The following is a 1,153,433-nucleotide window of genomic DNA, read 5'->3' as shown; positions in this document are numbered from 1 at the left end:
TATTTGTTGGCCTTTTTTGTATATTTTATGTATTTTTTAGTATTGCCTGTTATTTAGCATTATTACTGTTTTTATTTTATCAGGATATACCGCTTAGTTTAAAAGTTATTACGTTTTCTTTACAATAAGTAATTGGAAGAAAAAAAAATCTATAAAAAATTTAAAAAAAATCTCAAAAATTTTTTGACCTCTTTTTTGTCGATAAAAATAGGTCTAGTTTCATCTATTTTCATATGTACACTTTAACGTGACTCACACTGTATAAACTTAACTAAAATGTGACAACACTTAGGCTGAGTTGCACGTCTTACTGTAACTTTGACAAACGTCAAAAATCTGTCAAACTCCATACAAAAAGCACCGGTTATTGTTAATTGTTACGGCTAAATTAAGGTGGTGCAACTCAACCTTAACAAATAGATTCTATTAGAAAGGTAGATTCTAGTATTGAGTTCATAAAAATAACTACAACAAAAAGCCTTTTTGCTAAATGAAAGAAAACGAAAGTTGGAAAGAAAATGAAAGGATAATAAATGATAAAAAAGATGTGAAGAACTCAATGATAGCTGAAAGGCATGAATGGAAAAAGATAAAATACTGCTCAACTTCAGACGATTTCACGAACAGTACTGAAAATTGATGAAACTTTTCAGTATACTGGATGCGATTAATAACGACGGCTTACAATCAATAATTATACGAGTATGTATAATGTACACATATTTTCTGATTACAATAAAGAATAGAATTCATATTAATTCATTCAACAGAAATAATCATGAAGAATTACCACATTTACTGATGTGCTACGGCGTATCACAAATCGTAGTTTCGTAGTGCCGTAGCGCAGAAAATCTGCTATAGGTACTACGCTGCTACGATAACGTTACATTTTCTTTAGAGATACATTAACAAACTTATGCAAGCAACAAGAGAAGACGTGCTATAAAGCAATATTAAAGGTGCGAATATTAAGGTTCTCTCACAGACCCATTAGAAAGTCAGAAGAAGCAAAAAAAGCTGTAATTTCAAGTGTTTTCGTTCGCTTAAAAAAATATAATTGTATTCTTTGCTTGCCCTTCTGCCTAAAAGTTAGAGTAATTGAGCAAGTGTTATCATTTAACTTTAGTGTATCAGTGCTGGCTTACGGGTAGTCAAACGGAAACTCGCCCGTCCTAAGGATGTAAACCGAGAGGCGCGGGCGCGGGGCGGGGCGGGCGCGTTGACACATCGTATTAGCAATCAGCGGCGCACACACGCTCATGCCATCATGCAGGTTCTATAGCCCTTATTTCTCAGTATCCTAGAGTTTAAACTCCTTTGCCCCGTGTCCTCGGGCGCCATGGCTCAATCGGGGCGTATGCACACGCCAGGCAGATAATGTCAACGTACAATATTTCCATGTGCTCTGTGCACGAATGATGACTCAAACTGCGCCTTTACATAATGTAACCTTATTTAACGATTGAGTTTTAGTATACACATCGCATAATTATCTGAAATAGCTAAATGGCAATAATATAAAAAAAACAGTGAATGCTATGAATATTTGGCACTCAATAATGCTTCTGTTAGGAAAGGATTCACCAAAAGATGTATGATGCCTATTTTATAGTATTAATTAGCGTATCCTACCAATGACTATGAGGCTTGCGTCAATCTAAGTACAGTCAGCGTCAAATAGTTCGTGGCGTCCAAAGTAGTCAAAAAGTAGACAACACAACCTTATTCTAATTGAAATAAAGACGTGTTACGAACTTTTTGGCTACCCTGGGTGTCACGAACTATTTGACGCTGACTGTACCACACACATTTTTTCCGAGCACCTTTATAAATCACACTTTGTTGTAAATGTTTGGAAAGATAATCAAGAATAGAGGTCAGCGGCCACTTAGCTGCCGCCCGCTGTCCCTTACACGGCCCAAGATAAACGCTACAGACAATGACTGTCAAAGTCCTCCGGGCCCCACATTAATATAAACGTGGATTCCGCTCGAAGCGAGAAATTAGTTGGAATGTGTGGAGCGACCGCGCGCCGCACAATGGCGCCCAACTTCCAGCGGACTAGTTACCTGCGCCGCGCGGCCAGAATGGTACCGCCAGGAAATTATTTCGCTACATGAATACTTATCAATTAGTACCTATTTATTACCATTTAGTGTCTAGGTACAGGTTTATCACGTTTACACAATATTGGCTACGGATTACGGATAATACGGCTATCGATTTGCGCGAAGACGATGTTAAATAACTATGGATACTTTGATTTTGCACGGATGAGTTGAAACCAATGAATACCATTTCAGAAACCATACGAATATCTAAACAGACAGACAACTTCTAATATAGGGTTAATTTTGAAATAATGAAGCGTGTAAAATGTGCGGCTGTTACACCTGGGCTGCTCCGGCGGCCGCGGCCGGCGGTTGTCTCGGATGTTAACAAGCTGAGTGCATGCTGTTTAACTATTTCAGTTCCGGGCGCTCCGCAGTTACTTCGCAAAGACAATATTGAAGTGCTGTGGCGCACTTGCGGGCGGCCGCTGTTTGCGAATGCTTCCTTCGAGGAGTGACTGTATGTGCGTATACAGTGTGAAGGTTTAATGAAGCCAATATTTAGAAATGTGCCTAAATAAGCACGGCATGACCGAGGTGGAATTGTGTAAAGGAATCGTAATCATTTGACAGTTCATAACGTACGATTATTCTGTCAAACGCTTTGTTTAACTGACTTTATCGTACGTTATCAAATGATTACGATTGCTTTACACAATTCCACCTCTTAAGTAAACCAACATCACATAGCTGAAAACATATTTTATAGAAACTCTAAGATTCACATTTTCACAACCGATGGTAAATAAAGTGTTTTCCTGTTCACTTAGCACTGCATGTTGCCGCTCGCCTCGCGTGCACACATCGCCGAGGCTCGTCTCGGCTCGTCCACGCGGCAACATTTAATGAGCGCGTCAGCTACGTGTTGCCTTTCTGTGCCGGAGTGGTAGTCGAACTACTTTCGTCCACTTTCCTTCCCAATAACTGCGCCAAAGCGCCACCGACAATGGCGAAGCCTCAGACGGCTTCATGAAATCGTGAAGCTTTTGTTCCGTATTGAAACAGCGCATTCAACGGGAAGATTTGCTTTAGTTTATTGGATATTGTGAAGATCAATGGATTTTAAAGACGTATTCCGTCAATTTTTTCAGTAAATGATAACTATTTACTTCCGTATTTATTTTTTAGGTCGCAGCTAGGCCCCGCTCCGCGCGCGTCCGCGGCCGTGTATCGCGGCGCCGGGAATACTGCTCAAAGCTTTGATCCGCGGAAGCTGCCGGCGGCGCACTCGATTACAATCTACATAACAATTTCCGAATGTCGGGCCTCAAAGGCCTGTCACATCTTTAGCCTGTTTATCGTTAACTTATCACTATTAGTAAGTTTTATTTTAAAGCTATATTTGTATACGAATTTATTTTATCCTCCACTAAGTTGTGAATGTATAAGGTAGAAGCTGACTGAGCTAGATTAAAATAAAATATACTTTTGTCAAAATAGTTTAACTGAATATTGTCGTTAAAAATATTTTATTTCAACTATTCGTGAACGCAAAGTTGGAACATGGAAATTATTTCTAGTGCTAAATAAAATCTTGTCAAACAATTAAAATCTTGAGCAAGCAGTTCGCGCTACGGCTCAATCGCGTCACAAATTCCCGCTAAGGCCGCGAGGGCGCGGGCGGGCGCTCCGCAGACGGACGACTGTGTTTTGTTCGCAATTAAATAAGCGCGGCGGCAGAGGCAGCGAGCTAACATCGACAACTATGAAAACGATTGTTTGTTTTTACAATTTGTTGTGACTTGGGCTCCAGAGTACCTGTCAATTTACGCAATGTCAATGTACATACCTATATAAAGTCGATTTTTAAACGAATCGTTTGTTTATGAAGGCTCTGTAATGTAAATAGGTAAATGACAAAAATATGGATTATGGAGGAAGAACTCGGACCAGATGGATAGGTCATAAGTTGCATTGTTTTTGTCAAACTTAATGCGCGAATATTCGGGCAGGTTGTTTTTAATATCGTTAAAATAAATGAGCATCCTTGCTCCGAGGCAAGGCAGTGAAGGATGAGGCGAGCGCGGCTACGGGCCCAATTAAACGCGGCCCGAATATGAAAGGCTCTGATTTAATTAAAAAGACCTTCCGCTCACAATTGAACCCCAAATTAGGCATATTTCACCGGTAGCATGGTATATAATTAAGCCTTATTATTATTAAATATACAGAAATATGGAGGCTTTACGAGGAAAGCCTTATGTAATACTTAATTTAAATCAAACGTTGTAAATTGGGCTTTATTAGGTTAAAAATAATAATAGTAGTTAACTTCCCAAATGACGCAACGACCATCGTGACCTATTAGTTAGGTACTTATTATTTCCTTTTCTATTTTCTCATATTTTTTTCAGATAGTTCATATGAAGTTTAACATTCATTTCTAAAAGATACATAGTAATTCATTGCTCTATGATTGAGTTTCAACTTTAATATAAAAATAATAAAAATAGTTGCAAAACATAGTAGGTACCTATCTTTCTAGTCCTTTATGGCAATGACATAGTATGTGGTTCAAAAAGTGTAAAAATCCTCTTTTGTGGGATAAAGGTGCGCTGCCATTAGAGCGCGTGAGCGATGACGCTCATGTGCCCGGCCTGGCGGGCCCGGGCCCGGGGCGCCGCGATCGTCGCCGTAAATTATCCGAAAGAAGTGCACGGCCAGCGCTGCGTACAGACTAGCGCCTGCCACACATGACACATCGTAATATTTGCGCTAGGATATTGAGTAAAGGTGATTTTATCCTAATGCCCAATAAACCACATTTAAATATAATTTATTAGTATCTAATCTAAGGGCACAGGAGCCGAGCCAGCGAAGTGCAAGGAAGAACCTACTTATTCTCGAAGAGGTTGGTCGTGTTTTTGAACCCTCATAACTTGGGCTTGGGTTATACTAGATTGTATAAATTATCAGGATAAGATGACGATACCTACCTAAATTTATTAAAAATATGAAGTTTCAACTGCATAGCGTTCAATACTTTAGATTTTCAGTCGAAATAGATAGGTATGTGGCTTGGGTGGTATTTTGACTAAGGTGTAGAGTGAAAAGTTTGGATCTACATGAGATCTAATAACTTTTTAACAGTGCAAGCAATACGGTTCATGTAGGTAACATTTTACTTACATGAAAATGTTTTAGTGGGATGTAAACTTTATGGCTGACTGCTGGATTTATCCAATATAGTAACTGCTTCAAGCACTTACATAAAACTGACATAAAAAGTCGATGCAAATCCTAGGTAAAATACCTATCTCATGTCTTGAGCCTTCATAATGCCTCGACGAACGCGCGCTCAGTGGAGCGTGTGAGCAGATTCAATAAGAAAACAATTCTCCGCGTCATCCCCGAGGCGGACCCCGATTGGCGATCTACGTTTTTTGAACAATTTGGCATTAACTAGTCACATGCAGAACATAATGGGTACGTACATACATAATTTTCACTCATTTTAGCACTGGAAAAACGTGAATATGTCGAAAATGTTTTAATCTGCTATTTTGTACGCTGTGGCGGAGTGGGCCTCGGGTCCGCGTCGTTTTTCTGGCCCATTATCTTGACGGGCCGTCACCGGCGCCGGCCCGCCGCCGGACGGCATCTCTTATCACTGCGCATTTCGCTTGTGACCATCGTTTGTTTTATTGAACCCGCGCAGATAAAGTAATGGAGGCTTATTATTAATTCTCCTGACTTCGTCCGTGCTGATGTAAGATTTTACGACCCCTATTTGAACCCCTTTTTGATGAATTTTGTAATCCTGTATCAATATTTCAACTATTTTTCCACACTAAGGATTATGGTAGAGATTATTAACACAACCTCATCTAATTGTAAGTTCAAGATGTGTGTGTATGAACGTTTATTTTTTTGTTTACTTTTATTGAAAATTTTTAATCGTAAATCTTGTTTCCACTCTGAAATCCATGAAAACTACGGCATTTTTAGATAGAACCATATATTTTTGTGAAAGTAACTGCAAACTACGTCGCCAATTTGCCCTCGTCAAATCAACTTATAAAGACTTCCATGTTATCCATCAACGAATTTGAAACGCAAATCTTCTGGAACAATAGTTTTTCGATGGACATAGCCGTGTAGATATGAACAGCTCATTTGGTGTCGGAAATTGTCGCCTCGTAGAGTCGGCGCGGAGAGTGCCGAGTGCGGCGCGCGGAGTGCCGGGACTCTGCCTTCGTGCGGGTTAATCTACATCCTGTCAGCTGTCGGCCCCGGAAACTATACAATCGAGTTGGGACTTAGTAAATCGCTTCGACTTCGAATAGGTGATGGGTACAGGATATTCGATTCCTACTAGTGCTCTACTCTGTCCGTCATCGAAGCTTAAATTGAAATCACAAATCGCCTCGATAAACATTTTGTACGTAAGGAACTTTGGTGTGCAATAAATTTTAAGTATAAGTATAATATATTTACGTTATGATTTATTAAATATAGGTATTCACATTATGATATGATTTTATGAATAATACATGAAATAAATAGAGGCCTGTCTGATTTTATTTAGTTGTCGATGCATGTTATTTGGCTTTAATGTAAGTATCGTTAAAAATACCCGCACTAAAATATTTAACGCAGCTTTTTCGGGAATATGAGGTTAATGAATAGTCTGAAATTAATTACTGTTACGTTTTACGAACGAATTCTGATGCACATAAAATTAATTGGTTTCATTTCGGGAAATATTGTTAAACATGTTCAACGAGAGGGCTGGTGGCTGCGATAAACATCCGTTAATGTGTTGATATTATTTAACCAGTTAAACTTATAATATTTATAGCAGTATTCACAGCGATGCAGTTTGCCAGCCTTTCATGAGCGAGGCTTAACCAAGACTAAAATAATGACAGCCGCTTAGGTACTCAAAAGTAGTCCTTACAAGATTATGGTTAACAATAGCACTTAACAATTATAGCTACTGGAGCTATCAGTCAGGCGGCGCTCGCGTCAGTTATTCATGCGCGGCCTCGGCCCGCTCCACGCGACTCTACGCGGGGCCATCCGAGCTCATGAAGGTATAACGGTTGGTTTTATTGCCCCGCATCCTATCCTTTGTTATTAACACACATACTCGGCAATGGATAGCGCTAGCATTCCGAAAGTACCTCCCAGAAATTGGGGCAGCCTTTTAGAAGAAGGTCAGAAGAATAAAGTCAATGATATGGATAATACTGAAATCTCAAAAAATACCTCTTACTTATTCTTATACACACACACATTATGTCTGAGAAACAAAATTATACGTCTTGTATGCATACAATACAGAGGACCCATTTCGATGCATTGACTATCATATCATAATTTTGATCAGTCAATCTTTAAAAGAGGCATAGCTGATAAATAACAAAATCTCATTGTAAATAAAGCACTTTATATTCTCAAAATTTTCAATACTCTAAAGGCTAAGTTTAATGTATCTTATTATGTTTCACGTTGTGCTTTATCTGAATTAGGATTATAACAAAGAGCCCTTGTAGAAATTATGCGAAAATAAATCTTAAGCACAGGGTTGAGTAGACGAGGTAGACGAGTCATGAAGTAAAAGCCCGATAAGATGTTTAAATGTAGCCTTGCTCAGCTCGGAGCGGCTCAATAATTCAGCGCCCGCACCGCCAGCGCCCGCCGGCAGGCCTGTAGGTACATGACTTTCCGCCAGATCCGATGTCACCTTTAAGAGCAGTTCTAAGGCTCATACATGATTTCCACCGTTAAGCATTATGTAGGAAGATACAGTAGGTTCGATTATTTATATTATTACAATTATCGTTTGTTGTTTCAAGCTCGTTAAATCTTCGAGGAAAGCCTCGGTAAGACCTTTTTTCCTTGGCCATTGAGCAAATATTACGGTAATGAACTTGCACTGTACCTTTATAAATACCTACATACGTCTAAAGACTCTCCAATTAGATCACACAAGAACTATAGGGATGTAATCAATTCTGCAGCAATTCCCCTGCAATTTATGTGTGTGAGTTAAACACTTTCACGAGGCAAACCTTCTGCCTGCCGCGTGCCCTGGCGCGCTCTAAGTGACGTCCTCAAATATTAACAACATCCGAGGCGCGTGCTCCTGCCCGCTTTATTTGAGGCAAATCCGCTGGATTCATAAAGTGAAGGGCTTCATGGATGGCAACAAAAAAGATAATTTTAGTTCTGGGTTAAAAGCGGCTCTTTACTTGATTTGAACTAAACGAAACACCTGTTAAAAGAATTACGAATCATATAGACATTTTTGTGTTTAACCGTCTCCAAAAAGGGTTCTACTTTCGACTGTAAGTATGTATCTTTTTTTGTTTTTGTTATTCGGTTTCTCAAACATTGACGAAGTAACAGTTAAAAGTAGGCAAACTACATTTCAAGCAGAAAATGTTCACCCGTTGGTCAAGTAGTTTTAATAATTTCCCGGAGCTGGCAACTGGGTTACGCCGGAAAATAGCACGAGTGTAAAGTATGCAGCGCCCGGCGGCCGGCGGCCGGCGGCGGCGGATTGCCGCGTCAATATTAGATGATCGCGCCCGGACCTCATTCACTATTACAATTCGATTTATTTCTAATTAAAACTTTAAGCTATAGTTTAAACCAAAAATACGAATTAAGCTAATTTGCATTCAAATTAAAATGTTTGATTTTTTTTACAATTTAAATTCCCAATTTCAAAGCCTTAAATACATAATATAAACAACATGCGCTAATTTTCATATTAAACCTACTAGTCTAGTAGACAATGAACGTTACGGGTTCGTAGAAGTTCGCTACCATGCTATAGTTGGGCCCACGGGAGTGCACGGGAACAAGTGGTCATGTTCCATTTCTCATTGTCGTGTTCGAGCTGGTCGCACCTCGCCCGCGCGCCGCCAAACACAAGATTCGATTTATAGAAGCGCGCCCGGAATTAAATCGCAAACTTTAAGTCGCTTCGGAGAGTGGAAACCTACCAACATGCGGCAGTTGACGTAGAGCCAAGTTTGTAAGCAGAGATATAAATTAGTGCATTGGGTTTTCACTCTTAGGATTAGGGTGTGATTTCTATGTTCATTTCATAACGATTACCTAATGATTGAAGAGTTTGTCTCTCTCTTGAACAAAAAAGATTCAGGTAATTATGTTATAATATTATCATGATCACAAAGAGAGTTCACAGTTTTAAGGATAAACACTGTAGTGTATGGACATTTATTACATTACCTTAAGACTTAACGCAGTAATTTGATGCCCATATTATGAGATTACTTTCAAAACTTGATTCATAATCAAGCTCTTTATTTTAACATCAAACTATTATTTAATGTGCCTTTTCAATACGTAGTTTAGTTGTTTTTGTATCTTTGTGGAACACGGCGTTTGCTTTACCGTGCAGGAGCCGCGGGGTCTGCCAAACTGCAATAGTTCGTGCGGCGATTTGGCCCGCGCAGACGTGCGAGTGCCAATTCTATTAACGAAGCCTATTTACGGCTCTCTTTGTGCCGCGGCCACCTCCGCTCGGCGGCTCATTAACGTTTATGATGATTGCTGTAGCTCGGTCGTTAGCGTGATTCACCGAACCTGAAGAGCTTGGACTAATCTGAGTGTGTCATTTTATTAGCCATACGTTTCTGTCTCTACCAAAACTCAGGGCATTACCACGATGCGACGCGAAGTTACATTTCCAAGATTACGCCCAGTCAATCATAATTACTTGTTCATCGTATTACTTCTCAAACAGTAACTAGGTGAATGTTAATGTCTAGGTGTGAGAAACATATAAACCTCCCTGAATAAACAAAGTAAACTTAAAACGTGCTGGTCTTTGGTTTTAATCCGAGGGCTTGTCGGAAACCATTACTTATGCTTATTACTTAGCGAACGCCTCCGACTTTGTTCCTGTAGAGCTTAAATTTTTAATGCCCTTATTCGCCCTCAGAACGATATTTCTAAAAATAATATTAAAAGTATTTTTCGAAAATGTGTGTAATATTATTGTTACGGGGGCGTGAAGCCGCGTTTTTATCAAACAGTCTCGATATATTCAATAACAAAAAAACATTTTGCAATCACACATAATTAAAAAAACATAAACCTAAATCCGAACCCTACACGATTATAAACTTTTCATTATTTAACCAATTTGTACATTCGATAAATTGTCCACTGAAGAGTATGGCCTATTATGCATCTTGCCGCGTACCTTACCTTTATGGCTGTGAGAAAATGTTGTAATTCTGTTGTAAACTAGCGTTCTGACAGCGGATATGATTAAACCGTTATTTCTGTAGGTAAATGAGAAAATTCCATAATGTAACTAGTGGAAATATGGTGCTTTTTAAAATCAAGGAAGTTTACAAATAGTGGATTTAATGCAGCGAGGCTTTCGCTACGTTTTGAAATTGGGTGGCCCCGGCCAGGGCGAGGGGGGCGATGATTACAAACGTGCACCTGCCGGGCCGGGGCTAAGGAATGGCCGCCATAAATAATGCCGGCTGAAATAGTCGTGCAACGGATTTTTATATCTTAACAAGATTCTCGGGCTTTGCACTCGACAATTTCTCTGAAGGAAAAACTTGGGCAAATGCATTATTGTCGGGGAGAGCAACTCATTAAAAACACCAAATTGTACTTATTTCAGCACCCGCGCGTCAAGAAACAACTTTAATGATATTTTTTGACGCCACGAAAAAATCTTTATCCCATCAACACCATTTTCAGGTAAAATATTGCCAAGACGAACCGTATGGCTCGCACTGTAAAAATGTTATCAGATGTCATGTAGAGCCAAGATTCTAACTTTACACGCCCTGTCTCTAAACCTTAGTTAAAATTAAAAATATTGTGTTTTGTTATTGCGGTAGGTATGCTTGTGTTAAAACTAGGTACTATTTATGTCTTGAAAGTTGTCAATAAAATTAACACACGTCCACACACTTATAGCAAAAAACTATAAAGTCTTTTAAAATGAACTCAACTCGGGACAATGTTTCGACGAAGATGAATCATTAAGCTGTATGGCGATGGCGAGTGTCCAACTTAATTGCTCGAGTTGCAGCTGACAAAAAGTACAGGGACGTGTTAAAGTGCATAGTTGGTAAAGTTTTTATCGTCCCCTGGAGCGGCGTTTAGCCGGGGCACTTTGCGCAGCTCATAACATGCGGCAAAAATATGAGCAGCGTTGCGCGAGCACCGCGGCCCCGCAGCCCTCGGAGGCAGGACATAGGTGCCACTTTGGCCGGGCGTTGTCTCCGCGCCTGCAACGCTTTCTCAAGCGAGTGTCTAATTAATGGTGCGCATTACGTGCAGGTGACCAAACACACCCCCTCGCGCGCCCCGCTCTCCCTCGGGCTCCCACTAATAAGACAAGCTAGGTACTTTAGGTCTCCGAGAGACTTGGACTCAGATTTATAAGTCTACCTGATAACACACATGCACTGGGGATTAAGCACAACTTTGTGGTCTGAATGCAAGAGATATTTTTGTGATTAAAAAGTAACCTACGATTTAAAACTATTGCAATTAGTGTGCTACAAAGTAGTAAAATGAAGGGGATAATATTTTTGACACTGAGTGTAGCAACCGCGAGTCGAGACGATGAGTGTTATAATGGTTGACTGTTTTTGCTCATCACATTTAAAGACCCATAACTATAATTTGAAATCAATTTCACTTACAGATATCCTTAGAAGTTCTCGGAGCAAGATTGGATGGAAATGTAAAGAAGAGTCATCGTTTATCGCTGATTAGTTTGCGGACTGCGGTCGAGCGCTGGCGGCCGCGGGAGGTCGCTCCGTCGCTGACGCGGCCAATTGTAACTTCGTCCGCAGAGATATTTGGGTTCAATTCGGGAATGTATTCCTTAATGCTCTCGGACTGCGCGGCGCTTGTGGCGGCGCGCCGACGCTCGCCGGCGATTGTTTGCGATTGTTAAGTTATTCGGTATGTAAATGACGGACGACAGTTTCTAAATCCAATAGGGATGGCGCAATTTGCTTAGGAATTCGGTTCCTTTGTTCGTTGGACAATAGGGTGAGATTTTATGTGGATTTAGAAATAATATTAGTTTAACGCAAAATCAATAATTTTAATCAATTAACAGTGACCTATACTCGTATTTCTTCAAATTTATACCCATACAGAGTGTTTGGCGGAAGGTTAGACAAACTTCGTGGGTGTATAGGTAAGGCTATTTTAAGAATACAAGTTCGCCCATTTGACTCTAAGTGAGCCATATTTTTTAATTGATATTTTTGTTATTATTTTTTTTCCAATATCTAAAAACTGTTTCAATTTTTTTCTCGTGTGTTTTCAACCGCTTTTTTTATATGATATTAATATCGAAATATCTTTAGTCAAATAAAATAAATTTCAAATCCAGATAATGATTAGATAGCTAGTTACGAGCCGCCAAAGTTTAACAAAAGTATTAACCACGATAAATAATTCAACTAAGTATTCGTTTTAAAAAAAATATCCAAAAATGGAATAATAATAATAATAGGTACGAACTTTTATTCTTAAAATGACCTTACCTATACCCTATACACCCACTAAGTTTGTCTAACCTTCCGCCAAACACCCTGTATAACTCAGTCCACAGCTGTAGCAACACAACTGAAATGCCAAGCTGTAAATACTCTTCATGAAAAATTTCGCGTTTAGACCCGCGTTTCTCTATTATAGACTACTTTTATGTTGTATTGAGACCAGTTAATCTCAATTTTAAATTAGCAAACGTTTAAACTATTACCTTGCATCAACATTGCATCATTCTAATGATAATTATGGCATATCAATTCTAAAACAAAATAAGCATTATCAAATTAAATAATATTTTGTCCCAAATATCTCTTTTAATCTTTATTTTAAGACGTCATCCAACGACCTTTGCCCTTTTTGATATCTTAATCAAAGTCCCACCAAAATCATAAATGTAAAAAACCGACTCCAAAAAACCTACACTAAAACGTAGAAAAATAATTACTAATTACCTACTTATTTATTAGGACGAATTATTAATATTTATGTAGGTATACCATGATTGATACTTCTGGAGTCGGTGCCAAGATTATGAAACATGTAAAGTTTGTCTGCACCGACTCCAAAAGTATCAATCATGGTATACCTACATAAATATTAATAATTCGTCCTAATAAATAAGTAGGTAATTAGTAATTATTTTTCTACGTTTTAGTGTAGGTTTTTTGGAGTCGGTTTTATTTTTTTTTTATAAAATTTTACTTATTTCCTGCTTTTTAGTTAAATAATTATTACCTTGATGTTACCACTGAAGGTAGGCAGTACACTGAGACCAAAAAAAATTGGTTCATAATCGGCGGAGATATTGCGTATAAAAAAGTTCATCCCCAATTTTCCACCCTTGGGGGTGAAATATTTTCTTCAAATTCGCATGAAACCACCCTTTTGATAATACCTATTCAACAAAAAAATAATCGTTCAAATTGGTTTATAATCGGCGGAGATATTGCGTATAAAAAAGTTCATCCCCAATTTTCCACCCTTGGGGGTTGTTTTTTTTATTATTAAATTTAAATGGGACCACCCTTGAGGTATTACCTATACGCCGAAAAAAGATTTGTTCAAATCGGTTCATAATTGGCGGAGTTATCGCGTAACAAACATAGAAAAAAAAAAAAAAAAAAAAAAACATACGGGTCGAATTGAGAACCTCCTCCTTTTTTGAAGTCGGTTGAAAAGGAGAGCCAAGTTCAATACAAAAATTATGCTTAAATGTGGCTTCGCCGCTATAAGAATGGACATCTAAATGCATGCCAAGTTTATTGGAGGCTAGATTTGACTTGGCCAGTTTTTATCAGAATTAAAAAATATGTATTATGTTGAATAACTTTATAAAATGCAACCTGATGTAATAAAAACTGGCCAAGTCAAATCTAACCTCCAATAAACTTGGCACTCATTAAGATCTCCATTCATTTTGCGGCGAAGCCCACAGCCAGGCATAATTTTTGTATTGAACTTGGCTCTCCCTTTTTTACATTTATGTTTGGGATTGAAAATATTCTCGAATCAGTCGGCGCCGCGCGAGCCGCTCGTGACCCGTCATTGACACAATTTGTTGCTCCAGCACTTTACACGGAACGATCGGAGGCAAAAGGCGTTTCATTCATTGCCCGAATCGTGAACTCATGTTGTAACCGCTTAATGATAGACTATTCGTTTCTCGCTGCACACTGACCACAACTTGCACAGTGAGCAACTCAACTCAGCATTCAAAGTTGAGAGTCTAATGAAGGTTAAAGTCGGGCGGTGTTAACCCACCGGCGCTAGGTTCTCGCTGCTTGTGCACCGCCCGCTCACTGCACACTGCTCATTGATCCGATTAGCTGTCAAGTGAATACTCGATGCCAGCTTTGATGTTTATGCAATTTTTTCTAAAAGTCCTGCATCATTTCAGTCATGAAGGACATAAGAAAAATTGTGAGCATTTAAGATTACCATGAATAATTATACTGTTGATAAAATAGAAATAAGCGTTAAGTTTATCGAGTTACGAGTATATTGGATTATAAAGACATAAAATTTAGGAATTAGCACAAAAGTCACCAATATTTTTTATTTGTCCCTCCTTCAGTTTTAAGTGCAGACAGATATTCGCTATCTTTTATCGTTTCATTTCAGGATTTTGGATCGTACTCGATAAAATGTTTTTGATACTTTCGACTCTACACATCTCTCTTACTTGTTCCAGAATGCAGGAATTGTGGAGAGAAACAAAAAGCGTCATTTCCAAACTCATCGCGGAGTAGGACCGCTGGCAGGAAGATTAATCTTCGCCACTTTTTAACGCCGTCTCGCGCCGCTTCCGGCCGAGGGTAAGCTCGTTAGACGAACAACGATGTAACGGTTGTCCGCTAATATTTATGTGACAATAAGCATTTTACTAGTAAAAATAAAGAACTTATTATTTTCCAAAACATAACCCAAGGAACGTGTATGGTAACAAGAAAAATGAAGCCTTATCAATGGCTAGCTTAATTGTAGAGTTTTATGTCTCTATCTTATGGTATGCCTAATTTTTGTCGGGGGCAAAAGGGCGGGTGATGTGTTTTGCTTGAGCATGGATTACGGGAACTGAATGAACTCGCAGTCACACGGTACATCTCATGGAGTCACCTGCGGACTGCTGTGAGAGCTTGGGATCGATATGCGCCAGTTTCGATGCTAAAAGAAGACGGCATATCATTTTATTGAGAAAAAGAAAATACAATGCGCCCATATCAAAACCTATTCTTGTATCTTTAAATAGCTATTTATAAAATAAAGAACTGCTCTTCTATAAAATTACGCTATTGTTCATCATTTCGCGGCATCGTTGGACGTTATCGCAACAAAAGTCGAAACAACTATAAAAACTTGACCGATCCACGTACTTGCAGCATTGCCCGCGATTTCAGCGATGAACGAGGGAACTTTTCTCATATTGAATACAGATAAGAGTTGTTTTGGACAACAACCAACTATGAATTACCAGAACACTTCGCGACCGCTAAGTACGTACTCAACCAACCTTTGTGTTTTGCAAACATTTGAGAAACACATAAAAAAGAAATTTCATTTCCTAGTTCCGTGACGTGGCGTCACGTCCAAAATTATTGTGCTCTAAATTCGGATATAGATTTATGTACACAATAAAGATAGAGCCAAGCAAGCAATATTATAGAGAGTCTAGCTATTTTGCACGATAAAATTATAAATTAATTAAAATAGGGAAGTTCTTGTAGTCACATTATAACTAGGGCCACCGTGACTTTCTTCAAGCAAATAAAGCCCGCCCTTGTTTTCCCTGAGACCGCGGCGAAGTCCGTGGTGCCTTTGTAAGGCCCCAGCATTATACATCGCTTCACAATAGTGCAGCGGGCTTGCCGGACAATTTATCAGCCGTCGCGGCTCCCGCGGCGATCAATCTTCATGCGCGTCACCGGCTGTCGGCCGCTGAAGCACCCGCGCTTATAACCGCTCAATAGAGATGTGTCGGCGTTTGATCCGCTTTTTACTTGAGTACGGTTTCAAGGCGCCTACAAGAAAACATCTAGGTCTAGGCGTCAACTGGGAAAAAGTGAGAGAAAGATGACTTATGACAGAGATTTAACCTTTAATAATATGTCATTATTTGGGCCCTCCATCTTTTATTAATAAAAGCAATATGTTAATGTGAACGTAAACGTAATTTTCCCAATCAACAACTCTCACCCCGAGCAACCGAGTATTATATTATAGGTATCTTCATAATTCTTCATTAACGAAATTGGTGCTAGACTATTTTGTTACTTATTTTACGCCCACACCTCGTCATCGCCTTGCTATTAATATGTTTATACGTTTCTCTAACTGACATTTTTCTCATGAAAATTCATTAGAAATCGTACCTGGATAAGCTTCGTTAGAAGATTTTAACATCGTCTATCTCTGTTGTCTCAAAATGAATGACAGAGACGGACCACGAAATGTAGTTAACCGCTCAATACCTATACCTACTTACATGGATAAATAGTATGTGTACTAAAAGCATTACACTTTTATTGTAATAATAATCATAACTTTTTTACGTCTTTCATCGTAAAGGAACTTGGCAAGGAAACACGGCGACAGACTTCATAAGCTGCTAAGTCAGAACCTCACTCATCGATTTACCTAAATGCATGTACCTATGTTGCTATCTAAATAATATAATCAACATAAAAGCTTAATGCAAATAAATGTCTACTTTTATTTTATTTCCGTTCCACCTTCGTCAATGCAACGGGATGTACGACGGCAGAACTGTCCAGCTCATGCAAATAAAATAAATGATGAGTTGCAGTGAATGAATTCTACAATTTAAATGTTCGGCTTTTTGACGTAGGTAAGTAAAATTTATTATCTACTACCAACCGCGCTGACCAAAATAGTCACTTTTGTTGTTAAAAGATGAATCATAGACCTGTATGCTAACATTAATACGGTCGCAATTTGGAGATTTCTTGTAGACTCTATCAGTAATAATAACATTTATTCAATTACAATGTGGTAATTGAATTGAAGGAATGACGGTTAATAGTGCGATAAAGCCATTAATGTGGGGTTATTAGGAGTAGAATGTCATTACCGAGAAGGAAGGAGCGAAAGTAATATTGATGTCATTCCTGAAAGTACCTTGTCCGCTAAGGAATTTAGTAAAGTGAACTCAAATTGCTACTATAACCTTCTACTAGTTTCAGTTTTTTATTGTTGAAAGTAATCCTAGGAAGCTGATGACCTGTTTGAATGCTTTCATTATTATTGCGGGTAGGTCCACAGTCCGTCGGTCAGCCGCGTCGAGCCGCGAGAGAAGAGCCGCCTAATTGAAGGCAACTCGGTTACACACAGCGCGGCGGGAACAGCCAAAATAGTACAAACGTGCTGAAGCTGTGTCTTGTGCAACTACCGCGTACTGTTTAGTATATTTAAGCTTTCTTTGACTGGCGTCTCACGGCTGTTGTCGAATGTATTGTCATATGGGGGTTACAAGAATCAACAAAAAAGGTTACTGTAACACTGACTTTCTCATTCATAAATGCGTCAAATTACTTATTTATTTATTTACTTTTATTTGATAGGTGGCAGACGATTAGATATAATCATAGTTTATAAGTTATTGCAAGCTGTCACAAACCCGCTTCTGATTGGTACAAATACTGTAAGGTAACATCCTTTTTTCTACATTACGTAAATAATGAACACCATACCGAGGCAGTTGAATTTCTAAATTAATTATTCATTTATGAATGTGGCTGTTCCCTATGCTCTACAATGACGGTTAGTTATCCCCCTCCCCCCTGATTAGTCACGATTGTACGCAAACACGCCGGAATCAATCGCTATTATGAATTAGAGCCGTTTCACAACAAGCTCTAGGCATCACTCATGGCCAGACTATTTAATTTGTACATTCATTTGATGAGTACAAAGTTAGAGTAAGTAATTTATAATTACCAGTATAGCCGACGTATAGCCGCTATGAGGGCTTGGTTCGTCATCAACATTCAACAAACATTTAACCATAACGATAATTCTTTGAAATTGAATTGCGCTAACGTACATGTAAATGTAGTTATTGTGTAGATATTTTTAATAAACATAATCGATTGTTTTGTTTGAAATTTATTATCCTTAAAACCGTTTAAGGATTTTATCTCTTTAAATGATAAGGAAAATACTCGTAAAACAATTAATTTTTCACATACTTATAAACTATCATCAACCATCTATTTGTGTAATAGGTATTTTTGAATTGGATCCAATGTATTATAAGTAGGTATAGTTACGACACACATTTCAAGAATAGGTATTATAAATCGAGTAACAAATGCGTCGTTACTTTAAGCCTTATGCTATGAAAAGCTTGTTCGTTCGAGAGCATAACGATTTCTCACGCGTTATACGCGCCGTTATGAAGCGAAGTGTTCACGAGCGGGCACGAGCGGGCGATCGGGCCCGCGGGCATCGTTACAGCTGCGCTGGGCCCAGGCACAGTTCGTTATTCAGGGCAACTGCTTTTGGGAAAGTCAGTCCATAGCGTAACGAGGTCAACATGACCCTGACTGCGAAAACTGCAACTAACTAGTTGAAAATGGTGTTTTTGACTTTAATCTTGTGTTTTCGAGAGATATTATATTAGATGCTAATCGTATCTAGCAGTCGATTGTTCCCTAACCAAAGTTCTTAAGTTTTGAGATAGTAGGTAGATATTTGAGATAGTAGTTACTACTTGGCAATTTAACTTTGAAGCCTCTTGTCACCGCCGTTGCCGTGACAAACATAAAGTTGGCGCGCGCGTGCGGCCCCGACCACGAGGCGTCTTTAAACTCCCAACTACTAATAGGATCCGACCTACATTTGTTTTGCCACTTTATTGATACCACTCGTCTGCTTCAGCGCTACTCCAATAACAGTGGTTGTTAGCGGTAACTATTGATGGCTTAACATAGTGAAGTCGCCTGAGCTCGCGACACGCGGTGGCAAATCCACTTACTACAACATGACGACGCGGTTTGTTTTAAAACACAAACAGGAGGTCTTAGTGCGCTGCGCTACATATTACACAGCTGTTTGAAACTTACTATGAATTAAATTCAAACTTCTTCGTCCCCTTCCATTTTAACAGTTTGTATTAAATGATTAAATGAATAATGTGTCTAATATAACCGTTTAATAGCAATCCCGTGTTTATATTTAAATTTATTTATTGCAATCTTAGACGATAAGAATTTTTTTATTTAATTTAATCCAATTCAATTCATTCCATTTAATTTATATCAATTCAATTTAATTTTATATCAATTAAATTTTTTTTTATTTATATCAGCTCAATTTAATTTATATTATTTCAATTTTATTTAATATTTCAGTTCAATTTAATTTATATTTGATAATTCAATTTAAATTAATATAATTTTTAATATAGAATTTTGGTTAGATTATCATTTCTCTTGTAGAAATTGTTTAATCTACTAGTATTTTAAAATGTTCTCGCCTTTGCTAGCTATACTTGCTTAAATCCGTGGTGGTGGGGGCCCGGTGACCTGTAACACAGGTATTCATTTACCTAGCTCAGGCTCCGGTCTCACACACTCATTAATGAGTTTTCTTTAATGTATTGTTCGCGCTGCTACATCAGCGCCACCACCGGCGACGCTAGCGCCCCCTATTATAATCAAGCATGCTCCATAGAAAGAGGTCTATGGAGCCGAGAGAATTTTGTCTATGCGACGACCGCCAACCGAAGCGTCGCTTCCATTTTTTTACCGCCAACGAAAAAGGCTTTGTCTTTCTGTAATGTACCTATAATATTGTTTTAAACCGAAGTAAACCCCAATGTTCACCGAAGAATGGCTTATTATTGAAAAGGCCCCTAATTTCAAGATCCTACGATACTACAAACTATAATCCTAAGCTCCAACATGATATTTGGCGACCGTAGACATCACGAACACGAAGAAAACTGCTGAAAAATGATGATTCCGATGAAGAACCGATGCTAAACCCAAATCCAGGCCTCCATCCAAGATTCCAAGCACCTATATAACCTATTGCACGATTGTAATGCGCATGGAGTGTCGTAAAGTGTTTCATCCAAAGTTTTCATGATAACTCGCTAAGTATATTTTCAAATTCTCCAAGCAACAGGTGGGTTCTTTTCTTGTCGCTCTTCACTGTCTTCCTGTTTGTGCCTTCGCTATTAGCTTTTGCACGCATTAAACACCACACGCCGAACTGTTTCAGTCTAATCGGGCCTACAACGTGGGGGTGCCTATCACGCGTGCTAACCTCTGAGCTGCCGATCTCCGCTTCTGCTGCGGGCGGCGTCAGGGCAGTTGTAAAGCTTCGGGGCATCGGGCTGAGGCTGCGACGCGCACGAGTTGCGCAAAGGACCGCTATACAAGTTTGACCTGCACATTTTATTTGCTTATTTCATTGTTTGTGCGCCAATATGTCTGAGAGTGATGACTATAACGAGAGTTCCGCCAAATTGGACCTCACTAAATTGTATAGGCAACGTAGTTCTATCAAGGGCCGTCTAACTTCAATTAAAAACTACTTGCAAACTATTAAATTGATCAACCCGAGCGACCTTAAAGGTGCAAAACTTAAGGAGCTCACTATTCGGTTAGAAAAATGTCAAGAACTATTTTCATCCTTCGATAAATTGCAAACTTTAATAGAAAACAATTCTGACAATTTAGATATTCAATTACAAGAGAGAGAATCAATAGAAAGTGACATGTACTCTGCCTTGTCTAGCTTTCAAGAAATAATTGAGTCTGCTACTCCAAATTCCAATTCAAAGTTTTGTGATGCATGTAGTGTTTCCAACGGCAGTCACTCACAAGAATTCAATAATATCAAGTTGCCAACGATAAAATTGCCTACATTTGATGGAAATTACCTAAAATGGCTAGAGTTTCATGACACTTTTGATTCATTAATTAATTCCAATGATTCTATTCCGGCAATAAACAAATTTCATTATCTCAGATCTTCACTAGAGGGAAGTGCTCTTGTTGTTATAAAATCTATTGAATTTACATCCAAAAATTACCTTGTTGCTTGGGAATTGTTATGCGAGAGATACAACAACAAAAATATTTTGATTAATAATCACCTAAAGTCATTGTTTTCAATTGAGCTAATTAACAAAGAGTCTTATAAGGCATTACGCTATTTAATTGATAATGTCACTAAAAACTTGAGATCTCTAAATACTTTGGGTCTACCCACCGATAGTTGGGATGCCTTGATAATATATTTAGTATCTTCTAAATTAGATACTTCTACCAATTGTAAGTGGGAAGAGCATAAGAGTACCTTACCAAGCTTGCCCACACTAGATAATTTCTTTCAATTTTTGCGAAATAGGGCTGCTATTTTAGAAACTACCTCTTTAAATAAGGTGGAGAAGCCCGTCTATCAAACTAAAAGTTTTCAAAAGTCTAACAATAATACAACCAAGTCTTTTTCAGTGTCATTGGAAGACAATAGTGATGCAATTGCCACATCCTATACCCCTACATGTGTCATTTGTAGTCAATCTCATCCAACTCACCAATGTCCAACTTTCAAAAAGTTGTCTGTCGAAGACAGACTCAATGAAGTTACTCGACTAAAGTTATGTAATACTTGCCTTCGTAAGGGCCATATTTCTTCTCAGTGTAGACTGAAAGGATCATGTCGTATGTGCAAGTCTAGGCACAATACTTTGTTACATTTTGACAAACCCAATATTAAGGAAGCTGATAACATTACTGTTCCTTCCTTGCCTATATCTCTCTCAGCTGTTTCAGTTGGCCAAGTCCTCCTATGTACTGCTATGGTTGAGATCGAATCCAATAATAAGTTATACCAAGCGCGTGCTCTGCTAGACACGGGCAGCCAATCGTCTTTTGTGACTGATGCATTCATACAAAAATTAAGTTTGCTTACCGAGGACATCAACTCGATGAGTGTGTCTGGGATCAACAATGTCGCGTTTTCTATAACAGAACGTTGTAAGTTAACTCTAAAATCCAAAGTTAGTTCATTCAAGAAGCAGGTGCAGTGCTTAGTTGTGCCTGAGATAACTGGACAATTACCATCTATGAATGTCAATATTGATCATCTTAACTTGCCTACCGATCTTGAGCTTGCTGATCCTCTATTTTACTGTCCCTCCACTGTCGATATACTTTTGGGGGCAGACGTTTTCTGGGATATTGTAGGTTCAAAGCGAATTAAGTTAGGATCCAACAAACCTATTTTGCAACAATCCCACTTAGGGTGGCTAATTTCTGGGCCTATAAGTAATACCCAGCCTAATGTAAACTAATTTCTGGGCCTATATGTAAACCCAGCCTATAAATATAAACTAATTTCTGGGCCTATGTAAACCCAGCCTATAAATGTAAACTATTTTCTGGGCCTATTTAATACCCAGCCTAATTTATACTAATTTCTGGGCCTATAAGTCATACCCAGCCTATTCTACAATCAAATACTAATGTTCAGTGTCATTTCACTAAGGAAATACATGATTCACTTAAGTTATTTTGGGAAATTGGTGAATTTCACCCCGATAAGGTTTCACCTACTATAGAGGAAAATTTATGTGAAAGCCACTTTCTAGAAAATACTACAAGATTGCCTAATGGCCGATTTTCAGTTAAAATTCCATTCAAAGAAGAGCCTGTAGAGGCACTAGGTGATTCTTTCATGCAAGCTAAAATGCGTTTTCTCAATTTAGAAAAGAAATTGAGCAAGTTACCTCATGTTAAAGAACAATACAAAGATTTTATTCATGAATATTCTAACTTAGGCCATCTAAGTGAAACTATCAAACCTGATTTTGGTTACTTTCTACCGCATCATGCGGTCATTCGTGAGAAAAGTGAGTCGACTAAGTTACGAGTCGTATTTGACGCCTCTGCCAAAACTACATCTGGGAAATCACTAAATGATATCCAATTAATAGGCCCAGTTGTGCAGGATGATCTATTATCTATTCTGATGCGATTTCGTTGTCACAAATATGTGTTAATAGCTGATATTCAAAAACATTACAGGCAGATAGAGATAGATCCATCTCAGCGACACCTACAACTTATCATTTGGAGAGACGATGAATCCCAACCTATCAAGGTCTTGCAACTCAATACAGTTACCTACGGCACAGCGTCAGCACCTTTTCTCAGTACCAGGTGTCTTCTTCAGCTCGCTAAGGAATGTACCGACCCGACTATTGCTTCTATTATTGAGCATGATATTTATGTAGACAATTTAGCAACGGGAGCCTCGACTGAAGAAGACATCAAGTATATTTTACAAAATGTAACCCAGGTTCTAAATTCAGCTTGTTTTCCACTACATCAAATATTAACAAATGCTTCTAATATTGCAACAAATGATGACACATGCGAGTCAATTTCATTAAACAAAGATTCTAGCGTCTTAGGGCTAAGTTGGTCCCCTAAGCCAGATACATTGCATTTTTCAATTGATATCGATTCTAATTTGCCAATTACCAAGAGATCTATTTTATGCATGACATGTAAAATCTTTGACCCACTGGGACTATTATCTGCATGCACTATTAAAGCCAAAATTATGCTACAAAAGCTTTGGAGCCTAAAATTGGACTGGGATGATCCAGTGCCGCCTAACTTATCCAAAGATTGGTCTATAATTGCCAACAATCTAAATAAACTATCTTCATTATACATACCTCGCCATGTTGTTTGTAATGAACCCATATCAATTGAGTTGCATTGTTTTGTGGACGCATCACAGGATGCCTATGGCACCTGTATCTATCTGCGCTCAATTGACAAAGATAACAATGTTTCAGTCAAGTTATTATGCGCCAAGGCTCGAGTCGCGCCTATCAAACCTACAACTATTCCGCGACTGGAGCTCTGTGGTGGCCTCTTGGGAGCTCGCCTATGTTCTAAATTGATAAAATCTTTAAAATTGGATTTTAAACAAGTAGTATTTTGGACTGACTCTACAATTTTATTAAGTTGGATCAAAACACCTCAAAAATTACTAAAAGCCTTTGTTTCTAACAGAATTCAAGAAATTAACGAGCTCACAAGCGGTCACACTTGGCGACACGTTCCTACGGATCTCAATCCGGCTGATTTGGCCTCTCGAGGAGTCGAACCCCAAGATCTAGAACCCACTAGTATATGGTGGTCAGGGCCTCCTTACCTAGTACATGATTATGTAGAGTGGCCACAGCAACTTATTAATTTTTCTGTTGAAGTTCCTGAATTGAAAGTTCATGTAAATATTGAAAAACCTACATTTATTGATTTTGACAAATATTCGTCCTATAGTAAATTAAAAAGAATATTTGCCTATGTATTGCGATTTGCCAACAATGTTAATAAAAACAAAGCTAAGATTACGGGCTCACTACAAGTTGAAGAGTTGAATAAATCTCAAACATTGTTAATTAAATTCTGTCAATTTGAATCTTTTCATACAGAAATTAATGCTATTTCAAAGAGCCAACCATTGCATCATAAGTCCAAACTTTTACCTCTAAATCCATTCCTCGACGCAGATGGCGTCCTACGAGTAGGAGGAAGGCTAAAATTATCTAATCACGAGTTCGATAAAAAACATCCTATAATTTTAGATAAACATCGATTAACTAGATTGATTTTAATTGATGAACATTTACGTCTTTTTCACGCAGGGCCTCAGCTCCTGCTAGCTTCCATCAGGGACACCTTCTGGCCCCTGGGTGGCAGGGCGCTTGCTCGCAGCGTCACGAAGGCCTGCGTCACTTGCATCCGTTGGCGCGGCAAGACTATGCAGCCCCTTATGGGCCACTTGCCGGTCAACCGCACCAATGTGTCATTCCCATTTTATTATTGTGGCGCCGATTTTGCCGGGCCATTTCAAATATCCAGTCGTAAAGGACGTGGCAATCGCATCACCAAATGTTATCTATGTATATTTGTATGTCTTACAACCAAGGCTGTCCACCTTGAGGTGGTTAGTGACCTAAGTACTGAAGCTTTTATTTTATGTCTTCGACGTTTTGTATCTCGCCGCGGCAAACCCCATACGATCCATTGCGACAACGGCACTAACTTCGTTGGGGCAAACAATGAACTAAGTAGAATGTTGCGGTCAAGTCGTCAGCCCGTATGCAATTTCACTAGTAGCGAAGGCATAACCATGAAGTTTATACCGGCATACTCCCCCAATTTCGGCGGTTTATGGGAGGCCGGCGTTAAATCGTCAAAATTTCATTTAAAACGGGTCGCGGGCAATAGTTCACTAACATTTGAAGAACTTACTACGCTCTTCGCGCAAATAGAGTCAATCCTCAATTCCCGCCCCCTGTCACCTCTATCTTCCGATCCTCTTGACCTGACTCCTATCACTCCTGGCCACTTCCTCATCGGTCGTCCACTCATGTCGGTGCCATCTCATCCGCCTGAAGAACTGAAGTCTACCAATCGCTACCACATCATAGAGAGACTCCGGCAGCAATTTTGAGACAGATGGAGGACGGAGTACCTATCAGAGCTCCAGGTCCGAACGAAGTGGAGGACAATGCAGCATCAAGCCAAGGAAGGCGACCTGGTCCTACTCAAAGAAGACCACGCCCCACCTATAAAATGGCGCCTAGGACGGATTGTCAAACTCTACCCCGGACCCGACAATATCACCAGAGTTGTGGATGTCAACACGGCCAAAGGAATTGTCCGCCGTGCTCTCAACAAGCTCGTCGCACTGCCGCCTTCGAATGAAGTTGAAACCCAGTCACCTGCTTTCAACGGGCCCCAGTATGTTCGCGCTGCTACATCAGCGCCACCACCGGCGACGCTAGCGCCCCCTATTATAATCAAGCATGCTCCATAGAAAGAGGTCTATGGAGCCGAGAGAATTTTGTCTATGCGACGACCGCCAACCGAAGCGTCGCTTCCATTTTTTTACCGCCAACGAAAAAGGCTTTGTCTTTCTGTAATGTACCTATAATATTGTTTTAAACCGAAGTAAACCCCAATGTTCACCGAAGAATGGCTTATTATTGAAAAGGCCCCTAATTTCAAGATCCTACGATACTACAAACTATAATCCTAAGCTCCAACAGTATTGTATCCTGTATTTTTGTGTGAGAAATAAATCATCCTTCAAACATGTAACATTACGTGTGACTCTATTTACTTTTGAAATTATTAAAATAAGAAATTGCGAAATAGATTGTTTAAACATAATGTAAATCATCATCATCAGTGTTAACATGACTATCTGGAAATTAAACTTAGACCCTGAGAGTAAAGACGCAAACTCTCTTTCAACACACAACAACATACGTGACGAAAAAGAACTGTTTTAATATTTTGAAACCAACTTATTTCCCTTCAGCTTTCATTTCGCTCAAAAAGTTGGTAACTTTCGTAGCAAATCGCATTAGCGAACGAAATAACCGAATTAGCACCGAATGCTGATTTCATGCGCTCTAACTTTTAATTATTTAATTGTACAAGTTAATTTTGGCTCATGAAGTTTTCACGCAAGTGTACAATGAGCTCGTCAGCGCTGATGAAGCTTCAGGGCTGACCATTACATTCGCTTTTGCAAATTAACTTTATATTTTCCTTTGTACTTTTTTACACAATAACCATACATAAGGTTAATGTAAGACTTTATAATGTTAATACCGCAAAAAATGTGAGCATACCGTTTGATAATTCTTCACACAAAAAGCAAACTGTTGAAAATTAAAAGAATTTAAGCTTACTTTCAGATCTACGCGGAGAAAGTCACGGGCAAAAGTTATTTAAATCAAGTTAAGTAACTGTTTGTGTTTGCTGCCTTTATTTCCTTTTGGCCGGATATTATGAGCCATCTTAGACTTGAAAGCAAATAATGCTAGCTTGTCTTTTGTGCGGGGCTTTTGTGATATTGATTCAGTAGGAAGAGGTAATCTTATCTTGACATCGTATTATGTTGGGTTGTCAGCAAATCCATCCAGGACCTCGCTTTACCTTTTAGATTTGGCTTAACATTTAGAAAACAAATCGATTTTTGTAGCTTAAATTAATATAAATTAAATATTCTGTATATTTATTTATTTTATTTATTTATTTATTTATATAAGGCACAGCTACAGAGAACAAACAATATCAGGCATAACGGTCCTAAAACGATTAAAATAATGTACTGTTAGCCCAAATATTCATTCAGCGACAACCTTAGCACTAGCACATTGTAGGTGACAGTCGCCGTGTGTGTGTGCGCACAGACACGTGTCTGCGAGGTGCACACATAGAGGCGTCCCGAGGGATAAAAATGTGAGTCACGCGCGCAATCCAATTTGATAATTGTATACTTGTGCTGCGATAATGAATCTTTGTTATTTCATTGCTGCTCTTCAAGATGTCTCATTTATGAAGTTAATGAGACGAAAATTGTGATTTCAGTAGCTTTTGTTTCGTGGCGGGCGTTTATTGAATGCCAATGAGATGTCATGCTCACGGTTATTGGTTGTTAGTTCTAATTGCGTTGCGGTTCCAATAAGTCTTCGATACATGCTCTACCAGTCGACCTTTGGCCAATTTAGCTCTACTCTACTTATTGCAGTTGGTTAAATTTAGATGCAAACTAATACTTAACGATGGTGAAACCCAAACGGTACTAAAAAGATCATAGTGAAAAAAAAATCTAAGTACATTACCTATTTACTTACATATTTATTGTTTCATTTGTTTACTCACAGTAATATCAATAGTTAAAGAATTTGGAATCAATCATGAACAGAACGAGCACAAAAACTACAAACTGCCATAAACTGAGAAGCATCACAGAATTCCAACAAAACATGAAGGGGAAAAATTGGAGCGCAACTCGTTCGCTCGCCCCGACGGCCCATCCTACAATCTAATACTCAATAAGGAAATAATATCAGCAGCCGTAAAATTGGGGTAAGCTGATGTAACACCACTACAGCGCCAGTGCCGGTGGCCTGACAAGGCGGGAGGCTTACACGACATGACATTGTAAACATTTCGATAAGTAAACATTGAACGCCTTGAGGGTCACCGGTGAGCCCCAAACAATAGACTTTCTAGTGTGTCTAAGTCTATAGTAATAATAAATGATCATTAATAAAGATAATGATCTAAGCAGTGTGTTATAATTTCCAAACATGATAAATTATTACGAAGGTTTTTGGAAAAGTTATAAGAAAGAAAGAAATTAGCGACAGTAAAATATTAGTTATAAAACGATTGTTTGATATTATTCATAATCTTATAAATCACAGAGCACAAGTTACTGCCAAATTCAGCGAGTTAGAGACATAATTCACAACGGACGTCGCACCCAAATTCGTAAGTTGTTTGACGTTGAGACTTGATTTACAACTTACTAATTCCAAATCTGTTTATTTTGTGATTATACGAGTAATGTCTTTGATACTCAAATGAATGTTTGGAAGTACCTACTCCTGTTTTCTTCGAATATAATACTAGTATACCAGTTCACAAAACATACTTGATATATTTTTACTCTTTGAATGTTACCTGCATTCTGTATGAATGTTTATAAATAGCGGACAGCTCCCCGACTAGCACGTGTTTCACACAGAGCAGTGATACAAACACTCTCATTTGTATTTAAGTAAACTGCACCTACACTAAAGGTACGACGAAGCGAACCAAGATACCATTCGCCTACGCACTTGATTCTACTAAAACTAGCATATGAAATTGTATCTTTACAAACCGACTCTGCTTGCCAGCCTGTGACCACGATTAGTCCAGTCCAACTTTGACGAAACGCCAAAAAGTTGACATTTTGCCTTGGCGTCGCGTCGTGATAAATCTAAATAAAGCTTAAATATCTACACTTTATACCATCCAAAGACGCGATTCCCGGACTTACACGTTATTTTAAAATTCCACCACCATTATGATAAGTTTTCTTCTAATTAGCAACCCAAATCCCTTTGCACTTGCGATGGCCAAAGGGCCGCTCCTACGTCGGGGCCTCATTACTGGGTTTTAAACATTAATGTGCTCTGAGTGCAGTCACTCAGGCTTTGACATTCAAATCATTCTGGGTTTTGGCGCAGGTAATTTTGATGGAGATTTTTGGACATTTTTAATCGCCCGCAAAGTAGGTAGGGCGAGGTGCGAAGATTGTGCCAGGATTGTTAAGCGATTGATATTGCAATAGATATCTCCATTTCTCTAGAAAAATGTCTACTTTCACACAAAATCTCATAAAATTATAAGATGAACGAACGTGATTCCTCCCTCCTGAAGGTATTTAATTCAGTAGGTAATAATGATTTTTAAAGTGACTTCTATTTAGGAACAACTACGTGTTCACGACGTTACGGCTAACATAAGCAAAGCTGTGTTTATGAATGTTAATGACCTTCATGATATTACACGGTTCATCAACGTATTAGGTGATGACATTGCTTAGATTAGTTTACTGCCTGATATCACAAATTATCCCATTAGCGACGATGCAGTAAGCCTCCATTGATTGTAATGTGATTGTCTAATTGTACGTCATCGGCAAACACAGGCGCTGATTGTTCGATCACAATTAATAGATTGTAGCTTGTGGTAAGTCTCTAATCTCACTAACAACAATCGGCACAAAGGAATTGCAAAATGGTTGGCTTTATCCATAACTTTATTGGTGAAAAGTTTGAAGTAATCAGATTTTTACTACGTTTGTGCAAAGAAAGCTTAAGAGGATTCTTGATCCTATTATAATACCTATATGAGTTGCTCATCCCACACACCCAATTTCGCGCGCTCCAAGATTCATGCGAGGCAGATAGAACATGTTTTTAAAGAACCGTCCCGACTTGATAAAGCAGGTTTCTAATCTCCGCCGCCGTATATCGCGGTGAGAGACGTATTTCGTGGCGCCTCGTATTTTAATTTTGCCGTAGCTACGTCGTAGCACTGGTCGCTGCCGAAGAGATTTGTAGCCGCTCGTAGCGAGTAGTAGATACCATAGCCGTTTTGTAGTCGCATTCTAAAACGTTTATAAACGTTTCAGAATGCTATTACAAAACTGCAACGGATATTACAAACGATTCGTGATTTGATCCGTGTGCAATAGTTGCAAAACTTTATTAATTCGATGAAGAGTCGATTTAAGTTACGTGGATTTATAAACGTTACAACTACTCGTAATAATAAAATTGGAGTCCAACATAGTTACTTCAGCAGCCTTGTAATTTTAAGAGCTTTAGAAGAGGTTGTATGTATTTACCGTCTTTGAAGACAACTATATTATAAGTACGTGTACCTTCTTTTTTGAAGTTAAAAACGTTTCAATTGTAAGTACATTTCAATGCAAATTAAACTAGCTTGAACTAAACCTCACGAGTCCCAATAATTGCACTTCCAGCCCAGATCCCTAAGCTCGTAGATTAAGAGCTGCAGCCGCGTATCCCCCGGGTCGCGTGGGTCGGCGGCGGGTCGCGGGCGGCGGCGGCGCTGGCTGCGCGCCAGCAAGGAGCGACTGCCTCTCACGATGCCGTCGCACTAGGCATGTGAAAGGGCAGTAAAAAGGTTTCTTTAACACTGCAGTACACGCGCCCCTTTTTTTACACGAATACACGCGCGGCCTACTCTGGTAAGCCAATTTAAAATCACTGTAAATCAGTTTGTAAGCAATTTATGAATAGAATAATTATGTAAATGATAAAAGTGTTTATTATAGTTATTTTATTATCAAAGTTTCTTTATATAACTATTTGGGATCAAACATTATAAACAGATTTAAAAGTTGTAAATTTTTTGGACCGAAATTGCACTCTGAGACCAATGTTAACAAAAAAAAATTTACTGAAAAAATATGATTAGTTTTTTATCTGTCATAGTATTCATGACTTTCTACGGCCTGGTACACGGTGTAAATCCATTTGTTGCAAGTCTTTCATATTTTTTTTGTCGAGTGATTTGGGGCTTTTGAGTAGACCCGCAGTTTTGACGGCCAATTTTAGAAAAGTGCGCAGACTTTAGCGACCCAAGCTTTACTGGCTTACTGACAAATTTAGTAAACGAGGCTTTCCTGGAATGCTAGCTCTCTGGCGCAAGTTTTCAAAAAGTTACACCGTAAAATGTTACCCTGGTCTACTATAGTAGTCCGCGCGTGTACTCTAGTGTTAAATATATTTATCTGGTAGCAACAACCGAAATTCGGTGTGAATATAAAATGAGCCTTAGAACATGCCTTGATTTATATATACGATTTTTGTATAATATTACATACGTATTTTATTGTATTTGTAATGATGTAACCAATCAACCACCTATTAATATACTTTAAATAATTTGGGTTACATTGAGCCGTTTCTGCAATGTGATATATTTTTTTCACGGATACGAAGATAAAAATGAAAAAAAAAAAAAACATTAAAATGCAATGAAAATGGATATGAAAATCATAAGTAATTTATCATTACCCATTTATTAGTAATTCTGTGAGTGGATAAATTAAAACTACGGCACCTCCTATGGAAATTAGGATCAATAAGTCGTACTCGAAATAGTTACCAGTAGTTTCCCATCCCTAGCCCGCGCCCATATTCACAATGAGCATGAATGGCTGTTTTTTCTCTTCCGACTCTTTGTGTCGCCGTCGAACGCTCCAGACAATAACAAACGTCGCGGGAGATTTACAGCGTTACAGCGTACAGCGCTAGCGTTACAGCGTAACAGCGTTCGGCGGACGTGGCCCTTATTTAATGCGACATCAGCTGCCCCCACAATTACTCCTAAGAAGGTCATGATAATGTCGAGCCAGCGATCCCGGAGGACAGGGGAAACAAGGAAGTAGGTACACACAGCCTTTTCTATTGGAATGCAACTGCTTTCCTTACTTCGTTTTATGGGTTTGTCTTATTAGATTCCGGTTGCTACGACTCTACTAGGAAATGGAATTGAGTGAATTGTGTACATTATTCTGTGAACTGAATCAACACAACTGTAACTTAAAATAAAAAACTTGTTTTAGTATATTTTTGCAACCTTGTTAAAGCAAAGTATACAATCAAATTGCGCACTACAATAGTCAGTCAAACAGTCAATCAATCCAAAATATTGCCCCAGTGATTATACAATGTACAGTAATGCCGCGCGCTTGTGTACCTACTAATCAAAATTCCACGCGACCCCGCGGCGACGTGCTTCGATCGCCGCATGCAACTTGCATTCGCGCTCGATGCAATCCGCTTAGCCGGCTTATTGAGCATAAGCACTCCCAAACACGCCTGTTGTACATAATTTACTGCGCGACTTATGATAAACTAGCACACAAGCGCTGGACCAGCCGGTGTTATTGCTTCAGTTAGTAAGTAAATAACATTAGTGTAGTTACAAATGTGTTTATTGGTTCAATGGTTTTAGACGACTTGTCTTCACTAGTGATAATTGCATAATTATAATTATCACTAGTGAATGGATGGATGGGTCTTTCAGAACTGAGACACTTAAAATCATAATTTATGTTTCTAATGAAGAATATTATCAAGAATATTAAAAGACATTTACAATACCATCGTGAGTAGATATTCAACATAATTGCCAATTATAGTAATATTGGACGACTTGCTATCTTACATAATTCAGTGCTCATTGAAGTCAATTAATGTACATATTATTACGGTAAAAATAGCGTTACAATTTACATAAAAATAAATTACCATTCGACAATATAATGAGCCAGTTTCGTAAAGCTAACTTACAATGTGTGTTTTGCCGAGTACGTAACTAAACATTGCATCTCGCGGAGTTCGCGAGGAGCTCGCTTAAACGCACGAAGCGAATCTGCATCTTGTATTGTCTCGACAGGCATTCAGCGATACCGCTCGTCAGTGTTGCGAGGAGCAGGATCGTACACAAATTGTGTTTGCTTGCGTCGCGAGCGCATTCAGGAGACGGCGCGGGCGGGCGCGCGGTCGCAGAGCTTTCTGCCGCGCACGAGACAAAAGCTCCGAGGAAACGGCCTAGGGTTGCTGGCACATAAATATCGGAAATACGTCTAAACATGTTCTGTTTACTTGATTCTATTAATAACAAACTCGATTTAATTTTATTAACGAAATTACGTGCTTCAAAGGTGATTAGTACTCAATAACTCACGAAGAAGTTAGCTGACTATCTATTTATTATTTGATAAAAACTAATAGTTTAACCAGCCTGACTTGCTCTTGCAAGACTAAAGTCTTTCACCGTAGGACCACGGTATCAATTCCTATACCTATAAATTTCGTACAGAATACTAAGGCTGAGTTGTACCACCTATTTTTGACCGTAACTATAACGGTAACCGGCGTTTTTTGTATGGAGTTTGACAGATTTGTGACGTTTGTCAAAGTTAAAGTAAGATGGTGCAACCCAGCCTAATTTATAAAGATTACGTCACAAGTTGCAGCCCTACGGCCGCCTACACAGCGCGCTGGCAGCTCGATACTGCGATTGTAATGCGCCACGTTAACATAATAACTGCATCTATATTTAAACATCGTCGTAATGCCGCATTGTGCGTCTGTAAGCTGAAGTGCACTCGAATCGGAAAACTTATGGCTTAAGTCGCTGGCTGTACTGCCGGATGGGAAAAGTTGGCCAAAGTAGATTCACAAATGTGCGGAAAGTCATTTCCATCCATAGTAGAAAGATTTTTAAGTTTTAAGTCGTTTGAGGAACATAAAGTAGCGTTAAATATGCACATATAACTACCCTTACTGCGCTCAATTTGTATTTTCAACATTCACTAAATAATTTAAAGACCTACACAATTTAGACTCTACTCAACTAATAGAGCTCTAAATTGGAAACGTTAGTGCTCATTATGGCATTAGAATGGCAAACCAATAATGGACAGAAGTATTGGCGCAACAAACGCTGAATCAAATGAAGCTGGCTCAGTGAGCCGCGCGCCGGCGATGAACTAACCAAATATTGCCACGGAAATGGTGAAGCGCGCGCAGTTAGCGAAGTATTTTTCAATGAAAACTGCTGCGATATGACTGAGGATTGTTTTGGTTGTTATGTTGTACGCTATTGGCAAAAGAATAATATTTCTGCATCCTAATTCCAGTTACATCAGTCTCATATTTGAGGAATGTACCTACTATGTATTATGAGTAGAGTCATATTTTAAAAGGATGCCAACGATTTAAATATATAGAATCCATTATTGGCTGTAAGAACAAAAATACCTGTTTGTATTATTATTGTAAAGAGCTGTGGTTTTCTGAATAAAGAAAAATAAAAATAAAATAAAATAAATTTAAGCCTGAATATGTATTAGAGATTATAATATTTACAAAAGACTCACAAGGTGCTTTCATTGTTCATTTTCCCTTTCATTATCGAGTGGAGCGATCGGCATCGGCGCCTAATTTCGAACAATTGAATCCCTAAAAAGGAGAAAATGCCTGCTCCGGGGACAAAGGCGCCTTTAATGTAGGGCTAATGCCCTTATCTGAACGGGTTGGAGCCCATCAATTTGCGGCGATCAGCGGCGCAAATCGAAAACGGCTTCAATTAGGTATTAGGCAGTTAATTAGCCGTAAACCTTATTTTGGTAGGCAGTACCTAAATTTAGCTTACCTACTTTGGATTTATAATAGTAAAATTCGTCAATTTACATGCCCAATCAGAAATAAAAGGTTCTCACGATGGAAATTTTTACCACTTCTCAAACTTAATGAATGATAACGATGATACTTGCCGAAAGTATTTGTGTGATTGAATTGACTAAGAACCAGAACGATTTATTCATTTACAAAGATAATAATAATATTATTTAGCTGGTGCCTATTTACATGTAACGGCTCACGTACAAATTGAAATTCAATTGTTATATATCACAAGCCGGCAGTTTACGTGACAAAATGGCGTTGTAAGAAGCAAAGTCCTTAAAAAGTTGTTACCCTAATTTATTACTTTGCAAAAGCTTGCTAGAATTTTCCCCTCGGCGAGCCAGCCCCCCGGAAGACACAGCACCTCTCCGCGCCAATCAGATAGCGTGGCGACACTGTTACGTAAATTCAGCCTCTTGCTTTGTTAATCTAAACCTTTCAAATCATTTACGGCGGAAATGTAGCATTCGATAAAATATACGTCCTAATAAGAGTAGCGTTTTAAAAAAACTTACAAGATTATTGAGAATTACGTTTGCACACGGAGCGGTGGATTATTTTCCTCTTAAAAGTCTGTCCCGACGCATGGAAGGTAAGTTTTAATGAGCACACAAAATGATTAATGTATTTACCAGATGAAAATAATATGAGTAAATGAAAAAATATATCAAAAATCTTTGTTGGAAGTATTTTGAACGTTCATACCTACTCGAGGATGTGTTTTTAATTGCAAGACATCAATCAATTACCTCACACTCTTTAACAATGACCTGACAAGTTATTTCATTTTAGTAAAGTCTTATACTCCGAGCAAAATATATTATAAGCACGGCCAAGTTGTAAGTTTGACCTCGCTTATCTAAGGAGCGCTCGAGAGGACGCGAGATACGGCCACCTGGAGGGCCTCGAGTGTCCTCCGCGACCCTCGGTTCACTTTGAATTATGTTTCCAGTTTATTTGCTTGCTCTGGTTCTCAACCCGCGAATACTTTTTTGATAGAGAGTGAACTTGTTGCAAAGTGTTTTGATACGTTTCTATTGATGTTTGAGAGAGCAATGCATAAAAGTGCGATGGGTGCACTTTCAAAAGAAACCGAATAATTGCTCTTAAGACTAGGTTTTGTTTAAAAACAAATGTATCCCACCGGATACCCTTGATAATGCCTCCCGTCGACGCTGTAGCTGCGGCAGCTTTTTCAATTTCCTTATTATCTGATCGTACCTGATGCTCGTGCTGACGCAAATGGCTTTTGCTTGTTAGGTACCTACTACACAACATCCGTAGTACCAATCCGCCCTCCCCAAGGAGCGACACTTTGGGAACCGCTTAAATAAAGGAAATCGTCTCTGTATTTCCTCTAATGTGTTTGCTCCACACTTCGCATATTTCATATTTGCGACTCTCCCGATTCGCCGCCTCGTCGTAAACACGAGATGGTTATAATTGTATTTGTTTGTAGTTAGCTTTTCCATGTCAGCAAATACTTTTTGTTGTCGACTAACGGAGAGCTTTGTGCAAATAAAATATTTTTTGCCGTTTGTCCTCGTTTCTCTATATTTTTGTACGTAAAGGTATTTGCGCTAGTAGAATATTTTTTGATTTGCTTTCGACGAAGAATAAGATAACTGTGATTAATTTCAAATCTAAAACATTATTTTTCTGTTGAGGGTGCTAGGAAAAATAAAAAAAAGTTTTCACCACATAGAATAGGTATAGACAGAATAGACTCGGTACTCGTATTTAATATTTTATTTATAACAGGAAACGTTTTCATAAAACTCTACCTACCTCTCGCTAAAAACAATACTCTATCTCTTGATATTAGCCTAGACGCACAGATGCAATTCACAATGTGAGAAACATCCATAAACGTAATAACTGAGGGACATAAAGGCCTAACCATATCTGAATGTATCAGTTGCGAGAGCATTGAAGCCCCGCAACTCGCCGCAACAACAGAGCGATCGCGAGTACAAATAGATATTGTATCGAATCGCCGGGAATCGAACGGGACGTGGGATAAAAATACCCACAGTGTACAGTGCTGCAGGGAAGTAGGCACCTTGCGAGGTCTAGATTACATGTGGTGAATAATTGGAATTACTTATTAAGTGTCTGCAGTACCGTTCATAAGACGGGGGGAGTTGCCAATAAGTCAAAGTCAAAATTTCTTAATTTGTATAGACTATTAAATAGTTCTTACAAATCGTCAAATATTTTGCTCTTAAGCTTAATAGCTGAAATGATGATGATGATGACTTATTAAGTTTCCGACAGGAAACTATGGAGGTACATCTCCAGTAAGTGAAATCCCATCAAAAACAATACTTGTCAAAAAAACCAAGTCTCGCAACTCAGTTGTTCTACGATAAAAAGTTGTGAGATCCATGTAATACCAAGTCCAGGCCAGGAAATCTTTAACGTTTTACATAAATATATTGACTTGGCCATCGCATGAAAACACGTGTAAATTAAATTATTTAGTGTAATAATAATCGGAAAATTCTAGTTATCAATTTCATTAAAATAATTCATGTGCTTTATATTTTTTTATAATTAGTTATTTTATAATTTCTTATTCACACTTCTTTCACATAATATTTCGCATAGATCGTATTTTGTTTCGATTCAAGGTATTAGAATAAGTAAGGGCTGATTTTTCAAAGGTCAGATAATATCTTTTAACTGAATAATAAGGTTGCTGTGCCCTAACCGGGTCCACATTGTTCTGCTTGAATTGTAAGACCTAAATGCTAATGTGGTGAAGTATTGAGTATTGAATAAATTTGTAATTTTGACATTATTCTTACTCTATGCTCTTACTGAGGAATAAGACAATTGAAAAACCAGTCCTAATAAAAATAACTTTGTTATAGGAAGAGTGATTGATTTCTGGAGTGAACCTACTGCCCCGTCTTGTGCTGCGCGGCACCGCAGCGGTTCGGTTTCACAGCCAGTGCATCGGGATTGGATGGTGATGCATTGTTTGCTCGGGACAGCTTTACGTAAGGTGAACTCGTCTTTCATGAGGAAATATAACTTCTGATGAGATTGGTATTCATTTAGGTATCTTTTATGCAAAATAACTGAGCTACTAGTGTTGGGGATATGAACATGACCTCTTGTTATCATTATGGTCTTCTAAAAGAAAAAAAAATACTGATTGGCCATTGTATTTATTGTCCATAAAAAAACAGGATTTACTTACTATTTTAAACCTTTTTAATACTCTTAAGCCCATCAAATCAAACCCTAAGCGGTCGCATGAGACAGCGGTGACTTGATTTCTACATTATTTTATTTATTGTCTCGATTCGCGGGTACTTCAAGGGTTAAATACGTCGTACTTGCGTATTGTCAGAGTAAATACAAATGAGTAGCGTTTCTATGAAGATGACCTACTCATTTGTATTTACTCTGGTATTGATTGTACTGTAAATTACTCAGTGTAACGACTACTAAATACCCATTTATCATCGTGAGCGGCTCGACAATGGCCGGCTCGGCGGACGGACGCAGAAACAATCGCACTGACCTCGCCTAATAGCTTATACTTAATTCATCCCTCTTAGGGAACACTTAAGGAACGCCTCGCGTACGCCAAATTACTTAGGTGGAGTCGCTTATTATAAGTCGATTTCAGGTGTAGGTACTATTATTATGGTTTCCAAGTTGTGATAATTACCTACCTCTAAGTAGTTGATTTTGTTAGTCTAGTTTTGTAATTATAGTCTTGAAGGAACAATTTTGAAGTCTAGTTGGGCTGAAAGTTGTAGACTCTTCGATTTAATTCGATCCAAATACTTTGCACTCAGTTTCAATCTTTTTGTATGCCAAGTAGTTTTCTATTTTAATGGAAAACTACACTAGTTAATATACATATACACACTCATAGTAACCTAAAAGCATTGCCCTAGGACCTAGGGTAAATTGTGTAATGCAATCGCTCCGCTCAATCATTCATGTCAGCATTCACCGATCCGCTCCTCGCACCGCTCACCGCTCCGCTCGCCGCTCCGCCGCAGTATCGACCGCGCTCTCACGTGAGACGGTCGTATAAATAAACAAACAAAGCCTGACATCAGCTCTTCAAACTTTCATAATAGCATACATTATTCACTCTCCCTTCTTCCCCCTTAACCTTTAGATATAGGGTTCGTTTTGGCGCGGCCCGTTTTTGTGAGAGTACGTTTGTATTTACGGATATGGCCGAATTAATTATGAATTGTTTATGGAACAAGCGGCGGTTTAATTTCACGGAGTAGGCGCTCGTGGTGCGATGCCGGGGCTCGATATGTGATGCTTTGAACTTCGAGCTTTGATATTCGCGGTGGGCGTCCTTACACGCGTGTACTCGTATACTGATACTCAAAATGTTTATCTTAATTAATAAGGCCGTCTTTTATTTTACCACTATAATAAAGATATAAGCATATAATTAATTTATGATCGGCTACTTTTTATCTAGATAGAACGTGGACGCGAGGTCACGGGCAAAACCTGATTCCAAGTCTATTACGAGTAGATCCACAAAGAAGTTAAGTGAATGGGTTTCGGTTCAGTTTTTATCAGGCGTCCAGAATCCTGAAACCTATTTAAGGTTGACAAGAATAAAGCGAGCATTTTTCCTAGTGGAACTAAAACGTTGCCGCAGAATACAAGATAATCTTGAATGTATTTGCCCCAAGTGCAGTAAACTTAAGAAACAGACAGAGGCGGCAATAAAGCTGAAATTACCTTTCATAACGAAGCAAAGCTCCAGCACACTTCTTTACGGCACTAAAGCGGATCGCGAGCGGAGCGGCAAAAAGTTCGCTGCAGCGGAGCGCGATTTGTCGGAGTTTAAACCGCCAGGATTATTCAAGACCTCACATTCATACTGCTCGCGAACAAAAGTGACAAGTTTTTGGAACATTAGTATAATCTGGTGGCACGCCAGTATTCTCGAGGGAATCATTAAATTAGTTATTTCATAATGAAATCAATAGGATAATACAAAAGATACAGAAAAAATTGTGAGAAATATTGCTCACAATTTTTGGGATAAGTAGCTTCAGTTGGTCATTTATTATGGCAACAGAATATTCCCAAACAGGCACCGATACCGCAATTTATAGTCTACTTTTTATGAGTAGTAAAAACGCAATTTATATTCGTTAAAGTGGAGACACATTCCTGCCTATAGACCTAAGTGTTTTAGGGTTACGTTTATCAAAAGCATATAGCTTTTGATAAACCCTAAAGACACTTCCCGACAAAAATTCAAGATAAAGGTAGGTTTAACGAAGATGGTGCGACAAAAAGATAAACCCCGTTCTTAATGACCCTCGTGAATATGTAAAGGGCGCCGTTAGCGGAGCGGCTACGCGGGCGCCGGTGACCTGCCGTATCTGCCGTATTGGAAGCCGATGCATTTGCTAGTATTACGAGTATTTGCCCTGTATGCTAAGTTCATCCCGGGGAGTGTGTCCTCGTGCATTACAAATATTGTTTCAGTTTGCATGCATGTTCTGTTTAGCCCTAACTTACGGAGTAGCGGTGATATCAAAATAAAATCTATAAATGTTACAACGACATCGTCTTTTTACACCTTAATCAAAAAATATTGCAAACGTTATACAACAAGCTAATGTAATTGATGTGGCTATTTGATGATGGTTTCCTGCATTAGAACTAACAACGTTCTCTGAAATTCACCTCACACCTAATAAATAAATAGCACCTATTCAATGGAATGATTTCGTTAATAACATTACGTCAGATTACCCACAGATCTATTATTTCCCCAAATTCAATCATATCAATTTTATAAAAGCATTGCCTAAAACTACATTTTTCATCACAATGGATATAATTTAATGCCAATTCACTAGCCCATTTGATGCAAAAGCAAAGCATCAGCTAAATTGATGGATTCAATGGAATTAATACGGAAATGTGTTTTGAATTCAATACGCGGATCGGAAGCCAATTTATAGTCGATAAATTTGTGACATGATAATCCATAAAGCCTCGTTACGGCGACATTAGCATTCCGTCGATGCGACGCGACGCGGCGAGTGATGCTGCGGTCGCGGGACGGGACGACGTGCGAGAGAGGTCTGTGATGCGCACTAAGCACAACTCAAACATTGGAAATGATTTGTAACATAAAATAACCGATTTATTTTAAGAAAAACTCTCTGAAATACAATTTAAGGCATTTTATTTCTTGATCAGTAAAACGTGATAACCGTCAGCGCCTAGATAACGTTCCTTACTTTTTCATTTTATCTCGTGTTCCACCTTTGAAACTTTTTCAGTTATTTTTACCCTTTAACCTTTGATAAGGGGACTAAAAGAGAGATATAATGATAGTAAAATAAAATATAACTAAAAGAAATGAAAGGACGATACTGGTATTCAGCTGATTAAAAAAGAAAGTGATTCATAAAGTTATTCTTGTCCCTTTCTTTGTGACATTAATATTCATTCAATTTGACTTTTGTTGTGTAGTATTCTCCATTCATTATAGCAAAAAGAAATGTATGCCTATAAAGCAGTAATACTGCCCTACAGACCCATAGGTATACCGCCGTCCACATAAGTTTATTGACCGCGGAATTTACGGCCACCTGGTGGCTCCGGTCTACAACTTAAATCGCCCTTCGCCGTTTATTCCTCGATGGAGGAAGCCGAGTGAAAAATTGAGATCTTTATTACGTTACCGACCTTTCGCCCTGGTTAGCGACGGCCATGACAGCTCGCCATCTCAGGGCTGCTGCTCACTATCCAAATTATTGTCTAATCAGATCACCTAAAATTGCTCGTCGTAAGATAAATCTATACCTTATCAGCTTTTGCTGTAACTTCTTATGTTTACATGGGCGTTGTTGCGTTGAAGCGCGTTATGTATGACTTGACTTTATAAAAAAAAACTCATGTCAGCAGACATAATTGCTTCTTCCATTACCTGATTATTATTTTTTAAATATTTATTTAAGTTTTACAACATCTCTTCCTTGTACCTACTAAGTGAAATAGCACTAATGCGTAATAATCGCGCACCGCTAAGCAGAACTCAATCCACTTTGTAGCTGCAGCATGTCCAATTACATTTGACGAGGCAGCCCTACTCGCAATCATAAAAATAAATATTATTAGAGCGACGTCAGAAGGGTATTTTTATTCTAACTTTGATTAACAATGCCCCTTCTCGGGATCGGAATACCTACCTACCTGAGGGGATCATTAAATTGGATATAAAAGCGCTTTTGTAGACGCCGAAAATCTAAGATGATTTTGGAAGTGTCAGCACAGAGGCCGATTTCGTGATTCGAGTGTACACTGGAGAACGTAAGGTCGCAAAGAATTGGAGAATCGGTGTGTGGGATTAATTTTATTATTTTTGATTCATCATAATCCAATATTAATTTTATAGTATAAGTCATGTTAAGAATGGCAGTCAACTTTGAAAAAACTAGCAAATTGTCTAGTATTCCAACAGCTGTTGCCATAACACCATTGAACATTGTCTAGAATGTGTCGCATATTGTAAAGACAGTTGAAGATGAGTTCCGTGTGCTGTCACGTGACAGGCCGCGGTGGCGCCCCCGGCGGTAACGATAGTTCGACGTGAGTTGTTCGCGACTACGTGACGAGTTGTTATGGTGCACCTCTTTGCCAAAACCTACATTAAACAGCCAGCTCAGTGACTAGAGGTAAGGAAAGAAGGTTAGCTGCACTAAAGTAAAGTTTATCAAAGGAAGGAGTCATAAATCGGTAAAAATGATAGTTATGTTTCAATTACCCCCAAAGGTAAGTCCGTAAAATATAATTAGGTGCACAGCAAAAATGCAGATTCAGGCCATATAAACAGTAGTTCTTTAACCTTTAAAGTCCCAGACGGCATACATAATGCCATAACAATTGATTATCTATTGTGTCTAGATTCGCGTTTGTCCAGTAGTGAGAGAGTTCAGGCTTAATTATAAATACAGCGTTCAACGTTGTCTGTTCTACAGGGGCTGCGTGAGTAGTGGCGAACGCGTTAAGTTCGCAGCCGCGCGTAAGTGCGCATTAGCGGCAGTTGGCGCGTTAACGGGCCTCTACGCGCGTTTGTGTAAGAGGCGGTGTTATAGTCAAGTACCTACAAAACTATTTCATATGTGTTTCATTTGAAAGCAAAGTTATTAGGTGGTAAAAATTTTGATACATTGATGTGCCCTCTTAAGTTATATTGGAAAATCTGGTTGATCAAAACCTATCTGCCCAGTATGTGTAGCCCTTTTAAGAATCTACTATTAATAATTAGATATCTAAAATCTGGGATTAAAACATTTGCCATTAAAATAAAGACCCGGTTAAGCAAGTAACTGTCCAGGTAAAATGCTGATGCTGAACATAAAATACAGCATCCTCAGAGCAGCTAATTCACCTAAGGCCGGCTTAGAGCATGCATCTTTGTTCACGTTAATTAAAATCAGCTCTGAAATAGCGCTGTCTCGTACAGGTGGGCGAGGAAACATGTGGCCTAATTGGTTTTATGAGAGAAAAACCTTATTACAGTCAATGCCTATGAAAATCGTTGTAAACAATTGCACATCATAGGGCTTCTTTACAGATTACAGAAACTATAAGGGGATTTCTACTTGACACTGAATTTATAAGATTCTTGATTATGAATAGTAACTGGGACCAGTTTCAGATGAAGCTGGGCTTAGCGATCGACACATTCATGTCATCTAAACTTCTTTGTTCATACTCATATTCGTTTATGTATCTTTGTTTACAATAACTACTTACTTAGTTAGCACACAGGGTGTTTTATTATGTTCCTGCGTTTACTTGATATGTAAACTGCTCTAACAGTTACAACAGATGTATTATTTGAAATAATGATTATCAAATTCGCAGCCGAGTGTACACTAGCCTAGCCACGGCCGAGAGCAGGTGAGCCGCCCCGGGCCACGCGGCGGCTGCGCTTAGAAACACTTTTCACAAATTATGTTTACAGTATAATAGCTTTAACCATGATTTCAATATAAACATTGAATCAAGATTTGTAGTGCCAGGATTATGATTGTTTAGCAAAATATTACATGGCATTATGTCATTAAAAAATGTCTGGAAAATTCATTTATAAATATTTTATAAACAGTTCATTAATATATTTGAGCTTGCATCTTTCTTATTATAATGATCAAATACGTTGCGGGGTTGAATCCTTAAGAAGGTACTCTATATTTGATTGTTATTATCATCCAGAACAGAGTACCATTGAGTCTATACAAATTCGACAGTAAACGTCGTATCTGCATGACGAATGCTCGCGCGCACCCGGCACGCAGTGACGCGGCTAACTACCGCGCGATAAGCGAATGCGCCCGCAGCGAATGTTTACTGCCAAGGATGAGTTATGAACCGAACATTCATAGTTCCAGCTTTGTCATTTGCCTGCCGTGGGTCCAGTTCATTGCGACATAATCGTGAAGCTACATTTATCTCTTCTATTCATGCTAAACCCTAGTTAAGATAACAGTTGGTTGGAGGTGCTATTTCATTTTCAGTCAAAACAATCGAACGATTTTCACGGTTCTTTTCTTGGCTCTACAAATACTTTTATCTTACACCTTTTTGTCATGACTAGTTCCTTGGAGTTTTGCTGGATATAAATTTGCTGTAATAGGTGAATCGTGAATCGTGTCCTTTCAATTATTTCTGTTTTTCTCTCCTGCCTGTTTTGTGTAGTGTACTGTTTTGTACAATCTATAAATTGCTTTATGTGTTACATAGCAGCCATTGAATTACACAGCCCATTCCTCCAGCCCGACACGGCCCGTTCGTTCGCGAACGTGTCCGCGCCCTAACGAGCCCCGCGGGACCGCCTGCTACGTCACGGAGCCTCTCGAAACACTGCCTATAGCTGGCTATCTATTAGTTTTGCATTTGCTTGACTAATATCAAGTATACTGGGACTAGGTTCTTCTAAATTCTAACTTTAGGATAGACCAAAGCCAAAGTAAATACCCGGGTAAAAATGATACTTAACCGAATGCTTGCAACCACAGATCACAGAAACTAAAGGGTGACAAGGGGGCGGGGCCGGCGTCGCAGCAATATGCCCAAAAACAGAACACAATGCTGTAGACGTCATCATAATGTAAACAGTTTACATTGCTTGCGTAGTACTAAAGATTATTCTAACGTTGAGTACTGATACCGCAGTGGATAATGAGCACGTAGGTATATTGATTACTTTGTGTGTGTCAATTTCTAATGCGATACTGACGTTTAAAAAAGTGCAATTTGTGCCAAAAAATTGAGAAATGCTTAGTTTTGAGTATGCGAAATGTAAGTTTAGGAGCTGCTTAATTATTTGAGAAGCCGTCAAATATTTAAATGGCGTTTCAGTATTCGGCCGTGAGTTTCGAACTCAGCGCATTAGTCGGCATCTCTCTATATCTCTATGCTTGCAAGCAATTCTATTGGATTCAAATCCAATCAACGTTTTTATGACTATTCTTCAGCGCCAAATGGAGTAGTTAATGTAATCCTACCCTACATAGAGCTGCCACACAGATAAATCTCCCTAATGAAACCCTATTCACTTTGCAAATCATGGACGGACAAGCAGCAAGACGGCTCCCAGCGGAGCCCGGGGCTGGTGCAAAGTAATGTTCTCTCTTCTCTTAGACCCGACGCCAACGAGAACTGTGTCAAAACTCAAGGCAGATTTTTTCGCGATGAGCTTATTATTTAACGAATAAAAAATGGTTCACAAATTATCTACATACTGACACTTATCGTACCTATTTATCAATGTACCATCGGCAACAGTGTTAATTACTATCCATTGCCTGTCATGTCGTGTCGTTCTATCGCAAAGAATCGCCATTTGATGGAGCGAGAGCAAAAACAGAAATGGATAGTTAACCCTTAAATTGTTTTTGTCCGTTTTAAAGGACATGTCAAATAATTGCTTACAGAATCTAAATTAAAGCAATTTATCGACTTTCAAGGGATATTTTATAAAAAGCATGATATTTTATGTGAAACACGGGGCTGTAGTTCAATAAAAAGCCGCGAATTTAAAAAATAAAGACAGTTGAATAAATGCAACAGCAATGTCAAGTTTTCACTCTTGATAAATGTGGCAATACTGTAGGTATTACACTTGTTCTTGTGCTTTATTGATTGATTTTAGAATATTAACGAATAAAACTGACGGTTATTGCCAAAACTGTAAAAAAATATCGATTTTTTTCCATTCATTTCAAGGTTACAAATGTTATGTCACTTAAAACGGACAATGCCATGTATCAGTAATAAATACTCATGTTGATTTTTAGACATTTTTACCCAATTTCCCCCTTTTAGGGGTTGAATTCTGAAATAACCTGAAACACGTGTTTATTAATTTATCGATAGGAATGTATCCTGTGAAGTTTCGAATTAAATAGTGTAACTAATTTTGTTTCGCCCTACAAACTTTGGACCCCCATTTCACCCCCTTAGGGGGTAATTTTGGAAAAATCCTTTCTGATAACACCCCTAGACCCTAATAAGGAACCTACATGCCAAACTTTGTATCTTTATACCCACCGGTTTGGAATTTATGTTGATAAATCAGGCAGTCAGTTTCTGTTTTTATATTTCAAGGTATTTTTTGATAAATTTATTTAAAATCAACAGTAAATAGTCCAGATGGATTGCAAAAGGAGCTGGATTAGCCAGAGGATGATTATCAGGGATTCCTGTATTGTTATTAAGAAAAGTTGTTTTACGTTTGTTTTTCTAAACTGGCAATGTCCGCCCTAAGTGACATGGTTGTAATGCTAAATAATTGGCAATGTCCGTTTTGAGTGACATGTCATAACTTCTATACTAATTGAAATTTTTTCAAAAAGTAAATATTTTTTTCTTAATCTATCAAAACAATACCTAAATCCTAAATTTGACCATTTTTGAAGCAAGGGTTCAATGAGTGCCAATTTAAGGGTTAACAGTGTGGCCACAGAATAATATGGTGTGGCCATGTGTACATTGATAGTATTTTAAACTTTCGCGTTGCATTTCATACAGTGTAAGACAAGATAAAGTTATAAAAACAAATACTGCAATATTACCCAACAATTAATTTTAAATTATCGTTAGGAATTAACTTTGGGAGTCGTCACAAACTATGTCAACGGCGGGTCCCAAATGAGCCCCGGGGGCCCGCCATATCTCCAGGTCGCAGATTGTATGAAACTCAATTTGTCCGGGGCAGGAAACGTAGCGTCCGCGGCCCCGGGGAGCTGTGCATGCCTGATGAGAATACTCCGCTGATAGGTTTCCCATTCTTGTGACGGTTGCAACGAAAAATATAATGTACAGAAATAATGATTTTAAGCACACCAACAAATAGGGAAATCTCGGCCTTATCATTGAAATAAACTTTATAGATATTATGTAAACTGCTCTAGCAATTATAACAGATTAGACATGCGCCGCCGTTTAGATACGATTACACTGAAATGCCCAAGGAATCTGCTACTAAAAATACTATCGAATCTAACAATGTTATCAATATCAGCTGCCATAGTGTTACACTACTGCAGCATACCAAATCATCCAATCAAAACTTTCACGAGCGTTGTAAATGCGCGCTCGTAACTCAGCCGGCCGGCCGCCCGCCCCGGCCGCGCCTAGATCCAACATAACAAGCTCATAAAAATTATCCCATCAAAAAAGCGGCTCATTATTAATGAAGGTTCCGGCAAACAAATCGCCGCCGCGGGCGCCGGACAAATGCCCGTCGTTGCGCCGGCGCGGCGGCTCGTTTGTTACGCGCTGCTCGTCATGGGACGGGATCGGGTTTTTTGTCAAAATACAAGTACATTTTTAGTCAAATCGTTTATGTTCTCTATAGGGCACTCGAACACATGTCCAATTTCTAACAAGCTGCCACTTCGGGACAACATTACCTTTCTATGGACTACAATAACTTTGTGAAACTTGTATTTATTTATATTAATCGCATGTCGTTAATTTTTTAAAATTATCCCGTTCGTTTCAGCCAAATGACGTCCACTGCTGGACAAAGGCCTCCCCCAAGGTTTTCCACAATGAACGGTCCTGCGCTGCCCGCATCCAGGCTCTTCCCGCGAACGAAGTGGCGACCACGGGCTGGAAGACGTAGCGTGGGCAGGCCTCCTACTAGGTGGACCGACGATCTGGTGAAGTATGATTCACGATAAGTTAATATTACGAGTATGAACTAAAGAAAATTAAACCTGTACAAAGTAGTTAGGTACCTAGTTGCTTTACAGACATAGAGCGTGAAAAATGTATTTGGTTTTGATCTAGCGAATTGTATCTGTAGATGCGGCCTGTGTGCTGCAGGGAGCTGTTCGCTTCGCCCGTGTTTCCTGCGCATGGCTCAGGGCTGCCAAGAGCACTCTTATCGCCGGCTAAAGAATCACAATCGTTGGCAACATACTTTACCCGTATTTTGGCTGGTTCCTAGCCGAGGTTGACCCAACACAGCTAACTCCAAAGCTCAAGAATTTAGTTTTAAGTTGATATAATTTTTGTTATATGACATAATAATACAAACTAAATAAATAAATAATAAATTTGTTTCTCTCTTTACAAAATACATAAAGTTACAATTTGTAACGGGTCATTATAACAACAAGGATCAAAAAAAGTATTTTGTAGAGACTGGTGTCCGTACTAGGACACCCTGTGCTACAGCACACCAGGCCTCCACCACCGGCTAATCGATACTGTGCGAAAGAAAGATGTGTGTAAAGAAAGATTCTAACCAAAATATTTTACAGGTCATAATCTTTTTAAGCAAGCCAATGGCACTGACCTCATAATTATAGAAACTATTACAACAAAATTATCAATATAAAATCTTAACATTTTTGAAATCAAAAATTATAAGGAATTAAGGTCAGCATAATAATAAAAGCTGGGGAAATAATAAGAGTAGGTAACGGTAAAGTGCGAGCGGCAGCCCTGAGCGCCATGGCCACTGGGCGGGCGGCGGAAGCGATCGCTGGTATTTACGAGGCGGCGCCGGCGCAGCGCGGCAGCGAGCGATTAATTGCCGCCCGAGCAGCTCCTTCCTGGCCCACGATACTTTCCAATAGGAGGATTTACTCGTATAAAAGTACGAAGATTCTGCAGAAACTGATAATTCCGGTTCTTTATTGGGTTTCTACAAAGATGTTATAAATACAAGTTTAAACTTTTAATGATTTTTTATGATTAGCATTTTTCTATCATACCTAATGCATTAAGATTCTGGTTGATTAAATGTATTTTTTAACGAATTTTCTTCACCAACCGTTGATAAAAGTATGTAGAAAAACAAAAAGAACCCCACTAAGCATAACAACAAGGATAAACTTAGTTCGCTACACAGTTCATTCACTTCGAGAGACTCTAAATCTGCGATATTATTATGATACACATACTTGAGAAAAACAGAAATGCAAATAAATCTTAAGGAAATGACTGTGTTTGTACAAGAGCTCGTACAAATGGATTATGACGTATTCATTCTGTAGGCATGATTGATCAGCAACAAGCAGCGGAGGCCGCGGAGCGCGTCAATCAATAGCGCTGGCGAGCTGCCAGGCCCGACGCTGCTGGGAGGAGCTGCTGGGAGGAGCAGCCTCGCCTACACTTGCTATCAATGTGCGTCTTAATACACAAATAGTGAACAACTGGTATTGTCAACTTGCAGTCCAAAGTATTGCGTGATCAGAAGCAGACGGTAATATGCGTAAAATAGGTCAGCACTCACTCGGGAATGTAACTTTAATATGACACGCTAACAAAACTTTTTGTGACAGGCCGCACTTCAAGCGGGTGAAATCGCAGGCATAAGCAAAAGGACGTAATTGATCTAGTCTCGTAGGTACTAAGGTAGATCTAGTCGAGTACGCGTAGTACTTGTAAAAGAAAACATCCGATTTTAACATTTTGAATTTGATGAGTAGGTAGTAAGTGTTTAGTAAATCCGATAAAATCGTCATTAACTATTTAAAAGTGCCCACTTTGTACAAGTTCCATGAAATACTTTACAGCAACTCAGATCCAGTTTCGCGGAACTGTGGCAAATGTCACGATAATTTAAGCACGGGCCTCCCGGAACCCGCGCCGAGCCGAGCCCGCTTCTGAAAGGTGTCATTGTTGGCTAAAGGATTTCTTTCAATGAAAAGCTAAATAATTTGGAGGCTTTATGTATAAATAAAATTAATTTTGCTGGGGCAATGGAAAGTATAAATAAACCTTTTGGGAATTGTATGTATACCAGATAAATTTTCCCTAAGCGGTTAGGGGCCATGTTATCCTCTAGCACGTGAACGCCCTGAAAATGACATAACATAAACATTAAAAACTGCTTCTATTAGACGAAACCGCAAATAAATAGGACTGAAGTTATTCTGTTTCCAATGTTCATCCATTTCGTCCTATTATGAAACTGAGCATATTTTGCTCTGCAGCTTCTGTTTTCTATTTTCAATGCTGCAACGGTCCATCTCGCTAAAATGTTTTGCAGTTTAATACTAACGAAGTTTTTAGCTCGAACTGCACGGCCAATTGGACAGCGGTCCGTCAGCGAGCACTCAAAGCTAAAGCAATTAAGTTCATTTTGCAGTGCACTTTCCGCCTGTTGATGCGACACGTGCCAAACAAGGATTTATTATTAGTGCCTACTCTAATTTATCACGAAAGTCGTTATTAGTAATATTCCAGCTATTTTGCGTTCATTTGCTTGCAATGAGATTTTCCCCTCATAGGCACCATAGCATAACATTTTTATCATTACAGTATGAGTCATGAAAAATGCTGTTGATGTGTCTCTTTTGCAATAATACCAATACATAGTCGATTATAATAAAGTTATTTTATGTTCACGACACCTCCATTAGCCCTATGGTAAGAAACTGAGACTCTCGGCTCGTAGGTTGAGTCCCAGGTGGTGAGACAGACATTGCATAAATCTCTTTGTGTACAAACTATTCGTTATCAGTGTGTTAAGAACAATCGGATTGTTTTGAAAAAAAGAACCAGCTTAATAAAATACTAATAACGTTTTAGAATCAATTCAGCTCAGGAATAGCAAACAGCTTTTCAAAGTCACTTTACTCATGTGTTTCAGCCTAAAAGCTGCGACGTGTATACATTACCCATTCATTCCCATATGACATGCTAGTGAATACGTAATACAGAAAGGCACAGCGGTGTATTTGCATATTTTGACTGACAGAAGAAATACCTAACTAAAGAAATAGTATTTAATAAAATACCAACAAAAACACCTAGGCTGTTGCACAATCTTACTTTAATTTTGACAAACGTCAAAAATCTGTCAAACTCCATATAAAATACACCGGTTATTGTTATAGTTACGGTCAAAGTTAGGTGGTGCAACTCAGCCTTAATGTCATAATTACGTTTTCATAACCAAACCATAATCCAACTTGATCTAACTGTTGATCGTGTTGGTTTTCTTCAATTTAAATAATATAAAACGTACACTGGAAATGTAGCCGAAGTTGATTCGATACTGTTCTGTCTCAAAAATTCACTATGTAAGTTCAAAATGTACCGAGATGATTGCTCCGAAAAACATTTCCCGGGCTAGATAAATGTCAATTTCGCGGGAACAGAACTGCTGCCCTTTGTCACATTGTAATGGCGGGCGATTTGAAAGCCGCGGCCTATTCGGAGCACAATCGTATCGGCTGGACTCACCCGCGCTCCCATTACACATTCAGTGTCGGTTACCAAACGGCCGCTTGCAAACTTCGCAAATCTATTCCATGCTGTTTATGTAAGGTGTCAATCAAACACGAGATCCAGATCAAGACTGATTTATTGAGACCAAAAGTCTACCCCCAATACATGCATAGTTTTGTATTCACAAATACCGACAACCCCCTTTTTTAAATAAAATAAAAAATCCAATTGAACTAGATACATGCAAGATATAATAATATAGGTAGGTAATTAATATTTGACCTAAGAGTACATTTGACTTAAATCTAGTTGTTTATTTATATTAACTTAATTTCATCATTATACATTAAAAAAGTTATAGAATTATAATTCAATAAATTAATTTCCATTTTCTAATATAATGGAAAGTTTGTTATAATATTTTATGACCAGCATAAATTGTTATAATTTCAAACTACATAGAAATAAAGTAATACATAATTGAATTTTCTATGCCTACCTATTATAACAATATCATTAAATTTGAACATTATGAACTATTTTAACGCAATTTTATTTTGTATATTTGCTTTGAGTATTATGTATTCAGTAAGATAAAAATACAATTTATTAAATATTTTATTTTTTGTTCATTTGTGTTTTAATTAATTTTATTACAACAATTACATATTATATTAATAATTACATATTATATTATACCTACAGTGTTTGATTTCATCAGTACCATATTGAATTGCACAAAGATTTGGATTAGCAAATCTATGGAATCACGTATGTATGTATAGGTAGGTACATGCACAGTAAACTGGTAAATTTAACATGCAATAAAACAATCTATCCGTTATACATCGTTGATCTCATATCTAATTACCAAAGGTTTCTTAAAAATGACAAGGTGTCAAGCTTATTTTACTTAGCTGGCATTCTTATTATTATTAATATAGTGTACTTAACTATAGAAGATACATCAATGTTCATTTGGCGAAGTGTTGTAGCCCCACCGATCAGGCTGTCTCACTGACCTGCCAAAACGAGTGATATAAGGTTGATTATTGTTTGTTACGGGTGCGGAAGAATTTTGCATAATAGAATTCCGAACGGTGACATCATCATAAGAGTATCTATCACGATTACCGTAATCAGCTGATGTGCTATTCTTTTGAGAGTAGTTACTATCAGTGATTAGATGCCGGCGATTTCTAATTAAAGTACCTCCATTGACAATTTGTATTGCGTACGAACGCGGTCCTACAAGTGAATTGACTATACCACCAACCCAATGTTTATTAATTCTGACTTTTACCTTCTGACCTCTTTTTAATTGTGATAAATCCCTTGCGCCTCTATTATAATGAAGTTGTTGTATTTCTTGTTTTAATTCAAGTTCATGTTTGACACGTTTAGGTATTTTTGCTTTTAACAGTTTTGGGGAACAAGGAATAATGCTTCTTAATTTTCGATTATTCAGTAATTCAGATGGTGACGCTAAATGTGTATTAATTGGCGTATTTAAATATTCAAGTAAGCCGAGCCTGAAGTCTTTTTTATCTAGCAGGGTTTTTTTTAACATTTGCTTAATTGTTTGGATTGTTCTCTCCGCTTGTCCATTTGACTGCGGATAGTGTGGTGATGACGTCACATGACGAAAACACCATTGTTGTGAGAATGTTTTAAAATCAAGAGAACTATACTCCGGACCATTATCCGATATTAGTATGTCTGGAATTCCTTGTCTGGAAAATACTATTTTTAATTGATCAATTATCTCATTTGAAGTCAAATTTTTTAATTTAATTATTTCTACAAACTTACTATAGTAATCTACTATAAGCAAATATACGTGACTGTTAAAATGAAAAGTGTCAGTTCCTATTTTGGACCATGCTCTATTAGGAATATCGTGTGAGATTAAAGTTTCTCTTCTATTCTGATTTTTATGCGTTAAACATGCCTGACAGTTTGTAATATAATCTTCTAATTGAGTATTCAGATTAGGCCAAAACATGGTATCTCGGACTCGCAACTTGCATTTTTCCAACCCTAGGTGACCGATGTGTACATTAGAAAGCATTTCTTTGCGCATACTTTTGGGAATGATTGCACGACTACCTTTCCACACAATACCATATGATGTAGATAGGTCATCTTTATAACACCAGTACGGTTTAATTTCATCACAAATCTCCTGTTTGTGTTCGGGCCAGCCATCACGTATGTACTTTATTAATAACTGTAATTCGGAGTCATCGTGCGTTTCTTTTTGCAACCTATCCTATTATTACCTTTTTATTATAATGGAAATCAGATTCCCTTTGGGAGCGTAGGTTCGTATCCTACCGACTGCGCCATGTTTATGTAAGGTGTCAATCAAACACGAGATCCAGATCAAGACTGATTTATTGAGACCAAAAGTCTACCCCCAATACATGCATAGTTTTGTATTCACAAATACCGACACATGCAAAACTAATTACGAGTGGACAAAACTCGCAGCGTAATTAAAACAGGCGAAACATTTTATCAGTATTTATTAAGATGACTTTGACTAGTAAACTTTATCTGAATAAAGGGACTGCCCTGAAATCGATAAGACATTTATAAAATATTCGCTGTTAAAAAACTTCACCATCGTATTCATATTTCCAAGAAAAGCGAATTCAGTGAAAACAAGAAAAATTAAAGTGTAATTTTCAAATGATAAAACTTATTTAATTGCTATATTGATTGCTAGTGGCGTGCCGTATAGGTAACTACAAAACTCGTAAAAAATTATATTAATATAAACTTCTATTACTATCTGTTCTTTTAAATACAGTAGCCAAGACATTAGAAAATTAATTTCTCGTACCTATGTTCTGTTTTGTGAAAATGAATATGTTTTGCACAATCCCACGTGTTCGCCCATTTCTGCTTAGTTGGAAAATTATGTAAGCACCTTTTTTCTGAGAATATTATAATGACTTGGCTGTTCCCTTGTTGTCTTTGTCCAGAGAGGGCGTTGAAGGCCGCGGAGGCACTACCCACAATAATTTAATTTCAAAGTTTAATTAATTTCAACCTTTCCGGAGAATTATGTGAGAGCCGCTTATTATTTATGCCGCGTCGACAAACTGAAATTCAGTGGATTATGTACTTTCAACTAGTTTCCGCTACCTCCGTTTATTCAAATATTCTGATTGTTTTGGACTTGATTTTTTCATAGTAAATTTTCGACTACTGCCGCAGGGACCACGTCATGCATTTGACATAAAAACTATTGCCCGATTATTTTCAGAGGTTATCTGCATAGGATTTATTTTAAAATATTGTCATTTACATTGAAAAGTATCATCATGCACAAAAATAATTTATCCGTACAACCCACTAATAAAATATAACCCTTTAACGATCTTCAACATTAATTTGCTCTGACTCTAATCTTTATCCGAGTCATACACAAGTTGATTGAAGGCTTGAAGCACTTCGTAATTATGTATTCCAGCTACAAAATGTGTTTTCAGCAGCTATTCATTGTTTCACGCAAAACCAATTAAGATTTCTCATTAACCTCATTGGAAGCAAACAAATTAAAAAAAACTTAAGCGCGGCTTAATTGATACATTTATTTAGTTTATTTTACTCCGAACAAGCGGCTCTCGAAATGTTCGAGTTTAATCAGACTCTCGGACCGACGCCACAGCGTAGGCAGACTCGGTAATTTATTTATGAAGATCACCAAAACAATTACAATAACAATATTAAACACATTAAAAATACAGGGTGTTTGGCGCATCGTGTGCTAAAATGATTTGGCGAATAGAATGGGTCATTTCCTATATTTTCAGCCCCCATAACACGTTCCATACCAGGCGGCTACTTTTAAATTATTTTTTTTAGTAATTTCACCAAAACACCCAAATCGCATCATTTAATTTCGATTTAAAAAAAAACTACTAAGCGCAGCCCTAAAGTAAATATTTTGTTTTGACGTGCATTAATGTAGGGTTGCATCAAATCTAAATTTATTGGCAAATATCATCTAGTTTTTTTAAAATTCAGCTTTGAAGTTTTCCGAAAAGTTAAAAATGGACTGAACATTTAAGTTTACAAGGGTATATTTTTTTTTTAAAAGAGATAGCGATCTTCGGATTTTATCAAAACTTCTCTAGTCTATCCTCATTCAAAAGGTATACTAATCTTGTTTAAATAATAACAACAACTTCACAAATTCCTTAAATTAGTGCATTGACTCTACTCGGACTGATTTGCGAAATTTGTGTTTATAGCTCCTTTTTGTGTGAATAGCACGTAGAACACCTAACAGGTAAAAAATATTTATCTTATGCAATGTAAAAACCTTTTATCTATCGTTTTTCAATGTGGATTTCTTGAAATTAAAGACGAAAATAATTATTTTGATCGTTTATTAATTATTACAAATTTTGTTCAAAATGTCCGCCTCGGCAACGTATACACTCAAGACATCTTCTTCTAATTTCGACTGTTGTCGTATGCAGCCACATTTCTCTTTTTATGACTAATAAGGCGTTTTCTATTCGTTGTAGTTTTTCTATTGTTTGAATCCGTTACGTACACCAGTTCTTTAGCTTGTCCCCAGACGTAAAAATCGAACGGAGTTAGGTCTGGGGAACGTGTAGGCCACTGTATAGGGCCATCTCTTCCAATCCACGAGTAGAAAACGCCTTTGTAGTTATAAAAAGAGAAAATTAGAAGAAGATGTCGTGAGTGTATACGTTGCCGAGGCCATTTTGAACAAAATTTGTAATAATTAATAAACGATCAAAATAATTATTTTCGTCTTTAAATTCAAGAAATCCACATTGAAAAACAATTGGGAAAAGGTTTTTACATTGCATAAGACAAACATTTTTTACCTGTAGGTGTTAAACGTGCTATTCACACATAAAGGGGCTATAAACACAAATTTCGCAAATCAGTCCGAGTAGAGTCAATGCACTAATTTAAGTAATTTGTGAAGTTGTTGTTATTATTTAAAGAAGATTAGTATACCGTTTGAATGAGGATAGACTAGAGAAGTTTTGATAAAATCCGAAGATCGCTATCTCTTTAAAAAAAAAAATTATACCCATGTAAACTTAAATGTTCAGTCCGTTTTTAACTTTTCTGAAAACTTCAAAGCTGAATTTTAAAAAAACTAGATGATATTTGCCAGTAAGTTTAGATTTGATGCAACCCTACATTAATGCACGTCAAAACAAAATATTTACTTTAGGGCTGCGCCTAGTAGTTTTTTTTGTAATCGAAATTAAATGATGCGATTTGGGTATTTTGGTGAAATTACTAAAAAAATTAATTTAAAAGTAGCCGCCTGGCATGGAACGTGTTATGGGGACTGAAAATATAGGAAATGACCCATTCTATCCGCCAAATCATTTTGGCACACGATGCGCCAAACACCCTGTATAATAATTCGTTAGGTCCGAAACTGCGTTAAGCGGGCCCCGGCGCGGTTTCATACGAAAGTCCCCCGCGGCGAACGAAGACGTTGGATACTTCGGACATTTGATTTGAGACCGTCATGATCGCTGCTTTCATACATTGCGAACAAAACAGTAGAGAAGAGAGAGTTAAGCGAAGTAGTTGATTCTGGTCTGATTCCCACAAGTAACTAAACTAAAGTTGATGTCTGTATAAGACACAGTAGGCATTCTGTACTAACCTCCCTTAGGCCAAGAAAGATTGAACTAAAACTGCGTAGTTGTCATTCCATAGACACGACCTCTTCAAGTTGATGAAGCTAAAGCTGGTTATTACGAGTTGATAGATTTACTTTTACTGAAGTGTCCTTTCATCAAATAGTTCGTAGCAGCTGTGTGATGACTTTGAGGGTGGTTAGTTAGATATTACCTAAAGAGAAAACTATTTCAAATTACGGGATTAAGTGTTGACAATTCAAAGAAGGAATTACTTTAGCCCAGCTATACTCGTAGTGGGTACTGAAACTTTAATTACCGAAGATGTCGCCATATTATTAAAAGTGGCACTATAAGACATTACCTCAAAAGGCTCACAAGTTCCCATTTGGATAAATTCCGATATCATTCCCGAACAAACCTTTTGCACAAAACAAACGGAATTGAACGCTGTCAAATTGTTTTCGGAGGATCATCGTTTACAAAGAAAACATCGCAGTATCATTCCCTTACAAAAATACGTGTCAATATTAAGTCGGCTTGACGTTCCCGGTTAATTTAGTTGCTCGCGATGAGAAAATGGGATTTCATGTAGATGATGTGTACATTCTACTTTCATTAATTTCATTTCACATTTATTTTCATTCTATTCTTTTCTATACAACAACAATTAATAATGATGAAGAATTAAAAACTTACGTGTTAGTCTATGAGAATGCTTTGAAACCATACTGGTGCATTTGATTAATTGAAAAAGATACAATAGACAAAATTGTTCACGTATGCTAAAAATATAAATTATAGCTGTAATTGATTCATAAAGATGCTTCCTATCTGATGTATGTATTTTTTGTAATACTGTTATAGAAATATGCAATATGTAGAGTGTATTGTACAGTATTTCTCGAGCTTTGTGTCTTTGTACGTTTGTTGAGATCGCTTGCAAAGATAAAACGAGTGGTCTAAGAATACTTCCCTGGATAATCTTACAAAGTTGTTCTGTTGCTTTGCAAGAGTATCCACTATTCACTAGGTGCTACACTTTGTAAGAATAAGCAGTAAATAAAAGAAGATACGGGAGAAAAATAAAATTGGACACATTACTTTACAGACAAACAGTAAGTTTTCAAAGTTAAAAGGATATCCCGCCCCTATAAAGAATCTTTTTTACGCCACCATTTCTGGGAAAATATGAAACTACTACACAGGCAAATTCTATTTCAAGTCTTGTTCTCTAAATTGATTTGAATTCGTACAATCCAAACATTTCAAAATCAATTTAGGCGGTTTTTGTGAATGGTATTCGAGTTTGATTTATTTAGGACATTCGCTCAAGGATATTTAAAGGTGAGTTGGCAGCACTTAAGGCCAAAAATAAACCTTTTGAGCGCACAGCCGATCCGTCTTGCTTTTAACTTATTTATTGGCCAATAAATAGGGTCCCACTTTCTTCCCATAAGTGATACGCTACATTATGCATGCCCCAATTAAGGCGGCTAGTTAAAGTTTCAGGCCCGCAAAGGCCAGGTATAAATAAAGCGACGGAGGGAGAAGGAGGGATTATTGATGAGGTTATTTTTAAGGGAGCATCACCAGCGGAGGCTGCATTAGGGAAGGATAAGAACACTGGCCTTAAATTTGCTCTAAATACATTTGTGGGATATAATATGTATTTAATATAATTTGCAAGGTGATTCGCGTTGTAACAGTTGTAGTCACATTGATTTGTAAATGACAATATTTAATAAAATCTATAAAATAATTAATATTAAGTAGACTACAGTTACTCTACTCTCAGATCTGTCTACCTGTAATTCTGGATCATCAATACTGCTTAAAATAATTAATTGAAACTTTTTTTATACAAACAATTGTTAGGTAGGTATAGAATAGTTTTTATTTAGAATAGAATAGTAGAATAGTAGGTATATATTATTTATGAGCTATCTCCTTCAAAGTCTAAAATATGTGTAGCCGTGTAGCGTCTAGGCCAGCCGTAATTTAGTACGTCCCACGAAAATGGCGCAGTAAAAATATGATAACATAAAGTGGATGGGTACGGGATCATTGTTATATTGTAAATCTTGCTATTTTTACCCTACTGCGCCAGAAGGAGGGTTATTGCTTGACTTTTTACCACCCTAGTTAGGTATACACCTACCGTACCTACAAGCATTGCATTACAATGAAGTATAGGACCTACTACTATAATAATATGTATAATACAGTATAATTACCTACGCTGAGTTTTAAATGGAGCCAATAGTTTGTGTGTATTCTCCAGTCATTCATCACACACCAATAGCTTCCAAACTTCAAGCAAACATTTTGGAATGGAACTAACTTCGCAAAACAAATACACCGCTATTGAACTATTGGTTGATTCGATTACTTTTGTTATGGGGCGGCTCCACGTGGGATGTGCGGGCAATTTAGTCATACATAACATAACTGAACTATGATGGATAAAGTTGGACATGATTGTATTTATTAAAACAAATATGCCTAAAATATAGTACCGACGCGCTACGTTACTTTAGTTTCACATACAAGTATAGCTGATTTATTTCCTGCAAAATACACAGTACCTAAAAGATCCATTTTAGGAGATCAGGTTACGAGAATGAGCACTTACCTCATCGATCAGGAGCTCCACCCAGCATTATCGTAGATCTCTGCTACACGGCCATTCAGCATTTGTTCTTTCTGAAATTATAAAACACATTCAATCAATTACTGCTTTAGCGAAGCAATAACCTGCTTTGTACTATGCTATTTTATGGCTATATCTGTGTTGTGTGCACTAAATAAAATAAATAAATAAAAAAATATACTAAAACTTCATTGCACTACCCGAAAATTAATTAATAGACACTAATCTAGCTGGCATGGCACTAGCACAACAGATGCATGATTCCAAACTAACGATTTTGTTTTTGTGATAAAGGTGCATGAGTTTACGTCCAGATCTAACTCAAAGCTGCCGTCGTAAAAATACAAACAACAAATTTCCAAAGTCCCAGTGCAGCGAGCCATTACTCTGTGCCAATATGAGCAGAAGACAGCTCGCATGACGCGGCGCCGCGGGACGGCCGCGACACTGCATTGCCCTCAATGCAACATTGCTATTATGCAACACGTCAAAGCGAATGGGAATAGAGTGGATTGTTCTGCATTACCACTTTTCATATTCACCCTGTATAAAATATCCAAGTAATCACAAGCACTAATACCAATTTAGCTGCGGTGTTTCCGAAGTGTCAATATTGATACAGAGATATTATATCAGTAGAGGGCTTAGTGTAAAGCTCGCTACTAACCGTTGTACAATCCCAGACATTGAATTAAAACACTTGAAGTTTTCAGCAATGTACACAAAACTAGAATTACAAAGTTGTTAAAAGTTTTCCTAAAAGCTTTAGACAATTTAGTGAAATGGCGGATTTTGCTTTCAGACAATAACGTAAAAGAGTGCTCTAACTCAAACACATTTTCCGATGAAAACGCTGAAATCATAAAGCAGGATTTTTAATTTTGCAGGTTAATAAATTCCGCTTATCAGGTTAACGTTTCGTAAGGATTTCAGCACTTTTAATTTAACATAGGACAAAATAGGTATAGTGTATTAAGTTTATCCGTTTATAATTTACGTAGAAATTAAACCAAACAATCATTATTACCTGAAGGCTAAAAGGTAGCTTAAGTTTGTTATGCATTCTAAGAACAGCTTAACTAAGTTGACTGACTGATATCTAGCAGTGATTTTTCTAAGCAACGAATACATTTACAAATAGATTTTGGTATCGCGTTCGTCTCTATTAGTTATCTATTCCGCGCTAGTAGCGAGCGATTCTTTTCCATTTTTATGTCGCGCCAATCGGTTGTGTTGACGCAGCGAACAAGTGTTCCGCTGGTGCCGCGCTGTTGTCGAAGCGGTGACGGCGCCGATTCGTTACTTGCTTGCCACAGCCTAGTTCAATGCAGTTAGCACATTTTTATTTTTATTTTCACTACGAATGATGATAAGAAAGATAATTAGACTCGTTAAAAAAATTACAAGTTTTAACGAATTAGGAGGCAGATAATGACACTATTTTTATGTTTTATTGACTTGGTCTCCATCATATTTTTAGTCTTTATAAATTGCACTTTGATTAGTCTAGAACTCTTATAAGGTTCTAGATAACTAAAATAAGGCAGAAATAAACCTCGCAAAGATATTTAGATGCCATGATTACGTTCTGGGCAGATATTACGACTATTGAGTTACCTACTGTTAATTTCGAAACGTTAAAATAACGGTATCGTTTTGGCCAATGAGATGCTGTCATAGTGACATTGACGTAATGTCAATAACACACGAGAATCAAAGGTGAGAATAGAGGGACGCGCGGAGACGACTCCCCACGCTTTTTTGCTAAGTGACGAATTGTATCTAAAATATGGCAATATAATGTAAAAGTTAAATATCCAGTGTTTTATTTATGAGAATAGATCTACCGGCCTCTAATACTACACATAACATTATTGTGGTCAAAAACCCTAGCGTAACGTATCATAACGTATGTAGTACAAAAGAAGTTAGTCTGTGGCTTGAGCGATACGATCCGAGCCATTTGTTACGCGATAGCATCGCCGCGGCCACGCAGATGCAGACGGCTCGAGATGAATACGCGTTATTTATTGATTCGGGAAAGAACTTCCCATGACTTCACAGTTATAGGGATTCCGATATACTTCCGATATTCCGATAGAATATTTTATAAATAAACGGATATAAGTAGGTACTTCAAAATATTGCTTCCACAACCTGTAGATTACTTTAAATAATATCGATAGTCGCTCATGATCTAATCGCTTCAGCTACGATAATTTTCAGATACGAGTACTTTGACTCAGCAAAAAAATCATATCACCACTCCAAAGATATTATGACCGTAGTTTTTGCTGGGATAATAAATAGGATTTTAGAAAAAAATACTTAGTTTCTTCTTAGCTCTATCTTAAATACGGTAAGTACACCTAAAGTAAAAAAAAATCCGATAACTGTGATCCTTAAAGTGTTAATTAAAGCTTAAGCTGATGTTGTACCTAATTATTTCTAAAACGGACGAAGTAAGTAAATCACATAGTAAAATAATTTCTCCTCAAATAACCCAGTTAGTATTAACTCCAATAGTTTATTATTTCCAGCTACGAGTGCAGAATCAATAAGAGGGCTCAAGGCCTCTCGGTCTCGGTGTACTAAGACTTAGTTATTAACCTCCGACAACTCAAAGGAATTGCTTTCCTAGCTTTGTAAATATATAACGAAACAAATGGATTCAATAAGCGGACCAGACCAGGTGCACTTGAAGTTGAAAGCATTTGAGACGCAAACGCGAACGCTCCTTAACTATACGATTAGTTTTTCATTGGCGTTCAGGTGATTTGGTTCGGATTGCAGATTAATAAAGCATGAAAACCTATAAAAATTGCAGATATCTTACAGTGAAAAGTAGGGTCTAATTCTAAAGCTGAGTTGCACCACCTAACTTTGACCGTAACTATAACGATAACGGGTGTTTTTTGTCTGGAGTTTGACAGTTTTTTGACGATGGTCAAAGTTAAAGTGAGATGGTGCAACCCAGCCTAATAATTCAAATTTTGATGAATATAGCTTTGTAATAAAATTCATCTATGATTGTGAATAAAGTCTAACTTTTAACGCTAGTTTCATAGTCAAGTATAGATTGACTTTATGGTTGTTTTAGTTTATGAGCCACCTGTTATCACAAGTCTAGTCTAGTAAATTAATAGAAACTTAAACGTAAGTTCTGAGCATTCATTCCAAAGAGGCATTGGCAATCCTTTTCAGTCAATTAATATTGTGGCGAATACTTTCTTCCACCGAGGTCTCCGAACTGGCACGCCAGTAATGCCCCGACTCCAGTGCAGTGAACTTATTTTATTTAATCAGTTATCGCCCAACCTTAATGTCGTCGACATCTTTACTGATTCTATCGCGCGTATTGTAAATTATGATTTTGATTTATTTAATAAACATTCATTATTTCTTTTGTCTATTGACTGGGTTCTTGTCAGTTTTCTACAATATTATATACTAATATTATAAATGCGAATGTAACTCAGCCTGTCTGTCTGTCTTGCTTTCACACCTAAACCACTGAACCGATTTTGATGAAATTTGGCATGGAGATACTATGAGTCCCTAGGAAAGGACATAGGATACTTTTTATCCTTGTTTTTGATACAGAGACGCGCGCGATAAAGTTTTTCTGTGACAGACTAAATTCCATGCGGGCGAAGCCGCGAGCGGAAAGCTAGTATTACGAGTGTAAGCGTATTTTAAAGGGGTGTATTTTCATCGTTAACATTATAACGGCACAGTCAGCGGCGGAGTTATAAGTAAATCATAAGAAACAAACATATCCAATATTTACCATCTTTAAACCAGTTCGTTACTCCGTTCGCGCGATGGAGGCAGGTCACGGTCTAACGCAATTACCACCGCAAAACAGCCTGATGAGGGATCGATCCGAGCCCCTCCCCTCCCGCGCCCTCCGTTACGTCACGGGACGCGGTGCGTGACGCGCGGGCCGGGATGAGCGCTGTTTGTACGCGATGAGATACGGTTATGGGGTGGAAGGAGCGGTTGAGAGTAAAGATGAGAAGCCTTATTTATTTGTTTTTTGTTCGTGAAAAAGGTTGACTTATTTCTTAAAGATTAAGATACAATTTACATTGGTACGGGTAAAAACTTTCAGTTGTTTATGTTATGATTGTAAGGCAAAACAATATTGTAGTACGTTTAGCCATTACCTAGTCACTCGGGTACAAGCGATGCTGAGAGCAATATTGAGTTTAGATGAAAATACAGATACACTTTCGTATAATACCATACACATAGGCTGGGGTGCACCATTCTAATTTAACTTTGACAAACGTCAAAAATCTGTCAAACTCCATACAAAAAGCACCGGTTATCGTTATAGTTACCGTTAAAGTGAGGTGGTGCAACTCAGTCTCGTTTGTACTCAGTTTGTTTTACATTTATGTAAAACGTTAAAGATTTCCTGGCCTGGACTTGGTATTACATGGATCTCACAACTTTTTACCGTAGAACAACTGAGTTGCGAGACTTGGTTTTTTTGACAAGTATTGTTTTTGATGGGATCTCATTTCTTTTTGTATTTTGTAGACAGCAGTTATGTATCTAGAAAACTGGACCGAAAATTTTACTCGACTTGGCGGTTGCACTACCGTGCCCCCAAATATTTTAGTTTTTCCTTGATTCATACACCAAACACTACTTATATTCCAAATTTGAAGTTTCTAGGTCTGCTACAAGTGCCTTAGAATTTTGATGATCGGTGAGTCAGTCAGTGAGTGACAAAATTAAGAAACTTTGACCCGTTATAATTCTTAAACTACTGGTTCAAATTGAATGAAATTTTAAATATACCGTGTCTTTACAATGCCTGCATAGCTAATGAAAATTCAGCCTTCTAGTTTATCCACAACGAAGTTACAGACGGTCGAAAATGGCCTGAATTGCTTCGAGAAAAGGATGGTACGGCCGTGCCGCTTTTTTGCTCGATAAAATCATCGTCTTAGCGCGCTTTCACATTAGGGCGTTAGAAGCGCGACTGTCACATAGTATGAAATTTTCGGCAGCGCGTCTGTCGCGCGTTTGTAGCGCTACTAAATTGCATAAATGTGAAAGCGCTCTTATAGCTGTCGCAATAAACTGTGAAGCGAGTAAACTAGGGTGGTCATTTGCAAATAATTTTAACTTGAGCCTTCTATCAATCACGGGAATCGTATGTTATTTGCCAAAATTCTTCTGATATGATTTTATTTTGAATCTATGGAATATTAGGTAAGGTAATCTTATGTATAATTATGGTAAGTTATTATCAAGTGTACCCAGTTGGCACCCCTAGTTACGAGCGCGACAGCTGTTCGCTGGTCGGAGGTTGTACCGACCACTATGTTTGTGTCTCCTCAATATAGTGGACAGTAACTTTATAAAATGCGCATTTCTGTTACCAACCATGTTGATAGGAAAAATAAAAATAATCCCAATGTAACTTAATGAAATATCTGATAGTCAAATAAGTAAGATATTAAATTGACAGTAGTTAACTGAAAATATTTATCTCTAGTAAGATTTCAGTCAGTAACAGTTCTTCTAGTTTGTGTTACATTTTCTTTACAGATTCTTGGCACCCTAAGTATATTCAAGAAAAGAATATTTGAAGTTACGACGCAAAAAGAATCTCATAAATGCAAATCCCCCCATCAATCCGAGCATATGTCGCGCATTCGCGCGAGTTTGCTCCGCGACGATGACTTGTTGTTTGTTTACGGCGCAGTCGCGATGTTATTCAAACATGCATCCCTCTATCCGCCAACAAAAACAGGGATCGTTGCGAGGACTATTATAAGAGGGAAACAGGATTTTATTATCAGTCGGCGATATTAAACTCCGCCGCGATTTGAACGTGTTTCCGGCTCGCGAGCCGCGGTTGATCGCAGCTAACCGCACGGTTCTGAACGACGCTCCAAGCAGAACAGTTCAGCAAAACATTATTTTAAACATTTTCCAAACTTTCTATTCTATCACGAAGATATATTTCACTCTATCTTACCGTCTAGGTTGCGTTGCATTTACCACATTGCTATAACGAACACTGTTTATCTATTTACTACAAAATAAACAAACCGCAGCCATTCGTTTACCATAATATTACCGTAGCTAGTAAGTACGGGTTACATAAATATACGTTGATTGAAGATGATTGATATGAGCTACAAACGACTGACATTAGAACAGACCAATTTGTTATTATAACTACATTTGTATTCTGAAAACTAGTCTTATCATCTACACTAAATATTATAAATACGAAAAATTTTATAGTTGTATTGATTAGACTCTAAAATTATAGTGGACCGATTTGAAAAAATATTATCAGCATTAGAATCCTGCATTATCCCTGACAAATATAGAGAATAATTTCAAAAATCTAATTTTATTAGAGGTACGAAGTTCGCCGGGTCAGCTATTGCCTACCTATAGGACAACTATACACATAAAAAACTAAATGTATTCTTATGGATTTATAAACACTTACCGGCAAGTGCAGGGTTGGAGCCTAGGTCTCTATCATCGTACGGGTAGGCCTCTGTTCAGCAGTGGACGTCCATTGGCTGAAATTATGATGAAAGACGTAAGTAAAAATATACGAGTTAGATGATGAAGAAGAAGCATCATTCTAATCAAATTAGTACTTGTTTACTGTGAAATTTGGCAAGGCTGGCCTTTGTTACTTAGCTGTCGCTGTGAGTTCGCAATATTTTCGTAAATTACTAAGTCAAAGGCTACAGTAATTGGCCGCGGTTGTCGCGATCCGCGGCTGTCTCTGCGACGCCCCTGATTGCTGCCATTTGTTGATTGGGGCGAACACTTACGCGATTTATACGAAATGCCGTGGGTTAGGGAAGTTAGGGATATATTTTGTGCCTTTATTATGTTAATATGGTCCTTGTGTTGATTGCAGGGCTCTCAGTTTTATCAGATTATGCGAAATCTTTATGTAAAGTATACTCCTACAAAACAGTACAAATTGGGCAATCTACCTATCTGTGGTAAGTATTGACAAAGAAAATGAAAACAATAGATCATAACCGGTCATTCTTATGTTGAATTCATGAAAAACTTTGATAAATGACGAGGCGTAGTAAGGTCAGAGACATTAACTATGAAAACATTTGCACTTACAATTTACAATTCTGACAATTTCAATATTCCTTCATAAACATTTTCGCGTAACAAGTCACTACCACTTAACACACGCACCACTTTTATTTCTACAGTCACATAATATTGTTTTTATTGTTAAAACACAAATATTTGTATTTTTATTGGGCCACTCAAGTCACTCAGTTAAAATATCAATCAACAAAATAATAATTAACAACAACCTTACAACAACTAAATCTGTGGCTAGCGCTCGGGTCATAGACCCCGCTCTGTCACACAATTTGAATTTCGAACCTCGACTTTGGGGCGTTCCGAAATTAAATCCTATTGTATCAAGCATCAAGTGTTGTGATTTAAAAAAAGAACATTGTAATGAGCTTTATTTTTTTTAATCTGCCTCTGTACAGTGGCGCCACCTGGTGAGACAAAAACGGTAGCGCTCATTACAGCACAGATATGTAACACATAATTACTTATAATATTTTGGTCTCAATCACATTACGAACAGGCGAATGGGATTGCATAAAATTGGAATATAGGATTGTTAAATGAATTCACAGAAACCGAGCATTATCTATCTAAATATTTTCCTCCATTTTTCCAAGACTAAATTCCGCAAAATCATAAATTTTATTAATACAAAAACTAAGCTCAATTCCGTCAAACCGCATTGTTGATGAAAAGTTCTGTTTGGCCATTACGCAGAAGCACACAAGATTTTATTTCTAAATCCCAAAGTTGTGGCCGCCCCGCGTAATGGCGCCGGTGTTTTACGGCCGCATAAAACTAATTTCGCGCTGCAGATTTATGCCTGGGCTCTTTATTACGAAGTATTCAAGTTCGCTCGTTTGTCAATATTCCCAATCGGGAGCGGGAACAGGGAAGCCGGATGCAATTCCTTATCACACATTTGCATATTTTGTCGCCCAAATTGGACGTTTTGGCGCAAAAAGTTTTGAGCCCTTTGGGAATGGAAGAGGTTGTTTATATCAGTCGTAATTTAATTTCGGATCTCTGTTATCGTTGTGGGAAGCGTGAATTATGAATCGGCTGATATTGATCGGAAACCATTTAGACTTGCAATTAAAGGAATGTTATATTATTTTGTAGCATTTAATAACAACACAAATGTACCTATATAAGGGTCATTCCATAAAAATCTGTATATTTTCGAGGTCATTTTGTCCTAAACTTTTTTAAGATGCTTTTGAATACTTTATTAGTGTAAATTATAGTTTATTTATTAATTATGTTATGTCTAAAAGGGCCAGTCACTTTATGCTTTATTTTAGGAGAAATTATAATTTTCAATTTTTTCATACTACATTACTCCTATATGACTTTTAATAAAGTATAAAACTTATAACCTTAACATATAAAGTTAAGTTAATATACTTAATGTAGTTGTTTTGTTATTATCACTATATAAAAAAGTCATTCCCTAACTAGTAACTTAGTTCCTAGCGCCGTTTAAAGCTAGGGCCTGACGGTCTAGGGACTGACGATTAGGAGTAAAATTTAACACAAATGCAGATTAACTTTATATTATAAGATGCTTAATACGATGTGCCGAAAATAGCCGAAAAACCACACGTAAATACTATTAAATTATATACAATTTCCTATTGTAATCAATAAAGCTACTCAACTAGGGACTGACGAAGTGACTGGATCAACACATGTTTCCGCAACAACTGGCACATTTGCACTAATTCAGAAAACGGCTGCCGCAAAGCCAGTATGGTCTGAGGATAACTTCGTATCGTACTTTAAACTCAACTAAATGTCATTCACTCTAAATTCATATTAAAGCGCAAAATTATAAAATCAGTGCGTGGCGAGGGAATGACGCTATTTATTTATTTATTTATTTAAAATCTTTATTGCACACATAAAAACAGTGGTACAACAGGCGAGCTTAATGCCATGTGGCATTCTCTTCCAGCTAACCAGAAAATTAGACAAAACAGAGAATTTAAGTAGGCGGTGCAAAATAGTACAAATACAAAAAAACTTATACTAATATAATACATAAAATATTATAATATATTAATACAAAATATATTACCTACATAAATACATACATATACATAATATAAGGTGGATAACGAGAAGGTTTAAGAGAGATCAAGACGACGAGATACGTTCAAGGAAATGCTTGCGCACAGAGTATTTAAACACAAACTTGCTGGGAGCCTGCCTAATGTTCTCGGGAAGAGCGTTCCAAAGGCGAATAGATTGGAGAAGGAATGAATTAGAGAGGAAACCAGTGCGGTGGGATGGGGTAGAAAGAAGAAGTTTGTTGGAGTTCGCTAAAAGCTGTGGACTCTTTTTCAACTAAATAAAATCAAATTATTGTTTATTGAAACCGCAAAATACTAATAGAATTTGGTGTAATATACGTTTAAATAGATTATTCGTTAATTAATACAAAGGATCAAGTTGATGTTTCTATAAATATGGGTTCCAAAACACAAAGTTTTGGAGTACTGACATACCTAGGGAATGACGTTTTGGGTCATTTAAAAGGAATTTAAGATGTTTGAAAAATAGTCTAAAAAAATATAAATGGGTGATGAATAAAACACATTGCGCGCTGTTATTTAACAATTTTGGAATAAAATATTAACAAATATTCCATGTGAAATGTGGCGCGGACTAAGAGTTGACATATTTTTGTGGAATGACCCATAAAGGGTTTAAACTTAAGTTAACATGGTTTATACTGTTTTAAAATTGGTGATGTTATGAATAGGTTTCTCTCTTGTAATTTTTACCATTAATACAATAGAATAGAATTATTATTCAGCATGTAATATTTTATCGTTTTTTATTAAATCTACACTAATCTACTTTTCTACACTAACCCCCTTAATAATAAAAAGTTATAGTCTAATGGTGTAACTTTTGTATTAATAAGGGGGTAATATTATAAAAAGGAAATATTTGTAATTTTGTATGTTTGTAAGGAATAAACTAAAAAAAATTGCCGATTTGAAAACATGATAATTAAATTTGTGTTGTAATGATTAATAAACATAGTAAATATATTTAATTTATATTTTTTAAATACGTGATTTAGGTACCCGTACGAAGCCGGGGTGGACTGCTAGTTCTAAATAGAGTGGATAATAAAATATATATTTTTTTAAGCCTAATACTTCAATGTTTCAATTGACTTTATCTTATTAACTAAATTAATAATAGCTGTATTATTCGGCATGTGACGATGCACAGCATCTGGTGAGAGAGATGCGTCTACTTCCGGTGTAGTTTTTTACCATTTTATACCTTAAATGACGTCATTTCCGCAATTATTTAATAGGAATTGATTTGACTTACTTCCGTTTGCCGCCATTTTAGTCACCTGGGGGCGAGCTTGCTCGGAGTTCTTCATATAGCGTCTTTAACTTCCAAACTAGCAACATCGTAAGCAGAAACTCTGCTCAGATTTTTACTGAAATAATTTATTTCTCAACGTTCTTATACTAAGTTTAAAATTAAAAAGTGCAATTGACCGCGCGTGTGTGACCGCGAACGACATGTACGTGATGGTGGTTGGCGCCAAAGGGGACGAGTGTCTTCCGGACGACGAGCAGGTGGACCCAGAGCGTCGGATACCGGAGAAACTCTGACCCCGGCGAGATCCATAACGGATGAAACGAGGTACGTGGGATTCTGATAGTTTTAACTCTTTTCGATCAAATGAGCATTCTCGCGAATCTCTGTATTGTATAAATAGACTGAATAACGTACCCACAACCATCTTATACAATTCTAACGGCGGCCCCGTCAGCCCCAATCGCAAACATTACCAATCAAAATACGTTGTTAGCATCACCACAATCGAACGATAACTCTTTCTGGTACGAGTTTCTTAATAAATACCCCTTTAAAAAGGCTCATTATGCTCATAAAATAAAGCACCTACAAATGCTTTACCACATCAACAAAGCACTTTAAACTACAACTATTAGTAGACTGGGCGGCCACCCCCAACACTGAGCCAGCTTACAGCTTGAATTATTAAATTCTAATGTTTTTTGCAAATCAAGAAGCTTAATAAGTATGACAAAATGTGCTAAGTGCATCGAACATGCATACTTCTATTTTGCAACAACATATAAATTGTAATGTGACATGCAATAAACGTTTTTGAACTTGAATTTGAACATGTCACGAGCGTATCCTGGCTAAAATGCCTAATAAGCATTGTGCGAGGAGCACCCTCCCAGTGCTGGATTTTTGTTCGGCAAAATCACCCTGTGCTCGTACTGGTGATATCTAAAAAATAATCCGACCTTGGTTCTCTAGCCGGTCACTTCAAGCAAAATCAAAACATAATAATAATTATCTTTATTTGCTTAGACTGATTAAATTAGTTCTTACAAATCGTCAAATACTAATAAGTGACCTTTACCTACACATCTTATTATCTTTAAAGCAAATAGGTACATAAGCCTTAAAATAACTGCCTTCGATTTAGAACAAAAAGCCAAGGATTCCAAATCAGTCCATTCACCTCCAAGCCGGTGCTTGCCCCTGCACCTGCAACGCCGTGCTTTATTCAGCGTCTTAACACTCTTGACTGTCTAGCGCTGACCAAATAAGAATAGCAAAGTCAAGTGACTTTCCACTCAGCAAATTCTACGGAGGCTGCCTTTGAGCGTATCTTAGGCAGTGGCAGGCGTCATCAGACTGCGGAGGTCAACCTGTTACCTGACAATGGTTCCAGGGATGCGTCTGCCATTCACCTCCAAGCCGGTGCTTGCCCCTGCACCTGCAACGCCGTGCTTTAATCAGCGTCTTAACACTCTTGACTGTCTAGCGCTGACCAAATAAGAATAGCAAAGTCAAGTGACTTTCCACTCAGCAAATTCTACGGAGGCTGCCTTTGAGCGTATCTTAGGCAGTGGCAGGCGTCATCAGACTGCGGAGGTCAACCTGTTACCTGACAATGGTTCCAGGGATGCGTCTGCCATTCACCTCCAAGCCGGTGCTTGTCCCTTCAACGCCGTGCTTTATTCAGCGTTTTAACACTCTTGACTGTCTAACGCTGACCAAATAAACCGAAATGCTGAAATTACCAGATAAGGCACCGCTCAGCATGAGCCTACTCCTCACAATATTCCTTCGCAAGAAGGACAGACCAAACAACCTATTCTATTAAACGTCCTAATCAGTAGATACAATCATGTAAGTATTGATCCGATCTGAAGTAGTTGAATGCTAAATTCTAAATCTGGATGCAGATACCGATCACAGAGACACCGCCGGCCTCTCCGCATGTCTTGTCAAGGTACCCTAAAATTATCAATCTCTCGTTCTCTACTGCATACCGAAAAACATTGACACAATCACAAACTACTTACTAAACCTCGTCACCTTTGACAAACCAGACGAGACAGCAACTACTAGAACGGAAGGTTAGTGTGTAACATTTTATCTTCTGGAACACTTTAAACCTTGTCAATTACGTGAACTCAGGTTCAACAAGTCGTCATCTCTAAGGGTTTTGTCGGTAAATACGAAATCTATACGACTCAACAAGTGCCTATAATGGTAAGCTTGATCTCCAGTGAGGGCTCATCACAACTCGACCCCACACAACCGATCCAATACACAAGACTCCAGCTCAGCATCTCTTAACAACCATCTGGATGTCTACAAAATATCAGAAATCATAATCAGCGATGGGGGATTTCTCATTCTTTCATTCATTTCATGTGCGTTCACTAATTTTGCTATCGGACAATCAAAGCATAGCCTATACTCGAAACTAAGGGAGGAAGGGGCACACTCAGAGCCTCCATTGGAACTGTCTCTCTAACTTTTCAACTTGAAAAACATCACCTCCTTCCGGTTCAGTCGGGTAAAAATAGCTCTGACAGCGTAAAATATTATCTCCCAAGTCGATTCAATCAATTTTATCTGACTATCTAGGTCGATTTACGGGGAAAACAACCTACTTAGTGGCATCTCCTGGGTTCAGATCCAAAGGTAAATATTCCAAAAGTTCGGGAAACTGGATATCCAGAGACCCCACAGAGATTCACCAGCAGCCTTTGCAACGACTTCAACCAGGGTGGCTATGGTGGTAAACTAGGCTAAATCTTTGCTGTCCCGTTTCTCACCACAGCAAAAGGTACCTGCTTAGCACCTCGAAGTGACCTTTCTGGCTTTTCTTAGCAGGGCTCGAGGCCGACCCTCAAAATACAGAATCTCCACCACGTTCTTACCACATGGTGACCTCCACGTCAGGATCAGGTAACATGTAATTTTTTAGTATGTTGAGTTGGGGGTAATAAGGTATCGTTCCTAAAACATACCTGGCAAAAATCCACTTTAAAAACTTATAAAATAACCTGGCCTTGGTGGTTAAACTAATGGCCTAAGGAAAACAGTCGTAGCTATATACTTACCTCTTGAAGCTCGACAGCAAGATTTATCTGCTATACTAAATCGTTTATCTACTCTTGTACTACCTTTATGCCCTGTGGGTCTCAACAAAATTCACTTTAAAATCGCAAACCAGTCGAAGGATGGTCGATTAGCCTTCTTTTTTCTATATGAAGTTATAACGTATCCAATTTTCGATTCGATCAAAAAGTGCTACTTATCTAGGGGGGCTGGTATTACTAATCTAAAACTATATTAAAGATAACTTTAATTTTCTTACTAAGCATAAAAGCTTAACCAATTTCACTTCCTGATAAAGGCCTTAAACCCAACAGTAGGTATCTAAAATGTGACCTTTACGAGGCTTCTCGCAGACTAGCTTATGTATATGTTTCTCCTACCATCTACATCAGCTGCTGACATGACAAAACATAGTCTCACCTGAATAATTTCAAGATTAAGTTAATAAACCTTGACCTACGAGTAAGTTCGGCACCGTTACGGCATCATACAAACAACAGGGAAAAATGACAGCAAATCCCAAAAAAACAACATAGGTATGCCCTTGCTATGGTTGCGTAAGTTACTGGAATCAGGCGAGCAGAGGCGAACAGCGGAATATAATAACACATTATTTATTTATTTTTCAACACCAAGTAATACTAGGAATCTACATGAATAAAAACAGTATAAAGGTTGTTGGATTTAAAACCTCTCCTGGCATTGTTGACTTCGTTGTGGCATCTTTAATTTGGGTTGATATTTAGCCATAGATGAAATTATTTGATGAGATATTGGCGTAGGCAGAACAATAATAGCAATATTATAAGGCAGTCACTTTTATTAACTGATCTACGACCGATACACCAAATAACATATTATTTAATTAATAACTTTCAATCAACAGATCTAAAGCATGTTGGATATTCTTCAATTACATCGTACGCCTTATAAACTTATGTTGATGACTCGCATGAATCTTACTGCCATGCGGGCAAATTATATCAATACACACTCAATCTGCATTTTAATGAGGAAAGAATTTCTGAATTCAGTTCAGTAGCTTTCCAGTTTATTCATTTCAAACATACAAAAGTACAAGCCCTCCTACTTTGTGCTATTAGTGCTGCTCTCACTGGGCATTTAGAACAAAACATGTTGATACCCTGAAATTAATCATGTTCTAATCTAGTTCTGTTACAGAAACTCGAAAACTTTCATCACATAGCGCCATTGGTAAGTAGTCACCAGGAGCTAATAAACAAGTCTCTCACCAGATGCTGTGCATCGTCACATGCCGAATAATAGTACAAGTTTTACAAAACAATAAAACTTGTATTATTGAGCAGAGACGATGCACAGCATCCCAAGAAGGTCTCCTGGTGAGCTCTCTATGAAGAACTCCGAGCAAGCTCGCCCCCAGGTGACTAAAATGGCGGCAAACGGAAGTAAGTCAAATCAATTCCTATTAAATAATTGCGGAAATGACGTCATTTAAGGTATAAAATGGTAAAAAACTACACCGGAAGTAGACGCATCTCTCTCACCAGATGCTGTGCATCGTCTCTGCTCAATAATACAAGTTTTATTGTTTTGTAAAACTTGTACTATTTACCGTCGGGATAAAGGTAAACGCATACTTATTTAATTCGGCTGCGCCTGCGTGGCATTATGCCTTTGCCTTTTCCTACAAACGAAATGAAATTTAAAAAAAAAATGTTTAAAGATTTTCGCCGGGGTAGACATGAAAAAATACCTTAGTCGATTTTCTTTTCCATTTTACTTTGATAAGAGTGAGTGAAAGGACAAAACATCGTATGATTTTCTATGAATCATCGAATTATCGATCGCAGTTTCGAGTTGGCGATTGCAATGGAAGCGTCGCACGCGTCGCGGTTTTTAATTTTGGACTTGAATTTATGGACTTACGGACCTTTTGTAACGCGGAAATCGCGAGTGTTTTTGTGATTGCTTGTCGAGTGTGTAATTTCGTGCGCAATATTATTGAATAACGAAATGTGCGCATCGGGGCCGCGTGCACGGTCATGGCGGCGCCCGAGGAGGCTTGGAGTACATTCATCGAGCCGACATTTTTACCAATGTTTCTGGTGAGTTGTACATTCTTTACATTTCCATTTTACTGCATGAAACGTTATTTGTATATTTCATATGTGCAATTATTCAAAGCAAAAGTATAGGCACCTACCTACCCTCAAACGCCTGAGACCGTTATAAGGAATAACCATATTTTTTCCGCCGTACGGAGGGTCGGAGCGCCATCCATTTTGCTTTTGCTCCACCGGTAAAGTGAAATATTTTTTTAAATAAGGGATGGAATTACTATCAGACCTTGGTCATAAAAGCGTAGTACGTATTTGTGAGACATCACCCATGTGTCCCTTCGCCATTCGTCATAAAACGTGACTTGTTCGGTACGGTGGGATTCATGGCGCCTACATTTATGAAGGTGATAGGAAATTCAGGTCGACTTTTGCATCTGCCTCGTTTTTTATAAAACCACCATGTCAGGTAGGAGGGTCGAGGAGGTAAGCTACTATTTTTTCTTATTTATTGATTTCATTATCGATGAGCGTGCTTTAGGTTTTTTTTTTTGTTGTACCTAAGCGTTACTTATAATCTAAGTAACTTACAGTGGAGTGCCAGGCCATTGTTAAATAAATTACAATAGTAAACCAATTTTCTAATATGAAACTACATAAATACAGTACACTAGCTGCATTGCCTATTCATTATGTGTGTAATGTAATTGTAGATAGGTTACGTTATTTCTCAAAATTAATGATCGTTGAGTTTTACAGCAATGTATTTTTACATGAAATCTAATGATATAGGTACTAGGTCTGTACATAATTCTTTTTATGAGTAAAAGCAAGAATACAATATTTGTTTAAAAATTACAACGCATAAATTAAAATCTTTCTGTTCGTGTATTCAATTAATAATTCCTGGGTAGGTAGGTGCTCATCGGCGTAACGAACCGTGTCGCGCGCATTCGCCGGCGCTCGCGCGTGCTCCGTATTTTGTTACACCATATTTTCGCTACGTATTCGAATTCAGCAAGTCATGCCTGCGGCCGTATCGGTTCGTCTGCTTTTATAAGGCTTGGGTCAGACATGTACGTCATACATTATACTATGTAACCTTTCAGTGCTTGAAGTACAACAACTACTTAAAATTGATAATATTTACATTAGTCACGATGAGATACGAAAAACATTTTATTCGCTTTACGTGGGCAGGTACTTACCTGTTAATTTAGGTTTAGCAATACTCGCGGAGGTGTCTTAATTTACTGGAATTTAAATAATTATTATTTATTTTAAATTTTCCAAGTCCTTGACGCAATAGTGGGTTTAATTTTCAGCATTTATCTTTACAATTTCCATTCTTGTAGAACTTTCTGTTTCTGTTATAGTTCTTGCAATTCACGAAGGCGAGTGAGCTTTACATGTGTGGTGGCTCACTCGCCTTTGGGAGTTGCAAGTATACCTGTATACCTGTAGCTCAATTCTCAAAGAGGGCCACCAACGTCGTGACCTTTGTGCAGTGTGCCCGCAGCCTCAGCCGGGCAGCGCCGGACTTATTGATAAGGCGAGATTAAAATGCTGACGCCGCGCGATAACGCCCGGGGCGGACGGCGTTATTGCTATGAAACGATGTCGTAAACTAGAGCTCAAGTCATTAAGCTTGCTCGTTATAAATCATTTTATTAAACTTTCAATGAAAACTTTATATACTATACCTAAGTTAGAGCTGGTGACACTATTGCAAACTAGGCAAATTGTAAGTTTAGTTCACGAAAAATAACAAGGCCTTATTAGTAAAAGTTACACTCTAGTTGAACTCATTTCACAATAGTCCCCATAATACAGGATTAGTTTGGGGACTGCTAGTAAGTCTAAAGTGATCCAATTGATTAATTACACCAGTGAAATTTATGTATTTGTTGTGTACCTTTTGGAAATAAAGTTTTATGTATTTATTATTTATTTTAATCCAGAGTTAATCCTAGGTGTAACTTTTTATCAATAAAGGGGTTAATGTTTAATAATCATTTCACTTTTAATCTGACTGTATGGTTGTTATGTACCTACCTACCTACTAAGGCACTTACATACCTACATTTAGGGCTGATTTTTCAATCGTCAGATAACTTTTATCTGAAGAATAAACTTGTCATTTTGACATATTTCCCATACTAAAACTGTCAATGTGCCAAACTTATTCTTCAGTTAAAAGTTATCTGACGATTGAAAAAGAAGAAAAAATCGAGTAAAAATTGGGCCTGTATCATTTACCTGTGTATAAACGAAAATCGTACGTATGAGAGTCTGCTTTATGTATGCTATTACACGGCCGGTTAGTCGAGCTTCCACACCTGGCGTGGCGGGACCATCATATGATACTCGTGCATGCATTAAAGTCTGATGGGAACAAAAATGAAGCCCGGATCGATAACCGGCCTGCAAATGGACCACGGCTGCGCCACAGCCTTGCATGAGCAGCCACTAAGCTTTGGTGGTATTTAGATAAATAATATGTTTTTTTTGCATAAAAAGTTTGATAAAAGTTCGTGATGATTCGATTGCCGGGTAACTCCCTATATTAAACCTACCTAGCTCGTGAGTAATATTCAACAGGTATTATGAGGGTTTCTAGAATTAGATTGCAATTTGTCCTAGCAAACGTGTCTAAAAATAAAATCATGTGACAATTTTTGCTTAATATCATATTATTATAGGTTTTATTTTACTTTACACAGCAAAGGTTTCAGAAAAACAATTTATTATAATAGTAAAGTTTACTTGAACACGCTATAATGGTTGCCAGTTATTTAGGAACATCGCTAAGCACTTACGCCAAGCCAGTTGTTTAGTTAAGAGTCCTAATCATTATTTTCTATTTTATTTGTACTATATCTGTACTGGCCGCTGCCCAGGCGCTAGGGCGGGCGGTGCACATGAAAGGCGGCACACGTCTATGAATAGATAACGCCGCCTTTGGCCACGTTCGAGGGATCTATTACGAGGCCTTTCAGGCGCCGGCGATCCTCTGTTTGCTCGCCGCTCACTCTTAAATGCAAGTTCTCAGCTAAAACACGCCTAGGGTTAGTTAAATTATTGTTCGCCTTTGAAAATGGCGGGCGACCTGTGTGACCGACGAATTTGGAATTGACGTCAGCCAAGCGCGAACGGCCACCACTAAAATTAGGTTACAACTATTGAGTGGTGTAAATTGACATTTGGGTCACAGGTAGGCACACACGTACATACAAACGCTTAATACCCGTCCTAAATATAGCTTGACCTACCACCAAAGTCAAAGCAGACTGTTATTAAAGACAGAATTATTAATAGAGCTTTAAGGATTTTAAACATAACATGAACGAGTAGGTAGGTACATAATAAGTTTTTTTTTAATAATCTTTGAACTTCACGTGAATGAAGATCATGGGAGTCTTAAATTCAAACGCCTGTCCAGCTTGTCATACTTATTAACATAACCCGTTAAAATACGCTGTTTGGGAAAATAAAACATTTTTGAGTTGTACTTTTGAACGATATTAATTTTGTTGTTTACAATTTCTTTCAGTAGAAGGTAATGTTTCAAGATAGCTAACCCACAATTATGAAATATTAACTTGCCTGGCTTCAGGATTGTAGTTAGTTTGTTGTTCGCTTGTAGGTACGCTTCTTGGAAACGGCACACTGCAAAATAAACTCAACTTTGATTAATTAAGGGTTTCTTAGAAAGTCTGTCTGGAGCGTCAGCAGAATTTTAACAATAGCGAATATAATCATAGCACGTTCATTGTACACCGGCTGCAGTCGTGAGCTCGTGAATCCAACTTCTACAATAAGTTATTTTCTAACTTCATCTCATGAACTACGCGCCTTATTCTAGGATTCACTTATTTACAAGTTACAACTAAACGTCATGATATGTCGCAGTTAGTATTCAGTTTATTAATATACTTAATAACTACGCTCATTTCTTGAATGCAAAATAATTTGAAGATCCCTGATTATTTTATTCCGTGACATAATCTGGTTTACAAAGATAAACTTACCTCGTGGGCTTCGTGACATACCTGTAAACTATTGTTTTTCTTTTTCATGTAAGATCGAGTCAGCGGTTGACTTCCCTCACATCACACCTGATGGTAAGTCCTTACTTCTTTTTGCTTTACTTTTTTCATGTTTTTTTTATAAGCCATTGATGTTATTTTAAATACACTGCTAACGCTACAAAGGTATTCTTAGAAGTCGGCTCGTAGCAAGTAGACAAAAGAGATAATTCTATCATAACTGCTGTTTATTTTCGTAGTAAAACATTACAGTTCGATTGGCATGCAAGCTTCCAAGTAAAATAGGTACCTGTTTAAGAAATAAGAAATAAGAAATTACGCTCTGTTCTGAAATAATATTAAAGAAAATTCCAATAAAATTAAAAATAATAGATATCAAGACTAGACTGGAAAATGCAGCAATAGAATGTAAACCTCAGCCTCTCAAACTAAGATCGGGAACTATGCCATTGAATGTTACCCACAATGTCGAATTTGGTCTCTAACAAGCATTAATATTCGTAGCAAAGCCATTGTCACCGGAACCGGTCTGTTACTTGCGGCACAACTCCGCCGTAGTCGCTACGATTTTGTTTGAACTCAAATATTATGTAGTTTTCACTAGGTATTTAAGGACACGTCGTGTCCTTTTTTTTACAAGCTTTATATTGACTTCACTTGTTTGTATATGTGGGACAAATCTTGCAACTGAATTTAAGACCAGTTCTCCTCAACCGATTGAGCTGAAATTTGGTATACTTTAGTAAGTACGATGACAATGCAATATTATGGTACCATTGAGCTGGTCTGATGATGGAGTCAGGAGGTGGCCATAGGAACTCCTAAATGAAACAGTGGAAACTTATCGAGTTTGGGTTCGTTGGATTCGTCTTCCCGAGCACTTTTATGCTAAGTGATGACCAGGCCCAGACATTGAGATAGTTACAACTAAAAAATTTAAAATAAAATTATAATAAAAATATTTTTTTTAAAAACAAGCTTTATCCTGAAAATCAGTTGTACTAAAACGAAAAATATAATTGTATGCTAGGTTCAAAGAATTTCGAAAGCTTGTAGCGCAAAGAGAAAAAAAGACGAATAAATTCCATGCGCGATACAAGCTTTCGAAATTCTTTGAACCTACTCGTAGCATACAATTATATTTTTCGTTTTAGTACAACTGAATTTCAGGATAAAGCTTGTTTTTAAAAAAGTTTATTTTTATTGGTACTCTAATAGTTATTGAGCTATTTTTGTCATTTTGTCTGGTAGGTTTACGTATTTGCTATAGATTATTTATTTGTTGTATTATGGATGATTTAAATCGTATTCGCTATTGATATACTGTTTTCGTAGATAAAACAACGTTTCAAATAAACTTTATCCGACTACCTATCAGGAAAGGCAACGTTTTGTGCTTGTGTTTGCGGGTCATAAACATTATTTTCGGCTATCCATCGTGTATTTTCCCTTCGATCTTTATTTTATGTGGCTCAACGTTTCGCGGATGGATTATGGGCTCGCAATTTGTCAGGCGGCTTAGAGTCGCGGGTTCGACGCCGCGTGACGCGCGGGATAATGAGGGATCGGCCCTCGGAGGAGGACGCGGGCTCGGGACTTAGTATAATTGCAGGGTTAGTAGATACCTGCTTGGAATAAAAGTTTTATTAATTTATCGCTTACTATTTTTTATTTGAAAAAGTGTAAAAATTCACTACAGGCTGTTTTTTTCTATAGCTAAAAGTTTTTAATTTAAAGGCACTTTTAATCATGCTTTTGCTCAAATAAATTATGTATGTCTTATCGTGTTTCCAAGTGATACCAGTTCCAGCTTTGAATAATAATGCTAAATTGTACTGTACTAATCACAAGTAATGTAACGATACGTAATGGGAAGAACATTACGTATTGTTACATTAATTGTGATCATTAATCATGCGAGGTGAATTCCTAGCAGGATATACCTAAGCATCGCTCGTGGCAAATCGTACCACTGTTTATAAGAATATATTTATGTTACAAAAGCTCAAATTCACCTTCTTATTAAGGGAACCTTCAAAAATTACTTATATAGCCCGGCAGGTAATCCGCGCCTAAACCAACAGCGCGCGACGCCATATTACCGCGGTAATAAGCGTTAATTACACTATACGATCTGCGGGTAGACGTGGTGTGAGAACTTGCTACAGTGTACAGGCAAAATATGTAGAAATGGTACTTATTCAACCACAGCTTAGATATTATGAGAGGAATCATTAAATTTAAATAATAGCGGGGTGTAGGCTTCCGCTTCTAACACACGCGTCTTCCCTATAAATTACCTAGTAACCTACCACATTCAATGAGATGTCATAAGTGACTTCATGATGAACATAATATATTTAATTCCTTTTGCTTATAAGCAAACCATACATAAGAACTAAACAAACGTCAAGTATATGTTTCAACAAGCAAGTTCATCCTTAAAAGTAACGTTACTCGTTTAATTAACTGCGAAGTAACCGAGTTTAACACTAAGTTACGAACTACTAACAAAATAACTTTCGTAGCAAACAAACGCCGCCTCGTAGCACCGTAGCGCCGTAGCTACGAGTGGCCGCGGCGCACTGAATGCCAGTGTAAATATTTTGCCCGGTATAAATTATTGCTCCAAATATCAAATACACTGGTCATCATAAAAATCGACCCTCCCGCGACAAGCACTTTGAAACGTATGCATCCCCACTTCCCACCAATATTACTATACTATATTACCATTTAAAAGCCTAGTTCTAAACTTCATTTCATTAAAGGAAAGGTTTTTACCCCAAAAATGTGTCTGTAGAAGAATCCAGAGTCACTTTTTCAAAAAATAGGTAGTTACGCTTGAGCCAACTTTTATGGCTATAAAACTGTTAAGTTGGGATTAATCGCTATCCATCTGTTAAAGAGGACACGTGATATCAATATTTATTTGGTTTTATAACCATAAAAACTGGTCTAATTGATCCCAGAGGTGAGCCCAAAGTGAGTTCTTTTTTCAAGTCACATTTATTGTATATCGCGTTTATGTTAATCGTTTATCAAGAAATTAAATGTGTTTTTCTTTAAGGATATTTATTGGGCTTTCAAATAACACCAATATTGTTGGGGCACCATGATTGTGTCAGTAGAAACGAATTTTCCTGTAAAACGTAGGTGGGCCGATTTTTGTGATGACCAGTATATTTACATCCAGGTGCTCTATGGGTTTGTTTTATTATATGTACAGTTCATCATGTCGATTGGTGTATTTTTATTACGGGAAATATTATTACTAAGAAAAAACTTGTGACTGCGACGTGATTTACTCTACCGGTGGTACGTAGGTAAATACTCCTTCCAAACTAACTTAATAATTATATCACTTAAGTGTTTCTATAAAACCCTCCTTCTGGCGCAGTCGGGTAAATAGGGAAATTACATAATTATGTAACTGAATAAGAAAGAAAAGTATTCCGTCAGTTTCATCTATTCATACTTAAGAAATGTTGTCATAATGGGAAACCTCTCAAACCCCTCAGAAAGATGAGAAGCGCCCTGAACATTAAGGAAAGCAGCGCACTCTGCAGACGAATTGATGGGAACTATTCGCAGTATAAATATAAGTAGAGTAATTACCGCGCATCTGGGCGTTCTCAGGCGAGCTCACCCTCATCTAATGTTCAGGCTTTGTGTACACCAGGAGCACATGCAGTGGGTTTTATTAATGACTGGGAAAGCCATAAGCATAAAAAAATACAAAATCACAAAAGATTTTTGTCCCAATTAATTTTACTTTACCACTGGGCATTGACATATTATTATAATAGCTGAAAACGAGTGTCATGTGAATTATACGAAAATTGCAGCTTTGCATTCAGATTCAAAAAGCGAAGATGGCTGATCTACTTACAGTACATATACGAGTAGATGACGGTCGCCCGTATTCACAAATATTACTATGAGGTCTCATAGTGCGCGTGAACGCACAGGGTGACATACGAACAAATTACAGAGCTCTATTCAACGCTGTGCGTTTGAGTTGCTGTTTCACTTAAGCAAGTATTGTTTGTGAATACGGGCGGGTGATTGCATACTGTTGTTGCATACTCGTTTCTTTCTCCTCTATAAACATACGTCGCAGGCATGTATGGTGGCGATACTTGAGTACGCTTTCATTATGTTTTTTTATGTACGAAAGGGTAGAATACACGTCGGGTATAAATCATAGAGTGCGCTAGATACAGTCTGGCGTGTACAGACGTGAATACCGCGTTATTTATTACAACGTTGGTGTTATTTCTTTGGTGCGGCCATGAAATAGGGCCAGCAACATCCGAGAAACTGAAATATTGCGATCTATTTCTAAGGTTAATAATTTCATAAAAAAAATATTATTATTTTATTTCGTTAGATTAGCCCAGTTTTGAGATGAACGAACAGCTGACCCTTTACTTTCTGAAATAAATGCCCAAAATTTTATTCAATTTTACTGAAATTATTAAATTATATTACTGTAGCCTGTTTGTATGTAAATCATGGTTAAACTTGAACTAATTTTGAAGGTCTCGACGAGTGTTTGCTTTCGTTGTTATGTCTCTCGAGAGACTACCCATGCTCATAGCGTAATATCATGTTTTAATTAACGTGTACATGTTAAATAAGGATTCATTAATTTCAAAAGGATAAAATTAAGTTATAATGTAGACTCGAGTAAACAACGAATTTATTCGCCTACTCTCCACTAACTTTATTTATTTATTTATAATATTCTGCATAATGCCGTGTATTATTTTTAAATAGAGCTTTTAAATATCAATATGTCTCAATAAACGTATATAGATTTCAGCTCGTGTGAACCACCACGTCAATGTTGTACTTCAAACAATTTCCATATTTCATAAAAAGTTCGTATGGAGACCCAAAAATGAGGCGATGAATAAATTATTGCTATAAAATCAACATTTGATCTAGAATGAATGATTGTTTCATTTCACCGCCGTTCATTTGAAATGTTTGCTTTAAACTGGCACATTTTAATAAAATTTTGTTATCACATTTTGCGTTCACACCCAATTTATTTGTAAGCATCATGTTGAAAAGAACCTATACTATGAGTTCAGGCTTATAAATTGTAGTGTAATTACTTCCCCCGAATAAAATATAATTTTATTTTTTTGGTAATAAGATTTTTAACTTATTACTCTAATTATTCACAACTACATAAATAATTTTAAAGAAGATTTTAGATACCTACCTGTATCTACATTGTTGTATTTTGTATTTTAATTATGACGGGAGCAATTAAAATACAAAATACAACAATGTAGATACAGGTAGGTATCTAATTTGCGATAAATTTCGTGATAATATCATTACATTATCTGGCCACCGCCATTAAAACGGATTATGCATGTTTAAACGAGGCAAGCTTACATGAAACAATTTGTACAGCAAATTGGGTTACCGAATACTTACAACTGTAATGATTTTAGAATTTATATTGTATTTTATACGATTATTGGTTACTTTTAAATAGTTATTGCAACAATTTTAGTATTTGTATTGTATTTTAGAAGAACCCAAAAACCCATTATTAAATTAAAATACTTTATTTGATCACTTCCTAGGCATTTTGCAAACATTAGAATGATTTTAGAATTTATTGTGTATTACATTCAATTATTTCATATTTATTATTTAATTTAATTATTTTAGATTTTTGTTGTATACATTTTAGTATTTTAAAAATTAAAAAACAGCTAATTATGAAATAAGTATTGCATTTGACTAGTTCCGGGGCATGCCGTCGATAAGTCGTTTTGAACCGGTCGACTTTCACTGATGGAAGGGGAAGTTACCTTATCGCTGGCATGCCGCTGGACAGTCAGTTCGATTTGAACGTTCAAAGCAAGAGGTACTATTAAGATGACGTCATAATGTCGGAATTGTGTAAATCAGTGGTGCTGAAATACAAGTTAGAACAACCTACAAGAGTGTTTCATTTCAACTCAGAAGTGGTACGTGATCTACAGCTCATAAGGTACGTCTTAATTTATTTGGTTAAAAAGTAATTGATTTTAAAAGTTCAAGTAGAAAGAAGTATGAATATTTCGTTTAATGCATGGAAAAGTTATGTTTAAAACGAGGCTAGACGCGCCTCCAGATTATTAGGCTAGATGCGCCTTAGACTATGACTATGACTATGACCATGACTATGACTGTGACTGACTTAGTATATCGAGGCTAGACGCGCCTCCAGTTTATTAAGCTAGATGCACCTTAGACTATGACTATGACTTAGTATAACGAGGCTAGACGTGCCTCCAGTTTATCAGGCTAGATGCGCCATTGACTATGACTAAGTATGAGAGACTGGACGCGCCTCCAGTTTATCAGGCTAGATACGCCTTAGACTATGACTATGACCATGACTATGACTGTGCCTGACTTAGTATATCGAGGCTAGACGCGCCTCCAGTTTATTAGGCTAGATGCGCCTTAGACTAGATGCGCCTTAGACTATGACTATGACCATGACTGTGACTGACTTAGTATATCGAGGCTCGACGCGCCTCCAGTTTATCAGGCTAGATACGCCTTAGACTATGACTATGACCATGACTATGACTGTGCCTGACTTAGTATATCGAGGCTAGACGCGCCTCCAGTTTATTAGGCTAGATGCGCCTTAGACTAGATGCGCCTTAGACTATGACTATGACCATGACTGTGACTGACTTAGTATAACGAGGCTGACGTGCCTCCAGTTTATCAGGCTAGATGCGCCATTGACTATAAGTATGAGACATGTAGAGGCTCCTTAAGAACAAAATATTCGACCATTTGTAAGTACTATTAATTTGTCTAAACGAATAAAGATATTTTGACTTTTGGCTTTGACTTTGACTATGACTATGACCATGACTATGACTTAGTATAACGAGGCTAGACACTTCTCCAGTTTATCAGACTAGATGCGCTTTTGAATATGACTAAATATAACGAGGCCAGACGCGCCTCCAGTTGATTAGGCTAGATGTGCCTTGGACTATGACTATGACTTAGTATGACGAGGCTAGACGTGCCTCCAGTTTTTCAGGCTAGATGCGCCTTAATCCTTCAAGGCCCGCAAATCTAAACACAATAGATAATCAATTGTTATGGCGTTAATGTATGCCGTCTGGGACTTTAAAGGTTAAGGGCCCCATTGTTTAGGATGTCTCTAGAATAAAAAAGCCTTCTATTTCTGATATAACAAGGAAGCCGTCCAGTTGTCACATGAGTTGTGTGTGTAGGTCGCACTGAATAAAATACAAATATAAATACAAAATCTTTATTTGTGATGCATAAGTATAATAGAAACATGTCACAATGGTATTTTACTACACTTTGCTCAGGGAGTATAATATTAATTGTCAGACAAAAGATTTTTTAGATTTATTTTTTGAGATTTAGATTTTTGGAAAAGAAATGAATCAAACTTTTGCTTAATATAACATGAACATAGCTTCCATATGATGTTGAGTTGATGCTGGTCAGACACAGTTTATTTCGTCGAGTACTTTATTTCACAGTTGAGTACAATGACGACTGAAAATGGAGCTCGTATACCGCCAGGGACACCCGTCAGCTGACGATGAAATAAGCGTGCTAAGCGGACGAAGTTGTCGTCGTCGTCCAGTAAGAAGGCGCCACCACGATCGTCTTCTATGGGGCCAAGGTTGAAGAAAAATACGCGAAGGAGCTCATCTTCTTCCAACTTTACTGAAAGAGCAGTGCCACATGTGGTTCGTAAAATTTCTGATAGACTCTAGTGAAGAAAAGTATTTTTTTCATTGGTAGTTTTTTTTTTATTGCGCACACATTATTGAATATTACGCATACCTACAGTAAAATGGGAATATTAGCTTATGTAGTAAATTTTTAATAGTAATAATTAAAGGTAATAATAAATTATTTGATTATAACGTATAAAGGAACGTTAAAGTAAATGTGCTAAAAAAATATAATTTTTAAAAATATTTTTACACAAGTAAAGTGAAATAATTAATGATTCGTTTATTTTAAAATTGTCATCGGTTCGGAGTTTCGGTAGGTTCTTTTGCCAAGTACAATATCTTGTCTATCTATAATTCCAGTTCAAAAATATATTTCGAATTATTCTGACCTCTGATTACATTAGTCTGACCTAGACAGGTAGTTTCTAGGTGAATTAAGCTTTTTCTTCTAATTTAGTTTTCTCAAAGAACTACATCAGTTAGCGACCTCAAATAAACACAATATTATATTACTGTAAGAAGTCATAAAAAAACGTCATGCAATTTGTAACTATAAAAAGAATTTAGTACCTGTACCAAGGTTTCGTAGATAGGTTATGTTAGGTTAGGGTCACTTTAATTCATTTTTTTTGTAGAGCAAAAGATATAAAACGTCAAGGTTCCATAAGAGCAGAAGTTTAAAGTTTTTCTTTTAGTAGTCTTTCATTTTTATGACAATTTTGTGAGCGCTATTATAATAGCTAATGCAAATAAGAGAATTTTAGCTTTGACTTAGACATTGCAAAAGTTAATTGGCTTAGCTAAGAGAACTACGGACGTCTGTTAGAGGAAATTTTGAATCCTACTACTTGAAAGGATGAACAGTTTACGTAATTATTTTAATGACAGAAAAAAGAAATGTGAGACTGTTTTGGTAAATGACAAATCCTTTTAAATGTTGGTAGTGAGTGCACTTGTTGACGCAAAACCGATGCTGAAACTAAATATAGTTTGGCGGATCATTTCAATATCAATTTCAATTGTAAAAGTTGTGGTCAATCATCAGTCATACCTCTGTGTATAGAGCTAATATAAACAAAAATGTTGATGAGATTGACGCTGTTATAGAAGTGTTAGTGATTGATGATGTATAGCAGACTTCACTGACAATAGACTATTTGACACCATTCCCCATTAATTCGATATTACGACATTCTGATCTTGTAAACTTAATCTGAAATGACCTGTAAATTACCGTTTTTGGTCGCATTGTAACTAAGAAAAGTAGTTTGATTAAATTCACAAAATAGTGACGTCACTTGCTTGTCGTGCCATACAAAATCTATGGAAGTTTGATTTAACAGTTTTTAAAAGTACGTCAATTGACTGGTGGTGTCAACACGTCTATTGATCAAAACTTCACGCAACTGCAATTTCTCACGGTTTGGAATACTGACATTCTATAAAATTCCTGGTCAGAATATTTTCGAGAGCCACGAAGATGACGGACACAAGTGAATACCAGTTAACATAAATTTTTAGTTTTACAGAGGATAGTTCCTGGCGTTTAGAGTTGCCTTTCGATTTAAGCGAGCTTAAGGCCGTGTGTTCGATTTCCGCCTTAGGCGGTTCTATATTTTCAAGTGATAAAAAAATATATACAGGGGATGTTTAGATAAACTAATATTTTATAATGCGAATAGCTTTCCGCCGAGGGTTCGCCCGCGTTGAATTTTGTTTGTCACAGTTGTTTGTTTTGTATGTCCTTCCCCGGGACTCAATCTCTATGCCAAACTTCATCAAGATCGGTTCAGTGGTTTAAGAGTGAAAGCAAGTATACAGAGTTACTTTCGCATTTATAATATTAGTATATAAATTAAACTGGGGGCCAAGTACCGGTAGTGTTTAAAAGAGCCTTTTTAATTCACAACGCCAAAGGTGAAATCGTTTTTAGTAATTTGTCGCCTAGTCCAATAACGCTTAAAGCAAATGTTTTAATAGCTACCTACTTCAATGCTTTTTGGAGCATGTCCATGTCCAATATGTCATGTAAATCGAATTGTAAAAGACCCCTCAGCTATGGATACTCTCGATAGAGCTGATATTATGACTAAGCCCGGACTTACTTCTGATTAGTTAGATAAGCTTACTCTTTTGTGAAATTATCGCGATTGTATTGCTATAAATCTGACTGAGATAGGACGTAGGTACACGTGCAGTCTTTGATGTCAGGATGAAAAATAATGTGCAAATTCCACCATTACCACTTATCTCATTACAAAAGGGAAAAGGGTTCTGAAATCCATAGATGACTAACTTGATCCATAGCTGCTTATCAATATTATTCAGGACTCTAAATCATATTTAAGTCAGATCTTGATGATAAAGAGAAAAGTCTTCAAAGTTCTGTAGCAGTCACTTACTTTAGTCGACCCACAGACAGACGACCCCTGAGGAAAGACATCTTCAATGAAAGACAACTTCCATGAGTTAGAGACACTAGCTGTGGTGTGTGTGCTAAAAAAAAAGGTGTATATCTTTTAGGACTTAAAAGTTTCTACTGGTTATGCTGCCTTAAGAACCACGTTAAAAAAAAAAGAGAAGAAATTTAGTTCCGCGAATAGTCCAAATACCAAAATTTAGTCATAGAATCTGACGACAACCCATCCAAACATCATAATCTCTTCAAATAGCAGATACAGTAAGGTTGATACCAAATTATTTTTAGTGGTCCCACGTACAGCTAGATGGCAAATATGTTGCGCTAATCGTGATGAAATCGAGCATCACAGACATTCAGAAACACACAATATAAGAACACTGTAATTGTACCTATTGGTTTCAAAAACTTGGAAAATTTGTAAAGAAGAAAATTATGTTTGCCTCCTATCACATAAAAAAAAATGTTAAGGCCTTAGAAATACATAATTCTGACGAAAGTACCTTTAGTGTTAATCATAAATCGTAACCATAATTCATTATTTGTCAGATTACGGTTACAAATGGATATAATTGGATATAATATTAACGTTTTGACATGTTCTTATAAACTTACTAACTTTCACATGGCAGTCATGGCAAGATACACTGTAATTAAATTGATTATGTACTAACATCTAATGGACGTATATTTATGTGAAATAAAAATTTGGATTTAAAGAGAGAAGTTTCCAATATATTCGATATGAGAAGTTTTGAGAAAATTATAAAGTAAAACGATTAATATCTGAATTTCATGCAAATATCCGTTATTGGTTATAAAATAAGTCATCATCAATATAGATTAGGTGAAAATGTAGTGTGTATAAGTACCTACAAGATTTTTCTCCCTTTCTTAACATTTGTTACTGGTTTAATATAAAGAATATAGTTTCTAAAATGCATTATTAATGTTAAAACACTTGTTAACAAGTTGTCATAGAATTGTTTATAATTCTACTATATGTATATGCTTCATATTGTTTTGAAAAGTAATATTAATGATTTTAGAATAAATCCTTGTTAGACGTGAATGCCGGGAGGCATCACGGTGTCGGATGGCCGAATGTAATGATTTTAGAATTTATATTGTATTTTATACGATTATTGGTTACTTTTAAATAGTTATTGCAACAATTTTAGTATTTGTATTGTATTTTAGAAGAACCCAAAAACCCATTATTAAATTAAAATACTTTATTTGATCACTTCCTAGGCATTTTGCAAACATTAGAATGATTTTAGAATTTATTGTGTATTACATTCAATTATTTCATATTTATTATTTAATTTAATTATTTTAGATTTTTATTGTATACATTTTAGTATTTTAAAAATTAAAAAACAGCTAATTATGAAATAAGTATTGCATTTGACTAGTTCCGGGGCATGCCGTCGATAAGTCGTTTTGAACCGGTCGACTTTCACTGATGGAAGGGGAAGTTACCTTATCGCTGGCATGCCGCTGGACAGTCAGTTCGATTTGAACGTTCAAAGCAAGAGGTACTATTAAGATGACGTCATAATGTCGGAATTGTGTAAATCAGTGGTGCTGAAATACAAGTTAGAACAACCTACAAGAGTGTTTCATTTCACAACATACCCAGGTAACTACTTATTTATTTAATTACTTTGTTGTTGAAAATATGTAATTAAAAAGGCTGATGAGATGAATAGGTATATCAAATCGTAAATGTATTGAAGTTTGATTTAGACTAGCATCACAAATCATCAAACGTGATAGATTTTTATAAATTGGATTGATTGGGAACGGACCGAACGTTTAGGAAGGAATTATGAATGATCAATGACACTATCAAAAGTTTGTTGATTATGACATAACTAACGAAAGATTCGCCATCTGAATTTAGTTTGTAATCTAATTTCGAATCTCTAATTGAGTTGTAAATTCCGATACATTCAGCAGCGAAGCTCGTTAGGCCGCGAAATATAAACCTGCCGCGCTCTTTGTCAGGACATCTGCTTTCATAAACAACCGCCCATTGTACACCTTTGTATTTCAAACTACGAATGGCATAGCTCTTATTTGTCCCCAGCAAAGTCCATATTTGTATGACACAACTGCAATTGTAGTTATGAGCCCACAACATGCTACACATTTGGATTCCGCGCTCGCGTTCTTATTTCTTTGGTAATTAGGATGTTTTCCGCTTCAAACATCGTGTTTGATACCTAGAGCACATCACAGTCATCTGTGGGTATTATCATGCTTATGTGGATGGCAACAAGGTCTGTGTTTGTGCGGAATGTAATAGTATTTGCGGTGCGGCAGAACAGGGAAGTTTTAATTAACCCCGTGACGGTGCGATTGATAAGGACTGGCTCCAGCGGACATTTTTACGAGGATTTATTAGGTAAAAGGAAATATCTTTCAAATGGCTTTTGAGATGAAAGGATACTTTTGTTGTCTTTTCAATTTTTTCCAACATTGAGCTCAATGAAAACGGTTTCAACTTTGTACATCTGTAAGAAATCATAAAGCCTGAAGGTTTTATAGTATCTGTTAAAAGGGATTTTATATTAAGTTTGTAAAAATCTAAATGAAGCATAATTATGCGCAAATATACATTAAAAAACCCTAAATTAGACACAATTCCTGTGGGCTAATTCAAATGCATTTGTCGAGAGTAGAAATCGTCTGTCAAATAATTTTCTAGTAATCAATTTTGAACTGATTGTCAAGGTAATACAGTTGAAAATTGAATATCAAAGCCAGACTACGCCTAATGTCAGATCAGCCGATGGTAGATGCCAAATTTCCAATATCGCGTACGAAGACGGAGAACTTTGTCAATATAGTGGTACATAAGGGTCATAATTAGTGGATGCCGACGATTTTCGCGCTGTCATCTCAACGACTGCCCACCCTTGTCGTTAGAGCAGTCGACTGGATAGAAAGCATGGAATTAACATGGTGATTGATAAACTAGGTGCAAATAAGCAAAGGTATTTTATAACCACAGAATGCTTTTTGCTTAAATTTGAAAATAAAGGATATTGTTCTGCGTCCATACATCGTTCGCCCCAAGACCCCCAAGCAATGAAATAATGATTTTTATATGTGAAATTACTTAACGATTGTCACCTTATACTCCACTAGCTTTTCGCTCGCGGCTTCGCGCGCGTGGCCTACATTAGGTACCTACATATTTTACGGAACCCTATTATTTTCCAAAATAAAATTTAGCCTGTTACTCGTGGATAATGTAGCTTTCGAATGGTGAAAGAATTTAATAAAAACGGTCCAATAGTTTTTGAGTCTATTCATTACAACCAAACAAACAAAGTTTTCCTCTTTATAATATTAGTGTAGATGTTACGGTCAAAGTGATAAATGTGAAAATTATGAATAATCGCCGGTTATTATGAATAATTACCGCATGATTTGGTAAATGTGATTAATATGAGGTCATTTATGTGTGTATAAAACTAAATAGGCGGCTTAGGGGTAGCCCAAGGGCCACCCCCGCCGCACCTTAACCTATTTTTCACTTTAAATCAAAACATTATGTTATAGGCATCATGGAAAAGTAATATTATGCAAGAAACATTCCAAACTCATTATGCCAAATTATATTAATATGTGATATCAAAACGTTCAAAAGTTTGGCTGTACACGAACACGTACACAAGATGTTGTTCTCTTTTATGAAATTTGTTAGTACTAAGGTTGTACTAAAGTGATAAATTAATCACTGTTAAATGTGATTAATTTATCACTTTCACCGCGACTGTCGGGAATTATTCATAATAACCGGTTATTATTAATAATTTTCAATTTATCACATTAACAGTAACATAGATACTTAAAGCACGGATAAGCGGGAGATTCGTTACAATAGGAAAAATGCTTCAGATTTTGAGGTTATTAGCATAACAAAGTACATTTCCATTTTCTATCTTCTATAGGTACTTATAATAAATCTGTAGAGAGGTCAACTCTGTACATGAAATATATTTTCAAAATAACTATCAGGGGGTGATACTGATGCCAAAAATGAAATCAGTAAAATTTTTGTCTGTCTGTCTGTATGTTCCTTATAGAAACAAAAACTACTCGACGGATTTTAACGAAACTTGGTACAATTATTCTTCATACTCCTGGGCAGGTTATAGTATACTTAGGAATTCCCACGGGAACAGGAATTAGCGGGAAAATCCTTTTGTATGAAAAATCTAAACCGCTTAAGTTAGACGCTTTAAATTTCGCACGTAGGTACTTTAGTAAAGGGGAATTATAAAACGAGCGACTAAAAAAAAACTTTGCGACTGATGATGGCATACTGTTTTAATACCTTGAGCGGTATAAATTTGAGTAAGCGAAAAATTTACCAAACTAACGACGAATATTGATCAATAATAAAATCCAGAACGAGCTTACAAAATGTGGGTTTTGATTATTACATTTCAGACATAAAAATACTATCCGGGCGACTAAATTACTAAGTGAGCGACTAGAAATACAGAGAGGGCAACTTTAATATGAAGATACATTAGATTTTTCTAATTGAGGTTTTACTGAACGAACTACAAAAAAGTTAATTCTAAGCAAAGTTTTGTGAGCTGTGTTTCGACGTTTAATTGAATGAATAACGCTGATTGAAGAAATGATTCGTATATTTCGATTACTTTTCAGATTAATTTACAACCGTTGTTCGTTCGTGTTTTCTTGCTGGTAATCGAGTGAAGTTGACGCGGGCCGCCCCCGCGCTCCCCTCCAGGCTCCTTGCTCGTATACAACTTCAGACGTATTATGTGCGCTGATGCGCCGATAGATGGCGTTAACATGCCGCCGGCCTTGGAAGCTCCAAGCTTCCAAAATGATGATGATCGAATCTTCATGCGTGTGTCATCGAAGGGCTCCCCGATAATGCCGCAGGCGTCCACGAGACCGCAGGCCTCGACGAGATCGCAGGCGTCGACGAGATTGCTGGCGTCGACGAGATTGCAGGCGTCGACGAGATTGCAGGCGTCGACAATTCAGCTGCAGTGGGCAGTGGTAGTGGGCAGATCTTTGAAAAGGCCCGCTGTACTGTCCCCGTCGCGGTGCGAATGTCAGCGACTCGTGAAACTCCGTCTCTGCCAGGGAAGACGCGTATGATTCTCCCCAGGCACCACTTGAGAGGCGATTGATGATCATCTTTGATGAGGACGAGACTATCTAGTTTTATGTCGTCCTTCTGCGTTTTCCATTTTGTTCTTAGTTGAAGCTCTGCCACGTATTCTGTCGACCAGCGCCTCCAGAAATGTTGCCGTAGTTGCTCGACTCGGTCGTAGCGTGCCAGGCGACTGCTCGGCACCTCGGTGATGTCTTCGCAGGCTGGAGCGGTCAACGGTCGGCCGATGAGAAAGTGGGCAGGAGTTAAGGGTAAGAGGTCGGAAGGATCTGTAGACATAGCTGATAGAGGACGGGAATTTAGGATGGCTTCAATTAGTACTAAAACAGTGCTAAATTCCTCATATGTTAGGTGAGCATTGCCTACTATACGTCTAAGATGATGCTTGCATGATCGAACTCCTGCCTCCCAAAGTCCCCCAAAATGAGCAGCGTATACTGGAATATGTTTAAATTTTATGCCATCGTTGGCAGTAAAATCTATAATTTTATCGATATTATCTTGAATTAATAATGGAAACTCCTTTTCTGCTCCAACGAAATTTTTTTTCGTTGTCAGAGTGTATTTCTGCGGGTTTTCCGCGTCTTGAAATAAATCTCTTTAACGCTAAAATATAATCATTAGTGGATAAGCCACTTACTAATTCTAAATGAATGCATCTAGTTGTAAAACAAACAAATAAACAAATGTATGCCTTTATTAATTTTGACCCCCGACCTTTGCGGTTCAATATGAAAACTGGTCCCGCGTAATCTACGCCAGTGTACATAAAAGGAAAACCTGCCTCCAAACGTTCTTTAGGTAAATTACCCATTATTGGAGTTAAAGTTTTTCCTTTCAGGCGTGAACACCTTACGCATTCATGCACTATTTTTCTAGCGAGATTCCTACCAGAAAGCGGCCACCAACTTTCGCGTATAGTGCACAATAGGTGCTGGGGTCCAGCGTGTAATAAATTTTTATGATAGTATTTAAATAAAAGACCGGTAAAATGATGTTTGCTACACAACAATGCAGGATGCCGTTTATCATAATTAAACCTGGACGAATCGCATAACCTACCTCCCACACGAATTAATTTATTATCGTCAAGAAATACATTTAAACTTAAAATACCATTCGCTTCTTTACATTTTGTTAGTGGTATTTCGTTTAATAAGTTGTTGTATACAGTCGGAAACATCTGGGCTTGCGCGCAGCGTGTCACAACAATTTCTGCATCGTGTAACTCGGCGACTGATAAGGGACCGGTGCGTCGCGCCTGCTTATTGCGTGTATTGTGAATAAACCTCAGTAAGTACGCTCCAGTCCGCTTCAATCTATTAAACTGTGAAAACCTTTTGAAGTCGAATAAGCTATCTGCATTTGTACAAACTGCACTAACTATTTTAAGTTTTAACTCTGGTAGATCTTCACGGATAGGTATCGCTTGAGTATCCCTTGACCAGTCTGCACAATGTAAGAAGGTAGGCCCGTGCCACCACAGGTTATTGTTCTTTAGTGCATCGATGTAAAGGCCCCTTGACACTAGATCGGCTGGGTTTTTATCGCCGTCTATATGCAACCACAGTGAATCGCCTGTCAACTCGTTTACTTCTGTTATTCGATTTTGTACAAAAGTTTTTAATAAATGTGGAGACATACGTAACCACCCCATCACGATTGTTGAGTCCGTCCAAAAGCAAACAGAATCGAATTTTAATCTAAGTGACTCAACAATCTTTTTGTACAATCTCGCACCAATTAAAGCACCACAAAGTTCTAATTTTGGGATACTGATCGTTTTCAAGGGAGCAACCTTACTTTTTGCACATAGTAGATTAAGCGAGACTACTGAATTCTCATCTATTGTACGAATATATGCACAAGCGCCGTATGCATCTTGTGATGCGTCTGAAAAAATATGTAGTTCCGTACGATGAGTGTGAGCTGCCCTAACACATCGTGGAATTTTAATGTCGTGTAAATGTTTTTGAATCGAATCTATGAATTTATGGAATTTTTCTGTGACGTCACTCGGTACTAGGTCATCCCAGTCGATTTTACATAGCCACAGCTTTTGTAAAATGATCTTAGAAATTATGACAACAGGGCCTAGGAGACCTAAAGGGTCATAAATTTGAGAAATGATTGACAACATCTTTCGTTTAGTTAATTGAGTGTTATCGCAGTTCTTACCTAACTCGGACGTAAAATGAAGTAGGTCATTTTTATTATGCCATCCTAAACCGAGTGTTTTTGTTTGTGTATGCTCGCCTATAATTGCCAACTCTTTTGACGAGTTTGTCGAGGTTACGTCACAGTTAAATGTCCATTTACGTAATGGGTAACAATATTGCCTTAAAATTTGTGATATTTTTTCGCAAATATTTATTAATTCAGCAGGATCATCGCATCCTGTAATTAGATCATCAACGTAAAAGTCCTCTTTGATAATGCGCGATATTTTTTCATCGTCGCATTCCTGTGCTACCTGTTGTAGGCATCGCATACTAAGGTACGGCGCTGACGCAGTGCCATACGTTACGGCATTTAACCTATACACGTCTATCGGATCCGAAGAGCTTTCTCTCCAAAGTATAAGCTGTAAATTACGCTGGTCTTCATGAATGAACGTCTGTCGAAACATCTTCTCGACGTCCGCGCTTGCTACCCAATAATATTGCCTAAAGCGTAATAAAATCGAGAAAATATCGTTTTGAAGCCTAGGTCCGATAAACTGTAGATCGTTTAAGGATTTATCAGAGGTAGTGGCGCAGCTGGCGTCAAATACTACCCTTAATTTAGTTGTAGTACTACTCTCGCGAAATACGCCGTGATGCGGTAAAAAATAGTGTGGATCACTGTACTCGTTTATTTTTGTCATGTGACCTAAATCCCTATATTCTCGTATAAAATCCGCATACATACGTTTATATTGAGGCATACGTTCTAACTTCCGTTCTAACGAGAGAAATCGTTTATAGGCAATCGAATATGAGTCACCCAACAAATTAGCTGACTCCTTTAGAGGTATTCGAACTGAAAACCTACCATCTATTTCCCGTTTTGTCGTATTTTTAAATATTTCCTCGCATTTACGTTCATCACAGGTAAGTATATTTTCGCGAGGGCTACTATCCTCCAATTCCCAAAATTGACGTAATTGTAAATCGATAGTTTGTGTAAAATTGCATTGAATGTTTTGTTTACAACGCATTTTATTCGTATAAATTGGCCCGGAAATCAACCAGCCCAATTTCGTATCTTGAAGGTACGGACCACTTTTTAATCGTATTTTGTTATCGTTTAAAATTTCCCAAAATAAGTCCGCACCTATTAATAAATCGACTTCCGAAGGTAGATAATAAGTAGGATCAGCGAGCTCGATGTTGTTTGGAATTCGTATAGTCTCAACATCGATACTCACGGGCGGTAAGAATGACGTGATACGCGGTAAAACAAAACATTGAACGCTCGTAGAAAAATCGTTTAACTTTGAGTGAATAATCAAATCGCATAATTTATTAGAGTGTGACACCGATTGTCCCACACCTGATATTCGAACAGTGGACTGTAAAAACTTCGTATACTTAATTCGTTTACAAAATGTTTCCGAAACGAAACAATGTTGGCTCCCGTTATCTAGGAGCGCTCGTGCCGTGTGTCGCTTATTATTATCGTCCAGTACCTCGATTAGCGCTGTAGATAATAGAACTGGTCGCGTCAACACCGGCAGAGGTGTATTTTGTGTTTGATTCAATGATGAATGCAATACAGTTGATTTTAATTGTGACGTACTGGGTGCATTATGTGATGACGTATTAACACAGTTGAGGGAATCTTTATGTAGTAAGCTGTTATGTTTTTGTTTACATTGCTGACAAGGGCCGAAAAAACAGTCTTTAATCAAGTGACCAGGACGTAAACAATTGGGACAAAGGTTGTTATCATTGACTAATTTATGTCGATCCTCAACAGACAAATTTAAAAACATACTACATATGTATAACGCGTGATTCCCACGACATAATACACAAACACGATTACGTTTAGCTGATTTATTGTTTTCCGATTTCGCAGCCACATAACTATAACTATGTGCTTGCACTGCTGGAGATTTCACATTTTGAGACTGTTTATTACTATTATTGAATTTATTAAAGTTGCTGTTATTAGAATTGTTATTATTATTATTCACGTTTATCATTTCTAATAAATCAGCTCGGTTCTTGAGAAAGGTCAGCAAATCGTCCAGTTTCAACTTACGGTTAGAACTATTTGTAATTAACGCGCCCTTGTGATTCTCCCACTCACGTTCAGTGGATGAATCGAGTTTACATACGATTAAATACATAATCAGAGTGTCCCATGACTTGGTGGGTTCTCCTAATGATTCTAGGGCACGTAAATTACGCAAAATAGTGTCAATTAGTTTTCTAATAAGTAAAGGTGATTCCCTATTCATATTTGGCAAAGAAAACAACGACTTTACATGGTTGTGTATCAAAAGACGATCGTTTTGGAATCTATTGACTAATAGTTCCCACGCATGAACATAATTTGCATCTGTTAATTCCAATGCGCCTATGACCTGAAGTGCACTACCGCTAAGCGATGACCGCAAATAATGGAACTTTTGAATCGCATCTAAATCGGTACGGCAATGAATCATAGTACAATAAGAATTTTTGAATTCTAGCCAGTTGTCATAAGAACCGTCAAAGGTGGGTAATTTAATATCAGGTAATTTAATTTGCATCGACTGACCTTTTTTGCATAAATTACCGCTATTCGTTACAATATCATCACTATTGTCTTCCAAAATCGATTTAGCAAGAGAAATACACCCGTAATACTGTTCCTCAAAACTTTCTCGATATTCAATAAGACTTACAAGATCATTTTCATCAGAGATTTCCTCTATTTTGCTTTGTAATGCATTAAATTCATCAAATACAGACTCCAATTGAGAAATTCTTAATTTTAATTCAATTAATTGAGGCTTTGTCAAATCGATATTTTGTAATTTTGAAATATATTTATCGAATGACGTTAATCGAGCTTTGAGTACTCCTCTTTGCCTTTTTGGGTCTGTAACGGATGTTTTTAAAGAAGTAGAACGTTCTTTGGAGGCTGACCGACTACCCTCCCTAGAAGATGTTTTAGGAATTCTAAGCTTAGAATTTGCAGAAACATATTCCTCATCGCTCATTATGGGAAGAAATTAGAAAGCAAGGAGTACGTACGGTTTTTTGCAGGATCACCTTATTCGCTTACGGCGCACAGTAGGCTGTGACGTTGCAGTTGTCACGAACACCACAAACGGCTGGAATTTTGAAAAATAACACTGTTTCAGCACTAATCGATTAGGATGGGACGTGAAAAGGAAGGATAACACCTGACCGTTGATCCGATTGATGTGTCTTGGCCTGGTTCCTCGTCTTTGGCTTCAGTTTCAGGATACGCGCCGGGCAACGACTTCCGTGCAATATCTTGAGTCCAAGGCTCCGTCCGGCTCGAAGGACCAATGTTTCGACGTTTAATTGAATGAATAACGCTGATTGAAGAAATGATTCGTATATTTCGATTACTTTTCAGATTAATTTACAACCGTTGTTCGTTCGTGTTTTCTTGCTGGTAATCGAGTGAAGTTGACGCGGGCCGCCCCCGCGCTCCCCTCCAGGCTCCTTGCTCGTATACAACTTCAGACGTATTATGTGCGCTGATGCGCCGATAGATGGCGTTAACAAGCTGCTTTATTAATGATTATTGGTTACTGATATTATATTTGAGGTCTCATGTTTTTTTATTTTGATACGCTTTATTAATGAAAACTACAGATTGTTACAGCGCGCGAATTCGAATCGGGGCGGGTGACTGTCCCGAATTTTTAACAAAATATGTATGCAAACACGTTTTGGGTCTAGCAATTCGGCTCAAACTAACAACACCGCCACTGGAAGCAAAACTGATACCTATTGGACAAAAAAGAAAACGAGGCCGGCCCGCTAAGTCCAAGCCAGCACTTATCATACAGTGACGATGAGTAGGTAGAGCTCCTCAATCCTCATAGGTACCAATGAGCCTTATTAATAAAATTACTTTTTTTTTGGGTCGACAGAAGCGACTTATTTTATTTTGTTTTTTTTTTTTGTTGATTCGATTTAAGAAAATACAAATTTATTTCATTTTTAATAATACATTGTTTCATTTGATTACCTACCCTTAAATTTTAATGATTTATTTTTTTCGCTACTAGAATAGTGTTCCGTCAAATATTTATTTCATAAGATCATTTTTTATTTAAATGTGGGCTCATAATACGCTGCTCATAATAGTATTTTTCAAAGTAGTTTTTGCATTCGAAACACTTCATTAAAGTTCAAAATACCACTCAGTATAAAAAAAGCATTTGCCAAATATTGAAAAAAATGCAGGACCTAACGTTGACACTCAATCAAATATTAGGTCGCTCAAATATTATGAAGCTTCTCATTTTGTATTTTAAGGAACTCAATTTTTTTTTGTAAGTTGCTATTCTTTTGATTTTTCGTCACTCGCACTCAGTCGCTCACTTAGTAATTCTTTAGCCCACATTAATTATTTTTGACACTTACAACATAAATTTACAGTCACTCGTTTAAATACTACCCTTTAGTAAACTAATTCCCACGGGAACTGGAATTCGTGGGAAAATCCCTTTGTATGAAAAATCTAAACCGCTTTTGTTAGACGCTTGAAATTTGACATGTAGGTATCTTAATAAACTTAAAGCTTAGTTACAACAGGATATTGCAAAATTCCCACGTGAACGGGAAAAAACATTTGAACGAAAAAATCTAAACCGCGTAAGATAGATGAAGAGGGTAAAACGGGATCCACGCGTACGAAGTCGCGGGCGGCCGCTAGTTGCTAATAAAACTATTTATTGTCAAGAATTATATGTATAATAATGCGAATTCCCGTTCCCGTGGGAATTAGTTTACTAAAGTACCTACGTGCGAAATTTAAAGCGTCTAACTTAAGCGGTTTAGATTTTTCATACAAAAGGATTTTCCCGCTAATTCCTGTTCCCGTGAGAATTCCTAAGTATACTATAACCTGCCCAGGAGTATGAAGAATAATTGTACCAAGTTTCGTTAAAATCCGTCGAGTAGTTTTTGTTTCTATAAGGAACATACAGACGGACAGACAGACAGACAAAAATTTTACTGATTGCATTTTTGGCATCAGTATCACCCCCTGATAGTTATTTTGAAAATTATATTTCATGTACAGAATTGACCTCTCTACAGATTTATTATAAGTAGGTATAGATATGTAGGAGAGACGTCTTAATTACACTTTAAATCGTAGATCGATAAAGAACCCCTTTGTCAAACCGTATGAATAGCAGCAAATAGAACTTTGCGTATTGGAAAAATAGGAATGCCTACGGAAAAGCCAAACATTTTTTAAAAAGAAGTTAATATATTTTACTTACATTTAAATCCAAAAATATCTTTATTCCGACCCAAGGGTAAGTAGGCAGTTATGTAGGTATAAATGAAAATACGTATGTAGGTACTTATTATTTATTAATGGTCATGTTCTACATTTTCTATTAAATATGGGCCCAATACATCAATGATGTCGCCATCACAACAAAGTACCATAAATGGTTTAACGAGATTCCGATATTTGTATAGGGAATAAGTTTTTTTTTTGGTATGCATAATTGCTACTTTTTTGCACATAAATGTATGTATGTACCATCCATGATGACAATAGCCTTTCTTTGTGGTAAATCGTTTCCTGGCTTCCCGAAAAGAGACTGGAACATAAAGGTTTCTTTGGGCTACTTCCTCTCTACTAATATGTTGTAACCCTAAATGTGCTGGTACGAAATGTTCCTCCATCATACTGCGTGCTTTCATTACATATTTTGTAAGAGTACTCCTTGAAATGCCAAGTAATGTAGCTATTCTGTCATCTGAATCACCGGTCCTCAGCTTCATTAAATAAGCACCAACTGTAGTAATTCGTGCTCTCTAATAGTATCTATGGCAAAGAAGATCTGAAGGACGAATCTGAAAATAAAATAAAACATCAGATTCACAGTTCAACGATAAGAAGAGCAATATTTATATAGGATTAACGACTTTTGTGTGTAACGGAATAGTAAGATGAGTGATGAAAGATAATTTATGATTTGAACGCTGAATGATGAGGAATGATTGGTCTATGGAGGAAACGAAAGGGATGAATGAGGAACGAGGATTGAGAGTGAGAATAGTGGTAGTTTAAAAGAGTAGTCTGTTGTTATGCAGGAAGTATAAATAAAACTTTACTGAGTTTATTTGGCTCAGGGAATTTTTAACTGGCTTTATAATAGTAAAAATTATGTTTAATATTATGTAAGTAATAATATTGCAATATTTTAATTATATAAGTCTATTTGTATTATACAGGGTGGAAACGATAAGTGATCTATAACACTTTTAATATTGTGTGGCTGGCATACATTTAGTATGGAGGCTGAAAACATTGAATTTTCGGATAGATCCAGTTAATTCTGTAACTATTTACTGATACCGTTAGAAAGAGCTCGTGAAGCACTTTCAGGATGAGTAACCAGTTTTTCGATATCTTGTGTAGTTTAGAAATAATCGAGTGAGATCACTTATCGTTTCCACCCTGTATAACCTGTATGGATGAGAGTAGTGGCAGATTGAAAGCAATGGAAGGAGTTGAAGGATGGGAAGGCTGATTCGGAAAAAACCTTTTTTATTATTATAATAAACCGGCATAATTATTTTTATGTATTATAAAACTGGCAGGGCTCTTACCTCTCTGGGTTGAATCCAATTTCGAACAATGTTTAATATATCTTGATTATTCTCTGTATCCAAACAAAGACTTCAAGTTCGCAATAATGAACAACCACATCCAACACAAACTTGTTGGTGACCTACCGGGGCACCGGTTGGCATATCTGGAGAGTCTTGTGAAGTAGGTGTGGTATCTCTTTGCAATAATGAGTGACAAGCCCCACAGATGTAGTCATTTGCAGTAACCTGTTTAAAAATAATAATAATTAGAAATAAGTTTAAAAAAATTATCAGTTTTTTAATGTCCCGCACTTAAATTATTTTATTTTAGTATTAATTTACAGAAACCAATAACTTTACAAGAATTAGACTGATTGTATAGCCAATAACATTTTATTAAATAAGGACTTTAGCGTGCATTACCTCTAATGGAGTTAGTCGTTCCACAATTATGTTCCTGATGTTAAGAGCCATTTTACATTTTCGTGCGAATTTCTAAGATTTTGGAAGCATGAATTACTATCTTAAGCAACACCCAGAGATTATTTAATAACTGCGAAAGATAGGTCAATCCTTGGTGTTGACCATTAATGAAACGGATTTACTAAAACTCTTTTGCTTAATTCACAGTGCCCCATCTCCCACAACCATTTTACGGAAAAATTGCCGCAGACTCATTTTCAAAGTCCTGTATCTATTATTTATGCTCATGTAATAAGCTTAAAAATATATAGTAATCATCGGACATATATTCTTGTAGTCCATTAATGAAATAGATTCTTGAATTTCATTACCATTATTGAGTAAAATCTAAAAATAATTTGGCAAATTTGAAGATTAACGTCACATTTTGATCGTGGTTTTTGGTTTAAAAACACAGCAATAACTGCAATAAAAGTATCCCAAAATAAAGAATATTCATTGTAGAATTGATTTCTACAGTTATTGTTTAAATATTAGTATCCACTTTGTCAAAATATTGATGTGAATATCAGTATAAATTACAATACGCAAGCCGACCAGTGGTGCCAGATTAGGCGAATTATCGCCATTTAGGCTACCTCTAGGGGTCAAATGGCGACCAAAAAATGCAAACGGCTACCGGTAGCCATTTAGGCTACCTAGAAAATAAGATCGGGCTATTTAGGCTAATTCAGGATTACCTTGGAAAAATAAATCCTAACCTAGTATTCCGTAATTCAGTTAGTTTTTTAAAATGACCCCTACCCCCTTTTACTACTCTAAAAAGTCCAAACTCCATACTAAATCCGTCAATTTTTTTCTAAGTGTCAGTTCCATACAAATTACGTTCGAAAACTCGGTTATTCGGCTAAGTCCTGCACCCTCTTTGCTACACCCTAACCGTACATAAATAATAATTATCAAAATCTGTTTACTTTACACATTACTGGTGGGCCAGCTGGTATTCTATACAATGCCTAGGAATTACATACACGCCTAGGTAAAGTATTTATTGAACAATAATATTTTAAACATTGCCTACGCGCCCCAGGCATTGATTTTACCCATTGACTAGGGATTGTATAGAATTCCTAAGTTATACAAATTGCCGCTAACACATACATTACGCACACATTTACACGCAATATAAATACACAATTAAGAAAACAACATGGCCGCAATATAGGAAATGTGTGTGTGTGTGTGTATGTGTGTGTGTGCGTGTGCGTGTGTGTGTGTGTGTGTTTTTGTCAGCTGATTGCCTATATTGCAGCCATGTTGATTTCTTAAATCTTGTATGTACTCGGCACAAGTCAGGTAGTTAGTGATGTCACATAAAAATGTTGCCAGAATAAGTAGGCTGACCAAACATTATTATCTATCTCTTTTTTGTTAAGTTAGAAAGTTAGAAAGAGTAAGTAGTTCTGGTAAGTTAGAAAGACATAAACAGTGTTTGTCATTATGTGTCGATTTGATATGTATTTTTGTATACTTACCTCAAAATGTTAGGCGAATTAGGCTACTTCAGGAAAAAAAAAATATTAGGCGATTTAGGCTACTCGGTAGGAAAAATTAGGCGAATTGAGTTATCTGATATCTGGCAACCCTGAAGCCGACATCGATTAGTATGGCGCGAGCGCCCGTCAAGGTAGGACCTGTGTCATTTTTCCCGCCGTGACGTTTACGTGCGTTCGTGTCGTGAAGCGGTGATTTGTACGGCGACCAAATGCATTTGATACTATGCCGAGAGGCTGTTTCGAGTCGGCCGGCCGAGCAGAAATTGAAATGATGAATTTTAATTTCTTTGACGGATCTGGGTGTAACTATGTATAATATGTAGGTACCATGTATTTAATTTAATAAATAAATTATAAAAAAGTATATATTCATTATGCTAGCACCCTTAACACAAGCATATTGGTTGCCTACTTTTGGACTAGATGGCGCTGTGAAATGCTGTTTATTTATTTATCCGCTTTGAGTTTTGTTTCGTGAAGAAGAAAAAGAAGCGTTTTGTTTCGAGAGGGAAGCTTTGTTGTTAAATCTATACTAATAAAAGAGGAAAGATTTAATTGTTTGTTTGTTTGTTTGGAGGCAATAGGCTCCGAAAAAAAATTCTTTCACGATTTAGAATCCTAATTTTTTTCTATGTATGTGTTATTTTGGAGATAACTTGGTTCCATAGAAATATAGAGAGATGCTAAGTAATGCGCTAAGTTCGAAACTCAGTGTCGTATTAGAAATTCACACACACAAAGAAATCAAATTATGTGCTCATTATCCACTGCGGTATCAGTATTCAACGTTCGAATAATCTTTAGTACTATGCAAGCAATATAAACTGTTTACATAATGACCTCGCTACTGTCATCATTGCTTTCACAAGCAATATGTTCCAATTTGTCCCTTGTCACATTTCCCTTTAGTTTCTGTGATCTGTGCTTGTTTCTAAGTTGATATCAATGAAATATTCCTTAGTACTTTTCATTTAAATTATTTTTTTTTATTTTGACACGTGTTTGAAAAATCAAGGTCAGATAACAATAAAATAACAAGTGAAAACGTAACATTGCATTGCAACTCGCAATTTCGCAATATTGATGAGGAGATTCCATTGGAAAGTCTGTATTCATTCCTAGGATTCCCCTAACACCATCAAATTCAAGAGAATTCAAGAGAGTGCAGTTTCCCATCTCATGCTTATGGACCACGGTTTAAAATAGTGTGGTTGCATAGAGCCTGCAACGGGCAACCGCGTGCGCAGTTGCTCATACTAATTTTCGATACAAAAGTAAGTGTTGGCGCCCTCACGAATTTTAGCGGAGTTCTACAGGGTGTTTGGTAAATAGGTATATGAGCCGACACTAGCCCATGTTAACATGGGCATATAAATGATATGGTGAAGTCAGAAATTTGATATCATCATTTTATTTTTTTAAATTTTCATACAAAATAAATTTTATAAATTCCGATTTGTATAAAAATTTAAATAGTTAAAATGAAGATATCAATTTTCTGACTTCACCATACCATTTATATGCCCATGTTAACATGGGCTAGTGTCGGCTCATATACCCATTTACCAAACACCCTGTATATGGTAGCGGGAGTAGACTTAATGGAAATCTATGCGTCTCCGACGACCAGTTGTATGTGGAATACTCCAGAGTATGCGCACACAATAGCCTGGTGATTTTAGCACCTGAAGGAAAAACAAAAAAACATTGTTTACAAAGAAATCTGCGGCAGGTGTAGTGTTTTAATTTGTTTTAGAAAGATCTCATAATTTTGTAAGTATTCAAATATTTAAACATAATAATTTGTAGATTTTATATCAAAAAATATAATCATTTAACAAAATTAATTTTCTTAGAATATTTTAATTCTATTAGAACCATTTTCCACTTCATCGCAGAAGAAGTCGCGGGCAAAAAGCTAGTATGAAATATGTAGTATTGCCCGCGGCTTCACCCGCTTGAAATTTAGTTTGTCACAGATCGTCATAAATTATAGCCTATTGTTATTCTGGTCGACGCCAGGGATGGATGAGCGTCGCTGTCGCTGGCGACAGGGTCTTCTGGTTCAGGGTTCATGGCGTAGGTCTCAGTCAAAATGAAATCCACTCGTAAAAATTAATAAACTCAGTGTATTCACGAAAATGATTACACACAGCACTAGAGTCGTATCGGAACTGAGTGAACCAAAGGTCTTGCGATAGGAACGTCCGACCCGAGTGATAGTTGAACACAGACTGCCTAGTACTGCTGTACTGTACTGTAAATTTTCATCAAAATCTGTTCAGTAGTTTTTGCGTGAAAGTGTAACAAACACCCAGACATCCACACAAACTTTCGTATTTATAATATTAGTAAGACTAGTAAGAAGTAAGATAGTAAGATGAATTAATTTAGTTATTTGTTTACTTATAATAATATTTATTTATTTATTTCTTAGCTCTGTCTGATAATGGATCTGGAGGAGATGCAATGGCCACCTCCGTAACAAAACAATAGAACCCTATGGAGTTTGGGCTTGTGTGATTCGCCTTGACGAATAGTTCGTATCCAGGGTCCGATGATGGAGCTGTAAGGGGGCAGATTTTTTTTCACTATGTGACTGTCTTTATTTTGTACTTAATATATATTTTACATATTATACCTATTCGTGTTTCATTATGAATCGAAATATAAAAGACTTAATAAACTCTATTAAAAATTTAAATTAATTTATCAAGTTTGAATACCTCATTCTACCTTAAAATTAATAACTTAAATCAAGTCTTAATACGGTCACGGCTCAAGATTTTTTGTCCATTTCAGCGTTCTTTTTACTCTTTTGACGTTGCGTTGATAGCTTTTACCTAAATTCGCGCGGCATATTTTTGTGAAATGGCTCTTAATATGATGTTGAGTGTTAGTTCTCAGGGACATGAGCTGATGTGAACGTGTTCTAGGCTCTAGTGTTCTACTGCAAAGCACACATTTTCTGCTAACATTTGAAGTAGATGCATATTTTGTGTTGTATCTTGGGCTTGGGTCCAACATGTTGTGCATATGTCATAGTCAAAGGTCGATATGCAGTCTCTTCGCGGAATGACTGGTCTATCCTAGGTTTGACCAAGGCTTTCGGGCCAACCCCGAAATAAATTCCAATTTCGGCCTTTGACTAAGTCAAACCTAGGAGTTCCTAACTGTTCAGTCAAACGTCGAAATGAAAATAATCTGTTTCGGGCATTGCCTAGTCAATCCTAGAACCGACTGATAGACTCGGTCAAAGGTAGACGCGGCGTTACAGAGGCCGGCAGCAATTATAGAAAACCTAATGTGAATATTTCAAGCGTTCACCTGTCCTGTTGACGTTATTAATATTGAGCAAAAAACGACAAAAAATGACGCTTGCTGTATAGGAGCCCCCCTTGAACGTTTACTTATTTTTAAAGTGTATATAAAACTAAATATTTTGGGAATGGTTCATGGTGTGGACAGACAAACAGCGAAGTCATAGTAATAGGTTCCCGTTTTTACCCTTAAATCTTCAAGGTACAGAACCCTAAAAATAATAATTTCAAGATCGGTCTAGAAACACTGACAAACAACCGCAGTAAATAAGCTTAGTTACTGGTACCTTTAGGTACCTAAAGATTAGCTGCGTGTGCGCGAGAAAACCGACCGTAAAGCCTATGCAATAACTTCGATGTCAGAATCAAGTATAGTTAGTTAAATGTCTTAATTGAGGTTTGACTAGTCAAACCCCGATTTCATTAAATTGAGTTTCGACGTTTGACTGACCAAATTAGTTTCTCCTAGGTTTGACTAACATTATTCAGTCAAAGGCCGAAATGTTTGGGCTTTGACTAAGACTTCAAGTCAAACCTGAGGATTGACTAGTCAAACCTAGGAGCGCCTGAGCTTCGAGGTTTGACTATAACAAATATAAGATCATGAGCTGTAACCTGTAAAAATAAATAGATTCATTGCATGCCATGCCACACATACTCCTGTGCGTTGAATAAATTGAGCCGCAAACCATAAAAAAAATGATAATTCAATATTATGTGCTGTTAGTAGAATTTTGGGTCAGAGGGTAGGGTTAAACAGCTTTAGTAAATAAGCATTGTTGTTATAATAATTAATTAAGATGTGTTACAAACTTAGTTACAAAAAATAATAATCTAGTAGTCTTAGTTCCAAAAAACAAAACAAAACAAGCTTTCATTGAGAGCAGGGAGATAGTGTCAAAGTAAATAATTCCTTAGATTTACACCAAAACCAGCTGGATTGTCAACATAATTGTTGTTTCGCTCATGCCTCCATTGCGCTGTACCATCGACTAGTTTCTTACAATCGAATCGGGCCTGGCTGTCCACACTGTCCAGGGTTGAACCACAGATAATAGCGGAACATTCATTTCAAGACAACCCGCCATGAGAATGGCAATTCAGAAGTTTGGCAAGGCTAGTACTTATTCATAAGATTGCAGAGCAAAATGTAGGTACTTACCGACCGAGGTGCTGCCCATTGTTGTGTATAATTAAGTTGCTCATTTTCTAACACCATAGAACCACCAGCCGAGCCTTGGCCGAGCCACACAAAAACAGTAAATCCCAGGCTGAGTATGTCGTTATTGCAATCAATCAGAGTCCGTTTGAATAGCCAAGTTTGTAGTTAATAAAGTTCCGAAAATAAAAGCTAAAACACAAACGAATCACAAAGAAGGATCAAGCAAGACAGCAACACAGCAAGAGTGAGTGAGAGAGAAAAGGTGATGCGAGTGAATGACAATTTGACTAACAAATAGGGATGTCCATTTAGAATAGACATAAACGATTAAATTGATCGTTTTTGAAAAATTTTATTTTTAAACATTGTGTTGCTATAAATATTTATTTTATTTATTTAATAGGACAACCAACAAGACATACACTGGAAGACAATCAATATTTACAACGTATTTAACTTAATCTAAGTGCTGCCTTAATTATAGGTTGCCACGGCATGCAATAGTGGACTTATACATAAACAGTGTCTACACTTAAAGAAAAGAGTAAATATGTAAATGTAGGTAAATAAATGTGATTAAATATACATAAAATGCAATAATCCACTGAAGCGCTGCGGGCGCGGCGGATCTGCGCCCGTCTAAAGGTCTAATGATTAGACTCTAGTCTAATCGATCATACCATTATTTACTTAAATCGAATTAAAAAAGCGCATCTCTGTCTCTGCTCTGTCAATATGTCGGTGACTTTGATTTCGTTTAAATACTTTTAAAATATTTTTTCGAACTGCAACTTGTCCGATAGGTTTGGACACTTGCAAGTAAATAAATAAAATATACATAAAATTATGGTACATACTAAGTCTTTGAAAATCTTAGGGCGATTTTTATCAATGTCCTTTGTCTGCTCGATTGCATTGATGGTAAGGAGCAATGGTATTATCTATAATATCATTGGTAAGGAGGGACTGTTCTAAATACATAGGTATTATGATAGTTGAGATGGTTGAGAATATTTCCGGGTCGATCGCTTCCACCTTCGGCCTAGATAGTACCTACCTACCTACTTATACGCCAAACTATCTTATGATTGTTATGCATTGTTAAGTAGGGTTATAATACCTAATTATGATTGTTATGCATTGTAAGTAGGGTTATAAATAATTATAATTTACATAAGCAGCAGGTCGGTTATTTTTATTTAGGCAAATGTAATATTTTAAAAGACAATACGTACGATCAGATATTAAGATCAAAGATAAAGATTTCTGCTGTGAAAAAAAATATAAAACAGCTAACTTCTATATCAAGTTCCAACGTCGCTATACGTACCTACCTACTTAATGCTACTGGATTATACGTTCATAGCTCAGAAGTTTAGTCCTTTTTCAGCAGTGTTTAGTAAGAATATTATTACAAATGGGCTTTTAGGGATTTTGTTCACATGGAATAAGCGACAAAGTTCTTAGTTACTTATCCAATAGGTAGTAGTAACATATATGTAGAAAACAGGAACTTAGATGCCAACGAAAGAAAATAGGCTATCAAATGTTGTTTTGGGGACTTACCTTTATAAAAATATCACATTTAAAAATTCATACCATTTGTTGTTATTTAAAAAACAATGTCAATTTTGACGATTAACTGAAAGTCTATTATCTATGAATATAGTAGCGATATATGGTATCCAGCGGCAATGGCAGTGCAAAATTTTGACATTGACTGTAGTTATCATACTTCGAGTTTGTCCATGGAGACGGCAAAAGTCCTTTAGTTGGCCATAAAGTAAACTTAACGGAAAATGTTACTTAATTGATACCGAGGCGCAACCTGGAAGCATTGCTAAGTGTGCTCCTCGTTACTGGTTCATCGTTCGTCATCGTCATTGTTCGTAAAAACCGGGTCGCGGCAGGCAAATAATAAAATTAGTCTTATGTCTTCTCCCTTATTAACTTCGATGGATAAATAGCTAAACCTCCTTGCGCGTAACTGACGTTTGTTGGAAAACCGATTTTTTCAGGCCATCGGATATTAATTTCAAAAGTCATTGACCAATCCCAGTTCATATAATAACTATTATGACGTTTTCTATTGGCCAAAAGATTTAACTCTCTAAAAATCCGCGTGCAACCATATCCTGCTTAAATATTGTGCACTTTATTCAGCACAGATTAAACAAGCTAAATGACAAATAGAATAGATTGAAATGACAGATTGCACTTGAATTACCCTACTGGGTAGTCGGGATGCAAATTATGATGAAGATCTGAAATAGCCCACTGGCAATGGATAAATCTTAAACACGTAACACAAAGCTATCGCAGAGTATGTAAGCAAAATAAACAAGCACTTCAGTATCCGCTCGCATCTGTTTGTAAAAAGTCGTAGCGCACACTCTCCAAAGTTATTCTCTTTGAGTTTATTTACGAATGCAAAGTCTCCGGTTGACTCGGTGCTTTACGAGGACTTTGACTGAGGGTCGGACTGCAGCATTACCAGTTTAAACTAGCCGCAGATCTGTATTTTTAAAAGAGGCTTTAAATTTAAGGTTTACTTAGTCAATGTGGGTCTTTAATTACAAATGTTTGATTCACATTATTCAACGTTGTTGCCTGATTTTTAATGAGTGCCACAGAATCTACCGCAACTGCCAAATACAATGTTTTCAACACTGGAAATTTACGGAAAGTCTGTTAGGCCAGCGCTTGGATTTTCCACAAACAGTTTCAAAAACAATTTGACAGTTAAAAGTACTAAGAAACATTACGAGTATATTAAGAAGAGCTATTGTTTTTGAGTGAAAATCTATTTTATAAAACATCATACAGTAATGTTTGTTGTTTATGGTAAATGCATGGTAAATTAATTACAAACGTCAAAAATCTGTCAAACTCCATAGAAAAAAACGCCGGTTATCGTTATAGTTACAGTTAAAGTTAAGTAGTATACACTCAACATCATCTTCTTTACATGGGTTATGACAACTCGTTTAGGTATAGTAATAGTAGTACATAGTGTAGCAGAAGTACGCGCAGATATATTATGACTTTAGAAACACACCTTAACTTGCAAATTAGTTCACTCAGTAGGAGCTTTGCAAAACTTGCCTCATGTAGGAAGCTCCCGATACTCCAAATGTACTTGAAGTTAGGGCACCTTGTTGAAGCCAATTATTAGCGTAATGTACGAGCTCTAGCAATATCTAATTTCCTCTTAAGTAGGTCAATAACTCAGTGGGCCAGTGGTGACGGTGTCTTTGCCTGAAACAAAATAAGGTGGCATGTACATATGTACAATGTTACGTAATTTGATGCTCTAGCAATATTTATACTCATGTTTTGATAGGATGTCCAGATCTCATTTCAAATTCCATCACAGATTCAAGCCTTTATTCAAATTTGAATTTATTCGCGAGTGTAGATTTATAGTTGAATGTCATTTCATTTCGCAATTCCTACCATTCAGGGAAGAGATGTGTTCTCTTCTGCAATCATTTTTGTCACTATTCGTATTTCTTTTCGAACGATTTTTTGTTCTTTATCTAATGCACACTATCATATTTGTGGTCTTTTAGTAACCAGCTTATCCCAATGGTTTCTTTTGTTCCATGTAACCATAAAAGGTTCATTCTTCTAGTCTGTGTTACCCCAGGAGGGCGTTAAGGGTTAAGGGGCAGCCCGTGCGGTCAGCGCCGTCGGAGGCAGGCCTTATTGCGGTTTATGTTGTTTGATCAACAACTATTGCAAGATAAAATCTTCTTTTTCATTAATATTAAACCATGGAGGACCAAACAGTTGGAAAAACCCTCATAGTAATTACATAAATTGTAATTATTACAATAGTTACATTTTTCAGCGACTAATTGTCACGGTTACTTTGCAAGGTAACAAAGTGAATCACGATCAAAATAACAAGCTGTAAATACACGTACATAATTGGCTCGAGGTACTTTTACCTGCCAATTTGTATTAATTATCATTAATTACTGTGTTTTGTGGTTTAACTAATTACGTTCCTAACTGGGAGATACTCGACTGAAGGATGCTGATACAAGAAAAAATTGGAAATGCAAATCATGCGACCAGAAACTGAAAGGACATCGGCCAGTAAACAGTTTTATTGCGTCCAACATAACCACAAGGAAACAAGCCTCCAAAGTTCCTGCCTTGCAGTGTACACCACCAACAACCACCACCCCTCAGAGTAATGAGTCAGTCGCAATTGCTACCTCACAATGTACGCCATCTATAATCACCACCCCTCGAATTGATGACCCATCTAACGAGGATGACACGATTAGCGAAGCTTTGACCTGTAATTCTCAATCCTTGGGCTTGAACCTTTCTGATGCGGACACAATATGTGACCATGACATATCATTAGAGAAATTATCACGAAGTTTGGAAGTTGGTAGTTCGACTTTAGAGACCCAGGACTTAAAGGAACAGATAGAAAAGCTCACTTCAAATTTAATGAGCACACAGAACGAACTAGAAAATACAATTTGTGAAAATAACTGTCTAAAACAAACAATAAACAAACTTACACATGAAATTTTCCTACTGAAAAATGTATGCCACAGCCCATGTACTCCAGCCTCCAGCAACAGAATGTCCAAAAGTCACCATGTGAACATCCAGGAACGGGGAAATAGTACACCAAAATCCACTTGTCATGCGAAGAACAACCACGCTATACAAAATTTGAGAACTAAACCCAAGATATTTCCCAGCGAAAAACAACTGGAATTAGAACTATTAATAAGTGATCTACAAGAAAAGCTACTAAATGCTAACATAGAAATAAAAAAGTTGCAAGAACAGATAAACAATGCACTGAGTTTGCCACTCGCAACCGCAGAAAACATTGCAATGTGTGGAAAAAAATCTCCAAAGTTTACAAAAATATCCAAAAATAATTCTACACAAACCATAAGGATATACGGCGCACAACAGAGTACGGGTCTCGCATCTGTCTTATTGAACTCCAAGAAAAACCGACGGTATAAAGTTCAAAGTCAAACTAAGCCAAATGCTCTGACTGCGGACATACTTCAGGACTGTTACTACAATGAACCTAACTTAGAGGATGTTATTGTAATAAATGTTGGAGAAAATGACAGAAATCCGAATAATATTTTATCTGAAATTAACAATTTTTTAAATCAATTTTATAGTTTTACTGTAATTGTATTAAGTGTGACATATAACCAATTTTTAAATGAATCTTTGTTGAATCATGAAATTGAAAATATGTGTAAATATTTTAAGAATAGCTATTTTTTAAACCTGGATAATTATGTCTCAAAGGATAATTTGTGCAAAAGAATTAATTTTATTGTTGACTGTGTAAATTATGATCGAGAATACCTTGACGTTAAAAAAATAAGGCAATTAATTTTGCGTAAAACTAGTAATAATATTAGTAATACTGAAAAATTTGAGAGGGGCACTATTCCATTCTATTTTGCCTCGAGATATAAAAATAATAATATGGAGAGAGGCCACGAAAGCCCAACACCCTCAAAGCCCAACACAAAGAAAGGAACCATCCCTTTCTACTTTCCAATTGTAAAAAAAGATAAGTTTTTTCGTACCTAATGATAACTGTTATAACTCATGTGGGCTTCCCTCCATATCTAGTGACGACATAGGTAAGTTTACAGTTTTACATCAGAACATTCAGGGACTATTAGGTAAACTAGATGCACTGGAACTGGTTGTTGATGAATTCAAGCAAAGAAAGTTTGATATTGACGCTTTATGCTTTTCCGAAACATTCCTGAAATCAGGAACTCAAAATAACGCAGTATTAAAAAAATATAACATGGTATCATCATTCTGCAGGACAAGTAGGGCTCGAGGCGGCGTCTGTATTTTTATTGACAAATATATGGATTTCAAACCTCTTCCTATCTGTAAAGACTTTGCAATCGAAAAAAGCTTTGAGTGCTGTGGGGTGGAGTTGCCATCTCATAAATGCATTTTATTGTGTCTATACAGGATTCCTAAGAGTAATCCCACAATATTTCTTGACCAACTGGAACTACTTTTGTACAAACTATCAATAAGAAATAAAAAACTAGTATTAACCGGTGACTGGAATATCAACACCTTAAAAAAAGACACATTATCTACTAATCTAGTAAACTTGTTACATAGTTTTAACATTGAGTTACACATCGACGAGCCTACGCGTGGTCTCTCATGTATTGATCACATTGCTAGCAATATTGGGGATGCAAAGGGGAATGTTCACGAGCTCTATCTTTCCGACCATAATACTTGCCAAACGCTTTCCTTTCAAACAGACTTGCATAAATACAGGGTTCATTTTTGGTACAAGCGACAGAGAGATTTTAATGATGAGAACGTACACAAATTCGTAAATTACATTAGTAGTTTGTCATGGCAAGATGTCTGTAGCGATGGTAACCTAAATTCTGCCTTTAAAAAGTTTCATGATGAATTGTGCCTTTTCTATGAACTATGTTTCCCAGAAAAGCGCATTAAAATTAATTCAAAAAATACAAGACCAAAGTGGATCACAAAAGGCATTAGGGTTTCTTGCATAAACAAACGTAAACTGAGGTCTGCTTATTACAGAACCAGATCAGAATTAACTAAATGTACTTTTAAAAAGTATAGTAAAATATTGCGGGAATGCATATTTACCTCACAAAAAAACCGCAATGCTAATATAGTAAAAAAGGCAAAAAATAAGTGTAAAGCCTCATGGGACGTCATCAAGAACATGTCAGAATATAACAAAACAAATATAGACATTAAATCGTTGAATCTTAATAACCAAGAAATTAAAGATCCTCTTCAAATTGCTGAAATGTTTAACAATCACTTTATCAATGTATCCAACTCTCCCCTGACACATGGCAGTTATGACCATAAGTTAATTGACAATTTAAATACTAGTATATTTCTGAAACCATGCACGGAATGTGAAGTCCTAAATATTATTAAATCTTTGAATAGCACAAAATCAGTAGGAATAGATCACCTCTCCACGCCCATACTTAAAGCGTGTGCCAAATATCTAGCGCCAATACTAGTGCATCTGATAAATTTATCATTTGAGCAAGGTTTATTTCCAGAGTCACTTAAACACTCCATTGTCAAACCATTGTTTAAAAAGAATGACAAACGGGATGTAAATAACTATCGGCCTATAACTCTTGTTCCTATTCTTTCAAAAATTTTTGAAAAGGCTATGAAAGTTAGGATCACAAACTTTCTGGATAAACATAATATCATAGCCAAGGAGCAGAATGGGTTTCAGAAACATAAATCTACAACTCTCGCAGGATACAGACTGATGTGTAGCGTTACCAATTTTATAGATAGCAAAGTGCCAGTTACATCTATATTCTTTGACCTTAGCAAGGCATTCGATCGAGTTGACCACAAAATCCTCCTCGTCAAATGCGAAAAATATGGCATTAGAGGACCTGCGCTCAACTGGATCAGGAGTTACCTTGCAGACAGAACGCAGTGCGTACAGGTCACAAAAATTAATCAGAGTAACGAGGCGATTGACTATAGGTCATCCTTTCAACAAAATAAATTGGGCATTCCTCAGGGAAGCGTCCTGGGACCCTTGTTGTTTCTTTTATATGTAAACGACTTACCGAAGGCTACCCGTTTTGAAACTATCTTGTTTGCAGATGATATTTCACTTGTTATACCAAATAATGAGAAAGGGGTGATCTACGAAGCATCGATTAATAAATCAATAGTTAATGTAGATAACTGGTTAAGACAGAATAATCTCTTAATTAACGCCTCAAAAACTAAATACATTCAGTTTCATAACGTCAAAAGTAAAAGCATAAACTTAAACTTAAAATGCCGAGAACAAATTATAGATGAAGTCCATGAGACGAAATTTCTGGGTATTACACTGGATCGCCATTGCAATTGGAAAAGTCATGTTCAGGGTATATGTAAGAAGTTAAGCTGTTTCGTATTTGCTCTGTATCGTCTAAGAAATACAACAAATGAAAAGACTGCCATCATGGCATACCATGGTTATGTATCATCAGTGTTGAGATATGGAATAATTTTGTGGGGAAACTCAACAGATGTGCAAAAGGTGTTTGTTGCTCAAAAAAAATGTGTGCGAGCCATAAGTGGCATTGGGCCACGTGAAAGCTGCAGGCCTATGTTTAAGAAATACAACTTACTTACAGTGACAGCCATGTATATCTTTGAAATAGGAACTTTCATAAGGCATAACATGTCATTCTTTAAAACAGAAACTCATATACAGAGGCTACGACCAAGAGACCCGCACAAACTGATGTTGCCACAACATAATAGTACTCTCCATAATAACAACTGTTATATAATGCCCATTCGCGTATATAATAGAATCCCCTTAGAAATTAGACAATTACCTACTACTTTGTTTTTACGTAAATTAAAACGCTGGCTTGTTGGAGAGTGCTTTTATGACATGAAAGAATATTTTGACTTAAATAAACAATGTAAATGAATGTGTACCTGACAAGCATGTAATATTATTATGATTTTATTAATGGACATCTTTTTAATTTTAATTTATTTAATGTGACATTTTTGTTAAGTTTTTGCATGCCGACATTCGGTAGAGCACGCATGCACTTACAAACTGCTTTATGTATAATTTGAACAAATATGTACCGTGTCTCTTACGCAAATAAATGATTTCTATTCTATTCTATTCTATTCGTACATGTTTTGTTTGGAAACCAGGTAATTGTGGTAAGAGCAATAGGGTATTTGACACCACCAATCAATTGACGTACTTTTTAAAACTGTCAAAACGACATTCTTCCATAGATTTTGTACGGCAATACTAGCATGTGACGTCACAATTTTATCAACTCAATGAAAATACTTTTTTTCAATTATAATGCTACCAAAAATCGTAATTTACAGGTAATTAAAAATTAATTAAGTTTTTAAGACCAGAAAGAAGTGTCTTTTTAAAAAAGTTGTGCTTTAGAATTATTGGGAAATGGTGTCAAATACCCAATTCGTATTTTAGATTTGAATAATATATTGCTAAATATTATTGCTGATTGACTTTTATTCTCTGGTAAAATGGGATGCGATATAATAATTACTTTTGCACGAATTTTACAGTTATTTTATCCTAATTTAAAGATACTTTACATTACGTTTTGATTGATATGTCAGTAAAGGATATTGTTAAGAGCTTTCAGTTGGTTCAATTAATATTTCAATATAAGATAACTTATAACTTGCTTTGATCTTGGCAGAAGGAATCGGCTTCAATCGCAATCTGTGTTGTTTGCCTACAATAACTATCGGAGGTGGCCCTCGGCGTCCTGGAGGCGAACCAGACAATTATCTCAGCAAACATCCCCCCCCCCCCCCTCCCCTCGACCCCCCCTCGCTTCGGTTCACTAATTTATAATTCAGTTGCGCGCCCGCCGTGACATTCGGCATATCGCAAGCTGCTGACACCATGACTACAAACTATTTTAGGAATATGACTTTAGACATGAAATAAGCCTATTCGATATACGGGATACAGGGATTAATGGTTTATTTCATCAGTATTTTCTTTTGGTGAGGATCGCAGGAGGTGCCGCAGCGCAGGGCCGGTTGTCGTAGAAGTCCTTGGGGAGACTTTTTATTGACTTTTGGCTTTGACTTAGGCCCTTTTCCAGAAGTGGACGTCATTTTCCTGAAACGAACGAAGTCTTTAGATAGCATCTTCATGCTTTGAAGGCTTACTCTACAGTATGGGCCTAATCACTCTGTATAAATCATGTTATATTTTTCCCATTTTCTTGAATAACATTCGACGAAAAACATATATTACTGAATTTATTACGTTTAAAAAAAAGAGAGTCAAAAGACCCGAGTCTTTCAGAAGACCAAAAGTTTGTTATTCATATATTCCTGTAGTTGCTCAGTTAATTGTAGTCAAATCCAATACATATTCCTCTTTATTTATTACACTGGTCAAAGGTTCAACCGCTGTCGGTCTAGCCCGCCGCATGGCCACCCTCGCCGGGCCGGCCGACGCAAACGATGTCAGCTGTAGTTTGTATTGAGGCAGGTCTCCGCGGCCCCGTTTGTATACATTTTATTTGCCCGGCATAATTACAGCCCGGTAGAGATGCGCTCGGTCTAAAGTCAATTCGATATTTTGGACAGTTACGGAAATTATCCCATGTTTTAAAAAAATGTGTATTCTATTAACGTTTTCTATTAAACGTTAAAAAGTTTTGAAACTAAACTCAATTATGTATTTACGTACGTATTTTAATAAATTCATATGGGCAACAATTTTTCGTTAGTATAAGTTTCAGCTATAAAGGACATCCACTGTGGACAAAGGTCTCTACCAATGATTTCCATAACGACTGATCCTGCGCTGCCTGTGCTTACATATGCATGCTTTGCCTACTTGGTAGGTTGGTAAGGATACATCCTTCTAACCGAAGCCTTTACTATCTCGATGGCACGTCACTATCTCGTTACGTCACAATCAAAGTGAATTACATTTCAGATTAGTTATGTTCCGAGCCCGAGCGATCTCTTGAACAGCTTGTTGAGTGTTCGGCAGGAAATAAAAATTGAGATTACAAAGCTTCAGAGATTTTTACAAACATTCTTCCTTCATAATCACAACGAAGTTCTAAGAATAAAGTGCGAGTAAATTTTGGATGAGTTAAGTTGTATTTAATAAGTCAATAGTACAAAGTGCAGTTTCCTACGTCTTCGTGGGCTAGATATTATCCTATCTTATCAATTTTGTTTTCAATTATTTCCACAGGCATCTTAGACACGACAAAATTATTAATTTCGTATGTAAGCTGCCAAGCAAGTGGGATAGTGATTGATTTGTTTAATTGATTATGTGTTTGCCCGTATTAGTAACATCTAATTAGCTATGGTCGCTTATTGCACTAAGAAGCTTGTTAAGATTTACTCTAAGCAAAAGAGCAAATAGAAAGCCTTTTTTCTGAATTTACTTTCAGTTCTTTGAAATAAATAATAAATAAATAAAATTTTATAAAAAAAAATAAAACCGACTCCAAAAAACCTACACTAAAAAGTAGAAAAATAATTACTAATTTCCTACTTATTTATTAGGACGAATTAATATTTATGTAGGTATACCATGATTGATACTTCTGGAGTCGGTGCCAAGATTATGAAACATGTAAAGTTTACCTGCACCGACTCCAAAAGTATCAATCATGGTATACCTACATAAATATTAATTCGTCCTAATAAATAAGTAGGAAATTAGTAATTATTTTTCTACGTTTTAGTGTAGGTTTTTTGGAGTCGGTTTTATTTTTTTTTATAAAATTTTACTTATTTCTTGCTTTTTAGTTAACTAATTATTACCTTGATGTTACCACTGAAGGTAGGCAGTACATTGACACCATATTCTTCATGTCTAGTGTAAATAATATTCCCTACAAAATACAGGTTACCATATAGGAAACCTAAAAAGACCTTAAACCGTCAGCCCACCTTAAAAACATGAAAGAATACAACTGTTGGTCTAATTTTGTACTTATAATATTTAAAGAATTATCCTCCAACTCCAAAGCATTAAGGAGTTGTACCTACCATGACCAGTTCATCATGATGAGATGATGAATATCTGATGTAAACACTTGAATAACTTTAGAAACTATACTTATCTATAAAATTAAAAGAATTATCCTCCAACTCCTAAGCATTAAGGAGTTTTACCTTCTATCATCAGCTCATCAATATGAGATGATGATTTCCAGGAGCAAATACTTGAATAACTTAAGAAAAAGTTTGAAAAACGATATACGTGCCTTTAAAATTTGAGGGTTGCCCTTGATTTCCCTAGGATCCCATCATCAGATCCTGACTTGGTGACAATGGGACCACCTCAGAAGTGTACCCTATCGAACAAAAAAAGAATTTTGAAAATCGGTCCACAATTGACGGAGTAATCGGTGAACATACATAGAAAAAAAAATGTAACAGTCGAACATATAACCTCCTCCTTTTTTGAAGTCGGTTAATAAATAAATAAATAAATATCCTTGGACATTTTACACTGCGCTTCTAGTCCCAAACTAAGCAAAGCTTGTACTATGGGTACTAGACAATGGATATAAACATACTTAAATCCTTTTTTTTTTGTAAATACATACTTATTATACATAGTAAACACCCAGTCCAATACAAACAAATGTGTTCATGCACACAAATGTTTGTACTGTGCGGGAATCGAACCCGCTACCTCCGGAATAGTAGTCCGTTTCGAACCACTACACCAAACGGTCGACAATGATTATTAGTTTGGTACTACTACAGCAAAAACTGGAAAAACAAACATTGTACCTTGTTCAATTAGATTAAGCCTCATTTTCGTAAACCTCAGAAACAGCAAACTTTACCTTCCCGAATAAATCCTAGTAATCTCCAAAATGGGTTCATAGTAAGGAGGTATTCCCAGGATTGTTTATTCCCCAAAACGGGAAAAATGAAATCATTGGAGCGGACGCCCGTTTCTTATATTAACTCAATTTCTGGTGCGAGTTAATGCAAGTTCTTTGCCGTGGAGTTGTGGTTATTTGTGTAATCACGTTCCGCTGGTTGCCCCACTAACAGCACAGGGAATGTAATACAGCCAGTTTACCCAATTTAACACTACACTTTTCACAGTTTAAAGATACAGCGGTTTATGCCGGTTAAGATTGTAAACTAATCGGGGATATACGAGTACGTACATGATGTAGAAAATGTTTTTTTTCTTACATTGTGGTATTACCATGTGTACCTATACGGTGCCAAGGTAGAGTGCGTGGGCAAGCACCCACTGCCGAGGAATTGTGATGAGCTGTCTTTTCTCACTGTTCTGTGCGTACTTAGCAGGGGGTGTAGAGTGGGGAAGGGGGGTCGTTATAGTAATGTCAACGTTTCGTTCCGCCGATGAATATTTATCGACGACCTTGGATCGCAGCGTAAAGCCTGCGTACTGGAGGCAGGTGAAGAAGATTCATTCCTACATAATGTAATAAATATACTTCTTAATTAATCAGTCTGATTTCTGAATACTGGCAACTTCTCGTGACAGAAATGATATTATTGAATTATAGTTTTTAATCACTAATTCACTCGAAGGGTGCAATTGCGACCCGTGATAAAGTGAACTTACTAAAAAAAACTACTCATTTTTAACCGACTTCAAAGATGCAATTCAACGATAAATAGCATGTGGTGTCGGATTAGCAGTTGTATTTTTACATCTTGGAGTGACATTTTTAGATCTTTCTCTTCTGCTTATGTCAGCTTTATGTGTAAGGAGTAAGTCTACGGCCCCTGCGTGTGGTGCGACCAACGTGCTTAAATTAACGACATTACACTTCATGAGCAAGTATACTACCCCGGTGTTGACACGAAATTCATTCTGAAGGGAATGAAAACATTTTCACAGATTTTATTATATTACCGAGCCTTTTCGCTCATTATACACAATTCAGAAATTTCGTTTTTTGGGCGCCTCAACCTATATGATTTGCATTCGATATTGAATTGAGGGACACAGCCGACCTCTTACGACTTTCTTATCCAAACTGTCTGTCTATTTTGTAGACGAAACTTAAAATTTGTAGACATTTTTGGAAAAATAAAAGTTGTACAAGGCTATAAAGTAGGTAATACCTAAACAGGTTCTATATTGGCTCACATAAAATTCTAAATCCTATTCTTTGTCTTACTACCGATTTGTGTTCATAATAATCTCTCTTCATAATTTTATTTTTCATACTTTTTTTATTCATATATTTTTATTACTACCATCGGAGCTCATAACAGTTAGTCATCATAATTTTTTTATCAATACTGTTACTACCAAGAACCATTTAAAATACATAATTTTTATTTTCAGATCTTTTTTCTTCATAACATTCATTGATCATATTGTTTTAATTAATAATGTTGTTACTAAGAACATACTTCAACTCATAATGTTGTTGTTCAGAATAATTTACTTTATAACAGACATACTCGTATCTTTAAAAAAATCATATATAATTTAATAGAGTAGATAAGCATGCAGAGCATGCAGCATGAAAGCAAGTATGCAGCATGCATTGGTATCTCCTCGTCTCCGGCGCTGCGGGATGTGCAGCCCTTCCGCCCTTGCGTAACGAGGCTCAGGCACCCACGCTTGCTTCCGCAGCTTCGGCTTTTTGGACCGCCATCGGCGCCTTCGGCGCCTCGGCGACCAGCCTCAGCCGCTCCAGCTCGCCCGGGCGCCTGAGCCTCGTTACAGCGGGCGAGGGCTGCCCTCCCTCCGCGCCTCCGGCTTTTAAATTACACTCTAGGGGTAGGGCAGACAAGACTACGTGGAGTCGGTTTTGCAGCGATTCGTTTCTGTCACGTTAGTTTTGTGGCACAAAATATTGCCTGTTTTGGACCATTTCAAATTAATTTAATATTAAAATACGATTTAATACACATCATGATTTTCAATAATATGGATAAATACACTTATGAGTAATAAATTTATGAAAACATATATTAGGATACATCACATTTATGAATATTATAGTTATTTATTCGAATGATTATGAGTTTCGATCATTAGTATAGAAAAATATATGAAAACAAATATTAGTAAAAACTAAGTGTATGATTAGTGATATTATGAATATCAATGATTATGTTTTTAAATATGTAGGTTTTAAATTTTTTATGAAGAATGATCATTATGGTATCAAATTGTATGAGAAATATTTTCGGACCTCCAATGATAGGAATTGAAAAGTTATGTAAGAAAATGCGCTACCACCTAAACAGTATGCCTTTCTCAATCATGGCAGCATCACTTGATAAGTGCAAAAGCCAAATAAATACTTGTTCTCATTGCCACGAGCGGAGGTGCGCTCGCTTTGTTTACTCGCGCTAAAATGAAAGAATAAGTTCAAACTGTCAACTGCAGCTTAAACTTGGCGCGGCTCGCGCGAGCGCACAACTTCGCCGCCACACTTGGGGAAAGCACTTTTGTTTCACACTTTGCCACCGCTTCTGGCGATATCCTTTTCTATTTTACGTTAATCGACGCTTTTCTTTGATGTTCGCTGTGTGATTGTAAGCAAAAAATGGATTGTTACTCACGTCGCGACGCCAAGGAGTGTGGTTCGTTACTGATGCTATGGGGTAGGTGTTAGTTGTCGAATAACATGACCGTTTGATTCCAAAAGGGGGAGACATTATGTAATTTGAAACACATTGTAAAAATCATTCTAGGTTCTTTTGAAATGTACAACAATGATGCAAACTTAATTACACAGGTTCTACCGCATGTTCGCAAAACAAACGTAAATAAAAAAGAGCCACTATTTCATGTCCGTAACAGCGTGACTCGTTTTGTGGATGGCGCCCAACAACGTAATGCCCGTAGGTATTTCGTTCGTTAGTCATCATGATCTGTGGTTCTCTTGTAAAGGTAATTTTCTACGGACAAAATAGATAAATTGGTGGTTAGTACAAATATTATTATATTTTGAGATACTATAGCGCAATATTGTATCTTACGTCCAGTTTTACAGTAACCGCTTTTTTTTGCGTCGGGAAATGCTTTGCGCATAGCCACCGGCTAATGGGGACAGTTAGTACAGTAACCGTAACCTAAGTCACCCTAACTAATCTTATTGAACAAGATATGAGAGCCCAGACTTAAATAAGTATGTTTTTACCCAAATTCATCCAAAATATTTGCCAGTGTGAACCTCACGGCGCATACACGGCGGCCATCAATCTTGTGCGCCACTAGGGCCACCACTCTCCCTCCAACAAGAATGTTCCCGCGAAATATTTCACGCGACATTATTCCAGACGTGTCGTTGAACACGCGTCGATATTGACAATGGAGATGTCGTATAGAATCAAATGCATCGCGTGGATAGGGAAATAGTAGACTATTAGGTATTTCACACGAAGTGAAAATGAAAATTTCTGGTGCGGTTTCTTTATTCAATAATATTTGGCAATAATAAGTAAATTTTTGAAATCACTTGCAAAACCAGGTATTCTATAGCGGTCTTAAATTTTTGTTTTATATCAAACACATTTGTATCAAACTCAAGTCCCCAAAAGACAGGACTACCCAGTTTGGGGACTACTAGTAAGTCACCTGAATTCCTATTAGTATAACTACTTTGTAAACTTATGTATTAGTTACATGCATTGTCTGGAAATAAATTTATTCTTATTATTATTCTTATTCTTATACTTATAAGAGTGACACCCGTATTCACAAACGATGCTTGCATAAGTGAAGCAGCAACGCTATGATAAGTCCAATGTGTGCATTGGATAGCGTTGAATAGAGCTCTGTGATAAGTTCGTGTGCGTCACTCCACCACTCAAGTATTGTCTATGAATAGGTTTTTGAGACCCTGTGCGTCCACGGGGACTGAGAGGTCTATTAGTAATGCTTGCGAATACGGGTGTGTATGTCAATTAACATCAAAACGAACTTCTTGGTGTATGGTCTCGTATTCGTCAGACAGGCAACAATTCAGACATCATTCTTACAGATGAGAAATGTTTAACGATAATTCTGGCTAGTAACCAGTTCCCGCGTCTCGATATAGAGCTCCTTGAAGTTGAAAAGGCAATCCTAACATAATATGAAGTCACCAGCCGCGGGCGCCGCGACATGCGCCGCGACACGCGTGTCGTAATCGCGACAAGTTTCGCATTACTTGTGCGAACAAGCAAGATATTTCACACTATGGCGTACGAGTACACATGTCAGCATCGTGGGCTTATTATATTTAACAATTTTTACCTAAATTATTTTTTAACCAAACGAAATTATTTTTTGTTTTTCTTTAAAATCTATATAAAATATAATATATAAAACAAAGTCGTGTTAGTTACTCCACTTATAACTCAAGAACGGCAGAACCGATTTAGCTGAAAATTGTCAGGGAGGTAGTTTAGAGCCAGGAGAAGGACATAGGATACTTTTTATCCCGTTCGAAATTAAAAAAAAAAAAGTCTGCTTATTTATTGCCATTAAGGCGGAACAAAGTTCGCCGGGTCAGCTAGTACATTTATAAACTCAATCATTCGATAAGAAGATTCAGTTCAAATTCGATCATGAGTTGGTGATCCATGATCTAAATATCATGTAGGTAATTAATTAATACGTAATATCAAATTGATTTAAACATTTTCATTGCCTTGCCACATCGCCAAAGAGCGCCTTGCGATTTTCGTTAAAATCTTGTTAGTGACTGTTATTCCATCAGATAACGAAGTTCTAAGAATTCCCCACGATCTTGTCAAAAGACTTTAAACTACAATCGTGTTCCCGTAATTGCTTCACATCCAGTTGTCCACGGCTCCCTTCCCTCGCCTTCAGCAGAACGGCCCAAAAACTTTAAGTGGAATTACGGCGTCCAAAGTGTCTACAACAACTACAATGCCTACTTTTAATTAGTTTGGCCGAAGCGGGGACTTGCACAATGAAAGCCGCGCGCCGTCGCCCAGTCATGCACTTATTGTCACCAGATAGTGATGGCGATTTCGGCTTTAATGCCGGATACTCGTGTAGTGGTAAAGTTTCGACCTAGAGCCAAAAAAAGTGATACAACCACAAAATACATAGATCTTTACTGTAATGCCTACTTGTCTAATCTGTACTAATCTTTGCTATTGAATCTATCACTTCTCTATTGTTAAAAAGTTTGAAGATTACACTGCTTGCACTAACATTGTTAGTTTAATTTGGCTATAGGCAATCAAAAACAAAAATTTCTGTTTAGGTTCACCTTTTAGCCTATCAGCCGTCGATCGACCCTCTCGATCATCAGAATAAGACTCCTGTGGCGTCTCATAAATTCTAACTCTGACCCACACTAAAGAAGAAAAACGTTTTATAGACGTATCATGGACAAGTCCAACGTCACGGCACGTCAGCGTCTGTAATGGATTCGCTCACAAGGAACAAGTAGATGATAATGAAAAACTTTCGGCTCATTTTGAAACCTGCGATAGAAGCTGCCACGAGCCCGGAGCGGAGGCGTGTCCGTTTGTTTACGCGCCGTGTTTACAGCCGGTGGTTTCGCTAGGGCTGCCCGTTTTCGGCACTAACATAATTTTATTTGTACACATTATGAAGTACTTTAGGATAAATTCCACAGAACTTGGACGATCTTCATTGAGATTTTAATAAATAAAATAATATTTTTGAACATTACACACTTTGTCCTCCAGTCCTAAGATAAAATCAAAGCTTGTTTGTGGATAACAGATAATTATGATAGACAAATGCTTATAATGGGCAGGAATCGAACCCGCGACTTCTGACATACCTAGTAGTCCGACGCGACTGCGCGAGCCACTACTAGGTACACCATATAATAACGTCTATTTGTATGTCTATTTTACATTAAAACTAAAATAAATATTTTATGAACTCACTTTGCATCATAAAACATAAATATGTTTATATCTAATAACATACACAGCCCTAGAGTAAGGGAGCTACTCGGCCCGCGATAAGGTCGACAACACACGTATCTCACGGCGCGAGTTGTGTGACAGCCGCGGCGGAGCGGCTCGGGAAGGAACGTCTCACAATGTCTCGCGAACACAAACTTCCATCTTGAACCTCAGAACAAGTCATATTGTTGTCGCGATGATAATTTAAAGCAGAACTTATGCAACACGTGCAGAAAAAGGGAGATTACGAGATTTCTAAACTGTTTTGTTCATCTTGTGCGAGTATGAAGACATTACTAAAAAGGTACTAGGCTAGAAGCATACTTCTTCTTCTTATTCGTTACGCTCTTGGCAGAGCGGTCGTGGTCACGTTGAGGCGTTGTCCACATCGGTTGTAGAGGCGGATACAACTCTCCGCACGATCTCCCTCCATCTCTCTCTATTGGCAGACTGTCTGGTGCAGTCACATAAGCCGTCTCCCACTGCTGCTTTCTTGGTGACCTGCCTTGCGATCGGGTTCCTTCGACTTTTCCCTGGACGACACACACACACAGAAGCATACACTGAAGTTAAAACTACCTGTCTTCTGTAACGAAATGAATTTAACTGTTGTTTGTTTATTTTTTTTTCCGAAAATAATTTATCAAAAAGCGGACTACATTTTTACATGTAGGTAGGAAAATTCTGTGAAAAACCACGCGTTCATAACGTCGGGATTATTGAATCGGACGAGAATTCCGCGTCTGATAGTTTTACTGCTCAATTGGAACGCATCATAAAAAGAGCGCGCTTTTTTCGAGTGGAATTAAAATTCATAAAGTGTCGCCTTTTATTCCGAGCGAGATGGCTGGATCGACGCCATTTTAATATTAATCCCGCATGGACGCTGACAAACTTTCTACTTAGGCACAAAAACGTGAAAATCTTTCCAGTCTGTAAGTTAGTTAATGATATAACTACTTTACTAAGCCTTTTAGTAACAAAGGTTTTTGATGTTTTATTAAGTTGCATTAGGTAGAAGCTTTCACGTAAATGTGACGACTTTTTAAACAAAAATGCTTTGAATATTTGCCTATAAGCGTCACATCTCAAAATATAAATCTAATCATCCAGGTAATTATATTTCTTTAGGTAGGTATGGCACAAACATTGCCATTAAAAATACAATTTAAACTTCTGTCCCATTTTCCTTGCCCCTCGCGCACCGGAAGCAGCACAGCCGCGAATTCCATATTCGGAAGCGCGAATTTCATATTTGAAAGCGCGAATCCAATATCAGGTCGTTTCGCGCGATCTCATTACGCGCTTACACGTCGTTGCATGTTCAGTTGAGTTTTACATTTTCGGTGTCAATTTTATTGCGGTGTATTCTCGATTGGATGAACGTGTATAAAAATAAATTTTGTCGCAAATTGAAACGATAAAGTTTAAAAGGATACATAATATTTTTTTTGTAAGTATTTGAAAAAAGTAAAGTGGTGTAAGTCATGGTAAAACTTGTCAGTTGTAATGAATAATTTCAAAACTGAAATGCCAAAGAAAATAAATATCCGCCTGGCCTGGTGGTTGGCGTCGTGCTCTATCAAACTTTTCAGGTTCTATCCTGGTTTTAATAGTGTGGATAATTTATATTTGTATGTATTACCTGTTACTTGTCTATGGGTTATAATAAGTACCTCTGTTTAAAAAATAAGAACCTACTGTTAGCTCGCAAAACCACCTTATAGGTACTCATGAGCCGTCTCTTCATACCAAAGTATTGAATCGCCATTCTTGTATGAACTTCAGGCCAAAAATACTACAGCGTCCAACAATATCAATCAGGGCAGCACCCGGCCATGTCCCGGTCGTAACGCGGACTTATTACGCCGGCCATTTAATCAACCAGAAGGATTGCCTCTGCAATATCACCTTTATGAAAACTGCCTAGGGTCCTTGAAGCAAAAAATGAAACCTAAAGGTGCTGATAAACCTGAGCGTCTTCTTGTAACAAAAACCAAAATTAATTGAAATAATACATTAATAAAGATTATGACTTCCGGTTTTTTATGCAGAACCTGTAATCGCATCTGATGTTAAGTGAGATGCAGTTTAGGATGGTACATACCTGCCCTATAAGTTTCTATTCACTCACTTAGGATTCGTCTTGAAAATGTCGAGATTATAGTGAGATAAGTTCAATATGAAATACCAAATCCCATTTAGGTACTGCCACCCAGCTAAACATGTATTACAATAAAATGACTGAGTACTTCAGCACCCTAATCAGCTGACCCCTTCCCCCTTTATGTCACATATTCTCATGTCCGCGATAAAACTTATATCGGACACTCCATCACGGACGCCGTAAACAGCGGGCCAGGAATGTGGTATATTGGCCATTGCTAGGGGAAGGCTCAAGATCTGGGAGACATGAATCAGTGCTTAAGGGTTAGAAATTTTATTTAACTGGGCCCGCAACCCCGCATGAGTTGAAAACTTTCATCGCGACTGATTGTGTCCAAACGTAGCTAATATAACATGTAAAATAAAATCTAAACTTTATTTTTATTACATTTTCAAATGACACCTTATTCATAAAATGATACTTTTTTTGTTTTTATTGTTATTTCATATTTGACAGAAAGTGACAAAGCATACGTGGATAGCGTGAGTCTGTAAGTTTAGTAGAAAATACTTCTTTTGCTTTATTTATTCTCTCTTAGATATCAATAAATAATAGTAGTCTATTTATTTTATTTTTTATTTTGTTTTATTCAGAAAACTAACAGCTTACAAATACATAAATTGCATAGGTACAAACAGTGTAGTTAGTCAAAGCCTAATAGTTTTCACCTCCATGTAACTAAGTATGTTATTTTAATGTATAGAGTCATTATCCAGTTTCATCAAAATCTGTCCATTAGTTTTTTTCGTGAGTAACAGACATCCATCCATCTCACAAACTCGCGTTTATAATATTAGAATAGATAGATAAGGCTTGTTTGATTAGAATCGTCAACAGGTCCAAGCTACAGATGCAAACTATCCGTCTTGATTTAGCCCACCAAACAGGTTGTTCATGCCCTATACTTCAGACTTTATTACTATAGTATATCAATGTTGAAAGATGCGGTCCAGCCGTCCTGTCCTCTTTCCACGCCATAAACTTGATAGCGGCAACCACTTCGCCAGGACTTAACTACTTGGAACCGTCTCCATTGACACCGGACCGAAATATCGTGCTAAAATTAAAATGCTGGTTTGACCTTAATCCCAGCTGATAAAAGGTTACGAGAAGGTTTGCTAAAAAACCGACTCCAAAAAACCTACACTAAAAAGTAGAAAAATAATTACTAATTTCCTACTTATTTATTAGGACGAATTAATATTTATGTAGGTATACCATGATTGATACTTCTGGAGTCGGTGCCAAGATTATGAAACATGTAAAGTTTGCCTGCACCGACTCCAAAAGTATCAATCATGGTATACCTACATAAATATTAATTCGTCCTAATAAATAAGTAGGAAATTAGTAATTATTTTTCTACTTTTTAGTGTAGGTTTTTTGGAGTCGGTTTTATTTTTTTTAATAAAATTTTACTTATTTCTTGCTTTTTAGTTAACTAATTATTACCTTGATGTTACCACTGAAGGTAGGCAGTACATTGACACCATATTCTTCATGTCTAGTGTAAATAATATTCCCTACAAAATACAGGTTACCATATAGGAAACCTAAAAAGACCTTAAACCGTCAGCCCACCTTAAAAACATGAAAGAATACAACTGTTGGTCTAATTTTGTACTTATAATATTTAAAGAATTATCCTCCAACTCCAAAGCATTAAGGAGTTGTACCTACCATGACCAATTCATCATGATGAGATGATGAATATCTGATGTAAACACTTGAATAACTTTAGAAACTATACTTATCTATAAAATTAAAAGAATTATCCTCCAACTCCTAAGCATTAAGGAGTTTTACCTTCTATCATCAGCTCATCAATACGAGATGATGATTTCCAGGAGCAAATACTTGAATAACTTAAGAAAAAGTTTAAAAAACGATATACGTGCCTATAAAATTTGAGGGTTGCCCTTGATTTCCCTAGGATCCCATCATCAGATCCTGACTTGGTGACAATGGGACCACCTCAGAAGTGTACCCTATCGAACAAAAAAAGAATTTTGAAAATCGGTCGACAATTGACGGAGTAATCGGTGAACATACATAGAAAAAAAAAAATACATACAGTCGAACATATAACCTCCTCCTTTTTTGAAGTCGGTTAAAAATAAAACATGGCGAGAGTGGATAGTTTGATCTAGACGGCCATATCACTTGACATCAGGTGTGCATGATGATGCAAAAAAAAAATATCTTACCACTTAAAAACATTCAGGTTAGTGGACTGTGCAAAGACAGACTCTGAGCAATTTATTTATGTTACTACGACAATACTTTTTACCCGACTGCGCCAGAAGGAGGTTTATGTTTTTCGAGTGTATGTATGTATGTATTTACCTCTTTACCTGGCATTTTATTCTTAAGAATTAAAACTACGACATTTTGCCGTCCGTCAAGTGACATTGGAAAAATGAACTAGCGAGAAAATGTTTACTCGATGTAGTAAAAAGACTACTTATACCCCGAAATCAAAAGCGGAAAATTGCTTTAGACGAAACAGCCTTCATAAGAACTAAGCGAATTACACGGAATAGTCAAAAGAAAGAATCCGTCTTCTTTGGGACAGCTCACTGTGTCATTGCGGTATCACGAGTATATTTATTTACGTAACATTCCAAGAAAAATAGCAATTCGTATGCCTTTCAAATAAATATGCTAGAAGGAAGATTTAGAGCTCGTTACCTTTACATTCGAAAAAATTTCATGTTTGTCTTTAGGGGCATTTCAAATTTCAATTTTAAAGTGGGTAGTTGTGAATCTACGGCGTATGCTCCACTCAGTCAACAGAACCGTTATTGATTCAGTACGTTTAAAATCGGCGATGCACTTGCGCGCACGCACCGCGGGGAACAGTTTTATCGAACTTTATTTTGTTAATTAGTGTGGATTTTATTGTGTTGTGCGTATAAAACATAATTTTGTTCAAACATAGTGTTGTGTTTGTTACAGCGTGTGAATGAAAATGATTGAAGTTGCTGCTCGAGGCATGCTGCCTTCGAGTGGGTTTCCTGCGACTGCTGGTGGTGGTAAGTGCTTTATTATTTTACTCAGCTAGTTATATAATAATATGTCCAGTTATATTGCCAGTCTCTGCTGTTCGCAATAAGTACCTATGAAGTGCAAACTGATAAGATAAAACCGCCAACATAATATTTGTGTAAACCTTTAGAAATAAACTGCCAACCCCACGGACCATTCTGTAGGTAGGAACTTTATAAATACACTGCTAAAGAACTCATGTTTGTGACGTAAAAACAAAAGAGTGCGGCCATAAACATTAGTCCGCAATCACGTAGCGTTGAGAAATCGCCGCGATTTATTCATCGCGGTATTAAACCCTCATTACGCATAGCGCGATACGAATTTCATGGGAGATTTATGGCTGCTCCGGATTGAAAATAAAAAGCGGGAAAAGAAGCCATTGATACAAAATTTATTTGCACTGTTTTTTGTTTACTTACCTACATGTGCAGAATTTTCTTTGCTAAAAGAAAGTTATTTTTCCTTTGGTTTTAAAACTAGACTTTGATGTAGGGACTGGTTCCTTGAATTTCATCTTTCAAAAAGTCCTCATCCTTTTACTACATTATTATTTTATTTATGAAAGTCTGTTCGTATTTACGTAGACGAGAATAGTTACTTTTTATGTCAGATGAAGGGTGGAATTCATTTCAATAAAGTCATGTACAAAGCGAGTAGATACAGAACGGTGCATCAAATCACAACACAGGAAGCCTATTGCCCGCACAATCTCCGGCCGCGCCCGCCGCATTGCAAGCGCCGCCGCCGCAACGCGCCGCCACGCAACGGCAACGCAACTCGACCAAGGCGATTAGAGTCCTCAATCCGCGTCAAATGGGCATTTTGTAAAGCCTACTCCTCTTTTACTGCTGGACAGATATAGTTGAAAAAAATATATGTTATACAACAGTTCAAGGACTACATTTGTGACGTTTGAATTTTCGCTACGTCTCTTTGTTTTGGATTAAAAAAATAAATACGGGACATCGATTTTTTACTTAAATTCCCTACTCCTCCAAAACGGCTATGTTAATTTAAAAGATTTTTGCACGAATAGATTAGGAATTCTTTAATCTTTAAATGACACGTTGCGTTTTTCAATCGAACATTACTTTCATTCATAAATTTTACTTTTGATAAATTCCGAACGTTTTGCTGTTGAGGGGGCCTTCGCGGGGTGCGGGCGGCAGTCGGCCGCTGGCCTTCAGACGGGGAGGTTGTGTCACTCGCAGCAAACTGACATTAGCGATCAAAATGAATTTTTTCTTTGGCTGAGTTGCACCACCTGACGTGACCTAACTTTGACCGTAGCTTTGGCGATAACCGGTGTTTTTTTGTATGGAGTTTGACATATTTTTGACTTTTGTCAAATTTAAAATAAGATGGTGCAACCTAGTCTTTGTTTGACAATAGTTTTTATGTCAGAGTTGTTCATAGAGCACTTTCAGTCAGACGATACGATTGAATTAAGGCATGCCCGGACGCTATTATCTACCTAAATAGAATCTATTAGTGTAAAAAAATCGACTCAAAAAAAAACGGAATTAGATAAGTAAAAGTTGAAAATATATTCCGTTATTTATTTACTAGGCCTTTGCAATCAGTATCCAAATTAGGAGCGAGTCAGAATCAGTAACTTAATCGATTTACGTGAAGAAAACAATTTATATTTTTCATACTTAGGCTCGGCGCAAATGGGCCATTTAGAATTAGATTTTCAATATGTTTCTTCGCGAAAATACCACAGTTAAAAAAAATAAGATAAAGTGGTATTGATAAATTGTTCTATAGAGCTTATTAAAAAATGTGGATACTGATTACAAATGCCCGTATATCATGATTGATATTTTCGGAGTCGGTGACAGCCTACCTTTTGGTGATTCGTTTTGGAGTTGGTTTTAATTTTTGGTGAAAATTAATTTATTTCATGCCTTTAGTAGACTATAGGTACTCAATAGACCTTGTTGTTGCCACTGAAGGTGCATAGGTACACAGTACATTGATACCATATTTTTCATGTTAAGTGCAAATAAACTTCCCTAAATTACCTAACCATGAAACGTACCTATAGGCTATAATAATTAAAAGTTTCGTCGATAAAAACTGAAATCCTCTTATAAGATGATGAATTTTGGGAGCATGTCATGAAACTAAAATTATTAGCATACAAAAACTTGTTTAAAAAAAAGGTTTTTTCTTTTAATTTATTTTTTTATTTAACTATGATGCGGAATTTGATGCGGCGTAGTAGCAAAGATTTTTCGTTATGTAGTTCGTAATAATTTCGAAGAATAGGATGTTTCGTGGGTAAAGCAAGAGTTTGAATTAGTCCGTCGGTCAACTTACCAAAAAAATAGTTTAAATGTATTTTTCACTTTTTTAAACTTATGAAAATTTAAAGAGATAAAGCGCGCCAAAGTTCAGAAGAGGCCCATGACGTTAAGGCGTGCTTAAAACTGTTGCGATTTGTGACGTCACGCGGAATTACATCGCATCATAACTTCGTAATTACTTGTTTGTTGACAAATAAAAATATCCCGTGTCCAATATTTTTTTATAGTGTAATTGACGGACTAAAAGTGTTTTTTTAAGAAACTAGCCTATTCCTACAGCTCCATCATCAGACCCTGTTTGCCTTTGAGAATTGAAGTAGGTAGGTACTCGTGATTTTCAAAGTAGCTTACTTACATAATATTACTTACTTATATTTATATAAATAAATAAATACAAATCAAACGAGCCTAAACTCGATGGAATCGTTTAATCCCGGAGTTGCTATGGGGCCACTGGCATTCCAGCTCTATCATCAGATCGACTCCATGTTATCACAATATTGCATTGTCATCCGAATTACATGTATATCCAAAATTTTAACTCAATCAGTTGTTGAAGGATTTCTAATAAAAAGACGAGATTAAACACATTTTCAGTTTATTCTTCATAAGTGACACAAAGAGAATGACAATAGACAAAAGAAGAAACATTTGCTTTTTTAAACCATAGACAATACTACTATGTTTTCCAATACCTACAGTTGTCGTCAGGAAGTTGGTCTAACAAATTCAGCTTGCAAGATTCCACCCGAAGTTACCTACATAACGTTCGAGAACGGCTGAACCGACAAAAACAATAGAAAATTTACGAAAAAAATAAAAAATAAAATATCCCGTACAAAATGTTCATGGATTGTGTTATTTTTTTAAAATACCTTTACGCCTGAGTTAAATGACACCGACATCAAGGTTCATCATTTCAAGTTTAAAATAATAGGCAGTAATGTCATGAAAAAAGAGCTTCTATTCTGTATCTACCTATGCCCGTGTAATTTTGATCGCTGTCAAATCGGAGTTTTCGTGCGGGGTGCGCGGGTGTTTCGCGCGGCGTGAAGGTCAAACGCCCAAGGTCATTGAGGACTCTAATCGCCTTAAATGACTTGGTTAGACCACAAAGCAATGACAATCCAAAACTAATTTCGAACGTTAAAATAAATGGCCTATAACTTGTATACTCACAGTGAGTCATCATAACATAATAAATAAGCTTTGCATTGCGACATAAACAGTGCTGCATTTAGATAACCGCTGGGGCAGGAAAGTTCTTGAGTGGCGACCACGCGACTAGGTGGACCGACAATCTGGTCAGGGTCCTTGAGGTGCCTGGATGCGAGCGGCGCAGGACCGGTCTTTGTGGAAATCCTTGGGGGAGGCCTTTGTCCAGCAGTGGACGTCTTTCGGCTGAAACGAACGAACGAAAGATAAACAGTGCTAACCTACATAATTTATCTTTGTCTTGTGTTTATTTGATACTATAACGTGATAACCGTGTGTAACGTTAGAAGAATGTCTTTCTTTCTATTCTGGTATATAAACGCAACTTAAATTGAAAATAGGAAATAATTTAATATTAAATTTTATTCTGCGAAAAGTAGCGCCGCGCTTATTTCCTGCCTGGCCTGTGCTAGAATTCATATAAAAGTTGCTTGTCAATTCTGTCATGGGCGTAGCATTTTGCCCGAAAGTAGTCACGGTTCTTTTTACCATTGTTTTTATATGTCGGTACCAAGCAAACCACGGGTGAAAGTTGCGAATAAAGTAAATTCAAATGTCCAGAATAATCAACGTTGTTGGCAAGGAGAAGGTGGGCTTAGCACGGGACCCTCGTTACTAGGGCTTTCGGGTTCAGGGGCGTAGGGCTACCACGATCTAAATACAATAATAATAATATAAAATATTACATTTCCACATTCTCGTATAATTTTGTTCCCATAATTTTTAGGACCACAAGGTTTTGTATAAATTAGCTTAATATAGCTATGCTTGTAGGAAAGGGTTGCTGAAAACCTCTGTATTAATTAATCTCTACTACGTTTCTGTGTACACGAGATAAATACCTACTCGTAGTAGCATAAAATATTATTTTGAGACAAATAAATACTTTCTATTCTATTCTATTCTATTCTAAAATAAAGTAGGAGATGATTTTAATCAGTGATCCACTCATATCCACATTACTCCCAAACAAGTACCGACCTCTACCACTCGAATGTGTGTAGATCTGTTAAAAGAAAACATTTTGCATAACAAACGATAAATATTGTGTATATTCAACGTTTCTCATGCAAAATACATTTCGCATATTTATAAAAATCACATCCTCATATTTGCCAGCCCCACACGTAATAAAGGGTTGGCGACGATGGCTGCGTTTCCAATTTTTATGTTCCAATATTTTTGTTTATCAAGTCTGCCGTAATTTACCTCAATTTTCGAACATTGTATATTTTCCTCCGACATTTTAAGCATCCTTAATGTTAGTCTATCGGTTACAAGGCTGAAATTCCAAGAAGTGAAGATACATTGTAAACAAAAGTGTTGTTTTTAATTAATAACTATTAAACTAAGAATCGTCTATTGTCGCGATGTTTTAAAAGGTAAAATACTCTTCACCTGTTGTACTTAAATACACATAATTATATATTATAATTATATATTATAATTAATACACATTTAGTATTTTCTAGTAAATCTGTTCTTATAGAAACTAAAAAAAAAACTCCCCGTAGGTATTTTTCGTCATACCATGCTGTGACGAAGGCCTGACGCCGCAACACACTGATAAAAAAATTCAAATCATGTTTTGCATGTCGCCAACGACGCAATCCTGATAATCCTGTACACATAAATATGCTTATTAAGTACAAAAATATATTAAACCCCAAATTGTGTAAATCCTCCGCTGGCAGCCCTGGCGGGCCTGGCAGGCCCGACGATGAGTGACACCTGTCCCGCGTCACGCTGCGGGACGCGCTTTACATATTCGCGTCGGGCCGGCGTATGAATTGGAACAAATGCTCGCGCGGCCTTTGTTGCTCGCAATGTAATTATCGCGTGCATTGCTTGCTGCGTGTTGTTTTTCGACACTCATTGTTTTTACGCTATGAAACAGAAACTAAAATTAAAATCATAAAAAGCCTCTATTTACATGACCATTTTTATCAAAATGAACATGTGTTTTTAACCTTGTATGTACGAGTAGATTTCGTTACATATTATTCACCATTTTGTAGTTAATGGACTAGAGGACATTATTTGTACCTGAAAAATCAAACCAGATAAGAATTTATTGTGATATTTCATAGAAGTTGCAGATTTACTTAGTACTACTTAGTTACCCATTTACCTTCGTAAGTGGAGTAAGTAGGTGCACTAAACATAGCACAGGTACGTAACATCTCGTTATCGGGCGCTGTAATTAATCTCTACTTACCCGCCATGTCGGTATCGAGCCTGTCGCAGCGGGTGCGACACAACCAACTCATTTATATTGACAAAGCTCATCTCAGAACTGAACAGATTTCTATTAAGAGAGAGAGATATTTAGAAAAAACTGTCGATCAACCCACTTTCAAATAATGTTAAGCAGTTCATACATTTAGTTAATTAATGTTACAGTCAGTTTCAGAAAAAACTGTCAGCGTGCTTCGAAGGTTAAAAACAAATTTATCTACGTCACTCTGTAAAAAGAAGCGAAAACGACTCTACGTACATTACAATCCACCAAGGCTGCTTGGCACAACCTCATTCGGTGAAAAACAAATCCATTTGTTCAATGTAATCATGTGAAAAAGTGGAAGCAATCGCTAAGAGAATGTGGACTATCCATCACACTGCTAAGTGACTTAAGTTTCTTCTCAAACATTACTTTATAATACAAGAATAAGACTTTATTTTACGCAATTTAAATATATATTTTCAACAAATAACTAACTTTGGAATATACCTACCCATCTTGCGGACTCTATTTTTAAAAACTTTCTTTTGATCAAAACACAAAAAATTTTGCCTGAAGAATGCAGATGCAATCCATGATCAGGCGAGCTTGCCCACCTGATGCATATCCACTCGTGGTTAGATAACTTGGGGTTGCATAAATTCTGGAATACTGACGCAAGCGGGAAATTCCACTCCCGGCTGAGTGCAGTCTCATTTAAAAGTAAAAGAATTCGGATTTGCCCTTACCGTTTGTTGGTTCTAGTCGAGCTGTGTCGAAATTTTCAGACTAGTTGCTAGTTCACTCGTGTGTGCCGCGATCGGCTGCGGTCCAGGCGATTGGGTCCAGCCGGCTTATGAGGCATTACGTAACATCGTAAGCCATTGGGCCTGTGCCCATTGGTGCACGTCCCACGATATGTGGGTCAACAACTACGACAGAAACGAGCCATTTCAATTTATGTGTAATACACTTCTGTAGTTCATTCCAATGGTTTCAAAACTAACAAACTGATAGGTAAGCATTTTTTGTGAAGTCCAAATTATTTATCATAATTCGGCCACGTCCTGAACCTAAAACAAAATGACGTAAGGCTCTACCTTCCTCCAAACCACAGCTCCAAACCATATTATTTTTAATTGAATTTTGGATGGTACGAGGCATGCGTGTAGGCAAACACGAGAAAAAATCATTTGGTTCTCGTACCTCCCCTGCAATTCAAAAAACACAATGGGAACATCCCGGGGCCAGGTACCCGCTAACGACCGTCGTCGCCGGCCCCGGGCGTAATTAACCCCGCGATCGACACGTCGGGGCCATAAATCCGGCTGCGGGGCTGGATGTCAGAGGTAAGGTGCTTACCCGGGGTAGATCATATCTAGAACCACTTAAAGTCAGGGGTACGTGTGTAAATAAGATAGTACCTATTGATAATACCGCCTTGATGGTTGGTTGATGTACTCGTACTTACTTAAGTACCGCCAACTGGTCGGGAACAAATGTTAGCATGATGAGCATAGGAATTAATCATACCCGATATCATGGTAATTTATAACATGCGTGTAGTCGTGTATATAAATTCACTTACTCTTTTATCGCACGGTTGGTAGCGGCCTGCGCCTTCCTGCTACCTTTATCAGGTCGTCGGTCCACCTTATGGATGGACGTCCCACGCTGCGTATCCCGGTACGTGGCTTCCATTCCAGAACCTTGCTGTCCCATCGGCCGTCAGTTCTGCGTACAATGTGCCCTGCCCATTGCCACTTCAGCTTACTAATCCGTCTGGCTATGTCAGTGGCTTTAGTTCGTTTACGGATCTCTTCATTTCTGATTTGATCTCGTAAAAAAACACCGAGCATAGCCCTTTCTATAGCATGCTGTGCAACTTTGAGCTTCTTTATGTGTGTGGAAGTCATTGGGGGAGGCTTATGTTCAGCAGTGGACATCTTGTGACTGAAATGATGATGATGAACTCTTTTATAAGTAATGCGAACAGCAAGCGACTGGTATGTGCTGCCTGCTGCTGTTTTTCCGAACAATATAGTCCGGGCCTTTTCAAAGCGAGAGTGAATAGGCAAGCATGTACCAACCTAGACTGCAGCATCATTTAACATAAGGTGCTATTGCGGTCAAATACCTCGTCTTTCGTATCTATAAATAATGTGATATACTAATGTTATAAATAGAAGCAAATAAACTGAAGCTCAGAACGTTCCTTCAGCGTTAATAACCCAATAGAGTACGCGGCGAGCGACGCGACTAATTAATAGCTAACGAACCGCTAATGAAGGCGACGAATACGCGTCTACTAACATATCTGTACAAATTAGTTACCTCCTGTAGAAGATAACTTTATCCAATCCTTGGATGTATGTACAGACAGCGCACCAAGTTAAATGCTGTGGCATCTTACGTCATTATTATGTTCGTTCGTTCGTTCGTTTCAGCCAAATGACGTCCACTGCTGGACAAAGGCCTCCCCCAAGGTTTTCCACAATGAACGGTCCTGCGCTGCCCGCATCCAGGCTCTTCCCGCGACCTTTACCAGATCGTCGGTCCACCTAGTAGGAGGCCTGCCCAAGCTACGTCTTCCAGCCCGTTATTTATTATGTGGTCATTTGCAATAAAAATGTTTAGTCTAATTGTTGTTGACGGTACATTTCAAGAATTAATACTACTATTCTTATTACTACGTGATTAATTGATTAAGTAAGTTTCTAAATAAATCACTTTTACAGCAAACTTAGCAAATAATCATCACGACTGCACGGATCCGATTTGTTTTTAAATAATATAAAAGTATTTACGTCTAGCCAGTCAACATAATTATATTAGTTATTAAAATTTCTTAGCCGAAGAGTCGCTTCTCAAATTAAATTATAAATGTCCAGTCATTAAAGCATTATAGATGGAAAACCATGGAACACAATTTCTGACCTCGGGACTTTATTTAGACTAGTTAGGAGGTGAACATAGCAAAAGTCCCCGCCCTTAGCCCTTGAGCCGGCGGGAAGAGGGGGGTTTAAAAGTACCACTTTTCGGTTTTTTGCTTAATCCTCGGAAACTATGCGTCCTAGTGACATGACTACTACGAACCAAAAAAAGCTTATTGAATTTGCTACAGGTGAGATAGTCAAGTTTTTCTATATCTTGTATAGTTTTCGCGGCATCTACTCTAGAAGGTCTGTAATATTGGAAATTTTATTTTTGTCTTACATGTTCCCATCAGGAGAAAATCGACTAAATCAACATTGAGCAAATATTTTAGACATGCGGGAGCATGTTAAGCCTAGTTCCAGGGAGGGGACTGCACCGTGCGTATATTTAGACGAACCACTTGGAGCCACTTTTGACTCCTCATCACTCAAAAAGTACTGTGCGTTAACACTTTAAATTTGGCTCATGTGTTGAGACTTGCAAAATAAACATCAGCTTCAAATTTCATAAATATACCTCAAACGGTACTTTAGGTATTGACGTCCAAAAATCTACATGGCTGACCTATAAGACCAAATTCTAACCACTTCCAGGTGACCTTGAAGGTTCAAATTTGGCATCCAGATAGGTAAATATTGTGTAAATACAAAGGAACAAATAAAAAACCAGTAAATTTTAACATTTCACAGGTGATAGATAGATTTGAGTGTCCTAAATGTCGATTTTTGAACGTCAATACCTAAAAAACCGTTTGAGGTATATTTATGAAATTTGAAACTGATGTATATCTTGCAAGTCTCAACACATGAGCCAAATTTAAAGTGTTAATGCACAGTACTTTTTGAGTGATGAGGAGTCAAAAGTGGCCCCAAGTGGTTCGTCTAAATATACGCACGGTGCAGTCCCTTACCTGGAATTAGGCTTAACATGCTCCCGCTTGTCTAGAATGTTTGCTCAATGTTGATTTAGTCGATTTTCTCCTGTTAGGAACATGTAAGACAAAAATAAAATTTCCAATATTACAGACCTTCTAGAGCAGATTACGCGAAAACTATACAAGATATAGAAAAACTTGACTCTCTCACCTGTAGCAAATTGAATAAGCTTTTTTTGGTTCATAGTAGTCATGTCACTAGGACGCATAGTTTCCGAGGATTAAGCGAAAAACCGAAAAGTGGTACCTTTAAACCCCCCTCTCCCCGCCGGCTTAAGGGCTAAGGGCGGGGACTTTTGCTATGTTCACCTCCTAACTAGTCTAAATAAAGTCCCGAGGTCAGAAATTGTGTTCCACGGATTTCTCTCTACACCGTCGTTAAAGCATTCATTGACTGGACTATAACTGCAGTTAACCTTATGTACCTTAGCAGTTCGATTTGTTCAAGTTATTCATAAAATGTATTAGTTTATAATCAGCTTCAATATAGTTTTGAAAGCTCCGCGACGATGTGCGACTAATTAGCATTAACGAGCCGCTAATGAAGGCAACGCGCGTGCTAGCAGGTAGCACGATACGTGTGTACACTGTACAAGGAGGGGGTAGTGTTGACTGCAAATGTACTTACTTAAGATTAAACATAGAAAGTCTATACCTATTTTCTGAGGCTATCCTCAGAAAATAGGTATTTCTATTCAGTCATGTGATTTCTACAATATTTTGGAAAAAACTTACGTTGGTGGCTAGTTTAGTCGTGTGTAGTTTTAAGATGTGTCCAGGCGCAGTTTCCATTCAAAAACTTTCCTTTTATTTTACTACATAATATCATTAGATCACTATGTGATAATTACACCATGTTGGTAGCACTTTTAAATTACTAAGGTTGCCGTCGATAAAAACTTCTAATCCACAAACTTACCCCTATTACAAAAACATTGGTACACCAATAGTATTTACACGTCGCTGGCTGTGGGTAACTTGTACTAAGTTTAAAGCGTATTGATCACGCGAAAATCCCGCAAAGTGCAATCCTTGGGAATGATTAGAACTCCTCCTAATCCCACCCCGGGTTTAGAATTCTTGGAAAACTGTGAAATCGTAGAGTTGCGACCCTCTACCTTACCTATCTCTCTCTACTTTACTAGTAGCTTGTGTCAGACACGTAAAACAGAAAACTTTATATTTTTTATGTAATTTTTCAATTAGAATGACTAAGAATAGAAGTTTTAATAATATAAGGTAAGAAAATTTTCATACCTTAACCTATTGTTCGTCATTAATTCAGTTCATTTACATAAAATTTTAAGTTATTTACATTTTGGGTAATGCGCAATGTAGCAGCCTACAGAATTTAATAAAAATACAGTAAAAAAGAAAAGAAGCAATGGGGTTTCCCATTAAAAGGGTAGATATTATTACAACAATGGAGAGAAATTGGACGGGCCCGCTGTATAATAGGCTCTTGTAATAAGAACGAACACAAAAACTGGAATGATGAGTGTCTTATTACATTCATCTTAAGATCCTTCATCTTGAATTCATTCTTAATAATTTAATATAAACACACATCCCTATTATGCACTTGAATATAATTTTCCATTTGGAAAAACTCAAAATCTACTCTCCCGTACTATTATTTACTTTTACGTAAATTCAGTAAAGAATCAATCGCTGATTAGCGTTTTTATCATTAGTCAATTGGTTTTATTCTATGAAACTGACGTTTTTTGAGTATCCATTAAAGCTATAACAAAATGGTATATTTATTTATTTATACATATAATAGGACAACCAACAAGACATACACTAAGACAATCAATATTTATTTTCAATTATGATAATGGTAAAATAGCTTGAGAAAATAAAATAAATAACTTTATCAGTGAGCGACCAGTTGATTGGCCCGAGCGAGATGAAACTGTCCATAAAATAAGGGGTTTAATGAACGCAGGCGCTAAACTCGTGTAACCACAAGCTAAACAGATTATAATTAACTCCAAAATAGCTGCCATAAATTTTCAATATTCCATCACATAATGGTAAAATATTGGCTGCAACGGGATGAAAAGACATTTCATATTTTCGTAACTAGTAGCTTGTGTCCCTACCATGCGCATTGTATCCATGTACAAAATTTTATAAGTCGTAAGTAGTACTACAGTATTTACATTTACTTTCAAATCTACCAAAAGAAAATGGCAGCTACAAAAAATACGCCACTACTCCATATAAACCTACCCGCTGTCTTTTCTACCGCACCGCTGCCAGCAGGTTGCCAGTGACAGCAGTCGCCAACTCTTTTAAAATTAACCGTTCCGCAGCAGGCCGGCAGGGGCAGGCAACATTTAACAAGGCTGCTTAAAATTTCGCCCCGTGTGAACAAACTTGCGGTGTTTGCCGCTCCGCGGGAGGACACCTGACTCATTCAATAAAGGTGGATTTATATGATGCGACAAAGCTTGACAATATTTATTGGATTAAAAAGGGGAACAATTTCTCTTCGGTCTCTCTTTCTTCTTTATTAGTTCTATTTCTTTTCATTAGTTCATTCCTTTTACAGTAGTATTTTGATATGTGTGCTACGTGAAGCCACCGGTACGGCAAAGGTTTTATGGCTCCCAAAGAACGTAAAGCAAATAATACCGGTTCATATTTTTCCACGACCAGGTCTAGACTTACAGCTTGTTCTATCCAAATTTATCGTCCAATCAGTCCGAGAAATGCATTTACATTAACCGATTTTTAAGAAACATCTCAAACATTTAATTTTAAAAGCAATCAGCGTATTATAAACAAGTTCTTCAATAAAGCTATAAAATTATTTAGTAGTTTATGATGCCCAGTTGTTTGACATATTCCAGCCACCCTGACATTACATGTGACATCAAAAATTACGCCTATCGACGTGAATACAATCTCTACGCATTATTGCTTCCTTATTACGCCTGAAGGGGCGCATGGGCCATAAAGTGGTAATCATTGGGTTCCGTATTTAATAAAAAGAGGGTTTGAACAACCCATGCATAAGATTGGCTCTTCAGCTATAAACCCGCCCTTCAGCTATAAAACCTAGGAGGAAATTATGTGAAATGACATGGAGAAAATCGATGACATAAACTTTACCTTAATGTAGGTACAAAATAAATTAAGCTACCAATAGTATGAGTAGAGTTATAAAGCTCAATATAAAAACTCAAAACATAAATAAATTACTGTCTTACTTAAAGTCTTAATTGATTTATTTTTCTTTTTCAGATACACCAGCAGTACTGGTAAGTGATTTAAATTTTCTCGCATGCACGCAAAACTTACTTTTCAATTGTGTTTTATTATGTCATGTTGTTTTAAGAATGTATTCCAGTGCGTACATTTCCAGATTGTTCTTTTTCGTTTTTAAATCGTATCGCCTCGTGTAAAGGGCGCTTTAAATAAAGCAATAAACAGCTGTGTCCACACGCTGAACAAATGAACACTGGACTTATGATGTAGGTCGGCCGCGTCGCGTCGCGTCGGGAACACAGCGCATTGGAAATTTCCAGCGGATTATTTTGCGAATGCTTTTGTTTGCTTTGCGAAGATCCAATTTTACGTTGAGCAAACTCGTTCTGTTACGTTCTTAATGGAGTTTTCTGGCATTTTCATTTAAACAATTTTGATACGTAGTATTCATAGGGGCGTGAATTTTATAATTACTTACGGAACTGACGGCAGAGATTATTTTATATTATGGAACTGATTGAGATCGAGTGATTTTCATTTTGTGCTCGTCATTGTCGGACTTTTTGACCCACACAACCACTCGGCCACAGCTTCTCCGCACCCTTTTGCCCTCTCGTATGGGATCATTAACGGTATGTCAATTCAGTTTACTTTTTTTTCAGCAGTAGGTTTTTCTTTTTCAGTTTGGCAACTGCAGTAATCTATTTAATTACATTAATTAATTAATGTAAGTACACTATACCATATTTCGTGTTTGAAATGTCGTGATTCATCCAAATGAAACCAATTTTCAGTAGGTATTATATTTATGATATTCAGTACAAGATTTTTTCAGATAGAAACGAAATGAATCTCTATTTTTACTACATTACACTGAAAAGCGCACAACAGGTCATTCAGTAGCTAGCAATATCCGGTTGCAGCACTTTACATTCCCCAGCTGTCCCGCGCTATCCCGCGATGTCAGGGCGGGCGGCGCTGCTGTCCCGCGCTGTCAGGGCGGGCGCCGCGCTGACACGTCTTTATGACTTCAACCGGGATTTCTTTAGTTTCCAAGAACATAATTCCGACTTATATTACACCATAGGTACTGAGTTTGTTACCACACAACTTTAGAAAATAAATAACAAATCTTGTTTTATAAATAAGGTAGTCGTGCTTACTTTAGTTGAGCCTAACATTAAAGGCCTTATCAGATCAAAGCGGCGTTTAAGTTGCCGTTAACTTATTAGCTACTTATCCGGCAAAGCGTATAAGAGGAAAAGTTCGCGCAGAACGATAAATTATTCAACAGAGTATGAGGAAATGTATTACAACGGTTACGGGCCGTAAGCCGCTTAGCTATATTGAGGGACTCTTAACTTAGGCCGCGATAAGATTTTTTTATATTGCGAATGTCCAATCTTGTAGCTTTACGTTACTAGGTTTTTTCTAAAGGATATTGACTTTTGTTAGTTATTCTTTTAGGGTGGATTCGACCAAACAAGAGTAAATATTAGTCTCAGATTAAATCGTCAGCTATTCGACATTTTGACATAATGTTTCGCATATTGAAACTGTCAACGTGCCTGTTAAACTAGGAGTTATTCTATTGATAAAAGTTTGGTCGAATCGGGCCTTAATCAGAAAGTTTTAAATGCTTTGTTTTTTGTGGACTCTGCTGGTCCTTAATATATGTCCCTGGCTCTTTCTTTCTTTCTTTTTTTAAATAATCACACTGTAAAACTCTCTCTCCCTCTCTCTTTCTTTTTTTAAATAATCACATTGTAAATATTTTCACTGACATGTCCTTACCAGCTCGTACTTTTAAATAAAATCCCCAGGGATTCGAAGCTCGCCCGCGTCTAGAAGCTTCTATTAAATAATCATGCCCGCTCCTCAGTTTTTCTCCGCCGCATTCACCCCGTGCATTTAGATTGCAGGCGGCTGCAGACGGGCGCGTTGTTTTGCATTAATCGACTTTGGCTCATGAATAGGATGCTGTTAATCTCTCTGGCCTTGATAAGGGGTGTATTCTGACTCACCACGGGGTTTAATAACATAAATATTATTATGGAGACCGAGATTCTTAGGCCTCAGCCTCGAACTTAGCGGGCAGCGGGGCGGCGGCGGCGGCGGCGCGGGAGCGCGGCGTTGTCTCGACAACACAACCCCGAACACCACACTTCGCCGCTAAAGCGCCGCGCGAGCTGCCCGCTGGTTTCGAGAACGGGTCTGCGTTGCCCGCCCCGCTCCCGCGCCGCCGCCGCACTATGGAGCGAAATTGCGATTTATGGACATAGCGATTTTTTTCACAATTTCTATTTGAAAAAAATACCTATCGATAGGTTACGTTATTCTGATGAATAAATGCTGCACAAGTTTTACTCTAAAACCAAAAGTTTGACTGGAAAAAAATATTTTCCATTTTCGTTGTATGGAATGAAACATAAAGTGGTCGATTTCGACTAAGCCTTGACAGATCTTGCTTTGAAACTACTTGAGCCTTGTTCTATAGCTTGTTGACTGTAATCCTACGCTATCAGCGCGCATCCAAAGTTGCCCGTTCACAAGTTATGAGGTTCTGAAAAATTAAAAAAAAGTAAGTAAAAGTGACTTTTTTTGGAATATCTTTAAAGATTTAACAAAAATATAAAGATTTTATACGTTAATAATGCAAATTAATCTTAAATTACTGCTAAAAACACATTTTAATAAACTTAAAAGGAATTAAATCACCGATTTTTTTTTTACAATTTCTGTTTAAAAAAAATACCTATCGATAGGGTATGTTATTCTGATGAATAAATATTATGAACGTTTTTCTCTAAAACCAATAGTTTGGCTGGAAAAAAATATTTTCCATTTTCGTTGTATGGAATGAAACATAAAGTGGTCGATTTCGACTAAGCCTTGACAGATTTTGCTTTGAAACTACTTGAGCCTTGTTCTATGGCTTGTTGACTATAATCCTGCACTAACAGCGCGCGCCCAAAGTTGCCCGTTCAGAAGTTGAGGTTCCGAAAAATGAAAATTAAAGTAAGTAAAATTGACTTTTCTTTAGATAAGACGACAAGAGAAAAGTTAATTACATTACTAAAGTATATAATTTTCATGTTTTAGTTGAATCTTTAAAGATTTATACCCAAAAAAAGATACTTTTACTTACTTTAATTTTCATTTTTCGGAACCTCATAACTTCTGAACGGGCAACATTGTGCGCGCGCTGTTAGTCGAGGATTATAGTCAACAAGCCATAGAACAAGGCTCAAGTAGTTTCAAAGCAAAATCTGTCAAGGCTTAGTCGAAATCGACCACTTTATGTTTCATTCCATACAACGAAAATGGAAAATATTTTTTTCCAGCCAAACTATTGGTTCTAGAGAAAGACGTTCATAATATTTATTCATCAGAATAACATACCCTATCGATAGGTATTTTTTTTAAACAGAAATTGTGAAAAAAAATTCCCTGATTTAATTCCTTTTAAGTTTATTAAAATGTGTTTTTAGCAGTAATTTAAGGTTAATTTACATTATTAACGTATAAAATCTTTATATTTTTGTTAAATCTTTAAAGATATTCCAAAAAAAAGTCACTTTTACTTACTTTTTTTTAATTTTTCAGAACCTCATAACTTGTGAACGGGCAACTTTGGATGCGCGCTGATAGCGTAGGATTACAGTCAACAAGCCATAGAACAAGGCTCAAGTAGTTTCAAAGCAAGATCTGTCAAGGCTTAGTCGAAATCGACCACTTTATGTTTCATTCCATACAACGAAAATGGAAAATATTTTTTTCCAGTCAAACTATTGGTTTTAGAGAAAAACTTGTGCAGCATTTATTCATCAGAATAACGTAACCTATCGATAGGTATTTTTTTTCAAATAGAAATTGTGAAAAAAATCGCTATGTCCATAAATCGCAATTTCGCTCCATAGTGCGCCGCCGCCGCCCCGCTGCCCGCTAAGTTCGAGGCTGAGGCCTTAGAGATCTTTCGATTCATAATGATGACGAAGCCACGATAGCCGAACGGTGAAGGGGTCGGACTGGCCGACTAGTGATCCGGGGAACGCGGGTTCGGTCCCCGCCGCCGCTCGACTATTGTGGTGAGCACTCGTGATACAAACATAATTTAGCTTAGTACGAAAAGAGACTGGGAAAAAAATAATTTACAATGAAAGGTCAATAATGCTCATCAATAGACTAAGGTTTAATTTATCACAATTCATTTATATTTTTATGTCCAGAAATCAGATGCAACACTTGTTATACTATAAACCTGTCTCAATTATTTAATCAACAAGGCAACCTAATACTCGTACATACCTAGTTAGGCATTGAATCTTCAACTAGACAGCCGATATCTACCGATATAGCCACGCCTGCAGCTATCAATTCCAGACCAGATTCACAGCGGCCTGCATCTAATAGGCTCTGGAACCCTAACCGTCCGTCCAACGAGCACGCGGCCATGGGCCTACTCTATTAATAACAGAACACAGAGGCCAATGTGAGAATAGAGATAATTCTAATTGGAAATCTTATCTGAGGGTGTTTTGGCCGTATTTCGCCGAATGTGTTCTCGTGCGACAATTAAGGAATTCCCGTTATAGTTGATATCCAATATTGGCACCATTTATTATAATTTATCACTACCACCTAACATTATCACTACAACCGTAACTTTAACGATAACCGGTGCTTTTTATACAGAGTTTGACAGATTTGCACCGATTTTTAGTTGGCCGCTTAGATTAATAAAACCTAGATGGATAGTCTTCATACAAACGCTTCGTCAAGAGTGAGGCAAAAATCTTATGTCATTAGTGTCAATTTTGTTGGGGAGTGTAGACAGTGAAGGCGATTTTCCCGAAAGTAGGGAAATTTTTAATACGTTTTTAATTATTTTATAATTAACAAAAACAAAACGCATCATGTACTTACTTATTTATTGAATTAAAAGTACCTACCTAATAACAATAAGATAAATCTACTTAAAAGTCTCGATTTCATAAAAAAGGAAGTGTATTTGTACGGCGAACAATTGGGAAATAAATTTTCTTGTTACTGGTATCATTCCCGTATTTAATTTTTGAAAGCCAAATTCAAGCAAAATACGCGTCGAATTGTAGTACTTACTTATGAAATGTAACACTGGTCACTTTCTTTCGTTTTTCTGATATATTTTAGACACCCTTTCACAGCACAAACCGTTTTAATTAATTAAAATTCGTCGGACGTGTTTACCAATTTTTCACTTTGACAGTTCATGTGACGTTTACGGGTGAGCCGTGCCGGCTCCCTAAAAACTGCCTCACCTTTCGAGCACTGACTATCTATCTAGGTTTTATTAATCTAAGGTTGGCCGATAGTTGGGCCCGATTTTAATTTGTATGCCGAATCGGCCGATACCAAATTGGTGTAATGTGCGCACTTTCATACATCTCCATACCGATTACCTGCCCGACCCAACTGTCGGCCAACTAAAAGTCGGTGGTCTGCGCCTAGGCTTAACGTTTGTTAAAGTTAAAGTAAGATGGTGCAACCAATCCTAAGAAAAATAATTATTTTGTAAAGACAAAAACATTAATTTCACGCCATTCCCGAGCCTGTCGTTGCATCTGATTGAATGTGTGAAACAAAACGGCATCGACGGCATCGCTCGTGAGAGCCGTCGGCATCACTCGGCTCGCGGACGTCAATTTGCGGAGTGCGCTCGCGGCAGGGCCACTAAACGAGCCGACTTCGGCCGGCAAGGCGACGTTCACAAGATTTTGTTTGCATTTAGCTGTTCTAGTGACGCTACGATTGATACCAATCTGATGTAAACGCTGCTCCTATCTATAAGAATTATCTTTTGGGGTGACATGACTGTCTTGGAAAAACCTCTATAGTCTCGTCTGTGAGCACATAGAATTTTGTCCAATGACCCCAAGCTACCCATCCTTATCGCTCGCGCGTAATATTGTTTCTATCGCGCTCGCACACTCACTGCGGGTGCCAGTCGCACAGTTCCCGTTCAGTGCCTCTAGAATATAGCAGCCTCTCTTCAACAGCTAGAGCCTCTTTCATGCTAATAATTGTACAAAAATGCCTATTCGTAACGTAAAATCAGCTTTATTTTCTAACAACTATATTTGGTTTATACGAGTGTCAACAGTATCATCTTGAACATTTAAAAAATTCAACACTTTTATTGCATTATTTCGCAACGAATTCAAATAGCCACCGAAATGTGCATGTAAATCAGCCTTACCTCAAATACCTGCGTTTGGCAGCGCCCGCCTAAATTGTGATATACAAAAATGGGATCTAAACCGATTGGATAAAGAGCAAACTGCGGCGCCATCTACATCGATACCGAACCGAATATTCGCTAGGAAAACGATTAATCGATTTGGGAATGTAAAAATAGGTAAAAAATACAGGTTCGTTGGATTTCGCGACGTCCTTTGCTTTTCGTTCCGTTTGTGTATTTACGGGATGACGTGGGTTTAGGTTTTGTGTTTTTCAGTGCTTTTTACAAATACTGGAACTGCATTTTTGGGCTGGGAGTGCGAAGCTTTTGTGATAGTTTTGATTCGTTATTGACGGCTATTGTAACCATAACTTTGTTAACATTTACATTTCATAGTTAACCTCATGATTTATAGCCAACTTTGTCATATCTAAAACGTATAAAAACGCTTAGAAATGTTACTTTGTACCACTTCAAGTAGATAACAAATAAACACATTAAAGTCAATACTTATTACGATAATCCCGGGTATAGGCGCTCGTAATTTGTCCTAGAATTCCAAGAAGGCCTGATCTAGGCGGCCGTCAATAAAGAGATCTCCAGGATTTCAGGCGTATTTTCCGTGCGAAAATTGATGTTTGAAAAGCTTTGTCAACTAACCCAATTAAATTACCGACCAAAAGGACTCTTACCAAAACACAAAACGAACAGAATAAAGTATCAAGTTACCTCTTCTTTGAGAATTTTAAACTGTTGATGGAAACAATAGCTGGAGAGGAGTGAAATATTCCCGGAATCCCTCCGCCGCAAGTACTTGGGAGGCAAGGTTTCTTTTACATTTTGTGAGTTAAGTCACAGTTAATTACTGCTTCAATGGGGGTTCCGTACAATGACTACGCTGAGAATGGTGAAGCTGAATAGGTACGACAACTACGAGTACGTTCTTTCGTGGGAAAGGTTGATGTTTATTTGATCTGGCATTAATAAAAAGTAATAAATTAATCTCATATTTTGAGAATGACAAATGGCTCTACAGACAGTAATACAATGCAGAAGACGACGCATTGGTACGAGGGGCGGCTGAAAAGTTTTGAGCCTAGGGTATTAAAAATGCCGATAGAAAAGTATAAAAAATATATTTTCCTATTTAATCTCCCTCTACTACAACGGACTTCTTACATTTGTGTAAAAGAGCTTTTAACCCACTGAAAAAAAATTCGCAATCTTTGCCTTCGAAATGAGCCTTTAACGCCGCCTTCATTTCTTTGTCACTCAAAAATCTTCGTTCCTGAAGGTCTTTTTTCCAATTTGAGAATTAGAAAAAATTGCTACGGATTTGGACTAAACTGTGTGGTGGGTGATTAATTTCTTGAAATCCAATTTTACCCGGGGCAAGCCATGCAACATGCGCGATGTGCGCCGGCGAATTGTCTTGCAATAACAGATTTCCTTTCGCCAGTTTGCCTCTTAATATTTCAACAACCATTTGACGCACTCTTATCAACAGTACAGTATAATAAACTCCGTTTATTGTAGCTTTTTTTAAATAGGTAGTCAATGAATAAAATTCCTCCGCAATCCCAAAAATAGTGGCTATGAGCTTGGGTGTCGATCGCTCCTCTTTGAATTTACGCGGCGGCGTTTTCCCATTTAAATCCATTGCATTGACTCTTATTTTGACTCTACATCGTACTGCCGGATCTATTACTTATCAATAGTGACAATGTGAAAAAAAAAATTGTTAGGATTATGGCCAAAGATGTCCTAAAACTCCTGCGAAGTTGTGACTCGACGCTGGTTGTCGAGCGGCGTGAGCATTATTGGCACCCATCGCGCGCACCCCTATTTCATGTGCAAATAAGTATGAAAAATATCGCCAATACGTTCCTTGCTAATGCCTATGGCTTCAGCTATCTGTCACAGCTTAATTCGCTGATCTCTAAAGCAAGATTCATTAAATTTTCATTATTTTATTCGTTAATGGCGAAATCTGGCCGCCCTGACTTGTGGTCATCTTTTAGCGACTCCCTGCCATGCTTGAACTATCGGATCCAATCTTTCATGATGGCAAATGAAGGCCCAGACTCCCCATAAACTGTAAACATCTCATCAAATGTTACCGTCAGCGTTTTGTTCCTCTTTTTGAGGAATTTTATGACAACTGTGTACTTCAATTTCGTACATTGCGCGGATGACTGAGACATGATGATGTTTACGAATTAATTACTAAAAGCGTGATGACGCTAATGAAATGAAACTTTGTACATATACTAAGGAGGTTATTGGCAAATTAATTAAATTTAGCGCGAGTCAATAATAACACTTGAAGACACTTAGGCTCAAAACTTTTCAGCCGCCCCTCGTACTAGGAATTTTGAAACTGATTTACTTATTTCATTTACGATGGATTATTAAATGTGTTCTCGTGACCTTTCGCTTTAAGATATACTTTTAGATTAATCATTTTTCCCGCTTCCATTTATCAGGATTCCTATCTTTCTGAAACGTAAAATAATTTCAAGATAGTATCGTGAAATAATTACTATGTACTATACATAATTTGATCAGTGTACCTACCATGAGTTTACGATAAGTGTGCTCGCTAGCGAGTACGTCGAAAATCTCTATGAAGATTTTGTTTCTTGAAAGTAGCCGCTAGGGGCGCTGAACAATAAGTCATACAAGTAATGTCATTTGTTTACGCAGTCGCTAGCGAGCACACCTAACGTAAAGTCATGGTAAGCACACAGGAGTATTACTCACGTCACTCTAGTTTAGTATTACTCACGTTACAAAATATTGTTTTGAATGTAGTCACCTTTTCGAGGGTCAACAGTCAACACTATCTCGAATTACACTCGGTTAATTCGTCCTACTGACGGATAAGGTCGGGACTTCGTGATTCGCGAATTCGCCATCTACTCGAGTCTTTTGATACAAATTATTTGAGATAACGAAGTTTTTGGTTAAAGTAAATAAATTACTAAAATATCCCGTGCCATATTTGGCTATGTGCATTGAAACAAACTTAGTGCATGTACTTGTTACTTTGTGGGGCATAGTAACAATTTCCACAGTATTGATAATATGTTTAATACTTATCTCTTCATTTGAATAACTTTATTTACAAAATTATGTACATAATAGAGTCAAACTCTGAAGCCTTTAGAACCTAAACACAGCCTCAGTTCGAACGTGAAAACTGCTTATAAAAGCAATGTACAACGAGATCTCATCCAAAGCCTTTCGAACTTAAAACTAACTCTGCCGGCAACGCCATTTCATTACTTGTTTCTTATACATCAACCACTCATATCGAACAATAAACAAAAAGAACATTAAAACCCAGTGATGTATAGAAAAGAAATTCAGATTGTAGTTGACTTCGGAGTTTTGTAGTAAAATTTAGGAGGCGATTTAAACCGTCGGAGGAAAAGTTGATTCTGAGATGAAAGTTTCGTTTTATTGCAAAACGTCTGCCTTTTATTGATACTTTACAAGTTCAGAGTGAAACGTTTTGAATTTGCTACCCAGATCGTTAGGATAGCCTACTTTTTCTGGATCTTTTCATTGATGTTAAACAATACGGATATTTTAACAAATTTTTCTTTTACAATAAGTATTAGGAAAAAAATTGTTTATTAAAACAATAAATGGACTTTAAGGACGTTTCATCATAGATTACATCTGTATAAATATAAAGTTGCACCAAGTGCTGCCCAGAATGAAACCATAGTGCATTTTGTTCCTCAGGCCAATACTAATTTATAAACCGGAGCGCACTGAAATCTATCCCTGGAGTTAAGAGAAAATAAAGAGTTTTGTTTCGAATTATGGGTTGATTCTGGGCAACACTTGGTCCAGACCCTGGCACTGTCCTTGTGTTCCGTCATTTTTCAATTTGTTATTATAATCTGTTTTATATCGTCTGTACTGCTTTATTAGTTCTCTGGCCACATCCAATCGGCTGGCTGTGACGTCACTCGTGACGTCACGCTCTCGAGGCGGCGCTAATCCAGCAGGCAGCCCTAAGCTGGAGCGGCTATTACTGAGATTGAGCCCTAGGGCTGCCGCTAACTAGTTTTTGAGGCCCATTAATAATACCGAACTTAAGAGTTAATTCAGTAAACTTAATTAAGCTCTGACGGAAGATTAAGCTTCCGACAATCATGAGCTACAAGTTACCAACCTATTTTTGGAATTATTACAGTAGCTCTCACTCAAGTAAATTTTCATAACAACTTACAACTTTGACAACGTTATTTTGACAGTTCAATAACGTTTTATCGAAACCAAAAACCTTCGAACGAACTACTAGATTAAATTTGCCGCTGAAAACATTTTGTCACTCTTCTGAGATATTTTTCGTAATACTCATTTCCAATCGGCGATATTTTCTACCATCTACAATTTCTTTTTTTGTCAGGTTATTGATTAGTTTTACCTTGGATAATATAGTAGCTTTTGCCCACAGCTTCGCCCGCGTGGAATTTATCTTGTCACGGTGTGGGGCGTAACTCCTACATTAAAGAATGCTAGGGTAAGGATGCTATGCTATGAGGATGTGAGTGATGCTGAAGGGTCGGGAGAGAGGTAGAATGAAAACGACCAGTTTGAGTGACTGTTAAAAATACACTGATTTATTGCTATAAAGTATTCAATGCGTTCGACGCTCATTTGGGTCAACCGCGCAAACGCTTACTTAGCAATAACTTATTAGCTATATGAAAAGTGAATACGTTTGTACGATAGCTCGTACACACGGATCGTTTTAAATTATAGCCTATGTTATTGTGATATACAGGGTGTTAGGTAAATGGGTATATGAGCCGACACTAGCCCATGTAAACATGGTCATATAAATGGTATGGTGAAGTCAGAAAATCGATATCTTCATTTTAATTATTTTAATTTTCATACAAATCGGATTTTATAAAATTTATTTTGTATGAAAATTAAAAAAATTAAAATGATGATATCAAATATCTGACTTCACCATACCATTTATATGACCATGTTAACATGGGCTAGTGTCGGCTCATATACCCATTTACCTAACACCCTGTATACAAACAATAATAATACTGTAAAGTTTCTTCAAAATTTGTTTAAAGTTTCTGCGTGAAAGAGTAACAAACATACATCCACACACTTTCGCATTTATAATATTAGTAGGATTTTCTTCCTGGTCAGCCCTGCAGGCGGCCCAGGTAAACACTCGACTCATTGCCCACTAGCGCCGCCGCTCCGTCCCGCAAACATGGCGGTGTGTGCGGAACGAAGCTCCCTCAGTCTCCGGTTGCAATGAAACGTAAACGTACAGCTTGGTCGACTGTGGTTCCAACACTGAAGTGACCACTTCACTTGGTACTGCCGTAACTTTATAATTCTGGCAAATATTATCTCTCTCTGATCGGCTGTATTTGATTAAAACAGATTTTCAGAATTAATATTTCGATCCTTTTCCTTTCTAGTCTCTCTGAGAAGCACAGGTTAATATTCGTTCATTCACCAATACCGCTGTTTTTAGAGTCAGCCCTGGATTGTTGGCACAGGCCCCCTGCCGATGACCCACGCGAGCCAGCCCTGGTTCCAATCTTGGGCACCGCGCTAATACCTACGTACGACTTTACGTGCCATAAAGTATATGTATATCGTGTACATATTATGGAGGAGGAATAGATTGAAAACAATGTTAATTTTATTTTTCTAAAGACTGCTAAAACATAATGGCTCTCATGTTATAATGTTAAAGATCAACAAAAAATATATCCGTTCTCTTACTAGATAAAATGAAAAGAATAAAAAGAAAGCTAAATTAGCACCAGTAAAGCTGATTTCCCGCTTAACTAGTTCACAATTACGATAAAACAGTGAAAAACTTGTCGAGCTGAGGGTAAATAATTAAATTAATTAGTGGCACAGGCCCGGGTGGGCTGGAGCTACAGCACGAGTTTATTTACGATTAACGCAGAAGTGACAAAGTTTTTGCCACCGGAAGACACGGTAGTGACGGTAGTCAAAAGACTATAGTAGAGGCACTGTATGAGCTAGTTAAGCACTAAAAATTTGGATAGACATGATTATTTGATAATTAGATTGTAATCTCTCCTCTGTTATAGTTAATCTGCCATTCGATTCCATGGTAAAATTATATCAAACCACTAATTCACTAATTAGGCGTTTTGTACTCAGATTTTGTTGCTAACATACGAAGAACATGACGTGTTTTTATTTTTTTGTCATTTGTTAGTATCCAGTCAATGCACTTACCGTACACGTCCCAAATAATAATAGCTTACTCTACAACTACTTCGGGAGAGCAAATTACTCAGCAATTCTGTGCCAGCTCATTTCTGTCGTTCGTGCTACCGGCTCCGTCAATATATTCAAGAGGCGAAGTGGGCGCAACATAAACAACAACATAAATTATAATTCCGCAATTGGGTCAATTTTGTTTGTTTGATCCTGATTTTCGGAGTCAACTATGAAAGTTACTATTGTATTGTAGGGTTCCAGTTTTGAACTTCTTGTAGAAAAAATATAAAATTGTAATTCATACTGGTTCAAGCGACAATAGCCCAACTTTGTAGGTATTGGACTATCCGATTTGATTACGGGTTAGTTATTCCACCAATATTCATAGAATCTATTATTCAGAACATGTTTCATCACTTTTAATAGCAATGGCCCCAGGCTAACTTCGAACCACGACCTTTCACGTCGGGTTATTGTTCTAAACTCAGACCAACAGATAAGTTTTTGAAAGTTATATTCTAATGTAAATATACCAATAAAACGTAATTAATTAATTAATAAACTAATAGCCTTGTCCGCGAGTGATCAGCGACCCCTCGAGTTGCAACCCCTGGCAAGATTAAGGGAACAAATTGTAATTACCTTTTGATGAGTTTAAGCTTTCCCTAGACAGTCAAAATTGCTCGTCAAGTACGAAAAATTTGGGGAAATCTCGGACTTTAATTTTATTTTACTTTATCGTACTTTTTTATAACATTCAACAACACTACTTTATTTACGCTGTGCCCGCGACTTCATACGCGTGAAACTAGTTTGAATAATATTTCCCGTTTTTGTAACATTTTCTTTACTGCTCCGCCCCTATTGGCTGTAGAGTGATAATAAATAGCCTGAAGCCTTCCTCAATAAAAGGGCTATCCAACACAAATAGTTCCTGAGATTAGCGTGTTCAAGCAAACAAACTCTTCAACTTTATAATATTAGGTAGTAGATGGTTGATACATGAAATCTACTCGAAAAAAAAGCATTTTTAGGTGTTTCAAGCAAACATCACCGTTTCAATTAAATCTGCTGATAACGTATACAAAATCACAGTAGTGACAGCGACAAAGCAGCACATTGTGTGGGTCATCTCAGTTTTTGCGCCGGCGTCCGCGGTGTGCCCGCATATATTTCCCACAGGACTTAGCCGGCCGCGCATTAAGGACGTTGCTTAGCGTATAATGCCTCTACCATAGTAAATATAGAACAGCCACTAGGATTCTGAGACTACACACAAAAATATCTCGTGGCTCTGTGATTTTGACATCGTCATGATCATTTCAGCCAGATTCAGTTAACTACCTTACTGTAAGCCGCATCAAAGGGCTCTTATCGTCCAGTTACTGCCTGGGTCTTGATGAAGTCGTTTTTCCGTGACATTAATCGATTAGGTACTTACTTACTACTCCATCAACTAAGACCTGTGTAGGCTGATTTTCATCAACTGTGGTCTATTGCATATACGTACAATACGTACATCCGCTCCCCAGATTACATACATCGGTTAGCAGTATAATAAATACGATCTCAATGGATTTATTTCCTCGTATCGTAAGAAGCGCAGCAGAGGATGTACTCTAAAAAACAGATTCGACTCGATCGACTAATTCTATCGCGCCCACTCTCTCCGAGATACGTACTTGAGTGAAAGAGAACGAAACGTTCGATAATTTCCGTTTTTTTTTAAGTAGAGCTCTCAGAATCGCTCGCGATCTACAAAATTGCTTCGTCAGCAGAAATAAGAGCGAAGACGACGCGATGTTTGCGAAGCTGATTTGAAGCTCATTTTGTTTCGGAGTTGAGCGAGATTCATGCTAATTGTGCTTGAAAATGTAAGGATTGACATTATGGAAAAAATACGGGGTCCTTACACAAAATGTTTAGGTTTTTGACAGCATTGATACTCACATGTTTCACTTATTGTTCATTGATTCACTTTGTTGAGCATAATAAGGTTTATTAGTTCCAAATGTAGTAAATAGTTATCATTCTTCAATTTTAATCAACATAACGAAGCATTTATACATATAGACAAACGCCACTATAACCAAGATATTTCAAATTGTCCACTGTCCAATGAAGTTATTTGAATAGAGTGAATACCTATTTCAATCACACTAAAATCCTATTCTGATGTTGTGACACACAGATCCAGTGCAAGTATCGTCTGTCAAAGACGCTTTCAATTAGGCGCGTCGATGGCAAATGGAACTGGAACAATGCGAGTTCATATTGCGGCCGCACGAAACACGTGTGTCCCGTAAAATGCGGTGCGCAGCCATTTCCAGGCCAATGGAGTGATTTCCTGAAAGCCTAGCCTCCCCAGAGGGGGCCTCCCTGGGCCACAAGACGCTGGGGGTATAGTAAAAGAGAATAGTAAACTCAACTGTAAAATTATTTACGAGCAAGCATAGCAAACAAAGCAAACATATTTACATTACCCACACGGAAGCTACTTCATTAAAAAGTACACGTTTCCTTGATTTAAGGTTGCATTTTTAAACACCAAGCATACGTTTTTATTACTTGAGTACTTTAACAAGTCGTGTGAGAGCGCTACAAGTTATTCTCACGGGTTTTCTTTTTCCGCCAGACTGGTTTACTCTACAGTCCGAGGACGTAAGTTCATAAAACTCCATTGATGGGATTTATAGAATAACCCATGCTGATCTGTTGTTTGAACACGTTCTATGTCATGGGTATTAAACAAAATATTTGTAATAATTTGCTACAATGTCCAGGGGCACCTCTTGTATATTTAATTAGCTTATTTTCGCGGCTTTGTCCGCGTGAATTTCAGTTTGTCACAAATATTGTCCTCCTTACAAAAACTGAAATTAAACTGTTTTTATTGTTGTTTAAATTGATTCCGTAGTTAAAACGTGACAAGGTGCAGACAGAAAGCTCTACTTTTTTTATAAGGAAAAGAATCGAGTAGTTCTACTATTTTCATTTGACTGTGTCATGAGGCGGAAAACAGCGTGTTTAATTACTAGGATACGAGGGCCGACTGCAGCCGGATCAACGACGTTAATTGTACTTGATATCCTCCAGAAGTGAGGGGACTTATTTAGAGTGAAGGGGTGCACAAAGGATTATGGTGACAAAGAAAAACGTCCGTTTCTTTGAAGGGACAATTGCACCCTTTGAGTCCAATAATCCTTAGATTAAACGACATGTTTTTAAGTTTTGGACATTTAGATAATTCTGTAAAACATCCAAACTCAAAACCTTATTTACCGCGTTACTTATATTTGTTTCGCAGTGTGCACAACCTAAACTACGTAAAGTAAACGAAACTGAAATGAACAAACTCTGTTATTAACAGTGTACACATTACCATATCACAGGATTTCTTTGAACCTTTCGCACATATTTGCTGGTAGCAAGAATTATTCTTGGAAAACAGAAAGTTTTAGAGCTGTAGCAGACGCGCGACTTTTAGACACGACAACTGTATTAACACACGATTATGTCGATGAGGTATTGGTTCTTCTATCGTGTTGGTTGTAACAACTAAGGTCACATACCCAGTGTCAGACTTTGTAAGTCACCATAGGCGACTAACAGGACATAGGACTAATAGCATTATCAACAAAGGATTTTTATTGGACAATCAAGTTGATTCAATGCTCAACATTTTTATCAAATTGAGATTTATAAAAGTCAAATGGAGAAAATAACATGAGTTCTCAATTTACGTATCCCACCACCATTGGTACCAGTGCAGCAGTGCAACTGTTCTCTTAGATTATGGAATATAGGACGCAAGTTAAAGTACTTGAAAACATTTGCTGCGACGACAATTCCAGGGTGCGTGTTGTTGTTTTTAAAAACAGCATGTCTACTTTGTCTCATACTGAAATACAAACCCCTGAAATTGCGATCAAAGAGGCCTCTTAGGTCAAGTTTCAAGGTAATGTAATTTTTGTGACACCTCCCTGCTAATTAGGGATCAATCGCTGTGGCCGTGGGCTGACCCTCGCAAGTAGTGTTGATTTACATGTGGCTGGAATTAATTTGCAAGTTAAACTCGGTTTTATATTTTATTTTCACTATAAGGCTTGGAGTGCACGGAACGGTGATCAAAGTTAAGCGTGGAGCTCACTACGCGTGAAATGGGTAGAGGTTACTGCTACATACGAGTATAAGCGTAAAGCGCTCCATTTTATAGTATTCATTATCATTGTGAATAGACTATAGCGTTGGTTGTTTGGCTCTCTCCCTAATGTAGGTAATATTAATTTCGTTTATGAAGTTACTGACGTTTTATGTGACGTTTCGATCATTCATTGAAGCAATTGCCTCGTTAATGGCTTATCAATGCGCAATCATCCTTTATTGCCATCACTTTCACATAACATTAATTGTTACTGCATCACCACAAGCCCCAGAAGTGCGTCTTTATTTCAATAACTTGTAAGTTATTATTTGACCCTTGCATAGAGCCCTGAGTTCAACGGCTAACAAAATATCTTCCGACCTGACATCGCGCAGTTATCTTAACTAATAGAGTCATTTAATATTTAGGCTGAGTTTTAAGAAATTTGTAGTGGCAATAATATTCACCAAACCGAACCTAATTAACGACCCTGAATCCCTTGAGGTTGGCACTATCTATTACATTAGTTATAATATCGTAATTGTTAACTGTATAAGAGCTTGCGAAACAAAATAAATTGTGTCAATTGAGAGGGAGCTGTTTTATTTACATTTTTTAACTTCAATACAAGGAACGGTAATTCTTATAAATTTCTGCAAGCCGGACCACCTCTTTTTCACGTGCAGACATTCACCATCTTCAATTCCAGTCACCAAGCCGCCAGGAAAAAATATATCTTGCAAAATGATCAATTTACTTAAATTCCAGCTACAAGCCCTAATGCCTGCCATCCCAGGTTTACCGAACAAGACGAATGGCGGCTAATAAAATAAATCGTACAACCGGAGACGCGATAACACGAGCGATATGACGCCCCCTGCCGGAAAACATCGGAATTAAAACTAGAAAGATAGATGACGCGCCTGACAGATAGTGCGAGATGCGAGGCCTTCAGGGGTGTCACCAGAGAGTATTTGCAAAACTATTCGCGGAATATCTGTTCATGGATAGTTTTGGCTAGGCTATTGAATATTTTAATTATGATTAATATGTTCTGACGGCTGCAAGAACCAAAGTTCGATATAATTGGTTAAGCTATCTTCATTTTCGAGTTAATACAATACATACCACCCTTTAACCGCTTGAGTCCCAGACGGCATTAATTAATGTCATAACAATTGATTATCTATTGTGTCTAGATTCGCGGGCCTTGAAGGATTAAATCAAGACCTAAGTAAACAGTGATCATCTGAAGGAGCTCGTTCCACCAAAGGTCGCATCTACACCTCTCCGGTGAGATTGTTATCAAGAGCATGCATTACATAAAAAAATCACAAATACCCATCATATTTAACTTCACATATCATTAGAAAGTTGACTCGATTTTCCCCAAAAATGTTTGGTGGTAGCAGTGGCCAGCCCTGCTGCCGGCGCCTCATCCATCACCGTAATCCGGCGCGCGGGCCGGGCCCACATGCTCCGGCCTCGTACTGGATTAGTACATCTCCGCGAGATCAATGCGCGAAAGAAGCGATCATACATTACATTACGGTAGACATCTTCCTTACAGGATGTTTTTTTATAGTTGATCAAACTAAAAGAGTGGATTCTCTACTATTTTTCCTAGGATCAATGTCAAATTCTATAAAAATTATCATCCTCATAATAATTCCGTACCGCGCGGGAATAACTTGACATCTCGACCTGCACTTTTTTTTTTTTATTAGCTTAAGCGCATCCTCTACCTTATACCCTACTGGTATAAAAAACTCAACTCGAAATACCCAAAAATACTTGAAATACAGCTCTTGTTCATAAGTAAATATCTCTAATTTAGGCAATAAATATTTGACATAACGATATATCCAATTAATATTATTCTTACAAACATTTATATTTCGATTTATCAATGTATGTCAGAACATGTATTTATTAATATCTCGACTTTTACATTTATGGATTTTCGTTTTTAATTTGACAAAAACAGTTATCAAGTTATGATCCCCTCTGAGTACTAAACACATCCATGATAATATGTGCAGTTGTCTTGTTATGCACGCAGTCAAGAGTTTGGATATTTGGAGTTATCCAGCTATTACCTTCGTATAATCATATTTTTATATGTGTCATTAGCAGTTGTTAAAATATAACATTGTCAGGATTTCGAGCGTCTTTAAATATTTTTTACTTACCAACCCCTGAAAATATTTTTTTAATATATTTAAGCGTTAATTATTACTTTTATTACTATTTTCAATAGTTTAAAACTAAATTAACGTTTAAATAGCAAGTCGAAAGAAGAAGGATAAGTTTAGTCAATAGGTAGGTACTATCTACTAATGTTTTTTCATAACAGACTAATATTTCGTTTGACAACAGAATTTAAGTAAAAATCTAATAATAAACTTTTAGGACAATTTTAAGTTCCGGATAATTTTATTTTTATAGTCTATTTGACTTCAATGACATTATTTAGGAATAATGATGAGGTAAAAGTAAGTAGGGTCGATACGCCAGATCTCGTCCATTTAGTGAATTGGTAGATTTGAGGAATAAAAATAATATAAAATTTTTCGTAATCATTTTGAACGAAAAATTGTTGTCATTATGCTCCCTTTAAATTAGTCTTTATAAGTATAGTATTAAACTTGCTCTAAACCATTAGAAGTTTTAATATTATCTTTGTAATATTAATAAAATATAGAAAAAATGCATTCAAAATCACTAATAATTAATAACAGCATGGAAATAAAAAAAAAAAAAAAAAAATCTTACTAATTGGTATTCAAAATATTTAGGTATCACACTTAATAATTATAAACAGACATATATTTTAGTTTATTTCATTTTTTGAAATTTCAATAGTATGGCTCAATTTGCAATATGGTATCCTCTCTAGGCACAGTTTGCTTTTTAATATTATTTACAACGTCTGTATTTAGAAAAAAGTCGTGATAATGTGGACGCAAATTGGCTATCACAAGGGTAAGCTACATTAAGAGCGTGTATTAGCGTCCAGGAAAAGGCTTAAGTACTGAAAAAAATCTTTGTGTTCGATACTTCATGTAAATAACGTTTTACATGATATAAAACATGCATTGTTTTGTATATTTTAATATCTTAGACCCAGTTAGACCAGACCGCGATCACTTCTGACGCAAAGTGGAAATTGCATTGTAGTAAATTCGCATCCACCTTATTTTAAGTGTCATTTAATAAAGTACAATCACCGATATCATTATCTGTATTGTATGGTTCATGGTTAAGGCTTAAAGACTGCGGTAAATCCCAAACTAGACCTAAATATATTAAAAACTTACCTTGAAACGCGCACCTGCTCATGTGGGATTTATTTTTGGCAAAAACGGTAGCATGCTATAAGATTTTTTTAATGTGGGTTTACGTGTCATACATTCAGGGAATCATAGCAATAGCTTTCGTTCTAGAGTGATCCGTCATTTGGACGTGAACTGGACGGTGGACGCGTAAGGGCGTGTCGACCTTACGCAAAAATGTATCCAGCTAATTTTAATTATTTTAAGCTTAATGGTAAGCTTAAAATAATTAAAATTAATTGTGCTTGTTATGAAGCATGGCTTTTGTTCTTTTATTTGTCTTTATTTAAATTTTAAGTAAACATACAATTACCTGATCAAAAGCGATAATAATCTGCGATTATATTTGATTTTTCTAATAAATTTGCTACTATTTCATTGCAAAAGTGATAAAAATATGTTCTATTTTTATGTTTTGTTTTTTTACTTAAACTTCATTCAAAATAAATAACTTAAATCCAATTTTTACACCTTAAATATTTGTTTTTCTTTGGTGAATAACTTGACAAGTCGTCGGTACACAACTTGACAAGTCTTTTTTTTAATAGATTAAGAAGATAATTTAATCAAATTCTTACGCCAATCGAAAGATATGCATCAAATTAGCTTATTTCAATCATAAAAATATCAATTATCATTAATTCCGATTTACCAGGGAACTCTAAACTTTAAAATCGCTCCCCTGAAAAGTACGCAAAAATGACATGTCAAGTTATTCCCGCGCGGTACGGAATTTGTATGGAAACTTATATGTTTTTCAATACTTGAACTTCGGTCTCCTGGTAAAAGTTGTTCCATTTGAGCAGTAGAATCAATGAATCAAGTAGATCAATTAGGAAAATAACACACTCTCGTAACATAGGTAACAAAACAAAGTAGAGTTTTCATGATCACTGATTTATTTAATTCATCTTTGCAATTGTATTAAAATACCGGTAAAATTAACGTCAAATAATATGTAAAAAATCTCATTTGAAATTTCAGTAACTACTGCACCAACTCAACCTTTAAACACGTGTATGGCAATAATAAAACGTAAACCATAAAAGCAGATTATCCTACATAATCTAAACTTTTTCCTATCATGTGCAGTCTTCCACGAAGAGAATTAAAAGCACCTTTCTGCCTCACGAGTGCTGGCGGTGAGATCGGTCGGATATCGGCGGGCAGCGATCGCAGCGCCATTAGCTTCCAGGCTCGCTGCGGAATACTAATGCACTATTGAGGTGGTACAGCTAGGGTGAAAGAGCTAAACCGGTCTTTTTCACTTTTAATATTATCCGAGAAAAAGTAAAATTAATTTATGTTGACCCATTTAGTTTTTACGTAATCATAAAGACAACAATACAGGTAATTGCACGGTAAACTATTCCAAAACACTTCTACTAATAATTCGTTCACAAACACTGACTTCAAATAACGGTTGTACTCAGGAAGTTCTCTTTGTAAAGTTGATTTATTAAATCATAATTCTGAGTACCGATACTCATTTATTTAAACATTTACTCAAATCCCTTCAAAGATTAACTTTGATTATTCTCGATCCGACTTTCATCAGTCATTATCTGAAAGACAGTTCTAACTTCATTTATTTCGCTAATAACTTTTATTATTTGAGCGTATTTTACTCAGAAATTCTATTTGTTGGCTCTGAAGCGAAATTAATGGCAAGTTTCGCCAATTTAGAAGTTCCAGAGGATATTCCAGTTTATGGATTTTGAAGAGTATATTGAGAGTATAACTTACTATAGTTGGTGCTGGAGTTAATGGCGGAGCTTCGGAATAGTAAATCATCATGTTTTATTGCCGAGCCGTAAAAGTCCGGTGTTATAACGTCTGTTAATAAATGTTCGAGTGGGACAAACATTCGCTGTACTTGATGTTTACGTTTACTGCTATTTTTAGGGTTCGATTTTTAATTACCTTTTATAGATGAACGCCCGTATTCACAAACATTTCTATGAGGTCTCACAGTGTGCTTGGACGCACAATGTCACACACGAACCAATCACAGAGCTCTATTCAACGCTTTGCTTTATTTAAGCAAGCATCGTTTGTGAATACGGGTGTAAAACTAAACCATAGACCCTTTGATAGTTAATTTAATTAGCTTAGGTACGAGTTCAACGAAAACTGTAAATATTGTTCTGAAAATGTTAATGTATCTTCGCTCCGTCTTCTCTGCATAATTCAAGCGACCACTGAAAGTCAGTCTTGTTAGCTTTGTACCCACCAAGCGCAGACTGGCACGCTTCAGAATAAATTCAGTTTTAAGCGTTTTATTTTATTACCAACATGATACAGAATACTACATAGGTATTTAATGAAATGTATTTTTAGAAAAAGGGAAAAATTTACTTGTTCAAGTTTAAAGAAGCAGATTTTTCAAAACCTATGTAAAAACGCTCTATCAAATCCTTTTATGAACATTACAGTGAAACTACTTTTCTTACTCTCAAGCCCCATATAATGTTTATTACATAAAGTCTGCTAAATTTAACGCACCCCATAACACGATGCTCCCATAATCCAGCAATAAACACATTGGCACCAAGGAGGCCAGCCCATCGACATTACAGAGATACGAGCACTATCCCGCAATTTCCCGCGCGTAAAGCGGTGCAGTGACGGAGTTCGAACTGGCCGAGCGCTCGTAATGCCTAATGCGCCTGCTGTGTGCCTGTGAAGACGTGGCTTTTCATTCGCGCTTTTGAAATAGTGATTTTCCACATTTTATTGTTGTCTATTCTTTATATTGAGATTAAACTTTGTCTTGCATGTAATGTAAACCTTTTTGACATTATCTAATCAGAGATTTGTCTTATACTCGTAGTAATTACGATTCCTTAAGTGCTTTTCACATTTCAAGTAGTGTTCAGAAAACAAGAAAACAGAACGTGATATTAGATTTAGTTTTATGGCCTAACCATAACTGCATTAGGTACACTTACCACAAGATATTATTTGCAATTGATTCTATGTATATACTTACTTTGTTCTCAAATTCCATTGTCGTCAATAAACGTCATAACAAATCTACACATTCTCTGCTCTTTGACCCAATACCGCTAGAAAGACCTTAACAAAACACTCACGTGCAGTGCGAGCCATATGTTCGAGACATTCATCTTATTAATGCGCCCTTAAGGAGGCAGGTGCGCCGAGCATTTGTTGCTTCGCGAATGGTGCGCGCGTGTTCGCCGTACTTAGTCGCAAGACATTATAGAGCCTATTTTGGAAGTAGATACCATTCGATACGTTTTTAACAACCAAATAGTTTATTGCCAAAGCTTAATACTATCACAAACTGTGGTTAGGCATTACAAATTGTGAAACCGATAGGAACTAATCAATTATACCTACTTAATGCGTTTTAAGTACAATCGTGATCGTGTTTGCCGAAATTACAGTTTTAATGACTTTTGGTCACAAAGTTTGCTTAGTCCCAAAACAAACTTGCCCGAACTTAGTTTTCAAAGTTCAAGTCCCGTGGTTTTTTCCTCGCATTACTAGTATTGTTCGCCGGCCCGTCTGCGCGCGACACTTGAAGACTTGACGACTGACCCACATCCAAGTTACAACTTTCAAACCGTTTAACAGTTTCAAAGGTAAATTGAAACATAAAACTACAAACTAGCACAGCTTGTTTAGTAAAAGAGGCTGCGGTAAACGAAAGTAGGTAATTTAATAAATTATAAAATTAAAAAGCTTCGTGGAGTGCACTGACGACTCTCTTAACTTCTCCACGTGTAAACCCACGAGTTCACTAGTGAAAAGTTTGACAGAATTTTGTATGGAATGTGCTAATAAGCATATTAAGCAGTTTATACACAGGCTTAAACCCTGCCAGTGTTCCGAGATCCCATTAATCTCACGTCACATTATCTGCGACTACACGACGCGCACGCGCCGATAACTTCCCGTGGTCGTGTCGCCTCGTAACTCTGCCTCACCTGTGCAGTGCAGGGAGAACGGCCATAAACTCAACTGTCCAAGGTCAGGATGATTCGAACAATGCAGCAATGAACCGGATTCGCCTGAAAAGTCAAGTCACGAGTAGAAAAGAGGATAGAAATTCACGTACGGAACGGAGACGTGGTCGCTTACTATGGGCTTAATAAATAAATAAAATAAATGCATAAGGTCAAATAAAACCAAATCAAATGGTGATGGAGCATGCTATGCTCAGTTTCCATGCGTGATGGGTCACTGCTGGGGCAGAAAAGCTCTCGAGTGACGTAGATGTAATGTGGGCAGACCTCCCACTAAGTGGACAGACCGACTATCTGGTAAAGGTCACGGGATGTGCTGAATACGAGAAGCGCAGGACCAGTCCTCGACTGGTGCAAATACTTGGGTGAAGGAATTTGGCTGAAACAAACGACGAGTATGTAGAGCATCATAATAAAGTTGTTATGCTAAAAACCTAACAAAGCTGTACTCGTAGTAATAATTTGCTGAAAGGATGATGGGCACTTTTCTATGGAATCTGGGCGTAAAACCAACAGAAATGTAACTACTATTATTTGTTAGGACTTAATATCAGAAATATATTTTCATATAAATAACTACCAAAAACTCCCGGGTTTGCTTGGAAATTGACATAATGTGTAATAGTAATAGGTGCTTTATTGCGCAAACAAAAAATATTATTAATTAATATACTTATCTACTTACATTTTAAATATATTAAGTTATTTAACCATTATTATGTCCAACAGTTCAGGAGTGGGGCCAAAAAATTGTATTAAACCGTGTTCTACATTATAAACGTAGGACCATACCCAGGTACCATTTAGAGAAATGACATGAACACAGTCATGTTTCAATGGGATTTCTACCAGTTAAGATGTAGTGTTGTCGCATAATCGATCACGGATCGATTATTAATCGATATTGCCAAATAACGATTTATCGATTAACAATTCGATTAATCGATTTTATTGATTAGTACCATCATTACTCATTTGATTGTTAATTAAATTCCTAATTTTCAGCAATATAATCGATTATTGCAATCGAATAATCGATTATGATTTATTCGGTATAAATACTTACTAAATCGATAGTAAGATAAGATACAATACTCTCAATATGATCGATAAAAGCAATCTAATTGACCTAATACTATTTTTATTACCCTAATGTAATGTGAAATACTATGGAAACTTTGCATATTCAACGACCTCTATCTCCGCATCCCCGCGTATTTCAGGATTGTTGTCATACTATGAAATGAAGTACTAGTATTAAGCTTTAATTTAGTATTCTTTTTGTTTCTGTTGGTTTAACGCCCAATATGCCCATCATCCTTTTAACTATGCGCATAACCCTTCAGCAAAAGTTTGCTTACCACGGTTTGACTTATCTCCCCAGCCTGTGTACACCAAGACCCTCAAATAAGCCCAAACTTAAATTAAATCGTCCCAACATGAACCGAATTATTTGTCCGCCGCGGGCGCGCAGTTCGGCGCTAATCTTGATTTAGCAATTACAGAACAGCCGGCTCAAAAGTAAATTACGCCTGAGTTGTGACACGACTCCGGGTGCCTAAGGCGCTTTGCGGATGGGAAACGTAACCTAAAACTCTCTTTGTTTCACGACCAAGAGTTCGTGTAGTTTTTATAACAGTCAAATGGCACTGGATGTTCCTTAACTCACGATATGATGGAAAAGTTATGAAATAATGAGTTAATCATTTCACGTACTTGAGTAGTTTGTATTTCAGTCTCATATTCCATGCAAAGCTGAAGATTACTAAACATGTTTATCGTTTAACGACAGGCTTTTGTCAACTCTGCTTATTTAAACTATCTGACTATTTATTATTCATTTTTTTGATGTGTGATCATAGGTAGGCTTCTGTCACCACGTCACAATCTAACTGACGACCATATCTTTTCGACCCACGGAGTCTCTTTCCCTAATGAAGGTAAATTCAACTCTATAATGTTTTATTCAAAATTTAATTTACTACTATCAGCTTTGTAACCTCTGGCTACTCTAGGCTAAGCTTGCATTAACTCGGCCAAAGTAACATACATCTTTAAAATTCACTTAAATGAATGCGCCCCGAAAACATTCCACGTATGCATACTGCCTTAGTGATGCTTTAATTTTACGGACTTTCAAGTTAAATTAGACTCCGCTAACGTTGTGTACTGACCTTTATTGTGCACGGTTATTTGAATACAACTTCGCCTTTTAGTTGTGTTCACATCGTATTTCCCATGCCACTGCGATTGTGCTAAAGCAGGTAGTTTTGCAAATAAACAGGGAGATAATGCGCGGGTGGCATGACGGGAAACTTTTATTAGTGGCTATAAAGGTTAAAGGTTGATATTTTAGTTTTTCACTAACAAACGAGTACGTTCAGAGAAAGACATTTTATTTATGCTTATAGAGTCCCACCTCATTACCGTAACTAGTAAAGCCAGAACCTAGAGTTTAACTGCCAATAAAACAACCAGCGGTTATTCTCGAGGAAAAAACATATTGACTTTTAGGAAAGGCTTAACAAAATATAATCCAATACTCACGAGCTTGACAGTAAGTTAAGTCGTTTATATGAACTCTACTAGCTGTGCCCGTGACTTCGTACGCGTGAAAACCCGTTTTCGCAACATTTTTCATTATTGCTCTGCTCCTATTGATCGTAGCGTGATGTTGTATAGCCTATAGCCTTCCTCGATAAATGGGCTATCTTAGCGCGTTCAAGTAAACAAACAAACAAACAAACTCTTCAGCTTTATAATATTAGTATAGATTTGAATTACCCATCAGGCATTTTGGCCCATGAGTAACTAACAATGGAAGTTGCCAAGATAATATGGAATTGCCTTAGCGTACATTGTCGGTAAGCACTTAATAGACACGCAACTCGATATCATAATCTCGTCCGAATATTGGCGCTGTTGGTTTAGGACGATGATATCTGTATCAATATGCGAGGGCAGTCGATGTCTCTTTCGCAACCCACAACTATCTTAATATCCCGTCGTACATTTAGGAGACAACTATTCCCTTGTCCCTTTCACGTGAATGCTATTTTACTTTCAGTCTTTCTGTTTGATGAACTTACAGATGCTCATAAAGTAATCTTAATTTCTGAAAATATGAACAGAATATTGAGCAGTGAATTCAAAGCATAATTTCGAGCAGGGGGACTGCCTAATTCAATTAATTAATTACCTACGTTTCCTTTAAATATTTGTTAAGAACCGTAGTTCACATTCGTCATTCACTGTAGCTTTATTAAGCTTTTAAGTACGTATAACACGTTAATAAAGTACTATTATTGTTTTTTCTTGCAACAGTTTTGGTTCAACCTTTCTTGACCTTACTGTCTCAAGTCTCTAATAAGAAGTTTTTCTGCACCAAACACTTCGCCTGCAAACAAAAGAAGAAAACTAACAGTCCGTAAGACAAGTGGCCGGGGACTTATCTCAAATTATACAAGTTTCGACAAGTTCCACGCGGCCCGACCCTTGTGCATGTAGACTACACTCGGTGCCACAAAAAAGGCAAAAACAAGCAAAATCATTCAATTAAATAATTTACATCTGTGCCTAAATAAAAATAATAATCAATTTTACATCACCTACACTTATTTATACACAGACATTTCTTAAAATTAAGAGTCAGTATTCTAGGTAACTTTACAAATCATCAAATTACCTGTTTTTAATACCTATTAGTGATTTACTGTTACCAAAATATCCGAATCAAAGGTTAAATCTTTAACATTTTTAAAACCCAACAGACAATGAAAACGTGAACAAATAACGTTTTCTAACATTGACTCAAAAATCTATGAATTTTTTAAAAAGACAAAGTAATCTGAATCTCATTTTAAGTTCTTGAAGTTTCTCGTGTTTTTAAAGTTCTTCAATTTAACTGAACAAATAGAATCTTAATGTCTTACTACAAACACTGGTCCCTTTTATATGGTCCCGAGTGTAGTCCCAAATATAATGTCGTCGGAATATAAAAGCGCGGCGTGTCGCGGAGTTATTGCGGTCACGTGGGGCGAGGGCTGGCGGCACAGAGGAGAGGATGCGACAGAGGGACCTTTAGGTATTAATGGGACAACGGGACTATTCCCACCTCTCGTTCCCACCGCTACAACTCCTGTGTAGCCAGGATCTACAGCCAATGTGATAGCGGGACTTTGCCAAACCTGTACTGAAACAGAAGAAATTAATTAGTCTTATTGTACATAAGTACACATTCAGTCAATCCCTAACACCTCACACGTTGCAGTTGTCCAAGGGAAGCGATGATTAAAACAAAGAGACAATTCACTCGCTCATTTAGGTACCTATGCTCCTTTCAATAAAGCAACCATTCTTAAATAAATTAACAGCCTCACACAAACTTACGAGTCTCAGGGGACTGAGGACTTAAGAGCAGGAAAATTAGTGTTCAACTTCTTAAGTAGTTTCCATAAATAATCCTCCACAAAACGACCAGCATCAGGAGTGTACGCCAAATCTGCCCATTGCCTCTGGCAAATGAGAGGAGCGTGCTCCTGCAGTGAAGTCTATGGTGATAAATAAAACATAAATAAAATAAAACAGCTGGAAACACGAGCTGGAAGACGTAGCGTGGGCAGGCCTCCCACTAGGTGGACCGACGATCTGGTGAAGGTCGCGGGAAGTACCTGGATGCAAGCGGCGCAGGACCGGTCTTTGTGGAAATCCTTGGGGGAGGCCTTTGTCCAGCAGTGGACGTCTTTCGGCTGAAACGACGACGACGACGAAATAAAATAAATTCTAAATGCCACTTCTGTCATACCTACATTTCTAGTCGGCCGTTTGGTGTAGTGGTTCAGAACGGACTACTATGCCGAGAGGTCCCGGGTTCGATTCCCGGCCGGGCAGAAATTGAAATGATGAATTTTAATTTCTGTGACGGGTCTGGGTGTAAATATGTATAATATGTATGGGCCATTCTTAAATTTGTGCCAATTTTTTTTTAAAAATGAAAGATTTTTTTTTTCAACTTTTTGTGATGTGTATCGAAAGTATAAACCAAAAGCATACTTTTGATGTATATGGACAACCTTAAAGCCCTCGGAAAGGAAACAAAATAGCCTACGTAAACACGGCTGTGACACAGCATGACACGGATGTGACAGTTTTACATTTTTACAGTAAATATTTATATTTATGTTGTTAAATTTGTATCATAATAGTTTAAATTGATTAACAATAAAATACACTAAATTCGTTTCATCAACAAAGGTGTTATTTTGTAATATGTACTTTTTTCTGAACATCCAAAAATTTAATTAAAATTGAGATCAAAAATACCGTCAGGTAGTTAATATATCTACTAGATAATAAAAAAATAGACTTTTTATTATTGGCACTATCTGATCATGCTTCCGATATGCTACCTACATGGTTTCGATATGATAATATGCTTAACAAATTAGTAAATCTTAAACACAGTAGGTACCTAATTGAGTATCAAATGAGATTTCTGTAGGATTCACATAACAGTTGGTTTTGACAACTTAAACATGTTTCATAGTCACCGTACCACTAAAAATATGGTTAATAGCAATTCCTTTTAAAACAACTCCGACCACCTCTGTAGGGCCTTTACCGGGAGCTGTCTCAGTAAAATTTGATATTACTGCAGAAATGAGAAAGTGCAATAATTTTTCCTTCGTGGCATCTAGAAAATCATACTAGCGAAAAATAAGTACACTTACTAAAAGGCTACTCCTAAAAATTGCACAATACACAAAATAATTTAGCAGAACAACAAAAACTATTAAAATAATAAAAATAGAATGTCACAACCACGCGTTGTAATGTCACGACCATGTACTTAAATAGTTTGCGGTAGTGACACATTTTTAATACCATGGCCGTGACAATTTGGAACGTGTCCGATATATCCAAAAAACTATCTGTGAATTAGCAGATCTTGTGCAATTATCTGAAACTATACTGCATGAGGTACATAATTATGTTTTATACAATAGCGTGACATTGATACCTACCTTTAAAAACCGTACACGGGATGGACGTGTTATGGTTGTCCCTTTTTTCAAATAAATAGGAAATATTTTTTTGCGGCTCACTCACTACGTTCAGCCATTTGCAAATCTAATAAGATGACAATGTTACTGTTCTAAAAAAACTTAGCAAGGGATGTCAATATCAAAGATAGTTTTTTACCGAGTTACGCATATTTAAAGTGGCGCACGTGGTTGTGACACAAAAACTGCTCACACAATGTTTGGTGTTCAAAATCAAAAATGGTAATTATTATTGATATAATTTTTTAACAGTCTTATATAACATGTATTAATCTTGCATAATTACTGTAATATTTATCAAAATAACATAACATCTCTTCAGAAAAAAATATTGTATGTCCAAATCCGGGAATCTCACACTACACGGTCCGTGACATTTTGGACTTGTAACTTTTTTTAAATATTCTTCTAATAGTTTTATGATAAAAATGATATTGGGCCTAGTTAATAGAGGTATTTTACTAAGTAAATTAATATACAGTGCACTGATTTTCTTTAAAAACATATGCTATTCTTACATCTCACACAAAAATGCGTAAGAATAAGAATGGCCCGTATGTATTTAATAAAAAAAAAAAAAGTATATAAGTAGTATATCCGTTAAGCTAGCACCCATAACACAAGCATTGAGTTGCTTACTTTGGGGCTAGCTGGCGCTGTGTGAAATTGTCCAAAGATTTATTTATTATTTATTTATTATTTACTCTTTGTCGGGTCGGTTTGTTTAAGCCCCCGGCGCGAGAACAGGGATGAGACGATAATCAATAGGTACCTGCTAATTGGGGCTCCCGAGTCGCCGCCCGGGTCGCAACGCCCGGTTGCTCGGCCAATTTAATATCAGGTACAGGTGTACCAAAGTACACGTATACGTGACACGTTTTTCGTCTACATTTTCATTATCTTTTTTCTTGAAACACGCGGAGAAAATTTGGCTCGGTAGTTTACTTTAGAAGATAGCTTTATTAAACATATTGTCTTGATCTATTGCAGTTCGTCTGTCACATACAGGATTTAGAGACTAAATTAGTAGTCAAACCTTAGAGATCGAAAATTGTAACAATTTCCTTTGCCATGTGTCCCATCTTAGCAACAAAAACCCCCGAAAGATAAAGTAATTTATATATTCTTTTAATTTTAATATCTAGGTACCAGAGCCTAAATACGGCAATTATCGTAGATCTTAGAGCAATTTCGATTAGAGCGCTTTCCACCTAGATGGCGCTGACCTAAATAATTGTGTTTAGCCCTCGATCGGTGCAATTTTCTGCAACATCTCTAGCACGAGTCGACTGATGCTCATTTCAACTAGGTTGCTAAACCGATAATCCTTATCCATTACCATATAAAGCAATGAATGAATGCTCTACAAAACACTTCAGCTCTCACGATCACGGCACTGTAACTTTTCCTACATTTAGCTTTAAAACGACCAGCTAAGGACACTACTTAACCCGACTTTAGTAAAGTTTCAAGCAACTAGTTCCCACCATAAGTCCGTCGTTGTCCCGCAGCCCGAAAATAAAGTGCAGTTGGAAATTATTGACTCTACTTTTGGGCGGACAAAATGGAGCGATTGAAATCTTTCGCTGCGCTGTAATCTCCAGTTTTTGGCATCGACTCCTCTTTGCTGATGTACAATCTTGAACCTAATATCTGGAGGATAAGGTCAGTAACAGCTTGAAATGGATCGCATGGAAAAAGCAGCAATTAGAGCGGTGAACGCTTATCGATAGAGCCGTTATCGAAAAACTATGTTAAGTATGTAGGCGTATTTTTTAAGTGACCCCTATGAAAACAAATTTCCTGTTATGTGTTACTAGGTAATTAGGGATTGATGGTGAAAACGGGCATAAATGTTTCTAATCTTGTATTTAAGCCGATGTAATATTTTATGTTTTAAACAACAATGTAACAATTTTATTTATGTTAGGTACCTATTTATCTAAAGTTTAGTTAGTTGAACAAATAAAAATTTCATTTTCTGGTTTTCTATTTATGTCATTGGTCTCATGATAAATATGCTGTCCTTTTCTATTATTTTTCCTTAAACTACCTACATAATTATCGCTAAAATCAAAGAGTAAACTATCGATACTAGTTTAATGTCGACAGTACCTCACCCCTAGGAGTAATAGAAGACGTGGACTAGTTGTAATGAGGGCTACGTGACGCGCCGGCGATTCCTATCGCACACGTTACGGCGCGCGCGCACTAAATCCGACATTTGCGCTATCACGGATAATTTAAATCTGTCCGACTGCAACTTGGGACCCGCACTAAAACTGGCTGGAAGTAGGTACTAAAACACATTGATTTTTAAGCTGCGTCCCTATCTAAATCTTGTCTTGGGGACGCAACTTTGGCTTGACTTTAATCTAGTCATATAAATTCTCTATTTTACCACCCACCTAGTTTTCACGTCAAAGGGTACACTTAGACCTTTTCTAAAGGTCTTTTCTACTATATCTACTAATAGAATGGGCTTCTAAACAACAAAGGCTGTAAATAATTTATAGTTAGGTATTAGCTCAGTGCTAATCCCACGCACACGTCACGCAAATACATGGCCCAAAAGATTTATACCGCTCCGTGAAATAGAGCCTGCCTCGTTCGTGACTTGTATATCATTCGCTTTTGGTTGGCAGTGGTACTATTTCTCGTTGTAGTAATTTGTAAGTTATATTTTTAGTACGTTTGTAACTTTAACGTAACTTTTTAATGATGATTTACGAATTAAGCTGCTGATTTGCATAAAAAGTTACGAGTGGCTTCAAGATAATGTCAAACAAGATTTTTCATCTCGCGGAGTTGTCACCAGAGTTGATTAAAACAAAAGCAACGCAAATCCGAGTTGTTAGCGCGGGCTTAAACAACTCCCTGATGATAATAAAGGCCAAATGAAAAATGCTACTAGTCATAATGTCAAGATTGACTGACCCCGTGCAAACTCTCCAGACTTCCGTCCCTGTCTTACTAATGCAAGTTTTTGTTTACCAGAGCAAGAGGACGAGCCGTGATTTTTGTCGAGTGTGCCAGAATTGAGTCCCAGCTTAAAGAGGTCACCGCGTGATAGCTAAAATATAACAACCTGTTCAGTAACAGGTACTATAAATAAATCCAACCAAAAACATTTTCATGTCAATTGTTGCCAAGGCTCTATGTCTTGCATTGTGAAAAAGTTATCAAATCTTTTTTAGAGTTAAGCTTCACACTACAAGTAGTAGAATAATAATTTTTAACCAAGGTAGATAAAGTTAAAAACGGGACTATTTCCAAAAAACCAAAAATTGTCGACAATTACAGCAAAAATTTACCAAGTGTTATACCATATTGGAATCCTTACTAAATGCGCCAAATTATGACGTCACTTGCCACACTCGCGTAGTACATTTTTTTTCAGTACAGTCAGTTTAAACTAGGCAAAATTTTTATTTTGAAAAATTTTTTGGGAATAATGTATTTTTTTCATCCAAGCTGGAGCAGCTGGTTTTGTAATTTTGATAACAATTTAGAGAAGCATTATTCAGGGTTACATACCAAAAAAAAAATTTGGAAAAAGTGAAGATTTGTGGCAACACGAGTAAAAGGACCGTCACCTGGAGTAGAATTTTTAGATTTTTTTTAAATGCCTATTATTTTGAAAATGTGCCACATAGATTTTTTTTTATATTTTTCTGATAACCAGCACAACTTGCCTCAACACCCAGTTCCGGCTTGACGTTACATTACGGGACACCCTGTATAAATTAAAAACACAATAATTATGTACTGTTAGCTGAAGTATGTACTTATAATTCCTCTCTACTACAGAGAATAATAATAATAATCAAAATCAAAAATATTTTATTCAATTTAGACCACTAGTTGCACTTATGAACGTCAAAATATAGTAAATAAAAAAGGTAGGTTATCTTTTGGGCCCTACCAGCGCTTCGAGACAAACATAATAGCAAATCCCTCTTGGAGCTGCTTATAAATACATAATAATAAGAATACACCTGTGTAGTTTGAGCTGTGTGTTCTCCCCATACTGTGACGGGAGTGGTCTGATGGCCGGAGCATTACAGCCATTGTTGTCTGTTGCTAAATGTAAATAGCATCGTATCCCTTTGTGATTGCTAGTTTTGTGCAGCCGAGGCACAATACACGGAAAACACAGTAGATTCCGCGCTAACCAGGTCATGCGCGTTACTCAAATCTAAAATTAACATAGATTTGATTTTAGATGCTTGTTATTTTAGGATGAAAATTTTCAAAGTACATAGAACGGTAGGCCTTTTCAAAAGTTCTGCCTAACCCCTGATCATGCTTTTATTAACATAGGCTCTACTTTGAACTATACTACTAATTCTGTGTGTTATTTTGGCACGTGGCTCATCATGTTCAAATTATGACAACCTGAGTGTCCAAAAAAAGATAATTTCGTGCTTCGGAGGACACGTAGGCCGGTCATCCGATTGAGTCACGTCAGACGCCTATAATTATTCAGGTTTATTAAGTTTGATACTAGGGAATTTTGGTATTTTAGGTAAAGATGGTAGTATCAATAAATTGTAGACCACTTTTCACGCAAAAAAACTGATTTGATTTGATTTGTGTAAATTCTCATATTTTAATTATTTGTCTCGTGTAAAAACAAAGCGACGTCCATCGCATCAAGTCACTTAATCTTCTAATGGGTGTTATTTTGCAACTAAATATGTAGTTTGACACTGTCTCTTGTATTTTGCTGACTGTATAGGACTACCCACACATTACCCGCGTAACAGAGGAGTAGTAACCCCATCTAACTACCCTTTATTATGGCTTAAACGCCCGTTAATTACACGCCATGAACGCCCTGTATTAGGCACTCGTTTGCTGTTCGCATCGGGCATTAGTGCCACTTGATACGCTGTTCCACTGTTGTAATCATCAATGTTTGTGTTTACTGTGTGAATTAACCATACCCTTGTGCTGTGGGAAGGTTCTCATTTGGATCATTAAAATTTTACACTAACATCTACTAAGCACTATTTTGATAATAGTTTTGGCGGTCTGGTTGTCAAAGTTTCGATATTTTGTTGATTGTTAATAATTAATTTAGAATAATAACCATGATAATAAGACACACATCTGTGCTATAAGCCCTTTTTATTCAGAATTCCTTAGCCAAAAGCCTCAGCACCAACCCAATTCCGAAGCGATGGTAGGGCAAGTAATACAAGCCTGCTGCTGTCTTTCCCGAAAACTATAATCCGGGCCTTTTCAAGGCGAGAGTGAATAGGCACTTACAGGGCAGATATGTACCATCCTAGACTGCATCCCACTTAACATCAGGTGCGATTGTGGTCAAATACCTGCCTTGTTATGCATAAAAAAAAAATATTTGGGACTTGTGTACAAGCACCATAGAAAGAGTCTAAGTACTGGTTTGAAAAAGCCACTAGAAAAGTAGAACACACAAATTGGAAAATCGTGTATTGTTACCGTAAGAATAAAGCGCACAATAGACTTGAATCAACCCGATTGGTCTGTAAGAAATGTACTTCAGTGCTTGGAATGTACATTAAACACTTTAAGCTAAGCCACACAGAACCCGCACGGTAGTAGAATAAGAATTTGAAAATTATTATTCTACCTACCTGTGTGCCTACCATGACTTTACGTTAGGTGTGCTCGCTAGCGACTGCGTAAAAAAATGACATTTAAATGTATGACATATTGTGCAGCGCCCCTAGTGGCTACTTTCAAGAAATAAGACCTTCATAGAATTTTTTGACGTATTCGCTAGCGAACTCACCTAACGTAAACTCATGGTAGGCACACTGAACCGTTTTCACGCCTGTAGCGGCCAGTTAACTGGAATATCTGAGAGTATTTAAGACGTGGCAAGCCTGAAATTCCAGCGGCTCGGAGACCAGCCGGGGTGACGCCTCAAACCGCAGGCATTTCGCCGCACAAACCTGGACTCTCCTGGTGAAAGGAAAAAGGGTGTTTTAAATTTTATTAGTCCTTTTTAGAGAATATGACATTTTGAAGTGTGCTGGCAATTGATCATAGACTTTGTAGGACTGTGAAACAATTAAGCAACTCTAATACTTTTAACACATAGTTGTAGCAACCTACTTCCGAAGCACAGACTTTATCACCATACCATAACTAAGTACTGTAAATTAGTTGTAGTTGCCATACATCCATATGCATCTTACTTTGTCTAGCTACATATTATTATGGTAATAGTGAATCTCCAATGTACGTACATTATCTTGAAGCACGTATCCGTAATCCAAACGGCCTTTTGTTCCTTCGCAGAAATAACCTCTACAGAGTTTAAATATAAGTTTTCTATACAGACACACTTGAACCGCGAAAGGAACCAACCCTTCCTGCGTCTGAATAGTCGAGCGATATATCTGCCCTGAATGCGGCCATTACTCATCGTGTTCCATTGAGCAGCCTCGCAAATTAGAAGTCGTTCTGGTACACAAAGGTAGCCTTAATAATAGAGAAGGGTCTGTTTTCTTAGAACCTGTGAATTTACCCACAATATTTTGAAAAAGCTTGAGATTTATTAATAACTAAAAGTGCGTTTACAGATTTACACAAATGTAGACGAGAGCTTTCATTATACAAAAAGCTCAGTAAGACCTAGTTTTTTTGTTAAAACACGATCATCGTTGCAAAACCTTTTGCATATTATTTTTGCAGTAATGATTCTGGATGAAAACCCCATGAAATGCATTAAGCTGAATAGCATCCTCCTCAAAGTTGCAAAGGCGCCCAGGGACCATCCATTACGCGATTGGTCCGGTGTTCGCCTGCTTTGCTCCGGCTCATCCGTTCTGGGGTGTTCGATTAATAATAAAAGTTGTTTGAGCTCATTTTATGAACAAGAATGAAAAAATATAACTCTACTGATAGTAAGCATTCCAAACCTAGAAGTGTGCTTAGATAATTTCAATTAGAAGACTTTTTTTAGTTGTCAATGTGTATAATTGTTAACCTAGTGCATAGAATAGAACATTTAATAAAATAGAGTTAAAATTGCCAAGAATCAAATCAATACTCCTTCAGTAACAACCCACATATCAATAAAGTAAACGTATTGGATAATCTACAATATAAATCGGTGCTGAAGAGCACAATAGATTTGAGAAAAATCTCTCGCTAGCATGCCGTGGAGCCGTACATCACTCCGCCCACATCGAGCACAATGCGGGCAAATATTCGGGCTAAATAAATATCCAGTTGGCTCACAGGTCACGTGAGCGGAACCACTTGAAGTATGCTCCTACGGCTAAGGCCCAGTTTTTTGATTCATAGTTAAAATAACAAATTGTTAAATTTTGTTACTAATGGTTAAATATTAACAAAATGCTAACTAATAGTTAAAAAATGTACTAAAAGTCAAGCTAACCATTGTTCGAAAAACATTTTTTTCTGATATTTAACCACTTGTCATTTGACATCTGTCAAACTTGACCATTGGTTATTTTAACTACGAATCAAAAAACCGGGCCTAAGTAGACTCGCTACTTTTAGCTTTGACGATAGGTGACTTGCTTTTCAAAGCATGGTGTTGGTGGTAGAGTCGCTAAGAATTTGACTTATTTGTTTATTACAACAATAAATCATTACATAGTATAAACAAAGTCACTTTCCGCTGTCTGTCCCTATGTATGCTTTAAATCTTTAAACTACGTAACGGATTTATAGATAGAGTGATTTAAGAGGAAATTTTTTAACAGCGAAGCAGGGGTGAGTCTGAGATAAAAATCTACCAATAATACTTTTTATGGGCTATATTATGCAATATGCTCTGAAAATGTATATCCATAATGAACGCCCCCTCATCTATCTAAAAACTTATAATTGCTGAACCCTACAGGGCTCATTAAATATTTGTGCGTAGTTTGTAGTAAGCCTCACTTCAATTTTGCAATGCGCTTTTTTTTTCTAGCAAAATATAAAAGTATCAAATCTACTGGATCCAGCTACAAGCCAACTATAGTAGTAGTATTAGTTTCTTTTCTGACCTGTTCAATTGTGACCTTTATCCATAAGGCAATAGAGGCAATAAATACCTGGGCAAGAAGGCCAATAAAGTAGTTTGATGCGCGGAATTCGTGAATACTTTATGGGTAAACGAGCTAGCTCCGGGAATGTACGATGGCAGATGGTAGGTGATGTGCGGCCACAGCGCAAGAAGAGAAAACTATACATTAGATCGTGATGTATAATGTTGGATGAGTGTAGATTTCTCCCAGGTGTAGGCATTGGGTATAGGCAAAACTTTGGCCCAAAGGTCAAAGTAGCACATTAATTAGTGCAAGTAAATGTGGAGATCAAACTGGTATCATTGAACCTGATCAAGCTAAGAATCTTAGTAATTTCTTTGTTTTAATATTTCTTTCTCTTATTATTAGCATTAATTTTTATATTGCGGTCTATTGACATTATTTTTGATTGTGTAATACTTAGGCTGAGTTGGACCAGCTAACTTTGACCGTAACTCTAAAAATAACTGGTATTATTCGTGTGGCTTTTGACAGATTTTTGACGTTTGATAAAGTTAAAGTAAGATGGTGCAACCCAGCCTTGGGCTTTACGTATATTTAGCTTTATTATAATTATTATTTGTAAACCACTGAAGTTAACAAACTATATTGTACAGAATGATCTAACGGTACCATTTGATCTACATCTGTTTAACAGTGCGCCCGCGTTAGAGCACTATGCAAATCCCGCGGATTATGACAAGGACCGTGTGTCGCGGGTTCACACTGACGAATTACACGAAATTATTATGCATTTCTGGGATTTCGGCGTTTTGTACTAGGTAGGAATTTGCTAAGAAAATACAAGGGAAGTGCTAACTAAAGCACAGATATTTTAACTACAAGTGAGCTTTATTTGAAAAGCTTACTTGTACAGCTAACATTTACTATAAGTAACGTGTACTTATAGGCTTTTATACTTACGCCCGTATTCACAAACGATGCTTGCATAAGTGAAGCAGCAAATCGAACGCACAGGGTTGAATAGAGCTCTATGATTGGTTCTGTGCGTCCACGCGCACAGTGACATCTCATAGTAATGTTTGTGAATACGGGCGTTAGTCTGTCTCTGGATAAGTAATTGTGTGTTTTTGTATTTAAAGTCATTTAGTTCAACGCCTGTCAGAAGTTATTAAGAACAACATTCCAAATTATTTTTCACAAAAACTATACAACAACATACCATCTGCTTTGGTCATTACGATTTTAAACTCATTTGTCTCCTTCGTTGATGCTAAAGAAAATTGCCCTCTGAATTCTTCTAACTTTCATATTCATGTTTTTATATAGTCGTCTTGGTTGTACTCAAGTACCTTTTTTAATTTTCAAAACCAACTACCCCGTAATTTCATTAACAACTTAATCCTCCTTTATGACTACACGAAAGTTATTATGGAGTCTTCAAAGCTCTATAAGTGTGAGCCTCATTAAAATAATTATGTAAATGTTATTCGGGAGGCCGCTGTGTGTGGACTTAAAGCGGGCCCTCGACCTGCCGACCTCCCGGCCTCCCGCCCTCTCGGCCGCGGCCCGAGGGCCGTCATAATACAATCCTCCGAAATTTATCAAAGAAAAAATAAATGCCCTTCGCTCATTAATTTACCTGTACTTGAGAAAAGAGAGCGTTTTTTGTTTGGGGGCAGATTTGGCTTGGTATGTCAAGTTTATTTCTTGACAAGTCAATTCAATAATAAATAAGAGAAATTATAATTACTTACAACTTCGTAATCGCGTACATTAGAAATTTTTAGGTTATAATTTGTTTATGAATTAAAACCAACGACAACATTTTAAGTATGACCTCAATAAATAAAATAAAATAAAGTAGGTAAACGGACTTAAATTTTCGGATCCTTTTTTTGCTACCATATTAAAAATCATTTTAAAAATCACTATCAGTATATTTTATAGTATTCATGTTCCAAGCACTACTCTGCAGACAGCTAAATTACGAGTAGTATCGATCAAAACTGAATATAAGACTGATTTAATTCAAGCCAACCCTATAGATCTTCCAGACCAAAACACAACATTCGCCATCTAAAGAAACACAAAAAATAAAACCAACATAAAAACAACTGCCCCAATCCTAACAAATTGCCGACACACAAAAGATAGGTTTTTTTAATAAATCAAGTCCACTTAGAGGAGAGCCGACATATGATATGTGAGGGTACCTGGCGAAGTGCGCCACTAATGTAGCCGGTTATTAAAATACCCGCAGCCCACGCGCGCCCTTTGACCTTATGAGAGCCAGGGAGGGGCTTAAGATAAATTGAACTAAAAAGGTAGGTAAAAATGTTTTAAAAGCAAGACTCTATAAAACAAAACTTCAAAAACTTCTTTAAAGTTAGCCTAAAATTCTTTTTACTTTCATACTATTTAGTAAAATTTTAAGTTAAGTATTAAAAACTTTTCTTGTAGGCCCTTTTCAGGACTCTCATGCCCGTTTTTACCATCAATCCCTAATTTTTAAGTGAGCCCTATGGTAACAAATAACAAGAATTTTGTTTACATAGGGGTCACCTTTTACACACAAAATTAGTCACAAAAATTAGTGATTGATGGTGAAAACAGGCATTAAATACACGTCCCAATATAGGTTGCTCTACATAGGTACTCTTATAGCTCAGTAACGTGAGTCTGTGGTTGCTATTTCACATACGAGTATGTAGGTACTCCTGCCCTGAGTCCGGCCCTCGCGCCTCCTCGAGCGCCTTTGATCGCGCCGTGTTTGAGTGATAATTCTTAGCTATTTCACAATCGCACCGCCAAGATTTGCTCACAATAGACGTTACCTTATTCCGACAAATATTCCACCAACGCTATTTCCGGACTTAAAATATGTAGTTTGAGGTATCGTTAACAGAATTAACCTTTAATTGGAGTTCGACAAAAGGAAATAGGTGTAGTCCAAATGAAAACCAATTTATTTTCCCCTATGCTAAGCATTTTTTAACTTGTTAAATCGATTTCTAAGCTCATAGTGTTTCTAGATAGAAACTGAGCTAAGTATATTGTATAGAAATATCGTAGTCGTAACTTCGTACATCGTAATCACATCTTAAGAGCAAAATTCTGCCTAGTGATTATCACAGGCTTACTAAGTTAGTCTAGAGCGCCTTTAATTACACAGATAATTTAATGCTAGATACCTATTAATCAAATTTACAGAACTAGGCTCTGAACAACCTTGGGCACGATTTATGGCAATATGGCGGAACTAATAAAGAACTCGGTGGAACTTCGACGATCGCCCAAGTAGATGTATTGTGGACGCATTTGTAACCTCCGTCAACAATAACTGGAGCCAAACTTGGGAAAAACATCTGTACCTACACACGCATATGATTTTTATACAGGAGTATATTTTATAAATAGAACTGGGAGTGCAGTTCTAAGCGTTACAATCAGAAAGTGATCAATCAACAAAATACTTTCTTTTTTGTTTCCTGATGGTAATATGGTATAGAATGTAGGCACACATAGCGTAGTTCATACTTACTTCAAGTAAATTTTCCTTTCCCCTACTGCAACTCCTATAAAGCCAGGATTTACAGTTTGACTGTCAATAGAACCCAATCAGCGCAGGCGAAGTCAGTCCCGAAGGAAAGTTACACTATCATTGGACCCGCAGCGGAATTAATCAAAAGAAAATTGGAACAGTTGAAGCTAAGGATCGATCCTTTCGTAAAGACGACATATAACAAAGGTTCTATTAACCTTTCAAAAGAAAAAATAGTGTACTACCTACTCTGAAACAATTCTGAATTCTAACTTGCATTCCCAACACTCACGCGGTTTCATTAAACTCTTTTTCGTAATAACCCAGTTCATTCACGGTCGACGACTCCCAGTCAACAAACAAAACCTCGAAACTTGAAGCATTAACCCACCGCCCATATTGCGACTGAAGTTTTCGCATTTCGCCCCGACACACGGAAGGTGTTTCTACTTAAATAAATATCGTCACTTAAGATTTGAGACTCATCTCATGAAATGCGCGGAGCGATCCGGAGGCAATAGCGAGTTTACATTATGTATGAAGCTTTTGCGCCAAGCTTTGGAAGGTTAAACTTTACGTAGACAGCAGAGGGTTGGTTTTGCTTCACAAGAAGGTCGGGAGCGGGGCATGTCCTCGGCATTGGCTGAATGAATGATGCGTATTTATGAGCAATCGATAGAGTTTGTATTCATTGCGATCGCGTGAGGTGAGCATCGATCTGTAAAAGGTTATCCAAACTGCGCCAGTGAACTTTAAATTTATTGTACCCGTAAGATTGATTGCAAATGAGGTGATCCACTTAAACTAACTCAAAACTAAATCATTTCACTTTATTTTTCTGTAACCAGAGACCTTCTTTTGATTTCTGAAGGAACGATGAATGACGATCTTCTAAATAACAAATTTCGCATTCTCCTGCTCAATTGAGCATGCTTTATTCCAAACATTAAATTATTACGTTTATCATGTGGTTTCTACACTTATGAGCAAACCGTAAAAGCACTTTACTGTAGCATTATTACCCTGAGCCACGAGCACCTACCCTCAGATGTAACGGTCCAAGTTTATTGCCATATAATTCAATTTGCCAACAAACAGTACGAGTCGTTAAAACTTAAACGCAATCAGTAAATGAGGAATCAGGTCCCGGGGGCTTGATGGATGGCCCACTTGCGGAGGCTGTAATGGCCCGTGATCGATCCCGTGCACGCTAATCAATCAGCCATATATTAGTACACGATAAGTACTTTGGTTAATAAATTAAAGCCCACAGAATTAACGTAAGAGTATTTTACAGCAACTGGCCTGAAAAAACTATCATACATCTGCCGCTCAAATGTTTCCGAAATAGAATAAACAGAAATAGTCTTGTAACGTACTAAATTGAATACCGAGTAGGTACCTAATGGCGGTTTCATGCGGAAAATACAACAAGAAATATCAGAAATCGCATCATGTTGTTACGTTACATACATTATGTAAGTATACCTAGGTACCCAACCTTATACCCTAGGCCCGTCTTGTTTGTTTGAAAATTCATAGCAATTATTACCTTGAATTTTAAATGATAAAACCTGGTTTCGCCGCGTTGTTTCAAAGCTTCACGTCCGAAGTGCGCATTATTTAAAGAATAAGGGACGCTCATGTAATGTAGGGACGCGGGAGCGCGCCATGAATTATTCCAGAAATTATGCCGCGGCGCGGCGACGACCAACTTCTAAACTGTTACGGCGAACAACTTTCAAATCCTCAATAATCCCAGTTTTGTGTGTACTTTGAATATTTTCCTGTCGAAAAATAGCTGTCTGATCTTACAACGGCTAAAAATATCGCGCTTTAATAGGATTTTGATAGATATAATCTTATTTGTTTAGTTACATTAAACATTATCCTATTATCTCAAAAGGTATCGGATGATTACAAACGGTTAAATAACGGATATTCAGTAAATAACTCCAATAAGCTTAAGGGCTCTAACAGACGGTTTTTGAAATTAAGACTACCTACGTCTGAACAGAAATTAAATCTTTTATTTTCGTCCCCGCTCGTAGGTCGCCGCGTCGCCATATTTGCCGCACGTTATAAACATGCAAATTATGCACAGAGTTTTAATGATGACGCCTCATTATTTATGAATTTAGGTCCGAAAAGAGAATTCAACTTTACAGAATTTTCAAAACATAAATGTTATGTTTATTGAAAATCATATTAGTATAATGAAAACATTAATTATTAATAAGCAACCATTTGAAAATTAGAAGTAAGCATGTGTGTGGCTGTCTCTTGTAAATACAATCAAAATTTAAATTAATCACCATTATCTTTTAACTATTCTATTGTTTTATTGCCCTAAACCAAAGGTTCTCAAATCGCAACAGCACTAGATTGTGTGTAATCCAGTTGCACCGGGAATCGCAGCCGACCGCAGCCGGCCGCGCGCAATATTTCACAGCGAGCGCTATCCCGAGTGCTGCCACTATAACTATTGTAGCACTTGTATGTACCTATGTAATAAGGTTTTTATTCATCACTATTACTGCAAATACCTAGTTGTTTTCGACCCGTTGACAATACAGTAAATGAAATGAACTGGTACTGCCTGAAGCTGTAAGAAGGTATATGAATAAAATAGTGCATCAGTCAAATGAATGTGTCATTGTAATCATACCATCAGCAGATTACTTAGTTATTATGTAACTGTTGCCAGCTAGCTTGAATGATTCTGAGGGATAGGTGTATTCACTTCGAAAGATGCTTCATAATTTTTCTGATTGTTACGAAAATTCCATAGCTTCTCTCGAAACGCTAACGTACTTTGTTTTTGTTTCCTAAATAAGCAGTTTTCTTAGCAAATATTTGCTTTAAACAAAATAGAATTCTGCAAATTGGATAATACACAAACTTGAGTGAACCATTATCTGGCTGCAATCAAAACTTGACAACAAAGGCGGTACAAATTATTTAAGAGCCCAGTTCTGCTTCTCGCCAATTAAGAGCGTTGTCACATTTTTCATGCAGAAATCGAGAATTTGGCAGATTTCGAAATGATTTTAGTCATATAATTTATTGTTATAGCTTCTTTTCACTTATATCATCGTAATTATCATACGTTTTTACGGAATGTCTATTGACAAAATCTCGTTCAAATTGGATTTTTGCCTACGAAAACAGCGAATTTCGAAAGCCCGATTTCCAGATAACTCGCGAAGGCACAACTTTGAACTAATATTACAACAAATATATTTCTAAGTAAGAAGATAGAATGTATTCATTAGAATAAGCATACCCTGAAGAAGAAAGTGTATTGAGAAAATTTTGATGTTTAATTCATTAAAATGCATTTTTATCATGTCTAAGATAGTCAAAATTCGAGAAAATTACTGCAAGAAAACAGGTCACATCTCATAATCTAAAAGTCATTTGGCAACATAAACTACTTTATACTTAAGAAGAAACATAGTACTATTATTGTGTGAAAAAGAAAAAATATCTATCTTCAATCTTCAAATGAAAAATTAATTTGAAAATACTATAAAATCGGGTGCATCAAATGGCATAAATCAGTCGTGCTTTGGCACTCGTAGACGCCGGGTCTATGTCAGTTGACAGCCCACTGACGTATATGCGTCACGCGTGATTTTTTCGTAAATTGTAGTATGATTGAGTACTTTTGATCCGCAAGTATTTTTAATTTATTTGTTTAGGTAAATCGGACTTGTAATTTCTTTCTTTTCAAACTTTTTAACCGACTTCAAAAAAGGAGGAGGTTATATGTTCGACTGTATGTATTTTTTTTTTTTCTATGTATGTTCACCGATTACTCCGTCAATTGTGGACCGATTTTCAAAATTCTTTGTTTGTTCGATAGGGTACACTTCTGAGGTGGTCCCATTGTCACCAAGTTAGGATCTGATGATGGGATCCTAGGGAAATCGAGGGCAACCCTCAAATTTTATAGGCACGTATATCGTTTTTCAAACTTTTTCTTAAGTTATTGAAGTATTTGCTCCTGGAAATCATCATTTCATATTGATGAGCTGATGATAGAAGGTAAAACTCCTTAATGCTTAGGAGTTGGAAGATAATTATTTTAAATAGATAAGTATAGTTTCTAAAGTTATTCAAGTGTTTACATCAGAATTCATCATCTCATCATGATGAACTGGTCATGGTAGGTACAACTCCTTAATGCTTAGGAGTTGGAGGATAATTCTTTAAATATTATAAATAGACCAACAGTTGTATTCTTTCATGTTTTTAAGGTGGGCTGACGGTTTAAGGTCTTTTTAGGTTTCCTATATGGTAACCTGTATTTTGTAGGGAATATTATTTTACAGTAGACATGAAGAATATGGTCTCAATGTACTGCCTACCTTCAGTGGTAACATCAAGGTAATAATTAGTTAACTAAAAAGCAAGAAATAAGTAAAATTTTATAAAAAAAAAAAAACCGACTCCAAAAAACCTACACTGAAAAATAGAAAAATAATTACTAATTACCTACTTATTTATTAGGACGAATTAATATTTATGTAGGTATACCATGATTGATACTTTTGGAGTCGGTGCAGGCAAACTTTACATGTTTCATAATCTTGGCACCGACTCCAGAAGTATCACTCATGGTATACCTACATAAATATTAATTCGTCCTAATAAATAAGTAGGTAATTAGTAATTATTTTTCTATTTTTCAGTGTAGGTTTTTTGGAGTCGGTTTTATTTTTTTTTATAATTATTATTTTACTTACAGAATATGGGTAGAATAGACAAAAGATATTATTATGGTATCTGTTTGGTCAGGAAAAAATAAATGACTAATAAAAATTTTAACAGGGTGTCAAAACATTAGTCTATGCTATTGTGTTTCTACCAACATAAAATATACTCTTCCTTACTAATAAAAGTTGAATAGCGTCTGTATGGTCACACAATGCTTCTGTTTTTCCGAAAGTTCAATTACTGACGACTGAATGAAAGAAATTGGTGCGTAACTATTCATCTGATATTAAACGTTTTGTAATAAAGGGGTAGGTCAGGTAAAAAGGCTAATCCACCAGCGGTCACTCGATGACAATAGTTTTATAAAACGTCAACTAAGTTGGTTAGGTATTTGTATTGTAGATACTTATACAAATGAACGTATAAAATGAGTTTATTTTTAAAAGTATAGGTACAGTGTGGAAACGATAAGTGATTTCACTTGATTTTTAATTATACAAGATATCGAGAAACTGTTTACTGTTCCTGTAAGTGCTTCATGAGCTCTTTAAAACAATAACAATAAATAGGTCAAAGAATAAACTGGATCTATGCGAAAATTCAATGTTTCCGAATTTCATACTAAATGTATGCCGCCAGCCATACCTACCATATTAGAAGTGTTAATTTTTTAAATTTAAATTTTTAATTGAGTAATATATTATTATAATAATCAAACAACAAACTCGTAAATTGCATTCTTATTTAAATTATTTACGGATAACATGATTTTAGGTTTAACTTGCTACAATATCATCAAGAGATACTAATTAATAAATACTTACTAAATAAACAGATAAAGGGGACGGCATTAAGGCACTTAGAATTCTCAGAAACCATTGATTTCGTGTTTGTTTGTAACTGTATTAAATGTATGAAAGCTGGAAATATAGGTTTTTTGAATAGATTCAGTTCGTTCTTAAACATATTATTGATGCCGTTTGCTAGATCTCATGAAGCACTTTTTCAGTAAGTAACGATTTGTTCGACATCTTGTATACTTACTATAAGAAATATTCGAGTGAGATCACTTATCGATTATTTTCGTCATCCTTTATTTGTATTAAATTTAATTAAAATACACTAAGGCTGAGATGCACCACCTAACTTTGACCCTAACTGACAATAACCGGTGTTTTATGTTAGACAGATTTCTGACATCCAAAATTTTGATGTCAATGTTTAAAGTAAGACGGTGCAACACGGCCTAACAAATGTATTGTAGACAGTACTTTTTATTTTCTTCATAAATCTTTCTTTTCTTTGTAAAGCTATCTACAAGCTTTTATTTTCTTTGACATCTGGAGTTGTAAAATCTTGCAACTTAAAATTTACTTACTTCCCGTTTTCCCATTGAGCTGAAATTTTGCATGTCTACACAGGCATGCAAAATTTCGTTTCATTTCGCACTAAATAATTTAATTTACACGTGTTATCATGCAATGGCCAAGTCAATATATTTATGTAAAACGTTAATGATTTCCTGGACTGGACTTGGTATTCAATACTCAATACTCAATACTTTATTACATGGATCTCACAACTTTTTACCGTAGAACAACTGAGTAGTGAGACTTGGTTTTTTGACAAGTATTGTTTTTGATGGGTTTGTATTACAGAACGCATGTGTACCTTATGGGATAACTGTTTAAAAACACGATTAGATAAATTTTGCTCTATGGATAAAAATCTTAAAGTTACCTCTAATTTTTTAGCATTATACGACCGTGGTTTATATTAATAAATTCTATAAAATCACAATGATATCAGTATTTACCTCTTTGATTTCCTGACTTGTTTAGATTTACAAAAACTAAATATTTATTATTAACTTTTAGATAATAATTTGAATGGCGCTTACGATGTTTAGTTACGAGCTCTTTGATGGACACAGATATTATAGATAACGTTTAAAAAATGGCACGCTCGTTTTCGTACATTTCATTCTATTTATTTAACCTATCCATATTTATGTGCGGAAACGTCACAAAATCAGAATAAATTTTATTTTTTCCATCCCGCATCATAAAAACTAAAAAGTCAAAAGTAAAATTTAAATAGTAAATATTTTTTATAAACAAGCTTTTGATGCTGTAAAAAGAATAAAATAAAACAAATTCTTTCAAACCCATCAACTTATTACTTTACTCAATTTAAAGATTAAAAACTTGTCGCGGGATTTACTAGTGTAAAAAATACATTCTACTACGTCGTTGCATCCTCGAGATTTATATAATTCACTATGTAGTCCGCTCTTCAATGTACCGGGCACCAAGCACAACTTTAGAGATATAAAATAAAATAAAGGATTCGTATTGACTCCCGTAGTTACTAGTACCATTTTCTGCCGCTGCACGCGCTGGTGGCGCGCGCGCGCCGCTAGAACCGTCATTCGCTTGTTTTGTGCGGGCATCATAGCATCAAATCCATTAAAATATTTTCATTTCTTAGTATTTGTTGCTGTTTATTGCCGAAAGTGAAAGTGATAGTGTCATGGGTAAACGTAAACGTAAGGATTCTCAAGATTACATTAGGAAGAAGATTCGTAAATTGGAGAAACGCCTGCGTCGTCGTTATAATTCAGATAGCAGTACGGATGATGACCGTAAGTTATTTATTTCAAGTTTTGTTCTCGAATATTCGTATATTAGATCATAAAGTGATAATTATCTAAACGTGATAACGTTCTATTTTCAATATTTCGACCAGATCGATAATTTCACAACTACCTTATTTTGATATTTTTTTCTTTGAAATAAGTAAAGAGTTGTTATTTTATTTACATCACACTTTGAATATTATTTTACGTTTATATGTATCTACGTATCAATAACCACTGCATTACCAATATGACTGTGACCGTACCTGGGTATGATTGCCGATTTAAAGTAAGATTTTTTTTGTGAACTTTTGCAACAATTGTGTCTTGGTACTATGATGCGATCATAGTCGTACACATTTTAGTACTGCGATGCGATCGTAGTCATGTTGAGTCATTTAGTACCGTGATGCGATCACGGTCTGACTTAAATATTCTATGAAGCAATTTGGTGTTATGATGCGATCATGACCTTTGCTTGTTACACAGGCCGCAGCCAGAGTAACTGGTGCTCTGAGGACTCTCATCATGAGGAAGACAGTCCAAATTTGGTTGACATAGATTCTGATGAATTTAATTCTCAAACCCCTGTTAGATCATCTGTTCATAGGGTGGATGTGCACAATGAAGCCCCACCAACGGGACTTACATTACCAGAAACTACATCGATAACTGGGGGTGCCCCTGTTACACCGGGAGCTAGTAATACTGTTCCATCAGAAGGTATTAGTGATCCGAATCCATGTTTACCAGTTGATATATTGGAAGCACTGGGTAATCCCAAAGGAAAACAAGAGGTTTTCGGTCCGAAAATTCAAGAGGAAGTCTCTAAACGTTGGGGACGTATCATATGTGAAGGCCTGAATAAAGATCAAAAGAAAGAGCTCACGGAGAAGATTTTAGTGCCTGAAAACTTTCAGCTGGTCAAAGCGCCGAAGTTGAACCCTGAAATCGCGTCGGTATTGCCAGAATCGACCAGAAACCGTGACAAACGTCTAGAGAAAGCCCAAAACTACCTCGGACTTGGCATTTCCGCCTTGACTACTTTGACGTCATGCCTGATCGAGAAAGATATGGAGAAAATGGAAATCATCAGGAGATTATCGGAAACAAATCAGATTTTACTGGATTTACATTTCGAAAATACCCTCAATAGAAGGAAACTTATTACATACACTTTGGACAAGAAATTCCTCGATATCATTCATGACGTACAAAGAGATTCACTCCTTTTTGGAGAAAATCTTGCGGATAAAATCAAAGCATCTAAATCTGCCGAAAAATCTGGACTCCAGATAAAGAAGACTCCTACACCTGACACAGGAACAACTAAGAAGCCTACCGTTCAACTGGGAAACTGGAGAGGCCCACCTCGTCAGGCCCAACGTGGAAACCGGCGGGGTGGGGCCAGGAGCCAACCAGCTTACCGATCGACGAAGAAATCTGTTCCAGCGACAGATCGCTACCAGGATTCGTCGAAGTCCCGGTCGAGACTGCCGTCCAAAACCCAATAGAGGTATTACCTCACTCAGGTAGATTGAAATACTTCGTACCTAATTGGAAGTCTATAACAAATGATCCAGTTATTTTGAATGTTATATCTGGGTATAAAATACCCTTAAACAAACCTGTTTTACAAACGGTTATACCAAGTAATTCGAATTTCGGGGATCTGGAAAAACAAAATTTACGTAAAGAAATAGAAAAATTATGCGAAATCGGCGCAGTGAAACCATGCGATAATGAGCCAAATCAATTTTTGTCTAAAATATTTCTCATAAATAAATCAGATGGAAAATATAGATTTATCCTTAATCTTAAAAGCTTCAATAAATTTGTAGATACTCACCATTTTAAGATGGAAGATTATCGCACGGCCACTAAGCTGATGTCGCAAAACTGTTTTATGGCTAGTGTAGACCTCAAGGATGCATACTTTCTTATAAATATGCACGATTAGTCCAAAAAATATTTGAGGTTTAAATTTGACCAAAAAACGTTCGAGTTTCAGTGTCTACCGTTTGGACTCTCGTCAGCTCCATACATTTTTACTAAATTACTCAAACCAGTCGTTAGTTATCTCAGAAATAAAGGTTTCCTTATTGTAAACTATTTGGACGATTTTCTTTGCCTCGGAAATTCTTATACGGATTGCTTAAATTGCGTTACCGAGACAGTTAATTTATTGATCAATCTGGGATTCGTTATCAATCATGAAAAAAGTCGATTAGTCCCGAGTCAATGCCGACAGTTCCTAGGTTTTGAGCTTAATTCTGTTAATATGACCATAGGGATTCCTATTGAAAAACGAAATAAAATATTAAATTTCACTTTGGACATTGTCAAGAAGGAGATTATCATCATTAGAGATTTTGCCAAATTTCTAGGGGTACTTACCGCTGCGTGTCCTGCTATAGCATATGGATGGATGTATACTAAGGTTCTTGAAAGAGAAAAGTATTTTGCATTAAAAAAATGTAATGACAATTACGATTGCAAAATGAAACTTCGAAACGTTGTAACTAGCGATCTTATTTGGTGGGAACAACACATAATGATGGCTACAAATTCAATTCGCAGCGGTAAATACTCACTAAAAATTTACTCTGATGCATCCTTAACCGGATGAGGTGTGATGTGCAATGGCGAAAGGTCAAACGGTTTCTGGGATTCAACCGAGTCCAAATATCATATTAACCTGTTGGAGTTAAAGGCAGCCTTCATAGGCCTGCAGTGTTTTGCAAAGGATATGCGTGATTGCGAAATTTTATTAAGAATGGATAATACAGTTGCCATCTCTTACATTAACAGGATGGGTGGGATTCAATACACCCACTTAAATGAAATTACACGTCGTATTTGGAAATGGTGTGAGGAGAGGCAATTGTATATCTTTGCGTCATATATTAAATCCAAAGATAATGTCGAGGCTGACGAAGAGTCCAGACGGACGAATATTGATACAGAATGGAGTTTATCATCTACAGCATTCCATAGTATTGTTGAGAAGTATGGAGTACCTGATATAGATCTTTTTGCAACTCGTTTAAATTCTAAATGCAAAAGATATATATCATGGAAAAGAGATCCATTAGCTTTTAATGTAGACGCTTTTACTGTTGACTGGAGCCCATATTTCTTTTACTCTTTTCCTCCCTTCTCTCTCATACTGAAATGCCTTCGAAAGATAATTAACGAAAGAGCGACTGGAATCATGGTAGTGCCTTACTGGATAAGTCAACCATGGTATCCTTTATTCCAATCCTTGATGTGTAGAGATCCGATATACCTTCATCCTGATCGTAATTTATTACTATCTCCTTACAGAGAACCTCACCCACGATGGAGAACTCTTACCCTGGTATCATGTCTGTTATCAGGTCAGCATTTTCACGACATTCACTGCACCCAGGAACAATAGACATCATGATCGGGTCTTTATCGGAAAACTCTCTTAAGCAATATAATGTTGCCTTAAAGAAATGGTGGCTTTATTGCCTATCTAGAAACGGTGATCCACTTCTTAATAATATACCAATGGTAATGGAGTTCCTAACAAACGAATATAATAACGGTGCCAGCTACTCTAGCTTAAATTCCTATCGTTCAGCGTTAGCTTTAATATTTGGAAATAATTTTGGTAAGAATGAAATAGTTACTTGATTTTTAAAGGGAGTTTTTCGATCCAGACCTAGTTTTCCTAAATATCAAACTACATGGGATCCAAATATAATATTAGATTTTGTCTCAAATCAGTTTCCAAATGAAGATTTGTTATTAGGTCAGATTACTAAAAAGCTGGCAGTGTTGCTCGCATTGTCATCAGGACAACGAGTTCAGACACTGTCACTCATTAGAGTTTCAAATATAAGAACGTATGACTCATACATCGAAATTGTTATCGATGATTTCATAAAAACATCAAAACCTGGACGCCCTATGCCTAGACTGATTGTTCCATTTTTTCCAAATAAGATACAAATCTGTCCGGCAAAGACGCTCTCTTCGTATTTAGAAGCTACGCGTAATTTACGTTCATCATTAAATTCAGACAGACTATTTTTGACAACCCGAAAACCTTTTCAAAACGCAAGTTCATCCACTATTAGCAGGTGGATTAAAGAAATCATGAATGAAAGTGGGGTCAATATAGAAGTGTTTTCAGCACACAGCACGCGACATGCGTCGACCTCGGCAGCTCATCGCCACGGAGTATCGATAGATCTCATTAAAAGATGTGCAGGTTGGTCTGGAAATAGTCTAGTCTTTGCCAAATTCTATAATCAGCCTTTAAATTCGCCCAATGAGAGCGCCTTTGCAGAAGCAGTATATGATAGTATGTGATGATTGTTAGCAAAACTAATTATCCTATCTAAGCTTAGATTACTTTGTTAATTAATGTAGTCGTCCCTTGTGTTTTGCAATAAAATAGAAGGACTTTATTGTAGACATTTTATTTACTATTTAAATTTTGCAAGAGCTCTAAACATCCTACATAATGAATTATATAAATCTCGAGGATGCAACGACGTAGTATAATTGATGGTTAAACAAACTTACCTTGTGATGTTTGACCATAATTATACGAGGCGTTGCATCCGAAGAGATTTATAACCCACCCTTGTTGAAGTACAGATACTAACCCAGTTTTTCGTTAGCGCAAAACACCCATGACGCATCATTGCAAAATTTGTCTCTAAAGTAATGACGGTTCTAGCGGCGCGCGCGCGCCACCAGCGCGTGCAGCGGCAGAAAATGGTACTAGTAACTACGGGAGTCAATACGAATCCTTTATTTTATTTTATATCTCTAAAGTTGTGCTTGGTGCCCGGTACATTGAAGAGCGGACTACATAGTGAATTATATAAATCTCTTCGGATGCAACGCCTCGTATAATTATGGTCAAACATCACAAGGTAAGTTTGTTTAACCATCAATTATACGTAACTTGATTTTGCTAAAAGTCTGATCTAAGAAAAAATCTAGTAGGTAAATTATACATTATTTCTTTATTATTATGTATGATGTACTGTCTTAGGTACGATACAACTACGGATTAAGATCGTTTAGTCGACGCAGCGTTGAAATTGTACAGATAAATGCAGTTTGCGCACTCACTACGCGACGTCAAGCAATAAAAACCTAAAATTCGAACGCCAACTTTTTGCTACAACGCTCTTAAGATCCTTCCATCAGCTGATTTAATTAAGTGTTTTGTGCATTAAAGAGTTTTGGCAATAATAATATTAGTTATAGAGAACGAGCTTTTAAATACAAAGTTAGTAAATATGCTTTAGTAGTAGGATTCCTCTTTTAGCAAAATATACAGTCATCTCAATGTATAGCTTAGTTAAATAGCTTAGTTTTAAGCAGAAAACTGAATCATCAATTAAAATATTAACACGTATTATCCATCATCATCATCATCTCAGCCATAGGACGTCCACTGCTGAACATAGGCCTCCCCCAATCTTTTCCATGTTGCCCGGTTGGCAGCGGCTTGCGTACGTACTCGTATTATCCAACTTCTTTATACATACGAAAGTAGTAGCATATCCCAGAACATCTTCAATTGGGAATCAAACAATCCCCTTCATCTCAATACGATTTGCCGAACCGCCTTTATCATTTTACTCCTTGGAAAAAGCGTTTGGCGATGACACTATCGCAATATTAACTAAACGAATAACTTCACGTTAATGACTCGATTGTTTCATCGAGCCTCAGTCGGACAACCGTCCACGACACAAATACTAATTCTATGAAACGGCAGCGCTCAATACTAGCGGCCGGCGAGTGGACTAATTATATTCCCCGTGTTTGCCCGCCGTGTTGACGCGGGAATTTGCCGAGTTTACAGTGCGCCCGTTATTGTGACAAGCTGTAATACCGGTATATTAGGTTTACCTATGAAATTGCCCAAATTTTATTAAAGATTTATGGGTTTAGAATTCCTGTATAACGTGTATTTCGTCAGTAATTTCCATTTCATTAAATATTTTATTAGAAAAGTGATTTCAAAGTTACGTTACGTTATAATTACACTTTCAATGAGGATTAATTAATCCCTGGTATTATTAATCGGCTAAATAAAGTGTATTTTTATGAATGTTAAGATAAATGTTAAAATGATTGTATTGATAAATGCATTTTCTATTCATTGTCAATACCTACAAAACGTAAAAAGCTAATTCCAAGACCATCGCTTTTTACCATTGTAAGCAGAAGCATAAGTAGCGTCATAGCAAATCAATAATTCTATTTTAATATCGTAACTTATCATCCTTCAAACACGGTCGGGCATATTTGCAGTTACCAGCAACCTACAGCATACCAGCATCTACATACACGCTGAGTAGGAGCCATTTTGGTTCAACAAATTATGTATATTATTTAAATTGTGTTAAACTATTTATGTTTGAACCAAATAAACTATTTTTCTTTCTTTCAATTAAGCAAAACTTGTTTCATACTTATTGCATGTAGGTCATAATAGGGACACAAATGTATACTACTTTAGTAGGTATGTGCAAAATTCACACTTAAAGGAAAGCTGCAAAATGATTAAAACCCTTTCGTAGGCCCTTCGTAGTACGTAGCACGTCGTAGTACAGCAAAAATAATGACATTTAAATATTAAGGTTGTCCATACTACGCGCCGAGCCGTAGTCCTCTCGTAGCTCGTAGCGAGCATGACGGTGCGTAGCGTATTATCCATTTCATCTCTCATCCTCGTAGCTCCCTCGCGCCCGGCTGACAGCGTAGCACCATAATGGAAGAGTATTCAATAGACTTAATGATGTGAATGGTGTGGTTTTTTACTTATTTGCGTTAGTAAGTAGTTCCTAGTGTTACTGTATTTATTTACATCGCCTCCCAGTCTTACTGTTGTGCTAATGCCCGTTTTCACCATCAATCCCTAATTTTTAAGTGACCCCTATGGTAACACTTAATAGGAATTTTGTTTTCAAAAGGGTCACTTAAACTTAGGGATTGAAGGTGAAAAGGGGCATTAGTGTCTTATCTTTTTAGGGACGCTAGTGATCTAGGTCTAGGATACAGTCTTAGTTCGATACTATTGCTAACTTCAATGTTTTTGTATGCGATTACGATCGTATATACAGGGTGGAAACGATAAGTGATCTCATTCGATTATTTCTAAACTATACAAGATATCGAAAAACTGGTTACAGATTCTGAAAGTGCTTAACGAGCTCTATCCAACGGTACCAATAATAGGTCACAGAATTAACTGGATCTATCCGAAAATTCAATGTTTCCAGTTTCCATACATTTAGTACTGCCACAGTCATGGCACTCATGTCTTGATAATATTATAGCAAATAAAGCCTAAAACCAATGTTTTCCATGAATAATTTTAAATGAGAATGCAATTTACAAGTTCAATTTAAGTTTTTATTACTTAATAAAAAAATAACACTTCTAATATTGTGTGGCTGGCATACATTTAGTATGGAGGCTGAAAACATTGAATTTTCGGATAGATCCAGTTAATTCTGTAACCTATTACTTATACTGTTGGAAAGAGCTTGTAAAGCACTTTCAGGATCAGTAACCAGTTTTTCGATATCTTGTATAGTTTAGAAATAATCGCGTGAGATCACTTATCGTTTCCACCCTGTATGTTACAGGAAATGTATGAATTCTAGGAATTGTATACTATTCCTAGGACATGTGTACAATTCCGAAGCTATTTAGGAAATGTATAAACTATTGCTTCAGAGATTTTTAATACGCACATATCCTAGGAAATGTATACTTTTCCTAGGAATTTTATAGAATTCCAATTTTGTATTAGGAAATGTATAAAACTAAGCGTCGCTAGCGCGGTCGCGTGATACGGTGCCCCTGGGTACGCCTAAAATTTCATTTAGCCAAACCACATTGGCCGATAGGACTTTTAACTAACAATTATTATTGTTTAGCCTGACAGTTGTTTTCGCACTATTATACTTTGGCGGAAAAAAATATTTGCCTAAAATTTATTGGCATACCTTTCTTTCGGCATCACGCATATTACGCTGAAGTATTGGAAATTCCTAATTTTAACATCTCTTTTATTAAACTATTATTGGCATGAAGGTTTTAGTACTCCTGTAGCTGGATAACAACGTCTCGGTTAGGTTAGGTTAGACTTGCGACCTTACACATACACAGCTGCCGCGGTAGCAGCCGCCGAGCGCTATTTAAGTTTCGATCGGATGTCCACGCGTATTCATTGAAATCTTATATTACATTTCCGATTGCTGTTTAGGAAATGTGTAAATTTCCTAGGAAATGTGTATAGTATAATTTACATCACACATTTCCGGGAGATTTTAGGAATTATACACAATTCCTAGGAATTGTATACAATGACGGATTTCATACATTTCCTGTAACATATACATAAAATAATTAAGTGTACGCCTTCAAATTCACTGCCTAATGCCTTGTTGTGCATAAAAAAGGACACGGAAGGGCTTTTTTATGATATTCTTAAATCTTTCTCTTTGCCAGCTGTATTCAAACATTATATTTGGCCTCACTAGCCCTGCTGCTATGGACTTTCTTATAATACCCCTCCCTACCTACCTACTTCTAGAGGGGCTGCGTACCGCTACATACTCACGCGCCGATAATTACCCGCGTGACCCGCTGACCGCGCGCGCGAAAGCCTTCTGAGGGATGCGCCGTTGACGAGGTATCGACATTTTATAAATAGTTTTTGTTGTCTAAAGAGTATTTTTAGGGCACTCATATAACACCGTGCGATTGCGGTCAAATATGCATAAAAAATGCCTTGTTATGCATAAAAAAATCAATTTACAAATTGCAATATTCGCTAAATCCCTCAACTAAGCTTGTATTAAAGTGGATTCACCACAATATTCCAACTAGATCAAACTAAGTACCAACCTTGAAGTGGCATTTCAACACCGACATTATTGGGAGCTAGTCATTTTTACGAGTATAAGGAGTGAAAAAGTACTGTATTTTTTTAATGAAATCTCAACTCGGAAACTAAGGAACGTTCAATACGCCTTAAGGCAAAAGTGTAAGGCTTAACTCAATTTATAGAAGACATAAGTATGTGGTGAAACTAGTTATTTTGCTTAGTTTCATCGACATTTGCTGAAAACAAACTACTACTACTTACCCATTCAATTAACTACACGCAGTCATTTCTCGGAAGTAAGGTTACAAAGAGCTAATAAATGGAACGAGAACAGCGATTTCAACGGTTTACCCGCGTTCCACCTGCGTTCCACCTGCGTTCCACCCGCGTTCCACCCGCGTTTTACAAGGTTAGTTCCTGGAATTTAAAAATACAGGTTGGGCTAGTGCGAGCAAAATAACCGGACAGTTTCTTTTCATTACGAATGGAAGGTAGGACTAGGAATGGTAAAGAAAAAAAATGTTTTACCAAGCAACTCTAATATTATTATAAAAAAATTCAAAAGAAGGTGGCGAATGTACATAATCTTCATATAAAAAAAAATATAAATATAATACGTGTCTTGTCGTTTAATCGACCTAACTGTTGAAACGTCTTTCATTCATATAATTAAAAAAAAACTTTAAATAAAATTTATGTTAAACAAAACATAACATTTGTTATGATATATTCAAGCCTAGTCACAAAAGCATCAAATGGATCAAACGGGTATTGTAAAAAGCCACTGCCACGCAATACACGAGGGGCGATTTATTTGCTCGCCAGTGTAGTTCGAAAACGTACAGCCTTTACAAAGTACGCTTTTTGTAAGAAAAACACTCGGTCAGGTGGAAAAAGGAAGTCTATGCTCTACCATCGACTCTATCAAATTGGAATAACGTTCAATTTGTTTTGTATTTGGCAAAGGTCGGAGTGGTGTCAAATTATTAAATGACAGGCTCTTCTATGGTAATTTAGTTCGACGAAGCGCGTCTGCAGCGACGAGGGAGCACCTCGGAATGAAATATTAACAAAACATTTGCAATAATCAATCAGCTATTTTTGAATTATCAACGTTGCTGGGAAGTTTTTATTCTCTTAAACTCTTAATATCGTTTACTGCTGGGTTATTGCGGTAAGCTCACTTTGAATACAAGCTCAGAGTTATTTGGCCTAAAACCATGGCCAAATATACGAGTACCTAGCACGTATTTGCCTAAAGTTAATGCTTTCCTCTCCATTTAAAATCGTTGGCATTCTTTTAAAATAAGACTCTACTCATGATACCTAGTACAGTCCCCAAATATGAGATAAATCCAATGAGGTAAAATTTCAATATCTAAAATCTTACAAATGATGAAAATAATTCCAAAAAATCTCAATGGATTTGTCTCATATTTAGGGAATGCACTATGTAATATGTATCATGAGTTCGTTCGTTCGTTTCAGCCGAAATACGTCCACTGCTGGACAAAGGCCTCCCCCAAGGATTTCCACAGAGACTGGTCCTACGCCGCTCGCATCATCATGCAGCAGTATCATGAGTAGAGTCTTATGTTATAAGGATACCAACGATTTAAAAGTCACCCTGTAATAACTCTCTCACTTTTACAAAACGTCATACTTAACCAAAATGGCAAATAACTCCATAACACGCCAAAATGTTTATCTTAGCCGCGTCCGCACGTCTCCCACGCCAGTAAGCCACAAAGCGTATCGCTCGAGTTTCGAAGCGTAATTATCCCGCATCGCGAGATTCTTCATCGCGGAGATTATAAAAGTTGTGCCAAGTTAGATTAGCGCCATCGCTTATTGAGCCGGTTGGCGCTCGCAGTGTGTAGAGGCTGTGGCGGGGAAATATTAAGACATTACGAGGTTTGGGGCGTTAAGCTCTCTTCCTTTTTCAATCGTTCCGAAATAGTGACAAGAATACCTAACAGAAAGCGTAATTTCAAAGCTTTTTATTATTCCATAACTATACCAGATCCATGCATATTTTTGCCGCAACTTCTTCTAGGTACATAGACCAAGTAGCGATACGTTAGTATGCAATACACCTGGAAATGCTGGAGTGGCATCTAAAAATCTCAAGGCTTATTTATAGAATTTAGAGGAGTAGTATGTTATTGGGCGTTCTATCTCACATTCGGTCGGTCGCAGTCGCGACCTCACTCTGTGCGATAGATCGCCCAATAACACGATCATAAGTAAACCATGCCTGCAGTAATGTACGATGAATATGAACCTTTTTCGAACTACATCTTTTAATCATCGGTGTGAGTATATTGTCATCAGTTCTTTGAAATCCACCGATCACGACAGTCGAGTTAAAAATTCTGTTATGAAATTTCTGAAACAAAAAGAATCACTTAAATTGGAATGCGTCTGTCCTGAAGCATCGAACAAGCCTAAGCGTCACGGGAAATTATTGCCAAATACTATACGTAGTATCGTGTGCGGTCCATCGAACTGTGGGAAGACCAATTTAGTTATCAGTTTATTGTTACATAAGGATGGACCACGTTTTCGTAACCTGTATGTGTACTCTAAGTCTTTATACCAACCTAAGTACGTATTTTTAGAAAAAGTATTGGACAAGGTTGCAGGTACATCTTATAACAAGTATAATCATAATAGTGAAATTTTGAGGCCCCACGAAGCATTGCCTGACTCAATTATCATATTTGACGATGTTGCTTGTGAAAATCAAAACAATATACGCGATTATTTCGCCATGGGTCGGCATAAAAACATTGATTGTTTTTATATGAATCAAACTTATACTAAAATACCTAAACAACTGGTAAGAGATAATGCTAATCTTATTATATTGTTTAAGCAAGATGATGTAAATCTAAGACACGTTTACGATGAACATGTTGGGTCTGACATGTCATGGTCGCAGTTTCGTGAAATGTGCTCAACTGTATGGAGTAAACCTTACAGTTATGTGGTCATCAATAAGGATTGTGAACGAAACAAAGGCTGTTATCGAATGAAGTTTGATACATTCATAGTAATGGACTAAACTTTTTATAAGTATAGATGTTAAGTTAGCAAACACTCAGTTTAATTAGAGAAGTCAAACAGAGCAGGAATCTTAATAATGGAACGAAATTTAAAGGAACAAATAGTAAAATCTGCTGCAGCTGTAAAAAGAAAAGTAGAAATGATTAAAGATGTAAAAAATTCAAATGATATGGCTTTGGACACAATATTTAAACCTATCATTAACCCGCTGAAACTATTAACAAACCAAACTGATGAAAAACGTCTTATAAATGAAGGATTGGAGCAAAATTCAGAAGCTAAAAGAGCTAAATACAGTGAAAGTGAAGCATCAAATACTTCTACTGAAGATTATGAAGATCGTGACAATGATGAAGACGATTTAGATAATATAGATGTTTGCAAAACATCTAACAAAACCCTTACTACATCGCCCTCGGTGGATTACGATGTCCATGAAAACTCATTTAAATCTCTTCAATCGTCACCGAGTATCAATAACGAATCTTTATCATGGTCGGTGTCATCTGAAGTGATGAGTGATGTACCTTATGGTATTAGAAATGTAAAGGGAAAGCTGATGCTCGGCAATACGCGTGTTCATGATGATGATCGCATTTTGAAAATTGGAAACCGTAGCCTAAAAAAAACTCCTGGCTTAAAAGAATTATTGTACAAAAAAACTCCAGATTTAAAAATGATTACAAATGAGGACTTACAAAATTATAAATTAGTACTTATAGATACCAATGCACACAAACGAAACTGTGATGCATCAAAACCAATAAACAGTAACAAAGGATTTAAATATATGAACGTGATCAAACCTTTGTTTAAGTTCTCTAGAAGTCACACAAGTAGTGTAGAAAGTCTCCCACGAGGTGAAGGTGTCGATATTTTGAAAGAAGTTAAGAAGGATACTGATTTGGTTTATTGGGATGATCCAAATGAATTAGTGGAAAGGTTAAAATTACTATTTGGGTCATGGGCAGCTGGTAACACTGGAGTACAAAATGAAATTTATTCAATAATAGAGGAATTGCATGAAGCTGGTATCATAAAAGATATAAAATATATAAAGCTCCCAACAGGAGGGTTTGGCAGTACTATTACACTACAGAAGCCGAGCAGACGGCAATGAATATAGATAAATTTGGTCATCACATTCATAAGCGTTTACGATTGTCTGAGTTTACTAATATTCTTACTGATGACACATTAGTAAGGTCAGATGCAGGCGACTTTGATTTAAAATCATCGAGATTAAAAGGATTACCAACCCCTAGAAAAGATGATGAGGCTGTAAATAAAGAGTATGTGGATAAATGTGTTCAAGATTTTAAAAATGAATTGAAAACCATTCAAAGTAATATTAAGAAGTATCTTAATAATTTGGAAAAATTAACTACTAATAATTTATCTACATTTTATTACACAAAAGAAGAAATCGATCGGATGATTGCAGCAAAATCTATCAAGAATGAGTAAACAAGATATAGTCAACGAGCTACACAAAGCAGCGAGAAGAAATTTCATCCGCCGACATACGATTATTAAAGGGATAGATGATTTATGGCAAGCTGACCTTATGGATTTTCAAAAATATTCATCATTTAATAAAGGATATAAATATGTTCTAGTTGTAATTGATGCTTTTTCAAAATACGTATGGGTTAGACCGTTGAAGTCCAAATCCAAACAAAGTGTTACGAATGCAATGAGAAGTATATTTATCGAATCAACAAGAAAGCCTAAACATTTGCAAACAGATCTGGGTACAGAGTTTTATAACGATTGTTTTAAACAGTTAACAAAAAGTTATAACATAAATCATTATTCCACATACTCGATTAAAAAGGCGGCAATTGTAGAACGAGTAATAAGAACGATAAAATCTCATCTCTACAAAGTATTTAGTTTATGCGGTCGTTATCAATGGTTTAAAAATAATTTAGATGCAGTTGTACAGCAGTACAATAACACTTTTCATCGGGTTACTAAATTCAAACCAATAAATGTTAATAATTCCAATGAGACTGTCGTTAGATCTAATATTATCAAAAGCCAGATTCCACAAACGCGTAAACGGTCAACTTTTCAAGTTGGCGACTTTGTTCGTATAAGTAAATTCAAAGGAGATTTTTATAAAGGTTATACACCTAATTGGTCTACCGAAATTTTTCGTATCATAAAAATTAAACAAACAAATCCTCAAACGTATCAAATTGAAGATAAACACAATCAAATTATTCTTGGTTCTTTTTACGGATATGAATTACAAAAAACTAAACTGCCTGATCTTTATCTTATCGAGAAAGTTATAAAAAGGAAAGGAAACAAACTTTTTGTTAAATGGTTGGGCTTAAGTGATAAGGAAAACAGTTGGGTTGACAAAAGTGAATGTGTGGTGTAGGTATATAAATAAATCATAAATTCTCCTATAACTCACTTTATGATAATCAATGAAGGGAGGCAGTGGTATAATTAATACATTGATAGATCATTTACCGTTTGAGTTACATTTACCTGGTTATCAATTTTGTGGTCCTGGAACTAAACTTCAGAAACGATTACTTCAAGGCGATCGAGGGATCAACAAATTGGACGAGGCTTGTATGCACCACGATATTGCTTATTTGAATAAAGACTCTGGTGTTCGACAAAAGGCTGATTTAGAATTGTTAAATATGGCTAAGAAAAGACTAAAATCAAAAGATGTTGGAAAAGGAGAAAAAATAGCTTCATGGATAGTTAAAAATGCGATGAAAGCTAAAATCAGAGCCGGTGGAGGCATAACATCATTTAAGAAAGGGATAAAGAAATTAAAATTAAAATTAAAAAAACTGAAATCTAAAGATAATAACTCTGCTATAAAATATGCTTATGCAGCTGCAAAAAAACTTTTCGGTAGCAAAAAAGGAATACGATTACCTCGATGTATTCCTCTTCCAAAATCTGGAGGACTTTTACCACTTATTCCTATATTTGCGGGGTTATCAGCTTTAGGTTCTCTTGCGGGAGGTGCAGCTGGTATAGCAAAAGCTGTTAATGATTCTAAAGCCGCACAAAAGAGTCTAATGGAATCAGAAAGGCACAACAGAATGATGGAAGCGGTAGCCCTTGGAAAAGGACTGTATATAAAACCTCATAAAAAAGGAGCTGGTTTATATCTCAATCCGTCAAAAAACTAATTAAGCGGCTACCTAGACGTGCGCTCACTAACCTGGATATATTAGAACATGCTAGTGATATTCCATTCTTTCGTGGTGTATTCATGCGAGATACATTACCTGCGAAACCAAATAAGATAGAATGTGCTATCATGAATTTAGATATTAACAAAAATCCTGGAACACATTGGGTGGCCTTTGTAAAGCAATATGATTACGTTGAATATTATGACAGTTTTGGTAATTTAAAACCACCGTTGGAATTAGTCAAATATTTTAATAATTTACCTATAAACTATAATTATGTACGATATCAAGCCTTTGGTACAATAAACTGTGGTCATTTGTGTTTGAAATTTTTAAGGAATTATTGGAAAAAACATTTATATAATGAAATTTATAAATAAAAGTATCAGTATAATAATGTCTTTCACTGTGTCTATAACCGGAACAGGAGCCTCCTTAACAACAAATTATTCACCAACTTTAGAGCTTCGAGAGGACTACGAATGCGGTCTTTTATGTTTTTCAACCTTCAATTCAATTCCCAACATAGATGAAAGAAACAACAAGTTTTACTATGGTGAAAATGAGATCATCGAAATTCCTGAAGGGTCTTACGAGCTTCAGGATATTTGTGATTATTTAAAAAATAACATCAAGAACACTACATTAAATCTTACTTGCAATAATAACACATTGAAAACAAATATTTATTGTTCTGAAGACGTTCATTTTAATAAAAGTGGCTCAATTGGTAAAATATTAGGTTTTGGAATGGAAACAATAAATGCAAATATAAGTACTGAATCAAAGTATCCTGTGAGCATTCTATCAACAACCATTGTGAGGATCGAATGCGATGTAGTCAGTGGCTCATTTGTGAACGGGAAAGCAAGCCATATAATTTATGAATTCGTGCCTAATGTACCACCTGGTTATCGAATAATTGAAATACCTAAAAATTTGATTTATTTTCCTGTCAACCAAAGTTCTATAAGTGCTATCAGCATCAGGCTGTTGGACGCTGAAAACAAAGAGATAAACTTACGAGGTGAAGAAGTACAACTGTATTTACATTTCAGAAAAAAATGATTAACTTCAATAAAAATCCTTCTACATTGCTTACTCCAGTCAGTTCTAAAAGAACATTCCAGAAAGACAGACCGCTTCAGCTAAAAAAGAAGCTAACCAAGACCAATAAAGAATTTCTCAAATTAATTGGTTTAATAAAATGAATATTTTAAATATATCTCAACAAACATCATATGATAACAGCATTGAAAGTTTCGAGTACCATTCGTACAAACCATACGTAACAAGTTTCAACAAGAATGATGAAATACGAATACCGATCAACCAACAAGACTTGTACGTGTTACCTTCACTTAGTAGTCTATATATCGAAGGTAAAGTAGTTGTGTATAACAGCACCACCAAAGAAAAAGTATCAAATGTACACTTCGTTAATAATCCAGGCTTATTTCTCTTCCAAGACATAAGATATGAACTTAATGGAGTTGAAATAGATAAAATTAAGAATGCTGGTATTACTACAACAATGAAATCTTACCTATCCTTAAATGAAAATGAATCCAAATGTGGTCGAGTTTGGGGCTGGTCAACCGCGGGAACAAACAATGCTAGTGGTGGAGCATTTTCTGCATCTATACCATTAAATAGGATACTAGGATTTGCAGAGGATTATGAAAAAATTATCATTAACTGTAAACACGAGTTAGTGTTACTGAGAAGTAATACTAACCTTAATGCGGTCAAGTTAAATGCAGGTGAAGTTGTAGATGACATAATAATCAATAAAATTATTTGGCGCGTTCCACACATCAAAGTTTCAGACCGTGAGAGGATAAACCTATTGAAACACTTGGAGAAAGATCGAGCTATTCCATTAGTGTTTCGTAATTGGGATCTGTATGAATACCCATTACTGCCTAAAACACGTAAACATACTTGGTCAATTAAAACTTCATCGCAAATAGAAAAACCACGATTTGTTGTAATTGCCTTACAAACCAATCGCAAACATAACGCTGTGTTGTCAATGGCAGAATTTGATCATTGTCACGTACGAGATGTAAGGGTCTTTTTAAATTCAACATATTATCCGTATGAAGGACTAAATGTCAGTTTTTCAGAAGAAAAAATTACTTTATTATATGAACAGTATTCAAGATTTCAGCAGTCGTATCACGGACGCCGGTCAGAGCCGTTGTTGAGCTTGAAAGAATTCAGAGACGTAGCTCCCTTATTTGTTATCGACTGTTCAAGACAACACGAAACTTTAAAAGGTTCGATCGATGTAAGAGTTGAAATTGAAACAGACCAAGAGATACCAGATCAGACAGCTGCTTATTGCTTGATTCTAAACGATTGTATATTTGAATACAAACCTTTGAGTAATATCGTTAAGAAAATATCATGAATAGCAATATAATCGTAGATCTGCAAGGATTTAAAAATAGCAAAAATGAATTTATAATAAAAGAATTTGCTATAGCTACCCAAGAGCATACTCACATATTTTTGATTAAGCCTCCATACCCGTTCTCTTCATTGACTGCTGAAGAGAAAAAGCAAGTTTGCTGGATCGAAAAAAACAGAGGCTATCGATGGAGTGAAGGATATATTGACTATAGAGAATTTCAAAGACTTATCGTACCTTATTTAAAAGGTAAATATATCTTAGTAAAAGGAGAAGAAAAGATCAAATGGGTGCATAATTTATGTAATCAAAATGACGTTTTAGACGTAACTTGTTTAGGCGCTCCAAGTTTAAGTACTCTTTACAAACTTTATTGTTTTGATAACCCCACATTATTTAACTGTTTTACTCATAAGAAATATTGTGCATTAAAAAATGTGATGTGTATAAAGAAATGGTGTGTTGAAAAAAATGTAGCAGTATAATGTAAACTATTGAGTTTAAATTCTTTCTAAATCAAATCAAATCAAATAAATTTATTAAATATTTCTAATGTACATATAATCATTTTCATTGTTTAATTCATAAAAATAATGTGTTTTGAAAAATGTATTTTGCATAAAACATAGTTCTCTAAATGGATATGAAATGTTTAATAAGGTGTAATGAAATGTTAATAAACTGATTATTTATTGATAAAAAAGGTTGTTTAATTTAACTGGAATACAAAATATGGAAATCCTAAGGCCTTTGTCCAGTAGTGGACGTCATTTGGTTGAACGAACGATCAAAATAAGAAGACACTTGTTACTGTAAGACTATATTTTCAAAAACACTTGTAATAAAAACACATGAAACCTTAATTTTATCGTCACCAAAAGAAAAAAAAGAAAGAAAATAAAATTATTGCCTGATTAAGTTAATATAATAAGTACAAAAAGACTGATAATTTTCGGTTAATGTACTACAGTGTGATTGCTTCTATTCTTATAATTACATATTAATTTACAAGTTTGCGTTACACTTTAATAAAAACTTAATACTTACATTAAAACTATACACTTAAAAAACACTAAAAGTTATCACCACAAAGTTTTTTCGATATTTTTTTAACAAGATTGTCAGTGAGGTCCATGATTTCGTCGTATGAATCCTGGACCACGTATTGTGCGCTGATCAGCACATTATCCTCTTGGTCGGTGATTTCTGAGGATGAAGCCGATCCCATATCACTCACAATATCAATAACTTCTATTTTGATGAGCCTCTTTCCTTTCTGATTTTTCGTTATCACATAGGATTTCGTCGGTCCTAGTCTTCTTTTTGAAACACCTTTTTTATTCTTAGGCTTTTTCACTTGTCTTTGAACAGCGTGCGCGTGGAGTCTGGAACACAGCTCCGGAAATTCTTGCGTAAATCCCTCCAGCGGATCTTGAGCGTACTGGGATAACATGATGTCAGGAGATTGAGCCATTATCTATAACAAAATAAAGTTTCATTAGTAAAAATATTTTTAACGTAAAACAAAGTGTTACACAAACTTCGAAATAAATACTTACAAGAATAGAAGCAATCGCACTGTAGTACAACGTTCGTCAGAGACAAAGTGTGAATGGTAAGAAAATAACCGAGTTGAGGAATCAATCACATTTTGCTGAGTTTATAATTAATATCGTCGTCACTGACGACCTACATAATACTCAGCACGTGTACATAAACATGACAATCAGTATTGTCGAATGTTTCTTTTGCTTGAATTTTATAAATAAAAAAACAAAATATCAATTTAATTTAGCAGGTAAGGAATTTTGTAAGAAAACCAAAAAAAAATATTCTGAAAATGATTTATTTTTATAAGTAAGTAAAAAGTAATGCTAACAGAAAATGCAATATAATATTAAATTTAACAATAAAGTCTAAAACTAACGTACCTATTTTACATAAAAATTATTTATATTTAATATTTATTTCAGCTTAAAGTTATTTATTACAACAAAGAGCTATGCCCCCATGCCATTGTGGATATTTTGTCTTGCAATATAAAACGTTTGTCATCCGCATTTGACAAAGCAATCTTATTAACAGTCTGTGTAAAAATATTATGCTTTATACATTTAAAGAGAATATTTTTCCTACGCACTATTTTATCGTTTAGCAATGCGTTACTATAATCAGATGCCTCCAAGTGCTTAATAACATTTTTTCTTATTCCTTTTGCCTTTTTAATGACATTAGAATCAGTTTTAATGCAATACAACTTTGATCTCAACCCTACAAATTCAGTCATTATACATCCGCCAAGTTCGTCTTTGAATAGACCAGGTACTTTTTTGTTTCGAATCGGAAGGTCATACTGATTTTTCAGAGCGTAATTACTGGTATCGAAATATTGTAAGAAATGTTGCTTTATATCTACGTAAAAATCATTTGTTTCTATTTGGTAGATAAAGCTATCGGTGTCTGTATAGCATAGTCGTACTCTATCTCCGTAGTGAGGCTTTATTACAGAGTAATGAAACTGGTACATGTGACTTTTAGAAAGTTCTAAAACGGCAAAGCCAATGTAAATTGGTTTATCTAATATAATTCTTTCCGGTTTCATTTGAATAGCCACTAAGTTTTCGGAGAAAATGGTGGCGCTATGGAAGTTTGGTCGAGAAATTAACTTTGCAGCAGAGAGAGACCGGTTTGTTCGATTGGTATCGTCCTGCCACTGATTGACTAATTTGATGTCTACTCTACGTTCAGTGTCTTCTAATGTTTTCCCAAAAACAGAATTATTCATAAGTTTGAATAAATCTTGTTGGAATGGTGTTACTGCTTTCTTTCTCAGTTCTGTGTTAAGATTTATATATTGCGCTAAAAATTTGCTTTGTTTAAAAGTCACAACTCGATGAATTTTTTGTAAAATTAGACCATGGTTTAAACAAGTCTTTAAATGAACGTAGTGAATCACATATTGGTATTTTGAATATAAGTTTGGTACTAATTTAGAAGTTTTACCTCCCGGAGGTATGAATTTCTCCGCGCAAAATGGATAATCGTTGTGAATACAATGCAATTCTTCCGGATATAATAAATCAACTTCAAGAATAAACCCAAAATCCGCATCGTCGCGCACGTTCATAATTTGTAATTGATCAATTTCGTGCTGTTTCAAAAATCTGAAATGGGATACTGGCAAAGACTGGCACATACTATAACCATAAAGATTATTACAGTCGATATATATGAGAAATGAATCCGTTTTAGTTTCATCATAATTATCCATGTAAATATTATTCGCCTGAGCATGTCTAGTAGAACATAAACAAATTCCACCCCGTATTCCTTTCTGTATGAGACGTATAATTTCTAAGTCGGACAATAACTCTAACTCTACTCCTGTTTTCAGCAACATTGCGTCAAATGATAAGCTCGGAGCTGTTAAGTAAAAAGCAGGATCTAAGTGATATTGCTTTTTACAAACCGCTCTAAAATTTTCAAAGACGTCTGTTAGTAAATAGACGTCGGTTTTGAGATAAAGATCTGTATATTCTCCCATATTGCTTATGTTAAAAGTATCCCAAATCACTTGTGCATGCATGTAATCTTCATCGCTGATACCTTCGTCAGTTAAAGTATTATAGAAGCTTTCTTTGGGAGGAAGTTGTCTCTCAGAGAACGATCTCCAAGATTTCATGTGGTCGTAGGGATAAATACCTTTGCGAGTCATTAATTTAAATTCGTTTTCTTTAGCAAAACATTGTTTTAAGTGAATGAAATCTGCTTTGTCTAAACCGTTTGCTAATTTTTCTAAGCTTGTGCCTAGAAATTTAAACGAGTCTACAAATCTTAATTGAGCAAATTTCCCATCAGACATTTTTAAAAATTTTGTGAATGAAATATAGTTTTCTTTATTCTTAGGTATTACTTTAATAGGACCCAAACTATCAGCCAATTCCTTAATGAATAAATGACAATCATAGCCTGCTAAATTATGAAAAAAAATAGGAACTAGTTTTGGGAGACTGTACTGTAAATTGCAGTACTGGTGAGCAGCACCTCGGTAGCAGCCTGTCAAGTGACAATGGTCTCTTACTTTGTCAAATAGCAGGAGACTATTGCAAATATGACACACGTCAGCTTTGGCATGCATTTTGGCATCACTTTCGTTAAACACCATTGGCACTTCAACGTTTAAAATTTCATAAATTTTTTCTACGTCTCTATACAGACATTTGAGAAATTTTTGAACACAGTCGCGACCGCGGTACGAAATGAATCGATTAAGTTTGCTATCAAATGAGCAAACAATGCGATAAGCAAAAGCTGCTGGAATGTGTTGTGTACGATTTAACGTAAAACTACAATTTGGATCAGGCTCACAAGTCGTTATTGGTTTAAGTAGAGTTTCAAAGTCGGCGTACACCACAAAAGGAACATCCTGTTTCCGATTAAAATTTTTAAAATGAAGACAACTACCATGTTCCGGAAGCACGGTAGTCACACCGCAACAAGTGTGACTATTAAGTTTCTCTTCAGAGGAAAAAAACAGCATACAATCATCACAAAAGTATATCGTGCCATGATGCTTTGTTATTTGAGTACGAACAAGACGTGACAAATTTTTTATTAAAACATAGTGCGATTTGTTTCCCTTTTCAAGTAATAATAAATTGATCCTTGTTTTTCTTTTAAACTCAGATCTGTAAATTGGACCAACAATGCGATTACTTTTTAAGGAATATACATTTATGGATATATTTTGATTATTTTTTTCAAATGTTCTTATATCTGTGAAAGTAACAGGGAAGTTTAGACCATCAATATTCAATACGTCTTGAAAATTAGGATAGGACGATGGACGATCTCCGTTGCGTTTTGCAGGATACAGGGCTGCGACAACGCTCCATAAAAAACAAAAGCTATCTTTGTTTTGGATATTGATGCATGCTTTTTTCTTTTTTAAATATAATGGCAAATCCATATAACTAGAACCTGAACCACTTAAAGGATCGAATTTATTGATATTAATCTCTACATAAATGTTATTTAGAAAGGCCCACCCACTGTCACGGTCCTGAAATTCTTCAACTTTTTTACACAAGTTATTAACAACAGAGTCAAATATTTGGTTCCAGTTAAAGTTACGATGTATTGTTATATTCTTAGTGGCAAAAGATTTAACGTCTTGGGAATCATTTTTTAGTAAAATGAAATTAGCAAAATACTCAATATTTATCTTTAAACTTACGTATTTTTTTAACGACTTTTCGATAAGACTACATAATTTTCCACGTTTACTGTTTAAAAATATATCCGGTAAAGTTGACTCGTGTTCCACATTTGCTGGAATTCTAAATGATGCAATACGACCTTTAAATGCAGAGGTTACCTTAAGTACTCCGTCTTCTACCGGAACCGCACATTTGTTTTTGTGCGCATTACTCCTCAAGTGACCTATCCAATGCGTATTTTCCACGCGGGTACCACAAGCAGTACAAAAAGGCATGTTATCAATACACTTTAAGCTGAAATAACGTCTTTAGGTATTTTACTAGTAAACAATAACGTAGTACAGTTAACGGGAATTACACAATTTATGAATTATACAACAAACTATGGCTTATAAATTCTAAAAGAAGATTTAGGTTTAAGATTTAACAGAAAATTAACGAGAGTCTAACTCTTGATGTTCATATATGACTAAACTTAAAAGCCTATAGGAAAATGCAACAAAAAATATATTAGATGCTATTTATTTTAAATCATTCTCAGAATAGAACTAACTAACTTAAAACTAAGATTTAAAGTTTATTTTATTATTATAAAATATTGGCTCGCGGTCTTCAAACAATTTCTTCGTGGTCTTCATAAATTTTTGAAGATCCCGCCACTGCGATGTTTCGGTGTTAAGCTGAACCTTCAGCGTGTGCAGCGTCTTCTTGTAGCGATCCGCGGGCGGCGTCTTGAGCGCGTCCCTGGTGTTGTAAACACGCACCTCCACGTAATAAGCGCCCTCGAGCGGAACCGTTCGCCGCACGACACCGTTGGCCACCTTCGAGGTCAGGCTGCTGTCCAGCTGCTGACGACCGACTTTTAGTCGTTGAGAGTTTTCGATGGCGACACTTTCGTCTTCGTCGGATAGTAGCCCGAACAGATCCGTAGAACTCTTCGTTGGAGCTCTGAAAATTAAAACATTAAAGCATTATTTACGACTTAAAATAGTGTACATGTATTAAAATATCAATTGTTTGTATTTTCCAAATCGGTATTTCTATCTAACCTAACTTATTAACTGCACTGCCTAGTTAGTTTATCTCTATTATGTGTCTAGTAAGTTGGCTGGTAGAAAATACCTATTAATTAGGTCCTCTGTTTAAATATAATTTATTAGGCAATAAAAAAGATCGAACACAACATTTGTAGAAAAACATCAGATATGATATCTGCATAAAGCTTAACAAATTAATACTCACCGAGGTCTAGAAGCTACAGGTTTCTTTTTCAGCGCTGCTGGCTGCACAGTTTCACACTCAGAGTCTGATCTGTGAAATTAATAAGAAATAAATTAATAAACTTGCGTTATGAGGTTGCATTTTTTGATCACACATTTTTGCCTTAGCAAAGTAATTGCATGTAAAGATGTAGACATAATACTACAGAATATTTAATAATAAATACTCCTAAAAATTAAATAGTTCATTAAAATTTTAGTAGTTACATTAAAATAATCATACTATGTTACAATAAAAATATCATACTATGTTAGTTACATTAAAATGATCATACTATATTACGTACCTTGATGAAGTTGGCGCAGTCTTCCTCTTCTTCGTATGTTTACGAGGGTTAGCGATGATGGAGGTGGAACTCCCACCGAATGTGGATTCAAACTCTGAGTCAGACCTGTAAAGATAATGACAATTCAAAGTCACATAATTTCCATCCTGTGCAATGAAAGTACACTCTGCAACGAATAGTAAACGAACAACAGTTTATAGTCAGCGTCAAAAATATGTATATACTTTGACAAACGCTGCAAAACATTAAAGTTAGTTTTAAATCTTCAGTGCTAATGTCTTAAACTTTAAAGTAACATGATTTACATGATGTTTGGCTAACTATTAACTAAACTAACGAATCTCTCCATCAAATCTAAACATATCACAGTTAAAAATAGTCAAAATAAAAAATATACTCACATATTGAACACTCACAATTTACTCAAGATGTGACGTCACTGGAGCTAGTTCCTCCTTCTGAAGCACTTCGAAATACAGAATGAAGCTCATACTGCGAGCCCCCAAATTTAAAGGGAAAATATTGATAATTCAGCAATAAGGTTAGGCCCATCGCAAACGTTACGTACCGAGAAAACAATGCTCCTATGGAGTAGTGGCGTACCGGTAGTTCGGTACGCTATAACAGAGGTTGCATGTTCGATTCCCGCTCAATACAAAATATTTGTGTCATGAACATATATTTTTATGTAACGTAATATTCGAAATTTAATGAAAAAATATTATCACTTTCTGCAGTCGATTTATACAGCTTGCGCATTGCGTTCACGCCGGGCCTAATGCTTATGCACACTCAGGTATTTACGAAAACTGGGGCGATGACGCGAATTCCTGTATGAAAATATACTACGGTGAAGACAAATTAAATATAATTACAAAATCACGATTTGATTTAAACTAAAACATAGTAAATATTGCATGATTTTGTGGGTATATTTAACATTTCAAAATATTTGACGTTATTAGTTTTAAATTAAACTTGAAATGATAACATGATAATTATCTTGATTTACTTAATATAAAATATAAGACTAAGGTTGATTTGCACCAATTTACCTATGACCTTAACTATGACAATGACCAGTTTGTCCACACCAGGAGTTTGAGACAGATTTTTGACGATTTTTAAAGTTTAAATAAAATGGTGCAACTCAGCCTGATTGCAATTATTACGCTTCCGAAAGTTAGTTTTACAATGTTTTGGTTTGTTCTCATAATTCATTCGATTGATCATAATAATGAAGTACATAGTTAATATACTTTACCTACGTAATTATTGGTCAATCAATATAATATGTTTTAGTACTGTAGTAGTAATGTTCTGAAGGTTGGTTGGAAGAGATCGCTTTTTAACGATACGACACCGTAACAACTTTTTTGGTGTGCAATAAAGAGTATATAAATTATCTATCTACATCTTAGGTTTGACTTCTTTGCATTATAACTTTTGTTTGATAGTTGTTGGTATGTGGGAATAAAAACAGGTTTTTATCCCTCACTACAATAATTACCTAATTAATAAAGAGACAAAGCCATGGTATAATTGTTTACTCGTTAAAATATCATCAACTTAGCAACCGGATGTCGGACCATTTCAATAGATTTATAGTTGAATAATGCAATTTAACAATTTACATAATTCTTACATCACAGTGCAAGCTATAAAATCATATAAAGAAATGGATTTGTAATCATTTTTATAGCACGTCAGTATGGTTTGTATTTATAGCAATCAAAGAGCTCAAGCATTATGAGAATGTGACGTCAATACAACAGCATTGCAACATTGCGCTTTATGTTACAGTTTGACACAGCAAAAATGGTATGTTAGTCGACGTTCTGATAATAGTGTAAGAGCCAAGGTTCATTGCAGGGACGGCAAACCAAAGTAAATTTTAAAATGTGTCACATCATTTTTAATTTAACGTAACCAACCTACTTTATATTATATTACTAGCTTTTTTCTCTCATTTTATGTTTAAGATAAGTCATGTCGTCACTTATTTATTCTCAAAAAGATGGATTATGATGAAAGTATTGATAAAAATATGTGATGAATAATTGCATGATAAAAATAAATAAATTAGTATTTATATTTATTAAATAAACCCTAAGCTTTGAGATGAAAATGTATACTAGTCAACCTATGATGGATTAAATTAAAAGATTGCATACAGCTCCTTGACTATGACTTCATGTTACATGGAAGTTACGTTTGGTCCAAGTCATAAGAAATTAGGCAGATATGATTAATATTTTATTTAGTTGATATTCTTAACTTATTTTTTAGAACTACCAGTCAACCTATGATGGACTATATTGAATGATTGCATACTATTCTTTGACTATGACTTCAAGTTAGACCAAAGTATGTTTGGTCCAAGTTAAAAGAATCATAGACAGATATACAAAGACAAACTTATTATTTTTTGGTTGATATTATTATTTTATTTTGTTGAATTAATAAGTTAATGAGTTCCTTTTTGGAAAATCTTATCAATTTATAAGATAAATCATAAATATGCTATAACTATTAATGTATGGCTGAGAATTAATTAATAACCTGCATTCGTACGTACTATTAACATATTTAAATTTACAAATACTTAAAGTATTGTCTTAATACTCATTTGTTTTCGATGCTCGCTAATTTTAATTATCAAAATCGCTACAGTTTATGCACTTGGACCGCAACAGTGCTGAAATTGCATATTCCGCCTTCAATAGTCAGTTGTGTCAATTTGTGTGAAAGTGTTAGTAGTGTATAGTGGGAGCCTAATTAATTCATAAGGAATATCTTTTAGGTTTTGTATTCTTGGATGTAACCTAACAGTAAGCTGCCATTGGTATAACATTTTACCTATGTTGGATGGAGAGACATGAGCCAAGCTGGTACAGAATATACATACATACTGTAATTCTGTGTGTTCTCTCGAGGCAATCGGCTCATCCACATGGTTGAACGGTTTACCCATGGTGCTACCGCTGTATAAGGGCATGCGTCATATTGGCCCATGAATACGAATCTTATAGAACTTATGAATTATTATTGACTCTCACTCAAGATATTATAGTGTGTAACTCAATCGGTTTATAATTCTCATATTTGAGGTTCTCGTATACATGGATGTAACCTAACAGTAAGCTGCTATTGGTATAACATTTTTACTCGTGTTGGATGGAGAGTCATGAGCCAAGCTGGTACAGAAAATTACATAAAAGTAAATTCTGTGTGTTCTCTCGAGGCAAGCTGCTCATCCGCATGGTTTTAAGGTTTACCTATGGTGCTACCGCTGTATAAGGGCATACGTCAAACTGACCCATGTATACAGATTTCTAAAAAGGAATTGTAAATTCCAATTGGGTTTGTTTTGTCATGTGATCGAAAGTGCGTGGACTCAAGGAAAAAGGTGATGTTGTGCTAGTAGCCGTGTGAAGGTAAGTCAAGTCTTTATGGAATATTCTATTCTGCATTACTACAGGCATGGTTTACTTACGATCGTGTTATTGGGCGATCTATCGCACAGAGTGAGGTCGCAACTGCGACCGACCGAATGTGAGATAGAACGCCCAATAACATACTACTTAGAGGCAATCCAATAAGTGCGGGTGTAATATCGCCGGCCTCAGCTCGCGGAAATATACACCTAGGTAGCCTCGTCAGGGCTGCTGCACTTGAAAGCAGGTTTTTAGTATTGCTAAAATTTAGTAGAAATTACCCTTGTGAGCAACGCCTAGAGACTAAACACCCAGTTTTCTCAGAAACACTCGCGTAACGTGCGTCCTAATACTAGACGACACGACTTGCCACTACGTAGATTTTCGTGGTACCTACTGCTACCGTTTCAAGCAGTAGTATTTATTCTGTGGTAAATTGGCATGGCAAATTCAGCAAGCGCTAAATGCAGTACATTTATTGCCTAGGATTGCCTGGGTCTAGTTAAAGTCACAAATGCTTGAACACTTGTCTGGCATGATTAAACGATATTAGACCAGTCCGACGAGATTGTTATCTAGAGCTAGCTCGCAAACTCAAAAACTAGTTAATCCCAACGCCCCAGCCCTGACGGTGCTATACAGGGTGTCTCTCGCCGGCAGCGCCACAAATTAGATACGATGGGGCTGCGATCGGAGCGGACGAGTTACGACGAAACCTGCGCTAAACTTATAGCAGTCGCATTAGACGTAGTAGCAGTAACGATATCAATTCTCCGTCAGTCTAATAATTCTCTGCGTCACTGCAATTTCGCTTTTGCAATAAGTTCTTTACTATGACTTCAGGCTCTACATTTTTTTAAAGTAGGTACAGCATTTTTAGTATAATTTAGTTTGAGAAGCTATTATAAACGCTAACCCCATTATTAATAAAAAGTTACACTGTTATAAAGTGACGTTTTGTTTGGTTTATCACTAAAACAGTGTTCAACTAGGGTGTTAACTTTTTATTAATAAGGGGGTAAGACATTTTTCAAATAAATAGTTTATTTTATATCAATCAATATTTTCAATCTTCAGAATAGTTGATTTTAAGATTTGCGATCACCTTCCATTGACATTACGAAACACAAAATTTCCAATAATAGCTGTTCATTGAATATTGCTCACGCTCGCCCGTAACTACGGTACATTACACATAGAAACAATCCCTTCTCAGTGCATTTTCGTTCTCAACGACCGAAGTTTCTGAAATGTGTATTCTGGGTGGTTTATTCTGTAAACCTTTTTTCCATACGCTACTCTGTCCGTCTCGCTTACTCGCTGTAGATTTCTGTGTTGTAGAAAAGGACAGATACAGTTGTTATGTTGTATATTGTGAGAAGTAGCCCGCTAGATTCATGAGACTCCCGCGGTTTTATGTGCCCGCGTGCGACTGGGTGGTGTCTGGTGTCGTACGTTACCTGAATCACGACCGGCCAGGCTGCATCTGAACCGCTAATGTTGGCTGGATTCCTTGGCATTGCCACGGGAAATTGTAAAAACTACTTTGAAATTGTTTGTGAAACTGTGCGACATAAATTTGTATGTAACCTTTGTACAAGGTGTTCTTCTCATGATCTAGTTAGGGCTCAATTACGAAATGAAGTTGAAATGACCTGAATCTTTTCTTGATTTCAGATTCATACTCAAGTGTAGTGTATTCATACATTTTCATACTTTGTCTCTATATTTTGGTAAATAAATCAAATTAAAAATGTAGGTCACGGACGTTAGTTGTTGAAGTTACTGAAAGGGATACGGGAGGTAACAAGTTACAGTCTTGATTAAGGCTGAGTTGCACCAGCTAACTTCAACAGTAACTATAACGATAACCGGTGTTTTGTGTATGGAGTTTGACAGGCTTTTGACGTTTGTCAAAGTTAAAGTAAGATGGTGCAACCCAGCCTAACTCTTTATCGATATAAACCTGAACTCTCCAAAACATACATTTTCAAATAAATTCCCCATTCTGCATAGCATTCAGCAGAGCGTTTCCCACAAAATGAACCTCAAAAATATTCCGGGCCGCGCGGGCTGCGCGCGACGTGTGACGTCACACGCGCCGCTGCACTGCCTATTGGCTGTTTAACATCACCTCCTGCCCGGCGCTAGTGATGGGAAGTTAGCAAAACATAAAAAGTAAGGAATAGGTGTGACGTCACCTCGTGTGTTGGCGTGGTAAAATAGTTCAAATTGCAAGCATTCGTTGCGTGATTGCTTGCTAAATAAGTAGGTAGGTACTTCGGTTATTTTGCGAACCAAAAGGCTAAATTAGAAAGTACACGAATCCAACAATAGGCTATAGGCTGGTCCCAAGTGCTCCCTAAACTGTGCCTTGTGAATGCATAAAATTACACCCTCGGTTGAGATTGCGAGCAACACCGAGCCCATTCAATTAAACTCTTCCTTAAGGGACTCTTGAGGAGTTTGAAAGCAGGACCGTGAAACTTGCAGGAACAATTTATAAGTGGTTTATATGATTAAACTCCTTCTACTCATCCTTGACGTCAAACTTACATGATGGAGGGAACACAGTCATGGATATTGAATATGTAACTATTCTAACTCATTTAGCCTTTAGAAGTTTTAAGGATGACACAAATGTACATAAAAGAAAAGTTTCAAACTGACTAACTGACTCATCGTAACAATAAAACAGATAAAAAACAAACAATAAAACGATTCTAAGGCTGAGTTGCACTTTACTTTAACCGTAACTATAATGATTTAAATCGGTAAAAGTAAGATGTTGCAACCCAGCCTAATGGTTTTATGAAAAAAAAACTTCTTTATCTACATTTATTAATTTAAATTTAAATTGACGAAACCCAATTTAGCACCACCACACCTCTAATAAAGCATCAGCCCTAAGTCCGCATGTCGTTTTGGTCTAACGCTTTTGCTGAAAACATTTTATGAAAAAACATGTCATCAAAATCCATGAAGATATTTATTAAACTACACGCTGAGGCTTAGCCAAACTAATTACCAAAGTTCATCCCCGGCCCCTCCTCGGAGGCTTCACGGGTAATTTAATGGTCGCCCTAATGAATGCCAAAGGCCGTCCACTTTTATGATAACCCGGCTCTGGTTATATTGTCAAAACTTGTTTTTTATGTAGGTCAAGTAATAAAACACTTTTACAGCATCAATTTTTCTAACTTTTTCGGGATTTTCACTTTAAAACACAAGTTAAAGTCAAAACGACCACCGAAAAGCTTTCAACAACTTGCATCGAAGTGTTCTTTCAAGAATAGAGCTTTTTGGACAAAATTGGAGATATTTTTATTTCAATTGAAAGTTGGATGGTTTAACTTTCTTATAAATTACTTTCTTTTTCAAACAATTTATCACATTGACACTTAAGTTTGATTCAAATTATCCAGACTGAACAAACGCTGCCTACCCCACCCTTTTGGAACATTTATTTAACCCTTATAAAGCCAGCTATTCACAACAAACTGCCAATAGTCACGTGATAATTCGCAGTGATTTTTCACGGCGATACGATCTTCCCTTCTCTTCAGTATAGAGTCAATTTAAAATCGCCTCTGTGATTCCAATATCGCAGGCTTTGTTCAGACTCTTCGGGATTGAAATGCTGTCTAATCTGTTATTATTTGCATAACAAAAACGCGGGTAGACACCGGACAAAGCGCGCCATCTATATTCAGATGGAGTCCATTTGTTTTACTAAAATACTAGAATTTAGTTAGAGATAGTTGATTTGATTAAACTTGTAAATTAACCTAGGAACGAAACAAAGTAGAGCACTGACCGTGACCTGCTTTTGGGACACAGGTATCAAGCTGTTTAAAGTTTAGCAACAACAAACAAGCTTTTTTTAGTCAGTATTTTTACATTCTAAAGTTTTCAAAAATGAAATACGATTGTCCCATTTTATGGACTTGGGTAAAAAAAAGTGGTTAAGATTAGACAAAAAGGTTGAATTTTAACACTTTGAGATATTTTCCTATGGGGCTAATAAGAATGCGATATTGTATAAAAAATAATGTTTCTAAACCTACGTTAACATGAGCAAATTGCTCCGATTTAGTAGCCTAAAGTAGAGTTTTCAGCTGTAGTTGTCATGTCTATTACACATTTCTAGATTATTGATTTAACCGCTGTAAGAGTAGGCGCACACCGTTGATTTTTAGTTGGCCGATAGTTGTGCCCGATTTTAATTTGTATGAAGAATCGGCCAAATCGAATCGGCGTAGTGTGCACACTGCACACTCCCATACATGCCCAATGCCCATACTGATCAACTGCCCGACTAAACTATCGGCCGACGAAAAATCAACGGTGTGCGCCTACTCTAACAGGTACACTACGTATTGTCTCAAAGATCGCTCTGTGTAAAATAGTGCCCACTTGCCAGCAAGTGTGACGTCATTAGTATTCCATTCTACCCTTTGAATCCAAGGCGCTGTCACGGGGACCCATGTCACGCAAGACCCGCGATCGCCGGCGCATCCACGGAGACGCGACTTAGCGCTTTGAGAAGTCACGTGCCTGACACCTTTGTGAGATGTGATCCATCTTCATTTGCCTGCTCCCAGCTCCATGCATTCATCCGGTCAGTCGCCATCTTGTTTTAGCAGGTATACGACGACATAGAGCCTTTCTTGTAAACTCATTACATTAAAATGGAGCTAACATACCTATCAAGTGGTAGTGGTTCAACATTTTTATCGATAACATCATGTAGAGTCATTTCATTGTTTTTAACCTAACCTAAAAAGCACCGCGATTTCGTAGACATTTTTTTTAAATGAAAGCTTACGAAGTGGCCTATCTGCAACATTAGAGCATGTACCTAACCTGGTAATGCATAAATACTAATTCCAATAGTTAGTTCACTCATATTATAAACCTTAGTTTTATCTGGCTTAGTCTTAGTCCTTACTCCATAATGTGGAAAATCACAACAAATACACTACATAATTTTACTATCTCGAGATCAATAAAGACCTACCTATATTGTATTAAATCCTTAAGAAAATAGGCCGGTTCCCGAGCCCATCAGCCTGTAATTCAAGGAACAAGCAATGCGCCTGGAATATCAATATGATCGTCGGCATTGCAGAACGTTCTCGGGGTATTCTGGACCTTTCCATTTCGCTTCGGCCGTTGCGTTACTTACAAATCGGTTTCGTGGAATGGCGGGGTCGTATTCTCAAAACGATTTTGAAACGTAAGCTCTATCCAGACGGATACACTTTAATTGTATTTTCTTGATTTCATTTTGTATCAAATTGTGCGCGTCTAAACAATGTAGCATTCCTAGACTAAAAGCAGTTTTGCCAACATAAAGAAATTATGCAGTCATATCATAAAACGAAATCTACTTTTGCATTTTCATTTAGATACCTACTCTTCTAGATTGTTGGATTTTCGATAGTTTTATTTCTTTTACTCATACTTACTAACTTCTCAATATATTTGAAAGTGTCTTATAGAGAGGGACGTATCGAGTTTTGCGAAATAGGGCCCTAAGGCCCATCGTCACACGCCATTTCTCCCATTGAGGATGGTGGGATAGGGGAGATTGGGGTGTTTATGGCGATTTTGGAATTCATTTCTCTCTTCCTATGTCTTTGGGGATGGCGAAAAAATGTTTTCGAATATCAGAAAAACTTATGTGGAACTTTTTTCATGAATTGAATCAAATTATTCTGAATGTTTGATTAATATGTAGATGATTCTCGATAAAGCATAAATTATGCCTTAAATTCATTACATTAGATAAGTACCTACTACCTATTTGGTCCCTTACAAACTCAAATTACAAAATTCATTTATTTCACAGAAATAAACGTCCATTAGATGTTTGTTAAATTGTAGAGTTATCAAAAGTTATAGCTTCAAAATGTACCCTCCGTGAATTCAGCCGCAATTAACTAGTTAACAACGCTGGCATGTCAATACAACTAAGTGAATTATTTGCCAGCACTATAAAAGTGGGAGTCAAAGGCTGTCCCTCCATCCCGGGACCCGGGACCGGGACGCGACTCAAAGAGCGCCCGCATGCGGCTTGCTCGACCACTGGTCCTGCCTTTTGTAGGGCGGCCATGGACGCCGGGACTCCAAAACGTATTAATATTAATTGATGCGCCACCTAAGAAAATAGTTAACTACTTCCCCCATTCCAAACCCGTAATAATAAAAACACAGTAGGTACCTACTATAAGTATTACATCCCTTGTGTAGGTACATACTTAAAAATCTCAAACCACTAATACTCATTAGAATATTAGTCAATTCGCCGTCCGAATACTATCCAACCATATGCATCGTAGTTCCTATCGTACGCTTCTAATCTTTTAGTTTCCAATTTTATTGTAGTAGAAGTTTGTGGTCACCCTTATCATTATATTATCTGTGCCCTTATTATACAGTGTGAGTCACGTTAAAGTGTACATATGAAAATAGTTGAAACTAGACTTATTTTTATCGACAAAAAAGAGGTCAAAAATTTTTTGAGATTTTTTTTTAATTTTTTATATAATTTTTTTTCTTCCAATTACTTATTGTAAAGAAAACGTAATAACTTTTAAAGTAAGCCGTATATCCTGATAAAATAAAAACAGTAATAATGCTAAATAACAGGCGATACTAAAAAAATACATAAAATACACAAAAAAGGCCAACAAATAATAAAAAATTATACTTTTTGAAAAAAATCTGCTTTTAAATTCGTGTTTTTTTGGTTATTTGATAAATTTCTTCAAAAAATGCCCCTATAACCGGTGGTTTTTACTACTTTGTATTATTCTCTATCGTATTACCTTCGTAAAACCAAAAATCGCATGTCTCTATCCCTATCACAACATTTGCAATGATCGTTTGAACTAAGCCTCTCCGGGCGCGCTATTCAACGCTTCGTTAACAACGAAACTGAAAATGGCTCTAGATTTGTAATTTAGATAAAGACAAGTTAAATTTCAAATAAAAACAAAAGATTTTGAAGTAAAATAAGCATTTTAGTTAAAATTAAATTTTTTTCTACCTGCAGCGGAGAATAATGTGGTGGCAGGCCTTTGTTCAAACGCTCATAGCAAATGTTGTGATAGGGATAGAGACATGCGATTTTTAGTTTTACAAAGATAATACGATAGAGAATAATACAAAGTAATAAAAACCACCTGTTATAGGGGCATTTTTTGGAGAAATTTATCAAATAACCAAAAAAACACGATTTTAAAAGCAGTTTTTTTTTAAAAAGTATCATTTTTTATTATTTGTTGGCCTTTTTTGTGTATTTTATGTATTTTTTTAGTATCGCCTGTTATTTAGCATTATTACTGTTTTTATTTTATCAGGATATACCGCTTAGTTTAAAAGTTATTACGTTTTCTTTACAATAAGTAATTGGAAGAAAAAAAATTCTATAAAAAATTAAAAAAAAATCTCAAAAAAATTTTGACCTCTTTTTTGTCGATAAAAATAAGTCTAGTTTCAACTATTTTCATATGTACACTTTAACGTGACTCACACTGTATATGCGATTCAGAATCAGCAGCGCCCCCTTGTGGTTGTTTGCTGACGATGTTGACTTGAAACTAATTGCGTCACTGTGTGTTATGTACTCCGTGGACTATGGCAGAACTGTTGGACCCTCTGGTCCGGAGGTACCAGGTTCGATTTCAAACCGGGACACAGAAATGGCATGTTTAACTTTGTGTGACCTATTAATTCTTTGCTTTGAAAGATACATGAAGCCACGGTCTGACTAAGCCATTTCAGGCAACTGGGTATTTGCCACCACTCCCCAATAATTCTAAAGCACAACTTATTTAAAAGGCACTTCATTCTGGTCTTAAAAATTGATTAATGTTAAATTACTTCTAAATTAGGATTTTTGGTTGCGTTGTAATTGAAAAAAGTAGTTTGAGTTGACAAAATAGTGACGTCACTGGCTAATAATGATATACAAAATCTATGGGAAAGTCTCATTTTGAAAGTTCTAGAAAGTACGTCAATTGAGGTAGCAAATACGCTAGTGTGGAGGTGACAGTAGGTAGCCTGATAGGGAGACAATAGACAATAACGTACTTCAAATGACAATTTAATATTTGAAACTTCAAACTATCGATCCCCTCCAACATCCTATTTTCGTGGATGTCAACATGCAGCGTGTAACTTGGCCAATCCCGAACTTCCGGCCATTGATCCCGCTGATGGATGTTACGGCTACTTAAAAGTTTCGTCATAAAAAAACTTTAGGTGTACTTCTTAAAAGCGTGGAAGTAATTTAAAGTAAAAAAGTATTTTACGCTTTTATAGTGACTAACTTGCTTTGAAGTTTTAAATAACAAACATCGTTGCTTAGTTGCTCCCATAGATGGAAAGTAATGTGGAAGTTACTTTGTGCAAAATAATTAAGATTTAACGTTATATTTTAAACACCTTCATAAATTTTAACACATTTTATTAATTAAAATAGTTTTATAACAAATACATTTAACTTTAGGTACTTTATAAAATTAATTTAGTCCTTACATGAACTCTGCATCACGCCTCTCCTAAATGGTAAAGCGACAATCTGAATATTTTGTACTCAAAAAGTATGAAACTTGCAGCTGCAACAACGAAATGAGGAGCGCGAATTTATGCCTCCCCTTGCGCGCTCACGCGGGCATAATCGCGTCGCTGCAAAATTGCCGCGCTAAATATATCAGGCACCACGGGTTACCCTCTTCATACGACTTAAACGCTTTACCACTATCAAGTAATTACACTTTACTTATTACGCGACCGAGTAGTTATGCGTATTATTTTATGGGTTACTGCGGATAATAACTATTAATAGCGGCCGCTATTATAACTGTTGTTTAAACTTCAGCAGGGTATTAACTCGCTCTATTGTTTTGGCATGTGATGTAAGTGTACCTATAAGTATATTATAGAATTGTAGAAGGCGCCTGGAACAATTATTAATTAGGTATATCCTTTCATTCTACCATGTATTATAACTAAATTCAATTTAACTTAGACACTTATCTTACGTTTTATCTGCAAAAATCGCTAAAAGTGCACCATAACCTCTATCAATATGGCGGTCGTCAAACATCAATCTTCCCAATTTATTAGCTTTAAACTCTTAGAAATGCCACAACAAAAATTTAACAGCACAATACTATACGAACAATAAAAATTTACCCGCTCTAAATCCTTTATCACCACTCTTTAATGGCGATTTTTACTGCCCATAACAAACGTTGCCATGACGAGATTCCATAAACAATTCTTTATTTACCTCTCTATACTGGCACGAGCGGGCTCTTATAAAATAGAGTTAAATGGGGAATTATTATTTGACATGAAAATATCAGACGCCGGCGAGCCTTTCGAAAGAGCCGCAGAAGAAAATGGCAAGATATGGGAAAAGGAATACAAAGCCCTGGATAGTTCATTGGAAAAAGGAGAGTCAAAAGAGTCAAACAAAGAGGGGAAAATAACAGAAAGACCAACGAGTGAGAAAGTTGAAGAGTACATCACGACAAATCAATCAGGAATGACGGTAGCGCCGGTGGTGGAGTGTTTGTACCAGTATCCAGACTTGGAGCAGTTCAATGCCATGTTGAGCAACATGATGAACGAGCTGACCAAGGTAAGATAAGTCCTACCAAAGCTCCCTTGAGCCACCGAGCAAGTAATTATTAGCATGCAAAATCATTATTTCTGCTGATCGCAGCTTTAGTTAGTAATTAAAGTGTCCGATTGACTCATCATCGTATTGACGCTGCTCCCTACTACAAATATTGCGCGGACGGACGAACACAATTTGTTTATTCCAATTAAGAGCCATTTCACAAAAATATTCCGCGCGAATTTAGGTAAAAGCTGTCAACGCAACGTCAAAAGAGTAAAAAGAACGCTGAAATGGACAAAAAAATCTTGAGCCGTGACTGTATTAAGACTTGATTTAAGTTATTAATTTTAAGGTAGAATGAGGTATTCAAAATTGATAAATTAATTTAAATTTTTAATAGAGTTTAATAAGTCTTTTATATTTCGATTCATAATGAAACACGAATATGTATAATATGTAAAATATATAAGTACAAAATAAAGACAGTCACATAGTGAAAAAAAAATCTGCCCCCTTACAGCTCCATCATTGGAACCTGGATACGAAATATTCGTCAAGGCGAATCACACAAGCCCAAACTCCATAGGGTTCTATTGTTTTGTTACGGAGGTGGCTATTGCATCTCCTCCAGGTCCATTATCAGACAGAGCTAAGAAATAAATAAATAAATATTATTATAAGTAAACAAATAACTAAAATAATTCATCTTACTATCTTACTTCTTACTAGTCTTACTAATATTATAAATACGAAAGTTTGTGTGGATGTCTGGATGTTTGTTACACTTTCACGCAAAAACTACTGAACAGATTTTGATGAAACTTTACAGTACAGTACAGCAGTACTAGGCAGTCTGTGTTCAACTATCACTCGGGTCGGAAGTTCCTATCGCAAGACCTTTGGTTCACTCAGTTCCGATACGACTCTAGTGCTGTGTGTAATTATTTTCGTGAATACACTGAGTTTATTAATTTCTACGAGTGGATTTCATTTTGCCTGAGACCTACGCCATGAACCCTGAACCAGAAGACCCTGTCGCCAGCGACAGCGACGCTCATCCATCCCTGGCGTCGACCAGAATAACAATGTATAGGCTATAATTTATGACGATCTGTGACAAACTAAATTTCAAGCGGGTGAAGCCGCGGGCAATACTACATATTTCATACTAGCTTTTTGCCCGCGACTTCTTCTGCGATGAAGTGGAAAATGGTTCTAATAGAATTAAAATATTCTAAGAAAATTAATTTTGTTAAAATAAATGATTATATTTTTTGATATAATATCTACAAATTATTATGTTTAAATATTTGAATACTTACAAAATTATGAGATCTTTCTAAAACAAAATTAAAACACTACACCTGCCGCAGATTTCTTTGTAAACAATGTTTTTTTGTTTTTCCTTCAGGTGCTAAAATCACTAGGCTATTGTGTGCGCATACTCTGGAGTATTCCACATACAACTGGTCGTCGGAGAAGCATAGATTTCCATTAAGTCTACTCCCGCTACCATATGGAACTCCGCTAAAACTCGTGAGGGCGCCAACACTTGCTTTTTATCGAAAATTAGTATGAGCAGCTGCGCACGCGGTTGCCCGTTGCAGGCTCTATGCAACCACACTATTTTAAACCGTGGTCCCTAAGCATGAGATGGGAAACTGCACTCTCTTGAATTCTCTTGAATTTGATGGTGTTAGGGGAATCCTAGGAATGAATACAGACTTTCCAATGGAATCTCCTCATCAATATTGCGAAATTGCGAGTTGCAATGCAATGTTACGTTTTCACTTGTTATTTTATTGTAATCTGACCTTGACTTTTCAAACTAAAAAAAATAATTTAAATCAAAAGTACTAAGGAATATTTCATTGATATCAACTTAGAAACAAGCACAGATCATAGAAACTAAAGGGAAATGTGACAAGGGACAAATTGGAACATATTGCTTGTGAAAGCAATGATGACAGTAGCGACGTCATTATGTAAACAGTTTATATTGCTTGCATAGTACTAAAGATTATTCGAACGTTGAATACTGATACCGCAGTGGATAATGAGCACATAATTTGATTTCTTTATGTGTGTGAATTTCTAATACGACACTGAGTTTCGAACTCAGCGCATTACTTAGCATCTCTCTATATTTCTATGGAACCAAGTTATCTCCAAAATAACATTCCACACCTTTTAAAAATAATATAATAGGTAATAATTTTAATAAAATACGAAGCACGTCATCTATCAATAGGATATATGTACCTATATTTTAGAAGTTAATAAATTATGCATAAAATATAAACACTAGAAGTTTAGTTAAATCGTAGAATTTCTGAAAAACAAGTACTAAAATCGTACTGAAAAAAAAGTATTAATATGTTATCTAATTTATTTATTAAACGTCGAATTTTATCAAAGATTTTGTACTTAAGTTTTTGAAAATATTTTATAGCCTACATAGAAAAAAATTAGGATTCTAAATCGTGAGAGAATATTTTTTCGGAGCCTATTGCCTCCAAACAAACAAACAAACAATTAAATCTTTCCTCTTTTATTAGTATAGATTTAACAACAAAGCTTCCCTCTCGAAACAAAACGCTTCTTTTTCTTCTTCACGAAACAAAACTCAAAGCGGATAAATAAATAAACAAATCTTTGAACAATTTCACAGCGCCATCTAGTCCAAAAGTAGGCCACCAATATGCTTGTGTTAAGGGTGCTAGCATAATGGATATACTTTTTTATAATTTATTTATTAAATTAAATACATGGTACCTACATATTATACATAGTTACACCCAGATCCGTCAAAGAAATTAAAATTCATTTCAATTTTCAATTTCTGCTCGGCCGGCCGACTCGAAACAGCCTCTCGGCATAGTATCAAATGTATTTGGTCGCCGTACAAATCACCGCTTTACGACACGAACGCACGTAAACGTCACGGCGGGAAAAATGACACAGGTCCTGCCTTGACGGGCGCTCGCGCCATACTAATCGATGTCGGCTTGCGCATTGTAATTTATACTGATATTCACATCAATATTTTGACAAAGTGGTTACTAATATTTAAACAATAACTGTAGAAATCAATTCTACAATGAATATTCTTTATTTTGGGATACTTTTATTGCAGTTATTGCTGTGTTTTTAAACCAAAAACCACGATCAAAATGTGACGTTAATCTTCAAATTTGCCAAATTATTTTTAGATTTTACTCAATAATGGTAATGAAATTCAAGAATCTATTTCATTAATGGACTACAAGAATATATGTCCGATTATTACTATATATTTTTAAGTTTATTATATGAGCATAAATAATAGATACAGGACTTTGAAAATGAGTCTGCGGCAATTTTTCCGTAAAATGGTTGTGGGAGATGGGGCACTGTGAATTAAGCAAAAGAGTTTTAGTAAATCCGTTTCATTAATGGTCAACACCAAGGATTGGCCTATCTTTCGCAGTTATTAAATAATCTCTGGGTGTTTCTTAAGATAGTAATTCATGCTTCCAAAATCTTAGAAATTCGCACGAAAATGTAAAATGGCTCTTAAGTACCGCGCGGTAATCACCGCAGTCGCTGTTGACTCCGCAAACACAGTAATTGAAACAAGTTGTAGGAAATTGACATGTAATTTTAACGGATGATTCCGAATTTCCTCCGAAATTGACGTTTTGAAGAATCGCGCCGGTGTCGAAAGGTGTTTATTTATTTTATAGTTAATGAAAATAAATAGCGCTGGTTTCCTTATGGAACGAGACTGTTAAGCCTATGGAACTCGGTAAATAGTCAGATAATTCGTTTTAGATCAAAACTGGATCCTTTTAATGCTAGACCATTTGAGGATTTACGGCAAAATTATCAACTTAATGTTTATTAAAGATCGTTAAATTTATCCTTTCCTATTAAAACGTTCCAGAGATAATCAATAGAGATGATAGGTAGTAACTACATCCGAGCTGAAATTATGCAAAGCTTCAAGCTAAGCTAAAACAACTTACTTTACTTCCCTCAATCATTTGCTAGGTATTCGTTCGCGTTCACAAGCTGATGCACGAAGTCGAGGGCAGAAGGCGCCAAGAAACCAGGTTCAGGGTAGTCGCCAAGAAAGCCACCACTTACTTTGAGGGCATTTACTCTAACATGACGAAAGAATACAGGTGACAACCATTACTTAACTTTGTGACACCATCATTTATCAGACTCTCGCGAGAGGTAGATGCTTAATATTATCAATCTTCCAGCGAATTCTACAACAACATAGCAGGTCACGTGGCCCGAGCTGGCGAAGACCCCTGCAACAACCAAGCTGAGCTCAAAGAAGTATGGAGGAAGCTTCTAGAGCATTCCCTGAGCAGCCTCCGCGACGCTGCCCAGTCGTGCATCGAGGAGTTCCTCAGGTCCCAGAATAAGAGCCACGACCGTAAGGCTAGGGCCAGGTTGGAACAGTTCCTGGCGAGGGAGCTGCAGAGAATCAGGACTGGACAGCTGGACATGCTGTGTGATAGATTCCAGCTTTGTTTTAATGAACTTTTGTAATACTGCTATAATTTTGCAGTTTTTGTGGTTTTTGTATTATTACTTGACAAATAACATAATTAGATACTTTTACAAACTTCCATCCTTTATCAAAATTCACTTATGTGAATTAGGCGTGAAAACTTAACAGACAGACGGATTTACTTCTCATCAACAATAAAATTTATCATGAATGTCTAAGGGACATTGATATTTTATAAAATAAACATATTGACAGAGTAAAATAAAATGCAATCTTTAAAAAACAATATTTATAATTTTATTATTCAGTATGATATTATATTAAATTCACCATAAAATAGTGTTTCTGTGACATACGATAATTTGCTTGCCTTTGTTCTCATTAAAATTAAAGATATAATTTTTCTACTTAAATATACTTTACACAATAACAATTATATTTTTTAAGAAATACTGATACAAATGTATCTGTTAAAAATTAAAACAATTTAACTAACTTACAGATAGATTGCTACTAAATATTCATAGATCCCCTGGATTGAGCTGCTCGCAATCGATCAGAATTAGAGCTAATTAAATTGTAATTATCAATTGACTAATAGCCTAATGAGATTAGCCTAATTATTTGGACATTACGCGGCTAAAACATGTCGATGTCAATTATATTACAATACTGACAGTCAGCATTAAAATGTCTCTTATATTAAAATATCTGATAATTTAGGAAAAGGACACAACGATTAATTATCTACTTAGTTAAGTACACCTACGAGTAGGTCCGTATTCTTCAATTCTTCAAACTTTATTTTAGTATTACATAATATACTCAATAATACTAAAATAAAGTTTGAAGAATTGAAGAATACGGACCTACTCGTAGGTGTACTTAACTAAGTAGATAATTAATCGTTGTGTCCTTTTCCTAAATTATCAGATATTTTAATATAAGAGACATTTTAATGCTGACTGTCAGTATTGTAATATAAGCATGTAAGCCTGTTGGCTTGATGGAATGTAGGTAGGTATTCTTATTATGGAATGAAAATGCTAAACTTATTTATTACATACGAAACACATAAAACAAAGGACGGCTCATTAACTATCTAAAGAGATTCTCAAATTGAACATACGAGTATCTGTTGATTATTATGCTTTTTTTCCTTTAATGAACACTTTTACCAATAAGTAAAGTAAAACAAAGCAGAGTCGCCCATCATCTACAAACAACTCCAGTGCTAAAAAAGGATCACAACATTTTCCAAAAACATGAGAGGCCAGAGGACTGCCACTAAAACTTTGCTCAAATGAAGCACATTTTAAGCGTACTCCTGCAGGAATTTGTGGTGGAAGCGGCTGATAGAGTCCATCATGTGCTGGAACTCTTCCCTTGGATGTAAGATTGTGGTCCGAAAGTGGAACGTGCCCGGGACCTGCCCGAAGCCCGTGCCCGGCACCACGCACACCCCTGAAACAAAGAGATTTCATTATAAATGTGCCTGACTCTCCACGAATCATAGATTATGAATCACGTATGTAAAAGGATTGCTGAACGAACTGCAACCGAGTAACGTCATCTAACAGCCGATATGCTTTCTCACGATTTAAACGTCTACGTTTCTATGCAAAAAAAAATTAAAAGTAGGAAACAAAACATGAGGATGAAAGGGTCATTTCAAACAGACTTTATACCAGTCACAGACCATGACTGTAATAGTACATTCCTAGTAGTCTTCTATGTCCTAGTGAATTTGATACATTCCAAAACTCTTATAGCTAGTAAGTTCCGTACCAGTTTCCTCCAGTAGCCGTAAGCAGTAGAACTCGTCGGGCGCCATGCCTCTCTCCTGCGCCGCGGCCTGCGCGCGCGCCGGTATCTCAATGCGTGGGAACGCAAACATGGAGCCCTGTAGGAATATATATTTGTAATAATACGGTTCTATGCTTCGGAGGCTTCGTTAAGCCATCATGTTGGTCTTGAGCCATGTCAGATGAATTAAAAGGATAATTTACAAAAGATTATGACCACACAATGATGCAAGTTCATTAATATCATCATTGCGACTTGAGGTGACGCATGTTAGTAGCGGTGTAGTGAAGTATAGGTAGTGTTAGCTGAGGGATGCGTCTGAGGAGGCGGGGCTTGGCCGTGACGTCACATGGCGTGATCATGGCCTGTTCGGAGGGGCGCGCACGCCGCTGGGAGCGAACGGGCTGGCGGAGCTCACTTTTGCTGCTGCTCTCGGATCGGACGGACGTTCACACTCTTGCTATTTTATTGTGTCGGAAATATTAATTATTTTTATAAGTTATTGTTCTTTTGTTATAAATTAAACATTTTGATCGTTAGAAGTTATTTTTTTTAAATAATAGCTGTCTAAAACGCTAATTTCAGAAGTGGGATAGTAACCACGTCTGTGTTGGTTTTCTAGACTGTTAGTAGTGCAGTTTAACGGTATTTTTCATATTATGAACGTTTTTAAATAACCACGGTGCGCGATATCTAAAGAGGGTAGTAAATCTCGGAAACGTGGACGTTCTTCCGCTCCAAATATCGACGAGCAGCTTCAAACGATTATTTCTCGTTTGAACGCTTTGGAAGATACTTCCAGGAGGCCCTTGAGTGAGGCCAACGCGTGCGTTGGTTCACCTGCGCCACCACCGCCACCGCCCCTGCTCGATTTATCGAGTGAGTCGACCACTTTGGTGGCCGCTCGCGGTGATGCGCGTGGCGAGGAACGTGTCGGGACGTGTGCGGACGCGCCGGTGCCCAGCGTGGCTTCGGGGATGGCGAGCGTAGCTGCATCGCTGCCGTCGAGTGCTCCGGCCTCGAGCGCTGAAACCATCATGAGTGAGGTAGCAGACAAGCTTGTCACCGCCATCAATGCCATAAACCCGGTAAGATCCAACCATAATATTTATATTTCGTGTTTCGACCCGTCGTTTAATGATTTTATTGTGTGGTGTGATGAAGTTGATCATTTACGTAATATTCACGGATGGGACGACCGCGAATGTTTAGCACGAATAGGTAATTGTTTGAGAGGCGATGCCCGCGTGTGGCTCAATGAGTGGACAACCAGAGATCGTTCTTGGTCCAATTTTAAGCGTGATTTTCAAGCTTTATGCCCACGTAAGGTAGATATCGCAAATATTCTATTTGGTGTGATGCAAACTAACTCAGATCGCTATACTACATACGCAGAATACGCTAGGCGTTCGTTGTTGCGGTTGAGCATTGTCAGTGGGTTGAGTGAAGAATTAATAACTGCAATTATTATTCGGGGAATAACTGACCCGCAGATTCGCGCGGCTACAACTAATGCATGATTTAGTTGGTTTCTTATCGATTTATATCAAACCCACTCACAATGTTCCACCAGTTCGTACACGGCCGCGCGATGCTCCCAATAATGACACCTACAGTAATTTACGTAAAGGGGAATACCCTGGTACGAAACCCACATGCTTTAGGTGTGGTAGTACCGGCCACAAACAGTATCACTGTCCTAAACGTGTAAAATCAAATGATTCTTCCGACAAGAACCTTGCCTCGACTTCTAACCCGCCTGCTTCAAATAACGCCCTACATAAATCTGATCCATGTAGTTTTTGTAAGAAAACCGGGCATAGAATTGAGGACTGTTTCGCAAAACAGCGCAGTGAGTCACGCGGGAAGTCGAATGTTAACTTTTGCGGTGAAACATCAAATTAATAGACAGAATGACATAGCCGCAGCGGTTATTCAAGGGGTACCTGTAGATATTTTGATAAATAGTGGCTCGCAAAATGTTTTCTTTAATTGCTGAATTGGTCGTAAAGCATTTTCAGTATACCCTTAACGCCGTCTTTTTGTACATTACGCTGATTTATGTGGCATGGGTAGTCAAAAGTTCGAGTTGAAACCCTTGAGTTCCCCGAGATTTCTCTCGAAGTCGATTGTCGATATTTAAATACGCCCGTCATACTAGGTACAGATGTAGGTACTCAATAGAGGTGCTATGATGGACTCTGAACACTGCTGTTTTTCTATTCACTTATGAAATGTTACATTTTTGGCACTAGAAGTAAAATGCTTAGGACGAATGATCAGTCACGGTCAGGTAAAGCCGAGCAAACACAAAATAGAATTATTGGTCGAACGGTTTTAAGCAGTTTTATTGTAAACGCTTTAATGACTATGACTATAAACGCTTTTACTGTTATATTGTAACGATAGTAATGTTGTTTTTAACATTGTTTGCTATTGCTATAAATATTGTTTGCTAGCTCCGATTTTTAGACAAGACACTATTGAGTTAAAATGTGATTTTGAGAACGCTCTTTCGCTATTTGGTACGCTATTTCGCTATTTGGTACGCCTCGCTTAATTGTAGCTGATCGAGGACGAAAGTATGAGAGCTCTTTGTTTACAAATTGGATTAAGGACTTGGGATGTGAAATTCAATTTATTATTGCAGAAATGCACCAAAGTAATGGTCAGGTTGAGCAGTATTGTCGCACTGTTATGAATATGATTCGCATAGAAACAAACTTCCGTCAAGAGAGTTGGTCTAAAATTATTTGGAAACTACAGCTCAACCTGAACATCACAGTGCAAAGATCTACTCGATGTTCACCTTTAAATTTGTTAATTGGCAGCAATGGTGTGACGCCTGTCATACGATCCGTGGTTCGCGACATCGCGATGGAAGCAGCCAGCCCCAACCGAGAGTCCTTGCGTGAACTGGCGCGACAGCGCGCTAGTGAGCTGTTGGACGAGAACCGAGTGCGCCAGGATACTCGTGTGAATGAGCGTCGCCGAGCACCTCGGTCGTTTCAACTCAACGACTTGGTTGTCATGCGCAAGGCAAGCCAGTCCACGGGGCAAGTCAGGCTCCGATTGGTCACTGGGTCGTGTGGCAAAACTACACAAGCCGTGGCCGCATGGTTTTGTGGCGAGAAGAATGGACCCCTGACGTGTGTATGGCATTCTACGACTGTGAGTATGTGGTTGAGAAGTGCATGGCGCGCATCCCGAGGGCTCTGTGCGAGTGTTGAGTAATAACCTGAGGGCTCTGTTATTCCACTGTTGTCTGGTACACCCATGCATTAGGCATCCTGAGGGCTCTGCCTATGGTACATCCTGAGGGCTCTGTACTTGTGTTATTGACTGTTGTGGCACCCTGAGGGCTCTGCCAATTGTATACATCCTGAGGGCTCTGTATATTGTGTTGTTGCGGTAACCTGAGGGCTCTGCCGTTCGTACATCCTGAGGGCTCTGTACGGTGACTAGTATCCTGAGGGCTCTGCTAGTTAGGTGGATATTTTTGTGTTTGGCATCCCGGGCAATGTCTTACATAAAAATAAACACAATTTGTTGTTTTATAAGACGTGATGTCTTATAATTGAATGTTGTTTTATAGTGTTGAATGTACTCTAATGCAAACAATATCGTTCATAGGTAATGATGAGGAGGCACATGACAGTGCCTCTGACACCGAAGGCGGGACAACGGGAGGTCTCCAAGAAGTCGAAGCGGAGGTCCATGCTCAGCCACCAAGATCACGCCGCACGTCCACCCAGCCAACGCCACCAGACCCTGATGATGCTGCGGTCGAGGACGACCCGCTGTCAGGAACGGCCGTGTTAGCTGAGGGATGCGTCTGAGGAGGCGGGGCTTGGCCGTGACGTCACATGGCGTGATCATGGCCTGTTCGGAGGGGCGCGCACGCCGCTGGGAGCGAACGGGCTGGCGGAGCTCACTTTTGCTGCTGCTCTCGGATCGGACGGACGTTCACACTCTTGCTATTTTATTGTGTCGGAAATATTAATTATTTTTATAAGTTATTGTTCTTTTGTTATAAATTAAACATTTTGATCGTTAGAAGTTATTTTTTTTAAATAATAGCTGTCTAAAACGCTAATTGTAGATTAACAGCTTCGTAGCCTTAAAACCGTTTATTAAATCGTTTTTCAATAAACTAACCAATTCAGCGCTGGTCAATTTACTTCGAAAAGGCTTATTCACTCTATAGTGATTGATGGCTTAATCTATTTATGAATGTTTTAGAGCTCCAAAACACGCTACTCTATACAATTTATTTTAGGTCAAAGACGGCGTTCACACTAAATTAAAACGTAATAGCGAAACCCATTCTAATTACTCGTACAACCGTTTAAAGACTAAAGTAATGATATCGGAATATAGTCGCAAAATAGCACAAAGTTGCGATCTGATGACACGACAACTTAACTCTCGAAGGAATTAAGTTGTACTAATTGTCCAAATCAAGCAGATTAAGTCTTATTTCCCTAATTAAAGCACTAGGCTAGGCGCAGTCGAGCGGACTCGCCCGAACTCGTCTAAACTGGGTTGACTAATTGGCGGCACTAACTTTTGGCTTCTACGGACTTTATCCTGGGGGATCCCAAACTCGGGTCTTAGGCAAGCATTGATGAATGCTTCCAGGAACTGATGACAATTTGTGATCAACTAACTTTTGCGCGTGAATCCGTTCGCGGAAATTTAGCTCGGTCAAAGACGTTGCCCTCGGGATCTTCGCGGTAGAGTTGTTTAAAATTCACGAAAGTAGATTAAGACGTTCTAATTAGAAAACTAATCTAGGGATTTTCAATACAGCCACTACCTATTTAGATGTCCATAAGGTATTACGTGCTTTATCTGATAGTTATTACTGATATTCATGATCAATAACTTTGCACCGTAATTCTTTAATCGGTCATAACGGTAATCTCTCGCTTAAAATTTTACTATCTCTTATCTGGTATTAAATTCTGGTCTTCGATCGAATTTCGCACATATATTTTGTTCGGTATTTACTCTGTCATAAGTTTTAATGGGATATACTTACATCAATAGGGTTGCAAGAATATCCAGGAATAGTGTTGAAGGTGCGGTAAGCCGTAGTAGTGCGTTCGGTCAGGGTTCGCCTCACTTCGGCCAGTTCGCGTGCGAACTGCGGGTAGGAAGCCTCTCCGGGTACTGGCGGCTTCATCTGGTGGGAAAACCATTTGGCTTGAAACAAACATTAACGTTTAAAAAACAAGTGTACTACCTATATTGTTCTTCCATTTTGGAAAGAACTCAGGTCACGCCTATTATCGGACTAAATGACACGCCATAGACGTATCATAAGGCTCGAAACGGCGGTGGGAATGGGATGTGGCATGTGGAAATAGTCCCATTCCATTCTGCAGAATACACTTATACGTTCCATGAAACTCTTCCCACATTCCTGTGCTCTGCGCACCCTGCTCGCAGCCCTGCCTGCCCTAGAGCACATTGATACTCACGACGCAGTGTAGCACGCACTGGCCCAGCACAGTGGGGCACTGCATGACGCCGCGCGCTGCCTCGAAGGCGGCCCGGACTCTTGGCTGCAACCGCACCAGCTCAGCGAACCCTGAGCGCAGTCCCCACCTGTCCTAGAGCATTTCACGATACTCACGACGCAGTGGAGCACGCACTGGCCCAACACAGTAGGGCACTGCATGACGCCGCGCGCGGCCTCGAAGGCGGCCCGGACTCTTGGCTGCAGCCGCACCAGCTCCGCGAACCCTGAGCGCAGCTCGCACCCCACCTGTCCTAGAGCACGTTGATACTCACGACGCAGTGCAGCACGCACTGGCCCAGCACGGTAGGGCACTGCATGACGCCGCGCGCGGCCTCGAAGGCGGCCCGCACCCGAGGCTGCAACCGCACCAGCTCCGCGAACCCTGAGCGCATCTCGCACCCCACCTGTCCTAGAGCACATTGATACTCACAACACAGTGAAGCACGCACTGGCCCAGCACGGTAGGGCACTGCATGACGCCGCGCGCGGCCTCGAATGCGGCCCGGACTCTTGGCTGCAACCGCACCAGCTCAGCAAACCCTGAGCGCAGCCCACACTCTGCCGCCCAGCCCTTGGAGCACGTCACGAAGCTGGCCAGCTCCATCGAGCTGTATGGCCCGCCCATCTCGTGCATCACCTAACAAAGAAAAAGAGGTTGATATTTTGGGAATAAAGTTTAGTTCAATCAAAAGTCCGTTGAACCCAAGATAAATGGGCAATCGCTTTTTCCAAGTAACCTACAGCATCAGGAGTATTGCTTCGGAAAGCTTTTTCATAAATTGGAAAACTGATTAATTGCCAATTTATTTTTGGAAATCCTTAAAAGTCTAGCTGGGTAATAGATTTCGTTGAATCGAACTGAATAAAATGACACAATATTTTTGTTACAAGTGGGTGTCACTTTTACGTACCTTCTTGAATGAGAAGAATGGCTTGCTAACGATGTTCTCCTGGTAGACCTCGTCGGCCATGATGAAGAGGTCGCGGTCGTACGCGAACTTTATGATCTCTTCGATGTTTTCACGGCTTAGTACCTGACAACAAACAATTTCATTGATTTTCATGTTGCATTCAAGTACTTTTTGGGTACGACGCGAACATTCAAGAAAACTCTCCGCTTAATATGCCTACCCTCTCAGTTTTGTCATGATTGCCAACACCGGAAATTACATCTAAAGTCTCCTTTATAGTTTGCTCAAAACTAATTAGGCGCCTATAATAATCAAACCAAATCACTCAATTTCTGAAATCGTGTCAAATTAACCATTACCTGCTACTTTTATTTGACCCAGAAAAGCTGAATGTCTTGTGGCTAAAGCTGTTTTTCTAACCTTCTAAGAACCCTATCTTACGATAACATCGTCCACAATTCAACCGTCCACTAATTCCCAAAGCACGAAGCTTGAAAAAACTGTCACCTGAGACCAAAGACAAGCCTTTGAGTTGAGAACTTAAATTGTTTTTTCTGCGAATCCCTCATTCTATAGTAGATTTCAAGATAAGCAGATGCTCCGTATCACTCGCCGGTCACGTCCCGCCTAGTGATGTGCCCAGTCAGCTATTTTCTATGCCCATTTTAGTTTGTTCAAAAAATCTGATATTTTTCCAAGAATCATTCGAGTTAAACATCATTTGATTTCAATAAGTACCTACCTACTTTCTTCTCACAAATAAAACTTAATGACGTTAATATACTTAGTTATAGTATAATTTTATTAACTGCTTGTATGATTTTGGCCGTACTATTCATGCAAATATTGTTGTTGATATTGTTGTTTCATTAAGATTTTTAACTTGAGGTGGCTCATTTTCCACTAAGGTAGTTTAAAAATCACAATTCTGAAACCGGAGGTTTGTAATCGATTTCAAGTTCAATCAAATGACTCTGCTAATATAACTCGTCTTATTTCCTGTAATTGATAATTTTGTCTGAAGTAAAAAGTATAGACTATTAGGTATTCTTCGACCTCAACACATCCCTCGGAGCTCCCGCAGCGGGAAGCGCCAAGCGGGAAGCGGGAAGCCGCGTGAATGACAATGAGCGGGCCGGGCGGGTGCTGCGCGTCACGTCAATACTAGCGGTCGGAGTTTGCCGAATTTCAACTTGAGGGCTCGATTGCGACTTGTTTCCTTCACCGCTGATTTTCTTTTTTCTATTTTTGGGATTAAGTTGGTTTTTCAAGTAGCTACTAAAATCTCAGATTGTTTAAAAGCTACACGACTTTCATGACTTTTAGAGATAGGCCAAAATGTGTTAAAGGTGGATTAAATGCTGTCTTATCTAAGAGGGCCGACATTTTCCAGAAAACGAAGTTAGTTTATGCCAAATCTGTACCAAAACCTGAAAAAATTTGCATTGTCGCCTCATAATTTTATTAAGTTAGGTCCAATCAAGGCAAAACTCATTAGAATCGTCGTTCGTCGACATTTTCAACAGATCTTAGGTTGTCTTATTAAAACTTAAAATCTCGGCTTGCCAGGTAAACTGGGAATATCTTGAAAAGTCGGGACAATTTAAACCTTCCCTGAAGATTCGGAAGTGATTAAAATCTGCCGAAAGTTTGGGCGGAGTGTTGGCGGGTCGGCTGGGCGGGCGGAATTGTGTTCCCGAATTTTTTGTTGAAAATCGGACATAAACTTCAGTATCTCATTTTCTTTTATCTGACGTTCTACTTTCAATACAAATTACTATCCACCTACCTTTTCTTTTCGATTGGAAATCTTTAATATTAAAATCTCCTATTAATATCTCTTTAGGTAAAATATTTTTTAGGCACCGCCAACTACCTTTACTTTTCTACAAGGCTGCAGCCTTTGTCTTAACTTTATCAATGACTTAAATGAAAGCAATGTTGAATATCGTGTTCAATCAGCATATTGTCAAAAAAGAAAAGGATGACAAATTATCATTTTCATTAATTTCACACCGCAAACATTTTTTTAAGGTCAAAAGAGCAGGTAACAAAGTATGTAAACAATGGATATCGCCTGCAAAACCGCTGGCCGTCCTAATTGGATCCATTTTGAATAGCTGATTTCTCGTAATTTGATTTATTTAAATAATATTCTGATTGCAGGCACTCGTAAATAACGACCCGGGCTTAATAGGTAACGCGATCGCAACTAGTCGGTTACTGTCATAGAATTATTCATTTATTTTTGATCACCAACAAGGTTACATTGTAGCATTCACAAGAAAAACTGAAAACAACATGCATTAGAGACTAAAGGAACAGCAATTAGGGGTTGAGGAACTGAAAATAATTATAATAACAATGTTGTATCTTGTATCTACGACTAGTAATCTTTCCAACTATGTTGTAGTTATTGTAGCAACTTATGAACAGCCATAGGTATCTAGCACGGCATAATTGCCCAACAGCGTATTATGCCCCCTGAAGCACGAATTTAAAACACTTCATGAAAAAATTATAAGTGTGTGCTGTCACAGCCCAGCCCACACTTTTATAACAAATATGATATGATAGCCATAATTGAAGTAATAACCATAAATTGTGTAGGTGTACCTATACAATTAATGGCTTTTCCGTCACCTAATCAAGTCCCGGTTTTCGGGCGCGTCGTGGGCGTAACAATGAACGTGTGCGAATGTAAAGTTTGCCGTTTCGCCGCAAATTATTGTTTCTTGCCTTCGCCGTGCCTACGAAGGGCTTGTGTGACGTGTAAATAATAACTCATTGTTTCGTGTGTACTTTGAGATTAATTTGTTGCCGATTCTGCGGTGCTTTAAGCGTTAAATTACTGGAGTTGTGCGTGGTTTTATTAAGCTCTTCATTATAACCGAAAGCTGTATTTATTTTTACCTAATTAAAATTTTAATTGAGTAAAATTACACTCACTCAGATAAGCTTTCATAAAATACATTTTATCAGAAAAACATTGTATTTCAATTACTTGTGTAACTTAACCACCTATTATTAATACCTTCGTCAATACTCAGCCTTCAAAATATACACCTTCAGTCCCGATTTTGGGCTAATAATTTTCCAAGCTCCAAGCCGGAGGTCGTCAATCTCCAACAAGTATATTTGCATGAGCTGATAAATAGGATGTTCGATACAGCTCACCTGTTGCCCGCACGTTTCGATAGACTTGCTTTTGCAATTTAGCTCTTACGATATCTCGAACGTTTTCTCTTCATAAAACTTTAGCTTAAAAACCTATTTCGTAGTAGAGTATTTCCGAGAAAGTCCGAAGGTAGAGCAACGTAATTAGAGCAACGAGTCTCTCGCGTGACGCGCTCCGCTCGCTTCGCTCAGCTCGTTTAATATTTTTTTCAGACTGTAAGTGTGTTTGCGCATGCAATGCGATGAAAGATTGCTAATCGCTGGCCTAATGTGGGAACATTGTTAGCTTGGAAAGTGCGGAACCAAACAACTTTGTCAAAAAGGAAACGTGGATTATAAAAGTATACACTCAAAGAGATGTTTCATCTATATCTAATCACAAAGTCATCTAGATTAGTAACTCGAATATTTGACTACAAACAGCAAACGTGTACTATAAAGACTCAAAGAGCTGTATCATCTAGGAGTTATGGACACAAAATAATCTGTGTTAACCACTCGACTACGAACTATCGAGTTAGTTCAGGCCGAGTGCACACAATAATGTTGCAAACCGACTACAGACATTTGTAGCAATAAATCTGGTTGATCGAAGCTTTGTGCAAACAGGTAACAAACTCAAATAATTACCACTACCTAGTTACTTTCATTGTTTCTATGTATATAAAAGCCGAAGAGGAACTATTCAAAGCTCCAATCTTAACCACAAGATCATCCTAAGAGTTTATTATTGGCAATCAAGCTGTAGATCCAGCTTACACTAGGAACTGGCAACTGGGAATGAGAGCTAGGAATATTCCTGTAAAAGCTCCTGTTCATACCTGTCCCGTGGGGTTTCCTGGGTTGATGACGACCAGCGCCCGCACGGCATAATCCTGAGACGCCTGCTGCCAGCTCCGCTCCAGCTCCTGGGTGGAGAGCGCCCAGTTCTTGTCCTCGTCCAAGAAGTACTCCGCCGGTGCGATGCCCAGCTCGGACAGAGTGCCGGAGAACAGCGGGTACTGCGGGATGGGGATCATCACCGCTGCAAGAAAAGTTAAGAGTATAGGGAATCACTCAACAATGACCTAATAAAATCTACAAAATGACTTGAAGATTCTGACATCTTAAGAAATAAGTTTACAACTCAGCAGCCAGAGCAATCACCCATGAAATGAAAAGGTCGTTTGGAATGTTCCAGGTAATGCATAGTGAAAATTTTCACAAATGCAAAAATCTTACGAACCATTGTTCAAAAGATTAACAGTCTTGATATTCCGTAAAGTCAAGTAATGTTGCTCCAATAACTTTGGCAAGATAAGTTGCTTAACATTTTATTTCACCACCGAAAGTACCTTTATGTATGCAATTCCTTCAGAAATAAATATATCCAAGTAGACGGCAATGCACTCTGCATTACCGGAGTGCAGGGTACCTGTCCCAAAACTTATACTTTCCTATGTAAACTTCGTCGAACTCCAAACGTTGATCGATTTAACCTAAGCAAAATATCAAATTCTCTAGAAACGATCCAGCTTGTGATGCGAACGGAGACGCAATGAAAAAACATAGAGAAGAATTTCTTCTTCTGAAAGATGTGCACTGCTGGAAAAGTCTTCCATAAGAGTCTTTGCAACGACCGGTCTTGCCATGCCATATAAAGAGAGTATTAAAATAAAAATGCCCATACTAGGCTACTTGGCTCTACATCTAATTTTGAGCAACGATTGTCGCAAAACAGAAAAATTAGACACAAATCTACGTCACACACAGTGGCAACTCTAGGGAACGAGCGCGTTCCGCGCCAATTTACGAAGTAACTAAGCTTATAATATTTCGATGCTAAATGCTCTAGATTTGCCTTGGATGAACCTATTGCATGTAGTTTTGGTGTGGCGAAACCAACTGCGCGCAACCGCCGAATTTTATGGAGCGACAACTTTGTTGCGAAGTTTCCAACTCCCAACTAGTTTGGGGAAAACAAGATTTTTGTCCTTCGCTGGAGAAAAATGTTTAGTCTAAAAGATGTTTGACGTGCAGCTATACCTACCTATAACTTGCCCAGCGTATTGGAAAGCTGACGAAGCAAAGACGTTGGTACTATTTAAGTGGGTAGATTGCAAAACTACATATTGGATATCACTAAAAGCTTGTTTTTGACTTCCACATGCCTGTGAAAAGAGTGCCTTAAATGAATGTGCTTTAGAGCTCTGCAAATTCTGCGCTGTATCTAAGTTCCTGAATTTTATGTCTTCTTAGGTCACATACATACAAGCTAGAAGATGTTTCCTCAAAAGTGCAATATTGATATAAAATATTTCCAAGACTTTCAAAACCTGAAACTGAATTCTAGCCGATCCAATCCACTCTTGACCGTAACTCAAATAAAATAACTGACGAAATTGCTTTCAGAGCGGCTCCTTTGGGAGCCATATTTCGCGGCGCCTCCATTTTGTCGCCTTTTATACAAATAAGAAATAACACGGCGCAAAATGCGTAACTTCCCGAAATAGAATGATAAAACTTTAACCTTTAGGAGAAAGAGCTTAGATAAATCTTTATTTTCGACGCGAGCAAAACGGAGGTGAATTCAAAAAATGTTTTATCTACCAGATTTGTGTTTGTAACCACTACAGCCTCTGCACATTTGGAATGTTTCCAATTAATTGTCAAAAAGACTAGAAAGCATTTCTTTCAAACAGCCAAGAAAGAAGACATACTAGAGAATCATCAACATGACTTTGTGGTGTCTATGAATAAAGATACTGACTGGGCATTCACTAGGCAGGGATGTACCACCCTAGCCTACCTCTACACTTATCAGGTGTAATTGCGGTCAAATACCTTGCCTTTTGTTGCAAAAATATTTGCAAGTCTCTTACCAGGCGGCTTCCCCGCGGCTTCCCCCGCAAACATGGTAAGCACGGACTTGATGACGTCAGAGGCGCCGGCGCCGACGCACACGTCTTCAGGAGCGGCGGGCACGCCGTCTCTCGCGCGCAGGTATGCTGCCACGCGCTCGCGCACTGCGCGAAGACCCATGCTTGGAGAATACGCGCCCACTGAGCCCTGGCTGTGGGGACAAAGATAGTTACACAATCATCATCATGTCGGATTATTGTCCACTACAATAAGCTTAGGACGCGCCCCACGATAAGTGGTTATCACGCCATTTTATCGATTTTGCCCAAACATTTTGACGTCGACAAACTATATCACGGCGCGCATCCTAGCCCTTCTGGACGAAAAAACAGAAGTAAGGGTTATGAATTAGACTGCTTGTTCGTCATATTTTTAACCCTCCGTGTACCAGGTGACTAAAAGTTACGTCCCGTACCAGGTGGGGTATGACATACCCCAATATACAAAGTAATAAAATTTTCATTGAACATTTTTTTAGGTGGAATTTAATATTTAATATTGATTATTTACGTATGCTAATTAGGTCTAAGAAAAGCTCTGAGCTGAAAATATGTATTATAACATTTTTATCATAAAAAAACAAAAACACACAATTTCCGTTGTTCTTGTAATTTCGGAATCAGTTTCTTATGTATAATTTTTAATTAGTGCCTTTAATTATGACAACCGTTTTTATTTAACAAAGTACAAGATATTTACTTATAATTTAAAAGTAAATTAAAAACTGGAAGGGTATAAATTTATTTTGATCATCGGTTTTCAATTTACCACAATTCTGAAGAAAGAAAATGAGTATGCTCAATGCATAAAATGGGAGCGTAACAATTTTATTTATTTATAAAATAAATAAAATTGTTACATTCCATTTCAGTAGCCCATAAATTGTATCACCAAGTATAAATTGTAGCCCATAAGTGTATGTTCACATACATCTTCGGATCTCAGTACTAAACTTCCAGATTCGCACTAAAAGTCATCTCATTTGACTAAAAGTGCTTGAAAATTTAAGATACCGTGAAAATCACGAAAAATATAATTTGTATTGAATTTTTATTCAATTAACAAAGCTAAAATACCTATACAAATTACACCAAAACTGTTAGATTATTTTTGAAACTTTTTAACAACGTCCCGTACCAGGTGGGGTGTGTGATACCCACACGCACTTTAAAGGCATGTAACTCAGTTGGTAGTCACCGTTGGACTTATTTTGCAACGCTGATCGAAGCAGCAGCGCCATAATTCCAGCTAATGAGAATTTAAAATTCAGCACATGCAAATTTTTAAAATTATGGCGATTTTTAAAGGACTGGGGTGTGTCACACCCCACCTCGTACAGCGAGGGTTAAGGACAATAAACTTCAGCAATAAAGTCTTCCTCTTTCGTGACGACAGTAGCGTTAAAATCGCATTTCCTGTTATAATATTTGAAAGAAAAATAATTGTAACAATCTTTGTTGTTGTACAATTTCCTTCACATAAATAATGCAAAACACGATTACAGCCATTTTCTCTCCAATTCCATCAAAATTGGGACTTGCGTGTGTCGATTCAATGGGAATTAAATTCGGACCAAATAAATGTCTCTCAAATCGCGTGATAGGCGTCCCGCGTGATAGCCCGGGCGCTGGCGCTGATTTTCAATGAGCTTCTAATCGCATTTTTATTGTAAATTCTTTTGTGATTACGGAAGTAAGTGCCTGTAATAACGTGTTAGTAGAGTATTAGGTGATGATTTCAGTCTTATTCACTGGCATAAAGCATATTGTTGGATTCAAGAACAATGTAGGAAGGTATAATTCTAATGGGGTTGGAAGTCATAGATTTAGGTATGACCGCTTTAATTTATCTCTATCCTACTTAATAATTACACAAAACTTTATCACCATACACCAAACAACAGTAGGAATTTTACGAAATATCTCCAAATCAAGCTCCGGCTCCCATCCTATCACATTATTCAGGACATCCATTATACATCACTGACGCATTGGGTTGAGCGCTTAAATATTAATCAGCCTTTCCAAATAATTTTATATCACGATAGGTTATTGACGATTAATTATAGAGGGCATTAATATCAAAGATTAATGGAACCCATTATGTGAACGAATGTGTGTTGGTAACTATTGAAGTCACCACAACCATTGTTTTAGACTATGACTGGCAACTAAGGGCGCCTGAGTTGACTCTACCAAGAGTCTAAATTCGTAAACAAAATCACTTATTTTAGAATCAACTTTATTCAGGTCAAGAACATCCTAATCAATGGAAACTAACATTCTAATATTCAAACTAATAATAATATAATAATAATAAATCAATAAAGTTTAAAATCAAAGTACCCTTACTTTACCATTAGTAAACATTAATGAGTTCTTAGCCTTAGACCAAACGTTCTATGGGCAAAGAGAAAATCCAATGTATTTAGAGGAAAATAATTACTAACATTAGCACTCTGACTTCGTGCATTAGTGGACTTGTACCAAACGGAATACGTAGTTTAGTGTATAAATATAACATACTATTATTACCTTCCACAGAAGAATCATCGTCTATCCATTAACCAGTGGACATTTCTAAAAATAAATTCAATTTATTACATTTTACTTATTATTTATTTTACTAGCAAACCACAACAAAAAACGAAAACAAGTAATTCTTAAGGAAAACGTGAATAAAAATACTTTCATTCCGTTTCCACGTAAAAAACTTTCACGATGCGCGTGATAAGTGTATTCCACACTATCTGTTATATTCAAAGGGGAGAAAATTCCACAATTTTCCGGGAAAATCCAATGACGTTATCCCACAATGGTCGGGCCTAATTGATGAAATGCGTGTCGGATGAATTATCCTAAGCACCTACTCACTGCGCCATTAAGGTGCGTAAAAACACACGAAATAGATAAAGAATTGGCAGAAAACCTATCTGTATTGTTTTTATATTACAAAAAATTCAATGACGTGCCTATTATTGACGGTACATGATAAAAAGAACTGGTAGGTACTGGGACTTTTGAAACCTTAATTGGCTCATCATTAAGCTTGACATGAACAGCGTACGTGAAAGGAAAGTGTCGTTTTTAATTACCCGTTAAAGTAATGTATTGAAATAAAAAAATAAAATAAAACAGTTTACTCAGTACATACAGTCACCTTTCCAGGGCACTTATACACGTCCCAAATATAGCTTCCTACCACCACTTCAAGGTCGCGGGAAGAGCCTGGATACGGGCAGCACAGGACCGTTAATTGCGGAAAACCTTGGGGGAGGCCTGTGTCTAGCAGTGGACGTCATTTGGCTGAAACTAACGAACCACCACTTCGGGACAACATTATGGGCTGGTGCTGAGAAAAAGTGGCGGAAGAAACTCAGTCACCTTGGTCAGTCTCAATCAAATATTGATATTGATACTCACATGCAGTCGCCTAGTATGGTGCGCACGCGCTCCTTGACGTCGGAGGGCACGTCAGCGATGGACACCAGCTGAGGACACGATGCCAGGGCCAAGACCTGCGGAGAGACGTCTTTTAACAGATGAAATTTACTTTCAACTTTATTTTGATACTCAAGCTGCAAGAAAAAGCTCTACATAATTCCTATTCCCATAAACTCAATCATGTGTCAAAATAATATGTCTAATGTGTTTCTATATGTATAAAAAGAGTAACAGTCTTTTTTATGCAGAATTTAAATGCAAATATGAGTAAATTATTTGTTGCGTTGTACATTGACATAATTTAACAATCTCCTTTACTATCCAGCTGTTTACAACGAGTACTAAGTTTTTTAATTTAATTTACGCAACATACAGATTGCTAATCGATGAAATTAAATTTTGAAACGGTCAAAACTGATTTCGTTATTAAACGATCGGGCTCGTAAAACGTTCCAGTTAAGTTCATTGCAAAATGAACCTTATCATAATGAGGATATGTTACTGACCTGCCTGATGAAGGTGAAGGGCCTCTGTCCCAGCGCGTGGCAGTCGCCGATGTTGGCGCGCACCACGCGCTCGAACGGCTTCGGGACACCCTGCGATTAAAAAAAGTCTCATAAAACTCATTTATTTTTGCAAATAGGCTATTAAAAAGCACTTTTACACGTCCCAGTTTAACCCTACCACTGCTTCGGGAAAATAAATGGGCCAGTGCCAAGAAGCAGCTCTAGAAACTCAGTCACTATTGGGACACTCACTTGTTCTTCTTTATAATACTTGTCAAATGTTAGTTACTTAATATTCAAAACTGACTGACTGACTGAACAAAATGTTTACATTATTATATTTCAACTAGGTATTAGGTTAAGTTCAGTACAAGTGTAGAACGACTTAGGCATTGTGTGGTTGGTGTACTTAGATACGAGTATACTTTAGTTCAAGAATACTAAGGTGACCAAACAGCGAGCTTAGAAAAGCGCCCAGAATTTATGCAGTTTTGTAAACGCGCATCACAATAATAAGGTGATTTTTACCACTTTAATTTGTGATGACGCAAATAGCTAAAGATTAAAAGCTCAGCAATTCTCATTCCAATTCGAGGAATCTCTAAGCGCACCCATTTTGACTAATGAAGCGCACCTAAACTATACCTCGAAACGCACCTGTGTTTGGTATAGGCAATCATAGTAGGGCCTTTAAGTCACTCTAGTTAGTAAATAGTCATTTTTCGGGAAACAATAATAATAGGTCATGTTGTTCAAGAAAAATTTTAGATGTTACGATGTTTCATGGCTACTAGGTACTTAATAATGTACTACTATACCTACAGTACTGAGTACAGAAAAGATAAGAAGTTCGATTAGTATTTATAGTAAACACACTATCTGCTAGACCTTTGTGCCCCGGTTTGAATGTCATAGGCTCTAATCTCATTACCTACATCATTTTTACAATGAAAAGTTTAGTATAATGTAGTGTAGTAGTTTAATGCACGTCTTTCATTCGTTATCAACAGCTTTTATGTAGTTCATATATGTAAGTATGAATGACATTATGAGAATTGAATAAAACTGATTTTCACCGGCTGTAGTAAAAAAAAATTTTCTTACGTCTGATTTAAAATTACTCGAAATAATCTCAAATTAAAAAAATATATTAAAGACGGAAGGTAACGTAATTTTCGGATGTACAATATTGAAACATTTGCAGGAGACTTAACTTGGTAGACCATCATTTGTCTGAGACTGCACAAGCATCTTAAGGCGTGATATAAAAAGTTTTTCTTACGAAAAGCGAATTGTAAGCATTTTCCAGCCCACGGTCGCAGACAGCGGGTGCAACGAACGTCAGACCCGACGTCACCAGCCCCCAGACGGACTACGCCCCAGGCTGTGATGGAGTTACGCTATCAAATTCGTCTGATGCGAACATTTTCAATGTATTTTTTGTAGAAAAGCAAAGTAAGCGTTTCTGATAGTTTTAATTTACATTTTAGGGTTAGGTTTTTTGATTACATAGCGTTTTCTTTTAATTCAATATTGTGAGGTGTTTTTGTTTATAAATATGGAACTAAACCGCTTAAAAATGTAGTGACAAAAATCCGGTGTCAAATATAAAACAAATCGAGTAATCTTTGTCACGAACGCGGACGTTCTGAAATGCAAACAAACGATGCAACTAATAACGTTAGAAATTCCACACCAGATATCTGTATAGCGCATAAAAAACACACATGAATAAAATAACAGATCGCAATCCATTCCCGTCGGTTTATGTCCCGTGGCACAAAAACTATGGCAATAAAAATTGTTCAATGCTCATATTTTATCGGGACGAGCGGCGGTGGACGCCGGCGCCTGGGCAGGCCGGGCCCAGGGCAATCTGGGGTCAATAATGCAAGCCTAGGGTCATATGCAGATACGCGAACGCTCAAGACTCACGTGACTTGTTTGTGCTTAAAAACATTATTTAATGAAGCAGGGTATTTCTCATCGCCACGGTTCTCGTCGTCACCTTCGTGGCAAATTTTATTTCTAACTTATTTCAACTTTTTGTTAACAAAAATTGTAGCGCTTGATGTGAAGAGTGTATTCTCAGTAAATCAGTCAAATAGTGAGTCTCGTTTGGAAGCTTTAACGTTTTGAATTTTTTGATGCCACGAAAGTGATTCTGTACTTCACAGCAATATTTTTTTCAAACTTTACTACTGTAATTGACTCTTAAGTATTTATAAAACATATATTTTGTCTTATTTTCATAGATAAATAGCAATAACATTATATAAATAGGTACCTACTTAAATACAAGATAAAATTTTACCGATAACGTCACCTACTAAGTTACAACATTATACGCAATTGGTTTTAAGGGTGATACTGGTGGCATTCTGAAATGCTAAAGAAGCAAAAACAGGATTATCAATACCTCAATAAAAAAGAACTCTAACTGATTATCACTCCCTCAACAAAAATATATTTTTTATTGAGGCCAGAGGGCCTCGTATTTTTGTTGTACAACTTTTAACTCAAACTTCAGATTAAATTTATCTTACAAACAGATACTCAGTTACATATACAGACAGCATACATACATACATACATACAGTCATACAGACAGACAGACAACAAAAATACGAGGCCCTTATTTTTTATTTATGTACTGAACTCTACTTACCACGTAAAATTTAATATTTATTAAAATATTGTAAAAAAATAAACACTAGTCACTATATTTTAAAATAAACCAAAGCAAGAAATCACTTTCGTGGCCTAAAATCACCTTCGTGTATAAAACACCACGAAGGTGATGCCACGAAGGTGACGAAAATTTTAGTTTTTTATGAATTATCCTTACATTTGAATTTAACGGTTCAAGTCGAATACTACACAAATAAGTCTAACATGTTAAGTTTTCAATGACCTAAGTTTCAATTAAATTGTTTAAATTTTAGAGGTAGAAAATATTGTTCAAGCAAGCGACGGTATGTCTATGGATAATCACAAAAAGTTACGTATTTTTTTTGCGGAGCGACGATCGGCCTATCTCACCTCTCGAATGGCCGGAGCGCGACTGACGTTAACCGAATAGAACGCTGTGATTGGTTGCTGGTGTTCGGTTTAACGGCAATCTTGTATTATTACTCAAAATTTTAGGTACCTAAAATCGTGTGATCAACGTATTTCGCTTTCTCATTTCGAAATAATTATAAGAAGATATTTTTTTGACTATTGTGTGGAAAGTATATTTAATTACGATGATTTTAGTATATGCTACACACAAATTGAATGAAAATTGTGAATGCAGTAACCAAATGTTTCATTGCAACCGAAGGTGTGACACGATGAGAACGCGAAAAATGACCCCGTTTTTTATCGTTTCATGTGATGTTTTCGTATTATTTATGCTTCTATTACGATAAAATTTATTTTGTATGTAGCTAAATAGATATTTTATCATCTGATTTCAAAGTTATTGTTCTAACTTATACCGTTTATGAACTATTATTGTGTGACCATCAAATTTGAGTGTAAATGAGAAGTACCCAGCACCTATTAGCTGTAATTAAAAGATGAAATAGATAGGTAGGTATCATAGAATTTAGTTTGATGTGCTGGATCGTTGTAGGTACATAAATCAAACACCGAATTGACAGAAAAGATTAGAAGACTACTTAATAAAGAATGAACTACTTATCTAAGATAGGTTTACTGAAATTACTAGGGCACAGAAAGATTACTTATAGTGACAATATTTGTAAGGTTTGTAGCATTGCCAAAACCTATTCCGTACCAATAATAGACCACTACAATACGATCTTTTTTCAAGCAATAATAGGGCGCCCCTGCCACCCCCTGACTTCAGCCCTGTCCCCAATTCTTTTGAAGTGCGGAATCGTTAAAGCCGGCATCGGTCACAATCAAATGTAAATACAGGACAGGAATGCATTTTACTACCGGCTCTCCGTCCCCACACATCGACAACGACAACCTGTGTTATATCCTAGTGGACCAAGAATCAGTGGGCTCACATAACGCGAATTAGGTCACGCACACAGATGTATTGGTGACGTAAAATAAATCGTAAATGACGTTTATTTTCCACCCCAGATCCCCTCTATCGCAGCTTTGGGACGTTTGTGTTATCTAATGCAGAATAGACACATCACTCTTTTTCCCGGAAGCTGAATTTTAGGTATTGAGTCTTCGGATTTGGGTCTTGGTTCTTTTTTTGACATTTCAATTCAAATAATTTTATTTGAAATTTAAATGGTTAAAGGGAGAATTTTCTAACTGAAGTCCCATTGTTTTAGAATCTTTTAATCAATAAACATGCTACTTTTGATTTAAACTTTGAATGTGATCGGCAGGTACCGCGATAACTGAGAGCAAATCGATGACTGATTGGCATCTGTACGAGTATAATGACTCTACCCTCGACTATCTGAAGGGCTCCTGAACTCTTGATAGAGATCGACCCAGAGATTTATCTCGCGATATTGTAAGATACGCATTTACGCAGTTTTACGCAGTTACTTTATTATTACAAAGTCTGCTTTTTATTTGCAAACTTTGGTCCTCATTGTTGTCCCGAAGCAATGGTAGAGTTAAATACCTATCTAAATAAGCCATGTATAGAGCTTTTGGCATAAGCTGAAATTCACACACACCACGGATTATTTTACTACTATCTTTACATATGACGGGTATTTCAAGTAAAGTATGTACCTAACTGTGCATAATTATTTTAATAAAAACCCAACTCTATTAATTAATATTTTATTTGGAAAATAGATAAAGTTAAAATATTAGGTATACCTACACCTACTACATATTTAGGACAAATATTTACAAATAAAAAATGTGTCCCAAATCGCTGTCCAAGCAACGCGACATGGTGCCCAGAATGCTGGCTGCATTTCCGCGCTGAATGGCCAAACTGATTCTTTGGCCAATAAATGCGCCAGCTCTTCCATCACCTGTACAGTCAATCAGCCGCTTGGCTAATTCCCTGTACAGGCGATGAGCACTTGGTCCCCACGGACCTAGCGTCTCGACCCCAGATGGCTCAAACATGTAGGTATACTACTAAGACCTACCTACATATTTGCGCTGCTTGAGGGATTCCGCTGATGCAGCAGCAGTACCAGCCCATTATTACAGATAGTTAATCACGTAGTTCCTTAAAGCAATGCAACATATTATTACATAGTGCTTTACATTATGTGCCAACTGAACATATAAGTACATAATAGTTGTTTATCAGTGGCATCGACTCCGAGCCATTGCACGCTTTATCACGTATTCCTTTATTATGAAAAATCTGTGCAACGGCAACAATACGAGGAAAACGCAATTCCTTTGAAATACTGATTGGATGAGGTGAAATCCTTTTCCGGGTAATAGGTACTACAGTTAAGACTTATACAATTTTGTTGCAAAATAAAACATTATTTACTAGGCATTACGATTACTATTGCATTTCAGATAGGTACCAAAGGTTTCCTTGATTATACCGTCGTCCCTAGAAAACATTTCATAAGAAATTGTCTACCTACTTAGGTACTTACGTCAATTTATTTACGTTATACACCGCTTGCACCACACAAATATTTTTTTCAGTAGGTACCTACTTTTGTGTTACTTGACGAGATAATATTTTAAAATTTAAATCTTTCTCTCTAAAAAGGACTAGCAGATCACGAAGCGATCGGGGAAATAAGTAGGTAGTTTAGAATCGTCTTCCTGTTTAGACTAGATAACCTACTTTCAGGAAGTGAAGTTGAATCAAAACACGCGTAGCGGCGCATTATTTGTGCGTATCCCGCTCCCTTGCGGAGTTGCGGCAATAAAAACATATTTTCGCGGGCCGAGTTATGTTAGTTTCGCAATAAGCGAGATTTATCGCGCTGTTTGCGAGTCGCGCGCGTGTCGCGTCGCGCGTGACGCGCCCGCGACATGGCCTAGGGATGTTAGGGAAGCCTACCCTACAACCCTGGCATTGAATCTAAGTGATTCAAAGCTCTGTAATTGAAATGTTCAGTTCATGACAAGTAATAGTTTTTTCTTTAGCTTGCAAAATATAAAACCTAAACTTCTCATTTCTATTAATGTTGCACCTGTGACCTTTTACTATCAAATGTATTACAGTCTTATTGGTTGTTATTTAATTAATTATTTACCTAATTTAAAGTAATTTGGAACTATGGAACCCTTGCGTGTCGGGATACTCGCGATGGGCATGCTTGACTTTTTTTATTATTACATATAGTGAGTGGTGAACTGGTAACCACACGAGAACTACTTTTTACCATTTTCATGTGCTATGTTAATTGACTTTCAGCTTTCATCGTTCTTTTGGACTTTGTGAGAGGATATACTTAATACGGAAACTTTTCTATGCTCAGTAGATTATTATACATTTTCTTATCAAATGTTGGTGTCTACATCTTCCTATTATAGTATTATCTGACCCCGCGTACTACTAGGTACTTATCCCATCACTACTCGTAGACAATGTCTTTTGTTGCTTCCCCAGAACTATGTCCTTGTGAGATTCTTTTTATTATGCCCTATAAAACATCCTCTGCATGGGCTTTCTCATCGGTCGCGATATTTGTTATCCTTCAAGGGCTGTAATATCAACGGTATTGACGCGACGGACCGCTTATTTATTGGTTTGTGAACTGTGTGACAAGCTTTATTTGCCGATCGAGAGTCGGGCTTATTGTGAATCTCTTGAAGATGCCGCAATATAATAGTTAAAGTTCTGGTGAAACCCTTTGCTACCCTACGTGACTCTGCTCCCACGCACAGCTACAGTTACCAAGCTTTGATATTGAATACAATCAATAAGTAGGTACCTAGTTACCAACGTGATATAAGGGAATAATATCTACCTAAATGTGAACTTATTTGAATGTGCTAGATTCCCTGGCATTGGTTGAACTGGTTTATTTTAGGTTCATTTCACTTAAGAATATGCGAACTAAATTATTAAAACGATTTTGATGAAATTTGGCAAAGAGATAATTTGAGTCCCGGGAAAGGACAGGATTTTTTAAACAGAAACGCGCGCGATAGTTTTTCTGTGACAGACAAAATTCCCCGCGGGCGAAGCCGCGGGCGGAAAGCTAGTAATGAAATAATTACCTGTATTTGTCTGACGTTTTGAATTTTAAAATTAATTAAATTAAGCAACGCGAAAATTTAAATATAATTTTAAAAATTATGTTTGCAGCCTGTTATGATTGCCAAATAATACAGCCTTAAGTACTCGTACTTACCCTATACATAATACTTACCTATCTTAAAATGTTATTTATACCGGTTTAATTATTGACTCGAAACCAACGGACGGAAAAATTGCACATGCAATGACCAATACCTACCAGAGGCAGTAAACAGGCCCAACGAAGCCTTTGTTTACTCGAAAAATCCATATAAGTACTTTTCTGATAAATTTTCCTCAGAAGTGTCGCCTGGGATTCGAAGTGGAACCCAGCATCCTATCAATGTCGAACGTAGATTTTACTATAGAGTAACTATTATATAGTGTCAAATTAAACCTAACTGACTAACCTTCACCAGTTCCCTCTCGATCTGAGCAGCCCGGTCCACTATGGGCCCTCGCACCGCGTACCGCACATTCAGCAGTTTCTGGTTGATGTTTTCAGAAGTGATGGTGTTTTCCAGCTTCATTGTGATGACAAAAATTAAAACAACCGCGCGATAAATCAAAGTTCGGAATCTTGAGTTACTTAAGTAACTGCTTATCGATGCAGAAACCGATCGACACAGTATGCAGTGCGCGCGCGCCTATTGATATGTGTTCCCAAACAGGCTGCGGTTAGTTTTTATTTCGCTGCAACTTAGTGACGTCGCTTGTGGCCGGTGTCCCGATTTTTATCAATATATTTTCATACTGGGACACTGTCAGGAAAATAACTTGACTTTGGTAACAAAAAACGTGACAAATGTTCAAAAACCTAAAGAATTGTAAGAATAGTAGGTACCCTAATTATGTTACTATTTTTTAAAACATGGTCTTCAAAAATTAAAAAAAAAATATTGAACTATTAAACTAATATAGGTATTTTTTATTAAATAAATTATTTTAGTTAGAAATTAGCAACCGCATTGAAGGACCCAAAACTAACTTTTGTAAATAAGTAAAAAATAAACTGTAAAAAGTTCAAAGTAAATTTATGGTTTATGGTTTTAGATATTTATTTTTCTAAAAGAATACAATTATATTCACTTATAAGAAAAATACGTAAATCAGGACTCCTTACGGTTAACTTATAATTAAACAAAACACTTAATAAGCAATAAAAAATTTGAATTTTTTGAATTTTTTTAACTCGTAAGAAGATCACATAGACCTAAATCCTCATTAATGCAAGTCATAAGTCTAATAAAATTATTGACCTGTCCCAAAAATTGTCCCAATAGTTTGATAACCGCCATCATTCCTACCACATCTTCGGTATTGTTTACATCTGATCAGGGTAGGGGGATATACCCTCGCGATCGATATTTTTCCTGGCCGATAGCGCGGGTCAAAGATGTCTGCCAATACTTGCAGACAAGATAGTACCTACCTACTTGTTAGTGTACTCACGTTTATTATAATTAAGATAGTGAATCCCCTAAGTCACAGCACCGAAATTGTAAGATGATTGATGCATCGAATTTCCTGGTATAATCTACGTAGGTCGTAGGTACAGTCGCGGAATGAAAAGGTTCGTCAGTTTTCAAATTGATTCCTTCAACGAATCGCGAGCACATATTACCTTTTGAAACTATGTTACAGAATAATCTCGAGTTAGAGAAAATAATCTTTGACTGTTCGTCAGTAAAGTTCAAAATTATTCAGATCAAAGTTGTTTGACGATTTAACTTGTCAAGAAGATTATGATTGATAAACTAAAACCTTCTTGTTGGTTCAACCTGCCATTATCTATTAAATAAAAAAACTACATTTTGTAACATTGCACTGATGGGATAGAAAAATAAACAAGCAAAACCTTATTCGTTAACAAACGTCATATTTATTTAAATGTTAGCAGCACTGTTTCTTGCACTGTAATGTTGGCAGGTTTGACTCTTACAGTACCTAGTGCAAGCGAAAACCGACACTAAGGTGACGAACCTTTTCATTCCGCGACTGTACATTACTTTTTCAGTCTGTGATTTTGGCTAAGTAGGTACCTACGTACGTACTTCTAATGATTTTTCCTGTTGTCAAAGTGAAAACATTGTCTAAAATAAACAATAAGGCTCGGTTTCCACCAAGGCGGAGCAGAGTGGAGCCGAGCGCTGAAGTGTTTTGAATAACCAATCAGTTTTATTTTTACTTCTCATCTCCGCTCCGCACAGCTCCGTTCCGCGTCGGCCCGCTGGCGCTGTCAAATTCGATAGAAAAATTTGACGGCCTGACTCTTCTCCGCTATGCTCCGCTCCGCTCCGCTTTTTGATGAAGATTTCAATAATAAAATTCTAATTACTTCATGCTCTTTAGTACATCATCAATGCATACAGTTGCAATGCGCCACGCAACATCTACGGCAACACTGATGTTGTTCGAGGTATTTTTTAAACTTTTTTATTTCATCATCGGAAAAAACAAAACAACATCTGAATCATTTATTTAATTACCATCTACTTAATAAAACAGTTCCAAGTAAGCGAAAGTAAACAGATATTGCTAAAGTTATTTACAATTGCAATAAAGGGAATCCCGTAATATTTAAAATTACTTAAACAATATTATTCATTAAAATTCATTTTATTTTTGCAAGTTTTTAAAAGGCATTTTTACACATCCCCGTATCCCCCTACCCCTATCACTACTTCGGGACAATAAATGGGCCATTGCTGAGAAGAAGCAGCGCAAGAAACTCAGTCATTAATAAATTAAAAAGAGGCTGACAATAATATTGTCATCCTCTTTTACAATTTATTAATTTTATAATCAACAATCTATACTATAGGTACAGGGTGTCCCAGAATGGGTGAATCAAACTGATAGGGGAGGTAGCTCTACTAATGTACTATCCCTAAAAAATATGAAAAAAAAAGAAAGCGCATAAGGAAACAAAAAAAATTTTTTTTGAAAAAGTGAAAATAAATCAGCTTTGCCTAAGTATCTGGCTATATTATAATTGCTGCGATTGGAGTTTATTTGTACTTTTTCTTACTAATATTAATTGTACATGATCGCTTCGTTTATCTGTAAACAAACTTGAAAATAATGACTAGATTTCGAGTCTTAAAATTTTTAAAAAAATCCGAACTCAAAATTTTTTTTTCATATTTTTATGGGATTGTACATTAGTAGAGCTACCTCCCCTATCAGTTTGATTCACCCATTCTGGGACACCCTGTATATCTAATATTATAAATGCGAAAGTAACTCTGTCTGTCTTGCTTTCACGCCTAAACCACTGAACCGATTTTGATGAAATTTGGCATAGAGATTGTTTAAGTCCCGGGAAAGGACATAGGATAGTTTTTATCCCGATATTTGAAACAGGCACGCGCGCGGTAAAGTTTTTCTGTGACAGACAAAATTCCACGCGAGCGAAGCCGCGGGCGGAAAGCTAGTTAATTATAAAGGTAGGTAGCTAGGTATATGGACACGTGGCATTCATGGCATTGCTTGTCAACATTGGTTATTCGAAATGACGAAATAGAAGTAGGTACCTACAACCTATCAAGTAAGCCCTTTGAGTGACAAGTTATAGTTACGCAATATGAAAATAAAAATAGAAAGTGGATTTTCTGCATCGACTGCTATCGATAGTGTGTCACTCCGAGGTCGGGACGAAAGGGCATGATCGTAACTACCAAACCTTAGAGCTACTTTCAACTCTACTAGAAGAATTTTATCTATAGTAAAAACGCTTTAAATTAAAGCGTTCAAAGCATTAAACCTTTTTGAAGAAAAAAAAAATTATATAATTTTATGAAAACACTCCGTATAAAATTCGTACTCTAGCTAGTTTCAGTGTATTATATAGTAGTGCTATTTGCCCACTTATTTTCCGTTCGTTTACATCCACTTAATTTAATTAAAAATCATCAATAGTGAAATAAATATTTTTTTTATGATTTTTTCTTCAGTTGTGCCACAGATAATATAATACTAGTTGTGCTATTTAGAGCGGGTAGACAAGTTTAACAAATCGGAGATCATTAGAATCTGTTCAGCCAGTTCTAAAGTTATTCTGATTTGGTAAGAGATGCTGATAAAATACACTCGCGAGCAAAAGTATGGAATCACTTACATGAAGTTGTTTCCACGCGAACTTGTGTACTAACGAATTTGTTAGGAACAAAAAAGTGGCACCATTTTAAAGATTAAACTTTTATCTTTAAATTGATACCAAATTCATTTAAATCACACCAGTATTTAAAAAGATATCCCGGCTGATGTGAAGAAGTAACGAAAAAGACATGTATGAACTGTTTGATACGTCGCGAGTTGCGGCCTATTTACCCCCTATAAAAGCACGCGTTTTCGGATTTTTGCTTTCACACGTTGATTCATACACATCTCCGCTTCTTTTGACACTTTACCTGGGATTCTACACCTTCAGAAGCAGCACAAATCGTTGCACTATTGCAAGAAGGGCTCAGCCAGCGGGCTGTCGCACGTGTGCGCCACATAAGCCAGTCCTGGGTTTCGAAAGTTTTAAGACGCTTTTGGGAGACTGGTGGCTATATCCCGAGACCAAGTTCTGAACAGCGCCGGCGCACATCGCAGAGGGAAGACCGTTTTTTCATGTCAACCTCTCTATGAAATCGTCATTTGACTGGAATCAACGTCCAGTAAGAGCTCAGAAATGTTCGTAGGATCGCTGTTAGCGAGTAGACAGTTTGTCTAAGACATAAGCAATAGAATTTAACTCCAAAAAGGCCTGCCACAGGCTCGAAACTGACGGCAGGTCACCGATAAGCACGCTTTCAATTTGCTCGTACACATCTCAATGTTAAGTCGAGCAAGCCACCCCCATAAGCCACTGTTTCAGCGAACCAGCACTGCACAAATCGCTCCTCAGGCCGCCTATAAACCCGACCTCTTCGACTGCTGCCCTGCAAACACAGTTTGCATTCATCGGAGAACAGAACTCGCCTCCATTACTCGCCTTCCCATCGAGATGTGTACGAGCAAATTGAAAGGGTGCTTATCGGTGACCTGCCGTCAGTTTCGAGCCTATGGCAGGCCTTTTTGGAGTCAAATTCTATTGCTTATATCTTAGACGAACTGTCCACTCGCTAACAGCTATCTTACGAACATTTCTGAGCTCTTGATGGACATCGATTCCAGTCAAATGACGATTTCATAGAGAGGTTGACATGAAAAAACGGTCTTCCCTCTGCGATGTGCACCGGCGCTGTTCAGAACTTGGTCTCGGGATAAAGCCACTAGTCTCCCGAAAGCGTCTTGAAACTTTCGAAACCCAGGACTGGCTTATGTGGCGCTGACGTGCGACAGCCCGCTGGCTGAGCCCTTCTTGCAATAGTGCAACGATTTGTGCTGCTTCTGAAGGTGTAGAATCCCAGGTAAAGTGTCAAAAGAAGCGGAGATGTGTATGAATCAACGTGTGAAAGCAAAAATCCGAAAACGCGTGCTTTTATAGGGGGTAAATAGGCCGCAACTCGCGACGTATCAAACAGTTCATACATGTCTTTTTCGTTACTTCTTCACATCAGCCGGGATATCTTTTTAAATACTGGTGTGATTTAAATGAATTTGGTATCAATTTAAAGATAAAAGTTTAATCTTTAAAATGGTGCCACTTTTTTTGTTCCTAACAAATTCGTTAGTACACAAGTTCGCGTGGAAACAACTTCATGTAAGTGATTCCATAGTTTTGCTCGCGAGTGTATTTTTGATCTTTAATATTTATTTATTTTCATTGCTTCTTTTTCGAACAATCGGGTTGATACAACACAGATACATTTTATTGGGAACAAAATATTGTTTTATACAAAATAAAAGTCCACAATCCTTGAATACTCACTTTATTTAATCAATAACAATGCTTAACAACGCTTCTAATCTCTGCGGTCGAGGAATGTTCGAGCCTTCGCTTGCTTACACTTGCACGCTCTATACAAACAATAAGTAATAAATACTTATAAAATAATTCAACCTGAGCTTGGTAGCACCTTTCAAACGATATTCACGTGCAAGTCAATATCCCTGCGACTTAAATTACACAATTTAAAATACACGATAAATTAGTGAAGGAAATACAAAATAAATGTGTCGCAAATGACTGAGTTTTGGAAAATAAGTAAATGATGTTTATTCTCCTAAATATGGCAGATTCAGAGAAACTACGAAGCGTATAAAGTTTCCGATAATATATTTATATAATAATATCATTATTGTCACATTTGTGAACAACTTTAAATGTAAGAGGCAGTTGGTAATAATAAAAATGCCAAACTTATAAAAACTTACTCAAAATACATCACTACAACACGACTCGAGAATGGTGAAACACATTTTGGATAAACAATAACGAATTGTGCAAATAATGGCACAGCCAAGACTATGAACCAATCAAGATTTCATAACATAATATACAAAATAATAACATACAATTTACAAATAATATCTCTGGATTTTCAAAATCTTGTATTTATTTTTGGACTCCGATAAATTCAAACAAACTACAACTTCAATGAAGACTTAAAAATAATAATTACGAAAACTGCTCAATTTATATTGTAATCAATTTATATTGAACTAGATATGGCATTATTTTATGTAGTTACAACTACTTTAATCAATACTCTATAAACTCCTACATACAAGTCGATTTAGCCAAAGTTTTCAAGAGGTTCTTGCAAATACATTTTCTTGCTCTTGGATTGCGTTTATTTATTTGTTAGTGCACACGTGTCCTTAAATTATGGTTTTAATGCCTCTTTCTATCAAGCAGACAAACTAAACGGCATTACGACTTCAACTTGTAGTAAACTAAGTTGTCTTTTTAGTGTAATTTTTAATACTTTTGCTATTTTTTTATGTTATTGTAGTAACTATTGACTGAAAGAGTGTGCCTCTCATATTACAGGTTTTCCTTAAAACCTTTAAAAGAGATGCCAGTCCCTGTAATAATTACCTACATGATAACTATTTAATTAATGAGTAGTTTTAACACACTAATTATTTTATACCAACTACATAGTAACACTGGGGTCCTGTGTGCATAGCCTTGATAACACTGGTAAATCATTACGATGGACACCCGCTGTTTTAAACGTTTAGAGCAACATTTAAAAGTGTAAAATACCTAAATAGGTAATAATAAAAATAAGTAGTAATATCGCACCGCTTAGCTTTGGTCGATTGAAGAATTTAGATCATCCTTTATTTCTTCCCAAAAATTACTAAGATTACTTCATTCAAAAACGTATTATTTTCTAATGTTGTTTAATTTTATTTCCCTTGTCTGTAACTGTTACACTGTTTAAAATTAACATTGAACATGACATTGTCTGTCACATTTCACACTTTCGTTTGGACAGAGATTCCGTCTTTTGAAAACCAAATTAAAATAATTGGGAACAGCAGGACTACTCTGAAACGTTTTCGGGTTTATCTGTCACCGTCACTCATGCTGGCATCTCATTTTGCGTGAGAGGGATGGCAAAATTCGAAACATCGGATGTTCTTCGGAGTATCCCAGCAGTTCCATAGCCGTCTTTAGTTCCAATAAAACAGCGGGACTTGTCGTAACAAATATAGTACGGGCATATAGGTGTAGTAGTTCGCAGCGTTACCGCACGTGATGTGTTCCTTGATCCAGCCGGGCTCCTAGACGAGCCGTGATATAATCTTATCGATTAGACCAGTGTTCCGCAAACGTGTACCGTGCTCATTAGATGGTGTGCCTCAGAAAAATAGGGTTATCTTACAAACTTATTTTTATTAAGTAAGTAAGGGTAATACTAAAGGTTCAGCCAAACCAACGCGATCAGACGGCGTGCAGCGATGGCGATTAATGCATAAGTCTGGTCGCCATCGCTGCACACCAGCTGACCGCGTGTGATCGCGTTGGTTTGGCCGAACCTTAATAAAGGTAACCTTAATAAACTCCAAAAAAAATAGTTTTCTAAAGCCTGGTCCGTGAGCACGTAGAATTTTGTCCAATGACCCTGATGCAATGTTGCTATCGCGACTGTGCGACGGGCGCCCGCAGTGAGTGTGCGAGCGCGACAGCAACATAATTACGCGCGAGCGATAAGGATGGGTAGCTTGGGGTCATTGGACAAAATTCTACGTGCTCACGGACCAGGCTTTAGATCAGCGGTTCCCAAACTTATTTTGTCTACTGCCCACTTTGAGAATAAATTCTTTTTAGCGCCCCCATTTGTAGTCGAGTGTCGAGTGCTCAGTCGGTGTCTAAGAGTCCTCCTAGTAAATGACGCCTCCCAAGCCTCTACACAACGTCCCGATATTTTTTTCTGGGTCTCTTACCGCCCTCCTTTAAGCCTGCAGCGGCCCACAAGAGGGCGTTATCGCCCACTTTGGGAAAGACTGCTTTAGATGTACCTTAAACACAAAAAGTTTGCGGAACACAGGATTAAACGATAAACATAATATGAGCATATCGCGTAAAATCGTTAACACAGCGCGACAAAAGCTCATCGCGGCATCCTAGGCCCCCGGTGGTGGTGTTGGGTGGTGGTCTACTTGGAGTACTCGGCGGTGAACTTCTTGTGGAAGGCCTGGAAGACGTCGAGCATTTCTTGCAGCAGCGCGGGCTGCGGCAGGATGGTGGTGCGGAAGTGGTACGTGCCCGGCCGCTGCCCGAACCCGCTGCCCGGCACAACGCAGATTCCTGGCGACAATACACATTGGTCAAGGCTACAATGCGGAAAACGTATAGTATAATTAACTTTTTAAAAAAATAAAACCGACTTCAAATGCGTGAACACAAAAAAAAACTAAAAATTAAAAATATTGCGTATAAAAAAGTTCATCCCCAATTTTCCACCCTTGGGGGTGAAATATTTTCTTCAAATTCGCATGAAACCACCCTTTTGATAATACCTATTCAACAAAAAAATAATCGTTCAAATTGATTTATAATCGGCGGAGATATTGCGTATAAAAAAGTTCATCCCCAACTTTCCACCCTTGGGGGTTGTTTTTTCTATTATTAAATTTAAATGGGACCACCCTTGAGGTATTACCTATACGCCGAAAAAAGATTTTTTCAAATCGGTTCATAATTGGCGGAGTAATCGCGTAACAAACATAGAAAAAAAAAAAAACATACGGGTCGAATTGAGAACCTCCTCCTTTTTTTTGAAGTCGGTTGAAAATACAGATCATTTCATTCTGGGAGTGGGTAGTCAATGCGAAAAAACGCTCAACGGTTGGAATGTGCAGGTGTCAAAATGTCCATACGGACCGGCTGTTAGTGTGGCAAAAAGTATGAACGTCGAAATGAGCAATGGTTAAAATGATCTGAAGTTAAAATGTCTTCGGGTTTATTCGAACAAGCGTCTTATTGTATAATAGCTAACGTGAACACGTGCTTAAATGCATCAAGGTAAAAATGTCCAAAAAAAAACTCTTTATGACTGGACTACAAGAACATTGAACATTTTGACATTTAATTTTATTAATTTAATCATGAGCACAATATATCAGTTGATCATTTTATCTATCACACCTTTTGTTGTACTTGTATTTTGTGATGTGTACCATTTGTCACTAAACCATTGTAACCATAGACGCGCCCCACCATTCTCCCGCTAATGTTTGAGTGTTAAATCATCCATGAGTGCACACGCACACTACAATAATGCCGCTCGGATTGATCGGATCAAACTCCCCGCACCCCGCGCGACCGAGACCAAATATTGGTGGGGCGCGTGGATGAAACGAACTATATGTCGTAGATAAAAATATAGTTAAAACCTAGACTAGGAACTCGGAAAAGAAATAAGACACAAGTGTTCAAACGGCTGGAATGAGCTGATCATGACGTCACACAACACGAGGTGCATATTCGTAAAGCAGCTCTGCTGATTTACAATGGTAAATCATGAGAGGAGGGTGACAGAATAATCACACGTAACAGACAAAGCTTTAGTTTATCTAAAGGAGTTTACACATCAAAACCACCGACACGCCGGTCTGTTGCTGCTTGATGTTGGTGGCTATATTTCAAAGGAATCATTTCGACGACTTGTACCCCGCACGTGTCACCCGGCAACTAGTGGTGCGATTGTCATAGTGCTGTCACGTTGATAGTTATAACCTAACCCCTAAACTGAACTGTCCCACCAAACTCATTGACAGGGGGACGCCACCATCGTTCAACTTAAAGTTTCCAACATGGCAAAAATTGGAACCAGCGATCCGGTATTGACTGACCGGTCTCCTCGAGCAGCTTGAAGGCGTAGTAGACGTCGGGCGCCTTGCCCGCCTTCTTGGCCGCCTCCACCGCGCGCGCCGGCAGCTGGAACTGAGGGAACGCGTACATGGCGCCCTGGGAACATACACATTCGTTTTTAAAATCATTAGTCATAAGTAACTTTCCCCCGGGACAAACTTGACCTTCATTGGTTGGGTTTTTGTGGCGGTCAAGCCGTAGATCCTGGCTACACAGGAGTTGCAGTGGTGGGAACGAGAGGTGGGAATAGTCCCGTAGTCATAAGTAACGTAAAAAACAAGCCCTAGATAGCCCCGAAAAGAACAGAGGACGTCTGCAAGCCACGTGGTTGACAACCGGTTCAAGGAATTTAGGACGAGCTCATATCATTGACCAGACAACTCCAAGTCTTGACGCTTAAGAACGAGGAGTGAACCCAATGAGGGTTTTCGCGATTGAAAAATCCGCCAGATGGCAATACGTAGACGCGAGGTCCAAATGCTGCATGATTGGTGGATTTTGACATATCTGTTAATGTCATGTCTAAAATAACCAATCATGCAGCATTTGGACCTCGCGTCTACGTATTACCCTCTGGCGGATTTTTCGATCGCGAAAACCCTCATTGGGTATAGTGAATTCACTACTACGGGACAATAAATAGGCCCAGTTACTTTATTCCAGTCATCTTTTTGCATTTGTTCTTGTTTTTACACACACCCTTACGATCATGGAGTCTAGTTCAAAATTTTATTAACCTTTCGCATAATTTGCTTTTCAATTACTGCTAAAGAAAGTGGTAGCTAAAGATGGTCTCTACCGGAACAGATTTAGAACAAAATTTTAACTACCCAAAATATTTCTCTGAATACACTCGTGTTCAACGTAGAATTGTGTTCACACACGCCCTTAATAACTCAGAGAAGTCAGAGACTACTTTAAAACTTAACCCGTCGTTCGATTCGCATGTCAAATGCGTCCATCCCACTTCACAAGTCCTGTAGTCTATGGAATCAAAATAAAACCCCCCGACCATCTTATGGTTTGGTCGTTACATTCCAATATGGTCGAGTGAAGCGATGGCTGGTTCACTCGTCATGTCTGTGAACAGGCGCTGCTTTCGGGGACTGGTCAATCCAAGTTATTCAAATTTATGTATGCGAGTCATTTCTACTAGTATTTAAGTATCTTAATCTGTAAGTCTAGATATTAGCACGTCACTACCTTGTTTAATATACTACACAATTTTGTATACCCATTCTTATAAGATACACCATACAAGAATGCATGGTAAATTCAGTGAACTGCTCCTGAATCGAATGTACCTACTACTGCTATTTCTATTTATTTATATTAACCGGCAGACAGTGGTGACTGAGTTTGTTGCGGCGCTTCTTAGCACTTGCCAAATGTTGGTCTCGAAGCGCTGGTAGGGTAAAAAGATTATGAGACATGTAGAGGCTCCTTAAGAGCAAAATGACGATTTGTAATAACTAATTTCTTTATTTGTTTAGACTAATAAATAGTTATTTATTAGTCTAAACAAATAAAGAAATTTTGACTTTGACTTTATGCTGTCACTATAAAGACTAGAACACACATGTACCCACCTGCACGACCTGGCAGGAGAAGCCTTCCATCTTGTTGAAGGTCTCGGCGATCATCTTGGCGCGCTTGTTCAGCGAGTCCAACACCGCTGTCTTCTCCTTCAACCACAGGTCGTATGACGGCTCGCCTTGCTGCGGCGGCTTAGCCTGGAAGACAAACAAGATTCGTTATTTACTGAAAAATAGTTCATTAAACTGTTTCCTGGATGCGGAATATAGCTTTTAGAGCTGATGGCCATTTGGGCAGAAGTTTTTAGAGCCACCACGAACCGGAAAACGTCATGTGGCTGGACACACTGTCTATTCACTGGAGCGAAGACCTAGTGATCGGGAACCATCCAGGGGGCAGAGCGTAGTAACGGACGTCGTGGAAATCCTTTTTTCAGCAATGAACGTCCATTGGCTGAAACGAACAAATGAACTGTTACCCATATGTTTGCGATCCGGCGGGACCGCTCCAACAGGTTTAGGCGCAAAATGTCAAATCCATAAAAATCCTCCAACAATATAGCCCGTGTAGCCATTGCTGACCGACACGAGCGACATGCCACGTGGTACGCGACATAGCCAGTGCGCCACGTGGCACATGGCAATCTCTTGTCACGTGGAAGCCTCATATCAGGTGGCATTCTCGTGGTAAGTGGCAGCCTTGTGACACGTGGTAGCCTCGAGACACGTGGAAACCTCGTGGCCAGAGGCAGCCTTATGACATGTGGCTGCCTCGTGACACGTGGAAACCTCGTAATCAGTGGCAGCCTTATGACATGTGGCTGCCTCGTGACACGTGGAAACCACGTGCCATTGGCATTCTCGTGGCACGTGGAAACCTCGAACCATGTGATAATTTCGTTGTCAGTGGGCATCTTTGTGACATGTGGCTGCCTCGTGGCACGTAGAAACCTCGTACCATTGGCATTCTCGTGGCTCGTGGAAACCTCGTACCATTGGAAATCACGTGGCGCGTGGAAACCTCGTGCCATTGGCATTCTCGTGGCACGTGGAAACCTCGTACCACGTGGCAGCCTCGTGTCACGTGGCGTCCCGGTACTCACCACGCAGTCGACGGTGGTCTGCCCCAGCGTGGTGGGGCACAGCATGGCGGAGATGGCCTTGTAAAGGTTGGCCTGCACCACGGGCTCCATGTTCACGAGCTCCATCCAGCCGCCGCGCAGACCGCACTCGCCCGCGTAGCCCTTGCTGACTGACATGAATGACATGCCACGTGGTACGCGACATAGCCAGTGCGCCACGTGGCACATGGCAATCTCGTGTCACGTGGAAACCTCGTACCAAGTGGCATTCTCGTAGTGAGTGTGTCTTGTGACTAGAGATGTGCCGCTGAGAAAGTTCTCGTTCCCGGCAATATTCCCAGTGAGAATATTCTCGAGAACCGAGAACGCTCCCGGGAATATTCTCAGTGTTCTCGATAGAATACATTTAGTTTTAATTTTAATTTTGTTGTTTATGTGATATTATTTGCAATGTTTCGAAACTGGGCGTTAAGACTAGTCGTTATAAACAAGGCATGACACGTGTGAGTGAGATATTGCTGTCTTGCTCACTCTTTTCGTGGCGAACGCGTACCGCGGCTTTAGGACTCGGCTACGGTATTTGAACATCAGTGTGCCTCTGAGTTTTAAGGCCCTTGCCACCCTAGCGGATTGCAAGCGGATTCAAAGCGGATTTAAAGCGGAGCGGCAACGCGACGGAGACGCCGCGTGAAAATATCGTGAAGCTTCCCGAAGGCTGCCCAGCCGAGCTGGATTCGATGATTGACCTTTTTTCGAAGTTGAGCCTACCTAACTGGACTGTTTGTCCCAGGTACCTAGGGCACTATTTAAGTTGTGAGCCTCGACAACATAACGTGTTGTTAGACGACATCTGATACTTTTAATGAAAAGTTTGACATTTTTGACTACAACCTTATTCAAAACTTTTTATCATTTGAGCACGTTTTGTATTATTAACATTGAATTGAAAATTATCTTTACTACAAAAACATGGAATTGACTTGCGGAAATTTTCGCGCGAAGATTTATTATGACTTTCGACGTGGTTAATCAATACAAAACTGAAGCGGTCAGCTAAATTTCTTTTTTGGTGATAAAGATCTGTCCTTTACCATTGTAAAACGCTAGTTTAAGAAGTATAATATTGTATGTCATTGGCTCACCAGTGAACTTTGCGAAAGTCGTTCAAAATGACTAATAGTGGCGGAAAACATTGATGTTGTCAGAAAAATCGAAGAGAAACCTCGTCATGTGATATATCGTAGGATTGAGATAATCCTAGGCATTAATTCCACTAGCAGTAATAAAATATTGTATGACCATATTATGGTTAATACGGTTTTTTCTCGCTGGATGTCCCAAAAATTTTCAAACGCTCAATAGGACGCTTGAGTCGTTTAGTCCTTGAAAATGTTTGATAAATACGTTTAAAAGCTTTAAAAGCCGTTTTTAAAATTGTGACAGTTGACGAATTAAGGATCTATGCATAATGATCCTGAAAATAAACAGCTATCGACTATGGAGGTGTTTTAAGATGAACCATTTCCAACAAAAGTCCCATGCGCTCGGAACACTTTGAAACTTACGGTCGCCTATTTTTCCGAAATATCCGATTATATGACAGAAACGTTACTAGAGAAATTTAGAATGGTTAATTCTTAATAGTAAACAGCCACTTTTTTTCCAAAAGTCTTCAGTTTAATAAGGGAAACTGACCAGCATAGTCGAATCGCCATTCGTGACGAAAATGTGAGCTTTTACACGTCTCGTCAAACAACTGACTATTTGAACACTCAAAATATGAAATAAACAGGTCCAACGCTACAAAATTCTTGATTGGAATCTAGGCACTTCTTTTGGTACCCATAATATTAAAATCAAATGCGTGAACAGCGATTTATGTAGCCAGAAGCAACTGTCGGTGCGGTCAAAAACCATGCTTTGGAGGTGCCTCAAGCTGAGTGGAAAAAATGCTATGAAAAGTGTTTCGGACACATTAAAAAGTACATTAATCATGAAAGACAATACCAATAAACGCAATCAATACCATTTTAATAATAAACTACTTTGTTTTCATAGTTAGGCTCACAACTTAAATAGTGTCCCACGTATACATTATTTTCAACAACTTCGAGTGTAGAGTCTCCAGCTTTTAGAGGAGTGGGTGCAACACGGTCTTTAGACATGATTTTTAAATCTTGTCCATGTTCATTTTGAGACCCACTCGTTGAGATACTCTATTGAGGCCATCGAGCATTGTGCCTAGATCATCCACGATCTCGGCCATTACTACGATTACGATATCGTCTGTTGTCTGGGTGATGTGCTCGCCGTTGATATTTATGCTGAATCCGCTCTAGCCCAGAAGCTTAAGGCGATTAGAGTCCTCAATGACCTTGAGCGTTTGACCTTCACGCCGCTTGAAACACCCGCGCACCCCGCATGAAAACTCCGATTTGACACCGATCAAAATTACACGGGCATAGGTAGATACAGAATAGAGGCTCTTTTTTCATGACATTACTGCCTATTATTTTAATCTTGAATTGATGAACCTTGATGTCGGTGTCATTTAACTCAGGCGTAAAGGTATTTAATAAAAATAACACAATCCATGAACATTTTGTACGGGATATTTTTTTTTTATTTTATTAAATTTTTTCGTAAATTTTCTAATGTTTTTGTCGGTTCAGCCGTTCTCGAAATTTGAACATGTAATATGTAGGTAACTTCGGGTGGAATCTTGCAAGCTGAATTTGTTAGACCAACTTCCTGATGACAACTGTAGGTATTGGAACACATAGTAGTATTGTCTATGGTTTAAAAAAGCAAATGTTTCTTCTTTTGTCTATTGTCATTCTCTTTGTGTCACTTACGAAGAATAAACTGAAAATGTGTTTGGGTCATTCCACAAAAATATGTCAACTCTTAGTCCGCGCCACTTTTCACATGAAATATTTGTTAATATTTTATTCCAAAATTGTTAAATAACAGCTCGCAATGTGCTTTATTCATCACCCATTTATATTTTTTGAAACTATTTTTAAAACATCTTAAATTCCTTTTGAATGACCCAAAACGTCATTCCCTAGGCATGTCCGTACTCCAAAAGTTTGTGTTTTGGGACCCACATTTATAAAAACATCAACTTTATCCTTTGTTTTAATTAACGAATCGTTCGTTCGTTCGTTCGTTTCAGCCGAAAGACGTCCACTGCTGGACAAAGGCCTCCCCCAAGGATTTCCACAAAGACCGGTCCTGCGCCGCTTGCATCCAGGTACTTCCCGCGACCTTTACCAGATCGTCGGTCCACCTAGTGGGAGGCCTGCCCACGCTACGTCTTCCAGCTCGTGGTCGCCACTCAAGAACTTTCCTGCCCCAGCGGCCATCAGCTGTTCGAGCTATGTGCCCCGCCCACTGCCACTTGATTTTAGCGATTCTGCGGGCTATGTCAGTCACTCTGGTTCTCCTACGGATCTCCTCATTTCTGATTCGATCACGCAGGGAAACTCCGAGCATAGCACGCTCCATCGCTCTTTGGGTGACCTTGAGCCTTCTTATGAGGCCCATAGTAAGCGACCACGTCTCAGAGCCATACACCATCACTGGCAACACACACTGGTCAAATACTTTTGTCTTGAGACACTGCGGTATTTCGGACGTGAGAATTTCGCGAAGCTTCCCGAACGCTGCCCAGCCGAGTTGGATTCGACGATTAACCTCTTTCTCGAAGTTGGACCTACCTAACTGGACTGTTTGTCCCAGGTATACATAATTGTCAACAAGTTCGAGTGTAGTGTCTCCAACCTTCAGAGGAGTGGGTACAACACGGGCATTTGACATAATTTTTGTCTTGTCCATGTTCATTTTAAGACCCACTTGTTGAGAGGCTCTACTGAGGCCATCGAGCATTGTGTTTAGGTCCTCCACGGTCTCAGCCATGACTACGATATCGTCCGCGAAACGAAGGTGTGTGATATACTCGCCGTTGATATTTATGCCGAATCCGCTCCAGTCCAGAAGCTTGAAAACATCTTCCAGGGCGGTGGTGAACAGTTTCGGAGATATGACATCTCCCTGTCTCACCCCTCGCTGCAACTGGATAGGTTTCGAGTTCTGATCCTGGAGGCGGACCGACATTGTGGCGTTTTCGTACAAGCCCTTCAGCGCTTCGATGTATCTATAGTCAATTTGGCACCGTTGGAGAGACTGTAGCACTGCCCAGGTCTTGATCGAGTCGAAGGCTTTTTCATAGTCCACAAACGCCAGACAAAGTGGCTGATTATACTCCTCGGTCTTCTGTATAATCTGCCGTAGCGTATGTATGTGGTCTATGGTACTAAAGCCTTTTCGGAAACCGGCTTGTTCGGGAGGCTGGAAGTCGTCGAGCCTGCGTGCGAGACGATTCGTGATGACTCTCGAAAACAGCTTGTAGACATGGCTCAGAAGTGAGATAGGTCTATAATTTTTCAACAAGGTTTTGTCGCCTTTTTTGAAAAAAAGTATCACCACACTTCTGTGCCATGCCGTAGGCGTTTTTCCCTCAAGTATGACGGAATCGAACAGCCTCTGAAGAGCCTTTAGTACCGGCGTTCCGCCTGCTTTCAGAAGCTCAGCCGTGATTCCATCATCACCCGGTGCCTTGTTGTTTTTCAGCTGTTTGAGAGCCATTCTAATCTCGTACAGGCTGACGTCCGGGATATCTTCGGTGTAGTGTCGGGTCAGTCTAGCTCTTGGGTCTTCGGCTAGATTTGTGACAGGTGTACGTACACTCGTGTATAATTGTCCGTAGAACTTCTCAACCTCTTCCAATAACTCAGGCCCCGACGAGATGTCTCTGCCATCCTCGGTCTTCAGCTTGGTCAGTTGACTTTGGCCAACAGACAGATCCCTAGCGAACACTTTAGAGCCTTTGTTACGCTCAATCGCCTCTTTAATACGATCTGTATTAAATTGGCGTAGATCGCGAATCAAAGACTTGGAGATCTGTCTGTTAAGACGCCGATACTGAGCAGCATCTTCAGAGGACTGCAGAACCAAGTTTCGTCTCTCTTCCATAAGTTTATTGGTGAGGTCAGAGATCTTTTTGGTTCCTTTTGGACGACGGGTTTTAAAGAACTTAGACCCAGTCGTTTGGACAATTTCCACGAACCTGTCATTGTATTCGTCCACATTTTCGCAGTCTCCTAGGCATTCGAAACGATTTTGCAACTCGAGCTGAAAGCTTTCGGGGTTTTGGAGTTGGATGGGCGCTGGGCGGAGCGTAGACTTCATCAGTCGACGCCTCTCGAGTTTGGGTCTGATATTCAATGTGCCTCTTACCATTCGGTGATCGCTTCCTGTTTTGACCGAGTTGATCACAGAGACATCATTGAATATATGCTTCTTCGTCGACAAGATGAAGTCGATCTCATTTTTTATAGCGCCATTGGGATGCAGCCATGTCCACTTTCGCTGTTTTGGCTTCCTGAAGAAGGAGTTCATCATAAAGAGGCCCTCCCTCTCCATAAAGCCAGCCAGCAGTTGGCCACGTGCGTTCCTCTCTCCATACCCAAATTGCCCCACTTTCAGCTCATTATCGCTTCGTCTACCCAGCTTCGCGTTGAAGTCCCCCATCACAACGGTAAAATGGGACCGGGAGCTATGTATGGCTCTGGAAATATCCTCATACATAGTCTCCACTTCGTCGTCGGGGTGTTCCGTGGTCGGTGCGTATACCTGTATGACCTTCAGCGAATACCGTTTGGTGATTCTGAGTATAAGGTACGCTACCCTCGCCGAAACACTCTCGATCTGGACCACGTTGTTGACAAGGGACTTGTGGACGATAAACCCGACACCACCCTGGGACTGCTGGTCGCCCTCCCGGAAGTAGAGCAGGTTTCCGGATTTCAGGATTATGGTGTCCTCCCCCTCTCTTCGGACTTCGCATAATCCTACGATATCCCACCGCAACCTGCTCAGTTCTTCCTCGAGTTCGGCGAGCCTCACGTCAGTCCGCAGCGTGCGAGTGTTAAATGTTGCCAGGGCCAGAGGTCGTCGGGGTTGGTAGCCTGTCGGTACCCGGTGATTCTTAGCACCCCTCGCCCCACCGTTACCGTGACCGCTACCGTGGCCCGGGATAGTGGGGCCGCCGGGGACTAGGGGCCGTGTTTTTTTGTTCGTCTCCATGGGGGGGATTTGCCTTAATCGCCACGCTTAGCAGGCGGGTTGGCGATCGCAGTTTTTTATAAGGTTTCGCACGCAGACGCTGCTGCCCGTCCGGTGCTGCAGGGATTTTGTCGCCTCTTACGACACGCCTCCTGTTGGCGGTGGGGAAGAGTATTCTTTATGGCCGTCCCCACACGGCACAATTAACGAATAATCTATTTAAATGTATATTACACCAAATTCTATTAATATTTTGCGGTTTCAATAAACAATAATTTGATTTTCTTTAGTTGAAAAAGAGTCTACAGTTTTTAGCGTCATTCCCTCGCCACGCACTGATTTTATAATTTTGCGCTTTAATATGTATTTAGAGTGAATGACATTTAGTTGAGTTTAAAGTACGATACGAAGTTATCCTCAGACCATACTGGCTTTGCGGTAGCCGTTTTTTTAATTAGTGCAAATGTGCCAGATGTTACCGAAACATGTGTTAATCCAGTCACTTCGTCAGTCCCTAGTTGAGTAGCTTTATTGATTATAATAGGAAATTGTATATAATTTAATAGTATTTACGTGTAGTTTTTTGGCTATTTTCGGCACATCGTATTAAGCATCTTATAATAGAAAGTTAATCTGCATTTGTGTTACGTTTTACTCCAAATCGTCAGTCCCTAGAGCGTCAGGCCCTAGCTTTAAACGGCACTTGGGACTAAATTACTAGTTAGGGAATGATGTTTTTTATATAGTGATAATAACAAAACAACTACATTATGTGTATTAACTTATCTATAAATGTTAAAGTTAAAAGTTTTATACTTTATTAGAAGTCATATAGGAGTAATGTAGTATGAAAAAATTGAAAATTATAATTTCTCCTAAAATAAAGCATAAAGTGACTGGCCCTTTTAGACATAACATAATTAATTAATAAACAATAATTTACACTAATAAAGTATTCAAAAGCATCTCAAAAAAGTTACGGACAAAATGACGTCGAAAATATACAGATTTTTATGGAATGACCCGTTTAATCTCATCTTTTTATTAGAAATCCTTCAACAGCTGATTGAGTTCTTGGATATACATGTAATTCGGATGACAATGCAATATTGTGATGACATGGAGTCGATCTGATGATAGAGCTGTGGGTCTAGACAAAGTGCAAATTATAATCGCAAACCAATCGAAAAGTGGTCGAAAAGCCCCTTTTTTGTATGGAGTTTTGACGGATTCGATTTTCGATTCGATCAAAAAGTGCGTTTTGTCTAGGGGGGCTGGAATGCCAGTGGCCCCATAGCAACTCCGGGATTAAATAATTCCATCGAGTTTAAGCTCGTTTGATTTGTATTTATTTATTTATATAAATATAAGTAAGTAATATTATGTAAGTAAGCTACGTTAAAAATCACCTACCTACTTCAATTCTCAAAGGCAAACAGGGTCTGATGATGGAGCTGGAATGTGGCCGTAGGAATAGGCTAGTTTCTTAAAAAAACACTTTTAGTCCGTCAATTACACTATCAAAAAATATTGGACACGGGATATTTTTATTTGTCAACAAACAAGTAATTACGAAGTTATGATGTGATGAAATTCCGCGTGACGTCACAAATCGCAACAATTTTAAGCACGTCTTAATAACGTCATGGGCCTACTCTGAACTTTGGCGCGCTTTATCTCTTTAAATTTTCATAAGTTTAAAAAAGTGAAAAATACATTTAAAGTATTTTTTTGGTAAGTTGACCGACGGACTAATTCAAACTCTTGCTTTACCCAGGAAACATCCCTATTCTTCGAAATTATTACGAACTACATAACGAAAAATCTTTGCTACTACGCCGCAGCAAATTCCGCATCATAAATAAAAAAATAAATTAAAAGAAAAAACGTTTTTTTAAAAACAAGTTTTTGTATGCTAGCTAATAATTTTAGTTTCATGACATGCTCCCAAAATTCATCATCTTATAAGAGGATTTCAGTTTTTATCGACGAAACTTTTTAATTATTATAGCCTATCTATAGGTACGTTTCATGGTTAGGTAATTTAGGGAAGTTTATTTGCACTTAACATGAAAAATATGGTATCAATGTACTGTGTACCTATGCACCTTCAGTGGCAACAACAAGGTCTATTGAGTACCTATAGTCTACTAAAGGCATGAAATAAATTAATTTTCACCAAAAATTAAAACCAACTCCAAAACGAATCACCAAAAGGTAGGCTGCCACCGACTCCGAAAATATCAATCATGATATACGGGCATTTGTAATCAGTATCCACATTTTTTAATAAGCTCTATAGAACAATTTATCAATACCACTTTATCTAATTTTTTTTAACTGTGGTATTTTCGCGAAGAAACATATTGAAAATCTAATTCTAAATGGCCCATTTGCGCCGAGCCTAAGTATGAAAAATATAAATTGTTTTCTTCACGTAAATCGATTAAGTTACTGATTCTGACTCGCTCCTAATTTGGATACTGATTGAAAGGCCTAGTAAATAAATAACGGAATATATTTTCAACTTTTACTTATCTAGTGCCGTTATTTTTTGGAGTCGATTTTTTTACACTAATAGATTCTATTTAGGTAGATAATAGCGTCCGAGCAAGCCTTAATTCAATCGTATCATCTGACTGAACGTGCTCTATGAACAACTCTGACATAAAAACTATTGTCAAACAAAGACTAGGTTGCACCATCTTATTTTAAATTTGACAAAAGTCAAAAATCTGTCAAACTCCATACAAAAAAACACCGGTTATCGCCAAAGCTACGGTCAAAGTTAGGTCACGTCAGGTGGTGCAACTCAGCCAAAGAAAAAATTCATTTTGATCGCTAATGTCAGTTTGCAGCGAGTGACACAACCTCCCCGTCTGAAGGCCAGCGGCCGACTGCCGCCCGCACCCCGCGAAGGCCCCCTCAACAGCAAAACGTTCGGAATTTATCAAAAGTAAAATTTATGAATGAAAGTAATGTTCGATTGAAAAACGCAACGTGTCATTTAAAGATTAAAGAATTCCTAATCTATTCGTGCAAAAATCTTTTAAATTAACATAGCCGTTTTGGAGGAGTAGGGAATTTAAGTAAAAAATCGATGTCCCGTATTTATTTTTTTAATCCAAAACAAAGAGACGTAGCGAAAATTCAAACGTCACAAATGTAGTCATTGAACTGTTGTATAACATATATTTTTTTCAACTATTTCTGTCCAGCAGTAAAAGAGGAGTAGGCTTTACAAAATGCCCATTTGACGCGGATTGAGGACTCTAATCGCCTTAAAAACATCTTCCAGGGCGATGGTGATGACGTCTCCCTGTCTCACCCCTCGCTGCAACTGGATAGGTTTCGGGTCCTGGTCTTGAAACGGACTGTCACTGTGGCTTATTTGTACAAGCCTTTCAACACTTTAATGTATCGATAGTCAATTTGGCACAGTTGGAGAGACTGCAGCACTGCCCATGTCTCAATCGAATCGAAGGCTTTCTCATAGTTCACAAACGCAAAGCGGCTGATTATACTCCTTGATCTTCCATATAATCTGCCGTAGCGTATATTATTATGGTCTATCTATGGTACTAAAGCCTTTTCGGAAACCGGCTTGTTCTGGAGGCTGAAAGTCGTCGAGCCTGCTAACATGACAATTCGTAATGACTATCGAAAACAGCTTGTAGACATGGCTCAGAAGCGAAATGGGTCTATAATTCTTCCACAAGGTCTTGTCGCCTTTTTTGAAGATGAGTATCACCATACTTCTTTGCCATGCCGTAGGCGTTATTCCCTCGAGGATGACGGAATCGAGCAGCTTCTGAAAAGCCTTTAGTGCCGGCATTCCGCCTGCTTTCAGAAGCTCAGCCGTGATTACGGTGCCTTGCTGTTTTTCAGCTGTTTGAGAACCATTCTAATCGCGTACAGACTAATGTCCGGGATATATTCGGTAAGTGTCGGATCAATCTAGCTAGCACGTATTTTCTATAAAAATGTGTCAAATGATCCGTCAGACAAGCTATCCACAACTTATCCAGAAGTGGCGAAACTGGCCCTTACTAAGCAATTGTGAAATATGTCCTTAATGTCAAATAAGAATAGTTTAAAAAACTAAAAACACGCTTTTAATTACTAACAGCACTAAAAGGCCAAAAATCATCAGGACCCTGGACATCATCTAGCATTAAAGATCTCGAAAAGACAAATCCAATGACCCCAAACTCGATGTGATTCCGCCGTTTCGTTTAGGAATTCCTTTGGCCACCTTCCAGTCCCATCATCAGACCAGCTGGTACCACAATATTGTATTGTCATCTAATCTACATTATAATTGCCAAGTTTCATGATGATACAAGACTTAGAAGTACGTGTGATTCAGATTCTAAGATTCCATTACATAGTTAGTTACATACACGACGACCTAATAAAATCGTGTTAAAAACGAAAAAATGGACAGTTACATTATTTAATTACGTGTAAAAAGAAATTTCTGTCATCTTACATATCATTAAAACGACATTTCACGACGAAAAAAATAAAATATAATAAAGGTGCAGTTGCCGAGAATATTGCCGGGAAAGTTCCCGAGAATATTCTCGGGAACACTGGGAATATAGCCTTTCACTGCAAATAGAGTGTATTGTTTAATATACACTTATCTGTCGACTTAATTTAATACTAATTTACTTACGAAAGTTTGTTTATTTCCATTTGATAAACATGATTCTCAGCCTTTCTCACTTAGGAGAACGCTCCCGGGAGCGCTCCCGAGAATATTCTCAGTTGAGAGAGCGTTCTCGGGAACGGCACATCAATACTTGTGACACGTGGTTGCCTCGTGACACGTGGACACCTCGTGGTAAGTGGCAGCCTTGTGACACGTGGTAGCCTTGTGACACGTGGAAACCTCATGATCAGTGGCAGCCTTGTGACACGTGGTAGCCTCAAGACACGTGGAAACCTCGTGGTCAGTGGTAGCCTTGCAATATGTGGCAACCTCGTAGTCATTGGCAGCTTGTGGCACGTGGTAGCCTCGTACCATGCGGCAGCCTCGTGGTAAGTGGCAGCCTTGTGGCACGTGGAAACCTCGTACCATGTGGCAGCCTCGTTATCAGTGGCATCCTTGTGACACGTGGCAACCTTGTCACGTGGAAACCTCGTACCATGTGGCTGCCTTGTGACACGTGGCTGCCTTGTGTCACGTGGCATCCTTGTGACACGTGGCAGGTCGTGGCACGTGGAAATCTCGTACCATGTGGCAGCCTCGTGACACGTGGCAGCCTCTTGTCCCGTGGCACGTGGCACTCACCACGCAGTCGACGGTGGTCTGCCCCAGCGTGGTGGGGCACAGCATGGCGGAGATGGCCTTGTAGAGGTTGGCCTGCACCACGGGCTCCATGTTGACGAGCTCCATCCAGCCGCCGCGCAGGCCGCACTCGCCCGCGTAACCCTTGCTGACTGACATGAATGACATGCCACGTGGTACGCGACATAGCCAGTGCGCAACGTGTCACATGGCAATCTCGTGTCACGTAGAATCCTCATATCAGGTGGCATTCTCGTGGTTAGTGGCAGCCTTGTGACATGTGGCAACCTCGTGGCACGTGGTCACCTCGTGGTCAGTGGCAGCCTTGTGACACACGGAAACCTCGTACCGTGAGGCAGCCTTGTTATCAGTGGCATTCGTATGACATGTGGCAGCCTCGTGACACGTAGAAACTTCGTACCATGTGGCTGCCTTGTGACACGTGGCAGCCTTGTGACACGTGGCATCCTCGTGACACGTGGCAGCCTTTTGTCCCGTGGCACGTGACACTCACCACACAATCGACGGTGGTCTGCCCCAGCGTGGTGGGGCACAGCATGGCGGAGATGGCCTTGTAAAGGTTGGCCTGCACCACGGGCTCCATGTTGACGAGCTCCATCCAGCCGCCGCGCAGGCCGCACTCGCCCGCGTAGCCCTTGCTGACCGACATGAATGAGGCCAGCTCCACTTCTTTGTCGTAGGGCCCGCCCATCTCTCTCAACACCTGAAAAACGATATGATGATAAATCGAACAGCAAAAAAGGCATGAACGAGACTATTCCCGCCTCTCGTTTCTACCGCTGCAACTCCTGTGTAGCCAGGATCTACAGCTTGACCGCCAATAAAAACCCTGCCAGTGAAAGTCAATTTTGTCCGGAGGCAGAGGAAAGTTAAACTGTCGTTGGATCCGCAACGAAATTAATCAGAAGAACATTCGAAAGCACAAGAGTTTACATAACAATAATAGAAAGGAGCACAAATCACTTCAGTCAATCAAATATCAAGTCATACAAAAAGATGCACAGTAGAAAGCAATCCTACAATCTAAGAAGACATGAGAACTCTTTTAATTCGTAAATTATCTTCATTTGTGACATTTGTCGTCAAATGCTTATAAGCAGCAGCAATAAATGTCTTTATCCGCAGCTTGTCATGCTTTTTTTATGAAAGTTGTCATCTGTAGCTGCCGCTTCCTTCTTTTTTGGGGTCACATTATGCAACTGACCTTCTTGAAAGAGAAGAACTTGCTTCCCTCCGCGTACACGTTGTCCTGGTACACCTCGTCGGCGAAGATGAACAGCTTGTGCTTGTGCGCGAACTTGATGATCGACTCGATGTTCTCGCGGGTCAGCACCTGTAAAGTAAATGTAATTTAAACAATATAGCTCCTAGTAAAGTTCTTGAGTGGCGACCACGAGCCGGAAGACGTAGCGTGGGCAGGCCTCCCACTAGGTGGACCGACGATCTGGTGAAGGTCGCGGGAGGCGCCTGGATGCGAGCGGCGCAGGACCGGTCTTTGTGGAAATCCTTGAGGGAGGCCTCTGTCCAGCAATGGACGTCTTTCGGCTGAAACGAACGAACGAACGAAACAATATTCATCGTTGCGTGAAGACTATGATAGTTTTGATTACAAAAGGTTGACCTGACTTTTGTATCTCGTGAGTTGTTTCCTCTGGGAAGTCAGCTGTCAGACATTTGCCGCCCCAGGAAATTATCCTCTCAAGGACGCAATTTGTAGATTAGTTCAAACCAGTCTGGGTTAAAATTTGCGCAATGATAGTCTTATCGATTATTGTAAACGAAAAACGTATCGGCTTATTTATTTATAGAAACCAACAGCGAAAATGTTAGTTAATGCTTATCGTGCGAAATCGTTGTCATACCTCGATAAAAGTTTATAGCGCATCTTAGGCCAGGTGTGCAAATATAAAAATCTTTGTTTTTTCATGGTAATCAACAAATCATTGGTAATTAGCGTCGAAATTTTCCATAAAAGCCGGGTTTGGCATGGTGCCCTGCGCTGAACCCAAGGTCGAGTGTAGTTCATAAACTATTTTAGATCAGCCGTAAATCTGAACTAGGCTATAATATTTATGAATAGATATTGGTTTACGCACGAAGTTTTTTTGCATATTTTACCTGTTTTATCTTCATAAATAAACTAGAGATAATAAGGAACTGACATCATACAAAGACGTATGTTTTAATCTACATATTAAAGATGCCAAGAACTGCCTCTTTTTTACTTCAAATGGTTTAGTAGGCCGTTAAAACAATAGTTCTATGGCAAATTAATCGAAATACATATTTTACAATTGCATTTCAATCACAACGAGACGTCAGTCAGAATGGGCGGCAACGATAAATATATCCGTAAATTATGAAAACTATGTCACAGAGTAGTCCCGTTGATCGTTTCAGTGATTAATTTTACTATTACTTCAACATAAACAACGAACAGTTCGTATACATAATCATAAATATTTACTGATTACTTCACTTGATAGAAACGTAATTGGACATAGCTTCAACTTCGGACTTTGGTTCCTTTATTGTGGCGTCAGTAAGGTCAAGGCATATCTCGATACTGATTTAGTATTACATAAAAGACGTAATTCTTGTTTTCCTTAGTTAATTAATGGAAAATAAATACTTATTTGTAGCGTATTTTTATAAAGAATTACAGGAGATAAGACCGAGTTTAAAGTCTATAGTTCTTTACTCTTAATCATTTGATGATAGCATAGGTGATAGTTATTTCTGCAACCTTATTAGCGAAAACTCGTTGACTGTCAACTGAACTATAAATAAACACGTGCAACTGATCTTAATTGATAAGTCAGCCAGTTAATGCATTGTGGTCAGTGTGGCGAGCGTTGGATTTCTTGCCTATCAACCATGACAAATAGTGTTACTCTTTAACTTTAATAAATGGTACGTCATTTTAAATCGTCAAATTATCAGATATCCGTTCACGCCTAGTATTTTATTTACTCTACCATATCGTATACCATACCAAATTATTTTTTTGATGTCGTATTCGTTTTCTTCACAATTGAATTAATTTTTTAAATTGAAAAAAAAATGAATGTCGTGATAAAAATCCTACATAGACCTCAAAATCTTGTCTCCATTTCTCGTCATTTTAATGTATTTTTTCCTACACTAGAGACATGGATGATGGTGCTAAGCGCTCACCTGCCCCGTAGGGTTGCCAGGGTTGATGACCACCAGTGCCCTCACAGCGCAGCGCTTCAAGCACTCTTCTCTAGCGCGCTCCAGCTCGGAGATGTCGAGGCCCCAGTTGGTCTCCTCGTTGAGATAGTACCCGTACTAAGCCAGGGAGGCAGAGTACACTAGAGGCATTATAGGCGCTAACCTGGCCCGTAGGGTTGCCGGGGTTGATGACCACCAGCGCGCGCACAGCGCAGCGCTTCAAGCACTCTTCTCTAGCGCGCTCCAGCTCGGAGACGTCGAGGCCCCAGTTGGTCTCCTCGTTGAGGTAGTACCCACACTGGCACAGGCCATACTCCGCCAAGGACGCCGAGTATAATGGGTACTGCGGGATCGGGATCATCACACCTGGAAAGACAATTCATTTATTTATCAAGTAAACTCATCTATGTATAAAAGCGAAAGGCCACTGACTCACTCACTCATCATGAAATCTCAGAAACAAGTGCTAGGAGTCTCAAATTTTGCAATGGGAGGTCCTTTTAGAACGTAGGTGCTCACTAAGACGGGATTTTGCAATATTCAGCCCCTACGATGGTTTAACGGGATCCACGCTTACGAAGTCGCGGGCGGCCGCTAGTAAGTAATAAATAATGGATGGGATTTCAAACTTCACATCCATCCACATTATTCTCGAATGTTTATCATCGCGAAGCTACGTTAGTCATTGTTACTGTACGCTAGATGCTAGCATAATAATTTCTAAATTGAAACGCATTCCTAAGTGAATGGGTTACAAATGAAGTTGTTTGAATACTGGATTACTTGATCACATGTAAGATATGAATTCTTTCGTCATGGAATACGAATACCTTGACACGGCGCTTAACTCCGAAGATTGTCTCCCTGAATTTAGATAAGTGGCTTAAAATATTTAAATAAACACACTTGAATTTATCAGACAAGATCTATTTGCTTTAAAATTATCCAAGGAGTACTCAAGTACTCGCACTTGCGAGATTCCACTTAATAGGTGATAAAGATCCGTTATCAAGACGCTACTAATGTCGCGCTCGCAACTATCAAACAATAAAACAGTTTACAAACAAACTAGTTACTGTTGTTAGATAGCTAATCAAGATACCGTGGAGCTACCATGAGCGGAATGCATGCTCCATCACAAAACAAAGTCGCTTTCCGCTGGTATGCTTTGATCTTTAAAACTACGCAACGGATTTTGATGCGGTTTTTGTATTAGATAGAGCTATTCAAGAGGAAGGTTTATATGGAGGTACTTAGCACCCGTGCGAAGCCGGGGCGGGTCGCTAGTTGAATATAAAACGAATATTCTTGCGCTGCTTCTTCTCAGCACTGGCTCATTTATTGTCCCGAAACAGTGGTAGAGTTAAAGTATTACTGGGACATGTAAAAGAGCAAATACATTTTGAATAGTTCAGCTAACAACATTTTTCAAATTACAAAGTAAACCTTGTGAAATGAAGATGTTAGGTCATGTTCTTCTGAATACGACATTATTATTTAACATTACATGCTAGGAAAAAGTACTTAATGAGCAATAGCGTCATGACTATGCAAATAGTTGTATTTACGTATGCCTTCTGTATTTGAAGAAATAAAAAACGTGACCATTTGCCATTGCATTTGCTTTTTCGACTATGTAAAAAGGTAAGCAAGTAAAAGCATTTTTTTTTTTCAAAATTCTTCTCTTTTTCTTGTTTATTGTCTGTAAACGCATTTTCAGTATTTATTTCATACACTGGACGCCCTTTCAAATATACCTAACATCAAAATCAATATTATTTACTCTCTAAAAGCGGACATGGTTTAGTTAGAGTATTGAATAAAATTAATATCGTTATTGCAAAAAAATGAGTCGCCTCAAAACTCGCCAAAAACCTACATGAATAATTATTACGTGTCCAGTCATTCGGTCACGTGTGACGCGAAAACAGTCTATATTTTCAAGGTTGGACCGACAGGCCAACTGTGTCCATACACAAAGTATATCTTAAGCCGGGTGCTCATTAGCAAGCTCTAACTATAAAGGTATTAACGCATTGTCACGTGCCATGCGCGTGCGGCGATTGTTTGAAACCTGAAGAGCCGGGCTTACGTCCTTCAGTGTCATCTCATACAAATGTCTCATGCCTCATGCAAACGTGAATGCTGTACGTTGTACGTAACTGCCAACCAAAAAAAACTGACCAAAAAGCAAAGATAAAATATGCTTGTGATTCGCAGGCAAAACGAGTTGCGTTAAGAGCGACATTTTAAGTCATAACACATAACTTTGGATAAAAATCCAACAGCTTTTGGCTTTAATTTTATAAGAATTTTCTCCTTGGCCAGTTTTTAAGCAAACAATTTACTGTCTTTAGATAATAGCAATAGGAAGCAATTTGATTTGCATTTAATCTTTCTTGAAGACAGTTTGCTTTAGCGTTAGCAGACGAGAATGTTTGTTTTAGACACAATTAACAACCCCGGAATTAAGTGTATTCAAATAGTCACGATAGCTCGAGTCATTTACCTAGCCATTGTATGGTTAGTAGCAATTATAGCAGTCAAGGTCGAACGGTTCTCACATGACAGTATTAACGTAGCAACAGCGTGTATTTAGCATATAGTAAAAGGTAGTTAGAATAACATCTTCGTGCTACCCAAAAGTTGCGCTTACACAAACAAAATACAACTCATTTACATGAATTCTTATCGCGCTAACAGGTTTGACGTATTTTGAAGAATTTGAATTTTCTCGACAAGTGGAAATTCTTGTAGGGGGATAATTAAGTGCAAAATGATTATTGAAGACAAACGATTTTACAATTTAATTTTTAAACCACTCGAATTAGCGTTTTCAGGGTTTCATAAATAAATTCAACTTATTCCAATTACTACTTGAGAAATACATTCAACCGCGTCGTACATACTGTTCCCTTTTACTGTGGTTTAACTGAGGCATGTACACCTGTCGGAATATGTCAGTAGTGTAATTAATGAAGCGTTTAGTATTCGCTTCTAGCTGAAATAATTATCTTGTTTCTACCAAAAATTACAGTCCAAAGTCAGAATTTAATGTGTAGAATCTTATGTTCTTGTAAATGCGCTATTGTAACTTGTAAGGTCGTTAGTGCATGCGACTGTATAAGATGACAAATTAAAGACATTTCATTTTTACGTTCTTTAACTTTCACGCCAAAAGGATGAAAAAAACCGTGGTGTATGAGTAATAATGAGTATACATTAGGTAATACTTTAGTGTCAAAACATATTACTTAATATTCCTATGCAAATGTAAAGAAAAATTATTACAAGATTGAAATGTTTGCGTAGCAATTGAAATCGCACGAAGATATCAGTTATTGTCGAGCGAGATAAGGCGCATTGTTTATTTTAATCCGCCAACAACTGGCGCGGTTGTTGCCACGTAGAATGCCGTAAAATTCCTTTCAACGATGTCCACATGATGTATGTGCTCGGTAGAAGCGTGCACCATCAATCATTGTAGTTCACGTTTCATACACTATCGTGATTCATTGCACGTGACGTCACATGCCAATATTTTATTTATGGACCAGCTTTAAAACAGTTTTACGAGGGTAATACTTCTATTTCAGATTTCAATTTCTTTATACAGAAACTGGTCCAATTACTAAACAGAGCATAATGCAGTTATAAAATAAAAGAGCTCTAAATGTGCGGCAAGTTCTATCGAATCTTCTTGAATCATGTAATCATGTTATAGCTGCAGAATAGGTGATTCATTGCCACTAAATATTAACCAAACAGAAAGTCTCGAGCACTTTCAAGGCGCACGCGCAAACCAATGCTCCACAAAATCCTGATAGAAATCACCAAGGCGGAGCGAGTGGCGAACATACAGAGCCAGTGAAATACATTGTGTACACACACCAGTGTGGGCTACTTGCTAAGATTTGAATTAATTAAATGGGGCAAGAGACCTCATCCAAGGACATAATTATGACGTCAAAGTTCAACATAGAAGTTCAAGGTAAACATTAGTACGCTTAATCGTACACTCAAAAAAATCCCACTTGATCGAAGTGCTAAGACTGGCCCCTCACAAGGTAAGAAAGATAACCCTAGCGAAAATCATTTTGATTGGATAACCGCACTACTTTCGTCACACTTGCGACTCGAGGCAGTGTGTGGTAAATAATAAAACGTTTCGCTCGTCAATACGCGGCAAGGCCGTAGCTAATGGCCTGTCGTCCGCAAACCGCAGTGGGTGCTTGAAATCAATACTGCATTACCTGGCTCTTGATTCTGACGGCTTTATGCCATGCCTTAATATTAAGATTCGATTGCAATGTTACGTTTACGTTTTATTCGTAAAGAATAAGGTGGGGTAGGTCATTGTCAGCAAATTGTTCAACTTCACAATGAATGTTTTTACTGCCTAGTCATAATAATTACGTATTATGATAGACAATGAACAAGGACAAGTTACTAATGCGCTGTAATACCTACATTCACAATGTACATATTACTTTTCGTTGACCAACACCGTTAGTACCGGACGACTGTTGTCACCATTACTCACTTAAGGATCGCGAAGGGTTCAGCAGACGCTAGTAACAACGATCAAATGAAATCAGTTGACTTCTGACTTAAGAATTCTTTAAGAATTTCGTTCTGAAAAAAATGTGGCACACCTTAGAAAGCACCAGAAGCTGCCAAAGATGGTATCAGTTAGTCTTACTTCTTCAGGAGTTAAGACTAACTGATACGGATACCATCACACAAAAAGGTTATTCAGGTTTCCCATCGATAGTATTTCAGAACAACTGTAGCACATCCTCGGAAGCATTGAAGGCGCCAATAGCTGTCATATCAGTTGGCCTCAAGCTCTGAATCTAAACAGATATAAAGATGGTTGTTATCTGGCCTTACCTGAAGGCTTCCCATCGATGGTGTTGCAGAACAGCTGCAGAACGTTCTTGATGGCGTTGGAGGCGCCGGCGGACAGGCAGATGTCCTGCCAGTTGGCCGGGTGGCCGTCACGCCGCTCGATGTACTCGGCCACGTGCCGCCGGATCAGCTCGATGCCGTGCGACATCGTGTACGCGCCCACCGACTTGCCCCTGGAACAGAGGCAGGTTTAGCCGGGGTTACACCATCTTATCCGCAGGAGAACCAAAGTAACCGACATGGTTCGCAGAATTGCTAAAATCAAGTGGTAGTGGGCGGGGCACAGGGCCGCCGCAAGCGGGCGTGCAATGCGTGCACCGCACGCGGGCGGCACGCCCAGGGGGGCGGCAAATCGGGCGCTCAGAGCTTCCGAGAAGAGAAGCTCAGGGCGCTTAGAACAGCTGGGATCACGCAGCTGTTCCCGTCTGACGGAGGAGATGGTGTGTGCAATGCAGGCGGGGGCACCCCCACACTATCAGCCGCTGACCATCATCGTGGAGGGGAATCAGGAAGCGATCATATTGTCCCCTCATCTGACCCCTCCGCCGCCGACGGAGTGAGGGCGCGTTTGGTTCGTCCTCGTGCTCTCGCTCCGAGGACTCATTTTGCAACATGACGTTTTCGCAGAAGGAGGCTATGGCCGCCCAGGCCTCATTACTGTCCAGCATTGCTTTGACTATGCTAGCCAGCACGAGGTCCCGGCCCAGCGCCTCGAGCCCACGCCGCACACACTGCGAGGGTATCGTGCGCCTCGTCCTCCGAGCCACGCGGCGGACCACCTCTCTTCTCGAGCGGGCCTCTCGACTTCTGTCGAGGATGTCAACCCATATGAGAGCCCCGTAAAGCGCAATGCTTTTCAAAATGCTGGCGTAAAGGAGCCGCCATTTGGCTCTCGAACCCCCCCACGATAAAGCATCCGTGGCCTTAAGCAGGCGCTATGACAGTATGGCAAAATGAGGGTCAAACTGACACCGGCTATCCGACTATCAGGCCCAGACAATTGCTCTGAACCTTAACTTCTATCCTGACTCCATCCACGGTAAAATAATATGGGCGTTAGGAGAAACACTCCAGTCTCCAGACGCGCGCAGGCAATTTAAGTGCTGGCAGTGGTCGCCAAATTGGCCGCGTCCATACAATCCCTCAGGCTGTGACGAGTGTCACCTGCATAACTGATAACATCTACGCCCGGGAGGAGGGCGCCGCTTTGTACCCAGTCATATCCGATGTTGAGTTACCTGGACGGCCTTCCTTGCGCAGCAGGCATAGTTATCCAGCCTAGGCAGGCAAAGAGGGGCTCCCTCCACAGCTGAGTTGACACTGCGGGAATCTATCATGGATGGTAGAGCGAAAAAGGCAAAATGGTTCGGGAAGAGCGCTCGCAAAACCTTGTCTAGCAGAGCCTGCTCTTTAGTCAGTGGAGGACCAATAGGCTGTAGTTGGTTTCTAGCATAAAATCTCCCACAGTTAGTATCGTCGTCCAAACTTGCGAGCATTTCTGCCCTCGCTCGGTCTTTGGCAGCTCCGATTTCATAAAGGCAAGCCATATGACGGGTCTCGTGAACGTTTACGCCAGCTACGAGTGAACGCAGCTCAGCTAGTTCAGCCGACCACCAGTAGACAGCACGACAAGGTGTGCGGTAGCGTGATCGAGGCATGTTAACATCACACACCTCAATTAACGATTTTCTTAATTGGATGGCCGCCATATCACCGTCCGTGACTATCGCATACGAATGCAGCCTCCTTGGCCATCTCCCGATCAAAGCGGGTAAGCGCCCATCTGGGTAAGGGAGAGGAAATTGAGCGGGTTGCTCCCGCACCCTTCATTGCTCCAGTGCGGTTAGAGCGGGAGTAGCACACGAAACGTCCACCACTAACCCTCCCTGCTATCGCACACTCGTGTGCACCGTCCCTCTACCCAAGAGGGATGGGGAGGCTACTACGATGATTATTGTGCAAATGAAAATTTTCTACCTTGTATAACTTTTTATCAACGCGACGTACAGAATAAATAAAAATACTTAAACAATTGAAATTTTATCGTCTTTATACTTCTCAAAGACATTTTTCTCATATAGTCAACTATTGAAGCGTTAAATGTAAAAAGTAATTAATGTTCGGCCCTTTAACTCAAGATGGTGACTAACGCTCTGACCTCTCGAGTTCGAAAACATACTTTTTTCATAACTAGCCCATACATAAAAATATACTTAATACACATTAAAACATTTTACTTTCCACCTTTTGCAGGAAAAAAATACCAATTGATTGGACTATTAAGCTTAAGAAAATATGTCATAGCATGAAAAATGAGAAAACATCAATTAAATTAGCCTTTTTTTTGACAAAACTCATTAAGTAGGTAGTCGTAGGGCGGCATAATCGGTTTTGCACGCGGGCGACGAAACAGCTAGCGGCGGGCCTGGCGGGGCACATAGCTCGTAGAGACGATGGCCGTTGGGGCAGGAAAGTTCTCGAGTGGCGACCACGGGCTGGAAGACGTAGCGTGGGCAGGCCTCCTACTAGGTGGACCGACGATCTGGTAAATGTCGCGGAAAGAGCCTGGATGCGGGCAGCGCAGGACCGTTCATTGTGGAAAACCTTGGGGGAGGCCTTTGTCCAGCAGTGGACGTCATTTGGCTGAAACGAACGCACACCATCTTACAATAACTATGTCGCGGAAATCTAAGGCTACGGCCGGATACTCGCGACACCCCCACTCAGGCGATGACGGAACGCCGCACAGTGGTCCCGATTTAATAAAACATGGACATTGATGCTAGAGGCACGAAAATTTTTTTGATGGTTACTGCTATGATAACTAATAAGGCAAAAAAATATTACAATCCTACGACGTCTATTTCGTAGTAAAAAAAAATATATACATATTTTTTGTATGGAAGAAATTACGTTTCTGTAAATTTTTCGAAATTCTTTAACGATGTCAAGATGCCGATCACACATGTTATAAAACAAGTGATTCTGAGTATTTCATGCAAAGATACTTGTCACTTATCTCTGCGTACTTTTGAGTTATCGAGGGTTGAAAAATCGATTTTTTTATATTAAATATTTCCACGAAAAATTGCCAGAATTACAATATGGTGTATAAGGGACACTTTTGATGACACATAACAACGACTCGCACTCGCGTGCGCTCGTATGCATCAACTTTTACTAAAATAAAAAAAAATTAAGGGAAATACTTAATACAACGTTGTATGTATAGGTCCGCTGGCCGTCAAAAAGTAGCTTATACGAGAGGTTGCCCAATTTACAATATGTCCATCATTGATAACTTACACAAATATCGTCTCTCTCTGAAGGATAACAAGTTTTTTTGTTTCCAGAAGCTCTTGATAGGATGGAAGCCCATAAATACTCTCTGAAGCGAGAATGAATCTCAAATTGCGATATTGCCATTTTGAAAAATTACATGATGTAACTAGCGCTAACGTTTATCTTCAGGTAGACACAGTTTTAAGTTAAAAGATTGTCTACTATTTCACACTGTTCTTCGTTTTGGAACAGTTCTTTGATTATAGGTAGTCGCTAATTTCGTTTTGTTAGACTCTTTCAGTTTAGCACATAAAGCGTAAACTAATTCCTCCTCAGAATGATCTAAAAGTGTTATTGAGCGCCTCTTCTTCTGCAGAAGAAGAATTTTGCATAAATCTTCAAAAGGTTTTTTATTTATACTAAAAGTCGATGGTTGCACATCTACTTCCGCAGTCTCATCAACTGGAGCGTCTTCCTCAGTATTAACGTTGTCTATGCGTTGTGTTAACTCGGTAAAAAACATTGTTTGAATCTATATTTTCACAATTCGGCCAGACAATTTCAGAGTCTAGCCAAGAATTCTGGTGCAAAAATGTCTTTTGGGCTCTGCTGGAAGCAGACCATAATATCTTCTTTGATATATTTCTTGTAAAATTACGACTTAATGATTTGATAATTACTCAAATCTTCGGAAGACAATTCAATGCCAATACGTTCGTCATTTTAGTCTGAAATGGTCTGGCCGAAATGTAAAAATATAGATTTAAAAAATGTTTTTTACCGAGTTAACACAACGCATAGACAACGTTAACACCGCGGAAGACGCTCCAGTTGATGAGACTGCGGAAGTAGATGTGCAACCATCGACTTCTGGTATAAATAAAAAACCTTTTGAAGATTTATGCAAAATTCTTCTTCTGCAGAAGAAGAGGCGCTCTCTAACACTTTTAGATCATTCTGAGGAGGAATTAGTTTACGCTTTATGTGCTAAACTGAAAGAGTCTAACAAAACGAAATTAGCGACTACCTATAATCAAAGAACTGTTCCAAAACGAAAAACAGTGTGAAATAGTAGACAATCTTTTAACTTAAAACTGTGTCTACCTGAAGATAAACGTTAGCGCTAGTTAGTTACATCATGTAATTTGTCAAAATGGCAATATCGCAATTTGAGATTCATTCTCACTTCAGAGAGTATTTATGAGCTTCCATCCTATCAAAAGCTTCTGGAAACAAAAAAAAACTTGTTATCCTTCAGAGAGAGATGTTAATTGTGTGAGTTATCAATGATAGACATATTGTAAATTGGGCAACCTCTCGTATAAGCTACTTTTTGACGGCCAGCGGACCTATACATACAACGTTGTATTAAGTATTTCCCTTAATTTTTTATTTTATTTTATTAAAAGCTTATGCATACGAGCGCGCGCGAGTGCGAGTCGTTGTTATGTGTCATCAAAGGTGTCCCTTATACACCATATTGTAATTTTGGCAATTTTTCGTGGAAATATTTAATATAAAAAAATCGATTTTTCAACCCTCGATAACTCAAAAGTACGCAGAGATAAGTGACAAGTATCTTCGCATGAAAAACTCAGAATCACTTGTTTTATAACATGTGTGATCGGCATCTTGACATCGTTTAAGAATTTCGAAAAATTTACAGAAACGTAATTTCTTCCATACAAAAAATATGTATATATTTTTTTTTACTACGAAATAGACGTCGTAGGATTGTAATATTTTTTTGCCTTATTAGTTATCATAGCAGTAACCATCAAAAAAAATTTCGTGCTTCTAGCATCAATGTCCATGTTTTATTAAATCGGGACCACCGTGCGCCGCGGAGGTTTTAGTGGGTATACTCTTTTTAGGGCGCCGGGAGTCCCACACACCACCCTGTCTCCCGGCAGTGGTGACTGTGCGCAAAGCATCTCATCCGCAGTAAAAATCTTCTAATAACTATAATTAAGTAAGTCAAAAGTCTGTCAAACTCCATACAAAAAGTTAATGTGATGCAAGTCAGCCTAGAACAGCTGTTTACTAAACTGACAATTATAGCATCGCATAGTGATTTGAGAGATAGATGCATTCTGCTGTGCCGTGAGACATCGTGTACGAGCCCACGGACTTGCCCCTGGAACAGAGGCTTAAACAGCAGTTCAATAACCCTACGGTAGCATCGGAATGCCGATTCGATGCTAGTTGGATTCCTTTCAGTCATGCCAAATAATAATAATAAAAATAATAAAAACTTTATTTGTAGCCAATTACAATTGTTATGTTAAATGTTTAAATTGTGTAGTCATAGTTTAAATGTTTAAACAGCTGTTCAATGACCCGACAGTTTCGGCATCGAGCTGTCGAGAGCTCGCTAGTTCCCCTTCGGTCGCATGACTATTATGGTCACTCCAAACGAGCAAATGCTTAGCTTAGCTGGTGGGGTTAGCGCGAAGTCTAGTTTATGCCTACACTTTGATAAGAATTATTCTCGTTAGTGTTCTGTTTCTATCAGGGACAAAAAAATGACCTGAAAAGATTGGGGGTTTCAGCTCAGTTTAAAACATGTCAGTTTTGAATATTATGTTATATGACGTACGAGCTTCATCGTTATAACGGGGGCAACGGTTTATCGTAAAAGTCTGCGATATAAATACGCGACAAAGGCCAAACAAAGATTTCACATCCCTGACGAAACAATAAAGCGCCTTTGCACACAACGTCTTTAATACTTTATAATTTTTAGAAAGGACTTACCCGCATGCATTCAGGATCTCCCTTGCCCTCTGTTTGACGTCTTCCGGGTAGCCGCCCTTATCGATAATTTCGGGTAACGTCACACATGCTAACACCTACAACACGACACGTGAGTTGAAACTACTGGTATTAGTAACAAGGACTGTCTCGTAAGGGTCATAAAAAATTAAGGAACTTTTTTGGTGAATAAATTCTAAAATGTGGGTTCTAAAATTGTTAATATGCATTGTTCAGTCTGTTGAATTTTCCAATCATCTCAGAATCTTGTTTTATTTTGCACATATTGGATAGTTTGGCTATATTTAAATATCAATTTACTAATTTTATGACACAAACCTAATATTAAAGGGTAAAGTAAGATAAGGAAGTGTCTACCTGTCTGATGAAAGTAATGGGCTGCTGTCCCATGGCATGGGCATCTCCAATGTTGGCTCTGATCACCTTTTTGAATGGTTTTTGAGCACCCTGTAGGAAAAATAAGGTTTCATAAATAAACTAGAAGCTGTTATTTCCAACTCTTTAATAACAAAGAATGTGAAGATAATATTTAGCTTTTCATAATTATTATCATGTTTATAAAGCATCTTTTAATCAGAATCATTTCATCATAATAAAAGGGCCATGTTTAGAGACATCAAATTACATACATTATTAGCGTAACTAACCAGTGTAATAATAAGTAATGATCCAATCAATAAAGAGATAATGGATTAGATAGTAAGTAAATGTTTGTGTAATATTTATTATTATCAGTATCGGCACATTTCAACTGATGGCAGTATTGCCTAGCAATCCCAACTAATATTATAAATGCGAAAGTAACTCTGTCTGTCTGTCTGTCTGTCTGTTACGCTTTCCCGCTTAAACCTCGCAACCGATTTTGATGAAATTTGGCATAGAGATAGTTTGAGTCCCGGGAAAGAACATAGGATAGTTTTTATCCCGGTTTTTTAAACAGGGACGCACGCGATAAAGTTTTTCTGTGACAGACAAAATTCCACGCGGGCGAAGCCGCGGCCGGAAAGCTAGTAATGAATAATTACCTACATTGCAATATTTAATGATATTCAATAATCCAGCTACACCAGTGATCTTGATAAGATTAAGGACTAAGACTGTTTTTTTTTGTTTGAAATTCAAAGTTTTACATTTGTATTCAAATAAATGCAATTTTTAAACTCCCACTTAATTAAGTATGTATGCAACATTTATCCTGCATTTAATTGTTTATTTTATACAGTTTCTTCTGCATGATTGATTTTTGGCAAATTTTGGCATCATTATTCATTTAAATCAATATCAAAACTATTACAATGGTGTAAATAAAACAATACACATTTTACACATTCAATTTCATATACCATGCTGATAAGAATCACTTTAGTGTGTACGTATGAAAGTGTTTAACATGAAAGTTAATCAATGGATAACAGGTTTAAGATAAAACCATGACCTTCACATTGTGGTTAACGCAACGTTGCATCAGAGCAGGTTGTGGCTCGGGTTACATAACAAAGGCAGCATATGTTTCAGCTGACCCACTAATAATACAATGTCATTGTTGTTTTAATAAAGTTATTAAACTTATTATAGAAAATAGTAACATTTTAATATTATTTTTCAGTAGTCTTTAAAAAAAGTTGCATTCTAAGTATTCTTTAAATAGAATTTAGACAATATCTAAATGTTTAAATAAAAATTACTTAAATCACATTCATGTGGGTATCTATGAATTTATTATTCAAAGATTCTGACTTGTGCTAAAAAATATTTATTCTACCCACAAGTTCCTTTTAAAACTTGTTTAAATCTAGTTCAATGTTTTGCACATTAGAATGTGAATTAAAAAGTTAATAGGCATGGTAAGTGAGCTTCATTGCTGGCTTCCTGAAACTCATGCTGGGGTGAAATCAATAAAATTATAACCTAAATTCATACACACATTCATACATAATTTCTTAAGTTTATGACTGGCTGAAACAATATTGCCAAATGGAAGTGATTGGATTCTTTAGATATGCCAAAACTGGTTACCATTTAATATTTCGTGAGTCTAAATTATGGTGTACTTTTACCTAATGACAGATCATTATCATAATGAAGTAAATGGTTTTCATTATTCTTTATTAAAGCTATGCATTATAATATTAGTCAAATTAAATAAGATGTGAATAAATAAATTACCTTTTGTAGTTCTTTTTCGATCTCGGCAGCGCGAATCACCAAAGGGCCGCGCACCGCATATTCCAATTTTAGCACATTTGGGTTCAAATTATCGGCATTTAAAACTTTGCTGGCCATGGTCCGAGCTGTTCCAAGGCTTCTCAAGGGGTCCACAACAATTTCGACGGCACCAGAACGTGCCGCGACGCCAGACAACAAACGACTGACGCGCGTTATCATTCTCATTTGTGGTGACATGATCAAATCAGTTGCACTACTTTATTAACAACACTTTACAAAAACACTACAAGAAAATACAAATTCGTAACGATTAATAAGGCAAAAAATATAATATCACATACACTTCTTCATAAACTTTGATTTATTCAACCGATCGCGCACAATATAGGAATTACTGTCTTGTAAATGAGACTTGCGGCAGCCGCTGACTGCTTGCTACAATCGATCGGTGTTGTCTCGCTACTTTGTAAACAAAGATTCACGACATCACTTGATAATACAGCCCCCCTAGACAAAACGCACTTTTTGATCGAATCGAAAATCGAATCCGTCAAAACTCCATACAAAAAAGGGGCTTTTCGACCACTTTTCGACTGGTTTGCGATTATAATTTGCACTTTGTCTAGACCCACAGTAGGTATTACTTTAGAGAAGTTATGAAACGAATGATGATGATGTTGATCAAAGAACGATATCTGACCCCAAGGGGTTATCTGATTATATACGTAAGTACTACACACACCGCTTATTATTTTATCTATTTAGATAAGTTATCACACAAACAGACACGAAACACACATATTTAACAAATAAAATGATTTTAACTTGTTACGTAAATACTTTGAATTCAAAATTAATTTACTTGGCAGTTGTTTGACATTTCTGTTTTTTTTAGGTATGTAAAAACGCCGGAATGTTGGCAACAATGTCTTAAATGTCAAATGTGCCAAGTATGTGATGTGACATTTGGCGTACTTCATTCCAGTGAATAGAGCTCAGTTAACTTTTATCAAAATAAAACTATCTTTAAAGGGTCGACATAAGGTTTCTTTTGTATTGATTAGTTCAGGTTTTCTTAACAAAGTCGCAATCAGTCACTTCGGTGGTGAACCTACTTTGTACCACAGATTAGAGAGAATGTCCAACATGTCCAAAGTCCTGAGATCCTCCTACCATTATTGAATATTCACTGATATAATATCAGCCAACCTACCAAATTATGTATTTATAGCCCGGATTTTTTAGACTTAGTGGTTGCCGATTTCGTGATTCTCTCTCATTGACGAGGCAGAGGCAAGAGGGAGGCGGCTACGCGTACACTACCCTGCTGTTACGGTTTAATGCTCATGTACGGAAGGCCAGCAATAGGCACAAATTATCGCTGTATCACTTCGGTCTTATTTAATTATTCGATTAAGGGTTTTATAACTTTATAGCAAGGTTTATAGGTTATAAGTAATAAAATAAACATTTTGTTTTCATCGTTCATTTATTTTTACACAATATTTTTCAACTAATGTCAGACGACTGTCTAATAACTATAATAATCCCAATACAAAAATATTTCATCTTCTTACTCTCATATATTATTCTTAATATTGACAGATTTATACCTTTTTACATTATATCAATTCTCATACAAGTATTTTTGTAGATTATGTAATTTTTCGTTAATTAATGTGATGTAATATTCACAAAGACATCTTTGTCTCTATTATATAGTTATAATACATATTTATATTCGTATCGAATGATCATAATAATTTCGTTTACAATATACATCACAAGATAAGATGAACGCAATATCATTATTTACATTTCGTAAGAGGCTCGATATCAACTGATGAGATTATCAATAATTAAAAATTAACAACAGAAACATTATCTCACACATTTATGGCAAATCGTCAATGAGTCCCACAAAGTACTAATAAATTTTACCATTTAATAGACAATTATAAAACACAACACGGCTATATTTTACATAGTCTTAACCGAAATAAATAAATTATTTTTCTATATAGTATATTGCTTATTGTCGAACGAATTTAAAACCCTACGGAAGATCGCCGGAGCGTCCCGAGCGAGCGCCGAGCGTTCGCGGCGAGCGCTCCGGCGCCGAACAACAATTCCTTTATTACTCAATTATGTACTAGTCTCTATACCTAGATCAACGTCCTATACAGATCTTAGGAATGTTTGGGCTTACCTAACCACGCAACAGAAATTGGTACGGCGAGCTTTGTAAAACGATAAAAATGTATAACACGTAAATATAAATCATATGTCTATAGTCTCGGACAAAGTCGGAATGCATGTTTTAGTCTAAGTTACAAATTTATAAATCTCTCTATATACATAACGTTCGATTATGAACAATATCACGTGCTGATATGATTACTTCGGTCCGAAATGACAATGTTCTCTGGAAAGGAGTGTCGTCGGCTTTGAGTGACAATAAACTTGAAAATTATCGGAAAACGAAGAGGAAAAATGTGTAAAAGACGTTACAAAAGATTTCAAGTTGTGTCCATAGTTGAAAAGACCTCATTTAACACTCTCGTAGAGTATTTGCCATCTGTAGACACAACTTCGAAACGTTAAAGGTTAAAGTGAAAATAAAAGTAAGAAAGGCTCAAAAACAACGACACGCGATTCCAGAGAATGTTATCAAGGGCGCTGCCCATATAAGATTTATCTTCACTTGCACGGCACCGATCCGAATGGAATGATTCGATTTGAGCATAACTAGTCTAAACGAAGACAGTGCCGTCCAAACGAAGTTATCAATTACGTAATTCGAGTCGGCGTGCCGACGAAACAGAGCCGTCGCCTTCAGTGCGCTTTTAATGCTGCGCCTCTGTCAAACTGCGCATACTAAAGAATAACCGTTCGTTTCGGGACCGATCAGAATCGAGTTCCCGAATTCAAACTCCCGTGACGAGTCAACGAGTCGAACGCTGACCGATCAAAGCAGCGAATTTACAATTTTACCATCTGATAATTTTATTATTATTTAAAAAATCAGTGCTATCGTTAGAAATTATATTCTCACGGTGTTAACGTACTATCGGCAACAGTGTTAACTGCCCATCGTCTCGTTCTATCGCAAAGAGAGCGAGAGCAAAAACGGCAATGGATAGTTAACACTGGCCGTGTGTACAATGAATAAAAGAACAAAAATGAATGTAAAGTTACGGCTACACTACATCCAGCTAAAGCGAGGAACGTCGTAGTCGGCTCGGGTCACCGGCCAGTCGGCTCGGAACGGCAGGCGTAGGTAACGCGGGGCGCGGGCGCGCAGGCGGCGGGGCTCCAGCGGCCCCGCGCCGCGCTAGCACTCGCGGTCCTCGCGCACCAGCGCCGCCGTGTCCGCGCCCGTGTCCGCCGCCGGGTCCAGCGCACGCGCCGCGCCCGCGCCCGCCGCGCCCGCTGAGCCTCGCTTCAGGCCTGCGCTGCGGGTCTCCGTTGATGACGGTGAGATCACCGCCGACACCACTTTGTCCTTGAGCTCGTCGGGCACTTCGTATATGCCGGCTGGGGGAACGAAACGGTTAAGGTAATATTGTGATACTCATTAATATAATATTGTGGGGCACTGGTAGGGTTAATATACTGGGAAGTGTAAAAGCCTATTTGCAAAAATAAATTAAATTTATGAGTTTTTTTTTTATTACTCATTTAAGGAAGTTGGTAATAGAGCTGTTCGCCCGGATAACGTTGCGTGTATCATTTTTTAGAATTTTTGTAATCCGCCCCTGCAATCGGATAAAACGCAAAATACTGGCGTAATAGTCCACAGCCAATTTTGAAAAAAAAAAAAAAGTTTATTGCAAGATTACCAACATTATAAAAAATAGATCAAAGTGACAGATCAACTATGCGAACTTTTGAAAGTCATTGCCGCCTTATTTTAGATAGGCAGGGTCATCTATTTTTGTTCGCGGTGCATTTAGAAAATAGACAGTGCACTTTCAACAGTTTAACCGAAGCAATCTTCAAAGAAGTGAATGAATTGTAATAATGCATTTACTTATATGGTGTAGTAAGTACATTACATACATACCTACTTACTAATTTAAAATACGGAACCCTAAAAATGAGTAAAACCTGGATGAAGTCAGACAAAAGTAGGTTACTGTCGATTAACTCACGACTTTTACGTTTTTTTTTCTAATATTAAGTAAGTTACTTCAAGTTTTCTATTCCAGTATATTCCACCGCATCACCACGGACACGGTGAGCTTGAAATGTTAATTTTTGGGTTGTTAAAATACTTAATTATTTGAGGGGTCCTCAGTGACCCCATAACGTTGAACAGGTTAAAGAAACTCTTCTTCTTCTTCTTTTTTGTTCTTGGCAATACTCGTCGAAGCCGACTTGATTTGTGCCATTTTCATGTGAGTGTGGGACGAGTTAAGAAGAGGGACTAAGTGGGATGGGACTTGGGCTTGGGCTTGGGATATTAGGTGCGGTTAAGGTCGTATAAAATACATAAATAACGCCCTATAACGCTCTCAGGGTTCAGTACAACAATGCCTTCAGGATGCTGATGGGGCTATCAAGGTTCTGCAGTGCTTCGACTATGTTCACGGAAGCGCGTGTGGATGACTTCTACGCTATCATCCGTAAACGAACAGCGTCGATGCTTGCGAGGATACGGGAGAGCGCCAACAGCATCCTGTCGGTTATCAAAGATAGGCCATCGTGTCCCATCTTTAAGCACTGGATTAATATTCACATGCATGGATCCAGAAACCGGTTTTTTGACTAATTTATGTTACTACTAACCTAGATTTTAAGTATAATATTGTTACTAACACAACTCTGTATGGATCAATGGTCTGAAAATAAACGTATTATTATTATAAATTTAATATATAAAATATATACTCACGCAACGGCGGCTCGGGGTCGCCTTGGGCGCGCGCGCGCGTGACGGCGTCGTACATGGGGTTGCTGAAGTCGCGGCCCTTGCGCGTGTCTTCCAGCGAGTAGGCGGGCTCGGCCACGCCGCCGAACTCCACGTTGGAGCCCTGCCGGAACGACACGCTCTGCGAGGACGCTAAACTGCCCAGGCCGCCGCCTTTGCCGCTGTGGGAGAAGTAGTTAGTTAATTCATTTGTTTTCATTTCTTAGGACAGAAAGAAAGAAAGAAAGATACATTTATTACAATGGACATCACACAAATACAGGCATGACAGTGGCACATAATAATGGAAGAAGAAAAAAAATAGCAGTGCCACCCATTCACCAACAAGATGCCCACTGCAACGGGACCCAACTCAGCATATGCCGTGGCCCACGGTGACGAAGGCCACGGCGCTGATTTTCAGTGTGCCCCATGCCGATAAAAATATGTTTACAGGAGGAGGGATAAATTGATGTTAAGTTATTTGGAGGATGGTAACAACAATATAATTGTTGCTGTGACAGTTGTCATCGTTGAACATAGGCAGAACCTTACGATATTCTTTATTGAGAATCCGCATAAACAGACCACCGACCAGTCACCGATGGCTTAGTAGCTATAGAATCGTGCCACGTGTAACGAGACACGCCTCCGGTAGCGACAACTCACTATAAACTATTTCAAATTGTAGCTCTCCGACCACTCGCAGCAGCCACTGGCCACTTGTTTGCGTGATATCATAGACCCGCGGAGCAGGAGCAGCGGAATTCGTTGTCCTCTTCGATGTATGTGTAGCAGTTCTCACACGGATACACTTGGAAAGAAACAACAAAAATAATACTCGCAAGGGCCTCTTCCTAACCACGAACAACGCGGCCGTCGCTCCTAGCACTAATACCAACACCAGTAACACTAACATGACGATGCGGCGCGCGCAGCGCTTTCCTTTTATGCTGCCGATCTCGTATATGCAGACTCGGGAGGGATATACTGAAGAAATAATACTTACCATGGTCGTTTCCTTATCACGAACCACGCGGCCGCCGCTCCTAGCACCAGAACCAGCACCAGCAGCACCGGCACTATGACAGCGGCAGCGGCGGCGGCGCGCGCGGCGGTCACAGGCGCAGCGGCGGCACACGTCGGCGGTTGCAGGCACAGCGGAGCGAGTCTTTCTTTTGTGCTGTCGTTCTCCTTACATGGGCTTACACGAGGAGAGGGAAAAACAGTCACAATGGCCTCTTTCTAACGCCGCTCCTTGCACCAATACAAGCACCAGCAACACCGGACGATGACAGCAGCAGCGGAGCTTTCCTTTTATGCTGCCGATCTCATATATGCAGACTCGGGAGGGATATACTGAAGAAATAATACTCACAATGGTCTCTTCCTTATCACGAACCACGCGGCAGCCGCTCCTAGCACCAGAACCAGCACCAATAACACCGGCACTATCACAGCAGCGGCGGCGGCGGCGCGCGCGGCAGTCACAGGCGCGGCGGCGGCACACGTCGGCGGTTGTAGGCCGGCGCGGCAGGCGCAGCTGAGTTCGCCTTCTTCCTCGACGCAGGTGCCGCCATTCTCGCATGGGCATACTCGGGGGAGGGGACGCTCGGGTTCAACAGCTGTTGGGGGAGGAAAGGTAAGAATGAAAGTTGGGTATATGACACCATTAATTAATTTTCAAATTAACTGTTTTACAATAAAACTGTAAATTTTCAACAAAAGCCGTTCAGTAGTTTTTGCGTGAAAGCGTAACAAACATCCAGACATCCAAACTTTCGCCTTTATAATGTTAGTAGGATTTATTTATGAATAGAACTAGGTACTACCGTTCTACAATTCAATTACACTATTCAAATAAGATGCCTATGTCATATTCTGTGATGTTCTACGATGCAATTTATTTTCTTCGTTTGTAACAGCATGCACTAAAACGAACATAAGTCCTCAAAAGATGCAAAGTTCTCTTTTGAGGCCATGCATTGAGGAGATCCAGCAGTAGACTTATTCAGCACTAAACTTGTCCTGCTGTAGACACATTCAGCAGTAGACTTATTTCTAGAAGCTATACTGACCGGCGTCGCAGGCTACGTCCTGCGCGGCGCGCTTGGGCTGCGGCGCGGCGTCGGGGCAGGCGCAGCGCCGGCCGCCCGGCACGGCCAGGCACAGGTGCGAGCACACGGCGCGTGCGCACGCGCCGCCGCCCGCTGACGTGTTGTAGCGCCGCGGGTGGTACACTGGAACACGCGAAACAATATTAAATAAATAAAATAAAAGGTATTTGATTCAGGCATAACCCATGATAGGGTTAAAGCCTGATCTGTGAGCACGTAGAATTTTGTCCAATGACCCCAAGCTACCCATCCTTATCGCTCGCGTGTAATTATGTTGCTGTCGCGACTGTGCGACGGGCGCCCGCAGTGAGTGTGCGAGCGCGACAGCAACATAATTACGCGCGAGCGATAGGGATGGATGGGTAGCTTGGGGTCATTGGACGGGATTCTACATGCTCACGGACCAGGCTTTAGTAACAAATGTCTTAGAAACTAGGTTAGTAAATCACACAATAATTACACATAAATAAAAAACGTCAATTTGGTGTCTTTAGTAAGATGGACGCGTGTCCAGTGCTGCATAATAGCATGTCCAACCTCGCCGCGGCACTCTGCAGGAGGCTGTTGGAGCCGCCACGCACACGGTGGATCAGGGACGCCAGGGACGCCGTGCGCTTTCTTAAAATGGCAGCAAAGCTATCTACTCCAGCTTCTGCCAGCATCCCTAATGCACTACAGTATCGTCGCAGCTCCATCAGCATCCTGAATGCGTCATTATACGTTATTAAGGACGCACCACACATCAACTCGAGGCGGTCAGAATTTCTTTGTATGAAACTCCGTACTACAACGCATGCTTATCCGCACCGTAATAATAACTGACTGAAAGCCGCTCATTCCTTCGAAAGCAGGAATCATATTTCATCAACATGATCTTCGGATGCTGCAGGAACACGACTCTCCGAATTACCTACCAGAGGTAAATGAAGTGTTTGACCTACATGTTGACCTCATATTTATTTCCAAACAATCCTTTGGATTCAATGATAAGCTAGCACATTATTTTATCATACTAATTGAATTCTTTTTCAACAGTTTTGATTTAAATTAGTACCAAATTTTAAATTTCTCACCTTTCACAGCCGACGGGTTATCCAGGTCCTTCGATATCACAAACGGTACGCCTCTGCCGAACTTGTCCTGCCGCACCAAGTCTCCAGTGTCTCTGGTCACCCAGTACAGCGACGACTCGAACACATCCAAAGACAACGGGTGCTTCAAGATGTCTCCCTGCAGGATGATCTTACGGTGCGAGCCGTCGTGGCGCATCATCTCGATGGTGTTGAGTTTCGTGTCGGCCCAGTATATCGAGTGGTCCATCGCCTGGTCGATCGATAAACCGGTCGGGTGTCGGATGTTCTCGGTCACGATCGGTCGCCGCTTCGAGCCGTCCATCCAGGCGATTTCGATCTTCGGCGCGGATCCAGCATCAGCCCAGAACATTCTTCCCATTTGCGGGTCCAGGACTATTGACGTGGGACTCTCGATGCCGGCAGACACCAGCGCTCGTCGATACCTTCCGTCTGTTCTAGCGACCATCACGCGTCCGCGCGGTTTCGATCCAGTTCTGTCGGTTTCAGTCCAGTACAAGTTATCGCCCATGTAGTCGACGGCCAATGCGGTCGGTTTGGAGTTTCCTTTCATGTTGAGATCCTGGGCGAAGCCTGTCTTCACCTGTCCCTCCAGAGCGTTGACCATGTAGGACCTCTTGATGGTCTTGTCGTAGCTGTCAGCCCAGAACACCATCTCTCTCTTGGGGTCGTAGTCGATGGCCTCTATCCTCTTCTCGGAGGTGATGACGTCGAACTCGTCGTTCTTGTCCTGCACGAAGGCGCGGATTTCGGGCCCGTTGGCGAACATGAGGACCACTTCGCCGTCTGTCGCTTTGCAAACGCCCGAGAGGCTGTCTGCCAATCTGTAAGTAAAATGACATTATAATTAGCATCTCACAGTCAGTAGGTATCAATACGCGTGATCTAAAATCTAAATTACATAATCTTCAGCACCTCAATCTGCCCCAAAATGTCCGCTCAATTATTTTTGAACTCTAAAGAAAAATAAAGTTAAAATCCTAAATATGTTAGAGATTTTAGTATGGCCGGTAGTGTTTCTCTCTCCTTCCTCGGTCCGACACTGATGATGATCGCGCCCACCACTAGTGTAAAATAGTGTTCCTCCACAGACTGCGGTCACAAGCTGTGTGGACCGCCCGATGTAAGTTTCCGCCCACCGTCTTTCTCACCGCGTCTGACCATCTCGTCGGTGCCCTGCCCTGAGCACGTCTAATGTTAGTACAGTAATGTTTAGCTGACGATTTTTATCGTTTCGGATATTTTGTTTCTTTCCATAAGGTAGATCAATACAAGTAGAGCTATACGAGTACTAAAGCCTGGTCCGTGAGCACGTAGAATTTTGTCCAATGAACCCAAGCTACCCATCCTTATTGCTCGCGCGTAATTATATTGCTGTCGCGACTGTGCGACGGGCGCCCGCAGAGAGTGTGCGAGCGCGACAGCAACATAATTACACGCGAGCGATAAGGATGGGTAGCTTGGGGTCATTGGACAAAATTCTACGTGCTCACGGACCAGGCGGTATACTAACTTGAAGCCTTCTCTACAATCGCAGCTGTAACTTCCATTCAGGTTAGTGCATAGCTGCGAGCAGTGGTGCGTGCCGTCGGCGCACTCGTCGACGTCGACGCAGCGCTTGCTATCCGCGGGCGATATGATCCAGCCCTGGAAGCACGTGCAGATGTACCCGCCGCCGGTGCCGGGGCCGGCGCCGGCCGGGGCCGTCAGGTTCGTGCAGAAGTGCTCGCAGCCGCCTGCAACGAGATAGGGGTATTATTTGACGGTTATAAACGCTTCAGGACCTATTAAGACTGGTTACTTACAGTCAGTTTGCGCCTTAAATTAAACGTTAGCGTCAGACAGTCAGCGGTCAAATGACACTTGACTGATTTCTGACTGCAGGAAGTGTTTGCACAAACTTATAGCTGAGTACCAGGATAAAGATAAGGTTCAGTCTCCCCAGGCTTTAACAATGATAATCTTGCTATTTTCTTCAGGAGTGTAAAAGGTAAACCTCTGACACACCTACTGTTAAACCTAAGGAATAAGCTTAAATGAAGTAAGAACGAAAGAAAGAAAGATGGAATGAAGGAAGAAAAGAAGAAAGGTGAGGAGAGGAGGGAAAGAGGAGAGGTGGAGAGGCGAAGAGGATCAGAAAGGAAGGGGAGGGGGAGAGGAGGGGCAGAGGGGCGGAGGAGGACAGGAGAGAAAGAGAGTTAAGGAGGGGAAGAGAAGAGAGGAGTGGAGGGGAAGAAAAGAGGAGGAGGGGAAGAGAGGAGGGAAAAAACCAAGGAGAGCAGGGCAAGAGAGGACAGGAGAGAAGAGGAAAGAAGGGGAGGACCGGAAGAGGGAGGATAGATGGAGAAGAGGGGAAGAGAGGAGAAGAAGAGAGGAGGAGGGCAAGAGAGGAGGAAAGAAACGAAGAACAGGAGGGCAAGAGAGTAGAGGAGAGAAGACGAAGAGAGGAGGAAAGGAGGGGAGGATAGAAAGAGGGAGGATAGGAGTAGAGGAGGGGAAGAGAGGAGAAGAAGAGAGGAGGAGGGGAAGAGATTAGGAAAGAAGGGAAGGAGAGAGAGACGAGGTGAGGAGAGGATGTGGAAAGGAAGAGAGGAAGACCCAAGTACAAACCTTTGTCAAGATAAGTGCAGGTGTGCGCCTGGTGGCAGCCGCGCTCGTCGGAGCCGTCGCCGCAGTGGTCGCGCAGGTCGCACAGCTGTGCGCGCTCCACGCACCGCTTGTTGGCGCACTGGAACTGCGCATAGGGGTCGCACGGCCGCGCGCGCGCCGCGCACAGCGTCATGTTGTTCTCGTCCGAGCCGTCGCCGCAGTTGTCGACCCCGTCGCATACTTGGTATCTGGAGGAGGAGTATACTCGTCAATAAAACTATTAGTTAATAAGTTGCGTCAATAAGATCACTAGTTTTTGCTATAGTTTGCTATAAACAATACTATAGCGCTTAACTCAGAGCCTGAGATATGGAAGCGGCACGAGAATGTGTTTTTGTGACGGTTAAACATCAGCGAGACTTCAGATCTCCTTCGAATTTGTATACTTTGCACGTCATGTCTATGTCACCCGTGCCGCTCACATACCTCAGGCACTAACTCAGTTTTTTAAGCGCTATATATATAGGTATATAGATAAAACAGTACAGGGGATATAGTATTCAAGTCGGGAACAAATGTCCAAGTTAAGCCCTTATGCGTGGAGAACCCCACACAACCAGGGGAAAGGAGCCCAAAGCAAGTACCCGCGTGCTCCTCCGAAATTCGGTTAGTACGCCGTGAGAACGCCAGGAAGAACCATGGGTGGCGGTGGAATTTGGCCGTCCCCATTGGCAATCTTTCTTTCTTCCTGGCTTTCCTCCAATCGGCATGGCATGGGGCACACTGAAACCAGCGTCGTGTTCTTCCCCACCGTGGGCAACTGCATATTTTATGCTGAGTGGAGTCCCATTGCGATGGTTGCAACAGGGTGGCACTGCTCAGTTCACTTTTTATTTCCTTGTAAGATTTATGTGCTATTTCTGTCTTTTTTTCCGTATACTTTATTTGTTCTCTAACGCCCGATTCCCATATTCAATCCTTGTCCAAATCCGGATTACAACTGTCAAATTGAATACAGTTTTAGATTATATTTCCAAAATTTTCGATGCATTTACACTTTAATCTTGTTTTAACAGTCTTATAAACAATATAAAAATGTAAAAACATCAAAAACCGCAGTTATTTTGGCCAAAAACATATTAAAATTTGACAGTTGACAATCCAAATCCGTATAATTTGGATTAGAATTGAATATAGAAATCCAGCATAAGTGATGTTCATCGTAATAAATATTTCTTTCTTTCTTTCAAATTACAACTTCAAGCATATCCCGGCGGAAAAGAGCGTGGTGTTCAGGATAGAAGAATAAAGTTCAGCCGAATAAAATCTGTGCACTGCCACTGTCCAAATTGTGTGCATCCAGAACCCGTGCTACGACTGACCTGGGCACACAGCGGTGGTTGTCGCAGTGGAAGCGGCGCAGCGTGTCGCAGTTGAAGTTGGTGCAGATGGCCGGCGCCTCGTCCGAGCCGTCGCCGCAGTCGTCGCTGCCGTCGCACAGGTCCAGCTGCGACACGCACAGGTTGTTCGCGCATTGGAACCTGGAAAACAAACATTTTATTAGTTCATCCACCTCCCATCACATTTTTTTAAGTGACTATTACTTAGGCTAAGTTGCACCACCTAACTTTGACCGTAACTACAACGTAACCCGTGTTTTTTGTATGGAGTTTGCCGGTTTTTTGAAGTTCGTCAAAGTTAGGCTAAGAACAGCTCATGGCGCGATTTTCACCCGCGCCCGCGGCGGTTGCGGGCCCGCAGCTTCTGTAGAATGCAGATACTTATGTAAAAACTAATGCACAACTCAACACGCGGTTTTCGCCCGCAACGGGTGCGGTTGTATGCGTATTTTGTATCAGTAACTTTGCTTCACCCGCGCCGTGAGTTCTTAGAATAACCGCGCAAATAACCGCTCCCGTGAGTTTTGAAATAAAACCGCAATTCCACAACCGCCGCGGGCGCGAGTGAAAACCGCGCCGTGTGTTCTTGGCCTTAATGTAAGATGGTGCAACCCAGCCTTAGCGTTCATAAAACTTATTATTTTTTTTAAGAAGGGTGTACGATAGCTCACCTGCTTTCCGGACAATATCTACCGCCAGGGTAGCGGGGCGGGCAGCCGATCTCGTCGGACAGGTCGCGGCAGTCGCGGTCGCCGTCGCAGCGGAAGTAGGCCGCGATGCAGTGGCCCGAAGCGCACTGGAAGGTGCCGTTCTTGCATTTAAAGCCGCCGCAGTCCATCTCGTCCGAGTTGTCCCCGCAGTCGTCCTCGTGGTCGCACCGCCATCTTGACGATATGCATTTCCCGTTGCCGCACTTGAACTCGGACTCCGAGCATTCCCTGTACTTGTGCTGGCAGACCGTCTCGGCTTCGTCGCTGCCGTCGCCGCAGTCGTCGGTGAAGTCGCACAGCCACTGCTTCGGGATGCACCGCATGTTCTCGCAGGTGAAATCGGTCTCCGAGTTGCAAGTCGGGCAGTTCTCGGGCAGCTCGTCGGAGCCGTCCCTGCAGTCGTCCTTGCCGTCGCAGAACAACCATTTGGGAATGCACCTGTAGTTGGACGCGCCGGGACATCTTCTCCAGCCGGTGGTGCAGTTCTTCTGCCGGCACATGTAGGCCGGCTCGTCGGAATCGTCGCCGCAGTCGTTGTCGAAATCGCACATCCACAGTTTCGGGATACACCTGCCGTTCTTGCAGGAGAATTCCGAATCCGGGTTGCAGGGTCTGTTGTGGCACATCGCCGGGTCCTCGTCGCTGTGGTCCTTACAATCGGCGTCTCCGTCGCACTTCCAGCTATCCAGAATACAACGACCGCTCGATCTGCATTTGAATTCGAGAAGCGGACACTCGTGAGCGCACTGAGCCTCGTCGGAGCCGTCGCCGCAGTCGTCGGTGCCGTCACAGATCGTCGCAGCCGGGGTGCAGTTGGTGTTCTTGCACTGGAAGGAGCCGGCTCGACAATGCCTGACCGGACACGTGTCCGGCTCGTCCGACCCGTCCATGCAGTCCTTCTCGCCGTCGCACTTCCAGAACCACGGCACACATTTCTCGTCCCGCCCGTTACATCTGTGTTGACCGTCGGTACAGTTTGCTATGCAGGTCTTCATATCTCGCGCTAAGTAGAATTGGTTCGGGCAAGCGCACTTGTAAGTGGTGGCGCCTTCCTCGCCGTAACCTTCTATGTTAAGGTAGCTGGATTCGTGAGGCGGTGCGATGAGGCAGAGATGTGAACATCCGCCGTTGTTGTCTCCGCAAGGGTTCGGGTACGGGAGTTGCCGCAACGGGTGAACGACGTGGATGTCGTAAGGCCTGTGCGTGGTGTTCCTTAGAATCTTCAAGTTTTCGCCCGAGTGTTTGTTGGCCTTGCTTATAGCTTTCAGGTTCCAATCGGTCCAGTAAATTTCGTCGTCGAACAGACTGAGCGCAAAAACGTGAGGAACCTTAGATCCTGACAGAACGACGTGTCTGTGTCTGCCTTCCAGATCAGCCGATCCGATGTAGTCCAAATGAGCGTCAGCCCAGTAGATCCTGTCAGTGAAGTAGTCGATTGTCAAAGCGTTCGGCCAGGCGATGTCCTGTTCCCAGTTCAGAATGATACTGAAGTTCGAGCCGTCCATACCCATCTTTCCGATGTAGGCCTGGAGATGCCAAGATGTGTAGTACAAGTACCCGGTGCCCGGATGTACGACAATGGCCCTAGGATCAGCGATTCCAGTCTTCAGCGTCTTTCTTCTTGTACCATCAAGCTCTGATACGTCCAAGTTCTTGGAATGCCTGTCGAGCCAGTACAGTTTTCTGCCGATCCAATCAATGGCAATACCTTCGAGACCGTGCGAGTCGTGTCTGATGACCACTTCCCTCGTCGGGGTGGGGTCCGTGTAGTCCGATCGGTAGATAGTCTTCGCGGAGACATCAGCGAAGTACATCATGTTGTCTTTGATATCGAAATCGATCGCCACGACATTCATGAGGTCTTGATGAACGAGATTGTACAACGTTGCGTCGGTGGACATGTTCCTGACGTAGTATTTGTTGGTGAATATGACCCAAGCCGTCGTGTTGTCCTTGCGTTTGCACGTCTTCTCATCGGCCTCGCGCTCGTAGTATTGGTCGTTACATTTGCAGTAGTAGGAGCCGGGCGTGTTGGAGCAATACTGGGAGCAGACGCCCGGAGTCTCCAGACACTCGTCTATGTCCGCGCAGGCCTTCCCGTCGGGCATCAGCTTGTAGCCCTGGTTACAGTCGCAGTAGTATCCGGTTAAAGTGTCGATACACTTGTGTCCGCACTGGTTTATCTCCAGCTTGGCGCACTCGTCGACGTTACAGTGAGCGGGCTCGTCCGATTCGTCCGTGCAGTCGGCCACCTTGTTGCACACGAGCCTGTTGTCGATGCACTGATCGTTGTTGCACTTGAACTGGTCGGCCGGGCAGGTCTTGTTCTCCTTGACGCAGCCGACCTCGTCCGAGTGGTCGCCGCAGTCGTCCTCGCCGTCGCAGCGGAAGTGGTTGCGGATGCACTTGAAGTTCTGGCACTGGAACTCCTGGTCGGTGCACCGCTTGTAGAGCGCGTTGCAGCGCTTGCCCTCGTCGGAGCCGTCGCCGCAGTCGTTGTCGTGGTCGCACAGCCAGCCCTCGTTGATGCAGCGGCCGTTGGTGCACTGGAACTGGTCGGCGGCGCAGGGCGCGGGCGCGGCGCAGCGGTGCAGCGTGGCGTTCTCGTCGGCGCCGTCGATGCAGTCGGGGTCGCCGTCGCACAGCCACTTGCGCGGGATGCACTGCGCGCGGCCCCAGAACTTGTTCTCCTCGCACGTGTACTCGGTGTCGGCGTCGCACTTGCGCTCGTTGCACTGGTGGCGCTCGTCCTCGTCGGAGCCGTCGAGGCAGTCGTTGTCGCCGTCGCAGATGTAGATGCGCGGGATGCAGTTGCCGTTGTCGCACGTGAACAGGTCGCCGAAGCACGTGCGGCCCTCGGAGCGGCAGTACTCGGGCGGCTCGTCGGCGCCGTCGCCGCAGTCGTCGTCGCCGTCGCAGTACCACGTGGCCGGGACGCAGCGGTGGTTGGGGCAGCGGAAGCTGTTCTGCGGACACGTGCGCTGCGCGCAGTGCAGCGGGTCCTCGTCGGAGTTGTCGCCGCAGTCGTTGTCGCCGTCGCACAGCCAGTAGGGCTCCACGCAGATGTTGGTCTTCTCGCACTTGAGGTGGTTGGCGGGGCACGTGGTGTTGCGCGGGCAGCGCTCGTGCGTCTCGTCCGAGGTGACGTTGTCCTTGCAGTCGTTGATGCCGTTGCAAACTTGCGCCATGGGAATGCAGCGGGAGTTCAGACACGTGAACTCGCCGTCGGCGCAGGGCGGGTAGACGCAGCCCTCCTCGTCGGAGCCGTCCTTGCAGTCGTTCTCGTGGTCGCACTTCCACGACTTGAAGATGCAGCGGCCGTTGTTGCAGCGGAACTCGTTGGGCGAGCAGGAGTGGTAGGCGCAGTAGTTGGCGTCCTCGTCGGAGCCGTCGCCGCAGTCGTCATCGCCGTCGCAGGACCACATGCGGCTGATGCATTTGCCGTTGGCGCAGAAGAACTTGGACGGGTCGCAGGAGACGTTGCGCGCGACGCACATGCGGCCCTCGTTGACGAGCTTGGCGCTGTCGTCGCAGCGGCACTCGACGGTGCCGTTGGGCGCGGGGTGGCAGGAGTGCGCGCAGCCGCCGTTGGCCAGCTTGCAGGGGTTGGCCTGGCAGCGCTGGCGGCTGGGGCTGTACGCGTGGATGTCCCGCGGCGAGTCGTCGAGCCTCTTGACCATCTCCACCATGTTGGCGCCCGTGTGCTTCTCGGCGCGGTACACGCCGCGCAGCTGGAGGTCGGTCCAGTAGATGTAGTTCCCGAAGACGGTGATCGCGAACGGGTAGATGGTCGCCGTGACGAGGACCTCCCTCTCGGAGCCGTCCAGTTTCGACCGCTCGATCTTCTCTCGCACCGCGTCCGTCCAGTACAGCATGTAGTCGTCGAAGTCGATTGTGAGCCCGCTCGGCTGAGACAGGTCCTTGTCGATGATCGCTCTCTTGAGCGAGCCGGCCATGGTGGTCCTGTAGATTTTGCCGGAGGTTCCGAATCTGCCCCAGTCGGTGTAGTAGAGGGTTCCGTTGCAGGGATCCACGACGATGGCTCTCGGTCTCTCGACCCTGGCTATCATCACCAGTTCGGATCCGTCGAGGTTCATCGCGTATATCGAATTGTTCGAGCTGTCGGTCCAGTAGATCTTCTTCTGGGTCCAGTCGTACGAGATGCCTTCGGGGTTGATTCCTTTGTTGATGATGTTTTGTATTCCCGCAGAATCGGGGTTGTTGGCGGACATCCAGGCGATCCTGGCCCACGGCCTGATTTGGGTGAAGAACAACTTGTTGTCCGTGTAATCGAACTCGACGCCCACAACGTTGGTGAGGTTGCCGATCGGTTTGAACGGAACGTTCGTCGATTTGGGGTCCAAGTTGATGGCGCGGATTTCGGTTCGGGTCGTGAACACGAGGTACTCGTCGACTACGTCGCATTTCTTTCCGTTCGCCGCCAGCTGTCCGGTGGCGCAGTCGCAGCGATGTGTGGCGCCCTTGCCGGCGTCGGGAGGGTAGCTGAAGCACAGTTGGTCGCAGCCTCCGTTTCCGAACTTGCGACAAGGGTTATTCTCATCGGTCGGCTGGTTGTTCACATCGAAAATTACTATATCGCGCAGTTTCGGCAAGTTCGATCTGACCTTGTCGGGCATGGACGTGTTGCCGGGCAGCTTGGAGGATTTGTAAATCGTCTGCAGATTTCTATCGACCCAGTAGACGCTTCCGGTGTGAATGGCGATTCCCATCGGGTTCGGCAGGTTGCTTCTGATCAGCTGCCTGCTCCCGCCGCTGTAAGATATCTTCTGGATCTGATCGAGCTTCGAGTCCACCCAGTACACGTCGTGGGTCAGCATGTCGATGGTCAAGTCCCGCGGGTTGGATATGCCCGAGCTCACGAGCGTCTGCCAGTTGGAGCCGTCCAGGTAGGCCTTGCCGATGCGCGGGTACTGGCCGTAGTCGATCCAGTACAGCAGGCGCTTCAGCGGGTTGACGGCCAGCTCGCGCGGCGCGTCCATGGTCGTCTTGACCAGCACCTTGCGGTTGGAGCCGTCCAGCCAGCACATCTCGACGTAGTTCTCGTGCGGGAACACGTTGGTGAAGTACAGGTTGCCGGCGACCCAGTCGACGGCCAGCCCGCGGATGCCGTTGCTGCCGATGCCGTCCTTGACCACGTGTTGGAGCTCGGTGCCGTTGGGGCGCACGCGGAAGATGCCGTTCCACTGGCCGCGGTTGAACTCCACCCAGTAGATGTAGTTCTCGGCGAAGTGCACGTCCACGTGCAGGATGTGGTGGCCGGCGCCGGTCACCGGCACCATGGCCTCGGCGCTGGAGTCCAGGCTGTAGCCCTTGATGAGGTCGAGCTGCGACACTACAGCGAAGGTCTTGTAGGGCACGCAGTTGACCTCGTTCTCCTTGCGGTACCCGACGGAGCAGCCGCACACGCGCGATCCTCCATCGGCCGGGATGCAAATCTGCTCGCAGCCGCCGTTGTTCTGGATGCAGGGGTGGTGCACCGCCTTCCGCTTCTGGAAGACGGTCATCGATTTCAGGTCGCTCTCGTTGTCGATGATGGTCTTGATGTTGTCGCCGTTGGGCAGGTCGGCCTTGATGATCTTCTCGTGGCGCGGGTCGAGCACGTAGAGGCGCGACTCGAGCACGGCGATGACCTTGGGGTAGGCGATGCCGTTCGCCTCGCTGAGGATGTCCTTGCGGTCGTTGCCGTCGGTGTCGACGGAGGCCACGCCGGGCGGGAAGGCGGTGCTGAAGTACAGCAGGCGCCGCTCCACGTCCAGCGCCAGCGCCGCCGGCCGCTCCACGTCGCTGACGAGGACCACGGGGTCGGAGCCGTCCATGTTGGCGCGCCCGATCTTGGCCGGCACGCCGTAGCCGCCCTCGTCCGACCAGAACATCTTCCTGAAAGAGAAGAATTGATTCACGTTAAATGATGAAATTGATTAAAAGAAAATAGAAGGGTTTCGAACTTGAAACATCGTCTTCCCTCCGGCGCGAGATAACAGCTTATTAATGAGTTACATTATCATATCGAGTACGAATACGGATACTGAGTTGTGTGTGGTGGCAGGCCTGTTCATCTCCGCGAGTTTACATCGAAAACAAAACACGCACGATGGCCCACCTACAGGATACTATACGACAAGGCCTCACATACTTACGCACGCGTATTCTTGTGTATGATGGAAGAAAATAAAGAAAATGGTGTACTAAATACTGTGTAGTATTTAACTGCCTAAATAATAATAAAAACACGTCAGAATGTATTTTTTTAAGTTGCCTCAAGACACTGAGAGGTAAATAAGTAGTTAATATTATTCATGATATTTGTATTTCTTCCGCCATTTTCCGCAGTGTGGCACCTCACGTCACATCATTTTACCGAAGTCAGCCCTATAGCTTCGGCGCAGTGCCGATCACTGACGTTTGTCAATAAAATGGTGCTTGACTCTTGAGACAGGTTAAATTACACCATATTGTTAATGACATTGAGCATACATTTTTTTAAATACCTTCGCGAAGTAAAACTTCTGTACGTAGTACTTATTATTATTCTGTGGTGGTGGTAAGATCACTAGTGGTAGTGTAACAAATGACATGAAAATTTTCAAGCCCGCCCGAACAGACGACGCCGCGAGCCGCCAGTCTGCTTGTGACCACGGCTGCAGCATCGCAGCCGAAACGTCAAGCCGTGACTACATAATGTAACTCATTAATAAGCGTCGCGTTAAGACCCGTGTCTTACTATTTTTGGTGAAATGGAACGCGAAAGTTTAAAAAGAGTGTCCATAATGTCAGAAATGCTCACCCGTCGTTAGGGTTCAGGACGATCGCTCTGGGCTTGCCGACGGACAGCTTGCTGCCGTCGTTGGCCATGACGATGGTGCGGTACTTGACTTTCCCGTCGACCTTCACCATCTCGATGTTGCTGGCCGCGCGGTTCGCCATGAACAGGTTGCGGCCGATCCAGTCGAAGGCGATGGCCGACGGCGCGCCCACGATGCCGGTATCCGCTCCGAGGAATTCGACCTTGTTCCCTCCGCCGTAAGGCATACTGTAGATTGTGCAGTTCTCGTCGTCCTCGCTGTCGCCCGATATGGACTGCAGCCAGTACAGCGTGTGGCCTTGTCGGTCGTAGTCCAGTTGAACTCCACCTGGAAAATAAAGTTTTTATTAAGCAAGAAAAAAGAGAAATAGGAGATTTTGGGCTTGACTTAATTATAGAATTCTACTTGGCCTTTATAAATTCAGAATTACCTTGGATTCCTACAACTGAAGCTAACTGTCCGGCTCTTCCAGAACCATCCGATGACAGGTCGATTATCTGCGATCCCTTCAGGATCATCAGATATGAAGATTCCTCTGCAAAATAATGTAACTCATTAAAATCTCATCAGAGAAGAAAGCACAAGAAGTGACAAATACTGAATTTATTTAACTTTACCTTCAACACATTTTCCCTCGGCGTGCAGTTTGTAGCCAGGCTTGCACATACAAGTGTATTCTACGCTCGCGTTCGGACTTAATAGACACAGATGTTGGCAGGGATTCTTCTTGCAGGGCGAGTCGTACTGCGGCTGCAGCGAAGGATGGTGAACGTGAATCGATAAGGGTTGAGATATCAAATGAGACACGACCGTCTGGTTCGATCCTTTGAACTTATGCGCCGATAGCACCCTATTGAGCTGACGATCCGTCCAGTACAACGTGTCCTCGAAAAGCGTCAGCGAATGAGGGTGCAATAAGTAATGGCTTCCGGCCAAAACTTGCTGTCTTCCCGTTCCATTGTAGTAGCAGAAGTCGATGAAGTCCAATTTGGAGTCGGCGAAGTACACTCTCTGCGTCGCCGTGTCAAGGGTGAGACCGTTAGGCCAGTAGATCTTGGTCGTGATGATGGCCGAGCGCTGCGTGCCGTCCATGCCGACGCGCTCGATGCGAGGGTTCTCGCCCCAGTCGGTCCAGAACAGCCAGCGCGCATTCGGCGCGGGATCCAGGCACATCCCTCGCGGCTGCGTGATGTTCCCGCTCAGCAGAACGGTCCGGGAGCTCCCGTCCTCCTTGGCCACTTCGATCGTGTTCAGTTTGCTGTCGAGCCAGTAAATATTTCCGGCGACCCAGTCGTAGGCGAGCCCCTCCACCAGATCCAATCCTGTCGAAATGATCACCTGAGGTTCGCTGCCGCGGTCCAACCGCGAGATCTTCTTCAGCTTCATGTCGGACCAGAATATTGTGCCGGTGTGCATATTGGAGGCGGTGGCGACGACGTTCTCGACGTTGATGGGCACGCGCTCGAGCCCCTGCTCGTTGAGGTCGGCCACGAGGATGGAGTGGCGGTTGGAGATGATGAGGAAGGCGCTGGAGTGGTTGTCGGCCTTGCAGGTGTGGTTGTCGGCGGCCAGGCGGTAGCCGGGCGTGCACGAGCAGGCGTAGGAGCGCTTGGTGTTGGTGCAGACCTGGGAGCAGAGCCCGGGAGGGTCGCACTCGTCGATGTCGCGGCAGGCGAGCCCGTCGGCGCCCAGCTCCTCGCCGGCGGGGCACAGGCACAGCGGGCCGCCCGGCGTCTGCTTGCAGCCGTTGGAGCACAGCCCGCTCTGGTGCTCGCACTCCGCGAAGTCGCAGCTCGAACCTGGAAGCAATATGATGATCATAATGAGGGCTATCGTTTTTATACTTAACAGTTGGCACCCCTGGCGATTGACAGGACCTTACTCTACAGTGGCGCCATCTTGATGAGAGCAAATGCGATAGGCCTCTACTAGCAAGTGACAGGACCTTACTCTACAGTGGCGCTAACTGGTGAGCGCTAAAACGATAGCCCTCATTCTGACAAGGTTATTGAAAAAGAAGCTGACATGTGACAGAATTTCTTGTGCTGCTTCTTCTCAGCACTGGCCCATAGTGGTAGAATTAATACTAGACCGTGTAAAGGTGCCTTTTAAAGGCTTACTTGCAAAAATAAAATAAGTTTTTATTGTTTGATTGCAATATTTAATGATGGGGGTAAACGACTTCAAAAGTTTAGAGAGGAGCATTCTATTTTTAAGTACCTTCATCAGCACCGTTGGGGCAGTCGAACTTGTTATCGCACACTTGCGTGAGGTTGACACAGCGACCAGTCACTCCAGGACATTGCCATTGACCCGATGGACATCTGTAAAAAAAGAAACAATAAAGATTGTACTTTAGATCAATGTATAATGAGCTTGTGAGGTGTAATTACATTATAGAACCTTGCGCAAAGACTTGAGAAAGATGCTGGCAAAAAACCTATGTTGCACGATTGAAACGAGGATATAAAGAACCTGGGCATCCCATCAGTATGATTTCGATTTATCGAATTCTTTAGAAGTAAACTGCATCAATTAACTAGCATAAACCAACACGATGGAAGGACCTACAAGAGTTCGGAAGATACTTTGTGACCTTCTTAGGCCCTGTACCTGAACGGCGGCGGCTTGCAGGCGTGCTTGAGCCCCTCGTCGGAGCCGTCGCCGCAGTCGTCGTTGCCGTCGCAGACGTAGGCCTTGAACACGCAGCGGCCGTTGTCGCAGCGGAAGTAGTTGGCGGCGCACTGCACCGTGCCGCAGATCGTCGGCTCGTCTGACAGGTCCTCGCAGTCCGGCGTGCCTGGGGAGCGAGTGAGAACCATGTTTATTGACCGTCGCAGAATGTCAAATCAAAGAGAATTGGCTGAAAAGTCTGGCGTCAATCAGCTAATAGTCGACTACAAAAGGTGTGGTAAATCTGAGGGATACCCTTGTAACCAGAGCGGAGCGGAGACGTGTTTTGAATAACCAACCAGATTTCATTATATCCACTTCTCCGCTCGGCTCGGTCTTAACCAGTAAATTACTCTTAGTGCTAGGTCGATGCCATCAGTAGATGATATCGAATATCGATACTGAACTAAAAAGATTTCTTATTTTCGTTTCATATCAGATCAAAAGATAGTTGAAACTGCCTTTTTGACTAACGTAACCTTCACTTGTTTCCTTGCTGATCACGATCCAAATCTATGCTAGCCATAGCATATGCATAGCCAGGAGTAACAGCAGAGCCGTCGTGGCAGGCCGGGTGCCGTCGCAGTACACACAGCAGCAGCAGGGACTCACCGTCGCAGTACCAGGTGGTGGGGATGCAGATGCCGGACGAGCGGCACTGGAACTGCTTGTCTGGCTGGCACTGGTGCGGCGCCAGGGACGGGCAGCCCGCCTCGTCGCTGCCGTCGTTGCAGTCCGGGATGCCGTCGCATTTGTACGCTTCCTGAGACCACATAAGGTTCAGTTTTAAAATTTCGGAATTCGATTCTTTTTGGACTTTTACCAAAAAAGGGCAGGGGCCACAACAGACATGGTACTTTTAGCATCGACAATCGGCGATTTTACGACTGTATTGATGCAGCATTTTTATGCATTCGGACGGGGTAACGGAATCGCTCGTTTTATTGGCAATCGATGCAGCATTGCGATTTCGTGACTTCATGCGTTCGGACGCGAATCGGGGATCGGGCGTTTGAGCGATTGCTATCGCTGCGTCCAGCTTCTGAAAAGCGACTGTTTGACATTATGTGTGGTCGCTGCATTCAATTTCTAAAAAGCGACTAAATTACGTGGTGGTGGGATGTGTTACCACTTACCACTCAAAATCAAAATCAAAAAAATCAAAATCAAAATTTTCTTTATTTGTTTAGACTAATTAAATTAGTTCTTGCAAATCGTCAAATGCTCTTAAGGAGCCTATACATGTCTCATTCTTTTTCTGCCCTACCAGCGCGGCAGCGCTTCGAGACAAACATTTGGCAAGTGCTGAGAAGAAGCGCCGCAACAAACTCAGTCACCACTGTCTGCCGGTTTAAAAATATAAAAAAGTAGGAAGTTACAATACATTCGGAAGCAAGTTACTTACCACGCGCTCCCGTCGATAGAAGGTGGCCTTTAAGACGCCCGTCTAGCACGAGACCGCGTGGCAGTTTTGAATATATTTATTTAGTGCCGTGCTAATTTCTAGGTTAATTGTTGCGTTTTGATACATAATTATATATTTTATGTCAGGTATATCTTTCCTTGACCAGTCCCCGAAGGCAGCGCCTGTTCACAGACATGACGTGTGAACCAGCCATCGCTTCACTCGACCATATTATAGGGAATGTAACGACCCGCCTCACACGCCACTACCCCAGAGACATTTTAGTGAGCATGACAAGTCTAAGTTGTTGTTCACTTGTTAGTATAGTTAATTTCTGTACCTACTATATTTGTTTGTAATTCCTAAAATAGAAAAAAACTAAATTTGCCGATCGCAGATGCTAAAAGTAACATGTGTGTGCTGTATCTCTAAGAAAAGAACAATCTAAAAAAGTTTTGGAATAGAAGATGCTACTATTTGTGACTGACCTGCACGCACTGCTTGAGGTCGGCGCACTTGAACTGGCTGGCGAGGCAGGACACGGGCGGGCAGTCGGCCTCGTCCTGCTTGTCGAAGCAGTCGTCGTCGCCGTCGCACACCCACGACGCCGGGATGCAGTGCCCCGTGCGCGGGCACGTGAACTAGACACGGATTAACACGTTACAATCGTATGCCACACGACGCAATCATGGTATGTACAAATAGAAGTTAGTTGAAACAATTACAACATAAGGGGCGCCTTCAGACGAACGATTTCTCAGCGGGACTAGATCGTCGCGCGCTGCGAGCAAACGAAATCTATCAAAAGAACAAAGTCGCTGTTGTGAATTTTAATAGGCACATGCTCAGCTATTATTATGTGCACGCAGAGAGCATATCAAAACACTCATCGTCTTGCGCATCCTTTTGAAAATTGCAATTTGATTTTAATTTGAAGTTAACAAAAAAGAAAATGGTATCTTTAAAATTAAAACGTAACAAAAACAAAATAACCATTTAGGCTCGTCACTTAGGCGGTTTGATACTTAAACAATACTTTTTTTCTGACGTAGGGAGGGGTACAATAAAAAGTACGCTTACCACACATGAAGCACATGTTTAACTCTTTAAAATTAATGAGTGCTTCACAGACCTGGAAGTAAGCGCAGGTCTTCTCCGCGCAGTGGCTGCCCTCATCAGATCCATCGCCGCAGTCATTCTCGGAGTCGCACTTCCAAGTACTGGGCACGCAGCGGCCGTTGTCGCACTGGAACTGCGACGAGCTGCACGTCACGTTGACGCAGCCCGCCTCGTCCGAGTAGTCGCCGCAGTCGTTCTCGCTGTCGCACTTGAATGTCGCCGGGATGCAGCGACCGGATTTGCACATGAAGTCCGAAGGGCCGCACGTTGACTCTGGGAATTGGAAGGTAAACGGCCCAATTAATACATTCTTCTTCTTCTTATTATTCGTTACGCTCTTGGCAGAGCGGTCGTGGTCACGTTGAGGCGTTGTTCACATCGGTTGTAGAGGCGGATACAGATCTCCCTCCATCTCTCTCTATTGGCAGACTGTCTGGTGCAGTCACATAAGCATTAATACATTAAATAGGTATAATAAGAGTGTATTCTCAACCCTTAAGTGGCAGTGGGCGGGGCACATGGCTAGTATAGCTGATGGCTGTTTAGACAGAAAAGTTCTGGAGTGGCCTGGAGTCGTAGTGTGGGCATGCCTCCTACTAGGGGGACCGACGTTCTGGTGAAGATCGCGGGAAGTATCTAAATGCGGGCAGCGCAAGACTAGTCGTTGTGGAAATCCTTGGTGAAGGCCTTTGTCCAGCAGTGGACGTCATTTGGTTGAAACGAACGAAGAGCCTTTCACACTAGCGATATCCTCAGAATTATGGTAACAGGCAGTCAGTTAAATCAAAGAAAGATGAGACTGATGAAAGACAAACTTACTCGTGCAGTTAGCGAACTCCTCGTCACTGTTGTCCAGGCAGTCGTCGTCTCCGTCGCACACCCAGCTCTTGGGGATGCAGCGCTGGTTGTTGCACGTGAAGTCCCAGGAGTTGGGGCAGGCCTGCACCGGCGGCTCCGAGTTCGGATCTGCAACACATGTGGTGCCGTCGTTCGCCAGCTTCTCTCCATAGGGACACCCGCACTTTACAGTCAACAGCTCCGTGTTGTTTCTCGGTATCGCGAAGCAAAGCTTCTGGCAGTTGCCATTGTTTCTCGCGCACGGCTGCATGGGATCAATCTTCTGGATATCCTCGCTGTAAACTTTGACGCCGTACAACCGGTTCGTTTGCGGCTCGCGGACCATTATGTCCTCCTGCTCGCCTGTGAGCTTGTGCAGGCGGACTATCGCGTCCAGTCTCCAGTCGGTGATGTACATGAACTCCTTGTGGATGACGATCGAGAACGGATGCCTTATTAGCCTAGAGTTCACGGTCTTCACGTCTGTTCCGTCCATTTTGGCGTGCTGAACGTGATCTAGTAAAGCGTCGCACCAGTAAATCCTGTCCTCTTCGAAGTCTATCGATAGACCGTTGGGCCATCCAAGAGTGACATTCTCGAAGACCAGAAGACCGGTTCCGTCCGTGTTCGCTCGGCTGATGTTCGCCGGGCGGTCCCATTCGGAGAAGAAGATGTAACCTTTGTTTGGATGAACGACGATAGCTCGCGGTCTTTTCAAGTCTTTCAGGAGAGTCCTTTTGTAAGCCACGTTTCGTGTCGATAGAACGTTAAGTGTTCCTTTCCTAGAATCGATGTAGTACAAGTTTTTGGATGCCCAATCGACAGCTAAACCTTCCACGCCCTCGTTCTGGGATGCGAGAACGATCTCTCTCGTCGTCCCGTTTCTGTGCACCCTGTATATGACGTCCTGTAAGACATCCGAATAGTAAATATGTTCGTCTCTTGAGTCAAAATCTAGACCTACAAATCGCGCCCTTCTAGACACGACTGGCAAAATAGCTTCACTGAATCCTTCTATCACGGGATTCAAGACCTTTCCCTTGATGAACCTCTGCTGGGAATACATTAGGAACTCTTTGACGAGATCACAGTTTCTTAAGTCAGATCCTAGTCTGTAGCCAATGTTGCAGGCGCATCGGTAGCCGAGCCCACCGTTGGGCAGAGCGGTCACTATACACATTTGCGAGCAGCCGCCGTTGTTGTTCCCGCAAGGGTTGTTTACTGAGGTTTGTTTTAAAGAATGTATCACAGTTATAGCTTTGGGGTCTCGGATGTCCTTCTGCTTGTATATGGCCTGGATGCTGGAGGCACCTTCGTACTTGTTGACCGAGCTGATGCCTTGTTTGGTGCTGTCGGACCAGTAGACTCGGTCTTCGAATAACGCTAATCTGGAGGGACTGGGGACCTGCTGTCCTCTGAGTACCAGGAACCTGTGGTTGCCATCATAGTCCACTGTTTCGATGTAGTCGAGCAAGGAGTCGCACCAGAACACGCGTTTCGCGATGATGTCCACAGCGATACCGGAGGCTTTGTAAGCAGCTTCGGATACAATCGATTTGGCGTGCGTGCCATCCATGTTGGCTCGGATAATCTGCAAAGATAATACGAATATTGAAAGAAAACTGAAAACTGGGGATGTTATGGATATGTAGTTTCGGTTATGGATACGGTTACGGATATAGGAATAATATTATACCGGTTCGGTTACGGATATTATTTTATTTTGGATATCCGAAAGTTTCGGTTACGGTCACGGATATCTGTGCTTTAGAATGCAATTTGCAACAGTTGTTTAACATGGTTCATTCATGGCCGCACACTTTACATCGAATAAAAAGTAATAAAAAATAAAAATTGATACTAGATGGCATTATAAAGGTAAATCAGGCTGTTATGCCTTTACATATAATGCTATACAAAAAACAATTTAAACTGCCTACATCCGAAACTATCCGAAACTTTTGAATCGGTTACGGTTACGGTTTCGGATATTTTTTTAATAATAATAATAATGGCATGAGCCCGTGAGTTATGGTTAAAACCGAAGACCATAGGGACTTCGAGTAAAAATAAAGAAAACGTAACAATAATAATGATAATAATTACATTGTAAAAAGAAAAAATTAAAAATAAGAAAGTAAGATGAATAAAGGAATAATAATAAATATTTATTTTCATAAAAAGCTAGGTACAAATACAAGGCAACAGTAGTTATTGCACTAGGCTCGCAGACCTGTGTCGCAAAAACTATAAGTGGGTTTACAATTTTTGAAATATTATTTTATTTCGAAATTTTATTTCGGATATCCGAAAGTTTCGGTTACAGTTACGGATATCCATAACATCCCTGCTGAAAACATCCTCGTTTCAGATCACTGACTGGATGAAAAAAGTGGATGAAGAAAAAAAAATGCGTACCTGACTACTATCAGCCACGAACATGAACCCCACAGTAGGATCCAGCGCAATATCAGCAGGACTTGTCAGATTGGACCCCAGCACCACAGCGTGCCATCGTCCGTCCAGCTCGAAGACGTCGATCTTCTGCCCCACGGCGTCGGCCACGTACAGCTTGTCGCCGACCCAGTCCACGGCGAGCGCGGTCGGCGCCCACGAGCCTGCTACGGTTATGGCGGCTCCTGCATAGCTGTTGAGTCCCGCTGGCGCGCTCAGTTGTTGCGAGTGGATCTGAAAGGAATGGTTAATGACTTTGAGCTCTGATAGTTTATTTTGAATACCATACAGTTTCTTAAATGATTCTAGTCAGTGCTGATCCGAAACAGCTGTAAGTTTAATGATACAAAAATCAATGTTGGATTTTAAAACAAATAACGGTTTAAAGTTATGTTTTACCATTTACTAACTATCAAACCACATGTAATGCAATGCAATAAATGATTTGAATGATTTGATTTGATTTTTATATGTATATTAGATGGTAAGAACAACTGGGTTTATTACTTCCTGAGTTTATTATTTTAGGGCACTCTTATTCTTCCAGCACAGAATGTTACAGAAGGCGGTTAAGATAAGACAACAAATATACGAACATCAGGTCACAATCTGTTCAGGTGGTAAATCTTGGATGAGTTAAACTTGGAGTGCAGGTGTGGTTTTATTCCCCAGTCGACGAAGCACATGATGTCGTGCCCTGCGTGCCCAAACAACTGCACGCAGGAAGATTTAATGAAGGCTACTGACAGTGCCATTGATGACAACGTGGCGGAGTTTTGGGTCGACGCTGTGTAGGTTTGTTGTCGACACGACAAGAAGAAGATCGGGTAACTTTAACTCATCTGGTTAGTGATATGAGCGTACGGGCCAAATTCTTGTCTTTGAAAAATCCGAGATACCTTTAGATTCGTGCTCCTGCAGTAGACGATAAGAGCGCTTTCACATTAGGGCATTAGTAGCGCGACTGCAGCGCGGCAGCGGCGTTTTTATAACGTAAAGGTATGCATCCGCTGTCGCATAGTATGAAAGGTTCGGCAGCGGTTTGTCACGCTGCTAAATCGCCTAAATGTGAAAGCGCCGTAAATGTGCAGATGATTAGAAAGAAAGGAAGAAAATATTTTATTTGGTCCAACATATTTTAAGTTTTAAGCAAATAAATAAATATCTTATCTTATTAAATTATTACAGTTATACAGCTTAAAATACATAATTTTTTAGGTGTGTGTGTTAGGTGTATGTGGCTTACTTATATGTATCATATGTCATTGCTTGTGTGTGTGTTATCAGAAAGTGCTAGATGTGTCAAAATGTTATGTGTATCTAACACTAACCTTCCTCGTCTTCAAATCGGACCAGAACAGCAGGTTCTTCTTATAATGGAAGTCGAGGCCGGCAGCAGCAGACGCGTTCGCCAGCGGCGCGGGCGCTCGTCCATGAAGCTCCATTCGCACCACGCCCGCGCCGTGCGCCAGCGCCAGCCACGCGCCCGCGCCCGCGCCGCCCGCGCCCTCCGCGGCGCAGCGGCCGCCGTCCACCAGCCGGTAGCCGGGCGCGCACGCGCAGCGGTACGCTGGAGGTAATAATTATATTTTTTTATTTCAATATAAACCTTTTAAAAATGAAAATGAAATATTTTATTCAGCGACACAAAACAACATCAAAAATATTTAACAAAAGCAGTGGCGGCGTAGCATAGGTTGGCACCCGGGGCGGCACCCCCCCCCCCCCCCCCCCGTCATAATATAAATTATAGCCTAAGGCACCCCAGAATGGCACCCCCCCTGTCATGACATCACGACCGTCCTTGCCATGCAGATGCGTCAGTGAGTACTAATCTGCGCGATTTTGTCACCCCCTGATGCTTGGCACCCGGGGCGGACCGCCCCCACCGCCCCCCCCTTACGCCGCTACTGAACAAAAGTAAAGAGAGTAGGTAATGTGCGTTTCACCGAAACGGTATCCACTCAGCATCATGTCGAGGTGTCGTAAGGGACACCACGACGCTGGTCTTCCGTGGATACTCGGAGGGCAAGAGGCACTGCTATAACACAGCAATACTACTCCGGTTGCAGTACAAGTAACACAGTTATCACTAAAAAAAACACACCGACTTCCTTACTGGTAGGCGAAGAATACAACACTGTTACTTAATGAACAAAGAGTTTTTACAAAATCTTTGACAATCACCCTTTAGGCATAAGGTGTAGATACGCCTGTGTTAGGTGATACCACTCTTCCCTAGACATACGGTACGCTGGAGGTGAGAAAAGGATTCTATTATAACCCTAAATCATGAAGGGAGGGAGATTTATTGTTGTTTCATGACAAGTCTGGAGGTCGCAGAAGTCTATACGACCGGATACTCGCGACACCACCACTCGGGCGATGACAGAAAATCGCAGAAGTTTTAGTGGATATACCCAGTCCTTTTCAGCAGTGGCGACGGTGCGCGGAGCATTTCCTCCCCGTCAAAAAAAGGACAATTCTAGAGGGTAATATTGGTTTTAATGCTGGGCAGAAAGACTTTTGAACTCTTCTTCACCATACTTCTTCTTATTGTCAGTCAGCGTGGGGAGTGTAAATCAAACTATTTGCCTCTAGTACATTAGAGGGGACGTCCTTTTGCAGTGGAGACTAAATGACTTGATGATAATAAGAATTTTTGAGAAGTCAAGATGAGTGTACACGGTGAAATACAGTTTCGCGCACACCTCCCACGATTCGGCCAGTATACCGCGAGATCGGTATGCCTATGGCTGGTGGATTTGATGCCGGTGAGTAGGTACTCACATAGCCCGACGGATTAGCAAGCTGAAGTTGCAATGGCCGGGGCACATAGTACGCAGAACTGACGACTGATGGGGCAGCAAGGTTCTGGAGTGAAGGCCGCGTACCAGAAAGTCCACTCACAAGGTGGACCGCCGATCTTATAAAGGTAGCAGGATGGCGCTGGACGCAGGCCGCTACCAACCGGTCAACAAGGAAATCATTGGGGGAGTATAGGCTCCAAGCAGTACATAGGTTCAGCAGTGGTCGTCCTATGGCTGAAATGAAGATGGTGAGTACTCACAGCCGGGTGTGTTGACGCACAGCTGGTGGCAATAGCCCCACTCCTTGCACTCGTCGCGGTCGGCGCACGTGCGGTTGTCGGCGGCCAACGCCAGTCCCGCGCCGCACGCGCACGCGCCGCCCGCCGGCGAAGCCACGCACTTGTACTCGCATTCCAGCGCTGGGCATGATGCAGTCGCTGGGAAGAACAAAACACATAATGTAGTATACACCGATTCTGTGGTCGAGTGGTAAGACCACCTGCTTCAGATGCAAAGGTCACACGCGTTCAGCCGGCGTGCAGCGGTGGCGACCAGACTTAAATGCATTGATCGCCATCGCTGCACGCTGCACTTCGCGCGTGTGATTTCGTTGGTTTGGCTGAACCTTAAGATAGAGAAATTTGTAGGGAGTCAAGCAAAGCGCCCGGGGAAAGAGCCCAGAGCAAGTACCCGCGCGCTCTCCCGAGATTCGGTTCGTACGCCGTGAGGCAAGAAGAACCATGAGTGGTGGTGGGATTTGAACCATAAGATAGGATAGATCCTCTGTGATTGAGCATTCCGGGTGAAGCTCGCATCAACCTTCGGCCTGATCATCACTTACCATCAGGTGAGATACAGGCTTCATCGTTGGCGATAAAAAAGTACGTATATGTACATACAATGCAATGAAACTTTCGTGAAAATCATCTCGACTGTTGAAAATTTAGGTCATATGATTCAGAATATGACTAAAGTTGCCGTCAATTTGTTGTCATATCAGTTCTATGAGACTACGAGTCATCTTTCTAAGCGCTCAATGAGATAATCTGACTGTCTTCACAGAACAGGAAGACGGGAATCAAAACATTTTCCTTATGTAAGTGATTCAGTGTATGCTTACAAAGTTTAAACCAGCTATATTTTAGCTGCTAAAGATTCAATGTAAATGACTGTTACCTACGCTAGCACAAAGTCATCAGTAACCCTAACCACAGATTATTTTGCAGTTTGAGAAAAACAACGCAACTTACAACAAGCAGTCTCCTCATCAGCATTATCTTCGCAGTCCTTCTTGCCGTCGCACAGCTGGCTCCTGGCAATACACTTGTGGGTCCCTCCGGGGCCGCCTTTGGGACAGAGGTACTTGTTGTCGGGGCAGGCGATGGCGGTGCAGTTGGCCTCGTCGGAGCCGTCGGCGCAGTCCTTGTAGCCGTCACAGTGGTACGTCGCCGGGATGCAGAGCGCGTTGCTGCAGCGGAACTGACCGATGTGGCAGGCTGGGAAACCTGGAAGGGAGAATACGGGTATTTTGTGATGTTTTCAGGTGTAAATTTTACTTTTCGATGTCATCTACTTTGACGATGTGGATAATGGCAAAAAGGAGCAAATGCTGATAAGGCCAAATCCATTTGTAGAGCTGTGCAGTGATACTTTGTAGGAGACGGGTGATGACAGAACTACGCTGCACGGATCGAATGCTGTACAGCTTAGTCGGGTTTTCTTGTCACCTACTTGTTAAAATATTTATGTGACACTAGCAGCCGCCCGCGACTTCTTACGTGTGGATCCCGTTTTACCCTCTTAGGGGTTGAATTTTGCAAAATCCCGTCTTAGTGAGCACCTACGTTCTAAAAGGAACCCCCATGCAAAATTTGAGACTCCTAGCACTTGTAGTTTCTGAGATTTCGTGATGAGTGAGTGAGTCAGTCAGTGACCTTTCGATTCTATAGATATAGATAGATGCAACAGCTCTGGACAAGAAACAAAAAAAGTTAGAAGCATATTGTTCCAAAAAGAGCTGCCTTTTATCAGACAAAAAATTTGGAACATCCATAACATATATTTATTCTGGTGACGTAAACTGTTTGATGAAATAATGGCTGCAACCAAATATCCGCCTACTTACTACAATGCGCCTCGTCCGAGTTGTCCCCGCAGTCGTCTTTGTGGTCGCACTTGGCGGTGGCGTCCACGCACTTGGTGCCTGAAGCGCAGCGGAACTGGTCTAGTCGGCACGCCAGGCTCTGCCCCGGGCAGTCCTGCTCGTCCTTGCCTGTTCTGCAGTCTAGGTAGCTGGAAGGAGATAGCAGGACGTGGTAAGAAATAGAACCATCCAAGAAGTATAAACAAGATACATTATCCTAAGGTCTATTTGTGTAGACCGTAGTCTCTTCTTTTGAGGTCTGCTGGGCTACAAAATGTTCGGTATCAAACCTCAGAATCAGAAAATAACATATCTAAATTATGCAGAGTAGGTTATTGAAGTTGCATAGGTTATTCAAAAGATAAAATAAAACGCGAAATAAACTTTACTAATTCACAAAGCAAGGCAGACTTTCCTCTTACAAAAAAGCTCGTATACAAAGGATTAGAAGGGTATTTCTTTCACGGGCACAATGACTTATGCATTTGCTTCTTAGCTACACAAATCCTATCCTACCTATTTTAAAAGTAAAATTACTTCTTGTACCTACATTTAAATTCACAAAGAAGACGAGACAAAAGGGTTGCTTGCATTTTTATTCTATTTGGGGTTAAATCCGACATGATAAGGTCTATGTGAGATGTGTGAGTTAGGAACATCACTTGTGATTGGCATAAGGCCCTACGACCAAATAAGTAACTAAACTATGATATAGGAGCACAATCCAATGACCCCAACCAACCCATCCTTATCGCTCGCGCGTAATTATATTGCTGTCGCGACTGTGCGACGGGCGCCCGCAGTGAGTGTGGGAGTGCGACAGCAACATAATTACGCGCGAGCGATAAAGATGGGTAGCTTGGGGTCATTGGACAAAATTCTACGTGCTAACAGACCGGGCTTTACACAGTCAGCATTCAATGTAAAGTGACTTACCCATCACATTTCTTTTCCTTAGGTATACAAGGCCCCTGTGAAGACACTTTGCCGTGCCCCGCGCCCTCCACGCCACACTGGAAATCATCAGTCTGGCACTTGCGGTACACTGAAACAATACATAGATAGCTTGAGTGATTGCTCAATTTATTACATTTTAGTATACAGGGTGTTAGGCAAATGGGTATATGAGCCGATATAAATGGTATGGTGAAGTCAGAAAATTGATATCTTCATTTTAATTATTTTAATTTTCATACAAATCGGATTTAATAAAATTAATTTTGTGTGAAAATTAAAAAAAAGATGATATCAAATTTCTGACTTCAACATACCATTTATATGCCCACGTTTACATGGGCTAGTGTCGGCTCATATACCCATTTACCGAACACCCTGTAGATGTTATTATTAATTTATTTTCTGTGGATTAACAGTTTTACCTATGTAAAAAAGTAGTCCTATAGTTGCGTAGTGTAGTAGTTCCTGTAACGATGGAGTGTAACTCGAAAGTGGCTGAAAAGTTGACAAGACAAACTTATTCCAATTTTATTGTCACAAAACTTCACGAACTATGTATTTGACACTGACTAATAGTAAAGATTACTCGCATAGTACACATCCCTGTAGCCAGCCAGCTTAACAAAACAATTACCTAAACATCGTTCGGTATTTGCCCACGAGGAACAAGATCTCTCGATCTATTGGATTTCTTGCGATAGAACAATAGGTTTAATTCCTCGATCGCCAGCGGAGTGTGAGCCTTTTTCCGGACCAGCGGGCCACAGCCGGACACCATATACCTATGTGGTCTTATGATTACAAGCAAGTTTAATACAGGCAATGCCCGCGGCTTTGCACGTGTCAATTGCGCGCCTCTAGGAAAAAATATGTACGATGCTGCTTGGAAAGTTTGGCGGTTGTTCGTCATCACAGGAAACTATTAACTGATTCTGAAAACTCTTTACAACTTTATGCTAAACTGCCTACTCATTTGGGAATTGATTGTGCTTTTGACTACTCGGAATCTTCACAAATACCGACGACATGGGTGACATTTGGTCATCCTTAAAATAACTTCTTATTGATGTTGTTTCGTAAGTGAATATACCTAAATCTTGTTTTCAGAGTAAAAATTAAATTATATCCAAACAAAGAATCTATCTAAAACTACATTCAAGGAATAACTTCATTTATTTTGCTTCCTTAAATGAGTCTGGAAAAACTAACGTATTACCAAACAAAGTAGAGCGGGGTTTGTAAAAAGAAAGTGACCGCCCTCTATGCACCGTGTTATTCCCTACTTCTAAGAAAAACTGTTTAAAACTGCACAAAGGGTAGAGCGCGGCACTCGACTCAAAGCGCCCTGTGCCGGGGATTTTTGCATAACTTTATATGAAAATCGCATTATATCGCGGTTGTCTATGCCGGCCTTTTCATTTCCAGCACAATGCCTCGCAAATGGAGTGCGCCTGATCACTGTTTTGTATTAATAGGAGGACATAAAGATGCTGTGGTAGGAAATTAGAACTTCAGATGAAAATAGATCAAGAAAGAAAATACACTTTGGTTCTATTAATATAACAGTTTTGACCCAGCCAGGACCAATAAAATAAATAGTTACTTAGGCGTTGGGACAGCGATTCACTGTGTGCCAGATACACCCTAGTGTGTGGGTGTGAGAGGAGACTATTCCAAAATCCAACCACATTCAGTAAAATATTAGTTGCCTATCTCCGTATCATCTCAAAATATATCTAGTCCGAGGTTATATTAATACAGACCTAAGAAAACCTAGCATAAAAAGTTCTAGGAAAGATAATTTATTCCACATAGAGGCAAAAAAGGACCAAAAACGCCCGACAGACTTGGCATTGAAAGTTTTCAATATCCCAAGAACAAACTAACACTCAGACCTTTCCTAAACTAGCAGAGCCTGGGATTGATCCAGCCTCAATATCGCCTCTTTTGAGCCTCTGTCGGCGAACAGGAGAGGAGGAACCAGTAGATTCGGGTTTTTGCAAAAACTTTGTTAGAAGTTAACTAAACATTTTTGTTGTTGTTGTTGTTGTTGTTATGTTTGTTGTTGTCTTCTGAAAATGATGTCTGTATTTACTCGATTACAGCATTATTACATAACCTGGAAAAATGTTTCTGTACTTGGTTAGTTTGATTAAAGTCAGAAAGATGAAAAAAATTGTGGTAGAGTTAAATATAGTCTGCAGATATTCGATGCTTGGCAGGAGAAAAAAGATGCTATTGGTGTATTTTGTGACTTATCGAAGGCGTTTGACTGTGTTGATCATCAAACTCTGTTATTTAAGCTAGAACATTATGGCGTATCAGGCAAGGCCTTAAGCCTATTACACTCTTACCTCTCAGACAGATTACAAAAAGTAAATATTCACGGAACTAACTCTTCGGGCGCCCCCCTAAAAATGGGAGTGCCCCAAGGCTCAATACTGGGACCATTGCTCTTTCTGATTTATATAAATGATCTACCTTTTTATTCAAAGGACCTTTGTGAGATAGTATTATTTGCTGATGACACTTCTTTAATTTTTAAAACTGACAGGCGTCAGGAAATATTTGACGACGTGAATAATGCTCTTTCCAAAGTATTAGACTGGTTTACAACTAATAATTTGCTATTAAACGCAAAAAAAACCAAATGTTTAAAATTCACTATGCCTAATGTCAAACAAGTTAATACTAATATTACAGTAAATAATGAACGCATTGAACTGATAAATTCTACTGTCTTTCTAGGTATTACCCTAGACTGTAAATTACAATGGGGCCCCCATATTGCTGCCTTGGCGGGAAGACTTAGTTCAGCTGCCTTTGCGGTGAGAAAGATCAGAAACTTGACTGATGTTGAAACAGCAAGGCTTGTATATTTTAGTTATTTTCATAGTATTATGTCTTATGGTCTTTTACTGTGGGGCTCAGCAGCAGACATAGAATCAATTTTCATTTTACAGAAAAGAGCTGTTCGGGCAATATACGGTCTTAAACCACGTGACTCGCTTAGAGAAGTTTTTAAAGAAATCAATATATTGACTGTGGCTTCGCAATACATATTTGATAACATTATGTATGTCCGTAAACATATACATTTATTTACTAAGAAAAGTGACGTCCACTCATTTAACACGAGACATAAGAATAAACTTGCTGTTCCATCATTTAGGTTGCATAAGATAGGTAATTCATTCTTGGGGAAATGTATTACCATATTTAACAAAATACCACACAACCTTGTCGAATTGCCAATAAACAAATTTAAGATACATATAAAAAATACCCTTATGTCCAAAGGGTACTACAAGGTTCGAGACTATATTGATGACAAGGATGCGTGGTCAGTTCAGTCTGCACATATTTGATGTACTTAAATTTGACTATTCTTACCGTTAGATAATTCCTGGCAATAATTGGTGACTGAGTTTGTTCCGGCGTTTCTTCTCAGCACTTGCCATATGTTTGTCTCGAAGCGCTGGTAGGGCCCAAAAGATAAGGAGACATGTAAAGTGCCCCATAAGGGCTACCTTTTTCTTTTTTTATTATTTTCTATTGACGTTCATAAGTGCCACTTGTGGTCTAAACTGAATAAATATTTTTGATTTTGATTTTTTGATTTTAGATTTTTGCTCCTACATTTTAGGCGACTCTTGTTGAGATAAATTCAATGTAGGATAGCAATTATGAAATAGGAGTAAGTATCATGGATGCCGAATGCGTGAGAAGTCTTGGTTGCTATGATGACTGGCAAAAAACTGAAACAGATTTATCGTTGCGACTTCAAAAAGAAACTGTACAAGGTTACTGGCTATCTTTCTGCTATATACGGGAGAAATAGGAGCGTAAGCTTACGTAGATGAACAACGTCTATAGATTGAAGAAAAGAAGAGCCATATTGAAATGCTGCAATTCCAAATTGAAAAAGGATTTGCTACTTTAAAGGAATACCAAGTAGGGATACATGCTGTTTATTTGTTAATGTATGCCGCAAAGTATGACACTACATTGATAGCTTAAACACTTCTGTCCTATATTCGCTCCTACCTAACTAATTAACAAGTTGACAGGTGTTGTTTATTCAGCAATACAATAGAAAAACATTATTATTTTTTTCACATATTCCAATTTTCCGGGCATATTCCCCGAACTTTTTTCCAATCTATTCGGAACATAACTTTTTTATGAAATGGGAAATTCAGCAGTCTTTTCCTACTACGAAAAATGAAAGATAAATACAGATATTTAATAACTTTATGAGAGATTCTGTAAGCAATCCCTTGGATTTTTCCATGTTCCACACAATATCCTTATGGTTAAATTCCGTTCCCCCGTTCCAAGGTCGAGGCTATAGTGTCGGAGGATTACGGAGGGCCGTGAACCGCGTTCCAGTAATACCCTCCTCGCAGATGTCGCGTTTTTACAACTACCATTTTATTTAGATCTGCCGAATAAAAATTTATTTCCACCGATACGAGCGGATTGTTGGCTGTGTGTGTTATGTACACTCCAGTGTTTGTTTCAGGAGATCGCTTAATGGGGCTGAAACGTATAGGGAAAGAAATGTATTCGTAATAAAAAAATCTGACTGCGTACATTTTTATTACTTTGATATAGCAGAAGATAGTAGAGGTTTATGTGAATGTTATTAAAGGGAGGAACGAAAGCCTTATGAACTAAAAAAGTTATTCCTAAAAAGTACAAAATTAGAGAGGCAGTGGTACTGGCAGGTGACGTGTTAAGAAAAAAATATACCTGCCTGCACAAAGCGTTTCGCTTACTCTTTTCTGTTGCAATAGCAGGGGCCTGGACTGCCTGTCGATGTATTTTCAAACACCGAACCGGGCCTCTAAAATACATGGAGAAAGCTCCCAAGCTTAAAACCAGATGTGAATTTGATCAAATACCTACCTACATAAAGGCGAATATAGATCTAAACTAAAATATAAATGTTAAGGTAAAAATAAACACATACCTAGTAGGAAATTCTGAATTCTACATTCGAAGGATTACACTCTTACAAACAAGTCACTATTCAGAAGAGTTGAAGCAGAAAACCAGCCAGCAGTAGAAATAACTATAACGATCAACAAAGGAATGGGTTTGGGGCACAAAGTGTGGATCCGGGCTCAAATTGATCGTCTGGGGCGCAATCGGCCCGGGGCCCGTGCAATCTCACGGATGTGCAAGATACAATAAAAGGCAAAGGAAATCGCAGCACACGAGAACAAGAAAATACTTATAGCCATGGACGATTACATCCGACCAACGCAAAATAAAGTTTCCGAGAAATACCGCTTGACTCCAGCTCCCAGAACACTGTTCGAGGCGTGTGGGGAAACGCGGAGTAAAAAGCGAATGCAATAATTGCGGACTATTACGACTCCGTCGTTGCGAAGTTTCAATGTTTTTCTTGTAAAATGCAGATGGGGACAGGGCTACCAACGGAGGGTTTGTACGAACTTCTTGGCCTTGCGGATCAGGATTGACGGTTGTCGCTGTGTAGTTACAATACTCAGCGTACACACAGTACTTACCAATTAAATGTGCATGTCACTATCAAATTAAACGATGATTGGGGTGTGAAGATTTGTAAATGATTTAAGATTCTATTTTATTGACCTGACCAAATTCGAATGACTATATCAATCAAAAGACGTAAACTTGTAGTGCCTCGAAATTTTCCATAACAGTTGTTATAATCTCAGTTTAACCAGAACATCCAGAAGATTATCTACACACATTTGCGAGCTCGCAATGGTAACCCTAGATGTAAGGAGCTTTTTATTGGGCAAACTTCGTCGCCGCAGGTGAAATAAATCCGGAAGTAGCGGGATGAATGTTTTATGAGCTTTTCACTTGTACTACGTGTTGCTGCTTTTCCCCTTTTGAGGAGCGATGCCGCTTCAAATGAACGAGATTTTATTTTAAAACGGCATTTGCAAAATTGACAATCTTTTTGAAGGAAATTGAGGGTGTCAAGAAATTTACAAAGTAAAATAAAATAACTTTATGGCAATGTTACCCGAAAGTTGCCAGAATATTCCCGGCCCGAAAATCCTCTAACGTTTATTAAAAATCGAGGCAATTTCCTCCCTCAACCTAGGACTTCAGGGAAGTTCAGGGACAGCGGATTTACATGAAAACAGCACATCAGCGATACGAGTGGCAAACAAAAACGCAATTTCCACACCATTAAAAGTTCCCCACTTGTCAGAAGTTCACCCATTTGTGACCAGCGTAACTTGCCCTGTGACACCAAACCTAAAGTCCCCTATGGAACCTTATTTGGTAAGAACAGGGACAAGCGAGGAAGACCAGTGTACGCTGGTCGTGGTATTTCGTTTAGTAGAGTTCCCTTTAAAAGAAATAGGGCGGCATATTTTGGTCGCTTACTCAAGTATTCCAGTAATGAGTGGAAGGTTTATCTAAAATCAGGTGAGAACTGTTTGTTGTCATCGACCTAGTGAGCTCTGTCCGAAAAGTATCCGACCAGCAATGTCAGTAAACTTCAACGGCGATACATTGGCCCATTTAGGTTTGGCTAGTAACACAAAATATTATATGTATAAATATCTATCATATAAGTCAAGTAATAAGTACACGTGTAAGTTATATGAGGAAACCATAGAGATTTGGAACAGCATACGTCACACCCTTATCAAACTTGTGGCATGCTTTACGGTTAATAAGGCTACCTGGCATCAAAGTAATTTGAACTCAACAAACAATTAGGTATGTTAATTAAAAACGAATATTGTTAATTTGCTCTGAAATATTTTAGTGTAGGTACCGTTATTGTAATACCTAATGTGTTATTATTTCAATTACTTACGACACATTTAAAAGGAGAAACATTAGATTGTTACTTACAAGAACCTCCTCCTTTTTTTAAATCAATTATTCAAAATATACATAATGTCGGATACTTTTCGGACAGGCCGTGGTTTAGTTTTCAGGGAAGTGTGTCAGTGTTAACCCTCCAGCCGAGATTCCCATCTGCTCCTAACAAGGTAGCCTTGATGAGTGCGGCGTGCTACATTTCATAATCTAGACATTCATTGTGGGGGTTGAATGTTTAACTGAAAAATAAGTACCTTAACACTGATATGGAAAATCTAGAATACATAAATTTAATGGAACATAATAATATGTTATTAATTAATTCATCAATAACATACATAAAAATGAAAAGCTTTCTAATAGAAATTAAATTTGGGTCAATAGTAGGGATTAATCAAGAGTAGGTGTAAGTATACTTTTCAGAACAACAGCTTATTTTATTGGACCGGAAATCCTTACTACATGTATTCTTTGTTAGGTATTAACCAAATACCAATCAGTATTGCGTGCAGTGTAATTAAGTTTTAAGCATCACTTCCCGTCACATATCAAATACAACAATCAAAAACTTGCCGATATTCAAATGGGCCCGAATCAACCCGTTCCGTTCCGGTTCGTATTAAAAGTTAGTCCCGTCCCGCATAACGACGTCCCGTGGGCCCCGCATTATGTGGCCGGAAATAGTGAGGCTCTCTCGATATCGATGTAATGTTGAGAAACTTTGAGGACATGCACAGGACATAATAAAACTTTCACTATTTAAAGATCGGTAATATACATATGTAGCGGGAAAAAACAATGTTACAGGTTTGTTACATCCAAGAAAGATATTTATATGTAGAGTTAGGTTTAAATTAGGTTTAGGTTAGGTACAAATACTTTGAACTGTAAAATTGTATAAATTGTATTAATTGTTTTGGACCAAATAAATTTTTTTATTTCTTTCTTTCTAAATCTAGTCTAGTGTCATGTTGCTGAGCGAGTAAGTTACAAAGATTTGGTCTCATTGTGAATAATGCTCTTCTACTATTAGGAAGGAATCTAGGGAGGCCTTTGTCCAGCAGTGGATGTCATTTGGCTAAAACAAATGAACGAACAAACTATGTACTCGTATTAGGAATCTATTAGGAACATGGACTATTGGACTTATCACACAATTTTGGTTATTTTGACATTTAAACCCAAAATATTGTAGACTTTAGTGTTTGTGATTTGATATTATAGATGAACTACACTGAAATGTCCCACCGACGACATTGACAGAAGGGCGCCACCATCTTCGTGCAACTATATGGTTGGTTAATAACTCTATGGGTTTCCACCGTGGCAAAAGTCGGAACTAGCGATCCGCTATTGACGGTGGCCCCCCTGTCAGTGTCAAATAAAGGACAGTTCAGTGTAGTTCATCTATATCATAGTATCGACAGCTATTCCCAAACTATCAGTTCGCGCATCACTAGCGGAGACGCTACGGTATTTGCATATTTGATGAAGGGAATTTTGCGTATTGACTGAAATGTATTATGGATGTGTGTAATTGATATGGGTGTTCCCCAACAGTCGCAAGACAACAACGGGGTTTCATTGTCTTCGAGGAGTTGCAAATTCAAAGGGATTGGTGATTTGGGGTGACAGTTTGCTATAGGGATACATTTTACTAGTGAGAGGATAATCTGAGAAAGAAACCTGGGAAATTACATGAGTAAGTTGTAATACATATTTATTTTTCTTACAATAAATAATTGTAAATGTAGAGTAGATTTTGAAGAAAAAAATGGGCACGCTGCCTGTAGCATAGAAAATACGTACGCACGAACACAATATTGTGGCATTATCCTAGTGATGCTCGAACCTTCTACATAATAGCTGTAAGCGCGTATTGTAGGAAACCTATGTCCAGCAGTGCTGCACTGCTACGGGACTATTCCCACCTCCCGTTCCCACCGCTGCAAGTTTGACCGCCAATAAAAACCCAACCAGTGAAGGTCAAGTTTGTTCCGGGAGTAAGTTAAACTGTTACTGGAACATAAGAGGAGTGCTGCACTGCTAAACCTCGCCGCAATCCCCTTCGACCCGTCCCTTTTTCTCGCGGTATCGGCACGTGCCCGCTAGCTTCTCTCCCCAAACCTATGTTAGGCTACCGTCCCCCAGCAACGCCCCAGGCCGAGGTCCGAGCACCACTCGGGGGCGCCCTTAGGCTCGTTGTATAAATTTTGCGTTCACCTATTGTCCGGTGAAGCTGAGAAAGCCGCTTAAGGTTCGGCCAAACCAACGCGATCACACGCGATCAGCCGGCGTGCACCGGCAGCAGCAGACTTAAATGCATTAATCGCCATCGCTGCACGCCGGCTGATCGCTTGTGATCGCGTTGGTTTGGCCGAACCTTTACGGCAATCAGCATAGTCATTCCGAAAAAAAATTACACTGCTAAGGCCTGATGCTGTGTCCATCAGTGAACTGCTAAGGGCTGATGATAAAGAGGTTGGTACTCACTGCAGTCGGCCTCGTCGGTGCCGTCCACGCAGTCGACGTGCATGTCGCAGCGCTGGTGCGGCGGGATGCAGTACGTCTTGTTGAACACGTACTGGCCGCAGGTCAGCTGGCCCGCCTCGCACTCGGGCGGCGCTGGGGACAAAAACAATTAGATTAGCTGGGTCATCCTACAGGTAACCTGGCGATCCACAGTGGCCAAGGACTTAGAGCAGAGTAAATACAAATGAGTAGGTCATCTTCATAGAAACGCACCGAGCGCGGTTTGTATGTGAGCGCGCCAATACGTATGCGGCGCGCACGCACACACTGACAAAATTTAGCTTGGATTAGCGGTGAGCCAGTCGTGGTTGCGCCGAATTTTGCCAAACTGCGCCCGTGCGTTTCTATGAAGATGACCTACTCATTTGTATTTACTCTGCTTAGAGCGTGCTTAGATAAATATTTCGACAACCCAGGACAGCACTGACGCCTCAGAACAAGGAGAGTCGACCCCAAATTATAGGAAGAAGGGTTAGCGAAAAGAAGAAGTGTTATCCTACAGGTAGGTCTATTGTGTGGACTATAAAGGCCCTGCCGAGCAAATCCTCCATTTGCTATTGGTAATTTAGTGAGAATCGTGCTTTTCCTGACATGAATTCGATGATAGAAAGGCTCTAGCGGGGGGCGCTGGGGACGATATTAATTAGATTAGTTAAGTAGGTCATTTTCTATAGGTAAGTAGTTCTACGAGTATTTTGTGGACTATAGAGGCCCTGGAAAGATAAAAATCCTCAATTAGCCATTGGTAATTTAGAGAGTCGAGCTCCTAGTCGAATCATGCCTTCGCTCCAGTGGCATGAAGAAATAGAAACGTTAGACTTGGTAGAGACTCGAACGCGTAGTAACCTAACGTTACGTGGATCACTTGGACCAACGTGATACCGCGGTTGTGATGTATCCTCCTAAATATCAAAACATTTGCTATGCAGTATTCAATTAAATTCCATTTATTTAATTTGCAATTGGCGTAGAGCAATAAAATTTTATTTAAAAAAAGAAACAATACAGTTTCAAATCTTTTTTTGCTGGCAAATGTTAAGAGTCAATCTGATTAAAAGGTAGCGAGCTCTACATTGAAACAGCAACTCCATTGTTATCCAGATTACCGAGTGAGCGAAAGTACCCGGAGAACGTAACAAGCACGTATCCGGGTTTCCGTAAATCTCTTCAATCTTCTTGCCAGTGATTTGTAGCGCAAACAGCCCTTACCCCTTTCTTCGAATGACGCCGTCACGCGAGATCAATCGTCATTAGCGCCGTCGTCAGACGTCGATCAGCCGAGGGTCGAGGGTTGTTTATGGAGAATGTACGTAGCTACTACACACGAGAACTTGGGCTGAGAAGTTTACTTTATCTTGGGGTTCTAAGTATTTTTAGCATTAATTACATATGTCGATGTATTATAAATTATTGCACGAAAGTAAAGAATACGGATTCCATATTATTCTAAACGCTAAAAGTTGTAATTAGTGCAGTTTTGTAAAATTGTATAATCTGATGTTTTTGTTATATCATCCATCATCTTAATGATAATGTTCGATGTTATATTATTGATGAACAACCATTAATACCTAACGCAATAGCCCTCAAGACTGGGACTCTAGGGCCTCAAAGCGAGGGCTTCTGTTGAGTATAAGCTGCACTCCGGACTGGCAAATACTTGGCTATATTAATAGGTTTGTAGTTTGCACTGAACTCTAGGGTGTCCCTTATTTTTCAAAGTTTTAAATTTGTAACGCATAGGTCTTAGTTTTGTTTGTTTGCCTCTAAAACACTCGGAAATAAATTTTTACTTTATTTGGAGTACGATAACCCGTGCCGACTTGCATCGGAACATGTTGCGCGACAGTAGCGGTGCGTATTCGCGGTATTTGTCATTTGTTCTCAATTAATCTCGTGATTAACACCTATTGTTTGACATTTAGAAGATGGCTGTGGAATTAAGAAGCAATAAAAAAAGTATTTTCTTAGTCGGGGACGTAAATTTATCAAATAATAGGCACAAAGTTACCGTTAATCGTCAAGTTTTTGCAGTATTTTTTAACATATTTTGCGAAGTTAATTAAATGTTATTGAAAGCTCTAATCTCATCATTCGGGAGTGTATTATATTTTAGGAAAAGCTATAAATCCTACCAGACCCTAACTGTGTAAAAAAAACTTGTGTATCTTCACCATGCTTGGAGGGAGTTGCAAGTAAAATTATTTAAAAAATTCAAGATTTATAAGCGCCGCGGTGAGGAGGATTTAAAAACAAACAAAATGTTTTAACAAAAACAAATAAAACCAAGGCGTCCAGAGTGTTAAGGTGTAGACAAAAAGTTAGTTAAGAAAGTAGAAAGTGCAAGACAAAGAAAATTAAATAAATAAATAAATAAAAAATAGAGCAAATATGTTTCGGAGGTTTATCGTCATCTCTTACGACGCAAGATTCTATACAAACGCAAGGACATCACGACCAGCTTACCAGCTCTGAGGAAAGCCTTAAGGAACTCTTGACATCCACTTTCCAAGAGGTATATGAGTGTTGACAAATTGATTTCCAAGGCAGCCCTGAGCAAGTTTAGTCAACATCTTAGGTACTTCATATCAGAAGAAATTGCCGTTTTATCACTCTTTGATGATGAAGGTAATGAACAAACACCGTCAATATTATAGTAAAAGTACAAAGAGAGAGTATGTATGATTCTGGGAAGAGATACATTCCATCTGAAGAAGGTATGATTATTTCTATGGTAAATAGGACTTTGTACTAATTTTTTATCCTGTTTTTAATGAATTGATAATAATACTGCCTTATTTATTGTTGCTGGAAAACCATTGAGTGGTTTTGTGTCTGTCAAGAGGATACATTAATTTTCTCGATTTAAAATTGATAATAATTTCCCCCTGAGACACATTTCTATATGAGATAAAGATGTTGCCTATTTAAAGGCAAAAAAGTGCTTTCTTTAGGGTAGTTAATGATACAGCTGAAAGAGCTATAAAGCTTATGCAAGATTTTCATGGTTTGATCACTGCAAAGGAAGAGCAAAAGCTTTTTTTGCTACGCACAGTGTAGCAAAAATCAGGCCAATATTCAGGAGCATGGAAATCTGTATCCAGAATGTAAAAAAGGGTCCCTCAAAAGTAAAATATATTGTCTGATCTGTAATGTTATCTTCTTTTTATAAATATTTTATAAAAATTAAATATTTTAATTGATTTAGCTACTTAATAAAAGGGGTAAAACCAGCATTTTTCAAAATCTTCAGAGCTCGGTCGGCACGGGTTAATGTTGGCGTAGGAAGATGAAATTTTGTATTTAATTATGTCTGAGTAGTACGAAAAGAAATAGGGGGTATGCATTTCAATATCTAAAAACAATTTTTTTTCGGCCATATAAGGGACACCCTACTGAACTCACCTACTGTCAATAAAATGGACTATGATTGGAATCTGATTCAAAGGGTTAATCAATAGTGTAAAACACATAAGTCGCAACGTAAGAAAATACTGCGAAAAATTTAATGAACTACTACTTAGCACTTGCACTACACTGATTACATGACTTAAACTAATTTTCAACCGACTTCAAAAAAGGAGGAGGTTCTCAATTCGACCCGTATGTTTTTTTTTTTTTTTTTTTTTTTTTTTTTTTTCTATGTTTGTTACGCGATAACTCCGCCAATTATGAACCGATTTGAACAAATCTTTTTTCGGCGTATAGGTAATACCTCAAGGGTGGTCCCATTTAAATTTAATAATAATAAAAACAACCCCCAAGGGTGGAAAATTGGGGATGAACTTTTTTATACGCAATATCTCCGCCGATTATAAACCAATTTGAACGATTATTTTTTTGTTGAATAGGTATTATCAAAAGGGTGGTTTCATGCGAATTTGAAGAAAATATTTCACCCCCAAGGGTGGAAAATTGGGGATGAACTTTTTTATACGCAATATCTCCGCCGATTATGAACCAATTTTTTTTGGTCTCAGTGTACTGCCTACCTTCAGTGGTAACATCAAGGTAATAATTAGTTAACTAAAAAGCAAGAAATAAGTAAAATTTTATAAAAAAAAATAAAACCGACTCCAAAAAACCTACACTAAAACGTAGAAAAATAATTACTAATTACCTACTTATTTATTAGGACGAATTATTAATATTTATGTAGGTATACCATGATTGATACTTTTGGAGTCGGTGCAGGCAAATTTTACATGTTTCATAATCTTGGCACCGACTCCAGAAGTATCAATCATGGTATACCTACATAAATATTAATAATTCGTCCTAATAAATAAGTAGGTAATTAGTAATTATTTTTCTACGTTTTAGTGTAGGTTTTTTGGAGTCGGTTTTATTTTTTTTTATAAAATTTTACTTATAATATTAATTAATTGTTGATAACTAATCTTAGGATCATGTTAACGAGTATATCTACATTAAACCACATATCCCACGCCATCACTATAGTTCTCACGCCTAATTAACTCCTTCCAAAATCACGTAATAAACCGTGACATTACATAGTAAACAATAATTAGGCTGCCGCCGCAACCTTCCTTTGTAACTCAACAAGGCACGTCATTAGGCGCTCTAATCAGCTAGTAATCAGGAGGGTCCTGCGGGGACGGCCACAATGCGTCCGTTTGACACGTGAAAACCAGTTTCATCCAGTGAAAACCGGTTTCATCCAGTGAAAACCAGTTCTGTCCGGTTCAGAGCGCTATTTGGCCGGGCGCGCGCGAAAAATGCAACTGTCACAACTGATGTCACACAATGGGAAGGACGATTCGCAACGGACGACGGTTTTTGTTATTTTAATCCGCAGATAAAGAGGTTGTATTCTATTCGATGTAGGTAATTGGAAAATTATGGAAAAGTAAAGCACCTAAGTAGATCCGAATGTAATCTATTTCGATAACTTTATAGGTATACTGATGATTCGGAGAGTTTCTTATCAGTAGCCAGTCCATCTAGCTTTAACTACGTGCAATTTTTTTCCTTTATAAAAAACGTAAATCGTCTGGCACGACATATATTTCTACCACTCGTGTAAACCTCCCTAAAGCCGGCCACTCGCGCACCGATCAGCGCGAGACGCGGCGCTGACGTATTGCATCGCCGCTGCGCCCGTATTTCACCGCGCGGATTTATTATTCCGCTACAATGCCTACAATGGCAGCAACAGAACACTTTTTTGGACACAATAAAGCCTCCACAGAGTAGACGCACATGGCTCGTAGAGCTGATGGCCGCTGGGGCGGAAAAGACGTAGATTGGGCAGGTCCCCCACTTGGTGGACCGACGATCCGGTGAAGGTCGCGGGAAGTACCTGGATGCGGGCAGCGCAGGACCGGTCTTATGGAAATCCTTGAAGGAGGCCTTTCACCAGCCGTGGACGTCATTTGGTCGCATGACATACAGTATGTCACATACTGGGTATTGGGGGTTAATCTCGTAATGTAATGAAAACTTTCCTCCTTTTGAAAGATCATACTACATCTATGATCCACACCAGTTTTGCAAATTTATTACAGGTGTCTACGATAATATTCAGACTGAATATCAAATCAAATCAAATATTCTTTCTTGCATTACGTGTCACGTCACGGGTCTTAAAAATGTAAGCCCACTTTATCAAGTTGCATTGTGGCACAGACAGCAATAGAACACTTTCCAATACTGTTTTTTTTTTGGCAAATAGAAGTATAGAAGAGTTATCAGGGCGTTTCAGGAGGATGGTAACGAATGTGTTGTCCGAGCAGATTAATTGATTTCGTTAGTAACATTTTTATTTATCGAAAGCTATAGTCGACTAAAGCTCTATTACTGTGCTACGTAGCGAAACGAGCTTTTTGCTTTTTTTTTTAAAGCAGAAAGCTTATTCCTTAAATAGGATTTTCGAGTTCAGAATAACTTTTTTCAGAATTTCATACGCGCGTCGAATTACATCTTTTTGGCAAATTATGAGTACGAGCGAGCACAGGTTTTGGTTTACATAATAATATTATATTATTTTCATTCTACCTACATTTTCATAAATACCGAACATTTCGAAAATACAACAATATTTTAACTCATTTTATTTACACGGTTTCCACACCATAAGTAGGTTTTTAAACGGCGCCATTAAACAAAATCACCTCCCATCAATTACCCAATCCGACCGAGTCAGTTTATCTTTATTTCGCAGCAATAACTGGACCCGCGCGGACAATACTGGAGCGCTGCGGTCAAAGGCGGTGCGGATAAAGCGGAGCGGTGCGGATCGAGCGGAGCGGTATGAAAGCTGAGCGTTGCCGTCCGCTGTCACAGAGGCGGTAAGAGTCTGGGGATCTATCTTGTTCGCGTATTTTAGTCTCGAAATACATTAATGGACACCATTCTAGTCCATTGCGGATATCATTAGGGGAGTCCTATGATCAACAGTGGACGTTCTATGGCTGAAATAATGATGATGATGATTCTAGTCAATACTACTTTTTTAAAACGCGACTCTCCTAATGATTTTGTATGACATCCCCATTGATGTACAACCCGCACTGAAGGAATATTTTATGAAGTTATCAGGTCGCGATCGCGAACTCCATTTACTAACATTAATCTCTACTAAAAATAAAACCGACTCCAAAAAACCTACACTAAAACGTAGAAAAATAATTACTAATTACCTACTTATTTATTAGGACGAATTATTAATATTTATGTAGGTATACCATGATTGATACTTCTGGAGTCGGTGCCAAGATTATGAAACATGTAAAGTTTGCCTGCACCGACTCCAAAAGTATCAATAATGGTATACCTACATAAATATTAATAATTCATCCTAATAAATAAGTAGGTAATTAGTAATTATTTTTCTACGTTTTAGTGTAGGTTTTTTGGAGTCGGTTTTTTTTTTTTATAAAATTTTACTTATTTCTTGCTTTTTAGTTAACTAATTATTACCTTGATGTTACCACTGAAGGTAGGCAGTACATTGAGACCATATTCTTAATGTATATTATAAAAAAGTTCATCCCCAATTTTCCACCCTTGGGGGTGAAATATTTTCTTCAAATTCGCATGAAACCACCCTTTTGATAATACCTATTCAACAAAAAAATAATCGTTCAAATTGGTTCATAATCGGCGGAGATATTGCGTATAAAAAAGTTCATCCCCAATTTTCCACCCTTGGGGGTTGTTTTTTTTATTATTAAATTTAAATGGGACCACCCTTGAGGTATTACCTATACGCTGAAAAAATATTTGTTCAAATCGGTTCATAATTGGCGGAGTTATCGCGTAACAAACATAAAAAAAAAAAAAAAAAAAACATACGGGTCGAATTGAGAACCTCCTCCTTTTTTTGAAGTCGGTTGAAAAGCAACTTCTTCTTCTTCATCTTCCTCGGTCCCTCACTGATTCACTGATGAGGATCGCGACCACAGATAGTGTTCCTCCACAGTCTGCGGTCATAAGCTGTGTGGACCGCACGATGCAAACTCCCGCCCACCGTCCTCCTCACCGCGTCCGACCATCTCATCGGTGCCCTGCCCCGAGCACGTCTGCCTTCCATTTGTCCCAAGATAATTTGTTTCTCCAGACAATGCCTTGGAGACCGCATAATGTGTCCAAAGAAACAGAGGGTACGCTTTAGGCATATAGTGGAGAGCCGCGTGGTGATGTTGAGCTCTTTTAATATGGACTCGTTGGTTCGCATGGCAGTCCAGGGTATGCGGAGTAATTTCCGCCAACACCACATCTCAAACGCATCGATCTTACTGACGTGACTAGTAGGCAAACTACGTGAGACCTAACGATAGTAACGTAACAATTCATGTCTATAAGTTTAGAGCTTAACTCAGCCAATGTCTGAGGTATAGGAGCGGCACGGGAGGGTGTTTTTGAGGCGTCAAACGTCAGACTTCAGATATGCTTTACATTTGTATGTTCTGTCATGTCATAATTATGTCAATGTCACCTCTCCCGTCCCGCTCGCATCTTTAGTATACGCAAATTATCATAAACAGCAAACCATTTAGTTTTCTTTCATCGCAAGTCGCACGCGATGATATCGACGCGCGAACGGCACCGTTCGCGCTATAATTGCGCGGAGTCAATTACCGCCCAGTCAAATAGTATTGATGAATAGTCCAGCGCAAATGCAAATGCATTGTGAATTAGATTGATTTTATCGGAAAAGCTGCATGCAAAATTGACAAAAAATTAATAAATCATTGACGTGAGTTATGAGATTACAGGTTTTTACTTGATAAACAACGATTTTACTTCCTTTAGAAAACGAGAAGCATTGTATGGAATAGGAGCTCGCTATTAATTAGTTGACACAGCGTAATTATATCATTAATATGTATTAATGTGCGAACAGATCAGTTGAGGAGTGTCGTGAAATTGAACTATAGTGTAATGTAGTTATTTGATTAGTAAGTTACATCATTAATAAGACTAATTTGACGGCGTGTCTGTAGGGAATCATAGAGTTGTAATATGTGAGGGTTACTATGAGACAGTCTAACCGATCAGTACAAAACCGATGTCTTAGGTCGTAGACATATTGAAACAGCAGATTATTTTTATCGTCCTACCTAACAATATCAGGTCATTCATCTTAGGCTATCCATCGAGTAGTTTCTAAGAAAAATGTCTGTTCCAGACGGTCAAACAAACATGAGTGATCTATAAAAGTTTTCAAAAGCTTGTAATGATCCCTAGACAAATACAGAATCGAGTTCGTCTTCAGAATGAAAATCCTGCAAAGAATTAACCGAAGCTGTTTGACCATGACCATGTTAAGCCTTAAATGAGCCTCCTTAATTATTTCCAGGCCGCCTGTTCAGCATGCAGATACGCTGTCAAAAGTCAAATCCCCAAATCCCTGCAGCGCAATCCCGGGACGTGCCCGTGACGTCACTAATGACACATCAGCGCGTCCATGAGCATTAATTCGTAATGAACGCTGCAGACGACGAATTTAATATCCAAATACTGCACGGTTGTAATTTCTGGTAGAGCTTGCGGGCATTAGTTACAAGGTACATTAGCTAACGATCCTAATTCAAAGATGGTTGCATAGAAAGAATATTTTATGATTGACTCGAAGTCCACTAGGTGGGCCGACGATCTGGTGAAGCTCGCGGGAAGTACTGGATGCTGGCAGCGCAGGATCGATCGTTGTAAAAATTCTTGGGGGAAGCCTTTGTCCAGCAATGGACATCATTTGGCTGAAACGAACGAACGACTCGACGTGTCTGGTAAATTTGTTTTTTGGCCAAATTCAAGAAAAGCTAGTCCTCTTGGTCACGTGTACAATTTAAGTTGGTTGGGTTTTGCGGCCAAGGGTACAGCGGTTAAATTTTATTTTCCACTGTACCATCAAGGGAACAGCCAAGGGTACACAGGAAAATAGCGCGGGTAGATAATTATAAAACATCTTCAATATTTGAACGCGAAAGTGTCAGAAGTAAATAACGAGTAAAATTAAGTTACTATATTACATTATTCCCTCTTTTAGAACATTAGTCTAGATTATTTATATTCATTGGTAAGTATTGATGAACACGTAATGGTTTTCTAAGTAAGATTAATGGCGTGTCACGTAACATGTTTGGGAATCAATCCTTATTTCGTGCGTGTGACCTCTTGCACCCTCTCCTGAACTCAAATAGATACTAATCTCTTTCTTCAGATTCTTAAGAATGTTGAAATTTGAAAATGCATAGAAGCATAATGAAATTTTAAACATCACCAATATGGGAAAGAATATTCGTCATTTACGAGTAGGTATTATAACTAGCAGCACAAGATTTCTGTTCAAAAACTTTCCCTCTACAATGGGGGTAGACAAATGGGAGCAAAGGGGCAAAATTAATTAATTCATACTGTGTATTTAGTCTTTTATAAGTTTTCTATTCAACTCCTTCATTGTACAGTGCAACTGCAGCCAAAACCGCACATTTGCATGCCGTCGCTGCGTTCAAACGCGATGCAGCTTTAAGCTCTTGGGACTGTCTCGCTTTAGGTTGCACTCATTCATACACTGAGAGAACGCGGAATTGAGAATCTAATGGATGTTATAGACTTAATAAGATCAACTGTGAAACGAATTAGTTACTTTAGTCGTGCCGATTCAGACCTAACTTCTGTGAACTTTTTCTTCTTTTAATAGAGAGCCCTTATCCTTATCCATTTTAACTTTCTTTAAAGTAGGACTCTGGATCTCTGGGTCAAGAGCCTCTTGAGTCTCATTATTTCTACACATAATAAATACTACTATACTATACTAAGAATATGTCGAAATGCAGATAGCACTTCATAATTCGATAAGTAACCTTTGAAACATTTTAACCATTGGTCACGTCAGCTTCGTGATAATTACGGCTTACTCAGAAAAATGATTGCTACGAGTCATTTACTATGTATACTTAAACACAATTGAAGCCACAAGTAGAATTAAACCAAATAGAAAATAAACGTTTTTATACTCACGGCAAGCTTGAAACTCATCTTCTCCCAACTCGCAGTCTTTTTGGTAGTTGCACACCCACAGCGCCGGGATGCACTTGCCCTCGGGGCACTTGAACATGCCCGTCGGACATACTATGTCGCCTGAAACACAAAACACGCTATTAAAGCAAATGAAAATGTTTTAACGCAATAGTGTGACGATAAATCACTGTTATTTGTATTTTTTATGTTGTTTGCATGTTATTGTTAATTGCTGGTTGAGTAACCCACCAATGAATATTTATTATAATAACAATAGAAAAGTCAGCAATAGTATACTGATGGTACTGGTTGTCTCAGTTAAGAACTTAAGACTACGATGTTAAGTTTAAAATATTATAAGACTCTACGAGTCAGGAAGAGGGTGTAAAGGACCTAAGAGACTCTCTAAAAAAAACTCTCTGTAAAACTCAGTAAAACTCATTTATTTCTGTAAATAGGCTTAAAAAAAGCACTTTTACTAATAAATAAAGAAACAGTCTATTAATATCAACGTTCAAAAACAGTGAACTAACAAAATAACCCAAAGCTACACATAAAACATAAAAGCCAGAAAGTCGATTAACTACGAAAACTACCACACAATTCCAAATTCATCCCGTATAACATAACTATAATATATATTGTCTACGTATAAGTAAGACGAATCAATGATATGAGGCAAAAAGATATTTATTCCCGCGATTAAGTTAGCGGTAGTGATTTCCCGCGGGAGCGCTCGCCGGCTGATTGCCGCTGTTAATCCCGATTTAGCCGGGATATAATGCGTGTGTACCACATATTCCTTTTTACGTGCGTGAGTGTTGTACGAAAAAAAGAAATACCTATACAGTTTCAATCACCCAGTATAATACCCTCTTATGTATAGTGGGGTTAGTGGGTATCGTTTTAGGGATTCATGTTTTCAGTTTTATTTTCAGAAGGTTATCGAATATTACACTAAAATAAAAATAATGTAATTTAAATATTGTTTAATAATTATTAATTAGAAAAAATACGGATTTTTTACATTCTAATATGAACGAAATACCTACCATTCGAACAAAATATTTGGATAGGCATATTTTCGTGCGTGTGTTGAATGGTTTTAGTTGTTAAAATAGTCTTGAGATTGATTATATTATTATTAAAAATTGCTAATTTAAGAATCGTAGTGCAGCAAGGATGCTGATTGCGTCATATTTACTGTCAAATCAAGAAGATAAATGAAAGAAAATGTACAGAAAACGTAACAAACATTAATTCCTTGTATTTGGTTTCAGTTATACGTAAATTCTGAACAGAATCCTCGGTAAACAATGACAGAGCATGCACGGAACCAAACCATTGTCCCGCCCCATATAAATTACGCCCTTGTTTGCTTTCCTTCTCGTTGATTTAAATATTAATTGTTCTCAAAATGGCGCCCGAGCCTCAGAAGATGGCCGACTTGATTGGTTCAAGATGATGGAAAAATAACACAAGTGTTTCATTGTCTTCGTGTGCACTCAATTAATTTTAATTTAATTAATGTATTTTACTAATGAACGGATCAAATTGCCTGTCAATGCAGAATTACTAATATGGTTATTACAGTTAGCGGAACATCTACTTGTGCCAACATTTACAATTCGTAAATTAACAGTTACATGATACAGGCTGTGCAACAATAACAATTACGCAATAAATAAAACAAAACCACGCACCTAAGTCCTAAATATCCAAACTAAGTTTGTTGACTGTTGTGAAATTAATTAATCCTTTTTTTTAGGGACTGTGATCTGCATTAATGATGTTTGACACCCTATGCACGTATGCATCGAATTGGCCAATAACAGGGAAACTATCCCTCCCATACTAAATCACAACTCATGACAACCACGACCGCTCTATTAAAATTGTAACGACTGAGAAAATGCTCTGTTTAGGTAATTGTACACCACACTACGCTAAATCACTACGCAGCACCCTGTATACGTAATCCTAACACCTCTACCTGCTAGCGATGCGGACTAATTTCTATTTGCTGTTTGCTGCCGATGGCGCGGAACGAGTACCTCGACCTCCGAACACTCGAATAGTTATTATATTTGCCGATCTGCATATTAGCGTGCAACGAATATTAATGCGCGATCACAGATATTTGTTGATAAACGCATCCGTGAGCTGGCCTGCGGTTGACTACAGCTGCGCGATTGTATAATCGTAGCTAAAATTAAAATGTTCTGAAATGAAAAGTAGTTTTCCGAAGACAACACAATTATGTTGTTTGAGATACTTATCCAATTTCAGTGCGTAAATTTACTCTTCCCCCTCGAGGAACTAGCTAAGGTGAAGTAAGTATGTAACATTAAATAAAATACAATATTATTTTCCTAATTCCAGACTCGTTCGTTCGTTTCAGCCGAAAGACGTCCACTGTTGGACAAAGGCCTCCCCCAAGGATTTCCACAAAGACCGGTCCTGCGACGCTTGCATCCAGGTATCGGGGCACATAGCTCGAAGAGCTGATGGCCGCTGGGGCAGGAAAGTTCTTGAGTGGCGACCACGAGCCGGAAGACGCAGCGTGGGCAGGCCTCCCACTAGGTGGACCGACGATCTGGTGAAGGTCGCGGGAGGTACCTGGATGCAATTCCAGACTCACAATAAAATATCTTAACACATCAAGATGCAGATGCACTAAACCACTCAAATATCCGACAGTCAACACTATTGTTACACGATGCTTCAGTTTAATTTGCAATACCAATACAAACAGGCGATAATTACAGGACGAGAACTCGTCAAACACCAATTACAAGAAACAGGACCAATTACAGCATGTACGGGTCGCGCCACATACCTAATATACATTTAGATGTGAGATATAGACATCATTTATGTCATCATAATCATCATTTCAGCTATAGGACGTCCACTGCTGAACATAGGCCTCCCCCAATGCTTTCCATGTTGGTCGGTTGGTAGCGGCCTGCGTCCAGCGCTTCCCTTAGGAATCTTAGGATCATCCAGATCATTTATGTACCAAGTAAGTATTATGATATACCTACTACGTACATCTTACGTTCCTACCATTATTAATTACTTTGCAATGTACACTTCCAGGCATAGCTTCTCTAAAAAACTTCATTCAAGCTCTATAAAAAGAAAAATCATTTTCAATTAACTGGGAAATTGGATTTACGTTTGCTTTGCAATCAATAAATATCGAATGGACTTGACGTACTAGTGACGTATTGAGTTATTTTTCTAGTAAAATAAAAATTTTCAGATTGTATTTTTATAAAGGTGAGAAAAATGTTTGGCGCGAAAATGCATTTTTAACAAAGGGAGCGCGAAAGACCAAGTCAACGCATCGACGCCGTTGAAAAATGGCGGGCACTGACGAGTCCGAATGTTCGAATTTGAAAATCGAACGAAAACGGATTGATTTACGACCAACCACAGATACTGGCCGCCATTCCAATCCAGCACAGATAAAATATGCAGTTTGATGTAAAAAGGTTTGAGTGTAACGAATTTTAGGCCAATAAATCCAGAATTCCAGATTCAATTTCCAAACGTAAATAAAACGGGATTATTTATTTAAACAGGGAGTAGTAGTGATACTGATCTAAATATAAATAAATCGGTTACATTCAAAACAAGTTACAGTGCTTTCAGTGTTTTATGCAAATTGTATGTTAAAATGTTATTCAGCAATCTTTTGAAGTGTACACACTGATACACTCAGAGAATGAAAATATCGAAGAAAAATCAGTTTCCGTCGTTTGCACCCACTCGAAATGTAAATAAAACAATCCACTCAAACTTTTCCGTTCTCAATATCCACTAAATCATCACATTTCAATTTACATTCAATAATGCTCTCTATTCCTTTTCGCGAGGGTTTAAAATGATTTATCCGATTCGCTGTCGGTCGTCAATCCGAGTCCGTTCATTCGTTCACATTCAGTCGTTCGTCGGTCTGTTGAATAAAAGATGGCGGCCGTCCGCGTCTAACGAGGCGGGAAAATGACGCTGTATTAAGGTAAATAGTGGCCAGATAGCAGGGATACTCTTTTCAAGTGAACTGTATTGAATTACGCAGCCTGTTAAGGTATAAAGAAAAGGTTTATTATTCGTTAAATGTCTACGAGACTACGAAGTAAGTACCTATATTTAATTTGGTATTGAGCATTTTTGTAAGGGGTGAAGTTATATTAACATTTTAATCTTTTAGTGACTTAAGTATTTGGAGTTGCTGGTCAATTTACTCTCATTCTCTCTCTAGAATGCTAGTTTCTGTGGACCAGTAGGGCTACAATTAATATACATTCGCAACTTTTAAGACACTTGAGAAAAACGATTTCACACAGACTTTTAAACATTCCGTTTATCCGCGAATAAAAAGCGTTTCAGCTAATTTTCTCCTTGTTAGGAGGTGGCAGTCGGTTTACAGCCGCCGTAAATTTTATTATCTGTTTATATCTCTCGTTTACGGAGCTCTGTTTTAGGGCGACACTCGCAAATCTTTTAGGGTCCCGCAATGCCATCGAAGTGGTCGTAATGGGACGTCTAAGGAGTGTTGGTTCCGTGACTAATACCTAAGTACGTAATCGGCACGAGACAGACTTGTTTTCTTTCTAGGGTACATTAATAATTGCAAATCCTGTTTAATGAAGTATTTGTTGCCACAACATTCGGTAGTCCTCAATGACCATTGGATTAGTGTCAGTAAAGTTACAAAAACACTGAGTAAATAATAATAAATAATAAATAAATATCCTTAGACATTTTACACTGCGCTTCTAGTGCGTGAATACTCAGCAGTAAATAAAGAAGATGTTGTTGTAGCACTGGTTATAGATTTCAGTTCGACAAGGTCGCAAAATTCTATTGTTTTATACGTAACTTGGCGAATGACGACGTAACAAGCAATCACGACCCAAACGACTATACGCAGTCTGTTTGTACAATAAAAATATAGTGCTATGTTTCGGCAGGGCATTATCGTTCAGTGATCTAATAGCATCTATCGGCTTCGTTTTGGAAGTATTTACATTATTAATGATGTAACAAAAAATACTTCTATGTAGAATCGTCAACACAAAAAAGAAATACTCGTATACGAAGCCCCACACTCTAACGTCACTTTAAAACAGTGTGGGGTCAGTGTTTAGATTAATGTGATATCATCTATTTACTAGGCAGGCTGATTTTACTGTCGACAGTTTGTACACCATATCGAATTACAAATGATCGAATGATCAAAATATCGAATGATTAAAATATCGAAGAACCAATATAGAGGTTTTAATTAAATGTCATACGATTAATGTAAATAAAACATAAATTCTTAAACACATTTTTTTATTTCCCACTTTTGGGTACCATAGTCAACAAGGAACCCTTACCTCCATCTTTCTATACTATGCAACATAAGATCGACTTTCGATATTTTAATCATTCGATATTTTGATCGTTCGATATTCTGATCATTCGATGAAACGTGTTCGATATTTTGATTTTCGATCATTTGTAAATCGATATGGTGTAGGTAACCCGTTTGTCCAGTAGTATTTTGTCGTGTGAATTTGAAACAATAAATACAGAATTCAACAACAAACTCAACAACAACAACAAAAGTTGTGCGTCGAGTGTCGAAGTGTGCGGACGCGTATCGTATCTGCTTGGAAATATTTCTAATTTTTAAATTGTGTGTTAAGCAAGAACAAGTCCTTTGGTGATTGTAACAAAGTGCATAATCACTGTACGCTCAAGCTGTACCAGTGAATTAGCAAGCCTTACCGGTTCTACTCGAATAGACCAGGAGACAGTGTTCATTACTTTTGTGTCAGAATGAGTCTCACGCATTCACCGCCAGATACAAACCTCAGCCGCGCAAGTGGATCCACTCATAATCTGTGTAATTATGACGATGAAGAACAAGTTAAAGTAAATCCGAGAAAAAGGCGACCTCACACACTGGATTACGATTTTAAACAAGACCTAGCTGATTTCCGTAGTGAGATGAAAGATCTTCTCAAGGAATCAATTAAAACTCAAGTCCATAACATTACACAAATGCGCGAGGAAATGAAAGAGGAACTCAAAGACTTAAAATCGACGACCGAAGAATTAGCAAGAGAATACAAAAAACTTAACGACAGTGTTACGAATATAATCTGTGAACATAAAACAATAAAAACCAAAATTAATACGATTGAAACCGACTTAAGAGAGCTTAAGAATAATCCAATAGATAACCTTCAACATAAAACAGCAACACAGCATGAGATTATTCAGGAAGTACATGATAGACTACAACGTGAAAAAAACATTATTATGGTGAATCTAGTGGAAATAAATGAAAGGGACATCACTTCGGATAAAGATGCGGACTTAGAAGAGGCTTACAATGTACTAAAATGCATCTACCTAGACTGCCCTAAGCCTCTCAAAGCAATCAGATTGGGAAAAACTATGGATAGCAAGCCTCGACCGCTTAAGTTGATTTTTGATAGCTCCGAAACACCGAAACACTTACTAAAAAATCGGTCAAAAACTCCGGCTAATACTAGAATCTATAGTGACCAAACACCCGCTCAAAGAAAATATCTGAAAAATCTCCAAATCGAAATGGAACAACGTGAGAAAAATGGAGAATCTAACCTTAAAATACGATATGTCAAAGGAATACCCACCATCACTGAAATCACACCTTCAAAAAACGAATAAATACTACTTGTAAACACCCTAACAATGACTTCAGCTCAAACAGTATTACATACCATATAGTGAACAAATACCAAGACCTTCCCGTGGACTCATCGTCTCTCAAGTTCTTTTACGCAAATGTGAGGAGCATCCGTACACCTGGGAAATTTGAAGAATTGCAATGTATCCTGAGAGCTATTGAATCTACAATCAATGTGATCATCTTAACTGAAACTTGGATACAATCGGAACTAGATGGAAAATACTACAGTCTACCCAACTACAACCACATATTCAACTACCGACATGATAGAATGGGAGGAGGCGTTTCCATATATTTGCACAAGAGCATAGATTTTGAAATAACCGAAAACAAACACAAAGATAGTAATCACTACTTGTGGATATTTCTACCACGATTTTCTCTACACTTGGGAGGTGTTTACAAGCCAGGCGATACAAATCATAAAGAATTTCTTGAAATATTTAGCCAACAGCTGGAAATAAGAAAGCGATCAATCGTTTTTGGGGACTTCAACCTGGATTTGATTAAAAGCGACACTCCTACCACACAATATTTGTGCACACTTGAAGATACAGGATATGACGTACTAAACAAAATAGAAAAAGAATATTATACTCGGCGAACTGAATCTACAAACACTATAATCGACCATATCCTGACAGACCTAAATAAAAATTCATTCAATGTCTCGCTAATTGATTCTGCTATGTCCGACCACAGACAGATCTACGTGGAGGTCCTTAAATGCAAGACAAAGACCAAACCAAGGATTCAGTACGAAGCGATGGATTACGATAGACTATATAAGAGTATTGAAAAATCTGAATACATAAACGAAACGAATAATTATACATACTTAGAAAATTTCATAAAAACACATATTAAGCAAAATAAAATAAGAAAAATCAAGATAATGAACCTACCGAAGGATGATTGGATTAATAAAGAAGTTATTAGCATGATGAACAATAGAAACATGCTTTGGAGACGACTACAAAACAGTGGTGGCGACGAAACCCTGAAAAAAGAATTTACAAAAGTAAGAAATCAGGTCCAGCTGAAAATTCGCAAAGACAAGAGGAACTATTTCTACAATAAATTTCAAGACTGTAAAGAGAACCCAAAGAAGATGTGGGAAGTTATCAACTCCCTGGCTATGAACAAGACGAAAAGTAACTATGTCCCACCCAAATTAGTTTTAAACTCACAAACTATTACAGACGGTGAGAAAATTTGTGATGTGTTCAATGAGTTTTTCTCTACCGTTGGTACGGAGTTGGCCAGTAGGATTCCACTGAAATACCATCAGGACTCAGGTAACACACTTATGTACAAACATGGACATCAACACGACATTACCCTTATAACTCTTAAACATTGTACCACTAAGGAAGTAGCAGACGTAGTAGATAGCCTAGATACCAACACCAGTACTGGCGTAGACGGTATTAGCACAAAGTCAATAAAATGTATTAAGCATATTATAACCGCACCCTTAGCAGACTGCATAAATAAGTGTTTTGATCTTGGTATATTTCCTGACAATCTGAAGCTGGCTAAAGTGTCCCCTATTTATAAATCTGGTCCAAAAACTGATCCCGGAAATTACAGGCCAATTTCGGTCCTACCGGTACTATCCAAGGTTTTTGAAAAATTAATTTACTTTCGTTTGAATGAGTATTTGTGTGAAAAAAGGTTTCTCATAGACCAACAATACGGCTTTAGACCGAAATCAAATACGCTATCTGCAGTAACCGACTTAATAACAAATATAAAAACCAAAATAGACGAAAAACAAATTTGTTTAGGGATCTTCATAGATCTAAAAAAAGCCTTCGATACCGTGTGCCATACTAAACTTCTGGAAAAGTTGAGTAATCTGGGTGTCACTGGATCTGCCTACAACCTACTCGCATCCTATCTTTCAAATAGAAGTCAGATTGTTAGGATGGGTGACTATGAAAGTGCGATTTGTAATATAACATGCGGCGTTCCGCAGGGCTCAATACTGGGACCCCTCTTATTTCTAATTTATATCAATAACATAAACCAAATCGGTCTGAAGGGTTATCTAACTTTATACGCTGATGACACTTGCTTATTCTATTTTGGAAAATGTATACATGAAATCATAAATGACGCACAAAATGATCTAAATATCGTAAACGAGTGGTTTCTATATAACCTACTTACTATAAATACATCCAAGACATCGTTTATGATATTTGTTGCTAAAAATAAACAGTTACCTCAATTTACCCCCTTAAAAGTTAACAACAACATCATCAGTCAGTCTAGTAGTGAGAAATACCTAGGATTAATATTAGATGATCAACTTACATGGAGACCCCACATTGACCATGTGCGGTCGAAGCTTATAGCACTTTCTGGCGCCTTGCGTAGAATGGGTAACTGTCTCCCATTAACAATAAAGCATACTGTCTACAACGCGTTAGTGAAACCTCATTTGGAGTATCTTGTGGAAATCTGGGGATCGGCATCAAAAACGCACATTAAGGATCTACAGATATCACAGAATAAAATAATAAAAAGACTTTATAACTTTGACTTTTTAACACCTACAAAACAGCTTTATACAAAAACAAACTTTTTCGATATAACACAACTATACACTTACAACTTGTGTTTATTGATCAAAAAAATTCTGGAAAACACTATTCAAACAAATATAACTCTTACTAAAAAAACATTCACACACAGTTTAAGAAACACAAACAAATTATTTCTTCGTCAACCGAGAACAACAAGGTATGGAAAAAAGAATATAATATATGAAGGTGTTCAACTATATAATAAACTTCCGGATTCAATCAAAAATAGTGAAAGTATACAAATCTACAAACGAAAACTCAAAGAACATATACTAACTATTAGGGTGAATATCAACAAACTCGTTTTTTGCCTAATTCCGGTGGCGAATTTTAATTTCCACTTTCCAAAACTTTTTTGTGGCAGAAATAATAGTAAATAACTTGTATTATTCAATGATATGGTAGAGATCAAAATATTATTAATACTTCTCGAGATATGTCAATTTGAAATTATCAAGAGCCACCGAAATTGTATTTGAGCCACCGGAATTAAGAACCAATCCACCGAAATTTATTTATACAGCGGACTTCGGAATGTTACGGATGATTGTCTCAAATTACTTATTTATTTGTAATCAATTAAGTATTATTATCCAGTAAAGATGTTTATAATTAAAAACAATATTCAGGCCTGTGTTGTGACCCTAAAAAAGCATCAAATCTTCCCACGTGAGTCGTAATAGCCGACTAAGGAATCAAAATACTGGAGGGTGGGCTGCAGCATCTTTCCGGGTATTATACTACCATACTGGAACTACCAACCAGCCTGCTAAGCATGGTGATAACGGCAAAATCCCTCCATAGAGAACAAATCCAAAACTTTCTGGCTCTAGCCGCCAACAGCCCCCTTATTCTAGAGTCATCACAAAGACATCATACATGACCCTCAAACCCAGAAACCAACTCTAGTCCCGGGAGGGCGACCAACTGCCCCAGGTTGGTGTTAGGTTTATCTTCCATAAGTAAAAATATTGGTCCAGGCTAGCCAAGTTTTCATGATGGTATCATACCTATCCTATACTCAGAATTACGCAACTAATTATTCGCTAAAGACCATGCGAACTGGAGATTAAGTATGAAGATATTTCTAGATCTATCCCAGCTACTGAACTAACACATTACATATTTGTGACAGGGTAATTTAACGGAAAACTATGCAAACCTAGCGACAATGAGCTAGATGAAAGTAGTACAATTAAGAAACGGAGGACTAAATCCAGCCAGCCTCATAGAGAGAGAAGGCCTAGCAAAAGATGCCAGAACTGTAAAAGCGTACTGAGCTGCACCCTAATAGTACTGCAAAAATCAAAATGTAGTAATCATTTTTAGACGAACAGGCAATTTAATCACATTTGCATTCTCCGATCACCACACAGCTTATGACCGCAGTCTATGAAGGAACACTATCTGCGGTTGCGATCCTCATCAGTGAGGGACCGAGGAAGAAGAAGAAGTCATCACCGAAATAGAAGAATGCCGAATAAAAGATGCTCAAAAGCTGTCGACTGATGAAGCCTAAGCCACGACCAGTGCCAATCCAGCTCCAAAGCCCCACGAATTTTCATCTCGAGTGGCAGAATAGATTGCAACCTACGAGACTAGGGAAATTTTAGCTGTTTCAGGACTATTCTCATCTGTTTTTAAGATTCTGCTTAGTATCGATGTATAAATAGCTATCCAAGTCCTCACGCTGATACAAAGTGTATTATAGAGACGATTTTTTTGTAATAAATCGAAAGTATGTATTTGCGAGGACCAAATTGAATATACCAACATGAATAACGAGGATAGCAGAACCATTTTGGTAAATGCCTAAGCTGCTAGGAGAGATTAAGAAGCACTACTAGTAATTAGGCTGAAGATCGAGATTATTCCGACACTTTAGCGAAGATATCCTAGACTTTAGCTTGAGTGAGATTAGAATGCCCTATTAAAAACAACAAGGTATGTACCAGGAGATAATGAAATCACAACTGAGCTTATGAAATCAGATGGAATGCTAGTACTAAAGTTCTCTTAAATACCACCATGTTTATTGGTCGATAAACCAAAAAATAAGACATGGTGGTGGTGCTAGAGACTGGAATGGAATGGACGTTGGCGATGGTCCAGAGTCAGGTGAGGCAGCTTTTTCCTGAAACATCCAGTCTCCCAGACAACCTCATTTTCGAAAAGACGTTTGTAATACTACGTACATATTTAATGCTGCGTCAAATTATGCAGAAGACTGAGGACTATAATCAGTCATTATTATTGGCCTTTTTGTACTGTCTTCGATTCGGTCAAGACCTGGGCTGTGCTGCAGTCTCTTTAATGGCGTCAAATTGACTGTCGATACATGCAACTTCTGAAGTATTTGTATGAAAACTTCATCATATCAGCCCTCCCCCAAGATCAGAACTCGAAACTTATCTGATTGCTGCGAGGGTTCAGAGTTGGAGACACCATAATCTCTTAAAGTCTTCACTACCTCCCACTTCGAGGTTTTCAAGCTTTTGAGCTAGACCGAGCTCAGTATCAAGATACGGCGAGTACATCACACAACTTCGATTCACTGACGATATTGTAGTTATGACTGAGACCTTAGTAGACCTAGGTACAATGCTCCAGAGCCAATAAGACCAATTCCGGCAATAGATTCGCCACCGGAGCCACCGAAATTGCGCCACCGGAATTGAAAAACTGTTACAAAATTCAAATTATAAAGAAAACTATAATTCTGATCAATAATTTCTGTATGCAGATACAACAAAACACCAAACTTTAATCATGTTAAAGAATCGTTTAGCATCTAAGTAAGTAGCTTTCACTCATACACTTGCCAGCGAAATTGAAAAATTTTGTATTCCTGTGCCGCTGATACTAATATTTACGGGTCTGCTGGAAAAACAATACCACAAGTCGCAAGTCTTTATAGCCCGATCAGGAGGACACAGTTGAGTGATGCAGGGAAGAAGAACTCTACGTCTCTCAAAGCTTCTTTGGAGAAGTAAGAGAGTGTCGAAATTGAGCCACTATAATTGCTTTTTTTCGTGGGACAGTTTTGAAAGGCTATTTAAAACACTTAAAATATGAAATATCACATTTCTTTCATATCATTTGGAAGTCTTATTTAATGTATTTTATGGCTATACTATTTTTAAATTACTAGAATCCCCGAGAAAGAAGGAATAACACAATTTATGAGTAGAAATAGAGTTAGGACGCGCCACCGCTATTAGATTTTGGGTCTTTGAAAATTTTTTTAGTACATAAAATAACTACCTATTGTCCTGAAGACTTTGCTGTCGTGTAAAACGCTGTATAAACTATATACAGAAAAAAAATCATCGCTCCAGTTACATTTCTCCCATCGATTCTCAGCTCCGCCGCGTAAAAAACGTGTTTGGGATATTCACCCATTACTTGAATGACAAATTAATTTAAAAACTAAATCTTACACCTACTTATAAAGTGAATAAAACGTAAAACAATAAATTAAAATACATAATCCTCTATTATTTTTTGCAATCTAATTATGAAACTTTCATCTGTAGAAAGACTCATAAAATACATTAAATAAATAAATTAATTAATTAATAAATTAAATATATAAACTAATTTTGAAATATAAACTACAAAAATATAATAACTAAACAACTATTTGTAAATATGAATTTTGGTACACTGTCTCCTACACTACACAACTCCAATGCTCACTGTTAACTTGCCAACTTGGGCGAACCAAACACTATCCCTCCCGCACAGTTTTCTACGAGTACCCGAACAGTAAAAATAAAAAAAAAATCTCGTGTTCTTTTACAATCTTATTTATTTAGTAGGTGGATACTTACTCACTACACCTAGTCACACCTACCTAGTCCTGACTGAGTAAATGATAGTTAGTTTGAGGGCCATTATTTCTGTGTCAACGGAGTTGCAGATCTGATGTTTACTTATTCGAAATAATGTTAATAATTATTTATGTACCTACATTATTTTTTGTTTGTGGGCTTTGCGCATGCTTCGTCACAAGACAATTGTTGTAAATTATTATAATCTCATGTAAGTGAACTACCCTGTTCTTATGAGAATAAAGATTCTTTAAACCGAACTCCTCGACACTCAGCCAGTTTTTATTGGCCGTAACGGTGGAGGCGACATCAGTTACAGTTTAGACGTGCCTGGACTCGCGGCCATTTTGCTAACCGGGCATAATGTTTAGTAGTCGAGCACGAAACATTTTCGACTTCAAATCGTTTGCGTATTAGTCTCGCCGAAAAGAATTAAAAATCGCCCTTATGAACGTGACGTAAAGTGAACTTAGTATAAATGCTAGCACGAAACTAATTTTGATATCATGGTCGTCACGTTATCATTGAATTCGAAGACTGGGTCTCGAATTTTGTAGAATACGCAAACGATTCGAAGACGAAAGTTGTTCGTGCTAGAGGTACAGTTGGATTGGCACACGACTCTACAATAGATAGAGACATATTTATTTGCTGGACCCGTCAGATGGAGATATTAATAGTTGCCCACTGAATGTTTCATGACGCTTATCTTTATTACTAGCGGGCCGCCCTAGCTTCGCTCGGGTTGTACAATTATCTTTTTTATATTTTATAGCCCATGACCAAGAATGATGTAGGGTAAATCGACTAGTTACTGGCCACTTAAGCCTCTTGGCCACTTCAAAGCTTTACGGTTTCTTAGTGCGATAACTTATTAACAAAAAACAGACATCAAATTGACCAGGAAATCTTACTTTTTAACCTTATGGCTTTATGAAGTACAATTAAACACTTTTTGAATGTATATTTTTATTTAATTCAAAAACATACGAATAATCCTAGTTATTGGCCATAAAATTCTGTAACTGGCCATATGCATGCTAGTTACTGGCCACAGAAAAAAATAATATATTACAGCTAAAGAAATCAATATAACATGAAAAACACAACGTTATCTAAAACTGTATGAGATCAGTCGTGAAACAATATAATTTACTCATAGACAAAGTGAATATTTCAAACCTAGGAGCTATAGTTTCAATATAAGTCTCAAATAAACAAATAAAAACAAAACTATCTAATCAAACCCTTGTTTTTTGGCTTCTTTATAGACAACAGCAAATAAATAATCCACTTCATCATCAGATGAATCAGTGTTACTCTAACTTTATCATCATAAATGACACAAAAAGGAATCGTCATCCTGTTCTGGTACATACACTCTATGAGCAATTGGAATACAATTCAAATGATACTTTTCTTGGCATTGATTACATTCTATAATTCTCTTTTTGATAGGGCACAAGCAAAAATCTCTACGAAAACGAATCACAAATGAGGAGATCCGTAAACGAACTAAAGTCGCTGACATAGCAGACAATAGGCAGGGCATATAGTACGCAGAACTGACGGCCGATAGGGCAGCAAGGTTCTGGAGTGGAGGCCACGTACTGGAAAGCGCAGCGTAAGCCGTCCACCCACAAGGTAGAACGATGACCTCATGAAGGTAGCGGGAAGGCGCTGGATGCAGGCCGCCTCTAACCGGCCATTGTGGAAATCATTGGGGGAGGCCTATGTTCAGCATTGGACGACCTATGGCTGAAATGATGATACGGAAGTAAGCGCAAACGGTAGTCTTTCTATTTGGCGTTTGTCCTGCCTTTTGGGCGAATTCAGTGTTTTTTGGTACTTCTTGGCACATTGAAAATATTTGCTGCTTGTCGAATGGATCCTTTCTTGTTTTCTATAAACTTCAAGGCCTTGTTAAGATCTTCTTGAGAATACTTTCGTCGCTTTGATGCAATCTTGTTTATTTAATGGATGTCTGTGAAACAAAAAATGGTTAGTTTAGTTATTGACACTTTGCTTTTAGTTACTGGCCACCTATGCCAGTAACTGAAATTTATGGATAGAAATAAATGATTTCTAGCCAGTAGATACTAAACTTTAAAAACATTACAAATACGGTGTATTTCCGCAGAAATTCGATGAGCATAGAATAATTTAGTTATTGGCCGGTCTGGCCAATAAACAAAAATAAATACAAATTGTCATTCAGTTACTGGCCACCCCTCAAAACTGAGGTTTTATTAGATTAACTCTAAATATGCTACTGTAATATTGAAACTTACCGTTTAAAAAACACAATAGCACTGCAAACCACTGCAAAACACTGAAAACTACTCCATATTACTATTTTTGAAATAAATCCGTCCGTTAACAAATACATTACATAAATACTTCTCCGAGGGCGTCCGGGTACCAACTGTCAAAAAAATGCTGTTAGAATTGGCACTATGGTCAATAACGGGAAAAAAATGAACTAAAATGAAACCTGATTAATAAAGCAGTTCTTTATAAAAAATACAGATGGCCCGACCTGCCCCGTTTCTTATTTTGTGCCGACAAAGTGCAGTATGGCCAATAATTGACGTTGGCCAATAACTGGGTAGTTTACCCTACTTTTCAAACAGTAGAGACCTCAATCAATTTAGTTACGACGAGTGATTATCCTCTAATCCTACTAATTCTACTAATATTATAAATGCGAAAGTTTGGGTGGATGTCTAGATGTTTGTTACTCTTTCACGCAAAAACTACTGAACGAATTTTGATGAAACTTTACAGTATTATTGTTTATAGCCCAGAATAACATATTGGCTATAATTTATAACGATCTGTGACAAACTAAATTTCACGCGTTTCACGTGGGTGAAGCCGCGGGCAAAAGCTAGTAAATAATAAAATTTAAAATTAAGCTAGAACTCAAAACACAAGCATATTAATTGCTTACTTTGGGGCTAAATGGCGCTGTGTGAAATTGTCCAAAGATATTTAAAAAATATAATTAGAGAAGTAGAATTTCTTAGCTAAGTGCAGACTTATTTGAAAGCTATCAATGGAAATTTTAGCGTTTAGTTGTAGTAATTAACAATAAACTCCCCAGCTCCGGTAGTCTAGTAAAAATATCACCCTATCTAAGTCAATACAAGCTCGCAGTGTCTTTGCACTCGTCGGGAAGTCGGAAGCGATAACGTTGCGGCTCCAAATCCAACACATTTGCACTCGCCTCGGATGCGGCGCGGAATGGAATTGGCCGCGTCACTCCCCCGGGATTGGAGTCTGGAGTGTTCTTGGAAACGTGATAAAACTAAACCCAACGTGACGGTTATCAAGTTTCATAAATACTCAAATTAACTTGTCGGTTAGTTTAGTTAAATTAGATTTCCAACTGAATTTAATGACAGACACGTAAGGGACAAACTTAATTGCTAGCTGTTTTCTAGAAGAACGAAACTAGTTGTATAATGTAGGTGTTCGTATGGAACTTGACAGCCATTCTTTCACTTTAAAGTTGTAAAAGCTCGTGTAGGTATATCTAACTAAATATAAATAACTCAAAGGTGACTGACTGACATAGTGATCTATCAACGCACAGCCCAAGCCGTTGGACGGATCGGGCTGAAATTTGGCATGCAGGTAGATGTTATGACGTAGGAATCCGCTAAGAAAGGATTTTACGACACTCCATCCCTAAGGGGGTAAAACGGGATCCAAGGAGTCGCGGGCGGCCGCTAGTAAACAAATAAAATCAATGCAGTAAAAATCCAGTATATTTGCACATTCACTCAAAGCTGGAAGCTGTAGTATCATTCCAGTAATGGCCTAAAAACTTTATTCCACGAGGCACTAAGTAGCCCGATAAGCACCCCACCCCCGCTCCCTTCTAATTGTTCACTCGTTATCCGAATTCCCCCAGAGTTTAGCACAGGTACATCATGAGCGTAGTTTAATAGTTCCCGAGTGCGTTATCATGAGCCTGTGTAGACCGAAACTTCGCTTTTCTGCGAAGTTCATCAGATTGTATATTAAGGAGATTATGGTTAAATTATTATAGGAAATTATGCGAAATATTATCCAGAATATCATACCTCAGCGTCAAAGAGTTCGTGACATCGAAAGTGGCCAAAAAGTTGACAACACAACCTTATTCTAATGAGGGCTATCGTTTTAGCGCTCACCAGTTAGCGCCACTGTAGAGTAAGGTCCTGTCACTTGCTAGTAGCGAAGACAGTGGCGCCAACTGGTGAGCGCTAAAGTGGTAGAAGGACTATCGCATTTGCACTCATCAAGATGGCGCCACTGTAGAGTAAGGTCCTGTCAATCGCCAGGGGTGCCAACTGTTAAGTATAAAAACGATAGCCCTCATTGTTACAAAGGCGTGTTGCGAACTTATTGGCTAGTTTGGGTGTCACGAACTATTTGACGCTAACTGTAGAATTGAAACTGGAAAAAATCTACTGGTTTGGTTAGTTGTGCCTTAGAAGATGGAACCATAAAATCCTTTCCAATGAAGTACTCGTAAAATGTACAAACTACATGCACAGAACACGTTTTGTTGCAAACTAGCACTAAACACGACTGCATAGGATTCCTCGCCGATAACTTTATGTGCTGACCGTACATCGTGTAATTTACCTACATTGTATTTAATTACATTTACTTCATGGCGACGACATTCTGTCATTGCAGGGTGTTTAGCAAGACTGGCAGGAACGCCGTAAACACAGGCAGACGACAGTGTAACTTTTACGCGAACTTAAAGTTGCGTTGCGTAAAGAAATGGTGCTTTATAAAATGAACTATTAAGAACATGCTGCTAGATAATAAGTTAATCTTATGCTGTTTTTGGGCGAGATAACAAGTAAGAGTGATTTTTGAATATGACTTCTCTTATCAACTGACACGATAGAAGAATTCTATGTATAGCTAAAATGCAGTTCCGGAAGAAAGTTGCGAGCGCGTAGAATTTTGTGTCACTCCTTCAGACGGCCGTAGTAACAGGCAAACGCTAGTTTCCTTGTAGTTGCTTTTTCCCAGTACACCTCAACCCGCCATAATAATGCTTAGAAAGTCGGCTTGTTAACCCATAACAAGGGGAGTTCTAACAGGATCGGGTTTCCTTTGAGATCCGGTTTTTGCAGAGTGGAGGCCCTCCTGGCCGTTATAGTTAAGAAATATGGCTTAATTGTGGCAAAACATACTCGCACTTACGTACAAGAACTTTTGCTTTTTTCGCGTGAAAAGAACGCTGACTTGTATATTTTTGCACCTCTAAAAGCTTAATAAAAGGTCAATAAAACGGACAGAGTTATTTCGTACGTATTTACGCCCGCATTCACAAACATTACTATGAGGATTGGCAGTGCGCGTGGACACAGGGTCACACACGAACCAATCACAGAGCTCTATTCAACGCTGTGCGTTCGATTTGCTGCTTCACTTAAGCAGGCATCGTTTGTGGATACGGGTGTTAGTGTATTTGTGCTATACTACGCGTTTAACGCGGCGTCGCCTGCACTCTCGAGATGAGCCTGCAACTCGGCGATTTCCCGCGGGGCCGCGGAGACCTTTGGCATCTTAGTCCAGTCATTATAGTAAGTTCACCTCGGAATTCGAGATACCCAGCTGTAAGTCTGTAAATACGTGTATATTGACACCCTAAAAGTTGTCTCAAAACCTACATATGGTAGGGTGTAAGCAACTATTAAATTTCAAGGTCAACGGTCACAAAAATCGGTTTTTTGCGCTTTTTTTAGAAATATCTCATTTCCTGTGGGTTTTTTGCTATTTGTATTTATTATCAATATTGTAGAATACTAAATTCTCTACAAATTTTGTTTAAAAACTTTTTTTATACGGTGAACCGTATTCGAGATAGAGGGCGGAGAGCGCGCGGTCACTGCATCACTTCAGGTCTACTTAAGCGGTTTAGATTTTTCATACAAAAGGATTTTCCCTTTAATTCCTGTGGGAATTTCGGGAATTCCTTGTTGTAACTAAGCTTTGAGTTTACTAAGGTACCTACATGCCAAATTTCAAGCGTCTAACTTCCGTTAAGCGTTTAGATTTTTCATACAAAAGGATTTTCCCGCTAATTCCTGTTCCCGTGGGAATTCCTAAGTATACTTTAACCTGCCCAGGTGTATGAAGAATAATTGTACCAAGTTTCGTTAAAATCCGTTGAGTAGTTTTTGTTTCTATAAGGAACATACAGACGGACAGAATTCTATACATGAAATATATTTTCAAAATAACTATCAGGGGGTGATTAGTGATCGATACTGATGCCAAAAATGCAATCAGTAAAATTTTTGTCTGTCTGTCTGTCCGTCTGTATGTTCCTTATAGAAACAAAAACTACTCGACGGATTTTAACGAAACTTGGTACAATTATTCTTCATACACCTGGGCAGGTTATAGTTTACTTAGGAATTCCCACGGGAACAGGAATTAGCGGGAAAATCCTTTTGTATGAAAAATCTAAACGCTTAACGGAAGTTAGACGCTTGAAATTTGGCATGTAGGTACCTTAGTAAACTTAAAGCTTATTTACAACAAGTAATTACCGAAATTCCCACGGGAATTAGCGGGAAAATCCTTTTGTATGAAAAACCTAAACCGCTTAAGTTGACCTGAAGTGATGCAGTGACCGCGCGCTCTCCGCCCTCTATCTCGAAAACGGTTCACCGTATAAAAAAATTTTTTAAACAAAATTTGTAGAGAATTTAGTATTCTACAATATTGATAATAAATACAAATAGCAAAAAACCCATAGGAAATGAGATATTTCCAAAAAAAGCGCAAAAAACCGATTTTTGTGACCTTTGACCTTAAAATTTAATAGTTGCTTACACCCTACCATATGTAGGTTTTGAGACAACTTTTAGGGTGTCAATATACAAGTATTTACAGACTTACAGCTGGGTATCTCTAATTCCGAGATTCTTACCTAATTTAAGCTTAAATGACTGGACTATCTGTCAACATGTTTGCGTAGTCTGCCTCCGCTGCCTTATTATTTCATTGAGATGACATTATGTTAAACCTAACGATATTATTTTGTAAGCCCTCTGCTTAAACTGTCTGGCGTTTTAGAGATACAGGCCAAGAGCTTCCTCGTTGTGGATAAAAAAAATATATTTTAGAATAAAACGAACGCGCATCAGTGTCTGAGAGAATTAGAAAGACATTAGAATTTTAACTTGCGATTTTGATACCGGAAGGCTCGTTTTCAAGTCGGTTTCTATAGTTTCCAATCTCTGATAGTTATGTTTAAAGGTCATGACACCAGGAAATGGAGGAAAACTATAAAACAAAAATAACTGCTGTTAACAAACCCGTTTCTTAATGGTCTCGAGCCAAAGAGAAATTTGGACTCTCGCAGACTAATGTCTAGTAAACGATAACCTTATCAATATGCTAATACACTGCCGGTATCACGCCAGATCAAAACGAGATTGTGTAAATTCGGCGCCGAATCGAACTCAATCAGCGGAGACGACACACTTCCCACGGTTGGGCAGGCGACTCTATGGAAGCATTTCTTTTGAATAATTCAAGATAGACTATAAAAAAACAATCGCAACAAAGGCAGAAGACTTTCCAATTACGTGTCAACGAGCTTTTGTTTGAATTCTCACTTGGAGAAGAAATCATCTTCGTAGAATTTGGGTGTCAGTCATTGTATCACTTGTCTTTATATGGTTGCTTCATGAGCGATGGTAGTAAGAACCCAATAAAAATGACCAGGCATTACCATTCTATCTCCATTTAGTAAAAATAGTTGATAATTGACTTCACCACACAGTAGATTTCAATCATTCAGTAAGGTAGTCTTCAACTAGGGAAAATTTCAACGCCTGTAGCTTTCGCCACAAATAAGAAAAGGTAACAAAAGAAGGAATCCTCTTCACATCAATCGCTATTTTGTCCTCTAATCGCGAGACTCGTACAGACTTGACTTACTGATTCTTCTTCTATTAGTGAATAATCGACGCTGGACTGATGCCTTCTCGTTTTATGTCTACCGTCAGTTTAATGACGCGTTTAGCAGGTGCGCGCCACCTGTGGAGCTGCCCTTAAGATATTACTTTTTGATTTACTACATATTTGCACGCCATAAACGCGGGCTAGTAAAGTCGAAGGCAATAAAAATGTTATGACCTTCCAAATGACAGATTTACAAAACAGTACTGCCTTATCAGCAGAATAACATGTAGCATTACAGTTTATTTTTAGTAGACTTATAACGAGTCATTATTTTTTTATAGTATCGAACTGCTGGACGGACCAGATAATAGGGGGCCAGGCCAATCTTTGGTTCTAGATGACAACAATATTCTGAAGTTGCAACTTTGTTGGATCATTATTTCACAGCTCTCTCTCAATGATGTTAAGCAAAGTTGTTCTTCATATTAAATAAATAAATATTACATTGCAGCAAGAAATTCACCCAGCTTTTCCTCACAAAACAAAAAACTACGCAACTACCGGCGTATTCCCAAAACACGTCCGATTCCAGCGGCTGCTCGCTCGTAATGGCGCGCGCCCCACCACGGTTGCCGGAAGCGACGCCGCGTCGGAGCGCGGAAGCCTTACCAGATTCCGGGCCGACGCACTTCCGGCGTGCACTCGCGCGGTTGGTACAAGTGGGCTTTACTGTTTGCACTTGGTATCGTGATTTAGTATTTTTAAGTCAAATACGTAAAAACTGGATTGGAACCCCCAAGGAAAACGCAAACGTGGTCGCCCCAAGCAAACTTGGCGGCGCTCTGTGGCAGACGAGGCGAAGAAGATCGGGTAGACTTAGAGTGAGATCAAACGCGAAGCTCAAGACCGAACGCGATGGAGGACTGTTGTGGACGCCCTTAGCCCCATCCAAGGGACATAGGACCTTAAGTCAAGTAAGTCAAGTCAAAAACGTATTTTAATGTATCAGACGCTAATTTATTAAGTTTGCTGATGCTACTAAAAGGTCACGGAGTAAATAGACAGTGATGTGGTGATACTAGAGATTGATTCTAGACCAAATATAAGCTAGCTAAGCCTATTTATTGACCCGAAGGAGAGATATGGTTAATACTGGGACGTGTAAATGTGCTTTATAAGCCCACTTGCAAAAATAAAATGAGTTATGAGTTTTTTTGACGGCTTTTTTGAGCAGTATTCGTCGTAATGTTGAAATACGTAAAATTCTAGTGCTATCATTCCACTTTGTTCAGTATTATTTTTACTTTCTTCTACACACAGTGATGTCTACAGCTGAGCTGAGGTCGCCGACTTAGTGTACTAAGTCGGCGACCTCAGCTATAAATCATGGCCCATATTTTATCCCGAGGTAAGTTCAAGTGCAAATATCGCCCCATATTTTATATCTCAAAATATTTCCGCTTTAGTCTATGTGTTGCACAGTTGGTTCAGATGATAATTTATAGCCGACTGTACCGGGCGCCTGTGATACGCCGCGAGCGAGAATTTTCGCTTCCACCGAAATGCAAAATTCGATCTCGGTTTTATGTTACAATAGTCTACACGAGCACTGTCTGCAGAGCAATATTTATGATTTTTAAGGACGACTTTGAATAAATATTATGCACTAAGCTGATAGTTTATGGCAAATGCAACGCGAGACGACTGACTGCCCGAAAAATAGAGGTGTTTAGAGGTGAAAATAAATAATAGGGGTTACCTTTATTTAATAAGGCTGAGTTGCACCACCTTAATTTTACTGTAACAATAACAGTAAAGACCCAATATACTGAACTGTCCTATCCGTGACATTGACAGCGGGGCGCCACCGTCAATACCGGATCGCTGGTTCTGATTTTTGCCATGTTGGAAACTATTCATATAGTTGAACGATGGTGGCGTCCCCTTGTCAATGAGTTTGGTAGGACAGTTCAGTTTAGTTCATCTATAACCGGTGCTTTTTGTATGGACTTTGACAGATTTTATAGACGTTTGTCAAAGTTAAAGTAAGATGGTGCAACCCAGCCATGACTTTCAAACTCTTTACTTACTAAGTTACACAAAATGGCCTAAAACTAAAACTAACCTTTATCCCGTAACTCAAGAGTCACCTACAAGACGACGGCATTTGGCGCGAAAGTTGCCCGCTAATGCGCGTTATGACGTACTTTATTCCGGTATTTACCGGTTTATTCCGCCATTCGCCGGTTAATTCGGGCGGGTGATAGTGGGAGATAAGTTCCCCAAATAGTGCACCTAATTTCCGAAGCTCGTTCTGGCTCCGAGCGTCGAGTGCAATCTTAATGGAAAGGACCGAGCTAGTTTATGAAAGAATGTTATCGTTACTGGTATGAGACAGAACACATTAGAGTATGTATACTTTTTACTTTTATTTAAATACTGTTATTACTCGTAGTACCTTTTGAAGTAGGTGCAATCACGCGGAGGAGTATAGGTGTTGCAATTCACGAAGGCGAGTGAGCTTTACGTGTGTGGTGTCTCGCGATTGTTCGTTTTTCAAAAGTTTTGATAGACGATACACTATCGTTATGTGCATTACACGTACCACAAACAAGTAAAGCTCATTCGCCTTCGTGAGTTGCAAGGACTATACCAAAATGTTTAATGTTGTACAAACTTTAAGGCACATAGAGCTCTTTAAAAGCTGCCATGCCAATTTGAAGCTTATGCATCAATATTTCAAAGTCTAAGTAAGTATTTACTCTCACCTTATTAAGGTATTATTATACCCACGTAGAAAAACACGCAAAAACGTAGCAAACAACGATCCAAATAAATTTACGTGAAGCAAGTCGTTACGGAGCTCATAACACATCATTTTACGGTATCATTCCCATTCCCATTCCCATTCCGCGGTAGTGGTAATAAGGGCAGAAGAACTAAATGAGGAGTTATACACCTAGCCGACGAGGCCGTGCGCCGATGTTTATGGCGGTGGCTACAGTGTAGCACACATACAGTATCTTCTAACTTGTCACACAAACACACGATGTTACTTAGTTTTGAGAGACCTTTTCAGCAGTTAATGATGATGAGCTAATAATAAGAAGAACCTAATCTACCATGCACGAGAGGCGCTTCACATTTTCACACCGTATACAAGATAGATTCGGTTTTGCAATGATAATATTACTTACATGGGCAATTGGGCATTGCACATAAATATTATTAATTTTACGCTTCTAAAGTTTTTTGTATTAAAGAATTTTTTTGTACCAACCAATACAAAAAAAATCTTTAATAAAATATCACTGCACATAATGTGATATTTAACTTATTACGAGTCATTTATTGCACGCTTACGAGTTTAGTAGGTCACCTACTAAGTATAGTTTTACTGTGGCAAGGACGACGCTGGCTTTGAAATAGTGGCGCCCAACGTGGCGGAACACGTAATGTGTAAAATACATATTTACGGCATAAATTATGTGTTCTTAACGACTTAACCAGTAGAAGCAGTATAATAGTTTTGTTTAGCTATGATTTATAGCTTATAAGGAACAGCATTATGGACGTTGTAGTAAACGTGTAATGGTACAAGAAAAGCCATGTATAACATTTTCATGAAAATTTCTCATGTAATATCTTGTCAGTTTTCGATGCATTTAATGTGGTGTAATATATCAAATGCCGCGGGATGATACTAAATCTCTTTTTGATACATTTTTGTCCCGTTTTTGAGCTTTTTGTCGCAACAGTTAATCTATTTTTAATTAGTCACCGACTGCACATTATGATAGTTACATTTCACGTAGTATCATAAATAAGAATTTATCGCTAACCAAAAGCTTACAGAAAAATATTTCTTATCAATGGTTTAGGTTAAAATTTTTCGCAAGTTCTGGCTGGCATCCAATCGCAACTTTTATCAGATTGTCTGTCCATCGAGTCCACGCCTTTTCCTTTGAAAATAATACACACCAAAAGAAAAGACATAGATAACGCACTGGAATGGGCAGACTTTTACTTAACGATTTTCGTATTATGCTTCGTCAATGACTGCATTAGCTTACTTATTTGTTAAGATACTAACTTATATTATTACTTAAATCGTTTATAGCATACTAGCTTTCCACCCGCGGCTTCGCCCACGTGAAATTTTGTCTGTCACAGAAAAACCTTATCGCACGCGTCCCTGTTTGAAAAACCGGGATAAAAACTATCCCGGTTTTTCAAAGGACAGGGACGTCCTTTCCTGGGACTCAAACAATATGCCAAATTTCATCAAAATCGGGTCAGTGGTTTCAGACAGACAGACAGTTACTTTCGCATTTATAATATTAGTATAGAAGTGTAGATTTCTCAAAACCGCTATCGCTCTCTCACTCAGCCCGGGCCAAAACAAAAGAGTGCAGAAACAATCTCGTAGACAGCAAAATGAATTGGCTGGAGTCTCCAGAGGATTGTTTTTAAATTTCGTTACAACTTGCCCGCGTCTGGAACCAAACGAGACTGCGATATACACTAGTGGTGCATCCTCTATCGATGCTGATTTTAGTGTTAGTATAATTAATGAGAGTTCAATGGTTACTACTGTTTCGTCAGCAACTTAACAGTGGTTGATATCCCTCTATCTATTTAATATTGAACATTTTTAATACCAATAAGGTAGTTAAATCTGAGTCATGAATTTTTAACATGGTTTAATTTTACGAGTGCCACTTAGTTCCTAGCTAAATAGCTAAACATAAAACGATATTGACTACACCTATTCAATACAGTAAAGTTGTAGTGTAGTGAAGTTGAGTGATTTAATACAGCTTGTTTTCAATTAATTTATACTTCATGCTCGTACAGAGGGGTTTTTCGGTATTAGAAGGGCCCAAAAGATAAGGAAAAATGTAGTGTCCCTTAAGGGCTACCTCTTTGAATAATTTTTATTTTTGACGTTCATAAGTGCCCAAATACTGATCAAAATTGAATAAATATTTTTTTATTTGATTTATTAATATCGATAAGCGTCTAATAGGCCACCTCTACTTCACTAAACAAAGTACTCCGAGCAAGAAGGGGACAGAGCAAAGATAGTTCAAAACTAAGACACGATTCGGTTGTTAGCGGACAGCACAAACCAAACATGAGGAGTAGGGTCACTTACAGTCACCATGAATTTGCAGTAGAACCACGTATCTTCTCACCATGTATTTTCATATCAAAGGTGCCATAAAAGTTCTTATTCTTCTTCTTATTCGTTACGCTCTTGGCAGAGCGGTCGTGGTCACGTTGAGGCGTTGTTCACATCGGTTGTAGAGGCGGATATACAACTCTCCGCACGATCTCCCGCCATCTCTCTCTATTGGCAGACTGTCTGGTGCAGTCACATACGCCGTCTCCCACTGCTGATTTCACTTGGTCGGTCCAGCGCATTGGTGGGTGACCTGCCACGCGATCGGGTTCCTTCAACTTTTCCTTGGACGAGCAGTCGATCTATGGAGTTCATCCCGCCTTCTTCCCGTCAAAAGTTCTCGGGGAAGTTAATTATAAGATAAAGATCTTAAAGATGACTAATAGCGAATTGCGCGGATATGCGTACTTCGCTGTTACCTTATGTGATATACATGGCCTACTAAACCATACCAATAACGAAACCTATGAAAGTAGGTACGATTGTGTTAAAAAAAATTGCGCCAGAATCTGCAGACAAAAAACTTCGTTATTTCACCCTAAGCTCCAAAATGGAGAGTGATTATACATGAGCTTACGTTAGGTGTGCTCGCTGGCGAGTGCGTCAAAAAATTCTTTAAAATTTTAGTTCTTGAAAGTAGCCGCTAGGCTGTACAGTCTGTCGTAAATTTAACGTAACTCTTGGTAAGCATACTGTACCCATTACTTTCACTGTGACAAAGATAATGTAAACTGTGAGTGGTGTTTAGTATTCGCGTGTAGCGCGGAGTTCGGAGATCTCGACATCGCGCGAGTTCGCTTCCAAATAGGTTCGAAACTGTTGTTGCTTAGAAAATTGGCGCTTTGGTTTATACGAATAATATGTACTCACGAACTAATAACTATTAACAGAGAACCAGCAAATCGTGCCACAGTTCACCTTTCAGTACCTACAAATCAATTTCCTACGATGAAATTAAGAAGATAAGCTAAGAGCTTTCTGTAGAGAAATATTACAATATGTTAACCTTACAAATGTTGCTGTAATAATTTTCACAAAACACACATTCTAAATAACCCAAATCGCTGCTGTCCGTCGTGATATATTATTATTACGATGCGGCCATTGTCATCGCAGCCTAATGTGGGGAAAGTTTTACAACTTTCTGATACAACAAACCCACTTCTTCAGAAGACAAATAGGGCCTAGAGAATTTGAATTTTATTTGCTCTAGCAATCATGCTGGTATGATGGAAATAGAAAATGATTATTGTCTTACTAAACTCTAAAACAATAAGATTCATGGGCCCGGTTCCTGAATTGAGAGTTTTAGGTTAAGCATGATCTTCTACTTATGTTATGGTTCAGAAACGGGACCGGGACAATTTTATGGCCTAATGCCGTATAGCTGGCGCCTTTATTGGAATCCTTCAGCTTTTAGAGACTTGTCATTGGTTTTTCAGGAAGACAGACGCTACATTAAAAAATACTATTCCACAATTCCACATTGAGATTACAACAGGAATTTATATCCGCATTTATTACCGATTGATTAGATAAAAACGAATCCTATTTTCATACGCGACATGTCAAAAAGTAAGGAGATGGGAAGAGAATAAGTTTGCTTGTTCTTAAACAGTAATTCTCTCACGTTAATATTAAATTGGATTTGAGCTGCGAGTTATTTTTGCCGGATCCTTGAATGTCAGACAGACGTTTACGAATGATTAGCATACAGTAGGCGCCATGATGGTTTAATAAAATCGCGAGATATGAGAGCTCGTTCATCTCAACCGCGTGTCTTGGCTAAATTGGGTTTGTCAGGAGCAGATGTGTGGGTGTTCTTTATAAAGAACGCTTTGGAGGATGACCTGCAAAACAACCTCGACCTTCAATGCAAAGGAACCTAGTTCAAATACCGACTGGGCCAAAGAAAGGGAATTTTAATTACGTCACATGGTTATTTCCGATATGGGCATATGTAGTTGGTATAATTATGATAATTATGACATATCTGTAATTTGCCTAAGTATATGACAAGAAATAGCTTCAATAAAGCAAACTGACGTTCCACTTTTGTGCTGTTAAAACCTGAAAACTTTTCCTAATCACACATCTTTCAAATCTATAAAAAATTCAATTTCCTTCCCAAATTCGGCATTCGGCCTTGTCAGCAGAACAGGGTCAAACTGGGCCCCATAAAAAGTGTTTAGACACGCAATATATTAGCGGGTGAAATATGGACAGGGCCGGATTCGGCGGGGCTCGTAATTCAGATATTATTCGCCTGATGGGCCCTAACTCGGTAACTGGATCTGCGGATTGGGTCTGATGGATGGCGATGGTTTTATTTGGGACATGTTTTTAAAGATATTCGTTTATTTCAAGTGATATCATTATACCTTTGATTTCGACTTCTTTTACTAAGCAGACTTGATGAGTTTCAAATGGTTAGCAATGTTTAAAACATCAGTATATCAAGTTCAAGTTCAAGCGTTTATTTGCCAAAAAACACTGTAATACAGGGTGACAATATTATATGATACTCGTAATGGATCATGTGTTCAGTCTGTCAGAAAAAAGTTGGCTGGAAGAGCATTGAATCTTTTATAATTTATTTTAAGAGAAATCAAAATTAATAAATGGGATATAATGCTACATAAACGTTCACGACTTTCGATATACATGCAAGTGCCGGCTAGAAGCTAAAGGATGTTTATACTTAGTTTTTGATAAGGTAAATAGTAAAATTATTAAGTCTTTGTGAAAGTCTGTTTTGAATGAAAGCCTCTCTTATTTCGTGAGATCTGATCATCATCTTGTGCCTTGTACCAGTGCCAAGGGAGGATGCGCCCGAGACAACCCTTTCGCCATATTTGTTATTTGTGCTCTATTTAATTTCGTCTGGTAGGTTTTTACGTGCCCAAACGGATTTACATGAGTTTTTGCACTTTTTGCTGACAATACATACCTGATAAGTTATTGAATAGGACCCTGGACAGTATTTTATTTTATTTGCTATATTATTTGAAGTCAGATGGGTCAGTAAACTAACACGGCGCGACAACTCATAAAAAAAGTATCTCAAAAGACTGGTCATGTCGAATTGGTGAATTTTTCCTCACTTTTATTTTAATAATACTATGACATATTTCGTGTAACAGCTTTTAGGTCAGGCTTTGCTTTCCTTTATGTAGATTCGGGGTGTTAGGGATAAATTGACAAAAAGAAAAGTGTTCTCAGAAAATTGTTTCAAACTTGATAGAATTAGTTTATTGCTCCGAAAATCAAGACTGTATGTATAGAGTATATTATACATACATATTTATAAGAACTTATAAATTGGACCTTTTTAGGACTTAATGTCACGCTTCAGTAAGTTTTTGTTATTTCGATATTGCTCACCATGTCAAAACTTGCTCTCTACGGGATTCGAGCCAGCAACCTCTACCGGAGCGCAAACCACTAGAGTCAAATTCATTCATTCCAATTCTCTTAGAATTCAATTTATCAATCCTTTAGAAACTGGAAGTATTCTATTAAACGTTAATGAAATAAGTTTGTTAATAAAATCTATAGTCTGACAAGAGCAGTGAAGACTCGTGTAAAATCTTATCTAGATCACTTACAGCCTAATTCCTAAGTTCTCTCAAAGAAATTTATTCAAGAAGTTACGTTATCTCATAGCCAAGTTCTCATAAAATTCATAACGCTCTCTTTGGTGCCAAATTAGTTTCATATCTAAGTAATTATACGTATTTATATCAATGTTTTCCCTGAACTTTTACTACGTAGCGATGCTTAAGTTAATAATTAATTACCTACAAAACCAACTGCAAAAAGCTCAAAGCTTTTAAAAATATTATCATACTTAGAGACCAAAATAGATAGCCTTCAGGCAGTACCAGAAATTATTGTATCGAAGTAGGTATAATGGGTAGGCATTGGCAACGGTTTTGTAGCCACTGATTTAATTAATTAATTGTTTGTCACGTACTTAGGCACTGCTCGCTTATAGATGTCTCTTCCATACTACCATTTCAATACTATTTTAATGTATATTAGGAAAGTACGAGATATGATAAATGCTAATAAAGAATTAGAATCTAGGGGTTTTTATATGTATAAAGAATTCGACTTTTATCACATAGATACCTAAAACAAAATTAAATAGATAGACTTAATATTTCCCGCCATTCTTCAATATGTCTTCCAAAGTTGGCGTCAAATGAAATTTTCAGAGGGCCTTCTGAAGTTTCAAAACACGCCAAGTCCCGAGTCGGCACTATGGAGTTTTGCGTGACTAATGCAGTCGCGCTCAGCGCTTCAGTTCCGAGTTTCAGACGCCGCACTATGAACCAAAAGCCCAATCTAGCTGGACAAAAAGGGTCATCGCATATCTTTCATTCGTTTAGCAAAAACGATAGCTTAATAACCAGAGGTTACGATTCAGTCATTATTTTTAGCAACTATCCTCTGATAATTTAGTAATTTTAAGACGAACTTGAACAAGTGAGTATTTTACGATCAAATTATTCACTTTCTTGAGGTTGATATATCAGTGTCTCCTGATGAATTCTAATACAATTGTGAAATTTTTTGTTATGGATCGTGAAGTAGAAGGTACGTATTACATATTAAACCAAAAAAATGTTCCTAAAGCCTATTAATTAATTAAGATACATGTAGAAATAAAATGAAAATTCGTATTTTTTCACGTTTTTCTGTATTTGCGAGACCAGGAACTACATGGCCCCTCATGTCCCCGGGCTGGATTTTTTATATGAAGTAGCCACATATGTGAGCTTCAAAAAATATTAGGTTGTAGACAGCACACTGAAGCACAACTTTGATTTTTTTGCAGAAAACGTAGTGGCGGTGACCAGAAGCGAGTTTTATTACGAATGGTTAAAACACACAAAAACAATACAATTTCAGGACTATTCCATTATTTCTTAGCTAGATAAGACTAAAAAGAGGTGATGGAGTGTTGTTTAAGAAACATTATAAAGAATTTAGTCAGATTAGCTCAAAATTAGGCAAAAAATGGGTTTAGTTTGGTAAAATTCGGGACGATTTTGTGACAAGGCCGATTGGTGTTAAATGGCTGAATGGTGAAAACTTCAAATTGATACACGTGTTTTGCATCCATCTACGTCATCTTCAGAAAGTCAATCTAGTAGGTACTTCAAGTCCTGGTCGCCCAAAGATTGACTTCGTCCAAGCCGCGTTCAAAACAAAAAGAAGACGCAACGAGTTGACGATTTATTTAAGTCCTACAGTACCTACTGACGATTTGGTAATGGCCGCCCAAGTATTGTTATAGTTTTATTTAATTTCCATTATTTATTAACCAGCTGTGCTCGCGTCATTGTATGCGTAAAAATAGTTTAAATAATACTTCCCGATGTGGAAGTCATTGGGGGAGGCCTATGTTCAGCAGTGGACGTCCTGTGGCTGAAATGATGATGATGATGAATACTTCCCGTTTTTTCAAAATTTTTCTTTACTGCTCCACCCCTATTGGCTGTAGGGTGTTATATCGACTAATGCCTTTCTTGATAAATGGGCTATCCAATACAAAAATAATTTTTCAAATCGGGCTGTAGCTTAGTTCCTGAAATTAGCGCGTTTAACCAAACAAACAAGGTCTTCAGCTTTGTAATTTTCAGTATAGAAAGCTATCTTTAAAAGTAATTAGGCTTAGATTTAGCATTATACCTTAGTACTTTACAGAACTAGTGCAAAGATGTTAAAATATCAAGTACCAGTATAAAAAAACAATAATTTACCTTAACTAATAAGTCCAGTTTAACTAGACCTCCATACACGTACAAAATGTTTAATAAAGAGGGTCAGCTTATGCTGGTTTAGAGTTTTATAATTATTAAAAGCTTTCTGTTCATTTTTTTTTAACATATTATATCAAAGTAAGAGTTTTTAAAGCGTTTAGTACCTATTCCAAGCCTTAAATAATTTTGTCCAGCTAGATTGGCCTTTTGGTTCACAGTGCGCCGGCGGCATTTTTGAAACGGCAGACGAACGGCCTGGCGTGAAATGAAACTATCATACTCGTATCCATGCATAGAGGTGTACATAGATGATTCTGTTTTTCATTGGTATTTCCACGAACGAAAATTGTTCTTTTCAATGTAATTTGGTAAAAAGGCCGCAAAAGGGCTACTACCACCACAAAGTACCTTCCTCTTTTTATTAATAACGCATGTATTTCAGTGAGTAACCAACGTACCGGAAAACGCGGCGTGGGACGTCCACCCACAAGGTGGACCGACGACATCATTAAGGTAGCAGGAAGGCGCTGGACGCAGGCCGCTACTAACCGGGCAACATGGAAAGCATTGGGGGAGGCCTATGTTCAGCAGTGGACGTATGGCTAAGACGATGATGATGATGATGATGAACCAACAAAGAATTACGCAAAATATCAAAATTATTTGTGTGTATGTGACTTATGTAACGTACTAAGCTTATTTTATTAAGTCAATTTTAGATATTAATTCAAACGTTGCCTAAAAAATAAAGTTAGCCGTTTTAATCTCGTCAATCTGAAAAATGTAAACAGCTCAGATATCTTTGTTTTGATTTAATCTGAATTTTATCAGTTATGTCAATTTTTCAGGCTTTTTCAGCGGCTGGACAATCCGCTTTAAAACTAAATATTGCTGAAGCTTACTCCATTATCCAGATATCGTCCAGTCAACTTTAATGCGACGAGATAAAGTCGGAAATGGGAAAGCAAACGTCGGTGTTATCAGCGTAGAGAGGGATAAATGTTGGCGCAAACATTGACGCAGCCATCCAGAGTCCCGGGTTCGATACCGGTTGAGTACATTGTTTCGCTGCGAACATAGTCCGGTGTATCTCGAGTTATGTGCGATTTCAAACTACACAATATTAAGCATTTATTACCTGATTGAGGTCGTACATTAAAGATTAAAATAATATTATCTAACGTAACTAAATCTAAGTAATAATTCTATCTAATTGCCCCAAGCTGGTATCGAGATCAAATCCCCGGTATATTAATTATCGTATCAGGATTCAGGATCTGTAGTAATTGCTTGTTATAAGCAATTATTTTCTCAAGTTATCATCCAGTAAGTTAGATCATTAGATAGAGTCAATTTTCATAATGATCAATAACACAGAAGTAACTTTTATAAACTTAGTATTGTTAATTTAAAATTTTTGCGTTGATGCCAAAGTATTATCAATTCCAATCTCGCACTCTTTAAATTATAACACACAGTGGTTAGTGCATATTATAAAAGTCAAACACGAGCAATCGAATATCCTTTGTCTAAGTTGTGTAGTGTCGAAGTAAAGTCATGTCGAATTTCAGTAACGTAACGTCACGTCGAAGTAACGATTGTCTGAGTTTATTAAGGTAGCCCGAAAAAACATGCAATCAACAAAATATTGTTGTCATTTTTTCCATTAAAATGTCGTCAACGTGATTCATCTGCGATATATTTGGACAGACAAAATAAACCATTACGGGAGATCATATCGTGTTTAGGCTATTACGTCTCCATTGAGCCCTCTCTTTCAAGGAGGCATCGAGGAAGTTAGGGAGGAATCCGCCGTTGATTTGAAAATTGATTGATATTTGAAAGGTGTTTTCTTTGGGAGATATTAGAAAAGTGTATACAGATTCTGTATATTTTTAGAGTAGGTACAAAAAAAAATGTTGGGACAGTCAGCGTCAAATATGTCGCGACACCCAAATTAGCCAATAAGTTTGTCTTTGTTACAATATTGGATGTTGTGTAAATAACACAAATTTTCGGTCACTTTAGGTGTCACGAACTAAATAAATCCCTGTACTTAAATGATTAACCTGTACATAACTGTACTCGTACATAGTTTGTAGGGTATATCATTTTAATCTGATTTAATCAGATAGTGCTTTCAGTCGCTTGTTCAAATATTTGAGCTCCATTCGCAGATGGTTTACCATCTAACAAAAAAAAACTGTATAACTTAGTAAAATAAAGATAGAACACATTAAAAGTTGATAAATAGAACAAGGCAGTAAACAAGTAAAAACATAGTTAATTTGGACTGTGGTATTTTTTTCTATAATATAAATGAGGAAGATTAGGGACAACTCGTAAACAGAAACTATCGTGCAAATAAGGATTATTAAAGACAAACCGTGTAAGTTGTAAGTGAGACCATAAAAATTAAATAGTATTTAACAGATCTAAAAAGTCAATCATAAAAAGAAAGTGATTATAAAAAATAAAGACCAAAAATATCTAAATACATAAACACACATTAAACTACTTCAAACACGATACAAAGTAACAAAACAAAGAAAAATGCATCACATAATAATTGTCGCAACAACCCAATTTTAATATACGTAAAAAACAGTCCGGAAAGAATTCGAAAAAGGCCAAATTATAAAATGTCTAGAAAATCTAAATACGTGAGAGCACACAAGACATCTAGCGCCATCTACTGACGTACCTTTGAAGCGTATTTTTTTTAGAAACAGCTTCGGTAGCCGAGCTTTGATACGCCCCGTGCGTCCTGAAATCATAGAAATTGCTGAAATGCCTACATTTTAACTGGGTCTGGATTTTTTGGCTAAAGACTTTGTAGAGACATTTAGAGGATTGTTTCTTTTGAATAACACCTTTTAATACAAATTGCAAAGTTAAAATGATCTTATAAGCTAAAAGTCGCATTCGTTTCGATAAAGCATTAAACTTTTTATTGGTGTGGTTGTATTCCAATAAAAAGTTAACTCAATAAATAAGAGATTTAGTATTTTACTATAAAATGATTCCTATCTAACTTATAATAGATAATGTTCAATATACAAGAGCTATAAAGAAGTTGTTCGATATTAGCAGAGCCACAGCTGCAGAGCCCATCCACTTCATGGCATCGTTAACCGCGGGCGATAAATCCAAGATGGTCAACGAATGACACTTCGGCCATCCAAATATGGCCAGAGCTGCCGTTTGGGGCATTGATTCGGTGTAAAGATTTTATGTAGAAATGAATTTAAGTACTCCTTAGTAGAAAAACGTAGTGCCATTAAGCGCTGACGATCAAAGAAAAAAGTTGCAAGCAAGCTTGGAGTAAAAAACAGGCAGACTATGGCCCTCAATAGAGCAACCGAGACTTCGGTAAAATCTTTGCTAAAAGCACCTAGACAAACAAAAAGTCCTTACCGGGCGTACGAGTAAGCGACCTTTTTCTTTTGTGGAGTTTGGATACCTTCTTTAAGTATTTCTAGCTAATTTATTTTAACAATTCATTAATCCTTTTGGGCTAGGAATTTTTGTAATGATATTTAAATTTAAATAAATCTGTAAGTAAATGAGGAACTTAGACAATTTGTCAAAAGTCAGACTTTGTAATCGGATAGCGACGTTAAAATTCGTCTTGCTCAGGTTCAGGGGGAGTTTGACGCGATAAAACGAGATTATCCAATATTTCACTCGCAAAATTTGCGAATCTCGCCAAATCTCGCAAATCTCCTTACGTGATCATAATCCATTTACGAAAGTCATCTACTAGCTAATAACGGCGAAATGTTATTTTAAAAGGTACATTCACACACATTAGATTAGAATGAGATATGAAATACAATTTATTCCTTTTGCACTGAAGTGATTTGAAAAACTGACTAAAACTGTTACAGCTTTTTATTTTACAGCTTTAGGAAATCCGAGGTGAGTTGTAACAGATGGGAGTTGTGACATTGTCGATTTTTTTAAACCTATCAGCGTGCTCACAACAGCGCGCATTTGGTAGTTCGAGAATTGAACTAAAAATGTTCACTGTTACGACCTCGCTAGTAGTTAATAAATTAAAAAAAATCGACAATGTCACAATTCTCCTCTGTTACAACTGTCTCCGACTTGTTTACTGGGGATCTTTGGAACTATCTTTCCGATTGAATAAAATCCTTCACTAAAGCTATCATTATGTTCTCGAGTGGCAGTCCAAAGAAGTTTCGCCAAACTGTAATGAACTAAATAGACTTTAATAGTCGAAAGCAAACGCTAGTTTCGAATGAATTAACTCGTCTATTCTTGCCTAAATTAAAAGGAAACTTCTGAACTCCGACTTTAGATTAAAATCCTGGAATGAAGCCGGGAGATGTGCGTAATGCCCCGTTTGAATATTGAAAGGGATGAAGCCGGCTTATGCTTTGGCGCATACCAGGCATAACAGTCAGCTCGCCACCCTTACAGCTTCGCCCTATGTTTAGATCCGAATTCAATCCGAATCCGTTAACATACGGATCTAGTAAACTAAGTAGAGTAATCGGATGACGGAAATCTGATCTAGTGCGTAAACTACCACACAAATACCACAACAAATACATAGTTCTAAGACTACTCCGGATTCCGGAATGTATTTTTGCGGATTCAAATCGGATGTTGTAAGAAACCACTCATTATTGTTGGCATACGTCTAATTTAAATACTCTTAGAAAGAACCTGACTACACAGGAATTGCAGCGGTGAACGAGAAGTGGGAATAGTCCCGTTTACTCATCAAACGTTAATGTAAACAGTCATGGCATAGAATTAATCGCGGTTAATTGCCGGATGACTGATCGTGACTGTAATGTCCGAATGAGTTTAATCAGCCCTAATTTCATCAATCCATCATGCAAACATTTAATCAGCATAATTATGTTGATTAAATAACATCGACTCTAAAATCTATTCAGCCGTGCTGGTTACCGTGAATTTCAGTGTAAACTGGTGGTCATATCAATTGAGTTGTCTCTTCTCTTTTGGCAATAAGACGACTATTTGCTCACGGTGTTTTCCTTCAAGATTGAACTCTATCCGGTTCTATTAAGGCCTATGAACATCAGATGCAAAAATCCGCCTGTATTTAAAACAGAGTATGGGATTATCTGTGAATTTGCTTATTAATTGGGCTCAGTCGTCCGCTGAGCTGCTGTCGAACGATCAGGTCTTTGTGGAATTATTTATCGACAGCCGTTAAATAGGGATGAGCTCAGACTCAGCAGCCTATTGAGTATAATAATATTATAGGTGGTCACTATTATTATAGACGTTGTTGACACGTTTTAAACGCTCTAGCTTTTAATTAGCTGCGAACAGTTAAAATGTATGAAGGACGTGCTGAGCTGGTGTCGGCTCACGGTAATTTCGCTAATATTGAGCTGTCTAGTAAATACAATGCTCTGACAGCCGATATCATAACATACCAGACTTGCCGGACCCAGTTAATTGTCAGAACTTCGCAGAAGGATTTCCATTGTCCACATGCAGGACCCACAGATAGGGTTGCCAGGTCCAAAATCACAAAAGCCGGATTTTGTGCTTGATTTGGCAATTAGTGTGTCAGCTCATGAGTGAGTACTATCATCATCGGTTGCTAACCAACATCCTGATGCGTGCGCTTCATATGATTCTGTGGCTCGACTTTCGCCTGGGCGCGGCAATCAAATAAAAAGCCGGACAGGCCGGACAAGGCAATATTTGGTCGGACAAGTCCCTAAAAAGCCAAACATGCCCGGCTAAAGCCGGAAGCCTGGCAACCCTACCCACAGAGACTACCCACCTCTTTCTCATAAACAGCAAAATACAGGCAAAAATAAGGGATCGCGTTGCAATTGCAAAGTAGGCTCAGCTTTGACATCTGTCAAATTACCATTTCCCTTCCATCAAGCGGGATATTCTCAGCTTCACCGCTTGAAATCCGTTGACATCAAACGTTGTAACGTGCGCGCGCGACGTACCTGGAACAAGGAGATAACTCGGTTAGACGTGAAGAGTTGAGACGCTGTATTTGCATAAACGCGGCCTTAAGAGGCTTACGTACATACACAATTATGAAAATTACTGCAAATGAATAAAATGCGTAATCGCTGAATATAGGCAAAATAGCTTTTTTATGCATAACAAGGCAGGTATTTGACCGCAATCCCACCTGGTGTTAAGTAAGATGTAGTCTAGGATAGTACATACAACGTGTCCCAAAATTCAAGGATAAGCCGGCGCCGCAGGATGGACATAGTCATGACTACTTTAGGAAAAATAAGAAAAAAAATCTATCTCAATTATTTTTTAAGTTACACAATAAATTATGAAATTCGTCTAAAATTGACACCCCTTATGATATTTTACATTACCACGACTACAATTTTTCAAATACTTCTGTTTTTTTGTTTGTATCGGCAACTTAAGTAGTGCTGCTGTCCTCTCCAATTCTTAAAACCCTCAGAATCCTTGCAGTTTTTACACAAAAGTTAATCAAAATATGATATTTCCTTAAAATTTTGAACGATTTTTACTTTCACTCCACTTTGACTCGTCGTTTTGTAATAAAACAGTATGAACACTACTGCGGCAAGTTATTTATAAAGTTGCCGCAACTATCCAAGATTCCAAAATGGTATAATACTCTAAGAAAACTAGTCGCAATAAAGATATGCGTACCATTTTTACACTTCGCTTGTTAGTTAGTATGGGATAAATCTTGCAATTAAATTTAAAACCAGTTCTCCTCAACCAATTGAGCTGAAATTTGGTATACTTATGTAAGTACGATGACATTGCAATATTATGGTATCATTGAGCTGGATGGAGTCTGGAGGTGGCCATAGGAACTTCTAAACGAAACGGCGGAATCGCATCTAGTTTGGGTTCGTTGGATATCTTTTCGAGCACTTTAGTGCTAGATGATGTCTAGGGTCCTGATGATGAAGTCAAGAGGTGGCCAGGAGCTGGCCAAAGGAACTCATAATCGAAATGGCGGAAGATTATCGAGTTTGGGTTCGTTGGATTTGACTTTCCGAGCACTTAGACCATGAGATTGAGAAACAATTAAAAAGTGTAAAATAAAGTTATAATAAAAAAAACTTTTTTAAAAACAAGCATTAATGCGAAATTTTACGAAAGAATTTAACGATAAAAATAATTGTATGCAAGGTTCAAATAATTTCGAAAGTTTGTAGCGCAAACAGAAAAAAAGAGGAATAAATTCCATGCGCGATTATAACTTTATTTTAAACTTTTTAGTTGTTTCTCAATCTCATGGCCCAAGTGCCCGGGAAGACAAACCCAACGAACCCAAACTCGATAAGCTTCCACTATTTCGTTTAGGAGTTCCTATGGCCAGCTCCTGGCCACCTCTTGACTTCATCATCAGGATCCTGGACATCATCTAGCACCAAAGTGCTTGAAAAGACAAATCTAACGAACCTAAACTAGATGCAATTCCGCCGTTTCATTTAGAAGTTCCTATGGCCACCTCCAGACTCCATCCAGCTCAATGATACCATAATATTGCATTGTCATCGTACTTACATAAGTATACCAAATTTCAGCTCAATTTGTTGAGGAGAACTGGTTTTAAATTTAGTTGCAAGATTTATCCCATACTACTAACAAGCGAAGTGCTTGTAAAAATGGTACGCATATCTTTTTTGCGACTAGTTTTCTTAGAGTATTATACCATTTTGGAATCTTGGATAGTTGCGTCAACTTTATAATAAACTTGCCGCAGTAGTGTTCATACTATTTAATTACAAAACGACGAGTCAAAGTGGAGTGAAAGTAAAAATCGTTCAAAATTTTAAGGAAATATCATATTTTGATTAACTTTTGTGTAAAAACTGCAAGGATTCTGAGGGTTTTAAGAATTGGAGAGGACAGCAGCACTACTTAAGTTGCCGATACAAACAAAAAAACAGAAGTATTTGAAAAATTGTAGTCGTGGTAATGTAAAATATCATAAGGGGTGTCAATTTTAGACGAATTTCATAATTTATTGTGTAACTTAAAAAATAATTGAGATAGATTTTTTTTCTTATTTTTCCTGAAGTAGTCATGACTATGTCCATCCTGCGGCGCCGGCTTATCCTTGAATTTTGGGACACGTTGTAAATGCCCTGTAAGTGCATATTCACTCTCGCCTTGAAAATACCCGGATTAAAATGTTCAGGAGAGGCAGCAGCAGGCAGCGAATTCCAGTCCCTAGCTGTAGTGTGTAGCTAAACCATTGAACGGATACTCTTTCATGATTCGATATTAATCGAATATTTTATACATAAAAAAAAGACTTGATATCGTAACAAAATTAATATAATGGAAAATCTAAATATCAAATGTTTTCATTCAGTGAAAATTATGTTGCTTCAGAGCACAGTGAATTGTATCACATAGTTAGTTGTAATTTACTAATGAAAAAACATTGTAACAAATACGTGAGGCTCTTAATGACTCACACATAGTGGTGTTACATCTTAATTTATGAACTCGAACATGCAAATAAAAAATAGGTACATTAGACACGTGTAGGGGTTTCTGATGTTATATTTATGGGGTTTTTAGCGTAGTGGGCGATACTTTATGGACCGGTCCTAAGTACATAATCAGTTTATCTGTAAATAGGTACTCGCTTCTATTTTCCACGTTTTATTTTTACACGTTTTATTTGTTAAATACGTTGTAAATATTGATTGTCTTCCAGTGTATGTCTTGTTGGTTGTCCTATTAAATAAATAAATAAAATAAATAAATTTATTTCGTCTTTGTTACAATGAGGGTTTTCGCGATTGAAAAATCCGCCAGATGGCAATACGTAGACGCGAGGTCCAAATGCTGCATGATTGGTTATTTTTGACATGACATTGACAGATATGTATGTCAAAATCCACCAATCATGCAGCATTTGGACCTCGCGTCTACGTATTGCCATCTGGCGGATTTTTCAATCGCGAAAACCCTCATTGGAATAAGGTGATGTTTTTTTTGTGATGTGATTGAAATTTTTTGGCCACTTTGGATGTCACGAACTATTTGAAGCTGACTATACTATAAATTATAAATGCTTCAATTTCGATAGCGACTGTAGCTTAAATTCCAACCGTTGCGAAGTAAATCTTGTGTCGTTTTAGTCGCGAACTATTTTGTTTTGCGACTTGTGCCGGACTTCGAGCGACTTCGCATTGTCAGCGACTTCGCAGTTTGAGCTAGCGCTTGTCGATATTGGTTTAATAAAGTTTAGTTATTGGCCGTTAAATTGGTTACAAAGGTTTGAGTGTTTTGGAATTTAAGATTTTTAGGTACTCTACTTATGTAAGAATTTTATGTAAGTTACTGATATTAATGCCAAGTGACAAAAAGGGTGATACGATACTATGAGGCTACTTTGACATCTACATACATAAAAGTATATTTAAATACTTTTGTTAGAAGCTCTGGTTTACACCTAAACAAAACTAGTAACGTAAACAAATGATAGTCACCACGAGGTGCCTTTTTAATTCCCTACAACTGAGTTATATTGTGGCTGGGAGAACAAGTTAGCTGCCGAGTAAGAAATACTTAAAAATAGGATAAAAGATTTTTTTACTTTACTTCACATTACGAGATTTGACTAAAATATTCCTAAATACCTACCGACATTTGCCTGTGAAAGTTCACTGTTTTAATTTCGTGTTCCTTTTTTTCAGAGTTGGAATTTTCATTGAATGTTAATTTCTATCTTAGATACAACATTTTCTCAAGAAAGACTACCTACTTAATTATAAAACAATGCTTTCCACTTGTAACTTTCACAATAACATTTAAAGCAGGGCTTGTACCAGCTCAATTAAATTAAAACAGCGTCACGCCGGAGTCAAACCCGCGCCGATCGCTCCGACACCGGCCAATCTGCATAAACTAATTGCAGACACAATGCTGAGTAATTAAAGCATTAGATATACAGGGTGTAATTGAAATCATGACGTTATTTCAGATGCTACTAGATTCTTGAAAAGGAATGGGTAGTAGCTCTTCAGTCGCGTGGTCTTGTAAGAACTGACGTCACAACTTTGGTGTCAGACTTGAAGATCCTTTAGAGATGTCTGATATGGCTCAAGACGACCGTAGGTTAATAGTCTTGTGAGTATTTCGATAGACAAAAAGATAAACACTTTATTGTGGACCACTCAAAATAAGAAAAGAAAAAATATACAATAGAGACAGCACAATTTAGACGGTCTTATCGCTATGAATCAATCTCTTTCAGATAACCTAGGGATTAAATTGAATTTCAGTCACTTTTGATCACACAGAAGCTGGCCAAGCAAGTGATTTTGTTCTAAAACTTCATTTGTTGTTTTATGGTGCAGTACTTTCACGTTACAGTCCGGCTTTCTTTATTACCCGCAAAATACTGGATTAACTCGCCGGTCATAATAAAGAAACGCTCAGTATTAGCGCTTCGGCTGAAAACCTCGTAAAATCCGTGCATTCGCAATAAAATTAGTATAGTTGGGGGGAGGGGGGAGGTCTTATTTACATTTTTATGAGAGTGCAGCGAGCGATGTAGATTAAACCGCGGACTTCGGCCAGGGCTGGCGATTGTTTTACAATGACTGTTTAATTTGCTTACAAATGTGATTTTTAAAACGACTAAGGAATGAAAGTTCGACAAATAGGTATAGTATAACAACTTTACTTTACTGCTAAAAGAGCATTAGTGGAACGTATTTGTCTGTTATTTTTATTATGGCAATTATTCTCTCAACGATTTTGACTACAGAAATATTAATTTGTATTAATTTAATAAATAATAGGTATAAAACATTTAACCATTCTCCATGGCCAGCAATTTAAACAACCCTATATTGAACTAAGCAAAGAGTATAAAATAATCTCTGTGAAAGGGTAAGCCCTGCTGACAGAAAATGTGTAACTTTTGTTTGAAAATTTTGGTCAAAATACAAATAGAAACGTATGTTATCTAAAGTATTACATCATCAGCCTTGCACTGCTGGACGTAATTTGTACTAAATGCATTGTTTTATGTTTATTTCAAAACATGTGAGATTAACAAACATTTTACAAGTGAAAATACCATACAGTTACATTTACAGTGCGCCATACCATAAATCATCGGCCGAACCATAGACTAAGGCAGTCCATCACGCGCGTATTGTCTATGACGCGACGACGCGCATACGTCACGCCGAGTGACCATAGGCGCAGCGAGATTTAGGGCGCCATTTGTAACTTTTGAAGCGAATGTGGCGTTCTGTTAAAATGTATGCTGGATAGAGACAACTGTAGCAGTTGGGATTAGGAAACATAAATCTGTAACGTCATACACGGATTTAGCAGGACATCTCTATCAAGGCATTATACAGGGTGTCCCAAAATTTCACACCAGAGGTAAATGAGCTTAAGACGCATCTAACAAGTATATTAAGTTCATTTTTAAAAATAACTAATATGAGTCATATTTCAAAACTCATCAAACTTTTCTATGGACATATTAAGCTTGTTCGATGCGTCTTAGACTCAGCTACCTCCAGTGTCAGTGTGACGTGCTAATTTTGGGACATTACAGCCAGAGTCAGTCTTTAATATTAAGTTTAGCTCTTCAATTGTTTGCAAAAACCATTGTCCCATTTAACCACCTCTGAGGTCAAGTGGTAAGACCACCTGCTTCAGACCCAGAAGTCCTGGGTTCCATTCCCAGTGGGGGCAAAATTTTCTGCTCGTTATGGTTGGTGGTACAGATTTTTCTAACATAACAAGTAATAACAACAATGTCAACAGTATTGAAATGTTCTGGCAGTTGGAGTTAAAAACCTCTGTAGCTGAGGATTCCGGGTGAAGCTCGCTTCCACCTTCGGCCTTATCATCACTTTCCTTCAGGTGAGACGCAGGCTAAGAGCTTCCTTGTTGCTGGTTAGTTTAGTTTTTTATCTACCCTTAAATATGACACAAATTCAACACCTCAAAACTAAACCTAATTTCATTATAAAGTCCTTGATCAGTTCCACTTTTAATTTAAAACCAATTAAATTCCTGGGACGTGATTGGTTCTTTAATGGCGCGTTTGTGGGACTGACTGACCTATTTGTATTGCTTAGTGGGTTAATAGATTCGATACTCAATTGGGTCACAACGAGTGCAAACGTGTATATTTACGTTCACTTGGTGTCAAGATTGCAAGTCGTTTTACAGAAGTTAGTAGAAAAGTATCTAGGTAGGGAAAATTACTTTAGATTACTGCTAGCCGCGGACAAAGGCTTCGCCTATATGCTATAAATTATAGCCTATGTGTTGTTCTGATGTTTAAAAAATAATACTGTAAAGTTTCATCAAAATCTGACCAGTAGCTTTTGCGTGAAAGAGTAACAAACATACTTACATCCATACAAACTTTCGCTTTCATAATATTAGTAGGAAGTAGGGTCACCTAACTGATGTAGAGATGTGGTCTTTCATGAAACACATTTTGACATAGAACTAACTACAGCTTTCAAATGCGGTCGATTTCAAGGGTCCACACACGTATTTGTGACCATTTATTGCAACACGGTTTTCCGGACATTTTTTACTCCAAACGTTTCTAGTATACAAACGATATAAACAAATCCACTGCTAAGGGCGTTAAAGAAGTGTTTAAGCAGGCCGGCCCGACCCTCCTCAAAGGTCCGTCCCTCAGGCCCTCTGGGCTGCAAAAACTTCTATTCAATCTGAACCGGCGAAATTGATATGAACGGGACGTGTGCGGGATACCAACCGGACGTGATTGTGTGCTCTAACTGTTGGTAACGGTACGATTGAGATTTATGCACCAGATTTTTTTAAAGTTTTAAGTTGAATGCTAGGCTGACATTATAGCATATAATTAAGTTTTTTCAAATTACTCAAAAATATTTTTTTTTTGAGAAAACCAGTCAATCCAGTCACTATGACGCGATAGGAAAATAATTGCTCTTAGGTTTGAAAGAGTTCAAATAAGGTAACGTCACGTTTTGAGACGGACGTTAGTCGTGCGATTACAGGTCTGCACCACAATGCACCCCGAAATTTTAGGGAAACTGCATTGAAATAAAATTACAAATACCAACAGTTTAGTTTTCCAACACTGAAACGTCCCAGCTATGGGATTGACAGAAGAGCGCTACTATCAAAACTGGGTTATAGCTTCCGATTTTTGCCACGTTGTGGACAACACTAAAGGGTCCCATAAAATTATGACATTTGTAAGAGGGCGCTATACGATCAGTGCTGAGTTATTAGTTCCGATTTTTGCCACTTGACGTTTCAAAATCGTTTGACTATACATAGTGTGCCATCATGCAAACGTACCTACGACCGACGTTCAGCTAACTTTGAACTAACAACTTTTCAATAAATTACCACAAACTGTTGTAGAATTGCCCATTTATAAATTTAAAGCACATATCAAAAGCACCTTAATGAAAAAGGGCTACTATAAAGTTGATGATTATATAAAAGATAAAAATGATTGGAATGTTTAACTACCTAGCTCGCATCAATACTTATGACTATAATTTGTATATTTTAAAGACTGTAAAACCTTGAAAAGGAGGCTGACAATAGTGACTGAGTTTCTTGCGCTGCTTCTTCTCAGCACTGGCCCATTTATTGTCCCGAAGCAGTGGTAGGGTTAATATTGGGACGTGTAAAAGCGCTTTTTTAAAGCCTATTTGCAAAAATAAATGAATTTTATTAATTTTTATGAATTTTAACGGATTAAAACTAAGTATAAATTAAATTAAATACCAAAACCGTTATTCAAACAACCATTCGTCGTAACCGACAAATTAGCGAAGACTTAATTACAACTATTCACCTAGCGCAGTAACCCACCCGGGAACGATTACTTTAAGCAAACTAGGGGTGCAATTATGCGCCTTATGGATAGGGGCATGCAGTGAGTGACATTTCACACCACTATACATACTTAATGAACGTGCTAAAATGTAATTCGGCGAGCAATAAAAGCTGACTGTACTCGTATTGGATAGGGTTACCATGAATTATGAAATTTAAGGATAACTTTTAAATAACGTTGTCAAACTTCACATAAATTCAATGACGTAAAATAATCAAAAGAGTTAAAAAGAGTATGGGCTTGCTTTTGACACTGAATTTATTCTTGCTTCACTTCTTCGATCAATCAAAACCTGTGCGTCTCTATTTACGGGCACAATATTTAACCAACACAGCACAAACAAATAACAAATTTTAAAAACCACTATTCGCTATAACACTTTTAAACTCTATGAAATCCTGAGCTAAATGATACAAAACGTGCATTTCTGAAATTAGTATAGTTGTGTGTGACTGTGTAAAGCAACTATTTATTTATCATTCGAAAAATGTTGTGTCCTATCTACACCATAATGCGGTTCAATAAAGTCTTAATAGTGTCCCAAATCTATTATGGACACCCTACACAAACTATCACAGGCATTAGTTATTGTCACCTTGTAATGACAGTGGCGGTGACGCGCGCGTGTATTGCGCGATAAATCTACCTTCATTCAATATTGTCCTGATACCCCACAATTGGTCACCCTCGTTGATTGAGTAGTTTGTAGGCAGTGCCAATTTATATAGGATATTATAGCAAGTTTAAATCAATCTGTTTATAAAGATAAATATTAGATACAATTAAAATATGTCAGACAACAATGACGGCTTACAGAGTTTGAGACAGGACCTCTACATTTCTTACAATACGATAAAAGAAAGCCGGATTCCGTTTGAAGGTAATTTATGTATGTCTGTCATCTTTTTACGCTTCGCTACTAAACCGATTTAGATGAAATTTTGTAATTTTTAAAGTGAGTACAGTCTTCCTGCGACAGACCGAAATTCAAGTGGGCGAGGCCGCGGGCTATAGCAAGTGAAATGAAATAAAATCATATTGCATTAATAGAGTAAGTAAAATATTCGTAGCCAACCCGCCCCGGGCGCCATCGGAAAGCCAGCGAACGGAAAACAACAATTAGATTGAAATGCACCGGTCAGCGCTGCAAAGTATTTAATGTTGGCTAAAGTCAACATTTGCCGGGAATTAGCATATTTCGCTGTGCCGTTTGATGTGGTATGCGCGGATTTACCTGGTTCACTGGACGGCGGGATTGTATCGCCATTTATAGTTATAGTTATACTGCATTTCGTGTGCATGTTTAAATTATGAGAACGGAGCTTATAAAGAAAGAAAGAAACATTTATTGCCATGGACATCACAAAAGACAAAAGAGGTAAAGAAAAAAAAGCAAACAAGACAGAGGTAACACAAAAGATACAATGGAAGAGAAAGTAAACTGAGCAGTGCCACCCTGTCGCACAGCGATTATAGGTCCTGGTAAGTGTTATAATATGTCGATGGGGCAGCAAGGTTATGAAGTGCAGGTACACGGAAAGTGCAGCGCAGGACGTCCACCCACAGGGTGGACCGACGACCTCATAAAGGTAACAGGAAGGCGCTAGATGCAGGCAGCTATCAACCGGCCTTTGTGGAAATCATTGGGGGAGATGTGCAGCAATGGACGATCCATGGCTGAAATGATGATGATGAAGTGTCATATTGATGAAAATGCCTATGCCTACACATGCCCTTCAGAAGGATCTTCTTTTTAATTCAAGAAATCTCTGATATTATAAAAGAAAATCTTCGAGATTTATGTTCCACGTGGCAGCACACACGAATTAGAAGATTATCATAATAAGTTCACTTTTTTCAAAGCCCTTTTTCCCGGACCAGTAATATAGTAATTTAAGTTTAATTCTTCCCGTACAAAAGCATAAAATATACTAACCAACCTTAACACTAGCTCTAAACAAAGGCTCGAAATAAAACTAGAGCCAGTAACCGGACGATTCACAGTGGGCTTAGTCAGGGTTGTCAGCAGCGTATTTGAACGTCATATTTTCGTTTGTGTACACAATTTCGAATAGGTGCAGTGCAGTTGACGTTCTAAATTTAAAACGTAACACATTTGTGTACACAACAAAGGTGTTGCATTTTTTTTTTTTTTGTTTTGTTTTGAATTAAAATTTTTACTCTTGTTCAATTTCTCTCCTCGAAAAAAGAGGTTTTATAATCGAATATTCTAGCGGATTGCTATATTTCATGTTTCCATGCAAGTGTACTTTTATCTTTCTTTATTAATTGATTTATGGGATGAATACTTTTAATAGAACATTATTTATTTATTTTTAACAAATAGTTTTTTACTAAAATCGCGGACAGCCGACATTCCCTTTAAAATGCAAATGGAACAGAGCGTAGCTTCACGTGCTGCATAAAAACTGCCACAAAGCCCTTTAGTGGAGTAATCCGAAAATCCCAGGATCGGACACTTTTATAGTTTATGAATATTCTATATTAAAAAAGCGATTTTTTCATTCTACAGAAATATGAGAGTCGGCTTGTATTCATACGAATATCAGTGTTAACACCATAACCATACGGATATCAGTAAGTCATGTAACGAATATGTTTCAGTAAAATACTGAATAGGTTTATAAATGATTTAATTCTACTACACAGTCAATAAGCACATAGGACTTTACACTTTTTTACAAAATCTCACTTGTTACAGCACAAGATGCCAGGGTTCAGACATCTTAAGATGCCATTTGTTTTCTCTGTTATACAACTATTGCGACAACCCTACAGACTGCTAATTGATTGATATACAGTTTCTCGAGATCTAAAAGCATCCTTTCATACGAGTAAATCAAGTACAGTGAAATACAGTTTCCTTCGAAGATTCAGTTACGAACAGAATAGTGGGAGGAAGGTTGAATCACCCGATATTAATAACGAGGGTCAGCAAGACAGACTTCACGCTCTAGTAAGCGCAGACAAAGAATACGTGCCGAATTTATATCACTGACTGTACATAAAGAACAATTATCCTACTTAGGATCTAGAATATCCAATGACCAGTTTGAATCAAGAAGAATTCAAGCGTTATCCAACTCAATTCAACATTATAGTGCGACATTGGAGAATCTTTTTCAGACTGGCAAAAATGGCAGCTGTTAAGCGATTATTGCAACTTCAACGGACCATAACGGTGAGTGCCTAAAGTGGCAAAAGGGTTCATTTGAAAGCCACTATATTTATTCAATTTCAATTAAAATAGAATTCGCTATTCTTCATAGACAGACGCCATAAATAAACACAGACATTTCAAGGAATCGTTTCTGTCACATCAATGCCTAAATCTGCCCGCCCGCCCGTATGGGCAGCGGCTCAAACATCAGGGCGGGCGGACAGAAGAAAAACAACCCAAGGGGAGCCTAATTGGTGTTCTCTGTCAACACTGGCGGCGGCTAAAAATGTACATGTTGGTTGGCGTGGGAAAAGATTTGGGTAACACCGAAAAAGACGTGAATAATCTCAAATGTTTGAAAATTAAGTCAAAAATGTTACTGGCAAAATAGAGGTTAAGACAGTACTTTGCACAATCTATCTCTCTAATTTTTAGATTTTTCTTCTCCTTTCACTAACACTCATTACACTTATCGTCTTAGAAATTGACCCTTTTCAACATTCAACTAACATTATACCTACTTATTCCGAATAATAACTTTAGAGCAATATTGAATCGACTCGCTAAAATATTGAAACTAATAGTAGGTACGCGCACGACTAACAACTTCGCGAAAGTTCCACCTAACAAATACCAAACAAAACAGCTGAAGGCTCCGCGCTCAAACTCACCTTGACAGTCCCACACGGAGAACTATTTATTTTTAAACTAGTCCACTAAGTGTCCACAAACATAAGGGCACGGACAAAGAAAAACAACACCCAAACTACTTTAATTGGTTTACCCCCAGTGTTGCAAGTTCTGCACCTCAGTGTTGCCAAGTTCCGCCACTTAAACTCAAGACGAAGTGCCGCGACGATTAATTAACTTCTAACGACTGAAATATTGGGAAGGAAAACTACTATTTTCTACTAAAGTGGTAGTTTCCGAGTTTGAGTCAGGACTGAATTGAAGTTGAAACTTTTGTGTCGACTGGATTGTTTTGGATTGGGAACGGTGGTTTTTAAAGTTAAAACAATACGTTGATTATTTTGAGGAAGGGTGGATGTCTGTCTAAATACAGTTAGGAAAACCGAAATATCGAAAATGACAAGGAAAGATTCCAGATAAATATACTCGTAGGGAAGTATGTATACAGTTTACACAAAAGGGGAAATAAAAATATCCCGTCCACTAAGCCATTTTTTAAGGCCCGAACGATATGTACAGTTCACAAGACTGCTACGTGGGACGATAAACAACAAAGAGTTCCATTGCTATTCAACTGTTGTATCTTGAACCACAATGAAGCTATAAGAAGAAGGTACACCAAGACAAAAGCTGAGAAGTGGAGCGCCACTGACGAAAGCAACAATCAAGGAAATAAAAAATAATTAAAACTAATCCACGTTGTTGGTCAGTAATCCAGTCAATGAATGCCTTAACGACGGTGTAGAGAGAAATCCGTGGAACACAATTTCTGACCTCGGGACTCGGATTTTTGACTTTGACTTTGGTGAACATAGCAAAAGTCCCCGCCCTTAGCCCTTGAGCCGGCGGGGAGAGGGGGGTTCAAAGGTACCACTTTTCAGTTTTTCGCTTATCGTTTCAGCCAAATGACGTCCACTGCTGGACAAAGGCCTCCCCCAAGGTTTTCCACAATGAACGGTCCTGCGCTGCCCGCATCCAGGCTCTTCCCGCGACCCTTACCAGATCGTCGGTCCACCTAGTAGGAGGCCTGCCCACGCTACGTTTTCCAGCCCGTGGTCGCCACTCGAGAACTTTCCTGCCCCAACGGCCATCGTCTCTACGAGCTATGTGCCCCGCCCACTGCCACTTGATTTTAGCAATTCTGCGAGCTATGTCGGTTACTTTGGTTCTCCTACGGATCTCCTCATTTCTGATTCGATCACGCAGGGAAACTCCGAGCATAGCCCGCTCCATCGCCCTTTGGGTGACCTTGAGCCTTCTTATGAGGCCCATAGTAAGCGACCACGTTTCGGATCCATATGTCAACACTGGCAACACACACTGCTCGAAGACTTTCGTCTTGAGACACTGCGGTATTTCGGACATGAGTATATGGCGAAGCTTCCCAAACGCTGCCCATCCGAGTTGGATTCGACGATTGACCTCTTTCTCGAAGTTGGACCTACCTAACTGGACTGTTTGTCCCAGGTATACATAATTGTCGACAACTTCGAGTGTAGAGTCTCCAACCTTCAGAGGAGTGGGTGCAACACGGACATTAGACATGATTTTTGTCTTGTCCATGTTCATTCTGAGGCCCACTTGTTGAGAGGCTCTACTGAGGCCATCGAGCATTGTGCCTAGATCCTCCAAGGTCTCAGCCATGACTACGATATCGTCCGCGAATCGAAGGTGGGTGATGTACTCGCCGTTGATATTTATGCCAAATCCGTTCCAGTCCAGAAGCTTGAAGACATCTTCCAGGGCGGTGGTAAACAGTTTTGGAGATATGACGTCTCCCTGTCTTACCCCTCGCTGCAACTGGATAGGTTTCGAATCCCGATCCTGGAGGCGGACCGACATTGTGGCGTTTTTGTACAAACCCCTCAACACTTCGATATATCGATAGTCAATTTGGCACCTTTGGAGAGACTGTAGCACTGCCCAGGTCTCGACCGAATCGAAGGCTTTCTCATAATCCACAAACGCCAGGCAAAGTGGTTGATTATACTCCTCGGTCTTCTGTATAATCTGCCTTAGCGTATGTATGTGGTCTATGGTACTAAAGCCTTTTCGGAAACCGGCTTGTTCGGGAGGCTGGAAGTCGTCGAGCCTGCGAGCGAGACGATTCGTAATGACTCTTGAAAACAGCTTGTAGACATGGCTCAGAAGTGAGATGGGTCTATAATTCTTCAATAAGGTTTTGTCAACTTTTTTGAAGAAGAGTACCACCACACTTCTGTGCCATGTCGTAGGCGTTTTTCCTTCGAGGATGACGGAATTGAACAGCTTCTGAAGAGCCCTCAGTACCGGCGTTCCGCCTGCCTTCAAAAGCTCAGCCGTGATTCCATCATCACCCGGTGCCTTGTTGTTCTTCAGCTGTTTGAGAGCCATTCTAATCTCGTACAGACTGACGTCCGGGATATCTTCGGTATAGTGTCGGGTCAGTCTAGCTCTTGGGTCTTCGGCTAGATTTGTGACAGGTGCACGTACACTCGTGTATAATTGTCCGTAGAACTTCTCGACCTCTTCCAATATCTCCGGCCCCGACGAAATGGCTCTGCCATCCTCTGTCTTCAGCTTGGTCAGTTGACTTTGGCCAACAGACAGATCTCTTGCGAACACTTTAGAGCCCTTGTTTCGCTCAATCGCCTCTTTAATACGGTCTGTATTAAATTGGCGTAGGTCGCGAGTCAAAGACTTGGAGATCTGTCTGTTAAGGCGCCGATACTGAGCAGCATCTTCAGAGGACTGCAGAACCAAGTTCCGTCTCTCTTCCATGAGTTGATTGGTGAGGTCAGAGATCTTTTTGGTTCCTTTTGAACGACGGGTTTTAAAGAACTTAGACCCAGTCGTTTGGACAATTTCCACGAACCTGTCATTGTATTTGTCCACATTTTCGCAGTCTCCTAGGCATTCGAAACGATTTTGCAACTCGAGCTGAAAGCTTTCGGGGTTTTGGAGTTGGATGGGCGCTGGGCGGAGCGTAGACTTCATCAGTCGACATCTCTCGAGCTTGGGTCTGATATTCAATGTGCCTCTTACCATTCGGTGATCGCTTCCTGTTTTGACCGAATTGATCACAGAGACATCATTGAATATATGCTTCTTCGTCGACAAGATGAAGTCTATCTCATTTTTTGTAGCGCCATTGGGATGCAGCCATGTCCACTTTCGCTGTTTTGGCTTTCTGAAGAAGGAGTTCATCATAAAGAGGCCCTCCCTCTCCATAAAGCCAGCCAGCAGTTGGCCACGTGCGTTCCTCTCTCCGTACCCAAATTGCCCCACTTTCGGCTCATTATCGCTTCGTTTACCTAGCTTCGCGTTGAAGTCCCCCATCACAACGGTCAAATGGGACCGGGAGCCATGTATGGCTCTGGAAATATCCTCATACATGGTCTCCACTTCGTCGTCGGGGTGTTCCGTGGTCGGTGCGTATACCTGTATGACCTTCAGCGAATACCGTTTGGTGATTCTGAGTATCAGGTACACTACCCTCGCCGAAACACTCTCGATCTGGACCACGTTGTTGACAAGGGACTTGTGGACGATAAACCCGACACCACCCTGGGACTGCTGGTCGCCCTCCCGGAAATAGAGCAGGTTTCCAGATTTAAGAATTATGGTGTCCTCCCCCTCTCTTCGGACTTCACATAATCCTACGATATCCCACCGTAACCTGCTCAACTCTTCCTCGAGTTCCATTAGCTTCACGTCTGTACGCAGTGTGCGAGCGTTATAGGTTGCCAGGGCCAGAGGTCGTCGGTGTTGGTAGCCTGGCATCCCCCGGGGATTCTTCGCACCCCTTGCCCCACCGTTACCGTGACCGCTACCGTGGTCCGGGATAGTGGGGCCGCCGGGGACTAGGGGCCGTTTTTTTGTTTTTACCACCATTTGGAGGGTTTTGCCCTAATCGCCACGCTTGGCAGGCGGGTTGGCGATCGCAGTTTTTTTTTGCTTGGTTTCGCACGCAGACGCTGCTGCCCGTCCGGTGCTACAGGAGTTTGTCGCCTCTTACGACACGCCTCCTGTTGGCGGTGGGGAAAAGTATTCTTTTACGGCCGTCCCCACACAGCACAGTTTTTCGCTTAATCCTCGGAAACTATGCGTCCTAGTGACATGACTACTATGAACCAAATAAAGCTTATTCAATTTGCTACAGGCGAGACCGTCAAGTTTTTCTATATCTTATATAGTTTTTGCGGCGTCTGCTCTAGAAGGTCTGTAAAATTGGAAATTTTATTTTTGTCTTATATGTTCCTATCAGGAGAAAATCGACTAAATCAACATTGAGCAAACACTATAGACATGCGGGAGCATGTAAAGCCTAGTTCCAGGGAGGGGACTGCACCGTGCGTATATTTAGACGAACCAATTGTAGCCACTTTTGACTCCTCATCATTCAAAAACTACTGTGCATTAACACTTCAAATTTGGCTCATATGTTGAGACTTGCAAGATATACATCAGCTTCAAGAAAAAATAAATAATAAATGATGTCGCTGATATAGCCCGACGGATTAGCAAGCTGAAGTGGCAATGGGCCGGGCACATAGTGCGCAGAACTGACGGCCGATGGGGCAACAAGGTTCTGGAGAGGAGGCCACGTACCGGAAAACGCAGCGTGGGACGTTCACCCACAAGGTAGACCGACGACCTCATAAAGGTAGTGGGAAGGCGCTGGATGCAGGCCGGTACCAACCATATATTGGGCCTATGTTCAGGAGTGGACGTCCTGTGGCTGAAATTATGATTTTTTAACCACGTATCACACCAATTAGCTAGCACCTAACTGTGTAGAGAACCTGGTGGTGGAAGCCAAGTAAATAAGAGGTAGCCCATGGCTCTACTGTGTCTGGGCATTTCTCCACTAAATGGAAAATCGCTGTCCCAAGCTAAATTTATGTAGTAAACCTTAAAATTTCTCAGGTTTTTGTATCAATACCGACATAGAATTAGGTATTCTTAGCATGACATAGCATATTTAGTAATTTAATCATGGAATATTCAAATAAATAACCTCAAACGTCTTAAATCACAGTCCCCTGGTACGTCCCTTTTCCAGAATTACACATATTGTTACAAATGTTTATTATATTGCTGTTGATATTTGAATAAAAAATATCCAAATACATTAACAATAACAGTTAGCATCTTAATACATCACAAACAATGTTTACAATATAATTTTAATCAAAATATCCTTCTGAGAATGCTGTCCTCAAATTATTAAAACATTCCCCTGTTAAAATTTTAAAACCGGTTTAAAGTCATATTTAGTTTTGGCGCAAAGCACTTAGATCGCGAAACGGAACGCAATAGGTGTTAAGGTTGTTCAGTTGTGTAGCTAGTGGACAGCCGCTATTTTGTTTAATGCTACTACTGCGTCATATGGTGAACCACGCGTCTCGGCCGTCAGTGAAAACATTCCCCTGGTGAGCCTTTTTTTTTACTATTTTAAGAGTTTTAGTAACGACAATTTGTTTAAATTAATTAATTTTCTAGTATGTAGCCACATAAGTTGCGTTTATTTTAATGTTTTTAAATGATATTGTTTTATGAAGTATTCACGTAAAAATAACATTCCCCTGGCGAACATTCCCCTGTCATTTCATAGCACAGGGTACTGTTCATACCACAGGGGACTGTTCATACTACTGTTTTCCTAGGTTTTGACCACTAAAATAACGTCTTTTTAGTAGGTATTATCTTAAAATTTCACCGAAAAAGAAGCTACGCGAAACATGAGAAGAATTTCTAGAACAAAAACGTATAGCTGCTGCAATTATGATATCATCGACTTGAAACATTACCCTAAAAGAAAAATTGAAAAAAAAGAAGAAAAAAGAAAAACTTTAAATAAAATCAGTTAAAGATATGAGTTGTCGTGAGCATAAGGCTGTAAAAAAGGTTTGGAGGGAGCACTGTGCTAAGTTTCGTGCAAAAAAGAAAGTCATGAAGACATAACAAATAATTTGTGTTTCTTTACGAGATCGAATCAGAAATGAGGAGATCCGTAAACGAACTAAAGTCGGTGACATAGCCCGACGGATTAGCAAGCTGAAGTGGCAATAGGAAGGCACATAGTACGCAGAACTGATGACCCATCGGCAGCAAGGTTCTGTAGTGGAGGCCGCGTGGACGTCCCACGCTGCGTTTTACGGTACACAAGGTGGACCGACGACATTATAAAGGTAGTAGGAATGCGCTGGACGCAGGCCGCTACGAATCGATCAACATGGAAGTCTTTGAGGGAGGCCTATGTTCAGCAGTGGACGTCCTATGGCTGAAATGATGATGATGATAATGAACAAATAATTTCGGAAGGGAAAATACCTACATCTGATTCAGAAGATTTCGCAGAAGAACAACAGGCGCCTTTAAGATCATCTGACCCAACACGAAATAACAAGAATAGCGTTTCAATATTACATTCACCAGAAACGGGGTCAAAAAACAAAATTTTGCAGTAATAATGTTTTTTGTTTATTACTTTTTGTATTTTTTTGGTTCTGTTTTAAAAGGCAGTATACTACATTTTTGATTATTATAAAGACTGACTTTAGTGTCATACAATTTAAGTCTTAAAACTTAATTGTTCGTTAAGTTTAATGCTACTGTTATTAGGCTTAAGAAAAGTCATTATAAATTAGTAATATTTGTTTTAATAATAATATTTTTTGTTTCAAAAACTTACATATTTTTATAATGGCAAAGAAAAATAAAGAGTTTGTTTACTCAAAGAAAAATACTAATTGTTTTTGTCCATAATACATTCCCCTGGGTGGTTGCAACAGTCCCCTGTCGCAATTTTGCGAAAAATCACCAATAACTCAAAAACTAAGAAGAAAATGTGTGGGCTTTTTTTAGATATGTATTTAAATTACTATTGCCCTGAATTTCGTTAACAAAATTTCTCAACATTTAATAAAATTACTTCAGGACAGCCTTGTATGGACGATTTTCCAAATAGCAGAGAAACACCCGTCTACTTGTACTGAGAATGTAGAGACGTTCCCCGATGTGCTATTGTGGACCTTATCACAAAGGGTTAAGGGATTACAGATGGAGGGCATTCATTAAAATGCGGTGCCCAGTTTAGATGGATGGCGACACCATAAACAGATGTTATGGTTCCTAAATAGCTGACAACGTGATAGACTGTTGATAGATTGCAAGAGTAGATACAGATAATTATTAAATTTGATTTCTTGGTAAATTTGGTACAGATTTTCCTCTAGTCTTTCATACAGAAGGCGTAAAAACAGTGGCAAATATAATTGAGAAAATATTTTAAATGAATAGTGGACTAATTAAAGATGGTATGTATGTATTCTCTCATGTATATGAGAACGATGCACTGATGTCATTATTATCATTTTAAAGCCTGGCAACAAGCAACACTTCGAAAAATGGTTCAGTTACACCTAAGTAAGTTAAAATACAACTCACTTTCCTAACATCTCGGGTTTTCTTCGTTGGAGAAAATTTAACATACAACAAAAAGAAAAAGTTAATTGCTCCTCGAGGGTTCCTTAGGCAGTTAGCGCGAGATTTACGCAGCTATCGGATGGGGTTCCGATCGCGATGGCGGCGCCTGATCCACAACTCACTGCAATCTTACGAAACAATAGGAATGAAAGCATGTTGCTTCAGGCGCTTGGGATTAAACGATTCTTTATTAGCAGGAAGAAATACTCGTACTATAGCTTGCTCTACTATTTAATTCAAGACAAAAACTTGGTAACATTTTTCAACCTTTTTATCTACACTAATATTATAAAGAGGAAAACTTTGTTTGTTTGGTTGTAATCTCAGATCATAGAAAGAGAATAGATATGAAGTCGCGCGTAACTACAACGAGAACCAGTGTCCCCACATTTCCCCCACCACAGCTCCCACACACACATTCAACTGTGTAAAAACAAAGCGACTGAGAGTCTACGACAACATGTGCAACCGGCTTAAAAGTGCTGTGATTGGCCAGAAGGCGTGCCTTATGGCCAATCAATGGCCACGTGACGTGACGCACACTTTGAAAAAAGCAATTAGAGAGAAGAAAGATAAAATGGAGTCGATAAGATATCGATACTTTAAATCCTGGGGGCAAGGCTCGAAATTGGTTTAAAAAATGCTTGTATGTAAACCTTTTTATTATTATACGTTATTATTATGTTCTTTAACGATTTTTTCATAAAGGAGTCAGTTCCATTTTGTATGGACGAAAAACTCAGAATCAATTATTGGGACTAAATGAAGTTACCTTATATTAATTTACCCCAACCAAAGCTCAATGTCGTTATCGATGGAGTATAGAAGTTATAGACTGACAAAGTTTGTATGAAAAGTCATGGGTTAAGTAGGTACTTGCGATTTTTACCAGTATTTACAATATTGGTAATATATTATTATTTACTTTAATAATAATAACAGGATCACTGTAATTATTATTAACTACTATCGCGCATTAACTTTTTAATTATGGCGAAATTCGTACCGCCTATGTTTATCAAAAATAATGCCTATATTAGGCTTTCAACTAGCTCTTATAGTAATTACATAGTTGACAGTTACTAATCCCTTCTACTATTGTTATTGTTTTTGTAAAAACTTAAAAATCGCAAGCAACTCATGATTTTTTTCATTCAAAATTAGAAAATAGAAAATAATAATTTACTTCTATTTATCGATAATAGGAAACCGTATTAGAACACGAGCCCTGCACTATGTTACGACCGGCACATGCGGCCGTACTGTGTATTTTCACGCGTCAGTGGATATCGGAAGAAATAAAACACATTGCGCAGTAGTTACGCATGACATAAAGTGGTTGCTAACTAAATCGTCAATGTACAACGTGTTTGAATTTTTATCACCACTAATTGCGATATCGCAGTAAATGTCACGGCACTGAATTCGTTCGTAAAAATGTTTAGTTTTTTTTATTTATAAGCAATATACCAATGGATTTGCAATACTTACATGTGGTAAATGACTTCATTGTTCCTGTAGTTCTTCGTTTCACTTATGTTATTGCACGTTACGACGCATTATCCAACAATATCGGAGAACATTTCCTCAGTACGACTGAATCGCGACTAACCTGGCGTCGCGGGCGATGTTCGTTTCTGGGCATATCGCGGAGACACGCGCCACGCCCCCGTTTCACATCTATTCCCTTCTATGATCTGAGGTTGTAATGAATAGGCTCAAAAACTACTGGATCGTTTTTAAAAATTCTTTCACCATTCGAAAGCTACATTATCCACGAGTAACATAGGCTAAATTTTATTTTGGAAAAAAATAGGGTTCCGTAAAATATGTAGATAATGTACTCCACGCGCGCGAAGCCGCGAACGGAAAGCTAGTTATAAATAAACTCGTAACAACAGATATACGTATGGTCTATTCCACGTTGATCACTTGAATTTGATCACCCAGGCGACACTTTGGGGTCCTTTGATCACCTGAAAGTGGACTTCTCCTTCATCAAAGGATACCAAGTGTATGTCGCCTGGAGTTCACTTTGATCACCTGGATGATCAAATTCAGGTGACCAAAGTGTAGGTAATAGACCTGTAATAAGGCCAAGTTATGCAAATAGACTTTTCATTAGTATATCTGTTCATTTTATAGAAGGAAGACGTGATAACATAATCTTCTGCCAAATTACCCCTACTCTAGACTGCACTCAGACAGGAGCGACCCCAACAACAAACCGTGTCGGCTTATCACGATAAATGTCACGGCACTTAATCTCGAGGTGCTTCCGTGATAATCACTTAACAACAGCACTAAATGACGTCTGTCTTCAGACTTTGAAGATCCTTTTAGATCTCTTTATTCGTTCCCCACTTTCCACCGTTTCGGAAAGTAAATAGGCGGAAAAAGGTAGACAAACAACAAGAAAAGTTTAATAATACTCATAAACAAGGGAACAATCCGAATAAAAAGAAACGCGCGAATTTATTTATTGTTTTATTATTATTTGATACGCGTCTTCGTTAACTACAGTTTGTGGTTCCGAAATAAGCGGATGAATATTTCGTAATAAATTGAAAACCCAATTTGATTGATAATTAATTTCACGTAGGTTCATTGATAAAATAACGATATTCTTTATTAATTATTTTGCTGATGATTTCATCAAAGTATATTAATCTGTAAATAATAATTTGATATGTGAATCCCGAGGAAGGCAAACTTGTAATATAAGTAATTGATAATTAAAATTAAAACGTTGGACTTTTTTGTTTAACAGAAACACTAATTAAATTAATTTTCTCATCGAATGTTAATTACATTACTAATTAAGTAAATTATTTTCTAATTGTATAATGCATTTTATAAAGATAACTCGCCTTTCTTGTGGGCCGACCAAACTCTTAGAACTAAATCGGGCGTACTTAGCAAACTCTTCTTGAAGTTTAAAAAATTCAGAGCCCATTTCATAGTGTGGAGAAGTGGGGAGCAGCGGATTAGCCGGCTTATTTAAACAAAGGAGTTCGGGAATTCCTGAAGTCGACTGAATACTTGGTTAATTCATAAACACTAGTGGCCGAGCTGAGAAGTTTGTAATAGGTATTACAAGTAAAGTTGGCTAGGAGTTGCGAACTTGTAACTCTTGAGTCTAAATACGATTTATTTAAGACCATGCAGACCTAACTTGTATTTGGTTGGAATTAGTACTCCTTGGCCATCTATTTATACATTTTCGTAGAGCGTATTTACTAAAAATGCGATAAAAATTTAATACAGCCTAAGTAGTCCCGTCTTGATCGTAAAAATAAGTTAGTACATCCAAATCATCCCACTTCGTTTGAACTTCAATCAAATATTACCAACCGGTCCCTACTCCTGGCCTTCGGGAGCCTTTGATCAAGTGGCCAGGTTTATGAATACGGCCATTATGTAGATTTCGCTGTAAGCACTCAGCCTTCAGCATTTTGGACCCGAAGGACCTGTATGTATGATATAGCCCGACTTACGTATTATACGAGTATAGTCCGACACAGAAGTACTCTTAAGGTTAGAACAACTGACCGACCTTTGAGGTTATGAATAAATATTTTTTGCAGTTAGAGAGGCAAGCGACGAGTTGTTGGAAGAATTTAATCATTTTACTTGTCCCTACAAAGTAAAATCTTGGCCCAAAACTCATTCCAACTCCCTCCGCAGGTACAGTCGGACACAAAACACGTGTAGCATCACGCATGTTAATCGCGACCGACAATCATCCGCTCGGGCGCGCGCGACGTACGTAATGGCTCCGACGTAATTAGTACCGTTCCCACCTTTTATACCCCAGACAAACGCCACCGACTGATTAATTGACAATTGGACGTTAAATGATTGTTGTACAACATTATACTGATGCAAAGTCGGTTTCAATTAGCTGTAGCTAATTAGAGACTGAGATAAAACAAATCTGCTCGTCATGATGGAGTTTGTTCAATCAGAGAGGGACTTATACGGGACTATTCCCACCTCTCGTTCCCACCGCTGCAACTCATGTGTAGCCAGGATCTACAACTTGACTCCCAATAAAAACCAATGATACAATAGTGAAGAACAACAACATGGTGAAGATAATTTAGTCTATAGAAAGCCTTCTAGGTTACGTGGCAATAAAGTTTTACTGATTAATTTGATCAGAAGTTCAGAATAGTGACTGAGTTTCTTGCGCTGCTTCTTCTCAGCACTGGCCCATTTATTGTCTCGAAGCAGTGGTAGGGTTAATACTGGGACGTTTAAAAGTGCTTTTTAAATAAATAATAAATAAATAAATAATATAATAATAATCCATTAAAAATCTTCTCAGCCCGAATAAAAAAAGCTCGTGCTCGTTAGAATTGAACGTTGCAAACTTTCAGTACGGTAGGCAGCTTAGAAGCTTTCAAAGTCCCCTCGAATTCTTCGGATGCAGCGCGAGAAATGTCAGCGCATTCAGATATTAAGGAACTTTTTTAATCTCCTAAGAATGCTTTGATCTGAGCCGACATAGCCTAGAAAATGCAGTATGACCACTACAATACGATTTGCGACATTATTGCCAAGTGCAAAGAATTCTGAGCACATATCGTCTAGGTACAAAGTAGACGTGAGGTAATAAATAACACAAATACCTAGTACAATTTCTCATTGCTCTACAGAACAGCATCAGTACTAATACTCAATCGTTAGATATTTTTTAACGCAGAACAAGGCAGATATTTGACCGCAATTACACCTGATGTTAAGTGAAGTACCTATTCACTCTCGCCTTAAAAAGAAAGACCCTTCAATGCTAAAGTAAAAAAAACTTTGAGCCCGGATTACAGTGTTCAAGAAATACAACAGCAGGCAGCGAATTCTCCCTGGTTGTTCGCATTTTAGAAAAGTTAGTGAAACGATTAGTGCGAGCTGGTGGAATCCTCATGAAATAACTTGCTTTACGATTGTGGGAATAGTAACTGGCAGTGCACGTCGACCTAACCGAAGATCAGAGCAGACTAAACTACAAAAAAAAATCATTGTGTCACAAATAAGTCTAGACTCCAATCAAATCAAAATCCATAGAAATGGGCTATCTGTTCTAATTACCCTGGGTCCTACGCTGCGTTTAGATTGCTCAAAGCATCGCAATCGGACATCTGAAGGTAGGCTAGGCTACACCTTTGAGATGGAAATGTCTTAATGGAGGGACACTTGATTGGAAGCATAGACTAAAATCAAAAGACTTAAGAAAATTGCCCGTTTATACTAACAAAAGTAAATCAGTCAATCTTTAAATTGGAAAAAATAGTCAAATTGCAGTGACCATTGTATGACACTTTTTATTTTTTTATAGCAAATACAGAAAAACACAGCAACAAATTCATATTCGGATATTTCAAAACGTAGTTTATGTACACCCGTCCGTTAGTGTCTTTTAGATTTTAAAATATAACATTTCTACTGCACACAATTTCTTAAATACTACGGTCTTAACAAATACGGAACCCTGAGCCGTAAGCCCGAATTCATTATCTCCGACTGGAGACTCTCTCTAAGACTGGAATCAGAAGTTACTGCAAATGGAATTGATTAAAAAATATTCGGTCGAGTTAATTCCCGCCATTTGACCGGGATATAGGACTGCCCCGATATCACCTGGACGCCATCGATGGAGCTGTTCCAAGTTATTTTTCCAGCTGGATTCGGATTTTTTAAATAGAAAGTAAATTCCAGAAAATCGGTGGTGATTATTCGATGAAACAAAGTCATTTAATACGCAAATTAGGAGCTTTCGTTCCAATGTTTTTATACTATATTTTATAGTGAATTTCTGAACTAATGTCGCTTCAAAAGATTAGATTTTGGAACTATTGTCGCAAAATTTCAAAAGATTATTGAAACGATTTGCTGCTCTTTCTAGTTTATTACTAATTGATTACTAATTTGTTGCCTGCTGCTGTCTTTACCGAAGACTATAATCCGGGCTTTTTCAAGGCGAGAGTGAATAGTCACTTGCAGGGCAGATATGTACCATCCTAGACTGCATCCCACTTAACATCAGGTGCGGTTGTGGTCAAATACCTGCCTTGTTATGCATAAAAAAAACTACATATCATAATATTTAACTACAGTAGAATCTCGATTATCCGGACTTCGATTATCCGGATATCCGATTATCCGGACTCATTCTTCACGGTTCTTATTACCGATTTAGGGTCTTTACCCATCAAATCGGCAAGGCGCCGCCACCGTAACACGGTACAAACGTCGTCTTGGTTCATTGTTATAAGAAAAGGAGTCATCCAATGGTCTAAAATGATGTATTGAAAACTCGTTCTATTGTAAAAAGTTAATTATTGTTTGATTTTACTTTGAAATCGATTATCCGGATTTTCGATTATCCGGATCACCCCTGGTTTTAATTGATCCGGATAATCGGGATTCTACTGTATCCTGTAATAATTTTATGTTATGGACCAAATATATTTTTTTCTTTCTTTCTTTAATCAATGAAACACTCACCCATCTCGCTGGAAATGCACTGTGCAGTTTCAACAAACATATTACCTAAAAAGAAACAAAATGCACCACATTAGCCCGTATATCAGATCTAAATTATGGATTAAAGAAGCAGTCGTCGATAAATTGGATTTACTACGGTCTGGGGAAACATTTATTTGAGTTCACTGCAATACAGATTCGATACAGCTGCATTCTGTGTTAGCTTAAATGCATTTGTCTCTACGATATTCTTCAGGTATTATAAAACAAAAGCCCCAAAACTCGGGTTTCATACCTAGCTAGATTAAATCAAGCCTGTGATTATTTCAATTTGATCTAGACAAGCTTTTCAAACTTGTAGTAGATTAAATTAATTGAGCTACGTTTAAGATTGCAGGCTTTTGAAATCTTGCTATTTTTGTCCTACGTATTTTTTGTGCCAGACCAATAACTAAACCACATAGTAAATTAACAATTTACCAATGATTGCCCAAGTAAGTTGCACAGAAAAAGACTCACGCGCCGCATTGACAGCAGTCAAATAATTAGTTTCGTCTCACTTTGTTTCGAAGTTAGTCGAATGGACGCAACTTTGGTCACGTAGAGCGTATAAACGATATGATATTAGTTCCGCAGCCGGACGTGTGCGGGCAGTGAACAATATCGGCCAGCATTGGAACAGTAAATAAAAATACGAATGGTGAAAGTTGAAAATACAATTTAGTAGAATAGGTTCTCGTTTCTCGAAAGACAAAGTCTTAACTATACTTTATATCCATAAAGTTGATAGGTACTGTCTCTAGCAAGAAATTGATTCTAAGCTCGAAAATATACGACGGGTTCTAAATTCGCCTATTGTCTGATTACCTAAAATTGGTTCATCAAAATTCATGATTCTTTTCCAAGAAAATCCCATTAATTATCATAAAGTTTATACAGCAAAAATAATTTTATTAAAAGCGCCTGCTAATTGCCGCATTCCAGTGTATTATTTTCGTGTGGTAAAGAATAAAGAATCTATACTTATCCAACGTTTCAGCTTTAAACTAGGAAACGCTTAGCTGTTTAAAGTAGCAAATAACGTACTTAGAATATATTTAAGCTCAAGAAAGTGTAGTTTAGCATTATATCTTGAATAACAACGTGCTAGTTTTAATATTCCGAGGAGAGAGCACAATCAAACTTGTACCCGTGACTGTGCTATGACGCGACTACTATGACGGATGCGCGAAATTTCAAGTTACTTCTAACTTTATTAGCAAGATTTGAAATAAACTACGCTGTTAGGTGTCATTCTAATGGACACATGGTTTGGTTGGAGATAGGCACTGGCTTTAGGACCGGTCTTTGTGGAAATCCTTGGGGGAGGCCTTTGTCCAGCAGTGGACGTCTTTCGGCTGAAACGAACGAACGAACGAACTGGCTTTAGATGCAACAATGGTACAAGTCTCTAGTTTTTAGTGGACTTATTTTAAGCTTACTAAGATAGAGACACAAAATAAGATAGAGAGTTCTACGATAGCAATAGCTTAGAATGTTAAGTGCAAACTACTAAAGCTTCTTTGTCAGATTCGTATGTCGGTTTCCTTTGGTAGAACAGTGGAGCTTTTCTTTCGCGAACTGAACATTGCTTGCAATCGTTCGCTGAGCGTCACCATTCGTCACGTGTGAACCGAAACAAACTTTATATAATAATTTATTTATAACCAGCTTAATCTTCTCTCCCCGAAGCCACGGCTAGCGTAGATGAAAACTTCCAAGAAACTACTAATTAGATAGCATATTTTATGTTCGTCAAGTCGTGACCGAAAGCCGAAAGTCTGAGGTTCTGGCTCGGAGACAACGTGCGAGCTTTGATATTCCGCGGGGGCACAATCTAAGTTTGGACTCGGGTAACGACAACTTTAATGCAATTTCTAGTTATTTTTGTATGTTGATTATATTTATGCAATTATTATGCTAAGTAAAAATCAAAAATATTATTTTACACTTCACAAAATTGACTCTCATAGGTGTGTGCAGAAATCTGCGACTGCTCTTGTTGTTGAAGAGCTACAAAGGCAGGCAGTATTTTAGCCAAGGTTGGTTCATATACCTATTTATCATTTTTTTTTTGTTGGTTAAAACTGCCAAAACCCTCTCGTCTCCATACCTTAGAAAAGAACCATTTAGAGGGTCAGAGAAAACAACGGTTCTTATCGGAACGGAACAAGTTTCTTAAATTAAAATCTGTGTAATTAATTCTCAGAAAATTTATAATTTCTCACAATTTTCTTTTGTTTCATTAATCATGTTGTTTTTCATTAAACCCTTCCCAACGAGTTTTCGATGAAATAGTTTCGAAATGAGCTCCAAAGCCCGCTTTGATTGTAGTTGCGACTTGCGAGCGCTTAGCGCGGCTTAGCGTAAGCGCTGGCTAACCGGGTTAGTGCTAATAATACCTAATAGCGCCGCTGCGATCGCTAACTTGCGCTAACTTAATCTTGTAAGTTGAGCTGCCCATTACGGGAATTACTCCTGGGCGCAACAAAGGTACACACTGTGGCTATTTTTGTTTAACTGATCGAATGGCGAGACTCCAGACACATTCTGAAAGTAATTGTGTCGGGCTCGGATCTGCGATGTGTGCGACAGGTTAATAATGCACAATCAAATTGAACAATGCCACGTGGTAGCCACGTGACATTTCGATTAACTCCAACATGGCCTAGACCGGTGTGTTTCGATCTGTGGGTTAAAACTACCTCAGTAAAAAAACAGTAAAGTTATAAAGATAGACTTATCCGAAATCTAATGCATAAATGTTGTATGGATTGAAGTATTCTGTCCTTACATTTTTGTGACATTATAAAAAGCGAATGGACAGGGGTCGCAAAATATTTTTTCATACTAAAGTGGGTCGTGTCACTCGTGTCATGAAAATGGTTGAAAAACACTGGTCTAGTCAATGCGGCATCAACCGCCGAAGTTAAAGCAGAGGTTAAAGTCTACGAATGTGAATTGGTGAGACGCGTTCGGTATTTATTTAGGCATTGATCTTGATCTGTTTTCCCGAGGCTTTTATTATACCATATCTTAAACAAATACATTCTATATCAAAACAACTTTAAGAAACCATATTACTGTCCTAGCCCCTATCGTCTACATACTCGTACTCCGAGCGACGCATAGCATAGACTTCGCTTCCCCGCGCTAATCCCCTAGGATGCAAGTTTAAATTGGTCGACGACACAGGTCGACTTGCGCCGGTGTCATGCTAGATCGCATTATCATAGTTCGCGACAGGCGCAGGTAGAATGGGCCAGGACTTTGCAAGTTGGGGACGCCCCACCGAGGAGAGCGAGTCGGATTATACTTGCATACGCGTGGATCCCGTTTTACCCCCTTAGGGGCCCGTTCCCGTGGGAATTTCGGGAATTCCTTTCTTAGTGCACCTCTACGGTACTTAAGCTACGTCCCTTCCAAATTTCAAGTGCCTACGTTTAGCCGTTTAGGCTGTGCGTTGATATGTCAGTCAGTTTCTCCTTTTAGATTAAACAGCATAAATGATAGATCTTGAGCTTAGAGATTCTAAGTGTGCTGCTACATAGAAAGAAACGTTGGGAAATTTATTTATCTTTAGATTTTTGCCAACCCAATCAAAAATGAGTAGCTGAATTATTTTTGTTATATTCTTGTTCTGAAAAACTGATGTGAAAAGAGCAAAAATGTTGTCCTAACATACGAAAATGATGTGTATTTATTAAAAGATTTAAGGATATTGCGGGTTTGAATCTCCTAATTTGAAAATTATAAAGAACTTGAAAAAATCGAAATGCCTGAGGCGGGAATTGAACCCACGACCTTCCGCTTGCCGGACGACTGCACTTCCATCTGAGCTACTTAGACACTGGATGAACCCGTCGAATCTCCTAGCTGTCGAAAATGGCATATGATTCTGATATGATATGATAACTTCGTAAAGCACGTTAAGCAGCCATTTATCCCGATTGAGCCATGTCAAACGTCATTGCGGTTCATTTGAGCGTGTTAAAATTAACCGCGAATACATCATATCACGTCTTTTGAACCTTTCGACTAACATAATATATTTTTAATGTAGCATTTTCCTTGACATAATTTTACTGGCAACCCTAATTAGCTGTCATTTGGTTCCCTTTCGCTTCTCGGAACTGCACAATAACAAAGCCTCCACTATCATCATTAAACCCCTTCATTACTAGGAATAAAACGTATAGGCTTCATTCAAGACAAAGACTTTTATAAGGTCTCGTAGGAGATAGGTTTAAATATAGGACAAGAAAAGGTACGTACATTTTCCATTTCAAAACGTAGTTAATACTGTTTGTATGCAGGTAATGCAAGGATAAAACTAACATTAAGAATAACATCTTCACTTTCCGATATCAGAAAATTTCTTTTAAATATTTAATAATTTTAAGACGTAGTGTGGGCAGGCCCCCCAAGAGGTGAACCGACGATCTGACGAACTGGTGAAGGTCGCGGGAGGTGCCTGGATGCGGGCGGCACAGGACCGGTCTTTGTGGAAATCCTTGGGGGAAGGCTTTTGTCCAGCAGTGGACGTCATGCGGCTGAAACGAACGAACACAGGAGTTGCAGTGGCGAGAATAAGAGGTGAACAATGAATATTATAGTCTTGTGGTACGTGACTTTGCTTCATGATGACTAAATAATAGTAAAATTTAATATTGAACTAATATTTATCCCAAAGCTTATGTCAGCCTCATTTTCCATTTCATTACACCCAATCCTCCGACAAGCATTAGGATTCACCCTATACATATAGCAAGGCTTCAATCGTATGGAGCGAATGAAATGCAAATGCTCGCGGCGCCTGCACATAAGGCGCGGGTCCACTGGCGCACGATATTTACTACGGGTATTAGGCGCCAATCTGTTACTTCACTTTACTTCTATCTAAACTCTGTTTATCTTATTGGGTAGTGAGTTAATACTAAAAGCTTACAAAAATAACTAACGCCCGTATTCACTAATATTACTATGAAGTCTCGTATTCGTGGACGCACAGGGTGACACACGAACCAATCACAGAGCTCTATTCAACGCTGTGCGTTCGATTTGCTGCTTTACTATTGAAGTTGCACAAGAAACAGTACATCAGGCTATAAAATCATTAGGATTTTTTGGATGACAGCAAATCTTTTGCTGATCTAATCCATACTATGTAAGTAGACTAAAATAATGATTAATTTACTACAGTTAATTTTTCTCTGTAGAATACAAAACTAAATATTGTGGTCATAATTTGACGAAAATAGATCCCTTAAAATGTTAAATGACCATTTAGACAAATAAACACATTACAAATCATTCGAAGTTAATCGATCTGAAATAAATTCATTATTAATATTAGAACTTTTCATTCAGTTCATTCATCGATTAAGCTCAATACCAGTCCAAGAATGGCTTAATGAAACCCTTTATAGGTAAGGAATAATGGCGGGTGTGAGGACAAGAGTGTTTTGATTAACATGTTAATTAGTGCCGTGGACACACGCGCGCCGCATGCATTTTCATCGCGCTCGTTGTTTATACGGACGCGGTACACTTTTTTAAATGCCTCCCTTTAGTCGGATTTACAACTTTACTAGAGTTAAATATACAGGGTGTGTTAGGAAAAGGATACGGATTATGCAGTTTTATGATAATTAGAATAGCGGCACGCCTAGACTTATCTCAGGCTGAATAATTAAGTACCTGTTTTAGTAGGCATTGCACATACGCTCAAAACGTCAGAACTCAGAATGTTGTCTCTATATGGTTCATAGAAGAAAAATAAAAATTATTTTGTCAGCCCTACTTATTCCATAAAACAATAAAGATAGGATTTAGTTTGAAATAACTTTAATTCTAAGTTATTGACAGACACATTTGAAGAACGTAAAGACAAATATCCAGTCGCTTAGGGTAAAATTAGTATGGGGATAGTGCACTTTGTGATACCGGCATCAAATTTTAATGTTATTAAGCATAATTATGGTTTATAAACCGTCGGAAACCTTATTTAAACTGAAACTGTAACATGTCTTATAAAAATACCTCTATAAGCAAAGGGCATTCGCGTTCTAGAGGGAATCCCTCACGTCCCTCCGCAGTAAACCATAACGTTATGGCGCTAATGGACTATTAACACCTTCCTGATAGGAGCGCATCTGGTAATTACTGCAAGATTCTTACGCAATTACTTTTTTATTAACTATGTAACTGGCAGTAACTGCAATGCAATTTAACTCGATTATTTTGTTACTAGCCAGCTGCGGCTTCCGTCGCAAAAATTTCGGTCTGCTATAGCCTATGTTACTAAGAAACAGTGTAGGATTCTAATAGTGAAAGATTTTTGAAATCGTAGAAGTAGTTTTTGAGTTCATTCGTTGCAAACATACAAAAATACCCAAAAATCTTTATAATATTATTTGAATAACTCACCAATTTGTAATTTTCGAAGTCTTTTCTCTTTTTAAAATAAACTGGATTCATTACCTGCAACAAAAAACGATTGTTTTGTACACATACTTCCCTTCAGTAGGAAATTTAAATCCATAATGGTTGTCACTCGAGAAGGTAGGTATGTAGAAATGTTTAATGTTGGATAGTCATAATTGGCCTACAAAATCTTACTAAAACATTGTTATACAAATTGATATTGTGCTGTGTACTATCCTTAAATAAATAAATAAACATAAATACAAACAACTGTGAACTTATCCATACAATTTCGCACTAATTCGGCTCGCAATCAACGAGTGATCGATTACGCCCGTCTAATTGGAGTGTGTGTAATTTGTCATAGGAATAATTTAGTTATTACAGTTGTTGCTGATTACTGTGGCGCTATGTCAAGCGAGCTATGAAGGAGCGGCGCTAGTTTAGTATTTACTAGCTTTACGCCCGCGGCTTCGCCCGCGTGGAATTTTGTCTGTTACAGAAAAACTTTATCGCGCGCGTCCCCGTTTCAAAAACCGGGATAAAAACTATCCTATGTCCTTTCCCGGGACTCAAACTATCTCTGTGCCAAATTTCATAAAAATCGGTTTAGTGGTTTAGGCGAGAAAGCGAGACAGACAGAGTTACTTTCGCTTAAAAAAATCAGTCAAACTCAAATATTAGCGTCTTCGACTTCGAATACTGTTCACATTCATAAACGTATTTGTATTTCGTATAATTTATACGGTTTTATCGTAAAATTAAAGTAATTAACGGCAGCTGCTGAAATAATAGAAAGCATGCGGGATTTATGAGTTACTTGCAAATTACTCATTTCCTTTCGCTTTTATTATTAAGTAGATAGGTAATTAATTAAAATGTGGCGCGGATATTGAAAGGATTAAACACACACTGGAGTGCACTGGATGTGGGTTTTATTTTGAAGTAGACAGTAGAGCCTTCTGTTGGGTAGAAACTGCTTGACTACCACAGGTATGCATTGCTTCTATGTATAGGGTGGGCTAAATATTTTTGCAAATAGCAACGTTTGATTTCTTGAAAACGGTTCGAGGTAAACACCCTATATTGTTTAATAAACCCGCTTAACAGATTATGACAATTTCAACCTTTTCTTAGCTTATGAATCGTTCCGCAGGGAAGCGCTGGACGCAGGCCGCTACCAATCGATCGACATGGAAAGCATTGGGGGAGGCCTATGTTCAACAGTGGATGTCCTATGGCTGAAATGATGATGATGAAATCGTTCCTATTAATAAATAAATAGTTTGGTAGAGCGCTAATATTAGTAACAAAACCTTAAAGGTCGCCAAAAAGGCCTATCATCAATAAGATATTACGGAATGGCCTTTGAGACGCAAAAGGAGTACGACGTGTAAGCAATACATTACAAAAACAATAGCAGAAGCACTTATGTACTGTGCAATAACCGTCGGCCTAAGCAAGATGGATGACATCGGAACGAAAAACACTATTACCTTCGACAAAGAAGGAATACGCCGAACTTCGAACACAAAGATTTACTAACTGTAAACTAGACAGAGTACAGTCGGTACTATGTACAGATGACTTATTTATGTAAGGCCCTTTCCACTAAGGCCTCAGCCTCGAACTTAGCGGGCAGCGGGGCGGGAGCGGCGGCGGCGCTGGAGCGGGGCGGGCAACGCAGACCCGTTCTCGAAACAAGCGGGCAGCTCGCGCGGCGCTTTAGCGGCGAAGTGTTGTGTTCGGGGTTGTGTTGTCGAGATATTTGTTTTTATTCGCAAACGAAATGTCTGAACAACGGCGACAATTTTATTTCGATTCAAATTTATTCCTAACGCTCGATTTATTGTGGGCAAAAGAAGGAGTGCGCTCTGCCTGCTCGTTGCCCGCTCCTTCGCCGCTGCCCGCTCCGGCGCCGCTGCCGCGCCGCTGTTTTCGAGAACCGGTCTATTTGATTTCACGCATAAGATCCTGCCGCTGCCGCGCCGCCGCCGCTCCCGCCCCGCTGCCCGCTAAGTTCGAGGCTGAGGCCTAAGGCGGAGCGGAGCGGAGAAGTGTTTTGAATAACCAATCAGATTTCGGTTAAAAGAAACTCACGGTGCGATTTTCACCCGCGCCCGCGGCGGTTGTGGAATTGCGGTTTTATTTCAAAACTCACGGGAGCAGTTATTTGCACGGTTATTCTAAGAACTCACGGCGCGATTTTCAGCCGCGCCCGCCGCGGCTGCGGGAGAAAATCGCGCCGCGCGCTAAGACACTGGTACAAAATGGTCGCCCGCCGATCGGGCGGTTTTCGCGCGGACGAAATCCGCCGAGGCTGCGGTTACCGCGATTCTGCCGCGCGTTCTTCTGGCGAAAACCGCGTCGTGAGTTATGCATTCGTTTTTACATACATTATTTGCATTCTACAGAAGCTGCGGGCCCGCAACCGCCGCGGGCGCGGGTAAAAATCGCGCCATGAGTTCTTAGCCTTACTGGTTTCCTTCATTTCATTAATTATTGGAGAATTAAATGTGAATGGTTATTCAAAACATTTCTCCGCTCCGCTCCGCCTTGGTCAAACCCGGCCTAAGACATGATAATGGATGGTCATCACATCGCTATAAAAAGGCAAATGGCTAAAAAAATCTCAAATATTCTTAATTTAGGAAGAAATTTTAACAGAATACTTTAAGCCTTTGATAAATTATTTTAAGGATAAATTAATCAGCTTTGACGTTAATTGGAAATTTTATTTTATAAGACAGGTTATTTCTGTTTGATGAGAATTTCCCAATAAGATGGATGGTAGTATGTCAAAATTTGGAATTAATTGGCTGCTATGAAAAGGTCAGTTTAGTATCTATTTATAGATTTGGAGCAACAAGGAAGATTTTGACTACAATCTTTAGTTTTAATGCCTGCTTCCATCGTCGCTTGCCTCTCTAACTGATGTATCTGTAATTTTTTTCGAAACTGAGTTATCTACACGATCTTAATTAATTTTGCAAGACGAATCGATCTGTCTAATCGCCTGAAAATTTTTCTCAATGTCAGTTACGCTAGTTAGAGAGGCAAGGGACGCCGCCATGTTTAAAGTGTTATAACAAAGTATCGAAATTCGTAGGTAGGTATATATGTAGCTCGCACCGACTCCAAACCTTACCTATTGTCGTAATAAATCAAGAGCTTTTTTAAGATGGTAAATAAATAAATATTACAATTTTATAAATAACGTATACATACGTTATTTTAAAACTGACTGTACATCGAGCTTAGGATTCAGGGTTGGTTACACTCGCGATTTATATGCGCGCCTCGTCCCGCGCTAGGGCCCGACAACTGCGATACGTTCGAGTGTTCCTTTCCGAACTCGGGCTTCGAGACGTTTGATAGAACTGTTTGGTAGAAAGAAATGAGCTGTGACTTTAGGCAACATTGTGCGGAATGTTATCTATGTCGCAGGCAAATTGTATGATTCCGCATTTTACAAACGGCGTCGTCAGTTCACAAACGCTCGCTGCTCTATGAAATGCCGAAGGCAAAATGTAAATTGCCTGGGCACTTTATAATATGTCAAAACATTTGATAGCCAATTCAATTGCTGTTTACAAAATGCCGCGGCAAATTGAAGTATTTAGTTCTTTTTCTTACCACGCGAGGCGCTGCTAATCAAAACAAGAAAAATGGCGTCGAGTCGTGGTGTTGTGATACAGAAAACAGTGCAAATTCTACGTATTCAAAGGACTTTTCACAAAAAAAGACATTTATTATACTTAGTGAATTAAAAATATTTTACGATTCACAAATAGGAGCAGTGAAAAAGCTATGGAAAAATTAAATCGTTTTTGAGGTTATCCGGCACGTGAAAAACGCTAAGGTGACAATGGAATCTGGTGCTCGGACTGGTGGAGGACTGCTGCGGAATATTATTGGTTTAAAAAAATATTGTGTTGTCTTCTAGACTTCTTCTAGGTGTAATTGAAATGTAAGACTTAATTAAAGGACTGACTATCGAAACTTAGTATTTTATGTCATAGTTTTATGTACCTACCTACAGGTACGTCAATAGTTTAAATTAGTTTAGTGTTGTTTTTATTACGAAAATATTTTAATTACTTTAGGAGTAGCTAGTATTTTAGGTTTGTCTTACCTGAATAGATACCTACCTGATTTCTGAAATTAAGTCTGATTTGTCCAACATGTGTTTTATGATGGTCACCCTATTGCAACAATCATAGTCGAAATTTTATCAATTGAACGAGTCGCCAATTTGCATTCGGCATTTCATAGAACAGCGAGCGTTTGTAAACTGACGACGCCGTTTGTAAAATGCGGAATCATACAATTTGCCTGCGACATCTACATCTCAATTAGATTCACAGTTTTTTTTTGCTATTGTTAACAGAATGATACAAGTGTTAGACAAAATATTGTTGACAAGCTTTTATTCGCCACTTCGTCTGCATAGGTTTCAATTAAAAATACGATTGTTCAGTAAACGATTGCTTGCATGTGGCGTAAAAAATATCAAAACAGAGTTCTACCTACCTACGAGTATCGTCTTGCGATCGTCATGGGGTTTGCATGGATTCGAAAAATGACAGACCATGGACAGTGTGCCGAATGCTGGACAGAGGTAGACCTTCTTCAATACAACATAAGTTACTGATAAAGTTTAAACGCACTGCCACTTAACATTTCGACAGTTACTTACACGCCTGCCTTATAGGTACTATACAACGTACACCAATAGTATTTAGTATTGCCTCTTCCGGCATTAAGGTAATTGTTTACCAGACAAACAGACAACGTGATTTTGTTGTTCCATAGTCGGCACACACGCGTGGAAGGGTTCCGTACAAACAAGGGCGTTGTTTAGGTTTGATGTTTGCTCGATGGCAGATATAAAAGTAATGTGCTGTTACTCGTACAACAAGGCTGCATAGTTCGCGCAAACAGAAAAAAATATGAAAAAAATAGTAACGTGGGAGAAAAAGATTAAACTGTGTGTCTACTTTTGACAGAGAGTGGTAGAGCAATAAAAAGGGGTTATTTAGACCATCCTAGACTGCATCTCACTTAACACCAGGTGCGATTGCGGTCAAATACCTGCCTTGTCTAGCATAAAAAAAATGTTTTTTATGAATCCTAAGAAGATTAATAATTACAACGTTCTAAGTAACTTTGGAATAAACTAAGTGTATTTTGCAACTGTCTTTTATTTGTTTTATTATCGTCTATGTTTATTGTTCAAATATTTCATACTTCTAAATCTGCATACTTCTAAATTCGTCGTGCTTTTAAAAGTCCATGTAAATCAATTTACAAAGAACAGGTGGATGAAGGGGAAAAGAAAGTGTAAAGTTAGCAAGTCGTATCGTTTATTCCAAAAGTTTTCTCCTTTACATATTCAAAATATTTACGCTGAAATTTGAAACAAAAATCTCATTGTAATGAAATAAAATGGGGATATTATTTTGGAAAGTTGATAGATGAAGTTTCCGATCGCTCTGGACCCGTATCCAAAGATGCAAACTACAAAATAACAACAAGACACCAATGAGATAATGATTGACTTTTGATATTACTTACTACTAAGCATTTATTCAGAAAAGATCACTGAGTAACGACACAAAGATATTTTTACCAAAAAATGTAAATCTTAGATAGAATTGAATCAGTCCTATTTTTATGACATCTACGATGTACCTTTAATTGAATTCTGAACGTCATACAACAACATACGACCGACCTACATATACTACAAGCAGAAGACAGAGTAACAATTAATGAATGCCATCAGCCGTGTCGATTTCCATAACAAGCGATCAGCGCCGACGCCGACGCCTTGCGCCGGTTGGCTTTCAATTAGGAGAGTCTTGGCCCTACCACATGCATCAAACTAACAATCAAAAGGATGTATGATTCGACATAAATTGATCACTAATACTAACTGTAAGAGTTTTTCATTCCCAGAATACACAACATTGTAAATAAATCACGCTGAATCATATTACATAATATGAATGAATGAAATGTATAGTATAGAGCTAACAAGAAAGTATCTGGGGACGTACGTAACATAGGTATTTTTTAAAATTTTAAAGTTCCATGTTTAGAATATGTTTGCAAGTGCTGTAGTTCCACTTGACTGTTTCAGAAATAAGGGATAAAGGGTAAAAAATAAACACGGCATAGACTCCAAACAGGACTGAGCTTATTTGTACGGCTTTACATTTTTATGAAGTTTCACTGTGGGTTTAGGAAAGTAGAGTCAATGGTAAGGCCTTGACTGTCTAATTGACAGCTGACTTGATTGGCATAAGAGAATACGAGCACCACGTCCATTTGCATCCATTGTGCCTAAAACATTACACTAGTACCAAACACAGAAGACACTAAGCAAAGGATAATAATAACAATGAAAGATGTACGAGTTTAGGTTGGTGATAAAATGGCTTTGCTTTACCCTACGCCAAACGTACTTGTGATTACTTAAACATTTCTCAATCAATCCGAAACCTTTCATTAGCGCAACGGATCCAAATGTTACCGCGAAGGAAGACAAGCCAGTTGCCAGCGAAAGGTTTCCCACAGCGCATCTCCTTGAACTATACGAGCCTATTCATAAGGCGATCTTGGTCTCAGGTGGCCACCGACTACTCCACTCACTTATAAGACTGCACATTTGGCTTATCTAAAGTTTAAATATATATGTAAATGATAAATTACGAGTCCAGACGAAAGCACGTAAGTCACTGCGGGATCTTATTTAGTCATTTTTTGGTGCTACTTTTCAACGAAAATTTAATCTGATATAGACTGTGCTTACTCGACGCAAAGCTCCTTACAGCTACAGTAAAAACATTATTTCGCGTAATTACATTTGTAAAAAGTTTTTTACACGTTTCAATTTTAACTCTACTAATGCTTTTGGGTTAATGTGTGGCTTAGCGCTATAAAACAGCGCATGTAACAAAAGCAATTTGACATAGCGATACGTAAATACTATGGTTGTCAGCCTCTTTTTCAACGGCATATCACCCAAGCAAAATAGACCACAGCATACCCTAACTAAAACACTGTTTTGGGTATATGTGTGGTCCAGTTCTAAAAAGCTGCGCAAAAGTCATGCAAGCTGTATACATAATACTAATGCTTTGATTGAAGCCACGATAGCCGAATGGTGAAGGGGTCGGGCTGGCCGACTCGTGATCCGGGGAACGCGGGTTCGAATCCCGCCGCCGCTCGACTGTTGTGGTGAGCCCACTCGTGACACAAGTATATTTAGCTTAGTACAAGGGGCTAACGGGACTATTAGTAATTTGTGCAATACGAATCTTTACAAAAAAAAAATATCAGTCTCTTTTTCAAAGGTACGGTAGGTTTCATCACCATCAACACAACCACAGCATACCCTAAACTAAACTCAAGATCCCCTTATTAATTGGCGCCCCCACAGTGGGTCAACAGAGCGGCGAGCACCTGTCGTGTCGCTCACGCGCTCACTTGAGGAACAAGGTAAGTGTGGCGATTTACAAGAAAATTGCTCTGGTTTGGAAATTTATGAACGATTTCGTGAAATTGGAAGCGTTAGTGCAATAGAAATAATAATGATGTGCAAGCCGCCGTTTCAAATTATAGTTAACTGAATAATAACAACCTGTGTAACACGAAGAAGAGTAGAGACCTGAAGTAATTAAAATATTGGGCAGTAAAATGGCTCCATTAACAATTAATCACAGAAAAACTTCTCTTTATCACAATGTGTTCTTCCGGGACTATTTCCACCACTGCAACTCCTGTGTAGCCAGGATCTACAGCTTGACCGCCAATAAAAACCCAACCAGTGAAGGTCAAGTTCGTCCCGAGGGCAAGTTAAACTGTCATTGGACTCTCAAAGAATTTAATCAGAAGAACATAGGAGGAGTACGAAATTAAGGCACAGGTTAAGGTTCGACTTCTCTCCAGTGCAAAGCGGATGACAGGTGAAAAACAAAGGTTTAAGTAACCTTTAAGAAAAGATATACACCACGGACAGTAAGTAAGCATCAGTTATGGGGACCTATCTTGTTCCCCACCTGAGAAAACCAAATCACGGATATCACGAATCACGATGCCACGTCGTAAGCCGTAGTTAATATAAGCTGAAACTCATACCCTCAACTCCGACCCCCGCCGCCGCCGCGCCGACACAATCGTGGACTCGCGAACTACCCGCAACTTCGTAAGCGGACTATCAAACACGGTGTAGTTGTAGCTCAGTTTTAGATATAAGCTGGAGTTACGGAGTTATTAGCAACTAAGTTAACTAAGTTTTGGTTTTGTAACTGAAACTAAATTATGGGCACATGCATTACTTTTGATCTGGTAGTGTTTTTTCATCAAAGTGAAAGGTCTATTTATCAAATAAGTATACTATTCATCATCGTCATCATCATTTCAGCTACAATGGCCGGTTGGTGGTGGCCTGAATCTAGCGCCTTCCCGCTACCTTTATGAGGTCGTCGGTCCACCTTGTGGGTGGACCGTCCTACGCTGCGCTTTCTGGTACGTTGCCTCCACTCCAGAACCTTGTTGCCCCATCGCATACCAAACACTATTGCATATCAAGAACAAACAAAACAGTTAATACATAGTTACACGTAATTATGACGAAGATTTTGCGTAGCAATAGGTACTTATGGATCCAATAACACAACTTTTGTTTGTCCCGTCGCAAATAAAATCTCTAAAAATGAAAAGTAATTTAAAAAAGAATGTCTTTAGGGTTATAATAAAATAATGTTTTTAATACCTATCGCAAGTGTCAAATTCTAAATTTTAGAATGCAAACAGGCAACAGCATTATGAAGTTAGCACCGCGCGCGAAGCTCGCCGAACGCAAGTTATGCTCGCGTTTGATTCAATTTAACTTGCGAGAGGTTTTTAATTCGATTTTCAGCTCCAGGCTCGATATCAGACGGTTTAAGGCATCGATTTAGTTTCTTAAATATTCATTTAGAATCAATGAATAAAATGTTTCATAAAACAAAACTCGAACATAGATCAAAATAACTAAATTGTTGTTTTTCATTAAACATTTCATCACAAAATCTGCATTAGCTTTTTACCCGACTGCGCCAGAAGGAGGGTTATGTTTTAAAGATATTTTTTGCCTTTATTGTAGCATATGAAAAGAATCGAAACCCGTTCAATTATTTATTAATTTATTAATTGTGAGCAGTGTTCTCTTTAGTCTTTAAGATATTGTTATTATGTTTGTTGTTACCTAACTATTTAATTACGTAATAAGGTATAAACCTGTGTAATTAAAATAAATAAATAAATAAAAAAATAAATTTAGTGTATCCCATAAATAATTCACACATCGAAATAACACTCCATATACAAAACAATTTCAACTCTAAAAAAGCCCATTCAAAAGCTTAGCTCAGCTCAACTTGTCGCCATAGATCATAAAGCTCAAAGGTAGATCATCCCTAGATATTAAAAAAGCTCCAAACGACGCTTAATTTCCGCAAGCTTTAAGCTTGAATAAGTGTATTATAGGGCTTTAAGCTTTTATTAAGTTGGGCGGCCGGGCTTTGCTCGACAATGATACGTGAACTTTCATGTTGCTTTGAGCTTTTACTGAAATACAGGGTACTTTCATAGAGTTGAAACCAATACTGACTCACAGAATTGAACAGAAACCAAAGTTGATGTTAAATTTCATGGGAAAACGAAACTCAGAAAGCAACTTCTTGATCAGGTCTTGGATTCGATTTCCGAATAGGACATACAAAAGAAAAATCACTTCCCATAAAACCCAAGTTTAGCAGGAAAGTATGAGACCTAATTTATCACAGACCACGATATGATAAGAAAAAATACATTAATTTAACCGCATGAAGAATATCGGTTTTACCATAGTATATAAGAATATTACTACAGTTTACTAATAAGTTTACTAGTGCAATTCTTAAGAACCATTAACAGTGCTGTGTCTCATCTTTAACTAACTTTTACAGAATGCTTATCAACAATTCCAGTTCAGGAAGCAAAATAACAAACGCCAACGATGTTTCCATTTTTCTAGTCAGCCATTTTTTATGACCAAGTATTTTGTTGCCATAAATAAAAATTGAACAAGTACACTCCACTATAAAAATGTCTAAGCCCTTAAGTCAGTTCGGAAGGCGAAAGAAATACATAACATTTCTGCAACAGAGTGTACTGTACTCTTAAAATTTTACGAGCAAGGTCCTCGGTTCGGTTCCGGGGCAGGTTATGGGAGTCGTTTCGGCGCAGGTGGGGTTATGAACTGGGACGCTTGGGAGTGTAAAGGCTGTTATCCTTCCTAGATAAAGAAACTACTTAAATAGATAGATAATATTGCACACCAGACAAAAACTTAGAATAGCAAATACCTATACAAAAATGGAAATGCACCAATCTCGGCGGTAATATCGTTAAGTATGCGGGTAAGGAAAATTAGTAAAAATACATTACGCGAGCGAAGCCACGGGCATAAGCTACTCAGTTTATCATAAAGTATAAAAATCATTCTTAAGTTTATGTAAAAATCTAACCTTAAATATCTCCCATTACGCCTGTCTCCTGCCATCTTATGAATTATTCAATGAAATAATAAATGTATCTCATACAAAAACCAAAACAATCTCACCGACTACTGGCCATCGTTTTGGTGTAATAACCACTCAATCTCGCGGCTATCGGCGTGATCTTTTATCCGGCGCCAATAACCGGCGTAATCCGGCGTGAATAAATACTAACGCGCCGGTAGTCAGGGGATACCGTGTTATTTGTTTCTGATAAGAAATGAGAGGAAATGGTATTTGTAAACACTACTTATGTTACCTATTCAATCCAGCGTAAACTTCTATTTACTTTTACTATTATTATTTTTCTCTAAGCTTTCTTGGAATATTTACCTGACGGAGCACATAAAATATCTTCGTGATTTTGAGTCTAGTACCTATCAATATCGCAATTATTAATAGTTCTTAAGTTATGCACGTATTTTACCTCTAATTAACCGTGCGACGATTACATAATTTATTTGCATTCATACGTAAGTTATTAGTGAAATACTGAATAATAATATTAAGAACACTATAAAGCCCATCTCACACGACACGATAGAGCTATTGTATAATGCTATGTCCAAGCCGCCGGATTATGCGCCGCGCGTGTGTTGCGTGATCTATTTCCAACGCGCAGATTTCGGTTAATTGCACGTGACAGTGCGCTTAAATAGGCGATTTAGTTTTAGAGGGGTCAAAGTTTAGTTTCCAAGTCTTGGCAAGCTATGAAACTGGATAATCCTGTGGGATAATATTATTTAGGTTGGGCATAGAATATTTGGACCCTTGATTGACCTAGTGAAGTTAGTAATTTGGATTAATAATTAAAGAACTTTTAACTTAGGCTGCATCATCATCATCATCTTAAATTAACTTTAACAAACGTCAAAAATCTGTCTAACTCCATACAAAAGCATCGGTTATCGTTATAGTTACGGTTTAAGTTAGGTGGTGCAACTCAGCCTTAATGTTTTATTTTCGTTAACTGTATCAGTTGAACAAAATGAGTCTCAGAATTACTACTTATTCCCGTCCATTCGTAATAGAACTCAAACTTTTAGCTGTAGATTAATCGTTAAAACAATGAATGATAAAGTGACCCAATAAACTTTACAGTCATTAGAAATCACATAACTCACTGGGATCGAAGCGCGTGTGTTCCAAATAGTTTGCATTACCTCCGGCCGTTACTCAACCGGCGGCGGCAGGCGGCGGGCGGCGGCGGCGGCGGCGGCTTACGGGATTATGTGCGCGCGCCCTAACGCCGCCACGTGATCCGTCCGTGTGCTGGCGGCTCGATTTAATTGATTGCCGTAATATATGTGTTTGCATAATTGTGTTCAGGGCTTAGGAACTGGGCTATAGGAATTTCAGATTTAAAGAGTATTTTAAATTAGATTTGACGCCCGAAGAGTTCAGTGGTTTGCGTAATGAAATTGGCTTTGCCATTTCGCTACCGTCACATGAGGAGAAAAATTCACACTGTTTTTCATCGTTACTTTTCTTTTAATAATAAAATACTTATGAAACGGTCAAGCCACATATGTATTTTGACTAAGGTAGGTATAAAGTTTATGAAGTAGGTGCTTGTAGCGATAGAAGCTCTACATAAAATATTTAACAAAAATGCAAGAAAATGTTTTGGTGGGATATTCATTTTGAAGATTACAAGTAGGTACGATATTTAATTATTAAGCTGAAATGTGAATTATTTTAACAAAAGAAGAATCTACGATTAACAAATTAGAGGTAACCGTACAAAATCAGAAACACGTTTATAGTCAATGGTTTCTAAGAACTTATAATTTTCAAAAGAAAATCACTTTTGATTAATTAGGCCTTGAGAATTGACCTAAATACGCCTTTCTAAGGAAAATTCTAAGATGTACAGATTAGAATAGATAAAATCTATTCTTGATCAAAATAACAGGAATTCGATTAATATTATGTACTAGGTACCTACTTAAGGAAAGGGCAGTTGTTAGCAGTGTACTGACAAAGTACTTACACGTTCAATTAATTATCATTTTCATCCTTTTCATTATTTTTGCGATAAATTACCTACAGCCTTCTTAGGCTGGGTTGCACCTTCTTACTTTAACTTTAACAAACGTCAAAAGTCTGTCAATCAAACTCCATACAAAAAGCACCGGTTATGGTTAAAGTACAATCTGTCCTTTACAATAATAAATCATCGAATTTCTTTATCGAAGTTTAAAGACGTCTTAACATAGGCTAACTTAAAAAAAATTAGGTAAATAGAAACAATTTTCTGACCACAAAAATATTCTCTAACAAAAGCCCATATTTGAAAACATTTCAAGAGATTCTTCAAAAGACAGATTATACGTTGACAGAATATTATAAATTTTTTTCACAACAAATTCTAATCTGTTCACTCCACAACCAAGTGGAATGTTCAAATAAATGTTAATTATTTAATTAGGATGTAGGGTCAAAGGGTTCTGTGTGACAGCTTGTGACGTCACATGTAGCGTTGTTCTGGACTAGGGTTTGTGTGTGATGTTCGGTTTTTGTCAAAGCTTTGGGCATCAAAACCGGTCAAATACGGGCATAGGGTTGCCAGGGGCTTGAAATTGAGAGTCGGAAAGTTTGACTACTAATCTTCTAATCAATCCACTTCTGTTTGCATTGAATTGCGACTTGCTACTTATACGGGGCTTGAATTCGCGGAAAATTATTTTTATGAGCTAGCAAAATATTTTAGGGCTCTTTTTGGGGCCCCCCAAAGTAGCAATGGACGTCAGATTCCGAGTAATCTAGACTCGACGTGATGCCCCAAGCAATTGCTTAATTTGCTTAAGGGTTAATCCGGCAGTGATTAAAATATTTTTGGGTGTCTTAAAGAGAATATTAACAGTGTTATCAATATCAAGAAAGTCATCAGTAAGGTTGATCAGAAACTTCATCACACCGGACAAGTGATTATAGCAAACTAAGAGGACCATAACTCAAAGAACTACGTAAATACATATTCATTTGATACACAAACAGACAGATTAATGTGCGATCGAACGGGAGCCAGTTATTAATGGGCACATTTAAGGGCGCTATTCACACAAAGGATGATTTAATTCATATCGCGAGGATGATCCCGGGGGATACGTAATGACTTCTGGATTTATTTACTCTGATTTAGTGTTAAAAGGCCCTTATGACAAACCCGTTTAAGCTTTCTATTTCAAACTGCCCTTAGATTAAGTGACATTCGTGACAGATTCGATTTCGTAATCGCTTCAATCCGTCATTATTGGATTTAACAAATTCACTTCGTGAAGCGATCGCTAATTCATCGCATATTTGTATCTGTCATCTGTCACGACTGTTACTTTGTCTACGTGGGCTGTCCGAAGTAACGAATAATGCAATGATATAATTCATGATGCAGTTGGTGTTCACTTTCAGTCAACAATTTAGTATATTAAAAAATATTTACCACCCATCAAATTCAAAATGAAACTAAATCCAACTATGGAAAATATTTTACGAGAAATGCCATAACCCCAATGTCTAAGCATATAAAATTTTAAGCGCCTATCTCGACTACAGGCTTTGTTACAATTTTATGTGCTCGGCCGGGAACCGAACGCTGGACTCAATAGCCGTAGAACGATAACGCTTCCATTATGTAGGATGTAAGGGTCACAATCAGTTGATAAAAGGCGATATTTCTACTATAACTTTGTATGAAAGAACTGTTAAAATGAATAAGGAACGTAGCCTTAATATCTGGTGTAAGGGCAATACCAAATGAATTCAGCACAAGTCAATCGTGGCCGTTTATATGTTGTCCAGTAGTAAATTTTTTGTCGGCCGTTTGGTGTAGTGGTTCAGAACGGACTACTATGCCGAGAGGTCCCGGGTTCGATTCCCGGCCGGGCAGAAATTGAAATGATGAATTTTAATTTCTGTGACGGGTCTGGGTGTGACTATGTATAATATTTATGTATTTAAAAAAAAAAGTATATGTATAAGTAGTATATCCGTTAAGCTAGCACCCATAACACAAGCATTAAGTTGCTTACTTTGGGGCTAGCTGGCGCTGTGTGAAATTGTCCAAAGATTATTATTTATTAAATCCCATTATATGAGCTATGTCATGTACTGTGTCACGGACAAGCGTGCACAAGCTCGTCTCAAACCGGTCAATTTGTGCACCCGGCGGCACGTACGGGCTCGCTGGTCACAGTACAGATAAGTACTTTTAGTAAGATGGAAGTAGATGAAACAGTAACGATAGAACTTCACTTCAATCAAACCCTGTTGGTTTAGGAACAGAGCACTCAATACGACAGGCAGAGCCAGTATTAAATGAAAAATTGAGCAGAGAAATGCCACCTTCAGACTCAGTCTCAGTCAGACTTTTGCGTGTCAGTGCGTCTTGGGCTTTCCTGAAGCTGGATAAAATAAAGCTGTGTTCACATTATCCGAGCCACGAGCGACATTAGTATACGACACAAGACATTATAATCCAAAAATTAAATTTATTGGACCACTCATGTGCATTGAGAAAGAAGAGATATTTTTCCTTAGTCGTAATTGAGAGACGTATTTTTTCCCGTATTAAGAATTAAAGCATTTATTTAGGCTTAAACAAAATCAAGGGACGTTATACTGTATCTTTACACTGTGGTGATGGCTCAGCAATATTGTGGAGGAACAAATGCTTGTTATAAACTTAGGATCGGACGTGATGCGACTTGTTGCATTGTCTTAAAATTTTTCAAGAAAATATTACGTGGGTAGTCACTGGAAATATTTTATATCAAAGAAGGGTCTTAATAGAGAAGATTCTTCGATGAAAGTTATATTATAGACTAAAATTGTAAACGTAACGGTTCCATTAGATTTTAATATTTAAAATGTTGACTTTCGTTATATTGTGCGCTTTTTGTAACAGATGCATTTACAAATAAATTAGCTGTAGTAAAAAAAAAATGATTTCAGGAATCACGAGAAGCAAATAGCTTGAAGTCATTTGTGAGAACTAAATTCAGCAAAGGATTTTATCATGCCTAAACAAAAATGATGGTGATGACTGCATTGTAAAATTTATAATATTTAAAATTTAATTAATAAAAGAAGACATATTTCTGAGGCTGTAAATTTCGCGCATATAAGTATCGTTCGTGAATATAAGTATTTCAATTTAAAACTATTCCCCACTTTAGTGTGGAACGAGCGTTGAAATGACGGAGCGCAGCCGATCCGACGCGATGCGAGCCGACGCGACTGACGCGGACGCTGCGACTGACGCGCTTCAGCCGGAAATGAACCGCAATAGGGCTGCCACTACCAATTAACTATTATGTTTCTTGGCCTAATAACTTCACAAGTGTTGAGGATGTGGAACGGTAATGATCTTAGAACTGGCTCCTACATGAGAAGTTTTGTTTGACAAGCTACCTATCAGTAAAGCTATAAGTATAGATGATTTGAAAGATAAATCATGATTCATACATGGTTAAACACGCAAGGATGAGCACAACTTTCAATCAGGGTCAAGGATTATAGAGACAAGGCTCAAAACTGAAAATTAAAAATCCTTTTCTATAGGACTTTTAGGAAATGAAGCCAAACATAGCCTTTGTGCTAATACATTATTAGCTGTAGCTTTAAAACTTGTCGAATGGTTTTTTTTTTTTTTTTTTTATAGTTTATTTTGGAACAACAAACAATTACACTTATAAATTAAGTATAAAACATAGACTTAGAACACATATTAAGGTAAAAGCATAATCAGCCCCGTTGTCCACAGATAGAGTAACAAAATATGTGGAAAAGATATCGGTATAAACTAAAATTTGTGTACTTACTTAGTGCACAAAATATAATAGCCTAAATGGCACTCTGGTGTAATATAAATAGTTTCATCAAAATCCGTTCGGCAGCTTTCCATTCCGTTTGGTGCTTACCATTTAACAAAACATTAGATTTTTTTAAATTAAGTCTAGATCTAGAAAAACAAACATCGACCATCACAAACTCACATCCTTGATAGATTGGTGCAATGCTTTTCTGAACGAGGCAGGTGAGCTTGCGAAGAGTTCAAGTTCGGTGAAATGACAGTTGAACATTTTAGTAATTCTATACAGCGGCGCGCGCTCACCCGCATTCGTTTTACATGGAGCGTGTGCGAATATTTGCGGTTTACGGGTCTCCCGTGCAGGATATGAACGGTATGGTATTTTAATGTATATTTGGTTCATAAGTTTATTACAATCAAATTTCCCACTACAAATGTTATACAATAATAGTTGATCAAGGAGCAATCTTCTCGTTCTAAGTGTTAGCATAGAAAACTTATTAAGGAGTACTTCGTACGACCGCTTGGAGTGGTAACAACGATAGTTCATAGATCGTAGGAATTTACGTTGCACAGATTCCAGCTGATCGTGATATTTGGTATATAATGGATTCCAAACAGATGAAGCGTATTCTATCTGAGATCTTATCAACGCGTTATACAGGGTGTTTCTTGTAAGGTGTCAAGCCGAAGGCAGGTGAAAGGTGAGGACTAGACCTATCGATTTCACCCTCATGTATGTTCTACGATTTTTCGTAGTTTAGAAGTTATCGTTAATTTTGTGATTTTTTCAAAATTCATGACCTAGTGGCTTAATTTTTTTTTTATCTTTTTTTTGGGTTGACGTTTCTCAGATTTCTATTTTTTGACAGATTCCCTATTAGTTGCAGATATTTGAAAAAAATAATCACCTTCCTATCTTTGATGCAAGATACAAAATTTTTGCTAGAAACATAAAAAATATGCTTTTAGCAGAACATTCTAAAATTTTCAACTGAAATGTATGAGAAAAAAAAAGAATTTCCATAGGTCCAAAATAATTTAAAAAACTGCGCAGTTTTCTGAACTTTCATAATAACACAAAAAAACATGTACTTAATAGGCCATTATTTTCTGTAATCGCTCTACTAAAGTAGTAAGTCGGAGATTCCGTTACATGTTTTTGACTTTCTTAGGACTAACTAATGTTTGCAATCCACTAAGTGTACGTTACGTAGAACACGTTTAGAGACAATAACTGAACAGAATATTTTTTATCCACAACGAGGAAGCTCTTGCCCTTCATCTGACCTGATGAAAAATTGGAAACTGCTGGATGATCAGCGAGCTTCACCCGGAATCCTAAACCACAGAGGAATTGGCTGTCCTAAATAGGTAGTCTTATCACTAGACCACAGTGGTGATTGTTACTTTACCGATTAAATTTGATATACCTACCTATTAGAGTGTGAAAGGAAAGAGAAAGTTTGTGTGTGTGTGTGTGTGTGTGTGTGTGTGTGTGTGCGCGTGTGTGTGTGTGTGTGTGTGTGTGTGTGTGTGTGTGTGTGCGCGCGTGTGTGTGTGTGTGTGTGTGTGTCTGTGTGTGTGTGTGTGTCTGTGTGTGTGTGTGTGAGAGAGAGAGAGAGAGAGAGAGAGAGCAAAAAAGGGTGTAATGATTTAATTTAAAGTAAATGTCCGTCGCTGACCTGAATGTACATTCGACAACGACGCAAAACAATTATTCGTATATTTACAAAAGCTTCTTGCATTCTAATATGGTTTATCATCAAAATTTTCATATTCCCTTTTGTATACCACATGAAGAGCAAGAGCTTCCACGTTGTGGATAAAAAAAACTTTTCAGTTATTGTCTCTAAATGTGTTCTGCATAACGTAAACTTAGGGGATTGCAAATATTACTAAGTCTTAAGAAAGTCAAAAACATGTAACGGAATCTCCGACTTACCACTTTAGTGGAGCGATTACAGAAAATAATGGCCTATTAAGTACATGTTTTTTTGTGTTATTATGAAAGTTTAGAAAACTGCGCAGTTTTTAAAATTATTTTGGACCTATGGAAATTCTTTTTTTTCTCATACATTTCAATTGAAAATTTTAGAATGTTCTGCTAAAAGCATATTTTTTATGTTTCTAGCAAAAATTTTGTATCTTGCATCAAAGATAGGAAGGTGATTATTTTTTTCAAATATCTGCAACTAATAGGGAATCTGTCAACAAAAAGAAATCTGAGAAAAGTCAACCCAAAAAAAAGATTAAAAAAAAATTAAGCCACTAGGTCATGAAATTTGAAAAAATCACAAAATTAACGATAACTTCTAAACTACGAAAAATCGTTGAACATACATGGGGGTGAAATCGATAGGTCTAGTCCTCACCTATCACCTGCCTTCGGCTTGACACCTTACAAGAAACACCCTGAAAAGAATATAAGACTGAGGTCTTTTAAAAGCGAGGCTGACCCTCATTACGAAGCCATACATTTGGAAGGCTTTATTAATTATATGATCAATGTGTACGTCGAAGTGTAGTTTACAATCCATTAATATCCCAAGGTCCCTTATCATAGAAACTTTTTCCAGCGAGGAACCACACAGTGAGTAAGTATATTTTAAATAGTTAAGTTTTTTTGTAAAAGTAATAGATTTACATTTAGTTAGACTTAGGTGTAGTTTATTTGTTGTACAGTAATCAGAGAGTCGATTGAGATCCGCTTGTAACCTGTGACAGTCATCTAGGGTAGTGATTTCACGATAGATCTTAAGATCGTCAGCATATAGCAAGAAGTGAGTATGTCTAAAGCACGCATTGATGTCATTAATGAAGATAACGAAAAGTAAAGGCCCAAGTATTGAGCCTTGAGCCACGCCTGAGGTGACTCCAATAATGTCGGAATTGAAACCATTGATAGCGACTCGCTGTGTCCTATTTCTGATGTAGGAGGAGAACCACCTAAGCAAGTTTCCTCTAATGCCATTAAACGCAAGCTTTTGTAAAAGAAGGCTGTGGTCCACCTTGTCGAAAGCCTTACAAAAATCAGTGTAAACTGAATCAACTTGTATACGTTTGTCCATACATTGAAATAGAAAATTAGTATAAATAATAAGATTACTCACGGTGGACCGTTTTTTTACAAAGCCATGCTGTTCTTCGATTATAATTGTATGTAAGCAGGGGTAAATGTTTGAATGAATCAGTCTTTCCAAGACTTTCGACAAGGTGGACAGCAAGGATATTGGACGATAATTGGTGACGTCATGCTTGTCACTATTTTTATAGACAGGAGTTATGTTGGCGGTTTTCCATATATGAGGGACTGTTCCTTCTTGTAAACTTCTATTAAATAAAATATGTAAAGGAGTAACAAGTGACTCAGCTGTGTGCTTAACAAAAAATGGCGGCAAGCTATCAGGCCCGGGGCCCTTTGTAACGTCCAATGACTTCAGTTCCCTTAAGATATCCTCTCTGGAGACATGTATGTCAGTTAAAACAAAGTTGCATCTTTCATTGAAGGGCAATGTTTCAGGGTCAATACCATCATCGCAGTCCAATTCATATACGGACCCGAAAAACTTGCCGAATAAATTACATATTTCGTCAGGTTTGTCAGATTCAGTGTCACTGTACCTCATACGCGATGGGATACCTGATTTTTTACTACTACTTTTTACAAACTTCCAGAATACTTTTACATCAGACTTAAGCTTTTCTTCAATGGTGTTTATATAATTATCAAAGCATTCCCTGGCAAGTAATTTAAATCTGTGTCGATACAGTGAAAATTCTTCATAACAAGCAGTAGTATTATGTTTTTTCCACCTAATCCAAGCCCTTTCTTTATTTTTAAATACATGAATTAGTGGCCGCGAGAACCAAACCGGATAGTGGTTTGATTTAACAGGACGTATCACGTAGGGGTATATATTGCCGAATTACCTCGTATATTTTCTCATAAAAAACACTCACCGAACTTTCCAAAGAGACATTTTCAAGAATCTCATTCCAGTTTATAGTGCTGAGATGTTGATTAATAGCAGTGTAATTTCCCTCCAAATAACTATATCTAGGTTTAGAACAAGTATTCATAACTCCCTGATTAAGTTTAAGAGAGGTTAAAACACAAAAAGGTGGATGTAAACAATCAATAGGCACCAAAGGACTAGACGGAGGTTCACAGACACACGACTCCAAATTAGTAATAAACAAGTCCAATACCCGACCCATACTATTTCTTATAAAGTTTTGTTGTTTACTGTTTGTTGACTGCAAAAAATCCAACATATTTTTGGCAATTAGAAAGTTGCTATCAATATTTAAGGTTGAAAATGAATCAGAAAGGTTTTGCTGTTCCCAGTCTATGCAAGGAATATTGAAATCACCAGCTATATAGAATGAGTTACTGTCAACCTCCAACTCACAACGTAGTGCATTTAGAAAGTATGAGTAGGTAGAAAGATTTTGATTTGGCGGGATGTATAAACCACATATCAAATAGTACTTACCAAGTGCGTTGAACTTTAAAAGAACATAGTCAATCGATGCCAATAGGTAATTACCTCCAGAGTCAACAATAAGGTCGGGGGGCAGCTGCGCCCGCTCAGCGCACAGGCCGCGTCGTACCGCAACCAGCACGCCGCCTCCGTCGCGCTTGCCGGTCCTCTCCCGGTCCCGATCACATCGATACACTATATATCGGGAGTCCATGATTTCACTATCAGCTATGTTAGGTATGAGCCATGTTTCAGAAAGTATTATTACGTCGTAACACTCCACCAAAATATTACTAAATAATGTATTTAATTTTGTACGAAGTCCTCTACAGTTTTGATAGTAAATTAAAATGTTTTCATCCATTTTTAAACAGTTTCACTAAACAGTATATTGTTAATAAAAATAATGATTTTTGTAACGTACGAGAAATATTGCTCACTTGATTAACACCGTAATACCATACGCAGGAAAGGCCTGTTTTCAAATTTTTTGAATTAGTTGATAAATAATACAGAAATAAATACCCGGGAGCACACTTAATTGGGCTTAATACAAAAATATAATAATTTTTAATTTGTCGGGTAAGCGCGACAAGTTGTCCTAACCGTTCAACACGTAAACACATAGAGTAATGATAGCACCAGAGACCGCAACACACGATAACGTTAAGAGTATGATAATTTACAATAGCATTAAAATAATGAGAAATATAAGCATAACTAAGTAATTTAGATAACTGAAAAAGCACTACACCACTGATCACGTATAAAGAAAACACTCATTTGGCCGTAGAAGTGATTTTCACTAAGTCACTTTCGCAGCGGATGGAGAATATCGGGGAGGTTTCACTACGTCTCACAAGTATGCTCCCATGCTTCACCCATACGAATCGAAAATCGTGTTGTTTCGCCGCTTCTCGCGCTTGCCGGAACAAGTTTTTGTTTCTCAGGGTAAGATGTTCATTGATGAAGACTTTGTGCGGTGGGCCAGAGATGTTCAGCTGCTCCGTAGTTATTCCCTTGTGCAGGCGGACAGCTGATATCAAACTGTCACGTGTTAGACGGCTTGTGAACTTCACTATAATATTTTTCGGACGCTGTGAGGCAGGGGAGGCGTGTGGAACGCGATGAATCGCTACTATGTCGTGCTTGTGTATGGTTTCCTTCACAAGAGTAGCTATGTCTTCATGCATGGACGCAAGATTTTCCCCGCGTTTCTCCGGTATGTTGGTTATTTCAAGGTTACATTGACGTGCCTGCTGCTCCATGATGTCTATCTTGGCTTCCAGGTGTGCGATACTCGAGGAGTTAGCCTGAGCAGTCGTGGATTCTTTCTCCAGGATAGTAACTCGCCTCGCAATGTCCTCAGTTTTAGTGTTCAAATCTTCATATTTATCACTGATGAACTGAATAGAGGTCTTCATTTCATTCATGTCGTCTATAAGTTTTGAGAAATTTTCATCTTGCCGAGTGAACCAACTTTCGAGAGTAGAAACGATGCTTGTTTGAAATGCTTTCAATTCTGATCTTAATTCCTGTATTTCAGTACTTGTCCCTTTTCTGTGTGTGACAAAGTTTGGCGGTGACTCCTTGTCAATTAGCGAGCCGTCGACGCTCATTTCGCCAGTCTTACATTCTTGTATTGAAAGGTCGCCTTGATTGAACGTGCTGTTTAGGGCCATTTCGATGTAGCTTCTATTTGCGTTATTACTCTGTGCACTAACAACACCGATACAGTGACGCGCAACGATCAGCGCACGGCGGTGGGGACGCGACCGGTTTGTCCACGCACGGACGACAGAAAAGTTTCAGTTTCAGTTTGCGTGAAGGAGTAGAAAATATTCCGTAAAAAAAAAAATCACTTTCCGCTGTCTGTCCCTATGTACGCTTAAATCTATAAAACTACGAAACGGATTTTAGATAGTGATTCAAGAGGACTAGGTTTTTAGTATAATTAACCTGTGCGAAGCAGGGGCAGGTCGCTAGTAAATCTAGTAATTATTAAGTTAATTTTTCTGTCAGCCGGTGACAGCCCTATCGCCAGTCGTCACGTCCGCTCCGCTGCACAACAATTACACCAGTTCGATTCCGATCCTGTAGGGGCTCGCACTTTGTGTTTCATTTCAGGCCGTTTGCGCTGGGCAAACTGAGAGCTAAGCTAACTTAGCTCGCTTAGCTCTACGTGTAGTAATTTGTGTTTGGACTAACAACTGTAAAACTTCTTCTTCTTCTTCTTGTCGTGTCGACCTACACAGTGTCAGCCCAAAACTCCGCCACAATAGTGGCGTTGTCAGTAGGTATATACCCTTAATTAATTCTTCCTGCGTGCAATTGTGTAGGAACGCAGGACACGACATCATGTGCTTCATCGACTGGGGAACAAAACCACACTTGCACTCAAAGTTAGAACCATCCAAGAATCCCCACTTGAACAGACCGTAAAACTGTCTGAACTAATTTGATTGAACTTAATAATCAACGTTACCTGAGAATCAATTGTCAATTGTTAATAATTATTGCCTGTCCCCGTACCTACAATTCGACTGCAGGTATTACTACTGACGATAAGAATACAATGTATGTAGCCAAAACCCTACAATTTAATATGAAACTAAATACCTTCAGTGCAAATCTACTACTCTTCAAGAATATCTATTTGAAACAGAGGATGTTTCGTTTCATATACGCAAAAATACTGGACGGAGTTTGATGAAACTTCAGAATGTTAGATGTCTAATAATTGGCCCATTTATTGTCCTGAAGCAGTGGTAGGGTTAATACTGGAACGTGTAAAAGTGTTTTTTTTAAGCCTATTTACAAAAATAAATTAGTTTTAATGAGTTTTTTAACCTAATGTAAAGTACTGCAGGTTCAACACCCGAACGAGGCAAATATTCCATGTATAATCATAATAATTTGATGTTAACGAGATCCTATTAGATCTCATTAAGTGTTTATTACTACGTGATTGTTGAACTCATAAATAAAGCATATTTAGCAATAATAGATTAATTACATTTCATTAAACCACTACGTTCCGTACCGGAAATTCCATTATTTGCAATGCGGTTTCATCGCTAATTTACTTATACGTTAATGACTGATTAATTACTCGCATAGAAATACTTTTAGTTTGCCAACTTCCATACATCACAAAGCATTATTGTGGAAATTATATTATATCGCAATCCTACGAAATCTTTAGTTGTACTAGCACATCTACACATCCCAATATATTTTAAATCTTAGACTGCAACCCAAGCAATATTCTTTATCTGTAACAAACGTCAAAATTCTATCAAATTCCATACAAAAACACCAGTTAAAGTTATAGTTACGGTTAAAGTAAGTTGGTGCAACTCAGCCTGACTAACCGTAATTTATAACAATAACCGAGATTTTATTTGGAGTTTGACTGAATTTTTACTTTGTTATAATAGGTACTCGTAATTAGTGTAATATGGTGCAATCCAGGGGTTACGTTCAAATGTCATCTCATTCACTGTGCATATGACTATAATAACTTCAGAATATACAATATTTCTGAAAAAAAAAACACCTATTACAACTTGATGAATAAAATCACTCTAGCCCTAAAAGTGCCTTATTTGGTGACATTTCGAACAATTTACTCACTAACTAATGCGACAATGATAAGCAAGAATCCCAAGCGTGGTATTACAGAATTATAGACCTAAAGACGGTGCAATAGAATCTACTTTATGCATTCGCGCTGTAAAAAATTACACGAGTGCTGAAAAGTGATTTTCCTCTAATGTTTCCGCTGCCATATAACATTATTTTCAAGTCTATAATGGTACCAACCTTGACAGTCATGGTACTCATGGTACACACGACAAACCACCACTAAATGAAGAATTCCTTCGATCAATTTTGAACCGTATACTATGGACTTACAGTTCAAAATCCCTTGAACTAATTTGTGGTAGGTTGACCAGCTGTTGACTGTACAATGGTGGCCATAACAAGTAACGCATCGTAATGAGCTCAAATTATCACCGATGGGAGTGATAAAGACTGTTACGTTTTCATGAACAGGAAATGTTACATTTTGTAATTTGATTGACCTTCTGCATCTGCTGTTTTGTGTCCAGTACCTGAAATAAAAAGAAAAAGTTATTAGTGCGAGTATAGTCAAGTATAATGGACAACACGCATAAGTTGTAATATTAAGTTAAATTATGACTTAATTTAAAGTTTAGATCACACACATTACACTAGTTTTTATTTCACCTCAATCCATCCAGTATTACCGAAGATAGAGCCTCGAGAAGTTTACGGACTTTTTAAAATTTTCAAAAATTTCCAATATTCGCGCGTGACGTCACAACATGATTTTGCAGCCCCCGCACGTTAACCCATTTACCACTTTTTGTCTTTTTCCAACTAAAATAAAATTTTACCTAACTGACAACTGTTGTTAGTTGTCATCGTTCAATCACATTTCAAACTATGCGCTATAAAAGTAACCATTATTATGCCACCTATTGCCAATTTTGTGCACTATGAAGCCATTTTTACATTTATGCACTTAAATATAAATTTTCTGGAAAAATAACCAAGTTTGTGTCGCTGTGCTTAATAACGAGTAAATAGTCCAGTTATTTGTTAATTTTACTTAAAAAGTTTTCCGGAATTTTTGAAAATTGGTGAATAAATAGATTTCGCTATGTTCTTTCCGAATTTTGTGACCTCGTTTATAGCCGCGCGCGCGCCCGCCTTATTGAAAAAAACCCGCCTTAAAAAAGGTTTTTGACAACTACTTTTTTCATTTTATAATTTTTGGGACATAGACAGCTTTGATAAATGTGATCATGTAATGTAAGTGAAATAGATTTAGAGTTGTGAAACAGTCAAATTAATGTACCTGCTAAATTGCGAGTTCTTTTTTCTTTGATCATGGCAGGACACGCTGCCGGGTGTCCTAAATATGCCGAAGTATAAAAAAATTCGCGTTGCTGAAGTATATTTTTTTTGTCTTGTTTGTTTCTACATTACATAATTGTATCCTACTATTATTATAAATGCGAAAGTTTGGATGTCTGGAAGTTTAAAATAAAGTAAAGTAATGTTTATTTCTCACCAACATAACAGATAGGTAATATTATGATAACAAACAATTAGGAAAAACAAAAAGTAAGAATGTTGGTGGGTTGATACCTGAACTAGGAAGATTCCTGTGTCTCAGGTTTGTTACTCTTTCACGCAAAAAGTACTCAACGGATTTTGTTGAAACTGTACAATATTATTGTTTGTAACCCAGATTAACATATAGGCTATAATTTATGCCGATCTGACACTAAATTTCACGCGGGTGAAGCCGCAGGCAAAAGCTAGTAGTGAAATAAATAGGAAAGTTTAAGGTTCTGAAACGTGGTCGCTTACTATGGGCCTCATAAGAAGGCTCAAGGTCACCCAAAGGGTAATGGAGCGGGCTATGCTCGGGGTTTCCCTGCGTGATCGAATCAGAAATGAGGAGATCCGCAGGAGAACCAAAGTGACCGACATAGCACGCAGAATTGCTAAAATCAAGTGGCAGTGGGCGGGACACATAGCTCGTAGAGACGATGGCCATTGGGGCAGAAAATTTCTTGAGTGGCGACCACGGGCTGGAAGACGTAGCGTGGGCAGGCCTCCTACTAGGTGGACCGACGATCTGGTAAAGGTCGCGGGAAGAACCTGAATGCGGGCAGCGCAGGACTGTTCATTATGAAAAACCTATGGAAAACCCAAAGGCCTCTCGCCTTTGTCCAGCAGTGAACGTCATTTGGAACGACGAAATAGGAAAGAATGTAAATATCAAAAATCTTCTCTAAGGCAGCATTTTTCCAATTTCGCAACGAGCGCGGCAATCACACTTAACTAACAGACTAACAGAGAGCATAGCGAAATCTATTTTAATCACCAATTTTCAAAACTCACGGAACACTTTCCAGGTAATCACGTTAATTTGTACCAAACGACTGGACTATAATTAAATTGATTTAAAAATTGGGTAGGTACATCTTCTCAAAAACAAAAGAACTGGTGCTAAAAGGGTTAAGTGACGTTTTGACATTTGTAGAGGGCCTTGTAGAAGGGGAGGCTATGGTGCTGAATGTGGATTAACTTGAGTGTCATAGTAACTTACTAGACTGCTAAGCTTGATGATAAAAAGAAAAATATTTTATTCAATGTACATAGTCTGGTCATAAGTTCTGTCATATGATAATAACTTTTGAATTTTGAATGAAGGTTTCAAAAACATTTTTTACTGAATTAGAATTAAAAAGAAAAAATGTGCGATAGTTCGTATTTTATTATGTGTAGTGGACGCATAAAGAAGTCCGAACTGTAGTTGTCACGTTGCATTGCTACGCGCCAAAGCAGATTTTCGTTGTGCTGAAAAAATTTTGTTTAGCTTTTCATTAAATGATAGGTATAAGTGTACCAAAATCTCATGGCAAACAAAAATATTGGAAAAGTGTGGGCAAATGTCTATGGCTTTATGGTCACCTGTCAACGTAAATCAAGTGAACTGTCAGTCGCTGCAGAAATTTTGTAATCTCTTCATGCCTATTTGTTATTTTTGTGAAAAAGTCGAAAAAGCTCAAGCAAGTTACATTGTTTTCAATGTGTATTGGAAAATAAGGCATAATTCAAAGTCAATCTTTGCTTTTAAAGCGCGTCGTTGAGTTGACAGTAAGTTGGAGTGAAATTGGATACATTTAGTTTATTACCTAACTGCGTCAGAAGGAGGGTTTTTTAAAAATATTATTCTTATAATAGCTGCTTTATCGGGGGTTTCAGGTGTACCTCATAAATTGGTGCAGAGGAATGGTGAAAATGTTATGACCATGTAAATAAAATTGAAAAAGATTTCATCAAGTAAGATGTAAGATAGAATAATTGAAATGGTGGAAGAGCAATTTATAATAAATAACTCTTTATCTTGATCATCTATTGAAGAAAAGTGGAATCCTTGGAATCGTTTTCTAGTTCTGAATGAAGTGATTAGTTATAAGTATGATACATAATTAAATTAGTTACATAAAGTAATATACGATTTACTTATTTTTCAAGACATTTTCCTATTATATTACTGACGGGATTGCTACCATGTACCTTAGTTTTGAGTTTCCAATATTTCGGCACTGTTGCAAGCGCCATGGTCACGGAGTAACTGAAGAAATTAAAACCAGACATCGTTCAGATGTGCGTTCAAAAGACCTGAGATTCAAAAAATCCCACGTTTTGTTTAAACAGTAAGCGAAAAAAAGTGACTTGAAAATGGAATACAAAATGATAAGGTATGGTAAATGTTAAGTCTTTATCAATGAAGAAGCAGAAGTTCAATTTCATGTGACCTCCATCTAGGCTAGTTTCCATCGTCACTCAAAGTTTGGCTGCGGTCTCAAATTTGGGCTTAATTGAGGTATTTTTTGGGTGAGAGGCATAAGAACTAATGCCGTTTTATATCAAAAATTCATACTTAGAGGTAATCAACCAGGTACAAAGTATTTCCTTGTATGTTAGTCTGCCACTCTTTAGTAAGTCCCGAAATCCCCGCTTCGGCTCCCCTACTAACCATTCTAACCATTGTACACAGATAATATCTTGCATGCTGCTTTTCATGTTACTACGTCACATTTTCAAAATCCGCGCGGAAAATCGCTCCGAGCGGAAGAGCGCACTTTGAGCTTGAATATTTCAGTCATTTTTAAAGATATCAAAAAAATAAAAATACAGTATTCATTCTAATTTTTTGTAGTTTTTTTTGGCATCTTCAACAAAAATTGTGCGCCATGTCCATTATAAGAGAAAATTGGTATTAGACAAGAGCTTAAGGCTCTTGGGTTATAAATACAAATGTAATATCGTCTTCCCAAAACGATCATAATACCGTTTAAATCACACAAGTACTCGTAAAAGGCTGATTTCAAAATGGAAGCTTAATTTCTTACTTTAGTTTTTTCAGTATAATCCCAAATCTATACTTACATTGGCGGAGAGCTAGTTATATTATAAACTAGCTTTCCGCCCGCGGCTTCGCCCGCGTGGAATTTTGTCTGTCACAGAAAAACAATATCACGCGCGTATTTGCTCACCGTTTAGACTTACCCTGGTGTGGTGTACTCCTACACAAATAAAGTGTGTGCGCTATGGCAACACTGACTAGTACGGCGCGGTGGGGAGTCAGTCGTAACATTTTAAAACCAAAATCAGCTCAATCGGCCCAGCCGTTCTCGAGTTTTAATCAGACAAACGAACATCAATTCATTTTTATTTATATAGATAGATAAAAACCTGGGCTTAGGATAGGCTTAGGATAGGCTTAGGATGGGAAGTAAAATAAAAACAAAAATTACCTTACATATTACGAGTAGGTACGTATAGTTCGTAAAAACTAACTAGGTACAGTCTGCCACAATAAATCTGCATAATAAACCCAGTGAAATCCAAAACGCAACGGAATTACATCAGGACGCACGCACGAGCCGATAAATTAATATAAACGGCGCACATCTATTGTTCGCACCCGCAGTGCCCTGAGCCCGTCCGTAGTGTAAAGATAACTTCACATCAAACGACAATGCAAATACATATGAGACCTTTGACCATGAATTAGTAGGTAAATAATGTCTCTGATTTATCATTTAGTGGTATATCTTAGCTAAAAGTATAAAGTCTGGTCACCGAGCACGTAGAATTTCGTCCAATGACCAGAAGCTACCCATCCTCATCGCTCGCGCGTAATTATATTGCTGTCGCGACTGCTAGCTAGGAACATTTAAGCCTAAAAGTTAAAGTTTAAAATTATTTTTAAACTTTCTTATCCAATATTAATGCTAGATTACTTATACATGCAAAAATCCCAAGACCTTTTCATTACGAACAACAGGGGCAAGTCCCACGAAGCGAGCGGCGACACAGCGCTGGAATGCATTTATTGCACCTGCCGACCGGCGCTATGCAGCCCGGCAGTCTTTGCTCGCTTCGAATTGGCTTGTCAACGTGACGTCTTTGTGGAAGAATGGGCGAATAACAGCTTTCAGTTTTCAAACTACAAAAGTTACCCGTAACTGCTATGTGAATGGGCAGGAAACTGACATTTAATATGAGACACATTATGTACGACTATAACGACCGGTCTGGAGCTACCCGCATTCAAGTACTTCCCGCGACCTTCACCAGATCGTCGGTCCATCTAGTCACGGGTCTGCCCACACTACGTCTTTAAGCCCGTGGTCGCCACTCGAGAACTTTCTGCCCCAGCCACTTGTTTTTAGCAAATCTCCTCATATCCGATTCAGTGTCCTTGAGCCATCTTATGAGGCCCATAGTAAGTGAATAAAATAATTATCTGATAATAAATACGAATGTAACTTTTTGCCCGTCTGTTTGAAGTAATCATGTCGAAATCATCGACTTTCATCTTGATGAAAATAAATGTCATTTTGGGAAAAGGAAATAGCCTATTACTGCCAAGAAAAATGTAAGAAAGGTAAAACACGGCATGTTGTAAAGAGAAATCCTTTATTTTTTGGGTTTCATGTTATGTTAGGAATATAAAAAATTGTTCAGACTTAAGGATAAGGTCGCAAAGTTGTCATATTTTAATTAAATCCACATCTTGTTTTGTTTTCCAGGTGGAGCTTAATATTCATCGCGGTACTGTGCAAGACGTGTCGTGGGCAGCGAGCGTGTCGAATTAAATTTCGTACTACCCTATTACAGCACAGGTGCAGACTTAAAGTAGATCTAGGTTATTTTAGCTCAAGTTATTTCGTGATGTAAATGCCTAGGTTTTTTGATTTTATCTTGTCGTTTAAGGCCCCAGAGGAGATATTAAATAGCTTGGAGTTTTAACGTGTATTTTAAAGCATATTTATGTAAATGCTTCTAAATATAGTAGTGCATCCCACTCACTAACGTGCTGGCTGCTAGCTAAACCACTCAATCCATTTTCTAGAATATGTTCTAAACATATATACTATGACCGCATACGACCTGCAGTTTGGTATAATTTCACGTTTATTTCAAAACTAGTTCAAAACACACCGCTGACTATTTTGCATTTAGCTGAGGAAAGGCACTTTTAAAATGGAGGATAATTATAATACGAGGATGAGTGTTTTCTCGTCACTAGAGTGGAGACTCGAAATGTTTTGCTTTCATTTAAGCTGAAGGAATTTTTATGTTTAAATGAGATTAGACATGCTGTCCTAAAAAAGGAAAAAGTGTTTTTTGACACGATCGATATTCGATACCTGTGAGGCGACACTTACCTAACGAAGCGTTTCTAGATGGGCAACAGAGAATATCATAGCGAAGTCTTTTTGTTGCATAGTCAGTTATTATTTATTTTTTCAAAATCCTTTTTTATTTTCTTTTTAGTTTTTCTTGTATTTTCTCAATTTTCTTTCTTCCTACGTGGTATTTTTTGTTCTTCTGCTCCAACACCTCTTTGTTATTTAATTTTATTTAGCTTTTCTCGCTAACCACAGCGCTGAGGTCTCACTGAGAGCGAATATTAAAATGGCCACGAGGACAAAACGCGGGATGCAATTTTGAAAATTGTCGCGAGACGACGCCGGCCGAGTGAGATGCAAACGTGCGGGATTGGGATACAGGAGGATTTCAAACGGTTCAAGTTAATAAGATAAGAATAGTTTTGTATTAGGAATATCTAGCAAAACTATTTCTAAAAAGTTTCTCAAATTTTATATGATTATTTTCTTGAATGGCGATATTGAATTTATAAACATACTTGTAGGTATCAATAGGACCTCGACATAGTCATATATAAACAAACATCCAAGGTTTAGGTACTACTTGTAATCATCAAACGTAAAATGGAAATCTAATCAATCAACCGAATCCGATTACAGCTGACACGATTCAAACACAAAAAATTGCTTTTAAATCGAGTCAAGACAAATATCGTATGCCAAACCCAATACCCCAGCATCCATATCTTCAGAAATTCTTTGATATCGGACATAAAACATCAATCTTTTCAAGGCGCATGTGCTGAAACACTCGTAACAACGCGTCAGAACACGGCAGAATGCACAAAAGTGCAGCGACATCAATGGTGGCGCCATCTGACGGCGGGATAAATCTCCGCAGATGTTCCTAACGCGGGACGAGATGTACCGGAAATGGAAGAGGTATAGATTTGGGTGAAACGACATCTTTATTAGGTACTGCAATTTGGAGTGCGATTCAGATTCGAACATTGTTGCAAGTACAAGTATATCAGTTTAATACAGACTTGTTGACTTGACTGATTACAGCAAGGTGTTTACGGACGTACAGCACAGTAAGTAGCATTATCCATATTCAGGTTTCTCCAAAAATGCGGTAAAATTTAAAAAGCTATGCTTATTCTAAATGGATTTCAGCAATGGAATTACTGAAAAGCAGTACTGCAACGTGATAGTGACGTAATTATGATGGACATCGTAAGTTCGCAACCCATGGTGACATCTTCTTCCTCAATTTAACATGACTGTGTGACATGTGACATCTCTTAGCTTTTGCAGAATCGAAGATCTGTGTCAAACAAGTATTTATCGATTACCCAGTACTCTTGTTGATAGGGTTATGATCGTAAATATCGAATAATGTCGCATCCAGTCTCGATACCTCGCAGCTGTTCTGCGATGCATCGCCTGCAACCTGCGCCGCGTATTACCATTCAGCCATACACATCCCTTGTCTATGCATTATGGAGGCTGCGACAGGACGAGCAAATGTCGCACAAGCTATACTTCAAGGATAATGTTGTTGGAATATCAAAGAGCGGTGCTGAAGTCACTGGCAAGTATAGGTAAAGAGTTTTGAAGTAGTTTGCGGTCTGGTTTATACATTGCGGAATTTGCGGAACTAATACAATTATTCTATTGTATGTGCACAACAGATGTACATTTACATATTCAGGGATCGTTAACAAAAACTGGCAATACAGAGGAGCTTAATTTTCGAAGAGATACCTTTTAGTCTATCGTAGTGACAGCAATTATACCGAGTAGGTAGGTATACCAACAACCGTGATTAGCAGTTCTGTCGATGTGACTAATTAATTTGTTGTAACCCAGAGCTGTTCTAAACGTACTGCGTATTATGCGGTTTTATTAAATGGCTAAGTTATTAAGATATAAAACGAACTACGCACTTAAAGTTATTTATCTTGGAAATGGAATATACAGTAAACATGTTAGTCAGCCGTGGAAGAATTGCTTCATATGAATATAATGGGTAGAAATATTCTGTAATTAGCGGAAAACATACCGTCGCGTCGCCTCGTTTTTCTGAATGGCTGCGGATTTAATTCATTGAATGCCAAGTGAATTCACATTTTCCTCGCTGCTGACAGATATTATATTTTTTTTATTAAAGTGGGAAAATCCAACAAGTACTTAGATTGTGATATTTGAATTTAAAGGGATAAAATATTTCTAACGCGATTTAAACCAGAAACCACAGCTGGCACTCTGGTCTGGCTGGCTTACAGACTAGTAAGCAAACCGCCCAGGTGGTTTCACCCAGCCGCAGGTAACCGTGATTTATTGGTAAAATTTTCCTCAAATATTTTGACAGATGTAGGTGCGACACGTCAAACGAGGTGAAATTTACGATTGCAACACGTTAAATATGGTTGATATTTTCTAATGCTTCAACCACGCCAACGCCATCACCCGCGCGATCATAAGCCAATGACTGCACGCGTTTGTTTGGCTGAAGCTTAAGTGAGTCTATCAAAAACCTTTAGCATCCATTCTGACAGAGTCGCAGGAAATACGTTACAGAATCATGTGACAGCTCTATAAAAAGTGACCCTAATTTATTTCGAATCAAAAACATATAACCGGCCCTCATCCGCCGAATCATTATGGCCGGGGCACGCAAATATCCTGCACAAATTGTGCTATATGAAAAAGCTGAGACATATGACCCACTATTAGGAGAATGGGGTCGGGTACAGTTCGCCAGGAATATAGGGCCTGATTTGAAGATATTTCGATCGATACATTTGTTTCTTACGCCCGTATTTACAAAAAATGCTTGCTTAAGTGAAGGCGCAAATCGAAAGCACAGCGTTGAATAGAGCTCTGTGATTGGTTCATGAGCTCTCATAGTAATGTTTGTGAATACGGGCGTTACACGCTGAGTGTATGTTTTAGCCACCACATTTTATTTAAGATGTTCGCTGAAAAACATTTTTAGAGGTTACAAGTCAACATATAAGTAATAGTTTGTTATGTAATAAAAATGTTCTATAACAATTTTTAAAACATTTTTTGGTGTAAAATATTACAGAATCTTGAGTGTTTTATTGAGGATTCATTAATTTGGCCACTTTCAGTGAACACGTTTTGGCTTCATTACGTAACAAGTTAGAAAAAACTGAAAAAAGCAATTTAAACGTTCTATCAAATCATAACTCACAGCTAATATTACCGGTATTGCAGGTTTACCTAAATAAGTTAAACGATTATGTACAAGCAAAAAAAATTTCAGTGCTATAAATAGCGCATTTCGGGCAGATTTTTATAAAAACAAAATCGCATCATGATGTGATTTATGAAAAATAAAAGTTCCAGGCGAGAATCAAACTACATACTTTATTTATTTTATCAATTCCAAGGTCGACTGTACCGAGGTCACGCCACAGGTTGGGAACCGCTATTCTGGGGGTCATTACACGGGATGGCAGGATTGATATATTTGAGGTTTTCAGGCTAGATTCTTCAGACTGATCGACGATATGAGTTAAGTTACAAACTACAAATAGCCAAATAACTATTATACAGGGTGTTGATTTCAATACCCGCCATATTTAGGGAGTTGATTAAGTAGCTTATTCTGATCACGAATCAGCAAAAAAACTGACTTCAAATTTTTTTAAAATTATATTTTAAATATCTACGATTTCCATAATCGACCACTACAGTGCAGAATAGTCCCCCAACGCAAACGGCGCGTGGCGCTCACCCGGTGACCCGGGCAAACGCTGCGCCCCCCGTCCCGCGCCCCACTACCCGCGCTCGCCCATGAGTCAGTCAACTATCAGCCACAATCAACTGTGAGTTCAACGACGATTACTGGACGGAGCTTAATCCAAATCTACCCTAAAAATGTAATGAGTAAATTAATTACTTACACCTTATCACGTTACGAGTTTATTTTTTGTTCTAAAAACTAATTAATTAAGTAGGTCTTTAATAAAAAAACCTTTTACACGAATTTGCTTCCTTCCGCAAAATAAATTTTTTTACAGAAGCTACATTTTTTTAAAAATTAAACCATGCTTTTATGTGTGTGATAAGCTTGTACCTATTTATCATTCAAAAGTAGGTACTGTAAACAGATGACAATAATGCTCTTTCATACAGGTTCGTTATTCCTTACATTTCTAGCTCTCTACCTTAATAACTTTTACGTCTTTACGATATAATTATTAAAATAAAACTTAACTTACCGCAAACTGAACACCTAGAAATAACACACTGGCAAACTCTTGTTCCTTCACTTTCGATAGGAGATAAGACAAGATTTTGTTTTTAAACTCGATTGATTTCAGTATCTAAACAAAATTTCTATCATTTAGCACTTCTTTCATTTAAATACAATAATAACGCCGCACGGATATCGGGCTCGCACAAGTCGCACAATACATACTTCGCTCATCTTCGTGTTTCGGGCGTCATCGGCGCTCAATCGTGGATCATCGATTTTCTCCATTCATCAGTCCGATTTTGCTTCCCACGTTGAGAGGTTGCGCGCACGCTCCGCGAAATCTAGCTCGGATTTAGAATTCCTAGTACTCAATCGCTATTTCTTTATTTCTTGCCTTGTAACATCAACTTTTCTCTTCCTCTCTGCTTGATAAATGTTTTCTAGTACATAAACTTCTTACTACCGTTACCGTGTTCTATCTCTGTAAAAATTTATTTTAAAATAATAACGTAATTTAATTTCTATCGGCGTTTAATTTAAATTCCCTTAACGACTGTTAGGCTGTTAGTTAGGTTCAGGTTAAACTTCCATTCTTCATAACTTACATAAAATAATTCATCATCATGTTCGTGATTATTTTAAATGAACTTAATTTCATTACTTACACGAAATAACTATCAAAATGTATTGATATTCTTATCGTTTTAATAATAACGATTGAGCTACTACAAATCATTTGCATTTGAGTATTTTGGAAGCTTGCTATAAGATCATTAATAAATGATAGGACGGATCTTTAGTTAACAAAGATCTTCGGTCATCGAATATGCTTTTCTAATTACAAATTTGCGATTTTTGATTGTTTTCTCGTGCGGTTTTGAGTAGTTAGTGTGTGAACGTGTGATAGTGAGTGTGGTAATAGTGAGTGAGTGTTAGGAATATGCCTAACCATACGTACAGTGCTCGTGAGTAGATACCTACGTAAACATGGTTTACTGTTACGGGAGGGCACGTGGAAACGCATCTGACTGAAGTCGCATCGGTAAGTCTAAGTACCTAGCTCTAGCTCTAAACTTAAAGGACATTCCTTTTTAATGTAGGAAGTGAATAATCTGGTAATTTTGTGTAGAAAATACTCCCGCCGTCGCGGTAGGTAGTGGCGGAAAGCGCTCCAATACACTCACACACACATAGGAAATAGCAAACTAATTTAAAACGAACTTTAACTTTAGTTAGTCAAAGAAAAATACCTATTTACACTACCAACTTTACGTATCCTTCAGTAGACTATCCAACACGATAAGCGAGCGATCCGCGTAGCTCGATGGGTGCCCGTGCCACAGTAAACGTATTGCATTATTGCGAGCCATAGTACAGTTGATGTTGCACGGAAAATATTCGCTAAAAATTCCAGTTTCGTTTGTAATTTATTTTTTGGTGGATAATGCGTTTATGTAAGTCATAATATATCACCTAAATAAATATGGCGAGTATTGAAATCAACACCCTGTATATTCAACAGTGCATCACAATAAAAGCTTTTGCTAAATTACAGCACCTATTATGGCTATAAATACGATATTAATATGCTTAGCGTATTTTGTTGTTATGCGCATATTTAGAAAAGAGTTGTTGTATAGAACTAACTAAGTACCTATTCTTGGGTGCACGTCGTTTGACTGAATGACGATAGAACTATGTAGATTCTTAGTTTTTTAACGTTACTTTTAGATCAGTAGATTCTGAGATTTAACTTGATCTCTATACTTGATATGGTGTCTTATAAATCAAGGGTCGTATTTACTAGCTGCCTGAAAGAAAACCAATTTCCACGCGTAAGAACGTCACAGCCAGTCGTAACTGCTATTGCGACTGCAACTACATTACATTCAAAGTCAAGGTAAAGTGATAGATAACGTCGCATAAAAACCACACGCCGTAACGTATCTTCAAGCCCTATGAATAAGGGTCAATACCGCGTGCTCAGTTCCGCCAGGCCAAGAGCAAGGCCACCATCTCCTCGTCAGCTATGACCGCCTGGTACCCGCCACGGTCCGGCGACTGCGCGGTGGCGGAAAAAATTGAAAGTTACGACTCTAGCAACATAAAATTAATTTCTTTTTAGACATACATAAAATGGCATACAGACAGATGTTGTACATAATAAAATATGCGTAATGAGGGCTATCGTTTTAGCCAGTTGGCGCTACTGTAGAGTAAGGTCACTGTCACTTCCGTGAAAAGACCGACTGGTGAGCGCTGAAGAGGTAGGAGGACTATCGCATTTGCACTCACCAGGATGGCGACACTGTAGAGTATGTCAATCGCCAGAGGTGCCAACAGTTATGTATAAAAACAATCAATTTGGCGCCACTAATAAGTAAAGTTCTCTCGTATTATGTAGGTATACCTAATGAGCGCAAATACGAAGAGCTTCGTCTAATTAAAGGTCTTGGTGTCGATAGAAGCTTCAGCAGTGAGTACAAGGTGGAAAAGAGTCACATCTAACGTGTATATTCAGATAGCCCTTTATATTTCCCGGAAAATATGAGCTGTTTTTGCAATGTTAGACCTGTTTACAAGAAAGACAAGTCGGTAAGAATATTACTGCCTATAAAAGTCTTACATCAAATTAATGCAGAATAAAAATTAAGCTAGCAATGTTGATGCATGTAATAAAATCTTTAAGTGCACACTTTTATTCATGAATTTCTGTAAGTATAGAAAGTTAGCAAAGCTGAAACCGCGAAATCTAGGTCGGAAAGTGAAAACAAAACTAAAGAAGTTGCTAATTTAATAAACGTTGTAATTGTCTCGATCGCTCCGCGGCGAGTGAAAGGAAAAGCTAATTAATTTGTTAATGCGTTTACACAAATTAGAAAAAAGTTAGTTTATTTTTTAATTATATTTTATTGTTCAAAAGTATGCTTTATAAAGTCAAAATTAAAACAAAATTACTACACTACACAAGCAAGCAATAGACGATTATCTTCAGATGAAAGGTCGAAAAGCGTTCAGCCGGGCTTCTAGAATGCGCGTCGTGATCTAATCTATGATTTTAGGCGACAAATGTATGGGCTTATCGCGTAAAATTGATAAAATGGCGCGACAAAAGCTTGCATCCTAAGCGCACAGAAATTGTCAGTAATATTATAAAGACAGCTCCTTTATGACTTGCTCTCACCTAGTATACACACACATGTATGTCTAGGTATGCTGATGCCATTATAATCATGAATTTTCAGCTGAAATAATCGTTTAAATACCTGCCAACTTCAGCCGGAACCTTATTACATAACACAATCCACAATTCGCAATACTTTACCTAATTTACTGTTATGTAAACACGCCAAACAATATTGAACTATAATGCTACTCGCATAAAAACGAATGACGAGTCATCAAGTATACAATGCCTAACCTTGACATTCGATGACGGACCTTGAAGAGGAAATTGCGCGCTAACAGATCAAAAGTTACCTCATGATCATTTGTATTCAGGCTTAGTCAGGCCGAAACAAGTTTCAATCAAATGGATTATCTAGATACGGACGGCACAAGACTTACAAACATTACTATGAGGTCTCACAGTGCGCGTGGACGCACAGGGTGACACACGAACCAATCACAGAGCTTTATTCAACGTTGTGCGTTCGTTTTGCTGTTTCACTTAAGCAAGCATCGTTTGTGAATACGGGCGATTTATTTTGCACTTGAATCTTCCAGTGACTTGGCCCACGTTTAGCTTGGTCCACGGGCCAAGTCACTGGTTTGAATTTTTAAATAGTTTTTCTTGCAGTGACTGCCTAGGAAGAAGTACCTACCAACACATTATACTTTAAATAGGTACCTAGTATGTTTCGTGAATCAAGAAATGATTCATCTTAGGTTTCATTGAAATAATAATGTTTTAAATGTTAAATTGTTTGTACACAAAAACGTCAAAGAGACCACAATTGTAATATTACTATTATTCAATTATTTTTTGTTATTTATACGATCTTAATTTAGCCCAAGACTTGCCTTTTCATTTCGTAAATAAATATTGTCGTTCCCGGATATTAAGCAAAGATATTAAAATGACGCAAAAGGCGCTTCCAAAATCTTAATTAAACCAAAACAGCCGCAACTTGGCCCATTGTTTCCGATTTCGGTTGTTAATTTATGTTTCAACGATTCACACTTGCAGATTTGAGCTTTTAATTAATTAGTAAGTTTAAATGACGACTTCTAATACAGAATAATGTCGCCTTGAAAGGATGCGCAATGCACTAAAGAACCTCCGCTTTTTGTTGAAGTTGGTTAAGAACAAGGGCGGTCGCGGAGAACAGCTTCTTGACATGCCCTTACGAGCATAAATGCTGAACGGGAGCCTATTGGCACAGTGGCTCAGTACCTACCATTGTTTTTGTTCTTGTTGTTGTTTTAAATACCTACTTAACGACACAGTTCTTCTATCCTATTTTTTATCTTTTTGCTATAAAGTTGGCTGGTGTCAGACGTTAAGATGGCGTCTGACATGGCCCATTAACGAGGCAGAGACCATGAATGAGCTACAAAATTTATACAATACAATTATAACGTTCATGTTTTTTTAGATTGGTTGCTAACTAATTTCATAATAAGCTGACTAAACAATTAATTAACTTACAAAGTCATTGTGACTTCAAAACTTCTTATTCGTAATTATATCCACGTAAGAAATACTCGTACATACCTGAAACAATAAAATTTTACAAATTAAAACAAAGTTTTATTGGTTTTCAACAAAAAAAACTGGTCCTTCCCCTTTTGAATGTCATTAAGCACTGCATTTTCTTTTTTCGTAGTGTACTGACTGTATTTTTGAATAAATCATCGAAAAACATCGGATCGATCAGAATTGTTTTTATAACGTGATATGATAAACAGAGCTTTTTACTGCATACATGAACAACTTCAAGTAATAATTCAAATTGAATAAAAAATACTATTTTAAAGCTAACAGGTTTTTAGCACCCTGTTTATATTAAACCCGAGTGGTGGTCGGATTTGAGTTAATTGAATACCTTTCGAATTAATGGAGTCCTAACGACGCAGAATATTTATGACCGAGATATTAAAAGCACCCTTTGAGGTACCTTTCTCAGGAAAAAGGAGAATACAGAATTCGCTGTAAGTGGAGCTAAATTATTATGTTTGACAAAAAATATTGAGAGAAGTTAAAAAGTAATATTTTGATAGAAGGTTGAGTTGCATCATTTTAACTTAAACCGTAACGATAAATTAAACCGTTGTTTTTGTATGGAGTTTGACAGATTTTTGACGTTTGTTATAATAATAGTAAGATGGTGCAACCCAGGGTAAGTCTTTCAAACATATTATTTAGCACAGATATGCAAGAATTACTGAAAAAAGGTGCCTGTAAATGTTGTAGTCATGAGTTTATGATGATAGAAGGTCGACCGACAGGATCAGACTATAATGTAATGGTAAAGGCACATAAACTAATAAAACAATGGAATTCACTCTAAAAAGCCAGACGAACTAAAGAGACAGAGAAAATAGTTTTAACTAGTCCTAAAGGTCAATCCACTTGACCTCCAGGGCTGATCCAATCCGAATATTGATATTGACAGCGACCCATCTCCGCATACAGATTAGGGCTGCCACATTATCGTAACTCATTGTTCGTAATTGGAATCAAACTTGATGAAGGACTGTTGTTAAGATTAGGGGATAGTTTGCTTGGGCAAATAATGATCTGCCAGTTCAAACCGGTTCGGATTACAGGGCGTGTTATATCGGAACTACGCAATCAATTACTAGTATACAAATGAACTTATTGTAGTATAATTATGTATTAAAGCACATTTAATGCAGCAGGAGGCCTATGTCAAGCAATAAATAAATATATTTGATTTGATAAACTAGATTGGAGATGATGATGATGAAACTAGGGTAAGGTAGGGTTACTAACTAACCCAATCTTGAAAATAATAAAGATGCCTCAGCATCTATATGAATCCTGTAATTCACAAAATCCATACAAGACCTTACAAATAGGTAACTAAGGATTTACTTAAGTTCAACATCAAACATAAGCTAACAAGCTAACCTAGGTAATGAAATGAGTATTAATTCTAAAACTGATTACCCCAGAGAAGTAGAAACAAACAGCAAACTCCCAAGCTCCAAACTTCGCAAGAATCTTTCCAGTGCACGTTAAATTCCCGTGCATTTTCGCACCTCATCCACTGGAACTTAATCTAGCTGACGAAATGCATCTCAATACGTTTGCAGACGCTTTGTATACTATAGTTCATGCGAAGTAGGTATTCTCTTGGGCATAAACGGTAGTGCATCCATACAGTGGAGATTTAGGCGTGGATAGTCCAGTAACAAAAAGGTTTATTTGAAAATGAGAATAATAAAAACCTACTAAAACTATTGATAAAAAGATACATTTATAAAATGCGTAGGTATCACCGTATCACTCTCTAAAATAGATTTGAATGAAACTCACAAATGACGCCGCCCTTTCATGATTATTGATTTACCTAAACACATGTCTGGGATTCACAAGTACAAGTAATCAAACAGATTGCTAACATAATTTGACAGTTTGTCCCTCAAACATAGACTGCCACCTAGCCTGCATATTAATCTAGGTTGTAAAGCCCTAAACAAACAGACCTTTTTTTGGATTTAGAGTCGTCAAAATTTTGGCTAAGTAAGACGCAGATGAGCGCACATATCGTACTGATTATTTTATTTGAACATTTAAAATCTTAAACCAGAGTGACCTAAGATGTTGTCAACATAATAGTAAGATGTAGAAGGCATAGTCTATCCACAATACTACCCTTTGGCAAACAGAGAGTAGTTCCGTAAGTCTTACGTTTAGAATGCCGCCAGCGCTGTTCGTCGGTTTTAATCGCCTTTCAACTGTCAACGCGTCTTAATATCAAGACAAATTGTCACAATTTATATCTGTCCTACAAACAAGGGCCTCGTAGACACCATCAACCTGCATGACAATGATCTCATGAAGGCGTTTAATTAAAAGCAAAGGCTTAATTTATGCGAGCTTGGCTCTCGCGCTACTGTGCCCGTAGTGGAATAGTGAAGTGTTAATTTTAGGTTGCAATTGAAGAAACGTTTTGATGAAACTCCCATGAGCCTGCATAAGGGGTATGAAGTGAGGTCTGATCATTTCAATGGGTCTGGTTATTGTTTGATTAGACGACTCGCTCACCGCGTAAAAATCACCTAAAAATGTTATAACGACTTAAGTAATGTTTTTATAGCTTTCTGTTACGAAGGTAAAGTTTGTGGGCTAGAATCCCACCTGAGACAATTGAAAGCATTGCAAACATAGGTAAAGTGCTTTCGTCATCTGCTACTCTGCCTTTCAATAGTTATAATAAACGACAGGATAGGTATTAACATATAATTTCACAAACACTAATTAATGTCCAACCAGTTTAAAGACTGACAAAAACAGGACTTACGTCAGCAGTAGAGGGTAAACAGTAAAAGTAACAAAATGTATTAATCGATCAAAAAAACTTAACACTCCCAAGGTCAACATAAAAAATGGCGTCTAAGAAAACTGAAGGCTCAACAATCGATATAGCTTTGTAACTGTACTCGCGCGCAGCCTGGCACGGCGTGGTACGGCGACACACACACAAACGCACCACACAACACAAAACCGACCTTCGATCCGTCACCGAGAGTCCAAAATAACCTGTCAATGCACATTAATGATATACACATCGGCAGTCCTAATGCAAACGAACAGCTGACAAGAAATTTCAACTTTATAGTTTTGATATTAAAATTGATAATGATTTGCGAGGCGCAATGATAGCAAAAGGTGGTAGTACACGGTGGAAGAATGTTAAGCCTTATGATAACATAGTAAAATTTGAATTGAGCCCGTTAGGCTGCGCGTGCGGCGGTGCGCGGTCTTAACACCGGGTTATTGTTAGCTTGAATACACCTTTGACAGCAGACCAATTGACAAATGTTGACATGGAATGTCAAGTAGGTAAGTTAAAATAAATAATTAACTTTTTAAAAAAATAAAACCGACTTCAAATGCGTGAACACAAAAAAAACTAAAAATTAAAAATATTGCGTATAAAAAAGTTCATCCTTAATTTTCCACCCTTGGGGGTGAAATATTTTCTTCAAATTCGCATGAAACCACCCTTTTGATAATACCTATTCAACAAAAAAATAATCGTTCAAATTGATTTATAATCGGCGGAGATATTGCGTATAAAAAAGTTCATCCCCAATTTTCCACCCTTGGGGGTTGTTTTTTCTATTATTAAATTTAAATGGGACCACCCTTGAGGTATTACCAATACGCCGAAAAAAGATTTGTTCAAATCGGTTCATAATTGGCGGAGTTATCGCGTAACAAACATAGAAAAAAAAAAAAAAAAACATACGGGTCGAATTGAGAACCTCCTCCTTTTTTGAAGTCGGTTGAAAAGAAACGCAGAATAAACAAGATAGACAGAAACTAATAAAATTAAAAAGAAAACATGAAAATGTAAAATTAAGGCAAGATTATTTTGATATTTGCAAGACTACTGACGATATTTTTTACCCGACTGTTTAGAACAGGATTCGTTATTACCACATGAAGATATGATTTCGTAGCTGACTCTACTGGTTTCTATGTATTTCCATGAAATAACTTCCGTTGCTAGAGACGATTAAAGGTTTTCTTAGAAACCAGATGTACCTTAATCCGTTTACTAAAAAGCTTAATCAAATTAAGCTTCCTGAACATTAAATTTATTATGCTTAGCGAGCCTTACTAATAGAAATTACGACGAAACGGAAAAATAAAAAGTGTAATTAGTGCCGTTCAGAGGAAATAATAGTTGATTTGCATTCCAATTACTGACGCCATTTTGTATGGCGAATCTAATCTGTTATTTATATACCGCCAAGGAAGTGGTGTTTACACTACGCGACTGTGATCGCCTAGAACATTCCATAACACAACGATTGATAGAATTTGGAGATATCTTAGTAAATCAAGGTATCCCCCTGAACTGACGGATTCTGAGCATAAAGTTGTAGCTCGGTCTATATTTAAGTACCTAAAATGAAGAATAGTTTCTCTGAAAAATAAAAACTGGATAGATATTTCGTCATAAGCAGTGAAGTTTATTACTAGCGCAGACCTCGAATTAAATATTGCCAATTTTTAGAGCTAAATTTCATAAAACAAAACCTTCGTTGAGCTCAAGATAATGCAATATGAACCAGCGCTATTTCAAGTGATACCTTATGTTGATAGTTGTTTGGTGTAGGGTACAAGTAAAATCACTTTTAAGAATTAAAATAATGTAATTTGAAGGCAAAAATCACAGCATTCCAGTCGAACCATGTAAATTCTATAACAATTTACAACGACGACAAGATGACAGAGCTATTACCATGGTAAATTGTCTACAATATGTCATTTGGCATTTATAATCTCCGAAACTGCGACTTACTTTAAAAGAGTTGTGTACAGGCTAGGATATTAGTTATGTTAGAAGGAAAATCTATTGAGAATTAGAGACTGACTTGCTCGACTGGTTCCCAGAATTGTTTTGAAGGTTTTTTAATTGTAGCTTTCGTAGAAGCAAAATCACATTAAGCTATTTTCATACAATTTATTCAGTTGTAATTGATGATTGTGTGGTTTAATGTGCTATCGACTGGGCAACGACGAACCGTAGGTAACCATTCAAATCTATACTAATATTATAAATGCGAAAGTAACTCTGTCTGTCTGTCTGTCTCTCTCTTTCACGCCAAAACCACTGAACCGATTTTGATGAAATTGGCATAGAGATAGTTTGAGTCCCGGGAAAGGACATAGGATAGTTATTATCCCGGTTTTTGAAACAGGGACGCGCGCGATAAAGTTTTTCTGTGACAGACAAAATTCCACGCGGGCGGAAAGCTAGTACTAAATAAGCATAATACCTATAACGTATTCAAATTATTCTCTCCTTTACACGAGTCGTGTGTTAAAGTCTAGCTCTTAAATTACGTAATTGTTAGGCTTTAACGTGTGCGTAGTAAATTAATTAATTAACTTTATGATATGAAAATTATAGAAAAGACGTTGAGTGAAATATCGAATTAGGGGTACACAATTTCAACATTTGCTCCCTCTAGTTAAAGCACCTTATTTAAAAGAATTATTTATTACGCAACTTAATAATAGTAAACAACAAATTGTTCCAACTAAGCTGGTCCCCATGAACCCAGGTTTAAGCACTCGCAATCAGCCCCTATCGAGAATCGAATCTGAAACCGCAGTAGAGCATTGTAGTCCGTCAAATAACATTCTGAGAAGTCGCATTAATATAATGAATGATCTTTACTGATAAGATTGACACTAATGTTTTGAATGATAGAACAAACACATAAATCTATGGAACGGCCAGCCTTGGCACTTGACAACCAGTCACGACCAAGTCCGACCGCTCATATTAGCCATAAATAGAAACTGAATCTTAAAATGTTAATGTTATTACATAAAATGATAAAACCATGTAATATTTCAACAACAAGTACTGTGAAATATGTAATGGCATGAATGAAAATATTGCAAATTATTTGGTAACTCTATCTAGGCTTTTACCGTAACTCTATTACAAAAAAATCTAATCAATCAAACTCGAGTATTAAGTAGTTCTTTAAGTACTTCGTACCTACAATATACCTACGTGCTTGATTCTTTTAGATTAAATTAGGTACGTCGAATATTTTTGAGAGTAAAATAAATAAGTAGAGATTTATATGACGAACGAAAAAGAGATGAACGTTTAAAGTTAACAAACAGTAAGCATTACATTAATCCAGATCCAGAGTTCAGACATAATATGGTCATGGCCATTTCCAAGTATATCCCAAGTATTTTGGAAACCAGACAAGTTCGTATAAGTGTAGACACAGAGGCGACGTGCGTCAAAATGCATTCAGGGTTGAGGCGAGCGCGTAATAGGAAACACTACGCGCTCGTAATGCGTATGCAAATGACAGGGTTTGGTGCAACGGTGCAACTGTTTAGACGGCTTGGGATGTTACTTGGATAACAAAAACAGTCTTCAGAGAAAATCTTCAATGAAACGCATTTGAACATACATTCTTCTTCTTCCTCTGTCCCTTACTGATGAGGATCGCGAACACATTAATGTTCCTCCAGAGACTGCGGTCATAAGCTGTGTGGATGTCATAAGATACATTGGGGTACACAACAAATGTCCCCTAAAATGATGTGCAACGCTTAATCATCACGTTGTGAGCCTATGACGTAGCAACGAGAGCGAAGGCAAGTGAAAAGGAGTCTATCGGACATTCCACTCAAAGCTTGCCACACTTGCTTCATTTAGCCACTAGTGTATCTAAGGCAAAAGTGTGTCAGATGACTTGCAGGATTTTAGTTTCTAGTAAAGGAACATCTTACGTCTACGTGTAGAACGATTAGGTTTGCTTCAGACATTGCGTGAATGAGCAAAGACAACTGCACCAAAACAATCAACCAATTTCAACTTTCACAACCCAAAAACCACCTTCTTGTAAAAGCATAAAGATTACAATTCAGAGACACTTGGAAGTCCGAAATCGTAGGGTTACGATGCAAAAAAAGATACACGAATGTGTGTTCTATTGTATGACTTATAAGGTATACGTGTTAATAGTTTTAGGCCATAAAGAGGTGAAGGCCCAGGCACAAAATATAACAGAAGGTAAACTCATGTATGTACCTCGCTTTGCATACCTCTCTCGCTCGCACGCTCGGCCGTCGCGCTAGGGTTGTCTTGTCATGTGTTGCGTTTATTTCGTTATGATAGAAAAATGTTACTCTTAATACTATGCAAGAAAGACAATAACAGATATCCACGTATACTTATTTATATTTAGTACGTTATTATAGTAATAGTTTGCAAACAAATACACGAGAAGGAAGTAGTATTTAGTTGAGTGGTTGACACTATTATCCAACTAATATTATAAATGCGAAAGTTTGGATGTCTGGATGTTTGTTGCTCTTTCACGCAAAAACTACAGAACGGATTTTGATGTGACTTTACAGTATTATTGTTTATAGCCCAGAATAACATATAGGCTATAATTTATGACGATCTGTGACAAACTGAATTTCACGCGGGCAAAAGCTAGTTATCCAATAATTCATAAAACCTCTCTAAAACAATTCGATATTCCTAATAATTGAGTTGGCTTTCAATTTCAACTGAAATTCAAATAAATAACTTACTTACCTCCCCGAATCAACTGGTAATTTAAAAAATGAAAATTCGGTATTTAATGATGAGTTTAAGCAACCAAATACCGAACAATTATACTTAATACGACTTTTTCTGTTCACTCATTTTCGTCAATTTCGCAAAACAAAATAATATCACAGGCGGTTGACCGGCGCGTGACTCAAGCGAACCACAGCGTACGTGTGGCGAACGTCTGTCGTGCTCGCGCCACGTCGCGCTCGCATTCGTCCAAGACAGTCTTGCTAGAGCGGTGTCTATGTGTGCGTGGCTCGAGCGCGTTTAGTATGGAGTTTGTCTTCTGTTATATTTTGTGGCCCAGGTACCGTTGTTAGGTTATAAAGGCGCCGGTCGTTGACCCTGCGTGCGCGCAGCCGTGGGAATCTGATCTTTCGCGATATGTCGAACGCTCAAGATGGTTCTAGAAAGGGCTGCTGGACAAAAATTTGATAAAAAGGTCCAAATGGAAATGTTTCTACATTAATTACATTTCTAAGCTTATCTGTGGTGTAGTGAAAAATGACTTAGCAATAGTAAAGAAAGATGTAGGAATTAGACTCTAAATTGATAGAGATTATTTCGAGATCGATTTCGACCGCAGTCCCTAATCGTTATCATCACAATTTTACGAAAGTACGAATTATTTTATAGAATGCAAAATATATGGCGACAAAGTATGAAACTTTTTATAAAATATCGTTTTTTGCATGTCACAGGTTAGTTAAAAGATTAACTTCACCCAGAACACCTGTCGGGACTATCAACCTTCTTCAAGCCATACAAAACGTTACAAAAACGTCCACAAACCTTAGGAATACCCAACTGGTCCATAATAGGGTACATGTCATGTCCGACATGAGATCCTACCCTGAATTCCATGTCTACATACCCAGCAGCATCGATCTCTCTCACACGTTATTAGGATCCTGGCAGGAGTGAAAGGGACAGATGGTTGGGTCATGTTAAAAATGGAGCTCAGGATAGACCCCCAGATGTGGGGTTAACCTAATGATCCGGAAGCCCATTCACGGTACAGTCGAGCGCTTTCTTATTAAGGATAATCTTATTTTCGCTTTCATAACACTTGTTATATGTAATCCATAGCGTGTGGGAGTACGTCTAAATATAGTTAAGAACTATTCATTGAACGCCTACATATTTGTTGGGAAAATGGCCATCAATATTCTAAGCATCAATAGAACGTGAACTGATTGTAGTTTGATATAGCCCGTCAATTTCTTGACCCACACAGACACTACTAGACTAGGTTTTATTATTTAAAGTTAAGTTGAAAGTAGGTAAAATCTTACCAGATCATAATACCCTGGAGATCAATGAGGACCTCTGTCTTCATTGTTCACAACATCTCTATGTTCACTGACGCATCATTAGCAGATGAAAAGATGATTATGGGCATTTCTCCACTAAATGGAAAATCGCTGTCCCAAGCTAAATTTATGTAGTAAACCTTAAAATTTCTCAGGTTTTTGTATCAATACCGACATAGAATTAGGTATTCTTAGCATGACATAGCATATTAAGTAATTTAATCATGGAATATTCGAATAAATAACCTCAAACGTCTCAAATCACAGTCCCCTGGTACGTCCCTTTTCCAGAATTACACATATTGTTACAAATGTTTATTACATTGCTGTTGATATTTGAATAAAAAATATCCAAATACATTAACAATAACAGTTAGCATCTTAATACATCACAAGCAATGTTTACAATATAATTGTAATCAAAATATCCTTCTAAGAATGCTGTCCTCAAATTATTAAAACATTCCCCTGTTAAAATTTTAAAACCGGTTTAAAGTCATATTTAGTTTTGGCGCAAAGCACTTAGATCGCGAAACGGAACGCAATAGGTGTTAAGGTTGTTCAGTTGTGTAGCTAGTGGGCAGCCGCTATTTTGTTTAATGCTAACTACTGCGTCATCTGGTGAACCACGCGTCTCGGCCGTCAGTGAAAACATTCCCCTGGTGAGCCTTTTTTTAACTATTTTAAGAGTTTTAATAACGACAATTTGTTTAAATTAATTAATCTTCTAGTATGTAGCCACATAAGTTGCGTTTATTTTAATGTTTTTAAATGATATTGTTTTATGAAGTATTCACATAAAAATAACATTCCCCTGGCGAACATTCCCCTGTCATTTCATAGCACAGGGTACTGTTCATACCACAGGGGACTGTTCATACTACTGTTTTCCTAGGTTTTGACCACTAAAATAACGTCTTTTTAGTAGGTATTATTTAAAAATTTCACCGAAAAAGAAGCTACGCGAAACATGAGAAGAATTTCTAGAAAAAAAACGTATAGCTGTGCAATTATGATATCATCGACTTGAAACATTACCCTAAAAGAAAAATTGAAAAAAAAGAAGAAAAAAGAAAAACTTTAATTAAAATCAGTTAAAGATATGAGTTGTCGTGAGCATAAGGCTGTAAAAAAGGTTTGGAGGGAGCACTGTGCTAAGTTTCGTGCAAAAAAGAAAGTCATGAAGACATAACAAATAATTTGTGTTTCTTTACGAGATCGAATCAGAAATGAGGAGATCCGTAAACGAACTAAAGTCGGTGACATAGCCCGACGGATTAGCAAGCTGAAGTGGCAATAGGAAGGCACATAGTACGCAGAACTGATGGCCCATCGGCAGCAAGGTTCTGTAGTGGAGGCCGCGTGGACGTCCCACGCTGCGTTTTACGGTACACAAGGTGGACCGACGACATTATAAAGGTAGTAGGAAGGCGCTGGACGCAGGCCGCTACGAATCGATCAACATGGAAGTCTTTGAGGGAGGCCTATGTTCAGCAGTGGACGTCCTATGGCTGAAATGATGATGATGATAATGAACAAATAATTTCGGAACAGAAAATACCTACATCTGATTCAGAACATCAGGCGCCTTTAAGATCATCTGACACGAAATAACAAGAATAGCGTTTCAATATTACATTCACCAGAAACGGGGTCAAAAAAGAAAAATTAGCAGTAATAATGTTTTTTGTTTATTACTTTTTGTATTTTTTTTTGTTCTGTTTTAAAAGGCAGGATACTACATTTTTGATTATTATAAAGACTGACTTTAGTGTCATACAATTTAAGTCTTAAAACTTAATTGTTCGTTAAGTTTAATGCTACTGTTATTAGGCTTAAGAAAAGTCATTATAAATTAGTAATATTTGTTTTAATAATAATATTTTTTGTTTCAAAAACTTACATATTTTTATAATGGCAAAGAAAAGTAAAGAGTTTGTTTACTTAAAGAAAAATACTAATTGTTTTTGTCCATAAAACATTCCCCTGGGTGGTTGCAACAGTCCCCTGTCGCAGTTTTGCGAAAAATCGCCAATAACTCAAAAACTAAGGGGAAAATGTGTGGGCTTTTTTAGATATGTATTTAAATTACTATTGCCCTGAATTTCATTAGCAAAATTTCTCAACAATTAATAAAATTACTTCAGGACAGTCTTGTATGGACGATTTTCCAAATAGCAGAGAAACACCCTTATACGAGCAAACAATAATTTATCTATAGGTATTAGAAGACATCTTCATGTAGATTTCTTATGATTTGTTTATGAACTCTTGCTTTAAAAATATTTACCGCTAGCAGGTTGACATTTAACACCTCGTTGACACTTATCAGTTAAATTGACAGGTTAAGACAGACTCACTGAAGGTCGTTGAGAACTATGGTTGAGGATGAAAATATTGTGACTGAAAAGGCCGTATAGGCTATTGTTTATCTTGGTGATGTCTTGGTGATTTCTCAGATTTAAATATTTTTCAGAAATTAGTATTAAATTACGCATTGGTGGAGCCTGATAAATAGTCAGTCACACATTACGAGCATTTGAATGTCTGCTTGGGATAATATTTTCTTAACGCCATGACATAAAACTATGAATAGCGCGTAAGTTCCAAATGAATGTTGTGGGAATGCTATTCGAGATTTCCACCGTGAAATGAAAATGCAGAATTCCTGGAATAATTCATACAAGGAATATCGGAAGTGGGCGTTATTACGGCGACGACAACGGGCCCATTCAGCCCGCCGAAGGACGCCTCTCAATGGGCTTAGCCTGGACGGAGGGCCGAGCGACGGGAGGCAGCGAGTTTACAGCGCTTAACTCAAGCGTAGATTCAAACTTTTAATGAGGGCTATCGTATCGTATCGTGCTTGCAACAGTGCCGAAATATCGGAGGCTTGTAAATAAAAAGGTACATGGCCATGGTAGCAAACCCGTAGATAACTAGTTCATGTGCTATCGTTTTTATACTTAACAGTTGGCACCACTGGCGATTGACACGACCTTACTCTACAGTGGCGCCAACTGATGAGCGCTAAAACAATAGTCCTAATTGCTTGAGTATCTACCTATATTTATTTTTGTTTAGCATCTCCAGAGAATCTGACATGCCTGAAAGAAAATCAGTGTTGCAAGAATAAAATTGTAAGGTACTGTTACTTCGATAGTGTGTGTGTGTAGTGGAAGTTTATAAATGGAAAGAGTGGACTGTATGAAATTAATTATCTATTCGGTATAAATTTACAATATTATCGAGACCGTTTAGTGCAAAGTCGTAGAAGAGAGTGCGTCAGAATCGTCTTCTTCGATGTTCGCTCCCTCCGGTCACGCCGCCCGCGGGAAATGTCCGTGAGTAGACAGCTACTTCCATTTCAAGATAATTCCCTGTGATTAGTCGTAGAATGTACTATCACAGAATAATAATATGGTACTATCGGCAACAGTGTTAACTACCCATTGCCCGTCATGTCATCTCGTTCTATTGCAAAGAATCACCATTTGACGAGAGCGAGAGCAAAAACGGAAATGTATAGTTAACAGTGTGGCCGTGTGTACATAGCTATACTTAAATCAGCCTAAAATTAAATAATACTTGTAACTTTCATCAAATAAACGATCTGAAAGCTCCTGGCATGTACCAGCACACACAGCGTTCCATTCCTGCCTCTTTTGTGAGCCTCCGTCACTCTTTTCAACCCTCTTGCAAGGGATGCGAAAAATAAATTATGTTTCGTGTATTGACATAAGTAACGAGGTTATTATACAACTGCCGCACTCGGGTTCTCATGCAAATTACGTCATTTATGTGAAATGCCATTCAGATTTTTGGTGACGGGTACAAATGGGAACTAAGAGATCGGCAAAAAGGGTGTATGGGTGTTTATTGTATTGTGTATGATGCTTAACAGCCTTTTAAGATGTGAGGAAACTTCACGTTAGATAGCGATGGGTTGAGACAAAAATAGTCCCAAGGTTCGGACGGTTCGAGGGTAGGTGGGTAGTTGGAAACCCGTCATCCACTCCAAATGTAAATACATTTAGCTTAGCGAGAAGGGTTAACGGTCCCGTATTTAAATTAGTATCCAAAAAAAGTTACTTTATTTGTTTTTAGCAGTTACATGCCTACTCGAAAACGAACGATTCGTCCAAGAACTTTATCGATTATTTTATTAATTCCCAGACCAGTATCGGCAGACTTACTTCATTAAGGTTCAGATCGCACGCCTGCAGGGCTATTCCGAATCGCCGTTTACGTAGCTTAAGGTATATCTGTCGCTGTTGCTCATGCTGGCTGCGCTTTGTGTGAGAGGGATGGAAACATTCGAACTTTGTATTACGTTTTACGGAGTAGCCCAGCTGTTGTCTAGCACAGCGAAGCGACGTGACGACAGCGAGCCTCCGGAGCTTACCACCACCGGCGGCAAACAACACGCTAGCACGTAATGTCGTATAAGACGAGCGAAGATTAGATAAAAAAATAGCTTAATGGTCAGTCTAATCTCTTAGGAGGTTCTGGTTTCTACTAACAAAACTATCTTAAGCGGATTACAGAGCAAGAGCCCGTGAACCTCAGACCTTCGTGATGTTATAAAAAGCTGATTGTCAGCACATGCTCCCAATCAGAGAACGATGGATCATGTCATGAAGTTTGAATGATCGTGGTTTTGGCAACTACCCTAGAATGCTTGCCTGGCAAGGAGTTGTATCGGTCAAAACTCTGGTTGATGAGGAAACATCATCTAATTATTGCCCAAATACGACATGTCAAGATAATCCCATCAAAAACAATACTTGTCAAAAAAACCAAGTCTCGCAACTCAGTTGTTCTACGGTAAAAAGTTGTGAGATCCATGTAATACCAAGTCCAGGCCAGGAAATCTTTAACGTTTTACATAAATATATTGACTTGGCCATCGCACTAAATAATTTAATTTACACGTGTTTTCATGCGATGGCCAAGTCAATATATTTATGTAAAACGTTAAAGATTTCCTGGCCTGGACTTGGTATTACATGGATCTCACAACTTTTTACCGTAGAACAACTGAGTTGCGAGACTTGGTTTTTTTGACAAGTATTGTTTTTGATGGGATCTCATTTCTTTTTGTATTTTGTAGACAGCAGTTATGTATCTAGAAAACTGGACCGAAATTGAAAAATTTTACTCGACTTGGCGGTTGCACTACCGTGCCCCCAAATCTCATTTCTTTTTGTATTTTGTAGACAGCAGTTATGTATCTAGAAAACTGGACCGAAATTGAAAAATTTTACTCGACTTGGCGGTTGCACTACCGTGCCCCCAAATATTTTAGTTTTTCCTTGATTCATACACCAAACACTACTTATATTCCAAATTTGAAGCTTCTAGGTCTGCTAGAAGTGCCTTAGAGTTTTGATGATCGGTGAGTCAGTGAGTGACAAAATTAAGTAACTTTGACCCGTTATAATTCTTAAACTACTGGTTCACATTGAATGAAATTTTAAATATACAGTGTCTTTACAATGCCTGCATAGCTAATGAAAATTCAGCCTTCTAGTTTTATCCACAACGAAGTTACAGGCAGTCGAAAATGGCCTGAATTGCTTCGAGATAAGTAAAATTTTATAAAAAAAAATAAAACCGACTCCAAAAAACCTACACTAAAACGTAGAAAAATAATTACTAATTACCTACTTATTTATTAGGACGAATTATTAAAATTTATGTAGGTATACCATGATTGATACTTCTGGAGTCGGTGCCAAGATTATGAAACATGTAAAATTTGCCTGCACCGACTCCAAAAGTATCAATCATGGTATACCTACATAAATTTTAATAATTCGTCCTAATAAATAAGTAGGTAATTAGTAATTATTTTTCTACGTTTTAGTGTAGGTTTTTTGGAGTCGGTTTTATTTTTTTTTATAAAATTTTACTTATTTCTTGCTTTTTAGTTAACTAATTATTACCTTGATGTTACCACTGAAGGTAGGCAGTACACTGAGACCAAAAAAAATTGGTTCATAATCGGCGGAGATATTGCGTATAAAAAAGTTCATCCCCAATTTTCCACCCTTGGGGGTGAAATATTTTCTTCAAATTCGCATGAAACCACCCTTTTGATAATACCTATTCAACAAAAAAATAATCGTTCAAATTGGTTTATAATCGGCGGAGATATTGCGTATAAAAAAGTTCATCCCCAATTTTCCACCCATGGGGGTTGTTTTTTTTATTATTAAATTTAAATGGGACCACCCTTGAGGTATTACCTATACGCCGAAAAAAGATTTGTTCAAATCGGTTCATAATTGGCGGAGTTATCGCGTAACAAACATAGAAAAAAAAAAAAAAAAAAAAAAAAAAAACATACGGGTCGAATTGAGAACCTCCTCCTTTTTTGAAGTCGGTTGAAAAGGATGGTACGGCCGTGCCGCTTTTTTGCTCGACTTGGTGGGGGCACTGCCGTGCCCCCAGATATCACTGACTGAGAGTCTGCTAAGTTCATTCATCCATGACAAATATGGCCATTGTTAGTTGACAACACCTACGCGTGGAAACATAATTAACTTTTAAAAAAAATAAAACCGACTTCAAATGCGTGAACACAAAAAAAAACTAAAAATTAAAAATATTGCGTATAAAAAAGTTCATCCCCAATTTTCCACCCTTGGGGGTGAAATATTTTCTTCAAATTCGCATGAAACCACCCTTTTGATAATACCTATTCAACAAAAAAATAATCAGTCAAATTGATTTATAATCGGCGGAGATATTGCGTATAAAAAAGTTCATCCCAAATTTTCCACCCTTGGGGGTTGTTTTTTCTATTATTAAATTTAAATGGGACCACCCTTGAGGTATTACCTATACGCCGAAAAAAGATTTGTTCAAATCGGTTCATAATTGGCGGAGTTATCGCGTAACAAACATAGAAAAAAAAAAAAAAAAAAAACATACGGGTCGAATTGAGAACCTCCTCCTTTTTTGAAGTCGGTTGAAAAGTGAAATCAGGCGCACTTGTTTACTATTTGCCAAACGCCGATATCCTCGAGTCATTTCTTCGCATCGATCCGCCTCTGTTGTTACACCAACAAATCCCATAGCACATCAAACTGGAGGCCTTTACATGCCACGATCGTAAGACCAAATCTGGATTGCAGAGCCTAGTGTATCTTTTATGACAATATCTAATTAAAGAAACAACGCAGCTCAGTCAGTTTTTATAAGCGGCACGTCCAAAAGCGTTTAATCAAGCATTAAAAATATTATTTTCCCAAGATCTCCCCATCCTTCCATTCCATTATAAATTCCAAATTCCAAAAGTTGGATTCCCCGGGAATTCCGGGTGAAGCTCACTTCCAACTTTGGCCTGATCATCACTTTCCTTCAGGTGTTACACAGGCTAAGAGTTGTTGATAAAAAATAATAACTGTATCTGTCCAGGGTCGACTTCTGCCAGTTTTTGGCATGGACTCTATGTTTTCTTGTTTTATTGACGCCATATTAATGGTGTAGGTAAAGCCTGGTTCGTGAGCACGTAGAATCCCGTCCAATGACCCCAAGCTGCCCATCCTTGTCGCTCGCACGTAATTATGTTGCTGTCGCGTTCGCACACTCACTGCGGGCGCGCGTAGCACAGTCGCGACAGCAATATAATTACGCGCGAGCGATAAGGATGGGTAGCTTGGGGTCATTGGACGGGATTCTACGTGCTCACGGACCAGGCTTTAGACAATCGTACGACCATCGTATCGAACCTTATAAACTCATCCACGTGGAAGCCAATTGGGTCTCTCATTCCCCGGGTTACGGCGTTAGATCGTGTGTAATCGCCGGCTCGGAGTGATCCGGAATTTTCGCCGTCGGGATTGTCGGAGATTGTGAAACTAGACGCGAGCAGCCACGGGCGATTGGACGTATTGTCCCAACAAACAAGGATGTTAATTGTTATCTTGCAAACAAGAAAGAAGCAGGATTAGAAAATAATACGCGGTATTTAGTTTGGTCCTTCCGTTTCGTTCTGTACAAATAGTTTTCCTTTATGAAAGGTCACGGAGGCGAGCATAGCGAATATTCACGTTTATTTCCTATATTTGCTAAATCTTTGGATATAATAGGAGAAAACATGACGCCGAGTATCCTAAGATTCCCGGGCTTATTTATAGACAAGCGGGTAGGTAGAGAAGATCGTGATTGCATCTGGCTCTCAAATCACTTGCGTTCAGCAACTGTAACTCTACCTTGCTTGCTTGCTTGATTGCCGTCATATCCCCCACTTTTATTTTCAAATGCCAAACTACTTTGTTGGATTAACTCAGTTCGCTGTAAGTTGCATGCTTAATAGCATTAATAGACGATCATTCGCTTTCTCAATTTTAATTCCAAACAAATTCTCTCTCTGAGTTGTCTGAAGATCACTTTGTTAAGAAAAGACTATCATTGCATAGTTCAAACTTGTTTCTTCCAACTGCTTATTGTGTAGCTAACAGATCGAATCAGATTAAGTATTCAGGCTTGCCTACTTAAAAACCTATAAACTAGACAAGAAGAAAGCCCACAATAACCATAGACTTACGAGATTTCCCATGCTGTAATTTTTCGCACCATTCTACTATCTTATGGCATCGTTACGAGATATGGTCTTATATCATCGTCATAATAGAAAATAATCATTGTTATCATGTAGCTAAACAACATCATGTAGATGTTGATTGAATAGAAGTTGTTATTGTTACCATTAAGATAGAGAAACAGAAGAATATACATATTTTGTTCAAAATCGTACCCTATTTATTATCATGTGTGTTATAAAATCTGAGATCATAAAATGCCAGAGTTTATGAACCACCATAGGTGACAGGCGAAACGACAACGAGTGCTGATGAAAGTAATTACAAATTAAAATTCATCCATTCCTAACTCTTTGCAGTTACAGGAAAACTTACGAGTAGGTATGTCAACAGCGAAATTAGGTCGAATATTTTGTACAGTGAAAATACTTTATGAAGCTGCATCCCAATTATTCAGTCTACTCCATAATATTGCAGAATGCTGATTTCAGAGGAGGGTTTAGTTTTATGTCGAGGTATTATAGACAGCACATCCACCCTTTCTTAGTAGAAGGGACCAAATTAGTTAAATTATTTCAACTACCCTCCACAGGATCACGAAATACTTTTCGAATGGACTTTAAATTATGTCAGTCTGCGAATTTCTACACCCCCCAGTTCCAGACGCGATTCGAAACCAATATCTCCGCGACTGCGGCGGGGCTCAATCTGCTTGCACTCCGAATGACGTCATAAAAAATAACAATGCCAAACGGGGACAACATTATGCGAAGATTGCGGGTGTGCGGGCGAGATAGCTGCTTCGAAAGGACATAGCGGTGCAAATTGCGGTGTTCGGTGCGGTGTGACCGACGGACACAAGTCGTTCGGTTTTATGTAATGAAAACGATCTGGCGGCGAGAGCATGGAGATGGTTGTGATACTGCGGGTAGCTGCGAAACGTTCCTAAGCCTAGGACAAGCCACATTCGTTAGTCGAATCGGTTGCTACACTCAGAACTAACCGCTTACAATTTATGCTGGTAAGCAAAGGTTTTGAGAAATAAAAAAACAAGAAGGAAGAAACTTGTTTAAGAAGAATTTGAGAGTATTTTCAATATTCTTCTATCGTTCATAGAATCGAAAAATAAACCACTTCAGATGAAAACTCAAGCAGTCGCTGCCGCGGGTAGAGTTCGTCGCAAAAAGTACGTAGAGTGTTCGACTTTTATGACACTACTAGTTTTCCGCCCGCGGCTTCGTCCGCGTGAAATTGGCTGTCACAGAAAAAAAATATCGCTCGCGCCCCTGTTTCAAAAACCGGGATAGAAACTATCCTATGTCCTTTCCCGGGACTCAAACTATCTCCCTACCAAATTTAATCAAAATCGGATCAGTGGTTTAGGCGTGAAAGCGAGACAGACAGACAGAGTTACTTTCGCATTTATAATATTAGTATAGATTTCTAATAAAACACGTCATGATGTAACCAGTGTACAAGTCAATAAATCATCCTAAATGTTCCGCATCGACAACTAACAAGTCTAACAACATGTTGAGCAACTTAATCAACCTGAAATCATTATTTACTGTTCATTAACTAAATTCAAATCAACCACACACGAGTAATATTGCATGCACTCATAAACAAGCTTTAACTCCCAAATAGAGCTTTTAAGCAGCCTGAAGCTATTAACGGCGCAGATAACAGAACATCCAAACGCGCGAACGGATGCAATGGAGGATGCGCGATACGCAGGCGGATGCGATACGGATGCAGCGGCCGTTACCAGCCGTTACGAAATAGTTTGCCGTTTAATGCTTTGAATTTCATTTTGAATGTTTTTCAGTTATTATTTGTTCTATGATTTTTGGGTGGACGTAACGTAAAGTTTTGTTCGTAGTAAGTTGTGGTTGTTGATTGTCACATTCAATTTTCACATCATTTGATGCTGTGGGTAGATTTTATGAACTACTGTCAGTTGAATGTTACACAATTTCTAATAAATAAATCATTTGTGAGGGGAAATAAACGATTTATTTATCTAATCTATCCAATTAGTGGCTTTGTTTGAAGTAAATAACAATAAAATAATTACAACAAGTGAATTGTTGCGTTTCATTGATTTGTAGAGCCTACCTGTTTTTGTAAAAATGTTTAATACACAGACAAGGAAATCTTCTCTTTGGGTGGATAGATAAATTGCTTCTTTCATTAATCACTACCAAATCGCTGTCACAAGTGCACCATTGCTAATATTTCATGAATAAACAAACAGGAAAATCAAGGGTTATTGTTATTCGACGAAAATAACACTCCCATGATTACTTGCCAAAATAACGTTAAAGTTATAACGAAATTGGTACCGTCAGCAACGACACCTGATCGCGAATGATGGATTACTCTTCAACTGACTGGTACAGCCCGCAAAAAAACTCTAAACAAACTCCGTTGATACGGCAAACGTGAAGGCAACAAAGGTAGAGTCGGCAAAAACGCGCACGCGGAAAAACAACGATAAATCCGCCATTAGGTTTTTGTAATGTTTTTGCTGACGCTACATTTGGTAATTAGGAGCGTAGACGTCTAAATTGGGGGATAATCTTGAAAGTTTTGAAAGACTTGAAGAATGTTATTATTAGGCAAAGCACAAAACGCACGTTTTTCACTAAAGTATTTGCATAGTTTTGAAGCTAAATATTTTCACTATTTTGAGACTGATTGTTGTGTCATAAAAATTGATTGGCTAGTTGACATAATTAACCATTATTAATGTAACGATCATACAGTGCGCTTTATTTCAGTGCAACACGAACGGACACAGATCGTGTGGCTGCAACCATAGACTTAGAGTCATAGACAATCATAGACATAAAGCTTACCGGTTACTTTTAGCAAGGCAGTTGGTAGTTCAAGTATGGTTTACCTGTAACAAATAAAAAGATAATCGTTATTAATCTTTACTAATTGACACATCTTAAGTTTTACTACAAGGCACTTCAATCACTTCTGTCACTAAAATAAAACACAAGAGTAGTAAATCTGTAGGTTTCAGTGACCATTTGAGTTCTAAGCGGCATTTTCTCTAAATACAAATACTTACATTCATCATCAGAATCCGCAAGCAAGAGGGCATAATCCAGCAGTTGGCTTAGAAATAAACGTGTTAATTAAGTGCACACAGCCGGGCCCGGTCAGCCCGCACTCGCAGGGTTACCGACAGCACAGGAACTGATGCAAAGGAAAACAACCCTTAAAGTGTGGGCCAATAACTATAATGTACAAAGGAGTCATTTTGCTGACAACCAAAAACTTAGGCTGGGTTGCACTATCTTACTTTAACTTTGACAAACGTAAAAAATCTGTCAAACTCCATACAAAAAGCACCGGTTATTGTCATTGTTACAGTGAAAATAAGATGGTGCAACTCAGCCTTAGCCTTCACTGGTTAGTTTTTTTTATTGACGGTAAAGCTGTAGATCCTGGCTGCACAGGAGTTGCAGCGGTGGGAAATAGTGGGAACAACGAGAGGTGGGAATAGTTAGACAGCTTTTATAACAACCTCAAGAACGACAGTGTCAACTGTCATCTCAGAACACAGCGTGTTGTTTAACGCCGTTTGCGCTTTGGTAATGCCTTTCTAATTCTTTGGTACAATGGGTTATTTAATTGCGATATTACTACAAAAGTATCTTACAACTCAAAAGACATGCAAGCTGAATGCTAGTGCGTGTTATGTCACTTAGCATAAAATCCTGTGTCAAACGAAATGTAAAACGAATATTCTACTTCTTATAAAGACTTCTAACATTTTCTAAATCAAAACATTTCATTAAAATGGGCTTGCTCTTTGTCACAATTTTACCCGAGGGTAGTGTGGATGTCATGTATGATGTTACGAGCTAACGCAAAAGAACCCATGTCTTATTTATATGTTTAAACTGGTTATATCAGTACCTACTCCGTACACAAAATCATTTCCAAATGAGAAAACTTTCCGTTTAAAGCCGCATCCGGCCAGAAGAGCGGTAAAGTGACATCCCAAGAATTAAATTACAAAACGAAATTAATATTTTTCAGGTTTTAATGATATCATTATTTCGCTTCTAGGGTTGCCAGGCGTCCGGCTTTAGCCGGACATGTTTGGCTTTTTGCGGTCTTGTCCGGCCTGTCCGGCTTTTTATTTGGCCTGCTGCGCCAGTCGAGCCACAGAATAATATGAAGCGCACGCATCAGGATGTTATGTTGGGCAACCGATGATACGATGACAGTACTCACTCGTGAGCTATGACACTAATTGCACATGTCCGGCCAAATGAACAGAGTCCGGCTTTGGCATGCAGGTAGATGTTATAACGTAGGCATCCGCTAAGAAAGGATTTTGCGAAACTCCACCCCTAAGGGGGTAAAACGGGATCCACGCGTACGAAGTCGCGGGCGGCCGCTAGTTTTGACATACATATTTCCCATACTGAAACTGTCAATGTGCCAAACTTATTCTTCAGTTAAAAAAAGTTATCCGTCGCTTGAAAAATAAGCCCTAAGTCTAAGAAGACGAAGTCTTTACAGACAAATATTGTAAATTATCCTAGCCAAAATTCAGACACATCAAAAGCTTTATCTAAGTATAGATATAATAGATAACTATGTTCTTTGATCTCTCACTTTGACAATATCCAGGTACTCAGGTTAAACCTTGTTAAATCCAATTGAAGTTTGCCTACCCTCGGAGACGAGGGTAGCGTCTGCAAACAACGTCGGATTGCTTAGATCTCGCGGACGCTGTTTATTCATATATTTATATTATGTTGATGCCATGATGCTATTATGATCATAGTAACATAATAACGAGGGTATTATGTAAAAAAAATTATAGTATTTATTGAGCATATTTAGTTTCTGATCGTTATTTAGAGGTTATTTAAAGGCTACAGGCAAAAATCAACTCAGCTTTATTTTCAACTCTGTACTTTATGTAGGTATCACTTTCATTACTTGTCATATTGACATTTCTAATTGTTTCCTTCGATCGATATTAAAAGATTTCTGTGGTGGTTGATATGTAACTAAGTATTTAAGCAAGACTAAAATAACAGTTAATTTATTTAAAGCTACAACAATCGCAGTGCTGCCGTCAAGAACTCATAATTTTAATTAACTTATGTAGATGAAACTACAATCGAGATCCAGAACAAACAAGCAACCATCTACAAAACTACTTCATTATCTCGATACAACCACCGCGCCCTAGAGATTGGGGTAATTTGTCGGGTAATTAGCACCCGAACGGGGTAAATACCTCGGGTAACTCGTCTGGCAAATGGGGTAACGCGTATCTGACAATGGACGTAGATTAGGACTCTTGATATGCGTGCCAGTGACAAGTTGGTAAGTACACTCGGCATGAAAGAAATAGCACCTCCCGCGACAGAATTTTAAAGATTTTCTTCTGACACAATTCACACAATCCCACCAATATTGCTGTTATTTGAAAGCCCAATATATTTAAAGAAAATCATTTTTTTTTTATAAACGATTATCAGGTACCATAAATGTGACTTGAAAAAAGCCTCACTTGGGGTTCAACTCTGGGACCAATTAGGAATATTTTTGTAGTTATAAAACCAAATAATGATCTCACGTGTCTTCTTTAACAGATGGATAGCGATTAATCCCAATTTAACAGTTTTATAGCCATGAAAGTTGGCTCAAGCGTAACTATCTGTCGCTTTAAGAAGAGACACTGGATCCTTCTAAAGACACATTTTTGGGGTAAAGTGGATGCATACGTTTGAAAGTGCTTTGCAGGAGGTGCGATTTATTTGACGCCGAGTGTATGTTGCTGTAATGGAATTTAAATTGTGTGCCGATGACATTCATTACACAGCTAGGGCTAGAATCGCCTGCTATTGTTATTGTTAGTTTCTCAGAGAAACTTTCTTCGTTTCGGGTCTTAACAATGTCATTTGTGGTAGCTGTAAAGCCATCTTAGTTGGTCTAATTACTGTATTTCAGAAATATGTAGACCCTATGTAGACTGACCTCTCAACTGGACATAGTTTTATGTAAATAGGAGACCTTGGTACACAGCTACAATCTAAGAAAGAGCTTAAATTATTTTAGCATCTATGGTAATCCATTAAGTAAGCAGTATCTATTCTTACTATATATTGTAAGATCTATCAGGGGTCGTGCAGGGGAAGGTTGAGGGCACAAGAGCGCGCGGCAGGTCGCCCATGCACTGGACTGACCAGGTCAAAACCGCACTCAATGGTCCACTCCACGAGTGCACAAGAAAGGCTGCAGTGCGGGAGGAATGGCGACGCCTGGCCGGATGTGACGACCACGACCACTCTGGCAAGAGTGTAGCGACGAAGATGAGGATCAGGAGTCCAAACCCCTGATTAAAATTTAAAGTAACAATTTCTTTAAATGTACTGTACTGTACCTTGCCCTATTGTATCTGGTGTGCCGATTACACATTCACACATTATTAACCGCTAATATTACTTCCAAAGTAATAACGTGTTATTCCAGCTAATCTAATAACTCGTTACAATATTTCAGCAGTTCCGCGCGTCACGTCAGCCCAAGAAATTGCCCTTCAGGTGATAACCGATTAAGGGGGAATGAAAAACCTGCCACGGCTGATTTATAGGCTCCTTAATTTCCATATGAATATTATAGTACCAGGACACTGACGCTTGCCAGGTGGTGTGAGGCTTAGCTGGGAGCCATTATTAATAACATATTCGTAATTTTAAAAGATTTATAGGTAAAGGCTTACTGTAGGAGAATGCCTTGGCATTAAGGTCGCCTTTTAGACCCTAATATGTGCAAGTTTTAAATGAATAAAGCAAACTTGCCGAAAAAGTGCTCGAGGAATGTTTTAAAAACTATCATAAGTACCAAAATATTGGTCAAACTGAATAAGCCTGAGTTGCACCACCTAACTTTGACCATAATTACGAGTATGACGATAACCGGTGTTTTTTGTATGGAGTTTGACAGATTTTTAATGTTTGTCAAAGTTAAAGTGAAATCCCGTCATATTTCGTTACTTAACCTTGGTTGTCCCTTTGCCTGCCCTTTACTAAATATCACAAGATATCAAATCCAGAGCCTGTCAATTTAAAATCGTGACTCTAAAATATCGAGTAACTCAATTGAAAGTTATAGTCACAGCTTTCAATATTTGAATTTAAGTTAGCTCGAGAGTTGACAACTATTTCATGAATTCGTCAATACGTAGAGATTGTTGCGATCTTACCTTTCCCTCTATCATGGTATTCGCTTACTCAATTGTATGTCTAAGAATTTTTAATAAAAAGTACTAGTCCATTTTCCCAGAACTTATAATCATTTATTGCAGCATTTTGCGTCCGATGCAAAACATTGAATATTAGATTATAAAACTTAGACTTACCTGTCCACCGGTGACATTAAATAGTGTGCAGATCCCACAATCTGACGAAGCGAAGTACCTTGGAATGTACTTAGACAGACGCTTGACATGGAGGAAGCACATCTATACCAAGCGCCTTGCTATGGGGCAACAGGTGCGCAAGATGTACTGGTTACTAAACCGAAATAGTCAGCTCCCAATGGAGAGCAAACTTCTGCTTTATAAGTGCATCATAAAGCCAATATGGACATATGGAATACAACTGTGGGGCACAGCCGCAAACTCATACCTCGAAATACTGCAAAGATTCCAATCAAAAATGTTGAGAATGATAGTGGACGCTCCATGGTATGTCACTAATGAAAGACTACACCACGACCTTGAGATCAAAACAGTGAAGGAAGAAATAAAAGCAAGAGCCAAGGCATATAAAGATAGACTGCAGCTACACTCAAACATATTGGCACACCACCTTATGGATGACTTAACTCCGAGTGTCCGGAGACTTAAAAAAAGAGTACCGCAAGACTTGCTCTAATTATGAGGACATGTCACAGGATATGCATCCCAATTTCCACTGATACATAATAAACATAAATATTGCTGAATGTCCTCCAGAAGACAGATTGCAATAGAATAAGGGGAAAAAAAAAAAAAAAAAAAGATTATAAAAATAGAATACCTTTATAACTCTATAGAATATCTTCAATTTATTTTTTTGCTCTTCTGAAAACCTATTTCTAGATCCAAACACAATTTCCATGTCCATAATAAAATTCATAAATGTATTTATTTTCGCATTGCCCGTATACAAAAACAGCTTACACTTACTTGTTTATTAATTCATAAGAAAGACGCTATATTTAAGGTTTAATATAAGGGTTTTCCCTAAATGATGTTAAGTGGAAGGTACAGTACACTAGACTACATTTATGTTGCAAAATAGACCGTATTGTAAAGAGATAAGCCGCTAAATATTTTGTTTAGCTTGATGGGCTTCGACTCGGTTCAACGCCAAGATGAGAGTTATTACATTAATGCGCGTTACATTGTTTCATTATGATGTTGTAATCAAAATTAATTACATCGAAAACACGGTAATTTGATTTAATGAAGCTGAAGGTTAAATCCAGTGAAAATCATTTAAGAAAACATTTTAAATCTATATCTATAAAAGTGACTGACTGACTCACTCACTCATCACGAAATCTCAGAAACTACAAGTACTAGGAGTCACAAATTTTGCATGGGGGTTCCTTTTAGAACGTAGGTGCTCACTAAGACCGGATATTGCAAAAATCCACCCCTAAGGAGGTAAAACGGGGTCCACGCGTACGAAGTCGCGGGCGGCTGCTAGTTATCTATATTCTTCCTTCTACGTATGGCAGTTGTGTATTAATATAATGTGTTGTGTGTAATAATAGGTGTAATTTGTTACAAAAATGTGTAGTCTGATTTATTTCATAAATATATTTTTTGTTAAGTAAAAGTTTATTAATCCTTGTGTTTCTGTTACAAAACTTAACGGACAGTTAACTAAAGTAGCGATTGATAACCGAAAATCAATTCTCCAATTCCTGCTGTTAGTTTTTAACCGAAGTCGGAACTTGGCAAACTAATCCTAAATCACGAGCGAAAGCCAAGTATTTGCTGTTCCCAGCTAAGCAGGGTCGGGCCGAACTAACAGGCCTGTCAATGGCAGGCGAGCCAGGTGGCGGGTAGGCGCCCCAGCATAGATATGACAGCCAGTACATTATAAACAACTGTGAGTAAAGTACGGCACAGGTCACAGACTCTGTCGTATACACCATAGAGCTCCTGGGTGGGATATACTCGTAGATCGTTTCATCCACGAAGACGCGCCCCATAATTCTTCCGCTAATGTTTGAGTGTTATCGGTACACGCTATTTATCCATGCACACGCACACTACAATAATGACGCTCGGATTGCTCGGATCAAACTCCCCGCACCCCGCGCTTCCCTCGACCAAATATTGGTGGGGCGAATCTTCATGGGTGAAACGATCTATAATATGGTTTCATCGCCAGTTTTTATCTAACCAACCATTTAGGATATGACGTGTACTCTGGCAAAGAACGAGTTCTATGCTATTTGCACATAATTATAATTTCTTATTGCATAATTAAGAAATTATGGTAAATAAAAAAAAACACACCTTAATCAGTGTTTTAAGACATGATGAGATAAACTTATATTGGCTGAACTTACTCGCAGTGGCGGATTAACAGTATCCGAGGCCCTAAGCACAGAGCCTGTGTAGGCCCTCTATTGCTTAAATGGAAATGGAAATGGAAGGAATGGAATGAAAGGTAGAAAGTATGAAATGAAAGTTCATCAATATAGAATGTGTAGTAGGTATGATTTAAAACTTAAAACATTTTTTTCCTTGACATATTGTGGATGAATCTCGATAAAATGTATGTACTCGTATAAAATGAAAAGCTAGCATGAGGATGGAGGCCCCTGGAGAACAGGGGCCCCAAGCACGTGCTTGTAGTGCTTATACGTTAATCCGCCACTGCTTACTCGTATATGGAAATTGGAGTTAGGTACATGTTTAATTTATTTTATATGTATACCTACTTTTGATCAATCTTTGAACAGGTAACTGGCGTTTACTGTGGTGAGTAAGTGAGTGTTGTAACTAGTTCAATTACAGGAAATGAGGAGGGTTATGAGTAAGGTTTCCAATTTCAAAATCCAATCGAATGTTCGAGCGATTAGCTAACTACAAGTAGGTAAGTAGGTACCTAAAAGTATATTCGGTACGTCAAATTGTCTATCTCTATCGCTTCCAGTGGCTCTTTCAAGAATGAAAAGTAACTTTTCACGCTCAGAAATGATGTAAATATGGATATTTTAAAATTTTCTAAGGTTTTAATTGGTACTTGACGATTTATTCTCTTCTATTCTAGAACAAGTACTTTAAGTTACAATAATATTTAAAGCTGAAGTTTTTTTTTGTTTGCTTGAACGCGCTAATCTCAGGAATTACGGGTCCGATTTAAAAAAAAATCGTTTTGTGTTGGAAAGTCCATTTATCGAGGAAGGTTTTGGGCTGTATAACATCACCCTATAGCCATTACTAAAGAGCGGAGCAGTAATGAAAAATGTTGCAAAAGCGGGAAATATTATTTTAACTATTTTCACGCGGGCACAGGTCAGCTAGTAGGTCTATAAAATAGCATGATTTGTTGTTGACTCGCACCAGACGTCGTAATGAGATGATAGGTCCAGTATCTACGAGCGATTGATATTCAAGAGGAAGTCAAGGGCCATCCAAGCATCGCTGATCGGAGACGTCCGGAGGGGACCTCATGGATGGATCCATCTGGTGAGTACCAGACGGTAAGAGAATTATAGATTAATATACAGACTATGCTTGAGGCTAGAGAACTAACAGATAACACGGCTTTGCTAAGTAACTATTTTAATTTAAGTTTTTTTTAACGGGAAAGTATTGTCCGTTGTTGTTGTTAGCTCTTTGACGCTATAATCGCTGAATGCTCGTAATCGCTTTTGGGTTTTGATCTTAATTATGTAGAATGGCCTGTGAATTTCATAATTTTGTTTTAAGTGTTTGTAATTATCACAGAACTCGCGATAAGGACTTTCTAAGACGGACCAAAACTGTAAACACAACTTTTTTTAACAATGATTAATTTAAAATAGCACGAGTCGCATGTCTTATCTCAAAAGAGTTCTCGATTAAAAAAGGATCTTCAAGGCGGACGGGAAAAACCGGCAATTACAAAAGACAGGCAAATCGGGGTCGCATTGACACAGGAATTTTATTAGCCGGGATTTATCGGGTTCCATTTGCATTATAACAATAACGATGGGAATTCCCGGATTTTCGGGAGATTCGACAGTTCTCGGGCAATTTTAAGTAGCTTTTGAAACGTACGTTAAGATGGCGAGACAGCTGGGAATGGCATTCGTTTCTTTTTCAATCTAATTTCAGTCATCTATTTTCAGTGAAGTCTTCACAGGGTTTGTGATAGGTTATATTTTAATTTTATGTGTGATACTGCCGGAAAAAACATAATATTGCACAGTGTGTCGTCGATCTGCTGGACAAAGGCCTCCCCCAAGGATTTCCACAAAGACCGGTCCTGCGCCGCTCGCATCCAGGTACCTCCTGCGACCTTCACCAGATCGTCGGTCCACCTAGTGGGAGGCCTGCCCACGCTACGTCTTCCGGCACATTGTGTGTGTTGCTTTAATTATAATAATATAAAGGAATGAAGCCACGATAGCTGAACGGTGAAGGGGTCGGACTAGCCGACTCGTCATCCGAGGAACGCGGGTTCGAACCCCGCCGACGCCCGACTGTTGTGGTGGGCCCACTCGTGACACAAGCATATTTAGCTTAGTACGAGAGGCTAACGAGACTATTAGTAAATCGTGTTTAAAAAATACTAATATTCTTTAAAAAAAATGTCGTAAAACTTATTATCGAGCATCCCACACCGAAGAGTGTAAAAGAAAACAAAATAATCCTCGAAGTAACTTCACTAGCGCGCAAAGTTAGCGCAAATCTCTTCGTTCAAACTTTATTCCGTCAATCGATTCTCCATAAGGAACCAATTTAACGTCTACGGTATCGATTTAAACGGTAAGGAATTAAAATACGGGTCACAATAGAGTTACAGATTGAGTAGGCTCTCCTCTACCATATCTTAAATAATGTTACATGAAACACCAACTTCTGACAACTTTGAAAGTGAAAGTGCTATTTATTTACCTAAAAACGGGCTCAGAGATGTATCTACTTTGAAGTGAAGGATGCAAAAATAAAGATGCCGGTAGAATAGTGAAGTGTGGTTATGATGATGATGAGTTGTTGATTAAAACACTGCATCAAAACTTTTGCAATAGTGCTTCTTTTCCTCCCCAAATGCTAGCATGAGTGAGAGCGATAGACCGCAAGACAGAGTTTTTATTACAGAGAGAGAATTGCAATAAAATGAAACAGAGTTTTTATTACAGAGAGAGAATTGCAATAAAATGAAAAGAAACCTATGTTCAGAAATAACTCACAGATTTTTGTTTAAATTTTTGCCAGAAGGTGAGCCTACTGCATATTCTTCCAAAGAACAAAATGGAGCCGATTGCAGCCTGCAAATCGGAGCCGCCATGGGACGCCGGTAATTGAATTCTATGAGACCTGCAATCCCCAATCCCATGCTTTAATATTGCGGAAAATGACTATTGGAAAACGTTAATTTGTCGATAAACAGGCACTTTATGGTCGGCCATATTGTTTAATAAGCTTATAAAAAGCAAATGCGCTGTATTTACTTATTTATTAATTCATTTGTATGTTAATTGTTAGGCATGGTAGGCATATAAATGGTGTTCTTATGAAAATATAGTTATGTATGTACATATTTTAAGCCTCATTAAAACTATGAGGTTGGTGGAGGTTTTAGGAACATTCTAATTTTTAGGGTTAAACAATTTTAATTACAGTATTTTCTGGAAAAGCCCGTGGCTATTTTCCACTAAGCAGCCTAATCTAGTAGCCACTTACATCTTAGGTGTTTAAGCATTTATTTCAAATGCAATTCCAGGTGGCTTTTCAAACGTGCCAATAAAAGCGGAATGGAATTATTCCAACAAAAATAAACCCGAGTCAGTGTCCCTGGAATAATCCAGCTCATTCCGTCTCCAGATTCGGTCCCGTAATTTTATTAGAGCTCCCGCGGGAAGTCGAACGTCGCCAGCCCTGATTGATTTAATTTCCGCCCGGGAACGTTACACACGTATCTAGTTAAGGCCGGGTAGCAGGTAAAATGGCGAAAATGAGGTTTTCATTTTTCATTTTTGAGGTACTAAACAGTAAAATTAAAGGCTAAGATTTTTATTGGGCATAGTTGAGGATATTTTCTAGGGCTATTAACGGATGGAAACACGATTTGATGAAGTTGACTCGATAGAATAAATTCCCAAAGTTACCTCTATTCGTTTTCTATTTATGGTTTTATTTTTAAAATAAGCGATTTGAGATTCTAAATCTTTTACTAAACTAAAGTTCAGAAATAACTTGAGGGCTTTTAACGGATGAAATTTTTATATTGCGTCTTATTTAGTTACTATGTTAAAAAATGTGGAAAAAATCGTCCATGACGGCTTGGACAATCTCAATCAGTCGCGCGGTGGCGCTTACGGAGGACGGACGCGTGTCAGTTTTTTGGCCGTGACAGTTCGCGATTTGTCAATATTTTTGACAATGATGACTTTGATGAGTCACAGTATAATAATATCAGTGTTACTGGAGAAAGCTTAAATTTTTGATAATTAAAAATTATCAATTTTGTCTACCTATTGAAATTTAAATCGTTCGCATCCTTTTAAACGAAGACTCTACTCATGATACATAGTACATTCCTCAAATATGAGACAAAACCAATGAGTTAAAATTACATTTCTATAGTACCTACATACAATCGTCTTACACTCTTTAGAAGAGCACACTGACACAAATAAATAATAAAAAATACTGTCTCAGGTCTGTAGCTAAAGGTCTAAGCTGTAAGATAGAAGAATCTTCTAGCCAAAAAGATGGCAGATGCAGCAGATGTCAACGGATTTAAAACTGGAGTTCATATGACTCCTTGTAGACTTGAGTCTCTAGAGCGTTCCTTCCTTCACCATGCGTAAGAATTTTCACAAAAATACTGTCTAAGGTCTGTAGCTAAAGGTCTAAGCTGCAAGATAGAAGAATCTTCTAGCCAAAAAGATGGCAGATGCAGCAGATGTCAACGGATTTAAAACTGGAGTTCATATGACTCCTTGTAGACTTGAGTCTCTAGAGCGTTCCTTCCTTCACCATGCGTAAAAGTTTTCCAAAAATACTGTCTGAGGTCTGTAATAAAAGTCTAAACTGCAAGATAGAAGAATCTTTTAGCCAAAAACATGGCAGATGCAGCATAATTATATCAACGGATTTAAGACTGGACTGGCACCACCTTGCAATGTCATCCTCTCATTGTTATCTGTAATGTAAATTATTTTTAAAATGTATTTAAAAAATAAAATGTTCGTTTTATTATTTCAATAATCTGACCTCTCAACTCAACTACACTACACAAACACCTTTGTTCGCAACTGTACTGACGAAACCTCGATATTATACCGTTCATTTAAGATGGCAAGCTTTTTGCTGCGGTAATGCACTCCAGGTAACCGTGTGTGATGCTTATTGCTCATAGTGATTTTCGATACAGAGCCCCGTACATACGTTATACATAAATTATGGAAAGAAAACACCCAGACCAATACAAACAAATATGTATGCAATTTTAGTATGATATTTTTATTTATTAATAAACAAAAAGACTGAACAAAATTGATGCGTGTACTGATTAATGTAATTAACCACATGCAAAGCTTTGTGAATTGCAACAACTATAATTTATTATCCAAGCTCTAAATAATCGCTACTACGAGTAACTGATCATAAAATGTTTTTCCAATCGCTCAAGCTCCCGAGGATCTACCGATAGGTCGGGTGACGTAATCTTGAAATTCTTTTAGCCGGCGCGGAACTTCCGGAAGGTCAGGTGACGCCACGCCTCTTTGAACCGTGTTTACTTTGGCAGTTATATTCTATATTTATTCGATTCTAAAATATATTCCCAAAAATTTTGAAAGTTGTTTTAATTTGTATCACTTGGATATGATTTGTATTAGAAAGTGCTGTGAGTGTGACGCTTGAACGGAAGGAAGTCAACCTAACCTAACCAACTGCGTATTTTTAAACTGCGTATTTCTATACTGTGTAGCCGCGAGAGCTCTTTGGCGCGCTGTCTTCGGCGAAGTATTGCGCGCGCAGATTTTGACAGCGCGAAATACCTACTTTAGCAGAAATACCAAGCCTTAACTCGCGCCAGGGTTGCCACTGTTGGAAATTTTAAATGTTCTCACTGATGAACAGGGTTCCTACTCCTAGCACAGAATAATAATAAGTACTACGTACAGAAGTTTTACTTCTCGAAGGTATTTAAAATAATGTATGCTCAATGTCATTAACAATATGGTGTAATTTAGCCTGTCTTAAGAGTCAAGCACCATTTTGTTGACAAACTTCAGTGATCGGCACTGCGCCGAAGCTATAGGGCTGACTTCGGTAAAATGACGTGACGTGAGGTGCCAAACTGCGGAAAATGGCGGAGGAAATACATGATTTAGCATGAATTATCATGAATAATATTAACTACTTATTTACCTCTCAGTGTCTTGAGGCATCTTAAAAAAGTACATTCTGTGTTTTTATTATTATTTAGGCAGTTAAATACTGCACAGTATTTAGTACACCGTTTTCTTTATTTTCTTCCATCATACACAAGAATACGCGTGCGTGAGTCAATGTTCGCTCGTATGTGAAGCCTTGTCGAATAGTATCCTGTAGGTGGGCCATCGTGCGTGTTTTGTTTTCGATGTAAACTCGCGGAGATGAACAGGCCTGCTCCTAGTAAGAAAATCTTTTGACCGAGATGTGATTCCAGCCAATCTGCTGACATCGCATGTCATTAAACCTTGACATTGGCAGAATTAAAGAAAAAAGCTCGTCTGTAAAAAGCTTGATGAAGATTTGTGGCATTTTTTTAACGGGACAGGAGGCAAACGAGTTATTAATAAATAAGATTAAAAATATTTTGATCATCAAAAAATTTCTTTGAATAGAATTTTTGAATAGCAATCGAAGATTTTATACCGATTTCGTTTTTTGTTTTAATTAGTTTGCTTGATCGCAATTTTCTCTCGGCACAACGTAAAGTAAGTTTCGTACTCAAAGCGGGCAATCGAAGAGAACTAATAAAAGCTTCTTAAGGTAAAAAAATAGGATTTTAAACTTTCGCGTTCCATAACATTTAAAATAGAGATACACACACACAGGAGTGACTCTTATGACCATGTCTGTCTGTAGCAAACACAGCTGAAACATCAAGCTGTGACTCACTAATCGCGTAGAGACCCGTGTTCCTAAAATTAAAAAAAAAAAATGATTATTTTTTCTGATGATGTAATGTCAATTAGTTATTTAGTCAAACGCGCCAGCCCTACGCTCGTCTGTTGTAGTCGCGAACTGTCGTCTGAATGAGCCGGAGTTTCTAATAAGTTTCGCTCCAAATTATCGCGCCTTATCTATTTTCGGAGGATCTTGATAGGCGCACGAATCATTAGGTAAACAACAGTTTCTGAAACAGCTGATAGCAGTAATTTGTGAGTAAGAGTAAAAACTTTCTGGTGAAGGTGGAGCTGAGGAGATTGGAGCTGAATGAAGTTAACTAGAATTCCAGAGACATCTCAGTCTGACTAGCAGTGGATCGAACAATAAAATCAAGTTAAAAGAAAGAAGAAGAAAGCTTTAAAGAAACTTTTTACATCACGGCAGATAATTATAAATTAAAATTTCTCCTTGGACTCTGGATTTTGCATTTGTATAATATTTTACTATAACCACTTTGCAGGTAAGCAATTGCTGAAAAAAGTTCACTTTTTAACGATGATAGAAATTAAAAGACTTTTACCATTTTCATGTTAAATGCTTACTCTTGCTTAAATATTGCATGAAAATAATTCAAAGGCTGTTATTTGCCTTTGAATTATTTTCATGCAATATTATGCAATATTACAGAAGACGACCGTCTATAATTCTTCAACGCAACCTCTCCACCGCGTTCTAACTCACAGTGAGCGCCATCTCTCGGCGGGAACGTTTATCGATCAGCGCGAAGAGTTTGATGCATTAGCGTGCAGCTGGGCCCGGCACCGCGCGGCAAATATTGGATTTGTCCCGTTCCACCGCGGGGACGCAAATACGCAACAGTGGGGGGCGGACCGTTTATAAGCGGTAGCGATAACGATAGCGATTTAGTAGATGGTAGCTCATTATGGACTACATTACACTTAAGTCAACCACTTGTCAGAAGAATAGTTTCTTCATTTTCCTGCAGCACTGAGGCGAGAGTGAATAGGAATGTACAGTCAGCGTCAAATATTTCGTGACAGCAAAGTGGCCAAAAAGTTGATAACACTACCTTATTCCAATGAGGGCTATCGTTTTTATACTTAACAGTTGGCACCCCTGGCGATTGACAGGACCTTACTCTACAGTGGCGCCATCTTGATGAGTGCAAATACGATAGTCCTCCTACCACTGTCGCGCTCACCAGTTGGTGCCACTGTCTTCGCTACTAGCAAGTGACAGGACCTTACTCTACAGTGGCGCTAACTGGTGAGCGCTAAAACGATAGCCCTCATTGTAACAAAGACGTGTCGCGAACTTTTTGGCTACTTTAGGTGCCACGAACTATTTAATGTTGACTGTACCAGTCCAGCCTAGACTTCATCTCATTTAATATCAGGCTTGACAGCTGGTCTTTTTTTCTGCATAAGCACGAAAAACACCCACTTGGCGAGTCGGACTTGCACACCGAAGGTTCTTTACCAACTTGTAGGTATGTAAATAGTTTACTCTTGAAATTAAGGTTTTCGAGTAAACGGCAAAACTCTTTCGAGTAAATGGAAAAATAATCACGTTATTTGTATTTCACAGGTCATAGCTTTGATAGTAGGTCGACTTATTGGAAGAAATGCCATCATTCCTAGACAGCACACCCGCTTCCGCTCGCGTCTGGCCAGGCAAACACCTTGTTAATGACCGGGGAGAGGGACAAACATGCTAATTACTGGCAAATGCGGCGGCCATCGCGGTCTCCTTTGATCTGGTTGCGGTGCGGATTAAAAGTCTCGTCGATAAACCTCCACCAGCTTGGCTAGTCTTGACTTAGACACAATCAGAAAAATGTTGATTCAGATCTGTCTCTGAACTTGATTAATGAGTCTAAAAAACCTATAGTTTTAAAACTATGGTATCCAAAATCTTATGCAGTAACGTACCTACTTAACGTTGGTTTTGTTTAGGTGGCGTTTTAGGAAGTAGATTTTAATTCCAAATTCAATCAGAATCTATTGCCAGTCAGTGCAGCACCGACTCTCTCTCTCTCTCTCTCTCTGATTGAATAGAATAGAAAATCTTTATTTTACACAAAAAGAATAACAAAATTAAAAATATACAAATATAGGTATTTTGTGCCAAAATGGCGCCCGCTCAGCAATAATAGAAATTCATTAATTGTGCCCCGACGCTGGTTTTCAGCGGGTGCCTCTTCAATTGTATCTCTCCAAATCTATCACTAATTGGAGATAAGATAGCTAGTTTCACTGTAAGGATTCTGAATGAAACTTCGCTTCAGCCTTCAGCCTGGTCATCACCTACCATGAGGTAAGGTGCCCGTGCAGGACAGCTGTTACAAGTTATACTGCTCGCAACGCTGTCCTTTAGGGTGCAACGTCCACCTTATCTTGATACCTAATTAACATGAAGGATAATTAATTGTTTGCCTTCTTCGAGTGACAAAAGCTGACGTTCCCGAGTGCATAAAAAGTCATCAAGTGTGACTTGAGTATTGGTATTCCCCATTAATGGGAAATACCGAGTTAGCGTCATAAGAATAAATAAACAAGAGAAACTGGTCCTGGCGGTCAAGGTCAAAAAACAAAATGTGTCCCAAAAAACATAGTGTTTTGCGTCACTAAATCGCTCGATGCCTGCAATCATCACGACCATAGCGATAGCCCATTTATCCTTTACGATATTTATTCGCTTTGGACTCAGACTTCGTATTTATTAAGACACTAGCTCTCCGCCTGCGGCTTCGCCCGCGTGGAATTTTGTCTGTCACAGAAAAACATTATCGCGCGCGTCCCTGTTTCAAAAACCGGGAAAAAATTATCCTATGTCCTTTCCCAGGACTCAAACTATCTCTATGCCGAATTTCATCAGAATCGGTTCAGTGGTTTAGGCGTGAAAGCAAGACAGACAGAGTTACTTTCGCATTTATAATATTAGTATAGATAGGTACGTAGTATTGATTTCTCACTAACTCATTGGTAATAATGCTATATTAAGTCAATCAATTTACTTTCAATTAAGTTTATTAAATAGAATGACGGCTCTGTAGCCAACCAAAATATTTGTTTCTCAAAATAAGTTTTGAGGAACGTTTATTTTAACATTATTAAGTCACGTCGGGATTGTTGTCAGGCCTCAAAATCTTTATTTGAAATACAAGGAATTGTTTTCTTAGCAAAATTAAAATAACAAAGAAACTGGAGTTCGTCACAAAGGAACACTTAGCTAAGCTCCATTTTCTGCTTTGATAATATGAAAATGTGCCTTTTTGGTTTTATTTTTATATTACAAGATTATAAAAGTAGATATCTTTATAACAAGAATGTCCTACGTGTCTTTTTAACTCCAAATGGTTGAATTACCTTCTATTATGCTTTTGTTATATTTTACATCTTTATGTATTTTATGTAAGACTATTGTGTTGTATATGTTTAGACTTAATAGTGTAAGAGTGGGTTTAATGGAAAAATCGTGCTTGAATGAAGTCCCATTCAGTGAAGCGCTTTCAGATGTTACTGTAGTACTGTACTATGTATTTTCGACCACAATTTGACGACGTTTCAATTATAATGAAAAGCGTCTACAATGTCGCCTCCATAAATATCCTGGAACATAAACAATATCCCAAGAGAGTCAAAGGCACAGCCTTCATCAAGGACTAACCCTTCAGGAAGTCCCAAAACGTTTGATTATCTGAGAATGACAAGCTTTTTGTACATTATTAAAAAAGTTGCAAACCAAAGGCGATAAATCACATGCAAATCTATGCAAATCCATCCAAGGGGGGACACTTTTCGTTAATTCGTCAGAGACAAAGACTTGGTGTTAAATAATTCATAAATTATTATGCATATTGTTCTTCCCGTGAAATTGGCTGGGAAAATTTCGAAAAAAGTTTAACCGGGCCACAGTGCAGAGCGGGGAGGGGAGTAATTAATGTGTGCTAATGATGGTCGGTGAAGAATACGGATTGGCTGCTAATGAACACTTCTTTGAAATGCAAATTGCTGACATAATTAATGTTGAATTTTTAACTGCCTGAATGACAAAACGAGGCCTTTATTTATGGTTATGCTAAAAAAGGAGAACGAGCCATAATAATTATAATATAGTGTGATTTTCTATATATTAACAATCCTATGCCAAATATAATGTAAAAACTAAGAAATCAGAAACATTTATTTTTCCGAAATCAGAAGTTAGGCTACTCAAAAATTTTGCACCTACCTATTTACATGACTCAAATTCGAAAACGGTTTACTGCTATCTTACTTTTACTGTGCGCAAATCTTACCAAAACCAGATAATGGTTATTAGCTTGTAATGAAGGCGCAATCTCCTTTCTTTATTCAAACGAAGGCCGTCGCCTCGGGCCCAGCGGATTACCTGCAAAGGAAAATTCAAGACATAAAAATCGCTAATAATTTAAAACAAGCCAGGGGAAAATTAGAAACAGCTTTGGAATTAAAGACAGTAATCAAAGGAAGGAAAGACAATCAATGGTTTGAAATTTTGTATCATTATAATATTTATTCGCAGGTGGAGTTGATTTTTAGAAACGTTGTACATAACTGTCTTAATTATAATGCTCCAGTATTCTGAAACAATTATTTATTCTAAATGTGGGCTGAAACAACTCAGACTTAATGTCCTAATAAAGCTTGAAAGTAACTCGTTACTCGCTACATCTTTTTTATAGGAACCATGTATAAACCATTAAAAAGCACCTAAGTTAAATTAACTTACTTAATACCTATTGGAAGATAGACGATGGACAAAAACAGTCGCTAATAATACAACTCATCAAGGATGCATTGAAAATGACTTGCCTAGCCAAATTGACAAACATCCTTATAAAAACAATCTTAAATTATCTTTAAATCTGCCATAAAAACAAACAAACATTCTTGGAATAAACATTGATGTTCGAAAATTCCATAACAATAAAAAACCTCGGTCAAGGACAAATGTACGCAGGTGCGCGGGGAAGAGAGACAGGTGCAGTTCCAAGCGCGTCTGCAACGAGTGCGAGCGAGACGGCCGTATGTTTGTGCACGTTGCGCACGCGCAAGGCACCGGCTGGCACGGCGCAACGTGACGGGTAAGTGGTTTCGCTAATTGCAGATTAATAAAATGATGTGTAATGCATGAACTGGGTTGGAAATTAAAAACATTATAGGTAATGGTGTTTTTAGTCTTTTACTATGTAAAATTCTAGAAATTATGTTATATGGTATTTTCTGCATATTATGTTGCTTGATTTGATTTGGTTTTGAATTGATTATAGCATTCCACTGCTAGCCATAACATTAATTAAATAAGTAATTTATAGATCTATTTTTAATGTTTAGTTATATTGTATAAGTACACGTGCTTAATTAAGTATGCTATGTCGTAAACGAACAACTATAAAATTGCCATTAAGTATAATTAATATTTTTGATGAAATTTATCATTAAGTGTGCTTTAAGGATTAAGGAAAATAGGCAAGACAATTTATTCTAATATCTTTGACGCAGGTTACTATGGTAAAATAAAGAAAGAGATAAACTACATCACATGACTGCATCCGGGATTAGTCATTTATAATGTTGTTGACAATTTAAGAAAATCAATTCAATTAGAAACTATTTGAGATATTTACACAAGTTTTTATGCATTTTAAAGTCATTAAGTCAATACTAAATGTTAAAGTGCTAAAGTGGGCGGGGCACATAGCTCGAAGAGCTGATGGCCGCTGGGGCAGGAAAGTTCTTGAGTGGCGACCACGAGCTGGAAGACGTAGCGTGGGCAGGCCTCCCACTAGGTGGACCGACGATCTGGTGAAGGTCGCGGGAAGTACCTGGATGCAAGCGGCGCAGGACCGGTCTTTGTGGAAATCCTTGGGGGAGGCCTTTGTCCAGCAGTGGACGTCTTTCGGCTGAAACGAACGAACGAACGAACGAAGTCAATAAATAAAGATTTGATCACCAGGTAAGTAAGTAAGGTCCAACCAAATAACAATTTTCAAGCAATTGCAAGATCTATACTTATAAATCGACTGTTGGGCTCCAGTTCAGTTTCTAAATTGTTTTCTTGAAGGAAAATTGGTACAGTCAATTGTGTAGACAGTTGCTGACCTAATTTAAAAAATACTATGACTCTACCTTGTTTAATATTAATATTTTTACGTTGCTCAAGTAGATAAAATCAACCGGCAGACAGTGGTGACTAAGTTTGTTGCGGCGCTTCTTCTCAGCACTTGCCAAATGTAGGTCTCGAAGCGCTGGTAGGGTAAAAAGATTATGAGACATGTGGAGGCTCCTTCAGAGAAAAATATTAGACGATTTGTAAGTACAAATAAAGAAATTTTGACTTTGTTGACTTTGATGTTTTCGAGTTACCTGAGGGTGCGTGAGGGTTTCGCGCGCCTATGTTGACCGCTGACCTAAATCTATGATTTATACCTTTCTGTTATAACCTGCCAGAATCCAAATGATCGTATCGTGTCACGGGTGACGTCCCACTCCAGGGTCACACCCACATCCGAGGTAACAAACTCATAAACAGTCCTCATGCATGCCTCGGCGGAATGTTAAAAACGTCTTAGGATTCTTGTCATGCAAGAGGGACTGAGGACTCCGGCGAGGCGAATATTTACGATCCAAAGGGCTCCACTTGACCTTGCTAGGCTATAAAACGAATTGGGTGTATTTCACCTGGTTTTATAGTATAAAATATGTTGTGGAGGCGCAAAGGTGATGTTACTGCAGGAGAAGTTAATCACGTAGTAAGTTGAGTGGGTTATTAACGGTAATTATCTTCAAATACACTCGACAGCAAATAGGGGAGAGTTCGGTATATTGTACCGCCGGGTAAATTGTACCACCCTCATATTTCGTAAAGTATTTATTGAATGTCTGTAATTGCAACACTCAGCGATCATACACAACTAAAATCAATTAATATCGGTCATGTGGTTTTTGCCGTGACAACAAACACGTGTGTTTTATTTTGAAAAGTATTTTTTCATTGTTTTCAAGTAACTTTTGACAATACATGTTTAGTTTGTAATTTTGTTAAATTTAATCACAGGGTGTTTCTAATATATTATTTAGAAGCATAAATTAGTGTGGATTACAATTATTTGAAACATTTTTCGGTATTTATAAGCTATATTTTTTACCGATTTTTTAAAAGCACTATCACCTAGTCGGCTAAATTGTACCACATCAAGTTGTATGGAACTTTACCAAAGGATTTTGAATTTTTTTTTAGTAAATCATATTTTGAAGTTATAATAGCGTAGTTATGTTTGACTAACAATAAATGAAAGCAAAAGACTGGCAAAGTATATTAGGTACAAGTGTGCGTTACGATAATTGGAATTACAAAACTTGTACTCAAAATCGTGATAACGTGTAAAATAATATCGATTGTCTATGTTATTAACTACTGTTCCTTTTCGTTTCCTAATTTGTTAAGAATGTATCGTATAATATTTTGCCATAGTTTTTTTATAGGCTTGAAATTTATTGAAATCCAATTTAGTAACCCTGTGGTACAAATTATCAAACCGGTTGGCTAAATTGGACCGAAGCTCTGAACTCGTACTTTGTTGATTTGTGATAAATATACAACAATCATGTTAATTAATACTTATGAAATAGTAAGTTGAATAATGTATCTTTTATTATGTACCATGGACATTAGCAAAAACAAAAGAAAACTATGTGTAAAATGGGATTGAAAAAAACTGGTCCAAATTAGCGGACTCTCCCTTAAATCGCACCACCCGCGACGCGAACTTTAAAGATTTTCTTTTGACACAATAATGGTGCCCCAACAATATTGGTGTTATTAGAAAGCCCAATAAATATCCTGAAAGAAAAACACATTTAATTTCTTAATAAATGATTAACATATACCATAAATGTGACTTGAAAAAAGACATCACTTTGGGCTCACCTCTGGGATCAATTAGACCAAATTTTATGGTTATAAAACCAAATAATGATCACACGTGTCCTCTTTAACAGATGGATAGCGATTAATCCCAACTTAACAGTTTTATAGTCATAAAAAATGGCTATAGCGTAACTACCTATTTTTTGAAGAAGTGACTCTGGATCCTTGTAAAGACACATTTTTGGGGTAAAAACCTTTCCTTTAATAAAATGAAGTTTAGAACTAGGCTTTTAAATGGTGCCAATATTGGTGGGAAGTAGGGATGCTAACGTTTGAAAATGCTTGTCGCGGGTGGTGCGCTTTATTTGCTGTCGAGTGTACAATATGTCCCAAGACTTCTCACAGTCTCTCCACTATCTCATTATTTACCGTAAAACCTAAAGGATTACACTTATGGTGTTATTGAATGGAGACCGCAAAACTCGGATAAGCGCAGCGTGTATAATCATGTAAATAAGGTAGATTGTAATAAAATTGTGATTGCAACTTTTTCTCTCTATAAGGTTATTTGTAAAACACCAGCAGCCTCGACAAGATAGCTGACATCATAAGCAACAACAACAAATAGATACTAGGAAAGTTTTATTCTTACACCCGTCGCGCGTCGTCGTTTTTCGTTGACATAATAATCCATTTTCATTACTCAGTCATATTATCCTCAAAAATGTTCATGTCCCTGCAACGAAGGAGCAATAAACTAATTTTGAAAACTCACTGCATTAACCGGGTAACCTACCTAGCCAATAGGAAACCACAGCTACCCGTGTGGAAATAAATTCGCGATCAAGCGATGAAAAGCTCAGCGATAATTGACCAATATAGGGGTAGGGTCACCATGATTTTGTGAAAAAAAGTTTATTATTTTAAGTCCTGTTTTTTTTTGCGTAACAGTTTTCCACTCTATTTGCAATCTATTTCCGAATTATGGAATGGGTCACACAAATCTTACTATACGTCTGTAACTATCAAATTACCAGCAGTAAAATCGCTTTTTGAAAGTAGGTACTGCAGAAAATTACTTGTTTGACTTTTATGAAGTGATCTTTTTGTGCAGTATTAATATGGTAGTGTTAGTAGTAATTTCTCATTGGCTCGGATATAATAAGCTAGAATTACCCAGTAAAATGCGATTCCGCTTCCCGGAGGGCATGTCCGTCATGTTAAGACAGACGCCTATGGCCTTAAAGCCTGCCACTAGCACGGCTTCAGTACAGCCTACACAATAAAGTACGACATCATAATTCCCCATAAGCTTTCATTATTTTAGGTACTCAGTGATCGACTAGAAATAAAAATAGGAAAAGAAAAGTATCGTTTTTCGTTTATTCTTACTTGCATCGTTTATGGAGGAAAAGACGCGTAATTGAGTTCCCACGGTCAATGTCAGCAGCACCCACTACTACGAGCAGTAGTCGAAGTAAGGAGATCTTTAATTGAGTGAAACTAAACGCATATTGTATGCGCAAACGCTGCCCGTGTCGTATTGTAAAATGTAATTGCTGTGTTTCTTGCCGATACTTTCCCCGTAATAACAGTGGGCTTGCTTTCACGTACTGTCGTCCCTTGGTTAGTTTTTATTATACTGAAACATGCTTATTAACTTCTTCCTTCAAGTGACAGGTAATTCCTAGTGCGAGCAGGGCAGTGCGTGAAAATCTACAATTAAATACTTCTATCTGGCAAAAGATTGAAGTATTTTAGACTGTGATCCAAAAATGTTAACTGCATAATAATGTGTGAATTTTTAATTTTAAGGTGGTTTCTAAAAATCTATTTGCTTAAGGCAAAAAAATACTTACCTAATAAATAAATGACTTTCAAACTAAACCAATTATTTTCCTTGATTTTAAACATAGACTTCTCCTAACTTGAATCCACCCAATTACAGTCGTTTCTATTTTTCCTGAACCGTCCTCTATATTCCTAAGCCCTGGTCACCCTGCTCTTTATCCCGATTTGCAAAGTCCCGGTATTGGCGCTTATATCCGGCTGTCGCGTCCCGGATGAAAAGTGGCCGCTCAGGTGCCGGGCATATGCTCCCTTTAATTGCCCACCTGGTCGGGTTGTGCACCAGGGCAAATAGGGATTATTTGTGCATTATTAGGATGCTTCAAAAGTAATGACTAAAACTAAAAATCTAACTAATATGCTACATCTTTAATAATGCGCACTGCTAGGGAACCAACCTTAAAGGCTTCGCCAATTAAAACGTGTACTTACGCGGCGTAGAGCGTCAACCTAACGTCGCGACATACCGTTGCGTTTGCTAGCTAGCGCCAGCGCTATGTTTGTCAAAATCAAATCAAAATCAAAAAATATTTATTCAGTTTAGACCACAAGTGGCACTTATGAACGTCAATAGAAAATAATAAAAAAAGAAAAGGTAGCCCTTATGGGGCACTTTACATGTCTCCTTATCTTTTGGGCCCTACCAGCGCTTCGAGACAAACATATGGCAAGTGCTGAGAAGAAACGCCGGAACAAACTCAGTCACCACTTATTGCCAGGAATTATCTAACGGTAAGAATAGTCAAATTTAAGTACATCAAATATGTGCAGACTGAACTGACCACGCATCCTTGTCATCAATATAGTCTCGAACCTTGTAGTACCCTTTGGACATAAGGGTATTTTTTATATGTATCTTAAATTTGTTTATTGGCAATTCGACAAGGTTGTGTGGTATTTTGTTAAATATGGTAATACATTTCCCCAAGAATGAATTACCTATCTTATGCAACCTGAATGATGGAACAGCAAGTTTATTCTTATGTCTCGTGTTAAATGAGTGGACGTCACTTTTCTTAGTAAATAAATGTATATGTTTACGGACATACATAATGTTATCAAATATGTATTGCGAAGCCACAGTCAATATATTGATTTCTTTAAAAACTTCTCTAAGCGAGTCACGTGGTTTAAGACCGTATATTGCCCGAACAGCTCTTTTCTGTAAAATGAAAATTGATTCTATGTCTGCTGCTGAGCCCCACAGTAAAAGACCATAAGACATAATACTATGAAAATAACAAAAATATACAAGCCTTGCTGTTTCAACATCAGTCAAGTTTCTGATCTTTCTCACCGCAAAGGCAGCTGAACTAAGTCTTCCCGCCAAGGCAGCAATATGGGGGCCCCATTGTAATTTACAGTCTAGGGTAATACCTAGAAAGACAGTAGAGTTTATCAGTTCAATGCGTTCATTATTTACTGTAATATTAGTATTAACTTGTTTGACATTAGGCATAGTGAATTTTAAACATTTAGTTTTTTTTGCGTTTAATAGCAAATTATTAGTTGTAAACCAGTCTAATACTTTGGAAAGAGCATTATTCACGTCGTCAAATATTTCCTGACGCCTGTCAGTTTTAAAAATTAAAGAAGTGTCATCAGCAAATAATACTATCTCACAAAGGTCCTTTGAATAAAAAGGTAGATCATTTATATAAATCAGAAAGAGCAATGGTCCCAGTATTGAGCCTTGGGGCACTCCCATTTTTAGGGGGGCGCCCGAAGAGTTAGTTCCGTGAATATTTACTTTTTGTAATCTGTCTGAGAGGTAAGAGTGTAATAGGCTTAAGGCCTTGCCTGATACGCCATAATGTTCTAGCTTAAATAACAGAGTTTGATGATCAACACAGTCAAACGCCTTCGATAAGTCACAAAATACACCAATAGCATCCTTTTTCTCCTGCCAAGCATCGAAAATGTGTTTGATAAGAGCAACTATGCACAATTTAACAACACAATTTGGCGCTACAGCGCGACGTCAGGCTAACGCCCTAACGCGCGCTAAGTACGCGTTCTGTTTGAAGAAGTCTGGTCTTTAAGCAACGAATGATCAACCATCTACTGGACAAACTCGATCCACATCTTCGTTGTCTAACAACAACGTTTTAACAACAAAAACATTGGACGGTTTCTTTTAATAAGATAAATTACGTATATTCCTTACCCAACCAGGGATCTATGGTTTGTTTGTGTCATAGATTATGGTCATGTGAGTCATTGTATTTTAACTACTATTTGTTTATTAGTAAGTATGTACCTAATACTAGCTACTGTTTTATTAGTTATATTTTCAAGCAAGAACATGGGTGTGTGTAGAGCGACAGAACATAATATGAACCACTTCTGATCTAGAATCATAACAAGCGTAATAAAAGAGATGGGTCGTCAAGTGAGCATATCATGTACAATAAAAAGAACGGCACCTCGAGACTATTGGCGCGATGCACGTAAGAGATGTTGCGTGACGACACTGTTCAAACCGAATGGAGGATAACCCGGAAATCTGCCTAATCACAAGTTAAGAGATGAAGCGAGTTTTTATGCAGACTCACTTTTTATGCAGACTTTGACCTCAATCGCAACTGATGTTAAGTGAGATGCAGTTTAGGATGCCCTGCCTGATAGACTTCCCTGTAAGTGCATATTCACTCTCGCCCTGAAAAGGCCTGGATTATAATATTCGGGAAAGGCAGCAGCAGGCAGCGAATTCCAGTTCCTGTTTAATTGTTTATTCAATAGTTGAACTACTTTTGGAGGTAAGCAATTAAGTATTGGCCAGTATGGAAATCCTTAAGGGAGACCTATGTTCAGCAGTGGACGTACTGTGGATGTAATGACGATGATGATCATGAAGTAATTAAGATTTTTTAGCCAAATATCCAGAGTTGGTAAAATCACGCGACTCTTACTTTTTTTTCTATTTGATGTATTTTGGCTAATCTCTGACTTTTGAAAATATAGGTCAATAGGTTCAGCTGTAGGTCATAAGATTTATATTAATAGAGATAATACAGTGAAGCCTTCATACAATTCATTTTCTCAGAGCCAAGAAAATTGATGCACCGTTTATCACTCAAGCCACCAGCAATTCCTCGTTATACGTACCCAATAAAGCACCTTATGACCATCAAGATTGAGCACATATTCCTTCATTAGACATTACTGCAGTATGCGCTCGCGCACCGTGGGAATACTTTCACTGCGCAAGTCGGGAGCTTCTCTATGATAGAGCGAGAACCAAGTAGGTTTGTATATGAACTTGTTTCCGAAATTTATAACTTTATCATTAATATCATCGTCATCGTTTAAGCATTCAACGGCGCTCTCTAATTATAACTGGTGCGCAGAACTGACGGCCGATGGGTCAATAAGGTTCTGGAGTGGAGGCCACGTACCGGAAAGCGCAGCGTAGGACGTCCATCCACAAGGTACCGACGACCGAGATAGTAGGAAGGCGCTGGATACTTATAGGCCACTCGCTACCAACCGGTCATTATCTAACTAAATCATTGGGAGAGTCCTATGTGCAGCAGTGGACGTCCTATGGCTGAAATGATGATGATGTTGAGGACTCTAGCAATGTCTTGAATGCCCTATTTGAACTAGTTCCGGCCTACTACATTTACTCCTCTTGTGGCATATTGAAGACGTGCGATGCGCGATTGTTCATGGTGACACTATTTAGGTTATGCCTGATTATTTCAAATTGCCCTGGCCCGCGAGATTATCGTAAGTATGTGGGGGCAATTGCCCAGTAATTTAGTTGGCGGCCCCATTCTTATTGACATTGTGTAGTGCCTCCAGCACTTGAAGAGTATAAATAAGCAGTGGCGATCTACAAACACAGCCTTTGTTGTGTAGAATACTTTGTGTCTTATGTATTTTAAAACTACAAAAAACACTATGTGCAGCTATACTTTGTACGTGTCCTACACTACTAGAACTACGAGGGAGCCTCAATAATATCAAAATAAGGCCAATGGCTTGAGCTGGCGCTAAACAAAATCTGTCAAATTGTGTGAATACGTCAGCACCTTACGTCACGTTGTAGTCTGCTAGTTCTGTACCAGCCGAAGACATGAGGTAGAAATTTGCGATAAGCTGTGCTGCACTGAGTTGCAGTTATCAACTATTAAATGAGGCGAAGGTTCGAGAAGGTTCACCTAACCAAGCAGTCCTACTAAATAAAATATTCCTCAAATAACTGTGATTTCGGTGAACCTGTCATCAAATTCATAATTTCTTTTTCTTTCACTTTATACAACGTGTCCCAAAATTCAAGGATAAGCCGGCGCCGCAGGATGGACATAGTCATGACTACTTTAGGAAAAATAAGGAAAAAAATCTATCTCAATTATTTTTTAAGTTACACAATAAATTACGAAATTCTCCGAAAATTGACACCCCTTATGATATTTTACATTACCACGACCGCCATTTTTCAAATAATTCTGTTTTTTTGTTTGTATCGGCAACTTAAGTAGTGTTGCTGTCCACCCCAACTCTTAAAACCCCCAGAATCCTTGCAGTTTTTACACAAAAGTTAATCAAAATATGTTATTTCCTTAAAATTTTGAACGATTTTTACTTTCACTCCACTTTGACTCATCGTTTTGTAAAAAAAATGTATGAACACTACTGCGGCAAGTTTTTTATAAAGTTGACGCAACTATCCAAGATTCCAAAATGGTATAATACTCTAAGAAACCTAGTCGCAAAAAAGATAGGCGTACCATTTTTACAAGCACTTCGCTTGTTAGTTAGTATGGGATAAATGTTGCAACTGAATTTAAAACCAGTTCTCCTCAACCAATTGAGCTGAAATTTGGTATACTTGTGTAAGTACGATGACAATGCAATATTATGGTACCATTGAGCTGGATGGAGTCTGGAGGTGGCCATAGGAACTCTTAACGAAACGGCGGAATTGCATCTAGTTTGGGTTCGTTGGACTTGTCTTTTAGAGCACTTTAGTGCTAGATGATGTCCAGGGTCCTGATGATGAAGTCAATTATAATTTTCAAACGAAGTCAAGCTTGTTTTTAAAAAAGTTTTTTTTTATTACAACTTTATTTTAAACTTTTTAGTTGTTTCTCAATCTCATGGCCTAATAAAGTGCTCGGGAAGACAAATCCAACGAACCCAAACTCGATAAGCTTCCGCCGTTTCATGTAGGAGTTCCTATGGCCAGTTTCTGCCACCCCTTGACTTCATCATCAGGACCCTGGACATCATCTAGCACTAAAGTGCTCGAAAAGACAAGTCCAACGAACCCAAACTAGATACAATTCCGCCGTTACGTTAAGAGTTCCTATGGCCACCTCCAGACTCCATCCAGCTCAATGGTACCATAATATTGCATTGTAATCGTACTTACACAAGTATACCAAATTTCAGCTCAATTGGTTAAGGAGAACTGGTTATAAATTCAGTTGCCAGATTTATCCCATTCTAACTAACAAGCGAAGTGCTTGTAAAAATGGTACGCCTATCTTTTTTGCGACTAGGTTTCTTAGAGTATTATACCATTTTGGAATCTTGGATAGTTGCGTCAACTTTATAAAAAACTTGCCGCAGTAGTGTTCATACATTTTTTTTACAAAACGATGAGTCAAAGTGGAGTGAAAGTAAAAATCGTTCAAAATTTTAAGGAAATAACATATTTTGGTTAACTTTTGTGTAAAAACTGCAAGGATTCTGGGGGTTTTAAGAGTTGGGGTGAACAGCAGCACTACTTAAGTTGCCGATATAAACAGAAAAACAGGAATATTTGAAAAATTGTGGTCGTGGTAATGTAAAATATCATAAGGGGTGTCAATTTTTGTCGAATTTCATAATATATTGTGTAAGTTAAAAAATAATTGAGATAGATTTTTTTCCTTATTTTTCCTAAAGTAGTCATGACTATGTCCATCCTGTGGCGTCGGCTTATCCTTGAATTTTGGGACACGTTGTAGATGACTAATCTCCTCGGTTCGATGCTTTAAGAATGCAACTAATTATCGAGTTACTAATCAGATACAGATGTTTTCTCGCATAATCATGTCGCATGCAAAACTAGATCTCACAACTTGAATCCCAGTACAGTTCACGTTAAAAAAACTGTAGCAAATTAAATCAGTGTTTAAATATTACAGAAGTTTAATTTCCCTTTTTAACTGTACCTACTATTTGTCATTGGAAAATACAGGGTTTTGGCGTTTTACATGTTTTGAAAGGCCAACCGATGATATGCTAAAACTGAGACAAACTAAAACATCGCGAAGCATTAGCGTGATGAAATACAGTCATCATTCATTCATCATTACTGGACTGCTCCAGAAGCAGTTAAACATATTTTACTTTCGCTAGACATCTAATGTAATTTTCTTTAATTTATCTAAATACAATATTGAGTTTATTCCGACGTTTCTTCTCAGCACTTTATGTTTGTCTCGAAGCGCTGATAGGGCCCAAAAGGGAGACATGTAAAGTGCCCCAAGGGCTACCTTTTTTATTTACTATATTTTGACGTTCATAAGTGCCACTTGTGGTATAATTTGATTTTTTTTTATTTTGATTTGATTTTGACATGCAGAAAAGATCGCGCACTAAACAAACAAAGCCGAGTGTACGCCGAATCATAGACCGGTCGGGACAGGTCGTCGACCGATGCGCCTGCGCGCAAATGTCATGCGTGCTGTCAAACGTTTACTGTTACGTTATTTAACGGTGACATCTAATTTTGGAATAGAGTGCTTCGGGCGTTTTGGAGAAAAGGCTAGATTACGTTTGTTTTATTGTGGAAAACAGTTCTTGAAATTATGCACGATTCTATTAATATGTAACTCAACTACTTAATACTACTTTCATTGTGTGAAAAGGTATTACTTTATGAGTTTGTGATTAGTACCTACCTACTCGTAGCTAATTTCTGGGTTTTACCTACCTACTCGGCTCTATACTCAGACAGCAAATTAGGCGTACCTTAGCTTCAAAACAAACAAATGGTAGGTAGCTACTTAGTAGTTACTTTCACAGTAAAAATAATATATTGGTATTTGGTAAATAATAATGTGTCATAGCAAAGCTCACAGTGTCAATTTAGGCATATTTCTGCTGTGGATGATGACTCCAGTCATCATCATTTCAGCCATTGACCGTCCACTGCTGTACATAGGCCTCCCCCAATGATTTCCTGACCGGTTGGTAGCGGCCTACATCCAGCGCCTCTTTGCTACCTATATGAGGTTGTCGATCCACCATGTGGGGGAACCCAGACGTACCCAGTCCAGATGTGTAAAAATGCTTACTAATAAAACAGTGTTTTAAAACAGTGTTCAACAACTGTGTAACTTTTTATTAGTAAGGGGGTAAGTCATCAACAAATAGCAGAATAGTGCAGGCGGGCGACATCAAAGCAAGGTATAGTATGAGCTGAGCATTACTTGAAACTTGTGGAGTCAACATCCCCGACTACAATACTATCTATTAATCCCGCAGAAAGGGGATAAGATAGCCCCATTCGAGTTTATTCAATCCGAAGCCCTGATATTGTCCGCCGTGATTAACTCGCCCTTAATCACCGCATTGTAATACTTAAGGGCTACCTGAGTAAGGGCTCTGGAAGTGACGTCCCATTAACGATTGTCTCCGCCAGCTATTATCTAAGTCATCGGCTTGTGCAAGAGATGAGGCTAAATTCAATGAATTCAGTTCAACAGTAGACAGCACATCAGAGGATATACGTTTTGCAATAACACCTATTGGCTATCACCATAAGGTGTCAAAGTGTACAGCTTAACGTAGCCAAAAATAAATGTGACTGTTCACAAGATTATCATAACAATGCAACGGGACAAACTTGACCTTCACTGCTTGAGTTTTTATTCGCGGTCAAGCTATAGATCTTGACTACAAAGGAGTTGAAGCGATGGGAATAGTTCCGTAAGATTAATATGTTTATCTTTTGCAAATTAAAAAATGCTAAATAGATTCCCCAAGATCTCATTTCCAAAAGACAATGACATAATAAAATTTGTAATATCAGTGATTTTATTTTGCTCTACAATAACTTAGAATAAACTAAAGCCGCAGCGAAACGGTTATATAAAAAAAAACCGATACCCTTGAATACCAGACCCAATTTACTCAATTCGATTTGGATTCTTTGTCGGCGAAGAAAATACAAGACTAGTACAGCTTCAAGTGAATTACGCAAATTATTTCAATAAACGGATAAGTTCAAACTGGCGCCGTTTCATTGGTAACAACCAGAGGCGGCGTAAGGCGTAGGCGACGTGGGCCACCGCCTACGGCCTCGCGGAACAAGGGGCCTCGCGCATCAAAAATTTTGAAACATTAAGAATAAATTTATTACTGTATAAAAACTTAGCCTAAACACGTACAAGTTTGGTTTCGATAAAATTAAGGTTAGTGTGCGTAAGTAATTAATGATACCTAAACTAAGCAAAATTTATTGCCTGTATCTTAGGTATCTGTTTAAAAAGTGCTGACTATACAATATTGGAATAGATTATCAAACTCAGAATAAGTAGGTTACATTTACTGCTATACTTAACTACTTACTTACTAAGCATTATTTTTACATTGACCTACTCTTAAAATAAATAATTATTACAATTGAAATAGTTTCTGTGTGTAAACAAATAATACGATCGCGAGTCACATAACTAAATATTCCTAAGAGTGTAATTGCACATCTTTGGACTGCGTTAAGTAAACGGCCTTTGCGGCGCCCTATGCGCCCTCATAATCAATTGAGCTCATGTATCTTGCTTCAGCAATTTTTCTTGCAGGGCAGCTCTCTGCTCCCGTATTGTGCTGGCTTGGTTTATTGAAGCGCCGGCACGTGGCACAGGTCGAAGGTGCTAGTAATTTTGAGCATTCCTTGATTGTGTGTCCAGCGCAGCCACAGTGTCCACAAGTGGATTCAGTTTCTCTGCAGAATTTTGCTGAGTGACCATATTGATGACACTTGTAACACCTTGTAACAAGTGTATAGTCTCTAACTGGACAGGAGGTCCAATTAATGTATGCTCTCTCCTGTGTGCCTACCATGAGTTTACGTTAGGTGAGCTCGCTAGCGAATACGTCAAAAAATTCTATGAAGATTTTATTTCTTGAAAGTAGCCGCTAGGGGCGCTGCACAATATGTCATACATTTAAATGTCATTTTTTTACGCAGTCGCTAGCGAGCACACCTAACGTAAACTCATGGTAGGCACACTGGTCTATGAAAATTTTTCGCAGTTCTGAAGTAAGTTCTAGCACATAGTTGCAGTAGGGCCCGTCTTTTTTGCCAGTTTTGTGGCTTAGTTTAATAGAACTTAAGAACTTATTGCGGTCAATGTGTTGATATTTACCCGAGATGTTTTGCTCGTAGAGACATTCAAAAACATCCTTCTCAGATGTGTTGGTGGGCACTCCTAACAAAATCACTTTGGGCATTCGTTTTGTGGTCTCTTCTACGTTGAGACCTGATGTTTTCAGCAGTTCTGATTTTTTCAATTTTTCAAGGTTATCTTTGCCTTCAGCGCTGATTATAATACCCCCGCCTCTGGTTTTTCTCATCCCTCGGATATGCAGTTTTAATTCTTCCGGCTTGATGATGGTCTGAATAAGTTTCTTAGTCTCTTCACTGGTCTTATCTTTGCTAGCTGGGTAAATAGCAATGTTACTGGTGCTTGGTGGTCTTACTATAGAGCTCTTACTGGTTCTCAGCACGTCGGCAAAAGATACATTCGGTTGTTCAACCTTTGGGGTAGAGCGAATAGATACTTTTTGGTCCTCGATCTGATCTCCTAGTGCGGTAGATGACTCCTTTTGATCAATTAATGTTTTGATCATTGATTGGGCTGAGATACATTTCTGTTTTAGTGACTGATATTGCACAGCCAATTGAGAGACACCACCCAACACGTTTCTGCTTGTGTTGCTGATTCTCAGCTTCTGTTCTGTGTTCAGTTTACCTTCTCCTGATGTATAGCATATGTCGTTAAGGCATTTCTCAATGGAGGATATCCATTTCTGGATTTCTTCGGTCGATACAACTTCAATTATTGATGTCGCGGGAGTAGAATCTTCTTCAGTTGGTCTTCTCTGTGGTGGAGGCGGGCTTCGGCTGGTCATTGTACTTCGATTAAAGGGACTTTCCATTTTTAATTAAAATTCAATTAACAACACTGCACTAGGTAAGTGTGTCACATAAGTGCATGACAGTGCATGCGCCGGCACAGTTTTATTTTAACACAGATTTTGTTGTCTGCATTGTAATAATTATTAAACAATAATAGCAGATGGCACGTCCATCTGCAAGCGATGCGCGAATAGACATTGACTATTAAATATAAATTATTGATAGCTAAACAATGTAGTTAAAATTTTTTTTTTTCCAAACAAATTCAGCCATAATCAGACACAAAATTAAGCAACAACACGGTTTTAAGTGACAAACATTATTCTTTGGCGCAAAATTCCTTTAAAAATAATCACTGAATCAAGAAATCAGAAACTGTCAATGAATAGACCATTGACCCGTTTTTTTTTATTATTTCATAAAATCCGTCTTCAGGTCGCCACAGAACAAGGCCTCGCGAAATCTGTCTTGCCCACATCAAATTTAGGTCTTGCCCCGCCACTGGTAACAACCGTTTCGCCACAGCTCGAAAGAGAACAGCCAACGCAGTAAAAAAGGCTTATTTAATTTTCCCTTATAAAATATAATAGCAGCAACAGTCACCCAGACAAATACAAAAGTGACCAACGTACTCATGTGAAACAATTTAGATTACAATGTTGCTAGGGCCCGGTTGCTTTTGAATTACATTAATATTATTTCCACATCACCTCTCAGCTTCGGGTTAGAAATCTGATTGGTTTTTCAAACACATTATCTTCTCTCCTCGCCGTTTTGGTGGAAACCGGTCCTACGACTTAAATACTTAAATTGTATCATATATGTATACTAATCATTGATCTTCAGTCCGGCATTCAGTGCCATAAGAGATGGAGTCAGCAATATCCATCATCGTCCTAAACATAAACCAACAACAGATTATTATTAACAGCGAAATAAATAGTGAGTTAGTGAACAGTGCGGCGATCGTAATAAAAGACTGCGAAAGAGTCTGCCAATAACATTTCGTCTGCTAAATCTTCAGTTACTCCGTGATCATGGAGCTTGCAACAGTGCCAAAATATCGGAGGCTCGTAAATAAAAAGGTGCATAGTAGCAATTCCGTAGATAACTATTCTAATAGCCTAATAAATTCTGTAAAATTCGAGATGAACTGGCCGATCTCGCCAGGCCGCACCCCGCCTAAGTTCGAGAGCCCCGCCCGCGAGGTTGGCTGAACAATGAATTGTCTAATTGGTCGATTGGGTTAAAAGACTGGAGCACTTACCAGGAGGAGAGGATTAGCGAATCTTTAGTTTAGACTCTATTGGCTTTACCTAGGCTGCTTTGAGAACTTTACTGTGAAACGAGTGTACAAGAAAGGCTGCAATGTGGATTGTGAAGCTTGGCACCAAACCAAGTGTGACGACTATGACTAGAGTGGTAAGAGTGTAGCGTCGAAGAAGAAGAAGAATGTCAACGAAAGGTTTCTAAATGAGACAACGTACAATCAAAATCAAAATCAAAAATATTTATTTGGTTTAGACCACAAGTGGCATTTATGAACGTCAAAACGTAAATAATAAAAAAAGAAAAGGTAGCCCTTATGGGGTACTTTACATGTCTCCTTATCTTTTGGGCCCTACCAGCGCTTCGAGACAAACATATATGGCAAGTGCTGAGAAGACACGCCGGAACAAACTCGCGTATGGGACTATTCCCACCACTCGTATCCACCACTGTCCTGTGTAGCTAACACTGACGATTGACCGACAACAAAAACGCAAATTAGTAACAAGAGTTAGTTTAAACTGTTAAAGAACTTGTTAATTTAAATATGATGCAGTAACTAGAAATTCCCCACCTCCATTTTTAAATGAAGGCAATTCCTAGCCTAAACTTTTTTCACACATAATTGAACACGAAGTTTCAAAAAACTAAGAGATAGACGCTAATTGCGAAACTGCTAAAGCCTGGCGTAAAAAAGAGTCTCACAAAATACCCCTAAATTGTTCTCAAGTGTCATAACAAACCAAGTTACCTTAAGGCGGATCGTGATAAGATAGTCCGTGTGTCCGAAATGAAGAGTTTAAGTAAAGTTTGATTTACGAGGGGACGGAATTGCGCGGGGACCGTTTACCGACTGCGCAAATTGGCCGTGTTTGTCTTTTTTATGTCTGTCGCGGGCAAGGATGCCACATGGGTGATGGAAAGACTCTTGGTTCACTTAGGCCCAGAACAGACGGTGAAACGCAACTGCAACGAAACTGCAACTGCTAGTTACTTTTTAGTTGCATCTAAGTTTCTGCCATGGCGTCCGTTGAGAGACCACACATGACGCGACCAAACTTTCAAACTGGTATTTATTAGACTTCGTAATAAGGTGTACACATAATTAAAAGTAAAGGCGTACATAACGCAGTATATATTATTTTCATTGATGCTTTGTTGTTAACTCATTTAAAATTAATGGAGAATTCCGAATTGAAAATGTTTTATCGCTGACACCCCTAAAAGCCTTCGAAAGCTCTCGCTTAATGCCGTTTTTAAAAGTTTGAAACACGAAGGGATGCGCCGCTGTTAAGGCTCCCGCGACAGCTGCCTCCATCAAATAATAAATATGCGGCAGAACATACGTGAACGAGCAATACATGCCTATATTCTAGAATAATATGTAGAGCAAAATAGGAAAAACCAACAGCTAATAAATTGTTTTTAAAAAGGGTTTTGTTCGGAATGATTTTCTCGTCAGGAAAACGCAAAAATTGCATACCCATCAGTCACAGGGCAGCTAGTGGAATATGTGGGGCTCTCCCTGCCAAAAGGGCAAGGTCTAGCCACTAAAAACCTGATGGTGTCCTCCTGTAAGGCTTTTGAGTGGGGAACGAGGAACATCCCCGTTGACGGTTGCAATCTATCTAGAATTCGTCTGCGTTTATTCAATTCAGAATATTTCCAGAATAAAAAGAATACACACGAAACCTACATATTTGAACACGACTAAAAGTACTAAAACATCCCAGATGGTCCACAACCGAGCACCCGGTAATGGAGCGAGGACGGTTTAAAAATATTATTCCGTCGGACAATAGCTAATGGATTGAGTCCACGAATGATGCAGCAAATGCACTGCGAGCTGCAAGTGGAAGCTGCTTTAAGTTATGATCCGCGACATTTAACCTGAGAGATAATTTAGTTTATTTTATTTTAATCTTACTGCTTGCATCAAGCTTGGTAAAGTCAGATAAAATCTGCGTTTTAAAAGTAAGGCCCTAAACTAAAAGATTGTAATTTTTTGTGATTTTAGGGACGTTTTCAATATACTAAAATAAATTAGGTACCTACCTATACCGAAGCCGGTCCACATCGAGAGACAGGTACGATTGCTATTATTTTATGAGTTAAGCTGTAGACTTGTCAAAAAATCCATAGTGTCGATAGCCTATCGAAATATCTAATCAACTAATCGAGTTACCAGTCATTTTACTTGCTCAATCTATAAATGGCATATCACGATCAGAGGATTTAAGTTAATAAAACTTTCATTTTCATCTGGTCCTTTCACGGTACGAAAAATATACTTAACTTTTCTTTTCTATTATTTGATTGGCTCCCTAGATAGCTAGACTGAGAGAGGTCTATAGTTAGATCAACAATCATTGAAAGAATAAACCCCCAGGGGTATTTATTCTGGCAGAAGACGTGGTATCTTCAGAGGCATCGGACTGCATAATGCATGTGAAAGTTATTCGCAAGGCTACAAAGGTCTACCAACGTCCTTAGGGATTACTGCCAATTGCCTAGGTTTTCTGATATCGTTTCAACAAGATCTGTAAATAACATTTGGAATACATGAACCTAAAAATAGCAGGCTATTTTGAACTTCATTCTCGAGTTTAATAATGTTGACGTGATTCAGTCAGAGCTCGAAGAAAGCGTAAATTTTTCCATTTACCTACGTCACAAAAAACAATTTATTATTTATTAGCTGGGATTTTCCGTCAAGACTAGGGTGGAATATTCCGTTTACACAAAAAATATTCGACATTAGAAATAATACCAATAACATATTGGCATGATTGTGATAAATAGAGAGATTCCTTTACGTACGTAACGTACACACTGATAAAGAAAAACGGAGTAGGTATACGAGTAAAACAGTCAACTATAGTGATTGGATACATATTTCTATTTATGATTGCTTACAAGCGATCTTTTTCCACTCCAGTATATTTGCTTAGTGCCAAATATCCCCGGAGATCTGTTGTGCCATCGCTCGTAAATATAAAACATGATCTGCTGACCCGCCTCGTAAAATATCAATATCGTAAGAGCCTGCGGTCACGATATGATTTGCTATGTTTTCTGTTTATCCAAGCATCGTCAATTAGGGTTTTATTTGCTTGCAGTCTAGACATTATGTAGATTAATCTGGAAAGTACCTACTAAATAATAGCTCTGTACTTTAATATCTGTTATTGAATTAAGAATGAGACTAATTCCAATATTATAATTACCATCTTACCAGTCACGGAACTCTGTGTGTGCGAGTGATGATTTCTAGATCCATTAACATACCTGTAACAAAATAGTAAGATAAGCAATGATTTTTAAATCTTAATTAAGTACACTTGGATACCTTCTCATTTCAGATTGGTGTAGTGTGTAATGTAACACGAATTCTACGTGTGGACGGCACTACGAGCATTACATGTAAAACGCTGCCCATACTATTTCTGTTACATTACACGGTGGATTACATTACGCGTTACACCAGTCTGGACCCGGCTTTATAACACTTGACAAAAGTTTTAAAAGAAACTAACTCTGAGACAAGTTCTAAAACAAGTACAAGATATCAAAATTGTACAGTCTACTACAATATAGTCTCAAAGTACACTTTTTTATTTATTCACCGCCCGTTTTGCAATTCCTTTGAACAGTTTGATTGAACAGTTTCCCCAAATTGAACAGCAAAATGTTTAATTAATATGGAGGTATTCCGCCGGCGGCAATCAGCCCGCTCATTGGGCTAGAAAAAGGGCGGCAGCTCAAACATTCCGCGTCGAACGCACCTGAATCGTTTTGATTGTTTCACTAACACGTTGTTTATGGGAAAATTAAAGGAAAACCACATGGTATTTAGTTCTCCAAACTAATTTATAATCACTTTTGTGAACATGGAACAAAAGTGGACCAATGAATGATCCTTGTAAGACGCCATTCTTTATTATCGGTTAGTTCTATTAAAACCATACTGGATTAATTTCACAAAGAAAATATAGGCTTGTTGCATTGCAGTTATTGTTTCGTCACAGTTAGTTAATATAGTTATCGCTTTGCATAATCGTACTCCAATAACAATCGACAAACATACATAAAACAGCATAAAGCCTTTTATAATAAGGTCTTAACGAGGAAATACAAGCCATTTATCAAACTTAATTAAAATAATAGTATTCGCAGTCACAAAAGCTGATTGGGGCTCGAACTTTTAAATGAATGGCAAACCAAAATCGACAAGTTTAATAAAGCTACCCCTTTCCATTAAAACCGTGTTCGGAAAAAGGTTCCGACCAAAACGACTCGCATAATGAGCCTGTTAACATTAATCATTTAGTGACAGGTCAGTTAAACAGGTCGCAGCCGGATATCACCGGTACAAACCGGTTTCGTGACGTCACTTTTCGGATTAACTGGATTTACCTCCGCAGTGGTTAATGGCGAAAATTTAAATTTAATTGTGGTGATAAAATTAATTTCGCTACGGTAAATGGATATTTCAATGACAATATACAATTTGCATTTGCAAATCTACTGTTTGGTTTGTATTGTTCTAGGAGAATTGCATGGATTTGGGTGTGTTAACACGAAATATTACACATTATGATTTAAACTAACGTTGAACAGTAATCTCGCATATTTTATTAAATTTTCTGCTCTAGCCGCGTGGTCATAAAACTTGAATATTTTTAATACGCACAGGTAACACCACGAATATTAAAAAAGGTGAACCAGTGCTCTCTCATTTTATACAAAGCTTAAAGCAATGAATATTTCCCAGCTAATCAGTGACACTGAAAGACTTATCAGAGACAAAAGGTGGGACAAGAATCAAAGTGATTTCAGTTCGATAATCAACTCGTTTGAAAATTAAACATTTGCTGATAGTCCGGCTCGAGCAGGTTATGTCAACCGTGAACCAGTTCCAGTGACGTCATTGTTTGCGTTAATAGTTGATTTAGCTGTCGAACGGTTCGGTGTCGAATTCGTTCGTTAGTGAATCGAATAACGGTTCGCTACGTTTTAGCAATTAACTTTTAGAATATCATTTTTAGTTTCAACGCCGTGCGAAATGTTTGCGAGTGGCACTAAAATTGATTTATTTGGCAGTTTTGAAACTGGTTGGTCAATCTGCAGATTTCATTGCAATTTAATAGCATGTTTCCGTGTTTCTCACGAAGGTGGACGACTTGCGGGCGTTTTCTATCGTTATGTTTCCTTGATGCCAAAATCTGAACAGCAGGTTTACAAGATAGTCCCAGAACATCCGTAGCAGCTTCCAAAACATTCGATATCTACGCAAAATCCTGAACTGAACCGGAATCCTTTCCGAAATCGTCCCCTAACATTTTGAAAACGTGAAATATGTTTCAAAGACATTTGTCCTAATGCGAATTCGATGTCCGCCCGCGGCGACTGCGCCGAGAAATGCATTTCTCCATTTATTTTTGGGCATATATTTTGCCGGGATTTAATGCATGCATTTCCCCTGCGGGAACAAGAAAAGGTTGTCTAACGACATCCAGTCTTTTTGAAACTCCGTCTCGATCCCTAGTAATTGCAAATGGTTGTTTGAGTTTTAATTCGGCCGTTTTGGTGTAGTGGTTCAGAGCGGACTACTATGCCGAGAGGTCCCGCCCGGGTTCGATTCCCGGCCGGGCAGAAATTGAAATGATGAATTTTTATTTCTGTGACGGGTCTGGGTGTTACTATGTATAATATGTATGTATTTAAAAAAAAAAGTATATAAGTAGTATATCCGTTAAGCTAGCACCCACAACACAAGCATTAAGTTGCTTACTTTGGGGCTAGCGGCGCTGTGTGAAATTGTCCAAAGATTTATTATATTTATTTATTATTAATTCTATAAAACTTGTTTGATGAAGCTCGAAGAATGGTTTACGTTTTTCATCTAATCAATGTCCTAGATAGATGAGGAGGAGGATCTACCGAATTATTTTGTAGCTCTTAGAACACGTCTACGTCATTTTAATCTTTCAACTTATATTATTAACTATTAACCGTTTTTGCAAATATCTAAACGAAAGATTCTTTACCAGAGTAAACAAATAGAATCATCGCACTAACGTCAAGGAGAAGGGGAAATCCAACTATGTCACAATAATGTAACATGTCTGTGTTACATGTTACATCTGACCCTCCGCTGCAGCCCGCCACAAAAGGGGAAAAAAATCCAGTTTTTAATCGGACAAAGCTTCAGTTTCTCTAACGAATGCACAAATAGGATTCAGAGGCGAGGAGCTATAAGCGGCGATAATTGAAACCATCGATCGCTGTTTGCGCGCTTTGACCGGGCACAGTCCGTTTTTTACGGACCTATCAGTGACTTCTAAAGCGACTGGTAGGGTAAGTATAACATTACTGTTAAAAAATGAACCTATTTGAAGAAAGGTGGTAGGTATTCGTCTATTAAATATTAGTTCATCCCACAGAAATTACTTATTGTGTGTAGTTAAATATGGAATAGTAGAAGAGGTATCCCTAAACTCGTGGCTTATTGGCTACCGCGAGACGTTACGACACAAGTTTTAAGATTCTACCTCAGTCTGGAGCATGAATGAGGGTTGTAGGATTTTTTGTATTTAATACACGCACATAAATATTCTTCTTGTGCACGCACATAACTATTCTTCTTTGAATTTAAGTAAAATGAACGCAATCCATCTAATGGCAACCAAAATTAGTAATTCATCCTTTGTAAAATGTCGGGCATTGTGAAAAACGCCAAATGGGGATGCTAGGGGAACTTTATCCCGGCAAAATACTAAAGTTCATTTACGAATTCATGCATTTGAAATGGCTGTTAAAGAGCTATTAGTTTGCGTTCGGATACACTCGTGTATTGTGATTGCTTCTGTGCAATTCAAAATTGGTTTTAAGGCCGGGTAGCAGAGAAAATGGCGAAAATGAGGTTTTCATTTTTGAGGTACTAAACAGTAAAATTAAAGGCTAAGATTTTTATTGGGCATAGTTGAGGATATTTTCTAGGGCTATTAACGGATGGAAACACGATTTGATGAAGTTGACTCGATAGAATAAATTCCCAAAGTTACCTCTATTCGTTTTCTATTTATGGTTTTATTTTTAAAATAAGCGATTTGAGATTCTAAATCTTTTACTAAACAAAAGTTCAGAAATAACTTGAGGGCTTTTAACGGATGAAATTTTTATATTGCGTCTTATTTAGTTACTATGTTAAAAAATGTGGAAAAAATCGTCCATGACGGCTTGAACAATCTCAATCAGTCGCGCGGTGGCGCTAACGGAGGACGGACGCGTGTCAGTTTTTTGGCCGTGACAGTTCGCGATTTGTCAATATTTTTGACAATGATGACTTTGATGAGTCACAGTATAATAATATCAGTGTTACTGGAGAAAGCTTAAATTTTTGATAGTTAAAAATTATCAATTTTGTCTACCTATTGAAATTTAAATCGTTCGCATCCTTTTAAACGAAGACTCTACTCATGATACATAGTACATTCCTCAAATATGAGACAAAACCAATGAGTTAAAATTACATTTTAATAGTACCTACATACAATCGTCTTACACTCTTTAGAAGATCACACTGACACATATAAATAATAAAAAATACTGTCTAAGGTCTGTAGCTAAAGGTCTAAGCTGTAAGATAGAAGAATCTTCTAGCCAAAAAGATGGCAGATGCAGCAGATGTCAACGGATTTAAAACTGGAGTTCATATGACTCCTTGTAGACTTGAGTCTCTAGAGCGTCCCTTCCTCCACCATGCGTAATAATAATAATAATAATAATAATGCGTAAGAATTTTCACAAAAATACTGTTGAAGGTCTGTAGCTAAATGTCTAAGCTGCAAGATAGAAGAATCTTCTAGCCAAAAAGATGGCAGATGCAGCAGATGTCAACGGATTTAAAACTGGAGTTCATGTGACTCCTTGTAGACTTGAGTGTCTAGAGCGTCCCTTCCTCCACCATGCGTAAGAATTTTCACAAAAATACTGTCTAAGGTCTGTAGCTAAAGGTCTACGCTGCAAGGTAGAAGAATCTTCTAACCAAAAAGATGGCAGATGCAGCAGATGTCAACGGATTTAAAACTGGAGTTCATATGACTCCTTGTAGACTTGAGTCTCTAGAGCGTCCCTTCCTCCACCATGCGTAAGAATGTTTCAAAAATACTGTCTAAGGTCTGTAGCTAAAGGTCTAAGCTGCAAGATAGAAGAATCTTCTAGCCAAAAAGATGGCAGATGCAGCAGATGTCAACGGATTTAAAACTTGGAGTTCATATGACTCCTTCTAGACGACTTGAGTCTCTAGAGCGTCCCTTCCTCCACCATGCGTAAGAATGTTTCAAAAATACTGTCTAAGGTCTGTAGCTAAAGGTCTAAGCTGCAAGATAGAAGAATCTTCTAGCCAAAAAGATGGCAGATGCAGCAGATGTCAACGGATTTAAAACTTGGAGTTCATATGACTCCTTCTAGACGACTTGAGTCTCTAGAGCGTCCCTTCCTCCACCATGCATAAAAGTTTTCCAAAAATACTGTCTGAGGTCTGTAATAAAAGTCTAAACTGCAAGATAGAAGAATTTTTTAGCCAAAAACATGGCAGATGCAGCATATATCAACGGATTTAAGACTGGACTGGCACCACCTTGCAATGTCATCCTCTCATTGTTATCTGTAATGTGAATTATTTTTAAAATGTATTTAAAAAATAAAATGTTCGTTTTATTATTTCAATAATCTGACCTCTCAACTCAACTACACTACACAAACACCTTTGTTCGCAACTGTACTGACGAAACCTCGATATTATACCGTTCATTTAAGATAGCAAGCTTTTTGCTGCGGTAATGCACTCCAGGTAACCGTGTGTGATGCTTATTGCTCATAGTGATTTTCGATACAGAGCCCCGTACATACGTTATACATAAATTATGGAAAGAAAACACCCAGACCAATACAAACAAATATGTATGCAATTTTAGTATGATATTTTTATTTATTAATAAACAAAAAGACTGAACAAAATTGATGCGTGTACTGATTAATGTAATTAACCACATGCAAAGCTTTGTGAATTTCAACAACTATAATTTATTATCCAAGCTCTAAATAATCGCTACTACGAGTAACATAACTGATCATAAAATGTTTTTCCAATCGCTCAAGCTCCCGAGGATCTACCGACAGGTCGGGTGACGTAATCTTGAAATTCTTTTAGCCGGCGCGGAACTTCGCGGTGACGCCACGCCTCTTTGAACCGTGTTTACTTTGGCAGTTATGTATATTTTGACAGCGCGAAATACCTACTTTAGCAGAAATACCAAGCCTTAAGGTGACAAAAACTGTATGGAAGTATCAACGTTTTCATGAAATACAATTTTGTTGAACAAAACTATGTGTGTGTTCTGAAAAATAGTAGTAAAACTACTATCAACGTAGTAATGAAACAATATTTTGTCCGGCAAGCGAAAGGTCGTGGGTTCGATTCCCGCCTTAGGCAGTTCGATTTTAACAAGTTATTTATAATTTACTTGTAGATCCATTTGCAATTGAAAATATTTAAGAAATAATAAAATATGTAAGGAACGTATAATAAAGTCCTTAACTGCCAATAAATGGTTATTACGTAAATATTTCGTTTGTGACCAAAATAGAAATATCAAAATATTTATCCCGTTCATATTCAAACCATTGGAATATCTTGCGTTTATTTTTCCCGAGTACACACGCGTCCTTTGATACAGCGTGTTTGCGTGGGGGGTGCAAGTCAAACTTTGGTTTCCCTTGTAAATGAGATGTATCACTTAGATCGTCTCGTACAAAAAAAATTATTTTATGTATTACATAAATATTATTATTATATAAAGTACCCATAACTAAGCATTTTGTAGAGACGATAGCAAATCTATCTAAACACTATCTTATGTATATACCTACTTTGGGTTTTTGCTCATGTTAGTAGTATTTTTGCTACTAAATATGAATTGAAAAATAACTTTTCCAAATTAAGTGTGATTAATTGATTATCTTAATTGTCTTACTATATGTTTCTAATTTTTAACCAGGGCGTCACAACAACACAATGTAAACATGTAATCTTTATTCCTACCTCTATTAAATTGTAATGTGACAATTTGAATTCAATTGAAAAGCTCTCAGCTTTCGCCAATAAAACCGTAACACAAAATCGATCCTAACTTTTTCCACAACAAGACCGGCATCGTTCGTGCATTCCCCAAAGGCCTGTACCATAAATACATACTTGTGTATAAATAAGCCTCAAACGCCGGGGTTAAAATGCGCCCCTAGATCCGACACCAGACGGGCTCACGTCGCGGGAAACAATGGGGCAAAGTGCGGATTAGCCGGCAAAAGTACACACAAATGTGGAAACAGCGATTGGTAAGTAGCATCAGAATTGTAACAAACTTCCGCCTCGAAAAAGGTTTGTGTTAACAAAATAGGTAGGAAATTCATAGTAGGTTGGTGGTTACCTACTACACATACGAAAAAGAAAACGAAAAGTCTTTATTCAATTGGCACAAACTTGGCACTTATGAACCTATTCGATGGTGACCTCTCACTTAAATACTAATATTTTTTCGGTAAGAGATAATATCCATTGTTTTTACAATAGATACATCATCATCATCATCATCATTACAACAGTGAATAGATTTTTTAACTTAGTGTAAAAAACGAGCGAGTTCAATGTCAAAAGAGTACTTAAATAAGAGCTGTAAATAACACTCAATATCTAAAAATACGTGTTACACTGACTGTAACATTTAAACTAAACGAATTACTCCAGTCCGTAACCGAACTAGCCGAATAAACTAAACCGAACACGGAAGCATCGGGCGCCTAAAATATTTACAACAAACGCTTTATCATTCGTGAAAAATCGCTTTTCCCACCGATACTCGAAAACTGGTCAAGAACGACCCAACATTTGTTATGGAGTTCCGTAGCACCATTTTTGGTAGTTATGGCTTGTTCCACCCCATACCTAAATCTGTCGCCATTACAACAATGTAAACAGCATTGTTGTTTCGGCAGTTGGAGGTAAGATTGCCAGTTCATCTGTGATTAAAGATTCTGGAAAGCTCCCTTCCACCTTAGGCCTGGCCTATTGATTGTTCGAGCCGACCAAACCCATTGTCACCCTACTGTCTCGCGTTATCCGCATCGTACCACAGAATTGATGGCTACCGTTCTTGTGACGTGATCTCCGCAACAGCCAATCAGAAGAGGCTGCGATCGCGTGATATCTAAGCAGCCAATGGACGCGCTGCTACCCCTACCGTTAAGTTTTAAACCATGTATTTGTCAAATATGTCGATTCACTCCAATAAATGTATTCACAAGCTGAACTAGCATTTTTCTATTAAACAAAGTGGCGACCGTGACAGGACCTTGCAACTCTAATCGGATCCCGAAGTTCGCAGGTTCACTATTTGCCGACCGGAGGAATCAAAACCGCAATCTGCAGCGACTACGAAGCCCAGCAAAGCAGCTCATAGCCGCGCCGCAGACCGCCTACGTGCCAGCTTGGCTATTGAAAGCCCAAGCCACCTCCGCCTACATCGGCCTACTCCGAGGAGCCAGCTCACAAGCCCCAGCAGCATCCAGCAGTCGAGACTACGCATTTCTTCGACCCAGCATTGCCTACCATTCTTAAACGTGAGCCCGTTCCTTTTCTTTCCTAGTTCAAAAATCCTCTTTGACTTGTGCTACATTGAGTTAACTCTAAAAAGGCCTAGGTATTCTAAATTAATTTCCAATTTGTTTCGATTCTGCACTATTTATTTGCACTATTTCACTGCCTAGCCTATTATTTCGACAAATTATTTTACCTACCTACCTACCTTCCCACTGTTGCAAATATTTCAAATTCCATTCGATAACTTTAACTTCACTGTGCTTATTTTCAATTCAAAAGGTTATTAATCATTTATTTGCTGAGTATTTCCCACTTTTTAAGCACTTTTGATCTAAAACTTAAATAAATTCAACCTTTCACACCTATATCACGCACTATTTTGCACTCCATTAAGCTAAAATTAATTAAACTTTCCTTTTAATCATACGTTCTGCAAGCACTCCGCATTTAAATCATTCCGCAACAGTTGTTTATTCCAAACTATCTCAATTCCAGTGCTCCGCTCGGCTCGTCCACGGCACGCGTCGATCGGGTTCGCTGCGTGACGTCACCTATTGTCTCCGCGGAGCCCGGCCGCCGCACAGCTGATCGTGCTTGCCGACCGGTTTTTTCAACTCGTCGTGCAATCAGCTGGACTACGAAGCGAGAAGCGTATCGTATGCAATTTTGTTAATTTAAATAATAGTTTCTAACGTCATTTAGCTTTCTGATTAATTTTATCGCAATGTCTATCGAAACACAAACTCCTATAGATTTGAAATCTCTTCTAGTAAAGCGTAGCAATATTAAAGGACGGTTAACTAAATTTAAAAATCATGTAGAATCTTTGCAATCTTTAGAAAATATTTCTGAATTTGAAACCAACAAACTTGCGATGAAATTATCCAGGATTGAAGCCTTGTTTGTTGAATTTGACGAGTTGCAAAATCAAATAGAATCTTTTAGTGAAGGTAATCGAGAACAGGAGTTAACTATTCGCGATGTTTTTGAACAAGACTTCGATCATTATGTTTGTATTGCTCAGGATTTGATAAAGGCGAATTCACCTTCTAAAATACCTATGTTTGCATCATGTCCATCGAATGATTCAAATCATAAACAGCATTCTAACTGTCATAATGGTGGCCAATGTAATAATGAAACACTTGGTTTCAAATTGCCAATCATTAAAATTCCCAATTTCGATGGTACCTATTTTAAATGGTTGGAGTTTAAGGAAACTTTCAGCTCATTAATTCATGAAAATACACAAATCAAAAATATTTATAAATTTCATTATTTAAATTCATATTTAGAGGGTGAAGCCGCTCGCGTTATTTGCAACTTGGAAGTTACAGACAAAAATTATTGTCAAGCCTGGAACTTATTATGTGAAAGGTTCGACAATAAAAGGCAATTAATAAGCAATCATTTGAGATCTCTTCTTAACTTTGAAACCGTGCGAGAGACCGCCAAGTCACTTCGTTTTATAATTGACCATGTCACAAAAAACTTGCGGGCTCTCAGCACGTTAGGATTGCCTACAGACAAGTGGGATGTCCTAATTATTTATTTGGTCACAGCAAAATTAGACAACACTACATGTTTTAAATGGGAGGAGTTTAGAAATAATATTTCCGAAATACCAACGCTTTCAGACTTTTTTACATTTCTTAAAAACCGAGCTGATGTTTTGGAGACGGTTTATGAATCCAAATTAGACAGACAAAACAAGACCAAACCAGGGGGCAACCCCACACTCTCTAATAAAGTTCAGCAAACTAAATCTTTTGCTGTCACCACTAGTGGCGACAACAGTCAATCCTCTTCTAAGTCTTTAGAGTGTGTGATGTGCAGAGGTGAACATCGTCTTTATGAGTGTTCTTCGTTCAAATCAAAGTCTCCTAAGGATAGAAATTCTATAGTCGAGTCTCTAAAGCTATGCAAAAACTGTTTAAAACCAGGCCACAAGGTGGAAGAGTGTACACTTGTTGGGTCTTGTCGCTCGTGTAAAAAACGACACAATTCATTGTTGCATTTTATTCCAAATTCTGATGCCTCTAATTCCTCTCAAACAGTTGTCATGTCTTCTACTCAAACCACCACAAATGTTTTACTGTGCACCGCTAAAATTCAAGTTTCTAATCCCGTTACTAAAAACACTATAACTGTAAAAGCTTTGCTTGACAGCGGAAGCCAGTCGTCTTTCATAACTGATATGGTGAAACAAAAGTTAAATTTAACCCCTTTGCTGTCCCCAAGTGTAAACATAGTCGGCATAGGCAACACTTCTTTAAACATTAATGTTGAGAGATGTGCTATTAATTTACAATCAAACACTAGTCCATTTAATGTAACAATGTATTGTCTAGTCTTACCCCAAAGGACAATGTTCATTTCTGGCCTGGCGTGGACAAGCTGCTAATGAAAATATGAATTTGACAAAAAAATTTAATTAATTTTTAAAGTATTCACTTAGTTTAACTTTGTATCAATTTGCCCTTATAAAAATCCAATTTAAATAGTACTTTATGTGATAATTACAACTTCCTGTCTTTAACACTCATTTCAGTGTTGCCAAAATGAATCTTATCGGTAAGAATCGATTCATATCGATTGTTGTTCGACTATGACAATTATAATTTTTTTAAATACGTATTCATTAAAATGACGTTTATAAAACCTTTTTAACCCTAGAGTAGTCGCGCCTTTCCGTGAAACGTGAGTGCTCGCGTATGAGCATTTTGCCGCCCAAACTTAAAGTCCGGTTGTGTGTCAAATAACAGTTTAAAAATATGAAGATCAGTTAAAAATGATAGAATAAAGCATACACTATTAGAAAATAACGCTTATTAAAGATTTGTGGTTAAAATTTAAAGAAAAAAAAAATTTTGGAAATGTTAGGAAATATTTATAGAAATCTTAGAAACACTATTGTTTTTACCTACATACATCATCAAATTTTAAACTTATTAGCACACTTAAAGGTTTTCCTTACATATGACATGTGCTTCAACAAAACAGGCCTGTCAAATGTGCATTTAATGTGCGTTGCACAGTAAATTTGCACAACTATTGCACCCTTGGCACATCATTTTCAGATTCTGCCGCTGATTGTTCTATAACAGTATTGTAATGACTATGTTTACTTTCTTCATAACTTTAGCATACATTTTCCACTAATTTTAGTGCACCAGCTTCTTCAAAATCCGACATCTTCCTTGTTTTTTCATTTTTTGTATTTTACGTGAATTTTACCGAAAACGACATGAAATAAATCAAGCAATAATAGTAATTATCAATGTTATGACGTCATTAATGTCAAAACAACATTATACGCAATGAAAACTAATAATTTTCCAACTACACTAAAAACCAGACACACAAATTTTACTTACGTCAGTAGTCGCGCAGTGAGCAATTTGCCGCAAAACGTGACATACGTTCAACAATCGTTCTCTATTGCGGTCACCTGCGCACTAAATTTCTTCTAATTTCTAATACATGGAGGTGAAGTATGGGGAGGCAGCTACTGAAACGCTTGACTTTAACAAACGCATCGTGTAGAAAATAACTCGATTTTTTTACCGAGGGCGGCAAAATGCTCATAGCGCGAGCACTCTAGGGTTAATATTCTAATAACACTACCAAAAATATTTAAATTACTAAATGAAACCTTATCACACACACCTTATTATACACCTTATTTCGTGTCATCAAAAAATACAATCGATTTTTATATCGATTATTTTTATCCATCACCACATTATTAGCATGGCAACACTGAAAATATTGTCACAGCTGTTATCTGTCATTCGCTTTGTTTTGTATTTTTCATCGTGAGTGTTGTTTAGTTCTCAAAACCAAGTCTTTGCCAAAATAAAAGCAGAAGAGTGTTGTATAAGTTTCCCTTTTGACGTCTTTATTTTTTTGACCATGGTCCTCGATGCTTCCCTTCCCGATGACCCTGGCATACTCTCGAACTACGAATCTCACTCAACCAATGACCAATGGCTCACTTTCGGACATCGAACCTTGCCTAAACGCCGACCACGGCTTACGTATGGACTCCGACCCGAGCCCCAATGTTAACCCCAGCCCGATTTTGGATAATGCAACTAGCAATTCCTCAATCTCATGAAGAACCTATGATATGTATCAATTGTATAGCTGACATGATGCAGAGGAGGCGACATAGCCTAGAGCTTATTAAGTTCAGTTGTACGCTTGCTCCGTCTCATACAGGAGGTACCTCCCTTGCCGTAGGCGCGGCGGCGGCCTCGGCTGAGTGCTCCAAGCGGCGCAAATATGCAGCTCTCAATGAGAGTTATATATTTGTGCCGTTTGGGGTTGAGACTATGGGACCATGGGGTCCAAGCGCTCGTTCCTTTTATAAGGAACTGGCAAAGAGGCTCACCGAGGTGACCGGTGATCAAAAGGCTGGCAGCTATTTTGGTCAGAGAATTAGCCTGGCCATTCAACGTGGCAATGCTGCCAGCCTTTTGGGCACCATTCCTGACTGCGGCGCTGGGGGTGAAGTATTTTTTATTTTGTAAATAGTTTTTATAATTAGTAATTATTTTCATTATATTTTATTAAAGACATTGGCTTGATATATTTGAACAAAGTGTATATTTTTTTCTATACAAATACTTCTTACTGATAGATAAAAATTGACATCACATCTCAATATCTTAAAGAATGAATTTTGAATGATACCATAATTAATTTCTTTGTTTCAGCTGCGGGGATCTGACCAAATATGTCATCCTTAAGTGGCAGTGAGCTGATCGAGCTGCTACACATGCTGTGGAGCCCCAACAAACACATGATGGGACGAGGATTCATTTGCCCTGATATTGGCCGAATAACAGTAGGTTGCTGTGCTCATGTTATGACAATTTTGTGGTTTTTGAGCTGGGCAAGGTATCAGGAACATGTATTTCCACCTGCCTAGTTCCTAGACAATATTTTATTGACCCATGAGTCAGATTAAAATAATAATAATTAAAAAAAAATGGTGTTTTATTTTCTAACCTTTCTAGTCTTAAACAAAAAAAAAATTTTTTAAGGACTTGGATACAAAATGATATTTATATTCTGTTTCTTACTGGTATAGACTATTTAATAAATAAGAAATTACATGCTGTAATGTCTGTCCACCTCAGGCCAAAGGTCCCATACTAAGTGGGCATAACCCTTTCAGACGATATACCTAAGGTTGCATTCGATTCTAGACCTCTAAATCTACCTAATTGTGATCTGGCTGACCCTAGTTTCAACGTGCCATCGCCTATAGACATGCTGATTGGTGCTGATTTGTTCTGGGATTTGATAGGTTCCGAGCAACGTCGTCTTGAAGACTGCAATACTATTCTTCGCAGCTCTAAACTAGGGTGGCTCGTAGCTGGTCCCCTACCTACAATGCCTAAACAACTAACTTCCAATAAAACTATGACATGCAATTTTCTATTGAAAAACGATAATTCCGATAATGATTGCTCTACAAATAATAATCTAGAGCACCTTATCACTAAGTTTTGGGAGCTAGAGAGCTTTCCCGACCGCCAACCCTATTCAAAGGAAGAAAGCCTATGCGAACAGCACTTTCTCTCCACTACTACTCGTCTAACCAATGGTCGTTTTTGTGTGAGTCTCCCTCTTCATCGTAATAGAGATTGCCTAGGTGACTCATACCAACTAGCTAAGAAAAGATTTCTAAATCTTGAAGCACGCTTTAGAAAGCAGCCAGAATTAAAAACAGCCTATTCTGATTTTATCCATGAATATTCTGCGCTTGGTCATTTAACAGATATTGAACTATCTAGGCCTATAGGTGCCTATTTCCTACCCCATCACCCGGTCATTCGAGAGAATAGCGAGTCAACCAAGTTGCGTGTTGTTTTCGATGCGTCTGCTCGCACTACTTCAGGGGTATCAGTAAATGACATACAATTGGTAGGACCAACTATTCAAGACTCAATATTCAATATACTCATTCGATTTCGCCAACACAAGTACATCATTTCTGGTGACATTGAGAAAATGTACCGGCAGGTTGCTCTTAAAGAATCAGATCGCAATCTACAGCTGATTCTGTGGCGCGACGAAGAGAACCAGGAGCTACGCACTCTACAACTGAATACAGTGACGTATGGTTTCTCCAGCGCTAGTTTTCTCACCACTAGGTGTCTCTGGCAACTTGGTGAGGAATGTAGCGATCCTAAATTAAAAACTATTATACAAAAGGATTTTTACTGCGACGATTTGCTAACCGGATGTGACTCTACATCAGAACTTCGCTACATTCAACGCCAAGTGTCAGCTGAGCTAGCTAAGGGTTGTTTTCCTTTAAGGAAATATAGGTCTAACTTGCCAGATCTTTTCTCTCCAGATGCTATAAATGTCGAAGAAGGTAATTTAATTATCAGCAACTCTACCAGCACTCTAGGCATAGGCTGGTCTCCTTCATCTGACTTATTATTTTTTCGAATAGATTGCGAACCAATTAATGTTCTTACTAAAAGATCCATTCTTTCAACAACCTTTAAAATTTTTGATCCCCTTGGATTATTATCCCTGTGCACTATCAAGCCTAAAATGCTTCTTCAAAAACTTTGGTCTCTCAAAATGGACTGGGATGAACCAGTTCCACTAGATTTTCAAAAAACTTGGCTCAAGTTCTCCCAAAATATTTCACATTTATCTACAATAGAACTGCCAAGACACGTCTTAATAGAAAACCATAACTATGTAGAAATGCATTGTTTCTGCGACGCTTCTAAAGAAGCCTATGGCGCATGCATATATCTAAAGTCCATCGACGTCGATGGCAATGTCAGAGTCAATTTACTGTGTGCAAAGGCACGCGTAGCTCCTCTAAAAGCCTCTACAATTCCCAGGTTGGAGTTATCCGCTGCTGTCGTTGGTGCACAGCTGTCTTCATCTGTCTCTCAAGCTCTTCGTTGCACAATTAATCGTCATGTCTATTGGACAGATTCTAGCATCGTTTTGGGATGGCTGAAAGCACCTAATAAAACCAAAACATTTGTTGCTAATCGAGTGGCGGTTATAGGTGAGCTAACTGATTATTCGTCTTGGCGTCACGTCCCTACATCAGAGAACCCAGCCGACTTACTCTCGCGAGGAGTAGAGCCGCAAAACATTAGAGATTGCTCTATGTGGTGGCACGGGCCAACCTTCTTACAACAAGGTGAATCTTCATGGCCGCCGTTCCCTATTCTTGCTGTCGAGTTGCCTGAACTTAAAGCCATGCCTGCCTTGGTGGCGGAGGTAGCGTCTTCGACACCAGCAGTGGATTTTCAAAGATTTTCCAAACTCTCCATGCTTCAAAGAGTCTATGCTAGAGTCCTCCGATTTGTTAATAATTGTAGAAACCCCAACAGCAAACTCGTAGGCGAACTTCAAGTAAGCGAACTTAACAAATCTCTACAAACTCTTATCATTGCATCCCAAAACGAATCATTTTCAAATGAAATCTCTCAGTTGCGCCAAGGTAAAACTCTACCAGCGAAGTGTATGTTAGCTTCATTGACTCCTTTCTTAGATGATCAAGGCATCTTACGAGTTCAAGGCCGCATAGAAACCTCTACTTACCAATACGACAAAAAACATCAAATCATTTTAAAGGCCAATCATCCCTTAACCAAGCTTATTTTTCATGAAGAACACGAGCGTCTCCTACACGCAGGACCCCAGCAGATGCTCGCTTCAGTCAGAGATCGCTATTGGCCTATAGGCGGTAGAAACCTAGCCAGAAACGTAGCTCGATCCTGTTTTGTCTGTCGACGTGTTAAGGGTAAAACTATGAGCAATATTATGGGAAACTTGCCCAAGGAGCGCGTAGAGCCTGATTTTCCCTTTATTACTGTAGCCACTGATTTTGCTGGACCTTTTCTAATTACTGACCGTAAAGGTCGTGGCTGTAAAATAACCAAATGTTATTTATGTATATTCATATGTTTTAGATATCACTGCATTCACTTAGAGGCTGTCAGCGAATTAAGTAAAGATGCATTTGTTCTCACTCTCAAAAGATTTATTGCACGTAGAGGCATACCTACTACTATTTATTGTGACAATGGCACAAACTTTGTTGCTGCAGCCAAAGAAATTAGTAATTTTATAAATTCAAATCAGGATTCTATACACGAGTTTGCAACTCGTCAAGGAATAGATTTTAAATTCTCGCCTGCATACGCTCCTCACTTCAACGGTCTAGCTGAGGCCGGAGTTAAATCAGCCAAACACCACATTCACAGAATTTTAGGAAATACTCACCTAACCTTTGAGGAGTTGTCTTCTTTGTTCGCACAAGTCGAAGCTATCCTAAATAGCCGACCCCTATGTCCCCTCAGTCCATCACCCACTGATTTCCAACCACTCACCCCGGCTCACTTTTTGATTGGTAGACAACTCACCGCGCTGCCGTCACCGAGCTTCGTGGACTCCAAGCTGCATCGTCTCGACCGGTTCCAGCGCCTAGAGCAGGCGCGACAACATTTCTGGCAAAGGTGGACCTCTGAGTACATCGCGGAGCTCCAGCAGAGAACCAAATGGCAAACGAGATGTAGAGATGTCAAACTCAACGACATGGTTCTAATAAAGGAAGCAAACGCACCTCCTCTTTGCTGGCGATTAGGAAGAATTGCCAAGCTGTTCCCTGGACCAGATGGGATACCTCGGGTGGTCGACGTAACCACTGCTCATAGCACCATTCGACGGGCCCTGAACCGACTTTGTCTCTTACCAATGTCTGATGACTGAGAGTCGAAAGCTACAGTAGAGCTTTCAACGGCCGGGAGGATGTTCGAGCCGACCAAACCCATTGTCACCCTACTGTCTCGCGTTATCCGCATCGTACCACAGAATTGATGGCTACCGTTCTTGTGACGTGATCTCCGCAACAGCCAATCAGAAGAGGCTGCGATCGCGTGATATCTAAGCAGCCAATGGACGCGCTGCTACCCCTACCGTTAAGTTTTAAACCATGTATTTGTCAAATATGTCGATTCACTCCAATAAATGTATTCACAAGCTGAACTAGCATTTTTCTATTAAACATTGATCACTTTCCATCAGGTGATTTGCACGCCAAAAGACACTCCGTTCTGGGTAAGAAAAACCTTTTTTATTGACGGTCAGGGAAGGCATTGTTTTTGTAATGTATATCTTAATGTTTCATTAATGCGCAATACTAGAGTAGGTATATTCTATTTGTCTCTAAAGTAAACTAGTCTGAAACTAGCACGGCCATTTAAACCCGGAGTCATGGACGTTCGTAATATACTTATTTATTGCATTTATCTACATACATTTAAGTACAATTATGTACGATTATCCGATACGTACGCCTTAGGAAAAACTCCTAATTTGTGCGCTGTAGCTACGTTATTAATATGAATATGAAAGTTAGAATTAATAAGTGATTTATTTAATTATTAAGTTGAATAACTAATATAAATGTGTTTGTAAATAGACACTAAGTGCTATATTAGATAGTTAGTAGAGCAAGCTCTATAAAGAGGGCGTCGAGCTCACTCAAACACGTCCCGTTTTTCCAATTTCAATGCGGAACACTAAAAAAACTCGATCTAGTATCGCTGCCGCATTTCACCTATCCGGCACTCCTGAAATCACGCTTAATCCTCCTGTAATAGGGTCGAAAATTGAAGGAAAGTCAAGGGTATTGGAGCGAATAAATTTAATACGTTGTAAGGGCGTTTGTACACTCGATACTATTAGGTTTATAAGTTATTTTTTGATAGCATGATCAATGAGAGTTTTCGCGTATGAAAGATCCGCTAGATGGCGGGACGTGGATGTGGGGTCTGACTGCTGCGTGATTGGTGGATTTTGACATATCTGTCAACGTCATGTCAAAAATAACCAATCATGCAGCATTTGGACCTTGCGTCTACGTATTGCCATCTGGCGGATTTTTCATACGCGAAAACCCTCATTGATTGCTTTCCTTGTCGTTTCACTAACTTATAAGATCTGCAATGAAAATGATCAGCAAAAGAGTCACCGACATACTTTTGCGAACTGCCAAGTCGAAGTGGAAAGGGCAGACCACATCACTGGAAAATCTGATAACAGTAAAGGAAGAAAGTTTATCTTTCTCGAGTGACGACTATGGGCAGGATTATTTTATTTGCTTTTTATTGATAAATAATAACTCTTCATAAATGAATGTTGCATAAGTATGAAAGTGTGCGGTGTCTCTAACATGTATAAATATTGTATGACGCCGATGTATATGAAACTTAATAGAAACACGTCGGCGATTCGCGCATTGTTGTTTTTTCGGAAACAAGGCAAGATATTAAGAGAGTGAATTGTTTTCTGATGAGGTTGGATTGAAATATCAACAGATTGGAAATATTCGCAGAAAAGATTATCTTTCTTCGAATCTTCTTCAGATCGTGCTAAAGATAAATTCTTAATGTTAATTGTGCTAATAAATATTAAATAATTAAGTTGAAAGCTGTTACTAAATTAGTCTTTTTTTAAGATTGTTAATTAATATTCGAGTGTCCTTTCAAAATACGAGTGTAAGACAGATGAAAATCATCATTTGGCTTGTTTCCCGCAAACTTAATGAGGAAGAAACTTAATCTCAAACGTAACCAATATAAGGCCAAAACCATCCGTCCGTTAACAATACCGATAAAAATACTGTAAAAATTATCTATTGGAATATCTATCCAATAAAATCATCATAAACGCTACGGCTTTAACCTACATCTAAAAGATCATTCTTCGTTGGAACATCTGGTCTCGTAAACGCGGTGATCTCGTTAAAGAGACGTATAAAATGTAATTAACCGGTATTCTTTGATTAAACCGAATCCTGCGGTGTATAATTACGCGAGTTAAATTCCTCCCGCGAAGCCTGACGGCCTCACAGGCTCACAGGGGGCACAGACTAAATGAACTGCAGTTTATCCATTTTATAAAGTCTGAATGAAATGTAAAAAAGCAGTGAATAAACTGACCCAGTAAAGACCACTTTGGGTGGCAGAGATAACACAAGGGTCTAAAAGTTCTGCAGTAGGACCAATACGAACATATTCATTTGAAAATAATCATCATCAAATCAAAGAAACAGTGAAAAATTACATAAACACGAGGGATGTTGAATTTTCACTTGATTCTTATGTTCATAAATGTATTACAAAACTCGATTCAATCTAAGTGATAGATTTTCTAATGAAATTGTTATTACATACAGAAATTCAACCAATTAAAAGTATCTAAGCTTGAAAATGGATCAACCTAGTTTTGAGCTTAGAGTTACTTTGATATTTTTAACTTTCACATAAAAGTATATGGCAGATAAGCTTCATTGTTTATCAGCTGTGTGGCGTACAACTGCTGCTACTGAAGTCAAGATAACTAAAGATTTTAAACAAGACTCCTGCAAGCTTATATCACCAATCACCGTAAACCAAAATTAGAACAGTTTAGTGGTACTTATTTAGACTGTGGTCGCAAACTACACACTCGGCAACACAATGCTGGTAAATAAACTTTTCCGGGCACTCCGTTAGACCACACTAGTTAAATTTATTCGCGGGTGTTAAAGGCAAAGACGTAATACAGTCATTCACAGAAGGGTTAGGTTTATCTACTAACCAAACAACAAAATGTGGACTGATTAAAAACTGTAGTTTTTTTAACCTGAAATGGACTTCATACGACTGATGGGCTCAAAATAGTCTTCCAATGAAATGAAAATAATTTCTTATCTATCTTCTTATGAATCGTCGATTCACTGTGACTTTCATAAGCTTTTGTAATCGGGTTAAATAGACAGGAGTAAAACTAGTGTAGTGAGCTTACTAAGCTTGTCTACACTGTGGCCACGATATACAAGGACAATAACGAATGTACGTTTCTAAGTGATTTATTTTTTAATTTAAAAATGTGTTAAGCCTTCGCAAGGTCTAGTTTTACGCGACAATATTTATTTAATTAAACACTGTACTTTGTAGTCAAGTTGTAGTGGAAACTGCGCACGTCTATAGCGTTGAGAAAAGGTTCAACCAAGAAGTTATTAAGGTGATATAAAAGTGAAAATCGGAACTAAGTGTAAGGTTCTAGAATAATAATTACGACTATTTACTGGAAAAGTCAAAGTTTTAAACATAATTTTGGGTAGTGTTAGAGGCTGGTAGATCTATTCTCATAAATAAAACAGTGGATACTTAACTTTCACATTATATTGCCACATTTTAAATACATCACTTAGCTAGCACAAAACGCGGGGGGTCGTCCCCGCGCGTCCTTCTCATCTAACGTTCTTAGTGTGACATTGACATTACGTAAATGTCACTATGACAGCAGCTCATTGGCTACAACGATACCGTTATTTTATCGTTTTTTTTCACAATTAACATTAATTAACTTGCAGAACACAAAAACACTCCCCTTAAGCTTTACCTACTTTTTGGTACAGACAGACGGGTCGAAACCAAAGTCACTACTTCTTTTATATCCCCTAATAATATCTCACGCCCCATCACAAAGTACCACGACACTTTCCAATTACAAAAGCATTATTAGGCACACATTCCGCGAGCGTACCTTCGTCAGCAAGATTAATTACATCGCTGAGAAAATCGCCGATCGAACTCAAATCGAATCTGCCACTAAATTTTGTTAATAACCACAGGGGCGCATTAAGGTCAGGCCATATGGCAGAAGGTATATTATTAGAGAATTGGGGGCAAAAAGATGACATTAGCATCACTAACTTCACATGAAGTTTCCTATATTATGCCAAGTTCTTTCATCCTTTGCAAGAATCTTTAGTGCAGTTTCCAATTGCACCCAATAGCTTCGCAAAACCATACGGTTATAAAGTGAATCAAAAGTAAATATTAACGCTTTTTAACCACGGTATCCTGAAACCAACGTTCTGTTTGCCTGCAAATCCTTCAGTTTAAAACGATTCTATATTGATGTTGCTATCTCATAAAATCCAAAGCCTTTTTGATAGTTTTCGTTTTTAGAAACAGCATACCGAAATCGGGAAACGCGTCCAAAAATAATTAACCCGCTCGTGCATAGCCGTAAATATTGCAAGCCGATCGTTTTCAGTTCTAAGCCGATAGACTGTGAAACCCCTTGTTGGACACGGGCACAAAATATAAGCCTCTGTGCGTGCTGCGGCGCACATAAAGTGGCCCGCTTTACGGGCCGAGTACGCGCAGTTACATAGTTCTCTCTTGTAAGTTAGCTGCAACGCAGCGAATAAATATCGGTGGACCCTTTTTATCTGTTTTGTTTCGTTTTAAAATTAGCTCTGTGGATAAAGAACGGTTTAAACATGAATAATTTAAGAAGATTAACTTAATGAAGCTGAGAATTATATTAAATAATTCATCAACATTATCATTTAATATTCAGACATCCAGTTCATCTTTATTCTTACACGAATTGTACGAATAAAACTGTCTCTTAACTTCAGACCTCTTGACTACTCTTTCTTTTAATCACATGAGAACTCAAAACCTTATGTCATTAAGACCCATGTCGACCTTTGACCACCGCTTGTCTTCCCTTAATCCGTCCCTGTGAGGTCAATCGGTCCGAATTGGGGCCGAGTTGGGAACACCTGGTCCTAAACGGACGGTCAAACTTGGATTACGTAGTTTAGTTGAAGTTAACCTGAGATTAGTGCCTTCTTGATGGTTGTTGGAGTTGCTGCAGTGATGCTTGCGGAGTTGCAGATGAACTGTTTTTGCCGTATCATTAGGGCCAGTTTGGAAACCTCATTACTTTAAAGTTTTGGGAGTTTAGCTAGCTTTGTTCAGGTACATAATTTACCTGAAGAATAAATTGTCATTTTGTCACATTTCTCACATTGAAACTGTCCATGTGCCAAAATTATTCTTCAGTTTGCCGTGGCAACCTATAATTAAGGCAGCACTTAGATTAAGTTTTGTTGGTTGTCCTATTAAATAAATAAATAAATTCAGTTAAAAGTTATCGTAATACCTAAGTGGTTATTTATATGAAGCATTGATTATGCTATTATACGCCCTGCGGTCGCCATGGATCTAACAATATTATCGTAGTTTTATGATCTGAATGAATTACCTTCGTCACAAGGAGTTACGAAATCGATTCCCAGTTTGGCCTGTAAGCTAGACTGATTTGGTATCGGCCGATTTTTCATACAAATTCGATTCGGTTCCAACTATCGGCCAACTAAAAGTTGGTGGTCTGCGCCTAGGCTTATTGTTTTAAAATCTTGCTATTATGTATAATACAGTGAAATTAACAGTCTAAATTCCAGCCTTTCACGAATACCTATACCTAATCTACGATAATTTCCGTATCGCTTTACAAAAACATGATCAAACTGAAAACCCGAGAACTTGAACAAAAACACTTATCGGTAAATAGCGACCAACTTAATAGGGGCTGGAGATTGTAACTTCAAGTTGGAATAGTGTTTGTCCACTATCGATTGTTTAATAACATCGATAAGCAATCGAGAACATTATAATATAAGTATTACAGTCAACAAGTCAATTGTTTTCCTATTCTTCGGAAAATTCAAGTCAATTGAGATAGCCTACTTTTTATGAGGTTTTATAACCCCGTTTCTCTATACTTATGTAGAGTTTGTTTGGAAAATACGCATGTTTATGTCACTTGTATATTCTGTTTTTAGACTGACCGAAAGATTTGATTTGATTTATATCGAAAAAAAAAAACAATGCCTATAATGCTAATAAAGAAGATAAATTTGCATAAATTTAAAAAATGAAAAGCTTTTCATGCACAATTTAAGATAAATTTATCAATTTTGTAACTTGAACTAAGTTCACGTGAATAACGTGTCCGATTCCCCATTCAACCTCAACCACTACCTACAAAATTGAATTCAATTTGCATCTCTTACTATCGTAAATAAATAAGCCAAAGACAGCACTAGCCGGTCGAGTTGGCAAAAAGCCCGGCAAAAGCTCGGGCGGACTTAACTACGCGTGACTTAACTGCCAGTCGAGTTAGCCGCGAGTTCGTTAAGTTGTAGCGGTGGGGTCAAGTTGAGGTGGCTTTACACTATAAGATTTTATTGGCTGAGAGAACTAGAGAACTGGAAGGCTTATTAAGTGGCTATTGGCTAGCTATTTAAGTGGCTAAATTGTAAATAACTTTTATAGAAATCCTTGTTTCGTCGCTGGCATCAAGGGCTTTACTATTCATCATTTACGCATTCAAACAATTTCCTAGTTATGTTTCTGAACTAGCACAAATCCTAAGATACCTAGGTACTTGTGAATCTTACTAGCATGCCATCTGTTTTAAATGAAAAACTAAACACCCCTCATGAAATAATTGTTATCAAGAGCAAATCCACAATTTATACATTTTGATTTATCGCAAAATTCTGTGTTTATATGTTATAGTCAAACCTCGAAGTTCCGCCACTCCTAGGTTTGACTAGTCAAACCTGAGGTGTGACTAGAAGTCTTAGTCAAAGCCCAAACATTTCGGCCTTTGACTAAAGAATGTTAGTCAAACCTAGGAGTAACTAATTTGGTCAGGCAAACGTCGAAACTCAATTTAATGAAATCGGGGTTTGACTAGTCAAACCTCAATTAAGAATTTAAACTAAACAATACTTCATTCTGATCTCGAACTTATTGCATAGTCGTTACAGTCGGTTTTCACGCGCTTTCTCTTTAGCTGAAGGTACGAGTAACTAAACTTATTTACTTCGGTTGTATGTCAGTGTTTCTAGACCGATCTTGAAATTACAAATTTTAAGGGTTCTGTTACCTTAAAGAATACAGAGTTAAAACGGGACCCTATTACTATGACTTCGCTAAATGTTGTCTGTCACCAGCCTCGTATCTCATGAATCATTCTCAAAATATTTAGTTTTTAATTCACTTTAAAAATAAATAATTCAATAAAATACTTAAATATTTAATGGGGGCTCCCATACAGCAGCAAACGTGACTTTTTTTCTGCAGTTTTCTGCTCGATATTAAAACGTAAACGGGTCTTGAAATATTCACATAATATTTAGTTGCCTAAGTATGTACTTTAAGAATAAATCACAAAATTAAATATTCAAGAGGGTCTCCCATACAACAACAGAGTCGCACGGAACCCTTCGTGAGCGAATTTGACTCGCACTTGGCCGGTTTTCTATTTGCCGTCTACTTTTGATCGAGTCTGCTAGTCGTTTCTAGGATTGACTAGGCAAAGCCCGAAACAGATTATTTTAGTTTCGACGTTTGACTGAACAGTTTAGGCACTTCTAGGTTTGACTTAGTCAAAGGCCGAAATAAGAATTCACTTCGGGGTTTGACTGAAGGCCTTGGTCAAACCTAGGATAGACCAGTCATTCCGCGAAGAGACTGCATATCGACCTTTGACTATGACATATACAAAACAAAGTCATCCAAAAGAACATGGTGGTTTGTCATTTCATAATAGTGATTTGTCTATATACCTACAATCGCCACGTGTAAACTACAATCCGAACCAGATAGGACGTTCAGTGGTCTAGTGTAAGCCCTGTCCAATTTGAAAGTTGGAATATTAATTACTGTAACACGGCGCGCCCTTTTATTTACTTCGAGCGACAAGTGCCGAGCATGCCACTACGTCACAGCGAGGACTACGCGTACGCGCAGCCGGTTTACCCTGCCCCGAGACCCCGCACGCCGCCGCGTGCGTCACACGCGCTCACCGGCTGGCTATAAAAGGCGTGCGAGCCGGCCTAGAAGTCAGTTCGTCCGCGACGCTCCGCGCTTCCGTACCACGGAACACGATGCGCCCGCCGGATTGAACTCGCACACACCGCGATGGTAAGGTCTGCTTCCGTAACACGGAACTGACTGGACATCGCGTTGTATCGTCCTATGCACGCTTCACGTGCTGATAGATAGATAGATCTATAGTATTTAAATGTTGCCTTGTAATAATCAATTAACTTAGTTTCGCTAATTAGATGTTGCACATTGTTTACATTCATGCTTAGCTCAAATGCATAATCCAATCCTGGTTTTATGACTTAGATAATTATTCACGCTTCTGGCTATAAATTTATTAAGTAAATGCTATTGTACTAAATATGGCCCTAATGCATACGCCGATCCTAGTTTTATGATTTGCACATGCTTTTGTTATGAACTTTATTAATTAGACGCAATTGTTTAGTTTTCAATTAAGTTTAGATCATATGCATAAACCGATCCTTGTTTTGTGTTCTAATTGAATTACTCACGCTTTTGTAATAAAGTTTATCAAGTAAATACAATTGTATCGCTTACTATTGGATCCGGCTCAAATGCATATACCGATCCTCATTTTGCTTCAAATGTTAAAATGACGCTTTGCCATAAGATTCATTAATCAATGCAATTAGTACTGTCTTTATTAAGTATTGTTCATATGTACATGCCGATCCTAACTTTACTGTGATAATTTGTTTGTATCGACTAACTATTCCGTGACTTGAGAGGTTGTCTGCTTTGATCTTGTAATTTAGTCATAGGTTGATTGGCAATAAACACGAGATAAAGCCCTATAAAATTGGTTTTGGTCATTTCTCTCTGTAGGTTAGGTTCCCCTCTTATAAATAGGGCGACCCAACGCGGCGCCCTCCTACAAATAGGGCGACCCAACGCGGCGCCCTCTTACAACTGGCGCCCAACGTGGGGCCCTTTAATAAACTGGGTCCCATCGAGGCACGAACCTAAGTTTATAAATTAAGACCAAAACCGCACAGACAACCTTCTCTCTTAGTTTCGCGAGTTAGGGATTAGTCGAGATAGGGTTAGGCTAATAATAGAAATAGCACTTTGGCAGATTCGTCATTCGTGGTAGGTACTACCACAGGCCGCCAAAGATACGACTTTGAGAATACCAACGGACCTGCCGCTTTTTGGAAGACCCTTTCTATTGTCTACGAGTTAGAGGAGGAGTCCATCCAAGACATATTTGTAAAGCTGAAGGAGGAATTTGCCCTTCTACGAAATGTTTTCCTCTATGGCAACCACACTTGAATTTCAAGTCACCTCAACCTTCCATGAGTTCGGAAGTTGCAAGCGGGCTTATAGTGGTGCCGTCAGGGATGAAGGTTAATAGCAGCGTAAAGCTGAAGGAGGAATATGCCCTTCCGCGAATTGTTTCCCCTATGGTAACCACACCTGGATTTCCAAAGTCACCTCAACCTTCCATGATGAGTTCGGAAGTTGCAAGCGGGCTTACAATGGTACCAGTGTTAGGGATGAATGTTAGCAGCGAAAAACTCAAGCCCTGCTTCCATACAGGGGGAGGGAGGAAGCTCTTGATGGCCTTGAAAATTACGGGTCGAGCTGAGACTATTATAAATTCAGTCACATCAGCCCTGTTTGGAAATAGGGGGAGGGAGGAAATTATTCCTTACGGGAGAAGTTTGAGAACGCCCGAGGGCCAGCGCCAAGTTAGAAACCAGGGCGCGACCCTATATGATCTTACGAAGTCATGGACCTAGTTCTTTTGAAATTGCAGACCTCATTGCTCCTGACCATTGCCTGGGCCTGTACCACTCGTCAGCGCTCCGCCTGTTCCAGAGCGCTGAGACAGCGCCCCACCTGCTCCAGAGCGCTGAGACGGCGCCTGTGCCCAGTCCAGCTGCGCCTCTCCGCGAGTGTGGTCAGCCTACGGTGGTGCCTTAAGCCACCACCGCCGTGCCATGCGTGTGCGTGGTCAGCCAGCCTATGGTGGTGCCTCCCGAGCCACCTCCGCAGTACCATGCGTGAGCGTGGTCAACCAGAGGCCGTGCCATGCGTGAGCGTGGTCGGCTGAAGAAGATGACCTCCCGAGCTACCTCCGCAGTGCCATGCGTGAGCGTGGTCAACCAGAGGCCGTGCCATGCGTGAGCGTGGTCGGCTGAAGAAGATGACCTCCCCTACCTCCGCAGTACCATGCGTGAGCGTGGTCAACCAGAGGCCGGGCCATGCGTGAGCGTGGTCGGCTGAAGAAGATGACTTCCCGAGCCACTTCCGCCGGGCCATGCGTTAGCGTGGTCGGCTGAAGAAGATGACCTCCCGAGCCACCTCCGCAGAGCCATGCGTGAGCGTGGTCAACCAGAAAAGGTGGTGCCTCAAGCCACCTCCGCTGCGCCATGCGTGAGCATGGTCAGCCGAAGATGACTTCCCAAGCCACATCGTGTGATGGCACGCCGTCATCCACACCAGTCCTGGCTTCCTCGTCGGGACGACTTCGGAGCCAGAGGGGGAGTCTGTAACACGGCGCGCCCTTTTATTTACTTCGAGCGACAAGTGCCGAGCATGCCACTACGTCACAGCGAGGACTACGCGTACGCGCAGCCGGTTTACCCTGCCCCGAGACCCCGCACGCCGCCGCGTGCGTCACACGCGCTCACCGGCTGGCTATAAAAGGCGTGCGAGCCGGCCTAGAAGTCAGTTCGTCCGCGACGCTCCGCGCTTCCGTACCACGGAACACGATGCGCCCGCCGGATTGAACTCGCACACACCGCGATGGTAAGGTCTGCTTCCGTAACACGGAACTGACTGGACATCGCGTTGTATCGTCCTATGCACGCTTCACGTGCTGATAGATAGATAGATCTATAGTATTTAAATGTTGCCTTGTAATAATCAATTAACTTAGTTTCGCTAATTAGATGTTGCACATTGTTTACATTCATGCTTAGCTCAAATGCATAATCCAATCCTGGTTTTATGACTTAGATAATTATTCACGCTTCTGGCTATAAATTTATTAAGTAAATGCTATTGTACTAAATATGGCCCTAATGCATACGCCGATCCTAGTTTTATGATTTGCACATGCTTTTGTTATGAACTTTATTAATTAGACGCAATTGTTTAGTTTTCAATTAAGTTTAGATCATATGCATAAACCGATCCTTGTTTTGTGTTCTAATTGAATTACTCACGCTTTTGTAATAAAGTTTATCAAGTAAATACAATTGTATCGCTTACTATTGGATCCGGCTCAAATGCATATACCGATCCTCATTTTGCTTCAAATGTTAAAATGACGCTTTGCCATAAGATTCATTAATCAATGCAATTAGTACTGTCTTTATTAAGTATTGTTCATATGTACATGCCGATCCTAACTTTACTGTGATAATTTGTTTGTATCGACTAACTATTCCGTGACTTGAGAGGTTGTCTGCTTTGATCTTGTAATTTAGTCATAGGTTGATTGGCAATAAACACGAGATAAAGCCCTATAAAATTGGTTTTGGTCATTTCTCTCTGTAGGTTAGGTTCCCCTCTTATAAATAGGGCGACCCAACGCGGCGCCCTCCTACAAATAGGGCGACCCAACGCGGCGCCCTCTTACATTACATTAAATTAAGTTTATTCGTTTACTTTGTCGGCAAGAGAATATACAATTTAGCAGATTGAAAATTAAATTACCTATCACGAGATTTGTGCACCTAGGATTAATGATGGTGCTAAAATTTAGTAATAGGTCTTTTATAGAGTTCTTATAATTCACCCCTATAGCTATGGCGCCCACTAAGTTAGATTTTAAGGCATCTGGGCCTCGCAATTGTAAAATTGTTTCTGATCTCTCTGTATATTCTCGGATACTTTGCCCGCGAGAAATTTTGTTTGTCACAGAAAAACTTTATCGCACTAAAAACTGTCCTATGTCCTTTCCCGGGATTTAAACTATATCTATGCCAAATTTCATCAAAATCGGTTAAGTGGTTTAGGCGTGAAAGCGACACAGACAGAGTTAGTTTTCCATTTATAATATTATTAGGGATTTAGTAAGTATAGTTGCACAATTTGCACATGCAATAATTGTCACAAAAATCACAGATTCAGAATCTCCGGAATAATAAAAAAATATATTTTAAAACGGTAGTTATTTGTTTATTACAACGTCAGAGCTCCGATACAACTCGTTGACTACGACAGCTTTCAGAACAACACGCTTTGTAAAATTTTAAGCGATGCGAGCCCGATGCTGGGGTGACCATGTTACAAGCAGTGAACGGACAATCAGCCGCATTTTTATCTTAAAATTTCAAGAGGAATTTCACGACAGTTTTCACAAAACAAACGCATTTCTAAACAAATTTTACCAGTGCTGTTGGTTAGTATTTACATGTCTCATAGCGCTTTTAAATTAGACATAAGAAAATAAAGTTGTGGCATTTGGAGTCCGTAGAATCCCCACAAATTGCATACAATTTCTTGTAAAATTTTAATTATGCGAATTGGAATTCTATTTATTTCTAATACTCACAAATAAATCCATGCCCCTTCTTAAGTTTTTCAAAACTTATCGAATATCTACAGAATTAATCACTAGATGTAGATAGAAACCCTTTTCGATTTATCAATCTCAAATTACCAATTCTCAAATCAAATTGACCCAGTCTATCCCAAAATAATAAAAGCCACAGTATCAATTACCAATTCTCAAATCAAATTGACCCAGTCTATCCCAATACAATAAAAGCCACAGTATCCCTACACCCGTTCGTTCGCGCATGTCCTGGCGTGACGGGAAGCAATCGGCATGTGTCCGTCGCCAAAAGAAAAAACGGGTTTCCGGAAAATTCCCGGACATTTCCCGAACTGCTCGATGAGTTATTAAAACAGGACATCATGCAGTGCAATCGGAAGTATTTATTTTCACTGTTTACTTCATTCCAATGAAGTAAGAAACTTGTATTTTATTTATGTATTCAGTTTACTTGATTGACTCAACATTGAATGATTATTCATTATCACCGTCGTCTTTTTTTACTAGAAAATATCGTCTAGTATATCGTATAGTATCGTCTTTTTTACTCACTTTATAAATGAATTTATTTATTTGTCATCTTGTATGTAATACAAATCACTGAGTTTAATAGGTATACACTTTTTGACAATAAAGCCTTAAAGTAATAGTACTCACCAGTCAAAGACGAATTCGTTTCACAACAACACGTGTAAAGAATAAACGTACCTGTAACAAAACACCAAATTTTAAACACATTTCAATTGTTGTTTTACAAATTATACCCGACCAAGACTACAAGGCCGTTATTGGTTAAATATCAATATTTGGGGCAATCACATTCTTGAATCGTAAGCTCGTATTTGAAACGACGTTCGGCAGGTCGTTTTGTAATTATACCAATGAAAATAACGTAAAATTATAGTTGTTGCAATAAAATTCACGAATGAGATTGATGGCTCGCTACTGGTCGTTTATCAAAAGTTTTGATAGACATTACACATTAGTAAAGCTTTCGTGAGTTGCAAGAACTATAACAATAAAAACAAACTGCGATTTTACAAATCATTACACAGACAGAAATAGTTTCGACTAAACTACTTACATATTTTCCTACAACCAGTACCAAAAACGAGTAAAAAATACAAACAGAAAAGAGCATTCAGGCTGAAAAGGGCTGAAAGTTGTAAAAGCCTGTAATATCTCAAACGCACGCGCATCAAATGGCACGAAAAATACTGAAAATTTCGTTTAACGTCTGCTGCAATTAAATTGAAATTTCTTTCAAATGAAATATTCCGCTAACCGCGTACTTAGTAGTACGCCACAAAGACGCGATTATTTCATGTATCTTTTTTGTACGAATTATGGTTAACATTTGGCGCTAATAGATACTTCTGTAACGAAAACATAGAAATAAAAAAGTCTCGTGGAAAAAGAATTATTGTTACTTAAACAATATCATTTCATTTAAGTATTTTCCGTGATTGATATATTGTATTGAATTAAGAAAGCAAACTTTTTCTTTCTGTAATATCTCAAATAAATTGTGAACGTACTTTTTTAAAGAAAGTGAAACACAGATCTTAATTGACTTTGTTGTTGCGATGTTAACTGTCGGTGCGATTGAATGTGTTAGGCGATTATCACACTGCACAGCAGCGCTCCGCCGCGATCCGCGTGGCGACATATAACGAATCCCGCGCGCAAACGCGTTGTCAGTGTGTTGTGCCGCGCGTGTTTTCTATACAAACTGAGGTACTTGCATATAATGATTAAATCTGTCGTCCCGGAGCAGCGGAGTGCGGTGCAGTGTGATAATCGCCTTACTGATTAATTTGTGCGACTAATCGCGTCTCTGTGGCATTGTTGTTGGGGAACAGCGAGTGCAATAGAGATGCAGCCGACAGACCGCCCTCGAGATGGAAATCGTCGAGTTCCCTTGAAATATGAGCGAAATTAACCCAATTCAACGAACGTTTCTGTTCTCCGCAGATATCCTTCGAGGATGGGGCTTCCAACTAATTATTTCGTTTCTTTAAAATAATTTAAAATCAAAAAGATGGCCGATTTTCTGAAGTGGTTGAAAATTTGGCTGCTACCTAAAAGGTCGCTGGTACCGTATTCCGCATAACACAAACATTAATTTAGGAACATGTATTTGAATGAACATTTAATAAAATATGCGTTTTCAGGTAACTACAGTACTGTGGCAAATGGTAGTGCTAGAGGTATTGTTTAGTTTGTGACTACGTATATCACGAAATTTATTGATTCACCATCTAGTCTAGTAAGATAAGAATATTATTTGCTAAGAGAAATAGTCAGATCTTTAAAAAAAAACAAATTGTCTTAAATAACAAACCTACATTAATGAATACCATGCAGTTGAATGAAATAGAAGCTGGATGATGGTTATAATAATACTTATGTTTGTTTTCACAAATATAACTGGGTCAATTTAGCAAGGATTATTAATAATTTCACGGTTTAAGCCTCATAACAGTTTCAGCAGACCATTCTGCAAATACCTAGTTCGCTATCGACGTGCGCACTAATTCTAGTTTACCTTTTGATAACAGCCTCCGTCAGCTTTCTCACTCAATTCTCAACTATAAAACTTTAGCTTAAGATAGGTTTTACAAAGTTTAACCATTCAAAACAAACGAAGCAAGCCGTTCAAACATTCAGAAATAGGAAACAAGGAACCGTGATAATGTATGATTAAGATAATTACATTTTTAATTACCTCGTGTTGTTTCACAACATACGCGATGAAAAAAATTAATTAAATACGAGATGGACGTAAAAATATGTAGCCAAAAAAGTTATTTCTTTTAAAAATAAGATAAGTAATGACAAAGTGGAAATTTATAGGAGTTAAAAGAAAAACGCCACTTTTTATTGTTCATTAGACAAAAAAAAAACAGTCTGCATCAAATATTAATAAATAATTGCTGAAAATATTATACAGTTAAGAATCTATTGTCACAGTAATTTACTTCCTTAAAAAACACATTATACCAAATGTAAAATAAAACGTTTTATATTAATAATGTAGGTAGGTACTTATATCAAATTGACATTAATTTATAGATTAGGCTGTCTCCAAATTCGCAAAAGCTCCAATGGATTGATGTTATCAATTCCACTGAAAACATTAATTAGTAGTCGGCAGATAATTAATTAATTGGCGACTGATAAGCGGCGCCCAGGACAAACAACTTGGAACCCTATCTGACGGGTAGAGTGACCAAATTCTTGAAATTCATTGGAATTAATAGGACTTGGCGTGAATTGAATATGATTTGAACTACCTGCTTTGAAATAGGTAAGTTTTGCAGAGTTAAATAAATCCAAAATTGGACTGTTTGCAGGAGGATCACAACTTTTGCAAGAGAAGTGATGATTCCATTCACAGGTAAACCAAAAGTGCATTTTAGTTGGCACACTTCCTGTTACGACTACAGGTTCATATAACCTGTCATGTAATAGTTCAAATATAAGTTGAATTGAAGGAATACAATTAAATGGCCCAATTTGGTTTATTTGATAAAACTAGAAAATTGCTACAAATGATTTATTTGACGGTAGTACCAATTACAGTATTATAAAAGTAACAAATTTATGGATGCTAGATCATAATTTTGGGGAAACAAAATTGTATAGACTGTCCGTCTACTCGCAATCACTTGGTCACCCTGAAGGCGGACGGCCGGGTCCCATATTAATTGCTGGATGATCATCTAATGCGTTTACCCGGGTTTGTTTGCTTGTCAAAGTGTAACAGATACCCAATTACTCATCTAAAAGCCACATTTAACAGTAAAAGACACTTTTAAAGCACAAATAAATTAAAATATCGGTTTCAAGTATGTGATGTACCAATTAAAATATTGACATTTAATAATTTTGATATTTCATGGTTTCATCAACTATCTACATAGGACTTTTTAATATTTAATCAATTCCCATGAATAAAACATAACACTATTTAAACCACCTACAAGGTGGACCGACGACGTCGTAAAGGTAGCAGGGAAGCGCTGGAGGCAGGCCGCTACCAATCGATCAACATGGAAAGCATTGGGGGAGGCCTATGTTCAGCAGTGGACGTCCTATGGCTGAAATGATGATGATGATGATGACTATTTCAAAAAAATGTGAAAATAGGCAAGAAACCTCGTGCATAAAATTGCCATTCAATCTGTCTGTCTAATTTATTGTTTCCCAATCAGCGAGTTGCATCACTTGCATACATAACGGCGCATTGTGCGAGTTTATTACCTTCGCGGGAAAATCTGCATCCCTTCATTACGGTGTTCTTTAATTACATTTGCAATTCTCTTCCTGATTTTTATGACAGAATAAATTAATAAGAAAAACATTTCATTTTGTAACTCCTTTTGTACGCTGTCAGGACAATATTGGCGTCAGCTATAAAACAAAAATTTGGTAGGCACGACGACATAGCTAGTTAAAAATTTAAATACACAGTTGTAATATACACAACAAAAAAAAATATAATGCAGGCTCAGAAAATAACCTAAATCTTGAGCGATCAAAAACAAATGTTCACAATTTAAGTGCTTTAACTAGAAAATACTAATCCTGACGTAGCCTGCCGTGCCAAGGGTCGACTTCCCAACCGTTCACTATAATATTTAAGTCTCTATTCTCTCTTTTACTTCTGCCTTATAGGTCGAGAAAGAGATACTCGTAGACCAGGGTTCGAAATTATCAAGATAATTACCGATAATTATCGGATAATTATCAACAGTATAAGATACATTTGTCATATTGTTACATAAGAAATTCTGATTGCTAATGTTGTTTTATGTTTTTGGTTGCTGATTGTTGTCAAGTTATCCACCGCTAGTCGCATAAAGCTTGGAAAATAGATAATTATTTTGACAACAGATAACTAGTGATCATTGTGGAGTTAAATAGATAGGTTTTACAACAATCTATGTTGTTTAACGCCCACCATTAGACGCAAATGCGGAAATACACGTTCATAAACTTCGAATACAGTATCTGTTATTATCACGATAATTATCATGATAATTATCGTGATAATTATCCTTTCGAACCCTGTCGTAGACAGACTGCCTATAATATTCTTTAGGACGTAAATAATGTGTATGCATTTTCAAACTTAAGTGTTTTATTTCTAGTCATCAATTCAGCTTCTGAATGTTCACTTAAGGTGACTGAGTTTCTTTCGCCACTTTTTCTCAGCAACAGCCCATAATGTTGTCCCGAAGTGGTGGTAAGCTATATTTGGGACGTGTATAAGCGCCCTGCCGCTACCAATGAAAGCATTGAATAGAATAGAATAGAATAGAAAACTTTTTATTTATATTGGGGGAGGCCTAGCAGTGGACATCCGATGGCTGAAATGATGATGATGATGATGATGATAGGCGCCCTGGAAAGGGCCTACCGAATACTTTAATTTTAATAATTGACTTTGACCACTCCTGGCCGTAATCTCCACTAAGGAGCGCTACAAACTTTTCACTGGCAACTAAAACTTTAGTCTTCTATGAAATAAATTATAATGTCTATTGTGTCTCAATAGAGTTCGGTTTACAGAATACACCCCCGCCCAAATTACGGCCACATAACTATACCACGGGCGGGCGCGCACCGATGTATTGTAACTGCACAGTTTATGCGCCCTGCACACTGTGATGTGTGTACTATACGTAGTACACACTACTCAGCCTAGTAATATGTGGAGAGCTTTAGGCCTCTATACGGAGAATCTGGGCCGGATTTAATACTGAATGCCTAGCTTAGCACTGAATTTTCCTAGCTAGTGACATTGTAAATAAGCAGTTGTAAGACAAAAAGCAAAATATCTTTTTAGAATCTATAAAGTGACATCAAATGAAGCCTTTCATTTGATGTCACTTTATAGCTATCGCTATCGCTAAGCCAGCGATGAAATAAAAATATTTAGAATTGAAACGTATTTACGAAGTATGATGCGCGTTAATTTCACAGTATTTAAAGTAAGTAAGTACAGCAAAAATGTAACATACTTTTATACATTGTTTTGTGACTTGAACCGTTGAACGTTAGAAAGAATTGTCCCCGCTGCAGGTGTTGTCCTCCGTCTAGACTCTAGAGGTCACTTTAGTCAAAATTGTGGGACTAAGTAAATAAAAAGATCGGACGCACCTGCTCCGCAAACTTTTAGCTACCAATTATATTTTCTCTTAGAAGCATAATTGTTTAAGTAGAAAAATTATAAAGTAACTACAATTAAGAACTAAGTTCATCTCTCTAAATAAAATAAACATTGCGAAGAAATAGGTACACCAAATGTTTTGAACTCGTTATATTACGAAAGATTGCGAAATATTACATCGACGAGACCTCATTATGTTGGCGTCTCCTAGCACACTGCAAAAGTAATTTAAATATTATAAAATAATCCTAATTCAAAGTTTAAAATATCGTTATGATAATTTATTCATGGATTCGCCACACTACACATTGAGTATAATGTCATTCTTGGTCACTCCTACATTAAAAACAGCATATTTTTTTGTACAACGAAGAATATCTTGGTCTGCATTTCTCCTTATGGAAAGTTATGATCTGGCCGAAGGTGGAAGCGAGCTCACCTGGAATGCCACAACCGAGGAGCAGTGGCGGCGTAAGGGGGGGGCGGTCCGCCCCGGGTGCCAAGCATCAGGGGGTGACACAAGTTGCGCAGATTAGTAGCAAATCTGCGGTCTATGTCATGATACGAGGGGGGGGGGGGGGGGGGGGGTTGCGATTGTCTTTCCGTTTTCGAATCCCCAAAATCCTGGGGGGTACCTGGGGGTGCCTTAGGACTTATGACGGGGGGGGTGATCGCCCCGGGTGCCAACCCATGCTACGCCGCCACTGCCGAGGAGCAGACTAAAGAAACCGAAACACAACAAATTTCTCAACGTTGTTGTCATTATTATCATCATCATTATCCCAGCCATAGGACGTCCACTGCTGAACATAGGCCTCCCCCAATGCTTTCCAAGTTGCCCGGTTGGTAGCTGCCTGCGTCCAGCGCCTTCCTGCTACCTTTGTTGCTAATGTTGTTGTAATAGCGACACACATACGACATGGGTAAGATAGCGTTTTATTTAAATAAAAATACAACGTGGCCGATATTTAGATAGATAGGTTGGTAAAAACCTCGATCAAACATATGAATAGTTAAAGATACTGTATCATTCCGGGATCTAAGCCATGTCATATCAATTGCAGGGGTGAACGGCCAGACGCAGCCACGGTGCGCGGGCGCAGCGCGACCAAGGATGCGCTTAAGACCCAGTTTTTTGATTAATAGTTAAAATAACAAATTGTTAAATTTTGTTACTAATGGTTAAATATTAACAAAATGTTAACAAATAGTTAAAAAATGTACTAAAAGTCAAGCTAACCATTGTTCGAAAAACATTTTTTTCTGATATTTAACCACTTGTCATTTGACATCTGTCAAATTTGACTATTGGTTATTTTAACTACCAATCAAAAAACTGGGCCTAAGTATACTCGACAGCACATTAGACTGGTTACATTTTTTGTTGCAAAATCACACCTTATTACGGCTGCATAAGATGCCAAAGATGTTCAGCTTGACGTGCCCTCTGCATAGCCACAAATCATCAAGTTTATCAAGTAAGGGGATTTGAAATGAATGAGCCAAGCACATTGAACCATCTGTATGGGGTAGGATATGCGTATCCCGGGATATCCATATCAGGGATTTTCTTTCACGAGTATGTTTAAATTTTTTACTGAAAATCGTAGCTAAGTATGACCATAGATTTAAGTATTAACCGCTAATTATAATATGTAATAAACGATATAATATCACGAACGAACGCACAACTATCTCGTATCTCGTTCATATTCTTCCATCTCGCACAGCAAGTCTTGAAGTTGTAAGCACTATCATCTGTCCCCCGCCGCCCCCGGGAATCGAACTGGTATTGCAGACGTGGTGTAATTTATTCCGTCCACGGAGCTGCAATTTTTCCAGCACTCTAATTTAGAGAGCGCCACCTAGCGCAATTAAGTCAACCGCGCGGGCATAGATCCTCCGAGGACAGTTTTATTTGTATTTTTTAATGTTCCCGCACAACACCTGCGCGGGAGATAAAGCCGATTACAGCTTATCTACGTACTGACAGCATGTAGAGTATGATCTTATTATAATTGCAAAAGGAGAAAAAACCCGTATAGAATCCATTTGTAGTCCATCTGCCAAGAACCGTTCACTCAGAATCTCGTAGAGGCATTAATTTAAATTGATGTTTTATCCTTTATTTAGTTTTTCCTTAAATGTGTAGCGTTACACTGCAAGTGATAAGTGGATTAATCTCCCGTGTGAAAAATTCATAACATTATTTTGGCACGTGTATTGAAAAAGTCCTTCAGGTATACCTACCTACTAAGTAAAACATTTCAGTTTGAGAAGCCATTTTCAAGCATGCTCTGTTATTCTCGTATTCGCATCTTCTATTTTCAGACCTAAACATAAACATAGACACACTTAACTATCTTATTTGACTTTTACAATCCAAGAATGACTAACAAAACTCTTACTACAAACAATACTATCCAAACTGGAGTCCGTCTCATTCAAATTTCAGTCTTAACCCCAAGATTTTAGGCTGGATTTTCGTCGGCTGGCTTTTAATGCAATGTGTGAACCGAGGGACTGCACTGAGATGCAATTCGCTGCAAGTTCCCAAGTTAGCAAGTGTATGTAAATTTAGAAGTTTGTGTGGAGTAGGACGTGTGGAAATATTTGGATGATGTTTTATTAAACTCGAATAGAGCAATTATAGCTAACAATTCCGTCAAAATATGCTATAATAAAGAAGGACCAAGTACACGGAAATAAATATAAACAAACACCAATTAGCCCCTTAAAACAAGAGGTTGTATTATGAGACTGCGAGAAAAGCCGCGAGGAAAAGTTAATATAGGTAACACCATTTATCTTAGTCCATAATAAGTACATAAAATATTACTTATATTTAGTACTCCATTTAGGTAATAAATTATAAAGCACACTTAGTATTCTCATAAAGATTAGCCGGCTAAACAACAAACTTATTTTTATTCAAATAGTACAAAAAGCATTGTAGCCGCGGCCGGCATTAAAAGGCTTTAATGCATCAAAAAAGCGAAACTCCACGGAACAAAGCCTTATAATAAACACACGTATTCTAAACCTCATTGTACTGCACACAATAAGGAAAGAGGCATGATGGAACTCTACATAACATTGGGTTCCATACGTCTAAAAGTATCTAGAGGACATAGCGAGACTATTATTTAGCTTGATAACTACATGAATTTGAGAGATTGAGATCTTGCGCCTCTGTCAACAGCTTGACATGGTGTGGCGTTGCATTTTCATTTAGGCATTTTATAAATGCGAAAGTTGGGATAGATGGATGTTTGTTCTTTCACAAAAAGTACTGTATGAAATTCGATGAAAATTAATATTTTATAGCTACTATTTTACCGCAGCCTCAAGTTTAAGTTTAAAGTCTAGGGTATTTAATTTTTAGGGTGTTTAATTGTATTTCCACCCAACACTAATTGTGATGGGTATTTTCTGCACATTTGGCAGGCGGCCAAACCACCGTGATTCGACCGCTCATAACTGCAAACATTTATTATTTTATTTGAAAATTGCTATAACCATTAACTTATCTTTTAGATTTTTTTTCTCTTATCAGAGACAACTTTTCTGACAGAAAGAAGCTTTCTGATAATAAACACAACAGTCAAACATTCATAACTCCAGCCTTAGACTCCAGCTATTATTAAATGCGCATACTCTTCACACTAACTCTATGTCATCATAATCATCATCATCATTTCAGCCATAGGACGTCCACTGCTGAACATAGGCCTCCCCCAATGCTTTCCATGTTGATCGATTGGTAGCGGTCTGCGTCCAGCGCTTCCCTGCTACCTTTACGATGTCTACCTACAAGGTGGACCGACGACATCGTAAAGGTAACTCTATGTGCCTGGCGGGAATCAAACCTTACTCCGCAACTGGAACTGCAGTCCGGTACGCAAACCATCAGCCCAAATAGTCGTTGATAAGAATAGATAATTATTTAAAAATTAATAAGTCATAGTCAAGTTCCAGCATTTTTCTAAACTTGGTCATCTACTCAAAGTCCCGCATTTACCAACGGATCCCAAAAGCGACGCACATTGTGTAGAGAGCACTCGAGAGCCGGATACTTTACCGGTAAAAGGCCCATCATTTCCCAAATTACCGGTTGGAAAAATGTCCGAGCCCACAACATTTTGCGTGCAGTATGTTCTAACTCTAAGCTCGGGGCTTCGTTGTGGTTTTTGAAAAGGTAAAATAAAAATGATGGCGCTAAAAATGATTGTTTTATTATGGTTCGCGGTTGGATGGAACCCTCGTATCCTTAGAGTCGGATGAAAACTCATGCTCATTGATGCGAAGTATTTGTTCTCTTTTATAAGTTAATTTAAACCCTGAGATGCTCCAATGATCTAGGCCTCACTATCTACATAAAAATATTATGTGACTTGTTTGCGTTATGTACCCTCTCACTCTCCACCAAGAAATAAATCTGATAGCCAGGTTATAATCAGTTGACGATAGAAACCTTTAATGATTGAATTTAAACATTAGATTCTTACCCAGCCCCTCGTCAAGTCGGACAACTTCATTATCGCCTTAATATTCAATTAATCATACCTGCAACAAAACAAAAGCTTATTAAAATCAATCTTCAGCTCGGTCAAACTGACTACCGCTTTATTTCCTAGTCTCAACGAAATACCGGTTAATCTGCGAATTCCGGTTAAAGCAGAGACCGGTAAATCTCCGGATCCGATACACCAGCGAAGTGGGCGTCAATAGTCCCGATTACCGGAATTACCGCCGATAACTGGTTTCACTGGAGCTAACCGGTTATAAAGGACAGCACACACGATTGTTATATTAGGCAATTTCAGGCAAATGTAATTTTAAGTGCTGAAGCAGGTAATTGTAAAACACGCACACGATATAACTTATTAACGTGATTTTAATTATTATTCGGTAAACCTTTAATTATTTTAAAGCTCTTTGGTGAAACCTTTCACATATTTAGCCCTTGACCGAAAACTGTCATTAAGTACACTTAATATAATTAATCGTTTAAGTAATTCGTACGTTATACTTATTACGTTTACAAATATAATTGATTCGTTTGTTTTGATAAAACAGGGATTATACTTGTGTGCACTATGCCTTATAGCAAAGGACGGCCATCATGAAATGTAGTGCATTTGCAGATTAATTGATCGGAAAACGAGGTATTGTTTATGAATTTGAGCGCGCTGGTTTTCAGAATGTGGTGTTCTGATGACCTCTAATAAATCATAGGACATATTATGTACTAGCTTTCCGCCCGCGGCTTCGCCCGCGTGTATTTTTTCGGTTTTTTATATAACCTATGACACTCAGCAATAATGTGGCTTTCTATTGGTGAAAGAATTTTTCAGTAGATCCCGAGATTACCCGTTAGTTTCACGATTTCTGATAATTATTTAATTGACTCTTTGGGCCATGTAAACATCTTAAAAGCTTGCAACTTTAACTTTGGCTGAACTTGAACAAACGATACCTTCTGGGCAGTTCATTAACCCTACAATTACTATAGTATACTATTAGTATCACTAGTCAAAGCTTCTACCACATTCCGCACTCCTATGTCCCGGCAATTTGCATATTATGTTGCGCGGCAGACGCTCCGAGGCGGGTATTACTCTTCATTTTGTTACGTTAAGTGGAGGACACATTAGAGAATATCTTGAATACTGATTGATCAATTTTGTCGTGAGATTCTAAAATAGGACCCTCACTCTTTCAATGAATGTCGTAAAAGGCGACTAAGGAAAAGACATGCGAAATAGTTCGTTTCAGCCGAAAGACGTCCACTCAAGACCAATCCAGCGCCGCCCACATCCAGGCACCTCCCGCGACCTTCACCAGATCGTCGGTCCACCTAGTGGGAGGCCTGCCCACGCTACGTCTTCCGGCTCGTGGTCGCCACTCAAGAACTTTCCTGCCCCAGCGGCCTTCAGCTCTACGAGCTATGTGCCCCGTCCACTGCCACTTGATTTTAGCGATTCTGCGGGCTATGTCAGTCACTCTGGTTCTCCTACGGATCTCCTCATTTCTGATTCGATCACGCAGGGAAACATTAAACTTCTACAACTCAGATGAGTTGGCCAGATGGCCAGCGTAGGGAGTGGAGACCGAATTTTCTATTTGCCTCTGGTAAATTGGAAATTTTCGTGTTCTTGCGTAAACTAAATGACCTGATGATGATGATGATTTTGCTTTTGAATGTAGTGTCTCCAATTCAACATCAGCCGCTTGCGTCGACCCACAAGTGACATATTTCCCGACTGTAATCCGTGACGTTGATATACGTCACGCTATGATCGCGGGTTTCAATGAGCATACTCGTAATAATATGTCACGCCGCGACGCAACGCTCGTCGGTGTTATACACGTGTACTGTACAGGACATCAGGAATGTTGTGGATATCCGTAACCGTAACCGAAACTTTCGGATATCCGAAATAAAAAAATATCCGTAACCGTGGACGTCATTTGGCTGAAACGAACGAACGAACGAACGAACAGTAACCATAACCGATTCAAAGGTTTCGGATAGTCAAGCAAGTCCCTACGCTGATTTAATGATTGCATTTTGAAGTACTTACATGAATTTTTCCCATAAGATAAAAGCTTTTTTGGGACCAAAAGAAGGTGACAGATGCCAAAGAAATCTCTTCTGTACCCATTCTATTCTTAAGGCATGAACTGTGTTGGACAACTATTGGAATCTACACTATTGCATTCTATACTTAGCACAGATATCCGTAACCGTAACCGAAACTTTCGGATATCCGAAATAAAAAATATCCGTAACCGAATTCCAATATCCGAAACCGTATCCATAACCGAAACTACATATCCATAACATCCCTACAGGACATTGCCGTAAGTCGATTTTGAGGCTCTTCTTACCTTGAGGAAGATGTTAAGATAATATACAGGAAAAAGTAGGTACTATGAATAGAAAATAAAATAACAGAGTTAGTAATTTTCAACAGTAATAGAAACTTTCCACTCGTAGAATAAATAAATGATTCATTCAATTCAAAGAAATGTTACACTATGTCGCAGGCAATAACGTTCCCTCCGATTCACAGTAATGAAGACTCGCTTCAAGTATCTTCAATTATCAATCAAAAACATTTCAAAACTAAATCTTATTAACAGCAATCAATTCACAGGAAAACTCGTAATCAATTAAGAAGGATATACCCAAGGTTAGAAAGTTCAGCAGAAACGTAAGAACATGATTTCTTGGTCCACAAATGTGGTCCCTAATGTGTCCCGCCCCTTAGTGCGGTAATATCGCTCGGGACAAACAGTCCTGTTATGATTTGTTGGCTTCGGACTAACCTGCTGCCTACAGCAATAACTTTTACAGGCTTTTTACTGAAATATTATGCTAGTGCTTAATAAACTACTTGATTTCTTTTTTGTTAAAAAATAGAAGTGCTAGTTTCTTAATTTTCTACTGACAAGATAAATAAATCACTACGAGTAATTATTGTTTATTACTCGATGATTGTTATGTACCTAAGCTTGCAAAAATAATTAAATAAATGAAAATATCAATAGAGAGATCACAAAGGTAAGGCCTTGATTAATTTATTATTTGGTGGGTAATCTCTTTGTGTTATTGATAATTTTATTTAATCGATTTTACAAGTTTTTAAAAGTACTCGATGTGCTCGTAGTTATTAAAATTTCTTAGCGATTAGAGTCGCTTCGTGGGTTCGATTCCCTTTATTTAAAATTTACTCGATGCAGAATGTAATGAGGGTTTTCGCGTATGAAAAATCCGCCAGATGGCAATACGTAGACGCGAGGTCCAAATGCTGCATGATTGGTTATTTTTGACATGACATTGACAGATATGTTAAAATCCACCAATCACGCAGCAGTCAGACCCCACATCCACGTCCCACCATCTAGCGGAAATTGATCTATTGAAATTCCTATCGCAACCTTGAATCTAATTGAGTTTGAATCTAGTTTTGAGCCCAGTTTCATAACTAAGATGAGTACCTAAGTAGACAAAACCAGTACGAGTTTACTCAGACCCTTAAAAGTGTAATAAGCCTGAAACCCTTCCTTAAAGCGAGACGCTGATATTGTTATTTGTCGCCCAGCATGGCGAGATAACGAACCGCTGTTTACAAAGAGGGGGTTGAGTGGGGATGAGTACGGATACGTATCCGATGTCCGAAAAAATTGGAATATGATTTCGATGTTTGGTGGCTCAAAAATAAATAATACCTTGCTATAATATCTAGCTATATACTATATCTAAGGCCTCAGCCTCGAACTTAGCGGGCAGCGGGGCGGCGGCGGCGGCGGAGCGGGAGCGGGGCGGGCAGCGCAGACCCGTTCTCGAAACCAGCGGGCAGCTCGCGCGGCGCTTTAGCGGCGAAGTGTTGTGTTCGGGGTTGTGTTGTCGAGATATTTGTTTTTATTCGCGAACGAAATGTCTGAACAACGGCGACAAATTTATTTCGATTCAAATTTATTCCTTACGCTCAATTTATTGTGGGCAAAAGAAGAAGTGAATCCCTACTATAAGGCGAGGAAATTAAAAGGAGAGTTTTATCGAAATTACGAAGAACAGAGACAAAATCCCGACAAATTCTACGACTACACCAGAATGAGTGTAGAAACATTTGACTACATTCTTGAAACTATCAAGAGACTTGACATAATAAATCATTTTTATATTTACCTTCAATATTAAGTTCGTTTTTTATTTCTTTCCATAATTGGTTAATCACTCTTCTATGTTTATGGTTTACATCTTTGCTGTTCCATATAGGTCTCCTCTCAAAGATTGCTGAAATTATTCGCTCTTGCTCGTCCGAGGACATTTTGACACACGTAACAAAACAAATGGACAGCACTACCCTAGAATGCAGACGCGCGTCGCGCAGCGCGAGCGGTCGCCGCTAGACTGGAGTGCGTGCGCCGCCCGCTCGTTGCCCGCTGCCGCCCCGCTGCCGCGCCGCTGTTTTCGAGAACCGGTCTATTTGATTTTATGCATAAGATCCTGCCGCTCCCGCCCCGCCGCCGCCGCCGCCCCGCTGCCCGCTAAGTTCGAGGCTGAGGCCTAATAGCTAGCTACACCATCTATTCCAAAGTACCTAAGCAAAACGTACCGACCAGAAACGAATATAGGAACACATACCTATTTAAATACAACAATCTTACATACAAAACGCAAACTAATAAAGAAATGAACATTAAAGTACTGGAGTTAATTAGTCTGAAACTAAACAACGCTTGAATTTATGGATAGACTAGGACTATTTGTGGACTTATGGGTTTACAATACTCGTGCAATAAATAAGTTCATGAGAAAGACTAGACTAGATTGTGGATTTGAAATAATTGACGTCGACGTTTTAATTAAAACACTTATTAAAATATACTCATTCATATCCGAAACCACTTCTCAACCCTAACGGCCCCAGTTGTCTCATTTTGGGGTTTCACTTTTCTTTTTCAAGAACATTGTTCACTAAACGGTAGATTAAAATGTCTACTTTGAATACTTTTGACGAGTTAATTTTCCTAGCAGAGATTCAAACGACAATTATTTGATTAATATCCAACACCTAGACTATTCAGCGATGACTCAGCCGTTATTCGTCGTGGGGAGCCATCTTGTATGCCGAGCACGAGTTTAACATCGCCCTGTGTAGACTGGCTCCGAGGCACCGTAGGACTCATATTAACATGTGAATTAGGTCTTATTGTCCCAAGACAATGTGTTTATTCCTGTGCAATTAGCCCCGCTCGGGGTGCACTTAATAAGTATAGAAGGGAAAGGGAAGAAAACTTATTTGCGACAAAATTATGATATAAGTAACACAAAAAGATGTTATATCTTATGAGTTTTTGCATTTCACATCACACGGACTAAGCAAGTGCTGAAATCAGGGTACGTATTGTGCTATTTTGCATCAAAAAGTAAGGTCTGTCGACTGTAATAAATCAATCTATGTGAGGTAGATCGACGTTGACTGAAAAAAACAATATTATTTTCCGTTGTATTAAATGGTTTTTTATGACTGCAGTTAGACTGTTAGATACCAATACATTTCAGTTGTAAAATTTCTGTAACTAACTCCAGTTATCTTTTGTGAAAATTTGCGATGCACGAGTGTCGCTTCTATGCACTTTCGTTATCCTGACACCTCTGTTAGTGCAAAGTTGTGTCTAGTGTAGTTACATACAGTAGGTTCACTTGTTCTGAGCAAAGTCAAATTCTTTTAAGTTTTAAACAAAAATCCTATAGTTTTGAACCAGTTAGAACCAAAAATTAAAGACTACTTATAGCTAAGTAAATAAGACAGCTTGGTAGCTTATCGGCGATCCTTATCGCCAGGCCTTACTTATCAAGAAAAAAGCCAAATTCCTGATAGCTTCAATACAAAGATAGTGCCCAAGGAGAGTACCTAGTTGATATCGTGCTTTTTAAACATTCTTAATTTTTGGGTATTACTAATCGTATTAGAGCGCCTTGTTTTTCCGCACAAGTGGAGTTTTCTACTGTGTACATCTATACTGTGGTTCGACAGGCACAATGGACCGTAATGCTTTGTAGTCCGGTACTAATTCGCATTGTTGTGAAGGTACACCTTTGACAAACTCGGTGTTTTGTATGAAATTTGGTATTTGATTAGCCGGCCCGTCTAAAGATAGGCCGGTTTTCCGACTGAAATATTGCTGAAATTTTCAGATTGATGCGTGGCCACACAGTCATCAAACAGGTATGATTTTAGCTATCTACTCGTATGTATGTTTAAAATTAGGATTCAGACACTTTCAGTTCGATAAAATTATTAATATGGCTCTCAGTTTAGTCTACCTACAATATTATGTTGCTCGCGTATAGATAGGTACTTACTTATGATTAACAATAGTCTTGAATTAATGTTTTTACTGTTTACCTTAAGGTGAATGAGACTTTATGAGACATACCTACTACCCCGGGGCTATTCTTTGAGGATAAATTGTCTTAAAAAGTGAATAAGTCACGCTATTGAAAGGCCGTTACCTATTTAAACGCCAATATTATCTAGGTTCTAGTTACTTCTAGACAAACTCAAAGTAGAGTAAACATTGCAAGGCTAACCTTATATCCTCACCTAACTAAGTTTAAGGATAACGTAGAAGTAAGTTTGTTACGTTTATCAAGTTTAATAACGTGTGCGATAAGTTAAGTAAGCATTAAGAGGTCACTGTGCTGTACTTAGATTTCTACTTAACGTGCGTGTAGGAAGTAATGTAGCTGATTTCGTTATCGGACGAAGTGTATCAAATTATGTACACACGACAGCACCTCAGGCTACCCATTTTTGCTGCAAATTCACCTCTATTACAACTGAACAAGAACCCACAGTGGGTATGTTGACGTGCCGTCATCTGAACTTTATATGTATCAGTTTTCTCCCCGTAAGTGCGTTGTACGTTAAATAAATAAGTGCGGGGAAAACTATACATATTAGATCGGGAAAAAATAGGCTTTTTTTGCCTTGAAATGAGGTCAGGTAGCTATTACAATCACACTAATTATGTATCCTGAAACGTAGTATAACTTGTTATTAAGTAATCTTAGCCAAACTCAACTAATCAAATCTTTAACTAAAACTACTTATTACCGTGCAAACACACAACAGAAAATGTATGGGAATCCGGGTATGTTCAGCAAATTACAATAGGATAAATCACAGTTACAATCCCTCTCAGGTTCAAACCCCCATTCACACCTGAAATTGAAATCGCAGCCGTTTAACAAGAAAAATAATTGCATTGAAATAAATGTATATGTATACTGTGCAACAAGATAATTATGTGTCTATTTGGTTTAGAACAAAACAAATATTTACTTACAGCATAGTCAACTTATTTCAACATATAAATGAAGAGAGTTCTGGTTAAAACAAAGGGTAAATACTTCTATCTAGGTAGCTATTTGCATGCATTGTTTGCTCGTGAGATCATCCTTGTTGAAAACGCACTGACATTTTTATGTCCTTTGAAAAGTAGAATGACATACAACTTTGTTATCTTGAAAGAAATGATAATTATTAGAATTTCATCGTTAAATTGAATAAATTAATCATATTATCCAATTAAATTGAAAATAAATTACCGGAAAGGTAGCTGAAAAGTGAAACTGTTTTTTTTTTAATTTAAAAAAAATACAACTATCGTAACTACCACTGCTACCACAAACAAAATTATCATAGCCTAGACGTAAACTCTACATTTGGTCATTTTGGCACAGGTCTTAAAAAACTTTTGTAAATCATAATTTTAGGACACAATTTCGTGTGACAAATGGACACTAATAAAATGTTAGATAGTAGGTTCTTATCCACAGCCTCTCTTCGGATGGATAGATTCTATGTCCTCTGCATGGGACAGACAGAGGTCGTCTCCAGCGAACCTCCATCTCAACCGGTCAAGATCTGCAAGAGACGCGCCTAACAAACCGTTAATATCCAGATTAACAAGGCCAAACGAATTAATTAACCGCCTGATTTATGTACAGGTCACATCAGTCTATCCTCCAAATGATAACAGGGCCGGTAATTATGCGAGAAATCCGGTGTAAAAGCAGAATTCGACATTGGGAATTCCGCAGAATAACGTAGTAAGTGTCACATAGCTCACTGGCGAAATATGGACATATTAGCATACTCGGTCGACGACCTGCTTCCAAAGTTCAACATACTATGCCTAGTATGTGTGAATGAACAGTTGTTTGAACATTATGTTATGGTGAGTTCGCCTTAAGTATCGGCTGTGACATTTTATTTGCGTATACTAATGGTGTTAACATCAGTGTGCGGAATTGAAGGATTTAATGCAAAACTTAAAGAAGATAAGTGATGTTGGTTAGACTTGAAAAACGAGCTAAAAATCAATTCTAGAAGTATTTGAAGGGCATACATTCAATAAACACAAATAGGTTTGTTAATAAAATCTCGACCCACGAGGCTCTCAAATCTCATGAGATTTTTTGTCCGAACTCCGATTGAGCCGTATCATACGTCTATGATGGCTTATGATGGAGTCTAACAGCAAGAACTGATCTTGCTTAAATGTCTATACCAACTCTTATATCTCTATGATAGGCAAAACCGAAAATCACCTACCTACACCCTTGGAATTAGGGCTACGCACATAATATATCATCCTAACAATTACATCTTTGAACCCAATCAGATGATCACTAAGCCCAAAACGGTGTAAAAGGCATAATCAATCTGTGACCCAGTGGCTTCAGCCGGAATCGACCCGGTTACCCGCAAACAAAACCAACGCGACGAGACATAACGGTTAAAGCACGACAAGGGACGAGCGATGAGCGATGACATTATTTGGCAGATCGAGGTGACGGCGCAAGGTTTGATTCTCAATTTCTTTTGACTTGATTATACCGAACTTCGAAGGGGAGCTATTTTAAGAGTAGAACTTCCTCGAATCATAGGATCTATTCCTCTTTAAAATTACTTTCCGTAGTTTCGTTAGGCCATATTGCCGACTTAAATCAGCCAAAAAGTGACACTATGCTTTGAGTGCATAGGGCAAAATGGCATTCGTCCTTTACGTCATAAATATGGCTTAAAATCTGATCAGGATTGTGACAATTGTCAGATAGAAGTAGTTGTAGCCGTAATACAATTTAAAGGATCGAAGTATGTATATGAACCTCAAAATGACTGAAATGAAAGTTAACCCAAGTGATGGAGTAAGCTCAACTTCATTTCAGTAAGTGAATGTACATTATAATAATAACGACAGTAAAACTATCCGAGTATAACTCTAATTAAACCTCATGTGATAGCACACTCAAAATATTTTTATTCATGCATTTAGAAAGTGAAATTGCATTTCTCTCGTTCCTGACTTACACCAGCGCATCTCGGTAACGGTTCGGCGCACGCGCAGCGACGTGATTCACTGCGGCCTTCTCTTTCGCTCGTATGCCCGCGGAGGCTGTGCGAGAGGGACGGAAGAACAATTGCCATTGAAAAGTCTGTGGGAGACAGCCGGTCTGCAGTTATGGACGAGAGATAATACGATAATAGTGTATTTGAATTGTGATTAATGAAATGATACTCCATTGAAGGCATGACCCCGATGGCTCATGGCGTGAAGGCATAGAGTTCAGGGCGTAACCTTTGTCACTGAATAATGAAATAGAACAAGTCTTACAGGTTTTATTCTTATAAGAAAAGTTTCACTAACTAAATGGAAGCTAAAGGTTAATGTTATTATATGAAAGTCTTCGAGACTATCATGAGTGTGTAATAAAAAAAAAATTTATACAATCGGCTAGTGCTAAAGTTTTGTTAGGATATATCTACCTTACTTACATCGAAGAGCTTTTGAAGGTTTTTACTAAGACTGATATAATGAAACGACACTAAGAATGTAATAAAATGTTGGAATTCAATGTTTTATTGTAATTTTAGACTTGAGTACTTATTAGGATATCTCCAACCACACATAATTATAATCTAATCTATAGTAATCCCAAAACAACTACAACTCATTAAGCTTGATAAAATTAGACAACACTAGATAGGTAAAACATTGTTCTAAAGATAGAACAATAAGCTTATCTAGAAAAGGCATTCTTTACTTAGGAGAGATTATTTCAAGACATTCACGTTTATCATTTTCTTGACGATAAGAACAAGAATCTAAACAAATTGCATATTTTGTAGACAGAAAGAATAAAGCATCTTCTACTTAGTAGACAATCAATGGACATACTCTTACCTAATGTACTATGTAAAAGTCAATATTATCTATCCCGTCTAGCATACCAAACAATCGTACTCTATCTACCAGGTGCAACTTTACCAATCCCTCAGTGTACAGTCGACAGCAGCAGACTATCCACTGTCACAAAATAGCCTCTATCACGAACACATAAGCTTACCTGCTGTCGCCTGTACAAGTCAGAGCCAAAGCACACGATGCGTTGCGGCGCTGCACTGCAAAGCTTTCGCCGTTTCGTGCGGCGCGGCGCACCGCTCATATGCCCGCCATAGATATTTCTATGGAAAGGTGGACAAAGAAAGACAGGAGACCGAGACGAGAGACCGTGACCGTTACTTCATCATCATCATCATTTCAGGCATAGGACGTCCACTGCTGAACATAGGCCTCCCCCAATGATTTCCACAACGGCCGGTTGCAGTTGGTGGCGGCCTGCATCCAGCGCTACTTCCCGCTACCTTTATGAGGTCGTCGGTCCACCTTGTGGGTGGCTGCGTTTTACGGTACGTGGCATCCACTTCAGACCCTTGCCTTGCAGTTTACACTCCAAAACTTTAGACCATGTATAAGCGTCTGTTTGCGAGCGAGACAGATAGTACACAGAGCTCGGTCTCCTGTGACGATCTCTTGTTTCTGTTGCAACGCGAACCGTCACTTTGACGACGCAGGCACGCAGCGACACCGCTCCGGCGTCGCACGGCCGCCGCAACGCATCGTATGCTTAGGCTCTAATCGTGAGGTGCCAGGCGCAGGCGTTGCATCAACAGCGCAGGATTCGGATAAACTATGCCTTCATTTGTATAATGCATGTCGCCGGGACCTGGCGCGCTGCCAATGCGGCTTCGAAGTAGTGATGGGCAGGTATCGATAAATTGACTTTCGATACCGATGCAGAACTCTGCTCGATTGACCGACCTAAAGATGGGAGCTAGGCAAAGAATCGGTGAAACAGCGAGTGATTTCTTAGGTAAGTATTACGTGCTGCGCTGGATGTGACTAGCCGAAAGAATTTATAAATGATATCAATGTTTCGGATGTAATTAAGTTCCAACTACTTCGTGGTAATAAATCGAAATAAAGATAGCATCTACTTTAATATCAGCCACGTTATAGCAAGAAAATAAGCAGCTATGCAGCAAGAGAAACTTCAATAGTAAATGATTCTCCTGAGCTAAGAAGAGCCCATAATAACACCTAATCAATCATAGTTGCTATTCGTAACAACGCCACAAACAAAATCGAACGTGTCACGTGATTATGGGAACTGGATACAGACAAACATTTCTAATGCCATTGTGTAGGTAGAGGTATGTGGGAAAATCATACACAATAAATTGCGAGACAAGAATGCGCTGTATGTTTGCAATAAATGTTCATTTGTTGAAGTATTTTATGTGTTATTACTTGTAATAAAACATATAGGTAATAGTTACATTCCATTAGTTTTAATACCTAAACTACAGCAGCTACTCTATACAGATTTTTACAGCTTCTGTTGCATGGGCAAAGATCTTCTAAGATGTCTCCAAATATTGGTCAAAGTTCATAATGTTTCCTCAATACGGTTTAGTTTTTTATATCTGTTTAAAAAAAGTGGTTAACATTATAACAACAAATGTACTATTTTATGCATTTTTTATTGCTAAAAGTTTTAAAAGTTCCACAATATTAAGTTAAAAGTTTCAGAAGACTTGCAATGGCACAGCGTTTACAAACCTTGCACCACTTTAATAATATCATCATAATCACCTTCACCAAAACACAACAACAGGTTGTAACATCAACCCGATTATAATCCGGTATCGGTAAACTATAAAACAATCGATTAAAGCTACTCGTACTAACCTCACTAGCGGTACGGTTAGACAAAAAGTCGCGATAAGCGCGGACATGCTATTTGTACGTTTTGTGGATCAGGATTCAGGAGTGTTCCTTGCATAGTCCGATCGTTTTGAGACAAGCATTTAGTGGAGTACCCTGGCTTCCCATTTGGAAGTCACGTGACTAGCATTAACCAAGTGGTCAAATGGTATGTATTATGTCCCACTAACCAAATTGCTTATACAATTTATTTTAACCTCTATCAGCAAAAGGACAATAAACAAACAAAGTGATCCTATAAGGGTTCCGTTTTTTCGTTTTGAGGTACGGAACCCTAAAAAGACAAATGAAATGACAGAGATACATAATATAATTCTAAACTCAAATGGGAGGGGTTATAGATCATTTTTCTGCCAGAAGTGCAAAAAATTTTATTAGGCATAAACATCCTTTGATCCATTTTGCTGGCAGTACCCGCATGATTCGGGAAACACGCGGCAAAATGCGAAAATCGCTGAAATCATATTCCAGCCGCGGGTTTCAGTTAAACACCAATGTCGAAGTTTGAACATACCTCGAATGTGGGCCGACAAAGTTCGGAGCCAAATATTTGGGCTATTGACAAAATTATTGCAGGTACACACTCGACGACGAATAATAATTTACTTCGCCGTGCTATGAAACTCGAATTTTCGATTCGATGCGGTAATTTCGACAGCCACTCTTCAGTTTGGGCTATTAAAATGACAAATTTTCTTTCTCCGGGCATTAGTATTAAGTAGAACAGAAGGGTTCATTTGCGTTTATAGAAATACTTTATGCTTTCATATGAAAGGCTAATGGTAATATGACCAGTATTAAGCTCAAACAAGACTCGATCGACTCACGCTTTCGCAATAATCTTCATCTTCTATTAAAACACAGATATCACAAACCGATCGTAAGCTATTATTAGCAAGACCCAACTATCCCTTCAATACCCACGAAGGCCATTACTGCCCGTTGGGCACAGACGCATGCGGCTAACGGCCCGGTATGGAGTGGACCTTCTGTTAAAATGTCATCTTTGTCACATTCATTTTATTTATTGGAGGGTCAGAATACGAAATTATTTCAGAATATTGAAAAAATTCGTACGGTATTTAGAGGGTTGGTATGTAAAATCGTTTTTAACTAAAAGCCTTATTTACGCCGGGACTACAAACAAAAAGTATGTCCATTCAACTGAAATTGTCAGACCCATGTCAGTCAAGGGTAAGGACGCGTTTATGAATTTGCTACTGTAATTTTACATAGAAATGTATTACTACTGTAATACATCGAATTTACATACGAACATTAAAAAGAGAATTATAATTTCACTTTAACTGAATCTAAGGTGTCATTCATATGCTTAGGCCCCGTTTGTTACCTACATTACTTCAAAAATGGCAAAGTGAGAGTCACACTCACGCGCAGAGAATTCCGTATATTTTCATAATGAATCATTTCCATATACAAAAGACTTCAATAAATCGAACCAATATACCAATCATACATGTTGACATAATGCCCTTACGGCCGTGTGTCACAGCTTACAAACAACCCGGTTATTGTTAATAATATGTAACAAAATGTTGTGTCTGTTTGTAATCGTGTGTCATCAGTTCACAAGCCGATTTGTTGATTGTATCATGCGACTATAAACATATGAATTGCCTTGCCCATATTGGACTACACAGACAGACGGTAGCACGTCCGACTACACTATTGTTTCAAATGGGAGGAGAAACATTGACATATTAATGACGTGTCAAATCTCGCTGACGTTAAACCGTCACATATTATAGCATACTTGTTACGTATAGCATATTTGTTATTCAGTATGCTTTAAAAATAACTTTAAAATAGCCCAGTCAAGATGACGGCAGGATAGGCCTTCTGGACTGTCAATTTCCGATGACGTCACGGCCACGCCTCGGTCGTCGACTGTCGCTGCGCGAGCGCACGCCGCATGCTAAGCGCTGTCCACTCAGTGTCTAGTGGAAAATGCCAACTAATTCGAAGGCGAAGATTTACTTGTGACAGGTGAACGATTGATTTACGAACAATCATTATAAAATTGTAGTTTAAAGGCAACAAACTAAAGTGACACGCAAACAAGCATAATATAATTTTTTTAAAGCAAATAAATATTAGTTAAAGATTCAATGATATTAAAATATCTTAACGATTAGAGTCGCTTCTCAAACTAAATTTAAAGATTCAATTAGGTATTTATTTTATTCATCAAGGCAAGGTATTTACCCAACCGAAAGCTCGATGTCGAAATCAATGGGATATAGAAGTTACACACTAACAAAGTTTGTATGAAAAAATCATGATCATGAGTCCTACTTGTAACTTTTACCAGTCTGTTATAAAAATAATTTCTAATAATCGTAATCTACATGCAGGCAGAGTCTAGTTACCAACAAAAAACTACAGTTCAAACAAACCTCAGTTATCTCGGCGCAGTTAATCTCTCCAAACATTCGAACGCGATTACGACAAATCGCTCCCCGTGCATTACCATACAATACCTAAGGTGAGTGGCCTGTGACGTCACGCCATTGTCTCGGTCTGTCTGCTCCGGTATTTACAAGGCCCGTACGGCTCCAGAAATAGAAGTATATACCAGGTATTCCTGACCTTGTAGTCTTTTTCAAAGTCCTATAATTGCGATAAATAGCAACTAGACTTACGCCCGTATTCACAAACGATGCTGGCTTATGTTGCTTATGTGAACGCACAGCGTTGAATAGAGCTCTGTGATTGGTTCGTGTGTCACCCTGTGTGTCCACGCGAACTGTGAGACCTCATAGTAATGTTTGTGAATACGGGCGTTAGTGACAGTACAGGGAACTGGACTGAGTAACAGTACGTGTAGAGTGTAGAGATCTAGACAGACAGTGTAGCGTCTCGCAAATTCATTGAATCGTACGTAATTTTGGGGGATAATTTGCCCCCTTGTAAGTTCGAAATGAGCAAAAAAAACAATATTCACAACTTATCTAAACTAAAATAATCAGGAACTTACCTCTATAATACAATAGAACTAAAAACACGATTCTTGTGACAGTTTTTTAACAATTTTTATCCCGACACTATTGAACACGCGTAAAAGGTTTTCAATATCTCTTTTAACACCCTTTATTATTTTTACTACTTTTGTATTTTCACACATACTACTTACGGGTACTCTGATTGTCAATTAAGTCGGAAATGCAATCAATTGGAGCTTTCATTAATTTTTATTCGATAATAAACTTGATTGTGTCGAGAGGACACGCTATCAGTTTATTTTCGTTACCGCGTTAATGCAAATTAACTAGGATTCCATTTTAATGGGAAAATAAAGGGTTTTCAATTTAATATTTCAGTGAAAAGATATTAAAGTTGCATGTACTGTTTCTTTTTAGTTTGGGTGGGCGCGCAGTGGTTTGTTCGATGATTGTTCAGTTTAAAATTGATTGATAAAGTCATAATATTTTCAGATCTATAATAAAGACTATTGAAGACTTGAGAACCTTACACATTCTCATCCCTTTTTCAATAATATTTAAATGCGAAAGTAACTTTTGTCTGTCTGTCTTTCACGCCTGATGCACGCACTGAACCGATTTTGATGAAATTTGGCATGGAGACAGTTTGAGTCCCGGGAAAGGAAATAGGATAGTTTTTATCCCGGTTTTTGAAACAGGGACGCGTGCGATAAACGCGGCTGAAGCCGTGGGCAAAAAAGATAGTTTTACAATTAACCAGATCAATTCCCAATAGAAATTACGTTGTCAATTTTCCAATAAAACTACCTCCACATACCACCTCTCCCGTAGACCCGTAGAAGGTTCCAGCACATAAATCAGCTGTTTCCGACGCCCCCACAGCCCGATATTTACAGGCCTATAAAACACTTGACACCATTGTCTACTTGCCGTCACTTTTCATGTAAATCCATACAAATACACCGCACGAACGCCGGCGTCCATTGAAAAGGTGATCAATTGATTTAAATGATTTATGTGTGAATATTTTAATTCAAAAATTTGTTGTGATATGCGCTATTTGATTGTTTTTATTATAGTAAGTTTTTAAATGCAAGTGTAAGGTTGTGACAGAGTCGAATTAAGGGAGAATAAATAAATATTGCTACATAACAGCTTATTTTCTAAACCACTAATTAAAGAGGTAATTTCAACTAAAAAGGCCCATGAAGACTAAATCAAGAGGCGCAGGCCGCAGACTTTAAATTATGAACTTGAAATTCAGTCAATCACAATTATTAATAAGAAATCAGAGTAATAAAACTTATTAGACATGTAAATCAGACTCAGACTTCAAACTCCGAATAATTTTAAACGTTACGATTTCAGTCAAGTTCAACGCTCCGAATACAGTCCGAAATAAAAAGCCAGTTAGTACCACTTTCGAAATGAAACGTCTATTTCATTTTCTATTTTTGCCTAAAATGAGTGTTTCCAGAACGGAAAACATAATAAGCAACCAAAATTGTTTCAAAATGTAACAGTAGATAGTAGTTACTCCCCAATGCCTAAATAAAGCTTGAAATTCAATAAAAAATAATACGTTATACCATTTTACATTAGGTAGAGTTACATACATGAAGAAGTAAAGCGACATACATTTTTTTTAGCACCGTCTAAAAATCGTACTGAAATTTCGAAGTCCAAACGTAAAAACTCCTAACTAAAGCGCACGTCAATTCCTATTTATTTGAAGTAAGTCCAGTATTTGAAATGAGCTGTTGGTATTACTGCAGCTATATGTTGTCTGAAATGCGAATTTAAATAATGGGCAAGTAAAGACAAGTCGGGCTAATCATCGAGAAAGGATTCGTGGTTTTGGAGAGCTTTGGAACATTCTCAATTGCTGCTACTCCAAGGGAGAAGCGACAACGGTTTTAAACTCTACATTTTTGGCTACCATATTAGAAAAGTTGAAAGGAATCCTTTGTGATATTAAATTCTTATTTAATCAAGTAGGTACAGTGAAATTAAACATCGTAATGTTAGAAGCATTTTACATTATTAATATTTAAGAATGTGTAAAAGTCTGTGAGTTCACTGCATCTCACTTAACACCAGGTGCGATTGCGGTCAAATACCTGCCTTGCCTTGCATAAAAAAAGGTTGATATTTAAAGAGATTTGAATTGAAATCCACAAAAAACGCTGGACGGTTTTTATTGTTTCAAAAAGTATCTTAATTAAGGCCCATAATAATGTCCTAACCAAAATTAGTGGATTTTACAGTGTTTGGGGCACCCTACAATCGAATCTAGTAACGTCTTGGTAGAGAGGTTCTCTTTATGCCATTTGCGTAGAATTCATAATGAATTCTCAGAAAGTTCACTTATAAAGAACTATAGAGCTTTCTTAACTTTTTAAACATGATTCAGGACAGAAATGTTAACCAAGACTGTATATAACCAAGTAAAAGTATAAAGTAACCACGTCGTATCGTCGTTCTACACGTATTTATCACTCCTGCCTTGAGCCTGCAGCGGGCCATCCATCAGGCCTGGGCCTCATTACGCTGAGTACGGAGCTAATCTCAGACGTAAGCACTTGGAGAGTCGTCGTACGCTGGGTGGCGGCTTTTGAAGAGTACATCGAAAACGGTTCAATTATTTGATACAATGACTGTGTTTTAGTATTTAGCTCTTCTCTAACATATTGTATTTCTCGCAGTAAACAAAATTATGGCATTAGCTCAAGCATGTGCTGCTATAAGCTGATGGAAACTCTAATCATAGAATGTATGAATAGTATGAATTTTATTGTGACATCTACATTTAACCTTTGACATTGTAAATTTATCAACTGTGGGTCTAGACAAAGTGCAAATTATAATCGCAAACCAGTCGAAAAGTGGTCGAAAAGCCCCTTTTTTGTATGGAGTTGTGACGGATTCGATTTTCGATTCGATCAAAAAGTGCGTTTTGTCTAAGGGGGCTGAAATATTAATACATTAATTTGATTTGTGACTTTGTATGTCAAATAATAATCTGACTGATAAAATATTTGTACGTCTACTTGCAGGCTGAATACATGGGAATCATATTAGCTATAAGATCTGCTTTGAAAAATTCTGCTTTGAAAACGAGCATGTAATTACGACTATGTACTCTAGCAAATAAATTATTGAATTTGAATAAATACAGATATTGTTAACTAATTCATGTTTTCTTTTATTTCATTGACTTTATGACGGTACTAAATAGTCTAAATCTCATTATGTTAAAGAATAAATTAAATAGGACGAATCCAGAACGAAAAATATATTATATTTCTTTGATGTCAGTGTTTCGTCCCAGTGGGACGAACGTGTTGTGGGACGAATCACTGAACTAGCCGTTTAGTGGCTGTTTAGTACAAATCCTAATAATAAGTTCCCTCATGAGATTATTAGATTTTTTTTTGAACGAGAGAACTAGCATACATTTTAACCGTGCCTATCTTACATACTGAACAGCAGCTATTCTTTAAATACTTTAGATGAATTTTTAATCAAAACTTATTGTAAGTACTTAGGTAGGTAATTATGTTTAGTAAGTATTGTTTCGAAACGCCAACTGTAAGTATTTCATAAAGATGTAGATTCCGTTCAGTCTGCTGCAGGCTTGTCCATTAAAGCACCCTCAGGATGCCTTCGTTCTATCGACAAGTGTCAAAGTGTCGAACGGAGGTAGGGTTTAGCTGCGGTAGAATTTTTATCGATAACTAAGTAAAATGTGTCACTTAGTTCTACGTATTTTATTTTTCTCACGATTAGCAATCACGACTCCCGCGGCAACTTTTTATAATTTCGTAACAGGTCATAAATTGTAATAAAACTATCAATGAACCGTTCCAGTCCCTAAACAATACCTTCAATAACGCAAATACATATTTGGTTCCAAACACACAAATTTATCTGATATTACCACACCATGTCGACATAGAACGTACTTATTCTGTGATAGAACCTAATAAATAAGCCGCAATGGTTCCAGTATGCCTCATCTGCATATTGGATGCCGTTCGCCGCTTGCTGCAGTGAACCATAAATCGAGAGCGTATCCTTCGCTGGGGACGGTGTCTCGATTACTATCGATACAGCGCCGGCGCATCCCTAGAGCCAACTTACAACTTATGGCTATAACAACCAACTGGCCGCACCGTCTGTGCATAATGTCCTTTATCCCCTTTACTATCGCTTCAATTTCAAATTAAAACTTCAACCTATATTTAAACTCAAAATATCATATTTCGTTTTGTGAAATTGTTTCGGTTCGGCCGCACTCCGATTAATCGCAGTTTAATTTCTTCAATCGGTCGAGCTTACCAGTTAACAACAATTGAGCAACTTTGGCGAGTTTGTTGTTGAATAGTTACCTGAAACAAGTAGAACATTTTGTTAAAATATGTTATTAATTTTTGTAGCTAAGTTGTTTTACCAAAATTTTACCATTGTCCAAAATTTTGTTACTCATATCGCTACGCTATACCATAACACACAAAAAGTTTTGTTTATAGTACCTACATATTATCAAACTAAAATATGAAATACCCGAGAGAGTTCCCTGTAGGGCATGAATATCGGAATCTCGGAATCTCGTAATATCGGAATCTCGGACGGCGAGATCCGATATTTCAATTCCGATATTGAGCGACCCAATATTGTAATATCGGAATCAGATAAAAGTTTTAATTGAGATTTTAAACAAAGCGTTTAAACTCGCCACAACCTGCCACAAAGCCAAAAGTACATGATTGGCAAAGACCAATGATTTTCTCATGTCTCTCACCATCACTTTTTGTTCCACTGCAAATATTTTAATATCTTTACTATTTATGGTTAATTTAACTTGTTCTAAATCAATTTTAGCATTTACCATAGCTACTTGGTCAACAAAGAACGACATCTCAACTCCCTTTCAAACATTAATTTTACTGGACTATGGACCGTCAGTTCTGCGTACTATGTGCCCTGCCCATTGCCACTTCAGCTTGCTAATCCGTCGGGCTATGTCAGCGACCTTAGTTAGTTTACGGAGCTCCTCATTTCTGATTAGATCTCGTAAAGAAACACCAAGCTTATCCCTCTCCATAGCACGTTGTGCCCTATATTCAAAGGCCACGTTTTCGAGCCGTATATCATCACTGGTAACACACACTAATTGAAGACTTTCGTCTTCTTATTCGACGCTTTACCTCTTTCTCGAAATTGCATCTAACTACCTAGCTGATCGTTTGTCCGAGATAGACATACTTACTTGTCAACAATCTCGAGAATCGAGCTCCTAACCGAAACTGGGTAAGGAGCAACATGGACATTCGACATAAGCTTCATTTTTTCCATATTCATCCGAAGGCCTACCTGTTGGGAAACTTGATTAAGGTCTTCGAGCATTGTGATAAGGTCTTCCAACGGTTCTGCCTTAGTACGCAAAACAGACGGACGATGAAGCAGCAAGGTTCTGAAGTGGAGGCCACGAACCGGAAAGCGCAGCGTAGGACTCATAACCACAAGGTGGACCGACGACCTCATAAAGGTAGCAGGAAGGCGCTGGATGCAGGCCGCCACCAATGGATACCCATAACGTAAAAATGGTTTTAAAATACTTCAATTTTATGAAGTGCTGTTTTGTACCAAATTAAAGATTTTGATTAAAATCATTATTTTATTGTAAAAAAAACCAGAATTCTTACGAATATAACCAAATATTAATTTTATAGCACATGAACTCAATTCCGATATTAATATCGGAATTCCGATATTGAGATCTAATATCGGAATCCAATATCGGAATTGAAAACCTTCCGATATTACATGCCCTAGTTCCCTGTAACATTTTACTATCCGATTTTTTGTGCTTTCGACGTACGAGAAAGGCTAAAACAAACATAATCCAAATACAAAACAGTGTAGAATTGTACTCGGAAACAAATAAAACTCGGAATTTTGAAAATATTGTAAATCCGTGAGAATTCCCAAAAACTCACAGACAGATTCATGGACAATGTGAGCAATGAGTATGCCTTCCATTTTGACTAACATAGTACAACAATAAGTAAAATAGGATGATTTCATGTACCTAAATAAAGGCGTTCCCTGCGACAAAATGGAGACAGATTCCTATTAACCCTGGGTTATAATTTAGTACATGTTTGCCTGGAGACAAAGGCAGGCCAGGTCCATTATATGAGCAACGCTTTCAAGATGGATCTCATATGTACGGCCGAGTGCACATGGGAGACAAAACGATATACATTATCAAATGATAATCGAAATCGGCTTGGACGCCAGCTCGATGACATCACAGCCAAATGGCATACCCATTTGTGTTACACATTTCCGTAAGTATAATAATTAATAATATGTATGAGATAACACATCTATTTGCGTCGGGGGCCTAATAAAGACCGGGCTTATGGGCACCATGTGTCTCTACATTTAGCCAAATGGCGCTTTGTAAAGTCTGAGACTGAGAATATTTTGTGTCATCATTTAAAACGTGTGCTCTGAAAATCTTTATAGTGGTTCAATTTAGGGAAAAACTTAAAGATTCAAGGAAGTTGACTTACCAATTCAATATTTTTTACTATTTTCTACATTTCCAGTGTGCACTTGCCCTAACTGCATCCTTTGTTACAGGCCTATTGTGCGGCCAATATGAGAGACGTCCCGGCTGACGTTCCTCACGAGATTTGTCATTAGACACGCCCTATATTCTTCAACGTCCAGCGAAGACAATGGAGAAGCCATCCATTGGGGATGAAGGACTTTTATAGAAACTCAGTCTAGAAAACTTGAAAAGATTATTTTCTAAACCATTATATTTGGCCCCCTAAACCGCAAGAAAGTTGAAAATGTAAGAGAATTTGTCCATAACCGTCCTAGAATGCGTTTGTCACGAAACATACATTTGCCAAATATTTACAGCTCGACCAAAACGGTCTAATCACTTTTTACGCGACTGCAGAAAGTAACTGCTAATTTAAACGACAATTTTGAAATGGTCACCATCGTTCCTAAAAAAGAATCCAATTCCATGGTTAAGAATCTGATACTCTATTTTTGCAAAATATCTCATAACTTATTATTCCTAAACTTTTGTCAAACCGGGATATGCTGCCAAGGTTTTTAGGTGCATTAGTGTTTAGTATACAACGATATACTCGTATAATACCGCAATCATTTAAAATACCGTCTAATTTGTGGTAAAATTCACTACCAGTGTTAATTAATTGACGCTCATGATAAAATCAAAATGTATTGGTATTTATTTTCAGGGCACTTATACACGTCCCTAATATAGCTTGCCCCACCACTTCGGGACAACGGGCTGGTGCTGAGAAGAAGTGTCGGAAGAAACTTAGTGACTTTTGTGATATTTTCAAGTTTCTTTGCGATTACTTGTGGGTTGTTTGATAAACCCGGGCTGCGGTGAAATCATTTAATCATTAAATACGTGACGAATGCTGCGTTAGCGTTGCACAAATAACGTGACAATGGTCTTTGTTTTATTGCACTTGACAATCTCTCGGACCTTCCCTCTGCAGGGTTGCCTGAATGTGAATGCACATTTTTTCATTTAATGTAAATTAGATACAGACAATCGAACTATTGTTATGCTATTTTATAACCAATATTGTATTCTCTGTTCATTGTGACATTTCAGAGAAGTGAGCAGTATTGTCTGTGTCCTATTTATGTCTTTCTACGGATTTATAAACCAAATAATTAACTTTTAAAAAAAATAAAACCGACTTCAAATGCGTGAACACAAAAAAAAACTAAAAATTAAAAATATTGCGTATAAAAAAGTTCATCCCCAATTTTCCACCCTTGGGGGTGAAATATTTTCTTCAAATTCGCATGAAACCCCCCTTTTGATAATACCTATTCAACAAAAAAATAATCGTTCAAATTGATTTATAATCGGCGGAGATATTGCGTATAAAAAAGTTCATCCCCAATTTTCCACCCTTGGGGGTTGTTTTTTCTATTATTAAATTTAAATGGGACCACCCTTGAAGTATTACCTATACGCCGAAAAAAGATTTGTTCAAATCGGTTCATAATTGGCGGAGTTATCGCGTAACAAACATAGAAAAAAAAAAAAAAAAAAAACATACGGGTCGAATTGAGAACCTCCTCCTTTTTTGAAGTCGGTTGAAAATAGCTTTGGCGTTCTGCTATTTTTATGATATTTTTTTTTAAAATTTCCAGTTTGAAATACAACAACAGATATATTTTACTTTATCGTTGTTATTCATTTAATGCCTCTACTTCATTTCAGACAGTCAAAACTTATCTTACAGTGACTACCTACTGGACGGATTTTGATAAAACTTTACTCGTACAATGTACGTTACAATATGTATTTAATTTGTCCAAGCAGGCAGCCCTGGCCTCGTGAAGTGCATTAGAGGCCAGCTTAAGACGAGGAAGCTCCGTTTTCCTCGGGGCGGCCGCGACGGTAATTAATGTCTGCACGGAAGACAGACGATGATGCGACTCGATGATTAAGATGTGCTAGCTGCTGCCGTTGACTTTGTTTGCGGTGAGTTTCTTTGAAGGTGAAAGATTGAGTAAAGAATCTTCCTTGATATTGTCTGACTCTACCAAAATCTATACTTCTATACTAATATGTATTATAAATGCGAAAGTAACTCTGTCTGTCTGTCTTGTTTTCACGCCTAAACCATTGAACCGATTTTGATGAAATTTGGCACAGAGATAGTTTGAGTCCCAGGAAAGGACATAGGATAGTTTTTACCCCGGTTTTGAAACATGGACGCGCGCGAAGAAGTTTTTCTGTGACAGACAAAATTCCAAGCGGGCGAAGCCACGGGCGGAAAGCTAGTTAGTCATAAAAGAAATAAGTTTGAAAGGGTGTTTGAAGGACTCCAGGTTATTTAATTATCGGTAAACATATTTACAAAGACAACGCAAAAAACATATGATATTAGTTAAAAAGTTTTAAGGGTACCTAGTTCAGAATAGAGCCAAGAATTCAAGACCTTATCAAGTAAAATTAGTATTCGATATCCTTTAACTTCAAAAACATACTCAAACAGAACATACAGTACGACATCAAAGCCATAGAAATCCTTCAAAAATTAACAACTCAATAAAAACAAGCAAACCCACTAAATTCCCGATAATATAACCCTCTCAAGCCTACACGGTCCCGGCGACCGCGACAACAAAATTGAATTAGCACCCCGCGCTTATCGCGGCGACACCGCAGCCCGAGCTAAACTGCGTTGCGTGCTTCGTAAGAAAGTACGTGTGGGAGAAAATTGGGATTGAACATTGAAGATGATGTATAATGTTTAGTTGCCGAACCTAAGTAAATCTTCGGCAATGATAGATCATTATCGACCTGTCAGGCTGTACATAAATCCTTCAAAGATGATAATCTAATATCTAAGAAGATCCCATTTAGGGTTATATTATGATGTTATAAAGTTTCTGGAAATACTATAAAGGTACTTTGATGTTACGAGCAGTTGGATTCTTCTAAGGCCCAGAACAGACGGTGAAACGCAACTGCAACTGCTAGTTACTTTTGAGTTGTATCTAAGTTTCTGCCATAGCGTCCGTTGAGAGACCACACATGACCCGACCAGTTTGAAACTTTCAGTTTCAATTTAATTCCTCAGAATCATAAGAAAGTTGCAGTTTCGTTGCAGTTGCGTTTCACCGTCCGCGTCTGTTCTGGGCCATAAGTGTAAAATAACTTTATGTCATGTAAGTGCCTTTTTACTCTTGGGGTTTGCTTGAAGAGGCTCACCTATAATACCTATAAAAGTTCCATTAAGCAGTAGCTGTATTTATAACCCTTGGCACATTACGGTCCTCACGGCATCCGCACCTTGCGGGTCGAATCGGCCGCGGGTCTCATGGGCCGGTGGTTTAGGGTTACGTTCACTATTAAAGCCAGTCGCATGAAATGTGGATAATGGGCACACGATGGGTTAAACTTGTGCATACCGTGTTAATAATTTCCGGTAAAATTATTGAAATTGCTGTACGGTTTTTACGACGGTTGAGTTTCGGTAATCATTGGTCGATTCATTGAATCGTTGGTGCTATAATATTAAAATTGTGAGCCATCATGCCCATCATAGTTGTTACAAGTTCTTACTTCCGAAATTAATTCTAACTAGCTTTCCGCCCGCGGCTTCGCCCGCGTGGAATTTTGTCTGTCACAGAAAAACTTTATCGCGCGCGTCCCTGTTTCAAAAACCGGGATAAAAACTATCCTATGTTCTTTCCCGGGACTCAAACTATCTCTATGCCAAATTTCATCAAAATCGGTTGCGAGGTTTAAGCGGGAAAGCGTAACAGACAGACAGACAGACAGAGTTACTTTCGCATTTATAATATTAAGTTGGGATTTGCTCATTTACTTAAAAAGTAATTTAGATTTGACAAATTGGTGACGTATCTGTCAACGTGAAATTGTAAACTCTGTCAGTTTATAATTTATCGCATTAGATTGTAAACTAACAGTGGGTTAGGTTAGGTTAGATTGTAATTTAACTACGTCAGATTATAATCTGACGAAATTCACAATTTTACGGTGATATATCTACACAAGATTCCTGAACTTTCTCACAAAATAAGGTGGTTTAGACCCGTGGTCGCGTTGGAGGGTTGTTTTCAGTTGAATGGGTGTTCGTTTGATCACAAGCCTTGCAGGTGGATTGGTAAATGGGAACCGGCGAATGCCGATATTAGATAGCTTTGGCGATTAGTGGCGGGTTCAGTTCCGTTTGCGGAGTGATTGAAACCGAAATTTGCCGAAACTAAGTTTCGGCCCTCAGCCTTGTCGTTTGACGACACAATTTGGAGGAGTTTAGCTCAAAATCCTTGGTTCCGAAGAGATAATAAAAGGAAGCGATTGCACTACTTATTCATTATTACATCATCATCATTTCAGCCACAGGACGGCCACTGGTGAACATTGACATATATGTCAATGATTTCCACATCACTCGGTTGGTAGCGGCCTGCATCCAGCGCCTTCCTGCTACCTTTATGAGGTCGTCGATCCACCTTGGGGTGGACGTCTTTCGCATTATCTTATTAGAGTAGAAGATTTTAAAAAAATCTGCAATTCCAAAGATTCATGCCTTAAAATAAGTGTTAAGTTTTTAAACGATTAAGAAAGTATATTCATATTCCAGCTGTAAACATGCCTATTTCTTTTTCTTTCACACTACCCCCACCACCCAGGAACAATTAAATGATAAACAGACGCTGAATACCGCACGCGACTCACGCTGCGCGGGCGCCGGAAGCGCGTCTTCCGCGGTACTTCGCGCCATTGATCCGACTTCGGGGAACTTCGCTGTTTGGAAACAACCTTCGCAACCTCGCTTCATTCCGACATATTACTTTGTTGGGTGGATAAGTTTTGTAGACACTTTTAATAGGTTTTGCAGCATGTACTGTAGATAAGTAACTACGTAGGCAGATGTATAACTTAATTAATAAGAGGAGAAGATTCTAAGCCCAGAACATAAAATATTCTGTAATTAAAGAACACATTAAAGTTCCTGTCTATGTTCACTTTGTATCGTTGTATTCTCACTGAATAAATAAATATAGTAAAGGTTACTGTAATGGTTGGCAACACTGCGGCGGCCATATTGAATCTTATTGGAAAAAAAGCGAAGGACAGACGTTGTTGTACAAGTTGTGAAGTAATTAAGAAGAATAAAAACCCAAGTGTTAATAATAACTTCAGCATTTTATTTCAACATCAAACCTACATATAATACATGGCGCAGTCGGCTTCAAGAACCATTAAGAAGTTATGAAAACTGACGAAAATCACGATACAAAAAACCACTCCAAACACGTGCAAGAAACATTGCAAGAAACCGAAGAAATGGGCACTCCTCTCGAATTCAAAATGCCTCAACCACTTCAGATGGACTCTGTAGGTGACGTGCTTACGAGGTGGAGAAATTTTAAGCAACAATTAGCAGTATTCCTATTGGCATCCGGTTTGGAAAAAGTCACAGAAAAAAGAAAGTCCGCCATTTTACTGAACTGCATAGGCGAGGAGGGACAAAACATCTACTTCAATATATTAAAGAAATCAGAAGAAACACCTAAATATGAAGATTTGCTAAGAGAATTTGATACTTACTTTGAACCAAAGCAGAACGTGATCATAAGCACCTTCAACTTTAACAGCAGAAATGAGGAAGACGGGGAATCCTTTGACAGTTTCTACTCTGAAATAAGGAAATTGGTAAAGAACTGTCACTATGAAGACCAAGAAAACAGAATGCTAAGGGACAGAATTGTCATGGGTATCCGAGACAGGAACCTGCAAAGAAAACTCCTAGAAACTAATAACTTAACCCTGGAATCAGCACTAGACCAATGCAGAGCTGCGGAACTATCACGGGAACATATCAAGATCATTCAGAAGCAAGAAGAGTCACTCAAGGTCGATGCAGTTGTCCCACAAAACCCTAAAGTTAAGTACAATAGGTACATTTCACAAAATAATTACAACAAAACTTTTTATCATTGCAAAAAATGTAACAGGGAACATGGCCCACGGCAATGCCCCGCTTATGGTAAAACTTGTTCACTATGTAATAAACTTAATCACTTCGCTCAAGGTTGCAAAAACAAAAAAGTTAATTCAATTGAGACAGCCAGTACTGATGATAACTATGTTCATAACTTATGACTAGTTAAAGCATGTCACTCCATCGGAGGTAAAAAGTTAATTGGTGGAAATGAGTGGCAAGTAATATTAAGAACAGAAAATAAAAAAGTTACTTATAAATGTGATACCGGGGCTCAAGTAAATGTGATCTCATTAAAACACTTGCAACAAATTGTCAATGATGAGAACCCTAAGTGGTCTGAGACAAACATTTTATTAGAAGCATTTGGGGGTTACAAAATTAAACCAGTAGGTAAAATAATATTAACAATATATTTGAATGATGAGTTGGGTAAAATACCCACTGAATTTCTAATAATAAAAGAAAATGTTTGTCCAATACTTGGTCTTAATTCACTACTAAAATTAAACTTGTTAAATTCAAATAATATCAATCTATCACAAACAAGTAATAACTGCATAAACAGCATAAATGCTCAAAGCAAAGATATAATTATTAATCAATATCCCGAACTTTTTCAGGGCATAGGACAATTTGACACACCGCTGGAACTGCACACTCAACCAGATGCACAAATTGTAGTGAAACCACCGCGACGAGTTCCACAGGCACTAATGGATCGCCTAGCTCAAAAACTAAAAAGTTTAGAAGAAAATCAGATTATTGAGAGAGTTGAACATCCAAAATCATTTGTAAGTAATCTTGTCATAGTTGAGAAAAGTGATGGTAATTTGAGAATTTGTCTAGACCCTCAAGACTTAAATAAAGTTTTAATAAGAGAATTTCACCTCATTCCAACTTTGGATGAAATAGTAAACAAATTAAGTAATAAATCAATTTTTTCAGTACTAGATTTATCGGATGGGTTCTATAATATTAAACTAACAGAAAAATCAACAGACTTGTGTTCATTTAGTACTCCCTTTGGCTGTTACAAATTTCTCAGATTACCATTTGGTTTGTCAGTAGCATCTGAAATTTTCCAAAAATACACTGAAAGAACCTTTGGTGACATACCTGGTGTTGTAATATACTGCGATGATTTGTTAATATGTGCTGAAAACGAAATTGAACATGATAAAATATTAAAATGTGTACTAGAAAGAGCAAAAGAAAGCAATGTTAAATTTAATAAAAGAAAATTTCAGTATAAGCTGAGTGAAGTAAAGTATTTTGGTCACATTTTTTCTAAAGAGGGAATGAAAATTGATCCGGACAGAATTAAAGCCATTATGAACATTAAAACTCCAATAAACAAAAAAGAACTTCAAATATTTTTGGGAATGATTAATTACTTAAGAAACTTTGTTAATAAACTAGCTGACTTGACAACACCATTAAATACCCTCTTGAAAAAAGATGTGACATGGTTATGGACGGAGTTGCATGAAAAATCTTTTAATAACATTAAAAAGTGTATCAGTACAGCACCAGTATTGCAAAATTTTAATTCTTTATTACCAATTACAATTCAATGTGATGCAAGTAAGGATGGATTGGGTTGCTGTTTAATGCAGAATGGGAAACCTGTATGTTATGCTTCAAGAAGTCTCACTAGTGCAGAAAGAAATTTTTCCCAAATAGAAAAAGAGTTACTAAGTATTGTCTGGGCAACAAAGAAATTTCATTACTTTATTTATGGTAAAAAGTGCACTATACTTAATGATCACAAACCTTTAGAGAGCATATTAAAGAAAGGTATCCATGCAATTCCGTCAGCTAGACTGCAACGAATGAAACTAAAATTGTTAAAATATAATATTGAATTTAAATATCTAAAAGGTCGTTTAATGCATATAGCAGATCTATTGTCTCGTTCATATTTAGAGGAAACTGAGGATGATCAATCTTACATGTATGAGGTAATACACTGTATAGGTCTTGCAAACTATTTACAGTGCTCTGATGAACAAAAACAAGAATTGTTGATAGAAACATCTAAAGACGTAGAATTGTCAAAATTATTAGAATTCACCCAGAATGGCTGGCCAGATAAAAACATACCAGATAACTTAAAACATTACTATAAATTCAGAGACATTATAACAATTGATCAACAACTCTTGTTCATGAATGATAGATTATTGGTTCCAACTTCTCTTAGATTAAAACTCCTACATAAAATGCATGAAGGTCACCTAGGAATGACAAAAATGAAACAACTGGCTAGAACTTTGTATTATTGGCCCAATATTGATTCACACATAGAAGCATTGGTTAGGAAATGTATTATCTGTCAAACTTACCAGAATAACAACACTAAAGAACCTTTACTATCACATGAGGTACCTAAATTACCATTCTCAAAGATAGGCATTGACATTATGGACTTTAAAAAGAAGAGTTATTTGATAATCTATGACTATACCACGAAATGGCTAGATATAAAATTAATTAATAATAAATCTGCAAACACTATAATAAATGTATTGATAGATGTATTTGCTTGCTTTGGCATACCATCTGAAATTGTAGCAGATCACATTCCATTTGATTCCTTACAGTGTAAACAGTTTGCTAGTGAATGGGGTTTTAAATTCACATACTCTAGCCCAAGATATCCTCAATCAAATGGTATGGCTGAGCGTGGAGTACAGATAGCTAAAAAAATGTTAAAAAAGTGTAATGAAGATAAAACAGATTTTAGGATTTCCTTATTACAATATAGATCATCACCAGTATCAGGCACGCACTTCACACCTTCACAGCTGATGATGAACAGGAACTTAAAAACAAAGTTACCATCCACTTATAAGTACTTAATACCAAAGTTGAATGATAATGTAGAGACTGAGATGGCTAAGACTAACAATAGAAATATAAGAAACTATAATAGAAATGTAAAGGAAAAACCTAGCTTTAAGTTAAACCAAAAGATATGGTTTAAGAAAGATCCACAAAGTGACCAATGGTTACAAGGTATAGTGATATGTAACAATAATTATAGATCTTATGTAGTCAAAGATTGTAATGGATGTATTTATACTAGAACCTCATATCATATTCGCTCTCAATAATCTGATGGTACTGTTTTATGTATGAGTGTGCAGTTACAGAAATTATTCAGTTACTACAATGATAGGAACTTTTATGTATAAAGAAATATAAGTACATAGTGACAAAATAATTAAGTAAACTTAAGTCTTAGTTTGTTTGTAAAACCTACACAATGTTACATAGTATTCCATAAATAGTTAAAATTGTGATAAGTAGTATATGTTAAAGTATATAAATGTTTAAGTTTGTAGTTGCATAATATGTAACTATCTTTTTTTTTATAATTTTTTTTGGAAAAGGGATATGATGTAATGGTTGGCAACACTGCGGCGGCCATATTGAATCTTATTGGAAAAAAAGCGAAGGACAGACGTTGTTGTACAAGTTGTGAAGTAATTAAGAAGAATAAAAACCCAAGTGTTAATAATAACTTCAGCATTTTATTTCAACATCAAACCTACATATAATACAGTTACCATAAAAGAAATCTAGAAATCTATCACTTTTATGACAGTTCGAAAACCACGAGGCACGAGGCTTGTACCTAAAGCCTTAAAAGTAACTTTCATCATAATCATCATCATCTCGTCCACTGCTGAACATAGGCCTCCCTCAATGCTTTCCATGTTGCCCGGTTGGTAGCGGCCTGCGTTCAGCGCCTTCCTGCTATCTTTATGATGCCGTCGGTCCACCTCGGTGGTAAAGTTACTTTTGCAAAACCAGTGCATACATACATATTATGCAGCAGGCGTATAGACAAATAAACACAATATTATAGTAATATTAGTAATCCTAGTCCTATAACTACAAAGTTCGTCCTCGCATACGAAAAAGGCAAAATTAATAAAACCTTCACGTGGCAGCGAGTTAGCAGATCAAAGCACAAAATGAGTTACGCCGCCGCACGTCCCGGGTCGTTTTGACCCGGTCCGGGCATCGGGGATTTTTTCAGGTTAAGTTTTTGTGATAGGCGTTACGCTTCAGTAAAGAAAAAAGGGTTAAAAATTTTACATTGCATGTTATTTACATAAATGCATTAGTATATACGATGCAGTATTTTAAATTAACGGATAAGATAGGTTCAAGCACCTATTATATTAACATTAAAGCGATATTTAACTGGTTACAATTTACTTTTTGGCATCTAAGTATCAGTTTCACGTTTGTTTATCGCCTCAAAATAAAATGTAACACATCCGTCAATGAAATAATACCAAGTACCTATGTACTTTAATTTTAAAGGCAGATAGTACCTACTACGTTTAACTTTTAACAAGTCTGCAGTGCATTTTGTAAAACAAAGCGAAAAACACTCTTCCACGCGAGTTACGTCTCTATTTCAATACTAGCGGCCGCCCGCGACTTCGTACGCGTGGATCCCGTTTTACCCCTTCATCTATCTTACGCGGTTTAGATTTTTTCATACAAATGTTTTTTCCCGCTAACTCCCGTTCCCGTTGGAATTTCGCAATATCCTGTTGTAACTAAGCTTTAAGTTTACTAAGGGACCTGCATGCCAAATTTCAAGCGTCTAACTTAAGCGGTTTAGATTTTTCATACAAAAGGATTTTCCCGGTAATTCCTGTTCCTGTGGGAATTTCGGGAATTCCTTTCTTAGTGCACCTCTACGGTACCTAAGCTACGTCCCTTATAAATTTCAAGTGCCTACGTTTAGCCGTTTAGGCTGTGCGTGGGTATGTCAGTGAGTCAGTCATACAAAAGGAATTTACCGCTAATTCCAGTTCCCGTGGGAATTTTGCAATATCCTGTTGTAACTAAGCTTTAAGTTTACTAAGGTACCTGCATGCCAAATTTTAAGCGTCTAACTTACGCGGTTTAGATTTTTTCATACAAATGTTTTTTCCCGCTAACTCCCGTTCCCGTGAGAATTTTGCAATATCCTGTTGTAACTAAGCTTTAAATTTACTAAGGTACCTGCATGCCAAATTTCAAGCGTCTATCTTACGTGGCTTAGATTTTTTCATACAAATGTTTTTTCTCGCAATTCCCGTTCCCGTAGGAATTTTGCAATATCCTGTTATAAATAAGCTTAAAGTTTACTAAGGTACCTGCTTGCCAAATTTCAAGCGTCTAACTTAAGCGGTTTAGATTTTTCATACAAAAGGATTTTCCCGCTAATGCCCGTTCCTGTGGGAATTCCTAAGTATCCTATAACCTGCCCAGGAGTATGAAGAATAATTGTACCAAGTTTCGTTAAAATCCGTCTAGTAGTTTTTGTTTCTATAAGGAACATACAGACAGACAGACAGACAGACAGACAGACAAAAATTTTACTGATTGCATTTTTGGCATCAGTATCGATCACTAATCACCCCCTGATAGTTATTTTGAAAATATATTTCATGTACAGAATTGACCTCTCTACAGATTTATTATAAGTATAGAAAACAAGTTGTAAAGCGAACATTTCCGCGTGTCTATCCACTGAGAACTAGGTTTTGTATGTAATACTGGGGGTACATTTTTGTTACGTCAAATATTTGGACGCCATGTTATATCAGTTTCATATTGACCTAAAATAATATCTACGACCGTTTAATACAAGTTTTTCTGCAAATAAACGGTGTATTTGTTTTGATTCGCAACTGTGTTAACGCCAGTTTAACTACACTCGTCGTCAAATAAATCGCACCTCCCGCGACAAGCACTTTCAAACGCATGCATCCCCACTTCCTACCAATATTGGCACTATTTAAAAGCCTAGTTCTAAACTTGATTTCATTATTGGAAAGGTTTTTACCCCAAAAATGTGTCTTTAGAAGGATCCAGAGTCACTTCTTCAAAAAATAGGTAGTTACGCTTGAGCCAACTTTTATGGCTATAAAACTGTTATGTTGGGATTAATCGCTATCTATCTGTTAAAGAGGACACGTGAGACCATTATTTGGTTTTATAACCATAAAAAATGGTCTAATTGATCCCAGAGGTGAGCCCAAAGTGAGGTATTTTTTCAAGTCACATTTATGGTATATGTTAATCATTTATTAATAAATTGAATGTGTTTTTCTTTAAGGATATTAATTGGGCTTTCAAATAACACCAATATTGTTGGGGCACCATGATTGTGTCAGAAGAAAATCTTTAAAGTTCGCGTCGCGGAAGGTGCGATTTATTTGATGTTGAGTATATTTGATAAAAAAATCTGTTACAATTTTAAAGTTAGACAGTCCTTATATATTTTAGACTCATAAAACTCATTTATTTTTTCAAGTAGGCTTTTAAAAAGCACTTTTACACGTCCCAGTATCAACCCTACCACTGCTTCGAAACAATAAAAGGGCCAGTGCTGAGAAGAAGCAGCGCAAGAAACTCAGTCACAATTAAACTCAGTCAGGCTCTTTTAATTAATCAAATAAAAAATCATATTGAGCTGATATGATATCAATCATGCTGAGCCACCTCCATTTGCTTTTTCTTTTAGCATATAAGTTATTTTAAGCTTATAACGTAATTTTGTTTCTTGTAATTCCTTTTATGTGTAAAAAGCAATAAACGTTTTTTTATTTATTTATTTATATGAATAATCATAACCATTACAAAGTTACCATGTATAAATTGAAGACCTTTAATCTCTATTATTTCATTATTAATGTGAATTGGATGCTACCGTGTCCATTCAACTTAACATAAAGATCACATAATAATAAAACACTCCTCACTCCCGGATCAGGAAACAAAATCGCTTTAAGATGATGCGTTTGCGCAGCCATGGCGTCAAAGCTTAATGGACTTTACCACAAACTATTAAAGTTCATAATACCATGTCTCTAGGTATGATAATATGCAGATATTAAGAACCTGAAAGGTATAATAGAGTCTATTAATGAATTAAACAATTTATTTGTTGTGGTTGGATTTTGAAATGATGTTTCCGGCATTAATTTTATGTTCTACCTACTATAGAACTATGTATTAAATATCGAGTGAACGACGGATTTTAAACATAGATATTTTTAATATTAATTTTTTATGCTCTTTTTCTATAGGTATCCCCAAAATTATTCTCTAGCAGCTAGAGTCTAAAGATTTGCACTGGAAAAATATTTAGTCTCACTGTATCCCGGTCAGGATAAATTTTCCGGTCGCCGGACGATCCGGACGCGGGCCGGAAACGGATCGGACGGCGGACGGCTGTACCGGACACCTAGTTAGCTTTGGCTCATCCCTTCGGTAAGCAAATAAGTTGTCAATAGCCAACTCGCTGTGACGAGGGTGTTTTGACGTTTTCTTGCATCTTATCAATTAATTTCTAGCTCTTTGAAATAGTGCTGTCAGTGTAGATGACAAACAAAATATCTTTCGATATATTCATCTGTTGATATTTAGTCTACATTAAGGCTGAGTTACACCACCTTATCTTTAACCGTAACTATAACTTTGACAGACTTTTGACGTGTGTTATAGTTAAAGTGGCAGGGCAATTGTTTGTGCAATAAATTAGAATTAGAATAATTTATATAATTAAAGTTTTTTATATTCTCTGAAAGTAAATCCGAGTTTATCCAGTTCCGTTAATTGCTCAACCTTTTCGTTAATATTTAGCTGAACATGCAATTACAGAGGCACGTTTATGGCGGCCGGAAGGATGCCATAACGCTGGAAATTTAAATTAACTTACGTATAATGCGTGTTACTTTGGTATTAACGTGAAAGGCTTTCTCTCGAAACACCAAGCTCTCCATATAAACCAAAACCTGGTGTCAGACATAAGCTACCAATGTCCTACAAGCTTTCTACGAATTTCAGCGTAATAATTATGTCTCCTACTGGGTCTAACTTTATTTATTTATTTTATTTCATAAACACTGTACAGCGCCTCCTCCCTGCCCCCCTTTGTTTCGTGATGTAAAAGTAAAAAAAAGAGATAAGGTACAAAAAATGGTCTTACTGAAAGAAACACTCTAGTTATAAATGAAAACGAAGAAGGCATGCAAGGACGTGATCACAATAGCATGTTATTTGCTTAGGTGTTTGATAATTTATTTATACAAATAATGCACGAGTCATTTTTATTATTATACAGGGTGTTTCAAAATACCCCCTAAAGCCTGAAAGGGCACAGAAACTGAAACAATCTGAAATAGAAGCCGTTGTTCCTATTGTCATATCTTGAACGGTTTTGGAAATAACGTACATCGAAAGTTTCCAAAAATATCGATATGAATTCCATCACTATCGATCAGCTGCAGCGGGGTTCATCGAACGCAAATCATAGACTTTGTATTTTTCAGAATGTCAATTAGCCGCATTTTTTGCCTACTTCCTTTATCGATGTGTTCAAAGCATGTTTGTTCGTTAAATAAACATTTTAAATAGGTACTCACTAACACTTTACATGTGCACGTACATTTGAAAAATTTTGTGAAAACTTCATCTATCGAAACCAGGCCACTTGATGGAAAAAAAATCGTAAGTAAATAACTTTTTCCGATAGCAACATCACTACTAATGATAGTTTTCAAACATTCTTAGACAACAGAAAAAAAATAAAAAAATCCGTGAAATTCCAGGTAGGTTACGTTACCGTACCTTTAGTCGAATTCTGTTATTATTTAATCTTTGAAATTGCATTTCCGCCCATCTTTCCGCCCCTCTTTAGCTTACTCCTAGTACCTTTCCTGGTACCACCAGGAGTAAGATTGAATTGTGTTCCGTATAAAAATAAGCATTTAGTAACCCGTTTGTAAGTTCACCATAAGCACCAATAAGGCCTCATAATTACGGAGCCGCAGCGCATGATAAACACAAAAAATATTGATGCGAGTCGGGTGAAGTGGTGTGCCAACCTCTCTTCCCGCGGTGAATCCTTCAGCGAGTATTGCCACGCATGCCGCAACAATAAACGCCGTGTGAGACGCATCGAAGCCATCCGCAGGATTCGGCTGCAAATAACGTTCCATTTCAAGAATACGCGTCTTAAATCGCTTTTCCGTAAAAGCACTCATGCACACACAATGCCAATGTTTGAACTCAGTTGGTCGCACAGCGTAAGATGCCCGGCGTCTCCGTAAATGAGGCCTTAGTTTTATTTCATTTTTTTATTTTAACAATTTGTTGAGTAGTCATTGGATACAGAGGCGTTCACATCATATTTTACAAAATCCTTGCAAAATGGGTCTTATTTAAGCAGCAAAAGGTTGATGTGAACGCATCTGTACCATTATTATTATTTTGTAATAATTTGCCAATAATAATAACATTAATAGCGGCATTTAAAAAAATGCTGAGAATTTAAAACAATTCTAAAATAATAATAATAACAACAACAAAAAACGTAGGTACATTTTGACAAACATTTTATTTAGTAAGGCAAGTGCTCAAAGAAAGGCCAACGTGGAAGCAAAAGTACTAGGGAAACATCAGTGCTTGAGCTTAAGCATTTTGGGTTTTCAGTTTCTTTTACGAAACCCTAATAGACAGTGATTGTAAACATTTTTACTTAGAATTTTTTTTGGTGGCATGTTTTGAGTTTGCAGATTTGCATAGTAACGGTTGGCACCTTTTAAACCCGCGCGTTCGCGGGGGCGAGTGGGGCGCCTTATTACATTTTTCAAATATCCCAAAAATGAAATTTTAAGTTGGTATGAAGAACATGACGTCATACTGCAGCATCGTATCGTACAACTCCGTGTAAGTTTTTCCCTCCATTCGATAAAATTTGTCGTAACAGAAAATCAAAAAACATTAACTACTCACATCCATAATCATTATTTCAAAACACATAAATGCCTAGTCTACTAGTCAGGCATGATTCATGCATGATACAATATCGTAATACTAACTTACCATCAGGTGAGATAGCGGCCAATTGTTAAACTATTCATTTAAAAAATATGCTTTTATTTACTCATAAACCTTTCTTTAATAAATTTCAAAGTCGTCTCGTACTTTTAAACTTAAAATCTTAAAAATCAATGAAAAATTAAAATAATACCCAAAGAAAATGTTGGCAACCTCATTAGTGAGTGGGCTAGGGAACACCACCCCCCGCCCTGGAGCCCACCACCCCCCTCCCTGGCGCCCACTCTAACGGCTAACTCGTGCGCAGCGCTGCGCGCCTGGTACACAATGGGCCGAAATATGCATTGCGTACTAATTCCGGACCAACAATATTTTTTTATACACAAATAATTTTAAACATTATGCCTTTTGTATGTTAAACTTTTGGTGGTACAAATACTCTTAAGATTGTGTATGTAATTCTAATTCAGCAAACTCTTACTGTAAACGTAAACTTATTACAAAGGTAATGCTAGAACATAATCACGGGATGCCATTACTTTAATATGCTTAAACTAAACAAGGCGGCTGAATAAAGGTATGGGAGAAATACTAAGTAGGTGCGCGTTATTGACACTGCACTGATATCAGAACGTGTAAACATTGAGGCTCAGTCAAAGAGAAGGTGACCTTTGTTCCTTAACTCGCCGAGCCTATTATTTACTTTGCGTGTTTGAACACATTCACTCAATGTTTTGTTAAATTTAAGTTTAGCCACTACCTACTTAATGGCATGTATTTAATCGTTTTGTAATTATCTCTTTGTCAAACAAAATAAATCAAAAATAGCAAAAAAAAACTGACCTTTACACGAAAAACGCAATCTATGTAATTCAAACTTGGCATCAGCTTTCGTCTAAGCACAACTATTTGAATTGCATACTCATCTGTTTTCGGAATGCATATTTGGCTAGCTGATTCTGGTTTTACATTAATTGTAGAACAGTCATGTTTCTGATGTTGCAGTAAGTTTAAGAGGAAAGTTTATTATTAACAGAGATGCAATTAATGTTCCCGTGTAAACACGTTTAGGATTATTATCTAGTACAATACTGTCTAACAAGTCTGCAATGCAATGTCTTTTCATGATTGTAATTTGTAGTGTTTTTCTTAAATGAATAAATTAAGGTACTATTTGGAACCGAGCTGCCAACTGTAACTGCTGACAGCACGTGCAGCGTCCCGTTGTTGTCTACGTCACTCACCATCAAGTGACAATGGGACGCTGCATGTTTTATCATATTATTATTAAGGAGGTTAAAGATTAGTTCGGTCCATTGGGGCTTCGGTAGCTCAAAGGTTAGCCACCGGGATTGCGGAAAACGCGGGTTCGATTCCCACACGAGATCATCAAGGTTCGGAATTCGAATAGTGTTCTATCTTTAGATATTAGTAGGTACAGAGGCGTTCACATCAAGTTTTACAAATGATTAAGGCTGATTTACACGTAATAAGTAGGTAACTAAATTTGAATTTGCATGTCGTTTAAATGCAATTTAATCACTTAAAATTAAGTCTTAAAGGATGATTTTCACGTATTATGTAGTTAAGTAGATAACTAAATTTTACCTTCATTTTTCGGGTAAGTTGGTGGATGGGGCTTATCACTTGACACCTTTTGATAAGCAGTTTCATACTAATTATAAGACATTTGGACATAGACTTAAAATTAAGTTAAAATTTAGTTACCTACTTAACTACTTAATACGTGTAAATCAGTCTTAGGCTGCTTTTGTAAAAGTGAAAATTATTAAGGGACGCTTTAGAATGTTGATATGAAAATAAATCTCAGAATTCATTAACATTTCTTCTATTTTAAAATGAGACGTAACTTGGTAGACAAAGTAGGTACATAAACGACATTGCGACATTCCTTTACCTGCGAAATAAAAATTAGCGTACTAAAATCATTGTTAAAATGTTGTTGAAATGTTGCATTGTCATAATAAGAAGTTGCAAAAATTTGGCATGTGGCACGATCCCGTTCGCACCACTTTGCAGTGTGCAGAAGCGCCGAAAGATCGCGACACCGGCCGTCGGCTCTTCTTTGATTTAGTCGTTCATATGCTTCGTGCGTGATCGGTGTGTTTTCCTATCGTTTAACTACTTTCGAAAGCTTTGTGTTTTGTGTTGTTTTGCTACAATGGCAATGTTTTCTAATTCCGAATATTATGAGATGATGTTGTGTGTGGCTCGAGCTGATGGAAATTTAACTCAAGCCCGTGAACTTTATCGGGAACAGTTTATCGAAGGTAGACCGGCGGCTGACCAGCGACGGCTTCCGTCGTATCAGTGTTTCCATGATATGGTGACACGTCTCCATTCTACGGGCTATTTTCATCGATCGGGTTCTAGTGGACGCCCAAATACAAACGAAATGCGTGCAGAAGAGGTTCTGCAACTCTTTGAAGACGAACCGACGACCAGTACAAGGCGCGCCGGGGCGCGACTTGGAATGAACCATGTTTCAGTTTGGCGAACACTGAAAGAAGATGGTCAACATCCGTACCACTACCGCCGCACACAGGAATTGATTCCTACTGACTTTGCGCCGCGAATAACAAGACGGGCAAGAATATGCGTGCAGCAAGGAGGACGTCATTTTGAGCCACTTTTGTAGGTATGTACCTAACCATAATTTTGAATATTTGTTGTTTTGTTAACGACGTGCGTGTATTTTTTTCTCCGTAGGTATTAAATAATAATAATACCTAGTAAATACTAGGCGCACAGAATGTTTTAATGAGGCGTGGCCGGGGGCGTGAACATAGAAAGTTGCTCCTGGTCACTCCTGGTAGGACAATGAACCCAAATTAGTGATGGGAATTTTTATAATCGATATTTTTATTTTACATAAATTTACCCGAAATTTGAATATGTCGCTATGACTGTAAGAAATTAACAAGGGACTCTTTATAGACGTCTATTAAATACCCTTCAGTTATTAGGGGTTTTTTTGAAACACCCTGTATAGGGGAGCGAGGGGCTTGTTGTAACAGTTTTCATTAAAACTAATATATCTTGAGATCTATTGATTAAATGTCTACTAAATGAAGATGGATGGATGCTGTAACTCTTCCTGTACCAAATCAAGTAAAAATATTACCCTAAATATTGGTCGTTATTTTACAATCAATTATTTTCTAGAAGAAGTGCGGTGTTACAACTTACCTCGTGCTTGGGGCAAGTTGTAACATCTACCGGGGCAAGTAGTAACGCCAAAAAAAAAACGACAATAATACCTTTAATCATTTATTCTTTGCTTGTTTTTTAATAAAATTCACATCTTTTAAAAGTAAGTATTATACAGGGTGTTAGGTAAATGGGTTTATGAGCCGACACTAGCCCATGTTAACATGGGCATATAAATGGTATGGTGAAGTCAGAAATTTGATATCATAATTTTAATTTTTTTAATTTTCATACAAAATAAATTTTATAAAATCCGATTTGTATGAAAATTAAAATAACTAAAATGAAGATATCAATTTTAATTAAAATAACTAAAATGAAGATACACTTTTTTAGTAAGCAACACCTAAAAATTAAGTAATAAGCAGTCTTATTTAGTTAAACACTACTTGTAACATGTTACAACAAGCCCCCGCATTTTGTTACAACTAACCCCTTGGTATGATTTTTAACATTTATCAAGATAACTATTTAAACAATTTAGCAATCATAAAAACTGTTACACATTATCAGAGATAGACAAATTTGAATGGAAATAAGATATAGAACATTTGAAATTAGTCAGTAATAATAACGCAAACCGTATTTTACGACAGTACAATTTTATATTACCTGGCAAAAATGAAGCACGTGCACAATTCCGCTCACTGCGCCGGCCGGCGGGACACTAGCTATGGCAACATGATACGGCGCGGTTTATAGGTTAAATCGAGTCAAAGACATACGTCAATTGCGTTTAAGATCCTAGTGAAAAGAGCCTGTTACTACTTACCCCTGTTACAACAAGCCCCTCGCTCCCCTACTTGAGTAATAATTCAACTTCAACGTCTTTGTTATCTTGAATTTTGAAAACAGTTTGAAGTAACAATTGATTGACAGTTTAGCGACGGGGTGCCTTTTTCGAAAAACATAACCCTCCTTCTGGTGCAGTCGGGTAAAATTGTTTTCTTCTAGCTGTATACAAACGACAATCTATTTTCTAATACTTCGTACACATGACGTACTTATTTCCTTGCATAAATAATTCGACGCGAATTTATATTTAATTAACCATACCTCATTAACGCAAAGTATCAGCAAAATGGTGACAGCGCAGCCGTAAGTGCCACATGATTACGCAAAACAGCTAACAAACAGACAGACAATTATATTGTACAAACACGATGCATATTATTGGCGGCTGGCAGCGGCAGATAGCATTAACTCTGCTAAATAATTAAGCCGCCTGCCGCGCTTGATAAACTTCCATAACATTTCTTCAAAAGATTTTGGCGTTTCAGAATATACGGATAAGTTTTTCCGGACCAATGTGCGTAGTTAGCAACTAACCAACAAATGCTACTGAATAAGACAAAATACCGATTTTGATAAACGCTAAAACCACAAGATTAATAGTAATATAAGGGTAGATTTAAAATCTACAATGATTAGTAAATTTTTCAGTTTTCAGTTCAATGTTTATTTCAAGGTGAAACAAAACGGTGTTTCATTTAAAACTATAGAACTGTTTAATTTTAAAGAATAAAGCTGAGTTGCACCACCTTATTTTAACCGTAACAATGACAATAACCGTTGCTTTTTGTATGGGGTTTGACAGATATTTGACGTTTATCAAAGTTAAAGTAAGATGGTGCAATCCACCCTAAGGGGATTTATCATGCCAGTGAAACGATAACAAGAAGAAAGTAAAGCTTCAATGGTTTCCACAAGCTTGGATTCGCCACGCGAATCAGACACATTCAGTTATCGTGTTTATAGCTTTATTTCTTGCAACAATCTGGGGGCACGGCAGTGCCCCCACCAAGTCGAGCAAAAAAGCGGCACGGCCGTACCATCCTTTTCTCGAAGCAATTCAGGCCATTTTCGACTGCCTGTAACTTCGTTGTGGATAAAACTAGAAGGCTGAATTTTCATTAGCTATGCAGGCATTGTAAAGACACGGTATATTTAAAATTTCATTCAATTTGAACCAGTAGTTTAAGAATTATAACGGGTCAAAGTTACTTAATTTTGTCACTCACTGACTGACTCACTGACTGACTCACCGATCATCAAAATTCTAAGGCACTTCTAGCAGACCTAGAAGCTTCAAATTTGGAATAATAATAATAATAATAAATAATTTATTTGCCAGAATACGGTTACAAATGGTTTTAAAAAGAGAAGTTTCCAACATATTCTATCGTACATACGATGTGCAAATATTACAAAAAATACGGTTATGTTTTTAATATTAAAAAGTAGTATCATTATTAATTGAATGTCATGCAAATGTCAGAAAATGATTATGAATTATTGAAATAGCACAAACATATTATTACATTAGATTCATACAATGTCAATGATACACAATGTCATATTTTAAGAAATTTTTAGATGTCAAGTACAAAATGTCAAAAAGATTTTTCTGTCAGGAATTCATTGACTGTGTAATACATCTTTTGTTTTAAGAATTCTAATAAATTATTTCTAAATTTAGTAAATGTCAATGTTTTAATATCTTCGGGTAATTTATTAAATATTTTTATTGCCATACAATACACATTCCTTGAGTAGAGGGTCAATCTTTGTGGAGGAATTCTCAAATTTTCAGTTTTCCTGCCTCTGTACCTATCAAAGTCTTTGTTTTTATCGAAGAGATGAATGTATCTTTTAACAAAAATCGAAATTTCCAATATATATAGGCAGGGAAGTGGCAAAATGTTTAGAGCCTTGAATAGAGGTTTACAACTATCCAAATAATGTACCCCACAGATTGATCGAATACATTTCTTTTGCACTTTAAAAGCTCTTGGCATATCCACAGAGTTTCCCCATAATATGAGACCATATCGTAGCACAGATCCCACATATCCATGATAAGCCATGACTGCTGCATCTTTAGATGCTACTTGTCTAACTCTGCGGAGGGCGTAAACAAATCTGTCAATTTTGCTAACTATATAGTCAATATGGTCTTTCCAATTACAAAATTGATCTATTTTTAATCCTAAAAACTTTGTCGAATTTATATGTTCTATTTTACGATTGTCACAATATATGTCAAGTAGTTTTATGTCATTGTTGAATTTTGCTTCAAATTTAATATATTTGGTTTTATTAACATTAAGATTCAAATTATTACATTCAAGCCATTTTATTATTTTACATAATTCAGTACTTGCAATACGATCTAACTCTTCTTTATTTTTACATTTAACGGTAAGAGTGGTATCGTCGGCAAAAAGTAAACATCGTTGGTTAGTGATATAAGTAGTGTTTGGTGTATGAATCAAGGAAAAACTAAAATATTTGGGGGCACGGTAGTGCAACCGCCAAGTCGAGTAAAATTTTTCAATTTCGGTCCAGTTTTCTAGATACATAACTGCTGTCTACAAAATACAAAAAGAAATGAGATTTGGGGGCACGGTAGTGCAACCGCCAAGTCGACTAAAATTTTTCAATTTCGGTCCAGTTTTCTAGATACATAACTGCTGTCTACAAAATACAAAAAGAAATGAGATCCCATCAAAAACAATACTTGTCAAAAAAACCAAGTCTCGCAACTCAGTTGTTCTACGGTAAAAAGTTGTGAGATCCATGTAATACCAAGTCCAGGCCAGGAAATCTTTAACGTTTTACATAATTTATATATTGACTTGGCCGTCGCATGAAAACACGTGTAAATTAAATTATTTTGTGCGATGGCCAAGTCAATAATTTATGTAAAACGTTAAAGATTTCCTGGCCTGGACTTGGTATTACATGGATCTCACAACTTTTTACCGTAGAACAACTGAGTTGCGAGACTTGGTTTTTTTGACAAGTATTGTTTTTGATGGGATTTAATTTACACGTGTTTTCATGCGATGGCCAAGTCAATATATTTATGTAAAACGTTAAAGATTTCCTGGCCTGGACTTGGTATTACATGGATCTCACAACTTTTTACCGTAGAACAACTGAGTTGCGAGACTTGGTTTTTTTGACAAGTATTGTTTTTGATGGGTATCTACTTTCTGATTCAAAATGTGTTTAACCCATTTTTTTGCCATAACGAATGTGATAAATGTGATAAAGTCCAAAGAAAAAAAAACTACAGTGAAAGTGATAAAAAATATCTAACACATTATCATTCGGTATAAATCTTAGGTGTAGAGCACCTTAAATGCATTTTGTTGATGTTGACTTAACAGCTAAAACTTGACATTTCATGAAAATGTTAAAATGATTATAAAATCGTTTTCGACCCAGATATTAAGCCAAATCGTGTAAATATGTCCTTATTTAACAAAATTCAACGAGCAAACTTGACCTGACGAAAAGTGATGCGTTGCACACAGACAGCAAGGTCACTGTGTGACACACATGAACATCATATGTTATTGAAGAAACACTTGACACAAACACTGACGTCATTTTCGGCAACTTCGTTAATTTATTTCACGACATCGCAGTATAATATGAATATTAAGCTATTTTTAGACTGAATTCGTTTACAAGTGTTCGTGAGTTCGTGAGAACCTGAAATTGTGTAAGAATACGCTGATCCATGGTTGATCCCTGTACGGTACGAGAAATCGCGTAAAATATAATATGATTAGGTTAAGCTTAAGTTGTATCGCAACAAAATTAGTTTTTACTTTAAAAAGTTGAAATTAATACGTGAAGTTGGTAGCCTCTTTTTGCATTATAGTCGTACATAAAGACTAGAACCAGAAATACAATGATTTGTGTTACAAAAACCAGGTCTCAAGGGTCAAATGAACGTCAACAAGCAACCAAAACAGCGGTCCAAGTACCGCATTGTAAGTGTATAGCAAGTAAGTAAGTGCGACACAATGCGTCCGCGCCGTGCCGGCCGGTGCCAGGCGCGTAGTGCCGCGCTCGTGTTGTTGCAACAACTAGCAAACACACAGCGGCCTCTGAATGGAAGGGTTTCGAGAATGAATGGATTGTTTTCAGTAAGCTAGCCCCAATATTTTTATCAATACAATTTTTAGGTTACAGGAAAGGCTGCTTGATGCAGGCTCACAAATCCAAACAGAATTACATACTTGAAATGACGATAATATCAAGAGCTGAGGAGGAGTAAGAAATCAAGAACATATACATGCAGTAGGTAAATTATATAAACTAGTAAAACCTTGTATGTGAACTATTAGAGGTCATGGAAGTTTCAAGGATTCTCGTATCTACTAAATACGGTACGATGTGGAATTGAAAATTTGACTGGGATATCAAAACTGAAGCGATCTAAGTGACTATGACGATAAGAGATAATACATAATCACAGTTAATTAAGATTGCTCTTTGTTAGCAGTTAATAAGCTTTCAATTGTTTGTTGAATCAGTGGTTATTTGTATAACTGACTTGTCGTTTTGTAACCAGTAAAAAACACGGTGGTCACCGTTTTTAATTTGACAATTTACCTTAATGGAATAGGCATTTTAATTTCCTAACAGTAAATTACAAAAGGCCGTGACAGTGGACCGTAATGTCTATGTTATTACGTCCTCTATGGTACAATATCATAAGTGTCACTTAACATACATAGTTATAATAGAAATAGCAGTTCTTTATCGTAAATACGATTTAACACAATATTGAAGCCCTGGCTTGTATCCTACACAAGTGAAAGTGTATTTTCAGGAGTCAAAATATGTGTCATATTTGTAACTTGTATTATTTTAAACAAAAGTTGTTTATCAAGTAGAACCTTCGCGCATCACTAGTGGCGCACGCGCACCAGAACCAGTCGCGCCTTCCCGTTCGTGACGTCGCCGCTGCATTCTAGCAATTACTGCATTTTGTACTACAACTCGTTTAGAACTTATTTTACACTTAAGTACAGTTACGTTGTTTTGACGTAATGAGATTTTTTAATCTCTACATTTTTGTTGGACGTAACTTTTTGTGATTGATGAAAGTAATTTTAACTGACACCTTACACGATTGAATGTATGTAGACTCAAAGATATTGAATGTAGCATAAAAAACAAAATCTAAATAAAATCATTAAACCATTAAAAACAATTGAATTTTCTTTTAAAATGAGCCAATCAACAAGCACTTTGTTTTGTCCACCCGCTTATATGTATTGACTTGATATAGCTACTAACTGAACAGTTGTGTACACAATAATTAATTAGTTCCAGTATCATTGTAATATTACCCAACTCAAAACACTACTTCAACATCATTTAATGCGAAGATGGGTGTATTAATTTTACCAAAATTATTATTCCAATATTCTACTAACATACTTATAGAAACAACATTCTACGAATATTAAACGCAGTCCATCGTTCATAAATTGTAATGCAAAGAATTTTAAAACCATTATAAGTTCACATTCTTGAGCCCACACTTCGCAAAGTTCGTGACCAATTTTATAACAAGTGGGGGTAAATAACCTTCGGTTAGAATAACTCAAAAGTACAATAACGTAATTACATTGTTTATGGTTAAACTTAACGTGTGCACAAACTTACGAGTTAGTTTGAACACGCAAGTCGTTGGAAGTGAGTCAGTAGCGAATTAACGCGTGATAACGCGTACTTGCGCGTTTGCTTCGATTGTAAATCTCTTTTGGTTGAAATGTCATGCTTTTGAATTATTGTTTTAGTTGAGTCTAAAAGATTATGACTAAGATTCAAGAGTATTAGAAATGATCCAGAATACGTAAGTAAGCAAATGATTCTTGCTTATTCTGAAACTATAGTCAAAGTTTATTTATATTCAAACGTAGATTCCAGATCCTGATCCTGTTTCAATATTGAAATTACAGCCGAGATATTATTGGTTAAATTAGTACCTGATAATGGCTATAATTTCAAGAATTTGACCAGATAATTTACTTTTACCAACGTAAATAATAAGCTTCAAAACTTCTAAGAAAATCTGCGAAGTGTGGGAGTTAGGAGTAGCAAACGAGCAGGCAACTTTAGCAATGCAGATGTGCCTGCAATCAGTAATAATGACGACAAAACTACAACATTATAGGAAATTGATGGCTACACTTCAGCTTACGACGCCGACACAGATTCGCCAAATAACCCAAACCCTTTCACTGCTGCTGTCATCAATTCCTCGGATCTGGGCCAAGTCTACCATCTGCCTACTAATTTAAAAAACATTATTTGGTTGCGCTATGAAATAATAAGCATAGGAAAACAGTAACAATTTTGTAGAAAGCGGTGATCAGCAACTGGAGGTAATTATTTTGATGGTGATTTGTTTTTTATGTATCGACTTTTTCAAGTGTAGAAATAATTACAGAATAGTGACACAATTTATCCATTTTGCATTACAGTATAAAACAACTAAGCTTAAGTCTAGAACATTCTAGATTTTGTATGTATTTATGTGTCAAGTGTTCTCACTTTGCAATCAAAGATAATTTTAGACTACAACTCTGCCGTATAATCTGAAATAGCTTAGCATCATGTTAATTAATTAATCGATATGTTTGTCCAACTTAAACCCGGGTAAACTTACAAACTTCTCGTTTAAAACTTGAATAGGTCCAAATAGTTGGCCAACTTAACTAGTTATGTGGTGAAGGGGTATTTTTTCCCGTCACGCGAACTAAGTTAAATTAACCCCGCTCACCCGTCGAAGTCCGCGGAGTATTTCAAGTATTGAGCGGTCTTTGAGACCGTGCATGTCAACGGAGGGTTAAGTGAATGAGTTTTGGATGTTCATGACAGGTATTTGATGGGTTGTTTGTTTATTTATAACTAGCGACCCACCCCTGCTTCGCACATGTACAATTTATACTTAAAAATCTTCCTCTTGAATCACTCTTTCTATTAAAAAAAAACTGCATCAAAATCCGTTACGTAGTTTTATAGATTAGATCTTTTATATAAGGACAGACAGACAGGAAAGCGACTGTTTTTACCCGACTGCGCCAGAAGGAGGGTAGTGATGATTATTGTAAGTAACTTGTAGGTACCTACTACTGATGATTTGAGATCGGAACTTCGGGGGTCTATAGAAAAGGGTAACTTTGCTAAATAACATGTCTTAAGAAAATAAATATTTAATAAGTGAAAATATAGCATTTAAACACATCTACTATTGCACAATAGAAAGTAGTACACTGTTTTCAGTTATAATTTACGTAACATTTGGTGGTTTTTTCCTTTAATTACTTGCAGGGAACCTCTAAAATATCTTATAAGAACAAAGTAACTACACATTATGCTGTCCCACTTGCTCTAGACTCCTTTAATTAACAAAACAACAATAAACATTTCGAATCATTATAAGATTTAGAACACGTTTTACAGCCCTTTAAACTTCAAATAGAATTATCGACGCGGATCGCTCTCGCAGCTTTGGGGCGAAGCCCTAACCACATCACAGCGAACACCCATCAAGCCGCCGTGTTTCGCGCATTCGCCAATTTAAATGTTAATTAAAAGATTAACTGGAGGGAGTGACAGGAAAGCGACGAGTGCCTATTAAATATTATTCCTAAGTGCGAATTAATTTATTCGTTTGAACCATTCGCACGGTGGTATTTGTAGGATTGTCGTCATGTTCCATACCAGTTATCTCATTTTAAAATTCACATATTAGTTAAAAATAATTCAAACCCGAACAAACAACATCAACATGAAATTATTAATAGTCGATTAGTTTTGTATTGAAAATAACAGAATCGGTTTTACTCGTACTAAACGTAGGCTAGATTAACAGTCATCAAGCATCGCATGCGCAGGCTTTAAAGCCTGTCTTATAAATCATTTGTCCTGTCCTGACTGACTGACTGACGTGTCAACACACGGACAAAACTAAAGAGTCTAACATACAGGTTTGTTTTATAAAATGAGTATAAAATGATTAATTAGGTATACTACCAACTTGCGAGTAGATAGGTGTCAATCATTTTTTTAACGCAACACGTGCTAAGAACGTAACTAATAGTTACCCAATAATGTATAAAAAATAACAGCCTATTGCCACCACGTGCATTAAAAAAACTAACCAACAAAATGTCTACCACGCACGTCACTCATGCGCACCGGTCAACGACCTGCGACTATCGCTTTCGACGCTATCCATCGCCGCATCTAGCCAAGGCTGCATAACGGGCATTCCTGCATACTCATCAATGTATAAAAACACAAGACGAGCGTTGAGGCTAACCCGTTGTATTTCATCATTTAGCACAAGCTCATTATTTAGAAATTCGTTTCCCCGGGGTCTTTACTAATTTTAATAATGGAGACTATTCAGGAGTGCCTTAATATTTGTAATTAACTCCAATCTAACTAACATTACAATAATAATATTCTTATGAAGAAATAACGAGTAATTTCTAAAAAAAAAACTTAGCAAAACATGTACCAGCAAAAGATAGTTTCCAAAAATAAAGCAAACAAATAATAAAGCTCTTATCAAAGCCATGTAGTATGTGTATCGGACATGCACCCTACCACACCTACAAATTAGTGACAGTGTAGTAGACTGTACAGCAATAGCAGTATTGAAAGAGGCTCTAATACAGTATCCATTCGAGATTCAGTTCAGCGCTCTACAACTACCAACCTCGCAAACACGTCAATGTACAACGAACTACTGTAAAACATCCGACGCATGCTGAGTGCGCACACGCATGGTAACGGCGCTGGCATTGGCGGTGATAAGGAAGCGCATGCGGGTTTAGGCTTTGGCCTTAAACTACAAGTTCGTGATAAGGTGAAGGTTTGTTATGGTGACACAAGGTGTTTTATTTTTAGCTACCTCAATAGGTTTAACTGTACTAGTTAAAAATCTTTAATTAACTTTGTTCGCACATTAATTTAGATAGAAGGGAAGGTACTATTTGTTACTACACAACACAAAAACCGGATTGATTTTAAGAATTTTTAAATAAACCTCCATTATTTCAAACATTAGGTTATAATTTGCTAAATCAATGTTTATGTATACCTCGAACTACCCTACACTCATTCATCATCAGCATCAGATGAAGGAGATTGTTGGCGACGGTTCATCATTAATTTATTAGTGGCCGTGGTCCACAGTGATGCCTCGGTTCGATTCCCGGAAGAGCCATCAATTTCGGCCCCTTACCCGCAGTTAAACACTCCTTAGCATTTCATAAGTGGTTTTCACTCGGGTCGCGTGAGCGCGCGTCGTTTTTGCGCGAGTTGCGCCCGCTTCCTGCGTTATGCAAGAGAAACCGCGGGTAATCGCTAGTCGGGCACGCGGCGCTCTCGCGAGTTTATGTAAGAATTAGAACTAGTAGAGTTTGGGTATAATCAAGCGGCACGAAAGAATATAAGATAAGGTAAACCTGATTTAGTAAATTCACACAATCAATTTCAGTACACAATCACAATAAATTGTAGCACAATATGCTGTACTACATGTCATGTATTTAATTTTATATTAATTACCTACATGTAAATCGGAATCGATACCACGTACTATCACAAGGTTTACCTTTTCGTTAGTGCGTTTCCGGTACTTGTATGTACTTATGCAGGTAAGGAAAATATGCATTATATTTTACGACAAAATTATATGATCAAACGAACTTACCAAGTGAAGTTCGATCTGAATTATCCTGTTTTCGCCGAAGAGATTTATTTTACCGTGTAGTACCCCTGTACGACAAGCCAATCCGCACACAATATTCAGCGTAGTAGTAGTAAAAAACAAAAGAGCGGGCAACCCCACCCCTACCACGCCGTGGGCTCGGTGTCCGAGCGGTCTCATTATATTTAGAGAAGAGATGACATTGACGTTTACCTCTAGGGAAGAAGATATAGAAATCTTCGGGTTGGGAGGGACCTTAAATCTCTTCGGCGAAAACAGGATAATTCAGATCGAACTTCACTTGGTAAGTTCGTTTGATCATATAATTATCCTGTTTTCGCCTCCGAGATTTATTTTACCGTGTAGATGTTTAGAGCATGGATCAATGTCCATGTTAAATGGTTAAGAGAGTAAATGTCAATGTACTAAATACATAATAAAGCAATATTTTTGTATTATAATCGTATTGCATCACTTATTCATAACAATAACAAGTATCACGGTCTCAACAAGATTTTGTTCATTATAAAGTATTATTATTATACATTTATTTGTACTTCTATTAACTGTTAAGTACGACTACTGATTGTAAAAAGTTGCCAAGACAGTTGACAGAGCATCCTGTCTATCCAGCACACTGGCTAATTGTGTCAACGTTGACAGCGGCGCAAACCGCAGGCAATACTGCCGCGTGTCGCGTGCTGTGTGGGCCGAACACCCTCGTGTCGACACTCCTTTCCTATATTTATCCAGTTTCATCTCAGAACTGAGCTTGACGACGGTAGTGGTTAACACCGAATCGATCACAGTGATTGCAAGGCTAACACTCTGATTGTTGTAAAACATAAGCTCGCTTGCATTTTAATTAAATAAATAAATAATGTGGTTAATTAAAACTTATTAATTTATTTGGATACAGTTTGACCAGTATTCCAAAACAGTATTAATTTGGATTCCAAGTAACACTGTTGCGAGGAAAAAGTTTGGTTTCTATTTAATAGCACCTTTTAATAGCATCTTTTGATTCTTGAAACCTGACCTATAAATTATATTATTTATTTAAATAATTATATATTTCAATAAATTATATGATTTCACTAACGATATTGCTAAGCGGTGGTTATTTAATGTTATTATAGGATGCACCCGACTTTAGAATATGCTAAGAAAATAGAGTAAGGTAGGTACAATGATGTAATTGAGCATTGTAAAAATATTTATTTGTCAGTCATTTGGTGTAGTGGTTTCGAAACGGACTACTATGCCGAGAGGTCCCGGGTTCGATCCCCGGCCGGGCAGAAATTGAATTGATACATTTTAATTTCTGTGATGGGTCTAGGTGTTACTATGTATAATAATATGTACTTATGTATATAAAAACGGTATTTAAGTATGTTTATATCCGTTGTCTAGGACCCATAGCTTTGCTCAGTTTGGGACTAGGAGCGTAGTGTAAAATGTCGAAGGAAGGATATTTATTTATTATTTGCGGAGTGTATAGCGGAGTCACGTTTTGTTTGATCCACGACTGCCAAATACAAAACTCACTGCCAAAGAAAGGTAAGCTTAAATGGGCAATATGGTACTACTGATGTACCTGTTGCCCCAGCATTCTATTTTTTTTTTTTTTTTAGTGAAAAAACGTATTAACGTCTAAAAAAAATGGTCGCCATTCTAAGGCGAATTAATTGGAATTAATTCATGTTAATCGTGTAGAAATCTCTACGCCAGACGATAAAATATGAATTATGACTAAATATCAAACAAAGTTCAAGAAACAAAAAATAGGTTTATGTCATGTACTGAAACCAAAGCGTCTAACATTTTCTGAGACAATATGGAACCAGGCTCCTACTCCGTGTCTTTATTCAGACACCTTGATTCAGTCAGCTTCAGTATTATGACTGTGATGATTGAATTTTTATAATCATGTTAAAAAAAATAACAAAATACTAATTCTCAATTTATACTTCATAGAAAGGGAAGAAAGACTCATTCATTATTATGAGTTTGTGGCAGCGTTATCGATTCGTAAAATAATATCGCATTATTTTTTGGTATTATTAAAAAATGTCCTTAATCTAAACTAAAGGTTACAAGTAGTGGTAGTACTGGTAGGTACCTACATAATACATAGTTTATTTTATGTGGTTGATTCGTTCTTTGACTGACCAAAGTCCACTAGTCCGGTTGTTATTACAAGCGGCCCGATTTCTTTTTTGATGCGTCAATAATTTTCTATTACATTGATTACAATGTAATTATTATTGTGTTATATTTATAAAGGCATAGTTATTATCGCTTTAACGCATAATAAGGTACTTTGCTTGTCTAAAAGATTTAGCAAGATAAGAAATGATTCAATGTATTTCATGATGTCGCATCTCTTCTTATGAGAATTATAACGTTATAACATAAATAATTTATACGAACCAATTGTAAAACAGTACATGGAGTTAAAACTGACCTCTTTTTTTTTAGTAAATAAATAATAATAATGATGATGAAGCCTTACTTTGTAAGACTATCAATAGTATTATTAGCATTAATCATACATTGATTAGTAGGTACAAACCTACATAATAATGTTTTTCCAATACAAGAAAAAATGACGTCATCTTATGTACCGATACCGATACAGTTTAAGGAAGCTCTTAGATTTTATCTATTATTTATAGATACAAGCTGGTGAGACGTCATGAATAAAAAAAATAAACTTTGTAAAAATATCAGGGCTAAAGAAAGGCCGCAAAGAGACAAACAAAAATGTTGCCTGTTTGTTCAGATACAAAACAAACATCCGTTAAAATAAGACCATAATTCTATTTGCTTTTCAGTGGCTATCGTGTTTATGTAATAAACATATATTAATAAGTTTCTTTAAACCATAAATGAATCTTTTGTTAAAAGTTTAATTGCGGTTAAAATATCATCCCTTTTGAAGTGCTTAAACCACATAAACTTTGTTTAGCATCTTATATAAACGCTATCTAAGTCCACCATCTAGGAACATTTTTTTTTTTTTTTTTTTTTAACAAGTGGGTAATCTCAGAATGTACTCGTGTCGACGGATGCGATTAAGAATATTCTTAATATCAACGTCTCTGCGCCGACGTGTATAATTATTTTTTATGTATAATTAATTATATTATGTTTACTCGCATGGTTATGATGATTATGAAAAAAATCATCTGGGTTCGAATCGGGAATCGAATAGGTATCTCGGTACAATAAATTCTGTAACCGGATATTAGGTACATTGCATTTAAAATAAAAATATTTTAAGCGGCCAGCACATACCTGTACATAGATGGCGCGTCGTCTAGGGACGCGGGTTACCTTGGTGTTCTGGTCGGTCTTTAATGGCGCTTCCCGCGTTGCGCTGGCAGCGCTGGGTATGCGGCGGCGGCGGCGCGGCGCTGCGGCGTAAATAACGGCGCCTGCGCTTGTGGAAGGCGGCGTGGTTGCGCCGCGGGCGGGTGATAGGTCTTAGCCCATCATACCATACAGCAGGGCGTAGCTTGTCGGTACGGCCTCTGTATAAAGCCTCGATTCACACAGTTATGCGAACGGCTAAAGCTTAAATTATATATTCAGTGCAGCAGCCTGGATTAGTTGTCATATCAAATAAATACCTCTTTTCCCGTTTTAGAGGATTATAATGAGTTATAGTTGTCGACCGTCGATGTAATTGGTCGACCGACCGGAAATGTAGAAAGATCTTTGTAAGTTTCCAACAAAAAAATGTGAGACTGATAAGTACTCACAATCACAATGTCAGTTAATATGAGTCGTTGCATAGAAAAAACGACATATTGTCATACTTCATTATATAAAGTAGGCATTTATTTCCACTTCGACTCGGTTCGGTCAACAAACCGGCCTAAGGTTTATTTAGGATCTTTTTTCTGACCTTATAATAGCAAGTAATGAATCTACATAAATGCACTTTGAATTTTGATCTGATACTTATTTCTTTCTTACTAGCCTTTGTATTTAGACCAATATCGATTGGTGTAATGTATAAAAATACGAAACAACAAAATTATTCAGTTACCCTTTGTAGCATTGAACAATGTGTATGGCCACAGGGTCATCGGTCGTTATAAAAACAGGCGGAGGCTCGACTGCGTCTTTCCGTTCTATACATGGCCAGAACGCACCCATAGGAAACTGCTCGTGTATATTTTGGAGTGTCTCTTTGTAAGTCGGTCACTACAAACTATACACGAATTTTGCGTACTGATCGTGTATAGTTTGTATCGTGGATGGATTCCGTCTTCGCTCCAAACTATACTACACCACTTACAGTTGACTAGAGTGTGTTTAGTTTATTTGATTTAATAAAATATGGAATTGTATTTAAAATTATTACATTTATTAGATATTATGCTCGTGCTTTGTCCTCGAGATTAGAAATAAGAACTACCTATGTAGATCACGTACGGTGATGCCATTTTTAAATTCATTAATTATTACATAAAATATTATTATTTTACTGAATCTACATATTATTATAATAAATCTAGATTTATAACACTAATGTAAGTGGTTTCTGAAATTAAATTGATTAGGTAGATTTCAAATTAAATAACAATTATTTATTAGTGAGAGTGAATGAAGACAGTTAAACGTGCATTATTAACTAAAATAGTCGACCGTTCGGTGTAGTGGTTCGAAACGGATAACTGTTCCGGAGGTAGCGGGTTCGATTCCCGTACAGTACAAACATTAATTTGTGTGCATGAACATATTTTGATATTTGTTTGTATTGGACTGGGTGTCTTCTATGTATAATAAGTATGTATTTACAAAAAAAGTATTTAAGTATGTTTACCTATATCCGTTATCTAGTACCCATAGTACAAGCTTTGCTTAGTTTGGGACTAGAAGCGCAGTGTAAAATGTCCAGGGATATTTATTTTTATTTATATGCTTTTATCTCAAGAACAAAAATCATTTTGACATTACATAATTCTTAATTTAAGAGTTATTCAGCCCCAAAACAAATATCTTTTCTATGGCATAATATGAAACACCAAAAAGCTCTTTATCAAAACAATGGCACGTGTCGAAATTGATTCAATGTTTAAAGTAGACACGCAGTTATGAATTAATATGTAATAGAAAGAGAGGTAAATAAGTCAAAATGACGAGCATGCAACTAAGTACTCGCGTATACATTGTAATCGCGAACTTATTACAATACATACATGATTAGTCCGTATGCGTACTGACGATGTATATTTTGGAGTAAGATAATTGACCTAAGTCACTACAAAGTATACGCGAGCAGTACGCAGCGTATGCGTACTGGTCGTGTATAGTTTGGAGGAGCTTAGTAAAAAAAGTCACATCCAAACTATACTCGATTAGTTTCACACCCTTGCGTTCTGGCTATGTATAGAATGGAAAGACGCGGCTCGACTGGGGCGAGTGCGTCCGCGGCGCCGGGTCATCATGCTCCAAGACGGTTGATGGTTCATAAGGTGTAAGGGAAGGCAAGCTCTTAATGTGGGTAGTTTCGTACAAACGCAACATTTTTCTGTATGAGCTCATAATGTTCTGTTTTTACGGCTTTTAAAAATGGCCGAAAAGAAGATACTTAACTCGTAAAAGTGAATAATATTACAATACCTGGCTATCTCGGTAGTTAATATCTCGTTTTTACTCGCTAGAGCAATAAACGGCTACTGGTTAAAAAATAACCGAACATAAAGTGGCTGCTGGTTAATATCTCGTATTAACGCTACTGATTAAAAAATGACCCGCAAAAATGACCGAATATAAAGTGGTTGCTGGTTAATATCTCGTATTAACTCGCTAGAGCAGAAAATGGCTACTGGGTAACATCTCGCATTACCTCGGAGAAAAAAAATGGCTACTGGGTAACATCTCGCATTACCTCGGAGCAAAAGAATGGCTACTGGGTAACATCTCGCATTACCTCGGAGCAAAAAATGGCTACTGGTTAACATCGCGCGTTAACTTGGAGCTAAAAATGGGTCAAAGTTACGCGTCGTGTCACAACGCTTATAATAAAAATGTACGAGCACTTGCACAAAATAGTTGTTACAACTAACCTTGTGTTGGGTCTTATTCTCGTCACTACACTGCACAACTTAAAATAATTACGTTTTTTGTCGGTAAAAACGTCCTGGTGACGTCACTTAAGTATTTTTCTTATACTGCGTGCGGTCGTTGCGCGTGCGCACAAAGGAATGAGACCGCTCGGACACCGAGCCCACGGCGTGGTAGGGGTGGGGTTGCCCGCTCTTTTGTTTTTTACTACTACTACGCTGAATATTGTGTGCGGATTGGCTTGTCGTACAGGGGTACTACACGGTAAAATAAATCTCGGAGGCGAAAACAGGATAATAAATAGATATAAAACAATGTTTTCCTAGACAATTACATAGTAAAATATGTCAGATACTAAAAGCCATATCCTCGTGACTACATTTTTATACTCTTTTACTCTGTAATCAAAGAACTCAACTGTTTTCTAGTTTGTGCCGCTCGCGAGAAAGAAAAAAACAAGAACAATCTTCAATTATAACCGCCATTTTCTTGTTCATTCAAACAATTGCGGGCCCTAGCTAAGGCGCTTCTCTTAAAATAGTTTTAATTTCGAGCCTGCCACATTCTTAATTGAAAAATTATATATCCAAGGCGCCTTTAATTAAAGTCTTCGAAGCCTGCACGACATATAAATATGTATGCTGTAGACATTTTTGATCTTACGCATGTAATTAAAATTACGCTCGTTAGAGACTGAAAGTAATTTCGGAAAGTTGGATTAGCATCGTAAATTGATACGGTTTATTGCGTGAGATGATTTTGCTGTTTTGGCAAAGAATTTTTTTTTTTGGCTGTTACCAAATTGGAGTGGTAAATTGTTCGCAACACAGTGTAAAAGATCGGTAAACTGGTGGAAAAAGAATGCGATGTGGCTAACACAACACAACTCCGGCCATCAGTCCGATAACATTCACGACTTTAATAGACGACTGACACCAGTTTTTTGACATGTGTGTCTTCCTATAAAAGAAACTGTTTTAAGACTTTTACTAGACTAATCATAATGTCATATTTTATAGTGCTACTCCGAGTATATCGTCGCTACATGTGATATGAATTCGTTAATACGCGATTCATATTTTTTAGGGACAGTACATTAGTAGAGCTACCTCCCCTAGCAGTTTGATTCACCCATTCTGGGACACCCTGTATATCGAAGATTTAGTTTACTCAAGATCCTCTAAGAGCCGATATCATAAAGACTAATCGACGAATTGTTATTTCCTTAATTCAGTTGTTATTTTTCAAATTCAAATTACCTACAAAGATATTTCTCTTCGCACCCAGCCATTCCACGAACACAGTATTTCCCCAAGTACCAACAAGACCGGTACCAATCAAACCCATCTTATTATAACACGAGCCTCAAACGACGCCTGCGCAAAGTTGGTACCATTAGACAAACAAACTGCGTCCCATTCACTCCGCAACTGTCAGACAGGGACGGGCGATCGAGTTAGCGAACTGGTTTCGCGTCACCTTGAACTCTGCGAGATGACCATGGTACTTGGGCTAATGGTTTTTTAGAATTTTTAGTATTGAAAAGAGGTTGAGTATCATGATAGGGTACAACACAAAGTATGGCAATTATCTTAACAAACAATGTGACCCGGATTCGCACTTCTTTTGGGTGTCATCTAGGCTAATTTAACGTGACAGGTACCTTCCAAAATCAAAGCAAGAAATCATCTTTTTCTCAGACAGTTGAAATTTTTGAAACGTTAAGAAGAAGTCATGACAGATATTAGTAGTTTATCTGACATGCAGTAATGAACACAGAATACCTACCTACTTGAAAATGCGGCTTAGTTTAAGATAGCTTTTGGCAGAAGTCTAATAGAAAATGCAGACTCTAATTTTGTCGCCACATAATCTATTTGATGTGGATTAACTTGCCGTAACGGTCAGTGAAACAGTTTATCTGTTTAGCGTAGATCTTATCTCGTAACTTTATGGCCGGATTCTGCTTAATCTTCCTAAAATGTGGTTAATAATAACTACTTTTTTAGTTATTAACCCATTTGTTTACAACGTATTAATCAAGTTAATATCCCAGTTCGCTTTCACCTCGAACAGGTTAAACTCGGAAATAAAACACAATAACATCTGCTTTCTCCGCGCGTTTAACCGCAGAACTCGGTCCAGTTAGGTCCTAAGATTACTGTAAACTAGACTTTTTGTGCACCGTAAAACTGGCTAATAATCTCAAATCACGACTGCTCTAACGGCATTTTTTAAATAAATCTTCTGAACAGTTTGAGTTGTGTTTTAACATGGGCTTTCACTTGATTCTGGCTTGGAAAAGCAAAGGCATTGGAAAAAATAAGTCGCTAAATTCTGAGAAGTTAAATATTTTGAGACACTTATTCGTAATTAGATCTAGAATTTTCATGATCTCATTTCAGATTGTTCAGTTCAGTTAGTTCTTGGTCTGTGGACATCCAAATATCAAAGAAAGCTTTAACCTTCAATCGAGAAATAGATAAATAACATGTTTATATGTTGTTCTTGGGTTGACTATACAACTAACAATGTTGAATAGATGATAATAAGTAAATATGAACTTTTTTTTAGACTTTTTGAGTCTCCGAATCACATCTAAATCCGAACAGCCGTTGCGTTAATGTTAACAAAAAAAACCTAGACTAATCTAAGTATTTAATGATACCTGAAATATGAACATTGTAAATGAATGAAATGTCCAGTCCATTTCACGCATTTACCATATCATTCCACTTCAATAACTAGTGAATACAAAAAGTAATTTATTTCTAAAAACTTCTCACACGATCACAACATTTGCACCTTATCACTTCCCAATTAGAGTTCCAAATCATTTGCAGTGCTGCTTCTGATGATGTGCTCTAATGCTTTTCTATTTTGTACCATGTGTAGTTGGTGTAAGGTTGAGAATGTGTTGTGTGGTGGTCAGACGTAGTGTGTAGGCGGAAATGACCTATTGTAGGGGCATGCACGTCTCAATAGACTTCCGCCGGTCAATGTCGACTGACATACTCGTCACGTGCTGTGGCGTTGCTCGCCGACGAATGATCGGCGCAGGGGACGTATTATGAACTAATAGAATGAATTTCAATTCGCACGAAAACACAAGTCTTACACGAACTCGTATACGAGGTTCAGTATGTACATATTATAATTGGAATCTTATTAAATATGCCTTCTGTGCCTGAAGACAAAGTAACATTCGTGGAAGATCGAATTTCATGACCGCTTCGACTTTTTTCGTAGCGATCGCGAAATTATTTCTATCACGGTTGTTATTGTCTGCAGCTCTGTAGACGTTTAACGCATTCGAATCTTCAGTTCGTGCACGAAACTAATCGAGTGCGAAATCGATTATTTACTCCCGATAGTTTATTTTTAATAATGACTTGAATTTGACTGAACTTAGATGATGAAATTTTGGTAAAAAAAAAACTGCAAATCTGCAAATCAATAAACTATTATTATTAGTAAACAATTATTTGTTATACCTCTTGTTACTGTTTTACGTACCTTGCCGCAGTAAACAGAAACGTTTCTAATTAAGACCTACTCGAAAAAAATATCATAAACGAACTGCAAAGATAATAATCTTACTAAATAATTAACGAAGTAGGTAATTTAATAAAATCACAACTGAAATCGATAAAGCAATATATAGCAAATAATAACTGACAGAGTGCGTAAGTGCCAAAATATTGGTCTAAACTGAATAAAATATTAATGATTTTGATTTAGAGAAGAATCAAACATTTAAAACTGAACCACTCCCACGCCTGCCTCAAGTGTGTCTCACAGTGTGTCTATTGGAAATTATTAAAATAGCGCCCCTCACTCCAACTTTAGGAATCATGTTGTAGTACTTGACATTTGCGTATTCCACAGATAACCAACCGTTCTGCTCGTAGCATAAACAATAACTTGTATTTTTGTTCGAAACTAGCGCTCGTTGATGTCTTTTGAACGTCGACGAGTTCGCTCGAGCGTAAAATTAAATAAATCGATTAAATTACGTTAAAAACATTAATCGAAACACCCGGTGTGGACTAGCAATCAGCCTTCGACACAACATTTACTAGGGTAGGTACCAATTTCCATGAGGCATAGATAAAAAATAAATCGGTAGTGTGAGCTACGCGCGTTTTTCTTCGAAAATGGACGTTCGAATTTCAAAACATTACACACTGGCAAGTTTTAAACAAAAAAAAACATTTTTTATTTTTTATTAGACTGCTTGCACGTAACATTTAAGATGTTTATTGTTTACGAATCTATTTCTAATTACTTCATAATTTAAATTCAAATTACATAACCTGTTATTTATGTACAGTTTCCGTGACAGAACAATAAATAAATTGGGAAACTAATAAATAATTTGCGGTTAACAAAATATAGTAATATTGCCACGTTAATTTAGTTAAATTGAGGAAGAGCGCGTAATGGCTAAGTGGATTTTAACACAATTTAGTGACGTGCAGTGGTTTATAATAACGGCTGTGGTTATTTACGAGTACAGTAGATACTAAATATTAATTATACATAATTATTTCTCTTAAGAACCTAATAAAAAGAAAAGTTGCCGGGCTATTTTTAGTCGGGTTTTGCGTCTGTAATCTCTGAGTAAGAAAAATCTAGGTAGGTATTTAGTTAGACATTGCCTACGTGGCTAACCACGGAATAGCTTTTTACTGACCCAAATCGATTATTAAAATCTGACTAACAGTGGTGGATTTACCAGCAGGCTGAGTAGGCTGAAGCCGGCACAAAATAAGCTTAAGAAAATTTTAAGGAGTTTTTCAAAGCTGCGTTAATAAATTAATACGCTGTGATATGGTTTACCTATTAGTTTACGTAAACTCTTACTAACATTCAGTTTATCTCAATAATACAGTCAAAAATAATCATCTTCTTCAGTCAGTAAGCTAGCAGTGGCTAACATTTGTTTTTTAGTAAGCCAATTTTGAAGTACTGATTTTCGTCATTAATTTGCGTACCTACCTTATTGCTGTTATTATCTACCGCAGCTTAGGCTAAATAGTGATTTTTTTTAGTAATATATTTGAATAAAAGCGAAAGGTCACCGACTCGCTCACTCATCACGAAATCTCAGAAATTACAAGTGCAAGTAGGAGTTTCAAATTTTGCATGGGGATTCCTTTTAGAACGAAGATGCTCACTACGGGATTTTGCAAAATTCAACACCTAAGGGGGTAAAACGGGATCCACACGTAGTAGGTACCTACGCAGTCACGGGTGCCCGCTAGTAACGTAATAATATTTCAGTTAGGAGGTAGGTATATCTAATGCTAATTTGTACCACTCCTACAACAATTCGACAACTGGTTCGACTTCGATCTGACGCACCAACTTATTAGGGAATATCTAGATTTACACAAACTGGTTCTAGTTAAAGCGACATACCTACCTGTTATTTACTTGGTCAAGGTGATTTTCTCATTATCCACTGCAAAGTAACCACCTACGTGACAAATGAACTATTTTTATAGACCGAACGTGATTTTCCAGACACGTAGGATAGGTATTGCAACACAATAACGAATAACTTGTGTTTATTATTGCATACAATTAAACTGTACCTACGATAATGTTAATTTGTTATCTGACACGTAGATAGGTACAATCACTAGTTACTACAATTTTACATAGTTAACTAGGTAGGTAAGTACCTACCTACCTGCCTAGTTAAAATCGTTTCCTAGAAAATCATTATAACTTATTTAACTAACCTACCTATTTACTACAGTGATTTACGTAGTGTACATATCTATTCAGGATCTTGTCTACTATTTCTATATGTATTATTATTTGTTTAGAGTTTTTTGTTTCGTATTTCTTTATTATTTGCAATAAAATTAATTGTATCATTACGAATATCAATATTTTTTGCAGCCAAATCTACTGTCTTACTAATTGGGAAACAAACTGATTTATTTTTATAGCCATTCGTCAATTTAATAACATTAATCAACACTAGTTTCACAATAAATCAATTTTCGTTATTAGGAAATTTTACTTTATGTTGTATTCATCGTTACTTACTTTAAACTCGAAAAGCTTATCATTCTATCGATAAAATAAGAAAGAAGCCGGTGAAAAGGTAGTTAAGGCGGTCAAATTTGCTTAACACTTCAGAAAATTACCAAATTGCTCCTACCTACCGCCTGCTTATCATTATTCATTATGTAGGTAGGTAGTCTTTGACAAACAACGATTGATTTACAGTTTCAAAAGGTAAACTAACACTTCACTCAGAAGTAGGTAGGTTTAACTAAGTTAACGCGCCGTCTCAATGCAGCCGCGAATCAAGTTACTGAGCGGGTAACGGTTCTTATTAGCTTCGTATTTCGGTCACAATACTTATTGACTTAACGAAACTTGCCAAGTTTGTCGACTACTTACTTGTTTCATATAATTTTTGAACAAATCATCATCAGTTGGGACAAAACAGAAGCTAACGAGCTTCAAATGTATTTGCCTATGGCCTACCTACTTTTAGCAAAAGTGCGAGTCCAATTGAAAGTGCATCAAAACGCAATTTTTACAATTATCGCCCAAAAGTCGGCAGCAAAAAGGCCGCTTTCGAGCCGTTCCATTTTCAAAACTGAACTTTCTCAACTGACCTGATAGATGCCTCGTGTCGACTTGGGCCGCGGCAACCGTGGCCACCAGCAGAAGACAGAACGCCTCCCCGGCGCCCCGCATTTTCATACCACGATCCACCACATCAACAACACAACACAGAACAACAGGACAGCACAATATTCCTTGCGAGAGGGAATCGGAACGCGTTGAAAGTTGGGAAAGTTTGGTGACGTGTCTTGTCGCGATGGCGCTCACGAGCGTGCGAACAAGTCGGGCGCGGGACGGCGACTGGCTGGCGCGCCGGCCGGCCGCGCGGGGTGCCCAGCGTAGGACGAATTTTTGCACCTTGTCCATGTGGGTAGTTTTGTATTGTAGGTGTAATCTGCATCCTGAATCCAGGGCTCCGATTACCAATCCGATTGACCAATCCGTATCGCAGAATCGAAGAAATCGAAGAAGTGCGCCTGTATTGGAGACGTTAAAAATTTGCGTAATCGGGGCACTGAATAAATCTGTCCTAACTTGGTTAGACTAAACTATGTTGTTTGTATTTATCTTGAATTTATAATTATCCCAATCATAATTACTCTGTGAAGTACGAGTATGTCAGATTTTTTGTTGTTCTATTTTTGAACTAACTAAAAGTTTAAAACACATTGATTTGACCTCTTCTGTCCTATTTCTCTAAATAAATAATGAATTATAGAAACACATGAATCGAAAACCACACAAAATAATTGCAAATAGCAGAATAATAATTATTAGCACACATGATTTAAACTTCAATTATTCCAACTGAATTATGTTTTCATCCGAATTATTTATTTATTTGAAATGGGACCTTTGTTTTTTTCAAAGCCTCGCTCGACAAGGCCCGACTAGATGTTTAATTATTTAAAGATAACGTAGTGGAATGATGGCGTATTTTTTAAACTATAAAACCAATAATAAGTTTCAGTTTAATTTTCCAGTAAAAATGAGATAATAATATCTTATAATCGGTAATATTGAACGGAGAGCAGCTCGAATCGTTGACTGCCAGGACATTTCGGATCGGCTTAACCCCCTGGCGCTGCGTGGAGATGTGTCCTCACTGTGCATCTTCTATCGCATTTATCACGGGGAGTGCTCCGAAGAATTGTCTGGACTTATCCCTGCCGCCACTTTTCGCCACCGATCTACCCGACAGCACTTCCATCCCCATCACTTAGATGGTTGGCAGTCCACAACAGTACGTTTCTCCAGAAACTTCCTGCCCCGTACAACCAAACTGTGGAATGGACTGTCGTCTGCGGTGTTTCCGGACAGATACGACCTGCAAGCTTTCAAGAAGAGAGCGTATCTTCACCTTAAAGGCCGGCAACGCACCTGTAACGCCCCTGGGTCTGCGGGTGTCTATGGGCGACGGTAATCACTTACCATCAGGTGATCCGTCTGCTCGTTTGCCTCCTGTCACATAAAAAAAAAAATCTAGTAATGAATGAGTTATCTAAAGCTACGGTATAAAATGTTTACCCCATTCCAGGGGTAAATCACCCCGCGCTGACAACCCCGCGCTCACACAGGTGGTCGCAGGTAGCGGGTAAACACAGCCTTACTCGCCCGTCATGACACCTTGCATGGAAATTATAAGTTTGCTATGATACACTGGATTATCTGGAGGGCTTCTAGAAGTGCAACCTGCCCAACTACCCGTGCGGTTTCATTGAACTGGGCCTGGGCTGAGCGGCGACTGTCCGCCGTTGCATTTAAAGCTTTATATCTTGGTAATAAACACTAATATTAAGTTGAAAGTACCTAAGTATTTTGGTACTTTGAAACGATCAAAATTACTTACCTACCTCTTATGTAATTAATAATAGGTACCTACCTAATTATTACCAAATATAAAAATATACTTTTGGATGAAGCTGCTATTAAGTAGCCCAAGAAATGGAATCTTAGCTCATTTAGTTTTTTAGGGTTCCGTAGTCAAATGGCAAAAAACGGAACCCTTATATTTTATTTAGCAATAATTATGTAGGTACTAGCTATCTTCGTTAATGATTGCCACTCTGAGATTGCCAAAACTAGACATTACGAAGAATTACCAACCTACCCACTAAATAGCTATTATAACAATTATAAGTGCTATGTTTTCCTGCTCAATAATTTTTGATTGCTCTAGCTTTTGCCAATTATGATTTGTAAGGTTCAGTGTGGTTCAGTCACCAAGCTTTAAGAGGACTTACAGCACACGTCAGAAAGTTGTGATACCTACCACTTAATTAGTCGTAATCGGACATCGAACTCGGGGCTCAGGATCATGACATTCATCGCGCCAATACCACAGAATACATATGCCAATACTTACACTTTCATTACTACCTACCTACATAAGCATGTATTATTTTGATGAACTTTCAGTAAGTTTAAGTTACTAGGAACCTACCGCTATAATAAAATATTATTTTTTCAACAACTCGCAGAAGTGTACCTACCTACCTACTTATAAACGCAACCTACGTCAGAGATGGTGCTACAACTTTTTGTTTCGCAATAAAACCGGATTATCCTAGTACCTACTTATTTAGGTATTTTTATTTTAAGAGCGACAGTGATGTGATGGAACAATGATCAGATTGCTTGTTTTTCTACCTTGAAACCCCAATTAAAACCTAAGGACTCATAATTTTGTTTGCTAGATTTGACCCCTTGCTGCTTTGGTTATATGTATTATCAAATCAAATATCTTTATTTCCGTAACTAGCTGTGCCCGCGACTTCGTACGCGTGAAAACCCGTTTTCACGCGTACGAAGTCGCGGGCACGTTTAACATTTTTCATTATTGCTCTGCTCCTATTGATCGTAGTTAGCGTGATGTTGTATAGCCTTCCTCGATAAATGGGATATCTAACACTGAAAGAATTTTTCAAATCGGACCTAGTTTCGGAGATTAGCGCGTTCAAGTAAACAAACAAACAAACTCTTCAGCTTTATAATATTATTAGTAGGTATTAGTATAGATTCCAGGTAGAACCTACATAGGTACATCACCTGAAGGAACCCCAAAAACCTTGGCCTATCGAAACGCGTCAGTATTTTCCTCGCGGACAGATATTGGCATCACCTTCCCGGAGGTTGTTTGGAGTTTTCCTCAACAGCCGCCCCTGGCACCGGCTCGCACGGCGCACGAGGAAAACAACTGTTATTAGACGACACTCGCAAGATGCTGGCTATATTACCATTTATATCGAGTAGGCATCGAGTGTGAGCGTGGGCTGTCTGTGTGATATGATTAAGGAAAACATAAGCTTTGTTATTCGTGCTTTTTAGGGTTCCGTAGTCCTGACAAGGAACCCTTATAGTTTCGCTATGTCCGTCTGTCTGTCTGTCTGTCCGTCCGAGGTTTTGAAACCGAGGCTGGGAAACTATTGGCACTAGATAGCTATAATTTTGTGGAGGTATGTATATTAATCACGCCGATAAAATAAAATTAAAAAAAAAGCTTTTTTAGCGTCGTAGCTCCCCTAATGTAAAGTGGGGATGATTTTTTTTTCATCTTCTACCCTATCGTGTGGGGTATCGTTGGATAGGTCTTTTAAAATGGTCTTTTAAGAATGAGGGGTTTCTTAGACTATTTTTCCATTTAGGGATCTGTTTGAAAATTATTTAAGTTTAAAGTGCCAACTTTTGTTCGAGTAGGGCGTCCCCCCTCCCTCCTGTAAAAACTAAACTGTTGGCTTGAAAAATCTGGAAAAATTCGAAATAATACTGCTTTTCATGAACTTTCAAGGAAAACTATAACGGTTAAGATACATCAGTTAGTTTGAGAGTAATAGTCATTTAACTCATGAGTTATAATACATGTATAAAATTTCCAAACTAGTAAAAATTCCTTAGAAGAAAATATATTAAAAGTGATTTTAGATGAAGTTATTGCTTGCTTCTGAAATATATTGTGTTAACGACGGACAGCTACGGAACCCTATAATGCGCGTGGCACGACACGCACTTGGCCAATTTCTATTTTAAGTAAAATCATTGTATCCTCTCCTCTAACGTGGACGCTTAAATTCTTGATAGAATTATTAAAATTCTGATTTTAAGATTCATCGTGGTGGTTTTGTTTTTTCTAAGGTTCACCAGACTTAGGAAACGAAGCTAGTAATGAAGAATAGTCACTACTGCGCCTAGTATGTTGTATATACTAGAGTAACGTAAAAATGCAATTGCCTTAAAAAAGTGAGCAGGTGCAGCTGCTATGAGCATACAGATTGTGGCACAGCACAGAATATTATTTCATTGTTTAGTTAACTAATTATAAAAATGAAATAGTGCTTACATATGCGAATAAATTAAATAAAAACAAAGCTGAAACAGACAGTAACCAGAGCTCGCAGCGTGGACACCCTACTAACTTCTTTGTGATGTAATAAATAAGCAACATTAACTTATTTTTGAAACATGAGACAGCAAATTCGACACTTACAAAGATAATATTATTTGTTTGTCTGTTTGTTATGCTGACAATAAATACGATCTAGAAGCAGTAGAAGTAGGTACCTACCTAACTACGTTGCTAATTTCTCTTTCTACTTAGAGTACAAAAAAAGAATTGGGCATTGTTTTCGGTAGACCCACAGGTGTAGACTGTTTAGGGCACCAAGTGGTCTTAATCCAGCACTGGATAACTGATACACCTATCTACTATTAAACTTTAATAGAGTGCATTTAGGTTTTCCCTATCACGTCACGACACGAGAGGAGATATCGCAAATGTGACTCCAATGCCCTCCAGCAGTAATAAGCTAAGCAAACAACTAAAATTGTCGTCGTCACGAATAGTCACGCACGATGCCATTATTATGGACGATAATTTCACACAAAACAACACCAAGTGGCTCTCTTTAGAAAGATAAATAAAACGATTATGGCAATAATATTAAACTACTTAAAATACCTAAGCCTTGTAAAGCTCATAAAACATTGTCCTATGTAAGAAAGTGGGTGGAAAAATGTAAGTTTAGGTAATACGTATTATATTATCTGTGGTAATACCTACAAGACTAACGCGGGCTCAACTCTGTCACATAAAGCAACCCAGTGGTCTGGCTGTACCTACGAAAATTAAAAGGTGCAGGAAGGAAAATTACAAAGAAAGATCATAAAATACACAGAACATTTCCTATTTTGCAAGAAAAAAAATATTGGCATTATAATTTTTATTCCTTTGTGTTAGACGAAGCAAAATGTCAAGTGTCAGTGTCAAGTCAAACTGTCAAATTTCATCTGTCATCTGTCAAATACCGAAACGACGCGAAGTCGCGGATGCGCTTTGAGCATTTTCATTGAAATTTTACTCTTCTTTTTGCAGTATTTTGGTTAAAATACAATGTTTATTTAACAAAATAAGAAACCTAATTTATGGACTCCAACATGGCAGCTCCTGAACAACCCGACCTTTTGTTTTTCGATACGTTTTCCCACGATACGAGTGAAGTATGTCGACCAACATTTGTTGCGATTTTGTTGTTGTATTTTCTGTTTTAACCGTGTTAATTTGTCTTAGGAGCTCAACTTAGACCTCGTGCAGTTTCCGAAGTCGGTTTACGTGCGAGAGATTCGCATTATACCGCTGGGGGCTCGCGTAGAAGGCGACTTTCCCGGCGGAGTGCGTCTCGGTGCAACGAATCCGACGAAATTCCATATCGATTTCTTCGTGAATGACCTCAGCAAGCCTGGAGCGTCTACGTTCGAGGCCCTCGGCAGTCTGGACTACTGTCAAAATGGCCAGATCCACATGGAATGCGGCACTGGACTGGACCACCCGCGGATACCAACTGATGGTCTTGTATTGCGAGGTTAGTTTGCGAATTTAAATCATAAGTAAGAATCGTCAGGACCTAAAATTGAGTGAGCCTTTTATTCAGCATGAAGACTATTCATTTAGTTTTATTTACTGTGTAGCTTAGTTACAATACGATGACTTCAGATCTACCAATTTTTATAGTGCAATATAAAAATTGGTAGATCTGAAGTCATTGTATTATACGTAAAATTGGTATCCAAAACTGTCAAATATCACAAGGAACAGCATTCATACAACAATCATTATAAATAACAAATAAGTTATTCTGCTTGGAGTTTATTCTTGATACTTTCTCTTATTCTTTCACTTGCTTCGGCTGGGATTGAAATACATCAGAAAACAATAATACCTAGCTACCTACTGTACCATCCTAGACTGCATCTCACTTAACGTCAGGTGTGAATGCAGTCAAATACCTGCTTTGTTTTGCATAAAAACAAAACAAGTTTTGCAGTAATTTACAACTTAACTGGCACTTGAAAACATGTTAATCTATATTGATCAATGAGGTAATATTATGATTTGACAAATTATAATGTACTAAATCTAGATTTTGAAATGACACCAGTCAACACATAAATAAATAAATTCTTTATTGAATAACTTATTGACAGTTTTTAACAATAGGCTAATATTAAACTATAATAGGTAAAAGTCATAGCTGGGCATTAACTCGTTAATCCGTTAATCGTTAATTAACGAAGTTAACATTTCTATTAACGGATTAACTTTTAAGTTAACTTTAAAAAATGTTAACGGACTCGTTAACTTCCGTTAAATTATCCTAAGTCCGTTAATCGTTAATCCAGTACCTACTATTTACCAAAAAGATACAGCAGGCACGCTGAAAAATGCTAGAAAAACGCGTACTGACAAGTACGTTCGGGCTTCCAGAACTTCCAGAACCCAAAACAACAGTTTTTGTAACCAGATCACTAACGACACTTGTTAGTATGTGTGGGACAACTCTTTCAACTGAATTTAACAGCTTTCCTCAACCGATTGAGCTGAAATTTGATATACTTATGTAAGTACGATGACAATGCAATGTTATGGTACCAATACCATTAAGCTGGTCTGATGATGGAGTCATGAGGTGGCCATAGGAACTCCTAAATGGAACAACGGCATCGCATCGAATTTTGGATTTGTCTTTTCGAGCACTTTAGTACTAGATGATGTCCAGGGTCCTGATGATGGAGTCAGGAGGTGGCCATAGGAACTCCTAAACGAAACGGCGGAAAATTATCAAGTTTGGGCACAGAATAAATAATAGTAGTACCTACAGAAGGATTACTCCGCAAGACGATTTAAATAAATGCGAGTCTTGCTACCACGCGATACAGTGTAATTCAGCTCGCACAGCACTACGTACCTACAATTTTATTCACCTACAACTCCTACAAGTTTTGTCTCTTTCTATCGCGTGTCTCTGAACTCTTCTTACGCTGTTAGGGTTGCTATGCTGTCTAGTGAAAAAATATAATTAATCTACTTAGGTATTTGTAATGAGGTACGTATGTAGGTAAGTATTAGTGTTATTTTACCTTTGTAAAAATAACATTTTAAATATACCTACTTAGGATAAAAATTTACTTATTTTAATACAATGTCTTCATTCATACCTATTTTAACATAAGACAAATAAATTAAACATACCTACTATTACAGAAGAAAGAATAACATCATATCTACCTACTTACTACGCAAACACGAAACGGCTACATCCTAGAACGAGAGGCGTCACCCGAAAATCATATTTATATTTGGCTTTGCACAAAGTTAATCTAATGTTACTCGCTGTACTTTGGCAACAATTTATTTTTTACTGAATATTGTTGGGGTACCTATGCATTATGGTAAAAGAACTAGCTTGTCGTAATTTGGTGTATCGATGTTACTCTTCCGTTTCATTTACCTAGACGGAAAGGTAATAGTTAATATTTTAACGATAAAATTCTTAAAACATCATACATTGTATTCAAAAGAAATTATTTATTAATGACAAAACATCAAGTCCCGACGGGCGCGCGCGTGACACTCGACTCACATAATACCCGCCGGCGGGGCGCTTCGCTGTAGGTAATTATCGGATGTACTGGGCGGAGTGAGCCAGGCCTGGTTTGGGTTCGTTGGATTCGTCTTCCCGAGCACTTTAGTGTTAAATGATGACCAGGGTCCAGATTGAGATACAACTAAAAAGTGTAAAATAAAATTATAATAAAAAAAAACTTTTTTTAAAAACAAGCTTTATTCTGAAATGCAGTTGAACTAAAACAAAAAAAAAATGTATGCAATGTTCAAATAATTTCGAAAGCTTGTAGCGCAAACAGAAAAAAGTAGAATAAACTCTATGCGCGATACAAGCTTTCGAAATTATTTGAACATTGCATACAATTATTTTTTTTGTTTTAGTACAACTGCATTTCAGAATAAAGCTTGTTTTTAATAAAAGTTTTTTTTTTATTATAATTTTATTTCGTTTTATTATCATTATTTATCATGTGTTAACGGATTAACGATTAACGTTAACTTGCGTTAAATCTTGCGAAATGTAACGTTTTAACGTTTAACGAAGTTAATTTTTTTATTAACGGTTTAACGATTAACGAAGTTAACTATTTGATTAACGGTGCCCAGCTATGGTAAAAGTACATACGTGCCTGAACTAAGAATTATAATTCCTGTATCTCAGGCAAAAAAAGGCTTACATTACTTTATTAATAGAACTATTTCTAGCAAAATATATAATCTAATATTTATACATAATAATATATAATTAAAAATTAAAATCTACACAAGTTACATTTAAGATTTAAAATCAATACAATGTGCTACATAATATTGCTTGTTCTACATATACTTTATTAAAAACATCCAACATACAGTGTCTGCGTAAACAAAAATAATAAACTGGGTCACGCTCAATGTTGCAAAAATCATACAAGTTATTTATGTTTACTCTAGATATACTTAAATGCAATTCGGTTTGTTAAGGTTTTTTTTTTTTTTTTTTTGCTGTGATCATTTGCAATCAGTCCCAAGACTATGAGCAAATCTGTTCTTTGATGCTGTCATGCGGAGTGGCTTCCCATTGGAAGCATCAACTCATCTACTGGCGATCCTCTAGCTCCAGGATATGATGACGTTTCAGTCGTCTCACATACTGGTCCATGGTAAGTTGGCGAGCAAGTTCGTTAGGATGATGGATTAACCGCTCTTTGTACTTAGTTGCCAGACTCCGAATTTCCTCCTTTATTGTTTTCATTTCAAGGTGCTCGTGGACTTCGTTGTTGGTAATGTACCATGGTACTTGTGCAATTGTTCTCAAGATCTTGTTTTGTTGGCGCTGGAGTATACTTATGTTGGAATCGCTTGCGCTGCCCCATAGTTGCAAACCATAAGTCCATATGGGCTTAAGGATAACTTTGTATATTAGGAGTTTGTTGTCCAAGGAGAGTCGCGAGTTCCTTCCTAGCATCCAGTATAGGCTGTTGTACTTCAGCTGAAGCTCCTGCTTCTTACATTTGATGTGGTGCCTCCAGGTTAGTCTACGATCAATGTGTAAGCCAAGATATCTAACATGGTCACTGTGGGGTAGAGTACATTGGCCCAACTTTACAGGTGGACAGTCTCCTCTTTTTAGGGCGAATGTCACCTGCACTGACTTAGCAGCACTAGCCTTGATTTTCCATTTTTGAAGCCATTCGTTTACATTGTTGAGGCTTTTCTGTAAGTTCTCTGATGCCAGTTCTGGATCTTTATTACTTGCTAATATAGCGGTGTCGTCTGCAAAAGTAGCTGTAGTTATCCCCGGCGTCAGCGGTAAGTCCGCTGTGAACAGCGTGTAGAGCATGGGGCCGAGAACAGAACCTTGTGGCACCCCGGCGTCAATCTCTTGGAACTCAGAGGTGGCGTCACCCTCTTTCACATAAAATATGCGATCTTCGAGGTAAGATTTGAATATGGGAAAGTATGAGTGAGAAATATTCTGCTTGATCTTACATAGTAGACCTTTATGCCAGACCTTGTCAAATGCCTGCTGGATATCCAAGAACGCTGAAGAGCAGTATTCTTTTTGTTCTAGGGACTTTCTTATGGCGTCACATACTCTGTGGGCTTGTTCTACTGTGCCATGGCGTTCTCTGAAGCCGAATTGGTGATCTGGTATCACTTTGCGCTCCAAGAGGCTTGGCATAATTCTGCGAAGTATTATCTTCTCCATTACCTTCGACAGAGTAGGCAACAGACTGATTGGTCGATATGATGTTTTTTCGGTTATCACTTTGCCAGGCTTGTATATCATGATGATTTCAGAGACCTTCCACGCACCCGGAAAGTACCCTATTCGTAGCATAGCGTTGAAGATGATGGTGATGAAGACAATAGCCTTTCTCGGTAGTTCCAGCAATACCTCTTTAGTTATAAGGTCGTAGCCAGGTGCTTTTTTACTATCCAGGCGTTTAATGGTTTTTATGACTTCCGCGGGGGAAACAGGTCTAGGGGGAAGGTCCATTTGGAAGTCTTGCTCTAGGATGTGGTCAGCGAATTGTTCCGGTGAGTCGTCTAGTGTTGCGTTTGGTTTGAAGACACTTTTTAGATGGTCCGCAAACAAGTCTGCTTTGTCTTGGTTTGTTCTGGCCCAGTCGTTTTCCCTTTTTATTGGGGTCCTTGGTACGTTAGGTCTGTCACAAGAGCGGGTAATTTTCCAGAGCGAGTAATTGGTGGCTTTAGTAGCTGATAAAGACTCCAATTTCGCTTGCATTGTTAATTCATTAACATTCTTTATAGTTTCCTTCAATTCTGCTATTGCTTTATTGAGGACGGCTTTGTCTTGCGGATGGCGGCTCTGCTGCCAAACTCTGCGTAGTCTGCGTTTCTCCTGGATCATGGTCTTTATTTCCAGTGGTACGTTTGTGGGCGGGTTTCTATGTTCAGCAGTGGGTGTGCATCTCCACGCGGCAACTTGTATGAGATTGGTAAATTGCACTACTGCTGTTTCAATCTCTTCCGCTTTTTTGAGTCTGATGTTTAGGTTTAGGTTTTCCTCAATGTAATCCCTGAAGGAGCTCCAATCAGAGTGCCGGTTGTATAACAATGGGGGTCTCTCGACTTCAATTATAGTTGAGCTGATAGTAAGTAAGACTGGGTTGTGATCAGATGACCCATCAGCACATGACTCGATCTTCATATACGGTTTGTTAAGGTAGATTTGATAAAAGGTTAGTGGGACAGCTCTATGATTAATTATGGAGTTATCTACTAGTAGGTACTAATGGTAAAAGTTAATTTATACAATCTAGGTAGTAAATTAGCTAATGATAAAACTGACACATCAAGACAAACATAAACTCGCAGGGGACGCTCTTAGGCGCCTTCGTAATCTATGGTGTTAATATATCTTTGTTCTGCTAGTTTCTTAGCAGGGCACTCAGCGTCACCTGTCTTGTGATTGTTGGGCTTTTTGAAGTGCAAGCAGGTCGCACATTTTGAGGGTTCATCCTTTTTATTGCAATCCTTTAATACGTGACCCACTTCTCCGCAGTGGCCGCAAGTGATATTAGCTTCACGACAGGTCTTAGCAGCGTGTCCATACTGCTGACACTTGTAGCACCTTGTCACTAGGGTAAAGTCTCTAACAGGGCACGATGACCAGTTCACAAAAACTCTGTCATTTGCTATCAAGGTCTTCCGTATTTGAGCTGTGACTTCAATTACATAATTACAGGTTTCAGTGTCTTTCCTCCCTGATTTATGGCTTAGCTTAATAGAGGACATGAACGCTTCCAGTGACGTATTTTGAAGTTTGTCGGCTAGGTTTTGATGGTATATGCATTTAAATACCTCAGTTTCATCCATGGAAGCAGGAACTCCCAGTACTATAATCCTAGGCTTCCGTTTCTTCGTCTCGTCTATGATGAGGCCTGATGTTCTTAATTGCGTTGACTGCTTTATCTTCTCGATGTCGTCTTTGGAGTTGGTGCTGATGATAACGCCGCCATCTCTAGTTTTCCGTAGACCTCTCACGTGCAATTTCATTTCTTCGGGCTTAATTATTTTTTGCACTAGGGACTTGGTTTCCTCGCTTGACTTCATTTTATCATTCGGGTAAATCGCTACAGAACTGAAGTTTTTGGGCTGAATAAAATTGACAGGACTCTTTTTAACCACGTCAGCAAAGGAAAACGCTCCCGAGATAGGTTTTGAGGTCACTTCTATGCTTTTCTTGAGGTCTTGAAGTTGCTGTGAAATGTCTTGACTTTCTTTAAGGACCTGTATGTTGCTATGAGCTTGAATGGCCTTTTGCTTTAGCGACTGGTATTGTACGGCCATTTGGGATGTTCCATGGCTCACCCTCCTGCACAGGTTACTAATCCTCAGTTTCTGGTCAGTGTTGAGCTTTCCTTCCGATGAGATTATGCATACCTCATTCAGGCACTGCTCGATGCTTTTCATCCAGTTCTGGAGTTCTGAAGTGGCCACCACTTCGAGTGGTTCCATGACGGGGGCGGCGGGCGGCGCGTGCTGCGTGGGCGTGGGCGGAGGGCTGCGCTGCGTGAGCGCACTCCGGTTGAAGGGACTTCCTTCCATATTATCAAGTCTATACACAAATCATTATAAGTTCAGTGTTCAATTAGAAATAAATGACACAGATAAAACACTTCCGAGTTTCGATAATGTAGGTCGCGATTTTGCTAGTGAATAGTTAAATTAAATATTTATTTTCATAGCGCTGACACGTCCGATCGAGTGAACGGCACAAATAGGTATCCGACATTTTACAGTCATGTGCCGCACATTTACAAAGCCACCTTTGGCCCCTAACTTTAGAGTTTAGACCTATAAAACATTATGTTTTAACATCACTCTTTAGCATAATTCTAAAATAAAAAGAAATATTTGTGGTTGTTGGCTATGAAGCCATATTTTGCCTTTGTTTTTTTTTTACTTTTTTTTTATTGTATTTTTAACAGATTTTGTGAAAAACACTATTAAAAAGAAACATGCTTTCTGTTTGTCATAGTGTTCACAACACAATGTGTTTTAAAAATTGTATAATTGTAAAGATTTGATAATGGAAATAAATATAAATCATCTGTGATGTGAATCTGCTATTTACAGGCTGGTACACGACCATCACCTTGGCAGTCTACGGGAACCTAACGCAGGTCCTCAGTGACACGCCGATCGGCGCCAACCCGCCCAGCATCCAGCGGCCCCCCGTCCCGCGGGAGGTGCCCCCCGTGGCCCCCGCGCAGCCGCCCGACTGGACCCCTGAGGGCTCCAACCCCATCCCCTCCTACACCGGCAGCGTCGCCGCCCCCGCCGAGGCCTACCAGGCCACCAACTACCCCGAAAACTACGACAGCTACAGAGGCGACCCCTACTATGATGCGGAGCCGCCCAAGGACCCGAGGACCTACCATCACCTGGAAGACAACGAGTGGGAGAAGGACCGTCGGGACTTAAGCTGCGAGAGAGAGGACAGACTGAGGCGCAGCCCGAGGTCCCTCGAGCACGACCGAGATAGGCGAGACACCAGGAGCAGGCGCCGGTCGCTCGACCGAGGCCGGAGTCGCGAGTCGTCTAGACACCGCGACCGAAGCCCCCGCCTGGACAGGATCGACCGTCTGCATTCTAGGTCGCGCTCGCGGGACAGGGATTACCCGATCAAAAGCGAGTACCGCCCGATGAGTCGCTCCAGGTCCCGCAGCATCGACAGGGACCGCGTCCGAGCCCTGTCCGGCGATCGCGACTGGGACCGCGGGTCCTACAAGAAAGACGATTACCGTCGCCATCGTGATGCGTCGTACGACCGCTCACGCGCCGGATCCTACGATAAGGATGGGTCCTACGAGAGACGTTCGCCCTACGACAAAAGGGCGCCTTCTTATGAGCGTAAAATGTCTTACGAAAAGCGTGGTCCGTCGTATGAGAAGCGCATGTCGCCTTACGATAAGCGAGGGTCGTCCTACGAAAGACGGGCGCCCTCGTATGAAAAGCAAGGGTCGTATGATAGAAAACGTCATTCCCCTTACGGCCGGATGCGGGGCTCGAGCTACGGCAGCCGGTCGCCGAGTAGGGATGATCCTAGGAAGAGGCCGCGCACGCCCCCCGGGGAGAGCAGCCGAAGACCTCTCTCTCCCAGAGAAGGAGATGCTTCCAGCCCTATTAACTCGGTCAGATCGGAGGAGGGCGGTGATTACGATAGAGCTGGTAAACAGATACCTCGGGTCGATTTCTACCATCCAAGCTATCGGCACAAGAGTTCTATTCGCAGTCCTTCCCAGGAGGTCGAGAATGCTCCCTATATTGAGCCCCAGCATTCCACCCTCGTGACTGTCCCGATCGTTGACAATGCAACGGCAGCTAAAGCTATCGAATCGCCCAATCGGAACGCAGAAGAATCCATGGATGCTGAGCAATTTGAACCCATCCTGTCTGACGAAGATATCTGTGATCTGGAGGAAACACCTTACATGGAGGTAGATTATGACGTAAACGAATACTGCGGTGTGGACGATATTATAAAATATTATAACCCATTCAAATGTGAATGGCTAAAGTATGACTATGTTAACAAAATTCATTTCCTCGCGAACGCACAGAAAGAAGGCGTTAAAGAAGTGATGAGTGCAACTTACGACGAGCTGTGCGCCACGAGCCCAGATCTATTCAAAATATCGGAGTTAACAAAAGCAGCTAAGAAAAGAGAGCAGAAGTTTTTCGCCAATACCTTCACTGAAATTGACAATTCAGCCAGAGAAGAATGGGTGCACCAATGCGAGCAACTTTTTATTTCTCTCACTAACCTCTGCAAGAACAGTGACATAATTTTGCGCATATTCTGTAAGAACAACAGCGATGATGAATTCCTTGATATCTACAACTTTCTCGTGACCTTCTGTAGGATTGGTCTCAACTTTGAATTTGCTTTGGCGCAGCAACAGCCTACATACAAAATCAGGCATATGAAATGCGGTATCCGCCTCGCCGAGGCGCTGATGTGTCATCGTCACAACGGACAAGTAATGCAAATGTTTCTGAGCGCAGGTATAGATATTCCAATGTTACTTCTGGAAATTTATTCGAAGGAATACATGGCACTGAGCATCCGTTTGATGATATTGCGAGCTTTGAATGCTTGCTTGTCTTCTAAGGAGTCCGTAGGACACTTCATGCAAGAGACAATATTCCCCAAGTTCGACAAGAAAGACGAGAATGATAATAAACCGAAGAACGGCTATCAGACCCTCATTTCCATAATGCAGACGAATCCTCTGGCTAGAATTAAATTTTCTATCAGCGCTTTGATAAAAAAGCTCAACATATACGAACTGTTGGGAAAGTTACACGATCTTGTCTTGAATTTTAATAAATCAGCTGCTGAAAACGCCCAAAATGAGGACACAGAGCTGTCTGAGAGTGACGTAGAATTCATAATTAACGCTCTAGAAGAGATCCTTTACATGTATCGGACCCAATGCTTCCACCTCTCCCAGCCGAAGCGATTCCTACCCGTGTCTGCCCAATTCGAAATAAACAAAGAATCTTCTAACGAAATTCTCTTGGAATTCTTCAACGTCCATCACATTCTCGAAGTGTGCCTGTACTTGCTGACCTGTCCGGCCACTTGCAACAATCTGGTTGTCACAAGTCCTATCAACGATCTGATTTACGAATTGGTTAATTCGGAGAACGGTCTTAATTTTCTATATCAAAACATGCAGTTGAGTGAACTACTGTTCAAAACGCTCATTCAGCCGTACGGTCAACAAAATCCTGATGAGTTCATCTACCCCCAAGATCTCAGTACCTCCAGCGACTTGCAGATATTAGGACTAGAGATGGCGTACAAATTGAAGGCATTGTACTACTTGAAGTCCATCTGCGATCTCCAAGCTGGCAAGGTTGACGAGAACGAGTTGATAGACAGGCTCCAGTCGTTGTACTGTCTCAGTTTTGGGAACATCGGCAAAACCGCCGTGCCCGACGTGATCGTTATGGGAGATAACGCAGATTGCTTGATGGAAGTGTTTGAAAACGATTTGAAGGGCAAAGGCAAGACCGACTCGCCGGTGAAGCAGAAGTCGCCCGCCAAAGGATACGCAATCGAGCTGATCGTGTCCGCCGTGCGATACTCCGCGAACGTATCGTTTCTGAAGAAATACGGACAAAGACTGATCAATGTGACGAATGAGCACGACAGATTTGAGCCGAGCGTGTCCAGTGTGCTGCAGGAAGTCAGTCCTTATCTGAAACCCATCGAGAAGACCATACTGCAGTCCGGCGATGACTTGGCCGAGTGCGTGGAAATATTAAAAGGGAGTCTGGAACATTCCGCCGATTTGCCCGGCGAGCTGATGACGTGTTTGCGAATCTTGAGACATTTCTGCATTTCTGATTACGATAAGAACTCAACCATAGCTTGCGAATCCTCCACCGACGAGTACGTCGAATTGAAATACAAGTACAACGTTCTCCAGTTGTTCTCTTTGGACGGAGTGGCGCACTTGGTCGGCATTTTAGATCGCCTGGCGAATCATTTCGAGCAGCCGAGCATGCACACAGCTTTTTTCGCCTCGGCAAAGGGACTGCAACTCGCACAAATGCTCCTCCCGTGCTTAAGGTTACTGGACGAAATGCTGGCCCGAGTCGTCCGGTGCCGCGGCCCGAGGTTCCGCGACTTAACTGCAGCTCCGGTCCTTCTGAAAACTTACGGGATCGCCAAAACGTTTCCCCTGGGATCCGTCGGATACCGAACCGCCGCGAAAGCCGCCGAAGCGTCCGTGAGAGCGTTACTGGCTTACGCTCAACCGATTGCCGATGACGCAAACGACGGGGACTCCATACGGCGAGGACCCTGGACATCTCTCTGTTCAGAAGTCATCTCCTACACGATGACGGCTCCGTACACGTTCGTCCCCGGCTTACTGGTGTTCTCCGAGCTGCTGCCTCTGCCGCTGCCGATGCAGACGAAAACAACTCCCACGGAACGGGAGCTGGCCGACGCGTCCAACGAGCGGCGGCTGTGGTCGGCGCACCTGCACGCTTTGTCCAACGACCTGACGGATATGGTCCAAATCATCTGCACGTCCACGTACAGGCCGGTCGTGCACATGCTGCGGCGCGTTTGCGTTCAGATTGCGGACCTGGCGCCGAATACGGCGTTCACGGTCGCGCGGGCCGCCGTCGGGGCCGTGATGCGGGAACTGAAGCAGGGCGAAGTCACCACGGCGAGCACAGCGAGGGTTTTAGGGTTCTTCGCGTGCTTGGTGTCTCACGCGTCTGTCAAATGCGCGGTGCTTCACACGATGAACAGCGGCGGTCCCCGGGCCACCGAAATCCAGTCGGCACTATGCGGGGTGCTCAGTTCGGTCAACGGCTCGAACGAGCACGCGGCGGCGCAGGAGTTCGCGGCTCACGCTCTGGCGGCTTTCTGCGACATCGAAATCACTCTGACCCCTCTATCGGCGAACAGCGACGCTTTGCTATCGAACTCCCTGCCGAATAGGGAAGCTCTCGCAGCGTTTCTGGAAGCGTCGGCCGATTGCCTGGAATCGTCGACAAAAACCTGCGCAGTCGCGTCTTCTATTTTGCGAACGTACTTCGTGTTGACGGACCACGAGCACGGCTTCCAGCAGTTCAGGAAATTTGTTACGAAGAAGCGGGAGGCTCTGGGGAAGTTTTTTAAGTGGGCGTTGTTAGGTCCAGGGGAGGACCGGGCGGAGTGCCTGAGCATGTATATCGATCTGATCCGCATCCTGAGGGCAGAGGAGGGCGAGGGCGCGGCGGGCCGGCGTTCCGTGCTGACGGCGTCTGAGATGGCCGATATGGTGGGCTACTCGCTGGCCGAGGAAGATCACCCTGTGCTGACGTTGGAGAAGACTTTGAAGGTATGTTGTATTCGTCAATATTTGATATTGAGCTTGATTTTGAGAATGACAGAAAAAATATATTGAGGCATATTATCTAAAACCATTTCAGTTTACCATTAATCCGTAATAACTTTTTCCTAGATTCCTATTCCAGTACAAAATTTGTGACAACAAATCACGTTTAGACTGCTGATAAAAAGTTTATCAATCTTTTGGTAGTGTCTAACGTTTATTCCCATTCGTTCTTTTGAAGGAATATTAAAAGGAAGTAGGTACTGGGAATAAACAGTGCCTAATACCCAATTTGCTTTCATTTTCTCTTTTCAAGTCAAAGGTTCCATAGAATAGCCAATAGGCTAAAGAGGCGGGAAAGTTCAAGGCTATGGCTAATAGCCATAGCCTTGAACTTTCCCGAATCAAAATCAATGGCACCACCAGACTCAAACTTCCTCTCGATTTTCTCAGTAACATTCGACCTTCCCAAATCAAAATCAATGGCACCACCAGCCTCAATACCCACTTATCTTACCTTCTCAGGAGCGCAGCTTCGACGACGACGCAATAGCCAACGCGAGCTTCCTCTGCAGCCACCTTCAGAAGCTAAAAGACACAGAAGCACCAGGCACGCCGGAGCCGGAGCCGGCGCCGCCGGTGCCGCCGGAGCCGCTGGTGGCTCAGTTCCTGGCGCGAGCGACGCATGCGTCACCGCACCCTGCTGATGAAAGACTGACGGCTGGCTACTGGTTGAATGTGCCGGCTGCCAGTGGAGAAGATGACGTCAATGATAACGAGCTGGTAAGGAACACCGTCATTTCAGCCAAAGAACGTCCACTGCCGGACGGCTTTTCGAAAGATTTCTTGCGCTGCTTCTTCTCAGCACTGGCCCATTTATTGTCCTGAAGCAGTGGTAGGGTTAATACTGGGACAAATAAAAGTGCTTTTTTAAGCCTATTTACAGAAATAAATGAGTTTTATGAGTTTTTTACGATCGGTTTTGAGCTGTCTGCATCCAAGTCCTTCCCACGATGTTAACCAGATATTCGGTCTACCGATTGGAAGACTTGTTCACATATACATTGCGTTTTCCGATGCGTTGTTGCTACTTGAGAACTTTTCTGCCTCGACGGCCATCAGTTCTAAGAGTTACGTGCGACTCCCACAGTCACTTAAGTTTGGCAATACTGCGGGCTATGTCTGTAACTTTTTTACTTGTTTTGGGCTGACACTGTGTACGTTTGTTGTCGACAAGACAAGAAGAAGTAGAAGAATTGAAATTGAACCAGAGATAAATAGATAATTTGGTCTACGCAGACCAAACATTGGGCTACGTCAAGCAGATTGAGGAAGCCCAATGTTGACAATTTTAAACTTTATGCCATTGTCATCATCTATGTATATGAGAATACTTTTTATTGCACATTACCAAAAAGCTTGCAATAATTACAGTTTATTAAGTCTTATCAAATATTGATCGACCTCTATACGACCAAAGTTTGACTCTGAGATCAATCTTGAATGCAGTGTAATTGTCTACTCACGGACATTGTCCGCGGGCGGCGTGACCGGAGGGAGCGGCGAGCGTTCGGCGAACGAACGAGTAATGTTCGGTTCGCGAGCGAACATCTAAGAAGACGATCCTGACGCACTCTCTTCAACGACCTTGCAATAAACAGTCTCAATATCATTGTAAATTTATACCGAATAGACAATTAATTTTATACAGTCTACTCTTTTCATTTAATAACTTCCACTACACTCACTATCGAAGTAACAGTAACCAACTTAAAAGTTCATTGACCTTGCCTACCAACCCACCACTGTCAACAACTATTCCAGGTGCCGTGCGACATAATGGAGATAGCGAACGCACATTTAGAAGGCGGAGGCGGCGCGGGAGGGGCGGGCGCGCTGGCGAGCGCCGTGCGCCGCCTGGCCGGCTGTCTGGACGCGCGCGCAGAGCCGCTGCCCAGCGACGACAAGCGCCCGGCAGGTAACGATTTTTTTTTTATCCACAACGATGAAGTCTTGGCCTGTAGCTCACCTGTGCTGGATTTCTATATTCAATCCTAATCCAAATTATACGGATTTGGATTGTCAACTGTCAAATTTTAATATGTTTTTGGCCAAAATAACTGCGGTTTTTGATGTTTTTACATTTTTATATTGTTTATAAGACTATTTAAACAATATTAAAGTGTAAATGCATCGAAAATTTTGGAAATATAATCTAAAACTGAATTCAATTTGACAGTTGTAATCCGGATTTGGACAAGAATTGAATATGGGAATCGGGCGTTGATGGTAAGTGATTGTGTACTCACGGACATAGCCCGCGGGCGGCGTGACCGGAGGGAGCGGCGAGCGTTCGGCGAACGAACGAGCAATGTTCGGTTCGCGAGCGAACATAAAAGAAGACGATCCTGACGCACTCTCTTCAACGACTTTGCACTAAACGGTCTCGATAATCTTGTAAATTTATACCGAATAGATAATTAATTTCGTACAGTCCACTCCTTTTCATTTATAACTTCCACTACGGAAGTAGTACTAGTAGAAGCACTACGGTAGTACTACTATCGAAGTAACAGTGATGATCAGGCCGAAGCTGGAAGCGAGCTTCACCCGGAATCCTCAACCATGGAGGAACTGGCTATCTTACCTCTAACTGCAGGAACAACAATGCTGTTAACATTGTTGTTATGGCGACATACTTAGGTAAGATGGTGGTAGCTAGCCAGGCGGACTAAGAACAAGCCCTACCACCAACCAAACTGAACAGAAAAATCTGCCCCCACTGGGAATCGAACCCGGGACCTCTGTGTCTGAAGCTGGTGGTCTTACGACTAGACCACAGAGGCGGTTTTAAAGTCCGGTCGCCGAGCAGATAGAATTTCGTCCAATGACCCCAAGCTACCCATCCTTATCGCTTGCGTGTAAATATTTTGCTGTCACGCTCGCACACTCACTGTGGCCGCCCGTCGCACAGTCGCGACAGCAATATAATGAGGGTTTTCGCGTATGAAAAATCCGCCAGATGGCAATACGTAGACGCAAGGTCCAAATGCTGCATGATTGGTTATTTTTGACATGACATTGACAGATATGTCAAAATCCACCAATCACGCAGCAGTCAGACCCCACATCCACGTCCCGTCATCTAGCGGATCTTTCATACGCGAAAACCCTCATTACGCGCGAGCGATAAGGATGGGTAGCTTGGGGTCATTGGACAAAATTCTATGTGTTCGGCGACCGAATTTAAGCTTATTCTATGTATAGATCGTTTCATCCACGAAGACGTGCGCCCGCAGTGAGTGTGCGAGCGCGACAGCAACATAATTACGTGCGTGCGACAAGGATGGGCAGCTTGGGGTCATTGGACGGGATTCTACGTGCTCACGGACCGCCTCCTCTCTTACTAGCGGCTCCTGTCTACTATTATTCTATTAACATGATATACTTTAGTTCATTTGAATCGTTTGCCCCCAGTGGCGCTGGCACGCGTTCGAGCGGAGGGCGCGGACGCGTTCCGCTCGCGGCCGCCCAACACGTCCCGCCCGCCCTCGCTGCACGTGGACGACTTCACGGCGCTGCACACGCACGCGCCCTACCAGCCGCTCGCCAGGTGAGTCCCAACACGTCCGCCCGCCCTCGCTGCACGTGGACCACTTCACACGCACGCGCCCTACCAGCCGCTCGCCAGGTGAGTCCCAACACGTCCGCCCGCCCTCGCTGCACGTGGACGACTGCACACGCACGCGCCCTACCAGCCGCTCGCCAGGTGAGTCCCAACACGTCCGCCCGCCCTCGCTGGACGTGGACGACTGCACACGCACGCGCCCTACCAGCCGCTCGCCAGGTGAGTCCCAACACGTCCGCCCGCCCTCGCTGCACGTGGACGACTGCACACGCACGCGCCCTACCAGCCGCTCGCCAGGTGAGTCCCAACACGTCCGCCCGCCCTCGCTGGACGTGGACGACTGCACACGCACGCGCCCTACCAGCCGCTCGCCAGGTGAGTCCCAACACGTCCGCCCGCCCTCGCTGCACGTGGACACTTCACACGCACGCGCCCTACCAGCCGCTCGCCAGGTGAGTCCCAACACGTCCGCCCGCCCTCGCTGCACGTGGACCACTTCACACGCACGCGCCCTACCAGCCGCTCGCCAGGTGAGTCCCAACACGTCCGCCCGCCCTCGCTGCACGTGGACGACTGCACACGCACGCGCCCTACCAGCCGCTCGCCAGGTGAGTCCCAACACGTCCGCCCGCCCTCGCTGGACGTGGACGACTGCACACGCACGCGCCCTACCAGCCGCTCGCCAGGTGAGTCCCAACACGTCCGCCCGCCCTCGCTGCACGTGGACGACTGCACACGCACGCGCCCTACCAGCCGCTCGCCAGGTGAGTCCCAACACGTCCGCCCGCCCTCGCTGGACGTGGACGACTGCACACGCACGCGCCCTACCAGCCGCTCGCCAGGTGAGTCCCAACACGTCCGCCCGCCCTCGCTGGACGTGGACGACTGCACACGCACGCGCCCTACCAGCCGCTCGCCAGGTGAGTCCCAACACGTCCGCCCGCCCTCGCTGCACGTGGACGACTGCACACGCACGCGCCCTACCAGCCGCTCGCCAGGTGAGTCCCAACACGTCCGCCCGCCCTCGCTGGACGTGGACGACTGCACACGCACGCGCCCTACCAGCCGCTCGCCAGGTGAGTCCCAACACGTCCGCCCGCCCTCGCTGCACGTGGACAACTTCACGGCTCTTCAGCCGCTCGCCAGGTGACCGCCCACCACCAGGGAACCCTCATCATCATTTCAGCCACAGGACGTCCACTGCTGAACATAGGCCTCCCCCAATGCTTTCCATGTTGATCGATTGGTAGCGGCCTGCGTCCAGCGCTTCCCTGCTACCTTTATGATGTCATCGGTCCACCTTGTGGGTGGACGTCCCACGCTGCGTTTTCCGGTACGCGGCCTCCATTCCAGAACCTTGCTGCCCCGTCGGCCGTCAGTTCTGAGTTCTGTGCCCTGCCCATTGCCACTTCAGCTTGCTAATCCGTCGGGCTATGTCAGCGACTAGTTCGTTTACGGATCTCCTCATTTCGGAGTCGATCTCGTAAAGAAACACCGAGCATAGCCAAGAGAGAACCCTCACCTACATACAAAGTATTTCTCATTTTTTACTACAACCCGGGTTAACTGCGCACCTCGCTGGAAAGCGACTCTCCCTCCCACTCACCCGCATACCTCCCCGCGTTCGCCCCGTTCGTATCAGAGCGTCGATGTGACGTCACGGCCGCTAGGTGCTCAGTTAAACGGGTTGTACTATGTACTCTTTCAACACCCTAAAACTCGTACCATCTCCAGGGTAGAACGAGAGCCTTAAATATGGCTTGATGCCCTTATTATTAAAATTATCAACAACTTTAGCCTATAAGATTCCACTGATGAGCACAGAAATCACCCTATTACGCGCCATTTTACCTTGCCTTCGATTCTACCCAGCTAGAGGGCGCCATTATATCTAAAAACCAGCAGCGCCTAGTAAGGTTTTATTCACTAGACACATTAATGTAATATGAAATTAAGAAATATCGTTAAAAATAATCTCGGTCTACCTCATAGATCCGTTGATAACAAAAAGGAATGAAAGTATTGGCTTCACCTTTATCTGATTTGTGTTTTGTAATTTTAAAAGCCTTGTTCTCCAATGATACATCGCTTCTAAATCTTGTTCGTTTCACAGGGGCATGCGGCGCGGGCCGCCGGTGGCCGACAGAGGGCGCTTCGCCTCGGCCGCGCCGGTGCACACGCACTACCGCCATCTGTGAGTATGACCACAGAATATTAATAAGTACTACGTACAGAACTTCGCGAAGGTATTTAAAAAAATGTATGCTCAATGTCATTAACAATATGGTGTAATTTAGCCTGTCTCAAGAGTCAAGCACCATTTTGTTGACAAACGTCAGTGATCGGCACTGCGCCGAAGCTATAGATGAACTACACTGAAATGTCCCACCGACGACATTGACAGAAGGGCGCCACCATCTTCGTGCAACTATATGGTTTCCACCGTGGCAAAAGTCGGAAACTAGCGATCCGCTATTGACGGTGGCCCCTCTGTCAGTGTCAAATAAAGGACAGTTCAGTGTAGTTCATCTATATAGGGCTGACTTCGGTAAAATGATGTGACGTGAGGTGCCAAACTGCGGAAAATGGCGGAGGAAATACATGATTTAGCATGATTATCATGAATAATATTAAAAAAGTACATTCTGTGTTTTTATTATTATTTAGGCAGTTAAATACTGCACAGTATTTATTACACCATTTTCTTTATTTTCTTCCATCATACACAATATCGCGCACGTATTCTACGCGTACGTGAGTCAATGTTCGCTCGTATGTGAGGCCTTGTCGAATAGTATCCTGTAGGTGGGCCATCGTGCGTGTTTTATTTTCGATGTAAACTCGCGGAGATGAACAGGCCTGGTATGACCCCAGTGTTTTATTCCCAATATTGTTCCTAAAAAGTTTCCTGAATTGTTTGTCTATAGTCTGGTCTGTGAGCACGTATAATTTTGTCCAATGATCCCAAGTTACTCGCGTACTATCGCTCGCACACTCACTGCGGGCGCGCGTCGCACAGTCGCGACAGCAATATAATTACGCGCGAGCTATAAGGATGGGTAGCTTGGGGTCATTGGACAAAATTCTACGTGCTCACAGACCAGGCTTTACATAGTTTATACACTGTATTCAAGTCCTTTTTTTTCTCTTATGAAATGCAATACCAAAAAACCATAATATCAAATGTTCAGTGCCTATGTTTTGTTTCATCTTTATGGTATTCTTACCTGGTTGTTAAATTGGGGCGAAGTGAACCTCATTGAGGCTCATTCAGTTGGTACATTTTTAATCATTTTACCCCTTGTGGTTAGCTAATTGTATCCTTGTGTACGAGTGGACCATAATAGTCCAGCGGACGACGGGGTTCGAACCCGTGGTCCTCGAATTTCGGATTGGCCAGTCCAACACCGACACAGATAGGCTTTTGTCGCCTATTTTGTCTTTTATTTATGATCCACACGAGACTATAGTCTGGTCCGTGAGCACGTAGAATTTAGTCCAATGACCCCAAGCTACCCATCCTTATCGCTCGCGCGTAATTATGTTGCTATCGCGCTCGCACACTCACTGCGGGTGCCAGTCGCACAGTCGCGACAGCAATATAATTACTCGCGAGTGATAAGGATGGGTAGCTAGGGGTCATTGGACAAAATTCTACGTGCTCACGGACCGGGATTTAGTTTTGTGAATTCTGAATTTATTTATTTACAAAGAAAATAGCGAGTACCTGTTAAAAACTCTTTACATTTCTAGCAAAAAGTTTGAATTTTGTGTTTGAAATGTTTCTGTTCCCTTCGCAGTCGAGGGCGAGGCGCATGGGAAATGGGAGCGCAACATTTCGGCCACTTCGCACCTGCATCGCAATACATGATGGGTCAGTACTTGTTCTTGTTTAAACCTCATTTTTGATCGAAATTCTTTTTCTTATAATAAATTCTTAAGGTTCGGTTTCTGTACCCTAGAAAAGACAAATTGTGGCTTGATATGCGTGTCTATGATAATGAGGGCTATCGTTTTAGCGCTCACCAGTTGGCGCCACTGTAGAGTAAGGTCCTGTCACTTGCTAGTAGCGAAGACAGTGGCGCCAGCTGGTGAGCGCTAAAGTGGTAGGAGGACTATCGCATTTGCACTCATCAAGATGACGCCACTGTAGAGTAAGGTCCTGTCAATCGCCAGGGGTGCCAACTGTTAAGTATAAAAACGATAGCCCTCATTGTTTTAAAATTGTATTGCCAGTAGAAAAATCGAATCATTTCTGAATAGAGTAGGGGGGTATTCATCATCATGATCTCTGCCATAGGACATTCACTGCTGGACATAGGCCTCCCCCAATGCTTTCCATGTTGCCCGGTTGGTAGCGGGGGGTATTGGAAAGGTCCTAATATAAATAATCTAAGGCAGTGGTTCTTAACCGGTGGTCCGCGGACCACTGGTGGTCACTGGAGGCATTCGAGTGGTCCGCGAAGACATCGTAATAAACAAGTCACGTGAGGTGATGAGTCGAGGCAACACAACGCAAACGGCGCACAGTGGGCGAGAAATCGACGTCCCCTTTAATAGGATTTTGAAAAAAAGTGGTCCCTGACAAGACAGAAATTTGGTAAAATGGTCCCTCGTGACTTAAAGGTTAAGAACCACTGATCTAAGGTGATATTTATGCCCGTTTTCACCATCAATCCCTAATTTTTAAGTGACCCTTATGGATATTTTGTTTTCAAAAGAGTCACTTAAAAATTTGTGATTGAATGGTGAAAACGGGCATTAGTCTCCTCTGTAGTAGTACGGACTTCTCTAATTGTTCAAAGCCAAATAGAGGATTGACCACTCTCCAATGCTTGCCTGACGGGTTGGGAAGGCATGATGTCCCTTAGGGCTGGTTTCCACCAAGACGGAGAGAAGATGTGTTTGAATAACCAATCAGTTTTCAGGTATTCCACACCTCTCTAGCGTAGGTTCTGAAATCCGATTGGTTATGAAAATATATCACCTTTTCTCTGCTTTGGTGGTAACCTTCTTGGTTACCTTTTACGATATTTATGAGAAGAGTGGAAAAATACGTAAGTAAATTATCTAGAAATTTACATTCGTAAATATCCACAGGTGCCATGGGTTGGCCCGGCGGTCGAGTAACGCGCGCGCCGCGACACCGCTCCTTCATGCGCTGACCGCCACCGCCACCGCTACGGCTGCCGCCACCGCTACGGCCGCCGCCACCGATCCACGCTGCGGTCTTAGCCACTCACCAGTGGCTCTTGATAACTTTGCAAGGAATGCTGCCGACATAACTCAAAGAGGCACATCTAATATCTCGGGGAAGTTAGATAGTTTTTTAATAATTTATTATAGTAAGCTGTGTTCTGAGCTTTTATGATATCTACTGAAATACCAGAGAAAAATATAATAATATGCAAAATGTGATATGTGGGCTAGCAACCAAATATCACATTCTCGTTTAGACGACAAATTGCAAAATGTTTACATGTTTACATATTGCAAGATGGCGTCACACTCATTCCAAGCTTTCTTCAGTAAATCTTCATAAAATTCCCATACAAAATGTACAGTCAATAATAATATTTACAATTATCTGTCTCTCTTGTGAATACTCTTTTATGCCCGTTTTCACCATCAATCCCTAATTTTTAAGTGACCCCTTTGAAAACAAATTTCCTGTTAAATGTTACCATAGGGGTCACTTAAAAGTTAGGGATTGATGTTGAGAACTGGCATTAATCTTTTTCTCTACGCCTCGAAGGTGGTACAACAATTTAGAAATGTCTACTATTTCTACAACTAAGTCTTTCTTTCTCATAATATGTTCTTAGATAAAAAATAGAGACATTACAAATTAATTTTATAACTGACAATAGTTTTGTGAACTTTTGTGGTTCCCTATTTATTTATAATCAGCATTTAGGGGCCATCCATAAAGTACGTCACACGAATTTCATGATTTTTTGACCCCCCCTCCGTCCTTGTCACAGGTGGTCACATTTTTGAGACCCCCCCTCCCTAGTGTGACGTCACATGTTTTGCAATTTCACATCGAAAAATTATTAAATTAACAGCAGTTCCGAAGTTAGTTTTATTTCCATTTAAATTAAGTACTTTTTTTTTATGAAATCAACATTATATCAAATATTTGAAACAATTGAAATGTGATGTCACGAAACTTAGGACCCCTCCCACCCCTTGTCACACCATGTCACACTTTGTCAACCCCCTCCCCCCCTCTTTACGTGTGACGTACTTTATGGATGACCCCTTAGCAGTTTGAAATACCTATTTTCCTTATAGTTGTCTACATGTTCACATATTACACAATGTAACAATATGAAAACCAACTAAAATATACATTTTCTTCAATGTGATCATTTTAATAAAATAAGTATGCATAGATTATAAGTACAATAAAATTAAATAAAAAACCAACAATGTTTTTAATTTTTAGTTATCATCATTTAATATAAGTAATAGTTATTCGTCGACATTACAGAAAAACACCTTTCTGTGCAGCCGTGTTAAACGCTTGTTCTTATATAAATTTTCGATTAAACATTACAAAAATCGGGACTAGGTTGTCTTAATTTAAATACATATTAATTAGCCTTAATTGTGCCACCTGCTTACAATCTTTTGGTAACAAATAAAACAATCTTCGAAAATTTAGAAACAAATCAACTTTATTATCAAGATGAAAAAGATCAAATCATATATTATATATAAGCTTACGAAACAGATATGTAAACCGCGTAGATCACAGGACTGCATAACATAACCCTTGCTCATAACCGAATCCTAACTGTACGATACACATTATACATACATATCAAATTAAAAAACAAACTTTCAATATTGCGTTTAACTAAAGAGTAACGATGTAAAATTTACAATTAATAGTATCATTAATACTCCACCGAGAATTTCCCATTAGCGATTTACTATAATGTCTTTGTTTTTAATCATTTTAATCATTAAATGGTAAAACATCTCACTAGCATAAATATTTACACGCCCCGGGGGCAAAGTCTGTCTGTATAAAATTATCACTCGCGACATGGCACGTGGGGGGCCCGCGGGCCGGGCCTGGGGCGTCGCCGGGCCGCCGGGGCCTGCCGGGCCGCCGGAGCCTGCTGGGCCGCCGGGGCCTGTCGGGCCGCCGGAGCCTGCCGGGCCGCCGGGGCCTGCCGGGCCGCCGGGGCAGGCGGCAGCCGGGCCACTAGTCGCCGGGGTGCTCGGGGCACGATCTGTTCACTTCAAACCATTGGTCTATACATCTGGAATGAGAGAAAGAGAAACAATTAAAATTAAATAAGTGTAAAGGCACATTTGTTAAAACTATAGGTCAAAGAACAACTCATAAATATTATATTTTACGCGACTAACGCCCCTTTTCACAATCATTACTATGAGGTCTCACAGTGCGCGTGGACGCACAGGGTCACACACGAACCAATCACAGTGCTCTATTCAACGCTGTGCGTTCGATTTGCTGCTTGACATACGCAAGCATCGTTTGTGAATACGAAAGTAATTGAAGGAGGAATATTATGCTTATCATATATTTTTTTAGTTTCGAGTTTTTAGTGCCTATGAAACATGTGCATAAACAACCTAAACCATGACAAAATAGTGTTATCATCCTGGTAACAAGCAATGCAAAAAGCTATCTTCATACCCCATTCTAGCTAGCACTACAAAACTTGTGAAGAGGGAAGCCCTATCGAGAGCATCTCGCGTTGTTACCGGCGGCCTATCTCGATGGGTCAACACGCTGTCTGCCGCCCTACATGCGGCCCTGCGCTTATCGGCCCTTTGATAGGCCGCGAACAGGGCTGTCCAGATAATATTCATAATTTAGGTACTAAATAAAATGTTTATTCAGCCTTTAGAACAGAGATAGACGGGGGCAAAAGAAAACTGATAGATAAGATAATAATATAATTTATGCCGTACCGAGTAAACGAGCGAGACAGTGCTCTCGGCCGAGTACTCGGTGTTTGTTTTGTACAATTCGGTTGGTATCGTATGGAGACAGCACTGTCTCGCCCGTTTACTCGGTACGTGTAGAGATGTGCCGCTGAGAAAGTTCTCGTTCCCGGCAATATTCCCAGTGAGAATATTCTCGAGAACCGAGAACGCTCCCGGGAATATTCTCAGTGTTCTCGATAGAATACATTTAGTTTTAATCTTAATTTTGTTGTTTATATGTGGTATTATTTGTAATGCTTCGATGTTTTATTAACTGGGCATTAAGACTACTCGTTATAAACAAGGCATGAAACGTGTGAGTGAAATATTGCTGTCTTGCTCACTCTTTTCGTGGCGAACGCGTACCGCGGCTTTAGGACTCGGCTACGGTATTTGAACATAAGTGTGCCTCTGAGTTTTAAGGCCCTTGCCACTCTGGCGGATTTCAAGCGGATTCAAAGCGGATTTAAAGCGGAGCGGCGACGCGACGGAGACGCCGCGTGAAAATCGCGCCACGCTTCACGAAGGCTGTCCAACCGAGCTGGATTCGATGATTGACCTTTTTTTTTCGAAGTTGGACCTACCTAACTGGACTGTTTGTCCCAGGTATACCTGGGATACATTGGTATACTATACAATGTATACGTTGTTGTCAACAACTTCGAGTGTAGAGTCTCCAACTTTTAGAGGAGTGGGTGCAACACGGTTTTTAGACATGATTTTTAAATCTTGTCCATGGTCATTTTGAGACCCACTTGTTGAGAGACTCTATTGAGGCCATCGAGCATTGTGCCTAGATCTTCTTGCTAAATCCGCTCCAGCCCAGAAGCTTGAAAACATCTTCTAGGGCGGTGGTGATGACGTCTCTCTGTCTCACCCCTCGCTGCAACTGGATAGGATTCGGGTCCTGATCTTGTAACGGACTGTTACTATGGCGTGTTTGTACAAGCCTTTCAACACTTCAATGTATCGATAGTCAATTTGGCACCGTTGGAGAGACTGCAACACTGCCCATAGTGCCCATGTCTCAATCGAAGGCTTTCTCATAGTTCACAAACGAAAAGTGGCTGATTATACTCCTTGATCTTCCGTATAATTTGCCGTAACGTATATTATTATGGTTTATGGTACTAAAGCCTTTTCAGAAACCGGCTTGTTCGGGGGGCTGAAAGTTGTCAAGCCTGCTAGCGTGACAATTCGTAATGACTATCAAAAACAGCTTGTAGATATGGCTCAGAAGCGAAATGGGTCTATAATTCTTCAACAAGGTTTTGTCGCCTTTTTTGACGAGGAGTATCACCATACTTCTTTGCCATGCCGTAAGCGTAATTCCCTTGAGGATGACGAAATCGAACAGCTTCTGAAAAGCCTTTAGTACCGGCGTTCCACCTGCTTTCAGAAGCTCAGCCGTGATTACGATGCCTTGTTGTTTTTCAGCTGTTTGAGAACCATTCTAATCTCGTACAGACTAAGATCAATCTAGCTAGCACGTATTTTATATAAAAATGTGTCAAATGATCCGTCAGACAGGCTATCCACAACTTATCCAGAAGTGGCGAAACAGGCCCTTATGTCAAATGTAAGGGGTCATCCATAAAGTACGTCACACGTAAATAGGGGGGGAGGGGGTTGACAAAGTGTGACATGGTGTGACAAGGGGTAGGAGGGGTCCTAAGTTTCGTGACATCACATTTCAATTGTTTCAAATATTTGATATAATGTTGATTTCATTAAAAAAAGTACTTAATTTAAATTAAAATAAAACTAATTTCGGAACTGCTGTTAATTTAATAATTTCTCGATGTGAAATTGCAAAACATGTGACGTCACACTAGGGAGGGGGGGGGTCTCAGAAATGTGACCACCTGTGACAAGGACGGAGGGGGGGGTCAAAAAATCATGAAATTCGTGTGACGTACTTTATGGATGGCCCCTAAAGAATAGTTTAAAAAACTAAAAACACGCTTTTAATTACTAACAGGAATCATCAGGACCCTGGACATCATCTAGCATTAAAGTGCTCGAAAAGACAAATCCAACGAACCCAAACTCGATGAGTTTCCGCCTTTTCGTTTAGGAGTTCCTATGGCCACCTCCTGACTCCATCATTAGGACCCTGGACATTATCTAACACTTAAAAATATCGAAAAGACAAATCCAATGAACCCAAACTCGATGTGATTCCACCGTTTCGTTTAGGAGTTCCTTTGGCCACCTTCCAGTCCAATCATCAGACCAGCTGGTACCACAATATTGTATTGTCATCTAATCTGCATAAAGTTTCATGATGATACAAGACTTAGAAATGCATGTAATTCAGATTCTAAGATTCCATTACATAGTTAGTTACATACGCGACGACCTAATAAAAGCGTGTTAAAAACGAAAAAATTGACAGTTATATTATTTAATTGCATGTAAAAAGAAATTTCTGTCATCTTACATATCATTAAGGCCGGGTAGCAGAGAAAATGGCGAAAATGACGTTTTCATTTTTCATTTTTGAGGTACTAAACAGTAAAATTAAAGGCTAAGATTTTTCTAGGGCTATTAACGGATGGAAACACGATTTGATGAAGTTGACTCGATAGAATAAATTCCCAAAGTTACCTCTATTCGTTTTCTATTTATGGTTTTATTTTTAAAATAAGCGATTTGAGATTCTAAATCTTTTACTAAACTAAAGTTCAGAAATAACTTGAGGGCTTTTAACGGATGAAATTATTATATTGCGTCTTATTTAGTTACTATGTAAAAAAATGTGGAAAAAACGTCCATGACGGCTTGGACAATCTCAATCAGTCGCGCGGTGGCGCTTACGGAGGACGGACGCGTGTCAGTTTTTTGGCCGTGACAGTTCGCGATTTGTCAATATTTTTGACAATGATGACTTTGATGAGTCACAGTATAATAATATCAGTGTTACTGGAGAAAGCTTAAATTTTTGATAATTAAAAATTATCAATTTTGTCTACCTATTGAAATTTAAATCGTTCGCATCCTTTTAAACAAAGACTCTACTCATGATACATAGGACATTCCTCAAATATGAGACAAAACCAATGAGTTAAAATTACATTTTAATAGTTCGTTCGTTCGAATTTTAATAGTACCTACATACAATCGTCTTACACTCTTTAGAGCACACTGACACAAATAAATAATAAAAAATACTGTCAAAGGTGTGTAGCTAAAGGTCTAAGCTGTAAGATAGAAGAATCTTCTAGCCAAAAAGATGGCAGATGCAGCAGATGTCAACGGATTTAAAACTGGAGTTGATGTGACTCCTTGTAGACTTGAGTGTCTAGAGCGTCCCTTCCTCCACCATGCGTAAGAATGTTTCAAAAATACTGTCTAAGGTCTGTAGCTAAAGGTCTAAGCTGCAAGATAGAATAATCTTCTAGCCAAAAAGATAGCAGATGCAGCAGCTGTCAACGGATTTAAAACTTGGAGTTCATGTGACTCCTTCTAGACTTGAGTCTCTAGAGCGTCCCTTCCTCCACCATGCGTAAAAGTTTTCCAAAAATACTGTCTGAGGTCTGTAATAAAAGTCTAAACTGCAAGATAGAAGAATCTTTTAGCCAAAAACATGGCAAATGCAGCATATATCAACGGATTTAAGACTGGACTGGCACCACCTTGCAATGTCATCCTCTCATTGTTATCTGTAATGTAAATTATTTTTAAAATGTATTTAAAAAATAAAATGTTCGTTTTATTATTTCAATAATCTGACCTCTCAACTCAACTACACTACACAAACACCTTTGTTCGCAAATTATGGAAAGAAAACACCCAGACCAATACAAACAAATATGTATGCAATTTTAGTATGATATTTTTATTTGTTAATAAACAAAAAGACTGAACAAAATTGATGCGTGTACTGATTAATGTAATTAACCACATGAAAAGCTTTGTGAATTGCAACAACTATAATTTATTATCCAAGCTCTAAATAATCGCTACTACGAGTAACTGATCATAAAATGTTTTTCCAATCGCTCAAGCTCCCGAGGATCTACCGATAGGTCGGGTGACGTAATCTTGAAATTCTTTTAGCCGGCGCGGAACTTCCGGAAGGTCGGGTGACGCCACGCCTCTTTGAACCGTGTTTACTTTGGCAGTTATATTCTATGTTTATTCGATTCTAAAATATATTCCCAAAATTTTTGAAAGTTGTTTTAATTTGTATCACTTGGATATGATTTGTATTAGAAAGTGCTGTGAGTGTGACGCTTGAACGGAAGGAAGTCAACCTAACCTAACCAACTGCGTATTTCCAAACTGCGTATTTCTATACTGTGTAGCCGCGAGAGCTCTTTGGCGCGCTGTCTTCGGCGAAGTATTGCGCGCGCAGATTTTGACAGCGCGAAATACCTACTTTAGCAGAAATACCAAGCCTTAAAACGATATTTCACGACGAAAAAAATAAAATATAATAAAGTAACAGTTGCCGAGAATATTGCCGAGAAAGTTCCCGAGAATATTCTCGGGAACACTGAGAATATAGCCTTTCTCTGCAAATAGAGTGTATTGTTTAATATACACTTATCTGTCGACTTAATTTAATACTATTTTACTTAAGAAAGTTTGTTTATTTCCATTTGATAAACATGATTCTCAACCTTTCTCACTTAGGAGAACGCTCCCGGGAGCGCTCCCGAGAATATTCTCAGTGAGGAGAGCGTTCTCGGGAACGGCACATCAATAGGTACGTGTGATCAAGGCTTTAAACATAACATTGACTTTCTTACAGCTCTTGTATGTAAAATATTATTTTTCTCCCATCTGACATTTTCTTTCAGTAATTCAGAATGAATTTTCAGGTGATGCTGTAGTTTTCAGTTAAAATTGTAATCAAAACAATATTGTTTTATGGGAAACGCGATGATAAGTCTATCTGGAACGAACTAAATCCAGACGGAGCTAGTCGAGAAAGTAAATAAATAAAATAGCGAAGCTGTTTCGACACAAAAGGCCAGCAGCCCTGCGCCTTAACGCGACACTTGGCGATGTAGGGCGCACTCTCTAGTCTAGCGTTCCTGAACAACTTACAGCTATCGAATTTTTCAAATACCTTCAGCTCCGTCGCTGAAAACTTACATTTTATATTCCCGACTTTCTACCTGGTTGACTTGCAAATATTTTTCATCAAGTCTTGGGATATTTCGAAAGAAATGCACATTTTCAGTAGTTATTTTCGCTTTGAAGTTTCATCGCTGTTATAAATTGTTTTTATTTAACATTTTACTCTGTGATTATTAGGCTATATTGACTCAATTTCTGTTAATATAAGATTAGTTTATCATCACCAAACACAGTTGAGGTGAAGATTATACGCCCAATGTTATACACAAACTCCCTTAGTAACAAAAAGTAAAAAAAGTCAAAATTTCTTTATTTGTTTGGACTAATAAATAGTTCTTACAAATCGTCATTTTGCTCTTAAGGAGCCTCTACATGTCTCATAATCTTTTTACCCTACCAGCGCTTCGAGACCAACATTTGGCAAGTGCTGAGAAGAAGCACTCATAACACTCATTGAACACTGGTTTAAAGTGACTTTAGTGTGGAAATGTCATTTTAAACTAGTGTTCAACATCACGTGTGTTTAAGTAAGGGATAATGTTTGAATAACAGTTGAACTGGTCTGGATTTTTGACTGTGAAGGCTGTGTCAGCCGGATAAAATCTTATTGATGACTAGCGGCCGCCCGCGACTTCGTACGCGTGGACCCCGTTTTACCCCTTTAGGGATGGAGTTTCGTAAAATCCGTTCTTAGTGAGCACCTACGTTCTAAAAGGAACCCCCATGCAAAAATTGAGACTCCTAGCACTTCTAGTTTTTGAGATTTCGTGATGAGTGAGTCAGTCAATCAGTGACCTTTAGCTTTCTGATATAGATTTTAGGAATCGATAAAATGCTTCGATGAAAGTGTATCATGTCGCGCATCCTAGGCCAATAGCAGTGGGCTGATGCCTGGTGCTAATGGTGGTTGATGGTACTGACCCCTTGTGGTAGATACAGAGGCAGGGCAGGCGCGCGATGGTGTCTCCGGCCGACAGCTCCTCGAGGCAGATCACGCACTCGCCCTTCGAGTCGTTTAACACGTCCTCTGAAACATTGCAAATAGGTTTCATTTAATAATGAAGTACAGTCGCGGAATGAAAAGGTTCGTCACCTTAGTGTCGGTTTTCGCTTGCACTAGGTACTGTGAGAGTCAAACCTGCCAACATAACAGTGCAAGAAACAGTGCTGCTAACATTTAAATAAATATGACGTTTGCTAACGAATAAGGTTTTGCTTGTTTATTTTTCTATCCCATCAGTGCAATGCAATGATGACATTGACCAATTGACAATATTTTTTTTTATTTAAAAGAAATAATAATGGCAGTTTGAACCAACAAGAAGGTTTTAGTTTATCAATCATAATAATCTTCTTGACAAGATCTTCGTCAAACAACTTTGATCTGAATAATTTTGAACTTTACTGACGAACATTATGGAAGCAATAAACTATTGAGTATTGAGTATTGAACAGTTAAAGATTATTTTCTCTAACTCGAGATTATTCTGTAACATAGTTTCAAAAGGTAATATGTGCTCGCGATTCATTGAAGGAATCAATTTGAAAACTGGAACGAACCTTTTCATTCCGTGACTGTACATACTATCAGCCACAGTTCCAGCTACCCATTTCCGGGCATGACGTCTCGTTCTATCGCCAAGAATCACCATTTGATGAGAGGAGAGAAAAAACGGAAATGGGTAGTTGGAACTGCGGCCCACTGTACTTAATTTAGTTTAATTTTAAAAACTATAAGTAAATAGTCTTTGGAATTCTTTACACACTAGATGGCGTATCTAGTCCCAAAGTAAGCAAAACTTGTGCTTTCATATCATTGACCTTACTTTTAAACACTCAATTAATTTATACACAAACCGAGTGGGTAGATAACTTAATAAATTAGGATGGCTGTCATCTTTGAGATGGGTACAAGAGGCCAGTAAATACCAAACGAAGTGGCATAGTAGATAACTGACGAAAAGGGTATAGAGGTTATTCCTGAACTTTCTTCCATAAATCACAATCGGGTCTTTAGATGGTGTCATAAACAGCTAATGGGTACAAGTTTGTAAGTAAAAGTTTGGTATTTGGGTGGAACCGCCCACGAGTTAAAGAAAAATAAGTGGTCAGAAAAAAGATTGAAGAAGATACCTGAAAGCACTACCTACCTAGTGAGAAATACGATAGTACATAAACATTAAAGAGCTTATTCATCATCAATTCAAAGATTTAAATGCCACATCCAGCTTAAAATGTCAGTAAACTATTTAAGATTTTGGATCACGACAACAACAACAATAAGAATCCTAGAATACGTTAGTAAGATTATATGCAGAAAATTTGCCTAGTCAAAGGGTATCCCGGTCATTTATATGGGAAGTCAACCTTAGTCTTCTTGCCCATGTCACAATAATTCATTTGAGGCCCTCTGTAATCAACTTTATTTGCCACTCGTCATCATCCTACAAACGTCGCAAATGAATTGGAAACTGGCCTGTTTGGGCCGAATGAAGTAAAGAGTAGGGAAATATTATGGCATATCGCATTCACGCTGCTAATGGACTCGTCGCCTGTTAACTGATGTAACGTGGACAAGTTACCTTCTGAATATTTTAATGGTTAATTAATTAAACTACCTAACAGTTAATCTGGCGTTCAATCGGGCTTTGACGATATTGATAACTATCTTAATATAAATAAACTTGGCAACCATTAGTAATTTAATCTCAAAAAGCTGCCGTAAAAGGCCTTACACTGCCGAACTTTATTAAAACGATTGAGTCAGCTCTACTTAACTAGCTTTCACTTCGTATTAGGTAAAAATATGTTCATAAAGATTTTTAAAACCTCGCGAACATCAAGTCAGCTCGATCGTTCGATCATTATTTTAATGCGCTCTGATGCATTTAAAAAGCAGTTTCTATGCTTCTATCGTTTGCTACTCGTCACTCTCAGGGATGAATTATGAAATGCATTGGAGCAGCGAATTTACATGTTCAGCAGAGCGAATCAAAAAGAATATTCGCAAAAGTCGCGGTTTTCATGCATAATTTATAATACTCTACCAAATCGTTCATGTACCTGTTAGTTATTTCTTGCAATGGCTAGAATGACAAATTCCCCACTATCTTCGGTAAGTGTGTGAGTGAGCGTATGCAATCAAATCTAAACAGAAGCTACTGAACTGGGGATTTTCACTATAGTAGCTCTCAAAAGGCTTTCTAATTGGGTAAGTCAGCAACTATCTCAATTGCTTTCAGATATTGCACTGGCAATATAACTCACTCTAACTTTACGAGTTATACAGATAATCATATTCAAAGTGGCTGTAAGTGTGAATGTGATAGTTAATAGTCAAGCTGTAGGAAAAGAAGCATTTAGGAACGGTATACGTATGTAAGGAGACTTCTATTCTTGATCTATTTAATGATTAATTTTTAACTTGACCCATTCATTTTAATAAAGTTTAAATAGGACGTTAAAAAGCCTAATTGAAAAATAAAGACTTATTTTAGAGAGTAATAAAGCTACTGACCGTTGTAGGACAGCCGTGGCCTGGTCAGGCACATGACGAGGTGGCACTCGATGTCGTCCGGCAGCACGAACTTGCTGCACACCGGACACTTTATACCTGCGGACAAGAAGGAAAAATATGTTAAACATTGTTCAAATAACCAAGCAGTTCGTTCGTTCGTTTCAGTCTATTAACGTCCACTACTGGACAAAGGCCTCCTCAAGGATTTCCATACTGACCGGTCCTGCGCGGGAGCCAAGTATCTATATTTATTTTCTTAGCATGGGGATTGGGGTGTTCCTATTCCTAGATCGGAATAATAATACCCATTCAGAAATATCAGTCCAAACTTTATTGGGCAAAAAACTGTCATGCTAAATATTTTTTGGTACGAATATTATTATCTATACATAATCTTTCGTTTGGGCCTAGTTCTTATTGAAAAGCATTTTTATAAAAGATAAACAAAAAAGAAATATGATATCAATTAAGTTGTAGACAATCTTGCAAGTTTCGAGATTTCCTACAAATGTTTTTTCATGAATCTTCTAAAATCCAAGTAGAATCCCTTTTCTTGATCTTTTATAAATAATATGTCAAAGATTTTCCTACACGCGATATTTTTCTTATCTTTACCGAGTTACAATCAAAAACATTCACAATTCTCCCGAGGGCAAGTTCGATCGAGCCATCCTTTTAAGTTCGAACCCGTGTCAAACAAGACGACTTGTAGCTGGCTACTTATTCCGGAACAACACATTCTTGATTAGGCTTTGTCTCTCTCACACGTCTTGAGATAGAGACTTGAAGGAAAGTGACAGACAGCCGAGAAAAAAGAAAACTCGTTCCGGAGTACACCCCCAGTATGTATACAAGCTTATTTGTGATCAGTTACAGTAACTACGGGCGAATCAATACAAATAAGAGCGGCAAATCTTGCCAATCAATAGGTAGAGGTCTGTCAGGTCCACAAGCTTTCAGCGTTTAATGGAAACAACAAATAGGTAAATAGGTGCCTGCTATACAAATGGATGCCGAGACGAGCAATCAAACTACCTGATTTCTATTTTGGATAACAATATACTTACTATCGATTTGTCTCCAGAGTTCTATAGAAAAATACATAAGGATCTAGAATCAATTAAGTTTAAAGATAGACGACGATTTAATGCTCCTGTTAGAGACAGCGAGAACATCTTTTACAATTTCAACTAAAGAGATAACTTGTCGATTCTGAAATATTGTGAGTTAATTATAATCTTGATGATGATCTTTTGTTTGAGATGGCGCCACTAGCGTGTCACCCGTCGAGGGCACACGACGCAAAACAAACATAACATCAAAAATGAATTACCCATTTTATTCGCGACTGTAGCCAATATACCATTGCAAATTCAACTCTACTAGCAATTTCGATAGAGCTCAAAACGTATTTTCCAATATTTGGTTACGATATATCAGTGGCCATAGAATGGGCGTTTGTAAGCGCCAATAGCTGGATGCGCGCGTGACACGACTGTAGACTGCAGGCAATGGGTTCGACTCCCGTGATAAGGCAAACTGTTTTATTGATGTGCCGTGTACAACAATAGCCGAATCGAATGCCTTATTCGCTAGTCTTGGTGAGGTGCACTTCCAATAATGAAGATTTAGGTACTGTTTGCATTTGACAAGCCTCTTAGGCCGAGATGCACCGTCTACATTAACCGCAACTAAAACGACAATCGGCGTTTTTTGTATGAAGTTTGTCAGATTTTTGAAAAGTTTATTTAATTGACTAATCCATTTGCTAACAAACCGAAACACATGCTGAGTGGAATTAATTTAGATTTTCAGTACAAAAACCAAATTCTACTAACAAATCTTAGATTAGAAGCAACTAGTGGAAATCCACACAACATGGGAGGGATTGGTAATTCACGTCAAACGTGGAGTGGATCACAATCCCATGGATCATTGGCCGCTGGCGGCTGGTGGCAGACACTCAAGTTTTCCACTGAGCGCGCCCAATAATTGACTGACACACGGGTAGGGCGGCCAGGGCTCGGTGTCAGATGTGGGTGTTTAGGAAAAACGTGGAAAATTTGCAGGTTGTTTTAACAAAACCAGTAACTAATATCAATTTATATTTAATTATTGAAATATCTATTCAATAATTTGTGGTGCTCTATCGTTGACCAAGATACTTAATACATTAGTAAGTTATTCTACAAATATCGAATCTGCTGGGTGTCATGCGAAGTAACACTGAAAAACTAACAGAATCAACCTAATGTTAAAAATGTTAGACCAATTAAGCAACAATAAACTTTTATATGGTCCTCATGACGCAACAAGCAGATATAACTAGTTTAAGTGTTTAACTCACACTATAGTCTTTTTTAACATAGACGTTTTTAACCGGACTTTAGTTAGCCTACCATTTGCACACGGAAAACTGGGTTGGAAAATTTGAAAATTACCTACCAACAGTTACGCTCTTGCACGACTATCATTCTGCTAAAAGCGACTAATTTGAAACAGCCATTTAACATTAAAATTCTAAATAATCCCAACTCGTTGCCACCCTACAATCCCTCTCGATTCGTATATTTAACATTGTAACTGAAAAAGGCAGTGAAGCTGCAAAATTGTTTTCGGAGAATACTTGTGTAAACATTGTCAATAAAAATGCGTGTATTTATAACGCTTCGTCGAGTGTGGAATCGATTTCATGCGTATAAAGGTTCCTAGTTCAATTTCATGGGTGGCACAAATGAGTATAAAACATGAGGAACTCGTAAATAGGGAAAGAGGGGACCCGATGGGGAAGCAAGCTTCTGGAGTGGAGGCCACGTGTACCGGAAAGCGCAGCGTAGGATGTCCACCCACAAGGTGGACCGACGACCTCATAAAGGTGGCAGGAAGGCGCTAGATACAGTCCGCTACCAACCGGCCTTTGTGGAAATCATTGGAGGAGGCCTATGTTCAGCAGTGGACGTCCTATAGCTGAAATGATGATGATGAGGGAAGGAGTGGAGGGAAAAAATATGCGTTACCTAGTCAGCTAGGTGATCAGTCTCCTGATAGCGGTCTTAAGGAACTGTGCGGGTGGTTTAGTGGAGAGGTATATCTGATCAGATGTCACTCTTGAAGGGTTCGTTACGACGATCTGATCTGCATAAAAAATTATAGTGGTGTGGCAGTTAGTCTTTTGAAAAACTTTTCTATTTAACTTCTTTGTAGCTCTATAATATGTCATCTTGTAGTTGAGTTGAAAACTGAATCTATAGATTTTTATGCTGAACTGAAGGAGCATTAAAATGAACCTGACTTCGAGAATATGATAGGTATATCGATCACCAACAAAGTAGGTTGAGGCATTAAATATTTTTTATTTTTGCATAGATAGCGATCATCTTGATATCAAAGAACACGCTATATTTATCAATCATAATCAGTTATTTATTAATGGAAACATCGATTAGAATGGCTTATCGGTACAAACCCAATCTGAACTATGTAGGTATCTAGAATCTAGAGACAGATTATGCTGATATATTCAGTTTGTTGTTACTTACAAATAAGAATACGCTACGTGCGTCACAGTAGGTTAATTTCAAAAGTAGTTTTTTTTTAACTAAACCTATGTTTATCTGTAAATTTTGGTGATTAATTGCTACATGCTCAATAAATACATAATAAAAATCTTGGGGAAACCTGTAATGTTAGACGTACCTATGATTGTTAATGAAATAAAAAAATACCTAAGCATTAATAAAAAAGTTCTGGAAGATCTGGAGTCCCTGACACAGAAGAATAAATGTTATTTAAGTATTAAGTATCTAAGAATTAGACCAAGGTTGCTTTGCTATCACGGAAGATGATATGAAATTATACCAAGACATTTCAGTAATAATTCGGTTCACATTTCAGGTCTTAACACTGAAACATAAGCTCATATACTGCCTCAGGTAACAAACAACAATACCTGAGTAATGACACCATCTAATATGTCTGCGGCCCAGAATGGTGCCGACTGCCGATCGATTGTCTGACGCCTTTGGTCACACATTGGTACCTACCAATGCTTATTCTAAGGCTCACTTTATTTCAATGATTAATGACTATCAACAGTTAAAGACCACTTGTTAAACGGCGACAATCGATTTTGTTTTCTCTAAGGCTGACGTTTTCGGTATTTTCTATCGATTGGATATCGAATTCAATAAACGGAGTGGACTCTAATCGAGAAATAAAAGTAGGAATCTACGGCAAAACTATTAGTCACGGGATCATTATTATAGGGATAGAGACATTCACGAAATAATATTAATGCTTGGCCTTCAACTTGTTTTTTGAGCCGAAGTTATAGCAGATGTTATAGAACTGCTTTACGCGTGACCTTTTTTTTAACATGTGTAGCAAAGATCTTTTAGATATGGCAAAATTACATACATTTAAAAACTGTATTTTGTGATCATAGTTCATTCGTAACATAATAAAGACTTGACATTAACTACCAAGGTGTATCCTCCATTTGTTTCTAATCAGAACTTACTTCCAGTTAATGATTTTGTCAATCGTGTACAGTATTCTCAAATCAAGAGCGGTGGACCAGAGAGAAGTGAGCGCTACTTTCAGAACTCAATGTTACTGGGTACAATACCCATTTGGGACACACATCACACACTCATTGTAAATTAACTTGAACACTGTTAGCAGTTTGGGAGTGTGGGGCATTAATCTACCTAGTAAGTACTAAGTATATTTACATACTTCGAAGGACCATAAGTCCGATTCAAGTTGAATCATTCCGCTTTGGCGTCTTAAGTCTATTAACAGGGTTGCGACGTGACTAGGGTTGTCAGGTGTCCGGCTTCTTACGCACTTGTCCGGCCTGTCCGGGTCTTTATGTGGCTGCCGCGCCAGTTGAAAGTCGAGCCACAGAATCACATGTGCTTATCAGGATGTTGGTCTACCGATTCAAAGATAATGATAGTTGCTCACTCATGAGGTGTGATAGTTGGTAGTTCCGAGTTGGTAACCGAGTCCGGATTTTATGTTTTTGGGCCTGTCAACCCTAGACGCGACCCTATTCGCTACAGGCTGCCTACCCGATAGAAAAACACTATTATTATTGTCTAATAAACTTTAATGTATTCTGCGACTTCGATGGGAGCCAGCAGGCCGGCTCTTGGACAGCTATTGCCCTACGTATTAACGTATCGATTGTGCCGAGTGCCGAGCCGTACTCGACTGTCGATTGACTGATTGTGATTGTGTTTGTGCAATCTCTTTGATTCACTACTGAAGTTTGATTTGCTGTTGATTGCTCTGTTTAGATACGTTTAACTTTGTGTTCAAGTTGAAAACAAAGTACTTAATTCACCAGGTTTACTTATTTCGATGTAATTCGTGGAGTTTATTGTTTTTACTTACGAACTTCTTTTATTTATGTGGTTTAGGTTATATACTTTTCTCGTACAATGCCTTTGATTCCAAATCACATTTTGCAACTGCATTATATAACGCCTTATAGCCAAACTCGTAAACTTGGAACGTTATTATCGTTCAGTATAGCATAGTTGGCCGCCGAGCAAACTCCGGGCACCTTATAATTAATATCGGAACAAAGCCTTCGTAATTGGCGAAGAGAGCCGGTAACTTTTGTTGCCATTAATTAAATCTTTCGCGTAAAGCTTTCCATTTTTCTTCTATTTTCGACATTGTTGCGGTAATTAAAACGTTTTTAGTGATATTGGTAACCTGTCTGTTAATATACACTCAATTATCTGCTTATGAGGCTGATGACATCAGTAATTACTTTGATCAATAGTCAGCTTATAATTCTGGTCACACAGGTGTTCAGTAGGAAACGTTTAAAGTTTTCCCGAGTCTTTTATTCGTTAGCTTTCAGATATTTTGTAAGTACACCTCATGAAGCAAAGAATGACTAACTCATTCCATCAAGAAATCATCTGATCAAGTAGGTACAGATGTGTCTCTGCGGAACGTCTCTATTACAGCTCTTGAAGCAAATACACCAATTGAAGAAGGGTCAAACTGTTATATGATAACAAAAAACATCCCAATTTCAGATTCCCATGTATCCCGTACTGCTGCTCGCGTTCCTGCCTCAGATCTCAGCGTACGTGGACTGCAAGATCGCGTGCTACCGCTGCCGGGAGAACAAGGAGCACCCGCTGATCCTGGAGGTGCACTGCGCCATGTGCACCGAGTGCAAGCAGCGGCGCCGGGACCGCCTCAACCTGCCTCTATCCCACAGGTTGCAGATTTAAATCAATATCCGATAACGGAATCGCTGGAAGTGCATATTAATCAACAGTAATGTTCGAAAACAATATTAAAGTATGAAATTGAAGTTTTGTATGGAGAATTAGAAAAAAAATCATTTTTCTATGCAGTTTTTTTTTAATTGTAAAAGCTTGTAAAAAAGATATTCGTATTTTTGTAATGGAAATGGACACCACTTAGGACGAGCTGTTTTTAACGTATTTTTTATTTCAGTAAAAATATAACATACTATCTTAGCCTACATACAATAATTTACTTTTTTTGGCAGTGTTCCCAGCACTATACTTCAATTCTACCTAAATAAAAATGTTTTCCGCTGATAAATAAACTGAGGCAATGATTGTAAAATCGAATAAAAAATTGACATTTTGATTAAAATAACAAAATAATGTTTTTTTTCAACCCTGCTCACAGGACTTTAAACAGCAGCGACCCGCCCATAGACACCGAACACCTCTCCATAGAGAAACATGCATTAACCCTGGCAGGACAACACTCTAAACACCAAAACGCTCGTACAACGCGCCGCTCTAAAAAATCCATGAATCGGCATGCAGATAGTGTGCATGATGATCACTCCAGAGAACATCACAGTGGACGTAAGTGCTTATTGACTGAACATCTAACTAGAATTAACTTTTAGCGACAATAATTAGAATGTTTTTATGACACCTATTTCTAGGTTAAACCAGGCCTGTTCATCTCCGCGAGTTTACATCGAAAACAAAACACGCACGATGGCCCACCTACAGGATACTATTCGACAAGGCCTCACATACGAGCGAACATTGACTCACGCACGCGTATTCTTGTGTATGATGGAAGAAAATAAAGAAAATGGTATACTAAATACAGTGCAGTATTTAACTGCCTAAATAATAATAAAAACACAGAATGTACTTTTTTAAGTTGCCTCAAGACACTGAGAGGTAAATAAGTAGTTAATATTATTCATGATAATTCATGCTAAATCATGTATTTCCTCCGTCATTTTCCGCAGTTTGGCACCTCACGTCACATTATTTTACCGAAGTCAGCCCTATAGCTTCGGCGCAGTGCCGATCACGGACGTTTGTCAACAAAATGGTGCTTGACTCTTGAGACAGGCTAAATTACACCATATTGTTAATGACATTGAGCATACATTTTTTTAAATACCTTCGCGAAGTAAAACTTCTGTACGTAGTACTTATTATTATTCTGTGGTTAAACTACCAAATAGCCTATTCATAATCAAAACTATATTAAATATTACGGGAATACATTTTAAATAACAATATTATAGGTATGATGTACCTATAATATCCACTTATTGATAATGAATGAGGAAAATATAGAATTACCTATAAACTGTGAAGTTATAATTGTATTATGGAATAATATCCCGGTATAATTGTAGCCGTAATTACTTGCTAGGATGCCGTAATAATGAGGCCATTTATTTTGATAATTTATAGCTATGACAGAATAGTACTATTGTTGTAACTTGTACCTACGAGGGGCGGCTGAAAAGTTTTGAGCCTAAGTATCTTCAAGTGTTATTATTGACTCGCGCTAAATTTAATTAATTTGCCAATAACCTCCTTAGTATATGTACAAAGTTTCATTTCGTTAGGGTCATCACGCTTTTAGTAATTAATCCGTAAACATCATCATGTCTCAGTCATCCGCGCAATGTACGAAATTGAAGTACGCAGTTGTCATAAAATACCTCAAAAAGAGGAACAAAACGCTGACGGTAACATTTGAAGAGATGTCTACAGTTTATGGAGAGTCTGGGCCTTCATTTGCCACCATGAAAGATTGGATCCGATAATTCAAGCATGGCAAGGAGTCGCTAAAAGATGACCGCAAGTCAGGGCGGCCAGATTTCGCCATTAACGAATAAAACAATGAAAATTTAAAGAATCTTGCTTTAGAGATCAGCGAATTAAGCTGTGACATATAGCTGAAGACATAGGCATTAGCAAGGAACATATCGGCGATATTTTTCATACTCATTTGCACATGAAATAGGGGTGCGTGCGATGGGTGCCAAAAATGCTCACGCCGTTCGACAACCAGTGTCGAGTCACAACTTTGCAGGAGTTTTAGGACATCTTTGGCCATAATCCTAACAATTTTTTTTCTCACATTGTCACTATTGATAAATAATAGATCCGACAGTACGATCTAGAGTCAAAATAAGAGTCAATGCAATGGATTCAAAAGGGAAAACGCCGCCACGGAAATTCAAAGTGGAGCGATCGACACCCATGCTCATAGCCACTATTTTTGGGATTGTGGAGGAATTTTATTCATTGACTACCTACTTAAAAAAACTATAATAAACGGGGATTATTATGCTGTACGGTTGATAAAAATGCGTCAAGTGGTTGTTGAAATATTAAGAGGCAAACTGGCGAAAGGAAATCTGTTATTGCAAGACAATTCGCCCGCGCACATCGCGCATTTTGCATGGCTTGCCCCGGGTAAAACTGGATTTCAAGAAATTAATCACCCACCACACAGTTTAGTTCGAATCCTATTTTGTCTAATTCTCAAATTGGAAAAAAGACCTCCAGGAACGAAGATTTTAGAGTGACAAAGAAATGAAGGCGGCGTTAAAGGCTCATTTCGAAGGCAAAGATTGCGAATTTTTTTTCAGTGGGTTAAAAGCTCTTTTACACAAATGTAAGAAGTCCGTTGTAGTAGAGGGAGATTAAATAGAAAAATATATTTTTTATACTTTTCTATCGGCATTTTTAATACCCTAGGCTCAAAACTTTTCAGCCGCCCCTCGTATAACAAGCTCTTTCTTTATTGAATGATTAAGTATTGAATTTAAAGATCTAATCGTCATGCATGACGTTTAGATCTTTAAATTCAATAATTTTAGTTCCTTATCTGATGAAAATAAAAGAGTAAACATTTTACGTTTTTAAAATTATGAGAAGAAGTTCGAAGTCGCAAATAACTCTTAATGTTTTAGTCGGCCGTTTGGTGTAGTGGTTCGAAACGGACTACTATTCCGGAGGTTGCGGATTCGATTCCCGCACAGTACAAACATTGGTGTGCATGAACATATTTGTTTGTATTGGACTGGGTGTTTTCTATGTATAATATGTATGTATTTACAAAAAAAAAAGTATTTAAGTATGTTTATATCCGTTGTCTAGTACCCATAGTACAAGCTTTGCTTAGTTTGGGACTAGAAGCGTAGTGTAAAATGTCCAAGGATATTTATTTTATTTATTTATTTCATGTAACGCCAGATGAGTCCCAGCATTCAGCAGAGGGAGAAGCAGAGTCGTCGGAGGAGTGCCCGACGCCTCCTCCTTGCGAGGAGAGCGAGGAGTTCGTGCCGATCAAGCTCATCAAGAGGACCACAACCACGCGCGGCACCACGACGAAGAAGCGATGCCCTCCTGTTGTCCACTGCAGGTAACTAAACGACTCCACTTAATGTACTCTGAGATGAGAGAGAAGAGTGCCCAACACCTCCTCCCTGCGAGGAGAGTGAGGAGTTCGTGCCGATCAAGCTCATCAAGAGGACCACGACCACGCGCGGAACCACGACGAAGAAGCGATGCCCTCCTGTTGTCCACTGCAGGTAACTAAACGACTCCACTTAATGTACTCTGAGATGAGAGAGAAGAGTGCCCAACACCTCCTCCCTGCGAGGAGAGTGAGGAGTTCGTGCCGATCAAGCTCATCAAGAGAACCACGACCACGCGCGGAACCACGACGAAGAAGCGATGCCCTCCTGTTGTCCACTGCAGGTAACTAAACGACTCTCTCAGATGAGAGAGAAGAGTACCCAACACCTCCTCCCTGCGAGGAAAGCGAGGAGTTCGTGCCGATCAAGCTCATCAAGAGGACCACGACCACGCGCGCCACCACTACGAAGAAGCGATGTCCTCCTGTTGTCCACTGCAGGTAACTAAACGACTCCACTTAATGTACTCTCAGATGAGAGAGAAGAGTGCCCAACATCTCCTCCCTGCGAGGAGAGCGAGGAGTTCGTGCCGATCAAGCTCATCAAGAGGACCACGACCACGCGCAGCACCACGACGAAGAAGCGATGCCCTCCTGTTGTCCACTGCAGGTAACTAAACGACTCCACTTAATGTAATCTCAGATAAGAGAGAAGAGTGCCAACACCTCCTCCCTGCGAGGAGAGCGAGGAGTTCGTGCCGATCAAGCTCATCAAGAGGACCACGACCACGCGCGCCTCCACGACGAAGAAGCGATGCCCTCCTGTTGTCCACTGCAGGTAACTAAACGACTCCACTTAATGTAATCTCAGATAAGAGAGAAGAGTGCCAACACCTCCTCCCTGCGAGGAGAGTGAGGAGTTCGTGCCGATCAAGCTCATCAAGAGGACCACGACCACGCGCGCCTCCACGACGAAGAAGCGATGCCCTCCTGTTGTCCACTGCAGGTAACTAAACGACTCCACTTAATGTAATCTCAGATAAGAGAGAAGAGTGCCAACACCTCCTCCCTGCGAGGAGAGCGAGGAGTTCGTGCCGATCAAGCTCATCAAGAGGACCACGACCACGCGCGCCTCCACGACGAAGAAGCGATGCCCTCCTGTTGTCCACTGCAGGTAACTAAATGATTCCTCTCAAAGTGCCTACTCCCAGTCGAGTCCCAGCATTCAGTAGAGGAGTCGGAGGACTCCTATCAAGCTTATCAAGAAGATGACCACGACCACGCGCGCGATTACCACTAAGAAGTGATGTCCTCTTCTATATTGCAAGTATATTGAATATTATCACACTGTGTAGGTTTGTTGTCGACACGAAAAGAAGAATTTAATACAGTGTGAGTCACGTTAAAGTGTACATATGAAAATAGATGAAACTAAACCTATTTTTATCGACAAAAAAGAGGTCAAAATTTTTTTGAGATTTTTTTTTAATTTTTTATAGATTTTTTTTTCTTCCAATTACTTATTGTAAAGAAAACGTAATAACTTTTAAACTAAGCGGTATATCCTGATAAAATAAAAACAGTAATAATGCTAAATAACAGGCGATACTAAAAAAATACATAAAATACCCTCAAAATGCCAACAAATAATAAAAAAAGATACTTTTTGAAAAAAATCTGCTTAAAAATTCGTATTTTTTTGGTTATTTGATAAATTTCTCCAAAAAATGCCCCTATAACAGGTGGTTTTTATTACTTTGTATTATTCTCTATCGTATTATCTTTGTAAAACCAAAAATCGCATGTCTCTATCCCTATCACAACATTTGCTATGATCGTTTGAACAAAGGCCTGCCACAACATTATTCTCCGCTACAGGTAGAGACAATTTTAATTTTAAAATAAAATGCTTATTTTACTTCGAAATCTTTTGTTTTTATTTGAAATCTAACTTGTCTTTATCAAAATTACAAATCTAGAGCCATTTTCAGTTTCGTTGTTAACAAAGCGTTGAATGGCGCGCCCGTAGAGGCTTTGTTCAAACGATCATTGCAAACATTGTGATAGGGATAGAGACATGAGGTTTTTGGTTTTACAAAAGTAATACGATGGAGAATAATAAAAAGTAATAAAAACCACCTGTTAATGGGGCATTTTTTGGAGAAATTTATCAAATAACCAAAAAAATACGAATTTTTAAGCAGATTTTTTTCAAAAAGTATCTTTTTTTATTATTTGTTGGCATTTTGAGGGTATTTTATGTATTTTTTTAGTATTGCCTGTTATTTAGCATTATTACTGTTTTTATATTATCATGATATACCGCTTAGTTTAAAAGTTATTACGTTTTCTTTACAATAAGTAATTGGAGGAAAAAAAATTCTATAAAAAATTAAAAAAAAATCTCAAAAATTTTTTGACCTCTTTTTTGTCGATAAAAATAGGTCTAGTTTCATATACTTTCATATGTACACTTTAACGTGACTCACACTGTATAGTCGGCTTGCAAGTACCACCGAGACAAAAGTGAGAAGGTGTCACAGAGAATGGCGCTTACACGATCCGAAACCGTGAAAACTATACAAACAATACTCTGTAATGTTACAAATTGATTTAAAAGTAGTTCAAAATTTCACAATATTTTGACATTCGTAGACGTCTGTCTACGAATGTCAAAATATTGTGTACAGTACCTACGCTTGTGATAGAAAAATATTTGTAAGCGTATGACGTTTTATAAAATGATGTGGTTTCAGAAGTATTGCGTAGTTTAAAATCCCCTTGACCATCTGAATGATACACTTGCCATGAAGTCATACATGACACAAACATTGTAATCGTTAATCAATATTGTAAGTCTTATAATTTGATTTTTATGTTCTGATTGTCCATTTCCCAGTTCATCATCTTAATTGGCACCTGTCGCCCTTTATTTACGTTGGTGAAAGACATGTTGTTTCATAAAGAATGGCTATGGATGGATTATTCTCATTTACTTCTGATGAATTTCGTTGAATTAAAGACAGTTTAAGTCCTGGAACATCTTAATTACTTATTCTCTACTTCAATCATCACTAGTTTAGTTCTCGTCAGTTTTATTAGATGCAGGACCCGTCTCTACTCAGGGATTAGAGTAACAGCAATCTCTTATTTTACATTATCATTTCCAGAAAGAAGAAACGGAAACCAGAATGCAACACCTGCTGCACACCTTGCATGCCCATGTGCGCGGCTCCGTGTCCGCAGAGCACGACCACCATGGCGCCCGTTACCACCACCGACTACTTGTATGTGTATGTCGGCGTGCCCAAGGGCTTGATAAACTAAGGAAAGAACTAAAGAAGCTAGCACGAAACTTGACTTCCGTAGGTCTAACGGGTCCACATCCACAGATCATCATGAAATTGTTTTTGACGTACGCGATCCAACTAATGAAATGGCACTAATGGCAGCATGCAAGAAGTCCTCGTTTTTTGATATCAGCAACGAAAGTTGTCTTTGATTTATATAATCAATGATGATAGCAAATCCTTAACATTTAATTTGGAGGGTATTTTGTCACTCCAATGGGACCCATGATAAGTAAAAGCAATGATTAGACCCCAAGACATTTTTCTTGGAAAATATGTAGAGCTTACGCAATTGATTTTATCAAAGCTTTTGTTTCGATATTATCCTATGTAACTGAAATGTAAAATATAAGTTAAGTATTTTTGTCTACTTTTACTTAAATAATGTTTGTTTATTTAGTTTGTTACAAGAAAATAAAAAGTTTTTTATAAGTCTAGACGAGAATTTGCCTGTTTCTTAGAATACTTCACAAATTCACAATAAATACAATTTTGTAAGTTTTCTTGGAAAAAGTTAAATGCTCGCCGCTTGTAATAGCATTTCATAATATACTTTTTGCTTTGTGAGCAGATTTTTAAAAATTTTCTTTAAGATACTAATAAAATGAAAGCAAAAATGTTGTATAATAAAACCATACAATCAAGATTTATCATAGTATATTAGAACCCGTGAAGATGACGCATTGTTTTGTGATTCAGAATCAAGACAATGACTTGCAATGATGGACAGGTGTTCGTCTGGTAATATTTCGACTTCGTATTGTGGCTGGCTGGTCTGAAAGCCATGTAAGTAACTTATGTACTGGTGTACCAGAATTTCGATACGATTGTTGCTACTTCGACAACGTGTAGGTACATGACACTAACACGAGTAGAGCCATAGGCCGTGTTATTACGACTACTATATTCTGTACCTACATAAACTAAAAGATTGACACAAAATAAGCAAAATCTAATTCCAACATTAGGTATTCTAGTTTCCAAGGAGTCTAGTAACTATGGCGACTACAAAACCAATATAGCTATCCAATTCCATGAGTCAGTTCCAATCGCGCGTGGCTTTCATACAAACATTTGCCCCTTGCAGGTTATATGGCCTAATAATTTACAAACACAGCTTCGGTAACAAAGCACTGAATAAATTGCCGTGAAGTGACCGAATCCATTATAATCCAAATTAATGGATATTTCCCAAAGAGGACCCCGTAGGCAGCCATTATGATGTATTAGAAAAGGCGACTAGTTCTATGGAGGGTATTCCGACATAACTTTGTAAATAGAAGATAATTTATACAGGGTGGAAACGATAAGTAATCACACTCGATTGATTCTAAACTATACAAGACAAGTTATCGAAAAATTCGTTAATGATCTTGAAAGTGCTTCACGAGCTCTATCAAACAGGATCAATAAGTAGATTACAAAATAAACTGGATCCATTCGAAAATTGTTTCAAATGCAAAACAAATGTAAATACTAACAATAGTACCTAATTGCAATAAACCTTTTGCCAGAATCTAACTTAATATCCACTGAGTTTGCAACTGCAATCCACTTAATACTACTAACTTGGTCAATTCCAGTTAACCCTTTAACTTCCGTATTCCCAGAACGCCCGCTCTAGTCCCACGCGCGGCAAGTGGTGTCAAAATAATGGGACCAGTTCCGTGCCGAAGCGATGTGCAAATATTTGCGGCTATGTGCGTAAATTGATCTATGTGCTTACTGTGTTTATTTACTGTCGACATAAGGTGACGGGGGACGGTCATGTGCCTCATGGAACTGTTAATTGAAGGGCCTTGTTACTCCGTTATTTTTATCATAGATTAAGGTCGTTTTTACAAAAATATTCGTATTAACAAAATTTTCTTCATTAGAATTAAACTCGATCTGTATTTAATACATTTCCAAACAGTTAAATAACGAAAGAGCAATAGGAACAAAAGGATTCCATTCAAGACATATAATAGTTAGTTATACTGAGAACATTCCATTTATTACATTCCAGTGAATAAAATCTAGGGCAACTGGGTCTCCCTATCCCTAAGAACTATTTCGAATAACTAGCTAATTTCAACACTTAGCGTACATTATATGAAATTTGGACATACAGTTGTAACTTTGCGAAATTATCGGGTGAACGCGATCTTTAGTATCAATTTAACTGTACTTTTAAAACGTTAGTTTTGATATTGTTGTCACGGTAACCTAGTTTAAAAAATCAACAATCGCAGTAACTTAAATTTCTACTTTTAACTGTGTGAATACAAATGTTAATATAATTATGTATTTTTATCTTTCCCCAAAAGCTACATCAACACAAACATATCCGACTAAATTTACACCATTCCTCTTTCCCGTCCAAAATTAGACTTGCGGAGTTAGAACATTCCAATTTTCCTCCCGAACTACAACTTTCCGTCGGTTCCCCATTTTAAATCTCTACACTGGACACAAGTTATAACCCTGCCACTGCGAGCGCGAACTGGGTGAACTGGGTCAGCTGTCGAGTCGTCCCACGCGGGGCGAAAGTACCCCAAATCGGTTACTTGGGTTCACAACAAATCAATACCCTCAACAGGTGATGTGCAGTTCACATGCGTTTTATTATGGGTTGTTAATTTAACCTTAGATGTATTGAACTACGTACGTTTTTGTTTACACGTTCACCTTGATATTCAAAGCACTTTCTGCATAAAAGACGGGGTGGACAACTATGTTTCTTAATTAATGACTTGCAATGAACAAACTATAAACATTCATTGACATACGTCTCTATAAATAACAATAATAAATTAAAATAGGACAACGGTTTGTAAAATGAATCACCTTGCTTAGTGCACGATAAAATGTTCCTGGTATTGTTTACAAAAACATGTTCAGTTATTGCTATGATGATAGTTTTTCAAAATGCTGAAGGCATTACCTAGCTTTTCATGATAAAAACTAAAGGATATCAAGGTGTTAATTTTGCCGATATCGTTAGTTACAATGCTGTTAGCAATCTTTGATCAGCTGATTACAGCGGAGGTTGCCGCTAGCGAGAGTTGTAGAGCTCAGCATAATTTAATGGGCCCATTGCGTTTCAATGTGCAGTTTTCAACCCAGTCGGGGTGTTGCGGGTTATTTATGGGTATTAACGGCTTTTTAAAGGTTAAATACAGTCATTATGACGTAATAATTAGTATAATAGTTTTTAAATAGAATGTAAATCGAACAAATGACGACAAAATTGATTTGAAACAATATAAATGTCCAATTAGAATAAAGAAATTACTGGCTCAAATTAAAAACAGGTGTCTACAATCAGGTAAGTTATTAAAAAATCGATGACCTGGTGAGTTATTGGGACCACTGAGCAGTTGAAATGTCATGTCGTCGATATTGAAGGTGAAATAGATTATGAATATGCATTTATAAATAATAATAAAGGAGTGTAGTAACTAGACAGATGAATGCATTTATTATCCAAACAGATACTGTAACAGTCTCATAACTACTTTTGAGGTTTGGACTTGATATTCAACTGTCTAGTTTTTTGTTAGTTTTCAACCTTTTGTTCGAACGAAACCTGTCTGTTAAGTTATGAAACCCACAGACAATCATCTGGCAAGTTCACACGCGTACTTGAGTCGAAGTGCGTCAAAAATATTTCGTCACTATGGTGACAGAATTATTCATGTACATGTTTACAACGTTGTCAATTTGCTACGGAACATGTTGTAGGTTGTGCACATGTTTTGACGTTCACAATCCTTGTACATATATTGAATTCTTTAATCTACATACTCTATATGCACAGAATGCTAAAGACCTGTAAGGAGAAATATTCGATAATGGAAAGAAAATTGGGTAAAACCTAAAAAATATTTAAGCATAAATCTTTAAAACAAACAACCTCGATAGAGAAAACATTGATCAAGTCATTACCATAAAGTATTCTCCTAGGAGGCCTCCGGAGCTGGCTGCCGTAGGCCACCGCGTCTTGCTCGGCATCAGGCACGCAAGTTCCGATTATGATGCCCATGGTCACCATACCACTCACGTCCGAAACACCATCAGAATTTTAACACTAACAATCACAAGATGTCTTTGCAATATCACAGATGAACTGCAAACAAAGGTATTTAAAAAGTTTGCAAGTTTAACAAAAAAGGACTTAAAGCTTTTGTTTTATAAAAAAAGTTCGCAATCAAAGCGTCCTCGCACTCAAACAAAAAAAAAAACGTGTAACAGAGCGGCCGTTAAAAACAAAAACAAAAGACAACCCGGAAAAGTTTTCCGAACTCGATTTGAAAATGGAACGCGCGCACGGCTCGAGAGACCGAATGGGACTGGGTCCGTCGCTGTGAGCTGACTGACTGATCGCGACCGGCGAATGATTGACTTATGCGTCGAACAGACGCGTAAAACGCATTTAGGTGTAATATCATTTAATTTGTGTTGATTGCGAGTCAAACACGTACATAAAACACAATTTGAGTGTTTAATCCGCCTACTTCGTGCACGGCACGCGAGTTGTGACGTCACAGATCACGCGTGCGTCACACACCACCGAGGGCAACGACTGCTGCACAACTTGTAAGGGTTCGGTTTCGTAGAGTCGTTAGGCAAAGTTCAGGAATGGTGGGATTCCTTAATACGATTATTGTTTGCGACCTTCCCAAACTTGAAGGGCTTGACAAAATCCTTTCACATGTATAGAATCATAATCCGTAGTTATTTGGAACCAGTTAGTTCTGATAAACACGTTAAGTAGGTTTTATTTGAATCCTATTAAAGTGGAAAATTAATAATAAATTCCACTCACAAACACGGGAAACGCAATATTGACATGGAATTAATTGCTTATTACATAAAACATCAAAGCACACAAGATAATTATAGCTTTCGAGCAGTAATGATCAAACAAAAGTGGGACAAAATGGAAAAACCGTTCGTCATACCTAATAACAGCTTTCATAGATTTTCTATAGAATATTCTATAGAGGAACTGGGCAGCTTTTATGGAAATTTAATACATAATTTAGCCGGCAAAGCCGAGTTATCGCTTTAATATGTACATGCGATTACTCTGCCGCAGCATGCTTGATTAATTATCTTAATTGTAGCTTTGTGCTCTTTGCCGGGAAATGCGCGATGACAAGATAGAGTCGATTAACGGAATAGGCGCTTTCAATGAAAACTATGGCTTTTAGAATGGCAGAACTAGGCTTTGGTACGAGTACTATGGTAGAGACAACTTATGTTGGCGCCAGTGTTACTTTATTTTCCTTATCCTGCAAACGTAAAGCGTTTAAATTCGAAGTTTAGAGCAAAACTATTATAGAAAAGTAGAATGTATAATGTTGAGATTTTCTTAATGTGTTTGGCATTTACACTTTGCCTATCTTTATCCTATTTCATTTGGCAACAGTCCTAGGTACTACATTTGAAAAATACATTTCAGCAAGTGGGACGAGTGGGACGAAAAAGCATTGTTTGTTCCGCCGCCCAATTTGGGGTTAACGAATTTTGACGCGTCCACTTTAGTCCATGCTCCATGCGCTAGATTCCCACTGTGATGATAATTTAATAGACGTTGTTATTTTGTACTTTCCCATTTCCCCCAATGTCATGTCATTCGTTGGCCACTTTTTCCTAAACCAACGCTTCTCAAACTTTTTTGACAATGGCATACTTTTTTATTTTCAGTCTGACAAGTCAATCAGTGATTGATATTAAGGTTGACTATTGGCAAATGGAGTCTTTGCAAAGGTTAAAGGAGCACCGAGACACTTAAGGACAGGATTTCTAGACATAAAAAGTGCAATTGATATGGTTATCACATCACTCGATACTGTAGAGATTGGTAAAAAAAACTAACCGCCAACACAATTAGGGTTTTCGCGAATGAAAGATCCGCTAGATGGCGGGACGTGGATGTGGGGTCTGACTGCTGCGTGATTGGTGGATTTTGACATATCTGTCAATGTCATGTCAAAAATAACCAATCATGCAGCATTTGGACCTCGCGTCTACGTATTGCCATCTGGCGGATTTTTCATTCGCGAAAATCCTCATTGCGTCTTAGGACCGATAAAAAAGGAAGAAGTTAAAATATCGATTTCCTTAGAATACAATGAAGTTTGATCGGTGGAATTGCAGAAACCTTGATGTCTTTACTTTTTAGTTGGTAGCTCAGGCTTTTTATAACAAGAAGAAATGAAAATTAGACTCAAGTAGATATTTAAATTCAATTTTGAAGATATTTAGCTGAGTTACCCATGATTGCGACACAGTTCCCACATCTTTGTAATGCGGTGCCAACTCGAGCCCACACGAGGTGAAGAAACACGCTATGACCCGCTTGCGATAATGTGATCGAAATAAAACGCAGAGGGGTTCCGTAGTTGGCTACCATAAAAATGTGACCTACGTTATATTTTTATAAAAATATTCGTTAATGAGAATATAAAAGTGTGTAATTCTAAAAATACACAAAAACGAAGAGAAACCGTATAAAGGTCTCCTTTTGTTTCGCTATGGAACCTTAAAGAGCATTAACTCTTTCGTGACCATGTCACGAAAGTTCGGTGTCACGTCCATGGTCTATTATAAGATTTTTGAGTCACTGAAGTGGTGTTTGATTAGGAATGGTGAAATGGTATTTGTTATGAATCATAGATTAAACATTGCAAACTAGAATAAAAAACTGAAGAGGTATGAGATAGAGCACACAAAGTGGCAGAGAAATTACGCATCAGGTTAGAATATCGCACCACATTGAACCTTTTTGTCCCAAATTATGAATGGTCTTCTTTTCTTATCTACCAAGCCGTAATTTAATTACTAACCATACTAATCATCCACTAAATTGTAAAAATTACACAACATTGTGTTCACAAATTGTTGTTTCATTCAAAGTTTACAGTCCGCTGTATTATTTTACACCCTGGAACTCATTAAGTAATCGAGCCGTGTTTTAGTGGCTCTAAGAATAGTCTACTTACACCATGTGACGTAGGTCTGAGGTGTAAAGGTCAAGCAGCCTGCGTGCCGACGAAATGTCACCATGCTTTTTATAGCTTTTACAAAGTTGGTTTATGGTGGACATGACCTACTTAGATGTTAGTGGGATGATGGATCTTACAACCGCACGGTGACTATGGTACAATAAAAACTTTGTTTAGTACTAGATATTTATAGAGCATTTAGTTCTGTTATATTTGCCTTCGCATTTAGTAGTTCGATTCACGAACAGAACGAATCAGCATGGAATATAGCGGCCCTTTCAAGATGTCTACCTCATGCATCAGTATGTTTTCGTTTTCACGAAGTTTTTCATAAAACAAATATTAACACATCCAGCAGTTTAAGTATAAAAGCGCCTCTTCCGAGATTAAGTGGAACTTTCAACCGTTCATGAGCGTTATTGTATTCTGTGGTAACTTTGGTTGACATTGACAAGTCGAGTCGCCCGCGCAGAGCGAGCGCGTAGCAATCGTAGTAAGTGGCTCCAGTCATTTGGGCGGCGTTGGGCGGCGATGTTCCTGACACACTTGTGATGTATGGTTGTTCCAAGTTTCAGGCGCTCCGACCAAGCGAGCGGGAAAAGTTGATACAATACAATAATGGGATGTACTGCTAGATGATTAGGAATGTTTTGTTACTTTCTTTTTACTTTGTTGGGATATAATTTTTTGGACTTCTTACCAGTTATAATTTTGCTCATAATAAATGATAGTACACCCAAATGTCATGATAGAAAGTCAACATAATAAAGGCAATTTGGAGACATTCATTTTATTATAACCATAAATCAAGAAAATCACCGTGTCCACTTGTCCAACCAATCATAGAAGTAAAACTTGTAATTTGTATTCCCTAACGACATCTATTTGATGTACACTGTACACACGCCACACAAGCGCCATCTATGACAAAGCTAACGAATTGAGGAATTTTCCCGCCCAGTTACTTTTCCTTTGAAAAGTGGTATCTCTACTTTGTTGTAAGAGAATCTTTTGAAAAGCTCAAACAGCTGGTGTTAAACCGCTACTCCGCTAGCCGATAACATAAAAAAAAATACGAAAAAGAACAGAGAAAACTAATAGAACAAGTTTTGTAAGGGTTGAAGAATGAGTTACTTAAATACATAGTCTATACTAAACTAATACCAACAAATCAAGTCAACAGATTAAAATGAAGTTACTTACATAGTCCATACGAAACTAATGCCAACAAATCAACAAAATGAAATGATGGGTAAATAAATATTGATCGAAGGATATTTCCACGTTTCCGTTGAATTCCAAACTGTAACCCTGTATGATGACATGTCATTAATATTTTATGAGAGGTCAAACGTAATTGTAGCGATCACTACCGCGTATTGGTAACAATCGCTAAACCTGACAAGATATCGTACGCGTTTTTGTCAAATAATCGGAAAACTAAAATGTCAAAGATTATGATAATTCTGTAAGACTATCCGCACTTCTTCAAGCGTCTAATTCAGGCGCAAATCTTCGAAACAGTTACCTCTGAACTCCATTATATTCTGTTAAAATTAGTTATTTGTGAAGCCGAGTGTGAGTGGACAGACGTCTGGCAAGATCAAAGATTTAATTAACATTCCCTGGACAAGTTAGATTGTTTACCAGCGTGGACGCCAGCTGACACAGCAGCTAAATTACTTGGACCCTAGATTATATCTCCAAAGGGAGCCGATCGAACAATTTAAGTTGATAATTATCTCTGAAGGGAATGCTTTGGCTTCGGGTTATAGTACATTCAGCAAATACCACAAAGTTTACAGAGCTTTTGTATTACTTCAGTCTTTACTTTTTTAATTTATAAGGGTCTGAACTAAACACTGGTCAATCGATGAGCTACGGCTTATCAACCGCAAGAGCCTTAAGACTTGTGAAAGCCTTAAAAAGTAACTACTTCAGACTTAAGTTGTTACGAAAAAACCAGAGTTGTTATATCGATGGAAGTTCTGTAAATTTTTTTGTGTAGACAGGAGGATGGAAATAGTAGAGCTTTTCACAAAAGCCTTGAAAATTAAATACAGTCATTTACTTATCCTTGAAATACATTTTATCTACTTTAACCTATATTGATATACCTACTAAAACCATTATCTAAAACATACCCCAGAAATCATCTCAACTCATGAAACTCTTAAAGTACGGACTTAATCCTCGGAAAATAGCATAACGATTTTAATTGTCTTCGTTTGAAGGAGTTTGTTTACGAACTTTTAATGAGATCAATGGAGTCACCGGGAATGCCATATTACATCCCTTATAGAGCTAGGGGTACAAAAGCCGCTACATTTTGCACCTTACCCGGTTGACTTAAAGTCGAAACCGTCAAAACCTGTGGGAATATGCTTTCGGACCGAGGTTGGTAATTCTTTGCTGAAGTTTGCTGTTGTTTATTACTTAGTTTTGTAGCTAAAAAGAGGATTCGTGCTTGTTAAAAGTTATTAGCTTTATAAGAGTTCAAGTGTTTTAAACGATGCGACAAAGGCTTGCACGATATAATGTGGACATGATAATCATTTATATGTTGTAATTGATAAATAACAAAGAATGAAATTCAGAGTTTGAGATTTTGGTTCCTAGAAAGCTATCAGGGACTGAGGCAAGGGTAAACTGGTCCTTAAACTTTCTAATTTACTACTACCGCCATTCAAGTCCTGCTGTCACGAGAATTAAGCTATGTTTACTGATGAAAGGACTACACAATTTGTAACGACTAAACAAGGCCAAAACGGCGGCCATTCATTAATTAATATTACAAATTTAATAGAGAATTCGGGGCATTTGTATGTTCAATGGAATATTAACTTGGGCATCATTAAAAGAATTTTAATTATTGTTTCCAAAAATATTAAGTGGGAAATACTTATCGTATTTCTTTTGAAAGTATTTCAAAACAGTCATAATTTAATTTTTATTTTAATCATGATATAGGGTCAGCATAGTAAAGATTGAATTATATTTTATGTTATTGCGGCAGGCAATACTTTAATTACTAATAATACTATCACTAATATTAACCTATCCCCAATAACGTTTAATTCGAATTCTTGATGGATCTCAAGGACTCTATTTTTCTTGACTTTGAAGATGCTTCATTACATGACTTTGTCGAGGCTTTCAAGATGTTTGGATGCTCTTAATAAACAAAGTATTCCTTTCATTTGATTCTTATTTAGATGTTTTTGTTTTTACCCCTCGAGAGTTGTGCGGAAATTGTATTTCCGCGAATTTGTTCTACTCGCCTTTTTTACGGCGACCCTACCGCAAAAAAAAGAAGTGTGAGGGATCGATTGAAACGTTTTAATTGGACCATTGATTACCCCCTCCCCTCCCCACCCCTCTACTCGCACGAATGAATCCCGGGGTATGTCTATAAATTGGATTCTGATTAATTTTCGCTTTAACATTGAATTTTAATAAAGGGTTAGGTAAATATCTGATTGATTAAACTCAGATCGTGGAATGGTGTCTGACTTTTGATAAAATTCTTATTATTAAGACAAAAATTGAATGTAAAATTCTGGGGAAACAACATTAATACAAGTATACTCGTAATGTAGAGCCGTCAGTTAGAGGATAAGAATTCCAATTTTTGCAAAACGCATACGAAATAATACCAGTACTATTAGATTTTTATAACTTCTCGACCTTCATTAAAATTACGTAGAGTCTAACCCCCTTACTAATAAAAAGTTACACAGTTGTTGAACACTGTTTTAAAATTACATTTCCATACTAAACGTCACTTTAAAACACTGTTCAACGAGCGTGTAAGTTTTATTAGTAAGGGGGTTAGTGTCTGCACGATACAAAATAACTTTATCTACATAACAAAATAGCAGCCCGATCTGAGATGCAGCAAATATGATACGTATGCAGGTTGTTTATTGTTTCTCATCTGCCTCATCCCAAAATAAGGCACCCCGGGGGTCGGCACATGGCGCCGTGTAAACACGCTCGCGAACGTCTTCGTATGTTAATGTTTACTCTGCGAATGCGCGCGAACACGCAAATGTTATAATTTGGTAAACCGAAGGGGTTTGAAAGTGGTTCATATGTGTTGATTATCAACGTTCAAAGGAGGTCGCTGAATCATTTGTGCAGATGTTTTACGTTCACGTCATTCATATTGTAATTTTACCTTTTATTTAACTTCAAACTAACATAAATTCGGATCATATCTTTCAAATCCAAATCAGTTTATTTGCGTGAAACCTTTCTTTTATCCAAATATTGAGCTCTGTTTAACAAAACGGTCGCAAACGCACGCAATTACAAAAAAACTATTAGAACAGCACAATTCAAGCTTATAGAAAGCTACATTTAATAAACAATCCAGCCAGAAGACAGTCTACAGGGTGGAATTTTGTAATGCCACCTGGAGGGAAAGTACTCTTAATATTGTAGATATTTTTTTTTCTCAAAGAAAACATTCCTTTGTGAATCTGCTACGATTGCAAGTGATCAGGACACTAGGTATTATTCTAAGCAGTTTCTTATTTGAACGAGTCAAGTCACAATAGAGCTAGCTTTTTCCCTTTCAGCGCTACTAATTAAAGATTGAAGCCGCTATTCGGCTTCATAAAGCGGGATTACCGTTACACAGCCTTTATACGACTCGTTAATGCGCGATTAAAAATGTATGGCGCATTTGGCGAACCTTTTAGTGCTTTTATATGTCAAGTCTCCAAATTAATATTTGGGGAAGTGATATTATGTGTAATTTATGATTCCGTTTGGGTGTAAGAAATCCTTACTTGTGAATGCGTAATGGAATGTCGTTAGTTAAAAATAACAACGAGTCTAAAATCTATATTTACAAACAAAACACTAGGAAGCTCGAATCATCGAATTCATGCTTCAAACATCACACTAAGTAATGAACTCTAAAAATCCGATACACTGCTAACACCCTCTTTTCATTAAAGATATGGAAAACACTATTCCCAGGAGAACGTAGGTATATTACTTTTTCTAATACAAACAAATTACTTCATAGTTATAGTACAGGTTATAAAATTTCCCTTACTTGAGTCGATGTTCACTACTGAATCAATTATGTGCTCGATATAATTGATTTATACCTCCACTGTACGCCGTTTGCTTTGTACAATAATAATAGTTTGTATTTTATAATTATATTAGTAGCTATACTAGCATTCACTCGTGACTTCGTTTGTGTCAATAATAAAAATTTAAAGCTCTATTGCGCAGGGCACCAAGTTGCTTGCTCAAGCGACCCCTGTTTATATTGCTACGGAAGGACAAAGAAGAACTTTAACTCCTTTTCCAACCACTGCCAGTCTTCTTCAATGCTCCTTTTTTCTAGAGGGTGTCTGATGCTTCACACATGGCTAGCCAAAAATCTCTACATTTTAACGTAGCCGCAGAAACATGCAGCATACGGGACTATTATCATTCCCAAGTCTTGTTCCCACCGCTGCAACTCCTGTGTAGCCAGGATCTACAGCTTGACCGCCAATAAAAACCTAACCAGTGAAGGTCAAGTTTGTCTCGGAAAGTTAAACTGTCATTGGACACGCAACGAAATTAATCAGCACGAGATGCAGCATCAATAGAGTTGAACTGTCGTTGGTCGACAATTCGAAAAGTATATGACCCAAATTGTGATTGACAATGGTCAATGAACGGACAAGGCATTTTCCCATAGTTTTACAGTATTATTATAGTATTGTCCGCGTGGATCGATGCGGCCTCGACCGCGCGTTGTTATCAACCGAGATAGCATCGCCAAATAAACGTGTTCACGATATTACAGCCCCCGGTAACATATTTATGGGAGCCGGTAATTTGAAAGGCACTCCACGGCACTTGCTACTGACACTAATTATTTACCCGACTGGGCCAGAAGAAGGGTTATGTTTTAGCAGTATTTTTCTGCATGAAATGACTCGCATTCGAAAATTAGTTTAAAACAAGAATGACGGTGCACTCTGTGCTTCCATCTAAACTTCAAACCCTGGACCATAAGCCTATTCTTCTTTTATGTCTAACTAGCTTTCCGCCCGCGGCTTCGCCCGCGTGGAATTTTGTCTGTCACAGAAAAACTTTATCGCGCGCGTCCCTGTTTCAAAAACCGGGATAAAAACTATCATATGTTCTTTCCCGGGACTCAAACTATCTCTATGCCAAATTTCATCAAAATCGGTTGCGAGGTTTAAGCGGGAAAGCGTAACAGACAGACAGACAGACAGAGTTACTTTCGCATTTATAATATTAGTTGGGATCTATGTCTCTATGATTAAAAAATCAAAATTGGTCAGAGATTTCTTCGTGTAAATGAATGAAACAAGCAGTCAGAGTTACCTACCTTTACATTCAATCTTCAATTGATGGCAGATTTGAATGAGTTAGCGTAAACCACGATTTCACAAAATTAAATGTCACGTGAGTGTTCATTAATCATTAGTATCGAGTTGATAAAAACCCTCTACAGTGATATGGCAATTTAAATGACACATGGGAAATGCTTTTCTTTTGAACCTTCAGCATTTGAAGAGAAAATTACATCTTCGATCATCAATAAGTTAGTGAAAACAAAGCGATCGGACGTAGCCTTAACCCGCTGGCCTCCATCGATCGTCGATTTGCGTGCTAACTGCTTTCCTCCAGTCTGCTCTGGGCTCATCATTCAATCGCAAGGTTTCATTTAAATCATGCACGAGGCGACGCTCTGACGACTGACCACGAATGAAACGGCAATAATGCACGAGGTAGTTGACGTGTTAAACACGTCTGCGTGTAGTATATCAATAAGAGACATTTTCGACGTGACTAAACCATGCATTTCCCACGTGTCTCTCTCATCTCATTTGCATATCGATATCAAAAATATGTGGCTATTTTTGATATCGATATGCAAATGAGATGAGAGAGATTCACAAATTACACCATTGAGAAATGAAAATATCTTCAAAATATGCTCCCAATCTGATTTGAAAGAAAGAAACATAAATAACGATTGCTAAAGTTTTTTCTGTTCGGTTTGGTTGGTGGCTGGTGGTAGGGCTTGTTCTAAGTCCGCCTGGCTAGCTACCACCATCTTACCTAAGTCTGTCGCCATAACAACAATGTTAACAGCATTGTTGTGTTCCGGCAGTTAGAGGTAAGATAGCCAGTTCCTCCGTGGTTGAGGATTCCGGGTGAAGCTCGCTTCCACCTTCGGCCTGATCGTCACTTACCATCAGGTGAGATACAGGCCAAGAGCTTCCTCGTAGTGGATAAAAAAATAACAGTTGCATTTCAATATTTAATTTTTCAATAAACTGCAACGAATGCGCTCTGCGTAGGGGGAAGGAAGACCCTTCGCGGATTTTCCCACTTTCCCCTTGCCCACTCGGCACGTACTGTCAAACCTGGGAAACTCCGGGTGCTATCAACGCCCGGACCATTGTCGCCCGGCGTTTCCGGGCCGTGGAGTCCGGCACAATGGGCGCGGGAAAACCGGCGCCGCCGCCCGCCGGATATTGTGAAGCACACGTGACCGGGACAGGGTTGCCAGTGTTCGAATGTAAACTTCAGTGACGACAAGCTCTAAAATAAAGGAATAAGCTCGCATTGATTTATTGAGTTTTCTTAATGTTATACCTTGACAGCCTAGGTTATCAAAGTTCACATAAGTCTGGAAATAATTAAACATTTTTAGCTTAATTTGACAATCATAACAACTAACCAGGGACGTGACATGAAATGCACCATTGGCATATTGTAGTTAAAAGATTGAGCTATACTCATTTGACTTTACCGGCTAGTAGACAACCCTAGACACAATGCACCTGGGCAAAGCAATCGAGACCACAACTTTGCACATCAAAGTTCACAACCGATTGCAAGCGGACATCAGAAATTGTCGAGCATCTCTTTTATCTTTGTCCATTCGACTAATATCTGCCATTGTGCTAGATAAAGCGGTGGCAGCCCTATGCACTAGCTAGTTAATGGAATTGAGACCGTGACTGTAGGTCTTAAAGTTCAGACTTCAATGGAATTCAAGTGAAATGATGCTACGGCACCCTGCTGAGCTGCTATTGTCCAACTGTTGATAACACAAAGCCTGTTGTTTGTCTTTAAAGGAGATTGAGCAAGCGATTAGTTCGCCCATTCGAGAAAACTATTAAACAAACCTATAGAAACGATACAGGTAGGTAATACAATAAAGAAGGGAAATGGCGAACGAGTCTTAATTTCTCAAAAAGTTATTTACTGAAGTAAGATGAAGTAATTTGCATTCAAGAACTCCCAAATACAAAAACCACTTCCTACAGAAATAAAGAGTTTCGTCTTTTTGTTCCCGTACCGTACACCACCCGTTACACACGCAATTCTTGCAAATTCCCATTAGTATCAGTCATCTGTAATTACAATAAGTATCTTCTTTATCCTTTATCCCTTCATTTCTTTCGTTCCTTTACCTTTGAAAGAAAAAGGACTATCTCGTTACTTTCGAGATGAAGGCTTATTTCCATTAAAGCAATCAATGGAATGAAACGACAATTTTAATCTATAAAAGTCGGGATTCATACCAATGTATGTGACAAATGTCTCATTAGAACTATGGTAAGACATTTTGCAAACCACCTAAAACATCTTAGTACCGACAAACGAAATGTGTCAGAAAAATGAAATCCATATTACTCTATTACCCACGCAAAATACATCATTACACTTTATATGAAACGACTTATTGCCCGAAAGGTCTCCTGATTTTGGACCTGATGACTTGACGCTTTCTTAACTTGATCATTGTGGACATGTCACACCCCACAAGTGATTTAAAGGGCCAACCAATAAACTTAAGACTCCCCACAGAATACAGACTTTTAGGCCCATTTTCACCATCAATCCCTAATTTTAAGTGACCTCTATGAAAAAAATCCTGTTAGGTGTTGTTACCATAGGAATCACTTAAAAATTAGGGATTGATGGTGAAAACGAGCATTAGTCGGCCGATAAATTGGGCCCAAATGTTGGGCGGCTAAGCTAATAATTTATCCGTGAGACTTCTTCGAGCTTCCCTACCTTTTCGATGATAAATAAAATGCTCTACATAACGATTTCCCATGGAAACCTCTCTTACATCCATATTCCTGTCTCGTCTTGTCCAATCTTCAGCTGTCACTTGGCTTTATATTCAAATTGACAGGAGATCTTTATAACGTTCTCAGAAACGGAGATTTTGCAATTAGCGCCTGTCAATTTCAATTTCCTTTACAAGTTTCTCATGAGCATTATTAAATAATGGAAATTCGATTCGAGATAGCGAGATTTTTTATTATCTAGGCTTGTGAACGTTATTGATTTGATTTTGAAGATTTATGCGATAAATATTTAGGATCGGCTTTTTATTGGACGTATTTCATTGAAACGAGTGAGCATTATGTGAAATAAACGATATTTAAGGTCATTTTACAATGATGCAGATTTGTATTGTCTTCTCTATTTCAATACCCCACCAGAGGTGGAATTGTGTAAGTAAAGCAATCGATATCATTTGACAGTTCATAACGTACGATTATTCTGTCAAACGCTTTGTTTAACTGACTTTATCGTACGTTATGAACTGTCAAATGATTACGATTGCTTTACACAATTCCACCTCAGATATGAGTCTCTCTCTTTCTTCACTATGATTTTTCTTTATCTCTGTAGGCAAGAAACTCAGTTGTATGTAAGTTATAGACAGGAAATGAATCGTACGAACCCCTGCTGATAAGAAAGGGCGTTTATCCCCCTGAAGAAGTGAGGTCTCAACTATAAGAAGAACAAAGAAAATAAGTTACATTAGGCGACCCCAGCAAAAAATACATTAAATTACTAATAAGAAGTAACTTAAAACTTGAACAAAAACACAGCCCGAGGCGAGAAGCTCGCGTGGGCGAATCCAATCCACATAGTACAACTTGCTCGTATGAATATTTAATGAATCTGTTGATTTACTATGTTTTCAACGAAGTTACTATGTGATTATAAAGTTTTTTCCGTTTATTGTAATGTTAGTTTAACGGTATTTTAATTTTTAAAGGTTTTCATATGAGTGTTATTAATTAACCATTAATCTCACAATAGCACAGCAAACGACTTGTAGTTCTTTATATTCACCGGGTAGCAACATAAACCATAACAATCTTACATTTTCAAAATATGGCCTTACTAAATTAACGAACATACTCGTAATATACGTTAGTAAGTAAAAGTAATATTATGCCATTCCAAAAAAACGGAATGTTAAGGCCAATCTAACTTTCAATGTTAAATAGCTCATAAAATATTACCCAACTCTTGCGAGGATATTTGCTTGCGAACTTTTAATACAAACCCGTAAGTTAAAACACAGAACTACAAAGTTGTTTTTGAAAAAACTACAGTCAGAACGTTGAGAGGAGTGGTAGAATATTGAACACAATGATCACATAGGTCGGGAGATGTTTGTGGCGCGATGTGATCGATGGCGGGTGGGATCACGCGAGCACGCGACCGGCCGCGTCAGGCGCCCGCCGGCGACTGGGGCTGAAACTGAAGCCGCCCCGGCGTTTGCACGCGGCGGGTTGGGCGGATGAAAGCTCTGGGTAGAGTGGGATTTACACTGTTCGGATACTTTTGTTTTTAAGTTAGAGACAAAGCGGCCCTCTTCACTGGTAATTCGTACGAGGCCATACTGTTCCTGGACAAAACAGGAGTTGCAGTTGTGGTAGAGAGGTGGTATTAGTCCCATTAGTACTTCGTAGCGTACCGAACAATGACGTTGATAAAAGATTCCGCTTAAAAATGTGAAAATCCAAAATAATAACTACACTAGCTCAAAATAAAAGAAAGTTGTGAAAAGAGATAATCTTGCAAAATGGGAGGTTGATAGAGTGATAGCAGAATTGGTTTTGAATAAGATAATTAAATAACAAGATTTCTCCACCGCCAGTCTTAATTAGAAGCGCGTCAGTTAAGTCTTATGAGATTTTGCGGATTTAATATTAGATTATCTGTAAATGGATGTCAAAATGTGATTTGATGATGTGAAGTTAATGGAAAACTCGGAGCAAGTTTGAACAAGTTTTCTTTAAAAATTATGTTCTTTTTAGATTATTAATAGATGATGCAGCGTAGGACGTCCACCCACAAGGTGGACCGACGACCTCATAAAGGTAGCGGGAAGGCGCTGGATGCAGGCCGCCACCAACCGGCCATTGTGAAAATCATTGGGGGAGGCCTATGTTCAACAGTGGACGTCCTATGACTGAAATGATGAAGAATAGATGAAGGCAGAGGCGTGCAATGCTCATAAGTAGTTAGGCGGTGTCTACTTGAAAAACATGACTTTGAAATGTTTAAATAAATAAATAAATAAATAAAAATCATTTATTGTTTCCCACAACCAAAATTTAAAAGTTACAATTAAAATTAAAACTAGAGTAAATTAGAATTAGAGTATTTCAATATCCAGTGCCCAAAAATTAGACTAGTGCCTGCCGCTGGGTGAACAACAGATAAAAAGCTCCAAATGAAAGCTGTCTACACTAAATAAATATGGTTTAGTGCTGTATCGTCCATAATTTAGGGGGGGCCTTTTGCCAAAGGGATTTATGAGCCAGGCATTTATATTTATTTATTTATTTATTTATTTCCACACACATTATCACTATCTTTATGAGATATTAGCGCCCTACTTGTGCTCCAGGCAGACTTTCTACACTTAGCTATACCTAATTTAGCTCCTTTTAGGATTTAAAACTCTTGTACAGAGAGACTATAAACATAAGAAGGAAAATTAAATTCATTCCAGAATAAAAATGAGGCTTTATCTTTCATTTATTCCGAACGGATGTTTATTAATGAAAATTATCATACAGAGTGGGTCAAATAATAAATAAAAGTTCATAGGAGCCTTGGGGACAAATATAATGTTTGAAGACACCAATGAGTGTATCTATCTGGAACAAACCTTGGATGTGACGCTTTCAAGTTCCAAGCTTTCAGTAGCCAACGCAAAGCTAAATAAAGTTGCAGCACGTGAGGATAAGTTGTTGCAAGCAACTGCACTCAGGAGGATTTGATGAGTGCTACTGACAACGCCACTCTTGTGGCGGAGTTTTGGGCTGACACTGTGTAGGTTTGTTGTAATGTCGACACGACAAGAAGAAGAAGAAGTTGTTGATGCGAAAAGTAGACATTGGCTCCAATGTGTCTGTGTAACATACTTCCATACATACAATAATTAGCGAATCACTTAACATTTAGAATAAGCTTAGCTCCAAGCTCCAACAACCATTACACCAAAGAGGACTCTTAACACCCGTATTCACAAACGATGCTTGCTTATGTCAAGCAGCAAATTCGAACAGCGTTGAATAGAGCTCTGTGATTGGTTCGTGTGTCACCCTGTGCGGCCACGCGCACTGTGAGACCTCATAGTAATGTTTGTGAATACGGGCGTACCTCGCTACACTAGTTCTAATGGAAATATCTCTCGCCTACGAAGCTCTGATTAATTTCGTCACGGGTCCAAACACTCCCCCGGGACTCCTCAACTTTCACTATCGGGGTTTTATTGGTGGTCAAGCTCTCTGACTACACAGGACTTGCAGTGGGAATTAGAGGTGGGAATTGTCCCGCTTTACGTTCGGGAATGTTTGACGAAGTGAAATTAATTTACTATTATTCTTGGTACCTAACTAAGAGAAGTCGACTTTGGTAGAAACAGGAATTTTCGACTATTGTCTGTTGCCTGCTCTTACACTGCTTGGACAAAGAAGCAATATAAATATAATATGCAATATGAAATTGCAATACACGTTGAAAAAATTAAGTTACTAAACCACCTCAGTTATATATTTTTTGTATAAAAAGGCACGACACATCTCGGCAGTGTGTGTCCCTCAAATAATGTTTGTTACTTCATTACACCAAGCTCAAAAACAGAGCGCACGTTTAATATGATAAACAGCCAAGTTTTGTTGCCCGAGAGCCATGGCGACAATCCCCGTGATCAATACAGACCATGGCTACAGTATCGATTTGCTATTTGCGTATAACGACGTGCAATTGTTTCCATTTATTATGTACTTCAAAGCATCCAATTGACGTCTTTTAAGTTATTCGTGTTGGAATTATTTTGCATAGCTCGCGTATAACTTCAAGTTATCTAACTAACAATAAGGTACACATTTATTTTTTCATAAAATAGGAGACGAATAGGCTTGTGTTTTACGTAACGTTAAACGACTACCGGTACTAGAGCTGTAAAATCTTAGGTTTTCCCTTAAAAACCTTAATGTTGTTATCGGGACCTGGGTTAAACGGTATTTGAATTGCACATACTTCAGTTAACCAACCGTAGTGGCCCAAGCGCTCCTCATAAAGATCACGTCATTATATACCGAGCACCCGGCAGTGTGCGGGCCAAGTTGTGTAACAAAGCTGACACAGGCCGGTCCATTACTGCGGCAACTAAAAGCCTTCGCTCCTCATTTTCCAATCCATTAACCCATAACTCTCAAACTAAAATCTTGCCAAGTTTCTGCTAGATTACTGAATAAATAAGGGTTAGGATATCGCTTATCAATTTAGCAATGGGTATTAATGTTGGGCTTTGATGTGCATCATAATAGTTTCACATAGGCCTGAACATCGAATCTAAAGGGCTGAAGTTGGCACGAAGATGAGGCATTGCCTTCAGATAAGATAAATTTGACTACAGAGTGGATACCAACATCACAATAATGTAACTCAACTAGGTCAAACTAGCGACTTTTCGAACACTCCAATGCCGAAATCATGATATTATCGTTCGCTCAATAATTTGTTGTGTTTTAATATACATGTTACAGACAAACCAATTTTATTTGACAGCACTTTAAATATTTTATAGGGCACTGTAAAACTAGTATCTTTTACACCGCTCTGTCATACTTTTATTATGACATTCACGATGCAATCAGTCGCAACTCCGTCGATGTCAACATTGTCAACATACACGATACATACAGTAAGTTCACTTCACAAATCGTTAAACTGTTTCATCAAAATATATTGGAAGTGAAAAAGCTTTCAGAAAGTTACATACATTTTTAAAATGTGTATTAAAAATCATAAGTTGGGGCGAAAGTTGAAAACGCCTTTTCTCAAAATGGGTTGCATTTGCAGTTGTAGCGGAAAACATTAATAATGTGAAAACTTATACATATAGTGACTTATTTAAACAATTTTCATTTTTTCGATCGGGCTGAACTGTTATTTACCTGGCTAACTGCAACCTACTGAAATAAATGGAACAATATGTACGTATATGTGTAGCGTAACGTGACCTCTCACTATAGGCCTTATACAGAAGCTCAAAGTTGCAGAGCGTGCTATGGAGAGGGCTATGTTCGGTGTTTGAAATGAGGAGACCCGTAAACGAACTAAAGTCGCTGACATAGCCCGACGGATTAGCAAGCTGAAGTGGCAAGGGGCAGGGCACATAGTACGCAGAACTGACGGCCGATGGGGCAGCAAGGTTCTGGAATGGAGGCCGCGTACCGGAAAACGCAGCGTTGGACGTCCACCCATATGGTGGACCGACGACATCGTAAAGGTAGCAGGGAAGCCCTGGACGTAGGCCAATCGATCAACATGGAAAGCATTGGGGGAGGCCTATGTTCAGCAGTGGACGTCCTATGGCTGAAATCATGATGATGATGATGTGTAGCATAGATTGAAATAAAACTTCAGTTGCCCGAGCCTACTGCACTTACGTCTGCGCTATCGCTCGGAACTTATTCAATAACGTCGACAGCATCACCGTGATCAATTTACCTAAATGCATTGGCACTCTATACGGTAGCGATAGAGTTCAGTTTCCGACGGCATTTCCCGTTGAACGGGGCGCATCATAGTTTTGTTTTTCAGCTATCGAAGATGGCGCATAAAAAAAGATGGACGGCGGCAAATAGATTGCTGAAAAGTTGAAAACGCTATTCGGAGGTGTACCTGGTGAACAAGCTAGTTCTTTTGTGACTTCAGTATTTTTAGCTATTCTGACCCTTGGGTAGGTCATCACGTAGGTACGTCATTTCTCTCCTTAGAGAAAAAAGAAGACCAAGACATTTATAAAAGTACTCACTGATATGCTGTTAAATATTCTTGATATGAATTGCTTACCTGAAACAAACAATAAAGAATTTAGTTAAGTTGGGGAAAAAATTGACGTGTATAACCGTAATTTTGGAAAAAACCGATGCAGAATTCCTACGGTGTAAATCGGTAAAGTACGAACAAGCTCGGTTAAAAATACCGGCGGAATACAAAACCCTCCACTCCACAGCAGTTACAACTAAATCATGTTACGTAAAACTAAAAACTAAAGTGAAAAGTTCAACCACCACTGGATTCTGCGAAAAAGAAAACATTTTGCGAATTGTTAACGGGAGGGAACCACGGCTTTTGCAACTGACAAATATTGCAGGATTTGCAGGCGACGGAAACGTGACTGAAAATCAATAAATCAGACCGAAGTTTCAGGGAATTTTCAGGCTCAATAAAAATGCCGAAGCTGAATAAATGTATCAGTTTTTAAAGTCAAGCAGTTTAAAATAACGTAGACACTCGTTGATTCAGTAAAAAGTCGTCTGTATTTTATAAAATGATTCCAACGGCGTTGACTAAAGCCTCAACAGTACGAAAAATGTGTAAATAATTACGTTTTCCCAAGTCTCAATTACATAAACGAATTCCATTCGTTAATGGGCGGAAGTTTTTCATTTTTAATCACCCTTCAGAAATATCAAGCCTTTCCAAATGTGTATTTTAAAAAGAGTACAAAATCCGAGGAATACATTTCAATTTGTTTGTACACATCAAGGCAAACACTGTGGCACTTTATGCAGTTGTGATAAATACGATTTTGCAACGAACATGACAAGTCTGATGTGCTGTCGTCAGTACCTCTACAATGTCGGCCGAGGACACTGCACGCTGAATTATAAATTACATTAACACTCAACAAGTTAATTCGTTAAATGACTTCCGATGTTAATCGCGCTCCATTCAAATCATAAACATTCACTAGAAACACTACTGTTATGTTGTATTTACTCATGTCTCTCTATGGGATAAAAACCTAACACTTTAGATTTTTAAATAAAAAACCAAACGAAGAGACAACGCGTTATTTTTAAAACTTCCATAAACCTATTTCTTCTCCCGTCACCTGCAACATTTTGCAGTCTGAAGACTGAAGAAACTAAGCGTGGAGAAAATGCAACTTTTAGTAGTCGTTAAACTTTTTCATTTATTAAGTTTCGCCGTTATCACGAATAAATAAGTTGCATTAATATTTTCCCGGTGCAAACTGGGGGCGAGCGTTGTTTACGCGTCGAATCAGCCGCTCGTAGCCACACAATTTACTCGGCACAGTAATTAACGCAATTATTAAAGCGCTATTCCCTTGCTTTGCCCGTTTTAATATTGCTTTTCTCTTTTTCAGTAGACTTTTATGTCGAATACTTAAAATGCATAACTAAATAACTGCTGTTACCTAGTTTTTATTATTACAGCCGTTGTGGTTACGTTATTAAGTAATAATTACGTCTATAAACATACTAGTTATAATGTCAGCTTTTTATAGTCAAATCGTATAATAAGACTTTATGCACCAACAATACCAGTAAGTTTTCTTATACCTACACTCGTTTAAAAATACTTCCTTCTTTTCTACAAATCATTATTAAAACCCTTCTTTTCTCAAAGTGGTCCCATTACAGTGTCTACCATTGCACAGCACGTGTAATAGAGCACACATAGCTCGCTCACCCGTGCATCGATCGAAATCGTGACTGTTCTCTGCCACTTCCTAGTGCATTTCGGTTGTGCATATCCTAGAAAAGTTTACGTTTGACAGTGACATCGCAAAGTGGCCCATTACAATGGCCGCCACTGCACTGCACGTACGTATTAGTTATGCAAGTAATGCGAGCATAGTTCGCTCACCCGGCGCGCATCGATCGCGACTGCTCTCAGCAATTTCCTAATGCATTATGTGTAGTTGTGTTGTGATGCATTCGCAATTTAACAGATGTTGTGGAAGGTTAGTAAAAGAGACTGCAACATTTTTGTATTAAAAACATGTTTGGTTCTAGATTCTTAGTTTTTATTGTTCGATGACATCATTTAAAATAGGTTAGAAGTAAATACATATAACATAGAGCATCCTAAAGATACCCTGTTAGGTCCCGTTGCTCAGGGCAGGAGGGCACCGATTAACGCCTGTATTCACAAACATTACTATGAGGTCTCACAGTGCGCGTGGATGCACAGGGTCACAAGTGAACCAATCACAGAGCTCTATTCAACGCTGTGCGTTTGATTTGCTGCGTCACTTAAGGAAGTATCGTTTGTGAATACGGGCTTAAGTTGATTTATTAGAATAGGTCAGGAATTGATCTTTTCTTTCACTCAAACAGTTCATGATAAACTGACACACACTCTAAGAGTTTAATGCTTGGATACGGGCGGCGCAGGACCGGTCATTGTGCAAATCCTTGGGGGAGGCCTTTGTCCGGCAGTGGACGTCATTTAGCTGAAACGAACATATGTAGAGTTTGAATTCATTATTTAAAAGACGTAAGGGTTTGATGTATTATTGAAATAATAGGTTGTCTGGGAAAGTTTTCCACGTGAATTTCAGAAACTTTGGAGTCTGAGGATACATTTGCACTTTCATGATTTCGGTTCTTTGTATGAATGATATTCAAAAACCGACTTTCTATTCCTGAAGGGTAGTTTATTATTCGTACGTAATTATGTCTGTGGCTGAGGTATTGTTTGAATACACTACCAGACTTGTGTTCCGGCTCTTCCCTCCCTCAGTTATGCAAGCAGACAGGTATACATAGCGCGCCGCGCGGCGTCGCCCGCGATCGATACGTCGAGACTGTGCTCGGTTTAAATTTTAACTTGCAACTTAATGGTAACTGCTTACCTCAGGAAGAGGAAGGTAATAGAGCTAAGGGAATAAGAAACGAGCTTCCTGGGATACGTCTGGAGATTTATCTTTGCGTTCACTGATAATGTTGCTAAGCTTGTTAGGTACTGGCTATACAGGTATAGGAGATGTGAAAGAGGGTAGAAATAAGAAGTAGAATAGAATAAGAACATTCCTACAACTATACAAACGTTAAGCACCCATATACACAAAACTAAAAGCATTAAAGGAAAATAGACATGCTAGGTACTCATACTACACTGCTGGTCAGCAAAAGAAAGTGTCACACTATTAAAATTGCAAAAAATTTGAAGGTACAAAAGATGTACTTCCGAAATAAAAAGGACTTTAGTAAAGAGAGTTTAATAGTTTAAAAGAAAGCTGATAAGATTTGCTATAAAACTACTGAAAAAAAACGAAATTTTAAAAGTGTAATAAGTACTTAGTTTTGCAGGCCAGTGTATTTGATTAAATATCAATTCATCATAGAACCAGATAAATAACAGCGATACTATTTAACACCGGTGTCTCGGGGTCCCTATGAGTGAGTTGAGTGACTCTACAGAAGGTTACTGAATGAAAGTCCGAAGTTCACAATAAAAATAATTGGTTATCAATTTACTCTTCTTACAGCTGAAAAATATGACTTAACCTTAATATCAGCAGCATGTCAAAACCTTCCGCTGTACGAAAGCAAACTCAAAGTGAGATACAATCTAGCAAGTCAGCACTTAAGGTCTGGAGGGCCGATGGCATCAGCGCCTCGTGGCCAAATGCGCTTGAGGCAGTGCCAATGCGACTTGGCACTCTACGGAGTTACATATTATAGAAAATAAGAATTTCTACCGCGAGACAAGTTTCTATAGGATAGACCTTTATGGGACACTAGCGGCCGCCCGCGACTTCGTACACGTGGACCTCGTTTTACCCCCGTTAGATATCATGTTGATAGATGGCTTTTCACGGCTTCCCCCGCATGAATATTTACGAACGTCAAAAACAGTAGTTTTTCCAGCGTTGTAGATTTTAACCAATGACAACAGATGGCGCTTTTTAGACACGTCTTATTTATTTATTGAAATTGATTTGTCATATATCGTCATAAATTATAGTCTATATGTTAATCTGGTTTATAAACAAGAATACTGTAAAGTTTCAACAAAATCCGTTCAGTAGTTTTTGCGTGAAAGAGTAATAAACATCCAGACATCATGACATCCAGACATCCAAACTTTCGCCTTTATAATATTAGTAGGATGGTCTCCTGTTATCAGCATAGTTGAACAGTCTGTAGGTCCTCCATTGCTGGATATACCAGTCCCGACACTCATCCTAGTCATTAAATCTACAATTATTCTGTATAATTGAACATGGTATACCTACATACCGAAAGTAGGTGACAAATTAAGAAGTGTATGTATCAAATTTTAAAATGATGCCAGTGATTTCAATGTAACCCTGTAGATTTCACTAAACACCGTCTGTAAATGTTTTATCACTCGTTCGACATAGTTAATTTGCTGTTAAGCCTTTTGTGGAGAATTAATTTCATGGCGAAACTAAGTGTTTTACTCAAGTAATTAATTGTTAATTATAAGTAAGCAGCAGGAAGGTTTCCACTATACATAAGGCTGCTATTGCTATGCTTCTACATAATTTTGTGCCACTACATAGTAAGTGTTTGTAGATTATGAGCAGGTGACGTACAAAAAATCCGGAAAAGGCATTATCTATGTTTTTTAAATACAGTTTTTGAGGAAGCACCCTTTCCTCATCCAAGTTAATGCACGACCGTGACTTTGGCTGTTATTATTTCCTGCTTCCTGCATTTTACTGTGGTGCGAAAACTATCAATGAACGGGACATCAAGCGTAACAATGGAAAGAAAGAAAAATATATTTAATTTATTTAATATTTTAAACTATTATGTTGCATTTTTACTATAAAATTATCACTTCACCGTTATTTACCGTTAAAATAGATATTGTTGCAATAAATCCCGTGAAGTGATAATTATATATTTATTTGACAACTACCTAATACAAAACACATCAAAACAATGGAGAGAAAAGGGAAAAAAATGTTGTCAAAGAGGTCACCCACTCAGTATCATCTTGATAGTTGACATGTTACTGCCAAGTGCCAAGACACTGGTTTTCAGTAGGTACCTTGTACGTAGGGGCAATTGCACTGAAAAGTTATCAAAGAATCGAAGGAAATGGGGGAATATCATGATCGTCATGTTGAGGATAGTTTCAAGTTTCAGACGCCTCTAGATAAGTAATTTCATAATTGCAATCAACAAAACGTGTCATTTTTCTCGGTGTCTCGGTAAATACTTTTCTAACCTAATTTTAATCATCGAAACGGCGTTTCAGTCATATTTAATACCTTTGGGCAGTTAGAGCAGAAAAGTTGTAACCCGTATTTTTAGCAACAAAACATAATAATTTTAACTTTTCCAACGTAAAAATACGTACGTTAACCTCGCCGAGCCCCGTTTAAGATAAAAACTGCCCTTAATTAGAGACTGCGCCCCCCAGCGGGGTCGGGCGATGATGAACGATTTAATGAATTCGCGACCCACCGCTGTAAATCACAAGCAGATTTAAAAACAGCTTAAATGGAAACATAAGGGAGAAAAATTGTGGCGTTAACGACGCGGCGCAAATTTTAGTCGGACTAAACATTAATTACGAAACATAAAACGTACTTCTAGCTTTACTTCTTACGTTTCTATTCTGTCTTCCTATTATGTCTATGCAGATGACGTTAATAAATATTATGTAGTTTACGTTTTATGTTGATTAGATAATAATTTGCTGAGTGTTATTATTTTAATTATAAAAACTACATAAAACGTAGACCAATGTAAAATATTATTACCATATTACGGAACTCCGACCACGAGACAAAAGATACGGTAAGTGTGACGGTCGTAAAGCTTTTGACTACGAACGAAATGATACAATAATGTAATTTTCTCTTTGTTATTTCAGCTATATGATATCTTGAAGTGGTACAATTTATTACGTATTATTTATTTTTAACAGAAAATTGTGCAGATTTGACGTTTCATTTATTTATCCCGTATCCACTAGGTTATATGTATAAAAATACTAGCACCGCGTCGCAGTCGGTGCCGTTCATATCAATCTACCCCATATATCTCGCTTACGTAGCTGAGAAATAAACATTAAACAACGCTGTCATAAATCCAGGGCGTTATGGAAACAAATCCCCGGCAATTCGACGGCTCGCGATACCAACTTATCATTTTCGAGTTACATTCGACTTCGGTAACGTTCGAGTTATCGTTTTCGCATCGAGTTTTAAGACGCATTAGTCATTTGGCGTGCGTTTGTAGAAACTGGCGGTGACTTGATGTTTTTAAGGTTTTTTTTATGAAAATGTAGCCTAAGCTTTTTTTCTCGTATTTTCAAATGGAACACCTTGAGCTAAGGTTTAGGTATATCTTTATATCCGCTTCTGGCAGGCTAGTAATATAAACGACACGATATAATTGTGGCAACAATAAGTATCTCGTACTTAAACTTTTGACTCTACACTCGTAATAATGTACGAAGAAATTAAGCTTGATAGAGACGGAAGAAATAGGGAGGAGGAAAAAACACGATTCTTATTACAAAAAGTTGAACTCTAGTGTCCATGCCGGGTTGACCTGTTTTTATAAAAAAGCCCGATAAGTTTTTGAACTACGTTTAAATTAGAACAAAATTCCTGTAGTCTCTACACCAGGCAATACTTATTATAGCGCAAAACGGTTCCCACTTATCCCGCTATACTATATGCACTACACCCCACAGACGCTCGTTTAGCTCAAGAGCTAAGATTACAGCAATTGTCACATTTATCGAACAATCAGTCCAACAATGACCCGGTGGCCCAGACCCAGTGGCAGACCAGAGGTGCAGTAACCGGACTGAAGCGGCTGCGACTGGTTCTGTGTCTCTAGCACGAACTTACGTCTTCGAATCGTTCACGTTTGCGTATTCGTCAAAATTCGATACCCAGCCTTCGAATTCAAGGATAACGTCGTCACGTTATGACGATCTCGATTGTCAAAATTAGTTTCATGCTACTACATATTTCTTATACTAAGTTCACTTTAGGCCACGTTCACAGGTTGCAAGTGCGTTGGCGCTGTTTCATACTAAATCATTTGATCAATTTGAAGTCGAAAGTTGAACGAAGAAACCGTTCAGAGATAAATGCTAAGAAGAGTACGAGTAATGTCTATGAAATATTAAATTATGAACTCTGAAAATTGTTTCATCATCACGTTTACATTTTTTTCTGTTTAATGAAAGAGTTAATTTTATTGTTACTTTCAAAACACTGAAATAAATCGTTAATCACTTTTGGCATCATTTTTTTTCAATATTTACTGTATTTATGCTAAGTGGTATCGTGCTATCGTATCGTGATAACCTTACCAACGACCAACAACGAGGAAATGTCAACCGCTTTCTGTCGGTCACACTCGGCTTGCCACTTTTTATTTATTCAAGGAAAATAAGTAATACACAGGCCCCGTATTGTCACTTGGGTGATAAAGCAGTTAAACTGATCACTACTACAACTTTTAAGAAAAAAAAATGAATTTTTTTCTTCAATTTTTTAACTGGGTAAGTAAAGGCTGATTTACACGTGTCAAGTAGTTAAGTAGGTAACTAAATTTTAACTTAGTTTTAAGTGATTAATTGCGTGTAAACACACAATTAAGTAGCAAGTGGTAAGTTAAAATTTAGCTGTCAACTAAATTTTAAGTAGCAAGTACTGTTTACATGCAATTTAATCGCTTAAAATTTAGTTACCTACTTCATCATCATCATCATCAACAGCCCTTTACAGTCCACTGCTGGACTATGAGCCTCCTCCAATATAGTGGAAGGTTTAGAGAGAGTTACCTACTTAATACGTGTAAATCAGCCTTAATTCTGAATAGGTTCTATAAGTCATCTCTACATTACTCATTGCAATCAATCTTTATTTCATTTTCTGTCAAATAAGGACTTCGTTGTGAGTAAAAGAGAACTACGCTTATGATAGAACTCGAAAACTGTCATAGGGCTTTAGCTATTTATAGGGGCCCAACCCCGTTTTTTGGGGGTCTCAGGACGTCTTTCAGACTTTAATTACAACTCCGATCGCGCCTCGCCTCGTTAGTTTGTGGTTTAAGTAAGCTAGACTTAATTAAATTGTTATTAAAACACACAAACCGCAAAACTATCCCAATGAAAGTTCAGACAGCAACTTCACTCCGTGGTCTTAATAAAAGCATGCGTATGAGGTTCAATAAGGATATCATTTTGGAATTAAACAATTGGACAGGTATCAAAGAAGTAAATTAAATATTAATTGCTAGCTGTATAAACACAGCAATAAAAGACAAGAAAAATGGGGTCGATAAGATAAGAAATATTACGGTAAAACAAACTCGAATAAACAATATTTGATATGGAAGTTGATCGATTGGTAGCGGCCTGCGTTCAGCGCTTCCCTGCTACCTTTACAATGTCGTCGGTCCACCTTGGGGGGGGCTATGTTCAGCAGTGGACGTCCTATGGCTGAAATGACGATGATGATGATATGGAAGTAGTAGTCTTAATTAATAATCTTTGCTGACACATGCAGACGAGAATAGAAATTAATTCATAACTTAACAATTAGAAACTGATTTAACCAGGAAGCCCTGTTGATGTTGATATTAATGAGTGTCGCTGATTACCCACTTATCTCTTATCAGTTCTGATAACCGCTGATAACCTCGACAGACAGTTTTCATTTCGTCTGTAAAGCTGTTTGTACACTAAAATCAAGATTGATTGAATTCGCTACTAGTTGTATGTCCAGTCTTTAATTAAATACAAATTTTACTATACGAGTTCCATAGTCCGGGCAATATACTAAGGTTTACGTTTTTAATGCTTTAAGAAGATAAGACTATAAATTCAAAATAATATTTTGTCAATTTGTCTCTATCATAATAAATTAAGATGTATACCGGTTTTAACTTTCTTCGCTGTAAATATTATCGCTTCTAGTGTGCCAAGTGTGCAACAAGCATAAATTACGTCAGCACACAAATCTTTTGTTTAATACTTCGACTTAAAAAGATAATGACAGCACAATAACAAGTTTTAATTATCATTATACGTTATTATGACGCGACGGAAACTACATTACAATTTTATATCTGTTACACAGCTTCAATAAACCTCTCCACTTTATACTCACAGTTACTAAGTCCCACTTAATGAGATGAGAACGTACCTGTGGACAAGAAGAAAAATATATTTAGTTTTCAAAGTCATGGAGTACGAACAACACAAGGTTTAAAAGTTATTTCACGTAAGTGTATAGTGCCAAGTTGCAGTACGTCACTTTCCATCAGTTTTGAGATACAGGCCAAGAGCTTCTTCTTTGGGATTAAAAAAACGAGTATAAAATTTTATGAAATGTGACGTTCCAGTGGTAGTTTCGTAGATCGTAGAGAAAGGTTTTTCATCAAACATTTTCACTTTGAGACTATGTACGTACATATAATACCTTTTCTGGTCAGTTGTGTATTAAATGAATTTATGTTTATAAAAACATTCAACGTGAAATTTTAAAGTAGGTAAAGTAAATGTGTGGTGTCTGCAAACTGTCTGCACTTCAAATTATATCTACACTAATATTATAAAGAGGAAAACTTTGTTTGTTTGTTTAGTTGTAATGGATAGGCTCAAAAACTACTGGACCGATTTTAAAAATTCTTTCACCATTCGAAAGCTACATTACTCACGAGTAACATAGGCTAAATTTTATTTTGGAAAAAAATAGGGTCCTGTAAAATATTTGGGATTTTCATAAGACGTTGAAAAGCGCCATCTATCGTCATTGGTTAAAATCTTCTCGCGCCTGACAAAAAATTTTGAGGTTCGTAAATATTCATGAAGGCAAAGCTGTCAAACGCCATCTATCGACATCATTAGTAAATTAGTAACTAAATATTACATGTACAATGTACTATGAATGAATAGCGCTGTTCGTAAATAATATTGAAAAATAAATAAAGATATTTTATGTAATTGAACCATTCACTGTATGTACCTATTTGAATCATTCACTGTGTCTAAACAAGTAAACCATGACCACTGAGGGCAACTGAGTCACTGGACTCCACCCTACCCATGACAAAGAACAGTGCGGATTGCGAACAAACGGACACAGGAGTGGATTATTGTAGTTCCCTACAGATTGCCGCTGGAACCACGAATATAAGAGAGAAAAAAAACTGTGTTTAAACGAGCAAGTCAAAGTGTTAATTAGTGACTTTTTACAAACTTCCTTGCAAATTCTTACTATGTGCCGCCATCTACCGAGATGAATATTAGGGTACGGTTCAGCGGCGGACAAATGGGATGGGCGCGTGGGCGATTGTAGTTAAATAGGATAAGAATTACTTCGTTTTTATTTTCTGTATGTAATTTGTTAGTTTTTTGGTAGGGTCTTTATTTTAATTACTTAGGTTGGTAGGTAGGTACTTACTTATTTGATTTTAATGATAATTACTATAGGTACGTATAATTTTAGTAGAAAGAAAGGTAATTGAATGACTAAGTGACTCACTCACTCATCACGAAGTCTCCGAAACTACAAGTCTCACTGGCTGATCAAAGCCAGGTGATCAAAGTGGAATACACCTCCTTTTAGAACGTAGGTAGTCACTAAGACGAAATTTTGCAAAATTCAACCCTTATGGGAGTTAAAAAAGGGGGTGGGAGTCTGTATATTATTGCAGTCCTCGGTTTTTAAAGTAAGAGACTTGAAAGTTAAAATGTACGCTCACTATGATCTCTAGATATTGTGGAGGTGTACAATATACTGTTCGGTACACTGTGGTACTGTGTACACATCGGTTTGCTGACGATATTGTGATCATGGCAGAATCGTTGGAAGATCTTGGAACAATGCTCGAAGACCTTAATCGATTTTCCCAACAGGTAGGCGTGAGGGCGAACATGGACAAAACGAAGCTTATGTCGAATGTCCATGTTGCGCCCTACCCAGTTTCAGTTGGGAGCTCAATTCTCGAGATTGTCGACAAGTAGGTTTGTCTACCTGGGACAAACGATCCAGGTAGGTCCAATTTCGAGAAAGAGGTCAATCGTCGAATCCAACTCGGCTGGGCAGCGTTCGGGAAACTACGCAACATCTTTTCGTCCAAAATACCTCAATGCCTGAAGACTAGAGTGTATAACCAATGTGTGTTACCAGTGATAACTTACGGCTCGGAAACGTGGCCTCTCACTCTCACTATAGGCCGTATACAGAAGCTCAGTTGCACAGCGTGCTATGGAGAGGGCTATACTTGGTGTTTCTTTGCGAGATCGAATCAGAAATGAGGAGATCCGTAAACGAACCAAAGTCGCTGACATAGCCCAACGGATTAGCAAGCTGAAGTGGCAATGGGCAGGGCACATAGTACGCAGAACTGATGGCCGATGGGACAGAATGGTTCTGGAATGGAGGCCGCGTACCGGAAAACGTAGCGTGGGACTTCCATCAACAAGGTGGACCGCCGACATCGTAAAGGTAGCAGGGAAGCGCTGGACGCAGGCCGCTTCCAATCGATCAACATGGAAAGCATTGGGGGAGGCCTATGTTCAGCAGTGGACGTCCTATGGCTGAAATGGTGGTGGTGGTGGTGGTACATATACTGAAAATGTATTATTAGAAATCAACCACGGGGGCTAAGGAGATAAAAGGAGGGTTGGAAGTTTATATTATGAAAGTCCTATGTGTTTAAAAAGTAAGAGAGTTGAAATTTAAAATGTATGCGCTATAAATGCTAAGAGCGGATTTTACGAAACTCCACCCCTAATGGAGTAAAACGAGGTCCACGCGTACGAAGTCGCGGGCGGCCGCTAGTAACTTAATATCTTTAAAACATTGGTGCTGGCACGCAGAATGAGATACTAAAATCAGATTTCTTGTTGCAGATAAGTAAAGTCTGCACACTTGTCTTTCAGTGAGTTAAGTAGAACACTCGAGAGTGTCCCTGTTAGTAACCTTGATTTCGAACAAGTAAAGAGCTTGCTGAGTCACAACTATGCCCGAATGTTCTATCTATAGACTAATTCCATTATTTCGTGTAAGATCAAGTAAGGAGCTTGGCTGAGTCACTGCCGTGCGCCTTACAGACCCAGTCCATTAGTCAGATCGCCGTGTAAGCGCTCAACCCGCGGCTGCCCATTTAGCACTCGGTGATTAATGGGTTAAGTTCCACTAATGAAAATGAAGCGACTGATGCGAAAACAATGATTTCCAATAAAACACTCCAGAATTTAACCTTTTTTCGCAACAGTTAAGCTATCTGCGAAATTGGCAGCATGCCCATTGCCAATGGAAGTACTTTGGTCTAGCATATTAAGTTCTTACGAGCTGATTTCGATTTCTAGATTTTTGGGACGAAACAAATAGAGAAAATCGCTATTGTTTATATTGCAGTAGAGCTTTCAAATACCTATGCCGATATGTTTCGTCGTATGTGTCGTCGTGACTTTAGTGGTTACAAGTCGCATGATAGAAGATGACATCAGCAAGTTTGAACTCACAGGGGATGTTTCCATACGAGACTGCTTAGATCTCTAAACAAGACAATAAACTTGCATTAAGTTTATTCGCGTAATTATCACACGATCATAAACAATAACAATTACAACGTTTCGCAACACGCAGCGACGCTTACATAACCGATACAGATGTAGTTCCTTCATTACGTGCGCCGGACAGCGTACGTGGTGATAATGGCTGAACGTTTACGAGGCGTTCTCCTTAGAGAAGTATCAAAAAGTACATTTATGGCAGACTTCATTACTTTAGCCTGCTGTTATTTCTGATTTTTTGAGAACCCATCCATTTTACCTAGAGGCTCAATTATTAGATTCTTCTAATTTCTCTAAAATTGGATTTACATGTCTGAATCTTCCTCAATTCTGTATCAACTAGCGGTGAGGTGGTGGGAGCCTGGTAATCTGTAACACAGGTCTTACCTAGTACGACGGAAACCAGTCTCTCACAATATAGTTATTAAGTATTTTGATGTATTCATAACAGTATTTTGTAGTGACTATATTGTGAAAGAGAAATAAATAAACTTTATTATTTATTAAAAAAAAAATTGACGGGAAAATTGAAATAATTTCGAGAAAGCTCCAGGAATTGCTTGCTCGGAGTTAGAACTACATGGGTTTTCATCCTGCTATGATTAATCATAGCACTTCAGTGCTGGTCTCTCAAATAGGTAGTCATGAGTTTGATTCCCTCTATAAAAGGGAAGAAATCACGTTCAGTTGGTCACCAAACACATTGCCAGAGACTAGCAGTTAAAATGTTACTGGTAAAAGACAAACAATTGAGTAAATTTTAGTTGCGCACATAGGCATAGATACGCTGGCAGTGATAGGTCGTTATAAATAAGCCTTTCCAACGTGATTTACTTCACTGAAAAAAGAACGCCCTTCGCAAGTAAATGTTAAACTAACCAAAGGCCTTTAACCAAACAAATTACCATCAAATTGCATAACAGAGGTCGCCAGCGCCGCACAATGAGCGCTCACAAGCGGTGCATTGACGGCGAACTATGGCGCGGCACTTCCATTGTGCGAACTGAACGAGCAATGTAGACAGAGGCATTCAGTGATTCATTCACGATAGTGACGCGAAATATTACTATCGACACAGAATATACTCTACTTGCAATCGCTATCGATAAGTTCTTTACATTTTAACCCTTAAGTAACACCGTGGGGTAATTTTTTACCCCAGGCGCATAAAAATTGACATATCTTTTTTTCTAGCGTAGCTAGTGTAATGTCGTTTTGTGTATTCTCAATCCAGAGTGTGCGCTTTAAGCTCGTAGATGCGGGATGTGAAAAAAATCATCCGTTTGGCTTGTACAGGTAGGTGGGGCAGAAATTTACCCCAGGGTGTTAGTTACGAATACTTTAATTTATCATCACCTAACATGTTATTAATAGGTTTTTACAACATTGAAACAAAATGAGTAAATATTTATATGACGATTAAGTAGCACATTGTCTCTAGAATGCAGAAAGATAATTAGAGCTTGATTTACATGATACTTTTCGAACTTTGAAGACATCCCCTCAGAACAGAGCGTTTATAAATTCAACACAGAAATAGGGCTCAAAAGTGATAATTACGTAGTAACTCAGCGTGTCTGATGTGTTTTGAAAAAAATAATTACGAATAAAATAAATAAAAGTAATTTTTAAATATTTTTTCATAATTTTATAAATAAAAAAGATTTTTTTATTTTACTTTATTATAAAGCCAGAAATTTTCGTTTTATTTCATTTTGTGTTTAAAATATGCATAAAACATCTATTTAATGTCCGATTAGTGTAAGTTTTTGGTTCACACAATAACTTTCCAAGATTTTTCTAGAAGATCATTGTGGAGACTATTAGTAGCCAATGACAAATTATTTGTTTTTTGTTATGATTGATTTAAGGTGTTTCTTTACGCTAGATAGACGTTCTTTTAAAGCAATCGTATAATTCAGTGAGTCCATTAATACATTGTAAATCACAAAATTAAATTGATTTTAAATATTTACTTAAAATTTTTCAATTTCCGTTTGGGGTAATTTTTTGCCCCAGGGTGTTCAAAGTGTAACCAAAAATAAGGATAGAAATAGAAATAGAAATAGAAAGTATTTATTTGTCTCAAAACAGGTTTCATTTACAGTTTGTCACAGATACAAAAAATCATAAGAGACAAAAAGGTCTATGACTCAGTGATTGCAGGAGACCCACAAACCCTGTTATTCTGCCATAGCCAAGATATACATAAGTAAATAAATATTAATTTATAGGTACTTAAAATTACAATTTCCTAAAATTACAAATTACTATGTGAACTTATAATTAGCCAGTGCCAGAGATTGCTCTTGAAGCAGCCAGTTGCGACATCTTTTGCGGAAGGTCGGTAGCGTAAGATCCAATGCGGCGCGAACCGGTGGTGGCAGGTCATTCCAAATTTTTGCAGCGGCAAATCTAAAGCAGCCCCTAGCACTAGCCAATTTTATTTTTGGTATAAGTAGCTGATGCCCCCTGTCTCTAAGCAATCTATTTACGTGTTTAGGAAACAGTTTACTCCATAAGTAAGTTGGCATTTTTGTATGATGCAAAGTGTGCAGAAAACATGCATACTTTAATGTGGCTTGTTTGGACATACTGAGAATGTTTTTTTCGATTAAAGTAGGTGTAATATGATGTCTTCTAGGGATAGAAAAACAAAACCGCATGCATGCGTTCTGCACCCTCTGCACGTTCTTAGCAGTTTTTTTATACAAGCAAGGAGTGTAAACAATGTCACAGTATGAAAGGTGCGATAAAACCAAGCTATTACATACCAAAAGCCTGATACTTTTATTAAGATATGCTCTGAATTGGTACATTTTTTTAAGAGCTCCAAAACATTTAGCCATTTTATTACGGATGTGCTGCTCAAACTTTAAATTTTCATCAAGTAATAGCCCAAGATTGCGAACACAGCCCTCACCAGGAACAACAGTATCACGCACCAAAATATCCGGGCTGATACTCTTGATTTTTTGAACTTGATGTTTTGTACCCAGAGTAATAGTTAAACTTTTTTTTGGATTAAGAAAAAGCCCATGGTTTATTGACCAATCCGTAATAGCTTTTAGGTCGTTGTTCAACTTGGCAATAGCGACCCTGACTTCATTTTCGGATGGCGCAGTATGAACATATAATTGACTATCATCCGCGTATAAGTGGAGTTGAGAGTGCTCCACAACATCGACAATGCTCGCTGTGTAAACTGAAAAAAGCGTTGGACCCAGTATTGACCCTTGGATTACGCCTCTCTCCAAGGGCAGCTGCGCTGACATCATCACCTTGCCATCAATATCTGGGCATTGCACTTTCTGATAGCGATCCCGAAAATATGACCGAAACCAGGCACATGCGTCTGCACCAACCCCATATGATTCCAACTTTACTAGTAATGTAGGTATATCTATACAGTCAAAAGCTCGGCTAAAGTCAAGCAATACCAATACTGTACCTCGACCCTTATCCGACTCCGCAAGTATATCATCAGTGATATTCATGAGAGCAGATACCGTGCTATGGTTCTTCCTGAAACCAGACTGTATTGACGGCAAAATATTTTTTGTTTCTAGGAATGATACCAGTTGCATTTTAACGCATTTTTCAACTACTTTTGATAGAGCAGGAAGTATATTAATGGGTCTCAGGTCAGAATAACTTTCTGGGTTCGATGTTTTCGGGATTGGCGTTACGATGGCACATTTCCAGGCATCAGGAAAAATGCCTTCAGTCAGGGACTTGTTTACTATAGCAAGTATCGCTCCCATTGAATACGGAAGCGTCAAATATAACATAAGCATGGAAATCCCGTCACAACCCTTAGAGTTTGACGATGCCGATAAGGTAATTATTTTGTTGACAGTTGTCTCGTTGGCCATTGCAAAGTGAAGCTTGGCGCCAGCACATCTATGTGCTGACCCACTTGCTTGGGTCTCGTGTAAGACGGTTTGTTTAGGTGGCAAACTATTCAAAAAATATGAGTTAAGGGCATCGGGATCTGCGAGATGCCTAGGCACCGAATTTTCATTTTTACCAGTCGCAGCCATGAGTGCATTAATATGACGCCACATAACATTTGGTTTATTTTTGTTATTGTTTACAAAACGAGTGAAATATGCTTGCTTTTCAGAAGCCACCGCCCGGTTATACAAATTGCGTAAGTCACGATAATATTGTCGGCTTGAATCTGTCCCAATAGCCTTTGCTCGACGACATGCTTTATCCCTCTCCGCTCTCATTTGTCTTAAGGATGTTACTTAAGGGTTAACCAAGCATCATTGAAGCATTTTTTCATCAGGAAATGCATGATATTGCATACCCACTGGCCCGGGGCAACCAGTGGGTTATATGAGGCTCTCCTTGCCAGATGGGCAGGGCCTACTCACTACAACCTGACGGTGTCTCATTGGAGCATATAAGGTTAAACTATGAATTTTGGCAATCATCAACTAAATAATATTTATAATTTATACATAAACTACATCATTTTGTTTTGCATAAGTGTGCATTCTGGTAAGTAATAAAGTAATAACATTAGCACTGAAGATTACTTATGTTATTTCAAAAACAACGCAATAACTAACATCATCACCGAAGTGATTGTAAACAAGCAAAAATAGAACCTAATGCTCATTCTCATTGGACGTTGAAAACAGTCAATAATAATCTAAATCTAAGTACCTAAACTTAACTAATCGATACATTTGCAGCTCTTACATCACTAATATTAATTTGCGGTGACAATTATATTTGGTTATGCCAGAAATAACTTTAATACGTTCGTAATAATGTCAAGGGTTCTCGGGCGGACATTTTTTCTTGTTTGATGTAATTATTACGAAAATATTAAAATATTATTTAGTTACTTGACATTTCGAGGAAAAATGTAATTCAAATTTTTAAAGAGCTCGCTTATTAAAAACCCGGTTTATATTGTGAATGGACATAATTTTAGGCAAATTAAAAACCATTCAGCAACGGTAGCCTTGGGAAGTTGGGAATAATTTTTAAGGTATGAATAGACGCAATTCGTTATGTTGTTAAATATTAATTCAATATGCTACAATATTCCCATACTTAATTATTCTTCAGCAATTTGGTTACTAAGAACTTTTTGAAGAAGTAATTTAGCTTCGACTAGCTGTACCCTCGACTTCATCCGTATTAGTAGAGAAAACATGTGAATCCTATTAATATTGTATTTGTTTGTAAATAATCAAGTTTGTACGTACTGATAAACTATGGATTTTGATAAAACTTTTGACTAACTGAATTACTTGCAAGCCAAACCGCGGTCAAGTGCTAGTTATTTACAAAGTTTGCTTAATCGCATAAGCACATCTCACTCTCAGGCCCTTTTCACACGTTCCGGTTGCCGGCTAACCGGCGCCGGGTACCCGGTCGTGAAGTGTATGGGCATGGTATGTAGCTTTCACATGTTCCGGCGTAATTAATCCGGCATGCCCATACACTTCACCACCGGGTACCCGGCGCCGGTTAGCCGGCAACCGGGACGTGTGAAAAGGGCCTCACGGTTCGCGCACAAAGCGAATCATGCACGCCGAAAATAACCACTCAGTGCGCAAAGAGAAGGCAAAGAGTGACAACAACCGCAATAACAGAGGGCTCACTCTCGCTTTATGCCTACAGTAAACCACTTAACCCCGTTGCGGCCAAAATTACGATTACCCGTACTTGGGGTGAGTGCTTTCATAAACGGATCGCGATGAAATCATTCGTCAGATCGCGGAAATGTGTTTTATTGGCTGTTGAACGAAGGGTTCGCATTTGAAGAGAATTTAAGCAAGATTTGTATTTGTGTGTTATAATATAAAATTCAATCATTTTTCCTCCTTTTCTTTCTGTTGGAGGTGTTATGAAATAAAGGACAAGATTGTCAAATAATCATTTCTCTTTCTTTTTGCTGCTGGAGGTTTTATAATGTACTCGTAGGACAATTTTTCCGCGAGATTAAACGACATACTAACATAATACGAGGAACAAAAAATTGCACACGACCCACGGTCATTATTTAAAGCCAGAAAAAACCGAAGTATATTTGAAAGGAATGGTGAAGTAAGTCAATATACGAGCTGAAAGTGGTTGTTAGTAAGAGTTAAGGTAGAGTTTGACCTCTTACCAAACTCCACCATGCTGTCAATGGTCTAAAGTCGACACCAACTTGTGGTAGTTTCCTAGATAGAGTTGGAGGATATAACAAAAGTACTAGATTAAGGAATCACAGATTTATTGGGATCCACTCGGGCAGATTATGAGCTAAAGCGGGCCTCAGAAAATAAAAACAAATTAATTAAGATTCAGGTTACTATGAAATCGCTGGCGGGCCGCGGTTTGTGCATCCTTGCATAAAAGATAGGACTGTAGTCACCCACTCGTGATAACATTGTTTTGTGAGTTAGTCTCTGAGCAACAAGAACTCATGCTACCTCCACGACAAAACAAATACAAGGGACTAATTAATGGGCCACATTTGCGAGGCTTATTATCCGGTTAAAGCGCAGCCGACGAGCATGCTAGCCGCTGGACTAATTAGGGTTTTTAGCCTCTGCTCTGCTTGATTAAACGCCCAAACATAATAACCCTGAAACGTGCCACCTTCATATGAGATTATAATCTGGTTCTGAATGGTTTGCAAAATTTAAATGTAAAAATATTGATCGTTAATTCGTTAGTCATATTGGACTAACTGATTATTTTGAGGTAAGTTGTAGATATTTAGGTATTTCCAAAGTGCAAAATACTGAGTTTGTTCCAGCGTTTCTTCTCAGCACTTGCACTAATATGTTTGTTTCTAAGCGCTGATAGGACCCAAAAGATAAGGAGACATGTAAAGTGACCCATAAGGGCTACTTTATTTTTTAACTGTATTTTGAAGTTCATAAGTGCCACTAGTGGTCTTAATTGAATAAAATATTTTTGATTTGATTTGATTGACTTATTAATAAAACAACATTTGCTAAGTAGGCGCTACGATTGCCTAAATGCACCGCACGCCTCTGCAGCAGAGGCAATCTGCATACAAGTCCCGATCAGCCAGTTCAATCACGTAATTACTGTTTAGGTGTATCTAATATACAGAATCACAGGGACGCTTGCGCCAAACTATCTGAGTGCAGCCACAAACTAATATTGCAACGACAGCAAATCAGACCACTGGAAAATAGCTCCTATTATAAGTACCTAAAAGGGCTTTTACCTGAATGGGCTGTTAAATCCATATCGTACATATGTATATGTTGATGCCTAGTATGTTTGTTTGCACTAGCTGTTTAGTGTTTATGCCTGTGATGTGCAAACGTCGCGGTCGCTCTGTCTGGTCTTTGATTGCTGCGAAACTTTGGCAAATTGCGGCTGCCTTGTTAGTTAACTCGGTTTCATAATCACAGCTTTAAAGTTTCTAAGACATATTAAATTGACGAGGAACTTTGCTCACTGTATCCCTTAACAATAAACAGACTTTAATTTGAAGAAAAAACCCCGTAAGTAGAGATACAATGAATTCGGCGTCGTCGTTTCAGCCAAATGACGTCGACTGCTGGAATAAGGCCTCCCCCAAGGATTTATATCCATATCGACCGGTCCTACGCTGCCTGCATCCAGGTTCTTCCCACGACCACGACAAGATCATCGGTCCACCTAGAGGCGCGTACCATCAGACAACGCATAATTTATTACTATTTTCTTGAAATACTTCAAGCAGAATATAATACCCAGCCAAGTGGGCATTGAATCTGCACCTGCACGAACAATGTCCTCTCAGACAAAATCCGCAGCATCTCAAATCCAAACAGGTCGATCGTCAAATAGCTGACAATAAAAGCAAATCGTCCAAACTTCGAGTCCCCGTAATGGCGAATGGCGAAGCTCCCGGAGACACCGATAAAGTTTGGATGGCGATGGCGGTGGGCCAACCGAATCAAATATTCATAACAACGGCGGGTTAATACTTTTATCGGAACCAATTTGGGCGAATTACTCGTTATTCCAGTTCTTATTGAGTGACGAGCGAGTTCGGTTTTAGAGGGGTTTTTAAATTCGCGAGTCCGAGACGGAGTTAAAGAGTTTGTTGAAGATCAATCTTGATGAAAGACAATGATTTTGATTAAATCGATTTAGAGATGACATTATTGAAAAAGAAAATCATTTAAGTGGTAAATCAAGCCATAAAACACGATATTGTTTGTGATTTAGTTAAAGAAAGGGGACTAACCTAAAATTTTCTCTCAGTCGACATTTGAAATTGTACCTACTTTTGACTCTAGAATTCTAGATGAAGCAGAAAATGAGTTCCCAATGTCCTTTGGTTGACACGGCTCTACTATTATAAACTAATGGACAATGGCCCTGAATTTCCCCGGGTTTCATACAACGTAACAAGTTGTGACATGAAACCCACAAATCCATGTTTATGGTAGATTGCAATCAGATAATAACCAAGTGACATCAGCGCTTACTCACTTAATGATAGCCGATGATGCATAATCAGATTGCGCAACCAGTGCAGCAGGGCGGCGCACGCGCGTCATGAATGAAATTAATTAAAAGCAAAATGAACAGGTATACGTCTTACATCTCACTGTAGGCCACAGCAGAAGCACCCTAGCTTTGGGGTAGGTCGTGAGAGACCCTCTAGCCTGAGGCGGAGTCGCGGACGAATGTCCAAGATAGGACAATAACAAGCAGCTCTGTTTCATTGGGCTCCGGTGGACACCGTCGGGTTTTAGTGGGTAGAACCCGCCTTTAGTGAGCAGACGGGGATAGTGCCACATAGCTTACTGTACGGGCAGTCCCCATCGACCAATGGGTATAATATTAAAAACATTTCCCGACGTTAAAAACAAAGCTTTGGGGTAGCTCTGGTCAAACTCCACCACGTGACTACGTGGGCCAGTGCGAATTAGTGGAGGGGTCACGAAATGATCCAGTAATGATTGTGATCGAACAACGAAAAGAAATACCACTGGACAAACCTAGTTGTTAATGATAATGGGAAAATTGGAAGAAAAGTTAAGTTATAACACAAAACAATTAAATAACAATCTAATTACTTTATCAAGGACGCTTGCATTATTAAAGAGCGTATTCAATGCCAGTTAGTAAAAGGAATAATTCTTGCAGCTACGTGCAATGAATAAATTTTAATATAAGTTCTGACAAACGAGAAAATACAATTCTTTATCATAAATACGTTGATGAAGCTATAACTATTAGATGATGGAATAATAGGTTTAGTAAACGTGGTGGCACTAAACCGACAAGCCCCGTACTAATTCATCGGAAAATTGCAATTCTAGCCAAAACCATTAGCGGACGAGATCGCAGCGAAGGCCAAGCCCTGGCTGCGTGGGTACACTCGGCGTAAACCCACTTTTGCTGCAAATACCTGCACTGATCTCCGTTAGAGAAAATCACTAACGGTTTATCTTTCTATTCATATGTAATAGGTAATGTACAATACGAAAAGAAAGATAATTATACTCGTATTTATATTTCACAATAATTTAAAGTGTACAGAATTACCTACTCACTGTACTGTGTACACTACAACCGAAACCGCATAAGCACGTTAAAAATACGTGCGTATTTTTACGTTACTCGGTAATCTGAACCAGTTTCAAGGCCAGTTTTGACCGGTACAGTTAAATAAACTAGACACCTAGATTAGACAGACCGGCCCATAGAAACGGAAAGTCAAAACCATGGACCATTACCTTAGACAATGGCAGCAACGTTCACCCCGTTGACTGTACGCGGTGGAATTTAATTTGTCTCCCCCCCAACACACCCTGCCCCCCACTAATGCTGTTACATCGGTTATTATTACTGAGTCTGCCTGGCTCCGTGTCTATTTGCCTAGATCAAATCGCGTTAGAACCGGCCCGGCTTAGCACATCAAGCTCTGTGCTCTCGAGTATTATCAGGGGATTTGGTTCGTTATAAATGTTTGTGATACTCAAATAGGATGATACTTTGACCCTTTCTAAGATAACAGATACTATTGTTATCTTAGGCCTGTTTTCCGACGACAATCAAATTCAGATTCAAGCCGATGGTCTTGAGAATTCTTGCGACCTAACATAGGTTTCTAAATAATGTTCAAGACAAACTGAAATTATAATTACATACTAATACAACATTACTATAATGGGAAATGGTCACACGGTAGATGTAAGTATGCAATGAATTTTGTAAACAGAAAAGCCTAAAACTGGTGTAGAAAGAAAAGATGTAGAGGCATTTGCCCCTGCAGTAAGCCAATACATACTCTATTAATAATAACACCAATAAATCAATATAAAGATTTGTAGAGTGCAACACTCAGTGCACTTTTCGCAACGTTGTAAGGGCAGCAGCTTGCGTTTATTTATAACTTTGTGGTAAAGGAGCCAAGGACAAACATCCGATCCGGATCCTTCCTGCAGCGCACCGCGCCTTATGGCCTTTACATGTTGCGATTTGGAATTCAATAAACAATGTTGATTTGTTTAGGGAAGACAAACAAAACATTAATCTTTCTTATGATAAGATTTGCACGTTTTAGTTCAATTCGATTACCTGTAGAACTAGATTGTGCAATCTTAACTCAGCCGTTCAAACAATGGATGCAGAAACTTTACTTACTGCACTTTGTTCGGAGAGCAGAAGTAGAAATATAATAATCATCACTAAGCACTTATCATAAACGTCAATGATGTTGAACTGTCAACAACATACTCAAATACAAATTACACAATTCGGTTGGTGAAAAAGCTTTATTGAATTTATAAATGGTTGCATAACTACAACACCGTCAGTCCGTCACTGCAATGAAGAATAATCCCTCGTAAATTGTGATATGTAACAACAATAATATATGATGTGCAGATGATTATCTACCTACCTGTATAGTACGGCAATATTACTAATGTATATGAAAAAGTATAGGCCTCCCCCAATGCTTTCCATGTTGCCCGGTTGGTAGCGACCTGCGTCCAGCGCCTTCCTGCTACCTTTATGATGTCGTCGGTCCACCTTGTGGGTGGACGTCACACGCTAAGTACGTTGGAAAGCATTGGGGGAGGTCTATGTTCAGCAGTGGACCTCCTATAGCTGAGATGATTATGATGAAAAAACTATAGACAAAAATCATGTCATGTAAATCCCCCACATCGATGGGTCGTCAACCCGGCTATTCGCGCGGATGACGCGCCGGAAACTCTAAATTCGCTATTTACCCGCAACTCAGAATCGCTTCTCAGAAACATCGACCAATCTATGTTTTTGTGTGAATCAAACTTGTTTTTGCATAAAATACTAAATGCATGCGTTGATTATTCATCAATTTAAAAAATACCTATACTGCTCGACTCTACAATAAAACATCTTTACAATTTCATCATTTAACCCTATAAAGGAATATTGCAATGGTATTTCGCTTGAAATGAAATAAGTACTCTCAATATAACTGTTGCGAATAATCCAGATTCCAGGACACACAATGACCATTCACCCAGAGTTTTCGATTAAAGAAAGATGTACGAGTACCTTAGCTCAATGGGATCTAACTACTCGTATCTTGCCTACATCAACTTTATCGCCCACCTTTAAGCTGAGTCCATCTACCCACATAACCATGCCAGCACAAAAGAAGGGGAATTTTACATAAGGAATTTTGCACAAAACTTTACTTATTCCATAAAACATACCGCCGTCAAGTTGAATGTACCACTTGCGATAGTGCTGCCCTCTTTACGGCTGCTGTAAAATTTATGGCCACTTAAACTATTATACTTTACCTATCTCTGCTCTCTGGTAAATGCGTCAAGTTTTACAGTTAGGAGATGGATTATTTAATAAAATTATCTTTATATTTTTTTATGTTTCTTACTTTTTCGTAGTCCATTGAGTTTATTTGCTTGCCGGAAACTTCACTACATTTTTTTACCTGACTGCGCCAGAAGGAGGGTTATGTTTTTCGAGTGTATGTATATGTATGCATGTATGTATATTTCTTTGGCACGGCCTACAGCCTAAACGGCTTGACCGATTTTAGCGTGAGAGGTGTCGTTAGATTCGTCTTAATCGTGAGAGTGACACTGGCTATATTAAAATTGGAAATAAACAAAATGGCGGATTTTGCGAATGTTTTCAAAAAAAAAATTTTTTTTTTTTTTTTCAATGTATTCCGTCTGTACGCAGTAAACGTTGTAACATGTACTATCGGGGACTCGGACGCCTTGACACCTTAAGGGCCTAAATTGTTTGCACACACACGCTCGATTATGCTACGCCCCCATTCATTCATCTTTCGGGTCTAAGCAGCGTCGGCGCACCACTGTAGATGTTTGCCCTAGCAAACCAAGCTCTATGTAAAGCGTTTAGGATTGAGTATTGCTTAGCTTACCCGCATCCGTAGCGCTCATTTGGCAACGTCGCATTTTAGTAAATTTGAAACCCAATAAAGAATCGCTACAAAATATTATATGGGGCTTCGTGTAAAAATTGAACTAGCGATTGCCCGCTCGGGTCACAAAATTGCTATCGCACATTCCGAGGTAACTGTGCAATTTCCTGTGAAAAAAGTAGCCCTTTCTATTAATTATTGTTGATATTAAGATTGTAAATCTCATGATATTAGTTTAGCTAGTTAAGGCGAGAAATGCAAAATCATACAGTCACTTTTGAATTTTACTTGTTTAATAGGTATTTAATTTATTCGGAACTTATAATTTATAAACTATATGTTATTGAATTAATTAGGAAATAGTTAAGGAATATTTGTGGCTTAAAAACAATTATTGTAAGATCTGGCTACAGAATAACTTTCTATTTATTTTTAATACATTAGCAACTTTTGTTTTCCGTTTAAAAGAAACACTTATCTACGTTATTACAATTTAATACAAATATTGTAACTAGGTAGCAATGATCCAGGTAATTGGTTATTATAAATATTAAGTTAGTTTTATTTCAAATTAATTTTTTTATTGCACATTAAGTGTCTTTACACAAGGTTTTAAATCAATAAAAATTAAACTTCAAACTAAATAATACTTACTTAAACAGTTAACAATGTATAGATAGATAAGTTTGTAATTAAATATAAGAATTAAGAATTATTTTGAGAGGCCATGATTCAGTAATCGCGCGGAGGTCAATAAAAAGGCAATCAAACAGTCCAATTACTAGCACGGGTCAACACAAAACAAAATCAATCGGTTAGGGATCACAAAACTTCACAAAAAACAAAGGAGAGAATATGTCGACAGTTCGCCAAAGCAAAAAGCAGACAGACCTCGTATAAAAATACAATAATAAAAAAATACATATTATCTATTTGTTTGTAACCAAATTCTATTATTAAAATTCTAAAGCTGAGTTGCACCATCTTACTTTAACTTTGACAAACGTCAAAAATCTGTTAAACTCCATACAAAAGGCACCGGTTACCGTTATAGCTACGGTCAAAGTTAGGTGGTGCAACTCAGCCTAAAACTAAGAAAGATTGAAGAAAAAGAAACATTTCGTTTTAAACCTTAACCGTATGACAATAAAGTGCACAATGGTATTTCGTATTGCAACCTAAGCCCTGATTGTCTCTTATTGGTCGTAGTAAAAATATAGTAAAATGCGTAACCAATTAGAGACGGGGTGAGCACGTGACCGGAGGGATGCGCTTACGCTAAAATTTCTACAAAGTGGTCAGGCGGAAGAGTCCCCGATAGTACACCTACTTACTTTTTACTTAGTTATCAGAGCGCTCACTATCACTGGCAGTACTTGTACATGACTCGCTAGGATTTAATGGGAAGACATCTAGCACGAATTAAAAATGTAGTTTGTTTTATGGGCCATAAACACAAGATTACAAGTCATAACATAACAGTACATAGGTATAAAAGTTTATCTAACAAAAGGTGAGAGTTGACTGATAGCCAAACACATTAATTAATTACTCCAACAAAGTAGCCTAAGTTGTTTTCCACTAGTGATCTACCGGAGTGATGCGCGGGCGCAGACTGCGCAGTAAATCACCCATCAGATAAGGGTGCGTTCACACCTCTACCCAGTCAAAGGCTGGACAGTAAAGATTAAAGTTTATGATGATGCCTTAAGCTTAAGCAGACTCTAACGGTGATATAATAGGTTTTGCTTCTTTATAGTTAGTGATAAGCAAGTGAAAACTATAAATTGATTCGAAAAATGATTTTTTTTTTATGTTCTTAGTGTTTTAGAGTGTTGTCAAGTTATCTACAATGCACCTACAATCTACATGGTATAAATGTAAATGTATAAAAATAATTTTTACATTCAAAATACCAATAGGCCAGTAGAATTAAACACAAAAATTGATTAAATCGGAAATAACTCCTACAAAAGATTTTTTTGCTTTAATGGCTTCATTGGTTGCCCATTAAAACTCTCCTAAGTTTTCGACCTCGACGGAGTTGTGCTTAAGTGGTGGGGGCCCCCGAAAGGGGCGTTTTTTCGGTTTTCCGGTTATACCGCGTAAAGGACTTACCCTATCGAAAAGTGGTCTTCATGACGGTTAAAGGGCACTTAATCCTGCATTGAATAAGACCAAATTCATATGTTTTGGACAAACCGTTCTCGCGCTAAAGTTCGGCAAAGTAGAAAATATACGTATAATTAATGACCCTCTCCACGTCCAATGGCTTGTTACCCACATGCTTCCAAGCCTTGTAAAGGGTCGCCTTAACCAGTGTAACCCTAACAAGGCTCACGAGTTTGATTCGCTTATCCTTGTTCGTCCCAGCCGTTCCTTAACTGCGTTTGCTGCACCTCTTCCTGGCACTCTCCTGAACGACTCTGTGTTACCTAATGTGGCTGCCCCTCTTCCTTGTACCCTCCTGTACGATTTCATCGCTTAGCCATATGCCTGGTCCAAGGTTCGACGCCACAAAATCAACTTCGTACGAGTGAAAATAGTTTAAATACTATTTCCCGTGCTTGCAACATTTTTCTTTACTGCTTCGCCTCTATTAGTCGTAGAGTGATTGTATATATCCTATAGCCTTCCTCAATGTATGAGCTATTCAACACAAAAATAATGATTTCAATCAAACTAGTAATGAAGAATGTTCACTAATTTTGTTTTTTAGCTTTCTGTATTCTCTGTTAAAAATAAAAAATACACGTGAAAGAATTATTTCGATACGTTAATTAGTTTCCAAGATATTGAATTTTAAAAGTGCGGGCGGCGGCCGGCCCGCTATTTTATGCGCGTGACGTCATATTACAACGACTGGCTCATATTTGTATGGGTGGAATCTTGCAAACTGAATTAAGACCCACTTCCAGGCAACCGATTAAGCTGAAATTTCGCAAACACATGTGATTTGGATGACCATGCAATATTATGATGACATGGAGCTGATCTGATGATGGAGCTGGAAGGTGACCATAGGAACTCTATAATAAAACGACTTAAATGCATCGAGTTTGGGCTCGTTCGTTTTGTATTGATGAGTATTTTAATTCTATATAGTAATCGGGGTCTAATGATGGAGCTGGAAGGTAATTCGCAATAAAACGACACAATCGCATCAAGTTTGGGTTTGGTTCAATTTTAATTTCTGTGATGGGTCTGGGTGTTAATATGTATAATAAGTTTGTATTTACAAAAAAAATTTATTTAAGTATGTTTATATCCGTTTTCTAGTGAGCGGACGCTGTGAATGTACGTCACACGGGGTCACGTGACCGTCGGCGGGACTCAATATTTAAGCGAACTTTGAATGCCTATAAAATCATAACTACTGGGTATTTTTGAATGAAATAAAAACTAATGTATTTGTAAATGTAAAAGCTTAACTGTAACATAGGTTTCAAGTGATTTTGCATACCTAGTAACATTCTCAATTCTTAAGATTAGCGCGTTCAAACAAACAAACAAAAAACTCTTCAGCGTTTTAATATGAACTTGTTGTTGTTGATTTTTGGCGTCGAACCTTAGACCAGGCATACGGCTAGGCAACGTAGTCATGCAGGAGGATACAAGGAAGAGGGGCAGCCACAGTAGGTAACACAGAGTCGTTCAGGTGAGTGCCAGGAAGAGGTGCAGCAACCGCAGTTAAGGAACGGCTGGGACGAACAAGGATAGGCGCATCAAGCTCGTAAGCCTTGATAGGGTTACACTAGTTGAGGTGGCCCTTTTCAAGACTTGGAAGCCTGTGGGTAACAAACCATTGGACGTGGAGAGGGTCATTAATTATACGTATATTTTCTACTTTGCCGAACTATAGCGCGAGAACGGTTTGTCCAAAACATATGAATTTGGTCTTATTCAATGCAGGTTTAAGTGCCCTTCAACCGTCATAAAGACCACTTTTTGATAGGGTAAGTCCTTTACGCGGTATAACCGGAAAACCGAAAAAATGCCTCTTTCGGGGGCCCCCACCACTTAAGCACAACTCCGTCGAAGTCGAAAACTTAGGAGAATCTTAATGGGCAACCAATGAAGCCATTAAAACAATAAAATCTTTTGTAGGAATTATTTCCGATTTAAAAGCTAATTCTACTGGACTACAAGAATTTTACAACAAACCAAACGAACGATTCTGAAAACGGTTGTCGATATCAACTTTAACAGGAAATATGCAAACTTCGGCCAACAAGAGATCATATAAGGTTATCTATCCATTTCAAATGTAAATAATTTTATCAACAAATCCGACCCACGTAAATTTCGATAAAGCAGGATTAAAGTGGAATTAACACAAATCTGGGATCTAATCTGATTACTTTTAAGTATGGATTTATCAGTAAACACAGAATGGGGCTTATTTTATTTGTTTATCTAAAAAGTACGGCAAAGATTTTACCTTTCTGTCAAAATTAAAATTCCTGATAATGAAAATACACGAGTATTTAGATTTTAGAAGCAATTGATATTATACGAGTACGTTCATTATTTTTAAACTTATCAATATTTTACAATCAATCTAGTTTAATTAACGTGCCCAACACGGCTTTAACTTATTATAAAGTCGTATAAAGTTACCAAACATAGAGAATATAATGGTGATAAATTTGAAGAGGCCGTAGCCGCTTTAAATCCTGATAAATGAGTTCTAAATGACGATTAACTAAAACTAACGAAGGGCTCGTGTTTAGTCTAGACAGGTGGATTATCAGGTCGTCTAGCAAAATTCTATTTACCCACATACCTACATCGTGTACAGATAACAAACACTTGATAATGCAATGCGGAATAAGTAGTTTTGCGTCGTAGTATTTCATACTAATAACCGACTTCAACAAAAGGAAACTTTTTTTTAATTTTTTATTTACATAGAAAAGCAAAATCTTAAAAAAAGAACAAATGACTCGCGATAAGTTAGATGACTAATGCGGATTTTTTAATGTTAACAGTTTAAATGCTTATTTATGTATATCCTTGCCGTGCCTAGCCTTGTCATCCACTTACTAATTCATATTTTTTTTTATAATACACATATTAAAAACCCAACTTGGAAAAGCCCTCGTCATCTGAGTTAGATTTTCCTTCTGAGCTGAGGTCCTGTTTTAATGACGATGTCAACTTTGTTGGCTCTTTATGTCTCTCTCATTTAACTTGGATGTTAACAGATGAGAGAAAAGCACAGATAGAGATGAGGATCGTTCTCTGTCTCTCGTTATCACCGCTACAACTCATCACATCATCATACTTGCGCAAACACCGTTTTCGACTCATGATTGTTTACGTTTTAATGATGCATCAGATTTTATGATATTAAACGCGTCTCTTGCTACTCTTTCTTAAATATAATAAATAATAATAATAATAATAAATCTTTGGACAATTTCACACAGCGCCAGCTAGCCCCAAAGTAAGCAACTTAATGCTTGTGTTATGGGTGCTATCTTAACGGATATACTACTTATATACTTTTTTTTTTTTTTTAAATACATAAATATTATACATAGTCACACCCAGACCCGTCACAGAAATTAAAATTCATCATTTCAATTTCTGCCCGGCCGGGAATCGAACTCGGGACCTCTCGGCATAGTAGTCCGTTCTGAACCACTACACCAAACGGCCGACAAAATATCTCACGTGCAAAGATGGCGGCGCCACTGGTTGTTAAGGCCCTAAGGCATATTAGTTATAATTAGATCTAAGAATCAATCATGTACTAACTAATCCGCCACAGTCGATATCTTTGTACGGGTGACAGCAGATGACATTGAAACCATGTGACAGTGCATGTATTTGTAATAGATGTTATTTTGCAATGTAGTCTCACGTACAGAGAGCACATCGGAATATACATTTTGCGAAATAGCTCCTATTCCAATAACATAACATACTAGTGTAAAGGTTGATGTGCCATCGTCTGTACTTGAACTTCGCACGTGTCACGCGGGGCTTCAGCAGCAAGGTGAAGGTCGCAGCCAAGAGGGTAGTTGGATACCCCCCAAATCGGATCACGGGAAATTCGACACGACCTCATCGGATTACAGACCAGATTACGTGACGAGAATACTTTGGCGTTTTCAGTAATTACGAGAAAGTCCGGTTAAGAATTAATGCGAACGAACTGAGGGGCTGTCGTTTTGTTGGCAGCTCTATAACGAAAACAATTAACTATTCGCCTTTCCCAGTAAAGATAAATGCCTAATATAAGGGCGAATTCTGAACCGTAATTTTATTGTTCCAAAACTTTTGTCTGAGATCCGCGAGACGTAGTCAATTTGATGACTAAATTAATTAATACTACATCTTTGACCACAAATTGCTAAGCACGTTCATTAATAAATACAGGTTATTTGAAATCACTAAGCGATAATATAGACTTAAAACTTTATATCTATCATAATAATTATCTATGATTACATAATAACCGTTTTGATTTGCTATGTGTAGTACTTATTGGTGTTGCATGTTTTTCCTTTTATCAACCGACTTCAAAAAAGGAGGAGGTTCTCAATTCGACCCGTATGTTTTTTTTTTTTTCTATGTTTGTTACGCGATAACTCCGCCAATTATGAACCGATTTGAACAAATCTTTTTTCGGCGTATAGGTAATACCTCAAGGGTGGTCCCATTTAAATTTAATAATAGAAAAAACAACCCCCAAGGGTGGAAAATTGGGGATGAACTTTTTTATACGCAATATCTCCGCCGATTATAAATCAATTTGAACGATTATTTTTTTGTTGAATAGGTATTATCAAAAGGGTGGTTTCATGCGAATTTGAAGAAAATATTTCACCCCTAAGGGTGGAAAATTGGGGATGAACTTTTTTATATGCAATATTTTTAATTTTTAGTTTTTTTTGTGTTCACGCATTTGAAGTCGGTTTTATTTTTTTAAAAAGGTAATTATATCTCTACGTGTTGTCACAAGTCAGAAATTTGCAAATACACAAAGTAACGTATAACAAGGCATACTAGATCCTCAAACAAGGTTAAGGGGAAGTCCATCAACCAGTTTAATAGCTATAATTGAACTTTAATAAAACCTGTCAAGTTCAAAAGGAGACATAAAATTAGATTTGTGTAGACATTATTATAATAATTGTATAATATATTCTGATCATTATTAAGAGGGCAACTGCCCCTGAGTCACGACAACCTGTCATGCTCAAACTAGTTCTTAAAATGCCAAAAACATAGTAACAATGGCGTATGTTTTTGGTGGAGTTTGTTCACTAGTAATTAATGGCGATTGGCGAGTATTTATTTTACTTCGAGATAGGAATACACTGATTTGCATTGTAGGCTCTACCTTGGAAAGCGCCGAACAAGCGCACAATATTTAGGTAATTCAGAATATCAAAAAGCTCTCACAAGGAATCGAATTTTTATCTTTGGATGCCTCTATCGCGGTCTTCCTGTTTCTAATTAGTTCGTTAAGCAGCCAGTCTCTTTTCAAACAGTCTATACAAAACCAGTTTTCTTCAAAACAAGTAACATCACCCAAACCGAATCAAATCGCCTCTGCCGTAGTGTCCACGATGATGTAATGCTAACCAAATTCTGCTCCAGGCGTTCATACAAAACACCTGATCACACAAACAGCAAGTTTAAACACCGCTCAATGTCTTCGGAGGATAATAATATTATTATTGCGGCCACTGAAGACTTGCACGAGCGCATATAAACATAAGTACTTAGTGTATTTCAACATACGTATGTGACTATTGTCTAATTTCTTCCGTGACCACACTAGAAAAAGTTTCACAAACTACCACACTAGGAAAAGCGTACGAGATATTGTTTCCCATTTTATTATTCGACCTCCTACAACTTCTTCCTCCTAACTTTCAACCCTACAACAATAATACCCTAGCAATATGCAGTTAAATGTATTAAACTTAACTCTGGAAAATACTTAAGAATCAAATCTTGTCATTAAGATAATAAGGAAATCACATTCCGACGCTTATTTCGACCCGCTATACAAAGTGCATAAACTCTACATAAGCTTCGATTTATATTTGCAAGACATCTTTACGGAAGAACTTATAGATCTGGAATTCCACGTCAGAGTGGAATAATCCAGAAAACATCCAATAAGTCATCATACCCACTCCGCTCTGAACTAGAATCACGCCGTGATTCCGATTAGAGCTCAATTGGCGCATTATTGAATAACAGCCACCCGTGCTCTGCGTGTGCGCATACCGCAAATTATGACGCCAATCAAATGGAAAATTCGGGAAATTTTGTTTATCTGGGAAATAAATTCCCCATTGGGCAAAATTGGGAATTTCAAAAGCGTCAAAACCCTGCAACTGCTCTAGGTATTGAAGTATTGAATACATGACTTTTCTCTATGAATTAGAGACTGTAGTTGAAGTGTTTAATCCAAAGTCACCCGATACCAGTGACATTGGCCGTGTCTCGGTAGTCTTACTGATCGCATTTGCGATTGTGCGATGTACTCGTAGATATTTATGCGAGAGCGTCGACCCAGAAACGATAGGTCATCTAAATGGATATCCGTAGACAAATGATATAAATAAACACATGTTAATAACATTGTGCATCTACAAACTAATTACTTATATTAATCAAAATCATAATTGGCATCAAATATTACACTGGTCAACAAAAAAAATAAAATTGTTTGTTTCCTGTGATTTTTTTTCTGTTTCTATCTCAAATTGACGCATATTTTTTAAATATGGCAACAGTTTTTCTCTAACAGCTTTTGTTTTTAAGTTATAGCTATCTACCTTCATTTAATATTTTTTCTTAGATTTTTGATTTAATTGGACAAAAAAATATATTTTGTTGGTGTTTTCGATATTGCTTCGTTATGAAGATGTTGTGTGCTTAATCCAGATTGCTTCTGCTATGTTTTTAGTAAATATAATATTTGAAAAATGTCGAAAACCTCTATCGGATTTCATAACTGCGTAACATCGACACTTTAAAATAAATATTTGAAATTAATTAATCAAGACCACAAATGGGTTATTTGTGTTCTGAGAATAGGTAACTTACTTTAGGTCAACAAGGGGGCTACACAAAATTCCCGTTTCATGTGTATCTGGAATAGTCGTAACAAACAAAAGCATTGGTTACAAAAAATTTGACCAGTGCGGCTTCCCGCACACACGACTTTTTGCTTTTCAGCTAAAGTTGATACAAACTATTTTATAAACATGCCTTTAGTTAGCCAAGACCGTATCACCGTACTTCCACCACTTTATATTAACCTCGGCATCTTGAAACAGTCTGTGAAGGCGCTTGACAAAAGTAACGAATGTTATAATTTTCTTTCATGAAAGTTTTCAGGATTAAGCACAGAAAACTTGAATGTTGGTAATTTTTGATGGGACTCACATTAGGCAACTGGTAAATGATCGTAATTTTAAGAAATCAATGACTTAAGTCCAGTCCTAAGCTTAGAATTCATTTTTTTGGTTATAAGTAATTTCCTAAGCAAAAAGAAATTGTTGAGAGCATGCTATCCAACTTGCAAGAGCTAGGGTGCAACATGGGCATAAAAATACACTTCATGTACTCGCATTAACATCAATTTTCACAAAATGTGGGTGAGTTTAGTGAGGAGCAGGATAAAAGATGTCATTATAATTTTCGGACAATGGAAGAAGGTTATCAGGGGCGGTGGTGATCATATATGAATGGCAGACCATTGCTGGAGTTTGCAACGAGATCTACTCAAACTTGTCTATTCAAAGAAATCATATAAAAGACCATTTGCTAGTGTTCAATAGATATTTTATCAACACAATGTATAATTTTTCGTTTTTTTTTTTTCAAAATAACAAAGCTCTATATTTTAAAAAGTAAAGCTGTTGACGATCTCCCAGTATTTTTTTCATAATCAGGGCCATAGAAATACCCAATAACAGAAAAAAAATTAAAGGAAAAAAAACATGTGTTGACCAAATTATAGGTACTTCACAGCTGCCCATGAATACATATATAAGTTTCAACCTTGTTTAGGTGTACGGTTGCGGAATACTTTTCTGATATTCTGACAGCTCCTTCTTCATTTAAAAGTATAATGAAGCTGGTGTCTTTGATAAGAAGTATATACTTCTTGATTATAAGATGATATAGCCATCTTCAGTCTCTATTATTGGTCAATGTTTTATACATCCATTTTGATTGAGATTCATGAGAACGGGACTCGGATTACTTAAGGAGGTTACCGCACGCAGAGTTATTCTATGAAGTTCCTTTCATTACGATTTCTTGAACATTTTCAAACCTAAACCGCCACGTGATCAATTCTAGTATAGAGCATACGTTGGACCCCATGTCCATGCCCATGTTGGACATGGGTATTAGACAAATTATTGTTCCAAAATCTATTGTTGAAAACGGAAAAATGAACGAAACAAACGACGAATTTTTCTGTCCGAAATCGAAGATGGACGTTTTGGTAAGGAATAAAGAGTATTTTAAAGCAGTAAAAGCTTAGTGACGAAACCGCAAACAGGAGTTTGTAAATCCGGTCCTTCGAGCCGGATTGAATAATAACATACTAAATCAAAACATTTGCAAGCAAATTAACCATTTACCAGCCTCGGTCCGTTTGTCGTCTCGCCTCGGCGGCTCGCCTTGAAGGCTGCGCGCGCGCAGGCAGCGACCTCTACCGGCTCCGCGGCAGTAGCGGCGCGGTGTCTTTTATTTGTACAACTATTGTATTTGTATTTTGCTATCGTGTTTGCGGACAAAAAGGTTTTTGTATTATTTGCGTGTTAATTTAAATATGAGGAGTTGTTTTTGCCTTCAACATAATCAGGCGTTTCTTTTTTGTTATATTATATGCGACCAATATTACACTATTGCTTTTAATAAAGATAGCCTTGATCCAGGAGTAAACAGACATAAACTGATGATGACAATGATGATGGATAAACGAATAACAATTAGAAATTTTCGTTATCTTGAACTCAAAGCGAAACGAATAGCACATAACCTTTCGTCACATGATCACGGCAAATATTCTGATTTCTGAAACACTAATTTGAAATTCAAATGTAAGTTCTGCATAAACAAACAGTAGCATGTCGTTTGATTACACGTTTTTAGTGGTTTAAAAGATTTTGACGTCTGAATCCTATATTATCGAATCATGTGACACCGTATCCTCCCAAGAATTGACGTTTTTAACTGAACAACACCGTGTGGCATGCATATAAAAAAACTATACACATTTATAAGAGAGCTTATCATCACACTTGAAATAAAGAAGATCTTCATAAGTAATGAACTGATTGAACGTGGGTTGTAGAACTTGTAGATGATGATGATGATGATGATGATGATGATATGATGATACAAAACATTTAAGACAGCGTAGGTACCGCTGTTGTTATATTATTTCGCTACTTTGTATTTAAAAGGTAAATTCTTTCTTCGCGGAAACGGAACGAATCTATGCATTATTCAGTTCATCCAATCAAAGGTGGGTTAATTCTACAGCTGGAATGCAAAACGCACTAAGACAGAGCATTCAACAATCGCGTTTCCAGGGCCCGTGCGCGCGCGCCGCCAAACAGAATGCGTCGACATCCGGTGACTCAGGAGTACTCAGGACAGCGGCCAATCCGCACCGTTTGGCTTAATTTCAAACATGGCTTTATGAGTATTTATGGCGAGGCAACTACATTGTGTTGTGAGCTCGTTTGTTAGGACAAACAAAGAAACTGGGTCTGCGTCCAGGTAGCCAAAATTAAATTAGTCCATCAGACGGGACTTCGGGAGTCGAAAGGGAATTTTACTTTTACTGATGGTTGTAGAGTAGACCTTAATTAAATAGTGTAACCTCCATTTAAGCTTTCAGACAAGCAAATAAATTAATTAACTTTCCTCTGGGAAGGCATAAGCAATTAGTTTAAACTAGGTTAGGTACCATTAATGGTTTACGGACACAGTAACTACCTGACTGGATGGAATTAAATCTTTCACAGATAAAATTAATGACTCGCTGAAATGATGGATTCCCCTACCTAGCTTTTTATTTCCTTTTTCATACTTAAATTTTTGGCAATAAAAGGTATCCTATGTTCTTAACCCAGATCCAATTTTACTTTATCCCAGAAGCAATCAAAATTGCTTTAGCCACTAGATGTGAAAACATTTCGCAGTTACGATACAAGTGTAGGTAAATAAATAGATAGATGATTTTGTCTACTGAACTGGAGACAACCGCAATTTATGCATGAATCTGTTATGCCAAGCAGAAAAATCAAAACTTTCTCTAGACGAAACCAAACAAATTACCAAATGTTCAAACTTTCGCAGACTTGATAATAGTAATTTAGTTGGCTATTATAAATCGGCGAAATAAACCTGCTCACGTACTCGGCGGTTATGATAGTGAAAACATACCTGAAACAATAAAGAAACATGTTTTGAATAACGCTTGGCAATTACACCAATTATATTAACCTAGCGAAAACGAAATATTAGGCTTGGCAAATTGGTCTTCTAATTTCGTTATAATAAATTGCTTCTTGTTTTGTTCGGAAACCTGATAGCTCCGTAATTGATCACAATAATGTGCACGAGGTGAAGGAAATGGAGAGGCTACGATACCCCGGAACTTCAAACCATTGCAAAGGAAGAAACCAGAGTAAGGAAAGAATAAATAAATTAAACTATGTAAGAAACTATGTTGTAAGTAGTCTAAGGATATTTGGACTAAATAAAAAATGCTCAATGGAGTAGACCAATGTGACCATAATGGTTAACATATTGCTGTAAATGAACAAAGAAAAAAATATTTATTTGATGACAACTAAATACATATACACACAAACATTAATCATCAAAACAATGGAAAATGTTGTCAAATAGGTATCCAGCACTCAGTATTTAAGGTCACCCACTCTGTACTTAAATAAGTTTTAAAAATCTCAGGCAACTGAATAATTCCCGTATGTCGCGAATAAATGTGATAGTCAAACATTAATGTGACCATATTCTTAACAGACAATTAATTGAAATGCAAAGCACAGTCTCAAGAAAAACTCGTTATTCGACTGACAACAGTAAACGGTTACATCAATTTTATTTAACAGTCCATCGGCGAACACTGGCTAAGATTAGCCTCAGAAGATACCTTAATTGACGCAGACGCTGATTCACTTGCATCCGCATTTGCGTGTGTGAAGCCGAACGTTTGTTTATAAGCCCACACGGATGACGTACATCCCAGTAGACGATAATGGCATTGTAATTTATCGACACGTAGCAACATCCAATCAGGTATTTGTGGTAGAGTCTACTCTACTTTAATAATGACAGATGTCAAGGTTTCGACTCGTCTTTGGGAAGACGAGTATACTATTAAAGGCCGGTAGATCTATTCTCGTAAATAAAACACTGAATACTCAACTTTCACATTATATTGCCTTATTTTAATTACAATTCATCACTTAGCACAAAAGCGCGCGGAGTCTGACGTTTGATTCTCGTGTGACATCACTATGACAGCAGCTCATTGGCTATAACGATACCGTTATTTTAACGTTTTATATTTTTCACAATTAACAATACAAAGAATTATCTACAACTTTCTTTCGAGTTGTTACAGTTGTATTGAAAATGTATGAATTATGTTATCCAAAGGTCTGACAGTAATATAAACGTCCCCCAAACTCTACTACAAGGCAATAATAACGTTGGCCAACAAAATGATAAATTAGTTTTGTTTAAATGGTTTCCAAATGAAGTTGTAAAGCTAGTTTTCTCTTGCGGAGAATAAACATAATTCACTGGAACCATTTCAATAAAAATATACAATTTGAAGACGTACTTTTTAGACATTCTGATAATTTTTCTTATAAAGAATCTATTAAGTACACAAGCTTGCTTTATCATTGATATTTTTTTCTCTTCTTTTTGGCTCTTCATTCGAATTTCAGACAAAGAAACGATATACTTTGTCTGAAATTCGAATGAAGAGCCAACCAATGGTATATTGGTTAACGAATTGCCTACACCAAACCGTACAGAGGATCGAATAAAATTTGTGTGGTTTCGAAACGTCTTCAAAATCAAAAATCAAATCAAATCAAAATCAAAAAATATTTATTCAGTTTAGACCACAAGTGGCACTTATGAACGTCAATAGAAAATAATAAAAAAAGAAAAGGTAGCCCTTATGGGGCACTTTACATGTCTCCTTATCTTTTGGGCCCTACCAGCGCTTCGAGACAAACATATGGCAAGTGCTGAGAAGAAACGCCGGAACAAACTCAGTCACCACTTATTGCCAGGAATTATCTAACGGTAAGAATAGTCAAATTTAAGTACATCAAATATGTGCAGACTGAACTGACCACGCATCCTTGTCATCAATATAGTCTCGAACCTTGTAGTACCCTTTGGACATAAGGGTATTTTTTATATGTATCTTAAATTTGTTTATTGGCAATTCGACAAGGTTGTGTGGTATTTTGTTAAATATGGTAATACATTTCCCCAAGAATGAATTACCTATCTTATGCAACCTGAATGATGGAACAGCAAGTTTATTCTTATGTCTCGTGTTAAATGAGTGGACGTCACTTTTCTTAGTAAATAAATGTATATGTTTACGGACATACATAATGTTATCAAATATGTATTGCGAAGCCACAGTCAATATATTGATTTCTTTAAAAACTTCTCTAAGCGAGTCACGTGGTTTAAGACCGTATATTGCCCGAACAGCTCTTTTCTGTAAAATGAAAATTGATTCTATGTCTGCTGCTGAGCCCCACAGTAAAAGACCATAAGACATAATACTATGAAAATAACTAAAATATACTAGCCTTGCTGTTTCAACATCAGTCAAGTTTCTGATCTTTCTCACCGCAAAGGCAGCTGAACTAAGTCTTCCCGCCAAGGCAGCAATATGGGGGCCCCATTGTAATTTACAGTCTAGGGTAATACCTAGAAAGACAGTAGAGTTTATCAGTTCAATGCGTTCATTATTTACTGTAATATTAGTATTAACTTGTTTGACATTAGGCATAGTGAATTTTAAACATTTAGTTTTTTTTGCGTTTAATAGCAAATTATTAGTTGTAAACCAGTCTAATACTTTGGAAAGAGCATTATTCACGTCGTCAAATATTTCCTGACGCCTGTCAGTTTTAAAAATTAAAGAAGTGTCATCAGCAAATAATACTATCTCACAAAGGTCCTTTGAATAAAAAGGTAGATCATTTATATAAATCAGAAAGAGCAATGGTCCCAGTATTGAGCCTTGGGGCACTCCCATTTTTAGGGGGGCGCCCGAAGAGTTAGTTCCGTGAATATTTACTTTTTGTAATCTGTCTGAGAGGTAAGAGTGTAATAGGCTTAAGGCCTTGCCTGATACGCCATAATGTTCTAGCTTAAATAACAGAGTTTGATGATCAACACAGTCAAACGCCTTCGATAAGTCACAAAATACACCAATAGCATCCTTTTTCTCCTGCCAAGCATCGAAAATGTGTTTGATAAGAGCAACCCCTGCATCGGTCGTACTTTTCCCTTTTGTGAACCCATATTGTTTTTCATGAAACAGTTTATTTAAGTTAAAATGAGACAGTAGTTGATTGAAAATAATTTTTTCAAATATTTTACTGAGCGCAGGTAGTATCGATATAGGTCTAAAGTTGGATGGGTCACTTTTGTCTCCTGCTTTAAATAATGGTATGATTTTACTATGTTTCATCAGGGTAGGGAACTGACCTTCGTTAATACATTCATTAAAGATATGAGCTAAATGGGGAGCTATAAGACTCAAAAGGGTAATAAACCGAAAATAATGAGGCATTATGAATGTAGTCATCAATTTCACTGTAACATTACATTACTGACAGTAATGTAAAATAATATTAGAAAGTGCGATTGTATAACGCTCCAGACTGGCATAAACCCGTTCTGCCAAGTCTGCGGCAAAAAATATAGCGAGTCGGAGCCTAGCAGGCCGCCTACGGGTTGTTGACCAATGGCCGCGGTGCGGGCTGGCTTGTATGTGTTTGTCAACACTTACAAATCGACCTGCGATACCTGTTTGTAAATCTGCGAATCATAACAGCATCCCTCGCTCGTTTGAACTCTTTGTGTATAATATACTCAACATCAAATAAACCGCACCTTCCGCGACGCGAACTTTAACGATTTTCTTCTGACACAATCATGGTGCCCCAACAATATTGGTGTTATTTGAAAGCCCAATAAATATCCTTAAAGAAAAACGCATTTAATTTCTTAATAAGTGATTAACATATACCATAAATGTGACTTGAAAAAATACCTCACTTTGGGCCCACCTATGGGATCAATTAGACCAATTTTTATGGTTATAAAACCAAATAATGATCTCACGTGTCCTCTTTAACAGATGGATAGCGATTAATCCCAACTTAACAGTTTTATAGCCATAAAAGTTGGCTCTAGCGTAACTACCTATTTTTTGAAGAAGTGACTCTGGATCCTTCTAAAGACACATTTTTGGGGTAAAAACCTTTCCTTTAATGAAATGAAGGTTAGAACTAGGCTTTTAAATGGTGCCAATATTGGTGGGAAGTGGGGATGCATACGTTTGAAAATGCTTGTCGCGGGAGGTGCGATTTATTTGATGTCGAGTGTAGAAGATGGTTCTTGGTAAAGTTTTGGCCGGAATAACTGACAATTTTTAAGGGAAGTTTCGCAGCGTGGGACGTCCACCCACAAGGTGGACCTCATTACATCGTAAAGGTAGCAGGGAAGCGCTGGACGCAGGCCGCTACCAATCGATCAACATAGAAAGCATTGGGGGAGGCCTATGTTCAGCAGGGGACGTCCTATGGCTGAAATGATGATGATAAAGGGAAGTTTCATTGGCGTTTTCCTTATTTACTGTATTGTACCTATATCGGCTGCTTTAAAAGACTTGAATAATAATCATAATGATTTGAAAGATCTGAAATCAGGATAACATCGCAATTCCATATGACTTTGATCGAATGACGTCCGCGGGATATATTTAGAATTATGTAGTAGATACGCAGTAAGTAGGTACATATTGCAACCGATAAGTATGATAACTAACTGCCAAAATTTAATATCATACATATTTTAAAGTTCGCATTTTCCTGCAACGCTATTTATGGTATGGTCCCAAGTAACATTTTACTCCATTTAAGAGTTCAATAGTCGTTCACATGTACTCCACAAGCTGTGTATGTCAGCTGTATACGAGCTGTATAGCTTGCTATAATGCTTTTATAGAACCAGTTTGGGCACAAATTAGACAGCTTTAAGTTCACTATGGCTGTACATTAGCAGTATAATAGCATTATAATAGCAGTTTAAGTAGTAACATCGTACTTAAGGCTGACTTACGGCACTATATGGGACGCAGTGTGAACCATACAACGTACGTGAGGACAATAAAGAGTAACAAGTGGCTAAATGCACAGCTTTCAAAGTTATAAAGTCCGACAAAAGTACTCCAATGCTACCTAAAGTTCACGTGTGTCTTAAATTATTTCCACATTTTAATATTAGTTTGGTATTTGTACGTGAGTGCCAAGAGGGAAACAACTCGGGCGGATAATCATTTATGCAAATAATAACACGGGTTTTAAATACTTAATAATGTTAATGCCATTGGGAATGCAACTTTATCGTGAAATGTATACATATTTACAGCTAAAATATTTACGCGCCTCTGTAAAAACGCGATATTCATTTTAAAATATTTAAAACTGGCTGAGAGGAAATCTACAATTTTCAGTTTTTGATATTGGATTGGCATTATAATTATATTACGGTAATTAATTATAACATGAAACCAAAACTCAATCGCTCTATCTGCGAATTTTGTGATAAATCTGCATTAATTTTGGAGATTTATTTGGTAAATATTTTAGGTTATGTAGAACAAAATGGTGGAAATGAAATACGGCTATGTGAACTGTTATAACTCCAATTTAATGCGGTGAGCGTATATTAGGTTCACATGTGTTCTGTTAGAATGCTGTTATCTATATGAAGTTCCACATTTGTACCACTACAGCGCTAATGTCTATAAATTTATTCTAATGTGAACTTATGTACAGCTTTAAGATGTACCTAGTTCAGGTCAATTGTGTATCTTTAATTCTTTCAAATACTGAAATTTTAGAGATCCGCAATAAAAAGTATTAATGTCCGTTAAATCGCCTAGCCCAGGTACTAATAGTCAAGTATGAATACCTAAAGCATCAGACGGTAGTGTTCCCGGTTTAAATTCGTTTATTATGCTATACAATTTATTCAAAGCGGAATGAGGAATACGATTTTCAATAGCCCATGTTCTTATTTTTTTTTGCGAAAGGTTAAATAATTGTCCAAATCAAAATGGTATTCACTATCACAAGAACTGCAATCATCACACTCTGATATCTGGTATATTTTGAAGGGAAATTTCAGGTTCAGGCATAATATTTTCCTCTGCATCATGTACAGAACCACCATGAACAACTAAAAACAGGCTTGGGGAAATGTGTAATAGAATATCACATTCACATTCGTGTTCAGCTTAAAGCAAATAAGAGTAGTACTTGTGGACAAATAAACTGCTATTGATGTTAATGGACAACACATATAGTCCTTTTAACAGCCTACAGTGTACATGCGAACCATTGAAACACTTTTGTACAGATAGTAAAAAAAGGTTATTTTAATTATCACAAACAAGTCCTACTACAGCTACTAGCTGTATAACAGTCTAAAACAAGTAAACATAACAGCCTTTGGCTTTATAAATGACCACGTGTGTTCTATTAGAATGCTAGCTCTATAACATCGTACAAGTAGGCCGTTAAACAGCGGTTGCCGTATCTCTACCCTCCTATAATGCTCTTAGTCAGATGGCTGACTAAAGGATAGTTGTTAGAGTATTATAACACCAACAATCGTATAAAAGTATAACTCTACACTAGTCTACACTCCTATAAGTCCCTTAGACAGGTATAGGTGTAATTAATTGCAATAATACAGCTTATACATCACGAGTGAACTGTACTAATGCTTTAAGTACACATTGGAACTAAATGTGAACTCTTAAATGGAGTAAAATGTTACTTGGGGTATCTCTCTATTTGTATTGTTGTTGTAATGTCGTTCGATTCGTTATCGTCCACGGAATTATCTACTGGTGACGTTTCAAAACAATAGATTACACTTATGAGGAGCACAATAAAAACAACTAATAGAGCCATCGGTAACTACTAGGATTGCCTATTTAAGAATAACAAAGATTAACATTTATACACCCTAACTAAAGATATCATTATGTTTTCTTTGTCAAAGATCTCATTCAACGCCTACCTATGGTATCTCAAAAAGTCTGACACCCCATATACTTAGGTAACTAATGATACTATCATCATTAATTACCTAATTATAATTCAAACAAATAAAAATAAACTTTTGACTGTGACCGCATATGCGGGTTGTATTTGACTTAAATAACAAAACGTTTTACCCATTTTGTTTAATTTTGAGCACGCAAACTTAAAAAATCAGCCTGTATAAGGTTTTCATCGGGAGCAACTGAAATAAGCCAGATGGCGCTAAAAATGGCACGAGAATTCCGTAAGGAACAGAAGCAACGGGGAAAAGTTATTGTTTATTTTCAATTTCAATGCATAAATTACTCACCGCTATACTTTAAAATGAATTTCTAATGCAAACAACGCTAATTCATATTTATATGGATTCGCAAATTCTTAGTAAGTATTTGTTTTAATTTCTGATGAATTATTAACATCATTGTTATACGGTTTCCTCAATACTTTTTAAAGCATTTTTCCGTGCGGGATATAAGTACTTACCTATTATATAGTAATCATCATATACATAATTACCTAATGCAGTTCACTATGTCAATAAAATCTTTATGGCTTTGTGTACCTAAACTCCTGAGATATCATGGTTTAAATAAATAAATATGAATTGAAGTATTCAATAGTGAGGTCTTCAGAAACTCTAGTTTATGTACATATAACAATTAACAATAGATTTACAAATTGTAGATTTCGATTCTGTTAATAGCAAGAAAAATATCTAATACAATATGAAATAAATTATTTGTGACTTAAGCATTATCTACAATAGCTGGAGGACATATAAATGCCTTTTCGTTTAAATAACAAAAAGTAGACAATCATAAGATTTGAACAATAAAATAACTAATGAAACACAAAGGTTATAAGATACAAACACTAGATTTAAAAGGAGCTATTTAAAAATATCTGATGACTATCGTCTGTACTTTACTTACATAGTATATATCTTACTTCAAACGGCCTATTCAGACGTACAAAGCCGTCTTCGGCCTAAATCTAATTTATTATTAATCCCAAATCGATTCGGATCCAATTTAGTATAATCAACTTTTTGGCGAAACTCGGAAAAGTCCACCCTTGTTCCTGATAGTTGGAATTCGGGAACTTTGCTAAGGCGGGGAAACTCGTGTGAGCCCTTTTATTCCAAAACAAGTACTTTAAACGATTTAATGGAACAAACAGCAAGTTTCAGGTGTAAACAGCATTCGGCTGCTGAAAGTCTAGATAAGTTTTAATGACTAATCTAGACCTGGATATTCTATACCTCATTGGCTGAAAAAGATGGTCCTTTTTATCAAGAAAGAAGAACGGTCATCTGTGACCCAGGCCCGACAGAAACGAGACATACCTACCTCAGTTTTTTTGTCATGTCTTAATTAGTTAAATTATATATTTTTTATATTCGAAATCTATGTATAACACCAAAATATTACCCTTTGTTTTTGTTCAGGTGTTATACAAAAACTAATACAAAATGCCTATTTATCACCGAAATTGGTAAATGAATGTACCTACCTAAATGTCTATTACAGCTGCTATGGAATATATCTACGTGACCTGGAGATACAGCCGGATTAAAAAAGTAGGACAAGTAGGACTTAATGATACTTCAAAAAATCAAATTACAAAAGTCTAAAACTCCCAAACAATTTTCCAAAGTCCTTGACATTTTGATATTAAATAAAAGTCCAAGAATTTGTTAGGGGTACTATTTCGGCTTCTTGTTACAATTCTTTTTCAACTAAAATATTCAGTGCTTCTATTGTTTCTTTCTTTTAGAGCAAATAAATTATGTTCTATTCTATTCTGAACACAGGTTTACCACATTCTGTGTACAAATTACAATGTAATCGAACTCCTAATCGGACGGGGAAGTAATTACGAGGCGCATTATAATAATACGACGCGCGATACATTTGCAATTAGTCTCCAATCATTAGTAGGGCTGGCAGGTTTCGTTACATAGATACTTTACAGAGTAGTGTCACATGTTAAAATAGAAGATGTTCCACTAACAGAACTGTGTCAGTGAAGTAATCAAATCAATGGTTTTTTATCTACGAGTCCGAGGATATGATTATCCGGTCTGAAAATGTAAATAGAAAAACTAAAATCTCTGTTTCGTACGAATTGAGCTAATGATTTAAGGAGTCCACATAAAAGAAAACATTTTTCAATTTAATTTTTTGATGGTACATCCATGTGTTTTTAAGCGATTTTGTAACAGATTTACTAGAACACAGCCCTATACACTGAGGTCAGCTGTCAAGTAAACAAGCAGCGGGAGATGCTATTACTAATTAACAGTAAAGCCTCGGCCATACAAACTGCATAGAAACAGTATTGCACGCTCACAGCACGCTTAAACTCAGCCGGCTGTCTGACAGACACTTTAGATAAGCCACAATATCCAACTGTTCTTCGTGTAGCGCTCGCTGTCCTTCGCTGTTATTATGTTTACACAGATGTTCCGCTAACACATTATACATGTTAGTATCTGCGTTGAAAAAGAAACGATACTTGTAAAAACTGGCCGTATTTATAAAAACATGTATGAAGTGAAGACATGTTTAAAATCACCTCCCACAGTTTAAAGGGAATTGAAACATTTTGTTTGTTTGTAAACACATTTGTGGGGGAATCACCAAAAGAAACTTGCACTATTTTTGACATTTTAAAGGATGCATGAAGGAACACTATGTGGTCGCGATCCTATTCCTTATCAACGAGGGACCGAGGAAGAAGAAAAGAAGTACATGATTGCCAAATCGAAAGCGACATAATTGAAACCGCAAACAAAGGTCAGTATCAAAACGTAACGAACGAATACAAGCTAAATAGCATAAATCAACTTTATGTCGTCGTAGACACCGGAATTTATTAGATAGGATCAATTCTCACGTATCGATATCGGGTGTAATATCAGAATGGCCCAAATATCTGACCTAATGGAGATTGCGATAGCTGTTATCAGCAAACAAAAACAACGTTTTGTGTGGAACAAAGCGCCGCGCGAAAACATGGCGATCGCGATGTCGCGTCGCAAATCGTGGATAGAATAAGGAAAATTCTTGTTTTGTTAATGACAGCACATCAAGCTGAACCCTGTAGCATCTTACGCAGTTGTAATAGGTCCGAATTTGCAATAAAATGGTGTAAGTATGAGTATACACGACACGGTGTACGTTTACGATAGAACCTTGAAAACACTTGCAATTTGCTAAAAAAGATCATGAAGATCATGAGACATTTGCTTGTTAAATTCTGAAATAGTTTGTTTTATTGGTCCCATAGATGCAGACTGAGGTTTGTCTATAATGTTAAACAACATCGCTGTAAACTTTCATGACTCCGGCAATAAATGCTGCTCATAACACTACAATTTGTCCCGCGTGAGAATCGAACCCGCATCTACAGCCGGTGTTCTATCCACAATCGGACAATGAGGCCTTTGCCACGTTTCGCTTTATCTCGAGGAACAATGACATTTCTAAGTGAGAAATCAATGTCGCTCTCAACTACCGGGGCGTCTTTATCTGATGGAAACCTTCGAGAGCCAATTCATCTTTACAACTGTCACTTTGTGAGATCTGTCAAACCAGGGTTCATAAATATCGGATATTTTCGAACCCTGTGTCAAACACATCCGTATTTGGTTTTATTCTGCGCATGCGCATATTTACTTTTCTGAATTTCATAATTCAAACTTATACAATTTAAGGCATTTACGGTGTGATTTTCAGTGTAATAAAATAGCTAGATAGATAGATATCAACAGATCAAGTTTGTTATTTAAAATTTTGAATTTCAAAGAACTACAGGAGATCATGAAATCGACATTCAAAAAGATATGACAATGTATTGTTTAATTAGACAAAGTAAAAAATATGGTAATTTCAACTAATGCCATTCTGTAAAGACTTTTCATTTCGATAATGATGGCATTGTGTGCTAAATAAACTGTTGCTCGGTTATTTACTCCGCAGTAAAGAGGCCGGCTCGTCCTGCGCAGTTGTTTTGCTCTTAACCGTGTCAGCTAAGCACTTGACAAATATCTATTTTATTATACCCTTATCACGTAATTGCCCATTGTGTGGATGTTTACCATGCACGCATGTCCACAATCACAAGATTAAGTAATCGCAAGAACTTTCTACGAGATAATGCTTCTAGATATTCGTGGAGTTTCTAAAGTTTCGAATGTGTTTTCATTTGTTCAAATTGCCTCACAGTTGAACAGCTCTAGCAGCGTTATGCTAAAGGCACTATATTACGTTACACCTGTGTCTTAAGTTTGGAAGATGGGACTCACCTATCTCCTTCCTGACAATGTGTCTCTGTTCACCGTTGTGGTTGGTGCCGAACGCTTGGCCCATCTTGTCTGTTTATCACTGCACTTGTATTGAGCACAACAATCAGCTGATCACTTGTCGCGCATGCGCGTTATCATGATACGTGCACGCCGGCGGGCGTCTCACGGAGCACTGAGGCCCGAGCAGCGCCCGCGGAGCCGGCCGCTCGCTCTGCTGGTGACCGATAAGCGAATCTGTGACCTACATAGACACATGCAATAGAATCGGCCTAGACGAGAATTTAGATAGCTGCACCAGCTGTTTATAGACGGCTCAGTGTATCTAGAGCTGGGAGACAAAGAGAGTCGCCCACAGGATTCGTAATTCGAAGAACTTCGAACCCTTTCTTGCTTTGACCGTTTTTTAGGGCGCATACTGGACTGCAACATCAGCTTGCAGTGGCATGTTTGAATCCTATTATGGGCAAATGTATGTGTGATGAGATGAGACATCTTCACATAGCCTTATTCTGGACCTACTTAGCCTACTGACTATCTCGTCAACGTTCCCGTTTTCCGGTGACGAATCACGGTGACAATGACAAAAACATACAAATTCACACTTGTTTCGAAGCAATACGGACACAAAACCTGTCAGTTGATTACCGTTAACTACGTAAGTCACGCTAATGATTGTAACGGGACGACACTTTTCTCGGAAATATTATCTAAATACAGAAATAATAACTTTCACACTTTACGCCTTTGGAGTTGACTAACTTACTTTTACAATTTACTTTTTCAGCCCATTTGTAGGCACCACGTTCTACACAATTTACTTGCTACGAGTACTAGCTAATAATGTAATAATGGTACCTCCGCATCTAGGGAGTAGAGCCTGGACTCTCTCGTCCTAGGGGTTCTATTCCCAGATGGGAAACACAAATTAAATAAAAATGCAGTGCTTCAGAAGTTCAGCGTGCTGCATATGGTGGGTGTGGGTCTGACACCGCGTTGCGAATTGTGATGATGAACCACTACCCAATAAAAACGGCGGTCAAGCTGTAGATCCTGGCTACACAGGAGTTGCAGCAATGGGAACGAGATGTGGGAATAGGCCCCCGACGCGAACCACTACCCAAACGACCAAACGATGGAAGGACGAATTATGATGTTTTTGACACTAAATTTTACTGAACATTCAAAATGATGCTAAGCTAACTTGATACACATACAACTTAAGAACTTAACAAGCCTGATGATAAGAGCTTTAAAAACCGAAGCCAAATCACAAACACATTGTTTCCAAAGCAAACAAAGCCGACGACCGATAATGACTGAAGGTCTCTATCATTGATTGTAACAAAGGACCCGATAAGGTGCTCAGAGTCCTGTAAAAGTTATATTACTAAGGCGAGTTGCACCACCAAACTGACCGTAACTATAACGATAACCGGTGTTTTTGTATGGAGTTTGACAGATTTTTGACGTTTGTCAAAGTTAAAGTAAGACCCATCAAAAACAATACTTGTCAAAAAAACCAAGTCTCGCAACTCAGTTGTTCTACGGTAAAAAGTTGTGAGATCCATGTAATACCAAGTCCAGGCCAGGAAATCTTTAACGTTTTACATAAATTATTGACTTGGCCATCGCACTAAATAATTTAATTTACACGTGTTTTCATGCGATGGCCAAGTCAATATATTTATGTAAAACGTTAAAGATTTCCTGGCCTGGACTTGGTATTACATGGATCTCACAACTTTTTACCGTAGAACAACTGAGTTGCGAGACTTGGTTTTTTTGACAAGTATTGTTTTTGATGGGATCTCATTTCTTTTTGTATTTTGTAGACAGCAGTTATGTATCTAGAAAACTGGACCGAAATTAAAAAAAATTACTCGACTTGGCGGTTGCACTACCGTGCCCCTAAATCTCATTTCTTTTTGTATTTTGTAGACAGCAGTTATGTATCTAGAAAACTGGACCGAAATTGAAAAATTTTACTCGACTTGGCGGTTGCACTACCGTGCCCCCAAATATTTTAGTTTTTCCTTGATTCATACACCAAACACTACTTATATTCCAAATTTGAAGCTTCTAGGTCTGCTAGAAGTGCCTTAGAATTTTGATGATCGGTGAGTCAGTCAGTGAGTCAGTGAGTCAGTGAGTGACAAAATTAAGTAACTTTGACCCGTTATAATTCTTAAACTACTGGTTCAAATTGAATGAAATTTTAAATATACCGTGTCTTTACAATGCCTGCATAGCTAATGAAAATTCAGCCTTCTAGTTTTATCCACAACGAAGTTACAGGCGGTCGAAAATGGCCTGAATTGCTTCGAGAAAAGGATGGTACGGCCGTGCCGCTTTTCTGCTCGACTTGGTGGGGGTACTGCCGTGCCCCCAGATGGTGCAATCCACCCTAAAGAAGGACCGCATTCTTCTTACCTGCAGAATTAGTTTTATGTTGTCAGTTTTTTTACATCTAATCGTAAAACTATGGGTATTTTCGTCGATCGAAATCTAAATTAACTGTTCATGAATTTAGTAATTTGTCGGTAATTTAAATTGCAATTAGACGGAGATTAACGAAAATTGCAGGTTCTTGGGAATAATTAATTTTGTTTGTTTCAACAAAATTATTTTCTTAGTTACAAATGTTACAATGCGCCGTTAGTCAGGGGGATAGCTACCGCCGTATCTGCAGTTTTAGTATTCCAGGTATCCCCTATATTCCAGGGGACCCAGTGCCAGACTTTTTCGAATAGACACAGTAGGCATCTACCTAGGGAAGTTCTATAATTTTGCAATGATATTTTTTTAGATGAAAAGAGCCTTTGATCTAAATGACCTTTTTTCAAATCTTTCTTTGCTCAAATCCCAATGATACAGGGCCCGTCTAAGGCACGCTACGCAACACGCAACTGTTGTTAGTCTAAAGTATCTTTTAAATGGAGCTACAAACTACTACAAAAATGTATTGCTCTTTAATCCACCCTGGCTAACTGTCGGTCGCCGTTCTTCGGTGTGACTAGTGACTACATTTCATTTGGCAAGACGTGGTCTCCACTTAAGAAGCCGTTTACCCCACCTTTCGTCGGTTCTTCCAGATATGGTCGAGCCACTATCTAGTTTGCTTCAGACTTTAGAACTCTTATAACGATTTAAGTCACCACATAGTACCTACCTACCTATTACAAAGTATTTTTCCGCTGTCTGTCCCTTTGTATGCTTAGATCTTTAAAACTTCCCAACGGATTTTGATGCGATTTTAATAGATAGAGCGATTCAAGAGGAAGGTTCATTATGCATATCAGCATTGCACTCGTGTGAAGCCGGGACGGGTCGCTAGAATTCTTAGTTTACTCAGTTATTCTTATGTTACAATTTACAAAGTAATTGACCCTTTAGTAGTTCGGGGTTGAGGCCCAGAAAGATATTGTGGTCGACGGACCTTCGGATGGTCAATAGCATTGCGGTTACAGAAATAGATACCTAATGAGAATAGTCATTGGGCGTTAGCAATTTAAATTCATTTATGCTCATTAATACCGCATGGTCAACCGCAGAATATAATATAAACTGATAATTTTTAAGGCCTAAATAGGCAATAGCAAATAGAGAGTGTCACTTTCACCCCTTAGTCCACCCCTGTGTGCCGTTGTCCTTTTGAGAAGATCGGATTCCATCTCGCTATATTATCTACCAAGTCATCAAATAATATGGTTGAAAAAAAAACGGGCAAGAAAGGTTTCAAAGAAATTAACGATATTTGAACATGAGCAATGTCTATGTCCTCAATATTTTGTTTGTAAGCGGTTTACAGACAAAGAGCGACATCTACCGCGATAATTGGCAATTCGCCAAAAGCAGCCGCAAGCATACATGTACGATTGTTTTCTACAGGTCTAACAGATGGCGCTACTTTACATACAAATGGCAATCGAACAGAATTAATTTATTGTTTTTCTGTAATTTATTCTTGCTGCCAGAAGTAGTCCAGAGATACTATATTCTTTAACATAAATGTTAATATAAACCGTGATTTTGAATTTCAGGATACATTTCGGTCAGTCCAGCAGTGGCAGATTTACCACTAGGCCGAGTAGGAAGAGCTCAGTACCTCTAGCACTAAAAACTTTCGTTTTCAAATCGTTTGCGTGTTCGAAAAAATCGAAACCCAGCCTTCGAATTGAACGATAACGTGACGATCTCGATTGTCAAAATTAGTTTCGTGCTACCATTTTTCATACTAAGTTCACTTTACGTCACGTTCACAGGGGCGCTGTTTATGTTTTCATACTTAAGCTTTTGATGGCGATTCGAATACGTTTCGAAGTCTAAAGTTTTTCGTGCTAAAGGTGAGCTGAAGAAGGCAAACAGCGGCCAAATTCGGAGCCTTTTGGTCGATGTATAACTATGTGCGTACTGTCTATCCATACAAAAACACGTGCTGAATTTACCTCATACGTAGAACAACCCTCCTGGTGTCAGACTTTACCAGTCTCCACAGGATTGATATTCGCAAATTCCCTTTCCTTGTATGCTAAACTGTTTATTTATTAAACGCGGCGCAACAACGCCCTCTGCCGGCGCGTGTGAGTAATGGTTTAAGTTGGCAACTTGTTTCTTTTGTCAATAACAAGACATACAAGAGTTGTCATAGAACACAGTGGGCGTAGGAAAAGTGCTCTTACTTCCCATTAAAATATGAAAAACTTTACCTGCTCTGGTTGGGTTTTTAATTTTTATTGGCGGTCAAGTTGTAGATCCTAGCTATACAGGAGTTGTGACGGTGGGAACCAGAGCCTGAGAGGTGTGAATAGTCCCGTTTCCCATTAAAATGTATAATACAAACATGAATAAGAGAAAAGAAAGATAACTACTATGCTAGAGTGCCTACAAGTTTCTAAAGGCTCTACAAGTTTCAAATTTATCATTGATTGAAATTTCAGAGAATTTGGTCTAAGAAACCCGATAAAGATCTTTTAATAAAAACAAGAATTGAGTTCTTACTTTTAAATTCTGCTCTATTTCTACTTTATGGAAGTAGTAGAAAAATAAATTTTATGGATCCATGATGGAATTAGTCCTCCTTCACATAAATACTACTGGACACATTTTGGTAAAACTTACATCTATAGGCTACATTTTTAACTCGGAAAAATCACATTCGAAAGCTAGTTATTTAAATCTCAACAAGAAGAATGAGTACACTCCTATGTCACCTTTTAGAGCACGTTATTACTTGAAATATGTTTCTTCAGACATTCCAATACAAAGGGGAATTTTTCCATCAAATTATTGTCATGAAATGTCGTGTGTATTCAGAACAATGCCCGAAGGTTTCTTACTGAAAGGTTTTGATACTTTTGATACATGGGAATTCGCGAGCTTTTTTATTAGCGAGGTATTATTCAATTCAAGCGTCCCCTTTTTTTGCAGGCGGTAATATGGTTCAATTTTGTAGCTCAAACGCGTTGTAAACACACAACAAAAACAATTGCCGGTAGCAAACATTACTGTGATAATCATGAGCATTTACTGGGATTAATGGCCGTTTACTTATCCCTGTGTTTTTTTACTCAAAACATTATAGCACATAAAAACGCTGCTGATCCTTTTTGTTCTTAACAAATTATTTACCAAATGTGTGAATTTTTCGACGTATAATAAATCTTTAGTAAGTACGTTTATCCACAAGATAAATAGAATCAGGAAGAGGTATGGTAAGTGTACTTAAGTAAGATGCAAAAAGTACCTAAAATCGTCATGTTTTCTGTATAATTACACTATAAGACAGACAGAGGCATGATTCGTATTTTACAACAGGACATATTTTTATCAACTAAAAGACAAAGAGTTTTCTAAAAAACTATGAATCATTAGATCTATTTACATTTACGTCAATACCACGAATCACTCATCAGCAAGTGATGTTGGTTATGTAGACTTGACGAATACGTCAGCTAGTCTGCAGTCATGATGAGTAAGAAAATAATTATCTTTCAGATAACTTACGACGAAATACTTTGTTATATCAGCCATAACATACCTGTAACAAAAGATAACATTATTATTAATTACAATACATACTTGACAGTCATTGTGTTGTGTTAATCAAATCAATAAATTTCATTTTCCGACTCGGACTAATTAATCGCCTATAACTTTTCACATAGTCAATGTTACTAACGTGAATTTTACAGTCACATTTCTAACAGGCGCTTCATAAAAAAAAATGAGATAATTTTGCAAGTAATTTCATGTTTTTTGGATGTTAGAAGTAAAGAGTATTGTCAAATATAAATGGAAGAATAAATATTATTCGTTGCCGTTTTAAATGTCCATGTTCAACATAAAACTATAGAGCTCAGCAAATGATTGCATGTTAACAAGAAAGTACTCTTTAACGTTCATTCTTGACTGTCTGCGCTGCTTTTTGTAGTTTTTAGAACTTGCCCTTCTTGTACCACCATCAGGTACCACACCACCCTCCACTCAGGAGGGGAGGGGCAGACACCCTCCGTAAGTGAGGAGATGAGAGCTAGACGGTGAAAAAATAGTCTGGGCGAGACAATACAATACGTAGTTGTACATAATGCCTAGGCACAAAAAGTGGATGGATTCAGTAGACACAGTCAGTTTCAATTAGAAAGATTGCTTTTATTTTCCATGAAAAATGGAGGCAAAAAAAACTTCATTTTCTTTGCCATCAGCAAGCTATAGCGGATTTGTTTAAAATTTATGATTGTATAAAAGCTTGACAGTTAATAAAATAAAATAAGGAGTTCTGCCATCTTGTATTTTATAGCAAGGGACCTTTTACGAATGCTTATAACACCCTATTATTTTATTTAACACTTTACTGCATTTAAGGGGGTCCTGCACAGAATTCTTAAAATTGTCATATTTTTAAATCACGAGTGCTCTGCGATTAGTGACTTAAATACATCAAAGAAACTTGTGTAGGGTAGCCCAATCCTTGATCTAGGTCGCCGCCTTTTCGAAATTTTGAATAAATACGTAAAAAATTGATAAACAACATTTAAAATGCAGACATATGGAAAATTTATTTCTTCGAGAACTTTGTTAATTTAACGTATGAAGCAATAATTTTTATATGGAAATGTTTAAATGAATATTTTGAAGGTCGCCCCCTTTTTCGTTTTTGGTATTAATGCATTAATATTGAGAATTTTTGATTTTTCCCAAAATAAACTTTGCCGTGAAGAAATCATCAGGCGTTTTGCTTTATCGTAGCTGTCAAGTGTCAAATCTGTGTTTGTCAATCCTTTACAGAGTAGTGTAGAGCGCAGAGCATGCAAATAGTATCTCTTTTGTTATGACTTCGATTGTTACGAAAAAATATTTTACTTATTTTATAGTAATTAATATCTTAATATGGCTAGAAAACCCTTGCAACCTTTCTTTGCCGTTCGTTCGTTTCAGCCGAAAGACGTCCACTGCTGGACAAAGGCCTCCCCCAAGGATTTCCACAAAGACCGGTACCACGCCGCTCGCATCCAGGTACCACCCGCGACCTTCACCAGATCGTTGGTCCACTTAGTAAGAGGCCTGCCCACGCTACGTCTTCCGGCTCGTGGTCGCCGCTCAAGAACATTCCTGCGCCAGCGGCCATCAGCTGTACGAGCTATGTGCCACGCCCGCTTTGGTTCTCCTCATTTCTCCTCAAACGATCATAGCAAATGTTGTGATAGGGATAGAGACATGCGATTTTTGGTTTTACAAAGGTAATACGATAGAAAATACACAAAGTAATAAAAACTACCTGTTATAGGGGCATTTTTTGGATAAATTTATCAAATAACCAAAAGTACACGAATTTAAAAGCAGATTTTTTTCAAAAAGTATCATTTTTTAATTATTATTTTGTTGTCTTTTCCTGAGTATTTTATGTATTTTTTTAGTATCGCCTGTTATTTAGCATTATTACTGTTTTTATTTTATCAGGATATACCTCTTAGTGTAAAAGTTATTACGTTTTCTTTACAATAAGTAATCGGAAGGAAATAAATTCTATAAAAAATTAAAAAAAAACCCTCTAAACATTTTTGACCTCTTTTTTGTCAATAAAAATAGGTTTAGTTTCACCTATTTTCATATGTGTACTTTATCGTAACTTACACTGTATAAAGAAAGTATGCTAAATGAGTAACGCAAAACAATAAACGAAGTGAGAAAAGAAAAGAGAAGTTTAATATTACTGTGACCGGTAGGAAGCGCCGTCTCGAAAGTTTAAAGAGACTTTTGAACGAGGTTCTTTAGTAATAAAGTAATAAGTTAAAATTTTATTTATATTTTTCTTGCAATAAACTTTCATGTGTACTATCACTCCAGAGATGGGCGTTGTTTTAGAAAACCACACCCTGTATACATGGGTAGAACGCAGCCGTAGGAAACTGCTCGTGTATATTTTGTAATACTCTTCGTAAATCTGCGACTACAGTACAAAGTATACACGAATTTTGCGTACTGAATACAGTCGTGTTAAATTTTTATTGTGGATGCTCGCTTCTCCGTTTCAAACTATACTACACCACTTACACTTGACAAGAGTGTGAAAAAGTTAGTTTGATACTTATTCAGTAAAAATATGGAATTACATTTAAGAGTATTTTTATTTCTTAAATATATTTTATCGAATCAATATAAAACTAGATTTTTAACACACTTGCGGGTAAGTGGTTTTTCAAAATAAACTGATTAGGTAGGATTAAATAAATAAATCGATAACATTTTTATTTAGAGTAGTAGGTACGCGGTATTTGCTCATACAGTTTGGAAGAGTTTAGTAAAAAAAAGTTATTTCCAAACTATACTCGTTTAGTTTCACACCCTTGCGTTCTGGCCATGTATAGAATGGAAAGACGCTACGTTAACAGCCTATTTGAATTGAACGTCTAGGAAAAATACTCTTTTACGAAACATTTTTAACGCCTTTGTTCATCAGAAGAATCAATATTAGTTAGGATTTTTATTGTGCAAGAATTTTCGCAGCAATACCAACAAAAAATCAAATCCTTCCTTTTTCCTAATTAAAGTACACTCGACATCAAATAAATCGCACCTCCCGTAACAAGCATTTTCAAACGTATGCATCCCCACTTCCCACCAATATTGGCACCATTTAAAAGCCTAGTTCTAACCTTCATTTCATTAAAGAAAAGGTTTTTACCCCAAAAATGTGTCTTTAGAAGGATCCAGAGTCACTTCTTCAAAAAATAGGTAGTTACGCTAAAGCCAACTTTTATGGCTATAAAACTGTTAAGTTGGGATTAATCGCTATCCATCTGTTAAAGAGGACACGTGAGATCATTATTTGGTTTTATAACCATAAAAATTGGTCTAATTGATCCCATAGGTGGGCCCAAAGTGAGGTATTTTTTCAAGTCACATTTATGGTATTAGAGGTGGGCGCCACGCCGGCGCGCCGCCGCCGCCGCGAATTTTTTCACGCCGCCGCCGCCGACGACCAGCTGTCGGCGCGCCGATACTGATACTGTACAAACTATTTGCAATTTATTCCTCTCCTATACTGCACTAATTTGTGTTTCAAACGCAGAAGAACTATTTTTTTTTATTGAGTTGAGTGGCTATTCTAGTTCAATAAAGTCCTAGTATAACTGCGACTGGTACCGATCTATTGTGATCGCCGCTATTTTCCTTACAGTTCGTCTCCGAGTCCTGCATCCATTAGGAATTGCAGTATCTTTTGGGGGCGATATGTTTTACATCTTGTTGGCTTAGGATGTGTTTGCCCAGGTGTAAGCTCCGCTTGCGCATCAAAGGTCCGCAGTCCGTGAGAATGTGTAGTGGCGTTTCATCTGCCTCTTGGCACATCCTGCACGTTCCTGATTCGGACAGTCCCATAGTGGACAAGTGCTTGTTTAAGCTGCAGTGTCCAGTGAAGGCTCGAACTAAGATGCGCATTTTGATCCTACTCAGTCCTATGATCTGCTTAGAGCATTTTCGGTCATAGGCTTTTATAAGAGCTTTGGAATGAGTTAATCCTGGCGTGTCTGACCATGCCTTAAAGAATTTATTTAAATAGATGTTCTCCAGGGTCATTCGAGCGAGACTTTTGTAATGCCACAAAAGGGTTCTGGACCATATTGTGTTCCCTCCGCTCCCGCTCTCTCCAGTTTCACGATTCCCGCGTGACCTGGAACCCATCTCAGCGTTACTCTGTTACGTTTTCCTAGGGTATTCAGTCGACTCATGCCATTTTCTACCAACTTTGAGGTGATTAAGATGGAGTTTAAGGCCATCAGCGCGGCCTGACTGTCTGAGTTAATGTAAATTATGTGGTTGGCATAATTTTTTCGCAGGTTAGCTTCCGCACATTCAATAATGGCGTAGACTTCTGCCTGAAAGATAGAGGCAAATTTTCCCAGGCTTTGAGATAGCCTAAGCTTCGGCTGCTCTCCATACACGCCAAAGCCTACGTTAGGGCCCATTTTTGACCCATCAGTAAACCATATTATAACAGAAGAACTAACTATAATATTTATTCTTTAATGCCATATAAATTGGTACACAAGGCGAACTTAATGCCGTTAATATACCTACTAATAAATTGATTGAATAACTTAATACTAACCATATTAACAGTTAATCAAGTACATTATTCAAGTTACTGCTTGGTCTAGTAAATAATTAATCGCGAGAGGCGCCGGGCCCTCTTGCTGTCAAGAAAAAAATCCCCGCCTTCGTCTGGCAGATAACCCACACTATTGGACTATAATTTAAGCGAATCACTCACACAGAGATTGGCAAATATGTCTCGGAATGCAAATGGGAACCACAACCTCTGGAAGGCAACAAAGTACCTCCCTCAAAGTGTTCTCCGCTTATTAGGTCCGGTAATACATGAGTGGCGAGTGCGAACTGACAAGAAAAATCTCACTTTTGCTACATGACAAGCCGGTTTATTTAAACCCATTGACACGGATAATCCCTTACTACCCTATACCTTAATAACCTTCCCATTGTGATTTGAGAGGGCTCATTTTGCATCTTTTCGTATGCTACTTCTGGACATTTTTGTACTTGACTATCTGAGGAGTTGACCGCCATGTTTCCGCTTACCCTCCTCAAGTTCAAAGTAGAAGATTGACTCCTACTACGCTAATTGAGGACGAAAGAAGCAGTAGGACAAAGTGACTGACATAGCCCACAGAATCACTAAAATCAAGTGGCAGTGGGCGGGGCACATTATGTCGTAGAGCTGATGGCCGCTGGGGCAGTAAAGTTTTTGAGTGGCGACCACGAGCCGGAAGACGTAGCGTGAGCAGGCCTCCCACTAGGTGGACCAACGATTTGGGGAAGGTCGCAAGAAGTGCATGGATGCGAGCGGCGCAGGACGTCTTTCGGCTGAAACGAAAGAACTAACGCTAAGAGAGATGGCTAAGCTAAAGAAATAGCCAAAATGGACCCTCGTAAAGCACTTGCATTTGATCTGATCACCATGAAGTCCATGGTCTTGACTATGACCACACTGAGTGAGAAGAACCTCGCAAGTCTCTTAACTTTGGAAATGGTCCATAAGGCTGGCAAGTCGCCTAACGAATTCTCTTATCGCTCAATTAATCTGACATTTGTATTGTTAAAATTATGGAAAAGGATCATTCTTGCTCGTTTATTCCCTTGCCTAAGTATGACCCATGTAATATAGTATACCCGACCATAAATTTTGGCAGAAACCATACTAACCATAATCAGTACAATGTTTGGAAAAGAAAGAATCCTGTACGTCTGCTTTCGCTGCGGCTTCAGCTGGGTTTATCATAAAGGACTACTCTATGAAATTAAAAAGTACCTTCTAGAACACTTCTACTACCTGCTGATGGATTCTTATCTCAGTGACAGACAGTTTTAAATCAAACTCGGTGACAAAACCTTCTCTTTTTAGCTGCAGAGCTGGAGTACCCCAGGACTCTATACTTGGTCCGGTACTCTATAACATCTACTAGTAAAGTAGCCCAGACACCAGAAAGCTGCGGCATTCCTCAAATGTAACTGTGATCTTAAAGTGACTAGACTGTTGCAAAGTCAGCTGCTTGGCTGACCAAGTGGCGCATGTAATTAAGCCCCGAAGTCTCACTATATTATCATTTAAGACGTGAAACTTATCCTCCGGCCAATCTAGACCTCGACACATTGCTGCAATCAACCTGCATTAAAATTTTGGACCGTAGGATGACATGGAAAGACCATAAATATAAATAAAACAGAACTGAATATAATATTCCACCGACAGTTAGCTAATCCAACATTAACTATGTGCCTCCAAAGAGCTCAAAAATACATGTTAAAGGTACTTTTATCGGCACATTGTTACGCTCGCCTTTAGGAAGTACACGAGAACCTGATCTCAGCCAAACCCGCTATCCAAATATCAAAGTACCTATCTATAATCAAGAGAGCTAATTTACTAGGGTAAACCATTGCTCTAGTGGCTCAAACCCCAACCAACTGCAAATCACCTGATTAGTCTTGACGACAGATACTAAAAAAACCGGATTTAAAAAAAATGCCTAATGAACAAAGGTCAAATAAGGTCACGCCGCCGACGCCGCCGCCGCCGAGGTCAAAAAGTCGGCGCGCCGCCGCCGGCCAATTTTATATCGGCGCCCACCTCTATATGGTATATGTTAATCATTTATTAAGAAATTAAATGTGTTTTTCTTTAAGGATATTTATTGGGCTTTCAAATAACACCAATATTGTTGGGGCACCATGATTGTGTCAGAAGAAAATCGTTAAAGTTCGCGTCGCGGAAGGTGCGGTTTATTTGATGTTGAGTATATTATAAACTCACGTTTTGTTTAGCAAAATTAGTGAAATACGTGTTTTTACTCTGTATTGAGTCTCTTTTGTCTCTACTCTGTATAGTAGTTTGTGTGCGATCGTGTTAGTTCGTTGCGCCACCGCTATCTCGGCTAGCAAATCGTAATTTTTCGTCGGCGCTGCACCCCCTTAAAGGGCAATGAGCCAGTCACCCATCGCTGCATCAGTCAAACAGTAAATAATAAGAGTAACTAACATACTCGAAGTACTCTTACTTCACCTTCCTATATTATGGTATCCGCCTAGAGAAATACAAGAACACTAGATAATTTCTCTACAAATTGCGCTTTAGGCCTTCAAAGATAGGGTTTCAAATGCGTCAACAGGATGACGAACAGGAGATATAAAAGGAACTAGAAATCGGATGCTAAGGCTGGCGAGGAAAAAGGATTTCCAGTGAGAAATGCATCGTCTCAATCAATGCCCGGGCATAAGGGAGGGTAGGGCATCGGGCACATTTTCCTTCATAGCTTTTTATCTACGTAAACATCTATAACGTGTAATATTGAAATTTGAAGCTGTCTGTTCGTAGGTCACGTTTACCTAAATAGCTTAAACAATTTTCTTAGAGCTTTTATGTACAATTCTGGAAACCATTGATTACAACAGTTTAACTATACTATCAAACATTTTAAGTGGCTATTGATTGAAGACATTGTTTAAAAAGATGGACACTGAAGAAGGAAATGAGACATATTATTCTACAAGTTAATGCGCCGGGTTCCTAGAAAACCTAATATACCTATCTATGTGTTCTGACCACACGGTGCATCTTATACCTACCTAACTCAGTGATCACGTTATTGTGGGATATAAATATATATAAATAGGGACATTTAAGGTCTGCCTAATTAATATTTAATTGTTTTGATGTCTTAAGGGTTGTAATAATTTACCCAAATTTACTTATATTTAAATTTAATTACACTAAGATTGTATAACCTGAGCGCCGCATGTTCAATCATGATTATTATTTTTAGGCATGGTTGAGGATGCAGCGCTTATTGGTACTCATTACCTGATAAAATGTAATAATGTACGAACTAATTTAAACAGCTAGGAAACTCTTTAATTGGCTTAGATTTAATGCTCATCAAACTAACATGAATATTGTAAAACAGCTGTTGAGTTTCTAAATAAATAAAATAAAATAAAAATAAAATAAAAAAAAATAAAATAAGATGAAACTTACCTCAGTAAAAGAAATGTAGGTATTATTTGCCCTTAGTTACCCGTCTTTCAACAAAACCTTTCTAATCATTGTTCGACACAAATAGGTAGGTACCTGCCGTTGCCGAGGAAGTAAGTGCAACAAGGTTAATCAGTCATTTACACAGCAAAAGTTTATTGTGTCACAAGCATTGGTCTTGCTTGGGCCTTGGTAAACAAAATACGAACAATACTGATGCCGACTGGTATAACAGAGCCTCAAAATTTGTTACAAGATTGTCGCCATTCCCTACTCTAATTGTCGCATCCCATGATCTCATACCTACATGAAAAGGAGGAAAATATCTGTCTTTCAGGCGAGTTCATGCTCAAATTCAAATCAGACGGTCCAATCAGATCACACCCCAAGAACAAGTTCAATGGTCTCTCAAGCGAAGTTCGCTATCGAAAGTACCCTTCACCTATTACAAACAAACTTAGCCAATACAAACTCTCTAGAATTCTACTTCTAATTTTGGAGCCGGCTTTATGTATAGCGTACCTACCAATTTATTTATAAGTTAAGAATTTAAACAATGCATTTATTGCGGTTTGTCTATGAAAAGTTTACATTTCATATTCCCGAAGCAAAAATACCTAACACCAGTCATGGTGTTGGGTTGGTTGGTTGATGTTGACACCGGGACCAGTGAATATTTCTTCAGGTTATAGACAAACTGATTTCAAAAATTGTCTCCTACAAGCATTTAAAAAAAGAATCAATTTGAATATCAAGATTTGTTGAGATTATTCCGATCGTGGGCTGGCCGGCGCCCGCGCAGGGTGATCGACCTCGTGACAAGCCCAGCATTAACTTATAAATAATGGCGAGTCCTTGCGAAGGATAACATGACAAGTGGCGGCGCGATGACCCGTGTAAGGCCAAATGCGCACGCGTCGCAGAATGTACAAATGTACGACAAAATTATGTAGATCTATAGTAGAAGTAACTACATCTCTAATTTTTGGAGAAATTAATCTGGATTTCTTGGGTGTGATAAATCTTTTTACTCTTTGCCTAGCCCTCAGATCATAGAAGGGAATCCCTAGGAATCTGAGGCTTAGCCTTATCCAATTTCTTTCGTGGTTTTCTCTTCGAATCGGTTTTTTGATGCCGAAACCAGTCAAAGAGTCAAAGCCAAGTCCAATTAATAATAATAGTGACTGGCAGTCGACACATTTAGTCCGAAATTACAATAAGGAAATTCCATCCAGTTCCCAAATTCATCGAAGGATATCTGTTTACCTACCTGCTATTTTTACGGTAGGTTTTGAGAAACCTAAAAGAATGGAAACAAAGAGATGGGGAGGCTCCCTAAAATAGCCTGACCATGAGCGGTCGACAGCCCTTTACCTTTAAGTATTGCAATTTGCAATTGAATGACAATTTTGAATCAAAAAGAGAGAGAAGAGTTAACTGGCTTAAAATATTAAAATTGAAAGTGAAGTTGATGAAGACAAGGGCGTATCTATAGGGGTTTAGTCGCACGAGAGTTTAATTGTCAGCAGCTTCTATCAGATTGTTCGGGAGTATACTTGAAATAAAATTCATTAGCTGAAAGTAGATTTTCGGTATATCAGAAATTATAGTGAAACTTACAAGAGTTGCAGCGATGCAAAAACTATCAATCATTCTAATACAGCCTAAACAAAGAATAAGATCTAATAGAGATAGGCAGAAAGATCTGAAAATCTGATAATGTCATCCACATAAATATTAATAGTTTAAACTACTTCCCGTATAGATATTCTTCAAATTGATTTGACAATCACGACTGTAGGTGGAGTCATCGAACAAGTTAGAACGAGTGTTGATATCAATGACGTCAGCTCGTCGTGATCGGACAGAATCGCGCTGCGTACGTCCATCATATCGATTCGGCGCATTATTTATTATCAACTCCAGTGAAGGTCTTCATAACTTCATATTTATCACACATCTTTTTTTAGGCTGCATAATAATAACTGCTTGGTTTGACGTAAACGCGGCATTTTCCTCGCTGAACTTGTTAGGTTGGCAACTTTCAACTCGCATAGTTTGGTGACATGTTCTTAAGAAACAGATGTAACGATTACTACAGCACAGCTTAATTGCTTTCTATAATTACCAGTTCTAAATATAATTTAATAGTCGCTGTCATTGTTGGAAACAAAAAATTTTATTTTCAAAGCGTGTTTGGCCTGTCGTCATGGGATGACTTGTAATCATCCGCATTTTATTTAATCCTTTTATCGCACCGGGATAAATATGTGCTGTCTGTCACACACAGTTCTATCAATAACCTTTGTCTTGATGTAAGTAAATAAATCGGTCTTTTGTATGCCTGTTGTGATGCTAACACCAAGTCAACACCCCAATAAATATGCTATGACTTCTACCTGCTGCCTTTTGAATTTGGTTACAACATACAGTTCGGGTTCTAAGATGTCCCAAACCGGTCCAAAAATACAGCAATGAGATGACGACATGGCGGTTATTGCTTGGTATATTGCACATTTCTTGTTCCATTTTTTAGCCTATTTGCTTGCCTTTGATAACATTCTCATCTAGGGAGTGCAGTTGGTTCCTGAAACACATCTTTGCTTCAAATTTTCTCTGAACACTTATTTTCGCGCGTCATTTAGCGTTAACGCAATAATTAATATTCGAGCCATCAGCCAGTTGTTACGCGTGAATCAAGCGCGACCTTGCGGTTATTTTTGCCTAATCTTCTTTGCTGACGCTACAACGTGCTACAAGTGTGTCTCGTATGGGACATTACTTTACTACGGCTTTGCTTGCTCTACGGAGGGAATACGCAAGTGTTTTCGTCCGTCGTGTCAAGCAGGAAAGGTAATGGTTTCTTCAGCAGACTTTAGTCTTTTACTAGTAAATATGTGTCTACTAGGGATTTATATACTATCGGCCACAGCTGGCTGGAGAAATCCAGCTACCCATTTCCGGTCATGTCATCTCTTTCTATAGCAAAGAATCACCATTTGGTAAGAGCGAGAGAAAAAAAGGTAAATGGGTAGTTGGAACTGTGGTCATTGATACCATTTTCAGGACCAAACTCCAGGATTCACTATTTGTGCTTATTCAATTTTTTGTATGTGCTGGAGTCTGGAATTAATTAAGACCCCTTTTGGACTGAATCCACAGAATAAATCTACTCAAACGGTCATCATAATAGAGACTTGTATAGGGCATTCATCGGACTGATGACAGATAATATACTAGCTTTTGCCCGCGGCTTCACCCGCGTGAAATTTAGTTTGTCACAGATCGTCATAAATTATAGCCTATATGTTATTCTGGGTTATAAACAATAATACTGTAAAGTTTCATCAAAATCCGTTCAGTAGTTTTTGCGTGAAAGAGTAACAAACATCCAGACATCCACACAAACTTTCGCATTTATAATGTTAGTAGGACAACTGTTTTTCATTCGCATCCCTTTTGCCATCGCTTCGACATAAAAGTGATAGTAAATTGACACTCAGAAACTGTGTACAAGCTTTGATCCACTCTAGTGTCCCACATTAGGGTTGCCGTGTGCATAAAACAGCAAATAGAATAATGTGTGACATCCCGAGGGTGTCGTGCGGGATTGACAGCCCTGCACTGCGACACCAGTAAAACGCGTGGCCTAAGACGTCTGGCGGCACTTGGGAGAAGCCCTCATTGACTTGAAAGCATTGATTTGGTAAATAGAGTACATGTGTTTTGGCCAGCTTGTGATTTGATATCAAAAAGCTTCAGCTTTGGCTAAGGAGATATTCTTACAGGGCCTTGTTTGAATTTATAGATTACTAGCTTTTGCCCTCGGCTTCACCCGCGTGAAATTTAGTGTCACAAATCGGCATAAATTATAGCCATGTTAATCTGGGTTAGAGGTGGGCGCCGATATACAATTGGCCGGCGGCGGCGCGCCGACTTTTTGACCTCGGCGGCGGCGGCGTCGGCGGCGTGACCTTGTTTGACCTTTGTTCATTAGGTTTTTTTTTATATCTGCTTTTTTAGTATCTGTCGTCAAGACTAATCAGGTGATTTGCAGTTGGTTGGGGTTTGAGCCACTAGAGCAGTGATTTTTCCTAGTAAATTAGCTCTCTTGATCATACATACTTTGATATTTGGATAGCGGGTTTGGCTGAGATCAGGTTCTCGTGTATTTCCTAAAGGCGAGCGTACCAATGTGCCGATAAAAGTACCCTTAACATGTATTTTTGAGCTATGTGGAGGCACATAGTTAATGTTGGATTAGCTGACTATCGGTGGAATATTATATTTAGTTCTGTTTTATTTATATTTATGGTCTTTCCATGTTATCCTACGGTCCAGGATTTTAATGCAGGTTGATTGCAGCAATGGTTCGAGGTCTAGATTGGCCGGAGGGTAAGTTTCACGTCTTAAATGATAATATGGCGAGACTTCGGGGCTTAATTACATGCACCACTTGGTCAGCCAAGCAGCGGACTTTGCAACAGTCTAGTCACTTTAAGATCACAGTTACATTTGAGGAAGGCCGCAGCTTTCTGGTGTCTGGGATACTTTACTAGTAGATGTTATAGACTCTATAACATCTACTATAATATAGAGTATCGCGCCAAGTACAGAGTCCTGGGGTACTCCAGCTCTGCAGCTAAATAGAGAAGATTTTGTCACCGAGTTTGATTTAAAACTGTCTGTCACTGAGATAAGAATCCATCAGCAGGTAGTAGAAGTGTGCTATAAGTTACTTTTTAATTTCATAGAGTAGTCCTTTATGATAAACCCAGCTGAAGCCGCAGCGAAAGCAGACGTACAGGATTCTTTCTTTTCCAAACATTGTACTGATTATAATTGGGTATACTATATTACTTGGGTCATACTTAGGCAAGGGAATAAACGAGCAAGAATGATCCTTTTCCATAATTTTAACAATACAAATGTCAGATTCATTGAGCGATAAGAGAATTCGTTAGGCGACTTGCCAGCCTTATGGCTCATTTACAAAGTTAAGAGACTTGCGAGGTTCTCACTCAGTGTGGTCATTGTCAAGACCATGGACTTCATGGTGATCAGATCAAATGCAAGTGCTTTACGAGGGTCCATTTTTGCTATTTCTTTAGTTTAGCCATCTCTCTTAGCGTTAGTTCTTTCGTTTCAGCCGAAAGACGTCCTGCGCCACTCGCATCCAGGCACTTCCTGCGACCTTCCACAAATCGTCGGTCCACCTAGTGGGAGGCCTGCCCACGCTGATTATACAGAAGACCGAGGAGTATAATCAGCCACTTTGTCTGGCGTTTGTGGACTATGAAAAAGCCTTCGACTCGATCGAGACCTGGGCAGTGCTACAGTCTCTCCAACGGTGCCAAATTGACTATAGATACATCGAAGCGCTGAAGGGCTTGTACGAAAACGCCACAATGTCGGTCCGCCTCCAGGATCAGAACTCGAAACCTATCCAGTTGCAGCGAGGGGTGAGACAGGGAGATGTCATATCTCCGAAACTGTTCACCACCGCCCTGGAAGATGTTTTCAAGCTTCTGGACTGGAGCGGATTCGGCATAAATATCAACGGCGAGTATATTACCCACCTTCGTTTCGCGGACGATATCGTAGTCATGGCTGAGACCGTGGAGGACCTAAACACAATGCTCGATGGCCTCAGTAGAGCCTCTCAACAAGTGGGGCTTAAAATGAACATGGACAAGACAAAAATTATGTCAAATGCCCGTGTTGTACCCACTCCTCTGAAGGTTGGAGACACTACACTCGAAGTTGTTGACAATTATGTATACCTGGGACAAACAGTCCAGTTAGTTAGGTCCAACTTCGAGAAAGAGGTTAATCGTCGAATCCAACTCGGCTGGGCAGCGTTCGGGAAGCTTCGCGAAATTCTCACGTCCGAAATACCGCAGTGTCTCAAGTCAAAAGTATTTGACCAGTGTGTGTTGCCAGTGATGGTGTATGGCTCTGAGACGTGGTCGCTTACTATGGGCCTCATAAGAAGGCTCAAGGTCACCCAAAGAGCGATGGAGCGTGCTATGCTCGGAGTTTTCCTGCGTGATCGAATCAGAAATGAGGAGATCCGTAGGAGAACCATAGTGACTGACATAGCCCGCAGAATCGCTAAAATCAAGTGGCAGTGGGCGGGGCACATAGCTCGAAGAGCTGATGGCCGCTGGGACAGGAAAGTTCTTGAGTGGCGTCCACGAGCTGGAAGACGTAGCGTGGGCAGACCTCCCACTAGGTGGACCGACGATCTGGTGAAGGTCGCGGGAAGTACCTGGATGCAAGCGGCGCAGGACCGGTCTTTGTGGAAATCCTTGGGGGAGGCCTTTGTCCAGCAGTGGACGTCTTTCGGCTGAAACGACGATGGTCAGACACGCCAGGATTTACTCATTCCAAAGCTCTCATAAAAGCCTATGACCGAAAATGCTCTAAGCAGATCATAGGACTGAGTAGGATCAAAATGCGCATCTTAGTTCGAGCCCTCACTGGACACTGCAGCTTAAACAAGCACTTGTCCACTATGGGACTGTCCGAATCAAGAACGCGCAGGATGTGCCAAGAGGCAGATGAAACGCCACTACACATTCTGCGGACCTTTGATGCGCAAGCGGAGCTTACACCTGGGCAAACACATCCTAAGCCCGCAAGATGTAAAACATATCGCCCCCCAAAAGATACTGCAATTCCTAATGGATGCAGGACTCGGAGACGAACTGTAAGGAAAATAGCGGCGATCACAATAGATCGGTACCGGTCGTAGTGATACTAGGACTTTATTGAACTAGGATAGCCGCTCAACTCAATTAAAAAATAGTTCTTCTGCGTTCGAAACACAAATTAGTACAGTATATGAGAGGAATAAATTGCAAGTAGTTGGTACAGTATCAGTATCGGCGCGCCGACAGCTTGTCGTCGGCGGCGGCGGCGTGAAAAAATTCGCGGCGGCGGCGGCGCGCCGGCGTGGCGCCCACCTCTAATCTGGGTTACAAACAATAATACTGTAAAGCTTCAACAAAATCCGTTCAGTAGTTTTCGCGTGAAAGAGTAACAAACATCCACACAAACTTTCGCATTTATAATATTAGTAGGATATCAAATATTAGGTACCTACCGTATTATGTTTTTTCATTGCAAATAAAACACTTTGTTTTAATTAATATTTCATAACTCTTTTAAGACAACACTATTTATAGTGTAGAGATGTTTGCATCTCGCAATGCTTTCCATTCATAATGCAACAACTCGTTGTTCCTTCATGCCGATAGATGGAGCTGTGCTGTTTTAGTTCGCGGTATCATTTGATTTTTTCCCCAAATTAAGTAGACGATAATATTATCTTCTTCTATTACTTTAGCTTTTCCGGGAGTGCTTATTATACACTCCTCTAGGTCAAACTAGGTCAAACGTATTTCATTCAATTTTTGAAATAGCGTAGTACGAATATACTGCGCTAAGAAAATAAGTTAACACCACCAAAAAGACAATTTCAGAACCTGAAAATTATTGTGCTAATATTAATTCTTGACACTGTTGGTCAGTAACGGTAACGTACTTCTTACTTAGGGCCAGTTTTTTGATCAGTAATTAAATGATTACCAATTTTAAAATTTTATGATCAGTGGTAAAATTTCAGCAAAATGCATTTCTTAAATAATGGCTGTTGACTTTTGGTACAATTTTTAACTTATAGTTTGTCAATCACTTGTCGTGATTTTTGATAATACGGATTTAACTACGGATCCTGTTGTAGTGCGCGGTTTTACAAAATATGTCAGCGATTCAACTCTAGTGGTGGGACACACTTGCGTTACTGCTGCAAAGAAGAATCGGTTTAATTTTTCTTTTCCGTAAACCACGGCCAAAGAAACTCGATATGTCAGTGCGGTATTTTCGAATGCACTTGGGCGACAATGCGCCGAAATAGCGAGGTAGCCCGAATAACCAAGGCCGGAGCGTAGCCTATTTAAAAAATATCTGGGTAAAAACAACAGACAATAATGTTTGTATTGTAAACGGCTTTCAAATTATTATTTAGGTACACAATGCTAACGAATTTCATAACGTAAAACCACAGAATAAATAATAGTAGTTGGTAAAACTACCAAACTGTCTTATTGTTTGTTACTTTTCGCGCTAAAACCGCTGAACGAATTTCATCAATATGATACCTACATCTAAATGGAGACACATGGAAACTTGGAAAATGACATTAAACTTTATTAGGTTGCTTTTGAACTTTTGATCGCAAAAAGGGGATGAAAGCTCATTATGGTGATCAGTTCTTTCTCACACAAGTTAAGGTTAGACCAGACCAACGCGTGCAGCCGGCGTGCACGATGACGATGGCGATGGCGACCAGACAGCGTGTATGAATTTGTAGCGATGAGTTCACATCAACGCGTCCTGTCATTGGTCGCGGCGATCTATGCAGCGTCTGCACGCAGCGATCAGCGATAATCGCGACATTTGACACTGTGACGTTTCTGTTTTTTAAAATCGATGTAATAAATAGTAAGTAGGATCTGTTAAAAAGTTTTTACACAATTAAAAATGAATTATTCATAACATACCACTAGTCTGACCTACTTGAATAATAAAAAAGGTTTTAGAATAAAGTATCAATATCAGAATTTATTTTTATGTAATAAACAAATTATTCTAGTTTTCTCACGAACCTGCTTCTTCAACTTCATAAATAAAATTGGGATATTATCTGCAGAACAAAATAATTGAGAATGTATAGTTCCAAAATACTGGATTGTCCTGTCGATGACATTGACAGTGGGGCGCCACCGTCAATACCGGATCGCTGGTTCAGATTTTTGCCATGTTGGAAACCATATAGTTGAACGATGGTAGCGCCCCCCTGTCATTGAGTTTGGTGGGACAGTTCAGCGTGGGTCATCTATACATGTCTGCAGCTTTCTGAAAGGCCCTAGAGCAATTCTAAGTATGCCATAAATAAAAACCTAATGAAAGTCATCAAACGTCTCAGTCATTAATTTAGTGCCACTAGAAACACCTAGTTGATCAAAACTGATGTCTTTTTGTATTTTTGGGTTATTATTAAAGACAAAAAAGATATTTGGACTATTATGTACTCTGTGGTTTGGGTGCATAAAGTAATTTCCTTTGCCTTAAAAAAAGTAAATGTCAAGACGACTGTTGCACCAAAAATGAAAATGAAAATTGATTTTGATAGATGTTGTGTTCAGTTCTGTGTAGTTTTGTGCGATTTAACGATAAGAACGACAATGGTAAAAGTTAATGGGGGCAAATTTTTTCCCTCAAGGAAAAAGATGAATTGGATAAAATCCTAGGATACTGAACGAGCACGTCAGCATCGACCGCGATCTACAAAAGCCTACAACATGCTAGCCACCCATGAACCCTGAACGAACGTGCACCGTAGGCACTCTACACCGACGGCACATTGGACTGGACACATTGAATTGTGTACATTATGTAAATCTTGTATATAGCAATAGCATAACAGTAATAAACCAGATATCAACCGTCCGCGTTGTGTTTCATTTCCCCCACTGAGGCCAAGAAAGCCTTAGTGCAGTCCTCCTTCCTATCAAACCTTTCTTTAAATCTAATTAAAAGGTATTGTTAGGGCTCTAGGGACTACAAACGAAGCCAGAAATATAGCTTGGTTATGAGTAACCAATACCTACTACCTATACCGCATGTAATCCTGTCTCATTCAATAATAACGGGTGTAAAAAAACCTATCCCGAAGCCGAAGACTACTTATTCTCCACATCATGGGGATCATTTTTTTCTTTGGGACCATACCTGGGAAACTTGTGGTTTAGGAGATATTGAAGGTCAAAGTCAGAATATTTTTTTCAAGATTTTTACATTATCAATTTCAATTCGTTATTTAAAAATTTTTTTTCTAAGAAACCTTATTAAAATTTTGAGTATTTTCGTCACAATAAGGCTTTTGTCTTTACAATAAGAAATGAACATCAGCGCGCGCACACACGCTCAAGCGCTGCCCCCACGCCCCGAACCGCAACCCGCGCTCGCCCATGAGTCATTCAACTCTACTGTGAGTTCAACGACTACGACTGGACCAACTGAACTGAGCTTAATCCAAATCTACCTAGTTTGTAAAAATGAAATGAGTACTTAAATTAGTTACTTACACCTTAATATCACCTTACCAGTTTAGTTTTTATTCTAAAAAATAATAAATTACATTTTAATTAATAAAAACCCTTTACACGAATTTGTTTCTTTCCGCAAATTAAATAATCTTACAGAACCTAGGTTGTTAACTAAACCGTGCTTTTACGCATAACCGTTATTCTATCACAATGTAGTATCACAGGTCTTATTAGCTACGCAAGTGTGATAAGCGTAAGTAGGTATCATTAAAAAGTACCGTAAACAGATGAATAATGATCTTTTGAATGAGGCCTGTCATTCTTTACATTAATAACTCTCTACTTCAATAACTTAAGTCTTTACGATAGTAATAAAATTCATAAAGTAAAACTCAAATTATTGCTTACACCACACCGCTCTAAACGCCTAGAGTAAACACCTGGCAATGTTACTCCTATCGTTGATTAAGGCATTCACTTTCGATAGGAGTGATGATTGTGTGTTCTTTAAACTTAATTGATTTCAGCAACTAAATAAAAAGGTCTCTTTTTCAGTCTTCCTTCCATACTCATTACTTCCTTTCTTCATAATTTACTTGAAATAAATAATGGTTATGCACGCGATTCTAAATAAACGTAATTTTAATCGTTAATCACAGGCAATAAGCAGATGTGATAAACTTGTATCATTAAAAAGTACTGTAAACAAATGACAAATGCTCTTACACACAGGTTCATTATTTCTAGCTCTCTAACTTAATAAATTTTACGTCTTTACGATAGTAATTAATAAAATAAAACTTAACTTACTTATTACTGCAATCTGAACGCCTAGAAATAACACACTAGCAAACTCTTGCTCCTTCACTTTCGATGGGAGATTAAAAGATAAGATTTTATTTTTAAACTCGATTGATTTTAGAAACTAAACAAAATTTCATATCTTTTAGCACTTCTTTCATACCAATTACTTCCATTCTTCAACATAAAAAGATTCATCGTCTTGTTCGTGATTATTTTAAATGAACGTAACTTTATTACACGGAATAACTATCAAAATGTATTGATATTCTTATTGTTTTATTAATAACGATTGCGCATCTACAATTCATTCAAATTTGAGTATTTTGGAAGCTTGCTTAAAGCATTAATTATTATTAAGTATGCTAGGACGGATCTTTAGTTAACAAAGATTAAGGCGATTACTTGGCCGAACGACCTTGAGCATTAGAGCGAGACAACGTGCCTCTCACCGCGCGCCCGCGCTTCTGCCCGATATCAAAGAGCGCTCAGAATACAGTTGCGACGCGCTGCGAATTCTAATTTAACTGCCTACCGGAATGTTGACTCGATTTTAATTTACGCAGATCAAAAAAATTTGCGAAGCTTATTTTATGTTTCAAAAAAGAATTTAAAAAAAAGAAAATAAATCTTATACAGAATAATAATAATTACCTAATTATCGTCAACATATTTTCAAATTGAAATAAAATTGACATAATTATAATGATTAAAGAAGAACGGTCACGCCCCATACAAAAAAAGCCAGACCCGACAGAAAAGAGACATACCTCAGTTTTTTTGTCATGTCTTAATTAGTTAAATTATATATTTTTTATATTCGAAATCTATGTATAACACCAAAATATTACCCTTACTTAAATTAACCCTTTGTTTTTGTTCAGGCGTTATACAAAAACTAATACAAAATGCCTATTTATCACCAAAATTGGTAAATGTATGTACCTAAATGTCTATTACAGCTGCTATGGAATGTATCTAGGTGACCTGGAGATACAGCCGGATTATACAGGGTGGAAACGATAAGTGATCTCATTCGATTATTTCTAAACTATACAAGATATTATCGAAAAACTAGTAACTGATTCTGAAAGAGCTTCACGAGCTCTTTCAAATGGTACTAATAGGATACAGATTATGGAAGCTGGTAACATAGAATTTTTGGATTTTGTAACTTATTATTGTTATGTGCAAGTATTCAAAATATTGGTCAATATTGAACATATTATTGATAATTTAATACCAGGGGCCAAGCAGGGGGGACAACAGGACTGCACCGAAAATAGTATAAGGGTAGTTTAAAATATTTAAATGATTCCGCCAGCCGCCAGTCTGCTTGTGATCACGGAATGAAAACTCCTTTTTTTCTATGCAGTTATTATTTTTGATTTGAATTTTGAAAGCTATGAAAAGCAGTAATATCAGAAAAGATGGCGATGTTTAAAGAAACTTTCTATGGATAATTCTATTCATCATCATCATCATTTCAGCCACAGGACGTCCACTGCTGAATATAGGCCTTCCCCAATGCTTTCCACATCGCACGCTTTCCATTTTCTTCACTAAACTTTGAAGTTTTGGCGAAATCCAATATCTAATTTACTACAAGTGACATAGTTATTATTATTGGAAAGAAGAGAAGCTAAAGATGTTTTAAAATGATCTTCAAAACAATCCATTAACACATTTTTTAATCAATTTCTTAAGTGTTTTATCGTGTTTTGTACTTTTGTTAAGCTTTGGCGGCTGATAGCCTCGTAATTAGCTATCCAATCATTATCTGGATATAAAATGTTTTTATTACTAGCTGATCCGGCGAACTCTGTTCCGCCTTAAAGGCAATAAATAAGCAAATCTTTCCTTATTTGCTCACTGTTTAAACCTACCCTGGACTTAGAGATTGCAAATATTCGATAGTTTTCTATTTCGAATATTCGAATATTTTTTCAGTGATATTCGAATATTATTCGAATATTCGAATACTTTGAAACAAAATAAAAAGTATTAAATTATCAATGTTTTATTGCTGGTTTTATTGCTTTAGGAACTATATTTTAACTATTTAACAATATAGTTTTTAAAAGAGTTATAAAATTCTCATCATCATCATCATTTCAGCCATAGGAAGTCCACTGCTGAACATAGGCCTCTCCCAATGACCTCCACAATGACTGGTTGGCAGCGGCCTGTATCCAGCGCCTTCCCGCTACCTATATGAAGTCTTCGGTCCATCTTTGTGGGTGAACGTCCCACGCTGCGCTTTTTGGTACGTGGCCTCCACTTCAGAACCTTGCTACCCCATCGGCCATCATTTCAGCGTACTATGTGATCTGCCTATTGCCACTTCTGCTTGCTAATCCGTCGGGCTATGTCAGCGACTTTAGTTCGTTTACGGATCTCCTCATTTCTGATTCAATCTCGTAAAGAAACACTGAGCATAGCCCTCCACATAGCACGCTGTGCAATTTTGAGCTTATTTATAAAGCCTATTGTAAGAGCACGTTTCCGAGCCGTGTGCCATCACTGGTAGAGGTAACACACTGATTGAAGAATTTCGTCTTTAGGCACTGAGGTGTTTGGACGAAAAGATGTTGTATAGTTTCCTGAACGCTGCCCAGCCGAGTTGGATTCGACGATTTACCTTTTTCTCGAAATTTAATCTACCTAGCCGAATCGTTTGTCAGAGGAAGACATACTTGTCAACACAGCACAACAGTCTCGAGAATCGAGCTCCAACCGAAACATGGACGTTGGACCTAAGCTTCGTTTTGTCCATGTTCATCCGAAGGCCTGCCTGTTGAGAGACTCGATTAAGGTCTTCGAGTATTGTGCCGAGGTCTTCAAGCGATTCTGCCATGACCACAATATCGTCAGCAAACCGAAGCTGAGTGATGTATTTGCTATTGAAAGGTAATTATGCCTAATCCTTTCCATTCAAACAGCTTGAAAGCGTCTTCCAATGCAGCGGTCAATGGTTTCGGAGATATAACATCTCTCTGCCTCACGCCTCGCTGCAGAGGAATCGCCCTCGTGCTCTGCTCCTGTACTCGGCTCGACATGGTAGCGTTTCTGTACAGGCATTTCGGCATCTCGATATACCGATAGTCAATACGGCACCGCTAAAGAGACTGCAGCACTGCCTAAGTATCGATCGAATCAAAGGCCTTCTCATAGTCTAAGAAAAGCATCACCACGCTTCTATCCCATGCCTCTGGCGTTGTTCCTTAGAGTAAGACGGAACGAGTTTCGGTATTCCACCCGCGTTCAGTCAGAAGCTCTCAGGTTATTCCGTCATCACTCGATGCCTTGCTGTTCTTTAGCTGTTTGAGAGCCTTCCTAATCAATCTCGTATAGGCTGATATACGGGATGTCTTTGGTATGGTGTCGCGTTAACCTAGCTCTTGCATCTGTTGCGGAGTTATTAACAGGTTTGGAGGTATGTAGCTGTCCATAAATCTTTTCGATCTCACCCAGAACCTCGGCTTTTGTTGACGTTACCGTCCGCCGTCTTCAGCATCGTTAGCTGACTTTGCACAATAGTTGTCTCTTTCAGGTAATTTGGAACCTTTGTTTCGCAAGACAACTTTGTGTTCACCAATGAAGTCGGAAGCATCAATGACTAGTTCTTTTAGTTGGTGATATGTATTTGATGCCTCCGACCACATTTACAAACACTAAGTCGTCTTCGTTCTATCTTTTCTGTTTATTTTTTTTATATTCGAATATTCGAATACATGTTAATTTACTATTCGAATATTAAATTCGGAATCTAAATTCGAATATTCGAATATTCGAATATTCGATTGCAACCCCTACCTGGACTACAACAAACATTTTAACACCAAAATCAGCTCAATCGGCCCAGCCGTTCTCGAGTTTTAATCAGACTAACGAACATCAATAATTCATTTTTATTTATATAGATAGATTAGACTAAAGACATATTGGATATTAATAGCAAATAAAAAAGTCGGTTGAAAACACGTGAGAAAAAAAAGCAGTTTTAGGTCAAATTTCGGAAAAAATTAAATCAAAAATATAATTAAAAAGTAGCTAATTTAGGGTTAAATGGGCGAACTTCTATTCAAAATGACCTTATTTACGAAGTTTGTTTAACGTTCTTTCAAACACCTGTATACTTTATAATATTACTAGCTTTTGCCCGCGGTTTCATCCGCGTGAAATTTAGTTTGTTACATATCATCATAAAATATAGCCTATATATTATTCTGGGTTATAAACAATAATACTGTAAAGTTTCATCAAAATCCGTTCAGTAGTTTTTGCGTGAAAGAGTAACAAACATCCAAACAGGAAGTAGGATTATCAGGGATCGAAATAGGTGGTACTCGTATTAATTTACCTTACCTTATTCGCGACAAGACAATTGAGCTGGATGAATCGAAAATTCCCTGGGAATAATTCAAATTTTTTTTGGGGACCAATGAGATAAAAAAAACTCATACCAACCAAAACCAATGGATCAATGGAGTACCTCGCAAATTACCTATCGAAACGCAAAATGCACAAAAGTGATGTGATTGTTTCCACTAATGTTACTGTTAATTAAAGAATTCATATAATTATTTGTAGGTATTTTTTGTTGTTTTGTGATTTCCTATACCTAAGTGCGTTGTTTTATTATTATTATCTAATAAAAATATGTCTCGTCTCGAAGTTTATATAAATTTAAAATAAATAGATAAATCAGACAAATAAATCTAGAAAAAATAAATAATCAGCATCTTGCGTACTATTTTTATACATACATTAATATTATCTTAAAATTATTATAATGCCTATACTTATTCAAAATGACGTACTCATATCACTAATTCAGCCGCCGAACTACTATGAGTTTGAGTACCGAGTGTGCCGTCTGCGCTATAAATTCTTTAAAGAAAAACAAAGGAGCGGAGCGGGCCGAAATGCGACACAGCCTCCCCGTGCGAACGCTAGTGAAAGACTGAGCTCCCGCTATCGCGCAGCCCGCGTGCGGAATTTACAGGGTATTTTGATTGTATGACACGTAATACATTATTTTTGAAAAAAAACGAACAACAATTTTTTAGACAATTAAATTTTCTATCATTTGGTGAAAGAATCATTAAAATCGCTTCAGCCGTTTAGGAGTAGTAGGAAATTTATTTGGAGAAATTAGAAGAAAGTTAAGAATTTTTTCTGTCAAAACTAATAGTTGTAACAAAAAAAAAGAACAACAATTTTTTAGTTTAAGATATCATACATCTCATACATATTTTTTTTTCTTGTTTGGATCATCCATTTAGGAGGAGTAGGGATTCAAAGAGAGGTCTTTTTTGCAGTTTTGCCTCACCTATCGCCTTAATCAAAGTATTTTTGCCGCCGCTTTTACAATCTCATTCGTTGATAGACTTGCCTGTACTAAAGTGATGAAATTACATTTTTGTTAAGTTAAAAATTACGTAAATTTGTAGTTGAAAATGAAGAGTAATAACAAAGCGCTACCGATTCACGACGACACATTCGATAGACGTATTGCTTGACTGTTATTGGTCAGTCAGTCTCGCCGCGCGGGGCAGTGCCTTTGTTCGAGGGGCCGCTCGCGCCTCGTACGGCCAGTTCGGTTTCTTCGGCCGTCGAATGCGCTTGCGACTTTTGATTGTTTTCGCGTGCGGATAGTTAGTGTGTGAACGTGTGATAGTGAGTGTGGTAATAGTGAATGTGTGTTAGAAAGATGCCTAACCATACGTACAGTGCTCGTGAGTACGTAAACATGGTTTACTGTTATGGGAGGGCACGTGGAAACGCATCTGAAGCCCTGCAGGCTGTAGGTATCGGGCTGAACATCCTACAGCGCACCACCGTACTGATGCACGTATTATTGTTCTGGCTGTACAACGTCTGTTGGACAATCAGCCGATTGTGCCTCCGTCCGCCTCGTCTAGGCGTGTATTGTGTCGGATTTGAGGAACTTAAATACCGGTCTGTACGTGAAGGAATACTGGAGCGCGCATCAAAACACGATTTACCTGGCACGCGTTTGCTTGCACGTGGAAGGCCGTCAGTTCGAGCCACAACTTGTCCGGTTGGAGCGGCCGATTCCAGACGACATCGAAGGGGATTAGTCGGTAAGTACTTAGTTCTAAACCTAAACAAATGCTAAAGGAATGTGTTTTTTAAATGTAGGAAGTGAATAATCTGGTAATTTTGTGTACAAAATACTTCTGCGGTCGCGGTAGGTAGTGGCGGGAAAGCGCGTACGCTCCAATACACTCACACACACATAGGCACGGTCATTGCGTTGCGTGGCGCGCTGTACATTGCGGGCTGCGGAATATTGTATTTTTTTTAATCATAAAAATAAAAAATATTTCCCACCAATAATATTTTGTAATATTACTTGGTTGGGTGTACAGAAGGCGTAGTTTCAGTCTTCGTGATAGGTTTTTTTACACCCTGTATAATATGGCCGCCTGAATAAACTTGAGTGAAAAAGTGTTTCCACTGTCTCAATTGCATCAAAAGCTCCAAACAAATCATTTAATTCAGTTTCCATTTTGCCGAATAAACGTGATTGACAATATGCGTGACAAGACAATTGTGGTGACAGTGACAACCTGCACGCGCAGTGGTCGCCATCGCGGTCGCGGCAGTGTGAAACAACTTTTGCACGCGCAGTGGTCGCCATCGCTATCGCCATCGCTGCACGCGTTGGTTTGTCCGAACCTTTAAAAGGTTACAGTTCATAGTTTACAATTTACGATCGGACAAACGACAAACGAATACCGTGACAAACGTGGCTGAAGCCGCGGGCTGCAGCTAGTTAAATAAGGGTTAATCAGAGGGTGTGACCACAGAGCCCGTGACGCCCACCTGACCTTGACCCTCGTGGATCGCGCCCTTGAACCCTGGGGCTCCGCGAATTTGTAGGTCGAATTTAATCGCCCCGAAAAATTCATTACGGCCAATTTAAATAATTGAACCTAGCACCAGTCGTAGTCGTGGCCACTATAGTGAATAAATGAGATTTTCTTAAGCTGGATTCAAGGACACTTCGTATTGATAATCGCTTAGGTTTAAGTCATGCTTATAATATTTTCCAGTCGATAATGTTCTACAGGCAGATGGAAAATTGGGTAGTCTATAATTCTCTTGAGAGTTGGGAGCACAACAACGAAGTAGGTACAGTGGATGCTAATGGCACAGCAACTAATAATGAAATACCCTTTGACCCTTCAAGTAGTAGCAAAATGAGACTCAATAGAAAACAATTACATTATAAGCGATCGCCTGGGTGTTTGTGAGTTGGAGGATAGTTTAGATATGTTTGGTCAGCTGTGAAAACGTCACATTTGAAACGATTCTGAAAAGAGTCGACCAAAGTATTTTGGTAGTTAGCAGTTTAAAAATACGCTATGCATGCAAGCAAAGCACGGAAATGCACGTTGTAATTATACGTAACGGAATAAGGTTGAAATTAGCATAATTCAATCGAGCACCGGCTCTGATCACGCACAGCTCATTTTAACATAACATTTCGGGTTTATGCCTTAAACAGACTTAAACTCTTGAAAATTTACACAAAATTTTTTCAACCTTACTTCCATGAGTTGTAGTTGGTTTTTGAATAGCATCCGAAGGTAGCGTGAGATTTTAATCATCGATTCGACTTCGTCTTTCATCTGACTCTACATCAGGAGGCATCATCACGCACGCAAAAGTTATCATTTGCTTTAAAATGGATCAACCTTGTCGCATTTTCATCACTCTATTCCTTTTCTACAGTAGCGGAGACTATTAAGATGATCCATGGCTTGTCTTATGACGTGGCTGCTGGCGAAAAAACTGAATACAACTTGGATTAGTGCTGCAGTATTCGGTTTATTTTATGCCACCATCACAGACTAAGTACACAGTACCGCTACGCGCAGTGATGGGCGCTCTGCGACAGTATTCCAGCCAGCATTTAACAACATTGTTACTATACAATTTGGCCGGCTTCCTCGGTGCTTGTTTTTAATCCAGTAAAATAACACTGCGTCTGTCTGTTCGTTTGCAAACAGTGTCATATCTATTTCCATTCATAATATCAAGTTATCACTACGCGATAGTTTGGGGACGTGCCAAATGACAATTTATGATTTGACGCAGGCCGGGGCTCCGGAAACACGGAATAAAATGATTTTAAGTGAAAAACATAGGTTTTATGGTTTTGACATAGTTGGAAAATATTGCTATTGGAGCTCATTACTTAATCTACTACTACTTATTATTATTATGCCTTAGATGGGATGGGACTCGAAGCCAGAATGAAATGGTTAGAGCGAAAGCTAAAGATGGTAAAAAATATGTCCAAGAATTTATGATTATTGTATATTTTGCGATAAACTAATCACTGCACACAGTAAGTTTTCTCACGTGTGGTTAGGGTTCCCAACCCTCCCGGATTGCCCGGGAGACTCCGGAAATAATGGTTAACCTCCCGACCTCCCGGAGAGCGATATTTACTCCGGTATTTCTTAAAAATAAATGCATCCATTGCTGCTCGTACTTGTTTATAAATTTTATCTTTAAAAGCATCAATCACATGGACCAGCATTACTAAACTCCAAGAATTATTAAATATTGACATAGATAGTGACTAATTGTACGATGAGTTTGGACTTTTGCGTGAAGAGCAACCACATCTTATTGAAGAAAATCGAGTGGATTTACGCTGGGTTGACTTCTTTAAGAAATCGAAAGACAGATATCCCTGTCCTGAATTAAAAAAATGGTCACGTTTGTTCTTTCCATTCCTGTCTCTATTAATGCTTCATTCGAGCGCGTATTCAGTAGGGCATGCAAACCGGTTAACCGGATAACCGAAAAACCGGATAACCGACACAATTTGGAACTCGGTTTTTGTCAGTTATAAATCCGGGTTTTTCGGTTATTTCGGTTTTTCTTCTACGATTTTAGAGAATTTAATAACTCATACAAGAACATGCTTCTTTAGTCATATCAATAAAAACAATTATTGTAATGCAATGTGAATGAGTAGAGTATAGTCTATGGCTATGGTATTGAACTAAAGTACCATGTATCTTCTAGCTAAAGCTATAAGCGCGCGGGCGCAAAATGGAACGCGCTTTGTATTTGACCATTGCCGCCATTATTTTTGCTTTGCTAGTCTCTGTCAGTGTCAACTTACATATTATTTAATTAAGCATAACTATGACCAAATGTTCTTCTTCTTTTTTGATGATGTTGGCAATACACGTCGAGGTCGACTTGATTTGTGCCATTTTCCAGTATATAAGTGATACGAGTTACAAAATGAGATCAATTAATGATATGATGAAGGATGATAAATGATACCCTTTCCAACCCTTTGAGTCTCAGTAAAGTTGTGGTGCTTTACTGAGACCTCCTATGGACAACTTGAGAGAACCAGAAGAATCACGATGCACTGTTTTGCTTCACTTGCCCACACCCATGGACGTTCACGAACACTCAATGGTTAATAATCCACCATTATTACACATTAATAGTCGCCCACACACGAATTTGAGGAAATAAAACAAAACCGCTAACATGACGCTTCAGATTCCCGCCAAGAAGTCCTGACCAAAGGTTTTGCTTTGCTAATGAGCGAAGTATCCTATTGTTGATCTCTTTATATTTGATTTTTAATTAAACTATTCAATTGATCTCACAATGTTATGTTCAGAACATGTAACTTCATCTTGTCAAACTAGAATATAAAAGAAATAAAATGATTTTTATTATAATTTGCAGCATTTTTATTTACTCAATGAATGAACATGTACTGGCCACTTCCAAACTTGTTGACCTATGTAATTACAACACTGAGCGTTTTGAGTCCTTATCAAAAAAACAGTCTTGTAACTGTATTAATGGCCTTCAGCCCACTATAATACCAAAGTCTATTCAAACTGAGCCGGCGCAGGACATATTATTCACTGAATCCCAAAGAAACTTGTCTAAAAAACTTAGTGATACCGGTAATGGAAGGAAAACCTTTATTTATTCTGATCAGCTTGGTCAGGGGTTAGGTTCTATGCTCAGGGAGCACTTGAATACACAAGTCTTAAATTATTGCTATCCAGGCAGGTTTCTGACAGAGATAATTTACGAAATTGGTCAAAACCAAGAATTAGATGAGAACTCCAATGTTATTATAATGTATGGTAATAGTTACTCTGTAGATAAAAAGAGTATAATTCAAAATATTGACCAATTATTGAATTTGCAAAATAGGTTAAAATTTAAGATAATTTTGTGCACTTTACCCTATGTAAATTCAGGGTATATTCTAAATAAGATAAACAAGAACATATTTGATTTAAATATACTTATGTATAACTTGACTTATCGTCATAGCGACGCACTTTTACTTTTTGACATAAATAAATTTATTTCTAGCTTTAAGTTGACTGTAGATACAATGTATCTCTCGAAAAAATTGAAGAATAAATTAGCCTCATTGATTGCATACAATATTAAATGTAATTATATTCATAAAACTGATCATAGTCAGGGTACTAATAATTTGATATCTCAGTATGTAAATAGTAACAATATTATGACTGTACCTACTACTAGTTGTTTAAACTGAGGCACTCGACAAAGGCCAAGCCCGGAACATTCAAGATTGTTCATCAAAATATTCAAGGCTTGGCCAGCAAAGTCTTAGAAATAGAGCTATTCTTAAAAAGTTTTGATATTAATGTAATGTGTATTACTGAACACTGGCTAAAGAAATATGAAAGCTCTTTCCATATAGATAATTATCAGTTAAGTAGCGCGTTTTTCAGGAAGTCTGCCATTCACGGAGGCTCCTTAATATTTGTGAATAATAATATTAAATATAAAGAACGCAAAGATGTAGTAGGGCTGTCAGTTGAGCGTGTTATCGAAATTTCCTGTGTCGAGCTTGAGAGTTACATCATTGTATGTGTGTATAGACCCCCTTCTGGGGACTTTGGTATTTTTGAAGCGGCTATTGAGGATGCTCTTAATAAAACTTGTAACAGCAACAAAAAGGTCTTAGTTTGTGGAGATTTTAACGTCAATTTACTAGATAGCTCATCATCATATTCTGTAAGACTACTTTCCCTTTTTAAGTCATTTAATTTGTTTAGTCAATTTAAGGAACCAACTAGAATTACGGAAACCACAGCTACTTGTCTAGATAATATTTTCTCTAGCTGTGTCCCTGACAATAAAGCTGTCATACACAATCTTACGTCAGATCACTGTGGTATTAAAGTAGAATTTATTTGTAATAATTTGAATAATAAAAGTAATAAAAATGCCGTATGTAGACCTGTAACCATTAGTCGTCTAGAACGTTTTAAAAATAATCTTGAAAATAAATTGCATTTGGTCCCGTATGTGCAGGGAGACCCAGATGCTCTTTACAATAACCTTTTCGAATGTATTAAAACCGAACATGACAAAGTTTTTACGGTAAAGCCATTAAAACCAAATACCAAATCTAAGTTTAGTGACTGGGCTACTAAGGCAATATACAAAAGTCGAAATACGTTATATGAACTTTATGGCATGAAAAAGTATAATAATAGTATATCTTTTCTTGAGCATGTAAAAAAGTATTCAAAAATTTTTAAGAAAGTTTGCTTCATGGCTAAGTCTTTTTATATTCGGGACAAGATAGGGAACGCCAGTAATAAAATAAAAGAAACTTGGAATGTTATCAACCGAGAGACTGGTAAACTAAAACCAAGAGATAATGACTTTTCTCTCAAAGTTCACGATAATTTGATATCTGCAGATAAAGATGTAGCGGAAGCTTTTGATAAATTTTTTGGTAATATAGCTTCAGCAACAACTGCCAACTTAAAGTCATCTCCCTCCGAGGCTGAAGAAATATTGAAAACCCACGTGACACCCTGTGACTCGCACTTCTCTTTTAAACATATTACTCCTTTAGATATCACTAAAACTTTTAATCTTTTAAATGTAAAGAGTACAACTGATATCTGGGGCATGTCTGTCAAGATAGTCAAACACATTATTGATATAATTTCCCCACAGTTAGCGATAATATTCAATAATTGCATAGAGAAGGGAATCTTCCCCGACCTCATGAAACATAGTAGACTAATGCCATTATTCAAGTCTGGTAGTAAAACCGACCCTGGCAATTATAGACCCATTTCTATCTTGCCCGCTCTGAGCAAGATTTTTGAAAAAATCATACAGGAGCAACTTATGATTCACTTTGGCTCTAATAAACTATTTCATAGTGAACAATATGGTTTTACCAAGGGTCGTTCCACCACCGATGCCGGGGTTGCACTACTTAAACATATCTTCGAGGCTTGGGAGAATTCTCAAAATGCACTAGGGGTCTTCTGTGATCTCTCAAAAGCTTTTGACTGCGTAGAACATCAAACGCTAATTCGCAAACTGCACTTTTATGGGGTGAAGGACTCGGCTTTGGATTTAATACAATCCTATTTAAACTTTAGAGTTCAAAAAGTTGACATAAATGGTGTTTTGTCTTCTGGGTCACCTGTGAAAATGGGAGTTCCGCAGGGGTCAATTCTGGGTCCATTCTTGTTTCTTATATACATTAATGATCTACCATATTTTGTTAAGGACTCTTGCGAAATCGTGTTATTTGCTGATGACACATCTTTGATTTTTAATATTGATAGAAGTAAAAATAACTTTGACGATGTAAATAATGCACTAACAAGAGTTTTAAGTTGGTTCACTACAAATAATTTACAACTTAATGCAAAGAAAACAAAATGTATAAAATTCTCTTTGCCTAACGTAAAAACAGTTAGTACCCAAATAGAACTTAATAATAATGCCATCGATCTGGTAGACTCTACTGTTTTTCTGGGAATTACCCTGGATTCAAAACTCCAGTGGGGCCCCCATATAGAAATTCTGGCGGGAAAGCTCAGCTCAGCGGCTTTTGCAATAAAAAGGATACGGTCATTAACCGATGTTTCAACAGCTCGCTTAGTTTACTTTAGCTACTTTCATAGCTTAATGTCATATGGAATCATGCTATGGGGCAAAGCTGCAGATTTTGAAACAATATTTATTTTGCAAAAACGTGCGATAAGATACTTGTATAAAATGAAAGCAAGAGCGTCCCTTAGAGAATTGTTTAAAGAAATTGGCATTCTCACGGCCGCTTCACAATACATCTTAAACTGTATTCTATTTATTCAACAAAATATTAATGAATTCAAAAAGAAAAGTGATATTCACCAAATTAACACTAGAAATAAAAATAAATTGGCTATACCCGCTTTTAGACTTAATAAAGTGTTTGCCACTTTTATGGGACAAGGTATCCATTTTTATAACAAAGTCCCTGATAAATATAAAGAGCTACCGTATAATAAATTTAAAGGTATAGTTAAAGATCACATGCTTAAAAAAGCCTATTATACAACTCGAGATTTTCTTAATGATAAGTCATCCTGGGAGTAGGATTATGGTCCTCTCATGCTCGCACTAAAAATAATTAAAATGGAAAGTAATGTATAAACTAATAATAATAATTTCTCAAATGTTATAGTGTCATGCTTCTCAATCTGGACTGTTACTTAGCTTTATTATTAATTTTTTTTTTAAAGAGATAACTTGGAATTGTCATTCTCACTAAAATGTCTCTGGGGTGGTGGCGTAGTGAGGCGGGTCGTTACATTCCCTCTAATATGGTCGAGTGAAGCGATGGCTGGTTCACTCGTCATGTCTGTGAACAGGCGCTGCTTTCAGGGACTGGTCAATCCAAGTTATTCAAATTTATGTATGCGAGTCATTTCTACTAGTATCTTAATATGTAAGTCTAGATATTAGCACGTCACTACCTTGTTTAATATACCACGCAATCTTGTATACCCATTCTTATAAGATAACACCATACAAGAATGCATGGTAAATTCAGTGAACTGCTCCTGAATCGAATGTACCTACTACTACTATTTATATTTATTTATATTAACCGGCAGACAGTGGTGACTGAGTTTGTTGCGGCGCTTCTTCTCAGCACTTGCCAAATGTTGGTCTCGAAGCGCTGGTAGGGTAAAAAGATTATGAGACATGTAGAGGCTCCTTAAGAGCAAAATGACGATTTGTAAGAACTATTTATTAGTCTAAACAAATAAAGAAATTTTGACTTTGACTTTTGACTTTGACTTTACTTACAAACAGTCGACCCGAAAAACCCGAAAAAAACCGGTTTAGTTCGGTTTTTAAAAATAAAAACCGAAAAAACCGGTTTTTCCAAACCGCTCGGTTTTTGCATGCCCTAGTATTCAGCGTGATGGAGCAATATGGAGCAAGCCCCCCCCCCCCCCACACACAATTCTCCCGGGTTGGTCCTTTCAAGAGTTGGCAACCCTACGTGTGGTGATTAGGTGCGATAATTTGAGTTTGAATTTATTGACATTCAATGCTAAATTGCTGATGGATGAAACTGACTGACCATGGTTCTCTAGCTAATAATTATATTCCTTGACTATTTCCCCTAGTTGGTTTTCAAGTTCAAATGTGGATATGGCTGAATGATAGAGAACAAAATTCATTGAATAATATTTTCAGTATGCTCAAGCAAAGCCTTTAATTCAAACCCTAATCATTTTCTTTGACAGATGCCACGCAGTTTTACATCCACATAGGGACTGGGCTGGCTGGTTCTGATAGGACAACGGTGAGCTGTCAAGACGTGACTATAACATAGATACAAACAATGGCTCCCGTCAACTACCCATCCTGTACTTCAACAATCTGCACAAAATACTTCAATAGGAACATCAATGATATTTACGTGACGTGCGTCACAAAGTGCAGCGCAAGATAAATCCTATTTGTATTGACACGCGTTAATTGCAGGCGTGTTTAACTTTCCGTTATTGGTTAACCAGCAGACGTGTTTAATTTACCGTTATTAAGACAATCTCTACAGCTTCGAAAAGCACCACCACTGTACCAAAAACATTTCCTGAACTTGGCCTATTTGTTTGTAAACGCTTTACGACAGTGTTCGAATTTATTAAATCTTCGAAAGAAATGAAGCTTCGCAAAAAAAGAGCTGTTGTACAGCAACACATGACCCTATACATAATTGATGCAAAATAGCACCTATTACAACTAAATAAGATGCCACAGTGTTTAACTTGATGTGCCGTTGTCAGTACGTTTCCGCAAGTATTCTAAAATTTAGACGGCGGCGAGCAAAAACTATATTAATACGACATTTACGAGATTATCAGACGCAGCACCGCTGTCACTGCCAAGGAGACTTTTTCGGAGATATTAATCTTTGCAACAACCACTTCAAAAGTTTGGCAAATGTTCTTTACGCCATATGTTTTGGACGAACGCACGCAAATTTTTTAGAGAAAATTGGATAATTATTGTTTGACGTCTTGTAATATTTCACATGGGTCAACGTTCTATTAAATTGACATTGTTTTATGTCTGTTTAGACATCTTATGACATGAATCTTCAAGGAAAGCATCATCAAAACAGATATTTCGTGCGAGTCACTTCGTGACATGCTGATGAGAAAAGTCAATGGAACAAGACTGAAAAAATAAGGATATTATGTAGGTACTAATTTCCTGGAGCAAAATTAATTCACGTTAGTTCAACAGCCGGCCCAGAAAGAACTATTTTGGATATGCAAAGTCACAGTCCATTCACGCGTCACAAAGAAAGCAGCGACAAAGGAGTTCGGTGTGAGCTTGAGAAGCCATCGATCGGCCTACTCCTACCGCCACCACCTAAATATAGCCGCACGACAACTCGGTGGCCTTCGCGGAACTTTTATAATACGCTGCAGTTTGGAAAACAACCCAATTTTGCCAGCAATACCGGGAAAACTTCAATGAAAGTTATTTGCAAGTAATGTCACACGTGATGAAAAACATAAGAAAGAAAGATGTTAATGACTCCAGTCTTTCGAGTCTTCTGACCTGATCATCCTGAAGATCCTACTCAATGACATTCATAAATCGTATTAACCAAGCAACAAAAGCCAGATAAAATAATTGCACAATTTGCACAACAATAAAACCATAAAAACGAGTATAAAAATGATGAAACCTCACATTAGCAACCACACTAGCAAAACCTTAATGTTTCCACCAAATAAACTAAGATGCCGGATGATCCGCAGGCCTTTCGCTAATCCTGGATAAACACACTCCATCGCCTCTATCAACCACCCAGCCCAATCTACACCAGGAGAAAGTTTTAAGATTATCGGAAGGAACTCGGAAGTCATGCACTCGCCCCTCCCACTCGCGCAATCTAAATGCAGAGCTGGTGGTTGCCAACCGAGTTCACAGACCGGCTGCGGACTCGCAAAAACAGCTCCCTACTGGCTGCAGTCCAAGAGAGAAATTTCCTCATGCTCTCCCATACTAACACAATCGTATACTTCGTTAATGGATCCACTTGATTGTTCCTTTTTGTAGATCAATCACATCTAAGACACGGATGCTTTAAAAATAGTTGTTTTTATCAAGTACCGATATTATCTTTTTTAACGCATAAATCACATCACTTGAAAAGACTTTTACCAAAATAATGGAAGAATAGGTGAACTAGTGCCAAGATCATTAATTTGTCCGCAAGATTTTTGTGCTGCTTCCGAATCCATGACCTAATCTTACAAACGATCAGAACGAGCAGTAATTAGCACACCACGACAAGAAACCAAATGCTTACTTAATCCTGTTCAACTGAGAACGATATGGTTCAAATTCGACAGTTGCCAATATTAGTCTGCGCGTACGCAGAATTTAGAGCGGATATAGGTCGAGTCAGTGGGGCGCGCATACGGCATATCAGCCAGGTGGCAACGCGCTAGACTGGGCTATTTTAGAGCAGCGATAGACTTGACGAAACACGTCTAGTTAATAGCGACAGGATTATTTATAGTGATGAACTGCATTAACGTGGGATTAGAAAGCAATTAAAATGTTTTAAGTTGAGCAATGACCATCAATCAAACGCACTTCGCTGAGAAAGAAGTGTTTAAAACATCTCAGATGGAAAGGTCAGAACAATAAAAAGCAAAGCGAAGAAAATTCCAAAAAATTTACAATAAAGTATTAATTGAGTCTCTTGAATGACTGTCAAAGAAGACTTAAAATACTAAAGTGCCTGAATTTATCTCCAGTGCCATCTCCAGTTTCACAAACCATAACCTATCTTAACATTTTGCTAGAAATCTGTTTGCATAATTTTGCAAGAACTAACGGCCTAAATATAACTCTTCCCACCTAAATCCCAGGATAATTGCCCGTGTGTCCTAAATATCTTCTGTGAAGTCACTGTCACGAGCATAGATAGGTTATTATTATATTCTACCTACAGGTATATGGATACAATCGCAAGTAATTGGTTTGTTTGTGGGCATCATGTTTACACGACGAAATGGTACCTTATCCTTCGGATAAAACAACCTGATGTTTTCCAAGACCTTCGGCTTCAGTTTCGCTCAATACCGTCTGCCATTTGTTCCAATGTTACTTAATAAGAAAAAGGTTTTATTGTTCTGTCGCGTGTCCAAGTTTTACAATGTCAATCACTCAGATCGTTACGAACAAATGTTACCGCGGGGTTTACGTGGACGGTAGGAAGAACTTTATGTATGTAGGCCTACGCAAGCCCGGACTTACTGATTACTTCTTCGAATTCTATTAATAGCTGTTTCAATGCTAAAAGAAATATGTTAGGCACATCAATACATAAGGAAAACTTGTGCTTAAGTTGATAAATGTTTTGTAGTATTATTATATCTTTTTTGTTACGCAATTTTCGCCGATGCTGATATAGGTAGGTCGTTCTTTATTCTAAAAGCTTGTTTACAAACAAAGTCAAACTGGTCAAACTGAGTTCAGTGACTTAACTCTAACTGGAAAAGTACATGACAGGAAGGACAGTAAGTGATGTGACTGAGAATAGTAAGAAAAAACAATCATGGTGTTACTATTATCGTATTCAACTTATACCTAATTGGCTTATAGGTAGCCAAAATTTGTTGAAACAAAGGTTTACTATGATGGAATCGCCAGAAATTGTATCGATACTACCCCTAAACATCAGCTCTCTAGTATAATTAAACAAACATTTCCCAAGGGGATCGACTATCGCCGATAGTAACCGTTTGACGTAATATCCGGGACACCACGCATTTTCCACTGAAACCATAACCATTAAATTGGTATCAACATTAACTGCTCTGCGGAGCGGGACTGACGCCTCTAAACTAATAACTTTACGACCGCACTAGATCAACCAACAGTTAAATGTCAAATGGGAATGATAAATAGAAACGGGACTGTTTTGAATGTCGTAGAAAACTAAAAACTGCAGAAGTTTAAAGATGTTGTGCACAGTTGAGCGTGAGTTCAAGAAAGTTGATAAGATTTGTCAAGATGCCAGAAAATATTGATCCACAACAAAAATACAGCAGTGTAGTAGATACAAGCAATGAAAATAAAACATTATTGCTTCTATCGTATTGAGATAATTCTATTCAGGAAAATCACAAAAACAGTTAAATCAGCTTTTCTAGGTTACGGGACTAATCCCACCTCTCGTTCCCACTGCTGCAACTCCTGTGTAGCCAGGATCTACAGCTTGACCGCCATAAAAACCCAACCAGTGAAGGTCAAGTTTGTCCCGGGGGAAAGTTAACTATCATTGGACCCGCAACGATATTAATCAGATGAACATAGGAGGAGTTCGAAGCTTTTCTAGGTTGTCTTGAAAATGCAGAAGTATCTACTTAGATCAAGAAATGGCTGGTCTGGTCTGGTTGGATCTAAAAAGATTGCTAAAGGCAGTAACCGACCAGTTTTACCGGTACTACTTGAAAATATACGTGAAAAATCTTAACGAAACGCAAGACAACCCAAAATAAATTATAAAGAGACATGACACCAGTACAAATGAGCGACAACACAAGGATTCTCATTAAATTTAGCACTCCTCAGTTTTATCGGGAAGTGAGTGTATTTTAAAATGTCCAAATGTAGCCGCAAATAAAAATACGACAGATGTTAATCTCCCACGACGGTTTCTCATTTGAAGTTATCGCCAGAACAGCTTTGTCCTCTATATTTTTCAACAGCGCCCTAGCTTGCCATGCCTGAATGCGACAATTGAGTCCCCCAATTGAAGAATTGATCAAGACTCGCCGATCTTCTTTATTATTGCCAAGATATCACTTTTTATAAAAATATTCAAAAGATAAAACACACTAGACTAGCCGTCCAAAAGTTAACTGGACGATAAGTCCGAATGATAAGATAAAACATAGGTCCAAAAAACGCACCCTGAGCAGTTCCAGCGTTTTCATACTTGGACTTCAGTTTGGCTGCTGTGGCTCTGGCATCAGATCTGACGGTGTCCGTGGCTGTCGTCGTGGTGCTGAACGACAGCGTCGTGGAGAAACTTGATGAGAAGGAGGACCCGAGGCCCAGCCCCAGGGTGGTGCGGTACCGGCGGCGATACATGCTGGCTGCAGCGACTGACACGACCGCTCGCGAGGGATGCCGGGACACGACTGAAGGAAAGCTGCGTAGGCGCAGACCCAACCCGGAAAAGCGGCCGCGATTTATTATAGCCCACGAAAGCTGCTAGACGAATGTGCTTGCGAATTTCGACTATCAAAAGTTCACTGATTTATATTTCGGGGGATTGAACGCGATGGCCGTACGATCACCGTTTTATTCTTGGCCAGTGTTTTATGCAGACTGAAGTGATTGATTGCAATATTCAATTTGGTACACCAATTTGTAACACTCTTGTTGGGGATTAAGACAATTATTCTTGTATCTGAATATTGGCAAGTTGTTTCAAATATTGAACATTTCCACAGGTTTAGAAACAATTTTGTTTATTTTGGGGTAATATGGGGCGGTACAAAATATCAATATGGATATTTAATTTCAATTAAATGCCATCAGAAATGGTAATCAAAAAAATTTAGAGCTTAATAAACAGGTCAAACTGGTAGGAAAGAGAGGATGTTTTATCATGTTTTATACATAATTTATAAGTTTATAAAGATAAACATAAAACTATCCTCCTTTGCATAAAATGTTGTTTTTCAAAAAGAAATACTTCTGCAACAGGTAATTAACACTAACTACATCAGTAAAACATGATTATCATAATTAAGATAATGGAGTAGCTATTTTAGTGTTATTTTTGTGTGCATTGTTAATAAAATTTTGGTCTAAATTATTATGTAACAACAATCAGCACTGATTCGTTTAATTTACCTCAACTAAAATTATTGTATCTACCAACTCTATCACTGTCTGTCACCTCACCACGGATGTGGTTATGAAACTGATAAACATGTTACTTTTGATACTTTACTAATTACTATGCTGAGTTGATTCAGAAACTACCTACACTGAATAGTTTTCTTTTTGAGTTGAAAAACTTACTGCATGTTCCTATACCAATGTAAAAAGACTTTTTATGGTAACTTGGTAGACAAGGGAAAATTAGCATAATGAAGTGTGACATAAGCTCCGAGATGATACTATTTTAAATGAAAGTAATTGTAATAGTGAAAGAGCAACTACACACTAGTTGATAATAATTTAACAACATCCCTGAGCTTAACCCCAGAACCTTTGGCGACCAAAGGTTCCGGATATAATCTGAGAAGGATTTACGACTAGCAAATTTTAACCAACAGCAGAAAAACAGCTGATAGCATTCTATCAACATTCAAATCATAATAAAATAAAGAGCCTACTAAATTAATAAATAGTGGGTGTTAAAATTTGGTTGGTGACTTATGTAAATGATGTAGATACATAATTTTACATGTAATAAAAATTATTTGCTCACATTTCACTAAAGATACGTTGCCTATTACCTAATCTTAAATAATAACAAAACACACACTCAAGGTTGTTTCACTGATAAGCACGTCACTTAGCACGTATCATCACACTACCTACTTCACGAAAAGTTATAATTACGCTGTGATTTTCCCCACTCATCAGGTCTTTATCAGGTTGCACAAGGTTGGGCTGAGGTGCCCTTTGTTTTTATTATGTTTTTCCCAAATGCTACTGCTATCGCAGAACAATACAGGACCTAAACATGGTTTTTGATTGTCAACTATGTTTCCTGTGTGTCTAATGGTGCGTCCAGACTAGGCGAAAGGGCTCGCGCGGCACGCTGGTCATCCTGCTCACCCTGCTCTTGAGTGAGCAGGATGTTGAGTTTGTCGCGCGAGCCCGTGCGCCCTGTCTGGACGCACCATAATAAGCGTGCAGAACTCACCGTTAATGGACCAGATATGTGAGGGCAGGGAGTGCGCGGCGTACACGCGGCCCAGCGCCAGCGACGTGCCGGGCGCGGGCGCCGCCTCCTCGTTGGAGCTGGAGTCGGTGTCGGGGCTGGCGGCCGCCGACGCCTCGTAGCTGGCCGAGTTGGGCGGGATGGCGATGGCCTCGTGTGACGCGTGCAGGTCCGGCACCGACGACAGCGAGCGCGCGCGCTGGCGGTCGCTCGACACCTGGATGCCCGGGATCGCTCGCAGCAGGCTGAAGCCCGCGCCCCCCGACACCACCTCCGAACTGGAGCTCGTCGAGAATGTCCTGGCGCGCGGACTCTGCCCCCCGTTCGCGGTGCTCGGCTTAGCGCCCATGGCGACTTTACGTTACGCAAAAATCACACCCGTCATACGCGATGTATCACGAACGCGACGGCGGCGCGACGCCCGCTGCGGCAGGAGGCATGGTACGCGACCCCGGCGATTACGGCCCGTCACGATAGGATAACAACACTGCTAAACAACAAACACGGAGGTGGCGTAGAGTACCAAAATTGTAAACAGCGCTTGCATGTGCCTTCCTGCAAATTTTTGACAGTTCTCCCTCTTGTATGAAGTGAGCTGCTGACAGTTTGCGCAAGTTATTGTTCGTTCTGAAACAGAAACTACTTTTTTAAACAACAAATAAAAAAACATAGAAAAAAAGTAATAGTAAATAGCCATTCATTACCAACAAAAAGTTTATGAAAATTAATATAGCTTCTGCTGCACGAGCTGTGTTTGTGTCACATCAGCAGCCATAACAACAAAACCAAAATTACAAAAGTTTGTGATTATAGGTCACTCAATGAAAGTTGAGGTGAACGCGCGCGACGTAAGTATGTACTTGCATCTGTGACTCGCACTGATGATGTTAATATTTGAAACAGAACACAAACAACACATTAACATTTATGTGTTTTGCCAGCCATACACAATCAACAAAAACATGTCAACTTCAACAAAATTAATGTTGAATATTGACATGTTTTTGTTGATTGTGTAGGATAAAACGCGCTGGAGATCCGGCTTAAACATGTTACAAAGTTTATTTTTTGCTCGCTATAGCAAAAACTATCGCTATAGCATAAAGGATTAAAAAGTTTATTTCAATTATTTCAATTGTGGTAAAGGTAAAGTCGTAATATGGTAAAGGTCGCGCGCGAAACAAGTACCTAGGCCATCAACACAATTACACAAGCAAATAATATTTGTATCGCTAGATGCTCATTAAAGGTTTGAAAAGATAAGTCCAGCTCTGCTGGGCCCCGATTACGCTAAAAATTTTCATCTTCAATGTGTCCGGACGACGAACGAACTTCAGCTGTTTTGACAAATCCGTATCGCGGTGGTCGTTTTGACAGCTAGTTGAAACGAAGCATAATTATAAAGACGTAAACGTAAAACGTAGTACTTATTAATATTCTGTGGTAAAACTAAATATCTCATGTGACAATGAAAATAGAATAGAATCCTGTCGATGACATTGACAGTGGGGCGCCACCGTCAATACCGGATCGCTGGTTCAGATTTTTGCCATGTTGGAAACCATATAGTTGAACGATGGTAGCGCCCCCCTGTCATTGAGTTTGGTGGGACAGTTCAGCGTGGGTCATCTATATATAGCCTGACCAGGAACATAAAAACCCTCGCCATGTTGCGGAAAACTAATGGTACTAATTTCTTTTAATGGCAACAGTAACTGAAAACTTCATTGACATGTCACCTTGCATGTCAGTCTATTGTTGTCAAAGTGTAAACAAACTTTATTTTAAATGTGTGCAATTGATTTTATGAATTAAATTGCTAAAATATTTTTATAGTCGTGAAAGAAAAGTGGTTCACGATGTGTTAATGTATTTGTCGAAGAGAAATACTAAGGGTTCGGACAATATTTTCATTAAATAATGTTTCCGACAAAGGTTGTCAAATTGACTGACATGTTTATCGTATAGTACAGTCCACTATGAAAATTAGCTGTAGTCTGTTTCAACTACCTATTTTAAAGTTTTTTGTCACTTTCTAAGTTTTGAATTTTATGGAATTGGGAAAGAAGTACCGAGTTTGAAGCGTTCATGAGCAGACATTGCAGTTGAATATTCAAGTTCTGAATTTGATTATTGATGAATAATAAAATAAATCCTACTATCTCGATTGATGGTTTCATTTAATTTATTTAAGCCAGGTTACCTTTAATAATATTTTTCGTTCATTTATGAAAATATCAAATTAGCCCGTAATCCTGAATCCTGATACATAAATTTAGCCTATTAATTTAACACATGTACGACTGTACTCAGTGTTGCACTATCAAATGCAATTGAAGCGCCTCTATGCCAGGGTTTTTATGTTCCTGGTCAGGCTATACGTCCATTACCGTGATACCAAATTTGCACCTCAGCTGGAATGAAAAACGGATCGCAACTGGAGGAGAAGCGCGTATGTATTGGAGACGTTAAAAATTAGCGTAATCGGGGCACTGGACAAGGCGCAAAACGTGACAGACAGTTTAATGTCGATAGTAAAGACGATCGAAGGGCCATTTTTTTTTAATCGCGCCATGAAGGGATCTGATTTTTAATTTGATCAATAAATGCCACTTGTCTAGACTTATCCTACTTCTGTCTGTCTCACAAGACGTTGCAGACATCAAGAGCGAGATTAGTGTATTTGATATTTTGAACTTGATTGATTATGTGCAGACTTGTTTGTGTGTTTCTGTTTTCAAATATTACACCAGTGCGAGTACGTGTTAGCCTCAATTTTCGTTGCGTGATCTATCATAGAATTTTTAATCCTAGGGTAGACCGCGGGTATTTTATTATTCTGTCTAATGTAATGGCTTCAATCATAGAGAAAAGTAATACATAGGAAATAGAGAACCCTCTCTGTCAAATTTTTGAACCTACTAATTGACAGCCTGGTGTTAAATTCCCTGTACTTAACCTACGTACGTAACGCTCACATACATACATAGTACACGCACACATACATACATAAAGTCCACGCACACATACACACAGTTCACGCACACATAGGCCCTCATAACCTTCAAAGAATTATTGTTTTCATGATGTACAATGTAGAATTTTTTCAAATCCATTATTTTGAAATTATTTATCTTTATGGTGTACGTATTGTATTATTTTCAAAACAATGGATTTGGAAAAATTCTACATTGCACATGGAAATGCAAATAAGTAAACAAAAACTTTTGAATTTAATAATTTTACTTTATTTATGAACACACATAATATTATACACCAAAAGCGTCTTTTCGCAAAGTTTTCAACAACACTAAAAAAGCATTTGCACATTGAGAAAACTCAGATCACTTGTGAACATAACAGAAAGTTTCTTCGCGATTCACGAAGGAACGAACAAAACTCCGATGAACCAGAACAGCAGCAGGTACGAAGGAATGAACTTGAATTTGACTCGACGACTCTTCAATACTTTAATAGGGCCACAGAAAACTTAAATGATGGCTAAGAAAACAAAAATGCATTTAACATAACAAAAACAACACCGGCCATTTTGGAGGAAATACAAAGTTGCCATATGTTAAATAGTAATTTCTACTACTCTATTATGTAAATTATAACAAAAAATGTCAATGTTCAGTTTTAAATTAAAACAAATTAATTTCATTTAAAAAAAGTTTTCACATTGTAATTAACAATATTCTCAAATATATTTTAATTAAGAAAAAAATGAAAATATGAAGGAAACAGGAGCAGCGACATCTAGAGCGTTTTAGGGTAGTTAAAAAGTATTTGAATTTATTCACCGATGTCGCTGTTTGGAAGCAAGTTTCACTTCGATGACCGTTATATGGAAGTTTCCGCACCCTGGCTTCAATGGTTAAATTTCAAAACGAAAACGTCACTTGTCAACAATGTCACATCTGTCACATCACATTTGATGAAACGTCAGCGAATTCCATTAAAAATAATTGTGAATTGTGTGATTCAGAATAGATTTTTGAGTTTATCTAGAGAAAATACATTGTAATTACTGATTTGAACTACTTTAAACAATAAAGCTAAGTTTTATACTTGAGTTATAGTGAAGAAATGAATAATCCAAACATGAATTCGGCAACTGTGAGTATTGTTATTTTAGAACATAACTGCGGAAAAATACGATGAAATGGCTTAAAAATAACGAAATATTCGCCTTAATTGCGCTATAATAAGCGTTTTAACAGCATAATCCATTATCATGATAATTTACACAAAGTAAATTGAAAGATCATATTTTGAATTTCTCCCAAGGCGCAGGTGTTAATTTTATCCCATACTTTTTATCGTTAGCTGATTATAATTTGCTGTATTGATTGCAACGAAACTCTTAATATACAAACGCGCACATGCAGTAGTTTAACAAATCAATCAGTTGGTATGGACCATCACAGACAGTTTTAAGCTGTTTCTAATGAGACCTTGTATTCTAACATATTGTACCACATGGTTCAGCAATAAAACTGCACTAAAGCAGATATTTGATGTTGTATTATTTAATATTTAGTCTCAACTGTCTTGCCTGTTTCTTGCCTAAGACCCATTTCTTACAAAATATTTTTCCATACCTAGCAGTCTCTTAGACTAGAAAAACTTAGAGACAGTTCTGTTTACCTAATCACTCATACCTAATGCTTGCTGCATATTCCTTACCTAATTTACTGTCTGTGGCTGAGCTACATCTTTTGATTCTTAATGTGTGCTTGAAAACATACAATAATAATGTTTTGAAGCCTATTTAATTAAAAAGTAAAGCTATCTTAACTAGAATATTTTGAGGACTTCTAGAAGACTGTCAAGTCATACATATTATTTATTAATGAAGAAATCATCACTTTATAGTAGTAGTTTGAATGCTGTAGAAAAAGTTATAATAGTGCGCAAATTAGTACTTTATTTTTTTTTTTACTTTAGTTAGATTTGCAGTTAAAGAAATATACCTATTCTAAGTGAGAATCACTGTGTTACAATGTGCCATCAAAGATTATAAGAATTTCAATATTTAGACTATTTAGACTAGGTATCTATCATTATCTTGGATAGATTCACTCTTAAATTCAATTAAATTTTAAACTTATCTATTCAATACAAATTACATTTTATTCAATATCATCAGTTTTACATTTTCTCAGATTAAGATTGAATGGATGAATAACAGTCACCTTGATACTAAAAATAACAACAATTCAATGCTTCAATGAGAGCAATTTGTCATTTAAACCCTAGTCGTCCTGCACACACTATGTGAACTTTGTACGACCAGCGTTGTGTTGTGTAGGTCAAGAAGGACACGTTCTTTGCATCTATATGAATTGTCAGGGTAAATATTACTTTGTTAGTACACTGGACATGTGTGGAAAGTTAAATTAGTTTTCAGAACTTCTTAAAAAAGTTAACCACTATCATAGCTCATAATACTAAAAACAACAGTTAATTTAGTCACCCACCACACCCAAGTGTCTTGAGTTGAGATTGTGTTTTTATAATCATAGTGTTCTGTAGTAACAATCAATGCTAATCTAATTTTGACTGTTCATACAAAATTCTCAATCGATTAGTAGTCCAAACTACCCTAAAAATTATACTCGACGCAAAAACTCGTGGCAGGCGGGGCTATAAGTAATTTTTGAAACAGAGATGCACACTCGCTAATATTCTTTTTGTAACTAATATCACAGAATAATAATAAGTACTCTAATATTATAAATGTGAAAGTTTGGATGTCTGGATTTTTGTTACTCTTTCACGCAAAAACTACTGAACGGATTTTGATGAAACTTTACAGTATTATTGTTTATAACCTAGAATAACATATAGTATAGCGCGCGATGTTTTACCGCGAACTAGGAGTACTGTGCCTAACGCCACTGCCACTAGCCCGCTCCGCCGCTCGCCCCGCCTACGCACACCGCGCTCATAAACTCCGGCGCCCCTCGTCGGCCAGTCCGTCTCAGAAAGGCAAACGGTGCGCGCGTCACGAGCCGCGGGGCCGCACAGTAGTTTGATTTTAAAAAAAGGTGGACATACGATCGAAAGTCATAATTTCACCGAAACAAAAATTGTTTTGGATAGCATTTTGAATGCTGATCAACATTTGTCATTATGCATTTTTCGATAAAACGAGCCTTTCATGCTTAAAAAAAATATGACAAGAAAATTTGTATGGAGAAAAATCTTTTTTATTTTTTTTCTGGCTACTGTTGCAAACTGTAGCGGTCAAACCTTATGTAGTCGTAAGTACCTATGGTGCCTAACATTACTACATAAATACTTTTTGCGGGCACGCGCGGCCAAGCGAGTAATGGACATGCAAAATTTTAAATATTTTTATTTATTCATTATTGATTTTAATGCACTTAAAGTAATTATTAATAGATAAATATACTTAGTCTAACTTACTACAGCCTCCTATTACCTCATTTCACGCTAAAACCTTTCAAACTAGAACCTAAGTTTGTAGGTACTAGGTAGTCTAAGTTGTTTTTATGGTCATTATAATACCTATTCACTACTGGTCTACTGGTTATCGTGTAAGATAGATTAGGTAGATATCAACCCTTTACCGCGGTATATACCTACTTCTTGGCACTTATAATACCGACATACATGATTAAAAAAAGTCTTCAAGCAAGAACCCTTGACTTCAATGCTTATGAAAGATTTTTTAACATTCTAGAGTAGTCCTGAATAGATCCTTAAATCATTTTGACTGTCATAATCGATTACAGTAGGTAGTGGATTCAGTAAGGGTTTCAAACCATATAGTAAACAATACATTTTTTAGGCTCTCCATTCAGTTAGTCAAATAATTCCATCACAAATGGAAATATCCGTAACCCTCTTCTACACATTATTCATCATCCATCATCATTTCAACCATAGAACGTCCACTGCTGAACATAGGCCTCCCCCAATGATTTCCACAATGGCCGCTTGGTGGTGCCCTGCATCCAGCGCCTTCCTGCTACCTTTATGAGGTCGTCGGTCCACCTTGTGGGTGGACGTCCTACGCTGCGCTTTCCGGTACGTGGCCTCCACTCCAGAACCTTGCTGCCCCATCGGCCATTAGTTCTGCGTACTATGTGACCTGCCCATTGTCACTTTAGCTTGCTAATCCGTTGGGCTATGTCAACGACTTTGGTTCGTTTACGGATCTCCTCCTCATTTCTGATTCGATCTTGTAAAGAAACACCGAGCATAGCCCTCTCCATAGCACGTTGTGCAATTTTGAGCTTATTTATAAGGCCTATATTGAGAGGCCACGTTTCCGAGCCGTATTGCCACACATTATTGCAGATCCATTATGTACACCTCTCCTATAGTTTTATATGCCAGCTAACGTACACAAAAACTGCTGTTACATGATGCAGATAATGTGATAACATTTTGGTGTACTGCAAACCTGCCTATTGGATTCTTTCGGAAAAAGTAAGTATGTGAGTGACTTTGATTATTTTAAACACTCTGATCAAAATAAGTGAAATAGGCTAAAATATCTTTTTTTGATTGTTTTTCGAATGAAGATAATAATTGAAGACATGAATGGAAGAAGGTGATAAATGTCGGATTTCAGATTTTTCTCAGTTCGATGATTGGGTAAAGGTATGCTTTATGCTTTATGTTTGAGGCTACTTATAAAGGTGTTATGTACGTTATCTTTTTAGACGAAGGGAAAGAAACTTACACCTCTTTAAAGGAGCCAAAAAAAAAAGAATATTTTTGCGAAAGTATAAGACTATTCAACAGAAGAACTGGAAATTATAGTTCCGCTACCTACTGTAATCGATTATGACAGTCAAAATGATTTAAGGATCTATTCAGGACTACTCTAGAATGTTAAACAATCTTTCATAAGCATTGAAGTCAAGGGTTCTTGCTTGAAGACTTTTTTTATCATGTATGTCGGTATTATAAGTGCCAAGAAGTAGGTATATACCGCGGTAAAGGGTTGATATCTACCTAATCTATCTTACACGATAACCAGTAGACCAGTAGTGAATATTATAATGACAATAAAAACAACTTAGACTACCTAGTACCTACAAACTTAGGTTCTAGTTTGAAAGGTTTTAGCGTGAAATGAGGTAATAGGGGGCTGTAGTAAGTTAGACTAAGTATATTTATCTATTAATAATTACTTTAAGTGCATTAAAATCAATAATGAATAAATAAAAATATTTAAAATTTTGCATGTCCATTACTCGCTTGGCCGCGCGTGCCCGCAAAAAGTATTTATGTAGTAATGTTAGGCACCATAGGTACTTACGACTACATAAGGTTTGACCGCTACAGTTTGCAACAGTAGCCAGAAAAAAAATAAAAAAGATTTTTCTCCATACAAATTTTCTTGTCATATTTTTTTTAAGCATGAAAGGCTCGTTTTATCGAAAAATGCATAATGACAAATGTTGATCAGCATTCAAAATGCTATCCAAAACAATTTTTGTTTCGGTGAAATTATGACTTTCGATCGTATGTCCACCTATTTTTAAAATCAAACTACTGTGGGCCGGCGCGCTTTGTTTCTCACTGTTATTTTGTCTTTTCTGCTTTGTAATTTGTAAATCTACTTGTGTCACGTTTATAATATTGTCTTTAGTGAATAAACCATTTAAACCTACTTATACGCCTATAAATGGCGCATCCAACGAGTGGCTTCGAACTGTGAATTGAACTGTGTTGTGAACTTGTAAAAACTTTACGAACATTATTAACTGTTTACATCTTTCCACTGAGAAGTCAGTCTAGTGCAAGTGTGCGTTTATCAGGCTCGACTTACATTATCCAGTGCACGTAAGAGTTTTGTACAGACTGTGACATTAACTGTTATTGTTTTATAGTGTGTATATAGTAGGTTAGTTAGACTAGAGACCAAGTGACTTTTGTAAATCTTTTGTACATAAACATAAACATTAAGTGAAACTGTGAGTCTGTGAAACAAACAATGCTTGCTTGCAAGTTTCAGCGCGTAAGTACCTCGTACGTCGGTCGACGCTAGGTTCGTCCGGTACAGGCGTGACTGTGACGTCACGCGAGTCATCGTCGCGCAACCTGCTCGCTCAGGCGCGCTTCGTCCGGTACAGGCGTGATTGTGCATGTTAACCGTCGACGTCTTCGGCCGCCGCGAGTGATTTTGAGCGTGTTTTGGACAAGTTAGCTCGCAGTGACTATTTGATTTTCTAAACGCATAAACAATTTTAAAGTAATGGTGCTAACGCGTTCGCGTGCAAACAGTATGAACCGAAGTGCTTCTACTACCGCCACGTCGGCGGATGTGGCTTCGCCACCGCTGCCTCGGCAGGACTATAGTCCGCCAGGCGCTGCTGCCGCGACGTTGGAGGGCATGCACGAGCCTTCTTATGGGGCAACCGCTACTGTTGCCGCGCCTCCTGCTGCTGCTGCGGGGTCAGTGACCCTAACCAACGAGCAGTTCGAGTTCTTAATCAGTAGGTTGACGCGTGATCCTGTGAGTACAACACCTTATTCTGGCAATTTTGCGAAGTGTACTGCGCGGTTTGACGGAGAAAAGTCAAGCGACGTGCGCACGTTTATTGATGCCATTACCACATACAAAGAGTGTGTAGGTATGGAGGAGGGCATAGCTCTCAGAGGCCTGCCTATATTGTTAACCGGCCTAGCTGCGACATGGTGGCTTGGTGTGAAATCCACTGTACATTCGTGGGCACAAGCAGTAGAGCTGCTTCAGCAAACTTTTGGTCCACGCTTACCTCCATACAAATTATACAGGCAGATATTTAGCAGAGAACAAGGCAATAATGAATCGACGGATGTTTTTGTCTGTAACCTTCGGGCGCTGTTCGCTCAGTTGCCGCCACGTTCGTTGAGCGAAGAGGTACAACTTGATATGGTCTATGGATTGTTGCATCAACGCATTAGGGAGAAGGTTCCTCGTACCATGTTTTGCACATTTGGCGAATTATTGAGCGAAACCCGCCGAGTAGAGGACCTTGTAGATGAGATTCGTCCAACAGTCTCAATTAATAGACCATCATCATCATCCACATCAGCAACACATCCTGATTTGCCTCCTTTGACGGAAAGCAAACGCCGTCCACACTGTGCGTATTGCAAGCAATACGGTCACTTGAAGGAGGATTGTCGACGGCTTGCCACCCGGCAGCACTCTACCGACACTTCGGATAGGAGTCAACGACCCGGCCCTAAACCTGGGCCGTCCTCAGCGCTGACGTCGCCGCCTATTTCGTGTTTCGGGTGCGGCACTCCCGGTGTAGTGCGTTCAAAGTGTGCTAAGTGCTCAAGTTCAGTGCCTAAATCAGTGAAATCAGAGACAGTTTTTCAATCTATTGATGTTACAAAAGGTCTTGATTCACGCATGCGACCTGTAATTGACATTAAAGTGTTCGGTGAAATAGGACAAGTACTTGTAGATACAGGTGCCAAACATTCAATCGGTAGTAAAAGCCTAAGAAATCACTTAACAAATAATGGTCAATGTTTTGAAAGCATTCTGGCTGAACTAAAATTTGCCGATGGGCGTATTTGTACTAATTATGTTGATGTGGCCACGGTCAACGTTACAGTGTTAAACATAGTACTCCCAGTGAAATTTGTGATGTTGCCTGATGCAACTGAGAGTTTGCTAGGTATGAACTTTATTAAAGACATTGGCATGATACTTGACTTCAATGAGGGTACGTATTCTATTCGGAATGTACGTACAATTTTTCCGATGATATTTGAGAAAAATACAACATCTCAACAGGTATGCAGCTCGTCGTTAGGTCTTCGCGAGGATGAGGGCACTAATTTGGGTCCGGGTGACCGGAGCAGATTATCTGAACTCCTTAGTGTCAATGAAGATATCTTCAAACCAGGGGGAGGACCGACGAGTTTAGCTGTTCATCGCATTGATACGGGAAATGCGCTTCCTATTTCAGGCCCGCCTTATAGAGTATCACCTGCTAAGAAGGAGATAATACGGGCTGAAATTGACAAAATGCTGGAACTAGAAATTATAGAGGAAGCAGAGTCCGAATGGGCTTCTCCGGTGGTACTAGTGCCGAAAAAGAACGGTGAGACTCGATTTTGCGTCGATTACAGAAAATTAAATGCGGTGACTCGTACTGATAAATATCCGCTTCCCGTAATCGACGACATTTTAGCTACTGCCAAAAGCAATTGCGTTATGTCCACCATAGATTTAAAAGCTGGATATTGGCAGGTAGAAGTAGCTCCTGAAGACAGACACAAAACTGCTTTTGTTTCACCATTTGGAACGTTTCAGTTTCGACGCATGCCGTTTGGCTTGAAAAACTCACCGTCGACGTTTCAAAGATTAATGGACCGTTTCCGTTCGGGCTTAAACGACATTCGCAATAGTGGATCAAAAGGCATGACAGTCGTGGCATATCTTGACGATATTTTAGTTATCTCGGACGACCTTGACTCTCATTTGCGTGACCTGCAGCTGGTTTTCGACCGTCTTCGTCTGTTTAATCTGAAAGCCAACAGAGAAAAGTGTGTTTTTGCCAGAGAAAGGGTAACATACTTAGGACATGTAATTACCACTAAAGGTATCGAACCGGATCCCATGAAAATCCAAGCTATACAAGAAATGAAGCCTCCTACGAATTTAAAAGAATTGCGGACTTTCCTGCAAACCTGTGCGTGGTTTCGGAAATTTATTCCAAGATTTTCAGAAATCGCACAACCTTTGTCCGATTTAACCAAGAAAAATAAACCATGGAAATGGGAAGCGAGAGAGACTGCAGCCCATGAAGCTCTTAAGAAGAGTCTTTCATCAAGTCCAATCTTACGACAACCAGACTTTGATGAACCTTTTATTCTGCGTACAGACGCCAGTGCCTATGCACTTGGTGCAGTATTAATGCAAGGTCCAACTCCAATGTCTGAGAAGCCTATTGAATATGCCAGTAGGTTATTATCGTCAGCCGAGCGAAATTACTCGACCACTGAAAGGGAAGCATTGGCTGTGGTATGGGCCCTTGAGAAGTTTCGAGGTTACCTCGAAGGTGCCCAAGTTCGCATTGCGACAGACCACCAACCTTTAAAGTGGCTGCTGTCTTTGAAAACCCCAAGCGGGCGACTGGCCCGATGGGCTCTGAAGATTCAAGCTTTTAACCTTGATGTTGAATATACTCCAGGAAAAGTGAATGTAGTAGCAGATACTCTTAGCCGCCCTGTGTGTTCTGAACTCGAAACTGACGACGACACCACTTGTGATATCTGTCCAGTGTCCATTGATCTACCTCACCGTAGTTCTGAAGAATTACGTAAGTTACAACTGGAAGATCCGGAAGTTCAGAAAATCCTTTTGGACTTTGAAAATAATGACGACTCTTCTAAATGGACGGATCGAGGTTATTATCTATCACAAGGAGTTCTTTTTCGTTTTGATCCAGATGGAGAATCTGAGGAACCACAATTGGTAGTACCAGAATGTATGCGTGCAGAAATTATGAAAGAACTGCACGATGCTCCTACAGCTGGACATTTAGGCTTAGAGCGCACATTGAAGAAAATCAAGGAAAGATTTTATTTTCCCAATATGCGGCAATACGTATTTAAATACCTCAAATCGTGTGACCTTTGTCAGAAATTTAAGCCGACTAATCTTAAACCTGCTGGTCTTCTGCAGACACCCGGCCTACAACAACGCTTTGAAGTCCTCGCCATGGATTTGTTTGGTCCTTTGCCTGAAGGCAGCAAGGGTGAAAAGTGGATATTTTTGGTGGAAGACACAGCGAGTCGATGGGTTGAACTTTTCCCCTTAGCCGAAGCTACTGCTGAAAACTGTGCCAAAATATTGATTGAAGAAATTTTCTTGAGATATGGATTTGCACGCAGAATCATCTCTGACAATGGCACCCAGTTCGTATCGGCGGTCATGCAGAAAGCAATGCATGTCTTGGGAGTTCAACAGAATTTAATACCAGTGTACCATCCTGAGGCCAATCCCGCTGAACGGAAGAACCGCGAGATGAAGCAAATGTTGGCAATTTTAATTGATCCCGAGCATCGTCGTTGGCCGGAAGCATTGCCAGCAGTCCAATTCGCGTTAAATACTGCTCCTAACCAAGGTACTGGTCATACCGCCGCATATCTAACTTTTGCACGTGAGTTTCGATCTCCAATCGAAATTAATAATGATCTGCGAGCCGTCGTAAATCAAGAAAATTATGTGCCTCAGATTACACCCTACCTAGAAGATTTTGTACGTCGCCTACAAGATGTAAAATGGCGAGTTGAACACCAGCAAGATCTTCGCAAGGATGCTGCGGATAAGAACCGACGAACTGGACCCATCTACAACGAAGGAGACCTCGTTCTTATAGAAAGTCATCGCCTTAGTCAGGCAGCAAAAGGATTTACGAGTAAATTTGCTCCTAGGCGCGAAGGTCCCTATCGTATTTCAAAAGTAGTTTCACCTACCACCTATGAAATTGTAGATAGAGATAGTAACCCTCGAGGGAAGTATCATGCCAGTCTACTCACACCTTATATCGGTGATTCGAATACCGCAATCGTGCACGGCCGTAAGAGGGGAAGACCGCGGCGTAAAGTACCGGTTGCCAAGCCATCCTCGATGTCTTCTGATGGCTTGGAGGGGGAGGATATAGCGCGCGATGTTTTACCGCGAACTAGGAGTACTGTGCCTAACGCCACTGCCACTAGCCCGCTCCGCCGCTCGCCCCGCCTACGCACACCGCGCTCATAAACTCCGGCGCCCCTCGTCGGCCAGTCCGTCTCAGAAAGGCAAACGGTGCGCGCGTCACGAGCCGCGGGGCCGGCGCGCTTTGTTTCTCACTGTTATTTTGTCTTTTCTGCTTTGTAATTTGTAAATCTACTTGTGTCACGTTTATAATATTGTCTTTAGTGAATAAACCATTTAAACCTACTTATACGCCTATAATAGGCTATAATTATATCTGTGACAAACGAAATTTCACGCAGGTGAAGCCGCGGGCAAAAGCTAGTATTCAATAATATTAGGTATTAGAAACAAAACTTTGCCTGCCTCTCTGTGACGTCACCCATAACCAGTGTGAGAGCGAGAAAAAACGTCATGCCCTGTTTTTATAATACATCGCCTGCCACGAGTCTGCGGCGCCGAGTATTGCTTTAGTTTTGATAGACCGCGCGCCCGCTCGTAGCGTTAGCGTTTGTGTTGCGTTTGCGTTGCGTTTGCTTTGCACGGCTTGCTGACGGAGCGACGGTACTTACAGCCCGGCGTGCCGCAGGTGCCGCTGCTCGACGACGACACGCTGGCCTTCGGCGAGGAAGACAACGCCAACAAGCAGTTCGTGTGAGTACTACACTACTTACTAACGGGACTATTCCCACCTCTCGTTCCCACCGCTGCAACTCCTGTGTAGCCAGGATCTACAGCTTGACCGCCAATAAAAACCCAATCAGTGAAGGCCAAGTCCCAGAGTATAGTAAGACTAGGCGCAGACCATAAAAAATGGCGGTCAAGATTAGCCTAAGGCGCAGACCACCGACTTTTAGCTGGCCGATAGTTGGGTCGGGCTGTTAATCAGTATGGTATCGGCCGATTATTCATACAGATTAAAATCGGGTCCAACTATCGGCCGACTAAAAGTTGGCGGTCTGCGCCTAGGCTTAGATTCTGGCCACACAGTGGCCACATACATACGCGATACATGAAGCCACTGACATTCGCTCTAGGTATCATTTGTGACTTACTTACTGACTACGCGGTGACATGTCCGCCTTACTACTATAACATCGTATCTCAGTCCTTAGACGCAGTGAGACGGCGGAGACGAAGTCAGAGGAGACAAGACGTGCTATGAGCAACCAATAGGAACTTTGTTACTTTACCCATTTCGTCTCCATTCGACTCAGTGGTAACGGTTGAGTACAACAGAGACGTGCGGTGTTATTTCCGTATAAAATACACCGAAATTCCCCGAATGGAGTGGAATGGGGAACGAATAGACCCTCGCTCCGCTCCCCTTTGGCGTAAATAGCTTGCTTTCCTTCTGGTGCATAAGGTCCATAGTGGCATTACGTCTACAGTATCATTTCGTCGTTTCATCCATGAAGACGCGCCCCACCAATTTTATGTGTCGAGGTCGCGCGGGATGCGGGGAGTTTGATCTGAGCAAACTTCATTATTGTAGTGTGCGTGTGCACGGATGATTTAGCGTGTACCGATAAGTGATAAAACACTCAAACATTAGCGGAAGAATGGTGGTGGGGCGCGTCTTCGTGGATGAAACGATCTATATCTTGCTTTGGTAGTAAGTCCTAGCTTACCGAGCACCAACTTGCAGGCACCCGTACATCGTGTTCTTCCACCTGGTGTTCCGGTGCTCGGCGGTGGTGGTGTACATGCTGTGCGATTGGTTCTCCGACTCCTTCATCGCCAGCTTCGTGCTAGTCGTGCTGCTGCTCTCCGCAGACTTCTGGACCGTCAAGAACATCACGGGTGAGCCCATTGCCATTTTGAATGCGGTCCATAGACAGTATGCCGTCATCATCATCATTTCACCCACAGGATGTCCACTGTTGAATTGGTAAGCCTGTATCCAGCGCCATCCAGCTACCTTTATGAGGTCATCGGTCCACCTTGAGGGTGGACGTCCCATGCTGTCGACGTGCCGTCAAGTTTGCCATTCCTGCGCTAGGAGTTCCTGCTAAGTTTTGAGTCGGAAAGAGAACAATAACTTGATTGCAGTATTGTATGGCATAATGAATGCCTCGACCAGTTAGTTTCAGACTTATAACCTCAGCATAGCATAGGAAATTTTCCTACATGAACTAATGTAGTGTGTAATGTAGCAATAGCCACACAACAATGTAGAGAATAAGTAGTGTTGTACGATATTTTGATATCGATTTATAAAGAAATTGTGTGATGTCACTTGCAGGTCGACTGCTGGTGGGCCTTCGGTGGTGGAACTACGTGGATGACGCCGGAAAGTCGCATTGGGTATTCGAATCTAAACAGGTTAGTATAACAGCATTTTATGTTAACCTTTCGGTCTAGAGAGCCTACTAGATTTTCGTTTCAAAAACTCTCTCTTTGACAAAATTTTAAAGGAAATTGAAAATGATTTAGGTTTTTAGAGCTGGAAGCAAGAGCTGGTGCTCTTCTAATTAAACTGTGTCTTGGAAATATCGATTGATTTTAACTATCCATCTTCTTGTCGTGTCGACAACAAACCTACACAGTGTCAGCCCAAAACTCTGCTACAAGAGTGGCGTTGTCTTGTCAGTAGCAATCATTCAATCTTCCTGAGTGCAGTTTTTTTTTGGCACGCAGAGCGCATCATGTGCTTCATAGATTGGGGAACACCACCACACTTGCACTTCAAGTTTTAAGCATCTGAGAATCCCCCTGAGCAGTTAACTACCCATTTAAATATGACAAAAGTAAAGTATAGATCGTTTCATCCACGAATACGCGCCCCACCATTCTTCCGTTAATGTCTAAGTGTTATCGGTACACGCTAAATTATCGATGAGTGCACACGCACACTACAATAATGACGCTTGGGTTGCTCGGATCAAACTCCCGGCGACCCGCGCTTCTCTCGACCAAAAATTGGTGGGGCGCGTCATCATGGATGAAACGATCTAAATGGTGCGTCCAGACTTCGCGAATGGGCTCGCGCGGCAAATTTCAACATCCTGCTCACTCAAGAGCAGAGTGAGCAGGATGACTAGCGTGCCGTGCGAGCCCGTTCGCCCAGTGTGGACGCACCATAATAGTAGTACCAGGCCTGTTCATCTCCGCGAGTTTACATCGAAAACAAAACACGCACGATGGCCCACCTACAGGATACTATTCGACAAGGCCTCACATACGAGCGAACATTGACTCACACACGCGTATTCTTGTGTATGATGGGAGAAAATAAAGAAAATGGTGTACTAAATACTGTGCAGTATTTAACTGCCTAAATAATAATAAAAACAGAGAAAGTACTTTTTTAAGTTGCCTCAAGACACTGAGAGGCAAATAAGTAGTTAATATTATTCATGATAATTCATGCTAAATCATGTATTTCCTCCGCCATTTTCCGCAGTTTGGCACCTCACGTCACATCATTTTACCGAAGTCAGCCCTATAGCTTCGGCGCAGTGCCGATCACTGATGTTTGTCAACAAAATGGTGCTTGACTCTTGAGACAGGCTAAATTACACCATATTGTTAATGGCATTGAGCATACATTTTTTTAAATACCTTCGCGAAGTTAAACTTCTGTACGTAGTACTTATTATTATTCTGTGGTACAATGAGTAAAGTAAGTGGCGTGGTGTAGAGCCGAGTGAACGCCAACGAGTCGCGGCTGTTCTGGCTGGGGCTGGTGCTGTGCCCGCTGGTGTGGGCCCTCTTCTTCGTCGTCTGCCTCTTCCGCCTCAAGTTCGAGTGGATGGTGAGTGACACTGACCATCACTATCATTTCAGACAAAATAAAAAATCAAAATCAAAATTATCTTTATTTGTTTAGACTAATTAAATTAGTTCTTGCAAATCGTCAAATGCTCTTAAGGAGCCTATACATGTCTCATTCTTTTTTTGCCCTACCAGCGCTTCGAGACAAACATTTGGCAAGTGCTGAGAAGAAGCGCCGCAACAAACTCAGTCACCACTGTCTGCCGGTTTAAAAATATAAAAAAATATAAAAAAGTAGGAAGTTACATACATTCAGAAGCAAGTTACTTACCACGCGCTCCCGTTGATAGAAGGTGGCCTTTAAGACGCCCATCTAGCACGAGACCGCGTGGCAGTTTTGAATAGACAGGATATAAAGTGGTCTTACATCTCATCAGCATTTCAGCCACAGGACGTGCTGAACTAAAGTCGGGTCTCCAGCGCGTGTTTGTCCATTCAACATGAATTTTGTTGAATGTTGTCATTTTTTTGTTGATTGTTTAAGGCGCTGGAGACTTTAAGCCTCCTCCAATGATTTCCAGATTAGCCGGTTGGCAGTGGCCTGCATCCAGCGCCTTCCTGCAACCTCTATACTTTATAAGGTCATCTGTCCACCTTGTGGGCAGAAGTCCCACGCTGTACTTTGCCGGTACAGAACATCTACAGCTAAAGGACATCAGCTAGACAGACCTTCTTCCCAAGGATTCCCACAAAGACTGGTCCTGCGCTGTCTGCATCCAGGTGCCGCGTCTGAAAGAATCAGAAAGTTCTTGACCCGAAAACGCTATGAGAGCAGCAGGCCAGGCAACAGATCCGGTGAAAGTCGCGGAAAACACCTGGATATTGCCTACCTAATCAATAATGTCTGCTATTGTTAGTTTTTACCATAAATAGAAGAGACACCCAGGCCAGCAACGTGTTGGCTAAATTCTCCATTTGTCTCTGCGGGTGTTTCTGCAGTGAATACCTGATGATGATGCTTCATCATCATGCACAGTAAAAACACAATCTTCTTCAACTCATTTGTAGGGCTTAAAGTGTTTCATTGGACAATAAAATTGTCAGTTAGGCTTTAGTAAATAATCACTGGAAACGTTCCACTTTGTAATTTATACTATAGTTGTGTTGTTCTAATTAATTTCGTTGCGGGTCCAATGACACTAACTTTCCCCCGGGACAAACTTGACCTTCACTGGTTGGGTTTTTATGGCGGTCAAGCTGTTTACCTGGCTACACAGGAGTTGCAGCGGTGGGAACGAGAGGTGGGAATAGTCCCGTTCCTTAATAAAGCCGCTGATTTGAACCACCATTCATCATCATTTCCAGTTGCTGGTGCTGATTGCCCTGACCCTCACAGGAGCGAACCTGTTAGGCTACATCAAGTGCAAGTTCGGAGCCAAGGAGAACCTCAAGTCGGCCACCACGGACTTCGTGAAGAAACAGCTGTTCCAGGGCGCTTCGTCGCTCTTCACGCAGCCAGCCCCGCCCACCACAGCCAATACGGGCGTCATATAAGCTTGCCACGCCCCCTTATTAGAACAGGAGAACTATGCGCGTTTTCACCATCAATCCCTAATATTTAAGTGACCCATATGGTAACACATAACAGGCATTTTAATTTTTATGTGACCCATATGAAAACAAAATTCATAATATTGTGTTACCATAGAGGTCACTAAAAATTGGGGATTAATGGTAAAAACGGGCAATAGAGTTCTTTTTTAGGGAGGGACTGGCCCCTGACATTGCATGTCACGGTGTTCGCGATTAAGGCTTCCACAGACCAAACGCGGGGCAGTAGCAGCGCAGATTGAATGCGGGCCCGCGCAAGTTGTAATACAAGAAACTCTTTGAAGTGTGTCACACTTTTGAACGTGGGCCCGCACTCCAACCGCGCCGCACTGCAACTGCCGAACGACAAACCAGGCGGCACGAACGCGGGCCCGCGCTGTTGTATTACTATGGCGGCCATATTAGCATGTCACACCGGACGCAGGGCGATAGCAGCGCGTTGAAAGCGGTTTTCGAATACATATTTAAATTTTTGACAACCGCCCGCGTTGAAACTGCGCTGCTTTCAATGTGCCTCAGCCGCGCTGCAACTGACCCGCACTGCTTCTGACCCGCGTTTGGTCTGTGGAAGCCTTTATGCCCGTTTTCGCCATCAATCCCTAATTTTTAAGTGACCCCTACGGTAACACATAACAGGAGTTTTGTTTTCATGATGATGGTAGAAACGGGCATTAGAGTTCTTTTTAGGGGGGGCCTGGCCCCTGACATTGCATGTCATGGTGGTCGCGATTAATATCATAGCTCATGAGTTAGTAATATCCATGGTGGTACCGATAACAAAGAGAATTGTTGACCATACCACCAGGGGTATGGTACGGGGGTATGGTTAACAAGGAATGATAACGAATGCACTTGGTATTTCCTTAAGCAGAAATTTTAAATAAGTGTATTTAATTTACTACATTCCTGTTACTGAATTGAACTTAGTTATGTAAAACATATAAAACCGTTTGAATATAAGTAAGACTAACGTTATATTAAATTAAAGGTGTTTTTATAGTGATATTACATTTTTAGAAGGTTTTCTTAGTGTGTCGTATAGATAAGACGCATTTTTTGTTTAGTTATTTTACGTTATTGTGTCCGAGTCAGAATTTATTTGTTTTATTTAGTTAGTTTATTAACTACTTTACTTATATTCCTGTAAGGCTGTAAATTTGGAATTTGGCAATCTTGCTAACCACTAAATTAGAATCAGAAAGACAGAGTTTTATCATATCATTACAAGGTTGCCAAAATCTGTTCCGAGCGTTTATTATGTAGATATGTAGAATTTGAAAAAGTCTTTTATTCTTTCGGGCCGTACTCTTTCGTATTTTAGTTGTAAACCAAATTCTACGCGTCCGAAGTCGCGTAAAACTTGGTGATATTATAATTTAGATTAAATTATATTTAAGGGTTAATTTTAACATTTGATTAATTTTAATATCTTGACTTCACGTTATTCGTCCATTAACTATGTATTATACATCAATTTAACATCCTGCAAAAGCTAGCTGAATGACTATGTCACCAGTTCCTTTTATTTTCAGCTTAGAGAACTGTATAATTAATTTAGAATGAGCTTATAAATCGTGTTATCCTCAGAGAGTCAAGATTTAGTCTTAGTACTTAGGTAAGTTTTAGGGAGAACATTCGAAAACGAGGATGAGTCATGCGCCAACTAAGTATCGTTATAAAAAATTGCATGTCCCGGGAATCGAACACGTGGCTATGCACGTGGCAAGCGCTATAGCGCCACCTGATTGATCGGGCATGTTAGGTTTTAGTTACAAGTTAAATTAATTAAGTAATATTGTAGTAAGGTGTTGTTTTAGCCATTAGCCTTATGAAGTTATGATATGAGCTCGCACTTGTCATCAAAATTTTTACGAAAGTAAAGTTGAAAACCTAACGAATACAATCATATTAAAATTTTGTATAAATCTATCTACTTACGTGCTATAAAAGTACGTGAATCCTTGGATGGTGGCTAAAACAGAATCTTTTTATTCGTTAGCCACTAAACATTCAGGCTTACTGAATTAAATGTATCTTTAATATAAGAAATCAAGTTATTAGTATTTATTTATTGATTGCATTAATTATTGCACTATTGCCGGTGTCTGTATTGTTTGTATGATAAATTGGAAGGAATTTTAATGATAATTCACGTAAGATAAAAATTAAAATATGTATAAGAGAATTTATAATATTGAAAGGATTATTTTCTAATGTTGTAAATAAGTCTGCTATATATTCTTTTAAAATTAGTGTATTTAAATAAAATAATAAACTAAGAATTAATGTGTTTAATTTGTTAAGTATCACATATATTATAATAAGTATGTCTTCACTTCAATATGGATGTACTGTACAGGCACTGTCAACCCAATTTTTACTTGACGCAAAGGTTGACTGAGGGAGAATGCTCTATGCCTCTTTGAAATTAAGTTCGCCTTAAGTACTACATCAGTGATTGAGTGATCACAGTTCTAAAACAGTTGTTGTATTTTCTTAGCGATAGCACGTGATACATAGTTTTCACAACAGACGCAAAAATATCTTGTTTAGTGCTACTCAATTAACAACTACATCTGAAAAACAAAATGCAAAACCAGCCTATTTTGCCATGTATTTTTAATTTGCTTCTATCAAAAATATGCTCCAGGTGAGGCTCGAACTCACAACCCCGGCATTACTCACACGTACACTGTCTTATAAGTACCGTGCGCTAACCAATTGCGCCACTGGAGCTGTGTCTGACGGGGCCGAAAATACCCGAATACTTATACGACACTGCCGAAGTCGATTGACATTCTTTTTTATGATAACAAATGTCAAAATCTTTCGTTCATTTAGCACAAAATGTAATTTACAGAAAGATATTAGCGATTTATGCAAATTACGGTGGTAATTGCGCATCAATTCTGACCAAAATTTGCTAAAAAGTAGTGTTTCTTTGGTTGACAGAGGGGACAAAATTGAAAAATATAAACAAAATGGAAACGTCACCTGATTGATGTGCTGTGTTGTGATTCCAGTTTTTCTCATAACAACCGTCTATCAACCGTGTCGGACAATATAAAAAAGTGTTTGTTACGTGATTTGTTGTGCCATTGTTGTGATAGTATTCGTTTCTGATGTGACCTCATTATGAATTGGTTCGACACGTCAGGCCTGACGAGTTTGGCAAAGACAGCCTTGAAGGAGGCCCAGAAGACCATCGACAAGGCTCTAGACATACAGGATGAGAGCGGCGAGGAGCCGGAGGATGAGTCCCCGCCGCAGAGCACCGCGAAATCGTCTCCGAGCAAGAGTGGGACGCCTCAAAAAGACAGTGATTTCTTCTCTTCGTGGGGCTTGACCGTGAGCGCTGAGAGTGGCAAGGATGACCCCATCAAAGAGCAGCCAGTGGTCACGGAGAGCCCGTCGAAGTCGACCTCGCAGAGCTTGTGGGGATCCTTCGCAGGTTCATTCTTTGAACAACCTACAAGTGAGCATGATTCCACCATAGTCCAACCTCCCAAAGCCAAATCTATGAATGTGATTGCTGACGCCAAATATGGCAGTCAAGATGATTTATTTTCTAAAAGCCAGCTAGTTATGTCAGACGGGGCTGAAGGTTTAGAATTCAAGATTGCTAAAACATCAAAAGATGATTTTTCAAAAGTTGAAGACCGGAGAGGTTCAACGCGTTCAAATAGGTTATCATTGGTGTCTAGCAGAAACAGTTCTGATTCTGTAGAAGTTTTGTCACACAGTTTAAAAACTACCCCCGATTCAGAAGCAGCTTCCGGGCAGTCCATGTCGCACAGCAGCAGTGTGGGGCAAAAACTCAACTCTGACTCTGTGGAAATATTACCCGATAGTTTGGTTAGTCCGAGTTCTATTGAGTGCCTTGGCTTTGACAGTTACTCTAGTGATAGAAATAGTAGCTCCACATCATCCCACTTATCTCCTGGTGATGTGAGCGATAAGAAGTCCACTCCTGTGGGAGAGCGGACTGAGAGAGCCGAGACTGCTGATAGTGTGAGCCTGGTTGCAGACGATGATGAAGATACTATGTCTTATAATTCTATATCGGAGTGTACCGCACCAACAGTTTTAGATACAGACGACAAATCTGCTAGTCCCTTTCCAAAAATGCTTAGGAGTGAAAGTCGAAAAATTTTAGAGAAGGATTTCATACATTTAGAACAGTCGGTGTTGCCCCATCGAATGCAAATCAGTGAGAACTCATCTAATGATGGCTCATGGTCTGATAGAACTCTAAACGCTGACAATGAGAGCATTATTTTGGAAAATACAGTAGAAGAGCCAAAAAAAGAAATGGATCAAGAAGATATTTTGATGGAGAAACTTAGTGACTCCTCGTCGTTTTACAATGTGAACGTGTCTGTGGACATGCTCAGGTCTGAGAGTTCTGCATTTGTAAATGTTGAGAAGCAGCAGTGCAGCGGGCCTGACAGCGACTCCTCCCAAAAAGAGGGGAGCTTAAAGGAGAGGACTTCTCCAATTAGTTCAGATAGTAAAAGTGATTTAGTGAAGATTGGCTCCGACAGGACGTCTGGACACACGTCTGGGGATGAGCTGGAGACAGCCACTTCGTCGGATATTGAAATAATTCCAAGCCCCAACGGTGACGGTCATTTTTGCAGAAGTAGTCCAGCCAAGTATGGGTTAAGGCAGTCCAAATTTGATGGAACAACATCACCGAACCTGGTAGACTTGGTGCTGGGGAAGTCATTAGCTACAAAGATACGGGGACACAATCGGGAGTTGTCGGAGGCTTCCATTCAAAGCAACACCAGTGATGAGAGTCAGAGTTCTGAGAATGAGAGGTTGATGAGAAGGCTGTGTGAAATGGCCGAAATCTTGGAGGCACGGGAGAACAGACTGATGGAGGTGAGCCGGAACAATGCGGAGCTGGCGGAGAGTAATGCGGACCTCAAGAGCCAGCTGGACTCGATGGTGGCCAAGCACGAGAGCGGCGAAATCAACATGATCACTGAAGACTACACACAGAGGATGTCGGCGTTGGAAAAGAAATTCCAGCAAGCGATAAGAGAAAAGGTAATTATGTTGTTATTATTATTTACAAAGTGGTAGAGCATGTGATAAGTGATACGCTATCATCTTTCTGATAGTGGTAACACACTGCAGATTCTTTTTGTGGGTCAAAACTAAACTGACCCAATTTTATTTTATTATTCTATTCTATTTTTTTAATTTACTTTTTTTGTGTAGAGGTATATCTTTCAATCAGGCAAATTCTGTCTTAATAACTACAGTCATCTTGGGAATCTTTGAACAGTAAAAAATTCATGCATTATTATATTACAAGGTGACTGTGAGGTTTACTACTGGAATTAAAATTCATTTAAATTATTTGTATTTAACTACCTACCTACCATTTCAACTGAAATAACTCATAGGCAAAGGTAGTAATTTTCACCACACCAACACATGTGGGTAGAAATTTAATTTCAAATTTTCGTCAATCGTCAATGATCGCCCACATCTGCTGAAGTCATTTTCGCGGTAGGAATGCCTAAAGTATTTCCTTTGCATTAGAAAAACGTTTTAACTACCTTCGAAACTCCAAACATTGTTATTACTCTAATTAAAACAAACGGGGAAGGTGGTTCATTACCGATTAATTTTTTTTGTGTTTTTCAATAAACCTCTATCAAAAATATGCTCCAGGTGAGGCTCGAACTCACAACCCCGGCATTCCTCACACGTACACTGCCTTATAAGTACCGTGCGCTAACCAATTGCGCCACTGGAGCCGTGCCCGTCGCGGCTGAAAAATCCCGGATAGTTGCACCGTCGCGACGCTTATCCGAATTTACATTTTCCGTGTGCTTTTTAACGTCCGTATTGACAAACATTACTATGAGGTCTCACAGTGCGAGTGAACGCACAGGGTGACACACGAATTAATCACAGAGCTCCATCAAACGCTGTGCGTTCGATTTGCCGCTTCACTTAATAAGCAATCATCGTTTGTGAATACGGGCGTAATACACATTCGTTATAATGAGGGTTTTTGTAAACCCTGTTATTTTGTAAACTGTTTACGTGACATTGGCGAAATCATGGTTCTCAAAACCAAGCCGTTGCCATAATAAAAGAAGAAGAAGTATAATGAGGGTCGTTACTAAACCGTAATTTATCCTGTATTCGTTGATTGAAACAGGATCAGCTAAGAAAACAACTAGATACCCTCAAGACCGAGTCGTCTCGGAAGAACTCGTCCGACCTCGAGAACAGCCTGAAAGAGAAAGACGACGTTATCACCCAGCTACAGGAGGAGGGAGAGAAGCTGGCGCGGCAGCAGCTGCAGCACTCCAACATCATCAAGAAGCTCCGCGCCAAGGAGAAGGACAATGAACAGGTCATCAAGAGCCTAAGGTGAGTGCCTTTTTGGTAACCTTTATCTATAAAAGCGAAAGGTCACTGACGATTGATTGATTCCTTTTTGCGAGTGTTCCACTGATGATGTCAGTCATGAGCAGTCTGCCCATCATATCTTGTGGGAGTGTGATCTTTGGAAACATGAACGTGATATAATGCTTAATTCAATACAACATACATCTGTTTCCGCAATTTATTACACCGATCTTGTCGCGACAAGGAAAAATTTCCGTGCTTTTAAGCGATTTTGTGAAAAATATTATTGGCAGGTAGTTGCTAATTGCTCATAAGATAGGCCCCCTTAATTTAATTTATTGTCCGTGGTGCATAATCTTTTATTAAAGGTTTTAAACCTTTGTTTGTCACCTGTCATCCGATTTGCAATGGAGGGAAGTCGAACCTTAATTTCGAACTCCTCCTATTCTGATTAATTTCGTTGCGGGTCCAATGACAGTTTAACTTTCCCCCGGGACAAACTTGACCTTCATTGGTTGGGTTTTTGTGGCGGTCAAGCTGTAGATCCTGACTACATAGGAGTTGCAGTGGTGGGAACGAGAGGTGGCGTCCCGTGACGATTGACTGACTGAATCACTCACTCATCACGAAATCTCAGAAACTACAAGTGCTAGGAGTCTCAAATTTTGCATGGGGTTTCCTTTTAGAACGTAGGTGCTCACTAAGACAGGATTTTGCAAAATTCAACCCCTAAGGGAATAAAACGGGATCCACGCGTACGAAGTCGCGGGCGGCCGCTAGTGGAATAATATTATTATCTTTGTGTAGGTACTTATTTAGGACTTGCACTTATTGACTTTCAAAATTGTGACTTTGCATGTGGCGGTATGTGTTTACGTCGAGCGTGCTAGGGCAAGTTGGAATGGAGTACATTTTCACACGATAACAAATTGTTCGTTCGTCACCTTGAGTCAAACAACACATTGCCTTATTGGCTAGATAGGTTATAGAATTGAATTTTGTTGATATATATTGTCTGCAACTTAACGATCTACAAAAGGCTTGCACCATCTGTTAATTAATAGTCACAAATGACGTTATCACGAGACGTATTTTTAAAGAATGCATTGAATTTGCATTCAAATCTGCATTAATCGTATACGATTTACACCAATTATATTCGCATTGTATTAGTTTTGGTAATTCATCAAATAAGACATCTCGTCGTTTCTCTTCGCTATTTTAATTTGCTAAGCAAATAATTATCGTGCAGCGCGACCGGTGGATATGGAAATCCTTGGGTGAAGCTTTCGTCCAGCAGTAGACGTCATTTGTCTGAAACGAACGTACGAAGCAAATATCGTAAGCGTACCAGAAACGCAGCGTAGGACGTTCTTCCACAAGGTAGAAGGACGACCTCATAAAGGAAGGCGCTGGATGCAGGCTGCTACCAACCGGTGATTATGGATATCATTAGGGAGAGTCTTATGTTCAGCAGTGGACGTCCTATTGCTGAAATGATGATGATGATGATGAATTTGACTAAATGTAAAGCATTGACGTCATTCCAGAGACAAGATAGCAGACCAGACGAGCGAGCTAGAGCGACTGAAGCGCTCGCTTTCTGCCAAGGAAGAGCTGGAGGTGAGCCAGGTGGAAGCCGTGTACCGGCTCACCACCGCCAACAAGAAGCTGGACGCCGAGCTGGCAGAGGTAAGTGGAGGAGATCAGTAGCCTTATTCACGTAACAAAACAACAACGACAACAAAACACTGAGTTGCGATCCTATCGAGTAATCGTTCTATCGAAATGAACCTTGTGAATACGGATTTAGAACTGTTTTTCAATGGGACGACGTAACAAAACTTCAATGACAACAATCGCTGAGTTGCGATCCTATCGAGTAATCGTTCTATCGAAATGACCCTTGTGAATACGGATTTAGAACTGTTTTCAATGGGACGACGTAACAAAACTTCAAAGACAACAAATCGCTGAGTTGCGATCCTATCGAGTAATCGTTCTATCAAAATGACCCTTGTGAATACGGATTTATAACTGTTTTTAATGGGATGACTTCTGAACGTCAGCGAGATCTTGACAGTCAAAATACGTGAATTAGGCCACAGGTTGTCAATGATGTCGGAAAGGCCAAAGAAAACAAAAAACGGACGTAAATGATGGGCCCCAACCTACATAAATATTGGAGATCAGTCTTCAATCTTTGCTTGAGTTTGAATCGAGTTTTAAGTTTCGTTCTATAATACCCACCCATTGGGTGTTCTAAATGCATTTGGTTTAGCACACATTACACAACGTATGGCTATAAAATAAGCCTATTACAAATTAACTAGCGTGCGGGATTTACCTATATGAGTATTTTATCAGTTCTTGTTAACGATGTGTATGGTTTCTATACGAGTATTATCCGCTGTTGTTATTGGTGGTTCGGTATTATAACTAACATTTGTTAATGATTATAAAATAGCGGTAATTTTTCTGAGAATATTTTAATTTATCATTTCTAGATCGTTATAATTCATTATCTCCTCGTTACCAGTTTATTAAGCATTTAATCATTCATCAGTAACACGTGTGAGTCATGCACTGCATCGCGTATTTGTTATAAGTGTATCTAAGTACATAAATGACTGTGATTTATTTGTCTTGTAACAACATTTTTCATATTGGTAATTAGTTCGTAATTATTTGTTTTGAACTACACGATAGATTACATGCTTTCGCAATGTTTCGTCGAGAAATATACATGATGGATTCAAACTGCAAATAAAATATTTGTAGTGATTCTTTATATCTTATTTTAACTCGTAACATGTCTAGTTTACGTAGTACCAGGCCTGTTCATCTCCGCGAGTTTACATCGAAAACAAAACACGCACGATGGCCCCCTACAGGATTACTATTCGACAAGGCTTCACATACGAGCGAGCATTGACTCACGCACGCGTATTCTGTGTATGATGGAAAAAAATAAAGAAAATGGTGTACTTAATACTGTGCAGTATTTAACTGCCTAAATAATAATAAAAATGTACTTTTTTAAGTTGCCAGAAGACACTGAGAGCTAAATAAGTAGATAATTCATGCTAAATCATGTATTTCCTCCGCCATTTTCTGCAGTTTGGCACCTCACGTCACATCATTTTACCGAAGTCAGCCCTATAGTTTCGGCGCAATACCGATCACTGACGTTTGTCAACAAAATAGTGCTTGACTTTTGAGACAAGCTAAATTACATATATTTTTTTTAAATACCTTCGTCAAGTAAAACTTCTGTACGTAGTAGGTACTTATTATTATTCTGTGGTAGTACCTTCGGCCTACCTATACAAAAATGCAGAGCATGAATTCTTTTCATATCGGTATTTTAGAAAAAGGTGTCTTTTATTTAGCGAATAAAACGTAACGAAGAGAGCCGGCGTTGATGTGTTGTAGACAAAAAGCGCGCTAGACGACGCTACACACCGGCTGGAGTCGACGCGGACGTCGCTGGACGCGGCGCGGCGCGAGCTCACCGCGCTCCGCGGCAGCGGCGACGAGCTGGCCCGCACACGCGCGGCACACGCGCGTCTCGAGCACGACTTGCGTGCCGCCCGTGCTGACGCCGCCGCGCGCGCCGCCGAGCTGGCGCGCCTGCGGGCCGACGTCACGGCCGGTGAGTGTGACGTCATTGGTGAGGAGCAGCCCGCGACCTGCGTGCCGCCCGTGCTGAAGCTGCCGCGCGTGCTGCCGAGCTGGCGCGCCTCCGGGCCGACGTCACGGCCGGTGAGTGTGACGTCATTGGTGAGGAGCAGCCCGCGACCTGCGTGCCGCCCGTGCTGAAGCTGCCGCGCGTGCTGCCGAGCTGGCGCGCCTCCGGGCCGACGTCACGGCCGGTGAGTGTGACGTCACGCGCGCCTCGAGCACGACCTGCGTGCTGCCGAGCTGGCGCGCCTGCGGGCCGACGTCACGGCCGGTGAGTGTGACGTCATTGGTGAGGAGCAGCCCGCGACCTGCGTGCCGCCCGTGCTGACGCTGCCGCGCGTGCTGCCGAGCTGGCGCGCCTGCGGGCCGACGTCACGGCCGGTGAGTGTGACGTCACTGGCGAGGAGCAGCCCGCGACCGAAGCGGCGGTAGGACGTCGATTAGAATCGTAGGTCGTTTGACGTCGCGTCGTATTCCAACGAGAGGAGTGGGAGTCGATAAGACGATGAGCGAGTTAAAAGTTGCAAGTCAATCCACTTCACTGCACTGCGTTTTTCTCGATCATCAGCGTTCTATGTTTCTTTTTCCGATTTTGTATTCACATCTGCAGCTTGTTACTTTTCCGAGCAGGTTCATAACGCAGTGGTGATGTAGCATGGGTTGGCACCCGGGGCGATCACCCCCCTCCCCCCGTCATAAGTCCTATGGCACCCCCTAACCCATAGGATTTAGGGGTTACCTACCGATTCGAAGATTGAAAGACAATCGCACCTCCCCGTATCATGAGATAGACCGCAGACTTGTCATGGCAGATCCGCTAATTAGTACTAATCTGCGCGACTTGTGTCACCCCCTGAGGCTTGGCACCCGGGGCGGACCGCCCCCACCGCCCCCCCTCTTACGCCGCTAGTGTCATAACGATGACTTCCCCTATCATTATTTCAGAGGAGCGTCGCTGGGCGAGCCGCGAAGAAGCGCTTCGACGGGAGGTCCGCGAGGCTCGCGAGCTGGCGTGCGCGGACGCAGCGCCGGCGCCCGCTGAGTCGTGCGGGGCCCTGCTGGCGCAGCTGGCGGCCCTGCAGCGCGCCGCTCTCCAGCGGGACACCGCGCACGCGCACCACACGCGCGCCCTCCGCGCCCAGCTGGGTGAGTGTCGCGCGGGGCCCGGCGCCCCGGCCTCGTGCGGGCCCTGCTGGCGCAGCTGGCGGCCCTGCAGCGCGCCGCTCTCCAGCGGGACACCGCGCACGCGCACCACACGCGCGCCCTCCGCGCCCAGCTGGGTGAGTGTCGCGCGGGGCCCGGCGCCCCGGCCTCGTGCGGGCCCTGCTGGCGCAGCTGGCGGCCCTGCAGCGCGCCGCTCTCCAGCGGGACACCGCGCACGCGCACCACACGCGCGCCCTCCGCGCCCAGCTGGGTGAGTGTCGCGCGGGGCCCGGCGCCCCGGCCTCGTGCGGGCCCTGCTGGCGCAGCTGGCGGCCCTGCAGCGCGCCGCTCTCCAGCGGGACACCGCGCACGCGCACCACACGCGCGCCCTCCGCGCCCAGCTGGGTGAGTGTCGCGCGGGGCCCGGCGCCCCGGCCTCGTGCGGGCCCTGCTGGCGCAGCTGGCGGCCCTGCAGCGCGCCGCTCTCCAGCGGGACACCGCGCACGCGCACCACACGCGCGCCCTCCGCGCCCAGCTGGGTGAGTGTCGCGCGGGGCCCGGCGCCCCGGCCTCGTGCGGGCCCTGCTGGCGCAGCTGGCGGCCCTGCAGCGCGCCGCTCTCCAGCGGGACACCGCGCACGCGCACCACACGCGCGCCCTCCGCGCCCAGCTGGGTGAGTGTCGCGCGGGGCCCGGCGCCCCGGCCTCGTGCGGGCCCTGCTGGCGCAGCTGGCGGCCCTGCAGCGCGCCGCTCTCCAGCGGGACACCGCGCACGCGCACCACACGCGCGCCCTCCGCGCCCAGCTGGGTGAGTGTCGCGCGGGGCCCGGCGCCCCGGCCTCGTGCGGGCCCTGCTGGCGCAGCTGGCGGCCCTGCAGCATCTCTTCAGCGTCGAGCCTCCTTCCTATTTCCCCATATGACGATATGTCATCAGGACATTCAGTCTTCGCTGCGGGTCAAAGTCAAAGTCAAAATTTCTTTATTTGTTTGGACTAATAAATAGTTCTTACAAATCGTCATTTTGCTCTTAAGGAGCCTCTACATGTCTCATAATCTTTTTACCCTACCAGCGCTTCGAGACCAACATTTGGCAAGTGCTGAGAAGAAGCGCCGCAACAAACTCAGTCACCACTGTCTGCCGGTTAATATAAAAAAATAGAAAAAGCAGTAGTAGGTACATTTGATTCAGGAGCAGTTAATAGAAAAAGCAGTAGTAGGTACATTTGATTCAGGAGCAGTTCGCGGGACCACGACCTTCACTAATTTACCAGAAGCAAATGGATTCAGGACAGGCCCCACTTTCCCACTGGGCACTTTGGGCACGTGCCCAGGGCCCCGCGACGGAAGGGGCCCCCGTCTGCTCAAAAGACCTTTTTCTAGATGACAAGGGCCCCCTTGATCCGTAAGTGCCCAGGGCCCCTAGTAGGTTAAAGACGGCCCTGATTCAGGAAGACGAGTTAAGGTTTAATCTGCGCATATTTGTTCAGTCGCTTTTACTGCCTTTTCTACTGTGTCAAAACCTCACGGTTAATGACGACCACCCCCACTCACCCAGTATATGTTTTGTATAACTTTAGCTGGATTCAGATGAATACGGCGACAACGCTACCTTTTTTTTTGGCTAAACTAATATACTTACGAGCAAAAGTATGGAATCACCATCTTGTGTGTTGTTCCGAATGATTTGAAGAACTCAATGATTATCGTATCTACAGTGTTAAGCTAAACTATAACATAACCCTTAAACTGGTACCATTTTTTATTTAATTTTCTTAGTCATTAAGTTCTAATGATCACTCGAACCTAATGATTCCATACTTTTGCTTGCGAGTGTAGATAAAAACCGTATATTCCTCCGTTTCCAGCGGAAGCGGAGACATCTTTAGCCAAGGCAGTGGAACGTGAGCGGGTGTCTCGCGAGGAGGCGGCGGCGGCTACCTCTCGCTTGAGCGCGGCAGAAGGCTTGCTACAGGACGCACAGGCTCGCCTAGACGCCGTCACCGCGCACGCACAGCAGTTGCTCAATAGAGTCACTAAGCTGGAGGAAGAACTAGCCAAGTGAGTCACATCTACTACCGTAGGTTGTGAAGGCAGAGACTTAGCGAAGGCAGATTCTCCATGCTCCAAAAGGAAGGCGAAGTCTACCTCATCTGGCCGCGGCAGAAGGCTTGCTACAGGACGCACAGGCGCGCCTGGACGCCGTCACCGCGCACGCACAGCAACTGCTCAATAGAGTCATTAAGCTGGAGGAAGAACTGGCCAAGTGAGTAACATCTACTACCATAGGTTGTGGAAGCAGAGACTTAGCGAAGGCAGATTCTCCATGCTCCAAAAGGAAGGCGAAGTCTACCTCATCTGGCCGCGGCAGAAGGCTTGCTACAGGACGCACAGACACGCCTGGACGCCGTGACCGCGCACGCACAGCAGCTGTTGAATAGAGTCACTAAGCTGGAGGAGGAACTGGCCAAGTGAGTAACATCTCTACAAACTTGACCTCCTCTGGTTGGGTTTTTATTGGCTGTCAAGCCGTAGATCCTGGCTACACAGGAGTTGCAGCGGTGGGTACGAGAGGTGGGAATAGTCCTGTGTCTACTACCGTAAGTTGTGGAAGCAAAGACTCTTAGCGAAGGCAGATTCTCCATGCTCCAAAAGGAAGGCGAAGTCTACCTCATCTGGCCGCGGCGGAAGGCTTGCTACAGGACGCACAGGCGCGCCTGGACGCCGTCACCGCGCACGCACAGCAGTTGTTGAATAGAGTCACTAAGCTGGAAGAGGAGCTGGCCAAGTGAGTCACATAGTACAACTAGGTTGTGGAGGCGAAGATATCCCTAGGGAAGGCAGTGGAGCGTGAGCGGGTGTCGCGCAGGCGTGTCTGGATGCTTTCATTGTGCATACGCAGCAGCTGCTGAATAGAGTCACCAAGCTGGAAGAGGAGCTGGCCAAGTGAGTGATAAGTCTTTTATTGTAGATTAGGAAGGCGGACACATCTCCTTTAAAGATGGGTATCGCGGTTCTAAGACGGCGGAACCCTCATCCGAGGGCTTACTATAGGATGCGCAGGCGCGCCTCGACGCCGTGACCGCGCACGCACAGCAGCTGTTGAATAGGGTCACTAAATTGGATGAATAACTAGCCAAGTAAGTGATATCGACTACCGTAGGCTATGGAAGCTATCCCACCGTTTCCAGCGGAAGCGGAGACATCTTTAGCCAAGGCGGTGGAGCGCGAGCGAGTGTCTCGTGAGGAGGCGGCGGCGGCTACCTCTCGCTTGAGCGCGGCGGAAGGCTTGCTACAGGACGCACAGGCTCGCCTGGACGCCGTCACCGCGCACGCACAGCAACTGTTAAATAGAGTCACTAAGCTGGAGGAAGAACTGGCCAAGTGAGTTACATCTACTACCGTAGGTTGTGGAGGCACTCTTAACAAAGGCTTTAACTCCCAAAAGGAGGGCGAAGTCTACCTCATCTGGCCGCGGCTGAAGGCTTGCTACAGGACGCACAGGCACGCCTGGACGCCGTCACCGCGCACGCACAGCAGTTGTTGAATAGAGTCACTAAGCTGGAGGAGGAACTAGCCAAGTAAGTGACATCTATCATTGAAGAGAAGAACAGAAAGGAAGGCGGACACATCCCTTTTGAAGATTGATATCAGCCGAGGGTTTACTATAGAATCTGCAGGCGTGTCTGGATGCTTTCATTGCGCACGCGCAACAACTGCTTAATAGAGTCACTAAGCTGGAGGAGGAACTGGCCAAGTAAGTGATATCTACCATTGAAGAGAAGTAGGACAGGAGTGGCCAAGTGAGTGACAATTACCTCTAGACTAGGGTGGCGGGGATATACTTCTCGCTTGGTACCGGCCGAGGGCTTGCTGCAGGACGCGCAGGCGCGCCTCGACGCCGTCACTGCGCACGCACAGCAGTTGCTCAATAGAGTCACTAAGCTGGAAGAGGAGCTGGCCAAGTGAGTTACATCTACTACTGTAGGTTGTGGAGGCAGAGACTCTTAACAAAGGCAGATACTCCAAAAGGAGGGCGAAGTCTACCTCTTCTGGCCGCGGCAGAAGGCTTGCTACAGGACGCACAGGCGCGCCTTGACGCCGTCACAGCGCACGCACAGCAGTTGTTGAATAGGGTCACTAAGCTGGAAGAGGAGCTAACCAAGTGAGTGACATCTACTACCGTAAGTTGTGGAAGCAGAGACTTAGCGAAGGCAGATTCTCCATGCTCCAAAAGGAAGGCGAAGTCTACCTCATCTGGCCTCGGTGGAAGGCTTGCTGCAGGACGCACAGGCGCGCCTCGACGCCGTCACCGCGCACGCACAGCAACTGCTCAACAGAGTCACTAAGCTGGAGGAGGAGCTGGCCAAGTGAGTGATAAGTCTTTCATTGTAGATTAGGAAAGCGGACACATCTCCTTTGAAGATGGGTATCGCGGAAGAAGACGGCGGAACTCTCAGCCGAGGGCTTACTATAGGATACGCAAGCGCACCTCGACGCCGTCACCGCGCACGCACAGCAGCTGTTGAATAGGGTCACTAAACTGGAGGAGGAACTAGCCAAGTGAGTGACATCGACTACCGTAGGCTATGAAGGCAGAGACTCTGAGCGAAAGCAGATACCACGAAAGAAGGACGAATTCTACCTCACCTGGCCGCGGCGGAAGGCTTACTACAGGACACACAGGCACGCCTCGACGCCGTCACCGCGCACGCACAGCAACTGCTCAATAGGGTCACCAAGCTGGAAGAGGAACTGGCTAAATGAGTAATATTCTACTAATGTATGCTCTGTAGAGGTGGAGACATCCTTAGCGAGAGCAGATACGGAAAGAGGGCGAAGTCTACCTCACCTGGCTGCGGCGGAAGGCTTGCTGGAGGACGCGCAGGCGCGCCTTGACGCCGTCACAGCGCACGCACAGCAGTTGTTGAATAGGGTCACTAAGCTGGAGGAAGAACTGGCCAAGTGAGTGACATAGTACAACTAGGTTGTGGAGGCGAAGATATCCCTAGGGAAGGCAGTGGAGCATGAGCGGGTATCGCGCAGGCGTGTGTGGAGACTCACTGCGCACGCTGCTCAATAGGGTCACCAAGCTCGAAGAGCAGCTGGCCAAGTAACGGGACTATTCCCACCTCTCGTTCCCACCACTGCAACTCCTGTGTAGCCAGGATCTACAGCTTGACCGCCACAAAAACCCAACCAATGAAGGTCAAGTTTGTCCCGGGGGAAAGTTAAACTGTCATTGGACCCGCAACGAAATTAATCAGAAGAACATAGGAGGAGTTCGAAATTAAGGTTCGACTTCCCTCCATTGCAAAGCGGATGACAGGTGACAAACAAAGGTTTAAAACCTTTAAGAAAAAGATTATGCACCACGGACAATAAATTAAATTAAGGGGGCCTATCTTATGAGCAATTAGCAACTACCTGCCAATAATATTTTTCACAAAATCGCTTAAAAGCACGGAAATTTTTCCTTGTCGCGACAAGATCGGTGTAATAAATTGCGGAAACAGATGTATGTTGTATTGAATTAAGCATTATATCACGTTCATGTTTCCAAAGATCACACTCCCACAAGATATGATGGGCAGACTGCTCATGACTGACATCATCAGTGGAACACTCGCAAAAAGGAGACGGAACTAGTTTGAATTCGTGAAGTTTATGTTTAAAGTTGCCATGTCCCGTGAGGAATTGCGACGAGCAATGGTCGATTTCTAACCATCGCCTAGTTAGACGTTCGCGTACATTCGGGAAGAATTTATATAAGTGACGTCCTTTGACTGACGTATCCCATCTTTTTTGCCATTCATTAAGTAAATCTTCTTCAACGACTTCTCGGGAATCAAATAATCGACTTATTTTAGAACGATCGCGGCTATTTAAGAAATCTGAGGTTATATTTTCCCTTGATGCGAAGTACATAGCCGCACGCTTTTGTACCTCTAAGTCGACCGGCAGTACACCAGCCAGGACTGGCAGAGCCTCCGTGCTCACAGTTCTGTAAGCTTTGCAAAGAAAAATCAATGCAAGGCGTTGACTTTGGAGTAGTTTCCGTCGAGCGGCTCCTATAGTAGCTCTGTCAGCCCAAACTGGTGCACCATAGCAAATGGAGCTTAAATAAGTGGCCGAATATATTACTCGGAGGATTTTAAACGTTAGACCCCACGTCGAGGTTGAAATGTGACTTAAGGCATAAAAGTTCTTTTTAGCTTTTTCACCGATCTGTTTAATGTGCTCGACAAAACTAAAGTTTTTCTCTAAAATTAGTCCGAGATAGCAAACAGATTCCCGTTTTTTAACAGTTATTTCATTGAATTTAATGCGAGGCAAAACTTTAAGATAACCTTTCAATAGAAGCTGATAAGTTTTGTGAGGGGCAAACTGCAAACGATTCCTGTCTCCCCATTGAGATATTAAATTCAAGCATGTATCCGCTAGATTTTCAAGCTTTGATCTAGTGTCAGCCTCTATTAAAAGGAGACCGTCATCAGCGTACCCGGTTAACGAACAGCCTTCGGGTAATGGTAATGCTAGAAAATCATCGAAACCCAAATTCCAAAGGTAGGGCCCTAGGACCGATCCTTGGGGACAGCCGCGCGTGAGCACCTTTGATTCAGCATGATGGCCGAGTTTTAATTTAGCTGGCCAAGTAAGTGACATCTACCATTGTAAATTAGGGAGACGAGCACATCCCTTGCAAAGGTAGATATCTACCTCCCGCCTGGCCGCGGCGGAAGGCTTACTACAGGACGCACAGGCGCGCCTCGACGCCGTCACCGCGCACGCACAACAGTTGTTGAATAGAGTTACTAAACTGGAGGAGGAACTAGCCAAGTGAGTGACATCTACCATTGAAGAGAAGGACAGGAAGGAAGGCGGACACATCCCTTTTGAAGATGGATATCAGCCGAGGGTTTACTATAGAATCTGCAGGCGTGTCTGGATGCTTTCATTGCGCACGCACAGTAGCTGCTGAATAGGGTCACTAAGCTGGAGGAGGAGTTGGCCAAGTAAGTCACATCTACCATTGTAAATTAGGGAGGCGGACACATTCCTTGCGAAGGTGGATATCGCGGAAGAAGGCAGCGGCTACCTCCCGCCTGGCCACGGACTGCTGACTGCAACTGCTCAATAGGGTTACTAAGCTGGAAGAAAAGTTGGCCAAGTGAGTGACAATTAGCACTGTAGACTAGGGTCATCATCATCATCATCATCATCTCAGCAATAGGACGTTCACTGCTGAACATAGGCCTCCCCCAATGCTTTCCATGTTGCCCCATTGGTAGTGGCTTGCGTCCAGCGCCTTAACGATATAGACTAGGGTGGCGGAGATATACTTCTAGCTTGGTACCGGCGGGAGGGTTTAATGCAGGACGCGCAGGCGCGCCTCGACGCCGTCACCGCGCACGCACAGCAACTGCTCAATAGGGTCACTAAGCTGGAGGAGGAACTAGCCAAGTAAGTGACATCTACCATTGAAGAGAAGGACAGGAAGGAAGGCGGACACATCCCTTTTGCAGATGGATATCAGCCGAGGGTTTACTATAGAATCTGCAGGCGTGTCTGGATGCTTTCATTGCGCACGCGCAGCAACTGATTAATAGAGTCACTAAGCTCATGGCCAAGTGAGTGACAATTACCTCTAGACTAGGTGGCGGGGATATACTTCTCGCTTGAGCGCGGCGGAAGGCTTGCTACAGGACGCGCAGGCGCGCCTCGACGTCGTCACCGCGCACGCACAGCAACTGCTCAATAGGGTCACCAAACTGGAAGAGGAACTAGCCAAGTGAGTGACTTTGACGTGCTTAGGGACCTGTGATCAATTGTCCCCCCCCCATGTTTCATAAATAATTAAGAATGATAACTTAATCGTGTAGACATTCATGCCGACTATCGTTTATGACCACCCTGAGCGAGTTCCAAAAACCAAAACTGTTTCTAGAAAGACAGATCACTGCTAGCACCGATGCACTGCACACTTTGACGTAACGAAGTAGAATTTTGCATTTGCAATAAATATTGTACATTAAACTTACTTATGATGTAAACGTAAAGAGAAAGATGTGATTCAGGTCTAAAACGTAACACGTAATTAACACCAGTAGAAAAAGGACGGGGTTGCTAAAAGTTTCTAAAGACAACGCACATTTGTTGTAAAGCTTAAGGAATGTACACATACTTCCAGCAAAACATCCGAGCTGGACAGGGTTCTGTGCGAGAAGGCAGCGACGGCGTCGGAGCTTCGCGGGCAGCTGGCGGCGGCGCAGCAAGCGCTGGACGCCGAGCGAGCGGCGCTGGATACTGAGAGGAAGCGGAACTCTATCCTTCAGGTACTATCTTTTTTATTCTTTACTAGCTTTTGCCCGCGGCTTCACCCACCTGGAATTTTGTCTGTCACAGAAAAACTTTATCCCCCGCGTCCCTGTTTCGATTACCGGGATAAAAACTATAATAAGTCCTTTCCCGGGACTCAAACTGTCTATATGCCAAATTTCATCAAAATCGGTTCAGTGGTTTAGGCGTGAAAGCAAGACAAACAAACAGACAGAGTTACTTTCGCATTTATAATATTAGTATAGAAGTTGTAGATTAGCTTTAGCCCCCGGCTTCACCCGCGTGAAATTTAGTTCGTCACAGATCGTCATAAATTATATATTATTCTGGGTTATAAAGACTAATATTGTAAAGTTTCATCAAAATCCGTTCAGTAGTTTTTGCGTGAAAGAGTAACAGACATCCAGATATCCATACAAACTTTCGCATTTATAATTAGTAGGAAGTAGGATTCGGGCTTTGGCTTCGTGTGGTTGGCACATTTAGCCCGGGTCGAGTAATTGATATTTTAAGTAATTGGGTATTTAACACCATTCTCCAATAATTCTAAAGCACAACTTTTTTAAAAAAGACACTTCGTTCTGGTTTATAAAACTTCATTAACCGCTTGAGTCCCAGACGGCATTAATGAATGTCATAACAATTGATTATCTATTGTGTCTAGATTCGCGGGCCTTGAAGGATTAATTTGAAATTACCTATAAATTAAGATTTTTGGTTACAAAATGGTGACGTATTACCATACAAAATCTATGAGAATCTCGTTTTGACAGTTTTTATAAGGCAATAAAAATAACGACTTCAGGCATACCGTTACCATGATTATTACTGTTAATTTCGTACGATGTATGTGACGTAGTTAAGAGTTATTATCTATAGTAAGTTGTAATGCAATTCCAGGAGCAAATAACGTCTCGCGGGGACGTGTCGCCGCCGCACTCCGTTTCTTCCGACACCTTTTCCGCCTCCATGTGGCCTATGGTGAGTTATGTTTTGTGTAATTATTAATTTTTAAATTTCGAGTCCAGCGCTTTGGCAAATTACGGTTTTATTTAAAACACTAGTTTTTGCCCGCGGAAGCGAAGTTCGTGTGAAATTCAGTTCGTCACAGATTATTATAAATTACTTCATACCTTCGCGAAAAACAACTTTCTGTACGTAAAGCCCGGTCTGTGAGCACGTAGAATTTTGACCAATGACCCCAAGCTACCCATCTTTATCGCTCGCGCGTAATTATATTGATATCGCGCTCGCACACTCACTGCGGGCGCCCGTCGCACAGTCGCGACAGCAATATAATTACGCGTGAGCGATAAGGATGGGTAGCTTGGGGTCATTGGACAGAATTCTACGTGCTCACAGACCAGACTTTAGTACTTATTATTATTATGTGGTTCAGCTACTAAATAGCTCACCACTCGGCTAAAGATGCGCGCCGCGACAAGTGGTTATCACGCCATTTTATCGCTGTCGCCCATACATTTTGACGTCGATAAAAGTTATCACGGCGCGCATTATGTATGTGACTTTGTTGGTGTACCTAATAAATAAATAAATGTTAGGCCTACAGTGCGAACAAATACAGAATACAAAATAGAGAGTTTTAACTAACAATAAAACTTACCTATTATTTTTCCAACAATATCCGGAATCCATCTTGTTGAGTAAAGCCCCTGTCTTTTTCATGGTTTTTTCGTCTTAGCCACTTCCTCCCTTCGACTTCCGGCGCCACCATCGCTCGTTTTGGTGGGGGCAATGGCGGCGACCGGAATATGGCGCGGCTTTTTGATCATTATACTTACTCACGATGTACCAGGTAGGCATTACCTGGATTCCGGATATTGTTGGAAAAATAATAGGTAAGTTTTATTGTTAGTTAAAACTCTCTATTATTTGTTCCGTGCCAATATCCGGAATCCATCTTGTTGAGTGATGTGTTTGTTATCTCCTGGTAGTCAAATGATGATGCTACGTCTTATGAAAAATAAATACAGGTTATAGGTATATTAAATCTATATTTTCATGATAATGAATGTATACTACAGATCATCAGGCAAAATCTAGTCTACTTTCAATAATCTATTTATTAATTTGTAACATAAATTACTGCACCGGTTCAAAGAAATTAGATAGAGAAACCGAGTGCGATAAATCAGTATCAGATGCTTGATTAATTATTTCTTTTTGGTAATAGGTCCTAAATGTATGCTCTTGCCTCCAGTTACCGGTTGCAAGAATTTGGTCTACTGGAAAATGTTCTATCCAATTTAGAGACGCTACGGCGGACCGCACAGAGCCCGGCGGGGCCTCCACGCCTGCGTCCCGCAGCACGGACTTGATCCAGCCGCCGAGAACCGTTCTGGATGCCGGTTTTGGGTCTCCCCTCGCAGTAATAAAAAGCTCTTTGATATTACCTTGTCTCCGACGATCTTGTGATATTGCAATCAACTGTCGAATCCAATGCACGCAATCGAGGTTTTGGTTTGGGTGCTTCTTAAGTTTCCAACCCGATTGCCTGTAACTACAGCTGTCAGTTTTAGATCCAAATTTAGGCCACAGAAGTATTGAATCGCCCTCGTCCACGCACGACTCTGGGTCGATTATCAGTAGGGTAAGGTCGTGTACTCTGCGTCCCGATGCTAACAGCAATAAAATCGCAGCACGACGGGATACCTGATATAGATTGCTAGAATCAGGTGCACTATTTTCCAAACATTTTAATAGCTCCTTTACATTCCAGATAGGTGGTTTGGTTTTCTTCTCTTTTGCCACTGAAACAGCCTTAAGAATATGCTTGACAAAAAAGTTAGATGACAAATTAGTATTTGTGAAAGTCGCTATGACAGATTTGTGGACCAAAATTGTACGATAAGCCAAACCCTCGTCGTTATGCAAGTGTGCCAGATAACGAGCGACTTGCTCCGGGCTCGGGCTGGTGTAGGAGATGGAGTTAGCGCCGCACCAGGTTTTCCATTTGTTCCACGCCGGTCTATAGGTATTTAAAGTGGATTTTCGCCAGCTAGACATTAACAGAGACGTTTCTTCTTGCGACCAACCTTTTATCTCATCAAACCACCCGATACCAGCCATGCCTCCAAACATATTTCGTGGATCTGGGGCGGATGCATCTCGGTTCTCGTGTCGATGAGTACTTGTTCCAGGTTCGGTATGCGGTATGGTCCCCGAATGGCGCGGGCTTGAAGGTCCGCTCTCCAAAAGACCTTGTTCCACTTCGGGGTGATCAAAACATACCGACCTTTCGCCGTGTTGAGATACGACAGTACTTGGGGAATCAAATTCGGCGGAGGGAACAGCCACGCCAGGTCGTAATCCCACTGCTGCAGGAAGGCGTTGTGAAAAATTGCTTCGTCGTCCTGCGTGTCCATTGTTACGTACCTCCGAACCACGTGAGCCGTCTTCGATGCGAACAAGTCCACTTCCGGCGTTCCCCACATCTGGAATATTACATTCGTGGCTTCCTCGGTCAAATTCCACTCCGGGCAGGCCTGGCCCCGGGATAATGCGTCCACTTCGCAGTTGAATCTGCCCGGGAAGTACTGTGCCGTCAGATGAATATTGAGCTGGTCCATTACTGTCAACAGTCGCCGAGTGAGGTCTAACAGTTTCTTCGATCTGGTTCCGCCTTCCTTGTTGACGTACGCCACTACCGTACGGTTGTCCGTTTGTAACAATATGTGAGCATTCTGTAGCGACTCGCTCTGTTGTATCGCCGCGAAAACCGCATAGAGCTCTTTGAGGTTGGCATGCCATGTGAGTTGTCGTTTTGTCCACTGACCTGACATGTTCACATCTCCCAGTTGAGCTGCCCAGCCGTAGTCGGACGCGTCCGTGGTCAGCAGGTGTGATATCGGGGCTGTATGTATCGCTGACGAGTCCCGTACGGCTTCCATCCACCAACTCATCTCGGTAAGAACAGGTTCTGGTATACTTACTCGCTTGTAGGGGTGCGCTTTGGGAAGCTGTCGGCTGTAGTACTGCATAGTCCGACAGTGTAGTCGCCCTCTGCGTACGACGAATGAGGCAAAGTTGAGTCTCCCCAGAAGTGACTGGGCTTGTCGGAGAGACCAGCTGCCCCTGGACATCTGACTTTGAAGGGCCATGCGTAGCGTTAGGCGCTTCGGTTCCGACAGGGACTTCGTGTTGAGTTTGGTGTCCCATGTAACTCCCAGAAACTCCAGGCGTTGAGTCGGAACCAGTACAGATTTGTCCACGTTGATCGTCCATCCGAGTCGTCGCATCAGGCTCACCATAAAAACGACGTGGTCGTGTAAAATATGGCGAGACTGATTGACCAGCAAGAAATCGTCCAAATAAACCACACACCTGATATTGTGACTCCTCAGATATTCTGCGATCCAGTTCGTCAGGGAAGTGAACGTTCTCGGTGCCGATGACAGGCCAAACGGAAGGCAGGTCATCTGGAGCAGCTCGCCGTTGTAGATCAGTCTCAGGAACCTTCGATGCTGCTCGGCTATAGGTAGATGAAAGTACGCTTGGCTGAGATCCACCTTCACCATCCAGTCTTCGCTCTGTAAGAAACTTGGCACGCGAAAATGACTGAACAGATGAAACTTTTTCAATTTGACAAATTTGTTTAACTGTTTCAAATTGAAAATGGGACGGAATGAACCGTCGGCTTTTGGCACTAGAAAAAACTTCGATAGGTAACTGGGATTTATCTGTGCCCTCTCTAGTACATGTGTGTCTAACATTTGCTTTATTTGTTGAGACATGTGACGACTTCTTTTTGTTTCGAAATGTTTGATAATCGATTGATTGGGTGATATTAGGGGTGGCTTCATTATAAACGGGATACGTACTCCTTTCAGCAGTTTGCATATGTGATCGGGAGCTCCCAGGGTTTCCCAAACATGCAAATATTGCCGCAGACAACCACCCCGAAAGCTTTTGTAGTCATGCACGATTATTTTTGGCAGGGGAGTGTGACCTTGGTTTCTTACCCTTATAGACTCGCTTGTTCTTGTTGGTAGATGTCCTGTTGTCAAAAGACTTGCCATGACCTTTATTTTTGTCCTTCGAGCCTGAAGAGTTACCTCGAAAATTGTTGCCGCCAGATTGTTTGCTCGTCGACGGCTTCGGCGTATTGTCGCTGGAACGATTTCGATTCGGTCCCACATGGTGCGTAGTCTGTAATGAAGGTGTTAGTTTTTCGGCCCCCCCAATTTTTTGAAGGTATGTTGCCAATAAGTCGCCATCAAACAAATTATCTGCACTTGGAGGAATTTTTTGCAAGGCTCCGCAATGATATTCCTCTGAAATTTGCTTTAAAATACACTCCCTGCGCATGTGAATACAGTCAGCCCTCCTGCCGCAACATATTTGTAAAATGTCATCAGTTACTTTTGTATAATTACTCTCTTTACCAAATGATTGCTCAATTTTATCAAATAAAGATTTGGGCGTGAGCGTTGTATTTTTATCATTCGACCAATCTACTAAGTTTTGTAAAGTCATAAGCAATTCGTCTTTCTGAGTCAGAATAGCGCTCGATAATGCAGCGTAGGTCCTCTCTAAAAGATACAAACGATCTTCATTGGCACTAGACTCTTTGAAACGTCTCAATTCATCGTTGATGTTGAGTTCTATAAAACCCGGGGTAGCTAGGTATTTTTTCTGTGTTTCAGAAAAACGAATTGCATACCAATCGTTGCATTTAAATCTTTGTAACTGAGATAATTTAGCTAAATGAGTCTCGTTAGCTTTAGGAAATGGCGGATCCTTCAGTGAAGTCGACAAATCCGATAATTTTAATTGCTGACTATCGGTTGCAACCGTGTCAGGCGGTGGGCGGAGGCCCAGCTCGCCAACCGGACAACGGACGGGTTCACTGACCTCTTGGATCGCCGGCGCCACGCATGCTTGTGGCTCTAATTGCTTTTGAGTAATTAAATTAGTCAAAAAAGCTACCTGTTGCGACAGAAATTCAAATCTCATGTCACTCACGCTTTCCTTTCTCGATCGTTTCGGTCTTCTTTCCGGACTCGAATCCTCCGACGACGACGCACTGCTCGTACTTGGAGAACGACTTCTTCTTCGCGATGAACTTTCACCAAAATTATCACTTCGTTGCACATTTTCACTATTTTCGTTCTCCATAATGAAGGGAGGATTCACTTTTATTATTATTATTTAAATATACTTGGGTAGATTTTTATAAGAAAAAACCAATAATTATTGCTAAGACGTGTTATGATCAAAAAGCCGCGCCATATTCCGGTCGCCGCCATTGCCCCCACCAAAACGAGCGATGGTGGCGCCGGAAGTCGAAGGGAGGAAGTGGCTAAGACGAAAAAACCATGAAAAAGACAGGGGCTTTACTCAACAAGATGGATTCCGGATATTGGCACGGAACAAATAATATTTTATTTCATTACAAAAGTACATTAAATAAAATAACATACAGGGTTTGGAGTTTCCTTTTAAGCATACAGTTGCTTGTGTTAGGAAACACCGCTCTTGTGTTAACAATATTTAAGTAGAACTTATTCTGCCGTTTCGTGTAGTGGTTCAGAACGGACTACTATGCCGAGAGGTCCCGGGTTCGATTCCCGGCCGGGCAGAAATTTAAATGATGAATTTTAATTTCTGTGACGGGTCTGGGTGTGACTATGTATAATATGTATGAATGTATTAAATTATGTTCTATGATAAATGTATTATCAATAGGTAATTTATTATGGGAGAAAATTAAGAATAATATAAATAATTAACCTATGTAGACTAAATATTTACAAATAAAAAAAATAAAAAAAGTGTATAAGTAGTATATCTGTTAAGCTAGCACCCATAACACAAGCATTAAGTTGCTTACTTTGGGGCTAGCTGGCGCTGTGTGAAATTGTCCAAAGATTTATTTATTTATTCTAATCTCTATTGTACCGCGTGTCAGTGTGTGTGTGTGTGTGAATACTATGTATAAGGTTTGACTAGGTTTTCGATATCGAACAGGATTTAACATTCGTGTCTCATATTCCAGGACGAGGGATCCATCACGCCGACGGGCGCGGGCGCGGGCGCCTCGCTGTCGGCCGCGCTGGGTGTTGAGGACGCGCTCACCAGGCGCGACGGCTCCTTGCGAGCGTTGACGGCCCAGCTGCACCAAGCACGAGCTGAGAGGAGCCGCGCTTGTGACAGTCTTGCGGCGCTGCAGGCGCGTTTAGATGATTACCAGGTGCGTTAGGAAGATTCTTCTTTGGTCAGTCGAGATCTCGTTCTTCTTTCGGGGCACTGGGCGTGGAGGATGCGGTTACAATCCGTGACGGCTCTTTGCGTGCGCTGACGGCACAGCTGCATCAAGCACGAGCGGAGAGAAGCCGCGCTTGCGACAGTCTAGCGGCGCTGCAGGCGCGATTGGATGACTACCAGGTGCGGCAGGAAGTTTCTTCTTCCGTCAGTTTAGATCTTTTTCTTCTTTCGGAGCACCACCCGCCGCGACGGCTCCCTGCGTGCGTTGACGGCCCAGCTACATCAAGCAAGAGCGGAGAGAAGTCGCGCTTGCGACAGTCTTGCGGCGCTGCAGGCGCGTTTGGATGATTACCAGGTGCGACATTGCTCTTTCTTCTTCCATCAGTTTAGAACTCATTCTTCTAGCGGCACTCAACGTAGAAGACACGCCTGTAACAGCTCCCTATGCGCATTGACCGCGTAACTGCACCAGGTGCGGGCAGAGCAGGTGCGCCTTGATGACTACCAGGTACGTCATTGCTCCTTCTTCCATTAATTTAGGTCTCATTCTTCTGTCGGCCGCGCTGGGTGTTGAAGACGCGCTCACCCGCCGCGACGGCTCCCTACGTGCGTTGACGGCCCAGCTGCACCAAGCAAGAGCGGAGAGGAGCCGCGCTTGTGACAGTCTTGCGGCGTTGCAGGCGCGTTTAGATGATTACCAGGTGCGTCAAGATTAGTACAGGTCTCTTTCTTCTGTCGACCGCGTTGAGCGTGAAAAGATACCAGGCGCGAGCGGAGAGGAGCCGCGCTTGCGACAGTCTTGCGGCGCTGCAGGCGCGGTTAGATGACTACCAGGTGCGTTAGAAGGATTCTCCTACTTTTCTCGAGTCCAGGTCTCGTTAATCTTTCGGTGGCGCTGAGAGTGAAAGGATCAACGCACTGCGACGACTTTATTCCGCGACGGCTTGTGACAGCCTCGCGGCGCTGCAGGCGCTGTTAGATGACTACCAGGTGCGGCATTGCTCTTTCTTCTTCCGTCAGTTAAGATCTCATTCTTCTAGCGGCACTCAACGTAGAAGACACGCCTGTAACAGCTCCCTATGCGCATTGACCGCGTAACTGCACCAGACGTGGGCAAAACAGGCGTACCTTGATGACTACCAGGTACGTCATTGCTCCTTCTTCCATTAATCTAGACCTCATTCTTCTGTCGGCCGCGCTGGGTGTTGAAGACGCGCTCACCCGCCGCGACGGCTCCTTGCGTGCGTTGACGGCGCAGCTGCACCAAGCACGAGCTGAGAGGAGCCGCGCTTGTGACAGTCTTGCGGCATTGCAGGCGCGGTTAGATGACTACCAGGTGCGTCAGGAGGATCAGTACTCAGTATCAGACCCTTTCTTCTTTCGGCGGCGCTGAGCATGAAAGATACCGATGCGCTGCAACGTGACGGGCACTTATATGCATTGCATAGCTGCACCAAATACGAGCGGAGAGAAGTCGCGCCTGCGACAGTTTAATGGCACTGCAGGTGCGGTTAGACGATTACCAGGTGCGTTAGGATTCTCCTACCTTCCGTCAATCTAGGTCTCTTTGATGTGGTTACAATCCGTGACGGCTCCTTACGTGCTTTGACGGCGCAGCTGCATCAAGCACGAGCGGAGAGGAGCCGCGCTTGCGACAGTCTTGCGGCGTTGCAGGCGCGGTTGGATGACTACCAGGTACGTCATTTCTTCTACCTTCCGTCAAATTTACATTCAAAAAGGCTCTGCGCAACTATTTCAAAGACTAAAACCTTTTTTTTTTCTTTTTTTTTTTATTATTATGTTTATGTATCTAGGTGTATGTCTATTATATTAATATGTATTCGTATGTTATTTATTTTATCTAATGCTATGTAAGTATATTAATTAAACGTCATATTTATTACACCGCCTTAGTCTCTCTGCTCGACCTGTGGTTGACTGGCAGATAATGCCACCTGGCATTAAGTCCGCCACTGTACAGTTGTATGTGCAAAAGTGTAAATAAATAAATAAAAATAAATAAATCCAAGTCTCGTTCTCTCGGCGGCGCTGAGCGTGAATGATGCCGATGCGCCGCGACGCGACGGATTCTTACATGCTGGCTGCACCAAGCGTGAGCTCAAAGGAGTTACGCCTGCGACAGCCTGGCGGCGCTGCAGGTGCGGCTAGATGATTACCAAGTATGTCAGTAGGATTCTCCTACCTTCCACCAGTCCAGGTCTCATTCTTCTGTCGGCGGTGCGATACCTTACTCCGCGACGGCTTGTGACAGCTTCACGGCGCTGCAGGCGTGGTTAGATGACTACCAGGTGCGGCATTGCTCTTTCTTCTTCCATCAGTTTAGAACTCATTCTTCTAGCGGCACTGAGCGTAGAAGACACACCTGTAACAGCTCCCTATGCGCATTGACAACTACCAGGTGCGTCATTGCTCCTTGTTCCATTAATCTAGGTCTCGTTATTCTGTCGGCCGCGCTGGGTGTTGAAGACGCGCTCACCCGCTGCGACGGCTCCTTACGTGCGTTGACGGCACAGCTGCATCAAGCAAGAGCGGAGAGAAGCCGCGCCTGCGACAGTCTGGCGGCGCTGCAGGCGCGGTTGGATGACTACCAAAGTACCAAGTATGTCATTCCTCCTACCTTCCGTCAGTCGAGATATCATTCTTCTATTAGCAGCACTGAGCGCAATGCACGCGGAGCTGCACCAAGCACGAAGTGAGAGAAGTCGCACCTATGATAGCCTCCGCCAGTGTGTCGATATCGAAACATAGTATAGACAACGCAGTGTGGCGCGCATGCGTATGACGTTTCCAAATGCGCGGCGAGGGTAGCATGCGTATCTTACTTCCTACTAATATTATAAATGCGAAAGTTTGGATGTCATGATGTCTGGATGTTTGTTACTCTTTCACGCAAAAACTACTGAACGGATATTGTTGAAACTTTACAGTATTACTGTTTATAACCCAGATTAACATATAGGCTATAATTTATGACCATCTATGACATACTAAATTTCACGCGGGTGAAACCGCGGGCAAAAGCTATACACTATACGTGCATTAACAGCTGGGCGCTAACAAGCAGGGTACTCACCTGCCATGTTGATGTAGCACGTAACCTAGCATGTAACGTATCCAACCGGTTGGATTAGGTTAAGAGTACGGTTCGTCCACGGTCATCGCGTACCTAGCTGCGAGCTTCCGGGGCCGCCTGTGTTCGCAATAATACCGTCGCTCAGCGAGTCGCTGCGATCTCCCTGCGAACCACGCGCGAGCAGCAGGCTCGTGCCAAGTGAGTACATACTCACTTGATACAGTATCTGATGTATCAGTGGCAGCCACGAGCCGGAAGACGTAGCGTGGGCAGGCCTCCCACTAGATGGACCGACGATCTGGTGAAGGTCGCGGGAGGTACCTGGATGCAAGCGGCGCAGGACCGGTCTTTGTGGAAATCCTTGGGGGAGGCCTTTGTCCAGCAGTGGACGTCTTTCGGCTGAAACGAACGAACGAACAGTATCTAATACATTACATGTTACACGGCTAGATGAGTACCCTGCTCAATGGACCCGCGTCAGACGGCCGGAGCGGGCCCACTCCTCAGCAGGAGGGGGCGCCCGCAAGGTTTAACATAGGTCGTTCCTTGAGTAACGGCACAGAATATTAATAAGTACAACGCAACGTACAGAAGTTTTCCTTCGCGAATGTATTTAAAAAAATGTATGCTCAATGTCATTAACAATATGGTGTAATTTAGCCTGTCTCAAGAGTCAAGCACCATTTTGTTGACAAACGTCAGTGATCGGCACTGCGCCGAAGCTATAGGGCTGACTTCGGTAAAATGATGTGACGTGAGGTGCCAAACAGCAGAAAATGGCGGAGGAAATACATGATTTAGCATGAATTATCATGAATAATATTAACTACTTATTTACCTCTCAGTGTCTTGAGGCAATTTAAAAAAGTACGTTTAAAAGTGTGTTTTTATTATTATTTAGGCAGTTAAATGCTGCACAGTATTTAGTACACCATTTTCTTTATTTTCTTCCATCATACACAAGAATACGCGTGCGTGAGTCAATGTTCGCTCGTATGTGAGGCCTTGTCGAATAGTATCCTGTAGGTGGGCCATCGTGCGTGTTTTGTTTTCGATGTAAACTCGCGGAGATGAACAGGCCTGGTAAGTTTTAACGCCGGTCGTTTCTTGAGTAACGATGACGTCATCGATCCACAGAGCCTGCAGGAGCAGTATGACGCGTTACTACAGATGTACGGCGAGAAGGAGGAGCAGTTAAGCGAGGCGCGCCTCGACCTCGCCGACGTCACCGCGCTCTACAAGGCGCAGCTCGCCGACCTGGTCACTCTGAGACAGCAGGCCAGGTAGCCGCCCATCGCCAGGTAGCAAAGTCAAAGTCAAAAGGACATCATCCACGTTTCATATATTTTTGGTCCAAAATCAAAAGTGCCGGCCAACAAAAAAAAGTGCTGTATTCTGACAGAATACGTCTGCCTTAGCATTTATTACTATGGCACCAAAGCCGTAGCTCCACTGTGCGTCGAGTATTTGAGATCTAAAAGTCATCGACTATTCATACATTTTTTGTTCAAAATCAAAAGTGTCGGCCAATAAAAAAAAAGTGCTGTATTCTGACAGAATACGTCCGCCTTAGCATTTTTTACTATGGCACCAAAGCTGTAGCACCACTGTGCGTCGAGTATTTGAGATCTAAAATTCATCGACGATTCATACATTTTTTGTTCAATATCAAAAATGTCGGCCAATAAAAAATAAAGTACTGTATTCTGACAGAATACGTCCGCCTTAGCATTTGTTACTATGACACCAAAGCTGTAGCACCACTGTGCGTCGTAGTATTTGAGATCAAAGTCAGTCGTTTCATATATTTTTAGAACTCAAATACTACGATGCACAGTGGTGCTACAGCTTTGGTGCCATAGTAATAAATGCTAAGACGGACGTATTCTATCAGAATACAGCACTTTTATTTTTTGGCCGGCACTTTTGATTTTGGACCAAAATGGATGATGTCCTTTCTTTATTTGTTTAGACTAATAAATACACTCGGCATCAAATAAATCGCACCTCCCGCGACGAGCACTTATCAAACGTATGCATCCCCACTTCCCACCAACATTGGTACCATTTGAAAGCCTAGTTCTAAACTTCATTTCATTAAAGGAAAAGTTTTTACCCCAAAAATGTGTCTTACAAGGATCCAGAGTCACTTCTTCAAAAAATAGGTTACGCTATAGCCATTTTTTATGACTATAAAACTGTTAAGTTGGGATTAATCGCTATCCATCTGTTAAAGAGGACACGTGAGATCTTTATTTGGTTTTATAACCATAAAAATTGGTCTAATTGATCCCAGAGGTGAGCCCAAAGTGAGGTCTATTTTCAAGTCACATTTATGGTATATGTTAATCATTTATTTAGAAATGAAATGTATTTTTATTTAAGGATATTTATTGGGCTTTCAAATAACACCAATATTGTTGGGGTACCATTGTTGAGTGAAACAAACAGAAGCTAGTTTGACACTGGTTTATTTTTCTTAATAATTATGTAAATCTATGGTAAATCTATGGTACAAAAAAGTATGTAAAAGGCTTATAAAAAAGGTGGTCGTGAACATGGCCCCCGGCGGTGTAAGCACCAGGTTTAGGGTGAAACGACCAGCTTGGCCAATTTTTTTACGGGCCGACGCAGGACACCCCCTTTAGTTTGAACATCCACTACCCTAACTATCCGGTCCTTGCCGGGGTAGGTAGCAACGATGCGGCCACGTGGCCAACAACGCCTGGGTAGAGTCCCGTCCACTATGACCACCAGATCGCCAATGATGAAGCTCGCCGAAGCCGTCGGTGAAGAGCGGCGAGGGACTAGGCTGGGCAGGTATTCTTTGGTGAAGCGCTGCCAAAAATGGTCGGCCAGACGCTGTGCCTTCCGCCACTGTGCCCGGCTGGACAGATCGGTGTCATCGAACGGCCGTGTTTGCAGATCGTACGAAGGGGTGCCGATAAGGAACGTAAACGGCGTAAGCGCCTCCTCTGCATCGGGTTCCGTTGACACGTGAGTCAGCGGCCTAGAGTTAACTATAGCCTCTGCTTCAAGGAGTAGGGTGTGGAGTGTCTCTTCTCTGGGTGACTGTTCTTTCAAGGTTGCGGATAGCGCAGACTTGACGTTCCGTACCAATCTCTCCCAGCATCCACCCATGAAAGGAGCCGACGGCGGGATAAATTTCCACTGTATCCGCTTGGTGGTCGCGAACTCATAGACTTCCGCTAACATCTTAGAGGCCCCAACGAAAGCCGTCCCATTGTCAGAATAGATGCAAGTCGGGCAGCCTCGACGAGATATGAAGCGGCGTAGGGCCATTATCGCAGAGTCCGCTGACAGGTTATCGACGATTTCCAGGTGAACTGCTCGGACAGTCATACAGGTAAAGAGCGCGACCCATCTTTTCGCATGCTTCCGGCCGATCGTGACATTGAGAGGGCCAAAATAGTCCAAACCGACGTAGGAGAATGGGCGCTCATAGATGGCCATCCGCACGTCTGGTAAGTCGCCAATGGGCGGCGGCACAGGTCTAGCCTTCCATACTCTGCAACGCTGACATCTTGAAGCCACTTGTTTGACGGCAGATCTCAGGCCGGTGATGTAGAACTTCTGGCGCAATTCGTTGACGACGAGTTCATTGTTTGGGTGAGTGCATCGTATATGGTAGTCATGAATCAACAATCTTGTTATCTGATGCTTTCCATCAAGGACAATTGGGCGGGACTCAATGGCATCTGAAGCGGATGTGCGACCGGATAACCGTAGAAGACCGTTACAGACGAGCAAGGACACGTTCTTAAGTTTACTTAATCTAGAAACGGGGCGTCCTGCGTTAACACAAGCAAGCTCTTCGGACAATGAATCGCGTTGTACAGACATGAGTAAATGATGCTCTGCCGAATTTAAGTCGTCGGCTGATAAAAGAGGTAATTTTCGATCGCAACGAGGCGAATTTAGAAACAATTTAGAATTTAGAGGTAATAAGGTCCTAAACATTTTTGCCGACTGGTGTGCTCGAGCTGTGGCTCTGAGCAAGCGAATCCATCGGCTGAATCTCCGATGGTCTGCGACCACAGGCGAAAGAGCCGGGGATTCTGTAGAAGGTACAACCAAGCATTCAACCATTTTTATTTCACTTGTGGTTGAAGAATCAGTGTAAAGCGGTTCGCGGGGCCACGTAGCTTCCGGTGAAAGAAGATAAGTCGGGCCAGTGAACCAACGTGAATGTAGAGAGAACTCCGCTGTATCGCGCGTGGCGTCGTCAGCAACATTTAAGCCACTAGGAACATATCTCCAAGACTGTACATCAGTAAGATCCGAGATCTCGGCTACACGAAAGGACACGAATGGCTTAAATGTGCAGGCGTCGCTACGTAACCATTTCAGCACTGTAATCGAATCAGACCACAGAAACGTTTTAAAGGGCTTATTTTTGTGAGCCTCAATAATGTAAGCAGCAAAACGCGCGCCTATTAACGCCGCCTGAAGTTCCATTCTCGGAATAGTCGCTGGTTTTAGTGGCGCGAGCCTAGCTTTGCCTCCTATAAGCGCCAATTTGACTGAACCATCCGATAAAACAAATCGCCAGTAGGCAACGCAAGCGTAAGCTAGCTCGCTTGCGTCGCATAAGACGTGAAGCTGACTTTCTATAACTTGCGTTCCCTCCGAATAACATCTGGGAATATCGCTCCCTGATAAGTTCTCAAGTTCCCGGAACCACGACTGGTATTTTAGAAATAACCCCTCAGATAATTTTTGATCCCAATCCAAACCTAACTTCCATGTCTTTTGGAAAAGAATTCGACCCTTTATAATAAGAGGCGTTATCAACCCTAACGGATCGTATATCGACATAAGTAAAGACAAGGCAGAACGTTTCGTAAGCGTTGGGGGAAATTTCGGGATGGACTTAAGAAAGGACAAGGAGTCATCGCCAACAAGCCAAGTCAATCCCAAAACTCTAATGCGCGATGGAGAAGACGGACCTAACCCTACCTCAGAGGCTTCAGTGGCGCGGAGGTCTAAAGGTAATAAGGTAAGAGCTTCAGCATGATTAGAGACCCAAGATCGCATTTCAAATCCTGCAGCCTTATGGACGGTGACTATTTCCGAAGCTAAGCGAGCTGCCTCTTCTACACTATCAAAGCTTTCAAGATAATCGTCCATGTAATGATTTTCTATAATGGACTGAGCAGCTTTCGGATAAGAATTCTGAAATTTAAGAGCATTTTTGTTTTTCAAGTAGAGTGTTTACACGGGCTAGAAGTTGCTCCAAAAATCATAGAAGACATCCTATATTCTAAGAGAGGGGACTGAGGGTCATCCCTCCACAAAAAGCGCTGAGCGTCGCGGTCCTCAGGTCTAATTTTTACTTGTGGGAACATCTCCCTTATATCCCCCGTAATAGCGATCTTACCTTCTCTGAATCTCATGACAATAGCAAGCAGGGGTTGCAGCAAGTCTGGACCTGATAAAAGCATAGAGTTCAGGCTCACCCCGTTACATTTCGCTGCCGCATCGTGCACCACGCGTAACTTCTTTTTGTGTGGGTGTACAACCCCAAAATGCGGGAGGTACCACGTGATGTTACCAGTTGGTGGTCCAGAGCAAAGCTCCGCGTATCCTTTGTCAATCATACCCTGAATGTTCTGTTTATAGGAAGTCGCGTAAGTTTTGTCTTTAGCCATTTTAGATTCGAGACTTTGAAATCGGGACAGTGCTAGGCGCTTACTGTTGGGGATGATCTTAATGTTGTCCCGCCATAGAAGACCAGTTTGGAAGCGACCAGAGGTTAACCGCACCGTAGTCTCATCTAGAATTTCTATAGCACGTCTATCGCTAGGACTGCTATGAAGTTTCTTTTCTATGCCAATGGAGTCTAATTTGTAGTAGTTTTTAACCAGATGTTCCAAATTATTGTCCAACTGGTCATCTTCAACTTGATTTACATGATTGACCAATTCTACCGAACTGGCCGTGTTGCCCATAAAACCAAAAAGTACCCAGCCCAAAGGGGTAAGGGCAGCGGCAGGCTCAGATTTTGTACCACGACGTACGCTTTGGGTCAAGAGAAGATGCCAGTTGTCCGTTCCTATAAGGCATGTTGGTTGAGCGTCCCCATAAGCTAAGACGTCGGCTAAATCTGTAAGGTGACTGAATCGCTGGACATCATCAAAGCTGGCAGTTTGCGCGCTGAGATTGAGATTGGGGATAGAACGAGCGCGAATCTCGAAAGTGTCTGAGCTATACCGGCCTCTCACTTTAATATTAACAAAAGAGACGTCCGACAATTTAGTGAGACCCCCGATGCAATGAATTCTCAGAGGTTCTCTCGGTCCCTCATCCTCTAGTGCATTAGCAACTGATCTATCCAACAACGTCGCGGAACTACCGTCATCCAATAGCGCAAAGGTATCGACACTACCCTTTTTACCTGAAAGCGTCACGGGAATAATTTTGAGTAGCGGTTGTCGCTTACTAACGATCGGTGCAGCGTTATGCGCTACGATGGCAGCTTGCTCTTCCGGTTGAGTCGTGGAAGCCGACAGGTCGGACCTAAGCTTGTGAAGTAACGTATGATGTCTACGATTCGCCACGCAGCCATCAACTTCACATTGCTTTTTACAGTTTTTATACAGATGAGAGCCCTTCCTTAAACATTTGCGGCAAACCTTATTATCCATGACCCACTGCCACCGATCATCTACACCAAGCGATTTGAATCCTATACATTCGCTTACCTCGTGCGTACCGGTTGCGCAATATTTACACAATGATTCGGAACTTTTTGGTTGACTAGGCGAACTAGACGAAACTACATTCTGATAAATTTTGTCTTTGGTCTTGACAGGCTGACTTTGACTTTTGACAAACGTCGGCTCTGACATGAAAACGCCAAATTTCGTTTGTAAATATGCTTCGTTTTCCAAAAAGTCCGACAAAATTTCTAATTTAAATTTGCCAGAGCCAACTCTTGCCGCCGCAAAGTCAGCCCATCTAGACCTGAGAAGCGGGGTCAATTTAGTAATGATGGAGTTGGATAACTCTGGCGAGGCGAGATATTCACTTTGATTGAGTAGGCGAACTAGATCAATACAATTGCGAACACGACAGGCAAAAGTATTCAATTCGCGAGAGTTGTCATAAAGACCGAGTTTAGGAAGGGCTCTTACCATGGCAAGCTGGTGAAGAATGATGACTTCAGGCTGTGCAAATCTAACCTCAAGAGCCTTCATTATCTGGTCCGGATCATCAGCAGCAACCAAGCGCACTGCGACGGCCTCCTTAGCAGCTCCACACAGTGCAGCGCTAAGTCTGGCGACATTTTCACTTGGGGTGAAGTGTGCCTTCGACTGGTCGTACGCCTTCTTGAAAATGAACCAGTCCGCGACGCGCCCGTCAAATTTAAGGAGTTCGCAAACCTGTGTAGGCCGCTTGAGGTCCGCAATTGCGTTAGCCAGCTGATAAATCTGTGTACCCTCATGATCAGTCTTTTTATTTTGGTAGCAATTACAATGATGTTCTTTACGTGTGCCTAAATCTATGTGTTGTGTGGTTGGCTCAGCTGGCACAACTAACGCTGATTGCGAATATGTAGCCATTGGTAGCGCTGTGTAGACTCCACCCGCAGTGGCGGATGGCGCCGGCCGTGGCGGTGGCTGCGGCTCCGCAGGGACCGGTAACGCAGTGTAGGCGGCTCCATCTGCTGTGGCGGGTGGCGCCGGCCGCGGCGGTGGCTGCGGCTTAACGTTAGGAAACGGTTCCCTGTCGAGTAATGCATTAGCGTTATAATCTGTGTCCTGAATTGTCGACTGTGCCAGCCAACGTTCTACGCTCGACCTAGAATTACTAAGAGACCTTTGAGAGGAGCTGGCTGCTATGGCGGCCAGCTCGGCCTGTAATTCCAAGTTAGCAATATCACACTCACGTTCTCGCTCGCGCTCAAGCTGGGCACGCTCGCGCTCAAGCTGGGCACGCTCTCGCTCTGCGTCGAGCTGTGCTAGGCGTCGAGCGTGCTCCGCTTTTGCAGTTAAAATGCGAGCCTTCATAGTATTGGTAGAGCGATTGGAACGCGCACTCTTAGGAACTGATGTAATACTAGCGGGAGATGGTGTCGTAGACGGGCCCGCCGTCTCCGGGACGACGCTGGAGGCGCCGTCTTCCGAGGTCTCCGCTTCCGTTGTAGCAGGGATAGTAGCAGGGGGCACTGCCACGCCTGCGGCTTTACCTTTGGATCGTGTTATGGGCATATTACAATATTAATATTTTTCCTTTTCTTCTGACACCAAATTATGTTGAGTGAAACAAACAGAAGCTAGTTTGACACTGGTTTATTTTTCTTAATAATTATGTAAATCTATGGTAAATCTATGGTACAAAAAAGTATGTAAAAGGCTTATAAAAAAGGTGGTCGTGAACAACCATGATTGTGTCAGAAGAAAATCTTTAAAGTTCGCGTCGCGGAAGGTGCGGTTTATTTGATGTTGAGTGTAGTTCTTACAAATCGTCATTTTGCTCTTAAGGAGCCTCTACATGTCTCATAATCTTTTCACCCTACCAGCGCTTCGAGACCAACATTTGGCAAGTGCTGAGAAGAGAAGAACCGCCCACCAGCCCCGCCCATGCAGGCATACAGCCGGTTTTGAGATCTCCACACTACCATTAACTATGGTTCTATAGTCTGGTCCGTGAGCACGTAGAATTTTGTCCAATGACCCCAAGCTACCCATCCTTATCGCTCGCGTGTAATTATGTTGATATCGCGCTCGCACACTCACTGCGGGTGCCAGTCGCACAGTCGCGACAACAATATAATTACGCGCGAGCGATAAGGATGGGGTAGCTAGGGGTCATTGGACAAAGTTCTACGTGCTCACAGACCGGGCTTTAGCGCTTGACTCACGTCTGTGCATGAGATATGGGAGCGGCACGGGGTGACGTTGACGTAATTATTATGACGTGACCGAGCGTACAGATCAGTACGGCTAGTACGAAAAACTTTCGAGTTCGAATCGTTTGCGTATTCGAATCGCCATCAAAAAATTTAGTACGAAAACTGCAACAGCGCCCTTGTGAACGTGTGGTAAAGTGAACTTAGTATGAGAAATGGTTGCACGAAACTTATTTTAAGAAGCAAAATTGACACGTTATCGTTTAATGAGGGTTTTCGCTATTGAAAAATCCGCCAGATGACAATACGTAGACGGGACGTCCAAATGCTGCATGATTGGTGGATTTTGACATATCTGTCAATGTCATGTCAAAAATAACCAATTATGCAGCATTTGGACCTCGCGTCTACGTATTGCCATCTGGCGGATTTTTCAATCGCGAAAACCCTCATTCGAAGGTTAAGTATCGAATTTTGTCGAATACGCAAACGATTCGAAGACAAAAGTTGTTCATTCAAGAAGTACTGAAGTGTCGCTGACGTTTGAGCCTCAGAAGCGGGTTCCCGTGCCGCTCTCATACCTCAGGCGTGAACCGAGTTCAGCGCTGAACCTGTAACACCGAGAAAACAAAATCTCAGATTGCTCGTATTCATCGTCGCCACGTACCACGGTGGATCGAGCCCATACAAGGTGTTGGACATGGTGCTTTAAATGCAACTACTTAAAACAAGATTGATTTGCATATAAATTGAAAGATGAGACTTCATTCTATCAAATATCACTAATATCAAGTCATGATCTACTATCATAGTTATGTGGTGCGACCGTAAAGTGAACAAAGTCAAAATCATGGATTTTCTGACTTCTGTTTGTATTGTCAATTTATCCAATTTCGTTCACTGGTTTTATGTTATTACTTATTAATGTATTATCTTATACCTTTATCTTAATCTGTGTGTTAAAATGAGTGCCTAAAAAACTTCTAGCTTGGCTATTTTGACGTATTTTTAAAAGGTATTTTTTTTAATGAAAACTGCGTGTTTTAGTTGACATCTTGGGCGATCTTTAACAAACCATGAATGAGAGATGATAGATGACAACGTGGGCGATATTATTACTCAGTTTTTAGACCCTTATTCATCCCTATTTTCGAGAAAATCACAAAAAACTAAATAAAAGCGCCTCATTTTTCCGCATAGCAAAATTAACTTAGGTAAAATTCGTTACACTAAAATAATGTCAGGTAAACCAAAGATGTTTATTTTGGTTTATGAGTTGTTTATCGTGTGCAATTCAGTAAAAATACTCATTAAAATGAAAAACCTCAAGTCAAATAGAGATTTGTATGCATTATTAAAAACCACGATGAAAGATCGCGCTAGTTCTTTAGCTAGGATACTAGAGCTGTTTTCGCATACACTCTCTTCAGATAAACAGAGGTAAGTACTAACGTAGTTAATACTTTATGAACATAAAGAAATACTATAAAACAGATATAGTAAAAAAATCATATTGTCATCATCTCAAAAGATTGTCGTTGAATTTAGTACATACCATACATACATTTTGTATGTATTTTTTTCTTCATTTATGATTGTGTTAGGTAGGTACTGAGTTACACATTTTATTTATCAGATAACTATAAAAAAAAACAATAATTTCATTGACATTGTTTGTCGCAAGAAGAAGTAGTGTCATTATAATGAGCACCAGTTTTTAGCTACAAACGTAGATTGGCTTAGGCAATCTGTTGATTGGAGTCAGTTTTGTAGTCCGCTAAGTCCCTATAAAATTGCATTAGTATGTATCTAACAGCTAACAGAATATAAAATCAAGCTCGACAAAATCGAACAAAGTGATTGTGTGCAATGAAAAATCAGGCGTTTGCAAAAACATTTCTTTCATAAGTTTAACACTTAATGAGAATAAATTTAGAGTATTGTTAGATTATGTATCTAACAGTTAACAGAATATGAAAACAAGCTCGACAAAATCGAACAAAGTGATTGTGTGCAATGAAAAATCAGGCGTTTACAAAAATATTTCTTTAATAATTTTAACACTTAATGAGAATAAATTTAGAGTATTGTTAGACTATGTTACTCTTTAAATATGGAAACAGACCAAAATGAGTGAGTATTTGCTTTTAATTGAACAATAAATACAAGTTTTTCATCACTATATTTTAAGATTTTTTTTCACTTATATTAATTGCCATCTAATAAGTAAAATCTATCACATTAGAAAGATAAACTTGTCAACCTTACACTGTAAAAATTTGAAGTTACTACGTTGACGCAATCTCATTTTATTTTAAAAACACTGAGTAAGGAAGCGATGTCCAACGCTTTGTATGGGCTCGATCCAGTGTGCGTACCATCGACAACAGTGTTAACTATCCATTACCTGTCATGTCGTCTCGTTCTATCGCAAAGAATCGCCATTTGATGAGAGCGAGAGCAAAAACGGAAATGGATAGTTAACAGTGTGGCCGTGCGTACGACTCGGTTTCTTAAACGAACGACAGATAGTTTTAAAACCTATTATACAGCTTTAACAGCCTCAAGAACACCGCAAATGAAACTGCCTCAAAATATAGGTAATTAAATCAATGTTTTACAATATCACAGATGTCAACGGGTTTCAAAACTGCCAATGTTACGAAATTTGCCAATAGTGCCTCGGTTAAATTTCTTATGTATGCACACCAGTTACGTAGCTTAGCTCAAGAAACAGTGAAAAAGTAACATACATAATCTCTTATCAGTTAAACTAGTACTACATCCCGTTGGCTGCCGCATTACATTACTAAAGATATGTAGTCGTCGAGGGTTACGCTGTTCATAAAGCTTCATTTAGATATTAAATTATGGAATATTTCGGATCATCGATATTATAAGCACAATAAATATTGATAGAAGTGTATTTGCCATAACCACATTTTTAAATAAAATTGTGTAATATGTTTGCATATATTGACATGAAAGTAAATTGTTAAATTTAGGAATGTTTAATTTTATTGTAATCTCGGCCGCAGACTAAAGATTGCCTGTCAACACACGTTTTAATGACATTTCTAATGCCAACTTCTATTTAATTCGTATCTGCATTTTATTAGTTTAGTCTTTAAAGGTATTTATGTACTTTCTCATGGGATTTACAGATCATGTAAAATAGCTGTATTATTAGAATATAAAGAAAGTACTACTAAAATATTATTACTGGATTATTATACGCGCCTTGTGTTGAGCGATAACCTGCCAATTAGTTTCTGTAAATGGCGCCACTGGCGAGTGTCAGAAACTTACTCGACAGTGGCGCTAAGTGTACGGCTAGCACGAAAAACTTTCGAGTTCGGATCGTTTGCGTATTCGAATCGTCATCAAAAGATTTAGTACGAAAACTACAACAACGCCCTTGCCCAACGCAACAAACAGATTTCAATAAATGATAATGTGTCGGTAGCAGGATAACGTTCAACGCACCGGCGACATCATCGATATTTCTCATTATGTAAATAGCTTTTATTGTGATAGCCTGTCGGGCGGTTTATTGTAAGGTGCCGTGTCCTTAGTTCCTGGAGGATGAAGTATTGTTAAGGGATGTCGAGTCTTGTGTATAGTTTCTGTATTTCAACCACGTACTTTGTAACTTGGCAACTTATACGTCGCACTTTGAATGAGTTGCATCCTGTTTTACTTTAAAATTGTTTGTTACATAATTTCTCAAGTTTTCTAAATGTAAATAATATGCCGCGGCATAAATAGTCATCATATGTAGCAATACCTGAAGCCAGTGGATTTTTACGGACCTGACTAAGGTTCATAAGCAAAGATGTTATTCAGAGCAACGATATTTCGTTTTGCATACTAAAATCAGCTGGACAAAGGTAATGCTTGAATATTATACGTGTTAAAATCTAAGCAACAGACGTCTTTAACAATGTTAACGAGAGAAAGTAGCGTACTGATGACAAAAACATCATAACTTTTGTGAGGAATGTTTAAATTTTAAAATGGTTCATGTTATTTGGTCTACAAAATTATTGTTTTTAATTTTATTGTTGGTGGCTAGTCTTTCATAGGGTATAAGGTTCTGGGCTATGTTGACACATTGGCGGAGGAAGAACTTGGAAGCGCCATACTGCTCTCGCGCAGTCAAAAGCGAAATGCCGTCCATTTTGTAACAGCATCACGTTTGGAGGCGTAGTCTGTGGCGCCAGTATCGCGGAGGGCTATTCTTTTAGCGCTCACCAGTTGGCGCCACTGTAGAGTTATGTCAATCGCCAGTGGTGCCAACTTTTAAGTATAAAGGATAGCCCTGATTGGTCGACTCGCTTGGTTGTCTGTGCTTTAGTTTACCAATGCTGCAGCACTTCGTAAATGGCAGGTAGTCTTGTCATGTTTTGCTTTTATAAAATGGCGGCACTTCCGCTCGTTAGAGGAAGGAATAGTATTTTTTACTTTATGTATTTATAATTAGCGTAAATCCTGCGATATAATCAATTATAAATTATATGTTTTATCTTCAGATTCTATCCTAAAGGTAAATGATAATGTAAATAAATAAATGACGAATCCATTACATTTGTTTTGTTTGAGGGTAGAAATGAAAGTCCATTTGACATACACCATTTATTACTATTAAAATGAAGCGATACATACAAACATTCTCGGTGAACGTATTCCTGTTCTAGGTTAGCAAGCTAGATGCGATCGCTTGAAGTCAAGTGGACAAAGGACACGTTCACCGTCACAATCTTACGAAGCGATGGGATAGACAATTCGGCTCACACACACTACATTCACACGATAGGGTTATGCGGGTAAATATGTGATACATAATAATGGAAAAGAACTTATTTTCTGCAAATTCTTTGCATGTTATCCTCGTACAAACCCCTGGTAAAAGATCTTCTAAAATCAGAACTAGGAATCATCATTTCGAGCGATCGTCAGTGTCAATAGATGGTGACAAAAAATTCACAGCGAACGAGTTCGAACTAAAATACAATACGACTACTATAAAATACGTTATGCGATTACACTATCGTCCGAGGTGGGCGGGACGAACGTTCGCGGCGCGAACGCTGTTCGAGAGAGCGACGGGTTCGGTGCTCCGTCAGCACCGAACTGACTAATCTAGGGTGCCGGTCGGGGGCACTTACTGCTATTGACGTTATGGGAATCGAAACTTACAGCGAAACACTGATCTCGGACTCGGTCGGGCGCCTCGATGCGAAGCGGAGTCGGTTCAGAACATGCACGAAATATATTTAATCGATGACCGCCACTACCGTCGACTTTCGTCGACATCGACGAATCTAACGAGTCGACGCGTCCGGGTGTCGTCGTCCTTGACGACTGGGATCGTAAAGCTGGCCGGCCTGCCGCGGGCGCGTTTCGTACGCGGCAGTCCCGATCGTGTCTGCGGCCCGCGGGTGCTCGCGTCGGGCCTCCACTGCGAAAACGGACGTGCGTTTTCGAATTTAAACAAAGAGATACATCGATCGAGAAGCAATCTAAACCGTCAGCAGGCCGAGTCGTCGAGCGCCGGGCGCTGCTCGCCGCGCGCCGTGGGCGGGGCGTCGTGTGGGTCCGGTCCCTCAGGAGGGTCCCGCGGGCGCTTCATACCCACGCCATCCAGCCCTCGTACATCAGGCACAGGTTCTCTGCGCTGGTCGCTTCCGATATTATGTACTCCACCTGCCGAATACGAACGAATGTTAATCGACAAATTTTGTAACTAATATGTAGACGGGAATACAGGACCATTATCACTGCTGCGACTCCTGTAGATCCGGTGTACGGCCTGACCGCCAAGGAATTTCCAACCGGTGTAGGTCGCTCACTCGGTGGGCCCGCACACAGTTATCGGTGGGTGAGCCATGCCAAAAATGGCAGGGAGAACCCTACTTAAAAGTTTCAGTCTACGAAGTAAAGTGAAGACCAAGTTATTTCAGTACAGTTAGCACGAAAAACTTTCTAGTTCGAATCGTTAGCGTATTCGAATCGCCATCAAAAGATTTAGTACAAAAACTACAACAGTGCCCTTGTGAACGTGTCGTAAAATGAACTTAGTATGAGAAATGGTTGCACGAAACTTAAAAATTTACACGTTATCGTTTAATTCGAAAGTTGAATATCGAATTTTGTCGAATACGCAAACGATTCGAAGACGACAGTTGCTCATGCTAGAGATACAGATTCCAGGTGTTAGTAGCTAAAGTGACCTGTTCCTGCGGCATGGCGCGGCGCGCCGCATCGCGCTCGCGGCCCTCCAGCTTCAGGCGCACGCGGCGCCACACGCCCGCGCCCGTCGCGCTGCGGCCCCCCGCCGGGCCCCCGGGCCCTCCGGGCCCACTGGTACTGGCTGAGGGCCACGCCGATGTTGATGCTCCTGAGGGATAGATAATAATAGTAAACGAACTAAAGTCGCTGACATAGCCCGACGGATTAGCAAGCTGAAGTGGCAATGGGCAGGGCACATAGTGCGCAGAACTGACGGCCGATGGGGCAGCAAGGTTCTGGAATCTTTATTTACTCACACAAAAATCGAACAGAGTAGGGATGTTTCCTGGGTAAAAAGGCAAGAGTTTTAATCAGTCCGTCAGTTAGCTTAACAAAAACTACCTAACACCTATTTTTCACTTTTTAAAAATAATGAAAATGTAAAGAGATAAAGCGTGCCAAAGTTCTAAAGAAAAGGCCCGTGACGTCAGTGAGTGCGTAAAAGTGCAGCACTTTATGACGTCGCGCGGAACTTCAATGCACTATAACTTTGTAATTATTTGTTTGATTGACAATTAATAATATAATTGTGTCCAATATTTTTTTATATTAAAATTGACGGACTAAAAAAATATTTTTAGGAAACTAGCCTATTACATAGTGAATGTATAAGATACGTTTGATGTTCATTCTTGTGTGAGTCTGATGCCTATGTTAGGTATTTAGTATACCTGTATTACAGGTCATCAGGCTCCCACCACCTCAGGTCACTAAGTATCTTCTATGTGCCATACAATCAGCTTTAATGCAAAAGATAGATAGACAAAACGTTTATTTGCATAACAGAAACACACACAAACAGAAAGTACCAAAAGTAGGCTAAAATAATACCCACAGGACAATATGACAGAGAGACAGTTCAGATTTGTCTTTTAAATACAGCAACGAACTGACACATTTTACCTATAAATACATACAGGATGTCCCAAAATTAGCATGTCACACTGACATCAGAAGTGGATGAACTTAAGGCTTGATTTCCTCTTAGGCCGAATAAGATATCGGCCGGTAAGTTCTATACCTTAGTTCTATAGAAATTTCCCTAAATGTAAACAAATATGGCCAACTGACATTGACGAATTTTTAGTCTATGTCAGTTGATTTACTAGTGATGCGACAAAATCTCTCGTTAATCGCAATTCTGTAAATGTCATTTACGGACTGCAACAGACGATTATAAGATTTTCAAAGATCGTTTGTATAATTATTAAGATCAATCCCTCCCTCTTCTGATTGATGTTGAGATCAGTAATGTGATCGTCAAAATAGGATCTTCTTAATCAAAGAAAATTTAATTTTTCCTTTTTTATTTGTTTAATAAAATCGTAAACCAGTCGAAGAGTGGTCGAAAGGCCTTTTTTATGTGACACTCGTCTATATTATAAAGCTGAATTCAAAGACTTCTTCGTAAAGTGTGTTGTTGCATTCAATGAAGACAAAATACATTGTTGAATATAACCTCGTTTATATTTTATTTTAAATTAATATTGTCAAAGTAATTGGTAATTGAAATAATTGAATACTTGAAATAAAATCGATAAAATTTACAGATTATTATCTATGAATATTGTCTATGACTTACAGATTTTCCAGAGATAGGACCTAAATTTAAACGTCAAATGTCGATTTGACATTTTAACAATAAGCACAAATTTTCACCATCCAAATATTTTGTTAAAATATTTTGTTTTCAATGTTAGATTTCATATTTGTTTTTATCATGAGAATAAAGTTGGTTTCATGAGCTTGTGAAATAATGTGTATGATATTAAGAAAACGTGAGTATTATAGTGTAATTGTGTGCACAAGCGTTTGTTTACATCGATGGAAATTTCTAAAGAATTTAGGATTAAGAAGTTCCGCGCTGCAACGCTGTCGTCAGCGGCAGATCGTCAGTCACCGACATCAGCTTAAGAGGAAATTAAGCCTAATAACAGGCTTAATATGTCTATAGACATAAGTTACATTTTGCATTACAAAAGAATAAAAGCAAGATGTGTTAACAATAAGAGTAAAAAAAAGCAAGAGCCCCACTGGTCCCACATAAACCAGGCATAGCCTGTATCTTGGGGCTTATTCCACTATTCCCCGTTGACAATCCCCGTCAACGGGGATTAGTGAACTTTTTATTCACTATTCCCCGTTAACGCCAATGGGAACTTATAAAATCAAAATAAAAACCTAATATAACGGGGATTAATGAATTTTTTGTTCACTAATCCCCGTTGACAATCCCCGTCAACGGGGATTAGTGAACAAAAAATTCATAATAGTGATTCAGAATAGTGGAATAAGCCTATCTTGGTGGCCCAGAAATATAATAGGGTATAAGGTTTTTACTTTCTACTAGTCCTTCAAGTGAAGATGTACTGACCGTGTGCGTGGTGCGCAAGCGCCGGCTGCCGCGTCAGGCGCCGCGCGCTGCTGTCCCACGCGTGGTGCAGGCTGTCGACAACATTTAGCATATTAGTAACACATAAAAAATAAATTTAAAGAATTAAGCACCCCCCCCCCCCATGCCAAGAGGAAGGGGGTAGACCCACATATGGGGGCATTGTTGGCGATAAAATTGACATCACAACATCGCCTTAAATTATCGTTAGCCCTATCCCAAACCATATTTAGATATTAAATAGATATAATTACTTAGCTTAAGTTTTACACTAAATGACGCCGACATAAACACCCAACCAGGTACTGGGGGCAGGTAGTGTGGTTGGGACCTTATGCTAGCGTCACTAAGCGGAAATCTTAAGCTCAATTTTATCTATTTTAATATCGAAAATAGGAGTTGGAAGATTTCAAAGTGATAGTAAATCAATCACATACGGTGTACCCCAGGGCAGCGTCTTGAGGCCAACCTTGTTCCTCATTTATATTAATGTTCTTTGGCAAGTAAGCCTGCCTGGCGCAGCGTGGGACGTCCACCCACAAGGTGGACCGACGACATCGTAAAGGTAGCAGGGAAGTGCTGGACGCAGGCCGCTACCAATCGATCAACATGGAAAGCATTGGGGGAGGCCTATGTTCAGCAGTGGACGTCCTATGGCTGAAATGATGATGATGATGAAGCCTGCCCAAGGTACAACAGTAAGGTGTAAGGTACTCACTCCAGCAGCATGTCGGTCAAAGCGGGCATGTCGGCGGCAAGTTGCCCGGCGGCGTGCGCGGCGGCGGCGGCGCGGGCTCGCTCCCCACCCGCCGGCTCGGGCTCCGCCCCCTCAGAGGCTTCGCCCGCCGCCTGTAGCGCGCCCACCAGGGCCTCGGCTGCGCGCTCCGCGGCCAGATACGTTGTTGCCGGGTTCACTCCCTAAACGAAAAATAAAACGCGTGATAACTTTAAAAAAAAACCGACTTCAAATGCGTGAACACAAATAATACCAATTCAACAAAAAAATATTCGTTCAAATTGGTTCATAATCGGCGGAGATATTGCGTATAAAAAAGTTCATCCCCAATTTTCCACCCTTGGGGGTGAAATATTTTCTTCAAATTCGCATGAAACCACCCTTTTGATAATACCTATTCAACAAAAAAATAATCGTTCAAATTGGTTTATAATCGGCGGAGATATTGCGTATAAAAAAGTTCATCCCCAATTTTCTACCCTTGGGGGTTGTTTTTTTTATTATTAAATTTAAATGGGACCACCCTTGAGGTATTACCTATACGCTGAAAATAGATTTGTTCAAATCGGTTCATAATTGGCGGAGTTATCGCGTAACAAACATAGAAAAAAAAAAACATACGGGTCGAATTGAGAACCTCCTCCTTTTTTTGAAGTCGGTTGACAAGAAATTAAGGCTGGTTTTAGAATCGCGCTGACCGCTCGCTGATCGTCGGCGCTGACAAATCAAAATGTATGTAATTGAAGGGAACGTTCATGAGTGACGCTGATCGCTCGGCGCCGACGCTTCATACATTTCGGCTGTCAGCGCTGAGGGTCAGCGTGCGTCAGCGTGACTCTAAAACCAGCCTTCGGTTGTCAGCGCTGACGGTCAGCGTGCGTCAGCGTGATTCTAAAACCAGCCTAAACAAAGTCTAGGCGCAGACAACCTATTTTTAGTCGGCCGATAGTTTAGTCGGACAGTTAATCAGTATGGGCATGACATGCCCATACATTGTATGGAAGTGCGAAAATTTCACCGATTTTCATACAAAATAGAATCGGGCCCAACTGGCCCAACTAAAAGTCGGTGGTCTGCGCCTAGGCAAAGACGTAAATAAATTCTGCATTCCTACAAAATAACAAGATTCACTACTGATTTCTCTTTCAGTCATCGATCTTAGGACACCTTTCGTGTCTTAGCGGTTCCTTCGATTTCTTTCTGACAGGATTAAAAAGAAAGTTAACATTTATAATGAATTATAACGAAGCGATAAATCGAAACAAAAGTATTGAGACACGAAGACACGGAGAAAATAAACGAATTGAGCAATTTTAAGATACGATAGCGATGCACAAAAGAATGAGATCCCTTTTAGCATATAACTGGTGTTCACTGTATGCCAAGATTATAGCACTGTGCTTACTTGTAATTAGTCACGATATTTTACATCATGTGCTTTTGCATTCGGCACCACCCTCAAATTAAAATATTAATCAAAACATAGTATCAGATTTTCTTAATTCTTTCATGTACTAAATGTCACTTAGAAATGTATTAACAATATTCAATCAGTCGCACACCAACCTCTGTACTTGGTTATCTGCAATACAAATTGGAAATCGACCATCTACAATTATTTCTGTAAAATCCTCTCACACTTCATCCATCAACTGAGGCCAGGAAAAGCACATTTATTTATTTTCCACAAAGACCGGTCCTGCGCCGCTCGCATCCAGGCACCTCCCGCGACCTTCACCAGATCGTCGGTCCACCTAATGGGAGGCCTGCTACGTTACGTCTTCCGGCTCCGTCACTCAAGAACTTTCCTGCCCCAGCGGCCATCAGCTGTACGTGCTGTGTGCCTCAGCGATTTTGCAGGCAGTCACTTTGGTTTTCATACGGATACGGAAACTCCGAGCATAGCACGCTCCGTGGCCCTTTGGGTGACCTTGAGCCTTCTTACGAGGCCCATAGTAAGCGACCACGTCTCAGATCCGTATACCATCACTGGCAACACACACTGGTCAAAGACACTGCGGTATTTCGGTAGTTGTTACTGTTGTAAATAATAAGGTTTCCTACCTTATGGTGTGCGAGCACGGCGAGCGGCGCGGCGGTGTCGGCGAGCAGGCGGACTTTAGAGACTGCGATATTTCGGTAGTTGTTACTGCTGTAAATAATAAGGTTTCCTACCTTATGGTGTGCCAGCACGGCAAGCGGCGCGGCGGTGTCGGCGAGCAGGCGGACTTTAGACACTGCGATATTTCGGTAGTTGTTACTGCTGTAAATAATAAGGTTTCCTACCTTATGGTGCACCAGCACGGCGAGCGGCGCGGCGGCGGCGGCGTGCAGGCGGACTTTAGACACTGCGGTATTTCGGTAGTTGTTACTGCTGTAAATAATAAGGTTTCCTACCTTGTGATGCGCCAGCACGGCGAGCGGCGCGGCGGTGTCGGCGTGCAGGCGGACTTTAGACACTGCGATATTTCGGTAGTTGTTACTGCTGTAATGTGGCGACGCCACTACAAACTAGTGACCAACAGATGGCGCTGTTACTACTTCACTATGGCACACTCCGCCGCTCATACAAACCTGCATCGCGGTGACGGAGTTTTATATCCTGCCAAGTATATATAGGCAAACCAAGATGGTGTAAATTGGACCTTGGTCCCCGAGCACAACACCCGCTCGGAAGGAAGCACTAACATCTAGCTTCCTTATTGTGGTTGAGCATCATATCCCACATATATTTCGGTAGTTGTTAGTGCTGTAAATAAATAAGGTTTCCTACCTTATGGTGCGCCAGCACGGCGAGCGGCGCGGCGGTGTCGGCGAGCAGCGCGCGGCGGCGGCGGCGGCGGCGTGCAGGCGGACTTTAGACACTGCGATATTTCTTAAAGGTTTTAAACCTTTGTTTGTCACCTGTCATCCGCTTTGCAATGGAGGGAAGTCGAACCTTAATTTCGAACTCCTCCTTGTTCTTCTGATTAATTTCGTTGCGGGTCCAATGACAGTTTAACTTTTCCCCGGGACAAACTTGACCTTCATTGGTTGGGTTTTTGTGGCGGTCAAGCTGTAGATCCTGGCTACACAGGAGTTGCAGTGGTGGGAACGAGAAGTGGGAATAGTCCCGTACCTTATGGTGTGCGAGCACGGCAAGCGGCGCGGCGGTGTCGGCGAGCAGCGCCCGGCGGGCGGCGTGGGCGTGGGCGGCGGCGGCGGCGGCGGCGGCGGCGGCGGCGTGCAGGCGGGCTTTAGACACTGCGATATTTCGGTAGTTGTTACTGCTGTAAATAATAAGGTTTCCTACCTTATGGTGCGCCAGTACTGCAAGCGGCGCGGCGGTGTCGGCGAGCAGCGCGCGGCGGGCGGCGTGGGCGGCGGCGGCGGCGGCGGCGGCGGCGTGCAGGCGGGCGGCGGCGCCGGTCACGCGCGCGCGCGCCGCCGCCGCCTCCTGCGTGCGCTGCGTCGTCAGCTCGCGGATTAACGCGTTCACGCTGTCCACCTGGACGTTACATGTTCAAAATGTATTAGCGGTCAATGACTTCGCACCACGTCAGACATTTAAGTGTCAAAGTCTTTGTTACGACTACCGAGAACATGGACCTATAAAAAAAGTCGGACGGATTCTCATCAACAAAATACTGTGACATTAGGATACACCAGCTTGCCTGTACGTACAGGCCGGCACGCACACATTCACACCCTGACGCACCACTTCGAGTGCAAACTTCACACAGTTGACACATTTAGGCGGCGAAAAAACAACACGAATACGACATGTCTTGTGTGATGAAATTGTGTAAAAACCGTTCTGTTTGAACAAACAAAAATTTAGGAATCACATTTCACAGGTACAATAATAATCCAATCACTTATTTCCCGATATTAAAATATTGAAATTAATTGGAATCAAACGTCATTCACTCGAAAAAATAATACTTTGACGTATTGTTCTCAGTTATTTACGTGGGAAAATTACCCGAAATATGGGAAATTAATAATAATTTTAGGACTTTTTAGTTATTTATTACGCATACTATAGAAATAAAATAATTTATCATAATAATTGTTTTAATGGGATATATTTTCATAGGCAGATTTGATCCTTCCCAAAAATGTGGAACTGCGAAATTCAAATTTTCTTACATTGATTGCAAGTCAGTGTCAGGTTGTATGTTAAAATCTATCAGAGATAATAATTACTATATTGATGATGCATAAGATTATGATTATAATGTACACAAGATTCGTAATTTGTAACTGCGTGAATCATCTTTGATCAACATTAAGTACATACTCTGACACTGACTTGCAAACAATGTAAGAAAATTTGAACATTGAAAATTTGGCGCCTACCTCAACGCATTCACCTTTCATCCTTTTCAAATTCTGTCTACATTTCCAAGTAACATCTGCCGATCTATGTTTTTCTTAAAATAAATGGGTAAAATGTTTTGGCTAACATGGCATCCCTAAATTCACTCACACAATAGACAGACGCCAAAATTTTGCGTCACAGTTTTGTTGTAGCGCGAGTTCCGTCCGCCTTTTTTTATAGGTCCATGACCGAGAAGTGATCTCACGCGATTATTTCTAAACTATACAAGATATCGAAAAACTGGTTACTGATCCTGAAAGTGCTTCACGAGCTCTTTCCAACGGTATAAGTAATAGGTTACAGAATTAACTGGATCTATCCGAAAACTCAATGTTTTCAGCCTCCATACTAAATGTATGCCAGCCACACAATATTAGAAGTGTTATTTTTTTTAATTAAATAATAAACACATAATATGAACTCGTAAATTGCATTCTTATTTAAAATTATTCATGGAAAACACTGGTTTTAGGCTTTACTTGTTAATATTATCAAGACATGATCACATGAGTGCCATGACTGTGGTTACTACCACTACTACTAAATGTATAAAAGCTGGAAACATTGAATTTTCGGAGAGATCCAGTTTATTTTGTAACCTATTATTGATACCGTTGGATAGAGCTCGTGAAGCACTTTCAGGATCAGTAACCAGTTTTTGGATATCTTGTATAGTTTCGAAATAATCGAGTGAGATCACTTATGGAGCAATAAAGAATTTGAATTTGAATTTGAATTTGAATCGTTTCCACCCTGTAGATTTATCTTAAGCTCAGACCACCTATTTTTAGTTGGCTGATAGTTGGGTCAGGCTATTGATTAGTACAGAGATGTATGAAAGTGCGCACATTACACAATTTAGTATCGGCCGATTTTTCATACAAATTAGAATTGGGCCCAACTATCGGCCAACTAAAAATCGGTGGTCTGCGCCTAGGCTTAAATGATAGCATTAGACAAGTTTCAGAATCACATCAAAGTTCAAAGTTTTTTATTCTGTACTTAGGAATCATCAATGTAGGAATAGGGAATATGAATTGAAATGTATCCAGTCAAGTATCCATCTGTGTATGTAACACTTCCTGCTAACTTTAATTCTCTGATGAAGTACTTCTACCTAGTACCTACTGGCCTACATTCATAAATTGACAATTAAGACTAGGCGTTAAATTACGATTGGTTAAATAATGCAATTAAAGTAAAATAATTAGTTTGGTAAAACGATATGAAAAGAACCCAAAGCAACGGAAAACAATAAAATAAAGGCAAGAAACTATGCATTTAACTATTTTCATGGCAATTGTCCCTTAACCTCAAAACATATAATGTACCTCGTGAGTGCTATATTTAAAATACGTTAGGGGAGACCTAGGAGAGTTGTGACAATTTTTACTTTAGGGGCCAAATCTCGCTCAAAAAACATTCCACAGCTATGAATCATACAAATTAATGTAGCGTCGTTCCTTCTGTTTTCAAAACAATCACCAAAGTTAACTAAAGTATTAGGGTTTCTAAGAAAATCACCAAAATCTTAGACCACTCCCTCTGTCACAACTCTCCTAGCACCGAGGTAAGTTGTGACAGGTACCGAGGTGAGTTGTGACAGCATTGTATTCCATCTATTAGATATACAAAATACCTTAATACTCAATGAAATATGATTTTTTAGCAAAAAATTACTTTAATCATCCTTTAGTACCAATTAAAACAAATAGTTATGGGACGTCGTTACACAAATTGAGCCACATTTCTCCAGCTTTCATTTTTCTCCCACGACATTGGATTTTTTTTAATAATATTTTTTAGCTAATATTATAGATATATTTTCTTCCTCTTCTGTAAAAATAAAATAGTCGCGGTGGTAAAATCCATAGACCGAGCTTCACCTTCTGGGTTTACTTGATAAGCCTCTTTCTTCTTAAATTTAGATTTACAATTTTAGTTAATTTACAATAACTTAATTTATTTACAAGTTTAGATTGTAAGTAACTTACTATAACTGTAAATTTAACCCTTTAACCCAATCACTTTATAAGCCAGGTCCTAGATTTCGAATCTAGCAAACAGTTCCTCTATATGGCTTTCATGTATAGTTATTGGGCATACTGAATCAAAAAAGTAGCAGCACGCAATTATACAAATTATGAACCTACTAACATACAAAAAACATCTAAAAACATCGTGGGAATGGCCCATCAGAAAAATTCAGTAAGCTAGGAGAGTTGTGACAGCCTGTCACAACTCTCCTAGGTGTTTAAAATGACGACTTGGTTCGAATAATGATTTTTATTTTCTAAACACGATGCGCACACAAATGATCAGTGCTACATTTTGAGACCTGAATAACCATGCAACTTGGGAAAAAATAACACAACAGTGCACATATACTAAAACATGATATAAATCGAAATAAAATTTTGAAGAAAAACTTACTTTTCGCATTTTTTTGTACACGGACGTCATATTTACTTAACCGTGCCTCTTGCGCCTCCCGCAGGTACTTAGTTAAGAAGAGCGTCTTAAAAGCGACAAACAAGCGTTTTTACCACCTTCCTAACTATATTAAGTAAGGAGAAATCGTCCTTGTCTCAACTCACCTCTGTCACAACTCTCCTAGGTCTCCCCTACAGTAACAATGATATTCCACCAAAATACACAACGAAATCCCAAATTGAAAGAAAATGTCGCGCGAACCGATCAAAGCAATTTGACAACTCCCGAATAACAAAACTACCGTCCGAATTTTATAACCCGCGCACTAGTCTTATGAGAGGTGGGTCCACTGCGCCCGACACGTGAGATGAAAAAATAATAAAGGTAATAAGTATGCATAAGAAATGGAAAGCCATTCGATTGTTTTCCCTTATGAGTTTCTAATAATGAGTTATGGAGTTGGAGGAGGCCTGTAGCTAAAATGATGCGGATAAAACTGCCTTGTCTAGCATAAAAAAAAGTCCTGTGGCTGAAATTGTCATTTTTTTTATCCACAACGAGGAAGCTCTTGGCCTGTATCTCACCTGATGGTAAGTGATGATCAGGCCGAAGGTGGAAGCGAGCTTCACTCGGATTATTAAGAAAATGTAGAGTTTGTGTGCACCTAATCTTTAGTCTAAACTTTTAGTAACCCTAGGAATTAAATACTAACTATTGTATGCCTACAAGGCGGAACGCAGCCGATCTACACCCATTTATAATTCGACAGCATTGTACCTGTGGTTCACAATAAACGTTTTTAGAATTTGCTAGTTCCGTTGCCTTCGAGACTCACCCACTGCGTGTCGATGTTCCCTTCAGGATGCAGCATCTCCATCAGCGACTCCTCCAGCGGCGTCACCTGCAGCGAGTACTTCTGCGCCAGGGTACATGCCTGCAAGCATTACAATCCACATCAATGAAGAAGACTGAGGCCTTAAGCTTCGGCCAATCGAACGCGATCACACGCGATCAGCCGGCGTACAGGGATGGCGACCTGACTTAAATGCATTGATCGCCATCGCTGCACGTCGGCTGATCGCGTTGGTTTGACCGAACCTTTAGATTGCGATAGCGATCAATGCGTTTATGTCTGATCGCCATCGTGCACGCCAGCTGCACGCGTTGGTTTGGCCGAACCTTATGACAACTGGCGTATGGGCTTCATGGGAAGGACCTGTCCTTAGTGTGAGTTTACATCAAATGTCTTCACTAGTGACTGTGACTGCGTAAAAAAGTGACATTAAATGTATGACGAATTGTACAGCGCCCCTAGCGGAAACTTTCAAGAACTAAAATTTTCATACGTATTTTTAACGCAGTCGATGTCGAACGCGTTTGATGTAAACTCACACTACGCCTACTGTTGGTTCAAATAACGAAACGCATTCAGCTGTTATAACCCCTCCCACTTAGGATGTTGGGCTACCAAATTGAAGGTGACAGTTGATTAGTAGGTACTAACTCATGAGCTATGATACTAATCGCAGGCCAGGCTCGCCCTGAAAAAGTACCCTAGATACGCCAAAGCTAATTCGATCATTTAATTTGATTTAATCAATTAAACAATTGGTCAAGCTGTGACAAAGAAGTGTCACTATTTTCTTATCGCGAATGCACTATAGACAAAGGTAGGCTTAATGGTACAAAACTACAATAGTAGATAAGGTAAACCACTTAAAGTTCTATCGATATCAGAGGGCATAGTTATGCATTAGATAACATATCAAGGAATTGCGATTTACATGTCCAAAGATCGCCATTCAAACTATTAACAGAACTGCACCATTAAAAAGTTTACGTCTGTAATATAAATCAATTGTATTTATTCTAAGAATGTAAAGAAAACAGTTGTGATGATGGATGCGTTTGAGAATGCTCGCCGCCATAATGCATAATGCATGCGGCCTACTCGCGCGATATGTATAATATGTCGATCAAGGCCGCCGTCTGTCGCCGCGTCACGCGTTAATTGTTATGATTTCCTTAATTTTCTAATTACTATAAAACCCTTTCTCCATTTAAATGAAGGCGAAAGATATTTAACAAATTGAATTTTAAAAACATTGTACAAAAATTGCTTAAGTTGATTGCGTAGGTAATGAAATATTGAATGATGATGATTGATGATGTATTGTTTTTATGTATTTAAGTATAGTAAATATAGTAAAAGAGAGCTGTCGATTCATCAATTAACACCATGTTATAAGTACTGCGTGTTCTTCTCAATTAGTTTCTATAGGACGGCAAGCAAACAGCAGTACCTAGACCTAATTCATGATTGATGAATCTGAATAAACAAACACCAATTCAGTCAAACTAGCATTAATAATTATTTTGATGGAGCAAAATTAGGCATTCAAATTTAGGTAAGTGATATTTTTTTTAAGATAGTTTTATCTAAATTATTGACTACAATTTAAGTTCAATTGTTTATATCAATGAGAGCCATGGAAACATACATTAAATAGATAAATAAATGATCACTATGTAAATTTTTAAGTAGAATTCGGATATAAAAGTGGAACGATATTCAGTTTTGCATTGCGTTCGCGTGCGAACTCGTCCGTTGTATTTATTGTGTATTCCACACGTTTGTCTCACCGTTAAGATTTTAGCATATTGATCTAGATAAGTTAGGGTACATAACAAGTCAATTTCATTATCTAAAACAGTATTTCAAGTTTTCCAGCGGCGTCAGAGCTATGTGGGTGATATGGTATTCAAGACCAGCTGGTATATAGCAGGTGGAGGGCATCCCTAAGGCTCATTTATATGTCAGATATAAGACCGACGGGTTAAATAATTCAGTGACATATTTGAATTTTAAGTAATCATGAACGTGTTAGGTGTAGTTTTTATTTTGGTGTCCGTAGGGCATGCGTCTTCCGGATACAAATTTGGTGAGTTAAATAAATTGTTCGGTATTTATAAGCCGTCAAATAAAATGTTATATAATAATTATTTCAAGATCATGTTAAAATTTGGTGAGTTAAATAAATTGATCAGTATTTACAAGCCGTCATACGTTATAATAATAAAGTCAAGTTCAAGTTAGCCTTTTAAAAGTCTCGTAAGTTTACAATTTGGCACCAGCCAGGACCTCATTCAAGTAGTAATTTAAAAAAAATACAGATTCGGATACCGCCGACATTGTGCCGCGTATATTTTTGAAATGTTATAACTGCTCACATTAAATAATATTTTAAACTGTTGAAAAAGTGTCTGACAAAGGGCTGTTTCTTGCGCTGCATCTTATTCTTTTGACCACTAGCCCACTTATTGGTCCATTCGCAAAGTTATATTACGAGTAGGACGTTTAAAAGCGCTTTGCGAAGCCTATTTGCAGAAAATAAATGACTTAGAACTTTTATTTGCCTATGAAATTTTTTATTTCACTTGGTGTTTGATAGGCATAGGTAAAGACGAGTTGGACACGTCGTCCATAATCCTGTCCGAGCGAGTGCCGGTGGAGCCCTCGGGCCCGGGGCTGGCTGACGAGTACCCGCGGCCGCAGGGCTCCGACCGCATCGTGGGCGGCCAGGAGACCACCATCGAGGAGCACCCCTACCAGGTACACTCATCAAAGAAAGAAAGAAAGAGAGAAACATTTATTGCCATGGACATCACAAAAGACAAAAAAGGTAGAATAAAAAAAAATAAAAAAGCAAATAAGACAGAGGTGACATAAAACATACAATGAATGAGCAAGTAAACTAAGCAGTGCCACCCTGTCGCACAGCGATGCCCATCGCAATGGGACCCCACTCAGCATATGCCGTGGCCCCCGGTGAGGGAAGCCACGACGCTGGTTTTCAGTGTGCCCCATGCCGAGTGAGAGTCACGGACACTAACCTATACTGCATAAAATATACATCAACATCATCATTTCAGCCATAGGACGTCCACTGCTGAACGTAGGCCTATGGTCCTAGGCAGTGGCGGATTTACAGTTTTGCCGCCCGTAGGCTAGGGTGGGGTTGGATCTTTATTTAACTTTTATCTTTTGAAATCGAGTAAGCGTCATCTGAAATCTGCCGCCCCTAGGCCGCGGCCTATACGGCCTATTGACAGATACACAGGACTGGTCCTAGGTGCATATCTTTTTCATAAAGGTTACTAAACCTTTGTTTGTCACCTGTCATCCGCTTTGCAACGGAGGGAAGTCGAACCTTAGCTTCGAACTCCTCCTATGTTCTGATTAATTTCGTTGCGGGTCCAATAACAGTTTAACTTTCCCCCGGGACAAACTTGACCTTCACTGGTTGGGTTTTTATTGGCGGTCAAGCTGTAGATCCTGGCTACACAGGAGTTGTGGTGGTGAGAAAGAGAGGTGGGAATAGTCCCGTGAACATAGGCCTTCCCCAATGATTTCCACAACGGCCGGTTGGTGGCGGCCTGCATCCAGCGCCTTCCCGCCACCTTTAGGAGGTCGTCGGTCCACTTTGTGGGTGGACGTCCTACGGTGCGCTTTCCGGTACGTGGCCTCCACTCCAGAACCTTGCTGCCCCAACGGCTATCAGTTCTGCGTACTATATGCCCTGGTACACTTTGCAAGTCATAAACTCAATTCATTTTATAGTGTTCCAATATGTAGTTAGGTCTACTCTGGATGATACACCGCGGATGGATCATAAGGATTATTTTATTAATAAGCATGGTAAATGAATGTTTAGTAGCCTATGAGCTATGTCGAGTACTTTTTTGTGGATTTTCAAAGTCAAAGCAAATTCAAATTCTAATATTTATTTGCAAAAATTATTTCATAGGAAAAAAAATCACATTGTTTATGAGACTGTCCATTGAAAAAGTCAAATTTTTTAGTTAGTGTCCATTGAGGAATCCCAATTAAGCCTTTTTTCCTGTAACGTTTTTGGTGATCTCTATCTTCATATTTATTGGTAACATTATTTATTGTCTGTTCCGAAGGTGTCGTTCATCGTGAACAACTCGTACTTCTGCGGCGGGTTCATCGTCAGCGAGGACTACATCCTGACGGCCGGTCACTGCGCGCAGAAGTAAGCAACCATTCTTTTTCAATACTAAATAATAATCATTTTCATGAAAATCTGGTCAGAAGTGCATCCTCACAAAGTTTTAAGTTTATAACTAGCTTTTGCCCGCGGCTTCACCCGCGTGAAATTTAGTGTCACAGATCGGCATAAATTATTGCCTCTATGTTAATCTGGGTTACAAACAATAATACTGTAAAGTTTCAACAAAATCCGTTCAGTAGTTTTTGCATGAAAGAGTAACAAACATGCAGATATCCAGACATCCAAACTTTCGCATTTATAATATTAGTAGGATAATATGGGATTATTTTATCGAACACTAATTTTAATTAAGGCTGCTTTCACATGTTGAACTCAATCCACACGTAATCTATTTCATGAGAAGTGTTTATTACTAGTAATTGATTACTTATCACTTTCGAGTACGTTCGAGTATTTAGTGATCTGCCTATTCCAAATACAATAGAGGTCGTTGAAGAGTTTCGAGTTGAAGACCTTCTCCGAAGTATTTAGTTACTTGTAACTTGTTAACGTCAATGGGTTAGAGATAACAAAATTTTAATACTCACTGCTCTGCAAAAATTGTAATCAATTGTGACGTCACGCGACATTTCAACTCGATATTTGAAACTATTATGTTGCATTTCTACTATTAATTAACACTGTTACGGGATTTTGTAATAAAACACTAAAGGTAAACAGATATTTACCCTCCCGACGTTTCAACTCGGTTGCACGAGTCGTGGTCGCGGGCAGACTGAAGAGATGCGGCGTCATCTGTTCGGGTGCGATGAATTTTCTTCACCCACCCGCATTTGCACAATATTTTCGTCAATGGTAGAATCAGTCCGAAAAACACTAACAGTGTCCGGGTTTCTTTGAAACGGCCTAAAAATCTGTTTACTTATAAAAGTGTTTTTGTTACAAAATCCCGTAAGGCTAAGAACTCACGGCGCGATATTCATCCGCGCCCGCCGCGGTTGTGGAATTGCGGTTTTATTTCAAAACTCACGGGAGCGGTTATTTGCGCGGTTATTCTAAGAACTCACGGCGCGATTTAAAATCGCTAAGTCACTGGTCTAAGTCACTGGTACAAAATGGTCGCCCGCTGATTTTCGCCGCCGAGCGGGACCGCTATACAACCGCGCCCGCTGCGGGCGAAAACCGCGGCGTGAGTTCTTAGCTTTATAGTTATAATTTATTTCAACTCGATGTCCAAAATTTTCCTATTACATAGAATTTTTATTTTATTACCGAGGAATCAACCCTATTATAAACATTTCAGTGTGGACCCATCAACAGTGGTGCTCCGAGCGGGCAGCACGTGGCGTCGCAACGGCACCGTCATCGCCATAGCGTCCGTCACTCCCCACCCGAACTACGACGAGCCGGCCTTCGACAAGGACGTGGCCGTCATGAAGACGGCGGAGAAGATCTCCTTCACGGAGGCCATACAGCCCATCCCGCTGGCGCCGCTCGGCCGGCCCGTGAGGGGCGGCAGCGACATCGTGGTCAGCGGGTGGGGCCGGACCCAGGTGAGTGCTAGTGCTGTTGTCCCCATAGCGTCCGTCATACACATAGCGTCCGTCATCCCCATGGCGTCCGTCTTCCCCATAGCGTCCGTCATCATAGCGTCCGTCATCCCCATAGCGTCCGTCATCCCCATAGCGTCCGTCATCCCCATAACGTCCGTCATCCCCATAGAGTCCGTCATCGTCATGGCGTCCGTCATCCCCATGGCGTCTGTCATCCCCTTAGCGTCCGTCTTCCCCATAGCGTCCGTCATACCCATAGCGCCCGTCATCCTCATAGCGACCGTCACTCCTCACCCTAACTGGGTGGGGCAGGACTCAGGTGAGTGCTAGTGCCGTTGTCCCCATAGCGTCCGTCTTCCCCATAGCGTCCGTCATATCCATAGTATCCGTCTTCCCCATAACGTCTGTCATCCTCTTAGCGACCGGCACTCCCCACCCTAACTGGGTGGGGCAGGACTCAGGTGAGTGCTAGTGCTTCATCCCCATAGCGTCCGTCATCCCCATAGCGTCCGTCATCCCCATAGCATCCGTCATCCCCATAGCGTCCGTCTTCCCCATAGCGTCCGTCATCCCCGTAGCGTCTGCCATGCCCATAGCGTCCGTCATTCCAATAGCGTCCGTCATCCTCATAGCGTCCGTCATACACATAGCGTCCGTCATACCCATAGCGTCCGTCATCCCCATGGCGTCCGTCTTCCCCATAGCGCCCGTCATCCTCATAGCGACCGTCACGCCGCACCCGAACTACGACGAGCCGGCCTTCGACAAGGACGTGGCCGTCATGAAGACGGCGGAGAAGATCGCCTTCACGGAGGCCATACAGCCCATCCCGCTGGCGCCGCTCGGCCGGCCCGTGAGGGGGGGCAGCGATATTGTGGTCAGCGGGTGGGGCAGGACTCAGGTGAGTGGTAGTGCCGTCGTCCCCATAGCGTCCGTCATCCCCATAGCGTCCGTCTTCATCGTAGCATCCGTCATTCCCATAGCGTCCGTCATCCTCTTGGCGTCCGTCCTCCCCATGGCGTCCCATAGCGTCCGTCGTCCCCATAGCATCCGTCGTCCCCATAGCATCCGTCATTCCCATAGCGTCCGTCATACTCAGTCGTCCGTCATACACATAGCGTCCGTCATCCCCATAGCGTCCGTCTTCCCCATAGCGTCCGTCTTCCCTATAGCGTCCGTCATACTCAGTCGTCCGTCATACACATAGCGTCCGTCATCCCCATAGCGTCCGTCTTCCCCATAGCGTCCGTCATACTCAGTCGTCCGTCATACACATAGCGTCCGTCATCCCCTTAGCGTCCGTCATCCCCATAGCGTCCTTCATCCCCATGGCGTCCGTCGTCCCCATGGCGTCCGTCATCCCCATAGTGTCCGTCATACCCATGGCGTCCGTCTTCCCCATAGCGTCCGTCATTCCCATAGTGTCCGTCTTCCCCATAGCGTCCGTCATCATAGCGTCCGTCATCCCCATAGCGTCCGTCATCCTCTTGGCGTCCGTCATACCCATAGCGTCCGTCTTCCCCATAGCGCCCATCATCCTCATGGCCTCCGTCATCCCCATAGCGTCCGTCACGCCGCACCCGAACTACGACGAGCCGGCCTTCGACAAGGACGTGGCCGTCATGAAGACGGCTAAGAAGATCAACTTTACTGAGGCTATACAGCCCATCCCGCTGGCGCCGCTCGGCCGGCCCGTGAGGGGCGGCAGCGATATTGTGGTCAGCGGGTGGGGCCGGACCCAGGTGAGTGCTAGTGCCGTTGTCCCCATAGCGTCCGTCTTCCCCATAGCGTCCGTCATCATCATAGCGTCCGTCATCCTCATAGCGTCCGTCATACACATAACGTCCGTCATCGCCATATCGTCCGTCATCCTCATAGCGCCCGTCATACCCATAGTGTCCGTCATACACATAGCGTCCGTCGACCCCATAGCGTCTGTCATCCCCTTAACGTCCGTCATCCCCATAGCGTCCGTCATACACATAGCGTCCGTCATCATCATAGCGTCCGTCATCCCCATAGCGTCCGTCATCCCCATAGCGTCCGTCATCCCCATGGCGTCCGTCATCCCCTTAGCGTCCGTCATCCTCATAGCGTCCGTCATCCCCTTAGCGTCCGTCATCCTCATAGCGTCCGTCATCCCCTTAGCGTCCATCATCCTCATAGCGTCCGTCATCCTCATAGCGTCCGTCATCCCCTTAGCGTCCATCATCCCCATAGCGTCCGTCATCCCCATAGCGTCCGTCATCCACATAGCATCCGTCATCCACATAGCGTCCGTCATCCACATTGTATCCGTCATCCCCAAAGCGTCCAACATCCCAATAGCGTCCGTCAACCCATAGCGTCCGTCATCCCCATAGCATCCGTCATCCACATAGCGTCCGTCATCCATATAGTATCCGTCATCCCCAAAGCGTCCAACATCCCAATAGCGTCCGTCAACCCATAGCGTCCGTCATCCCCATAGCATCCGTCATCCCCATAGCGTCCGTCATCCGCATAGCGTCCGTCATCCCCATGGCGTCCGTCATCCCCATAGCGTCTGTCATCCCCAAAGTGTCTGTCATCTCCATAGCGTCCGTCATCCGCATAGCGTCCGTCATCCCCATGGCGTCCGTCATCCCCATAGCGTCCGTCATCCCCATGGCGTCCGTCATCCCCATAGCGTCCGTCATCCGCATGGCGTCCGTCATCCCCATAGCGTCCGTCATCCGCATGGCGTCCGTCATCCCCATAGCGTCCGTCATACCCATAGCGTCCGTCGTCCCCATAGCGTCCGTCATCCCCATAGCGTCCGTCATTCCCATGGCATCCGTCATTCCCCATGGCGTTTGTCATCCCCATAGCGACCGTCACTCCCCACCCTATCTGAGTGGGGCAGGACTCAGGTGAGTGCTAGTGCTGTCATCCCCATTGCGTCCGTCACGCCCATAGAGATATAGAGAAATGCAAACTAATGCCCTGAGTTCGTATCTGTGGAGGTCAATCTCTTGCTGTGACTAAATTATAGATCGTTCCATCCACGAAGACGCGCTCCACCAATTTTTGGTTGAGGGAAGCGCGGGGTGCGGGGAGTTTGCTCCGAGCAATCCGAGCGTCATTATTGTAGTGTGTGTGTGAACTCATGGATATCATGGATAATTTAGCGTGTACCGATAACACTCAATTTAAAAATACTAGAATATTTGAATAGATTTTGATGCGTTATTTAGATCAATAAACAATATTATTATAGTGACCAACAGCTGATGGCAATGAGTACGTACAAAAATAACGGCGCCTGCGCAATCGTTTTGCGCGCGCCTTCCCTTGCTGACAAGCTTTTAGGAAAACCATGATATTTCATTTCACTCTCGACGCATAAAGACGATGGTGATCACTATGTGGGACGTGGGTTTAGCTAGTGTTAGTAGTTAGGCGTTCACCAGCTCTTAGTTTAGGTGCAGTTTTTTGAATTGGTATTAAAGCCTGGTCCGTGAGCACGTAGAATCCCGTCCAATGACCCCAAGCTGCCCATCCTTGTCGCTCGCACGTAATTATGTTGCTGTCGCGCTCGCACACTCACTGCGGGCGCGCGTCGCACAGTCGCGACAGCAATATAATTACGCGCGAGCGATAAGGATGGGTAGCTTGGGGTCATTGGACGGGATTCTACGTGCTCACGGACCAGGCTTTAGTGGTATTGGTATCGTAGTAAACCGGTTTAGAAGCGGTTTCTCATGACCAACGCTTGCCCCCAGTTCGGCGCGGCCACGATCCCGGAGCGGCTGATGGACGTTCAGATCCCGGTGGTGAGCCACCTGCAGTGCCGCCTGGTCTACTTCTCCGTGCTCACCGACAACGAGTTCTGCGCCGGGAACTTCTTCCTCGGCGGGAAGGGCACTTGCCAGGTACCACAGGGATGCTATTATCAGCTATAGTCTGGTCCGTGAGCACGTAGAATTTTGTCCAATGACCCCAAGCTACCCATCCTTATCGCTCGCGCGTAATTATGTTGCTATCGCGCTCGCACACTCACTGCGGGTGCCAGTCGCACAGTCGCGACAGCAATATAATTACGCGCGAGCGATAAGGATGTGTAGCTAGGGGTCATTGGACAAAATTCTACGTGCTCACGGACCGGGCTTTAGTATCAGCCGAAACGTTAACGAACTAGTCGATGACATAGCCCGACGGATTAGCAAGCTGAAGTGGCAATGGGCAGGGCACATAGTACGCAGAACTGATGGCCGATGCGGCAGCAAGGTTCTGGAGTGGAGGCCTCGTACAGGAAAACGCAGCGTGAGACGTCCACCCACAAGGTGGACTAACGATATCATAAAGGTAGCAGGAAAGCGCTGGACGCAGGCCGCTACCAACCGGGTAACATGGAAAGCATTGGGGGAGGCCTATGTTCAGCAGTGGACGTCCTGTGGCTGAGATGATGATGATGATGATGATCAGCCGAAACACGTCCACTGCTGAACAAAGGCCTCCCTCCCCCAAGGTTTTACACAAAGACCGGTCCTGCACCGCCCACATCCAGGCACCTTCCGCGACCTTCACCAAATTGTCGGCCCACCTAGTGGGAGGCCTGAGGACTTTAACTGAAGTTAGATGTATTTACTGTTAGTTGCTGAGACTTTCTTTGGTCGCCAGCTGAAGGTTTGTGAACTAGATTATGAGTATTTTGTCATTGTTCAAGATTATCGCTGGTAAAATGCGCCTTACAGGTAGCTCACCTTTTTATTATTTTTGACGTTCAATAAGTGTTAAAATACTGGTCAAAATTGAATAAATGATTGCACTGAGCTCTTTGCTTTTTGCATCGCTGCGGCACACATCACTATGATCACATGACGCAGGAAACTATTTTAAAAGCTAATATTGTTTCATCATACGTGCTTATCATCTTTATCTCCTGCTGTTTTGTCAGTTTTGTTTTGATGCAACTATACAATGTGTTTGTTAAAAGTGTTTGCAAATAAACGATCTATCTATCTATCTTTCCTTGTCGCAGGGTGACTCGGGCGGCGCGGCCATCCAAGACGGTATGGCGGTAGGCATAGTTTCGTACGGGCGCGGCTGCGGCCAGGCGCTGTCGCCGAGTGTCTTTGCCGACATCGCCTCCAAACCCATCCGGGACTTCATCAAGGAACAAACAGGACTGTAGTGATGTACAGTTCGCTTCATATGGAAGATGAAACTGAGGCTTTCGCATAATGGATAAATATGTTTAGAATAGATAATTTAGTTAGGTAATATGTTTTTGGTTAAAATTGAAGAAGTTGAAAGACTTTTGAGATTTTATTTTAAATAAAAATGATATTTTTTAATCTTTGTTTTTTTCCCACTTCATATATGAATAAATGTAGATTTAGTCAGTCACAAATCTTAGGGTTCTTTCAAATATGAAGTTGAAGACGTTTTCAGCAGGACGTCTGTCGTGCGTTTGAAAGACTGCACACTAACTATTGGTAACTGTCAATTTTATTTCGACGCAGCTGTCATACAATTTACGGTGTGCGGTCTCGCAAACGCACGATAAACGTCCGGCTCGAAACGTCTAATTCGAAAGAGTTCTCAGTGTTGGCCCATAAGCCTCAAATAACGATTAAATTATGTATTATGTACGCGCCTAGAGCGCCACCTATCGGCATGTTTATAAGACTAAATTTAAAATTATTTTGTCTATGGTACTGTAATTATAAGCTCTCTTTTCTCTGGCCACCTGGCACGATTGTAAACGCTCTGTAATTTTATCGTCAAGAGTTTGGAAGTAAACCTAATTCACGAGTGTTGCTGCCTTTCAATTCGGGCCCTTCAAGATCCCTATGATTGTTAAGATAGCATTCGGATCAAGACGACCGCGATGAGAGACCACGACCCGAGACCGCGACAGGCAACCGGTCGCAGGTCGCAGGGCGACAGCTACTTACGAATTTTCGCGACACGAGTCGTGCGACCCATACGAAACTTACTAATTCTATTAAAATTTCGTCTTCGTGCGAAGAAAACACGGCCATTTTGCATCTGTCGCGTCACGGCACTGCCTTGTGAGCGACCGAGTCGCGCGACGCAAGTAGCCGGCAGGCCACGCCCACACGTCGCGCGACTCGGTTGCTTGCATCCGTCAGCACTTCCTATTAATTCATATAAAGCAGTGGGTCGCGGTCGCCGGTCGCGGTCTCGAGTCGCGGTCTCGCGTCGCGGTCTTCTTGATCCGAATGCTACCTTTACTCACATTTTAATCTCGAAAATAAAAAAGTCACGCATAGTTTAACACTGACCTTCTCCCAGTGCGCGAGTGACGTGCGCAGCGCCTTGGCGTGCTTGTGTCGCGCGGCGGCGGCGCGCGCCATCGACGCGCGGCGTGCGTGCGTGCTCAGCTGGCGCGCTCCCGCGGCCAGTGCGTGCGCGCGCGCGCGACGTGCGGCCCACGCGCGTTCCAGGGACACCACCACGCAGGATAGAGCCGGGTTTGCGCCGGCGCCCCATTTCACTCTGAGGACGAATGTTTAATGTAATTTTTTGAGTAACAGATGAACGGAATTCTTTGTCATTGACAAAGAATCACTGACGCGTCACAAAAAAAAAATAAGATTTTAACCAAACACCTTTACACCTCGTCGTTGGCAAATGCAAAAGCCGTGCGTGCCACAAAAAAAAACTGTCAGTTACCCCGACGGCACGTCATTATTGGGATTCCTGTGAGCCGCCTCCGAGCAGCTCATTAGAATAGACAAAAATAGTTGTCAAATTAGTGAGGAAAAACATTGGAGACGATGAATTCGTACGCCCGCGACTTCGTACGCGTGGATCTCGTTTTACCCCCTTAGGGGTTGAGTTTGCAAAATTCTGTCTTAGTGAGCATTTACGTTCTAAAAGGAACCCTTATGCAAAATTTGAGACTCTTAGTACTTATAGTTTCTGAGATTTCGTGATGAGTGAGTCAGACAATCAGTGATCGTTTGCTTTTATAGATATAGATTTATTAAATTACACTAATATCTCTACATGTATTAAAACACCAGTACCATTGGTGCATAGTACCATAGTACCATAGATATCTATGGCATTAGGCAATAGAAAATATAAAAACAGTGGAACTCACAGATTCCACTCATCACGAAATCTCAGATACTGAAACGTCTATACAAACTTGAAAATGGGCAGGTAGGTTCCTTATGGAAACGGATTTTACGAAACCCCACACCTAAGGGGATCCAAACGTACAAAGCCGAGAGCAAAAGCTAGTTTTTTTTATCCACAACAAGGAAGATCTTGGCCTGTATCTCACCTGATGGTAAGTGACGATCAGGCCGAAGGTGGAAGCGAGCTTCACCCGGAATCCTCAACCACGGAGGAACTCAACCCACCACCACCCATGGCCATGCCAACCTTGCGGTTATAACTGGCCGAATCGCGGGAGATGCGCGCGGAACTGCGTCTGTCGTAGCAGGTTGCACTCTGCCGCGCGCAACGCTTGACTCCCTACAAATTCTTTGATCTACTTCCTTGTCCCTGTGCGCTACTCTCCCCGTTCTGGGGCTGCGACTATCACAATAACGGGTGGCACCAGCGTTGCCAGTTTTTTTTTTCGCCAAGTCGGGATTTTGGTACTTTTTGAGTGAAAATAGCGAGATTCTTCCGTCAGAAGCGGGACATAGTAAAAAAACGTATACAATCAAAGATTTTCAAATATTTATCTTTTTATTTGACTTAAAATTACGTTTACGACAATATATTATTATAGCAAAAGTAGCCATAGAAAATGTATTTTAACAAAAAAATAATATTTTGAATCAGATCTACTCTATCGTTAAATTCGTCTTTAGAATAAAAAAGGAAAAAAAATATCTAAGTCTGGTGAAGTGAGTGTCTCTCTCCGAAAAGCGGGACCGAGCCTGTCCCGCGCGGGACATTTAAATTTGATTTAAAAATCGGGACGTCCCGCCAAAATCGGGACGTCTGGCAACGCTGGGTGGCACCCTATGGCGCCGAACTGTTCGGTGCTGTCTTCCTCGCATGCCACTTGTACGCGAACCACGGAGGAACTGGCTATCTTACCTCTAACTAAGCAATCAAAACGTAGTTACCTCTGGTGCGCGGCGGTGACGAGTGCCTGCGCGCGCGCCGCGGCTGCCGCCAGCCTATCTCCAGCTGCGCCGAGTTCACGCGCGCGCCGCGCCAGCAGCGGGCCCGGGTCCTGCGCGCCGCCCACCACCTGCCAACGAACCACGATTGAGATAATAATTATACCAGGCCTGTTCATCTCCGCGAGTTTACATCGAAAACAAAACACGCACGATGGCCCACCTACAGGATACTATTCGACAAGGCCTCACATACGAGCGAGCATTGACTCACGCACGAGTATTCTTGTGTATGATGGAAAAAAATTAAAGAAAATGGTGTACTAAATACTGTGCAGTATTTAACTGCCTAAATAATAATAAAAACACAGAATGTACTTTTTTAAGTTGCCTCAAGACACTGAGAGGTAAATAAGTAGTTAATATTATTCATGATAATTCATGCTAAATCATGTATTTCCTCCGTCACATCATTTTACCGAAGTCAGCCCTTTAGCTTCGGCGCAGTGCCGATCACTGACGTTTGTCAACAAAATGGTGCTTGACTCTTGAGACAGGCTAAATTACACCATATTGTTAGTGACATTGAGCATACATTTTTTTAAATACCTTCGCGAAGTAAAACTTCTGTACGTAGCCTACTTATTATTATTCTGTGATTATACTCCCAAGCCTCTTTCGGCTACGGTAACTACGACAAAATTCCTTTAGTCTGTAATAAAAGGGCTACGCTGGGCTGCCCTATCATGTGCCCTTACATGGCTACAGTAGCCAATCTTGTTGGTAAACGTGCGCGAAAAATGTCGACACGTTAGGAAACCGCTGATGTAGTTGTAAATAATAGCCGCTGCTGGTTGCTCTTCGAAATCGTTAACTTTTTTCTGCACCAGGCGCCTTCACTGGAAAAAAACACTATTGAAATACACGAGCAGCAACGTGTTTTGTTGATGGTAAGTGGTGACCAGGCCCCAATAGACGTTAAAAAAAAACTTTAATAAAAGAATAATGTGGCGTAGCTTATAAATGGGCGTTGTTTTACAAAACCACACTCTGTGTAGATTGTGCCATCTACGAAGACGCGCCCCACCGATTTGTCTCGATGTGACGTCACGGTTGCCCAGTCAACTTGACCGGGTCGTAACGTGTAAATCCGGGTTCCTACTATGCCGGAACGGCAGATCTCCCGGTCCGGTAAAATCGCCGGAAGGCCTAGCGGCGGTACAAATTGTATGAAGCTGTTCAGATTATCCCGGATCCGGCTTTTTCGCCGAGCCCGGCATTTTTACCGAGCGTTTTGTCGCTACAAAATGCCGGCAAAATCACCGGACCGGAGTAATGTGAACGAGTTGCGGCCCACCCCGCCCCGCCCGTGCTCCCCGCACTTCATTCGGCACGGATTTCGGATCCGGTGATCCGGTGTAATGTGAACACCCTTGTCCGGTGTCCGGTTTCCGGCAGAAATTCCGGTCCGGCATAGTGGGAACCCAGCCTAACGCGACTGACCTCAGCGTGCAGTTGCGCGTGCGCCAGCGCTCTCAGCCGCGCGTGGTGCGCGAGCGCGGCGGCGCGCGCGTGCGTGCGGTGCGCGGCGGTGGCGCGCACGCAGCGGGCACGTGCGGCGCGTGCGGCCGCGGCCAGCCCTCCCGCGCGCTCGAGCACGCCGGCTCCAGCACGCCACGACGCGCGCGCCTTCTCGCATAACGACTCCAGAGACACAATGTACCCCGAACTTTGTTTTTTAATTAGAAAATAGTGTAATAATTCTTACAAAACTTGCGCACAAAAAGCAAATCTAGTATGAAAATCATCAAACTTTGGTCGATGGCCGCGCGAAAAAAAAAGACGCCACTTTCCATACAAAATCTGGCATTGCCATTTCTGTGACAGACAAAATTCTACGCGGGCGAAGCCGCGGGCTCGAACGCGCCATCTACGAAGACGCGCCCCACCGATTCGGCTCGATGTGACGTCATGGCTGACCAGAGTGCCCAGTCAACTCGACCGGGTCGTGACGTGTGCCGCGACTGACCTCAGCGTGCAGTTGCGCGTGCGCCAGCGCCCTAAGCCGCGCGTGGTGCGCGAGCGCGGCGGCGCGCGCGTGCGTGCGGTGCGCGGCGGTGGCGCGCACGCAGCGGGCACGCGCGGCGCGTGCAGCCGCGGCCAGGCTTCCCGCGCGCTCGAGCACGCCGGCTCCGGCACGCCAGGACGCGCGCGCTTTCTCGCATAGGGATTCTAGGGACACGCTCCACGATGCTCCTGGGAGACACAAAGTATTGATCGTTTAAAATCTCATTAGCCTAAAAATAGATTGACTCATAATAGTTTAAGTTTCTGTTTATCTGTTTTATCTTTACGCCTTGCTTATACTGTGCAAAGTTGTTCACCTCACCCGAATGTTTTTAATTCTACCGTTAGCAATATTTAACGCCAGCGTTAAACTCAAACGCACGCATTTCAAAATGTACCTTATGCCTAGGACGATTTTATCATTACCTTGCCGTAACACAGTCTTGTACTAGTACGGAAGGTAAAGGATTGTGTTTCTGTACCTACCTACATTTTCCTAATAAAATTGTATTGCTTTGAAATTGGTTTTAAGTTAAGTAAGAGATACAGTTAGTTATATAACTATTTTTCGGTTTGTACAAATTGTAACATTATGCACAATAAACTTATTTGTACTTGTATTTGAAAATCTTCTAAAGGCCGGACATCATAAAGGTAGCAGGGAAGCGCTGGACGCAGACCGCTACAAAACGATACATGGAAAGCATTGGAGGAGGCCTAAGTTCAGCAGTGGACGTCCTATCGCTGAAATGATGATGATGATGATGATGAAAGGCCGGAGCACATTTATTGACCCGGAAAGGGCACCGTAACGTAAACGCCTCGCCTCGCGATTGACAGCGCGCAAAAGGCGACGACAGCTCGCTAAAGGCTATACGGTGTCGATCCCTTTCCGAGTTGACCTTAAAACTGCAAATCTCTCATAGAAAAAACTACCTCTCGTAATTGTAGAGCAGTCAGTGCAGATCAGCTTTTGGGCCAGAAGGGAGGGTATATTCTGACCTAAGTTGGGAGCAAGCAAAGTTCCCGGTGCTTAGACACAAAACTTAAGATAGGTAGTGTTAATTGTGAAAAATCTAAACATTAAAATAACGGTATCGTTATAGCCAACGAATTGCTGTCATAGTGATGACGTAGAAATGTCAATGTCACACTAGAAATGTCAGAATAGAGAAACGCACGCGGGCGGCACCGCGCGCTTTTGTGCTAAGTGATGAATTGTATTTTAAAATGAGGCGATATATTGTAAAAAATACGTATCCAGTGTTTTATTTATAAGAATAGATCTACCGGTCTCTAATAGTAGGCTGGAATAGTAGAATCTAATAGTAGAATGGAGAGGAGAAGTAGCTGCCCTCTCTTGCCCCCATGATACTTATATGTTTAGAAAGAAAGAAAGAAAAATTGTTTATTTGGTTCAAACATAGTAATTTTGCACAATTTGGAAAATAATTATAAATAAATTGTTGAACCAAAATGGCTCCTACTCAGCTTGTATCATATTCCGTAAAGAACATGATGCTGGTATTCTGTAGGAATTTACTGCAAGCGGTATAAGTAATGACAGTTGGTCCCGTACCGATCTCCTTCTGCTCGACCTCGGCGTGCAGGTCGAGCGCGGCGCGGCGCAGCAGCAGGCACAGCGCGCAGGCCAGCGCGCGCGAGTGCACGCCCAGCACGCAGCGCGACACGTACTCCGCCGTGAACCTGACAGGACACACCATCATGTCAATACAGTGTGAGTCACGATAAAGTGTACATATGAAAATAGATGAAACTAGGTTGTGATAGGGATAGAGATTAGAGACATGCGATTCTTGGTTTTGCAAAGGTTATACGATAGAGAATAATACAAAGTAATAAAAACCAACTGTTATAGGGGCATTTTTTGGAGAAATTTAACAAATAACCAAAAAAACACGAATTTAAAAGCAGATTTATTTCAAAAAGTATAATTTTTTATTATTTGTTGGCATTTTCTGAGTATTTTATGTATTTTTTAGTATAGCCTGTTATTTAGCATTATTACTGTTTTTATTTTATCAGGATATACCTCTTTAGTTTATAAGTTATTACGTTTTCTTTACAATAAGTAATTGGAAGAAAAAAATTATATAAAAATTAAAAAAAAAAACAAATATTTTTTTCCGCCTTCAGCGGCGCGGGCGCGCCGGCGCCGCTGAAGGCGCGCGCGGAGCCCACGCACATGGGAACACCTCAACCTCGGTCTGCTGACCTCAGGAACAAGAGCTGAGCACAGTACCTCCTGACCGGCTTGCAGAGCGCGGCGTCGTCGGCGAGCGCGGGCGCGCCGGCGCCGCTGAAGGCGCGCGCGGAGCCCACGCACATGGGAACACCTCAACCTCGGTCTGCTGACCTCAGGAACAAGAGCTGAGCACAGTACCTCCTGACCGGCTTGCAGAGCGCGGCGTCGTCGGCGAGCGCGGGCGCGCCGGCGCCGCTGAAGGCGCGCGCGGAGCCCACATGGGAACACCTCAACCTCGGTCTGCTGACCTCAGGAACAAGAGCTGAGCACAGTACCTCCTGACCGGCTTGCAGAGCGCGGCGTCGTCGGCGAGCGCGGGCGCGCCGGCGCCGCTGAAGGCGCGCGCGGAGCCCACGCACATGGGAACACCTCAACCTCGGTCTGCTGACCTCAGGAACGAGAGCTGAGCACAGTACCTCCTGACCGGCTTGCAGAGCGCGGCGTCGTCGGCGAGCGCGGGCGCACCGGCGCCGCTGAAGGCGCGCGCGGAGCCCACGCACATGGGAACACCTCAACCTCGGTCTGCTGACCTCAGGAACGAGAGCTGAGCACAGTACCTCCTGACCGGCTTGCAGAGCGCGGCGTCGTCGGCAAGCGCGGAGCCCACGCACATGGGAACACTCGGCCACGGTCTGCTGACCTCAGGAACAGGAACTGAGCACAGTACCTCCTGACCGGCTTGCAGAGCGCGGCGTCGTCGGCGAGCGCGGAGCCCACGCACATAGGAACACCTCAACCTCGGTCTGCTGACCTCAGGAACGAGAACTGAGCACAGTACCTCCTGACCGGCTTGCAGAGCGCGGCGTCGTCGGCGAGCGCGGGCGCGCCGGCGCCGCTGAAGGCGCGCGCGGAGCCCACGCACATGGCGAACACCTCGGCCACGGTCTGCACGCGCCGCACCAGGAACACGTCCTCCAGGACTGAGCGCAGCACCGGGCTCTGGAGGGCTGCCTGCGGGTGCACCACATGACACATGTCAATTCATTTACGGTACATCAAGCATATAGCCTAAGGCACATGAGTAAATAAACATTTATGTACAATTTAATGCTGTTGAAACATTGTTAAACAAATAAAATAAAATAAAGAAAAGGAACAGAGACAAAGCTTCATACAAATGCGCTGTGATAGGTACATCACTACAAGTGCAACGCGTGTGTGTGCGTGACCACTGGCCGCTAGTCACGTATGAGCCGAAACCGCTTCAAACTAGATCAGCCAGTGGTCAATCTCAGGGCGTGCAGGCGTGACGCGACGCTCGAACGTCGTGCATGTTTTGTTTTGAAGGTGAAGGATACTTCGTACCAGAAGATTCAGGGGGGGGGGGGAGGGCTAAGGGGGGGCTAGCCATTGAAGTGTGGGATTGCAAATTTAGGATATTTTTCAATATGGGGAGGTGTAGGAGACTTCATACCAGAGGTTTCAGGAGGGGGGTCTGGGGGGCAGGTGGGAAGAAGGAGGGGCTGCAGATTTAGGGGGTTTTTCAAGTTGGGAAGGTGTAGGAGACTTCATACCAGAAGTTTCAGGAGGGGGGGCTAGGGGGGGAGGGGCAGGTGGTTGGAAGGTAGGGTTACAAAACTAGGGGGTTTTGCAAGTTGGAGGTGCAGGAGACTTCGTACTAGAAGTATCAGGGGGGGCAAAGGGGGCGATGAGAGATTTTGGATGGTGCTAGTTGGTTAGAGTAGGCGCTGGAACGGTAGGGGAAGTGGACTGATATCCTCCTACGAAATTGTAGCCTAAAATCAAACATCTAATATTAGATATCAATGTTTTTCCATTGTTTTCGATAAAACATTTAGGAAGTTAATCAAATTAATGATTATTGATTAATGATTAGCAAATTAATCCTGATTATGATTACTTATTTAATCATGTTTATTTTAATCAAATTAATTAATTCATTAAAAAATTAATTGATTAGTGCCAACACTGGTGCCAACCCTACCAAAATAGGTATACATTTTGATAGCTCTTTAGAAGCTTTGTCTCTGTTCCTTTTCTTTACTCATGTGCCTAAGGCTCGGTTCCATCAAGGCGGAGCGGATCGAAGAAATTCTAACAATTTCATGAAATCTGAAGGACATCTAATTGGTTCTTCAAAACATTTCTCCTCTCCACCTCGGTGGTAACCGGGCCTGAAGTACGCTGATCTCGCTAATGTGCTCAAGCTTCTTTCAGACACATAAACTTCTTAAGCTAGTTTTACATTGGGATATACACGGTGTCGCTATTTAAGGGTAAATTTGAAGGACCTATCGAGGAAAATCGACAAGTGCTAAGCGTCATTTACATGATTATTATTACTGACGGGATTGCTACCATGTACCTTAATTTTGAGTTTCCGCTTGCAACAGTGTCGAAATATCGGTACCAATCCCGTCAGTAATAATAATTAGGTTAGTGCCCATTAAAGTTTAAAACAATATGTCATTTACATGATCAATCTTCTTTCAAGCATTATATTGCCCTATTTGGTTTCGCTTGATGACGCCGCTATTGATGGATACACCTGCAACCTCGTTTTCACTCATCATGACGCATCTGTCGATGGATATGCCTGCAAGATCATGTGCTAATGATGATGGCTCACCGATCTATCAAACTAATCGATCCTCGAATCTTAATGACTTCACTGTGGATGGTTATGCCTGAATACTATCAGAGGCACTCACCGACATGTGCATGGCGTCGCTGATGTGGCCGATCTTCTTTCAGGCCGGCTCGTTCATATTGCCCTAGCTGGTTGCACATATTGACGTCTTACGAAGGATACCTACAAAGAGGTCAAGTTGGCGACTCACCGACATGTTCATGGCGTCGCTGCTATGTTCGACCTTCCTTTAGGCTCGTTCTTATTTCCCTAGATGATTTCGCATGATGACGTCCTACGAAGGATACCTACAAAGAGATCAGGTTGGCGACTTACCGACATATGCATGGCGTCGCTGATGTGGTCGATCTTGCGCCAGGCTGGCGGGATGGGCACGGCCAGGTGGTCGGCCAGCTCTCGCGCGCGCAGCTCCACGGCCGCGAAGAGCCCGTTGAAGCCCATGAGCAGCATGCGGCCCGCGCCCTGCTCCCCCTCGCCGTCCGCTGAGAGCAGCGCCTCGTACCGCGCGCGCAGTTCTGCTGCTAGCAGCTGCGCGCCGCTGGCTGGGGACTGGGAGACACCCTTATTTAAAGCGACAAAACATTATAGATCTATAGTCTGGTCTGCGAGCACGTAGAATTTTGTCCAATGACCCCCTCGCCGTCCGCTGAGAGCAGCGCCTGTTCTGCTGCTAGTAGCTGCGCGCCGCTCGCTGGGGACTGGGAGATGCCCTTATTTAAAGAAAACATTACTGATCTAAATATTCAAAAGCGAAAGGTCACTGACTGTCTCACTCATCACGAAATCTCAGAAACTACAAGTGCTGATCTAACAAAGGTATTGGACTATTCTCTGATGTTAAAGATCGTTTCAGCCGAAAGATGTCCACTGCTGGACAAAGGCCCCCCCAAGGATTTCTACAAAGACCGGTCCTGTGCCACTCGCATCCAGGCACCTCCCGCGACCTTCACCAGATCGTCGGTCCACTTAGTGGGAGGCCTGCCCGGCGAGCCGGAGCCGGAAGACGTAAGAAAACATTATTGATCTAAATATACAAAAGCGAAAGGTCAAGACTGACTGTCTCTCTCTCAGAAACTACAAGTGCTGATCTACCAAAGGTATTGACTATTCTCTGATGATAAAGTATCCTATATGAAAGATCTTTCAATAACTGGACGTGTTATGAAGTTCTTTACCACTGTGTGAACAAGTGACACCCTAATGAAATTGTTACATTTGATCCTGGTATTGTTTAGGCATATTTTTATTTCATGATTTTAATTAATAAGGATTATTTTTCTTGATTTTAATGGCGCACAGGAGAGTAGAAAAATTATACAGGGTGGAAACGTTAAGTGATCTCACTCGATTATTTCTAAACTATACAAGATATTGAAAAACTGGTTACTGATCCTGAAAGTGCTTCATGAGCTCTTTTAAACGGTACCAATAATAGGTTACAAAATAAACTGGATCTATCTGAAAATTCAGAGTTTCCAGCTTCCATACTAAATGTATGCCAGACACACAATATTAGAAGTGTATTTTTATTTATTTAATAATAAACTCTTAAAATAAACTCGTAAATTGTATTCTTATTTAAAATTATTTATGGAAAACATTGGTTTTAGGCTTTACTTGCTATAATATTGTCAAGAGATGAGTGTCATGACTGTGGTAGTACTAAATGTATGGAGAAGGAAACATTGAATTTTTGGATAGATCCAGTTTATTCTGTAACCTATTATTGATACCATTGGATAGAGCTGGTGAAGCACTTTTAGAATCAGTAATCAGTTTTACGATATCATGTGTAGTTTTTAAAATAATGTGACTTTACCAAATGTATGGAAGCTGGAAACATTAAATTTTCGGATAGATCCAGTTTATTCTGTAACCTATTATTAATACTGTTTGATAGAGCTCATGAAGCACTTTCAGGATCAGTAACTAGTTTATTGATATCTTGTATAGTTTAGAAATAATCGAGTGAGATCACTTATCGTTTCCACCCTGTATGTCCGTTTAATGCAATTCTTACCTCCATATCCATGATCAGATATCTCAAATGCAGTTCCAGCTGTGCCAGCAGATCGTTAAGCGGCACCGGGCTGTTCACGATGACCGAGTTCAGCTCCGTGATCATCAGCAGCACCGACGGGTCCTCGGAGTGCACCTTCTTCAGCGCCTCGGGGAGAATGATCGTGCTGAAGTTGTAATTCAGTTGAACCAAATCTGCCAGAAGAAGGTTCGCGTTCCGGACGCATTCCACCGCGACCGGCATAGCGGCTTCCTCAGCTGAGGCAGACTGCAGCGGCAGCAGGGAAAGTAACTCCACGGCTTGCATTGACAGAGCGCTCATATCGTCCAGGAACCATTCCCCTTCCCTCGACGTCAGGTCGACGAGACAGTCGCCAGCGCTCTGAGCTCCATTCTCCAACATAAGATATCTCCTGTTCAAGTTACACAGCATTCCAATAACAACACATTCTAGTGCCGATGCCGCGCCTTCCTCAGTCCTCACCCAATTGCTTATATTAGACTTTGCTTCATTATACGCTTCTTGAGCTAAAGTCAACGCGTCAGGTCCACCTTCTAATTGCAATCTCTCCATGGCTTTGTTCAGAGCCACGTTAGCTTCCGCGCTGATCGTTTGCAAGCGGTAGTTGTACGCAACGATTTGGGTGGCGTCGTTGTTGTTGTTCTCGGTAAACATCAGAGTATTAACCTGGTTGGAAACGTCGCGACAAACTTCAGGTGATCTGCTGTCCAGTGCCGCGGCCAAGAATTTACGGAACATCATTATTCGGTGGTACTCAGTGTGGCTCTGTGGGTAGTACTGGGAGACCGCTACGTACTGCGATAGAAGCTCCAAGCACGACCTAACCAGGTGACCCGTTTGTTGCACGCTCTGATTCAGCTCGGTCTCGGCTTGCTCACACTGGGATATCATCGAACTTTGTCCGGCGTTTGTGAGGAAATCTTTGATATGTTCGAATATCGGCAGTTCATCGTCCTCATTTGTTCCTGAAAACTCCTGGACCCACGACATTAGCTGCGGACCATTCAAAGCTTCGTTCGTCTCCGCGAACGCTTCTATCTGCGCGTCAAAATCTTTCAGTATCTTAACGAGCGCTTTCATCGAATCTTCTACAGCGTTCTTGGCTTGTTTGTACGAGCTATACTTTTGGGAGATAGCGTACAGGGGATGGTTGTTCAAATTGGGTCCATACGCTTCTATTTCTTTGATGAGCGCCATTTGCTGGTGGCACTCCTGAAGTTTCGTTTCGATAGACGTCAGCTCTTCGTCCTCTTTCAGCCAGTTGTCCGCGGCTTGCTTGATCTCAGGCAGCAGCGCGGTGAACTGTTCCCTGGAACCAAACCGCTCATCATTAATGCACAATTTTGCAAACCTGTTGAATGATTAAGGACGGAAGTGAATGTTGTTCAATAATTCAAGCGGCTGTTTGCGGAAGCGGCGCGTTTAATCGACATGGCTTTTAGTGGCACATTAACAATTATAATATCTGTAAGACCGCCGAAATTATGCATGTATGTTCGCGTGAAATTACCGGGCCGTAAATATCTCGTGTTTAAATAATGACGTCAGGTAATATTTACATTACAAATTAATAGTTTCATCAGTATAATTTATCTGAAACTGAGTGTGAAACTCAAACGTGTCACTGTCATTGTAGCTAAAAGAGGAAAACCTTTTGTAAAATTCAGGGTATCATCGCGAGTGGTGTAAAGCGATACCATTCATTTTTATTGCCGCCCTCGCCGCACTATCTGTGCACACAGCTGCGCAAAGTTTGCTAAATACTCGTTTTTGTGCCAAAACAAAGCGCGCCGTTGTTTGCCGGCCGTAAAGAAGCTTTATTACGTTTACCTTAAGTTTGGAATGGGTTGTCGGGGCCCATTTGTTGTCTCATGTATATTATGCATTGTTTCCAGATGTAATTTGAGATATTCAAGGATTATAGTGGAACCGAGGCAGTGCCTTCCGGAGCGTGTTTTTGCACCATCCGAAAATAGAATAAGTTAAATGAAAAGATCCTACCATTTCTGCTCCTTAACAGATTGTTCTTGTATGTACCTACTCTTTATATCTCAAACATATTCGTAGTATGTATTAACATATTATGGCCCATTTTTCGTATCTAACAAATACATTTACTAAAACAGCAAAATACGAAAGTACAAACAAATGGTTCGGTTAACTGTACTTTTTGCAGACTCCCTAAAATCCAAAAAAGTAAATCTACGTAATAGCTTCGCTGTGCGCTGACAAAAAATAGTGATCGGAAGCGGAAGCAATAAATACTGCATTGTTAGATCCCGTGTCGGGCCGCTTGATGCTCGCTATCTCAATTCCCACATTTGTTTTGTGGTCTGTCGGCGCTTTTTTATGTCGACAAATTGAACGAATAAATACATTTTTAAATGACAAGCTATTCGTTCTGTATAGAAAAAGTTATAAATAATAATTGTACGGTGCGTCACCGTACAATTGCAAACATCAGCAATATATTGCTATGCGCGGCTGACCCAATTTTATATTTTATGTTTTACATTATTTTAAGTTTAGTGTTCGATTTAGCAGCCTAACAAGTGGCCGCGACTCTCGTTAATCAATTATTGTACCTTTATACGTAATCAAGTAATAAATATCTACATTCAACAAGGAGTTTGAATCATTCTCTTCATAATCAACATAATCAAGAAAGGTGTATAGCTAGCAATAGACCATACATCTTTATTCGAGCCGGATTTATCTACAATCAAGAAAACTCAGTGCTTTGTGAATCTCGCGTACGGAGCGAATCGGTCCATTTGGCCTCCCGGAAGAGGGTCTCACCAACTGGATTGAGAAGGCGCATAATCTGTACAGAGTTCGCAAGGACATTGGGGACTAGTACCTAAACAAGAAATCAAGAATCAAGCAAATACATCAAACAAGAAATCAAGAAACAAGTAAGCATTCATCAAACAAGCAAGCAATCAAAAAAACAAGTAAGAAATCGAGAAACAAGCAAGCATTCATCAAACACTCGAACACTCATCAAAAAAGCAAGTAAATCAGGTACAAATACAATTTATAGCAAGCAATTTCAAGCAATAATCAAGCATGTCTTCAATGGAAGATATTTTAGCAAACCAAGAGCAACTCATAGATGCAATTTACAAAATCCAAACAAATTTCAAGAAAGACGGACGTGAAAGAAAAACAGCAGATTATATTAAACGCAAAATATCTACTTTAGACAATTACTGGGTAGAATTCAACAACAATCACATACAGTTGTGGGCGTGTCAAGACAAGTCTCATGCCTACTTCACCGAAAACAAGTATGAACATATGAAGTCGACGTATGAAAACATCAAAACAGCTCTGCAAATGTACGAGCCAATGACAGAATCCAGGCCGCCGACTCCCCTACTCAAACCTGCAACACCATTAGCAGCACCTTCGACATCCACGGCTCCAGCTACACCCAAGGAGTCACGTGGTACTAACAGCAAAACAGAAGACTTACTGAAAAAGCAAGCAAGTAACTTCAGAGCGTTTCATAGAACGACATCCAATATCAACATCGATTCTATAACTGAGAAATGGGCGTTGGAAGACCTGCTTAATTCTCTGCAATCACGCTGGTCAGCCATTGACAGTCTCCACTGGGAGATTGATAGCGAAACCCAAGGCACCAGTAACAACGAATACGATAGAGCATTTTCATCATACGAGCAAATGTATAACAACATCAAACGAACCATAAACAGCAAGCTTTGGTCGGTATCCCATCGGGAAAAATCCACTCCTCAGATGGATATACCTACCTTCAGTGGAAATTACCATCAGTGGACCTCCTTCAAGGACTTGTTCGTTGAAACAATACACAACAACCCCTCGTTATCGAATGCCCAGAAAATGCAGTTCCTCAAGGGCAAGGTGCGAGGAGAAGCAGACAGGCTGATACAACATCTACCAATTAGTTCCGACAACTACAATATATGCTGGGAAATACTCAACCATCGATACAATAACAAGAAACTTATCTTCACTTCATACATAAACAACTTGCTATCAATTCCTACCGTACAGCAACAATCCTTACATCAAATCAAGCGCCTTCACGACACCACATTGGAAACCATCAATGCCATAAAAAACCTAGGCATTGATATCAGCACATGGGATCCGTTGCTAGTACATCTACTTTCACAAAAACTGGATAATGAATCATTCACCGACTACAATGAATGTCTGGAACAACCACGTGAACTACCAACGATGTCAGATTTTTTGAACTTCCTGGAATGCAAGTTTACAACAATGGAGTCCTCACGTAGAAAACAAGATTCACCAACGACAAGGCCTTTAACACATCAAGCTTCGCCAAAGCCAAATAAAACAAGATTTCAAGTATACTCAAACAATAACAACATGGCAGAACAAAACACAAACAACAATCAACTAAGAACTTACAAGTGTTCTTTATGCAATTACAACAATCATGGAATTTATTTTTGTGAAAAATTCTTATCAATGTCGCCACAACAAAGACTCAATACAGCATCAAGACTCAAGTTATGCTTCAATTGCCTAATAAAGCACCAAGGAAACTGTAGAGTGCAAAAACGATGCCGAGAATGCCAAGGTCAACATAACACAGTATTACACGAAGCCTTTGCATCACCAAATAACACAGCAAGACCAAGTACATCAAGAATGGTCAACCACAGCAACTCCTCCACGACTACTGTTCCCATTCAACAACATGAGTCACCCGAAGTACTGTTGGCAACTGCGATCGTACAAGTTCAAGCCGCCAATGGCAACTACTACAAACTACGAGCACTACTCGACCAAGGATCGCAAACATCAATTATCACCGAGAAAGCAGCTCAAATTTTATCATTACCACGACGTCAATGTACTGGAGTCATAACTGGAATCGGAGCCAAGGAAAATAACTGCAAGGGAATAATAAACATAACTATCAAGTCAAATAACTGCGAATATACATTACAAACCGACGTGCTTATTATGAAAACGCTAATTAACAACCTGCCAAGTAACACATTATCGAAACCATCATGGGAGTTCCTAGAAAACATACAACTAGCAGATCCTGAGTTCTACAAAAGTCGCCCCGTCGACCTACTTTTGGGGGCGGAGGTGTACTCTAACATCATTTTGGATGGCATCTGTCGAGAAAACAATCAATCACCAATAGCGCAACAAACGCGATTTGGTTGGATATTAAGCGGAAGCGCCAATACAACTACATTACAATGCAACGTCTTATTAAACAACATTGAAGATATACAACGATTTTGGCAAATTGAAGACATTACACAACAAGAGTCATCATTATCATCTGAAGATCAAGCATGCATAGAATTTTACAAAGCAACAACCGTTCGACGAGAGGATGGGAGATATCAAGTAAAACTTCCTCTAAAACCCAACTTCATACAAGAATTGGGAACGTCAAAACACAAGGCCATTGCGCAATTCAATCAACTGGAACAAAAATTTACGAAGCAAAATGACACCGCAATTAATTACAAAACTTTTATCGACGAATACCTAACATCAGGTCACATGCAACTTGCACGTGGCAACACGACACCGGAATACTTTTTACCTCACCACTGTGTCTTACGCAACGAGTCGACAACAACTGCACTTAGAGTTGTGTTTAACGCATCTGCAAAAACTTCTACTGGGATGAGCCTCAATGACCTCATGTACAGAGGCCCCAACCTACAACAAGATCTACAGTTTTTAATCTTAAAATGGCGACAATACAAGTATGCATACACAGCTGATATCGAAAAAATGTTTCGACAGATATGGTTAAATGAAGAACATCAACAATATCACAAGATTGTATGGCGAGACAATCAAACGAAACCAATACAAGAATACGAGTTAACCACCGTCACCTACGGCACCAAGGCCGCGCCATTTTTGGCGATGATGACGCTTAAGCAACTCGCAGACGATGAAGAGCATAATTATCAAGAAAATCAAGCAGCTACTGTCTTACGAGATTGTTTCTATATGGATGACCTCATTCATGGAAGTCATTCATTATCATCAGCCAAACAGTTAAAACATGACCTCATAAACCTATTGAAGTCAGGAGGCTTCAATCTAAGGAAGTGGTCATCTAATACACCAGAGCTAGTCGAGGACAGCAACAAGAGAGACAATTTTGATTTTCGTGGACTTGAATCAACGAAAGCATTGGGACTTCGGTGGAACCCACAAGAAGACAGTTTTACCTTTGAATCAAAAATATCAACAAGTCAAACAAAAACCACGAAAAGAACATTATTATCTGCTATATCAACCATCTTCGATCCTCTCGGTTGGCTCTCACCTCTCACTATCAAGCTAAAACTCCTATTTCAATCTACATGGCTGTCAAACATCGACTGGAATGATAACCTTCCGGATGACATTAATTTGGAATGGTTAAAAATCAGAGACGAGATACAAAATATTAATCAAATCAAGGTTCAAAGATGGCTCGAAACGCAAGAAAACGATGTCATTGAACTGCATGGATTTTGCGACGCATCAATAAAAGCATACGCTTGCGTCATTTACTGCAAAATAACACGAAGAGGCCAAAGTACAGTGGTTCTGGTCGCCGCGAAAACGCGACTAGTTCCGGTCAGCAAAACGGTCACATTACCTCGGCTGGAGTTATGTGGCGCAGTTTTATTATCGCAATTAATTGACAAAGTTAGAAAAAGTTTACCCAATTATCAAATCAAGACCCTGGGCTGGACTGATTCAACAGCAGTTTTGGGGTGGCTGCAAGGTGATCCAGACAAGTGGAAGACCTTCGTAGCGAACAGAGTCAAGCAAGTGACTGAAATATTGCCTGGAAGCGACTGGCGATACGTCAAATCTCAAGATAATCCCGCTGATTGTGCTAGCAGGGGTCTGACAGTCACTCAATTAGAAAAGCATTCTCTTTGGTGGCAAGGTCCAAGCTGGCTACATTCATACGAAGATCAACTCGAACAAGCGTCGTTCGAAACAAGTGAAGATCTGAAACAGAAAAAACAAGTTAATACATCTACATACCAAGAAATGAGCACCATCAAGGAATTAATGCAAAAATATAGCACGTTCAAGAAACTGATTCACATCTTAGCGTGGCTATACAGATTTAAATTGACTACACTAAACAAGAAAAACTTACCATCATACCTTACCTTAGAGGAAATCCGTTTCTCCAAGTTGAAAATAATTCAACACGTACAGCAAAAATACTTCTCTCAAGAGATAAATGACCTGAAAACTAACGGGATCATCAACTCAAAAAGCAGCATACTTAACCTCAACCCTCATCTTGACGAACAAGGCATCCTCCGTGTTGGCGGAAGACTAAGACATGCACAGATTAGCTCGGAAATGAAGCATCCTATCATCATTCCACATGCAAGTCATCTTACCGACCTCTTAATCGATGAAGCTCACGCTTTCACTTACCACGGTGGGGCACGTTTAACGACCTCATTCCTTCGTCAACGATACTGGATTGTGGGTGGCATCAGGGCCATCAAGAAGCGCCTACGTGGGTGCGTCAAGTGCAGGCGATACGACACAAACAAGAAACATCAGATCATGGGTGACTTACCACACGCTAGAAGCAACCCATCCCGCCCATTTTATCACACCGGCGTGGACTTTACGGGTCACATCATGATAAAGAGCAGCAAAGGGCGTGGCATCAAGTGCACAAAGGGTTATGTGGCAGTGTTCGTGTGTATGGCGACAAAGGCTGTACACTTAGAACTTGTCTCTGACCTAACCACATCAGCATTCCTAGCCGCTCTAAAGAGAATGGCTGCTAGACGAGGAAAGCCACATCATATCTACAGTGATAATGGCACCAACTTTATCGGAGCAAGTAAAGCCATACAGCAAGAATACGAGATACTTCAATCTACTCTTCATCAAAACAACAGTCATTTTATGCAAGAAATAACAGAAATGAACATTCAATGGCATTTTAACGCCCCTTCCTGGCCTTCAGCAGGCGGCCTCTGGGAGGCCGCAGTAAAGAGCTTGAAATACCACCTCAAACGCGTCGTCAGTGAACAAAAACTGACGTACGAAGAATTTTCGACCGTGTTATCACAGCTAGAAGGGTGTTTAAACGCAAGACCATTGTGTGCCATCAGTGAAGATCCAGAAGATCTGGATTATCTAACTCCATCGCACTTCCTATCAAGTGGACCTGTGCTAACATTATTTGAAACAGAGCAAGATCTCAGAACAAGATGGTATCTATGTCAAAAAATATATAACGACATCTGGAAGAGATGGCGTTCAGAGTACTTAACTCAATTAACTACCAGAGGCAAGTGGAAGCAAAATCAAGAAAACCTCAAAATCAATGATCTGGTAGTCATACACGACGACAACTTGCCATCGGGACGGTGGGCCATGGGGCGCGTCATTGAACTCCACCCTGGCCCCGATGGACACGTGCGAGTAGTTTCATTAAAAACCAAGAACGGTTACCTTAGACGTCCGGTAGTAAAATTATCTTTACTGCCTATCAATCAGAACTCAAATCAAGACAGCAAACAAGTTAATACAGCAAGTGTATCTCCAATACATGAAGAAAACAAGAAACGCGTGAAAAACATTGGTTTCAACTTTAAATCAATAGTATTGGCTCTACTTTATTTTATGAGCATACTTACAACAGCATCATGCACCTTCGTAAACACACCGCTGAAACAAAACCAAGGAATTTATTTCGATAAAATTTCGGATATGCAAGTAATAAGAGACGACTGGACTGTAGTGGTTTATTACAAGATGGAACCATACTGGCAAGGGATGAAGACATTCGAAAATTACTTCAATTACTTGGAAGATACATGCAAGAAACTGAACGAAGAAGTGCATTGTGACGTCATTCTATGGCAGCTACGTCACAGCTACGACGAACTGCAACACTATAATACGATACTGATGACGCAACACACGCGCACACGCTCGCGCAAGCGACGCGGTCTAATCAACGCAGTGGGCTCAGTGGCTAATACACTGTTTGGGGTCCTAGATGAGAAGTTTGCCGAGCAGTATCAGAAAGATATTACTCTCATACATGATAATGAACAACATTTGGCATCACTGTGGCGAAATCAAACATCTATCGTCGAAGCCGAATATAATTTACTGAAAAGAAGCGAGGAAGCCATCAATAAGCAACACAAATTAGTAAACAAACACCTAATTAAAATAGAAAACGCCGTGAACATACTTAATTCAGAGGTGTTCAACATTTCACAAGCAAATTACATGACGTTGACCGCTGTAGCTGCAAGTAACATGATACACGAACTGCGAAATATGCAAGAAACCCTGCTGAATACGGTCACTGACGTTTATCATGGAAGATTCAACTTCCATCTCTTATCACCTGAACAACTTAGAAACGAGCTAAGTGTCATAGTAAGTCAGATCTCAAGTGAACTAACTCTGCCCATAGATAATATACATGTTAGTTTACAAAACATATACCATTTATTGAATATCAAGGCCAGAATGTGCGAAGATTACCTACTGTTTGAGATAAAAGTACCTTTAGTCGGCAGAGATTCCTTCGAAATATTTCATCTCATTCCCGTACCAACTGCAAAAAATCATAGCAAGATGATAGACACGATCCCAATATCAGAATTCTTGGCCATCAACTTAGCTAAAGATGCTTATATCACGATGATAAAAGAAGACATCTCCTCATGTCATCAGCAAGAGCAGACTTATTTATGTCAACTCAAGAAACCTGTATATCACCTCAAGCAAGAAGAAAGTCTTTGTGAATTAGACATCAATAAGAAACAATGCAAAACAGTTGTTCACCCCTGCATCAATAAGTGGGTCGAATTAAACACAATAAACAAGTACTTGTACTTTTGTTGTGAGAGGTGTCAGTTACGAGTGATATGCGCGGATCAGGTGACCGCGCCACAGCTGGAGCAAGCCGGCCTCGTCAGCATTTCACACGGGTGCATTGTCAAGTCCGACCTATTTACCAAGTTATCAAAACAAACGCCGATATCCAGACACAAGACATCAGTCCGATCAACAATATCATCAACACATCGATCCCGATAACATCTATCGTAGACGACACAATTAACGAACGTCAGAGACAACTTTCGGACATCGAGAAAGGTCTGAAAGATTTGAAAGAGCAAGCAGTATTGAGCACAGATGTATCATACCACGATGTACATCAATACGCTCTAATATACATCATCATCGGCGCCGCAGTCATCACGGCAGCGTGGCTGGCGTGGCGGCGAGTGCGACGCGCGGCGACTGTCGCGCCCCCGGAGGAGCGCACTACCGTGCGCCTCTCATCCATTCGAAGCAACTCAAGTGAAGACGAAGACCACAAGAACAAGACTCACAAGATACATAGTGTTAATACGATACATAATGTTAATAAGTCTACGTCGCCCATAGCAACTAGTAGTGCATCCCTATTTTCATAAACTTTACTTTCATCCCGCCTCCATCTCTGGTGGCCCGGAACATGTACGGTGCGTCACCGTACAATTGCAAACATCAGCAATATATTGCTATGCGCGGCTGACCCAATTTTATATTTTATGTTTTACATTATTTTAAGTTTAGTGTTCGATTTAGCAGCCTAACAAGTGGCCGCGACTCTCGTTAATCAATTATTGTACCTTTATACGTAATCAAGTAATAAATATCTACATTCAACAAGGAGTTTGAATCATTCTCTTCATAATCAACATAATCAAGAAAGGTGTATAGCTAGCAATAGACCATACAATAATAATAAATAAATAAAAAATATCCTTGGAAATTTAATCAACCAGCGCTTACCGGCTTCGACGCACGTCGTTTGACCCGGTGGGTTGGTGGGTACCGCCGCGCATAGGGCGGGACAGTGTAGTGTCAAAGTTGAGTTACAGGTTTCTGAACGACCTCGTCTCCGTCTGGCTTGAAGCCTAATAATTTAGCGTACCGATAACACTCTAACATTAGCGGATGAATGGTGGGGCGCGTCTTCGTGGATGAAACGATCTATAGGTGGAAGGAACCCGAACGAGGGAGTACTCACGTGAGCTCGTCAGGTCCCCACACTCCACCAGCGGGTCGTACACGACGCCTCCAGCAGCGTCCGCGGGGAGTACTCACGTGAGCTCGTGCAGGTCGTGCTGCAGCTCGACCGCGCGCACGGCCAGCAGCGCCCGCGCGGCGCGCACGTCGCGCAGGCCGCGCCGGCGCTTGCCGCCGCCCGCCGCGCCCGCGCCCCACTCCACCAGCGGGGCGTACACGACGCCTCCAGCAGCGTCCGCGGGGAGTACTCACGTGAGTTCGTGCAGGTCGTGCTGCAGCTCGACCGCGCGCACGGCCAGCAGCGCCCGCGCGGCGCGCACGTCGCGCAGGCCGCGCCGGCGCTTGCCGCCGCCCGCCGCGCCCGCGCCCCACTCCACCAGCGGGGCGTACACGACGCCTCCAGCAGCGTCCGCGGGGAGTACTCACGTGAGCTCGTCAGGTCCCCACTCCACCAGCGGGGCGTACACGACGCCTCCAGCAGCGTCCGCGGGGAGTACTCACGTGAGCTCGTCAGGTCCCCACTCCACCAGCGGGTCGTACACGACGCCTCCAGCAGCGTCCGCGGGGAGTACTCACGTGAGCTCGTGCAGGTCGTGCTGCAGCTCGACCGCGCGCACGGCCAGCAGCGCCCGCGCGGCGCGCACGTCGCGCAGGCCGCGCCGGCGCTTGCCGCCGCCCGCCGCGCCCGCGCCCCACTCCACCAGCGGGGCGTACACGACGCCTCCAGCAGCGTCCGCGGGGAGTACTCACGTGAGTTCGTGCAGGTCGTGCTGCAGCTCGACCGCGCGCACGGCCAGCAGCGCCCGCGCGGCGCGCACGTCGCGCAGGCCGCGCCGGCGCTTGCCGCCGCCCGCCGCGCCCGCGCCCCACTCCACCAGCGGGGCGTACACGACGCCTCCAGCAGCGTCCGCGGGGAGTACTCACGTGAGCTCGTCAGGTCCCCACTCCACCAGCGGGGCGTACACGACGCCTCCAGCAGCGTCCGCGGGGAGTACTCACGTGAGCTCGTGCAGGTCGTGCTGCAGCTCGACCGCGCGCACGGCCAGCAGCGCCCGCGCGGCGCGCACGTCGCGCAGGCCGCGCCGGCGCTTGCCGCCGCCCGCCGCGCCCGCGCCCCACTCCCCCAGCGGGGCGTACACGACGCCTCCAGCAGCGTCCGCGGGGAGTACTCACGTGAGCTCGTGCAGGTCGTGCTGCAGCTCGACCGCGCGCACGGCCAGCAGCGCCCGCGCGGCGCGCACGTCGCGCAGGCCGCGCCGGCGCTTGCCGCCGCCCGCCGCGCCCGCGCCCCACTCCACCAGCGGGGCGTACACGACGCCTCCAGCAGCGTCCGCGGGGAGTACTCACGTGAGTTCGTGCAGGTCGTGCTGCAGCTCGACCGCGCGCACGGCCAGCAGCGCCCGCGCGGCGCGCACGTCGCGCAGGCCGCGCCGGCGCTTGCCGCCGCCCGCCGCGCCCGCGCCCCACTCCACCAGCGGGGCGTACACGACGCCTCCAGCAGCGTCCGCGGGGAGTACTCACGTGAGCTCGTCAGGTCCCCACTCCACCAGCGGGGCGTACACGACGCCTCCAGCAGCGTCCGCGGGGAGTACTCACGTGAGCTCGTGCAGGTCGTGCTGCAGCTCGACCGCGCGCACGGCCAGCAGCGCCCGCGCGGCGCGCACGTCGCGCAGGCCGCGCCGGCGCTTGCCGCCGCCCGCCGCGCCCGCGCCCCACTCCACCAGCGGGGCGTACACGACGCCTCCAGCAGCGTCCGCGGGGAGTACTCACGTGAGCTCGTCAGGTCCCCACTCCACCAGCGGGGCGTACACGACGCCTCCAGCAGCGTCCGCGGGGAGTACTCACGTGAGCTCGTGCAGGTCGTGCTGCAGCTCGACCGCGCGCACGGCCAGCAGCGCCCGCGCGGCGCGCACGTCGCGCAGGCCGCGCCGGCGCTTGCCGCCGCCCGCCGCGCCCGCGCCCCACTCCACCAGCGGGTCGTACACGAACGCCTCCAGCAGCGTCAGCAGCGTCTCGCGCCCGCGCCGCATCGTACGCAGAACGTGCTCGCACGCCAGCCGGAATATGCCCTGAGGACAAGGAAATATATGAGTTTATGTGACGTGGAAGATGTACACGATAATACCAAGATGTTACCTTCTTTATGTAAGAAGTTAACCCGTATTCTTCTTTATCAAACGAGTAAGAATAACGTGGTGTTTTTAGCCGTAGGCGTGTTGATATTTGTAAGTATGGTTTAATTTGCATCACACCACTTGACAAAGAGTTGGGAGCCATTATACTTAATTTCATTTCGTTTGCAGCGATGAGACAAGACATTACATACACAAAAATTGAATCCTAGCAATTCTGTAAGAACAACGAGAGAACCTTAGCACTCGCTATAAATATTCTCCAAGAAGATGACCGACTATAAAGGTTGATTGAGATTAGCACGCTTCAGACAGCCGCTAATGGGCGCGTGCCGGCGCACACGCAGCAATGCTCAGTAGTTTAGTCGTGTTGCAGACTTGTTGACTTTGCATCGATGCAGGGCTCGGAGTAAAGCGGGGATTATGTTTCTAAATTGAAAAAATCTATCAATTTAGATAAAAATAACTTAGAAATAAAATCTTTTAAAACCATATTTTTTCGTGTTTCAACTTCTGATTCCGTCATCAGACCGTATAGATTAGAATCAAATACCTAATATCATTTAATATACCTACTTACGTTAAATTAATGTTTCCTAGAAAATAGAAATTGTGGGAGAAGCAAAGGGCGAAAAATAGGTGAGCTCTAAAGCGTGTTAGCTTATAGTACACTTAAATACTAGTCAAGTGACAAGAAGTAATTAATAACCCCAGTATCAGTGCGCTGTGTCACGTTTTGCTTCCTCTATAATTAATTATTGTCTGTCATTTAGCCGGGCATCACAAAAACATTAATTTTAGTAGCTTTAGCACCTAATTATTCATACTTGGTGTATAGGGTCATCAACAACATAGCATTGCACATTGTAAACATTACATTGTTGCTGATAATGTGTGAAAGACAAGCTTTCTCATTTTATTTTTTACTAGCTATCCGTCCGCGGCTTCGCCTGCGTGAAATTTTGTCTGTCACAGAAGAACTTAATCGTGCACGTCCCTGTTTCAAAAACCGGGATAAAAACTATCCTATGTCCTTTCTCGGGACTCAAAATATTTATATGCCAAATTTCATCAAAATCGATTCAGTGGTTTAGGCGTGAAAGTAAGACAGACAGACAGAGTTACTTTCGCATTTATAATATTAGTATAGATTATGTAGTACACCAACAAAGTCACATACATTTTAACAGGTACACAGCGTTTCTTTTTGCAATAAGCAATTTCAATTTGCATAAGGTAAATATTATATATTTTTCTTCCTTAACCATTAAACATTTAATGTTTTCCTGCCATAGATAAAGTAGATGTTATTTTTGCCTCTGTGAATTATAATGATACATAGTTCACTCGACAAGTCACTGGTCCGGACGCTTTATGTGGGCTCGATCCCGGAGGACTTCTTCATTGTATCCCGCTCAGCCGGTGAAGGACTAAGGTTTTCACGTTACATTTAATATGAGTGACGTATAATAAGCATTCTTGTATTAAAATAATGTTGTATCCTCCTGAATTTCAAACCATTCAGACAGGTACTAGAAATTAGGGATTAGGTTTTGTGAAAATACCCATTAGGTACATTAGAAATCGAACTTTGGAGACCTCGATTTTATTCTCTTCATCCCAATCCCTTTACTTTTGATCGGAATCAAATCAAAAATTGAAATTTAGAGAGAACCACCATAAGTAACTTCATTTTAAAATCATTTTTTTTTTTCAGTCTGATTTGATTCTCACTCCGTTAGTTTACACAAAAGCAGCAGAACCAAAAACCATGTAATCAAACCGCAACTGTTGTCTGCAACGTAGCATAACCACTAACCATCAATCTTTGAACCGATTTACAATCGAGAACCGATAGAAACAACGCAACGTTAGCACGGCCTAGCCACAATACAGGCAAGAACGGTAGCCTCGTTCTATATGATCTATACTAATATCTATACTATCTATACTAATATTATAAATGCGAAAGTAACTCTCTGTCTGTCTTGCTTTCACGCCTAAACCACTGAACCGATTTTGATGAACTTTGGCATAGAGATAGTCCCGGGAAAGGACATAGGATAGTTTTCATCCCGGTTTTTGAAACAGGGACGCGCGCGATATAGTTTTTCTGTGACAGACAAAATTCCACGCGGGCGAAGCCGTGGGCGGAAAGCTAGTACCCAATAATAATGACCATCTCTTTTACACATTAGGGAGAAACTACCCGCACTCTTTTCTTCAAGTCTTTCAAAAATCGTACTCCGTTAATTCCGGTAGTAGCCGGAGATTTTTCAGTTTTGGGAAACGCCCATAGGCCTCTTACGATTGAAAGTTTAGGTTATTCATATGCACATGAAAGCATGCACATAAATAGATAGTCATGCATTTCCAGCATCTAGCCTCACAATCTCTATACCTGACATGAAGAGAGAACACAATACAAAACTATTCCTGCAGAGTACATACTCTGCAGGAATAGTTTTGTATTGTGTTCTTCGCACATGCGAAGTTGTATGATTGAAAAAGGGGCTGAGAATGTTGACAAGTTTCTTTCCTTACTTCTCAGCAACAGCACATATGTTGTCCCGAAGTGGTGGCAGGCAAAGCTATATTTGGGACGTGTATAAGCGCCCTGGAAAGGGCCTTAGTACTGAATAAATGATTTGATTTGAATTTGATAGGTCTTCTGTGGGTCTAGACAAAGTGCAAATTTTAATCGCAAACCAGTCGAAAAGTGGTCGAAAAGCCCCTTTTTTGTATGGAGTTTTGACGGATTCGATTTTCGATTCGATCAAAAAGTGCGTTTTGTCTAGGGCTACTGGTCCTCACTGAGTGTGGTTCACTCCCGTGTAAACGAGTCGAGATGCGGCTGCATAAATACGCGACTATTGATCTCTTTCATTTTAAAGCATCAGCTTGATTGCTGCCTCCATTTAACTCAAATCGAAATTGCGCTGGACTAGGGCTGGCATAGGAAAATCCGTCGTCCTATTTTAGTTTCCATTTTGGTCTAGCTATTTGGTATTTTGTCTTTAGTTCATTTAGATATTTACATGAGCTTGTAATTTATAGTTTCTTAAAGTGCAATTACCACTGTTACATAATTCCTAATCTTTAGAATATTTAGTCGGTAATAAACCGGCTTTAATGCGGTTTCCAATGTTTGAAGAAAATCTTTTAGTGCGCTCAAATAAATCTTCATTAATCGTATTCTATTAATAGCTGGAACTGCATTTATGTTATCAGCAGCCAGCCCTATTGGGCACGCGCCGGATATTGGATGCGGACCGATGGAACGAACGCGGGCGTCCGTCCGCCTGCAGCCTGATTGCCCGGTGCCGGCTGATTGTCTTAGCTCTCTCCATAAATCCAACGAACTTCATTTCCTATACCTGATTAAGTCAATAGAGGACTTCATATGAAGACGTCTCTGAGCTGTAGTAACCTTACATATTTAAGCCTAGGCGCAGACCACTAACTGTTAGTTGGCCGATTGTTAATCAGTATGGGCATGCATGAAAGTGCGCACATTACACCGATTTGGTATCGGCCGATTCTTCATACAAATTAGAATCGGGTCCAACTATCGGACAACTAAAACTCGGTGGTCTGCGCCTAGGCTAAGAGTAGGCGCACAACGTTGATTTTTAGTTGGCCGATAGTTGTGCCCGATTTTAAATTGTATGAAGAATCGGCCAAATCGAATCGGCGTAGTGTGCGCACTCCCATACATGCCCATACTGATCAACTGCCCGACTAAACTATCGGCTGACGAAAAATCAACGGTGTGCGCCTAATCTAAATGTAATAACATTTCTCAATCCTCCACTGAAACCGAAATCTATCCTAGGTACTTGATATGATGTGCTCTAAAACCGTCCAGCAATACTAGATTGCACTTACTACTTCGCTCTAGCAGGTCAGCCTCAATACAGGCTAATCTGGTTAGTTTGGACATTAGCCGCTGCGCACTCAGGTTCTGGTAAATAGGTTGCGAACACGAGGTAGGTTTGAGATCACGAATAGAAAACACCGTGAATGTTAACTTCTCAAACGATTGTTATTGTGTACGTTAAAGATGATATCGTGGTTTTGAAATAATATCAGACGGAATATTAATACACAGAACTCAAATACAGACTCAATCAAGAGATTCGGGCGGTTTTATTTATAAACTAGCTTTCCGCCCGCGGCTTCGCCCGCGTGGAATTTTGTCTGTCACAGAAAAACTTTATCGCGCGCGTCCCTGTTTCAAAAACCGGGATAAAAACTATCCTATGTTCTTTCCCGGGACTCAAACTATCTCTATGCCAAATTTCATCAAAATCGGTTGCGAGGTTTAAGCGGGAAAGCGTAACAGACAGACAGACAGACAGACAGACAGACAGACAGACAGACAGACAGACAGACAGACAGACAGAGTTACTTTCGCATTTATAATATTAGTTGGGATGGGATGAATCACCACAAATTGAATACGACAATTCCAGACGACTTGTGTATTTATTAACTTGTTTATTATTAGATTGTTACGAGCGAAGGAAAAGTTACAGAGCTCACCAATAGCACTCGATGAAATTAAATAATTATGCAGGGTGTTAGGTAAATGGGTATATGAGCCGACACTAGTCCATGTTAACATATTATGCATATAAATGGTATGGTAAAGTCAGAAAATTGATATCATCATTCTAATTATTTTAATTTTCATACAATCTGATTTTATAATTTTTTTTGTATGAATATTTAAAAAATTAAAATGATAATATCAATTTTCTGACTTCACCATACCATTTCTATGCATATGTTAACATGGGCTAGTGTCGGCTCATATACCCATTTACCTAACACCCTGTATAAAGCTATCATAAGCGCGTATGTAGGTACTAGCATGAAGTTATAAAACTGAGAAACTTAGTATATTGACCTGCATAAGTTGTAAAACTTAAGAAATAAGATCCGTTGTGCGATGTAAAGTTAGGTGCCAGGAGGTTAATCCGGGTAATGCGGACATTAGCCGAGTGCGACCTCCTATGAGCTGGCTAATCGAGTTTTACTGTTCGAGTACCCGCGAAGTATGGCTCGGATTAAGGTGATGACGGTCTCATACGAACTAGGGCGATAAGGAAAGTTTATTTATGACTCTACTAATCGAGTAATTAAACTATCTATGAGGAATAAGTCTTCATAGCTAATAAAAATAGGTGTAAACGCAGCTCAAGCCTAGGCGCAGACCATCGATTTTTCGTCGGCCGATAGTTTAGTCGGGCAGTTGATCAGTATGGGCATGTATGGAAGTGCGCACATTACACCGATTTGATTTGGCTGATTCTTCATACAAATTAAAATCGGCCAACTAAAAATCGGTGGTCTGCGCCTAGTCTAAATGCAACAAAGTGTAGCTTGCAAAATTGGAAAATTCTTGAATATTTGCTCACAAGGTCCACCACTTAAAAGCAAAATCTAATATACTTTACACAAAGCTGCTTTTGAATGTAACTTTCAGCTTACTTAAGCATATTTTTGTAATATTTCTCAGAGTAAAATCAAAAAACCTAAATTTTATTTTATTTTATTTGTTTAACAATGTTTCAACAGCATTAAATTGTACATAAAGTAAAAAGTGAATCCGGTCATGAAAAAATCTTAAGTACGAGTAGGACCTAGCTTCTTATTGTTTTTTTTCACACTCTTTTAAGTGTACTTTAAAAAAACACTAAGTTTAAAAGTTTTTTAACTAATTTTATTTCCCTAAAAAGATTAAATTTTTACTCTTTACATTCCCATAGGCTTCAAACTTAATAAGTTCTATTATTATGGTATGTGCCGGTGCTCGGCCTGAATGCTTGCGGGCTGTAGGCGCCCCCGGCTGTTCGAGCGTGCAAGGCAATACAATATTAATGCTGTTCAACGTGGTTTAAATTGGTATTGCTTGGATTTTAGGTTTCATGCATATGGGTATTGTTCATAGAAGACTATGTTAATACAACTCTTACAGATAAGATAAGATAAAATAAGATAAGATGCGTTTATTTGCCAGAATACAGGTTATAAAGTTCTTACAAAAAATGTTAGTACTTACATGATAGTCTTAAATCACTAACTTCGCACTCATCACATAAACATCTTTAAATGTAACTTGATAACCACTTGGTTCCATAAGAAACCAAAAATTTGTCTCAATAATAGTGACTGACATATTTTTTGTTCTGCTTCCATCTTGCATTCACTGATAGCTAATCTATTAAAAAACATACTGAGATTACTTGTATTTGCCTAAGCTACCTTTAAGATGCACAGTAGATAGATAGATAACACACACATTACAAACAGAAAGTACCAAAAGTAGGATAAAATAGTACCCACATGCCACAGGACAATATGACAAGGCATGGTTTATTTTATAAAAATAGCTTGTTTAGGATAATGGAGACGCGGCTTATGAAGTCGAGAGAGCGACAAGTCGAAAACAAATTCGAATAACATGCCCTTTGGTAGCGACGCACAGTGTTTTATTTTGGCTTAGAAGCGGACATCCCTGTTTTATTAATTCAATCGTTAGATATTACTATTATGTATAAAATTGATGAAGGAACTAGTAGTTGTATTTGTTTAGTTTCGAAGAAATATTCGAATTTGTGATTTTATAAAAAAAACAGTTTTAGAAGCATCTTTTCTAAAAAAATTACATTAAGTCAGAATTTTGTAAATAAATTTACCTATCACTATAACGTCTACCTTTATGCAAAAATAAATGGTTATTGCTGCAGTAATTTAGGAATTATTTAATAATTTATGATTTTCAGAAAACATTTTTTTCTCCGTTGTCCTAGAAAATTGGCAGCTATATTTACTTTATATTGATGCATGATATAATTATCTATAATACCTGAAAATATTACTTGCCTATCCCGTGGAAGTTCGAAGATATTTTAATTTCTATGAGTTTAGAAAATTTATAATTAGTCATCTAAATATTTTTTAGTTTTTTAAATGCCGTCCGTAACAATACGGTTTTAATGCCTTTGTTAGATAACTATTGAAATTCATTGCTTTTACCATTATTAATTTTTCGGGTCGAGTTTGATAATTATAGAGTTGGCCCTGTGGCGGCTTAGGGGCCGTTCAAGTATTACGTAAGCACCAAGGGGGGGTGGGGGGGTCTCTGTTTTGCTTATTTTGGATGACATGGGGGGTAGGGGGGTCTAGATGATGATTACGTCATCGTTAGTTATTTCATCATTGCAAACGTTGTGGATAGGGATAGAGACATGCGATTTTTGGTTTTACGAAAGTAATACGATAGAGAATAATACAAAGTAATAAAAACCACCGGTTATAGGGGCATTTTTTGGAGAAATTTATTAAATAACCAAAAAAACACGAATGTAAAAGCAGTTTTTTTTATCAAAAAGTTTATTTTTTTTTATTTGTTGGCCTTTTTTGTGTATTTTATGTTTTTTTTTAGTATCGCCTGTTATTTAGCATTATTACTGTTTTTACTTTATCAGGATATACCGCTTAGTTTAAAAGTAATTACGTTTTCTTTACAATAAGTAATTGGAAGAAAAAAAATTCTATAAATTTTTTTAAAAAAATATCAAAAAATTTTGACCTCTTTTTTGTCGATAAAAATATCTAGTTTCATCTATTTTTATATGTACACTTTAACGTGACTCACACTGTATAAAAAACATTTATAACTAAAAATGTTTACGTAAGCATAGGGGGAGGGGGTAAGTGCTTTGCTTACTTTTGATGACAACGGGGGCGGGGGGGTAAAAAATGGTAAGAAATCTGCTTAAGTAATACTTGAACGGCCCCTTATTGGAAATCCTATCGTTTTCGAAACATCGATATATATGTTGCAGTCAAAACTCATTATCGATCAAAACCACTTTTGACTGCAAATTTCAGTTAATAGTGGTTTTGACCGATGACCTTAGTCAATATTACTTTTGACAAATTTTTCTAGTCGTATCATCCAACTTCCACGGGATGGGCAAGTAATATTTTCAGGTATTATAGATAATTATATCATGCATCAATATAAAGTAAATATAGCTGCCAATTTTCTAGGACAACGGAGAAAAAAATGTTTTCTGAATATCATAAATTATTAAATAATTCCTAAATTACTGCAGCAATAACCATTTATTTTTGCATAAAGGTAGACGTTACAGTGATAGGTAAATTTATTTACAAAATTCTGACTTAATGTAATTTTTTTAGAAAATATGTTTCTAAAACTGTTTTTTTTATAAAATCACAATATCGAATATTTCTTCGAAACTAAGCAAATACAACTACTAGTTCCTTCATCAATTTTATACATAATAGTAATATCTAACGATTGAATTAATAAAACAGGGATGTCCGCTTCTAAGGCAAAATAAAAGACTGTGCGACGTCGTAGCAACTAAGTGCTACACGACGGGAACGCTCGTAGCATCTCGTAGCTGAGAGCCGGGCTACGAGCTACGAACCGCGCTCCGTAGACAGCGGCTACGACATTACTTCTGTTAGTATTATTGAAATATTTAAAGGGTATTTTAAGGAACCTTTTCAAATCACCAAGAGGGTGGTTCTGGTGCTCATTACAACAACTTTTTGTATAGGACCAACATCGAACTGCAAGCACCATAATCCCCTTGAATTTATTATTTCCTATTGAATTCACGTCATGTCGCTTATTAATGCTAATAAATAAAGCTAGCTTATCTAGATAAAAAGGTAGTTGCTGCATACATTTCTTTGCACAAATTCAAGAAAAGAAATACATTGTTGAACCATTTCTAAAATTAAGTTTATCCCGTCTTGCAGCACAATTTAATTTTGTATGAGCTACAAAGTTCAAGCTACGAAGCTTCTAGAGAACTGAATGGGGCTTTCTTTTCGGTTTTATTATGAAAACGCCGAAAGGTGGAGTGCGCGAAATAAATAATTTTGCTTTGATCTCTGATTCGCGATAGCACCGAGTCCATGTCAAAGAGAATCTAGGATTAAGATGTAGTTTTTGTGCTCGACTAGACCAGACTAGCTCGTTAGGGCAGGACTCGTTAGTAAACAAAGGATAATGGAGACCAAGAAAATGCATTTGCGTGTTCAACAAAGCAATTCAGAAATTGAATTATTTAAATACTTCTCGTTTTCAGATTAAAGTGAGTTTATTGTCTCGTTTAACCTGTCAAGATGACAATGCAATTTAGAATAGAAACATAAGAGGCACTTTTCTGTTCTGTGTTTAACGAGCACTTAAACCAAACACTTCACACAATCGTTTCTATTTACGGAGATAAATGGTTCGTAATAAATAACTTTAATACTTTCTTTCGGTTCCCAAATGTCTTCATGAAAATTCGCAATATAAATCTTACAAAAAACGAAAGGTCACTGACTGACTCACTAATCACGAAATCTCGGAAACTGCAAGTGCTAAGAGTCTCAAATTTTCCATGGGGGTTCCTTTTAAAACGAAGGTGCTCACTAAGACGCGATTTTGCAAAATTCAAACCCTAAAGAGGTAAAACGGGGGTTGGAAGTTTGTATGAAAGTCCTATGTTATGTAAGAAGTCGCGAGCGGCCGCTAGTAGTATCTTAATATTATTCTGATTTAGTGTGTAAATACTTGTATAGTTTGATTTGCACAAATCTGAAACGTAGTGACGTCGAGTAAGATGATACGCATCAACAACAGACGACAGGCTCGCTGCTGACGAGTCTGGCCACCATTCACACCAAACTTCTTTAATTAATATAATTTACATAAATTATATCACTTACCACCACTGTTGCACGGGATAGTTATAACGCGTATGTCGTGAGTGTACGTACACGTAATACTAAGCTACGTTAGATTGAAATTGGGACTTTTATCAATACGATGTATTTTAAAACATCTTATATTTATTATTAACAGTCTTATATGTTTTTTAGACGTGTTTGTTTTAATAAAATTTTAACAAAAACCTACTTTTGTTACATCACGGTGTAAGAGTCTGTCATTTTGAGAAACTCCATTTGGTCCTAGGAATGTTTATTCATGTAATGATATAGTTCTAATTAGCTTTGAAGTGTCGCACACAGTTGCTGCTTCTGTTTCTACGCACGTACTACAAACTATGTTAAAACGAAGCGTAATTAAATAACAAACATTGTATGTGTGTTCTAGCTTACATAACTTGCATGATCAAGACTAGACTGTAAACTGTCTGTATACCTATTACAAATAAATAAATGTATTTATTTCAGGGAAAACAAACAGCACATATGCAACAAATAATAGATGGGGCAGTTAAGATCAAGTATGCCTTAGACAGTTTTCACAAATAGTACAATACAAAATGGATAATATAGCACGTAGTAAAACAGTAGGATATATGAGAAAGAGTTAAGTAATAAATAGTATAAAATAAAATATAAATTATTTTGTTACTCAGCGCATATACTCGTAGATAAAAGTCTCGTCAATTGTTATTATTTTGTCTAATAGACATTTTACAACTACTAGGTATGATTCGGCAATCACGTCAATGAATTAGAACGTAAGGGACAATATTTTACTTCCAACTTCGCATTCAACTTCAAATCCCCAGCGTCTAAATATTGATTAATCGGCATTCGGTACCCTATCGACGTGCGCCAATATTCGCCCGGTTGACGAGGTGCACTGCGCGCGATTTTTCAGCGAAGTTTTAATGAAGTGTCGCTGCAGCCGCCAATCTTTGCGCTCTGAAGCTCGCTTGTCGGTGACCTGCAGCCCTTGTTGGTAGTTCTGAACTAGTTTAGGCTCGAATCAATCGAAAATAGAGCAAAAAATACGATGGAAGATGGAGAACAAGAAAGGGCGCTTAGTTTTATTAATATTTTGGTCAATGTAACAAGCGAAGATGCTAATAACGGTTCTTGCGTAAATACAAGAATGATATCTGTGATTGTATGTAATGTAATCATAAATAGGTTAAAATTTTAAAAGGGACTGACGAGTATCTGGACAAAAGTAGCTAAATAAAGCCAGAAAATAATGTATTCTCTGTAGTAGAGTTCCAATTAAGTGGTTTTGAGATTAAGATGGAAGATTTATTTGTGTCAATTCACAAAATTTAAGTACTACTGGAATTCTAGCTAGTTCTATGATGTATAAAAGATCGCAGTGACTCCCAAAGACCTCCAACTGCTCAGGCCAGAAATAATAATGACCCAAAACTTGATTCGCTCCCGCGGAGGCAGCGGACTATAATACTCGCGTTATGGCGGGTTACAGAAACTTGGCGCTGCATTCGTAATACGCCTGGTTAATTAAACATGCGCTGTTTGGCATCCTTGAGCTGGTGACCTACATTATACGTTTAATTTAATCATCGAGTCAATTATTGAATACACGTAATAACATAGAATAATAGGAAATAGGGATTAATAGAATCGTACAACTAAGCCTTTATGATTTAAAACTGATCTTCATAGATATACGCATATCAAGGAAATTAAATACGAAGCTTCGCCCTGATCACACAAAGATTAACAAATAAATAAATATCCTTGGACATTTTACAAAGAAATGACTATCACCTTTAATGTAGATCTACGGAGCAGCAACGCTGCGGTAAGTACCGCAACTTTAACGACCGGTGCGTGGAAATCTCTCATACTACTTATCACCAAAATACATAGGTAAAGTTAGAAGGCTTAACAAAATAGGAGGAGTAATAAACAGATTAAAACGGTGTTAATCGCCTGAAAATGGCCCAATAAGGCAACAGTAATTTCAGGCACTTCCAGTTCTGAAAGTGTGAGCAAACACGCGACATAACTTGGAAGTTATTTATGGACGTGTTAAAAGAAGCGCGACGCGTGAGAAACATTGAGGTTGCTTTTTAATCGCGTCATGCTCGAACTGGGTATTCGTTACAGGCATCTATACTAATATTATAAATGCAAAAGTAGTTCACGTTTGGTAGCAGACTGTATCCATTAGCAGACTGCAACCAAACGCCCTTTGAGCTCAGCAGAACTTTCGGAGTTCAATAACTTTTAAAAAAAATAAAACCGACTTCAAATGCGTGAACACAAAAAAAAACTAAAAATTAAAAATATTGCGTATAAAAAAGTTCATCCCCAATTTTCCACCCTTGGGGGTGAAATATTTTCTTCAAATTCGCATGAAACCACCCTTTTGATAATACCTATTCAACAAAAAAATAATCAGTCAAATTGATTTATAATCGGCGGAGATATTGCGTATAAAAAAGTTCATCCCCAATTTTCCACCCTTGGGGGTTGTTTTTTCTATTATTAAATTTAAATGGGACCACCCTTGAGGTATTACCTATACGCCGAAAAAAGATTTGTTCAAATCGGTTCATAATTGGCGGAGTTATCGCGTAACAAACATAGAAAAAAAAAAAAAAACATACGGGTCGAATTGAGAACCTCCTCCTTTTTTGAAGTCGGTTGATAAAAACTGTCAGCACATGTTATGTACTTTAACCAAAATCGCAAGTGCCGAAGATATATAAAAAAAAAAAACAAAATGCAAAAGTAACTCTGTCTGTCTTGCTTTCACGCCTAAACCGATTTTGATGAAATTTGGCGTAGAGATAGTTTGCGTCCCGGGAAAGTCCGTGGAAGGCAAGCAACAGTAAAGTTAAGTCTAAAGGTAACGCAATGTTAAGTCTATAAATGTAACTGACTTTTGTCCACGGCTTTACCCGTGTGAAATTTAGCTTGTTTCAGTGATCGTTATAAACTACAAGCCTATATGTTATTCTGATGTATAAAACATAATACTGTAAAGTTTCAACAAAATCCGTACAGTAGTTTTTGCATGAAAGAGTAACAAACATCTAGACATCTATGGGATAATATTTGTAAGAGAAACTGCGATAAAATTAGCCTGAAGTCTTAAATTAATGAGGCCAATTCAGACTTAGCCATTTATTGCTCTAGACTTTTACAGTAGGTCCTTGAAATGTATTTATAGGCTTTATGTCGTGTCTGCCGGCGACAGGAAAGTTCCGACAGGCACCAAGGCCGCTGCAATGTCAATGTCAAAGTTATGACTCGATTTATTAGTTCTATATTTGGCCTAGACTGAAAAATTCAGACTAGGGATTGCAATCCGGTATCATTTTCAATCCGGCCGGATTTCACCGGATTGACGCTAATCCGGCCGGATCCGGACGGATCCGGCCGGATTGCAAAGTAACTTGGTCTAGTATTTAGTGATTTTTAGATTTGATAATAGTACATAAAAAGAAAAAGGAAATACGTATTTATGCAAAATAAAGTCACTTTTATTTATATTTTTCGGTATTAATTGTAATTTTTGGTAAGTACTATATTTGTATTAATAAAATTATGAAAATTCTAAATAATAAAGTTAGTCTGACTCTCACTTATTGCTGTATGTAAGTATCTGAAAGTACTTAAGTAATAATACTATTAAACTCTTATTAATCATCTAGGTACACAGACTTAAATCAACAAAACAGTCTTTTAAATTTGTACTTATAAATTCAACTTCAGTTCTTTTTAAGAAACAATCTGACTCCTAAGAAACAATAAAACAAGAAGCATTTATTTTTTGAAAAGGAAAATACAATGTAGTGTCGCGGCACGTCTAGCGATCTGGCAAATGCGCGCGCGCTCGACTTTCCCAGTTCACGTTCGCGTATTTTTTGCTTTACCGGATCCGCCACCGGATCCGGCGCCGACTCACCGGATCCGGTAGGTCCAAAAACACACCGGATCCGCCGGATTACCGGATCCGCCGGACCGGATTGCAATCCCTAATTCAGACTGTACTAAAAATACGATCGCTTGAAATAGTGGCAAAGGAATGCCGTAAACATGGGGCGTTTACTTTAATTTGTAAGCGTAATAAACAACAAAGTAAAGATTTTATACTTTTGGGTCGGTATCAGCAATTCAAAAGGTTTATTTTGTATCATTGATTTTACTCCTAAGTATTTGAGTAAGTCTTGTCTTGAGTCATACTTGAGCGTCGTTTTGGAAAACAAAAACAGTCTTAAAATAAAAATACAACTACATAGATGGGACAAAGAACACGGTAACTAATTTATTATTATTTATGAAGTTATTATAAATATTAACGTAAAGGGTTCATACACTTGAAATGGGAAATATTATCTTAAAATTGATGGCGAATTGGCCAGCCCTATTCATTTTCTACCCATTTCAAAAATACCTAAGTTCTCTGGTTTAATTGTTCTAAGTTATTTTTAAGTAATCTTAAAAATCTCAAGTACAAAGCAGGCCTTATTCTGGCACACTCGTAAGTCGCTCGCATCGGAAACGGGTATAAATACGCCGATACGGTCGATGTTGTGTAACGCTCGCGCGGCAAAGGGCAAGGCCACTGACGGCAGGCCGGCTGCACGTTATCGACTAATTTTGATATTTCAGTTATAGGAAAATTAAAGATCTACAGATACTAGTAACCTAAAAAATACCCAACCGCGTAAAAATGAAGAGAAATGTGTACAAAGTGCTCACATGTATCCTTGGGAGGAAACTGAAAGCTGAGGCTTGCACAAAGACATGTGCTTCAAGCACCTGGAGCATATTTCTCCACAGAAGTCACGCGACAATGAAAACGTTCATCAAAATTATCTTTATTTGTATAGACTAATTAAATTAGTACTTACAAATCGTCAAATGCTCTTAAGGAGCCTATACATGTCTCATTCTTTTTTTGCCTTACCAGCGCTTCGAGACAAACATTTGGCAAGTGCTGAGAAGAAGCGCCGCAACAAACTCAGTCACCACTGTCTGCAAAATCAACGAAATTATATCAGTTGTTTTCACAACATCTCTTAACCTCTCGTCCACACCCTAGTAAATCGACTGTCGTCCGTATGTCAGTGGCCTTAAGCCCGATGTGTATCAGTGCGCTAATCGGCAACGCGAAGGCCGCGGGCGCGTCAAGCTGCCGCGCTATCACACGCTGACCGCTGCGTCTGCGCGCGGGCAACTCACGGCAACCATGCCAGAATAATAAATAACCTGATACCTGTTGGTAGTGGTAGAACCAATTTGTTTCCAGCCTTGCTTGTACTGGTATAAAAAAAATAGTAAAACAAAAACACATTTGTCGAGTGAGATAATAATATTCGGCTATTTTTGGCGACTTAGGTGACATTTCATCCGAGAAAATCTCATCCACGACACTTTTTCTAGGATGAAATGTCACCTAAGTATTTTTGGGCACTGGCCTTTATTTATAATTGCCTTGAAAAAGTGCTAGGTTTAAATTAGACTGGAAGTATAGGTATTAGGTATAAATACATACATGCCTAGTTCATAAGCTTTCAAGCACTCCTTTCATAAAAGTGACGTGTTAAAACTTCCCCAAAATGTCAGCAGTATGGACTATGGATTCACAAAGCGCCGTAGCTACGGCTCGACTACGGGACTACGGCGTAGCACTCGCCCGTAGCGCCGAAGCGTCGTAGCCCGCACGTCAGCCAAAGCTTGTTGAATAGCAAATACTTCAACACCGCGAAACTGCATTTTCGTAACTTTACAGAAGAGAAGAAAAACGATTATCTATATCTATACATAAATATAAAACTCAAAGGTGACTGACTGACTGATTGACTGACTGACACAGTGATCTGTCAACGCACAGTCCAAACCACTGGACGGATCGGGCTGAAATTTGGCATGCAGGTAGACGTTATTATGACGTAGGCATCCACTAAGAAAGGTTTTTACGAAACTCCACCCTAAGGGGGTAAAACGGGATCCACGCGCACGAAGTCGCGGGCGGCAGCTAGTCATAAATAAACAAGAATTTGACTTCTTTTATGACATTTTATGAAAATATATCGTTTTTCTTCTCTCCTATAAAGTTACGAAAATGCAGTTTCGCGGTGTTGAAGTGTAAGGGACGAAACGCGGAATACGCGATGAGCACATCCGCAAATCCGCTCCATTTTTGCTCACTCGAGCTTTTTACGCCATGCGGGAGCGGTAAATGTTGTGAAAGCATTGGGCTAACAAACAAGTGGAATACAGTTTTTACTAGACTCGTGCTGCATTTTAAAAAGGTCATGAGGGGTACATGTCCTTTGATATGAATACAAATATTGTTTAAAGTTGATGTGTTTAAGTGATTTGCGAGTAGTATTTGCTTCTTTACTACAGTCATAATGAAATATTACCCAAGCAACCTTTAAACCCCGAAAGGGCTTTCCAAGTTTTTTCTCCCAACTTCAAACTTAGCAAATTATGAACCATTCTCTCCGTTTTGTTCGGCCAATTGTTTTTGACAAGCCTCTTTCCCTCGTCTATCTTTCACAAGTCAATCTTTTCATTATTGCAATCCGAGGGATATTTAATTTACTTTTCTGTGAATTCCTAAAACAATCATAATAGTAAAAAGCTTACTAAAAGCGGTTTTTAAAGTAATTCCGTCCATTCATATGTATCTAGGTATAAACGTACTACACCATTACTCTTATGTTAAGTAAATATTAATATGTAACTAAGCGTCAATACCTACTTACATGATATAATAATAAGTAAGAACAAAGCATAAAATGTCTCATAACCAAGATAACGTTGCATTAAAATTTAATCTAAGTAACTCAATCCAACCCAAAAATAGATTCAAGATTGTGATTGGTGTATTTAAACCACAATCACAAGTTTTAATCTAAACTCGGTTTTGGACGCGTTTCATAAAAAGTTCAACCCGCATCTGCTTCCCTGTGAAAAGTAGAATACTTGTAATACCCCGACAACTGCTAAATACCTAAAAAAAAGTATTTTTGTATGTTTATATCCGTTGTCTAGTGCCCATAGTACAAGCTTTGCTTAGTTTGGGACTAGAGGCTGCAGTGTAAAATGTCCAAGGATATTTATTTATTTACTACAACTCCAGCGTACCTGCGTAAAACTAATAATTTGCGCCATAATTTCGAGGCAGGTTAATCTCGGAGATATTTATCTCCGCTGACAAACGACTGACGAGCTTTGTGGTCGGACAAAGCCTCGCCGAGTACCGCTTAAAAGCTCCGGCTTGAGATGCCAGGATAACTAGTTGCGAACAACCGAGAGCTTTTAAGTTTTCGATTCTGTTTGTATACAATACTCACATCTAATTTTATGCTTATGAATTAATACTGTAAAATTGTAAAGGCATTTAATAATTACACTGGAATTATTATAAAACATAACTCTTCTACTGGGGCAGTCGGGTAATAAGTACGAGTAAAAGAATCAATTTTAAACGACTTTAAAAAGGCTTAATTAACTTTTTTTATTCACGATACGTAGGTAGGTACTTTCAAATGATTTCTATCTTCATACTGTTGATTACGTAAGTAGTCTACTTACTTGTAACTTAAGAAATCAGTATAAAGCATAACAACAGAAATATTCATGTTCACACCATGAGCCGGTACGTGCTGCGACTTAATGTGCGGGATATTACGGAGACCTCTCAGACTTGTGCTTTTGTACTGTATGTAGTACATGAGTTTCGGCATCGAGGGCGAGTCACAAAGACGCACTGGCTTTGTTGCCGAATTGAAACTTTGAAATGCACGATCTCTTTTAAATGAAAAATGCAAAACATGAACTTTTTATAAAGGTATCGTAAGAGCACCAGAATGTTCTTTGGTTGAACAAAAAAAATTGAGTGGTTGTAGCACCTACAGTTACATATTTTAACATGTACAATGCCTTCTAGTATAAAATATTCTTACTGATCTATTACGCGTAAAGTTACATTTAATTGTTTCACAAGTTCACAGTGACAGAACACCTGAATTGAATATATGTATCTGAATAGAAGTAGTTAGCAACACAAGCCAAAAATAAATCATTCATAATTTTACACACAAAAAACAATGCACCCGTTTGCACCATTAAATTTTCCGGGAAATTCCGGCGCCATCTTGCGGCGGCTAATGAATCAAATAGAGGCATTGCGGGCTGCCTGGGAATACTAAAGAATAGCTTAGCAGGGAGGGAAAATATATTTTTACATTTTAGAAGAAAGGCGAGCCCGGAGCAATGTATGGAAATGGTTTTTGTCATATCAAGGCTGTAATTTCGGGATATACGTACGTCGTACGGCTTGCACGCAGCACACACGCATAATGGTAAAAGAAAAGGTGATGGCTTATTCGTCCTTGGAAAGCTAACCTATATTTTTTTCAGCAAAATATAAAATAATATGCTTAGTTAGGCGTTATACGCAAAATTCGTCCCTTATCGCAACGCTATCGTAGTAAATCATATTTTCTGATCAACAGGAATATTTAAATTTAAAAATTGTGCCTTTTTCTTGTTTGCTTTGCCGTGGAATTTGATTCATCATATCTGATCTTTTCCAACGTTTGATATAAAGAAATCTCGCTCCGTCAGATTCTTAGTTCTGATGCTGCCAGCTACACGCGCTTCCTCGTCAGAAGGAGTCCATCAAATTACCCTTTAAGCCTGTGCCGCCCTGGGGGCATATTATGCCGTAATTGGGTTCTTTTAAGACGACGACTCTAATTTAGATAGCCGCCCGCCCACAGATTGCTTTGTACGGAGCTCAGCTCGTGTCATACATTATCGCAGAAATCTTCCACTCTGAATAACACGTTCAGTTTTCAATAGAATCCCTATTTATCCTTCTGCGTATTATTTATTGATAAATAATAAGAAGTTATTATCAACATTTCTTTAGCACTTCTCGATAATATCGACGATCTTAAAGAACTTCTGGAAAGCATAATTACAACAAAAAGCAACTTTTATCCTTATTTCTTAAATTATCATTAAGAGCGCTTTTTCGATTACTTTTTCTAATACGTCGTCAAAGTAATATCGTAATACGTATCTCAAAGATATGAGAGATGCTAATGAAAAGGTTTAATTAATTCGTACGAGACGTAAGTGCTCGACGCCGCGAAAACATCAAATTGAATGAGTTCTAATTAATGAGCAAGTTAATACCAGAATACCCTAGTTAGTCCGAAACACGAGCCTAGTCTACCTTACACCCACTACAGTCCCCTTCAAAGGCCTGAATCATTTAAGTTCGTTAAAATAAAAGACTAACGACGACTCGTGTTTGAACGCGGCCGTAGACCAGTGAAAGCGGTTAAACCATTACCAGACTTTGTGGGATGGTTGCCACCGAACTTTGAACCATAGCGTCTTTTAATATGGTCGAAAACAATAAAAAAATCATTTACTATACCTTATAAAGGGTTAATTGGCGACTGTTTGAGACCCGAGCCGCGGGCGCACGTCTTAATGATAAAAGTCGAGCAATTAAAACTTTTCAGTTAGTCCAAGACGGCAGCTTTTTAGGATAATGTTTCCAGTTACTGTAGTTTAATTGTTTAGAACTTACTTCCCGAGATTGTTAGCCGCCTGCCGCACAACAAGTGTTCAAATTAATTGAGCGAGAAATTAATAAATATTGGGTTTTATATTTTGTTACAATTGACATATTTCTTTATCGTTCATATTAAACGAGTATTCCAACAAGTAATCATAATAAAGTAGAACAGCCTAAAATTACTAAGCAACTACGAAGCAAATTGCCGGATTTTCTTTACGCTTTTCGAGTAATATTTTGGTAAGATCTTGTAAATTAGTAAAGTTAATAACAAGATTAATTAAGAGCTCAAGTATTTGTTTGTGATTAATATAATAATTTATCGCAACCATTTGCAAAACTCAAATAAGTTAAATATTTGTGTTCGTAAAATAATTATTTATTAAATCAAAATAACATTTTTTTCAATACTAACATCCTCTTTTGATGCGGGTTTCATTTCTGCGAGACACAAAAAAAATTTTATTGAACAAAAAGCGTCGCCACAGCGCGAGAACTACTGGCACTACACATAAATATAATATGTGTAATGTTTGTATGTAAATTCTGTTATCGCCGCGCTCTCACTCGGCGATCCGCGTGCGGGCGAAAATAAAATAACGCTCACTTCCGAATTGATTTCAATATTTTATTGGAGAATAACGAATCTTCATTTTCACTTTCCAAATATACAATACAAACAAAATCGTCAATAGCTCAAACTAGATTATAATTTTGTAAGACCTATCACGAAATGACCCATTATAAATAAATTTTACAAGAGCACTATTTCGACGGCATACTTTTTATTTCGGAAACATAACATACCTAAATTCTTTGATATAAAAAGAAGCTAAAGGCAACTAACAGGATAAAGAAAGAAATAAAAACATAAAATGTTTGCATTAAACATCGTGTCACAAGTGAGCAAAAAACGCTTGAACTTCTAAAAAGTGCAACGGAAGCTAGTTTCGAGTAGTGAATAATATTAAAAGCGCGTGGAAAGCGCAACGCGAGGTCGCGGCAGTCACACGTTGGGCGCCACTTGCCCGCTCGACAGCTACTATGTTTCTCAAGATGGCGGCGAAGGGCCTAGGGCTATCTATTCTTAATAGATCTATTACAAATGGTACATAAAGATTATAAGAAACGCAACGCAAACGAGACGATGTATGACTCACATGACGTTTTCAAGATGGCGGTGTGGTAAAGCAAAGGGTCAAATTCCATATCATTTATCTACCTATACCAATCAGAAAACTTTTTAAAAGTATGTTTTTTTAATAAATCGACTTATTCAAATTAACAATAAGTTATCAAAAAATAACTTATTCCATAGTAAGTGACAACCCTAGAGTAACATTAGCGATATAAAAGTTTATTGTGTAGAGTCACACTCGTCGCGTCCTCGCGGAAGTCCGGCTGCAGCTTGCAATTACTGCGTTCATAACTGCTCAGCTGTTGTTTTCCTGGCTCTATTCAATAGTTTATAGTTTCAAGGGTTTTAGGACCTTTATAAAAACTCATAAAACTAATTTATTAATGCAAGTTGGCTTCTAAAAAGCACTTTACGCGTCCCAGTATTAACCCTACCACTGCTTCAGGACAATAAATGGGCCAGTGCTGAGAAGAAGCAGCGCAAGAACTCTGTCACTATTGTCAGCATCTTTTTCAAGGGTTTACTTACTTTGTCAAGATATTTCAACCTCTACCTAAAGTTGTCACTATAAAATTACTTTCATTAAAATATACGTAAAACGTCGTTCAAGTCGTAACACCTGGAAATCACAATTTCGAATAAAACTTTGTTTTTTTTTTTATTTTAGCGAGATTTTAAAGATCTAAGTCACGGTGCGGGCTGACACTAAACTCTGATTTTTAATTCGACGGAATTTTGACATTTCAGAAGTGTTGCCAACATTGAAACATTCCCACTAAGGATGGAGAGCATTTACACAAATTAAAAAATAATCCTTTCTTGAATTTAAGGTTTCACTTAAAAAACTAAGGCTTAAAAATGTACTGATCATTTCAAAATGGTTATTTGAATTTTTATTATCATATTTTAGAAGTTACAAAAAAAATTGGGAAATGAGGATCATTTCGATTTTTAGCTGTGAATGCAGATTTATAGGGCTAAGAAATCCTTAATACACAGTGCAAAAATTTTTGTTCTACGACAAAAATTGACGAAGTTATGGCCAAATTACTAAAAAAGTTCACTGACCGCCCGGCGCGGGGACGATGACGTCATTATATCCGATCCGAACGCTGCCGGCGTACTGCGTGGATAGAAAATATTTTTTTCTAGCCAAATTATCAGTTTTAGAGAAAAACTTGTAATGACATTTATTCATCAGAATAAAGTAAGCTATCGATAGGTAATTTTTAAAAATGGAAATTGTGAAAAATAACGCAAAAAATCCATACGCTCATACGATTCAATGGCACGCAGAGACGCGATTGGGGTCTCCGCGGTGGTATATTTGGCGATTTATTCAAATGAAGTGTACATAAGTGTTGTTAGAGTCATATCTTCTTCCAAGTAAAATATAAAAATGTATAAGTATTAATTTATTTACTTCTAACAATAAGGTATAACTTCTAACAATAAGACATTGCTATGAAAATCATTTCGATGTACACTTAATACTAGAGATGAAACGGATATCCGGTAACTATCCGGTAGGCCGGATATCCGGCCTAAATTTACTATCCGGCCGGATACCGGATAGTAACTCACTATCCGGCCGGATACCGGACATTAAAAAACTACGACAGTTTCCTATTAATAAAATGAAATACATTAAATCTTTGGGGTAAATAAATATCAATAAAATGGCTTATAATAATGACGGCTTTTATTTAAAGTCCAAAAAGTTACAAAAAAGCCATATTAAGGCCTTTCAAAAAACTAATTTCTTTTTCTGGGCTATTATCTCTAATGACGAATACATAAATGGTAAATATCTGTTAATGTCAAAATATTGCCAAATAAATTTTCGCTATTCAATCACACACTCACGATGGCAACCAAAATCGCCCGAATTAATCTGCCCCCTAGACAAGTGGCAAAATCTGACATTCTATTCGGATGAATTCGATTTTCGAAAAGTGACTAGTCTAGTCTACTAATAGACCCACTGATCGCGTTCGAAACACCTGTGCGGCGCTAAACTCGTCACGACATGCAACGAGACAATGGGCCAACTATCCGGCCGCCGGATATCCGGCTATCCGGCCTAGCAGCTGGCCGGATATCCGGTATCCGGTATCCGGCCAAACAACTATCCGTTTCATCACTACTTAATACCTACCTGTTATTTAGTTTTTCTGAGTTAAACCTACGCACCTACCTATCTATTCGCCGTTCCCATGGGCGGGCCAGCTGCTGCAGGAAAGGACAGCCGCTCCGTGCTGGAAATCTATTTAATCTTAGCCTAGAAGCTGGGTATGACTACCCCGCCCCTCTCCTCTCCCCAGGTCATAAGCTGGGCATGACTTCCCCTTCGGCCAGAAGTTGGGTATGATCCCCCCCCCCCCCGGCCCGAAACTGGGTAAGGCTAGCCCCTCCCCCCAGCCCTAGAAACTGGTTATGACTTGACCCCTCCCCCCCCCCCTCTCCCCAAGCCAGAAGCTGGGTAAGGCTAGCCCCTTCCCCCAGTCCATAAGCATAAGCTAGGTATGACTCCCCCTCGGCCGGAAGCTGGGTATTACTTACCCCCCCCCCCCTCCAGGCCAGAAACTGGGTATGACTTGCCTCTCCCCCCTCCCACCAAGGCCAGAAGCTGGGTAAGGCTTGCCCCTCCCCCCAGGCTATAACCTGGGTATGACTTATCCCCCCCCCCAGGCCAGAAACTGGGTATTAGCATCATATTATGTATTATTATGTTCAATACAAACAATCATTAAGTTACACTCACCCCAACCGCGTCTCCGCATTGCATCGAATCCTATGAAAATGTGGTTTTTGGACATAGCAATACTTATTTTTCACAATTTTTATTTTTAAAAATTACTTTAACCTATCGAGGTTACTTTATTTTGAAGAATAAATGTTATTAAAAGTTTTTTTCTAAAACTGATAGTTTAGCCGGAAAAAAATATTTTCCATCCCATTAGTACGCCGGCTGCGCTCGATTCGGATATAATGACGTCACGCGGCCTTGCGTACGTTGACTTTTAGCGGCAAAAACGGCCTATGTTTATTACTTAATATCTTCGTAAGTAATGGTCCGATTTGGATAATTCAAAAAGATATATCTTTCTTATGTCTTAAAGATTAACGTAGATACTAGTTTTATTGAATTTTCTACAACAGTACTGATCCTCATTATTTTTCTATTACTGGACTCCCTGGCCAATAATCCATGTTACAAACCTTTTTTATGAAAATCCTTTTGTTGATAGAACCTTAGCTTCATAAAATAATCAATTTAACAAGATGCCAATTTTATAATCCAAGTTGATTATGATGACGATAATGATGATTGATGATCAATACATATTTTCGTTTATGTTAATATGTTGTTTTACTGTGTTAAAAACACGTTTCTATCTATTTAATCTCTAAAATGTACATAATTATTAGTGTACATTGAATTCACGAAACAAACAATAGTTCATTCTTGTAAGTTGTAGTTGATGAAAAAATTCATTTCATATTATTTATTAATAATTCAAAGCAAAAAAGGCTTATTACATCTGAATTTTTAAAAAAATGACAGCTGTCAGAATTCCGTCGAATTAAAAATCGGACTATAGTTAATGTTATCACGATAACAAACACCTCAACAAGATGACGAAGTATCTCTTGTAGAACGCCTTTGACACACTGAGACTAGGTGTTCGGTATCATATTGTATCGGGGCGATGCATCAACGCTCGTTATCGAGCGCCTACAGACCTCCGCAAGTAACAACAGCCCCTTAGTCTAGGAAGTAAAGTCTAAAATGTAATGGCTGTAGATTCTTCTTCTGCGATGACTGTACCTTGGTTGCGCTGGATAATGCATGCGCACACATGTATACAGTATACACGTGTTGCGCATTATGATGCGATTGTGGTTCCGAGCAGGACAGGAACGCAGGAACAGGAAAAAATATTTCAGATTCAAATAATTTTGAAAAATTTATGTGACACGAGCACACGTTGAGCATCGACTCAAGTATGAATCTAATCTTAAAAGTACAAAAAAAAAAATAAGTTCAAGATTGTGATCGGTCTAAATATTGAATTTAAATTACACGCAATTTAATTATTTAAAACAATAATATGCTCTACAACTACATGCATGTGTCAGTTATAATGTAAATAAAGCGCAATGTTTTTTAAACTGCTTTATAAATATTTACCTTGCCACCGGCATAGTGTAGGTACACGTAAATTTTAGTACAACCGAAAGAGTGATAGGGCTTGGAACGTACACCAGGTACACTTACACCTTTATTGCGTCGGATTAGAGGTGAGAGTGGCTGTAATTTCTGAGGGTGACTGAATGTTGCCAGAGCCTCTGAATAAAAGATGGCTGCCGCGCGTGCTGCATCATATATGTGTCTCGACCGCGTTTGTGGACGTCAGTTTTCATTAGCGATACTGATATAAAACGATTTTATTATTTTTGATGGACGTTCACATCAACAATTCATACAAAATGAAATTATTTGCTTAAAATATTTTATCTGCTTCATTCCCGAAATCACGTTAAACCAAAAAACTCACTTTGCTTTCGGAGTTATGGCGTTATACTCGTATGTATTTTATATGGCGCTGCTACATCCTTAGTAGGTAAAGTCATGAGAAGCTTAAAGCCTTAGGTGTCTTTATGGTGGTAATAATAAAGGGTTAAGTAGGTGTAACAGGATTACAAAAAATAACTATAACCACTGTTCAATAACGGTACGACCTTGAGTAAGTACTCACTAGTTACAAAGTATTTCGCACAGTGCATAGCTTCGTCCACTTGTGTAGGCTGGGAGTTGGAGGGCCTTATTCAATCGCTCGTCGGCAGGTACGAAATGGAATTACGTCATAACTAGTGATGGAATTTCCAAATTCCAGTCTTACGTAGCCACGACAGAGCAATCGAATCTAGACAGTATCGATTACCGTCTAAATTATCAATCAATCGGACTACCTACTACTAAAATGTTACTTTGTATTAATATTCGAATTCAAGTGTGTATGATGATACTGTAGTTAGGTATTATTTGAATATTTAGATAAGTGATGACATCACAGAAGACGGTTCGTGATTTGAACGTTAAATATGCATGTTGCGAATGTTCTTCAGCGGTGTTGGTTGACCTGGGTGTTATTAGCGCAATATAAACAGTTTTTGAAAATATGTAACTCTTAACTCCCAGTTTAAAGATACGAAACATAGTTTCCAAGAAGTTTTGCGTCATTTTGTAACAATACTCGAGTGATGTTTTCATTCAAACTTCTCGAGCACACAGCCTCTTACGCGAGGCATTAAACTTGGAGTTTCTAGTTCCAAGTAAGAGGCAGTACACACGTAATGCGCTTAATCATTCATTTATTTATGACATTTCTCTAAGAATACGTTTTCATAATGTTAAAAACATTACCAGTACCAGAATAAGTAAAATTTTATAAAAAAAAATAAAACCGACTCCAAAAAACCTACACTAAAAAGTAGAAAAATAATTACTTATTTATTAGGACGAATTATTAATATTTATGTAGGTATACCATGATTGATACTTCTGGAGTCGGTGCCAAGATTATGAAACATGTAAAGTTTGCCTGCACCGACTCCAAAAGTATCAATCATGGTATACCTACATAAATATTAATAATTCGTCCTAATAAATAAGTAATTATTTTTCTACTTTTTAGTGTAGGTTTTTTGGAGTCGGTTTTTTTTTTTTTTATAAAATTTTACTTATTTCTTGCTTTTTAGTTAACTAATTATTACCTTGATGTTACCACTGAAGGTAGGCAGTACATTGAGACCATATTCTTCATGTCTAGTGTAAAATAATATTCCCTACAAAATACAGGTTACCATAATATAGGAAACCTAAAAAGACCTTAAACCGTCAGCCCACCTTAAAAACATGAAAGAATACAACTGTTGGTCTATTTGTACTTATAATATTTAAAGAATTATCCTACAACTCCTTAGCATTAAGGAGTTGTACCTACCATGACCAGTTTTTCTTCAAATTCGCATGAAACCACCCTTTTGATAATACCTATTCAACAAAAAAATTATCGTTCAAATTGGTTCATAATCGGCGGATATATTGCGTATAAAAAAGTTCATCCCCAATTTTCCACCCTTGGGGGTGAAATATTTTCTTCAAATTCGCATGAAACCACCCTTTTGATAATACCTATTCAACAAAAAAATTATCGTTCAAATTGGTTTATAATCGGCGGAGATATTGCGTATAAAAAAGTTCATCCCCAATTTTCCACCCTTGGGGGTTGTTTTTTTATTATTAAATTTAAATGGGACCACCCTTGAGGTATTACCTATACGCCGAAAAAAGATTTGTTCAAATCGGTTCATAATTGGCGGAGTTATCGCGTAACAAACATAGAAAAAAAAAAAAAAAAAAACATACGGGTCGAATTGAGAACCTCCTCCTTTTTTTGAAGTCGGTTGAAAAGTCGAGAAAACCCTTTGTGACACTTATTGCGAAAAGTCAAACTGTTCAAAATCAGAATAACCGTTATTCTGAGAATTTCAGATACTAATGGCAAGGTGAGATAAAGCTTTACCTAGGCTATAGAATGCGCTTCCGAAAGAAATACTTGGTTCTTTAATACATACCTGCAAACTGTACACAGAAAAAGCAATAAATAAATTCTATTCTGATTCATACAATGTGTAAACATCTTTACAGAGTGCCGCAATCATTTACTCGCACTCCTCTCAAAAATTAACTTCTGACAGTTCGGATTGCACTTGGGGCCTACTTAAATGTTGGAAGCGTGGATTTAACAGAAACCTCAGAATGTAGGGGCAATAGGGAAGCTTGGTGCTTTCCCTTAAGTTATCAATGCAAATGAGAGAGGTTTTAATTCTATGACATAGGACTAAATTTAGTTATTTTGACTTTTAATGTGATCACAACTTATCGTAAGGAAATTAGGTATATTTTGGGTAGTCGAATAGGTACTAGCCAAAAGAAGAACATTTACCTATATCTAGCAGAGGCAAAACAAAAAGTTTTAATAATGTCAAAAAGCAACCTCGTTTTTCAGTATCACCGTCCGAAACATGATTTAAAGTCCCAAATTCCGCAAAAATTCAAGCTTAACTGACATTTTGCTAAATGTAGCATGCCAATTATCGGTAATGCAATAAAGTCCCATCAGGCTATTGAGTCAGTCTGTCACAGATTTGAATAATGTCGGCAATATCTGCGGCAGATATGCGATTACATTCCCTCGTGCAATAATGCGAATGCCTTGTCTACAATGTGCAGTACAGGCGACAGCACATCAAGTTAGACGCTGTGTGTGGCATTGGGAATAAGTGTTATTTTACTACAAAAAACTAAAGAACTCACACTCTTATTCACAAACGATACTTGCTTGAGTGAAGCAGCGACGCTTTGCTAAGTCGAACGCACAGCGTTGATTAGAGCTCTGTGATTGGTTCGCACTCACAGTATGTATTGTCTATGAATAGAATAGGTTATTGGGACCCTGAGCGTCCACGCGCACTGTAGGCCTCATAGTAGTGTTTATGAATACGAGCATTACTTCCATAGACAGAATACTAAACATTTTTTAAAATGGAATTCGGTGGTAAACGGAATGGGAAGACATTGTCTGCAACACTACTGAACTGTATTAAATGTTACGCCATATTTACTTTTGCATTATTGTCTAAAATAGCAGTAGCAGTGGTACATCAGTGATGTCGTTATGTAAAGATGGAACTACATAAGATCCTGCGAGCCCAAACAAGCGTAGTAAACGTCTTCTGTGTGCCCTGCATTAGTATGCAGTGTCCAGCGGCCGACAGTGATTTGAATACCAGTCCAGAGTCGTGCCCAGTATGTGGGTCACGCCAACTCGCAGTTACCGAATAGGCTGGTGATTTATTTCACTTAGAGCTTTAAGGGCAGCATACTTTTGGTTTATAGTAAAATGGTAAAATCAAGAACGTTTAAATCGATTTACATCGTTCGTTCGTTTCAGCCAAATGACGTCCACTGCTGGACAAAGGCCTCCTCCAAGGTTTTCCACAATGCACGGTCCTGCGCTGCCGGCATCCAGTCTCTTTCCGCGACCTTTACCAGATCGTCGGTCCACCTAGTAGCAGGCCTGCCCACGCTACGTCTTCCAGCCCGTGGTCGCCACTGTCGCTTTCCATAATTACAAACTACAAAATCCATACTACAAAACTTCCATACTACAAAATCGATTTACATATTACCAAATAAATACATATTGATTTTGATATTATTATGCTAATTCTTCTTCTTGTTGTGTCGACAACAAACCTACACAGTATCAGCCCAAAACTCCGCTACAAGAGTGGCGTTGTCATGCAGTAGCATCACAGGTAAGTAGTATTAATTAAATCTTCCTACGTGCAGTTGTTTGGGCACGCAGGGCATCATGTGCTTCATCAACTGCACATATGCTAATTATGTAAGCGTTATGCTGTGTCTGCTCAGCACATACACATGGTGTGATAAAGCAGAGGTTTTCAAAGCATTGCTTACATAACTAGTAAATGGATTATTATCGATGTTGATCAACTATTAGTTACCTATATTATATTTAGCGAACAGTAATGAGTCTGTAGTATCTAGGTATTAATAAGTAGTGGCACTAGACTCGCACGAGTTCGCTTCTAGGTCTAGGCTGTAATTTCGCCTAACTTTAGGCGGAGTTAGTCAACCTGCCTGAAATCAGAGGCTGAGTCGGCCGAGACTAACTTCGTTAAGGATTTAGCCTTCAGGTAGTTAGACTACTGGAAAAGCTGAAGTACTTTGTAAAGAACCTTGAGAACTAAAGTTAAAGTACAAAAGCAGATATTAGTGGATTAGTATCTATGTATAGAATCACTATCACTACATAGAATAAAACAAAGTCGCTTTCCGCTATCTGTCCTTATGTATGCTTTGATCTTTGAAACTACGCAACGGATTTTGATGCGGTTTTCTTGTATTAGATAGAGCGGATTTAAGGGAAAGGTTTATATGTATACTTAGCACCCTTGCGAAGCCGGGGCGGGTCGCTAGTGTCTAATAAAGAACAGCTGTTACCTACCAGTACTTTTACATAAGTTTGTAGTCAGTGGCGCATCCCGATTCTTTACAACGATTTTCCTCACTGTGTTTACATGTACAGCTAACGTCATATGAGTACGAGTTCGAACGCTAACTAATAAATTCAAGTACATAATGTAACGAATGCAAAAATGCAAGTCTCACCCGAATACAGAGTGCCCCCCGATCGATGCCACGGGACATCGATTGTTGTCAGCCGCCCACTACCCTTGACACTACGTTCGCATGGCTCTAATATAATAACAATGAAATCATTATAGATTGAACTACTCGTAGTTCGCCTCAATAGACTATAGCATTATGGCCGATTGAAATTGACATGGAGTTGTCCAATGTCCATGTCCCTATGACGCCCGTATTCACAAACGATGCTTGCTTAAGTGAAACAGCAAATCGAACGCACAGCGTTAAATAGAGCTCTGTGATTGGTTAGCGTGTCACCCTGTGCGTCCACTCACCCTGTGAGACCTCATAGTAATGTTTGTGAATACGGGCATGAGTATTGTATTGTAAGTAAATACTTGTTAGTGTCCTTATATGAGAGTATTTTCTAAAAAAGTTGGACGTTTTTCAAAAATGGTTTTTGGCCTATATTTAGGAAGAACATTTTCAGTTAGGATTTACATCGGGTACAATTAGTGAAGTGTGAGAAGTTGAAAACAATTTCACAAACGTCAGTGAACAGAGAAAACGTCGCATGGGAGCCGAGTTTATCAGGCTAGCAGTCGTAACCTCGCCGTGGACAAATTGCTGACAGTCGGGCACGCTAGCTCGCACTGGGTACCAATACAAAATTCCGATGGCTATTATACTTACCTACTGCCACTACATAGACGCAATTAAAATATACTTTATGAATGAAGTTGCGAAGATATGTGATTAACATTTGAAACTAAAAAAATCCCTCAAACATTGTATTTTTGTAAATCATAAAAAAGCGAAATTAACCAAGGATGAGCCTGAGCATGCATGATAAAGAAGCATCAGCTGCTTATGATGTAATAATTTACAGGGGTCAGCGAAGTGGTGGAAGAGATTGAGAGCCGGAAATGGAGCTGGGCAGGACACATTGCACGGATGAACCAAGATCACTGAGCCAGAAGGACCCTGGAGAGGATACCCCGCAACAACACCAGCGGCAGGGACAGACAGACGGTATCCGGCAGCAGGCTGGAGTGAACTGGATGCGTGTGGCCAGGGACAGAAGTCGGTGGAGGGTTGAAGAGGAAGGCCTATATTCGAAGGTGAACCCCCTTAAGGCTGATATAAATAGATAGATGTATAATAATAATTGACTTTTTGAATATACTTAAGGACCATTCGAGGGAATGGTTAGCATCAGATAAAACTAAAAGCAGCGCTGACACTAGTGGTGTTTTAATAGAATGCGACTAACAAAGCCTCAACCAACACCCAGTCACGATCACTGGAATGCCTCAGCCAAGTTGCCAACTCCCAGCATGTTTAATTAAATACAGTATTCCGATACACAGAGCCATTGTCTCGTCTCAAAACTCAGCCAGAGTTGAACAAGTTCATTGGAAGTTTGGAGCTATCAGTTGCAAAACCATCCATTTTAGCCGCTATTGTTTCTTAAAGGTTAATTAGACTATTATCAAGTTTACTGAGGAAGTAATTCAATAATTAAGATAAAGTTTATTAGGCTATATCTTGATAACTCTTGGCTCGTGCGGCCTAAAAATATCAGTTCCATCTACTCGTACTATCGCCAACAATATTAACTATCCATTGCCGGTCATGATGTCTCGCTCTATCGCAAAGAATCACTATTTGATGAGAGCGAGAGCAAAAACGGAAATGGATATAGTTAACACTGTGGCCGATATAGTATCTACATAATTCATAAAACGCGGAAAACAATTGTGGAAGTAGACCGATGCTTACTTATAAATTACGTTTGGTAAATATAAAAATAAATAAATAAATGCCAGTATTTGGCCTCAGTAAAAATAATATTGTTATTGGCACAACAAACACAGATGAGGTACCATAGAGGCAACGAGGAAATCATAACAAATAACATCGTCCTTGGGGACACAATAACATACATACTAGTGATATAATATGGCGGCAACTACCAAAACATTTGCAGCTGTGTACGAAATAGTAAAAGAAATCCCATCAAAAACAATACTTGTCAAAAAAACCAAGTCTCGCAACTCAGTTGTTCTACGGTAAAAAGTTGTGAGATCCATGTAATACCAAGTCCAGGCCAGGAAATCTTTAACGTTTTACATAAATACTTGGCCATCGCACTAAATAATTTAATTTACACGTGTTTTCATGCGATGGCCAAGTCAATATATTTATGTAAAACGTTAAAGATTTCCTGGCCTGGACTTGGTATTACATGGATCTCACAACTTTTTACCGTAGAACAACTGAGTTGCGAGACTTGGTTTTTTTGACAAGTATTGTTTTTGCTGGGATCTCATTTCTTTTTGTATTTTGTAGACAGCAGTTATGTATCTAGAAAACTGGACCGAAATTGAAAAATTTTACTCGACTTGGCGGTTGCACTACCGTGCCCCCAAATATTTTAGTTTTTCCTTGATTCATACACCAAACACTACTTATATTCCAAATTTGAAGCTTCTAGGTCTGCTAGAAGTGCCTTAGAGTTTTGATGATCGGTGAGTCAGTCAGTGAGTCAGTCAGTGAGTGACAAAATAAGGTAACTTTGACCCGTTATAATTCTTAAACTACTGGTTCAGATTGAATGAAATTTTAAATATACCGTGTCTTTACAATGCCTGCATAGCTAATGAAAATTCAGCCTTCTAGTTTTATCCACAACGAAGTTACAGGCGGTCGAAAATGGCCTGAATTGCTTCGAGAAAAGGATGGTACGGACGTGCCGCTTTTTTGCTCGACTTGGTGGGGGCACTGCCGTGCCCCCAGATATTAAGGCTGGGTTGCACCACCTTACTTTAACTTTGACAACGTCAAAAATCTGTCAAACTCCATACAAAATATGCCAGTTATTGTTATAGTTACGGTCAAAGTTAGGTGGTGCAACTCAGCCTAAAATGCCTAAATCATACTTTGCAACTCTAGCAGAGTTAAAAATATTGCTTGCAATGTCACTAGGAACATTTAAACAGCAATAAAATAAAACAATATTCCAGCCGAAATAATTCACTGACTCACCAGCTAAAGGAATTAACTTGTATAACAGCGACTGGAAATGCAACGTACCTGAAACAGAATAAGTAAATTCAGTTAATTTATTCTTACCGTTGTAATTTTTATTTATTCGCGGCCTTTTAACAATCAGTTAAATGTTTCAGAATGGATTGGATGGATTTCAGTATACTTCCTAATCCATAGACTTCAAAATCCTGACGGGATGTGAACTAATGAATTTTAATTATCATTATCTCCTACTAATGAATATACGAGTACCAAAGGCCTTTTCCCAGATTCTACTCAATCTATCTTATATTAATCTTACTAACTAGGATCTCTTTCTATTTTCTTTCAGTACCTACATTGAGACATGAAACTAAACGAATGAATACAAGTATACGAGATGGCACAAAACAGTTTCCATCCCACGCGTTGAAGTAAATATTCAAAGAATCTTTACTCTCAACCTCAAGTAATAAGTGGCAGCTAAAAATATCGCATGTAACTTAACACGTCCGCGAGTTGAGTCTCGGAGGCGGACTCCGGGAGTCCCAAGTCCCGAGTCCAAGCAAGCGTGCCGCACTCCGTTTGTTAATTCAACAAACTTGCTCCGAACAAAGGCAATTGAGCAATACAGCCACCACATTAAATATATCTTTGTTGATTTAATCAACTGAAATGCAAATTCAAAAGATGCTGTATTTCCTGAACAATCCGGGCCTTTTCAAGGCGAGAGTGAATATACACTTACATGGCAGATATGTACCATCCTAGACTGCATCTTACTTAACACCAGGTGCGATTGCGGTCAAATACCTGCCTTGTCCTGCATGCAAAAAAATAGGCCCTTTTCAGGACACATACACGTCCCAAATGTAGCTTAGTACCTTAGCTTAGATACATTATATCGAAACCTATAAGCTGTCTAAAAATATGGTCCTGAAATCGATAAACTAATACGCAAGAGTGCTGTAACAAAATTACATTCAGAAACCGTAAAATAAAAGTAACCTAAAAATATCACAATCACCAATTCGATCGATATTTAAAATACATTGTCCTTCATTTACTAATGGCTCTAGCTGTTCAGGGCAGGACTACTGCAAGAAACCCATCAGTAATTACCGTGGAACCATCAAGCAATCCGGGAACAAAAAGTCACACACATCCACAATGTTACAGAGAAATCTAATCAAAGTCAAAACCGTTTATCAATCAACAAAGAACAACAAACGGTATAACAAAATGGCTCTCAAATATTCAACAACGCGTCACATTCAGGGGCTCTTACATGTCTCATTATTTTTTATTTCAAACAACGCTTCGTGTCGAGCATTATTTAAGTGCTGCGAAGACTGCTCTTGTACTTATTGTGATGTTTTCCAAACTCATAATTTTATTATTCCGTGGGAGTGCAGCAGCCGCGGGCGTCGAGTTAAAAACGCATTAAGCCACTTGACCAGATGTTTGGATTAACTTTCAAACTCTAGTCTAGAAAACAGAATTTTAAATTTTTATTCATTTAACACTGCTAAAGCAAAAAGCTGCAAGAGCTAAAAATATCCTCTGGCCACGCGTTCATGATGTTGCTAAACGTAACCTAATAAGCGTTTTAAAACTTGATTTGACTTCAAAAAGAAATTATAAGTGTGAGGTTAAGTTTGTGTTAAAATAAAATTTAAAACAACAACCGTTAAAGCATAACCTCAAAACTTTAAACGGCAACAGGAAAACCCATTAAGCGAACGTCCTGCACTCAGCTTAACTCGTCCAAGAACAAAGTGGGAACAAGTAGCGACTGTAATCCAATCCTGCTGAAAATTTCAGAGGCAGCCGCGGCATTCCCGTCACGTCGGGTTACTGCCCGGTGTCGTTGGAGATATGATTCAAATCAACAAAGTGCCGGGGGCGAACCAATGTCTCCTATCGACACTAAGGGCCGGCTGAGGTTACAGATATGAGAACAAATCTACACGTACGGTATTGATGTGACTTTTCAAGAATTGAACTAGGACTAACCTGGCGCTCAACGTAGGCTAGGATATGAGGCTAGAAGAAATGTAGTTGAAAATAAACAATCGTATTGGTCATTTGTATTTAATTCCCAAGATCTGATTGACGACAAGAAAGATTGTAAATAAACTTTCTTGGACGTTGTAAGATATTTGTCGAAATGGTGTTTCAATAGTTTCCAAATGTTTGATATTCCAGTTGAAAGAGACTACGTTCTTCGAAAGTTCGAAGAGTTCGTGAGAAAACCAGTTGGTCTCAACTCTCAAGTTCATCAAACTTGAAACGTTTGAAAAATGAGTCACTCGGAGCGAAGCGTACGAGAGCTAAGCAATAACGATTTGTTTGGCGTCCGACGCGGGGTGAGCGCGAATGAAACCACATCCACGCCCGTGCGAAGGTGCTCACTTAGAATAACGATGAACGGAGGATGTAAATGGAACGATCTACATACGGCTTTAGCATACGAATGGAAATATCCTAAATGTGCCACCTGAAACAAACATGCTAGGAACTCGAAGTATTTATTAGATATTTTGGATTTACAATGAAAATCTATTCATCTAACGATATGCAAAATGTTGAGTGTCATAATTATGAAATCAGGCAGCAATTAAGCAGTTCCCTTGATGGTAGTCATTACGAAAAATGAGACAGTTACAGCTGCATAACTACATAATACTTGGTTTCATGAAGGCGGAACTGGATAAGACCACAAATGAACAGTAAAACATGAGCTTATAATTTTTAATTGTATTTTTGAGAGTAGATGTCTTTGTTCCTATGATAACTCTGTCAATTATAAACACAATAATCTAAAACACTAATTTAAAAAATATTTAGTTCTTTCACTCCAATAATAAAATAACAAAATTCAGCGAGCAGTTATAATGGAGAAAACGTTCTCCAACATTCTCGGTGTTAAACGTTATTTGTACGACAAGTCCCGATAAATCGTGTACACAACGTAGAGCCCGGACGGGGCTTAGGGTTACAGAGGACTACGGGCCGCTTCCTTTACGATATAGCCATTTGTTGGAGGTACCTAAATAATGTCCTGTATATTTTGTACACGACTGTTTCAATCGTTCGTCGTGCAACGTATAATATTTCATTTTCGTACATTTCATTCTGAAGCCATAACAATCATTTCACGTGTTCAAGCCCCGCATACACCTACTTAATTAAAACATGAATAAACAGTAATTTCAGCTGTAATCGTGCCTTAATTTCGTAGCAATCGTAATTACTCACGAATTAAAAATAAAACGGCTGACAGTGACGAATATCCATTTAAATGCATCACAATTAACATCACATCGTGGCGCAACAGTGGAGGATCCATTACTTTTTAATGACGGCGAAGTTGGATGCGGCAGAATTGATATGTCCGATACAGTGCGCTAATAAAATAAACGTCCGGTGCGAGGCCGCGCAATTTGTCAGAATTCGGGGAATTACCGGCGCGAAGTGACCGCGCGGTCGCGTTACCGCCGCGGCGACTTACGAGCTATTCTGCTGCGTAATGGCACATTGGCGCCCAACGTGGGGGCTGCACGCATTGGCGACGAGGACCAATAAAACGTGAACAGGTGAAAAGCATTATTTTGGATTACTTTTTCACACAGTTGCGTTATTTAAATGAAGACAGGACTTTCATTACGGTTATCACACAATAAAAAATATAGGTCATTTTATATTAGGGAGAGAGTAGGAAGAAAGGATGTAAGTACTCATATACGAAATAGGTATGTATAGTTCGCTTTCATTTATGTATTTCATTTTACTTAAATATTGTAGAGATCATTTATTTTATGTGCAACACTACCCTCTCCGACCCCCACCCACGTCAATTATATTGCTTACGAAGCCAGATGCAGTTTTATTGCAGTCATTTTTATTTCGTTTCAAGTTGCGAGCAAAGCGAAAATGGAACAGCATAAGTGACGTTCGAAAAGATGTGGAAGTGAGACTGTGAGATAGCGGGGCACTTAGCGACATTCAACTTCAAGTTTCAATACTAAACATTACACAATGCATTATTCTAATTACCTAACGAATTAATAACCTATGTACAATGTACATGGACTATGAATGTCTATGCTCGTCACACTAACATTGCTCCTAGTGGGTTCTATCTCACAAAAGCGACTAAATTTACCAGGCTTCACCTGCCATAAATATTAAATAGCACAATACCTACTGTCACGATTGTTATGTCTGTAATATTTCTGAATGCGAGACCGTTATATAAGGTTCCATTACCATTTTATAAGTGCTTTTACAAATATGAAGCCTACAAAATCATTCTCACGTTATAAATAGCGACCTTACACAAGAGATATTTAATTGTACAGTGTACAGTTTCACAAAGAAGTCTTGGCCCCGGCATTTTTTGCAGCAATAAAGACAAAATTAACGCGGGCATTTGCCGCGATCTAACGAGATTATCCTGTAATCCACTTAACTAAATATAACTACAGCGGTTCTTTTCCAGGAAATATTTCTCCAAGGAATAATTCCGTTATCAATTACAATCAAGGCTAGGGCAAGATGAACTGATAATGACATAAAATCTGTTCTTGGCCGTTATAACGGTATTCACGTCCGATCGGAACAAGGTCAAGCGTATGAAAGATGGATAATCAAGAACAAACTGAGCGCTTTTCGTTCGTTCTTTGTAAATAATATTAGCTAAAGATGCCTAGCTATCGTACGAGTCGCTATGGTAAACCGTTTGCAACATATCAACCAAGTTACCTAATGATTATGAGAATCTACTTTTTAGTACTACTATTTAGTACTAGTACGCCTACTTGTTAAAATAAAATCAACGGAAAAAATTCCGAAAAATTTATTAAAAAGTTCAAGTAAGTAATAACTTGAAATATTTAAAGTGGATATAATAATTGGGATGAAAATGTAGCTGAAATGTAAACTTGTGCATTTAATTGAGCAAAAGAATTCATAATTTCGAAAGGAACTGTCAAGGGATTCAACAATCAGCCGGGGCGGGAGTGCTTGCGCTGCAGCGATAAACGAGCCAATTGAATAGGGATTTATAACGAATGGCTCAGTATTTCCACATGTAGCATTATGAGGCGCGAGTTTTGTCAAGGTCATTTCATTTATTGATAAATTCAATTCTAACAATTTTATGTACAGACTGGTAATTTAAACACCTACTACGATAGATATTTAGTCAGACCAGGATAAAAACCAGGGTAAAATTTTGTAATGACACCTGGAGGGAAAGTACTCTTTACTGTAGATAGAAAATTTTACTGAAAGAAAATATTCCTTTATTTTTGAAAAGAAAGAGAACTGCATTCTATCTACAATATTAAGAGTACTTTCCTTTCAGGTGGCATTACAAAATACCACCCTGTATATACCTACTATAATACATAGGAAGAAGACTATATTGTAACAAGCATTGGTTTTGGGAATAAGATTTAAGCTCTTGTCCATTTCACTATTTCCTACAGTAAGTCGTTCGTATTGCACAAATCAAGTTACAATGAAAGTGTACTTTTTTCTCCAAATAAAGCATAATTTGTTTTTGCTTTGTAAAACGATTAAATCCAATGTTAATTATTAACGTAGAGGGTGGCGCCCCCCACCGATTAGACGAATTAAAGAACGACGCTATTGGTTCGGCAATTTAATCATCGCTCTCAGAGGCGATCTTGCACGTGAATTTGATTATGAATTGTTAGAATATTCCGAACTGGAAATTTTTTGATCTGAAGGACTTTCAAGTTTAGGGCTTGAATGCTTCAAAGTGGACGCTCGAGAACTTCAAATATTTCAGATAAGATAAAGTGCGTTACTTATCTTGAGTATCTTAAATTGCTAATCACGTTATATTGTTTTAAACTTTCATGGTCACTAACAGAATAATTATTATTGACGGGATAAATTAAGGTACATGGTAGTAATCCCGTCAGTAATAATTATTCTGCTAACCACATCTACACAAAATCTACGTCTGTTTGTTTACATGAGGGAATTTACATTCTATTATTTAGCAAGTTTTTGATGTATTACTCGAATTTGTTACATAAATAGATGGATGATCTTACAAAGGGTCCCGACGAAAAAACCACTGGACACAATAACGAAGGTTCTACTCATCCTTACGGACCCGGGTTCCGTCACTCGTAGTATCCAGCGGAACCCGTCCTGATCTCAACTGTCCACAGGCCCATGAATAATAACCAAGGTTCTCCTCTTCAGCCTTAAGGTCCTCGCACATTTATCAACCCGGAAAGGGATCGTAACCGTCTCAACTCGAGGCGGTCAGTTTTCTTTGTATGAAACTCCATACTGCAACGCAAACTTATCCGCACCGTAACGTAATCGCCTCGCCTCGTGTTTGACAGCGCGCGAAAGGCGATGACAGCTCGCGAAAGGCGAAACGATGTTGATCCCTTTCCGAGTTGAAAAGTTTGCTATGAACTTTGCGGACCCGGATTCCATCCCTCGTAGTATTCAGCGGAACCCATCATCTCAACTGTCCACAGGCCCATGAATTAATACCAAGGTTCTACTCTTCTGCCTTACGAACCCAGGTTCCGTCGCTCATTGTGTCCAGCGTTCCCTTCTATGATCTGAGGTCCAGCGGAACCCATCATAATCTCAACTGTCCACAGGCCCATGAATTAATAACCAAGGTTCTACTGTTCCGCCTTAGGGACCCGGATTCCGTAGCTCGTAGTGTCCAGCGGAACCCATCCTGATCTGAACTGTCCACAGGCCCATGAAATATAAACCAAGGTTCTACTCATCCGCCTTAAGGTCGTCGCACATTTATTAACCCGGAAAGGGCTCGTAACCGTCTCAACTCGAGGCGGTCAGTTTTCTTTGTATGAAACTCCATACTGCAACCACCGTAACGTAAACGCCTCGCCTCGTGTTTGACAGCGCGCGAAAGACGATGACAGCTCGCGAAAGGCGATGACAGCTCGTGAACTTTGCTATGAACTTTGCGGACCCGGGTTCCATTCCTCGTAGTATCCAGCGGAACCCAGCCTGATCTCAACTGTTCAGTTTTGTTCGCGCTGCCACCTCGCAGACGACCGCCATTTGCATTTTAATTGAACGTTACGCGATGGAACAACTGATGTTATGAATGGGCTGCGTCTGGCCGCCACACGCCGCTCGTTACCGTTTGAGTGGACAATAATACATAATAACAGAAAGGGTTACAAGGTACAAGGGTAATGCTCGTATTCACAAACATTACTATGAGGTCTCACAGTGCTCGTGGACGCACACATGAACCAATCACAGAACTTTTTTTAACGGTGTGCGTTCGATTTGCTGCTTCACTTGTGAATACGGGCGTGTAAGCGTATCTAGAGCTACTAGGCATGGCTTATTGATGTGTAAATGTATGCTCATTTGTTTTCTTTTATACTCTTTTCCTGTTTTTGTTACACTGAAAAAAATTTTTGGTTACTGCTTACACAACAAAAGTGACCACCGAACACTTTGGTTATGAGGTACAAAATGTTGTGTAAATTAAACAAATAATTCTGTAGTGAGCTAGACTTAGTTTGGTTATAGTTAACACTTAGTTCGGTGGTCACTTTTGTTGTGTAAGCAGTAACCAAACATTTTTTTCAGTGTACGCGCGACATGTTCCCAACCTTTTCACGGATATAAAAAGTAAGTACGTACCTACTCGTTATATTACAACTGGTTCAATCACAGTTACGGTTTTTTGTAAAGCATCATTCAGCATTTCCGTTAGCCAAAATCAGAGCGTGAGACGCCATGGGCAAAACGCTAGTATTACAAACACGTAGTAGATCTAATAGCATTTCATTTTAGCTAGAGGTTTATAACAACACATTTATAGCATTGTAAATCATAACTGAGATTATAACGGCTATGAATAACGGCACTTAAGTACAGATTACGCCAGTCCATAACTGTAACCTATTGTTACGATTAACGCAACTTGTTAATTTCATTATGAAATACAGATTTGCGTTATTTGAGTTCAAAAAAAGAAAATAGAGAGAGCATAAGTACCTAAAACTAGCTACAATCTCGTTGTATAATATATTTGTAATTGTCAGCTATTCCAACACTCATTTAGGAGGTGCGTGTTCATGCATAAGAGGAGCTTCGTGTGGGCGAATATCAGCAAACGCATGACAATGCATTAGAGCACGATTATTACTTGAAAAAATTCACAGTCTCAAGTGGGTGTTGAACAATAAAATTAAAGACCGGTTAGGATAGCGTTTTACCTTTCTATCACATGCAAAAAAAACTTAATGCCTTATCAGAACACGTCTACCACACCGTTCCGTCACCGATGCTTGTAAAAACACACGTTTCTAGAATGGCCATGGTACGACCTCTCTTCCTAGACGGGCACTCTTGTCAGAGTGGTCGTGGTTGCGCTGACGAGGTACATGGTGGGGTGATGTAGCGTGGGTGGCGTCTATTTATATTGCAATTCTACTTTTCTGTATAATTTACGTTTTTTCATAATTTCCTCCCAGAAAACCTCATCTCGCCACGCTTCGATAGTAAGAACATATCCCAAGCCTATACACGTGTTAGTCCCAACGCAACGTGAGAGCCCTTATGTAAAATAATAATCCCACGTCCCAACTAACAACTCATTTAGTATAAATAACGCGTTGCTTGTTTGCAGGCGAATTCGCTGCGTCGATGGAAAACAAACTTGCTACAAATATAAACGTTAATGCCGCTGAAATTGTTTTTCCTGTGATACAATTTTATATTTCACAACAAACTGTTGTGAGTTAAATGGAATGGCGAAATTTTTACTAAAAATAACCTGTTAATTTCATAAAGCAATCATGAGGCAGGCTGTAACCTAAATATGTCGACAAAATAATATACCTATAGGCCAGTAGAATTAAACACAAAAATTGATTAAATCGGAAATAATTCCTACAAAAGATTTTTTTGCTTTAATGGCTTCATTGGTTGCCCATTAAGACTATCCTAAGTTTTCGACTTCGACGGAGTTGTGCTTAAGTGGTGGGGGCCCCCGAAAGGGGCGTTTTTTTGGTTTTCCGGTTATACCGCGTAAAGGACTTACCCTATCGAAAAGTGGTCTTCATGACGGTTAAAGGGCACTTAATCCTGCATTGAATAAGACCAAATTCATATGTTTTGGACAAACCGTTCTCGCGCTAAAGTTCGGCAAAGTAGAAAATATACGTATAATTAATGACCCTCTCCACGTCCAATGGCTTGTTACCCACATGCTTCCAAGCCTTGTAAAGGGTCGCCTTAACCAGTGTAACCCTAACAAGGCTCACGAGTTTGATTCGCTTATCCTTGTTCGTCCCAGCCGTTCCTTAACTGCGGTTGCTGCACCTCTTCCTGGCACTCTCCTGAACGACTCTGTGTTACCTAATGTGGCTGCCCCTCTTCCTTGTACCCTCCTGTACGATTTCATTGCTTAGCCATATGCCTGGTCCAAGGTTCGACGCCACAAAATCAACTTCGTACGAGTGAAAATAGTTTAAATACTATTTCCCGTGCTTGCAACATTTTTCTTTACTGCTTCGCCTCTATTAGTCGTAGAGTGATTGTATATATCCTATAGCCTTCCTCAATGTATGAACTATTCAACACAAAAATAATTATTTCAATCAAACTAGTAATTCTTAAGATTAGCGCGTTCAAACAAACAAACAAACAACTCTTCAGCGTTTTAATATGAACTTGTTGTTGTTGATTTTTGGCGTCGAACCTTAGACCAGGCATACGGCTAGGCAACGTAGACATGCAGGAGGATACAAGGAAGAGGGGCAGCCACAGTAGGTAACACAGAGTCGTTCAGGTGAGTGCCAGGAAGAGGTGCAGCAACCGCAGTTAAGGAACGGCTGGGACGAACAAGGATAGGCGCATCAAGCTCGTAAGCCTTGATAGGGTTACACTGGTTAAGGTGGCCCTTTTCAAGACTTGGAAGCCTGTGGGTAACAAACCATTGGACGTGGAGAGGGTCATTAATTATACGTATATTTTCTACTTTGCCGAACTTTAGCGCGAGAACGGTTTGTCCAAAACATATGAATTTGGCCTTATTCAATGCAGGATTAAGTGCCCTTCAACCGTCATGAAGACCACTTTTTGATAGGGTAAGTCCTTTACGCGGTATAACCGGAAAACCGAAAAAATGCCCCTTTCGGGGGCCCCCACCACTTAAGCACAACTCCGTCGAAGTCGAAAACTTAGGAGAGTCTTAATGGGCAACCAATGAAGCCATTAAAACAATAAAATCTTTTGTAGGAATTATTTCCGATTTAAAAGCTAATTCTACTGGACTACTAAGTAATTCTAAAAGCTTAAACCAGTCTATGTACTCGTATGTGAGAGCATCACTTGTAGGATTTTTAAAGAAGGCAAAATCATTGTAGCTTACTCTTATTTGTGCGTCATTAAACTATCATCTGAAAAGAGCCTTCAAATGTGAATAATCAACTAACACTCAGTTGCACCACCTAACTTTGACACTAACGATAACCGATGTATGGAGTTTGACAGATTGACGTTTGTCAAAGTTAAAGTAAGATGGTGCAACCCAGCCTAAGTAAAACCATAGCAAGTCGAGCGTGTGAGCGCACGAGTCGCTGGCCCGACCCGCGGGACGCATCACTGCATTCCAATTTAAAGTCGATCCCGTCCCGCTTCACTGTGACCCAATCCGGAGCCGAATCTAGGACTTAATAGCGATAGGCTAAACGCCTGGGGTTTGATACAGGCCGCTATGGGTCAATCTGGGTCTGACTAACAGTAATAAATATTATAATAGTCACAGAATAAGTAATTTGTAGAGCGCCTTTGCGAACAAAATATTTCGTTAATAAACATGACCGTTCATAATGCGAAAAAGCTGCTGTACCTACATGTTTCGTTAGTGTCACCTAAAGAGCAGCATAACAGACAGTTCATTCTAATAATTAGATTCAATAACCAACGTCTTTCAGGCACTTGAGCGGGAGACAGACTTTCTTCCTACTTCTACATTATTATTACTTCAACTTTAACAAACATCAAATATTCAATCGCCGGTTATGGTTATAGTAACTGCTAAAATATGATGGGGTGCAACTCAGCCTTAATACTGATTAATTATCAACAATGAACACAAGTCAAGCTCACACGAGTCACCGCCCAGCATCGACCCGGCCCGAGTCCCGACCGGCATGGGTCACTGCATCCACTCCCATATCCCACCTGGGAGCGGGTTATTACGCCGTTTGAGTTTTATTCCCTCAAACTGCTGTCGAAGCAATGAAACATTCATGGCGATATTATTTTACATAATAGATGAGATGAGAGAATTGGGACCTGGAGTTAGTGGGTCCAATTCCCACTGATGTGGCGCACAATACGATAAAGGCCCTTGTAATGCCCTATTTCGGTTAAGAGGATGCTTAAATCAACCAGAGCACGCTATAAACATAATTTCTACGCATGTATCAATTCGTTTTACCACTTTTATGAGCTAAGTCAAAGACCTTAATGGCTTATGTGTTAACTTAAGATATCGCCAATCCAAATAATTTTAACAAGACATTGAGCAACACGAGAAAAGTGAAAATGAAAACGCAAGAGCTACGTGAGAAGTATCAAAAGTACCTAGTTATATCTTACTTTTGTCTTGACTTTACTCACGGTTTTCAAGTAGGGATTGCAAATATTCGATAGTTTTCTATTTCGAATATTCGAATATTTTTTCAGTGATATTCGAATATTATTCGAATATTCGAATACTTAAAAAAAAATAAAAATTACTTAAATTTCAATGTTTTTATTGCTGGTTTTATTGCTTTAGGAACTATTTAACAACATAGTTTTTAAAACAGTTATAAAATTCTCATCATCATCATCATTTCAGCCATAGGACGTCCACTGCTGAACATAGGCCTCCCCCAATTACTTCCACAATGACTGGTTGGCAGCGGCCTGTATCCAGCGCCTTCCCGCTACCTATATGAGGTCTTTGGTCCACCTTTGTGGGTGGACGTCCCACGCTGCGCTTTTTGGTACGTGGCCTCCACTCCAGAACCTTGCTGCCCCATCGGCCATCATTTCAGCGTACTATGTGATTTGCCCATTGCCACTTCAGCTTGCTGATCCGTCGGGCTATGTCAGCGTCTTTAGTTCGTTTACGGATCTCCTCGTTTCTAATTTGATCTCTTAAAGAAACACTGAGCGTAGCCCTCTCCATAGCACGCTGTGCAATTTTGAGCTTATTTATAAGGCCTATTGTAAGAGGCCACGTTTCTGAGCCGTGTACCATCACTGGTAAAGGTAACACACACTGATTGAAGAATTTCATCTTAGTCACTGAGGTATTTTGGACGGAAAGATGTTGCATAGTTAGATTTACCTTTTTCTCGAAATTTAATCTCCTAGCCGAATCGTTTGTCAGAGGAAGACATACTTGTCAACAGAATCGAGATCCAACCGAAACATGGATGTTGGACCTAAACTTCGTTTTGTCACAATAACGTCAATACAATATCGTCGGCAAACCGAAGCTGAGTGTTGTATTCGCTATTGGAAGGTAATTATGCCGAATCCTTTCCATTCAAAGAGCTTGAAAGCGTCTTCCAATGCAGCGGTCAACGGTTTCGGAGATATCCCTACCTCACGCCTCGCCGCAGAGGTATTGTACTGTACTCGGACCGACATGGTAGCGTTTCTGTACAGGCATTTCAGCACCTCGATAAACCGATAGTCGGAGAGATTGCAGCACTGCTTATGTCTCGATCGAAACAAAGGCCGTCTCATAGTCCAAAAAGAGCACTACCACGCTTCTATTCCATGCCTCTGGTGTTGTGCCCTGGAGTAAGACCGCCATCTTCAGCATCAGTCAACTGACTTTGCTCAATAGAGTTGTCTCTTTCAAATTATTTGGAACCGTGGTTTCGCTCTATCGCCTCTTTTATACTATTTGTATCAAAGTTGCGAATAATAAAAATATGATTGAAAAAACAAACAAAGAAAACTCAACTGCGTAAAAATGAACAGAAAAGATAGAAACAAGACAACTTAGTGTTCACGAATGCATTCGGAAGCAACAATGACTAGTTCTTTTAGTTGGTGATATGTATTTAAAACACTAAGTTGTCTTCTTTCTATCTTTTCTGTTTATTTTTGTAATATTCGAATATTCGAATACTTGTTAATTTATTATTCGAATATTAATTTGAAATTAAAATTCGAATATTCGAATATTCGATTGCAATCCCTATTTTCAAGCGAGTCAGATCCAGAGCCGCGATCGGGAACGCGTTCTTTTGTCTTAAAGAACTCATTACACGCTCCGCCCACGGATGCTGTTCTCTCAGAACCATCTACAACGCAAACTCTTAATTAACCGACTGTAAAACAACTTTGATGAACACTGGCGACCGCAGAACACTGCTTGCATTTTTTCTGCATCAAAAGTACACATCTTAAATAAGCTTATGCAAGGCACTTTGTAGCGGCTGCCTGCTTCTCTCGGAAAATCATAGAACTTGTGATTCATTTTGCATATACTAAAACTGAAATCTACTCAAAAGTTTCACGATATGATAGAGCTAAGGCGGATCCGCGTGCAAAACCTTTTTTTTAAACCTGTGCAGCATACCATCAATTCATTAATGTCTTTGAGCCGAGATGGCATCAAGCCAAGCTCACCTGTTGGTGGTCAGGGTCCGGTACTATCAGTCGGTATCCACCTGGTTATTTGCGAAGACTTGGCAGCTTTGCAAAAATGTTGGGCTCCTCTAATCTAAGTAATAGCTTTTAAGCTGAATGAAAGTCGTTACATTATATACTATCTTATATTCTCGTATGTTGAGTAAATATTCTGTCAATGACCGGATCATTTACTTGTACAAAAATCCGAATTTTGTAATACCAAATTCCAATTGTGTGACTGTGAGTATCCCGTTAAGAGGAACCTTGCAGCCGTCGCTCCAGCACCGCTATAACAAAACCATTACAGCATCGTCGAGTGTCGCCATCGCCAAACTTATATTTTATCCAAGCGTTTCTCCGAAGAGGGCCGTCTTGAGCTCACGAACTCGAACAAAGTTTCTAGAGTTACAACAAATTGCAACGAAGATGTGTTTAGTGGACTCTTCTGTAATTGAATCACACGTGGCATCACGTTGGGCGATCTAGTTTACTTCTAAAGGGACTGAATAGTAAACTTTTTAGACGTCTAGCCTAAAACTAATCAGAGCTTTAATGTACCTACTGTGGCGGCTGCTAGAAATGTATTATAACGTGTTTGTGGGTCGGATAAACAATAGTAAGAAGTGGCTAACAAAGTTGTGGAGAGCCATATGAGGCAGGACTACGTAACTATACGAGCTTATATTTATGTCTAGGGTGTCTGCGCATATTCTGATACCAATACTTTTTCCCGTAATATCTAATTTAGAAGCGGACGTAATAAATTCTTTGAAACAATACCCCCTGCTTCCTTTAGACAAAGAGAGAATGACGATGACCATTAATCGGGGCCCTTTCAGATAAAGATTTAAGATATAAACAGGGCTGAGGAAAGCGCTTTGAAATGACTTTAAAGTATATTGGAAAATCACAGGGACTATCGTCTCAACAGATCAATTGGGTATTTTTCATTTCACTTTTCCGAAAAAAATGTTTAAATTATTATGTACATTCTACAAATAGTTTAAAATTGCATTATTATCCTAACGATCGCGTGATATTCTGGCGGCTGGAGACAGATGAGTTTTCTTTTTATATGCTTGCATGTCAAAGTAGGTTGCTACAATAGCTCATGCAAGTTACATAACAGCAAGCTACCCCCAATTCCTACGTATCTCTACGACATGCGCAGCAATCGCGGGTCGCAGCTGTTGCAGATGCATTGTTCGTGACCACACATCCTTGTGGCAATGTCTGGAGTCAACATCTACCAACAAATTATACTTATCAGAATATTGAAAGCGAAAGCGAAAGGTCACTGATTGACTGACTGACTCACTCCACTCATCACGAAATCTCAGAAACTGCAAGTGCTAGGAGTCTCAAATTTGCATGGGAGTTCCCTTTAGAACGTAGGTGCTCACTAAGACGGGATTTTGCAAAATTCAACCCCTAAGGGAGGTAAAACGGGATACCCGCGTACTAAGTCGCGGGCGGCCGCTAGTAAGGCTATAAAAATAGGCTGTGCGATGATTTATTGTTAGACTTCACGTCACTATGTTTATATCAAATTCCGTTTTATTTTAATAAATCCAACTGAACAGCTGTCACAACATAATTAGGACGAACTCATACTTTGGAAGATACCCTTGAAAGGCACGTAGTCCGGCAATTGTATTAATCAATAGCACACGCACTGATGAATAGTTGATGGAGCCAGGGTCGGGCCTTGACCAGTTGGCAGCGCGCCAGCCAAGGCCGCCCTTGGCCAATCGATTGGAGCATCTCCCGAAATACGCGCGAGTATTAATACAATGCTGAGAATGCTGGTCTGCTCACCGAATTGGGGTATAGCATTTAAAATGCACAGCTTGAGCTAAGAACTATTTCAAGAACTAGGGCGCTTATTTGCAACTCTGTTCGCGAGAATAGGATAGTGGGCAGCTCGCGAAACTTAGACACAGAAGTAATATAATGTACATTAGAACTAGGTAACAATCCAAGTTCTTGAGATGTGTGTGCATAGGTATATCTCAAAAATAACTCAGTAGACAATGGTGATAAATGTGACAATGGCATTAATTCAAGAATGACCATTTTATCAGTCACTGAATACAGTGACAAATGGCCAGATATTCATGCATCTTTCAATAACTTGAGAGATAACGGTGAGATACAGGCCAAGAGTTTCCTCGTTGTGGATTAAAAAAAGCTTTTCCGTAAAATCGTGTCTAACACCGCAACTAGCAAATTCACTAAACCTGAAAACTTGGGGAATGCAGTTTGTTTACGCGAGCGCAAGTTGAGCGTAGTTCGCGAGCGAGCGAGCTACCGAGCGAACCACAATTACGACGCAATCACAAGTTACTCACGCCGCTCTTAACTTGGGGATTACAACTATTCACCACGGTATTTTATGATCTTTATAATGGAGAAAAATTAACGTACATTTTAACTATCCTATATGATTTCTTGTCATCGTGGTAAGAAAAAGGTCTCACTTCAACACAGGTACTTCGTCATTATCATAGGGACCAAACGGACATCACCTTAAGGTGTATTGTTTATTCATTTGATACCAAGAAGACCTACGTAAATGTGTGTTAATAAAAAAATTTCCTCTGAATATGTCAACTTTGAATCCTAAAAGAATATTCTCAGAATCGAAAGCTCTCATCTCGCCGACCTGCGTAACAGCTTATAAGAAAATGTGCGAAGGCAGCATACATTACGCACGTTTTTCTCGGCCAATCTACATATCATTAATAATTACCTTTGCTCGGCACTTCTTACTCCGTGGAGCCCCCGGCCGGGGGCGCAGCTCACCCCCTGATTCGTAATAAAGGGTTTATAGGGCTTTCCTTGCGCCTGCCTCTAGTCCTCTACACAACGGCTCCAACATTTTGCGTAGTTGGATTTATTGCTGGCATAAGGAGAACAGGATTTGGAAAGGTTTCAGTTAAACTGTACTTGTTAGTGGGATTCAGGTAGGTACAGAGGGATGTGGTTTAGGAAATAAAAATGGCAAGGCCCGGCCTAAAATACTAACGATTATTCTCGACAGCGACCATAATAGCATCGAACTACGGTTGAAAACTCTCCGGGTAAAATTAATTACACGAGTGACGAGGTAATAAAGTTTGTGTATCGAGTTTCATTTATTCAAAAACACGAAAATACTTCTAAAACCCATTATTACTGAAGAATGATTCATCTTTCTTAGTAGAAAACCAGATGAATCAAAAGAAAAACACAATATCACCATATTCCTACGGGTCAGGTAAAAAACGAAACTCATCTCGTAAAGAGAAACTAATTCGAGACTGGAGTATTCAAGTTGGCACCGAAAAAGCTGACTTGGATAGGATTTTGATTAAAACTTCTGCCTAAAAGACCAAAAAAACTGCTCAGCTTTTAAGCTGACGAATTTTAGTCGAGGTAAAAGCTTTTTCAGTAACTGAACATTTTATACCACCTCTACGTAACAACTAAAGAACATTATAGGGAGTATAAAAATACAAGTCTGACCACACTGAAAACTTTCATAAGTATGAATGACAGTCATATTTTATTGAAATACATTTTCAAATCCACCAGACCACATCTCCCTCAAGACTTTCCGCTCACGTCCCTGTTCAAAGAACTGAGTACGTGGGATCGCGTCTGAGGCGGATCACATGCATGACTCTACGTATACAGATTACAGACCAGAAAACATGTAAATAACATGTATTTCATTTAATATGTACTTACGTTATGGGCGTTACTAATTTTGTTACATTAAAAAGACAGATTGTTTATTTCATGCAGAGCACTAAGGCTGGGTTTCACCATCTTACTTTAACGAACATGAAAAGTCTATTCAAATAACACCGGTTATGGTTATATTCACGGTTAAAATAAGGCGGCGCAACTCAGCATAAATAATGTGACGTAAAATTGTACATAAGGCGATATTCAGCCAAATTTTATCGTTCTGAAAATTAAATAAGACTTAGTTACAATGTAGCTCAGGCATTTTACTTAATTAATTACTTAGCCAGATTGTCTGTTTAGGTAATGGTTTGAAACTCAGGAATGAGAACAATATCAGTTTGTACAAACATTAAACTTCTAGTGGATGTAATAAAACCTATTTGATGTTCAAGTTAACAGTAGTAAAACAATTGCGGTAGTATTTTACGAGTATTAAACCTTTCAGCGTTTAATATGGTTTGTGGTATAATATCCACAATATTTATACAATGAACCTGTCCCAAACGTGAGTTTGAACAAACTCAAGTTCTATCAATGTTTACAAAATGTATTACACAACTGATTACACTTCAACAGATCTAATATAAAGGCAAAACTTTTAAAGAAGGCTCATTATAAATCGTTCAATATATATTTTCAAAAATTCTATTAGAAGTTGTACATGAACTCTATTGATAGTTTAAATAAATTTTTGTATAACACGTATCTACGCAACCAATACTTTACACGTGAAATAGTCTAAAACCATCAATGCTTAGCCCGCTATTTGGCAATGACTTAAAGAACTTGCCACACTGGATGTGGGCTACGGTCAGGTCGAAGTAAACAGCCGCTTTATCTATGACTAGCTTTTGTCCGCGGCTTCACAAGCGTGAAATTTAGTTGGTCACAGATCGTCATAAATTATAGCCTATATGTTATTATGGGTTATAAACAATAACATGTGAAGTTTCATCAAAATCCGTTAAGCAGTTTTTGCGTGAAAGAGTAACAAACATCCAGACATCCACACAAACTTTCGCATTTATAATATTAGTAGGATAGTAGGATTACTTTGTCCTGACCGCAGGTCGCATCCAGTGTGACATATCCTTAAGTGTTTAAACCGCTACACGCTGTATGCAAACCCCCAACTCCAATTGTTCAGTATGCTAACGACACAGGTGAACAACCGGGCCCGTAGGACGTGCCCACTGCCGAAAACAAAGGCGCCCGCATAAAATTTTACTAGCTCCAATCGACTGACGCCAGCGAACTCTGGCAATAGGTAAACCAAGGTAATACTGGAGGCTATTATAGTATGTCTATATGCCTCGAACACAAAAGCTAATCATGTAAATTAAAGTAATTAGAGAGGAGCTTGTACCACTCATACATTACATATTCCGGTCGAGCAATTTGGAAAATGAACTTTTGACTAATATTTGCTTGTGCCCTTTTACAGGATATTGGACTGTCGTGTATTAATAAATTACTATTTGATCCACCGGATATCAAGAGAAGATAAACTACTTCCTTGTATTTCGAGGTAACAAATAGTGACTATTGATCCATTTTTACTAAAGGTCAGTTATTCTAGCCTATGCCATCATCAGAACGCACTGCGTAGACTTCTAGAGCATAAGTATAGTTCTTACTGTTCTCTTCTTCGAAGGTTAGATTCTCTCTCCAGCCACATAATATTCTTCGAAGCTATTCGGTTTCAAAACGCAGCTATGCCGGCTGCGCGCCACAAAGCGGTGCATCGACAAGGCTGCGTGCCTTCGCTGTGGCTGTGTGCTAACACAACACAAGGCTTGTCGACCAGTAGTTATGACGAAAATCTGAGATGTGATCTCCACTTGATATCTAAACTGTAATAGTCACATTAAATATAACAAAGTTTTTAATAAGTCGAACTGAAATAGCTAAAGCGGTGACAATACGTGGTCTAAACTAAATGATGTCAATGTTAAAATGGATCCAGCTCACAGTTCCAAGAACTGTTTTAGATATAAGATTTTAAACTTTCGCGTATGTACCATTTCAATTAAAATAGTAAGACACGGGTCTTAACGCGACGTTTATTAATGAGTTACATTATGTACTGTTTTAGATAGTCCATGCGCTTTCCTGCACACATGCATTCTCCTTTTGGAAACTCATCACTTTCCACCCAAAGCCCGTGATCCGGCTTGCTCTACTTTATTTATTTAGGTATTTAAAAAGATCATCAACAACAGTGGAATAACCTAACCTAACCTAACCTAACCTTACCACAAACTAGATATGAAGTTATAATTAATTTTATTTTTTTTAAAACCTTAATCCTCTGAGGCTCATAACAGAACGTTAAGCTTAAGTTCTTTAGGCTAGGCAAATACAGTTTGGATCTTCAAAAGCGGGCCAGTGTATTATGCGAGTGCATGCATGCGACGGCCGATAACGTCCCGTCCCAGCGGAGGGGAGCATCGGGACAATGCAATTACTGTACACTGTACAGCGACATAATCCCGTTCTCGGGAGGTTTGCCCGTTACTGTGACAAGACTGGCAAACTGACTCCGGTCACACAATAACTGGACTATTGTGGTGAACCTACTCCTAATGAAGTCGGCCAGTTGGGTTTGGTTTAGAGTGCACACAAGCATTTTATTATCAAATTCATAAACGTCAATAAATATCGTTAACTAGGGCATGGAATACCGGAATAAGTTTTATACCGGTATTGATACCGGTATTGAAATTTCAATTACCGGTATACCGAAATTTCGGTATTTTTTCGGTATTTCTTGAGATACTGCTATTTACTGTTTAAATGTTTCCAAGAACGATTAGTAAGTCTCGTTTGCGAAAAGTTATTAATAGGCCAGTAGAATAAGACGTGAAAATTTATCAAATCGGAAATAATTCCTAAAGGTTTTGTTTTAATAGCTTCATTTGTTGCTCATTAAGACTATCCTAAGTTTTCGACTTCGACGGAGGTGTGGTGGGGCCCCCCGAAAGGGGCATTTTTCCGGTTTTATGGTTATACCGTATAAATAAAAGACTTGCAGTATAGAAAATTGATCTTCATGGCAGGTGAAGTGCATTTAATCCTGCATTGAATAAGATGAAATTCATATATTTTAGACAAACCGTTTTCGTGCTTATCTTCGACAAAGTAAAAAATTATTAAATAATTATTGACCCTCTCTAAGTTCAATGGCTCGTCACCCGCTGGCTCCCAAGCCTTGAAAAGGGCCACCTTAACCAGCGTATTCCTGTCAAGCCTCGCGAGTTGGATTCGCCTATCCTTATTCATCCCAGCCGTTCCTTTACTACGGTTGCTGCGCCTCTTCCTTGCTCTCTCTTGAACGACTTTCGTGTTATCTACTGTGGCTGCCCCTCTTCCTTGCACCCTCCTGTACGACTGCGTTGCCTATTCTTATGCCTGGTCCAAGGTTCGACTCCAATAATCAACAACAACAGTTTCATATTAAAACGCTGAAGAGTTTGTTTGTTTGAATGCACTAATCTCAGGAACTACTGGATAGCTCGTAAATTGAGGAAGGCTATAGGATATTATACGATCTAGAGGTGGGCGCCACGCCGGCGCGCCGCCGCCGCCGCGAATTTTTCCACGCCGCCGCCGCCGACGACCAGCAGTCGGCGCGCCGATACTGATACTGTACCAACTATTTGCAATTTATTCCTCTCCTATACTGTACTAATTTGTGTTTCGAACGTAGAAGAACTATTTTTTTATTGAGTTGAGCGGCTATTCTAGTTCAATAAAGTCCTAGTATCACTGAGACCGGTACCGATCTATTGTGATCGCCGCTATTTTCCTTGCAGTTCGCCTCCGAGTCCTGCATCCATTAGGAATTGCAGTATCTTTTTGGGGGCGATATGTTTTACATCTTGTGCTATCATCAAAGGTCCGCAGTCCGTGAGAATGTGTAGTGGCGTTTCATCTGCCTCTTGGCACATCCTGCACGTTTTTGATTCGGACAGTCCCATAGTGGACAAGTGCTTGTTTAAGCTGCTGTGTCCAATGAGGGCTCGAACTAAGATGCGCATTTTGATCCTACTCAGTCCTATGATCTGCTTGGAGCATTGTCGGTCATAGGCTTTTATGAGAGTTTTGGAATGAGTTAATCCTGGCGTGTCTGACCATGCCTTAAAGGATTCGTTTTAGAAGGTGATTAAGTTGGAAGCCATCAGCGCGGCCTGACTGAGTTAATGTATGTCGGATTATGAAAAATATTTTGTTTGTATTTGATAACGATATTCTTTATTTCGTTTAACAGTAACGGTATTTTCTGTTTTGGAGATGTCTGTGTTGTATCTGTCAGTGGTGCGTTCGATCGATCGAGGCGTTCACTTGCCATCGAAACAGCGCCTGCGCAGGGTGTGCGCACTGATTGATAAAATATCAACATGGCGGACACCAACGACCAAAACGCGGTTACAAATCCGATTGAATCTGCGACAGCAGCGTTGGGATCGCTTTCACAAAAATCCTACGAGCCTACCGCGATGCCAGCTACTCAAAATCAAGAATATTTCACGGCGGAATATCAATCTTAAGAAAACGGAACGGAGAAAATGGCGGTACCAAATGTTGCACCTACCCCCGAAATATGGACGACATTTTTTCAAAATATGATGGCGGGCTTCCAGGACTCAAATCGAAATCCTTCTTCGAGTGTCGTTACAACGAGGAAGCTCAAGGCGAGCGAGATTTATTTGCCGCCATTTGACCCGGATGATTGTCAATTCACTGCGGCACAGTGGTGTGAAGAGATCGAACATCATAGCAGAAACAATTCATGGACGGATTATGAAACTAGAAATGCTGTGTTCACTCATCTACAAGGGCGTGCGAAGAAGTGGGCGGCGCGTTCGTATCCTCTATGCAAGACTTGGGAAGAGCTGAAGGAACGACTTACCCGACAGTTTGCGGCAACGAAGAGGTTCCACGACCTGTACCGAGACATGGTGGAGTACAAAAGTGAACATGCGGCGACGTACATCGAATATTCTACCAACAAGTTGGCGCTGATTGATCGACTGGAGACCGGCTGGGGAGAATTGAACAAAATTGAGGTAGTGATTGCAGGCATCACAGACTTTCAGGTACGTTCCGAGTTACTTAAAAATACCCCGTCTGATTTTATTGCACTTGATAGACATTTGAGTACGTATCCTAATATTCAAAGTTTTAAACGACCTTTTGATAATACCCGGAGTGAACCTGATCCTGTTAATAATAAACGACCTAACATTGATGAACAATCTAATGACCGGCGTTGTCACTATTGTAACAAAATAGGCCATTTGAAACGTCACTGCTTATTGTTACGAAATAGCCGTAAAGATGAGAGTAAAGATCATTCTTTGATGTCAGACGATAAATCAGTTGACAAACCCGCTTCATGTTCTTATTGTCACAAACCTGGGCATTCGGAATCTACCTGTTTTAAAAAGCAACGACTTGAAAAGTTAAAAGACCTCAAAGATCCGAAATTGCAAACAAAATCCGTTAATGTCTGAATTTTTGGAGCCTGAGTAACTTATAAATTAATCAAAGTCTTTATCGCATCTCATTGTTTCGTTACTCATACCATCTTGTTGCTGATTAGTAAATCTGATTTTTACTGACACCATTTGTTAACAATTTTAGTTCTTAATTGTAGTAACACATTTTTGTTTGTTATTTGTTTGTTTCTTAATTGGAGCAAATACATGGCTAATGTTGGTATTGACGACAGATACTAAAAAAGCATATTTAAAAAAAATACATAATGAACAAAGGTCAAACAAGGTCACGCCGCCGACGCCGCCGCCGCCGAGGTCAAAAAGTCGGCGCGCCGCCGCCGGCCAATTGTATATCGGCGCCCACCTCTAATACGATCACGCTACGTCTAATAGGGGCGAAGCAGTAAAGAAAAATGTTGCAAGCACGGGAAATAGTTTTCAAACTATTTTCACGCGTACAAAGTTGATTTCGTGGCGTCGAACCTTGGACCAGGAATACGGCTAGGCAACGCAGTCATGCAGTAGGGTGCAAGGAAGAGGAGCAGCCATAGTAGATAACACAGAGTCGTTCAAGAGAGTGCTGGGAAGAGTTTCAGCAACCGTAGTTAAGGATCGGCTGGGAACAAGGATAGGCAAATCCAACTCGTGTGGCTTGACAGGGATACGCTGGTTAAGACGGCCCTTTTCAAGATTTGGGACCCGTGTGGTGACGAGCCATTGGACGTAGAGAGGGTCATTAATTAATACGTATACTTTCGTGCTTATTAAGATGCTCGTGCTCGCTTCAATGATATTATCAGCAGAACTGACTTGACTCAATCGATTATTGGAATCGATATGATGATTAGAATCATTATCATCTGAATCAATATTAAAAATAAGTATAAAAATAAAAAGAGATGGTGTAAAACCTATCAATAACTTTCCATTAGTTGAAAAACTGCCGATATTGCAAAATTAGATCACTTTTTTCGAAAAACCGAAATACCGGTATTTTCCCCTTAAATACCGGTATCAAAATACCGAAAATTTTGACTGGTATACCGGTATTTCGGTATACCGGTATCCATGCCCTATCGTTAACTTGTTACGAGAAGTAAGTATGTGACGAATTTACACAGCTTTTCCCTGTGACAAGTAGACTTTGTGACTTATCAAAAATACCACCTATTAGTCCCTATCAAATACGACAAGGGAAATGGTTAAAAAAAAGAAAATTAAACAACAAACGCATTGTTTACTAATTCTTCTGGTGGTAGAGATAAACGATCTCTACCACCTTCAGGTGACCCACAAGACTGGTTACCCTAATACATTAAAAAAAATCTCAAACGGTATTTTAATTACAGTGGGTACCAAACTTAAGTCATTCAGACTGGTGGCCGCAAATAAGGATTAAACCCTCAAAGCAGGGACCGTCCAGTTGTAAGCTGAGTGCATGCATGTGTCAGCTGATAAGTTCCTGACGTTCACAGACAGAGCTCTTACTACAGAGGCATAATCCGGGCTCGTGAGGCTTGATACGTGAGTCAAGTATCACGGGCAGACTTTACATTTGAAGATGAACTTATGTTTCTAAAAGCTATTGCGATACGATTGCGAAATAACGATTTAGATTGAATGAAAATGAACTTAATATAACGTTGTTTAAAATTACAAAGTTAAATATGTGCCTGTACAGATCTATACAGACACGTAAATATTATTATGTACCCACACTGGATGAAAGATATTTAAATTTATTTAAATTATCATAAATTAATGATAACAAAAATAACACTGGTCAACAAAAAAAATAAAATTGTTTGTTTCCTGTGATTTTTTTTCTGTTTCTATCTCAAATTGACGCATATTTTCTAAATATGGCAACAGTTTTTTCTCTAACAGCTTTTGTTTATGAGTTATAGCTATCTACCTTCATTTAATATTTTTACTTAGATTTTTGATTTATTGGACAAAAAAATATATTTTGTTGGTGTTTGCGATATTGCTTCGTTATGAAGATGTTGTGTGCTTAATCCTGATTGCTTCTGCTATGTTTGTGGTAAATATAATATTTGAAAAATGTCGAAAACCTCTATCGCATTTCATGAAAACTGCGTAACATCGACACTTTAAAATAAATATTTGAAATTAATTAATCAAGACCACAAATGGGTTATTTGTGTTCTGAGAACAGGTAACTTACTTTAGGCCAACAAGGGAGCTACACAAAAGTCCCGTTTCATGTGTATCTGGAATTGTCGTAACAAACAAAAGCATTTGTTACAAAAATTTTGACCAGTGCGGCTTCCCGCACACACAACGTTTTGCTTTTCAGCTAAAGTTGATACAAACTATTTTATAAACATGCCTTTAGTTAGCCAAGACCGTATCACCGTACTTCCACCACTTTATATTAACCTCGGCATCTTGAAACAGTCTGTGAAGGCGCTTGACAAAAGTAACGAATGTTATAATTTTCTTTCATGAAAGTTTTCAGGATTAAGCACAGAAAACTTTAATGTTGGTAATTTTTGATGGGACTCACATTAGGCAACTGGTAAATGATCGTAATTTTAAGAAATCAATGACTGAAGTCCAGTCCTAAGCTTAGAATTCATTTTTTTTGTTAAAAGTAATTTCCTAAGCAAAAAGAAATTGTTAAGAGCATGCTATCCAACTTGCAAGAGCTAGGGTGCAACATGGGCTTAAAAATACACTTCATGTACTCGCATTAACATCGATTTCCACAAAATGTGGGTGAGTTTAGTGGGGAGCAGGATAAAAGATGTCATTAGAATTTTCGGACAATGGAAGAAGGTTATCAGGGGCGGTGGTGATCATATATGAATGGCAGACCATTGCTGGAGTTTGCAACGAGATCTTTTCAAACTTGTCTATTCAAAGAAATCATATAAAAGATCATTAGCTAGTGTTCAACAGATATTTTATCAACACAATGTAAAATTTTTCGTATTTTTTTGTCAAAATAATAAAACTCTATATTTTAAAAAGTAAAGCTGTTGACGATCTCCCAGTATTTTTTTTATAATCAGGGCCATAGAAATACCCAATAGCAGAAAAAAAATTAAAGGAAAAAAAACATGTGTTGACCAGTGTAATAGTTATAAACAAATACACAAACATTTGTTATTAGAACAAAAGTTATGTTGAAAAAACATAATTTAACCCTTTAAAGGTGGCTTCTAAAAATAGCCGGGACAAACAGCTTTTGAAATTAAACGCATATCCTCGCCACCCCGTCAACTGTGCCAAAAAGCTGCCTACGTATACAGAGAAGAGATTAATTTCCGGATGGAGTTACATGCAGAAGGCTTGCTGCTTGGTTTTAGAAAATTCAAAGCAAATGAACATCCGCAATCATCTTCTTTAAGAAATGATTCCATTAAATAATCCATCTGAAAACCAGCGCGTCCTGGTCAATCTAAAGATTACCACGACATTATGCTGATTGGGTGGATTCTTAGGTTCTTTTTGTATTTTCCGTGTTTGCTATTTCCGAAGGTGCTAAATAAAATAAAACTTTATTTTTAAGAAAGAAGACTAACGTTTATTTGAATTTTGAGAAACCACAAAGATGACGATGTCGTGGAGCAGCTGTAGACACAATAACATACTTTAGGTACAAAGACTTCTTTGCGTTTCTCCAGTGTGTTAATTTTCCAACTCGCGACGTATTCGTTTGACGCCGCTGGCGCGCCGCTAATCAGAGTTCGGCTCCGAAACAATTTCCATGGCTAACCCGGCAGCGCGACGTTAAGCCCATGAGGGCAATGCTGCAGGGCTGCTAAATGTTTCATTCGAAATTTTGTGATTGCACATTATAATTCTGTGTAATTAGTCCATTCCAGCTAGAATCATAACATAAATTTTGTATGTCCCATCGGATTCGCAATAAGTCCCTATAAATGAATTCCAAAAATCACTTGACCTCCTTTTGCCACGCTGATTCTAAATGCTTCTTCCATCATGCTAGCTACATTGTTGTTCATATGAACACGAAGGTTTTTTTAAAGACCTAACTCCTCACATTTTTCTCCTCTATGCAAAACTGTTTCTATGCACCATAGTTTTCTCGGATAATAAGACATCATATGATTTCAATGTATCCCTAAAAGTTCTTACATAATTGGAGGTGCTATTTGTTAAGGGGAAAAAGCATATTAAAAGTCATGAAAGTCATTTATTTTCAGCAAATATGCTTTTAAAAAGCAGTTTTACACGTCCCATTACTACTTCAACCCTACCACTGCTTCGGGACAATAAATGGGACAGTAAACAGAAATTAAGTCACCATTGTATAGCCATTAAATAAAATGATCCTTGACATTATGTAACCTCATTCCGCGGAAAGGTTTGAGGGCTAATTTGAGACAATGAGGACCTCTCAGCGACCGGAAGCCGGGAGGGGCTGGTTGAGGGCTTGCATCCTGGGCGGAGAGGCACATTAATGTTTCTAAAGTATTTGGATTGTTCAAAAGTATTTGAGTTGACAGGCTTTTCACAAACAATAGTTTAACAAGTTTATCTTGATGACAAATTAGTGAAGTTTTCTCCTAAATTATAGAATTAGAATGCTATGACGACAGTAATAGTCTGCATAGATAGTCCACTTGACTTATTTATTTATTTAGAGCTTACATGCACATAACACTTTACAGAAAGCTTACTTTCTACTAGAGGTGGGCGCCACGCCGGCGCGCCGCCGCCGCCGCGCATTTTTTCACGCCGCCGCCGCCGACGACCAACTGTCGGCGCGCCGATACTGATACTGTACAAACTATTTGAAATTTCTTTCTCTCCTATACTGTACTAATTTGTGTTTCAAACGCAGAAGAACTATTTTTTTATTGAGTTGAGCGGCTATTCTAGTTCAATAAAGTCCTAGTATCACTAAGACCGGTACCGATCTATTGTGATCGCCGCTATTTTCCTTACAGTTCGCCTCCGAGTCCTGCATCCATTAGGAATTGCAGTATCTTTTGGGGGGCGATATGTTTTACATCTTGTGGGCTTAGGATGTGTTTGCCCAGGTGTAAGCTCCGCTTGCGCATCAAAGGTACGCAGTCCGTGAGAATGTGTAGTGGCGTTTCATCTGCCTCTTGGCACATCCTGCACGTTCTTGATTCGGACAGTCCCATAGTGGACAAGTGCTTGTTTAAACTGCTGTGTCCAGTGAAGGCTCGAATTAAGATGCGCATTTTAATCCTACTCAGTCTTATGATCTGCTTAGAGCATTTTCGGTCATAGGCTTGTATAAGAGCTTTGGAATGAGTTAATCCTAGCGTGTCTGACCATGCCCTAAAGGATTTGTTTAAAGAGATGTTCTCCAGGGTCATTCGAGCGAGACTTGGGAATGCCACAAAAGGGCTCTGAACCACATTGTGTTCCCTGGGCTCCCGCTCTGGCCAGTTCGTCGGCATTTTCACTGTCCACGATTCCCGCGTGACCTGGAACCCAACTCAGCGTTAGTCTGTTACGTTTTCCTAGGGTATTCAGTCGACTCATGCAGTTTTCTACCAATTTTGAGGTGATTAAGTTGGAGTTTAAGGCCATCAGCGCGGCCTGACTGTCTGAGTTAATGTAAATTATGTGGTTGGCATAATTTTTTCGCAGATTAGCTTCCGCACATTGAATAATGGCGTAGACTTCTGAAAGATAGAGGCAAATTTACCCAGGCTTTGAGATATCCTAAGCTTCGGCTGCTCTCCATACACGCCAAAGCCTACGTTAGGCCCCATTTTTGACCCATCAGTAAACTATATAACAGAAGAACTAACTATAATATTTATTCCTTAATGCCATATAAATTGGTACACAAGGCGAACTTAATGACATTGATATACTAATAATTGATTGAATAACTTAATACTAACTATATTAACAGTTAATCAAGTACATTATTCAAGTTACTGCTTGGTCTAGTAAATAATTGATCGCGAGAGGCGCCGGTCCCTCTTGCTGTCAAGAAAAAAATCCCCGCCTTCGTCTGGCAGATAATCCACACTATTGGACTATACTTTAAGCGAATCACTCACACAAATAATTATGTCTCGGAATGCAAATGGGAACCACAACCTCTGGAAGGCAACAAAGTACCTCCCTCAAAGTGGTCTATTAGATCCGGTAATACATGAGTGCGAACTGACAAGAAAAATCTCAGACCTTTTTTACATGACAAGCCGGTTTATTTAAACCCATTGACACGGATAATCCAAAAAATCCACAATTCAATCAAAAAAATAAGTAAGTTCAAGCATTGGACTCGATCCGAGACTTGCAGCTATGCCTGCCTATGATTCCACTTCGACTTACGGGACTATTCCCACCTCTCGTTCCCACCACTGCAACTCCTGTGTAGCCAGGATCTACAGCTTGACCGCCACAAAAACCCAACCAATGAAGGTCAAGTTCCACTTCGACTTAGCTGTCTTAGCGGCGCTGGTGCTCCCGAAGATGGCTTACATAGCTGATCTTCCCGGCAAACTCCTCGCACATTGAGAGTAATTACCCGCGGCCAACATAATTATAGTGAATGGCGGCAGATGGACGGGATTTACATCATCGCGTTTTGCGTCGAGTTCAATTGTGCGATGCTCGTTGAATTCGCGGACTCGCCTCTACACAACACAATCTCCCGCCATTCTAGGTGCTGTGTTGCCAAACCTTCCCATTGTGATTTGAGAGGGCTCATTTTGCATCTTTTCGTATGCTGCTTCTGGATATCTTTGTACTTGACTATCTGAGGAGTTGACCGCCATGTTTCCGCTTACCCTCCTCAATTTCAAAGTAGAAGATTGATTCCTACTACGCTAATTGAGGACGAAAGACGCAGGAGGACAAAGTAACTGACATAGCCCACAGAATCGCTAAACTCAAGTGGCAGTGGGCGGGGCACATACTTCGTAGAGCTGATGGCCGCTGGGGCAGTAAAGTTTTTGAGTGGCGACCACGAGCCGGAAGACGTTGCGTGGGCATGCCTCCCACTAGGTGGACCGACGATTTGGGGAAGGTCGCAGGAAGAGCCTGGATGCGAGCGGCGCAGCCCGCAGGACGTCTTTCGGCTGAAACGAAAGAACTAACGCTAAGAGAGATGGTTAAGCTAAAGAAATAGCCAAAATGGACCCTCGTAAAGCACTTGTATTTGATCTCATCACCATGAAGTCCATGGTCTTGACAATGACCACACTGAGTGAAAAGAACCTCGCAAGTCTCTTAACTTTGGAAATGATCCATCAGGCTGGCAATTCACCTAACGAATTCTCTTATCGCTCAATTAATCTGACATTTGTATTGTTAAAATTATGGAAAAGGATAAATCTTGCTCGTTTATTCCCTTGCCTAAGTATGACCCACGTAATATATTATACCCGACCATAAATTTTGGCAGAAACCATACCAACCATAATCAGTACAATGTTTGGAAAAGAAAGAATCCTGTACGTCTGCTTTCGCTGCGGCTTTAGCTGGGTTTATCATAAAGGACTACTCTATGAAATTAAAAAGTACCTTCTAGCACACTTCTACTACCTGTTGATGGATTCTTATCTCAGTGACAGACAGTTTTAAATCAAACTCGGTGACAAAATCTTCTCTTTTTAGCTGCAGAGCTGGAGTACCCCAGGACTCTGTACTTGGTCCGATACTCTATAACATCTACTAGTAAAGTAACCCAGACACCAGAAAGCTGCGGCATTCCTCAAATGTAACTGTTTGTTCAATGTCAGCTGCTTGGCTGACCAAGTGGCGCATGTAATTAAGCTCCGAAGTCTCACCATATTATCATTTAAGACGTGAAACTTATCCTCCGGCCAATCTAGACCTCGACACATTGCTGCAATTAACCTGCATTAAAATCCTGGACCGTAAGATGACATGGAAAGACCATAAATACAAATAAAACAGAACTGAATATAATATTCCACCGACAGTCAGCTAATCCAACATTAACTATGTGCCTCCAAAGAGCTCAAAAATACAGTCATGTTAAGGGTACTTTTATCGGCACATTGGTACGCTCGCCTTTAGGAAATACACGAGAACCTGATCTCAGCCAAACCCGCTATCCAAATATCAAAGTATCTCTGACCAAGAGACCTAATTTACTAGGGTAAACCACTGCTTTAGTGGCTCAAACCCCAACCAACTGCAAATCACCTGGTTAGTCTTGACGACAGATACTAAAAAAGCAGATTTAAAAAAAAATACCTAATGAACAAAGGTCAAACAAGGTCACGCCGCCGACGCCGCCGCCGCCGAGGTCAAAAAGTCGGCGCGCCGCCGCCGGCCAATTTTATATCGGCGCCCACCTCTACTTTCTACACAACGAGTGTTTTGAAAAACCGATCATATTTCCTGGTCTCCTGAATAATTAAATATATTCTTCTCCGCCCCGCTTCGCCTTGGTGGAAACTGGGCCTTAGTCACGTCGGAAAACTACATCGATAAGAAAACATCTCACTTGTCTCTTCTAGCTGGCCTCTTATACCGACAATCGTCGTTTTTCAGGAACGCAAAACACATTATCAAACAGCCATAACTTTGTCGTTGCAACTTAATCGGATATAATGTAAATACACAGACAGGCGCAACTTTACAGTCCACGCACGCTCCCGGTGCGTGTCGCCTTTGCCGACGATAGCCATCGGATACGCACTGCACGTACCAAACCGTCTGATAGGCGGCTGATAAGAACGCACATCTGATATCCGATGGAGTTGGGATACAATTCTGGAATTAAAAAGGTTTTCCCATAAAAAATAGTTTTTCTATGTGTAGAGTCAGCGTCAAATAGTTCTGACACCCAATGTGGCCAGTAATTCGACAACCCAACCTTAATTTTATTGTAACAAAGACCTGTTGCGAACTTATTGACTACTTTAGGTGTCGAACTATTTGACGCTGACTGAAGGTTGCCTCGATTACGTTGAAAAATTAAAACTATTTACAAACCACAAGTGACATTAACTGCAAAATAAAAGTTAGTAAATAATAATGTAATAAATAAAAAACTGAACGAATTTAAAACGGTAACCGTTCCCGACGGGATATCGCTTGCAAAGTTTTGCGGAAAATTGCAAAACTGTCGCGGATATAGTAGTATGCTTTACGGCTTATGATGTTGCCATCGATTTGTTGGACTTTTTCTAGGTGCCTTTCATAAGTTTCATATCATGGAAAGAATTGGGGGAGGCCTATGTTCAGCAGTGGACGTCCTATGACTGAAATGATGATGATGATGATTTCATACCATATACAAATAAAGTATTTTTTTGTATATCATCACAAATCATCAATACAATTTTTTTTCAACGCAAAATGTAGAGTAATTATTTAAAAAGAAGGTATTATATTCGAAAGAAAATGGACCGGATCAACGGATAAAATAATAAGCTTTGAAAAGCTCTAATAATAGGCAGCTTTAATTGATTAGTCTGGCTGAGACTTTTTTAGCAAAGACAACTTTGAATCTTAAGGCACTGTCAACACAAGACTGAATAGCTTGTTTTAGGCGCAGACTTGTCTTATTTCTGTAGGGACAAAATTCCTGAACCCGAGGCCGAAAAAATAATGAAAGCTCAAATGAAACTCTTTAACTAATTTTGACGTAATTACAGATTAGAAAAGCTCAATAGTTTTGATACTTATATAAGAATGATTTTACCATTAACAGTGCTCAACAACTTAAAAAAAATCATTTATTGATGCCATAAAACTTTTTTTGTACTTTCGTCTGCTCGTTTGCCTCCTGTCACATAAAAAAAAAATCTTTTCATGCAATATAATTAGCATGTGTTAACATTATATTATAACTAGTTATTTCTGTAGTATCTAGTAGTCTGATACGTAAACAACTAGCCAGGCGATGGATATTATTTAATTAATCATCATCATTATCATTTCAGCCACAGGACATCCAGTCCACTGCTGAACATAGGCCTATTGAATTGATCAATTAAAACATGAATACCAATTTATGTAAGCAATGCAGAAACTAATGTGTTATAACGCATATTAATTACATTAGTACTGTACCGTTACATTTTAAGTTACAGCTTTTTTACGTCTTTCGTCTGCGGCTACATGGCCGTTTACTTTTGTAGCCGTCTATACGACAGTGCTCATCCTCAGACATTTTGATTGCCTGCGTGTAGCATTTATTGACGACGTTAACTAAACAGTACACCGTAATTGTGTTTGCGTAGAAGACACACATTCATTGTCTTGGTGCGGTATTATGAATTGATGTAAATATGTTGATTGACATACGGTTTCAGAGCATGTAAAGCTATCTTTACTAAAGTTGTATTGATATTTCAAATTAAGTCTATTTATTAGTTTTATCAGAGTCGATTTTTGTGCCAATGTTGCCCGTTTCACCCAAATAACATCCAAATGCCTCCACCAAGAATTTCCATAGCAACCGGTCTTGTGCTGCCCGCATCCAGGTACTAACCTTCACCAGATCGTCGGTCTACCTAGAAACCTACTCAATAAAGTTACTTGAATACCGTGATTAAACAGAACCAGCTTCACGTGAACTGTTTGGCCAGCGTCGCACGCTCTCAATGGGTTTTCAGGTTTACATTGAAAATTACCGGCGATTCTAGCGTTAATTTTGATTCGATCTGGATTTACTTCGAGTTCCCAGAACTTGGGAAAGTCTCAGTGAAAGCTCTTCCATTTACGACGATCACTATTTCTTCTCCGTGCTATTGACTTTATAGATTCTTATTAACTTAATTAAAGTTTCTCGTTCAACTTTGACGAAATCTAGTAACAGGGCTTAATCAAGTTAATAGATTGATTTAAAATGAGAGGCAATTGCGACTACAACTAGTGGTAATGGACATATTACCCGTTTTCATTGCTTGTCGTCTGATTTGACACTTTTTTCCAGTTACAAAATAAGTAGCTGGAAAAACTTGTCCAATGTAATTTTCACGAAATGTACAAATAAAGTTAGTACAAAAATCAAGACCCTCCGTTATGCAGCCCTCTGGTATTTAATCAGCAGCTGCATTCAGGCTGCAAATATCTGGTCAGCACACCGACCGGCTGATACCGGCAAACAATGGGGTTTTAATCAGAAGGCTTCAGATACAGAACTTGCTCTAAATACCTGCCTAGTACCTAGTCAAATGTACCCCTTGAAATATCTGTTCAACACGTTTTTGATACAATACTTACTTTATAATGATATTATTATGCTGTGACATAATATGCGGATACATTTTGATTCAACTCGCACACTCACTGCTGCCGCCCGTCGCACAGTCGCGACAGCAATATAATTACGCGCGAGCGATAAGGATAGCTTGGGGTCATTGGACGAAATTCTACGTGCTCGGCGACCGGACTTTAGTAAATACCTATCGTGGCTCTGTCATAGCGTGGTAAGGTGGTAACTCACTCTAGCATCTAGTTTGATAATGTGAGAGACATTATCTACTTCTTCTTAAACATTTTCTCTTAAACATCTCCTGATTCTTTTTAAACATTCAATCGAGACACAATAGAAATCAATTGTTACGCGGTCTTATGCGCTTGGAGTCTGATGGGTTAAGATGGTCAAGGGTCCATTTATATTTTACATAAAATAAATTTATACAAAACTCAGCAAGTCAAGTTAAAGCGGTCTGGTTTATTTAATTAGTGCCTGTATTCAGCCCGGTTGCACGGTCAGCCAGCTACACGAGCCAGACTTGCCATTCATTCATATTTCGCTCTACTTTCATTCATGTCACCTTTAATATACATTGCACGATTGCCGAACAAGTCAGAATAGATTAACTGGAGTTTAAATTTTCAGTTCGTTTTCGAGTCGGTCTTGGTCCACACAAACAAATTGAGCACGCCAAGTTGACGTTGAACTTTGAGATGCATCAATCTTTGAGCTAAAGGATAATCTCTCATATACTTAGTCGGTAAGCAATATTATAAAACTAGTTGCACATCACCTCTACTGAACTTTAAAAATGTTATCCGCAGAGCGTTCTAAGATATGAACCTTCCTTTATACACGAGGTTATTAAAAACTTCTTACACTAAGCTTCCTCCTTGAATATAAACTCTTTTCAAAGGGTATGAAGCAAAAATTTATGCATTTTACTTCGACATTGCATTAAGTAAATGAAGATCGGACAAGAAAAGTGGAGTTTTATGAGAAACAGCAGGATTTTATCATTCTTAGTAGTGGGAATCTTAAGGCTTATAGATATTAGCGGTCACATTTTAAAAGTTATAATGTTCAATAATGCTTGGTGTCGGCAATAAAGTTCATAGATCATATACGTGTATAACACAGATTTCTCGTATAGTAGATTCAGATATGTTTAAACCACTTCAGTGCTATAACAAGACAGTGACTGAGAGTGAGACTAAGTTAATAACGCCCGAGGATAACTTAGCCAGTCTGTCGGGTACCTCTATTGAAAATTATATGCATTTAGAGACAACTGGAAAGGCTTTGAAACAGATTTTCACATTTCAACTTGGCATTTTAATTAAGTGGTTACAATAAACATATTTAAACAACTATATGAACCCAACCACAAAACTAATTAACTTGAAAGTCATCAATATGTAAAATAGTGCCATAATAATCGACGCTTTCGTAGCTTAACAATTTTCTGTAAGCTGGCCACTGCGTTTGTGGTGAGCTCTAATTTCGCTATGAGCGGTGGTCAACTGGTCAAGTTTCTAATAAAAGGGTATTTCTTGCATTAACAACTGGTAAGGCTGTGACATAGAGAAATAGAGAGATGCCCACTAATGCGCTTAGTTCGAAACTCAGTGTCGCATTAGAAATTGACACAAACAAAGGAATCAAAATGTGTGCTCATTATCCACTGCGGTATCAGTACTCAACGTTCGAATAATCTTTAGTACTACGCAAGCAATGTAAACTGTTTACATTATGACGTCTGCAGCAATGTGTTCTATTTTTGGACATATTGCTGCGTCACCACCGGCCCCGCCCTCTTGTCACATCTCCCTTTAGTTTCTGTGATCTTAACCCACCACCACCCATGGTTCTTCCTGCCTCACGGCGTACGAACTGAATCTCGGGAGAGCGCGCGGGTACTTGCTCTGGGCTCTTTTCCCCGGGCGCTTTGCTTGACTCTTGAGAGTTTCTGTGATCTGTGGACTGCGACCATTTAAGTCAAATTGGTTCGTAGCCGTCAGCAGTTGTTTATGACGACGGCGTTAATAGTCAATCTGTCCGCGCCGCCGGCTGATGGAGTGCGCCCGTGGCTTATGCCACGTGATAGGGGTACCTATTGTCTGAGCAAAACAATATTTTCGAGTTATTACACTTTTCTGATTATTTCAAGACTGTTTGAGCTAGAAAACAACTGTATTAAATGCTGATATGTACCTTACTAGATTGCTATGCCCAGGAAGGTAGCTACATTAACCGACCTCCTTTAATTTATTCAAAGAAATTCTGATTAAATTCCTAATCTACACTAATATTATAAAGAGGAAAGATTTGTACCTATTTTTGTATGTTTGTATGTTTGTAATGAATAGGCTCAAAAACCACTGAACGGATTTTGATGAAACTTTACAGTATTATTGTTCATAATCCAGAATAACATATAGGCTATAATTTATGACGACCTGTGAGAAACGAAATTTCACGCGTGTGAAGCCGCGGGCAAAAGCTAGTGACTTTATAAAAAGACTAAGCACCAAAACCTGTTTTTATAGCGCTATAAATAATTTAATACAAGGACAAAAAATATATCTTATTTAATTTAGTTACTTGTATACAGGGTGTTAGGTAAATGGGTATATGAGCCGACACTAGCCCATGTTAACATGGTCATATAAATGGTATGGTGAGTTAGAAATTTGATTTCATCATTTTAATTTTTTTAATTTTCATACAAATCGGATTTTATGAAATTTATTTTGTATGAAAATTAAAAAAAATAAAATGATGATATCAAATTTCTGACTTCACTATACCATTTATATGACCATGTTAACATGGGCTAGTGTCGGCTCATATACCCATTTACCTAACACCCTGTATATCTTTTTACGGTGTGAGAGCAACGTGTTGGTAACCTTATTACAGAGTAAGCGCAGCACGATTCACCCGTATTGTGGTCCCTAGTAACCCAATAGGCGGAGCTGGTTAATATTTGCTATTTATTCCGAGTCCATAACAACAGCGTGCAATTTACAAGTAAATTGAGATGAATCAGTGTTCTGACAGCCCTAATGGTTAGTAAGAGCAGCGTGATGCGACCGCGACGTGGTGGCTTGCCTCGGGCCAGCGGGGTTATTACGAAAAACGTTACACAAAATTTCGAACGTTGCCATCCCTCTCACACAAAGCCAAATGCCAGTATGAGCGACGGTGACAGGTAGACCCGAAACTACATAACAGAGGCACGGAGTAGCCCTGCAGTAACACGGATAACGAAACGAAGCGGAACTGTAAATATTTGCTGCATCTCGCAGACATTACTGACTCGGCAGGAGCATCGGATTTCCTTGCTTTTGCTACAAGCCTCACAGAATAGGTGCTTATACAGAAGGGACTGTTTACTTAGTGAAATTGACGCCACATTGATATGCCTACTTCACTTAAATTACATTGCCGAATATCTGGTATTTTGTAGGTATAAACTGAAGCATCGAATCAGAAACTATATTATCGTAATACCAACATTTGAGTAGGTAACAATATGGTGCTATTATCGGTGAAGGCGAAATCTTACGTATCAGATTTTGTAAACATGTTTTCATTAACTTTGCTCGTTTAATAACGAATCCGTTGACCTCTAGATATGGTGCCTCAGCGAATCACGCACACTACAAATATTTACTTCGGAAGCGTATTCAAAATAATATTCCTTACAAGAGTTGCACATAATAATCAAAATATAAAAGCAAGGCCTTGGAGTGACCCTTAAGTAGTGCCTGCCATAAGTTAGCCTAAGAGTTCAGCAGTATGGCCTCCTCTTAATCCAGAATCTTTATTTTTAACCCGGCATTCCCATGGCGCGAACAAATTTAAATTCATATGACACGTTTTTTCTGTATTAGCGGAGGACGAGCAATTAAAATGCAAATGGAGGAGTTATCGGAGGACGCTGGAGCCCTCTGCCCGCTCAGGCGGCGCCCGGGCATACGGCCACCGGGTCACCGTGTAATTGTCACTTCAGAAAATACAGGGCGGAAACGATAAGTGATCTCACTCGATTATTTCTAAACTATACAAGATATCAAAAAACTAGTTACTGATCCTGAAAGTGCTTCATGAGATCTATCAAACGGTATCAATAAATAGGTTACAGAATAAACTGGATCTATCCAAAAATTCAATGTTTCCATCTTCCATACATTTAGTACTACCACAGTCATAGCACTCAACTCTTGATAATATTATAGCAAGTAAAGCTTAAAACTAATGTTTTCCATAAATCATTTTAAATAAGAATGCAAATTACACTTCTAATATTGTGTGGTTGGCATACATTTAGTGTGGAAGATGGAAACATAGAATTTTCGGATAGTTCCAGTTTATTCTGTATTATTATTACCATTTGAAAGAGCTCATGAAGAACTTTCAGGACCAGTAACAAGTTTTTCGATACCTTGTATAGTTTAGAAATAATCGAGTGAGATCACTTATCGATTCCACCCTGTATACGAAACAACCTTGTGTTTTGATATTTTCGAATAGGGGAGGATGGGGGAATTGCGGACGCGGGGTAAATACGGACTAGCAAGTACCTACTCAATCCCTCCCCCCCGCGGCAGCCCGGTGCTGTCATCTGTTTCTTTCTGCCATTTTAGTGCCACGCAAAAACTTACGACAGCCGGCTGCGCACAGTTTGAAAGGTAGGTAAAATTTAAAAAAAATGTGTATTTTGATCTAATTTTTAGTGTTTTTTAATTTAAGGGACTGGTCTGAATACTAAGTGATGGTAAAAATTTATATTATCTATTGATAGCTTTGTCAATGAAGTTTGAATCGCCAATGTTTCTTTTTATGGAATGTTTTCATAACCTACAAATTTATCTCTTTGATTTAAAAATACCCAATTGGGTTAATTGCGGACAAGCCTTGCGGGGTAAATACGGACGTCTGCAATTACCCCTAATTCGATAAACTATTTAAAAATTTACCAATAACTGGTACAAACGGGCAGTAAACAAAAAGCATTCCATCATTTTTACCAGCACACCAGAAAAAAAGAATCTAGAAGAAAAGGAACAAAAGAAATTAGACAAGAAAAGAAAAGCCCAAGAAAAACAAAATAAAACTACATCTAATAAGCTAAAAGGATCAAAGGGTGTAAGAAATCTAAATTATTTTGAAAATGAAGGAAATGTTGATTACTTTTGCATTTATTGTCAGGAAAAGTACTACGTTCATCCACCCGCCGAAGACTGGATTAGGTGTTTAAAGTGTAACAAGTGGGCACATGAGAACTGCACTGCAGGAAGTTCTTCTAAAGGCTTTACTTGTGGTTTTTGTCTGTGATGTGGACCTGTCCGTAATTAACCCAGCGTTAGTCCGAATTTACCCCGAGCGCTGCGGGTAATTACGGACAGACAAGGTTTTGTTTTTCCTAAAAATATTCCATTTGTTGATTGATCTCGTTTAATAAGTATAACTGTTTTTGTAGATGTTTAACTAAAGATTAATAATTAATAAAGAAAATCTGATTATTACTAATAGTACGAATGTTGTGCGTTATTTCCCTTCAGCGTCCGCAATTCCCCCACTCTCCCCTACACCTCACGTCGCAGTTAAGTCCTCAGTATTAGGGATAGGCCCCTCAAGATAGGTTTTTCATGTCAAATACTTATAAACAACATTAGAGTTAAACATACAGTATAGCAAATAAGTTAACATCAACTTTTCTGTAACATGTGCTACACGGTCACATATTTAGTGTCGACGTGACTTTCATTTTAATTCTAGTCGGACAGATGATCAACGGGAGCATGTAACATATAATATTCTTCTTGTGTGGATTGTAAAAACAAGACATCTTCTACAAAAACCCTGAATCAGTCTCAGTCGAAAATGTCAGACACTATTTAAAAAATGCTCATATTCCAAAATTATTTCAAGAAAAGTGTAAATAGTGGTAATATAAGTACGAATTATAAATTTAAACTCACTAAGCGGTACACAGTTTGTTAGGTAACAAACGCAGGTGCTTCAAACGACTAGTTAGCGAAAATGTAACGGCAACTCAAGTTATAAGCCTCGCCCTAGGCGCCTACGCTAGACCCGAAGGCTGGGCGTACATTGAGACACCGGCAACGAAACATTACTATGAGGTCTCACAGTGCTCGTGAACGCACAGGGCCCCAAAAACCTATTCATAGACAATACTTGAGTGGCGGAGTGACACACGAACCAATCACAGAGCTCTATTCGACGATGTGCGTTCGACTTCGCATAGCATTGTTGCTTCACTCACTTCGTTTGTGAAACCGGGTGTTAGAGTATAGAGCAGAGACACCTAGTAAATTTAGAAAATACACACGATCCTCGTATTATTGAATCTATAAAAGCGAAATTCTTGTGAGCTGTGTGTCCATGCAATAATGCGTAAAAATTCCACTGCATTAGGATAAGGACATTTTTGTGTAAACATACTCTAACGAGTAGAAATGAAAAAACGGGGTCTCCGTGATTTCGGGTCTCTATTACTATTGCAGGAATCTTTTTTTGAGTAAGAGGCATATCTGGTAGTTCAGACAATGTTGTAGCGAGTAGTTCACTAGTCTGCGTTGAATGTGTCACTGCTCAGCTTACGCCCCGTGACAAACTTGGCCTTCACAGATTGAGTTTTTATTGACGGTCGAGTGCAGCGGTGGGAACAAGTGTTGGGAATACTCCCGGCGTGCTCCGCTTACGGCCAGCCTAACGGCGACCACTGCGGCTTGCTTTGATGTGTCGGACGTTCAAAGCGGACTTCAGCTGTTATTCATAATTAAACAGCTGCCAAGTGCAGGCAATTAGTGTGGCAACACTCGTTACGTTTACCGCCGTTTGTTCAGCTTTGAAAACTATGTTGGGAAATCTCTATGGAGAAACATGGGAATTAGTAATTTATCGTATTTAAACAGGTTTCGTAAGTTATAATTGCAAGTGTATAAATGGTGCATGAAAACATGATGATATGCGTTTAAAAAGGGGTTTCTAGTCAGATCGATGACCTCGTAAATTTATATTTGGAAAAAAAATACAGATGTTAGTTTCGTTTTTCCCACTGTGATAGAAGAAGATTTATCACTTCACGGGATTTATTGCAACAATATCTATTTTAACGGTAAATAAAATATTTACCTTCCCGACGTTTCGGCTCGGTTGCACGAGTCATGGTCGCGGGCAGACTGAAGAGATGCGGCGTCGTCTGCTCCGGCGCGATGAGTTTTCTTCACCCACCCGCATTTGCACAATATTTTCGTCAGTGGTACAGTCAGTCCGACAAACTACACTAACAGTGTCCGTCGGGAGGGTAAATATTTTATTTACCTACCGTTAAAATAGATATTGTTGCAATAAATCCCGTGAAGTGATAATTTTATAGTAAAAAATGCAACATAATAGTTTAAAATATTATATAGAAGAAGATTTATTTTACGGAAATACATTTTCATAGCTTATAATGTACTCAGGCAGGACGTATAATGTTACAAAATGAACACTATTTACCGACCTAACAGAGTTCATGAAAAGCGTCGTATGAATAAACAATCGCGCAATTAGTAGCGATGGCCGGCGCGCGCGGCGACAAATGAACGATGATTAAAAACAAATAGCGCTGCCCGGGGGCCGACGTGATCACGGCTATAAGAATTGCTAACATTTGTATCGTATATAGGGTGGAATTTTGTAATGCCACCTGAAGGGAAAGTACTGTTAATCCTGTAGGTAGAAAGTTTTATTGAAAGAAAAGATTCCTTTCATTTTTGAAAAGAAATAGAACTGCACAGGGTCAAAGCTGCAGTTCGCCTTAAAACGTCCACGTTACAAGTGAATCCCCTTAAACTGTAATAGGTGTAGACAGGACCGGCGGCAGGGGCACACTCCCTGTGGATAAGAATGCCCATAAAAGGGTCGGTAGCGACTACTATAAAACACTTCAGCATGACGCGGTCAATGACCCGGAGGACTCGCCACATTGGGGATGGAGGCGGTGGGTTCGAGGAAACTTGTCCAACGTGTGGATTAAGAAATAGTATTGGCACTAACTGGAATGGAGGTCGCGTACCGGAAAACGCAGCGTGGGACGTCCACCAACAAGGTGGACCGACGACATAGTAAAGGTAGCAGGGAAGCGCTGGACGCAGGCCGCTACCAATCGATCAACGTGGAAAGCATTGGGGGAGTTCATGTTCAGCATTAGACGTCCTATGGCTGAGATGATGATGATTGGCATTAACGTTCGGACAAGCTATTTTATAGATCCACATGTTGGGACCAACGTTGGTGTCAAAGTGTGGAAGCAGCCTAAGTCAACGGTCAAAGCATTAGACTCACATTAAGGCAGCTTGGCTAGTGTATTCCTTGGCATTACTTTATGGTAGAGAAATAAGCCTGAAAACTTTTCTCACGACACGAAAATCGCAACAGAATTGGTTGATATTTATAATAACAGACACAAATAGATTATGTACCTAAATAATCGTATGCTCAGTGGGAAATGGGTCTACCAACCGTATGTGTATTATGAGCTAATTCCAGACGATACTAAGCTGGTAATACGGGATCAGCGTTCTGCCCTGCCATTATAATGTTTATCCTGCGACGAAGCCTTACCGCGCAGGGTGAAGAAAACGACTAGATAAACATTAGTATAGCCTACGGTCACATGACCTAAAAGATAGGTAAGATTTCCTACATTAGTCCAGTCATTTAAGCTTAAATTAGGTAAGAATCTCGGAATTAGAGATACCCAGCTGTAAGTCTGTAAATACTTGTATATTGACACCCTAAAAGTTGTCTCAAAACCTACATATGATAGGATGTAAGCAACTATTAAATTTTAAGGTCAAAGGTCACAAAAATCGGTTTTTTGCGCTTTTTTTGGAAATATCTCATTTCCTATGGGTTTTTTGCTATTTGTATTTATTATCAATATTGTAGAATACTAAATTCTCTACAAATTTTGTTTAAAAACTTTTTTTATACGGTGAACCGTTTTCGAGATAGAGGGCGGAGAGCGCGCGGTCACTGCATCACTTCAGGTCAACTTAAGCGGTTTAGGTTTTTCATAAAAAAGGATTTTCCCGCTAATTCCCGTGGGAATTTCGGTAATTACTTGTTGTAAATAAGCTTTAAGTTTACTAAGGTACCTACATGCCAAATTTCAAGCGTCTAACTTCCGTTAAGCGTTTAGATTTTTCATACAAAAGGATTTTCCCGCTAATTCCTGTTCCCGTGGGAATTCCTAAGTAAACTATAACCTGCCCAGGTGTATGAAGAATAATTGTACTTAGTTTCGTTAAAATCCGTCGAGTAGTTTTTGTTTCTATAAGGAACATACAGACGGACAGACAGACAGACAAAAATTTTACTGATTGCATTTTTGGCATCAGTATCGATCACTAATCACCCCCTGATAGTTATTTTGAAAATATATTTCATGTATAGAATTCTGTCCGTCTGTATGTTCCTTATAGAAACAAAAACTACTCGACGGATTTTAACGAAACTTGGTACAATTATTCTTCATACACCTGGGCAGGTTATAGTATACTTAGGAATTCCCACGGGAACAGGAATTAGCGGGAATATCCTTTTGTATGAAAAATCTAAACGCTTAACGGAAGTTAGACGCTTGAAATTTGGCATGTAGGTACCTTAGTAAACTCAAAGCTTAGTTACAACAAGGAATTCCCGAAATTCCCACAGGAATTAGCGGGAAAATCCTTTTGTATGAAAAATCTAAACCGCTTAAGTAGACCTGAAGTGATGCAGTGACCGCGCGCTCTCCGCCCTCTATCTCGAAAACGGTTCACCGTATAAAAAAAGTTTTTAAACAAAATTTGTAGAGAATTTAGTATTCTACAATATTGATAATAAATACAAATAGCAAAAAACCCACAAGAAATGAGATATTTCTAAAAAAAGCGCAAAAAACCGATTTTTGTGACCGTTGACCTTGAAATTCAATAGTTGCTTACACCCTACCATATGTAGGTTTTGAGACAACTTTTAGGGTGTCAATATACACGTATTTACAGACTTACAGCTGGGTATCTCGAATTCCGAGGTGAACTTACTATAATGACTGGACTACATACTTATTTTAAAATAACGTGAGGGCAAAATTTCTTATGAAAAAACTTACCATACAAAAACATTAACGGTCAAATAATAATTGAAATATTTAAACACATTGGCATTCAACTATGGCAGTAATTAGGCAGTTCAGTGAATGGAGCCTTAACCGATTGAGTCCCAGACGGCATTAATTAATGTCATAACAAATGATTATCTATTGTGTCTAGATTCGCGGAGCTTGAAGGATTAATTAAAACACATATTTTACCAAATTGGGGCGAATTCGCGCTATGAATGAGTTTTTCAATGCTACAAAGCGCAATATAAGTCTCGTAGCTGCTACGTAACTACGGGCTACGGGACTACGGACTACGAGCTACGAGTTCACAGTACAAAACCTCGTAGCATAATGAGGGCTATCGTTTTTATACTTAACAGTTGGCACCCCTGGCGATTGACAGGACCTTACTCTACAGTGGCGCCATCTTGATGAGTGCAAATGCGATAGTCCTCCTACCACTTTAGCGCTCACAAGTTGGCGCCACTGTCTTCGCTACTAGCAAGTGACAGGACCTTACTCTACAGTGGCGCTAACTGGTGAGCGCTAAAACGATAGCCCTCATTACGTACGGATTCAGTAGCGCGCTGTAAACCCACATAAATGAATACCTGAGTGGGCGACTCGCTCATTTTTGTGTAATTTAATTTTAAAAATATCTCCTCCGACATTCATTGCGCAAGTTTTGCAATAAATTCATCCCTTTTACATTTTAAAGTCACATTTTACCTATGCTTAAAATTTTCTGTATCATTGTGAATAAAATTTTGGGACAGTTTAAATTGAGGAACGGGATTAAATGTGGAAGTATCAGCTTTAAAGAACCCTTATAACTGTTTATAAATTATATTGAACAAAGGATGTAAACTTTTACTCGTATATTGTTTGTTTTACTACTGCGTGCGATGAATAATTCCTATGTCCACACATTAGTTTGATAGATAGTTGCACTAGACGAGCTTCTAAAAGCTAAGCAATATCAATCATGCGTAATTCCCTCAAATACATTACGGCTGAAGCTGAGATTGCTTCTGAAAGGCTTCATGTACCTCCAATATTGACTCCGACAAAATTGGACTGGATTTCAGTAGTCTATTTATTATCATGTCTAGTAATAAATTAAGTTACTAAAAGTAGCTTCTAGTAGTTATAGTTGTAAGAAATAAGGTTAGAGAGCCCGAAGTCGTAGAAGCGAAATTAGATTGTGAAGTAAATACATTTATAGTTATTGATACTTGCGAATTACGTAGAAAGTCGCAGGCACAACTAGTAATTATCAGCACTACTTAATTAAAGATGCTCAAAACTCATAATTATGATAACATTCATTAACTTTTGGTCCTTCATTCAGAAAACACGCACAAAGATTCGATCAGTAGGATCGCTATCGCCATTGCCTGCACGCGTTGTTTTGGCCGAACCTTAAGTGAACATGGCGTTCACATCAATTAGTAAAAACGCTCCTAATCGGCACAACCGGTAAGCCAGCGAGAGTACGGCGATTATCACACTGCGCCGCGCTCCGCCGCGGTCCGCGTGATTTCATATAAAAAATCCCGCGCGCAGACGCGTTGTCAGTGTGTTGTGCCGCGCGTGTTTTCTATAAAATCAAAAAAATCAAAATCAAAAATATTTATTCAGTTTAGACCACAAGTGGCACTATACAAACTGAGGTACTTGCATACAATGATTAAATCTGTCGTCCCGCGTACCGCGGCGGAGCGCGGCGCAGTGTGATGATCGCCTACCTCACCGATACCGGTGGCAGTTAAATATTCATCCCAATCCCGGGGACTGCATAATTCCGAGCCTGGAAGTATCGCGTCCCTGCTTTGAATAAGGATGGGCGCGGTGCCGATATCAGCGGAAGATTTACCTTTGTTACGTGGATGTAGGTCGTGTGACTGGAAATTGGTTATGTGACTTACCTGGAAAGAAAAATAAATCATTAGTTACTACTGGATGTGTCAAAATTTGAATTATTATTTTGCAAACAAAATATAGAGAACAAATTCCCAGTTATTTGACAAATAAATACATAACCTCTTCCCTGCGTCGTCGCGCAATCAAGTAAAAACAGATAAAAGGAAGTTCCTTTTACCTCAGTAAATCGATAAGTTAAAACTATGAATCCGTCACCCATTCGTAGTGCTTATATTTATTGGTTTAATTAGAGGTCAAACTGGAACAGTTCCGAGAAAATGTTTGATTCGCAAAAATCATTTCAGTATCATTCCGCTCTCAACATAGCCCCACCCAAGTGTGGATTTAAATATAATGAATAAACTCCGGGTACCCTCGAGAGCGAGTTATAATGCGCCGCGATTTGCGCATTAATGATTTTAATGAACACACCCCGCACGCACTCATTAAAAGGAGCGAAAAGTTTGCTCGCGACGACCAACTTTATTCACAAATAAATGGGACCAAATTAGGCATTGTGAAGTCCTTGGGACTACGACGCAGGTGATACGAACTTGTGAAAACATATTCAGGGAGCTGCGACTTTCAGGCGAGTTACAGTAGGGATGAACTGAGGAATAAGGGGTAGGGAGTGGTACTTATGTAAGTACTAGATTTCATGATTAGGTAAAATAAAAATGTTTAGTTGATTCAAGATTAATTTGATTTTTTCGTTTTCGTTTGTGCGCTGGTAGGGCCCAAAAGATAAGGAGACATGTAAAGTGCCCCATAAGGGCTACCTCTTTTTTATTCACTATATTTTGACGTTCATAAGTGCCACTTGTGATCACACTGTGATTAAATTGAATATAATATTTTTGATTTTGATTGCTTTTTGAAGATTTTTAGAGACTCAATCCAAGTACCTTTGCCAAATATTTTCCAGGGTTAGACCCAAAAATTAAGATGGTATATCCCTGAGAACTTCTATCTAGCTTTTGTTTTATGTTCATAAGAAACATTGATGATTAATAATGCCTATATTACAGTGATTTACTGTAGCGACAATCCAAAATAACCAAGATCGATGGTGTAGTGCGGCCGCAGGTGGCGACGGCGTAATTAAATGTCGCTATCGCCATTATCAGCGCAATTACTTCGCACACTGCTAACGGTGTGTCGATGCATTTTCGATCCAACCAGAATTTCGCCATCCACGTGACCGTGGCCTAAATATAAAACGTATAAGTTATAGGATAAAAACCACTCGTAATATGAGATTTTGGCCGGCGCTGTATAACGCTGTAGTTTCGCCATCATCTATCGTAAATAATTTGACACTAAGGCTGAGTTGCACCACCTAACTTTGACGATAACCGGTGTTTTTTGTATGGAGCTTGACAGATTTTTGACGTTTGTAATAGTTAAAGTAAGATGGTGCAACTCAGCGCAAAAGCATTGGGTGATATTAGGGTTAGTCCCAACGGCCCCGGTGGATCTGCCCCGTCAACGGGGAGGATGGGAAAAAGTGTTTCAACGACCCCGGTAGTCATAGTCTTAGCGTTCAACGGGGTGGATGGAACATATCAAGTGTCAACCACCCCGGTATATCGCTTAACGGGGCGGATGGATCAAATCAAGTTTCAACCACCCCGGTATTTCACTAAACGTGACGTATGACACAGATCTAAAAGGTTCCACCTCGGTAGGTATACCGAAAATAAAACCTGTTAATAAAATAAAAAATAATAATATGTAAATAATAATCAGTTTTATTTAACAGTCACTGTGTTAAAAAATCTTCAGCATAAAAGTAAGTTTAATTGTCACAAAATATTATGGTCATAAACCTAAAGATTACTTTCAGAATCACAGATGCGCAATTGCATTAATCAGTCAATATTAATAACACTCTAATAGTATAATGTGATAAAAAGTAACTCTAAAACTCCTCACTAACAAATAACAACAAGGAAATCTAAAATTTTTACAAAATATAATTATTACTACTTAAGAATCACAGATACGTAGTTACATTAATCAGGTGTTGATTAACAATAGTACTTAAACTACTAATTAAATAAATCATTAATAAACGAAAAAAAGTATTCTAAAATTGACATAAAAATACCATGGTAACAAATTATGATTATTAGTTTTAGAATCACAGATGCGCGTAGTTACTATGTAGGTACACATAGTAGAATGTACGTAGTTACATTAATCAGGTGTTGATTAACTAACAATAGTACATAAACTACACCATACCGTTTATATGCCCATGTTAACATAGGCTAGTGTCGGCTCATATACCCATTTACCTAACACCATGTAGAAGTAATAATCATATTTTTTTACAATTATATTTTGTGTCAATTTTACAAATTATTATTTTGTTGTTAATGATTTATTTAATTAGATAATAGTTTAAGCGCTAGTGTTAATCAACAACTGATGAATGTAGGTAACTACATCTCTGTGATTCTAAAGTAATAATTATAATATCTATACTTATAATAAATCTGTAGAGAGGTCAATTCTGTACATGAAATATATTTTCAAAATAACTATCAGGGGGTGATTAGTGATGGATACTGATGCCAAAAATGCAATCAGTAAAATTTTTGTCTGTCTGTCTGTCTGTCTGTCTGTCTGTCTGTCTGTATGTTCCTTATAGAAACAAAAACTACTCGACGGATTTTAACGAAACTTGGTACAATTATTCTTCATACTCCTGGGCAGGTTATAGTATACTTAGGAATTCCCACGGAACCGGGAATTAACGGGAAAATCCTTTTGTATGAAAAATCTAGACCGCTTAAGTTAGACGCTTGAAATTTGGCATGCAGGTACCTTAGTAAACTTAAAGCTTAGTTACAAAAGGATATTGCAAAATTCCCACGGGAACGGGAGTTAGCGAGAAAAAACATTTGTATGAAAAAATCTAAACCGCGTAAGATAGATGAAGGGGGTAAAACGGGATCCACGCGTACGAAGTCGCGGGCGGCCGCTAGTTCTGTAATAATTTTAGATTTTTTTTGTTGTTATTATTTGTTAGTAGTACTTAGTTTAAGAGTTACTTTTAATAACATTTAAGTGTTTATTGACTGTTTAATGTAATTGCGCATCTGTGATTCTAAAACTAATAATTATAATTTGATACCGTGATATTTTTATGTCAATTTTAGAATACTTTTTTTCGTTATTAATGATTTATTTAATTAGTAGTTTAAGTACTATTGTTAATCGTTCGTTCGTTTCAGCCAAAAGACGTCCACTATTGTTAATCAACGCCTGATTAATGTAACTACGTATCTGTGATTCTTAAATAATAATTATATTTTGTAAAAATTTTAGATTTCCTTGTTATTATTTGTTAGTGAGGAGTTTTAGAGTTACTTTTTATCACATTAGACTATTAGAGTGTTATTAATATTGACTGATAAATGCAATTGCGCATCTGTGATTCTAAAAGTAATCTTTAGGTTTATGACCATAATATTTTGTGACAATTAAACTTACTTTTATGCTGAAGATTTTTTAAACAGTGACTGTTAAATAAAACTGATTATTATTTAGGTACTTATTATTATTTTTTATTTTATTAACAGGATTTATTTACGGTATGCAATACCGAGGTGGAACCTTTTAGATCTGTGTCATACGTCACGTTTAGTGAAATACCGGGGTGGTTGAAACTTGATTTGATCCATCCGCCCCGTTAAGCGATATACCGGGGTGGTTGACACTTGATGTGTTCCATCCACCCCGTTGAACGCTAAGACTATGACTACGGGGGTCGTTGAAACACTTTTTCCCATCCTCGTTGACGGGGCAGATCCACCGGGGCCGTTGGGACTAACCCTGATATTGATATTATGAGTTATGTGGATATTATTATTTTAATTCGCTAATGACCCTTTTAGCGGACCACACGTATGAACTTGAACACTGTTTCGTAACTTCCAAAGCCTGTAACCGAAGTATTAGAATGACAGTAACAAACAGCTGTCAAACTGACGCTAAGCAGGTCTGAAGTAAAACAAATTTCGCCCAACAAAGAGCCCGCCGCGAATCCCTCATTATTATTAAAGGCTTTATAAGCGAGTTCAGCCATTGTTGGAAAATCACAGAGGATTTATTTCACACCTGATTTCTTTTCAGGAGGCCTTCTAAATGAGTTATTTTTGCTGATGCTTAAATCATGAGAGGTATCCGTAATGTAATTTCCCTTTATTTGATATCTTTTGTTTGCGATAAGAAGACTTTGTATGTGGCACATTTGAAGCGATAGACGACTCAATTATTCTGAATTCAGATCTCTTTTCATTTACAAAAGAGGTAGTACAAAGAATTGTATGACAAAGCATTTTCACGCAATTGATTATTTGAACCGTGTTTACCTAAACTATGTACTTACTCGCATAATACCACAGTTAATATAAACTAATTTGTCAGGTGTAAGTTATTTGGGAAAAGATGTGCTTGAAATTATTGATTTTAACTACCCAATTGAATTTCTTGTCTGATGTATATGCTGCTGTGGCTACTGGCAGACAATCACGTTAGCGCCTCGTTCGGCCTGACGGCTATTTTCGGCCTCGATTACTGTTGAACAGATGCATTTAGGGCGATATTAGGCATATGGGCGCGCATTGGCATAATTATGGATGTACTCATCAAGGCACTGTACGTATTACAGAATTTACAGATGATGAAAGCGGTATGTCTGCTTGAAGAACAGGTGACATAGAAGCATCATTATGTATTTTTCTAGATTAGCAATGTAACATACTGAAACAACAACATAGACACTTCCATGCAAAGCTGTTTGCATTGTCGCAGTTATGGTTTAATATTTTTAATTGGTCAAATAGTCTCTACTTCAGATAATAAGTACTTGTTTATTAACGCGGTCGTAACTCAATAAAAGCATGAAACATTGCTTAAAATGACGAGGAAATTTAACTTTTTTGAAATATCTCTCATAGGGTGGTCCTTATTCCTACGAAAAAAATTTTTTTTCTTATATTTTGCGGGGCACCACTGTAAATAAAAATAAAATAAAAATAATTATTTAAATTGATAACAATTTATTGTGGGTGAGACACAAAAAATTTAAAAAGAAAAAAAAAAGGGATGGGTCGTTGGGCCGTTTGGTTGGTATGGATTGAAAATACTTAATAATACGGGATTAGCGCGCTAGTCACCACCACTCGGCTCAACCCCCTCCGCACCCGTCGGGCGCAGCAAGCGTCTGGCACTGCGGGACAGCCGGTGCCAAACACCTTATAGCCGGTGTCAAACAGGACAGCCGGTACCATACACCTCCTATTGTACAATAAAAAATTATATTATACAACAGCACAATACATAATATTAAAAACAATTTAAAAACAATAATCCATCGCTCTCGAGGATGGAGCAAATGTGAACACAGCAAAATCCATCGGTAATTCATTACTATTGGTAAATCTATTTAGAAAGTAACATTTTGGTAAAAGGTAATCATTGTAATTATTACATCATCTACCTTCACAAAGCGAACTAAAAATAGTCAACACAACAAAATCCATCGATAATACATCACAATGGTAAATTTATTTAGGAATTAACATTTTGGTAAAATGTAATCATTGTAATTATTACATCATCCACCTTCACAAAGCGAACTAAAAATAGTTAACACAACAAAATCCATCGATAATACATCACAATGGTAAATTTATTTAGGAATTTACATTTTGGTAAAATGTAATCATTGTATGGGTAATCTACTTTTTCAAAGTAAACTAAAATAATTGACAAGCTCAATAGAAAACGGAACCAACCTATGAAGTAGGGTAGCCCAGGACCGTGGTGGACGTTTCTATTAATTCATCCTAACTCAGCGGAGAGGCGAATGAGTTTGAAGAAGAAACCACAACATACCTGCTATGGAGGCAACATCAGCAACATCAGCAACAACAGACAGCAACAGCAGACAGCGCAGAGGCTCGCCACCGAGCACTGCTCAACCACACACAATCTTCAACAGTAATAAAACTCAGCACGTGGCAGTGAGTCCACAAAATCGGCGAACAGCGGGATTTCGGTGTCCAACCGGAATTCCCTTATTTCGACAACAATAATCTGCGTGCCCTGCCCGTTTGAGTTGGGAATGGCACATTTAGGGCCGACTCAGAATGCCACAACACCACACACTACAAAACTTCTGTTCACGACCGCGGCCAGCAGAGCAAAGGGCACTCCAAAAAGCGCCGGTCATCACCCGTGACTCAGATCTTCGTTCGAAAACTTGTCACTCCAGCAAATCACAATATCAAGCAGTTTTGTATAATTTTTATCTTTACTTTCAATAAATGCTACTTGTTTTAACTAGGCTCTTATTGAATAATTACGATATGAGAACTCACAATACTGCTTCTCTCATTTAAATTTAATTAAATAATTAAACTTTAGGAAATAAAAAAATAACAAACAAGCAAGTTTCTGAACGTCACCTGCGTGTTTCGTTTCACTCAGAATATGTCAAATTTCTAGAACGTTCCGAATCCACGATCAATCAAAATACATTTTAATATTATTTTAATATAAACATTGAAGAAAATACTGTAAATAGCTAGAATTTAAATTAAAGAGCCTAAATATTAAGTTTTATAAAAATGTAGTATTGGACATTTAATTTTGTTATACACTTTTTTTTTTACTAAAAGAATGAAACGTAACGCATTGATCTGTCAAACGGAGACATTCAAAAAGTGAGGTTATTTATTGCTCTGTTTACCAAAACAACGTAATTAATTTTTAATACAAGTTAATCTAAATTCAGTGAATCTCTAACGACGACACAATCAAGTGACAAAGGAAATACTGTACACTTTGTAATATGTGACCTTACGGTCAGTTGGAATGTTTGTTTGTGGAAATCGGTAAGTATTCAATCTCGCCAAGAAAAAAGTGTTACACCACGTAATTTCAATATATACCATATGAGTCTTTAATTTTTTTTTTTTTTTAATTTTTAAAAGACATTTAGGGGTCGCTACCAAGGTTTGAATTTTAAGTAAAAACAAAATCTGTATTTGTTAGATTCATTTATTTTTAAAGCCCAAGCCAAATAAAAATATTACAAAATTATTGTTGTTGCTATGAACTAAGATATTATGTACAATGTACATATTTGAATCAATTATTTTTAAGATAATAAGAGTTTACTTGTTAGTATCTCGACGCGTCGGTACCATGGTCGGTACAGAAGAGGGGTTGAGGGGAGAAGGGGACAAGAAGCGATTGTCTATTCTATCTATGCGATGTTCATTTGCACCTAAAATGTGATATAAACACTTAAATAAAACATTTATGAAACCATGATTTAAGATCTTCAAAGCTTTTTGTAAATATTTTGACCGCTGGTAGCGACCTCTAAATCTTAACAAAAAAAAAAAACAAAAAAAGCTAATTTCATATTTAGAGGTATATAATCGAATGAGAAAGTGCCCCGGGGATAATTCAAAAGTCGAAAAATAAGGACCACCCTAATCTCTCAGTAATCTAAATATATGTAACTCAAAGGTGACCGACTGACTGACTGACTGACTGACTGACATAGTGGTCTATCAACGCACAGCCCAAAGCACTGGACGGATCGGGCTGAAATTTGGCATGCAGGTAGATTTTATGACGCAGGCATGCGCTAAGAAGGATTTTACGAAACTCCACCCCTACGGGGGTAAAACGGGATCCACGCGTACGAAGTCGTGGGCGGCCGCTAGTCTCAAAAATAAGAAACAAATCAACATATAATATTCAACACAAAACCAGTTATTGTCGCTAATCCCGGTGCTACACAAGGAAAGTGTTCATCCCAGCAACGGAATCTGCTAAAACAACGGAATTATCACGAGCCACCGGAATGGCGAGGGTTAGCATTCGCCGACTCCTATTATTTGGAAGCATTCAATTTAATCTTAACCAATGTAGGGTCACCATGTATATGTCACCGTAAGATTACAAACATCGTTCGATTACAATCTATCTCGTGAGATTGTAAACTGTCGAAAAATTGTGAACCGTAACATAGGATTGCAATTTAACGCATTATTTTTCGCTATATTGTAATCTATCGAAGTGAAACTGCAAAATTACAATCTGTCCCGCGTCAAATTGTCAACTGTCCGAAAGCTCTTCCTGATTGGTCGGTCTTATTGTAAGAGCGACCAATCACGACCAGCCGTTCTTTGTCCCCACAGAGTTAGAAATGAAATAGAGGTGTTAGCTAAATAAAATAAATACACTTTAAACATTCTTCAAGTATTTATTTATTATTTAGTAGGTAACAATTATTTTGTCTTTAAACATAAAATAAAATTGGAAATATTAAAAAAACCTAAAAACACTTTTATAAAAAATATTTTGTTGTGTAACAAAAAATAAAATTAAACACAAAAACGGTTATTTTGTCTTCAAACACAAACTGAAATAGGGAAATTATAAAAAAAATCTTATAAAAAATCAATCATTTTGTCCTCTAACACAAATTAAAATACCTTGAGATTTAATTATGCTGTACTCATCTAACAATTTTATTATACTTTGTATTCTTTGATTTGTCCATTCTAATTTTTTACTATTTTCATTATGCCCACTGTATTTTTGTAACTCTATGGTAAATTCGTTCGGATTAACAATACCTGTTTTTTCAGAGGTATTTTGTTGACCAGGCTCAATATCCGACATGGCAAATAGTATTCAATGAGATCACTTAAGTTCACACGCATACAAATATTAAAACACGAAAAATTTATGTCATTTACGTTATGTTCGGAAACTAGCACTAATTCGTTGGTTTATCACAGATTTTTTCACGTCCACAATAATTTTACATAACTAATTCTATAGATATGTTATTTTTAACACGAAATTAATTTATAATCACAAAAACAATAGTTTACATTTAACAACAAACCAAATAACAAACAAATATGGCGAGTGCCGGGGCGGCGGGGGGCACATAACGTTCAACCAACAGCGCCTGAGATCACAATTTGACCGCTTCCCATCGATAGATTACAATAAAGCGAAAAATAATGCGTTAAATTGCAATCATATGTTACGGTTCACAATTTTTCGACAGTTTACAATCTCACGAGATAGATTGTAATCAAACGATGTTTAAAATCTTACGGTGACATATACAACCTAACTTAAAGAAAAGTCAGGAGAAATAACCTACATTCGATGTAACCTACCTACTTACACTTCGAGAATGTGGCCTAAATAGCTGCTTGGGAATAATTAGCAGTCAGTCGATAAACAGTCATACATACGCGGTTGTATGTGTCTTAGTGCACGAATCTAGAGGGAAATAGAATATAGAGGGAATAATAAGAATGATGATAATGATTTTAATAAGAAGCCACTTTCAACATCCATGAAAGCAAATGAGATCATTTAGTTTCATTAGTTTAAAGTTAAATGTTGAATTATTAAATATTTATCTCAACAAAAAGTAAAACGTGTTGTCACACTACCGCGCCTCACGTGTGCAGCCACATTTGCAAGCGACATTTTTAATCTACGAACGGATACTGTTATACAATACTAGAAGTATTGTATAACAGTATCGGTCTCGGCGTATAATATTTTTACGCATCAACGAATTTTGTGAACATGCCGCATTCGGAATGAAAACAAAAACTAGCGCATTTTTATTATAACACATGCAAGAAATACAGAATAACGCCCGTATTCACAAACATTACTATGAGGTCTCACAGTGCGCGTGAACGCACAAGGTGACACATGAACCAATCACAGAGCTCTATTCAACGCTGTGCGTTCGATTTGCTGCTTTACTTAAGCAAGCGTTGTTTGTGAGACGGGCTGCGTTGTTTGTGTGAACGCTACAATGTAACCTTATTGTGATCAAATAAATAAATAAACAAATAAATAATGTAGCCTAAAGCTTTATAAATAAAACCAAGGACACATAAAGTACTCCCCAAGCGCTACATCATTCTTCGTAGCAGTGTCTACGATATACTCGTAGTCGTAGTCGTAGTCTACACCTAAATGCTTTCCCTGACCGTAGCGCCGTAGCACCGTCTACGATGTCTACATAAATTACAAGCTTTCTGAATATTCCAATCTAAATAGTCCCAGTTCTAATTCACTCTGCATTATTCACCGAGAAACAACTGTCAGGGGGTTTGTTTAATTCTAGTCTCTTATTAACAGACACGCTGTTTGAAGATTGAAATAGACGAGTTATTTGTTTTACAATCCCAGTATAACGCTTAATTTAGCTCCTTGCAACTGGATGTCTCTACGAGCTATGTGCCCCGCCCACTGCCACTTGATTTTAGTAATTCGTTGGGGCAGGAAAGTTCTCGAGTGGCGACCACGGGCTGGAAGACGTAGCGTGGGCAGGCCTCCTACTAGGTGGACCGACGATCTGGTAAAGGTCGCGGGAAGAGCCTGGATGCGGGCAGCGCAGGACCGTTCATTATGGAAAACCTAGGGGGAGGCCTTTGTCCAGCAGTGGACGTCATTTGGCTGAAACGAACGAACTGGATGTGAAAATGTTTTTAATTTCTTTTTTAGGACCACTATGTAAAGAAAAAAGAAAAAGAAGATGATGTAATAGATAGCTACGTATTTAGGTAAATACCTAAAGTATGTTGGTCGTTTCAAGCATGATATCGTTACAACGGTTAACGTAATTAATCAGACACGCCAGGGATGTCACGGCCACGAATAAAATAAACCTACACGTGACGGAGGTTATGCGTAAAAATATTTGTAAGATAAATAAACCAGCGTAGCCTCAGTTTAGTATTCAGAGGGAAAACCTTAGCGATTATGGAAACAAGACGCCCGCCATTGTTCTAGCTTTTATACCGCCACAACTTAGACATTCATAATAAATTTTAATTTACCAAGGAGATAAATTGCGAATGTAAACAAGGAATTGGAAGTAACAATTGCAATACAGTATAAAATGTACTATCTATACTAATATTATAATCTATACTAATATTATAAATGCGAAAGTAACTCAGTCTGTATGTCTCGCTTTCACGCCTAAACCACTGAACCGATATAGTAGAGAAACAAGGTAAATCAACAAAAGTCAAGCAAATGAGACGTTTTAAGGAGTGTGCTGTTAAATCGAGCGACGTTATAAAAATACACTATAATTAATTCCGAAAAAGGAAATTAAAGGTAAAATAAAGATTCAAGATAGCTTATTTTGCACAGACAATGAGAGCCCTAATAGGTCGCCTGCCTAGGCGCGCCTGTGGCTTACTGCTCTAATACGATGTTTTTGCGGAGGCGCTCGAAAACACCGCGTGCACTAGACACGGAAAGTAGGCTCAATAGATGAGCATCATTTAATTTGATTAATATCCCACCTTTTCTAAATTCACCAATCCTATTCCTCTTTCATCTATTTTTTCAAATTCTTTATTGCGAACTTGAACTAAGTGGCTGACAATAGTGACTGAGTTTCTTGCGCTGCTTCTTCCCAGCACTGGCCCATTTATTGTCCTGAAGACTACTTCAGAAAAAAAAACTACTACTACTGAAAAATTTTAAAAAGCACTTTTACACGTCCCAGTATTAACCCTATCTAGTGATAGGGTAAAAGTGCTTTTTAAAGCCTATTTGCATAAATTAATGAGTTTTATGAGTTTTTTTTATAATTGCCACCTTTTAACCAATTAACTTTTCTTCTTTCAATTCACAAATATTTGGAAACCATTTTAAGCTACAATGTCTTTCTGGTTTTACTCATAGCTAGCATTTCACGTGTAGCGTATACGGAGGTAAGTAATCAAAAGAGAATCTCAGTGTTAAAAACTATGTAGGTTTTAATGTTGTTAATGGTTCGAATGGTTAGTTTTCCGCTGTAATATTCTGCAGCGTGTCGCAGCAATTTACTCTAACTTTTCTAAGACTTTATGGAACTACCCATACCATTTGCACTGAGCCTTCTGTCCCTAACATTACTGTAGCGCCTGTTTTTGCACTGGCTCGTTATCTCTTATCTTTATTAAGGGCAGGATATCCTGCGACGGATCCGTCTGACGAGCAGATTCCAAATATTTTTCAAGGGAGCTTAGGGCGGATTACGGAGGGCCGGTCACGTGTGAGAGCTGTTGATTTGAGAATCAACGGGACCTTTCTCACAATAGGGACGGATAAGACTTTCTGGAGACGAAGATCCGGCCTAAAGGTATATTCACTGTAAGAAAGAAAGAAAAAGTATTCATTTGATGCAAGTATTTCCTTAAAAAACTTTCTCATCAGTTTTTTCAGCCATCGATCAACTAAATTCTCCATATTATTATACTGTTTGACCTTTGCTTGCATCTATTTCTTGTATATTCTGGGATATTGTTTACCCGATTTCATTACATCGTGGTTCGGGGTAGTCTTGGTCTACATATCAAAATAATTTTAGAACTAAATATTACCTAACAAAAAACGACGAGCCACATCCACAAAAAGTTCACATGAACACTCACTATCTAACCACGGGAAAATGCGCAAATGCACGCAACGTCAACACAACGAGCGCGGAAAACAAAAAGCTAGTTGCGGACCGCGGACAATGGAGAGATTTACAAACGCGCTCCCGTAACGGACCACACAGTAAATATATACAGTAGACCTTAGGGCTTCCGCGGAACACGAGTGACCTAAATAAAGTATTTTGACACTCGAAGATCTCCCTGACGTTAAGAAGTCGTCCCATTGAAAAACAGTTTATAAATTGTGCTCACTGTGTCAATAAAGTCCATTCTATTCTATTCTATTCTACGTTGTTTAGGTTTTATCCGTTCTGACAAAGCCATCTTCGGGCACACCAGCGCCGCCAAGACAACTAGGAGTCGAAGTGGTCGCCATGGCCGAAATCGGTCGGATGGATCATCATCATCGTCAGGTTTTATATGGTATTAACCAGCACAGTGAAGTCAAATTATTGAAATAGAGACTGAGATTAGTATCTAAACATGGGTTGCATCATCTTAAATTAACTAGACGTCAAGTCTATCAAACTCCATACAATAACACCGGTTATAGTTACTGAAAATAAAATAATCTGTTTTTTTTTTTATGCATAACAAGGCAGGTATTTGACCACAATCGCACCTGATGTTAAGTGGGATGCAGTCTAGGATGGTACATATCTGCCCTGTAAGTGCCTATTCACTCTCTTATGATTAATTTAGAGACTACAGAACGAAGAGTCGGATAAACAGCCACTATGGAAGCTGTTGGTGCATCATGAGTAGGATACTCATAGTGGTCAGCAAGACTTACACAAAAACAGACACCGATACCATTCTATACAAAGTAATTATACATAATTATTATTATAGAATTCCTCCTATTGGACGCCCTACTGTTCCTTTATATTTCATAAACACCAGTGGCCACTGGATTGAACCGGATAGCAGCACGTGCCGAGGTGGTTCTTGATAACAAAACAACATTATTTGTATGTGTGGGAGACATTATTTGTTGCTTTGTTACTCCCACAGCCTCAATAGGAAAACTTACGGGAAATTAAGATATTTTGCGCAATAAATTAAGCAGCCATAGCAACAGCCACCTTGTTGTTTTATGTTCATTAACTACATTAATTAAGCTAATTATACAAACGGTATTCGATTTAAGGCTTTCCAAGAAAAGAAATAAAGAATCGTGTAGCGTTTTCAATGGCACAAAGCCCTTTAATTAGCGTTTGGAACAATACTTCGGCAACAACAGCAACGGCCATACAAGGTCTTTCCCGCACTAAATGGGCCGTGAAAGTGGCCTTCAATATCGACTGCTGCCCAATCGATACGCGATACGCCTGGATTCGATTCTTTTTTCTTCTACTGTTAATTATATCAACCTACTACAGATATTTATGTCTTACACATAAATAAATAATAAAAATAATAATGTGAGAACGATTTAACTAAAATATTTGGGCAGATATGTAGCTCTACTTAATTTATGACCAACAGGATGAGGAATTAGGATTAGGAATCCATAAACGAATTATTCTCACTGACATAGCCCGATGGATTAGTAAGCTGAAGTGGCAATGGGCAGGGCTCGTATTCATCATCATCATCATCATCATCATCGTTTCAGCCCTAGGACGTCCACTGCTGAACATAGGTCTCCCCCAATGATTTCCACAATGGCCGGTTGGTGGCGGCCTGCATCCAGCGCCTTCCCGCTACCTTTATGAGGTCGTCGGTCCACCTTGTGGGTGGACGTCGGACGCTGCGCTTTCCGGTACGTGGCCTCCACTCCAAAACCTTGCTGCCCCATCTGCCGTCAGTTCTGCGTACTATATGGCCTGCCCATTGCCACTTCAGCTTACTAATCCGTTGCGCGTATTAGTGTCAAATCATCAATTGAATCACCCCGCCCAAAGCAACACAACAGCCAATACTCATTAATCAAGTTTCTAATCGCGCCATTAGAATGCACCGGCAAGCGCCCGCGTGGGCGACGCACAAAACGCCGGCTTGCATGAAACGCACAGGCATTGCCGAATGCTAATCAGCTGCGGTTCGATGAGTAGTGCCATAAATACTACGTAGACAAGGCTACGTGCTCGAAACTACAATATACAAGGTTTCTACATTAAACTTTTCCGATCCGATAAGGGATGATTCTGGTATTAAAATACAACAAAATTTTGTTTCGGACCAATATCGGTTCATCCACCAAACACAGGGTTTTCCTATACCTTTGCTATTTATTCATTACTCACAAGAAGTTACTATAGAGTAACAAATGTGTTCCGCACTATGTCAACTCAGTTCACAGCACAGTATGCATCCAGTGTCTCAAAATGTGTTTATGTCGTCAAACACAGAACCATTTTGTTATACCATCGCGCAATTTTGATTTAACCATCATACCTAATGTTCATGGCCTCTAAAAAAATGGGCGAGTTTAGGTAGATTAAATTTTAATCTGATCTCTATGGTGACTGAAGGTAAAGGTCACATTTTTAACAAGGGACAGTTTCCAAAACGCGAAAAATAACTCAATCCGCTTAAGCCTTGTTGCCCAGTTACCCTCCGTACAATGTCAAAGTACTATTTTTATATGAACCATGAACTGCAAGTTTTAATTAACATAGGTACCACCACCTACTTGCACAATAAGTCAAAATTCAATGTTTGTGTTTAGTTAAAAATTTAAAACTTCATTATAAACAATCATGTATAATCACTGTCGTGTACACCACTTCATTGTGTTTAGATAGATAAGCTGCTTTATGAAAACGAAAACTTTTGGCTGCATACTAAAGTTTAGTAACTTTCAAGCTCAAAAGAGTGTTAACATTCTTAATAACGGTACCGAAAAGTTTTAAATGAACACCAAAATTAAATAAAAATTGACATAAATAAATAAGTCACTCTTTATTGCAAAATTATGAAAAAAGATAAAAGATATAACGGCACAATTTCGGTTAAAGGTCTATAAAACGATGAAAAAGTTTTACCGCTAAGTACCGCCTGTTTAAGACAACCACCACAAACGTTTCCGTTTCAAACCACTGCACAGTTAAAGGTATAAACTTGAACCGTAACCGAATTTCCGTAGGCAAAGTGTAGCCATTGTGAAAACAGAAAAAGTAATTTCAATTACAAAAGTATAAAGTTTCCAGTTTGTTGAAACAGAGCCGACCGCGAACGGCGCAACTCGCGGCAACTCATAAACTCGGCTGAGTTAAGGCTTTAGCACAAGTAGCGCCTCGATTCATTGCCTCGGCTTTTTTTAACAAACGCACGAGGCAAGATTAATTAATCGTATTTATTCAGACAGTGCTAAAATCAAGTGGCAGTGGGCGGGGCACATAGCTCGTAGAGACGATGGCCGTTGGGGCAGGAAAGTTCTCGAGTGGCGACCACGGGCTGGAAGACGTAGCGTGGGCAGGCCTCCTACTAGGTGGACCGACGATCTGGTAAAGGTCGCGGGAAGAGCCTGGATGCGGGCAGCGCAGGACCGTTCATTATGGAAAACCTTGGGGGAGGCCTTTGTCCAGCAGTGGACGTCATTTGGCTGAAACGAAACGAAATTTATTCTGACGCTTCTGATAATGTAATAAGGTCTATTGTTTTCAAGTATATTAAACACCAGCTACCCGCCCCGGCTTCGCAAAATTTCCTATTGAATCACTCTATCTATTAAAAAGACCGTATCAAAATCCGTTGCATAGTTTTAAAGATCTAAGCATACATTGGGACAGACAGCGGAAAACGACTTTGTTTTATACTATGTAGTGATTATCCACATATTAGGTTCATTATGCTATCGAATTCACTAGATAATTATAGAGGCTATCTTGTAAGATCGTCATGTTTACTCGACTAAAAAACTCTTTGGTATCAATTCTTTGTACTGTATAAGTGTGTAGGTACTCATACACAAAGGCATTTTAATTTTCATTCTAGCACAGTTTGAGGTGACAATATTATATCAATAACGTATTGCTACTACCTACAGACGGTAGATGAGCGAGGACCTTTACAAAAACATCTAATTTCATATTTCTGAAAGATATCCATAGGCTTCCAAAGTCGTGTTCTACAAAAAAAGTAATTTAATCGATTGCTATCGAACTTAATTGTGTTTTTGTACCTGTCTACATTCGTGATGGTAGAGGTCGTGAGTTAAAGATAATATTTACCTATAATTTTTTTATTGCTTCATAAAAGCTGTTGACTTTGGAAAAAGTGGTCGATAAAAACTCCTAACAAAATTTTGAGTTGGAAATAAGACTCGTGCTAAGGTACTTATGTAAGTTTGCAAGACAGATATTAATTAAGCAAGTATAATCAATCTTTGTTAGTAACCCTAACAAACAACTCTGGCGCGTTAAATTAGGATTACCTACATAACCGTAAACAGTGACACAAATACATCTCCCTCGCTAAACTTCAGAACAGAATCTAGCTTACAATCTTTTCTCTTGACATGAAATAACTGTTCAAGTTTAATTTACTCGTAGAAAGGTAAACAATTCAGATTATTATAGCTCATATTGAAATAACTGATTTATCTAAACCACTACTACACTCATGAAGCTATTATATTGTTCAAACTGTATAAGTCACAATCACAAAACATATACAGACAAACAAATACATTTGAAAACAATTATGTAATAATTGCGTATAAACACACAAAAGTACTTAACAATAATTCGAAACATGAAAGTCTTTATAATTTCATGAAACAACTTTGTGTTGAGTAAAGCGAGATTTCCCCACAATGGCAAAATATTTGTCTTTTATTGGGGAACAAGTTTCCACAAGTCTCGGTTACACCAATCGAGCCACTTTTATTAAAACCTTAGGACAGGCGGGTGCGTAGGGCTGCTATGATTTGGTTGGATTATTTGGGAAAACCAAATTATAACTTCCAAAGTTCTTACAAACTTATTAGGAATACTGCTGAAACTGTGAGATACAATACGAATGGTAATATTCCTAAAGATTTAAACGTGCTCTATTCAAAACGATTTCTTTGATCAGCAGGCTGAGCCAGAAATACAAAATATTTTCCGCGCGTGCTGTTTGCTTTGGAGCTGAGCACAATTCCATTTATATTCAAAAATCACAAACAGACTCATCTCTTTCATTTATAAAAGGTAAATCTACAGTTGTGATCAAAGATTTTATGCAATTTCAGTCAAGTACTGATGCACGTTGGGCAGTTTTTTCTGGACCCTATTTTTTCAGGCAACCCTAGCAGCCTGCACAGGAGCTCGGGGACGCGAAGTAACGTGCACAGGAATATTTATTGTGTGAGCTCGCGTGTAATTTGCTTCCGATACACACTCAACGACGTGGAATTTTCCACGATTATTGTTTCTTGGGTTTATACGATAGCTACTATACCAAGTATGATAAAAGTGCGCTTAAATAAAGCACATATTTGTTTAATGAGGACTCTTGTCTTCTTGTTAAAATCATGCCAAGAACGTTTCATCCCAACTTATTACTCCAACTTTACGACGTGCTGCAAATACTTCAAAATTTGCCCTCGAATTAGCTTCTTTGGCACGGTCCCTCGGTTCATACTTTGTTTTTCTCCGCTGTACCTCAAAGGAGGGTTATTTTTCAATTTGGCCATAATAATCACGTGCCTGCTGAACAATTACCTTGGACCGTAAAGAGTAAACGTCATTTGTCGGCGGTAAAACCGCCCGCCGCGATTAAACTGGCGTCCGCTAAGCCATGGACGCAGCCAGAACAGAACAGAATAGCCAGGACCCAAATGATGTGACATGTATCATAAGCTATGCCAGGATATACGAATACGAGGTCTATGCGAGTGACAGTAAACTTTTTTCTCAACGAATTATAATCTTGGTCTGTCTGTCAAATCTTGCGTCAAATTCGAATTGTTCAAGTAGGTACACTATCGTTGTATATTATTGCTCATTAACTGCCCTATTTTACGTTACCACGCCTTTTTAAAGGCTAGTCGGATTTGTCACCCTCTTTCGATGACCAAAACAAACAAACAGATTGACCGTTCTACGTGAACTGTGTCTTTTGTGTAAAAAACGACTTATCCGGTTTACGATGGAATGAAATGGACGCCAAATTAAATCTGCCCGCGCAAATTTCCATAAGGCCCGGAACCGAACCGGTGGGATCGGAACCCAGCGAAGGACTGGGCGCAATCAGTGCATCCTTTGTCACGCTTTTAATTATCCATCTAAATTCTGCAATCGAAAACGAAGATTCCATTATAATCCCCTTTTGTTATGGAAAATTGATGGAAATTAATCCCATTATTCCCATTGCTTTCATGGGATTTATAAAACGATATTATATTTCGGCTAAATTGTTTCAAACATAACATCGATATCTCCCATATCTTTTGCTTCGATGATACTAACTCAAGATTTTAATCATGAGTATCTTGAAGAGAAAAGAGCTTAATTTTAAAGAGCCACATTGAATGGAAGCGTGAACTTTGCTGACACAAAATTGATTAGAGATCTAAAGATAAAATAAGTACAAGGAGGGTGTAATGAAATAATAACATGAACTGTAAGATCCTTGCGAAGATAGCTCGTAGCTATACTAACCTCTGACCTTTAGATCCACTATCAGCGAGGGTAATAAAAAATTAGTAAACTCATCGTAAAAGCCACTGACAACAAAGATAGCGCGCCATAACTCTCGCTTCGACCATCATCCATGGTGATCGATACGCCATAACGTAATAACGGCCATACCACACAGGCATACGTAGCTGGAACAATCATGGCTTGGATGTATAGAAAAATACCTATAACCTAAGACCAAGGATTCCGTTTTCCTATTCATTATCATTTTACATGACTACCAAAAAAGCAACAATATATACAAATATTATAAATGCGAAAGTAACTCTGTCTGTCTGTCTGTCTTGCTTTCAAGCTTAAACCACTGAACCGATTTTGATGAAAGGCTAGAGATAGTTTGAGTCCCGGGAAAGGACATAGGATAGTTTTTATCCCGGTTTTTAAAACAGGGACGCGCGCGATAAAGTTTTTCTGTAACAGACAAAATTCCACACGGGCGAAGCCGCGGGCGGATAGCTAGTACTTAATACCTACAAATCAAATTAAAAGCATATTGTTATTTTCGCAGGACTTCTAATAATAACCTAAAGATACCCATCGTCAGTAATCCAATCACGAGACGGTAAACTCGCAACGTAGCCTAGAAGAGATGGACTTTACAAAGCGTCCAGGTGAGTAACGTCCCCTAACTACACGTAAGGCAGTATAACATACTATTATCGTGTTTTATGGCACCCCTCGATCTCGCAGTAAAGATATCGCCGTAATAATATTTGTTTACAACTCGCCGGCACCGAATTCACTTATTGATTCGCGGTGAAGTGTTCGCGAATAAATATGTACATCAACTCGCTGACCTGATAACTGTAACAAAATAAATACGCCGCCATGGTAACGAGGGGAGTTTAATGGCGTACGCGATATTCGCCCATATTTTATGGCAATTTCCCGCTGATACTATTGATTTAGATGGTGAATGGAGTTATTTGATATCAGACGGAAGACTACATTTATCTTACTTTAACACTACACAAGAAATTAGACCATTCGGACAAAGTTAAATTACGAGTATTACTTATTTCGAAATACTAAGTCACATAAATCTTCAGCAGCTTGCAACAGTTGCAGCGCGGCTTGATTTAAAGCCACAAAGCCTTTAACAGGTTATTTCAGAAGGCTGTTATGCTCGTAAAAGGCTGTAAACTAGTATTTTTCAGTTTCCTTGCGGCACATCGCGCCGACAGCCTGTCACGCGGCTAAAAGGGAGCGAGCTCCGGAACGCTGCAGGCCGTGTTTACTTTACTGCAGGGCGTATTGACATAAGCCGGCAGGCCCCGCCAAGCTTATTAATTTAGAACTCGGTTTCGGAGAAAACCGCCTTTCAGGCAGCAAGTTCAGACTTTCAGACTACGCGAAGGACGCATGTATATGTATATGTAACATATTAAGCTGTAAGCTGGCATGACTCGTTTATTTAATTGTTAACACAGTCTGCGCTCAGTCGCTTTCGTGGACAGACGCTTGTTTATTCTACTCGACAATCCAGTGTTTCTCAAACTTTTTGACAAAATGTTTACGTGTGCAAGCTGTGGAGTGCAACATACTGACGGACCTACATGCAGCGCCTGCCGACGCCACTATGACTTTCAGTGCTCTGGAATTACAGAATCGGGCTATCGCAAACTTGGTGACCGGAAAAACACCTGGCGTTGCCTAAAATGCAAATCAAGCTCGTCTCCATCACCAGCTACGTCCTCATTGCAACAATCATCAAGCCAACTGGATCAGATGCAAGAACAACTCAAGAGGATAACTACTCAACTAGTTCCACTGGCATCACTCGTCGAAGACATCAAGCAGATAAAAAATGAGTTGACTAACGTTAAGGACTCACTGGAACTGGCGCACGAGCTGATTAACAGCTTCTCAGATAAGGTCAAAAGCCTGGATGCGAAAATTGTGAGCCTTGAGAAAGTTGCAAATGAGGTTCCTACGTTGCGCTCTGAGGTGAATAGACTCAACCTTGAGTTACAGGACAGAGACCAGAGAGATCGAGCCAACAATATCGAAATTAGGGGAATTCCACAAGGAAAATCAGAAAACTTATACGAAATTGTTCAAAAAATTGGCAATTTTAACGACTACGCTATAAAAAAAGAAGATATCAACTATATCGCACGTGTCCCAACTAGAGTCCCTAAGATTGAAAAGCCAATAATAGTGTCATTCCACAGTCGTTACACAAAAGAAAACTACGTAGCAGCGTCGCGTAAGAAGAAACAAAACAAACTGTCAGATATAGGCTACGCGGCGGAGGGGAATTTCTACGTTAATGATCATTTAACACAATATAACAAAAACCTATTGAGCAAAGCGAGGACATTAGCTAAAGAAAAAAACTTTCAATACATTTGGGTCAAGCATTGCAAGATTATGGCAAGAAGATCGGACACCACGCCAATATTTTTTATAAAAACCGAAAAGGACTTACTAAAAATCGCTTAATAATTAATTTGTTAATCGTTAGTATACAGATTGCTTGTATTTTGTATTTGCTAGCTGCGCACAGTTTGGGAACCACACTCATCCCCGCTCTCTGCATACCGGTTCCGCTCGCGGCAACTATAACACTGCGCGAGCGGTCTACGCACGTAAGTTCTCTGTTACTCAGCCGGTTTCCGCCCGCCCGTGACTGCGCTCGCCCGGTTTTAATGGTCATTATCGCCTGCGCGCTAATAAAGCTGCGCCTATGTTCGCTTGCGCGTAGCCAAGAATGCTTAGTTTTTATGCCTACGTTGATACGACTCGACTGTTTTAAGTATACCCTGCATTTTTATAATTATTTGGAGTTGGGCGGCGAATCTTGCGGGACTTTTTGGGGCTTATCTGTTGCTGGCGAGCTTGCTTGCCTGTATGGCTGCTTTTCATATGATTTGTTTTTATTGGGAATGGTTGGCTGGAGGAAGTATTCGATGGTTTGGCACATATCTATTTTAACATTTTATTATTGTTCTCACATGATCATTAATATTTGCAGATTGTTTTACCACAATAATTATTGTATTTCGTTTAACACAGTGTTTTACATGTTTTTATTTATTTTTAGTTGTGATGGCTAATGAACTGAGTTTATATTATCAGAATACCCGGGGACTGCGCACAAAAACGCACTCTTTTAAGCGAAATGTTTTTATGAATTCCTATGATGTTATTTCATTGACTGAAACATGGCTTATTGCTGGAATAGGTGACGCGGAGCTTTTTGATGATAGGTATCTCGTCTTTCGTCGCGATAGGAATTACTCTGAAACCCAAGTAAAATATGGTGGGGGTGTGCTTTTGGCTGTGCGCCGTGAACACACGGCTGTTGACCGACCGGACTGGAATTCGACAGCCGAAGATATCTGGGTCACTATTAATTATAAAAATAAATTAAATAATAATTCAAACAAAATACACATATGTACTCTCTACCTCTGTGAAGAAAGACTTGGATATTCCTACAAAACTCAGCTTATAAATTTCTCAGATAAACTCTCGCACATAATAAATTCTTGTCCAAACGATACATTCATCATATTGGGTGATTTTAACCTCAGTAATGTGGATTGGTATCAAAACGGCGATACTATTGAACCGATGGGAATTGTAGGCGAAGCTCAAATATACTTTTTCGACACTCTGACTGAATGTAACCTGAATCAGTATAATCTATGTCGAAATATAAACAATAGGCTTTTGGACTTAACCTTAAGTAATGTCGATTTGGTTGTCTCATGTAGTGATGATCCCTTAGTACCAGAAGATGCCCACCACAAATCACTCAGTATTTCATTAAGTGCTGCCGTTTTCGAACCCCTGAAAGCAAACCATAGGCTCAAGTACCTATATAGTAGGGGAGACTATGAGAGGATCCGTGAATACCTCAACTCAGTGGGACTGGGAATACTCTTTAATAAATAATGATCCTCTGGACGACGCTCTTGACTTCTTTTACAAATGCCTCTATGACGCTATAGATAAATACATACCGCAAAAAAAATATTACCCTTCTACTTACCCGCCATGGTACAACACTAGCTTGATTAAAATATTGAGAGAAAAGTCTAAATACCTAAAGAAATTTCGGATTTATGGTAACACATCTGACTATAGTACCTTTTCTCTTCTGCGTAAAAGAGCGAAATCAATCGAAAATAAATGTTATCGTGATTACCTCAATAAAATGGAAGTATCTATAACTGAGAATCCTAAATTGTTTTGGTCATTTATAAAAAATACTAAGAAAGGTAATAATACTCTTCCTTCTAGTCTATCATATAATGGTATCACATCTGAATCTGGCGAAGGGATATGTAATCTCTTTGCAACATATTTCCAATCAACTTTTTTATCACCATCGTTGAATAACAGAGATTGTAAGGACACACCTGACTGTAATAGTTCTTATTCGATTAGCGACATAGAGGTTTTAGCGGAAGACGTCCTTAAGTTATTAAAGTCAATTGATTTAAATAAGGGAGCCGGTCCAGATCGCATTTCGCCACTTTTCATAGTTAGATGTGCTGATGAATTAACAAAACCGCTTACCATATTATTTGACCGCTCCATTAAGGAGGGTATTGTACCTAAAATGTGGAAATCTGCCTTTGTCACGCCCATTCACAAATCCGGAAGTAGGAGTGAAGTGAAAAATTATAGGCCGATATCCAAGTTGTGCATCTTCTCAAAATTGTTTGAGAGGATAGTCCACAACCAAGTATACAGTGCCCTATCTAACTTTTTTATCCCTGAGCAGCATGGTTTCCTCAAAAAGCGGTCAACAGCAACTAATCTCCTCTCATTTGCGGATTTTGTCACCTCAAATATGGATTCTGGTGGTCAGGTTGATTCTATATTTACCGATTATAGCAAGGCATTTGATCGTATTGATCACTCAATACTGCTGGAAAAGCTTTTGTCTGCTGGAATCCATGGCAATTTGCTCAGATGGTTTTCATCTTATATCGAGAATAGATCTCAGGCCGTTGCAGTTAACGGATACTCATCCGCATGGCATGATGTCCCTTCCGGTGTCCCACAGGGATCTTTGTTGGGGCCTCTACTGTTTGACATCTTTGTCAATGACATAAACTCATGCTTTCAGTCTTCAAAATTCTTGCTGTATGCAGACGACATGAAAATATTCAAGAAGATTGAAACGCTTCATGATTGTTGTCTATTACAGGGTGATCTCGTAAGGTTGGAAGATTATTGCAATCGGAACAAACTGGACCTAAATGTTAGTAAATGCTTCTCGATAACTTTCACCCGCAAACCTAAACCTATTTTAAATAACTATATTTTAAAAAAGCAAGAACTTACACGTGTTAACGAAATCAAGGATCTGGGCGTTACCCACGACACTAAACTAACTTATGAAAAACACGTAGACACTATCTCTAGAAAGGCCATTAAACTCATGGGATTCGTAATGAGATCTTGTTCTCAGTTTTCGAGCATCAAAATCATCAAGATACTCTACTGTTCATTTGTGCGTAGTGCCCTGGAATATTGTTCACAGATCTGGTATCCACAGTATAACATATACATCAATAGATTAGAAAGTATACAACGTAAGCTGATGAGATTCTTGCAGTATAAATGTAAAAAATACGATGCCTCATATGAATCCAGGTGTAAGAGACATCATATACTGCCTTTGAGTGAGAGACGTAGAATCGCAGACGTTGTGCTGTATGTGAAAATAGCACAGTCTCAAATAGATACGCCAGACCTTCTTTCCTCAATTAAACTTAAAGTACCAAACAGATCAGTCAGACGACCTACTGCAATCTGTATTCCTCAATGTTCTACAAATTATAGACAGAACTCTTTCCTTGTGCGAGCAGCGGCCCAGGTGAACGGGCTCGTCGATGATCGTGAGCTGGACCTGTTCAACTCCAAACCAGTAGATTTTAAAAAAACTATGTCGAAAGAGTGGTTTGAGTTGGTTCCCTGACCGGAGGTTCTTTTGTTCCTGTTTTATATTTTATTTTTTATCTTTAAGTATGTTGTTTAGTTTGCAGCGTAATTTGTGGCGTAAAAAGTATAAAATAATTTAAGTATATTAGTAAACATTATTTCAGTTATTGTATGCGAAAACATATAATTGGTGTAAAGCTTTATATTCAGATAGTTAATAAGTCAATTAACACTGTTTGTTTTCCGAATAAAGTAAAATAAAAATAAAATAAAATAACTAAATATGTACTTTGTTTATTGTAGGTAAATAATGAGGCTTGCTTAGATAATGTGGAAATACTGATTTTCTTTTGTAAAGAGAAATACACCGTAACAAAACCATGATTAAGCTTTTTCAAACATAAGTAATCGTGAATTGTACCATACTTGATTTATTTAGATTTTTAATTTTTATACTGACTTACTACTCAGTAACATGTAAGTCTTACAGTAAGATTTAATATACTAGCGTGAAAGTGAGCAATCAACTTACAAATAAAGAGAAAATAAGTCGTAAAATGTTTACTTTAAAGCGTAATAAAATACATAAATGAACTTTAAATACATTTTCTTCGCCACACGCTAAGAAAAATTCACGGTTACAGGACGACGAGCTACATAGTAATAAAAATATTATAAATGCGAAAGTTTGGAAGTCTGGATGTTTGTTACTCTTTCACGCAAAAAAAAACTGAACGGATTTTGACAAAACTTTACAGTATTAATGTTTATAACCCAAAATAACATATAGGCTATAATTTATGACGATCTGTGACAAACTAAATTTCACGCGGGTGAAGCCGCGGGCAAAAGCTAGTAATATAATAAAATAGACATTTTATACTAGTAGGACCACCTGGTAAAGGTCGCGGGAAGAGCCTGGATGCGGGCAGCGCAGGACCGTTCATTGTGGAAAACCTTGGGGGAGGCCTTTGTCCAGCAGTGGACGTCATTTGGCTGAAAAGAAATACTAGGACTAGCTGGCGCTACTGGTATAGTCCCAACCAAGGTGTTGTATAAGTTCTTTACAGGATTTTTAATACACTTAGTTATTTACGTTCAAGTAACACATTCATCTATAAAAGATCTGAAAATGCTTTTCATCCAACCAAATCTCAGTTCGCTACATAAAAATAATATACCAAGATTCCAAGCTACAGCATTAGGTATATAAAAAGCGAATACATAAATTATTAAAAACCAGAAACAGATTATCATGTTGCCAAGAACTCTCGCTCAATAAATCAACATTTACTGCCAGCACGAGGCGACTATATTTCTCATTTTTGCTCTTTTTCTTCTTACATTTGCGGAAAACGTATCGTCTACATACACCATTTTCTCACGAAGGCTATGAAAACTAATAATCTTCATGAATCTTACGCACACATACTCGTACATCAAGAATAACGTTGTCTGCATTTACTTAACAAAAAATCACAAAAACTAAACAATAATATTTAAGCTATTTTTATTGGCCGTCACGCGATACATGACGCGGTGTCTTTTAGATAAAAAAAATGTTGTTAATTCTCTGACACTTGGTTTTAAAATCACGTCATTGTCCTTCAAATAATGTATGCGTAAGTATGACACTTGATAGGCACTTTACTCTTTGGCGATTACATAATCGCAGTAAGTATACATATTTCCACGAAAATCTCTGAAAGCCAAACTCCAAGATGGTCAATTCGCATGGCATTGACCCGTGGCCCGAATGCATATTTATGCCAGTGCAACAATGTTCGGCGCCACCGCCCTTGGCAATAATGCAATGCGCTGAAGCACGACCGCATTTGCATGGAACTTTGCATTACATGGCTCCAAATATTGGACGGTATTGAAGTGGCAGATGCTGATAGATTCCATTTATCCCAAGGTCTCATTGGGATTGCGAGTAAGATAAATACGCCTAATTATAATGAAATTAGTCCCGTGGTACGCAGTTCTACTCCCAATGGACGTCACGAAGACTTAATGGATTGATCTATCACAGCAGAGTATTGATGAATGACGACATAATTTCATAATACTGAAAATGGAGTTTTCGATTATAATAAGACAATGTTACCTACGATTTTGAGAGGATTCATAGAATTTCAGGTTTCTAGCAATAGTCTGTCAATCAATTAGGGCACTAATAATTTTATAAGTACATAGTTGATACAATTGAAAACATAAGTCATACAAAATAAAGTATCGTCTATTTGAATTCACAATTCGTCAACAAAGAGGTTCAGTAACCTAACCGTTCAAACTAACCTAAGGGGTGGCATCGGTCAATCAATATCGACGTCCGAAAGGCCTGCCTGTACTCAAGCGGCCATAAAAGAGACAAAGACCTGCGGGTTCGTTCCCCAAGACAAACTGGGTGAAACGTACCACGCCCCGAACCGAATTATCTCGACGACTCCCAGACCCCTTACCGAAACGAAAGTGAACCTGACATTTGGCACATGCCATTGACATTGGGTGTAACATTTGGCGGGTTGCCAAGGGCGACTAACACCATAGCACCGCGAGGTCGCTGCCTCCGCTGAAAACTTTCTTCGGCACGCGAAAATACCCCTTATGCCGAACCAGCAGCAAACAGTAACGTCGCAAAGCCGTAAAGCGTGGAATCCACAATAAAAGAAGTTACGGCTTAGTAGGCTACTTTTTAATGGGCCCTGTCGACATGTGGGGTTTACGTCCCCATTAGAAGTTTAAGACACTGGCTGACCTAATCGGGCGTTTGATAGCAAACATAGAAGGTTCTTAGGGGCACTATTCTTGTAAACAACGCATTGAAAGCAACACTGACTCGATAAACAGACATAACATTTTACTATAAGCAAATAAAGCCTCGCGATCAGTCGTTTGTTATCTGAGTAACCCAAGGCTGTTCATCCTCATTTAGTTTTTGCTTGCTCCGCTGGAAAAGTTGTACATTTCGTTTTCGTGCTCGTATATTTTTCTTGATTACGCTTGTAATATGTTACAGCGGAGCTACAGTTGGCCGGTGGTAGAGTTAATGATGAGACAGCAATCATTACGACCCGAGGATTTATGCACTCACTTAGTTTAGAATAATGTTTAAATAAGTTATAAAGAAGATAAAACGGTTTACATGCAATGCAGTGTCTTTCATAACGACAAAGGGACATTGACTTGCTGTAGTCAGAACGCAATGCAGTATCAATAAATTGTCAACCTGACGCGGCGATCTTCGTAGCGTCACTACGTCAAACGTCTCACAGACGCCAATAATGTTTATGTCACTATAAATAAGCATTTAAGACATACGCTCCTGAATTTATCGATGTTCGACATATACATAGAATAGGAATGACAGCAGTCAGCAACCATGTATAAACGTGTAAGAAATCGGAAAAATATTGTACATACCTGAAAATAATCCTTTGTTTTCTGAATAATGATTAACTTACCTGAAACAAAAAGAATTGGGCTTTAGACAAAAACATACAATCACAAAGATAGATTATATAAAAAATATACAAAAGGTTGTTGCTGTTGTTCATTTCTTTCAACTTACTGAAGAGAAACGAAACTATGTTATATGAGATTAACAACTATTAACTTTTATAATTAAATCGGTTTAGTTTATTAGACACTTGAGTACCACTATTTTCAGTCCCATTTCCCAGATGTACTTGAACTATACAAGCATCCATCTTTAAACTAAGACCGTGCTTGCCACAGGTGTTCTCTGTTCACGAACACGAACGAACCTTTGTCCAAGGCTTGGGAGAGGGAGAGTCTATCTCTTTCTTTTTGCTTGTTCTAGCATGAGCGAGAGAGAGAGGGGGATAGAGCTGATAAATCGTGATCGCTTCGTCGTGTAGACCACTCAATACATAACAACAAATGGATAGTATCAAAAATTCATCAGTCCGCCTCGAGCACGAGTGCTGGAGTGCACTTGACATTAACATGGGACACTTGGCAGCCCGCCAAGAGTCGCCGCGAGCCGTCCCGCTGTCTCTAATAGCCTTAACCCTCACTGGGAGGTTTTCTTCCTTTCTTTCTGCTAATCTTTGCCAAGTGTTGTTCAACACATTCGGCGCTCCCGTTCGAGCCATTAAGTTAAGTTAACGTTTGACCTTGGCCTTGGTTCAGCTGCGGCCCTGGTTAAATAAATAAATCCATTACATTATTTCTGAAAGAGGGACTTTTAGTGCATTTAGACAAATAATTTTAAGAGCAAACCGAGTAGGTAAAATAATAGAAATGGCTTGGTTGTCAAGAAAATAGCCAAATAAATTTTGTACCCTAGGAAATAAATAAATATCTAGTACTAGCATACATTTCCAAATGGTAGTTTATGTGGAAGAGACGGCTCTCAACTCGGGAGGAGCAGGATTCGTTTCTAGGTGGGAATCACTTTGTGTAAGTGTTCCCACTTTGGTTGGATCATTGTAAGCTTGAATTAACCCGCTTTGGATAGTACTTTAAACCGTTCGATCCGACTGAGTCACGTCATACGACAATGGCTATTGCCTATTGAAAGCACGACATACTTTAAATTTGAGACCACGTAACATATTTTTTGTTACATCAGATATACTTTTGTAGGAATATTCTATCTTAGTGAAAAATATTCAAGAACATCCTTACATTCACATATAAATATCGATTCCACCAAAGCCAAGATTTCGTGAGGTTTGGTAACGGGGTGAGTGCACTTGACATTACTGGCGAGCTTGGCCTCGCGCCAAGCCGGCCAAACCAATAGCAACGGCGATGTAAATGCAGAAGTTTGTACGACTGTTGCTCGGCTACGTCGAGGCGGCTGATCGAGGAGGAAAGTTCAATCGATACAAGAATTTGGTTAGCTATGTCGATAAAAAAAAGGTAAGGTAATAATGTGACAGTGACTTTATTTGGACATAATTGTGTGCTTTCTGTTTCACTGTATGTTGCATGCCAATTGTCGTTGGTTAGATGTGTGAAACGGACATTCATTGTTTATCCACTATTTTGTACCACATTTACCGCAATAGTAAATTCTATTCTATTCTATGTAAAGAAATAGATGGTCGTGACGTAGAAACTATCGACGTCAAGGTAACGTCACTTTTTATGACAACAGCAGAAGTCACAGGTATAATGTCACACATAATTTGATGTCTATTTTGGTGTGATTCATCCTTTACTCGTCTAGGTCACGTATCTAAACATGTGAGACGCGTTTATTTATTTATTTCGGTATACACCAACAGCATTAAGTTTATTTAGATTCGTGTTAATATCTCTACATGCATGTAAGCTGACTATAAACGGGCAATATCAGGTCCCGAACCTCAGGGACGTCGTCTGGCGAGCTATTAAAATTCTTTCAGCTCAGTTCCATCGGTCACGAGTGTCACGACCGCCGAAACGCACGATAAATCTTTGAAACTGCTCATCATACAACAAATTAAACTAACGTTCCCCAAGGCTAACTAGATCTTCGCTGGTTGGTTTATATCGATGTTTGTAAATTCTGATGATACCAGAATTACACTTGTGGGAACAAGACGGGGATTATCCCTTAACCCTTTACACGACACATCTTCCCGTATCGAGCCGCCCCGTGACCGGCGACCTGGCCGCGTGCCAAGTCTGCAACCGCGGGCAAACGGAACCATCCACCGTAGAAGGGCAACACTTATGTTGTTTTCGTCTAAATGGTAAACATTATCTGACTTGACTTTTGTTTTTCTTTGGGTCATATTTCTTTGAAGCTTTTTCTTCAGAGGGTGACCAATGATTGGTCAAGGTAGGGTAAGGGTATCAAGACCCCAATACTCTACTAAATATAGTTTAGTTTGCGAGTTTTCACACAGTTCTTCCCATTTTTGTAATAGTGAAGAAATAGACTGATAATGTTTATTGCTAACGATATCGAAAGAAACTAGACAAACAATTCATCCGAAAGCACTTACTGTGCTCCAGTTCACAAATAAATCCAATAAACGGTAACGCAATTTTAAAGAATTCACGAAACGTTTAAGAAACAATGAGGCACGTATCTAAAAGAAACCTAACATGATTCAGAGGATATTGGAGCATTGGATCGGAGCAATTTGAAGCACGTTTACACAGGCAGGTCACACGATGAAGACGGAGTGTTTTAATAAGCCAGCGCCTTTCTCCAATATCCAAGCTAAGCCTCGCAATTCTTGCTTGGTTTCCCGCTAAGGAACCAAGCGAAATTTCATAAAAGAGTTCCTAAAGTAAATTATATCGGAAAACCTTAACCTAATGGCAAAAGATCATTTTTCATCATTCTGGCCTTTATCAAAAGTTGGCCTTTCGGTCTTATGGTGCGATATAAAGAAAAACTTTAATCTTGTGAAAAGATACATTCGTTCATTGTAGTACCAGCATGCCGAAATATAGTTAAGTTTTAATTTAAAAGTTGAGTGACGATAAATAAAAATATCCAGCTCAACCACCCCCAAGGAAGGTCTTTATACGACCAAAATTACTTATTTAGGTCTCAGCTCAGACGATACACGTTGTAATAACTAATAGAAAATTGTCACATTAGAAACCCCGCCCTAATGAAATGACAATAAAACTCAAATTCAGTTTCAGTGATCACATTCCTTTAACAACTTTGTGCAAAAAGTAGAAAATATAGATATAACAAAATAGATGTAACTCAGGGACAAGGAGCCTGTTAACATAATGAGGTAAATAAATATCGATACGGCCGTTTTTATTATTATGAAATAGGTACCAAACAGTGTTCTGTCAACCAAATATTAGAAATGCGAAACTATATAGAACGTTAGTTTTTGCTCGCGGCTTCTCCCGCGTGAAATTTAGTCCCACAGATCGGCATAAATTATAGCCTATATTATGTTAATTTAAGTTACAAACAAAAACACTGTAAAGTTTCAACAAAATCCGTTCAGTAGTTTTTGCGTGAAAGAGTAACAAACATCCAGACATCCAAATTTTCGCATTTATAATATTAGTAGGATTAAGAATTACAGCTTGAGGACGAATTGAACATGAAAATTTCATACTTGATTACAAGATTAGCACACTCAAGCCTAAAATCTTAATTCAGAAACCGGGCCTTAATCTGTACTTAAGTGCTTCTTAATGCAAAAGATTGAACAGCCGCCCTAAGTAAAGAGCACCGATATTCTTGAAGCTCGTACAGTGTAAATGTATTACATCCTGCATAATGAATAGGGCAGATTAATAGTCGTATGTTGCCAAAGTGGCATCCATGAATCCATTATTAACGCTAGTATAAAAGTTTGCATGAACAACGCTGAAGAATTTAATATCACTCTTAAGTCCATTGTCGATTATGTGGAAGCTGGTGCCATAGTGAAAAATTATTACAGAGAGTATCCTACTAGTCCTACTAATATTATAAATGCGAAAGTTTGGATGTCTGGATGGATGTTTGTTACTCTTTCAAAAACTAATTAAAAAACTACTGAACGGATTTTGATGAAACTTTACAGTATTATTCTCTATAAGCCAGAATAACATATAGGCTATAATTTATGAGAATCTGTGACAAACTAAATTTCACGCGGGAGAAGCCGCGGGCAAAAGCTACTTTTTAATAACTGAACGCAATAAAGATGTAGGTATTTTGTATCTTTTCGTAAAGCTTGTATGTAGGTACATACAAATTTTGAAATAATAGCTTTTAATTAGTAATTTAGTTTAGTTACTGTGCGTTTGTCGCATTTGCATGCAGTAGGGGGAGCTTAGCGCAAGATATACACCAGGTTGAAGCCGGACAAGATTATGTAAATACGTGACAACTTCAGTACTTATCTATGTTTTGTATGAGCACCTAACCTACTTGGCCCTAAGCCTACTATCCCTATTTATGTTATGCGAAGACGCTGGATGAAGAATAAACAACATGAAACATTCTTAAGTCGCGAACTGAAACGCGAGCACGGTTGGAGTCTTCAATTTGCTGTATTGTTTTACGTTTGATTGTATTTTTATCAAAATACACAGCATTTCGTATTTCTGAAGATTTCTATTTGGAGACGGCTAAAATCACTCGAGTGGCAATATTGTTGTAGAGAAAAAGTTAAGGTTGTTTCAATCGTGAACAGGAAAAAGTAAAGTGAAATCCGAGGAGCTGCGACATATCAAACACAAATGCGTATCGTCTTTTAGAAGTGGATATTATTGAGCTGCAATCTTTGTTCGATTGAACACACAGCGGTGGATTTGCTCGACGAAACGATGTGTTGTTTTTCACGAACATGATATAGCGGGAGTAGCTGGGAGTTGATAACCGGGCGATATTAACGAGTGTTTACCTAGCACCGTCCGGTAATAGAAAAATAATCCGCGATAGAGGGAGATAGCGGCGATAAGGATAACCGATGACGGCCCGGGTGATAGTTCATGCACGCGAGATTATGATAAACTTAGATTGGAAAGGGAAAAGCTCCGTAATTACTCGTTTCCTTTCCATAAATCACTTCGCGGCCGCGCGTTTGGAAAGTTTGCGTGAATTAAATCGGGATTCGAGTGGGTAGGTATTTTCTTAATGCTAATAAGGTAACTCGCCTTTTTATCTATTTACATAAGAGTTAATCATTTGCCAACACAAAAAGACATAAAGTATACCTATTTTATGAACCTACACACACATATAACTGCAAGCTATTCAATAACCATTTTCAAACAAGATGAGAAACAGTCTCTTGACTTGACAAAAATGTCACCCCAATTAATATTTATTTATTTATTTATATTTTATTTTGTTTGGAAAGCATACAGTGAAACAATAATAGATTAACCACTGCTTAAGAAACTATACACCATTAACATGTTTTCGCATATGTGTAGCAATACAATTATACAACAAAAGCCAATTCGCTTACATGAGAGAGTTATTTTTAAATTAAGATCTATACCTACATTAAACAGCTGATGAACCGTCGAACCAAGATTTAGCTAATGTGTCCCTAAAGAGATTTGGTTTCGAGTTAAACAAATCGAGTTCAGGAATGGTTTAGTTTAGGGAATTAAGTCTATTTTCATAAAAAAATATGGTCGAAGATGGTATTATTATTAAAAGCATGCTTCATATGAAAATGATGCATTGACGTGCATCAGCGATTGCGCTGTCTGACGCATGAATGAAATGTCAATAACTGATTGAATTGGCAGATCCGGACCAGCCATCTTGTATTTTTAAAATCTCTCGTCATAAAAAGAATAATTCAAAATGTCCTCAACTAATCTACACTAATATTATAAAGAGGAAAACTTTGTTTGTTTGGTTGGTTGCTCAGATCATATTCTCTTTCTTTGATCTGAGGTTGGTTGTAATGAATAGGCTCAAAAACTACTGGACCGTTTTTTAAAATTCTTTCACTATTCGAAAGCTACATTATCCACGAGTAACATAGGCTAAATTTTATTTTGAAAAAAAAATGGGATTCCGTAAAATATGTAGATAATATGTAGTCCTCGCGCGCGAAGCCGCGGGCGGAAAGCTAGTGTCCAATAAAGATATCATTTTATTCTCATCCAGTGTGGGACAGTTAACTCGAAACTAGTCGCAAACTGCCCATGTGGAAAGCGACGATATAAGTTGCAGCGGGAGTACGAGGCGGACTCGACCCCGCATCCAATACTGCACCTGCCAAAGATTTGTGGCCGCCTATTTCACGGGCGAACAAAAGTGCAATATTACCGGGAACGCCTCTGTCCCGGGGGATCGCAGAGTAATGGATGCCCATTCCAGCAGTCTATATTATACTAATGGCGGGTTCGAATGCAGTACCTGTAGCTGTAGATGTCTGCCCACAGAACATCGATTGTACGAGAGTTTCGAAGAAAAATGCAAGAGACATTGATATAATTTTAAGAGCATTTAAATAGCGACAATGCCATGGATTTTCTATAGGAAAAATATTCATTGATTTCAAAGCTACTAAAATCGAGTAAAAATGGACCAATCTGGAAGAAGTTACGGACCTACTAACTTGTCTATTACACCTGAAAAATCAAAAGATATAATGTAATCACATAAAATCTTGTTAAAAGAATGTAATTGGATTATTAACATAAACTAGATAGTAAAGATTGTTCATGCAAACTCTGGGATAAGCCCCGAAGAGTAATCTCCTCAGATAATATTCACGCCCAAACGAACAAACTTGGGAACAATAGAGTGGCCAGACTCCAGCGATTTTACTACTTTGTTTTTGAACAGTTAGATAAGTTTTAATTGCAATTCCAAGGTACTTAACGCTTTTCATCGGCCTTGGAGATTCTGGGCTACTGAGATCAAGCTGCAAACAACTTACGAGGACGAATGCACACAGCATGAACACAAAGATTAACGATATGTTTTGTGCTGGTTTGCACTTTTATTTTCATGTCACGGCAAATACATAAGTTTATTTACTTAGTGAAGCTGTAGTTGGAAGTATATTTGCAGGCTATATGATACGATTGGTAAGTGGTACTTATACAAATCTGAATGCACCGTAGCCCGAGGATATTTGTAAACTTTTAGACGAGGAGAGCTTGGAAACGTTTTCGCGGATAGCCGCAGAATTCTTTAAGCGTCCCGTCTCGCTGCATAAATGAAAGACAAATACTGTGTAACGACCCGTTAGTGCTGTTCTAGGTTCAGTTCTCCGTTGTACTATCTAAATAAATCATCATCTGCCTTCGTATTGAGCTCTTTACATATTTAGCTTTTGCACAACCCTGGATTCGATCCTCAAATAGGTAGGTATACCAACGTTCTAATTGATCACCAATGTTGTGAACAGAGGTACATAATAGTACACACAAGAGTACTACTGCGAGAACAAAACATAAATAGAGTACGTATTGATGTCACTCACGTATTGACAATGTCAAATTGTAAGACGTAATGTAACGAGTTTCGTGAGCTCATTTAATTATAATTTATAATTCAGTGCTACACGCCAGATATATTGGATGTTTGTGATACAAAGCTTTAAGCTCTATGAGAGCAACAATATAGTTCTACAAATGCTATTAGTCTACGCTTTTAATCTTATGCAACAGTTAAGCCTACTGCTCTAGATGTATCCAGTTAGCAGCAGGTAGACCATTGGTTCCCAAAGTGATCTTTAAAGGGGGTGCGGGCCATCTGTGTACTTCAGTATAAAAACCCTGCGACTGCTGAGAGAATGCGTTCCAGACTGCTCGATACGATCAATAAATAATCTTGACTGGAGGAGGGGGGCGCGGAATTTTTGTATGGTCGAAAGGGGGCACGTCTCAAATAAGTTGGGGTACCAATGTGGTAGACGGTAGTCAATAGCAAGCCTCCCCGCGGGGCATCACTAGCAGCCTGCCGCGGTGCAGCGGAGACATAATTGTTTAATAATAGAGCCGCCCGCGCCGGCGCCTTGTTTGCGTTGCTAATGAAACGCAGGGACCCGCGGCTCCGAGCGGTTGTGCGGGCGAACGAAGCCTAATGTGCGTCTAAACGCCCAGCCACAGGTTTACAAAAGCATGGAAATGCATGACACCGACTAGGATGAGTTTTTTTTAATTTACTACGTGGACTCTATCAAATCAAATCGTTATTTAGGCTGCCAAAGAGCACTTTTACAAGTCCCAACCTTACCACTGCTTCGGGACATAATATTGGCCAGTGCTAAAAAGAAACAGCGCAAGAAACTCGGTCACTGTCAGCCTCTTTTCAAAGATTTTAGAGTCCATTTACTGGCGTGAGCTAGACAGTTCAATTACATATTATATCGAGCGAGATTGTTCTATGTGTTCTACAAAATCCACATTTACATTTTTATACGTATCTCTATCTCTTGATCTTTAATTTAAAGACAAAACAAATAACATAAACACAGTAAAGAAACATAAGTTCTAAAAACACACGCCACAGCGAACCTTTTATTCGTGCACGTGTAAGCTGTGGAATGATCCGAATGGTTCGCTCGTAACAAAATAACCCCCAAACGTGAGGTACAAGTTATATAATCTATGGCACAAGTTTCTACAGAAATTACATTGGCTAGAAATTACATTGTGTAATCTTTCAGACGATAGACGATGACAACTGCGTTTTATTCAAGAACACGTGTATTGTTGGAAAGTCACTGCGTATTTTTGTAGAGCCACTTACGCGTTTCTTGAGCCTTTGACACAGACATCAACTCATTAAATGCACGCATATACATTTACTGCTGTCAAATTGTGTGGGATCGTTACACGATTAGTAGGAGGCCTGCCCACGCTACGTCTTCCAGCCCGTGGTCGCCACTCGAGAACTTTCCTGCCCCAACCCAACGGCCATCGTCTCTACGAGCTATGTGCCCCGCCCACTGCCACTTGATTTTAGCAATTCTGCGGGCTATGTCGGTTACTTTGATTACGATCTGGTAAAGGTCGCGGGAAGAGCCTGGATGCGGGCAGCGCAGGACCGTTCATTGTGGAAAACCTTGGGGGAGGCCTTTGTCCAGCAGTGGACGTCATTTGGCTGAAACGAAACGAGTTACACGATTCTGCGACACGATAGGAGCCTTCTTATTAGGTAAACTATATCGCAATAATTTAGCTAGCACAAATTGCGATATTGTTATTGCTAACTGCGGCGGCGATGAAGTAACAAGTAGCGCCAGCGGATCATAAATCAACGCGGCAATCTACGACTACGAGCCACGTAACATACGACGCCGCAGAAGACTACACCGGCATCATTTGGAATCGCTGTTAAACAATGATCGGTAATTATGGACATCTTAATTTAGCTTTATTGAGCATCTCACATGATTTTTAAATGCACACCTAGCATGAATACTACTTAGTCTAGGCGCAGACCACCGACCTTTAGTTGGCAGATAGATAGTTGGGCCCGATTTTAATTTGTATGAAGAATCGGCGGATACCAAATCGGAGTAGTGTGCGCACATTCATACATGCCTATACTGATTAGCAGCCCGACCCAACTGCTATCGGCCAACTAAATGTCGGTGGTCTGCGCCTAAGCTTAGTTAACTGAAATAATGAATAAACCATAGATTACATTCTTTTCAACCGTGTAATTGTGCGATATTTTCCTTTTATCTAGGAATTAATTACGAGTAATTCAACGAAATAACGTCGTAATTTGATACTCATTCGTTTGATTTAGCCCGTGATTTATTTACGAATAAGTAATTAGAGTTACGAAACTACATCTTTGTGGCAAAATTCAAGCTAATCCATACAGAAGTTTCCGAGAAAATTCACTGTGACACGTGGGCGGTCTTATAAGGATTTCTAAAACTTCTAAGGTAAGGAACATTAATTACACTATCATGATGAAAACTGGCCAACGCGTTACTCCTGAGTTCAAAGTATGCAGTTATCTAAAGTTAACCAGCGGTTTAATTGTGAAAATATGGAGTTTTAGTCAGTCAAGACGGCTCATTAGTTGCCAATTCGCTGGGTTATCGAAATTTTTGTTGCAAAATATTATTTACAAACCTAATTACATTAGGACGCCACAATGTTTATCTTGATGGGTCCTTTAATATTATTACAATGATCGAAATTTTTAACATTTGTGACGTAGTGAATAGCCTTGATCGCAAATAGTTCCGGGTTCGAAGGCTGGTCGTATCAAATAATAACTTAACTAGTTGGGTGTGCTTAGAAAGACCCGCCGGCAAAAATCCGCTGTCTGATAAAGATTACAAAAGATTTTAATTAACTTCACTAACAAACTCACGATTGGCGTGTATCGTATGAAACTAAGTCCAACAAGCATGCACTTATGTTATTATCAGTAAAACGAGTTTCATCAGTAACAAGTTTTCTAAACTTTGTTAACCAAGCGAAACATTAACATATTAAAAAAACTTCCGTATCCCTGAGGACCTAACTTTTTACATAAATAATCCTATCTTTAACATAATTATTCTAATCAAATAAATTTTAATGTGTGCTAGTCATGGTATGATTATATAACTTACTACCGCTTTCAGGACAAATGCTATAATTAAAATATAATTAACATTATGCATCAGAAATACATGAACCCAATCCGCTAACTTTTACAAATATTCCCAGAGTAATATTTTATCCCAAAAACGTTTTCTCATTTGACTTGCAAATGTTCAAAAAAGGAGAAAAGCTTTCGGCTTTTCCGTATAGAATCGATATATTAGGTATAATCAAATAATCTCCGGTTTATTCGTCCACGAATGGGATTTGTTCGCCATGCATGTTTATCCGAGCGAGCGAAACCATGACCTTTGTCACCGCTTAGTCCGCTAATGCCCACTAAGACCTCGAATTTCGAGTATGGAGCCGGCACCGGCGGTAGTCGCGATCTGCCCGCCGCCGCGGCCTCACGTCCGCCCCAGCCCCACCACCGTCGGAAAAGTTCCCAGCCGCAGTGACGAGTGAACCGTGCCAGTGTGTATGATGTAGCGTGTGCCCCCGTTGTTATGGTGAGGACGCGCTAGCGTCAATGGCAGCGTGCCCGAGGTAAATATTTACAGACGTACCCCGGCGGAATCCCCGATGTCCGATGAGTGTTTGCCGGCCCGACGTGCATATTTGCACAGCCATTGCCGATCTGAAACTTATTGCATTCTTAACGGCCGATTCCGCTCGCTCGACGTGATCCCGCGTAATTAGGAACGCTCCTATGAAAACAAAGTGGCGCAAATTGGAACGTATTAAAATATTCAAAGTGCGGCAAAACTAATTAACAGCTAATTTTCCACGAAATACGAAATGTGTTTGCGAAAATATAGGTCGCGTGATAAAAGGTGTCTACAAAGAAATATGAATTAGTTCAGTGCTTTATGCCCGAGCCTCCAGACGTCCTTACGTAAGCGAGCCTTCTCCCCGCCTCCACTTATGTAACTGCCCGATTTGGCCGGAACTTTATCTTTTGGATTCAATTTTAGGGAATATTGAGTTTGCTATCTGTACCTGTTTGTGACGGGAGAATTCTTTCGTAAATGATTAAAATTACGCACGCTTAGGGTTAGGTTTGTTATTTTCTAGCCATTTATGGCGGTCTCAGTCGCATTTTTTATTTTAGGAAGGTCTTTGTTGCTCGGTGCTTAAAGGGAATTGAATCGTCGGAAGAATGAGGGGTCGGTCGGACCGCTTACGAAAATGTGGAGTAAACGGGTCGTGCAAAGTTTTATTAGTTTTCCGCCGAGAAAGAAAACACTCAAGTCTGTTGGCTGTTGTCACGGCACGCCGCGCGAGTGCGTCGGTGCACGCTGCAGCGCTGCACGCGCTAATGGGCGGTAATGCAATCGCTGCGCCCTTGATTGCTTTCTCACTAGCATCATCAATGAAGATACACGCATTACATTCAACACACGAGCTATTTGAGGTGAATACGAGTACCTACATCTAAAACTAGGCAAAGGTACGACGGAAATTTTCCAAGTTACATCATCCTATCCACTCGAACTATTCCTTTTATTATGGGTAAAATTTATTAGCTTAAGTTTTGCTAGCAAGGCCCTAGATTCAAACTTTGAGATTCAATGTAGACACAGGACGAAGCTTTCTCTTAATGGAGCGAATAATTTGAACGCTTAATGAAATTGAGAGTACTTTTATTCCATTAATATTCAATAAGAAGCTTCCTATCAATATCGTCTTGTTTAACCACAGCAGTGCCCGAGAGGCCCTTTACAATGGTTATTTGGGGTTCATACCTAATTCCGATCGGCCTAAGCGTTACAGCCGGCAGTAAATTTGCCGATTTCTGCATACAGAGTGAGGGAATAACCATAAATAAGGGAGTAGCTGGCCAGTAAATTGTTTCACCTCTCGTTACGATTAGGATATCTCGGGCAGTCAAGGACACAGGCGTTTTACAAGCCATAAACCACGATCAGTGCCAATTTTCCCTCTAATAAAAACTCGATACTACACGCCATTACAGCTGGACATAGATGTGCGACTCCCACGACCATTCCGTCAATATGAGCTGGAACTTGTTATGAAGTAGGTCGACTCACATTTCTTTATGGCCGCGACACGCGAAAGGAAAAATGCGGTTTCTTTATCTTTACATTAATTCGTAACCACTGCAACTGGTTTTGAAGATGTTACAATTTCATTTCACACTTTTATTATGTTTTGCATTCCGCCCGCAACCTCGTCTCATTTTGAAGTTCTCATAATTGAAATGATATCATAACCAAAAACGGTTTAGTTAGTGTTACAATACTTTTTTACATAGCTACTGAACAATAAGGCAATAGAACATCAACGAGGATCATATCATTCTGGGGTTCTATATTGGCTCACATAAAATTCTAAATCCTATTCTTTGTTTTACTACCGATTTGTGTTCATAATAATCTCTCTTCATAATTTTATTTTTCATACTTTTTTTATTCATACATTTTTATTACTACCATCGGAGCTCATAATAGTTAGTAATCATAATTTTTTTATCAATACCGTTACTACCAAGAACCATTTAAAATACATAATTTTTATTTTCAGATCTTCATAACATTCATTGATCATATTGTTTTAATTAATAATGTTGTTACTAAGAACATACTTCAACTCATAATGTTGTTGTTTAGAATAATTTACTTTATAACAGACATACTCGTATCTTTAAAAAAATCATATATAATTTAAAAGAGTAGATAAGCATGCAGAGCATGCAGCATGAAAGCAAGCATGCAGCATGCATTGGTATCTCCTCGTCTCCGGCGCTGCGGGATGTGCAGCCCTTCCGCCCTTGCGTAACGAGGCTCAGGCACCCACGCTTGCTTTCGCAGCTTCGGCTTTTTGGATCGCCATCGGCGCCTTCGGCGCCTCGGCGACCAGCCTCAGCCGCTCCAGCTCACCCGGGCGCCTGAGCCTCGTTACAGCGGGCGAGGGCTGCCCTCCCTCCGCGCCTCCGGCTTTTAAATTACACTCTAGGGGTAGGGCAGACAAGACTACGTGGAGTCGGTTTTGCAGCGATTCGTTTCTGTCACGTTAGTTTTGTGGCACAAAATATTGCCTGTTTTGGACCATTTCAAATTAATTTAATGTTAAAATATGATTTAATACGAATATAGACGACTATGAAATACAGGGTGACCCTAGTTTAGGCTCCAGATCGCACACTCAGAACAACAATTGTTATCTTCCAAAATTTTTAATGTACTATAATGAGTGTCTGATAAAATAAACAAAACAAAAACAATAGACATCATGATTTTCAATAATATGGATAAATACACTTATGAGTAATAAATTTATGAAAACAAATATTAGGATACATCACATTTATGAATATTATAGTTATTTATTCGAATGATTATGAGTTTCGATCATTAGTATAGAAAAATATATGAAAACAAATATTAGTAAAAACTAAGTGTATGATTAGTGATATTATGAATATCAATGATTATGTTTTTAAACATGTAGGTTTTAAATTTTTTATGAAGAATGATCATTATGGTATCAAATTGTATGAGAAATATTTTCGGACCTCCAATGATAGGAATTGAAAAGTTATGTAAGAAAATGCGCTACCCATTCTGGACCATAGGCTCGTAAGCGGCAAACCATGAATGCCCGCACACATAATTGGGCAACATACACTAATAATGGAACCTCTCACGCACCGAACACATAGGATACGCGGAAGGGGCTAACGACGGGTAATTTATCAATGGAGCATCATCAACTCAATGGCGTAATTAGACCATTGATTGAATTTGACACTGACATTGAATGGAGCACAACAGAAGATAACAATCCACTTAGCAAAGTAGAAACTTAATAAAACAAATTAAGAGATTACTATGCACATTATTTTGAATACCTTAGACTGACTGAAACCCAGACATTTGACTAAGTAATTGCTAATTTATTAGCCAGTCCGCGTGCAATACAACCTAAGAAACTAGACAAGACAATTTGTGACCATTGCATTGCAAAACATCGTCTTATCTTCAGACATAAAACAAATGGCTTTTATCTTTCTACCTTCTTCGTGAAATATTTCGGTATTATAATAACATAAACAGTTCAAACTGTTCAAAGAAAGCAATCTTCAACAATGAACAATGGTAATGAGTTAATAAAATACTTCTTTATGTATGTTCAAGAAGTATTTTATTAATCATAATCGAAAACATAATTTATGTTTTGAATTTATCCAATGGTCTTTCATTTACTTACTACACATAATCACGACAAAGAAACATTTAAAAAATCGCTTCAATGAAATGTAAACGTACATAGTTATTAACGGTTGCTGTATTATACAAGCAACGATTAGGAGCCATTTAAATATTAAAGCAATCAAATACAAGCGTGAAATAACAGGAATCAACCGCAAGCAAACATCCCGCGCTGCGACTGTCGCTCAGTAATTACGAACGTGTGTACTCTCCATTAAGTTGGCTCCAGCTGTGTTTACAGTGAACATGCGGCAATAATACTCTCCCAAATACAACCTGGAGTCAGGACGAGACAAGCTCCTAAAAGATTGGTTTGGTAACGCGTGAGCAAACTCCGCAACTATAGCAATAGCAATGTTTTCGCTACAGCAAACAGCTTTCATCCAAAAAGAATGTTACCTTTGTGGAAAATACACTCTCATTTGTCATCATAACAATTTATTCGAACACAGACACGGCGGCCTGAGACAAATAATGGAAATTATTCACGAAGCGTGCCTTCTATGAGAAAAACGTAACGATTTACATAAAGATTTTATTGTACATGAGAGCGCAGCCTAGTACGCATTGCCGTAGAATTTCACCATGTACTGATGTAAAAGAACGGAGACTTTCGAGAGCTCATTACAACCGAAAGGTTACGGATGAGAATAAAAGTCGACAGTTTACGGCTTTAAATTTTAAAGGACCGCGGTAGGAATGTCCTATTAACTTTGATTATATCCCCTTTAAAAGTATAAGTATCTGAACATGAAACAAAATAATACAGGAAGGCTTTCCGTTCCCAGAAATATTTTTTGTGATAATACAAACACACGTAGCCTTCAGATGTTCGGAAACAACAAACGCGTCTTTGATATGCGAATCCTTGATTATGTTGTTGATCGGTTCAGTAGCTGGGTCATAAATAAATCGGTTCGTTTACTTGTATTTTTCGATAAATCAGTCCCGTATTCTTAACGCAATTTCCCTTGTCTCCCTCGGGAGTCGACCCGAGCCGCCTCGCGCCCACAAAATTGCTTTAATCGAGACACCGAAATAAAGGAAAGTTATAATAACACGAACGATTGCCTTTCTTGTATTTTTAGAGGTTATTTTAGATACGGCTTATTCACATTTGCGATTCCTTCAAATAAAATCGGTACGGTAAAAATTTACATGAAATTATTTTTATAAGGAAGTAGGTACCTTGAATTGAAACAATTTAAACAAATAATACAACCATGATTGAACGTCTGTATTTACAAGTTGCCAAACCAAGAAACCAAGAGTTCTCAAACAAAGTTTCCATAGCTTGTTGACATCTGCGACCTTAACGAATTAGAGCAATTCCCACAAATCCTAATCCGCGGCGAGAGCAAGTAATCATAGCAAACGGTTTAGATCAGCGGCACTTTTAGGGCAATTGTCGAACCGCACGCCCGGTGAGATCACGCGTCCCAGTCACAAGTCATCAAAAGCTTGTTATTACCTAAATGTTAATTGGTGTTGAGGATTCTAATAACTGATACATGTAGCATACGGAGTCTGAATGATAAACCACTAAAGTAGCGAGAACGAGAGTAAATCTTGATTATACAAACGATTTCAGTAAAAAGTAAACCTTTTAATGATTAAAACAACAACAACAAATATCTAATTCACAACTGAACTGATACACGTAAACAAAATTATCGCTTCCCTATGACCGCTCTAAAAGGACACAAACTTTTATAGTCAAATTGAAGTAAAGGGTCCTGCGAACCCTCGGACTAAATTGGGTCCAGTAAATGTTATGGCTGGGCAAACAAATTGTGCGGTGAATTACGAAGTTCAGCACATACTTGGCATGATTACACCAGGGAGATGGCCAGAAAAAGTTGCGCGACCCCACTGCCCCCAGAGTGCAGCCCGCTCCGTATTGCCCTGAACTGTTCCCTTGGAGGCTACACTTAACCCAAGCTTTAGTGTTCAAATCTATAATGTAAAAGGTTTTTACAGCTACTTTTATTTCCATTTTCACGATGCTCCACGACAGAAATACTCTCAGATTACTTTTATCACTGGACTAAGATAAGGTTGTCAACGTATTACATATACATAGGTGTATTATATGCGCCATAGTTCATATATGCCGGATATCTTCGTGTAATCCAAAACATATTGCTCGTTCCCTCGAAGCTCATCAATCAATTACACGTGAACCAAGACTTGGTAGAAAAGTTGTCCAACACCGCACGCCTCTTCAAACATTTGCTCGGAGGTACCGGACAAATATTGATATGGACTGTTTTATTAATTAAGAACTTTTATTTTGATTTGTCAGGTGATTCGCCTGAAACACGAAGCTTAGTACTTATAAACGCCATGTTTCTCAACCTTTGTTTTGGGTTATCTGATGATGATGACACAGATGTCATTATCCTCATCGCGTGATTTCACAACATGATCGTATCTCATAAGCATATTTTCTTGAGTAAACCCACCAGTCGGCATTGGCAGCCTTGTCGTGATGTACAAATATTTTGGAGACTTAGTTCCTCACCCGATTGGTTAGGAAGATGTTCGTAGTTCGACAGAAATATGTATTTATTATGTTAGATGTCTTTTATGTAGTTGATCAGGCCCAGTTGTCGACATTTGTGTGGGACTTAGCGGTATGACTATTCTTATTTTATTGTCATGTCAATCACATTCTGTATAATATGCGAGGTTATTATAAGAATACTTTATTTTTTTCGGTTTCGCTAGCTAGATTTAAAATTCCGGGTGTTCCGTAAAACTATCAGATTGAATACTTGAATTGTAATGTTTATAGCACAGTAGCTAAAATCATTGTTTATTTAAAACTACATAGTTAAAAGTTTAATTTACGTGCACGATTAAGCAAATTTTTAATTATGAAACGAGAATCAACAGTCTTTTACCATTTAAAGTAAGGCAGCCTTGCTTAAAATCATATTTATTTAGACAGTTTTAAGTTATTGCGGTCTTGAATACGTCCGTAAATACGAAAATACATTTTTAATTTATAATTTCATCCATAAGCTGTTTTTGATATTTTTGTGAAGCAAAATCATGAATGTGAAGATAAAACAGAAAACAAAAAAAAAAACAAGGTTAGCTACAAGTATTATTTTAAAGCTAACCTTGTAATTTTCACAAATAATTACGAAGTAAATTCAAATGATTTTTACCTAACCAACGAATTGCAGCAGCGAAATAGTGAACAAAAGCTGTTTTATTAATTGCTTAATTAAGCCAGACTTAGAGCATTTAGCGGTTCTTTAGATTTAGAGGCTAAATTCGTAACTCATGTTCGCAAGTTTTGCCCCAGTTTTGAAAATAATTAAAACGGATTGTACTTATTCAGGGCAAAGTCCAAGAAAACGCTCGGCGAAAGTTTTAATGTCACTTCCCGAGCCCCAGCAGGGAACTGGGGGACATCACGACATGTTTTAGTTACACTACAGCACAGGAAATTCTTTATTGCGGTTCTATCTACCTACATGCATTTCCTTTTTCTTGAACGCAAATAAAACAATGGGGATATCTCAAAGCTTGCTGTAATATATTATATTATCGATTTGCTGGTTTTAATATTCCATTGTTTTGGAGTGTAACGGTACAAATAGAACATGGAACTGGAATTAGTTATCCATTACAAATGAACTATTATGAATAAGAACCACTATACGATATTACTATAACATAATAATTACAGTGTCATACAATACAATGCATTCTGTCGAGTCCTTCGACGGATCGATCGAGCAAATAAAATGACATTGTAATGATGGGACCATAATACACAAATAAGTACACTCTATATTACCTAAACGACATGAATAACCCACTCAGCTCACGTCACAGTCCACTGCTGAGCATACAGACAGTACCTACATTATTTTAATTTAGCTTTCTACCTTAGGGAGTCGTTAACTTCTTCCTTGAATCCAGAATGATACTTTGGTCGTTATGCTTTTAAAATGTTGACCAAATCTACGGAAATACCACCAATCCAAGCGGGATTAATCCGATTTTGCATTTTAACTCGAACCTTGATTGCTTTTAGGTTTATGAATTTGCATGCCGTTAAAAATATATTGGAAAAAAATTGCGCGTGTGACCCTAAGAGTAGACGCACACCGTTGATTTTTAGTTGGCCGATAGTTGTGCCCGATTTTAAATTGTATGAAGAATCGGCCAAATCGAATCGGCGTAGTGTGCGCACTCCCATACATGCCCATACTGATCAACAGCCCAACTAAACTATCGGCCGACGAAAAATCAACGGTGTGCGCCTTAGAGGTGGGCGCCGATATAAAATTGGCCGGCGGCGGCGCGCCGACTTTTTGACCTCGGCGGCGGCGGCGTCGGCGGCGTGACCTTGTTTGACCTTTGTTCATTAGGTATTTTTTTTAAATCTGCTTTTTTAGTATCTGTCTTCAAGACTAATCAGGTGATTTGCAGTTGGTTGGGGTTTGAGCCACTAAAGCAGTGGTTTACCCTAGTAAATTAGCTCTCTTGGTCATAGATACTTTGATATTTGGATAGCGGGTTTGGCTGAGATCAGGTTCTCGTGTATTTCCTAAAGGCGAGCGTACCAATGTGCCGATAAAAGTACCCTTAACATGACTGTATTTTTGAGCTCTTTGGAGGCACATAGTTAATGTTGGATTAGCTGACTGTCGGTGGAATATTATATTCAGTTCTGTTTTATTTATATTTATGGTCTTTCCATGTCATTTTACGGTCCAGGATTTTAATGCAGGTTGATTGCAGCAATGTGTCGAGGTCTAGATTGGCCGGAGGATAAGTTTCACGTCTTAAATGATAATATGGTGAGACTTCGGAGCTTAATTACATGCGCCACTTGGTCAGCCAAGCAGCTGACATTGCAACAGTCTAGTCACAGTTACATTTGAGGAATGCCGCAGCTTTCTGGTGTCTGGGCTACTTTACTAGTAGATGTTATAGAGTATCAGACCAAGTACAGAGTCCTGGGGTACTCCAGCTCTGCAGCTAAAAAGAGAATATTTTGTCACCGAGTTTGATTTAAAACTGTCTGTCACTGAGATAAGAATCCATCAGCAGGTAGTAGAAGTGTGTTAGAAGGTACTTTTTAATTTCATATAGTAGTCCTTTATGATAAACCCAGCTGAAGCCGCAGCGAAAGCAGACGTACAGGATTCTTTCTTTTCCAAACATTGTACTGATTATGGTTGGTATGGTTTCTGCCAAAATTTATGGTCGGGTATACTATATTACGTGGGTCATACTTAGGCAAGGGAATAAACGAGCAAGAATTATCCTTTTCCATAATTTTAACAATACAAATGTCAGATTAATTGAGCGATAAGAGAATTCGTTAGGCGACTTGCCAGCCTGATGGATCATTTCCAAAGTTAAGAGACTTGCGAGGTTCTTTTCACTCAGTGTGGTCATTGTCAAGACCATGGACTTCATGGTGATCAGATCAAATACAAGTGCTTTACGAGGGTCCATTTTGGCTATTTCTTTAGCTTAACCATCTCTCTTAGCGTTAGTTCTTTCGTTTCAGCCGAAAGACGTCCTGCGAGCTGCGCCGCTCGCATCCAGGCACTTCCTGCGACCTTCCCCAAATCGTCGGTCCACCTAGTGGGAGGCATGCCCACGCAATGTCTTCCGGCTCGTGGTCACCACTCAAAAACTTTACTGCCCCAGCGGCCATCAGCTCTACGAGATATGTGCCCCGCCCACTGCCACTTGATTTTAGCGATTCTGTGGGCTATGTCAGTCACTTTGTCCTCCTGCGTCTTTCGTTCTCAATTAGCGTAGTAGGAATCAATCTTCTACTTTGAACTTGAGGAGGGTGAGCGGAAACATGGCGGTCAACTCCTCAGATTGTCAAGTACAAAGATATCCAGAAGCAGCATACGAAAAGATGCAAAATGAGCCCTCTCAAATCACAATGGGAAGGTTTGGCAACACAGCACCTAGAATGGCGGGAGATTGTGTTGTGTAGAGGCGAGTCCGCGAATTCAACGAGCATCGCACAACTGAACTCGACGCCCGCCATTCACTATAATTATGTTGGCGGCGGGTAATTACTCTCAATGTGCGAGGAGTTTGCCGGGAAGATCAGCTATGTAAGCCATCTTCGGGCGCACCAGCGCCGCTAAGACAGCTAAGTCGAAGTGGTCACCATGACCGAAATCGGTCGGATGAATCATCATCATCAGTAGGAATCAAAGGCAGGCATAGCTGCAAGTCTCGGATCAAGTCCAATGCTTGATCTTACTTATTTTTTTGATTGAATTGTGGATTTTTTGGATTATCCGTGTCAATGGGTTTAAATAAACCGGCTTGTCATGTAACAAAGGTCTGAGATTTTTCTTGTCAGTTCGCACTCATGTATTACCGGACCTAATAAGCGGAGAACACTTTGAGGGAGGTACTTTGTTGCCTTCCAGGGGTTGTGGTTCCCATTTGCATTCCGAGACATATTTGTGTGAGTGATTCGCTTAAAGTATAATCCAATAGTGTGGGTTATCTGCCAGACGAAGGCGAGGATTTTTTTCTTGACAGCAAGAGGGACCGGCGCCTCTCGCGATCAATTATTTACTAGACCAAGCAGTAACTTGAATAATGTACTTGATTAACTGTTAATATAGTTAGTATAAAGTTATTCAATCAATTATTAGTATATCTATGTCATTAAGTTCGCCTTGTGTACCAATTTATATAGCATTAAGGAATAAATATTATAGTTAGTTCTTCTGTTTACTGATGGGTCAAAAATGGGCCCTAACGTAGGCTTTGGCGTGTATGGAGAGCAGCCGAAGTTTAGACTATCTCAAAGCCTGGGTAAATTTGCCTCTATCTTTCAGAAGTCTACGCCATTATTGAATGTGCGGAAGCTAACCTGCGAAAAAATTATGCCAACCACATAAATTACATTAACTCAGACAGTCAGGCCGCGCTGATGGCCTAAAACTCCAACTTAATCACCTCAAAGTTGGTAGAAAACTGCATGAGTCGACTGAATACCCTAGGAAAACGTAACAGAGTAACGCTGAGATGGGTTCCAGGTCACGCGGGAATCGTGGACAGTGAAAATGCCGACGAACTGGCCAGAGCGGGAGCGGAGGGAACACAATATGGTCCAGAACCCTTTTGTGGCATTCCCAAAAGTCTCGCTTGAATGACCCTGGAGAACATCTATTTAAACAAATCCTTTAAGGCATGGTCAGACACGCCAGGGTTAACTCATTCCAAAGCTCTCATAAAAGCCTATGACCGAAAATGCTCTAAGCAGATCATAGGACTGAGTAGGATCAAAATGCGCATCTTAGTTCGAGCCCTCACTGGACACTGCAGCTTAAACAAGCACTTGTCCACTATGGGACTGTCCGAATCAAGAACGCGCAGGATGTGCCAAGAGGCAGGTGAAACGCCACCACACATTCTCACGGCTGCGGACCTTTGATGCGCAAGCGGAGCTTACACCTGGGCAAACACATCCTAAGCCCACAAGATGTAAAACATATCGCCCCCCAAAAGATACTGCAATTCCTAATGGATGTAGGACTCGGAGACAAACTGTAAGGAAAATAGCGGCGATCACAATAGATCGGTACCGGTCGTAGTGATACTAGGACTTTATTGAAGTAGAATAGCCGCTCAACTCAATAAAAAAAATAGTTCTTCTGCGTTCGAAACACAAATTAGTACAGTATAGGAGAGGAATAAATTGCAAATAGTTGGTACAGTATCAGTATCGGCGCGCCGACAGCTGGTCGTCGGCGGCGGCGGCGTGAAAAAATTCGCGGCGGCGGCGGCGCGCCGGCGTGGCGCCCACCTCTAGTGCGCCTTAGGCATGGAAATGATTGCTATTTTTCATTCATTTTCATTCAATGAAATGATGATTTTTGTTCATACGATTTCACATGCGAAATTTCACAGGCAATGATTTTTATTCGCAGTGTTAAAATGTAGCTCTTTCATATAATGTGCTACTTTTAATGAAGTATGAATTATGATGAACGATTGGTAATTAGCTAAAATATGAACGATAACTGTTTCATTTTATGTCGCACAACAAAAAACAAACAGTTTCACAGCAACAACGTAACAACAATCAATACCGCACGACAAGTGAAAAATCATTCATTTCATCTGCCTGCTATCTAATGAAATCATACGAATCATGACAAGGAAATCTAAACCTTACGTCCTTGAGTTTAAAGTTCATATTTAAAATGCCCAGTTTCGTCCGTCATCACATATCTCGTCCTTTTCTAACACGCACATGATCAAATCATTCCTTCTTACTCGCTCGGTCGCTTGGCAGAGCTGCGCTCACGGACTTCGCTCGAATGAACGAATGAAATTCATGTGATTCGTGATTTCGTTGACTGTGAAATTATAGCAGTCTATGTGAAGTAAAATAGCAGGTGTGATTAATGAAATTCATTTCATATGATTTTTCACCTGCTATTCATGAAATGTTCCATGCCTAGTGCGCCTACTCTTACTGTTGGTTTAGTTAGCCCGCAAATGTCCGCAAACTTTCAGAACTGGTAGGACAGCGGAGTTAGTTGGTCAGTTGCTTGTCCGCGGGAGGTTTCTATTTACTTAAGTATGTACACTCACTAGTAAATGTTAACCTAATTGGAATTAGCAAGCAATACATGAGCAAGTTAATTCAAATACATATTTTAAAATGTATTTGTTTACGAAACATCAGTGAAAATTTAATAAACTTACTAGAGAACTAGAACCTCTCTAGTGTCAATTAAACCCTTAATTCCTAATGGCTAAGGCCTAATTGCAATAGCCTGAGGTCGCCTGCACACACAAGCTTCTTAACATCAGAGCAAACTCAAAGCCATTAGTAACTTAGTGGCGAACGGCTAACAGTTGATTAAGGCCGACAGTCCTCAGACCAGCGCCCAGCAAATGCACGCTAAAACTATTCCAACTAGCTCTAGAGCATTGATTCCCAAAGTGAGAAACGCGCCCCCCAGAGGAGACGCAAAGACCTTTAAAGGGGGGTGCGGGCCATCTGTGTACTTAAGTATAAGAAACCTGGGACCGCTGAGAGAATGCATTCCAGACTGCTCGATACGACCAATAATCTTGACTGGAGGAGGGGGGCGCGGAATGTTTTTGTATGTTGGAAAGGGGGCGCGTCTCAAATAAGTTTGGGAACCAATGCTCTAGTGGGACTAGCTCGTGGCAATTTGCTGAGCAGTTGATTGAGCCCGCTTGTCCGCTGAAAGCCCGGTCCATCCGATTCACTAAACCGATCCGATACCACTTATCGATTCTACTTGAACGTTCCGAAAGGTTTTTCGATCGGATTTAAATACTGCTCGCTTCGAATTCGGCACGTGAAGGCATAGGGAAAACTCGATTCCTTTTCAGATGTTTCTACAGTAAAGGGACTGTTGAAGTTAAATAATATATAATACTGAAAGTAGTACACATTTACTAAATTACTTGGGTTTATAAATACATTATAAATCGTTGTAAACGAAGCAATCAAAAGTAGTAATATTGCGTGATCGTAATTAAAGCCTAGAATTAACTCGTAATAATTGTAATAATTGAAGTCTAGTATTTAATAGGCCATACTGTTTTTGTAAAGATATAAATATAGCAAAATGTGGAACACGCTACGCGTCGGTCACGTCACTTACGTAATAAATTACTATTATGTATGTACGCACATAAATGTGTTGAAATCTAACCATTTATAATAATCGCATAAATTGACACATAATTAAATAAATATGTTTGAAACTATAGATTTGCCTATTATTTATTATAGACAAAATGTGCATTCCATAACGTGCACCACGTTTATGTTATTATTATCACCGAGTTTCTGATTTGTCTATATTTATCAAGTGGATGAGTCAACTCAACCGTTCGGATTTACATGAGCACATGCTGATCCATTCGAACCGAAAACCAGCTTTTACTCCGAAGAAGCAATCGTCTAAATCCCTAAATAGCATCTACTGGATGTACTGATAAAATTACGACAGATAAACTGAGTTTACACCGCACATATTATTTCTGATAGAACTACTATGTATGCCATATAAAAGCACCCTCAAGTTTTTCTCACGAGATTTGTTCGTGAAACATTCAAGGCAACCGATTACTTAGGTATTCGCCCAGACACGTGTCACCTATAAAGAAAGCACTCATCAAACAACTTATTTCGTCTGTATTCATCCATATCAGCTTCGTTAGCGAACACTTGTTTCCACTGACTGTTTTCGATACAGATAGCCTACTTCGCTAAAGAGGTCATATCGGCTGCGTGGGAGTCGATCAGGCCACGTCAAATTAGATTATCGATGCTGTCTAAACCAGCGCCGCATGATAATGACTTGTCATTGGACATTATTTACGTGCTAAGGGCAGTCGTCTGTGACTAGAATACCTCTCTGAAGCAACGCTACATTCATATTTTACTTTGTATGTAATACTTATTTTAAATTTATTCACCATTCTCTATTTCTACTCGCTAAAATTGTTACAACATTTTCATTCCATACATAAACCTTTATCGAGAACACTCGAGGAACGACGCAATATCAACAACGAGCAACAGATAACCCATAAATAATTTAACACGAGAAACTAATCCAATAAGAAGATACCGTTTACTCGAAATTACATTTGAATTCATCCACAACAAAGACAGCTGGAAAACACGACGCAACGTAAACAAATACCTACCTAATGGTAAAATCATGTAACAGGTGCTTTTTTCCTGTCATTGTCATTACACAAAAGATTAATCGTAAATCCATATTTGACGTTTCATCCATCAAATTCGCGTTTATGCTGTGCCTCCTGATTACACTCGTATCGCCGGTCCATTCATCAGCACTGTGGGAAACGACGAAACAATTCAGGGCTGACCGTACATCGGACACAAGTCGATTTTCCGACAGATTTAATTTCCGCCAAACATTTTTGCTCCGGTCGTGAGCGATCAATTGCCGGCTGCGAAACGTTTCAGTTTGCGCTGGGCAACGGCCGCCCCGAGGAGTTTGAATGCTCGTAAACAGGGTAACGTCCGACGCAGTAGGAGGTCCACGAGCACCCAGGCTCTTAAGACAATTTCATTTTTTGATGTCATTTGCATCTCCAATCGTTATTACAACTACCGCATTTTCAATTTGACCTACATTACCTGTAAATGGTTTCAACTAATTAACTTTAAATGGAAACAAACAGACCGAAAATAATTTTATCAATTAACCTAGATATGCCGAACGAAGTAGGTACATTGCCCATTTTGGCATCAGACCGATTCGACTTCTCATTCATTTAACCGTAAAATATTAAAAACAGACGGCAAAGTGGTGTTAATAAATTAAAATTAATTAAGTCTGTTTGGTCTTTGATCTGCACTCATTTGAATTTCAAATGCGAGTCGTCAGTTGGTCCGAGATCAGTGGAGTATAATTGACTTTGTCAGCTCTATCTGGGCTAAATATTTCATCGGCAAACAATACGCTCTCCGAATACATTAACACCAGTCAGACTGAGATTTATTCTGCCCAAATACAAAAAATTCTTAACCTTCGCGATATTACCAGCAGTCCCGGATAAAGTTCTCCGCTCACTCGTAATCCTTGGGGAAAGCCATTTGTGAAATATGTAGAGGGTAATATTGCCTCTCTGTTACTACTTGTTATTGGCGCATCAAACGATAAATTCCCTACTGTATTAAATTCGTAGAAAACGATAGTGAAGGTACTTCAAACTGATGGAGAGTAAAAATAAATGATTAATAAGAAACCTTTCTGGTCTGTACAGCATGTAGGAGATATTATGTGGTAATAAATAATCTGCAACACTAGAGAAACTTCGTCGGACATTAATTATTAGTTGGCTCACTGGGGTAACTTTATGAACTGCCGACTGACCTTGGATGTCTCAAAATAATTCATTTGTAGCGGCAGGCAATCGATTAGCTTGCAGAGTTGAAGCTTCTCTCATATTGGTGGGCATTAATAATTCATGGACAGTAGCGGGGTCGCAGGACCAAACACTCGCGGATCCCTTGAAAAAGTTCATAATGTGATTTAGAGGCGCCGAGCGAGTTCTCGCTCTTGCTGCGAAGTAATTTGTGGGGGAAACGCGCCCCTGCATATTGAGTCGCGAACTCGCGAGATACGCCTTCCCGCTCCTCGTGCACGTCGCCATGCATTTACAAAGCGCCCCATCTCCGACACTCAATTTATATCAATTCTCTTTTTCAGGTTCCCGTTTCAACAGTAAAGTTATCCAGAAAAATGTGCGAACTCGAGTGGCATACTATATTTGTGCGTGCGGACATATCGCGAGTGACAAGTGACGGCAACAGTTAGGTGATGTGCGCGTAAGGTTCGACCACGACGTCGAACTATTCGGAGTGGGGGACGCTGGCGCCTGCGGCCAGCGATGGTATGGACTTTGTACTCGGCAACGGCAGCGAGGAGGGATGGAACGCGACGGAGGAGGCGGCGAGTGCGGACCTGTACAACTACTGGGCGTGGAGCATCATCGACGGCGCGCTCATGCTGCTCATCGTCAGCGGCAACACGCTCACCATCCTGGCCGTGACGCTGAGCCGGCGCCTGTCCTCGCTCGTCTCCAACCAGTTCGTGCTCAACCTGGCCGTCTCCGACCTGATGGTCGGCCTCACGCTGCCCTACCATCTCGTGTTCTACCTGGACTCTAGCGTCGGCAAGATCAAGTGGTCTTGTCTGATGAGATTCATTCTTATTATTCTCGCGTGTCTCGCGTCTATTTACAACATCATCGCAATAGCTGTCGACAGGTGAGTTGCATGGCGGTCGCATGTCGCCGACCCGCGTTTAAATCTTTGGTAGAGTCTTGAAATCCAGACAATATTTGTGGAAAATGAAAAATGTAGCCAAAAATAGTTTCCAATCACGCTATACGAGCATGAAAATGATTGCATGGAATGGTAGTTCGTGACATTATATCGGAATATAAAGCAGCCGCCATAACTTGAGGTCGTTGGAACAATCTGGCGGCTCTCGAGTGTTGGCGGCGCCGCTATGTACCGGCCTGCGGTTGCAGGTACATCGCGATCGTGCACCCGCTGCACTACAGCCGCTACATGACGAAGGTGATCACGCGCGTGCTCATGAGCGCCACGTGGTCGATAGCGGTGTGCATCAGCTGCATCCCTATGTTCTGGAATGACTGGCACGAAGGGGTCGCTTGCGAGATGAACATGGTAAGTTGAAATATTATTGATAGTACTAGATAGACTTTGATTATTGGAAAATAATTTATTATTGATCAACCTACGCAAATGTTAGTCTCATCCAAATAAGTTCGATGAATTCCAATTTCATTAGATATTGACAATACGGTTTCAAATCTTAATATTTGTTTTGTTTTCTTTAACTTTGGCATAGTTAATAACAACCAACAAATACTTTTACCGATATTATGTTACCCAGCACATAAAATCCACTAGGGTATTGTAAGAAGATTTGAGGTCATGACTACATTAGCCTAAGAGCATTATTGAGCTTTAAAACTTTCGACGAGTCAGTGGGGAACTTTAAACATGAGTTATTTTTATAGCCGAATTACACCGCGCGTGACTTCAATTTTTCCACCAAACTAATGCTGATTAAACAATGTTCATAATGTCGTTTTGGCTTCTTTGGGAATTGGGCCGGTGGAAGATTTAAATAAGTAAACACATTCGGGAGGACTGTGGTATGTGGTGGTTGAAGGCTTAGTCCAAATTCCCATAGTTCTTCCCACTATTGAGGAAGCGCCGGGGTTATTTTTAGCGGATATGTCTCATACTTCCGATGAGGGGAATCCCACATAACCTACCCTGGGACAGGGTATGTATGTATGTATGTATGCAATTTCATGCATATTTTCCAAAAATAGGGCATAACTACATGTATAGTCTGGTCTGTGAGCACGTAGAATTTTGTCCAATGACCCCAAGCTACCCATCCTTATCGCTCGCGCGTAATTATATTGCTGTCGCGACTGTGCGACGGGCGCCCGCAGTGAGTGTGCGAGCAGACCGGGATTTACATCATCTAATTATTTGAACGTCATCAAATTCCAGGTGGTGCCGAAGAGATACACGACGTGCATCCTGGCGCCGATGTTCTCGCTCATCTGGATGGTGATGTTCGTGCTGTACTGGCGCATCTGGCGCGAGGCCACGTGCCACGCGCGCCGCATGCGCGCCAACACCTGCTGCCCCTCGGGCGCCAACGACTGGAAGAGCATACAGGTATGTTCTGATCCTCTTCGAAGCCTGCTTCTGGCTGGCTAAGCGAAAATGTTGCTGACGGATCTCTAGCCACAATGATGGCTGATCTTACGAATATACATTATGACGGGAAAATCAGACCTTTCAGGCCGAAAGTTTTATGTTTAAAAACAACGTTAGATGTTTGTTACGTGGATAATAGATAAATGTAGCTAAATACAGCACGGTAGCACAAGAAACAAATAAACATTCAATCATTACGCACGTCCTAACTTTAACTTTTTCCGATTTCAGGTTGTCCTGCTAGTGCTGGGGTCATTCTCTATATGCTGGATGCCGTTCGTGGTGGTGGCGTGCGCGCAGACGCTGCCCATCCGGCCGCTGCACAACCCCATCGCGTACCGGCTCACGTCGTCGCTGGCCATGTCCAACTCGGGCATCAACCCGCTCATCTACGCGTGGAAGAACGCCGGCTTCCGCGCCGCCTTCGCCAAGCTGCTGCGCTGCAAGCGGCCGGACACGTCGGAGTACCGCGGCTCGCCGGCGCCGGAGCGCAAGCGCGGCTCCGTGGCGCTGCGCGAGGGCTCCGTGTCGCGTTCGAGCGCACCTGCATTGACCGGGCTGGGCGGGCTGGGCGGCCGGCCGGCGCGGCTGCTCATAGCGGAGCGCGAGCCCGACGCGGCGCGCTGTCGCATCATAGAAAACGCCGGCTACGTGGACGCCGACGCCGGCGACGCCAACCCGTCGTACGCGCCCGACCCCCCGCCCGTCCACCGCCCGGCCCCCCGCCCCCCCGGCGCAGAAGTAGTGTAGTGTATTTTTCTAAACGACCTGACGTTTGTGGGAAGTGAAACGCTTTTAGCATTTAAAGTTGTTAGTGACTCGTAGGTACCCCCCTTCGCATTTAGGTACCTGTTGATCTACGCTCAAGTTTTTAAAAGCTTTATTGTTGAATTTTTATTGACAGATTTTAATCAGTTTCCAGCATAATAAAGATTTTAATGTAAAGAGATCCTTTGTCAAATAAATTGAGATGTTTAAAGAAATTAAAAATATAATTATAACTGAGATGTTCGATGTAATATAAAATATCTAAATAAATTCCATTATTTTTATTATATCCTTAATGATGCCCGTAAATAAAGATCATATTTATGATATTGTATTTTATGTTAATCGAGAACAACATCAAAGGATTCATTTGCATTTATATTCGATATTAGGTAACGAAACACTGTAAATGAAGACCAGCATAAAAATAAGATTGCACGTCAAAATAATGAGAAAAGCTCGAAAGCTAAGATTGACAGAAAAAACAGATTTCTATTCAGAAGTTTTTACTTAATTAGTGTAAGAATAAAGTTACACTAATATTATATTGTTAACAAAGTGTTAAGTATTTTGTAGCCAAGGTAAGAAATGTTTGCTTAAAAATTGTGTTTTGGTTTGGTTAAAATTGATTAAGAAGAACTGAATTTTGAATTTGAAAGATTAACAAAAGAGCACCTATAGTCCAGTCAATAAAGCATTATAGATGGAAAACTGTAGAACACAATTTCTGACTTCAGGACTTTATTTAGACTAGTTAGGAGGTGAACATAGCAGAAGTCCCCGCCCTTAGCCCTTGAGCCGGCGGGGAGAGGGGGGTTTAAAGGTACCACTTTTCGGTTTTTCGCTTAATCCTCGGAAACTATGCGTCCTAGTGACATGGCTACTATGAACCAAAAAAAGCTTATTCAATTTGCTACAGATGAGACTGTCAAGTTTTTCTATATCTTGTTATAGTTTTTGCGGCATCTGCTCTAGAAGGTCTGTAATATTGGAAATTTTATTTTTGTCTTACATGTTCCCATCAGGAGAAAATCGACTAAATCAACATTGAGCAATCATTCTAGACATGCGGGAGCATGTTAAGCCTAGTTCCAGCGAGGGGACTACACTGTGCGTATATTTAGACGAATCACTTTGAGCCACTTTTGAATCCTTATCACTCAAAAACTACTGGGCATTAACACTTCAAATTTGGCTCATGTGTTGAGACTTACAAGATATATATCAGTTTCAAATTTCATAAATATACCTCAAACGGTTCTTTAGATATTGACGTCCAAAAATCTACATGTCTGACCAATAGACCAAATTCTAACCACTTCCAGATGACCTCGAAGGTTCAAATTTGGCATCCAGAAAGGTAGTTATGTAAATACAAAGGAACAAATAAAAAACCAGTAAATTTTAACATTTCACATGTGATAGATAGATAGTAGTGCTCTAAATATCGATTTTTGAACGTCAATACCTAAATAACCGTTTGAGGTATATTTATGAAATTTGAAGCTGATGTACATCTTGCAAGTCTCAATACATGAGCCAAATTTGAAGTGTTAATGCACAGTAGTTTTTGAATGATGAGGAGTCAAAAGTGGGTCTAATTGGTTCGTCTAAATATACGCACGGTGCAGTCCCCTCCATGGAACTAGGCTTAACATGCTCCCGCATGTCTATAGTGTTTGCTCAATGTTGATTTAGTCGATTTTCTCCTGAAAGGAACATGTAAGACAACAATAAAATTTCCAATTTTACAGACCTTCTAGAGCAGATGCCGCAAAAACTATACAAGATATAGAAAAACTTGTCAATCTCATCTGTAGCAAATTGAATATGCTTTTTTTGGTTCAAAGTAGTCATGCCACTAGGACGCATAGTTTCCGAGGATTAAGCGAAAAACCGAAAAGTGGCACCTTTAAACCCCCCTCTCCCCGCCGGCTCAAGGGCTAAGGGCGGGGACTTTTGCTATGTTCACCTCCTAACTAGGCTAAATAAAGTCCTGAAGTCAGAAATTGTGTTCCACGGATTTCTCTCTACACCGTCGTTAAGGCATTCATTGACTGGACTACTACCTATAAATCGTCAAATCTTGAAGTTAATGTAATAATATTGGTACGTAATAAAGCTCGTAAGTTTCTTTTGTAGGAAATACAAAAATACTTGAACTAATTTTGAAAATTGTTTCATCAGTAAAAAGCTGTACGTTATTCTTAAATACCAAAGTTTTACTTTATTGTCATTTGTGACAGTGAAATACACGCTTGCGAAATTGCGGGCAAAAGCTACTATGTGGTATCACAGAATAGTGTATTGTATTATTAATAAATGGGATCAAATCCCTCAGGCGGTACATGAAAGTATGAACAATACGAGTATTTACATACTAAGTTTAGGATAGATCAGATAATAACATAAAACACGTGTAATATAAGAAAAAAAGCTTGTAAAAACGATCCTGCCTAAGTAATTAATAAAAAAAGATGCTGCAAACGCAAATATCGTGGCGCCACCTAGGAGATTTTTCAGGAACTACATTAGTAGTCTCTGCCTGAAACAGCAGGGGCTCTCGGAAAACCGACTGTGTACGTGCACACTATAGAGGGCGCGGACTACGCAGAACACGAGGACTGTGGCAACAGGTGGTATTGTAACACAACAAGTGTGGAAACGTAAATAAACAAAAACATTCTCGCAGAATATGAAAAAGTAACTTTTGATCAGCCTATCGTGTAAATTATCTTTTTACATAAACAGTTGAATTTTGATCTCACTGTAAAAATAAATATTATCTTAAAAAGATTAAATTACGAGTAACTTGGCAATCTATCAGAATCAGGTAGGCAATTCAGAACCATTCGATAACTAATCAATCGAGATGATAAATTAATTGAATGTTATTCTCAAATTGTACGACAACTAACATAAGTAATCATTCGGTGCTGAATCGCCTGCCAAGCCATAAACAAAATTTCACTCACCTCGACTCCAGTAACTCCGAGCGCCGTCACCAAGTTGGGGGTCATCCTGAACGGCACCTTCTCCGGCACTCGCAGCGTCTTGCCCTTCTCGAAGCACACGTTATAGTCTATATGCACCACCTCACCGGAGGTCAAGTCCACCAGCACGTTATCCAGGTGACGGTCACCCAGCCCGATTATGTACCCGATCGCACTCATCACGGCCACGGAGTAACTGTACCGACGTGTCATCTGCCACCACTGCTCGGGCGTCACGCTGCTGCACCACAACTCTCTCCACAGCAAATCCCGCGGGGTCTCCGCCGACAACTCTTGCAACACCTGCTTCAGGATCGACACCGGCCACTCTTTCCTATTCTCCGTCGATATACCCGCTTCTTTCAACAACGGATTCAACTTATTGTAAAACAACTCCGAAGGACGCAGCACGTTTACAGTTTTGTTAGTCTTGGCCGACAAAATAGCAGCCTCACGATTCTGCCAACGCTTGTAGAGCGCAAATAAAGGAGTCACGTTATCGACCCAGCTGATCAAACCGGAGCGAGGCCCCAGCGGAATCACCGAGTAGTGACGCGCTCTGTAGGTCTGGTTGTCGTTGTGCTCGGAATCTCGCGCCAACATCGTGTTTGTTATAGATAGCAACTGCATTATTCTCTCGTCCAAATGCAAATCTTCCAAACCTTTGAACAAATAAGTGTAAGCTTTCCCATCGGAACCATAAAATATCAGCTTTTTAGGTCTTGTTTTAGTCGGCAGTATAGCAACGTTGTTCTCCACAGATTTGATAGTAATTCTTACAGTCCTCTGGTTGGTATGTAGACCAGGCATTGTAATAACTGTGTTTTTCATCTCAGCTAGCACAGGACTGATATCCGACATTTTCAAAATGTATGATGTTCTTTTATTAACTTTCTGTTGCAACTTAATTTGCAACTGTTTCAAAGGAGCCCACGACTCTTGAGGTTTCTCAGGGTTTGCAGGGTTCTTCAATTTTTCGATAACATCTTTTATAATTTCTTGGAACTTATTTTGAAAAGATGTCTCGTGTGGCGTTTCTGGTTTCGCGGAAATTATGTTATACAAGTGTTCTAAAACGTACACCACAGGTTCGAATATTATTCTATGCTTTTCTTTTATCAATCTTTCTTTCTCTTCAGCAGACAAGTTTGGATTGTTTTTAACTTTGGCCACTTCCACCTCTAACTGTGACAATCTTTTACTAAAGTCAGAATGATGTTGAACTAAGGTGCCAAGACATAGTTCGTCCCAGAGTAAATTTATTCTCTGTAATTCTTTAACAAGCAATTTAACTTGAAGAATTGTCTGGGGAGCTTGTTTAGCTAACGTCTCTACCATATCCAAAAAGCAAGAATTCAGCTCGTTATTTACTACTTTATCGCTCGCTGAATCGTCTAAGTCGACGTTGTCCTCGCTACTATCAGGATCAGTTAGAAACTGTTTTGTAACGTTGAGCTCAGCCAGTTCACTTTGTTCGTTTTCAACGGCACCAACGACAGCTGGAAATGTGATAAGATGTGGTGTATCTTCAGCGAGTCTGCATAATAAATCAGAAACACATTTTCGCACGTATGTCTCAGGATGATTCAGTCTTGAAAATAGTTGGGGAATGATGACTTTCCAAGGTTGAGTTGGCGTGTTCGCTAGCCCCGATTCAAGCACCGTTTGCAATTCCATAGCGTGTTTTACGATCAGTCGTAGCAGTCGTAGAGTTGCGTTTACGACTGCGTTTTCGCCACTATGGTTAATATAATCAGAAGCACAAATAAGTTGCAAAAACTTGAAGTAAGCATCAGCCGACAGCTCAAAATAAGAAAAAACTCGTTTCTGTGCTTGGCGCCAGATGTCTACCAACAGGGCCAAGTGTTCTGGAAAAGCATTACTAAGCGAGGGAACAGTGCGTAGTTGGCTCTCGATCATCTCGGACGTATTGATTTCGTTCCAGTCAATATCTTCGTCGTCACAAGTGGCTTTAGTTTTTGACAGTATTTCACAAACTGCTTCAAAGTCTTGAGGTGAACAACCGATCATAACACTTTCGATCTGCAACTTATCATTTTCAGTTAGTTGCTCTCGAGTTTTTGCACTGAACTCGACCATTTTTCGACCCCATCGGAAGCACCAAACGGCAAAACTGGCCCAGGCTTTGGCAAGGCCGGGGCACTGATTGACGCCAAATTGTAATAACTTGCCAACGGCAGAATCAGACAATGGGATAACATTCTCCGAAATATTGTTGTCTACTAAACCAATTTCAGGAAGCGCCGATATTAATTTCATCAAAGGTGTATCCGCTTCTAGCACATTTTCGTTGTCATTTTGTACCCATTTAGACAGGGTCAGGAGCATCCTAGTGCCTTTTTCTCGTAGTTCGTAACTCTGCTCGCCCATCGCTAGCCTTTGCGAGAATCCTAATGACACACTAGCACACAAATTAATTGCACGCATTTTTGTTTCTTCCTTTGCATAGGTGAGTTTGCAAAGCTCTCCTAAAGCTGCAGCATTGTTTAACGTCCAGATATCCAAGTCATACGTATTTGTTGACATTAGTAAGACATCACTCAATTCTTCCAAATCATTGACAGTGCCCAGGCACATTTGAAATGCCGCGTTTTGTTTGAAATGTTTTAAGAGTTCTCTTCTAGCCATACTCATATTTAGATTTTTTCTTGCGCTTTTTATTACGTCTAGTCGTAGACATTCGGAATAGAACATGTTTTCTTCAGTTGCGTTAAGCTTGGTGAAGTACTGATTCCACCACAGGAGGCGGCTCAAGTTTTTAAACTCTGCACCAAATTTATGGTCTTTCACAGCTGATGGTTTAAAGGGGTTTGTTGTCCCTTTTCCGTTCCTTAAAACGTTAACTAATCCGTGATTTGCCAGTTGTAACACGGCTATTTCTTTCATATAATGTACGGCATTCGTTCTAGCAAATTCTTCAACGCTTGAGTTGAGTAGCTTTTCACAATCCTTCAACACATTCTCAAATTTTTCAGAATAATCATTGTAATAAATGTTTACTGCTGTGCATAACAAAGTTGATTCAATTTTGTTCAAAATCCCTTGGTAAGAGCAGGAATTCTTTGTTATCTCATTTGTATCAACATCTAAAATATCCCAATTAGAAAGCGCATTAGGAAATTCACTACCTTCCTCGAATAATTTTAGTGCTGAGTAAATGTTCCACTGGGACATTTGTTGATTCTGATTATCACCATTTTTCCATTCTTGCATCTCTTCCCAGCTTTGAATTTGTTTATAGCTTTCTTTTATCTGTTCCTCGATGAACTTAGCACTTCTGGAGTCAACTGCAGGACTGGTGCCTTCTTCTTTATTTTCGTCTTGTGACTGAGCATTGCTTAACTTTTTATAGTAGTCTAAAGCTAATTCATGCCTAGAATTAGCTTGTTCTGCAGCAGCCTTTAGCCAAGGCAGTTTTTTATTAAACGTTTGGTTGATCCATACATAGAGGCCGTGCAAAACCTCAGGCTCCTCGATTTTTATAAGTCCTCTGGCGATACTTATGGTTATAGCTTCGATGTCAATATTTGTCTTGGAATTCGCAGCTGTTTGCAGAATGAGCGAGGCGTGATAGATGGCGGCGCCGATGTTCCCGGCGTACAGGCTCACGGCGAGCCCCGCGGGTCGCACTCTGTTCAGCCACTCGCGGCATGTCGACCAGTTTGTGTGAAAGAATGTTCTCACAGGCTTTCCCACTGCGGGAAGCACCGTTGCTGTCCCTTCAGCCGCATTATAAATATATTTCTCCAGGAACATCATGAACTCAGTGATCCACCGTGTCCTTATCTGTTCGGCCATCACGACATCTATCAACTTATGTTGATCTGTAGCAGTATACTTTGTGTCGTGTGATGAAATCTCTATTGCTATTCCTTTTAACACACCTTCGATCTTCATGAAGGTCTCTTGAGGTTTTCCCAATGCAGTTCTGAGTTTTTGGGACACACAAGTTTGTGCTAACTCTGACAGAGCCCATCCTATGCAGATAGAGGAAAAGTTAGTAGCACACTGTCGAAAAAACAGTAGGTTATTTTCTTCAACATCCTGGCTTTGCAAGGGCCATGACAATAAAAAGGCATTAAGCAGAAAGCTTTTGTCTTCATAGGTTACTTGCAGTAGACAGTTTATTATAGACATAAAATGTTGGTTTGATAATGTAGAAAAAGAACCCCTCATGAGGTACTCCTTGAAGGAATTCATTTTTGAGTCACTATTAAGTATGGTGAGGTTTACTTTTCGGCAGGCAAACACCTTCACCATCAATTTGTCCATTTCCAATTGTACAATATCCCATGGGAGTTCAAACAGGACCTCCTTACATACATTGGACAACATTTTATTTTGATTGTCAATATGTAGAAGACATAATGTAGTGATTGATTTTAAAATCATTATATTCCATGTTAGAGTCTTATTTTTGAGTAAAAGCTGGCAGTTTTTAATTACAAGCAACACAATATCGTCATCAAAACTATATGCCCATGTTAACATGTTGGTTATGAGAACCAAGAACCCTTTGGACATGCTCACAATTGGTAAGTATTTATCTAGCTGGCAAAAAATATCTGATATCCAATTCAAAACAAGCAACAAGGTTTCTTTTGCTACTTCTTCGTCCAGTATCAAGCTGAGAGTGTTCAAGATGACCGCCAGATGTCCAGATGTTGGACTAGAACTGGATACTTCCCCAAGATTCAAACCAAAAATTTCACCAGCCCTCTGTTGTGTGTTTGTCACAAGATCACTAGAGGCAATAAAATGGTTGTTCTTCTTGCAGTGTGAATATAGTAGGTATAGTATCGAATACTGCAAAGCTGGCTTCTTTTTCACCAAGTCAACATCATGTGGACACATCTTGATAGCAAGAAGCTCAAGTATACTCGGTTGCAAAGCCCACATACCTATAATAGAATTGCTAGCATTTGCAAGTTCTGATAAACATTGTAAATAGAATATTAAATTCTTCTCTGCATCATCCAGTGTTAATTCTTCAGTATAATCTGGTTGTATAATTTCTATATCTGGAATAATTACACAGTAAGCATTTTGCATATCCATCAATACAAACTTATATGTTTCTTGTAAGAGTGGAATGTTTTTCAAGTTTAAGAGGTGACTGTACACAGACAATACACCACGCAATATTTGAGAGCTGTTGGAATAACGCAAAGGTCTTAGCAAAGACTCAGGTCCTATAGTTTGTGTAATAAACTCAATAGGTAGATTTGATGCAATTTCCTTGATTGTTGTGGATATTAAGCTGATGATGCTGAGGCAGACACTCTCATCACCTTGAAGATGATCTGCCATTTCCATAGAAATCAAAGCAAACAATGCTTGAGCACACGATGCTGATTTAGCTTGTAAAGGTTTCAGTAGTAGTGTTATGCTCTCATTTCCAGATAGAATCAAGTCAGTATCTGCAAATTCTTTCAGTGTTTTTGTCATTACTTGCAGAATTTTGGTCAAGGCCTCTGTCAAGAAGGACCAAGACACTGTTTGAGAGACTGTAGGGCTGAGCATAGACCCCAAACTCTTGACCACAGTATTGAAAACATTCAAAAATGATGTTATTTTTTGTATAGAGTCCTCAACTGAATTAGGATCAGATTCTTTGTCACTTTTTTCATCTAGGTCACCTGAGTACACTACCATATCTTCCACGAACTGGTAGAGCAAATTCACTGAAAACCCTACATCGGCTTGCCAGTGCCGGCTCAATTTCAACAGTGATTGCAGTGCAAAGTCCTTGATCTTCTTTGGCTGAGCATTATCGACATGCCAGCCGACTAAAATGTCCACAGTGTCAACGAAGTGGGCAGCAAAGTGTTCTGGATAGGAATTCGACATCACTATCATGGCATTTATGGCAGCCATAAAAACATCTGCAGAGTCTGTGCCCTCTATTATTCCCTGCAATCTTTCTAAAGTCATTTCAGCAAAATCTGTCAAGTTGGGGTTTTGGTAATCTAATTGAAAAGTCTCTGTAAATGAGAGAGTCAAAAGATGTTTGATGGATGTATTGTGGACAGAGTATGAGGTTGTAAACCAGTCCAGGTGCTTTCTAAAGTCGGGGCCCATCACGTAGCCTATCCTACCAAGAACGTTCGCCGCTCCCTCCTTGGTCTCGGGCCCGGGAGCATCATACAGAACATCAAGTAGGGACTCGACGAGGATATCATAAGCCCTACGAATGTATCGCGCGTTTTCTGGCAACATGACCGCATCCTGAAGCTTGCTACATATCACAAGCGACTTCTCGACGTCCACTTCAGCGCACAGGCGTCTGAGCAACTTCGATATACGCGGGTCCTCAGGTAAGTTCAGAACAAGCTCCGACCTTTCATAAAACTTGTTGCTGTTTTCTTGTGACCAGGGCTCGCTGTTGGTGTGCTCTAGCGATTCGTTATACTTGTAGGAGTTGTCAAGGGGATCCCGATCGCCGCGCGGCGGGAAGGCGCCCCGACCTCGCCCGCCGCCGCGGCCCCCTCCGCGGGAGGGCCGAAACTCGCTGACCCTTCCTCGGGCACGAAACCTGCTGTCCCTGGACGGCCCTCCGAACGATGAAGATGGATCATACGAACTAAAATAACCTCTGACCTTATCATCCGTTGTGTTTTCATTTCCAATTTCGTCACGATCCTGGGCGTCGGAGACCTCCGAACCCTTGGGATTTTTCACTTTATTGTTTGCAGTTGTGGATAACATCACTAGAACCTTTGTTCACCACGTAAATATTACCACACATGGCCGTAAAATTACGATAAAATACGGACAAAACAGTCGTTTTCAGCCAACAGTCAACTCGCAAATGTCATTCTTATGCTTTTTATTACCTGGCACGCAAAGGAATACGTGAATATACGTTTTTTAATTGTCATTTTTTCTATGATCACCAAATTTTTAGCCTGTGGTATCCGCAATCTGTCAAAACTTTCAGCTGCTCGCTGTCAACTCGTCTGATTTCCTCGTCTGTGGTCAAAACAAATAACCTCAAAAACGTGCAATGCTAATTGTAATTCCGTGGTGTTAATTGTTTTTAATAGTAATTTATCAGAAACCATGAAAGCTACTAAACGTGTGCATGATTTCAAAGGTAACATACGCTAGGATATTGAATTCGTCACATAACATGACCGTTTCCTTCTCTTTTTCATTGAGTTTTATCGTGTTGTTTTCTTTTCAGCATTAGAGCTTAAGCTCACAGAAGATTCAGTGTCACCACATACTATCTATATCAAAGAACATGCAGTCAGAGAACATACGGCGGACAAGCCTTCAGGAAGAACATTGTTTGTTGTTAACTTGCCTCCTTACGTGGATGAGAAAGGCATTACCAATGCTTTCAAAGACGCTGGCACTCTCCGGTCAGTTCAGATAGCTACTAAGCCTAACGATTTGGATGCCAAATCTCAAACAAATAAATTCATACAAGATGAAAAAAAGTCTACATTCAAAGTAGCATATTTGGTATTTGCCACAGTTTCCCAGCTAGATAAAGCCTTAAAGTTAACAGAGTTACGTCCTTTAAATTCCGATGATTATAAAGTAAAACTTGGTATGAGTAAATGGGTAGCAGAACACAATAACTCTGTTGTTATGTCAAAAACTTTGAAGGAACAAGTTGAGGTGTTTATGAAGAAACACGATGAAGCAGCTCGTAAAGCTGAAAAGAAAGAAAAAACCTTGGAAGAGGAAGATGATGAGGGCTGGGTGACAGTCACCAAAAGGGGCAAAGTCCAAAGCTTTGCCCGCTCAGAAAAAGTAGAAAACAAAATAATGGCAAAGGAAGAGAAAAATAAGAAAAGAAAAGAATTGAAAAACTTCTATACCTTCCAAATCAGGGAATCCAAAATGAAACATATTGTAGCTCTCAGACAAAAGTTTGAAGAAGACAAAAAGAAGATAACACAGATCAAACAAAGTAGAAGATTTAAACCTTTCTAAAATAAAATTAGTTTTAAGCTTAAATCACAGTTTTATTTACTACTTAATCTTTCTGTACATTAGCTAAAGATCCAAATTCATAGTATTATTCATAAACTGAGTTCACAACATTTCTCCTAAAGAAATCAATTCATGTAACAGCACATTTTTTAAGTTCATATATCAAACACTTAAATCACATACACCTTAAAAATCTTATCCTATATTGCTCCAGTTTATACATTTACAAGTCTCGATCACTGAGACTGTAAAACAGCCTGTCAAATAGTTTGCTGATGAGTTTTGATGATTATCCTGAGCAAGCGGTTCTCAGGGAGAGTGTCCAAGGCCGCCAAGAGGTTGCTGATGTTTCCGTACACACAGCCGTTGGCCAGAGCCACCTGCACTGCTTGCCCTATCCTGTCAAGGCAGTCCTGCCAAACAAAACAAACATTAGAAATACGGCCAATTTATAGAGGGTAATAGTTGTACACACAAGAGAAATACGGATTAATTAAATAAAACTGTTTAAATGTGGAATGTAAAGTTATAATAATAGTTTTACACTGACCCCCTTATTAATAAAAGTTACACCTTAGTTGTAACTTTTCATTAATAAGGCGGTGAACGTTTTAAGTGTAGATTACAACACTCATTATTGTCAAAAAGTTATGCAAAAAAATTATACCAGAGCATAGTGATATAAAAATTATACCCAATTACTGGTTCAAAAAAAGGTATTACCTGTAGTTTCTCATCATTTTGTAGTTTAACCCCTCTTTTAAGTAGACTATGTGCATATGCTTGGACATGTGGAGTGAGCCCCACCAAGTTTTGTGCATTCACCGCAGTGGGAGGCCCGTGGGTGCGTCTGCCGGCCCGCAAACTGTGCAGCACCCCTAGATGCAGTTTAGTGTACAACTCTGATTCAGTCACCGTTTTTTGAGGGACTCCTTGCTTGGGAATGTGATCATTCTCGATTTTTATTCTCTTCATTGGCACTTGTATTTCCATCATTTCCACATCTGCAAGAAAAGACTCTATTATTATTTGGTTTTGTGTAGTGTCAGTAAGTCATGAAACAAATGGTCTTACTGCTCCGTTCCTTGAATCGGTGTTTGGGTGCTTGCAACAGGAAATAAAATTATGAAGGAGAAAGATAACACACTCAAAAAAACTCCCATAGTTCAACAGGTATACAATTGCCAGTAACAACTACAACCCAGTCGAGTTAATTGCGCACCTGGCAGCCGTGACGTCACATCGGGGTCCGTGGCCGAGTCCCCCAGTGTTCGACGCACCCGTGGTCGATGCCCCCGGTCAGTGAAATTTGATTTGAAGCAATTTTTAATTAAATGTACAGTCAGGCACAAAAATGTTTATAAACGAACTAGTTGTGCCCGCGACGTCCCTAACTATAAACCCACGAAGTTTGTCTACCCTTCCGCCAAACACTCTGTATAATAACAATTAAATAACCAGTCTTTAAAATAACTCTACTCTCTCTACATTTAACTAACTACAAATAAAAGTTAAAATTATAAAAGTTTTATTAAGTATTTATAACCAAAAATTTAATACAGCATTTTAATTTTCGTAATTATAACAAAATTATTATATTTTTCATTACTTTTCGTTGACTGTACTTAGTGCAAAAGCCGAAAAAATATGATATTAAATTAATTTAAATCGGGGGCGTCGACCACGGGTGCGTCGAATACTGGGGGACTCGGCCACGGACCCTCACATCGACGCTCTGGCACGGACGAGGCAAACGCGGGTAAATGCAAGCGGCAATCGCATTCCAGCCAGGTACGCATTAACTTGACCGGTTGACCGGGTCGTATACTACATACTACCAGAGTAAATACAAATGAGTAGGTCATCTTCATAGAAACGCCCGAGCGCGGTTTGTATGTGAGCGCGCCAATACGTATGCGGCGCGCACACACACACTGACAAAATATAGCGGTGAGGTGCGCTGAATTTTGTCAGTGTGCGTGCGCGCCGCATACGTATTGGCGCACGCTCACATACAAACCGCGCTCGGTGCGTTTCTATGAAGATGACCTACTCATTTGTATTTACTCTGATGCTACACAGCAGGTTTAAGAGCGTTTACGCGAAGCGCGGCGTTTCAAGGGGCATCATTGGAAATTATTCGCGCGCGGCGTTTTTTAATAGTTTACAAATGTTTATAGCAAAACAATAACAATGAATTATATATCTTTTCAAAGTAAATATTTTAAAGAAGATGTTATTTTATTATATTAAGCTATTTTTATGTTGAATTAAAGAAGAATAATGGTGTAAAAATCACTTTGATTTTTGGGTATATCACGTTCTTTGAATTTGTGATTTCTTATTGTAAAATGCTTAAATCTAAAAATTTTCTCAGTTATTGCCCAAGGATCTATGCTATAGGATATAAATGTTTGTTAAATCGTTTTCACAGTATTTTTATAAAAATTTCAGCTTGTAAACTGACGCTAAAGTGGAAATTTACAAAACCTGTGTGGACTTATCTTGATAGAATTCTTAAATACAAAACTAATCGCAATATTTTCTCAATTAACTATTTAGACGACGAAATTGCCTAACTATTTATGCCTATATCATATTTGTAATATTACTGGTTAATGATTGTAACGAGTTCAAAAAGTACTGTTTTTGCGCCAATCGGCGTAAACGCTCTTAATGGATATACCTGTGTTCTCCGAGCTGTATATGGGCGCGAGCGCGCACCAGTGCACGAGGCCGGCGAGCGGCGTGACGGCGGCCATCGGGATGGCGCCGGCGGGAAGCGCCGCCGGGTTTAGCTGCGCCGACATGCACAGCGTGGGGTTGGAGTACACCTGGAAACGTTTACATAAGATTATTATAAAGGCGAAAGGTCACTTATGGCTGGTTTACACGTAATAAGTAGGCAACTAAATTTTAACTTAATTTTAAGTGATCAAATTGCATCGTAACTAAATTCTAACTTAATTCCAAACGTCAAGGTCTTGTGTACTATGAAACTGCTTGTCAAAACATGTCTAGTGACAAAACCCCGCTCACCAACTTGACAGAAAAATTAAGTAAAAATTTAGTTAACTACTTAACACCATGTAAACCAGCCATGATTGACTGACTCACTCATCACGAAATTCAGAAACTACAAGTGCTAGAAGTCTCTTTTGCATGGGGGTTCCTTTTAGAACGTGGGTGCTCACTAAGAGGGGATTTTACGAAACTCCACCCCTAAGGGGGTAAAACGGGGTCCACGCGTATGGAAACGCGGGCGGCCGCTAGTAAGATATTATACGCCAGACGGACATAACACAACATTTGTGGTGGTAACTGGTAACACTAAATTGGTACCAATACAGAGGACACTAACTAACTAGAAAATAGTTACTACTTTATTGAATGCTGTTTATTTATGTAGACCAATAAAAAGATGTGAATTTCAAGTCCGTTGTGGCTTTCTTTAGACATAGTAAAGGATGCTTTAGTTAGCTGTTAATGCTGTGATGCCTTAATCACTCAAACAACATTCAGACTAAGTGCTAGATAGCACTAATCAGTTTTATTATAATAAATAAATTTCATTAAACCCAGTCCCCAAGTAAATGAATGCTCACCCAACAGGTAATAACTTCCAGCAGATTTCTCGGTGGCATCTTCCTAGTGCCCTGTATATCGTGCATGTACAGCTCCGTCACCGCGGTGATGAAGTTGGACACGAACTGCGGAGCCGTGGTGGCCAGCGACTTCAGCATCATCCGGTTGGAGGTGTTCAAGAAGAAGTGGTCGCGGATTATGTTCTCTACAAGTTGCAGCGATTGCGATGAGGAACAACCCATCTGTTGCAACCACACACCAACCGCTAGCAGCACCTGGAATCATTTAGATTAATGATAAAATGAAATGCCTTTCCTATTGAAACTTATTAAATAATAATTCCTTGAATGTTGTATTTACCTGTAAAGGCATATCTTTTAGATTCTAGCTTTCTAATAATGTAATGATGCATGTAAAATGATATATTGTTGGTAAATCTTTAACAATAAATAGATAAATAAGATAATAAACATAAAATGTGATTGACAATGTTTAAGAGTTCTCATATAGAAATTATAAACAAAATCTTCTGCCTCCACCAAAATCTTTGTTATCTAATTACTTTCTTATTGGAAATCATAGCATTGGGCAGTCAGTTAAGTAGAAAATCTAATAACTCTTATGAATTTTGTCAAAATGAGACTATAATATAAAAATCATAGTACCGGAGTACTGGACGCCGACACAGCCATACTGGCCAGGATGCTCAGCACCTTGAGCCGTCTCTGGCTCTCCATGCCGCCGAACAAGGACAGGAATATCGTGTTCTTGGTCGTCTCGCTCGCACACGCCGACAGGTACTCGCAGATCACGTCGATGAGCTGCAGCTCTTGCAAGGGACTGATGCCCGCGCCGCGCCGGCTCCCGCGGCGGTCCGTCTCGCAGAACACAAACTCTGATATTATATCCATTGCTATGTCCATCTGCTTGGGCGAGGGGGCTGCTCGGCCCACCAACAGTTGCTCTAAAATATATAAATAAGTATTAGTGTGGTTCAGCGGTAACCAAACAAAACTTTTAGGCATTTTTACTTAATTACCGATACGGATGAGCGCTTCTTTGGCACATGCCGGAAATTCATACTTTCGAAGAGTATGTTTTAAATCGGATATGGACATTGTAAAGTGGATTTTTAATGAAATTTCTCCACTTGCACTGGAAAATGCAACACAACAAGATTGCTTGTCAAAATAATATTTGACAATTGACTGACAGATAGATGTTTTTTAATCAACGTTACGGCTATGATACATTGAGTTGGTCAACTTAGCCAGTTAGTGTTGCAACTCATCTCATCATCATTTTAAAACACACACACAAACCATTCTAAAAGAATGGAACAGAAGACCATGATGCATGCAACGATCTTCATCATGCTTTAAAGCCTGTGGCGACTTGGCGAGACAATCGATGCAGAATACAGATAATTATAGGTAATGGTTCTCTTATACGTAAGTTTGTAGCATTCTATTGCACTTGCTCTAAACAAAAATCTCTACGGGTAAGGGATACTTACTTTAGCTGGGAAACACATTAGAAACTATAGGTGTACCAGAATCTCATGGCAAATGGGGAAAATAAACTTTGTTGAGTGCAATACTGGGGAAATTGGATTAAACGATCTTGATACTGTTTAATTTTTATTTATGACTAATATTAATGAACATGAAGTACGAATGCCTACCTACCTATAAATTTTATGTATGTGTATGAAGATTGTTGTTATACATCGGGTTTCTAACATAGGAACATGTCTTGAAAAATAAGTAAACCGTATATTATTGTAAATAATTTTATTAAGTATCATACTTATAACTTATCACTTCATTCAGAACTAGAAAACGATTCTAAGAACTCCACTTGCATTTCTTGTTCTTCAAATAGACTGATGATCAAGTTAAAGAGGTATTAATATAACATAAATCGCTTTTTCAGCATTTCCATTACTCAAACTTGCTTGATGAAATCTTTTTCAATTTTCTTTACATAGTCATAACATTTTCACCATTCCTCTGCACCAATGCATGAAATACACCTGAAAACCCCGGTAAAGCAGCTATTAGGTAAGAATAATATAAAAATAAACATAACCCTCCTTCTGTCGCAGTTAGGTAATAAACTAAATGTAGGTAAGTATCAAAACATTTCACTCCAACTTACTGTCAACTCAACGACGCGCTTTAAAATCAAAGATTGACTTTGAATTATGCCTTATTTTACAATACACTGTGAAAACAATATGACTTGCTTGAGTTTTTCGTCTTTTTCACAAAAATAACAAATAGGCATGAAGAGATTACAAAATTTCTGCAGCGGCTGACAGATCTCTTGATTTACTTTGACAGGTGACAATAAAGCCATAGACAATGGCCATATGAAAAACACACTTTTCCAATATTTTTGTTTGCCATGAGATTCTGGTACACCTATACACTACGTACGATCTCAATATGACGCAATACGCGCCAACCTCAAGCGTGAAATGAAACAGAAAATAGTTACTCTCTGTCAAGTGTCAAAGTCAATCAACTGTCAAAAAATTGCCAAGCGAAAGCGAGCGAGCGGCAGTAATTTTCTTGCATTCTTTAACTTTTGTGTTAATTTTCCAATAATTGAATTGAATTTGTTTTTCATGATTAAATAGTAATTTTGAATTTTTATTACAATAATATTTGTAAGGGTTTAGATCAAAATGGAGGTGCTAGTTGCGAACGTGGACCACATCAAGTTTGATATCGACTACGCTTTGGAAGAACAGTATGGGGCGCTTCCACTGCCGTTCCCTGGAATGGACAGTAAGTTTTCCTTCAAACACCAAAACTGATTTTTAATCCAACACCATAGCTCTATTTCATCTTTTTTATTATAACCTATCCATATAAGCATTGTTTATCACTCAAACTTCAGAATCAACAGCAGCAGTATGCGAGTTCTTCAGTCAGCCGGGCGGCTGCGGCAACGGGCCGCAGTGCCCGTACCGGCACGTGCGCGGTGATCGGACCGTGGTGTGCAAGCACTGGCTGCGAGGCCTCTGCAAGAAGGGCGACCAGTGCGAGTTCCTTCACGAGTATGACATGTCCAAGATGCCCGAGTGCTACTTCTACGCCAGATTCAACGCGTGCCACAATAAAGAGTGCCCGTTTCTTCACATAGACCCTGAGAGCAAAATCAAAGACTGCCCTTGGTATGTTCATTGGTTATTTTTTCTTTTGTTTATAGCCAGATCAGGGATAATAGTACTCATTCAATATCTCCATTAAATTCTGCTAAAGCCATGTTGATTACATTATTTACTTTGTTCGTTCGTTCATTCGTTCGTTTCAGCCGAAAGACGTCCACTGCTGGACTAAACTTGCTGTAATGAATTTGAGTTTAATGGTCTTGTATATTACGTTCCAGGTATGACCGAGGTTTCTGCAGACACGGTCCTCACTGCCGCCACCGGCACGTGCGCCGAGTGCTGTGCATGAACTACCTGGCCGGCTTCTGTCCCGACGGCCGCAACTGTAAATTCATGCATCCACGCTTCGAGCTGCCTGCTCCGCCAGAGCAGACCAAGGATGCCAAGAGGCTGCCCGTTTGTCACTACTGTTCAGAAGTTGGACACAAAGCGTCCACTTGCAACAAAATACCCATAGAGGTAAGCCAATGCTGTGATAAACACAAAACAATTCAATTTTGTAGTACAATTTTTAAACACAATAAGATAAATATCTTTATGGCTACTTTCCTTTACATCACAGTTAATGCTCTAATTATTACATTTTCAGCAAAGAGAAGCAGCGCAGAGACAAGAAGAGGCTAGATACCGTGCGCTTGGCTACGTTAAGCCAGTCGGTGAAAACGAAGACATGAACACTCAAAGATTGCAGCGCTCAATGCATAAACCACTTGAAGAGGTGACATGTTTCAAGTGCGGCACCAAAGGTCACTATGCGAACAAGTGTCCTAAAGGCCACCTGGCCTTTCTGTCCAGCCAAAACCAAAATAACCAAGGGCCAGTTTTCAAAAAACCTAACTAGTATAAGTATGTGAAGCCTTCATAATACAGGCTTCGTCGTGGACCAAACTAAAGTGTATTAAGTGGAGTCAGTGACTAAAATAAAGACAAAGTTAATTTTATGTTTGTTTAGGTAATTTTAAGTATTATAATGGGCTAAGAAAGAAGAGTTCTGTTATATTTTCTATTATACAAAAATGAAATACAATTTGTAATTAGATGCTTAGATAGGTACTCAGTTTTATTATCTATCTGGTATACAGTGTGAGTCACGTTAAAGTGTACATATGAAAATAAATGAAACTAGACCTATTTTTATCGACAAAAAAGAGGTCAAAAAAATTTTGAGATTTTTTTTAAATTTTTTATAGAATTTTTTTTCTTCCAATTACTTATTGTAAAGAAAACGTTATAACTTTTAAACTAAGCGGTATATCCTGATAAAATAAAAACAGTAATAATGCTAAATATCAGGCGATACTAAAAAAATACACAAAATACACAAAAAAGGCCAACAAATAATAAAAAATTATATTTTTTGAAAAAAATCTGCTTTGAAATTCGTGTTTTTTTGGTTATTTGATAAATTTCTCCAAAAAATGCCCCTATAACTGGTGGTTTTTATTACTTTGTATTATTCTCTATCGTATTACCTTCGTAAAACCAAAAATCGCATGTCTCTATTCCTATCACAACGTTTGCAATGATCGTGTGAACTAAGCCTCTCCGGGCGCGCCATTCAAAGCTTCGTTATCAACGAAACTGAAAATGGCTCTAGATTTGTAATTTTGATAAAGGCAAGTTAGATTTCAAATAAAAACAAAAGATTTCGAAGTAAAATAAGCATTTTAGTTAAAATTAAAATTGTCTCTACTTGTAGCGGAGAATAATGTTGTGACAGGCCTTTGTTCAAACGATCATGGCAAATGTTGTGATAGGGATAAAGACATGCGATTTTTGGTTTAACAAAGATAATACGATAGAGAATAATAAAAAGTAATAAAAACCACCTGTTATAGGGGCATTTTTTGGAGAAATTTATCAAATAACCAAAAAAACACGAATTTAAAAGCAGATTTTTTTCAAAAAGTATCATTTTTTATTATTTGTTGGCATTTTTTGTGTATTTTATGTATTTTTTTAGTATCGCCTGATATTTAGCATTATTACTGTTTTTATTGTATAAGGATATAGCGCTTAGTTTAAAAGACACTGTATACAGTGTGAGTCACGTTAAAGTGTACATATGAAAATAGATGAAACTAGACCTATTTTTATCGACAAAAAAGAGGTCAAAAATTTTTTGAGATTTTTTTTAAATTTTTATAGAATTTTTTTTCTTCCAATTACTTATTGTAAAGAAAACGTAATAACTTTTAAACTAAGCGGTATATCCTGATAAAATAAAAACAGTAATAATGCTTAATAACAGGCGATACTAAAAAAATACATACAATACACAAACAATGCCAACAAGTAATAAAAAATGATACTTTTTGAAAAAAAACATCTTAAAAATTCGTGTTTTATTGGTTATTTGATAAATTTCTCCAAAAAATGCCCCTATAACAGGTAGTTTTTATTGTTGTGTATTATTCTCTATCGTATTATCTTTGTAAAACCAAAAATTGCATATCTCTATCCCTATCACAATATTTGCTATGATAGTTTGAACAAAGGCCTACCACAACATTATTCTCCTCTACAGGTAGGGACAATTTTAATTTTAACTAAAATGCTTATTTTACTTCGAAATCTTTTGTTTTTACTTGAAATCTAACTTGTCTTTATCAAAATTACAAATCTAGAGCCATTTTCGGTTTCGTTGTTAACGAAGCGTTGAATGGCGCGCCCGGAGAGGCTTAGTTCAAACGATCATAGCAAATGTTGTGATAGGGATAGAGACATGCAATTTTTGATTTTACAAAGGTAATACAATAGAGAATAATACAAAACAATAAAAACCACCTGTTATAGGGGCATTTTTCGGAGAAATTTATCAAATAACCAAAAAAACACGAATTTTTAAGCAGATTTTTTTCAAAAAGTATCATTTTTTATTATTTGTTGGCATTTTTTTTGTATTGTATGTATTTTTTTAGTATCGCCTGTTATTTAAAATTATTACTGTTTTTATTTTATCAGGATATACTGCTTAGTTTAAAAGTTATTACGTTTTCTTTACAATAAGTAATTGGTAGAAAAAAAATTCTATAAAAAATTAAAAAAAAATCTCAAAAAATTTTTGACCACTTTTTTGTCGATAAAAATAGGTCTAGTTTCATCTATTTTCATATGTACACTTTAACGTGACTCACACTGTATAAGTAAAAGGAGACAGTTTCATGTGTGGAATGACTAAATTGAAGGTGATGTAGATAAGTTATATTTCATTTTAGTGTTAATATTTGCAATACATATTTGTTTCCATCTAATGCTGTACTCATCAATCTTATATTGAAATGTTTTGTTACATAAATGTATTCTCAAAAGTTTTCAGAGTAAGTCTAGACAGTACTTTGTTAACATACATAATATAAAAAATTATTTAACTTGCTGTGCACTATTTACATGATGTGGCATTGTAATATTTGTAGATTTTGTAATAAAAATAAGGCTTTGTAACAACTTACTCTTACTGTTTTTAGATGAATCAAGTCTATTTATACATAAATACCTAGAAAGTTTTCTAAACAATAGGAGAAAAAAATTGTATCACAGATATTGCTCCATTGGTTCTAAATGAGTTTGGCATCAGTGGGGTCAATATACTAGAATATTTGTCTGTACACGAGTATGTCACCTTCCAGTAGCATAATATGTTTTGCTATCTATAGACTCTTACTTATAGATTTAATTAATTTACAATCTGGAGTACATTTCAATTTATATGATACTGTAGTAAATAAAATTTCTCTTTTGTCTTAATGCCTAGTGCCGAAACAGAACAGATAATTCATAAAACAGATGAATATAACAGTAAACAATAAACAAAACAGAATATCGAAATTTTAAAAAATAATGACTGTACTATGGAATTTGTTTCTTTATTGAATAGATGTGCATGTATACAGTGCCTGTTAAAAATAAAAAATACACCATTAACTATTATTTTATTGGCTTCTATCTATCCCTATAGATAGTATCGTTATAGCCTTTTCTCAAGGACTAAGGATACGTACCTACCCAAAAATTTAATTTAAGTAGGGACTTAAATTAAATTTGGTTATAAGTCAATTTATTGCTTATAATAATAAAAAGGAAGGCCTCTGCCAACCAAGCGGGCGACATGAAATGCGTATAATGTTTATGCCCTATAACACGGAGGTGGTAGATGGATGGGAATAAATATATGTGCCAATTGGGTGGTAAACACCACTATATTAGTGCCAACCATCACCCCGGTGGCAAGCTTGAAGGGGGTGGATGAGAATAAAAGTCTGATAAAAGGTTAATTTCGTAACGTGAGGTGCCTCCTCCACGAAGTTGAACAGACAAGAGGCAAAACTTCAGGTACTATCGATCAAGTCAGATCTCGAGTCTCCTGTCCCGTAAGTGCCGACGCGCGTGAAGATTTCCCAACCATTAGTGCCTCTAATCCATATCTGTGATTAGTGCTCTGTGTCCCAACCATTCATTAGATTCACGGTTCACCTATTGTTAGAGATGGGTTTCCACCCGGGTAAAAACCCACATGAGGGTAAAAACCCAATAAAAACCCGTTTCATTCCACCCGTGGGTGTTTACACCGGGTGAAAACAAATAATTTTATAATTATTTCAATTGGTATCTTTTCTTTATTTTTATTGAATTTTTCTCATTTAAGTTTATTGATTAATAAGTAATAAGTCAAATTTAACACTAATATGCATTTATATCGTGGCCAAATCGTAAAATTGATCACGTTATGATGATGTGACCAATTATTTTATAAAATGGTGTTATTTCAAGAATCGTTGAACCGATTTAGAAGAAATTTAGTAGGAACACAAATGTGCACGACGGACGGCCTCCGAATCGTACCGTAAAATAGCTGTAAATAATTGTTTCGTTTTTGTTTCATAGTTGTTTCATAGTTGTTTCATTTTTATTTCGTTTTATAAAGTTTGTATAGTTTAAATATCGATAACTTCGTAATACAGTCCACTTTCTCTTTGTTGGTTCTCAATTAGTAATGTGTCGAGTCCTTAATTACTGATTAATAGGCGTATGTGGGACGTTGGAGATGTATAAATCATAGTTTATTTTAGAAAACCATAGAAATGTATAATTTGATAGCCCTTTGTTTTATGTATATCGATTAAACCTATAATTTCGCATAGTTATGTATGTCGAATCGTATTTATAATATGTAAATTAGAAAGATAATTATGTATAGATCTTTATAGTTATGTACTTTTAATTGGTGATAATCTTAATTAGCCATAAAGGCAATTAATGTAAAATAGTGTGGCCAAATGAGCCCTAATTTTTGTACAAATGCTTTATTAGTAATTAACCCTGTACCTGTGTACCTTTATTTACCTATCGAATAGTAAGAAGTAATTTGTCTGAAAATAAATAACATAGATTCCAAAGAATAGTGGAAGAGCTAATTAGAATCCGATAAGAAGTAGGTCAAGGTCATAGTTAAAAAATAGGTCACCGAAGAGATAAAAAACAGGCTCTCTATACGGTATTGCCGCCCAGGGGGGGTCTAAATTAGAAAGAGAGGGCAATAGATTTGCTGTTTCATTAGAGCGAGAGGCAGCTAGGTTTTCTCACTCTAATGAAAGTAAATAAATATCGGGGTGCCATCCGGACCCAGTCAGTTCCGCGTTTTCTCCTCAACAAGCTACAACACCAAGCTCTCGCCACTGCTCCGAGGAACCGGTCACAGTCTCAACCACAACCGAGTTATTATTTCTGCGCTCCCCGCCCCCTTCGTCTCGCTCTCCCGCTCGCGCTGCACCCCGCATCGCGCCGTGTCGGCGTACGGTATCAAGGGTCCGCACAGGGTTGCAACCCCATACCGTCCGGCACAACAATAATTTGTGATCATGGCAAGGACATGGAGGGGGGGGGGGGATGCCAAAGATGCCAAACTCTCTCTTTGATGACATTACGGTATAAAGTAACAAATAACAACACCAACTACAAAGTACTTCTGCTTAAAAACTTGAAATCAAACCGCCCTTCCGCCACTGTAACGCATTGTACCGTTTTTCAAGACCTCCTCTCCCCCCAGATTGCATTACGTAACACTAGAACGCCCCCTTAGCAACAAATACCACTTCTCACTTTAAAAATACGCTATTTTTGTTTTCACCCACCAGAATGGGTGATAATGGGTAAAAACCGGGTTTTTACCCAAATCACCCAGTTTAAACCCAATCGGGTGAAATGGGTTTTTACCCACTACCCATCTCTACCTATTGTACGTGTGGAGTCAGCCTAAGGCCGTGTCGGACGTCGGTCTACTCAGCTTATTCAAGTGTAAAAGCAGCATATAAAACGTTAGCAGTAGCAGCAAGAGCAAGTCTTTTACACTAGCCTTTTGGTACTTTTTGAAATTCTAATATTTTTTACCATATTCATTTATAAGTCATAACAAAACGTGTTAAATCGAATAATAAAAAACAACGCTGTAGGATATCTGTGAACGCCACAATGACAGATAGAATTTGACAGTGACAGTGACATTTGCGACAACGCCAGTGTTGCCAGAAGGTTACTTTTGTAACCTTTTAGGTTACTTTTAAACTGCTGTGGTTACTTTTAGGTTACACTAATGAAAAGGTTACTTTTAGGTGATTTTTCAGAAATTGTAGAATTAACTTTACAGGTTATTCAGTAAAAAATATTAATAGTGACAATTTAAAAATTATGTCATAAAGTGCATTTAAACTTGAATTTGATTTATTATTTGTTAAAAAAAATGAGTTTTAGCGAATGTTTTTCGATAATAAAACGCAAATCCATGAAACGTTTTTATACGACTGGTCACTTTTCGAATTTAGATGATCAATTGTATTCATTTTCCATCCATGAACAACCTTACACAATCATCGCTCCGCACCCCCCCCCCCCCCCCCCCCGTATGAAGGTTACTTTTTATTCAAAAAGGTTACTTTTTTTTATATTTCTGGTAATTTCTGACTAGACCCGACTGGCAACACTGGACAACGAGTGTGCCGTGTGCGTGCGTGTGGTGGAGGGAATTCGCGTCGCGTCTGTGTAAAAATTTGTTCTCCAGGCTTTCGAGTTTCGTTTAGTAAACTGTTTACATCAGTTTCCTCCACAGATCCATATCTGTGGTGTGATTTCCTCAGTGAAGCGAGTTTTCGCCGAGAGGTTGAATTTGTATCAACACTCGGAATAGTAAAAAAGTAAACATGGTTAGTATCACGTGTTGTTAATTAAATTTCTTAATTCTGTCTACATTTCCTTCTTCCATTTCACTTTTATAAAAAGATTTTTACCACACCGAATTCACTTTACATGTTGTATTACTTTTGTGCAAAATATTACCACATTGAATTTTTAGGTTATGTGTAAAATGTGTTGTGCCGCAAGTTCTTCTTTTGACGATTTTTGCTCTGTTTCAGGCCGAAACCGAAGCAGCAGTCAACCCTAAAGCGTACCCGCTGGCGGATGCGGCCCTCACCGCCAAAATTCTAAACCTGGTGCAGCAGGCCGCTAACTATAAGCAGCTCCGCAAGGGCGCCAACGAGGCCACGAAGACCTTGAACAGAGGTCTCTCCGAGTTCATTATAATGGCGGCTGACACGGAGCCGTTAGAAATCGTGCTTCACATACCTATTCTGTGCGAGGACAAAAATGTGCCGTATGTGTTTGTGAGGTCGAAACAGGCGCTCGGGCGCGCGTGCGGCGTGTCGCGCCCCATCATTTCGTGCTCCATCACCATCAACGAAGGTTCGCAACTCAAACCTCAAATTCAGAGCATTCAACAAGAAATTGAAAGACTATTAGTGTAAGGAAATGTGTAAAGCAAATATTTTGTTTACTGCGTGGAATCTGTTCTGCATTTATTTTTAAGACAAATAAAAATATTTTAAAGTAATAAATTATCTTGTCAATTTATTTACAGTACTACTGTACAGTACTTTCTTAGATTTAATTGGTCCCATCATCATATTGACACACTATCATGATTCAAAAAAGCTTTTTGCTCTCATATTCCAGTTTTCCTCCCATCTAGAGTTCTGGAATTTGCTCAGTTCATTCCTCATGGCATCTGCAACTTTGTTCTGTGGCACATGTTTTGGGAAGCCGTGAAACCACTTGACTATTTGTTTGGAAAGCTCATCACTGTCCTTGAATGTGTACCCATTGACTCCATTCTGCACCAGTTCATGAAGACTGAAAGAATAAAGAGTAAAAGCTACACTGCTACAATGTTTTTTTCTTTCTCTTATTTATTGAAGGTTTTATTGAAATTACAAGAATATTGATATTTTATGGATAGAGTTTTAACATAGAATGTTTTATAAGTTTTGTATCTTACCACTTGAAATCAAAAGCACACACAGGGAGACCTGCCCCAAACATATCCACAACCTTCATAGGCAAGTCCAGGCCAGAAGAGCTGGTGTGGAGACACACACCCAAGTCTGCACTGGCCACCATGGTGGGGTAGTCGGATGCTTCCAGCCACGGAGTCACCACTTGTACATGCTTCCAGTCCTTGGATTTCAGTAGTTCTGTGTAGTGTTGCTTCATCGGACCCTTGCCAGTTATAACACAGATAAGTTTGGGCAATTTCTTGGTGAGATTGTATGAAGTTTCATAAACTGTAAAAGGTATAAAGTAAGTTTATTCTGCAACAAGTATTTTAATGTGCTTACCAATTTAGAAACTTCTACTAAATTACCCTGTAAAGCATCCATAAGTATACCAAAATTTTCATCTGGAGTCCAGCTCGTGCTGCTGAACAATAGGCCAGGTCGGTCTGTCCTCAACGATACACTGTTGTCAATTAGCTGGGTGAACACTGTCCTGCTCCCACTCCCTTCCCCCTGTCGGTGAGATCCAAATTCAGGGTACTGCTGGCTAATTTTCATAAACCAGTTATGCTTTTCTTCTAATGAGATTGGATGGAAAATCTTTGGTGGTCTATCATACAGCACCTTGGCACTGAAAGTAAGAGATTATTCATGTAACAGTTTGTACAGACTTATAACATACATTGGAATAGCCTATTGAATCAGACAGATATTAGTAGACAATTGCATTACATACTTTATATTCCAATTCTGCAACAAATCATCTTTCATTGCATTCGTAACACAGAGGTTTTCATCAGACGATTGGCCAAAATATCTTTCAAGAAATTTAGAAAATTTCAACAGTGGGTGCCCTGTAGGCAGGGACAGAGCCATAATCGAGTATGCATAGTTGTGCCAATCAATTATAAACTTGGCCCTTGTAACTAGGCAATAAATCCGACAAACTGGTAAAGTGGGAATGGCAGGAGGATTCTGACAAAGTAAGTAGTCACATTGCCCAGTAATGAACAACGTTAGCAGCAAGCTTATAGTCTGCCATAATGCTTTCATTGCATACTGAAGAAATTTTGGCCCTTTATTAAAAATCATTGGGTTCAGCTTCGAGATAGTAATATCCGGGTTTTCTAGTATCTCCAGCAGTGGTTTAGTCTCAGTGTAACCAATCATAATCACTTTCAGTCCGCTACTTGCGAGAGATAAAGCATGATACTGCATACGTGGACTTCTGCCTATGTCGCCAAGTACAACGACTTTTACAACTTTCTTCCAAGGCGTCTCTGCCATGGTTTTACTTATATTTAAGGTATTCTAATAAGCAAAGGCCTACATTAACTCTAATCATAAAATCACAATACAACAGGAAAAGTAAACCATACTCTCTAATCTGTGAAGTAAACACCGGTCAAGATCAGTCAAGATTTCCAAACGAGAAGAGAATGTCAAAAAAATCTGTCAAACCTGTCATCAACTCATCATACAGGCGCGTTTCTGAACGCGCGCACAATCGCGCGCAACCTGTTGTTTTTTTGGTGTGAGTGACTGCAGCACATTAAATTAAATAAAAAATATTTTTAAATGTGAGGAGATAAATGATACGAAATAATACAGAAAGAAGAAGAAGATTTAAAAAATTGCAATACCTACGTGACACGAAACGTTTTGATTGAAGTGGTGTTTTTGACAACAACCAGCTGATTGTCAAAAGATCTTTGTTGTTAGTCTTTCAGGTTTTGTTGTAATTAAATAAAGTAACTGTAAAACACCATGTCAAAGGTGTTGATGATTCGACATTTACCAACAGAATTATCAATTCAAGATAAAGAGCAACTATTAAAGCATTTTGGTGCCGAAAAAGTGTGGGAAACAACCAAAAAACGGAACTATGTGTTTGCTTCTTTCCCTTCGGTGGAGACAGCTAAAGCTTCGCTAATACGTCTTCATCAGCTTGAAATAGCACAAAGGAGGTTAGTTGTGGAATATTCTTTAGAAAAGGAACCCATAACACACGATAAAAATGACATCGAAAGAAGTTCGTCAACTACAAAGCAAGTAAAGGAATTTCTGAGGCTACTTAACGCCTGGAATCCCTCTGTAGACTTTTACCAACCTCCGCCTGCGCATCTAAAGTACAAGTATCCAGATCCAGACCCAAACATCATTATTAACATCATTAAAGCATTGCTCTCCCACAAACCTTTTTATGTCCAAGCATTGCATCTTATGAACAAAATGTCTTTGGATACACCATTTCGAGTCGATGAAAATGCGGTGCTTAGCTTTAAGGAAATGTTTAGATACTTGTTTCTTGACGAAATTGCTGCAATCCCAACACCAGATAGTGAAGAAGAGTCTGAAATGTCAAGTGATGGTGAGAGGGAGAAACAACTTTTACCGAAATCTGTGAAAAGGCTACATACTCTTCCTGTCACCCGGAAACGTCCAGCAGCTATAATATCCACTGCCAAGCTGCCCAAAGTGAAGAGAGTACCTGTGAACCAACAGGAGGTATTTGAGAATGCCCCCAGCATCCAGGAACCCAAGAAAATTGCTTTAGTAGTTCACCAGGATGCTTTACAAAAGCAAGCTCAAGAAGTGCAAGTTGTAAGCGAGTTTGGGAAATTCCAGAAAGAGGAATTGCCCGCCCCTGCTGAAGAAACTCCGTCATCAGAATCTGAACAGCCTAGTATATCAAGAAAAGAATTGTTAGATAATAGACTATCCCACAGTGATATGAAGATGTTGCCTGTTTTCAAAAACTATCACCCTGGTGAGCCATCAATGAGACTGTATATCAAAAATCTGGCTAAGTCTGTCACCGAACAAGATGTGAAGAGAATATACAGGCACTATGTGGAGAGGCTCAGTGAAGAAGAGTTGGTTGGGTTTGATGTGAGGGTGATGCAAGAAGGGAAGATGAAAGGACAGGCGTTTGTTACATTTCCATCTCAGCATTTAGCTGAAACAGCGCTTCATGAAACAAATGGATTTTTATTAAAAGAAAAACCAATGGTTGTGCAATTTGCTAGAGCTGCTAATAAAAAGACTGTTTCCTAATTATTGTTTTTCATTTCGTCTAAAGTCACTGTTTTTAAATTAGTTCTGTTCTACTATTAATAATAAAAAGGCAATTATTAGATTAAAAAAACACAGTTGTATGTAAAAAGAAGTTATATTTGCATCAATTCAATAGTATAAGGTAAGGAATCTTCATTCTCATGTGGTTTAAACCTTCCTGTTACAAACTTGTTCAAAAGAGGCAACAGTTCATCTATTTTGTCTAGTTGTTGCACCAAACTTGACACTACTTCCAGAGTGTGGCACAGCACATTTGTAACTTTCTCATCTTTTGTCATCAGGAACTGTTGATAAAATGCGTCAGTAAGAAGTATACACCAGTCACACAGCTTACTTTCATAATCAGTATTGAATTCAGTCTCAGAATCCATAAGCAAGTGTGACATGTATGACATCAGAAATAATGTATCATTCAGATTCAAAGACTCTCTGAGATAGGGTATCAAGAGGGCATCACTGAAAGTTATTTCAAATGCATAATCCAGCAGTTCTTTTACAGGTTTTGAGTTTTCTGAAAAGGTATTGTACCATTTTTCAAAATCATCAAAACATGCATCAGTGTAGTGAGCTAATTTTAAGGTATAATTTAGTAACTGGACTAAAACTGACTCTGGAATATCATTGAATTCTTTCAACACATTTTTTATACCCTCACTGTCACATTTTTCAAAGTATGGTTGTACCACTTGTGAGCAGACAGCTCTTTCAGTAATTCCAAGTTTCAAGAGTTCTTTTATTTCGTCACTGGCAGTGTATAATGGTCTGGTCGGAGTTCCCCAGTCTGCTATTTCTGTGCATTCATCTTGGACGATCTCATGTGAACCAAGCAGACTGGAAAGATTTCTTTTGGTTTCCAACACATAGGGTAGCATGCCAATATGATTAGACGCCTCTAAGATGATTCTGTCATAGAAACAGTATAACCTGGCATCTTCTGTGTACATTTTCATGGGATATCTGCATGATCCGACACCAAGCAAAGTGTTGTAAGCTACAATGATGGCCCCGTCTTGGTCAGTGTTGCTGCCGAATGCGATGAGGTGGTTCTTGCCCATCCAAGCTAGGGACACGGTAGACAGGGTAGACACCCAAGGTACTGATCCTACTGATTTCCAAGACTTTGAGAGGAGGTCGTAAACTGTCATTTTTGAGTCACTCCCTGAAATGAAACAATTAATGTTTATTAAAATCAATAACATAAATTAGAAACTTTTTATTCAACATTTACTTCCTATATTGATACTTACATAGAATATAAACTGTGGGCTTGTCTTTTGTGTTTATAAGTTTCCCAACAACATAGACATCATCTGGTCTTGTGATTTTGACTTTACTCAGCTTAGACTTCTCCATATCACCCAGTTCTTCTCTGAGGGGGCTTACAACGATTTCTTGTCTATCCTTGCCGTCTTTAGTGATATAGCAGACGTGCCCAACATTATTGACTGAGTATGTAGCTACGTCGACAATACTTTCACTGTCTTTAATTTGTCCTTTGCTTTCATACGTCTTACGGTTCTCAAGGGCATAAGGAAGAGCGGCACAGTTGCCATTTTCAAATATAACAAGTGCTGGTTCCCCGTATCTGGGCACCAGTTTGAGAATGTTCAGAGGAAACTGAAAAAATAAATACACAGTTTTTAATGTTAAACTAGGATAGAATACTCATCAACAATTAAGTTTCATAAGTAAAATAGGTTCACCTTATATTTTTTAACTTTATCCAAATTATCCGAGTCCTCTTTCCAAATCTTGATGATGTTTTTGTTGAACACGCCCACATACGCTCCCTGATCCTTGTCGTAGATGACTGCAGCTGTAATGTGGTCCTTGGAAGTCCATCCTCCAACCTGTTTTTGATCTGAAAGCTGATGATTTGTCCAGTTAGTAAGATTCAGATATTTAAAATATGTTAAAAAACATACAATTCTGAACTAAAAGTGCAATTAACTCGGAAATTAAATTTAAATGGGTTAACTAAGACCAAAACATAACCTATAAAATAAACCAAATTAATGTTCCAAGTTTGAATAAGATAATGATACAATATATTGAAAACAGATAGTTTAAAATTTGGTCAACTTTACTAGTAATATTTAATATCATCAAAAATCCGTTTAATTACCCTGTATTTATTCACAACATTGCGGCCCAAAGTAACGATCACAAACTCGGCGTCTTTATCCTTAGATACGCCCAGGAAACTCTTCTGATCGATTAAAGGACACAGCACGAAATAGCTATGAAGCTTCGCCATTGATATTTTACAACATTAATGATTAAAAATTGCAATAATTTTTAATTTGGCTCCGTAACCACGCGAATTGACTTGACAGATGTGACAGCCAGATGGTGGGTGAGTGACAGTGTTGCAGTCCGAATTTAATTTAAAAATTATACCTACTTATTTGTAATATTAATATCCGTGAACTTTTTAAGCTAATTTTGTTTTATTTTAATTATTAAGTAATCGAACTTTAGATAACATATTTTTTTTTGTACTAATGTTTTACGTTTTTAAAACATTAATTTGGGCGAGTAAACAAGCAAGCAGAACTAACTTCAAAAACTTTTGTTATGACGTTTTTGACAGCTTGAGCGAGCGAGCAGCGAGCGACGTTTCACGTTATAAAAAAATTCATGAATTCACGATCAAGGCTCAAGGTCAGCTGAATATTTGCTGTTACATCATCATCAATTGATAGCTTCTTATCTCCAACCGAGAGCTAACCATTTTCCATTAGATTCAAGTTTTCATTCAGTCGTCCATCAGCGTTCTTAGTTGGCAGATGTCCAGTGAATTCAACACGATGTCAACAGCCGGTAAAGTGATAAAATGTAAAGCTGCCGTCGCCTGGGAAGCCGGCAAGCCTTTATCTATTGAAGAGATCGAAGTGGATCCACCAAAAGCAGGCGAAGTTCGCGTCAAGATCACTGCGACCGGCGTCTGCCATACTGACGCATACACTCTGTCCGGAAAGGACCCAGAGGGTGTGTTCCCCGTTATTCTCGGTCATGAAGGTGGCGGCATCGTCGAGAGCGTCGGCGAAGGCGTAACTTCTGTGAAGCCAGGCGACCACGTCGTTCCGTTGTATGTACCTCAGTGCAAGACATGCAAATTCTGCTTGAACCCGAAAACCAATCTCTGCCAGAGAGTGCGCGTGACCCAAGGCCAGGGAGTCATGCCCGACGGCACCAAGCGGTTCCGCTGCAAGGGCCAGGAGTTGTACCACTTCATGGGATGCTCAACATTCAGTGAATACACTGTAGTTCTAGAAATTTCTCTGTGCAAAGTAGCCGATTCCGCGCCGTTAGACAAAGTGTGCCTGCTCGGCTGTGGAATCCCCACCGGTTATGGTGCAGCTCTGAACACAGCCAAGGTGGAGCCAGGTTCCAACTGTGCCATCTTCGGGCTGGGAGCCGTGGGATTAGCTGTGGCGCTGGGATGCAAGGCCGCTGGAGCCAAGAGAATCATTGGAGTGGACATCAACCCTGACAAATTTGAAGTGGCCAAGAAGTTTGGTGTCACTGAATTTGTGAACCCCAAGGATTCCGACAAGCCAATTCAGGAAGTCTTAGTCGGTCTCACAGATGGTGGATTGGATTACACATTTGAATGCATCGGTAATGTGAACACCATGAGGGCAGCTCTGGAAGCTTGCCACAAGGGTTGGGGCGTGTCCGTAATCATCGGAGTGGCCGCTGCCGGTGAGGAGATCTCGACTCGTCCCTTCCAGCTTGTGACTGGTCGCACCTGGAAGGGAACGGCTTTTGGAGGGTACAAGAGTCGTGACAGCGTACCTAAGCTTGTTGACGAGTACCTGACCAACAAACTGCCAATTGATAACTTTGTTACACATGACGTCCCTCTGAAAGAAATCAATGAAGCATTCCACTTGATGCACACTGGCAAGTCCATCAGAGCGGTGGTGCACATGTAACTTGCTAAGTTTTACCTACCTGCCTATATTATAAGCATGCATTTCTATATTTGTTACCTGTCCAGTGTATAAAACTGTCTTTGTAAGATTTTACAATAAAATTATATATTTTAATATGTAACATTTCTGCATTTTATTTTCCTTTTAGAACAAATAATTATTATGAGTTTATCCAAGGAGATTATAGTACTTAGCACTCAGTTCCGCTTCAATGGAAAATCACTCTAAAATATGAATTTTTCTTTTAACCTTGACTGAACTGTTTAAAGTAGTTATCATTACTTATTAAGTTACTAGCTTTCCGCCCGCGGCTTCGCCCGCGTGGAATTTTGTCTGTCACAGAAAAACTTTATCGCGCGCGTCCCTGTTTCAAAACCCGGGATAAAAACTATCCTATGTTCTTTCCCGGGACTCAAACTATCTCTATGCCAAATTTCATCAAAATCGGTTGCGAGGTTTAAGCGGGAAAGCGTAACAGACAGACAGACAGAGTTACTTTCGCATTTATAATATTAGTTGGGATTAATATGCCAGTGCTATAAATAACTCATATTATCATATTTGTAGCAATAGATATGAGATTTGACAAGAAATGGGTCTAAATCCAAGAAATAATAATAAGTTTTTTGATCAAAGCCATTCCCATTATTCGTTTTTGTTTGAGAGATTTATACAATGTGTTTCTCGGATCGGACTTTCGATACTTTACCTACATATTTTTTGATAAGCATAATTTATAAAAACCATGCAAAGAGATGTAGCATAGGGGGAGCAATACTCATAATGTTCCATTAGAGACAAACAGGTCAAAATATCACCATCTATATTTCATAACAAAATATACATTTAATTATTTACAGATTCAATAATAATAGGTAATCATTTGTAAATAACAATCAACGTGAACAATAAGAATATTTATATGATTTGTTAAAATTTTCAAAATTATACTTATTCTGAGGTGATTTGCTTGTAATACTCCACGTAACTGTCACATTGTTCTCCTGAAACAAAGGTATTGTTTTTAATAACATTAGTAGTAATAAGACAGAGTTTAATTTCACCTACCTACATGTTATTTAACTGAGCAAAGCATTTATGCGGAAAGGTTACAACGAAAGTATTTAATTGTATGTTAATGGCCACGCACGAAATAATTATGTATGTAGGCAAATGAAATTATGTTCGGCAAATTTGTAAGTTTACCTACTTAGTTGGTCAGCGAGTAGATATCATTATAACGCGAAGAACTGGAAGCCTATTGATCTCATTCGGGCTGACATGTTCCTGAATGGAGGATGTTCAACCGATCCCTCGGGAAGTTTATAAGGGAAGAGAATAGTCATCAAATTAGGAAGGTACATCGCTATCGGCCAAGATACGGAAACCAAATGGTAGTTTTTTTCATTAAAACTAATTAGAATCGACATTGAAGGCAAAGCAAAAAGTTTTCCTTATTTTCCATGTTAATTCTCTCTTCTCTTCCAAATCGAACTTTCGGGAAATATCGTTGCTAATTTTGTGTAAAATATTATTATCTTACGTAATTCAAAATGTAGGTATGCACCGAACAATAATATCTTAAATATTTCAGTCCCAAGATAAATGAAAATTTATCTCCCACTAACCATGCCCCGCGACTTTTTTTGAGTGACATACGCGACCTTTTTGCTACAGCAGATTATTGTAGAGACTGACCAGCGACTATCAGCCCTATGTTTACCCACTAAAACGTACGAGTATTCCATCAGGCCAATCTTGAAGGGACTCTGAGGATGGCGGTTCGCATGTACTTTGTCATCCTATAAACAATGCACGACCTTACCGAAATAGACAAAGAGTTCAGTATCTTGTGTGTGGATGCAGATTAGATTCTATAACTATCCTCTACACCATTCTATTTAATTCAGCACTAATTTTGCCCCTTAAGGGGACAGATTTTTAATTGAGATTTGCTGGAGCTTGGGGGCCCTGGGGTACTGCCCTCTTGCCCCTTAGTAGCTACGCCCCTGACACCTATATTTACTCCCTAAAAGTAGACCCTTACGTTTCCAATAACTGTAAGTTTATCCCTTTAGTAATAAAATGCATAATCAGTGTTAAGTTCGTTCCTTCGTTTCAGCCAAATGACGTCCACTGCTGGACAAAGGCCTGCCCCAAGGTTTTCCACAATGAACGGTCCTGCGCTGCCCGCATCCAGGCTCTTCCCGCGACCTTTACCAGATCGTCGGCCCACCTAGTAGGAGGACTGCCCACGCTACGTCTTCCAGCCCGTGGTCGCCACTCAAGAACTTTTCTGCCCCAACGGCCATCGTCTCTACGAGCTATGTGCCCCGCCCACTGCCACTTGATTTTAGCGATTCTGCTTAAGTTAAGTAGTCTATCGAAAACTCCTGCGCATCATATGCCTTACCGTTTGTTTCTAAGATAAGTACTAAACAAACACACAAACACTTTCTTCTTAACAATATTGGCGTAGATAAGCCAGCGAGCATAGGTCTAGATAACTTGACCGGCATTATTTACTCGATAAGATAAGCTGTCCCCATGCTTATTACAACACAAATGGAGTAATAATACTTTAATTAAACAACACGATGTGGTTTGAACAAACTACGAGATACATTTTGTCGATATTTTTGGAAAGACTGACTGTTAACGATATCTTTGACGTGGAATTATTAATAGTATCTTCTTCAGGATTAAATAAAATAATATGAAATATGTAAACGCGTTCGAACTGAATGTTTTTTCACACTACACGATACAAATAGCAACAAAAAGTGTTTGCGTAATGTTTATATTTCGTCAGCAAAACTTATTCCACAAGTCAATATTAGTCATCAATTTTTGCAAGAAAAATCCAATTCATCTTGGCATTTAAAATAAGTCATGCTTAGCTCGTATTAGTTGGGAGTTACAGGTCATAAAGGTAAACTCTTTTATATTTACGCCTCTCAGTCGCATGTTCCGTGCCTGCAGCGCTCGGGACACGGTAGCGAACGTAGGCGGGTCCCCTTTAGCCGCCGCTATAGATCGTTTCATCCACGAAGACGCGCCCCACCATTCATCCGCTAATGTTTGAATGTAATCGGTACACGCTAAATCATCCATGAGTGCACACGCACACTACAATAATGACGCTAGGATTGCTCGGATCAAGCTCCCCGCACCCCGCGCTTCCCTCGACCAAAAATTGGTGGGGCGCGTCTTCGTGGCGGAAACGAACTATAGCAGCTTGCGTCTCTATAATGTCCTCGGATAACCGTCAAAGTTGATGCAGAAGTAACTGACTTATGAGGAAGTGCCTCTCAGCCGCATGTTCCGTGCCTGCAGCGCTCGGAACACGGTAGCGAAGGCAGGCGGGTCCCCTTCAGCGACCGCCAGCAACTTGCGTCCCTATAATATCCTAGCATAAGGTTCAAAATTGATGCAAAAGCAACTGACCTTTGAGGAAGTGCGGCGCGCCTCTCAGCCGCGTGTTCCGTGCCTGCAGCGCGCGGAACACGGTAGCGAAGGCAGGCGGGTCCCCCTTAGCCGCTGCTAGAAGCTTGCGTCTCTATAATGTCCTAGCATAAGGTTCAAAATTGATGTAAAAGAAGCCGACCTTTGAGGAAGTGCGGCGCGCCTCTCAGCCGCGTGTTCCGTGCCTGCAGCGCTCGGAACACGGTAGCGAAGGCAGGCGGGTCCCCTTCAGCGACCGCCAGCAACTTGCGTCCCTATAATGTCCTAGCATAAGGTTCAAAATTGATGTAAAAGAAGCCGACCTTTGAGGAAGTGCGGCGCGCCTCTCAGGCGCGTGTTCCGTGCCTGCAGCGCGCGGAACACGGTAGCGAAGGCAGGCGGGGTCCCCCTCAGCATAAGGTTAAAAAAAAAAGTAGCCAGGCCGCGGCCCAGCTTAGGATCTCTACAATATCCTGGGATACCTTTGAGGAAGTGCGGCGCGCCTCTCAGCCGCGTGTTCCGTGCCTGCAGCGCGCGGAACACGGTAGCGAAGGCAGGCGGGTCCCCCTTAGCCGCTGCTAGTAGTTTCCTCGCGGCCGCGCCGGGCCAGGCCGCGCCGCCGCCCCCCGCGCGCGCCGCGCCCACCCCCGCTACCACCCAGCCCCAGCTCAGCAGGATCTCTATTATGTCCTGCAATTGGCGACAGGGGTCAAGTCAATATGGGTTGAGGACGCTATGTAGCTCAAATACCACTAGGTCTACCTACGCTAAAGTCAATATGGCTGGTTTTAGTGTTACGCGGACCGTCCGGTGCGGATCGCTCCGCACGGCCAATCTGTGTGAACTTCTAGTGAGCGTTTTAGAGTAATGCGGTCCGGAGGAACCGCTCCGCTCCCTAGCAGTTCATACAAATCGGTTGTGCGGAGCGATCCGCACTGACAGTCCGCGTGACACTAAAACCAGCCTATGGGTTGAGGAAAACACTGCTACGTTTCTCGGATACCACTCAGTCAAGGCTTTAGGCGTCCTGCGACAAGGTTCAAAGTAAAAATAAAATGTGAATGAAGACAGTAGGTACAGTAGGTATTTGCTTTATAAATAACCTAAATTCTAGCTGATAAGGGTTTTTATTTTGGTTATACTTTTTATAAGGTTGTAAAGATGGAAAAACCGTAATCTCCTTCGGACCGCTGCGCTGCTACAATCACGCCCGGGAATTTCGCACGGTTTGAGTATCCTATAGAAACAAAAATAACATTATAATAGAAAATTACTTTTCTTAACACATAGACTCACCTCATAACCCTTCAGTCGCCACATCATATCCAAGGCCAGCTGAGCGGCAGCCGGGTCTATGTGCCCGAGTGACAACAGCTGACACGCCAAAGGCCGGGAGTCCCCGAGGCAGCCCCTCCTAAGGCCCATCATTACGCAATAAACACAGTAGCTCACCTCATAGCCCTTCAATCGCCACATCATATCCAAGGCCAGCTGAGCGGCAGCCGGGTCTATGTGCCCGAGAGACAACAGCTGACACGCCAAAGGCCGGGAGTCCCCGAGGCAGCCCCTCCTAAGGCCCATCATTACGCAATAAACACAGTAGCTCACCTCGTAGCCCTTCAGTCGCCACATCATATCCAAGGCCAGCTGAGCGGCAGCCGGGTCTATGTGCCCGAGAGACAACAGCTGACACGCCAAAGGCCGGGAGTCCCCGAGGCAGCCCCTCCTAAGGCCCATCATTACGCAATAAACACAGTAGCTCACCTCGTAGCCCTTCAGTCGCCACATCATATCCAAGGCCAGCTGAGCGGCAGCCGGGTCTATGTGCCCGAGAGACAACAGCTGACACGCCAAAGGCCGGGAGTCCCCGAGGCAGCCCCTCCTAAGGCCCATCATTACGCAATAAACACATAGACTCACCTCATAACCCTTCAATCGCCACATCATATCCAAGGCCAGCTGAGCGGCAGCCGGGTCTATGTGCCCGAGAGACAACAGCTGACACGCCAAAGGCCGGGAGTCCCCGAGGCAGCCCCTCCTAAGGCCCATCATTACGCAATAAACACAGTAGCTCACCTCGTAGCCCTTCAGTCGCCACATCATATCCAAGGCCAGCTGAGCGGCAGCCGGGTCTATGTGCCCGAGAGACAACAGCTGACACGCCAAAGGCCGGGAGTCCCCGAGGCAGCCCCTCCTAAGGCCCATCATTACGCAATAAACACATAGACTCACCTCATAACCCTTCAATCGCCACATCATATCCAAGGCCAGCTGAGCGGCAGCCGGGTCTATGTGCCCGAGAGACAACAGCTGACACGCCAAAGGCCGGGAGTCCCCGAGGCAGCCCCTCCTAAGGCCCATCATTACGCAATAAACACAGTAGCTCACCTCGTAGCCCTTCAGTCGCCACATCATATCCAAGGCCAGCTGAGCGGCAGCCGGGTCTATGTGCCCGAGAGACAACAGCTGACACGCCAAAGGCCGGGAGTCCCCGAGGCAGCCCCTCCTAAGGCCCATCATTACGCAATAAACACAGTAGCTCACCTCATAGCCCTTCAATCGCCACATCATATCCAAGGCCAGCTGAGCGGCAGCCGGGTCTATGTGCCCGAGAGACAACAGCTGACACGCCAAAGGCCGGGAGTCCCCGAGGCAGCCCCTCCTTACTAAAGCCCGGAGCCGCCCACAAGCACCCTTGGTCACGAGTGTCCGGACGCACAGCTCGGCTACTGGGTGTTGGACCACCATATCGTAGCGGGATAAGGAGGCCAGGTACGATGTGACCACCTGGAAAGAGCATGGTGTCAGAGCATTCTGGGAATAATTTCACGATTCTTTTGACTCGGTAAATATTCCGGAGTGTTTCTGTGTTTCTAATGCGTATTGTGTGATTTGTGATGCCCCGTTGCAATAACTGGTTTTGTATTATTTTCAATTTTATTTTATTTTTTATCTATTTTATTTCGATATTTCGTTCCATTCGCAAAATGGTCACACTAGGAAGAAGGTCGTTTAACATGTTCAATCTACAAGTTGAACTATTGTTTCGAAAATGGTACCCCATTATTAATAAAAAGTTACACACGGGATGAACACTGGATTAAAATGACAATTTAAACCAGATTTCAACTAGGGTGTAACTTTTATTAATAAAATAGGTTTTAACTTTTATCTGAGTGCGAATGGGGCGGTCTCCGTCAAACCCTTCTTTTAATTTCGCCCTAGTCTGGTAAAAGACCATTTTGCGCTGATCTATAAGTCTGGTCTGCGAGCACGTAGAATTTTGTCCAATGACCCCTAGCTACCCATCCTTATCGCTCGCGCGTAATTATATTGCTGTCGCGACTGTGCGACTGGCACCCGCAGTGAGTGTGCGAGCGCGACAGCAACATAATTACGCGCGAGCGATAAGGATGGGTAGCTTGGGGTCATTGGACAATTTTCTACGTGCTCACAGACCAGAGCTCCGATTACGGTAATTTTTAACGTCTCCAATCCAGACGCGCTTCATCGATTCTGCGATACGATTGGTCAAAACAGCTGACGTACGCTGTTTCGATCATTACGCTGACCAATCGTATCGCAGAATCGATGAAGCGCGTCTGGATTGGGACGTTAAAAATTACCGTAATCGGGGCTCTGACTATAGACATATCAATTAGTTTATGATGAGCATACTGGCTCACCTGCACCGCGTGTTCCTCGTCCGAGTGGGCCTGCAGCACGTTCGTGCACATGTCGGCCTGAGAGACCACCGTCCGCAGCTGTCCGGGCCGCGCGTCCTGCGGCGGCCCGGCCGTGTTACGCGCCATCTCTAGCTCCGCCCATTTCCTGCTCAGACACTTTTGGTTGTATCGATTGGATAAACATTTTAAAGGAAATGGTAAATGGACTACGTTAAAAAAGGCCTGGGTTCACAAATTAAAAGAAAGCTAGAGAGAGCAATATATTGTTTTAAACTTTCATGGTCACTAACATAATTACTATTACTGACGGGATCGCTATCATGTAGTTGGTGAACGTAATAAAAGACTGCGAAAGAAGGTAGACCGGTATGTCTGCCCAAAACATCTCATCCGCTAGTTTCCTCAGTTACTCCGTGACCATGGCGCTTGCAAAATATCGGAAACTCAAAATTAAGGTACATGGTAGCAATGTGGTAGCAATCCCATCAGTAATAATGCTTATATTAGAGAGAGTAATGTCAAACGCTAAATATTGTCAGTCAAAGTCAGTAAGAATGTCAGAATCTCAGACCGAATTTAAGTAGCACTCAACTGAATCTTTACTGCGATACGCATAATTTAAAACCAAAGAAAAACAATAGGCATAGAATAGCGCATAACTAAACAGTTTCAGTAGTAGTGGAACAGTGCGAGAGGGGGGTTTCACTCTAACAGTGGTCGCATCGAATGAATGCTGCGAAACTGACGTGTATAGCGTGATATCTTCATTAGGGCACTCTTTCACTATCGCGAGAGCTTACTATAATAAGCTATGCGCTATGCCTGCAGCTGTTATTAACCTACCTGTACACCTGGTTGATCTCGTCGAACACTTTCCCGAGCTCCACCAGGTAAAATGCGGCGTCGGCCACCAGTTGGTTCAGTATCCTGTAGATGGTACTCTTGCCGTGCGTCCGCCGTAATAGTACCGCTACTATCTTCGAGATCTCGTCCTTTGGTATCTGGCAATAAAGGTCACTTTAGTTATAGATGTGGAGACTTGCGCCCGTATTCATAAACGATGCTTGTTTAAGTAAAGCAGCAAATCGAACGCACAGTGTTGAATAGAGCTCTATGATTGGTTCGTGGGTCACCCTGTGCGTCCACGCGCACTGTGAGACCTCATAGTAATGTTTGTGAATACGGGCGTTAGACGATTTGGATGACGAAATATCGTCGGCTGGGAGTCGGAAAGGATAAGAAATTATGTAGTATTTAATACATCATATTACTTCATTATAAAGTACTAGCTTTCCGCCCGCGGCTTCGCGCGGAATGGTGAAAGAATTTTTAAATTGGCTCAGTACTTTTTGAGCCTATTCATTACAAACATACAAAAATAGGTACAAATCTTTCCTCTTTATAATATTAGTGTAGATAGTGTAGATGTAGATAGGTCTAGGTCTTAACCGCGTCTGTGGCCAGAGGTATGGGAGTTATACGGGAAGGTGGTTTTGTGATGTCATATTCAGCGAGACATCAAATGCGATTCGATTTGTATGCTCTGTCACGCCATAATATGTCAATGTTACCCCTCCCGTGCCATTGCCATACCTAAAATACTGACTCAGTTCAAAGTCAAAATTCCTTTATTTGCATGGACTATTAAAGATATTAGTGCTTACAAATCGTTCTGCTGATGTTAACAAGTTTTTTTAACTTAAGAGCCATTTCACAAAAAAGTTCCGCGCGAATTTAGGTACAAACTGTCAACGCAACGTAAAAAGAGTAAAAAGAACGCCGAAATGGACAAAAAAATCTTGAGCCGTGACCGTATTAAGACTTGATATAAGTTATTAATATTAAGGTAGAATAAGGTATTAAAACTTGATAAATTAATTTAAAATTTTAATAGAGTTTATGTAATCTTTCAAAAATTTTTATATTTCGATTAATAATAATGAAACACGAATAGGTATAATATGTAAAATATATATTAAGTACAAAATAAAGACAGTCACATAGTGAAAAAAAAAATGCCCTCTTACAGCTCTATCATCGGACCCTGGATATCATTTAGGGACGAAGTATTCGTCAAGGCGAATCACACAAGCCCAAACTCCATGGGGTTCTATTGTTTTGTTACGGAGTTGCAATGGAGGTGGCCATTGCAACTCCTCCAGATCCATTATCAGACAGAGCTAAGAAATAAATAATAATAATTATTAAACAAAAACTAAAATATTTCATCTATCTTACTTCCTACTAGTCTTACTAATATTATAAATACGAAAGTTTGAATGGATGTCTGGATGTTTGTTACTCTTTCACGCAAAAACTACTGAACAGATTTTGATGAAACTTTACAGTACAGCACAGCAGTACTAGGCAGTCTGTGTTCAACTATCACTCGGGTCGGACGTTCCTATCGCAAAACCGTTGGTTCACTCAGTTCCGATACGATTCTAGTGCTGTGTGTAATTATTCTCGTGAATACACTGAGTTTATTAATTTCTACGAGTGGATTTCATTTTGCCTGAGACCTACGCCATGAACCCTGAACAAGAAGACCCTGTCGCCAGCGACAGCGACACTTATCCATCCCTAGCGTTGACCAGAATTGTGCGCATACTCTGGAGCATGCTACATACAACTGGCCGTCGGAGAAGCATAGATTTCCCTTAAGTCTACTCCCGCTACCATATGGCACTCCGCTAAAACTCGTGAGGGCGCCAACACTTGCTTTTGTATCGAAAATTAGCATGAGCAGCGCACGTGGTTGCCCGTTGTAGGCTCTATGCAACCACGCTATTTTAAACAGTGGCCCCTAAGCATGAGATGGGAAACTGCACTCTCTTGAATTATCTTTAATTTGATGGTATTAGGGGAATCCTAGGAACGAATACAGACTTTACAATCGAGTTGCAATGTTACGTTTTCTTGCAATCTGACCTTGATTTTTCAAACACGTGTCAAAATAAAAAAATAATTTAAATCAAAAGCTCTAAGGAATATTTAATTGACATCAATTTCGAAGCAAGCACAGATCACAGAAACTAAAGGGAGATGTGACAAGAGCCGCCCCCTTGAGCCTTGAGCCGGTGTCGCAACAATATGCCCAAAAACAACATATTACTTGTGAAAGCAATGATGACAGCAGCGACGTCATAATGTAAACAGTTTACATTGCTTGCATAGTACTAAAGATTATTCGAACGTTAAATACTAATACCAGAGTGGATAATTAGCACATATTTTGATTTCTTTGTGTGTGTGAATTTCTAATGCGACACTGAGTTTCGAACTCAGCGCATTACTTAGCATCTCTCTCTATGGAAGCAAGTTATCTCCAAAATAACATTCTACACCTTTTTAACCTAGTCAGGTAATAATTTTATTAAAATACGAAGCACTTCATCTACACTGGTCATCACAAAAATCGGCCCACCTACGTTTTACAGGAAAACTCGTTTCTACTGACACAATCATGGTTCCCCAACAATATTGGTGTTATTTGAAAGCCCAATAAATATCCTTAAAGAAAAACACATTTAATTTCCTAATAAACGATTAACATATACAATAAATGTGACTTGAAAAACTTGAAAAAAGACCTCACTTTGGGCTCACCTCTGGGATCAATTAGACCAATTTTTATGGTTATAAAACCAAATAATGATCTCACGTGTCCTCTTTAGCAGATGGATAGCGATTAATCCTAACTTAACAGTTTTATAGCCATAAAAGTTGGCTCAAGCGTAACTACCTATTTTTTGAAGAAGTGACTCTGGATTCTTCTACAGACACATTTTTGGGGTTAAATCCTTTCCTTTAATGAAATGAAGTTTAGAACTAGGCTTTTAAATAGTAATATAGTATAGTAATATTGCTGGGAAGTGGGGATGCATACGTTTGAAAGTGCTTGTCGCGGGTGGGTCGATTTTTATGATGACCAGTGTACTAATAGGATCATCATCATCATCATCATTTCAGCCACAGGACGTCCACTGCTGAACATAGGCCTCCCCCAATGACTTCCACATCGCACGGTTGGTAGCGGCCTGCCTAATAGGATAATAGGATAGAACTAATAGGATATAAAATATATTTTAAAAGTTAATAAATTAATTATGCATAAAATATAAATGTTACGGTAAATATGATAAATGTGAAAATTATGAATAATCGCCGGTTATTATGAATAATTACCTCATGATTTGGTAAATGTGATTAATATGAGATCATTTATGTGTGTATAAATCTAAATAGGCGGCTTAGGGGTGGCCCAAGGGCCACCCCCGCCGCTCCTTAACTTATTTTTCACTTTAAATCAAAACAATGTTTTATAGGCATTATGGGAAAGTAACGTTACGCAAAAAACAGTCCAAACTCACTATGCCAAATTATATTAATAAATGATATCAAAATGTTCAAAATGTGAGGCTGTACATGAGCGCTGTACACGAGCCGGTGTTCTCTTTTATGATATTTGTTAGTATTAAGATTACATGATAAAATAATCACTGATAAATGTGATTAATTTATCACTTTTACCTCGCCTGTCGGTAATTATTCATAATAACCAGCGATTATTCATAATTTTCAATTTATCACATTAACCGTAACAGATAAGTATACCACTTACATACTTTTTTTTATAATTTATTTATTAAAATAAATACATATACATAATACAAATAGTTACACTCAGACCCGTCAAAAAAATTCATCCTTTCAGTTTCTGCTCGGCCGGGAATCGAACCCGGGACCTCTCGGCATATTAGTCCGTTTCGAACCACTACATCAAACGGCCGACTTGAAACAAGGACCTCTCGGCATAGTATCAAATGTATTTGGTCGCCGTATAAATCACCGTTTCACGACACGAACGCACGTAAACGTCATGGCGGGAAAAGTGACACAGGTCCTGCCTTGACGGGCGCTCGCGCCATACTAATCGATGTCGGCTTGCGTATTGTAATTTATACTGATATTCACATCAATATTTTGACAAAGTGGTTACTAATATTTAAACAATAACTGTAGAAATCTATTCTACAATGCATATTCTTTATTTTGGGATACTTTTATTGCAGTTATTGCTGTGTTTTTAAACCAAAAACCACGATCAAAATGTGACGTTAATCTTCAAATTTGCCAAATTATTTTTAAATTTTACTCAATAATGGTAGTGAAATTCAAGAATCCATTTCATTAATGGACAACAAGAATATATGTCCGATGATTACTATATATTTTTAAGCTTATTATATGAGCATAAATAATAGATACAGGACTTTGAAATTGACTCTGCGGCAGTTTTTCCGTAAAATGGTTGTGGGAGATGGGGCACTGAGAATTAAGCAAAAGAGTTTTAGTAAATCCGTTTCATTAATGGTCAACACTAAGGATTGACCTATCTTTCGCAGTTATTCAATAATATCTGGGTGTTGCTTAAGATAGTAATTCATGCTTCCAAAATCTTAGAAATTCGCACGAAAATGTAAAATGGCTCTTAAAATGTGCTCAATATATTTTTCACCAAGCAACACCTAAGCTGCATAGCATGGCAACACTTACCGCATGCGCTAGCCCCGAGGGCTCGAGTGTGACCCGCCACAAACAACCCAGGCGGGCGTCGATTATGTAGTCTGGCTGGAACACCACCCAGTTGCTAGAATCTGTTGTCGAGTTAAGAAAATAAAATGTAATAAAAATTCAAACCAGGGCGAGATGTTTACCATTTGTGTTCTACTAAAGCCCTGTCTCCGAGCACGTAGAATTTTGTCCAATTACCCCAAGCTACCCTGGGGTCATTGGACGAAATTCTACGTGCACGGCGACCAGACTAATAGAATAGAAGCCCACGGTTTTTAGATAACGTGCAGTATTTTGGCGCAAATTGCCGTCTTTTTTTACCGTAACAGCGAAGTCAGGCCTAATTGGCATTTACCTCATGAAAGTGATGATCATCAGGTAGTAGAAGGTGGAACATTTATGTTTCAGTGTCAGGCGGATTGAGAACAAGCGTTACTGCACTGAAAATCGAACCTGGTACTTCTGTGTCGGAAACAGTTGGATTACCTTTTTCATTTAACCCCTCCTGTGGTGAGCTAAATTCGCCGCTTCATTGGACCATAAAAGCGGTTAAAGGCCATTTGGCAGTGCAATCCTGTTGTCCCCCCTGGAGAGAGAACCAGGGGGGACAACAGGACTGCACCCATTTGGCACTTTGGTTGATCAATTGTCTCGGTTTACCCGACGTTGCTCACTAGATAAAGCCTGGTCCATGAGCACGTAGAATTTTGTCCAATGACCCCAAGCTACCCATCCTTATCGCTCGCGCGTAATGAGGGCTATCGTTTTTATACTTAACAGTTGGCACCCCTGGCGATTGACAGGACCTTACTCTACAGTGGCGCCATCTTGATGAGTGCAAAATTGCGATAGTCTTCCTACCACTTTAGCGCTCACCAGTTGGTGCCACTGTCTTCGCTACTAGCAAGTGACAGGACCTTACTCTACAGTGGCGCTAACTGGTGAGCGCTAAAACGATAGCCCTCATTATATTGCTGTCGCGACTGTGCAACGGGTGCCCGCAGTGAGTGTGCGAGCGCGACAGCAACATAATTACGCGCGACAATTTTTTCTACGTGCTCACGGACCAGCAGGCTTTAGAAAATTACAGACGCTGTCAAAGGATACACATAGGGCAGGGCTGGTCTCCCAGCGAGGCGGGCTTCATTGCGCAGCCCTGGACTGTAGGGATGTGGTGGGCGGTGCTGTTCTCCACTTTCACGTCCTCCTGGATGTCGAACAGCTGGGACGTGTGGCTGGACTGGAACAAAAGTCATGTAGAGGCATGTTAGTTGATTTTGTACATTACGCCTTTGAAATAAGGTCAAAATATTTATTTTTAAAACTTTATTGCATATAGCTTTTGCCCGCGGCTTCACCCGCGTGAAATTTAGTGTCACAGATCGGCATAAATTATAGCCTATATGTTAATCTGGATTGCAAACAATGCAACAACAAAATCCGTTCAGTAGTTTTTGCGTGAAAGAGCAACAAACTTCCAGACATCCAAACTTTCGCATTTATAATATTAGTAGGATTATAAAAAGCACAAAAAGCTACTTAAATGACAGCATGATATTTTATGTTTGTTGCGTCAATAGTTGAAGGAAATGTGTTATTGATAATTTACTTATATTTTACTGATATCCAAAGTAAATAATGACGTATTGACTCATTAGATAATTCGATCTGTGTTTGTTAATGAATTTTAAAACTAAATGCAGACAATACTTAATCAGAATAGTAGCCTCGTAAGGCAATACTAGGCAAAAACCTCCAGTTGCTTCAGATTTGGAGTGCAGCGAGTGATGATGCCCATGATGATTCATTGCATGAGGTGAACTAGCAGCGATACGGAAGATCGTTTACCTAAAATTAAAATACGACTATCGAGTTGACAATCTATACTATCTCTTTCCATCTTGTGTATTGGTCGTATAGATGACCCACGCTGAACTGTCCCACCAAACTCAATGACAGGGGGGCGCTACCATCGTTCAACTATATGGTTTCCAACATGGCAAAAATCGGAACCAGCGATCCGGTATTGACGGTGGCGCCCCACTGTCAATGTCATGCATAGGACAGTTCAGTATTTTGGAACTATAATGTCTCGTTCTTCCGTCAAAATATGTTTAAAGTCAAGACGGGTTCGTCAACATTCGGGCATGCTTTTTCTTGGCAGAGCGGTCGTGGTCACGTTGAGGCGTTGTTCACATCGGTTGTAGAGGCGGATACAACTCTCCGCACGATCTCCCGCCATCTCTCTCAATTGGCAGACTGTCTGGTGCAGTCACATACGCCGTCTCCCACTGCTGCATGCATTCGGGCATGCATTTTATTGCAATTCACGAGGGCGAATCTGTTACTTACGAAAATTTGGCTTGCTGGTAGAAAGTAGCCATCGTTCATAATAAATTCGTATATGAGAGCTAGCTAAATATGTGTTTTGCAAATAAACCATTTATCTATCTATCTAAAGCCTGGTCCGTGAGCACGTAGAATCCGGTCCAATGACCCCAAGCTTGGGGTCATTGGACGGGATTCTACGTGCCAAGCTCACGGACCAAGCTTGGGGTCATTGGACCGGATTCTACGTGCTCACGGACCAGGCTTTATCTAAGTCAGACTTTAGGCTTTTAATTAATGAATAGGGTGAGCTAGTAATACAACAAAAGAAGTGGTCTGTCTGACCTGGTGGTGCACCACGAGCAGGTCGTCCACGACGCTGACGGCGAAGCGGCCCACCAGCCCCGTCTGCAGCACGTGCGTCACCGAGCCCACGCCCACGCCCATCAGCCACACCTGTGGACAATATAAACTCAAATAAGGCTGCGTTTCCACCAGAGGTGTGCGAGGATGTCTAGATGTACTGTGAAAATGTGTGGGGGTTTCCACCAAAACTGTGCGAGGATGCGTTGCCTTCTACTTCCAAACTCCGTCTATGGACTTGCTGATACAGTAACCTCGCAACACATTCCTCGCACACATCCCTCGCTTGTCTTGTATGCGCAAAAATCTAGCTCCGCTAAGCCGTTTCCATCAAAGCTGTGCTGACTGAGATAAATAAAGCGATTCTATTGGTTGTTTACAAACACATCTCTCGCAACGCATCCTCGCACATCTCTGGTGAAAACGCGGCCTAAAACTGGCTTTCAAGAATAAGCTAGTTTCCTAAAAAAGCTTTGGAGATTGGACACCTATTTTTTTTATTCCACAATCAAACAAGTAATTACGAAGTTATGATGCGTTGAAGTTCCGCGTGACGTCACAAAGTGCCACAGTTTTAAGCACTCTTTGACGTCACGGCCTTGCTCTTTTAAACTTTGAGCCTCTTATCTCCTTAAATTTTTTAAAAGTGAAAAATACGTGTCGAGTATTTTTGATCAGCTGACGGACTAATTTAAACTCTTGCTTTTTTACCCAGGAAACATCCCTATAGAGGGCAGTCCACTGCTGGACAAAGGTCTCCCCCAAAGATTTCCATAATGACCAGTCCTGCGCTGCCCGCATCCAGGTTCTTCCCGCGACCTTCACCAGTACCTAATTTGTAAAAAGATGTACCTACAGTGTAGGTTTAGTGTCGTGTAGGTCTTACACGATAGAAAGGGGCATATTGTAAATGAACATAGTGGTAACTTCTTGCGCTAACTGAAATGCATTTTACACTGACATTCATTTTATGTAAAAAAGAAACTCGAGTCACCATTGTTATCTTATTTTTCAAGGCCATTAATACTCCTACTAACTAGCATTTGTGACAACTATATTTGATTTGAACTTAATTTCTTTTCTGTTTAACATGCCAGTATTGCGGCAGTGGAAATTTATCGTTGTAGTGTGATATGTAACCTCAGTGGGCCCGGGCACGGCGGCGGCGGCTCCGTGGCGGAACACGGCGCACCACGTCGCGTCGCACAGCCGTAGTAGGAACACGTCGCGCTCCACCACCGGCCGCGCCGTGTCCACTGCAACATGGATCGTATTCTTTGTTAGGGCAGGCCTGTTCATCTCCGCGAGTTTACATCGAAAACAAAACACGCACGATGACCCACCTACAGGATACTATTCGACAAGGCCTCACATACGAGCGAACATTGACTCACGCACGCGTATTCTTGTGTATGATGGAAGAAAATAAAGAAAATGGTGTACTAAATACGGTGCAGTATTTAACTGCCTAAATAATAATAAAAACACAGAATGTACTTTTTTAAGTTGCCTCAAGACACTGAGAGGTAAATAAGTAGTAGTAATATTATTCATGATAATTCATGCTTTAAAGGTACAACCACAACACCGTATCATACCATGACCGTGCTAGGAACGTGTCAGGCACGAAAAGCAACACGATATGCTCTACATGCTCACTGAACGGATCGACGGCGTTCTATGCAACATTTGTTGGCGCTCCGTGCATGGCACGCGACGGTGTTGGTCGATGACGGAATAGTCTACTGGGTCATACTTATCAATACAAATAATACTTATTTGCCTGACACGTTCCTAGCACGGTCATGGTGTGAGACAGTGTAGTGGGTAGGGACCTTAATATTGTAGCTCTCATAAATTGAAAGTGAAATAGGTAAGTACTTCATAGTGTGATAAATCAGAACTTTCTGCAAAATTGTAAACAAAATCACGTTTTTAATGCTTTATAATTCTTACTGTACAAAACTGTATTTTCAGCATCACTTTTATAAAACGTTTTCTTTACATAATACATTATCTATGTACAGATCCTTTTTTCTTCAGTTGGTCTATAACAGCGGTTCCCAAACTTATTTAGTCTACTGCCCACTTTGAGAATAAATTATTTTTTCGGGCCCCCCATTTTTGTCCTCCTAGTAGATGACGCCTCCCAAGCCTCTACACAACGTCCCGATTTTTTTTTCTGGGTCTCTTACCGCCCCCCTTTAAGCCTGCAGCGCCCACAGGGGGGCGTTATCGCCCACTTTGGGAAAGACTGGTCTATAATATTCAAAATTACAGAAACAATAATTATGTATAGAATAACAAGTAATAGTGCTAAACTTAAAATAACACAGTACTCACACTCAAGTTTCTGCAGCTTGGTTATAGTGGAGTTATTTAGTGAGAACGGCTGCAGCAGGGCTCCGTTGTTGCCGGCCAGTAACACTGTGTTGCTGGGAGCGCACCACGAGAACCACGCGCCACTGAAAAATAATAACATTGCTTTTTGTTTAATGAACATACAACATTTGAAAAAAATAGGCTAGATGACAAAATTTCAATTATTTGTCTGTCAGACAGATAATTAGAAATTATTAGACTCATATTTTTTATTTTCTCTCTTAAATAATAACAGTGCTACATCAAGTTGAAATGGCGCGATACGTCACGCTTGAGTAGAATTTTTACTCAAAAGTGACGTCACGCGACATTTCAACTCAATATTATACTGTAATTATTCGATTATGGAAAAAATTAAAAAATATGAGTCTAATATTTTCTAATTATCTGTCTGACGGACTAAATAGAATTTCGATTTCATTACCCAGTCATCATCCCTATTGTTGATGACAATAATTTTTTTTTTTATTTGTTTACAATTTAAGGGTTAAATTAACAATTAATAATACATTGTAAAGTCAACAAAATTACCTGAAAGATATAGATTTTAAGCTTTTGAGCAGTTTTTTCTCAGGAACAACATGTAGCAACTCTATACCATGATCCGTTACAAACGCTATTTCATTTGCTTTCGGCCACACAAAACCGAGGATCTTAGCATTCTTCCATTTACAAGTGTGCGAGTATTCCACGTTCGTTGGAGCCAGGTCTTTAAAGTTCACAAATTCTATCGTAGCATTCTGGATCTCATTGTTACGTTGTATTGCCAATATTTTGTGGTCTGGTGAAAATTTTATCGAAATTATCGGGCCCCTATCTTCCATTCTGAATGATGTAGACTTAGAATCGTCCATCCCATTCACGGTAACTCCTGTGACGCCCCCTGATCGAACTGTAAATACCTTTGGAGGAAAATATTGAGTTTATTTAAACAGTTTTTATAGTGAAAACTTCATTGTGTTTTTAATTTAATGTTATATTATGCTACTTTGTGGTGGGAAGATACACTTTGTCACTTAATTAAGCGACATATTAATTGGAAACAAGGTTTTGTATCCAAATAAATATTGACTGTTTACCTGGCCATTAGTATCATCGAAAAACACATTAGTAACGGGGCTATCTGCATCAAATCTTTTTGGCTGATCGGAGAGACATAAATAATACTCTTCGCTATCTTTTAAGCAAAACATTTTTATGTTTAAAATGAGAAATAACAATTTTTAACACAAAATCCATTCATCAATTAATTTGTTTTGACAGCAAATGTCAAAAACAAAGAAATAGTTTGCTGTGGTGGCAGCATTGACTGTCAGATAATAACCACAGACAAATTCAATCGATAATCGCTTGATATTATCGATTTGGATTTTTTAAAATTAATTAATTTAATTATTTGTACAATTTATATAAATTATTTCAAATAATAACAAAAATTATGGTATTCATCATTAGCAAAGTAAATTAAGTTTTAGCGTAATCGAACGCATCCGACATTTTGACGATTGCCATGACAACTTTTGGCGGGACACAACCAAAACATTGGATTTGGCTTCCACGCCGACTGGGATACAAATACTTAGATGGTTTATTTTTAAAATATGGGCGAGAATATAGAATTACAATCGTTTTCGAAAACAGGGAACGATAGTGACATTGAAGAATATCACGAGATAAACCAAGAAAATCTTCAAGAGACTGTACTTTCTCAGGAAAACTACAGTCCGGTGAACGAATATGACTTCTTTACTAAATACGAGTCGAAGTCCTCACATAAAGTGGATCAAAAGAAGAAGAAAAAGGCCAAACACAAAAGGGAAAAGGAGCCAAACTTAATCGATATTATTAATACAGAGCTGGCGTCAGTTGCTGTGCCTGTATCTGAAAATATTATTACGATGGTAGACGTCGATGAAAAAGAACGAAATTACAGCTATTTGGTCCGAAGTCCAAGCACACAAAGTTTATTTCGCAAATCGAGACCATTACGTTTAGATTCCGAGTATGGGTAAGTAAAGTAGAAAAAAAAGTATTGAACAAGTGACTTATAGCTTGATTCCATTTAAGATTTTTATGAACATTTACCTACCTACTTAATAATAAGAATAGAATAACGTTTATTTTACTTACCAAGCTTTCAATAGAAAAACTCTTACCTACACCTTCCCGCCATAATTTTTTAACCCTTTGAATGTCACTGGCGATAGCGTTTCTTGAATGTGTTTCGGCTAAATAAATTATTATAATAATATGCATTATTGTAAGTAATATCATAAACTTACTTACCAACATACCGATAATTCATACAGATGGAGCCATCAACAAAAAACTACTCACCTCAGTCCAATATTCCCGAGGGTGCTCGAATATGCAGTTACTGAAGAACACTCAATACCAGTTCAATACGTTGACCCAGTTCAGTTCCGAGACCTTGCATCAGGACAGAATACTGACGATGAACAGAGTGATACATTCTTAGATATTACCATAAAAGATATTATTTTCATTCATCATCACTTATTCCCCCTAGAAACTATGCTTTGCGCAAAACTCGTCGACTGTTATGATGAATACAGTATGTCACAAATAAAATTAAAAGAACTTAATAAAGATATAAGAGTTAACAGAGAAACTAGGGATACACTTAAACAAGATTTTATAAAAATCAGTCCAAATAAAAAGGAAGATATCAGATTTGATAAAACTTTGAGAAAATATACAAGTAATGTTCTAAAATTAAAAGAAGAATATCGAGAAACCATCAGAAGACAGAAGAAAATTATACACAGGTCTATATCACTTTGGTCTGATATCGAAATGATCCGTGATAAAACGGGTCACGTAGAAACACCGTATTTATTAGAAATAGTAAATAAAGACCTGGATGAAACAAAATTTGAAGAAGAATGGACAGATGCGTATAATGAAGAGTTCAACGACATGCTAGATAAAATAGAATATGAATACGTTACTAAATATATGGAATACAAAGAGTCAAAACTTGATGAAAATGACGATAGTTCGGAAAGAAAAAAGAAACCAAAATTAAAAGTCGATGAAGAAGAAATGAAAGCTATAGTGGAAGAGATAGTTGGTATTACGGTTACTCGTGATAAAATTGATATGATCTTGAAGAAAGATACCAGTATTTTATCCGATGGAGCTGGAAAAGATACATCAAAATTCAATTACAATTTCACTATTTACGTAGATGAGGTGTTTGTTTGTCAATCAGAAACTTACACATTAGTAAAAGATTCCTTGTTTGAGGTCCAATTCACGGAGTCATTTTCTGTACAAATCCTTCCTAAGAATGAAGTCTTGACCATAGTTTTATCCGAGAATAATGAAGAGGTTTCTACTATAAATATCTTTTTGTATGAAATAAAACAAAATACTGCAACTGCGGAGTACATTGATCAACTATTTGTTTACAAGAATATGGTAATCCAACCGAACCAGAAATATGTTGGGAGTGGCCACAACATAAAAGAAATAATAAAAGGTAGCAAAATGAGACTTAAAAGTAGTAACCAATTTGAAGGCAATTTGCAAACAACTTGTAAAGTCGGTATGAAAATGGGCTGGAATGAGAAACTAAGTCAAAATCAGAGTGAAATATTTAAAGAATCTATGGATATTGGCAGAAAATTGAAAAGATTAATACAAGGCATCGATCAACCGAACGTTGATTCACTTCGAGATATAATTGGTAAAATATACGGAAAAGATATCGGGAACAATGATAAAGTCACAACAGTGCTTCAAAATCTTTGTAAATCGAAAATAAAGACTGACGATAAGTTTGCCGTTGATGAAAACGACCCTGAATTCATAAGACTTAAGTTATTACATTTGAGAAATATCGGTGGGTTTACAAACGTTCAAAACAAACTGGTTCCTCTTCACGCAAGTCAGATTTCTACAGAACTACTCAACTGCCTACAGAAGAGTAATGACAAGGATATAGACGTGGAATACATTACCGATAAATATGCGCAAATGGACCCGATTGAGCTTCAAAGGTTCATTGGGAACAAATACGTTGAAAAACTAAACGAAAATATGTTGAAGAATTTGCATGAGCATCTCATGAAGAAAACACAAAAAGATATTGTAAGAGATTTCAGGGAGTTATCATTGAGGTTAGTAAGATTTAATTGTTAAAATGATAGAATTATTGGCTAAAAGGTTATTCTACATTCATGTTTTACAGAAGTTTCTTTTCAAGTCAATCCAGCATAGGAACTATAGCAGCTTTACCGAGAAGTACAAAGCAGCAATATCTAAACGTATCCATTGGGCAGGATCAGGAGATTCATTTAACAGTTCTAAGAGCCTTCAATCTCATGGACCGTAGTTCCGTAATTTTGTCAGAAGAGAACGAAGACGATAATTGTACAATCGCAGGTAAGATTTTAACTGTATTTCATGTCTAAAAAAATATTTAGTAGTTAAAAGAGACTCACAAGAAGTTTTATCTTTAGGGTTCAAAGTACGGCCTTTGAGACCGTTCGTTCGGCTTAGTTACCACGGTGCGTCGGTTAACACAGCCACTGCTATCGGCTGTCATCCAACCTGGAACCAGACTGTGAAGATAAAAACTAAGCAAGTACTTTTTAGAATTCAACAACATTTCCAATGCATAGATATAATTTAGGCCCCAGTAATGGTCCTTGTAGGACACTTGCCTAAATAAAGTCTCTTTAACGTCATTACATCAAAATGTCGTGTAAAATTTATTCGCGTTTCAGACTCCAGCCACTCTCATCTCTTTACATAAACATATTCGACGAATACAAAGCTAATATGAATGAAGGTAATTCCGATGACGATAATACGTCACACGGCAAGACGGTCCAGTATCGGTACAGCAATAGATGGCTAGGGACAGTGCAGGTGCCGATGCATGCAGTATTAACTTTAGGAGTGGTAAGTGGAAATGATGGTATTACTGAGACAATAGTAATAAAGTGATTAAATTCATTGATCAACATTCCAGTTACGCGGCACATTCAAAATATCCACACCTCCGTTACTATTCGGATACGAAGTCTTACAAAACAAAGACAGCTCTCAATCTCTGATCCCAGAAGTAACTCAGCTGCTTCGGAAGGAAACTTCCTTTATCTCCCTCCAAATATCCACTAGCCTCTCTCACTTGGGCGGACTGCAGGGCTACAACCAGCCTATACCTAGCTCTGCTGACGACGACGGTTTGATCAAACATTTGAACACAACAGTCACGGAATACATAAATGATTTTCCGACAAGGAACATAAAACTAACATTCATAGACAGTTGTGGAAGGAATAGATGCGTGACGCAGTTTCTGCAGCCTATAACTTTGCCAAGTTTGGAGTATTTTCCTAAGAACCCTAAAAGTTTGAGAGCAGAGTCAGCTTTATCGAAGAGTTCTGGGCTCTCAAAGAGTTCCTCGTCTAAAAGTAGTGGTGGAAGAAAGAGAGATGATCCAGAGAAGAGTCCTGGAAGGGAGGAATCGCTGTACAGTGGCCATGATGGGAGTTGGAAGGGAGATAGTCAAATGGCTAAGATGATGAACGCCAGTTTGCGGTATGTTTCGCTAATTCCTTTGTACGAGGAAACGGAATCTCACGTAGTGACCTTGATGGGTGTGGTAAGGAATCTTTAACTTATCGAAAATTTGCAAACCGAGTGGTTTTAACAAATAATAAGACTTTCTTTTACAGGAACTTCTCAAAGTCTTGATCGGTTCTCCATTGGACCATACAATCCTACTCTTCAGCTATTTCCTTTATCTCGGAATCAAATGCTGGGTAGTCATCGGCCAAGGTTTGCCAAGAGGCCAGAGCAGCTACGTCCTCACGCAATATGACCTCACCACCCGCAGAAATGTGTTGGTCACCGACCAGTTGTTCAAAAGGGGTGGCTTCCTGAACAAAGGGGATGGGTTTTTATGGAATGTGTATGATGCTACGACAGGGGAGAGGTATGAGCTAAGAGATGTTAGTTGCCCGTTGAAGACTGTGGATTACGTGTTCGATAATGAAAATGTAAGGATTACATAAAATAGGTGCCATTTTTGGAGAGAAAGTATCAGTATTTTACCTCAAAAATATGTTTCAGATATGGCTGAACGTGCAATCAACACAAGATTGCGCAGGAGTCTCGTTTGACTTCACGAAAACGTCAAATTGGTTGCCAGTAAGTTGGAACCAATAAATAAGATCTAGAGTACATTTTGCAGTTGTTTTTTCTAAATAAAACCTTGTTCCTAGGTATTCAACCGGACCATATTCGTGATGAAGCAGCCTCTGGCTAACGATCCTAGCCTGTACAGTTCTCCAGCTGATGTGACCGCACTCAGAGAGTCATTGGAAACTAAGATCAAGGCCAAGGTGCAGAAGTGGCGCCCTCAATTGAAGACTATTTGGAACAGGTACAAAACAACAATATGTAATAACAATGGACAATAAAGTAATAGTCAATCAAGAAAGTCTGCTTATGCGTATAGAGACCATTTCAGATACTGCAGTGGTTTACTTCGTGAGATGCTGCCTCATTGGGAGTATTGGACTTTCAATCCTTCGGAAACTAAGCCGGGATTCAGTCAGCGGCTAAAACAATTGATGGTTACATACAGGGTGAGATATAAAAAATAAGAATGTACTAAAACACTGTTCAGGTAGTACACAGGTGCTATACCCTTGCAAATACCGAACCCAGACATGGAACTCTTCACTTACTTAACTGTTGTTGCATTCTTGATATTCTTAAAAGTGGCACCAAATTAAATGTCAATCTATAAGCCTTGATCACACGTACCGAGTAAACTTTCAAACCGAGAGCACTGTCTCGCCCGAGTACTCGGTGGTATGAACATTACGCCGAGTGCTCGGCGGAGCGCTCGAGTATGTGACTCGCTCACCCAACTGTCTCGACCGAGTAAACATTTTACTGTCTCGCCCGCGTTTACTCGGTCGGTACGTGTCATTAAGGCTTTATTCACCCATATGGTACTGTGTCCCCAAACATGATATGAAGTTCAAAAGAGACTGTATCAAATATTGCAGGTGTTCGGCTTTCCCCTGAACATGGCGTTCGCTCGCGCATCTTCTGTGGCGGCGGCCGTGAAGGCGAGCGCGCTGCACGCGAGCGCGGCGCCGGACGCCGAATTCGCGCTCGCCGTCGAAGTGTACGCGTACCCTAACAACGTTCTCAGTGTGTGGGTGTTTCTCGCTACTATTAGTAGAATATAAGTTATGAAAAACTTGCTGTTTTTAATTTATAAACTGTGCAGGACGACTACTAATCGGCCGAGCGGAACCCTAAAAAGATCAAAGAAACCGCAGTAAATACGTATACGCAACTATAGCTATAGATATGTAATAAATCATCGGCGCTCGGCAAGTACCAAAAAAGACAGAGACAGCGCGAGCGCGCAAAGGACAGCGATAGCACGCGCGCCCGCAATAACCGCCCTTAGCGCATACGCAATAAGGTTCATATCCGGACACCTTATTCGCTGGGTGCGAAGTACTAGGTGGGGGTAACATAATCTATCGCAGCGCTCATGGTGGTCAAAAGTAGAAATAATGTTAGCTCTGTCATCAGATGTATCTGTCAATGGCAAAGCGATTCTACTTAATACATTTTAATATCATTAATTAATCGCATGAAAAGGGTCCTACTGGGAACTTAAATAAAAGAGTGGACTGTATTTCGATAGGGCTGGTTTAATAGCCGTTTACAATTTGGAAATAACTAGACTATACAACGTGGTAGTACAAAAATGAGTCACAGTATAGTTGTTGTGCACAGATGTTTGCCTTATGATGAGAGCGTGAATTATTGAACTCTGCCCTTGTTTTGTTCTGAATTCTTCTACATCTCGGACTTGTCCAGCCAATACCAACAACTTTCCTTTAAATACGGTTTGTGGTTGGAATTTGATATTGTAACACTCACAAACCCGGTCTTCAAAACAATACTCATTTCGATCTGAAAACGATATTTAATTTATTACTAGCGATACAGGAACATTTAAATATATTTACTGTTATATAATGAAACCGTTAAAGTAGCTTTTTCTTTTTGTTTTACTGTAAAACTACAACTATAAATGAAGTAAACAAACCCTGACACAATCAAAATTAAACACATTTTTTGGACTTACCTCATTTGATTTGAATGACCAAAATGATTTCAATACCTTTTTTCCACCCAAATCGTGGTATCACAACAATTTATTAGTCGAAAATATTTGTTATTTTTTCATTTCGATATTTTTTCACAAATATACGACCTAAATGTCAATGTGACAGAGCCCACAAAGTTGTAGACGCTAGTTGGCGCTGTAATCGTGCACAGAGCCAATAGTTTGTTTACAATGGACATGGCGCACAATTTTTGTTGAAGATGCCAAAAAATACTACAAAAAATTAGAATGAATACTGTATTTTTACTTTTTTGATATCTTTAAAAATGACTGAAATATTCAAGCTCAAAGTGCGCTCTTCCGCTAGGAGCGATTTTCCGCGCGGATTTTGAAAATGTGACGTAGTAACATGAAAAGCTGCATGTAAGATATTATCTGTGTACAATGGTTAGAATGGTTAGTAGGGGAGCCGAAGCGGGGATTTCGGGACTTACTAAAGAGTGGCAGACTAACATACAAGGAAATACTTTGTACCTGGTTGATTACCTTTAAGTATGAATTTTTGATATAAAACGGCATTCTCCAAATCTCGGCCTCTCATCCAAAAAATACCTCAATTAAGCCCAAATTTGAGACCACAGCCAAACTTTGAGTGACGATGGAAACTAGCCTAGATGGAGGACACATGAAATTGAACTTCTGCTTCTTCATTGATAAAGACTTATCATTTACCATACCTTATCATTTTGTATTCCATTTTCAAGTCACTTTTTTTTTCGCTTACTGTTTAAACAAAACGTGGGTTTTTTTTTAATCTCAGGTCTTTTGAACGCACATCTGAACGATGTCTGGTTTAATTTCTTCAGTTACTCCGTGACCATGGCGCTTGCAACAGTGCCGAAATATTGGAAACTCAAAACTAAGGTACATGGTAGCAATCCCGTCAGTAATAATAATAGGAAAATGTCTTGAAAAATAAGTAAATCGTATATTACTTTATGTAACTAATTTTATTATGTATCATACTTATAACTAATCACTTCATTCAGAACTAGAAAACGATTCCAAGGATTCCACTTTTCTTCAATAGATGATCAAGATAAAGAGGTATTTATTATAAATTGCTCTTCCACCATTTCAATTACGCTATCTTACATTTTTTTTTTTTTTTTTATGTGATAGGAGGCAAACGAGCAGACGGATCACCTGATCTTACTTGATGAAATCTTTTTCAATTTTATTTACATGGTCATAACATTTTCACCATTCCTCTGCACCAATTTGTGAGGTACACCTGAAACCCCCGATAAAGCAGCTATTATAAGAATAATATTTAAAAAAAACCCTCCTTCTGACGCAGTTAGGTAATAAACTAAATGTATCCAATTTCACTCCAACTTACTGTCAACTCAACGACGCGCTTTAAAATCAAAGATTGACTTTGAATTATGCCTTATTTTACAATACACATTGAAAACAATATGACTTGCTTGAGCTTTTTCGACTTTTTCACAAAAATAACAAATAGGCATGAAGAGATTACAAAATTTCTGCAGCGACTGACAGTTCACTTGATTTACTTTGACAGGTGACAATAAAGCCTTAGACATTTGCCATATGAAAGACACACTTTTCCAATATTTTTGTTTGCCATGAGATTCTGGTACACCTATACCTATCATTAAATGAAAAGATAAACTAAACTTTTTCAGCACAACGAAAATCTGCTTTGGCGCGTAGCAATGCAACGTGACAACTGCAGTTCGGACTTCTTTATGCGTCCACTACACATACAATAAAATTCGAACTATCGCACATTTTTTCTTTTTAATTCTAATTCAGTAAAAAATGTTTTTGAAACCTTCATTCAAAATTCAAAAGTTATTATCATATGACAGAACTTATGACCAGACTATGTACATTGAATAAAATATTTTTCTTTTTATCATCAAGCTTAGCAGTCTAATAAGTTACTATGACACTCGAGTTAAGCCACATTCAGCACCATAGCCTCCCCTTCTACAAGGCCCTCTACAAATGTCAAAACGTCAGTTAACCCTTTTAGTACCAGTTCTTTTGTTTTTGAGAAGATGTACCCAAATTTTTATATCAATTTAATTATAGTCCAGTCGTTTGGTACAAATTAACGTGGTTACCTGGAAAGTGTTCCGGGAGTTTTGAAAATTGGTGATTAAAATAGATTTCGCTATGCTCTCTGTTAGTTAAGTGTGATTGCCGCGCTCGTTGCGAAATTAGAAAAATGCTGCCTTAAAGAAGATTTTTGATAGTTACATTCTTTCCTATTTCGTCGTTACAGCCAAATGACGTTCACTGCTGGACAAAGGCGAGAGGCCTTTGGGTTTTCCATAGGTTTTTCATAATGAACAGTCCTGCGCTGCCCGCATTCAGGTTCTTCCCGCGACCTTTACCAGATCATCGGTCCACCTAGTAGGAGGCCTGCCCACGCTACGTCTTCCAGCCCGTGGTCGCCACTCAAGAAATTTTCTGCCCCAACTCTGTCTGTCTCTACGAGCTATGTGTCCCGCCCACTGCCACTTGATTTTAGCAATTCTGCGTGCTATGTCGGTCACTTTGGTTCTCCTGCGGATCTCCTCATTTCTGATTCGATCACGCAGGGAAACCCCGAGCATAGCCCGCTCCATCACCCTTTGGGTGACCTTGAGCCTTCTTATGAGGCCCATAGTAAGCGACCACGTTTCAGAACCTTAAACTTTCCTATTTATTTCACGACTAGCTTTTGCCTGCGGCTTCACCTGCGTGAAATTTAGTGTCACAGATCGGCATAAATTATAGCCTATATGTTAATCTGGGTTACAAACAAAACAATAATATTGTACAGTTTCAACAAAATCCGTTGAGTACTTTTTGCGTGAAAGAGTAACATACCTGAGACACAGGAATCTTCCTAGTTCAGGTATCAACCCACCTACATTCTTACTTTTTGTTTTTCCTGATTGTTTGTTATCATAATATTATCTGTTATGTTGGTGAGAAATAAACATTACTTTACTTTATTTTAAACTTCCAGACATCCAACCTTTCGCATTTATAATATTAGTAGGATACAATTATGTAATGTAGAAAAAGACAAAAAAAAAATGTGTACTTCAGCAACGCGAATTTTTTTATACTTCAGCATATTTAGGACACCCGGCAGCGTGTCCTGCCATGATTAAAAAAAAATATCTCGCAATTTAGCAGGTACATTAATTTGACTGTTTCACAACTCTAAATCTATTTAACTTACATTACATGAAATTTATCACATTTATCTTAGCTTGTCTATGTCCCAAAAATTATAAAATGAAAAAAGTAGTTGTCAAAAACCTTTTTAAGGCGGATTTTTTTCAATAAGGCGGGCGCGCGCGTGGCTATAAACGAGGTCACAAAATTCGGAAAGAACATAGCGAAATCTATTTATTCACCAATTTTCAAAAATTCCGGAAAACTTTCCAAGTAAAATTAACAAATAACTGGACTATTTACTCGTTATTGAGCACAGAGACACAAACTTGGTTATTTTTCCAGAAAATTTATATTTAAGTGCATAAATGTAAAAATGGCTTCATAGTGCACAAAATTGGCAATAGGTGGCATAATAATGGTTACTTTTTTAGCGCCTAGTTTGAAATGTGATTGAACGATGACAACTAACAACAGTTGTCAGTTAGGTAACATTTTATTTTAGTTGGAAAAAGACAAAAAGTGGTAAATGGGTTAACGTGCGGGGGCTGCAAAATCATGTTGTGACGTCACGCGCGAATATTGGAAATTTTTGAAAATTTTAAAATGTCCGTAAACTTCTCGAGGCTCTATCTTCGGTAATACTGGATGGATTGAGGTGAAATAAAAACTAGTGTAATGTGTGTGATCTAAACTTTAAATTAAGTCATAATTTAACTGAATATTACAACTTATGCGTGTTGTCCATTCCCGCGAGTTCGAGTAAGTACTTGCGTATTCCCGAATACGGGCGGACCGCGTATGTTTCTAGAAAATAGGCGGGATTTTATGGGTATATAAACCGGCTGCCGGGCCGCACCAAGTATAGTCTTCTCTAATCAACCGAAGAGAATAGTCTTCTGAAATCAACCGAAGTGAATAGTCTCAAGACAGTCTCAAGAGCGCATAGTGAAGATAGTGAATAGTACAACGACTACAGCATAAACCTCGGACACCGTTATAGCATAGCGACTTCGGATACCGTATAGACCGGACTCCTACAGCGTGTGACATCGACCGCACCGTGTTCACCGTATAGCGTCACACCGCACATAGTATAGAAGCCACGAGGTACGAAGACGTGGCAACGATCCACCACCGATTATAGTATAGTTGTGCAGCGATTGGAGACACCGTCAGCGGAGCTTCTACAGTCTACAGTCCACCGCTCTCCGTTTCACCGCATCCGTACAGCCCACTCCGCTTATTCACTCCAGTCATCAGTTATCTGGCCTCCGACAGTTCCGTACAGTTTTTTAGCCGGATAATAAACTGTCCTGCATAATTTTTCTGGTCCTTCGAGCCGGATCGTTGTCGACCTATCTTGAAGACATAGAACCTTCGAGAACACCGAAGCGGCCTTCGTGAAGTGGCATAGTATAACACAAATAGAAGATGCCTGTGACAAGATCGAGGAAAGGCAAGGCGAAAACATCGCAGCCAGCTACGCCACCCATGACGCCACCACCAGAAGGCGTGACGTCATCACAGCAGTCCACCGTAACCGCACAGGAGGAACTGATGCATTTGGAGCCTCCATCCGTAACAGACGTCACAGGAGAAGAACAGCACTCGACGGCTTCACCGCGAGAACCACTCGCGCATACCGATTGCGCCCGTCGACTAGCCGAGGCGGAGGCTGAAATAGCCCGCCTAAAGTTGGAGCTTGCCATCGCCCGCCGCAAGCTTGTAGAAATGGAGTCCGACGAAAGTGAAGACGACTCGGTATCTTTGAAAGGAGATGGCGACTTACAACCGCCATCCCCTGTAGCCGTTACCGCACCGCAGCCGACGTCATCAAACCAATTAATAGACTTGACGGAACTCGCGACAGCCATCGCAACCGCAGCGCGCACCGGACAGCAACTACAGTATGTGGCAGAATTGCCGAACTTCAGTGGCGCGCATTATGATTGGCTGGCCTTCAAGGCAGCCTACACCGAAACCGCGAGTTTTTTCAGCGAGATAGAAAATATCGCAAGACTCCGGCGGTCACTTACCGGACGAGCAAAAGAAGCCGTGACCTCTTTGCTCATAGTGAACGTGAAGGCGCAAGACATTATGCGCACACTAGAAATGCGCTTTGGCCGTCCGGATTCCATAGCTCTGTCCGAGATTGATAGTTTGCGAAACCTACAGAGACTCGTCGACTCGCCGCAACAGATTTGTGTGTTCGCCAGCAAAATACAAAACAGCGTGGCAACACTTCGTGCACTTGGGCGGACACACTACTTGTACAATCCCGAAATAGTTCACAGTCTAACAGAGAAGCTTACACCAGCGCTTCGGTACCGCTGGTACGACTACGCCTGGGAGCATACAGAAGAGGAGCCGGACCTCATCAAGTTTAGCCGCTTCATCGAGCGAGAGGCCGAGAAGTGTGCCAAGTTTGCCACTCCCGAACCGATTTACCACGAAGACAGTCACAGTAAACCACGTGCCCAGCGTGTCTTCCACGTAGAAGAAAAGAAAATAGTGAAAAGATCGTCGTGCCCAGTGTGCGACGGCAACCACACCGTTACCGACTGCTACAAGATAAAGAAAGCCGATGTCAGCGAACGCTGGGAAATCGCAAAAGAAAACCGCCTATGCTACCGCTGCCTTCGTCCCTGGACAAGAGCACACAGATGCCCAGGGATACAGTGTAGAGTTAATGGTTGCAGGAAAACGCATCACAGAATACTGCACCATGAAACCGTCGCGCCTACAGAAAAAATACACGCAATAGTTTCGCCTACGCACGTCAAAGAAATTGCCGCTACAAATCGATCAGGCGCTAATAGAAATCGAAGCTCATCGCGTAACCGGCGGGAGTTATCGAGAAATAGAAACCAGCGAGAGTCATCGCACCTTCCATACCGGCGGGAGGCTTCGTGGCGTGAAAATAGAATAGAAGAAAAGTATAGAAACTTCGACAACCACACATCGTCTGTATCACGCCAAACTTCTACAGAAGAGAGAAATTGGAGAACAAAGACTCCAGTACCGGCGGGAGACACAGATCCGCAACATCGTCACCGTAACAGTTATCTCCGTCATCGCTTCGTCGGGCAGAAACAGCTGCCGTCCTGCTAGCTATTTTTTGCACCGACGAGTCCGTCGCTGCACGGCGGGAGTATGTGCAGGACGACTACTAATCGGCCGAGCGGAACCCTAAAAAGATCAAAGAAACCGCAGTAAATACGTATACGCAACTATAGCTATAGATATGTAATAAATCATCAGCGCTCGGCAAGTACCAAAAAAGACAGAGACAGCGCGAGCGCGCAAAGGACAGCGATAGCACGCGCGCCCGCAATAACCGCCCTTAGCGCATACGCAATAAGGTTCATATCCGGACACCTTATAGTTTGTTTACAATTCCCGCGAGTTCGAGTAAGTACTTGCGTATTCCCGAATACGGGCGGACCGCGTATGTTTCTAGAAAATAGGCGGGATTTTATGGGTATACACCACTAAATTTTTATCACCGGAAAAAAAAAATCTGGGTAATGAGTTATTGATACTGATCCTATTTATGCAAAAAAAAAAGTTAAATAAAGCTACTCAAAATTTCATCCCAAAATTGGTAATATTTGGACACACGCGTCGCTAGCACTATTTACGCTCAACGCAAGGCCGCCCGTTACTATGGAGAGAGATGCGACGTTGCCGGCCCGACGCTTCCTAAAGGCGGCGGTGTACGTTTGTTGTGCGGCCATTATCACCCGCGAGCCACGAGCGAGAGGGCGGCGCGGGGCCGCGGCCCGCGCCGCCCTCTCGCTCGCCCGGCCGCCGGCGGTCAGTTGCGCGCGCGCGAGCTCTTTATCGGTCGTGAAGTGTCTTGTTAACATTGTATCAATCAAGTCAATAGTGTCGTGCAATTATTACGTTGTCTTACCAATTCACCTCACGTGAATACGTGTTAATGATACGTGCATTATTATTCTTGGCCGGAGAAATTGTGTAGTGCAGTTTTGCGACTGTACCGGGACAGCCACACTTCAGCACGATGCAGGGTGCTTATCAAAGCATTGAATTTTGCCGGTCCTAAGGCCGATCCTAAGCCCGGGTAAGTATGAAGGGAAAGTTGAATTATTTTTATTATTTTACCTAAGCGCCTACTAAAACCACCATCTAAAACTGTTCGCACCACTCAGCTGTTATGGCGGATCTTAAATTCACGAACTACGAACGACGCGCGATCTCAATTGGAGTTACACAGTAGGTATTATTATTAACTAGTGTTAAAAACTCACAGAAATACAACGTGACGTATTACGTAATTACTGTTTTCGTCCTTTGCCCTGCGTTCAATTACAATTCTAATTACCTATTTGAAATGTTGCAATAACAATAGCCTAAGATAGGTAGCTAAGTAATACATTATTATTATTCTGTGATGATAACACTGAAAGCCGCTGTTTTGGCAGATCTTTGAATTACATATTTCTTTTAAAGTCGTAGTAGCCTCGTAACGACACATTGGTGTGTATTCGTAACGTATTCACAGTAGGTAGGTATTTCATTGTATTATTAACTTACAATTAGTGTTAACAGTCAGAATACCATGTAAAGAAGTACGTAAGTGTAATGAAACACTTATTAGAACTCAAAATTACTTGAAATGTTGCATTATAATGGTCTAAATTAGTAATAATAACACTGGAAGCGTGGTCAAGGCGTGAGCGAGACAGACAGATCAATGTGCGAGCGCGTACGACTACTCTACTGAATGAACGAGCAGCGGAGTGGCCCAGCTGTGACGCGTAAAATAGGGACTAAAGAAAATTTAATAAAAAAATTAACTTTATAAAAATTTAATTTTTTTTTTTTACTTTATAATTTTCACACATTTCTACATAACCTGTTAAAAATTTTCCGGTGATAAAAAAGTAGTAGTGTATAAACCGGCTGCCGGGCCGCACCAAGTATAGTCTTCTCTAATCAACCGAAGAGAATAGTCTTCTGAAATCAACCGAAGTGAATAGTCTCAAGAGCGCATAGTGAAGATAGTGAATAGTACAACGACTACAGCATAGACCTCGGACACCGTTATAGCATAGCGACTTCGGATACCGTATAGACCGGACTCCTACAGCGTGTGACATCGACCGCACCGTGTTCACCGTATAGTGTCACACCGCACATAGTATAGAAGCCACGAGGTACGAAGACGTGGCAACGATCCACCACCGATTATAGTATAGTTGTGCAGCGATTGGAGACACCGTCAGCGGAGCTTCTACAGTCTACAGTCCACCGCTCTCCGTTTCACCGCATCCGTACAGCCCACTCCGCTTATTCACTCCAGTCATCAGTTATCTGGCCTCCGACAGTTCCGTACAGTTTTTTAGCCGGATAATAAATAGTCCTGCACATAAACTGTCGATAGATTTTAGATTTCTTTGGCTTATAAAACTTTTGTAATTTATTTGATCATATTTGGTTTCTATTTAATACGTGCCATATTTTTCTAACATTGTCACCTCCATGTAAAGTCTGAACACTTCATTTTATATTCAAGGATATCTCCACCGTCCATCAAACAAAAACCCTTTACAGAAGAGCAATATAAAATTTATTTTAAAACTCATTCAGGAATCTTAATAAACGTTAATCATTAAATAAAAAATATAGCTCGTATGTCTTTTCGTTTTAATGCTAACAAAATAAAATTAACATTTATTCCATCGTAGTATAAAAATATACGTAAAAGTAGAAAAAAAGAGATGTTACGGTACGCGTCAGCGAAGGCAGATAGATCCTGCGGAGGAGGGGCCGGGGCCGGCTGTCGAGCGTCCCGGGCTTATGTTTCGATTTCAAAATATTTCATTTATCCTTATTCGTTTCGTGGTTTGGAAAGGTCGGATCAACAGAACGCCGTGTCGTCCCAGATTCGTTTCTGAAGACCTGAACCGGCGGTCCTCCGGCCCCGGGCGCGTAGCCTAGCTGCCTGGGTCGTCGGGCTTCTGTCGGGAGCGGCGAAGCTGCTGTAGGTAGTGGCGCTGGATGGGCTTGTGCAGGGCGAGCTGGGCCAGCGCGTCGTCCACGGTGAACCACTGGCGCTTGCGGCCCATGAGCCGCGAGTCCTCCCACTCGGCCAGCTCTTGCGTCACCGTCATCACGTACACCTCTGTCCTGTGTTTGTGCTCGCGGTTCTGGAATTCAATGAATCAAAACTTAGACCATGATTTTACACAAGGATCTTAATTTGGGAAAACACCCAATCGTGCCATTGGACCACAACTGAGTGGTGTAAATTGGCAGGAGACTTTTTTATGCAAAAGAAGCAGGCATTTGACTGCAATCACACCTTATGTTTGCTTAACTGCAAAATGTAAGGTAATGGCAAAAGTTTAACAATTTAAAACATTCATTTAGGTATCAACATTTTGTGCCTAAGCAAATTCTCGTTTCTAGGTTAGCAGAAACATTAATTAAATTGTCAACATATTTAACTACTAAATTAAGATTATACTTAATACTTGTTATTATTCTGTGATTATACTATCAAGTGAATTTATTGTACTCAAGAATGAGTTTAAGAACATAACTACAGTGTACTGTTACTATAATTTTAATAAATCAAAAGCTATTGAAATATTATAGAAAACATAATCAACATTATATACTACTTTGTACTTAGAATCCAATGGTAAAATATGATGCTATTCGTAAACTAAATGTTTCAACAAAACCATAAAACAAACACATTAAACCAAGTTCATAGCTCATGAAAGCATAGGAATATTGATCTTGGCATCAGTGAATGCCAAATGACGCAAAGAAACTTGCTTTGAAAAACTATTCTGTATAAAAAACTGATTCAGAGTCTTATACAAAAAGAGTTTTCCTGTATAGTCTAATATCTTCCTTTAGTGACAAATGATAAGTCTTATAAATCAATAAATGCTAAAGTAATTAGGAAACTTAATTATATTTGTTAATATCATAATGACCCCAAAATGCATGTTATGTCAACAGTTTTGAGAGTAAATATAAAGTTTGTTAATAAATTGTTTTTTCCAGTGGTCAAACATCTAATATTATGTATTCTGAAGTCAATACAATTCCTAACATAGCAATTATTACAACAAAGTTTCCACCAAAAGAACATATTCACATGAACTCAATTGAATCAAACAACACTAATATTATTATGATTAATTCCGTATGTAATCAATTTAGCAACTATGTTGCAGTTCATTAGAGGAACAACTGCAAACAATACGTTCTATTTTGGTTGCAACAAGGAAATACTAATGTGGTCATAACTGTAACAGTATATGAAGTAAACATTTTAATGTTTTAGTGCTACTGGGAAACTGGGAAACGTTAAACTGTTGCAACCACAACAATTAGTCGGAAAATGTACATGTAGCAAGCACTAGGTAGGTATATGCTTTTTATTATAATGCGAACTGTAGGTAAATTAAATTAATATCGAACACTGTTCTTTCTTAAGACATTGTTCTCAGGGCATCTTTCCTATACATTATAGTAGGTACAACATAAGATGTTGATATTGTGTATAAATAGTTATAAAATGATCTAACCCATTAAGCTATAAAAGATTTTATCTTTGTCTTTAATACATTTTTGTGGGATTTAGAGAATGAAGCAGATAAGTAATAAGTATAAATAATAATTAGAAGTGACATCAATAAAGCATTTGCTCTAGATAATTATGAAACTTCATATTAATTGAATCATCAAAAATTATTACAACATTCAGCGATTAGGTGCTCTTTTTTCATTGTCTTGCATTACTTCAATAGTTAGCCGTCTGTAAAATGAACATTACTGCAGATATGTGCTAATTATTGAACATATGTTGCAGTTGCAATACATGCAATTTTTTCTGTGATTGTTATGACAAGTAATCACCTCAAAAACTCCGAGACACCGTCCCAGCTTGCCGATGACCCCGGCCTCCTCCAGAACCTCGCGCATTGCCGTCACCGAGGGCTCCTCCTCGGGCTCCACGCCGCCGCCCGGCACGATCCAGTTGTCGGGCCGCCGCGACGACGTCACCAGCAACACCTACGCACAAACCACACATCACGAACTCGCCGCGACTCGAACGTCTTCCATGTTCTTCCAGCCCCAGCTACTAACCTCAGATTCGGCGTCCGATCGTACACATATACATGCCGCGCGGCGTCTGAACCCCTCATCGTCGTAAATCCGAATAGAATTAGGCTTCTCCTTCACCATCTTAACTATACACGTAAACACGAACGAAACAGACGATCACAAACCAAAAGCTGACATCGATTACAAAGAAAACTATGAACCGAACCAAATTTTTTAATGATCAACAAACGCCATAACCGAGGTTTCCTACGATAAACGTATCCATTTTCAACTAATAAAGTTACACAACGTACATGTAAAAGGAAACTATAATAACAATAACACTACAATTAGAGCAATATTTCAGCTACAACTAGCTTTTGATCGCGTATTTCAAGCCCATGTTGAATGGTGCCTGACGTTTTCTTTAACGAAAATCGAAATAGGTTTTGGAAAGCAATGGGAGTTTATCAGCTGACAACCGGAAGTACGGGATGGTGTTGCCATTGGAAAACGTCACTACATTGATTTTTTCCATAGACTAAGTCACAGATTATACTAACATGTGAAGTAGCTCAAATGTAGCTCTCGAGCTGTTGTAGGGTGCTTTTGTGTATCCAAACGATTTTGTTTATGACATGTTCGCTATGGATGGCATTTCTGACAGTTTGTATTCAAAAATTCAGTTTGTTGTTCAATTTGTTGTAATATTTTTTAGTGTTTTTATTTTCAGGTGTAATGGGTAAGAAGAGATTTAATTATGGAGTAAAAACTAATTACTAAAGACTCATTTATCGGTCTAAGTTAATGTCTTCAAGTTTGAACTCCCATCGCTTTGGCTCGACTTCATCAATATTTTGTGCTCCAGCGTCAGTGTTTCCATGTTTTTCAGAGAAGAGCTTCGACTTCGGAAGGCTTCTGAAGAACCACGAGAAGAAACACAAAAACAAACCTGCGCAGTTTACTAGCGTGGCAGGCGGGGTACTTTCCACTGTTCAGATTTAATTATTTTGTAGTCTCCTTTGATATTAACCATGCATGCGGTAGGTCTTATTCATGTAACGACTCCCTTTTCGTTGCTTGGGGTTTAGAAACATAAATACTATTGAAAATAACAGAATAATAATGAATTGCAGGTCCAGAAGCGGTTGGGAGACAACTTGAAACACAGAAAAAGCAGTCGTTTGACTGTGTTTGACAGAATAAGGAACTTATCACGATGTGAAAGCCCTACACCAGTAGGACCAGTGGACACTGCCAAATCTAAGGTTGAGCATCGGAGACAGCAGCTAGAAAAATGGAAGGAAGAAAAGGAAAAGCAAAAAAAGCAGGCCGCTGCTCTAAAGAAAAAGCCATTTGTAGCAGGAGTACCGCACGCTCCCTTAAAGTTTGTGCCGCCTCCTCCGCCACCAAAACCTATGCCGAGTACTTCTGGGAGGGTTACGAGATCACAATCTGCGAAGCAAAGTGCAACACAAAAAGCTAACACCAAACAGAACAGGGCTCAGTCATTTGCCCCCATAAATGCTTCATTTCAGCCACCAAAAAATCTGATTAAAGTACCAAAATTAGCTCCTGTGACCAAAACAAAGACGGACAAAATTAATTATACGTTTAATCCAGTATTACCAAATTCGTTGAAAAATCCTGAAAAACAAACTAAATCAACGAGATCAAGAACACAAGTGAATTCAAGACAAGCAAATACTAAATCATCTGAAACACGAAATACTCGCAGTAATGCTGCTAACAACAAAAATACTAGACTTGCTAAAAAGCAAAGCCCTAAGAAAGCATCAAATTCCCTTCAGAGTACAAGTTCGAGTAGTGAAGTTGATACGGCATCCTCTACAGAAAAGTCGCCAGTTTTCCAAGTTAAGACTCCGAGAAAGTCTTTAAATAAATCAAAGCAATTCACACCCACAAAACCTGTGCCCAAGAGTGAATCTAGCTCAGAAGAGAAACTTAGGTCTCCTAAATCGCCAATAGATGTTGTGGTAGTGCCGATGACTCCGGAGCAAATAGATGAGGAATCTAAGAAGATCAGTCCTTGCGTCACCATGTCTAGAGGGAAGGATAATGCTAGAAGAGAAATGAAAAAGAAGATGGAAGAAGGTGCGTTTTAACATAAGTTTTCCTGTAGGCCTAAGATGCACACCGTGATAACTTTTATCGACGTCAAATTGTATGAACAAAATCAATAAAATTGCGTGCTTATCGCGGCGCGCATCTTAGGCCTACCAGTAATCTTCTATAATTGTAATTGTCTTCTATTAAGGTATTTAAAGGAAATCAGTAACAGCTGCCAGATTTTATTTCAGTGATTTTTTTTTGGGTCTATATTAGGGAACTCAATAGCAAAATGAGGATCAGTACTGTTGTAGAAAATTCAATAAAACTAGTATCTACGTTAATCCTTAAGACATAAGAAAGATATATCTTTTTGAATTATCCAAATCGGACCATTACTTACGAAGATATTAAGTAATAAACATAGGCCGTTTTTGCCGCTAAAAGTCAACGTACGCAGGGCCGCGTGACGTCACTATATCCGAATCGAGCGCAGCCGGCATACTATTGGGATGGAAAATATTTTTTTCCAGCTAAACTATCAGTTTTAGAAAGAAACTTTTAATAACATTTATTCATCACAATAAAGTAACCTATCGACCAGTAATTTTTAAAAATAAAAATTGTGAAAAATAAGTATCGCTATGTCCAAAAACCACATTTTTGTAGGATTCGATGGAATGCGGAGACGCGGTTGGGGCGAGTGTAACTTTATGATTGTTTGTATTGAACATAATAATACATAATATGAGTGCTAATACCCAGTTTCTGCCTGGGGGGGGGGGGGGGGGGATAAGTCATACCCAGCTTATAGCCTGGGGGGAGGGGCAAGCCTTACCCAGCTTCTGGCCTTGGTAAGAGGGGGGGAGAGGCGGAGAGGCAAGTCATACCCAGTTTCTGGCCGGGGGGGGGGGGGGGGGGGGTTAGTCATACCCAGCTTTTGGCCGAGGGGGAGTTATACCTTTTTTTTTTTTTTTTGCGTCGGGAAATGCTTTGCGCATGCCCACTGGCTGATGGGGACAGTCAGTCAGTGGGTTATGTGGGACTCTCCCCGCCGGGAGGGCGGGGCCTACCCACTAAAACCCGACGGTGTCCTCCGGGGCCATTGATACGAAGCCGCGAGTTATTGTCCTATTGGACATTCGTCCGCGGCTCCGTCTCAGGCTACAGCTCGCTCTTGGGCGAGCCCCTCCAGCTTCGAGGGGAATAGTGATTCCCCTCGGGTCATCCGCTAACGGCGCACTGGACACTGGTGCGCCGGCGCCACGGGTCTCGTTAGGCGCCCGCCGGGCATCCCCATACCCGGCGGTCGAGACTCCTAAGGAGGAGCGTGGATGTTGTAAGCCCTCCTGCGACGCCCTGGACGACGGCGGCGGATCATAGGGGCGTCAGCCGAAGCCTCTCGCTCCCTCTCCGCCGCTTCCTTCTGCGAGATAACTGCCTCGCAGAAGGAGAGCATCGCCTGCCATACCTCCTTACTCCCCACCATGTTGGCCACTACGGCCTGCAGAGAGAGGTCGTCTCCTACTGCGGCTACGAGGGACTCCCGCTCGACATCCGAGGGGGAGTCATACCTAGATTATGCTTATGGACTGGGGGGAGGGGCTAGCCTTACCCAGCTTCTGGCCTGGGGGAGGGGGGGGGGGGGTCAAGTCATAACCAGATTCTGGTTCTGGCCTAGGGGGGGGGGGGGGGGGTAAGTCATACCCAGCTTCTGGCCTAGGGGGAGTCATACCCAGCTTATGCTTATGGCCTGGGGGGAGGGGCTAGCCTTACCCAGCTTCTGGCCTGGGGGGAGGGGGAGGGGTCAAGTCATACCCAGTTTCTGGCCTGGGAGGGGGGGGGGTAAATCATACCCGAATTCTGGCCGAGGGGAAGTCATGCCCAGCTTATGACCTGGGGAGAGGAGAGGGGCGGAGGAGTCATACCCAGCTTCTAGGCTAAGATTAAATAGATTTCCAGGAGGGAGCAGCTGGTCCGCCCATGGGAACGGCGAATAGATAGGTAGGTACGTAGGTTTAACTCAGAAAAACTAAATAACAGGTAGGTATTGCGTGTACATCGAAATGATCTTCATAGCAATGTCTTGTAGCCTAGGCAGAGTGTATCTGCCTCAGCTATACTTATTGTTAGAAGTAAATAAATTAATATTTATACATTTTTATATTTTACTTGGACGAAGATATGACTCTAACAACACTTATGAACACTTTATTTGAATAAATCGCCAAATATACCACCGCGGAGACCCTAATCGCGTCTCCGCGTTCCATTGAATCGTATGAGCGTATGGATTTTTTGCGATATTTTTCACAATTTCTATTTTAAAAAATTACCTATAGATAGCTTACTTTATTTTGATGAATAAATGTCATAACAAGTTTTTCTCTAAAACTGATAGTTTGGCTAGAAAAAAATATTTTCTATCCACGCAGTACGCCGGCAGCGTTCGGATCGGATATAGTGACGTCATCGGTCCCGCGCCGGGCGGTCAGTGAACTTTTTTAGTAATTTGGCCATAACTTCGTCAATTTTTGTCGTAGAACAAAAATTTTTGGACTGTATATTAAGGATTTCTTAGACCTATAAATCTGCATTCACAGCTAAAAATCGAAATGATCCTCATTGATCTAGACTTATTGGGATAACAAACAAAAAAAAAACAGAGCTGTACCTACATTAAAAGCAAAAATTTGTTGTCTTAGGATTGTTGGATGATGACACAAGTGACATGGAGAGCATCAACCACTTCAGGCGTCAGCTCCAGTCTGAAATCAAACGCATGACGGAGATGTGTGAGGTGTGGGACAAGATACAAGAGCAGACACCTCTTTCAGAGACTATACAGGTGAGGATTGTAGATTTTAATTGTCAGGACTTTGAACTATTGATTTGAATTTTAAGTTATGAAGTTTATTTTGTTCTTATTTGACGAACTGCAGTATATACAGGGTGTTAGGTAAATGGGTATATGAGCCGACACTAGCCCATGTTAACATGGTCATATAAATGGTATGGTGAAGTCAGAAATTTGATATCATCATTTTAATTTTTTTAATTTTCATACAAAATAAATTTTATTAAATCCGATTTGTATGAAAATTAAAATAATTAAAATGAAGATATCAATTTTCTAACTTCACCATACCATTTATATGACCATATTAACATGGGCTAATGTCGGCTCATATACCCATTTACCTAACACCCTGTATTTGCCAGATTCTTGTGTACCTAAAGATGGCGGTTCGCGTCGTGACAGAGACAAGTGACTGCGACTGGAGACCGCGGTTATTGACTTAGGTCTCTATTTTCTGTCTCTGCCGATGGTTATACATTGCCTAAAGTCGAATAAGTCTCGGTCTTCCGTCTCGGCTGCGGAGCGAACCACCTTTAGAGCCGCTAAAATTTGCGCGGGTGCCCGCATGCGGTTCAGTATCGAAAATGATCGATCTAAAGTCCGGTCGCCGAGCAGAATTTCGTACAATGACCTCAGACCTCAAGCTACCCATCCTTGTCGCTCGTATACTCACTGCGGCCGCCCGTCGCACAGTTGCGACAGCAATATAATTACACGTGAGGCTAAGAACTCATGGTGCGATTTTCAACCGCGCCCGCGGCGGTTGCGGGCGCTTTGTACGAAATTCTATTTGCTAGGCCATTGGACTTTAGTGATGACGAAGAGTTTAAGAGAGGATCGTGCTCCTTTAGTGCAGACTTAAACCTGATGTTATTTTCCCCAGGAGCTGGTGTTAGGCGCGGTGGGGCAGGCGCGGCTGCTGATGTCGCAGAAGCTGCAGCAGTTCGCGTCGCTGGTGGAGCGCTGTGCGCGCCCCGAGCCGGCCCAAGCGCTCGTCACACCCGCCGACCTGCAGGGCTTCTGGGACATGGTGTTCATGCAGGTACGAGCCCGAGGACGCCAGGCGGCCGCTGTGCGCAGCGCTGTGCGCGCCCCGAGCCGGCCCAAGCGCTCGTCACACCCGCCGACCTGCAGGGCTTCTGGGACATGGTGTTCATGCAGGTACGAGCCCGAGGACGCCAGGCGGCCGCTGTGCGCAGCGCTGTGCGCGCCCCGAGCCGGCCCAAGCGCTCGTCACACCCGCCGACCTGCAGGGCTTCTGGGACATGGTGTTCATGCAGGTACGAGCCCGAGGACGCCAGGCGGCCGCTGTGCGCAGCGCTGTGCGCGCCCCGAGCCGGCCCAAGCGCTCGTCACACCCGCCGACCTGCAGGGCTTCTGGGACATGGTGTTCATGCAGGTACGAGCCCGAGGACGCCAGGCGGCCGCTGTGCGCAGCGCTGTGCGCGCCCCGAGCCGGCCCAAGCGCTCGTCACGCCCGCCGACCTGCAGGGCTTCTGGGACATGGTGTTCATGCAGGTGGAGCGATAACTTCTGATCAAGTCAACAAAGACTTCTTGATTTTACTATTTTTTTATCCATAAGTCAGCTCTTGTTCTGCATCTTACTTTATGGAAAGTGATGATCAAGCCAAAGGTGGAAGCGAGCTTCGCCCGATATTCTCAACCACAGAGGAACTATTTTTATTCAAAATCAAAAATATTTATTCAGTTTAGACCACAAGTGGCACTTATGAACGTCAATAGAAAATAATAAAAAAAGAAAAGGTAGCCCTTATGGGGCACTTTACATGTCTCCTTATCTTTTGGGCCCTACCAGCGCTTCGAGACAAACATATGGCAAGTGCTGAGAAGAAACGCCGGAACAAACTCAGTCACCACTTATTGCCTGGAATTATCTAACGGTAACAATACGGTCCATCGGGTGAGATACAGGCCAAGAGCTTCCTCGTTGTGGATAAAAAAAAAAAAAAAAATAGTCAAATTTAAGTACATCAAATATGTGCAGACTGAACTATTGTTCAAGGATACAAAACTGAAAGTGCGTAGCTATTATTGTCCTATCCTCAATATTTAAATCTTAAGGCCCGGTTTCAACTAAAGTGGAAAGGAGATGAGACGTGTGGCGACCCTGGTAAGTTATTTCCACCATAGCGGAAAGGAGAGGAGAAAAAGCGAGCGGAGAGGAGATGTGAACTTTCAGGTATTCGATGCGCGGGGAAAAGGTAACGGAGGACGGGGCGCGTGAGCGCACGTTTCTGCTTTGTTGCGCCGCCGCCGCTAGCAAATTCTATAGAATATTATGGAGCCATGAGGTGGGAATAATTCTGTACACGTTTTGTTATACAGTGTTATGTTAAAGAGTACTAGGTAGACCGAATATCAGGCGAAAGTCGTGGGAAATACCTGGAACTGGATACGGGCAGCGTAGCGGTCTTTAGGGGGCGTCCATTAATTACGTGAGACGTTTAGGGGAGGGAGGGGGTCAAGAAAAACCTCACTATAGTCTATCCAATATAGCTTGATTAGAATGACAGCTGCCATCAAAAGTAACGACATAACTTTGTAGTAGCGATCAATGAGAGCTAAATATTGGCGGACAAGAAATAATTCACGTCTGACCTACAAACAATATTTTCGACGACAGTGCTTCCAATAAAAATGTTAATTTTGTGTAAATGCAGCGTTAAATTACACCAATAAGTAGTAATTCGAAATTATAAAAATCAAGCTAGAGTATTAACGACGTCTCTACAAGGTTATCTCGAGTTACAAAAATGTTAGTGTTGGGACATATCGACAAATGTCATATTAAATTAAAACAATTTTTTTAACATATTTAACAATTTTTTTTTCTAACTAATTTTTTAACATATTTAAGTCAAGTTATATGTTTTTCTAAATGTTCACTATTAAAAACCAAAAAACATTTCATTCTTAAATAATCAAACATCGGAAATCAATCACCGGTAATTTTTTGGGTATTCATAGCACCGTTGCTCTAGAAAAGATGCCCACCGCCCTCTAGCGAGAGGAAAAAACCACTGAAGAACACTGATGATAATGACTACGACTTAGGTTGTACACCCTTGACATGAATTTTAAATTTTATTGTCTTTAAATTTAAATCATAATTGTCATTTTTATGAATAAAGATATGAAGTAAAATTGGGTGCATTTTTTTATATCATTTTTTCGAAAACTTATCGATACATCTATGTGAACCGTACGAAACATACTCAGCACTAGTCACATTCGTTTGACAGCCGTCATTCTAATCAAGCTATATTGGATAGACTATAAATCTCACGTAGGGGAGAGGGGGGGTCTCGATAAATATCACGTAATTTTTTTCAGCAAGAAAAAGTGTTAAATTTCGAGAAAACGTCCTCCTATGCCCTGCAGCCATCAAAATTCGTTCGGCAACTTTATAGGTTCTTTTTTTTTATAGGTTCGATAGAAATCGAATTTTTTTTTTTAATATGAAATCCGAAGCTAACCCTTACATTGCAAATATGTATTTTGAAAAATCTCACGTGAGATTGTGGGGAGGGGGAGGGGGTCTGGAAAAATCTTACCAAGGGGGGCGGGGGGGTTAAAAATTTGCCAAAATTTTCTCACGTAATTAATGGACGCCCCCTTATGAGAAAGCCTTGGGGGAGGTCTTTGTACAACAATGACCTAAAGTGAATTTTGGCCTCCAGCAGTCTCCATTTCGGTTTCTTCTTTGGCACGTCCGATTTCACCAGTTACCGACCAGTCCAGTCCAGATCGCGTAGATAAATAATATGATTACAAGGAACTCAAATGCTATTTTATCACCCAGGTGGAGAACATAGACATGCGATTCAAGAAGCTGGAAGAGTTGCGAGCGCGCGGCTGGGTAGAAGACGCGCCGGTGGCCGTGGTCCGTAAGGCGCCGACCAAGAACAACGTGAAGAAAGCCACCAAGCCCAGCGGTGGGCCCAGCAGGCTGAGGGAGATGATTGCTGGTGAGATTCAAGCATAATGAGGGCTATCGTTTTAGCGCTCACCAGTTAGCGCCACTGTAGAGTAAGGTCCTGTCACTTGCTAGTAGCGAAGACAGTGGCACCAACTGGTGAGCGCTAAAGTGGTAGGAGGACTATCGCATTTGCATTCATCAAGATGGTGCCACTGTAGAGTAAGGTCCTGTCAATCGCCAGGGGTGCCAACTGTTGAGTATAAAAACGATAGCCCTCATTGTAGTTCTTTCACCCATCAAATCCTAAGCGGTCGCAACCGTAGTAATAATTTTATTGATTTCTGTTATCTCTCGATTCGCGGGTACTTGAAGGGTTCTAACTAGCGCCATCTACGGATTTTACGTTAGTTAAAATAGACCAACTTTTCAATTAGTTTTTTAGAAGACGACGGCCTACGTAATTGGTTCTGCAGCTGTACTTGAGCAAAAATTTGTACCTTGTGAGGATTTCAATAAACGCGAATGAAGCTCTATCAAAATCGAAAATAATTCTCTAAAACAAAAGATTTTACGATGTTTCATCGATATGAGGCTTATTGGTAACAAAAAAAAAACAACTGATTCTCTTTAGACACATAGTTACTTGCGCATTTATAATAGAAGTAAGATAGATGATACAAGACATGCCAAAAATTAACCTTGATGTTCCACTTTTCTTTTCAAAATAGGCGGTTCCATATAAATAATTTAATTGCAAATCTAACGATCACTTAATTTTTCAGCTGCAAGAAAAGCCAAGAAGGAGCAAGAAGAAGCCACCACCACTTTAGCAGCGCCCGCCAGCCCAGCTGAACCCAGCAAGACGTTCGAAGCCGGTTTCTTCTGCGTGAAGTCTCCAGTGCGGTCCCCCGCACAATCTACGCCCGCTAAACACAGCCTGCTCAAAGCTGTGCTGTCCAGTGAAGCTAAGAAAGCCTCTGCTTCTAAGGTAAGGGTTCTATAAGTGTTTTTTACCCACAACAGAAAAACTATTGCATCTCACTTGATGATAATCTGAACGTGGAACGCACTCGGAATCCTCAACACAGAGACTGGGTTGTCTTATCTCTAAGTGCTGACACACAACAATGTTTTCACATTTTAAGGCCTGATTCAACCAAACTTTTATCCGAGAATAACTCCTGGTATAACTGGCTGGCACATTGACAGTTTCAGTATGGGAAATATGTCAAAACTGACGATTTATTCTGAGATTAATATTTACTCTTGTTTGGTCGAATCCAATCAAGTGTAAAATCCAATAAACAGTTATGTCAGTTTACATTTTGATGATAGTCAGAAAAGGTTGTATTGAGAAGAAAATGTAAGGCAAATTGTATTTTTTATTTTACTATTTCAGAACACTGCATCGTTTGCGATGTTGCGAGCTTCGATAATGAGCAAAAATGTAGAAGATGGAATAGCGCCTCTACCGGTAACATATTTTATAGCCTGACCAGGAACATAAAAACCCTGGCATAGAGGCGCGTCAATTGCATTTGATAGTGCAACACTGAGTACAGTCGTACCTGTGTTAAATTAATAGGCTAACTTTATGTATCAGGATTCAGGATTACGGGCTAATTTGATATTTTCATGAATTAACAAAAAAATATTATTATAGGTAACCTGGTTTAAATAAATTAAATGAAAACATCAATCGAGCTAGTAGGAATTATTTTATTATTCATCAATAATCAAATTCAGAACTTGAATATTCAACTGCAATGTCTGCTCATGAACGCTACAAACTCGGTACTTCTTTCCCAATTCCATAAAATTCAACACTTAGAAAGTGACAAAAAACTTTAAAATAGGTAGTTGAAACAAACCACAGCTAATTTTCATAGTGGACTGTACTATAAGATAAACATGTCAGTCAATTTGACACCCTTGTCGGAAAAATTATTCAATGAAAATATTGTCCGAACCCTTATTATTTCTCTTCGACAAATACTTGAACACATTGTGAACCACTTTTATTTCACGACTATAAAAAGATTTTAGCAATTTAATTCACAAAATCAATTGCGCACATTTAAAATAAAGTTTGTTTACACTTTGACAGCAATAGACTGACATGCAAGGTGACATGTCAATGAAGTTTTCAGTTACTGTTGCCATTAAAAGAAATTAGTACCATTAGTTTTCCGCAACATGGCGAGGGTTTTTATGTTCCTGGTCAGGCTATAATATCTAAATGTATCTCTCGTCAATATTTTGTAAGATTCGGAGTATAGTTTAGTTACACATAATTAACCAAATATCTGGAGTGGAGATCGCATAACGGAAAACGCAGCGTGAGACGTCCACCAACAAGGTGGACCGACGACATCATAAAGGTAGTAGGATTACGCTGGACGCAGGCCGCTAACAATCGATCTACATGGAAATCATTGGGGGAGGCATATGTTCAGCAGTGGTCGTCCTATGGCTGAAATGATGATGATGATGAACTAATAATATAGTGGCCGATATTATGATCTGAAATAAGAGGTTATTAGTTCACGATAAACAAACGAATGAAAGCCGTGTGGTGACGGCAGAGTAGAATACATTTGTCACCAACCCCTACTCTTCCCGCGGGTGTCGTGAGAGGCGACTTAGGGACTACACATCAAACAGAGAATGGGCAGCAGCGCTCTCTGAAAAACATCAATCTTTTAAACTGCGATCTCCAACCCGCCTGCCTAGCGTGGAGATTATGGCAATACCCTCCACTATAGTGGAGGAGGCTCATAGTCCAGCAGTGGACTGTAAGGGGCTGTTGATGATGAAACAAACGAATAATAAAGGAAATAAAATGTTTACTAATGCATCTATATCTTGCAGCCTTCACCCATGTCACCGGTCAACTTATACGCGACACCAGCGCGTAGCATCCTCAAATCCGCCAACGTCGCGTCTGATAAGAAAGCCGGAAAGAAATCCATCAAAGTGGTCCTCTTCGACGAGGCTGAGACAGACAACGACCAGAGCAGGACAGAAGATAAAAAAGAAGATTTAGAAGGTGTGTCAGAGTTGAACACAGACAGCGGACTGTCCTCTATGGACGTTGAAAAGGAAACAGAACAAAAGGAAAACAGGGCTGTAACGAAAAGAGGTAGGTTGGTCAGGCAGGATGCGACCACAGTAGACAGCCACCAAGTCATGACCAGAAGTCGGAGGAAGAGTCTCAACGCTCAGCTCGATGTGTCAAATGAGGACGCAGAAGAAAAGACACCTAGAAGATCGTCAAGAAAGAAGAAAGCGCTACAAGAATCGGAAAATATAATGGAGGATAAGATGGCAACCCCCAAAAGGTCTGTCAGGTCGAGGAAAAGTGGTATACAGAGTGTTGTGGCATAGATTTAGGATTAGACTGGATATTAGTATAAAGATGGAGACATCACAAGGTTTTGCAATACTTTTGTATAGCAGAACACACGGACATTCACTTGCAGCGGTATTTCGGTACATTAGCGATTATCGCCATATCGTTAAAAAGAGGGGGTTAGATAAGTCAGTCGAGGCAAAGCGAGTTATCTTAAAAAGACCTTAAGAAAGAGACCGCCAATCATCGGTTTCGGTTTGTGTAGCGGCGTCTCTCTCATTATTTTGTTGTCAGACCAACAAGTGTATTCAATTTTTTTTTCTTTTTATTTTCCACTATTATTTTAAAATAGCAAGTCGATTGTTAGTTTAATCTTCTATTTCAATGTTATTTCCTTTATTTTATAGTTTTACTTGAAATAATCATGGGTTTGCATCAAGTATTGTCACTTGTAAAAGATATGTCTGTATTTAGCAGATATGATCTTCTTTTCAATATCGTATAAAATATCGAGATAACTTTTTAGTGTTCATTAAAAATAATTATCTCCAAGTTAACTTTGTCCAAAGAAATAATGATTGAGACATTAATATCCGAAAATAATGCCGCACAAAATTTAAATTTAGTTTAGACATTTACAATCATTGAAGTGTGTTAAATTATGTTAGATGCAAGTTATTCTTGTTAAAATATTGTATTTTGTAGATCTGTTTGTGACTTTGTACTGAAAATTATCATAAGTTGTTGCGTATCTGTATTTCTTTTAGTTTTTGACATTGAAATGAATTATAACAAAGTTAGTTTGATAATAGCCATAACACAAAATAGTGAGAACAAGTGCCTGTAAAATAGATTTAATTTATTAGAATAGTGTTACATTATAGCCTAAAGCTATAAGCATTTCAGCTAGCATTGTTTTAACACTTAGGTACATTTTTATCTGGCTATGAATTTGTTTTGTTACTTTAGCATGTTCCTTACAATTAAGATAGGAATGTAGAATGATAAAACGAATCGAAAGTAGTACTACAGATACTGTAAGTCGGATGTAGCTTTGTAAAATTAATTACGTAATAAATAAATCTAAAGTTACATTTTGTTTAATTTAATCTTTTGACTCTGAAAAAGCTAAAGGTAGCAAAGTAAGATGCAATTGACCAAAATATTATTTTGGTATGGGACCAGCTATTAGGGTGTGTGTAATATACATCTTCAAAAACTTGTGCACGGTGCCGAAAACACACGACAGATTTTGACGGAGACATAAATAACGTGTATTTGACGAATAAAACAGCCTATTGAAATCAGCCCCCCTAGACAAAACGCACTTTTTGATCGAATTGAAAATCGAATCCGTCAAATCTCCATACAAAAAAGGGGCTTTTCGACTGGTTTGCGATTATAATTTGAACTTTGTCTAGACCCACAGTTTAATTTTCGTTGATTTATGCCTAACTATCGGCTACTGAAAAAAAAAAATCACCAGTGGCTATTGGTGAAACTATAAAAGTGTAAAAACGCTCTACCACAGATTACTAATTATTATATTATCTGTGTTTAAGATAAACGTGCTTTACCTACCCCCTAAAATATTTATTACAAAGAAAAGAGAGCGGATTATAAAATCAAATTGGTGCTAAGCCAGAGCATCCTGGCTTATCATAACACAAGTGGATCGGGCCTCAGAACTGGCGCCTTATGCAGCGATCACGCAGATTTACTAAGTCCATATACCAGTGCTTCAGCCGCGCCAACTCCGATAGAACCAGATGGGGCGCGGATTTACAAAAACCCGAAGTTGGACGTGGAATTCGTTCAGAAAATGTAAGTTATTGAACTTTTATTTATTTACTAACTTACATTATTTGCACTCATTGGTGCCTGCGTGTTTTTCTTTCTTTTGTTTAGAGCCAGATCAAATCTGGAGTAGGACTTCTTGGTGGGAATGTGAAGCGTCATCGTGATTCTTCGGATTCTCTCGAGTTGTCTATAATGAAGTCTCAGTAAATCATCACAACTTTACTGAGACTCATAGGGTGGGAAGGGGTATCATCTATCATCCTTCATTAAATAATTTTCCATCCCACTTGGTCCCACTATGTAACTCGTTGGCACCCTTGGCGATTGACAGGACCTTACTCTACAGTGGCGCCATCTTAATGAGTGTAAATGCGATAGTCCTCCTACCACTTTAGCGCTCACAAGTTGGTGCCACTGTCTTCGCGACTAGCAAGTGACAGGACCTTACTCTACAATGGCGCTAACCGGTGAGCGCTCAAACGATAGCCCTCATTGAAACTAGAAAATGACACAACTTGTACTTTAAAATTATCACTTCACAAGATTTATTGCAACAATATTTATTTTAACGGTAAATAAAATATTTACAACTTGTACTTATTGCCAACATCAAAAACGAAGAAGAAGCAATCTGGAATATCGGTCATTGTTAAGTTCAAATTGAGGGTAGGTGTATAAGAACTGTCAAAACACCGTTTCTCTCTTACCGTCACTTTTTCAACCCTAGCTAAAATTGTGCTTTTATTATTTTTGTGTATTTCTTTTCTTGTTTCGTGTTGTGTGCATTATAGTGTTTATCTATTTATCTATGGACGATATAAAATGTCCACATTTGACAGCACATGAATTTTATTTCAAGAAATTCCCTATTAGCAAAGCTAGAAGATTAAAGGTTATCCTGTTGTAAGTATAAATGGTAGAGTTTTACTTAACTTGGTGCTTATCAAGATTTTAAACTTTCGCGTTCCATTTCAATTAAAGCCCGCCCGAACGGACGACGCCGCGAACCGCCAGTCTGCTTGTGACCACGGCTGCAGCATCTGGCTTATTCCACTATTCCCCATTGACTATCCCCGTCAACGGGGATTAGTGAACTTTTTGTTCACTATTCCCCGTTAACGCCAATTGGAACTTATAAAATCCAAATAAAATCCTATTATAACGGGGATTGTCAACGAGGAATAGTGGAATAAGCCCAGCAACGCAGCCGAAACGTCAAGCCGTGAGTACATAGTAATGTAACTCATTAATAAACCCTTAAGACCCGTGTCTTACTATTTTAATTGGTGCTTATCATGTATCTAATTCGTTTCTTACTGTCTCGTGCAGTTTGCCAGTACGCAGCTGGTCCTGGCACGCGGCGCGGCCCACATTCGCTGCCAAATGTGCGAGATAACCGTCAGATAGCGCAAGTTTACGTCGAGGGTGAACTGCTGCATCCATAGGTAAGTCGGAAAAATCTTATGCTGCAGATTTTTTGTAAAAGTGTTTTCTTGGTAATGTCAAATTGATGACTAAGGATTCTCCTAAAATTTTTGTTACTTGTGAAAAACTTTTTTGAACTTATTTATTGGAATTACTTACTTGCTTAGTTTGCTAACTTTTATGTGCAATGTGCATTGAAGTAGCTATAAGTAGACGTAGCCAGCTTGTATGAGCTTCCATTGTGAACTTGGAGGCTTTTTAAGTACCTACATAATCGAATATGTACCGCACTAATAGATAAATACCGAAACTTAGGTAATCTATTGGTTATTACGAAAGTACATTAAGAATCTAACATTAACAATAGGCTAACAAGTTATAATTAACAAATGTTTAAAGAAATTGGCATTCTCACGGCCGCTTCACAATACATCTTAAACTGTATTCTATTTATTCAAAAAAATATTACTGAATTCAAAAAGAAAAGTGATATTCACCAAATTAACACTAGAAATAAAAATAAATTGGCTATACCCGCTTTTAGACTTAATAAAGTGTTTGCCTCTTTTATGGGACAAGACAAGGTATCCATTTTTATAACAAAGTCCCTGATAAATATAAAGAGCTACCGTATAATAAATTTAAAGATATAGTTAAAGATCACATGCTTAAAAAAGCCTATTATACAACTCGAGATTTTCTTAATGATAAGTCATCCTGGGAGTAGGATTATGGTCCTCTCATGCTCGCACTAAAAATAATTAAAATGAAAAGTAATGTATAAACTCATAATAATTTCTCAAATGTTATAGTGTCATGCTTCTCAATCTGGACTGTTACTTAGCTTTATTATTAGTTTTTTATTTTAAAGAGATAACTTGGAATTGTCATTCTCACTAAAATGTCTCTGGGGTGGTGGCGTAGTGAGGCGGGTCGTTACATTCCCTCTAATATGGTCGAGTGAAGCGATGGCTGGTTCACTCGTCATGTCTGTGAACAGGCGCTGCTTTCGGGGACTGGTCAATCCAAGTTATTCAAATTTATGTATGCGAGTCATTTCTACTAGTATCTTAATATGTAAGTCTAGATATTAGCACGTCACTACCTTGTTTAATATACCACGCAATCTTGTATACCCATTCTTATAAGATACACCATACAAGAATGCATGGTAAATTCAGTGAACTGCTCCTGAATCGAATGTACCTACTACTACTATTTCTATTTATTTATATTAACCGGCAGACAGTGGTGACTGAGTTTGTTGCGGCGCTTCTTCTCAGCACTTGCCAAATGTTGGTCTCGAAGCGCTGGTAGGGTAAAAAGATTATGAGACATGTAGAGGCTCCTTAAGAGCAAAATGACGATTTGTAAGAACTATTTATTAGTCCAAACAAATAAAGAAATTTTGACTTTGACTTTGACTTTGAAATTAGATAAGCTTCTACCCTCGTAAATCGAATCTAGCATCCAAATGAGAGCTTAACAAGCCACGTACAACCGTTTATCTGGCCAGTAATTCCTGCATAACAGACGCTGAATTAGCATTTCCCCGAAATGATTTAGCTTTTAATTCTCTTCCTCTGCCAAAGAAAATTTATTCATAGTTATTACCATACATTTGACGCTTCAAGAGGCTTGTAATTAAAAGGGCAATCAAAAATGGCAGTGGAGGCAGTCATAATAATAACAATTAACCAGAACCGGCGTTGTAATGTCGACCGGGTGTAACACAGGGTCAGATTACGTAAATCTATGCAAATTTGGAAGTAGAGCAAGCTAGTCTTGACTCCGTTTGTAATTCGCAATGGCGGTGGCGACCCAAAATGGCGCGCTGCGAATTTGGCGCCATAAACAAAATGCTTAGCTCGGCAAATGTACAAAACAAATTAAGATTTTGCTAATTGTGTTAAGTCGTCTAGTTTATGGCGAGGACGAAATTGTTGGGACGTTTTGTAATTTTAGGCTATACTGCCTTTTTAAACGTTTTTGTGTCTGCCCTTTACTACAATAATGTACCTACATTAACTACAATATTTTTTACAAGTCCATAACACGTGTGCTAATCTTTCGATCGAATAGCAGTACTCGTATATACAACTTTTGTATACTATCTTTTGTTTGTATACTATCTAAAAGTTTAAATAAATCTTGGTAACACAGTACAGGAATTCCTTCTTTGGATAGGAATGTTGCGTAGGGAATCAGGACTGGCGTTTTATTGTTCTAGGATTCCTGTGTTTATCGCCCGGCTGGAATGTCCTAGGCTGGGTCCTTGACCTGATGAACAGCTTTGTTTGAGAGATTTTTAAATATACCTATCGAATAAGCAAGTTTTTACAGAAGGCCAAGAGCTTACTAACAAACCATTTAAATAAAAATATGTCGTGCTTAAAGACAACTATGTATAGGTAACTAAGCGTATTTGCCAAATAAGTACCTGTACTGGCTTAATGGTACAAATACTACGATTGCAGAATATTTATGAGGGTAGATTTTTACGAAAATTTAAGTCTGAAGATTTTATAGACGTGTCCCAAACTGCTTTAGGAATGTTGTCGTATAATTTCGGCGTTGTAGCGCCATTTTCTTCGCCATAAAGTAGTAGAGGCGACAATAATATAAAAATAACACGCATAACACAAGCTCGCGCCCCGGCTGCGATCCGCTCTTAATGTAAACAATATCTCTACTTTCGATGGGGGAAAACTGTAGGGGGGCCTTCATTTCTGTAGTATTGAGACTTAAAATACGAGTACTTTAACTGTTGATTAATTTTGTTTTTTTACTAGGACTGAATACTTTAAAGGTAGAGTTATGAAACGCCTAGCTATGTTTGGGGAGTTTTATTTGATTGTTTAGACTCAAATGTTCTTTGTTAAATTCCTAAGTGGTACGGATATAGTGAGGAAATGATTGCGTGATTTGGATCCAAGGTGTTATTTGAACCATATTTGTTTAGATCAGCTATGTCAGACGCTTACGGTGACTTATAATGTTTGACACTGGGATGCACATCAAGCAGTATAGTGTGCACACGATAGAAGAAAATGTATTGTAGAGACTGCAAAGAATGTGCACCCTACTCTCAGTAGGTACAGTGAGTATATTAAAAATTGGATTTAGTCGACATCGATGGCTCCTACGTATACTGGCGTAAGTGAAAAAAGTAAATTTTACAGGAGAGCCATTTTAGTGGCCAGAACCATATTTTTGGGTCATATCTTCTGACCTACTAAAACGAATTTAATGAAATTTCACATTTAGCCTTAACATGTAATGCTTTTGCTACTGCTGTTATCAATTTTTATATTTTTCTTATATATTTTGAGATTTTACGCATTGCCCTTTTACGTCGTCACATTTCTATAATTTCATGTATATTGTTCAACGTAAAGAGACTTAAATGACAACATAAATATAATATTTTAAGCGATTACTCCCTTTATTTATGCATGTAATTATTTTAATTGTTATCATGTGCTATATCAATAATAAATCAGTTAGAAAAAGTTGTTTAATGTATCGTTATTACGTTTTAACGCAAATACGCCCATATATTGTGCTCGAGATTTAGTTAGGTCTTTTAACATAATGTGTCATATTTTTAAAAATTATAAATAACTTGAAAAAATCGAACTGCCTAAGGCGGGAATTGAACCCACGATGCCTTAGGCAGTTCGATTTTTTCAAGTTATTTATAATTTTCAAATTAGTTTGAGATGCGACTCTTAACGCTAAAAATTAAATAACTATATAATGTGTCATAATTTATAAATAAAACAATTTGCTAAATATTTTCATGGCTTTATTTAAGATTTGGATTATAAAAAATATATATTTATGTAAGCAACTACTCGTATAGATTGACGAATCGTATGATTGGGCTTTATACGTGGCGTAGTTTTGCACATACGCCTATTTGCCTAAAATTTTATTTTGTATCTAATGGAAAAAAAAAATTTTTTTCTTACTGACGTTATAGATTAGAGCAAAATGAAATCATTGCTTAAATAATTGGAAAAAGGCGTAAGCGGCAGTTTCGCCTTTATACGTAGGAGCCATCGACATGGCGGTCGGTACGTCACGTGCTGTTATATTATTTTATGCCACGAGGGGACCTGAAAGTGGAAAAATATGGTGGTGCACCCTGCCCCTGGGGCATGATACCCCGCTCTTATGACAATGATGGTAGGGAATAGAATTGGGTGCACTTGCGGCGATGACTGTACTTGAGGGATTTAATAGAGGGAGGATAAACAAATAAATTGATTTGGTCGGTTGGTTTATAGTTATTTTCTGTGAGCATTTTGTTTTCTGCAGTTTTACGATGCGAGAGTGCTGCCATTTATAAAATGAAACATAGGCACCTCTGTTCACTGGAATGTCTAGGATAAATAAGTTAGAATTAATATTATGGCTACTAATAACCTGCAAAGGAGTCAAGATATCATCTCATATGAACTTAAACTCGATCAACCTGCAAGAACTACATAGTATACAAGACAAAATCATGATGCAGACTCCGACTGTACCGTTTTACATAGTACTATTAAGTGCAGTTGCACTTATTATCGTCATCTCATGCCGGCGCTACAACATTCTGAAATGTAACAAGAAGCCTTCAAGAAATGAACAACAGCCACCAATCCAGAAAGATCCAGAGGGCATCCCGGCAACATTTTCACTGAACGTGCTAAAATAGTCGCCGTTCTCAGAGGGGAGGAATTACGTAGCCGTACCCTTAGAAGATCGCTGAGGTTGCAGCCGCGCGCTCTGTATGAAAATACCTAAGTGTCGATATTGCAATTTGGCGCTGTGACGCAAATCTATTTCCTTTCAATATTGTTTAATTTAATTTGTCATTCCATAATCCGACTTCGATTAGGTTTCATCTCTTAGAAAGTAATTTCATGTAATTTTTTATTTCTTTTAATTAAATTTCTTTTAAATTAATTGTTTTTTTTTCGATCCTCCGGCTGCAGTAAACGTATTTGGCGCAGTCGGTAGGATACTCGCGGGCCGGTTCGCGAGGGTAAAAGTTAGAATCTCTCTATCGCGTCGCGAGTCGCCCGGGAAGCTATCAAGATTCCATCGACGAGTATCCTGATCTACGGACCTGCTGCAGACCAAGGAGGAGAATCCAACCTTCGATTCACGAACAGGACCAGTTATGAAATCTTACCTGTAAGTACACTTGAATTGATCTCGTGTTGCTTCCTTTCTATTGTTAGTTATCCTAGTGTTTTATCTTAATCCTTCAAGATTTATCATCCTAGAGCTAATAGTTCGCGGGAGACTGAATCGAAACAGGCTCGCCGATATAGAATAGACAGTAATAGAGATATAGACATGTCGCACGACCCGGACACAATCTTTAAGGCCTTACGCCTCGTCCCGGAATTCGACGGGAACCCTAATATTCTCACACGATTCATTAATATTTGCGATCAACTAGTAACGCAATATATAAGTAATTCACAAGGTAGCGAGTTCTCTAACTTATGTTTATTGAATGGCATACTTAATAAGATAACTGGGACCGCTGCGTGTACCATCAACTCCAACGGGATACCAGAAAATTGGATAGGAATTAGAACTGCTTTAATTAATAATTTCTCAGACCAGCGCGACGAAACGGCCTTGTACAACGACCTCTCATTAGCTACGCAAGGAAATAGGACTCCGCAGGAATTCTATGACCATTGCCAAACGTTGTTTAGCACCATAATGACGTATGTGACTCTACATGAATCGGTACCTACGACCGTACAGGCGAAACGTGATCTATATAAGAAGGTTACTATGCAGGCGTACGTCCGCGGACTGAAGGAACCCCTAGGTTCCCGTATTCGTTGTATGCGTCCTCCCACTATAGAAAAAGCATTAGAATACGTACAAGAGGAGCTGAATATTATACAGTGTGAGTCACGTTAAAGTGTACATATGAAAATATGTGAAACTAGACCTATTTTTATCGACAAAAAAGATGTCAAAATTTTTTTGAGATTTTTTTTAAATTTTTTATAGAATTTTATTTCCTCCAATTACTTCTCGTAAAGAAAACGTAATAACTTTTAAACTAAGAGGTATATCCTGATAAAATAAAAACAGTAATAATGCTAAATAACAGGCGATACTAAAAACATACATAAAATACCCAGAAAATGCCAACAAATAATAAAAAATGATACTTTTTGAAAAAAATCTGCTTAAAAATTCGTATTTTTTTGGTTATTTGATAAATTTCTCAAAAAAATGCCCCTATAATAGGTGGTTTTTATTACTTTGTATTATTCTCTATTGTATTATCTTTGTAAAACCAAAAATCGCATGTCTCTATCCCTATCACAACATTTGCTATGATCGTTTGAACTAAGCCTCTCCGGGCGCGCCATTCAACGCTTCGTTAACAACGAAACTGAAAATGGCTCTAGATTTGTAATTTTGATAAAGACAAGTTAGATTTCAAATAAAAACCAAAGATTTCGAAGTAAAATAAGCATTTCAGTTAAAATTAAAATTGTCTCTACCTGTAGCGGAGAATAATGTTGTGGCAGGCCTTTGTTCAAAGGATCATAGCAAATGTTGTGATAGGGATAGAGACATGCGATTTTTGGTTTTACGAAGGTAATACGATAGAGAATAATAAAAAGTAATAAAAACCACCGGTTATAGGGGCATTTTTTGGAGAAAATTATCAAATAACCAAAAAAAACACGAATTCAAAAGCAGATTTTTTTCAAAAAGTATCATTTTTTATTATTTGTTGGCCTTTTTTGTGTATTTTGTGTATTTTTTTAGTATCGCCTGTTATTTAGCATTATTACTGTTTTTATTTTATCAGGATATACCGCTTGGTTTAAAAGTTATTACGTTTTCTTTACAATAAGTAATTGGAAGAAAAAAAATTGTATAAAAAATTAAAAAAAAAAATTAAAAAAAATTTTACCTCTTTTTTGTCGATAAAAATAGGTCTAGTTTCATCTATTTTCATATGTACACTTTAACGTGACTCACACTGTATATTTACAGCAGCGAAATGAACCCACTAAGTCCCATGTCAATGTCACTCCCAAACCTACCTCACAGGCACCTATCCCATTCGTGCCGCCACCCAGGATCCCTAATTTGCAATTACCCGTGCCTAACTGGCCTATTCCTGTAGGACAGCGGCCTATGAGACCTCCACCTCAGCCATTCAAGTTCTCAGAACGCATGCCCACTAACACCCAGAGGATGTTCGCCGCACCTCCACCTAACTACAACCCCCGTAGTCACGTATTCCGGATGCCACCCCGGAATAATCCACCACCACCTCAATATCACGCTCCCCAACCGATGAGCGGAGTACAGCGCTTTACTCCTAAAGCCTTACCTCACACCCAGATGTTGACAGGGCATGACTGGGCCAAATCAGGGAACCCGCCTCCTACTAATTATTTCAAAAGTCGCGAAATAAACGTTAATGAATGCATGCCGTACGATGCCGCCGCCGCCGATGCATACTCGTATTACAATCACTATGACTATTACGAACCGGCGTACAATTACTACGCTGATTATACTACTGATTCACCCGACTTTACTCCTGACTATAATATTTTTTATAACACGACTGATGAAAATCAAGTGACTGAGGAAATTCAACCACAGCCAGGTTCTAGCCACTCCGAGCAGGATTTTCAGGAGGATTCAATATTAAAAAGGCAAAAATAGAATTAAATCTCCAGACCCAAAGACAGTTGCCTTATATTCAGATAGCACACCCCCCATTAAAATTATTAGTAGATACCGGCGCGAATCAGTCTTTTATAAGCCCCGAGGCTGTAGAAAAATATTTTACTAACTATCCTCTTAATTTCGACCCCTTCGAGGTTACAAACAAACACGCAACCAGCAGGAACGATTATTCAATAACGTTGCCGTGTTTCCCCGAGTTCAATGACAATGATGGTATGAAGTTATTTGTGTATAGATTTCACGAGTACTTTGACGGGCTTATTGGATTAGATCTTTTAAGTAAATGGGAAGCCCGTATAGACCTGAAGGAAGGGCAACTGCTAACCCGTTCAGCTTCAAATCCGATTAAAATGTTTAACTCGCGTAACGTAAATTTATATGAAGACATCATACCAGCATTCTCTTCGAAACTCATTAGAGTTCCCCTAGATGTGCCTGACGGCGATGCTTTCATTAAAGAACAGATCATTTGCAACTGCATAGTGCACGAATGCCTCACCACAGTTAGTAATAATCGTGGGTACTTAGAGATAGAGAACCCTACGGCGAATGATGTTATAATTTCACTAGATAGCCCAGCGCACGCCAAATTATTTAATATCCAGTGCACGAGCACTCAACAACCGCAGGCGCGCACCGACAAAGTTATTTCACGCTTACGTACGGAACACTTAAATGAAGAGGAAAAGGCTAATTTAGTCACTCTGTGTTCTCGGTACGCAGATGTCTTCTACATAGAAGGCGAAGCGTTAACATTCACGAATAAAGTGAAACACCGGATTAGGACTACCGATGAAGTGCCCGTACATGGTAAAACTTATCGTTACCCGTTCGTACACCGACAGGAAGTTAGGGACCAAATCGAGAAAATGCTAGACCAGGGTATTATCAGACCATCTGACTCAGCTTGGAGTTCACCTATCTGGGTTGTACCCAAGAAGATAGATGCTTCTGGTAAGCAGAAATGGCGACTTGTGGTTGACTTCCGTAAACTTAATGAAAAGACTCTCGACGATAAGTACCCGATACCCAACATAAGTGACGTACTTGACAAGTTAGGGAAATGTCAATACTTTACGACCCTCGACCTGGCCAGTGGCTTCTACCAGGTAGAGATGGACCCTCAGGACATCACAAAGACCGCCTTCAATGTCGAGCATGGGCACTTTGAATTTCTCAGAATGCCCATGGGACTTAAGAACTCTCCATCCACCTTCCAGCGAGTGATGGACAATGTCCTCAGAGGCCTCCAGAATGACATATGTCTCGTTTATCTTGATGACATAATAGTCTTCAGCACCTCATTACAAGAACACATGGTTAAACTGGAGAAGGTCTTTCAAAGACTCCGAGAGTCAAACTTCAAAATTCAAATGGATAAATCTGAATTCTTGAAGCTGGAGACAGCTTATCTCGGCCATATCATCAGTCGGGATGGTATCAAGCCTAACCCTGATAAAATTTCTGCCATTCAGAAATATCCAATCCCCAAGACCGCGAAGGAAATCAAGCAGTTCCTTGGACTTCTCGGTTACTACCGAAAGTTTATTCCAGACTTTGCCCGTACTACCAAACCCATGACTCAGTGTCTTAAAAAGGGCAGAAAAATCACCTTAGATCATGAATACGTTAATTGCTTCGAAAAATGCAAATCTTTACTCACTAACGATCCCATCCTCCAGTATCCAGATTTCAGTAGAGACTTTAACTTAACCACCGATGCTTCAAATGTGGCCATTGGAGCCGTTCTATCCCAAGGCCCCATAGGTTCAGATAAGCCAGTATGCTACGCCTCCCGTACCTTGAACGAAAGTGAAATGAATTATAGCACCATTGAAAAGGAGCTATTAGCAATAGTATGGGCCACAAAGTACTTTAGACCATATTTATTCGGACGGAAATTCAAGATACTGACTGACCACAAACCTCTAGAATGGATGATGAATTTGAAGGAACCAAATTCACGTCTGACTAGATGGCGACTCAGACTTAGTGAATATGACTTTACTGTGCAGTATAAAAAGGGCAAAACCAATACTAACGCCGACGCTCTTTCACGCGTTGAAATCCACCTCGGTGACACCAGATCGCTCATGGAAGAAATAGATGAATTAAACTCCCTACTAGGCAATCCAACTGATACCCTGCATACAAAGCCAAACTCTTCCACTGAAACAGCGCATACCAGTAATGAGCATCCTATCCTGGAAATACCAATCACAGATGAACCCCTCAATAAATTTAACCGACAGATATGCCTCTCCGTAGTCAACGACGTTAAACGGAAACCTACTGTCACTAAACCCTTCGATACACATACTCGTATAAGCATTCAATTAGCAGAACAGAACCTAGAAGAAGATGTAGTAAATGCAGTCAAAGAATATGTCAATCCAAAGGTCAAAACCGCTCTCCTTATCAATCCACCACTAGCAATGTATTCTATCATCCCGATATTACAAGACAAGTTCAAAAGTTCATCAATGAACCTCATCTTAACTAAGACTGAAATAGAGAACGTTAAAGAGTATCTCCGTCAAAAGGAGATTATTCGCCTTTATCACGATGGTAAAACCAACCATCGCGGTATTAACGAATGCTACCTGGCTCTAACCAAATAACTAAGTTCATAAATGAATGTACCATCTGTGGCCAAGGTAAATATGATAGGAATCCCATCAGACCTCAGTTTAACATCGTGCCTCCTGCCACGAAGCCTTTCGAGATAGTCCATATGGACCTATTTACCGTTCAAAGTGAGAAGTACGTAACCTTCATAGACGTCTTCACAAAGTATGGTCAAGCCTACCATCTACGTGATGGTACAGCTCTTAGCATACTCCAGTCCCTATTACAATTCTGCACCCACCATGGTGTACCTGTAACCATCATTACTGACAATGGAACGGAGTTCACAAACCAACTATTTCTGGAATTCACAAGATTACATAAAATCAATCATCATAGAATATTACCTCACTCTCCCAATGATAATGGAAATATAGAAAGATTTCACTCAACCCTCCTTGAACACCTCAGACTTCTAAAACTTCAGCATAAAGAAGAACCAGTCGTAAACCTCATGCCCTACGCACTTATTGCTTATAACAGCTCCATCCATAGCTTTACAAGATGTAGACCCTTCGACCTATTGAATGGACATTTTGACCCAAGAGATTGTCTGGATATCGATATATCTCAACACCTTCTACAACAATATACTCAAAATCATAGAGAGCAAATGAAAAAGGTCTATGACTTAATTAATAGTTCTTCCTTAGCTAACCGCACTGCTATTATAGACAATAGGACAACCGGGAACCAGAAACAGAATACGCACCTGATCAACAGATCTTCATCAAAAATCCTCTGGCTAGTCGTCAAAAAACCGCTGCTCGTTACACACAAGACACAGTTCTAGCAGACCTACCAATACACATATACACTTCTAAAAAACGCGGCCCTGTAGCCAAGTCACGCCTGAAACGAATCCCTAAAGCGGTTAATTTGTTACAGGATACTGTTAATAACGGCCCTCGGGTTCAGCCAACCTCAAGAGATAAAACTTGAGAGCTTGGATGACGGACCAGGACTGCTACCACATAAACTTGGACCTATGAAACTGACGACCCATCATCATACATTCATCCAGTACGTAGACTTAAACGACATCGCGGATAAAATTAACTCACTACAAATCCAACTTAAGAGCTACGAACAACGACTGACTAACGACACATTCTTACTGTACGAGACTCAGATCGACTATTTAGGCAACAAACTCAACAAAGTACTTAAACAACTAAGGTCATTAGAACCGAATAGAGCTAAAAGAGGCATTGTAGATGGCCTAGGCTCAGTAATAAAAAGCATTACCGGTAACTTAGATCATACGGATGCTGAGAAATATAATAAAGTAATTAATATTCTTAAAAGCAATCAGGATAAGGTTACAACTGAATTCAATAATCATATTAGTCTTTGTAAGGAGTGGATGTCTAAACACAATGATATCCTAACTCAATTATTAGATAATCAGAATAAGATTAATGCTACTATCGAAACAATATTAAATAGTGATGCTTATAAAGAAAACAGTCTTATCAAGTATGCGAAATTTGCTCAGTTATTGGTAATTGTAAGTGAGAATATTGAGGATTTAACTCAAGAATTAATTAGATTAGAAAACTGTCTAGCTTTTATACGTGCATCTAGCACACATCATTCAATGATAGATGTAGATGTTTTAAATTCAATGATAAGTAAACTTAAAGTTATTTATGGAACCGATCGAATAATTAATCTTGAACTAAGACAGTACTATGAAATAATAAAACCTGGTTCATATTATACAGAAAATCAAATAGTATTCATATTTCAATTCCCTATTATCTCCAAGGATGTATATAATCTATATCATTTATCAATAGTGCCCAATAAAAATGCACAGGCCCTTATCCCAACCTATCCCTACATAGCAACCAATGAGATCGCATTCATGTACATAGAGACAGAATGTCCGAAGCTAAACCACTGGTTCCTGTGTGAAAGCACTGCAAATCATCAGCTACGCACCAAGTCTGACTGCATCCAGGAGCTGATTGTTAACCAAATCCTGAAGGAGACCTGTGAATTTTCAACAATTACACTCAAGAGAGAAGCCATGGAGAAATTGGACGACCAGCATTATGTCCTGTCGTTCCCACATCCCACCAAGGTCCAGCTCATCTGTTCAAGACAAGACTACAATACGCTCCAGGGAAGCTATCTCATCACCATCCCCGTTGGCTGCCACCTGAAAACTGCGGAATTCACTATAACAAACGACAATGATGAGGTAAAAGGACAGCCTCTCAAACTGACTGAGATACCATTTGATGTAGAAGGACAAGTCAAGATATCATCTCATATGAACTTAAACTCGATCAACCTGCAAGAACTACATAGTATACAAGACAAAATCATGATGCAGACTCCGATCAAGATCGACGACGCTCAGCTTCACACCCTGTACCACACGACTGTACCGTTTTACATAGTACTATTAAGTGCAGTTGCACTTATTATCGTCATCTCATGCCGGCGCTACAACATTCTGAAATGTAACAAGAAGCCTTCAAGAAATGAACAACAGCCACCAATCCAGAAAGATCCAGAGGGCATCCCGGCAACATTTTCACTGAACGTGCTAAAATAGTCGCCGTTCTCAGAGGGGAGGAATTACGTAGCCGTACCCTTAGAAGATCGCTGAGGTTGCAGCCGCGCGCTCTGTATGAAAATACCTAAGTGTCGATATTGCAATTTGGCGCTGTGACGCAAATCTATTTCCTTTCAATATTGTTTAATTTAATTTGTCATTCCATAATCCGACTTCGATTAGGTTTCATCTCTTAGAAAGTAATTTCATGTAATTTTTTATTTCTTTTAATTAAATATATTTTAAATTAATTGGTTTTTTTTCGATCCTCCGGCTGCAGTAAACGTATTTAAGGTAAAAATATGGATTTTTCCGTATAATCCTAAATAGTATGTTTTTTTTATCCACAACGAGGAAGCTCTTGGCTTGTATCTCACCTGATGGTAGGTGAAGATCAAACCAAAGGTGGAAGCGATCTTCACCCGGAATCCTCAACCACAGAGGAACTGGCTATCATACCTCTAACTGCCGGAACACAACAATGCTGTTAACATTGTTGTTATGGCGACAGACTTAGGTAATCCTGTGATCTGTCATCATCATCATCATTATCATCGTCAACAGCCCTTTACAGTCCTCTGCTGGACTATAATAAGCCTCCTCCACTATAGTGGAGGGTTTTGCCATAACATCTGTGTTCTGTATAACCATCTTATCTATACAATATTATAAATGCGAAAGTAACTCTGTCTGTCTCGCTTTCACGCCGATTTTCACTGAACCGATTTTGATAAAATTTGGCATAGAGATAGTTTGAGTCCCGGGAAAGGACATAGGATAGTTTTTATCCCGGTTTTTGAAACAGGGACGCGCGCGATAAAGTTTTTCTGTGACAGACAAAATTTCACGCGGGCGAAGCAGGGAAAGCTAGTTCTTTATACATTATTTTAGTGAAACTCTCCAACCAACAGTAATTGAATTGTTAATCTTAGTATTGTTTACGTTACAAATTATCGCTGATCCCTTCAATCTATCAGCTGAGCCTAAGCGCACAAGACAGGGAAAAGTGCATTAGACGAAATACGAACTTCGAAGTCCAATGCACTGCTGGCCAGGGTAATGGAGCCAGCAATCAATTAATTTATTTCACCTCATAAAATACAGCAGGGGTAGGTAGAGACGAAGTGGGCGAAGATATTTGCTAAATTGGGTTGGGAGGATTTGTCATTTTCACCCTTGTCGGTTTATTTTTGTGTCAAAGACATATTATTACCATTCTCTCTGGACCCCCGACCAGTCCTTGAATGACGTCATTATGGGTGTAATTAATAATAAACACAAAATAAAAGCTTCTGCGAAGGCGCTGATGACTTTGACTGCTTTTGGCTGGATTTGCGTTGGATTTTTTATAGATTAGCGAAAGTCTTCCTTTAATTTTTCTGACGTATTTTCGGTCATTTTCTGGTTGCAGTTTTTACCTACCTTTTCATTAAGATAATCTTTTTTTTCTACTATACGATCAATAGTTGATGGTCATTTTAAAATGTAACTAAAATGATACAGATTAAATTATGCAATAACACACCAACTTAGCTGCAGCAAAAATTGTTTCAAAGGGAAGGTAAACACATCCTCCTTAATTTTTGTTTGCGCCACTAATCTTGCCCGGCACTGCACAGCCATGTTTGCAAATTAGATCCCAAGTATCCCAACTTGGCATAATCCAGTGCTCCCTCAGGCGCCTGCTAAAATATGGCGGCCATTTTTCACTTTTCAGGGATTTGCGGGGCATAGTTATAATGGCGTCTCGCTTGTCTCCGAATGTACTTAGTTAAAAACTTGACTGATGTGTTTTGGGACTTGTTTGCGATGGTGTTTGGTGAGGAATACGCTTTTGAGTTGGAAAATAATATTATTGATGGAACGGTACTTGTGGGTCTTAATTTATTTTCTTCTTTACTTAATTATTTTTTAGTAAATACGGATAACAATTTATTATCAAGTTACGGCAAATGTAGTTAAAACTTGACTGATGTGTTTTGGGACTAGCAAATGTAGTCAAAACTTGATTGATGTGTTTTGGGACTTGTTTGCGATGGTGTTTGTTCGTGAATAAGTAAGTACGCTGTTGAGTTGGAAAATTTTATTTTTGATGGCGCGGTACTTGAGAATCTGAATTTCTTTCCAGGCTAGTGCCTCAATTAATTTGTTAATTTGCATAACGATTCATCATGCATGATTTTCCCAGTCAATTATTTTCATAGCAGTTTTCTTTTCTACGACTTGTTTTTCCTCTAATTTTCCCATTAAAGCGATGTCGTATTCTCCCGTTCCGGGAGGAAGATCTTGAGTTTTATTTATGTTTTTACCTCCATGGATGACTTGTTCGGTCTGACCTTTAATTTGTTCACGCTGAATTAAAAGAAAGTCGTCTTTTGAGACAAGAGCGGGTGATAAAATAATGAAAACGGGTTCCGGATAGTAGTTTGTGGAATGAAAATATAAACAGACAAAACAGAACCCAATTCACTCAGTGCATTTTCAGTTGTGCACGCACAGTCGGTGTCAGACTTACATGTTGAGGTGTTTGACGGTATTTTGTGATTAATGATTGATGCTGAAGTCGGAAAAGTAGCCTATACCACAGAATAAGTAATAGTACCAGCCTATACTTAAAGTACTTAGAATCCTAGACTCGTCTATGATTATTATTAGTACATGCATAATTATTGTTTTTTAATTTCGCTTTTATTGCCTAATTTAATGTGATTGCTCAAGCTCTATCATATTTACTTAAGTTGCGAATGCTCTAAAATAAAAATAACATCGCAAAATTCTTCAAAGCTTCCCTATAAACATCATCATCTCCTGCACTATATCAGCTCGTCCACGGAACCCTAAATAAAGCCCAAAGCATGACCACAAGCGATCACAAATCGATCGGCGCGGGCGCGGCGGTGGTCCCGAAACGCTTGTCATCGCCTGCGCGGGCGCGTCCACTGCTAAATATACAGGCTGTAGTAGAGAACATATTGCTACTCATTAATATCGGTTAAAATTAGCCGCAATTTGCAACAATGTTAACGAATTTAGAAGCAAGTTCCTCAGTGTCTCCAAATTCGGCCTGATCACTACCAATGAGATGCAGGCCAAAAGCTTCCCCGTTCTGGTTAAAACACACACACATTACTTATTTGTGTCAAACTTGCTTAAACTGTTCTAAATTAGGACATCTAAACATAAACTTAGTCAACGTATTCAAGAGTAAAGTATAGTGGTAAATGCTTTGCGTGTTAAATCAAAGTTAGGTACTTATTTATTTCGATTTAACCACCGTTTCTTTTGCTGAACGTATTTTAAATATCAGCATTAAAAAAAAAATACTCACGACCATAATCTAATAAAGCTCAGCGAATAAGTACATACTGTGCTGCTGAGGCATTGGTCCCTCTCAATACCAATTACGGAAAAGACTACCTACATAGATTCAGCTCGTATAGGTACTTAGTAAATGCGCGTCCGCGCACCGTCTCTAATCGTTTACGTTACGCGGCGGGCACACCCGAGATTGTAACACATTGTAACAATTGCTCCATTGAGCCCTCATTGTCGGTAAACTTCGATGGAAGCTGTTGAGACAGTTTACATCGATGACATCATTGTTAGTGGAGAAACAACTTACGACCTATCGAAATTCTTCTTGGCACTAGCCGCCAAGTTTCCCCGAAGAAGTGGCAGTGCAAGATATATTTGGGATGTGTATTAAGTGTCCTAAAATGGCCCTATATACTCGCTAAGTATGTAACGAAAGCTGGATTTTTACAATTTGCGAATGCCAAAGAGCTTAAAAGCATCGAAAACCTAAGTATGTAAGTGAAGTATAAACAAATGTGCTAGCTGGACAAATAGTTTTCTTGATATACTTACCTATTTTAACTGAACTATTTAAAGCAAATGGAAAAATTCATAGTGATTTTCAGTGCCTAGGTACTTTAGTTGGGTATTTAAGTAAATGCCGCGCTAAATTGGCTCTATTAAGTATGCTAAAATCCACTGAAATGTGGACTGAAGTATCACATCATCATTTCACTCAGCTAGCAATCAAAGATGGCAGCTGAATGTGGACCTACACATCGTATGTGCACTTCACAATGGACCTGATGAAAGTAATACAATGATCCAGCAGATTTTATCTGTAACGTGGTGATTGTCTGTACCGTTTTTAATGTAACGCAGTCGGTGTGGTCTTAAGCAATCGCCTCTCTATAGGTACATCAATAGCATCTAAGTCGCATTGTGGGAGATAATAATAATTCTTACTATCAGAGTCATGTTATTGGTAACACTGACATAAAGTTAATTAAGAGGTAGATTCTTTGTTTATCCATAAAAGCAATTTTATAAGGACTATTCCCACCTTTCGTTCCCACCCCTGCAATTCCTGTGTAGCCAGGATCTACTGCTTGACAGCCAATAAGAACCCAACTAGTGAAGGTTTAGTTTGTCCCGGGGGAAAGTTAAACTGTCATTGGACCTTAGTACTGCATGCACCAAATATTCTTCTCTAAACTTATAGTATTCCTTGTAAAATCAAAACACACTCATATATTTAGCCCATTTCTAACTGAAATCTAAAACCAATTAAAGTTGATGGTGAAAAATGAATTACTGAGGTATAAATACGTGATTCATTGGCACAATTCCACAAATCCGGATAATGATATCTCGTTGAGGAACTCAATTATCAAAGACTGAATATCGGCATTTTTCAGCGCGGAAACGGATTGCTACTTTCAGATTTCAATTTTCACCTCTATCATAAGAACTTAAGGTGCAATTTGCAGCTGAATGTTCATAGGAAACCCGTTTTTCTTTAAAAGATCTCAGGCTGTCGATTCGGTTAGAGAAATCCGGTTATCTTCAAACGTCGGCCCTTTCCCTAACGATGCTAGACAGGATTTGTTTCTACATTCGATAATACCAGTAGAAACGCTATGGAACTCGACAGGGGTGCAGAATTTGCTACGAATAGTTTTTCCGAAGGTTCTATAATGAAGACCACGCAGCGCTGCTCGGTTAACTGATGACCTTATGTTTCGGGGAGCCAATATGGTACGACGATGATGATGATGGTGAAATGCAATATATTGTTCACTTGAGAACTTTATAAAATAGGCAATTGCCATCCAAATCTACTCAGTTACTCCGTAGGTAACGCATTTTGTATTTCTAATGAGAAATCTATGACCGGTCGTTATGGAAATCCTTGGGGGAGGCCTTTGTCCAGCCGTGGACGTCCGAACGACACGAACCGAAATCTAGTATAGGTACTCGTAAGTTTCAGTGCTTGCTTCAGTGGTTTAATTAAGTGAGCGAGGAACCACCATCATCAAACTTATTTTATTAAACTAGGAAAAATACCAGACTTTTCTTCAGTACGAAAGAAGAATAGAAACGCCACCGTCCTGTCTAAGCGTCCTTGCTGCTACCCTTCGGCAGGGAATAACTTCCGATTTCCCTAGATTTGACGTATTTACGGCCCGCGCGCCCCGGGTAGACGTTTACCGCATTTTTACGCGCTTTTTACGCTTTTCAATTTGATGTCGTACGTTCGAGAGCCCTTGAGTAGGTGGAGTGATTTATTGATTATTGAATATGAATGAAAATTGAAATATTTATATGCCTTTATTAGATGTTATGGAATTTTGGGGATCGTAATTGGTTTGGAGGCTCTTTTATGTGAGTTATGAATTTGTAGTTCGGTGAGAAACGAAAGCCACAAGATTTCGTTTTGTGGACTTTTTTGTATCGTGTAGGTAACAAGAATTTCAAAACCAAACCAACCAAACTTTAAACTAACATGGTGATAGATATTATGCATGCATATTGGCAATGTCTATCTTTGAATCTAACTTGAAAAATCTGAGTCTCCCTTAATGTCTGAATCATACCACAGAAATTGTCCTTGCAGGTTCCAAATAAGAAAAAAAAAACATTAAGTTAGCTCAAGCCCCGTGCTTAAGTGTAACTTAATCTGTGCATAAATATTTGGAGGACTGCCATCTTAATTCGATTCAGTTTATTTGTCGATTCGAAACCTTTTAGTGAGCGATTTTTTTTAGTAAATAACGTACTTGCAAACACTTTGTAATATTTTCGAAACGATATTCGTTTACGTGAGTGAAATGATGACAATAAAACTATTAAAATCAAATACTCGATATTGGCAAAACCAGTGTGCTTCAAATAGGTACCTACGCACCATTGAAGCCAAGAATTGAATTTGTAACGAAATTAACTTATTGCTACTAGAATTCGAAATTCAAAAGTCGAGAATGGTTATTCGAATTATGAATTATTGCGATGTTGGCAATACAGTAATTGTAGAGGAGAGGTAGATTCATAAATAGAACATTATTTTTGACAGTCTCCATTGTGTGTGTCTGCAAATGCTTGATTTGTGATTTAATTAATTTAATCTCATGGATTTATTTATTATTGTGTTAAGAGGTTAAATCTAATTTGTTATTAAGTGCAAGTGGTGGAAATACAATCTTAACTTCTTTCCTCGTAGTATGTAGTGAAAATGCATTCTGTCAAAGAATATTTTATATGCAAAATAGTGTTGTTGGTGAATAATATACTACGTGCTACCAGGTAAGCCGAGTAGAACAATTATACTTTCATTATATCATGTGTATTCTCCTCTATATTATTATGATCTATTTATATTTACAAGAGCGACCTGGAATTTAGCTCTATCTACTTCGTTGTTTAGATTCACAACTTAACATTGGCGAATGCTTGATGTATTGTTACAATTGAAAGCTCAAGTGTACCAGCGCCTTTCGGGGCTCTACTAAACTATTCGAATATACTCGTATCTCTCGTGCCGGTGGTGGAACGTGTTAAGGTGGCGAAGTGCATTAACTGCATTTAACTTGCAGTAATAGACACTATCGCGCTAAGTACTCCGGTGCTCACGTGCTTCTAGACTGGTAGTATGTTGACCCACGGCTTTGCTCAACCTATAAAGTGCAATAGACACATAAACCTGGCTCCCAAAGCACGCGGTTTATGACAGATTTGATTGCCACTTAAATGCGGTTTGGAATGATCATTGGTCACCCACTCAGATCATAGAAAGAGGTCACCCAGGTTAGGTCAAACAATTATTCCTTTAGAATAGAAGAATGGAATAGGTAGAGACGTTTTCTAAATCTAAGTTCTACTACTCATAAGTTAAAAACTACTCGTACAATCTTTCTTATTCAGTGGTTCTACGTTTTTATCACTACTCAAAATTGCAGTGTTGCATTAGGGTGGTTTTACATCTAAATCAAAGGCTCAAACAACAGCTCAAAGGTGACTGACTGACATAGTGATCTATCAACGCACAGCCCAAACCACTAGACGGATCGGGCTGAAATTTGGCATGCAGGTAGATGTTATGACGTAGGCATCCGCTAAGAAAGGATTTTATGAAACTTCTCACCTAAAGGGGTAAAACGGGATCCACGCGTACGAAGTCGCGGGCGGACGCTAGTTTTATAAAAATCCATACCTACTAGATGCCCATATTCTAATCCATATTTTACATTTTGTGCGTCCCCTAACCGAATCCTAGACTTCTGGTTTGGCTAGCTTGTAATAAATATCAGGGACGTGTGTCATATTGTGCCACACGAGCAGTGCTTCAGGAGCAATACAAATCATGCGAACAATAGAGCGTGCGCACCTACCGTGCTCTATAAATTCATTATGAATATGAGCAAAGCGAAATAATGAAGTAGCCTCCACAGGAAGAATACGAATCAAAGTGAAATGAGGGTTTTCGCGAATGAAAGATCCGCTAGATGGCGGGACGTGGATGTGGGGTCTGACTGCTGCGTGATTGGTGGATTTTGACATATCTGTCAATGTCATGTCAAAAATAACCAATCATGCAGCATTTAGACCTCGCGTCTACGTATTGCCATCTGGCGGAGTTTTCATTCGCGAAAACCCTCATTTCCAACTACAAAAGCTGTCTGTTGCTGACAAATGTGCTGCTGTCAAATACTGTCAATGTACCTAACTACGAGTAGGTGGGTGTGAAGTTCTGAAGTGGTGGTAGAGCAAATTATATTTAAGATGTTTAAGGTTACCTATATATTTTATGGAAGGAACTAAGCAGTAGCTATTTACGAGTACATAGACAAGATTTAATTAATATTGTACTATGAATTATACTAATCCAATAAAACTGTAACTGTAATACGAAACTTTCA

General features: G+C 39.2%; 26 protein-coding genes, 3 long non-coding RNA genes and 2 other non-coding genes across 33 annotated transcripts; 15 read left to right on the top strand and 16 right to left on the bottom strand.

The window, feature by feature from the left end:
• Positions 1–102,332: 102,332 nt before the first annotated feature.
• On the bottom strand, positions 102,333–104,045 carry LOC135077242 (uncharacterized). The gene is made up of 3 exons (XR_010258435.1): positions 104,000–104,045; positions 103,595–103,822; positions 102,333–102,835 (listed from the first exon to the last, which is right to left on the bottom strand). It is a non-coding gene; the product is annotated as an uncharacterized LOC135077242 (long non-coding RNA).
• Positions 104,046–217,897: 113,852 nt separating this feature from the next.
• LOC135077241 (uncharacterized) lies at positions 217,898–220,520 on the bottom strand. Its single transcript, XM_063971781.1, has 4 exons — positions 220,242–220,520; positions 219,841–219,945; positions 219,516–219,584; positions 217,898–219,221 (listed from the first exon to the last, which is right to left on the bottom strand). Coding segments are annotated over exons 1-4 (561 nt in total). The 5' UTR covers positions 220,244–220,520; the 3' UTR covers positions 217,898–218,836.
• A 12,008-nt stretch (positions 220,521–232,528) lies between these two features.
• Positions 232,529–237,710, top strand: LOC135077763 (uncharacterized). Its single transcript, XM_063972335.1, has 3 exons — positions 232,529–232,935; positions 236,950–237,083; positions 237,168–237,710. The coding sequence occupies exons 1-3, from the start codon at positions 232,549–232,551 to the stop codon at positions 237,460–237,462; spliced, it is 816 nt and encodes a 271-aa protein (XP_063828405.1). The 5' UTR covers positions 232,529–232,548; the 3' UTR covers positions 237,463–237,710.
• Positions 237,711–238,261: 551 nt separating this feature from the next.
• On the bottom strand, positions 238,262–263,500 carry LOC135077762 (alanine aminotransferase 2-like). The gene is made up of 10 exons (XM_063972334.1): positions 263,268–263,500; positions 255,696–255,785; positions 255,169–255,263; positions 251,707–251,897; positions 249,667–249,869; positions 245,669–245,791; positions 245,188–245,394; positions 244,275–244,418; positions 239,213–239,327; positions 238,262–238,888 (listed from the first exon to the last, which is right to left on the bottom strand). Exons 1-10 carry the CDS (start codon positions 263,385–263,387, stop codon positions 238,740–238,742), a joined length of 1,437 nt encoding a protein of 478 aa, XP_063828404.1. The 5' UTR covers positions 263,388–263,500; the 3' UTR covers positions 238,262–238,739.
• Positions 263,501–268,702: 5,202 nt separating this feature from the next.
• On the bottom strand, positions 268,703–304,007 carry LOC135077761 (alanine aminotransferase 1). The gene is made up of 10 exons (XM_063972333.1): positions 303,511–304,007; positions 301,702–301,791; positions 301,327–301,421; positions 295,270–295,460; positions 290,540–290,742; positions 288,386–288,514; positions 287,675–287,884; positions 274,708–274,851; positions 273,100–273,214; positions 268,703–271,552 (listed from the first exon to the last, which is right to left on the bottom strand). Exons 1-10 carry the CDS (start codon positions 303,745–303,747, stop codon positions 271,401–271,403), a joined length of 1,566 nt encoding a protein of 521 aa, XP_063828403.1. The 5' UTR covers positions 303,748–304,007; the 3' UTR covers positions 268,703–271,400.
• Positions 304,008–304,980: 973 nt separating this feature from the next.
• LOC135077759 (low-density lipoprotein receptor-related protein 2) lies at positions 304,981–630,601 on the bottom strand. Its single transcript, XM_063972330.1, has 27 exons — positions 630,366–630,601; positions 357,412–357,531; positions 346,888–347,019; positions 337,531–337,639; positions 336,577–336,743; positions 335,702–335,956; positions 334,712–334,888; positions 332,973–333,211; positions 331,606–331,875; positions 329,170–330,778; positions 328,364–328,623; positions 327,720–327,872; positions 326,439–326,589; positions 325,767–325,953; positions 325,374–325,477; positions 323,771–324,952; positions 323,584–323,688; positions 323,135–323,480; positions 316,291–322,227; positions 315,602–315,760; positions 314,241–314,467; positions 313,144–313,366; positions 311,613–312,454; positions 310,501–310,662; positions 309,801–310,047; positions 308,408–308,604; positions 304,981–307,047 (listed from the first exon to the last, which is right to left on the bottom strand). The coding sequence occupies exons 1-27, from the start codon at positions 630,451–630,453 to the stop codon at positions 306,845–306,847; spliced, it is 13,851 nt and encodes a 4,616-aa protein (XP_063828400.1). The 5' UTR covers positions 630,454–630,601; the 3' UTR covers positions 304,981–306,844.
• Positions 630,602–635,625: 5,024 nt separating this feature from the next.
• Positions 635,626–658,622, top strand: LOC135077760 (protein virilizer). The gene is made up of 9 exons (XM_063972332.1): positions 635,626–635,808; positions 635,879–636,170; positions 643,301–648,075; positions 648,595–648,852; positions 649,894–650,047; positions 651,547–651,682; positions 653,811–653,891; positions 655,498–655,571; positions 656,798–658,622. The coding sequence occupies exons 1-9, from the start codon at positions 635,734–635,736 to the stop codon at positions 656,860–656,862; spliced, it is 5,910 nt and encodes a 1,969-aa protein (XP_063828402.1). The 5' UTR covers positions 635,626–635,733; the 3' UTR covers positions 656,863–658,622.
• Positions 658,623–658,838: 216 nt separating this feature from the next.
• Positions 658,839–799,024, bottom strand: LOC135077758 (E3 ubiquitin-protein ligase ZNRF1). Its single transcript, XM_063972329.1, has 4 exons — positions 798,390–799,024; positions 668,277–668,372; positions 665,681–665,786; positions 658,839–658,974 (listed from the first exon to the last, which is right to left on the bottom strand). Exons 1-4 carry the CDS (start codon positions 798,754–798,756, stop codon positions 658,917–658,919), a joined length of 627 nt encoding a protein of 208 aa, XP_063828399.1. The 5' UTR covers positions 798,757–799,024; the 3' UTR covers positions 658,839–658,916.
• On the top strand, positions 673,828–678,979 carry LOC135077258 (uncharacterized). The gene is made up of 8 exons (XM_063971795.1): positions 673,828–673,897; positions 674,336–674,523; positions 674,967–675,151; positions 677,807–677,975; positions 678,342–678,448; positions 678,504–678,639; positions 678,682–678,807; positions 678,850–678,979. The coding sequence occupies exons 2-8, from the start codon at positions 674,342–674,344 to the stop codon at positions 678,977–678,979; spliced, it is 1,035 nt and encodes a 344-aa protein (XP_063827865.1). The 5' UTR covers positions 673,828–673,897; positions 674,336–674,341.
• Positions 799,025–802,334: 3,310 nt separating the features above from the next.
• LOC135077756 (uncharacterized Golgi apparatus membrane protein-like protein CG5021) lies at positions 802,335–819,707 on the top strand. Of its 2 annotated transcripts, none has more exons than XM_063972328.1 (6): positions 802,335–802,526; positions 812,687–812,751; positions 813,746–813,900; positions 814,343–814,422; positions 815,741–815,854; positions 817,180–819,707. In XM_063972328.1, the coding sequence occupies exons 1-6, from the start codon at positions 802,497–802,499 to the stop codon at positions 817,366–817,368; spliced, it is 633 nt and encodes a 210-aa protein (XP_063828398.1). In that variant the 5' UTR covers positions 802,335–802,496; the 3' UTR covers positions 817,369–819,707. The 2 variants fall into 2 exon arrangements, with proteins under 2 accessions (XP_063828398.1, XP_063828397.1); XM_063972327.1 differs by having other exon boundaries at positions 812,672–812,751.
• Positions 819,708–820,067: 360 nt separating this feature from the next.
• Trnai-uau (transfer RNA isoleucine (anticodon UAU)) lies at positions 820,068–820,161 on the bottom strand. Its single transcript has 2 exons — positions 820,124–820,161; positions 820,068–820,103 (listed from the first exon to the last, which is right to left on the bottom strand). It is a non-coding gene; the product is annotated as a tRNA-Ile (tRNA).
• A 26-nt stretch (positions 820,162–820,187) lies between these two features.
• On the top strand, positions 820,188–837,645 carry LOC135077360 (TATA element modulatory factor). The gene is made up of 12 exons (XM_063971884.1): positions 820,188–822,480; positions 823,610–823,824; positions 825,354–825,495; positions 827,239–827,568; positions 827,707–827,868; positions 828,435–828,767; positions 828,823–829,035; positions 829,091–829,169; positions 829,309–829,437; positions 830,495–830,687; positions 836,818–836,962; positions 837,631–837,645. The coding sequence occupies exons 1-12, from the start codon at positions 820,561–820,563 to the stop codon at positions 837,643–837,645; spliced, it is 3,876 nt and encodes a 1,291-aa protein (XP_063827954.1). The 5' UTR covers positions 820,188–820,560.
• On the bottom strand, positions 823,106–823,199 carry Trnai-uau (transfer RNA isoleucine (anticodon UAU)). The gene is made up of 2 exons: positions 823,162–823,199; positions 823,106–823,141 (listed from the first exon to the last, which is right to left on the bottom strand). It is a non-coding gene; the product is annotated as a tRNA-Ile (tRNA).
• Positions 837,646–838,715: 1,070 nt separating the features above from the next.
• Positions 838,716–843,127, bottom strand: LOC135077240 (uncharacterized). Its single transcript, XM_063971780.1, has 2 exons — positions 842,952–843,127; positions 838,716–842,286 (listed from the first exon to the last, which is right to left on the bottom strand). Exon 2 carries the CDS (start codon positions 841,824–841,826, stop codon positions 839,070–839,072), a length of 2,757 nt encoding a protein of 918 aa, XP_063827850.1. The 5' UTR covers positions 841,827–842,286; positions 842,952–843,127; the 3' UTR covers positions 838,716–839,069.
• Positions 843,128–848,427: 5,300 nt separating this feature from the next.
• On the top strand, positions 848,428–856,259 carry LOC135077755 (uncharacterized). Its single transcript, XR_010258499.1, has 2 exons — positions 848,428–848,588; positions 855,833–856,259. It is a non-coding gene; the product is annotated as an uncharacterized LOC135077755 (long non-coding RNA).
• Positions 856,260–860,782: 4,523 nt separating this feature from the next.
• LOC135077359 (serine/threonine-protein kinase SMG1) lies at positions 860,783–1,056,380 on the bottom strand. The gene is made up of 22 exons (XM_063971883.1): positions 1,049,519–1,056,380; positions 908,960–909,183; positions 907,541–908,904; positions 907,193–907,361; positions 896,009–897,338; positions 894,304–894,537; positions 892,195–892,328; positions 891,935–892,012; positions 890,691–890,818; positions 889,074–889,300; positions 887,048–887,175; positions 885,239–885,452; positions 873,213–873,311; positions 868,874–869,068; positions 868,700–868,824; positions 868,355–868,436; positions 867,646–868,092; positions 867,464–867,583; positions 865,564–865,763; positions 864,828–864,898; positions 862,396–862,562; positions 860,783–861,868 (listed from the first exon to the last, which is right to left on the bottom strand). Exons 1-22 carry the CDS (start codon positions 1,056,263–1,056,265, stop codon positions 861,791–861,793), a joined length of 12,561 nt encoding a protein of 4,186 aa, XP_063827953.1. The 5' UTR covers positions 1,056,266–1,056,380; the 3' UTR covers positions 860,783–861,790.
• LOC135077754 (trypsin-3-like) lies at positions 874,938–884,747 on the top strand. Its single transcript, XM_063972326.1, has 7 exons — positions 874,938–875,319; positions 875,830–875,990; positions 877,346–877,434; positions 878,717–878,966; positions 882,710–882,859; positions 883,969–884,166; positions 884,591–884,747. Exons 1-6 carry the CDS (start codon positions 875,253–875,255, stop codon positions 884,119–884,121), a joined length of 870 nt encoding a protein of 289 aa, XP_063828396.1. The 5' UTR covers positions 874,938–875,252; the 3' UTR covers positions 884,122–884,166; positions 884,591–884,747.
• On the top strand, positions 1,027,622–1,046,834 carry LOC135077239 (octopamine receptor 1). Of its 2 annotated transcripts, none has more exons than XM_063971777.1 (5): positions 1,027,622–1,027,772; positions 1,043,713–1,044,272; positions 1,044,539–1,044,698; positions 1,045,563–1,045,733; positions 1,046,007–1,046,834. In XM_063971777.1, the coding sequence occupies exons 2-5, from the start codon at positions 1,043,899–1,043,901 to the stop codon at positions 1,046,523–1,046,525; spliced, it is 1,224 nt and encodes a 407-aa protein (XP_063827847.1). In that variant the 5' UTR covers positions 1,027,622–1,027,772; positions 1,043,713–1,043,898; the 3' UTR covers positions 1,046,526–1,046,834. The 2 variants fall into 2 exon arrangements, with proteins under 2 accessions (XP_063827847.1, XP_063827849.1); XM_063971779.1 differs by lacking the exon at positions 1,027,622–1,027,772 and adding an exon at positions 1,041,850–1,041,913.
• A 128-nt stretch (positions 1,056,381–1,056,508) lies between the features above and the next one.
• On the top strand, positions 1,056,509–1,057,528 carry LOC135077753 (ribosomal RNA-processing protein 7 homolog A). The gene is made up of 2 exons (XM_063972325.1): positions 1,056,509–1,056,653; positions 1,056,744–1,057,528. Exons 1-2 carry the CDS (start codon positions 1,056,620–1,056,622, stop codon positions 1,057,502–1,057,504), a joined length of 795 nt encoding a protein of 264 aa, XP_063828395.1. The 5' UTR covers positions 1,056,509–1,056,619; the 3' UTR covers positions 1,057,505–1,057,528.
• Positions 1,057,516–1,062,262, bottom strand: LOC135077752 (integrator complex subunit 15). Its single transcript, XM_063972324.1, has 6 exons — positions 1,062,129–1,062,262; positions 1,061,755–1,062,053; positions 1,061,110–1,061,364; positions 1,060,191–1,060,338; positions 1,058,228–1,058,508; positions 1,057,516–1,057,917 (listed from the first exon to the last, which is right to left on the bottom strand). Exons 1-6 carry the CDS (start codon positions 1,062,205–1,062,207, stop codon positions 1,057,765–1,057,767), a joined length of 1,215 nt encoding a protein of 404 aa, XP_063828394.1. The 5' UTR covers positions 1,062,208–1,062,262; the 3' UTR covers positions 1,057,516–1,057,764.
• Positions 1,062,263–1,063,628: 1,366 nt separating this feature from the next.
• On the top strand, positions 1,063,629–1,065,345 carry LOC135077238 (cleavage and polyadenylation specificity factor subunit 4). The gene is made up of 4 exons (XM_063971776.1): positions 1,063,629–1,063,884; positions 1,063,997–1,064,273; positions 1,064,489–1,064,729; positions 1,064,860–1,065,345. Exons 1-4 carry the CDS (start codon positions 1,063,782–1,063,784, stop codon positions 1,065,109–1,065,111), a joined length of 873 nt encoding a protein of 290 aa, XP_063827846.1. The 5' UTR covers positions 1,063,629–1,063,781; the 3' UTR covers positions 1,065,112–1,065,345.
• Positions 1,065,346–1,071,252: 5,907 nt separating this feature from the next.
• On the top strand, positions 1,071,253–1,072,156 carry LOC135077751 (NHP2-like protein 1). The gene is made up of 2 exons (XM_063972323.1): positions 1,071,253–1,071,466; positions 1,071,677–1,072,156. The coding sequence occupies exons 1-2, from the start codon at positions 1,071,464–1,071,466 to the stop codon at positions 1,072,064–1,072,066; spliced, it is 393 nt and encodes a 130-aa protein (XP_063828393.1). The 5' UTR covers positions 1,071,253–1,071,463; the 3' UTR covers positions 1,072,067–1,072,156.
• Positions 1,072,142–1,073,962, bottom strand: LOC135077750 (chitobiosyldiphosphodolichol beta-mannosyltransferase). Its single transcript, XM_063972322.1, has 4 exons — positions 1,073,331–1,073,962; positions 1,072,963–1,073,225; positions 1,072,597–1,072,882; positions 1,072,142–1,072,451 (listed from the first exon to the last, which is right to left on the bottom strand). The coding sequence occupies exons 1-4, from the start codon at positions 1,073,879–1,073,881 to the stop codon at positions 1,072,238–1,072,240; spliced, it is 1,314 nt and encodes a 437-aa protein (XP_063828392.1). The 5' UTR covers positions 1,073,882–1,073,962; the 3' UTR covers positions 1,072,142–1,072,237.
• A 350-nt stretch (positions 1,073,963–1,074,312) lies between these two features.
• Positions 1,074,313–1,075,688, top strand: LOC135077749 (RNA-binding region-containing protein 3-like). The gene has a single exon (XM_063972320.1). It carries the CDS (start codon positions 1,074,362–1,074,364, stop codon positions 1,075,649–1,075,651), a length of 1,290 nt encoding a protein of 429 aa, XP_063828390.1. The 5' UTR covers positions 1,074,313–1,074,361; the 3' UTR covers positions 1,075,652–1,075,688.
• A 59-nt stretch (positions 1,075,689–1,075,747) lies between these two features.
• LOC135077748 (uncharacterized) lies at positions 1,075,748–1,078,016 on the bottom strand. The gene is made up of 4 exons (XM_063972319.1): positions 1,077,798–1,078,016; positions 1,077,376–1,077,540; positions 1,076,920–1,077,289; positions 1,075,748–1,076,831 (listed from the first exon to the last, which is right to left on the bottom strand). Exons 1-4 carry the CDS (start codon positions 1,077,927–1,077,929, stop codon positions 1,075,765–1,075,767), a joined length of 1,734 nt encoding a protein of 577 aa, XP_063828389.1. The 5' UTR covers positions 1,077,930–1,078,016; the 3' UTR covers positions 1,075,748–1,075,764.
• Positions 1,078,017–1,078,279: 263 nt separating this feature from the next.
• LOC135077237 (alcohol dehydrogenase class-3) lies at positions 1,078,280–1,079,736 on the top strand. The gene has a single exon (XM_063971775.1). It carries the CDS (start codon positions 1,078,462–1,078,464, stop codon positions 1,079,611–1,079,613), a length of 1,152 nt encoding a protein of 383 aa, XP_063827845.1. The 5' UTR covers positions 1,078,280–1,078,461; the 3' UTR covers positions 1,079,614–1,079,736.
• A 683-nt stretch (positions 1,079,737–1,080,419) lies between these two features.
• LOC135077236 (uncharacterized) lies at positions 1,080,420–1,083,177 on the bottom strand. Its single transcript, XR_010258434.1, has 2 exons — positions 1,083,061–1,083,177; positions 1,080,420–1,080,617 (listed from the first exon to the last, which is right to left on the bottom strand). It is a non-coding gene; the product is annotated as an uncharacterized LOC135077236 (long non-coding RNA).
• A 177-nt stretch (positions 1,083,178–1,083,354) lies between these two features.
• Positions 1,083,355–1,098,680, bottom strand: LOC135077358 (regulator of MON1-CCZ1 complex). Its single transcript, XM_063971882.1, has 11 exons — positions 1,098,473–1,098,680; positions 1,097,925–1,098,295; positions 1,097,355–1,097,476; positions 1,096,152–1,096,267; positions 1,094,994–1,095,104; positions 1,093,428–1,093,560; positions 1,092,303–1,092,403; positions 1,087,587–1,087,744; positions 1,086,744–1,086,888; positions 1,084,510–1,085,844; positions 1,083,355–1,083,747 (listed from the first exon to the last, which is right to left on the bottom strand). The coding sequence occupies exons 1-11, from the start codon at positions 1,098,584–1,098,586 to the stop codon at positions 1,083,355–1,083,357; spliced, it is 3,099 nt and encodes a 1,032-aa protein (XP_063827952.1). The 5' UTR covers positions 1,098,587–1,098,680.
• Positions 1,098,681–1,098,842: 162 nt separating this feature from the next.
• LOC135077357 (coiled-coil and C2 domain-containing protein 2A) lies at positions 1,098,843–1,104,634 on the top strand. Its single transcript, XM_063971881.1, has 11 exons — positions 1,098,843–1,099,401; positions 1,099,703–1,101,538; positions 1,101,610–1,101,803; positions 1,101,881–1,102,001; positions 1,102,148–1,102,325; positions 1,102,396–1,103,031; positions 1,103,105–1,103,428; positions 1,103,502–1,103,579; positions 1,103,654–1,103,814; positions 1,103,902–1,104,019; positions 1,104,449–1,104,634. The coding sequence occupies exons 1-11, from the start codon at positions 1,098,995–1,098,997 to the stop codon at positions 1,104,632–1,104,634; spliced, it is 4,239 nt and encodes a 1,412-aa protein (XP_063827951.1). The 5' UTR covers positions 1,098,843–1,098,994.
• A 9,762-nt stretch (positions 1,104,635–1,114,396) lies between these two features.
• Positions 1,114,397–1,117,337, bottom strand: LOC135077747 (diphosphoinositol polyphosphate phosphohydrolase 2). The gene is made up of 3 exons (XM_063972318.1): positions 1,116,877–1,117,337; positions 1,116,646–1,116,801; positions 1,114,397–1,114,916 (listed from the first exon to the last, which is right to left on the bottom strand). Exons 1-3 carry the CDS (start codon positions 1,116,973–1,116,975, stop codon positions 1,114,704–1,114,706), a joined length of 468 nt encoding a protein of 155 aa, XP_063828388.1. The 5' UTR covers positions 1,116,976–1,117,337; the 3' UTR covers positions 1,114,397–1,114,703.
• Positions 1,117,338–1,117,470: 133 nt separating this feature from the next.
• LOC135077355 (disks large-associated protein 5) lies at positions 1,117,471–1,130,150 on the top strand. Its single transcript, XM_063971880.1, has 10 exons — positions 1,117,471–1,117,576; positions 1,117,727–1,117,815; positions 1,117,971–1,118,949; positions 1,121,610–1,121,752; positions 1,122,648–1,122,925; positions 1,123,045–1,123,282; positions 1,125,590–1,125,755; positions 1,126,489–1,126,694; positions 1,127,106–1,127,180; positions 1,128,578–1,130,150. The coding sequence occupies exons 1-10, from the start codon at positions 1,117,573–1,117,575 to the stop codon at positions 1,129,091–1,129,093; spliced, it is 2,694 nt and encodes an 897-aa protein (XP_063827950.1). The 5' UTR covers positions 1,117,471–1,117,572; the 3' UTR covers positions 1,129,094–1,130,150.
• The last annotated feature ends 23,283 nt before the right edge of the window (positions 1,130,151–1,153,433 follow it).

This window comes from Ostrinia nubilalis, chromosome 13 (genome assembly GCF_963855985.1).
Source record: "Ostrinia nubilalis chromosome 13, ilOstNubi1.1, whole genome shotgun sequence".
NCBI classification, from domain to species: Eukaryota; Metazoa; Arthropoda; class Insecta; order Lepidoptera; family Crambidae; genus Ostrinia; species Ostrinia nubilalis.
The sequence above is the reverse complement of the archived record's forward strand: the minus strand, read 5'-3'. Positions and strand labels throughout refer to the sequence as shown.

Excerpts from the sequence above, each read along its gene's own strand:
- LOC135077241 (XM_063971781.1), bottom strand. Across the intron at positions 219,585-219,840 it reads ACTGCGCCAACTTCATCAAG|ATCAGACTCTGAGTGTGAAA; the intron begins GTACGTAATATA and ends TTAATTTCACAG. Across the intron at positions 219,222-219,515 it reads CCTGTAGCTTCTAGACCTCG|AGCTCCAACGAAGAGTTCTA; the intron begins GTGAGTATTAAT and ends TTTAATTTTCAG.
- LOC135077763 (XM_063972335.1), top strand. The coding sequence starts at position 232,549 with ATGACGAGATTCCATAAACAATTCTTTATTTACCTCTCTATACTGGCA. Across the intron at positions 232,936-236,949 it reads TGATGAACGAGCTGACCAAG|GTATTCGTTCGCGTTCACAA; the intron begins GTAAGATAAGTC and ends ATCATTTGCTAG. Across the intron at positions 237,084-237,167 it reads AACATGACGAAAGAATACAG|CGAATTCTACAACAACATAG; the intron begins GTGACAACCATT and ends TCAATCTTCCAG.
- LOC135077762 (XM_063972334.1), bottom strand. The coding sequence starts at position 263,387 with ATGAAGCTGGAAAACACCATCACTTCTGAAAACATCAACCAGAAACTG. Across the intron at positions 244,419-245,187 it reads AGTGCGTGCTTCACTGTGTT|ATGAAGCCGCCAGTACCCGG; the intron begins GTGAGTATCAAT and ends TTTTCCCACCAG. Across the intron at positions 239,328-244,274 it reads ATTCTTGCAACCCTATTGAT|GGCTCCATGTTTGCGTTCCC; the intron begins GTAAGTATATCC and ends ATATTCCTACAG.
- LOC135077761 (XM_063972333.1), bottom strand. The coding sequence starts at position 303,747 with ATGTCACCACAAATGAGAATGATAACGCGCGTCAGTCGTTTGTTGTCT. Across the intron at positions 288,515-290,539 it reads CCGGCAACCCTACGGGCCAG|GTGCTGACCCGCGAGAACAT; the intron begins GTTAGCGCCTAT and ends TTTACTTTACAG. Across the intron at positions 271,553-273,099 it reads CAAGCTGCTCGAGGAGACCG|GAATCTGCGTTGTGCCGGGC; the intron begins GTCAGTCAATAC and ends TATTGTCGCCAG.
- LOC135077759 (XM_063972330.1), bottom strand. The coding sequence starts at position 630,453 with ATGAAAATGCGGGGCGCCGGGGAGGCGTTCTGTCTTCTGCTGGTGGCC. Across the intron at positions 326,590-327,719 it reads ACCTCAAGCAGTGCGTGCAG|GAAGCGTACAAATGCGACGG; the intron begins GTCAGTCACAAA and ends ATGTGGTCTCAG. Across the intron at positions 323,481-323,583 it reads TTCAGTTGTAGGAATCCAAG|GTGGAGTTCAACTGGACTAC; the intron begins GTAATTCTGAAT and ends TTTATTTTCCAG.
- LOC135077760 (XM_063972332.1), top strand. The coding sequence starts at position 635,734 with ATGGACTCCAACATGGCAGCTCCTGAACAACCCGACCTTTTGTTTTTC. Across the intron at positions 648,076-648,594 it reads CGTTGGAGAAGACTTTGAAG|GAGCGCAGCTTCGACGACGA; the intron begins GTATGTTGTATT and ends TTACCTTCTCAG. Across the intron at positions 650,048-651,546 it reads CGACGACAAGCGCCCGGCAG|TGGCGCTGGCACGCGTTCGA; the intron begins GTAACGATTTTT and ends GTTTGCCCCCAG.
- LOC135077258 (XM_063971795.1), top strand. The coding sequence starts at position 674,342 with ATGTATCCCGTACTGCTGCTCGCGTTCCTGCCTCAGATCTCAGCGTAC. Across the intron at positions 675,152-677,806 it reads CAGAGAACATCACAGTGGAC|ATGAGTCCCAGCATTCAGCA; the intron begins GTAAGTGCTTAT and ends ATGTAACGCCAG. Across the intron at positions 678,640-678,681 it reads CCTCCTGTTGTCCACTGCAG|AAGAGTGCCAACACCTCCTC; the intron begins GTAACTAAACGA and ends CAGATAAGAGAG.
- LOC135077758 (XM_063972329.1), bottom strand. The coding sequence starts at position 798,756 with ATGGGCGCTAAGCCGAGCACCGCGAACGGGGGGCAGAGTCCGCGCGCC. Across the intron at positions 668,373-798,389 it reads ACATATCTGGTCCATTAACG|GTATAAAGTGTCCGGTGTGC; the intron begins GTGAGTTCTGCA and ends TCTTGTCCGCAG. Across the intron at positions 658,975-665,680 it reads CTCTGTATCTACCACAAGGG|ATGTATAGACCAATGGTTTG; the intron begins GTCAGTACCATC and ends CTCTCATTCCAG.
- LOC135077756 (XM_063972327.1), top strand. The coding sequence starts at position 802,497 with ATGAATAATCCAAACATGAATTCGGCAACT. Across the intron at positions 802,527-812,671 it reads CAAACATGAATTCGGCAACT|CCCGGCGTGCCGCAGGTGCC; the intron begins GTGAGTATTGTT and ends CGGTACTTACAG. Across the intron at positions 815,855-817,179 it reads GCCTCAAGTTCGAGTGGATG|TTGCTGGTGCTGATTGCCCT; the intron begins GTGAGTGACACT and ends CATCATTTCCAG.
- LOC135077360 (XM_063971884.1), top strand. The coding sequence starts at position 820,561 with ATGAATTGGTTCGACACGTCAGGCCTGACGAGTTTGGCAAAGACAGCC. Across the intron at positions 827,569-827,706 it reads CCGGGCCGACGTCACGGCCG|CACGACCTGCGTGCTGCCGA; the intron begins GTGAGTGTGACG and ends GCGCGCCTCGAG. Across the intron at positions 829,438-830,494 it reads CGCCCTCCGCGCCCAGCTGG|CGGAAGCGGAGACATCTTTA; the intron begins GTGAGTGTCGCG and ends CTCCGTTTCCAG.
- LOC135077240 (XM_063971780.1), bottom strand. The coding sequence starts at position 841,826 with ATGCAAACTGCTGAAAGGAGTACGTATCCCGTTTATAATGAAGCCACC.
- LOC135077754 (XM_063972326.1), top strand. The coding sequence starts at position 875,253 with ATGAACGTGTTAGGTGTAGTTTTTATTTTGGTGTCCGTAGGGCATGCG. Across the intron at positions 875,991-877,345 it reads TCGAGGAGCACCCCTACCAG|GTGTCGTTCATCGTGAACAA; the intron begins GTACACTCATCA and ends TCTGTTCCGAAG. Across the intron at positions 877,435-878,716 it reads GCCGGTCACTGCGCGCAGAA|TGTGGACCCATCAACAGTGG; the intron begins GTAAGCAACCAT and ends TAAACATTTCAG.
- LOC135077239 (XM_063971777.1), top strand. The coding sequence starts at position 1,043,899 with ATGGACTTTGTACTCGGCAACGGCAGCGAGGAGGGATGGAACGCGACG. Across the intron at positions 1,044,273-1,044,538 it reads ATCGCAATAGCTGTCGACAG|GTACATCGCGATCGTGCACC; the intron begins GTGAGTTGCATG and ends CTGCGGTTGCAG. Across the intron at positions 1,044,699-1,045,562 it reads TCGCTTGCGAGATGAACATG|GTGGTGCCGAAGAGATACAC; the intron begins GTAAGTTGAAAT and ends ATCAAATTCCAG.
- LOC135077359 (XM_063971883.1), bottom strand. The coding sequence starts at position 1,056,265 with ATGTTATCCACAACTGCAAACAATAAAGTGAAAAATCCCAAGGGTTCG. Across the intron at positions 894,538-896,008 it reads ATCTGATCATGGATATGGAG|TCCCCAGCCAGCGGCGCGCA; the intron begins GTAAGAATTGCA and ends GGTGTCTCCCAG. Across the intron at positions 892,013-892,194 it reads AGCGGCGCCGGCGCGCCCGC|CAGACCGTGGCCGAGTGTTC; the intron begins GCTCGCCGACGA and ends TCCTGAGGTCAG.
- LOC135077753 (XM_063972325.1), top strand. The coding sequence starts at position 1,056,620 with ATGAAAGCTACTAAACGTGTGCATGATTTCAAAG. Across the intron at positions 1,056,654-1,056,743 it reads ACGTGTGCATGATTTCAAAG|CATTAGAGCTTAAGCTCACA; the intron begins GTAACATACGCT and ends TTTTCTTTTCAG.
- LOC135077752 (XM_063972324.1), bottom strand. The coding sequence starts at position 1,062,207 with ATGTCCATATCCGATTTAAAACATACTCTTCGAAAGTATGAATTTCCG. Across the intron at positions 1,062,054-1,062,128 it reads AGAAGCGCTCATCCGTATCG|AGCAACTGTTGGTGGGCCGA; the intron begins GTAATTAAGTAA and ends TATATATTTTAG. Across the intron at positions 1,060,339-1,061,109 it reads TGGAAGTTATTACCTGTTGG|GTGTACTCCAACCCCACGCT; the intron begins GTGAGCATTCAT and ends AAACGTTTCCAG.
- LOC135077238 (XM_063971776.1), top strand. The coding sequence starts at position 1,063,782 with ATGGAGGTGCTAGTTGCGAACGTGGACCACATCAAGTTTGATATCGAC. Across the intron at positions 1,064,274-1,064,488 it reads AAAATCAAAGACTGCCCTTG|GTATGACCGAGGTTTCTGCA; the intron begins GTATGTTCATTG and ends ATTACGTTCCAG. Across the intron at positions 1,064,730-1,064,859 it reads GCAACAAAATACCCATAGAG|CAAAGAGAAGCAGCGCAGAG; the intron begins GTAAGCCAATGC and ends TTACATTTTCAG.
- LOC135077750 (XM_063972322.1), bottom strand. The coding sequence starts at position 1,073,881 with ATGGCAGAGACGCCTTGGAAGAAAGTTGTAAAAGTCGTTGTACTTGGC. Across the intron at positions 1,072,883-1,072,962 it reads ACTTATGGATGCTTTACAGG|TTTATGAAACTTCATACAAT; the intron begins GTAATTTAGTAG and ends TACCTTTTACAG. Across the intron at positions 1,072,452-1,072,596 it reads TGTGCTTTTGATTTCAAGTG|TCTTCATGAACTGGTGCAGA; the intron begins GTAAGATACAAA and ends TTATTCTTTCAG.
- LOC135077749 (XM_063972320.1), top strand. The coding sequence starts at position 1,074,362 with ATGTCAAAGGTGTTGATGATTCGACATTTACCAACAGAATTATCAATT.
- LOC135077748 (XM_063972319.1), bottom strand. The coding sequence starts at position 1,077,929 with ATGGCGAAGCTTCATAGCTATTTCGTGCTGTGTCCTTTAATCGATCAG. Across the intron at positions 1,077,541-1,077,797 it reads ATGTTGTGAATAAATACAGG|CTTTCAGATCAAAAACAGGT; the intron begins GTAATTAAACGG and ends ACAAATCATCAG. Across the intron at positions 1,077,290-1,077,375 it reads ATAAAGTTAAAAAATATAAG|TTTCCTCTGAACATTCTCAA; the intron begins GTGAACCTATTT and ends TTATTTTTTCAG.
- LOC135077237 (XM_063971775.1), top strand. The coding sequence starts at position 1,078,462 with ATGTCCAGTGAATTCAACACGATGTCAACAGCCGGTAAAGTGATAAAA.
- LOC135077358 (XM_063971882.1), bottom strand. The coding sequence starts at position 1,098,586 with ATGTTTTGCTTAAAAGATAGCGAAGAGTATTATTTATGTCTCTCCGAT. Across the intron at positions 1,098,296-1,098,472 it reads TCGATGATACTAATGGCCAG|GTATTTACAGTTCGATCAGG; the intron begins GTAAACAGTCAA and ends TTTCCTCCAAAG. Across the intron at positions 1,092,404-1,093,427 it reads AGACCAGCCCTGCCCTATGT|ATTCTAGCAACTGGGTGGTG; the intron begins GTATCCTTTGAC and ends ACTCGACAACAG.
- LOC135077357 (XM_063971881.1), top strand. The coding sequence starts at position 1,098,995 with ATGGGCGAGAATATAGAATTACAATCGTTTTCGAAAACAGGGAACGAT. Across the intron at positions 1,099,402-1,099,702 it reads CGTTTAGATTCCGAGTATGG|ATGGAGCCATCAACAAAAAA; the intron begins GTAAGTAAAGTA and ends TAATTCATACAG. Across the intron at positions 1,103,580-1,103,653 it reads AAACGTCAAATTGGTTGCCA|GTATTCAACCGGACCATATT; the intron begins GTAAGTTGGAAC and ends CCTTGTTCCTAG.
- LOC135077747 (XM_063972318.1), bottom strand. The coding sequence starts at position 1,116,975 with ATGGTGAAGGAGAAGCCTAATTCTATTCGGATTTACGACGATGAGGGG. Across the intron at positions 1,116,802-1,116,876 it reads GATCGGACGCCGAATCTGAG|GTGTTGCTGGTGACGTCGTC; the intron begins GTTAGTAGCTGG and ends GTTTGTGCGTAG. Across the intron at positions 1,114,917-1,116,645 it reads GGTGTCTCGGAGTTTTTGAG|AACCGCGAGCACAAACACAG; the intron begins GTGATTACTTGT and ends ATTGAATTCCAG.
- LOC135077355 (XM_063971880.1), top strand. Across the intron at positions 1,121,753-1,122,647 it reads CTCTTTCAGAGACTATACAG|GAGCTGGTGTTAGGCGCGGT; the intron begins GTGAGGATTGTA and ends TATTTTCCCCAG. Across the intron at positions 1,122,926-1,123,044 it reads GGGACATGGTGTTCATGCAG|GTACGAGCCCGAGGACGCCA; the intron begins GTACGAGCCCGA and ends GTGTTCATGCAG.